This window comes from Sciurus vulgaris, assembly GCF_902686455.1.
Source record: "Sciurus vulgaris genome assembly, chromosome: 1".
In the NCBI taxonomy this organism is placed as follows: domain Eukaryota; kingdom Metazoa; phylum Chordata; class Mammalia; order Rodentia; family Sciuridae; genus Sciurus; species Sciurus vulgaris.
In genome coordinates this window covers 23,888,298-24,878,326 of record NC_136461.1, presented here as the reverse complement: position 1 = coordinate 24,878,326, position 990,029 = coordinate 23,888,298, and the positions used below count along the sequence as shown (strand labels likewise).

Genomic DNA, 990,029 nt, shown 5'->3' with positions numbered 1-990,029 from the left:
TTTGAAGAACTTGGTTACAGCTAGGCAGTGTGCTGGGATTCTAATCCACCTGCTTCCTTATTTTTTGTTATATGAGATACCTTTAAGACCCTTAGGAAAGAGGTGGGATATTATTGTTATTTAAATTAAAAAGAGGAATATGAAAGAAGAAGAAAAAATGTTGAATGGGATAAACAGTAAAAAAAAATCGGAGGAGGACACACTTATGCTAGGTCTTTAAAGATGGATAGGAATTTGGAAGACAGACAGACAGCAAGGAACAGAAGTGGGGCTACTGAGCAAAGCAAGGCCATGTGCCTGCTGGAAGCTCATCTTGGTTGACAGAGCATGTGAAGGAGAACAGCAGGACTTGCACCTCAAGACAAGGGCAGGCCCACTACAGAGACCCTTGAAGACCAGACCACGGGATCAAAGGACAGTGGGGAGCCACGGAAGATGTGTGAGCAGTGCTGTTGATGTACTTCAGGAGGATGAAGCTGGAGAAGGGTGGAGGTCATGGAGGCAAGGGGACCAAATCCAGAAAGATGAGACGAGAAGGTGACAGGACAGGGATGAACAAGGAAGCAAGGGGGCAAAGACCTCGCTTAGGATAAACCAATGGGATGTGGAGGAGTTGGAGGAGAGAAGGCCAGGGGCCTGAGCCCCTGTCCCCCAACACTATGCCACTTGACAAGTAAGGATGGGGGTACCTAGACATCATCATGGAAGGGTGCCGAGTCCCAGTGCTGGGGGTCAAAGGAGGAGAACACTTGCCTAAATGTTGAGTCTCAAGGCAATGGCTTCCCCCTGTAACCCAGGGGGCTCTCTGCAATCATTTTGAAAATACCGGGAGACCTGGGGATGTGTCTCAGGCAAAAGGGTGTCCAGCAGCCTTTCACAGACTCTCAAAGAAGTGTTGGACTCCTCAAAGGGAAGAAAGCACTGTCCCAGGGCTTTACACTCTGAAGATCTTCAGTGCTGGCTTCTACTATGGGACATCAGCCCAAGTGTGGGTCTTGTCCTTTCCATTCCTATCTCCAGTTCTCAAGCTTTAAAAATAATAATGGTGATGATGATGATGATGATGGAGGATATATATTCCAAGCAAACATTCCAGAAAACAGGGTCTATCTATTAGTTTAAATAATAATAGCACAGAAAAATTGATTTGTTGGGAGAGCAATTAGAATAAGGCTGAGTCTTGGGTTCCTGAGTCTCATTGACTGCACCAATGAGGAGGACTGGCTGGCGGGAGCTGACAGTGATCTACTAAGAAAGTGCCAAACAGCCTCTTCCTTCTTGTGACTATCCAGAAAGCTGCAAGTCAGAAACCATTTATGTTGTTATTTTTTCTGGTTCAACACATTTCTTCTTTGTGCAGATTTATCTTCTTACTAGGATCTGGCTCGAGATGATTCTCACCAAAACCTTTTGACTCTGCAAACCAAGTTCTGTCCAATTTGCATAGATGTAAAGGTCTTAAGTACTCGTGCCAAAGACCTGGGAGCAACCAGGAAGGCTGACCACACCCAGCCAGGTGCAGCCCACCTTTCCTCTCTCATGGCCCCTCACAATGCTAAGTCCCCAGGGAACTTCTCATCCTTCCCTGCTCCTGCATAGGTTGTCCCTTCTTTCTTACCAAGACCTAGATCAGGGGAATCTTCATTGAGAGGAACCTTCACAGTTGCCAGGACAGTGACATCTTCTGTTCCCAGGAACACCTTTCATCACCTTCACAGTTCAGGGATCCTGTCTGTGGACCCTTCAGCTTGCCCCCCTCACCTTGCCCAGGAAGACTTCCTCAAGTCTCAAGCCTAAGTCAGTTCAAGTCCCCTCGGTGCGCTGCCCCAGCCCAGGGATGTCTTCATCACACGCTTATTGTGATGTGTGGCAGGAGGTAGGCAGGAGATCAGAGGTGTCTCCATATTTTCCATCACTGCATGTTTTTCCAATATTGGCAAATAGTAGGTGCACAATAAACGTTTATTGGAGGTCAGTGGGAGTCTTTAATAGAAGGGCTCTGTCCTACCTATCCCTCTATTCCTGGGACCCAGCACAGGGCCCTGCTGTTTGTTGAAGGATTCACAAAGGGAGGAATTAAAACGTATTTTTCCACAGTCAGAGCATGAAGTCAATAGAAAATCCAAAGGCCCCATCCTGAGGCTGTGAAATTTTGGTGATGAGAAGAACCAAAGAACAAATAATCCTTGAATGTGAGTCAGGAAGTGGCTTGACACAATTCTCTAAGCTCAAAATTAAGACTAATTAAAAAATAACTAAAAAAGATTCTGGAGTTTAATTGACAAAATAGGAAGAACCATTGATTTCTTGCCAAAACTCATTTCTCACCATTTCTTTTCCCCACCTCTACAAGTGGCGCCATGGTCAACCTAGGCCTCCAGCCAGGTCTAGCCGCCATGATGCCCTCAAGTCATAGGCAGATCCACTGGCTCCTCTCATATGGGACTCTGAATGCCTGCCCACCTCCCAGCCACATCTCTGCTATCCTCACTCTGGTCCAGCTCCAGCCACCACCAGCAACATCAAGTCTGAACTGGATTACTTCAGCATCTTCCCAAAAAGGTCTCCTGACTTCCTCTCTTACACACCTACAAACCATCTCTGCACAGAGGCTGGATGCATCTTTGAAAATAAATAATGAATCTGTGTTGTACCCGCTTCCTGAAAACCTCCAAAGGTGTCCCACAACATGCAGAATAAAACCCGAACTCCCTCCAGTGATACCCCAGGCCTCTAGAACCTTGCCTGTCTGACTATGATATTGGCTATACCATGTCCCCATCCCTCACTGCACTTGCTTCGGGCTGTGTCTCTCAGAGTCTTTTCACATGCCCTGCCTTCTGCCAGAATGTTCTTACCAGGATCACCACCGGATGGGCTCCTTCTCAGCATCCTGGATTCAGCTCAAGAGACCTGATACTTCATCCAAAGGGCTCTCACTATTACTTTATTCTATTTTATTTTATTTCTATCATTGCACTCATTGCTATCTGAAATTATCTCATTTATTTTTATGTGTCTATCTTATGTCTCCTCCAAATGCGAATGCTAGTTCTCTGCACGTTCTGAAGTGATCATAGTTTTTATTTACTTCTTTTTCTGTTGCATTGTCTGGTTCGCAGCTCTATCCCCCTAGCTCTTAGCATGGTTCCAGGCACATGATTAATAAATATCTGTTGAAAGAATGAATGAAGTCAAAATGTGTCCACAGAACAGTCAGTGTGGAGGGTCAAGGGCATGTGGTGTTAATCACCATTGCAGGGATACACACAGTCGACAGGAACCATTCTGTATGCAGTGGACCATCCTGGCGGATCGCTGTACCGGCCCTGGGAACCACGCTGCCACAGGCCCAGCAATGAGGACAGGAAACCAACCACATCGGCAGGTTAAGGGAACTTAGAAAACTAGAAGCATTTAGCTTGTAGAGACAAGAGATTCTAGGAGGAATATTGCTGCCATCTTTTATCATCTAAAGAGCTATTGAGAAAGGGAGGATAGATTGGCCTTGGAGGCCTGAGGGCAGAATCCACATCAATGGGTGTTCCTTTGATGGAGACAGATTTCAATGACAGGGAGAAAATGACCTTTTGAGGGAGTTCATAGCAAGGGAAGGGGCTGTCCTAGGAAAGGGCAGCTCCTCACCAGGAAAGCATCTGAGTGGAGAGCCACTTGGCAAGGATATAGAGAAGGGGGTGCAAACGGCACAAGGTCACCTTTGAGATCTCTTTCAAACTTGAGACATCTGGGTTTCTATGACTTATAGGACTAGGGTCAAGAAAAAAAATTCTGGCTAACAAGAGTTCTAGAACTTACCCCAATGGAAGTAGGTGTCGCCAATACCAAATCTACAAATTAAGCAACGGAGAGCTGAGAGGTGTCTTATGGGCCTGAAAGCATCCCAGACATGCCATGGACAGCACCCCAGATTTGAAATCTATATGTGCTCCCCAATATTGTGATTATCCAAAGATGGCTCATCTAGGGGAAGACAGCCACCATTATCACATCATAGCTAAGAGGCCCCAGGATTTCATTTCAGAGACTACCACTTCCTAAGTGTGTAGGACCCCCATCAAAGAAATTAACCCATCCAAAGTTGGTTTGCCTCATCTGTAATAGAATCTCATCTAAAAATGGGGCTGAGGGACCAATTAAGCCTGAATGGCACAATTTGATAATTCTCGAAATTCAGCATTAGACTTGTTCCATTCACTATACTATTCTGTGTTTTGTGTTTTAAAATTAACATAATAAGAGTAAAAAAGATAGGGAGTTTCAAAATGTACCTACATCATGTAGTAGTAATAGAAACAATTCCCATCATCATTAACCACCCCAACAGCCCTGCAAAATGCACAGTAATCATCTCCCACTTGGCAGATGAGGAGACCAAAGCTCAGATTAATTAAACAGTCACAAATTCTGCCGCTGGCCTGGGGATAAAATGTGATCTGAAACCAGAGTTATCTGACTCCGGCAGCACAGCTGCCTTTTATTTCAAGAATAGCTCATTGTATTCTCCTTGGTTGATATCCACACGATTATGATATCGTTTATTCATCTAAGTCAGTGGCTCCCCGGCTCTTTTCTCAGTAGAACTCTTTTTAAATGTAACCTTCCTTAGAACTCCAGTAAGTAAACGGATATGAAAGCTGAACAGCTCTGGCTGAAGTGGGAATTAGGGCCCAGAAACAGCCCACTTGACTCTGGGTGGCTGCTGAAGCACCCTAGGGTCTATGGAGCCGAGTGTGAAAACCCCAGATTGAGACCAACGATGGCAACAGAAAGCCCCAAACTCTATGAATTACAAATCAAGGGCGGCCTCATTTGTCTAATGCATCTTTCATTTCCTTGTCTCCCAGCACATTCGATCCTCATTATCAGCTCCAAGGTGGACAAGGCGGGCCAGATCAGCCTCAATTTGCAGATGAGCAAATCAAGGCCAAATGGAGTTAAGCAACTGGCCAAAGGTGGCCAGTTCAATGTTCGGCCAAGTGCAGACTGGAAGTAGAGTCTGTCTGCATTAACTCAGTGTGACCTGGCAGAGAGGATGCCATCTACTGGAAATTGCTACTGACCCTTGGTCCACAAAGTGGTCATTCAGCTCCTTGGCCACTGAGAGCTGAGCACAGCCCTAAGGCATCCCCTGCCAAGGCCCTGTCCCAGAGCAGATGGCTATGGGCAGGAGAGAAAAGCTCAGTGCCACTGAAAGGCCTGACAGCAGGATTTTGGCTGTGAACAGGCCATTCCTGTCTGAGCCATGTCATGCTGAGCACAGGGTAGGGGAGGAAGGAACAGCCCAAGTGCCTTCTACCTTCATCTGCAGCAAATAAATAAGCCTGCAAAGGGATAGCAGGTAGTGCAGACCTGGGTGTCAGTTATACTTCACTTTTGCTCTGAGCTCTTGCTTAGCTATCCCTGAAACCAGAGGCAGCTAATAAATGCCTGATCCCCCCTTCCCCCCACCCCGACTCCAGGGCATCTCTGAACTGAGCTGGAGCATGTGTTGAAGCAGACGACACTTAATTATCACTTAGTCTTTAATTAGCACTTAATTATTAACACTTAATCCATCTGTAAAATGGGGATACTAATACCTGCTTCATAGGGACTCTGGGAAGATTAATTAATGCTTGTGGCCCACTCTGAAGATGCGAGATTTGAAGAAGTGCTCAACGGTGGCATTAATAACCACAGCAGATTTACTTCCTTTTCCTAATGAGGTTCCTCTTGTCCTCTCCGCTCCTTCCTCTCGTTGCAAATATCTGTCCCCCAACAATATCCATCCAACTTTGCCCTGGAGGAGAAACACTTAGCTCTGTGTTTCCCAGACACAGGATTTCCCATCTAGGAAACAGGCTATTTACAGCCATCTTCCCGCACTTTAATTTTCTATTATGTCCTCTGAATATGTCAATGCCTTCCCAGTAAATATTTTGATGCACGCTCTTGCAGTAGCGTGCGTGGAGGCTGAATGGGACAGCTGCTCCCCATATTAGGGAATTCCAGATGTGGTTTAAAACCATCAGCCTTATCCGCACAAATGCACAGCCTTTGCACAGGAGAAAGGAAGGATCGTTTAGTTGCCTCTGGGGATGGTCAAGAGCTGTCCAACCCTCAGCCTTGGCTAAGGTGCTTTTTCAAGGACTTTGAATTCATATCTAGGTTGCCTATGCATTTAGAATGAGAAATGTCCCCTTAGCTAGCTGGTGATGAGACAGTCTGGAATACAACCCTGGAATACAACGACTGTCCACACAGGTACTTCAGGACCTTGGTCAGTTCTTCTATAAACCCTGGATATAGGACCATGGGAATGTAGGAAAGGTAAGGGTTTAACCAGACTGAAAGTGAGCCAGAACATTCTCCCAGGTCTTACTTCATTTCTTCCCTTCTCCTTTGTTGCCAACCAAATAGGGGGATACTCACTCTTCTTGGAAGCTGAGCCCATGGTCCCTTGGAGTCCCGGGCATGGAGACAGAGAGCTGCTCCATCGAGGTCCTGGGCTGCAGGGCCTCAGGCAAGCCCTGAACTCTCTTCCAGATTTCATGGCAAGTCTTGTCTAGGCTGTCTTGGGGTGTGTCCTGGTGGATCCAGACATATCTGGGGAATGGGCCCAGCGCAGAGGGGCGCTTGGCCACAAGGGCCGAGGATGAAGGGAGTCCGTTGCCACTGGCCATCCTCCTCCTCTCTTTCTGGAAGCCCCTTTGTCCACCCAGGGCTTGAAGACAGAGAGACCATCCACCACCACCCCTCATTCACCAGAAAGGGCACTGAGGGTGGAGTCTGGGAAGCAGGTCAGTCCTGTCTGGCTGTCGCTCCAGCCAGATGGTGATGTTGGAAGGCTTTGGGTTTGTGTAGGGGAGGTGGCTGGTGGACAGCTTTCTTTGGGGGAGAGGGGGACTATTTTGATTTGTTTTTACTTGCTCTTTGCTGACTTTTGCCCCCCTCCCCTTCTCCCTTAGAAGAAAATATTTAAAAGTCAACAAAAACCAGTAGCTTAGTAACTGTGGAATGCCCCGGAGCTCAGGAACCAGGCGCCTGGGCGGGCAGAATGACATCTGGGAGGTGCTGGAGGGGGAGGACTGGCTCTCCCCACTGTCCCTGTCACTCCCCCTGTGCGACACCCCGTGACTCCTCCTGGCACTTGGGGCTCAGCCCATTCTTGCCAGCTGAGCCCCAGTGGATGACTGCGAAAGGTCCTGGCACTGTGCTAGGCTCCTTGCAGGCAGGACGCTACCATGAGGTTCTCAGCGCGGGCCTTCTCAGGAACCCCGCGCACACCCAGCACCAACGGCCCTGGCCCACTCCGAGAGTCCTGGCTGTCGCTGTCCCTGATACCCGTTCCTGTCCCTCTTTCCTGAGGATGCTCTGCTGCCTGGTAAATAAATCTCCACTGTGTCAATGGGCCGGCAGCCCACCGGGCCGCGGACCCCCAGCAGACACCTGCCACGCCCCCGCGCAGGGCTGAGGTTGGCACCGCGAAGGCTCCCAGCCCTTTAAAGCTGCGCAGTATGGGCTTCGCTGGCCCGGCCGGGTGGCTGTGGCCAATTTTCTTGCCAGTGGCTCCCACAGCCCTGCCGTCGAGCGCTGGAATTCCTTCTGTGGGTTTCAAACGCAACGGCCTGGTGCGCGGGGCACCTGCAGGTGGGGTGGGGGTGGGGTGGGGTTCGCAGGACCCCAGGACGCTTTTCCCACTAGAAGTCAAAGTGAAACTCCTGCGGCTCCACCCCACCACCCCATGGGAACCTCAGAGTCTGTCTGGACGCCCCTTTATCCTCCAGATTTCAACCCTAACTGCCTTTCCATGGGCCCGATGGTGTACCTAATCTAATCTTACTTAAGCTTGCGAAATGAGTACCATTTTTCTTGATCATTCTACAAGATGTGAAGGAGGTGGGTCTCAAAAGTCATATAAAGGGTGTGTCCAAGGCCCATGAAGAAAGGGGAAGGCGAGATTTAACCCCAGGACTCTGGGTCCAATCCTGTGCCCTTAGCCACCAGACAGACTCCAGGCTTCAGTAGGTGTGGGGTTGAGGGACAGGGAGGTGGAGGAAGAGAGAAGGGCTCAGTCTGCTCTTGGCTGATCAGTAGGTTCCTACTCTCAGTGAAGAGGCTTCCTTAACCAGAACGGACTCAGCACCTCTCCCCTGGGCTCTCTGGCCCCCAAAGTCAGTGATAGTTCCTCCAGGGGTCCCTCTGGCAAGGGGCTGCAAGAGGCAGAGGAAGGAAGAAGAGATGGCAGCTTGCAGAAGTAGGGCTGCCTTGGTCCTGGCACTGCCACTCCTGGCCCTGCCCCCCTGACAGCCTCTTCCTTTATTCCCCAAGGTGGATGGAGCCCTGGCTCTGTGCCAGGTGAGTTGCTGGGCACTAGGGATGCAAGAGGGTGAACGAGCGTGGCATGGTCCCTGTACTCTTGGAGCCCGTATCCCACTAAAGGGCAAAGCAAGCAAAGAAGCAGTATAAAGGGATGAAATAAAGGCTCTGGTGGAAGATAACTGATGGAGAGAGGCAACAGGGAGGAGGAGAGGCCTCACTGGCTGGTGGTCCCCGCAGGGCTCCTTGAGGAGGCAATATTTGGGATGAAATGGAAGGATGAAGGAAATCCTTTCCCGAAATAGTGTTAACAAACTACTTTGAAGACCCCATTTCTGCCACATAGTAGGTACTCAATAAATATATGTTGAATGAACTAATGGTATACAGTATATAAAATGTCTGGCATACAGTAGGTGCCCAAAACACAACCTTGCTCTTTACAGAGGGGCTGAATTCCTAGAAATGTTACCTCTTCAGTTTTGAAATCCAAGCTTCATTCCCTTTTTGATTTTCATTATAAAATTGAAGATGTGCTCCTTTGGGGAAAATTCCGAGGACCTCGACTGAATAAAATTATAGTTAAGAATGTAGAAAACCTTTCAAGATAGTGTATTTAAAGGGAAAGTGATCATTTCTGATGAAATATTAATAGTTCTGAAAATGTCACTCAGTGTTTGTGCTGCTTGGCATTTGGTTGGCTAACACCTATGCTTAGAACAGAGCATCAATGACCCTGCACTGCCCAGGTCACAGTTCTGGAAAGTCAGCCAGCTGACTCCTCTCTCCCCTTAGCAGGAAACCAGGCAACAGGGGCCAAAGTAGAATGGGTTGCAAAAAATTTAAATACAGGAGGCAAAGGGGACAGGATAGAGGCACAGTTCTTACAGCACCCAGAAGATTCTGCAAAAACCTTAAGTTTTACGCTTAGAAACTGTATAAAACTACATCTATTATGGTAGCCACATGGGTGTTTTTTTTTTTTTTAACATTTAATTGTATTTCGAGTTAAGTTAAATAAAATTTTGAGTTCCTCATTCATGCTAACCACATTTCAAATGTTCAGTAGCTGCACGTGCCTAGTGGTTACTGTATTGAACCATATAAAGAATATTTCTATCATTGCAAAACACGTGGACTCTAGAATCAGACTACTTGGGTTCAAATTCAGAGTTCATCAAATTCTGAGTTTTCTGCAGAATTGAGGCAAGGCTGCTTAAAAAAGTACCACAGGCAATATGGGTTTAAACATAGAACTTCATTTCTTCACCGTTCTGGAGGGATAGAAGTTCAAGATCAAGGTGTCAGCAGGGCTGGCTTCATTCTGAGGTCCCTTTCTTTAGTATGCAGATGGCCATTTTCTCCTTGTCACTTCACATGTGCAGGGCACATCTCTTCCAAGAGCACCAGGGCTAGAGCAATGGCTCAGGAGCAGGGTGGTGCTTACCTGGCAAGCATGAGGCCCTGGGTATGAGCTCCAGTATCACCTATTGGATTAAGGCCTGCCCTAATGACTTCAGTTTATCTTAACCTCCTCTTTAAAGGCCTTATCTCCAAATGCTGCCACATTCTAAAGGACCAGAGGTTAGGACTTTAACATATGAATGTCGGGAGGAACAATCCTACCCATAACACTTGATTTCCTCCTCTGTAAAATAGGATGATAATAAAGAACACTTGCTTTGTAGAATCATGGTAGATGTTCTATTACTAAGTGATTGCTTAACACATAGTAATTGCTAGAACAACACCTGGCATGTAAGAGCCATATAAAAGTGCTGTACTTTGGTTTGCTTGTTGATTACATTGAAATGTATGGCTTTGGGGCTTCTGAACAACAGCTTTTGTGCTGTGCGTAGAGAGGGAGAATTTTAGCTGTACTGGGAAATTGTTCTGTGGATTCCAATCATCAGGTGAGCCTCTCTGGGTTGTTTGATTTTGAGTGCCTCTCATGGGCCATGATTGTGCAAGGCAGAGATTAGAGATGAATAAGTCTTCTACTGTTTTAATCAGCTGTTAGACCACTGTGACTAAAGGACCAGATGAGAACACCTGTACAGGAGGAAAAAAATGATTTGGGGCCTCACAGTTTCAGAGGTCTCAGTTCATAGACAGCCAGGTCCATTCCTTGGGGTTCAAGGTGAGGCTGAACATCATGGTGGAAGAGTGTGGTGGAGGGAAGCAGCTCACATGAAGATCAGAAAGCAGAGAGAGAGGCTCCACTCTCCAGATACAAAATAGTTACCCCATAGCATGCCCTGCCCCATGAACAATTTTCTCCAGCCACATCCCACCTGCCTCCAGTTACCACTCAGTTAATCCCATAAGGGATTAATTCACTGATTAGGTTAAGGCTGTAACCCAATCATTTCTCCTCCAAACCTTCTTGCTTTGTCTCACACGTGAGCTCTGGGGGGACATCTTACATCCAAACCATAACATCTACCCTAACCAGTCACAGCCTAGTGAAGGGGGATAATTTTTCCGTAAGTTCCTGGTATAGAGTAGCTGTGGCATATATAGAGCTTATTCCAGTCTCCATACAACAGGTGACTGTGTCCCCCTAGCACGAGTATTAAGGTGCCGAGCACTGTTGTAGGAGCTAAAGAGTGAGCAGTGAAGAAGACAGGCTTAGTCCCTGCCATTTTTTAGAGCTCAAAGTAAGGCATTTAATGGTCACAGATACCATTTCATCTATGAATTATTTTTAGCTTGGAAAAGTTCTTAAATTCCCCTTTATTACCCTGATAACCCGCGGCAAGTTGTTCAACCTCTTTGTGCTTCAGTTGGCTCCTCTACCAAACAGACATAATAAAATACTGATCTCAGAGGGTCATTTTGTGACAATGGAGATAATACGTACAAAGAGCTTAGAAGATAGCCTGGCACATATTCTATCTCCAGCGAGTGTTAGCTTTCATTAGGTAGGACTCTGAGATCCTTGCTTTCTTCTTTGGAAGCAGGAAAACCTCAGGGGGGCGGGGCCATGCTCCCTATCTCTCCTCTAGCCAAAACCTCTACTCATCTCTGTTCCATCTCTGACACAAGCTTAACCACACTGGAAAACTCAGAAAGACGGGCATGGTCTGAGCTCGTTCATCTTCATAGGCCTCCACCACTTGCTCTGTAGGCCCTATTCTTCACCTAGCATATTTTATTAAACACACCTACCTCTCAGAATAAATATAACTTTTCAGCTATAAAAGAAAATTGCAAGGGGTTTTGCCATTTTGCTTTTGGAAGTTTTTGGCCATGAGTAATTTATTTAATTTATGATCAGCTATGATTTCTCACCAATCTTGGTGACTACTCGGGGAATCCTTGCACAGTGAAAAAACTCCAACCTGCAAATCGTTATCGGATGTAATGAAATTTTTATGACTACTAAATTCAACAGTTAATGAAGTTGACATAATGTTACACTTTGCATTTAATTAAATATTTACTGACTTCAATGTTGCAGCTTTCTTCTTTGTATTGTGGGACTAATAAGAAAACTTCCAGGCCTTAAATATTTCTGTAGGCCCCTGAAGACTACAAAGACCCCTGTTCTCATGCCAATAATGTCCAAGAGGTCAAACTGCTCAGGGGCAGATCCCATGCACACAGACACCCCAGGAGAGTTTCTTAAGGAAGAAATCATTAGAAGTGGAGGAAGGGAAAGTCACAGCTATGTGGCATGGAAACAGCTGCCTCTGGGTGTTGTCTTAGCAGTGGAACAGGGCTGCACAGCAGCCAGCCATTTCCAGGACTTTGAAAAGGAACCTGCAGTGTTCTGGAAGCAAAGCTCTGACTCGGTGGCCTCTCCCTCCTGGCACCAACATTGGCAATCTCTGTGATTTCCTAGGAGGGTGGTTGTCCCTTGTTTCCCATAAGTGAGGAGGTAGTTACAAGTATGGACGGTGACAGCTGGCACACCCGAATTAGAACTCCTGCTCTGCTGCTTGCTAAAGGGTGGCTTAGTTTCTCTGGCATTTATTCATCTGAAAAGTGGTAAAAATGACAGGTTGGGGTAGGAAGAAGGTTCACAGAGGGAAATGCGAAGTTCTCAGCACTGTGCCTGGCTCATGGTGTGTCCCCCAGGAAAGCAGCCGATTATTAGGGTCAGCTATTATTATCAACAACCTTGTAGTGCAAAAATGACAGACGATGAGATCTCCACTTAAAGTCTGGGAAAGGGAAGTCCATAGTTGGCAGAGGAAAAGAAGATGGTTTGGCAGAGTTGGCCCTGTAAGGCAGCAAGAGAGTCAGAATTCAGCTGCCCCATCACTTCCTGCTGTGGTCTTTCTGCCAGACCCCATTCATACTGGGCACCCCAAGGATTTCTGGAGAAGTCTTGATGGGACCCCTCTCAACTAGATGCTCTGTGCTTCTCCCATCCTTCCCTAACTTCCATACTGGGTCATCTGTCACCTAGACACATTCATTTAAGACATCTACTGCTGAGTTGATTTGAAGACAGCTTTCGAATTAAAAAGTACAAACTAGGGCATCAAAGAAGAAAGTAAGAACTGACTCCACCTACAGAAGGCAGAAAGAGTTGCTACTCTCAGGCCCCTGAATTGGTCAGATGGCATGGAGGTAATAAGGTAATAAAACTGGATATTCCTATTTGTCAGCTAAAGCAAAAATGGAAACTCATCGGGCAGCAGAGTTTTTATTTTCTGACAGCAGAAAATACACATCTTCATCTGCAGAGACACAATGTTTCCTGGAAATAACCCCAAGCATGAATTTATCATGAGTCCTTGCATAAAGGACACTGAGTGACATAGTGGGCAATATATTCAATTCTGTTTTCATAAAAGACAGAAATGCCGTTAAGTTGGTCAGTTTCTCACATCAGGGTTCTCTGAAGACAGAGAGCATAACATTAAATCATAACTCAGTGAAGGCATTTCTTTAAGGAACTCAGATAATGAAGTCCAATAGAGATACCTTTGGGTCCATTCCACAAGAATTACTGAGAACCAACTCAAGCCTCCATCAGTTCACCCACCTGCCCACCTTTCTATCCACCCATGCTCTGTCCATGTGCCCATGCATCCATGCATCCATCCATCCAGGATTCACAGAACGCTCACCCCGTATCAGGCACTCTGAATGGCACTGAGGATTATTTGTAAGAGCTGACATCTGGGCTGAGTTTTAAATAACATAGAAGAAAGCCAGACAAAGGATGAGGAGGGCGTTCCAGGCAAGTAAGCAGCCTGCAAAAGCTTCCCACACCCGTGACTCCAGGAAATGGAAAGAAGTCATGGCTCGTGGCAGGAGTGTGAGGACCTCAGAAAGGCCAGAGCATGGGGATTTGGGAGTAGGGAACCTGTAATCGGACAGTCAGGCAGTGGTAGATAATAAAGGCTCTTGAAGGGAGGACCTACTGGGGACCTGAATTTTACTCTGTAAGTCATGGAGAAAGTCCATGAAGACAAGGAAGCTGTGAAATCAAGTTAGTGATTGGTGGCAACAGGAAAACTTGCTAGATGGGACAAGAGCAGAGGTGAGCTGTTACTCTGCTGTTCTAAGTAACCTGAAGAAAAGATGATGGGGGCTATGTTAGTTAGGTTAGTTCGTTGGTCATTATGACCAACATACCTGATATGAAAACATTACAGGGAGAAAAGTTTATTCTGGGCTCACAATTTCAGAGGTACAGTCCATGGTCAGCTGACTCCATTGTTCCAGGTCTGAGATAGGGCAGAACATCACAGAGGAAGGGCATGATAGAGGAGAGCTGCTGAGTTCATGGTAGCCAGGAAGCAGAGAGAGAGCGAGTTCAAGTAGTCAGGGAAAAATGTGTATAATCCCCAAGGCATGCCCCAGGGACCTAACTTCCTCCAGTCAACACCCAGTTAGTTCATTCAAATTACTAATTCATCAAATTGATTAATCCACTGATTAAGTTATAGTTCTCATAATTGAATAATTTTACCTCCTGCATTAACACAGGAGATTTTGAGGGACACCTCATATGGAAACCATAACATTCAGTCCTTGGTCCCCAAAAGTTCCTATGCATTTCACAATGCAAAACACATTTAGTCCATTTCCAACAGTTCCCACAGTCTTAACGGTTCCATCATTGCCCAAAAGTCTATGTCCAAAATCTCATCTGAGACTTAAGGCAAAATCTTGGCCACAAGTGCCTGTAAAAATCAGAATTGCATATATTCAATATATAAAGGCATAGAGTAAACATTTTTTTTATTCCACTGGGGATACATAGAGGCATAAAAAGAAGGGATGTTAGCAAAACAAGACCAAAATCCACTTGGGAGAACATGTCTTGTAGCTCATGTGTGGTATCTAGGGCACATGGTGATGAGATGTGATCTCCAAAGGGCTTGGGCAACCCCACCTATGGCTTTGCTGGTTGCAGTCCACCTGGCCTCTTTCATAGGCTGGCTCTGTCTACACCTGGCAACTTTCCTTGGCAGACTTCCCATGTTCCTGGCATCTCTTAATCCAAGGTTCTCCACTGCAGCTTTGGTTTTTATCTCACAGCTTTACACATCACCCCCTCAGGGGTTACTGGCAGGGATTCTTACCCTGCCACATTTTTTTTTTTTTTTTTTACCCTGCTACACTTTGCCTGACCTCACAGGCCTTCCTTTGAAATCTCAGTGGAAAACTTCATGACACTTTAATTCTAGGATCTTACATTCTTGCAGAACCATTACCATGTGGACAGTGTCAAGGTCTGCCTCTAGCTCATGCAATAGTCAGGCCCCCTTGGACCACAGCTGCAGTGACCTCTGAGTACCTGGGTGGCTGCACATGGTGAAATGAATTCTGGGGAAACAACTTCCTGGGTACCCCTGAGCAAGCAGGGTGCCCCTAAGGTCTCTTACAGTAGATTTCACTTCTATATCCTAGAGCCTGCAATGAGTGTGGTCTTGCTGATTCCTGAAGTGCCTGAAGGCATTTTGCCTATTGTCTCTGTGCAAAGTACTTAGTCTATCTTTAGTGGCAGTAATCTCCTCAGCAACCCTATCTTCTTGGCTCCAATATTACTTTTGCTTCCTTTCTGGTCAACCTGCAAGTTTTGCAAATATTTCATCTCTAGTTTTTGCTCCAGATTCACACAGCAAACCTGGCTAAAAGCTGCCAGCAACAGTCATGTCACTGCCTGAATGCTGTGCTGCCTTGAAATTTCCTCTGCAAGATTAATTACTTCATCACACAAAACCTCATGACATGGAAAAAATACAGACAAGTTATTTGCCAGAATATAACATGAACAGCCTCTAGTCCAATTTCCAATAGAGTCCTCATTTCCCTCTGAAACCCCCTGAGCACCATCTTGACTATCAGCATTCTGGTCTGAAATCCCACAAGAATTGCACATTAAGCGCTGATTACAACATTCTAAGGCTTTTCTAGTCTGCATCTCCAAAGTTTTCCAAACTTCTCCCACAAACCAGTTCCAGACTTCTGAATCATATGGGCAGGTTAGTCACAACAATGACCCCACCTCTTGGTCCCAATTTCTGTATTTATTAGGTTTTCATCACTGTGACCAAAATACCTAACAAGTACAACTTAGAGAAGGAAAAGTTTACTCTGGTCTCACAGTTTTAGAGGTTCAGTGCATGGTTGACCAACTCCATTGCTCTAGGCCCAAGATGAGGCAGAATATCATGGTAAAAAGGCAGGGAGGAGAAGTATAGCTCAAGGCAGCAATGAAGGAGAGAGAGTAGGGCAGCTGGGGGGAGAGAAAAAGAGTGGGGAGGGAGACAGAGAGAGTGCTCAGGGAATCATAAACATAATATATAATCCCCAGGCACATCCCCAGTGATCTAATTCCTCCTGCCATGCTCCACCTGCCCACAATCACCACTCAGTTAGTCAATTCATATTATTAATCCATCAAGTGGATTAATCCACTGATTAGGTTACAGCTCTCATACTCTAATAATTTCACCTCCTGCATTAATACAGGAGTTTGGGGTGGATACCTCATATCCAGACCATAGCAGGGCCTGAGATCTGAGAGTTGTTAAGGATCCAGAATTTAGAGGACTCAGTGATAGTCTGGATGTGGGGCCCAAGCAAGGAGGTAGTCTAGGATGACTCCCCAGTTTTCTGGCTCAGAAACCTGGGTGGATATGGAAACCATTTTCTGAGCTAGGGAATTGAGTAGAGCCTAGAAATGCGTGAGTTCAGTTGTGAGCAGGCTGGGGGCTGGGAAGTTCTTATGGGTCATCTGAGGGAAGACACAATGCAGGCACTGGGGACTTGGGAGGTACGAGAAGGTTTTTGCCATAAGGAGTTGGCAGTCCACTGGGGTGGAAGCAAATGGGAAAGAGGACAGTTACTTATACTGGAAAGGCACAGAACAGTCTATTTCCCCTTGGGTCCTTTTTGGGTTCCTAGACTGCTGATTGCTGTGGACTATTCACATTAGGTCCAGCCTCCTTGCATTGGCCTGTTTGTGTTCTTTTCACCCACCTCTCTCCCTAGGCTGAACTAGGAACTTGTGTTGTTTTCTTTGGACCTTGTATCTCTCCTAGCATAATTGATCATGTTTTGCTATTCAACTCTTCTCAACAAACTCTCCAGACCCTGAAGGATTTGTCTTATTCTTCATGCTTGTTTCCTCAACACCTAGCACAGAGCTGATACATAGATCAATGTTTGTGACTTGGACAAATGAATGGAAGAGTGAGGAATAAGCAAATGACTGCCTAGGATACCACAGGAAAAGGGAAGAAGGATGTATAAGGGTATTGTTAGCTGCTGTAACAAGCTCCAATATTTCAATGACTTAGCACTATCAAAGGGCATTTCCCATATATTGGTCCTTTGCAGGTGTTTCTGTCCAGCAGGTAATTTTCCTCCCATAGTGACTTCTTTTATCTTATGGCTCTACTATCCCCTAAGGTTCCAAATGCTATATACCCAGTCAATAGATAGGGAAGTATCCCTGGGAGGACTATATGGTCTAAGGCTTGAAGTGACATATACCATTCTGCCTTACATTCCTTTGGCTAGAACATTATCTTGTGACTACACCTAATTGCAAAGACAACTGGGAGATGTAGTCCTGGCTGGGCATATGATTCTTACTGACAGTTCAACTGTATTGACATTTTGGGCCACATAATTCTTTGTGGGTGGAAGCGGCCTCCCTATGCATTGTAGGATGCTTAGAAGCAACCCTGGTCTCTATCTCCTAGCACCTGCCAGTTGTGACAGCTAAAAATGTCTACAGATACTGCTAAGTGTCCCCTGGAGGGAAAAAATGGTTCTCAGATGATAACTGCTGCTCTACACTACAGAAGGGGAAGCGGGACTCTGTGATGTCCAGCTAGCTGCCCATGCTGAAAGGGCCATCAAAACCAGCAGGAATGCAAGTGGGGAGGCTTTAGGAAAGGGCACCTGGGGAAGGTGACACTTGAGCTGAGTGGTGATTAGGAGTTAAGGAGAGAGAGAGAGAGAGAATGGCATTGCAGGCAGAGGAAACGGGTGGGCGAAGCAGGGAGGAGGCAGTGCAGCTGATTGGAGGACCTTTAGGGAGTCATGATACCCTGGGAAGCCCCTTGCCTGTGGACCATGGTCTTTGACACAGAGAGCAAAGTACTAACCTGTGTGTTGTCACTGGTGTGATGCTGTCCCTTCCCTTTCTTCAATTCACAAAAGAAGAATTTTCTGGTAGAACATCAGAATGTGGTGGCCCCGGTATTTGGTGGCACTGGAGGAGTGGACCCAACTGTGGGCCACTGGCTTGCTTCTGCCTCCAGGTTGTGGAGGTCCAATGGCTCAACCTGGTTTGTTCTGGGTTGTTCCTTCAGGAGCCTTTTCCTTGGGAAGCAGATCATGGCCCTCTCAAGAGAAACAGCCTTGCCCTTGGGAAATAACCGCTTGTCTGATCACACGCAGGACGGAGAAATTCTGCCCGACTCGAATCCCAGGCTTTCCCTCCCCTTTCCCAGGGCTCTCTCCTCTGCAATCCTGCTCGACCCCTGGCCTCCATTTCTGCCCTCAGACTCTTGGAGCATCCCATTTTCTCTCTCTCTTTCTCTCTCTCTCTCTCCCTTCCTCTCTTTCTCTGGGCTTCAGAAGGCTCTTTGATTTTCTTCTTGGGTCTAAATGAAAATTTCAGGGCATCGAGTCTACAGTCCTTACTTGAATCAGGCTGAGTTCTCCAGAGCATCGGGCTTTGTTTTCTTTCTAAAACAAACTCTGATCTTATCTGTATATTAGGCTTATCTTGGCAAGTCACTACATTGCACTGGGCTTTTCTGCAATGTGATATTGTGACTGGACCTCGACCCATGGCTGCCTATTGCTCATCAAGAGAAGGGAAGGGGCAGACAGGGATCCAGTTCTGGGGGCTGGGCTGGCACCCACACTCTCCTTGGTCTCCTCTGCCTTGCCTTGCAGGTGTTTCCAGGGTCCCCATCCCCGCTCTTGCTCATATCACTCAGAGTCTTGCAGGAGCCTCCCAAGTGGTCATCCGTTTATCTGTCCCTTCCCTTTCTCTCATTCTCCAGAGAGAAGCCAGAGAACATGCCAGGTTGTGCTGCTCGGCTTCCATTGCCTAGAAATGAAAATCCACTCCTTCTATCAGAGTTGTGTCCATCTTTCCAGAGTATCTGCTGCTAAAGCAGCCGTGGTATCCACAATCTTCACACACAACTCTTGGCATGTTTACTCTGATGGTCATAGATCTGTTTGCTTTCCTCCTTCCGACTCTCTTCCTGTTTATGGGCTGAATTATGCTCGCCTCCATTCATATTTCCTAGTCCTCATCTCCACTCCTTCAGAATATGACCCTATCTGGAGACAGGGGTCTTTAAAGAGGTAATTCAATTAAAATGTAGTGGTTGGCAGGGGTTCCTAATCCAAAATGACTGGTGTTGTTATAAGAGGAAATCAGGACCCAGACATGTACAGAGGGGAGATCCTGAGGGAGAAGACAGCCCTCTGTAAGTCAAGGAGAGAGGCCCCAGAAGGGACCAACCTTATGGACACCTTGATCTTAAACCTCTAGCCTCTGAACTGTGAATAAATCTCTGTTGTTTAAGCCACATAGTCTGTGGCACTTTGCTGTGGCAGCCCTAGCAAACTAATACAGGCTGTATTCCCCACTGCCAGGAGTAAAATCTAAACTCCTCGCTACCCCCTGGGAGACCCTGGTGACCTGTCTCTCATCCTTCCCTTATCTCCTGGGTGTTTTCCCTTGCTCACTTTGATTCAGCCCCACCCTCCTTCCCCTGGTCCCTTCCCTTGTTTAAGGTCTTGCCTGTGCTCTCTGAACACCAAACCCCTTCCCAACATTGCATGACTGCCCACCTGTAAGGTCGCCACCTCAGAGATGCCTTTCCCAACCACCCCTTTACAGTACGCCCCCACATTCTTTCTCCTTGAACTATGAACTTTTCTTTCAGAGAATCCTCAATTAGGAACTTTATGCATCTTTGTTTATTGCCTGCCTTCCTCAAGTCAAGGACTGTGGTATTTCTTATCTCACACAGCACCAGGGCACATAATGATGCTTAATAAATATTTGTTGAGTAAATGAATGGTGGCCTGGTTAAAATCTTTATTCAGGCATCAGGGTCCAGCTAGACTCCTACTTCCCTCCTTATATTGGCCTCTGATCTCCCAAGTCCAAGAAGAGCTTAGTGTCATGATATGCCCCTTCTTCAGCCATGGTGATTATCGCTGTCTGACTGTATCAGTTACATGGAGGCTTCCACCTCTGCCCTGCCTTCCCCCAAACCAGGACCGCACACTGTGCATCTCCACGAGGCTCACAGCACAGCCTCGCTCAAGGCCAGGAGGCATGGGGTAAGTGTATATGGACCCAAATAGATCAGAGATCACCAACGGTGGGGAGTGTGGGTAACTGGGTCGTCTATGGGGATTAAAAGGGTGCTCTTGCTCTCCACAGCCCCCAGGGAGAAAGAGGACAAACCCTCCTGTTGCCAGGGAGGGTTTAGGGTAAACCTCATCTGCCAGTTGCTGCCACAGAGCAAAGTTCTGGGGTGGGGGAAAGTCTGTTGGCTTGGTGCCCCAGAATTATAGAACAGCCCAGACTCTTCTGCCCAGCTGTGGTGCTGTATAGGAGGCCTGGACACTGCTGCCAGCTCCTTTCTCTGGAGAGCAGGGTTCACAAGAGATCAGGGAGATCCAAGATGAGGAGCCAGAAGCCCACCCCAGGCAAGACCCAGTCAACAGCCCCCAAGACCGCCACCCACTCATGGCAGGGCCAGCCCCTCCCTCCTCTCCAGGGTTGTTGGGAAGGCCTGGCAGATCTCCTCTGGCTGAGCGCTCTTTCGGGAGCCGGAGCCGAGGGGCTGCATATGCACAATGGGAGGCGAAAAGCCCCCTCCCTGCTGCCCCGGAGACATAAAGCAGGCCTTTCACTGAGGAGCTCTGGCTGCTGTAGTTGGTTCTTGGCACCCAGCGAGGCAGCATCGGGAGGGGCTGGAAAGCAAGAGTGTTGGGGGTGGGGATGAGGCCCGGCGATTCTGAGGAGGCTCGCCGGCCCAGGGCCACCAGGCTGGTTCCCCAGCTGTAAGATGAGCTCATGCAGGGAAACCGGAACAACTTGGGGTAAGGGGCGGGGGAGGGAGGAAGACCTGCGTCAAGCAGGCTGAGAAAGTGTGGCTCTGGGGAGCAAGTTTTTGATAGGGAATAAAGACAAGCATCCACTCCTCCAATCCTGCCCCCTCCCCTCCAACTCGGGTCCCTAACCAGGGTCGGTAATCTCATAGTCCCTCTCTATATCCTTTCCTGGAAATTCCCAGTCCCGCCGACTACCTGACAACCTGAGTCGCCACTCCCCACCTGGGTCTCCAACTCCAAAGTCCCTCTCTTCGTCTTTCCCAGGAATGTCCCAGTTCCCGCGCCCCCACCCCGCCCTCCCCAACCAGGCACTGCCCCCGGGGCCTCGAAGATGCCAGAGCTCGAGTTTGACCAAATCGCGCGGCTCCCTGGCTCCCTAAACAGCGAGCACAGCCTCTCTGGGTGCTTTTGGCAAAGCGGTAGAGGTGCCCATCCGCAGGTGCCTTTCCGCTGCGCGCGCCAACCCAGGGCCTTCTTCCCCTCTTTGCCCCTCCGGCCTTCCCCCACCTCCCTGAGCATCTCTCCCCTCTCGCCGAAGAGTTTGGCACAGACAGCTAAGGAGCCATCGTGACTGGCGGAGGAGCCTTGGGTAGACCAGACAGAGACGGCAGCCCAGTAGGGGTGGGGGATGGGGTGGGGACCTAAACTGAGCTCTTGAGGTTTGGAGGCAGCGGCTACTGAAGAGAGGAGGGGAATGGCTCACGGCATTGGAGAAACTCGCCCCGTTTGGGGCCATGGCTGGGAGGGGGAGGGGGGGAAGAAGGATCCGGTTATTTCATTTTGAGAATAAATCGTACAAGTAACTTGCACCGTCCTTCCACCAACCTCAGTCCCCACCCCCATCCCCGCGCACACAGGCATCCTTCCTCCATCCTCAGATTTTGTCTTAAACCAAGGGTAGGACCGCCCTGGGTCAAATGAACGGATACCCTCCACACACCCCCGTTCTATCAGCTCTCAGTTCTCACCCCTGCCTCTGTCTACGGACACCCGCCCTTCTCCTAGGATGGGGTAGGACGCTATTGTGAATGGGGCTCCTAAGCTTCGCCCCCCGGCCCAAGATTTCAAGTTGCAAAGCCACCACCCAAGATCAGCTCCAAAGAGCCAACGACTTGGGAACCGCGTCCTTCTTTGGTTACCTTTTCCCAGACAGTATTCCAATTCCCAAACGTGGACGAGGCGTGTGTGTATGTGCCTGTGCGTGTGACTGCGTGTATGCCTGTGTTACTGTGTGTATGTGTGTGTTTGTGTGTGTATGTGGGGGGTACATTAACGGCGATCTTATAAATGCAAACCCGAGGACTGAACTTAAAAGAACCTGGTCAATTGTAAAACAAACAGAAATAAACAAGCCTTTAGATGTAATTTGTGATTTATCTGGAGGTGGAGGTGGCGCTGAAGAGGAACCCCCACCCCCCAATATTTTTTCCTTGGCTGCGCCTCCACCCCCAGCATTTGGAGCGGCGGAGAAGCGGCTCCGGAGTGATTAATCCGGGGATAATTCACCCCCCCGCCCCCCGGCGCGAACCCCGCGAAGCGGGATTGGAGCGAGTCATTTCCGAGAGCGCAGCGCGCCTCTCCCCGGCCGGGCGGACACTTGGTTCATTCCAGCCGCAGAAGCTCAGGGCTCCCGCGTACCGGGATTTTTTCCGAGCAGAAAAAAGCTCCAGAGCTCTCCTGACCTCCTTTCTCCTCGGCGGCGAGCGGAGCCTCTCCCTCGGCGCTGCCGGCCGCGCCATGCCGCGCTCGCGGGGACGGGAGCAGGGGCGCTGCGGCTGCCCCGCGGGGAGAGCTCGCGGCGAAGCCGGGATTTCGGATCTCGTGCCGGGCGCGGGGAGCCGCTGGGGCCGCCCTCCGCCGCCAACGCCGCCGCCGCTGCTGCTGCTGCTGGGCTGGGGGCTGCTCAGCGCCTCGGCCGCCGCTGGTAAGTCTGGCTGCGCCGGGGAGCCGGCGGCCACCGAACGCCCCACCCGAGCCCGGAGCCCACCCAGCCTCGACCGGGTCCCAGCGCCTTCCCCCGCCCCCACCCTGGTCTCAGCCTCCCCCTCCCAATTGCCCACCTCCTTCTCCTCTACGCCTCTGCCAGCCCCCGATCCTCCACCCACCTCAGCCACATCCTCACCTCCACCCTCACCCTCACTGCCCTGCCCAAGCTCAGCCGCAACTTGGCCGGATTCGGCCGGTGTGGGGGCCTGGGAGACAGACATCCCCGCCCGGGGTTGCGGGGCACCTGGACCGTGGCTTCAGTTTCTCTAGCCTCCCAGCCCCCGAGGTGCCAGGCTTTTCGCGGATAAACTTTCCCAGAGCCCTACTCCCCCCGCTCGGGATTCTGCTTGGCACGCCTGTCCTGGGGGCTGGAGAGGAGCGGCGCGCCCCCTCAGCGTATCCGCGTCTGCAGGGTCCGTCCTTCCCTGCCCCCGCCCATTTTTTCCGACTCAAACCCTTGCCCCCGCCGGAGCCGCCGGGAGACTGCGGCCGCCATCCCCCTCCCCAAGCGTCCCCTCCCTTGGCGCTCCGAGCTAGTAGGGGGGTGCAGGTGGGCGCGCGCCCACGTCGGGGGTCCGGCGCATTATTTGCAGGAAGGCTTAGTTGGGGGCTGGAGGGTGTGAACCACGGGAGGCGGGGGTGAGGGTTGTGCCCCGGGCGGGGGAGGAAGTGTCTCCTCCAGGCTCCGCACCGCCACATTCCCCTCGGTTCCCACTCCGCGCCAAAGTGCCCTTTCCCGCGCCCTGCTGCAGCCGAGCGCCTGGGCTGCGGCAGCGCCGGCGCGGGCGGCGGGACCCGCTCCCGGCAACCGAGTTCGGAAGGGAGGCAGAGCTGGCGGGTGCGGAGAGTCCCGGAACTTCGCGATGTCTGGCTGCTGCTTGCGGCTCCCCTGAGAGGCACGCGGACCTTCTAGGGAACCTAGTCCCCAGTGGAGCCCACTGGCCTCAACTGGTCCACTCCCACCTTACCCAAGGCACCCTCTGAAGCTCAGCTCTAGCCACAACCTAGAAAGTTCCGTGTGTCCGGATGGGGATGATCAAAAAGGGACCCCCGGAGGCCAATTTTCATTTAGCCCCGAGGCTGACACCCACTGGGGAAGAAAACCCGAAACACCTGCTGCCTAGGCCTGGACCCAGGGCACCTCCGGCCTAGAGTGTGTGTGTGTGTGTGTGTGTGTGTGTTTTGTTTTGTTTTTGTTTGTTTCAAAACATCGATTGAACCTCTGAAGGTTTTGGCCTCCCCGCCTCCCGCAAAATCCCAGTACCCCTTCTTGGAAAGTGCTCCCCTCCGCTAGCAGGCTAGTGAGTGGTGAGCTTTCTGGCCCACTGGCTTCAGCATGTTGTGAGCTGGCCTCCACAGATTGTGTCGCCTTCCCCTTGGCTGCGGAATGTTGGGGTACCCAGTCAGGGAGGGCGCCCGGAGCCAGTCCTGGATGTATCATTTCTACTTGACCGGACTTTCTCGGGTTCTCGTAAGAGTCATAGCCACTGACACCCAGAGAGGGGCGCCCGCGATGCACGCGCCAGGCTGCTCTGGCCTCACGCACACCCACACCCACCGCCGGGATGCTCACAACGACGCTGCTGGTCACACAGACTTGCCACATGGATGGTGGTGGGGACCGCTGTTACCGACCACTAAGATTCTAGGCTGTTTGTCCAGGCGAGTCCCCTCTCTGATTTAGCCTACTGGAGAATCACTGCGGATCTGACTGGATTGTTTCTCTGGTTAGATTTGTTCCTGTCCCTTGGACATGCTGTGCCCCTGGGGAGAGAAAAAGGCCTACTCACCAGAGAGCTTGCACACTGCCCAGGCCTGTTGGAATCTGGCCTTACAGAGATCCATTTGCTCGCAGCCCCGGTGGATAGAGAAGTTGGGGTTGGGGAGCGGGTGAGGAGGGTAGTAGCTCCCTCAGGCCCTGCTCTGGCTTCCAGTGAATTCATTTCTTTTAAAACCTTTCCGGCATTTAAATGCTCTGTCTGGCCTTACAGGCCACAGAGATTTGGAAATGGACTTGGTAACAGGAGATCTGCAGGATGTGGAACAAGAGAGGGGGAAGTACATTCATTTTGTGTTTGCTTCACACTGTTGACTTCAGAAGATGCTTAGGCTGAGCCGGCTCCCTTCCTTGGCTCGAGGATCACTGGCTGAAATGAGTATGAGGATTTGGGAAGCTCGGGCTCCTTGCCCACCTTTGCCAGCTTCTCTCAACACCTTTTGAGTCCTGCATCCTTGAAGACCTCCCATCAGTGACCTGCTCTCCCACTATCCATCGGTAGCTCTCCCTCCTTGGAACGCCTTTCCCTTGGCTTCTAGGCAGGCATGTTTCAACATGAGAGGAGCCAGGAAGATTTCTTGGTGCTTCTAACCTCTTTCAGCCGCTGTCCCACCTTTTTTGTCTTTTACAGTCAGATCCCTTCATCAGAGTCTTCCCTCACCTTCTCTACTACCAGCACTCTCTACAGTCTGCTTTCTATACCCCAGGACTCCACTGGAACATTCTAGAAGAGATTGCTGATAATCACTCATATTGTCAAATTCACTGTACTTTCCGTGTTCTTTGGAGCTCTATTTTTATTTATTTAGATGCAGTGCTGAGAATTGAACCAGTGCCTGAAACATGTTAGGCAAGTCCTCTGCCACTGAGCTACAACCCCAGCCCCGCTTTCTCTGTTCTTATCTTCCTCTTTGTGGCTTTGGACACTTTGGGTCATTCCTTTTTAAATTTCTCTTCTTCCAGCTTCCAGACACTATTTTACTGATTTTCTGCCTAATTCTTAGGTGTTCTTCCTCAGCATCTAATACTAAGATGATTCCCCTCCCTGAAGTATGGTGGGTGTCTTGCAGCAATTTCATTTGCCTTTCCGTGGTGAGCTCATCCATGCCCATCTCTTCCACTACACACTCTGCAGCTTCCAGACAGACCTCTCCTGCCAAGACATCTCCTAATATATGTCTCTTGGCTTCTTGGTCCATGGAAACTCTGGGTCCAGACAGGCCATACATCTAGCTGACTCCTGGACATCTCACCTCCATAGTTCCTTCCAAAGCAAGCTCATTAGTCTCTCCACTAAGCCTCCAGGATTGCCCAGTTACCCAGCCCAAAACCTTAGAAAAATCCTCAGCTCCTTCCTCACATTAGGTGACTACCAGTTTCTACCCATTTTATACCCTCAATAATTCTCAACTGTAGCCACCTTTCTTTGAATTAAGAAGCTCTGAGCATTGGGAAGACTGTGATGCACCCCTGTCAATTTAATAAGCAATTAAAAATACAAGAAATATTAAACTACAAGTATAAAGAGTTCCAACAAGTTCTGATTTCTCCCATGCCGCAACCTTAATGGCTTAAGAACAATCAAATATCAAATTCATATTTTAAACATGTTTCCTGCTTTGCTTGTCCCCCGAGGGCTTGCTTTTAGTCTGCCTCTTGCAGACAGGAGCACCAACTGTACCCAGTGTTCCATTACAGTACAAATTGAATGGTACTAAAAGTATTTGTATGTCTGCTTTGCCTGTTAAATTGTGAGCTTCCTGAAGGCAGGGATAGTGGTTTACTTCTCTAGATATTTCCAGCACCCAGCTCAGGACCTGGCATAGAATTGATGTTTGGTGGTGGGCTGTTAAATCAGTACCCAATTTTTCTTGTTTCCCACCTTGGACAATTTTCCAGGGACTGATAAGGCTAAATCAGGAGTTTTAGGGATCATGGAAATCAGCTGGTTTCTGATGACAGAGACAACTGGTTCCTGGTTGCCTTATTCCCATGACCAATGTCATGGATTGCTAGAACAGCTCTCTAGATGTTTGAACTGATGCAACAGGTCCTTGGCACCCACACCAGCATGCCAAGGAAAGGCAATTAACTGCTCCATCATTGCTGTCACCAACATGTGTATGGAATTTCCATGTGCCATCGAGTTGTGGGCTTATGGCTTGGAAAAAAAAATCCAAGCTACCTGCCCTGCAGCAGACAGGGGTGGCCGTATCTATGGCTGGTGATCCTGTGACCTTGTTGAAGGGGAGACTAGAATGGGCAAGGGGACTGGAGAACCCGATTGCGGGGTCTGGAGTGCTGCAAGGTTTCAGTGTGTCCAGAGGAGTCCAGCAGGTGGCCTCAGCAGCACCACCTTGACTTGTAAGCCTGACCCGCCTGTGTCATCCTCATTGTCACGCCAGCAGGATGCAGGGAATCTGATTGCTCAGCAGAGCCACATGTTCCCTGTTGGAGAACTAGCTGATCCCCAGACCTCTCTAGGGTGCAGGTTCTCCACCTGCAAAGGGACAAATCATTCCTGTTATGGGAAAGATTCCAAATCAGAGCTGCAGAGGGCCCAGGCCCATACCTGCCTCATCCGATGTGCCCATTCAATTGCTGGTGGGGCTGCACAGGACAAAGGAGTCATCCAGAAGTCTGTGTGCCTTGCCCATGTCCTCCCCAGGCCCTCCCCCTGCCTACTGTGCTCAGAAAGCCATTCTGCATGTCCAGGGGAGTGACACTAATAGCTAATGCTCCTGGCCTTCTCGAAATTGCTTGCATGTATCAACTTAGTCATCACGGCAACCCAATGAGGCCGGCGGTATTATCGCCCCATTTGATAGATGAGGAAACAGGTCCAGAGAGGGCACCTGATTTGTTCACATTGTAAGTGGCCAGGTTTGGACCCAGGTCTGCCTGACTCCAGATCCCTTACTTGGAACCACACTGCTATTTGACTTCTCAAGAGACTTAGTAGGTGCCACCCACTTGGGATCCATCTGTCCCCATCCGTTATGCTATGCTGCTTTTTTTGACACTTGAGGGCTGGATCCCAGACTTCCAATCTTCAAGCAGCTGTGGTCCATCCATCTCTACCAAAGCCCCTTGGGGGTAGCTACGAAGTCACGTTTGGTTTCCAGCCCCAAACACCCATCTAGGTGGAACTGGGCTGTGGGCTCTCATGACATCTGTCCCCCTCCCTTTATTGTACCATCTTCCTCTTCCTTCCTGGGACCCACTGCCCTTTGGTCAGTTTCATCCTTGCCTGAAGTATTGAGTTTTCAGCCTTTGGTCACACATGGTACGGGTCCTAAAATGCTGGAGACCCCTGTCTTTTGCTTAAAGGGTTCATTCTTCAGGAAGAAGCTGGGAGTCCCTGTGTGGCCACCACGAGGAAACCTACCTGTTAGGGACATATGTCTGGTACAAGCCAGGAGGAGCACCAGGGCAGCTCATGTCAAGTCCAATATCAGAGAAAGCTGCTGTGTCTAGCCTAGAGTGAGTGGATGGTTGTACCCACAGGGAGCAGGCCTAGGTGGGCTGGGTGCTCATGTCCATGACTCTGCTCTTTTGGAAAGCCTTCCCCCTGGAAATGGCCTTTTACTTTCCATATATTTATTTCTGTATTGTTGAAAAAATTTTCAAGTGAATTGATCTCATAAAGGGATGTCAGCCCTATTCTTGGAAGTCATTATAAGGAACTTTGGTGATGCTAAAAATAATGTACATATAGTTCAATTACCAAGAGCACCAAACAACTCTTAGAAATTTACTTGAGAATCTGTAGCGTGGTCTAGAGCAACAAATAAACGCTCACGTTATGGCACAAATAGACTTCCTCCCTGCCACTGTCTCATTTATACTCAATTAGGTGCACTTATAATCCAGAAACTTCAAAAAAAAAAAAAAAAAGTCTGTGCCCATCTTCTAGGTTTTCAGATAGGAACAGAATAAGTTCCATTATTAAGTGGCTACATCTATTTATTGATTGAAAGTAAGCAAGTGTGACGGTTGTAACTTTAAAGGGAGGAAGCAGAGACTTTGAAACTTAGACCATTCGAGATACAAGTGTACTATCAGAATGCACAGGCATTTTGTGCCGAGTGATTGATAGCCCTTTCTGGGGTGAGCACGTGTGGTGGAGTCGACTCAGTTCTGGGAGGTTTGTCTTCCGGTTGCTGCCTGACTCCCAGCCCTCCCCAACCCCGCCTGCGTCCCCCTGCCCGCCTGCTCCTTTGATCCTCCATTGCAATTTCAGGAGTGGGGGTCAAGGATGGAGAGAGGCTCCGGGATTGGTGAGACTGGGTGATGATGTGTGGGTGTCTGACACATTACTTGGCAATGAGAAGGCGGTAAAAGTTTAATGGTTTATTTTAAATCCATGAAGAATGTTCCTAGTGTGAAAATAGCCATCTTGATGATAGCATCCGCACCTCCCTGGGCCCCTGGCTCTTGTCTTAGTGCAGCCCCAGAAAGTTGAGCCCTAGAGTGGCCAAGAGGAAGGCATTTTTTTTTTTTAGCTTGGGAGTCAGCAAGCCAGTCTCCAGGCCTTGATCATGCCCCTAACAACCTATGTGGCCATGAGCAAAGCCTTTCGTCTTCCTGGGTCTTCATTTTATCACCTATAAAATGGGAATAATAATACTCACCTTGTCTATGATGGACTTAGAAACTCTTTCAACAGTAAAACAGAGAAGCCAAAGTCACTCATCTAAACCCTGTCCAGTAGGAGATCCTGCCCAGTGGTCAGGCTAGCTCGGCTTTCCAGGGATGGGGAGTCATTACCTCTGTTGATGGCCTGCCTGCCTATGCTTTGGGGCTTCCGCAGTGGGTAAGGGAGGGTTTGCTGAGTTTCCCAGCCCTGATCCACTCTTACGCTCTGCAACCTGTGTGACTACTCCAGATCACTCCAAAGGGAGGAAGTAAGCCATCTCCATCCCCAGCTCACAAGACATCCTGGCTGCGGCCCCAGGAGGTAGCACTGTGAGTTCAGTGTGGGAGAAGAGACTGCTTGGGCTTCGCTGTCATGAGCGTATCCGTGGGGGCTGGTGAGGAGATCTGAACTGACACCTTTGAATTCTAACAGGACGAAACTTGCCTACTCTCAGGGCCAGTGACATTCACATCTCCTATGACGTCTTGTTCTAAGAAACATGGAAAGACGAAGATATTACAGGGATAATTTCCTGAGTCATGTGGAAGGCACAGCTGATGTTTCTTGTCTTCTGTAAACCACCCCTCCCCCAATCACGGGATCCTAGCCCGGAGCGACTCCTACCCTCTACCCTCAGTCCATCGCACTTTATGATCATCTGTCTGTGCAATATCCTATCTTATTTTATTTTAAAAAAATGTTCCTCCCTTCATCCCTAAGGCTATCGCTTCTCTCCTCCAAAAGGCACCCGGTCTTGAAATATGCATGGATCTTTATAAAATATGTAGGGTTGTTATTGTATATATGTATGTGTCTATATGTATATATGTGTGTGTACAAATATGCATTTTAAATTTCTGTCAATGATCTTGAACTACCAATGTCATCTGGTTTCTTACTTTATTTGCTCAACACCCTGTTTTGAAGATCTGGCTATGTGCTTTGCGTGTGTCTCCTCTGGGGTTTCTAACTGCTTTGTTGATTGTGAGTTATGCATCCATTGAATTTTATGTATCCATTCCTGGGACAGATCCCTGGAAGAGCTTGGCACTCTCCCACCATGCATGAAGTACTGAAGAATATCCTTGTACACACTGTCTTAGGATCCTGTTAGAAAGTAACTTTGGGCTATGCAAATATGGGATTGGGATACCTTAGCCTGATATGTTGATTCTCTATATTTGCCCTAGTGTTTTCCAGAACTGCCATCCCAGGTCCCAATTCTATTAAGAGTGTTAAAGAGTTTCTCTGTCTTCCCATATTCTCACGGATACCTAAGATGATCCTCCCTTCCAAGTTTATCATATAACAAGTTTAAAGTGTCATCTCATTCTTTTAATTTGCATTGCTCTGATTACTAGTCAGTTTACAGCATACTGCTGTGTGCTTGTTAGTTATTTGAGCTTCTCTTTTCATGAACTGCTTATTCATATTCTTTTGCCTGTTTTAAAATTGGATTTCCTGTCTTAATTTTTAAAAAAAAATGTTCTTGGTTAATTTGAAGAAGTTCTGTTTATTTTCCAGATTTTGCCCTTTGTCATTTTTAGAGGTTATAAATAACTTCCTCCAATCTTTCATCGATGTTGTTTTAAGTGTCCTTCTTTGAACAGAAAGGCTTCATTTAGATGCAGTCAAATCATCAATGTTTTAGGGAAGGTCAAGGTAGAGAAATGGGAGAATGCTGATGTACTGGGCACAGGTAGGTTTCCAGCCACCTGGGTCCTCTTTCTTGCAAGACTGGTCTCTGTGAGTCTGCTTTGAGGAGTTCCAAAGCCTTTTTGTCCATCCCAGACTCCCAAATCCTACCGAAGTTCTCTCTTCTGGCTCAAGGCCCTGTGTTTTCTCAAGACTCCAGTTAAAGTACAAATTAGTTAATCAATGGGTGCTACACTTAGAGAATGTGAGGAATTACTCAGTCCTTCAAATCTTATGTGAATTTTGCCAGAATAAAAAAATAAATGAAGAGCAGCTACTATCTAGACTCAAGGGACCAGGGGACACACCTCGGAGAGGGATGCACGGCTGATACCTTGAGAATCCGAAGTAGTGAGCAGATGGCAGGAGGGGAGTGTGGGGATGGGGCGAGCCCTGCGGTGGCTGAGTAAGTTCAAGGACTGGGAGAGAGAGGTCCTGATTGCGCTGAGGTCTGCTACCTGAAGGGCAGTTCGAAGTCTGGAGGGTTTTGAGAGGGCAGTTGGGTTGGCTGGGACCTGCAGACAAGAGGACGGGGGCTGCTGTGACAGGCAGGTCTTGAAGTGGGTCCTTGTTGCATCCTTTGGAGAGGACAGAAGGCGGGGAACAGGGAGTCCTGCTCCTTCCACAGTTCCTCTGCCCTGTCTCCTGCCCTCTTGGAGCTGATAGAAGTGACAGAGTCCGTGAAACCCACTTCGTGAATCACGGATTCTGAATCCCAGTTCTGTTCACTCCGCCTCAGCATGAACATCACAAAACTTTCAAGAAAGAAAATAAAAATATGAAACTCCCCTGCTCCGGGCAGAGTGGGCAGACCATCACAGCGCACCTGGTCGGAGCCACAGGAGTGGCAGCCACCCCCAGCTTGCTCTTTCTGCCTCTCTCCTTTGCCTTCCCTTCGCTACCCAGCTCCTGTTCCCATCTCCGGCTCACTTTCCTCCTCCGGTACTCCTCTTCCCCAATCTCTCCACTTCCCTGGCCTCCAGGGCTGCTCCCCTTCTTTGTACCGTCACCCCCCTTCCCACCCTCAGCAGCACCATCAGTTACAGCTGCTTCTCGAACTTGACCTGGTCGCCTGCACCCCCACCTCACCCAGGACCCTCCCTCCCTTCGGGGCCTTTCCTTTCCCCAGGTTTCAGCCCAGCTGCTCTGTCAGCTGGAAGGGATTTTAGATCCTGTCTGCTTAGGGAGGACCTGGGAGCTGGTCCACTGTATATTAACTGGGTACCTAGTGCGGTGGCCCTGAGGTCCTGGATGCAAATGTCATTGGAAATCAAGTTCCTGCCCCCAGGACGGTTGTAAGCTATGGAGGCCCAGGGAGCTCCACGCACACCTGGGAAGGGCAGGGGCACAGAGCAGCCCTCATTCAGAAGCTTCTTCACACCTGAGCAGGAGTCTGGTTGTAGGAGGATGATGTGACCCGGATGGCTTAGAGGCAGCAGCCCCATGAAGGCTGAGAGCAGCAGGCTGTGTTTGGGGGTGTCAAGGCCCCTGCCTTGTCTTGGCCCTGTGCCCAGCGCTGCGCTCCTCTCTTACACCTTACCACGCAGAAACCCATCATTTTGCAGTTGTGGAAACTTGCCCAACATCCCACAGCTTGGGATGGGGGAGTCTGGGCTTGAGCCTCCTCCAGTTCCAAAGCCCACAGACCTAGCCATGGTGCAGGTGTAGATCCCCAGGCCTCCCTTTGTCCTCTGAAAGAGAGGATCTAGGAGCTGGGCACAGGCGCTGGCCTCTTCCGCTAATTCTCCCTGCTATCTGTTACCATCTGCAGTCTGTCGAGGAACCTCTCAGGTGTTCAGCTCCCTAGGACTGAAGTGAAGCCTCTGCCCACCCGAGCTCTTCAGCCTCCTCCTGATGACCCTGCCTAAGGACGAGCAGAGGAAGTGGAGTGGAGGCATCCTCCACCTGTCAGCCCACACCTGGCTGCTGTGTGCAAGCAGCAATCCTGATTACTTCTCCTCTGCCCCTCTTTTTCTATCAGACCCAGCACTGGTAGTACCAGGACCTGTCCACTGTGTCTGTAGCACTCCAGAGGTGGTCACCAGGGTGACCAGGTTTGTGTTGATGAGATTAAGCAGACCCCAGAGGAGCCTGGGAAAGCTTTAGCATTCCTAAACTGCTTAGCACATTTCACAAAAGGCCAGTGGGTGAGGGAAGGACAGCTGGGAGCTCCTGAATCACGAAGTCCTTCCTCCAGCCCCGGATTTGTTAGGTGAGAAATCAGGACGCTCAGGGGAGTCTTAGCCTTAGCTTCCTCCGTGTGCTGATTCCCATTATTCTAGATTTAATACTCACCGAGGAGCAGACACAAAGCACCAACCTGCCACTTTCCGTGGCCCTGCTGGGGGGAGGCAACTGGTGGTTTAAGACTGAGGAGACCAGCAGGTGGTGGTAGCCAGTCTCAGGGTGACAGAGACTCTGGGAGGAAGTTCCTGGAGGAAGCTCTGGAGGCAGGCAGCAAGAAGCCCAGTTTCCAGTCTCATTCTTGACTGGAGCAGGACCCAGTCCCAAAGGAGGAAGCTGCCAGGGTGGCAGGGCCCTAGACCAAGAGAGAAGGGACATTTAGAGAGCCTGCAGTCCCAGAGAGGAGCCAGGGGCTCAGCAGGGAAACTGAGGCAAGTGGCCAGTTATGCAAATAGGAATGCTAAGGCAGGAAGTACAGAGACCCTGGGAGGCCTGGGAATGCATTTGTCCGCCCAGCCTTTCATTCATTCCTTTACCCATTCAGGAAGTGAGATAGGGACTATTAAATGAGCGCCTGGGGAAATGGGTTTCTCTACCAGATGAGTTTGGGGAACAGTTGTCCATGGTTTCCAGTGTGTGGTCCAAGGTCCCTCCAGGAAGTTTCTTAGAAATGCAGCTCCTAAGTCTTACTTCCTAGCCATGGAATCAGAATTTGTATTCTTAACACAATTCATGTGCGTTCTGTGAGCACGGATTTTGGAGTAAGGCCAACTGGGGGTGAATCCTGGCTCTGGTTCATTCTGGGCCTCAGTTGCCACAGGGTTAAAATGGGGCAGAAATCCTGTCCTTGAGGTCGTGCTTGTGAAGGTCCATGCTTGCCAAGTGCCTGGCCCCGAGCTTGCTGCTCTCCTGTCCCTGTGTCCCAAGGCAACCTCCATGCCCCACTGAGGGAGAAGGTCCAGATTTTCCAGGGTGAAGGATTGCTGAGAGGCTGGGCCAGGGGGTGGTGGAAATTTCTGATGCAGAGCAATGCGATAGCTGCTTTGTGTCAGCTTGGGCATAGGAAGATTTAAAGGTTGCTGAAATCTTTGGTTTGACTATTGTTATAATTAAATATTGTAGGATGTTAGCCATTAACACAGTAGTAAGATTGAACTGATAGGTTTGGAAAAAGTAGGGTCAGGTCGGGTGGTAATAGGGTAGACGTGTGGATTTAGACCTGTCTAATGTCCTTGGGCCTCAGATTTTGAAACCAGAAGGCCCTTTCTCATGCCCGAGGCAGCCTCCCCCATTGCCTCTGCTGAACATCCTTGTCTCCTGCTTCCCAGAAAGACTGATGCTAAGTGAAACATTTGTGTGGAACTTGCTGCTGAAATTTTGCAGGGAAGGGGTGAGAATTCTGCACCCCATGTTCCCCAGGAATGTCATTGTTCTACTTGACATCCTCACTCCCCCCCCCCCATTTCTCTAGGCCCTCAATTTCCTTTAGTCCATGAACACACTTTATTTGCATCTTTAAAATAAAATTAAACCTTCCGTGACTCTGCACCCCCTTTTGGCTCTCACCCCGTCTCTCTCCTTCCCATCCCACCACGCCTCCCGCAGGGTGTCTGCCAAGTCATTTCTCAGTGCCTGTCATCTGGCTTTCACCCTCCCACCCCAGGGGAGGTGCTCCAGCCCAGGGCACCACCTGACTTCCTATTTACCAACTCTGAGCCAGCGTCTCTCTTGGCTTCTGGACCTTCACGGTCGGGCTGCAGCCTGCCTCCTGACCTTCGGACTGTCCTTCCCACTCACGCACTCCTCTCATGCTGGTGCTGCCTGACCTTTAGCCTTAGCCCTTTCTTTTTATTCTCCATTTCATTCCCCCCTAGTCACACCACTGTCCCAGTCCTGGTCATCTCCATATTTAGGTCTCCCAGGAAGACCTTGCACTTGAATTCCAGACCTGCAGACCAGCGACTGGTCCACCAGCCCACACTCAGTGTGCCTCAAACAGAGTTCTTCCTTTCCCTTGTCACCTCTGTGACTCCCTCCCACCCCTGGCAGTTTTACCATCCACCATATGGATGAATTGCTTCAGTAGCCGTGCATCTGCCTAAGCTAGAAACCAGGAATCATCCTCGAGTTTCACCCCACCAACCCCCTTTCGCTAACCAAATCTTGTAGATCTTACCTTCCAAACAGTTCCCCAAGCTTTTCCTGCCCCTTTGCGGGTGCTGCTGTGACTCGGAATTCATCCTTCTCCCAGACATCGGAACCTACACTCCTGCAATGGTGGCAGCAGCTAGAGTATGGTCTCCCACATCTGTTTTGGGTTCCTCCAGCCGGTGGCATCCATCAGAGAGATCCAGGGAGTAGGGTGACCGTCCTCTCAGGGAGGGAAGAGCTGGGGCAAGACATAGATCCAGGAGCAATTGGTACCCCTTGAAGAAGTGGCAGAGAATCAGGCTTGTGGGGTGAGAGTGGCCCTGGAAGGTATTTACACTGATAGATCACGAATACCCCTTCCTTCTAGGGTTCCCAAAGATTGCGGTGAACATTAGCCAAATGGAAGTGAAGTGCTGATTCTTTCATTAATAGCTGGACTTTTTCTGGATGCCCCTCCAAACACAGGTCTTTGGAAGCATCACATTGGAGAACATGGCTCCCCTGAGGTCAAAGGGTACTTTCTTTCCTCCTCCAGGTGGGAATCTAACCATGGGAACTGAGCACTCAGAACAGAATTAGGCAGAATTAGAGCTAGGACTGGGTCTCTGGTGCACATTCAGGGTCCACTTTCCCAGGTAGCCCTCAGGTTGAAAATGATGGACTTGCTCTGCCCACCAGCTGCAGATAGGGCGGGGGCATTAGTGGGGGGATAAGAGAAAGAGGGGTGCTGCCCTAGGAGCCCTCCTGAGCATGGGTGGAAGGGAGGGCCATGGGGATGGGCGGAGCAAGGCACTAGATGTCTCTCCTGTGCTGCACACACCCAGCGTCATTATGGCTAGGGGTGCTCTGCCAACCTGAGTCCCTTCCAAGAATCCTGTGTTTCAAGGCACTCTGCACGGATGTAGATTCTTTCCCCCATTTTTATTCCTATTTAGCTCTGTTGGCACAGATCAACTCTCCTTCCAAATCCCACACACCCCACAACAATTGCAGGAAGCCTCTGCCAGCGGGCGGGGCCAGGGTTCTTTAGAGCTCCCGGAGGGCACCTAGGTTCATTAGAGACTGCACTGGGGCACGGGCAGGTCCAAGCCAGGAAGGTGCAGCCCGCAGCAGACAAGGGGCCATCCCACCTACCTTCTGCTGTTCTAGTACGGAGCCCCAGCTCCCCTTCTGTGGCCTCTGCCTTCCTTTCTTTCATGCATATCGTGTGACTTGAGGCAGTGAATTGTTCCCTTTGCTGACTTGGGTGGTGCTGTTCTTTGGCCCTGGGAAAGGCACCTTCCTGGACCCTCATTCTTCTTCCCTTTATCTGATATTGAGGCACCCCCATTCATTCCCCGAAACGTGCCTCATTTCCATTTCCCCTTTCAAAGCAGTGGGCGGCTTTGCCAAGGGGCTACAGTTTCTCATGCAGTCAAGCAGAGGGGCTTGGGGAAACCAACATCTCTTAATTGTCAAGCCTCGGGGATCCCCGGAGGGCCATGGCTTAGACCCACCAATCAGAATGGACAAAGGGCAGTGTGACCTCACTGATTGGGAATTGTTCCAGCCCAAGCAGACACTTGGCATTTATTTGGCCTGTGCATTTTGATGGTGGATAAATGCAGTTTCTGTTCGGCTCTTTGAAATATTGAAAATAGCTCGCAACTCTCGTTACTGCCTTTGAAGACCCATAGGGGCCTGGGAACCCCAGGCTGGGAACGCACTCACGTCCATGTCTTTCTCGGCACCCTCCCCACCCCCAGGCCTTTCTTTCCCTCTCAAGTTTGCAATCAAGTGAGTGAAAAACACCAGAGGAGTCAAATGGAGAGATCAAAATGCCAGTTTTCTAGCCGATAAAAACCTATGGGGGAACATGGCTTTGGCTGTACAGCCAAATGGACCTCTTAATACATCACTCTTGAATTAAAGAGACCTCTGTACCCATTCCCCAGCAAGGGGACAGCCTCAGGCTTCCCGCATGGGGCGGGGCTGCTGGACAAGTGCAGGGAGGTGGCAGGTGGGTTGGGGCTGAGCTCAGCATGCCAGGGTCTCTCCTCCAAGTACTGATGGCACAAGTCATCCTCCTTGGACGGGGAGAGAGTCGAGGTCACAGAGAGACTGAAGATGTGTGTGTTCCACATGCTTTGCCTGCTGGGACGTGGAGTGGGCATCTCCCGTCTCTGGAGACAGGTCTGGGATGCACATTCTTTCCTGACATTGCCCCCGGGTGGATCTGGCCCCACTGAGGCCCCCTGCCTGCTGCTGAGGGTGGCTGGGTGGGCAGGACCTCTCCCATGTGCTGGGGAGGAAACCAGGGCCTTAGGCTCTGCTGTAAGATGCCAGCCAGCCCACGAGGTTTCTCGAAGCCCTTATGCAGACCGAGAGGAGGTGTTGACTAAGACGTTGATCATCTGGTTCGCTTATCTGTGTGACATATTTAAATAAGAAAATAAATTGATCATTTTTCTTTTCCCCTTCATTGTCTCCTGGAAGAGTACGTGGAGAATGTGCTGCATGCAAGTGAACTGTGAGGAAGTGTGACCCGTGCCTAGCAGACAGGGTGCCGAGTCAGGGTGACTCGCCCTGGGACGCTGCTTGGTAGGAGCTGGTGTGGGGTCAGGGCCGGGTACCATACAATTGCTTTTCAGGTGAAGGGCCCAACGTAGTGGACTAGCAGGTCCGAGGCAAGAGGAGCCGGCTGGGGAGGACAGAGAAAGTTACTAGCATGAGGCAGCGGCCATGCCAAGACATCCCCCTTCTTTCTTCTCCCTCTTCCCTTCCTTTTTTTCCTCCCTTCTTCTCGCCTTCTTTCCATTCTTCCAGCCATCCATTTAACCAAGTCACACTGAGCTCCTGCTCTGTGCTGGGCACTGTGTTGAGTGCTGGCAGATGGAGCTGACTGTCCCTCTCAGCTACCTCTTAAACTGGTTCGTCTAATGTGTCACCCCTCTGGGGTGGACAGATAATGAAAGAGACACTTTGAGTGCTGTGTGTTGAGTGTTGCAACAGAGCCTTGCGTGGGACTGGGAGGGGGTGATGGGAGCAGAGAGGAGGAGCAGGAATCCAGCTGAAGGATATCAGAGTTGACTTCCCTGTGGGGACCATGTTTAACTGAGACCTGGAGGCCCCGTGGGAGTTACTCTGGGCAAGACAGAGAAGACTAAAGCTCAGTGTCTTTCACTGGCAGCCACTGTTGGTAATGCTCAGGGAGACTGCCACTCTAGAGTGAATGTGTGCTGGACACCGTGGGTCATCTATCCCATTCTGACGAATGACCTTGAGCATTGCTGCACGCAGCCACTCTGCTAGATGCTTAAGGTGCCTTACACACTGAATGGCCTCCAGACCCTGCTGAGGTAGGTGGTAGAATTGGCCCCATTTTATAGATACAGAAACTGAAGTTTAGAGCAACAAACTGATTCATCCAAAGGTCACACAGCAGGGAAGAGATGGAGCTGGGGCTAACACTGCCACCCACGTGGGGTCTCTTGCTGATTCTTGCACCACAGCACAAAGCCCAGGAGTCTTAGATGGAGTTCAGCACGGTTCTAATCACATTCGATTTCTCTCCTAACAGCAGTAATTACATCTCTCTCTATAGATTTATGTATGGAGTTCCTACTCTTAGCCTCTGTGCCAAGCATTTCCAATACTGCATCTGATATGTCTTGTGAGGTCCGTAGAAGAAGACCCATTTTGCAAATGGGAAAACTGAGACTCAGTGGCGTTCAGTATCAGCTCAGGGTACTGAATGTGGGAGCTGCGTGACTCCAAAGTCGGAGTAGCTGACACAGCATTGTGGACTCCCTCTCGTACAGTGTCACATAGCACTTGGAGAGAAGGGGCCATGCACATTTACACCTCTGCCAGCTCATGTTCCTGCCACTTTCCCAGTGGTTTTCTCATCCGTGTGAAGGGGATAGTCATTCTTGCCAGCCTTGAATGGAGGTGGTGGCAGCTCACCAGGGCTTTGCAAACACCAGATTCCACTGGGCTTATGAGGCGCTTGAAGCTGAACCTGAGAATTGCCATCTCCCTAGTGACTGGCAGCTGCCCGAGAGGAGACTGAAGGGCTTGAGAGGAGCCACTTCTGGACCTGGGCTCTGGGGACAATCTGTGTAACCCAGTTCTGCAGATCCTTCATCCCTTGGATGCACATGCCACTTGCCACTTGTAGACTGAGGGTAGACCTTAAGGACAGGATGGCCCTGTCTCTTCCCCGAAGGCCACGACAGCTAAGGGAGGCTCAGAGAAGCTGCTCAGGGCACCTCGTGTGGCAGCCATCAGTGGAAGTCTGTGGCCTGGTTCCAAAGGTACAAGGTTACAAAGGTGCTGGTGGCTGCGCCTGCCTGCAGGAGCTCACATTCTGGGGACACACGTATGGAAATGGTCACCAGGCAGCATGGCGCCCAGGAGCCTGCCATTCACCCCAGACACCTCTCTTTCTCTCCCTTCTCTCTCCCTACCTCCAACTGTGAGCAAATCCTGTTGTCCTACCTTCAAAATACCCAGGATCCAAGCCCCTCCCCCACCCCCACCAACACCCCTGGCTGGATGCTTTCCTTCCACTTTTACCTCTTACTATTTTGCCTCCACCCCAGAAGCTGGAGAGCTTTGAACAACATCAGGCAGGTCATTCATTGCTCTCCTTGAAAGCGGCTGCTGCCACATAAGTCAAGTTCTTTTCCATGGTCTCACCCCTGGGTTTCTTCCTGACCTCACCCCTGCCCCACCCGAGACGTGCCGAGTGTGCTCTGCTCTTGCCACAGGCTTTGGGGCTGCTGTTCAGACACGCTGGACATGCTCTAATAGATTCGGGGCTTGCTGTCCCTCGGGTAGTCTATTGCTCTCATCAACCCTGATTTTGGTGGTGGTGATATCTTATTTTGACAGATGTCACCTCCTCCAAAGCCCTGCTTGCCTTCTTTGTCTACAGTAATGCCCTCCTCTACCCTGGGTGACTTCTTAGTCCTTTTAACCACCCAATGAATTATCTATGCATTTTTTTTTTTCTTTTCCATTTGGTGTCTGTCTCCTCAAGTAAGTCCCATGAGATCAAGGAGCTTGGCTGGCTTGCTGTCTGTGGTGTGCCCTGCTCCTAGACATGGCAGGGGCCCCATAACTATTCATGGGGTGTGGAATGGAGAGACAACCAAGATTCATGGGAGCCCAGAGCAGACTCCTCCAGTGGGTGTGCATATGGTGGCCACTATTGGTTGCAGGGACATTAGAAGTGAGATTTAATGGTGCAGCAGGCAATTTTCAGGGGAAAAAAAGGAATGGAAGGTAATCCAGGAGGAGTCTTCAAGGACCTGATGTTTTCAGGCCCAGATGAGGGGCCCTGGGAGTTGGGGTGCTCCTGTGTGTGCCATGGCTGGGTGCAGGAAGTGAGTTTGAAGAGGGGGGCAGGGAGAGGAAAGGGGGAAGAATGTGGTGCCCATTGAGAAGCAACGCGTGGCCCAGCCCTGCAAAAAGCCTGAGAGTCCCCAGTGAAGTGGCCCATAAGTCGTTGCTGAGGACCTCAAAGGAGAGTGTTTGGGCTGGGGATATCGCTCAGCTGGTAGAGTGCTTGCCTTGCAAGCACAAGGCCCTGGTTTCAATCCCCAGACCTCAAAAAAAAAAAAAAAAAGGGAGAGTGGTGTCTTTTCTGAGGACAGAGCAGGAGCACCAGAGGGGCTAGACTCACACCCCAGCCTGCCTGGTCCTAGCCCGTGTGAGAGACTTCATGCCTCCTTAGATCTCAGCTCCCCATCTCTGAAGTGAGAGCAGCAATCCCCAATTCACAAAGCCTTGCAGAGACCTCATGCATGAGGCACCCAGTTAGGCCTGGCCTGGTTCTCGGTCATGGTTGCCAAGGTGACAGGGCTGCTGAGATCAGTGGAATCAGTGACATTGGGAGAAAACACATATTTTAAGCTCTTGACAAGGCCTCAGGTGCTCTTGGTCCTTATCTGCACAGGGCGGTGCCTTTGCTCAGACTCTGCTCTCTGCTGCTGCCTTTCTTCAGGTCCCAGAGGGCCATGCTCCCTCCTGCCTGCACCTGGGCCTTTGCACATGCTTATTCTTCTGTCTGGAGGATTTTTCCCTCTTTTTACTTCATGAATCATTACTCAAGTTTCACCTCCTCCAAGAAGCCCTCCTGGACTCTCTGGTCTATGGTCATCCTCATAGACTGTTCCTTGACCTTAGATGACTCATCTCACTTGATGATCACACATCGATCGAAGTCGTTAGATTTCTTTTTCTGATACTGGGAATCCCGTCCCCCCAACCCCAGTGTAGGAGCTTGTCTACTGAGCCACATCCCCAGCCCTTTCTATTTTTTATTTGGAGGCAGCATCTCACTAAGTTGTCCAGGCTGGCCTTGAACTTGTGCTCCTCCTGCCTCAGCCTCCCAGGCAGCTGGGATTACAGGTGTGCAGCCCAGCTGCTGGCACAGTCACTAATTTATTGTTGATGATCTCCTTCACCAGACTGCAAACTTCAGAGGGGCAGGGACTGTGTGTGGCTTTGCTCACTGTTCTGTCTCTGGTACACAGACAGTCCAGGGCAAATAGCAGTTCCTTTGTTAATGTCAAGGAAGACAGAAATGACATGTGCAACTCTAATGACCCTGTCCTGTCCTGTTCCAAACAAGACCAGGAGGACGGAGGAAGCCACCCTAGCTGTGAACCTCACAGCTTTAGAAGGGGTGCTGGTTCTTTTTATTTTTTTCATAAGAGCAGCAGCAATAATAACATGTACTCAGCACGCCAGTCACTGTGCTAAGTACTCTGTAGACATTACTTCATTTAATTGAAACGTCATTATTATTGAGTGAGAAAATCAAGATGCTGAGAAGTAAGTATAAGCTGATCTAATTTTAAAAAAGATAAACAGCACCAAACTCTGAATATAGACATGACTGTGTATATGCAGCAGGTTTATGTTTGCGAATGATGATATGAACAAGAATAAAAATACGGAAAGATGCGAATGGATTTTAGATTGGGTGCCTAGGAGTGTGTTAGTGGGTAACGTGGGTTGCGGAGGTAGGAGAGAAAACAAAGAGTGAAAAAAATAATAAAATGCAAAATTGCACTAAGTCCCAACATGCATGAGAACATCATACTTCTGCATTTATGTAAGATTACATGTGAATGTATACGTAGAAAGAAACATAAACATTTGTTCTAGAAAAAAAGGCTTTATGCTGGCAAGGGGAGAGTGTGATGGGCACTTCCATAAACTGCCTGTAGGAGTGTAAATTGTTACAAACTTTCTGGAAAGCAAGTTGGCAATAGGCTTTAAAATATTCATATATTTGGACTCAGTATTCCATTTCAAAGAATTTACCCTAAAGAAATAAAGAGAGGTGCAGTCAACCATTTATGTATAAGATGCATAGCACTCTTTAGAGTAGAAAGAAAAAATGGAAATTAAATAGCCACCAATAAGAGAACGGTTAAGCAAACTGTTATATCAACAAATAAATGGGAGTCTCATGACAGTAGATGTGGGTACTCTTATTATCTCCATTTTGCAGATGGAAGAAACAGGCTCAGGAAGGGGAAGTTAGTTGGCCACAGAAACACAAGAGAGAAATGCTACAAAATTGGAACCTCTATATATTTTCTAAGAATCCCTATCTTACTGTTAAGCTTATGATCAGGGGACATCTGTTGTTCAAGTTCCACTCCTAGGGGAAACTGCCAGCCCCAAAGTATAGGGTAGATGCCCCCAAAACCCTTGGAACCCTGATCTGGGACCTGCCCAATCAGTGCATAGAGGAATCCCCAGAAGGATCATCAAAGTGATACTGTTTCTTTTAAATGAAGTAATTTATAGAAAGCTTTTAGCCAACACTTTACACAGAGTTAACACTTAGTAAATACTATAATTTAGAATTCACATGATCATTATTTCTTGGCTAGAGAATCTGTTAGGAAAATGGGGAGTTTTTCTTCTTTATCCTTCCGATTTCTTCTCCCTGGGTTAGCTTGGAAATTGTCCTCTTGCTGGCAGCTTGTTGGAGTGGAAAGAGTCAAAGCCTTTGAGTCAGGTCTGAGTTTGAATTCTCAAACTCTTTCAACTGCTGTGTGATTTTAAATGAATGACTTAATTTCTCTGAGCCTCAGGTTCTCCTCTGAGCCTCTTTGTCTAAGTCAGAGACTGGCAGTGAAGATGCCTTTGGATGTCACGTGGAAAGCAGTCCAGGGCAATTAGCAGTTCCTTTGTTAATGTCAAGAAAGACAGAAATGACATGTGCAACTCTAATGACCCTGTCCTGTTCTGTTCCAATATGGTTCTAATATGGTCCCTGGATTGTTGTAGGTGTTTATTACTTTCCTAATTGGAAGGCACATTCTTTGGTTGAAGTCTTGTGAAACCCTGTGTGAGGTTTTAGGCCAGGTTGGAATAGATTGGACCAGCGTGTGAACTGGGCCAAAGGCAAGATGTCAGGGCTAGAACTTCACCCCATGCTAGAGTTCAAAGTTAGTATTGGGGTGAAGGAGGGAAAAGTTTATCTGAATACCTGGGTCCAGAATGGACAATGGAGGCTAGTTTTGAGTCCAGTGTGTTTTCTCTTTTTGGTACCCAGAAGTCTTAGCTGGTCAGAGACCAGTGGGAATATCCAGGCTTTGAAGGAAGAAGGACATGAAGTTTGGATAAAGACTCGTTGTTAAGAGTGCTCACATCTGGGGCTGAGGTTGTGGCTTGGTGGTAGAGTGCTTGCCTCGCATGTGTTAGGCACTGGGTTTGATTCTCAGCACCACATATAAATAAATGAATAAAATAAAGGTCCATCAACAACTAAAAAAATATTTAAAAATAAAAAGAGTACTCAGATATATGTTACTTAAAAAGGGCTTAGTGGGTCCTGGAGAAAATGGCAGGGTCTCAATCACTTTTTTTTTCTTATAAAAGTGTGAGATCTTGGTTGCCCAGTTTCTTCACCTTCAGAGGCATAATTAAGTCCAGGCTATGGGCAGGAAGAAGAGATGCAGTTGTTGAGTGGATGGGTGGATGGATGGATGGATAGGTGGGTGGATGGGTAGGTGGATGGATGGCTAGATGGAACACATAGGTTGTAGGTGATGGAAGGAAGGATGGTGCATGAGATGAATAGTTGGGTAGGATTGATGTTGCTTGGGACAGATGAATAAATGGATGGGATGTGATTTGGGAGAATGGATGAAGTATGAATGACTAGGATGGAAGTAGTTGGTTGATGAGCTGGTAAAGTGGAAGGATTGATGGAATAAGTAGGATGAATGAATGGAATTTATAAATGAATGGGAAGGCAGGTGGGATGGTCAACAAATAGATGGAAGAACTGACTAGATAAGAGACTGTCGAGATGAAGTGGGATAGCTAAATGGAAAGATTAAAGGAGTAAACGATGAATACATTCATGAGATGGCTAGACATATGGGTGTTTGGACAGATGAGTAGTCAAAAGAAAGGATCCGTGAATGGATGGATGGAAGGACAAGTGGATAATGGGTGGATCAGAGTTTTCATAATGTTCTGCTCAAGCAAACCCACCTGAGGACTGGCTATCCAAATGTGGGGTTAAGGCTGAACTGGAGAATAAAATACATGACTTACTTAAAGGGACTTCCCGAGATTAGGAACCTGGATTTTAATCTATCATTCTCTTATCAGTTCCCATAATGCCCTTAATGAAAACTCTTGGTACACCAGGCCTGGAACACCAACACAGACCATGTTCATGTGGCTCTGTGACAATAGACTGTGTCTATTCTAATGCACAAGCACAGTCTTGTCAACTCTGACATGCAGATATAGGATGTGTCTACACTGGTGTTCAAACTCCAGGTAGTAAATAATTGAGACCTGTTTGCACTCTGCTTGGAACCAAATGGGATGCACAGCCAACAGCACACTCAGTTGGGTGGGTGAACCGTCAGGAAGGAAAACTGGGCTCTTGCCTTGCTTTAAGGATGTGGCTTTTTGCCTTGTCTACAGGATGCGGGAGTTTTTTGTTTTTGTTGTTGTTGTTTTTGCTCTGTATAAAAGTGATTTATTTCGAAAGTCACCAGTACAGTTTCAGTTTTTCTGTACCAAAGTCACCTGTATAACAGTAGATAAAATGCAGAGACTTCCAGGGTTCTCACTTGGGTCCTCGAAGCCTCCAGTTTGCAGTTCCCCAAATGACCTAATTTTGTTTCCCTTTCAGCCACACTTCTATCTCTTACTTGCTTTTTCTCTTTCCTGCAAGTTTAATTAGTTATAACTACTTTTTAATTACTATAAAAGTGATACACGCTCAGGGCAAAAATTCAGACAGCATAGAGAGGATTTGGTGAAACAAAATCTCATCTCCCCAACAGATCTCCACTTCCACTTACCAGGAGTCTCTTCTGAGTTACTCCAGAAATTTTCAAAGCATGTAAGAAAGTAGAAATTTAACCTATATTCTCTACATTTTACAAAATAGGATTCCTGTAGACATGTCACAATACTATTTGATAACATGTTTTTTTTTTTCTCTTAGCAATTTCTCTTAAACACCTTTCTGGGTGGGCATGTATAGATTCATCTCACTCTTTTTAATTGCTGCATAATATTCATAAATTACCATAAATTAGTCAATCAGTTCTTCATTATTTAGGCTTTTTCTAGGTTTTTGCTAGAAAACCCCAAACAGTACCACAACAAAATAATTATGTGTGTGTGTGTGTGTGTGTGTGTGTGTGTGACAGAGAGAAAGAAAGAGAGAGAGAAAGGGAGAGCACTATTTCAACATAAGCACACGTGCCTATAGAATTGATTTTTAACTCAAGATGAGTATGCATTTATGCTGATGAAAAGCCAAATTGCATTAATTTCAAAACCATCGGTAGTAATTCAGAGTTCCTGGTGTATCTTCACTTTGGAGTGCACAGAATCTCCTGGAAGACTTGTTAAAATATGGCTTCCTGGGCCCAAGAGACTCTGGGTCAGTGAACCTGGTGTTCAGTAGGTCTGAAGTTAAGTGGCTTGGAATGGGATCTGAGAATTTGCATTTCTAAGAAGTTCCCGAGGGATTGACTTGCTGGTCCAGGAACCACTGTTCTATATTTTTCCAATAACTGTTCAGAAACTTGCCAATCTCATAGGTCCCAGAAAGCTATCTCATTACTGTGTTTCTTTAATTATAATTGAAACTGAGCACCTTTTCATGTTTCTTGAGTCTTCTCTCTCTTTTTTTTTCCTGGCAAACTCTTCAGATACCTTGATCATTTTCTATGGCATTGTTCATATTTTTCTTGTTGATTTGTTGGAACTGTTTGCATTTGGAAGACATTAACTCTTTATCTGTAGTGGTGCAGCAGATCTTTCCCCAGTTTGGATGTTTTCTTTGGCCTCTGTGGTATCTTTGTTTTCACACTTGTAGAGGCTCTGCATGTTGATGCCATCACATTTGCCAGTATTGTGGCTTTGTTTTTGTGTCATGCTTGCCGAAAGATCCTTCTTACTTTAAGATTACATAAAAGTTAACGATGAATATGTCTTAATGCTTCTTTTTTTTTTTTATTTCGAAGCTGAAACAGAGCAGCAAATGGAAGTCTGGCAATACAGTAATTACTTAATTGAAAATGAAAATGTGAAGTTTTTACATTTCTGAGTTGACCTGAAGGGATCTCTGCAGCCTCTTTGTTCCTTGTGCTTCTAAGAGAGAAAAGAAACTCCCATTTGATGATTTCCTCTTCTTCGGGCTATTGCTGTGATGCACTGAGATTTAAAAAAAAAAAAAAAAATTAAAGTCTGAGGGCAAAGTGTGTAGGCTGTTTTTGGGCAAACAGAGATTCCTAAAGTGACAGAAGCACAGAAAGAACCTGAGGCCTTAAGCAGGAGGCAGCTTGGAAGACAAGGCTGCCCTGCCCACCACCCGCCACTCACTTTCGCAGAATGGGGCTGCTGGAGCTGTCTGGGCTTCCTCCTCCCGCTCCCTGTCCCCGGCATTCACTCTTGGATTTTGCTGCAAGGCTCACCAGTGGAAAGGAGGCCTGGGGCATGGAAGCTGGGACACACAGCCTTTTGCGCAGCCCGTCACGATGCGTGACTGAACTAATGGGACCCTCGTGGTTTTGCAAGGCTTGCGTTTCTGTCCTTGAGGCAACTTCAGTGCAGAACCCCGTGAGATGCTGGGACTACATGGTTTACAAGCCGCTGGACTAGCCTGGAAAAAACTGACAGTCTAGGGGACGACTGGAGAGGGAAACAAGTGATACCTTCACATGGGAGGAGAGGTGCTCATGGAGGATGCTAGTCAGCACAAGAGGGAGCCTGTCCTGTCCATCATCTGTCCTAGGACCTAGCACAGGGCCTGACACTGATGGGCTCCACCAACACAGGGTGGTTGAATGAATGAGTTTGAGATTTTGTATGGATCAAGGTTCCCCAGAGCAATAAAACCCATAGGGTGTGAGGTATGTGGGTATGAATGAGATTTCTTAGGGGAATTGCCTCATGTGGTTGGGAAGGCGTCCCACGATCCGCCCTCTGCAAGATGGAGCGTCAGGAGAGCAGGCAGTGAAATTCAATCTGAGTCTGAAGACCTGAGAATGGGGATGTGGAAGTACAGGTGGGGACCCTGGAAGTCCCACAGTCTAAAGGCCCTGAATTAGGAACTCTGGAGTCCAAGGGCATTTTTCTCTTGGGGAGTTGAGCCTAGGTGCTCCTGGCCCCAGATAGCTCACGGCTCAGGCATCCCTGAGTGAGCATTCAGAGACAGCTTTGGAGGACCCCGGCCCTTCATCACGGCAGGCAAGGGTCTCAGGGGGAACTTCTGCAAAGACTGCTGGGGTATGGCCAAGTGGGAGAGGGAACCATCTAGTCAGAGACTCTGGCCTTCACTCATTTGAAAACCGGAAGGAAATCCTGTTCCTGGGAGGGAGTGAGCAGCTGGATGTGGTGCCCAGGGAGGCTCACAGCGAGGTCTGGCCCTGTCGGCTGTGGGTGGGGTCAGTGGGATTCTGTGACTTCAAGTTCTCCTCCACTTGCTGCTATTCGTGGTGGTGAGCAAGTCCCCCCAAGCAGGGTGACTGGAGTAGAGCCGAGAGAGAAGGTGCAAGATGCTAAACTTGATCCCAGGGCCAAGTCAGTGGCCAGTGTGGTCTGGGTACTGTCCCAGAGAGTACAGGGCAGAGACAGTTCAAGGCCAGGCCAGCCTGCGTAAAGAGCCTGCAAGGATGTTCATCTGTTTGTTCACGTTAAGTCACGGCTCCCTCCCGTCTTCTAGTAGAGCACGGAGAACTTGGGGCTGGGGGTCAAGTATTCTTTGGTTCTCATCTGGTACTTCCAGTAGCAGCTGACTGTGCTGCTGTAAGCAAGTTAATTAACCTGTCTGCATCCCACTTTCTCATCTGTAAAGTGAGGTTATAGTAGCCCCTTGTCCCACAGGATAGTTGGGAAGATAAAATGAGAACATGTACTTGAAAGGACCCAGCATGTGGCAGGTACTTAGTAATGTCTAACAAATGTAGCGCCCCCTGGTGAGGTGGGAAGTAAGGGAGATGGGGTGGGGAGAGGTAGGAAACCCTGGGCAGAAAAGGACAGGTGCCATGGGGGACAGAAGTATTTATTGAGCAGCTAGTGCGTGCTCCATCTGGTGTGTCCACCACAGGGAGCTCAGGCACCGTGTCTGTTCTAGAGTCCTGGGGGAGGCATTGCACGTCCACGTGCAAGTGAATTCTGCTTGCCAGCACTGTGTGCTAGCAACTTGCTAGCCTGGGTCTGGGCCCCAGCTCTGGCCTCAGGGGGTGGGTCAGGCTTTGACCTTCAGTGTTCCCCATCCCCATCCTGAGCTGGCAGTTCTAGGCCCAGGCCCCTCAGACCACCTCTGGACTATGTGTGGGGTCCAATGCAAGGCCTTTCTGGAAGCAAAAGCCAGGTCTGCGTATCTCCTCTTGTCCCCCACCCTAGGGCTGCTTTTTCCTGACTCCAGGTAGCCTTCAGGAGACCCAGGACACACATCTGTGCTTGGCAACTTACCTGGTAATAGGCAGGGCCAGTGAGGCCAGCAGCAGGCTCGCTTGCCAGGCCCTGTGCCCTTGGGAGGTGGCAGCCTGGGGCCAGGTGCTCAGCAGGCCAGCTCTGTGCCTCTGCCTGACCCCAGGCTTACTTGAGCACCCCAGACTTCCCTTTTGATGGGGCTGATGGCTCTGACAGCCTGCTGGCTGGAGTCCAAGCTGTCCATGCTTTCTGGGGGAGGAGGAGGGAGGGGTCACCCCTCGGCCCCAGCTGAGCAGCCCTGGCGTGGGTGGGTGCAGTCTCCTGAGGACAGGTGCTCACTTACATTCCTGCAAGAGTCCCCACAGGAGTGGAGCCTCAGGGTCTGCACGGGGTCGTTCCAGTGCCTTGGGGAAGAGCCTTAGAAGCTTCTAGAGCTGGTGTGGGTGGGGCCGGCCGGCGAGGCAGGCTGCCTGAACTTTGCTTTAATCCCTCTGAGCTGACAGCACCCAGTCTAGAGGAGAGGGGCCCTCCAGCCAGGTGCACACTGAGCTCGGTGTCTGGAGAGAAGGTGGAGGCCAGATGCCCATGCCCTGGCCTGAGGCTCACGTGGAATCAGGGAGCAGCGGAGGCTGATGGCCGTGCAGGTGGAGGGCAGTGCCACTTCCACAAGAAGTGGACCACGATTCGCAGCCCAGGGGCCACCAGAGGCCACTGAGGTTTAGTTCCTGGGCAGGGGAGAGCCAGGGACCAGAAGGCACAAGAGGAGGACGGGATGGTCCTTTGCTCAGACCACTTCTCTTGAGCAGCCCCTCCTGACCTTCATTTTACCATGGCCAGTCTCCACTGTCCACCCTTGAACAACTGTCCTACCAAGAAGGGACATTCCACCCGTAGTCCATCTGCTGTCCCTGCTCTGTGCCCCCTGGCCCTGGGTCTGTTCACAGCCAGCTCTTGTCCTGCCACTGGGCTGGGAATCCTGCTGCTGCCAGGCCCCCACTGTCCCCAGCCTGAACACAGCATAGCTTAACCATCTTTCTCTCAGCACCTGGTCAGCTGGCTACCCATCTTAATTGTATCAGTTGTCATTCCAAGACACAAACTCCTGGTTCCATCACAGAATGACCTTACTGAGAACATAGGGACTGTCAAGAATGGACTTCTGGACCAGGGGTGTTGCTCAGGGGCAGAGCACTTGCCTAGCATGGGGCTTCTCCACCTCCTGTCCCGCCTGGTGTCCTCCCACCTGAGGATCCTCCTCTCCCTCTCCTCCAGGAAGCGGTGGGGTCCTTCCTACAGGCCTCAGTTCCCAGAGCCCTGGACCCCTCCTTCCCTGTCCCTCCCCTGGGATTCGGCTCTTCTCTGGCCTCCACCCCTCCATTTCCCTTCCCTTCTCCAGTGCCTCCTGGAATTCGAATCAAGTTCAGGGTAAGAAGTGGAGAGCTCTCTTTGGACCTGGAACTACCTGCTGGCTGCTGCCCTGTTCTTCCATCTGAAGGGAACTCAGTCTCTGTTTCTTCCCCGATATCCCACAGCGGGCTCTGGGGTCAGGTGACTGACGGAGCTTTGCACTGCCTTGCGGAGCCTCCTGTCTTTCTGCCCCTGATCCGGTCCCCTTGCACGTCTGCCTCTTTACCCAGGTCTCTGTGTGTCTCCGTCACACTTCTGCCTCTGGATCCTTTCCTCTCCTGTCTCCCTCTCTCTCTTGCAGTCTATCTCTTTTCAAATCTCTCTCACTGCCTATTTTTCTTTTGAGTTCCTGATTTTCTCCACCTGCCCTGCCTGTCTCTGCGTGCTCCTGTCTCTGGGTCTCCCTCTCCCGCCCATCTTTCCATCTGTGTCTCCCTCTCCCTGTGTCCTTTTCCTCCTTCCCTGGCTAGCTCGTCCTTCCTTCCGTCTGACTGGCAGCTAGCGTCCCTGCCTTCACTTATGGCGATAGTGATTCCCTCACAGAGAGAATGAGAGTCCCTTGCCCACTGCTCTTCTCCCTCCCTGCAGTGGACATAGCCTTCCAGTTCTCCTGCTGTCCCTCCTCTGGGTGTCCAGCTGCTGTTGCAGTGGGTTGAGGGCTCAGGACTCCTAGAAACTGTACTGGGTGTAAGTGTTGGAAGGAAGCATGTGCTCAGCCCCTCCGTGAAGGGCAGAGGCTGGGTCTACAGTCACAGCTGCACACCCCACTCAGCCTGGGCCTTAGAAAGTCAGGAGGCTCTGCTCCCAGCCAAGTATTCTGGGGGCCCACCTCGCTCAGCCAAGGTAGATGTTTCTGACCAGGGCTCAGCGGAAAGCGGGAAGCCGGGCTGTGGGGCAGAGCCGGGCCTTATCTTCTAGGAACGCAATGGGGCTGCTGGAAGGCCTGGGCAGGGGAGTGTCACGGACTGGGCTCCCCGAGGGAGCCTCAGAGGACTCCAGTGCCCTTAGGAGTGGTTTAATTTCGAAGGTGGTCCAGGAACCACCAGTTGAGGAACAGGGAAGGAAAGGTGTTAGGAAAAGGTCTGTTTCCAAGTCACTGAACAACTGTGGGCAACGGATTGGGTGTAGACCAGGGGCTGGGGTGGGTGGACTCTTGGCCTTCGCATGTCTACAGCTGTCTTTTGAGCTTTATGAGGAGCTGGAGAAGGGGGCTGGGGTACCTTTCCCCTCTGATTTCCACTGGGTGTCAGGCCACAGATGGGGTGACTCAGGAGACATCCTTTGGGTCCTGGAGACCCCCCTTGAGTGCCTTCCCTGGAGCCTGGACGAAGCAGCATAAGCCTGGCTTTTCTTGGGCTGAGCACTGTGACCCCACCTGCAAAATGCCCCCTGGGCAGACATCAGCGGGGCAGGGGGAGAGTCCGTCTGCGGATCTGCGGAGGCAGAGGTGCCGGGCGGCCGGGCCTGGAACGCCGCTAGTTAGTGTAATTACATTCCTCCTGCTGACAGTTCCCACCATGCTCTCAATTGGATGTGACATTCTTATTAAATAACTTCACCGGTAACTAGTAATAATAACACAGCCCTTACTTCCTGACCTAAATAATAGCTCGATGCTATTTTGGTGAGCAACCACCGGGTAGCTAGGCTTCTGCTGAAACCCTTGCCAGATCGCCAGTAGTGCGTGCGCACGCATGCGCACATGCACACACATGCGCATATGCACTCACACGCGTGCACACCCCGGGCTGCTCTCTGTCACACACAAGCACGCGCACACGCACACGCACAGCGGAGGCTGTTGGCAAACGTCCTTGCACTGAACAGTCCACCTGCGTGTGCCCTGGAGCGCACCTGAGGGTTGCCCCCGCTCTTGCGCCCAGGATGCCTGGCTCAGCAAGTTTCTCCAGCAGCCATCAACCTTTCCAGCCTGGTTCTTGTGCACAATGGAGATCCGACTTCCAAAGCCTCTCTTGCTCTGGGTGCCCTTCTCCACCAGCCCTTGCTGGTATCCGCCCTCCCCTCGCTCTGTGGTTTCTTTCCCTTCCTTTTCCATCAGTGAAATTTTATTCATCTTCCAGTGCAGATGTGACCTCTGCCAGGAAGCCCTCCCTGATCCCAGCTTGGCAGGATTGGTCAGTGTGTTGTCTGGCTCTGTATTCTAATCTTGTTAGCTGGATGTATGGTGGTCAAGGGCATGGACTGGGTCAGGATCCTTACCCATAACGCATGCTCACTGGCCATCCTTAGACTCCCTCGGTGTTTACTGCTTGGAAGTGGACACAGGTGTGTGGGGAGTGGGCACTGCTAGCCACTGAGACTCAGTGGCCAGGGGTGGGGACTTGTACAGAGATGAAGTACTTGCAAGACCCTTAGTCTGTCTTTGTTTTTATTTTCCATCGTGACAAAAAAAAAAAAAAAGAAAGAAAAAAAAGTGAGAAGCTCACTCTCACAGAACAAATAGAACTGTGACTTCGGCTTCACGATTTACGTGGCTGATTTTGTCTGCTTTTGACAGTTCTGTCATGTTCCTGACAGTCACAATTTGGTTTCCCTCTGGGACCTCAGGATGATAAGTTGGGATGCCAACCCTGCATTGATCCATTGAGGGAGCACAAGGCCCTGTCCTCTTTGTCCCTAAACTGTGTGAATAAACTGGGAGTTCTGAGAAAGCCAAGGGAGAAGAGAAGGCAGTGGGACAGTGTGCAGGTGAGTGTGCACAGGGTCATCCCACCCAGGTGCCCACCTAGAGTTCCCCAGAGCTCCTATGGCGTCTACTCAGTTTCCCAGAGATCACATATGAACAGACCCCCATCCTCTGTGCCCTCTGCCCTCCCCTTCCTCCTTAGTTCCCCCACTCCCAGCCTGCAGTGTCCTCCAAATTGACGTGAGCTCCCTAGAAGAGGGTCACGGCTGATTTCTCTCTCGACCCTTAGCACTCAGCACAGGCCTGATCTACTGGAAGCACCAGTGTTTGTTTGCTGCCTGCCTGAGCAGTGAAAGGATGGACAGATGGAAGGATGGATGCCACATTCTTCCAAAGTCTGTAGATTCCTTTCTTGAATTTCAAGTCTGTCTTGGATTTGAATTCCAGGACCACTACTCACTGGTGGAGTGATTTGGGAAGGTTACTTTGTGGTTTCCCATCTATTAAGCCAAGAACAGAATCCAGACCTGTCTGGGTCTGTGTGACCTTGGACCACTTACTTCATCTCTGTGCCTCAGTCTGCTCATCTGTCTGTGGGGATAACAGTGATACCTACATCCCACCGCTCTTAAAAGGATTTCATGAGAAAATTTCTAAAATAGGGCCTGGCACACAGCAAGTGCCTAGGACATGTGTGGTAGGGTGTTTGGCTGAGGTTCAGATATGAAGGCATTTAGGAACCTCTCTGGTGCAGTGTGGCAGTGAATGGCCACACTACTGATTTCCACAGGGTTCAGGAATTTCATGAGGAAGAACTTGAAGGTTGAGTATAGGTGAGGTTTGGACACGTGTAGACATCTACTGGGTGCAGGCAGGCTCCACGAACATTACAATGCTGGCTGAGATCCAGAGAGGGAATTCACCCACGCTGAAGGAGTAGGAGGACCAGGAGGACTGGCCAGACAGGAAGGCACCTGCCCCCTGCCTGTGGGTGGAGGCAGAGGTTCCGGATGGAGCAGGAGGCCCATTCTTTCCCCTCAGAACCTCAGGGCCTTGGGAAGGAGAAGGAAACTGGGTAAAGGTGAAAAAGGTGCCCCAAGCCCCTTTCTGTGGGACCCCCTTACACTACACATTTCTCAACCTTGGCCGTTTGAGACTGGACAGGGTCCTGTGCATTGTGGGAGGCTTAATAGCCACCCATTGCCAGTGACCCCTCTCTTCCCACCACACCGAGCTGTGGCACTCAGAAATGTCTCCAGATATTGCCAAATGTTCCCTGAGAGCAAATTCAGCCCCCGCCTGCTCAGCTGAGAACAGTTGTGCTACTAGTCTGGAAGAGGAGCGAGCTGTCTACCATCTGCAGAAGTGGGACAGGGAAGTCAGGAGGTAGACAGGACAGGAAAGTTCTTTCCAGTTGCTTAAGAGTCTTGACGCCTGCGTATCTGAAATCAAGACGGGCCAGTGTTAACTCATGGCTCTTAGCAACCCTGCGTAGCAGGAGCAAAGTCTTGGCAGTCCTGAGGCTGTTGAGGAAGGACAGTAGCTGGACGGGAAGGAATACCGGGCCCATGGCAATGGCTTTGCCTACCTGTCAGCATCCTTGGAGAGAGCGCCAAGCTTCCCAACTTTGTCCTCAGCACTGCAAGGATCCCAGTGGCAGAGGGTTTAATTTGATTGGTCTGGGTGGGGAGGCTGGACACTGTGATTTTACAAAGGTTCCCAGGTGCCACAGGGTTGAGAACCAGGGTTGGTATCCACGTCACCTGGGAGCTTGTCAGAAATGAGTTTCAGCCCCACCCAGGCCTGCTGAATGCCCAGGTGTTTCTCACACACTTTCAAGTTTAAGAAGCCCTGGCCTGGGATGTAGAGAGTGAGGAGTGTGGTTTCCCCTTCCTCTGTGCTTCACACGCTGTTCTGGAGGTGCCCATGAGCACGCCGAAAAGACATCCGCTCCGCCTGGTCAGCGCTTCTCTTCCACCCTCTCCTCTTCTCCATCAAGAAGGCAGAAGAATGCAGGAGAAGCCCAGGCTTCAGGTGCCCCGCCAGCCCTCCTCACCCCCACACAGACCTGTTCATTCATCAAATATTCCCTGTGCACCTGCCCACGTCCACACACCCTTCTAGACTCTGGGAAGTCAGTCATAAACAAGAAAGAGATCAAATTCCTGTCCTCAGGAAGTTTGCATGTCTGGTTATTTGTAGGCAACAGATAAATGAGTAAATATATAACATGTTGGGTGGTGGAAAGTGCTTCACAAAAAGACAAAAAGAAAGGCAGAGGAGAGTGATTGGAAAGCCCTTTCTGTGCATCTGGAAGGATAAGGACATGTTTTTCTCTGATTGAAAGAGGTGAGATTAAAATTACCAGGTGATTATTGTTCTCTTGTATTCTTTATATTGCTCTCTATATCAATCTTACCTTAAATCCCAAATCCCACCTTTTTCTTACTATTGGATTTTTTTTTAAAAACCCACAACATAGAATTTACCATCTTCACCACTAAGTTTATAGCACAGTAGTGTTAATTAGATGCACCTTCTTGTGCCAACAAAAGTTTTGCCTCTTGCAAAACTGAAGCACTCTGCACGGGAACAACAGCTCCCCTTTGCCCCTTCCTTCAGCCCCTGATGACCACCATTCGACTCTCTGTGGTTGAGGCTTGACTGTTAGATAACCTCATCCCAGGGCAGGCACGCAGCGTTGTCTTCTTCTGGCTGGCTAATTGCACTTAATAGAACACCCTCAAGGTTTATCCGCACTATAGCACATGATAGGATTGCCTTCAGACGGGATGACATGCCTTTATGCATAGGCCACATTTTCTTGACCCACTCATCCAATGGTGGACATTTATGTTGCTTTGATCTTATTGTGAATAATGCTGCCATGAACACTGGTGTGCACATATCTCTTGGAGATCCTGTTTTCAGTACTTCTGGATGTAGAGGTAGGATTGCTCAATCATTTGGTAATCCTATTTAAAAAAAAAAAAATTAAGGACTATCCCCACTGCTTCCTACAGCAGGTGCCCTATTTTCCGTTCCACCAATAGTGCATGAGGGTTCCAGTTTTCAGCACCCTTATCAACCGTTGTAATTCTGTTTTCTGAATTCTGTTCTCCTAACAGATATGGGGGAGATCTCCTTGTGGTTTTGGTTGGCACTTCCCTATGATTGAGTGTCTTTACACACCGCACACACAAGTTGGTCATTTGTATTTCTTCTTTGGAGAAATGTCTCTTCAAGTCCTTGGCCTGTTTTTAATCGGATTATTTTTCGTTGTCATTGAATTGTAGTTCTTTACGTATTCTGGATATTAACCCATATGAGATGGATGGTTTGTGATATTTTGTGATATTGTACAGCTAGTCCCTTCACCTTCTTATTTCCTTTGCTCTGCAGATTTTCCCCATTTGTTTGTGGGAAGCTTAATACAGTCCTATTTGCCCATGTTCTGCTTCTGTTGCCTGTACTTGTGATTTCACATCCAGGAAATCGTGGTCAAATCCAGTGTCATGTTTTCTTCTAGCAATTTTATAGTTTTGGGTCTTACTTCTAGATCTTTAGTCCATCTTGATTACTTCTTGTGTATGGTATAAGGTAAGGGTCAAACTTTGTTCTTCTGCAAATGGATATACAGGTTCTCCACCATTTGTTGAAGAAACTATCCTTTCCCTCTGGTGTTGCCTTGGCTCTTTGTCAAGGGTCATTGGACCATGTGTGTGAGGGTTCGTTTTGGGGCTCTCTGTCCTCTGTCACTGGTCTGTGTGTCTTATTCCAGTATTATAATGTTTTTGATTATTGTAGCTTGCAGTTAGTTTTTTGAAATCAGAAGTGTGGGGTCCAGAGTTTTGTTTTTCTTTGTTTTGCCTATTCAGGGTCCTTTGAAATTCCACATGAATATCAGGATTGTTTTCCTATTTCTGCAAAATATGCCATTAGAATTTTGACAGGGATTGCACTGAATCTGTTGATTGCTTTGGGCAATATGGACATTTTAACAATATTATTGGTTTTCCAATCCATGAGTATGCAATAACTTTCTATTTATTTGTGTTATCTTTAATTTCTTTCAATAATGTCTTATATTTTTGTGTTCTGGGTTAAGTTGATTTCTGAGTGTTTGATTCTTAATGGTGCTATTGTAAATGAGATTGTTTTCCTAATTGTCTTTTCAGAGTGTTCATCATTAGTGTATAGAAACACAATTTTTATGTGTTGATTTTGTATGTAGCTACCTTGCAAATTTATTGTCTAACAGTTGTTTTTACATGTGTATATATGTGTATGAGAGAGATCTTTAGAGTTTTCCACATATAAAATTGTTTTGCCTTCAAAAAGAAGGAATGTTACATTTCCTCTTCAATTTGGAATAATTTTTTTATTTCTTTAACTTGTATTCTGACTAGTACGTTCACTACTCTAGTAAAAGAAGTTGTGGGAGAGGACCTGCATGCCTTTTTCCTGATTTCAATTTTTTGACATTGAGTATGATGTTAGCTGTGTGTGGTCTTTTCATATATGGTCCTTATCTTATATATCAATACAATATTTCATGTGTTGAACCATCTTTACATTCCAGGAATAAGTTCTATTTGGTTATGGCATGTAATTTTTGAATTTTTTAAAATTTGATTTGCTAGTATTTTCTGGAGCAATTGTATCAATATTCATCAGGGACATTGATTTCCTTTTCTTTTAGTGTCTTTGTCTGATTTTGATATCAGGGTAATGCTGGCTTCATTAAATGATTTTGGAAGGGTTCCATCCTCTTCAGTTTTTGGGAAGAGTTTGAAAAAGATTAGTGTTAATTCTTCTTTAAATGTTTGGTAGAATTCTCCAGTGAAGCCATCTGGTCCTGGGATTTTCTTTGTTGGGAGGTTTTTACTTACTGATTCAGTATCCTAGCTAGTTATATGACTGTTCAGACTTTTTATTTCTTCATGATTCAGTTTCTGGGAATTTATTCGTTTCTTCTAGGTTATTTATCTTGTTGACCTATCAGTGTTCATAGTCATCTCCTATGATCTTTTTTTTTTAAATGTGACATCTAATGTAATGTTTTTTTCTTTCATTTCTTATTTTTAAGTATTCCTCTTTTTTAGCTCATCTAGCTAAGAGTTTATCAATTTTGTTGATGCTCAGGAAAAAAAAAAGATTTAATTTCACTGATTTTTTTTCCTGTTCTTTTTCTATTTTCTTTATTTCTGCTCTAATCTTTATTCCTTCCTTTGGCTAATTTTGAGTTCATTTTGTTCTTCTTTTCCTAGTTCTTTGAGGAGTAAGGTTGCATTGTAGATGGTTGCATTGAATTTTTTCTTCTTTTGTAATGGATGTATGCTCAACTGCTGTTTTGACTGCATTGTGTAAAATTTAGGTATGTTGTGTTTTCATTTTTATTTGGATCAATACATTTTCTAATTCCCTTGTGATTTCTCCTTTGAAACCATCAACTCTTCAAGACTACAGTATTTAATTTGCACATATTTTGATTTTTCCAGTTTCCTTTTGCTACTAATTTATAGTTTCAGTTCACTGTGGTTGGAAATGATACTTGGTTTAATTTCAGTGTTCTTGGATTTAATACTTGTTCTGTGACCTAACATGTGATCTAGTCTGGGAAATGTTCTGTATGCACTTGAGAAACATGTATGTCCTGGGGTTGTTGGGTGGAGTGTTCTGTATCTGTCTCATAGCTCCACTTGGCCTATAATGTTGTTCAAGTCCTCTGTTTTCTTACTCAACTTCTGTCTGATCTGCCCATTGTTTAAACTAGGCTGTTGAAATCTCCTCTTACTATTGCATAAGTATCTATTTCTTCCTTCAAATGTATCAATATTTGCTTCATACATTTGGGTGCTCTACTGTTGGGTGCACACGTTTTTTATAATTGTTATTACTTCATGGTTGAAATGACCCTCATTTCATTATGTAATGCCCTTGTCTTTTATGACAGTTTCTGACTTAATGTCTACTTCATCTAATGTAAGTAGACATCTGTTCTCTTGCTTACCACTTGAATGGAATATCTTTTCCCATCCTTTTACTTTCAGCCTGAGTATGTCCTTATATTGAAAGTGAGGGGTTTTTGTTGTTGTTGTTGTTGTTGTTGTTGTTGTTGTTTGTAAATGGCATATAGTTGGATTTTTCTTTTTAGCTCATTTAGGCATTTCATGTCTTTTGATTGCTGAGTTTAATCCATTTACAAAATAAGCATGAATATAAAAGGATTTACTATTATCATTTTTCTGTTTTTATGTCTTGTGTTATTTTGTTCCTTTTTTCCTATCTCACTGCCTTACTTTGTGTTTTATTGTGACATGCTTTGATTCCTTTCTCGTTTTCTTGTATGCATCTTCTATAAGTAATTTCTTTTTGGTTAAAAAAGAAGATTTCTTTATGGTTAAAATGAAGATTACATAAAACTATCTTTTAGTTATAATAATCTATTTTAAACTGACAACAATTAAATGTCAGTTGCATAAAAATTTTACTACTTTATATCCCCTACATTTTGTTATTGATATTTCAAATTACATATTGTGATTTATGATATATTATCCCCCTCTTCTTTGTATCAATTGATATAGTTTTATAGTTATATGATTTTTGTGCTTTTATTTTAAAAAGTCAGTCCCAGAATTAAAAGCAATTTATGCTCCACTATTACAGCATTTCTGGATTCTGTATTTGTCTCTATATCTATCTTTGTCAGAGTTTTCTAACTTTTTGTAATCTTTCATGTTACCACATATTGTGTTCTTTCATTTTAACCTGAGGGACTCTCTCTAGTAATTCTTATAAGGCAGATACAGTGATGATGAACTCCCTCAGCTTTTGTTTATCTTAGAAGATCTTTATTTTTCCTCAGAATAGTCTTGCCAGATAAAGTATTATTGGTTGGCAGGTTTCCTTTTAGCACTTATAATATATTATCCCCTCTTCTTGAATCTATAATGTTTCTGCTAAGAAATCTTATTGTAGTCTCATGGAACCTCCCTTGTACATGATGATTCACTTTTCTCTTGCTGCTTTGGAGATTCTCTTCTGGTCTTTGAGTTTTGATTATTGTGTGTGTCAGTATGAACATCCTCTTTGGGTTCATCCTGGTTGGAGTTCTTTAAGCTTCTTGAATTTGGATATTGATCTCCTTCTTCCTAATGGAATGGTTGCAGCCATTGTTTCTCCAAATAAGTTCTTTATTCTACCTTTTTCTTCTTCTTCATCTAGGGCTTCCATAATGCATATATTGGCCTGTTGGATGCTGTTCTTTAAGTGCCTTAGGGTTTACTCTCTTTTCTTCATACATTTTACTATTTGTTTCTCTGACTTGATAATTTCAAATAATCTATCTTTGAGTTTAATGATTCTTCTGCTTGATCAAGTCTGCTTTTGAACTTCTGTAATGATTTTTTAAACTCAACTACTTTATCTTCCAGTGCCACACCTTATGTTGATTCCTTTAAAAATACTTTTATTTTAAAATTTTATTTATTCTTTTTAGTTATACGTGACGGTAGAATTTATTTTGACATATTTATACGAACATGGAGTATGTCTTATTCTAATTGGAATCCCAATCTTCATATGTACATGATGTGGAGATTCACTGTGGTGTATTCATATATGTACATAGGAAAGTCATGTTAGAGTCATTCCACTGTCTTGCCTATTCCTATAGTTGATAACTTGATATTCTTTTTTGTTCACACATCATTTTCCTGATTTCATTTAGTCAACTCTGCATTCTCTTGTAGAACATGCATTTCTGAAGATGGTCATTTTATTTTTTGTCATGTAATTCATAGATTCCTGTTTCTTTAGGGTTGATTTCTGGAGACTTATTTAGTTTAATTGGATCAAGTTGCCTTGTTTGTGTGTGTGTGTGTGTGTGTGTGTGTGTTTTCCTGTCATTCATATATTTGAAAAGAACTGTCTCCTAGTCTTTATGGGATAGTGTTGTACAATAGGAGACTTTCAACTGTCAGCCAGAGATAGATGTCTTCAGGACCTTTTAAGCCTTTCCTGTGATACATCTTCTTTGGGCTTGTGTGTAGAGCTGTTTACAAATTTTTTGGTATTTTTTGTTCAGGAGCATATAATCTCTTGCTCCTTCTAGTTTCTGACTATGGTATTCAGGTTCTCTGGGTTGCAACATGCCACTGAGTCTCTTTGTACTCTGTACCCTATCATCCAGAATATGCTGATTCCTCATCAGTACTCTGAGTTAGGTGAGATAGAGCCCTTCCCTCACTAATCCCCTGAAAATGGTAACACTGAAAATATTTACACTCTGCTCTTTCCTTTCCAAAAAGGAGACTGCAAGTTTTACTTTCTCCTTCAAACTCACTGAGCTGTGCCAGCTTGGGAGAAGGGTTATCACAATTGACATGAAACATCTTCTCTTGATACATTTCAGTATGACTTTTCATGACTTTGACCTTGCCTGGATACTATGACTTCTTGTTCCTGTATTTCTCATAAAGGTGTTTTGGACCACCTATTATTAAGTCATTGCCTCTGTGAGATAATGAGGTCTTGGGCTTCTTATTCTGCTATCTTGCTGATGTCATTCCCAAGCCCCTTTGTAATGGAACTTCTTACAGTTTCTGCCATTGTCCATCCACCAGGCCACTAGACTATAAGGGGCACCGGGGGCACACCAGGACCTTACACTTGTCCAGGTCTTACTGGATCATAATGAACTCATTCCTTCCCAAGGGTTATGTGATGGTTGAATGTGTCTTCATTTATCTAACTACAGTCTGCAGAGCATCCACACTGCAGATGAACATGTGCCTCTAACCATTTCAGAGACAGTTATGTTTTGAGAGGATGTCACATCTGTGGGATCTGTTAGGAGTCAGAAGATGTGGGTTCCAGCTGTGCTACCCCAGTCAGTTTGACATATTTGGCTCTTAACTCTTTCATAATCAGACCCACAATTGGAAGGCTTAAGGGAATGGATACCTCTCAATCTTAGGAATTCAGATGGGAAGTGTTGTTGCTGGAGTCCCTGGGCAAAGGCCCTATCCTCAGTGGTTCCAACAGACGAGGCTCTGCCATGCATCCCAAATGCCAGAGAGACAAACAGTGGTGAAGGGCAGGAAAGGAGCTTATAATCAGCATGACCATGCTGGGAAGAACAGATATAGGGGTACAGTGATCAAAGATCTGCCTTCAAGGGACTGACAGAAACGTCAAGGTTTTATAGTAAAGGGGGCAATGGGCCAGGGCTGGTGTCTTGCATGGCTGTGGGAGAGTTACACAGCTGGTAGAATAAATCAACCTGGTTAGACCATGATTGGATCAACCATTATCATTATTTCAAGACTTTCTCTGAAGTGGCTCTGAAAAATCCTTATTACATGAAGGGGCAATCTGGTTCTCTTGAGGTGGTCATTCTTGCTAGGGGGACAGCCTTAGTTCACATTATGGAGTAAATGCTCCCATTAGGGGGTGTGATCTCATCATGGGGTGATATGCCCCCAAAGCTCTACTGCTCCTGAAATGCAAAGTGAGTACAGGTTTGGGACAATGACTAGAGATTTGTAGGCATCACTCCAGGGGTCTAGCAGTTGAATGTCCCTGCAAATCTCAGTTGTATCTTAGCTATTTTTATCTCAGTGTCCTCAGTCTTGAAGTGGGCCAAGATGTATTAGGTAATTCTAGGGCTAATAAACCTTGTGTTACACTCCTTAAGTGATTAACATGCCTATGTGCAGAGTTAGCAAGAATCTGACCCACGGTTTAAGGTAGTAAAGGAGATGGATACAAAATGTAGGCCGAGATGCCAAGCTTTATTCCGCTTTTAGTTACCTATTGGACATCTGCAGGCCTAAGTAAAGAGTCACTGCTTTTAGCAAAAGTGACTTCCAATTCTCTGTTATAGTGTCATTAGGAGGGAATGAGGGAAATCAGGGCCATAACACATTTTCCAGTTTAAGTTGAGTTGTCTGAGCTCTGAGGTGGCCAGCAGCCGAACCTAGCTCAGAGCAGTGGGGATAAAACTGGGTCCCACAACTCCCTTCATGACCCTCCTTTTCTCTTTGTATAAATTCCCTGTCCTCTTCCATCATATACTGACTCGCCAGCTGCCCCTCAGCCATGAGCTCTGCCAGGGCAGCGTCAGACAGCCTTCGACAGCCTTCTGACAGGCTCTACGAAGCAGCCATTGACTTGGCTTGAATTCTTTCTTTCCACAGTCCTGTGTACTCCTCAATCTAATGAGTTTTTTGCCAGAAATCTCCAATGTTGGGATCATCTAGATCATAGAGGCCCCGACTGGACTTTTTTAGATTCTCCTACTGGAAGGCTCATTCATTCACTCAACCAATGTACACTTTTGATTTTTTCCAAGGTCACTCAGCTGATGACCCTTGGAATTTCTTCCCCAGTCTCTCACAGTGGCTGGGTTACTTAGATTTTTCATCACTGTGACCAAAATACTTGATGAGAACAACTTAATGGAGGAAAAATTTATTTTGACTCTTGATTCCAGAGGCTTAGTCCATGGTCAGCTGAGCCCATTGCTCTGGGCCCAAGGTGAAGCAGAACATCATGGCAGAAGGACATGGCAGAGGAGTGCTGCTCCATTTGTGGCAGCCATGAAGCAGAGAGAGGGGAGGGAGAAGGAGCCAAGGGGAAGGTGAATCCTTCCAGTGCACACCCTCCAGTGATCCACCTCCTCCAACCATGCCCCACCTGCTCACAGTTACCCTGCTGTTAGTCCATCCAAACCAGGATGGGCCGGTTAGATTACAGCTCTTGTAATTTAATCACTTCACCTCGGAATATTCCTTCATGAACACAGGAACTCTTGAGGGTCACCTCATGTCCATGATAGAGGCATTCACTTGGCATGCTCACAGAAGATGGTGCCCAGTCTTGGACACCTTCATCTCTGCAGAGTAGTCTACTGGGAACCCTTCTGGTTACCTCGTGCTCAGGGTGCCTGTGTATGGACCCCTGTGCTGGAGCATGGAGCTCTGGGACAGCGTTGTGTAGATGGGGGCTGCAGCGGATGAATTGGGGGGATATGCAGGATGTGTGAAGATCACTGAGGGCAGAACCAGATGCCAGGGGAAATGGCCTTGGATGGGGATGTCTTCTAGGCACAAGTCTGGGTCACTGAGGTTAGGTCTGAACCAGATGCCTCCACAAACCCATTGTGCATGTGTATGAGGAGGGGGCAGAATGGAGCTGCTAGGGTTTCCTTTAATAGGGACTTTAAGAGGAAACACATTTCTCCACTACTCCTGACACAATTTTTAGATTATCTATCCACCCACTCAGATCTATTTTTCCTTCAGTTCATTTAAGCTGTGTGTGTGTGTGTGTGTGTGTGTGTGTGTGTGTATGTATGAGAGAGAGAGAGAGAATGAGAGACAGTTTAAAGGAATTTACTAAAATAAAGTCACTTCCAAACCAAGATTCATCATCTGTGTTCTTTCTCTGGAGGAAAGGGACAGAGGGACAAGGCCATAATGGAGGCTATCATGTCTGGCCTAGAGGAAAATCTTCTTAGTGCGCGTGGTCTTTGGCCAGTCCCGCCCTTCCTCCTTTTCTCCCTCCCTCTTGTCATCCCACAGAGGCGGTAGAGTGTATATGCTAAGATTACAATCTCAGGAGTCAGACAAATCTTGAACATTGGCTTTGCCAACTGTTTTGCTAGGTATGATCTTGAGTGAGTCTTTTGTTCTCAACCTCATTTGTTAAAAAGGGTCAAGAAAAATACCTACTTCACTGGTATATTGTAAGGTTTGAAAGAAATAATGCAAGTAAGGAACTCAGCATTGTGTGGGGCTCATGGTATTTGATAAATGCAGGTGGAAATGCCTTCAACTTCCTACTTACCTGTACACATGTGCTGAGCCCTCAAGGATGTGGTGGTGCAAGAGACAGGCCATGCTCTGTGACCTCAAGGAAATCAGTCTGGTGGGAAGATGGGCAGGTGTCACAAAGGGTTCTCCCTCCCCAGTTCTAATTCGTTGGTGGCTGACCTACGAGGCTCCTCTATTCAAAACTGCTTTCAGATGGAGCCATTTCAACTGATTTGGCTTCCTGGGCACTCAGAAAGTTGTTGTGCTTTTATAAGTGCACTGTATTGGGGTTTGTTCATTCATTTGACAAATGATGACCTGGTGCCTACTATGTGCCAGGCACTGTTCTAGGTACTTGGGATGCATCAATGAATGAAACACAGAACATGTTCTCATGCAGCAAATATTCTAGCAGGAGGAAAAAAACAATAAACACAGTATATAAGTAAATTACATAGTGTGCTGTGGGGTAATATATGCTATAAAACAAATAAAACAGAGCAGGTAAGCAGGATTGGAGGTGCCAGGGATGGGAGTAAGGGTGGGTTGATACTTTACAGGGGGTGGTCAGGTAAACCTGGTACAAAAGTCTATGCTGAGCAGACTTAATGGAAGAGAGTTTGCCTTATCTGGAGGAAAGATCTTTGTGAGAAGAAAGGAAAGCAGGCACAAAGTCCTTGAGGAGAGCATGCCCCACGTGCTGGAAGAGCAGGAAAGAGGCGAATGGGGACGAAGAGGAGTAAGCTAGGGAGGGAGGCTTGGGAGAGCAGAGGCGGTGTCTGTGCAGTGCCTGGCTTGTGTAGAAGCCCAGAGAATGTCCAATGAATGAAGAATCTGCTGGCATCTAGGCTGGTCTGAGCTGAGCCAGGCTGGGACTGACCACGCCAATTAGCTTGAGTTTCTCTTTTGATAGGAGCAATTTGCAGATCACCAACAACTCATATAAAATTCAAATGTGAAGTTGGGGGCATGGAAGCACAAAGCCCTTTCCTTTGCATGTAAGAAGAGCAATACATCTGTTGGAAACAACGTGAAATTTCAGATGAACTTTGAAAGGCTTCATGGAACAAAAGTCTGGCATGCGCTTGCCCTGTAGCTGGTGTGACTGTCTCCATGAATGGAACTTTTGGACTTCCAGATGTTCAGTCTGAAGCTAGGAAGGAGAGAAATGAGGTTAGGCCACCATAGAGGAAAGAGAAGCTGCGCCTAGCTGGTGACCACGTGTTATGTCCTTCTTGACTCCAGTCTTCATGTTGTCTGATTTGTCTTCTCATCCCTAATTTCCAGAGAGGTACTGTCCCACTCACCCCCCTCCATTGGCCACTAGGAAGTGACAGGAAGAGCACAGAAACAGACCCAAGGGACCATCCAAACCTCCTGGCAAACTACCTGCAGTGTTACCTCTGTTTCCATGTGGCCCCAAGGACCAAAGCTAGTGTCTCAGGCACTCAGGACCTGAAATCCAGTGATCTCTGTTCTCACCGCCCTCCATCAGTGTGTGTGTGTGTGTGTGTGTGTGTGTGTGTGTGTGTGTGTGACTCTTTCATTTCTCACCTGGTGCAGAACATCCTAGGAGAGATTGGACAGGCATCCCCAGTGAGCTGGGGCCAGGAGGAACAATCACCCTGAGTGAAGGCGTTAATGGTTCAGCACCACGGACAGTGGTCTTGCTTGTCAGCCACCTATCATTTGCTTGGGTCAGTAGTCTCAAGAAAATCCATGGGAAGGTTCCATTTTATAGATTGAGGGGCTCTGAGGTGCTGCATACCTCTGGGTAGTAAGTAGCAAAGCAGAACTAAGAGCCCTGGTTTTCCTGTCCTTTCCTCTGCACATGTTAGGGTTTTTGGTTTTTTTTTTTTTAAATCAATTTCCACATGCAGGTCACATGAGAGCAAAGGGCTTAGAGTTGTCCATTTCCTTCAGCGATGAGACTAATTCTACTTTCTATTTTGTCTGTGTGTATCAGGCAAAATAGCAGGCATGTTTTTAATGGATAGAATAACAAATAAAAAGCCAAAATAAATAAATAAAGGCACAATTTTAATCTGTTTATTCAACAGATATTAGCTGAGCATCCTGGAAATGCCAAGCCCTGTGCTGGAGATTCAGTAGTGCGTCGGGTGTGGTTCTTGTCATCATGAGGTGCTCAGATTGGTGACAGAGACAGAGACACAAACTTGGTTTTATACTTTTGACAATTCACTTCAGTTTCCCAAGTTATTATTATTCCCCTCTGGGAAGTCTAGGGTGCACAGGCCTCCCCGTATAGTCTCCCATCTGATACTGTACCCACTGAGGCAATGGTCCCTAGTGAATCACTGATTCGTGTGCTGAACCATTAAGGCCTTCACTCAGAGTGGTTGTTTCTCCTGGCCCTAGGTCACTGGGAGGCCTGTCCAACTTCTCCTAGGATGCTCTGGACCAGGTGAGAGATGAAAGAATCAGACACACACACACACACACACACACACCCCACAGAGGATTCATCCCCCAAGTGACAGGCAATTTAGCAGAAGCCTAGGCATTTGAGCTGAGATGATTGACATTTGAGGAAAGGGGTCCCTGAAGCAAAGTTCTTTAACCCTTTGAAAGTGCTCTAGAACAAGGTATGGTTTATTACACTGGCCAAAACCAGCATCTATTTACTCTTTCCTTCCTCCCTCCCTCCATCCGTTCATGAGAGTAATGTTAAGAAGACAGAATTTGGCAGATGGTTGCTTGGGCTTGTGTCCAGCGGACAGAATAGTTTTCCTGGACCTCAGTTTTCTTATCTGTAAAGTGAAAAGAATAAAAACATATATCTAATAAAGTGGTGAGGATGGGATGAATTATTGTATATAAAGTGCCTACAGCACGGCAATAGCACTTGGTACAAAAAACATGCTTAATAATCTATTATTATTAGAATGTCAGCTCCATGAGGGCTGAGATAGTGCCCAGACACAGTGGGTGCTCAGTACTATTTTTCAAGTGGGTAAATGAGTGAATCAAACCTTTACTAAGCCCTGACTTTCAAGCCCTAACTTTTCAGTGGCTCTGCTCAGCCATGTCCCCTGGAACAATGCCACAGCACAGGTATCTTCTCAGGTGGCATGAACTCAATGATTATTTCTTGTTTTCATTCTGAAAATCCCATCCGGGAGTGGGACCAGCCTGGCAAAGACAACTATCCCCAGACACCCCTGGCCCCATCTCTTGGTGCCAGTCCAGGGACATGGCACAACTTGATGAGCAAGAGTCTCTGCCATCAGCAAAGCAGAGATGCCTGCACTGGTGCAGGATTCCCTGTCAACACAGCAAACAACTCCTAGCTGGTGTTGGCTCGGGATGATGAAAAATGAGCTTCATCTGTATTGCCAGGCAAGGAAAATCATATTTGGTCCACAGTGGTGGCTTCTGTGTTCAGCATGTCCAGGAGAATCAGAGAGCCCCGAGGTGGAATTAGGAAGTGGAGCAGCGTGGATTATTCCCACAGAGCGATTAGATACAGTACAGGACAGGCTTGCTGCATCCCCCCCATGCATTGTTCTGTGCCTTTGTCACCTGAACCCCAGCCTGAGAGGAGGACAGAAACCCTGTTTGTTTCCATGTCCCTGAGGCACAGCGACTGTGCTAAGCTCTTTTCAGTAAATCCCAGGCTCTGACCCATGGCGTTAGGTACAGAGTGGAACCAGGACTGTAGCTTTGGGAGTGTGTCCCCAGATGTCACGTGAAGTCCTTGCAGCCTGGCAGAGGGCAAGGCTTTGGGGATGGAGAGCCCGAGCTTTGCTTTCCCATAGGTCTGGGTTTGAATCCCTATTCTTCCTCGGCTACCTGTTTAACCTTGATTGAGTTTTTCGACATCAAGGCACTTTGGTGTCTTTACCCATAAAGTGATAAGGGGCAGGGTTGTAACAGCCATTGCAAAGTGCAATATTAGGGAGACGATGTTAGTGCAGCAATTGGATTCATGTCGGTCTCTTTCCCAGACTACAGAGAAGCGCCAGATTTCCTAGGTGGTTTGTGCTCCCTTCCGTTCCCTGGAGATCTAACAGTGTGGCCTTCCTGAGCCATTCACCAAGAAGAGACACACTTAGTAAGATGGGCCAGGATTGTCTGTCCCCCACACTCTGCTATGGACTCCTCGAGGGCGTGGATCTTCTCCCCCACCCAACATATGCACAAGAGCTTGGAGCTAAGCAGACCTAACCCAGACTGCCGATTGAAAGATGGAATTCGGCTTGGATCTCTGGGGTTCTTGTTGGAATCTGGGGAGTCCCTAACTTGGATGGGGAAAATTACATGTTTATTTGAAGCTTATTCTATCAATAATGAATATAGGCAACAAAGCACAGTAGTATTAGTAGTACCTGGGCATTTGTCACTGATAAAGTCACAGGGTATTTCTGTAGAACATTACAATTGGTGCAGACATCTCTACATGATTTTTATGCTTCAAGCTAGAGTGCTTATCAGGCCTGCTGCTAGATCTTGGTAATAATGCATTGATAAAGGACTACCTAGATTACTTTATGATAAAATTTCAAAATATTTTGAAAACCGTATTTCACTATAATTGGTTTCCTTTGAAATGCTATGCACTTTCTTGTACACACACATTGAAAGACATTGTTTGAAAAAGAGGTCACTAGGCTGGGAAAGGCGGCCATGGCACAACAAAGGTAAAGAAACTTCGGCTTGAAATGCATGGAAACAGCAGGAAGTTAGATTCCTAGGTACATTATTCTGGAGCGAGAATTTCCAGCTTTCATTAGGAATTCCAAAATGGCTAGGAATTAGACCAGTGGTTCTCAACTGGAGGTGATTCCCTGCCCCTCTTTCTCCACAGGAGACATTTGACAATGTCTGGTGAGATATTTTTGGTCATCACATCTGTGAGTTGCTATTGGCATCCTAGTGGGTAGCGGCCAGGGACACTGCTACACATCCTCTGTGCCCAGGACACACCCCACAGCAAAGAATCATCCTTTGTTGACTGTCAGCCATGCTCAGGCTGGGAAAGCCTGCTAGCTTCTTAGCCATTTATGGAAATCTCTCTGGTTATTAATATCTACAGGGAAAAAAGTCAGTGCACAACTTTATTAGAAGCTCCTGTTGTCTCATTCCACACCTACTGCATATCCACAATACACACCAGATTGTGGACTTGGCACTAGGATGACAGAGAGGTGAGGGATCATGGGATAGCCCTCCGTCTGCCTCAGTAGGGCATGTGGCCTTGCAGTTATGTGCAAGGTGCTTGCACAGCGCTCCTGGGTGGCCACTGGGTTCTAGGCCATGTGCTGGGCTCTGGGCCTCATGTTTTCCTCTTATTTGGCCTTGAGGTATCCTCGGGAGAGTGGCTGTAACCTCAGCTCTTCCTTGGTAGTCACGGATGGGTGCAGTGTGCCTGCCCTGGGGTACCTCTTTATCTTGGCAGACTGAAGAATGCCCGAGTGTCCAACCTGTGACCCTCTTATAGGTGACTTGTTTATCCTGGCACATGCCCTTGTGTCTGCTGTCTGAAGGGTGTCTAGTTTGCTCCTCCCAAGCCCCACAGGAGAGCTCTGACCAGCAGAGTTAGGTCTGGGTGTGTCAGTGAGGTGAGGCACACAGGAGATGGCTCCACAGAACACTTGAAATAGCAGCAGCAGTTTTGAGTGCTTCCAGATCTCAGAAAGAAGAGGGCCACACGCTTGCAGGGCTGTTTGCAAGTGGGGAGCCATCGGGGACATGCTCAACCAGTGGGAAGTAGGACAGAGAGAGATGGATGATGGGTTGAGGCAATTATGGGGTCCAGAGCTTTATCTAAGTGTTTGAATTGGGGGGTTTAGAGCAAGCAGGCACAAGTTCAGGAGGTCACATTGTGACTAAGGAGGTTCGCTGTGGCATATCTATGTAGTGCATGGGTAGGGTATGGGACAAGTCAATGGGACAAGTCAAGTAGGCCATATCTAGCTGTCCCGTGGTAGGTGGTCATGTGGAAGCTGATGCATAAAGCAGTTATCTGGATGATCACATTGGGGAACCAGGAGAAGTGACAAAGCCCCAACTTGCAGTGTGAGAAAGTCAAGCCTATATTCCTCCTGGAGGCAGAGTCAACATGAAATAGTAATTCCCTGTGTGGGGGAGCCATGGAACAGGGCAGAATGTGGTCTCTCCCTGTACGGAATCCACATCTCAGGAAGGCAGACACCAAACAATGTGGCGACATGGTCCAGGAGCCAGGGTAGACCAGGACTCCTAAGAACACATGGTGGGTGTGTGAGGGAGAGGAGCGCAGCTTAGTGTGGTGGCCAGGAAGCTGTGACCTCTGTGACCTAGAGGATGAGTAGTAGTGAGCGTAGGAGACAAAGGATGCTGCAGTCAGAGGGAACAGCAAGACTTGGTGGGCAATGGGGCAGAGCGGCAGGGACCGGCAGGAGCCTGCTCTGGCTGGAGGGTTCCCTGAGGGAAGGCAGCAGGAGGCGGGGCCAGCTCATGGGGAGAGTTGCTCGCCATATTTAGGATCTGGGGCTTTATCCAGAGGAGGCATTGAAGGGTTTTAAGCAAGACTGGCAAATTGTCTTTGTTTCTTTGAAAGACACAGATTGGGAGAGAAGAGGTCTGGAGTTGGGTGGATGGTTGCTTCTGTGGGTTCATGGGGAGGGGAAAAAGAGAGAGTCAGAGACAGAAACAGAGACAGAGACGGGGACAGATCTGCCTGGGAAACGAGGAGGCCTTCCGAGGAGGTGCTATGTGAACTGAATCTGAAACAGTGAGCAGGATTCGCTAGGTAAGGACAGCAGGGAGAAGCTTTCCAGGCAAAGGGCCAAACACTGTGAAGGCCTGAAAGGGCCTGGGGTGTTTGCAGATGATGAGCTGTTCAGAATGACCGAAGTACACAAGCTGAGGGGGAGAGGGGCTCAGATGAGGCTGGATGCCAGCATCCCTGACGACCAGGTTCTTGGTCCTCTTCTGTGGGGTCATTGTAGAGGGCCAGTGACCCCTGCCTCTCCCATCTGCAGACAAGGTGCCCCTGCCAGGAGGCATGCATGCAACTTGGGCCAGAGGCCAACTGTGGTCTTGACGTGTCCAGGGGTGTTCCGTGTGGCAGCTGAGTCACCTGCAGGGCGTGATGACTTCCCCAGCACCGCCGCTCTCCTCCCTGCTCCCTTTTAGGGCTGCTTCATTCGTTGCATGGCCTTGACAAAGCCACATCTCCAGCCCACATCGCACTCCCAAGCACCAGTCTACAGCCTAATTGCCTTCTGGCCATCTTTATAGGATGTCCCACTGGCATCTCCAACTAAATCTGTCCCAAATTGACCTTATCAGTCAATAAATATTTGCAGAATCAAATTGAATTTTCCTGCCAAACTTCTCAAAAGAGTTATCTCCTTGAAATTATCATTATGTGTAGACAACATGATTGTGTACCCAAAATGCCCAAGGGGATCAACTGAGAAACCTTTAGAATGAATAAGAGTTCAGAACCCTGGTTGGATGTGAGATGAATATATAAAAATCAATAACATTTCTGTATATCAGTAATAACCAGTTAGAAAAAAATAATGGGAAAAATGTCATTTAGTAGAGCAACGAAAAATACAAAAACTATACTGGAATAACCTTAACAAGATGTGCCTGGGACCTATATAAAGAAAAGTACAAATCTTCACTGAAAGATGAGCTGGCATTTATTGATCATTGACAGTGTGCCAGGCACTGTTCTGGGTGATTAACAATTTGGCAGATAGTATCACATTCATCTGTGCAACCATCCTAGAAGCAAGTTTGAAGATGTTGAAACTAGGGCTTAAAGAGTTTACATGGTATTAAGTGGCAAACCTGAAGTTTGAACCCAAGGCTTTGGCTTTCAAAACCTCTACTTCTGACCTTTGCACTAAGCCACCTCCCAAGCAAGCCATAAACATATAGACAAATGAAGTTGGCAGGTGTCTGAAAATCATATAGCATGAGTTCGCTTGATTCAATCGCTCATTCAAGAACCATGTACCAAGTGTCTGTTGAGGACAGGTACCGAGCTAGGTGCTGGAGAAAAATATATGGATTAAATCTCCAGGAGTCTACTGGCAAAGATGGCCACAGAAGTATGGCGGGACCTCCGGTGAGGCCAGTGGTGTGCGTGGTGAATGATGGGGAAGTGCTGGGAGGATGCTGGGAAATTCTGAGACTGCCTCTGCAAGAGATAACAAGTCTTGAAGTGCTTGGAGTGAGCTGGCTAGTGCACAGAGAGCTGGGTGGGCCGTTGCCATCCATGCCTCCGTGCAGCCCACCACTCTTCAATGAGCATCTATCAAGTGCCAGGTGCAGGCCTGGGGGCTGGAGGTAAAGCAGAGGACAGAACGGAGCCCTGCTCTCGTGGGGGTGCATTCTAGTGGGGGGCGGCCAGGCAGAACAAGACAAGATGGCTCAGGGAGCATCTGGGAGGCATAGCAGCCAGATCACAGGGACAAGGGACAGGAGGCAATGGGAAACCTGTTCACTTGGGTTTTTGGAGGCCATAGCAAGGACTTTGGCTTGTCCACTGGGTGAGATGAGAATCCAACTAATCTCCAAGAGAAGACTTTCTCAGTGCAAATGAAGGGACAGTATTGCCGAGGAAGAGGGAAATGTGGCTACCTGTGAGCACTGGACGTTTAGTCTCCATGAGCCCTCTGGACAGCACAGAAGGCACCCAGCCAGGCAGAAAACAGTGTTGACAACAAACACAATGGACGATCAGAACGCTGATTCTGTAAAGAGTTAGTGTGAATTGACAAGAGAACAGTAAGGCCTTATACAAGGTCTGAGTACATAAAATGTAGAGACTTCTCTATATCAAGCATAATAAAATTAAAAGACTGAAACAACTATAAAACATACCTGCGGCACATATTTATTCAACAAATATTAACTGAGCATCCATGAAATGTCGTATGATGCACAGGATTTACTCTACTATATTGTATTGTATTGTATTATATTACATTATATCATATCATATTATATCATAAGAAAAATCAATGCCACAATGAAAAATGACCCAAAGATTTTATCAGTTAGTTCTCAAGTACAAGAATTAAATTTTTTTTATGTTGAAAAGATGTGGAATCTGAGCCATAAAAAAATGCTAACTAAGAATATCATGCTAAATGAGATAAGCCAATCTCAAAAAACCAAAGGTCGAATGATATCGCTAATAAGTGGATGAGGACACATAATGGGGGGAGGGAGGGGTTAGTGTTAGGGTTAGAGTGAGTGTTAGGGAGGGGGGCAAGAATGGAGGAAGGAAGGACTGTATAGAGGGAAAAGAGGGGTGGGAGGGGTGGGCGGAAGGGAAAAAATAACAGAATGAATCAAACAACATTACCCTATGTAAATTTATGATTACACAAATGGTATGCCTTTACGCCATGTACAAACAGAGAAACAACATGTATCCCATTTGTTTACAATAAAAAAAAAATGCTAACTAAAACATGATAGACTTTTTTTTTTTTTTCAAGTAAAAACTTCTTGATAAGATAATCCCCAATGCTGGCAAAATGCGTTGACATAGGCGTTCCTAGACGTCACTCTTGGGAATGTAATCGGTGCATGTTTTCTAGAAAGGATTTTGGTGTCCCAAGCCAAAGCCTCAGAAGTGTTCATGCCCTTTGACCCAGGAGCCTGCACTTTGGGAACCTGTGCTAGGGAATTTGTCCAAAAACAAATGAATGAAAAACAACCCAAGGAGTCCATTTCTGTAAGGTTGTTCTTGAGCCACGGCCTTGGTCTTGGCTTTCTTTAGTAGGTGCATCACCAGAGGCTCAAAGCATGGATGAGAGCGGGCAGGCCACCATGTCTATGGGATGGAAATGCAAGGACCCTCTTGATGGACATTGACAGCAGCCCTTCCTTGTATGGGGCAGCATTTCGGTGACTGGAGATTGCCTTTCACCTGGAAAAAATTCACATTTCATGGGCATTAAAGGACACACAGCCATGTTGCATGGACTCATTTCAGTCTGGAGTCACTGTACTGCTTCAAAACTTTCCCAGCTCATGAACATCTATTTGAATTCAGGAGACTTCCAAACAAGTCAGGCTTCTAGCCTTTTCTAACCATCCCTGACAGTGCCTGTCACAGAGGTCAGCCAGCCTAATAGGGATAGTACCCCACCAGAAAGCAAAGCTGGACACAATTACCGCATAAGTGAACATTCATTCTGGGACTCTGGCCATGGAAAAACATTTTCCACTGCACTGACCACCATCCTGTCATCAGACTAGCTGAGGGTCCAGGTCTTATTTATAACAGAATATAAAAAAAAAAAATCTGGAAACAATTTAAATGTTTGATGATAGGAGAATGGTTGCGTAAATTCTAGTATAAACATACATTGGGATGTGGTGCATCCATTTAAAATGCTGTTTATGAGCAGATTCAACTCTTGGGAGAAGACTCATGTTATAATGTTTACTGAATTGTTACGAAAAAGAACCAAGAAATGACCTGAATGGCCATCAGCAGAGGAGTGGTTGAATAAATTGAGATATATCCGTGCCAGGGAATAGTGTGCATTTATATAAAAAAAAATCAGTTAAATTTGTATCTGCTGACCTGGAAGCTATCCCCAACGTATTGTTAAGTGAGAAAGCAAGCTGCAGAGAAATGAGCTGAACTACCATCTCACTTTCAAAACAAAATAATAAAAATCGTCCCAAAATGTGTCCATATGTTTGCCTGAGTCGGGAGGGGCACAGGTCTGGCTGTTAACTTCAGGAACTTGGGACAGGCCCTAAGGGAGGAAGGCTGGAGATTAATTTTTCTTTACACTTGTGTTGCATGCACCCGTATCTATGTGATTACAAATGCCTTTTGTAATTTAAGATTTAAGAATAACTTACTGTAAAAAGAGCTCCCCAAATTATATGTGCAATATTATCTCAACAACATGAAATATGCATGGAAAATTATAGAAAAAAAATGAAAATATTAATAGCAGTTGCCTCCGGAAGGAAAGTGAGATTGCATTTCCTTTTATACAGTCTTGACTGTATTTTCTAAATTTGCTACAATGAGCAATGTGTACGTTATTGTTTAAAATATAATGGCCTTGCAAGGTGCACCAGCCCATCCTGCCTCTACCGCTTACACACCCGCCTCTCCCCACCTCGCCCCCTCCCACCTGCCTTTGTTGAAATGGATGTCTCCACTGAGCAGATGATTATTGAATTCTAGGCCCTGGAGATGCGCCAGAGACCAGGACAAAGCTCCCACTCTCTGTGTTCTTATTTCCAGAGGGACCATCAAGCCAAGTGACCTCATCTAAGACCCTTGTCTGAGTCTCTCAATGGTGGCCACCACCTGTAGTCACCTTCTCCTAATGGAACTTCTCCCTGGATCTGCTGTTGTACCTGTACCCTGCCCCTCCTCTTGCTATCTTTCCCATCCCATGGGAAATATGCTGAGCACCTTCGCTTCTTGCTCTAGATTCTTCTTGCAGAAGATACCATTCATACCCAGATTCTGAGGCCAGAATCTCTAGGTAGGCCTGGGTGGGGCTGAGCTGAGGCAGTGTGCAGGGTGCAGGGGCTGGTGGCGAACGTTGGCTTCAACAGTTGTCAGGAATGAGTGAGGGTGCACCATGCCGTGCAGCCCCTGTGAGATCTTCAGGGTCACTCTCTGTACCCCTTAGCACAGTCCCTCCCTGTGGATGGATGGATTCACTTGTGTCCACTCTGTGATCTGGGCCCCATGACTTTATCATAGGGTCTCACCTACAGGACTGCATGGATGACTGGCATGATGCAGTGATGTCCCTACCAGGCAGGCTTTAGGGACATGAGCCATGAAGATCAGGTGCCTGTGAGGGAAAGTTCACACAGGGGTCCCAGGGCCCCTTTCAAAGTCATGAGGGTGGAAGTCTTATTTCATTATTATCACAGTCAGGTGTTTTTCTGGTTTCTTGGCCACTCCTGTCTTCTCTTAGATCCCAATTTTTCTCTATTAAGGATGTTACTTTTCTATCATTTTCATAGGCATTTTGATTTTGTTTCAATTTTGACATAGTTTTTAGGTAAAAGTATCATAGTCTCTTCCACAGCTTTTCTGTTCAGAAAATCATAATCAGATAATTAAATTATCTAATTTTTCTTTTAAGTATTTGTTTTTAACATTTAACTCTTTGCTGCATCTGGAACTTATTTTGGTCTATGGCATGAGTTGAGGACACAATTCAATTTTTCTCTGAATAGTAGTAATTGTACCAGCAAATATCCTTTTCTCATTAATTTTTTTGAGGTACTGGGGGTCAAAAACTCTGGGCCTCACACTTGCCAAGCAAGTACTCTACCACTGAGCACCACCCCCTGTCCCTATATTGTTTTGAGACAGGACCTCACTAGGTTGCCCATGGTGGCCTTGAAATTGTGGTCCTCCTGCCTTAGCAATCTCAGTAGCTGAGATTACAAGTGCGTACCATTGTGCCCAGCCTCACTGATTTCTTTTCTTTTTTTATTAAATTTTTAATTTGTTCTAATTAGTTACAAATGACAGTAGAATGCATTTATGCATTTTGATAGATCATACATAAGTGGAGTATAATTTCTCATTTTTCTGATTGTACATATTGTAGGATCACATTGATCATGCAGTCATATATGTACATGAGATAATATGTCTATTTCATTCTACTATCCTTTCTAACCCCATACATCTTCCCCTCCCTTCACTCCCCTCTGCCTAATCTAAAGTAACTCTGTTCTTCCCTACTCACTGCCCCCACTATTGTGAATTAGCATCCACATATCAGAGAAAATATTCAGCCTTAGGTTTTTTGGATTTGACTTATTTCGCTTAGCCTGATATTCGCCAACTCCTTCCATTTACCAGCAAATGCCATAATCATTCTTCTTTAAAGCTGAGTAATATTCCATTGTGTGTGTGTGTGTATATATATATATATATATATATACATGCCACATTTTCTTTCTTCATTCATCTGTTGAAGGACATGTAGGTTGGTTTCATAGTTTAGCTATCGTGAGTTGAGCTGCTGTAAACATTGATGTGGCTGTGTCAATGTAGCATACCGATCTAAAGTCCTTTGGGTATAAACCAAGTAGTAGGAGAGTAGTATAAACCTGGGTCAAATGGTGGTTCCATTCCAAGTTTTCTGATGACTCTCTGTACTGCTTTCCATAATGGTTGAACCAATCTGCAGTCCCACAAGCCATGTATGAGTGTACCTTTTCCCCTACATCCTCGCCAACATTTATTGTTGCTTGTATTCTTGATAATTGCCATTCTGTTTTATTATTATTTTTTACTTTATTTTATTTCTTCTAATTTATTATACATGATGGTAGAATGCATTTATACATTTTGATAGATCATGCATAAATGGAGTGAAATCTGATTGAATCGAGATGAAATCTTGGTTTTGATTTGCATTTCTCTGATTGCTAGAGATGTTGAACATTTTTTCATATATTTGTTGATCAATTGTGTATCTTCTTCTGCAAAGTATCTCATTGAATTTTAAAATATTTTCTTTTTTTTTTTTTTTATGTTAAGACTATTCTTTTGTGTGTTCTCCCCAGGCTGGGGGGTGCTGGAGATGGAACCCAGGGCCTTGTGCATCGGAGGCAAACACTCTACCAGCTGAGCTACATCCCCAGCCCAACACTGTTTTTTATTACTGTTTCAGATTCTGTCTGTTCACTCTGGTATCACCTCCACATCATTTTCAGTAGTCATTCATGATGCTATTTAATATCCTATAGCATGAAACTACGAAATTCACTATGAGTTTTTTTTTTTTTTTAATGCGCTGTCCCTAATAACCTATTTTTCCAGTTAAACTCAGGTATCATTTTACCAAATTTAAAACAGGTCATTGGGCTTTTGATCAGAAAAGCCTTAAGCTTATAAATTAATATCTCAATAACTTTCCAAGAGGTTAATATTATAAATTAACCTTTCAGTAGTTAGTCTTTCCACTCAAGATTGCACTGTGTCTCTCCAATTATTTGAAAATGTTTAATCCTTCTGCAAAAAATTATTTTCAGGTAATGCCTATACATTTCTTACTAAGTTTATTTCTATGTATTATATGCACTTTGTAGTTACCATAAGCAAGAACATTAGTCTAATATTTTATCTGTTGCTGGCATACAGGGTTGTTATTGATTTTTGTATGTTATTTTGCATTTGGCTACTATACTGAAATTTCTTATTAGTTCTAATCACTTTATAATCGATTCTCCTGAGCTTTGTAAGTATATTAATGTATCATTTGCAAGCCATCTTTTTGCTTCCTGCTTTCTCATTTCTCTTTCTTGTGTTTCATGGGTTAGCTCTTCCAATAAGGCATGAAGTCCCGGGGGCAGGAAGGTGGCATCTCTGTCTTGTTCTGGATCCTAATCAGATGTTTCTCCATAAGTACAATGTAGGGTATTGTTCAAAAATGGATGCTTTGCCATGGAAAGGACATATTCTCTTTCCTAGTTCTGAATCCTTATTTTAATCAGAGTTACATATTTAATTTTATTAAATGCCTCTTTAGAGTTTATTCAGAAGCCCTTAACTTTTTTTTTCTCCTTTAATGGGATAGTTTGTATTAAGAGATTTCTTAATATTAAAGTCATTTTAGAGATTAAGTGCCCTTTGTCAGTTAATCCCTAAAGTGGCTTTAAAAAAAATAGTGTTGAGTCAATTTATCAGCATCACGGTGAAGAAAGTGGATGACTTTTGTTGAAATCCCACCTCTGAGTAACAGTGCCCTGGGCCCCCTTCCCTAATTTCTGTCTGCCCTAGTTCTGCATCTGTAAAGTGGAGATGATGTTAATAGCGCCAACCATAGGTCTGTGGTGAATGATAAGCCAGCCAGTGTAGGTCAAGGTCTGAGGAGAGCATCTAGCCAGACACTGAATAAATGCAAGAGCTCTATTAAATTATTGGGAAGTGACCATGGGCCTGCTGCTGAGCTCGGGGTGGGAGTGGAAGATGGAAAACTCACACAGGGTGTCTGCTGCCATGGAGCCCGCAGCCTGGGGAGAAGATGCTCATGAAGCCATCAATACATGGAAGCATGGAGACTGCTCCTGTGCTCAGTGCTGCCAAGCAGAGGTTACGACAGAAGATAGTGGGCAGGGGGAGGTGGTCTGGTCAAGGAGGGACACTAGACTGAGGTCTGAAAGGTGAGTGGGCCAGGAAGGAAGGAAGAGCGTTCTAGAAGAGCCAACAGCACATGCAAAGGGCATGTGACTGTGCAGTCAGCGTGCAGGTGTGCAGCCCAGGAGGCAGGTGTTTGGCTGGAAGACTGGTGGATATGCACAAGAGGTCCAACCATGAAGAGACCCTTGTAGATCTTCAGTGTTTTTCTCCTTATTGAAGAGCAATGAGAGGCCATTGAAGGTGTGGGGCCGATGGGACTGGGGAAGCCTGATCAGACTTCTATTTTGAAATGATGCTCTCAGCTGTAGGGTAAAGAATGAGTTGGCCAGGGCCAGAGTAAATGGGACTCACCAATTGGGAATTATGGGAGGTGAGCAAAGAGCTCACAGGGTGACACATTGACTAGAGGATTGGGAAGGAGAGGAAGTGCTTGTCTAGACAAAGCGATGGAGGTACCGTTCCATCCGGGAGCTAGGGAGCAAGGGAAGAGCAGAGTGGGCGGGGGATATTGAGAGCCTGTGCCTCCCAAAGGAGATGAGGCTTGATGGGAGGGGTGGCACCTGCCCTGGACTGCGCAGTTGTGTGTCATCAGTGCATGAGCAGGAGGCCCTCCAGACTAGAGGGAGAGGAGGAGAGGCCCCGACGCTGAGCGGGAAAAGGAGGGGGAAAGGGAGCAGGAGAACACAGTAGTGTGGCAGGAAGCCCAGGGCATGGCTGCTCTCAGCGGGGTCCCCAGGCATCTGCTCAGCGTGTCACCAGGAAGCAGGTGGAAATGCAGACCTGGCCCCTCCCACTGCTGTCCGTCAGCTCCTCTCTTGAGCCAGATCCAAAGGTGCCCTTAGGATCCCTTAGGTCACAGATGCTCTGGCTTGGGGAAGAGGGTGGTTGACAGCAGTAGCGGTAGCAAGAGGCCAGTGGGCATGAAGGTGAAATGCCACCAGGTGCACTAGTGGCCGCCCTAGGGCTGTTCCGGTGGATCACGGTACCAGAAGGCAGAACCGAGGGGCTGGAGAGTGGGTGGGAAATGAGGAGGAGGAGACAGCATGCGTCTTCTAGCCCTCTGGGGAGGCGGCTGCGGGAGGGGTGCAGTGGAGTGTGACAGTCTTGAGTACGTTCAGCTGGGACGTTTCCAGTGGGGAGGAGATGATAGAACAGGTTCAGGGAGAAGCAGGTTCTTGAACAGTAGGGAAGAATGGAGTGAACGGGCCTGTGGGAAGGGTGACATGTTGATGGACAGGGGTTTCTCTGAGGGAGGACAGGGACAGCTTGAAGGGCTAGAGCTGGCATAAGTGGGGAATCCCGCTGGCGACTTCTGTTCTCTCTGGAGGTTTGGGGAGAGGACATTAGCTGAGAGTCAGGCCACAGGGAGGAGGTTTGAATGGCCCTTGGGCACTTTATGTCCTAATGTCCCCGTTTAGCCCAGTTGTTTTGGAGTTGAAGCTCTCTGAACCTCAGTGTCCTACCGCACAAACTTGTTTGAAGACATGAAGAAAGCGATGCACAGTTGATCATCTGGTCACAGTGATCATTGGTCACCCATCTTCCCTTCCTGTGGGGCAAGCGTAGGGTTAGTCCACAGGAAGCACCTGGAAGTGGGTCAGTGATTCTTGAACACATCATTCCCATCTTTCTAGAAGCTTCTATAAGTTCCTCTGGCCACACTGAACTGTTTCCTTTCTTTCTCCCAGGCCAGAACTGCACGTTCCAACTGCAGGGTCCCAATGGGACAGTGGAGAGCCCAGGGTTCCCGTATGGCTACCCCAATTATGCCAACTGCACGTGGACCATCACCGCCGAGGACCAGCACAGGATCCAGCTCGTGTTCCAGTCTTTCGCCCTGGAAGAGGACTTTGATGTCCTGTCAGTATTTGATGGCCCACCCCAGCCGGAGAACCTGCGAACCAGGTACCACCCTCCCCACACGCCTGGGGGCACATAGCTGGGTCCTAGCCAAGCTGTAGAGAGGAGGAGGTGGCTGGACTGGGGTGAAAGACTCCTGGTCATCAGCACTGACTTCTGTTTTAGGAGGCCCTCCCTCCACTCCTCTACTTTTTTTGAGGTTCCTAATTTCTTTCCCCTACTTCCAAGTATCTAATCGGGAGGACTCATCAGTAGGACATTTGGGAAAACCAGATGGAAAACATAAAAGGATTATAGAGAAATGCAGATCTTTCTATTGAAACTGGCTTTGCATGTATGTGTGGGCATCTGTTGGTGTGTATTCCTTGCACAGACAGAAATATTTATTTCTTTTCCTTTTGGACCCCACAGATGTGGGGAATGAAGTCTGTGGGTGATGAGTAGTGAATGTATCTTGCATCCCGTATTCGAAATCATGAATATTTTGCTGAGATTTGCCTTGCATTTGGGTGGCCTTGACTGTGGGTGTAGAATTGGGAGCTTGGCAGATGAACAGACAAAGAAAATATGATATAAATACACAATGGAGTTTCACACAGCCATGCAGAAGAATGAGACAATGGCATTTGCTAGTAAGTGGACGGAACAGGAGAACATCCTGCTGAGTGAAATAAGCCGAACTCACAAATTCAAGGGTCAAATATTTTCTCTCATATGGGAAAGCTAGATGAAATAAGTAGAAAAAGCAGTCAGGGGACCCCACAAAAATAGTAGGGAGATCAGAGAGTAGCAGAAGCAAACTGAGGAGGGACAGGAAAGGCAGGGGACTTCAGAATGAAATGGAACAAGTCATGCCGTGGACGTACGTGAACATACCACAGTGATCCACCTGTATGCCTAGCTGTAAAGCACCGGCCTAAAAACATAGACGCACAGAAGGAAGACCGGCAGGGTAGAAGGGGAGCAGGGGCGGGAGAAGGGGAGGGAGGAGGAAATACTGGGAGCTTGCATGTCTGTCAAAGTGAACCCCACTCCTGTATGTAACTGTGATGTGCTAATGAAAGCATTTTTAAAAATTGGGACTCTGGATAAGTTCTCACCCTCTGAAACCCCGTCCCAGCAGAGGGAAGATGAAACTGTGGAGCAGGTGAGATGGCCGTCCTGTGCCCTGAACTGCATCCCAGGGTAGAAGGTTCACACACAAAGAGGGAGACAGGGCGCCAAAGCTTCTACCCTCTGCAGGAAGGGAAGACATTTGGGGGACATTTGGGGGTGGAGGCAAAGGCCCCAAAGTGATAGCTCTGCAAGTGTCATTGGCCTGGAGGGCTGCCTCCTCTATCATGAGCCTCGCCCCTGTCCTACCGCCAGGCTTTCCGGCCCCTCAGGGAGCCCAAGGGTTAATGGCTTCCCAGTCAAGCTCTGGGGAGTCCAGGTGCTGACTGCTTCCAATGGCGGGGCACACTGCTGGGCATTCCCAGCCAAGGGTCCATCTCCAAGCTTGTTTAAGATGCTCCGAGCCCCTGGCCTCTGGGTTCCTGGAGCCCGGTCGCAACACATCTTCAGGGCGGACCCTGCCCTCTTCTCTCCCTCTCCCTGCCCTCAGGCAGTGCACAGGTGAGGTGGGAGCACTGCAGCAGGGGTCTAACCCAGTCAGGTTAGACAGGGCTTATCCATCTTCCCTGGAGGCTGGCAGAGTGCGGCACACACGGGTGTTCAGTGAAACTTCATTAAAGGGACAAGAGACCTCTTGGTTCATTGGTTCCACAAATATTTCGTGAGCACCTACTATGTCCTGACACTGTCTGAGTGCTGGAAACATAGCAGTGAGCCCAATGAAGCCCCTGCCTTCATGGAGTGTAGGTGCAAATGGGAAGACAGGCATGGACACACCCCGCCTGTTGGCCAGGGAGACGAAGCATGCTCCTGGGGTCCAGGAGTAGTGGAGGGGTTGTCTAGATCAGTGTGGGAAGGCCTTTCTAAGGGGAGGACAGCAGAACTCTGGAGGTATCACGAGTGGCATTTCTATATGGGCATCTGGGGAACACTTCCAAGCTATGGGTGTAGGAAATATAGAGGCTTTAGAGAAGGTGGCCCTGCCCCAGCACAGCCCCGCTGGCCAGCCAGCCATGTTTGAGGAAGAGGCTCTGAGGCTCTGTGCCTAACCCAACCCTGCTTGGGTTCCTCACCTGGTCATCTTCGTGGTCTGCTCATTTCAGTTCATTTCAGTAGCAGTCAAGGGCATGAAGGCACCACCAAGGGGAACGGCTGGCAGGAGCCCGCTGCCTCTTAGCAGTCCTGAAACCAGGAGCTCCTGCCCTGGGCCACTCGAGAGCAGGAAATGAGCCCAGAGGACAGTCAGAATAACACTGGAACTTGCCGTCCTTGGAGGTGTTGGAGTGGAGCTTCTTTAGGGGCGTGGACCTTTGGATCTTTGTGAAGGTTTTTCTTGATCCATGGTTATTAGTCTACTCAGGTCTTCTTTTTCTTCGTGAGTCGGGTCTCGTCTGCACGCCGGTCTAGGAACTCACTCATCGGTACCGCTGAGTGTACGCACCTGGCTTTGTACCTGCCCGTCTTTACAGTATCTGGGATGCCTCCCTCTCTCCATCTTCTGTGCTTTGTCTTTTCTTTCTTTTACTTCATTAGTTTTTCCAGAACTTTGCCTATTTTATTGGCCTTTTAAAAGTTCCAGTGCTGGGGCTGTCAATTTTATTCTTTCTCTATTATCTAACATATTGATTTCTGCTTTTATCTTTATCCATTCTTTTCTCCCACTTACCTTAGGCTGATGTTGCTCTTTTGCTGATTTCGTGAATTGAATTAGTTCCATTATTTCTTGTTTGATAATAAAAACATTAAGAGGCATTTTCCCCTAAGTACAACTTTGACCATATCCCATAAATTTTGATGGGTTGTTGTTATTTCAGAAAGAGTTTCTAATTGCAGTTTTGTTCTTTCTTTGACTCTAGGGTTTTTTTTTGTTCCTCAAATTTTCAAGTAATATTTGCTTATACTTAAAAAATATTATCTAGTTTCATTGCATTAAGATCACATAATGGTTTCTACTTTGGAGAATTTGTTACTTCCCCCTCCTTTGTATAAGATCATTTTTTAGTGAATGTTCTACACCTATTGGAAAAGAACAGATATTCTAGAGTCAGAGGGTAAAAACTCGTGTTATTCATGTCATGCCGTTGCTCTGATTCCCTACTTGTTGCATAATTGGTATTTGTTAAGACCAGTATATTGGTCTCACATTTTCACTCTTTTTTTTTCAATTTCTTCCATTATTTCTAAGTTTTAATGTTAAAGATTTTGATGCTGGGCTGGGGTTGTGGCTCTGTGGTGGAGCGCTTGCCTAGCATGTGTGAGGTACTGGGTTCAATCCTCAGCACCATGTGAAAATAAATAAAATAAAGGTAGTGTGTCCATCTACAACTAAAAATATTTGTAAAAGATTTTGATGCTGTATCTTTGGCACAAAATAATTTTAAACATCGGATCTTCACAGTGAGTTTTATATTTTTCCAACATTATTATCTTTATCCCTTGATGATTTTTACCTTAAATTCTACTTGGAAACTAATATTGCCACCTTCCCCTTCCCTTTTTCTTGTAGTTTTGAATTTATTGGGTCCCTCTTTGCCAGTTCCTCTATCTTTAGTACATCTGTCATCGTCAAGGGATAGTTCCTAGTACAAGATAGAATTGGATTAAAAAAAAAAAAAAAAAACCCTCACAGAATCTTTATTCAACAGGAACGTTTAGTCCACTCACTTTTTTGGTGACAACTGATATGTATGCTCTTCTATGATATTTAGTGCTTTCTATTTTTAAGCTTCCTCACTGTTACTTCCTTTTCCCTCACTTCAAGTACAAGATTTCTGTGCTTTTTTTCCTGTGATTTCTGTACTACGAGTGCTTGAAGTTACTTCTTTAAAGCCTATTTTAAGCTGCATTTCTCTGTGAACATCCTGCCTCACTAACCTTCTTAAGGGAGTCTCACTGGCATCTTGTAGAAATTCCTTGGCATTCTGTGGCATGTAGGTATCTGTATCCTTTTCTTAGTTTTCAAAGTCAATGTAAATATTTCATCTGTTTGTACATCTTAGGTCATTTTCATGAGAGTCTTGGGGTCAGGTGGAGTGAGAGTTTGACGTGTAGTCTTGGCTCTCCGTCTTGAGCTGGAAATTTCTCTTATAAAGGTTTTTTATTCTTTTTGATGCCATTTTGAATTGAATATTTTTAAAAATCTTATTTGTGGGCTACTCGTTGCTGATATAGAAGTGCAATTGATTTTTGTATATTGACCTTGTGTCTTATGACACAATTCAAATAATATTAATTCAAATTTTGTTTATATTTGTGAATAGTAGCACCTTTAGTTCTTACCTTCTAGTCTGAGACCTTTTCTTTTTCTTTTTCTTTCTCTTTTTTTGCATGATTGCATTGGCTCTACCCTACTTTGAACTGCATGGAAGTGGTCAGAGCAGTACCTTTGTCTTGTTGCTGATCATAGGGGGAAGATATTTAGTTTTTCACTGTGAAGTATATGTTAGTGACAGGTATTTTGTTGCTACTCTTCTAACAAAGGTTTTCAGGCAGAGGGTTTTGGCACGATCTGGCTGTAGTGTGGAAGTTGCCTTGGGGGTGGGGGAAGACACGTGACTGTCAGGTCAGCCAAGAGACGGTGGAATCCTGGGCTAGAGCAATGGAGTAGGCAGAAGTGTGGATATGTGTGACGTGAGGGGAAAGAAACATCCTCAGAGTCAGTAGTGGACCTGTGGAGACTGACACGGGAGCGAAGGACAGGAAGGAGTCAGGGTCCTGTGCCAGTCTATCTGGGCAACAGGAGCCAGACCAGATCAGCCTGCAGTGAACTCCTGTCTCCAGGAAAACCTGTCCTTCTGGCCTGCCATTTGTCACACTGATGCTTTTCCTCTCTTGGCTAGCAGAACAGGCGGATCACTTCTTACCATATTTTCCTATGAGTTGGTAGGGTATGGTGGGTGGGGACAGACTAGTACCTAGTGAAGCTCTGTATTTGTTTATTCATTTTATAAGGGGATGCCACCCAGGCCTCGCACGTGCTAGGCAAGCTGTCTACCTCTGAGCTATACCCCCAAGTCCTAAAGCTCTGCATTTAATAACATTCTGACTTCATGCAAGGTTTGACCTTCCCCAAGCCTAATCTGTGAGATAGAGGCGACAGTGACTCATCTGCAGGGTGGTTATAAGGGCCCTCTGCTGCAGATCCCTGAGTGGTTCTTAAACATCGTTTGCATCTCTTTCCATTCTGTGCATAGCACCTAGTGCTCAGTCCTTTCTGGAGGACCTTGGGGCCTGTCCAATTCTCCATCTGTGCCCTCCCTGCAGACTTTTGAGATTGGAGAATTTCGGGCATGGTAGAAAGAGGGTGAAGAAAGCCCTGGGTTCAGGGAGCCATTCATTTTGCATGCACGAGTCATGCGTATGTATGTAATATGTATACATATGTAATGTGTATTATGTGTCACATGCATGCACGTAATGTGTACATGTGCCATGCATCATGTGTATGCACATAGCATCTATGTGTGGAATGCATCATGTGTATGCATGTTGCATTTGCACACCACGTTTGTGTATAACATACATGCATATGTGTGCATTGGGCATGCATGTGACACATCAGCACATTACTGTCCTCTCCCCCGTCTCCTCCCACACAGGTGGTGTAGCAGGACCACCAAGAGGCCTGCAGCAGGTTGCTCTCTGCTGTGTCACCTGGGGGCTTTCTGTACTTATTCTCTGAAACTCAACAGGCACATGTTTAGCAGTTGCTGTCCTCACTGCATTCTTAACGCGTGTCTCTTCTCTCTCCTTCTGCCCGCCCGACACTCTGATCTTCTTCCCTTATTTATGGGTGCTGAAGAGTCACCTCCCACCCTTTGAAGCCCACAATTCCCCAGCAGCTTGCTCCCGGGCTGTGGGGCTGTGTTGTGAGCAGGGAGCTCCCCCCGTGCACACTGAGCACCATGAGTTGGAGTGGAACTTTCTACCGTGTTTTGCTGTGGAGAGCCCCACTTCTCTTGCCCATGGATGGCGTGAGCTTGGACCCCAGCATCTTCCCAGTCGGGAGGTGTTGGCAGGTGGCTCGCGCTCTTATCCTCAGTTCTTCAACTGTAAAATGGGTTTATTGGGATCTACCTCATTGCTGGTTGGTGAGAATCAGGTAATGTGTGTAAACTGTTTTGAACTATGGTGAATGAAAGGAATGCTTATATTTGTAGAAAAAACTAGAAACTATGATTAAGCAAAAAGATAGAAACCTTCAATGAATTTGAAATTCATAAGGTAGAGCTGCAGTTCTCAACTGGAGGCAGTCTCGCCCACCAAGGGACTCTTGGTTGTGTTTGGAGACACTTTGGGTTGCCACAGAACCACACAAGTGCAGGGGTGCTAATGGCATCTAGCAGGTTGGGGCCTAGGGTAGTGCTGAACACCCCACATGTACATGACTGTTGCCCAGGGCAAAGACCTAGCTGTCCCCCAATGTGGTAGGGCTGAGCTCAAGAACCTCTGAGTTTGGTCCATTTAAGAAGTTATAGCCTTAACTTCAGACGTGCCTAGGTTTTAATCCTCTCTTTATGTCAGTGACCCAGTTAGCCCACCTGAGCCTCAGTTTCCCTGTCTGCAAAATGGGGATGCTGTGTGCTGACAGCCACACCTGGCATTGCTGACGAAGAGGTGCCGGTAGGCGCGGCGCGCGCAGCTTGTGCTACATGCAGATGCTGTTCATCTCCCAGCGCCTCCCTTTCTCCACCAGGAGTTCAGAGCCATCTCCTTGAAAGCGTCTCACATTTCATCTAGTGCCATTCACAGGCAGCAGCGTCCCAGGGTGCCAGAAGGCAGCGTCTGGCTGCTTGAAATTAAATTTACAATAGAAGCTGATCAGATCCTTCTCATAATGGATCAGGGCGGGGAAGGGGGTAGGAGCCGGTCCTGAAGGCTGGGAAGCCTGTAGGAGTTTGGAAATTAGTAAGAAAAGAACAAAGAGCCTTACAGAGAATGCAGTGTCAGCCCTGCCTGAATGAATTACTGAAGCGATCCCCAAGTCTCTGCTTTGGCACCGTTAGATGGCCTTTCCATGCTGCAAACATCCGATTGCATTGCAGTTTAATGTGGGATGAAGTTTTCTAATGGAACACGAGCAAACATAATCTATGGAGGCGCTGCTAATAAACCGCCTTGCTGGGCGTCGGAGGCTTTCTAGGATGCTGGTGATGACTGCGCCTGTTAAGCACAGCTAAGCATCCTTTAATTTAGACGTTTGGGCTCAAGTTATGGGAAACACTACGACTTGCTCCCCTGTTTACTGGCAATACACATTCTGTCACCAGCCTAAGGTGGAATGCAGTTTCTGTCATTTGGAGCTGGTTGCAGATTTCACTCAACTGGCGTTAGACACCTGTTTGGAAGTTGTAAAAATCCACAAATTTGCCAGATTTACTGTCGACTTATGAATATGTATCACAGCAGAGGCCCCCAAAGGACCTATCTGATGGATGCCTTAAAGAGTGTGCCTTGCACATCAATAGGGTTGTTCTTGGAGGGTCCTCTGCCCGGAGTCCTTCAGGAATGTGCTCTTGTGGGCAGGCTGTGACTGAGAGGACCCAGGAAATGAGGGGAAAGTCTTTGTTTAGAGCTGAAAGAGTAGAGATGCTGGAGAGGGCGGAGACGTCATGACACTGAACACCCATCATGTGCTGGCCACACTTTCATTGATTCACTCGTCATTGATTTGACATTTATTGAATGCTTCCCAGGAGTGCCAGGTGTTGGAGACACAATAGTTAACAAGACCGCTTCTGCCTTCAAGGAACTTACACTGTCTTGAGGGAGACAGATGTGTGATCAAGCAAGTGGAGCGTGACCAGCACGGGGACCCGGGTAGCTGAGGCTTGTCCGTGGGCCTACAATGCCCTCACTCAGGCTGACCCCAGTACTTGTCTGTCTCTTACTCACTCATCACGTCTCAGCTCAGTTGTCACCTCCTCACCCAGGGAATCCTTCTGGGACACACCCTCTTCACCTCCCGGGATACCTGCTGCTCAGATGTGGTTTCATAGGTGCAAGGTTATTTGACTCCTGTCCCTCTCCCATCAAGACTACAAGCTCCGTATTTACAGGAACTCCTTCTCTTTTACTTTCCATCGTGACTCCAGGGCCTAACACTGTGTCTGGCACATGATAGGTGCTCACCAAATATTTCTAGAGTGAATGAATGAATGAATGCTGGAGGAAGGAATCTCTAATAGGGAATGGAGGGAGGGGTGAAGGGAGTGTTTCAAACCAAGAAAAGAGCGTGCACACAGGTCCAGGCAAAAGCCACAGGAAGGTGACCTGCAGATTGACAAATTAATGAAGGTTGATTCCCTGTGGCTGCAGTGTCGTGGGAAGGTGAGAGAATGACCAGAGCTAGATCACCAGGGGCCTTGTGGGAGCTTGACACGTATCCCCAGGGAGGAAGGGACATGCGTTAGGGTTTTAAATAGGCATTATGCATGTTATCTAATAATTCAGCAACACGCTCACAAAATGGGTGATCACTTAACCCGTTAAGTAAGCATCCAAAGTCTCTGAGCTGCTCAGTGGCTGGAGGGAACTATGGTCTCCCCGAGCCAGAAACCAGGCTTGTACCCACCCCAAATGCCTCCTTGCTGCTTTGGTTTCATCTCATAGATTCCATTTCCTAGCCCATTTTCCTTTCTGAGCATTTTCTCTTAAATAGTCAAAGTCATAGACACTCACCACTTTGGGAAAGTCAAGCATTACAGCAGTGCACAGGGAAAAACGTCCCAGTGCCTCTGCCCCAAGTCCCTTGTCCCAGTCCCGCTCCCCGGAGCTAACTGCTGTGAACAGTTTGGTGGGTGTCCAATTTCTTTTTAAATAAAGATTCATTAGACTGCCCATGAGGCTTATTGGGACATCCATCAGCCCTTTAAAAATTGTTCTGATGAATTAAGTGTAAACTAATTAGAAACATGGATTCAATTACCCTCGAAACACACAAGGGTTTAATAATTAATAGAAAGAGGGCTTGAGGCCAAAGACATTATGGATTTTATCAAACCCCGAACATCAGAAAAGTAAATATGTCTGATTCACCCTAAACGCTGGCAAATTTGCATCCAGAGTCAAACCCTTTGGTGGAAGCTGTGTAATTCATCAGGACAGTTATCTGTGATGAATGAGGAGGCGGCCGAGGTGAACTGTCAAGGCCAAAGTCACCTGGTATTACTGGACAGAGCTTCAAGGGACAGAATAGCAGACCATGGAGCTGGATCACCATCGGCTTTCTTCTGAATCCTTCACCAGGCAAACCTAGGAGTGGGAGGATACCTGCTGAGGTCCACAGCAAGGTCACCATCCCCAACTATGGGCCTGGAGCATCTGGGACACACTACAGGACCAAGGAGACAAGACAGAGCTTCTAGGGGACAACATTCAGTTTATCACTTGAACTGTGAACTCCGATGATTCAGACAATCTTAGAAGAGGGTCAGGGGTTTGGAATGAATATTTACCTGTAGCATGCCAGGTGCTTTTGATGCTATATTTCAATCTTCATGATCTTCCTAGAAGTAAGAATTATTACATTCATTTTTATGGCTGAGGACACAGACTTGGAGAGGTTGAATGTTTTGTGGCACCGAATTCCAACTCCCAGTCTGCTTCATACCCAAGTTCACACAAGTCAGCTGACGGGGGTTTGGAAGAGGAGGGAGTGGGGTCTGCCAGGGTTGGGGTTCTGGAAACCAACTGCAGTGACCCATTGGGTAACCATGTGCTCTGTCACCTAGTGCCAAAGTGGGGGTCTGGGCAGACGTGGTGGGGGGAGGGGTTGGCAGCAGGTGATTTACAAAGCCAGGTGGGCAGCAGCGTCGGGGTCCGGAGCAATCTCTCCATTCACAGTAGGACCCTGTGGTTCAAGGTCAAAGTCAATTTGTAGCGAAGACTCACCTTGCTCATTTGCCAAACCTGCTGTTCAGTGGCAGGCAAAATATAGGGTCCTGTGGAGCCCGAGGCTCAGTCCCACAGCCTGAGCTGCCTGTACCCCTCCTCATGAATGCCCTGACCACAATGGCATGTTGTTCAAAGATTCAGCATTCCCCCCAGTGGAGCTGGTCACCTCCAGGCTCACCTGCACTTCCTTGCAAGTGGCTGCCAACTGGGCTAAGCTAGGACAGCATCCCCTTCTCGATCCTCAACTCTTATTTCCTGAATGTTTTTCGGCAGCAGATATTGCTGTGTAAAGGACTCGGGTAACCCAGGGATATTGTCCCCAAGATAGAGGAAGGTTTGGACTTGTAATTAATTGTAGTCTTACCTTTGTTTCTTTATTAGCAGAAATGGTACCCAAATAAACACCTCCCAAGTGTTTATTTCTTTATTCTCTTAGAAAGAAAGTAAATCTAAAGGAAAACCAATTCTTACCCTTTGAGTGAAACAAGAACCAGATGATTGCACCCTCAAGTGGGTGAGCTGCCGTAAGATGAGATGTGGTACCAAGAGCCAGGACTGGGGCCTAGAGACTGAGCCACTGGTTTCTTGGTGATGGTCACTCAGTCCTGTCCCTTCTCAGGGCCAGCTGTGTGCTTTTGATTTACAAGATGAGGAACAAAGTCTGGAGGAAAGCCACAGCCTCCTCTAGTCCTGAAATCCTGTGACCAGGCTACAACAGGGGTGTATAGAGAGGGGCTGTAAAGTAAGTGTCCCCCTGGTCTGGGATTGTTTCTGCCCACCCAGGCCCTGCTCTTGATTCCTTTAACAAAGGCACCGCCTGTCTTGGCATTTTCCCATTCATGTTAAGCCGTGTGGAAGGGAGGTGAACAGCCCACCAGCAGGCTTGCTCCCCTTCCACAGGTGGACCTGTCAGTGGGAAGCAGATGCCCCACCAGAGGCAATGTTTCCAGCCCTACTTGCATCTGGGTGGGGCCGCATGACTTAGTGGTCAGGAGAAAGTGGCCAGTCCCGGCCCAGGAAATCTCCCCTGCAGTCCTCCCCTCTCTCTCCTTCCCTCCAGTCAGGAGCCGGGGGAACCTGGAGGCTGGATGACTCCATGGAGCAGAACTGACCCCTTCCCAACAGCTGCTGATTGACAGGGTTTTCACAAGTGAGAAATAAGCTTGCCTGTGAACTTAGACCTCTGGGAGTCCAGGGTTTATCTGTCACTGCAGCTAGTGTTTCCTTAGCCATGGCCAGGTCTGAGTCCTGGCATTTAGAAATTTATTTTAGAACCCAGGGGTAGGTGAGAATTCAGGACAGCAGAGTCCACTAACTTTGCAGAACTGACACATGGCCATATTTGCTTTGGGGGAGATGAAGTTCCTGGATGCTCTGGCCTCTGTGCCTAAGCATTAGGCCATTGAACCAAAAGGTGTGATTTTTAAAAACATTTTTTTGTGCTCCTGACCTTCACTGGATTCTTCTTGGCATCAAGATATGGTTCTGGTGGTTCCTTGCCCACATCCTGGGGTGTGGAGGTTGTGTTTGGAGCTGGCCTACCTGAATTCAAGTCCTTGCTCTGCCTCTCACTAGCAGCATGACTTTGAGAAAGCCGTTTGGCCTCCATTTCTGCATCTGCAAAGTTGAGTTCTAACAGAACCTGCCTCCTAGAGCATTTGTGGAGATTCAAACCTCCCAGGTTTAACATACCCAGAACGTTCTGGACAAATGGCAAGTGCTCAGTAAATGCTATCTGATCTCATTATTCTTCTATCCAGAGGTCCATCTCTTCCAACTACCCTCTCTGCCCTCCCCCCCCGCCCCCCCCCCCGCCCGGCCCAGCATCATCTCTGCCTCGGTGATAGAACAGTCTAGTCCTGGGCTTCCTGTTACTGCCTGTGTTCCCTCCAGTACAGCCTCAAACCAGAGCTAGAGGAGTCTTATATTTATTTATTTATTACTTTTTTAACAGAATAATCTTTTAATAAAAAAAAAAAAACGCACAAAAATAGTTTTAATTTATGGAAAAGTTGTGAAATTAATGCAGGAAAGCCCCAGGCCCCTGGCCCCAGCTTCCTCTCTTATTGACATCTTAGGCTCACGTGGTACGTTTGTCACAATAATGAGCCGATATTATTAATCTGCATGACATTACCCTATTCTTTTCTTTGGGGAGTACAGTAACAGTTCTCTCTGTATGGTTTTTTAGATATAGTCAACTCTGGTATCCACGGGTGCAACCAAACTCAGATCAAAAGTGTTCAGAAAGAAGACCTGTATCTGTAATGAACATGTACAGATTTCTCTTGCTTTTATTCCCTAAGCAATACAGTGTAACAACTATTTACATGGTATTTACATTGTATTAGCTACTGTAGGTCTTCTAGAAGTGATTAGTAGACAGGAGGAGGATGGTAGGTTATGTGCAAATACTGCATCACTTTGGAGGAAGGGCTTGAGCATCTAGGATTTGGGCATCTGTGGGGTCCTGGAACGCCTGGGTTTAGTGCCTGTATGTGTTACTGTCTTCTCTGGTAGACTTCTTGTTGGCTGTCCATCACTGTATCCTCAGCATGAGTCCAATACCTGGCACGTCCTAGGCCCTCAGATACTCACTGTGTTCCTGAGGTGGTTTGGGGTGGAGATGCGGTAAAGGGTGAAAGGAGATAAGAGGGACAGACCTCTGCTCCCTCCTCCCAGCCTTTGGACCTCAGTCTCTGGCCTCATCTCACCACTCCTGTCCTCTCTGTGATAGAAATTTAACAAAGATTCCATCCCACCTATGTATATCGAACAGCTACTGTGCATAAAGGTTTTTCCTAGGCACTCATAATCCAGAGGGGACTAGTCAACAAAAGTCCATGCCCTCATGGCCCTCACATGCAGATGGGTAAGACAGACCAAACGAAACAAAAAGGTGAGGTCAGTGCTCTGGCGAAGTTCATGTCCAGAAGAAACTGAAGTCACAAAGGTGTTCATTAATAGGGTAGCCAAGGAAGTTGTCACAGGAAAGGTGATTTTTGAATTATAACCTGGGAGTAAGAGCGAGTGTCCCCACCTATCTCCAGGTGGCTCCAGAGGTGTTGTGTCACATGGTGCATCTCATTGTGTTCCTGTTCTCAGGAAGGGCCCTGCAGGTTTTAAGGGCAACTTCGGGTGACATGATGGACACGCAGCATACACTGTGGCACTGGTCCAGCCTGGAGCGGCCCCAGGGGGGGTTTCCAGGGTGATGCTGCAAAGGCAGTGCAGACGGCAAAGCCTAATCATGCTGGTGGTCTCCAGAGCGACTTCTGACCCCATCCTGATCCTGAGCTCTTAGTGACCAGCAGTGCGGTGTCTTCAGCACTGCCCCAAAGAGAAAAGGTTCTCATGAGTTGACATGGCCATCCCTTCTGCCCCTGGAAGAGCGCTCTCCAGTTCCGTCTTCCCAGTGGCCCTTGCCACCTTTATCCTGTGATTAAGCAGTGACAGCCCCGTCAGAGGGCAGATGGGAGGAAGCTTATATACTTGGTTCTGCTGTCCTGGTGCTTATTTTGCACCAAAGGGCTCTCGCCTTGTGATCTGGCCAATTTGTGATACTCTAGCTAGTTGGTCGAGGTATATCCAACCTCCCCCATGTATCCTCCATGTATCCTCCACAGCCATGTATCACACACGAGGCAGATCTCAGACTGAGGCAAACCCTGCAAAGCCTAGGAAATAGCGACAGATCTCAGCTCCGATATTCGAGCTAGGCTTCAATCATAGCAGGACATCACTGTCCAGAGATTAAGAAATTCAGAAAGATAGGAAGCCTATCAAGGTGGGTGGGTGGGGGACGAAGACACAAAGACTTCTTGCAGACCAAGGCAGGCTAGAAAACAGCCGCCAACCACAAAGCTCCTCCTTTTAAGTGCCTGGTATTGATTATTGCTCCCTGGTTCTGTTTGATTGTTGAGGTTTCCCAGACACAGTACTTTATTTACTCCTCTCAATAATCCAATAAGTATTGTCTTCATATCATTTTGCAGAGAAAAATGCTGAGGGTCAGAATGGCTAATAAACCCAGCGCTAATAAGATGGAGAGTTGTCAGCATTTTATCCCTACTCTGATCAGTGTCCTCCAGCCACCCAGGGGATTGGTCTCATGGTGGACAGGAGAAAGGCCCTCAGCAAACTGGCAGGTGAACAAGCATCCATCCAAGGGGAGCTGATCAGAGATAGGATTCTTCTCCCACAGCCCCATCTCCCTCCATATTGGAATGTACTTGAACTTGGGCAAAAAGGAAGGGAGAAAACAATAGCTGTCTTTTCTGTTGTGCTCGCCCTCAATAAGCTGGGCAAAGGCCCTGGCATGGCAAATTATTTGCAGAATCCCGAAGGAGTGGGCTCCTTCTATTTTGGAGTATGTAGAAGAGTAAAGATTTTCCTTAATTAGATAGTGCCGGATAGATTTAATTAAAGCTTCAAACCTGCAATTTTCTTTGTTTGATTGATCAGTTGATGCTGATTGCCTGGAGTAATTATGAAAGGGAGGTGGGGTTTTCGAAGTCTGACGGCGATAAGAAGTGGATTGAGTTGACTCTTGGGTACACGGGTTGCCAGAGTGGTACCACAAAGGTCTAAATGGCACAGATGCCTGTTGGCTGGTCAGATGGAAAATAAGCTGTCTAAATTACACTTTTGTCTAAATCATGTTCCTGGCTGAGGTCTCTCTATAGAAAAGTTCATTCTTTCTTCCTTTCTCCAAATGAAATCACGCCCCTGAGACAAGGCAACATCTTGTTATTTTTGTCTTTTATGAAATAATTGAAGCACATTGTTGGGCGTGCCTCCTGATGGCCTTTTGCAGTTTCTAGAGCCTACTGGAGGGTCAGGAGAGAAACACAGGCTTTCATAGTCTCAGTGAGAACTTAGGGAACTGCAAAAGAGCTTTGAAGTCAGGCCATCCTGGGTTCGAATCCCGCCTCTACCATCGCTGGCTCTTAGACCTTCAGCAAGGACCCTTGAACTTCTCTTCCTCACCTGCAAAGTAGGAGAGTTGGGGAAAGGGTTCTGCGAGCTGATGGAGGTGTGTCGATGTCTGGCCTGTGACGGGTTCTCACTGAATGTCTATCCCCTCCCCTTCCCTGCGCTCTGATGTGTCCCCAAGGTCACCACCACCCTGACGCTCCACGAGTTCATGAGACTAACACTTGTAATCTTGGTCATGATTACAAACCTAGGCCTGGCGCGTGGGGGGTCTTGACAAACACTTGTCTAGGGAATGGATAAGGGAATGAATGCCCAGTGCATTTAAGGAGCCCCACCCCAAGCAGGTGACACCAGTACAGGCTCCAAAGAGTAGCCACATTCAGGAAGCCCTGAGGGGCATGGTCTGGAGAGTGTGGCGGGGGCCATTGGAACACTTGGTGGAGAAACTGTTCCCATTTTCTTCTGAACTAGTCAAACCTTCACAAGAGACTAAAGTTAGTTCTCAGTTACACACTGGTCAGGGTTAAAAAAAAAAAAAAAAAAAAAAAAAAAAAACAGGCTATAGAACAATCCGGGCACGAGATATACACATTGCTAAGTAAGTACACCATACACACATGGGCAAGGCAGGAAGGAAATACTGCCATATGCTAATAATATAGGCATGAGAATGGCTTTTGTTTTCTTATCTTCTGCATTTAATTGTTTTTGTAGCATGATTGTGTAAGAATGCATTTTCAATTGATCCAAAGTTAAATGTAAAAGAGGGGAAAGCATAAATATATTCCTCCCACCCAAACCCAGAGAGGGCCATGGGTGAACTCAAGTGTGTCTAAGGTAGAAGGACCTGAATGAAGAGGTACTTGGTTTATGTGGCAGGATGGACATTGGAGGACTCAGGATGTCAACTCAGGAAGGAGACTTAGGGGATGAGGATTACTGTTGAAGGACACAAAGTCTGACTTCAAATGGTGTCACTCAGGTGGACATTGCAGGAGAGCAAACCCCAAGCCCTTGCTAATGTGTGTCTATCTAGAATTGGTGCTTACTGCTTTGGGAGGCATTGACTTCCTGTTGCTAGAAGCATCAGTGCAGGGGTCACGGGTCTCCCGTCCACACCCTACTCGAACAGGGGTGCGAAGCTCTACACCACTGATCTCTACCTGGAGATTTGCCGCCCCCAAGTCTGACTTCCCAGAGTGTCAGACACCGTGGATGGAAGCCAGAGGGGAGGAGTATGTGAAGTTCGAAAAAAAAAAAATCTTCAGAATGATTATTGATTTAACTCTTTTTCATTCACTTTATTCTGAAGCTTTAAACCACATTAAAGAAGGGGTGATGCTTAATGTGGCTCCTAAGAGGCACCAGGTTTTTCCAAGGTTGACAGACCAGTCTAGGTGGGAGCTTCTCAGTCTTTTCTCTGGCCTGTGCACCATCTGGGATTCTGCCAGTTGGCTTCCGTGGGTCCAAGGAAGGCTGTGGTTTTCTGCATTTCCGATGCATTTGCAGGGTATCCTGATGCTGTCAATTGGTGGCCTGGTCAGGATGTTGTACTGAGTCCTTCCAACAGTCCTCTGGGTCCCTGGCTCCCAGAATGGTAGGGTATTTATTGCTTAGATTCAAGGCCTTGGCACATCTTTTATAGAGTCTGTGAAGTGGGTGCCAGGTGGGGTGCAGACCCACCTCACCCAGCCTGGGCTGAGAGCTGTTTGGTAGCACTGGAGCTAGGCAGACATTGTTCAGATTACATCTTCTGTTCAGGTTTCTGTTTGTGTCCATTTCTGTTTATCCTTTGCAATAATGCTCTGTTGTCTTAATCCTACTTTTTGGTTAATGCTGCGTGTTTCCACTCCGATCGAGCGTGGGATTGGAGTAAAATATATTTCTCCACATTTTCCCTCTAAATCACTACTCAGAGCTGTGAGTCATTGAGAGAAGTGATGCGTGAGCCAGCAGGGCTGTTCTTGGAATCCATTCCCAGGGCCAGCCCCCTCTGACCACCCCACCTGTTGCTGTCCTGCTGCGGGTGAACATGCATCCCCACATGTGCCCTTGCTGCCAGCCGGGGGAGCTGGGACGACTTTCTCCATGAATCCGCGGGGGTGTGACAGTCCTGCCAATATCATTGATCACCATCGCCCCTGCAAGCGGAGTTTCAGTCTCATTCCTAGCAATTTGTGATGTTTCTAACTTGATTGTTGAATATCACTCTCTACTGCCCCTGCTCCCATTTGGTGGCAGACAGTGCCTTCTGGTCTCCAGGCCTAAGCCCATCCTGCCCAGCCTGACTCTGAAGAGACCCATCCTTACCAGAGGGTGGCCAAGCACTTAGCCTCCTGGGCCCCAGATCTGGGTGCTTAGGACACAATGACACCTGCTATACCTGACTTCCTGGCTGGTCCATGCCCAGCTTGCCCTGAGCCATGCCCCCCGGGCCAGGGCCAGACCCCACCTGACTTACTAACCCACTTTCCCAGCAGCTGGACTCAACTCCTGGCTCCTGACTCCAAGTCAGACCTGGTCCCAGGGTCTTGGCAACCCCTAAACTTGGACCTCCAGCTTCTCTGCATGCCCCACCCCACCAGGCTGGTTGCTGAACTCAAAACTTTAAATCTCAACCCCACCTTCCATCCTCTGTCCCTTACCCCTCTTGACCCAGATGAGTGTTTCAGGATGCACAAGACAAGGGAATGCCAAGAACAGGGCATTCCAAGGCAGAGAAAGGGATGCAGGAGGGAACGAGCTAGAAAGAGTCTGGATGAACCCAAAGCAGGACTTTCAACAGTGCTCTTGATTATAAAACTCGATACTGACATGTGTGCCGTGTGCATGAGTCTGTATGAAGACAGTTGTTTATATAATATGCGGATCCACTCAGTATTGTTCTCAGCTGGAAATGCAGTGTCTCAGTGAGTGCTCTCTGCGGCCCCACAAGGTAGGCAGCATTATCCCCAGGTTGTAGAAGGAACCTGGCAGAGGGTACAGGTGAAGTCACTTGCCAAGGTCACACAGCTGGTAAGTTGCAGAGCCAGGATTTGGACCTAGGCAATCAGAGTTTGTAGTCCTGACCACTATTCAGTATCATCCCAGGTTCCTAACTTTGGGACCATCAAGATATGGACCCCCTGAACTTCTGAAGACAGCCATGGACTGTCCCCACTAAATGCAATATATTCTCTTAAATTTTGTATTTAATTTCAATGGGTGAACTCACAAATCCCCCGGTTCAGAATTTTATACATTTATAGATTATGTGTATGGGTGGCAAGAATAATCATTATTTTATACTTTTTAAGTATTTACTGTGTTCTGAGCACAGTACTAAAGACTTTCAGTGGATTGCCTCATTCATTCCATAAGGCTAACACAGATAAGAAGACAGAGGTTTGGAGAGGTCAAGTCACTGTCCCAAGCCCAAGCGGCTAGTATGCACTAGAGATGGACCTCAACTCAGGTCTGCTGCCAGGGTCAGGGCTCTGTATACCAGCCAGCCAGCCTGCCAGAAGGGAGGGCGGTACCCTTGTGCATGGGAAATCCAGGCCTCAAGGAGAGAAGGGAAACTTCAGGGTGATGATTTCTAATGGATGCTTCTGGAATCTTTCTGCCCAGAGTTTTGGACCTAGCCCAGGCTTGATAGAGTATGCTGTTGGGAAGTATGGCTTCTGTGCATATCTAGTGGTTTGCCTCATCTCTAGAGCTAGAAAGAGTCTGGATGAACCCAAGTCAGAATCCAAAGCTCCTTTAGAGCAGGAAGACAGAGCAGGAAAGGGTTGCCAGACCTGAAGGCAGAACTGGACACAGGAAGGACAGGGAGGTTTGACAGGGGAGGGGGCCCAGTGGAAGGAGAGCTTGTGGGTCTTCTTTGGTGAGTAGGGGCTTGGGTATTGGCTGCTACAGCCAGCTTTTGTGCTTGTCTTCTCTGAAGACCAGTAGTTGAGGGTGTCAGAGAGCAGAACCTTAAAGTCCAGCAGAAGCAGAGGTGGGGCCAGAGCCTCCCAGCAGGCCAGGCCAGGGTGGAGCCAGGTCCAGAGGCAGACGCCGGGGTCTGCCCTTGGCTGTTCCGCAGGGATGGGCCCTCACGCCAGGATCTCACGCTCACTGTCCTGCCCCTGCCCTTTCCCTGGCCCTCTCTCTCTCCTTCCTTGTTCTCTGCGTCCCCCGGTCTGTGGCACTTCCAGCGTATACCCTACACATGGCCACCATGGGACTTCCAGGCCTGGCTCCTCTAAAGCATCTGCAATGAAGTGACTGTCAGAGTGCGAAGGCCATTTTTTGTTACCTGTCGTGTATGCCACGGACACCCCTGATGGATGTCAATGACATGCGTGACTTGCTAATAAAAATAGCTGAAGGCGTAAGGGTTTATTTTTAGGCTGGGTCTGAAAGTTGCTGTCTCAAAATGCCACTGTGGAGTCTCAGAGGACCCCATGGGTGCTTGCTCAGTCTTGCTCTGAGCTGTTGCCAGCAGCTGGGTTCCCGTGAGGTCACGGGCCACGGTCAGATGTGGTTTTGTTGAGTTTAGATTCATCAAGGTCAAGAAGTTGAAGGTGCAAAATGCTGCATCTCTCCTGCTTGACCCCCCAGTGCGGAGCAGGCCAGCAGCTTCCCTGCACTGGGGACTTGTCCCATCCTGGTCCCATACACAGATGGATGCCGGACACTTGAAATGAGCCCCCTTACGAAGCCAAGCCAACAGCTTCCTCATTTGGAAGAAGGGGAAAGTGCGTCCAGCCTCTTGAGCTGTGTACGTGGATGATACTGTGGTGTAAGGCCTTGGAGAGGTCCTGTGGAGCCAGGGCTGTGCGCGTCTGCTGCGTGTTGGCGGAGACACGTTACAGTTATGGCCAGTCATGGCGCCCAGTGGCCCATCCCTTATGCCTCTGGGTAACAATACTAACGAATTCTGTCCACTGAGCCCTTACCACCTGCCTGGCACAGTACCTGGGTTAAACCCTTTAAGTCCTACAAGAACCCTATGAAATGGGTGTCTCCATTTTATGGATAAGGAAGCAGAGGCTCGGGGGATGGAAGGACTCATAAATAGTGTTGTCAGGAATTGAACTCAAGCGGTTGATCCCCAAGATCCCTCTTCACAATAAGATGGCACAGAAGCAGCAAGCAGTGGCCCTCAGTGCAGAGGAGAAGCCACCAGCCTCGTGGAATGTCTGGATGACCCAAGAATGGGCAGCTGTCCGAGCCACAGGCACCTGGCTGTCAGAACGAGATGATGCCTGGGAACAGGTCTGGCCTGGAGCCGGCACATTGTCCAGTAGGATTTGTCCACCACATCATTACTGATGTCTGGGACCAGCGAGGGTCTATGTGTGCAGGTAAGAGTTCTCTTCTACCCATGGGACACTGAGAGCATCGCCACCTGCACCCCTCCCCCAAGTGCTGAAACCAAGATGTCTTCAGACATTGGCAAATGTCTGCAGGGCGTGGAGCAAAGTCACCACAGGAATTAGGTAGTGTGAGCTTGCCTCTGCGTCAAGGTCTCTCCCCCACCCACGGGTTATGGTCTCTTAGGCCATTAGCTACACCAGCCGTCTTCTCTGGTCTCCAGTTTGCAGGTGGGTGGAGCCTTTGTGATCTCAGCTTTGTGGCAGAGGTGGGTTGGCGAGGACCCGGAGCACGAAGGTGGCCTGCCGCTGGACAGTGCCTGCCTGCAGGCCTTCACGGCCCTTTCATCCTTCTCCTTTCCAAAGGTTCATGGCACTTCTGTGACTCCCTTTCTGCAAAGAATCAATGAGAGAGATAAACATGTGGCATCTGGAGAGTTTAAAATTAGATTCTTACAAAACACAAAGTAGAAGAGAGGAAAAAAAAATAGAAATGGGGAGCCCATGACTTGCACAAATCCCACTTTTGGTTGCCCCTGAGCTGAGCAGCGTGGCCCCAGAGGAGAGGGAGTCCCGGGATGCCCGGGGCAGGTCCCCGAGGGAGCAGGGAACAGCGGCCACCTGCAGGGCTGCCCAGGCAGGTTGCTGCGCTCTGCCTCCACATCCTCCGCCTCTCAGGCTTCCTCCTTGCCTTCCTTTGATACATGTTTCCATTACAATAAATATATTCTAATTATAGAAAACTTGGGAAATGCAGACTATAATAATGGAGAATTTTGAAAAATCAGCTGTAATGTTGCCACCCAGAGAGAACCATTGATAACACCCCCATGCACACTTATTCATCAATTTTGCCAAAAATGGATTATACTCTGTATCCCTTGGCCCCCTGAAGCCTGTTTTCAGAGTTCCCTCTCCTGCAGATCCTCCTCCCAGGGTTTTCTCTCCCGCTTGACTCGTTCCTCTGCCCTCTGTGGCACCAGACTTCCTGTCCCTGTCCCTACCCTCTGTCCTGACACTCTGAGCTCTCCTGGCTTCCTTCTTTCCCTCTCTGCTAGATCTCAGGTGAAACCCAAGGGGTCAATTCTGGCCATGGTAGTGGCTTCTGGCAGCCCAGAGATGGCCAATGAAGATGATCTGATGGTCCAGCAAGGTTGGCAGGGACAGAAAGGAGAGCGTTCGAACAGACACAAAGTGAGAGGGGACCAGCCAGGTGAGCATCCAAGGAGTAATGGCCAATGAGGATTCAGACCTCAGGGGCCTGGGGTAGAGGAAAAAGCCAAAGATGCCCGAGGACCCTGGTGTTTGCCATAGCCACGGCAGGAGCTTCTGCCACTTGTGTTCAGTCAGTCATTCCGCACAGAAGCCCTGAGCTCCTAGCAGGGCCGGGCACTGAGGGCAAGTGTGCTGATTATAATGGGCCCATGCTCACCTTGCAAGGTGAACCAGACACTGGGAAACAGGGGTGGACAAAACACACAGATGTCCTGCTCTCCCAGTCTCAGGCCCGAGTGCAAGAGATGAGTAAGCAAAGGAAGAAACAAACAAAACGATGTCAGCTTGTGACCAGCTTTTCGAAGGAGATAAATGTGGTGCTGCCACAGAGTCCACCTGGCAACCTGCTTAGGTGGCTGAGTGTTCCTGGAGGGACGGCAGGGACTGAAGCAGGGCTGGGCTGAGGGGCAGGGGTGCCGGCAGAGGCACAAAGTCATGGCCAGGGAGGTGGTGGCCTTGGCTTTGATGAAGGTCCTGGGGGTGCCTGCCCTCCATCCCAGGCATAGCCACTATGGCCACCAGAAGCACCTTGTCTTCTGGTGACAGTGATGCTCTGTCCTTTTCCACAGGTACAGTGAGCTTACACAACCTTTCTGAGTACTTGAGCCTGGACCTGGGGCACCCTTGAGTGGATCCAGGCCCATGGCTGTGGTCAGTGCTGCCTCTTGGCGCTGGCCCTGCCCTGCATGCCTGCATCCGTGGGACATAGCAAGTGCCTCAGCCTCTAGCGGGAAGAGGCCCCGTGCACGGGGAGAGGTGTCAGCAGGCGGGAGCTGGGCTGGACTTCATTTCCTGGGACACTCCTTGACCAGCACCTGGGAGGCAGAGGGCCCAAAACTTGGTCAAGGCTGGGGCTTCATCCCAGGTTGAAGCAAGCTGAGATCTAAGAACACAGCAACCAGGGCTTCCTGCGGGGCCAATGCTCATGTCCCCAGAGGGCAGGACGAGAGTGCAGAGTAGCGTCCAGGAGCCTGGGGAAGGGGGCTTAATAAGGCAGGGTCAGCAATACTGGGGGCCAGGGTGTGCTGGGCAGCAGAGTGGGCAATGCAGCAGGTGCTTGGGATCTCAGGGCCCAGCCACCCCAGTACCCACTGACCCCTGACAGTGGGCACAGGTGGCAGTTCTACCCTGAGCCCAGCCGACTCCCTGCCCAGCTGCCTCAGTGCAGAGTCCCTGTAGCTGGGGGCCCTGCTTGTGTCTTCAACTGAGTCTGTGGCTGTGCAGGCTACGGCCCAAGGGCTTCCCTCTCTTTAGGGTAGGTTGGGGTTTTTCGGTTCTTTGATGTGTTTGTTTGTTTGTTTGTATTAATAAATCCCAGTAAGCTATAGAAATGGAGAGGGTTTGATTTGATACCATCATCATCACAGCTGGCCCGCTGTGTGCCAGTCAGCATGCCAAGCACCTTCCCTGTATCCGCTCATTGACTCATCACAGATCTTCTGAGGTCAGGCGGTGCTATCATTACCTCCATTTTGCAGAGGAGGGAATAAGGATCAGAGAGGGAAGTTACCTGCCCAGGGTCACACAGTATAAAATGGCAGAAACAAGGGTCTGCAGTGTGTGAGCGCTGGACTCTGATCAGCTCCTAGGGAGGCAGGAGACTTGGGAGGGGGCCCCACTCCCCTGCTCAAAAGCTATTCTTATGAAGGAGCATCTCAGAGTTTTCACTCAAGAGAGCTGTGCCCACCTCTGCCTTTGACCAGGTGACTATGGCTGGTCCTCCTTCCACCCCCAACTGCCACCTGGGGCCTGGAGAAGCCAAGTCTGCCCGATGCTCTGGGTTCCAGGAGGAAGTCAGAAGCAGCCTGGCCAATGTCATTGCACACAAGAACACAGTTCACCTTCCCTTCTGCCCCGCCCTGCATGCCTGCCAGCCGCTCAGATGTGTGGTGCTATAAAAAGCCAATAGTAATATGCAAATCGCCCTGATTATTTATGGCCAAGTTAGTAAATAAGCCAGAGAGACAAGGTGGGTTGTTGTTTTTACGATCTCTGCAGTCCTCGCAGGAAAATCTACGGGAAGCAGAGTCCGGGCACACAGAGCTGCCTTCCGTGCCTTAATAAACACAGCCTAATTGTCAGGCACCAGGGACCAGCAAGTGAGGGGCTGTGGGGAGGGAGTAGGGAGAGGCTTGGGCCTGGAGGAGGGGTAGAGGGCAAGCCGCAGCTGGACCCTGGCTCCGCCCACCCCTCTGCGGGCCTCTGAGCAGCTGGCTGCAGGGGGCAGGACGGCCACCCATCAGTGCAGTAGGTTTCCGTTGCTCTGGCCCTGCCAGTGTGCCAGGGCGGCGCTCCGCCAGGGGCCTCTGACCATGAGAGCTGCAGAAAACAGTATTAGAATGGAGCTGGCCAGGGAGGCTGGGTGCTCATCCAGGGAGGATGGGTCCAGGAGAAGGACCATCAGTCTGAGTCTGGAGCTGGCTGTTGCCCAGGTCAGTTTGCAGCCCTGTTCTAAGTCTGGGGTGATGGCTGGCCCTTGGAGGTTGTAATCGGAATGGAGTCAAGCAGAGACCTGGGCAGGGAGCACTAGAGGGACTTGAGTGCAAGACACCAAGCAAGTGGGACACTGTCAGAAGGGCCGCTCGGCATGCGCCTCCATTCTTTTGTCCGCTTAGCTATTAATGGGATGGGGGAGTGGCCAGCAGGTCTTGTGGATGCCCTGCCATAGCTCACTCTGGACCTAATGTCCTCAGGAGTGTGGGAGCAGTGCGCCCTCCTCCTCCCCTGCCAGGGGATACCTGAGGCGCATGCACTCCCTGTTCTCCCAGCGGTCCCCAGTGCGGCCTAGCTCCGCTAACTCACGATTGCACCCAAGGGGACCCAAGACCCTTTACTGGCTGCCTCCTTTACCTGTCACACCCCTGTCATTGTCTTCTTGGAATTAGCCTCCCAGATAAACTCAGTTGCACCCAAAACCTTGACCCAGGTCCTCTTGGACACTCAATCCAGGCAACTATAGCTACCAGGTGCAAACCCCTGTGGTAGAAGGAATTAAACCATTGAGCACTTACTATAGACTAGGTACCATTCTAGGCGTTTTACCTATATTAAGCCATTGGATTATCTTAGTACTCTATGATGCAGATACTATTATTAACCCTTCATTTGAAAAAGGCAAAAATGGAGCACAGAGATGGTAAGGAACTTGCCCAAGGTCACGCAGTTGAGCCAGGTTGCTAACCTAAGCACTACTATTTTTCAAGAATATTTTCTTCATCATTACACTAAACTTCAGGCCTCTCAAATATTCCCCAAGCCCAGCTTCATTCCACTTGGGATCCAGAGGTGAAGCAGACATGGACCCTGATCTTGTAGAGCTCCAGGTTTAGCCAGAGTGGTCTGGAGAGAAGGGTTCAGGGCCAGGGGCATTCAGAGGGAGAACACCTAGTGGGACCAGGGAGGGCGTTGCTGAGGACACGCCATTCCCGTGAGGTCTTAAAGAGGAAATTGGAGGTGGGAGGTAGCAGGGGATGAATTGTGGGCAGGGGGTGGGGGTGAGGGGGAAAGTGTGTGCACCGTGGTGATCTTCAGGAACTTGCCTGGTTTCTGTGTGCCCGGAGAGCTTTCCCGTGTTTCTTGTTTGGGGTGACAGCCTACAACCTGTGGGAGAAGAATCAGAGACCAGATTATGAAGGGGGTTGCTACCATGCCCAGGGGAGGGAGAGATACCCAGGGGCTCCCGTGGTACTGCAGTTCCTCGGCGGGTGCTAAATACCCAGGTGCTCATTATGTTATTCTCTATCCTTTCTTGTGTGTGTTTTGGAAAGATTTTTATTTAAAAATTAAGAGTGGAAAAAAATAAAAACATTTAGGACTTAAACCTACAGGGATAGACCAGAATCATCCTGCTTCCTTAGGGACACTCTCGTCCTGAAAAGGTATGTTAAGGTTGAGCCCCAAGTCACAGACTCCACCATGATCTCCAGGAATGTTTGGCAATGTCCTGCTTGGAAACTCATTTTCCAGTTAGGTTCTGAACCCAAGGATGAAAGTCTGCTTTTACCTGTCTTTCATACATGTCTCTAGATTAAGCCTAAGTGGGCCTCTTGAATCTGGGGCTCAGTCATCCAGCGCATCCTTTCCAGCTTCACATCAGGCTGTAGTCAACCAGTTCACCATCTCTGTTCCTTGGGAAGAAATTAAAAATTAAACGCTGATGCATTGTGGTAGCCTGGATCAAATCTTGGAACAGAAAAAAAAAAAAAGGCCATTGTTATAAAAACATGCGAAATACAGATCAAGTCTGTCACTCAGTTAGTACACCACCAATGTCAGTGTCTTAGCTTTTCCAATGCACCATGGTTGTGTAAGAGGTTAGGAGAGGTTGGATGAGGAGCCCCTAGGAATGTCCTGGGTTCCCCTTGCAGCTTCTCTGTAAGTCTACAGTTGTTCCGGAATGTGGAGTTCATTGACAAGTTCTGGCGGGCAGGGTAGCAAGGAGGACGTAGCTGTGTCTCAGGCCACAGAGCCTTCGTCCCAGCTGCTGTCTGTGCACAGGAGTTGAGCCAGCCACAGAAGGGTCTTGAGTGATGATGTGGAACCTGCCTTCCCCTTGTGCCTACCTGAATGCCTTCTCGAAGCCAGGATGTGGCATACCTGCGACATTTTCCTGGCTTTCCCATCTGGTAACTCTTCAAAAAGGTGAATATACCACAGTGAATTTCACCTTCATGTATTGTTTTAAAAAAACAAAAACTCTAAATAAATAGCAGAAAGATCAGCAGAGTAGAGGAAAGGCATCAGGGAGGGAAGAGGGGAGGCATGGGGAGGTCCTAGGCCCTGAATCGAAGCAAGTAATACTCTGTATTGTATAATCATGTTGAAATGAACCCCAATACTATGTATAACTATAATGCACTATTTAAAAAAACAAAGCAAAAGAAACAGAAACCGGGAGCGACTTGATCATTCCACGTCGTACGTGTGCACTGCATTATCGCGCTGCACCCCACAGACAGGCGCAGCTATTATGGGTCCATTGGAATCATTTTGTAAAGAAATGTGGGCACACGCCACGCATGACGTTTGTACGGTTTGAAAAGAGGGACGAAGGTGACCGTGTATTTCCTCAGGAGCGCTGGCCTGATGGAAGGACGCAACAGGGGTCGCCTTGGAACTGCACATGGTGGCCCTGCTGCATGTGAGGCTGGTCCCCTGAAGCTGTTTCCATTGGTCTTTTCAGGAAGCCCTAGAGCAAGGCAGAAAACTTTCTCCAAGAAACCAGGACACGCAAACAAAGCGCTTCCAGGGAGGCAGAGCCTGTGACAGGATGGACCCCGGGGGGCCCGTATATGCCCCTGAGGTCTCACCGCCCCTGGAACTTGCTGGTCTCTGCTCAGAGGGACCCAAGGAGCTGGACCCACGAGGAGTCAGTCACCCGGGGAAGTGTCCCGTTGTGACTCAGACATGTGGTGGCCTTTCTTTCTTCCCCAGACAGGTGACCTAGCAAATTGTCCTCCACTTACATCCTTCTAATTGTCCCTGCTGATTAATGAGGTCACTTAAGGTATCAATTATGATCCTGCCAAGAGAATGAATGTCAGACTGTAGCAAACGCCCATGAACATGCTTATGCTATGAAAATATAAAGTGATGAGGGATGATTCCTGGTGTGTGCGCAGGGGTAGAGAGTCAGGTAGAAAGGAGAATGTTCCATTAGGCACAGAATGGCTTGGGTTTCAAGGTGGCTTTGACTGTTGACCCGCCTTACAGAGCCAGTCTTAGAGAGCCATTCCCCCCTCAGAGTCCCCACCTCCTCCTTTACCTGCTGTACCCCAGCTGCAGTCCCACCACCCACCCATTCTGCCCTGGAACAGGCAGCATTCCCCTAATTGCCAAATCCACTGACCCATCTGGTCCTCTGTCATTTGTCTCCTCCAAAGTGTGTGCTGCCATCTTTATTCTTCTTCTAGCTTCTCTGGCTTCAGCCCCTTCTTGCTGATTCATTTGATTTCACGTGTATTTATGGAGCATCTACTGAGTGTCAGGCACTAGTGCTCAGCCCTGCACCTGCTAGGTTAACCAGAAGAGCAAGGCCCTTATCTACTGGAGTTTATAATCCAGCAGAGGATGAGAGGCAATTAACAAAACAAATACATACCCAAAACTTTGTTAGGGGCCTCCAGAAAGATGGAACCCATAGGAAATTTATTATAAGGTACTGGCTCCCATGGTCAGGAGGGCTGAGAGGTCCCAAGGTGCAGGGGCAAGCTGGAGGGAGGCTGAGGGTGTCAAGTTCCAGTCAGCCTCCAGAAAGCTGCTGGGAAGTGAGACAGTGAATTCCCCCTTTGGTTTCTGTAGGTCTTCAATGGTTGGGTGAGGCCCACCCAATACTGGCGATTTTCTTTACTCCGTCCCCAGATTCACATGTGAATTTCATCCAGGAACACCCTCACAGACGCACCCAAAATAGTGCCTAACCAAGCACCTGGGCACTCCACTCCGTGTCCTGTAAAGTTAACACATAAAATTAACCATCACAAGTTTCTTGTCCGTCATCTTGGCACCCACACAGGGTTCCTTGAAACACTTCACCTGTAAAGAAAGACAGTAGCAAACTTAGAATTCCACCCAACATGGAGCAGCTGGCCTGCATACAGCCAAAAATGGAATGTTCCCTTCCCTGGAAGATGATGTAAAAACACCCTCAGGGGTGTTTACTATCTCTTAACTAAAATGCCATGATGCAGAATTAACACTGCTAAATACTATATTATAAAGTTGTTATACCTCACGTTCCCTGATAAGGGAATCAGAGATGAAAATCAATATACTTGCTTAATCTACGTGTCTGTGTGTACATGCACGCACATTCACGCACTGACCCATAGGTACCAGTATATACATGTTTCTATGTGCATTCACACAAACATCTTACAACAAAATACTCCCAAACAATCATAGCCTTCATTTCTGTGACTAGTTAAATGGCCATAGTTGGTATTCATGGCTAACTCCTATGCCATTCTCAGCATCCTTTCCCTGAACCATTGCCTCTGCTGGTTGAGATCCTTCACCTGGTGTGGAGAGCCAGCCCTCCATTCCTGAAGGGCCTAGGCCACAGGGTCCCACCTGGACTGGACCGTTGCTGTTTTCCATTGCCCTGAATCATGGGCCGTGATGGCACTGACAGGTGCCCTGGGGCATCTCCTCTCTTCCAGACCCCATCCTCCTCACCTCCCTGGGGAGCCGCAGTCCCATCCCCTGATGGTCAGGACCAGCTGCCCCAGCATGGTCAGTCCCTTTGTTGCTGCTGATTCACAGTCATGAGAAGTGTCACGTGGCCCGGCGGTGGGCTCCACTTCCATTCCAAGGGCACTATGCCGTTTCTCCCGGCAGGAGCATTCTTCTAATCCAAGGAGGGAGATTCTTGGCCCACAGAGCGTACAGTTGTGGGGACAGGAGGGGACTGCAGGCAGTGGCAAGTGGAGCTGCTCCTACTCACTGCGCCCATGAGCCTGGGCTGTGGGAGGAGGTGCACCACACATGGGCCTGGAGTCAGAGCAGATCACCCTCCCAGAGGACCTTGCCCCAGCCCAGCAGGCTGTTGCCACCTGGCTGGCACCATAACCCAGTCTCCAAAAGGCCGTTTCGCTGCTTTCATGGCAGTGACCTTGGTAAGACCAGTGAACTTTCTGAGAATGGCCCCCTGCTACAATTATCTGGCTGTGAAGTTCGTTCCTTGGTCAGAAGCAGTGTGTGCGGAACACTGTCACAACGAGAAGGCATTCTGTAAGGTCATGAAGGGTTTGATGGCAGAAGCAGTTCATGCAGCAAAGGCAAACCCGCATGCAGAGTGCACATCCATTCCTGTAAGGGTGAGTACTGCCCCTTCCCCAGTGGCGGCCACCTCATAGGGGCACTAATCTCATCCTAAGAGCCCCACCCCGGTGACCTCGCCTGACCCCAATTGCCTCCCAAAGGCCCCACCTCCCTGTACCACCACATGGCGGGGAGGGTTCAACGTATGAATTCTGGGGGGCACAAGCCCTCAGTCCGTGACATACCCCCACACGCCGCGGTAAGCGCTGTAAAGAAAAGTTAACGGGAGAGTCGCCGATGGCGGTTGAGGAGGGGTCAAGCTTAGGAGGCACATCTGCAAAAGCTCCCAGGGAATGAGACCTGCATCCTGTTCACGTGCTGAGTCCCTTAAATCTCACCTGTCTGCAGGGTCTCAGGTCTCCTCTTGTGTCATCTCACTCTTTAGACTTGGGCAGGATGTTGGGAGTAGAGGAAGTCCCAGCCTTGTGGTGCGGCACCCGTAGTGACTCAAAGGCTGGCACAGGGAGCGGGTAAATCCAGTTCCACTTCCACCGACACCCGCCTCACCCTGAGGGTCCAGGCACAAGGGCAGAATTCAGGGTAAGAACAGTTAGAACCCGGGCCACGTACTGTCGTGTGCATGGCATCCCTTGAAATCATGCAGCCTGGTGGCCCTGACGCGTCCTCGCGGCCAAGGCAGAGTTACAGGTTCAGAACAGACGTTGACGAGGGAGCCCCAGGAAGACCCCGAGTCCCTGCACCAACTCTCAAGAGACCAGACCGCCACCATGCCTGTGGCTCCTCCCTCTCGCCCTCGCAGGTGCTGCCCACGGGGAAAGCCTGCTGTTAACTGCAGTTCACGTGGCCCTTCCACTGTCCCCAGCCACTGTCACCTGTGACCTGGCCTTGGGTGGTCATGATCATATGTGGAGCTGGGGCCTGGTGGGCCCTGGAAACCCAGCCAGGGCAGAGCCCCAGGAGCCCCGCTCGCTCTGAAGGGGCTCTCCAGTTTCTGCCCCTCGGGCCATGACTCTGGAGGCCGCTGTTTATCCTGGATCCCTGGAGTCCGGGAGAACAGTGGACATGTGTCCCGGGTGTGCAGGGGCCTGGGCTCTGCCCTCCACCTGTGTCCAAGAAGCATCTCTGTCCGGTTCCTAAGGTTAAGGCCTGAGCTTCAGGTCCAGTGAGGCTGTGTAGCTAGTGACAGTGATGTTAATGATGCATTAACCTGGCAACAGCACGGCTCATGACACACACTTGAACAGAGACCCCGTCTTTCCAGACCAAGGGCCGTGTTCAGAACAGGGTCTGGTGGCCCACAGGAAGAGCATCAAGGTACAGGAACTGGCTGGCGGGGGTGGCCCCGCTGCAGCACCCCTCCCTCTCACTGACATTTTTAGCATCTTGAGTCTCCCCAGAATTCCCAGAGGCTCCCCTTGCTTCCTTCCACTTTGACCTCAGCAGCTGTCAGAAGGGCTGGGTGGCACAAATTCCTGAGGACAGAGACTCCCGGGAGGAAACCCCAGTGGCATTCATTGACAGCTGGACACTGTTGCTCGTGTCTTCCTGGCGCGTAAGGAACATAATGCCTAAGCCCTTCTGGTTGGTGCCAATCCTAGACTGGCCCCATCCAAGGGCCTGGGTAGTTTTCAGGTGCTCCACCTGAGTTGGTCTGAACTTCAGGGGCCCCCCGATGGAAGACATCTCCCATCCCAAAGGGATGAGTTCCTGGGCCTGATTTGGGGGAGGCAGACCCAGAAGCATTAGGCTTCTAGAACGTGGTGGCCTCTCTTTCTCAAAGGCCCCTTTCCTTTCCCATCCAATCAACCCCCACCCCAGGGTGCCGGATGCGCCAGTCTGTCGTGGGTGACCACGCTGGGGCAGAGTTTTCCAGGCTCCTGTGGAAGTAAATAACGTGTGCATCTGCTAGAAGGCTGAGTAGCCTCCAAAAAATCCCCTCTCTTGGGGAGCCTGGTAATTAAGCAGTCATGGCAAACAGGCGGAGGATGAGCAGCTGGTTGCATCCATTTGTTCTCCTGTCATTGATGAGAATTTCATAAATCCCATAGAGAGCTGGGTTTTGTCTTGCCTCCGCTTCTATTATCTCTTTTGCCCCTTTGCTTGGAATGACCTCCCTATCCTGCCATGACCTCCCTATCCTGCCATTGCCCTTCATGCCCTTTGGATGACTGGCTAACAATTTATCCTTTTAGATCCACTGAGGCTGGGGATGTCGGACTCCCCAGGCATGTCTCTACCACTGCACTTACCGTACGACATGCCAGCTGTGTCTTCAACAACCACCAAATTAATTATTAATTCCTGGGGCGTGCCTAGTACTGTTTTCAATGCTGTGGTTAGATCTGTGAGCCAAATGGGTAAGAATCCCTGCCCTTGAGGAATTCATACGCTGGTGGAGAAAGGTAGACTTAATAAAGAGTAATCAAATATCGTGTCTCAAATGGCAGCACAGGTGGGTCGGGAGCCAGGAAGAGGTACAGGAGTGGGAGGAGGGCTGCAAAATGAAATAGAGCGGCCATCAACTTGGTGCAAAGGATACGAAAGCAAAGACCCAAAGAAGATGAAGGAACCAGGCACTCACACGCTGGGAAAGAGATGAGATTGCTGGAGAAAAATGAAGGAGTGGAAGGTGCAAAGGCCCTGCGGCAGAAACTTGTCAGATGTGCCCAAGGGACAGCAAGAGGCATTTCTGGATGGAGTGAGTGAACTGGTTGGTGATAAGGAGAGGTAGTGGAACAGTGGTGGAGGTCAAGGTCAAGAGTTTGGCTTTTATCCCAAATCAAGTGGAAGGATTCGAAGCAGAGAAGTAACACAATCCAACTTCAAGTGGTTGTGCAGGCTTCTGTGCTGAAGATGTCTGAAGTGGGCAAGATGGAGAGTAGAGAGACCAGTGAGCAGACTACCCTGATAATTAAGGCAACAGCTGGATGTGGCTTGATCCAGAATGGTAGCAGTGAAGGTAATGAGAAGGGCGGGATCTCTGGGTATATTTATGTAAGTCTCCTTTCGAGGATGAACCCCTTGAGGGTGAGTCCCTGTCTTGTGAATTTCTATCCTCAGAACCAAGCACAGTAGATGACATTTAATAGGGTGCACAATATTTGTTGCATGAGTGATTGAGGAACAAAGTTTCAAAATGTTACCAGAGCTAATAAGTCAGCCTCTGGTCTCTTTTTTTTATGATTTTTTTAATGATTTTTATTTAGCTTTTAATTTTTCACAGACTGCATTTCGATTCATTGTACACAAATGGGGTACATAATTTCATTTCTATGGTTGTACACAATGTAGATTCATACCATTTGTGTAATCATACATGTACATAGGGTAATGATGTCTGTCTCATTCCACCATTTTTCATACCCCTGTCCCTCTCATTTTCTTCTACATATTTTAAAGTTCCCCCATTATTCTCTCATTCCCCCCACCCCCATTATATATCATCCTCCACTTATCAGGGAAAACATTTGGCCTTTGGTTTTTTGGGCTTGACTTATTTCACTTAGCATGATATTCTCCAATTCCATCCATTTAAATGCAAATGCCATAATATTATTCTTCTTTATGGCTGAATAGTATTCCATTGTGTATATATACCAGAGTTTCTTTATCCATTCATTTGTTGAAGGGCATCTAGGTTGTTTATGGTATTGGCACCAAAATAGACAGGAGGACCAATGGTCTCTTTTTTGAACCTGTTAGATCATAGAGCAAATCACAGATAACATCGACTTAGACTTCCCATGCCGGTAGAGACGACTGGACATGCCGAAGCCAGCATGGGCCATGCTGGCTGCAAGTGTGTCTATTTGTCTTGGAGCAAAACTTCTCAGAGCCTTTAACGCACTCAAGCAAAAGTTCTCAAAATCTCAGTTCCAGCTGCTGTCAATGTCCCTAATGTTACCTTAGTGTTCAAAGGGTTTAAAAAAAAAGTCAGCGCCGTTTATTAAATAATTAGGTCCAAATAACTAAATAACCAGCTTCATAGCTGGTGGAAAAATAACAAATACAAATTGAAAGAAAAATATTTCTAGTTCATCCTTAGCTGCCATCACTTACTCATGACATGGGAATACCTGTGGACGCTGACAGCCTCCAACCTAGGGGTCAGATTGGACGGGCCACCCTCCTACCCTGTTCCACCCTGATTTCTGCAGAACGCCTACTTCCCATCACACTGACCACCAAATCTCCAGCCTTGCAAAGAGAGGATATTATCTGATGGCCTGCAGCTTGACATTGAAATTGAACTCTCTTGAGCCAATAGTTTTAAATTTCCAAGAGAAACGTGATAGGCAGGGTCGGTGTGGACACGCAGCTATCCCGGAGCATCCTTGTGGTCTCCGGTGTGGGGACCATTGCTATTTACAGGTGGCATTTCCCAGAACCACCTGTCCATTTTCCCAGGCAAGTCTCCCCTGGGTGGCGGTCTGTGAAACACAGCCTGGGACTCGCAGGGTAGATCACACGGAGAGGATGCCCAGGAAGGACCTTCTCTGCTGCAGAGTGGGAAGCAGCCCTTCTATGGGAAAGTCCCCTGGGTCCTGACAGGGCGTGTGCTTAGAGGATTTCCTTCTCCTCCTGCACTGCTGGTGCCCTGTTTTGAGACCTCAGCAGGGGGCCTGCTCTGACTGTAGATCTGGCTTCTGAAGCTGCTACGCACCCTCCGAGTGCATGGAGATCGGGAAGCTAGCATTGCTCGCAGCCAACTATGCAAGACTGGTATCCTGGCTTCTAAAGAGCAGTGAACCTGCGCAACTAAAAGCAGAGGTTTGCAGAGCCAGTGGCTCTGGAGAGGCTGGGGAGGGTTAGAGAGGAACCTAGGGAAGAACAGAAGTTGGTTTTCCAGCAGGTATCTGGTTAATGATGGTTCACCCTGGGAAACACGGTGTGTTTCAAGGATCTTCAGATCCTAGGGCAGTACAAGAACCAAGTCTTCTGGGATTCCAAGATCAAGAGTGTCAGCCCATGCAACAGCCTGACCTCTGTGACGTGCCTTTTCTGGACAGGTCGTTTCCCTGAGAGGGTTCCCTAGAACCCCCAGCCCACAGGATGATCTAAGAATAAAAGGGTCTAGGAGAGACGTATGGAAAGGCACTGAAAGCCAATTTTTTTTTTTTAAGTTTCCCAGTTTTAGAAGCTCTTGATGAAATGCAAATGGGAATTGCCAGAGAGAATATGTGTCTCTAGGGGTGTGTGTGTATGTCTGTGCATTGTGTGTGATTATGACTAATGTCCATCAATTACCTGCAAATTACTAGATGATGCCCGTAATGATAGTTCTGTTTTTAGCTTAATGGTTTATGTATCTAACTAGTGGCTTCTGTCTGGAGTAGGGCTGCCGGCAAATCAAAACACTATTTGCCAAGCCTGTCAGTGTGACAAATGTTGCTTACATTTGCTCTTTTATTCCCAAGGTCAATTGATGCGTCTTTTTTTTTTTTTTTAATATCACTGTTTGATGTGCTAAGAGCCTTAAATAAGAACCTTCGATAAAGGCCCAATTTACTATATTACTGTTTATTCCTGGATAATTTTATATTAGTCGGGCTCTTTAAGATTCAAAGTAGCCACAAGAGTAGATCACCCACAGACATGGGTTGTATTGCAAAGACCTCCAGATCTCCAGACAGCACAAGAACTGTCTGCCTTGGGGACTTCTGAGATCTGGATTTTCAGCAGTCTCAGGGCCAATGTAGCAACAGCCTGTGCTCTGTGACCTGCCTTGTCTGGGCATATGGATTCCCAGAGAGGGTTCCATAGAACCCTAGTGCACCCCGTGTGCTAAGAATAAGAGTCTGTGACCAAATGGGTTTAGGAGTATATATATATATATATATATATATATATATATATAAAATCTGTTCTTGCCTTGGAGATTTACATTGACTTGGTGTAATACACGCACTTTCAAGTTTGTTCATTTGCTTAAGTCCAGGCTTAACTGTGTTTAACCCAGCATTTTCCAGTTTTCTGTCTGATCAATGGACACCCTGAGATATGTTGGAGACTGAGCTGCTGAGATTCTGCACCTTCCCAGCCTCTGACCTGGAACAGGCCCCCTGCTGCAATGGTCCCTTGGGCTGTCCCCAGCATCGGGCTGTCTCACCCTCCTGCCACGGCTTTCTGCTCCTTCCTACCTTCCAAGGGCTTCCCACTGACATCACCCCAACCTTGAGACTGGGGATCGAACCCAGAGGCGCTCTGCCACCGAGCTACACATCAGCCCTTTTGATTTTATTTTGAGATAGGGCCTTGCTCAGTGGTCCAGGTTGGACTCCAACTTGGGATCCTCCTGCCTCAGCCACCTGAATCACTGGAGTTACAGGTGTGCACCCCCGCGCCCAGCTGTCATCGCCTTTCAAGGGCCTCTTTGTCCTGGGGTGGTCTGGAGAGGTGATGTCCCAGACAGCCTGCTTCTTGCATGCCCACCTCACTTCACACATGCAGTGGAGTTGCTGATAAGGCGCTCAGCCCACGTCTGACGTCTCTTCCTCTTGTCGTCCAGTGTCAGGATCGCTGAACACTGTGGCTGACCCGGACCAGACAGCTAGTTTGCCAATCATTCCTTCATTTGAAAATACTCATGTAGATGAGCAGCAGCAACGCAACCATTGCCTGGTGGAGCTTTGGGTCTGGTCAGGGAAAACTTAATGAAATAATCACCCAAATCATAATGCTGTTTACCCCAATAAGCATCTAAGTTGTGATCAATACTAGGAAAGAAAAAAAGGGGGATATTAGTTAGTAAATTAACATAGGCGAGGTTATGCAATGCGTACTCATTTTTTAAAAAAATTTCTGCCTCTTTGTGTGTGTGTGTCACTGAGGATTGAACTCAGAGCCTCAAGCATGCTAGGCAGGTGCTGTCCCTCTGAACTGTATCCCCTACTCTTTTTCTGATGCCTTGACGTCTTGGGGTTTTGCAGACTGGGCTGGCTCAGGAGTGTGTCTTCTGCCTGCAAAGCAACCCATTCAGAGATCAACTCCCTCCTTTATTGAGCCCTGTGACCTGGTCCTCTAATCAGCCCCAGGCCAGGTACTTAACCGCAGAAGCCCCTCTCCATCTGGACTCCCACCCAAGCTCTGCTCATCTGCTGACCCTGCCCACCTGGTTCTTTAGTGCCACAGTAAAGGTTCCCGCCCACATTTCCCCTGTTCCTCCCTCCTCCCGACAGACTCTGGTGCTTCCTCATGTGGCCCTGCATGGCACAGGCTGCCCCCCTCCTCTTGGAAACTGTGAGTAACAAACTCTGTCAACGCGTCCCAGTCTGTGGGTCTCACCATGCCTGAACACTTGGAAAACACTGTGGTAGCAAACGACCCTCAATTCCCAGTGGCTTAATCACCAAGGTTTATTTCTTATTTATTCTGCAGGCGCAGAAAGAGTTTGCAGGGGCTTTGCTCAATGGACTCACTTGGGGACTCTGGCTCGCAGTGGCCCCAATCTCTGTGGCAGAGAACAGAGTGGAATTTAGTAAAGTGTGCATAGGGAGCTCGAGGGTCCCTTCCGGAAAGAGCACGCCTCCCGGCCACTCGAGTCTCCTTGGCCAAAGCCTTGTCATGGCCAGCCTGACCTCAGCAGGGATGGGGAGGTGCCCTTCCACTCTGTGCCCAGAGGAGAGCTTGGAATGCCTGAATGCCTGGGGAGGAACACCAGTGGCTTCCACAGGGACCTGCTGGGGCAGAGTAGACCAGTCTGGGAAGGTAAGAGACAATGAGGAGACATTTATAATAAGATCGGAATGATGAGAAGCAGTTAACTGGACAATTCCTAAGGGTCATGGAGGGGAAGCTCTGTGAACAGAAGGAGCGCGTGCAAGGACCCCGAGGCTGAGGCCAGGAGGGTTTAAGGAACCAAAGTCGGTAGGGCAAGGAGGGGGCGGGAGGGAGGCAGGGAAGGAAGGTTGTTCTCCCCTGGGCGTCACGTGGAGTGTGGACGCACAGAGTAAGTGCACTCTCAAAGTCAGTTTTATTCTATTTTTCAAATTCTGAACAGAAAATGTGCCGCCTAATTGCCCGCATTCTAGGCTGGCCTCTCCCCCCGACCTTGAGCTGCTCCTGACCCAAGAAGACCGGAGGGGCCGGAGCCGGGTGGGACGGGAGCAGGGGATCCATCCCACTGGCAGCGCTGACGCATGTGGGCTTTGCAGACCATGCCGGGGGTCCCTCCCTTGACCCTAAGAGCAGCCGGGAGCTGCCCCAGGATTCTCAGCTGAGAGACCTGGACATCCCTGGCTCCTAAGACTCTGGACAGGAGGGTAAAAGCAAAGAAAAGGTGCTCAAGGAGGTGGGAAGGACAGGAGCCCTGGTTAACTAGAAGGCGAGTTATGGCCATGCCGCCTGTTCGGGAAAGGCTGCAGACCGCGGAGTCCCAGGGGAGGATCGCCATCGCGGGCCTAGTGCTCTCCTCCGCTCCTCCCCCGAGCGTGGCTTCCTCTACTGGGGATGCTCTGTCCTTTCAATATGGCAGGTGGACTTGTCCGATGAACAGCAGGGAGATCTGAAAGTGTCCTTGCTCCTTCCCAGGCCACACGAGAGCTCCTCCCGACCACGTGGCGGGGTGGCGGGGTGGGGGGGGTCAACTGTTCCAAAATCAACCTCAGAGATGAGGAGGGGGGCGGGGAAGGCCGCTTCCCCATCCAGATGGGGAGGCCGCGCTTCCACGCCCCTCCCCCGCCTTAGACGCCTCCATGCCAGAATTATCTACCAGCCCTGGGAAACAGAGCAGTGGTAAATGCCTGATTAAAGAAAACGCCTAGCAAGCTGCAATTCCATATATTGCAAGTGATAAAACTGTAATTGTTTGTTGACAGTGTACATTAGCTATTCACAGCTTGTGTCAATATAGTACCAAGAAACTAGGGTCTCGAATCTTTAATGGCAGTGCGAAAATACCGTGGAACTAACTGGGGAATAAAACTAACCGTTTTCAGTCAGTGGGAGGATTGCCATTTCCAGAGACGGCTTCGCGGCAGAAGCCCTGATGAAGTTTGAGAGTCCTCCATGATGCTGGGCCATTGGAAGAGAAGGCTGTCCCCAGGCTGTGCCCGGGAAGGACTCCCAGGGGCTGCATTCTGGGGGGTGAGGTGAGCGCCGGGTTGTAGCTGCTGTGAAGTGGGCCCATTGGGATGGGGAGGCAACCAGGGCCTCTCCCCCAGGATCCGTCCCAGATCAAGTTCTGGTCCCATTGGGGACAATTCGGTATTTTAATGGTGAGGGTCCAATGGGGTGCAGCAATCTGTCACCGGCAGACATGAACATTTAGGTCTGAGGGAAGAGTATCTGGTACATGGCTACATCAACAGGAAACCAAGGGGCAGGCGAATGGCGGCCTGGGACTTGGGTTCTCATTCTGGTGGACGGTATATTTCCAGATGGTGCATGTGATGGGGGAGGGAGAGATGTGGGGGTTCGAATGGACAGGAGGCAGCTGAAGTGAGGGGTGTGGCAAGGACCAGGTGGGAGCTGAAGCTGTGATCCAGGGAGACCCTGATCTGAGGCCAGATCTGCTGGAGGGCTGGGCCACTGTCCAGGAGAAGGATATAGTGCAATCGTATGATTTTAATTTTGAAACAATTATAGATTTGCAGGAAGTTGTAAAGATAGGGCGGGAAGGTCCTGTGTACCCTTCCCCCAGGCTGCTCCTACATAACCCTAGCCCGGTAGGAAGACCAGGCAGCGCCATTGGTGCTGCTTGTGTGGATAGACTTCCGCGTCATTTTATCACGGAAGCTTCTCGTGACCCCCACTGCAGTCAAGATGCAGAGCAATGCCACCCCCGTGACCAGCCCCCTCCTGCCGCCCCTTTAGTGGGCACTCCTGCTTCCCTTCCTCTTACCACCCCTAACTGCTACCAGCTGCTAATCTGTTTTCCATCTCATTGATTCTGTCATTTCAAGAATGCTATATAGATGGAATCTCACAGCATGTGGCCTCTTGAGATTCGCTTTCTTTTCACTCAGCATGATGCCCCTGAGGGACACCGAGCAGTTACCTGTACCCATCATTCAATCCCATTTATTGCTGCGTAGTATTCCACATCACGGCTCTGGGGTTTGTTTTATCGTTCACCTATTATAGGACATTTTGGTTGTTTGCAGATTTTGGCTGTTGTGAGTGAAGTTGCTTTGAATAATCAGGCATAGGTTTCTGTGTGGATTTCTGTTTTCATTTCTCTGAGATAATGTACAGAAGTGCAGTTGTTATAAAATTAGTGTTTTTTTTTTTTTTTTAAAGAAGTTGCCAGAGTATCCAGAGTGACTGTGGGTTCTTTCATTCCTGTGGGCAATTTGCGAGAGATCCAATTGTTTCATATCATCACCAGTTGATATTATCAAAGTTTTATTTTAGTTGGTCAAATGGCTAAGTGCTAATATTTCATTATGCTCCTAATATCACATTTCCTTAATGCTAATGATGTAATTGTTTGTCATCTGTATATCCTCTTTGGTAAAATTCTTTTCATGTCTGTTGCTGATTTTCTAATTAGATGGTTATATTTTCACCTTGTTTTTAATCTTAGGGAAAAACATTCAGTTTTTTACCATTAACTGTGATGCTAACTATAGGTTTCTTACAGATTTTTTTTTTTTTTTTAAATTACCAAGTTAAGAAAAGTTTCCCTCCATTCTTAGTTTCCCAAAAGTTTGTTTTTTGGTCTTGAATTGGTCTTGAATTTTGTTAGATGCTTTTTCTGTATCCATTGAACTAGTACGTGATTTCTCTTCTTTTGGCTTGTTAATATGGTGGATTATATTGATTGATTTCCAAATATTGAGCCAGCCTTGCATCTTTAGAATAAACCACACTTGGTCATAGTGTGTAAGTTATTATTACTAAATAATATCACTAAAGTTTCTTTGCCACTATCTGAAGATTTTCATGTTTGTATTCACATGGGACATTGATATTCAGTTTTCTTTATTTGTCCTGTCTTTGGCTTTGGTTATCAGGGTAATATTGACTTCATAATATGAGTTTGGAAGGGTTTCTTCCTCTGTCTTCTGGAAGGCTTAGTGTTGAGTAGAATTGCTGTTCATGCTTTATATGTTTGATAGAATTATCTGGTGAAGGAAACTATCTGGCCCTGAGGATTTCTTTTTAAAGTCACTGATTCAATTTCCTTAACAGTTATAAAGCTATTCAAATTATCTGTTTCATTGGTTAAGTTAAGGACAAATGTGCTTTTCCAGGAATGGGTCATTTTCATTTAATTTGCCAACTATGTTTGGGTAATCTGTAGTATCTCCTTATCTCCTTTTGATAACTGCAGGGTCTGTTTTCTTTAACCCTGCTGACTGGCTCTTTGCCAGTCTGATAGGTAAAGAATGAGATTTGGTTTTCATATTTTAACCTTAATCAAATGGATCATGTTCTGGTTTTGTGTGTCCATACCTTTTGCCCTTCTCCTCTTTAGTCTTTTTCTTCTTGATTTGTACATTCTTTTCTGGGTTATGAAGAGTAATCTTCTTCCTGGCCTATAGATTATATATAATCTTCCAGTTTGCAGTTTATCTTTTTACAGTGTCTTTGCCACACATCCATGTTTTTAATTTTCACGTAGTTAAATCGATCAATGTTTAAGGCCTCCGGAGTTTGCATGTTGTATCCATCAGTAGTTAATCAATTTTAAGAGAAAGGAACACAAAGCAAACTAGTTTGAGAACAATCATAAAGAAAAGTAAGGAAAATGAAAAGAAGTAATGTTGGCTTATAGCACTGGGCATGAAAGACATTGAAGAGATAGATCTCCCCATGTCTAGATCAAAGATCTCAAGAATTCATCCTCAGGCCTGTCTCCTGTCCACGGCTCAGCTTCTGTTTATATTTATGTGGTGATATCATTTTTCCCAAAGCAGATAGGCTTCAGGTGATGATAAAAGAGACTGCTGGCAGTCCCAGGCTTATATTTTAATGATTTAAGATCCAAAAATAAAAGTGTTTCAGGATCTTTATATCATGTTCCATGGGACGCCTCAGAATGACCCTGCCTGGGTTGTAGCCCTCTTCTCTGTCATCTGTACCTTGGACCAGTCCATCAAAATGAGGGATGTCTGGCTATGATGGATCCTTTGCCCTGCTCTGTGGCTGCTGGGCAGGTAGGATCCTGATCAGAATCCCACGCTGTGAAGAGCTCCCTAGAAAAATGATGGACAGGTGGAAATAAAAGAAATCCCTGAACATGTCAGGCTTAGAAAAGCCACCACTGGCGTCTCTCTAGCCATATGCCTTGGTTTCAGAGGTTCAGTCTGTGGTCAGCTGACTCTATTGCTCTGGGCCCACGGGTGAGGCAGAACATTACGGTGGACAGAGAGCTGCTCAGCTCATGATAATCGGAAAGCAAAACCCAGGGGGTTCTTCTTCTTTTTTTCTACCTTTTCAGTGCCGGCAATTGAACCCAGCTTCGTATATGCGAGGCAAGTGCTCGGCGGCGGTGACTGAGCTAGACCCTCAGCCCTCCAGGCAGGTTCTTGACTTACTCTGCTGAAAAGAACTTCAAAACACATTGAAAGCAACACACAAGCAAAGATTTGTTAAAAGGACAGCAAACAAGAGCGTATACACCTCAAAGGCAGGTGCAGACACCCCTTTCGTCTCAAAGAAGAGGAGATGAGTGCTGCCTTTGGGGTTGACCTTCCTGGGAAGAGAAGTACAGGTAGCCCAGGCAGGCTTTTGCGAAAGTCAAATCCCATGTCAACCATTTAAGGTTTGGGGTTCAGAATGCTTCTTCTTGGTTAAGTGGTCTAGCCATAAATCAGCTGTGGGCATGTTGTGTAGGTCTTGGAATCTGGCGACATTGAAATCAATCGTGGTTTTGTTCCCATTGAGCTGGCGCAAAAATCTGCTGGAGATTTTGTTCATCTAACTAAAGAGACAAGCATGACTCGTCCACCAATCAGGGTCTCCATCTAGAAAGGGTCTCTTTTTCCCTCCCCACCAGAGCCTGTCTGTCTCATAGAAATGGTGTAGCTCTCCCAAGATGATAAAAATAGGGGACAAGGCCAACCTTAAGTTCCCTCCCAGTGCCCTGGTGAGGATGGGAGGAGGCAGGGTGATCCTCAGAGGGTGGATAAAGGACAGAGGTACCCAGGAGACTGGCCATTTCCCCACCACCTGAATGTGCACCGTCAGGGGGGGGCCCTCAGTCATAGACACCCAGTGGGGGACACATTCTTTCCTAAATGTGTCCCCAAGGGTCTAGTGGTATACTTTTAACCTTAGAGAAATCTTTAAAAATGACTGCCTTCTGCTAAAAGCATAACATCTTCGGTTCAACAATTCCTTTATTTTTATCTGTTTCTTTTTTTCTCCATGTTAATTCCAGAAAGAAAATATAAACATTTTGATTTTTAAAGCATACACAGTAAGATCCCATTTGAATGGAATTATTTGGTTGAATATGCTCCCATTATTGATCCTGCTGTCTCTTTGCATGTCAACTGTCAAGAATGATTATTCCTAGTGGTGTTGGGTTTCTTATGGTTTGCTTTCTTCCTTTTAACTTAATAAGCAATTATTTCTGTAAAAACCGTAGATGTTACTTTTAAGGAATAAACTTTATGAAGTAGCATCCACATTCTGCTACTTAGAGTTGGATGTATTTTCCTAAATATGTGAACAAGTATTATCTACTGGCAGTTATCAATTATGAATTCACGGTGCATTCTAGCCAGAGCCTCAAAGGACCTCAACCAGAAAGAAAGGGGACAGGAAAAGGAACCAGAGAAGGAGAAAAAAGAAGAGATACAAACCTGCAGGCAGAACTTGGGCTTGGGGATTATTAGGCCGTGGTTTCAGGGGAGTTACCTCTTCACATTTCTCTGCTGGACGACTGCTGATTTTCATCACCTCTGCTGAGAATCACTGTGCCTTTGGACATCCTCTATGTGCCTTGAGTTAGGCTTCTTTCATATCTCTGCCTGTTTTAGTCAGCATTCCATTGCTATGATGAAATACCCAAGATTATCAACTTAAAAAGTAGAAAGGTTTACTTTGGCTCACAGGTTTCAGTCCAGGGTCAGTTGTTCCCATTGCTTTTGGGACTGCAGTGAGGCAGCACCCCATGGCAGGGAGCGTGTGGTGGAACAAACTGCTTACCTTGTGGCACCTGGGAAGCAAAACACAGAGGAGCCAGAGGTATAGCTCAGTGCCAGAGCCCTTGCCTAGCCTGTGTGAGGGCTTGGGTTGGTTGCCTGGCCCTGCAAAACTAAATAAAAACCCACCCCCCACTGAGCTAACTTCCTTCCATTAAGCCCCACCTTCTAAAGGTTCCACCACTCCCAGTAACATCACAGGCTGGCCACCAAGCCCTCACACATGGGCCTTCGGGGAACGTTCTGGATCCAGACTGTAATACTCATCCCTAGATCAGCACTGTGCATCCAGCAGGTGCTGAATAACAGCGTCATGGATGTGCACTTTCCCAAGGTGGCCCTTGTCCCTAATTGCACCTCTTTGTCTTTCAGACTCACTGGCTTTCAGCTGCCAGCCACCATCGTCAGTGCGGCCACCACCCTGTCCCTGCGTCTCATCAGCGACTATGCAGTCAGTGCCCAGGGCTTTCACGCCACCTATGAAGGTAGGTGCCCGCTGCCTGGCCACGGGAGCCCAAGTGGCACGGTCCTAGCCCCAGGCAGGGCTGTGGTGCTTTCTGCAGGGCAGGCTTCTCCAGACCCAGAGCGGGGGCCTGTTCTAATGAGGCTGCTCCTCCATCAGGAACTGAGTTACGCAAAGGCCTCTCCGTGCGCCCAGAAACTGAGACCGCAAGTCAGAGCTTGCCTGCAGTCATCTATCCTGAGGGCCTGGGGATGCCCACTTTGTCCCCTTTAACTAGGTTTTGTTGGGTTTTTATTTCTTAAATTCTGTTTTCTCTTGGGATCAGTCATATATGGTACCTCAGGTTGTTTTTGAAAATAAGAGGGAGAGATGCCCCAAGGTGGGGCCTAATGGAAGGAAGTTAAGTCACTGGGGCTGTGTCCTTCCCAAGTGACAGGAAGAAAATAAGCAGGTGACAACTGAATACAGTGACGGCAAGAGTCAGTTTTACATCATTCTGAGAAAGAACAGTCCATTTTTCCTTAATAGCATGGATTAGGGTTTTTGGGTCTGAGCTGTGCAGATAATTTCCACCTCTCTCAGTCTGTTTAAATATGGTGTTAGAATTCAAATTAACACTAATATCTTCAGATTATGCTCTATTATTATTATTAACTTTATTATGTTAGTTCAGAGGGTGGTTCTTCTAGATCTCTGTCATTTCCCTGGGAAATTTACATCTCATTAATAGGTAATTATGCTGCTCTTGGCTAAGACCTGCACTGCTGTTTTGTGTTGAGATCTTTAATAGGCATATTTTAAGACCGTTAATGATAATTAATAACAGTAATGACATAACACCCTAGTAAAGCATGCCAATTATCCTTTCCCTTGCCTTTGTTTAAAAACTTTAAAGAATAAGTGATGCTTTCTTGAATGAAGCTATAGCAGTAAGGAAACAGACACTGCTTTTGTCTTGGCCAGGAGTACTGCACACAAAGAAAAACAAGCCCTGTCTCCTTGGCAAAAACCTCCCCTGGGGTTATGGGTATGGGGGAGGCAGTTTGATGCTTTAGCCTGAGCAATTAAGGGTTTCTGAAAGATCTCAGTTATTTTAAACTAAAGATTTCTGAGAGGTCGCCTAAGAAAGTTCCACATGTCTTTTACTGAGGGCTTCTGACATAACTCCACTTCACTTTAACTGATGGCTCCTGACAAAGACCTACCTGATTTTAAAGTAAGTATACCCAAGAATGTCTGACCTCATTTTCAAAAATGACCATTTTCTCCCCAGATCAACTCTGTGATCTTGGTTATCCTGGTTTTATAGCATTACTCTGGATTTAAACTAATTCTTGGCAAGTTTGAGCTACAAGTTTCTTAGTGAGGTCTTTTCAGGAGCTACTTAAGTCTCTGGCTACATCTCCTGCGGAGGCTCTGGGAGTGACTGATCCAGGGGTCCCAGTTGGGCCCTGGCTCCTCTTGGTGCCCTCATTTAGCATCCTTGGGGCCTTAGGAATCAGTAAAATAAAGTTTGAAATTTTGTGTCTTGTCTTGCTAGCCTTATGTCAAGTGTTTAATAGCCACATGTGGCTTGAGGCTACCATATTGGCAGTATAGACACTTTTCCATCTGCAGAAAATTCTATGGGATAAAACTGAGCTCTAGCCACCATGAGATTCACAAGAAGGCCTGACATGCAAAAGAGGTTCCAGAGCATCTGGGAGAGGTTAGAGGCCAGTGGGTCCCTCATCTCTCCTGCCCGGCACAGGTCAGGCAGCCCAGACCTGAGAGTGCTCAGCATTGCACAGGGTCCACCAGGGCATTAGGGCAGGCCTGTCCTCCTCAGCCACATGATGGTGTCAGATCTCCAAGCCACTGGCACTGAGAAAACACCATGAGGCTCAGGGAACCCTGGCCAGTATAGACGGTTGCTGTCACTGGGAGTCTGTGTGTTCACCGACGCAGGGTTTCTGCCCCATTGGCAGGGTGCCTGTCTGTCCTTGTTCCACACGGTCTGGTGGGTCGCCCATAAGCCAACACTGTGGTATCCCCAAATCCTGCAGTTCTGACCAGGGCTGAATCATGAGGCAACTTATACATCCAGAGAAAAATGATTCGCACCCACTTTGGGGACACCTGGGGTGGAGAAGCAAGGAGGAGGGAGGAGCAGGGGTAGCACCCACGTGACCTGTACCCTGGGCTGGCTCGCTCTCTGGCCTTTCCACAGCAGATCAGAACACCCTTCCTTGGGTGTGGACCTGTGTACACTAACTTCTCAGCCCTGTAACTGATTAATGAAGTGACTGTGGGTGGGTGTCAACCTGTCTGGGCTTCCTGGGGTTGGAGGCGGGAGGAAACCCCAAAGGCAGAAGGAACTGGTGGAGATTCCGCTGTCAGAGAAGGAGGCCGCCTCTCCCTCCCTCTAGGAGCCGACCCTCGACCTCGTGCTGGGTGGCAGGCAGGCAGGTACCAGAGGCAGCTCCCCTGCCAGCCGTGGCTGCCCCCCATGGACAGCTTCCCCGCGTCCCCTATTCACCATGTCGCCCGCTCCATTTCAAAATGGCATCAGGGTGCACCCCTCGGTCACTGCCCTTGGCTGGTGGCCCTGAATGTGCTGCTATCAAAGCGAGTTTGATCCTCCTCCGCCTTCACCGGGGCTGTGAGACAGCAGATAAGGGATTGAGCCGCCGCCGGGGATTTGGGGAAAGGTGAAGTCAGGTGAAGGGTGTCAGCTCCTGGCTGCCACTGCTTCAAGGGAGAGATCAAAAGGCCAACAGTCAAACCCTGAGATGACAGGGGATGCTCGATTTGTAATCCCCGGGGGCAGGAGTGTGGGCGCCTTGAGGGAAGGGGCTGGGCCCGTCTGAAGCGCTGAAGGCACGCCAGGCACTTTACATACATTATCTCATCTAATCCCCCGACAGCGCCCTGGATGGAGGCTGCTATCTCCATCTTACAGATGTACCACTCGGCTTCAGGAGAGTTGTGTGTGCCACTCAAGGCGACTTGATGACCAGGGATTTTAAATGTGGCTTTTCCGACACAAAAGATTCTACTCTTGTCCTGCTCTTTGATCCCTGCATAAAACTCCCTGAGTAAGGCAGAGGCCAGGGACTCCATTTCACAGGCGGGTAGACTGGAGCTAAGCCAGAGGCAGGAAGGACACAGAAAGCTTGTGGTGGACACGGAAACCCTACAGTGTCCCTAGTTACCCTCTAGGGTTAATAGACAAAGAGAAAGACACTTTATTTGAATCTGACAATGAAAGATTGGAATGATTTTTGGTATAAGTATGTCCCAAACATTGTGTGGGATATACTTACACTAAAATTTTTTGAAATTCAAATGGAACTGACCATCTGCATTTTTAATTTGTTCGACCTAGCAACCTCAGTTTTAGCACTGAGTCTGAAAATAGGTCCCAGGAATCCTCACACCCTCACCTCCTTTTCCCCTTCCTGACTCCCAGGTCTACAATCAGGGCTGCCTGTCCAGGTCCAACCTCACCTCCACCCCTGCAGGCGGTGTGCGTGGAGACATCTCTCTGTGCACCCACACATGCACACAGACAAGTCCACAAGCACGCAGGATCACGCTATATGTGCAGTTGTGCAACCTGGTTAACGAGACCCATGTTAACAACACTGGCCCTGGCTTGTCCTTTCTAATGACTCTTAGTGAGGGAACCGTTGTGGTTTGAACATACCACAGTTATTTAGCCAGTCCTCCTCTGCAGACATTTAGATGAAGAACAGCCTTATAAGTACAACTTAAGCCCTCGTCTAATTATCTTCTTAAAATAAATTCTTGGAAGTGCAATTGCTGGGTCAAAGAGTGTGCAGATTTCACATTCTGATATGTAATCCCAGGGCGTCTTTAGAAACGTTAGGCTAATGCATGCTTCCAGTAACCATGCGTGAGCGGCTGGGCCTGGTCCCCTGACCTTGCCTGTGTTGTTTGTTGGGGAGTTTTAAATCAGTGTCATTGATTAAAATGGGTGAAAGATGAAATCTCCTGTGTGGTTATCATCTGCATTTCTTTGATTATAGGTAAGGTGGAGTACCTGTCACCACTTACAGGCCATTTGTAGATCATTTTGTAAATTGCCTGTCCCAGTTTTTGCTCAAATTTCCATTGGGTGTTAGTATTTTTCTTATCTTTCTTCATAAGTAGTTTTTGTACGTTAAGGATATTAATGTGATGCCTTTCCTTTTGATGTGCAGCAGTTTTAATTTTTATGCCACTAATTTTAAATTCTGATTTTAAAATTTTTCTTTTATGACATTTACTTCTGGTGCCATGCTTAGAAAGGTCTTTTTCTATGCCAAGATCAGATAAATATTCATTTAAATGCTCATCTTATTCCCTTCATTTTATTTTTTTTTCCCTTTGAAGTCCTTCTGGGGTTCAGTTGCGTCTGTCTTGCTCCCTTTGACTCCCCTTTTCTGTGTGTACCATTCTGCCTGAGTGTGGTGAAGCCTGTGTCTTCCCTAATGGGACCCTGGCATCTGTTGCTGCTGCTGCTAGTCTAGCTGCTATGTGGGCATTGTTGCTCTCATCCCAGCCCCCAGACTTCCCACCTGCCCCTCCCTCGGTTCTCACAGGTGACATGGGATTGTTGATGTCTGTTTCAGGCTGATCACCATGTAAACAAGAGTTATGAGCACCCAGGAGTGTCAATCAGGCAAGGGTCCCGACAGGTTTTCAATGCCTGATCCTGGTTACACCTTTGCACTTGAGCATCGTAAATCCTATGCAGTCACTCTGAACTTGTGTGAAGGAGGGTCCGTCTCTGACTTGTGGGTCTCAGTCTGTTAGATCTGTTTAATAGTCTAGACCTCTAAATGGGTGTTTATTTGTTTAGCAAAGTGTAACTGTGATCTTGGTAACTCGCCATCAAAATGCAGGAAGCTTCCTTAAAATTCCAACCTATTCTTTTATTATCTTCGTATAGGACCTGGAAGAACAAGAGACCCTCATTTTTGCAAACTGCTGGGTAACCATAACAGGAGAGGTGGCCCAGTTCAAGGATTAAGATCTTGGTTCTGGGTTGAGATGCCTGGAATCAGCCCTCCCTTGTCACTCACTTGCTGTGTGATGCTGGGCAAGCATTTCATTTCTCTGAGCTTCTTCACAGGCCACTGTGCCTTTAAAATCAGGTTATGAATAATACAGGTGGAACATCCCTAATCTGAAATCTGAAATGCTCCAAAATTCAAAACTCTTCCAATACACTGGATAGCACACGTGGAAAACTCTATACCTGACTTCATGGGGCAGGGGGGACACTGTCAAAACTCAGATGCACTTAATGTATTTTATACTATCACCTCCAGCTCATGTGTAAAAGGTGCATAAACTTGAGTGAATTTTGTGTTTAGACTTGGGTCCCATCCCCACGATATCTCATCATGTATATGCAGATACCGCAAAATCTGAAAAGGTCCCAAATCCAGAACACCTCTGGTGCCAAGCCTTTCCCACAAAGAATGCTCGACCTGCGGGTTTACTTCACTGAGCTGTCACGAGGACTGAGGGCGAGAAGTTACAGCTCACAGGACGTGCTCAGCACAGGACCTGGCAAATTGTCAGCGCTTGATAAATGTCAGCTAATTAATGAAGTCACTCTCATCCTAACCGGACTTGACTGGGATTCTTACAGGAGATGGAAGAAATGTGTCAACTCGACAGGTCACCATTGCAACTCCACCCCAGTTCCCCGGCTCCTGAGTTTGCATAAATGCTCCTCAGTCCTGCTGCTCGCTGTTCCTGGTGTGTCTATCTTGCAGCAGGACCGTGGCTTCTCTGGGGGAAGGAGCAGTATGGTCATATACCAGAGCCTCCAGCCCTCCTGGGCCTGTGGCCACGGGTAGGGATGCAGCGTCAGGCTCCGTCACCTGGCTCACAGGAGCTGAGGAGGCCAAGGCCAGGAACTTGGTGCTACCACGGCCTTGCTTTGTATCAGAGATGTTGACCTTAGAGTGAAGGGTCTGTGACAAGTCTCGCAGGCCCTAGATGTTTGGGACCTTGGGCTTGAAAGCTGTAACCGCCCCCAGCCACACACACAAACATGCACACACACACTCACACAAATACCACACTTTTTCCAATATAATTAACGCGGGGAGTTCACAGATGCCCTGCAGCCCCCCCGCCCCCACAGGAACCCCTGACCCATCCGAAAAACTGAGCCCAGAGAGGCTGCTGTCGCCCACGCGGTGGTATTGGAGACCCGCCACTCACGGAGCTGCTCTTTATTGAGTGCCTACTGTGTGCTGTCCTTGGCTTCCCTCCAGGCTTCGCGTTCGCAGTCACAGTGAGTGCCCGCTGTCCTTCTCCATCTCCCCTCCCAGCGCGGGGCGGGCAGGAAGGAGCGGCTCTGGAAAGATGCCTGGCCGGCTCTTCTGCCACGGGAAGGTGGTGGTGCCCTCTGTGTGAGACGCTGCGTGTCCTCTGGGGGCCTCAGGTGCCTCTGTGGGGGACAGGCAGTACCAGGAGAGGCAGGGGAGGAGGAGCCAGGGTGGGGTCCGAGTGTGCTTCTGTGGCCTTGGGTCGGAGTGACCCTCCCTGCACTCAGGGGAACCGGGGCCAGAGGTGGAGCCAGGACCCAGCCATTGGAGCCAAGCCTGATGGCCCCCCTGCTTTTTTTTCAGTTAAACTGGCTGGTTCTCCTCTTCCATCCTCAGCCTCCAAGATAATTTCCTTATTCTGAAATACTCCCCAATTCTGGGACATTATACAGCCGTCTCAAAATTGGGCTAATGGAAGCTATTTGATGATATATGAATATCATATATCAGAATATATATCACACACGCGTGCATTCTGAGTGTGCAATTTGCACCATTCAGGCCACACAGGGCCGGAATAGCAGGGCCGCCAGGCCTCCAGGGTGGAGGCGAGGGACGTCCATTTCCTCTGCCCAGGAGGGACAGTATGTGCTTCTGTTCAGAACCTGCTCCATTTCCGATGGCTCTGCCCTGGGAGTTGGAGAACGTTGGTTTTAATCAGCACCGTGGAGTAGCAAATTAATACGCAGAGATGTGACATTTGAGACAAATTGGGCAGCACTTCTCAATAAGTGGGGAATCAGGATGATTTTCCTATCACGTCCTCAATAATCCCACAAATAGCTCCTCGTGCACAGAGACGCTCCCCCTTTGGGAAGCAGCATCAGCACAGCTCGAAGATGCTATTGTGCCGAGGGCTGGCATCCCAACCCTCCTCGTGCCAGGGTGTCAGAGGAACCAGGGACGAGGTGGCTGGCTTCCCTGCAGGGAGGGTGCTCCTCTGAATTACCGCTCTGCCCAGTTCTTTCATTCATTCAGCAAACGCTGAACATCTGCTATGGCCCAGAGCAGGGAGGCTTCCAGGGTCCGAGAACGGATAAGCCCTGGACCCATGCGTGTCGGGAGGGTGAGGACACCGTCACAGGGCTTGGGAAGAGCTGGCTTCCAACCCTGGCGGCCTTCACGCTAGCCACGAACTCAGGCAAGCCTCCTGACCTCTCTGAACTGATGTTTTGCAGCTGAGAACCCCTGGCCCGTCGGTGCTGGAAGGAGGGTAAGAGGGTAGGAGGATTCCGGGCTGACGGCCCCTGGCAGAGTGGCGTGGAGAAACTGCCTGGTCCGTCTCTGGGGATCAGGTTGGAGCTCTGCTTGTCCCAACTGTGTGACCCTGGGCAAGGCACTACACCTCACAGACCCCTCCTATGGGAAGTGGGGAAATATCTTCTTCTTTCAAAGGGGTTGTGAGCATCCTGCATGACATTTGGCACACAGTAGGCACTCAGTAAAAGGAGCTATTAGAATAGGCCGTGGTGTGTTTCATGGGAGTGGAAAAAACTCTTTCCCTTGTCAAAAGCTTTGGTCAGTCAAGCCTTGTGATTCTTTCAGGGCCACCCAGTCACCTACTTTTTGCTTCTTCTGACTCTGTCACACCTCAGTCTAGGGCTTAGTGCACAGGAGAGACTCTGCCATGACAGCCAGTGCTTTTCTCTCCTGCTCTGGACCCTTGTGAGTCTATACATACAGGACTCGTGTGCAAATTAGCACAAGAGGCCACAGGAGAGGCCTCATGAGGACGTGGCTTAGCAGGGGGAGCATGGGCTGGGTTTTGGTCCACATCTCCTCTCTGCCTGTACACACTTTTATCGTACTCAACCTGAACAACTGTACATGGCGACCTTGCTCCAGATCCTCTTCTACAGTTATTCATTGTCCACAAAAGATTCAGAGCATCATTACCTGCCAGGGTTTAAGGATCTTAAAGAGCTTCCACTTACAACCCTTTAATTGCTTCCCGGATGGAGTCCAGATTCTTTACCTGGCCATCAGAGCCCTATGCATCTGTCCCATGTTCATCCCTTTCTCCTGCAGCCACATGGGACTGTGTCTGGTGCTTGGATACACCACATTCTGTCTCCTCACTCATCCTGGAACATGCTGGGTCCCTCTCCTGAATCCCCCCCCCCACTTCTTCTAATCTCTGTTCAAATCCAATGAACCCAGGAGGCCCCGATATACCCTGAACCCCACAGTGTCCTCTCTCTGCCCTGTGTGACCCTCTCCAACATGTCATCCTGTCCCTTGCTTGTCTTCTGCAGAGAGCCAGAGTGCCCCATAGAGCGCCAAGGTTAAATGGAGCTCAGGCTCTGGGGGAAGAGCTGACCTGCAACTCAGCCAGCTGGTAGCCAGCGTGTGACTCTGAGCAAGTCACATAACCTCCCCTGACCTCCCTGTCATAGCAGGACAGTAACAATCATAAACCTACTGCAGGGGACCGTTGACGGGAAAAGAGGCATCACGTGTGAGGTGTTGCCGGCAGAGAACAAGCACTCCAGATGTGGGTGTCTGAGCTCTTGAGATCACAATCCACGTTGGTGCCTAGCCCAGGGCCTGACATACAGTAGATGCTCAATGAAGACTGATTTAATGAGCAAATGAACGCTTGATCATTTCACCCAACATAAAAGACCCAGACAAGAAAAGAGGTTTGCTCAAGGTGCCAGGTCCCCTCTTCCATTGACTCTAAGATGCCCCCAGTTATAAGATGCAGCTTTATCTGCAGTACTACTAAGAAAGAAAAGACACTGCCAATTAAAGCATGACATGCCACTGATTATGAGATGCTCCCCAATTTCAGAGGCATTAGGTACATGGAAAAGCTTGTGCCCTGGAACCCCTGAGATGCGGCAGCTGTGTGATTGCTCTGGCCGGTCCTCAGCCTTGGCACCGGTGGGCTCAGCATTCTGACCTCACCGCCACCTCCCGACACGTGGGCTCCCTCCTTCTCAGCATTCAGATGGAAGCTCTGAGCTGTGCGGTCACCTCTTAATTTATTCTCTCAGTTCCAAGTCTCATTACTTCTCAATTTTCTGCATTGAACTCTATTTAACACCTATTAGTCCAGGTCTTCAGCTGATAAATGTCCTTTCCATGGCAGGCAGCAGGGCACCCAGGCTAGACCCTCCCTCTCATTTCTGTGCCCAAGGCAGAGGACCACAGGACCCTAAATGTGGCTCACTCGGGACACTGCCAGCCCCTCCCACGATGCTCCTCACCCCCAGTGGGGACTTGGATGGCGTCCCTCCCTTTAGAAGAGCAGCCTTCAACCACGGCTCCTGCAAGGACCGTAGCTGGACACGTGCACCTGTCTCCCTCCTGTGGACTTGGGTCAGGGGACCTATCAGAGCTTCTTCCACTGACCCCAGCCTTGGAGGTTCAGGGGACACATGCCTTTCCACCACCTCTTCCTTCAGTGACAGCTGCCAGCTCAGGAGCCCCGCATCTTCGGGAAGAGAAGGCTTCCTAGTAGAAGCACCACAGGGACGGTTTCAGTCCCCCCCCCCCATTAATTGATCATTTGGGGGTGTGAGCCACTGTTTGGAGTTATTCTTTCTGGCTCTTCCTTCGTTAGTGTGGAGGACTGAGAGTCGAACCCACTGACATTTCATTTTTAACAGCAGGAGGGAAACGCACTGGCCATGGCGGGCAGAGATCCTATGTGGAGGCTTGGTGGTGGACAATCCATCTCTGTCCTTCCCTCCACCATCCCTGTAGTGACGGCCGTTGCCTCTCACCCCTGTGCCCTCACCCATGCAGCCTCCGGGAGCCCAGGGCCTCTGAGATGGAGGAAATACAGGAGCCAGGAGCGGTCACCTGCCGAGCACCTGTGACATGCCCTGCAGGCACCTACACGCCAGCTCACAAGCAAGGCTACGGCTCCCATTTACAGGAGGAAGTGGAGGCCCAGAGAGGTTGGCTACCTCACCTGAGGTTCTCCAGCCCATGAGGTCACACATAGTTTGAAAATCGGTTGGTTCCAAAGCCCCCACCCTTTGCATTGTGCGTAAAGGAAGTCCCGCCTAACAGAGGGCCAGCAGCATGGTGCCAGGGCATCTCCCAGGGCCTCAGTCCCCAGTCCTGGCATGATTGCTGGCTGTGAATGACAGCTTTGCTTTCCTGTTCTGCAACCCTTCCTTGCAGCCCTTCACTTCCTGTTTCTCCCTCAAGACCTGTACCAGCCATATTTTGGGAGTGGCACAGACTGGGGAGAGAGGCTTGTGAGGAAGAGGAATGGGCGGCTCAGGCCCTTTCCAGCCTCAGGGCCTCCGAGCATTCTGTGGCTGCTTGGCCTGGTGGTCTCAGAGCTCCCCGCCGCCCCCATACCGTTCCCTGTTGAACATCCCCTTCGGGAGAGGCCTTTCCTGCCACACCCTGCCCCGTGGTTCCCTGTCGCCCCTGGAGGACACTATGATTATTTGTCTATGTGCTGACCCCCCATCCCCGCCAGGAGGTGAGCTTCCTGGACTTTGGCGCCTCATTATTGCTGTCTGCTGCACCCCCACTTCCTAGAAGAGGTCAGGCACGTGAGAAGCTCGGTAAATATTTGTTGAATGAATGAAATCAAAGGCCAGAGAGAAGGAGCCTAAGTATTTGAGCGACTGAGCGAAACCCCGCAGGGCGCAAGTGTGGGGCAGAGAGGGGACCGAGCTGGAGCTGAGCAGGAGGGAGGCCCCCGCCGGAGGTGAACTTTGTTCACAGTGATGAGCTGTGGCCCAAGCTCTTGGTCAGGGAGGTGACACTGAGATTTGAGCTCTAGGGACCTTGCGGAGGGAGAGGCCTGACCAGGTGAGAGGACAGGTCGCAGGGCCGTGGAGGACCCGTGTGCAGCGCTGAGCGTGCCTGGGTCCGGCCGGCTTGGGGGACCACGCCTAGCTCCCCGCATGCTGAAGGGACATACAGGACAGAAGGACATGCGTGCAGCGAGCTGGCTGTCATGGCTGCTTCCACGAGATGTTGATGACCTTCTTGCAAGTTCTACACACACTCTTGATGTGACTGTGACCGAGCCACCAAGCTCACCGTGAGAGTCCCGACGAGTCGGTGCATGTTGGAGGGCCGGGGTCTCTGGTTAGAAGGGACATGGCTGAAGCCCCTGAGCTCCTACTTGGAAACTGTGCAGAGGATGCAGGGCAGGGAGGATGAGCCAGCGCCAGGCAGCGGTGACAGCTGGCACTGCCTCACCTGTCACCAGGGGCTGGCTGCTCTTCCAAGTGCCTCACATTTCAGCATGTAACCCTCACAGCACTCCTGTGAGCTAGGGACTGCTGTAATCCCCATTGCACGGAGGAGCCCAGAAAGGTTATGTAACTTGCTTGAGATCACACAGCTAGTAAGGGGCAGATAGAACATGGGTTCACACCCAAGCAGTTTGACTTAAGCCTGTAAAAAGAAATACAATAATTGCACTTAGTTGGGACTATTGGATCAAAATAAAATAACCCTTTATTATAGGGAAATAATGTCAAGCTTTGTATTTCAAGGAATCTAACAAAGAAAAAGATGTAATCAGACAACATGGATGTTTTTACAACAAAAAAAATCGGTGTCAAATAATATTATACCAAATATGGAAGCAAAGGATTAATGTCTGCATTTTATAAGGAGCCCATACAAAGTGATAGGAGACCTAGCCGTCCACACCGGAGGAAATCCGGTCAGCAACTACGCACACAGGGAAGCTGTTTGTTCTCTCTAGTTATCAAAACCGCCTGAGTCAAGACAACAGAACGTACTTTAACCGTATTAAATTAGCTCAACAACTTGAGAGGATGTGATACAGTACTGGAGTGGTCGCCGAAACGGACACCTCCGCGCATCGCCGCTGGTGATGTAAATTAGTCCCCTGAGAATCCAAGTTGACAACATATATCAGGAGTCATAAAATGCTCCTGTCACTGACCCAGTAATTCCCCTCCTGGGAATGTTTCCTATAGAAATAATTCAGCAGCTGAAGAAAGTTATATGCATGAAAATGTTGATTTCAGCATTATTTATAATGATGAAAAATTGGAAACTGTAAAAATGTCCAACAATAGGGGAATAGCTAGGAAAATTATGGTAGATCTACCTAATGGATTTATGCAGCCATTTAAAATTATAATAGCATTATTTAGTAATACAGAAAGATGTTATGATATTATTTTCAACCAAAAAAATAACCCCAGAATGCAAAATTGTTGCATCATATTTATTACAACCATGTAAAGTAGGTCTTGTATGGACAGGGATCTGGGTGGAAATAAAAAGAGAGACAATTGACACTGGAGAGCAATGAGCTTGTGGGTGATTTTTTAAAAAGATTTCTTCTTTATGGCTGCTCTAGTGTTTTTTGTGTGACTAATAGCAAATGGGAGAAAGTCCAAAATCAGAGTAAACCCAAATGAAAATTAACAGCAACGAATTCCAAATTTGTGCAAAAATGACATAGAGGGTTCAGTTGGCTATGCACATAATGCCAGCCAAATATCACGTGGCTCTATTAATAGAAGTATAGATCCTGTATCTTGGAGGGGATGCATTCAGAGGAAGAAACTCACATAACATTGCACTGCTCAGAAGCAAGATGTTTTTGAGGATCACGCATTGTGTCTCCAATGCAAGACCCAAAGCAGAGTAGATGTTTGGGAAGAATGAAAGAGAAAAATAATGATCACACAAAGAACAGCTAAAGAGAAGTTGGTGAAGTGGTGTGAGGGTTTGTCACGTAGATGATGAATAAGTGTTCACTCTGGGTTGTTCTAGACAGCAGAACAATGTCCAATGTAAAGATTACAGGTAGATAAAATTTAAACAAGAAGCAAGACATTATTTTACATAGCTTACGCTGGAGCAGGCTACATTGGGAGGTAATGAGCTCCCCATCTCTAGAGGTGATTAAGCAGAAGTCTGACCGATCCAAGTCTGCCAGGGATGCTGTTGGCATACTTCTCCAGCTGGTGTATGTCCTGCATTTCACTGAAGTCAACATTCTATTGATTTTAAGATGTGCCATTATTATTTATTTATTTATTTATTTTTTGCACCGCTAAGAAAGGAAAAACTCTGCCAATTAAACTATGACATATCCTTGGATATATGACTCATCCTGACTTGGGCTGGGAAAAAATTCAATGAAATATTATGTAGCCACCGGGGAGGGGCAGGTATGTGGTATATTGGGAATGCCCAAATCTGCGAGCTAAACATGGCATGCCTTCCAGTCTTGTCACAAAGCAAAAGCACATATGTGTAGTGTTTCCTATAGAAATAATTTGATTATTTATTATTTAATTTACATATTATTTAAAAGTATTAAAAAGCGAAATTGATTTAAAATTACTTAATTTACATATAAATCAAATCATAAGCCAATATCTATTTTAACTAAATATGTATTTAGATACAAAAATCTATATGTAATTATAGAAATAAATACCTGAGAGAGAGAAAGGGATACAATGTCATCTTTTAAAATACAGAGGAGGCATTTCCAAGCTGCCTCTGCAGGGGCTGGTGGTTACCTGTGAGCCCTTGGATCCCAGATCCTGGTGTTCTGCTGAGGGTCTTGTGGGGAGTGCGGCCGAGCCGGCGGGGTGTGTCCTAGATGCCTTCGGCAATCCATGACAAATCTCGGAGCCCTTCCTTGGAAGGACCTGTGACACCCTAACGCTGCTTTGAACCAGCAACTCCCATCCATTACTTGCGTGGACTCTGATTCCAAAGCACTTCCTAATCTCTAGCCTGGGTCTCGGCCCTGCCCATCAGGCCCCATCAACAAAGGAGACCGCAGGGCGACCCGCCGTGGCCAGCCTCCCTCTGCTGTCCTGCACTCCCAGCGTGCTCGACACCTCTGCGCGCCTCAGTGATCCGGAAGGCTGCAGGGGCCTGCGCAGCACAGGCCGGCCTAGACCCTCTGCCCAGCTGGTGCCCCTCCCCAGACCCTAGGACAGGCTGGCATTTTGAAGTTGTGTGATTTGTTCATCCGCCACTCTCTATATGTCACCGGGGAACGGGCATGATGTCCCCCAGCCTGGTATCAGTGTGCGGTGGGCGCTCAGTGCCTGCCACACCCCGTGAGGCCGAGTGTGCCTCCCCCTCCCCAAGGTTTCTTCTGGCTCTGGGACCTCTCGAGCCTCTTCCGGAAGCTCCCACAGCCGTCTGGAATGGAGGGCAGTGGAGGAAGCCTCCTCCGTCCCTGGGGAGGGTAGGTGGATGGCTGGGCTTCCTGCGGCTCCTTCCCGGCCGCGCTGCACACCCGGCTGCCTTGGAGAACGGGAACCCGCCGAGGTCCACATGGCTTCTGGCGGCCTTCCTGGGACACAGTCTTTCTTGGCTCCTCATGCGGCCCAATCAAGCACAAGCAGGAGAGAATGTCCCCAACACTGTGAAGGTTGTGACAACCTAGTTTCTTTGTCAATCTACCCATCTAGCCATCCATCCATCGGTCCACCCACCCGCCTGTCATCTGCCAGCCAGCCTGCCAGCCCCAAACCTTGATCACTGACTGCGAAGAAGCCTGGAGACCCCGTTAGTAAAGCCAGCCTTTGCCCTTGAAGGGTCGTGGTCCAGTCGGGGAGAGATAAGAAATCAAAAAATAGCCGGATGCAGCGTGACAACTGCTGGAGGGACCAGGGCTTGGGGCCCCGGGGCCTCTTGTCAGCTCCCAGGAGAAGAGCTCACTAGGAGATGGCGGCTTCCACACCCCACCTACTGGGGAGGCCCGGGGCTCTGAGTCAGTGCACCCCGACATCTAAGGCTGGAGTTTCTCTGGCATATTTGGAGGACAGAGATGCAGCCAGGGGTCTGGAGCAGAGTGAGGAGGGAGAGGAGAGAGGGACCTAGTCTCTCCCAGTTATGGGGCTTGGCTTTTGCTCTGAGTGTGAGGGTCCCAGCCACCCAGCTGCCGTGTTGAGGATGTGCCGAGGGGCACAGAGGCAGGCACAGGGAGGCAGGCCAGAGCGGGAAGCGGGCAGATTACAGGTCGAGGCTGAAGGTGGAGCCCATGAAATTGGCTCACAGACGGAATGGGGAGTTGGAAGTCGGAGGTGGTCCCCAGGACTTTGCCCCCAGACCTGGCAGGGCGGGGCTGCTGCTGACTGCAATGGGGAGGCCCACAGAGGTGGAGGGTGTGCGCACAGTGTGGACATGGTCAGCGCCAGGATGAACTGGCAGGCAGGCACGTGGAGGGAGGGAACCAGAGCACCACAGGAGCCCAGCGTCCTCAGCAGGTGGACAGTATTTATGGCCACAGGGCAGGAGGTGAAGAGACAGCGAGGTTCTCTGTGTTCCCAAAGCCGCATCTGCCCCTGGCAGCCAGGGACCCTGTCCTGCTCTCCCAGGGGCATCTGGGCACCAGGTCTATTTTCGGGGTCTCATGGCAACCAGCTTGGTTCCTTGCAGAGTCTAGGAAAGCCAGGTCAGCCTGCAGAAAGAAGGGTCAGAGGAGAGCTGGGCCTGCGGGGCTTACCTGCACCTTCTCGCCTGCTTCCTGAGGCAGGTGCCGGGCCCCGGCGGGGCCTCAGCGAGTGTCGGCTGAGAAGGGGACACAGGGTCTCTGCAGAGGGGGGTCGGTGGCAGCCCTGAGAGAAGCCAAGAAGGCCCTGGGTGCTGAGAGGCAGCCCTGTGTGCTGAGGGGGCTGGGAGCCCAGGCCATAACAGACAGAGGCTGGCCTGCACTGCTGTCGACCAGGCCCCTATTGCCCTGGAACTATGGATTGAAAAATCCATAACGGGCAGGACGGTGAGTGATAATACTTAAAAGGAAGTCGTGGCAGCTGCTTTCAAAGCCACCTCCCTGGAATGTCGATCCCACATCCCGCTGCTGTGCCTTGGAGATGGCCCCAGCACTTAGCCAGCTTGCTGGCGAATAATCAGTGAATCCGTGGTGTGGGCTTGGCGGGCAGCTTCTTTCTAGAAGCTAATTGTTGGTGTAAAAAGTCAGGCCTGGGGAACACGTTGCAAGAAAACCCTGGCCAGTTATGGTGACTGTAGGATGCAGAGGGCTCTGGGAGGGGCAGATGTGGGTGGCTCTTTTGTCCCCAGGTCCTGGTAGGTATAATGAAAGGAACTGTCTGGGATTTGGCAGTGTGTTCTTGGCCTTGCATATGGGACTGTGTTTTGAAGGAGAATCATTCATTTGTTCCACGCGTATTTAATGAGCACCTACTACTGATGTGTCAAGCAGCTTGAAATTCTGAGCTCAAAAAAAGTGAGCAAAACTAAAATTCCTGCCCTCATGGATCTGCCATTCTAGTATGTGGGTAGAAAATGGGCAAGCTAAATGAGTAAAATACACAGCGTATAGATGCTTAGGAGTGCCTGGAAGCAGAAGAGAAGGTGGCTCTGGGGTGGGGAGGTTTTAGATTGGGTAGGTGGGTGCTCCATTGAGAAGATATTGTGAGAACCTGAAAGAGGCAAAAGAGTGGACCATGAGGATATCTGGAGAAAGGGTATTGCAGGCAGCAGAAGCAGCCAGTGCAAAGGCCCTGAGGTAGGCTTCACATGTTCGGAGAATAAGAAGTCAAGGGTGGCAATGAATGGGGGCAGATGCTCAGGAAAGAGAATTGGTGAGGTCATGGGGCCAGATGCCATGGGCCTCGGGAGGCAAGTTTAGAACTAGAAGACGACCTCAAGGCCTTCAGCCCTATTTCTTATTTTCTTCTCAGGTGGGGTGACCGACCCCAGGCAGACTGGGTATTTTGCCCACAGTCTCACAGCCAGTAGCTGACCAGGTTCTGACCCTCGGGCTCCTTGGCACCCAGATCGTCCTGTTCATTCAGCGCATTTGGTCACTCAGAAAACATTTATGAGCATTGCAGTCACTGTTGGAACTGAACGACCAGCAAGCCTGGCGGAGAGGCCCAGAGAGAGGCCTGGGGCGGCGGGTGGACTCGGGCAGACGCTCCCAGGCAGGCCTTTCCGGTTTGCCTCCATGGAAGCACTGGCAGTGGAACGGGGCGGCCCCTGCGCGGTTCACCAGGCTGACTTCCGGGCCTGTGACAGTTAGACACCAGTCCCGCCCAACCCACCGTTAAGCATAGAAGTTGCTGGGCAGTGACTGGACGGGGGGGTCCAGTCCTGGGTGGGAAAAGAAGTGAAGCAGGCAGCGACTGGACCAGGAGTTGAGGCGCAGTGCAGAGCGGTGCCTTCCCTGTGCACAAAATCTGCCTCTGCGGGGGCTCCCAGCCTGGGGACACCATCAGTGCAAGTGACGGGGGCTGTGATGAGGGTGGACAGGCAGCGACGGGAGTGAAGAGGAGGGGTGTCCAGCCAGGCTGAAGGGGGGTGAGTTTCAGAAAGGCCTCCTCCAGGAAGCAAAGACCCCGAGGATGGAGAGGAGGCCGCCTTCCTGGGTCATGCCCTTTGTGACCTTGGGCAGGTCATTGACGCTCCACGCCTGTTCCCCATTTGTAAAATACGGGTAACGACAGAGCTTGCCTTGCAGAGCTCCCCTGGGGTGAGCAGGGGGGAACACGGGTAAGCCGCCCAGCACGCACAGCTCTGCGCATGGTGGGTGCTGTCACTGTGATCCAGTATGGTGGCCCCCAACTCCCAGCCAGGGCGCTGCTCTGGAGGTGCTACCTGTGGCCGAGTCTTAAAGGAAGAGGGTCAGTGAGTCCAGGAGGGAGTAAGGAGTGGAGAGAAGGCTCAGCAAGCAGAGGGCGCCTGAGCAGAGACGTGGGGCCGCGTGAAAGGAACGGGCAGCCGCGTGTGGAGCACCAATGGGAGGTCAGGAAGGGCAGCAGGGCCAGTGTGCCCAGGCCCCTGTGGAAGTGGGGGAGCATGTCCTGCAGCACTGGAGAGCTGCTGAGGAGCTGCTGAGGGGCGCTGGATTGTCAGGGCTCTGGACGAGAGCTGAAGCAGCCCACGCTGGCCCCGTGAGGTGGCGAGGCCTGAGCCAGGGCCGTGGGGTGGGATGGGAGTGGAGGAGCCACGTGGGTGGAAAGCACAGGATGGTGCTCAGTAAACATGCAGGGGTGCAGGCAGGGAAGAGGAGCATCCAGAATGACCCGGGGCTCGCAGCCTCAGGGAGGCGCCTCGTGCTGGGCTGGGAGCTGGAGCTGAGCTTCTGCACGCTGGCTCACCCCCGAGGAGAGGTCCTCGCAGTGGGTGGCTCAGGGAGCCCAGCACAAACCCGGGCAGCCAGAGGGAGAGGCCATCCCAGAGGCCCCGCGGGCGGGGAGGAGGCTGCACAGGTACCCAGGGGTCAGAGCTTCCAGGGGAAGGCGGTCAGCGTGACCAGTGCAGCCGAGGTGTCCAGGAGATGGAGGTTGCACATGGGGGGACTTTGCTCCCGGATGCTGCTGCCAGTGAGCAGGGTTCACCCTGGAGGCCAGGCTGAGGTGGGACCTGGTGAGCCGCAGGAAGGGCGTCTGCCCACCATTCTGAGGCACTCTAAGGCCAAGGGAGAGGCGGCTGCGAGGTTCTGGGTTCCTTAGGCTGCGATTGTGAGAGAGGGAGCAGGGTGGTTAGAAGCCAGGAAGAGGAGCTTGCTGGAGAGGAGGGACGGGACGTCCTGGGGAAAGACGGAGCCGCCCTGAGAAGGAGGAGGAGCCCCTTGGCACTGAAGCTGCCCAGGAGTTGTTAGGGATGAGGATGGGCAGGATAAGTTTAAAAGCACTGTGTGTGGTGTGGGGTGTGTATGTGTTGTGTGTTGTGTGATGTGTGTAGTGTGTTTGTGGTGTGTGTGTAGTGTGTGTTGTTTGTGTGTGTTGTGTGTGTTGTGTGTGTAGTGTGTTTGTGTTGTGTGTGTTGTGTGTATGTAGCATGTTTGTGTTGTGTGTGTTGTGTGTGTGATGTGTGTGTTTGTGTGTAGTGTGTGTATAGTGTGTTGTGTGTGTGTAGTGTGTTGTGTGTTTGTGTGTGTAGTGTGTTGTGTGTTTGTGTGTGTGTGTGTGTGTGTCGGGGGGCAAGGGTGGGTGGAAGAGGAAGCCAGGGAGCTCACCTGCAGATGTCTTCATTTCCTCAGTAACAGGATAAGATGCAAAGGGTAGTGAGGACTTCAGATCACCATTCATTCATTCATTCAGCAGATAGTTATTGGGCACCACTGTATGCAGGGTGCTCGAGAGGCACTATGAATACAGTTACCAGCACAGCTCCTGTCCTCAGGAAACTTACAGTCTCACAGGGAGGAGACATTCAGCAACAAGCCCCACCAAGAAATGGCGTACCATTGACAAGTAAGTGCATATAAACAAACGACTCTCTTAAGACTTCACTTTTATTCTTAAGGGTCAGCTTTTAGAGGCGGCCTGTCCGTGGGCTTGGGGAAGAAGCACTGGGGAGCCTGAGCTTGTTCTGCTTGGTCCCTCTGTTGAACAGGAGAGGACCAGGAGAGACCCCTGTGGCAGGCCCCTGGAGACTGTCCCCAGTGGGACAGGCGTCTGCTGGCTTGACCTGAGGTCATTTTCTTTGTACTCAGCCTAGCATGTCTCCCTCTCGGTACCTTAGGTACCAGAGGAGACGAGGCACAGGTGAAAGAGCTGGGGTCAGTCGGGAAACCTGGGTTGAGGCTCCAGTCAGGCCCTCGCGTGGGGGCAGCGTGGGGGCAGCGTGGGGTTAAATGCTGACACCTACTGTACCTTCTTCCCGTGGCGCTTGAGAAGTTTAAACAAGAGGACAGGTGGGAAGACGGATGGTGACATCTGACGTGCTGAGCGCAGCTCTGGGTCTCCTGTCTCACCTGCGCCCACCACGAACAGACCAGTGTGGAGAACTGGAAATTTCAGAATCCTGGCGTGGTTTTGCGTGCTTTGCAAAGCGTGATTGTTGGTTGGTTGAAGTGCGATCTCCAGGCTTTTTCAAAGAGTCAGACAATTAATACTCAAACTGCAGCTCGACAGCCAGATTTGAATATATGCTCATCTTTTTCAAGACCACATGTCTTGCTTTCATAGATTGTATTACTTGTTCGTGGGAGATGATGGGGGATGCTCACAGAAGCACAAAGGAGAAAATTAAAATCATCTGTTATCTGACCCCCTCTATATAACTGCAATTAATATATTGTTATTTATTCTTTCAGGATTTGTGTGCATAAATTGGGAATATATATACAAAAGACTGTATATGTATGTATTCTGTACTATTTATATTGCTGTAATTATTTAACCAATCCCCTGTGTTTAACATTTAGTTTGCTTCCACTTTTCCCCTATGATGGATAATGCTGCAGTGAAAAATCCCTATACATAAATCATTAGGTTGCATCTGATTATTTTCTTAGAATAAATCCATAAGGGCGTGGCCATTTCAAAGACTGTTAGTACGTGATTTCAAATTGCTTTCCAGAAAGATTTATGTTCTTACCAGCAATGTACACCTACACTCCCCAACACTGAAAATTAACATTTTTTTTTTTTTTTAACAATGATACACCTATCTGTTCACCAATGGGGGTCAGAGGTGCCCTGGCTCGAGGGCTCTCTGCATCCCAGCCTCTGTAAGGATGTCAGAAGCCTGTTGTTCCACAGCCCCGGTGCACACCTCATTCATTGACGTCAGGCCTATGAGCACTCTCTGAGGATCTAGTGCTTCCCCTAGAGTAGGGCACCTCTAGGAGGCTTGGGTCAGACCTGATGCTAAGGGACATCTGCATCCCAGAGAGAAAGGAGGAGCTTCAGGTGGAGGCAGGCCTGTCCCCTAAACATCATTTTGGATGTACTTCTGGGCTTAGCTTTTCTTTTAGGCTCTACCAGAATTGGGTTCCAGAATGTTCCAATTGTTCACAGTGACTTCCTCTTTCTAGATTAGAGGCAGATCCTCTGGACACAGCAGTTGGCATTCTGCCCCTGGGAGAGGATATTTTTGGGCCCTGATGGTGGTGCCTGAGTGACCAGGCTGGCGGGCTTGCTGCCAGCACCCTCCCTCACCAGCACTTGCCTACTCCCTGGGGGCTTCCACTCTCCCAGACCTGGGGCACCTTGCGGCGGGGGGGGGGGGGGGGGGGGGGGTGTTATAACTCTGCCCTGAACATGACTGGAGGCAGGGAACACAAACTTCCTCAGTCAGTGCTCAAGAGTGAACTATGACTCACTCATTTATTTATTCCTGCAATTTTTTGTGATGTTGAATATTAAGAGAAGAATGGAGATGGACAGGACCAGGTCCTTTGGTGCTCTGTAGGAGCTCACAGGCAAGTAAGATAGACAGGCTTATAAACCAGCAATTGCAAAACACGGGGATGCATATTACACCGGAGAACAGTTTCTTCCTGACACTGAAAGCCCAGGTGGCTCATCCACCATCACTCATTATTTATACTGTAGGACATTTTCCTCTGGAAGCTGCATGGGATGGTGAACTGGAGGTGAAGGGGTCGGATCATCAGATCTGAGGTGTTGAAGTTTCTGGAATAGGAAAAGCAGGTGTGGGTAATGGTCTGGAGATCACAGAATTCTCCAGGTGCAACATGCAACACCCTGTTCCTCAGAGAGAGGGTATCAGCTTCTGAGTGAGGACCACAGGACTCAGGTAAGGCCTGAGAGGACAGCCCACAGGGACCCCCAGACTGATATCTTGGGATGTGATGTGACTGGGAATCAGGATGGGATTCATGATGAACCAAGGTGGATTGGAGTCCTGAAGGGAAGGAGGCCAGTATGTACTGATAGAAGGATCTGGCAAAGAGGGCGATTTCAACTTGTATTGCCACTATCAATCAAGTGGTCATGGCTGCCAAGAACCATGTACTGGGGCCACATCTAGAGTCACTGGGGAGAATGCAGAGATCACTTAGTGATGTCAGCGTGGGGTGGATGATGGGAAGGGTAGCACTACGCTACTTTTGTTATTCTTGTTCTGCAGCATCAGGGAAGTGCTGGAGGGCAGAGGACAGCACCAGTACAGAGTGCATGATTGACAGTTGTCCGTAGGCCCTGTTGGATTACCATCCAAGGAGCCAGAGGAGTAAGAGCCAGAACATTCCTGAGATCAGCGGAGCATTAGGGTCCCGACCTTGGTGACCAGATTCTGGTACCAATGGAGCTGCAGCACCACTGGACGCAGCTGAGGTGGGAACCCAGTCCTGTACACCTGGCCAACGTGGTGAGCCTCTCGGCTGCTGATACTGGGCCTATGGCCACATAGCTAATCGAGTCATCTTGTAATGATGACCCTGCCCTCTTTCGGGCATCATCAGAGGCTGGGCAGGACAGAACTGCAGGATCTGCATAGGTCATCAGTCATTGTAGGGGAAGTAGTTCCTGAAAGTGATACGTGAGGAGCATCTTAAAGTCACCTTCTCTCCTCCTGACCCCGATTCCCTTCAGTAACCCAAGTACTGCCTATATTTCCACTTCAGAGGTCACCCCATAAAATAACCAAGCAAGAAATGTCACTCTCCAGGAAGTAGGTCTCTCTTTCCCTGCCCCTTGCCTTTTGGCCTAGGCAGAGAAGGGTTCCCTCGATGAACATGCCTTGGTCTGGGTGAGCTGAAATTCCCCCCTCAGATCCCAGCCTCCCTGTGGAGAGGTCATTTTCTGTAATGGAGACTCGGTTTATGTTTTCCTGAGTCAGTAGGAATCACTGCTGATGGAATGTAGGAGATTGTGCTCCTGCTGTGACCTTTCAAGTCCACTGCCCTTTTTTGGGGAGAGGTGGCTATGGGGGATTGAACTCAGGGGCACTGACCACTGAGCCACATCCCCAGTCCTAGTTTATATTTTATTTAGAGACAGGGTCTCACCGAGTTGCTTAGTACCTCACTTTTGCTGAGGCTGGCTTTGAACTCACCATCCTCCTGCCTCTGCCTCCCAAGACGCTGGGATTACAGATGTGCACACCACCATGCCCGCCTTCAAGTCCATTGTCTTCAGTGTTAATTGACAGATGGCTGATGAATGGCAGCAGTCCCTGCCCTGACCAGCCCAGCCCAGAAAGGAATGAGGGCAGGTCACTGCTGAGGAGGAGGAAGAGGCAGGATTAACGATCCAGGCCAGAAATGGAAACTTCTCTGAGAATAACATCAAGTTCCTAGCTAACAGAGAAAGTTGGAAGTAGCAGATTGGATGGAATTAAGATGACATTTGAACAGTCCACTGGAATACCTAGAAACTGTGCCTCAGACCATCTCTTCCTTAAAGAGTCCCTAGGGAAGCCCCATTTCTCCTTGATTCCAAGATGTACTTCCTTTCACCCTACATCTCACCGGATAGTTAACCCTTCTGCAGTCAAAGCAGCGCTTGCAACCAACAAACACAGTTTGTGCCGTGTTTTACTATTCTTTTTATTCCGAAAAGCTCTAATTAAATTGACAGTGCATGTCATTATTGATGGCATGCTTGAATCAAGGAAATATGGTATATATTCAAAGAATGAAGCTGGCAAAGAAACCCTTGATTACTAGATAAAGCTGTGCCTTCAAATACTCTATTCAGCTGGCTGGGTTCCAATGAAAACGTCTTTAGCCGAGTTCCATAATGTTTTCCACGATACATGGGAGAAAGCCAACTCACGGGAATTGAACACAAAGGGAATCTATTGGCTGAAGTTCCAGGGAAGTTCAGGAACAGCTGGATCCGATGATACTAGGACCTTGTTCATCTCTCAGCTCTGCTTTATCTCTTGTACGTTCCAACAAGATGGCTCTTGGGAGCTTTGGGCTGGCATAACCCTAGAGAAGGAGAGAGATGCTATTTCTCTCAACTTTCCATATTTCAGAAGTCATAGAGGAAGTGACCCTGGCGAGTCTTGGGTTATGTGCTGCACCCCAGGAGAACTCACAGTGAGCCTGGGGATTGGATGCCATGATGGCCAGTCACACGTAGTGAGGAGGAGTGGGGACATTGTGATTTGGTTGACAGAAGGCACAGGACCATGTGGGATGGGGACAGGGCAGTTCTCCAATGGGGAGACAAGTGCTGGGCAAAGAAAACGGATCACTTCCCAATTTAGAGTTGGCCTGGGGGGCCTGGAACCAGAACTCTCCCGTCCAAATCTCTGAGACTGGACTCTTAGCACTTCTGCTCAAAGAAAGGAGCAGGCCTTTCTCTGGAGTGACAGAATGTGTCACCTCTCCAGGGCCTGAACTGCACTGGTGCAGGAGAATTCCTGGGGTGGGAAGCACATCCCCAGAGGGTACATGAGTGTCTACAGGAAGGAGTAAAATAGCTGGAGAGGCTTAGAGCAGCCAAAGCCACAGTGCAAGGAAGGCAGGGACAGGAGAGATTGCTTCCTCCCGCGAAGATAATACACCAGGATGCTGAGCCCAGTGCCTGGCACCCCGCGCCCAATCAATAAATGGTAGCTATTATTATTACCCATTAGGGATCATCCCTCAGCGCCTGCAGTCCGGGCATGATGGATGCAGGCTGTGTTTGTGTAATGGGGATTATTTATTAGTCACCTTGTAAAAAGCAATGACAGAAAGGCACAAAACGAAGTTACCACAGAGGAATCTTATCTCATGGAAATCAAAAGCTTCTGTTTTTCCACTAGGACACAAGAGCACTTGTTCTTAGAGATTAATCCAATTCTGCCGTTAAGACCTCAAGAGGAAGGAGGAAATGTAATTCCCACAGATTTCAGTGTTGCTTTTAGGATAATTCTCCTCCCATCCCTGAGCACCTGGGACTTGGACACATGGGAAGGGGGAGAAGAGGGAGGAGGATGGGAGCTGGAGGAGGGGGTCATTGGCACAAAGAAGCAGGGGAGTCCTTTAGCCCTGACTTCTCTACCTCAGCTCAGGACTGAGCCCCAGAGGTGGCATTTCTGTGTCAGGTTCCATTGGTTGGGGGAGGCTGGCCCACCCACCACTCCCTCCGCCCGCTGCTTCCTGCTTCCTCAGCTTGCCACTGCAAAACACGCGGTCCGTTATCAGTGCCGCCTCCTACATGCACCGTTTCAGAACACTGAACCTGTTTTTCAACTTTATTTTTCCCCAACTAACAGATACAGCCAGAGTATCTTTTATTTTTGTATATTTTTTATTTTTAAAAATTTTTCTTTTCTGGTACCAGGGATTGAACCTAGAAGCGCTTAACCACGTAGCCACATCCCCAGCCCTTTTTAAATATTTTTATTTGAGGCCAGGTCTCCCTAAGTTGCTCAGAGCCTCACTAAGTTGCTGAGGCTGGCTTCAAACTTGCGATCCTCCTGCCTCAGTCTCCCAAGTTGCTGGGATTATAGGCGTGCACCACTGTGCCCAGCAAGCCAGAGTATCCTCATGTGGCAATGTTCACGTGGCAATTCAGAATGACTGAAAAACCCAGATACATAGGTTGAGGTCTTCCATTAATTATTTTTTTAATGACAGCTCTGTCTCACAGCAGTTGAAAACCTAGACAACAATCAGCAGCTCTTCCCCAAAGAACCTGGGGAAATGTTATATATGTTTATGTATCAAACAGAAGGCAGCATACAAAGCCCTTCCAATCAGCATGCGATGACACTTTGTGGCCACTCTGAACATTAACATCTATTAAGCACTGGCATGTTCCTGTGAGTGACAGTCATTATTTTACTTACCCTTCACAGCGATTCTCTGAGGTAGTGCTAGTAACTGTTGTCGTCCCCATTTGACAGGTGAGAAAACTGAGCTACTGAGCAATTAATAGACTGGGGGAGTGATGAACCCAGAACTTCAGAGCTGGTGTCTGCTCTGACCCCAAGATGAGGCCTCCTGGGAGGAAGGCATCTCATCAACTTATACAAAGGATTAATGACCTTAGACTTTAAATAATTAGTGTCTATTATAAACATTCAAGCACTGTGGTAAAATGTAAATAAAAAACATTTTGCAATCACATAATATTACATCAGTCCCAAAGTGAAGCCCCATTAACATTTTGAGAGCATCACCTGATACTTCAGCTACCTTGGGAGATGAGCTGAGGAGAGAAATGGCAAGAAAGACTTTTAGGGGGGGAAAAATGGAATTGCTGCATGGTCTCCATTTCATCTTTACTTTTAAAATTTTTGCTTAATTTTAACAGATGGAGAAAATTTTTCTAAAAAATTGAAGGCGTCATTAAGCTTCACATAAATAGACATTAGTTCCTAAAATATACTTCTAAAAATAAGAACGAGGTTTAAAGAACACATTAAGAAGTTGCAGTCATTATTATCATTCTTTCCATTATTCATTATTTTTCCAACATTTATTAACCCCCTGCATTGAAAGAGAGTACATTTATATTCTCGTTTCCTTAACTTCCCTTTCCTAATTGTATTTGGCAAGGTTTGTGACGTTTATTGTGCTCCGTGTGGTCATTCTCAGGACAACGCAATCTTAGCTCCATTTTGATAGGATCTGACACCGCCAATCTCGTCACCATGTATTTTGCATTCTAGAGTCCTGTAGTTTGATTGATCTCTTCCTTTGGTGAAGTCCACTGCCAAGTACTTTTTCATGGGTGTTGTATTCCCCAAATCCCTACATGCTTAAGCATGCCTGCCTGTTGTCTCAATACTGAAATGACAACTTCACTGAGGATGCCATTCCCGAGCTGTCATTCTCTGAGCTCACATGAAGTGATCTCAGTGAGGCCAATCAGGATTGTTTTTCTCTTTACCTCAGTTTTTTCTGTCTGGGTACCCATGTAAGTCGCTCTTTTCCCTTGAAGTTTAGTGACTTCACTAGACTCTATCTTGAGGGTAATTGCTAGGTGTAAAGTTTTTGAGACCTTTTGACCTTGAAGTTCAGCTTTTTCTATTTCAGGGGTTTTCATAGATTATATCTTTGTATATTTTTCTCCATGGATATGTTAGATCTCCTGTGTCAATGTTCCACATCTGTGATCTTCTTTATCATCATGTTAGTGCAGTTGATTGTTCCCATTAATTTATTTACTTTTATCAGGTTTGTCTTCCAAGTTCCTGGCTTTTTATGTTTTAATTTATTCTTCCTTCACCTCCCTCCTCCTCCCCCTCTGCTTCCTCCTCTTCCTCTTCTATTTTTTTCTTCTCTTCTCCTCCTTCGATTATTTTCAAGATGATCTTTCTTCTCACTTCACCTTTGATTTTTTTTTTTTTTTTTTTTTTGCTTATTTCCCTTTTAGGTCCTTGATACTCTTCCTTGAATTCCTTTTTAAAAAAATAGATTCTTCAAGACCAGAGAACCATGTTTTTCTGAATTCACCTTGCTTCTTTTCATAATTCCTTCCAAGTTCTATGTTTTCCATGGCCTTTCTCTTTGTTCATTTTTTCCTGTCTTACTTTGCTTATATGATTTGTCATTTCAACTGATATTCCTCTGGCTGATTTCTTCCACCCCCCTCTCTTAATTGGGCCATTCTTCTACTGAAGAATCATGAGCCCAACTCTGCCCTACACAATTCATGAATTGAGTAGCTCCACCCTGCAGACCAGGTTTTGTGATATGATTCGTGTAATTTCGCCTGTGTTTCTCTCTGCTGTGTGCCCCAGTGCTCTGGGTGGTGGTCTGGGGACAAATGTCTCACCATTCACTGGCTGTCTTACTCTGAAGCTTCTCCAGGACAGAGGCAGGGTCAAGACCTTCGAGGGAAAGACCCCATGTCCCTCATTCTGCCCCCTCACCTTTTGGTAGTGCTAATGAAGTCTCTACCTGATATTCCAGTTCTCCCATGGCTGGTCCACATTTCCTCTTCTTGTCCCTCTTTTCAAAAGTTCAATGAAGGCTTCAGAGAGGGGCGAGATGTTTTGTTTTCAGGAAATCTGCATTTGCTGACATCTGAGGACGTTGACGTAGACTCAACGTTTCTCCTTGTTGATATCCACGTGCATTCTGCATTATTTGATGCATGTACCTAATGGTGTGTGATTGAGATGATTTCCTGGTTTCCCTGAAGCTTCAGCCTTTAATTTCCTGTGTTTTTGTTCTTATCATTATTGCTTTTGGATATCAAGAGAGACAAAAAGTGTAAATGCCTTTACTTTTAAAATGCAACCTCCACTTCTCAGTATTTATCCTAAAGAATTAAAGTCAGCATACTATAGCAACACCTGCACACCACTGCTTATAACAGCACCATCCACAATAACCAAACTAGGGAACCAGCCTAGGAGTGTGTCAATGGACGAATGGATAAAGAAAATGTGGTGTATATATGCAATGGATATAGGCATAAAGAAGGATATTAGGTCATTTGCAGGAAAAATGGATGGAACTTGAGAACATTATGTTAAGTGAAATAAGCCAAACTCAGAAAGTCAAGAGTCATATATTTTCTCTCATGTGTAGAAGCTAGAGAAGAGAAAGGAAAAGAAAGATGGAGTCAGAGGAATCTCAATAAAATCAAAGGGGGATCAGTAGAGTAGACCAGGGTTGGGAAAGGGGAAATACCAGAGAATGATACTGGTCAAATTATATCATTATGTGTGTGTGTGTGTGTGTGTGTGTGTGTGTATATATGTAATAAGGAATCCTACCATTATGTACAACCATCATGTACCAATAAGAATATGGGAAAAAAGAAACCTTTCCCATATCATCATTTAATGAGCATATAGAATTTTGCTGTGCAAATATGCAGCAAGATTTAATTTGTGAAAAATTCTCCCTTGCAGACACTTATCTTGTTTCCTTTTCTTATTCATCATCTTTTGGTTGGTTTGTATGTAAACAATGCTGTATGGATGCCTTGGATCTCTGTCCAGTAGTCTCACCACATTTTAAGGAACAGGAAAAGCCTCAGAGTGCTTAGAGGAGCTGCCCAGTGGGGTCAGGGATCTCCTTTCTAGCAGGCCTGCAGACCTGGGCTGCAAGCCCAGCCTCAAGATGCTCATGTCAAAGCTGTCTCGCTGCCATGGGTCCGAGTCTCTGCTCATCTCAGGAAAGACCCTTCCGGTCCATCTTCTCCAATTTGCTTCCTCCTCCTCTGGCTCCACATTCTTGTAGATTTAGCCCCTGTTCTCAGAGGGATTAGCTGTAAGAGGATTTCTGTGCAGCTTTTCTCCTGGATTCACACAAAAGGACTTAGATAAGTCTTGGCTTATGGGGCCTTAATGGGCCAGCAGGGGAAACTGGAACATCTGGGTCCAACTATAGCCAGAGGACAGCATCAGGGAGTCTGGATGTGCCTGGGGAGGGTCCCCAAAGACTCTTCTTCAATGTCCTCATTAAAGGCAGACTCTAGGAGTTGGAGCTGTTTATGCTACTCAGATATTTGGACTTTATTAAATTGTGGATCAGTGCTTTGGTATCATCCAGATATAAATATTGCGTATCTAACGTGCACGCAGGGCCAGATTCATGGGTACGTGACCCACGCCGTCGGATAGCACTGTGTACATAGAAGGATCTGAGCTTGCTCGAATGCTCTCCTGTTGCTTTCCTGAAATTCTTCCACATCTGGGAACAAGGGGCCCTGCGTTTCATTTTGTTCTGGATGCTGATGAAGTCGCTGCTCCTTCACACGTAGACACAGTCCTGAGCTGTCCCCTAGGCTGGCTGGGGTTGCCCAGGAAGAAGCAGAGAACTGGATCTCAGGGTTGCCAGGCCTAGAATCTACCAACCTGCAGAGAGTTGTCCCAGCAGCCTGGCATGGGAACAGCAGCTAGGCTAAAGCAGCCAGGCAGACGGAGGGGCAATGGACAAGGCGATTGTCCCCTGGACCTGTAGCCACAACTGATCAGGCTGCAAACCAGCCATCCTGGATGCGGATGAGCTGGGGTCTCAGAGCTGCATTTCAGGGATAGACGAGATGCACTCCTGCCTTCCAGGGCTGTGTTGGGTGGTGGAGACTGCTAGAAAAGAAGCTGTTCCTTAGATTCTCACTCCATTTTCTTCCATCACCAGCCACATCACCAAGGCAGAAGGGTCTCAGCTCAGATGATTGTGCAGACAGACCTCAATCTTTTTTCCTAACTGTGACTGAAAGACGGTCTCCTTCCCCTGCAAGTCTCTCTCTCTCTTTCTCTCTCCTTTCTTTCTTCTGTTTTATTAGCTACACACAAAAAGATTTTTATTACTCAAATGAGCTCTCAGCACGTCTGCTAATACACTCCTAATGGGTTTTAAGACTTAAAAGCAACAGCACGGATCACCATTTGCCTGCTCAGCAAGAATTTGCCTGGTGGGAGGGCGGGACTGAGGGAGGGAGGAAGGCAGGGGACAGGAGCTACCTCTGTTGGCCAGACCCACCATGCAAATGAGCTGGGATGCGGTCCCAACATATTAAATGGATCAGAGCAGCTTCTCGTTCACATGTGCAAATTAGATTAATCAGCCCAGACACAGAAAGAGGAGAATAATAATGTCGTTACTAAGGACACACAGGCACCCGCAGGGACACCTAGGAACTGTGTGTTCCTGGACTAGGAATGATCTTTGGGAGACAGGTCATGACCTGGCTTCTCTCATGGAGTCCAAACCTGCCAGATGACCTCTTCCTCTGCAGCCTTCCAGGTCCCTCCTGTCCAGCTCAGCCAGCTCAGGCAGGTTCCAGAGCACGGAAAGAACCAACCCTGGTTTCCCCACCATCTCTTCAGTGCCGAGGACTGAGCCCGGCACACAGGCCAGGCTCTGGGGAGATGCAGGGTAGATGAAGGTTCAGAGCTTGGAACTTGGAGTCTGATGCATTGGCCTGGTCACTTACCTGCCTCATGACCTTGGGGAAGTGACTTGAACTTCACTTTCTGTAGGTGTCAATGATGATTCCCTCAAAGACTAGTTCTGTGGAGTAATGAGATAATAGGTGCAAATCGCAGTCCGGAAGGCAATCCTTCTGTCCCTCCTCCTGGCCCTCCCTTCCTCCCTTTTTCTTTCCTTCCTTCCTTATTCCCTCCAGCCCCCTCTCCTTTCTTCCTCCAGCTCTCCTTCCCTCTTCTTCCCCTTTCCTCTTTCCCTTCCTTTCTTTTTTTTTTTCTTTTTTGGTTCATGGAGTCAGTTCCAGTCGATTCATAGAATGATTCCGTGATTCTCTAATTCCATCTTCCAGGAGGGGCACGCCAGCCCTCCTGTGCAGAGGGGGTGCCCTCTGGACACTGCTGTGCCTGCCTGGCGGAGCAGCCCCTTGGTGGCCAGCCTCTCCTCCCAGCCCGTGCCTGCTCCTGGGTCTCCCCACTGGGCTTGGCTCAGACAGCTGCATGGTCTGCCCAGCTCTCTGTAGCCCAGGACGATCAGGGCCTGCTGCCGGGACATTCTGTTTGTCCTCTGCGTGTTGCATGCCGACAGCTGATACACCCGAATCCACACCCCTGTGCCAGGACCCGTAGGCCGAGAGCCTTTCGTGGAGTCTCGCGGGCAGAGACTCAAGGCGAACAGTGCGGCTCCTCGTGCTCCAGCTTCCCCGTCCCTCAGTGTTTTGTTTTGTCAGGCAAGGTATGCCCTGGATTGGGGCAGGGGCAACGGGTGGCAGAGAGGAACAGAGGGTGTGGGCATGGCAGACGGCTCCAGTTAGCAGTGGGGCTGAGCCTCTTTCCATGGCTAGGGGCCGTTTGTATCTCTTTCCCTGTGTATTTCTCTCCATATCCTCTGCTGTCTGGGGTGCGTGAATCCTTTTCCATTTTCAGTAATTTGCAGGAGCTCCACATAATATTAGGGCGTTCGCTGTCTGCTGTGTCTATTGTACAGATTTTCTTCCAGGTGGCTGCTGGCCTTACTTGTTAATTGTATGTTTCACCACATGGCGCCGGCTGACCTCAGCCAGGGGGCGCCAGCCCCAGGGTGTGGTGTCTATAAAGATTCCAGGCTCACACCTAGGAATGGTATCTATTGGGTGCACATCAATAGGATGGACCTCTGCTGCCGGTTACTGAATAGGAACACGACTAGACTTTGGAATTGCTCAGACTTCGCTTTTCCTATTTGCAGTAAGTTATTTTCTTTCCCAGGTGAAAAGAGAGCAGAGATATGATCGACTCCCACAGTCCCACTGTAGCTGGGAACCGAATATGAAAAAATCGTTAGCGAATAACCCAGTAGGAGGGCCTGGTGAGATGGCTACCATGGTTTTCAATTTCCTGAGAGACAAGCTGGACCTAGGAGCTCTGGGGAGCTCAGAGGTTCTGCATAAGTCCTGGGTCTTGATCAGGAGGCCAATTACAGAGACGAAAAATCCCACAGACAGGAAGCCAGGAAGTGGCTTATGGTCCTAGATTATTGAACTGGAAGGAAATGAAGACCAAAGAGACAAGGTCCAATACCCCAGAGCACAGCCCCAAAGCCACCAGACCCTGCCTGGTTCAGCCGCTTAGCAGCCTCTGAAGGTAGACATGTAGCAGTTCTGCAGTTGTAGGTTTGAAATGGATGATTTCAACCTTGGGAAAGTGGAAGACCTCATCTGTGTATGCAATTTAGGGCAGCCATTCTGTGGGAAGCCAAAAGAGAACAGAGGGGTCCAATTCTGAACTTCCTGGGAGTCTGCCTGCCTCCACTCTTTGAGAATTTATGTTCCTGAAAACCATTTTTTTTCCCCTTTCTCTTTGTCATTCATTTACTGGGCAGCTCTTTGTTGAGGGCTGATGGGAGGTCATAGAAATGTTCCCTCGCTCTGTAAACCAGCTGGTCTATGGATGGTCTATGGCCATAAGATTAGATTCCCAGGCCCATCAGTGTTGGAGAAATAAAAATGACCTGAGGGAAGGAGTTCCAGGGTGATAGGCATTTTAACTAACAACTAACTCGATTCCTTTCCTTAGATGAATATTTATGGAATGTCTACCATGTGTCAAGTCCTGGGTTGGGCTCTGGAGATATAATGAAAAACAAAAACAGATGCAGTGCTTCCCTTTGTGGGTCTTCAAGGAGAGAGCAGCAGGAACACATTAATCAAGAACCCAAAAGCACATGTAAAGTTCAGCTGTGAAAAGAGTCACCAAGGAGCGGCCCATGGTGTTCTAAGCATGAGATTGGGAAACGGGCCTAGTGGGAGGCCACGGTCACTGAGCTGACCCTAGAAGGAAAAGGGACTCACCGAGGGAGCCAGGAGGGCATTCCCAGCTCAGCCAACTGCACCCTCCTGCCACTCATTCTCCCTCCTTCCTCCTGCTCAGCAGCCACACTCCTTAACCCCGTAGCACACCTCCAAGTCCAGGGGTTCACTATGTCCTCTTTATTCTACCTCCAAAGTGTCCCTTGAATCAACCCCACCATCTTCAGATTTCCTCACTCTCTCTGCCTTGTCTATTTCTCTCCCCCCAGATTCCTCTGCAGGTCCTTCATTGTTCTATCGTCTTCCATTGTGTCCTTTCACTAACTCACACATCCTGGAGTCATAGAACCCACCATCCACTGGCAAAGAGCTCCCTCACAGAATGTGACTCCTATTCAGGGAACCATCCCACATGGAAAGTTGGTTAGGAGCGAGGCACTGAGGAAGCTGTGGGACTTGGTTGGGAGAAGAGGTTGAGTCCTTTGGAAGGAATAGCCTTTGAGCTGAGCATGGAAGAGTGCAGAGAGTTTGAACATCGCCGTGGGTGGAGGAGGCCACTGCAGAGAAGCGCAAGAGCAGTGTTCAATAATGCTGAGCGAGTCCGAGAGCATGAAGCTGGACAGAAGCCAGCTGATGGGACTGGCAGGAGAGGGGGATTTCCAGATGACTATTTGTTTAATATCATGGGATGCTCTGGAATTATGAGTCATAAGGGTCACGGGCAAGGGGATGATTCATCTTTCAAGATATTTGGTCAGTAAGAAGAACAAAGTAAGATGGCAGCTAGAGGGAGTTGAGGTAATGAAGGAGAGAGAGAGAGAGAGAGAGAGGGAGGCGGGGAGGGAGAGAGAAAAAGAGAATGAGAATAACAGAGGTGACCAAGATGGAGTCCAGGGCCCAAATCCAAGGGTTCACCTTGGTCAGGAGGTGAAAAGACCTTTCTGAGAAAGGAGGCAGGGGAAGTGGCCGCCATTAGGGAAATCTGTGGAAGGGAGGCACAGGAAGGGAGGGAGCCAGCATGACCCCACCACAGTCCTGTAAACCGAGTTCTAAAATGACAAAGAAAAAAATGTTAATAGTATATTTTGCTGTAAAAAAAAAAAAATTTAAACAATACACCTGTCTCCAAAGTTGTAACCGAGACTCCCGCTTCGTCGGCCCTGTCCCACCTTCACCTCTGGGAGATTGTTCAGGGTCCTGGGCTGATGCAAAACCTTCTAGCCCTTTCTTGTACATTTATACCATTGTATATGCATCTAGGTAGGAATGCAGATGCAGACCCAGGCTCCTGTGCACGCACACATGCATATACAGACGTTGTGCTTCTGTACATAAATAGGACAATAGCGAACGTGCCCTCCTGCCACTGCCCACCGTCATCCACTCGTGTGAGTCTTTGGAGTCCACCGTGTATGCGTGTTCATTTTTGGTGGTTCCATAGGCTGCTGGGCCAGGAGTTATCACGCTGCATTACTGATGGGCATCGTGGTGGCTTCCAGCAGTGATCTCTGCTGAAAGCCCTGCGTGTCGTTGTCCCTTCAGGGTTGGGGGCTCACGCGAGAATGTTTGTGGAATGGAAGGTGAGCAGTGGCAGCGCTGGGTCACGAAAGCATGCTGGCTATCATTCTGACATCATCCAGCTCTTCTCCCAGAAAGCCAGACTAGTTTATATTCCCACCAACAACCTCAGTTGATGCCCCTTCCCTCTCCCAACCCTAGATTTTATCTGTCTTTTTCATTTCTGCCAATCTGATTGTCAAATAATGCTATCTCATTGTTGTTTTGATTTGCATTTTCCTGATTATTAATGAGGTGCATCTTTTCATATGCTTATCCTCTTTTTTTTTTGTTTTTTTCCAAGAGAATTACTCGCTCACATCTCCTGCCCTTTCCCCCTGTTTGGTTGTCTTTTTCTTATTAATTTGGAGCTCTTCACATATTCCGGTATCACAGTTTTGCCTGATATACACATTGCGGTTTTCTCTTCTTCACTGTCCTTGTAACTTTCACTTGGAGGCCCCGAGTAGAGGTGAAGAAATTGAGTTTGAAAAGTATCTTCTAAATACCTGCCCAGTGTCCTCGGACCAGAGCTGTGTTCTGTGCCCAACACTATTTCCACCAGATCCAGTAATCCTCTGCAGGACAGCAGGTGGGGTCCTCCTTCGGCTGCCTCTCAGGGGGATTTGTACCACTGGTTGCACTCCTGGGTATGAGCTGAGTTTGATCAGGCTGCAGAGGTGGCGGAGACGGGAAAACCCTTGATGGCGGTCTTGCTTGGTTCCACACCACCTCCTCCCTCTTTCGTCTATATTCCAATGAATGCATTTCAGAGATTTACCAGCTCATAGTTCAGACTCACTGAGAACATGCTGCTGTAAACTGAAGGGTTTCAAACTGTGTTCTTTGGAATCCTAGAGTTTCAAGGATAATGTATCAGGGTTGCCTGGTTTTGCAATTAGAATGGAAGGACCCCTGGCTAAGCTTGACTCATGGATAAATGATGTCCCATCTAACATCCTAGTGTAAGTCTGTCCCCTGCAATATCTACCTATACTAAAAAAATGATCGTTGTGAATCTTAAATCTGATATTTGATTTGGCAACAGTAATCAGGAGGAACTGGGAAGGATGGGGGATACCAGGTGGGCTTAAGTAGGTATACCTCAGGTCTTAATCAAAGGGGAAAACTTTTAAATGTCCTAGAGTTTTAGATTTTAGAATTTAAGATACAAAGAGATCAAGCAACTTGACAGGGCTGTGGTCTGGATCAAGCTGTGTCTGATGGATGGGCCCAGAATTTTTCCCAAGTGCTCTGAATGTGGGGAGGCCAGGCCTCTATAGCCCTCTGTGGCCCAGAAGAGATGACCCAGGAGCAGCAAAGGACAAGGAAAAGACTTCTAACAGGGGCTTTCCTGTTAAGGATAGAGTAAAGGGCAAGGGGTGGGCGGGGGGTGAGAGGGTGAGGGACGTGTGTTTCCCACAAGACTCTCATCACCTTCAATGGAGTGAATCTACATTAATTCAAATTAAATAACAACTTAATTGGCTCTAACTCCATCTGTAGGAGTGAGCTCACAGCTCGTGTGGATCTTGGGGCCTCTGACGGCGATCTATCCTGTATTACTACCCATCCTGCCCCTTTTGGGGTACCTATTGTAAATGTTTATCACTTTTATTGAGATGTATGCACCACCCCAAATGTACACATTTTAAGCGTACAATTTGAAGAGTTCTGCCAAGTTTCTGCATCCACCAAGTGACCACTACAATCAAAATATGAACATTTCTGTCACCCAGAACTTCTTTTGTGCCCTTTTTGAGTCATTTCCCCCTAACACTTACTCTGAGAAACTGATTTGCTTTCTTCTCCTTCAGATTGGGTTTATGTCTCCTAGATTTCACATAATGGTGCCATACAATATATGCTCTCTGGGATCTGACTCCTTTCTGTAATGATTTTGAGAGTCACCCATGTCATTGTGTGTATCTGTATTTTATTCATTTCTACCGCTGAGGGATATGCAGTGGTGTTAGGATGCTCTGATGTGTCTATCCACCCACCTGTTGATGGAAACTTGGGGTGTTTCAAGTTCAGGCTGTTAAAATGAAGTCACTATGGAGGAACCTTCCCATACAAGCCTTCGTGTGCTCATGCGTTTCCATTTCTCTTGGGTAACAAAACAACTAGGGATGAGATTGTTAGGTGATGTGAGAAGTGTGTGTGTTTAACTTCATAAAAAATAACAGCTCAAGCATTTCCCAAACTGGGTCCGCCATTTTGCTTTCCCATCAGCCATTTGTAGCAGACACCTCCTTGCTAAAACAGTATCCTCAGTCTTTTGACTGGTATGCCTTCTCACCGGGGGCATAACAGTGTCTAGTTGCGGTTTAATTTGTATTTCCCTAATAGTCGATGATGGTAAATGTCTTTTCATGTATTTTGTGGCCATCTGGGTGATGTTGGATCAAGTTATCAGCCCAATTTTTCAATCATTCATCTTCTTATTAGTGAGTCATAAAATGGTGTGTGTGTGTGAATGTGAGAAGAGATTTTTGCTCGTCTGGAAGCCACGAGAAGTTACCCTAGTTTCTTTTGGAAGTTCATGCATTTCGGTGTGTGACCCACTTTTAGTTGATGTTTGTGCACCAGTGAAGGTGGGGCTCAAGTTTCCCTTTCTTCTCACAGGGACACCCGGTCTTTCCAGCACCATTGATTGAAGACTACTAGATCAGATTTTGGCTAAGGAGAAATGTGGCTGATTCCCAATCAATTCCTTTCTTTTTTTCTTTATCTCCTCACCCCGAATCAATACATATTTGTTGAGTTGCTGCTACGTGTCAGGTGTTGTTTTAAGTGCTGAGGCCTCAGTGGTGAACAAGGTGGAACCAGTCCCTGTTCTCCTGAAAGTCATGGTCTAGCTGCAGGAGACAGACCATCAACAATTTTAAAAACACATGTATACACAGTGGAATACTATTCAGCCTTAAAAAAAAATCTTTTTTTTTTTTTTTTTAATTCATTTGCTGAACATATGAACCTGGAAGGCATTGTATTAAGTGAAATAAACCAGGCACAGGAAGACAGACAGCACGAGATCTCATATGTGGAATGGAAAAAAACGGTTGGATTCATAGACTCAGAGCTCAGAATGGTGGTTTCCAAGGGCTGGGATTGCCAGAGGGGTAGTTAGGGTGAGCTTGGGGGTGTTGGGAGATGAGGAGAACAAATAACAATAACAACCACAAAAACCACAATGTAACCAAACCTAATAATAATAGACTGGATACTGAAGAAAAAGAAAGTAGGGTTAGGAAACAGTGAGCATGTCTTGGCATGAGACGGGTGGACGACCTTCCTGAGGGCAACGTTAGGGCAGAGGCTGGGAGGCTGGGAGCAGTGGGGACTTGGCTTTCTGCACAGGCGTTGAAGGCAAAAGCCTTGTTCCCAACCCTTCATCCACTTCTTCAATCAAAGGCCACGTGTCAGTGCACTCAGTGTGCTTGGCACTGCGCTGGAGCCTGGGGAGACAGATGAATGAATGAAGGGGGATCCCAGGGCGAAGCTCTTTGCTGCACAGGCTGGGGAGCTCCAGGAAATGGTCCTGCCAGGGCCGCTCTTGCTGGTGGCTGCTGGGTTGTTTCTCTGTTGGGGAGATTGAATAGGCAACAGGCAGGGCTGAGCCTGGGACCCTGCCGCAATAGGCCAGGGGAGCCACTACCTTGCGGATGTGAATTAAAGCAGTTGGATTTGGGGAGGGGAAGGGAGAAAGGATCTCCGGTCACCCCAGGTTTCTAGGCCTGAACAAAGGGAAGGGTGGTGCCTTTAAATTCTTTAGGGAACATAAAAGGAAGAGCAGGTTTGGGATGGTGGGTGGCTGGGTAGCTGCTGAGGAAGTCAGTGGGGGCCCATGGCGGGGGAAGGAGAAATATCTAGGACTGAATTGCCCTGGAGGGCCTGGGAGTCTGTTTGGAGGGTGAGACTGGAGGGCGAGACTGGAGGCCGAGGGGTTGAGGCTGGAGGCTGAGCCTTGGGAGTTGTCCACAACAGATCGTGGTGGACACCAAAGGTGGTGTAGATGATCATGGGAGGGTCTCAATAAATGCTCCCTGCCAGGCACATTGCCAGATGCATGGTGTGCTGGTTAGGGCGTGGGATTCAGGCCTGCTCCTGGGTTTGAATCTCAGCACCGCCGCCTCCTAGCAGAGTGGCCCCGGGCAAATCACTCCCCCCCATGCCTCTACTTCTTTGTCTACAAAATGGTAGTGAGGATAGCTCACCTTGTGTGTAGTAGGAGGATTAGGTTGCTGAGTACCTATCTACCATGTCCCACAGTGCTAAACCCTACCAGGCTTGATCAGTGAGTATTAGTTATCTCCGTTAATTCCCACGACACAGCTAATGGGACAGGGATTTTCATTACCAACTTTACAGGCAGGATCTCGCCCATGATCATGGATTTGGGTCGTATGAGAGCCAGGACCTGAACATGGGCCTGTGAGTCTCCAGAGTCCCCATGTAAGACCGTGGCCCAGTGCAGCCCGAGGCCTGTGAGCTCCCTGGCTTCTTGACTAATCCCCCTCGGCACAGGGGCTCCCATGCTTGCTGAGCCCACTTCAGAGCTGTGGCAGCCCAGGGGCCAGAGGGCCTGCAGAGTGGCGGGCCTGTGCCCACCTTCGCGCTAGCATGACACTGCCTTTCCTAGCTCCTCTGGACGGCCCTGCCCTTGGGCAGCCAGCACCTTCCTCCTCTCCAGGGAGGCTCTCCCTGGAGCCCCACTTGCCCAAGCGCCCCTCCCCTGAGCACCCCTAGGGATGAGGCCACCTGTCGCCTGGACGCTCTCCTGGAGTTTCCTGGCGTGAGGTTCTCACACCTCCGTGCTACATCAGAGTCGGGTGCTATGTGTCCCCGCCTTGGTCTCAGGGCAGAGGAAGGAAGAGCCTTCGCGTCTGCTGGGGGAAGTTCATTGCCCTTGCCCGGTGTGGTGCGTTACGCTCCAGGTGCCCCATTTGAAGAAGACAGCTCGTCAGAGCCCTGGCCAAGAGAGCATGGCAGCTTGGGTTTGAAGCCAGGAGAGCGAACTGGGGGATATGTAAGGTTATTAGCAAATAAAGCGCAGACAGGCCAGAAGTTCTGACAGGCGCCTGGGTGAAGGAGCGACTGAGTCTGTCTCAAAATGCTGCCAGTCCCCCGCCTCAGTTTCCTTGACTGTGGTGACATTGGTGCACCCCTCGCAGGTCCACGTGGATACTGTACCACAGATGTTAGATGTGGGCCTCTGCCCGGCCCCTGCAGGCGGGGAGCAGTCAAGCCTGGGCACTGGGGCTGGGTGCCCGGCCCCAGGATGGAGGGACGAGGGGCAGAAGTGGATCGAGAGGGACGGATCAGCTGGTGCCAACTCTGTACCAGGCCTCAGGCTGGATCTGGGTGGGGCCAAGGGGAATAAGGTGTCACCTCTGTCCTTATGGAACTCCCGTCACACGATGGGACCTCAGATTCCTTCCTGGAACATCTCCACCTGGGTGTTCCTGATGATCAGGGTCCAGGTCGGATGAGAGAGCCATGGCTGCTGTCTGGTCTTCCCCCAGGAGCCTCTGTGTTCCCCTGGGTGCTGGGTGTTAGGGAGGCTCCAGGCCCCTGCTGTATGGACTGGGAGCTTGAAGGGAGCACAGCTGGGCAGTGCCCTGAAGACCTTGACCTCCCCGGAGACACAAAGGTGCAAGATCTGCTGAGGCCAGGGCTTCCACACTTAGCCCACTCAGTTCTTCTGGAAGTACAGGGCATCCCCATTTTTGTCCAAAGCCCAGAGAGGTCAAACGAGTTACCTACAGCCACACAGTGAGTGAGCGACACCAACTGTCTTTGGGCTCCCTGGGCCCAATCTTTCCCCCATGCCCATCCTGCCAGTCCCCATTCCTTCCCAGCAGACGGCCATGTCCACCTCTACCCAGCTCCGCCTTCCTCCAGAGCAGCTGGGCAGCCTCAGGCCCTGGCCCACCTTGGTCCCTCTGTCCTCCCCTGCTGCCAAGCCACTAATTAGCGTGCCTGGCACTGTGGACTCCCGTGTGCGCTAGCAATTGTTCTTCACAGTGTCCCTCTCGCTCTGTGTCCCCTGGAAAGCCATACTCCCAGCTATATTTAGCTGATGCTACTTCCCAGGGAGGGGCCGGCTGGACAGGGAAGGAAGGCCAAGTCTTGAGCTCTGAGCTCCACACTGAGAGGGTGGAGGCCAGCTGTCCATCCCTTCTGAACCAGGCCCTCCGCGGCGGCCTCTGCCCAGCCCCTGCCACCCAGCCTGGATCCTGTGGCACAGGGCTGCTGCAGGCCTCCATAGTGGACTCTCAGGCCCATGTGAGAGCAGTAGAGCGCTGACGTCAGACTCCGGACGTCATCAAGGCCGCCTTGTCTCGACTGGCGCGTTTTGTATCAAGCCAGCAGTGCACATTTCTATGTGCATGTTTTTATATTAGCGTCATCTGTTCCATACGTTGGGGGTTCTGGGCAAGATTTCTTTTGAGAAGGTTTGTTTCCTTTAAGAGAGGAAAATGCTTGGGACTCAGGTCTTCCCGCTGGACGGCCTTGCTTCAGCGTGGCCCAAGGCCTGCAGCCTGGGCGTCCCCCCGTTTAGAAGTGCAGAGCTCAGCCACGGCCCCCACCCAGGGAATGGGTCCTGCACTTCGTAGGGCCCTGTGACCCCCACACTGTCACCAGGGCAGCCTGTGGCGTGCTCCAGCATTCTGACCAGGGCCTGAGCAAGCCGTGTCTTCTTAGCACCCCGGCACAGGCCCTCTCAGCTGCCCTAGGGATGCTGCTCTCCCGCTGCTCCGCTGCCAGCCTGGGGAAGCTGCTCCTCTCCTTCCAGAGGCCCCTCCCCTGAGCTGCCGACCCCGTGGGCCGGGGAATGGGTGGCTGCCTGGTGGGGCACACCTGTGACCGCAGCCTGACAGATTCTCCCTTGGCTTTGACCACAGGTATCCTTCCCCTGCAGAGACAGGAGGGCTAAGGCCACGGACACTGACGGACACTGTGGGGACAGGTCCCTAAGGCGAGGCCACCAGCTCCCAAACCAGACCTGCAGAGAGCCCTGCAGAGTGTTCGAGTCACTTCCTGTGGGCCAGTCCCCAGGGAGCAGATGCTGGCCCTCTCCTCCCCTTGCCGCCCGCAGACCCACCCTGAAGGAAAGAGCTCCCAAGCAGAAAAATGTCCCAAGGGAGGTGGCAGGGAGAGGAGAAGCGGGTGTTCAGCCCACTGGGCAGCCACGTCCTGGAGGATGAGGCTGAAGAGCTCCTTGGCACCCGCCAATCACTCAGAGACTCACTGAACAAGAGGCCCATCCTGCCCTCAGTTGCTGCCAGAAGCTTCCACAGGGTCCTCCTGCCCCAGGCTCCTGCCTTTCCATTCACTCTTCTTGTGTCCCCCCGTCACCCCTTGCTGACTGCCTGTGCTCTCTGGGATACCCTAGGGGCCTTCGTGCCCCAGGCCCTGCCTCCTCCCCAGCCTGGGTCCTTGCTAGTCCCTCCGCCGGCCTTTTGCTCCCAAGACCACACTACAGGCAAAGCCTTGGGGCGTGGGGAGCTCCGCCGGTGACTGCTGCTGCCCCCGGGCAGCCCCTTCACCCTACCCTCTGGCCGGCCTCCAGGACCCGCCCAGGAGCCACCTCCTTGCTCCATCACCCCTCGTCACTTGGCAGGACCTCAGCACGGCGTTCCCTTCACGTGCTGAGCCCGAGCCTGCAGTGGACGCCGTCAACTCACTGGAAGTCTCCAGAGCCCAGGGAGTGTCAGGATGCTTCTCACCGCCCCCTGCGTTTTGCAAATGGAGAAACTGAGGCACGGCGGGGTTTGATGGCTTGCTCAAGGACAAGCATCAGGAAGGCAGAGGGCCAGGACATGAACGTGGGGTCTGGGTTCAAAGCCCCGTGCCAGCCTGATGCCAACCCTGCTGCTGCTCACAGGCATCCAACTCCCACGGTCCTCCGTTCCCCCCTCCTCTGGCCCTGGCCCTCCTCCTGTGCTCCCAACCCAGTCAGGGGAGCTCTGCCTGAATCGGGGACCTCAGCCTCCTCCCTGCCCGCCACCTAGTCCTCGTAAACCTCTCTCACATCAGTCCAGCTTCCCCATCGTCCCCTGCCACGTCCTCGCCCGAGATCCCTTTGTCTTTCACCTGGACGGCTGCCTTAATTGCCTGGGCTGCTTTCACTCTTGTCCCTAACAGTCCATCCTCCACAGACACCAGCAGATCCTCGGCCAACCTGATCAGGCCACCGTCCTGGCTGTTCTCAGCTCTCCCCACCCAGCCCAGTGTGACTGTGCTTTGCCTCAGCTCAAGATCCCTGCCTTTGCTTCCGTCCTGGACCCATGTGGCTTTGTGTCTGCCTCCTCAGGGGTATCTTCCCACTGTGGACATGGGTCCACTTCGTGAGACTGAAAGATCCAGGAGAGGAGAACATGTCCAACTTTAGTCCTTACTGTATCCCCAGCACCTGACCCAGGGTCTGCCACCGAGCAGACCAGAAATCTCTGATGAACAAATGAAGGGGTCTTTGTGCAGCTGAAATAAGAGAGTGCACGTAAAAAGCACTCGATGAGGTCCCTCGCATCCAAGAGGCACTCGGTGGAAAGCAAAGAATCATCGTTGTCATGTTGTAATCTTAAGCAAGCCGTACCTGATGTCCAAAGTGGGGTAGGAACTGCAAATAACTGGAGTGGTGACTGCAGACAGCTGGAGAGGGACTGTCAAGAGCTGAGGGTGGTAGATGCAAACAGCTGGGAAGATAACCGAGCAGCTGGGTGGTGGCTGCAGATCCCTGTGGGTGGTGGCTGTGAGCAGCGGGGGCGGCAATGGCACACTCTGGCCTGCAGAGGAGCGGGTGGAAAGAGCAAATAGCGGAGGTGCCCACCTGCCAACAGCTGGGAGCCACGCTGCAAATAACCAGGGAGCAGACAGCCAGACACTCGCACAGGCACAGGGCCACGGCCCGCTTTCCCCAGCCAGCCCCAGGATCCCTCTGCAGCAGCCGGGCCCCTCCACTTCCTCTTCTCTCCCAGAAAAATGTGCCAAGGAGACCCCAGAGGTGTCTCTCATGATCCCCAAACAAACCTGGTCCATACCCACGTCCGGTCCACTCCTGAGCTCCAGCCGCCTCACCTCTCAGTTCCTCAGTGGACTGTGCTCCCTCCTACCACAGGGCCTTTGCACCTGCCACCCCTCCTGTATTAGCACATCAGAGGGACTAGATCAGATTCTCTTCTCCACCTCCTTCATTTCTTTAGCCTCAAGGAGAACCGCAATTGCTATTCCTTTATTTATGTATACTCCTTGGGTTTCTGATGAATGCCCATCTCCCCCACTAGCCTGGGAACTTCTAGAAAGTGGAGGCCCCGACCACATCGCCACTGCATGCTCAGTGCCTAGGCCAGAGCCTGGCACACAGCAGGGGCACCTATGGAGGAGATGGATGGAGGGATGGGCAGAGGAACTAAGTGAATGGCCGAGTAGACAGAGAGTTCCACAGAGGCAGAAGCAAAGGAAAGAACTCTTACTGACTGAGCACCTGCTGTATGCCAGGCCCGAGGCCAGTCACCCTTCTAGCTATTGCTTGGCATACCTATCCCATGACCGTCTTGCCTGGGGACAGCCTGCAAGCTCCACTGTGGGGCCTGGTCTACTGCAAATCTGCCAGGAAAAGGCAAGGCACCCCTGCTGTGATCGGCGGGCAGCCCCGCTCCTGCACCCTGCTTCGGGAAGAGCCGGAAGGCGGCCTGCCGCCCTGGGACCGCAGGGCTCTTCTTGAGGGAGGATCTGAGGTGATCCTCCAGCCCTGACCGTGCCAGGCCAACGGTGCCCGTCTGCAGTTAACTCCCGAAGAAAGTCCCTCTTTTCATTTCAGAGCCTGCCATGTCCTTCCAGAGCCCCAGTCCCCAGACAGTGACATGGGATCTGGTCACTGGCATTCACCAGCTCAGCCAGGGAAGGATCCACAGGCTAGGACCGATCTAGCCCGACTCTGGGTCGCATGTTTCAGCAACTGAGCTGCAGACAAGAATCTCGCAGCCCTATAAAGCAGATACAGGACCCAGACTCACGCAGGCACGTACATCAGCCCAGATAATACCTGTCAGTCCTAAAGCAGGCATCGACTGCAGGCATCCCTCTGAACTGAAGCTCAGAGAGCTTAATAAACTTCCCCAAGGCCACACAGCTAGTCGGTGACAGAGCTGGACTTTGGTTCCAGGCAGGTGGGCTCCAGAGTCCCTGCTCTTAACCCCTGAATCAGAGTCTGAGATGCCCAGACACAGTCACCACCAGACATGCAGGCTCACAGAAGTACACACCCACGTAGTGAACACACACACACACACACATCTCCCTGCGAAGCCAACAAAATGGCTCGACTCGGCCTCTTCCTCTCTCCTCTCCTGAAGGGCATTGAGGCTCTGCTGCCTGAGAGCTCTGCGCAGAGCCAGGGAGGGTGTGTTCAGGCGCGGTCTCTCCGGCGGATTGGCATTCGCAGGCTTTCTGCAGGCCAGGCTGGAAATGAGGCTTGGGAGCCAAGAGCCTGCAGTTCCCTTGGATACTGGTGCCCGTGGTGGGGAGGGGACAGGGCTATTTCTCAGCAGGCCCCTGGCCTGGCTTGACAGCTGTTTTGGAAGGTAGCCAAAATGCCTCCTTTATCTCTGTCCCATTAATTCCAAGATGCCGTAGGAAAGCGGTTAGGACACAAACAACAGTCCCTCCGACTCTGCGTGGACAGCCGCCCCTCCGGTGCCCCAACTCAGCTGAGGGCGGGGTCCTGCCAGGTTCGTCCAACCTGGGATCTCACCAGCCGGGCCTGAGTGCAGCGTGGGCAAGTGGAGCCTGAGAAGAACTGAGCAGGGCCAGGGCAGCCAGCAGAGAGGGGAGGGGGCCAGACGGGCGCTTCTGTAAGGGGCGCGCCTCCGAGAGATGGACGGCAGGGTGGGGATAGCTGCCGTTGATCTTGACTTCACTGCTTACTGGCTGTGTGACCCAGGGCAAGTTACTTGACTCTCTGTGCTTCACTTCCCTCTTCTGTACAACAGAGGCAGCAGAAGGGCTCACCGGCGAGGGGTATGGAGGGGACTCAAGGAGGCGATCTTGCAGAGAGCTTAGCGCAGTTCCCGGCGTATCTAAGCAGCGGTGAACATGAGCTCTGGTGATTGGCAGTAGTGGGGGTGACGGGATGAAGCTGGGACGGAGAAACAGAAGGGTCCATGCTGGGGTGAAGCAGGGGACTTCTGGGACCCAGGGGCGGGGCATCCTGAGTCTCTGCAGCGCCTCAGACCTGCCGTCTGCTCTTGGCCTTCCCATACGCCGTTTCCTCTGCCCAGAGCATCTCTTCCTCGCTCCTCTTTAGGTGAACTCTGACTTATCCTCAGCCTCAAATCCAGGCCTCGCCCTGTCTGGGAAGCCCTTGCTGACCTTCACCCTGCGGGGCTCTGCCTTCCTGTGGCTACCTATGAACTTCCTCTCCAAGGTGGGTTTGTGACTCTACCTATCTGTCCCCATAGAAGGCAGAATCTGTTTGCCTCTCCCTCAGTCACAGAATCCTCAGAGAGTCACAGCACGGGGACCTATGTGTGCTGAGTAAATACGTTAGGAACGAAGGGAAGAAATACTCACTAGGTCACATGATAGAATACTGTCCTTTCAAACCTGAGTGCATCTTGGGGACAAGCTCTGGAACCTCTCCTAGCACCTTAAAGAGGTCCTGAGACATAATGTGGCTGGAGCACCGTCTCTGGAGTCAGGCTTCCTGAGATCTGACTCCATCTCCTTACGTAGCAGCTGTGTGACCTTGGGAGAGCCATTGAAACTTCCTCTTCCTCAAGCTCCTCATCTGTGAAATGGGAAGAGTGAAGTCTCCACCCAGCAGAGCTGTCTCCCGGAAGAACAGTGCACTTGGAGCAGGCCCTGACCAGTAGGGGATGGTCCCCAGGGGCCAGCCCTTCCCACGTGTGGCTCACTCCACTCAGCCCAGCCTTCTTCCTGTCTGTTGAGGTCAGGTTGTGGAAACTGATGGGATTTCTTCCTAATTTGTGTTGACCTCTTTTTGTGTCCTGACTGAAAACAAGCAAAGCATTGATTGTATAAGGTTCCAGAAAGAACTAAAAGCCACGGTGCTAAGGCCAGAGCAGGGTCTCCATGGTCAGTGGGGCAAGGGGCAAGGCTGCCAGCCTCCATGGGGCAGGATGGGGCAGGGTCTGCAGCCTCTGGGGTCATACCGGAGCTCAGTGCCCTCCATGCCTCAGCTTCTCTGGCTCCTGACACCCTGCTCCTTCCTGGGGGCTGGATTTGCTCTCTCATCAGCTGCTACCTGGCCGGGGTAGTCTCCCCAACCCCAATCCCCCAGGCCTCCAGCATGAAAACCTCCCCAGGACAGAGCTAACGGCTCCCCAGCCCCTGCGAAGGAGGTCCAACTCCAGAGTGAGTCCAGGCCAAGCCCTGAGAACAGGGCACAGAATCAAGACCAGGAAGTGGACATGCCCTCCAGGGTCTGAGGGCTGGGTCCACGCTTGCCTCTTGGCCTCACTCACCCCCAGCCACATCACTTCCTTCTTGTCCCTCTTCAGGGACTTTGCCTGGATGTTCCCTCCATCCAGAATACTGTCCCTACCACTTCTTCCTCTTTAACCCCCTGTTGTCCTGCAGAGAGCTCGAGGTCACCAGCTCAGGGAGGTCCTCAAGGCCCCTGGACAATACGGTCCATTTATTGCTCATTCCCAGGGCCCAGAATCTGTTCTTCATGACACTCTCATTGCTTGTAATTGTTAATTAATTATATTGGTATCTCATTAATTCTGTTCCCACTAAACTGGAAGTCCCTTGTGGGCAAGGCTGTGGCACTGTCTGCTTTTCTCAGCCTGGAACCCAGCTTATGTTCCATGCAAATGTCTCCTGACCACGCCAGGCACCGAGCTAGGGACAGCAGGTGCCATGGTGCATGAGACACAGCCCAGAAGAGATGCCAGCCAGTTGTATGCCATGTGACAGGTGTCAGGCTGATCGGGATACTGGGGAGCACGGCCGAAGGGGAAACCCCATACCATGGTCGGAAAGCAAGGCCTTGGGCAGGAGGGGCCTTGCAGGCAAAGCTTCCCGTCTGCCAGCAGAGGTCCTGGTGCTTGAGCTCTTACTCTGTGGAGTGGCCGGGTGGAAGGGTTGGGTCAGAGAAGTGCATCTGGGGCAGAGCATGGGCAAGGGATGGAGGCCAGGATGCAGCCCTGGGAGCCTGTCAGCCCTAGTCCTAGTTGTAGTGGCAGGAGTAGCAGGTGTACCTGAATGGTCCCCAAGGGTTTGGTTGGAGGTCCCTGTGACAGCTTTGGTGTCTGGCCTGAGGCAATGGATGCCATTGAGGTCTTTGAACAGGAGACAAGAGCCCACCCTGATGGAGGGACAACAGAGGACCAGCTGCTGGGGGCGTGCAGGTGTCTGAACATTCCCGGGCTGGAGGTTCCAGATTCTACAGGGTCCTGGCCTTGCCCGGTCACCTACTAGCCCACACCAACGGGGTCTGCTTGCTAATCTGCCCACTCCCCGCCCACCCCTACTACACACTGGGGATCCTGGAGGTGGGGTGTTGCTGGCTGTCTGCTCCAGCACCCTGGACAGAGCCTACAGGGAAGACCTCCCTTCCAACTTCTAACTCCCAACTCACTCCCTTACTTCCCCCTCCCTCTCTGCCTCGCTCCCTGAGTAGTGTCGGGCTGTGAACCGGTTTCTCTCTTCCTTTCCCCTGCCTCTCCTCCTCATCCCATCATCCACCACTGCTCTCCTGGAAAAGCACTGAACTCAGTGACCCTTGAAGAACCTACAGGAAAGGAGAAAGGAACTGATATCAACCAAATGCCTCTACTATGCCAAGGACCGTGCCAGCAACTTTGACCACTTCATTTCAGTTTTGAATCTACCCAGGAGGGAGGCATTAGTGTCCCCATCTTATCGCTGAGAGTCAGAACACTCTGAAGCAGCCCAGTGGAAGTCAGAGGCCTCCTCTAAAAGCATGACTCCTGGTGGAACTTCAGGTGCTGTGACGGACCCCGGGAGAGGTGGCAAGGAGACCTCCCCAGGCCACTCACCTAGTGCCTGAGTGGTGATGCTGCCTTCTTTTCTGCCTTGGGTCAGGGGTACCCAATCCACAGCCCTGCTCTGAGTCCCCTGGGTCAGATGGTGCTCCGGATGGGTAGAGGGAACTCCCAGCTCAGGCACAGCTGGAACCAGAGTAGACATGAGGCCAGAGCCTCTGTGTCACATGGCTACGGGCCACATAGGCCAGCTCCCCGGGAGGGTCCTGAGACCCTCCTGCACAAGGTTCCTCTTTGAGCTCTATCTCCTGCACTCAGCCCCCACCTACTACTCCACGCCACAGTCCCAGTGCTGGGCCGAGGTGGGCAAGCTTCTGTTCTGGGCGTCACCAGGGCAAATGGAAACGCTGAGCCACCCACATCCTGAGCATCTTCCAAAAGCTGACTCAGCACATTCTGCCAGGGGGAGACAGCAATCCCAGTCCCTCGCCTCAGCATCAAAGGGCTCACAATTACCAGCAAGTTGTTTTTGAAAGAATAGAGAAATAACTTTAGAGGATATAACTTTTAATGTAAAGTCCACTGCCCTCTGCATTCGGGTGTCAGGAGAGATCTTGAGTGACATTTGTGGAGCTGCTGGGGTGAGCGTGTGAGGTCAAGCACACTCATTAGCCATGCTTGGAGGAGAGGTGGAGGCAGCCGAGACGGCTTCTGCAGCACGGGCTGCCTTGCTCGCTGTCAGGAGGAAGCAGGGCTTCCACCCAGCCTGGAGTCCCAGAGGCAGGGCCACAGGGAAATCCAGAGAGGGCGTGCTGGCTTCTACATGTCCCTGCCTGCCAGGAAGGGAGACCACAGGTGGCTGTTGACATGGCATCTGTATGGTGTCATCTCTACTTAGATCTTACATGCCAGAAACTTTCTCATGGAAGGAATCTGAATGGCCAGACATTGCATGGAATTCCCTACCTCACCAGTGGAGCTTGGAAATCTATGCAACATTGTGTGTGTGTGTGTGTGTGTGTGTGTGTGTGTGTGTGTGTGTGTGTGAGTGAATGCCTCTAGAACATATTGAATGTCTTCAGATTCTCAAAGATGTCTATTCATTTATTTAAAATATGTTTGCTGAGCAATTACTACATGCCTGGCACTGTTTTAGGCACTGGGAATACAGCAGTGAACTAGGCAAAGTCTGTTTATATGCTCACTCAGGAGAAAATAAATATACAATCCCTTGATGCTTGGTGGTTCTATGTGCCGTGAAAAACAAAACTTGGCAAGAAATATTTTAAAAAGGATGGGAAGTGGTGATGTGGGGTACAACACCCTGAAATCAGAAACCAGATAAGAAAAAAATAAAAATAAAAAAAAAAATCTCAGTGGAAAATTGGACAGCTGTTTCTGCCAGTGTCCAAAAACTTCTCAGCCCTGTCTCTGACTTCCCACAAGACTGCCTGGCCCAGACAGACCCTGGCAGACCCAGTCACCGTCACACTAATCTGGGCCTCAGATGTCCTGGGTTTGACCACATCACAGTCCCAAGATTTCAATGCCACTTGAATTTGGAGGGAGACCACCAGGGATGAGCAAACCTGAGAGACAGTAACTAGATGGTGGCATCCCGTTATATTAGGTAGAGGGGAGTGAAGGGAGGGGCAGGGGCATGGGGTAGGAGGGAGAGTAGAGTGAAGCAGACATTATCACCTCATGTGCTTGTATGACTGTGTGACTGATGTGATCCTACATGTACAATCAGAAAAATGAGAGATTACACTCCATTTATGTATGTTCTATCAACATATATAAGTGCATTCTACTGTCATGTACAACTAATTAGAACAAATAAAAAATAAATCAAATGCCTTTACCAAATTAAAAAAAAAAAAAAAAAGCAGAAGCATGCAGTATAGACAGTAAGTGGATTCATGTGAAGGGTGTCCCCTGGACCCAGAGCATCTCGCAGAACAGGTCTGGGTGGGATCAAGATGCCTTTGGAGGCCAGGCCTTCTGTGATGGACAAGGACACTGAGAGAAGCACAGTGATCTCTCCCTGCCCTCCTTCCTGGACCTAGGCTGGTGCTGGCTCCTGGAGGAAGCTGCAAGCTTGCCCAGCAGGGGCAGTTGGAGCACCTGGCATGGGTCAGCAGCCCTCCTCCTTGCAGAGGTGAACTGGGGCCACAGCAAACACCTGACATCATGTCTGGCTCACATCGGCAGCTCTGTTGGCATGGTGCCCCATCTTTGCCTCATTAGGGGCTTATTAGGCCAAAGTGCTGTGCCAGGATGGCAGGGGCAGGGTGCTCCAGCCCTGAGCAGGTGACTTCTTGGAGAAGCCCTTTCTGCTCTCCAGAATTTGGTGACTTTACTACACAGGGTAGGAGTCAATTGCAAGATGAGCGTTATGGTCCCTTCTGTCCCTGAAATGCATGCCCATACACTTGCCAGTATTTTCCTGAGGTCTGCTCTGTGTCCAGCTTCTTGCTGAGGTAAGCAACCCTCACCTCCTGACCTCAGGATACTCTCAGTCTAGCGGAGGTGCCTGCAGGTGTAGTGGCTGCCGCCGGTCAACCCAGAGATGTAGAGCCCATTGCTTAAATTTCTCCAGGTCTCAGTTTCCTCATCTGTAAAATGGCAATAGAGTACTTTTTGGAGGTTGTACAAGGACTCAGAGAGTTCAGCACCCCAAGCACTCAGAACAGCATACAATAAAACTCACTCCTTGGACAGACAGACAGCAGGATTTGCTCGCGTCTGTGTCCCAGTGCCCAGCCCTAAGCCTGGCTTGGAGAAACCACCCCAGAAGAAAGGTGGAACAAAGAGCCAGAGGATGTTAGGAGCCATGTGAGATGTGTGCGCACCCACGTGACCCACAGACCATTCTTGCAGGCTGCTATCAAGCCACCGCCAACACCTGGCCCTGTGAGCCTCCGCATTGTGTACTTGAGCCTTTGATATACGGGGGATGTTTGCCAAGGGAGAAAAATGTTATTGGACATTTTTTGTGGTTGTAAAGATTACTTCTTGATGAAAACACACACAAAGAAAGACTTACAAGCTGCCCTTAAGGTAGGCAAATGAATGATGTGTGCTTACGGCGTCCCAGCCATTGCTCAGGGCAGCCAGCTCTGCAGACTCCTGGCAGGGGCTGCGGCGAGGGCGGGAAGCACTGCATGGCCAGGTGCCTGGGCAGAGGGCAGTCCCCTGCTGAGCCATGGTGGCCCAGGGCTCTGATTCATGTCTCCTTGCTCCTGTCGGCTGGTCTGTTTGTTCTCCAAAGGACCCAGCTTTTTCCCTGAGGTCTCTCCTTCCCAAACTAGAAGGACACTATCCTGAGCTGGGGTGCCCGGCCCTGTGTGGGCATCATGGGGGCTCAGACCCTTCCTATGTGGGGGTCCTGTCTCCCCAACCAGGTCCGAGTCCTCAAGGGAAGGGTGCCTGGCTGTTCCTCTAAGCCCTCTCCTGCCTCAAGTGCAGCCACTTGCCGGTAGCCATTGGAGGGGGAGGAGAGGCCGCAGGAGAGCAGAACCCCATGCACTTTGCATCCACACCCAGCTTGTCACACCTGCTGCCTCCTCCACTGCCCTGTGACCCCTGGAGCAGAAGCCTTGTCTCTGTCAGTCCAGGAGCCCCTCAGGGTCTGTGTGAGGGGTGTGAATAAGGTGCAGGACACCATAGGGCCACGCCAGGGTGCCTGGCAATAGGCCCAGCACATCCTTAGGCAGAGAGTGTGGGCAGAGTAGGGTTCTAGCAGGGCTGGATTCTGGCTGGGTGAGCCTGGAATCTGGTCGAGGAGGGGGTTAGAGGCAGCCTGGGTTGGGATGAGTGGCTGGGAGCTGAGACTTGGTGTCAGAGTTTGACTTACAGTTGGACTTGAAGCTGTGCAACCTTGGATGGATGGTTTACCCTCCCTGAAACTCAGCTTTCTCTGAATCTTGAATGAAGCCCTGTTGTCTTTTGGCCTTGGGTTTCATCTTACCTCCCCAGGCCTTGAGCTGGAATTTGGAGAAACATCAGTAGACCAGTCAGCAGCCCTAAGCAGTTCATGTCATGCATGTTCATTTCTTCTTGCATCGGTAACAAATCTTTACAAACGTGTGGCTTAAGAAAATAATTTATCATCTTACAGTCTGGAGGTCAGAAGTCCTAAATCAGCCTCCCTGGGCTAGGTCACGGTGCAGTGGGGCTGGTTCCTTGTGGAGGTCCTCGGAGAGGGTCTGCTCCTTCCCTTTTCAGCTTTAGTGGCCATTTGTGTTCCTTGGCCAGTGGCCCCTTCCCTGCTTCCTTCCACCCTCCTGCTTCCAGGACCACATCTCCTGCTCCTGAGCCGCCTCCTGCCTGCCTCTTCCAAGGACCCTGGTGCTGATACTGGGTCAGCCCTGATAACCCACGGTAACTCCCATCTCCGGAGCCGTGATCACGTCCGAGTAGGGGAGTACGTTCACAGGCCTGCGGACGTCTTGGGGTGGGGTATTATGACGTGTGCCACGGTGTGATAAATGGAACGCTGCCGATCAAATCACCATCAAATACCCATGGTGCACAGACTCTGGACTTTATTGCCCTAGCCATGGTGCAGCTGTGCACTGTGAGGTCTAACGGGGCCCTGGCCTATCCTGGGGGGACAGTGGGGACTGGGCCATATTGCCCCTAGGTTTTTCCCCATTTCTTGGATCCTGGTGTCGTCTCTGCTGTCCAGCAGTCTCCAGGGAGTCCCTACCTATAGCCACCCACAGTCTGTACTCCCAGTCCCTGTCCCTGACCCAGGAACCTTTAGGGGTCACTCAACAACAGAGTGGCTGTCAGGAATTGTACAGTGCTCTTCAGTCCTGAGCAGTGGACGCAGGAGGACCACCCTCCCCTGGGAGTGTCCGGTGGACATGTCAATATCATAAACGCTCCCCTCTGGGGCTGCAAGAAGTGTCAGGCTGTGACTCGGTCAGGTGTGTGTCTTGTCTCTCAACCCACCAAAATTCTCCTTGGCTCTGGGAAAGTGTTACAGGAAGAGAGCTTGCCATCACCCCTCCAGGACACCCAGGGCCCTCGGAGGAGCCACCTGGCACAGGAGGGTCAGGTGGCGCCCTGGCGCCTAGGGATGCTCTCCCTCTCCCACCTCCCCAGACAGACATCCTCCATCCTGCCGGAGGCACTTGGCTGGCTCCCACTTGGCCTTCCGAAGTTTCTGGTAGAGGCGAAGGAAGCGTCAGCCTTCTTGCCGCTGGGTTGCATGGGGACAAAGGCAGGTGCCTCCTCATTTCACAGGGATGTGACCTGCAGAGCTGCTCAAGCTGGTGGCTCTGCTCTCACTAGCACGCAGGGCTGAAGCCATAGTGCCTGGCTTCACACAAAAGCCGATGTCATGGGGACCAGGAGGAAGGCCCGGGCTGGGCGCAGTGCTTCCCAAGGCCCTGCAGATCCTCTGTGTGGGCTGGGTGCCACCTCACCCACGAGACTGGAGGAAGATGGGTCATGAGCATCCATCTCCCTGAGCTGCCTGCACTGGCTCCACCATGCCTTAGGCCACTTCTGCAGGCCCAGGGACTCTGGAGATCACTCCAATGTAGCCCCAGTGGGGCTCCAAGGAGGACAGAGGCCAGTGTTCCTCCACTGCATGTTAATCATGAGCCCTGCTCTTCTCCCTGGAAGGTGTCCTTGACTGTGCCAGAATCCTTGAAGGAGGTCCTCCTAACTGCCAGCCACTTCTGAACAGTCCCTGCAGACGCCACGAGGGCCGCCATAATGATAACGATAATGGTCCTGCTAATGATCATGGCTCTCATTTGCAGACAGTTTAAGCTGTGCCGGGCACTGTGCTAAGCTCTCTACAGGCATTCTCCCAATCAGTCCTCCCAGCAGCCTGATGGTTATCGTCCAAATTTTACTGACGAGGAAACTGAGGCCGGGGGAATTCAGCAACGATGCAGATGGTTGGTTCAGGAGGGACGCAGCATGGGTTCCGGTAAACAGAGCGCGCATTCTGGAGTTAAACAGATGTGTATTAGAACCCATGTACATGACCCATCAAGTCTCAGACCTGCTGTGAGTCTCCACAGGAGAGAGCAAGTGGGCACAGACAGGCCCACATGTCCCCTTCCTAGGGGTGCAGGCCTGCTCCTGCTCACACACAGACTCAGGCAGTCCGGCAGGCAGGACAAGCAGCTCGGAGGAAGCTACTTCTCCTCAGGGTTAGACCCAGGCTGGCTGGCCAGGCCGTCCTCTGGAGTAGGCGTTTGGTTTTTCCTGACAGAAGGGCAGGGAAGGGGACCCAGGGCTGAGCTCAGTTTTGGATACCAGGGGACTTGCCTTGTGATTCTGCCCAGGTGGCCTCACTTTATGGGAGCAGAGTCCATGACAAGCCCAGAATGAGGAGGGGATCCTGGCTGTAGTAATAGGCACTTGGAGGGAGGGTGTGGCAGCCTGGCTCAGGAGGGAAGCCCAGGGAGGAAGTCTGGGTAACCCCTCCACAAACAGACTTGCTTCTGCCTAGAGACCTTGGCGGTGAGAGCTGGAGGGTTTCTTCTGTCACAGCACCTCCAATATCTGCTCACTAGCTCACACTTTCGCTCAGCTAAGGAGCCAGGCTGCACAATGGTTAGCGACTCTGGCTTTGGAGGACCTGGCTCGAATTTCTGTCTTTTTATTAATTCTTCATGCAACCTTGGGAAAGTCACTTACCTCTCAGAACCTCACATTTAAATAAAAATACCTAAGTTAATGGGGATGCAAGGAGGATCAGAAGTGTTGTTGTAAATCAGCACAGTGTCCCATACCAGCAGATGCTCATTGAATAATGTCCAGTCTCTATCATCTATTTTTGTATCTTCTGTCTACAGCTTGGTCTAGTAGAAATGCGATGTAAACCTTTAATGTAAGCTATTCATGTAATTTTAAGCTCTAGTAGCCATAGTAAAACAGTAAAAAAGAAACAGGTAAACTAAATCTAATAATGTGCTTTATTTAACCCAATATATCCAAAGTATTATTCTTTAAACATGCAGTCGATGCAAACTGTATTAGTTAGATGGTCTAGAGTCTTCCTGTCTTGAGCTTACCTGTATATATCTTTGACATGGGTTCATGTCACACAGCACATCTGGGTTTGGACCACCTACCTCTACACAGGAGCACCCCAGGACTCGGGCTGTGTCACTCTTTGGTGACTGTGCTCCTTCTATGATCTCACTGACTCCCACGGTGACCGTGATCCCTTCTAAGGGAAAGAGGCTGGGAGTGATTCACAAGACAGACTCCATGCCAGAGAACACCCAGGGTGCACCCAGAACATGTGACCACCCCCCCCCTCCAAAAAAAAGAGCATCAGATTGGCCAAGTCCCAAAAGAACAGGTACATTTATTTCCTATTTAGTAAATGATCACAATTACAAAATTATCACCTACTTGACCTGAAATAACACACACACAGTGCCACATCTCAGTCTCTGCAGGCAGGAGTCTCGGCTCAGGGGCTCCCCAGGCTGTGGTGAACCGTGGAGTGCTGGCTGGCCTCCCTTCTCATCTGGAGGAGGCATCCATGTCCAAGATCACTCAAGTTGTTGGCGGCTGGGTGTCATCTGGAGCCACCCTCAGGTTCCAAAGGCAGCCCTGAGTTGCAGAGACTAAGCTCAGTTCCTTGTCACATGAACTTCTCTAAACCAGTCACTTTATTCTTCAAGCTTTCAAAGAGAGTCTACCTCTGGCCTGCTAAGACAGAGTCTTACGTCATGTGACGTAATCATGGCATGACAGCCATCACCTTGGCTGTATTCTGTTACAGGGATGGGATTACACAAAGCCATGAGCGCCACCAGAGGTAGAAAACTCTTAGGGCTGACTTGGAGGGCCATCTGCCACCCAAGGTCTGAAAAATTATGAGGTTAAATAACAAAGTTGGGGGCCTAGGTTTCCCCCTGCCTCCCAATTGAGTTCTAAGACAAGGACGGAAGAGATGTAAAGATAACTTACCCAGAAGGAACCAGAGAAGCCACTTGTTCATTTCTGGTCGAGCTGTGGGACTTGGCTTGGGCTGGATGGAGAAGGTAGGGCTTCCCATCTTCCTTCCACAGGGGACACAGCCAGGCCCAGCGGGACGCAGGAGCCAGCTTCACCCGCCTGGAATGGAGGGGTCACCAGGAGAGGACAGTGTGCTCCCCCTGAAAGGCAGATTAAATCAGCAAAATGCAAGAGGCAGCCTCTCGTACGGCTCCTCGTAACACACTGCCCCAGGACCTGTGGACATAGGCTCTCGATAACCCATCACATGCTCCTCTTTTCTCGAGGAGGGACAACTAAGGATGCAGGAGTAGGGGGCGAGAGGGATGGGAGAAATATTCTTTCCTCCGTGGAAGGGAGAGAAGTAGCCTCCTAACCCACATAAAAAGAATTGACAATTCTGTTGAAGCGGGAAGAGGCGCGAGGCCCTGCGAGGTAGTAAATAACCTCTCATGCTTGCTCTGGGCTGAATTTATAGACTCCTGAAGACTCCCGTGCCCGCCGACCGGTCAGGTCTTCATGCAGCCGCGGCCAGGACCAGGGTTTAGAAATGAGAGGGCTGGAGCTCCGTGGGGTCAGGTGACCTTGTTCGTGAGGGGCATGGCTGCGCCTCAACTCCAGGTCTCCTGGCTCTCCACACGTCTCTCTCCTCTTTCCGTCATGCTGACCACAGAATGAAGACAGGACACAGCTACTCCACGGCTCACTAACCTCTGCTCCTTTTTATGTCCACCTGGGGGAAGTTTAGCAACTACAGTGAGTGAATCTCTGGAGAGCATCTTGGGCCAATCAGCCCAGGCACACCAAGAACACGACCCTTCAGTCCTTAATTACTTGGGATCATTTGCCAGGGGTGGAAAAATATCACAGATGTGGTGGTTCCCATGCTTTGGCATCTAAGATGCTCCAACAGCGGTGGTCTCTCGTCTGTGATTTCTGACCTCACAGAAAGCCGCCCAAGGAAGATGGGGCTTCCCTCCGAGTTTTGGTGATCCTGGAGGATGGAGCCCTGCCAATCAGCCCTCCTTCCTCTGTCTCCAGGTTTATGCTGCTCTTTCTTTGCAGACTGGATGTCCAGAAGCACAACAGGAAAGATGAGGGTATAGCTTGGGGTCTCCTCAGAGACCCTTGGAGGTACTGGCATTGGAGCATGGCCAACTAATCAGCCTGATCTCCCGGTGGACATTTTTTTTCCCAAAGCCTAACTTCCTGGTGAGCTCCTGGGTGGTCACAGAGAGTTAATGCCCTTTCCTAGTGAAACCTCTGGAACACCCTGTGGAGGGACATTTATATTTGACCCTGGGGAGTCCAGAGAGGATAAATCAAGAAGTCAGTAAGACAGCTGGGTAGAGAGGTGGGTACACTTGAACCTGAGTTCTGGCACAGGTGTGCTGGGTGAGAAAACAAAGCACATTCCACGTATGTTGCACTAGAACGTGCGTGTGCCTACCTATACAATTCCAGCAGGGCACACAGCCTGAGAACTTGGCATTCTCAAATCCTCAGATGTCTTTCTAGAATGTCTTCCCCCATTACTTGAGGAAAAGAAATGTTCGGATGGCCTCTCCAGACCTTCGTTGGTTCCAGAAGTATAAGACCAAAGCCACTTATAAAATATTAAAATCAATTCTCCACTAAAACAAACTCCAGTCTGCACGGCTCCCAACCTTATAACTAACATTCTTGGGGAATTTATGTAAAACCGCAGAGCTCAAATGTGATCCTGATGGATAAAATGCCACACCCCCATTAACTTGCCCGTCACTGGGGAGAGCACTTTGCAAAACGTTTAAACCTTTCCTTGTGCTTAAAGGTCAGTCCAGCAGCCACGGGGCCGCCTTCGCCACCCAGTGCTTTATGGACGTGTTGCGGCAGCTCCCAGCTGTGTCCCGAGCGGGGTTCCTCAGAGTCGAGGGTTTCCCGGGCGTCTTCTCATCACGCTCTCAGCCACCTTTCAGCTGTCACCCGAGTGTTCATTCCCACTCAATGAGCAATTCTTGCCCTGGCTGAAGCACTTGCTGAAATGATCTCATAAATCATCTTTTCCTTGTTTTCAAACACTCGCAAATCAGGGCCGCCATCACATCCGACATCCTCTCCTTAATGCGCCCACAGCTTCTATTTTCTAGCTGAAAACCATGACTTCCTTAGACTCCCTCGCTTACTTCACTTCCATTACCACCCCGGGCAGTTGGCTCTATTTTGGGAAAATGATTTCTCACAATAAAATAAAAGATTTTCATTGCTTTACGGGGTTGCCTCATAAGCCCAAGAAGAACAAGCCCCCCCCAAGACCTAGGTGTGTGGCTGGGGGTGTCCTCATTTGCCAGGAGCCTCCCCCACATACCTGTCTCTGCCACAGGAGACTCAAGTTCAAGACTCAGCATAACTGAGAATTATGATCTGGACCAAAGTTTGCTCAATATGGACTGGACCTTCAAGGATTTGCAATCATGGGGGCAGAAAATGTCCCGGGCTGCAGCTAGGTATGGACAGGTGGGGCCAGGGTTTGCTGAGAACTGCCTTGGAGAAGGCTTCACTGCCCATTGGATGCCCAGAAGCAGGGTCTAGACCACTACTGGACTTGATGGTTCTGGGAACTCCCTAGAAGTTCAAGGAGCTGCATAGGTTTCCTGTCCTGTAAAATTCAGACCTGCGCCATCTCTTCTTAGATGTCATCTCCAACCTCTCCCCTTGCTTCCCCAGAGCACATGAGCTGCTTCCACCAAGTTCCTGCTGCTGCCCATCAGTCCGTGGCCCTTGGACTTGCCACTCTGTGCTTCCCTGTGAACTTTCTGTCTGCGTGTCCATTTGACAGGAACTGTCCTTCCCGTCCCCCTCATTTGTTCTATTGCCATTGGTTCCTGGAAAGGATGTTCTTTTGTGTAGCTATCAGGATTCAGGGCCAGCTCCATGGGCGGATGGCCTGGGCAGTCCTACGGGGCACTCGGGGCCTCATGCCTGGTTTTATGCCCTGCTGCTACCATCTTGAAATTTGAACTGTTTTTCTCTGAACAAGGTCTCTGCTTTTCATTCAGCACTGGATCCTGCAAATTAGGGAGCCATTTCTGCCTACATTTAATTAGCTGGTTGACAAGGGAAGCCTGATAGGGCTTTTGTGACCACATGTCTAACATCAGGATACGTTAGGTGTGACTCCCTGAGGCAGGGGCCACAGGTAGAGCACACTGACAGCTCCTGGCCTCAGCGCTGACTCCAGGGCATCCTTAACCATCACCCTTACCCTTTGGCTTTGGCTGGTGCCAGTTGAAAACAAGGAGAGGGGCAGCCTGCACCCAGGAGGACCCCTAGCAAGGGCCTGGCACTGCTCCGGGAACCATCTCTGACGCAAAGCATGGCGTGCCTTTGTCCTCTGGCACAATTTCAGAGGCAGACGGAGATGAAGCCAGGAACGACAGGCTCTGATAAAGCCTCACAAATCAGGGAGGACATAGCACCATAAGCCGGAGCTCTTTATCTGACCTCGTCCCCAGAGGCCCTCGGTGGGAAGCAGGAAGAGGCCCAAGGGGAAGTGGATGCAGGTGAGGCAGCAAGAGGAACTTCCAGTGCGTCCTGGAAGACCCCTACTCAAGCTCCAGCACATTCCCCAGGGGGAGGAAGCTGCTGAACAGAGACGGCCAAGAGGGACAGAGTTGGTTCAGGCACCTGACCCACATGGCCCTCTGCTTCTCTGCCTACCAGGCATCAAGAAAGAGTAACAGCGAATGTTTCCCGAGTGTCTTCCACATGCCACTGGTCACAGTGCAGAATGTGTAATGTACAAGTGTCCGTGGGATGCTCCATGACCCTATGAGGACAGCCCTGCAAGAATGTCTATTTTACATTCCTCACTCCTTTTCTGACATTTCTTCTACCATGCTGCCATTGGATGCTGTTAATGTAGCCTCTTGGTTTGTTTGGGACACTTTCTTCCCTTGTTTTTTCATGTTGTCTGTGTATCTTCCCTTCTAGCAGTGCAGATCCGAGGTATTGCAGTGTCCCCCTATAGACTTATAGTGATCCTGCAACCTCACCTCAAAAGGGGGAGATCAATATTAGCAGCACCCAATACAAACAATATGCACCCTTAACCCAAATAGCCCCTATTGAGTTACGAACAGTATTGTCATCATAAACAGATGATGAGTTCGATTATTATCTACAGCATAAACAATAGGTTTGCAATAAGGTCCACAATTACTAATGGTGGACAAAGAGGATGGGGAGGGATGTAATGTAGGATGTAACATTAATGAGATAAGAAGTGAGTGTATAAAGATCCTAGGAAGAGTGAATGTGGAATCAAAAGAGGTTGGTTGTTAGCATGAGAAAAGGGAGAAAGAGATTCCAAGGAAACAAGATAGATAAGAGGAAAATAGAGTGATAAAAATAATAAAAAAATAGAAAAGTAGGAATAATAATAATATTAAATCTACAACAAGACTGTAATATACTATTCAAATGTCCCAGTCTTCGGTAGCCTGATGCAGGAAAGGTACTTGATAATGCAGTATCCCAGGATGGGAGACGCCCCCACTAAAGATGGCGCGTCTCAGGTCAGGGATTATCCATGATGGCGGGCAGAGGCGTCCCCACATGTTGGTAGATGGGGAGCCACAGTGTGCTGTTGGAGTTTCACACCGGGGTGGGCTGGGCCTTGCGGGCTGGAGAAAGTCCATTTTAGAACTAAGGAAACAGAGTAGGAGAGCGAGGCCTTGGGCTGGGCCCTGGGCTCCATCCCTAGACACACACACACACACACACACACACACACACACACACACACACACACGAGAAACCCAGTGGCGTGCCTGCAGTCACACAGCCAGCTAAAGGCAGAGCAAGGACATCAACCCAGGTGCTCCTGAAACCTGAGCCCCAGGGCTGCAGCTCCCTGTTGCAACCATCCTGGACCAAGAAGCCCTGCCCCTGGGTCCTGGGGGCATCATACGAAGGGCGTGGGTTGGGCATCCATTCCCCTGGACAGGCCAGGAGGGAAGTGGCTTGGGGTGCTCGTCCTCAGAGACACAGACAGCTTCAGCCCTGGCGTCTTCTCAGAGGGTGTCGGGCACCTGATGTGAGGACCTTAAGGATTTGGGGGACCTCGGCCACTGCCCCACCCAGCGGCTCACTTTGGGATCCGTCAGTCACCTCCAAGGAGCCTCACACGTGCCAGGAACGTTTACCAGACGAGAAGCTCAGAGGTGGAGAGAGTCGTGTGCACTGGCGAGGAGCTGGCTGCTGCAGGTACATGTGGACTTCACTGGCCACCTTCAGCAGCCCCAGGAGGTGGCACTGCTATTGTCACCTGTGTCCCACGAACCAAGAAGGACAGAGAGAGTGGAGACCCACAGAGCCAGGGCTCGGTCGCAGGCATCAGTCACTCCCCAGCATCAGCCCATCGCAAAGCTCTTGCTCCTTAAGCAGTCATTCTACTCTCCAGCACCCCCAGGACCACCTGGGGCACCCAGAAATCCCCACGCTCACTGACCCGCGCTCCCGGGTGGGAATGCAGGGCCACCCCCAACCACCTTGGAAAAAAAAGTTGACGGTTTATTAAAAATTTAAACACATCTAAAATCGTGTGCCCCAATACCGATAGCAGCTTTATTTATAAGAACTCTAAGCTGCGTGTAATGCAGATGTCCATCCACCCATGAGTGATAGCCAGGTTGTGGCGTGTCCACTCGGAGGAATACGACGTAAGAGAGAAAAAGAATGAATGACGCACAACGCGGCTGGATCCCAAGTGAATTACCCTGAGAGGCAGGAGCCAGACTTAAAGCTGTACAGGTCGTATAATTCCACTTGGGTAAAGCCCTAGAGATTGCAGACCGATGGAGAGGAGGGCAGATCAGTGGTTGCCAGGGGAGGGGAGTGGAAGGGGGGACTCTCAGAGTGGCGATGAGGGATATTCCTATGTTGGAATTCTCTGGACTACATTTTAAGTTTGTGTGGCTTCTTGTAGGTCCGTTTTATCTCAGAGATTGTTAAAAAAAGAAAAAAATCTCCATCCTCAGGCCTCCTCCCATACCAAGTGAATCAGTCGTTAGGAGCAGGACCTGAACATGAGGGCATTTAAAGCCCCACAGAGAAGCCCGTGGGCTGCAGACCGCTGTCATTGGCAGGAACTGGGCCCACGGAGGGAGGGTCACTGTTGACACTGGGTGGGGGTCCCCGAGGAGCGACCCGGCCAGGGTTCACTCCGGAGACCCCTCGGAGGGCCAGGGTGAGGAGGCGGCTCTCAGACTCTCAGCCCTTGACCACAGGGCTCTCCGACTGCGGCGGTTGCCCTTCCTTCCCTGGTTCATGTGTCCGGCAGCCCTTTGCCAGGGCCCAGCCGGGGCCAGATCCCCTGTAAGCAGAATGAATGGAGCAAGCAGGCAGAACCCCTCCCCTCGTGGAGCTTACGTTCTAGAGAAGAGAGACGACCATCTTGCGTGTGTATAGGTCCCGTGTGATATGTTAGATGCTTACAAGTTTTATGAAGAACAAAGTGGAGACAGGTGGTACTGTGGGTAGGCTTGCAACTCCAAGCAGGATGGTCAGGAAAGACCTCACAGAGAAGCTGGCATCTGAGAAAATACCTGGAGGAGATGAGGGACAGGCTCTTACTGATCTGTGGATCTCCAGGCAGAGGAAACTGCAAGTGCAAAGGCCCTGAGGCAGGAAGTGGTGTGGAGGACAAAGTGGGAATGGCTTAGGGGGAGCCTCGAAGGTGATGGAAAGGACTTCAGCATTCACTCTGAGTGAGAGGGGAAGCAGGGGAGCGGTTAATAAATCCATTCCCACATGGTTCTTTGGAAATCCGATGTATGTCAAACAATCTCCAAATCTCCTCTGAGAACCCAGGCTGACCTCAGGGCTCTTGCATGCAATCACAGGGTTCCATAGAGCATGTGCCCAGATTCTGCACCTTCTTTTCCCACATTAAATCTCTATGTGACTCCTTGAACCCCAAACCCTCCTGAGAAAGAGAGCAGCCTTCTCAAATGGCAACGCTGCCCATGTACAAAACCGTTCCTCCTCCCCAGGGGCTGCTTCTGGGCAAATCCACTCACCCTCATTAAAAGTAGACGAAGCCTGAGAAGAGGGAGGCAGGCAGTGAGCAGGAGGCAGTGTGGGCCAGGCTGGCCCTGCAGTCGCCCCCAGCTGAGGAGCCTGCGTCTCTCTCCAGCCACCTGCCTTTCCATCCTGCCTAAACAGCCACTGCCCCATTCTCCGAGTCCTTACCAGGAGCCCATGTTTGTGATGTTTTGACGAGGCCTCTCCCATTGAACCTTGTCAGTGTCCCTGAGTCTTAATAACTCCCATTTCACAGGTAAGGCACCTAAGGATCAAAAAGGTATAGGGCACGTCTCAAAGCCACACAGCTAAAGTAGGCACCCAAGTCTGCCTGGCTGCAGAGTGGTACTTGAAACCTCTATGTGGCAACATCACACTCTCCAGACTGTCACTGAGATGCTCATGTCCATTGCCTTCCAAATGGGACAGAGCCACAGGAGGCCAGGACACCCCATCATCCCAGGGAGCACAACTCCCCAGCCTCTGGGGCATAAGGAGACATCGGGGGCAGGCTGTGGACTGGGGGCCATGCTGGCCTAGGGGAAGTGGCAGGCTGCAGGCCCTCAGGAGGGTTCCAGTGACATCAGCTAAAGTCGCAAACATCCCCCCATGGGCCCGCTGGGGGTCGGGTACAGCAGGTGAGGCCAGGTAGGCAGACTGTCCAAGCCATGGAGTTTCGGGTGCTCTGGCAAGTAAGGGAGGCAGAGGAGGGAGCTGAGGCTTTCTGCCACGTCCATGGACGGGACTTAGTTTCAGGTCCGGCACTGGCTGGGAACAGGAGAGAAGGGAAGGCAATGGAGTCAGAAACGTGGGCCAGGGCCAACACGGGGACCAGGAAAGGACAGGCAACAGGGCCACGTCAGACCCCACCTGCCACCGGCATGCCGCCACATCAGTCTCCCTCCAGCTCACCAGTCCCAGAGTTGCCTTCAACCCGGTTATGTCCCCGTCGGTGGGCACGTTCCAGAGGTATCACATGACTGACTTCTGCAAAACAGGAAGAAATTCAACACTCATCCTCCAGAGAGAGCCTCTCAGTGGGGAAAGAGGCATCTGGTTCTCCAGATCAAACAGGTTGACAAATGAGAATTTCTGTTTCCATGGGAAAAGCACACCACCCCAGCCTGGCCACCCAGGGACCGGCTTCCCTAATTACTTCCCTACACGTCGGTCTCCACCACAAGACCAGGAGCCCCTTGAAGGCAGGGCCTGGGTCTGGTCCCCCCTCGCTGTCTCCAGTGCCTGACTCAGGCTACCCCATAGAGTTATAAAATAAATTAATGACTCATTAGGAAGAAACGGCTTTGAGAGAGCTGGAAGTTTCCGAGCCAGCAGGCTCATAATGTCTGTGAGTGAACCCGGCTCCCGAGGACTTTGTGTGTTGAATAATTGAGAGATGCCAGAGGCAGCGCAGATGTGGGCTTTCTCAGCCCTCTGACAATGGAAAGACGGCTTCCAGTACAGAGGACCCCGGGCCAGGACCCATCCTGAGGGCTCCACCTCCCAGGACCTCCGGTGGCTGACCCAACAAGGAGGAGGAAGACGACCTTGAGACCAAGGAGTACAGATAGCATGGCCCCAGGAGCCCTGGGGATGTCACAGGGGGCGGGGGCAGAGATGGGCAGAGTCAGACCAGCCCCACTTGCTGAGACCCAGGGTGCTTCTGTCGGGCAGGGATCGAGATTTGGAGAGGAGCCAAAAGCTGTGAGGAGACAGGGCTTCAGTCGTTCCTTTGAGAGTGTTCATGCCACGGGGATCCAGCAGGGAACAGGACAAAGTCACTGTGATGTGGCAGTCGGCTTCTAGCAGGCCAGCCAGCCAGACCATGGGCTCACTTCTGACTGGAAATGAGTGGCATTTCCGAGGACCTGCAGGGCCAGGGAGTGGACGTGAGTGAGCTACTTGGGGGTGCAATCCGGGAGGGCTTCCTAGATGTGCTGGCAGAGGAACAGGGACCTGAGTGGCGTGAAACAGGGAGCTCTGCAGACACTGAAAGGGGCCCAAGGGGCACCGAGCTTGCCCACGTGGGAGCAGCTGGCCAGAGGAGCCCAGGGCACCAGGCAGAGGAGGGGCCAGCTGTGATGCTTTGACTTCCCAGCAGTGAACCTGGTACCAGCCCAGGTTAACTGAGGTCAGTGGGTCACCTGGAGGGACGCCATGAGGACAGAGCAGGGTGGGACCAAGACATGCGGGGCCACCTCTGGGTACTTTTCCATGAAATCAACAGGACACCGTATCCCGACATGGCTTCCCCATGACCACGAGGAAGCACGTGTTATTTGATCTTGTGTGATAACCCAGGTCATCCTGAAAATCAATCCTGATCACTTCTACGGGCATGGGCGTTGGACTGTCACAGAGCAGCAGGGAGACTGAGGACAGGGGGTGGCGACGTGCAGCCTGGTGAGCAGACAGGGCAGTGTGGTGGGCAGCTGTGTGAGCAGACAGGTGGTAGGTGCCCCAGTAGCAAACGTCTGTCCAGCACTGACTGCGTCAGCTCCTGCTGCTGGCTAACAGACTGTCACTTCACTTAAAATGCACTTATTATCTTGTAGCTTCCATGGGTCGGAAGTCTCCACTGGCCTGGCTGGGCTCTGCTGGAGTATCCATAACTCAGGCCCTCACTCATCAGACTGAGGCTGGGGTCTTCTCAGAGGCCTGGTGTCCTCTCTGCAGCTCCCGGGACGGTGGGCAGAATTCATTCCTATGGTGATAGAATCCTGGCGGCTTGCTTCTTCCAGGTCAGCAGGAGAGAAGCTCCGGTGTTCGAGTCTCTGACCCCAGGCCCTCAGGGCTCAGCAGATCAGCTCTAGACCACCCAAGTAATTCCCCTTTTCATTGATCAAAGTCAAAACCAATGGGGGTTCTGAGATACATCTGCAAAACATGAGAGTGACATCCCATCACATCCATGGCTGCCACCCATGTCACCAGGAAGGGATTGTGGGGGTGGGACCAAGGGCTGGGACTCCTGGGGACCTCTTAGAATCTGCTGATCATGCTAACAACACCTTCCAAGTTATTTAAGTCTCTGGATGATCCTGTGGGCTATACTCAGTCACCCTTAGGTTACAAGTGAGGACACGGGGGCAGAGAGAGGATCCCACAGCCATGATGCTCCAGGGTTTTGTTGAAGCACAGCCTCACAGAGCAGGAACCCCGTGTTGGGCAGGGAGGAGGAGGGGAGGGAAGTCCGCCAAGTTTCTCACGGCCGTTTCATAAAGCGTTGCCATGGAAACCCTGCACGAAGCATCACTTAAAGAGCTGTTTGATTATTTTTTCGGGGTATATCTGCAAGCACACAACAGCACACACACACACACACACACACGGTGGCTGAGTTAAGAGATCTCGTGGCTGGTGCACAGTTGGGGCTTTGGAAGGTCCATTGATAAATGAATATGCTCACTGGCAGGATCACGGCTCTGCTCACTGTTCTTCTGCTGCACGGAACCCAGACCTGGGCAGCCTTCAGGTCCTGATGGGGGCTGTGCTGTCAGTCTCCAGTAACCATGGTCTAGAGCCTGCCCCTCGTCTCAGCTGCCTGTCCCGCACCCCATCTCCAGCCCCAGGCCCACCCTCCCTCCCTGGGCACCTGACATCAGCCACCTGGGTGCCTTTGCCCAGGTGGGGAGTGGAACAGGGCAGTGCAGGGTTCATAGAAGTTCATGCTGCACACACTGCCCCGTGAGGCTCAGACCTGCTCACTCCTGATTCCTCTGAGGAGTCCCCATTCCCAGCATGACACGGAAAGTCCAGGACATGTGATGATCTTGTCCCAAATCTTAATGCTAGGGCTGCCCTTGAAGGTCGATGGGGCAGGAGGTCCAGAGTAATGATTAGGATGACACAGGGTTGTCATGACTGCCAGCTAGTGGGCCACCAAGTGGCCCCACACAAAGTGCTCCATCCTCACAAGGTCCAGCTGCTCATTTGACACCTCAACAATTATTTATTAAGTGCCGATTCTGTGCCAGGTTCTGGGTACACACAGAGGAGTGGGTTAGATGGGGCTCCTCTTGATGCGGGGAGATCGATGGCCAATGGAAGGGGGAAAGAACCAATGTGAAAAGTGCCATGTGAAGAATCAAATTAGGACAGTAGGGAGCGAGGACCTGTGGGCCCCTTTGCTGCACATGGAGAGAGGAGGTCTCTCTGAGGAGGTGGTAAGTTAGCAGATGTCTGAATCAAAATCTGTACCAAGGGAAGGGGACAGCTACTGCAAAGGCCCTGTGGTAGGGACTGGCTTGGCAATCCTGGGAGAGGAAGGAGGGCCCCTGTGGTCACAGGGGAATACGTTGGCTAAGGGGACTCTTAAACTTAAAAAGCAGGTACAGGGCGGCCAGACACCCTACAATGTGGGTGGATGAGACAGGAAGCCAAGTGAAAGAAGTGTCTCAAGAGGACAAATGCTGTGTGACTCACTCCAGCACAGTGCTCAGAACAGTCAGGTTCAGAGACAGGTGGACTGAAGGTGCCCAAGGCTGGGGGAGGGGAAATGGGCCTTGGTATATGGTGGGTGCAGAGTTCCAGTTCTGCAAGAGGAAGACATTCTGTGCACAGGTGGGGTTGGTGGTAGCACAACCACATTAGTAGTGTATTAGGGCCACCGGACCGTGCACTTGAAAATGGTCATGATGCTAAAGACTGTGATAAATGTATTTTACCATGATTAAGCAAAACAAGTCCAGGGTCTCACAGCTGGGAAGAGGCCAAGCCAGGTTTGAGCAGGGCCTTGCAGACTCAGCCTGGTCCCTGCTTCCAGGAACTCAGGCACCAGCATGGTATCAACCCCCAGTGGTGGCAGGTTTGGCACCTGCAGGTGGGATGCTTAACTAGAGAGGAACAAAAGAAAGTAGCCAGAGTTCCACCACTTGCCTTTGTTGATGGTGTTGACATACATACAGCAACCCTTTATTTATTTATTTAGGTACCAGGGATTGAACTCAAGGGCACTCGACCACTGAGCCACATCCCCAGCCCTATTTTGTATTTTATATAGGGACAGGGTCTCAATGAGTTGCTTAGCGCCTTGCTGTTGCTGAGGCTGGCTTTGAACTCCATCCTCCTGCCTCAGCCTCCCGAGCCGCTGGGACTACAGGTGCGCACCACTGCGCCCGACCACAGAACTCCTTAGAAATGACAGTGGCGATCAGGAGGAGGGAGAGGACACTGCTCACACGGTGGGCACACATGTGCCGCGCCCCTCCACCGTAGCGCGACCCCGCGGTGCAGTCCCTCCGCAGTCCGGGTTCTACAGATGTGGAGGCCGAAGCCGAGTGGCAGGAGAGGCTGGTGCCGGGCTGCCCCCAGCGAGCGGGCGCGACGCCTCGCCCGGCCAGTGGGTTGCGGAGCGCGGAGCCTTTCTAGTAATGGCGCAGGTTAAATGAGGACACTAATGAAGAGGGTGCGTCCGCGCGGGCTCCTCGCGTGCTGTTTTTTGGGCCGGCTTGGAGGGACACCGAGTAATCATTTCCTGGAACGAGCCTCCTCTGCCCGGGCCCCAGGCTGCTGCGCACTCGGCCTCCCGCATGGAAGCCGACTCCGCCTCTGCTGGGCGACAAGTCACAACAAGGCTCGGCACACTGCGGCCCCGCCCCGCCCCGCCCCCGCGGCACCTCACCCGGAAATAAGATAAAACAAAATCCAGCTGCGCTCCTAATTCACATTCCATCTCCGGCGGCTCCTTGATGATAAATCATTCTGGAATTGGAAATGAGGCAGGCAGGGGGGCCGGCGGAGAGCGGGGCCGCGTGGCTCAGCGGCGGCTTCCTTCGGACCCTCCACGCCCTCCTTGGTGGGGGAGGCAGGCCCCCAATAGGTGGAGATGGGGTGCATTGCCTCCCTGCTCCTTCTTTAAGTCATTATTATTTTTAGTACGCACGACAGAATTTGCCATCTTGACCACTTTTGAGTGTCCGGTGGCACAAAGCACCCACCAGTCACCCTGCCATCACCACCATCATCTCCAGGACTTCTTCATCTCCCCCAAGTCGCACTCCACCCCCACTGAGTCCCAGTCCCCCTTTCCGCACCTCCAGCCCCTGGCCACCTCCACAGCTGTCTGCCTGTGAGCGGATGCTCACTCAGTGGGACCACACAGTCTTCTGTGCCTGGCTTCTTTCACCAAGCCTAACATCCTTAAGTTTCATCCGCGTGGTGACATGTGACTGGATGTCAGTCCTCTTTAAGGTGGAACAGCATTCCATGGTGAGGACACACATGTCTGTCCCCACATCCCGTGATGGACGCCTTTGGATATTGTGAATGCTATCCAGACACGCGGCTCGTCCCCCAGCCTGGACGTGACTGACTGTAATTGTGGGTATTTGGGTGGCCAGGGTTCATCGGTGTCTCCCCCTAGGACACCACCAACACGATGCTCCCACACACCCTCTCCTGGCCTTATCAGATCTATCCTGGGCCCTCAGGTTTCTATAGCCACCCTGTGCCATTGGCCGTGAAGTGTGGTGGTGTGCCATGGTCTGAGCTCTGGCTGGGTCACCTGTGACCTGGGTGCTTAGTTCACGTCTGTGTTTGCAGTTTCCTCATCCGAAGGCCCTGTTCATAACCACGTGCTCCTGAACTAAGGAGGGGTGCAGAGGACCACTAGCCCTTGGCCAGTGCCAGGCATCCTGCTGGGGACTTTGCGTGGATGGATTTGGTCCTTGGAACTTCTCTAGGAGGTGGTCGTGTTATCATCCTCTTCAGGGATGAGGAGACAGTCTCAGGGACTTCCTAGAGGTCCCTCACCAGGCAGCCGTGGTGCTGGCATTCAGAGCACTGGCTTGTACTCTGGTCCACAGGAAGTGCCCAGCAAGTGGGGGCCAGTCTGATACGTTTTAGACGTGGTCCTGGCTGGCTCCTGGGTCGATGAATCAACCCATCTCCCTCAGGGGCAGAGTCAGCTTTCACAGACAGGGCCCTCATTCAGCCTGAACTTGGTGAACCTGGGGCCGGGCTGGTAGGTCTGCCAAGCTGGGCAAAAGCACTAGGCATCCTTGCCTGACCTTGGGTGTCTATGAAACCTATCTTCCTGGAAAGAGGGCCCCTATGTTTTATCACTTCTCAAAAGAGCCCTGACTCCAAAATGGATTCTAGCCCATGGATCCCATGGACCCAGCAGACATCAGGTCAGAACAGCGTGGATTCCAGGAGGAGAGGTGGGTCTGGGGCAGGGCCAGGGTTTGGCTGGAGCCATGTGCAGCAGGAGGCATTCATAAAACATGGAGAAAGCCAAAGGTAGCAGGACCTGGGGTTGGAGTCAGGGGCAAGGTCTGGCTGGGACTTGAATACAGACAGGAGTTTAGAAGCCAGTCGAACATACCACAGGTGCTGCTGAGATCCTGAGCTTGTGCCAGTCCTCTACCTGGAATACCTCCACTTCTCTGCCAAGACCGTATCGAATACCTCTTCCAGGAAGTGTCTCTGAATTTTTTCTTCCAATCATCCCTGATGCTGTGAGTCCCTGGGTGGAGGGCCCCTGGGGCAGCCTGGGGCTGCTGAGGAGAGGGGCTCACTGATGTGCAGGCTCCTCTGGCCTCCGTGTTGTCCTGCAGTTAGGGATGGCTAGGACCGTTCCAGTTACTCCTATTAGGATCTTGGGGAGACCTTTCAGACTCAGACCAGCAGAAGTAGTGAAGGTCCAAACAAAGCCACTTGAGAGAGAGCAGGGATACCTGCCCATGCTCCAGCCCTGGGGCCATCTCCTCTCCCCAGCTGCTGGCCAGCTTCTCTTGTTTTGACTCTAGTCTCTCCTGCATGACCCTGGAATCTTCTCCCAGGGAACCCCAGGGACTTAAATGCAATCACAGCCCAAATTTATTGAGAATCTACTATGTGCCAGGCACTGAGACAAGTGCTCTGCCTGGTCTGTTTTCCTTTGTCCTCTCAACAGCTCCCGGACATGGACTTAGTGATTATTTCCGTTTTATCAATGAGAAGCTAAGATGCAGGGAGATGCAGTATCTTGCTCTTATGTAACAGGGTTGGGATTTGAACTCGGGCCCTGCGGTGTCTCCAGGGTCCGCTCCTCACCTGTGCATGCTGCTACCTGTTCTGTAGTAACTAACCAAGCTGAGAAGAGCTCAGAGGCATTCAACCCGAGGCATTTGGTCTGTGGGAGACCAAAGGTGTTCTCCATGCTGCTTTGGCCTCCCAGAGATCACGAACTGAGCCCACAGTACCTGCAGCAGCTCTTGGATCAACCTGCACCCCAATCCCAGCCCTGCAGCCCAGCCAGGCTGAGTCTGGGATGACCAGAGGTGATAGGCAGGTTCTGGAGTGTGGGGACAGTGACACTGGCCTCTAGGGGTAATCTGGTCACATAAAGAGACATCTGCCAGAAAGGATTATTAGTCCATAGAGGCTGTACAGAAACAGATCCCCATCTTGAGACATAAATGAGCAGCGGAGTGAGCATGTGGTATCTGTTTTCGGGTATGTGGGTACAACAGCTGTGCCCAGGGCTGGTTCCACAACATCTGCATGCAGGTGTGTTCTGCAATTGTAGATTTTTACATGCATGCATTCATGTGTGAAAGAAGGTATGAGTGTGTGTGAGTGTGTAAGGGATGCTCTACGGGTGGATTTCTGCACACACATGTGAGAGGGCATGTGTTGAAAGACATCAGTGACTCTTCTACATCAGGAGCTCCTGGGGTGTGGAGCCCGTCTCGTTCCTGCCTCTGTGACCCTGCAGGACCAGAGCAGATGGTCTCCACCTGCACGGCTGCCTTGATAGATTCTCTTAAGAAGCTACTGGGCCCTGGAAAGGAGTCAAATGGAATGGACAAGCAAGAGGCGGGCCTGGCCTTCCCCTCTATTCTGATCCTCGAACTACAAATGCTCCCAGGCCCTATCCACTTCCCAGTCGAGGGACCGTGTGGGAAGAGGGACCCTGGAGCAGACGTCTTAGCCACGCGATGGCTGTGAGCCTCACGGCCCTTCTCCACCGTGACACAGCGGCCGGGAAGGAGGAGGCCCGGGTCAGGCTGGTAGGGTGCGCACCCACTGCCCCGGCTCTGGTCATGCGAGTGTGAGCAGACACTCGTCCTCTCGGGTCCCCCGTGTCCTCACAGTCTCCACCCCAGTGTCATCAGGAGGTTCCAGTGGGACGGGGCTCAGTGCAGGGTCAGTCCACGAGAGGGTCAGGAAGCAGAGGTGCTGCTAAAGAAGAACGTGACGAGAAAGAGGCTCCCTGGGACATGTGGGGGTCTCGGTGCACCCGGTGTGTAATCACTGTCTTTGTTTTTTTTTCAGTGGATTATAATTACACATAATAGTGGCCCTCCCCTGGCCACCCCTCCTGGTCTCCTTCCTACTCTCAAGTCATTGTCGTAATCGCTGTATCCACCTTCCTTGGCAGAAGGTACGAGAAATGGTGGAAAGCAAGGCTTTTGAGGGGGACCCTCACTGGGCACCCCCGTCTAACTCCCTTGGGCCAGGAGGCCCAGTGCCTGTGGAGTGTCGTGTGTTCCAGTGAGGTGCAAGGTCTGCGGCCTCTGGCCTTAGGGGAGAACCGGCAGTGAACTGGGGGCTGGGGTCCTGGACAGAGAGCCAAGTGCAGGAAATGGGGCCTCTTGACTGTTGCCCAAGGAGTTGGCGTTGGTAGGTGGCACATGGCTCCGAGTGACCCAGGGTTAGCTGGATTCATGGAGCACTTCCGTGATAGCCACCAGGGCCTAGGGGACTGACATCCAGCCGTGGAAAGGGGCCTCAGAGCCTGGTCCAGCACAGGGCTCCCACTCTGGGGAAGTTAAGTAGAAAGCTAGGCCAGTTATGGCCCTGGGCCAGCTCTGGCAAGGGGTGGGATGACACGCCGAGTGGGCGGCCTTAGTGACAGTTACAAATCCCAGCCAAGACCCTCCTTCAGAACCTCTGCCTCTCAGGATCCGTGCAAGGCTGAGGCTGCCAGTGTGGACATTCTGCCTGCAGCTGGGCAGGGTGGGGGCCGCTCAGGCCTGGCCCTGCACCTCCGGAAGCCTGAGAGTCATTCTGTCCCAGCCAAATGGAAAACACCCTGCTCTCAAAGTTGCCCCTTTGCCCTTCTGTGACACACGCTGCCCTCTGCTGAAAGGGGCACGTTCACCTCTTGGGTAAGAACTACTCTTGCCCCCAGAAGTTACCATGAGACCCAAGAAACCTCAGTCCCTCCTTGCATCCATGAGCCCAAAGAGAATTGTTTTAGTCAGCTTTTCCACCTTGGCGACTAAAAGACCTGAAAAGAACCAACAGAGAGGAGCAAAAGTTCATTGGCTCTCAGTCTCAGAAGTCTCAGTCCATAGATGGTCAACTCCATTGCTCTGGGCCCCAGGGGAGACAGAACATCAGGGCGGGAGGGTGTGGTGGAAGAAAGCAGCTCAGGACATGGCCAGCAGGAAGCAGAGAGAGACCGCTCCCATCACCACAGACAAAATATAAACCTGGTAGGCACAGTCCCAGTGACCTACCTCCTCCAGCCACACCTGACCTGCCTACAGTTACCACCCAGCTAGCCTCTATTGATGGATCAATGTACTGATTAGGTGAAGGTTCTCGTAACCCAGTCATTTTACCTCTAAATCGTCTTGCATTGTCTCACGTATGAGCTTTTGGGGGATACCTCATACCATAACAGGGATCATATTTGTTTTTAAAAAGTATTTGTTTATGGCTGAATAATATCCCATTGTGTATATATACCAGTTTATCCGTTCATCTGTTGAAGGGCATCTAGATTGGTTCCACAATCTAGCTATTGTGAATTGAGCTGCTATAAACATTGATGTGACTGTGTTACTGTAGTATGCTAATTTTAAGTCCCTTGGGTATAAACCGAGGAGTGGGATAACTGGATCAAAATGTGGGTCCATTTCAAGTTTTCTGAGGATTCTCCACATTGCTTTCCAGAGTGGCTGCACCAATTTGCAACTCCACCAGCAAAGTATGAGTGTGCCTTTCCTCCACATCCATGCCAACATCTATTATTGTTTGTGTTAAAAAAGAATAATATTATAGCATTTGCAAATAAATGGATGGAATTGGAGAATATCATGCTAAGTGAAATATGCCAATCCCAAAAAACCAAAAGCTGAATGTTTTCTCTGATAAGTAGATGATGATATATCATGGAGGTCAGGGAGTGGGGAGTGAGAGAAGAATGGAGGAACTTTAGTTAATGTAGAAGGAAATGAGAGGGAGGGTGAGTATAGAAAATGGTGGCATGAGATAGACATCATGACCCTGTGTACCTGTATGATTATACGAATGGTATGAATCTACATCGTGCACAACTGTAGAAACGAAATGATGTACCCTATTTGTGTACAATAAATCAAAATGCAGTCTGTAAAACATTTAAAAATAAATAAATAATTTTTTTAAAAAGTGTGTGTTGACCTAGAAAGTCCTACGTAACTATCAACTGTCAACGCCATTGTTGCTTTGTTATGATGAAGACCCATAAGGAAAAGGAGGTGACTCAGGCTTGCCTTATTCTAGAACCCAGCACGGCGTAGCCCAAGTGTGCTCTACAGAGAGTTCAGAGGCTGGTAGGTGCGATCAGGAAAAGGCAAGCGATTCTGTGGGGTTTTTAGAAATTCTGCTCCAAGCAAGGCTGAACGGTTCCGCCCTACAGAAACCCTCAGAAAAACCCGTTTGCATTGGTTTCTTCAGGAGGAGGGGCTTGTGGCCACCAGCATTGCTCTTATTGCTCAGGACTGCTTTGGCTATTCTGGCTCTTTCAATCTTCCATATGAATTTTAGGACTTTTTCTGGTTGTTTTTTTGCTTTTCTTTTGTTTTTTGTTGTTGTTTGTTTTGTTTGTTAGTTCTGAGAAGGATAAAAGATGGGGGAGGGGATTTCTGCCATATTTTCCAAAATTCTCTGGCCCGCTGCATGTATTTCTCTTGGACTTCTCAGCCAATGTTACATGAAGCAGGCTTTGCACAGTGTTTCTAAGCTCCGTTCTGCAATCAATCAAATCTATCCCCAAATTGTATATTTAGCTTCTCCAAGTTTACCTCTAGTAGTATTGTGCATTGTGTCCCCCTAGGGTGCCACTGATTCTTCAAGTGTTTTTCTGTCTAGACAGATCTGATAATCCCCGGGGCTGGGGGTGTCACGGGGAGGAGAGCTGAACCTGGAGAGAAGGACCCAGTGCACCTAAAGCTCTTTATCCAAAGAGCTGAGGCATGGCACGGGCCCCTGAGGCAGGACTGGCACATGTCACTGGTCCAGAAGGAGCGAGCTTCAAGTAGGGAGTTGCTCCCTGGAATGCCGCTGGACCCCAGAACCCTCGGGCCCATTGAGGGCCCTGCAGCTTCCTCCTCTGCACCCACTCTTCCAGCTCCTTGTGAAATTCCTTGGAGGCAGGGGCTAGCTCCCCCTGCTTCCTTCCTCATTTCCCCAGAGAAATGCCCCCAGCTTTTTGCCAGGTTGGAGTCTTTGATGCATAGGAGACAGCTCCTGTCTGGGTCAGGGCTGTCAGACAGGTAAATGAACACACAGGATGCCCAGTTAAGTTTGAATTTCAAAGAACAAATAAATTTTGAACATAATTAGGTCCCAAACGTTTCAAGGGCTATAAATTGTACTAAAAAAATTATCTGTGTTTATCTGGAATTCACACATAACTGGGCATCCTGTATCGATTGCACATCTCTGTTCTGAGCACCGTGATGTTTCCATTTTGGTGTTGTTTCTAGGATGTCACAGGTGAAAGAGAGGAAGCTGGGGGTCTGTGGTCAGGGAGCACCAGGAGATTGCTACCCTGGCTGTCTCTCTGGCCACACCAGAGTGATGTGCACACCTTCGCCGCCTCGGCTCGACAGGGATGGGAAAGGGACCAGTGAGAGGGCTGGTGGGCGGGGGCCGGATGTTCTCAGCCTGGCAGGGACCGAACTCTGCAAGTGCCCAGAGCACCAGCTTCATGTCTGGAGAGCAGTGCTGCTAACCCAGGGCTTGACCTGGGAGGTCAAGGTCACTGCCTGGCAAAGGGCACAGACCCTGGGGCAGCTGGCTCTGATCCCAGCCTGTGGTGTGGCCCTGGAGGGAGCCCTACTGTCCTTGGTTTCCCCCTGTGAGGAGGCAACAGATGTCACCTCTGTCTGGACATGGTGCAGCAGAGCAGTCCCGAGGCAGCACTGAGCCGAGGGCCGGCTGTCACACACCCCGAGGTGGCACTAGTATTCGGTTCTCTGTTTGGTACAGGGCTTCAGAATCCCCATCAAAGGACAGCAATGAGGACAAATCAGGTACCTAAGACCATACCCAACTGCGGCCCAAGGACTGGCTGCCTGCTTTTATACATAAAGTTGGATTGGAGCTGTGTGACCAGTAGTGACTGCACTCCCACGCCTGGACAGACCGAGTCAGTGTGGTCTCAGACCTTAGCTACCAACTGGCCCTTTACAGAAAAGTTTGCCAACCCAGCCACAGTTCACTGCTTTGTATACCCCACACACATATGATATGGTTTTATGATTTATAAAATGTATATTTTATTTACATAAATATATACACATAATTTAATTGGTTCAATATATTCCTATTTCCAGCTAACACCCTTCTCCTGCCAGGCACTAAATCAAATGCTAGTATTATAAAGAATACCTTTAGTATCCCTGCCCTCACCACGAGTCCAGAGGTGAAAATAGGCACCTAAAGAATGACAGATGAATGGAAAAAGAAAGAACACACACACGCGTGCACGCGATGGAATATTACTCAACTTTAAAGAAGAATGGAATTATGGCATTTGCTAGTAAATGGATGGAGTTGGAGGATATCATGCTAAGTGAAATAAGCCAATCCCCAAAAACCAAAGGCTGAATGATTTCTCTGATATGTGGATGCTAATTCATAATAAGGGTGGTGGTTACGGTGGAAGAGAGGACTTTAGATTAGGTAGAGGGGAGTGAAAAGAGGGGAAGGGCATGGGGTAGGAAGGATAATGGAGTGAAAAAGACATTTTTACCTTATATACTTACATGACTGCATGACCCATGTGATCCTACAACATGTGCAATCAGAAAAATGAGAAATATACTCCATTCAAGTACGATTTATCAAAGTGCATAAATGCATTCCACTGTCATGTATAACTAATGAGAACAAATAAATTTTTTTAAAAAAAGAAATGGCAGGCAGGCTCAGCTGCTGTGTGGTGTCCAGGGTGTCATGAATGAATTAATGACAGGCAGCCACAGGATAGGAGTAGGGCTGAAGTGCAAGTTGATCCCCAACAGAACTCCACAAGAAGAGTCCAGAAGGTGAGATTACTAAATGAGTGAGATGACTGGGGCCGGCTCACCTCACCTTAGGGACCAGGAGTGCCTAAATTCTGGGAGCCACTTTCCAAGTGGCATTATGACATTACTGACATTTGATCAAGACATGGGCTTTCTGGTGTATACATGACACCACGGTGTCAATCAGGGCTTCAGAGAGGAGGTGCCACTCAATCGTGGCCCCGACAGATGAGTAGGAGTTTGCCTGACCGAGAACATGAGAGAAAAGCAAGGTGTGCTCGGGTGACCTGTGCGCTGGAATAGTGATGCTGGAGGGGACAAGATGGGAGCAGGTGAGAGGCAGGATGTAGCAGGAGGGTGGAGCCTGGGGGAGCCGGGCTGTGGAAGCCTAGCTCATTCATCCGGACAGCTGTGGAGAGTCTCAAAGTTTCCTTTTTATTTCCTTGCCTTTGTTTTTTATGAATCTTTCAAATAATTAATTTGTCTTGCACCAGTCACTCAAAAAAGGCCAGAGGGCTGTGTTTGCCTGTGTCCCCGGGGGCAGGGAGTCCACTTTGGCACAGGGGCAGCTGGCGGGGTCCACAGGGAGCTCGCCATTCTAGAACCCTCACTCTGGCCTCGGTGGGGACCACACACGGCAGACAGCCCTGGGGAGTGCTGGGCACACGTGCCCAGGGAGGAGATGACAGGAGCCTTCGGATGAGAAGGAATTACAGGGCTGGCGTGATGTACGGAGGACATAAATCCAGGGGAGAGGCCGGCTTGATGCTTGCAGAAGTCAGAGCCGGTGACGAGAAAGGCCCTGGGGACAGCTCAGAGCTCAGAGAGACAAACCCAGCTGGGCCAGTGGAATAACCAACAGGAAAAGGGACCTGCGGGCTCTTGTCCGTCTCAGCTCGGCCTTGCTGTCTCCTACAGCAGCCCGGACCCTGCTTTGTATTCCATTTATTTTTTTGAGACAAGGTCTCGCCAGGTTGACCAGGCTGACCTCGAACTCTCACCTCTACCCTCGGCCTCCCCAGTAGCCCGGATCACAGGCCTGCGCCACATGTCTCGCTTCAGACCCTGAAATTTCAGATCCGAAATTCTGATTCCATAGGGTCTGGGCATAGATATCTTTATAAAATTTCCCACATGCACCTGATGCTGAAGGTCACAGAAAAAACCAGAAGATGAACTTCTGGTGGGTGGATTGCGTCTGACAAGAGGCAGGGGGAGGCCCTGCGGGCCTGTGGTGAGGGACACACTCCACGTGAGGGCTGGCACCGGCCTCGGTTTGATTGACAGGGAGCAGGAAATGCACAGGACCGAGCTCAAGGTCAATTTGCCTGGTTGTCACCCAAATCCTGAGAGAATGAGTGTGAGTCCCTTGTCAGTATGTGTCGAGGTACACAGGTCACCGTGGACTTTGATGGGAAAAGGTCAGTGTGAGACTAGCCAGCTGTAGGCAGGAAACACACAAGCTCAGGGGCCAGGCACTGAACGGAAACAGCTGTTTCTCCTGCATTGAGCTGTTCGGCCTTGGGTGAATGTCCTGCCCTCTCTGGTGGCCATGCTCACCTCAACAAGGAACAACAGCACCTCTATCAGAAGGTCACTGGATACACTTCCATCAACATATTATTATCTAGCAGGTACTAGTCTGGCAACTGAGTGAACAAAACAGACCAAAAAAAAAAAAAAAAAAGTGTGTCTTCGTGGAGTGTGAGACAAACAATAAATAAGTGAATACATCAAAGATAGAGTGTGCCATGCCATTTACTATACATGATATGGATAAATTATATGTCATTAAATTTTATATTAAAATGTATATTTTATAGCCTATAAATTTGTATGTAAGCATATAATAACATATTGAACACGTATCAGAGGAGTGGAGAGAAATTGGAGACAGCCTATATAGACAGCTCCTTGGTGGAAGAAAATAGATGTAAAGCACTTGACATTGAGGATAGCACACAGTGAATGTGCAATGAATTGGGTTTCAAAGGCCAAACAGCTAAAAATACAGGCGTCAAGATGAGGTAAGAGCGTGTGGTGTGCAGAAGTGCCCAACCCAGGGCCAGGAATCAGAAGACAGTGGCTTCTGACCACTTCCCCTTCCCTGACCCTGCTCGCCACCCCCCGGTGACAGTGCGTGCTCACACACATACCTCCAGCTCTGCTTTGCAGGCTGAGGGTGGCGGGAAGTCAAGCTCCTTCTCTCCAGATCCTTCTTCCCTGCTCTCCTGTCACTCGGATCGTCATGTGACCCCGGAGATGGAACAAGTTACTTGATGGAAGATAAGAAATCAAAACACACAGAGGGTCCTTGTCCAGAGAGCATAAATGACTCTTCATTGTAATATGTGAACTGAAGTCTGAAATTAAAAATAAAACAAGGCATGATGTAGATTTTGCTGCACTCCAGCCACTGAGGAGAATCATTGTCACACAATCACGGAGAATATTATGTTGATTGGCAAGAGCTGGGCTTTGTAACAGGGACAAAATTCCCCACAGCTCATCTACAATAGAATTGTTCAATGTCAGGTACAGCTTTAATAATATCGTTCTGAGCTGCGTTGGATGTAAATATCCCACTTTTCATTTTGTACGCAATCAAAAGGAAGCTTTACAGACAGGAGAGCATGAACAGTTATAATATCTATGTGAGAAACACATGGACAAAACAACCAAAAAAAAAAAAAAAAATCAAAGCACACTCCATCTTAGAAAGGCTTTGCTTTATGGCTTATCTCCAATCTCCTCTGTCCTGCAAGTTGCTTATTAGACAGAACACAAAAGACCACACTTTTAATGTTGCCCTTGACATTATTAAAAAGAAGTACAGGATTGGCAAAGCAGACTGGAAAAATCAGACTATTGAATCTGGACAATCAGGTAACCGCCCTTCATCTCATCCAGGCCTCCAGCAGGATGCAAGGGGAAAGGTGACGTCATTTAGTAAGCACCCACTATGTGCTTGGCGTCTTGCCCCATTCCACCTGAGAGTTCTCAATGATGGAGACACCTTGGTTCACAGCCTGGCGCTGCTGTTTTCTAGCTGTGTGGCCTTTGGCAAGCAAGTTACTTGAGCTCTCTGTGCTTGGTTTTTTCACCTCTAAGATGAACACAATACATTTCCTAGAGGGTTTGTTTTGGGGATTAGGTAAAATAAAGGTTGAATCAGGACTGAAAACATAGCAGGCACTCAGCTCCTAATCTCCACAACAGCTCCCTGAGGGTTGAGCTGTGTCCCCTCAAAAGACACATTGAAGACTAGTCCCCGTACCTGTGACTGTGATCTTATTTGGAGATGGGTCTTGCAGATGCTCAAGTTGGGATGAGGGCAATAGGATGTGCCCCATCCAATATGGCTGGGGTCCTTATCAAAAGGGAAAATTCGGTTACAAAGACCACCAGGCAAGGATGGGGGACTGGAGTGATCCTTCTACCAGAGAGTGCCAGAAACTGCCAGAACTGGAGAGAGAAAAAGGATTCTCCTGCAGGTTTTCTTGGTTTTGAACTTCTAGCTTCTACACCTGTGGGACAATAAGTGTCTGCTGTCTCAGCCACCCAGGTGCATCCCTTAGAGGAATATGGTACAGCAACCCTGGCATGCTAAGATAGCTCTCTTACATGAAGAAAAAGTGTCCTCATTTTCAGATGATGAATCAAAGCCCAGAGAGGCAAATGTTACAGCTCAAGTTTACTCAGCAAGAGGTAGTTGAGAATTTGAGCCCCATATCTACCCACTCTCCACTCACTGTGCAGCCTCTGGGAATCGGAACTTGGGATAAAATGGTGAGGTTAGGCATGGGCGCCGTTTGACACCAGGTCAGAGGGGTCTGATTATGAACAACTCATTAAGTAAAGAGCAGTAAGCATTCGAGAGTGACTTCTTAAAAAAGAATCGACTTTTATTTATAGTGACGTTCCAGTCATTAATTTTGAAGGAAGAAAGCCCAAAGCAGAAGCAGGTTCATTAAAAATTTGACATTAGTAATTTAATTAAATTGGGTCTTCGTGTCTTGTTGCAGAAAATGAAATGTTAGTTCTACACCAGTTCTCAGCCCATTTCCCCTGGTGGGCTCCCTCCCCTCACCTTAGCTTACTTTCTTCTCCAAATGTTTACCTGACCCACCCCTCCCTTCCTCAATACTCACAAATCCATATCAGTTACTGCCTCTGCTGTAAGCAAGCAGCAGGGGATCATGGGAAATGCCAGCAGCAAAGGATCATGGAAAATGTCAAGTGGGCCAGAAGCAGGGGATCATGGGCAACACCAAGTGGGCTAGCAGCATAGGATCATGGGAAATGTCAAATGGATCAAAGCAGGGGATCATGGGAAACACCAGGTGGGCTAGCAACATAGGATCATGGAAAATGTCAAGTGGGCCAGAAGCAGGGGATCATGGGAAATACCAAGTGGGCTAGCAACATAGGATCCTGGGAAATATCAAGTGGGCCAGAGGCAGGGGATCATGGGAAGTACAAAGTGGTCTAGCAGCATAGGATTATGGAAAATGTTAAACTAGACTAATGCACAGGATGATAGAGGTGAATCCTTTCTTCTGGCTCATCTCACTTGTCAGAGATAGAGAATGGGGAAGGAAGAGCTGTCTGGTCCTTAAGATTAACAACAAAAAAGAAGCCTCTGAGGACAGAGACCTGCTCTGCTGTTTTCCGGGCACCAAGCGCAGTCAGCCACCATATGTTTTTGTTGCAAAGGAATTAATAAATGAATGAGCAGCTCTTCAAACAGCTAATTAATGAACACACAAGTCTGTCTCTACAAGTGCCAGGCACTGTGTTAGTCTCCAGGATACACCTGTCCGGGACCTTGCCCTTGTGGTCTGTGACCCCGTGGGATGAGAACATCTGCCCTCTTTTGAGCACCTACTGTGTGCCAGACACCATGTGAGCCATGAAGAATCTATTACCATAATCCCAACCACGAGAGGGGTTGCCGTCCTCACTGCTTTCTCCGTTGAGGGAACTAAAGAGGTCATGGGACTCAAGGGCATGCAGGGTAAGGTGGAGATAGCACCTGTTTTCAGACCCAGATCAGGATGGTCCAAAGGCTTCCTTTTCCCTCTACACCAAGCTGTTTTCTCCCAGGCTGGAGGGAGAAGGAGGGCAGGCTGCCTTTTGGAGGGTTCTGAGATGATGGGGGCTGGTAGAGGGGGGTCCAGGTTGGCAGGCACCAGCCGCAGCACCACGGGGAGCTTTGTGGAGCCCAGTCTGCTGGTCTCCACCTGCTCATCGTGGCTGCCCCACCCTCTTCCTCCAGGTTCCTGATCCCTTTGTTTATCCCTAGCCTCAGGACCTTTGCACAGCTCTGAAACACTCTTTTGGGCCTTGCTAATTCTCACTAATGTCTCAGAGTTCTGCATAAATGTCATCTCCTCCAGAAAGTTATCTCTCAGCCCTGATCTGGGGTTGGGCCCTGCCTGGTCCTTGTGCTCTGGTACCATTTAACCTGTCTTCAGCCGGGCACACCGACCATGGGTCCGGGAGCTCGGGTGCTGGTGTTTACCCGCTGTGCACCAGGCTCTAAGGGCTTTGTATCCATTAACTCACTTAATGCTCCCAGTGACCCTGGGAGGAGGATGCTGCTGTGATCCCCATCTCGCAAATCAAACCGAGACGCAGGCTGAGTGAGACCTGCCCAGCGTCCCACAGGTAGTGAGCTGCCGGGCGGGAGAGTGACAGTCCCTGCAGGTTAGAATCTGCACTCGCCTGCTATTCGAGTCATTATCAATGGATTCACTTGCGCAGGGCTGAGACCCCTCCTCCTTGCCCAGTGGGACTGTCTTGGAACGGTGGCGACCGGGGGTCTGACCTTCAGGGCACTGGAAATCCCAGCTCTGGGGAGAAAGGCAGAGGCAGAGGGAGCTGGGTCAGTGGTAACAGGTGCCTCCGGGCACAGAAGAGCCGCCTCCTGCCTCCCTCCTCGCTGGCAGGTCACGCTGCTCTTGCACCCTTAGGACTTCTCTGCTGAGGAGCGTGCAGTTGCAGCTGGTGGCGATAGCTTTGGCTCTGGTCACTGTACATTGTGTTCCCTGGCTCCCAATTTTCTCTTTAAACAGGTCAGACTGATGAGAACTCAGGTTCTTGTCTTCTCCCCTCACTGCTGATTCCAGCATTAACCAAAGGGGCCCCTGGACCTGCTGGACCGCAGGACCCCTTGGCTGCCAGGGCAGAGCATGCATGAAAACAGGACCTTGGGTTTAATGAGCAACTACTCTGTGCAATGCTCCGTGCCCTTCTGTGGAGTCTGAAATCAGGGCCACCGTGGCCAAGCAATGACAATGTTCTCCTTGGGCTCACATCCCTAGGGATCAGGAACCCCAACACCCAGGGCAGCACGTTAGAACAGCAGAAAACGTGGCTGCCCCGTCGTCGACGTCACGTGCACACCTCCCGCTAACTCGCTGGCGTGTCTCCCTCCCCCTGCAGTTCTCCCCAGCCACACGTGCGGGAGCCCAGGGAGGCTGCCCAACGGCGTCCAGCAGGGTTCCACCTTCAACCTCGGCGACAAGGTCCGCTACAGCTGCAACCCCGGCTTCTTCCTAGAGGGTCACGCCGTGCTCACCTGCCAGGCTGGCTCTGGGAACAGTGCCACGTGGGACTTCCCGTTGCCCTCCTGCCGAGGTAGGTGGCCCGAGAGTCTGAGGGAGTGTGCTGGCGGGGGACGCGGGCCCTTCCAGAGGGGACATTATCTCACCTGCCCTAGCAGGGCCGGGAGTACCCGGTGTGGGGAGCCCAAGTCTGGGGAGCACCGGGGTCCTCGGGGTGGGTCTCTGGGTGTCCTAGGAGCTCCCAGCCCCCAGACGTGAGCGCCCAGTTTCCCTTCCCTGCCTCGGCAAGCTTACTTTGAGTCGGTCTGCCCTGCCTGAGGGTCCTCCTGTCTCAGAGGGAGTGTGTTTTCTTTTCCTTCTTTGGAGACCACCCTCCTTTGTGTGCCTGGCTCCCCCAGCGACTTTTGGACCTCACAGTTATTCCCTTGACTTTCTTCTAAGTTCAACCTCTGCTTAGTTAACAGCTCTTCCCTCCCAGCCTCCAGAGAGGTTCAAACTCTGTTTCCCTCCACGTCTCCTGGCCCGTGTGACCAGCTCACCCCCTTGGCCCAGAGCTTTCCCCTTTTGAGCTCTGAAAGTCCCAGTCCTGGAAGCCCCTCTGACCCAGGCATGCGGGGACCTGGGTCACCCTACTCCCAGCCTATTCCTTATCCTCCCCCTCGACACACTCATCATAGCCAAGCTTATTTCTAGAACAATTCCAATTCTTATCTAAGGATAAAAATAATACACGATTGTTTTGAAAAGCTAAGAAAAGGCAGAACATAAAGAAGCAGCCTTTGTCAGTTTTAACCATGGGTTTTGTGTATTTCTTTCATCTTCTTCCTATAATGTTGCACGAATGCATATTCTACAATTTGTATCGAGATGAGCCTTCCACAGCACAGAGATGACTTTTAATCCACTCTGAAGGACAGCCACACCCACTGTGGGAGTCTGCCATGCAGCCCCTAAAGCTCAGCACCCTGAAGGTGCCATCTTGGTTTGTCTCCCCTCTTCACCTCCCGATCACCCCTCTGCAGAGTGGCACTTTGTAGCCAGTGTTCTGCTCATGTTGCCAGGTCAGATGGGAGTTGTTGGTCCTTAGCTTCCCAACAGCCTTTGGCACTGCTGATCTTTTCTTCTTAAACTCTCATTTTTAAATTCCTTGGATCCAGAACCCCCTGATAAGGGTTTGGGAGAAGCATTTCAAGGAGTTGAGCAATGATTGGAACAAGGAGCTCCTTCCTTGGTTTGAGTTTTACTTTCCTCTTGGAGGCAGCTCTTCTGTGGTGACTCTCAAAAGACTAGCTCCAAGTCTCAGCAGCTTCCTCCTCTGCCACATGCACACACCTTTTATTGTTGACACCGGGGATCAAGGTTACTTGGCATGCATGCCTATTCCCCTTCTTCCCACTCCCATGGCAGACATAATTAATCGATCATAGCGCCTTTCTTGATTGAGTTCAGAGACAGCTGTGAATTCCCTCCCATCAGGCAAGTCACAACCAACCAATCTGTGTTGCCACCTCCTTTCAAGTGCATTTACTCCTCCTCAGCTAGTGGAATTGGCCTCAGCCATGTTGATCCTTCTTGGTGGATCCCAAGGGGACCAAAGTCTCTGTTCTTGCTTTCCTAAGTCCCATCCTCTCAGGTCCCGCTTCTAACTCAGATTCTTCGTCTCTTCACGAGATGGAAATCAGGAATGACCAAACCAGTTGGGCGAGACCCTGGCCCCGACACACAGGTGTGGGCCCTGTGTGACCTGACCACAGCCTGAAGCAGGTGTATGAGCTTCCACAGAGCACCCCATGCCCTGCCTGCCCTGAGGATGTGCCCCTTAACGTTCTGATCTTCCAAGGATGGTGTCAGAGTTGTGACATGCTAATGGAATAGGAAATGTGACAGCAAATGAAATTGCATAATTATTCCCTGAAATATAAGCCACAGCTTTCTTCGCAGCACTATAAATATCAGCCCTTTTGTTCAAGGCAGACTAAAGCCAAACACAGTCCCAGGGTCAGAGGCTGGCGGGCTGTCATGCTGTCCTGTGAAGTAGAAATCCCAGCCCTGGCCCAGGCCAATATGGTGAATCCTCTCTCCTCCCAGTGCCTTCAGGAATCCTCGTCAGACTCAGCCTCCTCTGGACCTGGAACTCATGGCCGGCCATGCCTCACTTCCCCGGCTCTGCTCTGCCAGCTTAGGCTGGGAACTCGGTCCACTTTTCCTGAGTCACCCTCTTCCAAACAAAAAACCAAAACCCAACCAAACAAAAGCACAAAGGTGTTTGCATGTCGTGCACCCTTTACTGAAGGGTCACTTACAGCTCAGCAATGCAAATTACTTAAGAGGAGAGTACCAGCAGTCCTGAGTCTGCAAGTCTTCTGGCCCTGGCCCCTGCCAGCTCTGCCCTGGCTTCAGCCTTGGCAGGCTCCAGGGTCCCCGCGTCCCCACGGTGTGCACTGCACCCTGCCTCCTTTCTCCAGCCCCTCCTGCCTTCGTACCCAAGGCACCTCCATCCTGTTTCAGGACTTCTATCCACTTAGGCACAGAAGCTGGTCTCCTCCTGGATTTGCCATCTCCTACAGCCTGGCATGCTTCTCCTCCCAAGCTGTTTAGGTGTGGGGTGGCATTTTCCTTAACAAAGAGAACTCTCACCCTGAGAGAAAGCCTGGGTCTGGCTGCTAAAATCCTTCTGTTAGCCTCACTGGCCAGAGAGAAGCCATGAGGGCCACCTGGGCATGCATACCTGCCCCCTCCTTCTCTCTCCCAGGGAGACATAATGAATTGATCATAGCACCCTTCTTGCTTGAGTTCAGAGATGGCTGTGAATTCCCTCCCAGGGAATTCTTCTCCAGGTCTGAGCATATCCCTGCAGTCCCTTGACGGTGTGCCTGCCCACTGCGGGTGGCTGCTGGTCTTTCAGTGGAAGGACGCCAGTCTCCTGCATTCACTGCACCAGTGACCCATGGGCCCACGGGTGTGGGCCAGGGGGCCCCCTGTTGGCACGACCGTTTCCCGTCTCTCCATTTCCCTTCCGGCTTCCCAGCGGATGAGGATCCTGCCCCCACCCCTGACTTTACTCCCTCCTCCTCCCCCTGAAATGCTGGGAGCCCAGTGTGGCCTCCTCTCTGGGAATTCCATCATCTGTCTGGAACCTCTTCTCCACTCTGACTCTAACTTCCAACTTCAGCCCACGTGGGAGGCGAATGCTCCAGGGAGCCCCTCTGGGCTTGGTGCATCCACACCCTGCCTCTGTTTCCCCAGCTCAGTGACGAGTGTCCCCACCAGAGGTGGCCAAGCCTGACACAGCCCGGCACTCAGCTCTGCCCTTCCTCCTTGCATTCCCGGCTGCTGCCCGCTGCGCTGGCCCACTTCCACCACCCCGACCTCTGCCTGGGAGGCCTTCTCCTCCCTCCCTGCCTCCCTGCCAGTGCCCTTCAGTAGACAGCTGTCCTCAGGCCCACCCACCACCCAGTCTGTCCTTTGCAGTGGGCGTGAACTTCCCAAGACATGGTCTGACACCATCACCGGTTGCTTAGAATCTCCTCAGGGGCTCTCCTCTGGGTCAAGTTCAGATTCCCTAGCGTGGAGCCCAAGGCCTATCCGAAAGTCCCACAGACCTTCTGCTCTGCCTTCTCTGAAGTTGCTCCCCACTGAGCGGCACAGAGGGCACACCAGGGAGCCAGCCAGGAAAGCCTGGCTTGCGGGAGGCTTCAGGCCCCGGAGGCCCCCTGTGGCTTAAGGGCTGAGGTGAGGCTCTGCTCTGAGGCCGAGGGAGAGTACGATTGCGCTCCAGTTCCAGGGCCGCCCTGCTCTCCGGGGCGGTTCTCTGTCCCAATCTGCTGCTGACTGCAGGAGTGTCCTCAGGCCCCCTGTGCGGTCAGTGCTTTTCTGAGAGTCGTTGTGCAGAGTGTTCTTCCTCCGGAGGCCGAGCCAACCTGGAGCGAAGGGTACTTGCCTCGGTCCGCACGCCGGGAGTCCGTCAGGCCAGAGTTGAGGGGCTCATGCTCCAGAAGGGTTCAGACCTCTTGGCCTTTCTTCCCCTCACGGAGAACTCTCGAGGGCTGGTGTCTGTGTGGTAAACCCACCCACTGGACAGTGGTCTGCAAATATTTGCAGAAGGAATGGCTGGCAGGGCCTCATTCACCATCAGGATCACACAGGCAGACGTGCAAGAGGGAAGCTCCTGGCCCCAGTCACCCCACCTGCCCAGCAGCTCTGAGTGACAAGATCTCTTTACCACCAAAGCCACCAGAGTAGATTGGAGATCAGGGTGTGTCTGCTCCACACAGGAAGTGCCAGGTGTGTCACTGAAAGGTGGGCCCAGCCTAGGGGCAGAGCACAGACTCAGGAAATAGGCAGCCACTGGGACCAGGGGGCAGAGCGGGTTTGAGGCCAGCCTCAAGGAGGCCCATCTCAAGGGTTCTGGCCTGCCCAGGCTTAGTCCAGTGGCAGAGGGCAGGAGGTGGGCTGCTGACCTCCCTGTGCTTCTGTCACTCTGGGCACATGTTCAAAGGTGGAGGTCCCAGGGAGGTGCTGGGCTCTGTGTGACCTCATGGATCCATAGGAAGGATGACCTGGTGGCTCTCAGCAATCAGCCTCTGGCTTTTGAGGGGTGTTGGCTGAAGATCAAAGAAGGCTTCATGAGGAAGGAAGGGGATTCAGATATGCTGGGGTCCAAGAGGTGGCGGGGGGAAGCTGGCCAGAGCAAGACAAGCTGGGCATGAGCGATTCACACCAAGTGCTGGGGGCTGCAGCCTGGTCTAGGGAGGTGGGCCGGGGTCTGCAGAAGCAGTGCCGAGCTGCATTCCAAACATTCTGGCCCAGAGGGAGGAGCGTGCCGAATGTGAAACAGACACAGGGGTCCCGACGGCAGGGCCGGTGCGTGGAGCCAGACAGCCCAGGTTCCACCCCAGCTCAGCCGTGTGGTCACCAGCCTGCTGCCAAACCTCTCTGAGTTTTCACATGGGGATAAAAGGCACAGCCGTGTGGGATGGATGGCTCCCTCATTCACTCAGTGATCGACAACTCTCTGTTGCGTTGTTGCCTGTGAACCGTGTGCCAGCTGGCCATCCATCCAGTCCCCATTTACTAAGTGGTTACGTTGTGCCAGATATTGTTCTAGATATAGAGAATCACCGGGGTGATCAAGTCAGATCAAGTTCCAGGCTCTCACGGAGCCTGAGACAGAAAACAGACAAAACCCAGGCAAGCAGATGTCGGGAAGGAAGGACCTGGGAAGGAAGGGAAGCGGTCAGAGGACGGTGCCTCAGACGGAGCCACAGCAGGGCCCACGCAGCTGAGTCCTGGAGGACCAGCGTGCAGGCCTGGGGAGGGCCATGCCCCAGGGCTCAGGCCCCGAGGTGACAAGAGTAGAAAACAGGCCCCTGCAGCAAAAGCAGAGGGGGTGGGTAGAGGGGCAGGGCAGCTGAAGCAGGTGGGAAGCAGGGGTTTGGTTCCGAGTTCAGGAGGCCGCCAGGAGAGAGGGCTCGCTCTTTGATTGACTTAACTTCTGAACAGAGAGCACTGTGGATGCTGGAAGGGACAAGGCTTGTTGGGCAAGGCACAGGGAGAACAGCGGAGAGGCCGTTGGGAGCTGGTGCACTCTGTCCAGGGTGGCCTGGGCGCAAGCGCAGGGTCATGCCTAGGTTGGGGCTGCGGTTGGGGTGCAGCCCACAGGCCTTGCCAGTGGTTGGATGTAGAGGCTGATGAGGCAGAAGGACAAGATGAGCTCTTTCTGGACGGCTAGCTGGGTGGGGATGAACAGGACAGGGGCAGGAAGCCCGTGTCCTCAAGAGAATCAAGCTAGCTCATTCTGTCCGGGTAACAGTAGCGGTGAGACAGACCGGTGGGGTGTGACTTCTGCCGCTGAAAGGAGTCCTGAGCTGGAACGGTCGGTCTAGGGGAGGAGACTGCGGACAGCAGGCACACAGCCAAGGGGTCCAGGCGCCGCATGCCCGGCCTGCTGTGTTCATCAGATTAAACAACACGGAGAAGACACCTCGTGCTGGGTCAGGCCCAGTAGCACCTGGAGGGAGTCTGAGCATGGACCACAGCTGGGCCCTGACCGCAGGGTCTCGTGCAACCACTGACTGCTAAGTGCTTCTCCTGCCTCCTTCATCATTGCTCCTCTCCGGAACCAGTTCCCAACCTGGAATCTGCAGTCCAGCACCCAGGTCCACATCCCAGCCTTGACACGTGCACCTATGGCTGGGCAGCTTTGGACCATTACTCAACCTCTCTGGGCCCCAGTTTTCTCCCCTGTCAATAGGAATTAGACCACTACTTAACTCAGACACTGGACCGGGATTCTCGTGAATAGATGCGTGAAGCAGAGGGCCTTATTCACCGCAGCAGTTCAGTGAGTTAGCTGTCATTGTGAGTGTTACTGCCCTGACCACGGCTGGCCAGGATTTATTCAGTTCTGTAGGCCAGACCCTGTGTTATCGAATTTAATCCTCACAAAAACCCTAAGAAATGAAGGTGTCCTCTATTTTGAGAGGGGACCCGAGACCTGGAAAGGTGAAGGGGCCAGGATTCAGCTCTGGTGTGTGTGTCCACCAGCCATGATCTTGACCCCTGCTGTCTGTTGGTGGCCCATGACCCTCAGCAGAAGACACAGTGACCACGACTCCCAGAGTTCTCCAGCCTTGTGGTCCAAGCCTTGGGGGCATGTATCCCCTGCGGGGTCCACCAGGCCAGGGACTTCCTGGGCTCCCATGGGCCCCCTTGAGCTTCCTGGAAGCTCTTTGGGAGGAAAGCCCTAGGAAAGGGCCTGAGGTTGCTCTGCTGGCCTAGTGCCACTTCAGGGCGGTGGCCATGGTGCCAGGGCTGCTTTTCCTTCTTCAGAAGGGAGCCTCGCACCGGGGCTCGGCCACCTCCGCCTGAGCGGGAGTCTCTGGGTCAGCATGGCGGTGACTGAGCCCTGGGAGACAGAGAAGCAGGAGGGTACTGGGGGAGGCTCTGGAGTCAGTGTCCTGGGTTCAAATCCCGGTTCTGACATGAGGTTGCTATGCGACCAGAGGAAAGTTTTTTAAAAATCATGAGCCTCCGTTTCCTCATCTGTAAAATGGGGAGACGTGCCTGTCTTGGCATGCGGTTTGAGAGATGAATGAGAAATGCAGATGAAGCCTTCTGCAGGTTGCCTGGTTTTGGGGGAGACCTACATACTCGACAGCAAGTCCTTTCTGCATCCATCTCCCCAGGAGGATGGTAGTATCTGAGGAAGGAGTCTAGGGGTCATGGAATATTGTCCTTAGGAATTGGTAATTTCCTAATTTTAAGAAGGAGCATCTCTGATAAAGGTCAAGGATAAAGGGGCAGAGACCAGAGTCCTCAAGAAGAGGGGGCAGAGACCAGAGACCCCAAGAAGAAGGGATTGAGGAGGCTGAACAGGTTGTCAGCATGGACAGGACACTGAGCCAGACTGTTCAAGGAAAGGGGCAGGGCTATGGCTCTGGGTCACTCCTCCCTGTCTCTCTCCACCTTGCCCCTGGGTTTCAAGATGGCGGCCTCTCCCAGGGCCTTCCAGCTTCTTCATTACCTCAGAGGCTGAGGGACCCTGGGGAGGGGGAATATGGACAGAGCCCAGAGCTGTGGACCCTGGAACCTCCAGGTGTCCAAGATGGTGTCCTGGAGGTGGCCAGGATAATGTGCAGGATCCTCCATGGCCACCTGGAACTGGAGGGTCGTGGTAGAGTCAGCAGAGAGCGTGGGGGACGGTTTTCTAAAATCATGGTTAATTGTAGAGATTTCAGTAGAGCCTAAAGTTGACCATAAATAAAGTCATAAACTTGGAAAGGCAACTATCAGCAAAATACACCTGCACCTCAAAACATGCACGGCTTCATGGCAGCATCAAAGGCCCCTTGCCAGGGGAGGAGAAGGTGTGGATGAATATTTTAGGACCCTGGTGTCGGATGAAGGTTATATTTTATGACTACCAAGTTGTAACCATGAAATACGACGCCCTGTTTAAAGTGTGAGAAAATGGCCAAACAGCTTTTACGGCATCTTCAATCAAAAGAGGATGGGGCCAGAGGGAGGGTGTCAGAAGAGTCCAGGAAGCAAGGTGGCATCTTCAGAGTGGACTGGTGGCTCTGGCCAGCGGGTCACAAGCACCCAGCACCTCACTTTTAGCACTGTCCAGCAGTCCTTGGCTAAAATCAGGGAGTTGAAAAATCCTAGGATGACTTTACCAAACCAAAGGGAGGCACGGTAGGGATGAGACAACCATCCGGATTTCGTTGGGGTCCAAACTCAGCCACTTCCTGTGTGGCCTTGGGCAAGTGACTTATTCTCTCTGAGCTTCAGTTTTCCTCTTTCATTTACTTGCTCATCAGATGTGTTTTGCATGTTTGCCAAGTGTTGGGGACAGAACTGACACAGCCTTCTTTCAAGGCGTTTACTGGCTAGACATTAAAGAGATAGCAACATAATCGACCAATGAGGTGTGCGCAGTAATCATGAGAAATTATGTGATATTCTGAAATTGTAGACTGGGGAGAGGGGAGTGTTCTATTTCTGAAAGGTGCTAGAGGACCTAAAACCTAGGGCAGGTCCAGGCAGGCCCAACAAGGTAGAGGAGAAGGTTCCAGAAGGAGAAAGTAGAGTTTTCAAAAGTTCTGGAGTGGGGAGAGGCGAGGTGTACCCACAGAACCAGGAGGAGGCTACTGTGGTTGCAACTGGCCTGAGGAGGGATGCACAGGGTCCTCCAAGGCCGCAGGATATTCTTCCTGATCCTGAGTGGGTGGGAGTCATTGCAGGTCTGAGGGAGAGGGGTCATCAGGTCTGTGCTTGCCAGTGTCCTGCCGTCCACTGAGAGGGTGGATGGACTGGAGGACAGGGACACCTGGAGCCTGTCCAGGGGTGGGGACTGAGAGCTGCTGTTGACATGGGGTGGGATGTGGCTTCCAGCTGCATGGTAGCAGTGGAGGTGGAAGACAGTCCCTGGCCACCGGGGACGGAAGGGCTGGGTGAGGTGCAGAGGAGTGGAGTCCCCCAGAGCAGCCAGCCAGTGCAGCATGAGCCTCCAGGTGGCCACAGTGTTGCGCAGTGTCCTCTCTACCCAAGCCTCGCGTCCCCAGCCTCCCTGCTGTCCTCCTGCACACAGGGCCAGCTGAAGGGAGCAGCGTGGACTGGGGTGTGGAGGGGGCTCCCTGCCCAGCCCTCAGCCAGCCCGGGTTCCCAACAGCGGCCTCCAGGACCCCTGCTTCTGTTCTGCCTGGTCCTCCCTCCCACGCTCTCTCCCTCCTCGGGCCGCCTCCTCTCCAGCTCTGCCGCGTCCCCTGTCCACTCTCTGCAGCCTTCTCCACTCACCCCGCTGACCCCAGGCCCTGCGCCCTCAGGGCCCCACACCCTGGGACACGCGTGGCACCTTGTCCCTGGAGCTGACCCTGGACCTGGGTGTGGGCGGAGTCAGCGGGATGGGGTCCCCTCTTCCCAGAGAGCGGCTCCTCCGGGTGCTCATTACCAAACCTCATCTCCGCCTCTTTCCTGCTGGAGGCCTCAGCCCATCCCCATCCTGCCCCCTCCCCACGCCCTGGCCACCACTGCTCTGGTGGCTGGGACCCCCCCTGCACTGTTCTCCCAGCCCCTGCCCCACCCCTCATCTGTCCATCACTGGGGACTGAAGTCTTCTTTCTAGAACAGGCCAGGCCCTCTCCACACTGCAGACCTCAGCCAGACCATGGACACCTTTCCCAGCCAGCTCTATGCTCCCTCCTGGGCCCCTGTGTGACGAAGCTGGAGCCCTGTGCTTTGCGGTGTCCCCAGCCGCACACCCTCCTGGCCTGGTGGCCAGGCAGCCTCCAACACACCCTGCTCCGCCCCGTCTTCCCCGAGACTCCCCCAACCCTAGGGCGGCCCACCGTGGCCGGGACTGTGGACTGTCCACCTGTGCAGGCAGGGCATGGACAGTGTGCTGGCCACCACAGGCCCAGTGCCCCAGGGAGCGACATGACAGACCCCCTGTTTGCTGGGCAGCTCCTGCGGCTCAGCTCCCTGGCGGTGTTGTGCAGGCCCCTGCGGAGAGAGCCCAGGGAGGGGTGCCAGGCGGCTCCAGGAGATGAGCACGCGGGGCCACTGGCCAGGGTTGAGAGCCCAGCAGGGCCGAACCCAGCTGCTTCCCCTCCAGCCTCCTCCCTGGGCCCTGGACAGCTGGATGGGGTCAGGGGAGGCGGGAGGGGAAGGAGCCAGAGGAACCTGCCCTCGTTGGGCCCTCCAGGCACCTCGCTGGGCCTCGGGGCCCCTGGACAGGCAGCTTTCTTCCTGCCCCACCCACATCCTGCCTCCCTGCCTGTGGGAGACCCAGCTGCCTGCTCTTGTGCTTCCCTCTCCCCCAAGGCCAGAGGCAGGCGGCTCCCAGATGCAGTATGTTCTGCCAGCCCAGAAGCCTCTGGCCACGCCTCCTGCTACCACCTGGCCCCAGACATCTGTTCTCACCTGGATCCTCCCAGCAGCCTCACCAGGCTCCCCTGCCTCTGCTTTCCTCCATGGTATGCTCTCTGCAGCCGCCCCAAGGATTCTGCTAAAACACAAATCATTCCTCACCCTGCCCTGCTCAGAACCTTCCACTGGATTCTCTCATATGAATCAAAGCCCACATCCTCACAGGGGCCTCTAAGGCCCTGTTTGTCCAGGGTCCCACTGGTCTTGTCCCCTTGTCCCTGGTCACTGTCCTCCCTGTTCTGCTGCTCCATCCTCCCAGTTTCTTAAAGCCCTTCAGTAGTGCCAGGCTTCTCTACCCCAGGGCCTTTGGATGTGCGGTTCCAGCTATTGGAACGTCTTCCTGCAGATAATCACATGGCTTGTCTCTCCCTCCTTTCGGTCTTGGCAGAAATATCAGCTTCTCTGTGATACTGTCCCCACCCACCCTTTCCAAAATGTCCAGGCCCCATGGGACACACCTGTCCCCTCTGTACTTGTCACCACCTCGTTTGCCAGAGTTTCTTTATTTACTGTGAGTAGCCTTGATTACAGGGCAGCAGCTCTTATTTTATTCACAACTGAATCCCTCACACTTCCAACAGCGTCAGAGGTCTGAACATGCACAGGGCTGGATCACAGCTGGCCTGGGGACAGGAAGACTGCAGAGATCCAGCAGGGCTGTGTCAGGCCGGAGTGCCAGGGGAGTTTCACCCAGGGAGTTCTGTGGAATTTCTGCTTTGTTTTATCAAATATCCCAGTGTGAGATCTGGTGGGAAGAAAGCTTCTATTCACCTCAGCTGCAGCCCTGAAGATGGACAGGGCAGCTGAATGCTGCTCCCTCCGGGTCATGGCGGAGCCTGTGGGATAGAGGTTAACAGTGTGTTGCTAGGAGAGGGAGGGTTCAGCTAGTAGCTCTGCCACTCATTCGCTGTGTGACTTTGGCCAGGTTATTAACGACTCTGTGCATTGATTTTCCTTATCTGTTTTATAAAGACAGCCATATCTAAAATTCCCCCGACAGTGCCTAGCACCTGGGAAGGGATGTGGAAGTGTTCGAAGCCACTTTTCCTCTGCCAGTTCAGACCAGGATCTTGTGTACACTGTCTGTCTGCCATGTTCTGGGCCCCTTTCTGACTCTCCTGGGCAAAGCCCACCCGGAGTGCCGGGTCCTGGGAGCCAGACCCCTCACGCCAGCCTCTGGTCTCTGCCCGCAGCGGACGATGCCTGCGGCGGGACCCTGCGGGGCCAGAGCGGCATCATCTCCAGCCCCCACTTCCCCTCCGAGTACCACAACAACGCCGACTGCACCTGGACCATCCTGGCCGAGCTGGGGGACACCATCGCCCTGGTCTTCATCGACTTCCAGCTGGAGGACGGCTATGACTTCCTGGAGGTCACAGGGACCGAAGGCTCCTCCCTCTGGTGAGTACCCGCCGGCCCCGGCTCCCCCTGGGTGCTCTGCAGGGCCGCCTTGGGACTCTGCCCTTTCTTTCTACCTTCCGACTCCTGCTCAGAGCCTTTTCACCTCGTCATAATTTTAAAAACTCCAGTAAATTTTTACAGCGATTTTCGCATCTGATTTGAAGTGTGTCCTTGACGCAGATTTTCGTGGCGGGCCTTGGTTCAGTAACTTGCACGAAGATGGAAAGTGCTCTGGTTTCAGGGCGGACAGGGTCTCAGCAAGACCCTCTGAGCTACTGCCTCATTGAAATAGCGTCAGATGGCCCAGGCGGAGCCGTCCACCAAGGGACCAGAACCTGCAGGGGCCACTGCTGTCCCACGCCCAGGGCCTCGGGGGTGTGCCGTGTGGAGGATGCCAGCTGACTGTGGTGTGTCCCACGGACGTCCTGGGACGTTGGTGGGTCAGGGAGGGGACGTGACCAAGGACTCAGCAGCCTCTGTTGCCTGGTGTCTCCCAGACCTGGACTCAGGATGTGCCCACACCGAGCTGCCTGCTGGGCCGAGCGGCTCATGGGCTCCTGGTCTCTGTGGCTGCGTCCCCCGGGTGAGATGCGTGGGGCTTTGTCAGCACTTCAGGGCCAGGGGACAAATGTGTCCAGATGTGCTTCAGGAAGGGACGTTCTGGCCTCCCGCTGCCAGAGGGAGGCTAGACGCAGGGCTCAGGGTGGAGGGCTGATGGGGTGTCAGCGAGGCTGCTGGGAGAAGCAGGGGTGGCAGTGGCCAGAGTGCAACAAGGGTGGTGTCCAGGGAGGGCAGGGAGGCGCCCCCAGCCCTGCAGTGGTCAGGGGGCGGAGGGGAAGCTGGGGTGCTGGTGGACATCCGGGCTGTGGTGGTGGAAGAACACAGAACCCAGGGCAGGAGAGGAGCCTTGCCTCACGACCTGCGGGGAGGCAGTGGGAATGGACTCAGACGTGGGGACCAGTGTGAAAGCGCTCGGGATTCCGATGAGGTGGCAGGCAGGTGACTGCAGCCTGGAGACCTTGCGACACTCACCTCCTCCCCTGGGAGGTTGGGAGAAGCCCCTGCAAGACCAAGACTGGCTCTGCCCTACAGAGGCTGGGCTTCCCTAAAGCAGCCTCTGGGCCCCAAGGGAGCGGGGTCAGAGGTCAGCAGAGCCCCCCTCTCACTGGCCCCAGGTGCTGCCCCGCCCCCGACCTCGGGCCCCGCCCCTGACCTCGGGCTCCGCCTCTTTTTGTAAAATACCTTTTCTTTTTAAATTGTAAAAGTAATACAAAACAGAGAAAAACCTACAAAGGTAGAGAGAAATGAATAACAATGATTAAAATTCTGTCATATTCCCCCTTGGCCTTTTTCACTTGGCCTAGATCAAGCTAGCTGGCGATTTTAATATTTCATATTTATGTATTTTGATATTACAAAATTATGATCTTAATATATCTGTAGTCATGTATTTTTAACTTGGCGTGATATCATGAAATAGTTTTCCTGTTTCATTACAGATGCCCTCCAAACTATAAAAGCCATGATAAAAGTATCATTTATTAAGCATTTGCTACCAATAGGTGCCAGGCCAGGTCTAAGCTCTTTATAGTTAAAATTTCATTTCGTGTCCATTAAAAACTCTATGAAGTAGGTTGCATAATTTTCCTCTATTCACATATGAGGAAAATAAGGCCCAGAGAGGTCAAACTACTTGCTTGGGTCACACAGCTAGTAAGGAACAGACCTGGGATTCCAACCCCCCAGGTTGGTCCTACTCTGAAGCCTGTCTTCTCAGCCAGGACAGCACACAAGGATACACTCCATGGATGGTGGGCTTTCTTGGCTGTGTGTCACTCCCTCTTTAGAGGTGGCACGGTTTAGTCAGATGTCTTGTTGGATTATTCTCCAGTACACTGCATGAAGAGATGCCAGGCAGATATTCTTACCAGTCTTAAGCCCTGTTTGACTCGCTTGCTTATCTGTGGGTCATAAGGTCTCCACCAGCTTCCGCCCCCCGAGGTGTGAGTCTCCACACTGTCCAAACCTGGGGACTGAAACAAATCTGAAAGAGTATCCCTTTTCCTATTAAGTCACTCAGTGGGGAAGGCATTAAGCAGAGGAAATCGTTAGGGGAGTCATTCAGAACTCTTTGCTCTGAGATTAAATTATAATTATTTACAGGGCCCGTGTCACCACCGCCAGGCAGGATGCATTTGTTGTTCTAATTTATACGTGCACCGCAATCACCGGGAAACCGACGGGCGGGCGGGCAGCGCCATGTGGAAGGAAGCGCTCTCCCCGGCCCCTCTCCTTTATGGATCCCTGGCTTCCCGTGAAAATCATCTGCTGCTGGTTTACGAGCAGCCTGCTTTTATTCGTATGCAGTAAGATTTCAGGCTGTTCTCCCGAGTTCTGGGCCGAGGCAGAGAAGGACCGCAGAGCCTGTTAGAAGAGATGGATTTGAACAGACGGGCGTCCCTTTACCTATCAAGAAGTCGGGGAGCCCTCGGGTGGAGAAACCTCGGGAGGGGTTCCATGAGGACTCTGGTGGTTGGGATTTCACGGACTAGTGAAAGAAGCGTGGAGATCTAGGATGGATCACTTATTATTTTGCAAGTAAGGCTCTTAAAAGAAAACCCACCAACCCTCCAGCTCATCGTTTCCTAAAACAAAAGATAACTCTGCTAAAAACGGGGCAGGAAATAATCCCTGGGTCACCTCGCACTGACATCCTGGAAGATGGGGCAGGGACCCCACATAAGTAGCAGTGCCCGCCCAGCACCTGAGCCGCACCGAGCCCATAGACCCCGTGGTGGGCTCGACCTTCCGGTTTTGCTGGTCTACAGGGGCCTTTGGAATCCAGCAGTGTCGGCTTTGGACCTTGAGAGCTGAGCCTGGCCCCTCTGGCGTGTTTGGAGAGTCCCTTGTGATCTAGAATCGCTCTCCCTTTGTTAATTGCACTGTGCGAGATCGACCAGGAGCAAAAGCTGGGTGTCCCCATCCAGACGGTAGATTAGGTACTGTTCCCTCACTGGGCACGTGCGTGCACACACACACACACACACACACACACACACACACACACACTGTCTCCAGTTCACTCAACTCGGTTTGGAGGCCAGATTCTCACGCTGACCCTTCCGCAGGTGGGCTCCTTCTTCCTTCTTCTCTGACCCCGTCAGTTCTCTCCTTCCCCCCAGATTAAAGGAAACTGCCCTCACTGCTGGTGAACGTTCCTTGCGTGGCCCTGGCCTTGCGGGGGGGGGGGGGGGCAGGAGATGCAGACCTCTGAGTGCAGGAGGATCTGGGTCCCTGGAGCATGTCGGGAGGGGCTGCCTTGCTTTCCCGGTCAGTGGAGCAAAGGCGTCAGAACCTCCTGGGCCCGAAGGTCTCCCCTGCTCCTTCTGTTTGAGTCTCTCTGAATTCTCTTCTGGGCGAAGAAAAAGAAAGCAAGCCAGGCATGCCCTCCGCGAATGTGGGAGAGGGGGCCAAGGCGACCCTTTGGGGTTACACATGGAGCTGCAGAGTGGCCTCTAAGGAGGAGGGAGCAGCCTGGGAGCAGTCAATGTGGCCTCAGATCTGCCTTAGTGGCTGTGCCATCTTGGGATATTCACCAACCCCTCTGAGCCTCAGTTTCTACATATGAAAACGGGGCTTATAATGCACCCCACAAAGCATGTTGAGAGTGTTAAGCCAGCAAGCCACTGCCTGGCCCCTCATGGGACCACCTCCTGGGGTGGGGACCAGAACCTGGGCTCATCTCTAAGGGAAAAGGGGGGAGATGAGGCACCTCCAGCTATCTGAGCCTCGTAGGTCCCATTCTTAGTGGTGCCCTTGAGGCTGTCAGCCAAGCCTGGTGGCATCTCACCAGGCAGAAAGGCACAGCTTGGCTGCCCAGAAGGATCCAGCTCCTGGGGAGTAGTCTGGAAAAACAGATGAAGTGGACTGGCGGGGTCCCCGGCTCAGACTGGAGGATGCCCTTGCAGAGGTCAGAAGACAGAGGGCAGAGCTTTTGCCCTGCGCAGGCTCATGTGGGAGGTGCCACCTCTCTGCCCCGCCCAGCCCCATCCGGGCCACTGAGCTGCTCTGCCTGGGAAGCCCAACCAGAAGGCCCTGGCTGAGCCGGCTGGGAGCAGGGGCTCTCCAGCCAGGCGGGCACAGCTCCTACCCGAGGGACCCACAGAGCAGAGAGGAAGGACTGAGCGTGTGGAGGGGCATTCACGGTGACAACTTTAGGACACAGGGAGGGGAGGGGATCTCCCCCAGGCCCCTGCTCTCTCTGCCCTTGAGACTGGAGGCTCCCATCGGGCCTTCCTTTCTCCCTGCCCCCCCCCCCCCCGGGGCAATTTCTTCCTAAACCAGGGAGGGCAGGTGTGAGCCAGGAGCTGGCTTGCACTCAGATCCAAAGCCACCCTTGTCCCCTTGTCCCTGGGGCCAGTGGAACGGCCAGCTGTGGGGGTGTGGTGAAGCAGATGGTCCTGGGGTCACCCACCGAGCCGAGCCTGAGTCACAACTAAAGGAATGGGGGATGGCTCTAAGGTCCACAAAGAAGTCACACACGTGGGAAGGAACTTTGGGCTCCCCCACCATGCACACCCCCACCCCACACCCCATCCCATGATCATTTGATCACATGATCATTGCCTGCCCAATCAGTATGTTCCCACACCCCCAGGCCCAGTCCCCACTGACCTGTAGGTGACAGACTTGCCTCCTCCAAGCATCACAAGTAGGAAAAGGGCAGGGAGCCCTTTGCAGGGCTTCAGAGGACACTGTCCAGGCAGGAGAGGGTGGAGGCTGCCTGGGAGCCAGGCCTCAGCGAAGGGACCGTTTTGACATGGGAGATGATGGGGCAGGAAGAGCATCTTCTAGAGGTGCTGCCTGGTTCTCCCAGGCGGCAAGCAGGAGCCCCCTGGTCCCTGGGATGCTGGTGGGAGAGGACCAGGTCCCAGGCCTTCTCCAGGGAGGATGAGCCCACTGCACACCCCTCTCAGGGGCTCCGGTGTCCACTTCTGAGTTCAGGCAGCTCCCTGCCCCTGGGAAGAGGAGAAGGAAGTCCATTCTTCCCCTCTGCACTTCCCAGGTCCAGCTCCGGCCGCTGGACCCTCGGCTGCTTTCAGAGAGCATTTCCCTGGGAGGCAGCTGGAGCTACCCTGAACCCAGCAGGCGGCCCTTGGGGCTCACCACTGAATCTGCTCACCTGGCCCCTCCTCTTCACCTCCTAGGAGGGAGGAATGTCTTTCGCTTTGTTCTCCTGCAATTGTTTGATTTTGTTCGTATCTGTTGGTGGGAAGTTGAAAACTCCCATTTCTACTTAATAGACGTTCGGTTTGAAATTTTTGCTAGTGATATTCTTTCTCCTTTTGAAAGACCTTGTTTTAATCATTAGGCATTTTACACATTAGGAATTTAAGCCAACTAGAAACATTTGATCTCAGTGACTTTTAACTAGAAATTTCTTACCAGAGACATTAGATGCAGGTAGAGTTAGAATGAAAATAACACGCCAATGGGGATCTCTTAATAATAACTGTTTGCTTATTTGCTCATTCACATATACTTTATCAAACCATTGGCTTAGATTATTTACGTTCACTGTTACTTTCCCCCTATTTATTTTCCATAATTGTTTATTGAGTCCCTTCGGTGCAGTAGGCTTGCCTGGGTGCTAGGGAGACAAAAGACACAGTCTGGGTTCCTGAGGAGTTATTGATTCACTCCACAAATGTTTATGTAATAGCCAGGCACTGTGCTGGACCCTGGAGCTCACACTCGGAGCCAAGAGGCAGAATGTTATTAAATGTTTTACAATAGCATATGTTAGGTACTTTTCTAAGAGGCATAAAAAGTTCCTCCAGGGAATGAAAAGACAAATGCCACAACCAGGATTCTTTTGGTTCGAGAAATAGAAACCCATCTCCAACTGACTTAAGCTAAAGAGGGAATATGTTGGCTTCTGTAACTGAAAAGCCCAGGTACTGGCTTCAGGTACTGCTGGATCAAGGTATACAAATAATGTTGTTCCCCCTCCCAAGGCTTTGCTGTCCTACGTGTTAGCTTCAGTCTCGGGCAGGTTTTCCCCATGAACTGGCAAAGGCGACATCCATGTCCATCAGGTCTCTGTAGCCAACCTGTTTCAGCAATCCTATCTGGAAGGGAGTATCTTACTGGATGGCTCCTACAAAAGCTCCCAGCTGAACCTTGAATGGACCTGACTTGATCATGTGCCCACCCCTCAACACCCTAGAGCCAGAAGGTATGCTCTTCGTCCAGACCCATGTCACATGACTGCATGCCCCACCCAGACCTCGTGCTAGGCAAAGGATAGGAGCAGTCCCACAGAGGGAAACCTGGCAGCGGGAAGGCAGAAACTGAGATTGTCCCCCACAATGTGTCAGCTGCCCCCGTGTGACGGAGGCACTGGTGGGGGACTGGGTAAGTGAGTCTCCCAGGGACTGAGCTTCAACGTGAACTGAGGAGCAATCTTGCCAGAGGAGTGAACCAGGACAGAGCTGGGCTATGTCTGGGGTGTGGAAAGCCAGGTTCAGGGGACAAGGCAGGAAGGGGAGGAACAGGAGGCCTGAAGTGACCAGCAGGGGCTCTTGGGTCAGGGAGAACCTGGCCATGTTCAGAGCCAGAGGGGATTTCCTAGGCTGTAGAAAGTGATCAGGGGGTTTTCAGCAGGGAGGTATGATAACCACTCTAAATTTCAATTCAGTCCAACTAGAAGGGCTAGGGACCCGCTTTAAATCTTTTCTGTGACCACTGAGGCATGGGATGATCCAACTTGAACCGTTGCAGCTGTAAAGGGATGGAGAGGAGGGGTGCCGTCAAAACATCTCACGGGCAGAATCAGCTGGGCCTGGACGCTCACTGGGAGGGAGGGAGGAGGGCAGGGCAGGGGGCCGGGATGCGTCCCACGTGCCTGGCTGGAGATCTCTGCTGGTCTGCTTCTTGAACAGAGGACCACAGGGCTGGGCAGAGTGGGGCTGGGGTGCTTGCTGGCCGGATCTCCAGCACACACTGGGCACGGATGGGGAGGTCAAGGCCACCGTGAGGACAGCCATGCAGCTGGAAGCAGGGGCACCGCTGCCCTTGGGAGAAGCTTGGGGAACTTGGTAGCTCTGTCCCCAAGCTTGGTGTTCCAGATGAGGTCATCCTGAGGAGTATCAGCTTGTCTTCGTCAGCAGCGCCTCCACCATCCCCCGTCCCCCTCACTCTTGATGGCTGACATCTTTCCATCGTAGTTCATCCATCCAAACTGCTGGGGCCCTTCCCTCCTCTGCCACAGACAGGGCTCAGCACTGGGGCTGCAAACACGGCCTGTGTGCCTTCGTGGAACTCCTGATCTATCTGGGGAAGACTGAGCTTCACCAACTGACCACAGAACAAACATAAAATACCTCCACGGCGTGCCGTGAAGGAAATGAGCCTGCCGGGGAAGGGTGCTAGTGCAGATTCCGCTGTAAGATGAAGGCCCAGGGTCTCGCTGAGGGCACAAGGGATAGGCCGAGGCCTCGCTGTTGAGACGCGACCTAGGCCTGGTCCTCTGCGGTGTGCCCTCAGCGAATGCCAGGAGCAAGGTGGGTCAAGGCGGGCAGAGATGCTCAGATGGCACCTGTGTTGCTGGACGACACAGGAGCCTGACCCTGTCCCAGTGGAGCTGGGAGCCAGTGGGCCTGCCCTGGCTGAGGCATAGATCCGGCGGCCTCCCTCCCTGGGGTGTGCGACACCCTGGCTCCCCTCTCCTCCCTGCCACATCACAACACTTTGAGCCACACCAAGAAGCCCTTCTCGCGGATGGAGCCCCTGAAATCGCATCCATTGTATCCGTCAGGAGCCAGGCCATAAATAACGAGCCCTTTAAAATCTCATCTCCCGTATCTCAGAGTTGGAAATAGCATTACAAGCCCCGTGGCCGAGCGGCAGGAAAGGATTAGCACCCTGGCACGCTGCTGGCACCAGTGCGTCTGCAGGGGCGAGGCCGGCGCCGCGCCCTCCACGGGCCAGCAGCGTGACTGGCTGGCCTCCGGAGGTGAGAACCTGCTCTCGGAAAGAGGACCAAAGCCAGACCTGGGAGGAGCGGGGAGCCAGCAGGCCTGTCTGCGGCTCTGCCAGAGCGCGGGTCTTGGCAGCTCTGTGCGTGGGAGGCCGAGGTGGGCAGCTGGCCCACCCCCCGTGGGTCCGACCGCAGGCAACAGGTTTGGACTAAGCGCGTCGTCTGTGCGGCGGCCAGTGCCAGGACTGTGAAGGGCACCAGGCGACGAGAGGCCGTCCTCCACCTCTCCCGAGGCACCGCCAGATGCCCGATGGTACAGCTAAGGCAGATGGCGGGAGCTGTTCTGGGCCCTTCCAGAGCCCCCGATTCTGGCAAGACCTGCCTTCCGGAGCAACACTGGTCCATTGAGAATGTTCAAGGTCCCTGTCTTCTCGCTGGGCCCTAAATGTCCGCTCCGCTCGCTCTTGGCTTAACCGACACACTGTTTGTGTCGACACACTGTTTTCCTCTCCCGCGCTGTGCCAGCTTTCCTTCCCAGAGTCCTAAGGCCAGCCTGAACCCCTGCTTGGCTCTCCCCTGGAGCGTAGATGTCTTTTCATCTCGGCCATCCCTGGCCAGGGCCTGGGTCTGACACCCACAGGCTCACCAGGGAAGCAGGATTCACACAGAAAGCCAGCATTTGATGATCTGATGACACGTCAGAGCAGTCACAGCCGAACTCAACACCGGGGACAAAACAGGACAGGGTTCAGTGTTCATGTAAGCAAAACGAGAGGCTTTGCAAAGGAAGCATCCCTCAACTCCTCCAAGAGAGGCCCCCGCGGGCGCTCCACACCTTCTCTTCCTGTTCGTCCCCCTCAGTCTCCACCCAGCCTTTCCCTGAGGCCATTGACCACGAGGTCATCGTCAGAGTTCATCCTGCCCCCGATGCTGCCGCCGCCCCTTGCCAACTCCAGAAGGCGTTTCCTACCCGTCTCGCTGGAGGCTCCACACTGCTTGTTTCGGGAACTTTTCTCCTTTTGGAGCCGCCCCCTCTCCTTCATCCTCCTGGACCCCTTGACCATTCCTCGCTCCTCTCTCCGCTTGGGCATCTCCAGGCTCACGCCACACCCTCCTCCTGGGTCCTCATTCCTGCCTGCCTGGTTTCTGTGGACGCCACGTCCGGCCCCTCCCCTGGCCTCCTCCCTGAGCACCAAACAACAGCTCCAGCCAACGTCCTGGTGGCCACCCCACCTGCTGCACCCCCAGTATCTCCATTGCAGCTGGTCCCCACTCTGCTCATACCTGACCCCTAAAGTCACCAGAGTGTTTTCTTCCTTAGTTGATGTCACAGCCCTCCACCCAGCCATCCAGAACTCTGGAAGTCACCGTGTCTACTCCCTGTCCCACCAGCCACATCCAGTTCAGTTGATTGCTAGGTTATCCCAGGGCACCTCCTGCACGGCATTTCCACCCTGGCCTCCACCCCCAGCCCAGCCCCACCATCCTTTCCTCTCCGTGCGTTTCCATGGCCGCCCAGCCTCTTGGCACTCTCCAGTGCCTCTCCCCCACTGCTACCAGGTTGGCTTAATTAAAATGCAGCTCCAATACACGAAGCCCCAGGCGGAAACTTTCAATCATCTTCCTGTTGTTTAACAGAATAAAATTCAAGCCTTTGTTTAGGGCGCGTAAGAACCTTCTGGAATTAGCCCTTGCCTACTGCTCCCCCCCATCTCTTGCCACTTCCTTCTCTGAATTTCATTAACCCTAAAACTCAGCAGCGCAGCCAAGGAAGAGCGCTTGCTTACGTTATGTGCCCGTCATGGGTCCCTGGGAGTGGCTGTGACCCTCAGAGTTGGGCAGCTGGGCACCCAGGCACCGGGGGCCTCCACCACCTGGAAGCTGCACTCTCTGGAATAGGTGGCCTTCCCAGGGCCATGGCAGGGAACACGAGTGGAGAACCTCTAGCCCCAGACAAAATGCACAGGGCTTCCAACTCATAGTTCACTGGCCAGAACTGCCATGTGGCCCAGACTAGCTGCAAGGGAGCCGGGAAACGCAGAGAAGCAGCTGGAAGGGCTTGGTGAGCCGACCTCCTGCCACACCTTGTGCCTCGGCTGATAAGACGTCCTGGCTGCTGGCGGAGCCCACCATCCCCTGTGCTCTAGATCTCAGCTCCCCCAAAACTTCCCCACTTAACGCCCACTCTCTCTTGCCTTCCTCATTGCGTCCATCTTTCGAGCACTCCCAATGGCACGAGGCCTTCTCTGGTGTCCACCCTCTGACGTCCAAAGGAACAACAGCCACCCAAGCCTCCGCGACGCCACCCCATCCTGCTACCCACCATGGCTCCCCCACCAGCAAGCATGGAGACTCTTCTCTTTCTTAGTTTCTGCCCCACCTTGCTGCTAAAACTGGCCTCACTAAGGATGCTGGTGACCTCCTGGTGACCAGGTCCAGTGTCACGTCTCCATTCTCATCTGATTTGGCCTCTTGGCAACACATGACCCTGGGCATCTTTCCTTGAACCGTTCCTTCCTCCTGGCTGCTGGGAAACCATTCCTTCCACCACAGCTAGCTCCCGGGGCCACTCCTGCTGAGTGTCCCTCACTGTCCCTGCTGACCAGCCTTGGTTCAGCCTTTTCATGTGAGTCGTCCAGAGGGCCCTGGGACCCTCCTCTTCTCCATCTAGCTTTTTTCTCAGGTAGCCCCAACCAATTAGGAGTTGGTTTTTCATGTCATCTGTATGCCAATAGCTCTCAATTTAAATTTTTAGCCCTAATGTGTCTTCTGAGCTCCCTGTATATTAATAGGAATCTCTAAGTGAGCATGGCCAAAGCAGGCTTCTTTTTACTTTGATGTAGAAAAGATATATATCATATAAGATCTACCATTTACCCATTTTCAGTGTACAATTTAGTGGCCTTAAGCACTTCGGGTATTTGAGGGTGGGTAACACTGCTATAAACTCCAGACCATTGAAGAATCGCTCTCCACCGTTCCCCTTTCTCCTACAAACCTGACTTCTCTGGCTGCCTCCTGTAAGTGGCATCACACTCTTTGTCTTGTGTTTGCCTTACTTCTCTTAGCATCATGTTTTCTAGGTTCATCCTTGTCCTAGCATGTGCCTGAATTTTACTTTTTTCAAGGCTAAGTAATATTCCATTGTATGCACATGCCATATTTGCTGTATCCATTCATGCGCTGATGGACATTGGGGTTGTTTCTAATTGGGCCTCCTCATCCCTTTCCACCCATCGGCTCTTCCCCTCTCAGTCTTCTCCTTGCCTTCCCACATCTCTCTACTCCCAAAAGGCACTGCTTTTGCACAGTCTATGTCCCTGGCATCTTTGGGCTGCTCAGCACCTGTCCCCATTTCTACCCCTCCAGTAATTCATTCTCCGTCTCACAACAGGAGTGACTTGCTTTCCATCCACCTGGGTCTCTTCCTGTTTGAGGCCTGCCAACAGCTTCCCATCACGGTTACAAGTCTCTACATGTCCAGCCGCTGCCTGTCTCTCTGACTTCCCTCCCGTCCCTCACTCACACCCACTGCCTGTACCTCAGCGACACTCTCCTTTAACCTGACCCTTGGCAGGCTAAGCAGGTCCCTGCCAGGGCCTCTGCACTGGCTGAGGAACTCCTGCTGCAGTGTCTTCAAATCTTCTTCTTTCAGGTTTTCTTGTTTATTTTTAAGACTCAGCTCTTTTGAAACATAGAGCTCAATTGAAGTGGCCCTCATACTCTATCACAGCATCTATTTTATTTAGGCATTTGGCACTTAGTAGGTCTGCAGGGTTGGTTTGTCTGGAGGACAGAGCTGGCCCTGGCTGGCCTGTAACAATGTCCTGTGGCTAACTGCAAAGGTTAGCGTGGAGTCCCTCCACCAAGAATTTTAAGTAATAACCTTCCTGGGGGACATTTGCAAATTAGCAGTGACTCTTGCTGATTACTCCTTCTAAACAGTCTGATTAATAATTAATCAGCAAACTGCTTGGCCAGAGAAGGCTGATCAGTGCTAGAAAAAAATCTTAAATTATGCAAGTCATTTGGCCAGTCTTTACAAAAAAAAAGGAAGGAAAAGCTCAGCAGTTGACAGAACTGGAGAGGTTTGATTGCAACGTGAGCGAGGTAAGGTTTCTCCGTTGTTTGTTCTTCCTTTTTTGCCTCCCCCCCCCCTTTGACTAAGAAATCAATTAGGCTCCAACATGCAACCTCGGAGAGAGACAGTCGCACGGAAATAGAAATGTGTTAAATATCACTTTCTTTTTTATTCCTTTCCTTCAAAAGAGTTTTGGTCTGAGAGGCAGAGGTTAAAATTAGCCTGTTTGCTGTGTGAATGCCTGTCTGGCACCTGATGTCAATTCCTGTCCCCCTGTCCTCCAGCAGAAGTCGCCGCTGCACGCAGTGCCAGGCACTGAGCAGAGCAGGGAGGCATTCGACGGGCACTGTGCTCTCCGCCCACCCCGGGGTTGGGGACGGAATCAATCTGCCAGCAACCCGTCCCACCAGGAGTCCTTACGGTGCTCATGCCTCCTGCCTACAGACGCCAGGCAGACAGGAGGAAAGGCAATCAGGGTGATGAACGCCATGGTCAGGAGCGCCAGGGGCCCCATTAACCTTCAGTCTGCAGCCTCCGTCCTCAAAGGCCAGTCCTGCACGTGGCTTCATCTTCTCTGGATTCCTTTTCTGGAACGGGTGAGGGGACTCAGGGAAAGCAGAAGAGTCCGTTGATGTCAGCCTCTGGCCAGGGACACAAGGTGAGGGAGAGAGGATTTAGCGGGGTCCGCAAAACCCTGACCACACTTACAGCCATTAGGGAGATACGGCGGCGCCCAGACCCACTAGGAATCCCCAGAGTGGAATCAGGCGTCGGGATTTGTGAAGCGTGCCCTGGGATCCCTCCCGCAGGGGAGGACCAGGAACTGAGGGGGCCTGGGCCTTGGCATCCCCTGACTTTCCTCTCTCCGCTCCCCGCCCTCCGCCCTGGCAACCCATGTCTTCTTCTCCTTCTATACAGTCTATGCGTAAGCTATATAAAACCTTCATTTTCAGATTCCCCAGATACTTGAGATCATGCCATAGATTTCTTTCTGTCTCAGGGCGGAGTGGGACACTATGTAAGATGACAGACAGGTCAGCTCGTTCCACTGTAGTACCTATTTGGGGATGTCTAGCTCTCTACCTGTAGATATTTCCAAATGTCTCAAAGTAGATAGATCTTAACACATCCTACTGTACACCACACATAGACATAGGAGAATTTATTTTGAAAATCAAATAAACACACAGGCAAATCTCTCTCCACTGCCCCTGACTGGCCTGAGGCCATCAGGTGTGTGAATGTCGCCACAGATCTTCCTTCGCCGCCGTGTTGGGTTAGAGTAGCAGAGCCCCCTGGCAGATGAAGAAGCGGAGCCCAGAGCCTCAGCCTCCTCACCTGCACGCTCCTCTCCAGCCAGGCCCTCCTCTCTGGGTCCTTCCGCAGATCCTAGGCCAGCCATTCCCAGCCTCGTCGCCTGTACCCTGAGTGGCTGCAGTCTTGCCGGCTTCTCTGAGCCTCTGATTTCCTTGCCTCCCTCCTGCCCGAGGACCTTGGAAGAGCGTCACCACACTCAGGCACTGTCCTGAAGGGCCACGTGCCTTATCTCATTGATCCTCAGGAGAGGCTGTGATAGACTGCCCCACCCTCCCTCTTCCCAATGGAGAGCTGAGATGACAGTGATGAGGACGTCACCGCACGTCAGCTAGTGAGCAGGCGCGAGCCGGGAGGGAGCCGCATCCTCTGGACCCGAAACCCTGCTCCCTTCTGCTGCTCTGGACTCTGATTCATTTTCTGTCCTGACACCCAGGGAGGCAGCAGGGAGCCTGGCTTTCAAAGCCCACGCTGGACTCTGAGGCCACTTCCACTGCCAGCTGCTGTTGTGACCTGCGTTAACTCGCCCTCTTGGGGCGTTAGGTAGAGTTGCAAGAGGTCACTTGGGGCAGTAGACTTTGGACAGGCCCGGCTTTTGAGGCCTGCTTGTGTCCTTCCTCTGACCTTGTGTGGCTGCAGTGCCAGGTCCTCTCTCCCTCCCTGGCCTCCCTGCAGACAGCTGCTCTCAGCTGCCTTCCCAGGGTCAAGGTGCTGTGGGGCTCGGCCGCTGCAGCTGGCCCAGGGCGCAGGCCTCGGCAGGAGGCCGTCACGTCCCTCTGGCCAGGCAGCCCTGAGATCCCAGGGCCATTTGGCAGTATCCTGAGGACTCGGGGAGAACGTTGGGGGAACAGAAACGGCTTTGACTCTTGCTTCCCAGAAGTCGCTCCGCTTTCTGAACTTCCATTGCTCTCATATAGCAAGGTAGCGGTGGGTCCTCCAACCGGCTGGAACTTGGGACTGGAGACTTTCTAAGTTTTCTTGAATAAACACAGTACCACACATTTCCCTGCAGCAGGGTCTGCCCCCCGGGGTGATTTTTCTGGGAGGGATTGGGAGGCAGAGACCAGCGCTGTCCGCAGCATCCCTGCTGCAAGCCAGGCCTTTCTACCAGCTGCCACTTTGCCTCTTGTAGCAACTCCAAGAAACTGAGGTCCCTGAGGTCACGCGCCCAAGGTCACAGAGCTGGAAGCTGCAGGCCAAGCCCCTCTTGCTTTCCAGGCCCTGTCTCTGCCTGTCTCCTGGACCTTGGAGGCTCTGGACTCCTGGAAGGAGGCTCCCGGGCCCGCACCCTGGGCCTCAGCTCCTCCACTCTGTGTTGCTCCATCCCCTGGGCTGGGACAGGGGCACGCTGCCCACCGCTTCCCAGGCAGCCCGGATCCTCAGCGCCCCGGGAGCCGCGCAGCCAGCGAGGGACAGCCGCAGTCACCTTTCTTTCCACCTGAGCCCTGTTGCTGCAGAGGAACGGCCAGGCCGGGTAGCCGCGTCCTCCTCCTTGCTGGTCTGTGGCCTGAGCTGAGTGTTTCATCCAACACTGTCGCTGTGGGTCCCCTGGCAACGAGGGCCCAGCTCCACCCCGACCCAGGAGAGTCCCAGGCAGGCCTGCCGCCCGTCGCAGCCCCACCAGCCCTCGCCATTACTGGCATCTGTCAAGCTCCATCAAGTGACGCTTTCCACACGAGGGCACGGGTCCCCCGGACCTGCTCTGCCCTGGGGTGACATCCCAGATGCTGGCGTGACGTCCGCCAACCTCCAGCAGTTCCTTCCAGGCAGCCGACGTCCCAGCCCCGCCGGCAGGGCCCTCCGGAGCTTCCCCAGCCCCGGGTCGCTGCCTGTGGGTACCCGCCAGGCCTCGCCCGGCCCCACCTCCCCCAGAGCCTCAGCAGGTAATTACCTTCACAAGCAAGTTGACAGGTCTCTGGCGACTCCTAGCCCGGCTGGAAAAGATTCATTATTCCATATCTGGAAATAACCAGCACCATCAGCAGAGGGGCTGAGATAACACTAGTGTAGAACTTCTCTATTCAGGGGAATTAATTAGGATTCCTTATTAAAGATCCAATTAGGCAAAAGGGCATTTTTATCTGTGATAGTCAGCTGCTTCTGATTTTTCTCAAGCTATAACTCCAAGTTTTAAAAAAAAAAAAAAAAGAGAGAGAGAAAAGCAGGGGCTGCGTCTTTCTCCAGAACAATCCGCTCCTCCCGTGCCAGTTATGTCTTCATCAGGATGTGAAAATAGATTTTTCTCATTCAATTTGCAATGCTTTATCTCTTCGGAGTCTGGTAATGACTCCACCGCCTCCCTTCAGCAAGAGCGATAGCCCAGATGGGTTATTTGGGGAGTGGGATGTTGGTTTTGGATGGGACTGTATGACAAATAGCATCTTTGAGCAATCTGATCCTGGGCGTTGGCAGGAAATACCAGTTCTGTGGTGTGCTGTGTGAGATTGAGAAAATTACTTCACCTCTCTGAGCCTCAGCGTCAGGGTAAGTAAGGATTAAGAGCAAAGGGACGCAATCTAAGAAAGAGGCTATGGACTGGGGCGTAGCTCCATAGTAGGGAACGGGCTTTTCAGGTGTAAGTCCTCAGGTTTGATCCCTAGATCAAACACTAGAAAGAAAAGGAAAAGGAGGGGCGGAGAGGGAAGGGAAGGAAGGACGTGAGCAAGACCCCAGGATGACCGAGGCCACCGCCCACCCACACTTAGCATCACATGGCCTTGGGCAAGCTGACTTCTGAACCTGGGCTTCCTCATCCGTGACATGGGACAGAAACTCCTCCTTCTTCCTTCAGTGAACCTCTGGGAGGGTTAAGTGAGATACTCCGAAGTCACCTGGCCCACGAGGGGGACATGACTCATGTTGTCAAGCCTGATTCAGTTCATTTTGTATTCCTCTCAAAGAGGCTGCCCAAGGTTTCCTGGAGAGTACTGTTCCTGCTCTCCACCTGGACAGAACCGACTCACTTTGTCCCAGGTGGGGTCCCCGCAGTGCTTCAACACACCTGAAGCTGACACTTCCAGCACTACGTCATCCAGCGGTGTCCTCAGTTGGCTCCCAAAGGAAGCAGTGCTGGGGGCGAGGTGGCCTCTTGACCAGCAGTCCTGCTGAACTCTTGCCAGAGAAGACCCAGAGAAATAACAGATTCCAAAGCTTCCAGAAAATTCTATAGAAAGCATGGTGTTGTCCAGTGGCCTCACTCCACAGATGAGGAAACTGAGTCCCTCTAAGCATCACTGAGCAAGTGAGTGGCCGAGCCAGGGCGGAATCCAAGCCCTTCCAGTGGAAGCATGAGATGCTGCTAGGCCACCAGCCTGGCTCCAGACTTCACGTGGGAGGGTCAGGGTGGCACTTGGAGAATCTGCACCATAGACTTTACTGAACAGGACACCATGTTCCCGTCCTGGCTTCCTGTTATTGTGCCTCTGTGCTTCAGCCAGCTTCAGAGAGGAGCCACTTTAACCTCTGGTACTTTTTCTCACTTTTCCTCCATATTGGTTTGACCCAATGCCCTCCTCACAGGCCCTGCACCCTCTGGCCCCACCCCTCCCCTGTCACCTCAGCGACATCACCTCCTCCCATGCCCTCCCTTACTGACTCTTACAGCCACACTGGACTGATGGCTGTTCCTTGGACACCAGCATGCTATTCCCGCCCCAGGGCCTTGGCACCTGCTGTCCATGTCCCCTGGAATGCTCTTTCCCCCAGATGGCCACAGAGCTCACTCCCTCACCTCTCCCAACTGCCACCTGCAAGGTCACATTCTCGGCAAGGCTTTCCTCGAGCACCTATTAAAGGTGGCACGTGCCTCTTCCCTCTCTTTAAAGTGCGTTTCTTCCCCGCCAGACCCCATACCTAATAGTCCCTAGCACATGGGCAACCTGTGACTTGGTAGTTCTAACCCCCTCTTTAGTCCCAGCTCCAGAAGGGCTACTGCTTGGCAGCCATCTCCTCCAGGTGAGGACACTGAGGTGCAGGGAGGTGGCATGGGATTTGCCCAAGTCACTGGGAGTTAGTGTCACAGGAGTGAGTACTGGGGTGGGTGACCTTCAAGCACACTGTAAAAGTAGAGGACTCCCAGCCTCAGGGTGCAGCCTTCCTGGAAAATGTCCCCAAGCTTCCCTGGGGCCTCCAGGATGTGGCCGCGTGCAGGACCCAGACCTGCATCATGGCAACGCATGGCCCTGCCTGCGTGGGGACGCGCTGCTGGAAGAGAGCGCAGTCTGGGCTGAGAACCAAGAAATCCTCCCGGCCGCCCCCTCGCCCTCTCCCACCCTGCCAATTCCCCCATCAAATAATTCCTGATAATGAAGTTAGGATGATTCATTGGTTTTCTGATGAGCGTGAATTCATCATCAGAATCTGCATATCCCAATCCCTTGGCATGTGCTCTCAGACTCCAACCTGATTAATATGGAAAGCGCTTCATCCTGTGACTTTAGCAGGAGGAAGCCCAGCTTGGTTTTAGGGACACAGGGAGCTGCGGCCCTCTGGGGTCCTGGGGACAGGCTGCTGGCCTGGCGTGGCTTTGGGACAGGGAGTGGGAGCTCCTCGGGGGCTGGGCGGAGAGGGGAGGTGATGCTCAGGGTCAGCCCTGGGACCAGGGCACTGCGTCCTCAGCATCCCCACCTCAGAACGGGAGGGCCCGACTGCAGGGAGCTCCACATCACCACCGGCAACCGGGGGCTGGGATGGCCCCCCACATCTGGGACCCTGGACACCCAAGCCAGATCCCTGCCACCTGTCCCCACGCCTCACCAGAGGCACAGCAAGCAGCTGGACATCCTCCCACAGCCCAGGGATTGGTTCGGCTGCTGCAGCCTCTCCTTGAATCTCAGAGTCCCCCCGTGTAATATCTAGCCGCACATTGTCCCTTCAACCCCAGACCACCCAAGGTTCCGCCATAGGCTCAGGTGGGACCACCCTCGGCCCACGCCTCCACAGACCAGGCGATTGCCCATGTCTCCAGGACAGCCTGGAGGCGGTTTGCCTGGAGGTCTGGATCGGATGGGCTCACACCCCAGCTCCAGAGTTTGGGCCGGGAGGAACCCGCTCTGCGCCTGTTGTTCTAGCTTTAAACCAGGGCTATCAGGATACTGGTTGATATGCCTTAAGGTGGTTGTGAATCAAATGAGCCCCAAGCAGAACGTCTGGAGTTCAGCGTGCAGGTGACACTCAATCAAGTAGCCACTACTTTTTCTCATCCATGGTCTGGGGCAGGTCACTGAGGTGGACGTGGCAGGGCAAGGGTGCTGGACATAGGATGTGGCCCACTGAGCAAGGCTTCGCCTTTCCACAGAACTGCGGGGGAGGCCTGTGAGACTCGGTGAAGGATGGGGTGCTGTCTCCTGAGGAGTCTCACTCTGCAGGAGATGAGGGCCCTGTCGGGGACCTGGGTGTCCCAGGACAAAAGTCCCAGGAGAGAGCCGCTTCCTGACGCAGCACACATCCCACGCTGGTGTCCTTACCCGCTGGCACCATGGCATTGTCCAAGAGGGGATGGGGCGTGACCCAGGGAAGGGTGTATGACCCTGTCCCTACCACAGTGGGGCTGGGCCTCGGGCCCACAGGAGATGCTGGAAGACCCAGGTCCACAGAACCAGCTGGGGAGGCAGATGCAGCGGTATTTATACACCGGTCCCTGAAAGCCCTTGAAGGGGGGCTGGTCCTGGGGGGTGGCTGTGTCTAGAAGGGCGTGTGAGTGTGAGGTGAGCGGACAGAGGTGTGGCCCTGGGGGCAGAGGTGGCTTGGTGGTAGGCGCCAGCTCACCGGATGTGACCCAGAAGGGACATCTGAGCCTCGGCAAGCCATGTGACAGGCAAATCCACAGAGCCCTGCAGAGGGCACAGTGGCTCTGAAGAGCAGGTACCCAGGATAAGAATCCGTCATCGGGAGCCCTGTTGCTGTGACTAAACCTCTGTGCTGCCACACACACGCACACACGATCGCTCACTGGAATGCACGCATCTGCTATCAACATTCAAATATTTTTGCTAAGTTTGTATTTTGGGGGGCCATGCACTGAAATCATGCTCATTTCCCAAGTTGCAGGCATTGGAGGTGAAGTCACAGAGCTCATCCATAGTCAAGCAGGGACGCCCACCTGGGGACTTTATTTAGACGTGCCTCGACATTCCCTTCGTCACTTTCTGGAACCACCATGAGAAGTTTCAGAACTCAGCCTGGGGAGAAAGAAAAGGGTTCAAAGTTCAGACCCAGTCTCTTCTACCGCGTGTGGCAAAGCTCCTTCACACACCGCTGCCCGGTCATTTGTCCTCTCTCGGTCTCTGCCTGGGAGGTCAGCAGGAAAGCCCCGTCCTGGACTCAGACTGAGTTCTGCTCAGCATCCCTGGACAGGTGACTGAACCCCAGCATTCCCGTCTGCACAGTAGGCACCACAGTGCTCAGAACGGTGCTTAACACACAGTGGTGCATACTAACTGCTCAGTAGAAGCCATTCCCCCGCCTTCCTTTCTTAGAAGTAATTTGGGTTCTCTCTTTTCATTCTGTTCTCTTCCTCAGCCATTCAGATGGCCCCAGGCATGTGACCCAGATATTTCTACTGATGCGGGGTTGGGGGCTGGGGAACACAGTGATGTCCGCAATCGTGATAAGGCATCGTCAATTCATTCACACGTAATATTGTGCTAGGGACATCCCATTCATCATTTTTAATGGGTAACGGGAACCCTTCCAGCAGACCCTTTTTCTCTTGTTCCCTTCTGCCTCTGGTTATTCCCCTCCTGCGAATGTGCTCAGGTCCCCGTGCGGGGCCCAGGGATGCCAGGCCCTTACTTTCTGCTTCAAAATCACCCGACCAGCCTCTGCAGAAAAAAAAACAGGAAAAGAGCAATGATTTCACCAAATTGGTTTCCAGCAAAAACGAAACAGAACTTCAAAAGAATAAAGGGCTTTCGTTTTTTCTTGCCATTATAAACATAAGGCATGGTTATCAAAGAAAAGTTAGAAGACAGAGAAACACTGGATAAACCCTGACACGGACATTCTTATCTATTTCTTTCTATGTTTTTCTAGTCGTGGCTTTGTTTTTAATTCAAACAGCTGTATTCACAGAATGCCTCTGTGTGTGTGTGTGTGTGTGTACGCTCGCGTGTGTGTATCCCCATTTTTATTATTTATAAAAGCAATTCGTGCTCATTGTGAAAAATCCAAAACCCAGGGGTACAGGATTAAACTGTTTAGGTCTTCTGCTTCCCAATATCTACGCCAGCTCCACTGTCCTCTCTGTGGACAGCCATTATTAGCAAGTCACCACGTAGCCCGTGGACCCGTCTCCTTATGCACTTCACACACCCAGGATGGGCTTGAGCATAATTATCCTGTGGCTTGTTTTTTAAGGTGCATTTAGATATTCTTCTTTCTCTCGCTCTCTCTCTCCACACACACAGGTCTCATTGTTTTTAGCAATTACCTCACTTCGCATTTTCTCACCCTTTCCAACAATGCCCCAGTTAGCACCACATGCTCTTAACTTAGGTGCACAGTGCAGCATTTTTAGGAGAACTCCCTTAAAGTGCAATTTCTAGGTCAAAGTATGCATTATTTTAAAATGTACATTGTGCCAAAATGTACTCCAAAAAAGCTCTGCCAATTTAAGTTTTCCATCAACTATGTATGAGGCTGGGCTATCTCCCTATCTCCTTTCCAAAGTAAAGTTTTGTTATTTTTATCCATCTCCGTGGGTGAGCAATAACACCTGATTTAGCTGGGCACCAACCGTGGTCCCAGCCCTTGGGAGACTGAGGCAGAGGATGGCTTGAGCACAGGAGTTCAAGACCAGCCTGGGCAACACAGCGAGACCCTGTCTGGAAATTCACAAAGAAAAACCCCATCCTATTCTTCTTTTGATTTCTATTCCTCCAATTAGTGTAGCTGTTAACTTCTTCATATGTTTATGGCCATTTTTTTCTCTGAATTGCACATTCCTATTCTGTACCCATTTTTCTATTAGTTTGTACGTATTTTTCCTATTGATTTGTAGGGGCTCCTTATATATTTTGAATGTGAATATATACTGTAAAAAATTTTTTTCAATCAATCAGTTGTCATATAGTCTTGTTGTTTTATTCTCCCTCACAGGAGAAATTTTAATTGTTTATGTGATCACATCACCTGATCTCCTTATAGGGTCACAAAGAACTCCTGAATTCTATCAGGTAGAAATATTTCCCTGCTTGATGAAATTATTAAATTCATTTTTTTTCTATTTCTTGTAGCACTTTCAAAGTTTAATATCTTATACTGAAACTTTTAATCCGTCTTGTACCAGGTGTGAGCTATAGATCTATATTTATTTTAGTTCCATGATTGAATTATCCCCAAACCTGTCCTTTCTGATTTGCAATAGCCCTTCACCAGAAACTAAGGTCACAGCTACCCATGGCTATGTCTGCACATTCTCTTCTGTCTGATTTCTCTATTATTTCAACTTTACCACAGTTCTATACTAATTTTTGTTTTCCAGTAGGAAAAGACCTCCCTTGTCATTATTATATTTTAAACATTTTATTGGTAATTATGCATTTACTTTTCTGGATGAATGTGAGAATATGTTTTCAAGATTTCCTCTTAAAAAATTGTGATTCTGATTTGAATCCCACCGAATTTGTAGATAAATTTGGAGAAACTGACACATTTACAGTAGTGAATCTTCTTATTTTGGATCATAGCATACCTCATGTTGTATTAAGGATTGTTAACAAAACTTTTATAATTTTTGTCATGTGGTCCTATAAATTCCTTCTTGGGTTTATTCCTGGGTAGTTGTTTATTTTGTTTTATGGTTTTTGGTACCAGGGATTGAACCCAGGGGCCTTAACCCCTGAGCTACATCCCCAGCCCTTTGTAATATTTTATTTACAGGATCTTGCTGAGTTGCTTAGGGCCTCACTACATTGCTGAGGCTGGTTTTGAACTCTCGCTCCTCCTGCCTCAGCCTCCTGAGCCGCTGGGGTTATAGGGTGTGCCGACTCGCCCTGCCTCCTGGGTGTTTGTTATTATACAGTTTTTCTTGTTATGGTGAATGAAACCATGTTGCATTGCATTTTCTAATTGCTGATTGCTGGGGAGTAAACACCTATCGATTTTTGTACATTTCCTTTCTTAGCCCACCATCTTGCTGAACTCCCTCATTAGGCCTAATAAGTAGAACGCTGATTATTTTAGATTTTCTGGCTTAGGCAATCATGTTAGCTGTAAGTAAAGTCATTTTGCTCCTTTTCCTCCAATTTGTATGCTCTTTTCCTTTGGCTCCCTTTGGTTTGTTTGGCTAGCACGTCCAGAACTATAATAAAGAGGAGCAACAGGTGGGTCCCTACCCTGCCTAACAGGGACTGAGCAGCAAGCGAAGGTTTCCCCTAGATTCTGTGCGATGGAGCAATAAAAATAGAAACATTTCTAGAGACGTTTTAGGCCCATTTGATATTAAATTGAGAAATCATATATTTTCCTTATTATTTTTATTTTTTTAATCTGGAGGGAACTGGAAGGGGCCGAGGGGGACTGGATGGAAAACTGCCCCAGGTGGCGGCCCTGGCTCTCTGGCATGGCCCTGCATGGCGATGGCCTGCGCCATTTGGCACCCTGATCATTTCCACCTGATCCCATTAGCATCTGTTGCGTTCTCATAGCCCTTGCCTGTGAATATCCCATTCAGTGGCTAGATCACAATTTACTCAACCACCTTCTCCTCTGTGCACATTCCAGCTGTCTCTAGCTGCCCGGGCTGTGAAGATGGCTGTGGAGAACATTTTTGTATGTAATTCTCCTTTTTTCCCCCCTGCCCCTGAATTTATGATGATTTCTTTAGGAGCGATTCCCAGAATGAATGTTTTTTAAGACTCTTGATGCTCACTGCCAAACTGCTTTCTGAAAGCACTCCATCACCTCACACTGCCGCCACTGTCAGGGCGCAGGCACGTCTGGAGACACGGGCCTCTGAGAACGAAGGAGCATGAAATATGTCGTGGAGGAGAGAGAGTGGACCATGGAGTCAGGGAGTCGGGTTCCTCCAGTGAAAAACTGGCTCATATTTTTAGAATAGAGCTCTCTGAGCCTCAGTTTCCCTTTCTGTTAGATGGGCGGCTAGTTCCTTCTGCACGCACGCTGAAAGGCAGAAGGAGAACAAACTGGCGATGGCCTTTGACTTGAAGTAGTCACCGGTGGGAGTGCCCTTCCCTTCGTCTGGACTCTTCTGAGGTTTTTATTTTCTCACCAGTTGTGGAGATTTCCCCTGAAAAATATTCTGCAATTAGGAACGACTTCTGTCCCTAAGCTGAGGCCCATCTGCCAAGGGGGAAACCTTCTCCCGCGGTGGCTGCTGGCCCCATCTGGAAGCAGGAAGGCTTCTCCTGTGCATGAATTTCCCTTGGGCTGCCTGCCGTGGCCTGCTCTCTGAAGGTGTCCCCTCAGCCAGACCTCTGCACTCTGCTTGGGAAGAGGAGGGAGCAGCAAGCTGGGCATGCCCAGAAGGCCACAGTGGGAATCCCCAGGAGGGGGCCCTGGCTCCTCCCTAGCACACCAGCTGGGCCGCCTCTTGTGTGGGCCTTGCACAGAGCAGGGCACTTATCACCTGCCCGCATCTTCTGGTTGCCAAGTCCCACTAGTCCTACCCCCTAAATACCTTTCAGTGTTCTCCATCTCTCCTGATCCCGGCCCTGATCTCGCACCTGCAGCCCTGAGGCAGCCCCTTCTACTCTCCAGAGCTGCCCCTGGGTCCAGCATCTCTTCTGGCCCATGCTGCTTCCCTGCTGAGAACCCTTCGTTGGCTCCTGTCACCGCTGGGGGATTGTCCCAAGCCTTATTAGCACCTGGGTCCTCCAGCTGGCTTCCACTCCTTAGTCACGCTCCACTCACGTGGGTGTGAGAATTATAATTAAGGTTGGTTTCCAAGTACCTGCGTCACACAAGAATGCATTCGCTAACACACGCTCACTCTTTTGAGGCACTTGGGCTGTGCTGAGCACTCTCGTCCCTTCCAGCAACCCTATGAGGCAGGTCTTTTCATTCCCCTTTTACAGATGAAGAAACCGAGGTTCAGGCAGTTAACACAGCCTGCTCAAGGTGGCTCAACTGGAAGTTTAGAGCCAAGTCTTTTGTCACTGGATTCCGTGCCTCAACCTCTCATGAGTTCCAATGTTTTTTACATGTATTCTGTCTGAGAATATCTATGAAGCTGGTGATACCTTTTTATACATATCCCATAGGAAATAGGGCATGCAATTCTCAACTGTAATTAGCCACTAATTATAAAACCGGCTGGGGACAAGCATATGAAATGGCCAGTTGTTCTTCTAAGTCTCGGGACTGGCCATTAGATTCCCACCTCCATCCCTGGCTCCCCATCCCACTTCCTGCCTGGGTTCATAGTGATTTCCCAAGAGGGGCCTCTGCCTTGCTCTCTGGCCCTTTCCCAGCCAACCCCGCACACAGCGCGTGGTGGGCACTCGATATGTGCACTGAATTAAATTGGGTTGGATTGAACCAAATTGAACCCAGAACAGACACTCTGCAGAGTGGCTGGGGTTGCAGCTCATCGTTGTCCTGCTCGCCCTGTGGTAGATAACACCGCCTCCCACACAAGCCAGGCTGAGCACTTAGGTTTTGGACGATAGTGTATCTTTAGGGGTTTCTGTTCGGGCTGAGTAGCTTTTTCTGCATAGACCATTGCAAATAGATCTGAATCGTGCGTGCTCTTTGATTCTGTTTTCTGATATGAAGCCAGACAATCTGGGCTTAAGAATCATCTGTACTACTTATACTGGTGCATGACCTTGGGCAAGTTACTTAACCTCTCTGGGTCTTTATTTCTTTGTCGGTCTCTGTCCCATGAGGAGATTGTGAGAATTCAAACAAGAAATTGAATATGAAGCTTTTACCATGCACAAGGCATAGTCCGAGTGCCCAGGCTTGGGCGATAATTATCATAACTGCCCCTGTTTTTCTCTTTCTTCTATTTGTGCTGAATTGCAGAGGGAGTGGACGGGAAGCAGCAACAATAAAGACAAGACAGACAGAAATCAGAAAGCATGGTCTTCCAGGGTGCAGACCAGGTCTCATTAGACCGTCCGCCTTCCCCAGAGTCAATGCCAGTACTGCAGACTCAGTTACTTCTTGCCACTCGCCACCCATCTCCCCACCAAAGTGCCCTGGAAGAAGGAGCAATTCCCAGGTTCTGTGCCTAGAAAAGTAGCAGAAACTTGGAAAATTGAGAGGGGTCCAGCCCAGAGAAGTAGATGGAAGCCAGATTATTTCTATTTTTATTCCGATGGCAATAGGGAGCCACTGAAAGCTGTGTAGCACGAGAGTGATGTGACCAGCTTTGCATTTATGAAGGGCCTTGCTAGCTACTGTTAAAGAACAGGCCGGAGGGGCAGATGCAGCCAGACAGGAGCCGCTCGTTGCTGCAGCAGCACAGGTGACAAGTGGTGGGTCCAGATGAACATTAGTCTACCTGGGGACTGCAGGGAAGAGAGTCAAAGGGCATGAAAATGACATCCCTGGGCTAGTGACCCAAGCCAGAGGGCAGAGGAAAAGTAAAGATAGTGGCTACTAGCTCATGGCCTGAGTGGCTGGTGGACGGACTGGCAGGGGGTGATGGCATGGTAGCGTCAGAGGACCAAGTTGGAGAGATATAAGGATCTGAAGTTTGGAGAAAGGTGTGGTTAGTAAAAGATGTTTGGGAGCCATGGGCATAAAATTGGGTGCAAGGAACCAGCTGACAGCCGGGGATGACAGGGCAGGAGGCCAGATGTGAGGGCCCAAGGACACTCCTGGCTGTGCTAGGGCTTCTGGGAGCCCCAGCTCCTGCAGAGGGGGGCCCGGTGTTGGCTGTGCCGATGGCCAGTGCATTGGGGAAGGACCTGGGCCTCTATCACCCACAGTGTCTGCTCCGGTCACTGAGACCCTGCAGCTCTCTGTCTGGCCTGACTGGACCTGAGCACCAGTGGACTTGGCTGGCCCGTGAGCCCCACCCTGTCCAGCTTCTCCCTCTCCTCCAGAGGTTGCTCTCTCCTTCTGGCCATATTGGAAGATTTTAGGAATAGTTCAAGTCCTGATCCGTGTGGACCGTGCCCATGTTCCACACCGCAAAGCCCATAATGAGGGAGGAAGGTGTCTGAGAGTAAGACACTCAGAGAATGAGGCCTTGCTTTTTGGATCAGGGGATCAGAAGGGTCCTTGATTATGGACCCTCCAAAAAAGTTTGAAGATTCCCTGTAAATATTAAGGCCTTCCAGCTTCTTGGCACCATGGCTACTGCTCTGAACTAAACGAATGGAAGTCTCTAGATCCCACTCTCATAGAACCCTAGACTGTCTTGTTGCAATAGGTCAGAGGGGACCTTTGAGAAACTCTGACTTAGAAAAAGATAATATTGAGGGACTCCAACGCCTGACCATTTGCTATGCTATTGACATTCTATCTGGTCCTCAGGACTCTCTAGCAAGGTACATGCATTATCTTTCGCAGTCCAGGAAATAATCTGAGACTCAGAGATATTTAGCAACTTGCTCAAGAACACACAGCAGGTTCACTAGCAGAGTCAGAACTGGAAGCCCAGGTCTGTCTGACATTGATACACCAACCCACCACCTACCGTGAAGAAAGTGGCACCTGGTTGCAGATAGGCAAATGTCCATTGTATGGAAGAAGTTTCAGATAGCCAGCAGAAACCCAACCAAGGGGTACCCACAGGAGTCAAATCCTGACCCAGCCCAACAATCTAATACAAGAGCTTCCTGGAGTGTTAAGTTGGAACTGGACAAACACTAGTCGGAGAATAGGGACTTACGGAGTGGGCTGGAGCAGGTGACTCTGAAGCCTGTATTAAGGTGGGGAGTTTGGGCAAGCTGACCCCCTGTCTGGACCTCATGTTAGCCATCTTCTTAGGTCATTGCCTCTGTGACCATGAAGTTTGCTGGTAGTTCAGGGTGTAGGGATTGAGAGTTCTGGATCCTGACTCTTATCTTCCACTGAGTCATTTCTTAACTATAAGACAACCGAAAAAACATGTAGTGCCAGTACCCAATTTCCTTGATGGCTGAGTGAAATGCATGTCCAGTTGACCCAGCTGACCCAGGGCACTGATGGGGAACCCTCCTTGAACCAAAGTTCAGAAGAGCCAAGTCTGACATGTGTCCATCTTGCTCACGTCACACCACCACCCGAGTCTACAAAGCAATGCCAGTCGAGAGAGAGGGAGACGTTTCCTTTCTCTTTGGTACGAGCACTCTGGCACAGTCGCGACTGGGCAGCATTACGGTCCGCAGTTACAGTGTTGTCATTGACAGCCTGTCCCTTGAAGCTGTCTCATTAGACCATCGTCTTCCCCAGAGTCCATGCCGGTCCTGCAGACTCATTACTTCTGACCACCCCACTCCCGTCTCCCCACCGAGCCTCTGCCATAGCAGAGGTGGACGCAGCTCCCACACTGGAGTCCCTGCCAGCCACTCACAGCTGTTTGATCTTAGGCGAGCCGATTAACCTTTTGCGCCTCATGCCCTGTTGGTGGGATCGTAAATTGGCACAACCTTTCCGGAAGGTAATTTCACAGTAATGATTAAAATGTAGAATGTGCGTAGTGCCGTTGGGAATGTATATCAAGGGAATGGTTAGAGGTTGGTGTGGAGCCGTGTGTACGAGGATGTTCACTGCAGTGTTATTTATGATAGAGGTTTACTGACATTAATGGGTCAATAAACGGTGGTGCCTGTGGCTGATAAAACGTGGCCATTAAAACTGTAATTTTGAAGACGATGCAAAGAAATCGGAAAGCACTTAATATGTGATATTAAGTTAAAAAATCAGCATACAAGACTGAATATATAGTATCAAGTAAAATTTTTATTCCTACATATATATAATAGTCATAAAAAGGTAAAAAGTCAAGAAAAAACATGAATACTCTTTAGTTCTAACTGGGGGATGAGTGTATTTTTTTTTCTTTCTTTTGTGTTTTCCATAATTTTTACAACAAGGCGGTGTTATTTTCTAGAAACAGAAAAATCAGTAAAAGTTAAAAAGTGCTTTTGTGTGTGTGGTGCTGGGGATGGAGCCTGGAGGCTCATGACACTCAGAACACAGCCACTGAGACACCCCGTCCGGCTCCTTCCAAAGGATTTGAGAGTTCTCGCCACTTTCAGGGGAAGAGCAGACTCCCTACGGGGTCTTCATAAGGTGACATCACCCTAACTCAGCACCGTGGCCTCCTGCCCCTGCTCCCCTCAGTGCCGGCTCCCCACCCTGCTCCCATGCACCTGGCCATAGCCCCCCAGCCACTTGCCATTCTGGGGTCACTTCACTGTTTCCGCTGCTGTGTCTCTGCCCTCCTGCCTTCCCCATCCAGAATGACCTTCTCCACGTTTTTCAAGATCCAATTCAAGCATCTCCAGCTCTTCCCTGACTGCTAACGGCTTCCTGTCCTTCCCCCCCAGGAGCTTTACATACACTGACTCACATATCCACCTCTGTCATCTCCACTTGCCTTTTTCCAAGATTCTGTGGGAACCCCACGCAGGGAGGACTCACTGCCTTGGAGAGTCAGGAAAGGATTCACAGATCAGAGTTCTTGAAGCATGAATAGGAGTTTCTAGAAAGACGATTGGCATCCCACACAGTTCGAGAATGAGTTCCCGGATGGAACACTCTTTCCCCCATCACCTAATCCCACTGCAAAGCGTGCTGCCCACGGACAGCCCATGTCTCTCCCTGCAGGCAGGGGAGTCTCTGAGGGCAGAAAATGTGGCTTCCTTGCTTTGCAACACTTGTCACAGTGCCTGGCCCACCCTGGGCATCCTACCAACCATTTTGTCCCAGAGTAGGAAGGTCTGAAAGGACCAATTCCGCAGTTCCCTCTCTCCTCATCTTGCTGAAGATGGGGCAAGAATTACATTCTTATTGTTGATTATCACCAGTGATGGCCCCAGAGATGCTGACAATACTTTATAAGTAGTCTGTTGATTTGAACCAAATTGAAGAAACTGTTCAGCTGGTGGGCATTAGCAGGCTATTCTGCAACATCTGGGCTTTGCTTGAGTATAAGAATCCCACCAAGAGGAGCTTCGTGTCCCCTTTAAGTAATGTGCCGCACCTCCAAAGTGACGCCCTGGAAATAAATCCTGTTTGAGTAATGTTTCTGTTGGACTCATAAAATCTTTATGGCCATCTTTGCTCATCTCATAGACTGTGCGAGGGAAGAGAGAGCCAGAACCTCTGAGCTAGGAGTGGAAGATGCAGTCTCTTCGCATATGTGGGTCACACACTGAATGTAAATAGCTTTAAAATGCAAATCCAATACAGACAACACGTTAGCACAAAAAAATCCTAGCTCTGTCCAAAGTGCTGAATCTGTGAGTTCAGATCTCTTAATCTCTGATTAGAGAGTAGGTGGTGTGGAAATGTGCTCGTTCGGATGAAAAGCTTGAATGTATTAAAAGATCCAGTAATAGCCATCCGAGTGAGAGGAACACAGACCTGGCAGAAATCAAAACAGCAGCTGGGTGCCTCCCCACCAATACAAGGAGAAACCAGAAATTGGTAGAGCTGATCTTAAACCCCGTTATGCAAAAGGACCCTTGAGCCTCCATTCAACACATATTGAGTACCTAAAAGACAAATGCATCGTTCTATGGCATTAAATTAGATAAATCATAATCCTTGGTCTCCATGAGGTCACAATCAGTGCTTCTCAACCACTGACCAACTGTTGACTGTGAGCAATTTTCTTAACTTTTCAAGTCTCAGCTCCCCCCTATAAAAAATCGGGATAATGGGATCTCATGGGATAATTGTGCAGATTAAATAAGGTAATGCTTTTGAGGCACTTTGCATAGAATTTAACATATTGAAAGTTCTCGGCCAATGTTAGGTATTAGCATTAGATGTGATGAACTGTGCTGAGTTTATCTCATTTATTCTCTCATTTACCTTATACCAGCCATGTCGAAGAGGTCCTAATCTCTTCTTAACATGGGCAGGGGAAATGTAGCTCAGAAGAATAGGGCTAGGGAACCTGCCCAAGTTCCTGTGGACAGTCAGTGGTGTGTACAGAATTCAAAGTCAGTTCTTTCTTCCTCTAAAACTGGTGTTTATGATTATGCTGGTGATGGTTAGGGCAGGGACCGGAGAGAGACTGACAGCTTCCCTGTCAACCACCCAAGGAAGTAAGGCAAAATCTACCCTTATCTGGGCTGACATTTTTGAGAAGCAAAGTGTAAGGGCCCCAGGTGGGCATATGAGTCAAGTGCTTGTGTGAATTTTAGATAGGGGATACTTGTGGATAAATAGAAAGGAGGAGGATAAATCCCAACCCTCAAGAGAATGGAGTCATCCAGAGCTTGACCTCCACCCAACCCAAGGAGGAACAAGAACAGGGACCAGAGACTGAAGGAGACCCGTCAGGCAGATGGGCCGCATTTAGGTGGGGTGGTTCACTACCCAGGCTGCAGGGACCCCAGGGGTAATCCCACACCACCTTAGATGGGGGTGGGGCTGAGCAAAGGCTAGACCAGAGCTGGCCTCCCAGGAGCCCCAGTGGCCCACACTTTATTTGGAACACCCAGGTGGGGAGAATCTGTGAGTGTGCTGACCTGTGCCCTATGGAGCTGGGCCACTGGGGGTTCTGATGAGTGACAACATGCTGCTACCTTGGTGGCAAGAATGTGCTTTTTCTTTGAGTCCAAGAGCCTGTGATTCAGCCCTATGTGGTCATATAATATATATTCTCTCTTTTCCTCCCTGTGGGGAACACAGGGCTAGACGGCTCGGCCCCCTCCCTGCTCCCCAGGGCCATCCCCTAAACAATGGCAGCTGTTTGGATTCCCTTGATTGAAATTGGAAAGGTCACATCTCAATAGCATCTGTGGGGCTTGCTTTTTCCATCTGTGACAATCCTGTGGTGTCCCGAGGCCTCCCTAAGGTGCCCTTCCAGCTTTGACTCTCCATGGTACCTTTCAAACACGGAGTCTAGGCAGCCGTCAGGCAGGTAAATGGATCAATGAGGACTCTTCATGGAGCTGTGCTCCCTGGGCCTCCGTCCGCTGCTTTCAGCCCTTTGCCGCCACTGTCAGATCCGTGGGGGAAGCAGGTGGCTGTGCCGTGTCGTAACAATGGCTTCTGTGCAGGGTGTCACTCAGTCCTCCTCCCCAAGCTGGGGAGGTCAGCAGCAGCCGTGCCCAACATGCCAGCAGCTCTGGGGAGGCCCATGTTGGCTTCTGATAAAAGTCAGCAGGGGTCTCTGGGATGGCCTGCCCACAAGCTGGTCTCCCAGTCACCTGGGGTGACATCTGTCCCCATGAGCGGGGCAGAATGGTGGCTCTCATCTCGCGTCCACGGAGCCCACAGATCATCTCTGCTGGAGGTGAAGGAAAGGCATGCTGAGTCCAAGAAAACAGAGCAGGCATTTCGAGTTGTTTCCAAAGGCTCGCCGTCCGCCAGCAGTGGCTCACAGGGCGACTTCTGCCTTCGGAATCCAGGGCTTGATTGAACAAATGCATGGGGTGGAAAGTTCTGGAATCAACTCTCAGGTACCACATGGGTTATTCCCCATTTCTCTGCTTGTTAGTCAGTACACGTGGTCCTGACCAGTCCTTCCAAATAGCTCCAGGAACTCAGCTGACCGACTCCATTTCTACAGCTCTTATTCAGATTTTCAAGCAGGACAATCTGACTGGCTCCATCTTTAGTCAAGGGTCCACTCTTTGTCCAGTCAGCTGGTGCAAGGAAGGAGCAGCTCTGCAGGCATGAGCACGGCCACCAAGGCCCCTCCCCACGTGATGGGATGGGCAGCAGAGCAGTCCCCAGGAGAGGGCAGGGAGCCCAAGCGGTACCTCTAGGTTCGTTTCCATTCTCTCTCTCTCTCCCTCTCTCCTCTTTGGTCTCCCCCAGGAGGTAATGGAGGAAATTACTCTTTTCATCCAGCTCCTTAAGCTAAGCAAAATAATGCAGACCAGAGGCCCGGGCACGCTGTGAGGAGAACTCGAGAGTGATTCCGAGTCGTCCTCGCCACTCCAGTATTGTCTAACTGGCTTGCAGTCTGCAAAAGGGAGCTCAGTAAATACCAAGGATTACTGTGATTATTACGAATCCTCTAAGTAGCTAAATTCCCCAAATTCTCCGAGTTGTAATGCCTTGGGATTTGGAGATGTAATTAAGAACAGATGAGCCTCAAAGAGGTTGATGGTGATGATCTGGGATTGCATCAAACAGCAGAGGGAATTTTGATGTGAGTTCCGGGCCTTCGGCGCCCCCTGGTGGCAGTGGAGTGAGTACAAGAGGTGGGGTAGTCAGAGGCAGAGAGTACTTGGGTTCCTGCCGTCTCTGGGCCCAGGTGACCCGGCTTCCCATTCTCCTGGAACTTGTGAAGCCACCCAGGAGCCCACTCAACGGGCTGTTGGGAGGCCAAGCTGTGTTTCAAGGCCACTTTTCAGGATGAAAGGAAACCAGCAAAGTCTGACCCATCTCCTCTTGGCAGCCACCTGCCTTCCACCCACAGAAGGTCTTGCCAAAAGATGGCTGGACCGCAGCACTGGGTCACCCCCCACCTCTTTAGTTTTTACTCATTTTCCAATGTTTTCCTCTGACTTTAGTGCTTACTGGAAGGAGCGGAAATACCAATAAGGCAATACTATGTTTTATTTGATCTATCCACTGCAACGGCCTGAATCTATATTATCTGTCCTGCCAAGAATGTTTTGACCTTCTGAAAGGAAATGAATGCTCTCCGAACCAGAGCCAAGCAAGCGGTTTAGACCCAGCCACAAGCAGAAGTCGGGGGCCTGGGGAGTTCCTGGGCATTAAATCTCCATCAAAATATGACTGGAGTCTGGGAGCTCATGATTCAGAGCAGCACGGGAAGGGAAAGAGCCCCATAGCTACCATGAGAAGGGGTCGCGTGAGGACGCTCTAGCCAGAATGCCCAATTTTTTCTACTCCGTTGGCTGTGTGGTCTCAGACAAGTTGCTAAACCCCTCTGTGCTGCCATTGTCTCACCTTTAAGCTTTCTCTTGGGGTCACTGCATTTGATGGATTAGTCACATAAGGTACTTTGAACCATGCCTGTCATCCATAGGTGCTCAGAGTGGTTCGTAGTCCCCAGGTATTGCTGAGGTCCTTTATACTACATCTACTCCTTTTATCCTCACAAAAGCCTGGGAAGCAGATTTTTATGTTTCTATTATGCAGAAGAAGAAATTGAATTTCTGATGTTTACTGAATCGCCCAGGGCCACACGGCTAATAAGTGGCAGGGATAGATTCCTTAGATGGAGATCTCTGCAAATCAAGTGTTCTTTCCCATTTCACCCTGTGACACTTCCCCAGATGGTCAGGCCTGCTGCCACCATCATGGCCCATCCCTACCCACCTTCTACTGGCTCCTGGAACCCACTGGAAGTTTGGTGGCCCTAGCTGTGACAACCTGGACCAGTTACTCGATCCCTCTGAGCTTCACTTCCTTTGTTTCCAGATACTGGCCCACGAAACTAAGAAAACATCAACCCCTGGCTGTCAGAAACCCAGCCAGCAGACAAGCCGTGTGCTGCCGAGAGCTGGCCTGCACCCACACCCGGGCCTTGGGCTTCTCTGGGTGACCATAAATAATTTGCAGAATGTCACCACCAGACGAGGCCACTCTGTGACCACGATGGATTAAGACAAAAACAAGACCACTTCCAAGTCATGTCTGAACGCAGACAAAATAAGAACATCATCCAAAATGCAAAACTACCCCGCAGCCTCTCCGGCCCCATTCTGGCTGACATGACTGATGCCTGCCTCTTTACCGGTTGTGACTCTACCTGTTTTCAGCACCCTCCTGCACACACGCACCTTCTAGATTGAATGTACTAAGTTCCCATTTGTAGAATCACACCTGCTTGGGGGGTAGGGGGCAGCGGATCCCAGCCAAAGTTCTGCTTCCCCGAGCCATCCCCAAACCACCCCAGCACCCCCAAGTCCTGGCCCTGAAGCCGCTCTTCCCGGCACTTTCCTACCTGGTTCCCAGTGATGTGCGACCCCCTGGCTGCCACCAGCCAATGAATCTAAGTTAGTTTGGCCACAGGCGGATTCCTGGTGTTCTTTTGCTGGGATGGAGGATGGAGACAGGGGACATTGCCATTGCCTCCAAAATTAGACCTCATGATGCCTACAGGGCACTTCGAAATGGGGCCTGGTACCTAGTAAACACCCAGCACATCCGAGTAATTAGCATTTATTACAAAAGCCGCCTCCCGCTTTGGGCGGAGCGGGGGAGCCCCGTGGACTCTGTCAGTGGCCCGCACCTGCCCCTAAGTCCCCGCGGATGGCCTCTGCGGCGCACCCTGGCATCGCCTCCTTCCGCCTTCCTCAGATCTTCACCCCTTCTCCTTGCGGACCTGGAACCTACCAAAGCCACTTTTCCCCAGGGCCCAGGGGACTGCCGTCTGCCCTGTCCCGAGCAGGGCATCTCGGCAGGAGGCTCAGTGTGCAGGGGCGGGGCGGGCAGGCTGCCAGGAGCGACATGAGGGCCGAGCGCCTGGCAGAGGAGGGGCTCTGCCTGCGGACCTCCCTCGCCTCCTGGCCGGGCCGCGTGGGCCCGAGGAGCTCAGCCAGACTCCCGCGCAAATGTGCTCACACGCCTCGGCGAGGGGTGGCCCCAGGGACCCCAGAGTTCTTCCACGCCCACGGCTGCTGATTGCAGATAATGCATTAAAAATACAGAGCCGCATGTGTTGGGGAATCTCCGTGATTCGTGATGACAGGGAGAGAAGAGAGCAAAGTGCTCGTTCGGCCCGGGAGCCAGACGCTGCTGCCAGCCAGGAGCTGGGGTGTGGTCTGGGTGCGTGTCGAACTCCGGGGCTCCACCAAGCCTTCCCGCCCAGGCTCCAAGGGCGGGGCCAGGAATTTCGCTGCAAACACCTAACCAGGCTGCCAGTGGAGTGTAGAGCATGGTCCGGGTGCCTGGGAGGACCCCTGGCCCCACTCTGGTGTTTGCACAGAGCTCCTGAGAGTAGGGGGACCTGCCTCTGCCAGGCATAGGACAGGAGGCAGGAGCGAGCTGTCTCTCGTGGGTCAAGGGTTCTTTTCCCAACAAGCATGAACCAAGCGCCTCCCTGGAGTCCAAGTTCCTTGTCTGCAAAATGGGGTGTTCAAATTGCCTCCTGGCTGGGGTGTAGGTCAGTGGCAGAGCACTTGCCTAGCACGGGAAAGGCCCTGCGTTCCATCACCAGTACCACACAAAGCAGCAAATAAAAGTGCCTTCCTCTTAGGGATTTTTTAATTAAGTAAGGTTGTTGTATTAAATTGCTTCAAACAGTATAGGGCACAGCGTAGACACTCAAGGAAAGTTTGCCATCATTATTTTACTCTGTGAAATATTGCATTTGAGATGACTTAAGGCAAGGTTCTTGACCTCCTTCACTAGCTGCAGAGACAAAGGATGGTTACCATATGCTACGCATTGATTTTATTGTGGACTTACATATATATGGTTTTGCATCAGCTTTCGTGAGAGCACAGGCTGGGGTGGAAAGGTCAAACAGAGCTTCCTGGACAAAGGGATACTTCACCTGAGGCCTGTAAGACAAGTAGAAGTCTCCCAGATCTTAAAGGTAGAAAGGATGATCCTGGCCTGGAATAGCATGTGCAAAGGCCCTAGGACTCTAATAGGGAGTGGGTAGTGTCTCTGGGGGAAATACAGTATAGCAAGGCTTTGGGGTGGGTGCATTCAGCCTCTACTGGCACATCACATCTTGCCCCAAAACTTAGTAGCATAGAGCAACATTTCTTATCTTGTATTTTCTGTGTGTCAACCATTAGGTGTGGCTTAGCTGGGTTCTCTCACTTAGAATTTTTATAAGGCTGCATTCCACCAGGACTGCAGTCACCTCGAAGCTCACCTGGGGGAAAGGATTGCTTCCCAGCTCACCCAGGTGGTTGTTTGCTATTGACTAGAGACCATCCTCAGTTCCCTTCCCTGGGACAGCTTTTAGTCCAGCTGTTTGCTGCATGAGAGCAAGCCAAAGAGAGAGGAGGAGACTGAAATCATACTCTTTCGTTACCTAACATCAGAAGTGACGTCCTTTCTCAGGGCTTTTGGTGTGTTCTGTCTACTAGGAGCAAGTCGCTGTGTCCAGCCCACTCAGAGACAGAGGATTGCATGGGGCATGGATACAGGAGAACAGGGGTCATCTAGTTATTTTTGAAGCTGCCCACCACAACCTGCACCTGGTTCTCAATGATCGTGGGCCCTTCCACCTACAAATTATACTCACTCCTTCCCAAGGCCTCCAGAGATCTCATTTCTTGACAGCACCAAGGGAAAATCCAGACTCTCAACTTCTGAATCAGGTCCAGATGTGGATGAAGCTCTTGGATGAGGCTGCTTAAGTACAGGCTCTAGAAAACTATTACTCTAGATTTGGTGACTTGGAAGCTAGAGATAAATTATTTGTCTTCAGGTACTTGACATACACTAGTAGGAGAGAAGTAGGGTCACAGATATTGACACTCCTGCCCACTAAGGGGAGAAGGTGACTCACGAAGTCATTGGTCCATAACAATTTTGAAATCCAGCCAGAAGTGCTGCAAGTTTCTTGATTGAGTTCCAAAGCCAGGGACGGATTCTCTGTGACTCTTAGTTCCACCTTCTAAGCGCTGGTTCCCTCCCTCCGAGTTGCCCTTCCCTTTTCATGAAAGAGAGCATGTGTTTGAAGCTGACATGGTTCTTCGGTCTGCTTCCTGCGGAGAACTGTGTTCCAACGCCCCCTTTGATCTCGTCTTATCTCTGTTCCTTTCCATCACAGTGATCAGTGTTTCTTCTGCTAATAGTTTTCCCCAAAACATTGTGGGTCTCCCATAAATCTCACTGAGAGTCTCACTATGCACAAGTCACACCCATAAATTTATTTAAACTAAACCCTTCCTTTACCTGGGCCTCCCATTAAGAGGACCGAGAAACAGCTCTTTGCTTCCCAGCATCCCTATTGTTTGATCTCAAAGAATTATAAGACCCACCTTGATCTCTTTAGAGGCCCTTTGTGTGACGGAATAACACCGCCATTCTTTGATCTTCGTGCAATCGCAACCAAAGGCGACACAATCACACCTTCGGCTTTATCTTCAGACCACTTCTTATCGGTGCTCAAAAGCCATTTCTTAATTTTAGCATCTTTTGCTGTCTTGGAGTCTGAGAGCTTTCAAAACTAGCAAATCCTGGCTCATTGCTGCTGGACAGCGTTTCTTGTCTTCTTACACAAACATCAAAAGAAGTCCATGTTCAGCCCTTTGCTTGGGTGTCTTTGCAGCTAGATTCTCAAGTGTATCAGGCCCATGTCCTCCATGCCAGTAAGTGTAGAAGTGCTGCCACTCAGCTTCTGACCACAAAGCAAGGATCCCCTTCTTCCAGTTTCCAAAGACATATCACCAGAAGCATCTTCAAAGTCTGGATTTCTGTGAGCAGTGCCTCTGAGACACTGGGGACTTCTCAGACCTCAAGGTACCCCCAGCCCCTGCCCACCTCCTCCTTCCAAAACCAGCTCCCATTTTTTAGGTGTATTGCATGACAGTATCTTTCTCTTGATATTGAAGTCTACGTACATCACCCATTCCAGTTTGTAACAAATGGCATCAAGTCTCAGTGACACGAAATGACACGGACTGGCTTCTCTGCTTGGGGAACCAGGTGCGTCTTAGTTGGGTCTATGACAAGGCTGTGGTGCCGGTGCCCCTGGGGCTGCAGGGACCTCAAGACTCACCCGGGGCGGGATCTGCAGCCAAGCTCACTTGCGGTTCCTGGCAGGATCCTGCACCCTGCAGACTGGGGGGCTGTGGGCCTCGGCGCTCAGGAGCGTTGGCCAGAAGCCACTCTGGGGGCCTTGCCACTCGAGTCTCTCCACAAGACAGCTTTCAACATGTCAGTTTGCTGCAAGCAAGCGCGAGAGAAAAACCACAGGCTTCTGTAGCCTGATATCCGAAGTGACGTCGGGACACGTTCGCCCCGATCTGTCCGTTAGAGTCGAGTGCCCAGGTCCAGCCCCGTTCCAGGGACGGGAGCGCACGAGGAGGTGACCATCAGACGATGGGGGCCACAGGGAACATTCCGGGAGCTCAGGGCGGCGTGACCAGCGAGGCCTCCATGGCCCGATGATGCCCGTCAGACCCTGGGGGGAAAGAGCACCCACGGAGCGTTTCACTGTTGCTGGAGAACTGCTCAGCCAGGCAGAGCAGAGGAAGGCTCCGGAAGGGAGCCCTGGGCAGGGTGGGCTATTGGCCAGCAACTGCGGCAGGGCCTGGCCGAGTGACAGAGTGCTCATCCTGTCGCTGGCAACCCCGCCTAGAGGTCAGGGTCAGCCCTGCCACGTGTCCATCCTCCCTTGGGCCGCTAGCAGAGCTTTCTACAGCTCCAAACTCTCTTTCTGGATTGTTCTCACCTGCTTAAAGCATCCTGCAGAGACCAGGGTAGGCACCCCCTCCCTCTGACACTTGTCCCACACCAGACCCCATTTACAGCCTTGTCCCTAACCGAATCTGTTCTCAGCACACCTGAAGGGCAGGCACTGCTTGTGAGCTGTAACGAGAGGTCACATGACAGGGGCGCCCTGCCTTTGTGACCTCATTCTGGTGACCTCACCCCATGCATGGACCTCACCTCCAGTCTTTGGGGCCTGGGACCCGGACCTTTTTGCCCTCAGTCAATTGATGTTAGTGGAGGCTAAATCCCAGATCCCGGTGTGACTGAACCACCCAGATGCCCATCGATTGTTTTGCAACTGGGATCAACTTCTCTGTTGGGATTTGAGGGAAACCCAATAAATAAAATATACTTATTTCCCTCTCAAGCACAGAATCAATTGGCAGGCACAGGAGAAAGCCAGAGGAGGAGCAGCGTGTCACCTTTATGGCTGATGAACTGAATAGAAGGCAGATCTGAACACACTGCAGCGAGGGACTGGGAGGAGGGGAGCGGAAGCGAGGAGAGAGCCGAGAGAGGGGCGGAGCGGGCTGGGGTCCTGCCTGCGCACAGCAGCCCAGGCAGCCTCCTGCCTCCCCCACTGAGTGCAGGAGGAGCTGCCAGAGGGAGGAGCAGCCTCTGGTCATCGCTGCGGCTGCGTCCCGTTCCCAGAAATGCTGTGGCAAACTGGCGGGCAGGGGTGCATCTGAGCTCTAGCACGCCCCGCGGGGCTCTGCTGCAGTGGCGGTCGCCCCACATGGAAATCCGAGGTCCTGGAGAAGGGCTCTCCTGGAACCCCTGCCACCCACTGCCACTTCCATTCCTAGGAAAAGAAATCCCGGAGGGAGGAGTTCTCCAGCACCCCACCCCAACCTTCGAGTTTTAGCTTACAGCTGCCCCAGGGAGTCCCAAGCGGAGGCCCCTTATCATCTCTGCTTCAGAAGGGGAACAGACGCCACGGGCTCAGTGTTCTAGTCGAGCCTCTTTCTCTCGCAGTCATTGCAGGGGTAGCATTTCCTCATTGGCAGTTGATAGTCTCTGAAGCCTAGAACGACCAGGAACAGGATGTCAAAGATGGACACACAGCTCCCCACTGCTGACACTCCTCTGGACGCCTGTTGCTCTTCGATCTCCAGATGGATTTCTTGCCAAGGCCCGTACCTGTCCCAGGGATATCTCACCAATGCTAACACTTCAGCCACTCTGGCCTCCCTTCTGTTCCTCTCATGCCACACCTGCTCCTGCCCCAGGACCTTTGCACTTGCCCCCTCACTGATCGAAGGGCTCTTCCTCAGACTTTGCATGTCTGGCTCCTTGGCCTATAAGTCTAAATCAAACATCATCCACAGAGAGCCTCTGACTGCCCATCCCGAGTGCCCTCCACTCCTCCTCTCATTGATTTTCTTCAGAGTGCTCGACACTATCCAAAAATCGATCTGGTGTGTTTATTCATTGACTTCTTTGTTGTCTCTCTTTCCCTCCCTGGAATGCAGGGGATCAGAGATCTTCCTGTATCCCTAGCACCAAAGTAGTTGCTGCTATGTTGCTGGCATAAGGTTTACATAAATATGCGTTGAATAAGTAAATTCATGACTATGTGAGCACAGGATCCCGGGGGAGGGTCTGTCATTAAGGTGACGATGGACCCAGAGGCTCTGCCTCCCTTTTCCCAAAGACAGAGCACCTGGGCCCAGCCGAGTAGACCTGGCCGGTGGGCCCTGCTCCCGATTCCCTGCCTGCTCTCCTCTCGCCCAGGGTCTCCTCTTATCTTAGGTCTAGGCACCCCACCGGCCACCCGTCCCTCCTCTCCTTCCACATCTTTAGGTTGTGGTCCTTAGGAGCTGGCAGATTCCCGCCTCCCATTATCTTCTTCATAAAGACTGTAATGGGCTTCTTTTCCAGCAGGGGCGCTGCACGCTCTTGGGAGGAGTCTGCCCTGGCTCCCCACATTCCCATAATTCATCACACAGGAAACCAGAGAGCGGTGGCTGGAGGGCTCTTCCTAGAGAGGCGTGGTCCACCCCCAGCTGCTGCCCACCAAGCCCCACAGTTCAGACTGGGAACAAGGCAGCCCCACGGGAACCAGTGCACAGAGACAGTCTGGATCTATACAGCACTGCGGTGTCAGGGAGCCTTCAAGGAAGGGAAACTAGGCGGGTCGAGTATAGACTAGAGGATGAGGCAGTCTCTTCCAGAACTGAGGAAGCTGGGATTTATTGAGCAATGTATTAGTTACCTATTGCTGTGTAACAAGTTGCCACAAACCTAATGGATTAAATGTGGGACGAAAGGCACACTCATACATTACTGGTGGGACTGCAAATTGGTGTGAACACTCTGGAAAGCAGTATGGAGATTCCTCAGAAAACTTGGGGTGGAACCACCATTTGACCCAGCTCTCCCTATCCTCTGTTTATACCCAAAGGACTTAAAAATAGTATACGATAGTGACTCAGCCACATCAATGTTCATAGCAGCTCACTTCACGATAACTAAGCTATGAAACCAACCTAGGTGCTCTTCAACAGATGAATGAATAAAGAAAATGTGATATATATATACACAACTGAATATTACTCAGCCTTAAAGAAGAATGAAATTATGGCATTTGCAGATAAATGGTTGGAGCTGGAGAATATCATGCTAAGCAGAATAAGCCAATCCCCCAAAACCAAAGGCCAAATATTTTCTCTGCTATGTGGATGCTAATTCACCACGGTGGGGGACTAGGTAAAAATAGGTGCTTTGGATTAAGCAGAGAGGAGCGATGGCAGAGAGGGGGTGTTGAGCTGTGAATAGGAGATTATTACCCCATGTGTATGTATATGATTACACAACTGGTGTAACTCTACATCATGTACAACCAGAAGAATGAGAAGTTATATTCTATGTATGATGTATCAAAATGCATTCTACTGTCAAGTATAACAAGTTTTTAAAAATCTGTTTATACAGTTTAAACATTTACACATGTAAACATCCATGTATATAGTTTCTACAGGTCAGAGGTCCAGTAATAGCTGAATCCAGCTGCAAACAAGGTTTCTGCTGGCGCTGGGTTCTCAGCGGTGACTGCACTGGGGCAGGATCCATGCCCCACTTGCGTGGTTGCTGTAGCATCTAGTTCCTGGCATGCAGGGCTGAGAGCTATTCTTTGCTGGCTGTAGACCTGAGGCTGTCCTCAGCTGCTAAAGATTTCCTACAGGTCATTGCTACTTGGACTTCCTAAACTCAGCTCCTTATTTCACTGAATAGCGAGGAGAGTCTCTAGAGCAGATTAGCTAGCAAGAGGGAGTATTACTTATCATTACATAACCAAGGAAGTGACATCCCTCTCCTTTGCCAGATTCTTGATCAGAAGCAAGCCCACATTTAATGGGAGGAGATTGAGCAAGGGTATAGACACCAAGGAGGGAATCATGGAGCCACCACCCTAGAGGTACCATAGTACCTATCAGGGGTTCAGGACTGTGCCAGATACTTTTACATATTCAATCACTAAAATGCCCCGCAAGGCAGGCATCATCCCATCCCACAGATCAGAAGCCTAAGTCTCAGAGGAATGTGCACTGGCCCAGGGTCCTGCCAGTGTTCAGACTGGAACAAACATGAAGTTCACTTGTGCACACGTAGAGACCAACGGCTCAGCATTCTTGCAGTGAGGAGCAGGGGCCTGAGAGAGGAAGGGCCAGGAAGAAGCCAAAGGAGGAGGACTAGAGTGCCCCATGAGACCTGAGACCACAGGAAAGGAAGGGGCGAAGCACATTTTGAGAAAGAAAGCTGAGAGCACTTAAGTCTGATGATCTCTGTTTTCTCGATGAAGCAGAAAATGAGGGTGTCTCCTGAGAGGGTGGGGGATGGGCTGGAGGGGAAGCGGAGCCAGGTTGGAACGGCAGCTGTGGGCGGCGGGGAGCAGGAACTTTGCCAACGTCAGGACAGTGGCCGAGCAGAGGGAGGCTGCTTCCTCCGGGAAGGCTTCAGGTGCTGCAATTCAGGCAAAGCCCCTCTCTGTCATCAGAAGGAACATTCTCACCGGGCAGGGACACAGCAGTCCATGTGGCACCTCCCCGTGCCCAGCAGGGGACCTGGCACTTGAGGCTCCTCTGTTAAACAGCCTGATTCCAGACAATACATTTCTAAGTCACTCTCTTGCCACTCAGCCCTAATGACTCATGCAATTCTAAAAGACTTTCCGAAACTCTGTATTTTTACTTTTATTTCCAAAGTAAATGTTCAAATGGTACCGAGGAGCAGAAAGTGGGGTTAGGGGTGGAGCCGGGCATCTGTCACATGCCTAACCCAGGGACAGAAAATCAGTTCAGCACCTGGGCCCAGCCTTTGTGATGTCAGGAAGTCAAGAGAACTATTTCACCCTTTCCTCTTTCAATCCACTTTGATTGGTATGGAACATTGTCCACAGTACATGGTTGCCTGAAAAAAAAAGCTACTGTCCAGACACTTCTGACACCGTCTGATTCATGTCCAGTTACTGTCGAGTAACAGAAAACCTAACTTATACCATCCTAGGTTCAAAAAAAAAGAAGCATGCAGTCTCACCTTCAGCGTGAAGTCTAGGAGGATGGATGCTCAGGGACGCTACCATTGTGGCCCAGGTCTCAGGCTGGTGGATGGCAATTGGCTGGCAGCCTCTCTGGGAGCTCCACCCTTCCCAAGACTCCTACACAGATCCCTGAGATTCGCTCTGATCAGGCCAGCGTAGGTCACATGCCCATCACTGAGTGTGGTCAGAGCGATTCTGTCCTCTGATCCAGCCTTGGTCACAAGAGAGAGTCACAAAAGGGAGTTAGGCTGTGTGATGGAGGAGGAGGAGGAATGGGTGCCAGGGGGCCATATAGTCAACGTGCTCCCAAGCCTGAGAGCTGCAGTCAGAGACCTCATTTTATAGCCAGATCAGCCTCTAGTCTCCTCCTTACCAGGGGACACCCCCAGAGTTCCATCCTGGCTCACTAAGGGAAGCTCAGTCTCGCTGGAGATCTCATACCCAGAATGACTGGAGAAACCCCGGGTCCCTGCTGGTCCATCTGAGGTCCAGCGTCCTGATCTTCGCTGGGCTTGGTGCCACATAGGATGCACTCCTGGTGAGAGTCTTGTCGTGTTTCTCAGATGGGATCTGGAGTTCCGCCTAGTCTGAGCTCCAGGCCCATCGTCCCCCCCACCAGAGCCGGGTCTGGTGTTCTTCCCACAGCTGACCCCAATCCTAGGAGGGTCTTCCAACCTGGATGACCACTTAAAACCTGGGGCTCTGTCTCAATGACTCCAATCTTTTTTTTTGTTTTTTTTTTTTTTTTTGTACCGGGGATTGAACTACTGAGCCACATCCCCAGCCCTATTTTGTATTTTATTTAGAGTCAGGTCCCACTGAGTTGCTTAGCGCCTCACCATTGCTGGAGCAATCCTCCTGCCTCAGCCTCCCGAGCCGCTGCGATTACAGGCATGCACCACTGCGCCCAGCTCTGACAACAATCTTCATATCTCTGCTCCACCCCACCGGGTGTCACCCATCTCCAAGCCACCCCCACACCTACCCAGTCCCAACCTCCCTCCAAAGCCACTCACTTCCCCAACAGTGGCAACCTCTGTGCAAACTCCACCATGAGACAGGGCCAGGCAGTATGGTTCAATGGCACTTTATTTCTTCAAACTGGATCCATCCATTTTTCCCAACTCGGCTTTGCCTTTCTGCTGGTTCTTAACCAGGAAGTTCTTCTTCATGGCATGGTGCTGTTTACGGTACATTTCAAGATCCTCAAAGTACTTAACTCTCAGGAGAGCTGCTCTCTGCTCATAGGGCTGCTTTCCCATTTCTGTTGCTGCAGACCACATCTTCCCAGTGGCCTTCGCCACCTGCACCACTGACCAGTTAGGGTTCTCCCTCATCAGCTGGGCATAGTGGTCTTGGCAGAAGAGGAGGAAGGAAGATGGAGGTCGCCTGGGAGCCCGGGGGTCCCGCTTTCTCCGTTTTTTTTTCTTGCCAACATAATGCATCATTTCTTCCTGGTAGCGGGCTTTGTCCAGCTTGGCTAGGGCTTCGTATTTGGCCTTTTCGTGCTTCGAGATGGATCTCCATTTTTCCGAACACTTTCTAGAGAACTCTTTAAAACCAAGGTAGGTATTTGGCTGCTGCTCCTTGAATTTGTTTCTGTAATTCAGCAGAAAGTGGATGTAAGAAGAGACGTTCACCTTGGGCCTCAGCTGGGCTTCTTTTCCCATGTTCACAAGATCATGCTTTTTTCGGGATTCAGTACCTTGGACAGCAGAGACTTTTGTCTGCAAGTCCAGGAGCAATCTAGAAGGTGCTCTGCTTGTGGTGAATTCTTCTCTCTGTAAGAGCCGCGGTCTGAGGTTGGCCTTTTTCAATGATGGTGGTATTGTTGGGTCAGAGGAAGAGAATTGTGACGTCACTCGCAAACTGGCCAACCCTGGCCAGCACTTGTGGGCGTTTGCATACAGGGGCCCTGATTGGTTGGTTACACAAGGGTCACCTCTTCTGAGTGACAGTGGTTTATCCAAAGCAAGCAGCTATGGAGCAGCTAATTCCTCTGGGAACAATCCTGCTTGGCTTCCTGGAGGCAGCAGGCTTTTCTCTGCTTTGAGGGCTTTAAATCTCCGGGTGTAGTAACAAGGGTCTGCCTCCCTCGCTGTAAGAGTGTCAGGGTGCCGCATCATCCCTTCCAAAGATGGGCTGGAAATAATGAAGGCAAGGGGGTGGATGGCCCCCGAGCTGTCATGATAAAATGTGAAGTCTTTCTGTTTGCCTTGAACAGTGGCAGCTCATACTGTACAGAGGGTTTAGTAGTAACTCTAAAAATAATCGGCTATGACAGCTGTGACTCGGTTCCTGTCAGGACAAAGTTGTCTAATTTAAAACCTGAGCACTCAGGCTATGGGTCTGAACTCTTCATTTCTCTGAAGAAATTTGAGGGAAAAGAGGGAAGAGAAACTTGGGGTTTTATTAATTATTCTTGAGTCCATCAGAAAGCGGTAGTATCCTGGCCTCCCCACATTCCCATGGAGGGTCCCCGTTCCCTATCATTAGGCACAAAGTTCTAACCGCCACATTCAAACTAGCTGGCTTCCGTCTTCTGTAAAAGCAGTTGCAAGTATTTCCATCAGCTTCCGGTTGGAAGGAAAAGACAAGAAAAATGTTGTTTGCTGACCTTCAGACCCTGCACCGTACTTGCTTATGTGGAATTGGATTTAATACAACTCAGTGGTTGGTGATAAGTGTCATATTTATGTGATGAGAAAACAGTTTCATTGACATAAGAAATAACAAGTGGTCAAGACAGCTACTAGCAGCTGGGAGCGTGGATTTGGACTGGCGCTGTCTACCTCAAGCCTGTGCTTCCTCCTGCCTGCTTAGAGCTGTATCCTGGGTTCCAGGGTGCAGAGGCATGGTCTCAGCTGCTGAACCTGACAAGGACACTTGCCTGAGACCAGATCCCATTTTACATTTTTTGCCAAATCCATTCTCAGGACTCCATGATAAAAAAAGAAAAAGAAAATGATTGGCGTCCCCAGTCCTGCATTCTGGCCCCAGTTCTGCCACAGCTGGTCACACTGCCTAAATCATGCCCTTCCTCCCTGTGAGCCCATGTTTCTCATCAACTAAGCATTTGAACTAGCCAGGGAAGCCCCTCCTCCAGGTGGCCTTTAGGATATCAGATGCCAATGGTGGAAATGTGTGTGTGTGTGTGTGTGTGTGTGTGTGTTGGCATCAGGGGCAGAGGGCGATTACTCTGGGGATATTTATCGCCTAGGTAGTTTTCTTTCACTCTGGTTCTTCCTCTCAAGGGACCAGAGGCTGGCTCACCTGTTTGTTGGACTTGAACTGGGCTGCAGAGATGAACAGTAATCTTCCTGAGATGCACAGATGGGACGTGAGGAAGAACTTTAGCTAAAGTCGACACATGTTAATCAGACGCTGCTCGGGCACGCACACGTACAGGCACACTCACACAGAACAGTTTGTCCGTGCCTCTGGGTGTAACCTCCTACCCGTCTCCTGAGGATAAGATCCAGGAAGATTAACCCCATGATAACCATCTGGAGGCTGGCGGATACAGGAGGAGGTAGCAAGAGTGAGCGCTATGGCAACCTGTTAGGCCAAACTACCAGCTCACAAGGGAGATGCTGGGGTTCCTGGGTTGAGGGGCTGGGGAAGGTGCTACCTGGCTTTCTAAGTCAGTGTGCAGGCAGGTGTCAGTCTGCCCTTCCATATCCCCTTACCACCCTTCTCCACGTGGCTCTGTCCTGGGAAGCTGACTCAGCCCCATGCCCTGTGGCTTCCCTGGCAGTTTGGCCTATGAGATCAGGGATGGAGGAAGGCGAGGTTGGGGTATCTGTGCTCCTGGCTCCCTTCCCATAGGGTCACCGGGAGCTGGCTCCCGTCCCTCCACTGCAGGTCTCTGCTCCTCCTAAGGTGTCCCCTCTAAATAACTCCCCTTTCAGGTTCAGGAATCGCTCCCTCCTCCTATCCCCTACTGCCTAGGCTGGTCACAGCTAGGCCTCTACTGGCCTTCAGGACTCTGCCACTTTCATATATCCAGCGACTTTCCTGCACCTAGCCTGCACCCTTGTAGATCATCTCTGTATTAAACGCTCCTGGAATTATTCTAATTTGAGTTGCCATCTGTTTCCTGCTGACCCAAAGTGCCATGACACTGGACTTCCACTCTGCAGGCGTCAGTCCAAACCAGAAGGGCATTGCGCCTCTGGAGACCCAAGTGTCCACAGTCACACAGCCTAGAGCAGCCTGCAGAGGCTGTGCCTCCAGGGCTGGGGAGCGATGGACACCTGGCCTGGGAAGAGGCGTCTCATATCCCTGCATTCTGAGATGACCTCCAGGCAGGCGCATTGAGCTAGAGGGCCAGGCAGTAGATATGTTAAGTTTTATGAGCACCAGAGTTTCTGCTCCAAGTACTCAGTCTGCCATCGTGGCTCAAAAGCCACCATAGACAATGCAAATGACTGTGAGAGTGTGCCAATAAAACTTTATTTACAAAAACAGGCTGTAGGCTGGGGATCACAAATCTGCTGACTTGTGATCCAGAGATGTGTTCGGTATTTTCAGGCATTTCAATTGCAGTCTACAGTAAAAAATACATTTTACATCATGACCCACTTAAAAACACATGTGTGCCTAATATGTATTTACTGCTTACTACGTGAGCCCGGAATGTGTATCCATTCATTTAATTCTTATAACAACCCCAGGCTGCTATTTTTATCCTCAGTGTAAGGATAAAGGTAGCTCAGCACAGAGGTCACAAAAATAAGAAATTGTGCCAAATTCTACTTACTACATGTGTGATACCCTCTCATTTTCTATTCCGCTCGTCTCCTCTACCTTCTTTTGTTATCCACAATACAATCCACTGACTGATCTCATGACCTACTAATGGAAAAATTCTGCCTGGGCAAGTCCCCTCTGAGACCGTGAGAGCCCCTTTCCTTGGTGGCAGTAACACAAAGAGGAACTAGCGTGGCCCTTGGAGCCAGACAGATATGAGTTCAAATTCTAGCTCTGCCCTTTACAGTGGATAACTGTGGTCAAGTCTAACGCTTTCACAACTGTGTCTGAAGCGAGGTTGATGATAAGCCCAGACTTAAATGACGGGAGTACAAGCAGCTGGCATGCCTTGCCCCTGCAGTGTGGGCTGGCAAAGGACTGTCTTCAGAGTGGGGGAAGCTAGCTAACAGGCACCACCTCAGCCTGGTCACAGAGGACGGCGGTAGTGACCCACCACACACCCCCTTCCTCCAATGTCACAGTGAGAACATCTCGCCCCCATGGTGTCCTTCCCCAAAATCCATACCCCAGTACCCAGCATTAAACACCCTGCACTTTGTCCCTCATCTCCAGGAATTCCAGGGTCAGAGTTGACCCTCACCTGCAGCGGTGTCTGTCCCTGACACACCTCTGTCAAAGCATTCCTCAAATTCTGGGGCACATGGCATTACTTAGCTCTGCAAAGTGCTAGCGCTCAAGCCACAACAACCAGAGCCAAAGTACCTAGCAGAGCACCCAAAACGTCCTCTGTCCCCTTCTTGTCCTTCCTCCTGGAGTGGGACTCAGGGACTGAACTTAGGCTCGAGCAAGATGTCTGTGGCAGCGATGTCCACATCCTGGAAACCTGTGAACCTTTGCCTCCCCTGGCAGAAGGGACTTTGCTCTCGAGATGGGGAGGTCTGCCTGGCATCATTGCCTGGTCCTCTGAAGAGGAGGGCAAGATGGTCTGTCAAGGAAGACAGGGTGACAGAAGCAGAGGCTCAGAGTCAGAGACTTGATGATGCTATAAACTGTTGGCTTTGAAAGCGGAGAAAGAGACAGTAAGCCGAGAGATGAAGGTGGCCACTGGAAGCTGGAACCTTGAGCCACCAGAGGGGGAGCCCTGCCAACCTCTCCATCTTGGCCCCAGTAATAAATCTGTTTTGGACGTCTCGCCTCCAAAAGCGTAAGACAATAAATTCAAGTTGCTTAAGCCACTAAATCGGTGGTAATTCATTCAAGCAGCCATAGGAAACGATCACATTATCTTTCTCCGGCAGCTGGTGGTCTGCAATTTTTCCCGTGCTATTCTTAACCCCCGCTTATGTTAATAAAGATGAAAAATCTACACCGCCGCTTATTGGATTAGAGGAGGGGGCAGAGAGCAGGATCTACTCAATTTTACACACTCGTCCTCACTCACTTGCTGACTCATTAAGTCACTAATTCCCTCATTCGCACCAATTAATTCACTCCTATTCACTCAGTTCATTCACTCACGCACGCGCGCATCTCTGTAGTTCTGGGGTTGCTGGGGTGGTGCGGCTGCTTCTTCAACGGCCAGTGACGACAGTTTGAGAAGTGGCTGCAGCGTAGGGACGCACATGCACCCTGAAGGCTCCCTGCCCAGGAGAAGCCAGGCGGGGGCAGGGCAAGGCCATGAGCAGCAGGACTCAGGCTTGGCTTTGACCTCATGCCAGGGACTGATACTCAGGAGAAACCATGGTATTTCCATGAAACGATGATAACACTTTAGGAGCATGATCTCTGGATGCTGAGAGAGAGAGGGAGAGAGAGAAAGGGAGAGAGAGGCAGAGGGAGGAGAGAGAGAGAGAGAGGGGCAGACAGTCCCAGACCACACAGCAAGGAGTGGCAAAACTGGGCTTCAAATTCAGTTCTGTTTGCCTCCTCAGTTCATGTGTTTGGCCTCTACTGAGTGTGGGACGTCCGTGGCTGAGGCCAAGGAGAGGAAGAAACCAGGATGGAACAAGGCCAGGTGCTTCAGGAAGTGAACAGATGGAAGGTGGACAAATTGACTAAATCTGAACATTTAAAGGGACTCAAGCAAGCCTTTTCTCATGCCAGTTGGTCCTCATTCCAGGCAGATCCAGTCACTTTGTCTCCTGGTCATGGGATGCTCTGGGTCCAGCGGGTAACCCACAGAACTTCACCAGCATCACACAGAGCCTGGATCCACTCCAGGGCAGAGGCTGAGCAAGGCTGGGTGACATGTCAGCCCCCAGCCCAATGGCCTGGTGGACAGCCAGACAGGAAATGGGACCGATGACCAGGCACAGGATCAACACGGTGAGGGGCAAGCAAGCCTGGTTACCTCCAGCAAAGTATAGACTAGGTGGAGGAGAGGACCACGTATAGGGAGGATACCCCACAGCTTCTTGTGAGGACCCAGATCAGTCCATTCCACTGACTCTCTTCCAATCATGTGGACATCTTGGGACCGGTCTGCCTCACATCCCTCCCTTTTTTTGAGAATATTCTTTCTTTTGGAGAACTGTCCCCAAACCAGTTGTTATGGTTTAGATAGGAGGTATCCCCCAAAGGTGAGACACCACAATAATCTTTAAAGGTGCATGATTAGATTATGAGTTATTACCTAGTCAGTGGATTAATCCACAGGATATGAATTAACCCGATGGTAACCCTGTAGGCAGGTAGGGTGTGGCTGGAGGAAGGTCCCTGGGGGGACATGACTCTGGGGCATATATTTCGTTTCTGGTGAACAGAGTTTCTCTCTCTCTCCCCCTCCCTCCCTCCCTCCCTCTCCCCCCCTCCCTCCCTCTCCCCTGTTGCTGTGTCCTGAGCTGCCGCTCTCCACTTCACCTTGGGTCCAGAGCTATGGGGTCAGCTATCTGTGGACTAACCCCTGAAACCATGAGCCAAAATAAACTCTTACTCTTCATGTTGCCCTTAGCACATCTTTTGGTCACAGTGACAAAAAAGCCAACTAAAACACCCATCATGGGCTCCTTATGAGACCCACGCCATTGGCCCAGGAAGGGACGCATCTCTCACCGGAACCAACCAGAGGCCTCCCTTGGGCTTTTTCCAACTAGAACTACCAAGGGAAGCAATCTGCTTGGTTAGGAAGGTGACAGGTGAGTCAGGGAGCTATTGAGGGTGGCCATGGCTCTAGCCTCAGGTAGCCAACCTTAGCATAGAGAGAACACAGCCAGCACAGAGAGGGACGTGTGGCTTTTGTGCCCCAGGCTGGGGGCATTCTTTTCTCATTTGTTCTTTTTAGATGTACATGAAGGTAGAGTGTATTCTGACACATTCATACACACGTGGAGTGTATCTTACTCTAACTAGGACCCCAGTCTTGAGGTTGCACAGGATGTGGAGATTCACTGTGGTGTATTCATATGTGCACAGGAAAGTTGTGTCAGGTTCGTTCCACTGTCTTTCCTGTTCCTATCCCCCTCCTTTCCCTCTATTCCCCTTTGTCTAATCCAAAGGATTTTAAATCAGCATACTACAGTAAGGCAGCCACATCAATGTTTATAGCAGCTCAATTCCCAATAGCTAAGCCATGGAACCCACCTAGGTGCCCTTCAACAGATGACTGGATAAAGAAAATGTGGTATAAATATACGATGGAATATTACTCAGCCATAAAGAAGAATGAAATTATGGCATTTGCCAGTAAATGGTTGAATCTGGCGACTATGATGCTATCTGAAAGAAGCCAATCCCAGAAAACCAAAGGTGGAGTCTTCTCCCTGATATGTGGATGCTAACACTCCACAAGGGGGCAGGGAGGGGATGGACAGTGGTTTGTTGTTAGTGCGTGTGCAGCTCTGGCACGCCCTGGGCCTCACAGTACTAGTGAGTGTGTCCGGGTCCTTGCTCTGGGCAGGCCCTGTGCTATGGGGTCTGTGTGCCTCCTCCCACTTCCCCCTCTTGACAGCTCGCCCTGTGGTCGGTACTATTGTTAATCTTAGTAAGTGGACAGCAAAGCTTGGGCCCAAAGCAGGTCAGTCACTTATCCAAAGAGTAAGTTGAGAGCTCAGGTTGCCAGGCAGGCTCCCTCCAGAGCCCTGGGCTCAACCTGTGCCCCAAACTGCTTTCTATCCCACACAGTGGTCCCTTGGCCCGCGAGTCCCCCGTGCTGTGCAGCAACAAGGCGTGGCCAGGAGGGCTAGTGGCTATGTCTCCACCCTCAGCTAGAGCCCTCTGAGGCTCGCTGCAGGGCCTTCACCTCACACAGAGGCACCAGGACGGTGGGTGTGGGGGTGAAGGTCATCCACATAGCATCATCCAAATAGCGTCTCTTCGGGCCACGGCCACCTCCCTGCCAGGGCAGGCTCCTTCCCTGAGTCACCTCTGCCAGTAACAGGAGGGAGGCGGGCAGGGCTGGGGAGCAGGAGCCGGGAGGTGGTGGCCAAGTGTGCTGGTTGCTCTGGGTGCCACACAGCATCCTGTCCTTCCCCCCCAGCACAGTTCTGGCCCCAGAGAGGAAAATCTACCCCAGGGTCTCTGGGGTCTGCTCACTCCTTGTCCTCTGAAGGAAGGGTTGGAGGCACTGAGAAGACCCCAGCCCTCTTCTCAGACCTAAGGGCAGAAAACAGCTCACGTTGTCAGGCCCTCGCTGCATCAGGCACGGTTCTAGACACATACACAGAAGCACAGGCCTTCAGAGGGATCCCATGGCGCAGAGGAGGAAACTCAGGCTTAGAGAAGTTCCGGCGCATGTCCATGGTCACATACCTGGTAGGCAGCGGAACCTGGATTCAAATACAGGACTGTCCGGCTCCCAAGGCCTGGCCCTGGACCCTTAGGCTTCCTAAACCTACTGCCTCTGTGTAGGGGCAAGCCAGGGGGTGACCCTGAAAAGTAGATCTCCACGTAGGCAGAGACGTGAGCAGGGCAGAGGGCCGGGGTGAAGTATAAGGCCCTGTGGTCACCAGGCTGTGAAGGCTGGAGTGGGGCCTGGAGGTAGACCAACACGCAAGGCCCACAAGACATCCGGTAAGGGGCGGGTTAGGAGCAGCCACGGGAGAGGAGGTGATGCTTCTACAACTTTCCCAAACGCCCCCGGAAAGTCAGCCCTTCGGGGCCTCTCCTCATCTTAATTGATCAGGGGCCCCGGGACCTGTCTTCCAGATAGAAGTCCCACACACTGATTGGCTCAGCTTGTGCCACGTGACCATGTGGATCCAATCAGCTGTGGCCCAGGGGTCCTGGTGCGGCTGTCCTTTACAGGATCTGCAGGTTGAGGAAGGGAGACTGATCTTCAAAGGCCTCTAGTGCTCAGAAGAGTGGAACTGCCCGATTTAAAGCCAGAGACAGAAGAAAGCGGGTTGGCAACCCTAGCGGGATGCGCCACAAGCCAGGTGCCACCAGCTCCCATCTTCAGACCCAGCCGCTCTGTCCCGTCAGCTCCAGGGCGCATCTGCACGCGGCATCCTGCTGATGAGCTAGGAACGGAAGGAAACCGAAAGGGAGCAGCCCCCAGACCTTCTCCAAGTGCCGCCCAACACGCAAGACCCCATGTCAGGAGACACAGCCGGGAGCGCATCCCCCGCGCTCCCCGGCGCAGACAGGCGCCTCCAGGGAGCCGAACATTTGCCCACACTGATCACCAGATCCCACTGTCGCTGCACTGGGGACATGTCTACTTCTGACGGGTGTCCCCGGACGGTGGCAGCAGCTGCTGAGTAATTGGGGAGCACAGCCGGGCTGGGGGACTGAGGAGGTGGTGATGATGACAGGGAGCTGAGATGGACCCAGCATGGCATCTGAGGCCCTCCTGCTGCCCGGGGCCCGCAGGCTTGCTGCCACCTCCTTTTCCCCTCACGTGCCCCTGCTGTCACCTGCAGGATAGCATTCATTTGTACACCGTCCTCCCTTGACGGAGCCCTTCCTTTGTCAGGCATTCTGCAAGGTACCCAGGAAAGACCCAGGAACAGGAAAGAGATAGCTGCTGTCTCCAGGGGCCTCACGGTCCATGGGCGAGGCAGGCCCTGGACCAGGCATGCCAAGACCAGCACTGAGTTCCAGAAAGTGCAGGGAGCCTGGGGGTGGGGTGGACACAGGAGAAGCAGAGCAGAGTCAGCGGGGAAGGGCAGGGTTCCTGGAGCCAGGGGCTGGTCCCCCTGAAGGATGAGGGGTTAGCCAGAGAACAGGCGGTGGATGCGGTGGACAGAGAGGATCGCCGGGAGATGACTTCTTGATGGTAGGAAGCCTTGCAGGTATAGCGACTGCCGCATTCACACCCAGCTGGGGAACGAGGCCTGGGAGACCCTGAAGTCTCTCCCAAGTTGAAGAGGTGAAGATTGGCTGGTTCTCATTCTTCTGAATGTGGAGGGACCGTAAAGAGAAAAGACGCCCAGCGCTGACAGCACGTGACTGCCGTTCATTCCACGGTCAGCTCCTGGGCGCGTCTATAAAGCAACCTGAGCCCCTGCACCAAAGCCGCTCCCTCGACCAGCTGGCGCTCTCGAGGCCTCAGCGGATCGCCCTGCCGGGTGCCCATGACGGCCTGAGCACCCGCGGCAGCAGTCTGGAACGCCCGTGCACTTCCGCTCCCACCAGCTGAGTCCTGCCCTTTCTGAGAATTGGTTGGGTTTGTTGCCAACTCTGTCAGTGCCAGTCATACTTGTTATTGTAATTATGTGATTTAAATTAAACATCACATAAACTGATGAAATACAAGTGTGAGAGGAAATAGAGCTGCAGCTATGGAAACTCAGTTGAATGCTTTGGAATGACTCCACAAAGGAGTGTCTCTAAAAAGAATTGCTTCCAAAATATTAGGAGTGTGTGAAGGAGAGGGCTGCACCCCACTGGAGAAGTCCCATGGGGACCTGGCTCTGGAACAAGCATCCCAGTGACTAGCACCATGCCTGGAGCATAGTAGGTGCTCAATTAATATCTGTTACCTGGAAGACCTGTAGCAAAACTGGAAATGGAGACTGGCATTATGGTTGTGATTGACATGAAGTAGATACTGTCCACGGTCAAAGGAAAGGCCTTGATCCTGCATTAAATGGACTGGCAATTAAACGGATGTTTGAGGCCATTTTACATTATGATGGAACGTTTAAGCTCTGTTTGTACACTTTCATGATGCCCTACTTAGAAATGAAATTTTAATTTACTACCTCAATCGTCTGTGCAGCTTCAATGGTGGGGGCCCACAAACTTTTTTTCTGCAAATATTTTTAGCTTTGCAAGTCATCGTCTCTGGCACGGTGACTCAACTCTGCCATTGTAACACCGAAGCAGCCACAGACGCTGTGTAAATGAGTGCGAGGCATGCTTGTGACCTGGGAGACACAGGCAGCAAGCCACGGTCGGCCAATCCCTGTTCTGCGGCGTTGGTCTTGGGCGCCAGGCCGGGGGTGGTGCGGCCAGAGCCACTGAGACAAGGGGCCTCCTCCCTGGTCCGCAGAGCTCGCCACATTTTCCATAATCAACTACAAGCATTAAATGGAGGGATTTTTTTTTTTTAATTCTCCCTTAGCCAGATTCCATTAACAAAGAGTTGGCCTTCTAGGAGGAGATGGTCAAGTCCAGAGATGATTACGGTTTGGTCTGCTTAGGACACTGCCGGTGCATGTCCAGGGTGCAGAGGGAACGTACCCGGATGGGGAGGGAGAGGCGGGACCCGGCCACTGGCTAGGTTAATGGATCGGCACCGTCGTGCCTGGTAGTCAGGGTGGGCACGGGGAACGGGAATCCCAGGGAGAGGGGAGAGCGCGTGCCGGGCCAGGCACAGCACACTGCCGTGTCCCAGACCTAAGAGCTCCTCGGTTTGGCTGGAGCCCATAGGGGGTTTCATCAGGCAGGACGGCATTTTTAAATTCAAACTTTATTCTGAATCCTGTGGTTCACCCTTCACTGCTAGACCTCCAGCAAGGCAGGGCCTTCACCCATCCCCAGGGTGGGGAAGGTGGTCGGGAGCAGAGGGCAGGCCAGAGGCTATCTCTGCAGCCCTGGTGGGACAGATGGGGTCGGGAGGTGGGGGAGCTGGCCACAACTGGCCACGTGGAACAGGTGGGGGAGAGTCAAGGGCGGGCCTGGTTGGGTGACGGGTGGGGTGTTGTAAAGAGCACTCGGAGGTGAGGAGCACCCCTTGGCTTAGAGCACAGCCCCCAACCCCAAGCGCACGCCAGGCAGCCAGGAGTGGAGTCTTGGAAGAGATGCCCAAGCTGCCAGCACAAAGGTATGGGCAGGTGTCTCAGGGAAAGAGCCCAGGGCGGCCAAGGGCCCCTTTCAAAGACCAGGCCAGAGCAGCAGCTGCAGCAGGCTCTGTCCGTTCCCAGAGCCTGGCTCTCCTTCCAGGCCTGTGCGAGTTTCGGGATCATGCGTGACATCTTGGGATTGCCTTGGGAGAGGGCTCGTCTTCACGCACGGAACCTAGGCACCTGCTGATGGAAAGCGATCATGGAAGACATTGGTGCTGAGAAAGGTTTCAGGACTGAGTTAACAAAGGTTGGCTGCAGGGAGGGGAGGGGTGCGGACAGGGCCAGAGGCAGCAATCAGCCTCCTGCAAGGACCTTGGTAGTCTTTGCTGACCACTGACAAAGACAAAAGGGTTTCCCCGTTTGTACCCTGGTGCCGCTCCAGCCCTCATGGCTGGTGAGAAGGGGAGTGGGCTTGGGAGTGCCCGCAGGGTGGCGAGAGCCTCCCATCCATATCTCATGTTCTCCTGGGCCAGCCTCAGGCAGGCAGGGTGGGCCAGCCTCGGTAGAGCAGGGTGGGCCAGCCTCAGTAGTGCAGGGTGGGCCAGCCTCGGGCAGGCAGGGATGGGCCAGCCTCGGGCAAGCAGGGTGGGCCAGCCTCCCGCAGGCAGGGATGGGCCAGCCTCGGGCAGGCAGGGATGGGCATGCTCACCACCAGGTTGCAGAGCTTCACCCCTGCATCGGACCTGGGCTGTGCGCACAGCTTGGTTGAGAGACATTGCCCAGAGTCCCTTGGGGAGCACAGAAGCCAGATGCCTTTGACCCAGGGGTGGAGGCTGCTTGGAGGATGGCCCATGGCAGCCTGATCTCTGAGGTGACAGGCTTCTGGGGACTCAGCATGTCTGGGAAGCTCAGAGCCCTCACAACCCTGACTGGGCCAGTGCATGAAGGAATGTTCTCCAGAGGCTGCCTGTCTCCAGGGATGCCCGAATTTCAACCAAGATCCCCTTTGTCTCAAGTTGTTTAAGAGGCCCTGTTGTCCTCCTGTAGGGATCATCTCCTAGCACCCCTGCACGAGAAGCTTCTAGAAGAGGTGGCCACCACCAAGTCTACTCCAGGCGTTCCCATTAGGGAGAGAAAATCTCAGAGCTTCGTGCTGCGGAGCTCAGAGCCACATCTCCGTAATCAACTACATGCATTAAAGGGAGTGATTTTTTTTAATTCTCCCCTAGCCAGATTCCATTAATGAAGCCCCATTTAACGAAAGTCAATTTACCAAAAAAAAAAAAAAAAAAAAAAAAAAGAGTGTAATTGCTTAAATACATTTTATGTTGTACTGCAGTAGCAATTTACTGGGTGAACTTGGAATTCCCCAGGCCCCCCATAGTGAAGTTAATGTGGACAGAAAGGTTTGAGGGGAGAATCTCTCTTTGTGTTTCTCTCCTTTAATTATGATTCTAAGAGGGAGCAAAACTAAAGAGGATCCTGGGGGAGGAAGGAGGGAAAGAACAGGAACAGAACGGAATTCAGCCTAAATTCTCCTGCCAACTTTCCTTCCTGTTGCCTGTATGTGATACTCTAGGGCAATGGCTGAGTGCCTGGGCTCCAAATAGGTTGGCCTGGGCTTGAACCCCACCTCTGCCACTTAAAAGCTGTGTGACCTCGAGGATGTTTTCTTACCTCTCTGTGCAGCCAGATGGTGCAGCAGGAACGGGCACACAGAGCAGCAAGGGTAGAGGCAGAGAAGCTCAGAAGAGCACGGTCTGTTCAGTATACACAGCTCTTCTGTTTGACTAGAGAACTGTGTGCACGTGTGTGCACACCTGTGTGTTTGTGCACACTCAAGGTGAAAAGGAAGACAGGTGTCAGACCAGGAAGTCTCCACTGAGAAGGTGCCATTTGATCAAAGGCTTAGAGGAAGCAAGAGGGGGAGGCAGCTGGAGGTCTGGCAGAGGGGACAGCATGTGTAAAGGCCCTGGGGCAGGAGCAGGACTGGCCAGTCTTGAGAGCAAGACTGAAGCATAAAGAATAAAGAGGCCAGAGGAGGAGGAGGCAGGAGCAGGGAGGACAACTGGCTTTCTTTAAGGCCCCGTAGGTCGACCTAAGTTACTCTGAGTTATCGGAGGCGTTGAAGACTCATTTTGCTTGGTTCTATTTTTTAATTAACTCCATTAAGGTGTGATTTCCAGGAAATAAAATTGCCCATTGTAAGCGTACAGTTCTTTGGAGCTTTGACAAAGGTGTCTACACTGTGTTTTAGTATCTCATTGAAGACGTGGAACCTTTCTGGGACCCTCTTGAACTCCTTCCCAACCCAGTGAGGCCCTCCTGCCCGCCCCTCTTGCCCCAGCACCGGGCATCTCTCCTCTGCCCTCCTTCCCCGGGGTCCTGTCCAGAGTCCCTGTGAAGGGGATCCCCCCGTTGGACACAGGCGCACACCCTCAGTGCCCAGCACGGCGCTCCTCAGAGTCATGGTCAGTTTCCCTTTATGGCCGGGTTTTGAGCAAGGTCTGGCACCGCCTGGGTGGCCGAGTTGGGTGAGGATCCCCCCTGTCGGTTCTTGGACAGAGTCAAGAAAACTGGCAGCGTCAACACTGGAGCCGGAAGAGGCGGGGGCCGTCCAGAAGGACGTGCAGGCAACCCCGGGCCGGGTGGAGCCCTGGACGAGCCCTGGACATGGGCGCTAGAGAATTCCGGAGCGCAGGAAGGTGCGGGAGAAACGGGAGGTGGGCGTTGTCCCCGGGGTTTCTCCAGGCTAACAGCCACCTGGTTAAAGCCACCAGCCCCTCCCAGGTCCCAGCTCTGGGAAGTCCCGCTGACTCCCAGTTACCTCTCCATCATGGCCTCACCTCGCCCCTGAGACCCCAGCACGCCCCCAACTCATTCCACTTTGCAATAAAGAGCCTTTGGTTCTGAATTATTCAGGGAAATTCTCCCAGTTTCTGCTTCCCGTATGTAAATAGGCCCCGAGCCTTGTCACTGAGATGGAATTGAATTTGGCCTGGGGAAAAAAAGCCCACAATACCATTTGTGGCTCCTTAGAAAACTTAAATGACTCACCCTGTAATAAACTATTTTAAATGGGATCTGGTGAAATGCAGTAATTGGTTTCTATAATAGTTCTTACCCCAGCACTGTGGGTTATATTCCTAGAGTTTGGTGTGTGTCAGCATTTTCATTATAGTAAAAAATTCCGTTTTGGAGGGTGTGAAACTCCTTGGTGAGGTCTTTTGTTTACTACATATTTATGAAGCCCCACTCACCGCTGCTGCACCTCCAGATCCTCTCCCTTACTTTCTCTACCTTGTTCCATGCCTGGGGAGACAGACCTGTGGGAAAACCTCAAAATTCTCCCTTTTTCCCTCTGGCTTCCAATTAGACTAAATCAACAGGAGCATCAGTTAGAGATTTGAGGAGGGGGAAAGAAAATGAGTGTTGGGTGTTCATTCCTTGCTCCCTCCTAGTGGGGTTTCCAGTTGTAGCCCCACTAAAGTTGAAGCACCATGGGGTGCTGTGTAGTGATTTTTGTAATGCTGCTCTGTGTTGGGGGATAGTTCTTCTTCTCTCTGTTGCAGGAAGAGGAGTACCCCAGGATATTGCCCCTGGCTCATGGTTTCCCTAGAGTTTGCCCTCATCTTTGAGTCATTCATTAGACCCCTGGAGTCACTCCTGTGACAGTGCCACCTGATTTCTGCTGGACCCTGACCTGCCTACTTAGTACCAAGTGTTGGGTTTGGTGTGGGAACCAAGTTGAAGAATCTAACAACAGCAGCTAGTACTATGAGCTGCTCCTGCCAGGACCGGCTATGGCCACTGAATCTTTGCCACCTGTTGAGGGAGAGGTTATGATGGTCCCCACTTTATAGATGAGATCACTGAGTCTCAGAGGGCTTAGGTGATTTCTCTAAGGTCACACAGCAGACTTCTGTAGGACCTGAGCGGCTTCACCCTGGGCTACATGGACACTTTTCAGGGTTATCCTAGGGAGACACGCACCTGGAGAACTGGATCATAATTCAATAAGATGCCGTGGCAGCAGCAGAGGACCAGAAGGAAAATCAGATGGTGGGAGCTAGTGTGTGGCAGGTTCAGGGCTAGACCCTGCCTGCCACGGTCTCCTGCATTCCCACAGGCTCAGGGGCTGCTGGGGTTCGCATTCACAGAGGTTCAGTAGCAGGTCCAGAGGCATGCTGGGAAAGCCCGGATCTGAGCAGACCTCTGTGTGGCAGCCAAGCCAGGAAGGCCTGGCCTGGGGCTGCTGCTTAGGGCCTTCTGAGTCCTCTCAGGTGTGTGGACGATGCAGGAGGAAGGGTTATGTGCAGGTGAGTATATCCAGGCAGAAAAGGGGCGAAGACCCAGAAGAAGGATGAGGTCTGCGTAGAGGTGGTGCTGACCCTCTGCTCCTGGCCTGAAGGATCAGCCCCCTGCTTTGGGCATCTCAGGGAGCCCTCAGTGGAATAGTCCTTGAAGAAGTGCTCTGGGTGGGGAGCCCTCAGTGGAATAGTTCTTGAAGAAGTGCTCTGGGTGGGGAGCCCTCAGTGGAATAGTTCTTGAAGAAGTGCTCTGGGTGGGGAGCCCTCAGTGGAATAGTTCTTGAAGAAGTGCTCTGGGTGGGGAGCCCTCAGTGGAATAGTTCTTGAAGAAGTGCTCTGGGTGGGGAGCCCTCAGTGGAATAGTTCTTGAAGAAGTGCTCTGGGTGGGGAGCCCTCAGTGGAATAGTTCTTGAAGAAGTGCTCTGGGTGGGGAGCCCTCAGTGGAATAGTTCTTGAAGAAGTGCTCTGGGTGGGGAGCCCTCAGTGGACTAGTCCTTGAAGAAGTGCTCTGGGACAGGAGCTTCAGTGGAATGAGTCCTTGGAGAAGTGGTAGAAACTGTCAGGCCCTGGCTTTTGGAGGGTCGACAGGGGACCACACAGCGCTCTCCTGCTCCTCCAGGGCTGGCCTGAGGCCTAGCAGGCCAGAGGAGAGGGGAGCCTGCTGGACGCCTGCCGCATCCTGCCTGGCTCTGCTCCCTGACCCACCATGTCCTGTCCCCACAGGTTCACCGGAGCCAGCCTCCCAGCCCCGGTCATCAGCAGCAAGAACTGGCTGCGGCTGCACTTCACGGCAGACGGCAACCACCGGCAGCGTGGCTTCAGTGCCCAGTATCAAGGTAGGCAGGGCCCAGGACCGCTGGCCTTCCTCCTCGGGGACAGAGACTGTGCTGGGGGATGCACCCTGCCCCCCAAACTGGGTCTGGTCTGGCTTCAGGACACCCTTCCCTCCAGACTGTCCCCTGCCTCTGCATCTCCTGCCTCTGCCCTTGGGGACTCTCGCACCAGGGAGAGACATTTCCTGAATTGTGCAGCCCCTGCTGCCCCTCTTCGGGCCAGGTTCATGGGGACTTAATACTAAGGCCATCTAGGAGCCAGGCACAGGGCAGGCATCCAACAGGCATCTGCTCATTCGATCCTCAGCATCACGTGGCAAGGTAGGCACCGTCACCACCCCTGACTTAGGGAAAGCACCCGAGACTCAGAGAAGGTAAGCCAATTCCCCGAGGCCACCTGAACTACTGCCTTTGAGCCAGAGCCCCCCGTCCCCCCCGCCGTTATCCACTGACCTTTAACCATACAAAGTTGGGGGGCGTCCCACGTTCCCATTCATTTTTCATTTTACCATGAAAGCTAGTATATTAAAATCACAGGCAAAATCACTTTAGGGAGCACTGTAGCTTGCATGCTCAAATCTGGGAAGAGCTGTCTAGTGGCAGGAGATCAGACCGGAGTGTCTGGTAAGATTGCAGGTAAACACATTTCTATTCCAATAATGAAGAATTGCAAATGGAGTGGGCTAACCCAGAAGCAGGGAGCTCTCTGCAACTGGAGGAGATCCAGAAACCAGGGACGCCCCGGGGCCGAGGAGGACTTCCTTTCCAACCTTGAGTTTATTTGAAGTACTCGAAATTTATAAACACCAGGGTTGGGCCTCATAACGTGCTCGTTAAGCCTTTAACTATTACCAATCACAAAGTGATGCTGGTTTTAAAAGATTCAACGATGCATTTCTGTGATGCATTTATTAATTATAAGGCCCTCTATGAGGCCCTGGAGCCCCCAAGCCAAGCGCCTGCTGTCCCACCCCAGAGGTAGCTTGGGGCAGAGCGGAGCCCCCTCTCCAATGTCCTTGGGGAGCTTCGAGCTCTCTGGCTGGAAAGGGCTCAGAGCTTCACTGTTGGTGGAAGGGTTGTCTTCAGAATCTGAACTTCATGGATGGCCTCACTCACTGAGCCAGAGGAGAGCACACCGTTGAAACGTCTAAACAATAAGCAAGAAACCCCTTTGGTGTGAGTGCTTAACAAAGCCTGGCCTGAGCTCTGCCGGGCTGGGCTTTTGTGTGAGGGAAGCACCTGTCTGAATCTTTCTGTTATGTTTTCCAGAAGAGAAAAGCAGGACTGACTGTCACAGTTCCTTCTGATTAAAGAAGTGCTGGGTGTTGGGAGTACTTGGAACTCCCTAGTCACTGCAATAGGTTAAGGCAAAGGCGGTGCCAGGCGATGGCAGCCAGGCCCCAGACCAGGCGGCCTCAGGGACTGCATACCTACTGTGCGCAGGGCCCTGGCTTGCACACCGCCCATACTGCAGTGCCCCATGGGGCTTTGTTCCCATTTTCTTTTCATTTGTGACCCACAGAGGTCGTATAACTAGCCCAAGTCACAGCCCCGGAATGAAACCTGAGTTCATTCACAGGCACACGAGTGTTTCCTGCAGAGTCACAGGGCCATCTGCTAGGTTAACCCGAAAGAGGGGAGCTTAGGTGACTTCCTCTTCCTGTTTGACCAGTAGCTCTCGAGCTGTAACCTTGCCCCACCACAACATACACATACATGTTTATATTTCTATATATTTTTAAATACATGCTTTCCCCACCATGCCCTACACACGCATTTCCATAGGACTAAGGGGAACATGTCGCCCAGGGCGATTAACCCTTGATGGTGATGTACCCTGGAAATGTGGTTCCCATTTTCTATGCTAAATTCATAACCTCTAAACTAATTTCACAAGTCTGCAGCAGAGAGCAACCCACAGTCTGAAAAGCTGTGTTTTATTGCTGATGCATTCATTGAGGTCAGGCCCTGCCCTCCACTTGGGGTCCCCCCACACGCCCGCACGGGGGGTTGGGTATTAGCATCTGTCCGTGTTTAAGGGGCTCCTAGGTTGCGGGCACTGGGCACGTCTGGCTTCACTCTAGCAGCAGTTGCGTGAAGCGGGTTCTGCTGTTAGCCCCATTTTACAGACGAGGAGAGAGCCTCGGAGGGGGTGAGCCGCGGGTTCCAGGTCTCAGGCTTCGAAGGCCCGCATGGCCCTGCTTGTGCCAGTCTGGACCTGGAGCGCCTAATTACTGCATGATCGATTCGTGACTAACACGCAGCCAGTGTGTTCACTGTGCCAACACGCCAGTCTCCCCTGGGGCCTAGTTTTTCTCGTGGTTTTCAGACGGCCCGTGCCTAGTGCAAGGAGGTACCATGTGATCAGTCAGCAACAGCTGGGACTGCCCGAGGGGGGCTCTTCTCCCTCAGCCACCGACGTGGCGGCTGGGTGGCCCTTCGTGGCTTCAGCTGGAAAGGGTTTCACAAAAGGATAACTGAGAGGTGAGGGGGGGTTAAAGGAACCCATAGGGATGGGGAGGTCCCCTCCCAGGACTAAACAGCAGGGTGGCCTTTGCCACCACCAGGTTTAAAGGGGGCAGGGGACCCAGGGGCAAGAGCTGGAGCCAGGGGAATGTGTAGAGGAGGGGCCCCAGGGATGGTGGATGACGCCTCCCCCTCCCCCTCCATCCTGCTGTGCCCCCACCTGCCACCCAACAGGGAACGAGGAGCAGGGGACAGAGGCTGTGCTCCGTGCCCTGGGTGGTCGGCAGAGGTGCCAGTGGCTCCTTCGCCCTCTGTCAGTCCTCAGAGGTCACAACACAGCAGGGAAGTCTGCCGGACGGACCTGGAGGGGCAGGAAAATCATCAGCCTGGGGTCAGCTTGGCCCAGGCTCAGCTTCGGGGCGTCAGAGACCCATGATTTATGGTCCTCCCAAGCTAATAATTACCAATCCCTAATTGGTATTGATGTGTTTTTTTTTCCCCCCTCAGGAAAACAGAAACTAAATTTAAAAAAGAAAAAGATAAATAAGCTACAACCGGGCACCTTCCATTCTTATTTCAGTCCAAGTAGCACACCAGGGTATTTGTGTTCAGACACGGTGGCACAGGGTCCCCGAAGGCCTGACCTCCAGCTGGGTCTGCCTCTACCTAGCTGCTAGCACCTAGGCAACTGGGTTCCACAAGCGACTCACCATGTGACAGCAAAGAGAGATGGACACTCCTGGGTCGTCTCTGCTCTCAAGGAGACCAGGTTAAAGAGAGGCCCAGACGTAAATCTGTAGCTTCTGTACGAGTGATAAGGGCTGTAATTGTGTCTGATTAAGGGTTCTAGGACCAGAGATAAAGGGGCAATTAGCGGGACTGCAGGGACAGGAGGAAAGACAAAAAAAAAAATGAAGCAAGAATTAAAAAGTCAGCAACTTAAAGGTGAGTCTCAAAAAGGTGCCAGACAGACAGGAAAACCACGTATTCCAGAAAAATTCCAAATCTAAGGAAACACAAAAATTCAGTCACATGTGGGTCAGAACCCAAACGCTGCCCTCCACCTGTTTTTTTCAAATGCCCTCCAACCAAGAACGGGCTTCACGTTTTTAAACAATCGAGGAGTAAAAAAGAATCAAAAGAAAGAATACTATTTCATGACACATGAACAATTATAGGAAATTCAAATCCAAGTGTCCGTAAACAAAGGACAGCTCTTTCATTCATTTACGCTTGTCCACGGCTGCGGCCACTCCGGGCAGAGCCGGGCAGGTTACGCGGAGGGAGCGGCCTTCCAGGCCGATTCCCTGCCGGCCTTGCACAGGACAAGTTTGTCGAGCTGCAGGCAGTTGGCCACCTGGAGCAAGAGTGAGCCGTGGGGGTCAGGGAAGGCTGGGACCCAAATGCCTGGCCTGGTCTGGTTGGGGATCGCCTGGGGAAACCAGGCTTGTCACGAGAGGTGAGCAGAAGTTCTGAGCAAGAGAGGCGATGTGATGGCCTTTGCATTAAAGATATGGGCTTGTCAGTGAAAATGGGAGACAGTGAGGAGTCTCAGAGAATTCTAGGACCAGAAGGAGCGGAGAGGGAGAGGCAGAGGCAGACCAGGAGAGCTGACTCCGTGGTCCATAGCTGGCTGGCTCTGTTGCTCTGGGCTACAGGGCCGGCAGAACAGCATGGCGGAAGGGTGTGATGAAGGAGGGCAGCTCAGGACATGGCACCAGGAAGCAGAGAGAGAGAAAGAGAGAGAGAGAGAGAGGGAGGGAGAGAGAGAGAGAGAGAGCCCCACTCTCCAGGGACAAAATATGTACCTGAAAGGCACATGCCCAATGATCCCTCTCCTCCAGCCACACCCCACCTGCCAGCAGTTCCATCCTGTTAATCCCCATCAGGATTAATGCACTGACTAGGCCAAGGCTGTGACGACCCCATCATCTCACCCCTGACTCTTGCATTCTCCCACTCGGGAGCTTTTGGGGACACCTCATATTGAAACCATCACAAGGCGTGACCCACCCTTTTGTCAGGAAATGAATCTAAAGCACACCTCCTTCTAACAGTTGGCCTTTCGGCCATTCAATCATCAGACTGATACCAGAACTTTCTGTGTGCCGGGCTCTGTGTCAGCCCTGGGATGCAGACATCTGAGCGCCTGGGCCATCGGTAGACAGACAGGACGGGGCACTGCAGTGGAATGAGGGTTCCACTTCCGAATAAAGTCTCAGGAGGACCATGACTTCTGACGAGAGATGGAGAGATGGCGCAGGGAGGTGGTAACATTTGAGTCAGGCCGGACAGAGGACGAGAGGCAGACATTCCAGGTGAGAGAGAGCAGCCTTAGCCAGGCCACTGAAACCAGCCATTGAAGGCTGCAGGGATTCCCCTCAACATCTTCCCCTACTCATTTTTTTCCACCTAATTCTCTGAAGTAGTTAATGAAGGCCACCAAAAAGGGCAACCCTCCTCCAGGGATTGGAGCAGGCCTTCCCCTATTTCATGGCCCCTCTCCTACGCAAGGATCCTTTTTGTTAGAAATTCCAAGGTGGTATATGGTGGCTATGGCTCACCAAGAAGCCACACCAGGTGGCATCCTTCAGAGTATCTTTTGGGGGAGAGGTCCTGGGGATTGAACCCAGGGCACTCAATCACTGAGCCACATTCCCAGCCCTTTATTTAGAGACAGAGTCTCACTGAGTTGCTGAGTCTGGCTTCCAACTCTCGATCCTCCTGCCTCAGCCTCCAGGGTCACTGAGATCACAGGTGTGCACCACCACGCCCGGCCAGAGCACGTCTTATGACCTTAGTTGGGGCGATGGTTGTCCTTTTCTGCCATATTCAAGAACTCTCCACGCATGGTGCTTCTGAGAAGCTTTGCATAATTTTCTTAATTATCAGTGATTCTTCAACACCTGCATTCTCAGCAATTGTTGTTGCCAGAATTTGGGATGTTCTAGTTGTTTCTGTGCCAATCCTTTGCACTTCGTTAGCTGGAGCAGCGAATTCAAGGATGGATTGAACCCAGGCACCCAGATGATAGCTTTTTCTCAACAGCACATCCTGAGGCGCCTAGTCTATCTGTGACTATTTCCTTTGGTTCTCTTCTACTTCACTTGTCCCGTCAATCTTCAGCACAGCTACTGCCTCTCAAGTTCTGCCAGATGTTCGTTAATTTTCCCTTCATGGACACGGTAGTGAAATGGAACTGCTCAGTGATTTCTCGCAGAGGCTTCTCCATTTGAGTCCCGTCACCTTTACCTTGCAAGAACTTGACATCATCTTTAGTCACGATAGCCTCGCCAGCTTTCCCTGAGTCCTTCAGGATTCAGGGCCAAGCCCTCTTTCTCTAGCACCAGACCATCCGTAGCAATAATTTTGATGATCCTTTCTCTGTCACCCCAACTTGGAGCTTTGGCCACTGTAACCTGCAAGCCAACTTGTATCCTATTCCAAATCAGTGTACTAAAACCTCTTTCAGCAAATTTGACCATAGGCGTCTGGTGGTGGTTGGCGATTTCAAGAGTGAGGACTGTTAGGAAAAATAAAAAATGCAAAATGCATCACCAGATGTTAGGGGCAGTTGTGGCTCTCCGATAGCTCCCAGAAAAATGCTCCGCAGACATGAGGTCTCACACAAGGGACTTCATTTATGGTCCGCTCAGGGAGAAAAGAAGGGATGAAAGAGAAAAAAATGGCGTATGGCTTCTCCCAGATATTGGAATCTCCCGGGCTGAAAGGAACCAATCGCGGAGGAGAATTCTTGCAGGCTGACTGATGAACCAATAGCATGTTAGGACGTAAAGTGGGAGGCAGGAGGATGGCGACAGTGTAAGCTGGAAATTCCGGTAAAGGAAGAGGCGGGCAGAGCACAGATTGACAGGTGGTGGGAAGGCCGGAAATTCCTGTAAGGGAAGAGGCAGGCGGAGCTCAGATTGACAAGTGGTTGGGAGGCGGGAAATTCCTGTAACGGGAGAGGTGGGGGCTTTATACCTTACAAGAACAATGTGCTGGGACCTGGAAATCCCAAGCATCCTGGAGGTCTTCTCTCGGAACTCTGGATGTGACGTTTGAGTAGCCAGGGTTGTACTGTTGGTCAGTCTCTGTGCCTTCGACTTCTCCTTTAACATGCGCTGTTTTTCTGTCCTTTGCTATATTGACACCCCTCCCACCTCTGTGGTGACAGCAGATATGGTGCTGTTAATTCCTCTCTCCATTTGCAGACATTGTGGCTAGCTGAGCAGTCTCTTCAGGGGCTGTCACAGGTTTAGGCTGCTTCCTAAAGCCAGTAATTACAGCAAACATGCAGCTCGCCCCTTGCCAGGTGTCCACTGAATTGACATCTTGGCTAATCTTCGCTAAGCCTTGCATGCCAGTACAGTAGCTAGCAGAGGTGGCAACGCTGTAGGCTCTTCCTGATCAAGTCTGGTCTCGGTCGTTTTTTATTTGTCCTGTGAGTCCGTTGACCTGGCCGAAGACACATCATCTTTTACCTTGAGGCTTCTCTGCTCTGCTTAGAAATCCCTGTTCTTCCCTTTGGCAATGAGCAGCTGCAGGAATGGCTACATCCTCTGCTAGATCCTTGCCTTGACACATTAGGTCTCAGGCATCCGAGTCGTGACGTTTTACATCTTTGGCATAAATCTGAGTGAAATGAGGAGCTAGCCTTCCCAACACTGGCCTCATCTGGCCAAGCATTGTGGGTAGCCAAAGCAGGTCCTCAGGAGGGGTGGTGAGGCCATGGCAGAAGCCAACCTCAGAGGCATCCTGGGAGGGACAGACGGCAGGATAGGCGGACAACATTTGCAAGGATGAAAAAGAGATTGGATTTCAGTTTTCAAAGGATCACCCTCTACAACTTTTTAAGACATGGACTAGAGGGAGTGGGGAAAAAAAATCCAAGTAAAAGAGGATAAGTTTAGGCAGAATTGGTTTAGACCCTTGAAAGAAGGATTCATGTTGGAGAAATCTTCTAAGGGTGAACCCATTGGATTTGTGACACGGGGGAGAGTGAGGGCCAGCCCAGCTGGCAGGACATCACATGGCAGACACTGGACAGGGACCAAGTAGTGGAGGGGCTTTTCCTCGGGGAGGGAAATCTGAGCCCCTTGGGACTCCCAGAGCACTAGGCCCAGGTCAGGTCTCCCTCCCGGCTCACAGGCCTTGTCTCCTGTTCCATCAGCCCAATAGCTCATGCTGCAGACTCCAGAGCCATTTGTATTGCCAGATTCTTCCAGCTAAATGTGCACCATGTGTCCCGCTAACCTTTACAACAGCGGGGAAATGTCTCGTAATTAAGCAGAATATAAAGAATGAGCGGAGCAGCCTGGCAGTCTCCTGTAGTCGTTATCACTCGGGGGAGATGAATGTACCTAGTAAGATTTCCATCAGCCAGTTACAGACAGCACGCTTCTCCTGGGAGTGCTGACCTGGCTCACCTGCGGAGGAAGCACCAATATGTGTGTGACTTGCATCTAGTCTGTGACTTTTTGTCACCGTGTGTTCACATGTGCACAAATGTGTACCGTAAGGGTGCTTGTGGACAGGAGTGTTCACGCCTGCATGCATATGTGTGCATCGAGGGGTGAGAATTCAAGTGTGGCCAGAAACATAGAGCCAGCTCCGGGCTCCACTAGGTCTCCACTGCATTGGTCATTAAAGAAAGTCCAATTGTTTTTAGAGACCAATACTTCAGTAATGTCATTGGCACCAGGCTGGTAGCACCCCACAAATGAATGAACCTACAAACAACATGAACGAAGGCATCCTGTAAATTCCGTAGGTTCTTGCTATATTGCACATCGCCTTCCTTTCTGACTTGGTCTGTCAGTGGTGCACTCTGGGTTTCTAGGGGGAGACCTGTCCTCTTCTCTGATCCTTCACACTTTATCCACTTGAAATGCCAAGCTCACTCATCATTGTGGCTGATTTCCCCTGGTAGTCCATGATCCACAATTGCTCCCACCTACCTGGGCAGGCTTAAAAAAAAAAAAAAGAAGTACACCATACACAATTCCAGGTGTGACTGCTTCCGTGGGATTGCTTTTTAAAAAAATACTGAGGTCCCAACATCTGGAGGCAGTTTCTTGATACTGATGTCCTTGGTGATTGAGTCTTGCCTAGATTCACTTTCCTGACCCATTTGTCAGCTCCCACAGGTGGCCCACACCTTCCTAGGGCCTGGCCCTAGGCCAGCTGGCTGGGCCCTGGATGTCTGTCTTTTCAAGTTTGTGTTGTTGGGTATCAAAGAGCTGTGGACCCTATGTTTCCCAGGCTAACAGGGGAATAAGAAATCTATCCATGTATTTTAAGATGCATCTGACGATCATGTGGTACCCAAAGGCCACACGCAAACTCTGAGACCCAACAGAAAGGAGAAGTCAGGCACAAAAGTTTATATGCAAATTAGAGGCCCCAGGAAGCATTTCAGGTTCCTTACTCAATTCTCATCACCTTGACAAGCTCCATCCCATAGTAAGTAGCAAGACGTGAAAGAGGGAAAACAGAATTTAGCTCCAGCTTGGGAGACGTGATGACATCATCCACTACTGAAAGCAACCCAATGAGTGTTAGGCACCAAACCTGCAGACTGGACAGTCCTTCCTGGGGAGGGTTTAGGGAGAGAATCAGGCTTCCTTCCTGGGCCTCCAGAGGAGGTAAGGACAGGAAGCTTTTCCTCGGTACAACTTTGAGAAGAGAGGAAGAGGGGCTCCCTCTTAGCAGCACCTCCTCTCCTGCCTACCACATCTCATGGGCCCCACCATCAGTGACGAGGAAACCCTGAGCAGCTTGTGCCACTGGGAACGGCCTCTGTGGTACTCTGACCTACCCTCATCCCCCTCCCTCCACTGGACCCTAGAATGGAAGGCAGGAGACAGTGAAGACTCTGACTCCATTCCCTCCTTCTTGGTCAGGTGCCCTGAGCCATCTTTGCAGACTGACCTCAAATGGGCTACACTGGTCACAGAGACCCCCTCCCGACCCCTGCCCTGCCACCCCCACCTAAGGGGTCATCAGGGCCAAGAGCTTGAACTGCCCTTGTGGGGCTGGGTACCTCCAGTTCCCCTTGGGGTGTCTGAGCAGGGATGCTGCCCCTGTCGTGCGGTACCAGCCAGGTTGGAATAATGTATGTGTCCCTGCTTATGCCCTGTGTTGGATAATGGGTCCACGTTAGTGTTCATTGGAAATGTTCCTGCTGGATACACACAGAGAACAATGCACATTTATAAAGAGGTTTGAGTGGTGCCAGGAGGCTCTGACTCTGGGAGTAAGTGAGTTTTATCAGGCATTCAGCTTAGACAGTGACTTGCTGGGGAACAAACCCTTGGTGATTTTTTTTTATTTAGCCAGAGTCGGGGGTCTCCTGTCCCTTGCATGCCTGATTGCTGTAGGTTTTGGTTTCGAGATGGGCCTGTGTTCCTTCAAGTCCATGGTGAGCACCTGAGTGTTCAAGGCCTAAGCTGGGGTGAGGCAGATGCTGGGGATGGTCAAGGGTGCCCCTGGAATTGCTCCAGGGACAGGTCACAGAAAAGAAGCTGGAGTTCAGGCAAGAGCACGGCTGTTTCCTCCATGTTTGTCCTACAGCCTGTCACCTAAACCACTGTGAACCCCAATTTTATTTTCTATCAAGTAGATATAATATTTACTGGCCAAAGATTTTGAAAAAAGGACCAAATGAACTGATTATTGAAGGTCCCCAACATATGCACCAACACTCTTCTCGGCATTGAGGATGCAGCAGTGGGTAAAAGTCCTGGACTTGGGAGGTGATTGATAAAAATGACCCCATAGAGTGGTCTAATCTACTTCGTAATAAAAGAACTAGTTTGGTGTTCCTTTAAAATTCTTACTTGCTTGATACCTTAGTATCAAGTTTAAACTGTAATGTCAAACCAAGGAATACTCAATGAGAATTTCCCTATGAGGAAATTTATTCTGTTGATACTTAATTTGAATTGTGTAAGACATATATCTCCAATTTTATAAAACCTATATGGAAGACTATCAGTCCAGAGTGAGGATTCTTATCTAGTTGGACTGACTTAAAGGAAATTGGGACAATAAGTTACTGTCTATGTATACTCAGATTCTATACTTTCTTGACTCTAATCAGGAAGGGAGATAACTTCATTTTGGGTCTCAAGTCAAGCCTTACATATTGCAGGTGTTTATGTCTGCATGCATATTAAGGATAGAGCAGAAGAACTATATTTAATATTTTAGTTATCACCATGGTAGCTGTGAACATTATCAAACTAGCTTTTGTTATAGCTCCTGTCTAATTTGTTTTTTTTAATTTAGTAGATATTTTAGTATTTAAATACCCAGGCTTAAGAGCAGATAAGTTGTTTAATGTTTCCCTACTAACTATTGGTAAAGGTTTAGGCATTTAATATTCCTTTGTGTCTGAAATTTTAAACTTTGGCTAGAGACAGAGGAGGGAAAAGGTCAAATGAGAGAGAGAGAAAAAAGCCCTATGCAGGTTGAGAAATGCCTAAAAGGGTGAGCTAGCCAGACTGTGGAGATACTCTTTATATTTTGTAACATTCACTTTGGGTAAATGCTTTTTCACCATTAATAAATGTATATCCTATGTACAAAAAAAAGTGACCCAGTAAATAATAGTGTGTTAGAAAGTTGGGGAGATGAAGTAGAGAGAGGGAAGAGGGTGCAGAGGTGGGAGGTGGCGGCTTAAGGGAGTGTCAGGGAGAGTCTCGAGGAGGAAGTGGGTTTTGCACCATTTCTTCAAGGGAGAAAGGCAGCAGGTCATTCGGCTACGTGGGCAGAAGCATCCCAGGGGACTGGGGCTGAGGCTGTATTCCTGGAGTATCGTGGGAATGTCAAGGAGGCTTATGAGACTGGGGAAGAGTGACCAAGGTCAAGGAAAGGGCTAGAGAAGTCACAGGGAAAGGACGTTTTAAAGACAGTGACTTTTGCTCTAGAAGAGAAGGGTACTGCTGAAGAGTTTGGGGCAGAGATGCAGTATGGGCTGGCTTTACTCCAACAGGATCCCTATGGCTCTTGTGCTGAAAGCAAAGCAGACTCTATGGAGGCCAGGGTGGACGATGGGGAGGCCGGGGCCATAAGGACAGTAGAAACACAGGGACCTGGACCAGGGAGGGAGACGTGAAGGTTGCAAGAAGTGGTGGCCTTGGGGATTTATTTTTTAAAAATTTGCTGAGGGATCATGTATGGGTGTGAGAGGGAAGCCAAGGAAACAGATCTAAGAAGAGAACTTGTAAAGAATCAGGAAAATGAGAGATTACATGTCATTATGTAGGATCCATCAAAATGTATAAATGCATTCTACTGTCACGTACAACTAATTAGAACAAAATAAAATTTAAAAAAACAGCACCCAGTCCTGACACATGGGAGGTGGCCACAGCGCTTCTACCACTGCTGGGCGTCAGCCTTAGGTGGGCTGAACCAGCCTGTAGGGGTCAGCGGGAAAGTGGCACAGGGGATCTGGGATTGGGCAGATGCACCAAGGCTTACAACCAGAGGCAGGATGAAGCCCTCTGAGGCCAGGGGAGTTCCTGGGAGAACAGGGAGAGTCAAGCCAGAAGAGCTTGATGGGTACAGAGGAGCAGCCTGAGGGACTGTGGAGTTCTGGCTCTGTTGCCATGTGTGGCACAGTCCAGATGAGCTGTGGACTTGAGTGAATGACAGGGTCAGAGCCATATTTAATCCTTTGGCACCCACCTGAGCCAAGTGACTCCATCCCCCAGTGACTTCCAGGACTCAGCTTTCCCTGCCCATATGAGGTCAGCTGGTGTAGGCCAGGCCCCACTGGGCCAGCTAGCTCTGCCCCATCTGTCTCTGGTCCTCCTTGGACTAGTTGAGTCCCCTCACAATGGTGACAGAGATACAAAGGGGCAAGACTAATCTGCTTCATAAGACTTTGACAGGTCAAGGCCTCCAAATTTCCAATGGTCAAGTCCAAAGTCCAGGGGTAGGAAAATGTATTCCACCTCAGTACTTGAAGGGACTTCAAAAGTCACATCACAGTGTGGGCACAAGGAGGGGTGACCGTTTGGTCTTGTAACCCAATCAACCATACCCTGTCACGGCTGGCTCAGAAACTGGGCAGGGCAGGATCTGAAGCAGAAGGGCAGAGGGTAGCTGTGTGTGGGCTAGGCAGCTTCCCATTCCATTCCTGTGACAAATTCCTGAGATGAATCTGTGAGGCAGCTGCTCACCTGATAGCCAAGGAAACAAAAAGATAGACAGGAAGAGGCTAGGGTCTCAATATCCCCTTCAAGGGCACAGCCCAGTGACCTAACTTCCTTCCATTAGTTCCCCATCCAGAAGATTCCACCACCTCCCAGCAGTGCCATGAGCTGGGGAGCAAGCCCTCGACACAGGGTCCTTTGGGGGACATGACAGATTCAAACCATAGCAGACTGCAGGGTTTCATAGGTAGACGCTCATCCAAAGTTCACAGGGAGCACTGAGCTCAGTAGATCTGGTGGTGACATCTCAGTTACCTATAAGGAGCTGCTGGAGAGTTGCAGAGCCTACCTAGTGGGGGGCACCTTTCCTACTGCCCCCAGAGGACGGGCCTTCTTAGCAGCTCTTCCTCCATGTCTGAGTCCCTGCTGCCCTTGAATGCTACCCGTGCTATGTCCCCTCCAGAGGAGCTCCTGCTTAAAAGTCACGTCTGTAGCATGTTCCAAACCAGGAAAGGGGTCGTTCTAGAGGAACCCCGCCCCTGGCCACAGGCAACTCAAGCTGTCTGTTCTCCTATCTCCTCTCCAGTCAAGAAGCAAATCGAACTGAAGTCCCGAGGCGTGAAGCTGATGCCCAGCAAGGACAGCAGCCAGAAGACATCTGTGTGTAAGTGTCCACTCGCCCCCTGCCGGGCCTCTTGCTTGGGTCAGACCTGCCGGCGCTGTGACTGTGGGGACACCAGATGATGCTGGATGGCTTCCCTTCACCCCTGCTTCCCTCCATCCTGGGCTCTGCACATGGGCACACTGACTGGGTGGCCAGTGGGCAGCCCGGGGCCTGTCCTCTGCCCTTTCCTCCTCCCACTGCCTCCCTCTGTCCCCTTCCTCCCTCACTTCCCATTTGAACTGCAGTCCAGGGAGTCATTACTACTACATTTCTCTCTTTATTTTTCCTTTTGAATCACTTCCACCTGCTAAGACAGTCCTCCTTCTGGCTCCTCTTCTAGGAGTCAATCACCTTGGGGTGGGATCTGGGAGCTAGAGGGCCCCGGGGCCAGCTCCCAGAGCCAGACTGAGACCGGAGGAAGGGTCATGCCTAGTAACCTCCTCCAAGGGACCTGGTGGGGCAGACAGAGGCCGGAGTGGGGGAGCCGTCCTGCCTCTGGATGATGAAGTGTGGGGCTCCTAGGGAGGATTACGTCTCCGAGAACATGTTTCTGTCGCATGTGTTTGGAAGATTGAAAGGGCTCAGGGTGGGGGAGGCATTTGGAATGTCACCCTGGAAAACACCTGATGGGGGTCTGTCTGAGGGTCTTTCGAGGGAGAACAGGGGTGGAGGAGGTTCTGGGCCCCCAGAAGGTGTTTCCAGAAATCTTCCATTTTCCTACGAGGCAAGTGCAGGGAGCCTACCCTGGTGTCCTTCCCCCGCCTCTCTGTCCTCGTTCCCTCCTCTCTCTCCGCCCCTCCCCATCCTTTCCCCTCACCTCTCAGCTCCCCTTCTCTCCCTGCTTCTCTTATGGTGCCTGCCTGGCTCTCCTTCTCCCCATCACCCTCCTCTCATGTCACCTCTGTGTGCTCCCTTTTCCTCAGTTTCCAGGAGGGCCTGTTACAGAGAGATGGGAGCCACCAAAGTTCCCAGCTCGGTGCTGGGGTGTGACCAGGAGAAGGCTGGGGGCAGAGGGCTTGGGGCCTGGCCCTGACAGGACTGAGCCTGGGTAGAGGGACTCGTCTGGCTTTTCAAGCCCTGGGAGTGGAGAGGGTGCTGCTGGCCGTTGGGTACAGCTGGTGTCTAGCGTCTCTGGTGGCCCCGGCCTGAAGGGCTGGATAACAGGACAGTCAGGAGGCCTTGTTTTTCTGCTTGAATAGGTGTTCAGGGAAGTGGCAGGGCCCTAGGAGATCCCTGGGCCAGGCCATGAATCTGAAGAGAAGGCTGGGGCCGTGACCTTAACCCACACCGGTTCTTTCTGTCTGTAGCCACAGGAGACCATGTGAACTGGGGAAGGCATGTTCAACTTCTGACTCTGCCCTGGTGTGGCTCCCGGGCAACAGGGAAATGGCCTGCATGGGGACCAAGGGCTTATCCCAGTGGTGTCCTCAGGTGGCCATGCCACCCCAGACGCTCATGTCTCAGTTTCCACATCTGTAGAAATGGGGATGCAAAGCCCTACCTTGCCTTCCTCCTAAGGGAACTGCTGGATCCAATATGGACCCTCCTGACCTTGACTTCAGGGGGTCCATGAGCTGGCTGGGAAGCCGCATGTGCTGTTGGAGGTGTGTTTTTCCGGAGTGGATCTGTGTGGTTTGCACGCCCAAAGCGTCCTCTGAAATATGACAAAACCCTATTCTAATGAAATAATGCAAACATCTTTAAATATCTAAGTATTTTTCCATCAACAAAGGATTAATCTCCTTCCAAGCTTCCCTCAGGAAAGCGTGGATATGACCAGGCTGCTGGGAGGCCAGAAGCTGACTACAGGTGTCTGGCCCTTTGTGTTCTTCCCCAATTCCCTGTGGAAGCAGTCCTCAACTTGAGGGCCTCAGTGGACCCTGCTGATTGCTTTGACCAGGCAATCCATGCGTATCCCAAAGCCCTGGCCATTGCTCCTGGCCATTGCTCCTGGCCACCCATCTGTGGCCAGACGGGTAGAAGCCATTGCCTTTTGAGCATGTCACAGCTTTTTCTTACTAGGGGGTCTTTCTTGGGGCAGGATAAGACCTGCACTCCCTCCTTGCCCCTCAGTGACCAACAGCAAATCAATGCTGTCAATACCAGCAGCTGGGTTTATCGGACAGGGAAGACTGGAAGGAAACAATGAAAGGGGGACGTGCCTCTTGCCTCCATAATTTAGACAGGAAACTGTTCACTGAGATTAAAGTTTGCTCATTTCCTGGGGAGGCTTGAAGATCCTCCTGGACTGCCATTGCCTCCTCTGTCCTCGTTGGTGTCACCTGCGTCACGGCTGGGTTGGAAACTTCCTGGATGGTGCCTGAGCCTCCTGTGGGGCTGGCTGATTGAAGGGGAGCAGCGGGGTCTGCTCTGTGTGTCAGGGGCTGTGGCTGGGCAGGTGGCTTTGCCGGGGTCCAGCTCCACCCTCATCTGACAGTCGTTGACTCTGTCTACTTCCTGGGCGGTGTCAATGGTGAATGAGAGGGAAGAGAAGGGTGGAAACCTCTGAATGCTGAGAGGGGTCAGTGTGGTTTCCCGGTGCTGGGCAGCAGGGCCTCTGTGATGGGCGTGGCCTGTGGTAGGTGGAGCAGGCAGGACCCAAGGGGTGCTTAGCTGTGGTGGGGATCTGTCACTGGGGCTGCAGGAGGGGCCAGCCTACCAACAGGAAAACCAATAAGGACAGCTCAGGACTGTCTTCCTCACCTTCTTAGGACGAAGCTTCCCTCTGGAGAGAGGGTCCATGGGTCTCACCCCCTCTGGGTGTCCTCTTCTTTCCACCACTTACTAAACACAGGGCCCTGGGGAAGCAGGAATTTGCTGAACCTTTGGGGCTGACGTTGACATCTTACTGTCCCAGCCTGAAGGTTTCTGGGCTGGTGGGAATGGTGACTTTGTTTAGGAGGCAAAACCTCGGGAAGTAGAGCCTTGGCAAGGAAGGGGGCATAGTGGAGGAGAAGCCTCCAGGGGGAGTAACTCCTTAACCTGGCCGTGGGGATTGGAGAAAGGAGATGCCCCGGGAGACCTTGCGCTCACTGTCACACACCAGGGGTGTCTGGTGTCTGACTGAGCATGCAGTCTGCCTCAGTCCTCAGATCCACCTGCCTGGCCACACCCGGGGCTACCTGGATGTTGGCCCAGGGTCTTTGTCAGGTCTCTACCTGTAGAAATGAGCTTCAGATCCAGTGAGTCTGCCACCTAGCTCCATCAACTGCTACGTTCTCACAGGGCCCCAGGTCCACCCATTCCCTCTCCTGCCCTAATCTCCCAAGAGCCCTGGTGATCCTTTCTTTGCCACATCCTTTCCCCCTGTCTCATGCTTGTCCCCACTACCAGGTTCTTGTTGTCCCTAAATAATCATAAAACTTCCTAACTTGCTCCCAGTTGGAACACTTCAGTAGCTCCCCATGGTATTTGGGATCAGACTTAAACCTCTTAAAAGCCTGACACTTGAAATCCCACCTTCAACTTGCCTCGTCTCGCTCCCCGCTCCTCTGGCCACACTGAGCAACCCCCAGTTATTTCCACCCTTCTCTTGTGTATCAGTTAGCTTTTCATTGCTGTGACCAAAATACTTCACAAAAACAACTTAGAGGAGGAAAAGTTCATTCCTGCTCATGGTTTCAGAGGTTCAGTCCCTGGTTGGCCAACTCCATTGCTTTCAACCTGAGATAAAGCAGAACATCATGGTGGAAAGGTGTGGGGGAGGAAAGCTGCTTAGCTCACAGCATCCAGGAAGCAGAAGGAGAAAGAGGATCCAGGGGCAAGATATATCATCCCCAAGGGCACACGCCCAGTGACCCACTTCCTCCAGCCATGCCTCACCTGCCTACACTTACCACCCAACAGTCCATTCAGATTATTGATCCATCGAATGTAACCTAATCCACTGATTATATTACAGCCTCATAATCTGATCATTTCACATCTGACCATGGCTTCATTGTCTCATACATGAGCTTCCAGGGAACGCCTCATATCCAAACCATAATACCATGTCTGTCTGCCCTTGTCACTGTGTGTTCAAATCCTACCTCTCCAGAAGGTCCATGTTAAATACCACCTCCTCCAGGCAGTCTTTCCCACTTCTCCCAGCAACATGAAACGGGTCCTCCCTCTGAACATCTCTGAGCAGCATCCTTCATCACCTTCCCACCGTGGTTCTGTAGTTCATTCCCACGTTCCATGTCTTGCCTCAACTGGATGCGTCTTAAGAATTGTGATCTTATCTGACTACCCTATGGTATCTGAAAGAAGGTCTTGTACACAGTGGATGCTCAATGATTGCTTGTGTGCTCATGTGGGAGAATGAGTGAGTGGGTGATAGAGCTCGTTGCTCACATGGGATGTTGGGTGGAAGCGGAGGGACATGGGCAAGCTCAGAGCAAGTTCCAGATGCCCTTCAACCTCTCATCCAGGGGTTGCTGTTGGGATCGTGGGATGCATGAGTCCTTGAGTGGAACTCTGGCCACTCCTGGCCTTCCTCACAGCTAGGAATCCAGAGGTGCGGGGGATTCTACTACCCTTATCAGTGAGAGCATCTAAGAACAACAACCAGGCAGGGACGGAGGGCAGCTCACCCTCTGCACTGTGTGTATATCTGCCGTCCCGGGCCAAACATCTGCTCTAGTCGAGAAAACTGTGCATATTGTCTGGTATCAGCCAGGTGTCAGGGCTGTTACCATACCTGACAGAACCACCCCAGGTCCCATCTATACTTGGTGCAGTTGGCCAGTGGCATTGGACAGGGTGCGGGGAATTTTCTGGTTACCACTTACTCTGGCTTGATAAATGTCTGATGGGAAGAGGTTTTGCAGAAGAAATATCAATATTTGAGCTAAAATCCCTGCTTTGAACGTCAAACTTCAGCTTTCTCTTACATTCTTTCCCGTTTCTGATCATGCATCCACCTTTTATTTAACTTTCTTTGAGTCATTTCTCCATTCAGGGCTGAGGTTGGGGGGCTCATCTCATCTAGAGTCTCCACCCCTGGAGCACAAGGTGGGGAGGTCATCAGGGGCTGTGAACTGTCCACGTCTGGCCACTGGTGTGGGATGAGGGAACCAGGTGGTTGTTGGTGGAGGGAGCCTGTCACGCAGCCCACACGCTCTTGGTAAATTTCACTTGGATTTTTCTTGTGAAGGAATTTGTCAAAAGCAAATCCCCACCCTTGCACACTCAGGAAAGCCCAGCCACTCTACAGGGCCTCACAGAGCAGGGCTTCATTCTGTCTGATTTCACCCCCACCCCAAGACACTGCCCCAGATGGTGCCCTCCTGTGACTATCCATCTCTGTATGTACTGTTTTTTTGCCTTGTAGTAACTCAGGTTGGTGTGTCCCAAGGACATAATATGTGTCCAGACCCTGGCATACCTGAAAGGGGCAAAAGACTAGGCTCGGATTTCAGGTAAGATCCATTTGGGAACTTTCTTCTTGCAAGAAGGGTGGGGCGGCCTGGTTGGGGGGAAGACGAGGCCTGGCCTTCCTGGCATTGGAATGAAGACCAAGGCATAGATGACCCCAAGGCATGGCACTTGCTGGAGAAAAATCCGTGGCCTTTGACATTCTTTCCTTGTCTAGTCTGCAGAACAGTGCCCGTGTCTTATGTCCAGTGGGGGTTGTAAGTGACCAATGCTGCCCAGAAAGCCTATGGAGCCAGGGTACAAAAGGCCATCATTCTAAGTAATGACATGCCAGCTGGCAACTCATACCTGCAATCATCTAGGAGACCCCAGGCCCCCGAGACAGTGCATTTTGCAAAATTTCAAACTATCAAGGCATCTTCCTATAGCGCTCCATCTCCATTACAGCTTATGGGTACCATCCACCCACTCTTTGCTGCCCTAATTGATACTTATCTCAGAGGATCGCTGTTTTGCTCACAAAGTCACCTTTTAACTCAATCCAAAAACCATTTAATGGTCCAAAAAAAGATAAAGAACAGATGTTCCTTCCAATGGAGATTTTAAGCAATAAACAGTGGAGCAGAGATTGACGGCCAGGAGAAGTAACGTTGCCCGGTGGGACTTGACTGACAGGAAGGATTCGGGGACGGGGCTTGGCAGACACAGGCTCTGAGCTCACGGACACACCTTGTCTCCCAGGTTAGGATCCAGTGTCCAGTTCACCTGCAACGAGGGCTATGACCTGCAAGGGTCCAAGCGGATCACCTGTATGAAAGTGAGCGACATGTTTGCAGCCTGGAGCGACCACAGGCCAGTCTGCCGAGGTGAGGGCACCCTGGGGAAGGGAGGCTGCCCAGAAAGCTGGACTGGGCATGGAGGATGCAGGCCAGCTCCCAGCTCCTGAGACCCAGGCTCCTGTCCAGACTGTGCACCCCGCTGCCATGCTGCTCCTGGGGCTTCTGGTCCTGCGTTGATTTGCTGGTTAACATATTTAATGGGCAGCCTCTCTGTGTCAAGGCCTATACTAGATCGGGACAGACAGGACTTTACAGATGAATGAGGGCAGCACCTAGGAAGCAGACGGCTAGCTCATTGCACAAAGATATCACAACCACGCCTGGCTAGGGTAGGACATCAGCTTTTATGCCATCTCCTGGTCCAGTCCCCTAGTCCATTGCCCTTATTTGTCTACCCACACGGCCATCTGAAACAATGTTTTTAGCTCTATTTAAGTGGAATGGATCATTGGATCAAAAGGCTTCTCTCTGGGCTTCTTCTAGCCCTATACTTGGGCATCTTGCTCTCAAGGGCTCTGTCATCCACACTTCCAGGCATCGCATGAACCAAGGATAAGCTGGCCCAGCACTCCTCTCCCCAAATAATCTTAAAGCCTCAGCAGTGAGTGTTTGCCTTTGTTGGAGGAGGACCACAGCTACTACTATGGTGGAGGAGCCCCTGACCTCATTCCCCAGGATGCCCTCAAAGAGGGGCCCGAGGCTAGACTGTTAGATGACCTTGAGAAGTCAACAGGGACTCATCTCAGTGCCCCTTTGGGAAAGAAAGGTCCGTTGCCCACTGGAAAGTTACCATAAGGATTCTCTGACCTAAGGAGATTCTTTGCCTCTCTCCAGACACATGCATCAGGATGAAATTCACATAGGCTAAAAGAGGTCCAGGAAAGAAACAGATCCTTCTGACACCAAGGAAGAGGCAAATTTGGAGCTGAAAATCAGTCCCTTTCTTTTTTTGAATGTGCTGATAAGTAATCTGGAAGAGGGTCATGAATATCTTAAAAATAAGTCTGAGGTTGATTCTTCTTCACTCAGCTCTGAGGTAGCCATGAATCCATGGTTTATTATGTACTCTGCATTTCTGCAACTTTCAGGTATATTGTTTCAAATGTATACATAACTACCATTTTTTAAACTTTTTTATTAGTTGTACATGACAGTAGAATATACTATGATACGTCCTACATAAATGGAGTATGATTTCTCATTTTTCTGGTTACACATGATGTAGAATCCCACTGGTCATGCAGTCATATATGCACATAGGGTCCTAAAGTCTGATTCATTCTACTATCCTTTCTACCCCCAGACCCTCTCGACACCCTTCACTCCTTTCTACCTAAGCTAAAGTGCCTCTGTTCTTCCCTAGTTCCCCTGCCCTTATTTTAAGTCAGCATCCACATATCAGAGAAAACATTCGGCTTTTGGTTTTGGGGGATTGGCTTATTTCACTTAACATGATATTCTCTAGCTCCATCCATTTACCAGCAAATGCCATCATTACATTCTTCTTTAAGGCTGAGTTATCCCATTCCTTGGTTTACACCCAAAGGACTGAAAATCAGCCTGTGCAGTGACACAGTGCAATGTTTATAGCAGCTCAACTCACAATAGCTAAACTATGGAACCAACCTAGGTACCTTTCAATAGATAACTACTATATTGTAAAATCAAATAACAACAACAAAAAAAATGTTTAATATAACCCTAACCCATATTGTCCCATCTTCCCAGATGTGAAACACATATAAAAACTTAAAAATAAGCCAAACCCAAAAAACCAAAGGCCAAATGTTTTCTCTGATATGCAGAAGCTAATTCACAATAAGCAGGGGCAGGGCTGGGGAAGAATAGAGTTCCTTTATATTAGGTACAGGGGAGTGAAGGGAGGGGAAGGGGCATGGGGGAAGGAAGGACAGCAGAGTGAAGCAGACATTATTACCTCATGTACATGGATGCCCGCATGACCCATGTGATTCTGCAATATGTACAATCAGAAGAATGAGATTATACTCTATTTCTCTATGATTATCAAAATGCATAAATGCATTCTACTGTCATGGGTAACTAATTAGAATAAATAAAATAAATTTTAAAAAAAACTCAAATCAAGCAACAAACATACTTCATATGACTTGGAACTTAAAGGGCCAAGAAACTGGGCTATCACCTATTCTCCGTGGGCCTGTGACCTTTTATTTTATTTTCTTCAAATGGTGCTGGGGATCAAGCGCAGGGCCTTGCACATGCTGGGCACACGCTCTACCACTGAACCCAGCCCAGGCCCTACTTTCTCACCTGCAAGTGTAGCTAATAATACCTACCCAATGCTTCTTGTGTGCGGGTGAAGAGCAAATGGGTTGTAGATTTGTAAACACTTGATGAATTGGCAGGTGCTAGAGAAAATGAAGATCCTCATGCTAGAACGTGAGCTCTGCAGGGCAAGGGCTTCTGCTTCATCTGTCACTTCCCACAGGGCCTGGCACCCAGTAGGTGCTTAACAGCACGTGTTGAATGAATGATGGAATGAGTGAGTGATTACATAGCACAGCACTGCAATTGCAGGGACCCGCCACAGCAGCTGTGATAGAGGCGTAGCATTGTCCCGTCAGAGGACCCAGGGATGCTTGGCCAATCTGTTCTTCCAAAATCCCTTTCAAGAAGCCAGAAGCAGAGTGCCTTCAGGCAGTGTTGGGACCTGATGTCTCACCAAGACCTTTTCCTCAGAGGAACTTAGTTCTTAATGATGATGGCTGTTTCCACGAACATGCCGAGGGTGGAGAAGGGCTCGTGGTGAGGAAGTGTCTAGTGGAATCACATGCTCATCTTTTTCTCCAAATGTGTCGTGTGCCCCATCCAAGCCATCTCCAGCGATTTGGACCCACTAGGCTGAATTCGGCGCTACACTTTCACCAAGCGTTGGGCTAACTTTTATCACTTCTGTAGTCACATTCTGTCCCCTGCCACTGTGAAACAGAGGTGGTGGGGACTCATAGTTCAAATTCAACTCTCACCACTTTTTAATGGGGTATCTTTGGGCCAGTTTCTTTACCTCTCTGAATCTTTTTTTTTGCTCCCTGCAAAACGGCAGCGACACATATTTCTTTACGGCATTACTTCGGGAATCAGATGAGGCGGTGGACTTGAAAGGGCTCTTTAAGAAGTGTTGCCAGGGTGAGGCACACTCAGACCTGTGTGCCCGCTGAGCACTGTTGGTATACGCTTCCTCCAGCCCCAGAGCCACCTCTAGTGGCTGTGAGTTTTTTCAGGAGCCACTGTCTTGTCCAATCTTAGTGCCACCGCATGGTTTAGAAGTCACATAGACGTTGATGAAGATCACAACTCTGCCACCTATTATCTGGCTGGTCCTGGGTGAGTTTCTTTGTCTTTTTTAGCCACAGGGCCCTTGCTTGTGAATGCAGAAAATAAAACCTCCCCTGCCTACTGATTGTGAACAAGTCAGTTCCAGAAGGTGGCCAGCACCGAACTGGAACAGGGTGGCCCCTCTTCCATGGGCCATTGTGGGGGAGACAGAGAAGGCCAAGGCTCCTGGCTCTGGACATGGATGATCTGTCCTGGGCTTCTCTGCTCCTGCCAAGGGCTGAGAGGAATATTAAATTCTAAGGTTTCTTTATTTTGGCAGTCTTTAAGGTTTTTCTTTTAAAAACTCTTGGTTTTTTTTTTTTTTATTAATTGGAATTGCTATTCTAATTATGATTTTTAGAAGAGTTTTGGTGAAGCCCATTTTAAGAATAAAAAGGGACAATAGTCTTTCAATTACAAGAAGCTCTGCTGAGAATCAGGTTACCGAAAGATCACATTCTGAAAAGCATTGGCTGCCATACATAGTGGTATTATTTTCCCTCTAATGCATTTAAAATATGATTTGGCTTTAAATATTCATTTTCCCACACAATTAATTCTACTAAAACACAGGGCCTGGCAAATAATAGGTTCTCAATAAACGTTTGAGGACCACCTGAATGAATCAGAGATTGAAATGAATGAACAATATGGAACTGTGCCCTCATTTTGGAATTTGAAAATCAGGTATTCACAGGCCTCTCTTTTCTTTCCCTCCCATCAGAAGAAACAAACTTCTAATTTGATGCCTAGAAATTTTTGATCATGCAAAGGAAATTGAGAGCAACACAAAACATTGGTAAACTAATTCCAGCCAGCCCCAGATAGAAGCAGGATGAAATAGACAGGCTTTCATGGAGACCAAATGCTTAAAAATAAACTTTAGCAACAAGTAAAACACCACTCCCGGTAGCCCCTAACCCTGGGGCTCCAGGAAACACTGTATACCACTGGCATAAAGAGAGCCAAATTAACAACCAAGCAACCTGGTTTCTTTCTTTCGTCTTTTTCCACAAGGGCTGGGGATCAAACCCAGAGTCTGGTGCATGCTAGGCAAATGCTCTGCCACTGAGCCACACGCCCAGCCCCTAAGACCTGGTATCTCATGATCACAAGTTGGTGTTGATGGAGCATGGGGATCAACTACCAGCCCCAGATGAGATACTGATTCATCTGCAAATATCAATTCATAAAGCCAGTCATTAACAGGAAACCACATGTTATGTTTTCTTTGTGGCTAATGTGTGTGTGTGTGTGTGTGCGCGCGCATCTATTCATAACACATTCCTTTTTGTGGATAGAATACCAGACTTGGGACTCAGAGACCAAAGTTCAAGTTCTAGCTTCGTTATTAGCAAAGTATACAGCTAATCAGGGGAAATCACTGAAATGCTCAGAATTGTTTTGCTCACCTGTCAAATGGCAGTGAAATGTGGGAAACAGGCCAGGCTGAATCCAGTGCCATGATAGTGGGTGGCAGGTGTTGCTCCTCCCTCCTGGTGGCCTTCACTGGATCAGCCTCCTGGGCCAATCCCTTCAACACCGTTGATTTTCAAGTTCTAGTTTCCTCTTTCTTCTCTCCTCTCTCCTGTTTTCTCTCCTCTTCTCTCCTGTCCCCTCTCTCCTGCACTACAATCCATGTCCCAATGCTCCAGCCCTGAGGATGTCCCCGAGTCCCTTATCTATATGTGCTAATGACAAAGCTCCCATTTATTAAGCTATTTATACTTGTCGAAAGCATGGCACTAGGCATTTTTCATAATTTCTTTATGAGGAAGTAGCAATAACCATATTTCACATTTAGCTGGTCAGCAACTTACCCAAGGGCACAAAGCCAATCAGTTGAGCTGTTTCAAACCCAAACTCCAAAGGCTCTGGGCTACTTCTACTTGAAATTCCCTCCTGCATGTCCTTCAGAGTGTTGGTTGGAACCAGGAGGAATAACTCCCTTCCACCACCACCTTCCCCCATTTGGGGTAACTTCTTATTTTAATATAATTTTAAACTTATAGAAAAGTTGCATTTAAAGTGCAAAGAACTCCCATATGCCCATCACCGAGATTTAGGCAACTTCTTTGAAGGAGTTAATGGAGAAGAACTCAAGGAGAGTGAACCAGAGAGGCAGAAGAAAAACCAAAGAGGCACCACTGAAGCCAAAGGAGGGTCAGTGGGGTCAGATGCTCCAGAGAGGGTAAGCACAATAGCAGGTAAAAAGTGACCAGCTGGGCATCTGGTTGGACCAGGTGGGGAATGTTGGAAGCTCTCTCTGCAGAGAACTGGCCAGGAAACAGAAAGGAGAGGGGGAAAGTTGTAATTATGGTGGCGAACCATGAACTTTGGGAAATACCACAATTCTCCTGGAGGCCCCTGTGGCCCTGGGGATTGTATTGGTGGAACTGATGGAAGGCAGGCATTTCACCAAGCAGATAGGAGAGTGCGCAGGGAACCAAAGGTATTGGTGAGTGGTCTTGAGGTCAGACTGGGCAGTGAAAGACGTGTGAGGGCAAGAAGGCCGGAGAGGCCCAAGATGGAGGACAACAGGTGTGTCAAGACCAGAGTCACTGCTGGAGCATGGACAGTGGAGGAAGGAATGGGGGGCTGAGTTCAAGTGCTGAGAGTGGAAGTTACCTGATGCTCAAGAAGCAGGGCCCTGTAGTGACCACAAACATGGTCAGCCTTGGGACAGAGAGAAGGCAGGGTTCCAGATGTCATGAAAAGGGGCTGGCCTCTAAAAGAAGGGACCACCCCTCTGTTGGGACAAGGGAGGAAAGAAGATGAGCGCCCATGGATAGAACCACACACTTGAGGACTGGGAGAGAGGACGTGCCTGCTAAGTGGCTTCTGTTTCCTTTGAAAGGGAGGAGATAAGTCCACCAGCCCAGAACAAGGGAAGGGAGAGGAAGGGGAGAGGCCAGGGGCCCGTCAGAGGCCTGAAAGTTTCTTTGAGCAGGATGAAGAGTGGGCTGAAGAGCTAAATGGCAGGACCGCTGGGTGAGACCTAGTTTTCTTTGCGATGGGAAATCATGCATTTATAATAACATCAATCTTCCTTCTTGTGTGATTTTTTTCCAGCAAGGCTCAGTCACATGGGGGCAGGTTTAGAGAATGTAGGCAGAGAGGTTCATCCCCACCAATCGGTTGCTTCCAGCAACCGATTAAAGGGAAGAGAAGCCAGGGACTTGGGAGGTGACAAAGAAGTGACCATAATGGTGGACCCTAGAGTGTAAACTGGGTACACCGAAGGAGGGGGCTGGCAAGCAGAGGGAAAGCATCGGGGTCAACACAGCAGAGGTCTCAACGGGTCAAAGATGAGTTCTGGGGCTCAGTGACCATTTCCAGAATGAACTGCCAGCAGTGTATGTAGGTGGGAGGGGCAAGACCTCCACCCCAGAGGCTGCAGAGGAAGCAATGGCCCAGGGTCAGAGGTGGGCTGCGGTCAGGGCCTGAGTTGGAACAGGAGTTGGAACAGATGGTGCAGCTGTAAGCAGGGTCCATTCACTTTAGGGGTCATGGAGAGATGGTTCCAGAGGATAATGGACAAGGCAGGAGGAAGGTCAGCTGTAGGAGAAGCAAGGGAAGGTCGGCCCATGACAGGAGGGAACATGATTTGGAGGAAAACTCAGAGACCAGAGGACTCCGGTGCCTCTTGGAGCAGTTCCAAGTTCAGGACTGATTGCGGACGTGGTGGTCTCGCCCACCATATGGCACAGGGATGGCCAGAGGAAGAGTGGGGGGCGGGGGCTGCAGAGCCCAGGCGTGGAAGGTCCAGAAGTCTCTCCTAAAAGCTATCCAGAGGAGGCTTCTCTAGGAAAAGGCAAATAGAGAAACACAAAGATACGCTCATTCATTTATCCATACGTTGTCTGAGCACCTACCATTTTGCCAGCCCATCTGGGTCGCAGTAAGGAGCTTTCCATCTGCTGGTGAGATCCCAGGAGCTGACTGCTCAGGGGGAGGACGTCTGTCTGCGGAACGCTTACCCTTGCCCAGACAGCAATGGGAAAAAGTAGCTAAAGCTCTATTCAGAGCCTATTTTAAGGTGCTTCGTGCTAACTGCAGATTGTAATATTTTAATTAAACCCCTCCAAGCCCTTAAAGTGGGAAAAGCCTTTCTGACCTGTTCTTTCTAATTACCTCCAGCATATTTCAACAGACTGCAAACAGCATCTAATTCTTGGAAACAAGTGCAGGATAAATTGAGTCTGAAGCTGAGGGCTTTTGGCAACAAAATCTGACTTTCGGAAGAGGTGGAAAATGGTGCTGGTGGAGATTTGTAAGGATTCTCCGCAGGGCGAGAGTTCGGAATCCACAGGTCCTCTCCGCAGCAGTGGGATGGGGCTGTGGTTTGGGTTTTCATTATCTTATTCTAACTGGTTTAATGATGTTGTCAGTCTCAAGTGCAGTCAAAGGGAAAAGCCTATATAAAGAAACTTCAGGAAAGGCAGAACAAAAAGCTCCTTAGCTTTGAGAGAAATCTTAGGCACAGAGAAAGGGATAAACATGGCTCTGAGTCTGGTGGTGCTGGGTCTTCATCGTTGAATACCGACAACGTCCCAGGCTGTGAGGGAAGCCTTCGCGTCCGTCATCTCATACAAATTCATCTTCACTTGCTCTCCATGAGTTGCCATCACTCACAGATGAAGCAGAATCAGAAAGGTTTTCTAACTTACCCAGGCTTACATGACCAGCAAATGGACTGAGACCCAGGAGGCGACCTTGGTAAGCCCCAAAGGCAGCTGTGCAGCACTGCTCTGGGACCCAGTGCCACCAAGTACCATGGGTGCATCCCAGTTTCTCAGCACATGATTAAAGGAGAATCAGAGGCACAGGAGGGAAGTTGGGGAGGGGGTGTGGGTCTAAACTCGATTCCATCAGTATCTGAGCTCCGCATAGTGGAGCAACGGATCCTGCAGGTGCATGACGGTCTGAGCCACTGGAAGGATGAGCTAGAAGGGGGAACGGGCCAGCAGAGGGGAGGAAGCCATTCCGACCCCCAGCCCCTTGCAGACAACCTGCTGCAATGCTTGCTCTGCTGGATCGTCAGTGTTCCTGCACCCGTTTCCCACATTTTCTCTGGCCCTTTAGAGAGGAGAAATGGCATCGGACATTTTTCTCTCCCCACGTTCTGGTTGGACTGTAATAAGCACTTAATAAATGTTGGAGTGAATGAGTGCATGAGACGGGAAGAGATCCATTATGTCTGGGAGCCCTGGAACCTGCTCCCAGACCCCAGGAAGGGTTTCCCGGGAAAGGTTTATCATGGCCCTGTCCCGGCGTGGAGAGGAGCTCCAGGATATTTGGGCTCATCAGTGGAAACCAGGTCTGACACCACTTCCATTTTATATACTTAGGCCTGTTGAGTTTGCTCACTCTTTCTTTACCGTTAGGCACTTTGCCCACAATTAGGATAAATGGCCTTGTGGGCAGCGACAAAGCAGGCTCACGGAGCCCTTTATTAAAATAGCTGCGCATGAACGTTGAAGAATGAAGTGGCTGGGCTGGAGCACACGTTTTTAAAGAAAGCAAACACCCAGATACAATGTCGTACCTTAACTGTGATCAATCACTACTTAATCTAATTAGTTTAGAAGCTATTTTAAAGAGCTTAATTAGATTAAGCTGTGATTGATAACACTTTATATCTACTTGAGTAGAGTACTTCTTCTAATTCACCTTGAATCTTTACACTTCCTGTCAAAAGTCTGTTTCAGGCCCCGGCTAAGTGTGGGGAAGGATTTGGGAACTACTTGGTTGGCACTGAACTCATTCTGGTGCCCGGCACTGGGCTGAGTTCGGGAGCCTGGGCGGTATCCTTGGGCACGGGCATTCTGAGACCTGGTGGGGTGGCCCTGACAAAGACATCCTGAGATTCTAACTCAGGAGGCCTGCAGGTTCTGAGAGGGAGGGGTTGAGGGCTAGCAGGGCCCAGCATGAGGTCAGACTCCTAAGTAAGCAGGTTTGGGTCCAGAGCAGCACTGAGCCATTTGGAGAACAAGAGGGCAAACAGGGAAACTGAGCCAGGAGAGCAGAGCCAGGTGAGCTGCTCAGCAGGTCCACAGGTCCCTCATCCAACCAGCTGAGGGCAACACTTCTGCTGAAGACAAGCTGCTTGATCTCATTGGAGTCAAGGATGTGGGGAGTGGGCAGGAGCCTCCAAGAGTCCCTTAGCCTGCCTTGGAAATTCGCCTTTGCCTGCAGAGCAGCAGGACAAGGTATGTGGGGCCTGCCTGGCCCTAGCCCAGAGCTTCAGGGTCTGTGGTCTCCTACCGAGCCTACGGAGAGCTATAGGGGAAGGATGCAGGAAGCAGGTTATTTCTGGAGTGGGACTGTAAAGATTCAGTCCCTTCTGGGCTGGAAGCGGGAGGTGGGAAGGGGAACTAGACCTAGTCTAAACTGAAAGGCCTGTCTTCCATCTCCTCTCCACAGCCCGCATGTGTGATGCCCATCTTCGAGGGCCCTCGGGCATCATCACCTCCCCCAATTTCCCCATTCAGTACGACAACAATGCGCACTGCGTGTGGATCATCACGGCACTCAACCCCGCCAAGGTAAGGCTCTGAGAAGTGGGGGGCGGGGGTGTTCTGTGGGTAGGGCCAGGTCAGGGACAGCTGGTGTACAAGGGATTTCAAACCCAGAACCTGGTGGTGTAACTTCCCTGCAAACAATTCAACAATTGTTTTTCTTTTTTTTTTTTTTTTTTTTACTATGTATTGAATAAATGAAAAACATAAAACAAGACGTAAATAACATGACATAACCAACGCCTGTGTAGCCATATCCCAGCTTAAGGGGGAAAAATGTCACAGTCCCCTGAGTGATACCTGGCTGTCACCAATCCCAGTCCATTCCCTACTCCCTTGGAGGTAAGCGTTGCCTCGCCTGTGTGTAGATTATTCCTTTGCTTTTCTTCATACTTAGCACTTAAGTGTGATCCCTAAATGGATTATTTAGTATGCCAGCATTTGACCCACATAAACATAATCACGTTGTCTGTACTGTATGCTAATCAACTTCCTGCAAAATTTATCTATGTTGTGTATAGTTTTTCGGTGCTGTATGCATCTTTTCATATGTTTATTTCCTGTTTACCTTTTTTTCTGTACCTTTTGCTCTCTCTTATAAATTTTACATCTTACCAAGGTCCACAACAACCTGGTTGAATCTTTCTTTTATATCAAAACTACAGATCAACTGGAGAAGAACTGATGTCTCTTTGACACTGAGTCTTCCAGTCCATGAATATGGTATATCTCTTTGCTTAGGATTTCTTTAGTGGTTTTCAATAAACTTGTATAATTTTTTCCATCGTAGATATTATACATTTCTTAACATATTTACTCCTAAATGTCTTCTGTTTTAGTATAGATAATCCTAAATATATTATAAATCATATCTTTTAAGTTGCATTTCCTACCTGTTTCTCACAGAAATGCAATTGATTTCTGTACTTTGATTTTTCTATAGAGCAACTTCTTGTAATAATTTGGATTTATTCTTTGGGGTTTTCTACATAAATGGTCATCATCTGCAAAGAAAAATGGCTTTGTTTCTTCTCTTCAAGTTCTTCTGCTTTTTTTTTTTTTTTTTTCTTTTTCTTGCCTCATTGATCTGACTATGATGATGGGGGCAATTTTGTCATTGTTTGATGTTAAATAGAATTCTTTTATTTCTTTGCAGTTAGGTATGATGTTTGCTGAGTTTATTTTTAATTTCCAGGTATTTCTTTTGGAATTGGGGAAGTTCCTTTCTAACCCTGGTTTGCTCAGAGCAAGCTGTTATTGAGAATGGATGCTAAATTTTATCAAGTTATCTTCCTGTATCTGTTGATACAATCATTGATTTTTCTCTTTTATTCTCTTAGTGTAAGGAATTACACTGGTCGACTTTTCTGTTGTTAAACCAACCTCACAGACCTAGAATAAACCTAACTTGGTCATTTAGTACTGGCATTTGTGTCGATGCCAATATTTAATTTGCTAACCTTTTGTCTAATAATTTGCTTTTGTTAGTGAGATTGGTATGTTTTTGTTTGTTTGTTTTTCACATTACCATTGTATCAAGATAATATGAGCACCATAAAATGCCATGGAGAATGTTTCTTCTTTTTTTTGTCCCTTGGACTATTAGTGGAAAATTGAAATGACTTTTGCCTTGAAAGTTTGGTAGAATTTTTCAGAAAACTGTCTGAGTCTGGCATTTTCTTCGATGGAAGATTTTAGGCTGTAGATTTGATACCTAAAGAATTATTTATGTCATCTGCGTGTTTGTTTCCTTCTTGAAGCCACTTTACTATGTTTTGAAATTTTATTTATGATCCCTGCTATTGTGTTTCTGTTTCCTTTTTCATTCCTATTTTGCATTATTTCTTAAATCAATCTTTCTGGAAGTTTCATCTTTGTTAGTCTTTTCAACAAACCAAATTTGGTTTATCAGTACTCCTTTCAGTATAAATTAATTTATTAATATAAATAAGTAATATTTACTTTCTAGCTTATCAATTTCTGCTGTCATCTTTATTGTTTCCTTCCTCCAATTGTATTCTGTTCTTCTTTATCTAGCATCTTAATTTTATGCTTAATTCATTATTTTTTTCATTTTTATTTAAGTATCTATAAATCTTCTTCCAAAACCAAGTTTGGCTACCTTCCTGCAGATTTTTCTGTGCTGCATTTCTATTACAGTTTAGTTCTGAGTATTTTCCAATTTCTGTTATTGTTTCATTTTTCAACCATTGAGAAGCGTTTCTTAATTTCCAAACGAGATTTTTCTAGCTCTTTGTTACTATTTATAAAACTTGTGTTTAGAGAGACTTATCTGTTTTTGAATCATTTGAAATTTGTTGAGATGTGCTCTTTGAATGAGAAATAATTATTTTCCCATTTATTCTATGTGTACTTGAAAAATTAAATGACAGTTTTTGTCTTCTAACATGTCCATTACATCAAGAATGTTAATAGTGTTTATGTCTTTTATGTCTTCATTGATGGATATTTTTGTTTGTTTTCCTGATCAATCCACTGCAGAGAGAGGAAAATTAAAATCTCCCCATAGTGGATTTGTCTGTAATTCTTTGAAGTTGTCAATTTTTGCTTTATTTGAAATTATGTCCTTAAAGCATACAAGTTAAGAATTAAATATCTTCCTGGTGAATTGAACTGTTTAAAAATAACTATGTAATAACCCTCTTTATTCGTAGTAATATCGTTGACCTTAAAGCTTCCCCAGCCCCACCCAGCTATTAGATAAGCTTCCTTTTGGTCTTTGTCTAAATCTTTTCCATTTTCTTACTGTTGACCTCTGCTTACTTATGCTTTATATGTTTTTCATATAACTGGATTTTTAAAAAATCTACTCTAATAATCTCTCTTTTAACTAGAGAATTCAGACCACTTAAATCATAGCATTATTTCTGTTCTTTTAGGGTTACCCTAAAATACCCTAGAGATATCACCACTTCTTCATTTACCATTCTTTCTTGCATATATCAGCTATGCCCTTTCAAATTACATTCTGCTCAAAGTACGTGCTTTAGAATTCACTTTTCTGTTCATGGTGAACTTTTTTAGCTCTTCATCTTCAAACGTCTCTTTCCCTCTGTTCTTGAAAGAGCATTCCCTGTACATTTGATTTTCAGTGGATAGTCACGTTTTCTTGCACATGGAGATACTGCCCAATGTCTTCGAGCTTCCATTTCTGCTGTCCTTTTAGTGTTGTTCCTTTGTTTGACATCTTTCTGGCCGCTTTTATGGTCTTTTTCTTGTCTTTAGCGTTCTGCAGGTTCACTATCATGCGTCCGCGTGTGAACGTTTTTTGTATTCATCCTCCCTGAATTCATAGAATGAATTTGGAACTGTTCCATTCTTTTCTATTTCATGGAATAATTTTGAGGAACATTGCTATTAATGCTTCTTTAAAGGTCTGGAAGAATTCAGCTGAGAATCCATCTGGTCCTGGACTTTTCTTTGTTGGAAAGCCTTTTATTACTGCTCCTATCTCATTGCTAGGGACTGGCCTGTTTAGGTTTTCTTCATCCTCCTGATTCAATTGTGACAGATCATATTTGTCTAGAAATATATTCATTTCCTCTAGGTTTTCCAACTTACGGGGGGATAAGTTTTCAACATCCTGCCTGAATTCATTAAGCTTCTTGAATCCATAGTTTATGTCTGTTATCAGCTCAGGAAAATATTCCCACTGTTGTTTCTCCTTTATTCTTTCTTTTCTCCTTCCATAAGTCTGACAGCATAAATTCATCCTTCTCACTCTATATTTTGTATTTATTCACTTCCCTCACACTTCCTCCCTCTCATTGTTTGCTTATTCTCTGTTGACCATGTCTAACCTCTGTTGAAATTAACTCAAAATGTAGTTTGATTTCAAATATTAGAATTTTCATTTTGTGAAATTCTATTTGGGGGTTTGTTTTTCCAATGTTCTTTTCTTTTTTTGAATAGCAAAGAATCTTTTTATATGATGAGGGTAGAAATGTCTACCTGTATCGTCAAAAAAATCAACAGGAAAGCATTTAAAATAAGAAAATCACATTTTAGAGTCTTTTGATCCCTATGGAGGTATGGATCCTTATGAGTTATGGATCCTTCTTTACTTCTTCAAATATATTAGACCCACTTATTTTATATCCTGTGAATGCCAACATCTGAGGTCTTCACAGGATCCATTCTGTGATCTCTTCTCACCTCTCATGGTTCCCCAGACCACATTTCCTTTTTTATTGGGTAATTTTTGACTGTGTGACGAGAATCATCAACTTGCTCTCAGGACATTCATTGAGACCTGAGTAGAAGGTGGTTTCTTTCAGAGGAAGTTTGCATTTGCTCCTGCCTGTTGCTGAGGTCATTATCAGACAGAAACCCCTGCAGATCAAAGTTCTCAGCAGGAGGCTTTCAACCCCCAACTAACATGGAGGCTGCAAACCAGGAGAAGTCTCCTTGCAGTTATGGATTCTTTGCAGAAGTTTTCTGTCAAGGTATGAGGCAGAAGGAGCCTCCAGGACTACCCAGAGAGTGGCAGAGCCCTGAGAGAAGGCAGACAGGCTGGTTTCTAGTTCACCCACCCCTCTGCCCTGTGCTAGTGTGTGGTAATAGAGTCTGTACGCTGGAGGCCCTGGCCTTTGGCTCCTATCCCCTCTTCTCCATGAGTCCAAGAAAACCAAAGCTGTGCTTCACCAGATTTCTATTTTATTTTCTTTTTTTCTTTCTTTCTTTTTTTTTTTTAATTTACTGGTTCTTTTTAGTTGTACATGACAGTAGGATTCATCTTGATATATGAAGTCACCAGATTTTTTTATACTCAAGGCCAAAGCCAGCCTCATGCTCTGAGTCACACATTGGGGCCCTGTATTCACTGTGCTGTGGACTCTGCGTTCCTCCTGATGTTGGTCTGCCCGTGTAAACAGCAGCCAGTGTAAACAGCAGGCATTCGTTTTCTCTCATTTCTGGAGGCTGGAAGTCAGGATCAGGTGCTGGCAGATTTGGTTTCTGCTGAGCATTCGCTCCTGGCTTGCAGACGGCTGGCTCCTCCTGTGTCCTCACGCGGCCTTTCCTCTGTGCACCCGCGGAGAGAGCTCTCTGCTGTCTCCTCCTCCCTGCACAGGACATCAATCCACTCTAGTTAGGACTTCACCCCCTGACCTCATTTAACCTCACCTTCCTCCCTAAAGGCCTCATCTCCAAATACAGTCAGGTGGGGAACTTGGGCCTCAGCATATCAATTTGGGGAGCATATAATTCAATCCATAACACTAACTTGAAAAAAGATTTTTTTTTTTTTTTTGTCTTTCTAAATTTTACCCAACACGTCGAAATTCTTTGGTTCAAGTGTCCAAGGCCACAGTGCTGACACACTGGAAGCAGATTTCCTCTGCACAGCATTTTACAAAGGATTCACGTCCTCTTAAACCATTTCATGGTGAACCTAGTTGGGGGGAAGGATGTTTCAGCCACACTGGGGGAGGGTAGCGGCCAGACCAAAAGAAGGACTTTCTACCATGAGGTCATTAGGTTGTTGACTAGAGGGCTCTTCCTTGGGCACTGTCAAAGATGCTTATCTTTGTTTGATATTGAACTTGAAGATGAGATCTGGGGGAATTCGAGGCAAAGCCTGAGAATTTCCTGAGAAACAATTTGATTCACCCCCATTAGGCCTATACTAGATCAGTGTGGAGGTCAGTGGCCCCGTTTGGTCACTTTGAGACATGTCCTGCAGAGGTCACATCGGCCTGGGCTTCTGAAGCCCATCCCTCTGAAGGCCAGTCCCTTAGATGCTGAAGAGTGTTCCCAGCATCTCCAAGGGTCTTTGGTGGGCTTCGGTAAGTGCTAAGGGAGGTCGGAAGGGCTAAGAGAGCCCCATCCTATCCTGACACCACGTGGGGAGCCAGGAACCACAACCCAACCAGGAGCGTGTGGAAGTTAAGACTAAGGGGTAGGAGCTGCCTTCCCTCAGACAATAGGGAAGCAGGAGCAGTTCCTAACCCTGTTCACGTAACTGCTCCACAGGTGAGACACAGGCATGTCCTGCAACCCCCACTCCAGAAGTCTCTCTCAGCTAGAAGAGAGCAGTTTACAGTATTTTTGAAGAGAGGAGCATTTCTTCATTCATTGACTGTAGGCACAACTTCTGCCTCTCAGGCCTGAAGAGAGCATTTAAATAAAAAACGGAGTTCAAGAAAGTTCTGATGGTAGTGTGTGTCCAGAGTGCTAGGCGAAAACCAGGAAGGAGCCACTAACTGGAAGGTCAGGGAAATTTTCAGAAAGGTGGTGACATTTGAGCAGGGTCTTGAAGGGGGAGTGGCCTTGGAAGTCAGTATACCAAAATGAATGTGTGTGCAAAGGCACTGAGGTTTGGAACAGTGTCTTAGAACTGAAAATAATTCAACATGTCGGCATCAAAGTGAAGACAGAAGGTCAGCAGGACCCAGATCACAGGAACCTGCATGCTTGACAAAGAGATTTGGGTCTTATTTTGAAACATAAGTTTTTAAGGCTGGGTGTGTTAGACTGTTGTTAATAACAATAATAGCTTTTATTGAATAAGGCCTGTTCCATGCCAACTACTGAGTTAATCCCTCTGTATAAATGATTTTATTTCATTCTCTCAATAGCACGATGAACTTGGTTTTAATAGACCTTGAGGGAGGAGGAAACTGGATCATGGAGAGGTTAAAGGTCAGGGAACAGCCACAGCACACAACCAGGAAGTGGTAAGGCCGGGATTGAAACTGAGTCTTTCTGGCTCCAGCACTCGGGTATTTAAATAGCTGTGCTGAGCTGTTGGATGCAACAGGCCTCAGAGAAGACGGGATTGGGAGAACTGGAAGGATCTGGAAAGATGAGGGCCATGCCCTCTTCCTCTGTTCCCAACACAGCAATAGTGGGAAAGTCTTAAGTTTTCAGAAGACTACTCTGGCAGCACTGGGGAGACCTGGAGGGGGATACTGGGGAAGCAGAGCAAGACCGGCTACCCAAGGAGCAAAAACAGGGGACATCCACCAAGGCTTTGCAGACCTGGAGCAAGAAACAGATGAGAGAGATTTGGGGGATGGAATGCAACTTGGTGGCTGATTGGATGTGGGAGTTGAGGGAGGAGATGTCAAATTCAACATCGTATCTCAAATGACGGACACAGGGTCTGGCATGCAGTAGGCACTCTGTATGTATTATTCAGTGAATTAATGAATGATGACTCAGAGCTTTCTGGGAGAGTTTAAAAGGAAATAGGAAGGGAGGAACATGCTTTGCAAAGCCAGGAGGGAAATGAGTATGGTCTACCTGCGGTATCTGGGGTTCATCCAATAGCATCGGGATATATTGTGCGGAAACTCTGAATACGTCCAGGTTCCAGATAAAGACCGAGTATGACCTCATTAGCACATGGGTAGGAATAGCAGCCTAAGAAAGGGACAACATTGTTTTGGGAAGAATGAAGAGAATAAGATTTAGAATGGATCTGGGAATCATGCTTATAGGTGAAAGAAACAGAAGGAGCAGTTGGAGAAACAGGAGGAGAATATGACGCAGAGGCAGGACGTTTGCAACTAGGAGGTGTCTGTCTGATGGAAGGGGACTGAGTGAGACGGTTGGTTTTGGCCTTGGCAGGAGACCTTTCAGAGCAGAGCTCTGGGGCAGCAATAGTCAGCATCGGGTGGGGAGCGGGCCGGTGAGGGGTAAGCCTTGGAGGCCAGGCATGTGGACGTCCCTTTTGACACGTCTCATCATGGCGCACAGGAGGGAGAACAGGCAGTAGCATGTGAGGGAGGTGATGGAGACAAAGCTGGAGGATAGTTAAAGACATCGGTTTGGGATATATTGGACACTGGGGATCACATGCAGGCTGGGAGGAGCAAGCCAGGGGTCGAGAGGGAAAATGTGGGAGAAAGCAGGCGGTGGGCCAAGGAAGGTTCTGGAGGAAGTGAGAAGAAAACGGGGTCGAGGATGCAGGAGCTCCTTTGCAGGGAGAGGTGTGCTGTCGCGAAAGGGGCTGAGCGCTTTGCCTGCAGGAGTGTGGAGGGGGTGCACGTGATCACCCCAGGATCCCAGGATCATGGAAGGACTGTGCACCCCAGGTACTTGCGCATGGGAGGGCATCAGGAGTCTTCCTGGGGTCCAGACCCCCTGTAGGACTCCCCCAGCTGGGCTTCAGAGGGAGCTGGGAATGTCTTGGGCCCGAGGAGAGAAGAGGAGAGGCTCTGCTATGGGAATGGCCGAGAACTGGATCCGTTAACCTAGTCAGAACTGAGCACAGCGAGAAAACTCAGCGTACTGGGGAGGAAGGCTCACAGCATGTCTGTACTCAGTAAAATAAAAGCACCCTAATCCGTTCTCCTAGAGGCTTGGTAGATTCGAGGAAGAGAAAAAGGAGCCTAAGAGCAAGCGATGCTGGCCTCCTGCGAATGCAGCCTCCACCCTGTCTGGTGTTTGGGATGTTGGCTGCCCTTGGTCCTTGCAATATTAATCTGATATTAATATTAATATAATGTCTGCCTGCCAAATTTGACTAATCATCTGAAATACCTGGGGAGACTGTAAAGGCAAGTCCTTCTGTTAAAGATGTGATTCAGGGGGTCTGGGGCTAATGCTTGGAAAGCTTTATTTTAAAGAGCATCTGGTGGCCCTGAGCAGTCAAGCTTACATGAGAAATCACAGTCCCTTCCTTCCAGCAAAGCATAGGCCAACCCCCAACCCCTGGCTCCCCTCAGGCACATCCCCCGCTTCAGCTTCATTGAACTCTGGTTCGTAGGCATGCCTGGCCCTTTAAGACCTCTGCCTGGGCCGTGTTGTCCAGCAGGCCTTCCCTTCTCCTCCAGGCAAATCCCTCTCCGCCCCAGCGAGAGACAGTCCTCTGCCTTTCTGACTCCACCAGGTCTTGTCCCTGCTTGGTCCCCCAGCATTTCATAGGCACCTTTGGTTTGCATCCCTATCATGGTGTGCTGTGTTTAGCATCTATTTATCCCCTAGCCCAGAGCACCCTGCAGGGAGGGATGGTGTTTTGTTCATCTTCTCCCACAGTCAGCAGGGCTCTGCAGAGAGGAGCTCAGTGAGGTCTGGGGAGTTACTAAGGAGAGGAGGAGCAGCCTCTGCACCATCTCCACCCATGTCCCCATGTCGGGACTGAGGTCAGGCCATGGTCCTGGGGACGCCTCGAGAAGACCTTTCAGCTCAGCCTCGTGGAAGAAGCCAGAGCTCAGGACATTTCCGCAGTCAAGGACTGAAACCCAGACCCAGACCCGTGTCGCCCCCCACCTACATGCATCTACCTCGCTTTGCAGCTTCTCAGTGTGAACTCTAGACTCGTAATTCAATTTGCATAGGAGCCTCTGAATTTGCTGGGGAAAGTCAATCCACCTTTGCTAGAAAGAAAAGCAAAACAGGCCAGAGAGAGGGAGAGGAGGAAGAGGAGGAGGAGGAGCAGGCAGAGAAGGAGGCACCTGGAAAGAGCAGGGAATTGAAAGCTCGGTCCATGTACTTCAAAGCCAAAGATAACAACATTTTAATTATTCACTGCTGGAGGCTCGTCAGCGCCTCTCTCCCTTTGTAGACTGCACAGAGCAAGAAGGAACTCTCCAGGCAAGTGATCGCCGGCAAGTGTAAATGTCAGGAATGCATCTGTTGGTCCATTTGTTCTCTCACTTATTCATTCAACAAACATTTACTCACCCCTCCCCTGTGCCAGCCCTGTGTGAGATGCTGGTGATCAGAGAGGTTTCCCCTGGCTGCTTCTGATGCGTGTTCGGCCTGGCCGGGTGACACCAGAGTCTACCTTTTAACGGCCTTCCCCTAAGCCCCAAACCTGATTCCTTTCCTGGACACAGTCGTCTCTGTTCATCTCACTTGGGGACATTCCTCCAGCCCCAGCCTGACTGAGCCCTGGTGTATCCACACACTCTTCCTGTTGCTGAGGACAAGCCCTGCCTACCCCCCTGGCCACGACTGTGCCCTTCAGATTTGCCCCCTGCCCTCGCTTTGGTTTCAGCACTGGTCTACCCTGTGATCTCCAATGGCCTTATGACCCTCTGTGGCCCCCTCTACCACGTGAGGTCCCAGAGGGTCGTGGCCCTGTTCATCCTGCCTGACCATGTCTCCCCGCAGCCCAGCACCCGCGAGTGCATGTCACCTGCGGGAAGAATTGGTGGATGAATCAGTCCATCAATCAGGAGTGAAGGAGACAGGGAGTGGGGAGGTTGACGGCTTTCAGAACCACCGATAATCCAAGGTAGTGACCCAAGTTCCAGCACCTCTGAGAGCTCAGTCCCTACCCCCAGGAGGGAGGTGCTGGCAGCTTCTCCTCTAGCTCCTGAAGTTTCAGGCTTTGGCGTCCCACTGGCCTCCCTCCATTCCACTCCCAGGAGCTCCTTCTCCAGCCCGGCTCGGGGCCTTCAGCAAGACCCAGGCAGGAGGCACCCTTCAGGTTGTGCCCAGGAAAAGCGAGACCCCTTGCCTGAGGAGCTGAGTCCCACGAGCAGCAGCATTAGCCTGCAGAGAGAGGCCTGATGGGTCCAGGTGAGCCCTCTGGAGCTCAGAAACAAACTCTGAGGAATTGTAAGGAAGGTCGAATTGGCCTGGGATTGGGGAGGGGCAGGCCACAAGACGCCCGTGGTTTCCACGCCAAGATGTAGAATTGTGTTCTGCAAGTCAGGAGCTGGTAGTCTTACCTGAGGTGACGAAGCCGTTCTTCGGAACCTGCAGTCAGCAGATCACAGGTGAGTTGCAGAAAACACCTTCCCCGGAGTTTCAACAACACATAGTTTATTTTCTCCACAAACCAAAGCTCCAGAGACCAAAGCTCCAGTCTGGGCCTGTTTGGCAGCTTTCTCAGACTCCAGGATCTTATATTTGCCCCTCTGTCATTCTTTATATGCAACTCTTCTCCCCGTGATCACGAGAAGGCTGTCCCATCTCAGTCCTCACATCTGTTACCCAAGAAAATCAAAGAGAAAGATGGGAAAATGTCCTAAGGACTCGCTGGCCCATGTCTTACTGCTCAGAATTCTGTCTTGCATCCATCCTTAGCTACGAAGTTGACTGAGTACATTACCATGCTCCCCAAAAGTCAGGGTTCTCCTAGGAAGGAAGGAATGCAGGGAGAAACATTAACACTATTCCCATCTGTCAAAGAATCCCAAAATGTGAACCATATCAAAAGGGAACCATGTACGTGGAAGCAGTGCCTTGCCGGTCCTCACTCGTCCTCCACCTTGAGGTGATCCCTGAAGCACCTTATGAATTTTGGGGTGCCTGGGAACCCAGTCTGAAAACCATTCCCACAGGGCAGAGAAGAGTGAACTTTCCTGTAAAGAGCTATATCATAAATATTTTAGGCTTTGAAGACCATATGAGTTCTTTGTTGCACATTCTTCTTTGTTGCGGGTTTTTAATTTTTCACTCTTTAAAAATGTAAGAAAAGAACCTTCATGACTCTAAGGACCACAGGAAAACAGGCTGAGAGCCAGATTTGGTCTAAGAGCCATAGGTTCCAGTCCCTGCTCCAGGGGATAGGGAGGTGCTGGGAGTTTGGGGCACAACATGAAGGATAGGTCCCAGAGGCAGAGCGCCCATTTAGAGGCTGCTGGAGAAAAGCGCTCACAAGGCAAAACAGCCTCGGTCCAGATCCCCAGGAACTCCGGCGTCCCAAACAAGGCCCCGCGCGGTGGGATCCTCAGCAGCCTCACCCAGACCTTGGGTTCAGGACAGCAGGCCTGGAGCCCTGTCTTTGGCTGGTCGTGGGCTGAGTTTAGGAAGGGAGGATGTTCCCCAGGGCCCACATGCAGTCCTCCAAGGGCCACCCCATCCCAGAGGAGGTTTTCTGACGTTTCCAGCCCTCTCTCCCCTCCCCAGCGTTTGCCACAAACACAGGCTAAAGCTCCTCCTAAACCCTCCCTGTTCCAGGAACCTGTACCGGCTCCCTCCTGGCCCCTCTGCCTCTGCTCCTCCCTTCATGCTAAATCACAGCTTCCAGTCAACTTGACCATGGCGTCCAGACTGAATGCTTGACAGCTGGCAGGATCCAGCTGCAGATCAGTCAGCCTGTTCTCGCAGACCCACATCCCCTGCCTCGGCTGCCCTGCCTGCTCTCTGCTCCCTCTCCTGCTCACAGCCTGGCCTGGCCTGAGCCCACGCTCCCCACAGCCTCCAGGTCCAGCACCCCGCCTCCTCCACACCCCCTTCCATCTTTCTCTCCCCTGCAGTCCTCAGGCGCTCACCGTCTGCACCGTGTCCTTGGCATTTAGATTCTGTGCTGAATTGTCAGGCCAGCCAGATAACGTATGGGAAGCAGCTAGCCCCATGCTTGGCACATGGCAGGTGCTTGGTAATTATGTCCTGGATGATGGGTTTGTTTATTCATTTATCTAATGGGTTTAAGTTGGGTATCTGAGCTGTATACAAATGTGCCTCTTTGATCATGCCTATTTCTCGTGCTGCCATTTCTCCTGCCTCAGAAAGGCGCTTTGTGAGCTTGATTGATCTGCATGTTAGCTAATGAGTCATTATAGGATCCTGTCTTTAAACAATGGCCAAAGCAGAGGAGAAGAAAAAAAATTAAAAAAAAAAAAAAAAAAAAAAAAAAAAACCCAGTCCTGATGCAGGGGACCGTCCTGCGTCCTGAGGCTGTGGTCTGTGCGACTGTGTTGAGCAGGCTTCTCAGTGTAATTAGCTCCCACGTTCGGGTCAGTGCTCTGAAATGCGGTTCACATCAATGGCAGCTCTAACCAGTGATGTGAATCATTTTATGGCTCTGGGTTCTGGCCTTCAAAGCAATATTTTCCCATTACAGGTCTAATAATCATGCACTCCCTTTTTGAAGATGGCCAGTGAGCAGTGTCCTCTGCTCAGGGTCTGGCTAGAAGAGGCTGATGTGACAATGCACAGCCAGGACCCTTAGTCCCTGCAGAGCCTGGGCCCCTCCTCCTGCAGAAGGCACCACCTGCCTTCTGGCATTTTATGTTCAGTAAGTGTTTGCTGAGCACCTACTAGGATCCAGAAAGAGCTTGAGGGAGGTTTGTATGGACAAGCACCATCCCTGCCTTTGGACCTGAGACCTTGCTGAGATTCTCTGAGGCAGTACAGCAGAATGACAAAGGGCCTGGCCTCGAGCCACCTGGTGTAAGTCCCACTCTACCTCTGAACTGTGTGAGCCTAGGCACGTTGCCTAAACTCTCTGTGCCTGGGCTTTCCAATTTGTAAAGTGCAGATTATCAAAGTAGCTATTTGTTTTTCCAGGGCTAGGGACAACGTAGCTATTATTGTTATACGTCAGTTCCTATAATGTGCTTGGATCCATGTTAACCACACTGTATCAATTCTTAAGTGAAGAAATAAGAAAAGATGATCCGACTATGATTAAGGGGTTGGCAAACTATAGCCTATGGACTCAATCCTGCTCATCACTTGTTTAGTAAATAAAGTTTTATTGGGATGCAGCCATGCCCACGCAATTACATAGCATGTATGGCTGTGTTCATGCTATCCCAACAGAGCTGAGCAGGGGCAACATCGAGCCTGTGGGGAAATATTTACTCTCTGGTCATTGAGGGGCAACAATTGCCTGCCTTTACTCTAGATGGTCACTGCAGTGAGGATCCCAGGGCCTGGCGATCTGTCCATGCTGGAGGGTCAGGAAGGGTTTGGAAATCATCTTGCCATTCAATACTTTCTCAGCCCCTGAGGAGGGCCTGGCACACACAGGGCCTGGCACTAGTGGTACAGAGGGAGCGGGACCTGCACCTGCCCCCTGGGAGTCTCTGGTCTAGTGGAGGGGCAGGCGGACAGGTGGATCCCAGGTAGCAGGTAAGTGCTAAAGAGAAGAAGGTCTTGAGCCAGGAGTGCCCGTCTTGTCCAGGCTGGTCAGAGAGAGCTCCAACAAAACAGAGAGAAATTTACTGGCGGGAGGGGAGGAGGGAAGGGGAAAGGCCTGAGCAAATCCTGCTCCTGATCAGGCCACCAGGGTGGTGATGCCGGGGCTCAGGTGGTCACACAGGCCGTGCAGTGGGGATGCAGAGTAACAGGTAGGAAATGAGACTCCGGGAAATGTTCTGCATGATAGGACCAAAGGGGTGGGAGGGCTGAGAGTCGGGAATTCCAGCCCAAGCAGAGGACCTCATGAGGATGCCAGTAATCAACAAAGAACCTTCTGGTTGGAAAACTTATAAAAGCTAAGGAACCCCCAGCCAATGTTGACAGTGAAATCCCGTTCCGTCCTTGCTAACACTGGCTCCTCTGCCAGACCATCCTCAGCCCAGCAATTGGTTTCCTTGTTTCCAACCACCCGTCAATGCTCCTGCTCCTAAAGAAGAAAGCCTGTGTCCAGCCTGGCTTACAGCCTCCGTAGGACAAAGCCCAGATCCTTAGGATAGAAGACAGCCTTTCACCATCTGGCTCCTCTTCACTGCCCTTTGGCTACCACCCCCTGCTTCGCTCTCAGTTAAACGACACCAGGTCCATTAGGAGTCTCTAAAGAGCCCCGCGGGTCCACGCCTCTGCCACCCCCTGCCTGGATTGCTTTCCCTCCACACCCACAGGTTGGACTCCAGCCGCCTCATCTCCCAAACTCCGCCCGGGCTTCATGTCCTCCAGGGAACTCCTTGACCTTTCTCCTAGCCAAGAGGTCGCGCCCTCCCCTACCCACAGACCTCCTGACACGCTCAGGTCTGTTCTTAGCCAGAGATGTCCCTCTCTGAACCCCACACCCGCGCAGAGGGACCCTGCATAGAGGGCACCAGATCATCAGTGGGGGCAAGATCAGTTTTCTTCTGAGATGTCGGAAGCATCCAGGGCTGAGGCTCTGCTGCACCCTGGCCGTATGTGGGTGCAGGGCTCTTAGGTCTGGACAGAGGAGGACAGAAGGCATCCGTGACAGGTAGGAGAAATAGATCATGTAGTCCTTGGGCTGTAGAGTAGAAAGCCAAGGAGCCGCCTTGCCCTCCCCTTTGGGGGAGGGAAGGTCACCATCAGGTTGAAACCTGATAGAAATGGACAAAAAGAGACCCAGACTGAACACTAGAATCGAGTGACTCTGTGTGTCCTGTCTTCATGAATGTGCCGGACACCTGCACGTCACCCAGACACCCGCACCCCACCCAGTTGCAGTCCTAGACACCCTTAGACCGACCGCTCCTCTACCCATGGCTTCTCCATCGCTCATGGGTGCCAACGCCAAAGCCCAGAACCCTCCTCACCTCCCACCTCCCTTCAGCCCAGCAGCCAGCCTGATGCTGTCACCTCCCTCCAGATCAAAGCCACTTCTTTCAGGGGATGGGTGTGAGGCCTCTGGGATCAAGCTGCAGCACACTTCTTGAGTTCTGGACCCCCTGGAGTCCCCTCCTTGCACCAAAGACTCAGCCACCGGCGGGGTTCCCTGGAGCGGGGCTGCTGGCAGGTGTGCCTGTTTGCAGACACCAAACAACTTCTGCTGGCGTGCTCTGTCTCTGTCATGGCTCAGGCCCTGTGCCCGGCTCCTTCCCAGAGTGTCCCCGCCCTCTCTCAGCCACACACTTTGGTCCAACCATCTTCCTTAGCCTTCAGAATCCCCTCAGATGCCACCATCCAGAGCGGCCCACCCTCCTGCCCCCATGGCAGGCTCCCCTCTGCTCTGCCGTCCCCACCGAAGCACCTGTTACCTGGTCCCATGCTTCTCCGTTACCTCTCAGACCCCCTTTCTCACCCCAGGCAGGGACAAGGTCTCGCTAACTGTGAAAACCCCACCCCCTCGCCTGGCATAGGGCTGGTGCTTGGTAAATATTTGTGGAAGGCAGGACTGAAAGAAGTGAAGAGGGAGGAATCTCGTCAAAATCTCCTTCTGAGAACATTTATTTATTCAACAAATAAACAAGCAAAGAGGAAGGAGAGAAGCAGGCAGAGAGACTAGCAGGACCATCTGCAGGTCCCTGGGGGCAAGAGGACCAAGATTCCACACGTGGCCTGAAAGAGTGCCACTAAGGCCCCAGGGGATTTCTATGCATTAGAGTGTGAAGAGAGAGTCCAGTCATCTCTCAGCCAGCCAGATGTGCCTGGTGCCGCTCTGACAGTCCTGGATTTGACCAGCTGTGCCACAAGCTTCTTCAGACACAGGGGGCCCCACAGGGTGTGCAGCCTGGAAAGAAATAGTTCATGTTCCTCAGGATGGCACAGAGATGGTCAGTGTGTCTCCAGTGACTCTGGACATCAAGACAGAATGGGGAAATCGCTCCTGTCCCCCAGTCTGTGGGAGGCTTCCCTGCAGCCCTGCCCCTGCTCATCCTGTGCTCCCTCCCCAGGTGATCAAGCTGGCCTTCGAGGAGTTTGATTTGGAGAGGGGCTACGACACCCTGACAGTCGGGGACGGTGGGCAGGATGGGGACCAGAAGACAGTTCTCTACATGTAAGTGAAGGGCTGCGTGTGGTCCAGAGGCTGGGACAGCACGTGGGCCTTGGCTGAGGGGTGGGGCTTACTGAGTCCTCCCTGGCTCCCAAACTACTACAGCAAGGACAGTGTCCTGAGGCCCTGCCGGCTTCTTTGGCAGGAATCCCACTGCCTGTCTCTACTCTAGCTGAGGGGAAGGCATCCCGGGCCAAGTCCTCACTGGGAATTCAGTGAGAATCAGAGACCAGGGCAAGCCTGGAGTTCCCACGTGGTCACCTGCTGCTGGGCAGACCCTGCCTCTGCCACCCAGCAGTGTTTTCTCCAAGCTCGTATGTCCATGGCAGTGGGACCTCCCACTGAGACACAGGAGCATGCTTCCTGCCTGGGCACTGCTACCCGACTCACAACACTGGGGGTGCAGAGAACCGAGATCATGTAGATCATTTCCTGAGCGGAGGAAGGCCACCATGACATGGTATAGTCAAGGGAGAGGACAGTGGCAGGCCGTACTGGGATTCCACTGCGTTGGGCCTTCGCTCTGGGGCCCTTGAGTTCTCCTTTGCCACCACCCATAGGCTGACCCGGGAGTTGGAAAATGCTCTCCTTCAGGGCATGTGGCCCAGCCTCGGAGGCAGGTGGGCCTCGGAGCAGGCCTGGCTCCCGGTCCCCTTGAGATGCAGTCAGCTGGGCAGTCACTTTACTTGGCCTGTGGTGGGCGCACTCCTCTGAATCTCTCTCTCCTGACAGCCTGACAGGTACATCGGTCCCAGATCTCATCGTCAGCACCAGCCATCAAATGTGGCTCCTCTTCCAGACTGATGGCAGTGGCAGCTCCCTGGGATTCAAGGCTTCTTATGAAGGTAACTGCTCTTGGAGAGCCCGGTAAACATCACTGCACAAGTCAGATTGGGTTCTGGATTTACAGTCACAAACCATGGGTTCAGATCCCGGCTCAGCCCTGTGCAGCTTCCTCTCCTTAAGCTTATTATTCAACCTCTCTGAAATCTGGCCTCCTTTGTTTCGGGGGGCTTTCCATATTCTTCGGAAGACTGTCTGAGATAATTCACTTAAAATGTTGAGACCCCAGTGCCAGATTCACACAAACATCCCATCCCCAATTTATATCTGGCTCATGTAGACTTTTTTAAAGGCCCCATAAACTTTCTGAGCCTCTCTTATTTTTAAAATATTTGCATGGGGGACATTGCCTTCCCAAGCTACCCTGTTTGGGTGTCATGGTGATGAGTGAGTGACTCTAGCATAAGGTTAAGGACAGACACCGGCATCATTGATAGCCTGAGGAGGATGCAGGCGAGGGTCTTCATCTCTTGCTAGGAATGAGCATTAAAGGAAATATAAACTCTGGGGCCCAAGAGCTATCCCCACCATCACCCTTCCGTGAGCTTCCAAACCTCCTGTTGGCTAATGACTGCTGATGCCCATTCCCCAAGAAAGGGAGAAGACATTTCACCAGTAGTTGTCAAGCCCCTGTGAGGTACCAGACACTAGACCCATCCCTATGGCAACAGATGTGCCAGAGGCAGGCCTGGCCTGTGCCTTCTGCTCTGGTGGTGAGATTGAGAAAACAAATGAGTGTCAAAGCAAGATGGCGGCCCAGACAGCCAGTGGGAGCTCAGGGAAGGGAGCAGCCGCCCTTTACCAAGGAAGTGAGCCCTGAGTCCTCAAAACAACTCTGTGTTTACTAAGGAGACAGAGCCAGGGAGGCGTGCCTCCAGTGTGACTTGCACACCTGCTCCTCCCAAGGTTCTTCTCGCACCAGGACCTGAACTGTGCTAGGGCTTCCATGACAAGGCACCAAACCAGGGGCTTAAAGCAACAAAGGTATTCTGGCATGATCTGGAGGCTGAAGGTGGCCATCCAGGTGTCAGCAGGGTGTGTCTCCTCAGAGGCTCTGAGCATCCTTCCTTGCCTCTTCCTGGCTTTGGCTGGTGGCTGTCAGTCCTTGGCATTCCTTGGCTTGTAGCTGTGTCTCTCCGATCTCTGCCTTTGATGTCACATTCTTAGGTGTCTTTCCTCCATTTCTTATAACAACACTAGCATCTTGGATGAAGGGCCCACCCTACTCCACTATGGCCTTGTCTTTTTGATTATAGCACAGAGACTCTATTTTCAAGTAAGATCCTACTGACAGGGACCAGGAGTTACAACTTTGACATCACTTTTTGGGAGACACAATTCAACCGCTAAGAGTCTAACCCATATTTCCTATGCCAACACTGTCGTTCCACTGTGAGAAAGATGATGGCCACCCTGTTCCAAGACTAGAGAGCCACGTGTCTAGGTGAAGCAGGGCAGCAAGCAGAGGACACTGTGGGTCACAAATGCTGAGTGTGAATCCTGGTTCTGTCACTTTCCTACTCTGTGGAAACCTTTCATGCAAGCTTTCTGGGCTGTTTTCTCATCTGTGAAATGGAGATAATAATACAACTGAGGTCACAGGGAAAACTGTGGGGTTTGTTAGATCAAAACTATGAAAACTTAAAATGTTGGAAATTGCAAAGCAGTGAGCATCCAGGTAGTTAAATGAATGAGCTGTTCAGAAGCATAGTTATATACGAGGAGCTCTGTGGTCATGGGACGAGCCCCCGATGGCCAATCAGAAGAGCTTGATTCACGTCCTATCTTGTCACTGTCTGTTATGAAAACGGGAACAGATTTGGATGCAAAGTTTCTAAGTTTCCCCCCATTTCTGAAATTCTATGGAAGCTGATCAGTGATGGATGCTCCCAAACTCAGGGAGGGATAACCCTGTGTCATCCATGTGCCCTTGATCTGTCCAGTGGTTTGAATAAAACAGATAGCTTGAGTCTGAAAGAGATGACAGTATTAGTTGCTTGAGATTGCAAAAAGGTCTGGAGGGCAAGCCACGCTCAATGTCACCTATCAGTCATCCCAGCTACTCAGGAGGCTGAGGCAGGAGGATCACAATTTCAAGGCCAGCCTCAGCAACTTAGCAGAGAGGCCCTGTCTAAAATAAAATGTGAAAGGCTAAGGATAGCCGAGTGGTAGAGTACTTGCCTAGATTGTGTGAGGCCCAAGATTCACTTCTACTACCGAAATAAAAAGGCAATGGGGGAGAAGGTCTAGAGGGCTTAGAGCTATTGGCTGAATTAGTAGAATACAATGAAGCAGGGACAATATTTAAAAGTTAGCTGCTGGAGCTTATCCCAGGGAGTTAGATGTTCATTATTCTTCCTTGATCAGGAATCAAAGAACTGAGCTTAACTGTGGAGATGTCAGCTTGGGATAGCTAAGAAGAGGATTTAAGCCAATCCCTGTGGGAAGAAATGTCTGTGACCCCTGAATGTTTATCAAGGGAAAGGTGGACTCAGGAGACGGAGCGCTGTGCCCAAACATTGCAGGGTTATCATGGGGAAAGAGGACTTCAATTTGTTTGTCTTTGGAAGAAAAAGGGACATTCTTTGAGAGCTACCATGTGGCAGAAACTTTACATTCATCTTCTCAGGGTCCTCAAACTGTGTCATTTAACAGAGACTTGGGGCAGCCCCAAGGAGCACCCAGATGAAGTAGGGGAGGCCTAGCAGGGAGGGCTCTCCTGTCTTCTCTTTCTGTCCTTGGAAGCCTTCTTTAAAGAGAAGATTCATAGCTGGAAAAGCAATGCTTCATCTCCTGCAGTGCCAACAGCTCTACCATGGCTGCTCTAGTGTAATTGAAACATCCGAGACTCAGGGGTACAGTAACCCACCTGAGGTCACACGGGAGTCTGGCAAGGGGCAGAGCTTGGATTCCAGCACACATCTCAATTTCAGAATCCATGATTTTTTTCACCCTATTCTGGGAGCCTCCCAAAGTTACAAAACTGAATTCCTTATAAAATCTTCATAGAAGCCAAAGCTTTGCCCCAGTCAAATGCACCAGGTATCTTGAGCCTGGGTTTCATTTCACGAGAGGTTGGAGTTTTTGTTCATGAGTTCACTTGTCTCTTTCACTCAGCCAGTATTGATTCAACACCCCCTATGTGGCCAGTATTACGCTGGGTGCTGGGATGATAGTGAGTCCTCGACATGGTCTAAAAATGTACATGGGGTGGATGCTGGTCACGGACTAGGCCTCAGCAAGACTTCTTCTTGGACCAGACAAATGAGGAGGGAGAGTATGGGCATTTGGAGACCTGACTAAGACTTGTGGCTGCATCAGGTTCTCAGAAGAGAGGCAGCAGTGTTACTCAGGATAAAACACTCTGGAAATGGATCAGACCTGGTGAATCCCAGCGTGACCCCAGCTGTGTGACCTGGGGAAAGCCATGTGATGTCTCTGAGCCTGTTTTCCCATTCATAAAATAGGGATAATAATACCAGCCTAGGAGTGTCATTATGACAGTGAACCAAGGTCACAGAGAGCCCCTTGCACACTGCCTGACCTCAAGATGACACCTTCCTCTTGAGGCCACCAATGTCCCTCTGCATCCAAACCTTCCAGGCTCCTTGTCCTCCAGTCCAGGCCTGGATCTGCGGCCAGGTGACCTGTGCCGGCTCTGACTGGCTGAGAACTGAACTGGCTCACAGTGGCGAGTGCAGGGTGTGGGGACAGGCGAGGCAGGAGGCAGAAGCCAGGGCACGGGAGTCCTCTAGGCTTCCTAACGCGTTTGAACTTTGTCCAGTGGGAAGAACCTGGGGAGGGGGAATCAAGCGGGCCCACCTTTTCCTTCTGGTCCCTCCCACCCTGGTTTTGATTGGAGGAGTGAAGCCCATCAGTCATACACCTTCATGGTGAGGAACCCCTCTGCTGTCAAGGTGGTGGGCTGAGGGCCCTGGCACCTGCTGTGACTGCCTCACCTGCACCTCCTCCTCCTCCGCCACCTCTGGCCAGACCTGCATATCTGCTGCATGGCTTCCCACTGCCCCTTCTTAGCCTGCGCTCCTCTCATTCTGGAACCTTCTGCAGTCATCGACTGCCACAGCTTCCACCTCCACCGGGACCCTCGTGACTTCCACATCTGTCCCCCACCTGTGCCTCTGTCTACCCTGCACCTGTCTGTAGACACCTAAAGTCAATCCATCTGTACTTGTCAGCCAGGGCTGCCAGCACAAAGCACCGCCGTAGGAGGTTTAAACGACAGCCATTTATTTTCTTGCAGCTCTGTCGGCCAGACGGCTAAGATCACGGTTTGGGCCACTTTGGTTTCTGGGCAGGGCTTTCTTCCCAGTTCCCAGATGGCCACCTCCCCACCGTGTCCTCACATAGCCTTTCCTGGGAAAAGAGCGGGAGCACCCGGTGTTCTTCTTATAAAAACATAAATCCCATCAAATCAGGACCCCTCCCTAACCAACCTAAATTACTTCCTTAGAGGCCCCATGTCCAAATGGGAAGCCCACCATCTTCTGCCCCCACTCGCACAGCCCCCACACCTGCGCCCCACCCTCCACCCCATCACGGAGCTGCCTTTCCCCCTCCTCCGCCCTCCCCCACTCCTAACCCTCTCCAGATTCGTCAGCTCCCCTGTGGGAGCATGTCCCTCGTCACCTCTCCCTCTGCGGATGCCACAGCCCTCCTGCTCAGCATCCCCTCCCCACCCATCTGCCACTTGGCTCCCAGTGACCTTCCCAGAATCTCAGTCTGGCACAGTTCCTTCCTACTTAAAAGAAAGAAAGAAACCCAAGACTTTAATGACAATTTCTCATTGACTTCAGGGTGAAGCACAGAAACCTTTCATGTGGCATCCCAAGTCTACGCAATCACAATTCCAAACCCAAATTCAAACTGCAGCGCCTCGGATTCCATTCAAGGCCCAGATCACAGTGTGTTCACCTCTCTAGTCCTGCAGGGCCTGCCGGTGCCTGGCTGAGAACGTGGGCTCAGATAAGCTTTGCAGAATTAAATTGCACCCACTTCTTCCAAGGGCACCATCACAGCCTCCTCCCACCCGTGGCCTCCTTTTGGTCCCCTTTGCCACCTCTGGGTGCTCAGGTCCCAAGAGTCCTTGTGTTCTCTATGTCCCCATAGGTTTGGGAATTGGACAGACCCAGGTGACAGGCAGGTTCTGCCACGGAGCTCCCTCCTCATCCAGGAGCCAGCGTTTCCTGGTCTGTGAGGAGGGGCGGGGAACTGTGTGACTCACCAGGTCTCCTGAGGACTCTGTACTGAAGCACCGGGCATGGGGCCTGGCATTAGGGAAATTCCAGGTGGAAGCTTGGTCCCTTCCCCAGGCCTGCAGCTCTTTTGACCTGCACCATTGCAAAAAGCTTCAGTAATACTTCTGCCCCCATCGTGGCCCTTCATTTATCCCAGGTTCTAGGGAATTCCATTGAACCTGACTGACTTCTGGGTGGAAGGGCAGCCAGGAGGCGGATGTCCCGCAGGATGGCATGAGGTATTTGAGAGCACCGACCTCTATCACTTCCACCCCTCCCCGAGGTATACCTGGCCCCATCATCCGCAACACCCCTCTCCTCCATTCAGGCAAAGACGTGCAGCCTGGGGCTGGGCAGGGGCTTCTGCAGCGTCACCTCTCACCCCTCATTGAAAACAGGAGCCCCAGTGGGAAAACTGGAGCATTTACTTCCCAGAAATTCTTCCGCCCAGACCTAGGTCAGGGCGGAGGAGGAGACTCGGGATCTATCACTAGCTGAGCACTTGGAGTCAGGACACCATCTCCCTCTGGGGGCGGCCAGCTGTGAGCAATGCGTTCATAGTTGCAATTGCTTTGCTTCCCAGTAGAACAAGAAATATTTAAGGAACAGGCAATTAGCACTTACCAGAAACATTATAAAATTACACACAACTTGCTAACAAGTTTTCACATCAATCTGGAAATCTCCTTGCTTCCTGGCTGGAGCCTGGAGTCTGACAGCCTGAGGCTTCGTCTGGGAGGCAGAAGCAGGGACCCTGCCCCTGGAACAGGGAAGAGCAAGGTCAGGCGGCAGAGATCATGTAGAAAGGGACTCCAATTAGGATCAAGATCATCCATCTGTGGACTCGACATGTTCTAAGGCCTGATGGGGCATTGCTGGCACCGTTCAGGACACTGAGGGTCTAAGGACAAGACTAGCTCTGCCCTCACCTAATGCTTGGTCTGTGTTCACTGGCATCAAGTGAAGTGCTAGAAGGGCAAATAGAGAGGAGGGCCAGCTGACTTGCCCGTGGGCATCAGGGAAGACTCCCTGGAGGAGATGATGTCAGGCACCGAGACTTGCCTGAAGGATAAAAAGAAGGTTTTCAGATATCCCAGGAGAAGAGGCATGTTGGCTCAGATGGCTGATGTGTGGGTAGTGTGGAGTCTAAAATCTCCATAGGAATAAGTTTTGAGAGTAAGTAGGGAGGAGAAAGCCGAGGCTTGCCTTCTGCATACGGTGCCCCCTTCTCTACAATAGAGCTCTAAGGAGCCTGTGAGCCTCCTAAGAGAGGTGGAGGTGGAGGCTGGCTCGGAAGGAGGCCCAGGACAGCAGACCCGCACCACTGACTCCACGCCCTTTTGGCCCTGCTTTTCTTCTTGTCAGATGTCAAGCACGTGGTCATTTTCAGCCTCTCCTCTATTCAGGGTGCCTCTATTTTTTGTCTAGTCCCTACAAGTCAGGAGGCCAGAATGTTCCAGCTCCAGCCAAGAATGACACCTGGCATGTTCCTAAGATACTCATTGAGTTTCCATGACACCTTTAAGCATTTTCCAGTCAGCGGGAACAAAAGTTTAGCTAGAGAGAAGCAGCAGCTGCCTCCTCTCAGGAAACCAGGAGGATCCAGTCTGCTCTGGCCCCTGAGGACTGGGCTAGGGAACAGCAGAGGTTGCTGCGCACTGCAATTTGGCAGGAGGTAATTTGTCAGTGAGATATACCCTAAGTGCATGGGCTTTTAACAGCAGTAAGCTCTGGTTTGGAGCTAAAGCTGAAGACAGCTTGGAAAGAACCTAAGTGCTCTTCACGTCCATATTCGCCTCTGTTTCCCAACCTCCTTCAGCCAGTAAGAGACTTAAGACAGAACAGTGGAGGAAGGAGATGGGGGAAGAACGTCACCCATCTCATCCACCCACAACTCTGTCCCATTCATGAGACTCGTGTGCAGAGAGATGTGCCGTTTCTCACCTCCTGGTTCCTTTCCCAGCATCAGAAGTAGAAAATCAGAGTGGGATGTGGCTGTAAGGAAAGGCAAGAGATCCGAGCATGCCCAGGGTGCCAACCCGATGCACACTTGTCCTGGTCAATTGCTAGGATTGTGTGCTAATTAAACATTGAGTCTCAAGCACTCAGAATGCATACACCACTGGACGTGGTTCTGGAGGTGGACGCCAGGCCTTGAGGAGCCCACGCCCCACGTGATAAAGCTTAGCGACCCACTGGCCATCCCTTCAGCCCGGCCCTTCTCAGTCTCCCGCAGGGACCCACTGGCCTCATCTCTCTCACGGTCCCTTTGAACTTCTGGCCACAGTGAGCGTGACTGCTGCAGACACCACGCTCTGGCTCTCCACTTCCCCATTCCTGCTTCTTGCCCTCCATCCTTTCCTGCCCCCCTCGCCCTCCCTCTGGCACTAACTGGGTGCCCCCTCTGTGCCCAGCAGCCTGCCAGAAGCTGGGAGAGAGACATTTCAGAAACATAGTCTGGGCTCTCAAGAAACTTCACCATGTAACAGGGAGAAATGCACGCCCCAAAGGGCAGCCCCTCAGCTCTGGCAGAAACCTCCTGGAGTCCAGAGCAGGAGAGGAAGACCCCCGAGGCTGCTGGGAGACTCCAGGGAAGACCCACTTTGGATGCGCTTGCACTGACACCAGAAGATGATTCTTTAGCTGGCAGACAAGCAGGGAATTTCTTTTGAGGAAGTGCAGGTAGCGGGTGCCTAATTCTAGCCCTGGGAGAGCCCCTGGGGCTCTGCCAACCAGGAACAATGAGGAAACACCCTCTAGTTACTGGGCTCCATGTGCTAGACACTTTGGCAATCATCTCATACAAATAAGCTCATTTCGGGCCCACAGTGACCCTCGAAGGCGGTGTTAATATTGCCATTTCCATTATACAGGCAGCAAAACTAAGGCTCAGAGAAGATAAGTAATGTCCCCAGGACTATCATGTAGTGTCAGATCCAGGACTTCGTGACTGCAGGTCCTTGCTCGTCACCGCTGCCCAATTTCACCTGCCTCCAGATCACTCAATTCAGGCTGTGATCTCAAGGTCCAGGAGGGTTGAAAATGGGGGTGGGGGAGGCAAGGTTTGCTCAGGAGTTAGGGTTTTCAACGGTGGGCTTCATGAAGCCATGAGATCACGAGGAGGGGACAGTGTAATCATTTTTGTTTCTGAGTGACCTTCACTGCTTTGTTAAGTGTGGTCAAGAGGGGAGAGGTGAAGGGCAGGGGACACCAGGTGGCCGCTGTCACCCAGGTGGGAGATCGTGGGGCTGAGTCCAGGCAGTGAAAGAAGAGAGGGAGCGCGGAGGGTGCCAGGATGTGGAGCAGGAGGGGCCCAGACGAGGGAGGGGTGGGGGAGGGTGGACTCGGCCTGAGTCCGAGGTTTCTGGTTCAGACAACACCCAGAAAGCCTGACCACTGCTCCCAGCCAGAGGCCAGAGCTGCCTGCTCCGCTGTCCTCCAGGCGGTGAGTCGGGTCTGCACCTCCTCCGTTCCCTCCTCATGGCAGCGGACTCGTGGCCACACCCACCGACCCTGAGGGCTCCAGGCACAGGGCCAAGGTTAGAGACAGCTCTGTCTGGGTGCTTAGGCTGCCCTTTGGCAGTTCCCATGCAATGGACATCAGCTGGACTCGGGTATTAACAGAACAGTCTCTGGTTTCCAGTCAAAGTGCTGGGTGGCCCGTGATCCAGACTACATGGCCGATGCCTCCATTCCTGGCTCTCCTTGAGAGCACGGGAGACAAGAAACAAGGAGGCCCATGGGAGTGAGGGGGGCCAGGTTAGGGGGTCATCTTGTCTTTGTTGCCCACTGAGATGGTAATGCAAGGAGAACAGATGCTTGCCCTATATTCCCACTGCTGTAGCCCCAACCTCTGGAGCAGTAACCAGCAAAATACTTGTTGGATGAGAAGGTGACTCGTGGGTCACAAGGGGCAACCAACCTCTCTTGGGGTGCCAAGAGAGAAAAGAAAACGGACGGTAGCTCAGATGCGGGGTCAGGAAGCAAATCGGAGGGGGCGGTTTCAGTAAGGGCTGTCGGTGTGAAGAGCCGCCATATGCAGGGGAGGAGAGGAAGCTCCAGCCAAGGGGACGGTGGAGATGTGAAGGGACACGTGAAGTCCCACTGTCTGGAAAGACAGCAATGGCAGCCCTGGTGTGGACTCCCGGCTCTCCCCTGCTGGAGCACATCACGTAGCCAGTGGATTCACTGAGACATGAAGCAGTTCCTTCTGTTCAGATGCTGCCGTAAGAGGATTCCAAAGTAGTATTAGAAGTTGAAAGACCTGAGAGAAGACCGGGGAGTGGATCACAGGCCATAGGTAAAACCGCGGAGGGGGCAGAAAGTGAACCTGGGGGGCCCCGCCTTGGTGGAACCCTGAGGTACCAGGAGCACCGGTCCCAGGCTGCCCTGCTTGCTTTTGGTAGGCAAAGGCAGAGAGAGAGAGAGGGAGAGAGAGAGACTTATAAACTAGAATTATATTAAACCGGAAAGCAGGAAATTGCATGAGTGATTTTCCTCCAAGCCAAGATTCCATTTACCTACTTGTCATTCTGGGTCCTGACATCAGGCTTGGTCAGCACTTGGCCAGGAGAGCCAAGGTCAAGTGTCTCTCAGGAAGAACAGCAGAGCACAGGGAGTCCTGTGCAGGAGGGCAGGGATTTGGTCCCTGTGTTCCCACAGGGGTGGCTGTTGAGCTCTGAGGAAGGACAGGCCAGGACAGGGGTGCCAGAGGAACAGGAGCCAAGCCCCAGCCCCCTCCACCTCCCTGAAGGAGCCGGCCTCTTGGCCCACCCTGCTGTGACCTCCCTGCCTCCCAGGCCGGTTCTCTAGTGAACACAGCCTCCTGGACGAGACCTCTCTGTGAATGCTCCCTTGACCTTGATTCTCCTCAGATCCTCCTTAGGGGCAGCCCTCCCCCTCTCCCGCCTGCAGCTCATCCTGCCCTCCCGGGGAACTTCCACTGTGGGCGGGAGCTCCCGAGCTCCCTCTCCACCGCCCTTCCAGCTGTGTGGCCCTCTCCTTGGACCACTGCTGCCTCATGCTCTGCCACTTCTCATGGCTGCCCTGGCCTCGTCCCCTCTACTCCAAGTCTTGACATCTCCAAGTCTCCCGCCTGGACCTTCTCCCTTCCTTTCAGGGCACCCTGCTCTGGCTGCAGCTGGACCTTGTCATCAGAGCCTCTGCTCTGCGGCCTTTTGTCCTCTGGCTCTTTCACCCGTCACTCCCCCTCCCCCTTTGTCATCCTTCCGTGACAGTGACCAGACCAAGGTCTCCCCCTTTGCCTCCTGCTCTGTTCACTTCCTTCTTCAGCCCAAGGCCCTCAGCTGTCACTCAGCCAAGCTCCTCACAGTGGCCTCAAGTCTGTGTGAGCCCATCACAGCAGGTTCCCTGGGACAAGGACTAGGGGGCCAGCCCCATGAGCGGGTACCTGTACAAGCGAGTCTTCCCCACCCTCGGCGGGCTCCACAGGCGCATGGCTGACCACCCTGCCTCAGTTTCCTCTTCTCCAGAGTGACTGCTGCAGACCTCCTTGCTGACATCAAGCCCTTGCCCCCGCGACTGCCACCCCAGGCCTCCTGCCCCGCTTAACACAGAGCCTGTGTCACCCAGGACCCCTCCAACCTGCCACCCTGCATGAAAACCCATTGCCACCACCTCTTCCCTGTTCGTGCCCGTCAGCAGAGAAGGAGTCCTTCCTGGTCACTAAGGCCATCCTCGGCATGCCAGAGTCCCCGCCCCCTGCCTTCTCTGGGGCCTCATGCCATCAACCCCAGCTCTCCCCGCCCTCCCCTCTGGGGCTCCCCCACTCCCTTCCTCGCTCTTCCCTTTGTTCTTCTCTAGCACTGAAATCCAGTCAAGCTCCTTCCATCTTAAAAATATTTGTAACTACCCCCCAAGGACATAACCCTCTTGAGCTGCTATCCTCTTTCCTTCATTGTCAAGGAATTCTTCCTTGGAAGGTCTTCTCTCCCTGTTTCATCCTCCTCTTCTCCCATTGGGCCCTGGTCCCATTGTGACCCTGGGTCCACTCCTCCCAGCATCTGCGGTGACCCCCTCCTGCTGACCTACTTCCAGGCCTCCGTAAAGTTCCCTGCAGCACTGAGCCCGCCCATCTCCCGCTCAGTGCCCATTCTCTAAGCTCTGTGACCTGCTCCCCCAGGACTGGGTCTACTATGCTGCTGTGCCCTGCAGCCTCCCTAGTGTCCTGTCCTGGGCACCTGTCCTCACCCTCCTTGGGTGGGCTTATCCTTCTCATGGCTACTCTCCCACCGATGAGCTGAATCCCAAATTCTGTATTTCTAGACCAGACTTCTTTTGTGTGCATGTGTGAAATGACCTTTTATTTTATTTTTTATGTGTTCTCTTTAGTTATACATGACAGCACAATGTCTTTTGACATATTATACATACATGGAATATAACTTCCCATTTTTGTGGTTGTACACAATGTGGAGTTACACTGGTCTGTCTTCATATATGAACATAGAAAATTTATGTCTGATTCATTCTACTGTCTTTCCCATTCCCATCCCCCCTTTTTTATCCCCATCCCCCACTCTCCAATCTGGTGAACCTCCACTCCTCCCTCCCCATGCCCACCTGTTGTGAGTCAGCATCCACGTATCAGAGAGAACATTCAGCCTTTGTTTTTTTTTTTTTGATTGACTTACTTCACTTAGCATGATAGCCTCCAGTTCCATCCATTTACCAGCAAATTACATAATTTCATTCTTTATGACTGAGTAATATTTCATTGTGTGTATATGCCACATTGTCTTTATCCATACAGCTACTGAAGAGCACCTAGGTTGATCCCATAGCTTAGCTACTGTGAATTGAGCTGCTGTGAACATTGATGTGGCTACGTCTAGACCAGACTTCTACCCTGAAGACCCATGTAGCTACTTTCTACTAGATAATTCCGCTTGGAGATTCCACCAGCACCACAAAACTCAGTACACCTCAGCATTCGGACCTGCAGCTCCTCCTGCATTCTTATCTCAGTGCAAGCAACCCCATTGCCCAGACCCGTGCCCCTCCTTGGTCCCTGTATCCTCACTCTCGGTGTGGCCTATGGCTTTGTCCTGCTTTAAATCTCCCAAATCTTCCTGCCTCTCTCCAGACCTCTGTCCATGCCCAGCCTAGGGTACCATTGACGCGTCTCCCAGACTACCATGAGCATCTCATTAGCATCAAGACTCCGGAAGGCAGGGCTTGCATCTGCCTTGGTCCCTGCACTCCCCATGTCCAGCACGGTGGCTCACACTAAACAGACACGCCCATGTGTGTGGAGTGATTGAATGCTCTCTCTTCCTTCCCTGGCTGCCCCAGACGGCGGTCATAGTGACCTTTTTCACATACAAAATATCAAATGCTAAACAGAATGAAATCCTTTATTGATGCATGCTGACTACCATCTAAAGCCAGTCTCCTTAGCAGATGTAGGGGAATGGGCGTTCATGGACTGGCTCTGCCCATAGGTGCCTTTGCCAGCCTCACCTCTCATCACCCTGTAGAAAGCACTTGAACTTGCAGCGTAGCACAGGATTAGGATCCCTGGAGCCGTGCACACTCCTCATTTTGTGGCCTTGGATAATTACATGAAGCCTCTGCGTCTCAGTTTCTTCACCTTTAAAATGAGAAAATAGTACCCAGCTCTCAGGGTTACTGTAAGGATGAAGTAAACCAATATATGTAAAGTGTTCGCTGGCTGCTGACAAATAATCAGTGCTGGAGTTACTAGTTACATAACTCGAAGTGAGTTCTGATAATAACTGTTAGGTAGTTATTAACGCTGCCTTCCGACAGTCCTACAACCAGTCTCACCTCTGGGATTTGGCCTGGGCTCTTCCCCTCACCCGAAGTGCCCTCCTCCTTCTCTCCTGCCATGCCTTTCACCTTGTTGGGCCCCTTCTGTAGCCTCAGGCCTCAGCTCAGACGTGGCCTTCTCCAAGAAACTGTCCCTAAACCAGGGCTGGAACTGGGGTCAGGTGAGGAACACACCGTGGGCACAAAGATTAAGGGTGAGGGGAGAAAAGCTCAGTCATTAAGATAAATAATACTGAAATATTTTTTTAAAAAATCAAGATTAATGCAAAATATCCCTGATAAAACAATCTCAACACTTTAAGACAGTCTCAAGCAAACGCAGGTCTAGGGGAAAGGTGACTCAGTCAAGTGCAAGGTCAGATTCAGTCTTTATTTTAAATGTTGGTAGTTGTCTTCATTGTGGGCTGGATTTGTATGCATGTGTGGTGCTTTCCTAAGGAAAAACTAGATTGCTTTAAGACTTAGTCGTCGTGATTACTGAGTCCTCGGGACCCCTAAAGCTTTGTGAGCCTCACGCCCTGAACCTCATTTTCAGCCTGTCCCTCCAAATCGGAGTCAGCTGCTTCTCCCGAAGCACCATCCCTGTGTCGTCATCCCCATTTCCCTGTCTGTTCATGGGTTGGTGATGGATCTCAAGGGCTGGGCACAGGGGCTGGCACACAGTAGGTACTCATGATATGCCCATGATTGAACTGATGGGGAGGAGAAATCAGGTGAACGTGACGGTGCCCGCACAGTGGTGGAGGGGCTGGGCAGATGCCGTCTCCTGCCTGGACACCTGCCCTCTTGTCCCCATCACAGCCTCAGACTGGCTGCTGAGGGCAGGGATGTGGACACAGGTACCACCCATGCGTGTCTTCTACAGTGTGCTGGGGCTCACTAGGAAATCTGAAATCTGGATCCCACCCCTATCAGCAGCACCCAGCTCTGTCTCCAAATGCTGAGGAAGTCTCCCCAGATCTCGAAGGCCTGTGGTTACAGTCCTGGCATGCCTGGGGCTTCAACCCCAGAGAGCATGTTTGGGGACATCCGGAACCAGGATGGCCCTGCTGCTTGCTTCTCCAGGTCAACTTGTTACCGGGGTCCCTACTTCATATCCTCCAGATGCCAGGAGCTCTGGGACCTGGAGCCAAGGGGCCACCTTCCGTGGGCTGCCTCAGTGACTCCCCTACCCCAACCTGAGTGTGCACAAAGCCAGCTTCAAAGCAGGGCACAGATAGCATTTCAGCAGATGTGTGGAAAGTGAAGCCAAGGGATGTGAGATGAGGGCCGGGTGGGCCAGCTTGGACCTGAGATTCCTTGGGCCCAGCACACGGTCATGCAGACACCCCTTCTCTAGGACCCTTGACGTTTGACTTAATGCTTTGTCCTGCCCCTCTCAGCGGAGAGCTGGAGGGCCTGGTGATTGAGGTTAACATGAGTGTGACATTCAAGAGCCTACCCATCTATGGCAGAGCCTGGGACGAGGAGGAGCAACCCCGATCAGCCCACAGAAACCTCACCCTGTAGCAAGAAAGCTTCTACACGATCATCCTGTCAGTCACACACAGCGATTTCCAAGACTGGCTTCTGATGGCTCATAATGATACCTAGAGAAAAGGCAGGGTCCTTCTGGCCTGGGAACCCTGGGAGGCATTCAGACCACTCTGCTAGGGAATCCAGGCACCTCTCTCCCCCGTCTCAGAACTGCTACGGCCATCTGGCACCCCATCTTTGCTATAGGGCGCCTTCCTCCCGGGGACAGAGCTCCTCCCCCGCTCTCCACTCCCCCTCATCTCTCACAGCCCTGAGCACAGTGTGGGTGGAAGTGGGTGACTCTGGAGAAACCCCAGGGATGTGGCCAGGACAGTCTCCTGCAGAAGCACCTGCCTGGGTCCCAGCTAACTCTTGGGTAGTCACCTGTCATGTCCGTGAGTCCAGGCCCCCGGGACTGTCTCAGGGGCCCCACTCCCAGGCTGAAATCACTGCTGCTGGCTCAGGTGAACTTTAAAAAAGTTTACTTAACGAGTCATTTGTTTCATTTTACCTGCTGTTGTCTCAAATTGGATTTTTAAAAAAATCTTCATGGAAGCACTGCTATCTAGGAAGGCAGCCAATCTGGAGACTCACTTAGTCTCTGCTTTGAGACAGTGGCAAGCAGCAGTGTCCACTGCCTCCTCATCTGTGCCGGCTTTACTGCCCAGAAGTGGACTGTGCTTAAGATCCATCAAGTCACAGCTGCAATCAGCTGCAGGGTCAAGTTCAGCCTGGAAGTCTCCAAACTGTGGGACCCCTGTGATGGATAAGCCACAAAGAATGTGGACCCACCTCCCCTGAATGAGACTGTGCAGCTCTAGGTAATTCAGGGGGAGCCAGGGTCACAGGCATGCGCTAGCAGGAAGGCTGGCTGGATGCTGCCATCAGACATGACTCTCGTCCCCTATAAGAACATTAAATGTCTACTTGTGTGACGCCAAGCACCAACTCTGGGCAGGAGGGTAGCAGAACGTGAAATGTACACCTGCATCTCCAGGAGAGGTAGAAAGTCACCTTTTGTCTGTTTTCTCGTCTTCCTGTCTTTCAGAGATCGAGCAGGGCAGTTGCGGCGACCCCGGCGTCCCTGCCTACGGCCGGAGGGAAGGCTCTCGGTTCCGCCACGGTGACACACTCAAGTTTGAGTGCCAGCCTGCCTTTGAGCTGGTGGGGCAGAAGGCAATCACGTGCCAAAAGAATAACCAGTGGTCGGCTAAGAAGCCAGGCTGCGTGTGTAAGTGAGCGGGAGGCAGCCACGGCAGGGTCCCCACCAAGAGGCCCATTTCCTAGCTGGTCCCTGGGGCCCATCCCTGGGCACCTTGCACTGTGTGCCCACAGCGCCACTCTGGTTGGTTTCTTCCGATCCTCGGAACGTTGCTGGCTGGCTCTTCATTTCTGGCAGGACTGTAGACTGCAGTCTTGAGAACGATTGCTCTTGACCTTCAGGGCCTTCTTCACTGTCATCTTACCCTTCTGGGTGATCCTTAAGAGCAAAACGGAGTCCTGTGAGCATGGCCCACAAGGCCAGACCCAGACATTTCCTACTGACCCTCGTTACCGCCACTGACACCACTCAATCAGCTGGGCTGGAGAGACTGGCATGTCTGTGAGGTGGTAGATTCTCTACCAGCCTCCGGGTGCTGTGGGAAACAACAGCCTTGCAGGACATGAAATATATCCTACAGTCACTGCCTTTTGTCCCTTTTAGGGACAGATGAGGGCTCCGGCTGTCCTCGGTTTGTTGATCTTTGGGAGTGGGAATGGGATAATAGGGAAGCCCCTCTGCCTGTCTTCCTCTCCAATGGGCTGGCCATACTTGCGGCGCAAATGATATTGGAAGTCCTCAGCCACAGTGGGATCTCAGTCACAGTGGGATCCCAAGTGTGAGGGGCTCTGGGTAGCAAAGCAAGGCACACGTGGAATCTGCCAGAAATTCCAAGGTTCCACCTTCTCCAGGCTGTCACCTCTTCTCCCAACCCTTGCCCCCGTCTTCTTCCAGTTCTTTCAGTGTGCTTCTCTCAGAGAAGGGCGGATAGCCTGACCCTCTGATCCTTCTCCCACCTCAGTGGGCAACTCAGAACCTCAGAGTTCTGCATACCAGAGAATGGAAGCCCCTTGGTGCTGGGGAAGAAAAGCCTGGGAGACTGTCGGGGTCTCCAACGATGAGGGGGTATGAGTTGGCAAATTAGGTTGTACCACAGTGATTATACTTTTCAAACAAAAGAAGTTATTCTATCTGACAGAGCATTTTTGATGACTTGTGAGTTTGTTTGCATGAAAATTCTTCAGAGGTTTATAAAGTTTAAACCACTCTTAGATACACATCAAACAAATCACCCTTGCTAAACAAAATTTAGATTGTATGGGCATTTGCCCACCTCAGCTCTCCATTGTGGCTGGAAAATAGTGTTCACCAGCCTCTTAGAATACTGGGAGCCACGAGGACAGGAGGAACAGGGAAGAAGCTCAGGGAAAGCAAGAACAAAGACTGACCATTGCAGAGACCAGGCTCAGCCAGGACTGAGCAGAACAGGGCTCTGCAGACCCTGGCTGGAGACAGGGCTGGAGAAGTCAATGTTGCAGACAGAGGGAGCCCCGGGGACCATGGGGCTTAATGTCTGAAATCCATCCAGGTACAGCAAGGCAAGCAGAACTGAGCCAAGAGAGGGCCAAGTGCCTGGGACTGAGAGCAGGTAGGATGGAAGCGGGAAGAAGAGTCAGCCAGGTCCTCAGGACCAGAACTGACTCCCTGGCCCCACAGGCAGAGAGATGCAGCTAGTAAGCAGAATGCCCCTTGGGGCCACAAGAGTCTTCCAAGAATTTGCTCAACCCACTGCCTCTTAGGAGTAGTTTGAGAACATTCTTCTCGAACCTTCACTAAGGGCAGAAAGCCTTGAGCGCAGCTCAGCAGGCCCTCCCTTCCAGGAGCAGGGCTGGCAGCCTCCAGCCAGCTGGGCACTGCTTGCAAGCAGCTGAGAAGAAAAGAGGACAGAGCTGTCCCCACAAGTAGGAATCGGAGCTCTCTGTGGTTTCAAGCAAGGATAAGGGACCTGAGCTTGCTGATAACAGCTGTGGAGCAGCCCTCAGGTCAGGGATGGCAGGGGCTTGGTGGGGGCAGCTGGCATTTCTTCTGCTGGACAGTTTTGAGATAGAGGAGGATGACATCCCCGGGCATTTCTGTCACTCAACTACTCAGAGTCCCAGGGATGCTGGCTTCCTGGAGGAGGCCAGGGAGAGCCAGCTGTCCCCATGACTCTGCACCTTTGCCACATTCGCGGTTCACGGACATGACCACCGCCATCTGTCTGCCCTCTGCTCAGTACACAGCCTCTGAGCTGATGCTTCCAGAGGTTCTCAGCTTCGCCTCACAGGGCTCGCCATCTAATTGGTAGTGAAGGGGCAGTGATAAGGAAGCCCTGGCACACTGAGATAACTTTGGATTCTGAATCTGGAGACCTGATTCTCAGTCCTAGCTCAGCTTCTGGACAGTAGCCGGGGCATCTCCTGTTGGATTTGGGTTTCCTGATCTACCCAGCAGGGCAACACTCCATTCTGGCTTCTAAGCCTCTAGGATCTTGTTCCTGGGGGAAAAATAACCACAACATTTCCACAACAAATTCTTGGAGACTACCCCATAAAGTGGATCATTGCAGAGCAGGCCATGCTTGGACAGAGGGACAGTTGCACTCCTCACTCTGGGTCAAACATATCATAGTGTGTGGTCAATAGAAAAGGGACAACATCTATAAATGCCTATAAAATACAAAATAGTAAGCTTATCTTCTATGTCTTGTTGAGTGTTCGAAAATGCACCCAGGAAAACTACCTTCAGCAAAAGTCAACATAAATGTCCTGAATTTTACCGCTCATTAGTGACAATAAATATTAATACAATACTTAGCAAACAGCACTGCTGTTTTCTTCTCAGGAGTTAAGAAGGGGAACTGGGAAAACTATTTTAATGGCTCGAATTTCTTTGAACAATTGTCCAAAGAAGTGCAAAGCAGAGCATTTGTTCTTCTCTTGAAACATTTTCTTCAAAACAGCTCCTTACTGGGGAATTGCCCAGCCGAGGCTGCACAAATAACCCACTTTCTTCATGTTTCCAAACATTTTCTGTAGCAAGCAGAGGCTTCAGAATCATTCTGTGGGCTTTGAGCTGCCCCCACAGTAGTAGATACTCGGTAGACAGTCTTTTTCTACCTTGGTTTTCGGGATGATGATATATCTCACAGTGAAAAAGCATTTTGAAAGAAAAGATGGAACTGACTTCTTCCTCTTGCTCTCTCATCCTATGCAGTTCATTCATGTCTCCAGGGACCACTGCTCAAAATCTCCCGGAAGGAGTACCCCTTTCCATCCATTTAGTGATGTTTGCTGTCTACCCTGTGCCACAGGCCAAGGGTTAGATTCAGAGTGGTTCAGCCTCTCCCCAGGAAATGTGCTTCAGCCAGCTGTCCTGGGGAGAGAGCTTTGGCCAGATTGCACACATTCTTACCCTTCCAGAAGCTCTGCCCGTTTTTACCCATCCTTATCAAAGACAGAGCGCCATTTCCACCGAGCCCCCCCCCCCGCCCCCGTCATTCCTCTACCACCAGAGCTACCGTGGGAAGGAAGATACAAATAACTCCAAGGGTGGCTTGCACAGTCCAGGATGCTTTGTTGACAGGCTAGCAGAGCACTTCACACTTCCTAAGGAAGCCAGGAAACCAATTATCAGTCCATTAGCAGCCACTTTCAAAAGAAGTTTCAAAACAGCCTTCACCCAGAGATGAGCTGGGACAACACAAACGCTCACTTCCCTTCGCCATTTTGCAAAGCACCGTAAGAAGGTGTGAATCCTAATTGCTCGGGTCTTCCCCTATATGGCATATGTGTGAAATAAGAAGGCAGGGCCTCCTGGGGTGTGTACAGTTTAAGTTACAGATCAGCCGCCAAATCTGGAGAGGTCAGGGAGGGAGAATTGGGTCTCTTGGGTGTTTAGAGAAAATGTCACAGAGGTAGAGGGCTTGAACCGGGCTTCAAAGAGTTGGGAGGTAAGAGGGTGTTCTGTGTAGGGAGGCTGCGGGAAATGGCCCCCTCCTAGTATCCTCCTACCCTTTTCCCCTGAGTTCCTCCCCAACCCCACTGCACATCCACACATGCACACGTGCACTCGTACACACAGTGCAGAATGGAATGGATTGTGTCATGGGGTCCTCAGGAAACTGGTCACACTCATAGAACATTACTCAAGTGTAGGATTCATCAATCTCAGCACTATTGATATTTCCACCCAGATAATGTTCCCTTGTGGGACAGCCTTGGGCATTGAAGGATACTTTAGCAATATCCCTATCCTTTACCCACTAAATGCCAGTAGCACCCACCCCACGTACCAGTTGTGACGATCAAAATCATCCCTAGTCATTGCTAAATATTCTCTGGTAGAAAACCCATCCCAGATGAAAACCCACTGTTTTCAGGGCATCTGTCTCATCTGAGATGAAGCCCCACGTGGTTTTACATTTTAACTGAGACTGTGATTGCGACAGTGAGAAATGGGGGAGGAGAGAATGCTGGCGTTCACAAAACGTCTTATTTCGCCGGGACAATGTCTTCCCAATGACATTGCAGAATGTGTATTCTCTTAGTTTATAGATAGATGAAAACAACTTTTAAGAAGATAAGCAAAGGCTGTGCAACCACTGAATAATGGTCTCAAATCTGAACTAATCAACAGAGCAGCCAGCTGAATCCGGGTTCCCATTCCAAGTTCTGCATTTTTTCCATTGCAACAGATTTCCAGAATCCAAGGGCTCATCTGCAGAGGCAAGAATAAAGAACCCTTAGGACTAAAATACTAGGCCAGGGCACAGAAGCACACTGAGTTACCCCATAAAGTAAAAGAGGTTGACAGGAGCTAAACAGATTCGTGAAGAATAGATCCCTGGTCCTTCCTAGAACTATACCAATGCTATATGCCAACATGCAATGTCCTGGTGATGAAATGCTTTCCTAATCTTCACTTCTTCTCATTCCCTCGCCCCATCCACTCATCTATTCACCTACTGTGTACAAACGCAGCAATAGAAGAGGGTAGGGCTGCTCTTGATCAAATTCTAACTGGAGGGCCTGGGAATGATCCTGCTCAGGCTGAAGGGGCTGTTAGTTAGTGCTGTGTCTGGTGGGATGTGCTGTTACTCTATATCGAGAAGAATCTGCAGGCTGATTGCAGTGGCGCATGACTGTAATCTCAGCAATCCATGAGACTGAAGCAGTAGGATCACAAGTTCGAGGCCAGCCTGGGGAGCTTAGTGAACCTGGCTCAACATTAAAAATAAAAAGGGCTAAAGATATAGCTCAGTGGTAAAGCATCCCTGGGTTCTATCCCCAATACCTCAGGGGAAAAAAATAAAAGGTATCTTCAACTCTTCAACTTAAGAGCCAATATTCAATACAGGCTTTTGCCATGTTCTAGTATTTTAAAAGCTTAAATAAATGTAGTGATTTGAATGAATAACATACTCTTAATCTCCCTCCCTGAAATTAAAAAAACAATGTCAAATTCATCTATTCCTTTTTCTTATGCATCTACATATCTTTTACATAGTTACAATCAAAACAAACATACCATTTTGCAATGTTTTCAAGTCTGTATTATGTCATCTGTCTTACCATGTGGCTACGTGTCTTTCATAGTTATCCTTCTAAAGATCGATGAATATTCTGTCCAGTGAATGGACCATGACTTATTCAACTGATTATGTTCAATTATTTTACATAAGGCTGAAATGAACATCCTCCGGCACATGGCTTTTTCCCCTCCTCTTAGATTCTTTCCTTGGGATGAATTATCAGAAGTAAGGTTATCAGGCCAGAGTATGAACTTTTTTTTAAACTCTTGATGCACACTGTTATATTGTTCCCCCCAAATATTGTCAATAGCAAAAGCTGTAAGATTAAGAATAGGCTTCCTATAGCGTGTGTGGCCTTCCTATCAACAAACAGCATCTCTCTCTTTCATGTTCATCTACTTTCACTTTTCTACAGATAATGGCTTAGTGATTTTCTTCCTATAGGTCACATGATTGCTTATAACCTTCATCTGCTTCACTAAACCTCAAGTATCTGTGTGGCCTTTTAAAACTTGCTAATTTAATACATATGAATTGAATCTGTCCCTAGGCACACACCCCTGGCAACTTCTGTAAAGTGCCCAGTGTTATTAAGTGCTACAAGTGCTGGGAATCCAGACTGGCGCGTGACCTTTGATTACCAGGAGCCCTCCCCAGGCAGAGACAGACAAAAAATGAAATGGTTCCTTGTGGGTTAAAATTCAGTTTTTCAATGATAAGTCCTGATGCTATAGATATATTTAAGTTTGGTTTGGTTTGGTTTGGTTGCAGTCCTGGGGTTCAAACACAGGGTCTTACACTTGAACTTGTGATCCTCCTTCCTCAGCCTCCCAAGTCGCTGGGATAACAGGCATGCACCATGGTGCCCAGCCCGTGGGCCCATTCTTACATTTAACACGTATTTATGGAGCATCTGCATGTGGCAGGCATTGCAGCGAATGGCGAACAGGCTGCAGTGGCCCCTTTTCCCTTAGTGCGCAGACTCGCCATCATCTCTGTCAGAATGGTGGACCAGAAAATGGGAAGACAGTGTTGGGTCCCTGTTGGAAAAGGACACATTCAGGTTGCAGTAGTGGGTTTTGAGAGAAGCCCAGGGGTGTGGGCCTAGCAAGGGGTGGGGGGTGTTCCATGGATGCACTGAGGCACGCACTCACACACACACACACACACACACACACACGTGTATACACACACGTGCACTACTAGCTGGGTAATTGGGGTAGCAGTGGTTCCTACAGGGGTTAGTGCTGCCTAGGAGGTGTGAGTAAAGAAGGCCAGTGGGGTCCATGGAGGAGAGTATGGGAAGGAGGCTGTGGCATCCCTCATGGGGCAGAGCATGCCCCTGTCAGGACGAGAAGGATGAAGGAGATGCCAGGAGGGCACCAGGTTTCCATTCCAGGACACCGGGTGGGGACTTCAGTCCTGGCCTATCCATAACCAGAGGGGTTCCAGCTGTGGGAAGTGTCTGCGTAGGGACTGTGCAAACGAAGCTGTTGGTATTTTCCGATCTGATTTGAAGGTGCTCTTTTTATCATGTGGATAGAAACCCTTTGAAGTCTCTGGTGTGTGTGTGTGTGTGTGTGTGTGTGTGTGTGTGTGTGTGTCCACACATGGCATTTTTTTTTTTGATCTTGTTTTCCCTTTTTTTTGTTTTGCTCATTTGCATTGTATAGTTGTTTTACATTTTTATGTCGACAAATCCTTCAATATTCGTGATTTCTTTTCAAAGCTGACAGAGTTATCATTCTGCCACGGATCTGAGAAATAGTCTGTTCTATTTTTAGTTATTTGTCAGTAATTTGATTTGTTAAACTACAATTTGTTAATCCATCTGGAGTTTATTTAGATGAATGTATAATATTGTCCAAACTCTTAGGCAGTTTTCCAACATAATTTATTAAGTAATTCACTTCCCTTGTGATTTGAGAGAAATGGATTGTTTTATCATATACTGAATCCTCCAGTGTAGTAAGTCTATTTCTTGAGTCGCCGCTTTGTTCTCTTGCTCTTCCTTAGTCCCCGAATTGAATAATTTTAATTGTTGTTTTATAATATGTTCTAATATCTAGCAGAGCTGAAAACAATTCCTTCCTTCCTTAATTATTTTCTCTTTCAGAATAGTCATTGTTATTCTCATCTGTTTGTTGTTCAAGATGAATTTTCGAATCGTTTTGTCAGAGTGGGAAAAAATATCCTATTGGGACTTTGTGTGTGCACTCCTGTTAAAATGTAAATTAACTCAAAGAAAATAGGCATTTTTGTAACATGCAGGCTCCCCATCCAGACACACACCATGTTCGTCTCTCTTTCGGTTTTTCTAAATGGAGCAGCTCTGTGGTTTTCTCCATATAGGTTGTACACAAGCTTGTCACCTTCCTTCTGAAACTGGCAGGTGCTTTTTTTTCTTTCCACTCCCACCTTGACCTCCATGCTCCGTGCACACACAGGCAAAGCATGTCTCCATCTTCCCTACCCCCCTACCCACCCCCCCATGGCTAAAGGTATTCCCTGCAAATGTCTTATCCCAGATTTTCCAGGACAAAAGCACTTTCAAACATCCCTTTATTTTGGTCCAGAAAATCTGATCTCAATAATTGGCATCCGTGGCAAGTGCCTTCCTCAAATACTCAGAGCCAGAGTTGGGACTGGCCGAGGTCTGAAAGTGTTGGACTCCGCATGAAGACAGTGTTCCTGGGAATGTTTGTGATCAGGGGACTGCAGGGATAGGGCTGAGTGAGCGTCATCTGCTCATGGAATGTTCTCCTGCTCTGGGATTCCACCGACCACAGAGGGCACCAGGAAATGAGCAGACAACCTGGGTACTTCCAGAACATACTTCCTCTGGCCCCCAGGCCTCAAAAATCTGGACCCTGAGAACCCATGGCCTCGCTTAGCTAGTGACAGGCAGAGCTGGGTTGCTGCCTTAGAGGAGAGGCTGTGCTGGTAGCAGGAGGCATATCTGCTCCTGCCCTGGGGAGTGGGCAGCCCGGTCATGGCTGGGGGGCATCCTGGCACCACAGGGCAGCCTGGGAAGGGTAATCCAGAGCTGAGGGAGCGCAGGGCTGCTGGAGAAGGGATGAAGGGATGGCTCACAGAGGGCACTCCAGCATTGCCTATTAGGACATCAAGGAAGTGGAGTCAACCCTCATGCTCCTGGGCCAGCACAAGGCCCATATGTTGCTTATTACCTTTGCGTTTTAATAGCAAATGCTGAATGACTCTGAGTGAATCAGTTCCATACGCAGGAGAACAGGGCAACTCTGGCTGGTACCCCTGCACCAGCAGAGGTCACAGCTTCAGAAAGGACTTGACTCACAGCAGGGACTGGAGAAGAAACCAGAACCAGCTCTGAAGCTCAGTCCCTGGGCTGGACACACATGTTAAGAAAGAGTTCATGGGAAGGGAGGGTCCTACGGCTCAGAGGGACCAGGACCATCTGGGCTTCTCCCAAGCCCACCAGATATTGGCTCTTTGGAGCCACACTCGGACCTCACCCCACTGGTTTGTGGGGTTCTAACATCCCAATGTGCCACCAGGCGTGGCTGGGTTTGGCCCAGGACCTGGCTGTAAGAACTGAGCCGAGGGAGTACAGGTATTTGGTACACCCGGCCAGCGTGAGCTCAGGCAAAGACTGGCTGGAAGTTTGGCTCACAACTCGAGAGGCTCCGAGCACATTTCCTATCAGGAAGGCCAGGGAAGCACAGTCAGCACTTTTCCTGCCAAACCAGTATGGGTCCCATATATCACTTGCTATTTTTATGTTCAAATAGGCAAATACTTTATGGGGGAAGATGGTGCCTTCAGTGTTCAATTCTAGCCTAAAAGGAACCCAAACCCAGCTCAAAATGAGAATCACTCAGTGGTATCTTAAACTGCAGCAATCCTAGCCTCATTCCTAAAATACCAAGTAGACTCAGGATGGGGCCCCTAGGAGTTGTTCTAAGACCTTCCTAAGTAACCTAGATGTTGTGCCAGATTTCTGAACCTCCAGTAAGGACCACCTGTTATGCCAGCTGCTTGGTGGAGTCTTGTGTAATTCCTGAGGGATTTGGTCCCCTGACAAGATGGCAGCCCTATGAGGCATGGAGATGATGCATGAGGTGGCATATTATGGTCACATGCCACTTCTCTGTGGCTGGCTAGGCTGGGGCTGCCAGGACTCAGTTATTCTGATGGTCATGGTCTCCTGGGCCCATAGACCATTGACCCCCATGTTCGTATTCCAGCAAGGAACGGAATGCATGGTCCAGTATTTGATGCTATAGCCTGTTGCTGTGATGACCTGCTTTCATTTAGTTTGAATGCAGCAAACTGTGGGGGAGGGGCTACTGTGTTCTGGGCACTGTGCTCAGCACTGGGAGAGTACCAGGGATTATTTGCACCTGGTTCTTGCCCTCCAAGGCCTCATAATCTAGTGAGTGGCATAAACACTATATATTACAATAATAGACATGGTCACAAGTGTTTTTAGAAAGGAAAACAAATATATTCCAATTGGCAGCTTCTCAGAAGTCTTTTTGGAGAATTGTAACTCAGGCAAAATTTTAGTCCAGTCCAACCCAGGAATCTATCCAGAAGTGAACTGCAAACATGGCTTAATCCAGGGCCTGGTCCAAAGGCCACGTTCCTACAGCCAAGAGCTCTGTCCAAGGAGTATTAGGATCAGAGCCACCTGGGTGGAACAGACCAAGCTACAGTAATCCTGGGTAGTGACTTCTACTTGTGGGGGAATGGAATATCTCTGTCACTCTCCCTTCAGCTGCCACCTTTGGGATCAAACCAACAGGCTCTTTTTTTCTCTAAAATGTCGAAAGCGACGGGTATGCCCTCTCTGCTGTGCTCTGCTCTGTCACTCAGAAAACTATGGCGGCAGACACAGAGCTTCACCAACCAGGGTTTGTTCTCACAGCTATTGGCTCAGGAGCTAGAGCACAGCGTTCTGCCAGTGCCCTCCCCGCTGCTCGTTGAGCCTCTTGGCGAATATATCATCTTATTCAGACAGAAATCCATTGCTGTCAGCCCTGGGTGTTGTGGGTGGCCGTGGGCTCTGTGGTTCTTAGAGAAGACACCTTTTCCTCACCTTTTCTTAGGGCATGGCTTTCTAGGAGAACCCTGGGTTACCCCTCTTGGGTTTATGGCCCTCCCTCCCAGCCATATGCACAAAGACAACCTTATGGGGGACTCATGGGGAGGGGGTTCAGTAATGGGCCACTAGCCCCAGGCTTCCTTTTTAGTTCAGATAAGTCTCCCTAAGGACTTGAAGGTAGCTCTCTCAGGCTAACTGTCCATGTCCCTGGATTATTGTGGATTCCTCTGGAGGGAAATCCAAATGGACTTCCCTGTGGTGGTGCTGAGCAACCACTTGTGTTCTCTCCCTGTCTTCTGTGGGTGGTGATTTCAGATGGGAGTTGGTGTGGATGGTTCTCGTCTCCCTGAGTGAAGGTCTTCGGCAGAAACCACAGTGGGAAATATGGTTGTTGGGGCTCAGAAATCATGGGAAGAGGACAGGCCCTGAGGGCCTCAAAGACCCAGTGGTCTGGGCCTGCTGTCCTGAGAGCACTTTTCATACCTTATGTTTTTATTAGTGAATTATAGTTATACATAATGGTGAGATCTGTTGTTACATATTCATTCATACACAAAATATAACAATATAATTTGGCCTGTATCATTCTCTGGTATTTACCCTTTCCCTTCCCTCCTCCCTCCCCCTGATTCCTTATAAGCTGTTACAGATGTTGTCCACACTCTTGAATTGCTCGGGGCTGTGGAATGGCTTGGGCTTTGGGATGACATCATACCAAGACACTTTTCTTCCCAGCTCTCTGTGCCTGGCTCATGGAGGGAATAAGAAAACTGAAACTAACCCCAGCAGGGCACAGAAGCTGGCTGGGATCTGCCCCTGTGGCAAGCATAGCACCCTCTGAGTCACACAGGGGCCCTAGGGACTTGGCACAGATGATTGTGGGACCTCACAAGGGTAAGAAGTACTCGTGAATAGCCTTTGTTTGGGACATGGAGAGACTGGGTCATAGAGGCAACTGTCTGTTACCGTGTCACAGCTTCTCAGAATCCCACAGTGAAGCTCAAGAATGATGGAATACTCATCTCTCCAGTGCAAAGCTGCCGAGCACCAGGGACCCCGTGCAGTTGACAGAGCATCTCTCCTGCCCACAGAAATCAGCACCTCACTTCGTAGTTGGCAACCAAGCAATCAATCCTTCCTGCAAACAAGGGGTTCTGTTAGAGTTTTCTCAGGTTATCTTGTTTGGTGGGCACTATACTAAAGCAGGGTAGAAGGCAGCCCCCTTGTTGCCTCAGTTGGTCAGTTGAGACTCAGAGATACACTGAGCAGAAGCATGAGTTGGGATGTTGCCTTCAGAAGCAGAACTGGCACAGAACTTCTTGTTTCAAATCAGTAAATGAACACGTACCCCCAAGTGCCAGGCACATGCGGGACTGTCTCCCAAGCTTCACAACAAAGCTCTAGCTTAGAAATAGCTAATCCAGTCATTATACATGTGGGGAAAGATTCAGAGAGGTTAAAATACCTGCTTCCCACCACCATCAAAGTGTATGTTTAGTAAGTGAAAAATGAGACACAACCCCAGAATTTTTAGGACTCATATTTGCTCCACCTTTGGGATGGCGGCTTGCTTTGACTACATGCATTTTCCAAAGGCTTTATGATCATCTTTTAAAGTAAATCAGAGCCCTCCCAGTGTGGCCTGAGCTAGTTATAAGGAGTTCAGAGTGGTGGGGACATTCTTCGCACTTTGTTTCTTAAGGTGTCAGAATCTGTCCTGTGAGCTGGAGACATGAGACCCCTCCAGGCCCAACTAGCCACTGAGGAGCTCATGAATATCCCAGTTCAGAGCCTGACCATCAAGAGGGTCTGGAGGCTGAAGCAACACCAGGAGTGGTTGGGTGGACATCATTCTGGAAGTGTGGCCAGAGTCAGCCCATGCTGCAGGATAATCCAGGCTGTGAGTAATTCCCAGAGGTGGTGCTGACAAACAAGCAGGTGATTTACTCAAAGAACCTAGCCAGATTCTAAGGGGCAGGGGGGACAGGGTTCAGCCACAGTGGTTAACAGCTCAACAGACCCTCACCAATGAGCTTCTGTGTGGGGTCCCAGTTCCAGAAGGGAGTGGGCAGTAAGGAGGAACTTGAAGCAGAAGTTACTTTCAGCTCAGAAAGGATATTTTTGATGTCAGAAATAAAAGGACCATGAGTGGGGTTTCCCTATAGCCTTATTTGCTTGGGACAATCCCAGTTCATAAACTTTTGTTCTAGGCAATTATCAATAGTTCCACCTTTCATTTTCCAAAAGAGTCCCAGGGTGGGCTATATTTTATATGGCCACCCTAGCTGTGGCCCAACAGATCCTCATGCCAAGCAAGGGACTGGGCCTCAGCCAACTGTTTTGGATGCCAGGGAAGATCCCTGAGCCAAAGGTCGAAGAGGCTGTACATAATTAACCCCTTCCTCCCTCTCCCTCGTCTCACGCCATCCTTCCCCTCCAAACTTTCCAACCTCAGTGCCTTAGCAGCTGACATTTCACCCTATTAAAATGCCCCTCACAATGCTGGTTCTTTCTCATCATCCCTCACCAGTCACCCTCTCAGAGGGAGCTTCACTCCTTCTCCAGACTCTCTTTGATAAATGCATTACTCAACTTTAAATGCATTACTCAACTTTCGCCTCGGCATTGACAGCCCCAGAATCTCAGTGACTCGCAACAATAAATATCTCTGGCTCATGGTCCATGAAGGGTGGAGGTCCATCGTGGCTCTGCAAGGTTCTGCTGGGCTCCACATAGCAAGTGTCTCATTCTGGGGCCCAGGCTGAAGGACCAGCCTCTACCTAGGGTGTGCTATTCTCAAGGAAGAAAGGAAAAGCTCTGGGAGACAGAGCCAAACCACACAAGCACATCTAAAGCTCTGTTTGGAAAGGCTTATGTCATGTCCACTCAGATTCCATGGGCTAGGGCTAATCACAAGATCAAGCCCAAGGTCACGGGCGGTAGGTAGGAGGGCTAAAGGAATGTATGGCAAGGGCCAGGAGGGAACAAATGTTTGTGAACAAATAATACAGTCTATCTCAATAAGCAGCACTTACTTTATCTGTTGATTGTCTGACGGCCTCCCTGAAGGCAAAACTGTATTTATCTTGTTCAATGTTGTATCCCAAATGCCAATCATGTAGCAAATTCTTAATCTTTTTTTTTTTTTAATAGTACTGGGGATTGAACCCAGGGGTACTTTGCCTGTTTTATCTTTATTTGAAGACAGGGTCTCTTTAAGATGTGGAGGCTGGCCTCCAACTTGTGAGGCCTCCCAAGTCACTGGGATTTCAGGCAGGCACCACTGTGCCTGGCTCAGAAAATTCTTAGTAAGCATTGGTCTCCTGTGTTTGTTATAGTTATTATTAGTAGTATTAGGGTTGGTGTTATTACATACACAAAGCTAACCTGGTCGGGGTGGGAGAGGATTCAGCTTGGAAGATGCTTGGCCACCAGAGCCTGTTAGCAGCAGGGTTTCCTTCTGTGGTCCTCAAGCTGGTGGAGTCATAACAAGGGTGGCATGGGCACTGGGTGGGGTGAACCTGATACTCAGATTCATGACTACAGCGGGCGAGGGTCCCTGCAGCAGGGTGGGAAGGTCCCATGCCACTCAACAGAAACGATGCTTTACAGAGTTTTGCAGACGGACAAGGGAAGAACACATGCTAGAACAGGAAAATAGCCTGGGGTAGCCTTACACATGCACAGAGCTTGCACATGGGCCAGTCTGACCAGATCGTGGGGTTCCCTAAGGGGGCAGGAGGGATAAAAATAATAGAGCTTGGCAAGGGCCTCAGGCCACTGAGAGTCTCCTGCCCTTTTGAGGAGTCTAGACCTTGTCCTGCAAGCAGCAGGGAGTCTTTAAAGAGTCCCAGGCGAGGACGCAACAGAACAGGCAGTGATGATTTCCACAATTGACTCTCCAATTGAGCCAATATGGAGGAGGGATTCCAAAGGAGTGAGGTTTAAAGCGGGAGACTGGGGTCGCCTCTTAATAGGGCTGTGAGGGGGACTTGACATGTGCAGGTGATACTGGAGAGACAGGATCCACAGAAGTCCGAGCCTGACCGGATATGGGAGTGTAGGAGAAGCCACGGACACATTTCTCTTAGGCTGCCGGATGTTGTCATTCATGAAGATAAGGAATGAAAGAAGCTTTGGAAAATAGATCAAGAGTTCAGTTTTGGACACGCGTTCGAGATGCCAGTGGGATCCTGCAGAGACGTACACCAGGCAGTTTTGCATCAAGTCTAGACTGGCAGGAGGGTGTGGGCAACTGGTGTTTGTTTGGGAGCAAATGGTAAGTTAGGAGAGGACCTAAGGAAAGGCCGTGCTGGGTGATGGCAGGGTTGACTCATCAACCAGGGAACCAGATGCCAGGGAACACTCTAGGTCCTAGAATCTAGGAGAGCCAAGTTTCGAGGAGAAGACCAGAAGTTCAGTTTGGCACATATTTAGTTGAACTTGCCATGACAAAACCCAGACCCCTTTCTTGGGCTTGAAGACCTTGGTCATCCTGTCCAACTCACCCCTTGCCTCTCATTCCATCAGCTGCCACGCTTCTGCCACCCTGTCCTCCTCTGCCCCCCAGGATCCCCAAGCTCATTCCCTGCTCAGAGCTTAGCACTTGGAGTTCTCTCTGCCTGGAGTGGTCTTCCTTGGGATGGCTGACTCTTTGTCATCACACCACAGTTCCGAAGCCACCTCCTCCAACAGGTCATCTGTTCCCTTTATTGAAAGTTGCACATGCCCATTCCATTCACTTTTTCCCTTTACTGGGCTTCCGTTCTTTGTCACCTGTTAGAAGATAAACAGCACAGGGTCTTGGACATGCTTCTCCATTCTTTTGACTGCTCACCCCTTCTGTGGGGCAGAGGCCGGCATGGGGCAGATGCTGCACTGAGCCATGGAAACTCCACCTAGGTGAAGATTCAGAGACCACTGCACATCCTCGTCTGTAGTCCAGATCTATCCTGGAGGCCTACAGTTAGGAGGCGTTGGGGGCAGGGCTTAATGAGAATGTGTCATGTGGAAGAGAGCCTTTCATGTTCCAAATGTAAAAGCCAGGGAGAAGATAGAACTTGAGGTCCAAACTGGAATGGGTGTCATGGAAGACAGAAGGGGGAGGGGAGGCCCTGTTGAATGTCCTGCTAATTCATCTCAGGACACCAAGTGTCCAAATCCTGCCTAGCCAAGAGGTGGGAATCCAACAGAAAAAATAAATGCAAAAATGTGAGCACAGTTGGTGGCTTTGGGCTCAGATTCTTTTAAATATGAATTTAATAATGAATGTACTCAGGAAATATTTAGCCAGTACTGTCCATTTGTCCTTGCTGCTCCTTATGAAATGTGTATACATTTCTAGAAGGTGTCCTCAGTATTCTCGGAGAGCACCAAGGCTAAAGTTAATCTTGTTTGTGATAAGGATGAGCGCTGCCAGGTGACTAGCTTCTCCCCTGATGCCTGGCACCTTAAGAACTTCACACAGCCTCCTTGGGACCAGGAAGGCTAAAGGATAACCTTGACCAAGCCTCCGTCCCAAAGACGGCATCTAGATAACTGAGATGGAAATCAAGCTGAGCAGAAAGGCAGAGGACACATGAGTGTAGGCTGTAAGGCCCCTGCTGCCAGCCCAGCTCTAGCATTAATCAGCGGGGCTGGCTTCCTCAGTTTGCTGATCCAGAGACACACGATGAACCAAGAACAATCTGATTGGGCCACTTCTGCTTGGGTGAGCATTGCTGGAGAAAAATCACCCAACTCGGCAAACTGGCACTGCTATCAATTGATGGTCACCAATCTCAATCAAGCCTGCCACATTGCCTGGCAATCCATCTGTGTTTCTCAAGTCAGGCTGTTCTCCACTTCTCCATGGAAACTACCCCAGCATTCTCCACCCTCCCCGGACTCATCCCCCCACACACATTGCACTTGAGAATGACCTTGCCTTTCAGCTCATAGGCAACACATGAAACTTCCAACTACTAAAAACACCAAGCCTGCAGATCCAGAAGATTTTCACTCTTCCTCCATCCTTCTCTCCTTTCATAATAGACGGTTAATCTTTTCTCCCATCAAAAACCAATCCCACCATAGATTATGCATCAGGAAGAACATTTTAACATACCCACATTTAGGCTTAAGGTCAGGGATCTTCAAACACCTTTAACATCACATTAAGAATTGCATTTTTACATCACTTTCAGTACACACTTGAACATTATTGTGACGTATCTCTTTCACATTATTGTGACCTATCTTTCACAAACAGTGCTTACCTTCACTACCTATAATGAATTGAAATATTTTTCTGTTCTCTTTCTTTTGTTTTTTTTGTTCATCTGTTTTGTTTTTTAACATCTTGCTCATGATCTGCCACATCACTTTCATCTGGGTCACAACCCACTGATTCATACATTTTGCTGTAGATTCTCCCTCACCTCTCACCTTGGTGTTAATCAGGTTTCTGTCAATATAACAAATACCTTAAATAATCAACTTATAAAGAGAAAAGGTTTATTTTGGTTCACAGTTTGAGAGGTTCCCATCTGTGATTGATTGGCCCCCAGTTTTGGACCTGTGGCAAGGTAGCTCATCATGATAGGAGCACATGGTAGAGCAAAACCACCCACCTCCCAGCCAGGAAGCAAAAGAGAAAAGAAAGGAAGGGGCCAGATTTCCATGATCCCCTTCAAGGCATGCTTCTAATGACCTTCCACAAGGTCCCACCTCTCAAAGGCTCTTCCACCCCTATGGTCCCATCCAATAGCGCCAAGCCTTTAACACATGGGCCTTTGGGAAACATTCCAGATTCAAACTGTAGCACCTTCTCAAGAACATTATGCTGCATAGAACCCATACTCCACCTGCCTCCTTAGCCATATCCCTTCTGCCCATTCCCTCTCATCCACATTCAAAATTTTCTTAGATCTCTCTCATCTTAAGAAAACAAAAGCATCCTTCTCCACTCCTGACCTCTCCTTTGCAGGATCTTGGGTCTCACCTCTGGATTTCGCTGATAGTATCTCTTCCTTGCTGGGCCTGCCTCCCCTCCCAGGCCCTGTCATACCACCTCAGTCTAACTTTGCATCCACAAAGCCTCTAAAACTGCTCTCCCCGAGGCCATCCAGAACCTCCCCTTGCTGAAACCCATGGGTGGTTTTCAAACCAGAGGAGACCTGCAGGCAGCAACCCCCCCAAGCAGATGGCCTGTCCCCCTCTGGAGACCCTTTCCTTGTCCATGTGACACCACTCTCCTCTTTCCCATCTACCTCTTGCCTGCTCCATCTCTGCCTTGCCAGCATCTCTCCTTTTTCTTTAAAACTTCTGTGCTTTTTTTCCTTGACCAACTCAGTGGCTCTATCTTTTTACGTTTCTTTTTTCTAATTCTATCGTACATATTTCCACAACTTCATTTTATTCCTTTGTTAGTTGTCTCTTAATTTCCTTGGCCAATCTATTTTGAGTGTTTCTCTTATCATTGAATTTCAGTCCCATGTATATGAAACATAGTAAATATTCAGCTGTAATAACTGGAAAATATTTTCTCTCCAATGGTTCCAATGGTTCTCTCCAATATTGAGCTTTGGACTCTGGTGATTTTTGAAATCCAAAAGTTTTCTATTTCAGTTGAAAACATGGTTTCTTTTAAGATTTGTAACTTTGACACAATGGTAAGAAATTCCACCTCCACCTCTGAAATCATACCAATATTGTTTATATTTTCTTCTGAGTTTAGATGTGAATCTAGTTTTTTTTTGGTTAGCCCTTTGTCCTAGTATCCTGTATTGATTAAGCAACATTGTTAATTTGAAAACTCCCTTCATCATGTATTAAATTCTTACTTTCCTATGTCTGTTTGTGGACTTCCTTTTTCAGTTCCACTGATCTTTCACTTGAAACCAATGCAATACAGATTTTATGGTTATGGCTTTATAATATTTTTTTTAATGTACTTAGTATCTGCATTGGCAAGGCTTCCTTCCCCTGGGTAGAAGCACATGCTGTGGTTGAGAGTGTGGACTCTGGGACCAGCCTGAGTGAGTTCATTATTCCAGTCCCATCACATAAGGCTGTGTGACTGTGGGAAGGTTATGCAAGCACTTGGACTCAACTTTTGAATCTATAAAATGGGCTTAATAATTAATAGTGTGCACCTCAAAGATTGCTGTGAGTTTAATGTGTTGACATGACACTCTTGGATTTTCAACTAAGACCCCATATGTTATACTTCCTCTTCTGTCTCAAGGAAAGCGTGGGCTGTTTTGACTTGTTTACTCCAACAAATGGAATTTACAGTTGCTTTTAGTTCCAGAAAAAAAAAAAATGGTATGGATCTTCTCTGGAATTGAGTTAAATTTTATATCATGACTTGAGGACAGTTGTCATCTTAATAATATAAAATCTTTTCAACCAGGGACATTGTCTCCATTTTTAAATTTACTTTTCTATCTGCAAAGTTTTATCATTTTGGTCATATAGGCTACGTATTGTTTTAGGGCTGAATTTGATTTGCTAGCACTTTGCATGTGAGAGTTATTTTCCATTCTTGATGTGTTCATGTGTGAGTAGGTGAGTGTGAACATGTGTATCATATATACTATCATTGTGAAAATATTTGTTCAAGACTAATTTAAGTAGCTTGGATATTACAAGTTTGCATAAGCTTTTAAAGCATTGCATACGAAACCATCTACCCCCTAAGTAATTCCCATTTTCCATAGGATTTTCCCTTTCACGCTAATTTTGGTAATTCAAATTTGCCTGGGAAATTCTTCATTTTGACAAGATTTCAAAATTATTAGTATTTTATATACACCATTCTTTTATAATTGAACTAGTTCCTCAATTTTATGATAACCTCCCCTCTCTCTATTATTATTGATGTCATTGCTTTTGTTGTTTAACTAAAACAATCAAACTTTCTCTTTTATTTGTCTCTTTAAAAGTCAGCTATTTTATCTCTCCTGAATTTATTCTCTCTTCTCAATCTCGTTTATTTTCTTTATAACTTTTTGAGTGCAAACACTCCTTTCATTTATTTATTATTCAATAATGAGCAAGGCTATGAATTTTCTCCTTACTGCAGCTTTGGCCTACTGTCATCACCATTATAAGAGTCTGTATTGACAACTTTTCTTTCCTATTTGAACTCAGGAACTTAGGAATTTTATGAATTTTCAAGTGATTATGGATTTTCTTTATTCTTTTTTATTGATCTCCAGTTTGTTTGTCCTGCAAACAGAAAATATGATCCAGTAGTTTTTGTTTTGCGGCAGAATTTATGGAGAATTCCTTATAACATAAAATGGTGTTTTTGCAATATTCCAGGGACACCTGTAAAGAAGGTTATGTTCCTTGTTTAAAGATCACAGAGTTTCAAATAACCTGCATGTTGTAGTTGCTATCTAAAATGTCCCCCAAATGTTCCTGTGTGAAAGACTTGGTCCCCAAAGCAGCAATGTTCAGAGGTGGAGTCTGATTGGATCATGAGGTCTCTTACCTCATCAGTGGATTAACCTGTCCATTGACATGTTCATAGTTAATGGTATTATTGAGAGTTGATGGAAACTAGGAGGCAGGACCTTGTTGGAGGAAGTAGGTCAATGGGGGTGTGTCCTGGAAGGGTGCTTTCTATCCTCAGCCTTTCTTCTCTCTTTCTTGCTTCGCGGTCATAATGAGGTGAGCAGTTTTGCTTGGTCACACCCTTCCACCATGATGCACTGCCTCGCCACAGGCTCAGAAGCATTAAAGCCAAGTGACAATGGGTTGAAACCTCTGAAACCATGAGCCAAAATAAACCTTTCCTCCTTTAAGTTGTTTTTCTCCGATATTTTATCAGAGTGACAGAAAGCTGACTAAGACATCATAACCACTCATAATATTTTTCAGATCCTCCTTATCTTTATTTACTTTTGACTTCAAATTAGCATATTTTATTGTGTCTGTTTCAGTGCTTTGGGGCATACAGAATCATAACTGCCATGTCTTCATTTTGGAATATGCTCATCATCCATGTTTTAACTATCATCTTTGGCTTTTCTTTTAGGGTTTTGTAAGGATTAGTGAATTAGTGTAAGGATTGTCAGGCCCCAATTAATTGATTTAGCATTTTGAAAACAGTGAAGCAAACAGGAACCACAACAAAAGGAAAGCATAGTAAGAGATTTTTTCAACAAGCCCCTTTCATTTTCTACTCAAGTTCATAATAAATTCACATTATGCACAGTAATTCCATACCCACCTGTTAATGAGTTTTCCACCATTATTGTTTTTCAAAAGTCTAAACCTTGTGAGAAACTTCTGACTTAACAGCTTCTTCCAGTGAAGGTCAAGATCTATAGCACCACCTGGTACTTACTTCTGAAGTAAGTACCTGATCTCTCTCCCTTCTAAGTTGGATGACGGATACTACTGAGATCCAGTGACGACAACTCTTTGTGGTAGTTACTGTCCTCATTTGGGACACTGAGAAGTGGGCTTTTCCTATTCCCTATAGAAACACTACAATGTAACCTGTCCATACCATTTTCCAGAGTGAGAAAGACCAGGCTATTGTGGGACAATGCTCACTTCTTTCCTGCCCTGGTTGGGGCAGGTCTGGGTTATCCCTTGAGATGGAAGACGGAGTTTGTGTAAGGCCATCGTCTCATTCTAATAGTGTCAGTTTTTCAGCCCCAGCTCATTCCAGGTGCAAGAAGAAATGTCTTTTGGTAGCTGTCCAAGACTCTTGGCTGGAAAACAGGACCATCCAAGAGTCAGCTGTAATATAACATTGAAAGGTCTGATGTTAATGTTAAAACTAGTTTTTGTTGTTGTTGTTCACATTTACTTCCACCAGTAGTTCTTAAAGCCTGGCTGCAATTTAGGATCACCTGGGGAGCTTTTAACATCCTTCATGACTGGGTCCACTACACCAAACAAATGGGAATCGTGGGGACCTGGGCAGTGGTAAATCTGAACACACTTCCTTCGTGAGCAAACTCGGCCCGTTCCTTTCCTTTTGACTACCAGACTTACTTTGTTTTAGCTATGTGTCTTTTCTCAAACTAAGGGTTACATTTTACTAGAAGATTAAGCTGTATCCATTTATTGTCATAAATCAAATTTTGTCTTTTTTTTAAAACATCTTACTTTCCAGTTCTCCTCTTTATACTTTTTTATTTTTTTCCTTTGAATTCCATTTTTTTTTCCCCTAAATAGACTGCTTTGCTTTTTCCCCTTTTGGTAATTGTGAAGATAAGCTATTTCTTATTCTATTACTAATTACACTTAACATCTTTAAAAACATGTTCTAACCTATATTTCTCTAATTAGCCATAGAAACTATAAAACAAGTTCTTGCAAGATGAGGAAATTAGCAGATCTCCTTGCTCCAACTTTATTCTTTATGTCAGTATAATCTGGAATATTTTACCCTAGGGTTTGGGTAGGAATGATGTTTTCTGTGTTCTCTTCCCAGGAATATTTGTTACATTTGCATTCCATTTTATAACTACCTTTATGGCAATTATTTAGATTCATTACTATCTTGGTTTATTCGCTTGTTGCTAATCTCTTTTTATTAACCACAGCTTTCCCATTCTTGAATTCTTCCTCTGGACTCATCTCTTGATTGGACAGAAATTATCTTCAAGTAGTGTTTTATGAATGGTGTGTGAATACCATACTCTGAAGGTCTTTGAGAGCAGCTTCTGTGGTCTCTGCTGTTGAATGACTTAGTGGGGTCCCACCCTTTTCTACTCATATTTAGGGCCACATCTGTACGGTGTCAGAGAGAAAATGTAATGAGGATCATGCCACAGTGTGCCCCCCTCCTTTCCAGGACTCACACAGATGTCCAAGGGGAACAGGCTTCGTTCAGCTCTGCTGCTTGAGGTTTGGAGTGGGATGAGTGTGAAGCCCATACGTTCAGGTCGCCATCTTTTCAGCTCTGTTAACCATCAGCTTCTCACTGGTTCATCCAGCAAGTGTTGGTGGAGCACCTACAGCGTACCAGATGCTGCGGGAGCCGTGAGGAGTTCCAAGCCATCAGACAGGACTTCTGCTCTCACAGAGCATCCGTGTATATGCCAGGGAGAAAGAGGGCCAAGCCATAAACAACTAAACAAGTGAACAAGACAAATTTAGAGATAAGTGGAGCTACCATATATAGCTACTCAAGATCTAAACGGGTGCCCCTGAGAAAAGGCTATAAATAAAATGAGTGATGGGGTAGGGGTGAGAGCTCAGATGTTATTAATTAAATTCTCCTCTGCAGCAAATCTGTTCGTTCATATGGTTACAGCGTTCCTCATCATCTTCCCTCTGAAATTGTAGCATCTTCCTTTGTCTTCAGTTCATCTTGGACTGGTTTAACAGGCCACATGATTGACCCCTTTCTGTCTTCAAGGTCATTGCCTCTGGGCATCATTTGCATGATACCCACAACTGCACTGCCACAAAGCTGGAGACAGGGTGGCAGAGCGTGGGTCTCCATGTCTGGCCTGATTCAGGGCTGCTGCAGTGCTGGGGATGAACAGATGGATCTCTCAGGGACTCCACTGTCAGACCGAGGCCCAGGGAGCTGTCTCATTCCCATACTGGGTGACAATATGGAGGGGTGGCTGAACTTGGTCCCTGGAGTTAGACTGCATGGATTTGAATATGGTACTACCATTCACTGGCTATGTGACCCTGGCAAGTTATTTACCTTCTCTGTGCCTTGGTGCTCTCGTCTTTCAATGTGGTTAATGACAATACCGACCTCATAGAATATCATGACTGTTAAATTGAGTAAATGATGGAAGTGCTTAGAATAGTGCCTGTATTTAGTAAACCCTCAATCATACATAATAATCTCTACTCTTAACTTTATCATGCATCTTTATCATGCATTGCTTTTTAAAAGGTTTTTCATGTTCTTCTTTCTCCTCTTGATTGAAGTTCTTTCTATACTTAAAAATAGAGGGATTATAGGAATGAGACAGAAGGTGTCTTAGGGACCAGGCTTACTTTGCTGAAGTTGGTGGGAGAGCTTTCTGCAACAGATTGGAAAAGAAATTCCGTTGCACAAAAGGAGATGGGTGGGGAGGGAGAAGCAAGAAGAAATTTGCCATAGGAAGTCACTACTTCCTGTATTGTGCGTGTGTGTGCGCGCGCGCGGTGTTTCCTTTGACAAAAAGGATTTTATTATTTTTCATTGTATTTAGTTACCTTCATTATAATTAGTTAGTCAAGTATTATATTCACTTAAGCATCAATATCATTAACACCAAATATAAACATACAGGGATTTAAATGATTCCTTTCTACCTTCTTTGTCATTTTATGTATTTTTTACAAAATGTTTAGAATGAGCCTATAGCATTTTTGCCATCACAAAAATTAAAAGGCATTTAATTTTGGAAAAATATCACCCTGAAACCTATTACCCCAATACAATTTTTATTTGGGGGCTCGTGTCCAATCCTTATCCATACATAAACAAGTGTTTAATAGCTATCATCAAAAGTACACGTATAATTTTATGATCTACTGTTTTACTTAAAATGATGTTTAACACTCTTCCCACAGGGTCATATTTATCACTTTAATGATTGCGTTCCGACTGCATTACATTAAAGGCTATAATTTACCTCACTTTATTGGGCTGACTGACGTATAGCTTGTTCCCATTTTTTTTTCTCCATAATACAATTATGTCACTGTCATCATCTTTGGCTGGGTGGCTCTTTTTCTTTTGAATTAATTTCTGGAGATTACTGAGTCAGAGTATTCAAACAATTCTGTGGCTCTTAATAAAAATTCCTATGCTCCCTTCCAAAAGGGTTCTATCAACTTTACTCTGCAACCAGCACTACATGCATGTGCAGGTTCCTACAAAGACTCAAATGTATTGGGTTTTATGTTTCTTTCTTGACTTTTCTCTAGTGACATGGACTACTGTGTTTCCATGTTAATTCTATTTACCCGCCTCTGAGTGCTCTCAGCATACTCTTTGCTCATCTTGGGGATATTCATCTAGAATTATAAAAGCCTTAATTCAATATTGATATTTCCCTGTGTCATAGTTGTTGCAATTATTTGTTCATTTTTTAATTTCCCCATTTAGTTTTGATTTGTTATCTGTTGGTCTGTTTTTCCACTTAAAGTGGTTTCCTTGCTTATCCTTGTTTCTGGGTCTGTTAGCAATTGGCATGAAAGTGGTTTTAAATGAGGGCTTTGCAAGAAGATTGGGTCCTTAGGGTACAGGGAGAGAAAGGTAACAGGAAGTGGGCAGGGCATTAAGACAAGACCCAGTGGCCTCTCACCCAGTTCCTTCAAAAACTTTGATTTCTAAGAGACAGTGCTCACCTGGCACCTCATTAGCATAGTGTTTGTTGTGGCTTGAAGCTGTCTGAAGCCCCATGGCTCCCTATCATTTCCCCATCAAAAACATTTAAAAGAGAGAAATGGACTTGGATTATCTCCACTTGGAGATTTCCACCATTATGTCAGTCTCCCATGACGGATGTCCTTTCCTACTGCAGCAAACCAAGCCGACTCTATACTCAACGCCAGGACCCAAAGCATGCAGCTCTGCCTGGGGTGACACACTGAAATGGGGAGGGGGCCAAGAGCCACAACTCGCCATGTCTGCCCTTGGCCCGAGGGAGCCCTCTAGTGCTAAGCTTGGCATGGAACTCAGCACATCTCCTGCCTACAGCTCAGAGCCCAGCCAGTCCGGCCAACCCTGGTGCCACCCTTTCCTTCTATTGCTCTGTAGATGAAGAAAATGCTCCCTCTGCCGGGCCTCAGTGGCCTGGGCAGGATGCTGGGGACGCTTGTTGATCTCCACTGCTCTTCTCTTGCAGTTTCCTGCTTCTTCAACTTCACCAGTCCCTCTGGCGTCGTCCTGTCTCCCAACTACCCAGAGGACTATGGCAACCACCTGCACTGCGTCTGGCTCATCCTGGCCAGGCCTGAGAGCCGCATCCACCTGGCCTTCAACGACATTGATGTGGAGCCTCAGTTTGATTTCCTGGTCATCAAGGATGGGGCCACCGCAGAAGCCCCGGTCCTGGGCACCTTCTCAGGAAATCAGCTCCCTTCCTCCATCACGAGCAGTGGCCACGTGGCCCGTCTCGAGTTCCAGACTGACCACTCCACGGGGAAGAGGGGCTTCAACATCACCTTCACCAGTAAGTCTCCCTTCTGTCGCCATCTGAGCATCCCTCTGAGTGTCCACTTCTGAGGATGATGGAAGACGCTCCAGGGAGGAGTGCTGACGGGGGTGTGCAGCAATCTCGAGGGCGTTGCTGGCCTACAGGCTGGGCATGGAGCTCCCAGAATGACCAGAAGATGTGTAACTGCCCACCTGCTGGGCCGGGACCTCTTTCCTGTGCGTTGCTTTCTATAGAGCATGATTTCCGTAGGTGTGACATATGATACAGAAGGAGCTCGGGATCCTCCTTCCCCCTGCCACTCTCCCCCTCCTACGAGGCCCACCTAGAACCAGCAAGGACCCAAGGGAAAGAAAGCCTCTGGCATGCTCTTATCAACTCCTGACGCCCTCTCTGATGTGGGTCCCTGAACACTTCTTCCTGTTCGCCCCTGGTGTTCCTGGGGGGCTGCCCACTCTTTGCTTTGCCCGGTCCCCATTCCCATGGTCAAAGCAGAAAGAAAGGTTTGGAGCAGTGTTTCTGTTTGACCCAGAGGCCACTCTTCAGGTACTTTGTTGCAGCCCCTCTTATAGCCATAATCTCAAAGTTGTCACCTCCAGTTTGAACCCTGGGCCCCTTCACTAGAAGCAACCTAAGGCTCCACAGTGAGTATTTTCATTCCTGTATCTCAAGGTGACAGCAGGTGGGCGTGGGGACAGAAGCCTAGGGACTGAACAAAGCCAAGCTCCAAAGGTAGCAGCAAGTTGCTACCAGGTCACAGGAAACCATAAACCTGGTGAACTTGGCCCATGACAGATAGTCAGGGGGGACTGAGGCTGCCATCCTTTCCCAGAGGCTGCTTGGGAAATGCAAGTCCCCAGTTGAGGTTCTGCCCCACATCCACAAACACATGCCTGGAGCCACAAGAAGAAGCCGGCGTCCTCCCAGCCCCTATCCCCACCCTTGGCAAGAGGTCTTGTCCCCTTGTCCCACCTATTCCTGGGGCTCACTTGAGCTGAAGACACACAGGCTACATGATCGGCCATTTGGGATCCCAAATTTCAAGGGAGCACCCAGGCTCAGGCCCTGTCTGCACCCCGCCCTTCTTCAGGACAGCAGACTTGCAGGGAACAAGCTTCTCAGGGTGCACTCCCCAGGGAGTTCCTGTTCCCACCCTCTGGGGCCCGGAGGACATAGAGCCCAGGTCCACTTGCCTGGTCATCCCAGGCTAGCACTCCTGGTCCTGGTCCTGAGCTTCTCTGTCTTCTCCCTGCGTTTCCCATAAGATCATGAGCTCTGGGGAGGAGCAGCTACGAGCTACTTCTTTTTCCAATCCCTCTGCCCAGCCCAGGGCGTGGAATGAGGCAAGGATCCATCAATGCCTGTCGAATGGAAGGATCGTGAATGGCTATCTGCTTTTTCTCACCCCAGTGGAAGTGGGAAGAAAAAGGGGAAGAGGAAGCCAGGGAAGCTCATGAATCCAGGGTGGTGAGAGTTGAGAGCTCCCCAAAGAGGAACTTGGGACAAAAATGGATACTTTTAGTAGCCAAGGAAAGTCATATCCTCGGTCCCTGCTTTCCAGGAAAGGAACTCTAGAGTCCTTGGGAAAAGGAAGCCCCAGGCAGCCCGGAGAACCAGCTCCACTGGGAGGGCAGACCCACCCGAGGAACAGCTCTCCCTAGCATTTCCTCCCAGGTGCCTCTACCACCATCAGGACGATACATATGCAACATGGCAATGCTCAAAATCTGGGACAGGTCCAGGCAAAACCGTTACTATCACCCAGAATCCCCCACCCAGTGACGATCCTGGCCAGCACTTGGGGAATAGAATTACAGATAGCAAATATTTTTCTACACATTTTTATAGATATGCAGCTGGATGGAGAAAGACAAATAATTTTTTACAGTCTAAGCCCCATCAGAGTCCTACCGAATCCAAATCTCTAAAGGGACAGGGCCCCAGAGTCTACAGAAGTGAAGGATTCAGATATGTGGATGAGCATCTGGGAGCCAGCACCGTCTCCCCAGCCCCAGAGGACATTCATCTCCTCCCCCATCTCAACTGGTGACCATCGGGGCTGAGGCTGACTTGGCCCCAGACAGCTCTCTCCACAGCTAGCAAGGTGCTTTCCCACGTGTAACTTGACATCTGCATCCCGGTATCAGGTCTGGGGGATCCCCTTCCAAGCAGCTCCTGACAGTAAACCTGATCCTTATTTCACATGGAGCATGACTGAGTGACAGCAGTAGCTGCTGCTTACTGAGCACCTACTGGGTGTGAGACCCTGTGCTGAGCACTCTACCAACTCCACCAATAGCCTCACAACCAAACCCCCAAAGCCAAGATCTGTCCTTTCTCATACACCAGGAAACTGAGGTTTGAAAAGATGCATGGGTAGCTGTGGTCCGGGCTTAAATCCTTGACTTAGAGGTTGCACTGCAGGATATTGGGGACAGCTCCATATTCCTTCTCTGTTCACACGTGTATGTGTATATGTGTGTGTGCACATGTGTGTGAACATGGACATACGTAAAACTGCTAAGAGGTTTTTTAAAATATTTTTTAGTTGTCAATGGACCTTTGTTTTTTATTTATTTATTTATATGCAATGCCAAGAATCGAGCCCAGTGCCTCACACAAGCTAGGTAAGAGCTCTACCACTGAGCCACAACCCCAGCCCCTGCTAAGAGTTTTTAATAGAAAATGCCTGGAATTCTGGACCCAAAGTACCACTTTTATTCCCACCCCATACCTCTAATTGTCAGGGCAACCCCACGGTCACAGTTCCTAATGAAGAAAGGTTGGGAAACTGAGTCTGGGTTGATCCGAACTTTGCAATTCAGGGGGAAAGGTGTGGAAGACTCAAAGAAGGCCCTGTGTAATCATCCAGATCAGCTCTATGTCCCAGGTTCCCTCAGCTCACCTGAGGTGGGAAGGATCACAGGTGTGTTGGCCCCTTGGCTCCAGCAAGATTCAGCAGCCTCTGGTTGTTGTGTTTCTGAGTCTGTGTGTGTTTCTGTCACCAGGGAATTTCAGTAAATTGGGTTCTTGAAAGTGGTACATGCTCACGCAATCATGGAGCCTGGTCTCCACGGGGTGGTCACATAGGGCCTTACCTCGGAGACATTGCAGGAGACAGCTGTGGCGCTCCTGGTGGAGGAGGACCGGAAGTGTGCGGGTGAGGTAGCACAGAGTATGGTTCCATGCAGGGCAGCAGGAAAGGAAGGGAACCATCCTTTACAAGCGCCTACTGTCTGCCAGGCACCGCACCAAACACTGGCCTCTTATCCAAATGACCCTGCAATTGAATATGATCTCCGAATTATAAGTCAGGAAACTGAGGCTGGGCAAGATGCCCCCTGTTGCCCAGGACCATGTAACTGATCAGAGGCAGAGCGTGATTAAATCTGCAGTGCTCCGTCTCTTTCCTCTTCCCCGCACTGCATAGCAGTCACCTGGGCAGCATGAGTAGCAGCTTTAACAAAAAGCAAGGAAATGAGGAAGCGGCTTCAGACAGGGTTAATTCCGGGGCACCTGCTTTATGATGCTTAGTGTCTATTCGTGTCACAGGATTGAGAGCCAGCTCCCCTACAGCATCCATGACTGTCTGAAGTTAAGGAAGCAGGGAATGTGGATTTGACATTGAGGAAACAGATTTGCTCCTTAACCACAGGGAGCCTCAGTTTCCTCATTTACAGACTAGGGTAAGGAGGTCTGTTTGAGAGAATCATGGTAAGTCGTAAAGGAGCTCACATGAGAAATGCTTAGCTCATGTCTGATCGACAGGTGTCCATTAGGATGAAGTTAGATTAGGTGCTCAAGCACCTGCTCCTTGCCCAGTGGGCCTGTCAGCCATAACCCCGGGGATCCCAGGTTCGAGGGGGTCTAGCTCTGCTTCCAATGTGGCAGGTTCTTGGGGAAGTGCTGAAGGTCTGGGCTGACCACCATAATGAAGTGTATTTGCTATGGGTCTCTGTCCACACACCAGCTCTGTCTAATCTTGTCCTTGACCCCCATCCACGCAGCCTTCAGACACAATGAGTGTCCGGATCCTGGTGTTCCAGTAAATGGCAAACGGTTTGGGGACAGCCTCCAGCTGGGCAGCTCCATCTCCTTCCTGTGTGATGAAGGCTTCCTTGGGACACAGGGCTCGGAGACCGTCACCTGCATCCTGAAGGAGGGCAGTGTGGTATGGAACAGTGCCGTGCTGCGCTGTGAAGGTACGTGCCTATGGGCGGGGCAGTGGCTGTCAGCCAGACAGGTTCCAGAGGGGGCCGGAGTGGCCTGAACCGCAGTGGTCCATTTCTGCATCCATCCATCCGTCCTTTCCTCTCGTGACCCAGGGCCTCTCCTGGCCCTCCCACTGAAGTGGCAAGGGATTTAGAGGAAGAGTTTGCATAGGAACTTGAATTGTTTCCAGAAACTAAACTGGAAAAAAAGCTGGGTCTGGACAGTCAGGCATCAAAAATACGTCTTCTTTCAACTGGGAACTCTCAATTTCACAGCCATTAGGAGCTCTGCTTCCAGCATCTGCCCAAGGGAGCCCAGCAGCGTTGTCAGCGCTGACTTTCCCAGTCTTCCGGGCTGCTTCGCTGTCCTTCTCCACGTGTTCATTTTCCCCAGTTCCCTGGGCTCTCTCCCTCTTCTGGCCTTTGTGCCCCTGTTAAATGCTGCCTTGATATCTTTGTGGCCACTCTCCAGGCAAGGCAGGGTGGACCAGCCAGAAGAATACAGTTTGCAGCAGGCTCTGGGCCTGTTATGGCATCTCCTCACCCCTACCTCACCCTACGGGGCAGGTTTGGAGTCTATTTCAGAGAGCCAGCCATCTGTTTCACCAAACTGTGGGCATTTAAAATGCAGATGAAGCCTCCGAAGGGCAGGGACCATGTCAAATTTGTGTACCAAGCACGGTGACTGGCACAGAATCAGGGCTCAGTATCTGTTTGGGAACATGGATGAAGAGTGCACATACCGGCAAGGCCCCTTAAGGGCCGAGGTGGTGTCCAAGGAGGCAGGGGCTGTGCTTCTCCCCTTTGAGGAACAGAAAGCTTCATTTCCTCTCCTGTGGTGGGCAGAGATGGTGACCTAAGAGACTTCCTACCTAGTCCTGGCTCCATATCTAAATCCCCCCACCACAAGTGGGAGGGCTGGGGGGAGAAGAGAGGGCTTTGCCCCTGGGCTGATGGGTGGGTGTGTGGGAGAGGAGAGACCACCCAGAACACGTTGCATGAGACAGGAATCCAGGTGGGCTTTCCAATGAGAGGAACCTGAGCTGGAATCCAGCAAGTCGCTTTTTCTTGTGAACCTCTGCTCTTTCTGAAGAAAAAAAAAAACAAAACAAAAAACAGAAGGGATGATAATAAGCAGTGTATGTGAAGAGCCATCCCAGGCATAAAGTTAAGTACTCATAAACGTGAGCTCCACAGGTTAGGGAATCTTCCTTGGGCTCTTATCCCGCACCTGGCAGAGTGCTTGACTTAGTCAACACTGATTGATGACTCGCTGACGATGAATGAATGAGTGACCTCTTAACTAGAGTCTCACTAATGAGAAGCACATCAGTGAAAGGCCTTCCTGCTGCCTCTGCCTTGCAACCTACCTGACGGGGCACCTTGGGCAAGCATTTGACCTCTCTGAGCCTCCATTACCCCATCCAGTGTCGGTTATTCGTGGAACCTCGGCAGGGTTGTGGTCAGCACGCAGAGCTCCTGGGGCAGCGCCTGGCGGAGGGGGAGCCCTCCGTAAGCATTGGCCGCCAGTGTTATTTTAACTCCATTTTAACCTCGTCTTCCCTGGACCAATCAGTACTCGCTGCACCAGGGGGGACATGCTGTATGTTTGGGGCAGTAGGCACCCAAAATAAGGGGCAGACACAGTTTTCTCAGAGTGATGAGCCTTGCACACCAGCCTGGCATGGAGGGTGTGGGCAGAGCACTCCTGAGAAGCACAGGGAGAGGCAGACCCTGCCCAGAGCTGCTGCCCAGCACAGACACTGAGGAGCGCATGAGACAGCGCAGCCCTGGGGACCTGCCCTCCCAGGCGCCTTCACAGCCTTTTGTCAAGCCTTGGGGACCCCTGCTTTGTGATCAGCATCTTTGTACTTCCCATTTTTTGTCGTTTTGTTTTTGATTAAGTATCCCCACCTTGTGGACAATTAAATGCAGAAGCTAATGGCCTTTTAGAAAATCTTTTAATATATGCTAAGAGCCACTTAGCTTTTGAGAGGCTGTAATAGGACATGGGAGAAAATGGCTCCTCCTAAATTTAGAAAGAAGGAGGATCATCGGAGAATCACGGGCGGATGGAAAACAGGGGTGGGCAAACTTTCTTAAAGAGCCAGAAATGAAGTTTTTTTGACCTTGCACATTGTAGGGTGACTATTCAACTCTGCCACTGTCATGCAAAAGTGGCCTTAGGCTGCAGGTACATGCCTGGGCTGAGTGTGGCCTGTGGCGATAACTTGATGGACAGAGGACATGCGGTGGGGTCCCTGTGTTTTAAATCAACAATGTCCTGAGAAAGTCTTCCAGGTTGTAAGGACAGCCACCTAAGAATGCCTTGCAATCTCCCCTGTTTTTCTTGGTCTTTCTTTTTAAAGGAGAACCAACCCTAGTGTCTTATAAACACCCGCCTCATTTCAACCTTGCACCAGCCCTAGGGAACAGGTTCAGTTACTGTCCCCCACTGGGACCTAGGAAGTTAGGCCACCTGCCCAGGGTCCTCTCAGCCTGTAAGTGACAGAGGCTCTGGCTATCCTGTTCCTGCCTTCTTATTGAACTTAATCACTTGAGAGAATATGTCAAACATGTTTACAAAAGACTTAAAAGCATCCACAAATAGAAAGGAAAGTGGGTTTTCTGCTTTCCACATCCCAGTGGAAAATTAAAACAAAAGGAAACACACTGCCTATCGCAAAGGACAGAGCAGGCGGACACCACATGCAAGCATCAGAAACTGACGGCGTAAAGCAAAGCGGCAGCAGCGAGCCACGTGTATCAGCCATGACAACAAGGTAATTAATTCCATATTAAAAGACAAAGACTCTCCAACCAAGTTTAGGAAAATATTCTGCTTACAAGAAATACACGAGAAAAAAAGGAGATAAATTATCTACAGTGAGTGCATGTTCACATCTCAGGTTTTAAGGGAATATGTGGGATTGCAAAAGTTTCAAACCACGCCCAGGCCAATCATGTTCCAAATTAAAATCCTCATGCCCCAGTCCGTCCCTAGAGCACAATGATTTAAGATCTCAGTGTAAAGGCACCCACGTATTTTTTCCATCACTACATCAAATGCTTTACTCTAATAAAGAAGGTCAGTGCACTTCACTCCCACAAGAAATTCAAGCCATGGGTTTAGCTCATGTAGGCATCCAAGGAAGGACTGTGAGGGGATTATTGTGTTTCTACCACTATCCATCTTATTTAATCTTATCACTCTGGCGAGAAAACTGTTGTTATGCTTTATACATGAGAAGTCTGAGAACCAATGAGGTGAACTGAGTTGCCCCAAATCGCCTGATTCTTCTTAACTGAGCACTTACTATGTGCTGTGTAACATATATTGTCCTATTGAGCCCTCGTGACAGCCTCGTTAGGTAGGTCCCATTATTCTCACTTCACAGAGGAGGAAACTGAAAGCACAGACAGAGTGGTTAAGTCACTTACCCAAGATACACAGTTATGTAAATGGGAGAGTCAGGGTACAAATTCAGGGACCCTGATTCTAGAGCCATCACTTTTCACAACCAAGTGAGTCCGAAGTTTGTCGTACCACAAAAGGATCAAGGATGGGTGGGGAGGGGCTCGGGTGGCTAGTGGGGAGGGAGTTGGCGGCCATACTTCCAGCTGCAGGTGAAGAACTCCTGTCATGCTGATCAGAGGAAAGGGCTTTCCCACTGCTGATCACTCACACCAGACAAGTAGTCAGCCAAGCCCTCCAGGGCAGCCAGCGTCTCACCACAGAAACAGCGGTCAGAGGCGGCATTCCCAGGCCCGCCTGTGGTGCCTAGAAATGAAGGCTCTGGAGCCAGGCCTCTGGGCTCAAGTCCTGGCTCCACCCCTCCTAGCTGTGGGCTCCTCAGCCAGCCACCAAACCGCTGTGTGTCCTCAGCTCGGAACTGAGGCGAATACCTGTGCGCATCTCATAGGCCCCGGTGAAAAGGACAGGTGAAGCCCAGGCCCGACTCCAGAGCAGCGTCCAGCGCGGTGAGAGGGCCCTACGCCCTTCTCTTCTGCCACCGTTCCACACTCGTCTTCCCCTTGAGCAGCTCTAGCATCAGAGGTCAGGAGCAGGTGACCCACCCCTCACATGTGTCATAGCAGACACATCTTTTTATCACATTTCTAGAAGCTGGAGGGCCAAGTCAAGGTGCTGGCAGACTTGACTTCTCCTGAGGCTTCTCGGTGCCCTGCAGGTGGCTGCCTTCTCTCTAGGTCCTCCCTGGCCTTTTTTCTGTGCATGTGCACCCCTAGTGTCTAATAATAATAAGGTCCCCAGCCCTGCTGAATTGGGGCCTGCCCTTTTGACCTCACGGAATCTTATTTACCTCCTCGAATGCTCCCTGTCTCCAAATTCAGTCACCAGTTCAAGCTTCAGTCTATGACTTTGGGGAGGATGCAACTCAGCCACAGCACCTAGCACCTCTGCCTTTCAATCATATTTCTATCCTTCAGCAAATACCTATCAAGCATCTCCTGTGTGCCCGGCACCGGGTCAGGCACAGGCTGGCTGCTTCTCCCTTTTCGTACAGGACCCACCCTACTTTCTCTTTCCTTCCCAGGTATCTGCGTGCATTCATGCTTGCCTTATTATGCCTGTCATTTTTTTTTAGTGGAAAACTTCCAACTTACATCAAAACCAAGAGGATGGTGTAATGTACCCCATGTATCCATCACTCACTGTGCTTCAGCTGTAAACCCAGACCCTACCTGTGCCCCTTTAGCCCTCTGCCTGCTCCCTCTGGACTAGATATCAGGCATAATATTACATCCATAACATTTTAGTGTGAATCTCTAACAGACAAACTCTTTTAAACATACCACAGTACTATTCTCCTAAAAATTAAAAATGATTACTTAGTGCAATCCTTGGTCAGCTAATACTTTTGTGATATGCTTCTGAAAATTGGAATCCTACTTAGTTTCATAGGTTACAATGGACTTCTGTGTCCCAAGTCTCTCTTAATCCATGGGTGTTCATTCTTGCATTCTTGCCCCTTGCGTGTTCTGTTTCTCTTTTCCTTCTCCCTTTATCTATTTTTTTTAGGGAGGTGGGGAGCAGGTATGTGTTTGCATTGATCAAGTCAAGGGATCTATTTGGAGGAGTGTCCTGCATTCTGAATTTTGCTGATTTCCACCCTGAGAGTTAACAGGACCCCTTTCTTATATTTCCTTCCATGGGCAGTAAGATCTAGAAACCTAATCAGGTTCATTTTCCATTTATCGTACAGGACATTTTATGAGCAGGACTTCATGTCTCTATCACAGGTGGATAACATCTGGTTGCCTCTCTTTTGGGGACAGTAGAAGTCATAGGTGATCATAGCCTAGGAACTGCAAAATACTATCATTTTGTACTTTCTGCCTTGATAAGCTGAAATATTTAAAGAATAATCGTCCTCACGAGTTATTCACGTACTCGAAGGTATAATTCATGACAGAAGACAGGAGAGATACTTATTTTCTTTTATTTTCCAATTTTCATATTAATGAGTTAATTCCCTAACATTTTCCAAAGTTGAACATTTTTAAATGTCATTACAGTCCCATGGATGTAATATTTTGAGTATTAAATCTATCACAATTATTATTCTAACTGATGCTCAGATTTTCTCTTTGCCTCACTACAGCCTTTTGAAGATGGCACAACCTCATCTTGTACATGTTCTGCCCCTGACCTAGAATTGGTTGTTTCTCCAAGAAGCCCTGGTCCCTTAGAGGAAACTGACATTTAGAAATTGGATTTTTTTTTTTCCAGTGCTAAGGATCAAATCTAGGGCCTCGAATGTGCCAGGCAAGCAGTCTATCACTGAGCCGCACCTCCCGTCCTTTTTATTTTTGAGACAGTCTCACTGAGTTGCCCAGGCTGACCTCAAACTTGTGATCCTCCTGCCTTAACCTTCTAAGTACTAGGATTACAAGCTTGAGCCACCATGTCTGGCAATATTTAAAATCTGGACACTAAAATCTGAACACTAGGGGTGCTTATTATTCTCGAGTTAGTCTTGTTTCTAAGGCTTTTCAGTGAACACAGCTAAGAAATGCTTTAAAAAAAAAAAAGCATTATAGGTTCACTTCATTTGAAATGTAAGGAGTTTTTTTTTTTTTCTTTTTACCTTAACTTCCTTGACATCATATCTGCATCTCCTTTCACTCTTGCTAAAATGTTCTAACGACACCATTGTAACTTCTCATTATAACACTTGCCCAAGAGTCTCAGAATGGCAATGCCTGTTCTACCGACAATGTGACTCCTGAAAATGATCTCCTTCTTCATCATTTTTAGTTCTTCTTGTGCTTAATATCCTATGAGGGATGAGCCATCAAATTACCATTTTAAAATCTGTAAGTTGTTCCTTCCTGTGTGATTATGCTACCAACTGATGGAGTATTGTGTTCAAATTCTTAGTGCATCTCAAATTTAATCTTTCTTTTTATTTATGTAAAATATTTACATAGTTTCAAAGTTAAATCTATTTTTAAAAGGTACATTTGGGGAAATTGTTGCTTATAACCAATCCTTTCTACCCTGTTCCCTCCTGCTGTCCATGGCTAATCCTTAGTTTCTGGTTTACCTTTTCCTTCACTATTAATCTGAGTGAATATTAATACTTTAACATTAATTTGACTTTTAATATTAGTTCTTTCTTAGATAAATAGAATCAGATTTTACTCAGTATTCTCTATGTTGTTTTAATTTACTCAGCCATGTATTCTGGAGACCACACCATAACATTGTATAGCATATTCTTTGGTTTCTAGCTACATAAATAGTTGATTTCATTGATTACCCTAGTTTATTCAGGAGATTCCTATTGCTAAAATTTGAGGTGTTCTCATTCTTTTGCTATTACAAATTGTGCTGTCTTATACAGCCTTGTGCAAATAAATGTTATTTTTTTAACATTTTTGCCAGTAGATCTTTCGGATAGTGTTCTAGAAATAGAATTGCTGTGTCAGAGAATAAATGCATATGAATTTTGCTGTATATTACCACATTCCTCTCCATGAGGGTATGCCATTTTTCATTTCCACCAGCAAACTACCAGAATTCCTGGCTTTTACAGCCTGTGTGACATCAAAATTGGGATGTTGCCCACCTGATGAAAGAGAATTCGTATCTCATTATAATTTTAGGATGAATTGTTTTTATTAAGAGTGAAGTTGAGCATCTTTTCAGATGTTCAAGAGACATTGCATTGATAATCCTCCCCTCCTGATCCCAACCTGGCAACTACCACACTCTCTGCAGTATGAAAATGAGCAATAGAAGGTGAAGAACTGAGTTAATAGAGTTTGTTTGGCAATCACAGGAGCAGAAGGAGAGGTTAACTAAGCCAACTAACAAAGCAATAGAGCAGACAAAGAAAACAACATGGTGTCCGCCACAGGAAGGAGCTGGAGATTATGGGCTGGTTGTGTTGAGCTGGATGTCCCGAGTGGAGAGTGCTGGGGAGGCATGTGACTGGGTGGTCCATGCATTCCTGGAACTAAACTAAGGAGGTCACATTTCAGCAGCCAGAGAGGCTGGGCCTGTGCTGAACCGGAGCCAGGAAATAGTCACTGCTCACTGCTGAGACTCTGCGCCTGGGACATAGCAACAGGCACAGCTTACCCACCTTCAAGGTCTAACACGTCCATTGAAGGAGGAGAGAGAAGTGTTAGAAGGCTCAGTGAGATAATAGATGGATTTTGAAAACTGTGTTACCCAGAAGTGGCAATATGCACAAGTGGTCTATTCCCTCAGTGCTGATGTGAGTGCTGTTAATTACTTACTCTACCCTTCTATTCATAAAAATGGGGTAACGACCCCTTCTATTTAATGAGGATCATAATCTGTGTGCCTTTCAGCTCTCAGTTGTCACTCAATAGTCCCCATCAAGTCCTAGCATGTGGTGAGCTCTCTGTACACCTTCAGGGGGATCCAAATCCCCCTCGAGTCAGAGGTCTTGAGGTTAAATCTCAGCTCTAACTTCAATATCTCAGTGTCCTTGAGCTACTGTCTCAACCTGCTTGGCCTTGTTTTCTCCTCTGGAAAGTGGGGACAATGACTTCACAAGGCGTGTGCATATAGATGTGATGATGCATGTGAAGCAACTGGATAGGAAGTCACCAGTGTTCAGTGGACACTTTCTACCGTCATCATCTGATGACCATCTCTGTTACACTTCCTAATATAATTTTCTATTAAAACTATTGATAACTATTTTTGATAATTTCAGAAGGTTGTAGAATTGAGAGAACAGGGTATATTTGGCTGTATTTTTAAAAATTTTTGTTCTTTTTAGATATAGATGACAGTAAGTGTATTTTGACATATTATACATACATGGAGTGTATCTTATTCTAATTAGGATCCCATTCTCATGGTTGTACATGATGTGGACTTTCACTGGTCCTATATTCACATATGAACATAAGAAAGTTATGATTTGTTCTACTCTCTTTCCTATTCCCATTCCCTCTACCTTCCTCTCATTCTCCTTCTCAGCCATAAAAAAAGAATGAAATTATGGCATTTGCCAGTAAATGGATGGAACTGGAGACTATCGTGTGAAATGAAATAAGCCAATCTCAAAATACCAAAAGCCAAATGTTCTCTCTGTTATGCAGATGCTAACATAAAATAAAGAGGGGAGGGGAGAACAGAAGTTCATTTGGCTGCATTCTGTGAAACGGATTACCTAGAGAAATTTCCAGAACTTTGCAAAGAGAACAGCACTGCGTAGCTCATTTATCTCCGTCTTAGTTCTGTTCAGGAATGTCCTGGTCTCTGGTAGCTCCTCAGTGAGAGGGTTCAAAGGAAACAGGTTTAAAACCAGGAGGCTGCTTATACTATGATCCCTGGTTCTGTGCTGTTCTCCGCTCAGTCTGAATTGAGACTCTATGACTTGCAAACCTCCAGCCAGTTCCTGAACCTCCAGACACCTCCGCTTCCTTAGGAGCTAATAATTGCACCAACCTCACAGGGGCCTTTGTTTCCTAAAGAGTGAACCTGATGACGGGGGCATCTCCACACCTGATGTGGAGGGAGCGCTCGGTCACGGGCAGTGGTGCTGACAGAGGTGGGAGCTCATCCTCGACCTCGGGCAGGTAGACTGTTAACGGAGAGCCCCCAGTTCTTGACGGTTGAAGGACAGGATTACATAGCACTTGAGCTCTGTCGTTTGAATCAGGTCATCAGGGGATCTGCTCGTTGGAGTCATTTAAAGGTCCAGGCAGACGGGTCTGCCATCTTGACACCTGCCTCCACAGTGGAGTGACAGAAAACAGCAAATTGTGCCCTGGTTCAAACCGTTTCCACCTTGACGTGACGTGCAGGCATCTCTTCTGCTCTCATTTTATTGGTCCAAGCAGTCGTGTGACCTTGCTTCACTTCAAAAGGGTGGGTGATGAAATCTACCATGAGCACCAAAGGGAGAGTCCTGGACTGGCCCTAATGACCACCGCAGGATCTAGTTTCAGGGACAGGCAGGAGTGGCGGGAAGATGCCAGTGAGAGTGGGGAAGCTGTGTGATGGGAGGCCAAGGAGAGGAGGGGACAGGCTTTGCAAGACCAAGGACAGCCAGGAAATGTTCCAAGACCTGTCAGTATCTTGTGGCTGCACCGATCCACCTTTTCATTCATTCATTTATTCAACCGTCACAGACAGACCACCGTGGGCCATGCACCATGCCAAATGCTGGGGATACCAAGTCGTGAGAGAGATCAGTACTAGTGCCTGCACCCCGAGCTGAGCAGGGCTGGCCACTCACTCCCTAGTGTGGCTGGGAGGAGGTGGGTCCAGCCTCTGCCTCGGGTCTGGCAACTGAGCGAGGAACAGAGAAAAAGCCAGTGTGACCCAGATATTAGCAGCACTTCAGTCCTTCCAGAATGAGAAAAGGACTTTGTTTAAAGGATTCTTTTCATTTCTCCCCTCTGGCCTTTAATACACCTCCCAATGATGCAACTAGGCGCATCTATGAAGGTCCCGATAGGCAACACTCACAGTTTAGAGTTTATGTAATTCTCCATAAAAACAGAGACAATCCTTGTTGGCTGATAAATTTGATAGGTATTTTGTATGCTTATTCATTTGTCCCCCAAGAAAGCTGCTTCTCTCCCTCTGTCCTGCAGCTCCCTGCGGTGGCCACCTGACTTCGCCCAGTGGCACCATCCTCTCTCCGGGCTGGCCTGGCTTCTACAAGGATGCCTTGAGCTGCGCCTGGGTGATCGAAGCCCAGCCAGGCTACCCCATCAAAATCACCTTCGACAGGTGCTGGGAACACGGCCTCTGGGAAGGGGCCCGGGGGCAATTTCTACTGCAAGGGAGGGAATCTGGAGTGAGTAGAGGGACTGACACCAGTGCTGAAATGTCGGCAAGGTCAGAGGACACTGGAGCCCACAGCCCCAGGTGGGAGGCTCTCTCTGGCTTTGCCCTGGGCTTGCTTGTGCTATAGGGGCACTGCGACTGGAGTGGGGAAATGGCTGGGGTATCACCTGGGATGCTAACGCCCTTCCCTTCTCTTAACACCCAAGAGGGAGAGTGGCAGATAGACCCCACTGGATGTTGAAGCAAGGCAGAGCATCCAAGGACGGTACCTCCAGAACTTCTAATACAAGGGTGGTCTTCTTAACCTCAGTCCCAAATCCTCCATGTGCCCACTTCTACTCCCACCCTGCCTATGCCCCTCAGCGGGAAATATGAACACAAACATCTGGACAAAACCTACCTGTCCTGAAATCACCATCTGCAAACATTCCTGGGAAGGACCAGATAGTAAATCTGACAGGTTTAATGGGTTTCTTGCCCACTTTCAGATCTCTGAGCATGGTTTGTTTTCAATATATCCCTTTACTGTTTTACTTGTTTTCAAATATCCCTTTACTGAATATAAAAACCATTCTTAGCTCTCATGCTGTATACCAGATTTGGTCCTGGGGCTTTAGTTTATTGACCCCTGGCCTAGAACATTCCAACCCCCATGAGCTAGGCCTCGAGAACCCAGGCCATAGAGAAGATGGGAAAGCTGTGTCTGACCAAGGAAGATGAAGGGCTAAGCTCAGTAGAGAAGGTCCTTTCCATGTCCCTGGTAAATGTGTACGAATGATATTAAAAGATCCCAGCCTGCCAAACTCTGGGTGTCTGCAGCCCTGGGTCAGGCAGGGCGTTCATCATTTGCAAATTAATAGGCCTTGGGTTTCCGTCACCTGACAGATTTAAAACTGAGGTCAACTATGACACCCTGGAAGTGCGAGATGGACGGACCTACTCAGCACCCTTGATTGGGGTTTACCACGGGACCCAGGTCCCCCAGTTCCTCATCAGCACCAGCAACTACCTCTACCTCCTCTTCTCGACAGACAAGAGTCACTCGGACATCGGCTTTCAGCTCCGCTATGAGAGTGAGTCTCACTGGGCAGGAGCAGGGAGGCAGGTGACACGGTCGGTGCAGGAGGGGGAAGGGCCCTGGGGCTGTGCTCCAGCATCGGCCCCAGATCTGGCCCTCCTGTGAATTCTTGGTTAGGCTACCCTTCGGGAGGTGCCCCCTTACTGTAACACCACCCAGGGATCACAGGAGCCAGGAGTTGCTCATGACCTTCATGCTGGATCCCACGCACACACTCCATGCCTCCTGCGTGCAGGTGCCTGGTGCTACCATGCTAGGCACTCTGGGGACATGAATTTGAAGTGAAATAGCGACTCCCACTCCTACTGCCTTCTCACATCATCTGCACTCCTCCCCTTGCTTTAAAGGATCAATGTCACTTCAATTCTTTGTAGACCAAAGCAGAAAGGATTGAAAGCACCTCGAGGACAGGTTATTTCTTATTCATGTTTGTATTTCTAAGCCTCAGCAATGTGCCTACACCAGAGCCGACACTCGGCTAATGTTTACTAATGAATGAACCAAAGAGCAAAGGATCCCCTGTTGAAGAGATAGGTCTTCCTGCCAGGCCCCATGACCCACACCTGCACTCCCAGCGACTCAGGAGGCTGAGGCAGGAGGATTGCAAGTTGGAGGCCAGCCTGGACAACTTAAGGAGACCCTGTCTCAAAATAAAATAAAAAGGGTTGCGATTGTAGCTCAGGGGTAGAGCACTTGCCTAGCATGTGAGAAGCCCTGGGTTTGATCCCTAACACCATAAGAAAAAAATGAAAAGAAAAAGTGACAGGTCTTCAAACATTCTCTCCACAAAAAATAATGGCCACATTTCATGAGTTGCTAATAGCAACTTCAGCTTCTTATAAATCCACACCCCCTCTTCTCTGTGAGTCGGCTGGGGTCCCTCAGTGGGGATGGTGCACACTCTGTTCTAGCTGTGACCTCTCTTTTCCAGCTATAACACTGCAGTCTGACCACTGTCTGGATCCAGGAATCCCTGTCAATGGGCAGCGTCATGGGAATGACTTCTATGTGGGCGCTCTGGTGACATTCAGCTGTGACTCCGGCTACACGTTAAGTGACGGGGAGCCCCTGGAGTGTGAGCCCAACTTCCAGTGGAGCCGAGCTCTGCCCAGCTGTGAAGGTGAGGCACACGAAAGGACCAGGAGCTGGATGGCCACCGACTCCTGGCCCCCGTCAGTGAAGACTGGGGCTCTGAGAGGAGGTGGGGCAGTGGGTGCCTAGGGCAAGGTGAGGGCAGCTGTCTGAGCCATACTGGTCTTTCACTGCCCTCTTCACTTCTGTAGCTCTCTGTGGTGGCTTCATTCAAGGCTCCAGTGGGACCATCTTGTCACCAGGGTTCCCTGACTTCTACCCCAACAACTTGAACTGCACCTGGATTATCGAAACATCACATGGCAAGGGTAAGTGTTCGGGCAGACATTGGGATGTGACTCAAGCTCAGGGCCCTATGTTCCCAGGTCAAGGCGACTTCAATGGGGATTTCTTTATATAGTGATGTGTCCGCTCAGTCTGAATGTTCCTCGCCTTCTCATCTCTTTGAATCACAGAATTCATTCAATAAATGTTGTTGACAATCTAAAATCTCCAAAGAGATCATACTGGTAACCAACCATGGAATCCCATCGGGTACAGGAATCCTTTCTAACCACCTCCTGCAAGATGGCGGCACCCCTCTGTTGAAACAGCTCACTGTGGGGAGGTCTCCCCCCCATTCCACAGTGTCAAGTAATTCATTTCCCTCCTAAGGGTCTATTAGGTGTTTCTGAAACCCACATCCCTGTCCTGTGTCCTAGAGAAACAGGACACCTCTGCTCTCTCCGCTTCAGGTCACCCCTTTCAATTCTAAACATGAGGATCCCCTTCTTGCATAGCTGAACGCTTCCCTGAATGACAGGCATGCACGTTCCTCACCAACCTGCACTGTTGTCCCTGACCTAAGTGGTCTTTGGGAATCCAAGTTCAAAGTAAGGGTGCTGGTTATAAATAAGCATTAGTAAATATACTCTTTCATCCAACATATATTCGTTAAATGTCACCCATGTGGAAGACACTGGGGCTGGGAATTGGCAGGAACCCAGGAGATATGGAAGGTTATTCCAGAGCTTCTCTGGAGTGCTGCTTCTGCCCCTCTGCAATCCGGCAAGTACACAAGTACACTAGTTAATGCTGAGGCTCCGCCCTGGAGGCTTTGATTCTCTACATTGGGGGTAGAAAGCAGGCATATGCATTTTGAGGTCATTTTGTCAATCATTCTGAGGCATGCCTCTAATAAGGACCTCTGATCTAGAAGAATTAACCGGAAAAAAAAAAGAGCCCAGGAGAGAAAAAATGAAATGGAAGAAAACCCTTTCCAGAGATTCAAATGTTGTTACAGGCTAAAAAATGTACATAAGCAGTGTGGCGTGAGTGCAGGAGTGGACATTCAAATCAGCAAGGGACAAGAAAGATCCAGAAACAAACTCCTCAGTGCAAGTGTACATGCACACGTGCCTGTGGCCATGCGAGAGGGAGACAGACTTGAGTATATGATTAAAGTGTCATTTCATTTGAAGAAAAGATGGATTATTTAATAAGTGGTGTTAAAACAGTGAGCTTAACCATTGGGGGAAAAATCTTAATGAAATCAACTAAATTATGCCATGTCCATGAACAATGAATCCCACTTTTATGTATAATGTATAATTAAAAGGCACAAATTTAAAAAAAAAAAAAAAAAAAAGTAGAAGGGAGACCAGTAGAGTAGAGGAAAGAGATCAGGGGGAGGGAGGAGGGAGGGAAAAGGGAAGTATTAGGGAATTAGACTGATCAAATTATGTTATCTGCATGTACAAATATGTCACACTGAATGCCGCTATCGCGTATAATTACAATGCACCCATAAAAACCACTAAAAAGAATTTTTTTAAATCCAATGCATACCTCATACATTTAGTCACATAAATTCCAGTACTAGGAAAAAGCATGGATCTCTAACCTCAGCCGAGAAGGCACCTTCAAGAGTAACACCAAAAGCAGAATCTGTAAAGGCAAAGACTGTTAGATTCAATTAAGTAAAACTTTAATAGGATTTATGTAAAGAAAGCTCCATAAAAAATGCAAAGTCAAATAGTAAATAGACAAAAATATTTGCAATATACATAATTGACTGAGGATGAGCAGCCTGCTGCACACAGAGCTCTTTAGAATTTCTAAGAGAAAGAGGCCTGGCCCACCAGCCTGCAGAAAGAGCAAAACTATAAACCAACACTTCATAATTATGGAAACACAAATTGAAAAATATCAACCCCATCAATAATGAAAGAAATGCAATTTCAGCCAGTAACGAAATCCCATTTCTCTTTTCAAGTCATCAGAGAAAATCGTCATGTTGGGAAGAGAAGGCACGGGTGTGCTTTTCCTGCTTACCTAGCTTGAAGTGGTTGGGACTTCCCAGAGGCTGGTTTGGTGACAGGAATCAAGAGTCTTCAAAAGATTCGTGCCTCTGAACCCGCACTTTACCTGCAGAAAATAAGTAAAGCTGCACATTAAGATGTAACTGCCAAGATGTCCCCTAAAACATGTATTTATTACATTGAAAACTTAGGAACTATGCAAATGGCCATCTGTAAGGACACATGAAATAAACATATGGTATGGTCCGGGAATAAAATACTCAGAATCGCAGGAAAGAATATTTGCAGATCTGTGGAAGTGGTGGCAAAAATCATTAAGTAATGAAGTTTGCTAAAAGATAGTTTTTGCAAAGGAGGATATTTGCATAGAAAATGGTCTAAAAGATTTGCCCAAAGATTTTAATACTAGTTGTTTCTTATTTTTTTCATTTTTTGCTTTTTTTCCTGATTTTGAGCAATAAATATATATTGCATGCAAAAATAGGTATTTGTTCAAAAAAAGAAAATGATTTCTAGTCTCACCATATGCTTCACTTTGGACCTGACTAATCCTTCCCTGGCCAGGGATCGGATGTCCCAGAGCTTTTGCAGGCAAGGCAGGACCCTCCAGGCAGCCCAGGCAGTACCCCCAGAGTCCCTGGAGGGACAATCATGTGGTCATGATTTTCTGTGTGGGGGTGGCTGAGCTCATAAGGGTGAAAGTTCCTTTCTGCATTGCTTTTTGTGTCTTTGCCTAGAAGTCAGTGTAGCTCATCAACTACTTAACAAATGTGTATTCGATACCTGCACTTCAGAGTTTATGGTCCAGGGCTAGCGAGTCAGTCTAAGCACAGAGCTCAGAGTGGGAATGTCCATGTGTTGTGGAGCACACATCTGCAGCCCAACCCCGGGGGTTAGGCAGGTGGTCTTGATTTGAAACATAAGCTTGTCTTCCAGAATGAACAGGAATTAGCTAGGATGAAAGGTGCTCACGCAGAGAATCAACAATCATGCCTGAGTAACTGACTGCTTCTTCCCTTAGAACCCTGCAAAGTCTTTGCCTAACCCTTAGCACAGAGCCCCAGAGCTTAAAACAGCCAGGCCCCTCCGCTACCCTGCCTTCCTCGGCCTCATACTGAGCCCTGCAGACTGATTTCCAACTCCACAGGCCTTTGTTCAGTCCCTGGAACCTGCCAAGCATTTCTCCTCTGGAGTCCTGCATATCAGCCTGAGTTCTCTTCCTCTCGAGGCGGGGGTGGAGATTCCCCTTCCCCTGGCTTGGCCAGCTCTTCATCTTTCCTTGTCCACTTCCTCTCACCAGCCTCCACCACCCCTCTCTCCAGCCATGCATCCAGGCTGGGCTCCGCTTCTTGCGGGGTTCCCCCAGCATCCTGTTCTTCCCCAGACCTGACCACTTGAACTTTCACCACCTGCCTCCCCAACAGACTCAGCGCTCCTGCTTCCTCCAGTTCTCCTGCTCCTGGCTCCACACCTGGCACCCGAAGAACTCCAGAGATACTTGGGAGACATGAGTTGAATAGGCCTGACCCCAGATCCTTCACCTCAGGCTCAGCTCATAAGAATATGTTGGGTGAACAGACCACTAGGCCGCTGACTCCAATTGTTCCTGAACAGTCCAGATGGGGAAATTCTAAACTTTATGAAACTCAGAATTGCCCAGCTGGCCACACACCCAGGGAATAGGCAATTCAGAAGTCCAGAGAATGTGCCCTCGCGGAGACCCCAGGACTGCAGTTCTTGACCCTCAAGGTCATCTGGGGATGGGATGAGCTGAGCAGGAAACACCTGCTGGTCCTCACCTGCTGTGGGCTTTGCACACATGATCCCAATTGTGAGGGCGGGGCCTGCATCCACACAGTGCAGCTAAGGAAATGGGCACCAAAGGGCCTTACGCAGCGCTGGCTACAGCCCCTGAGCTGGTAGATGGGCGTTTGATCCTGCCTTTCCTGCCCTGGTGCAGGGTTGATAGCGTTCCTACTGTTCTGCACGAACTGTGTACATCTGTCACACCAAATCTGGATTCAAACTCCAACATGGGGCCTCTCTGTTCCTGTGACAATGTCTTCATTTTCTCACAATGGCCAAAAAAGCCCCAAGCAATCAGCACAGCTGGGAACCCCAGGGGTTTCATCTCGGTTGTTTGCTCATCCTTAGAATCCCTGCCAAATGTTTACTCCTCGGGAGGGGCTGTGTTTGCCTGCTAGAAGAACAAAGTGCAGCGCTCCGGACTTCATGTTTGTTTCTTCCTGCTACTGTGTCCAACCTGCTACCCAGCCAACCTGGTGTTCTGTGGAGGAGGGGAGAACATCCACACCCCAAACTCTCCAGACTCAGTAGTTATCTACACACATTTGTGTGTCAGGGGTAGAGCATGCACATGGGCACGCGTGTCCACAGGTCTCCTCTGCAGGCACTCACATCTCTTATGCCAAGGATTGCGTCCCCACAGGAAGCCCTCCCAGCCCTCAAAGCAGAGTTCCCCACCCTTCTTCATGCCCCATGCTGGATTCTTACCATTGATGCATCTGTCTCCTCTACAAAACCAAAGGACCTTTCTCTCCTCTAAGCATTAGGCCTGGTACTTGGTAGGTGCTTAGGACCCATATCCTTGAACAAATAGATATAGGGGTGCATCTCAATTGCCTACACACAGTAATTTGCAAACTGCAACCCTAGTCCCACCACCTCTGCCAGGTTCTGTCTCTCCAAACCCTACCCAGAGACGCCCAAATAACTCCAGACCACCAGCTCTTATCCTCACGGAGGCAAGAATATGAAAACTTCTTAAACGCTTTAGTATTACAGTGTTGGATCCATCATCATTTATCAAAACTCCATCAATAATTATCTAGGAAAGTATTTCTCAAACTCTTAGGTACCTACAAATCAAACAGGTGATTCTGCATTTCCAGCAGGCTGATCCGTGGACTACACTTTGAGCACAGCTGGGCCCAGCACTCCCAGTCCGACTGCACACCTTTCCTGGTGCCATCATAACACATGTCCCCATGAACACGCTGGCTTGTTGGAGACCATGCATTGACACATGCACCCATGCAAATAGCTGCTGCCACCCAGACAAGTCTGAGAGCTGCTTTGGGTGTTAAGATCCTGCTACTCCATAACCCTCCTCACCAGCTGACCCTCTCACCACCTGCCACCCTCCCACCTGTTCTCCTTCTGTGGCTGACAGGTAGCATCCTGAAGCGGCTCCAGATGGGAGGCCTTAGATGCCTCAGTTCAGATCCCAGCTCCACCTACAAGCTGAATGACCTTGGACAGATGACCTCATGCCTTTGGGCCTCGTTTTCCTCTGCTGTTGATGCAGGACAGAGGAGGCTGGACACCTGAGGGAGTTTTAGGAAGCTGGTTTATTTAAGCCCCTCCCACCAAGCCCCATCCTCCCTGGTCCAGTGCACAGCAGCCTTGTTCTCACTGATCTCCCAGCCTCCTCTTCTTCCGCTTCGTCCTCCTCACGATCACCAACATCTTACTGGAACTGAAATCTGCCGTCCGAATAAGGAAGGCTTCTCATCACCTCCAGGACAGTGACTGTCTGACCCCAGCCTACCTGTCCAGCCTCAGTGCCTGGTGTTTCCACCGAGTGTGTCCAGACACAGAGCCCTGGGCTGGACAGCTCCTCTGTCCCCTGACATGGACTGCTCCTCTCTCTGGGGTGCTCTTTCTTCTCTTTACTAGTTAATTCCTGCGCATCCTTTGAAAACCCAGATGAAGTGTTCCCTTGTTTCTGAAGCCGCCCTCCACTCCCCTCTTCCTGCTGTGATCTGCTGTCTGTGCTGCCCCACGGCACCCTGATCTACATTTCATGATAGTTTTCATCGTTCTGTTTGGTAGCCATTTGTTTAATGTCCCGTGAATCCCCTTGCACTTCAACCTGGATCCTGGCCCATAGGACGCATTCAGCAAATACGCAAATATTTGCTGAATGAATTAATGAATGGCGATGAAGCATCCTTATAAACCTAGCCATAAATCCCTCTTTCAAATGCTGACAACTGTAAAGAGCTGTCCATCTCCCTCTTTGGGTAATGGCACGTTCAGGACCTTTGGGTGATGGCACGTTCAGGTCCATTCACTTACATGTTTTATCGACAGATGCTGGTAGTTGTGCACACTGACAGGTATGTGCCAACTGGACACATTTGGGCAGATCCCGCCTCTCAATGAGCTGCTTCAGCCACTGCCCCACGGTCAGCTGGAACTTTCTGATCTCTCTGCAGGTGTGTTCTTTACTTTCCACACCTTCCACCTGGAGAGCGGCCATGACTACCTCCTCCTCACCGAGAACGGCAGCTTCACCCAGCCCCTGAGGCAGCTGACTGGCTCCCGGCTGCCAGCGCCCATCAGTGCCGGTCTCTATGGCAACTTCACGGCTCAGGTCCGCTTCATTTCCGACTTCTCCATGTCCTACGAAGGATTCAACATCACCTTCTCAGGTACAGGGTGCGAGCGCCCTTGGAGAGAGGAGATGGACAGCCTTGCTATTCTGTCTCTCCCTCTGCTGCCAGTCTCTGGCCTTAGAGTAGATGCATAGTGATCACTCCCCTGTCTCTGGGAGAGTGAACTCAATGGCACAGCTAATGATATTTGGGTTAGATCCAAGGAAGAACTTCCCTCTAATGGTCTTCGAAGGAATTAGCAGGTTCCTTGAGGAATCTCCTACTCTGATTCAGGATTTGCTCTGGATATGACCTACTCAGCTGGTAGCTTTGAATATCTCCTAGAGGATTCACAGAAGTCCCTTCCTACCCTAGTAATTCCAAATTCCTCTCCTGATTCCGCTTCCACTATTTCACAACTCCAGTAATTAATAAAGAAGAAGAAGGGGTGTGAAATTAACATATAGGAGTGTTTTAGTCTCATTTGGGTGCTGCTTCATCAATGCTAATTATATAGTAATGGATATTTAGCTCTGTGTCTAGGAACCCTGTAAAGCTCTTCCATTTGGCATTCAGGGAAAAGAGGACTCTTGGCTCTTGAGTATCCACGCCCTCCTCCCCCACCCCACCATGCCCCAGGGCCCCCACCGCTTCCCTCGGCAGGAGCAGGGATGCCAGATGGAGTCCTCCTGGGATGGGCACGAGGTGTCAGCCTCCAGGAACAGGGATATGGCCCAGCTTAGCCCCCACTGGCTCTCCAGGCGGAAGCCACCTGCCCTGTGCCAGGGCAGGCCTGGCTGATGGGACACATGCAGCCAGTGTACCTCAACCCACCTGAGAGTGACACTCCTCCTCCACCCAGAGCCCCACATGACTGCATCCCTGAAGGGAGACGCCCTGGAGGACAAAGGATAGTCATTTCTATGCTGTCACTAGAAGCACCAGTCCGGTCCCTGGCCCATGAATGCCACCCCACCCCGCCATCTGCCTCAAAGCCGGTGTCCCAACGTAAGACTTAGAGCAAAGCAATGCGAGTCACCCAGAGGCCGGGTCATGGACTCTGACCCTCTGGAACCCACTGACTGGATTGATCTGGTTCAGAACTTAAAGAGAGGGAACAGGAGAGTCTGTGAGCCCCGAGGGGAAGAGAAGGACTGAGGTCCCAGGAACCTGAGGTCCTGCCAGAAGTGTTCCCTGGGAAGGAAACACTGGGCCTCCTCCGCCTCCCCGCACTTCTCTGGGCCTCTGCTCCTCTGGGGCTGCCCCCCTTGCCTCCTCACTCTCGATGACGGGTGTGCGCCTGGTCTGCACCTCTGTCTGCCTGCATTCTGGCCCTTGCCCCCCGGCACTGTGGCCTCTGTTCTCATTTTCTTTCTCTGCACCTCCCGAGACGTCTCTGAGCCCAAGCTTCCTGCTGCCTTTGCAGAGTATGACTTGGAACCCTGTGAGGAGCCCGAGGTCCCGGCCTACAGCATCCGGAAGGGCTTGCAGTTTGGCGTGGGCGACACCCTGACCTTCTCCTGCTTCCCCGGGTACCGTCTGGAGGGCACCGCCCGCATCACGTGCCTGGGGGGCAGACGGCGCCTGTGGAGCTCGCCTCTGCCAAGGTGTGTTGGTAGGTGGTCACGTGCTTTCATTTTGCTTCATTCGATGGGGTGGGCCGAACCGTAGTCGACTGGTGGAAGGTGGTGGGCGCACACGCCAAGAGGCAGGGGGCCTGGGTTTGGGGACTAATTTAGCCCGTGTTTACCTGCAGTGGGGCCTTGGGCAGATGACCCAAACTCCTTCTGCTCAGTCTCCTTGTCTGTGAAATAGGGATGCTGACACCTACTCCAGGGGCAGTTCTGTAGACCTTTGCCAAGTGAACCCTGATGGGCTCTGAAAAGAAACTGACTTCAGCCTCTCACCTCCTGCCCTCAACATACAGAGCCTGGCTGAAGGGTGCCTCTTGCAGGGGGATCTGAATGGGGCCCCGGGGTGGGCCCTTCGCCTGAGTCTCAACCCAGTGGGGTGACGGATGCTTTTACTAGTCCGGTGTAAGGTCTTGCTTTTGGAGAATCCCTCGGAAGGCAGCCCATTCAGCCCAGGAAGCAAGAGCAGAACTGGGGAGCGCCCACCACACTTCCAACGTGCACCTAAGCCCTGGAGATAGGCAAGGGAACAAAACAGAGAAAGTCTCTCCACTGGGGCCTCCCATGATGGTGGAGAAATACAGTCACAACACAGGTACGCAACAACGTGTCACCCGGCAGTGTCACCCGGCAGTGTTACCCAGCAGTGTCACCCGGCAGTGTTACCCGGCAGTGTTACCCGGCAGTGTCACCCGGCAGTGTTACCCGGCACAGAGAACAATGAAGTCGACTTAGGAAGTGCTGGAGGCGAGGCTGCTTTTTGGCAGAGAGTAGGCAGCAAAGGCCTCTGAGGAGCTGCGTTCTGCTGGAGGGAACGGAGCACCAAGACCATCTGGTAGGGGATTGCCACCAGCCCTGCCTGCCTCCCTGAGGGATCCCTGATGGCTGATCAGAGCTCTGGGCCCAGAGGGTAGAAGGAAATATGGCAATGGCCTGGCAGTGGGGACAATTGCTGGCTTCTTCTAATTTGTAAAGCCCAAGGCTCTGCTTGCCCAGTGCCTACCGTGCAGGACGGGATGAAATGCCGGCTGAGTCAGTGGTGCGCTTACCACGCACACTGTAAGCCATGGAACTCACTTAAAGTGAAATGTCACGTAAAGCCCCATAGAAATGTACAGAACAGATAGATCAAAGCAGCGCTGCAGTGACAGAAACAGGGACTAGCATCTCAAGAGCCCTTGAGGGACAGGGGTGTGGCTCAGAGGAAGAGCACTTGCCAACATGAGCGGGGCACTGGGTTCCATCCCCAGCATGCCAAAAAAAAGGCTCATAATGTGACATCACCTGGCCTAGGACAACCCCAAGGAGCTCAGGGCTCTGCAGAGAACAGCTGAGCATGGAATAGACTGGCAAGATGGGCTGGGCCCAGCTGATCAGTCACAGGGCCCTAAGGTCAAGTCTCTGCTCTGCCACTTACTATCCCCTAGTGCCCCCAAACCTCTCAGCTTCAGCTTCCTCATTTATAAAGCAGAGATAACAACAGCCAACACACAGGCCCTACTCACTCCAGATGTGATGAAATAGTTCTATAAACCAGAAAGTGCTATATAATTACTATTTTGCCAATAACCTTTTTAGCAATATTTATGGAGAACTAATTGTCATTATTTTGTCAGTAACCTTTTACAGTCTCCGAGGGGAAACATTAAGACAGAGAGTTGCAGAATTCCATCTTTGGCCAATTAAATGATCTCAAAGTTTCTCCTTTCTCCTGTCCCTATCCTCCAAAGCATCCACTCCCTGACTAGGACACACAGACGCTAGGACTCCCCCTGGGGAGATTTAGTTAATGCCCCCAAGTGCAGCAACTCTTGTCTCTGGGAAAATGTCCTCAGAGAGGTGATCTTGAATGGGGATATCCAGGCCCACAGAGGCACAGACTGCTGAGACTCTTGCCTCATTGATCTCATTACATGAACTCATTCTTTAACTTATTATTCCAATTACTGTTTGTTCATGACACCTCACAATATTTTCATTATTACATTTGTTTTCTGCTTCACATGTTATTAATAACGCACAGCAATTATAATCACCTCTAATTACTACCAGCCCTGCTGCAGACGCTCATGCTGAAGGTGTCTTGGGAATGCCCACCCGGGGGAAGTGCCCAGTTGCCACCTGCACTGTGGCTGTAACTGGGATTATTTAGCTCTCATAGCATTACCAGAAACATTCCCAGCTGAGAAGAAGATGAACTGCCTGGGCTCCAATTCATGGTGTGACAGGGGTGACATATCCCCTGACCTCTGGGGCCCCTGAATTTGATGTGGAAGAGACAGCCCTGACCCCATGGGACCCCAGTCTGCAGCAGGAGACATGGTCCTGTCCTTGGGAGCCCAGTGTGATGGAGAAGCCCTAACCCCCTGCCTCAGGAGCCCCAGACTGATGGATAAGATGCAGCCCCTGCCCTCAACAAGACCTCTCTTGACAGAGGTGATGAAGTCACAGATGTCTGAATCAGCGGCAGCACTTTCCTCTGCACATGACTGTTTGTTTCTCTGGAACGTTTATTTGTTTCCATTTACACCATGTTTGGCTTCTCAGTGCATCTGCTCACCTCCCCTGTTCCTTTGGAAACTCTCCCAGAAGCAAGTGCCACATTCCTCACCCGCCCGTACCCTCCCTGGTACCCAGGACCAAAGGCCTGGCAGGGAGTCAGGACTTGGTGACTGGCCAGGGACTGGCTGTAACTGAAGCTATCAGCCCTGTGTCCTTCCTTATAAAGGTGTTGGGCAGGTGGGAGAGGTGAGAGGGTCATGCTGGGGCAAAGATGGGACATAGAGCTATTTATTACTCAGGAGGCCAGGGCTGGGAAGACAGTCCAAAACTATGCCAAGGCCCATGTTTAAGGGAAGCTGACTGTCAGCAACTAGGCAGAGGGCAAGAGGCATCAGGAACCTCCCAAGGGCAGCAGTTAAGGCATAAACTTTCCATAAGCCTCCTGGGCTTTCTGCCAGTCCCAGAGCTTGGTCAGTTAGGGCTTCCAGTGGAAGCAGGCCAGCTGCATAGGTTCCCCTGGAATGAGTAGGACAAGAGTGGAGGAGTAACACTGGTTGAGGGCCGACTATGTGCTAACCACTACTCCCCATTCATTCACCAATTTACACAGAAAATCTCATGCATTTCTTCTCTTCTGTCTTATGAGGGGGGCCCTTAGGATCCAGGTGAAGGCAGATGAAGAGCACGAGGTTCAGAGAGTTGATATTACTTGTCTGTCTGTCTCCAAAGTCCATGCTCATCCCACTGCACCACTGCAGCCCAGGTGCAGGAGAGCATGTGTGACCCCAAAGACAGTGGGGAGCCACTTTAGAGCTGTCTGTGGCATGACTGTGTACTAGTGTGTAACTGTCTTCTCTGAGGGCAGCCATGAACTGTGCACTCTCTAAAAACATCTACTGAAATTTCCAACAGCCACTGTCCCAGGGTGCCTGCCTGCTACTGCTACTGCCCCTTCAGTTCAATGCCCCCGCTCGGCACTTTCATCTGATACTTGGCTTGCTTAGCAAACCAACTGAGTTTAAAATGCTCAAGGTTGCTTCACTCCTGCAAAATAAATAAACAAGTGCTTTTGTGAAGGCTCAGGAAATCAAAACTGACCTGAAGAGGACAGGCCCAGGGCCAGTTGGAAAGTAGGGACTTGGTAGTGGGACATGGTCACCATCTTCAAAGGACCAAGAGCACACAAGAGTATGGCAAACCCAGAGGAGGCTCGGCTCTGAAGGATTCTAAATGCTCCATCGGATGCTGCCCAGTTTAAGGCAATGAAGGTTGACTTTATGGTCAAAGAAATGGCCTCTCAGTCAACCTCAAGGTCCTTCCACCCAAGAATTATGCCTAGGATAAGGACGCAGAGGGCTGGCTTGGAACAAGCAGACTTGCTACCATCAACTGCAAACATTCAAGACATGCTCCAAACTCTCCATATGTCCAGACAAAAAATGAGCCTGCCATCTGGACTTGTATTTACATCCTTCTGGAACCTAATTATTTTTAGGACTGTACATCTTCTAAGGTCAGTGGATGCCATATTCATCCATTCATTCATTTGGCAAATATTTATTTTACAGACAATCTGGGCTGAGCCTTGGAAATTCATAGATTCATCAAGCCTGACCCTGGTCCTCAAGTAGCTCACAGTTTGGGTGGAGGAGAGAAGTGAGTGACAAGCAATCAGGAAACAGGGAGAAGATTCTCTGATAAAGGGAGACACAGAAAGGGGATTCATAATCAAAAATTTAAATAAGAGGAAGGTAGATCCCAGCATCTCAGGAGGCTGCGGCAGGAGTTTGAGGCCAGCCTCTGCAACTTAGCAAGGCCCTAAGCAAATTAGCAAGACCTTATCTCAAAATCAAAAATAGAAAGGGCTGGGGATGTGACTCAGTTATAAAGCATGCTTGGATTCAACCCTCAGTACCAAAATACATAAATTAACAAACAAATGTTCAGAGAACCACTGCAGGGTTCCCCAGGGGTGCCCTGCCACTGAGCCCCCTGCTTGCATCTTCTTAGCTGGTCCTGATCAGGCACTGAGTGGGCATTGGGAAGACAGAAATATGGCCAAGCCCCACAGGATCAGTGCAGTGAAGGAGAGAGCAGTACTAACAAATAAATCAAGTAAAATGTGATACCTGCTATAAATAACTACATGGGAAGAACAGGGAAGAAATGACTAATTCCAGAGGAGGAGAAGCCAGTTTCCAGGGGAGGGTGTGAATTGTTGAATGAAAGGGGGGTGAACCAAAACTTCCTCCAGAGCCTTTGGGGCCCTCCACTGCAGCCCAAGGGGTGTCATTCTCAGTCTCCTCTGTGAATTAAGAGACTTGGTCTAAATTGCTTAGTTTCAGGATCCACGTTTTTAACCTAAGGATAACAACTGTGCCTACCTTGGGGGACTGGTTGCTGTGACGGATGATGAAATGATCCTTGTTAAGTGTCTATTGTGGTGTCTATTGTGGGTTAGCAATTATTATTCCATCTTGTCCCCTCTTAGTTTCCATCCTCGGATGCTGAAAGGCACCCTCTCCCCTCACTTGGGTACCAGCACCTCTGCCACCCTCCTCCGTCATTTCCGTTGCTACGATACCCCACCAAGAGATGAGGGGAACAACTGCTTTATAACACCGTGACAGGAGAGGGGGCCTGGTGGTTAGTTTCCATTTCCAGAAAAAAAAAAAAAAAAAAAAAAAGAGAGAGAGAGAGAGAAACAGCCCAACAGAATCGAAGAGATGGAGAAACCAACAGAGCTGTAGGCAGTCAGGAGGTATTTTTTTTTTACAAACCTCGACAGGCAGTCCTGTAGGAAGACAGAGAAGCAAGCATTTGGCAGGGAGGCGGGCTGGCAGCTCGTCACCTTGGTCAGGTTCTCCAGAGCTGTGAGTTGTTTTCTGGGTGCGGCTGATGTGGGTTAATCTGTGGTTATTGTGATTTTCTTTCCAGCTGAGTGTGGGAATTCAGTCACAGGCACTCAAGGTACTTTGCTGTCCCCCAACTTTCCGGTGAACTACAATAACAATCACGAATGCATCTACTCCATCCAGACCCAGCCGGGGAAGGGGATTCAGCTTAAAGCCAGGGCGTTCGAGCTCTCTGAAGGAGACGTTCTCAAGGTAAAATTGCTGGATTTCACAGAGCATGTGTGTTATGATGTGCAGAGGCGCGTGCGCTGACCTGTTGATCCCTGCGGGAACCATCCAAACATTCTCCTTCCTCCCTGAGTCCCAAGATGGTATCCGAAAGCAAGGACCAGAAAGAGAGGCGTGTGTGAGTGTCTGAGAATACAGGATTAGAATGTGCTCAGGGGCCGCTGGCCGTCACCAGCGCATGTTGGCGTTGACTGCATCATAAAAATAACAAAGAATTCAGTTGAAGCAGCCAGTGGGTCATTCCCATTGTGGACGCCGACCTTCAACATGGATCATGAAGAGCTCACAGTGCGTGTGTGTGTGTGTGTGTGTGTGTGTGTGTGCGTGCACATTTGTGTGGCTACATGTTTGTGGATGTAGATACATTTACATGTATATTTTCACATACAAGAATCTGTGTGTGTATCTGGCTTGGGAATTTGTGTCTGTGCTAACTTGTGTCCGAGTGCTTTGCACACGAGCACTCAGACGTGTTTTGAGGGGGCAGTCAGTGTCCATGTGCATGTGATGATGGCCTGAATGTGGCCCTGGCACTGAAGAAAGTGAGCTCGAGCAGATAAATGTGTAAGAGATAGAAATGACAGGCCTGGGGTGATAGGGTCACAGCAATGGAGTCACAAGATCCGGTGCACATACGTTCTCTATGTGATCACGTGACTATCTCCAATAACATGTTCTGTAGGTGTGTTTGTCTGTGATCAAGGAGTGGATGCTGGCAAAATTATCAAAGAGCTGCCCTAATAAAATGGTTTCTAAAGACAACCTCGTCCAGAATTAGTGTATTTTTATCCTAGACCAAGAATCATTTTTTGAAATTTTTTTAAATGTTGATAGACCTTTATTTTATTTACTTATTTATATGTGGTGCTGAGAATCAAACCCAGTGCCTCACACATACTAGGCAAGTGCTCTACCACTGAGCCACAACCCCAGCCCCAACCAAGGATCTTTTTTTAGTTTATTTTAATACAGTTTTATTCTCTGTAGCCAGAAAGTCCTGTCATTTAGAAAAAAAAAAAAAAAATAGGAGCAATCAAAGGTCACTACTCTGGAAATTCCAAGAGAAACCATGAAATGCCCATCTTTTTTATACACAGATGATACACTTGACCCACCCTGGGGCATGTGTTCTCTGCTCTGTGTGTGTGTGTGAGAGAGAGAGGGGTGGGAGACGTATCTCACTGTTACTTAATCATCTTTGAACCAAGAAGATGCACTCATGAGATGATGGACTGGGCCTGGGTGTGCATGAAATAGGTCAGAACAGTCCTAGAGCAGGGAGGATGTCATAGAAACAAGACAAGAGGACACAAAGGGGTTTCATTCCCTTGTGATATACCTAGGATACCACACCAGCAGATACAGGGATACAAATATGCACAGTCACAGATCCCCAAGCCAGACACATGCACAGATTCACACACATGGGAAACATACATATAAAAGTCTCTATATCTGCACACACAGTTACACAGTCTCACAAGCACACCATGCCTTCCGGCATCTCCCTGGATCCTCACTTCTCTCCATCCGCTTGCTCATCAACAGCACAACTTCAGAGGACATATCACAGGCACAGCAGGGCAGAGGGGCGTCCTCTCTGTCATGGTGCAGATGGAAGGGATGTGAGCAGAGCCACGCAGAGGCCTTTCTGGATAAAGGCCCAGCAGGAAAAGGCAGCTTTGAGGCACAGGTCATAATTAGCAGGTGTTGGGGGTGTAGGCTGATTTCTGTGCACAGGGCCTGAGGGGCAGCAGAAATGGCTGCTAGAGGTGACATGGAGCATGGCCAGTGCCCAAGATTCCTCAGCAGAGTGGTTCAGATTCAGACATTCAGAATCTAAGACTGGCCAACAGATGTGCCCACCCAATTGTCTGTCCTTAGCATCAGGTGATTGGTTTAATAGACAGGCAAAGTGACTTTCTTGGGCAGACAGGGTGAGAAAGGAGGGTTCTGGGGCAGAAGATCTAGGGCAGGGGGCAGAAGATGTAGGGCAGAATTCGGGGAGGCTTCACACAGTCACAGGACCCCAGGCACACCTGCAGAGTTGTGGGGTGGGCAGAATCCTTGCTTTTCTGAGGGAGGACCACGCCAGACTTCAAACCTTGCCTCTGCTGCCACCCACCCTGTGATATGGAGCTTGATCTTTTTTTTTTTTTAAGTATAGTCCTGTGCCTCATGACATTTAAATCAATAATGAACTGCAATATACAACGGGATCCTATAAAATTATAACAGAACTGAAATTTTCTTATTGCCTGGTGACACAGTAGTCATACAGCAATGAATTACACACGTACTCGAGGTATTTCAGCTGGTGTACACAAGCATACTGTGCTGCCAGCCATGTAAGAGTACAACATGTACAATTATGTACAGTACGTAATACTTGATAATGATAATAAAAACTACATTGCAGGTTTATGTATTTACTACACTTTGTTATTTTAGAGCACATTCCTACTAGTTGTATGTAAATAGTTTGTGGTAAAACAGGATGTTGTGTTAGCTGGTGGCAACCATATGCATCGCGTGCTTACCAAATCACTTGATTGAGAGGCCTCCTTGATCGATTGACCTATTCCATCTTCTTGACAAGAGTGTCCCCCTTCTGTGTCTGGACCTCTTCAGTCCTGCACACAAGGTTGGGTTTTGGCTCTGACCTGGCTGCAAAGTCATTCAAGTGACCCTGTGACCACTGGAATTTCTAGAACAAATTCTAGGGAAGGAAGAACAAAGGAGATTGAGATGGCATCTGTGTCCCCTCCTAGAAGCACTGTCCTTCCCAGGACTCCCTACCTTCCAGAGGGAGAACCTGGGTCACCAGTGTGTACCAGAACTGCTTCAGCGTTAAAAGAAACCACAGTCAGAGTTTCTCAGTAGGATTCAGAACCACCTGCCACTTCAGTCAGCTGCAGCAGCCCTGCTGTTTAAGCCTGTCATCTGCTCTACCTCCACACGGATATGTATGGAAGGAACCCAAAGCACAACAGTCCCCTCCAAGAACATCTGGCCCTAGTGTAACTGGCCAATCTGCCAGAATACTGGTATGTTCCTAATCCTGAGGCCTCGCCTGTCCCTACAAAGACTCCCAATGCACATCTGAACTCAAGGAAATCTATCACCTCCTCCACACTGTACTCATCTCTCAAGATAGACTATTTCATGCATCTAACTAGCCCTCCAAACCTTCTTGGATTTCTAACTCATGAAAAATGACTGTGTCCCTGCATGTGTTCCTTGCCCTCCGTAACTGCAGATTTCCCAAACATCACCCCGTACTCACTCCAGCTTGTCTTCCAGAACCACCTGCTTCCATTTTCCTTGGTCCCTTCCAGGTAGTTTTGCTGCTACCCTGGGATGAGTAAGATCCGAAAGGCTTTGAAATGCAATAGGGCTTTTGCCAAATACAAAGGAAAGACCACTCCCAGCTCAGCATGTGCAAGTGAGGCACATGCTTATAAGTACATCCTCCTCCAGTTCCTGTTAGAATAATCGGAGGGACATAAAGACAGGGGAATGTGGTCTCAGCCCTGGCAATTGGGCAAAAGAATCTTTCACATACAATTTAAAGGAATTTCTGCCACATGGAATCCTCAAGAAAGAACCCAGATTGAGAAAGGACCTAAGTAAGTGACAATTCCTATAAATGGAGCAAAATCCTGCCTGTGGATTAAGTGTCAGAAACCCTAAGGAAAAATCCATGCCTGGGGCCAAGGGCATAGCATAGACCACTGGCGGGAAGAAAATCTCAATCCTTCTAGCTTCTCCGCATGTGTGGTAGCCTACATTGATCCCCCTTGACACGACATCCGGGCCTTCATTTGACTTTGGGTGGCACACCAGGGAAAGCAAGTAATGCCGTGCAAAGCCGAGCGGCAAAGCTCACTAGAGAAGGGGCTACCACAGCCTCTCTCGCGCTCTGCCTCTCCCAGGTTGGAAATGCTCCGGCTTGCTACAGGCCCCTTGGGGGCTTAGCTCTTCTGCCCCCACACTTAGAGACTTGGGGGTGTTTCCATTCTTCTCTGCCATTCTCCCTCCACAATGATGCGCCAGCGAGGAAATTAACACTCACGTGTAAGTATTCAGGTGACTGGAAGAAGGGGGCCTGCCTGCAGAATCAGAGCCAACTGTCCCTCTGTAAGCGGTGAAGGACAGAAACATACTTTAAAAGCTCTGAATTTGTATTCTTAACAGGATTTGAGAGAATGTTATATTTATGGCCCAAAAAATAGGCAATAATGAAAACAGAGCCATCTGAGATGAGGAAAGATTGGATGGAGATGAGAAACATGATCACCCAATTAGAAAACGGAACGGAGGCAACGAATGGAAGGTGGTGAGCACAGGAAAATGAAGTCAGTTCATTATAAGGCATGTTGAAGAACTTCTCCACATCTCATAAGGAAATGAAAAAGAGGATTCTGTGATATTAATAAAATGTACAATCAATCCACAGTAAAAGTTTATGTGCCAAATAACATGGTATGAATAAATTAAATAAAAACTGCTAGGAATGTAAAAAAATTTAATATAGTTACAGTCATCGTGGGAGATTTTAATGTACCTCTGTTAGTCTCTGACTTGTCACTCAGATTAAAAATAAATAAGGAGTTGGGTCGTTTGGATAATATAACAGAATAAATCCAAAGAAAGTAGGGGGAAAATACTTCTAACGATGAAAGCAGAAATGACTAGAAAAAGAATAGCAATTATCAATAAAACCAACTAGTTGATAATAAAATAAATAAACCCAACAGGACTTGGATCAAGGAATTAAAAAGAGACAAATGTGTAATACCAAGCATTAAAAAAAGAGAGCAGAGTCATAGATACAACAGAGATTGTGAAAATAAGAAAATATCTAGAAACAACCGTACATCAAGAAATCTGAGAGCTCGAATGAAATGGAAATTTTATAGATGAAAAGTACTGTGGTGTAAATAGATGAAAATCTGAATAAACCAGGAACTATTATCAAATTGGAATTCTCCTAGATCCCTTCTCAAAAGCCCCAGGCCCAGACTGTTTTACAGGTAAAATGTAATTAAACTTCAAGGACTAATTCATCCCTGCAGTAATCAAACTTTTTTAGAAAAGATAAAAATGGAGATCCACATCCCAACTCATTTTTTTTTTAATATGTCAAGTAGAACCTGGATGTCAATGAGGAGAATGGTATTTACCAAGGCTAGGGAGTAGAGGGATAGGGAGATGACTGTCAGATGGGACAAAGTCTCTATTACACAGGAGGAATAAAGGGTTTTTCTTTGAGATTTATTGCACTGGATAACAAATATGGTAAATAATAACATACATTTTAAAATCATGCCATAAAAATGGTAAGCATTCGAGGTAATGAATATGTTAATTGACTCGATTTGACTCTCCACATTGTATGCATGAATCATAGTATCACTTGGTACCTCACAAATACATGTAATTACAATGCGTCAACTTATAATTTAAAAAATAACTTAAAAAAAAACAATTAGGCCAATCTCAAGATCATAAATCTAAAAATCCTAGCTATGATATCAGATTGAATCTAGCTGGACACTAAAACAAAAATGACCAAGTGGCCCTGATTCTAGGACTGTGAGGATGTGTCAGCCTTGGAAAAGCTCATCATGTTATTCTTTAGATGAATCACATGAGATTGCCTTTGTTGTAGTCGAAACTGGTCAAATATTGGCAATTTTATGTGACTCAACCTAACATCCCATAAACAGACTACAGGAGAAAAACACAGGCTCCTGCTAATCCATCCACAAACATCAAGTGATAAAGTTCAATATCCATTCATTATTTTTAAAATTTTTCATAAAACTGTGAATAACCAAACACCTACAGCAAACACTGTACTTAATAGCAAAACTTCCTGAAGATTTCCAGTGACATCAAGCCTGAGACCAGTGGTTCTGCCATCACCAGTAGACCAGCATTGTTCTGATGATCCAAGTCCATACAATTATACACAAAAATGAAAAGGAAACTATAAAAACTATTTATAGATCTAGTCTATACAAATGAACATACAGAGAGAAACATACAGGAATATGGGAAATTGTCTCTTTTATTTAGAAAATACAAAAGAATCAACAAATAAGCCATGAGAACGGATAAGACAATTCAGTAAAGCAGCTGGAATTTCTACCATCAATTATAATATGTAATCAGGGAGGGAAATCTCATTCATAATAGAAATAAAAACTTAAGCCAACTAGAAGTAAGCCCTCAAAAACTGTGGATAATCTTCACTGACAAAATTATAAAATGTTATTTTTTAAAGGCGATATAACTAAAATCAATGCAGGGAGATGTTCTTCACCGATTGATGAACAGAAGCTTTGAACCAGCCACTCACAGAAGAGAAGAGCAGAATGGTTGATACTCGGTTACCACTGCACAGCTTCAGCGAGAATCAAGGAAATACAAATTAAAATGAGATCCCATTTTGTACCCATCGAACTGGGAAAAAATTATGCCTGGAAATACTAAGTATTGGTGAGGATATAAAATGATAAAAACAGCCATCCAAAAGCTGGGTATGGTAGCACATGTCTGTAATCCCAGCAGTTTGGGAATCTGAAGCAGGAGGATCATGAGTTCAGAGTCAGCCTCAGCAAAAGTGAGGCCCTAAGCAGCTCAGTGAGACCCTGTCTCTAAATAAACTTCAAAATAGGGCTGGGGATGTGGCTCAGTGGTCGAGTGCCCCTGGGTTCAATCCCTGGTACCTGCTCCCTCCCCCAATATAAAACAGCCATCCGATGCTGTGGAATGGCATTGATTGGTATTCCTCTTCTTCAGAGAACAATCTGGAAGTATCTAGCAAAGCTGAAGGTGTGTCTTCCTTCAACCAGCTTCCTCTCGCTGAGGAGCTCAAGCACACATGTGCAAGGGAATGACAGGCGTGCTCATGGAAACGATAATGCCTGCACCCTCACTTACATGCCCACATGGAAGCCAGCTGCCTTGCTGACCTGCTTCTTAGATGTGGCGGACGTGGGTAGAGCCTTCTGGATTCCCAAGGGAGATGTTCCCCTCACCTGCGTATCTGATGAACCGGATCATCCACCAATAGCCTGTGAGGAAATAAATGTGTGCAAAGACTCAATTCCCAAAAGCAATCAAAAATATAAAAATACCCAGGAATAAGTAGAGAAATTCACTGAGACCTAAATGACAACTTGATTAAATAGAGTCAGACACCATGAATATGGATCAGAAGATCCATCCCACAGGTGCATTTTTTCTCAAATCAATCCATACATTTTAATGTAACTCAGAAGACACAAGTTTTCTTTTTGGATGTTTACTTCATTTTTTTTAATTTGGGGAAATTCTTGAGTTTATCTAGATGAGTAAATAGGAGAGAATTTTTTTTAATAGGTTAAAAGAAGACAAAGACTTTCTTACTACATATTTAAATCTGTTATAAAGTTACAGAAACTAAAGCAGTGCGGGTCATGCACAGGAACAGACAAATAGCCAAATGCAGTCGAATACAAAGTTCACAGACAAACCACATGTATGTAATTACATATGAATTTAAAATCCATATTAGGTGAAATACCAACAGGCTTTTGTTAAATGACTAACCAACTAGGGAATAAAAGTAGACTCTTATATTGTAGGCCAAAATAAATTCCAGGTGGATTTAAGAATGAAAATGCTAGAAGTAACCAGGTGCAATGGCACGTGCCTGTAATCCAGTGGCTTAGGAGGCTGAGACCAGAGATTGTGAGTTCAAAGCCAACCTCAGCAATTTAGCAAGATCCTAAATAACTTAGCGAGACCCCATCTCAAAATAAAATATAAAAAAGGGCTGAGGATGTAGCTCAGGGGTAAAGCATCCCTGGGATTAATCCCCAGTACCTTCCCTCCCCAAATACTAGAGGAAACATTAGTTTATTTATTTACCATATATTTTCAGAGTGCCTGGACACATATTCTGTACACTATTGTGCAAATAATTGCATTGTGGATTGGCTTAATGTTATGATGGAAATCCCTACAGCTATTTAATTGCCGTTATGAAAAAATGCTTAATGACTTGAAAAATATGCACACTATATTAAGTGAAAGAGTTTATGGTTGCCTACTGTATTGCTAGTTTGATCTTGTTTTTATAAAATAAAAAATATTAATAAATCTATGTAAGGGAAGAAATGCATAGGACAAAGCCTGGAAGGATTATACCAAAATCCAGCAAGTACTAAAAGTTGTTTTTCTTTTCTCTGTGCTTTTCTGTTCTGTAAGTTTTTCTGCAATGCATATTTTATTGTAATGATGCAAATAACATTTTTGTTCTCAACAAATGAGAATGAATTATGCTTTAAAATTAAAGAAAATATCCTGTACCCATTATACTTATTAATTAGCAATCATTTCTTAAGACCATCATATATCCAGGGAGTGCTCAAATTTCTAATGAGCTCATAAATGTCATAGTGTTTTTTAAATTTACAGTTTATTCGAATCAGTCTGTAAGGTCCATTGGACATCATTAAATTAGTTATCTCATGTGTTTGTTAACCTGTAGATTTCTCCCTACATCTCTTTTTCTCTTTGCTCTTGCAATTTATTTGTTTAAAAAAATCTGGCCATTTGTTCAGTGGAATTTTTCACACTCTGGACTCTGCTGACTTCCAGCCCAGGGTATCGTTTCTCGAGTTCCTCCTTCCTTGGTATGTCCTAAAAGATGGGAATTGGATCCAGGGGCTTGATCTGATCAGGTTTGACTCTTTGGCAAGGTGATTCCATAGGTGGTGATCTGTCTGCCATTAAGAAGGCTCATGAAGTCTGGTTTTCTTCCTTATTGTGATGTTAGCAACTGTTGATAATTACCTTGATCCATGAATTCAAATGTATGTCTCCATAGGTAAAAATATTTGTGTAACAATTTGGATACAGTCATGGGCTAAACTCTGAATTGGTGGCATCTTCGTGTTGTTTGGACTCCAGGATCCTCTCAGTATTTCAATAATATAAACCAACTGCACATCAGATCTGGAAAGAGACTTGAGGCTCCCAGTGGCCTAAATGAATCTCTGTAATATACAGCACTGTTAGCTTGAAGGATGACTTCTTTTACAAAGCTCTGCTTCATAAATAGTCGGATGGAAATATTGTTCCAATTTGCTGGCAGCTGGCTCCACATTGTGCACCACACACAAATATTCATCACCCACCCATAGATCCCATCTTTGATATTTACTAAAGCACCAGGGGTTCTTTCACTCAATCAGGACTTCTGTTGTTATTTGTACAATTATCTGGAAAGGAGCAGCAACCTCAAAACCTGGGGAGCCAGTTCATTATTCCGATGATTGTTGTCTTTGCTGGTGCTCAGAAGTTCGGGGACAGATGGGAATCAGGGAGGCCAGATGCCTGCGCCATGCCACCCTTGGCAAGCCCAGCAGGCCCTAGCTGGAACCCTCATTGTAGGGGGAAGGGGCAGAGACTGAACTTGGAGAAGGGAAAGTCACCATGCCCTGCTGGCCATTTTAACTCCATCCTGCCTGTGTCCCAGGGATCATGTCCAGTAAAGTGTTTAAGACAGGTCACCCCATGGTGAGATGGGGGTCAGGTGGGAGGATAGTCAGGTTGTCGCCTCTCCTGGAAGGACAGGAGTAACTGTTTAGCAACAGTGACTGTAGAGGTGTTGAATGCTTTCAGCCTGCCTGTCTGCAGAAACAGATGGCTGGGGAGTCAGGCAGTCCCAACCTGGCCTCCCCAGGCTGCTAAAGAGTACGCTGGTGCCATATGAGAATCGAGGGACCGGGTGGGTTTCACTGGAAGGGTTAAAATAACAACCAGTTTCCAAAGACTAGATTCACAGTGGAGATAGGCTGGGCACAGAACTGACTTGGAGGGGAAACGAGATGGTGGCTCAGCCTCCAGCTTTGTTCTGCCATCTTACTCGCTTACAACAATTAACTACCCATCTAAAGGTGGTTGTCAGCGCTAACACCTGGGAAGGTGGGCTGGGGTGTGACAGTGTGACCAAAATCAGACCATGCTGGTATCACCAGATTGGGATCTCTCTTGCCCAGGTCTACGATGGCAGCAACAACTCTGCCCGTTTGCTGGGGGTGTTCAGCCGCTCCGATATGCTGGGAGTGACTTTGAACAGCACATCCAGCAGTCTGTGGCTTGATTTCATCACTGATGCTGAAAACACCAGTAAGGGCTTTGAACTACAATTTTCCAGTAAGTCTTTCCTGCATCTGAATGGACAATGAAGTTGGGCTTTCTCATTTTATTCATTTATTTGAGCTTCTCTTTACCTGGTCGACACAAGAATATGCTCGTATAGACTATTTCAAAGTCCAGTAGGTCTCCATCAATTTAAGTAATGGTTAAATAAAATGTGGTATGTCCATCCAATGGAATATTACATGACCATAAAAACAAATGAAGTGGTGATGATACATGCTTCAAAATGAGTGGGGCTTGGAAAAAAATCACACAAAGTCCAGGAAGACAGTTACAAAGGCCACATAGTATATGACTCCATTTTTATGAACTGCCCAGAGCAGACAAATCTATAGAGACAGAAGACAAATTTACTGAGAACCCTGAGGAAAAAAATATATCTACGCTGCTTTTTGAGGTGATAAAAATGTTCTAGAACTGATAGTGATAATGGTTGCCCAGCTCTGTGAATAGATACAAGACCGAACACTTTAGATGGATGAATTATGATGTATGAATTTTGTCTCAATAAATATATTAGGGGTTTAAAAAATAAACAGTGTCTATTCAGGATTCCCCTTGCCTGACACCAGGCCGCGTGGCGAAGGGATCTTTACCTATTTCCGAGGCGACTCAGCGCAGGAGAATTAAATAGACTCAAATTTGAATTCCATTTCCATTATCTGAAAGCCGCGTGAGTTTGGAACAGTTTATTTAACCTTCCTAAGTCAATGATCTGGGTTGTAAAATGCAGGTGATTAAACCTACCTAAGACTCCTGTGAATTAACAATGGAGAGGCAGCAGATGCAAGGCCCCACAGTAGTTCTGTATGAGTCCGTTTCTTCCTCCTGCCTTTTCTGACGGTGTTTAAACAGGGCGTAATGAGGCCTCTGAACCTACATTTAAAGTGACTTTCCATATCACCGTGTCCCATTACAATGTCTCAGAGAGTACGTTGGAGGGAACAGCTCCCTAGCAAAATGCCGTGGGGCCAACAAAAGAAATAGAAAATCCAACCCCTCAGCCTGAAAGCGATTAAAAAGCTGGACTCATTTACATATAAGCACTGGAGAAAGAATGTTCCCTGGAACTGTAGAGGGATCCCGAGGCGGGAGCAGTGGCGGGCACCTTCCCTGGGAACGTGGGCTTGAAGGAAGAGAGGAAGCTGGGTTTCCGACACCACGGGTCTTGCTCACTCTGCCTCTTATCTCTGCCCAGGTTTTGAGCTCATCAAATGCGAAGACCCAGGAACCCCCCAGTTTGGCTACAAGGTTCATGATGGAGGTCACTTTGCAGGCAGCTCCGTGTCCTTCAGCTGTGACCCTGGTTATAGCCTGCGGGGCAGCCAGGAGCTGCTGTGTCTGAGCGGAGAGCGCAGGACCTGGGACCGGCCGCTGCCCACCTGTGTCGGTAGGATGCTCTTGCTCTTTAGGGGCCCCTCAGTCTTGCCTCACCTGAACTCCAGCCCTGTCTCACTGAGGGTGTCCAGGGCCTGGTGGCTGTCTGCCTGGACTGGATCTTCCTGCTAACGGGCCTCATGGCTCCATGCCGTCTCTTCCCCATTTCCTCACTTTCACACCTCATTACACCTTTGTGGCCACACAGTCAGGCAGTGGCCAGTCATTATCACACATTTAGCAAGCAGAACCTTAGCCAGGTACTGCCCTCAGGGTGATGGGGAAGCGGTAGGTGAGTCCATTAAAAGCAGGGAGGTGGGACTATTGCCTGGTTTTCTACAATACCAACCCTCCAACAAATCTCCTGCTCACTACAGGTCTCAGTTTACCTGTGGGTAAAATGAGGCCCCTGCTCCCTTTTCTGGGGGAATGTTGAAAGACGCAGTAAGACAATGAACAAGCGCTGATCTCACCCTGAAGAACATGATCGGGTGCTTTTGCCTTCTTGAGACTCTGGTTCTTCTAAAATACTGGCAAAGGATCTCTGGAGGCTGTGTGCATGTGTCCCAGGACAAGCCACTGTAGCCTGGAACAGAAGTGCAAAATAGGCAAAATCAGACTCTCTGTGTGTCTAGGCTTTTCACCTCCCTGCTAATCAGGATTCCCAGCACACTGTCTCGTCCTGCTTCCCTAGCGCTGGGTCCTGCCCTCTGCTCCCTTCCCCACGTCCCGCATCAGGCCAATGCATCTGTGCAGCACTGGCTGACCTCATAAGAACAAAACAGCCACTGGGCACGTATGTCAGTGCTCCCAAACCCCGCAATTGGGCCAGTGTATACCTGGGTATATGGAGGCAGAGAAAGAAGGAAGTCTGTTTCCTGCCCTCAGGGAGCAAGGAGAAAAGACACCTAAGCAGATCATTATCACATAAGATGAGTGCTATCAAAAGAATAGTGTGCGGGCTGGGTTGTGGCTCAGTGGTAGAGCACTCGCTGAGCACGTGTGAGGCACTGGGTTCGATCCTCAGCACCACATAAAAATAAATGAAAGTTATTGTGTCCACCTACAACTAAAAATTAAAAAAAAAAAAAGTGGTGTGCAACGTGTTGGGGCAGAGGAGGAGTTTAGCAATTCAGAGTTGGAAGGAAGTGTGGGTAAGCATTCACCAGTGGGAGGGGCCAAGCAGGGAAGTGGACTTCCTAGCCTGAACACCTGCAGCACCTGCAGACAGCACTGTGGGAAGCGTCAACGGCCACAGTTGGTCATTTTCCCCCAAGTAGCTACAGGATCTTCAACAGGAATATGCAACAGAGAATCCAGGTGAGAATTTTAAGTCCAAAGGTAAGACCAGGGCCCTGGCCTGTAAGGAGCCTCCAGGGTCTTCCTCTTCCTTTGTCCTGGAGGTTGGCCTGGTCTCTAGGCATGTTCCTTCTCTTTCTCCCATCATCCCTCTTTTCATTCCTTTCTTTTGTTCACATGTCAAACCCTATGCTCAGCCCTAGGAATGCAGAGAACAGAGTGCCCAGGCCAGCCAGGGAGACACGTGCCTACATAGACAGCAGTGTGAGGCCACAGGCCAGGGAGCTTGAGCAAGCAGAGGGATGTCAGGGAGGGATGATGATTCACCTTATAAGGAAATTATTGCTTTGCAGAAAGGATTTACTGTAAGATTCCCTTGACCATCAAATATACCCATTGGACTAGACTTAGAGGAGTCACTCAGGCTGATAAGAATATTTCTACTGTGAGCCCTGGAAGCCTTCTCCACAGAAGTCCATCATGCCCCTCTGCTTTTAACAGGGTGAGGCTGTGGATTTGGGGTTATGTCTGAATATTTTCAAATATGTCACATCATGATAGACTGCAGCATGCTCTGCCAGGGGTGACTACTAGCTTTATTGATGAGTAGACTCTGCAGCCCAAACATGCAGCCAGGGCTCCAGGACAGAAAGGAGGGAAAGACAGGAAGCACACCAGTAATCCCAGGGTCTCTGCAGGCTGAGGCAGGAGGATCACGTGTTCAAAGCCAGCCTCAGCAATAGCAAGGTGCTAAGCAACTCTGTGAGACCCTGTCTCTAAATAAAATACAAAAAAGGGCTGGGGATATGGCTCAGTGGTTGAGTGCCCCTGAGTTCCATCCCCAGTACCCCCCCCCCACAGAAAAAGAATAGAATCTTACATCTTGTGGGTGAATCCTCAGCAAGCTGGCCTGCTCGGCGCCCTCCTGCCCACCTGCCAGACCTCAGACAAAGTGATCCCGTGGGGGAAAGAAGCAGTGATATTCCTGTGGAAGCACTCCTAGCACGGCTGCCTCTAAACATTCTCTTACTGGGAAGCGGGAGATGCTTCCCTGGGAATGCGGAAGGAGGTTCTGGCCAGGGACAGAGAGGATATCCTGCCACTCTTCCAGTTCCCTCCTCCATTGGTGGGGCCAGCAGGCTTAGTCCATCCTCTCCTGGACTCCCTGTCTTGTGCCCATTCACCCTGGCTCCTTCCAGTCAGGTTGTCACCTCCAGCCCCAAGGTACCATGGGAGGAGGGCCCGCCGCGAGCAAAGGGTCTGGTCTCCTGAGCACATTCACAGTAGGTGTTCCCTCCTACCATATGATCCCATATGAAGCCTTGGGGTCCATAAGATGCTTGACGAGTCTTCAATAACAACAAGTGAAGGTCAGTCTCCCACCTGGGACTTTGATCCCATCTTCTCCTATGGCTTCTACGATCTCACTATCAATGATTCCCTCCCCCAAACAGCACTGCCACAAATCTCTTCCTCTTCGCTTTCACTCGTGCTCCCTCGACTCAGCCCCATAGCATAACTTTGCTCAGGAAGCAATAAGCCTCTTTCATTGTTCGATCATCCGCCCATTCATTCAATGAACATTTATTAAGCTTCTACACTGTGCCAGACTCCACAGTAGGCACTTGATGGGCAAACATGAGTAAGACAAGGTTCCTGCAGCCAAGGAACTTATAGTCTTGTGCAGGAGATTGACGTTACATTGATAAGAGGCTATACCTCTTATGACAAAAAGCCATTCCTATTACAATGGCGATGCAAAGCAAGACAGTGTCAGCACTGCCTGGGGAAGGGAGGGGTCTTGCAAAAGGTTTCAAGAGAGGATGTGTGTCAGGTTGTCAGTCCAGGTAGAAGAATGAGGAGGCCCAGCTGCCTGGGTGAGTGGAGCCTGTCAGACTCAGTTAGACCCAGGGGTTCGTGGGCTGGGAGTGGGGCAAAGGGAGCCCCGGGAGGGTTTGGACTTCATTCTGGGAAGGAGGATTTAAAGCATGGGCGACACGTTTACATTCATAACCATGCCTCTGGTGGCACTGCTGAGGGTGGGCAACTGTGCCAGCTGAGAGATGGCAAGGGCCTGAGCTAAGACTCTAGAAGAGGGACAAAGTAGAGTCACATGTGCAGAGTGTCACAGAAGTTCAGGGACTGGGTCCTGGAAGCAGATCAGACATGGGAGAGGAAGGAGAAGGCCAGGGAAGCCACCAGCTTGCAATCTGGGTGGCACTATGGCTGGGAATACACATCTCTCTGCCAGCCCCCCTGCCTCTGGCTTCAGCCCTCTGAGCCAGAGGAGACCTCTGTTCTCCTGGTAGCTGGCACAGGTCCCTTTGCTGCTGGTGAGCAGGAGCAAGTGCTTGCATTTTCTCCCTAGAGGACTCTGAGGAGTTTGGTCAGAGAGTGGCCAGGCAGGTTCACACCCGTAGACCTTGTCCCAGCAGGCTTATTCACCCACTTAAAGTGCACAATTTAATGTCTTCACAGTCTGCAAAGTTCACTAACGTGTAAAGTGATAATTTACTCATGTGCGTGCACGCTGCAATTCTTCCCGGTAGCCGAGGAAGCATCAAGTGCTTATATCAGTACTTTAATTTTGGAACATTTTCCCCACTATAAAGAAACCCCGTACCCATTCGCAGGCACTCCCCACCACTTCCCCAGGTCCTTTGCAACCATTAATGTACCTTCTACCTCTCTAGATTTATTTGTTCTGGAAATTTCCAATAAATGGAATCACACAATGTTTCACCTATGGGTCTGGTCTCTTAGTGTATGCTTTCAAAATTCATCTATGTTGTATCCAAACTTTATTATTTTTTTGTGGCTAATATTTCATTGTATAGATCTACCACCTTCTGTCTGTCCTTTCTTCAGTTCATGGACATTTGGGTGGCTTCCACTTATTAGCTGCCATGAATAACGTAGCTATGAACATTCGTGTCCAAGTATTTGTGTCAGTGTGTGTTTTCATTTCTCTGGGGTGTGTACCTGGGCACGGAAGTGCTGGATCATGTTCGGTAACTGTGTCTAACATCTTGAGAAATTACCAAATTGTTTTCCAAAGCTTCTGCATCATTGTCCTTTTCTGTCCGTAATAAGAGGGTTCTCCACACCCTCGCCCACACCTGTTATTGTCTGTCTTTTATTATAGCCATCTCAGCGGCTGTGTAGTGAGATCTCATTGTGATTTTGATTTGCATCCCCCTAATGACCAATGATATTAAGCATCTTTGCACATGAATATTGGCCATTCCCTATCTCCTTCAGAGAAATGTCTATTCAAATCCCTTACCCATTTTTTAATTGGGTTTTATGTCTTTTAATTATTGAGTAGCAAGAATTCATCTTAGGTTCTGCATACACGTCTCACCCAGGGACCTTTCTGTATGCTGGCCTCAACATCCTGGAGTAGAGGAGAGGGACTCGGGGCCCATGGACACCAAAGGAACTGCTGAGTGACTGCTGACAGTTTGGGTCACGCCACGAACTCATGCTTTCGGGATTTCTTTCAGCTGAGTGTGGAGGGACAGTGAAAGGAGAGGTATCGGGGCAGGTGCTGTCGCCGGGATATCCAGCTCCTTATGAACACAACCTCAACTGCATCTGGACGGTTGAAGCAGATGCTGGCTGCACCATTGGGTAAGTGTCGGGCTGCCAGAAGGGCCCTTGCTGTCGTTGTTGATTGCCAGCATCATTGCCAGGCTGCCCAGCTCATGCCTGGTCCCTTCTGCCTCTCATGGAGGTCCTTGGATTCAAGGATGTTTGCCATAACTCCTGGGTTGGGCTGTTGCCCATGGAAAACCTGGACAGGCTGGTGTCAGCCTCCCAGGGCTGCAGTACAAGTGCAAAACATAAGTCTATCTGTGGAGGGATGGGCTTGGAGCCATACAGCCCCAGGCTCGAATCCCAGCCTTTCCACTCACTGTCTGTAGGACTTTAGAGAAGTCAAGTCCCTTAACCTCTGGGTATCTCACCATCTTCTATAAAGCACAGGTCTGGGGACACAGCACTTGAATGACACACTCCTGTGATGGACTCTGTCCAGCATTTGGTACGTAGTGGAGGCTTGATCATGGCACCTGTGCTGATCCTTTGATAGTCAGTGAAGGTCAGCTCAGAGGCGTATGATCCCAGGCAAGCTGCTTCCATTTCTTAGTGTTTCCTCATCTGTCAAATGAGGGCAAAAATGCTTGTATTTTGGGTTTTCGGGGAGGGAATAAGTAACAGAAGCCCAGTGGTGCTTGGTACTTGGTAGTTCTCCCTCCAAGTACACCTTCCTTCCCACACGAGCACCCGACTAACAGGAATTCCTTTTTGGGATTCCAAGGAGTTGGCGAGGAGAGGAACATCAGCACTTCTCAAGTTAGGACCCATCTCATCCACTCTCACAGTAGCCCTAGAGATAATAACAGCACACCCTGATATGAAATGGACATTATTATGATTCCCATTTTATACTTGAGAAAACTGAGATTCCAAAAGAAGGCGTGTCTAAGTTGCACGAGGAGGCAGACAGCTTGGGATACAAATCTGAATCTTCTCACCATATCTCACCGAGTTCAAAGCTGGGCCTTGAGCTGTGTAGTTCAGGTGAGCTAGCAGATAAAGAGCAGGTTGGAGTAGCAGCGTGCGTGGAGGTGTGACAGGAGAATTGAACAAGGGAACTGTGGGGTAACTAGTCTGGCTGGAGCAGGGGATGCGTGTGGATAAGGATGAGAGTGTGGTCTGCTTATGAAGGATCTTCAATGCCAGTAAATAAACAGGAGTCATGGTGTGTTCTTGAGCAGGGTTAGACCACCAAGGTTATTTGCAGGGCAGAGAGCCCATGAGAAAGCAACCCTCAGGAGTCTGTCCCAGCCATCCAGGAAGGAAGTCTTGAGGATTTGGAATAATGGTGGAGCCAAGAAAAGGAGCAGAATTATTTGCTAGAAGTAGAACCCAGTCCTTGAGGGTTTTCAGTTAGGACCGGCTCAACAGGGTTGTTTTTACAAGAGATATAGACATAGACTCACTGATGTACCCACATCCCTAGATTCAGTTTAATTAAAATTTAAGAAATGTATTATGTGTTTGTAGTGTGCAAGTTTTTGAGCTGCACCCTGTACGAATGAGGCCAGAGGTGCTCCTAGGGAGTCTGTACCACTAGGGGGATGAGTTCATAGACACTGACATCCTGCCCTGCTGGGATGAGCTTCCGGAAGCACAGCTGATCCATTCACCCTCTGATCAGAAGCCTCCGTGGGGCACCCCATGAAGCCCAGGCCACTTCACAGAGCAAAAACTCAACATCTCATCCTGGCTTTGGGGCAACCATGACAACATTCTGATGGCACTAGAGTCCTGAAGGATGGCCGGGAGGTTTCCAGGTAGACCAGGAGGAAGGCTGGCTGGCAGGGAAGGGCCATCTCTGCAGAGGAAGCCTGGAGGAGCTAGAAATGATTCCTGGGACTAGATGATCACCTATATTTGGTGGGTGGCCACAGCTGCAGCGGGGGTTTGGAGTTGGCAGAGCCGGTACAGACAGAGCATGGAGGGCTGTGGGCCTGGACAGCTTCCGGCAGCTTCCTGGAGAATGGACTGGATGGAGCAGCCTGGGCCTGGGAGCCCCATGAGGAGGCATGGTAGAGGTCATGGAGATGGGGAGGAAGGGACAAATCCAGGGGACATTTAAGCAGTCACACCAACTGAGCTCATTCTCCTTAGCACATATGTAAACAGAGGTTTCTTCACTTTCTCCATCTTCTGCCGTGTAACAGACAATAGGTAAAATATGCAGAAAGGCTGGAGGAACAGTCTTCCAAGCTCCTGTCTGCCCACCACCAAGGTGCAGGGATGCCCACATTTTGCCCACAGGTGCCTTCTCTCCTTTTTTCTTCTCTTCTAATCCTTTCTTCCCTCTTTTTGGTTGAATCATTCAAAGGTACATTGTGGGCATCATGATACTTCATTGCCAAATGCTTGGGCAAGTATTTGTCCAAAGAAAAGAATGACCGCCGTGACAAAACCATACTGGCATTCCTAAAAGGTCCCACGGCTTTCCTCGGGAATCAAGGCTTAGGACCAGGTTTGGAGGAGGGCAGAGCAGATCTGGGGGCAGCAGATACAAGGAAAGCACAGAAATAAACCAAGGGGGGTCTGGGTAGAGGTGAGGACATCTTCACTAATGAAAAAGGCCAGCGGTGTGGGGGGGAGGAGGCTGGGATCAAAACCAACCAGGAAGTGCTCTCTGCCAGAGTAATGTGGGGAGAAACACGGAAGCCTGGGACCTGCTGAGTGTGCCCGGGGACCCCAGATGGGAAACAGGGTGTGAAGAGAGCATCCATTCCCACCAGGAAGGCTCCCTGGGGCCACAGACACCCCAAGGGAGCTAAGTAGGCAGAGGTCTGCACTGTGAGCCAGGAGTGGAGACAGAGGTGCCAAGCACTCACCCCTTCCTGCAGTGGGTACAGCAGGCACAGGCACCCTCCTGCATTCCTGTGGATGCCCACTCCCTTCCTCTCTCCTGCCCTCTCTCCCCTCTTTCTCCTTCTTCCTTCCTCCCTCTCTCCCTCCCCTTCTCTTTCCCCGCCTTTCGTCCTGTCCTTCCCCCTCCCTCGTCCTCTTCTCTTCCCCCCTCATTCTCTTCTTCCTCTCCTTCCCTCCCCCCAAAACCCTCCCCTCCCTTCAAGGACCAGCAGTAAAGTTAAGGGAACTAACAGACATGAAAAGACACCTTTTGTGCTTGAGTCCTTATTTAGTCATTTTTTTTAAAAACTGGGAATATATTTATAGAATTCTTCTATGTACAAAAATAGGCATGCATTTTTAAGAAGTCAAAATGCAATAGTATCGAAGGTGATAAAGTATACATCCAACGTCGGCCCCATCTTACTCTGTCATCCTACTCTCCCACACACCCACGGGAGGAAACCGTTGGTATCTGGATGTTCTACTAATTCCTTCAGACACTTGGTGCACCAATAAATGCATAAAGCAAATTCAGTAAGCATGGTTCCTAAAACAAGATCATCCCAACACATGACTCAGAGACTTGCTTCTAGTTTTACCACTTAATCATACAGCATCATCTTATTATGTCAATACATATAGATCTGCCTCAGCCTGTCTGATGGCTCAACAGAATTCTGTTGTGACCATCACTTATTTAACTACTTCCCTATTGACAAAGTGAATATTTTCAGATTTTCACTCCAACGAACATCCTTCTACATGAATCTTGAAACAGCTGTCCAATCATTTCCTTAAGGACTATTCTTAGAATGCCAATTTTGATGCATGACCTCAAATTTCCCTCTAGATACTACAGTAACTTACAAGTGCACCAAAGGTTTACGGGACCAGACTTCCCGCACAGCCTGGCTACAGTTGTCCAAACCTTGCATCTTTACCAATTTGATGGACAAAGGATATTTAATGGTTGCATCCAGTTCTTGTCCATCCTTCTTTGGGTTCTTTGGGTCTTATTCACATAGTGCATTCACCCGGGCTCATTTCTAAATAGTTTATCATTTTGGTTTAGTTTTTCTTTAAACCTTAGGATATCCAAGGATTTTTCTTTTAAGTTACTACGTGCTTATAGTGGTTGTAGCTGCTGTAGGATGGTGGTTAAATGATCTCTTTAATTTTTTTTAAACTTTTACTGCATCCAGCCTTTTCTACATTCTGAAACTTTCTGTTGTGTTTATCTTCCGTGGCTGCTTAAGAGCGTGAGAGTACCCAGTTCTGTATTTCTCTCACATCGAACGTTATTATGATTGCTTTCAAATGAAATAGATTCTGCCTCTTTAGGACTTTAGTTTTGACTCCCCTTGTTGGCTGCTGATCTGCTTTAACTGGCTTCGGCTTCCGCCTCTGATTGAAAGTTCTCTGCCCTGTCTCCCTTCGGCTGGTGGTCTGGCGTTTCCGTTCACGCGGTCCTGGAAGGCGATCATCCTGGCGTGTACCCCGCCCCTCGTTCTGGAACCCTCGCTTTTGTTTTTCTTTCCCTTTGCTCAGGCCTGGACTCGACAGTCTGCTTTTGTTTTTATCAGAGTTATCGTCTTGCATCTCTCTGAGGATACTCTTGGTGTTTGGTTTTCCAGTGTCACTTGTTTGTCATCAGCTTTGATTATTCGGCTGGATTCCCCATGTCCTGTGAGTTTTGTTCATGCAGCCTCAAGTCCTAGCTGAGAGCTGGACCCCCTAGAGCCTGCCTGCATCTCCTTAGCCACGTAGCCTCGTAGCCACCTCTGTGCCTCAGTCCTCCTGTCTGAAAAATGGTGATGAAGACAATGCTGACTGCCAAGTCGTCATGGGGATTAAGTGAGTCACTTAGAGCGGCCGGCACCAGAAGCGGGGTAGAGAGTTGTTCAGTTCACCCACCCACGGGCATCCTCTGTGCACAGCAGCCTGCAGGCAAGAGTGATAGGTGCTGGCTGCTGTGTTGTTGGGTAGGAGCAGGCATGCCAGACGAGGACATGAGGGGTGACCTTGGGATAGCAACAGGCCAGCCCCTGAGACAGTTCCCAGGGCTACAGACAGGAGAAGGCTTCCAGGGGCCTCTCTCCACACTGTCCCCATTCAGACCAAGCTCTGGAAGTGACCTGAGGAATCTGGGCCAGGTTCACCCTAACAAGCTGGGCAAGGATAGTGCCTTCCAAGAGTACCCAGGAGAGACAGCAGGTGCCTGCAGGTAATGGCCAGCCTCTCTCCGGGCGTGACCCAAGCTGGAATTACGTCCCTTACTGAGTGTGTCAGTTAAGAGTTGGGGGACCAGCAGACCTTCCCTTTAGCCCACAGGGCATCTTTAGAACAACTTGGTGCTCCTGCTTGAGTACCAGGAAAGGGACAAGTGGACCTACAAACTCCGCTCAGGCCTGGCAGCAGGCGGCAGGTTGCGAGCAGAGCCCCCCATGCCTCTTCACCTGGGCCATGAGCACATAGAGCCCAGAAGGCCCAGACGAGACCCTTCTCCATCTCCAGCGGAGTGGGTGGTTGTGAACCAGCTCAGATGAAGATTGGAGAAGAAAGGGAAGAAAGGAACTCTGGATCCTTCTCTACCCAACCTTCCTCGAATATCTACAGCGCACCAGGTTCTTACAGTGGCTTACCCCCATTTTATGGAGGAGATCACCGAGGCCTGGAAACAATTACCCAGGGAGGGGTGTGGGTCTTGAACCTGCTCTGCCTCCCCATTGTTGCTCTTTTCAGTCTGCCCTCTGGCCTGGTCTTGTTCCATCTAACAGAGTAGGTGTCAGATGCCTCCTTTGTGCCAGGGACTGTGTCATACTGTGCAATAGTCCCACAAAGAGAAGGTGACGCCAGGCGCTGTCTTCCAGGGGCTCACATCCCAGTGGGGAGCTAAGCAGGGGCCTCCGAGACAATGCAGTAAGTGGGAGCCACGCAGCTGTTCAGCAACTGAAGAGAGAGGGAAGTCCCTCCTGGAGGCACCGGACAATCCTGGAGGTCAGGGAGCGAAGGCGTGAACGTGGGGCAATCATGAAAGAGAAGTCACTTGGCGTTCTAGGGTCGCGAAGGGGCGAAGAAGGCAGCTGGGGGATGAGGGGTCTCAGCGGCACCCTGAGGGCCAACACGAGAACTCCAGATAGATTCCCCAGTATCACAAGGAGCCATGAGAACATTTCTAAAATGGTAACAACGTTCAGTTCAAGTCAAAAATTTGGAATATTTACTCAGCACAGACTGAAGTGATAAAAATAAATGAGAGATCATCTTTCCCTTGAAGGTCTCAGTATTGAGAGAAATTTTATCAGTTAGGAAAGGCAATAGAAAAACTTTTTCTCCTGGAACAAGAGTCTGAAGTTCCCATCTGGACCTCATCCAGCTAGCTGCTCAGGGCGCCATGATCTTTCCTCTGCCCCTCCCCCATCCTGAGGCCGTTGTCCTCATGGTTACCCAGCTAGCTGCCACAGCTCCTGACGTTACGTCTGTGTTCTCATCTAAAAAAAGAAGATAAAAATAAAATAATAAAATAAAAGATGAGGGAAGAGGGAAGTGCACGGAACTCTCTCCTTTTGGGGGTGTGCGTGTTTACTTGGGTAACCACCATCCCCAGAGACATCTTGTTTATCTAATTTGTCAAAACTTGCCACACCTGGCTGAGGAAAAGTGAGAAATCAATTTTGCTTTGCTTTCACAGTCTCAACAGTGGAGCCAGATGAGAGGTTTGGAAATGGAGTACAGATGAGCCAACCTACAGTGTGTGCTTCAGACTCCTAACATAATGTGATAAATGCTATAGTAGAATTACATACCAAACACAATAGAGGAGCATCTGGGAAGACATTTCATAATTCTAGGTGGCAGTTGCGGGGTGGGTTGCTACAGAGATGAAGTGCTATTTTAGCTGTGCTTTAAAGAACCACGCAGGGCGGAGGGAAGGGGCTAAGTTGCAGATGTGTACGGCGGTGTCTGGAACTCTCCTGGTCTGGGGTGACACCGTGATGTCTCTGCTTCAGGACCATGCAGGGTGGCAATGCAGAGGATAAATTGACAGGAAAAGCAGAGAAAGCCCTAGCACAACCATCTAAGGATCCTGGTTACCCTCAGAACAACCAAGTTCTATTTCTTGCACACAAATTCAATAGGGACAAAGATACAGGATGGCTGACTGTATTGGGGAGTGACTAAGAATACACGGAGGGTGGAGAACTTCTTGCTCTGGGTTGCTCTGATTTCTGTTCCTAATGCCCATAAAACTCATATTCAGCTATTAGTCTTTCTTTGTTGACTTTTAACTTCCTAATGATTAACGCAGAGGGCAAGCTGGAAACTCCATTCTTAGATGTTGGTCACCCGGCAGCAGGATTGCTGAGAGGAGGGGCACAGTTTTGATGAACCAGATCCCCTGCCCAGTGGAGCTTGTCTTCCTGGGAGGATGCTGGACTAGACAAAACAGCTGGCTGTGCCTGTGGCCCAGAATCCCCTGCTGCAGTTTCCGACCCATCATAGGGCAGCAATCCCCCACTGGGTCAGCATCGCTTCCCTCCAGCCAGCAAGTGAACAGCTGGCCCGGAGGAGGCAGAAGGCACTGGAAGTGATGCTTATGTTCACAGCTCTGGTCAGAAGTCCTGGCCGCGGGTTCAGCAGCTTCCAGAAGGTTTCTTTTTGAGCAGCAACAGTGAGTTTCAGTAGGGAAGGGCTGTGTTCTTGCACTGCAAGAGCTGGCCTCCTGAAGGAGCCACTCGGATAAGCATCCGCGGCGGGGGCATTCCTTTGTCAAGAGTTAAGGTTTTGACAAATCAGGAAACAGCCAGAAGGAGCTGGAAAGTTGTTTTGCAGGGAAGAATGTGGATCGCCCGGTAGGTATAAATGTGGCTTTGAGAGTGGAGGTGCTCTCTGGCGATTTCGTTTTTCGTGGATCAACGCTAGGAAAAGAGACACAAACTACCTTAAATTATCCAAGAATGATAATCCTGCTGGACTGCACCGGGTAATGGAACTGACCATAATACGTCCATTTAACTGCCAGTTTACAATCCCAGAAATGAATTTCAACACCTCCTAGAAGAGCAAGCAGTTCAACCAAAGAAATGTACGCATCCTGATGAGTAACACCCTTGACCAGGATAGATGGCTCCCTTTCAAAAGACAGGTTAAAAAGGAATCAGTGAAACAAACTTAAAGGGTGCCATGTAACGCATACTGTCAAAAGAAAAAGAAACATTTCCCTAAAGAAATAGGAAAACTATTTTTTTTTCTGCAGAAATTTTACTACAATGGACAGAAGAAAATTCTAAGGGCTATCTATGTAATAGTGTCATTTAAATACAAGGAATAGGGCTGGGCATGGTGGCACATGCTTATAATCCCAGCTGCTGGGAAGGCTGAGGCAGGAGGATTGCAAGTTCAAAATCAGCCTCAGCAACTTAGACAGACCCTGTCTCAAAAAAATAGAAAAAGAGCTGGGGATGTGACCCAGTGGTTAACACCTCTGGGTTCAATTCCTGGTACCCAAAGTAATAATAATAGGAATAGGGTTGATAAGTAGAGATGAATGGTAAAATGGGGGAAGGGAGCCCCAGAGATAGAAGGGCAGTGATAGGGACAAGTAAGGAATACCAAGAAAACAAATGCCCAATAACAATTCAAACTCCCAATAGCAGCTTGTGCCCTATAAGAAACCAAAGTGTTGAAATAGATGATAAGCCAGAGGATAAAAAACTGCAGAGAGAAAATATAAGGGTGTAGAAGTCATGATAGAAAAGTAGCCACACGTGGAAGACAGAGTGACAACCCAGAAAGTACATAAGAAGCATTTCTCCCTACAGTTCTGGAGGCCAGGAGGTCCAAGAACAAGGCACAGGCAGATCTGGTGTATGGCAAGGGCCCATTCCTCACAGATGGGGCCTTCTTCCTGTGTCCTCACCTGGTAGAAGGGCCTCTTTATAAGGGCTCCACACTCATGATCTAATCACTTCCTAAAGGCCCTGCCACCTGACACCGTGCCCTTGGGAGTTAAGATTTCAACATACAAATTTGGGGAGACACAAATATTCAGACAGTAACACAGGCCTTACTTCCTCATCCCAGTGACCAAAACACGTTTCATAGTTGTACCTCATCGTAAGCAGGCCACACCTGCAAGGGAGAGGAATCAGGAGTTGAACACGGGGCATTGTCACTTCCACCAAGAACACACACATCCGTTCTGATAAGTATGAATCTGCCTCTGCCTGCCCACCCCACTGAGTGAGGCAGAGGGGATGAGGGAGCAGAAGCAGGTTTTGGAGGACTGTGATGGACAGGGATCAGAGAGTCCACAGATACAGGGCCATGAGCAGAGACAAGCTACAGTTTGGGCCCTGGATGAAGGATTATAAAAGAACCAAATTGAGTCAGGGAGAAGAGTTCAAGACTCAGATCCTGAGCAAAGGGTAGGCAGAGGATATGCGGGGCATCCCAGAGAAGGGACCCAGAATGTGGGCACACAGACGTGAGGAGCCTCTTTAGCTGCAGACCTGTGGAGGGGAAGGGACCCAGAGGGCTCCCCACAAGTTAGACATACATATTGCAAGGTCGGTTAAAAAAAATCTAACAAATATTAAAATTAAAAGGTTGCATCAAAGGAATAGAATGCAAACATAAATAAAAGGCAGGCATCACAATATTGCTTTCCTTTAAAAAAAAAAAAAAAGATAAAATTCAAGGTAAACCCAAAAAGCATTAAAATGGACAGGGTGGATTCTTTCAAAGGAGAGAATTCATAGTCCACAATGCTGCTAACGGTCCTGAGTCTTTATGAACCCAATAACCTAAGGAGAAAGCATAAAGCACAACCTGTCAGAAACTGACCATCATAGCTGAAGACCGCAAGACATCCATCCCTCCTGGTCTAGTAAAGCAGTAAATAAATAGAACAAAAAGGGAATTCGTTCCAGGTGGTTTTACCACTTGGGAATGTGCTACACATTAACCACGTGCTGTGTGCATGATTCTATTTATGATCATCTTAATCCTCTTAAATGATGATACTGCCCTTTCACAAAGGGGAAACAGACTCTGCAAGGTTGCCAATCAGGTCTTTGACTCCATAGCCAGTGCTCTTCTTTAATTTGGGGGAAGCATTTCTTCCAAGGACGAGGCATCTGCCTGTCATCGAATCCCTGACACATAAGGGCAGGCTCTAATAACAGGCAACCCCAGAGGCCCCAGCCACAGGATGACAATGAAGAGAAGGTGGTCAGGTCCAAGGTCACTCAGCACAGTAGAGGAAAGCACAAGGTCACAGCCTAAGTCACCACTCTCGAGTGCTATGCAGCTTTTTCAATGATCTGAAGCCTAGTTTTGTTCTTTTACTTTTGAAAATAACCCAAGAATCTCTTTCTTTTGAACACCAGCTGGCCCTAGGAGCAAAGAGCCACTAATACAGCTCTAGACACCGGCTTTGGGCTCCGGGTTGTCTTCTCAGTGTTTGCTCTTTGGATAGCACGATGCTTTAATTATTATTGTCTGTTATTATGATCATGGCTTAATTGTTGGTTTGCATTTGTGTGGCTTAGATGGGGGCATTTTCTAGAACAAGTCTTATTTTCTTATTGTCACTTCCCGCGTCACCAAGGATAATTTAAACTGCATTCTCATCCGGGGGCAGGAGTGATTTCTGACCCCCTTCCTCCTACACCAGCTGTTCATTCACATGCCATTTTCCCCTGATATAAAGATCTGCTGTCACAACACGGATCCATGCAGGGTCCGTTGGGTTCACGCCAGTGGTGACAGTTGTCTGGTAGCGCCCGAAACACTTTCATATGCTGGGGCTCAAGTCAAAAGGCAAATGAAATCCACATGTCAAGATGCCATAGGGTTTTTTTCTTTCTGTCTTTCTTTTTGCCCCCTCTCATTTTTGCATGCCTTTCCACTATGCAACTGATACAGATGAGCCACTCAAATAAAAATCCAAAATGCCCAATGGATTCCAGTTTCCTTCAGACAGAAGGAACCTACGAGCCAAAGCCTGGGAGAGAGTTTTGCCTGTGCACAACACTTGAGAAGGGCATGCTCCAGCAGGAGAATCCAGTGCCTGCCTAGCTTCTCAGATTTGGGCTCCTGGTCAGCATCTCATCCTCGTGATGACCCTCACCAGCCTCACCATCAAAGCACAGTTGAGTCTCAGTGGTAGGCAGGTGGAAGGAGTTAAGGGAGCAAGGGCCAGAAGAGAGCATTTTCAGCAGGGGGCCTTCTCTTGGGGGACTGTGGTAGGACATGGGACTCTGGAATTGTCCTAAGGAAATCTGCAGTATTCCTGTCTGCCTCTGCAGTGGCTACTGAGCTATCTGTGGTCCCTGCTATTTGTTGATTGATTGTGTGAAATCAGCACCTTCTGAATGGGCCTGGAGAACTTCCAGGACCACATTTAGTGGGAAAGACCTCATTTAGTGGGAGAGACCCCCATTTCTCCTGGGCTTCCTCTCAGCAGTGAGCACCAGCCCAGGTCTGTGGGCTAGATCGATCCTACCTCTGGGGTAGTGATAAAGCACCAAAGGTAACTGTGTAAGACCCAGGGGACTGCATGTGGGAGTGCAGAGAGTTGCCAGACTCTCCAGAGACTCAGAAAGCATTTTCCTTAGAATGGAGAGGAATTCTAAGGAAATTTGGCCACTGCCTCTGGCCAAATGGCACCCAACTGGCAAGCACTGTGGGTTGACTTAGGCCAAACTGTGGAATCCCTGAGAGCTATGAGCCATTCACTCATGTGCCAATGCAATCAGACAATATTCACCAAGTGGCTGGTGCGGCCAGGCCCAAGGCTGGGTACCAGAGACATGGAGATGAGTGAGACACAGGACCAAGAGTGGAGGAAGGTACCGAGACAGGAAGTCAGTAGGTGACCCTTTTCTCTTACAAAGAGGTAAGTCACTGGATGTAGGCCCAGCCTAATCCAGTTGACCTCATGGTCTTAGTTTGATGACATCCATAAAGATCCTCTTTCCAAACAAGATCAAGTTCACAGGTACATGGGATTGGGACTTGAGCATATCTTTCTGAAGAAGTAAAATTCAACCTCAGCACATGTGGTATGGGGCAGGTGGGGTGCAGGTAGGAACCTTCCAGACAGGAAGCAAGGTACCCTAGCAAGAAAACCAGGAAATAGAGATGAATGAAGGACAGGAGAAGGCAACAGGGGTCACACATAGGGGACTTCCTAGGTGTGTCCCCTAGGCCTGGGTCACCCTGTAGGGAAAGAAGAGTGAGTGGACTGGATGTGTTGTTCCGAAGTCACTCTGCCCTGGTGGAGAGAGTAGATGGAGAGAACAGGAGGGAGCTATGCCCAGCAGGCCAGCTGGGTGACCCTTTTTATGTCTGGTATGAGCTGCACTCTCTCTTGCCATCTTCCTCTCTTTCGGTTTCTTTGTGTGCTTCTTTTCTTCCTTCAAAACTGCTTTGAAGACACCCTCTCCTCAAAGCTCTCCTTGCCTCCCTGAATTAGAAGAAGACATTGTAAAGGAAAGGCCTTCAGACCCAGTGGATGTGTTTTGGACAGTGGATCTGGCTCCTGCTTGCTGTCTGATCCCTGGCAAGTGGCCTGTGTTAAACCCTGAAAACTTCACGACCCCCTTGGCAAAATGGTACAAGCTGACTCAAAACTGCAGGGTTTTCATGAGGATATGAGGCAACACACTCAGAGCAGCTGGCCCAGAGGAGATTTCTACAAATGTCTAGCTCTCTCTTTCCTCCCTGGTTATTTTGATAGCATTTCACGTATCCCACTCTTTAGCACCTTGAACATGTATTATTGTGTGTTGCGTGTCTCTTTAAATAAGCAGCAGCAGCCTCAGCTTCACACACCCCAGCAGCTAACCCACAACACACGTCATCCCCCTTCCCAGGGAAATGGCCTCTTTCATTTCTATGATCCCCAAAACACCACACACACACACACACACACACACACGCAAGTCATCAGGAGGAAGGGGTACCTGGACAGTTCTCCCCTCCCCTTCAGTGCTTCCCACTTGGGGGCACAGCACAGGCAGGATCCTCAGACCATTTGCAATATTTCAAAACCAAAAACGAGGTCCAGGATTCATCTGCAGGGGGCGGTGCTCAGGCAACCCAAATGTCTCCTTGGGCCTGGAATTGCTTCTGTTGATCAGAAACTTAATTAGCATTTAGAGACTTTGATGTTCATAAGATGAGAAAAGTTTTCAATGAGAGTCTGAATAGATGTGGCCTGTGTATCAAACCCAGTCTTCCCTGGCTATTGTTAAGGGTTTGTAACAAGAGGGTCACTACCAGGCCCCTAGCTAATTCTCCTGCATCTACTCAGGCCTTTCTGGCAATCTATTCTTGCCCTTGCAGCAAGAATGATCCTGAAATACAAACCAGACCTCATCAGGCCTCAGCTTAGAATTCTTCAGTGATTCTAAGTCCCAGCAGGCCCAGCTTTTGCCTGCTGCTCTTGGACCCTGTACTGCCTCCATGGCCTGTCTGTTGCTCAGAAACTCTGGGGCTGCTGCCCTTCTACAGCCTTTGCACATGCTGTCCTTTATACAGGAGAAGCCATCTCTCACCTCTCACCCTGATGCTCTGCCTAGGGCCAACTCCCTCTAAGCCTGTTGTCCTCCTTAAACTTCACCCCCTTGGAGAGCTCTTCTCAGGCTGCTCCTTCTGTGGGTCCTCTATCTCAGCACTGATCTATTCCTACCATGTTTGCCACAGCTGATAATCTTTCAATGGATTTGTGCATGCAGGAGTATCGCCCAATTCCAGGAGCTTCTGAAATATGGCACCTAGGGTTGGGAACTTGATCCCCAGTCCTTTTAGTTGCCAAGGTGTATTGTTTCTGCAGGCAAAGTTCTCCCGGCTCCCTCCTCTTCCCTCCTCTTGGTCTCCTCAATACCAAGCCTTTAACTGTGTCTGATGAGTAGATTAATTAAGCCAAATGCAATGAATCGGCATTTAACTTCATGGTCTTGAACCTTTGCATATGATCCCACATGGAAGCAGTTTATTACTGACAACTCCTTTGCAGCCCATGCTGTGCTCACCACCACAGTCTCTTCCTCCAGGAGGCATGGGCAGCCCCAAGTCCACCCTGGACGGTCATCGGTAGTGTTCTTTCCATTTACTTTCTAACCAGCCCTTGACCTTGGGCAAGTTACTCAGCATCTCTGGGCCTCCGTATTGTCATTTGTAAATATGGTACTGATGCTACCTACAAAAGATGCTTTTGCAGACTCCGTGATACGGTGGAAGGACGTTAAACACGATGGTTGTTAGAGAAACATGCTTTCTTTCATTTCTACTCAGTCTCCATATCCTCGCTTTCCTCGACTTCCTGTCGGACTGGACCTCCTGGAGTTCCTGTATTGATTCATCAATTCACTCTCGTGCTTGTTCAATTGTTCACCCTCAGGGACTTCAGACACCCTCTGGAGTGGCCTCTACTAGCAGAGGATGAAGCCCACACTCACATGGCCCGTCCTGAGACTCTTCCCTTCCCTCTCTCCACCCCGCCTGATTCCCCCTGACCACTGCAGCCACTTGGACTCAAGCATGAAGCTGCCTCTTCCCGGATGCCTTGACCTCCTCTCTGCCTCCATTCTTGTCTCATTTTATTAAATCCCAACACTCTCCTTTTTGTACCACCCAAACTTCAAGTTTCGTTCCCTCCTTCATTCCATGACAAGTGAGCCCAGGCCAACCTCTCCTTTCTGAGAGCAGGCACGGGGTTCTTGGTCCATCTTGTGTTTGACTGCTGATTCCACAGGGTACTTACTGAGTAACAGGGAGAAGGCAGGGAAGGAAGAGAGCAGCAGGGCACAGCGGTGAGTGTACTTCCCCACTTTCAATCCAAGGCAGGGCCCCAGCCTCAGAAACTCCTGTTATTGAGGAACCTCCATCTACAGCTGAGAAGAGTCCACCTGGGAAATCCCAGGGACTTCTTTGAATCCAGTTAGGACTAACTGGTGACTGAAAATAAGACACACAAACACACACATACACACACATCCAACAATAAATAATTAGAAAATGTATGTAAAAATTAAATCTCATTCCATGAAATCCAAAACCATGAACTTGTAAACACCCAAAGAATGGATTTAGCAAAAAGTGCGCTAAGAAGATATTTATAACAAAGAAAACCATAAAACTTTGCCAAAGATATTTACAGTTCTCCTGGCTGGGGGAAAATTACTAACAATAATATCAATTATTTCCCACATGAATTAATAAATATATGCAATTCTAATTAAAGTCTCAATAGGATTTTGTTTTGAACTTGCTAACAGTAGAATTTATCTGAGAGAGTATATTTAGGAAATAAGCTAACATTATGGGGGAATATGGCCTGAAAGAACAGCAAAATATGAAAATACAGAGCTCAAGAACTGTGGCCCCAGTACCACCACATAGACAGAGGTGCCCTGGAACCCAGCAGAGAGCATAGAACTGACCAGTGACCAAAGCCTGGAGCTGAATCTTACACAAGACCCACACTGACGAAAATCATGTTTGAGCTGGGGAAGAGACTGCACACAGAAATAAACTAAGTTGATACGAAGTTCCTTCCTGAGGAGGAAGTGAACTGGATGTATTAATAGACAGTATGTGAAGGAAGCTACTTTAGATAGGTGTCAGGATAAGTGAATGTCTAACTGAGAAAATAATGACCCTTTCAATCACACACACAAAAAATGAAACTATGCAAATTCTGCAAAAACAGTAAGGTTTTGGTTTTTAATCATTTTGGAAGGGAAAGAAGGTTTGCCCAGGTTTAACATAGCACCCTATATCTTAAAGAAAAAGATTATCATATCTTATTACATAAAATAAATAACAATTACACATGACAAATACCATAAATACAACTTAAAGGTAAATAAAGGAAACAGATATAAATTATATGTGTTGAAATACATATCATATAAAAGAAGAATCAAACTATGTAAAGATAATAAGCAAAATCATAGTGCATAAAGAGAATTTTTAAAGACCGATAACTCAATTAAGACAGATAAAGGATAGGAAGCAATAAAAATGCCCAATAAATATGTGAAAAGATTTCCCACATTAGGTGAGATTCTAAATTATCTAAATTTGAAATACTATTGAAATTACATTTTGGTGTAACAGATGGAAGTATTTTAATATAGAATACATTTACAACATCATAACATTTGATATTGGAAAAGTGGAATTTAAAGAGAATAATAAAATTAATACTGTTTAGTTGGAATATAAATTGATACAACCACTTGAAAGGATAATTTAACAATTTAGCAGTATTTATCAAAAAAAGTTAAATAGATACCTTTCCACACACATACACCCCCAAAAAATCTATTTCCAGAACTCAACTGAAACATTAACATAAATGTGCAAAGTTATATAAAGATGAAAAAGTTCCCTGCAGTTTCATGGGAAATAGTGAAATATAATGTTAATTTCTGTAGAAAAAAAAAAGAAATATATGTATTTATATGTCTGAAATATGGTATAAAGTGAAAAAAGAAAATTGCTTTAAAAACTATTTAAGCTATGGTCTCATTTGGGGCAGCAATATGTATGTGGGTACATTGAGAAACTTCTGGAAGGATATTCACCAAGCTTAATATTAAGTGAAAAACTCTGTAGAAGAGATTGGTTGGTGAGAAAGAGGCTTTTTAGAAATTCAGTGCATCTGTGTATTGATTGCCTTTTACTGACTTGGGCATATCTCATTTTTATAATTTAAAAAGATATTTTTTTAAAAGGGATCCTTAAATGAGTTGGATCCTGGAGCAGGAAAAGAATACCAGAGAAAAACTAGTGACCTCCACACCAACTCTGGAGCTTAGTTTATAGTAGTATACCCGCGTCGGTTTCTTAGTTGTGGCAAATGCACCCTAGACATGGAAGGTGTCACAGTGGAAGAACGGCGTTAAAGGTCTATGGGAATTCTATGTATAATCTTTGTCACCTTTCTGTAGGTCTAAAATTATTCCAGAATTTTAAAGAAATAGACTAACAGAGATGCACAAGTTTGGAGCCAAGGTATCTTTGGCTGCCAGAACCATTTTGTCTGGGAAAAATTCCGGTTCCTACGGAACTTCATTGCTGCGTGAGCTCTGCGCATGCCTTACAGGCCCCCATACCTGGAGGGCCCCTGTCTGGCCTGTCCAGGTTTGCAGCGATTATCTAAGCCAAGCCTGTCTGTAGCTGATATCCCCAGAGTTTTGCTCTGGGAAACCTAGATAGAGGCTCACCCCTGCTCCTGCTGCAGGTGGGCCATTTCTCAGAGACCCCACCATGACCCCTGTCCCCTACCTTTTCTTAAAACCTATGTCCTTTTCCAACTCAGACCCCTCCCCAATCTAGAATGGCAAGGATATGGGCTCAGGAGCATGGTCTGGGGGCTGTGTAGAATAGAGGGGAGGGGTGGGTCTGACCATGGCAACATAGAGCTCATAATAAATGGAGGCACAAAATCTGTCCCCCCTCACTCCTGTTCCCATGGCTAGTGGCCCTACTGGGAGGAACCGGTCAGCAGGAAGCATGAGGATGCTGCCAGACACTGCCGTCCCCCTTCCTGAGAGTCTTCCTAGGCTTAGGATTTGCCCTGACCAGGGGTCCCTGAAAAAGCAGAGCCAAGCCCAGTGTGACCACCTGCCTCTTCTCTCCGTCCAGGCTCCACTTCCTGGTGTTTGACACAGAGGAAGTTCACGATGTGCTGCGCATCTGGGACGGGCCTGTGGAGAGCGGGGTTCTGTTGAAGGAGCTGAGTGGCTCAGTCCTGCCCAAGGACCTGCACAGTACCTTCAACTCGGTCGTTCTGCAGTTCAGCACCGACTTCTTCACCAGCAAGCAAGGCTTTGCCATTCAGTTCTCAGGTCTGTGCTCACCCTCTGCCAGCCATGTGTCCAGCCACTTAACACCAACCTCCTCCATTCTGCCTTCCCGCCATCTCTCCTTCTATGAAAAAGATATTTCTTGAGCATCTGCTGTGTTCCTGGTTTATAGCACTTATTCAAATAGTGGAGCATACTCTGGTGGGGAAAGCAGGCAGGTTGGTAGACACTGCATACAAATCTGTCCACTGTGGATGGAGAGGTGTGGGCTATGGCCGTAACCTCGGAGCATCAAGGAAGGTGTTCCAGAAAAGATGGTGTCCAAACTCAGACCCCAGAAATGAGTAGAAGTAACTCAAGAAAGTGTTCAAGGACAGAGTGGTCATCTATGACCTGGAAGGTGCCCCTGAGTTGAACTTGGGAGGACTTGTGGACCCCTAGTATATAAAAAGGAGAAAATAGGGCATCCTTGGTGCAAAGAACCCAGGAATGATTCAGGAGCAGTTCTGGGGGGTCCAGAAGTGGAGGTTGGTCCCCTGGGGCTGAAAGGCCAGGCACACAAGGGAATGGTTCAACACACCACGCACTCTGGCTCTTCATTTAGTACAGGTCTGGGGAAGGACTGGAAGCCAAACGTGAGTAATCTAAATTCAATTAATGATGAAGTGCAGGAGCTAGTTATGGAGGTGCGTGCAAAGGGCTGCTCAAAGGGGGCGATCCTCAGACACCCAAGTCCCCCCGTTGGGACTGCCTCTCCCTGGGATGCACCGCCTCATCTTCTCATCTCCTCTCAAGTGCCTCTTCCATCACTCCTCTCCCTGAACAAGTGACTCTGCCTGCGCTGTCGCTTATGTTTATGATACAGCAGCTGTCCTCATTACCATCTCTTTATGCCACTGTGTGTGTGCCGGGTAGGGGGGAGGTTTCCATGGTGATTCCAGAGCAAGTCTGCGTGGCACCTGTGCCATGGCTAGCCCCCACGTCCCCTCCCAGTCGGTATATCAGCACCTGGCACTAGCAAGGCTGTAACAGAACTGCAAACCCTACTTCTACCTCTTTTCCGCATCTTTTTTCCTCTGTGGAGATGGGCATTTGGCAGCGTGTGGAGTAGATGAGGGTCTCCAGGATCGTGTCCCTTCATACAGTTAGTCCTGTGCACCTGTGAGCTCCGCATCCATGAGTTCAGCCATCCATGGAACAAAATAGCCTCTGCACTGAACGTGCACGTACTTTGTTCTTGTCCTTCTTCCCTATCAATGTCGCATAACCACTATTTACCTCATTATGAGTAATTTGGGGATGATTCACAGTATATGGGAAGATGTGTGTGGGTCATACGCAAATACTGTGCTGTGCTATGTAAGAGACTTGAGCACCCATGAATTTGGTGTCCTTGTGGGGTCACCTGGAACCCACCCCTGAGGATGCTAAGGGACAGCTATACTTATTAACCTGCCTGCCTAACACTAGTGCAGTCCCAGCCTAGCATTTCCAGTCTCTTCTCAGAGTTCCATGGAATTTTAATTGGCACTGCAAGAAAAAGAAGTTTGCATGGTCAAGCAATATTAAGAAGGTGCCTGGCTGAGGCAGAGCTAGAGAGATTATCCATAATGTGAGGCCTATGAGAGCGTTTGGTATGCTGATGCATGGAAACTCAAAATGTGTCCGGCCGGTCACAGCGCGCAAACGTATTTGATTATGGGTGACTCTTGGGGAGGCTGTCTCAGGAGACCAGCATTCACGGAACAAACTTGAGAGTGCTCGGGGAAGCGGTGGAAGGCTGTCCCAGCGCAAGGAGGGGAGCGTGCAGGGGAGACTCAGGCACTCTCAGGGGAAAGCGGCATTATGAATAATTAAAGGCAGACATGTATATTCTCCAGGGATGCCCAAGCTGATGGGTATTGGCTTCAAACGAAACCCAAAACAAAGAAGAAGCCCATTTGACAGGTTCCCCCAGACATTTGCATTATGGACCTCCCCTGCCTCCTCAGTGTTGCCATGTGGGACAGAGTCCCTGGTGCTCTCCTGGGGCCGTGCCCTCGCTGGGCCTGCTTCCTCACACACGGCCCTGCACACAGAAGCCCAAGTCATCCTTGGAGGTTCATCTCAGATGCCACTGCTTCCCACTGTCCCCACCCAGCATAAATGGCCGCAGCCGTGGCACCCACCACTTGGCCTCCTTTCCTGGAGCACATTGTCAATACCCGTCATTCTGCCTCCCCTCGGTGCCTCACCGCTTGCCATCCCTCTGAACGCTCTTAGTTTTAGGGTCATGCCGTGCCTTCCAGACTCCCCCACAGAGTGTGCATGCAGCAGCACTTACTCCCTGCTTAACTAACACTAGTGCTTAGTGAGCAAGTAGGCACATGCAGACATGACAGGTGAATGGATGGTGTTCTCTAACATTTCATGGCTGCCCTGAGCATTGCTGAGGCCCACGGAGAGAAGAGTGGTCAAAGCTACCCACCCTGGGCTCCAGGAAGGCCGTGACAAGCTGGCCCAGGATTCCAGGCATAACCAGGGTGTGGGAAAGGTCACCTTCCCTGTTGCTGTCATCGCTTAGCAAATACCAGGACTACTCTAGGGAGGAGAGAATGGCTTACCCCGTGTTAACTTTATAGTGTGTGTTTGACAGGGGATTGTACAGAAATGCCAGAGACGATTAGCACAGGCTTGGCTTTATTAAGTAAACATAACTGTGTAACATCTAACATCCTGTCTGTACCACGTGGATCCAGCCTTTCCCCAGGGATTTTGCCAAGCAGCTCAAATTCAGGAGTATTAAAGAGAAAATGAGAACAACAACAAATAAATGGTGAGCAGGAAGCTCTATGGCAGCCTCTACTGAGGAGGCGCCGCGCTGACTTCTCCACTCCATCGTCTCTGAATGATTTGTACATGAACCTTAAGGTATGGGCCCCATAATTAGCCCATGTTGCACGTGTGGTTCTGAGGTGTCTCATACAGGGTCATCTACTTAATAAGTAACGAAACCTGGATCAAAACCCATGAGCCTGATTCCCAGGCCTAGCCTCTTGATCTTTGCATTCTGTTGCCTCCCGGATAAATAACCTTTCCAGGGATGGTCGGAACAGTGAGCTATTTTCCTTCCAGGGAATCATTTACATGTGTACAGTGCACTGTAAAGCCAGAGATGAAAGCTAAGTCTGTTTTTAATTGGGAAGGAAGAAGATGGATTCTTATTTGACTTTATAAATAAATCCAGGAAGTGTCAAATGCTGATGATTTGTTCATTCATTCATTTATTCAACAAATATTTACTGAGCACTATTATGTGCTGAGTATTGCTCTAAGCCCTGGAGATAGAGCTGGAAGCAGAATAGCCAAGGTCTCTGTTCTCATAGAGATACCCAAGTGATATACAGGAAAGAGGCAAACAAATAAATTAGCAAGATTATTATAGGTGGTGCTGTGACAAGAACAACACGGGGTATAATAGGATAGAGCTGATGGAAGGGGATTTCCAGATGAGCCCTGAAGAGGGCAATCAAGGAGGCCTGTCCGATGAGGTCGTGTTGGAGCTGGAAACTGAAGGGCAAGAGAGAGCTGGCACAGGAAGATCTGCAGCGAGATGGTTCCAGGAAGAAGCAGAAGTGCAAGGGACTTGCAGGGAGGAAAGAAGGAACACTGAGCTTGCTCTGGTGGAAGATTCTACAAATGCAGTTGGAGCGTAGTGGTAACACATCATCCACGCTGTTAATGACTGAAACTGGATAAAAGCAAAGGATCAGTTTTAAAATGTGATCTCAAACACAGAGCGCTTAAGCTAGGATACTATATACCAGGGGTTGGCAAACATTTTCTGCCAAAGACTAGATACTCTTTCCACTTTGTGAGCCATATGGTCTCTGTTGTAACAATTTGTTTTCTGCCAGCCCAGCATGAAAGCCATAGACAACGTGTAAACAAATGAGCATGCCTGTGTTCCAATAAAACTTTATAGAAACAAGCACAGAGCCAGATTTGGCCATGGGCCATTCGTCAAATGCTACCATTGGTGTTATTGAGTCTAAGGTTTAGGTACTGTTACTCCAGACTGGTCCATACAATCCCATATCCTATAATTAGTGACGTTTTTGTACAGTTTCTCTAGAATGACTCTCCTGGGACTTTTCTGCTCAAGTCCTCCTGGTAGAAAAAGAGAATGGGTGCATCTCTGCAAGAGGACTGGAGGGTGAAGAAGTACAGAAATCTCTTTGAGGTTTCATGTTGCCTAAATCTAATGTGAATTTCACATTCTACACCAGAATAAATTCTTCTACTTTAGTGTAGGAGTAATTTTTCCCAAAATTTTTTTAGAAAGACTAACTCTCCCAGCAAAATGAGCATGATTTATTCCATGACCTCCAGAACGTCTGGCCAACCAGGGTCTATTCCTGGGATATATAAGGGACAACATGCTGGAAACCAGGCCCTGCTCTCAGCTCTGGGCTGTGGAGGCAGCTGGGGTCATTGCAACTGTCTCAGAATTCTCTGGACTTACGCACCATTTCCTCTGGCGTATTTTCTCATGCTACCTTTGTTCATTCATTCACCCATTCATTCTTTTTTCCATTCATCCATTCCTCCATTCAAACCTGCTCTATGTTCAACTATGTACCACCCATGTCTCCAAAATTCCCAATTTAAAAAAAATTTTAATACACCCCATCTATTTGTCTTGGTATTGAACTTTTCTCTGCCAGTTGCCATAAATATCTGATTTCTCTTTACATGTGGTTTATGTCTAATGGATCCTTAGTTATTTGCCTGTGTGCAGGAGAGAGCGTGCTTTTACCTGACATCAGTAAACTCCCTACAACTTCACAGTCCCTGCTCAGACTTTGGCAGGTCACCTCCAAACTCCTTTGCAAACCCTTTTGACTGAATGTGTGGCATGTACACTTTATTATCTTGTCACTCCCTCTTCCTGATCTTCTGAGTTATGTTATACAAAGTTGCAAAGCTTTGTCTATGTAGCAATTCTTGTGTTCTTAAATTAAGCTGAATTCAGTTCTACAATCTAGCAGTACAATCATGCTTTACCCATAGAATCACATGGCAAGTTAGTCATGGCAATGGTGAAGGGGCTGGTAGGACTGTGGTGGTGATGTCAGTGTGAGTGACAGCTGGATGCAGTGACCATGATGGGGGAGAACGGTGGCCCTGGGGTTGCCGCAGCTGATGACAGTGGCCTCGGCAGAGTCATTGGTGATGGTGGTCAGCAGGCTGATGAGCTGGGAGCTTCACTGCCTGGCAGACATGGAGGCAACCAACTCCCTCTTCTGTTTTCTTGTCCCAGTATCCACAGCAACATCCTGCAATGACCCCGGGGTCCCTCAGAATGGGAGCCGGAGTGGCAACAGTTGGGAAGCTGGTGATTCCACGGTGTTCCAGTGTGACCCGGGCTACGCGCTGCAAGGAAGTGCAGAGATCAGCTGCGTGAAGATAGAAAACAGATTCTTCTGGCAGCCCAGCCCGCCAACGTGCATCGGTATGGAGCAGCTGCCGAGTGCACCCTGCCCCAGGTCTCACAGTGGCATGCCCCAGATTCCTCCACACAAGTGGCAGCTGCATCATGAGTTCAGGGACAGGAGAACTGGAACAGCTGAAAGCTGCAGAAAGCCAAAAGGTTGCCCTCCTTTGCACAAGTGTGTGTAATACACTCACTCACACATACTGACATTCTGCACACACACACACACACACACACACACACACACACACACACACACCAAATTGTTCATTTGCTAAAAAGCTTTCAAAGAATTCCAAGCCAGGAAGGTCTGTCCCTTTCTCTCTGGTCCTGGATGTCTAGGTTAGAAGAAGGACCAGGGGTCACCTTGGGTAGCAGGGTCTGCAAGTCCTGAAGTGGCCCTTCAATTAGCTAAAGCATCTGGGCCCCATAGGCTCAGGTGCCAAGGAAAGGTGCTTGTTCTCTTCTCAAGGGGATTGTTGGTTACCTGGGTTTGGGTTCATGAGATCTGTCCTCAGTCTTAAAACCACCCCATTTGGCAAATGAAGAAATAGAAGTCCTGAGACTTGTAAGGGCGGGGCCTGAATAATCCTACCCCCTCGTTACTTGAGATGGGCAAGAAGAGGGAACTTGAAGGAAGAGGAGGCAGGAAGGAAAAAGAGATAGGAGCAGCCGCCCCAGGTGCTCACTTCCACGTGGCTCTTTTTCTCAGGTGAAATAATAAATGTACTTACCCACCATGTCCAAGATGGGTGCTCTGAGAGAAGAGCACCATGGTCACTGAATCCTTGCTCCGGGCCTCATGCTCGGTGTTTCCTTAGATGATCTCACTGAACTTTTTCCTGCAGTTCTCTGAAATTAGCACCATTTTTTCATCAACAGTTGTGGAAACCAAAGTAGACAAATTTGGATGTCTTGCCCCAAATCACAGAGCTAGGACATGGCAGACCATCAATCACATCCAACCCAGTCTAAATGCAAAGACTTTCATTTCCCACCTCCCATGCCAGGTCCCCTGCTGAATAGGTTCAGGGGGACCTGAGACCCTCCCCTGCAGCGCCCATCCTGGGGATGCTCTGCGCCTCTCCACACACGCGCTGTGGCAGCACCCGAGGACTGGCCATAGCCAGTTGTGGTTCTGAGGCTGGCACTTGAAGTGAGATGTCATATCCTGTTCCTCATGGGGAAGAGGGGTCACCTGGATTCATGAGCAGGAGCATGGTGAAGGGACAGGGACAGGAGGTGGAGACCTGAGTTCCAGAACCAGCTCAGCTCTTAACTACTACTATAATGTGTAGGAAAGAGCACAGAATGTGGAGGTAGATAGATCTGGGTTTAGCTCTTGGCTCTGAGGCCTTGGGAAAATTGCTTCAACTCTCTGAGTCTCTGTTTCCTCATCTGTGAGGGTAGTTTTATTTCCCTTAGGGCATTATGGGATGACAACACAGCTAATACTAATCTCAAGAATAAGAATGCCCCCCGCTCCTTGCTTCCTTCCCTTTCTTCGGTGTTTCCTATTTCAAATTTCTGGGCTCACTTCCCTTCCCTGAGCCAGAATTTCCCTCTGATGGAGGGAATCTTGGTGAGACTGAGGAGAATCTCTGATGACCTCTAAGGCCCCTTCCCAACTCCACTTTGCACAAGATTGTAGTTCCTGAGAATTAGTTTGCAGAAAAGCAGGTTCTGAGTGGAGCCGTCCAGGGAGGGGGGTTGCACTGCTGGGCCGCTGGGGAGCTGTAATGGACAGGAAGCTGGCCGCAAGGTTAATTCAGCTTTCATTGCTTGTTCCACACGCGGCATTGGAAAGTGTTCCTCGGGCAACAGAATAAATGTCTTTGCCTCTTCTCACAAACAGACTGGAAATCCCAGTGACAAGCCCCTAATTTCCAGCTCCTTGGCAGTCTGCCATGAGTGAGTCTAGCTGGCCCTGATGGCCCTTCATTATAAGAGGGAAGCAAAGAAAGAAAACAAATATTTTTTGAGCATCCTCCTGTGATAGGTGCTAAGCTAGACATGATCTCAGTCAAAGCTTAGAGCTCAGGTTCTGGATTCTGATTCCTGGGTTCAAGTCTGGCTTCACACTGCAACACACTACGTGGCCTTCTACAAATTAACCTCCCTGTGCCTTAGTTTCCTTACATGTAGAAAAGGGAAATAATAGTATCTATCTCATAGGGTTGTTTTAAGGTTAGAGAAGATAATACTGCAAGTTCTCAGAACCATGCTGCCTGGTTCCTCATAAACTCTGGGTGTTAGAATCCATTAGTATCATTATTCTTTTATTTTAGAGATGAAGAAAGGGAGGTTCAGAGAGGGAGAACTTTCCCAAATTCATACAGCTAGTGAGGTGTCAGAATTTGAACCCAGGACCGTGTGATGTCCAAATCAGTGTCCTTTGCACAACTCTTGCCCCTCAGTACAACCTTCGCATTTCTTGGCTATCTGGGATGATTGGCAGCTGGTGCCCTCTCCCAGCTGGCATCCCCTGGTTTGTTAAACTCAGTATACGCCTGTTGGTGAAGCAGTTCGGGCCATGGGGCACACCTGGCAGAGGGCGGTAAAGCCCATGCATAGTCTTGAGGGGGAACTGACTGTCTAATGCCAGCAGCCCATCTGGAGGAGAGCTGGGTCAGGGTGAGGCCAGGAACCCCACCAACTAAGAAACACCCAGACTCACCTCATCTCTGACAACTTGAGGGAAGAAACACCCCAGCTGGCAAAGGGAGGTCCAGGGGGTGAGCTCTGCCTTGAAGGGAGGCCTCACAGAGTCCCCAGGGAGGACTCCTTGGTGGCAGGTGCTTCCGATGGGACGCAGGTTTTCTTCACTCCCTGGCTACATCTGACTCTTTCTGGGTTGCTAGAGCAGGGCCACCTCTGTGACTGGCAGTGCTGCTTTCTGGTCCTGACCATGCTGGCCTCAGCCGGCCCCTCTATCCAGCCCTGTGCTCTGGGGCCTGGTGGAGAAGAGTGAGGAGGTGCAAGTGCCCAACGCCTGGCCTGTACTCCTCTCCGCACTCCGTGGTCACCTCTGCAGACCCACTGCCAGCCTCGGTGCTGCCCTGGGTCTTCCTATGGAGTCCTAGCCATCTTCTCCTGCCCACGACCCTACCGGGTCCCCAGCTTTCACTCAGCCTCCTGCCACAGCACAGCAATAGCCAGTTAGGGGGACCTGGCCCGGGATCTGGGGGAGGTTGCCCAAGAGGTCCCTGGGTGAGAGCTCGCTGGATCACCTGGCCACCTTGACCCTCTGCACCTGCCGAAGAGGCCTGTGATCTCAGGGAAGGTGACCCCCTGGGACTCAATGGGGATCCACAGTGCCTCCATCCAGCTGAGGGAGGCGCCCACTCGCTCTTGGCAAAGGGCTTTTGGAAGTTGGACGGTATCTGCAGCCCCAAGCAAATGCCAAGAGCACTGGCAGCAAAGGAGGCCAGCACTTGGCAGGCAAAGGCGACCACGTTTCCACTCCTTCTGACATGGAGTGCCTGGAACTCGCCGTAATTACCCATGACGCTCCCCGGGAACCTGGACGTGAGGCTGCGGAAGGATACTGCATAGTTCGTAAGTCAGGAAGACAGAGATGGCGCCATATTACCACTTACTCCATGCCAAAAGCTGCAGCAGAGCCTCCAGGAACACTTACAGCCACCCCACGGAGCAGATATCATCTCTCTTTACCGTAAAGGAAGGACACGAGGGCCAGAAAGGTTAGGTAAAGCAGCCAGGAAGTGGCAAAGGAAGATATGGCTTTAAAATAATTTATAGAGGTAAAATGCCCACAGCATAAAACGGCCCATTTTAAAGAGAACAATTCAGTCATTTGGTACATTCACAGTGTGGTGCCGCTGCGGTCTTCTCCAAAACATCTCCATCACTCCCAAGTCAGACTGCCATCCCACGGTCCCCCTGCTCTAGTGACCTTTTAACTTGGGCCTGTCAGTCCAGCCTCTTTTCTGCCTTGCCTGTCTGATACCCAGTAACGTGTGACGGGGAAAAGGGGACAGTCTCATCCTCCACTTCCTCTCTCCTCAGCTCCCTGTGGGGGAGACCTGACGGGACCGTCGGGAGTCATCCTGTCACCAAATTACCCCGAGCCCTACCCGCCAGGCAAGGAGTGTGACTGGAAAGTGACCGTCTCGCCAGACTACGTCATCGCCTTGGTATTTAACATGTATGTACCTTTCCCCTGGGTGGGAGACCGAGGGTTCAGAGCAGCTAGGGGTTTGAGGACCTGGGTCCCCAGGTGAGTATACACAGATCTGTGGACAGAATTCTCGGGACCATGGGAAGTGAGCAAGTCCAAAGGGAGAGAAAGGAGAGCTAGCTTGTATTAAGTGTCTCCTTCCTGCCAGGCTTGTGCTCAGTGGTCCCACACACTTATCCTCTATCTATGATCCTTGTGATCACTTATGACATCGCCTTCATGATTTCGGTTCTGATTCAGAAAGGAGGCCCTTGCTGGAGTCCTGTGCCTGGCCCTCCTGCATTTTCCTTCTTTGCTCCTTCCTGGCTCCTTCCATCCTGCTCCCTGGCAGAGGAGCAGCCTCAGGTTCCCCCACATCCTCCCCACCTGGCTCCTGCCCGCTTCTTTCCTTCCCTTTACAGGCTAGCATGCAGAACTACCTCCATTTCTTACTCCCGGTCACTCAGCCCTCTGGAGTCTGACTTTGCCTCCACCATTCCACTGGAGCCTCCTTTGATAAAAGACACCAACCAACTCCTGGTTGTCAAAAAAAAAATGGAACCTTCCATGTCTTACCCCATGCACATCTCGACCACTCCCTCCACCCGACCACTGTGTTCCCTTGATTTTGTGAAGTTCCTCTCCTCTGCTTCTCTGGTCTCTTCTGCAACTTCCCCACTTCCTTTCCTTGTCCCCATGCCTCTGCCTGCCTTTTCCATACCCCCTCTTCACACCCACACCTCTTTCCCCCACCTATGGCACCAGCCTCTTTGGGAATGCTGCCCTGACCTCCTTACAGCTGAAGGTGCCTGTTTCCCACAGCTGGAAAGCCCTGCCTGCTGGCCTCCTGCCTGTGGGCACCTCAAATGAAACAGGTACAAAACCAAGTACTTCTGCCCAGACAAGCTCTTCTGATCACTGGCCAGTGGCCCCTCGCCACCTTCACTACCTCTTCCATGAGCAACCAAGATGTCCACCTCTACTGCCTTAATCTCCCCATCTGTGTCCCTCTTCTGCATCCCACCAGCTCCTGTCTTGTTTGGACCCCTTATCATTTCCCACCTCAATGATGGCCATGGTCTCCTTACTGATTCCTCTGCACCATCTTGTCTCCCAGGCCAATTTCTTCTTTAGCTGTCAGAGTGAACCTGTCACTCAAAAATGCTGGAATAACTACCGACCTTCCACTTCAACATCCTATAATGATAGTGCTCAGAAGTGGGAAAAAAAAAAAAAAAAAAAAAAAAAAGGATGATCCTCCAGCCGTGTGGATGGGTCCCTGAAATCCTATGCCGAGTGAAAGAAGTCAGACATTAAAAAGTCCAGCATATAAAACTCAACTTATGTGAAGTTTTAGGGTCAGCAAAACTAATCTATGGTGAAAAGAGCTGAATGGTGGGGCCTTCTTGGAGTAGGGAAGATGGACTGGGAAGGGGTCCTAGAAATCTTCTGGGAATGTTCTGGGTCTTGATATGCATGTCAATTTAAAAAGAAATGGATTCTTTATTTTAAAATCCTTTAATGACTCTTGTTGTAAATAAGTTTGAACTTTTGAGTTTCACTCCAAATGATGTGGCCCTTGCCCCCTACCCAGAAAGTCTGTCCACTCCATTCTATGTCCAGCACCCCAGCCAGATTGAACTTCTGGAGTTACCAGGGTCTTGCAAATTCTGTCATGACCTTGTGACCTTGCCTCTGCTTCTGCCTTCACAGCCACTTCCTAGCCCTCCTTGTCCAGCCATGGAGGGCCTCCTCATGTCCCAGGACTAGCTCAAGCTAGACCTCCACGAAGGCTCCATTCCCACCCGCTCTGGGACTCTGTGTGCTCCAGCTCTGCCTTCTGGGATTTTGTACCCTGCTTTGTTGTCTCTACTCCACGGCTTCCTCTAGCACCATCCCCTTCTGGGAGGCAGGGGTGGCATCTGACATGTCTTGCTGTCCTGGGAACCTGGCATAAGGCCTGGCATATTGAGGGCGCTCTGATAAGAAGTCCATGATTGAAGGACGGTAGGGAAAGACAGAAGGCAATCAATTAAGTAATTAAGGGTTTTGACTCCAAAACCCTTCCCAGGAGACTTTTGAAAGAGTAGGTGGGAGAACGCTGAATTGCAGAGGCAGGAAGGCCGTATTACCAACTGGCAGGTGACTCTTCATTCAGCACCAGCATGAGAGGATTGGAGGGTGACCCTCCAGTGTGAGAGGGTGCCACGTAGGGGCCACGTCTGCCTCCCAGACCCCCACCCTGTCTCCCTCCCAGCCTTACCCTCTTTGTCCCAGAGACACTGTGGCCCCTCTCCCTCCACCATAAGTCCTAGCTAAAGGATAGATGGACCAGTTCATTCTCAGTCCAGCCAAATGGCAGATCTTGAGTTTTTTGGCCCATGACTGGGCATGAATGAATTTGCATCCAAAGTCTGTTTTCTGCAAACTCATTTACTTTTCTATTATTTTTACCTTTGCACACTTGATTGGCATCAATTGCTCTCACTGGATATGTGCTTCAGAGTGGACTTACTGCAACCCAGAGCAGGCCTGTGTTCAGAGTGAGCAGATACAAATACAGCCCAACTGTGTCCCCAAGTGGGCGAAACAGTGCACACGCTCACCAGCAGGACGTGAGGACCCCAGGGGCTCCATTTCTTGCCAGCACTTGGCGTTTTCCATCATTTTAGCTCTAGCCAATCTGGTGGGATAAACTACATTCATGAGCTTTAATATCCAATTTGCTGAGCTAAGATAGTTTTTTGATTTTCCCCCCACACCAGGGTCAGGATAGCTGAGAGAGGCACACCCAGTGGGGTGCTAGGAATAGGACATTAGCAGATCCTGAAAAGAACTGGAGAACTGACTTGGGATACAAGAAGGATGTGAGGGCCTTGGAGGGGCAGGCCCCTTCCTGCCTGGGGATGGCTCCCTGGGCAGCTCTTCCCTCTAATGAAAGGAAATGCAGCGTAGCATGATATCAAACACACAGGAGTCAGGTAAGAGACCTGGGTTCTGGATCTTCCTTGACTGGCCCCTTGGTGCCTAGAGTTGGCCTTCCTACACACCATTTCCCTTGTGTGTAGGGAGGACACTAGTTTTTCAGTTAGCTCCAGATGTGGGGACACTGACTCTGGAATTGCCTTCTCTGTTCCAAGCCTGCCTTCATCATCTCACCTGACTGGGAGGTCACCGGGCTCCATCCTCTGCCTCCCTGTCGGCCAGTCTTCAGGGGTTGGGTACTGGTGGGAGGGTGGGCTTGCTCGAGGGGCAGCCCCATCCATGCTTTGAGTCTAAGGCCCCAGCATGAGCCTTTTATGTGACCTTAGTGGGTGGGGGTGGGATGTTTTTGTTCCTCAGCTTTAACTTGGAGCCTGGCTATGACTTTCTCCATATCTACGATGGACGGGACTCTCTCAGCCCTCTCATAGGAAGCTTCTACGGCTCCCAGCTCCCTGGCCGCATTGAGAGCAGCAGCAACAGCCTCTTCCTTGCCTTCCGCAGCGATGCATCCGTGAGCAACGCTGGCTTTGTGATTGACTACACAGGTAAGGGTCCTGGTGCCAGAGACACTGACGGCAGGGCCGGCCAGACCTGGCAGAGGGCAGCAGTGCAGTGCAGAGAGGAGAGCTTGGCCCGCAAGGAGCCCATGCTGACCCTGGCACTGCTACCCTGCAGAGGACCTACCCTCTCTGCGGCCCTCCAGCTGGGTTAATCTTTCGCACTCAAGTACCCAGGATCAGGGAGAAGGGGAACCGCATTCTTTTTTGCATCCCGCTTCTTTTTCCAAGTCATTGCTCCCTCTTCTCCCTGTTTTTCTATGAGGGTGGCTCCTCACTCTGCCCCGTCTCCTAGCCTCACTCCAGAGCAATCAGCTAATACCTTCCTGATCACTCCTCTGCCTTAGTAAGAGTTCCATTACGAGTCTCAATTATCCTCTCCACTAGCCTAGGTAACTTCATTGACTGTCTGAGTCCATCAGCTGCTCCTACGATGTCCTGATGCTGGTACATTATTTTTAAAAAAGAGGTTTATTTAGCTCACAGTTTGAAGGTCCAAGATCAAGTCAGCCCATCTTTTTGACCCCTGGCAAGAGCCTCACAGTAAATAACATCAAAACTGCGGGTGCCCAAGCAGAAGAGATTATGTGATGAGACAGGAAGTCAAAGAGATTGAGGCGCCAGGCTCATTCTTTATAACAACCCACTATACCTGCAGTTCCACAAGATCCACTTTAATCCCTTCCAAAGGCAGTGCCCCCACCCATAACCTAACCACCCTCCACTTGGCCCCACCTCTTAAAAGTTCCACCACTGGGCTGGGGTGGTGGCTCAGTGGTAGAGCGCTCGCCTAGCATGTGTGAGGCACTGGGTTTGATTCTCAGCACTGCATATAAAAATAAATAAAAGTAAAGGTTCACCAGCAACCTAAAAACAAGTTCCACCACCTCAGGGCCACCACACTAGAGGCCAAGTCTGCAGCACATCAACCTTTGAGGGACATGCTCAAACCATAGTCAAACCAAGAAGACCATACGGATGGCCTGTCTAGTCCTAAGATCACAGTGCTTGACCCTCTGTCCCAAGGACACTCCGTGACCACACCCTGGCACTTTGTTATAAACTGGGCACTTCCAGCCACTTCCTGATCATTTTTTTTTCCTTTTTTTGTTTATTTACCTCTTTATTTATTTTTTTTCTTGCAGGGCCAGGGATCAATCTCAGAGCATGCTAGGGAGGGGCTCTACCACTGAGCTGCATCCCAGGCTCCCGCCCCTGAGTGTGTGTGCTCATCCTACCAGCTATCCCATCCTCTGATTCCCATTGCCCCTTTGAATTAATGAATGCAAACTGAATCATGGAGGGAGTCGAAAGCAAGAGGCAACAATTTTTCTTAAGGACAGTAAATATTTTAGGTTTGCCTATGACAACCATCATAGCATAAGGCAAAACATAAAGGAATCGGCTTGGCCACATGTCAATAAAAATTTCCTTGCAGAAACAGGCAGTGGTCGCTGCTTAGCCAAGAACACAGACTGTCAGATTAACCGATTGAAAACTCTTGCTCACTACTCAGTGATTGCGGGACCATATGCAAGTTATTTAACTTCTCAAAACCTCTATATCTGGAAAATGATGGCAGGAAAATTCCTGCCTCACAGAAATGTTGTAAAGATCAATGAGTGCATGCACTGAAGTCCTTGGTAACTGCCTGGCACCTATCAAGCATTCTGTGAGGTTCACATATTATTAATAATGGTGAGTAAATTCCAGGCTCTTGGGCACTCACTTTTTTCTACTCCATTATTCTCTTTTTGACCTTTCTTTCTTCCTTAATTATCCCAGACCCCATTATCCAAATCCTAGCTCCATTTCTTGCTTGATTTGTGTGCTTGGCAAGTTATTATCTCCTGGAACATCATCTTCAAAATAGGGGTAATGAAAATTATGTTGCAGAAGGTTAGGATGAAAAGATATTTTACACATACATATAGATATGTATAGAGAGAGAAAGAGAGATGAGTAATGCCCAGAATGTACAAAACACTCTGCGGCTACTCTAGAGATGATAGATTTTGTTGTTATTATAATCCAAGTTCACTCGGACCTCATAAGCCAGTGTGTACAAATGGGGTCATATTACCACTTAAAATTAAAAAGTTTCTGGCTCATGTTTCCCACTTGCATAATGTAGAGCCTCAGCCTCTTCTAATGTCCCTTAATTAAATCTTTCTGGCAACCCCCCGGGAATATCTCATAGGGGTTCGCAAATAATGCTAATCATGATAATAGCTAACTCAGCGATTACCGACTACCGGCGCTGCCCCGGGTTCCACATCCATCAACTCCTGGAGCTCCTCATAGCTGTCAGCTGTCTGCTCTCTGTCAAGCACAGTTCTAGAAGACACTTGTTGCGCACGATGGCGACTGCCCACAGTCTTCTTGCCCCGCAGGGCTGACCTGGGACATGGATATGTTGCTGTCCTCGCCAGACATCTGCCTTGAGGCACCCCTCCCATACCCAAACCCTGCGTCATATGTGGGTATCGCAACAGATACAGTCGGATGTTCTGTAATTCAAACTGAAGGCAGGACGTAGACTCTCCAGGGGCCCTCATCACCCCACTCACTGCCAACCCCACTGCTGGGTCTTCACAAACATCTTTCTTGGGCTCCTTTCCTTTATTCATATTCTCATCAGGACCCTCAATTTGCCTGTTCCTGGGTCTTCTATTACATAAACCTTTACAAACCACACCCTTTGTGAAACCCACACCCAGATGGCCAAGGACATTAAGATAGTTGCACAAACATGGTACCTGCAGCCATGCTAAGTGGCATCCTTGAACCCAAGCCAAGCATTAGCAACCACCAGAGCTGCCCCGGGTCCTCTGCACCAACGTGCACAGGGGAAAGCCTTGCCTCCGAGACCTCTTTCCCCAGGAGGCTGCTTTCTGCTCTCTGCAGGCTGGCTTTCCTTGCTGCTTCACCCTCCCGGCGCAGGCGTGGCTCCTCTCAATCAATTCCCAGTTTACGTTCCAGTTCCAAGTCCCCACGGCACTGTCAAAGGGACTGGACCACATTCAAGCGTCCACAGAGGAGGGATCACGCCATTCAGATTCTGTAGTAGAGGCAAGAGCAGATCAGGCATTTTTATTTGTTTGTACTATAGATATTAGTGGAGCACCTACTGTGTGCCAGACGCTGACACAGAGCAGGGAACCAAAGCCCTGCCTCCGTGGAGTTCACATCCTAGTGACAGCCAAACTGACAGACTCTTCTCATGCAGATACAGTGTTGAAGGTCCACCCAATTCTAAGGTGAAGAGTTTTAGGTGGGTCTTAGGTGGCTGTGGTCTTCTACTCATCTCTGGGCCAAACTGCTAGGAGACCATGCAGCATGCAGTCGTGTTATCTGTTATCTGAGAACTCTGAGCCCTTCTCACTGGAGTCTACACTCCTGGGTAGCTTTACCCTTTGCTGGAGGAAGCAAAGGGTCACCATGGGGAATGTTGTCTTGTGGATTCAGTTGCCAACAATGAGTTCCAGGGAGGCTTGCTGTCTTTCTCCTGGTCAGTAAGTAGGTAGAAAGGGTGGGTGGAAGGACCTTTATTTTCCTCTTCCAGCGTGTGTGGTGGCCTGTGAGACAGGGACAGGCTAGAACATCCACGCACATGTGTGAGGCCATTTGTTCATTCAGTAAGCGCTTCCCCGGGCTCCTCCTTGGTGCCATGCCCTCTGCTGGATACTGAGGATTCAGCAGACAGCAAAATGTCCACGGTCCCTGCTCCTGTCTCACTCAAAGGTGAGTGAGAGAAACAGACAATATTAAGTAGACAAACCAGAAAGAAAGAAGTGCAAGAAGTTAGGGAAGAAAAGAAAAGGCTACTTGGAGAAAGAGAAACAGGGAAACCATTCAGACTCATTCCGAATGGTAACTAGTGATGAACTTGCTGAGTAAGGACCACTAAGAAAGGGCCTTGAAGGCCTAGCAGAAGCCCTCTGTGCGGGAATAGGGGTGGGGGTTCCAAGGAAAGGGTTTGAAGCATGTGGGAGAGCATCTGCAACAAGGCAGGAAAAGCCAAGATAGATCAACTTTTACCAGAAAAGTGCTGGTATGTATCTATGTTCTTTTCCAAACCCTTGGAAGTAACACTGTAGGCCTGGGGGTCATGGCCAGATTTCCACACCTGCTCCTACTCCACCCCCACCCAACACGGCCATGGGTCTTCCTTTAAAAATTCAAATCTCTCCCTCTTTCTTTACCTATTTAAAAGTGAAATATTTCTTGGAAGAATTCAAACCACATGGAAGATGGAAGATATACTGTAAAAACTTAACATTCCCCTTACTTTCCCCCATCTCCTAAAGAACCATAGTTAGTGGTTTGTCACCTCATTACAAACATTTTATATAAGTATAAAATGATGTAAATTCTATCCCAGGGGTTGGCAAACATTGTCTGCAAAGGAAGTAAATGTTTTGCTCCTCATGGTCTCTGTTGCCACTGCTTGGTTCTGTAGTTGAGTCATGGAAGCAGCCACAGGTAGAAGGTAAAAAATGGGTGTGACTGTGTTCCAATAAAACTTTATTTACAAATACTGACAGCCAGCAAACTGTGGGCTCTAGTTTGCCAATCCCTATTCTAAATGAATGTGATCACACCATATGTACTAGTCTGCAATCTGATGTATTTTGCCCACCAATAGATCTTGGGCATCTTCCCACATTCATTTTCCAAGTCCTGTGCTATCCTTTTAAAAGGTTATGTGTATTTCAGTGTGTGGCTCTAATCCAACCCCTTAAACCAGTTCCTTGCTGGTTGGATGTTTGGATTGTTATTTTCACTTTTTCAATATGACAAAATTTGGAAGTGAACCTCATCTATTAGGACCAGAGAGAAGCTGGTTCTTTTCTTTTTCCCATTTTGGGAGGCCTGAGTTTTATTTATTATTATCATCATGATATTTTAGTCACTCAGTTTTATCATTCACAGCTGAGCTCTGGTTTGGCTGACTGAAGACCTGATTTTGGTCTTAATTCTCTCTCTTAATAGCTGAATGGCTTGGAAAATTCATTTAGCTTCTCTGATCATCACATTCCTCATCTATATCCTGTACATGAGCCTACCTGGCCCTGCCTCTTGCAGAGGGTATTGTGAAACAGAAATGAGATAACAAACTGCAAAATGTTTTCAAAATTATAGGTGATATTCCTATGTAAGGGACTATCATTGTCATTATCTTCGTCATTATTATTAATGTGATAATGCTTGGAATGATAAGCCCATCTTCCTCTGAAATGTGAGTAAATATAGAGTCTGTAGTTGGAATCATTGATGTGGTTGTTGATTTTCCAAGCTCCAAAATGTTCAGCCAAACCATCCAGCAGCCATTTATTAAACCTGTGTTATGTGCCAAATATGGCCATCCCTGGTGCCAAGTTCTGTGCTTATTGCTGGGGTTATGAGAGGACTAAATGATTATCCCTGCCCTCCAGGAGGTCAGAACCTGCTGGAAAGAAACTCGTGTACCCAGCCTACCAAGACAATGTGATGCATGCTATAATCAGGGAAAGAAAAGCAGATTCTGAGAGAACCTGCTCAGACAGGTTCCTGCTGGCATTGAAATGAATAGGACTTTGCTACCCAGTTTGTTCCAGAAGGACATTCTGACATGCGTATAGTCCTAGAACAGTTGTACCCAGCTAGAGAACAAGGCAGTGTAGCAGTTATCTGAGAATGCAGTTGCTTAAACAAGGAGGAAGTTTATTGTCCTTCCAGTGAAAGAAACCTGGAAGTTGGCATGAGGGCTGATGAGGTGGTTTCACCCAAGCATCTTTTGTCTTCCTGCTCTACTGTGCTGATCCATGGATCCCATCCTCAAGGTTATCAGAATCCAAGATGGCAGCTAGGGTTCCAGCCATTATGACTGAGTTCTAGATTGCAGGAAGGAGGAAGGAAAGATAGACGGAAAGGTCAATGAACATTCCCTCAGCTGAGTCATCTTTCCTTAATCAGCCTTTCTAGAAGTTTCATGTTTACCAATTAAAAATATTTATTGAGTGCCTACCATGTCCCAGGCACTGGAATACAGCAATGAATAAAACTGAAAAACTGGCCCCCTGGGAGGGAGTTAGAAATTCTCATGGTGGAAGATCAAAAAAAAGTAGGTGAATATATAGTAGGTGGGAGAGTACTTATCACAGTGGAGAGAAGCACAGAATAGGGTGAAGATGAGCTCTGGGGAAAGGAACATTGCAATTTTTAAATAGCTGCTCAGGAAGAGTGGCGCCAAGGACATGTTTTGAGTTAAGTCTGGAAAGAGGTGAGGGAGGGAGCCAGGCAGATGGAGGGATGTTCTGTGTGCAGAGGCTGGTGTGTGTGGAGTAAGTTCAGGCCTGGAAGGATGGTCTTCTACTCTGAGTGAGATGGGAGTCTGGCCATTGGATTGACGTCAGCAGGCCAGATCTGACGTGTCTACATCTCTCAGGCCAGACCTAGCTGCCCAGGAGGCTGGGAAATGTAGAACTTGACTGGCACATTGAGCTCTGGATCAAATCTGGATTCCATTATTCAAGGATGAAGAGGGGAAATAGACATCGGTGACAGTGAATTCTGCTTCGCATGAGCTGGGTGAACTTGGTTCCAAATTACTTGATTTCTCTGGACTCAAGATTTGACCCACTTCGAATTTACAAAGAAAATGCATGAATAAGACATGATGACATTTTATCATAACTCAGTGATGGGGGACAGTTTTTCAGTTTTATCCATTATTGTATTCCAGTGTCTGGCACATGGTATGGGTCACCCATTGGCCATTGTGTTCTGGCCTGAATCATAAGGTTTTGGAGAGGACAGATTTAATGCAGGGGTCAGGGTACAAAGGGAAACCACTGAGGGGCCCTTTTCTAGCTGAGAGTTTTCTGGACCCACTTGAGTTTCAGTGCAGTAGAATACCCAGGACTGCTCCGTGCTCAGCTGCTGGCAAAGACTTAAAGAGCAGTGTGCCCAAGGGGCTCAGATGCAAGAGCTACTGAATGTGACAGGATTGTAGACTATGAAGGTCCTCTCCCATCAGTCAACAGCTTGAGTGGCAGCTAAATAACAGCCTCAAGCAGCAACTACCCACTGTGTAGCTAGTCTAAAAGGTACCCAGGTGACTAGGGACAGCCCTCAGCAAAATTCCTTCTGAACTTTTGGCCCCTGAACTCTGATCTCTTGTATTCTGACTCTTTCCTCCTTAGCTCCACTCTGTGAATGTCAGGGTCCTCCCATAAGGGCTGTCAGCAACGCTTTGTGAGCCCCATCTCTAGAGAGCCACCAGGAGTCTCACCAAGGTCTGATACACAGTTGTATGTCCCTGGTACCAGCTGGCTTCAGGGGTGTTCCTTCATGCCCAGCCCTGCTGACAGGCCTCTTGACCATCAGTGCTTTGGGAACAAAGAGGACTAAGGAAAATCAGTGATTGATGGAAGCTCCCAGGGGCTGTTCGGAATTTCTAGCTGATGTCAAGCGAGTCTGTAGAGTCCTCCAGGGATTCAGGACCTGGCTAGCAATCCAAGTCTCAGGCAACATGGAGTACAGTCTTATCCAGTGCAGAGGGACATCTACAAGAGTGGATGACTATAGGCACATCCACTGTATGCTTGACTGGGAATACATGTAAGGACCAGTGACCAAATAGAAAAAATGCCACTGTTTTAATAAATTGGTGAGCACTCCACATTGAGTGCAAAGCCCTGGAAAACTGTGTTAGAGACTTTCACTTATCCTAGAAGTTGAAGAACCCAACTCAGAGGTGGGAGTAGGGTTTCCCACCTCCTCCATGAATCTAGGTATTGGGACCAAAGCCTTCAGATGTGCCTGCCATAGGTGACCATGACTAAGCCTGGGGAGTAGATACCAGCTCCACCCCATCACCCCAGCCAGCTGCACAGAGGAGGCCGAAGATCAGAGAAAGAGGAAGAGTGGTCTCCAAAGTATCCTGTCACTTGCTTCTCAGCTGCAGGCAGATAGCTGAGGAGAGCGGCCCTGGTGAGGGTGCAGGTCAGAGATGAGCAGAAGGCTGGGCTAGGACCGAGCACTGACATTTATCACAGCGACCCTGCATAGCACCATGATGTGCGCTGGGCACACTGGTTCCCAGCAGCGCCTGTCCCCCTTGGAGGAGGAAGGAAGGAAGGGGGTGAGAGAGGGCCTTGGAGGCTTAGCCCTGCCCTACCTCTGTGGCCATGGTGAGGATGTGGGAAGCTTCGCTCTTCTGTGATCGTCAGCCTTAGGATTCTATCCAAATGTGGAGAAGTTCCTAGACCTGAAGGGAAGAGCACCAGCAGTCCTCAATCTCCACATGTTCCGCATAGAAGCAGGCCATTAATGAGCCCTCCCCATGTGTATGTGTTTGTCTGTTTTTCTAGAAAACCCACGAGAGTCATGCTTTGACCCTGGTTCCATCAAGAATGGCACGCGAGTGGGGTCTGACCTGAAGCTGGGCTCTTCCATCACCTACTACTGCCACGGGGGCTACGAGGTGGAGGGCTCCTCCACCCTGAGCTGCATCCTGGGACCAGATGGGAAACCTGTGTGGAACAATCCACGGCCTGTCTGCACAGGTGCGGGGAGCTCGGGGCAGGAGGGTCTGAGGAACCGCAGGTACACTCTTGGCCCTGGGACGCGGGAGGGGACTAGTGCTCAAAGGTGCCTCCTGCAAGCTGAGCCAGCAAACGTGGGTGTACTGTGACTGGGGACGGCTTATAAGTCACTGTGTTTAATCCCCAGTACCAAAAGAAAGAAGGAAGGAAAAGTGCAGCCTCCCTTCTGCCTATGTGAGCAAGAGCAGCCCTTTTCTTGTAGCAATTGGCACCAGGAATGGAAACAGAAGGTGACCACTCCCAGTGGGTTAGTCTGAGGAAACAAACATCAGCCTCTTACTCATGAGATGCCAGCTTCCAGGAAGCACTTCCTCTGTGGGAAAGCAGAATGTTCCTTTCTAGACCCTATGTGTGAGCAGGAGAGGCCCATGACCTGCACCCCAAGGTTGTGCCTTCGGGGACCAGCACCAGTGTTAACAGAGGGCAAGGACTGACGTGTGCCCCAGAGACCCTCCATAGCATTGGGCTGAGCTTTCGGACGGGGCCAGGACTAGGTGTCCTGGGCAGAACAGGGTAGTGTCCTGGGGGCTCCCCTTCTCCATGTTCGTTGCCCACTCAGGGCAGCCCCACCGTGGCCAGAGGCTCTCCACTGGGAGCAAGAGGGAGGATGGACAGTTAACGAGAAGCCCACAGGGTCACCTGGCCCCCTACCTGGTTTCTCTTTCAGCTCCCTGTGGGGGACAGTATGTGGGTTCAGATGGAGTGGTCTTGTCTCCCAACTATCCCCAGAACTACACCAGCGGACAGATCTGCTTGTATTTTGTCACCGTGCCCAAGGACTACGGTATGGCTTATTTTGTTCTTGTGTTCCTGACTCTTCCCCCTTGTTCCACAATGGGCGACTCGGGCTCTTCCCAGTGACCCACTCCCTAGTGGGCCCCGGCAGAGCGGCCTCCGGCATCTCAGCAGGACACAGAGGGCTGCTGCTCCCAATCACACTGCAGGAGGTGTTCCTGACGCTGGAGGGAAGGGCTCGCATGAGGCCGGCCGGGAGCAAGGGCCTGCAGTTGATGAGGAGCTGCCCAGGACAGAGGCCAGGTGTCCTGAAGGGCCGCAGCACAGCTGTGACTGAATGGAGGGGCAGGGGGCTCAGCAGAAGGAAGGAAGGGAAGGATGGAGCTGGGCTTGAAAGTGCAAGCGAGGGGTGCAGGAGCCACGTCACCCATGTCAGCCTGGACCAGAGCTATAGATCAGAGCAACAAGAAGAATGTGGGGAGTAGCCAGTGCCTTGAGGAAACAGAAACCTCCAGACCCGAAGAGATCCAGACAGCAGGAGCCAAGTGCATCCCCTGCTTGGCAGTGCTGACATCCGAGAGTCTTGCCAGCCCTAAAGCATTCAAGAGGATCCTAAAGGGCATCCAGGTGCCCAGCCTGACTGTTTTCTCCCTGGACGTCCTCTTTGTAGGAGGACTAACAACTCTTTCAAAACGCAGGTGATACTGAGTACAGTGAAGGGTGACAGTATGCCCTCACCACCTAGGAGAGGGGCGGGACAGCCTGCAGGGAGCTGACTACTTGTCCCAAAAGGCAGGACAGAGTCTGATGCTGGAGTCACTCAGCAAACATGTAGTAAGCACCTCTTGGGGTCATGCGCTCTGCTGAGTCCTGGGGCCACTGCAGCGGGAGAAACATGTTCCTGCCTCTTTCAACTCCAGTCTCATCTTCACCCAGGGCTCCTGACTCCTGTGCACTTGCTCCTGCCCCAGAACCTTCGCTGCCCAATGTGCTTATGTGGCAGGAGCTTTAGACCTGCAGGATCACAGGAAAGTCGTGGCAGGTGTCCAATCCCATGTGCTGCTGAGAGCATCCTTCATAGGCAGGCATGAAGCTCATGCTCACACTTCTCCAATGACACGGAGCTCACCCCTCTGCACACAGCCAGCCCTGAGGTTGGTCAGTGGCGGTGAGCTGAAACCTGTCTGCAGCCACCGGCTTTGGAGGGGCAGTGACCTTCTCCAAGTGTCTTCTCTTTGCCAGTGAGGCCAACTCTGAGCCTCGATTAGGGACCTGGGTCTGGAGCACTTGTCCTCTAGCTCTGACATCATCTGAGAGATCTTCCCGTGATCCCCTGTCTAAAGTGACCTGCCTCACCCTGTCCTTCTGTCCCATCACCCCAAAACTTAACTCTCCGAAATGATCTTGTTTATCTAGTTGCTTAGGTGTTTGTGGGGGTTGGAGGGGACTGTCCCACTAGAATGCACACTCTGAGACAGCAGGAACCCGCCTATCCTGTCCACTGCAGGAGATGCCCCTGCCACCAGCCCTAATGCAGTGTCCACTTTCAGGCTACAGAATATTCTCTTCCTCCTGCTCCTTGCCCCATGAGTCCAGAGCTAAGGATCTCGCTCCGTTGCTGCCTCATTTAGCATCACAAACACTTGGGTATCATGCAGTCAGTTCCACGGCCTCAATCCCTCCCTCTGCCTCAACACACATACAACAGACATGTACAACACACTTGCACATACAATGCATGAAACATACCCACGCCTACGGCCTATCTCCTATGTAATTAAGGCTCTGAGCCAAAGTGGAGAAGGATCTACCCAGGCTTTTGCCCTCAGACACCAGGCACTCTGGGAGACAGGAAGCAGACAGAATGAACCCAGGTCTGGCAGATAGCTGAATGGGAGCCTGGCCCACCGTGGCTCAGGAGTGACCTCTGTCCCTCCAGCAGTGACCAGCAGAGAGGAAAGGGCTGAGGAAGCCTTCTACAATTAATAGCTGGTAGCCTGAATATCCATCAAGTAGCAGATAATGCCTATCGGACTGGGCAGGCATTTCAGCCCCCTTCCTCAAAATAGCTGGGGAACTCTTTTAACCTCTGAGCCTCCATTTCTTTGCCTATGAAATTTGCATAATCTCTGGAAAAGTCATGAAGATGGTGCATATAGCAAGTGTGATCTCTGACATCCAATAGGTGCTTAATAGATGTTATGCACTGTCTTGGGCAAAATGAGGCAGAGATATTGTCTGCTGCATAGACGGTTGCTCCCTCCCCAGGAGCAGGCAGCTACTCCCTACCCTTATTCCTGCTAACTGTGGACCATCTTGTATCCAAAGGCTTCCCTGGTCAACTTCAAAGGAAAAGTAAAGGAGACTCTGGGGTCCTGAGAGCACATGGAAAATGGGGGTATTGCTGAAAGCCCTTCCAAGACTTCAATTAACTGCTGCCACGGCTTTCTCAGAAGGAATAAGCTTAGCTCAGCGCCACCTCCAACAGCCAGACCTGTCCCCTCTGTGCCCCAGCATGCCTGTCCCCTCTGCACACTGAGCTCTCCACACCCTGTCTCCTCCACAGTGGTGTTTGGCCAGTTCGCCTTCTTCCACACCGCCCTCAATGACGTGGTGGAGGTGCATGACGGTCACAGCCAGCACGCTCGGCTCCTCAGCTCCCTCTCCGGCTCCCACACAGGTACCCAGGGCAGGGCCAGCAGGGGATGGTGGCGGGCTGGGGGCAGGCACCACAGGCCATCTGCTAGGAATGAGGCCCTGTGAGCAGCAGGGGCAGCAGGTGGACCCTCAGGGCTTGGCATTGGTCACGCTGTGGCGTGTTCCTGAGAATCCACCCGCAGAGGGGAGCTCAGCCTGCTCCCTGGCTTCAGTGCAGACCTGGCTTTTTTTTTTTTTTTTTTTTTTTTTCTTCAATTTTAGGCTTGTTTCATTTTCATGGTAGAGAATTTAAGGGCAAAACGAAGTAATCAGAGAATTTAAATTAAAATCGCCCAGAAAGAACCACTGATAAGATGTACTGTGTTTCCTTCCACTCTATCTACTTAATCTTTTACATATTTTATTGAATAAAACAATAGACATGTTTTAACTGTGAACTTTTTTCTGTCATTTTCTTTCATAACAGGACTTTGAAAGGCCGCTTGCTAGTCTTTCATGTAGTTATTTAAGTATTCATACATAAGTATGAATTCCTTCGAGATTCCCTTTAGATCGTATCTATATCTTACTCTTATTAAGAGTAATTCGAGGTATTATACCTATCGCTTCATTCACATCTCTGACTGCGACCTTAGACTATTCAGAAGCAGAATGACCAGGTCAAAGGATATGAGAGAGCATCATGGCTTCTTTACAGGTCATCAAAAACCCCTGTAGAAAGATCTTTCTCCCCTGTTCACCAACAGTGAATAAGAGGGTGTGCTTTATTCACACAAAACCAGGTAATTAAAACACCCAAAGCATCATCAGTTTGAAAAGCAGAAATGGTATCTCATTTTCTAATTCCACCTTTTTTATTACCAGTTAGGTGGTAACCTTTTTATAATGTGTTTATTGGTCCATGCATTTTCGGTTGGCAAATTTGTGTCGATTTTTCCATTAACACTTGTTTTTCTCATTTATCGAGTAGAACTCCATATTATTTTGAGCTGAATGTATTACATACGATAAACCCTTTTGTCTAGATTATATGCTATAAAAAGCCTTTCACTCCAGTTTGTCATTTGCCATTTAATTTTCTTCAGGGTGTTTTAATGTCAGAAAATGTAAATTTCCCATGATATCAAATCTATCAATGTTTCCTTTTATAGTTGTCTCCTTTGCTTTTATACTGATCAAATAAATATTCCTCTGTGTTTTCTTTTGCCTTTTTTTAGTTTCATTGTTCTCCCTTAATCCCCTTGGAATTTATTTTGATTTATTATTTGATACAGAGAATCTAACCAGTTATATAGTTAATCAGTTGTCCTAGTAGAATTTTCAAAATGCCAGATTTACATATATTAAATTTTTATGAAGTGTAGGGTCTGTTCCTAGACTTTTCCTCCAGTGTCTGTTTATTCTTGTATCACTTTTAGTTATTATAACACTATTACCAACACTATCATAGTGTTTAATGTTATAACAGTTTTTAAACACATCATCTTATCAGTCCCCATGGTCATTCTTTGTTTTGAATTCTTTTTATTGACTATTCTTGCTTACTTTTGTCTCCAAATAAAATTTAGAAATATTTTATCAAGTGAAAAAAATTGCATTGAGAATTTGACTGAAATTTCACAGAATGTAGATTAAATTAGGGAGAACTCACATCTTTATAAGAACATTTCTACCCATGTAGGAACATGGTCTATCTCACCAGTCATTTGTCTTTTGTAACTTTGGGGAAGGTGCAATGAATTTGATTTAAGCAATATTCATTTTTTGTTAACTTTATTCCTAGATATTTCATTGGGATGTTTTGTGGCCCTTTGTGTTGCTGCTACAAATGGGTCTTTTTCCCGCCTTGTATTTTCTAACTAGTCTTTGTTAGGAAATTCCAAGACTGGCATTTTTTGGTATATTCATTGAACCTTCTACAATAGTGCTACCATTGCCAACTAATTCTTGGCCATCAAGCAAAAAGCAATGTGATTTGCAAATAAATTTACCTCATTTTATTTCCTTCTTTTCAGTGGTTTTTCTTTTCTTTCTTTTTTTTTTTCTTCCATGATTACTAGTCTATTCAAGAATATTGTTTTGATTTTGAAGGTATCTTTCCTTTTAGTAAAAAATTTCATTTTGTAATTTCTTTTAAATTTGACAGCAAAATTTATGTAATATACTATATTAATGTTTAATATCCTTTGTTTCAACTACTTAAGTCCCCTGACTTTGTTTGCTGAATGCTATATTCATAGTTCCCCTTTTTCTCAGCTGTAGCAGAGATTTTATAGTATCTGTTGTGGTGGTTGGTTGGTTGGTTGGTTGTTTTGTTGTTGTTGTTGTTGTTTCCCTGTGTAAGAAAGAGCATGTTTACAGCAGTATATTCAGTTTTGCCTTCATGCCACACATCTTAATATGCACTATTTTCCTTATCATTTCTTTCTAGGTAACCCCCAGTATTACATATTCCTTTTGCCCAAGGATTGACTAGGAATGCCTCCTCCTTTCCATACAAAACTCTGATCTGGTTCTTGTTACCTTATGCATTTCTGTTCATTTCTATTTTTCTTGCCACATGCTTAGAGAACGTAGCCTGTGTCACTTCTACTTTGGAAAGTAAATGAGGTCTTTCAGGAGCCAAGGACATTTCAATTTTAAACCCCTGAAGTAGCTGAGAAGAATGTGTGTCCTCTGTAGGATGGAGAGGTCACATAGCAGCAAGGGGTCGGCTTGGCTCTGCCTTCACACCAGCCAGACTCACCCATGTTATCGGGCTTGCTTACTAATTGTGTGGGCACAGTACCAGACCTCTCTGAGCCTCAGTTTCCTCATCTGAAAACTGCAGATAGCAGAAGCCCTACCCCTGGAGTTATAAGCAGGAGTGAATGGACTTTGAAATAGCTATTGGATCAGTCTTACTCAATTTTGTTATTCAAATCCCTTTATCAGGGATTCTGCACCAAACAACTTTTCAAAACCTCGGCCCGACACTTACACACTCAGCCAAGAGTGTAAATCAGGAGCTCTCAGGATGGGATGTTTTTTCAAAATTGATCAATTGATTGACTGATTGATATAAGTATAGCTGTAAATATAAAAGCCTAAGTATAGGTATGTTACCTATAGGTAATGAGAGATAGGTAGGTATATATTTAGAACCTTTGGATGCAAATATGAATACAAATAAAGGTATAGTTATAGTTTTTTTAGACCAATAGAAGTGGAAGGAAGGAAGGAAGGAAGGAAGGAAGGAAGGAAGGAAGGAAGGAAGGAAGGAAGGAAGGATGGAAGGAAGGAAAGAAGGAAGGAAGGAAGGATGGAAGGAAGGGAAGGAAGAAGGAAGGATTAGATCTATCACTCTTAATATACTCAGAGAGTTTTATTCCTCGCTTGGAGAAACACTGATAATGAGCCACACTGGTACTGATGGGAGTGAACTGTCCCTGTCCCTGAGCTGTGTTGGGGCTAAGAAAACAGCTCAAGGAACATTGTTGAATATCTTCACTTTGTTTTCAGCAATGACTGAGAATGTTGTATTAAAATGCCTCCCACAATTGTAATATATTGTCATCTTCTTACATCTTGAACAGTTTTCGTATCCTTCCTATCCACATTTGCCTCATCTGTCTTTCCTCGGTTCCTCTGAGAGCATCTTTAAGAGGAAGATTATTTACTTACTCTGCAAGTGAAACGCCTGGCCTGGTGTCTGTCAGCCCGCTTGCCCTCCTCTCTGGTTTTCCCTGTGTTGCATTGACTTTGCGGTCTCTCCTTTCCCTTCAGACCTGGCCCATCCCGAATTTCCAATTTCTCTTGGTCTTTTAATTGTTTGTAGCAATTATTTTCAAAATCGTGAACCTCTTCCCCGCTGACAGGTTTTGGCCGTCAGACTCAGTTTTGCTGCCCCTGAACAGTGGTTTTTGGGGGTTGAATTTATCCCTGCTAGTTCTTGATTTCCCTGTTGAAGTTCCTCTTTTCAGTGGGCTCATAACTGCAGTACTTCCTGTCACCTTGCATGTACGAGAATGGCTTTCTTTAGACATGTCATATAAATGACAACTCAATTGCAAATCAAATTATGGTTCACACCCTTTATGTTTCAAAACTGCAGCAACCATTCTGCTTTATTCCAACATTTAATATTACAAACAAATTGGGTTCCAACCTGACTCTTTGTCCTTGTGTCCTTGTAAATAACCTATGCTTTTCTATTTCTATCCCTATGATTTTCATATATATATATAATTTTTTTTTTTTTTTTTTTTTTTTTTTTTTACTTTGAAAATTACGCAGCCTAGTAGGCATCTCTTTTCACTGCTCAGATCTGGCTCTGGGCAAGTTGGTACAGTCGAAGCTTCAAGGCTTAGGAAAGTTATCTTCCTTCTTAAATTATTTCTTCTCCTTTGATTCTTCTGTCTTGTCTCTCTGGAATTCCTGACATATGTCTATTAAATTTTTCTCATCCATCATCCATGTCACTTCTCATTTCTCTTATTATTCTGATAATCTTCATCCTTCTTCTGTGGAACCTGGAAGGAATTCCCAAGTTTCATCTCTGTTTCACTGTTGGATTCTGCAGAGTCCAGAAGCTGCATATTAGCGTTCCTTGTCTCTTCGTGGTCTTTACCTCAGATCCTTCGCTTGGCACATCTTCTTTCTCTGACTCAAAGACGTGATGTTCAAGTTAATCTTGTGCCAACTGTGACTGAGAACCTTCTGAGATTTTTGCCTGTTCTTTGTTGTAGTTAACATAAAAAATATTTGCTTGGACTTCTCGGAGTGGTCTTCTCTCATCTTTTCTTATGTCTGATGATTTGGCTCTGTGCTTCCCCTGGAGAAGGAGGTGTACCTGCATTCCAGACTGAAGTCGTGGGCTGTGTGAGCCATCCCTGGGTCCTACCGCACATCTGTCAGACTAAACTGTGGGAGGACTGGAGAGTTCTCTCTGCCCACCTCTGTTGCCAGGAGGACAGTGATAATGAAGGAAGTTACCTGGGCCAGCCCTCTGGGCCACATGTAAATTTAAGTGTACTATACCAAAGGTTACCTGCTCCCCATGACCAGTAGCACCCCACCAGCAGACCTCACGGTGGCTCCCAGTGTCTTCTTGACAGGTCTGGACTCCAGCATTGTCCTTTCTAACCCCTACTTCCCTTCTGAAGGTGGAGTCTGTCCCCACTCTCCAGAGCCCTTAAGATTGCAGAGGGGAAGCATGCAGAGTGGCCACACCACTGCCTGCCACCATGTCCTCCCTGGGCACATCCTCTCATGGAAAGGTGACAGTGAGCAGGACCGTGCTTCATGGTTGCAGGAGTAGGTCTAGACCTTCATTTTCTGCTGCCAAGGCTGCCCGCCTCCTCCAGCCTCCCCTGCCCATGCAGATTTCCCCCCAGTGCCTATATATTGTTGGTTTGGTGACAATGGCTCCTGGTTTGCCTGAGACCATTGCAGCTTTCACTTAGATGTCCTGGAGTAATTATTAATAGCATGACATTTTACTCTCAAAAGTGTCCTAGTATGAGCAATAAATTACACTACTGCTCTGCTTATCCATCATTTCACAGGAGGTCTAGGGAAAGCCAGTCGCTCTCAGGTGATCACGTCGCCCTCCTTCCCAGCCGGTGCTTTCTTTTTTTTTTTTTTTCTTAATCAGATTGATGTCCTGAGTACACTGCCAGTCAGCTTGGTAATGACCATTCTCTCCATCCTTGTGGGTCAACACAGCTCCAGCCACTTTCTCCTTTCTGGGCAGGTCATGTAATCTTTCTGAACCTCCCTGTCTTACTCTGTTAAATCAGGGTCCTGAACTCTGCCATGGGCCTCACAATGATCAAAGGTCAAGGTAGGACCATGGGTGCAAACCTCCTCTGCAAACTTGGAACTGTAAAGTGCAGTGAAAATGTGAGGTTTCACTTCAGGAAGGCCTGGAAACTGCTGGGTGGGGTATGAGCAGTCCCTTCCTTGGCCAGGATTTTCTCTGCTGGGCCGGCTGCTGGGCTCACAGTCTTCCTCTCCTCCTCACCCCTTATCTCTGCAGGAGAGTCTCTGCCCTTGGCCACCTCCAATCAAGTTCTCATTAAGTTCAGTGCCAAAGGCCAAGTGCCAGCCAGGGGCTTCCACTTTGTGTACCAAGGTATGTAAGACATGGATGCCAGAGCTTCAGAGGCCTTCTCAGCTCCTCTGTGACTGTGACCCTGGAAACAGGGACCTTCAAACCCTCCTCTGACCTCTTTCTCAGGGTGTCTGGGGGCAGTTGTTAGTTTATGGGGCCATTCTCTGATATTCAGTTGAAATTCATTTCCGTATTGAATGAGGAAGACAGTCAGGTCCAGGAGACTCCACTCCTGCCTGTGCTCTGAGACAGTCCAGATGGAGTGGGGACACCATCCCAGCCTCTTTCTTGGACTCCTCTTTCTTGGACTCCGTCTCTCATGGAGCTTGGTTTTTTTTTTTTTGCAAGGCACAGTAAGGTGTGGGGAACGCAGGCTCTGAGGTGAGGAGGATGCCACACTTGGGAGCCCCGCTTTTCTCGGGTGGAAGTAAGGGTAGTACCGGTTCCTCACCGAGAGGATGAAAGGCGTACCTGACCCAGCTGGTACCAAGCAGGCAGTCGAGTCCATTCCCGTCTTTATCCAGAAAGGCACGTCCTAGAGCAGCTCAGCTCTCACTTGCGGCCCCAGCTCCCCTTGTCCAGGAGAACATCCACTTTCCTAGATCCCAGGTCCTAACTTGGCTCCGTTTATTCGACTCTGTCCAGGATAAGATGCATTTGCCTGTGTAGGGGTAATCCTGCCACACGGGTGCCATCTCTGGGACCTGGGTTAAAGGGTCGCACAATCTGCCATTGTGGACAGGTCATGAAGAGCAGCCCTGGGGAGGGTCTTAAAGCCCCTGAGGAAGACAGCCCCAAAGCAGGCTGAAGGTGGAGGAGGAAGAGCCATTCTCCCTGTTAGGCGGTGGGACCCTAATCAGCAGGGGCATCACTGGGAGGCAGAGAGCAGCTCTTGGCCTGAAGTGTGAATGCGGGTCCTTCCCCTGGCTCCCCTCTGCTTTCCCAGAAGCTGTGACATTTTGTGTCACTTTTTGTGTCACATGACATTTTGCCATGACATTTTGTGTCCAACTATATTCAGAGAATGCACCTCATCCTAGAGAGAGAACCTCCTCTTGCCCTAAGGGAACCTGCCCATAGCTCCCAGGGTCCCATTCAGAGTGTCTTTATCCAAATCCCGTTCTGTGTGCATCTCTGGGCCGGTTTCTAGAAGGATGAGGCCTGCCCCTCAGTGCCCTTGTCCCCTGCCCCCTCAGCGGTGCCCCGAACCAGCGCCACACAGTGCAGCTCTGTGCCGGAACCCCGCTACGGCAAGAGGCTGGGCAGCGACTTCTCAGTGGGGGCCATCGTCCGCTTCGAATGCAATTCCGGCTATGCCCTGCAGGGGTCCCCAGAAATCGAGTGCCTCCCCGTGCCTGGGGCCTTGGCTCAGTGGAATGTCTCGGCACCAACCTGCGTGGGTGAGTACAGGCCTGGGGCTGCCAGGAGACCGCTCTCCCTGGAGAGGCAGCCAGTCCCCATGGATGCCCCAAATCACAAAGCAGAACTTCCCAGCCCACAACCTAAGTAGGCAACCCATTCAGGCCACGTCACTTACTGGTCCTTTGGGCCATGTGTGAAGACAGCAAGGAGGAGCTGAGGGAGGGAAGCTTGTGAAGGGAAGAGCCGGGGTCCAGGGTCCCTGGGGAGTAGTCATGGAGGAGGCGAAGAACAGAAAAAGAAGGCAGGACTGGGGGCCCAAGGGAGAGAACAGAGGGGTTGAGTCAGAAGCAGAGGCTGGGGTCCTGAGGGAGGAGTCTGTCTGGAGAGGCCCCAGAGGAGACGCGAGGACAAGTGGCAGTCGCTGCTGACCAAGCTGCGTCTCCTCCCAGTGCCATGCGGAGGCAATCTGACAGAGCGCAGGGGCACCATCCTGTCGCCCGTCTTCCCAGAGCCCTACCTCAACAGCCTCAACTGTGTGTGGAAGATCATGGTCCCCGAAGGAGCCGGCATCCAGGTAGGAACACGCAGTTGCCCTGGGTAGCTGGCTGTGGCCCATCCCTGAGCCAGGAGGAGGATCGCCAATAGTGTCCCTGCCCCTGCAGCTAAGAGGTGCAGTCCAGGTGTGGGGGTGTGGGCACAGAGAGGACACAGCAGTTCACAGAGGCGTAAGGAGAGAGGTAGCTCTGGAAGGAGGAGAGGTGAGCCTTGGCTCAGGAAACCAGGGCAGGCTCAGAGGCCACGGGCCTACAACTGGAACATAAAGGTGAGGGTTCTTGGCTTGAAGGATGCTTTTCCTACAATTGTGGGGGGATGGAAGGGGAGACCTTGCTGATGAGGGGAAGGAGCAAAGCACCAAGCACAGGTGAAGCATGGAGAACCACCAGGAAGCCAAAATGGGGGTGTCCCTGGTGCCCAGGATAACAGCCAAGTGGAGGGAGGCCCAGAACAGGTGCAGCATGGAAGAGAATCCAGAGCCTACCAGGCCAACAGAGAGGCAGCAAGCTGGAACTGGAGGTGGACACACCCGGGCAGAAGTGGGCTGGCCCATTGCTGCAGAATGTCCCATGCAATGAAGCCAGGAAAGTGGGGAAGCCCAAGGAATATTCCAGAGCTGAGGAGGCCGGGCCGACTCGAGCCTTCTCACTTCCTGGAATTTCTTTTCCCCATTCTCCACCTTGCAAAGTATCTCACTGCCTTGTGAAAGATCCTCCACTTCACCTCTGTCTTCCCCACCCCGGACAAGAGCTCCTGCGGGAGGGCCTGCATCCTACCTTGGTGGAAAGGGCCTCGCAAGTGTCCGACCCGGAGCGGGTGCTCGAGCGCTCCACTATGGGCAAGGAGGGAGGGAGGGGTGCAGGCTGCCTACCCAACAAGTCAACCCCTCTGCCTTCCCAGATTCAAGTTATCAGTTTTGTCACAGAGCAGAATTGGGACTCCCTGGAAGTATTTGACGGTGCAGACAACACTGTCACCATGCTGGGGAGTTTCTCAGGTAAGCCAGGACTTCTGAGGCTTCAATTTGGAGATTGTAGTAAATATCATCATCATCGTCGTCATCGAAATCTGATGCTGACAAACCATAAATTTCACCATTTCAAAGTATACACTGCTGATTTTTAGTATATTCACAAGGTTCTACAACTATCTAATTCCAGGACATATTTATCACCCCAAAAAGAAACCAGGTACCCATTTGTGCTCACTCCCTACCCCCCTAGACACACACCCAGCCTCCGGAAACCAATACTCTTTCTACCTCTGTGGATTTGCCTATTCCAAGCATTTCATATAAACAGAATCATACAACACGTGGCCTCTGGGTCAGACTCTTCCTCTTGGCACAGTGTTTGCGAGGATCACCAAGTAGGGGTACCTCAGCACTTCATTGCATGGCTGTCTACCCTGCATCTGTTGATGGACGCTTGGGTTGCTTCTAATTTGGGTCCACTGAAAAATGCCACTATGAACATTCATGCACAAGTTTTCATGTGAGCATGTATTGTCTGTCCTCCCGGACAGTTACCTAGACATGGAATTGCTGGGCCATGTGGTAACACAGTTAACTTGCTAAGGAACTACCAAACTGTTTTCCAAAGTGGCCACACCACTCTCCATTCCAGCCCTGGGCTTCTGCCTGCGTGTGGTGTATGTGGTTTTCCCAATGGCCAGGGCAATTAATTGAATCCTCTATGTCCGGAACTTCATGCTTTCAAGATGTAAAAAGGAGTCATGTGCTCCCAGATAAGCTGTCTGCACTGCTGGGTTGCCCAGATAATTTCATACCACAGAGTCATTTTGAAGATGGTTGGGTGGGGACCAGCATGGCTCCCTCTCCTGCTGGTGTGACCGTGGTGCTAGTCATCTTGTGGGGAATGGTCTGGAGTCTTCCCTCCCATGGCCATTGAAGACCTGGAACTCTAAGGGATACCCATTGTCGTTTAGAGAGTTTCATAACTGGGGACACTTGGGGACCTCGAGAGCTGCCTGTCAATAGGCAGCAGAAACAAGAGGAATGGGAGGACCTGGGGGGCCTGGGAGGCCATGTCTAATGGACCCTGGTTTCCTTGCCCAGGGACCACCATGCCTGCCCTTCTGAACAGCACCTCCAACCAACTCTACCTTCACTTCTACTCAGACATCAGCGTGTCTGCTGCCGGCTTCCACTTGGAGTACAAAAGTGAGGAGGCGGGGTCTTGGCTGTGCACAGGGGTCAGGGTGGGAGCAGACGTTACTGGGTTCCCTCCAAGAGCAGGGATTATATTGGGGTTGTACATTCTCCATCCCACTCAAGCCTTACCACAGACCTCGGTGACGATTCTAAGGCTCAGAGAGGTCTGGAACCTCCCCAAGTCTGCACAGACAGTGAGCATGGGAGAGCCAGATCCCTCCAACCTGTGTGGTCCCTTTGAGTTCACATCAGGAATTAGAAAGAGGCTTGATCACTGGCAGTTGGGGTATGAGAATATGGAGGTGACCTCCTCCTCCAGTTCTACAGACTATCCTCTCTAACACTTGGTTCTATGATGCAGTTGTCTTCCAAGTTTCTTCTCTCATTGGAAACTTCACTCCTGTCCTACAAGATTTCTCCCTCTGGGCTCAAACCCATGTATCCTGACTTGCAGCTTCCCTAGGTGGGCATAATTAAAAACTCTAAACAGGAAGAGTTGTGGGGATGAAGAGTTTGTGGGGAGACTGCATTTATCCTGGGACTGCTCCCCCTACTCCTTTCCCTGCCAGGTACAGGAAAGACCAGGCAGGCGGCAGCAAATAATCATTGAGCATTTACAATGTTCCAGGTGCTCTGCTGGGTTGTGCCAGGTTGGGTAGGATCAAGATGGGTTAGTCCCTCCAAGTTCACCAAAGAGAGGCAGATACCTAGAGAAGGACATCACAGCATTACTGGTGCTCACAGGGATGTCTCCAGATAACAGAGCAGTGGCCCCAAAGACAGAATGGGCAGCAGGGACAGGACCATCATGAAGAAACACTGAGCACCAGCAAATGCACCAGGCCCTGTGTTAGGTACCCGCAGAACAAAGAATAGGAAATGGTTCCTGCCTTCAGAGTGGAGGGGGAGAGACAGACATGGAAACTGTCATTTGAGTGCAACCTGATGCGCTCAAGAAATAGAGGAAGGGAGCTTCGCTTAGCCAAGTAAGGCCCTGCAAAAGGGGATACCTGAGCTAGGTTTGGAATGGGAAGCAGGAAAGGCGAGAAGGCATGGTTGGCGCCTCGGTCTGTGACAACATGGGCCTGTCGGATGGAAGGCGCCAGTGATTCTAGAGGCCTGATGGGGTCAGCAGATGGGGATCTGGGTCTCCCAGAGGAATAGACTTTATCCAGGTGGTGGAGGGAGGGCCAGTGGGATCCCAGGATGCTCAGTCCCTAAAAACTGAAGCTTGCACCTGATAGGAAAGGCCTGGGCAGCTTGAGTAAAGACCCCGAAGGATGGAGGATAGCCCAGAGACCTCTGAGACCTTCCTCCCCACACACAGGAAAGGCTTCACTCACCTACTGGACTGAAATAGCCTGGGTTGCCGAATAATTCACATGACTCCCTTTATCCTCCCTTCTCTGCTCCCTCCAGTTTTGTTTCTTTATCCAGTATTTTAATTTGAGTCCTGAAATGTTCCCTAGAACTATTGCTTGTTCTTTCTTTTAAAGATACACTTCCTTCCTAAATCTCCTTCTCATTCAATTGCTCCATTCCCAGAAAAACCTGCCCCTTCTTGGTTTTCTCTGTCCACGGGAACTGGCAGTTCTCCGCAGCTTCATTTCCCATGCACCGTCCTCCCATGAGGGATATGTGGAGACCGCAATTCCTAGAGGCCAAGACCCTGGAGTTTTGTGTTGTTGATAATCTGTGGAGAGGGCGCAGAAGATGGCGGATGAGCGGCTCCTGTAGACACAGATGGTGTTTGAGGGCGGCCGTGGAGTTGTGTCTCCCTCAATGACTCATGTTTAATTTTTATTTCATTGAAATGGAAGTTGGAACAATACGCTTTCAAAAGTAATAAATTACACATGATAAAAAAGAATTTTTCCTTTGTTGCAACCACAGCTTTAAAACTGAGCTGCTCAGCGTAACAGCAATGGACGCCCCTCCGCCTCTCTCCTCTTCTGCTCTCCAGCCTCGTTCTTCGTAGTGCACTTGCCCCCCGAGTGCCCCCACTATGTTCTTTCGTTCTCTCCCCTCCTCTCACCGCCCCCTTCTCTTTCCATTAACCACCTTCCCAGTCCAGTAATAGAGCCTCAAGTCACTAAGTTGTGACCACCCCACTAAATAGTGAGGTGCATTGTTGAGAAAGAGACCTGAAGACAGCCAAGGTGAAGTCCTTCAGCTCCTCTGGATGACCGTTTCAGTCCTTGTCCTTGGGGTCTTTTGTCTCAGCTGCTGAGGTTTTGGACACAGGCCTGAATAGGCTTCACTTCCAAGCATCACATGCATATCTTCAAAGCACACGGAGGACAGGAGCTGCCTGGGAAGGGTGGGAGGGGACTTCTGGAGGGAGAGCAGTGCTCTGTAGGCTTGAGGGAGGTTTAGGTGGTACAGGGACAGGCATTTGTTAAAATACAGCTCGTGCATATTTACCATCATGACACTTACACTTGACCGTGTACATGTATAGTTTGTGGATTTCATTATATGTAAACTGTCCTCAAAAGAAAAGAAAGGTCTTTATCAGTCTCACCTCTGAATATGGCATGAGGGCTTGTCAGCTGCTGCAAAAGAAGATGGGCTGGTGGGTGGTGGCTTGGGCTGACCAGCCCTTCCCTGTTCCTTTTCCATGGATACCCAGCTCCCTGAAGGCCCTGGACACCCAGGGAGCCTGTATCTCTCAAGGGGCCACCAAGAGGGTAGAGGCTCCCCTCTCCAGCTCTGCTCGCACCTCCACCCCCCGTCCTGCTGCCCTTGGCGCAGAAGCACACTTCAGAGCAAGCGGAGCAGCCAGCACACAGTCACCCCTTTGTCTGTTGTTGCTGGCGAAGGGCACTCTGTGTCCTTCCATACGCAGGAATTTATTCCACACATCTGAAGTGCCCGCACCTGCAGGTGGGCTCCTGTGGGGCACAGGAGAAGCACAGAGCCCCCAGGCAGGAGGCCTCACTCCTGTGTGCCCTGGTCAGCCAGGAAGGGACTCAGCAGGATGAGGATGATGTCAGGTGGGGAGACGAGAAGAGAAGGGGTCAGGGTAGGCAAGAGCCCAGCTGGCTGGGGCTGGGCCTCCTCTTGGCAGAGCTGGGGTCAGACTGGGCTCAATCTGAGTCCCAGCTCTGTGGCTCCAGGGCACACACCTGGCCTCTCTTGGCCAGGGTTCTCACCTGTGAAATGGGGGCTAAGGCCTGCCTCGAGGGGACACAGGAGGCGTGTGACTCCCCAGCCTGGTCTCACTCATGGCACGTGCCTGGCGAGTGCTGCTCCCACGGGATGATGGGAGGAGGACCAGGACAGGCGCCCGCGGAGCCCAGGTGCGATGCGGGGCATGCAGAGAGGGCTAAATGAACACGGGCTGACTCTGAAAAGCCAAGAGGGAGAGTGAAGGAGAATGTGAAGCCCAGGGAGGTGATTTTGAAAAAGGACCTGCCTGGCCGAGATTGCCAAGGTCCCAGAGGCCTCGAATGAGAAGACTGGCCTCGGTTTGATAGGCCGCAGGAACTTCTGAGCAAGGAAGGCCCATGATTCAAGGAGAGATTTAAAGAAATGTCAGGAGCCTGTGAGGGCAGGTGAACTGGGTCAGCAGCAGCTTGGGGCAGGAGGATGAGCAGCAGGCCATTCCAAGATTAGACGGTGAGTGAGAGCCAGCTGACCAGGAGGGGCCAAGTGTCAGAAGCCACCAGTACTTCTCCCAAGAAGACAGACAAACCTCAAAACAACAGGAGAAGTAAGGCAGAGGAGAGTCTTACCTGCTGTCAAACTTCTCTTGGGACATTCTGTCCTAGAGGGACACTCTAAGATCCGGGCATCGGAGTGTCTGGGAGAGCCAGGCATCTGGCCTACCCCCAGCATCTCAGTCCTATCTTAGGGCAAGGAGGAGGGAGGGAAGTTAGGAGCAGGCAGCAAGGGAGGCATGAGAGAGGCTCCCCCAGAGAGGCCTGGGGCTCTCCAACCAGGATCTGGAGTCTCTGGGATGATGTCCTCCTGTCCCAGGGACATTTGTTCTGTGCATTCTGAGGTGAAAGAGTGGGAGGCACTGGACTAGAAGCCAAAGGAAGCCCAAGTCGGGCCCCTGCCTTACCCAACCCACTGCTAGCTCAACCCTCACCCTACTGTCACCTTGACCTGCTGGGCTTGTCATTTCTCCTCTCTGTTTTTCCTCTGTCTTATCTAGCCGTGGGTCTGAGCAGCTGTCCGGAACCTGCTGTGCCCAGTAACGGAGTGAAGACCGGCGAGCGCTACTTGGTGAACGATGTGGTCTCTTTCCAGTGTGAGCCGGGCTATGCCCTCCAGGTACCTCCCCTGGACACCCTAGGGCAGGGCAGTTGTCCACTGAGATAGGATTGGCCAACTTTGCATCAGCAGAGGTGCCATCTCTAAAGAACAAGGAGCAGCCCTAATGCCCATGAGGACCTGTTCCCATGAGGACCTTCATCCTGTCCCAGAGCTGTTCATGCAGAAGACAAACTTTGCTAACTTTAAGTTTGGCCCAAGCCAGCTTAGAATATGTTCCTGCAAAGTTGGGTTTGATTGGACTTGAAGAAAATTTAATTTTCCTTTGAAGGCCATGAGGGAATTTAGTAATTAAAGGAATCTCACAAGGAAACCTTTAGTAATGAGAATTCTTCGTAATGGTTGTTAATAATTGGCTTTCCCCAAAACTCTCTCTCCCTCTGCTTTACCTGGCATCCCACAGTGGACCTTTGTGTCTTTGTATATGTTGTTCCTTAACACCAAGCCCCTGTTCTGGGTTGTGCATACAGTTGTGCCCCTGGAGGCAGCCAGCTCATCCCAGTTCCTAATTCCTCCAGGGCCACGCCCACATCTCCTGCATGCCTGGAACCGTTAGGCGGTGGAACTACCCGCCTCCGCTCTGCATTGGTAAGAGAGCCTGGATTTTTCAAGCTATTCAATTTCATCCTTTAGTGGTATATTGCTGAGTTCAAGTTCAAGTCAGAAAAAAAGTTGGATGTTCTGGTTTGGTTCCAAGTCGGTAGTTTTAGACTGATGATTTTGTAACTTCTCTTGTTCAAACCTGTCAGGACTTTTGGAAACCTCTGCCCACCACATGAAAAATCACAGGAGGCTTGCCCCTTGGGAAAAGCCTGGCACAAAGAGGGGACACGATGCATGGCAATCCCCTCCATTTGATTCCTCCTTTTCCTGCAGTCTTGGAAGAGCCGATTGGGCAATGAGTAGGGGGAGAAGGGGTGATGGTGTAAGGCATGCCCTGACCTGGGAAGGGCATGCTCAAGGTCAAGAGTCATCACTCAGGTGTGGGGTCTCCTACCCACCCTAGAGTGAGCTTTGCTTCCTGAATTTACAGACTCAGTTTTGCCCAGGTGGTGCAACTTTCTGGGGAGATTCCTCTGGATTCTCAAAGGGGTTCATGGCTCTGGAAAAGTTTGAAACTGCCGCTGAAAGAGAGCTTCCAGACATTGGCATGACTCTGCCGTCTCCTTGATGTTGTCCTAACACGCTGTCTCATGTCCCTGTCACAGCGCAGTGTGGAGGAGTAGTGGAAGAGATGGAGGGGGTGATCCTGAGTCCCGGCTTCCCAGGCAACTACCCTAGCAACATGGATTGCTCCTGGAAGATAGCACTGCCTGTGGGCTTTGGTGAGTCCCCACGGCCTCCTAGGGAAGGTGGGGCCTCGGGCCCAGGCCCCTGGGTTACAACAGCAGTCTGCAGCCATCTCAGCACAACCTCTGCCACCTCCGATCAGGGCTGTACTTCTCCCTTCCTCCTCGGTAACCTCTCCTATCAGTCCTGAGGATGAATTAAAAATGACAGAGATGAAAGGGCACAGGGGACAGAATCTTAGGGGTTGCCATTGTTATCATTTGAGTAGTGGACCAAACTCCAGAGATGTGGAAAGAGAAGTTACCCAAGGACAGTTTTAAAAAAGAAGAAATCTATTTTACCAAGACTGGGCTGGGCCTCAAGTTGTGCTTTTAATTCTCCTGTCCAATTTATCATCCCAGTTATATTGAACCAAGGTCAATATGAAATCGAGTTTGCATTCTTCTCAGGCACATTCTAGCAGGTCTAGAGATTGGAAGGGCTTTGGGAGGAGGGGACGTGGACCGTGGACCGTATGCCAGGCGTGGCGGGTTGTCGGGTGTGGAGAACATTAACCTGGGTATGAAATGTAACTGCTGGCCATTCATGCATCATGCACTGGGAATATAGTACGACCCCAAACACCCTGTGGAAGGGAGGAAGGCTGTGTTCTGACATGGAACTGATGGGCTATGTACGGGGGTCATCTCACCCAAATCATCAATTGCTCTGTTCTTAGGAAAGAATGCCCCCAGGGGATTATTCTGCACAGGCGGGAACCACACAGTCTAGGAGCCTCTGAAATGAAGATTGCTCATTTTGTCTTTTATTCTGTCAGGAGTGTGTCTTCTGATTAGGTCTAACTGGTCTTCCTTAAATCCAGATGGAAGGGAGGGGAGCGGTTAGTGCCCCTCCTAAAGCCAGAGTCTTCTAGGTCATACCATCTTCTGAAGGAAACTGGGTGCCAAGTGATGATAGTGTGGCAGCCCCCGGAGACCCCAGTTTTTTGAGAGATTGAACAAAGAGGATCTGGGAGCCCCCATAGCACTACATTCAGGCTTGGGGCAGAGGAGCATAGGACAACGGAGGGCAGGGAGAGGGGCACACGCAGAGAAGGTTCAATGGCAGCCTATCCCCTGGGAGGCCTATGTTCCTCCACAAGACACCCTGTCTCTAAATCCTGGGTGCTTAGTCAGCTGTGGGGAGGAAGACGGCTGCAGACCAGGTCACACAGGCCAGGATCCCTTGCCTGCAGGTGGGTAAAGAGCCTCTGCATTTATAAGCAGCTGCCACTAGATGGTGAGCACAGTCCAGCTCTTTCCACCAGCTCCTTGAAGAGCCCTGGATGGGCACGCAGGGACAGTTCTCTCCAGCATGGAAGGAGGCCCAGGGGGTGCAATGGCAAACACAGGCTCCATGAGCAATGGGTAGAGATGCTCATCACAAAACTGCAAATTGGAAACAGTCTACAGGTTCGTTAGAAGGGGAGTGGGTTGTGTGTTTGGGTAAGTCTAAGATGGACTTGCTTAATGTAGTTAAAATGAATGCATTATATTTTTGTACATTAACATGGATTGACCTTGGAAAGCACAGTATTGAGTTATAAAGTTTTAAAACTGTATGTGCAACATAATATCATTTATGTAAATGTTTAAAACATAAACCCACATGCATATTTAAGATTCTACAACTAAACTGAAAGGATATCTTCCAAATCAACCTGGAGACTACTCCTGTGGAAGAAGGGGGAGGGGATGGGACAGGGCAGAAAGTGAAGGGTCTTCAACATTATGTCAGATCTTTATTTTATTCTTCACATAATCAGACGCAAAAGCAATTCAATTACATAGATATGTTCATTCTAGGCAAATTACAAAGTACAGATGAGCAAATTTGAAATATCGGAATCAGTCTGTAATCCCATCCTGCAGAGATAATCGGTAACAGCTTAGTTCCTACCATTAGAATATAATGCTCCCAAAGACTTCTGATCTTGCTCTTCCTTGGGGATGCCAAGCACAATCCTGCAGGGCAGAGGTTTAGAAAATATTGTTGGAAAATGAGTGAATATTCTTCTAGGTTTTTATCATACAAAAAAATTAGAATTGGATTCTACATGCTATTTTGAAATCTGATTTTCACAACTGACAATATATCGTGGGCATTTTCCTATGCTCAGGAAAGTGATTTCTTTCAGTAACGTTTTTCATAATAATCCAATTTTGAAAAATCTTATCAGCGAACAGACATTAATGTTCCTACCTCCATTCTCCAAAGCACATATAAATATGTACACTAGGGACTTAATTAGATCCATCTCACCTGTCAGGAGATCTTGATTAACCCACTAAGAGCCCCAAAAATGTGAACTTCATTTGGCTTCTTAATGGAACCGATGGGATAATGGAGACTTCTAAGCCTTGTGTTTCTGAATCATCTTAAGGGTTCTAGAAAATGCCAGCATTAAAGGTCATGCCTTTTGAGAAAGTATAGGGTTGTGATTTTTAAGTAAAAAATCTATTTGAGTGAAGCTATCTTAAATTGATATCAGACTTGTCACTCACAAATTAAATCAAGTGATGACCCTGAACTTTGTCTTCGGGAAAGTCAGATGGACTCAGCGTGGAGTTCTGAAATATCTGAGACCTTCACTTTGGAATGAATAATATTGTGGTCCAGCCTGATGGCAAGAGAAGGGACTGGACTGGAAACTCAGAAAGCATGTCCTGGGAGCCATGACTGGGTGGGGAGTCAGTGGTGGGGACTCTGGGCTCCACCGGGGATGCTTTCCTGGGGGCACACTTGAAGCAGGACTGTGTGGCCTTGGCACTCTCTGCCTCCGTCTTGTCCTAGGAGCCCACATCCAGTTCCTGAACTTCTCTACGGAGCCCAACCACGACTTCATAGAAATCCGGAACGGCCCCTACGAGACCAGCCGCATGATGGGCAGATTCAGCGGAAGTGAGCTCCCCAGCGCCCTGCTGTCCACCTCCCACGAGACCACTGTGTATTTCCACAGCGACCACTCCCAGAACCGGCCCGGGTTCAAGCTGGAGTATCAGGGTAAGGACAGGAGTGCCCTGTGGGCTCCTGTGCCCACCCCCATCTCTTGCCCCAAACCACCTGTCTTCCCAGCCTTCTGGGTCAGGGAGAGAGAACCCCAGGAGGGGCGGGCAGGGCGGCAGGCCTGTGCAGAGACTGCCCTCTGGAGGCACATCTCCTGGCCCTGTGGCCACCTCTCCCCCTTGACAGCTTAAGTACTGCCACTCTTCCAGAGGGCAGGCCCTGTGCCCTCTGAGGCTCCACCAATGTCTAGACCCAACAGCTTTCCCAGGGCAAATTTCTCCCGGGCATCCCTGACTATCCAGACAGCCGTTTCCCCTCAGGCTTGAGAAGCTGAACTAGTCCCTCAGGGTCCTTCCCTGTAACTCAGGCCCAATGACTGCCGACAAAGCTCTTCCTAGGACAGGATGGAGGACTCTGATAACAGTCCAAGCACAAGGAGATGGGTTTTCCCATGTGAGGCCCGACCGTGCTCATGGGGGCTCAACTTCCCACTGCTGCTGGTGCCCCTTCCCACTCCGATTCATGTTTCTCCTGTGTGATGGGGCCTCTGTCATGGCTGTGGACATTGTACACAACCTGTGCAGCTACCTAGCCCTGAGTAGGCCCAGCTTCTCACTGGAATGCTTTCCTACTATGACTGAATCATTTGTTCTAAACTCTTCCCAGATTCTTCCATTGAAGTTTTTCAGATTTTTAGTATTTTTTCCAATACCAGTACATGATTTTGGAAAATGAAAACATAGATTTTTTTTGTTAGCACAGATTGCTCTAACAAAATATCGCCGACTGAGTGGCTTACAAACAGAAATTTATTTCTCACAGTTCTGGATGGTGGGAAGGCCAAGATCAAGGTGCTGGCAGATTGTATGTCTGATGAGGACCTGATTTCTGGCTGGTAGACAGAGCCTTCCAGCTGTGACCTCACTTGACAGAGGGGACAAAGGACATCTCTGAGGCCTCTTTTATCAGGACACCGATCCCATCCTTGAGGGAAGACTTTCAAAGACCCCACCTCCAAATACCCTCACACTGGGGAATAGGTTTTGGTGTGAATTTGGGGGTGACACAAATATTCACGCTATACCACACATCACAGAAAATCAGAATTCCCTTCTAATCCCATCCCTACTACCCTACACAGAGAAGCCAGCTTTTAACAGTTCAATGTGTGTTTCCCTAGTTCTTCTGTACATATACTGATGTAGCTCTATTACTACATTTTTAGCCAAAATAGAATCGTATTATAAATGCCATTTTGCTGTTTTCTTTTTTCAAGTTAATTTTTAATCACACAGAAAAATCCACCAACACATTCACCTAGTCGGAGAAAGAAAAGAGAGAGGGAGAAGCATTCTGAATGAAGGCTAAGCTGTCTTTGTCTATAGCCTCTAAACCCAGGATTATTCCCCAGAAACAACTACTGTTCTTTTGATGTGAACTTCTCAGATGTTTTTCTGGGCTTCAACCTGTTATGTGTGACGGGGAAGAAAAAGTAATGTTCCACAAAGTTCCCAGCCAGGCTTTCTGTATAAAGAGCTTTGTGTAATTTTCTGAGACATGGCTTTTCCCTGAGCACAGCCTGGAGCACCTCCCTTGTCCGAGAGGAGCACGAAACAAGAAGTGGGCTTCTTCTCCAGGGACAGCTTTAAAGGGTGTCCCATCAGGTGGCTGCAGCTGGGTTGGATTTACAGGGAGTGCTCCTCAGTGTGCTTATCTGTCTGGGGCAGGAGATTGTCCGAGTGTGACCAGGTTCGTCACCTGTGGAAGGGGCCATAGCAGGAGGGCCTCAGTTAAGAACTGGGCCTCAGCAAACAGTGCTGATAGTAAGGAGGCTGCCATCCTCAATCACATGTGGGCTTGTCTCAGAGCATGTCATGATGCATTAGATGGCCATGGTGTCTCACAGCGTCTGTCGCCCGAGAGGCCTGGTTCCAAGTCCACGGTCAGTGCTCCTTGCTGGGATAGACACAGCATCTCACACCAGTGCCTCCCCTCTGACTTATTTTGCCAGGGTGGCCATCACAAAGGACCACAAACCCAGTGGCCTGAACAACAACAACTTATTGTCTGGCAGCTCTGAGACTGGAAGTCCAAGATCATGGCGTCAGGGCTGGCTCCTTCCTGAGCTCAGAGGAATGACCTGCTCCGCGTGTCTCCCTAGCTCAGGTGGTTGGCAGCATCTTGGTTTTTGGTGTTGCTTCATCTTCTCATAGTGTTCTCCAGAGGTGTCTATCTCCAAGCCCCTCTCTCTTCTTGATTGACACATGGTAATTGTACACATTTAGAAGGTATAATATGGTGTTGCCATACGTGTATACATTGTGTCTGATCAAATCAGGGCCATTAGCATATCCATTACCCTAAACAATTATCATTTTTCTGTAGTTGGGGAAGACTTGAAGCAAAAGGAGTCCTTCCACATGTAGTGGAAATGTAAATTAGAGCCTTTATGGAAAATAGCATGAAGGGTGCTGAAATCTCCCCTTTTTAGAAAGACATCAGCCACATTGGCTCAAGGTCCACCCTAAAGACTAATGTAGGTAAGATAGGTGACAGCCCCTTCTCCCAGTGAGTCACATTCTGAGGTGCTGGGGATTAAGACTTTACATCTGAATATGCAGGAGACACAGTTTAACCCAGGAGCTCGCTCCCTGAGGCTTGTCCTCTCTGATAAATAGAACTGTTGAAACACCACCATTGTTACAGGACAGCTGCTTGGGCCCACCCCACATCTTCACCCCCAGTTGGCCACAGTCCACTCACTAAGTCCATTGTGATAGGACGGTCACTCTTGCTTGTAAGCCCACTCGTCTTTGTAAAGATGTCCTTGGATGGGGACCTCAGACTCTCCATTAACTCCTCCCACTCCCAGAAGAGACCTAACCACCCACGGAGTCCTAGCCCCTGACGCAGACGATCCCTCAGCCCCAGACTCCCCTTTCTTTGGAGAGAGTCCTGCTGAGCCTACCCTGCCCAAGGAGCCCAGCTGGCCTTCAGGCTTCAGGACAACAGGCTGACACTCTGGGTCAGTGTTTCCCTCTGTGACATGCCTGCTGCTTCCACTGAATTCACACATCGAGGCACTCAGCCCTGCTGGGAGGATCTTCCCTGTGGGGGGACAGCGGGAGGGAGGACCTGAGTTTGCATACGGAGACCCAGCCCTGCACCAGGAGAGGCCAGTGATGTCTACTGCAGAGCCTCCGTCTGGGGCAGGACCCCCTCCACTCACGTTTCACCTTCAGGATTTGCCCAGACATTCCCGAGTCACAGGCCTGCTGCTCCCTCCACACCTGCCCGTGAGCCATGGTCCTAATGACACCTGTAGAGCCACACGTGGCCTCAGGTCACCTGCCCCCTGAGAATGGAGCTCAGTGTCCATTAAGGCTTCTTGTTTGAGAGATCCCAACCTCCCAGACTAGTTGTCTCTAGTGCTGGAAGCCCAAGTACCTGCACTGAGGCCTCCGGTCCGTGACGGGCCCAGAGCGACAGGCCCAGATGATTCTCCCTGCCCAATAAGCCGCATCCTCACTTACCCTCCCTCAGCCTGAGGAGTCGTGCCTTGTAAACAAGCTCTGGCATTGCCCGTCCCTAAGCGTTCCCTTTATGGGAAGGCCCGGCTTCACGGAAGAGCCATCTGTCCCCACTGAGGCTAGTTCTGTCAAACAGACCCAGTTCCCTGTGGTCCCTCGGCTGTCCTTGGAAAAAGTCCAACTCTTCCTTCTTCCTCAAAATGCCTGAGTTGGACACTCCAGAGTTTTCAGATGGGCCTTCCTTTCCCGTGGGCCATGAGCTACTCCTGTGAGGCTCCCAGTCCGTCAGACTTACCTCACTCCTCCAAGACTCTCAGGAGGGTCATGTTCAGATAGAACTTAAATGATCAAGACGTGGCACCGAAAATGTTAGGTATCGTCACTCCTCACGTTTTAAACGGTGGCACTTTGTTTGAAATCATGTGTGTCCACTGAAGTGTCTCCTTTGGGACCACCCAGCTCCTGTCCCTGAGGAGTCCTGCCTTGGGAAGCTCAGTGAGCTCTCCTCAGAGGGTCTGGTTCTGTCCCCGAGGTCCCACCTCTCCCTTTGAAGCTCCTTGCAGGAACCAGGCTCTGAGATGCATCTCAGTCTCAAAAGAATCCAGGTAGCTCTCAGGGAAGTTCTTCTCCTGTGAAAAGCTCCTCCACCGGAACGTTCCCCAAAGTGACACCCGCCCCCCCATCAAGGCGGCTCCAGCTGCTAAGGCTCAGCCACCCTCTTCAGGGTCCTCAGAGTCCTGGGTCCCCAGAGTTCCCACCCAGGCTTTCTCAAATGACCCAACCCATCCCGTCAGTGGCTTCCCTGGGCAACAGGCTCCCCGCTTCCACCACGACGTTCATGCACCTCAGCCGTGATGGCCGAGTGGGTGCACAGGAAAGGTCCTCTGTGAGGCCATCGCGCTGTCTGTATTGTTATCACGCATGATAAACGCGTCCACATCCAAGAGCATCCGTTCCATCCCTGCCGCTCCGGCTGAGAGCTTCTGCTGTGGGAACAGGCCTTCTCCTCCCAGCGCTGATTTCCTTTGCAGAATGGGCCCAATTACTACCACAAAGGATATTCCTCGTCCCGTGGACCCAATTAGTGGGAGGCTTTGCTCTGCGGTGCCCGCTCAGCGTCTCCCTCAGCACCTGCCCCTCGCGGATGGGCCTCAGCTTTGCCCATTAAGGCATCTTCTTTTGAGTCAGGCCCACACGTGCTCATGGGGGCAGCATTTCCGCTCTTTCCAGACACATTCCCATCAGCCCCGCTTGTCCCTCTGAGGAGTCGGTATCCCTGCTGCAGGCCGGCTGACTTCCAGTGTGTCCTGCCTGCCTGCCTTAGAGGTTCTAACTCTGCAGCATCGGGCGGATGCACGCTTCCTGTGTCACGATCTCCGTCCTCGTCCCATGAGATTCGTGACATGAAAAACCCTGGGCCGATGCCTGGCCCCAGATGAGCACTCAACGAATAGCAGTTCAACCCAGCAATGTGTTCCTTGAGCCCCCTGTTCCCACGGGGACACTGACAATATTTATCGAGATCTTACGTGTGCCGGCACTGTGCACAGGGCTGTGCATATGACATTCCACTCAGTCCTCACCAGAACCACTTTATAAATAAGAAAACTGGGCGATATAAAAACTGCAGGACTTACCCCAAGCCAACAACTGGTAGGTGACAGAGGTTCATCAGAGCCCAAGACTTGGTGCTTCACCCTGTGCTAACCCTCGGCGAGTGCTGTGTTCTGATGGGGAGGGAAACACCCAGGGAGAATATGACGACCTCCTCTCCCAATGTTTTCCAGCCTATGAACTTCAAGAGTGCCCAGATCCAGAGCCGTTCGCCAATGGCATCGTGAGGGGAGCTGGCTACAATGTTGGACAATCAGTGACCTTCGAGTGCCTTCCAGGATATCAGCTGACTGGCCACCCGGTCCTCACATGTCAACATGGCACCAACCGGAACTGGGACCACCCCCTGCCCAGGTGTGAAGGTACGTTCCTCCCTGGTTGCTGGTGATCCTTCCTGGGGTGGTCACAGGGACAGACCCAGAGCAGCCTCACATTCCTCCTGCCTTCCATGGGATCACCAATACTCAGTGGTCCCAGCAAACCTTATCCATCCTATTATCGTGAGTTGTGACCCAGTCTAGCCAGGGACAGGTACCCTAGGGAGGACCTGGGAGAGATGGGAACCATCGCCACAGGAAAGACATACCCAGCCCTTGGGAAGATCCACCAAGATGTCCCCAGTTGGAAGGGAAGGTTGCAGATGAGGGTATAGGAGCCCAGCAGGGTGCTGCGGGGTGGAGGTAGAGTTAACCACGGCACCTTCCCAGAGGGAGAAGAATGTGAGCCTTTAAGGAGTCTTGCTCCTGCTCCTCCTCCCCACACCTGCATTGCTCTCTCCTCCCTCCATGTTCCTGGAGATTGCTAAGTCGACGCCACCAGGGAAGTGGAGGTGGCACTTTCTCAGGTCTTCTTCCAGAACCAGGATGACCCAGAGATTGTGCAGCCTCTACCCCCACCTATTTCCTTTTTCACTCCGCCAGCCCCAAATTTTCAGTTTCTTCCTGAGCAAAACAGGTCACTTGATGAATGCGAGAGGACCTCGCAGATGGCTCACTCACAGTGAGCTCTCACTCGCCACTCCCCAGACAGCAGGAGACCTTGTTTGTGGCACTGCGCCATTCTGGAGTTGGAATATAAGACGTTGGTTTCTAAAGCTCTGCAGTGTTCAGAGCTATCCCATGCAGGGCTGCTCATTCTGGAACTACTGTCTGGTCGCGTGCCATGTGACCAGCCTCACTGAGGACTTTGTTCCCCTTCTTATGCCTTTTTATGTCATCACGGGAGTGAGACAAGAGCAATTCTTTCTCAGTCTGCTCTCGGAGCCGGAAGCGCCTCTCCCTCCCGAGGAAGCTCCTTTTCTTGATCTCGTCAGCGCGTACTTTCTTGCTCTTCTCACCGCCTTTCTGCCCGTGCTCAGGTTCACGGTCATCTCTTCTTTGTCCCTTAGGCATTGTTCTTCTCTGGAGCTCTGTTCTAGACCACCCGCCTTCTCTTCTTTCTCTTATCCACTCTCATGTCCCCAAATGCCATCTTTGTCTGCATCCCGTATCTCCTGAGAACCATACCTGAATATCTAATTGCTTACTTATTATCTTCACGTATTATTATTATTATAATTATTACTATCATTACTGTTACCTTCACTTATTTCAGAGGCCTCTACATCTCAACATATTGGAAACTGAACTTACTGTCTTTCTGTCACGAGGCTGAAATCCCCATTGAGCGATGGGCACGCCTGGAGCCCCTAATTTGGGCACCCTCCCTTCTGCTCCTCTCCCATATGCACCAAGTCCTGCTTGCTGTATGCTAACTTTATTTCACATGCATCCTCCTCTATCCACCACCTCGACCTTAATCCAGGCCACCATTAGACAGATGCTCCTGCTCACTGGCTGGACGTCACCCCACACTGAGCCAGTCCACACACAGCCTTACGTTCATTCCTTAGCGCTTTCTTCAGCAGGCAGTGAGTGGGCCCCACGACGCCCCTGCTCAGAAGCCAGCCAGGCATCCCCTCTCCCTCGGGTAGAGTCTACACCCTCAGGTAGCACAGCCTGCTTCCCTCCCAGTATTGTGTTTCTTCCCATGCTCTTTCTTCCTAGGTAACATTCCTCTCCACTCTGCTTAGTCCCAGTCACCCCTCGGGTCTGAGCCTAAATGAATTCTACTGGAAACACTTCTCTCCGAAGACCAGATGCCAGGTTCTCCCAAATGTCATGGCATTTGACATTGGGCATTTCATGATGAAGACAGGCCCCATCCTGTGGCATCGATGCTGATATTCTTGGCCATGCCCCAGTGGGTACCATGGGACAAAACTTGAGTGTCCTGTTCCCACTCTCTCCCCAGGCCTTGCCTGGCACCAAGTGGATATTACCCATATGGAGCAGAGGTGGTGTGTCCATGTGCACAGCTTTTAGGATAAATTCACAGGAATCCCGCCTTCTGCAGGTGGAATTCTTTCTCCTCAGTCTGATCTGCCCTTGTCCAGATGTCTGCTTGATGTTCCATATCAGTCCTAAATACTCATTATTCTGGACCAGGGTATTTGAGCTTGTTGCTGTTGTGTTATTGTTTTGCCCAACATCCCTGACAATTGAGTCCAAATACCATGGAGGCCTCAAGCCTCTTCATCCCCTGCCTAAAACCTAGATCAGAGTGATTCTAACATCAGGTCCTACTTTGGGAGAATAGGAAGAAAAGTTGAGAGGGCCATATCTATGTAGCAGATGCCTCCTTTGTGGGTAAGATATTGGATCAAAGGGTTTATTCACTTATGTATTCATTTACATGTTTATTTACTTATCGTGGTGCTGGGGATCAAAGCCAGGGCCTCGCACATGCTAGGCAAGCACTCTACCACTGAGCTGAGTCGACAGCCCTGGGCTGAACATTTGACAGGCATCACTGCACCTACTTGCCACCAGTTCTGTGAGTGGTATTCTCCACCTCACTTCACTGGTGAGGAAACAGCCTCCAAGAGACTACACTACTTGTCTAGGGTCCTCTGGTCCATAAGTAACCTACCCATGACTTGGACCCAACCTCAGCCTCATCACAAACATCCTCAACTCTAAGTCAAGTCCAGAAGGGTCACCAAAGAGTGGACCAAAGAGAATAAGAGCTATTCCCTAATCTCTTAGTTTTTCCCAGAAAAAGTACTGCAGCCCTCACCCTAATGTCAGCTCCTCCCCTTTCCTAGGAAAGGAGAGGGGACAGTTTTCATGTGTCCTTCCTGCTTGGCAGGACTTTTCCGTGAGAAAGGGAGAGAAAGGAGGCCAAGGGTGAGACCAGCCCACAGAGGCACCGTCAGTGACAATTGAGGGCCAGGGGAGTGTGGGGCTGGCGGGTAGAGCCGGTCGCCCTCAGCCCAGCCCAGTCTCCTTTCCTCCATCCACACAACTCCCTGATGGAATCACTGGTGCTGGGAACTGGGATTTGTTAGGAAGCCCTCTGAGCTCACAGGTGGGTGGGAATCTCCAAAACTCATCCATCTGTTTGTGTCCCCTCCCTGGCAGTTCCCTGCGGTGGGAATATCACTTCTTCCAATGGTACCGTGTACTCCCCGGGTTACCCCAGTCCGTACTCCAGCTCCCAGGACTGTGTCTGGATGATCACTGTGCCCATTGGTCATGGCGTCCGCCTCAACCTCAGCCTGCTGCAGACAGAGCCCTCCGGAGACTTCATCACCATCTGGTAGGGCCAGGCACCATGCCGATAACCAGTTAGACAAGAGCATTAGTGGGCTCTCTGCTAGGTTGAGGCTCAGCTTCCATTAGTCATTAGGATTCCTTGAAGGGAGAGCAATGAGAACAATGAGCTCCCAACCTGGGTCCTTCCTAGGGCCAGTGAAAGTACCAAAGGGGGTGTTAATGGGAGTGGGCATGGATAATGAAGCTTTCCTCAATGTTTCTAGAATTCAGACCAAACTACATGTTCCTAAGATAAGCTACTAAGACTAATGGAAGAGGTAGAATTTTATGAAGTCCCTCTGGTCATCTCATGCTGAGCCAGTGCTGTCCAACAAAACTTGCTGCACTGATACAAGTGTTCTACATCCATGCTATCCAATATGGTAGCCACTAGACACGTGTGCCAATGAGTGCTTGGTCCAACATGGTAACCCCTAGACACATGCTACTGAGCACTCGGATGTAAGTGGAGTGACCAAAGAACTGATTTAACATTTTTATTTAATTTTAATGAACTTAAATGTCCATAGCCACACGTGGCTAGTGGTTACTAAACTGGACAGTTCAGCACTGATTTATGAAGTTATGTATAATATAACAAGTTAATTTTAAAATGAAAATACAGATATTTTGTGAATAAGGGAGGTTTCCTAGACAATATTTTTTCCATACCACTGGATCTTTGAACAAAAATATCCTGTAATTTTTAAATTCCTTTGTTTGGAACTTAGTGCCATTGGGGGAATCAGCAGGGGATAGTGGGATTCTTCTCCCAAACTCCCAGTTCTGGATAATTGTAACCAGACTGTCCTGAGTTAATTTCTAACTAAATTTCCAAGCAATAGCTAAGAACAGATAGGAGGGATTAGATAAGTGCTCAGGGTAAAATCCTTTGTCCAGAAAGGCAATGTGGGTATGTCTCTTTGGGGACAAGAAAATGGGGCTGGCATGGATAACAGTATGAAGTTCTACACCAATTCCTCAGCCCTGTCCTAAGGCTGCACAGGTGAGAGGACTGCAGTGAGACTCTCAGCCCTGCACTGTGGCACCCATGTTACCCCAGGACCCGTTTCAGGGACTGGGCTGGTGAAGAAGAATCAGGGTGAACTTCACTGATTCCACCAACTCCGTTGGGAGACAAAGTCGGGAGGGGTTGGAGAGAGGTGTTTAGGACATTGCAGAAAGAAGATTCATAAATCACCCATTCCTGGTCTCTCTTAAGGCCACTAATGGCACCAGGGAGAGCAGGCAGCCACCGTGACTGGTGACATGCCAGGACCTTCTTTCCTACGTGCAGGGATGGGCCACATCAGACGTCTCCACAGCTCGGAGTCTTCACCCGGAGCTTGGCCAAGAAAACAGTGCACAGTTCAACCAACCAGCTCCTGCTCAAGTTCCACCATGATGCAGCCTCGGGTGGGATCTTTGCCATCGCCTTCTCTGGTCAGTATGAATCTTGTCCTGGTGGGAAGGGCATGCTCTCAAGTCAAGATTGGACTTGACCCCTGACTCCACCATCTGCTAGCTGTGTGACTTCTAGTGAGTCACGTAGCCTCTCTAAGTCTCCAAGTCTCAAAGTCCTCGAAGTCATGAGAGGTAATGGACTAGCCTGTGTGGGAGCTCCCAGCACAGGACTCCATCCGTACAAGTTCTCCTTCTCATCACACCACTGGGGCAGAAGAATTTGAGTCTGATCCTGGGTGCTGAGCCCAGGTCTCCTCAAGTTCATTCATCCACATCAACTCATGAACTGACCTGTCCATTTACCTGTGCCCAACTTGTTCCTTAGCACCCTCTAGAGGGTACTTCCCCTCCAAAGGGATCTGGAGCCTCTGCTGACTCTCAGGAATGCTGTGATTTTAGGCACAAAGACAGGATGAGCATGAAGAGTTCAGGGTTGCTGGCAGCTCATTCTCTTCTAAGAATCCAAAGTTAGTTATGAACCTGGCTATTTTCTCATGTTGTTACACCTGATACTGCATTAGAAAAACAAAATCATAGAAAGGTCTCTTAAGCCCCTCCATGGAGGAATGTCCATGTTCACAATTTACAGAGTATTACATATGTTTGAAACAGAAATCAGGAAAAGTGGATTTCATCCCCGGCTCTACCCTGAGCTGGGTGTATGGGACTGTGACCTTTGTACAGGAGAGGTGTTGATTCACGTATGCAATGAATGGTTTGGACCTTTTGGCCTCTAAGATTACTGAAAAAATGAAGGCAGATATTATCACTCCCATTTTATAAATGAGGAAACAAGGACAAAGGAAGTTTTCAGGACATGCCCAGAATGTGCAGATAGAACTGGGAACAATACCCAGGTCTTTGGGTTCTGCAGTATCAGCTCTGGTATGAGTGCACTTATAGAAACTTGAACATGACTCAGCCCTTAGCCCATGGAAGAGGTCGCTGTAGAAAACCAGATCCAGAGAGAGAGAATGTAAAGATGGTGGGCAGCTCCAGCCACCATCCCAGGAGCTGTGTCACAGAGACAAGACTGTGCCCTCTGGATTAGTCTCATACCCACACGCCCTCTTGTTGAACACACCTCCCCCCCCCAAAAAAAAAAAATGGAACCCACACCTTTAAGTGATTTCATTTCAACTCTCTATCCCTGCTCCCTAGAGTGAGCGTGGACTCCAGAGTCACTGGCTTGGGTTCAAATGTTGGCCCTGCCACATGTGGACTGTGAGACCTTAGGTCTCTCAATTTACTTTTCTAGTCCTCAGTTTCATTAGCCACAAAATGGAAATGATATCAGTACTAGCCTCACAGGGTTACATAATATAACACATGGAAATCCTTAACTGCAGCCTGAGGTACAAAAGTATTCAATAAATGGCTATGTCCGATTTCCGTCACTGTGACTAAATACCTGAAATATACTACTTAAATGAGCAAAAACTTATTTTCACTCATGGTTTAGGGGTTCCAGTCCATGGCTGCTTAGCCCCTTGCTTTGGTCCTGTGGCGAGGCAGGTAGTGTACAGAGGGGCAAAGCTGCTCACCGCATGCAGCTGGGAAGCAGAGAGAGAGGGAGAAGAGGGCCTGGGGTCCCAGCGTCCCCCCCAGGACACGCCCCTCGTGAGCTCACTTCCCTCCACTAGGTTCCACCTGCTGATGGTTGCACCACTTCCCAATAGTGCCACAGGCTGGTGACCAAGCCTTTAGCACAGGCCTACGGGAGACATTTCAGATCACAATTATAATAGTGCAAGTGGTAATAGTCATCGTTGTGGTTATTACTATAATATTCTAGAGGGGCGGGGAGGTGTTACCTTGGTGCTAGGCCAGGTCTCTTATTCCTAGCTATGCAGGACCGGGGAAAGGAGGCTCAGCCCAGCCCCAGGCATCCTTAATCCTGAGCTCTCCCACGCAAGTCCTCATAAAGGGCTCTTGTTTCAGGGTGGATCGTGGGCACTGTGCCCTTCTGCCTCACAAAAGAGACAAGCGGCCCTTGCTGTAGTCCAAATGCTTATGTTCCCCTAAAATTTGTATGTTGAAATCTTAACCCCAAGGAGATGGTATTAGGAGGAGAGATCTTTGGGAGTCACGCGGGCAAAGCTTTCATGAGGGGGACTAGCGCCCTTCCGAGAGGCCCGAGGGAGCTCATTTACCTCCTCCTCCATGAGGGTCACAGCGAATAGACATGGACCAGAGAGCAGACCCTCACCTGACACCCAATTTGCCAAGGCTGTGATCTTGGACTTCCCAGACTACAGAGCTGTGAGAAGTGATTCCTATTGTCTATAAGCCACCCAGGCTATGGTAACTTGTTAGAGCAGCCCAAACAGACGAGGTGGCCCTTACGCCCCAGCTTCAACCACAGTCCAAGGTCTCATTGACCAGAGGAGGGGGCAAAGGCCTGGGTCAAGAGAGGACCTACTGCTGTGTTAGGCTGGGGACTCAAATGGGAGAAGCCCCAGACTAGGGCAAAGCAAGCGAGAGGCCTGTCCCATGCCTCAGAATCTTGACGAAAGGTAGACAATGTCATGTGTATATGAAGTGAATGTAGCGTGGATATGCAGTTTAAAGAATAATAAAATGAACACCACCACTGAGCCTAAGAAAAAGAACAACTGGACTTTCGAAGTCCCTGCTCTTTCCTCAGCACATTCTCCTCCCCTACCCCTAGAGTTAATCATAATCCTGAAGTTTTTGTGAATCATTTATTACTTTTCTTTATAATTTTGTTATACATATGTATTTCTCCAAAAATAAACATTGCTTAATTTTGCATGTTATTTCCATTACATAAATGGAATCATTCTATAAATGTCTATTAGAGCTGTTGCTATAACACAATGCCTCAGATTGGCTAATGCATAAAGAAAAGAGGTTTATTGATTTCAGAGTTTTGGAGACTGAAAGTCCAAGACCAGGCGACCCCATCAGTTCAGCGTCTGGTGAGGGCTTTGTAGTGGATGGCATCACAAGGGTGGGAATATGTGTGGAAGAGATCACGTGGAGAAACAGGAAGGCAGAGAGACCAAGGAGCCAGGCTCACTGTTTTTGTAACCCACTCTCACAAAAACTAACCAGGATGCAGTGAGAACTACATCCGAGGCAGGACTTCCAGTGACCTAACTATCTCCCACTAGTTCCCACTTCTTCAAGGTGCCACCACCGCTTGAAATTGCCACACGGGTGAGCAAGTTTCTTGCATATCTTTGTGAGGCAAACCACAGCAAATATTCTTCATTGGCTTGATTTTTTTCACTTAAAAAATCAAGTGTTTGAAATTCGTGCAGATGCATATGATTGTTCTTAGCTCATTTTCAATGCCGCATAGTATTCCATCACATGAAAATGCAATTGTTCATCTAGTTTATTGTTAATGAACATTTAGGTCCTTTTATTTCAAACAGTAAGAATGTTGTTGTCGTACATTCCTTCTTATGAATGTTGCACACCTTCATAAGAGTTTCTCTGGAGAACAAGCCCTTCCAGAGTCATAACGTTATAAGCATGCACGTGTATGCGGTTTCACCCAGTAGTGAGGGGTTTGTCTTACAAATTGGTCATAACAATTTACACTCTTCCTAGCAAGTCAGGAAGTATTTGTTTCCATTGCTCTGCACCTGCATACACTGGGTTTTATCCGACCTTTACATTTGACCAATCTGGTGGATTCATGGACTGGCATTTCACCTTTATGTTAATGAGGTTGCGCATCTTTCGTATCTTTACTGACTGCCCCTGCTTCTTGTTCTGTAAAATGCCTGCTACCTCTTGAGATTCCTTCCTCCAAAGAGAGAGAGGGCAAACAAGTAAGTGGGCAATATAAATCTCTGCAGTTTGTAACAAGGGCTATGGAAGAAATAAGTAAGAGTAAGACAGCAAGTAGAACAGAGAGGAGGTCTACTCCCTGTGGAGCAATGGGAGCAACCGAAGAGGTGGTACTTCAGAGGAGAACTAAAGGAAACAAAAAGTTAGAGCTGCAAACAGCTGGGAGTGGGGCTCAGGTGGGGCAGAGAATGTCCACCTTCCTATGGGCTAATATCAGCCCTAAGTAACTTAAGTAACTTGTTTTTGTTTTTTGTTTTTTGTTTTTGGTACCGGGGATTGAACTCAGGGGCACTCAACCACTGAGCCACATCCCCAGACCAATTTTGTATTTGATTTACAGATAGGGTCTCACCAAGTTGCTTAGCTTCTCACTTTTTGCTGAGGCTGGCTTTGGATCCTCCTGCCTCAGCCTCCCAAGCTGCTGGGATTACAGGCTTGTGTCGCTGTGCCTGGCTTACTTTCTTTTTATATAATGATTAATTAGCAGAAGAAGAAAATACCTTAAGGAAACCTATGAAAACATTCTATGATTGTTTTCAAAAAGAGAAAATAAGGTTTAAATTGCAGAGAAATTTTTCCTTAAAAAGACATATTGTTTAGGTAATAGAAGTAAATTTTAGAAAGTCTCTGTTTCTGCTTTTATAAAGGAGTCTAGATCACATGGACTCCAAATAAAAGGAAGGCTGTCAAAACAACAGGCAGAGATGAAAAGAGATTTCTGACTGAGGGATAAATATAAGAGGAACTAAATCCTTTCCCTTCCTGGACAATCCAGTCCCAAGGCCATTAGATGGAACAAGGCAGAACGGATATCCACACCTGTCAAGGTGGGAAGGAAGGGGAACCTTTGTGACCCAGGCCACGGAGGGGAGAAGGAAGTCCACCCTGCGGGGCTTCCTGGCATGGGAAGCTGAAGCCCATGGCGGACGAGAGGGCTTCTGTACAGGAGGGAGCCGGCCTGGGGTGTCAGAGCTCAGAGCAAGACGAGCAGCAGCTGTGTAGGGTTTTGGAGACAAAGCAAACCAGCAGGGGGTGGGGGGGGGTCAGAGCCTGGGTAGGTAAGGAGGCAGAGTGACAGGGGGATGAGAACTTGGGTCCAGTTAATAGGTTAAGGATAACAGAAGGCAGGCTCCTCACGGCAAAACAGAGACTTAGAAACACGTAGGATATACCCAGTGGTACGTCCTACCTCTGATTTGGAGATATCAGCGTGCATTTCAGAGTTCAGGACTCAGAGGGGTGTGTGTGTGTGTGTGTGTGTGTGTGTGTGTGTGTGTGTGTATCTACATTCATGACTACACATACGCCTTAGCTCTTTCAAGTGAGAGGGCTTGGGAGCCATGTCTCCCCAGTAATAAGGAGCACATCTAGCACCAGATCCTGGTTTCTAAATGGCCTTTTCCACTAAAATGGATCAGGGCTTCTAGAAGAAATGGCTCATCCCAGCACTAGGGCAGAGAAGTGGAAAATGAGCCAGAAAGCATCTTATGGCAGAAAATAAGGAGATGCCCAAAGAAAGATGGAGCTGTCAAAAGGACATGGAGACTGGATTGAAGGAACCCCTGCTGACCATATTGGGGTTGATTTGAACAACATCAAAGTCATTAGTAAAGGTAACAAATGGCCGCCTGGTGAATAAGCCAAGACACTATGTCTAACCATACAGACACAAGCGAATGCATTGCAAGTTTTATGAGAATGGAATATTTGCATAGTTCCAAACTGCATCCTTTAAAATAACTGCAAAAAGAGCTAGAATGGCTTTCAAGTGGAGAAGCTAGAAGATGCCACCATGATCACAGAATCCTGGTTGGGATCATCAGGGGTGGGACCACAGAAATCAGACACTGGCTGAGAGGACACAGTGAGAAGAACTGGCCATCCCTCCCGCGACGGTCCAAAGATGCACAACCTGAGTCTACTCAGGAGGACGCAGAGGACAAACCTAAACTGAGGAGCGTGCTAGAAATTCACTGCATGTATTTGGCAAACATGTAAAGGCCACGAAGGTCAAGGAAAGACTGTGGAATCGGACCGGACTACAGGAGGCCACAGAGACATGGCAACCAGCACCACACGATGCTGAGCTGGAGCCATCTGCTGCTTGAGACTTTACTGGGACAAGCAGGGAATCTTGCATGAGGTGGGAGATTCGAGGGCAGTGATGTATGATGCTCGTCTCCTGATCTTGATGGTTGTTGAATGGTTGTGTGGAAGAATATGCTTGTTTGTAGAAAATATATGCTAAAAAATTCCAGGGTTACAAGGCATCGTGTGAGCTACTTTTATTCAAACATTTCATGGAATTAAAGGTTTTGGTGCTACCGTTCCAACTTTTTTAAAAAATTTTTACAGACTGCATTTTGATTATTGATGGGTAGAACTTTTCATTTCTGTGGTTGTGCACGATGTAGATTCATAAAGCAGTGTGAAGATTCCTCAGAAAACTTGGAATGAACCCACCTTTTGACCCCAGTTATCCCACTCCTCGGTTTTTACCCAAAGGACTTAAAATTAGCATAGTACCATAGTGCAGCCACATCAATGTTTATAGCAGCTCAATTTACAATAGCTAGATGGTGGAACCAACCTAGATGACCTTCAACAGATGAATGGATAAAAGAACTGTAGTATATATACACAAGGGAATATTATTCAACCATAAGGAAGAATAATATTATGGCATTTGCAGATAAATGGATGGAATTAGAGAATATCGTGCTAGGTGAAATAAACCAATCCCAACTTTTCCTATACTTTTGTGACTGTTTCAAATTAAAATTTGTAACTAACAGGGAAGCTAGATAGCAAGAAATAAGATTGAAAAGAAAATGCAATAACAATTTAAATCAGCACAGGGATCAGCAAGGAGAACCTACACTGTAGAAAAACAATTAAGAGAAGTGGAGAACAAACCCAAAAATGTTTGCAGGAGGAAGGAGACAGAGATTTGAACTTGGCTGGGAGAAGATGGTGAAGGAGGAGACCAGTGAAGAACGATCCTGCCTACGGATAGAAAATATATATCTATAAAGAAAAGAGCCAAAAGGATGAAACAGAAATAAATGCAACTTTCCTGAGATGAAGGAAGACCTGTTTAGGTAGAGTGAACGGGCTGACTGTACAGCAGGAGAAATCGAAAACAGCCAGGCAGTGTTTTCAAATTCTCAGGATGGAGGGTAGGAGAAATCCACTAGAATCCAGGCTGAGAAAGTTTCCTTAAAGGAACCCAAGTCGGCAATTCTCAGGCCAATGTTTGGCATTGGATTGCAGAAAATAAAAGACGCATTTCAGTAAGTGTGTAAGGGAGAAAAAAGTCGGAGTGAAGGGAAGAAGCAGTCACCTGTTGGGATGTGGCAGCTTACTGAGACTACTACCCTAGTCTCAATCTGAGCTGTCACTCAAGGGCATAATCAGCCAAGGCGGGGTGAACCAAGAACTCAAAATAAAGGACACATATTAAAGAAAAGAGTAAAGTGGGAATCGTTGGTACCAGCTAAGCACACACAGATTTAAGTCTAAGTAATAATTGAAAATAGAAATTCAAAGCAGAATGCAAATACAGCAACCACTCTTAAAATATTAAAATAATAGTTTTATATTAACAAGTGCCCAAATAGATAAAAAAGAAATAGGAAAATGTCCTCATCTTTCACTGGGTGGAGTCAATTGTTGACTGTGTTAATTAGAGAAATAAGGGCTTCAAGTCTATATTATAGTCACTAGTAAATTTATTGAGTATACTTCTACTCTCTATAAAAATGCTTCTAAATCACTAAAAAGAGGCAAATAAATCATCCTAATATAAAGGTAGAAAGCAAAGCAGACTGTTTAGGAACAAAAATACTGAACACAGAGGATAAGATAAAGTAATAAAAATAAAATCTCTTCTTTATCATGAAAAATGCAAGTTTATTGAAGTCCAACTCTCTATTTTTAAGAAGACTCTTAATAACCTTTTTTTGTGGTGCAGGGGATAAAACTCAGGACCTCACACATGCTAGGCAAGTGCTCTGCCACTGAGCAACACGTACATCTATAAAGCACCAATTAAAGAGCAGTAAATAAATAGAAGGAAGACCAGTAGAGAAGAGGAAGAGGAACAGAGGGAGGGAGGAGGGGAGAGAAAGAGGAAGCACGGGGACTCAAATGGAGCAAATTATGTTCCACGCACGTAAACTGGTGTCAAAACAAACCCAGTATTAGGTACAACTGTAATGCACTAACAAAAGCATTTCTAAAAAGAAAAACTCTCATATTCAGCTAAACAGCATTCAGGACTATTTTGTATACTAGGAACATAGCTGAGGCAAAGTGACACAGTTTAAAAATGAAAGGATGGCCAGTGACAATAGCAGCCTCAAATGTAGAACCCAAAGCAAAAAGCACTAAACACAAAAGGTGAACTATTTTATACTGGAGAATACTGTGGCCTGAATAACTTTATTTTTAATTATGGTAAATACAGGGCCCATGTTCAAGCACACAATTCAGTGACACTAAGTACTTCGCCGTCATGACGATCCATTTCCAGAAATTTTTTGTATACTGTGAAACAAACTCTACCCCCTAAAGAGCATCTTCCCCTCCCCCTGCCCTGGCCACCACGCTTGACTGTCTGTCTCTGAGAATCTGGCTATTCTGGTCCCCTCACTTAAGTGGAACCATGCACTATTTTTCTTTTGTGATTGTTTATTTTGCTTAGCCTAATGCCCTCAAGGTCCACCCACATTATCCCGTGTGTCAGGATCTCCTTCCTTCCTAAGGCTGAGTTACATCCCATGACAGGTGTATGTCACATATTGTTTATCTCTTCATCCATCTGTGGGCAGGGGTCGCTTCCTCTTTGGGCTGTCATGATCAACACTGCTAGGAACGTGAACAGGCAATAGGTAATGATAATATTTTAACGAGGGTCCTATGGGAAAGGTTGCAGGAAGATGCCCAGTTGGTGGTGGGTGGTTTGTGAATACACATCAAAAGCCTTAAAAGGCAGGATCCATCCGAGTCAGAACGTTCTGTGGTGCCTGCACTGTGCACAGTGATCTCTGTAGCCAGCCTCTCCGTGGGCATCTGCACAACATACGACATGGCATCCCTCCCGGCACCATCTACAGCCACAGGATCTTGGACCAGAGATCTGACCTGGCTCCAGCCGAGGCCACCAGTGACCTTCCTTGGGAACTTAAAATTAGACTGAAGAGAGGCTACCTGTGCCTGAGCTTGTCCGTCTCCTGAGAAAAGAAGATATAAACCAAGTGTGATGGATGTCCCCTCTCCTGTTCTCCATGGGGACTGAGAAGCAGAGCAATCCCGTGTGCAGAAAGACTGAGTCCAGCTGCAAATCTGCCCTTGGTTTCTCTCTTCTCTGTGAGGCCTTTTTTTTTTTTTTTTTTCTTATTCTAGAATTAGTTGATTTGTTATTTGCATCTAAAGGTTCCTAACCAATACAACAACATAAGACTAAGGAATCCTACTTCTGGCAATTGTGCAAAGTTATGTGTATAAAGATATTCCTTGAAATATATTTGTAACAGAGAAATCAGAAATAACCTGAACAAAAAGTAATAAATTAGGTACTTAAATTATATATTCATATACACACAAAGATGGGGAAAATATAGTCATTAAAAATCATTCATGCAGAATACAATCCATGGACTTAGGGAAATGTTTATTTTATATTGTGCAGTGAAGAATAAGCAGTTGACTTTCAGGACACTTTCACTTTCAGGTGATGGTTTAACCAGAGGGGGGTAGTAATCATAAACTCCTACCCTGGACCACGACCTCCCTCCTTGGGAGGTTCTCAAGAAACAGATTCAAACAAGGATCGATGGCAACGGAGGGCATTGTAACATGAGCAGGGCTTGGACCCCAAACTCAAAGGCAGAGCCCTGGGTCATCTGGTAACTTCAAGTGAACCACAGGAACCAGTTTTGGCTTTAAGAGCTTCAGATGAAAGGCAGGTCCAGCATACCCATCAGCCTGAGGAAGGGCAAGCAGGAAGACGCAAGAAAGAGCACGGTGTACCCAGGCCTCCATGGCCATTGCTGAGTGGACAGCTGCTCACGTAAAGCAAGGACCCCATCTGCCGGCCAGTGACTATGTTACCAGTCCTAGAATCTGACCAGCCCACATCCGTGCCTCACCGCCAAGGAGGAGGCGAGTATAAATGAACAGAGTCGTCAGCCTCGAGCGTCCCCTGCCCCAGAGCACTGGAGTGAAAACATGGCGGAGAGAGTGGGACGCCATTGATGGAGGAAGCCTGTGTCTTTGGGAGTTTGGGATGGAGGTGTCTGTGAAAGACTGATGGTTGTAGAACAAAATGCCAAGGGTATTTATACCTAGATGGGGGAATGGGGGTAATTTTTGTGTTTCTTTTTGACCTTCCATAAACTTTTGGCATGGAACAGAAATTTGTACTTTTTTAAAAAATGTAATTTTAAAAATTCAATGGAATATCACTCCCAATCCAAATAGGAACCACAAAATGTAACATACCCAGGCTGTGTTTAAGTGGAGATTTCTTGTTACTGATTTTTTTTGGAAGTTAAGCATGCCTCAGAAGTTTTAAAGGTAAATATGAGGCTAAGAATGGAAGATATCAATTTTAAAAAACTATGAAGGAAAATGATAGTTGTCTAAATTTTTAAAAAATGATATTTCTACAATCAGAAGAGTGCCATAAACAAAATTAAGCAAATGACAAGCTGTGAAAATATAGTTAAGAGGCTAAGGTCAGCCTCCAATATCCAGAGTTCTTCCAATTTGTAAGAAAAAAAGGAGCAAAAGACATGAATAGAACAATACTGGCCAAATTATGTTGTTCCATTGTGTATTCTGTGCATGTACAAACATGTAATCCCATCAGTATGCACAACTATAATGCACCATTTAAAAATGTGGGAAAGCCAGGCACGGCGGTGCACACCTGTAATCCCAGCCGCTCCAGAGACTGAGGCAGGAGGATCACAAGTTCAAAGTCAACCTCAGCCACTTAGCAAGGCCTTCAGTAACTTAGGGAGACCCTGTCTCAAAATAAAAAATAGAAGAGGCCAGGGATATGGCTCAGTGGTTAAGCCCACTGGGTTCAATCCAAAAAAAAAAAAAAAGTGGAATAAAATACATGAATAGACAGTTTAAAAGAAAAATGCAAATAACCCATTAGTGTATGAAAAATGTTTAACCTAATTAGTTATGAGATGCCAATTAAAAGAAAATAAGTGCTGTTTCTTTGTCCAGTTGACAAAGATTGAAATTGATGGCTGTCTTCTTCAGTGGGCTCTGAGCCCCAGAAGGTCAGGGACTGTCTCTTTGGTATTCTTGTAACCTTGGCACTGGACACAGCACCTGACCCAAGGCGAACCCTCATTAGGCCACCACTCAGTGAATTGGACAAAAGAAAAACGACAGCACTTGGTGGTGGACAGACTGTCACCTCTTGATGCTGTCAGTTGGCACAATTTTCCTGGAGAGTTAAGTGGACTCCTCAAGAGCAGACTCGGTCCCCCTGGCTTCTGTTGAATCAAGATTATACAGGCTCGGTTTCCTCAAGAGCGCTCTTGAGTTTAATACCCACGCTCCATAAAGCTCACGGATCTCTTCATGTGACACCCTTCAGCCAACACAACTGGATAAAAATTTAAAGTTAGGTCCCCCGCAACGTAAGAGGACAGTTTACATAAAACCATACACAGGAAAAGTCCTGAATTCCATTCCAGCTGCAGCTGGTAAGATGACAGCATCTGGAAAGGAGCTCAGACTCCAGTGGAGCCCGTGGCCCAGGTGCTGCTGGCACTGAGAAGTGGCACAGAGCTGCTCAGCGCGAGGGTCCCCTATCACCTTGCACCTCTCCTGAACGCACCCCCGTGTGGCCTTCCTATCTCGGCCTGGTTTCTGCCCAGAGTTTTACATCACGAAACTTCTAAAGTCTTGAAGCTGAGCGATTTTGCAGGATGCGCTGCATGTTTACAGTTCAGGCCACAAAGCACGTGTGCCGTGGCGCCCCAGCCCCTGGCTTAGTACGGCCGTTTTAAAAGCTGGGTGGGATGTTTTCAGAGTCTGACTTCTAACATAATGGCTGTGGCACAGTTGTGTTTTTTGGTGTTTTTCTTTCTTTTTGGATTTTGATGTATGGTGCAGTATGATGTTTTCCCGTTTAAAATATTAGGAAAAGGAATCCTAGTTAACATCTGACTCCTAGGAGATGCTGCACTTTAAAAAGACCATGCCCTTTAATCAGTCCTAGTTTGTTTTTTTTCATAGACATTATTTCTGGTTTTTTTTTTTTTAATTTTTTATTTTTTTGTTTTTACAGACTGCATTTTGATTCATTGTCCTAGTTTTTAAAAACTCACTTAAAAATTCTTGGACAGGGTTGTGGCTCAGTGGTAGAGTACTTGCCTAGCATGTATGAGGCACTGGGTTCAATCCTCAGCACCACACATTAATTAATTAATTAAGGTCCATGGACAACTAAAAAATATTTTTAAAAATCTTGTGTACAGGATTTTATCACAGTTTTTTTTAATTGCAAAACTTTGGAAACCTAAGTGATTGACATTAGAAATCTGTGCCACAAATTCTAGTAAATCTGAATGATTAGATTCTATAACATCATTTCAATCATGTTTTTTGAAGAAATTTCATTAGATGAGAAAATTCTTGTAATGTAGTAATACTTGGCAAGGATCAGCACAAAGTATATAACATGCGAATTTGGTAATGAAAGCAATACTTATATACACAGAGAACAAATATGCCAAGTTCTTAGGGTAAAGGTTAACTGGTTACCTCTGAGAAGACAATGCATGGGTTTTCCTTCCTACTGTTTTCACAGAAAAATCTCAGCTTTTTAAAAATTACAATGTGTTACACTTAGATAATTTTTTGGGGGGGTGCTGGGGTTAGATAATTTTTAAAACCACTATTTTTAAAAAACACAGCAGGGATTGAGGCAATTTTGGAAATAATAATAACAGCAGTGGCAGCTAACATTTAGCTAGCACTTTACTGCGTGCCAGAATTGAAAGCCAAGTTGTGAGCCCACCCTGGCCTCTGCCTCGGGACCCCCTGCACCTGAGCACCATCCAGTCCCTGCCCTGAGGGGCAACCTCAGGACATCCACTGAGGTCAGCCATGTTGGGCCAGAGATCAACAGGTGCCCACAGAAGCCACTCACAGGACGTAGAGGCTGAGAAGTGGAAAGAATACGGGACTTGGGAGCAGCCATGTCTGGGTTCCAATCCTGCCAGTGACACTTAATTCCCACATGACCTTGGGGAAGTAACTTCACCTTTCTGAATTTCACCTGCTCACAAGTAAAGTAGGAACGCCTCACAGGCGATCAGCCATGTGAGAATGAGAGGGTTCAGCACACAGAGGTGTCAACATAGAGGGGGGTTCTCAGCAATACCCCCTCTCCCTCAGGGCTGGGGACCATCGCTAGCTTCTTCTTTATTATTAGTTATGAAAGAGGGTTCCTGATCTTTGCACCCAAACCATACCCAGAAAATAAAATATAAGATAAGCAAAATAGTATTTGGTTCAACTCACCCTGGGTACAGATAAATGCTTATTAGTAAATCTCCGTCATGTGAAGGAGTGAGGCCTGAGAAAGATGAATGGCTGACGACACGCCCCTGTGACGCTCTTGCCCTGACTCAGAGTCTTTCCTCCTTTCAGCTTATCCACTCACCAAGTGCCCACCCCCCACCATCCTCCCCAATGCTGAAGTCGTCACTGAGAACGAAGAATTCAACATAGGTAGGTACCGCCTTCCAAACTGCAAGGACCACGAGCCAGGGCTGACGGGAAGGTCAGGCAGCCGGGCACAGGTCTTTCTGCTGTCCAGGGAGAGAGAAACCGGAGCCCTATGCGAGAGGGTTGATAGTCTGTCCCCTGAGTTTGCATCCAAAATACCCTCTCTCTTCCTTTTTACCATCCCCAGGAAGAGGAACCAGGAAAGTGGTTTTCCTCTGTGCTTCAAGTCAGCATGATTTTGAGAAATCAATCCATGGACCACAGTATGAATTTTTCAGAATGTGGCTTCCCTGGTCTCAGGCGAGGCTGTTCATGGGAGGGAAGCAGCGGTTATCTGGGCCACTGGGTTGGAGATGAGCTGGTTGCTAAAGTCAGAACAGAATGTGACCCACTGTGGATCGCTTGCCTGGGAGTAGGTTCAAGGTGCTACTTAACAGCCCTGTCCGGCTGCTCCAGAGAATCCCCACGTTGGTCTCTCCTGGCAGGTGACATCGTTCGCTACAGGTGTCTTCCTGGCTTTACCTTAGTGGGGAATGAAATCCTGACCTGCAAGCTTGGAACCGCCCTGCAGTTTGAAGGCCCACCCCCGATATGCGAAGGTAACTGTCCTGAGCCTCGTCTCCTGGGCCTGGAGTGGCTCCCAACCAAGCCCCTGGCTGGACTCCTCTTTCCAGTCCCATTCTTAGCCCAGTCCCTGCCCCATAAGTTAGAGGTCACGTGGTGAAGGCTAATGAGTGAGCGAATGAGGAATCAGTCCCCGCCCTGTTCTGAGGGCTGCGCTGTGAATTGGCCACAGTGGCCATTTATTTGTCTTCCCTTTTCCTTGCCTGAGCCTTCCCTGGAATTGCATGCTGAGAATTGGAAGGAGAACATTCTGGGTCCTTAGGGAGGGCTGGGCTCACCTGAGACATGCCCTACTAGAATGCAAATTGCTCAAGATCCTGTGTGCTGACAGGTGACCCTGAGTCCACAGGTGTTGTCATTCCAGGACAGTGCCAGCAGGTGACAGCAGGTGAATTCACCTCTCCTCGTCTCCCGACTCAGACCCAAAACCACCCTCCACTCACCAGGCACCTGACCCAGGGCCGGCACCTAACTGTCCTGTGCGTTCATCGTTCGTGTTCTCTTCCGTGAAGTGGGGAGGACGTGGGCACTCGGGCCCAGGGGGTTGCTGCGAGGAATTGGTTGAGGTGGTAATGTGAACCGCGTTGGAGCAATGCCTGGCATATCGTGATGGCTCCACGTTGGCCGCTGTTATCACAACTAGCACTCCTGCTGCTTCTGGTCCTGGTGCTATCAGTTTAGTAGCCTGTGGAGAAACAGGCCAGCCTCTCCACCTCCCCTGGGGAAGCAAGAGCAAAAAGATGCGGCAGGAATTGTTGAGCCACAGAATTGGGTTTCCCAGTACACGGAGAAATTCACTACCTGTTTATTTCAGTTGAGCCAATGCGCCCACAGGCCAATCAGCCAGCCCACCCCACACCCCCAGCAACGTCTGCCTTCATCGGGGCTGATCCTCCCTGATTGCTCAGCCTGGGTTCTCGCCTCAGGCGCTGTTGCTGAGTCTGCAGGGCCCAGTCTTCTTGGCTTGACCCATGCTCAGTCCCATGCTTGCCTGAAGGCCTTGTGTCCTTCTTGCCTTTGTGGACTTTTTGTGTGTTAGCGGGGGCAGGGTACTGGGGATTGAACCCAGGAGTACTTAACCACTGAGCCACATCCCTGGCCCTTGTTGTATTTTATTTTGATACAGGGTCTTGCTGCATTGCTTAGGGCCTCGCTAAGTTACTGAGGCTGGTTTGAACTCACAAATCCTTCTGCTTCACCTTTCTGAGCTGCTGAGATTCCAGGAATGTGCCACCACACACAACTTTGTAGACTTTCTTTTAATAACAGCTTCACTGAGATATGATTCACACTCAAAGCAATTCACTCCTTTCAAGTGACAATTCAATGCTCTTTAGTTCATTCACACCTTTGCAGCCATCACTGTGATCAATTTTCATAACTCCAAAAAGAAAGCCCACACCCACTAGCAGACCCTGTTTCTTTCTAACTCCTCAGTCCTAGACAAATACCAGTCTGGTTTCCATCTCTGTGTTTTTGCTTATTCTGGCCATTTCATATAAATGGAATCATACAATATCTGGACTTTTGTGACTGGCCTCTTTCACTCAGTGTCATATTTTCAAGGTTCATCCGTACTACAGTGTGTATCACCATTTTCTTTTTACTGCCAAACACTATTCCATTGTATGGATATACCGCATTTTGTTTAACCATTCATCAACTGATGAACATTTGGGCTGAATCCACTTTTTGGCTATTATGAATAATGTTGCTATGACATTCACAAATCTGTTTTTGTATGCAGAATATGTCTTAATTGCACTTAGATATATACCTAGAAGGGAAATTACTGGGCCTGTGAAAATTCTCCATCTAACTTTTGAGGAGCTGCCAGGCTGCTTTCCAAGGCGACTGAACCATTCTACATTCCCATTAGCTGTATTTGAGGCTTCCAACTTCGCTACACCCTTGCCAAAACATATTAATATTTCTCTTTTTAATTCTACCCATTCCAGTGAGTAGAAACTGGCATCTCATTGTGGTCTTCATTTGCATTTCTCCAAGGGTTAATGATTTTGAGCATCTTCTCACATACTTATTATACATCTTCTTTGAAGAAATGTCCATTCCGGTTCTTTACCATTTTCAAAATTAGGTCGTCTTTTTATTATTAATTTGTCATGGAATTTGATACAAACCTTATTTATATGTTATTTGGAAAAAAATTATCTAAATTCATGGGTTGTCTTTTCACTTTCTTCTTTTCTTTTCTTTTTTTTTTTTTTTTTTTTTTTTTGGCACTAGGGATTGAACCCAGGGGTGCTTTACTGCTGAGCCACATCCTCAGCCCTTTTTGTGTCTTGCTGAGTTCCTGAGGCTTTTCAAACTTGCAATCCTCCTGCCTCAGCCTCCTGGACTTCTCACTTTGTTTCTTTCTTTCTTTCTTTTTTAGATGTTTTTTATTTTCAGTTTTTTAGTTTTAGATGGATACAGTACCTTTGTTTTATTTATTTATTTTTATGTGGTGCTCCACCACTGAGCTACAACTCCAGCCCATCACTTTCTTGATGGTGTTCTTTGAAGCAAAAGGTTTTAATTTGACAATGTCTGATTAACATATTTTTCTTGTGTTTGTTGTGCTTTTGGTATCATTTTAAGAAACCGTTGCCTGATCTATGTTTCCTTCTAAGAATTTATAGCTTAAGCCCTTGCATTTAGATCTTAGATCCATTTTTAGTTAATTTTTGTATATGGTCGAGGTAGGGGGTCCAACTTCTCTTTTTTGCATGTAGAGATTTGTTTGTCCTGGTACCATTTACTGAAAATGGTGTGAGTCCTCCAACTTTGTTCTTCCTTTTCGGTATTATTTTGATTTTCTGAGCCTTTTGAATGCCCATATGAATTCTAGGATCAGATTGTCAACATCTGCAAAGAACCCAGGTGGGATTTTGATAGGGATGGAGTTGAATCTGTAGATCAGTCTGGGTAGTGCTGCCGTGTTAACAATATGGTCTCCCTGCCATGTGCACGGGATGTCTATCCATTCACGTCTCTTCTTTGTACAACTTCCTCTGCTCTTCAGCTTACTCCACTCACTGCTGCATCTATCGCCCTTTCCAATGATGTCTCAGATCAGGCATTTTGTTATGGTTCCAGAAGCATGCCTCTTGCTATACAAAGAGTTGGTGAAGAACATCACAGAGCAATTCCAGAACATTAAGAATAAAGTCATAACTAAAGAGATGTCACCCATCCAATGCATGACAAAAATCCAAGAAATACATAGAAAATACTAGCTTCTAGAAGCTAGAGTAGCAAAGTTTAATATCAGAAAACTAGAGTTTAAGTCGAAAACATTAAAAGGAACAAGAAGGGATATTTCCATAACAATAAACATAATCTATCAAGAATATATACTGGTCATAAATAGTACCTACCATAGTGCATGAAGGAAAAACTGACAGAATTACAGGAGAAATTCACAAGTGAGAGATTTTTAACATACCTCTTTCTCTGACCAAAAGAAAAGTAGCTACATAAAGTAGTTGAAAAATATATTTAGATATATAACCTTTTATTGCATAAAAATCATGCCAAAATTTAGAGGCCATTTATTTTCTATAAAAGATGCAATTTAAATATAAATACCATAGAAATTTTCAAAGAAAAAAAGAAAGATATAATATAAAAATGTTGAACAGGAAAAATAAATTTACAAACACTACAAAGTGTATTACCAGAAATAGATATATTTGTAATGACAAAAAGAATTAATTCCATTTAAAAGGACATGTAAGTATGTATGCAGTTAATCAAAGAGCTTCAAAATACACCAATAAAAACCCTATTCAACTAAATATGAAAAAAGTAAAAGCAAACTGTAGAACGAGAGAAGGTATTCACAGTAACGTATTTTCTCTTAAAAGACATATCTACAGGAGTCTGAGGCAGGAGGATCACAAGTTCAAAGCCAGCCTGGCAAGCTTAGCAAGATCCCCATCTCAAAATTTAAAATATGAAGGGATCAGAATGTTGCTCCGTGGTAGAACATCCCTGGATTCAATCCCCCGTACCAAAAAGGAAAATCCTTATATCCAGACTAAGTAAAGAATTTTTCTAATTCAATCCAGTAAAAATATAGACAAGAAAATTGAATAGATATATTACAAAATAAGATGTATAAATGGCCCATAAGCATGTGAAAAGTTGTTCAACATAAGTAGTCATCAAGGAAATGAAAGCTGAAACTGTAATGAAATATCACTGTTCATCCACTAGAATGGCTAAAATTTAAATGATTGATAGTACCAAGTGCTGACAAGGATGTGGGACAGCTGGAATTTTCATAAATTGCTGGCTAGGATATAAAACTACATAGTCACTTTGCAAATGTCACTGAACATTTCTTTTAAAATAATTATACAAAAACTTATTATATTGCATAATTTAAAATCATACAAATACTTAAACTATTGTTATTTACTCAAAAGAAATTAAAACCTAGATTCACAAAAAACTTACATGAGTCCCATAATAACACACAATGAGAAACAACTCAAATGTTCATCAATAGGAAAATGAATAAACAAATCGCCCTATGAAAATTCACCATACAGGTGAATAGTACTGAGCAATAAAAATTAAAAATGTTGATATGCAAAAAGCATGGGCTGGGTCTTATAAACATTACATTTATCAAAAGGAGTGAATGCAAAAATAATCTTTTATGATTTGTTCAAAGTTCTAGTACAGAAACTGATCTATGGCTATAAAAATAACACCAGTGATTTCCCGGAGAGTAGGGCAGTTTGTACTGATTGTAAAGGGGTGTGGAAGAACTTCCTAGGGTAATGGAAAGAATATATATTTTGATTGTGGTAGTAGTTACACAGGCATGTACATTTTCCAAGGTCCAATGAACAGCGCACCTAAAATCTGCATAGTTTATTGCACATAAATTATGTCTCAAAAATTTGCATTTTAAAAAGATAATGAATTATAAAACAGAAAAACTGTCTGACTGATAAATAAGTTAAAAAAAAAGATGTACTTGAAATAGAAAGCAGCAAAACTGTCCAATCATTAGGTAACCTAATCAAGAACAAAGGGAGAAAGCAAGGATATGTGATGAATAAATAAATAAATATATATATATATATAAATATGAAAAGTAGGAAATGATCTTTGAAGTCAGAAAACATTTTTTAAATTATGTGGCTACTTTGCACAAATCTATGCCAATAAGCTTTAAAACCTAGATGATATGAATTATTTCCTAAGAAAGTATGATTTTCTAAATTGACTCCAATAAAGATAGAAAGTGTACACTTTTCAAATTCTTTAAAAGAAATAGAGAAACTTATCAGAAGAAAGCCCGCCAAAGATGACCAAGCTAGCTGGTTTCATTGAACACTACTAAATGTTCAGAGACCAGTTCATCTTTAGCACACCTTGCACACACTAATACATGAATCTGATAAAGTTAACACAAAGAAATAAAACCCATGGACCCATCTCGTTTGCGAGAACATGCCCATTTGCAGGTTCAAGTGGGCATGTAAAAACCTCGGGAAGCAGGACCTGGAGAGACCAGAGAGGACCATAAGTCCTCAGTGCAGGTCGTCAGGTTAGTAAGATCAGGAGCATTGCAAAAGTCAGGTGGGTTTCCATCTAGAAGCCATTTGCTTTCCTCTTCCTCTTACCAAATGAGAAGGAAGCTCTCCCTGGAAAAGCCAGTGCCTGTCAGTGCCACTCGGAAGGAATCCTGGATGAGTCATGTAAAACTCGTTCAAGACCACAGCAAACCTCTGTGTATGAGCCCCGAGAGCTGATCAGCCAGCCCCGCCTCTGTGAAGGCAGGGGATGAAGGAAATGGGGAGATGGGTGGAGCACCACGATCTCCTGCCCAGGGTTACTTCTTGGCCTTCCTTTCCCAGAAACTCCCTTTTATCTGTGTCACAGAATCCATCTCACTCAGAAGCCTGGCTAACAGCACATCTACAGCAAAACACCGATTCTCCCTTTGTGGGTATTGGGATACTTGTACTACTGTCAAGGGCACCAAAGAAATTGATTTAATCTTTAGAACTTTGCTTTGGAGCCCCCAAACAAGCAAATGGAATTTGATTCCATGGATCCCATGTAATTTGTTCCTTGTGTTGTGGTGTTCCCTGTGCCCCAGGACAGAGCAGCTCCCCCGTACCTGGGGTGTACAAGGCCCTCCTGAACCAGCATCTCCCCACCCCTTCATGGTGACACCAGAAAGCCCAATTCTTCTCCAGCACCTCTATTCCTAAGGCCCACACTGACTGTCTTACTTAGGGTGATGTTTTCTTCTTTAGATGTGTTAATACTGTCACCTGAGCCAGGCTGAGTGTTACCAAACCCTTTCTGCTCCTGATGTAATCACACCATCATCATCATCATCATCACCACCACCACCACTGCCACCATTACCATCACCATCATCATTACCATCATCACCATCACCATCACCACCACAATCATCAACATCGCCATCACCACCACCACCATCACCATCATCATTATCACCACCATCACCATCACCATCATCACCATCACCATCATCATCTCTACAATTTATTGAAGCACCATGTTGTGTTCTTTACATATAGTGTCCCATAAGATATAATATTTCATACAATGCAATGGTCCTGGGAAGTAAATCATATCTCTTGTGTTGGAGACGGAGAAGCCATCATACAGGGAGGAAAGAATTTGTTGAAGACCACACAGGTTGTAAGAGCAGAGATGAGCTATAAATACAAATATGTTTGGCCCAAAGTTTCATGGACTTACCTGCACCCTATACTATCTTCGTAGAAATTAAATCTATCCTAGAGATCAACTCTTTTGAGTACGAGGGGCCTTACTGTTGACTCTATGCCTGCACCATCCCTACCCTCTCTGAAGACAGGTAGCAGTGCCCACATCTAAGCTAGGAAGTGATTCCCAGCAACCTGCTAGACCTAAATCCCAGCAATCCTGTAGTGTTGACACCGTATCTAAGGTTACCTGATGTCATGGAGCAGCATGATGATGGGTGTGGAATCTTGTTTGTGCTCAAATACTGATTTTCCAAGCATTGTCTTTTGCACCAGGAAAAAGCAAATATGGTGGACCCAGTTCCATCTTCACCTCATGTACCTGGCATTTCTTTCTTTCTTTCTCCAAGTGCACTGCCCCACGAACGAGCTTCTGACAGATTCCACAGGTGTGATCCTGAGCCAGAGCTACCCTGGAAGCTACCCGCAGTTCCAGACCTGCTCTTGGCTGGTGAGAGTGGAGCCCGAGTACAACATCTCCCTCACAGTGGAGTACTTCCTCAGTGAGAAGCAGTACGATGAGTTTGAGATCTTCGATGGTGAGTCAGGCCAATGCCGTGTAGCTCTGCTGCAGATGGCGCCATCCTGCTTCAGGTGCCTGAGAGTCCATGCTGCAATTTTCCTTGCTGGAGGCCCCACATGCTGGCCTGCGCTACACAGAAGCCCCAAGGCCATGGGGTCTGATGGGCTGTGTGGCTGCTGGACCTGTTACAGAGCCCTTTCTTACTCTAGTCCCCACTCAAAGCAAGCACGCTTGAATTTCTGCCAATAAATGGGTCCATCAATACCCTGCTCCCAGGTAAAGAGCTTGCTGCCTCCAAAACACAAAGACTTCCACACTGAGCTGCTTCTTTGGTCATAGGAGAGAAAAGGTGCAATAATTAGCTCTTTAACCTGGAGGGAATGTCTCAGCAAACCCCAAACCACTGCACCGTCAAAATTTCACTGCAAACTTTGTAGGATTTGTAGCTTATTCTCTGGAGCATAAGTCTTGCAAGACATCTCCACTAATTGTCCCTAATGCCCCATCAGATCTGATTAATACGATGCCCTCAATATAGTAAACCAATATACTACATTCTGCAGGATGTCCAGATGGCCCCCAGTCCTTCATACTCTATTTTGACAAAATTCAGGAGAGTAGCAATACTGCTGCCCACCTCATGTGGGAGCAAGCTGATTCTGATCCTCCTTTCCGATGGGTATGGAAAAGAACGCATTGCCAGGTCCATAGCTGCATTTCATGTCCCCAGGACTGTTCATCTGCTCTGACGAAGATACATCCGGCACAGCTGCTCCCCCTAGGTCACTACTTGGTTAGGTTGAGGGAGAACTGGGCCAGGATTCCATTTTTTACCAACATCAACCTAATAGAACAGTCATGACAAGCTTCAAATCTCAGGGATCAGCCTCAATTCACACTTTGTATCCAAAGACGTTGAGATATTTAGACATTCTCATTTCTACAATATTCAGTTATTAGAGTATATAGTGGCAGGGCTCTGGGGATAAGAACTAGAGCAATCACTATTACATGCAATTGGTACTATTTTATAATTGTATTCTATACAATTCTATACTATGAAAAAGGACCCAGCTTCTCCTTCGGCAGAAATGTTCTGGAATAGGAAATGCAACCTGGCCAGGCTCTGCTAACTGGACGAGGGATTGAGAGTGACCACTGTGGGCAGCTTTCCTTCTCCACTGGTTGTTCAGTCATCGTCCTTTTAGCTCATACATCAACGTACCTTTTTGTCTTTCCCTTTTCGGCTGCCCATCGCTTTGCCCTTATGAATCCCATGTTCCATGTGCCATCTCCATAGACCCTCTGGTCAGGCCCTCCCAACTGCCATTCTGATCTTGCTACCCATTTTAGTAATTACTCCAACTTTGCTTTAGGTTGCAAAGTGCTTCCACTTGGCCTCTGTATCCTAGGATGGTCTCGTCCCCATTACTATCAGGGAGCCTGGTTCCATGACAGCCTCTCCTCCCAGGCTTCTGCTTATGGAGGACAGCCATTGCTCAGGACTTCAGTCATGCCGGTGATCCCCCTCACCAGTGCCCACGCGATTGCTTTAATAAATGGAGTGTGCTCCAGACCCTCCCAAGGAATGTGGTCAGCCAGCGGGAGTTCTGCTCTCATACAATGGGCCTATTTGAGCCTGCTGCTTCTCTGTGTCTCTGGGCCCCTCCTCCATGGCTTGCCACGGCTGATGGTCCCGCTTTGTTCAGTGTTGTCCATTACTTTCTCAAACTTCCATGAGCTGTCTCAACAGTATGTCCGAATCTTCACTCAGGGCCTCTTCTGGGGTGATAAATCCTGAGTTATGGATTATCCCACTCCGCTGTGCCTCCCTTGAATCTGCACCCTCAGGGTACAATCCCAGGCATTTAAGGTAGGAAGAGGGAAAAGGGAGGCCTTCTTCAAAGGGCCTTGGAAGAAATGTTGGGGATCTCTGTTACTTATGATCTTGAGACCTGGTGTTTTCCTCTGGTTTTGCTGCTGTCTGTTCATCAAATATTTTTTCTGTATGGGCATGGAATTGTTTTCAGCATGCAGAAGAAGAGTAGCCAAATGGAAGAGGTTCTCAGTTCGAAAACCAGCTCTTCCATCAACCAACTGCTTGACCCTGGCCACATTCTAAAATGGCAGATAGATTTCATCTCACCTGCTAACTGCTATAGGCAGGTTCTTCCTAGAACACTGTTTTAGATCTGGGCTCAGGAAGAAAGAACCCTTGAGCAATACCAGTGGACTCAGAGAGAGGATACCGACTCTCTAAGTTACCCAGCCATTTAAGCCCTGGTGTCTGCACCTGTGCTCTGTAGAGCTGGAGTGTCCTGTGTCTCCACCCAGTTGTGCTAGAGTAGTGGGGAGGGCTGCAGAGGCCAAGGAAGACACCTAGAGATAGCAGGTGAGACCTAAGCTCTATTGAGAAAAGCTTGCAGAGAAGATCCAGTCATGACAGACCGGATGGGAGACTTGCCAGAGTCCAGCAGCAACACCTGGACCCCCATCCCTCATGGTACTTGGCCACATAGCACCAACTATCCCTCACAGTTCTACCCCAAAAGAGATTGTCTCCTGTCCCTTATGGTGTTTTTGTCCAGTGGCAGCCAGCTGGGATGAGTGACACATAACCTATCTACAGTTCCCTGAGTTCTGCATCAGTCTTTCTGCACCACAGAGAGGGGTCTTATGAGTTAGACTACAGAAGCAGTGGCATTAGCTTGCTTAGCTTGCTTTCTTCCCCATATGACCAGCATCCAAAGAAGCAGCTGTCCTGGGGTACAAAAAAAGCAGCTTTCTGTGCCTAACACTGACTTGTCCCATTCCCAGCATTCATGAGAGAAAGTCAATGTCCTTCAAGTTGCCAGTATGTAGACATCCTGGCCCAGACCTGCTCTCTGTGATCCCTTGACTTTGCCAAGTTCCTGGGAAGTTAACGGGGTGTTCCAGGGACATGGTGTCTTACTGTCCTCCTTTTCTTTTAGGATGTTACAGCCTGTAATCCTGTGTCCTTCTCAACCCAGGTCCCTCAGGACAAAGTCCTCTGTTGAAAGCCCTCAGTGGGAATTACTCTGCTCCCCTGATTGTTACCAGCTCGAGCAACTCTGTGTACCTGCGCTGGTCCTCTGACCACGCCTACAATCGGAAGGGCTTTAAGATTCGGTATTCAGGTAAGTAACTCACAAGGGCTCTTGAGAAGGACCATGGGCCCTGAGCCCCTTAAGTCAGTTGCCCAAAACATCCAGAAAAGCTGTGCTCTAGCTCCTCAGCAAGGTGGTGGGCTCCTCCGTGGGGACTGGGCAGCCACCCCTCTGTGGGGAGACCCACCTGGGAGAGGTACAGAGGCAGAACCCACCCCCTCCTTCTCCAGTCCTTTCCCCACTTTCAGTCTCTCCTGCTGCCAGCCTGTCTTTAGGATACGTTTAACTATCACGCAAGAACCGACGACGCCTTAGGGGGTTCCTGCCACCCTTTAACAGCCTCTCTTTAGGAATTTAGAAAATAGTAATAAAAGTTTTTTAACTGAAAATCCCTATGATGAGTCTCTCTGGCAAGAACAGCTGTATTCCCGGGCCAGGAGCCTCTCCTCTGCTCTGCCAGCCCTGCTTTTTGATTACTCTTTGATTACTGTTGTTTTTGGGGTTTCTTTTTGTTTAGTTTTGTTTTTTGAGTTAACACATAAACCTTTTACATATCTCTGGGCAGAGTGGGCATAGATACATCTGTAGATGTATATTACATATATGTCACACTGTACCCACAGATATATAAAAGTGTGTAATGATCAAACCAGAGCCATGAGCAAGTCCGTCACCTGAAACATCTACAACTTATGTTGAAAACAATCAAACATCTTTATCTAGCTATTTTGAAATACACAATTTAGTTTTGACGATAGTCACCCTACTGTGCTCCTGAACATCACGACTTATGCCTCTTGTCTAACTATATTTTTGTACCTGAGAACCAACCTCTTTCTATCCCCTCTCAGGCTCTGGTGACCCCTATTCTCCCCTCTATTTCTATAAAATCAGCTTTTTTAGCATGTACCTATGAGTGAGAACGGGCAGTACTTGTCTTTCTGTATCTGACTTATTTCACTAACATAGTGTCTTCTAGTTCCATCCATGTGGCCCCAGATAGCAGGATTTCATTCTCTTTTATGACAAGTCATATCTTATAGGCAGAGTCAGATCAAAAGCCAGGCCACACACACAGCTGACCCGGGTGGCAATCTGAGGACCACAGAAATACCCCTGGGCATGTAATGAGATGGAGAAAACCAATTCTACCCAACTGCCATTCAGTCCTGTTGGAAGAGAACCTGCTAAGCTGCTTGATGCCCACTTGGAAGAGTGGTGATCCCCAGGACCGCTGGCTGAGGCCTGAAGTTTGGAGAGAGAATTGAATTACTTAAGGCCATGGGGAATTCCACCATGCCCAGGGCCTCTCAGCATACTCCACATGAATGTCGGACACATTTCTGAAGTGCATTGGTCGGGAGGGACATCAAATTCTCAAGGACAGCCTCTGGGACTGCTTGTTTTGGTCCGTGTCTTCCCTGGGCTTCCTACTTGCAAGACCGGCCCAAACTTATAGGGCCCACGAGCATAGTTCTAAAGAGCCCTTGGGTGTGGCCTCCAGGGTGAGCCCGCCAATGAAGCTGCAGGGAGCCTGGGAGGAGACAGGTTTTGCTACCTCAGATCCAGTTTCCATTTCCTCTCTTTCCCTGATGTGCACTGTGGGTTGGGGAATCATGACCAGGAACCCCAGGATCAGCAACCAGCTCCATCACTGACCACCTATAGGATTATTCACCAACGTGCTTAACTGCTTAGAGTCTCGGTTTCCTGTTGATGAAAAAGAAACCTCTAGGTGCCTCTCAGGAAAGAACGGGGCTCAGTTCCTGCCAGCTGCTCAATATAAAGGAAAATCGGCATTTTCTACCCTAGTTGCTAAATTGGGAATTACAAACAATTAAGGAGTTGCCCTATCCTTGATGTTTGAAGACTAATATGTTTGGGAGTAATGATTCAGTTGTAATTACAGCAGATATGCCACATAGAAAGGGAATTGATTACATGGTACAATAATTAGTACTTAATAATTATAATATAGTAGAAGTATATAATTTGCATGTGTCTGTCATTGTGAATAAGTGTATTTTATAGCATGTTCCTGAGTGAGGGGGCCTCGTAGATATGATATATGCAGGACAGAGGGGACAAAGAAGGGAAGGACACCCATGGGCATGGTATGGAGGTATTTAAGCCACCAGTTCCATTCACAGAGGAGTGTGATCCCCAAACAAGAGTTGAAACTCTCATCCTCATCCCTGTTGGCCTGGGAGACCCAACCAAGGACTCCTCAGGCAGTTGAAGGGACACATGCCACTTGTCCTGAGGTCATCCCTCTTTCACAGCCTCGTGGAATGGGCCTGCGGGTCTCTGGCAGGGCTCGTAATGTGAGTTTCCAGGCTGGGATGCTTTGCTGTTTCTTTCACTGTTGTCTCCCCAGCACTTAGAAGGGAAGTTGGCACCTAAATGGACACTCTGGATCTTTATGTTGGATCAATGAATGAAATACCCTGAAGCCACAGGTCGAGAGGAAATGTGGGGAAATTTGTGTTCTGGATTGCCAGGGCTCCCCAACACAGCAGGGAAAAAGGAGAGCAGTCATTTATGGGGCACTCGGTACCCTGCACTGTGCTGACAGCTTTATATACAAGGTGTCTTTTAAATTGTCCACAGACCTGAGGGAGATCTGCTTAGGTCCCAACTTCCGGGGGAGGAAATGAGCTAAACAAGTTGTGGCGGTTTGTCCCACGTCACAGGCCTAGAGAGGTGAAAAACGGAGGCCCCTGCAATCACACCTTTCAGGAGCCAGCCCCACTGGGTCCCACTCTCCAGGATGCCCGGGAGCTGCAGGGATTTGAGAGCCTGAACTGGCTGCGCGTCCAGAGCTGCCTCAAAGGGGACCCAGTTCTTCATGGAACAGTTTTAAATTCTCCTTCTTTCCGCTTTGGCTTTGCTAAACTGAATTTTTCTTTTCAATATCAACCACTCAGACCTTCCTAAACAGCAGAGGACATGGCAGGGGCAAAGACAGGAAATGGGGGGAGAAAAAGGGGCAGGGGCCAGCTTGAGAGACCGTCTGTCCTCCTGCTCAGACCTGTCCCCTGAGCCACATCTCGTTCTTTGTTCAGCTCCCTACTGCAGCCTGCCCAGGGCTCCGCTCCACGGCTTCATTCTGGGCCAGACCAGCACCCAGCCCGGCGGCTCCATCCACTTTGGCTGCAACGCAGGATACCGCTTGGTGGGACACAGCATGGCCATTTGTACCCGGCACCCCCAAGGTTACCACCTGTGGAGTGAAGCCATTCCTCTCTGTCAAGGTGAGAAGCAGGTGGGAAGTGAGTCACAAAGCCACTGGGATCCCACTCAAATCTGGGCTTGTGTCAGAATGAGTCACTTGCAAATACAGGTTTCCTAGGGGTTTGATAGTGAATTCATTCGTTGAGCAAATGTTTACCAAGGATCCACAATACCTTGAGCCCTGGGGATGACATATGCATAGCAGTCTGTTTCCAGAGCCATGGGGGAGATGGATATGTGAGCACATAAATGCAGAGTGACAGAGTGAGCAGGTGCTGGATCAGAAGTAGAAGCCGTGTTAGGGAAGCCTGGAGGTAAGAAGGGACCTGCCTACTGGACAGCGAGGGAGGCTCCCAGAGGCAGGGAGGCTGGGGCCTGAGCTCCTAGGGCAAGTGAGTGGATCGACACTTGAAATGCACCATCCAGTTTGCATGCCATATCTTTTAGACTTAACCTTTTCCCCCTTAAAGGAATATACATTCAGATTAGAAATCTAAAAGATAAAAATAAAAACTACAGATAATGCAAAAAGAAAAGGTGATAATGAACAATAATTCCATCACAGGAGATTACTGCTGCTAACATTTCAGCCTATTTCCTTTGGTTTTTCTAAAGATTGATCACAAAAACAGGATCATCAGTGTACAAAACTTCTAATAGTTTATCAATATCTTTCACTTAATTATACAGATTTCTTCCTCATTATTTTTGGTGCTTGCATAGCATTATGGAAAAACTGACATTTAATCAAGTATCATCCTACCGTGGGTCATTTGGCGTCTATATTTTTTGCTACACAAACTTATAACTCTATCTTATGAACATCTATGTTTATTTCCTCAAAATAAATGCCCAGAAATGAGACTATTGAATTCCAATATATGCAAAATTAACAGCTTTTGATAAAGCCCTTTACAAACGCTGTCCTCATCGACACTTCTACCAATGACACCTGGAGGTTGTCTTTTATCCCACAATCTCAACAATATGGACCGCATTTTAAAAAGAAGAGGAAAACTTTGCCATTTATATAGATGAGAAGAGGAACTCACGCTGCTGTTGGATTTTATTTTTCTTTGCTTCCCCATGTGGTGAAAGGCTTTCAGTGACATCCATCATCGCCGAGCCTCACAACCTGCTGGCCTGTGCCTGCTCCTTCCAAAGAGCAGAAACAGTGGGTTATTAATATTCCATTGTAAGCCCTAAGCAAAGGTCACAAAGAACTGACTGTCCACAAATGGCAAATATTATCTGGCTTCAGTTTGTGTCTTTAATCACATCAACATGGACAAGTCTTTTGTCCAGAGCTCCCTTTGCAAACCACCCAGCCTCTCATCTGTTACTTCATGTCCCCACTGAATACAAAGCCCGCTAGACCTCTATTCATGCCCGTGTTGCTTCTCGTGCCTTCTTCCCATTCCACATGAAGCCTCCCTCCAGGCCATCCCTCTGCGTTCTCTGGAGTCCTAGTTCTATGGCCCATGAGCATGCACCCTCGCTTACTACCCAGAAGGCTGTCCCCACTCCCTCCTCCACAGGGACCAGGGCTCTCCTGAGAGCATGTGTACTGTGGCCCTTGAAGTGGGGGAGTTAATCCCCACCAACCCCGTTTCCCACATAGCTCAGGGCCAGGGTGGATCCCACATTCTATCTCTCAAACCATGACTTCACTCTCCCTGAGAAATTCTGTGTCCCCCAATACCGCTCTCTCCTCCCCTATTGCAAGGGACTGCAACACTGGAGGCCTTAACCTGCACAACCTTTCAGGGACATAGGAACTCAGACCACAAGGAGAAGAGCTCCAAGGAGAAGAGTTTTATTCAGGAGAGATGGAGCACTTGTCACAGAGGAAGCTGCTTCTGTCTTTACTGCGTATAACACTGTCTTTTATATGCTTGCAGTTGAGCTAGCCATACATCTTCAAGACTAAGCCTTGTGTAAGCAGTTACTAGCCTATTTCTTGGCAGATTATATGTTGGTAACAGAAAGTAAAACACAGCTGTGTGAACACAGAAGGTGACAGTTTCTCAGACCACAGAAGAGCTGTCTTACAGCCCACAAAAGAACAACTTATTCACAGAACACAGGAAAAGGGTGATTGATGGAGTCCCAGTCCCCACACCATGTTGGCCTCCTTCTAGGAGGCAGGGCAGAGCCCTCGTCCCCGAGTGGCCTGTTCGGCATATCTGTCTCCTGACAGCATGCCACATAGGCCTCCTTCCAGGAGAAGGGTCCCACACTCCCCCAGCCCATTCTCTCGCTCCACATCATCTTCCCACCAAGGTCTCATCCCACCATGAGTTTCAGATACTTCTGCTTCTATTCCTCCTCTCCTACCCATGGAGGTGTCCCTCCTACCTCTGGGTTTGGAAATGTTGCTTTGGCATGGAGAACATGAGACATGGGCTTATTGTCTCTTCAGCTAGGCAGTCCTCTTCTGTCCTCTCAGCTCTCCACAAGAGCAGGACCAGGCCAGGGCCATGGGAGGTGGTTGCTGCCACTCCTTCACCTGAGGTCACCAGGTGCCTCAAGACACTATGAATCTAAAGGTTAAAGATTACACGTCTTCTGTTTCCTGAATTAGCTCTGTTTCCTAAGGGAATTTTTCCCCTTAATTTTTAATCTTATCTTTGTGTCTCACATGGACACTTACTGGTGTTCCTCTTACATGTAGTGATCTTTGATTAGTTGTACTTAAAAAGTAAAGGCTAGGTTGATTTTTCCAGCAGCAGATGTGGATGCCTTTGTTGTTATTTTATACAGATATCTTTACCCGAAGGTCTCTCCCATGGATAAGATGTTGAGTTGAGAGGTGCCTGGATGAGCAGATGCAGGGCAGCCATTAGGCTCAGAGACCTTAAATTCTAGGATTAAAAGAACCCTCTTCTAGGATGTCAACTCCCACCATAGCTGCCTTAGTTCCTCGAAGAGAGTTCTTCCCCTGACCTTAAGTAGGGTAGACAAAAATCTCTATTTTATTTGGAAAATAGGTGCTTGGATGCCTGTATGCTGTATTTGTAGGAAGGGAGGAAAGTCTCGCCCTGAAGCCTTTCCCTTATATTTTTGAGCTGCAGATTTTTTTGCTTCATTTAATCTATCAAGGCACTTCTATCTTTACCCCATCTTCCGGATTTTCTTTCTTGAACTCTCTGCTGATGACGCTCCCATTTTCTTCTTTATTGTGAGTCTTTTTCCTTCTATTGTTTTTTTTACTATAATTTTATTAGGGCCTTAGGGAGAGAAGAAAGATCAAAATGCTTCTCAATCACCATCCAGAAACTCATGACATCATCTCTTCTTGGCTAGCTCTTTCCTGTGGTCTCCCTGACGCCCCCAAGAATGGAATGGTGTTTGGCAAGGAGTACACAGTGGGGACCAAGGCTGTGTACAGCTGCAGTGAAGGTTACCACCTCCAGGCAGGTGCAGAGGCCACCGCAGAGTGTCTGGAGACAGGCCTGTGGAGCAACCACAACGTCCCCCCGCAGTGTGTCCGTGAGTCCTTGGGCTATGGAGGGGCTGGGCGAGCAGCAGACAAGATGCCTACAAAGAGTGAGCTTAAGAGGGGGGACATGGACATGAAGCTCCAGGGATTCAGGGAGGGCAGGAGGTGGGCGGTGGCCTCTGCTGGCTTGACTCCCATTGAAGTTACTCTCAGGGCATTCATGGACTGTTGTGCCTGGGGACCTTTCCATAAGCCACCATGGAACTCACAAGTGAGCTCGTCTAATGGAAAAACTGTCAGAGAGTGTACATGAGTGTCCCTCAATCACAAAAATCTGAAATGATGACTTTTGGGCTAGAGTCTGTGCTGGCAGGCTCATGTCACACTTAGCTCAAAGATACAGGATTTTTTGGTTTCCTTCAGCCTACACTGTGCTTTATTTAAAAAATTTTTTTTAATTGAATTGCTTCTCAATGGTCTAAAATCAAGAAATTTTCAATGAAAATCCAGATTTCTAGATTCTCCTGGAAAATAAGGGTCTGACCAAATGGAACATGCAGTCCCACAACCAACAAAACCAGCAATCAACTGTGATGAGGACCACCCTCCTCTTTTTTTTTTTTTTTTCTTTTCTTTCTTTCTTCTTCTTTTTTTTTTTTTTTTTTTTTTTTTTTTGGTGTATTTGCACTCCCCAGTATGTTAAATCCCCTGTCCCAACACTTCACCCATTTTCCAAACCTGCCTAGGGACCAAAGGTTGTTGAACTCATCATTACTGCTTTGGGTTCTCCCAGTCCCCAGCTCTAGACTCCTGCACTGTCTTCCATAATTGATTTTTCTCCCTCCCTCCTTGTCCCCCCAGCCGTGACCTGTCCTGATGTCGGTAGCATCAGTGTGGAGCATGGCAGGTGGAGGCTCATCTTTGAGACGCAGTACCAGTTTCAGGCCCAGCTGATGCTCATCTGTGACCCTGGCTACTACTACACTGGCCAGAGGGTCATCCGCTGTCAGTCCAATGGCAAATGGAGCCTTGGGGATTCCATGCCCACCTGCCAAAGTAAGCCCAGGAGGGAAGGGTGGGCAAGTATGCACCAGGTCTCCTACCTGAACTCTCTCCTTCATGGGTAAATTGGGGAGAGGGAGAAGAGGGATATCTCCAGGGATGGCAGAGTCCTCTTCGTACACACACCTTGAAAATGCCTGCTCTGGTGACAAAGTACTCCTTAGCATCTTGTCATCATATTAAAAAGTACCTTTAATCACCTGTACAGGTGAGCATGCTCTAGTTCATTCGTTCAACGTTCCCTAGGCCCCACAGTGGGGCACTCCAGATACTATAGAGATACAAAGAAGGAAGAAGTAAGGAGCTTGCAGTCAACTGGAGCAGCAAAGAAGCAATGATAACGTGGTGTGTGACAAACAAGACCACAGTGGGTGTGTACAGGAGGATCGAGGCTGGCACAGGGACAAGCCCCCTGAGTCTGTCTTCCTCTCCTTCTTCGCTGTTATTTTTCTTCAGTTCTTTAATGTACTGTCAAAGGGCATGATTCCTGGGATGCCAGATGGAGACAGAGGTTAATTAGGGAGTGCTCTTGGGATCTCCACTGCAGAAGGGAAAGGAAGGGTGTGGACCTTACAGTGTAATGTACTCATGTGTGTGTGTGTGTGTGTGTGTGTGTGTGTGTGTGTGAGAGAGAGAGAGAGAGAGAGAGAGAGAGAGAGAGAGAGAGAGAGAGAGAGCTCACCTTGACATGAGCCATAGGCCATCAGCAGAGGTCTGTTGAGCGGAGGACTGAGGCTGCCACTGGGCTCAGCAGACGAGGGTGAGATTGACTGGTTGAACCTGCCCAAGGCACTAGGGAGCACAAAATCACCACCTCTTCCTAACCACGGTGTATGCCTGAACCACCTGCAGAGTTTTTTAAAAAAAATACAGGTGCCTGGGCCTTAGTATCTCCAGAGACTGTGGGCATCTGGACCAGAACCAGGGTTATAACAGTTCCTCCAGTGCTTCCAGAGACACCTGCAGCTGAGATATCACATCCCACAAGTCAATGTCACAACCCACATTCTGGTCTTGAGTTCCAGGAGAGGAAGGCTAAACAGATCTTGTGTTTGTCATTATTCATGCTCATCGGAAGCAGCATGTGTCCCTCCTCTTGGAGCCCGCTAACAGCATTTTCTGGTCCTTTCAGTCACTTCCTGTGGGGAGCTCCCCACGCCCCCCAGCGGCCACCGCATCGGAACACTCTCTGTCTATGGGGCCACCGCCATCTTCTCCTGCAATTCCGGGTACACATTGGTGGGCTCCAGGGTGCGGGAATGCTTGGCCAACGGGCTCTGGAGCGGCTCAGAAGTCCGCTGCCTTGGTAAGTGGTCTCCTCGGGACAGATTAGATATGTCCAAAGCTGGGAGCCAGCTTTTCAACAGGATCATTTTATCTTCTATCAGAAAATGCTTACTCCAGGCACCATTATGCAGCTACCATGATTAAAACCCCAAACTAGCTTCTGTTGGAGCACCCAAAGACAAGAAGACCTTCAAGCCTGATGAGACCAGCCTTGGAGGGGTTCTCGTTCTGATCAGAAAGACAAACCCTTCACATTGGCCCTTGCATGAGGGATAAAGCCCAACCTCTATCTTACAGAGAGGCATCCTGTAACATACCTCAAATATTCTTTACATCATGTTACTATAGTAATATAAACAGTATTTATATTACATATTATTTAAAATACATATGTATGTATATATGTGAATTACAAAGCTTGTCTATATATGTGTGTGTTTTCTTATACACATAATAAGAAAAAGACAGAAACATAAAAACAACCTGGCTTACAAAACACAAAGTTTTCATCTCTCTCCTCTTGCTCCTTCCTCAATTCCCAAAGAGGGTCTCAGCCACACAAACTTTGCAGGATTGATTGGGTGACCTCTCCCAGTGAACGGTGCTGCCCTCCCACCCTTCAGGCCCCTGTTAAGCACACAGTTGTGGGTTTTTTCCACACAGAGCCAAAGGAAGTCAATAAAGGAGCCAACAGAATGCCAGAAGACACGGCACTCAAACCCCATTGAACAAAAATAACTCACCCAAGTGTCACTCAAAAAGGAAAGAAATGTAGCCAAACCAAGTTTTTATATGATTGTTTTCTACACAACTAGGTTTTGACAGTCTTAATTAGATCATGGCGTCCTCCATGAGGTAGATGCTCAGCAAATGCTGGTTGATGAGAAAAACAGAGAGACTCCCTGAGCTTTCCCTGAGCTGACAAAATACCCAAGATAATCAACTCATAAAAAGGAAAGTTTTGTTTTGACTGGTGGTTTCAGAGGTTCCAGGCATGGTCACTTGGCCCTATTGCTTTGGGCCTGTGGTGAGGCAGAACGTCAGGGTGGGAGCTCACCTGGTGGTGGCCAGGAAGCAACCTGGAAGGAGTCAGGGTCCCAATATCCCTTTCAGGAGCACCCCACCCCAGTGACCTAACTTCCCCCCACTAGGCCCCGCCTCTTAAAGGTCCCACCACCTTCTAACAGTGCTGTGTGTTGGGGTCCCAGCCCTGGGCACCAGAGTCTTTGGGGAACCTATCTAAGCCGTGGCAAGCCCTGAGGCACTAAGTTCCTTCATGCGTGCAGACAGAGCAAGGAAAGCTCAGAAACAGATGGCCATCTGGAATGCAGCCTTGGGACAGGGGGTTGCCATGTCCTCGAGACCATTGCTATCATGTCTGAGATTCCTAAAGTCACTCCTAGGGTGCTACTCTCACGGGGAACTGGGAGAATGAAGGGTGCTTGGGACTCGGTTCTTTTCCCCACCATCCTTGTCTCTCCCACCTTGACCAAGGTCTGCCTCATTTTCTGGAAGCACCTCTTTGACTTCCACTTTCCCATCTTCCACCAAAGCTGGACACTGTGGGACCCCGGAGCCCATTGTCAACGGACACATCAACGGAGAGAACTACAACTACCGGGGCAGCGTGGTGTACCAGTGTAACGCTGGCTTCCGCCTGATTGGCATGTCCGTGCGCATCTGCCAGCAGGATCACCACTGGTCGGGCAAGACCCCTTTCTGTGTGCGTAAGTATGTCATCCCCTCTCCCTAGGCCTGGGCCCAGATTCAACACGGACTCGCTCCTTTTTTCTCTTGGTTAGGTTAGCTAGAGGTTTTGTACATTTGTTCTTTTTTCCCCCCCTCGTTGTAATCATGACCCCTATTGCTTTCAGTTCTCTGCATCATTAATTACTGCTTTCACTTTGATTGTTTTCTTCCCTAAAATTTGGTTTGCTTTCTTTCTAGCTTTAGAGTTGGGAATTTAACTCATTGGCTTTCATTCTTTCCTTCATAGAGATTTTTATTGATTTAAGTATTTAAAGTTATGAAATTATTTTTGGATCACCTGTTTTAATTATATCTCAGAAACTCTCATAATGAACGTCTATCATTTGTGAGAAAGTCTATAATTTTGGTATTAGAGTATGACTTTCTCTTTTTCTCTCTATGTTACATATATCATCATAAGATGTATATTTCATTAATCATTTTGCTTCTATGTTCTTCATTCTTGCTGATTTTGGCCTACTTGGCTTGTTTTGCTCTGAGATGTGTGTTTAAAGTTTCTATTATCAGTGTGTTTCCACTTTTTCTTGCATTCCTTGTAGGTTGTTTTTTTTTTTTTGGGGGGGGGGGTGTTTTTGTACCAGGGATTGAACCCAGAGCATTTAACTACTGAGCCACATCCTCAGTCCTTTTTTTGTTCCTTATTTAGAGACAGGGTCTCACCAAGTTGCTTAGGGCCTTGCTCAGTTCCTGAGGCTGACTTTGACCCTGTAGTTTCTGATACATAAAAGTAGTTGCTATGTTATTTGGCTCACAGATATTCATTATTGACATGAATGGCAAATTGTGGATTTTAACCTTTAAAAATGTCTTTTTCATCACGTAACATTTTTTATTAAACATTTGGAAGTTTACTTTGCTTGATATCAGGCTTACAATGTCCTTTTTCCTGGTATGTCTTGACCATCCATTTAATGGTGGATGAATCTCTTAAATCAAATGCAATTCTCATGCACAGCATTGAGTTGGGACTTGCCTTGTGAGTCAACTTGAAGACCTTTCTTTTAATGAGTTAAGCTTATTCACATGTATTGACAGGTCTGATCCATTTGGTCTTAATTCTGTCATCCTTATGTAGTTAGTATCATAAAATATTATAGTATTTCTCTATATGATGTGTTTTCTTTGCTTTCTTTTTCATTTCTTTAGGCATTTAGGAAAGCTTGAATCTTTTTTTCTGTTGCTTACTTTTATATTCATAACATTTTAATGCCATTAGCTCCTTGTTGTCTGATTCAACTTTTTATTATCTAGTTTATCAGTTTTACTCACTGTTTATACAACAGTAGATGAGCTTATTCTATGTTCATCCCCCCTCCCCTTTCCTTTCACTTTTAATTGGATCATTTCTACTTTGCCAAGACATAAAATATTCATTATAGTGTTTATATATTATTATTCTTCAAGCTCAGTCTCTAGTAGATTCTTTAGTAAGATTCCTTGCATAATAGTCTCCCAAATTCTTGCGTGTTTAAACTGTTTTTCTGTACTTTGAAACTTGAAGGACAGTTGAATTGGACACAAAATCCTTGCCCACCTTATTGCTTTGAGTATCTAAAAAGTGTTCCTCCACCATTATTTTGCTTAGCATGTTACTCTTTTTTTCCTCTTTGTCTCTCACCTTCCTGTTTATTATAGATACTTGGACTGTACAACAGAATGTTTGGGTATCCATACACATAGTGAAATGCTTAATCCAGTTCAGGTAATTAGCATTTCCATCTTCTCACATACTTCCCTTCAGGAATACGTGGGAAGAGCACCCAAAGCTGCTCTTTGGAAGCTTCTGCCATATGGTACAGTCCTATTAACTAAAGTCGCCATGATCTGACTTGCTCTGCCTACCGTGCTACAACCTTGAACCCTTTAATAGCATCCCCCTGTCTCCCCTGCCACTGCCACTGGTAACCACCCTTCTCCTTGCTGTTTCTGTGTATTCAACGTTTAGAATTATAAGATTAGTTTAATTCCATTTTATAAGTTATTGGATGGTTTTCTGGGGGGGGGGGTGGTCCTGATTTTTTTTCCCCTTTATTCTTAAAGTCTAATGTTTTTGCTAGACTGTGTCTCTACTGTTCCAAGACAGGTGTTCCCTGCATCTGTGAATGTGTACATCCAGACCTTTTATTCTGAAACATTCTGTTGGGTTATAGTTCTGGCACACTGTGCCTGGGTTTAGTGTTTATTTCTCTAGTTCACATCATTTAAAGTTTGTAGCTTTCTCTGTCTTCTCCGCAGGCATGGGTTTTCTGTACTTTTATTTGTTCTTCTTGTTAATCTACACCTTTTAGATTTAGGCAACCACCATTATCCTCAGCTGCCTGGAAGCAAATTGGACAATTTCTCACTTTTTAAAGTTCCCTAAAGTGAGACTTATGTAAAATGCAGGGGTTTGTTCTTGATTTTTATAAGGCTTTTGTTTTTAATTCTTTGTCTTTATTTGGCTTTTCATATACAGGATGGGACCGTAAAAGTGTTTTAGCTTTTTCATCACTATAACCAAAAGACCTGGCAAGAACAAAACAGAAGAGGGAACGTTTACTTGGGGCTCCTAGTTTCACAGGTCTCAGTCCATAGACAGCCAACTCCATGACTCTGGGACCAGGGTGAGGCAAAAACATCCTGGCAGAAGGGCCTGGAGGAAGAAGGCAGCTCAGGACGTGGCCACCAAGAAGCAGAGAGAGCTCCACTCACCAGAGACAAAATATGAATCCCAAAGGCACACCCCTCCAGTGACCCACTTCTTCCAGCCACACCTCACCAGTCTACAGTTACCACCCAGTTAACCCCTATCAGTGGATTAATGCACCGATTAGGTTAAGGCTTTCCTAACCCAATCATTTCATCTCTGAGCTTTCTTGCATTGTCTCACACATGGGGGATACCTCATATTCAAATCATAACAAAAGTCACGAGACTTGCTATATAAGCAATCCATGAACAGTTGTCCTTGTGACATCTTAGGAATTATTAACTTATAGAAAGCAAGACCCATCATAATCCAGTCATAATCTTCAGGTGTATCTAAACCATGTTCAGTTTCAACCAGAAGATGCAAATTCGAATGCCTTCAGGAAATTGGCACCTGGTATATGTGAAGAGGTTTATTGTGTAAATAATGGGGAGAGCAGGGGTCTGAGTGGAGAACGTCTGCCTGGTCTAAAGACACTCGGTTTTAGGCCCAGGTGGTGTTAACAGGCGGCACAGTGAGGAGGCAGGCACACAGTTGTGGGCCTCAGTCACCCGGCATACACCCAGCGTGCTCTGTAACTGCAGACCAAGCAGCTCACTTGCTGGTGGGTGCTGGATTCATCAGCTCTGAAAAGCAGGTCCCTTGGGCCCTGTCCTGAGGATTAAATCAATTAATACATGTAAATGGTTAGAACAGAACCACCAACCACCGCTGCTGCTGCTGCTGCCGCTGCCAGCTTAGTGATGGCAAGGACGGCGATGGTGGTACTGCCACCCTGTTGTTATGGGGCACAACTTAAGAACAGACTGATCACCACTGAGAAATCCAAATTTGAGAGTCTTTATTAAGCTGGCCGGCTGACTGTCTCACACAATGCCCCAAAAAATGGCTATTGGGAGAACAGCCCTGACCACAGGGTTGTAGGGGTTCTTATACCAAAAATCACATTAATCATAAGTGTCTGTTGCTATGATTCGAAATTACAAACTAACATCATGAGATCATCAACAGAGGGGGAAGTGGGTCAGAATGACCCTTACCTAGGTACAAACTAAAGAATGGTTACTAACATCCACACAATCACTGTTCACACGGTACATTGTTTAGGAGCAATAGGAATCAAAAGAGAGCAATTCTTCACTACATAGGAGTTGCCATTGTATATTATTAAACACTTCACACCAAGTAACTGATGATGGGCACAGAGGCGGGGTGTTCCCATGGGAGAAGCTTATTTCCTACACAACATGGAGTCTCAGAGCAAAACGGAGTCTGTTTAGTCATTTCCCTTAGAGTCTGGCCTAGAACATTCTCATGGAGCCAGATCTGTCAGCCCATCACACCTGTCACATCAGAGAATCCAGGATGTCTTATGCGAGCCCCCTTCTCTTCTGGAGCCCAGAACCTGGCATATTATGTAGAGGAGAAAGGCAAGACAAGCTGGGCATGGCAGCGCACACCTGTAATCCCAGCAGCTCCGGAGGCTAAGGCAGGGGGATCAGGATCTCGAGTTCAAGGAGAGACCCAGCAACTTAATGAGACCCTGCCTCAAAATAAATTTTAAAGGGGCTGGGAATGTGGCTCAGTGGTTGAAAGCCCCTGGGTTCAATCCCTGGTACAAAAAAAAAAAAAGAGTAAAAGAATAGAGTGCTTACTCTGTGCCAGGTGCTGCATTGGCTGCCAACCACATAAACCCTACCAGACTCCAGACCTCCCACCCCTCCTGTGCTCCCCTCCGTTAGCTCTCCGGCCCTCTGCCCACACTGCTCTCTCACGTTCTCACCAGTCTTCTGAAGACCCACATTCTACGCTCCTGCCTGTACCCTGGGGCACTAGCTAAATAAGTGACAAAGCCAGCCCAGAATGAGAAGCTGGGCTCAGAACTCAAACAGAGCCCCCTGAATAAGTCTCTATCCCATGGGGATAATGACCGTGCCTGTCGAGGATGAAATGAGCTCATGCATATAAACCCCAACAACCCTTAGGTAATCCGATCATCCCGCTCTCTATTTTGCAGAGATGATAGAAGCCATCAGACAATAATCCCTTCTACTTCTTGCATCCCCACCCACACATCCATCCTGTCTGCGCCCATCCTTGCCCTCCTCACCCCCAGTAGCAAGAGGATCCCTCTCCTTGTCCGGGGCTGTCCCTCTACTGGACTCTGGGTCTCCTTCCCTCCTACCTCCATGGTGTCTTAGCCTGTTTGGAACTCTCTCTCCTCGTTCCACCGCCCTCCCTTTCCGTTCCTCTCAGCCTGTACGGTCACGTTCAGCCAACATTTCCTTGGCACCCAGTACTGCCAGGCACTGTACTGGGTGTTCTGGAGAGACAGAAATGGAATGTGTCACAGTTTCCTGAGGGCTGGGGGCCCAAGGCATCAGCAAGCCTCTGTTAGTGCTGATGCCTTAGCAGGCCCTCCCTGCCCCCTGGTGATGCCTGCCCCTTCTCCCTGCTGCAGCCTGTGTTAGGTCTCAAGAAAAACAGTCCCAAAAGGAAGTGTGTGTGTTGGGAGAGAGAGGGGCTTATTTTAGGGAACTGGCTCCTGCCGCTACGGAGGCTGGCAAGCGCAGAATCTGCAGCACAGGCTGGAGACTTAGGGAGGTGTTGCTGTCCACAGCTGAAGGCAGCCTGCAGGCAGAACCCCTCTTCCTCCAGGAAAGTCAGACGTTTTCTATCCAGGTCACTGAGCGAGGGCCACCCACATTTGGCAGGTGATCCACTTTACTAGTCTCCTGATTTAAATGTTAACTCCCTCTGAAAAAATGCCTTCACGGAAAAATGGCGAATAATGCTTGAACACACATCTGGGTACCACAGCCTGGCCATGTTAACGCATGAAATTAACCATCACATGAATGTACTGCTTGAAAACGTTGCCTACTCAAATCACTTCCGCCCCTTCCCACATGAGTAGCTGGGGCCACTGCAATCTGAGTTATGCGCCCCCCACTCCTCTGCTCCAGCCAGAAAGAATCTCCCAGTCCACAGGAGCTCTGGTCCTGGACCAAGATGCAGAGTCCTTGGAGTCCCAGTGCCCAGGAGCTACAGGATTGGAATCCAAAGCATGGCAGGCCAAGCTTTGAAGCAGGCAGTGAGCCTGGGACCCAGGCAGCACCAGGCACTTGTGTGGGGGCACAGGAGATAGTGTCTGGTGGCAGCAGCTGCTCCTGCTCCTGTTGCTCCTTGGTCAGGGCCTATGACCTGGGAATATGTGGAGGCAGAGAGCAAGAGGCAGGCACGACCTGGCAGGAGACACTTCCAGGTCACCGGTGATGGTTCTGATGACTCGGTGAATGCTGTTCCATCTTTACCATCCTTGACCTTTCTGGGGTTCCAGCATGCCTTGCAGCTCTGCCCTTGGCCTCCGTGACACTGCCCCTTCCTCTGGGCTGTGCTTGCTGCTCTCCTGACCACTCCTCAGCTTCCTTTGCAGGTTTTGTTGTCTATGTGCCCTCCAAAGGAGGTGTTCCCGTGGTTTCAGTCCTCAGCTCTGGGTTCATGGATTTTGACCTGGGGGAGGAGGTCATGACCCTTCGCCAGTCTGGCGAACGTGATGGAACCTCTCCCAACTGGCTGCACACACCCAACTCTTCACAGGTCCTCACAGTGAATCTGCGACTCATGGAGCTTCTCCCCACTCTCCCGCTGCCCCGCTGATGCGGCAAAGCCCTACTCCCTGGAGTAGGACGGAGACCCAGTCCAAGGTCATGCCAGGGAGGAGAGGACGAATCCCAGGGAGAGTGGAGCAGGAGGGGGCTTACCTATCTTCTGCTTTGGTTGCAGCCATCACCTGTGGACACCCAGGCAATCCGGTCAACGGCCTCACTCAGGGCAGCCAGTTTAACCTGAACGATGTGGTCAAGTTTGTTTGCAACCCTGGCTATGTGGCTGAGGGGGCAGCTAGGTCCCAGTGCCTGGCCAGTGGGCAATGGAGTGACGTGCTGCCTACCTGCAGAAGTGAGTGTCCCTTCCTGTCCCCCTCTTCTCCTTACTACCTCTGCCCCCAGTGGTTCCATAGCCCAAGAGCAAAAGCCAGCCAATTCAGTCCTTATGTTATTCTGACTCAGGGAACACTTGGGACAGAAGAAGGGTCCTAAGTGAAGACTTAGAGCAACCCCTAGATAGAGCCATGTAAAACTTCATCATGGATAATATAAAGAAAGAGAGACTTGGTTTCGTTTTTTTTTCTTTTTTTCCAAGTCTTCAGTTGTTTGCAATTTCATAACAAATAATTCTATAAAGCCCCAATTCTTTTGTAAGCAATCAGGTTTGCTTTTCCTCATATAAACAAGAAATTTAGAAGTATTATCATTTCTGTAGCTGCTCAGTAAGGTCAAGAGCAACATCTTGGTCTTTCCTCAGGGCTGAAAAATAGCTGCTGTAGCTCCTTTGTAACCACATTTAATGGAGCCCTATTCTTGATGATTTCTTTTTAAACAACAGAAATAAAAAATAACAGAAGGGTTTAAAGGTTGAGACAAAGGGGTAGGGATGAAGTATAAGAGTCACAGAGAGGAAACCAAAGACTCAAGAGGCAAACAGGACAGAGGATGTTCTGGCCCTCTTTGAACTATTTAGGAAGTAGCTTCTAAAGCTTTTAAAGGCTTTTTACAACAGTAAAGCACTGAAATCTCAGAGAGTCTCATCAATAAGTACCTTATACTTAAAGACTTATCAAAGAGAAAAAAATACCTTCCCTGCTCACCTTATTTGGTGAGTATGAGACTCTGGTTAGATAATGAATGTGAAGGTGTTTTGAAAGCAAAAGCACACATTATAGGTTATGCATAATACTGTCATTATCCGAAAATCTCACCCTAATTTTAAGTAAAGCTTCTTTGGAAACACTTTAACATTTTAAAGGCAATTGTATCCCCAAGGGATTAATGTCTCCCTGAAATACTCATAAAATTAATTGATTAGAAACCGTTTCCTGAAGGGCCCAACCACTGTTCAAGTCTGTTCCAAAAGTATCAGACCCACAGTGGATGAGCTTTGCTGTGGGAGCCACACTGTATGAGGGCCCAGGCACAGGGAATAAGAGGGTCGTGCCCCCAAGGGACACAGGTTAAAACCAGTCACAACCCACACTGGGGAAGTCAGCAGGACAAGTTTCTGCAGGGGAGCGCCTCACTCCACAAGGAGGGGCAGGCTTCCCGCTGGACATGAAGGACGAATCCCTTGACCTGGTGATTAAGGCAGGGAGAATGCAGTGGCCTCAGGTCCAGCCCACCCTCCCAGGGAGGATCAGCCTGGCTTCAGCCTCAAGATTTTGCCATTCTGGAAATCGATGGCTGTTCAGACTTCTGTATTCTCATTTGCAAAGCTTGAGAAAATCTTCACATTTAATTTCCAGCCTTTTAATTGACCCTTTTGATTACAGTCATCAACTGTACAGATCCTGGGCACCAAGAAAACAGCGTCCGTCAGGTCCATGCCAGTGGCCCACACAGGTTCAGCTTCGGCACCACCGTGTCTTACCAGTGCAACCATGGCTTCTACCTCCTGGGCACCCCCGTGCTCAGCTGCCAGGGAGACGGCACCTGGGACCGCCCCCGCCCCCAGTGCCTCTGTAAGTAGGCAGGACTTGCTCAGAGTGACTGGTGGGGTGATCTAAGTCAAAGATGGGTCCTGAGTGTGTGTGTGTGTGTGTGTGTGTGTGTTACATCACTGTGACAGTCACTCTGGCTGCTCCTCACATAGCAGGGCCCTTCCTGAGTCCCTGTTAGATTCATTGCCATACCAACTCCTATGCTCTTCCTGGCTGTTCCCTTTCTTCTTAGTATTGCCACCAACCTCTGCAGCCTTCAAGGGCCCCTTCCTTCAGAAACAACTGCCTCATGGGACACTATCTCCTCATTTTGGCCCTCCCTGGCTTTTCCAGACCACTTTCCTTCGAAGGGCAGAGGCAGATGTCCCACAGAGGCAGGGCCGCCCTGGGTGTGGAGCCGGCTTTGGGGCTGAGCAAGCTCTGTGGTTTGGGGAGAGTCTCCTTCCCTCCCCAAGCCTGGGCTCCTCATCCCTGGACATCCCGCTCATCTTCGCAGGGTTGCTAGAGAATTCAGTGAAGAAATCCACGGAAGTGCCCGTTGATGATAAATAGCAACTGCATTAATTAGTCTTAGAAAAAGTTATGGGGCCAACATGTCAGTAACAGAAACAAGGCCTGGGGGAGGCATTCAGGCCGCTGACCTCTGGCTGAGAGCCTCGGTCGGGAGTCCGTATGGAGCAGCGCCTGGTCTCCTGCTGTCTCCTCTGGGTCCCCAGGGGAGCCCCAGGATGGCTCTCTCCATCTCCCAGGAGTAGAGCTGAAGACTCACTCCAGAGTGCGCCTGTCCTGTACAGGTTGAAGCCCTGCAGGCCGGGCGACTTCATCTTCCGACACCCTTGCCCCAGGATGGTGGGAGCCAGGCACAGCTAGCTACCCACTGCGCATATTTCTCTTAGTTGAGGACCCCAACCTGGCTGTCGAACTAGACCAACAAGTCATTTGGGGTTTTAAATGCACGTCCACCCATGTATAGTGGTGCCAGCAGAGATTTAGAGCCCTGGTGGTTTCAAGCTCTTCTGTCTTCTAGTTAAAAATAAAGCTTTTATCATGATAAAATGGCTTTATCTATATTAACATTTTGCCCCCAGAGTTTTTTGTCTCTAATGTTAATATTGATAAATATCAATGTTTATAACTGCCTCCTTTGCTTTGTATTTACATACCTTTGTCATTTTTCTTTTAACCATTTTTTATGCAAAAAGAAACCATAATTGTCATCAGTTAAGTCTGTCTGACCATTTTTCCTTTCAGTTGGAGGGTTTGATCTGTTTGCATTGTTTTTCTTTAGTGAAATATAATTCACTCTTTTAAAAATGATGTCGACTTGAAATAAAAATATAGAGAGATAACTCTCCCAGCCAAGGATTTATCTGGGAACAATAGACAAGAAGTAGAATGGCAGTTTGGGACACACACAGAGAACACAGTGGCCTCTAGTATGTCCAGAAGTGTCACAACAAGCATGACCAAACTCTCGGGTCTATCGAGGGGAGAAGGGGGATTGGAAAATAAAGATTCACAGACAAAGATTTTGAAGATGAAGCTGGGATCAGGTGGAGCTCTGCTCTCTGATGGAGATGCAGATCTGAAGAGTTCCGCCAGCAATCTTTATTTATGTATGTCTCATTATCAGGTTAAAGACTATGCAGGCATTATTCTTTGTATTCAGGAAAGTTACAGAAACTAGGACATCTATGTAGCTTTTCCACAGTAGCAATCCACAGTTGCAAAGTGCAATGTCAGGAGCTTTGTGTAGCTGTCAAGAAAGTCCATTGTTAAAAGTTACTGTAAAGTGGGCAGGAACCTGAGAAGTGGAGCTGGTGAAATGTTGTGGTTGTCTAGCTCCTGCCAGGGGCTGTGTGCCTGAGGTCAAGGTCAGAGCTGACAGGGCTCTTGCACGGAGCCTCCTCATGCAAGGCACTGCCACAGCAGCTAGGCATCCTGTGCCCTTGCACAGGAACTTTCCCAGATGCTGGGCATGCCACAGCCATGAGGTCATCAGAGACCCCCAATCTCAGTCACAGCTCTCCCATCCTCTGTCACCACTCTCCACACAGAGGATGCATGATTTGTTCTGAAAGTTCATTGGCACTGTCAGTGACTTCCGAGGGCTGGCGAGTTGACTAGGGAGCATCAGGAGTTGCTGGGAAGGACTGGTAATCTGGGAGTTATGGTTCAGCCCTTGCAGTTTGAAATGGGGCTGGTGATACCATTTTTCAAACGGATATATTCAAATTAAGTGTTCTCCTCATGACCTCTTAACTCCATCTTAGTTGAGTATGACATAATGGCCCCGTTTTGTATAATCAACTCTAATATATACACATTCAGTAATTTTGACATTCGCAGAGTTCTATGACCATCATCACTATCTAATTCCAGAATATTTCATCACCCCAGAAGGAAACTCTTTAGCTTCCAAACCCCAACTCCCACCACCACCCTGTCCCCTGGTAATTACTAACCTACTTTGTGTCTCTACAAATTTGCCTACTATAGACACTTCAAGTAAATACAATTATGCATGTGGTTTTTTGTGTCAGGAATCTAGCATTTAGCATACTTTTCAAAGACCTTCCATGTCTTAGCATATATCAGTATTTCATTCCTTTTAATGACCAAATAAAAATTCCTTTTTATTCCCTTGTATGGATAGACCACATTTTGTTTATGCTTCCTCAGGCAATAGCACTGCTATTATGGCATTGGCTATTGTGAAGAAGGCTACTATGAGCATTTGTATACAGGGTTCCTGGTGTGACCACATGTTGACAGTCCTCCTGGGTATATCCCCAGGAGGAAAAGTGCTGAGTCATACGGTAACTCTATGTTTAATTTTTTGAGGAACTACCAAACTTTTCCAAAGTGGCTGCACCGTTTACATTCCTACAAGCCCCGCGTGAGGGTTCCAGTTTCTTTGCATCCTCTCCTCAGCTTGTAATTGTCCTCTTGCATCATAAGCCATCCCAGTGCGTGTGAAGCGATGGGTCTTGATCTGCATTTCTGTAATGACTAATGATGCTGAGTATCTTCCTTTGTGCCTATTGGCCATCTGTACATCTTCCTTAAAGAAATGTCAATTCAAGTCCTTTGTCCATTTTTAATTGGGTTGTTTGTCTTTGTGCTATTGCATTGAAACAGGTCTTTATGTGCTCTTATCAGATACATGATTTGCTAATATTTTCTCCCGTTCTGCGGGTTTGTCTTTTTACTTTCTTGAGAGAGTCCTCTCTGATGTATGAACGTTTTTAATTTTAATGAAGTTCAGCTTATCTCTTTTTTTCTTTTGATCCCTGGTAACCCCTCAGTGAAAACCTTTCACCGATGATTCATAATTATTATGACACTGTTTTGAGGATCAACTGCACTTCTACATCTAGAAGATCCAAGTACTGTGATTAGGGTGGTGACATATTGTAGAGGACTTTACATCCCCCCACGTCGAGCTCTACAGTGAAAATTCTCTGATCCTTCTGGGGGAAGGAAAACTACTTTAATTGGTATGGATGTGCAGGGACCAAAGAAAATGCATGATCCAGGTCTGTTTCTCAGGTGCAGAGCTGTGGGAGACAGTGGAGGGCGGTGTCTGGAGAGTACGACTCCCATACTTAGGGGACAAGAACAGAGAAGGGGTCCTTTTGGCTGTGGGACTTGGCATAGCCCATTTAACCACTAATTGCTAATTTATATTTTCAGTTTTTGCTTAATTACAATGTTATGGTTTTTTCGATCCCCTGTTAAATGTGTATTCTGTGCAACTCAAGAAAGTCTATTATTATTAGGCTTGCTAAGTACCTATCTTGTCTATTTTCATATACACATTATAATTTAATTTGCAGTTAGCAGTGAGAGAGTCAAGGAAATGACCCAAAAGATCTCATTTGGATACCAGCCTGAATATTTAAAACATTTTTTTCCAGCATAAGAGATAGGACTCAGGGTCTCATGCATGCTAAGCAAGTACTTTCCTGCTGAGCTACCTCCCTGGTCCTCTTTATATTTTTTATTTTGAGACAAAGTCCCACTAAACTGCTGAGGCTGGCCTTGAACGTGTGATCCTCCTTACTGAGTAGCTGGGATTACATGTGCGCACACCCTGCCCAGCTTAAAAACATTTTTTAATAACTTTGTTTTCACACATTGAGAAATGTAGCAATGGCTATTCACATTCTTTGTTCTCTGCCTCCTTGATTTTAATGCAAATATACTCTCAACATAAGTTGTTTCTCTCATTATCATACATCCTTTTCTTCTTTTTCTTGGCCACAACAGACAAATGGTATTGTCCTTATTTTATCTTTTGTCACAAATGTTATTATTAAATTCTTCATCCGTTAAAATGACAAACTACAGAAGGGGAACCGAACAATAGAATATATTCTTCTGGTTTTACAGATACCCAGGTAACTTAGATCAAGTCAGTGCCAAAAAAATAAACAAAAATAAAAATTCAGGCATCGCATATGCTTTTTCAGAGATGATTAGATATTCCCACAAACAACACTTTCCTCAAATCTTCCTAAGGAAAGTTTTAAAGCCAAATAAAAACATCTTTTTCAAAAAAAGAAAGAAAGAAAAGCGTCCAGGTACTATTCAGAAATCATGAGGTCTAGCTGACATAAAGTATGTACGTGCATATGCCAATAAACATGAACAAAATGTTCTTATTGGTATCATTCATAAAAGCCCAAAGCTAAAAACAGTTCAACTGTTCTTAAGAAATGAATAAACAAGATGTGGCATATTCATGCAATGATGTGTCAGCCAGCCTTAAAGATGACCCTAAAGTTCCCTGACTCCTTCATGTATCCTCTTATACCCTGCCAAGGGTGGTCATGGAACCAACATGGTGGAAGTGGTGGTGCATGGCTTCCAAAGCTAGGTTGTAAAAGACGTTGCCGCTTCTGCCATGTACTCTTGGATAGGTCAAGCTTTGAAAGGGCACCTGGCATCCTGGGTACCTCCTCATGAGGGATCCTGAGCCAGAACCACCCTCAAATTTCTGACCCTCAAAGACTGTGAGCAATAGCAAATATTTATTACTGTCTAACTTTTAGGGTAACTTGTTATACCATAATAAATAACTAATACGAATGGTGCACTAAATAGCTTGGGTCAGCAAACTTTGGCCCAAGGGCCAAATCCAACCTATGATCTGTTTTTTTATGACCCTGGGCTTATAATGGTTTTCACATTTTTAAAGCATTTTTAAAAGGAAGAAGAAAAATAAGCAACAGAGGCCCTATATGCCCCTGCAAGGTTAAAATATTTACTATCTGGCCCCTAGAGAAAGCTTGCCAAGCCCTGCTCCATTGCCATGATAATGAATGAGCCACAGCATACATATAGCTGCTTCTCACAAGCAGGATGTTGAGGGGGCAAAGTCAAATACAAAATACATACCCAGTGATTCCATTTAATAAAATTCAGTCCATGCACAAAATTTGCAGAAGCAAGCAAAACTAATGAATGGTGTACAAAGTCAAGATGGTGGTTTACTCTGGGGAGGTGGGGAGGGCAGCAATAGGTAGAGAGTACAGTAGCTTCGGAGGTGCTAGCAGTGTTCTGCTTCTTGATCTGGGTATAATGAGTGTGTTCATTAATGAGTGTAATTAATGTGTTCACTTTGTGACAATCCATTAAGCTGTGCACTGGTGATTATTGTATTTTTCTGTATGTATGTTGTATTTCCATTAAGGAGAATATATTTGAAAAACTATTAGAGAGTTTAAATTGGACAATTTAGGGAAGTGCAAAAATCACTAATAAATAATCATAGAAGCATTTAAATGAAAATTGGAGACTCCATTGCTTTCAGAAGAAGAGAATCGGTTGGTTGCATTAAAATACAATTGCAGAAGGGAGTCTATTAGCATGCATAAGCATGTGGCCCCTGTAGTCAAACTGGTTCCCAAAGCTGATTCTCTCATTGAATAGGTCTGTGACCTTGGGTAACTTACAAGTCCTTGCCATTTCTCATTCTCTTTATCAGTAAGATGGAGATAAAAATGGTGCCCACCTAATAGGGTTATCTCCAAAAAAAATAGCAAAATCCTTGAAACTCACTGAATTAATGATCAATTCTCTGTAACAAATGATCTTGAAACTCAGTACCAGCTGTTCCTGTTTTCTCACAATGTTATAGGTCATAAATTTAGGAAGGGCTTAGCTGGTGTTTTAGTCTGGGTTCTTCAGTGAAACAGGACCAGCAGGAAGATAGATAGATAGATAGATAGATAGATAGATAGATAGATAGATAGATAGATAGATAGACAGATGATTGATTGATAGGAAGTCATTTACCATATGGAATTGGTTCACATAATTATAGAGGCTGGAAGGTTCCAACATCTCCATTCAGCAAGCTGGAGACCCCAAAGGGTCAATGTTGTAAGTTCCAGTCTAAGTCTGAAGGTGGGAGAAGCTGATGTTCCACCCAGAAGACAGCCAGGCAGACAGAGAGAATTTTCTTACTCTACCTTTTTGTTCTATTTAAGCCTTCAAAGGATTAAATGGGGCCCACTGCCACTGGGAGGGAAATCTGCTTTATTCAGTCTGCCTGTTCAAGTGTTCATATTATCCAGAAACACCCTCAAAGATGCACCTAGAATAATGTTGGACCGAACATCTGGGTACCCTGTAACCTAGTCAAGTTGACGCATAAAATCAACCCTCAGAGACCCTTTGTACTGGCTGGGGGTGAGGAGGAAGCTGTTCCCTATGTGTCTCTCCATGTGTCTGCTCTCTCCACCTGATGGCATTGTCTTCTTTACCACAAGGTTGTATTCCTAGGATAAAGGAGGAAGTTATCAGATCTCTGAAGACCAGAGTTCAGAATTCCCAAACCTCATTTCACCACATTCTGTCAATCAAAGCAGCACAAGTCCAGCCCAGATTAAAGGGAAAGGGAAGTAATGACCATGTTCCATAGTTAGTCCTCTATCACCACAGTCCATAGCATTGATTTGTGCAGTACACAACTCCTCACCCTCAAGACCTCCAACATCATATTTATTGTGTTTCAGTTATCTATTGTGTAACAAATCACCCCAAAACATAGCTGCTTAATGCCACAATTATTTTATTGCTATGATTGACAATTTGGGCAGGGTTTGGTGGAGACAGCTCATCTACACTCCACATGTTATTGGCTGTTGTGACTCCACAGAGCCTAGAAGATCCAAGATGGTCTCACTCACCTGTCAGGGATCATGGAGATGGCTACAACCTGGGACATTATAATTGTTCTCTACCTGGTCCCTCTCTCCACATGATTTCTTCTCATTCAATGGTCTATGCCAGATTTCCATCCATGGTGGGACTAGTATTCCAAAACATGAGGATAGAAGCTGCTACCCACTGAGACTACAACTGGCCTAAGGTCACCTTATCACCTTCCATTCTTCGAGGCAGATCACAAACACAGCATATATCCAAAGAGAGGGCAAACAGGCTCCAGCCCTTGATGAGAGGAATTGTTAGTGAGAGTCTTTGCAAAGCACAAGCACTTAGAAGCATGTTGGACACGCTTTAAGACCACAACGAGAAGTGAAGGTACCTAAGACCTATTCATGGTTCAGCATGCCCTGTCAAAATTTTATCATCAGGGGCAGCATCCGTCCAACCCTGATTTTATCCCTGGGTTGCCTATCCTGATCAGCATCCATGTCAAGCACTATGCCCTTCTTGGATACAAGTTATGACCACAAGGATCTCCCACCAGGCCCCAAGATTTGGTCAAAGTCATTATCAGCTCTTCTGAAACTACTGCGATAGCCCTTTTTCATGCCCCACCCTGGATTTTTCTCCACCAGCAACCAGAATAATCAATCATATTAAATGTAAACTGGATCATATCTTTCCATAGTTTCCTATCATGCTTCCAATAAAATCTAAATTCTGTGCCGTAGCCAGGAGGGACCCCTCCACCCATGTCATCTTCTACTCTTCTCCTGCCCATTCTATTCCAGCATCCCTGACTTCCTAGCTGTTGCTCAAGACACCAAGCTCCTTCTCTACTCTGGGCCTTTGCACCTTTCCTCATGTTCCTTCCTTCATAACGCCCTCCCCCTCAGCTGACATGGAGGGCCCTTCCCTTCATTCAAGTCCTCACTGGAAAAGAGTACCTTCGCCTCACCCCGAACACCTTTTTTCCCTTTGCATCTTTATTTTTCTTCTTAACATACCCTGGAATTACCTATTCATTTTCTTATTTTCAGCGTCTCTTTCCCACTAGACTATAAGATCCATGAGTGCATGGACTTCGTCCCCAAAACACATAGAACAGTACCTAGCACATAACAGATGCACAGAGGATGTGTTGAGTGAATGAGGAGGACAGAGGGAGGGCCTAGTCCGGGGAGTGGCAGATCACCCTGCCCCAGCCGGAGCACCTCATCTCTGGTGTCTGTTCCCACCACCACCTTTCCCAGTTAGACCTTGGTGTTTCAGGAAAGGGAACTTGCAGAGTAAAAGGAACAATTCAGTGACAATTGATGAGACAACTGTAAGATGCAGTTGGAAAAGGACTGTAACTGGCCCTCATTCTGGAACCATGGTCAGTGAAGAGGGTCCCAGAAGGGTGGCTCTCTTAGTTTACCTTACGTTCCTGTGTGAACCATCTTTCTTCCCAGACACACCTTGAATATGTCCTGTGGCTGGGAAATAGGCACAGAGTCAAGAAAGGGTCAAGAAAGAGAACAGACTAATGTTATTGCACACTACCACCTGCTGAGCAGGCTTTGTTCTTTACCATGGGGATCTGGGCACTGCAGGGAGGTGGGCGTCTTTTTCTGCAGGTGCCCAGGGGTTGTGCCAGCAGGAAGCTTGCTGCCACCAATACCAAGGGTTTCTCTCCTTCCCTACCTTCCACTACAAGAGGTGCTCAGCTGTTTGCTCTTCCCCACAGTGGTGTCCTGTGGCCATCCAGGCTCCCCGCCTCATTCCCAAATGTCCGGAGACAGCTATATCGTGGGGGCAGTCGTGCGCTACAGCTGCACCGGCAAGCGGACTCTGGTGGGAAACGCCACGCGCATGTGCGGGCTGGATGGACACTGGACTGGCTCCCTCCCCCACTGCTCAGGTACGGAGCATGGCACGGGAAGGGGTCCTGTGGAACGCTGGCTGGTGGGAGATGGACTAGGCTCCCACGGTGTGAGTGTGACGGATGGGTGGGAACCTGCCCTCCTCTCCCAGGTGGAGAGTACAGCTGGAGAGACTTTAGCCCCGGAAGGTCCGAGTCCGGGACATCCCTGGTCAGTTCTGGCCACGCCCATACAGACGAGAGATTGCAAAATTAGGAAGCCGCAACTTTGTGAGGCCACACTCCTTTCCAGACACTTGGTTCCATGAGGTCCTGAGAACAGTCCACGACTTCCTGACCATCCCATACCAGGTCCAAACCCCTCTTGTGGGGTTTGTTTTGTTTGTTTGTTTGTTTGGTTGGTTGGTTGGTTGGTTGGTTGGTTTTTGTTTTGTTTTGTTTTGTACCAGGGATAATTGAACCCAGAGGCCCTTAACCACTGAGCCACATCCTCAGCCCTTTTTACTTTTTATCTTAAGACTGGGTCTCCCTAAGTTGCTGAGACTGGCTTTGAACTTGAGATCCTCCTGCCTCAGTCCCCCAAGCTGCTGGGATTGCAGGCAGTGCCATAGCGTTCAGCATGTCAGTGTCTGATTTCTTCCCTGTATCAGACTCCTGGTCCCCAGCTTGCTTCTCCTTCTTTCTTATGTGCTGACTGCCTCGTGGGGTGGCCTTCCTCCCTGCTGCCCCCAGGTACAGTCCCCAGACTTCTCTTATTAATTAATTTACTGCTAATCTCTATAAGGACACTGACATGCTATCAAAATAGGAAATGTAGGGAACTGCCAAAGCTCCCACATTCATATTCTCCAAACCAGAAATTCATCTGTAATGTCATATAACAAACCAAAATATTTGAAAATGAATTAATTATACCATCCATAACAGAAACCGCCAGGCTAAAAAATTAGCACCCACAGCTGCGTTGTCTTTGAGGCAAGCCTGCCCAGCCTGAGGAAGGGATCCCATTTGAAACACCCTCAAGAGGACTCAAGGTTCCTCAGGCGCTTACCTTGGCATTGAGTTAACCCCAACCCTTCCCATGCCAGATCCCTTCTAGAGGGAAGATCCCAGCCTCCTAATAGAGCAAATTTCTCCCTATAAGATATACAATTGTTCTTGCAGTTTGAGATTTCCAGATAAGCCTGTCTACCAAAATTTAAGACTCTCTCAGAACCAGATATTCATTAGGTCTCCCCAGGAGAGACCCTAAGCCACTGTTTCAAAGAGCTATTGGCTTCCAAGTGTTATGGCAAGATTGCAATAAATCACCGAGTCAATCTTAAAGCAGGAGATGGAAGCATCTTTATTCCCAGCTGGTGGGCCAAGGGGCAGACTGCAAGTCTACACCCTTCGATCCACTTCAGGGGTTAGAGTATACCTTTTATACCACAAGTAAAGCATGTCAGTACATTCACCATAAGTGGCTGTTGCTATGGTTTAAAACCATAAACAAACATCATGAGATCTAAAATCATAAGCAGAAGGGGAAATGGGTCAAAACAACCCTAGCTGAGTACAAGTTAAAGAATGGTTACTAACGTCTAGACAAACACTCTCTGACAGGGTACTTTGCCCAAGAAAAATGGGACCCAGAAGAGAACAATTCTACATTGTATAAGAATTGTCATTTTGTGTTGCCTAACGCACCAGGCTAGCAACTGTTGATGGGTACAGAGGTGGGAGTTTTCCCATGGGAGAGGCATTTCCTACATGTCAGAGTCTCAGGGTAAAATGGAGTCTATTTGGTCGTTGCTCACATAGCCTGGCCTATAACACAAGGACATCCCAGACTTATGGCCACCAGGATTTTGGACCCTCTCCCCTGTTGATCTAATTAGAGTTAGTGGTCACCTAACTAGGGAACTAGGAAGGACTACAGCAGAACCACAAGGACTCCATCCAGTCCCTCTTGTGCTTCTTCACATAAAGCTCCTCCCTCCAGGACACTGTGCTAATGACCTTTTTCAAGTCTACTTGATCTATTTTTTGGATCTTTATTCTTCATGTAAAAGGAAGTAAGAGTTGGGGAGAAAGAAACCAAAGGAACGGGTCAGGCACCTCCTGCACCTTAGCATGTGGAACTCAACCACAGGGTGGCTCCCCCGGGCCACAGCAGAGCATTGAGAATTTCTTCTATTCCAAACTCCAATTCCCTTCTCTCGAGCTTGTCAACAGAAGCTGGAAAATGACCTACTGGGACTACTGCAGAAACAATTCTTGTCTGGGGTAGAGATCTATGTAGAAAACCTTCAAAACACAAATTTTGACCCTGAGATTTCATCCTGTGACCCCTTGAGTGCTTATCCTGCATGTGGAGAGAGTTTTCCTTGGAAACATCAAAACTCAAAATAAGCAGACACATTGGGGACATGAAAAAGTAAGAAGTGAGAAAGCAACCTTCAAGGACTTGGATGCCATTCATCGGGGACACACGTTCAGCTGTTTAATCCCTGATCCTGAATATTCTGAAGAGTAGTTAGCGTCTTACTGCCCTGTATCCAGCAAAGATGGCAGACACTTAGGAGAAACCAACCACAGGCTGAGCCTTGTGGAGACCTCCAAGGGCAGAATGAGGAGGGAGTCTGTAATTGGTAAGCCTGGGGATGAGTAAGTCTCAGTGCCTTAGATGAGGAACTGAGAGAAAAGAACAATCAGGAAGCAGCTCTAGCTAGCTACGCTCCAGTGAGCCACACGGAACCAGTTCCTCCTTCCCAGAGTTTGCAGATGTCATCTTTTGCAACACACCTCCTTCTACTCCCTAAAAAATGAACATTCAAAACTTCCTGGTGTTGGCTTAGTGGTGGAGTGCTTGCCTAGCATGTGTGAGGCACTGGTTTGATTCTCAGCACCTCATGTAAATAAATAAATAAAATAAAGATCTATCAACATCTAAAAATTATTCTTTTAAAAAAAATTTGGGTCAATTTTTTGAGCCTCATTCTGTGCACTCCATGGACCAAATGATATTTAACAAAATCTGGGTCCTTGAGCCATACACCCCTGGGCCACACTAACCTGTAGAGATTTCAGGAATCTGAGACTCACTTGGGAAGCTCATTGCCCAACTATTCAGTATCACTAAGCTTGCCAATAGACTCCTCAGTGAAGGATTGTTGTCTGCTTATCTGGTTCAATGGTGCAATATTCTGGCCAAAATTCCCTTATTGCATTGAAATAGAAGACCCCCCAACACTGCAGTTGGGTCATTCTGTCAAAACAAGCCCCTAGGCCTGCAGAGCTCCACCCTCAGCCTATTTACCAGGGCTGGCTACAGTTGGGATCAGCTAGCCAGCTGCAAGACCCTCCCAGGGACCCAGAACTGCCTGTTGCATGAGCTACATTTCAGAAAACTCCACCAGAAAATCCAGTAAAATGTGACAGGGGCCCTCATTTTTCAAATGTTTGAGCTCCCTTCTTGGTAAGGGAATGTGGGGTTAAAATCATGTTCTCACAGTCTGCAACTAGAAAAGGAAATAATTCCAAGACTCAGAAGGCAGAAGCGCCATATAGGGTCAGTGGTGGGATATACAGGAATGGCACCTTTTTGACTCCAACAGACTAACTGTGGATGTCCAGTGATAACATCTGAGTGCCCACATATGTGGGTTCATGAGGAGACAGACGCCACATCAGTGGGAAACGATCCTCTCATGCAGTGGCTATTTATTCCATCATATTCCTCCTCCTCCTCCTCCTCCTCAGGCTTACTTGGCCCAGCCTGACCTGATTGATGGTGTCTCCTGTTCATCTCTGTTTATGAGATGTGCTGGCTTACTCAGGCGCTAGGTCCTGAGGCTCTGTCCCCTGCTCTCCACCCCGCTTACCTCTTGGATCCTTAGCACTCACTTAAGTGGGTTTGTACAATATCACAGCTGGATCAATAATGGAAGGAAAGGCTGAGGTGGAATGCCATGGGAGGGCTCAGGACCCTCAATCCAGAGCTCACCTGCAGGCATAATTCATAAGTAGGGAAATCCTGATTAAAGGCCTGGGATCATACCATCGATAGTTATCATTTCTTAATGTTAAGAACATTGATTTGTGTATAACTAATTAAAACAAACAAAAATTTTTTAAAAATAGAACATTAAAACCCTCTCTTTTAACCATTTTGAGATAGATGCATATGGAAACATCACATTTTACCCTGTAAATATGTCTAATGATTATTTGTCAATTAAAAATAAAACTTTTTTAAGAAGTAAGAGAAAACACATAAAAGCCCAGGTTCAAGGTTCAAGCTGAGCTATTGAGAAGATAAAAGTCACACCAAGAAGTTTGGGCTTTGTCCTGTTGGCACTGAGCCAGGTCAGAGGATTTGTGGTTGCTGGTTTTTAAGATGGGAGGATAGAGTTGGATAAAGAGGGAGAGTTTAAGAGGAACTTAGCTGGGAGTTTCCTGCAATCATTCAAGCAGAAGAATGCTGAGCATCTAAATCAACACCATGGCCTTGAAATTGGAGTCGGGCACAGAAGCAAGAGGCGTTAGTGGGGAAGAGGAAAAGGAGATGTGGCCTGTCGGGACCCCTGGAAATCCAGTCCCACCTGGACCAAAGAACACACGCATGATTTCCCCACAGCGCCTTCCCTCTGCCTTCTTGCTCCTCTTGCTGTGTGGCTCCCAGGGACTTACCAAGACCCCAGACCTTTGTGTTCTCTGACCACTGAGTGGTAAGGCAGCGGTCTGTCCGGGTACCACGCAGGACGCACATTCCGCTGTCACCTCCCTCATCCGCGGGGGCCACCGTTTCCCCGTAGCATCGGCCCCATCTCCTTTGCTGTCCCCGACCTCCACTCCCTTTCCTTCCATGCAAATCCAGCAGAGTCTGCTTGGTTCTGTTCCACAGGAACCAGCATGGGAGTCTGCGGGGACCCTGGGATCCCGGCCCATGGCATCCGTCTGGGGGACAGCTTTGCGCCAGGCAGTCTGATGCGCTTCAGCTGCGAAGCCGGCCACGTGCTCCGGGGATCGTCTGAGCGCATCTGCCAGGCCAACGGCTCGTGGAGCGGCGCGCAGCCTGAGTGTGGAGGTAACGTATGTGACCCTTCTGCCTCTCCCCGCCCCGGCGCGCCCCTCTGCTCCCGCTCCTCGTCCAAGCCCCTGCCCTCCTAGAGGAACTCACGGCCCCACTCCAGCCCTCGCCTGGCAAGCAGAGTGGGCATCAGCAGAGAGCTCGGGTTCGTCCCCGGTAGTGCTCCCACCCTCGTCTACACAGGAGGAAGCCAAAAAGACTCACTCGTTCAGTCCTCACATAGTTTCACTCAACAGTTGTGTGCAAATGCTGTGATTCCTGCTGGGGACACAGTGGTGACCAAGATAGACGCGCTCCTCTGGTCTGAATGTTCGCTCCTTCCACTCGCAACCCTGCAAAATTCATGCGGAGAAATACTCACCATGGGGATGGTATTAGGAGGTGGGGATTTGAGAGGTAATTATGTCATGAAGCCAGAGCCCCCGTGAGTGGGAATAGTTGCCCTTTTAAAAGGGACCAGAGAGCTCCTTCCCCATCTGCCATGTGAGGATATGGCAAGAAGACACCATCACACCATCTCTAAACCAGAGAGCTGGGCTCACTGAATCTGCCGGTCCCTCCATATTGGAACAGCCTCCAGAACTGTGAAAGTAAATTTCTGCCATTTATAAACCAGCCGGTTTGTGGTATTGTATTACAGCAGCTGAACAGACTGCAACACAGCCTGCCGCATCAGAGCTCACAGCCTAAGGGAAGACACTATGCTAAACAAGCATGCAAAAAGAAATACAAACAAAATTTTTAAAAACCTTTTAAAAGTCGTATGGTCCCTCAGTGATGTCTTGGACGGTCACACCATTAGGGGAAATTATATTTTTCCACATACTCCTAAATTTCTGTGGGGGTGGGAATTGATTCTAAAAGCTCTCTTTCTAGAGTCCCACCTTTTGTGGCTGGTCTCAAAATCTCTGTGTCTCTCGGTGAAGTACAGCCTGCATAGTGCCCTCCTAGTTAGGGGGCAAGCTGAACAGCCAAGAGTGAGGTGGAGCAGGAAGATGTGGAGGAGAGAGGAGTTGGGATGAAATGACTGTCTAGTAAGGCAGCATGGGGACAAGCAGGGAAGTGTCATTGTGTCGTTGCCACAGCACCCAGGACTGACTTAGGGGGAGGGTTGGTAATTCAAGCGAGAGCAGCCAGCTCCAGGCTGTTTGTCCCACTGTGTTTTGCCACATAGGTGAAGGCAGGGTAGACAGCGCATTGGGTTTGGGGTGGGGTTTGACCAGGAGCTGAGACCTTGGCAGAAAGGGGCAAAGCAGATGAGGCTGAATGTGGGCATTAGGTGATGGACCTTGGCATCTAATGGGCAAGGAAGGGGCAGGTTTCAGAGTGGAGTAAGAGACAGGGAAGAAGTAGGATTGGAGGTCCCTGGAGGACCACAGAACTCAGGAAAGCATGAGTCCCAGAAGAGATGAGAGGCAGCAGGCACAGCGCAGGCTGCTGGGAAAGGCCCTGGAGTAGTCCTGCAGAGCAAGGGGAGGCACCCTGGCCTATGACCTGGGTACCCCCCCAGGAAATGAGACGTGGAGTCAAGGCCCCTCCCACTTGTCCACCCAAAGTCCTGCCTTGTTGGATATGCTGTTTGCCACCTTAGTTTCTGTAGAATTTTGTAGCCATGGCAAAAGAGGTTTGTATTCTTCAACATCCCCATGACCTACGTCCTATGCCCCGTCTAATGCATTCGGGATTCTAGGGTGGAGTGTTACCAGGTCAGGAGTGTTCAGGGTCAGACACTGGACAGTTAGGAGTTTAGACCTGGCAGTGAAGGTTTTAGAGAGGGGGGAAGGGGTGGAGAGAGACAGAGCGAGAACATCTACAACTCTGTGCCTTCTCTTCACAAGCTCCTATTTTCCTTACAGGGTCTCCTCAGATTCTTATCCCCAGCCCCAATCAGCTGTTCCCTTCTTAATACTCTCCACCCCCATTTAAGTGTGGCACTTATTATGTCATAGTTCATATTTTAATTCATATGATTATAGGTAGGTTTCTTAAGAATAGACTAAGCTTCTCAAGGGCAGGAGACACTTGTATACTCCTGTATTCTGGGCACCTAGGGAGCACACGCATTGTTGGATGAATAGATGTCAGAGCCTGTTATGTTAATTATGTGGGAATCGTTTTGTAGATTTTACCTTGGGACTACATAAATGTTGTACATGCTTAAATTAAATTAAATTTCATCTAAGATTAGCGACATGTACTCTCTAAATATCAAAATCTTAATGAGAATTAGAAAACCTAACTATGGATCAAGTTGGTGATTAAATAACCCAGAGAACTATTTCAACTGGCTTGAAAAAAAAAAATGGAATTTGTTATGGTATGTATCCCAAGGACAAAGAGAACTGCAAATAAATCTTAAACTGTTTTCAGCAATCACCAATCATAGTGTTAGTAACAATATTGATATTACTATTCTAAAAATATTACATATTAAATACTTTAATATATATGGGATAGAACAAAAACAAACTATTTACTATTATTAAGAACCAAGATTTTGGTGGGCATAGTGGCACATACCTATAATCCCAGCAGCTTGGGAGGCTGAGGCAGGAGTATTGCAAATTCAAAACCAATCTCAGCAAAAGTAAGACACTAAGCAACTCAGTGAGACCCTGTATCTAAATAAAAATAGAAAATAGGGCTGGGATGTGGCTCAGTGGTCAAGTACCCCTGAGTTCAATCCCTGGTACCCCCCACCGAAAAATAAGAAGAACCAAGATTTTAGGCATATAAGAGCCACAATATAAAAATAAAGAAATAAATTAAGGAAAACCCTCATTCTAAATTTGGGTTGGCAATATCAATATAAACTCTTAAGATATTTTCAGTTTAAATAGTTATTTTCCCAACTCCAGCCACTGTAAAATCTAGATTCAATGACCACCCAGTAGCAAAAGTAGCTTTAGTATCCAGATGATGGTCTCCAAATTCATTCTCCATTGGAAGGAATCTGGTTCTTTGGAGAAATATCTGATTCCAAGGTTAAGGCAAGGAATATACAAGATAAACATGGAATATCTTATCATTCCAGCAATGAATACACCAAAGATAACTGGAGTCATGTGAAAGGAACCCAACTAGAAGAGACTCCTATTAACCAAAGATGGGATAATGTGAGCATCAATAAGAATAATAATGGCAATGAATGACAACATAGTAAATAGATTTAAATCCATGAGTTCAAAATGATTCCTAAATAAGGGCTAGGGTCGTAGCTCAGTGGTAGAGCACTTGCCTAGCATGTGTTGAGGCACTGGGTTCAATTCTCAGCACCACATATGAATAAATAGATAAAACAAAGGCCTATCGGACAACTAAAAAAATTTTTAAAGAAAGGAATTATTTTTCATAAAAATGATTCCTAAGAAAACTCATCGTTCACCTTTGAAACTAGGGAACACACTCATTATTCTGATGTCTAACAAAAAGAAAAAGAATTAAGCATTATCTGATCTTCCCATAAGAACTGGATGGATTTCAGGATAAGCAAATATTTGATGATGAAAAATTTATTATGAACTCTAACACAGAAAGAATGATAGAATATCACCATTTTCTAACCTCTAATGACATAATGAACCCAACCAATGATCATCAATTGCTGCTAAAAACCATTAAGTGGAAAATTAAGGGGAACTTTTATAAAACCAGATTAGACAAGCAAACCTGTGACCTTCAATCAGCCTCAGCATCATGAAGGAAAAAGCAACTTGGCATTCTGTGCCTTCCCATCCAGTGCAACAGGAAAGAAAAAGCCACCAAGTACCCTTGACAAAATGTAGACGGCAATGACAGGGAACTACCGGGGACAGAGAAGCATATTAAAGGACACCTCCCTGATGCGGGTTATCAAAGTCCACAAAGCGCGCAGTTTTGCAGAACACATACCCTGGTTTCTGTGACAAATCCATTATGGGAGGGGGAACGATAGTCTCTGGATTCAAATTCTGAAGTTGTGTCAGCTAAATGCCATGGGTGCCTTATCTGGATCCAGATTCAAACCCACCAACTGTAAAATAAAAAAAAAATTAAAAAATGGGAAGAGGGGGAGAGAGAGAGAGAGAAAGAGAAAGAAATGAGAAAAATAGTTAAGCACTGATAGAATATTTGGTAATATTAAGGAATTGTTTAAAATTTTAAGTATGATCATAAAATATATAGTCTTTTTTTTTCTTTTTATAAAATATGAATTTTTAAGAAATTAAAAAAAAATTCTGTCTCTCCTTCCCTCCTAGAGGTGAGATGGTCTGAGGTGAAGCAGCCTGCCGGCATCTCCAGCCACAGGGTCCTTAGCTAGCATGGGGTTTCTGCTGCAGGCAGTCCTCAGTCCCGAGGTGGCATCACCATCGTCGGGTGACTAATGTGCTGTTTGGGCTTCCTAGTGATCTCTTGTGGGAACCCTGGGACTCCAAGCAATGCCCGCGTCCTGTTCAGTGACGGCCTGGTGTTCTCCAGCTCCATCGTCTACGAGTGTCGGGAAGGCTACTATGCCACGGGCCTGCTCAGCCGACACTGCTCTGTCAATGGCACCTGGACAGGCAGCGACCCCGAGTGCACAGGTGAGAGCCAGGCAAACGGTGGCCCACGCAACCGGCCCTTCTTTGCCGAAGAAGGCTGGGGAAGCTACTGGCCCTGGTGGAACTTGAGCTGGAGTAGGACTCATCCAAGTAGCTTCTGCTTATCGAGCATGCATGTGTGGCAGCCAGGAGCTCCGTGCTTGTTTCATATGTGTATGTCATTTGATTTTCTCCACAACCCCATGAAGTAGCTCCTAGAAGCCCCAATTTAAATATGGGATGGCTGAGGCTCAGAGAGATGAGAATACACATTGGCCATTTCTCAGGCTCTATCCAGTTCAGTGGACTTCCCTTTTGCTTTTGGGGTAAAACCCTCAGGCTCAGCCTGATTCCCTTTCCACTTTAAAGCCGCCACCATCCACCACCTTTATTCCTTCCTTCTCTTCCTTGGACCCATGCTTGGCTCCTGAGCATGGTAGTCTCGCCGCTCCCCTTCCTTGTTCCTCTCAAGGGTGACCCAGACCCTTTTCCTTGGAAAACCAGACACAGTGGAGCCCAGATGGGACGAGAGAATCTGAAAACATTGTCCCTAAGTCCAATCTGTGATTTCAAGCCCATCTGAAGTCTGTGTCCAGTTGTGAGACCACAGCTTATCGAATCCACCCTGGCTTGATACCACAACAGAGGTGTGCTCATTGCTTCTAGGCTGCTTGGCCTACAGAGGCCCCCTAGGCAGAACGGCAGGTGATGAGATGCACTCTGGGTAGGCAAATTGTCCTCTGTGGTCCATCAACACAGATTAGACTTTTCAACCTAGAAACCCCTTCTCCCTGGGCGCTAGCCGCTTTGAGGAACAGACTTCCTCTTAGGGGGGTGGTTTTGAATAAGAAGGGTGATCTTCAAAGCCCAACTTTCTGGGACATGTAAAGATGGTGTGGGCAGGGTCAGCAGGGATATGGGGAGGCCAGTCAGGGAGAACTGACTCAGCAGACTTTACAACGGGCATTGCCCAGCTGGGAGCCTGGGAGGGCACAGCGCATCGCTGATCTGACACTTTCCCTCCTTGGACGAGTTCAGGGAGTGGTAGGCATGGCCTTGGAATGCTGAGAAGCAGTGGGGTCCGGGCTGGAGTGAAGAATACTGTCTCTCTCTTACCCTAGTCATAAACTGTGGTGACCCTGGGATCCCAGCCAATGGCCTTCGGCTGGGCAATGACTTCAGGTACAACAAAACTGTGACATACCAGTGTATCCCTGGCTACATGATGGAGTCACACAGGGTGTCTGTGCTGAGCTGCACCAAGGATCGAACCTGGAACGGTACCAAGCCAGTCTGCAAAGGTGCGTCTGAGGGACGAAAGTGTGGAAGAAGGGCCGGAGGCTACCCAAGTGAGACGTGGGCCTTGAGTACCTAGAAGGGAGGGGTGGCAGGTAGAGCCCTACCATCCTAAGGGGGACAGTGACCAAGGTGAGGACTGGCCCTCAACATCTGTCAGGCAGGAGATGGAAGATCCCAAGGTAAGTCCTGGCTTTGAGCATCAGCGCAGGCGGCTGTGCAGGGAGAAGACAGGATTGTCACTCAGATGCAAGATCAGAGCTCCACAGTAGAGGGTTCCTTTCTGATTCTTCCTGCTTGGCCCAGACTGCCAGCTGGTGCCAGGGACCCAGTGGAATCTGTGATGGTGTCAGGGCTGATCTCCCCAGGAGAGCACCGGAAGTCAGCCTGCTCTGGTCTCCCCACAGCTATCATGTGCAAGCCGCCTCAGCTCATCCCCAACGGGAAAGTGGTGGGATCTGACTTCATGTGGGGCTCCAGCGTGACTTATGCCTGCCTGGAAGGGTACCAGCTCTCCCTACCAGCGGTGCTCACCTGTGAAGGAAACGGATCCTGGACCGGAGAGCTGCCTCAGTGCTTCCGTAAGTGGCTCACGGGCCTCAGGTGCATCCTATCTAATGACTGCTTCCCTTCCCTCCTCAGAGCTCCACTTACTAGAGTAAGTAGCCCCTCCCCAAACCAGGGAAGAGCTGCATCAAAGTCAAGGTTAGGGAGGGAAGGAAGTTTAGAGGAAGAAAATGGGAATAGCTGATTGATTAAATCAGATACAGGAAGGTGTTTCTTCACTTGAAGGGGGCAGGACCAAAGGTTTGGGGACAGCCAGTGCTAGGAACACACCCATCTTTTTGGAAAATACCTTGCATGGAAAAGACTGCTGGAAGTCCATGATTTTCTGGTGAGGTGCTAATTTTCATCCACCTGGCCCAGCTTTGTTCTGATGAGCCCCAAGTCCATTCCAGGACTTGTTCCTGACCAAGGTCCCCAGAGGCAGACTGCAGGTCTCTTTCTTGACGTACCCCATGAATGGCTCTGGAAGCTTTCCTTCTTGCCATGCTTTGGGTAGAACTTATTTTTCCTTTCTGATTGACATTTATGTAAGTCTGCAAAAAACAATCTACATGCTCATGACACTGTTTAGATCCCTCTAAGATTTCGTTTCAGTGGAGATTTCAGCAGAGTTTAGGGCCAGCAGCCCCAAAGTGGATACAGGCACCTGGTTCATGGTTAACACCTCTGAACTTCACACAACCATCAGGGAGACTTTTGAAAGTTAGTAAGTCTCAGAGGTGAATGTGGATTCACGTACTTAGCATGAGTGGGGTCCTGAGCTCAATACCCACTGCACACACAGACACACACAAAGCAAACAATGAGTTATGGCAGTTGCGAAAGATTATACTGTATTAGAAAATAATACTTCTCAAAGATAAACCACAGTCAGGCTTTGGAGTCTGCCTCCACATAGAACCCTTGTATTTTTTGTATATAGTGATATGCATCCAAGTCTCTATGAATGGTGTTGGATCATACTGTACATGCTACTTCAGGACTTGTATTCATTGATGGGCCCTCAGACCTGTCCATCAACACCTTCCTCTATTATATATACTGATCTATGCATCATCATTTTGGTGGCTTTAAAGAATTTCCTTCCTGGATCCACAAGAATTTGTTTCACCTTCTCCTATTGGTGATGAGTTTAGGTTGTCTCCAATTTAATCATGTCAGACACAGTTCTGCAGTGAATAGCCCTGCAAATAACCTTTCTTCACTCTGTGGGAAAGTCTGAGGAGTGCAGTTGCTGGGCCACTGGGCAGGCACCTGTTCTTCCTGACACGTGTTGCCCTGAACTGCCTTCTAGAAACCGTGTCCCAATTTACATTCCACCTGCAACTTTGACAATGGTTCTTGATCCACACCCTCATCAACAATGGAGTTTGCCAATATTTTAAAATATCTACAAGCCTGAGGAGTTTTCAAAGAGATCTCACCACATCTAATTGGTATCGTTAGAAAGGCCGAGCCGCTCTTTGTCAGCCTTTGCATGTCTTGTTCTTCGAGTGGTCTCTTCCAGATATTACCATAGCTGGTCTAGTGGGCTTCTAACTGGCTTCTGCTTGGTCAGCTCAGAATCTCCAGTTTCCTGGGCACAGGCTACAGGTTCATCTTCCATTTTATTTCACATGTGATAATGAACCTCATAGCTCTACGTGTGCACCATCATAGCCTAAAGTGGCGCTTGTAATGAGGACATGGGAGTTTTGCATTTGGTAGTGAATTTTCTTTCTTTCTTTCTTTCTTTTTTTTTTTTTTTTTTATGGTTCTAAGGATTGGACCCAGGACTTCGCACCTGCTAGGCAAGTGCAAGCGCTCTACCACTGAGCCACATTCCCAGCCCGTGGGTGATAAATTTTTAATGATACTTCTGATGTTAATGTGAACTCAGTGAAATGGGCACGCTCATACACTGCCCGCCACAGTGTAAATGTAAACCCTTTTGAATGAAGTTTGACACTGCACATCAAGGGCTGAAACCATGCTCAAACCTTTGAAAATAAGTACACGCCTAGAAAAAGCTAGAAAACTTTCTTAAAATGATAACACACATGAAAGGAAAGTCATATATAATTTTATAAGAGAATATACCTAGAGCTATGATAAAATGTAATTACAGCTGGGTGCAGTGGCAAACGCCTGTCATCCCAGCTCTTCAGGAAGCTGCTGAAGGAGGAGCACAAGTTCAAAGCCAGCCTCAGCAACTTTATTTCTCAAAATAAAAAATAAAAAGGGCTGGGGGGTGTGGCTCAGTGGTTAAGTGCACCTGGCTTCAATCGCAAGTACCCCCCCAAAAAAATGTAATTACAATACAACTAACCATTGCAAAATTGTGTCGCCAAGAAATGACGATGATTTTATAAACAGAGAAAATGTTTGCAGGATGCTATTGAGTGAAACAAGATTTGCTGTCCGTCCTGTGGGTACTGAGTTTGCAGCCAAGCACAGACATGCACACAGCTGAATAAGGAATAGAGGGGACAAGCCTAAAAATAGGGGGCGATGTCTTGGATGGTGAGATTGCGGGGGTTCGGGTTGTTTGTTTTACTTTGCCACACGGGAACTGAAACCACAGCCTCAAGCAGGCTAAGCACGTGCTCTACCCCGGAGCTACACCTACAACCCTGCCCCGTGTTTCCAACGCTCCAAAATGCTCCTCCCTTACTGGATAGTGATTGGTAAGCCCTCTGAGCGTGGAAAGGAGAGGAAATCAGCAGCAGCAGCAGCAGCAGCAGCAGCGCGGGGGCAAGTGGAAGCTGCTCCAGTTCTGGAGTTCAAGTAGCACCTAGAAGGGGCGAGGACAAGGGCGCAGCCCAGGCGGGGTGGAGGCCTGGGCCAAGGAAGCCCCTTAGCCGGCCCTTCTCCCCTGTCTTCCCAGCTGTATTCTGCGGAGATCCGGGGGTCCCGCCCCGTGGAAGGAGAGAGGACCGAGGCTTCTCCTACAGGTCATCTGTGTCCTACTCCTGCCACCCTCCTCTGGTGCTGGTGGGCTCTCCGCGGAGGTTTTGTCAGTCGGATGGGACGTGGAGTGGCACGCAGCCCAGCTGCATAGGTGAGGGGCCTGAGGCAGAGCCGGGCAGGGCGGTGGAGGGGCTGGGAGCGTGGTAACGAGTCCTGCTCCTCCAGCTTCTGGAAGCAGGAGGACAGATGGCCAGAGTTGCTGTCTGGGGGAATCGGCAGCCAGTCAGTGGGGCTCCCAGGCAGGTGGTGCCTCAGAAGGCAGGGCCTCGGGATGTGGCTCGTTTTTCCACATCAGTCTGTCTGTCAGAGTGAGAGTGGCAGTGACAGCCTGGGTGACCACGTGGTCTGCTTCTTTATTTGGCCATCCAGACCCCACGCTGACCATGTGTGCTGACCCCGGTGTGCCGCAGTTCGGGATACAGAACAATTCCCAAGGCTACCAGGTAAGGAGGTCGGCCAAGCTCGGGCCTTCCTGCCTCCTGTCCCTTCCCATCACCGTCTACACCAGAAGACTCAGGTACCTTCTTGGGGACGGCTCAAGGGCAAGACAAGACCTTGACATTGGAGAAGAGCAGCGCTCTGCCGCGTTGGACCGTGCTCCATGGGAGCACCCTTCCGAAACAGGAAGATGCTGTGCCCCAAGGGAGGCGGAGGAGGCAGAGGGCTTGCAGTGCCACCAACGCTGCCCAGCCCCGGAGTCAGGGTGGGACGTTTGTGGAAATACTGCAATGTGTGAGACAGACAGACCTCCTGTCCGCCAGGGCCCCCACCCTGGCCACAGACCCACGGCTTATTCTGGGTAGTGGGGGCCAGCCAGGGCCACACAAGAGGCACGTCGGCCAGCGGGCACATAAGCACACACCTAGAAAATTCTCCTAATAATACATGTGAAAAAAAGCCACGTGTAACTTTATAATAGAAAATGCCTAACACCTGATTTATGATAAAATGTAATTACAGTGCAGCCACCCATTGCAAAATTGCGTTGCCTATAAATGATAAGGATGTGGTAAACACAGGCCAGGTTTGCGGGATGATACTAAGTGGGAGAAGCAGCACGAGAGGATGCAGGCCCACACACGTCTGAGTGAGCTGCGGGAGGAGGAGTCTCAGATGGCCTGGGAGGGACACTGGACGGAGGACAGGAAGCAGAAGGGCAGGGAGTGCTCAAGGCAGGACAATTAGCTGGAGCCCAGACACGCCCACAAAGGTCTCAGAGACCAACCTGGGAAGGACAGCGGGGCCCTAGCCGAGGGATGTCCCTTATCCCTGGGTCTGTGCTCATGCAGCAGATGTTGACTGCCCTGAGCAGTTCCAGATGTGGGGACTACAGGATGAGCAGGCAGGCGAGGGGCTGGCCTTGATGGAGCTGCCTGGCTGGGGACAGTTAACCAGCTACCAAGATCACTTCCACAAGCACTGAGCACCACAGAGTGTGATATGAGGCAGGGTGGTTAGGGAAGAGCCCTCCTAAGGGTGACATTTGAACTGTGGCCTCCACAATGAGATGGGCAGTCCTGTGTGAAGCCGGGCAACATTCCTGGCTGAGGCAGGGCCAGGGCACGGGAACACTGAGGCAGGGAAGGGCTTAGCAGGGTGTATGGCTGGGTAGCAGGCCACCAGCCAGTGTGCAGCCCAGTGGGCGAGGAGGAGAGGTAAAGTCAGAGGACTGGACGAGGCTTGAAAGCCCCTTGGCTCTGGCTGCTGAGGTCAGACACACACCTCACCAGAAGTTTCTGTGGAAACTATTAGCTAGAGACCTTCTTGCCCATGTCACCATGGAACAAGGAAAACTGTGGTATAGTCAAAAAATGGATTAATATACAGCAGTGAAAATGAACGCACCACAGCTCTGCATGCCATGGACGCATCCTAGGGACACGCTTCTAAGGACAAAGGTGACATACAGATTAACACTAGTGAGACTAAACTGTTTAGAGCTGTATTCCACATTGATGTGATAGGGTTACTATTTAGCAGGGTAAGGAAACTGAAAACACAGAATTCAGGAGAGTGGTTACCGCTGAAAGGGGCTCAAGGATGGGGCCAGGAAGGAGCAGGGGCTGTAGGACCATGCCCAGCTGCACAGCGGCTCCACTCCCGGTGCTAGTGTGATCGCGCTTCCTGTCCCCGTGGTTCCTGTCTCCTTTCCTATGTATCAGATAAAGCATACTAATTTTTGCGAGGAGGGGGCCTGGGCCAAGCCATGCTGGGCCCTGAGGCCGGTGTAAGTCTCCTGGGTTTTATTTGAAAAGTCACTGGAAGGCATCATCATTGGAAAGACCACTTGGGCTGCCAAGTTGAGACTGAAGAGCGGAGGGTTAAGAATAGAGGCCCTTAGGCTGGGCGCAGCAGCCCACGCCTGTAATCCCAGCGCCTCAGGAGGCTGAGGCAGGAGGATCGCGGGTTCAAAGCCAGCCCCAGCAACAGGGAGGCGCTAAGCAACTCAGTGAGACCCTGTCTCTAAATAAAATACAAAATTGGGCTGGGGATGTGGCTCAGCGGTCGAGTGCCCCCAAGTTCAGTCCCTGGTACCAAAAAAAAAGAGGATAGAAGCACTTTGAGAGGCAGGACGCTGTTGTGGTGACTCAGGTGAAAAGTAAGGGTGGCAGCGTGTGAGCACAGGACAGGGGAGAGCCGTGAAGCCTTCGGGGTAGGCCGCACGCGCAGTGCCCTTCCACAGAGCTAGGAGAACCTGGGGACACGTTGGATTGAGGCGTTGAAAAAATCCGACGTGACTTGAGGTTTTTGATTTGCACAGCTGGTGCATGGAGTTGCCATTTGCCGAATGGAATGATGAAATCTAAGAGGAAACAGGTTGAGGTTGGAAGGGAGTGGAAATTAAGGAGTTTCACGTTGCATTTGGATTTGCTCCAGGAGGTGACAGGGACACAGGAGCATTTGAGCTGGGAGTAGTGCAGTCCGAGCTGCGGGGTAGAAAACGGACGTGGCCATGTGGCCACCGCAGGCCAAGTGGACTAGAGGGGAGGGCTGGGGCATGGCTGCAGGAGTATGGAGTGGGACAGTTCAGAGCTGGTGGAGGTGACCCCTGCTGGGGAAGGCAGCTGAGCAGCGGGTGAGGAATTATTCTGAGGTGTTTAGGAAGCACAGAGCCACATTGAGGAAGGGGCATCTGCAAAGAAAGCAAGTCCCCTATCCTTGGGGAAGGAACTTATAGTTTCATAGAAGAAAGGGACACACACATGTGACAATTTAATTTTGAACAGCTGGTCACATGGTACACAGTGCTTTCCATTCTGCCGTCACACACTGAGAGCTCTCCAGGCCGAGGAGCCTGAGCTTTGTGGGGAGGCGCTGGGTCAGGGGAGGTTAGTAGTCAAGTGCCGGGCTTGGCCGGCTGCAAAGGGATGACGGGACCCTCTGTCCTGGCCACAGGTGGGAAGCACGGTGCTCTTCCGTTGTCAGAAAGGGTACCTGCTTCAGGGCTCCACCACCAGGACCTGCCTCCCCAACCTGACCTGGAGCGGGACCCCACCCGACTGTGTCCGTGAGTGCAGCCCCACCTGTGTGCTCCTCCCCCGCCGGGCACCTGTGAATGGCAGGGAGCTCACTGCTTCGCGCTTTGTCCTGACCAGTCTGACCTCTTTGTAGTGCCCACCTCCTGGGGCTTCACAGATGTCCCCACGCAGAAGCCTTTCGGGAACTTGAAGGCAGTCCCCCTGCCTTAGCAAAGCAAAACCATCCAGGCAGCAAAAACTAAGTACAAGGCCAGGCCTTGGGGGTCGGAGAGTTCACAGTGACCCCGGTGACTCCATCTTCCCATGGGCAGTGCCGCGGCCTCAGACTCTTCCCAGGGTTGACCAAGCCGACAGCCACATGATCGCCATCATGGCCGTTCCTAGGGACCTCGAGTCTGGGGTTGGAAAAGGAGGCTAAGGAGGGGGAAGCTGGGCATGGGACCGGAAGGGAAGGGAAGGGAATGTTCCATCTAGAGCAGGATTGGTGGAAAGGGCCTTGAAGACCCCAGCGTCCTCGGGTCTAACAGCGTCCCTTCTTCCGCCAGCCCATCACTGCAAGCAGCCGGAGACGCCAACCCATGCCAACGTGGGGGCCCTGGACTTGCCCTCCATGGGCTACACGCTCATCTACTCCTGCCAGGAGGGCTTCTCCCTCAAGGGTGGCTCCGAGCATCGCACCTGCCGGGCGGACGGCAGCTGGACCGGCAAGCCGCCCATCTGCCTGGGTGAGTGAGTGCTCTGGACACTCCGGGGGGAGCAGGGGGGACGCTGCGCTTGGGCTGACCCGGCACAAGGAAGGAGGAAGTGGCCTCTCCCAGGCTAGGCCCTGGCTGGGTGCTGTGAGGTGCCGCATCTCCGGGAGACCCCACCAGAGCAGGCCGAGGGGGTGCCTGCCAGCCGGCCCTGCAGTGTGTCTGGCCACTTCTGCCTGGGCTCAGGCACACTGCAGGGCAGGCTCATCACCAGGCACAGGTGGAAAGCCCGCTCTGCCACCAGAGCAGAAGGACACGTGGCACATATTATGACCTTGATGAAACAGTACCCACCGAGAGGTCCCAGAACCCCTGTTAGTTTCCAGCTGATACATAAAAATTGTGCATGTTTTGAGGTACCAGGTGATGTTCCAGTACAGGTGTGCGGTGCACAGTGTTCAAATCAGAGCACACGTATCTGCCTCCTCACGCGGTCCCGGCCCCTCCCTCTTCTTCATCCACTCCTTCTCCATGTATTGAGCATCGTCACTGTGAGGGACACAGCCCTGCCCTGAAAGGAGCTCATACTTGACCACAGAGACAGACGTGTCATCAGGTGTAACAGGACCTCGAGGAACATGGTCATGAGCTGAAGGCCGAGGGAATGGGGAGGAAGGGCGCTACATTGGGGGAAGGGAGAAGTCAGAGAGGGCTTCCTGGAGAAGGTGAGGTATGAGTCTGGTCTTAAGTGAAAGGAGCCAAGGTAGAAGGTCAGTTTGTGCCGGAATAGAATTGAACTCTTGTAGGAGCTGATCTCACCACACGCACTTTGTATGTATTAGCTCAGTCAATCCTCATCATCCTTGTGAGGCAGTGCTGGTCCTATCTCTGGGTAGTATGTGAGGAACGTGGGGCACAGAAAGGTTAAGTAACATGCCCAGGATCACCAGCTGGTAAAGTGAAGGATCCAAACTCTGACAATCTAACTTCAGAGTCTATGTTCTGAACTACTTGGCCATCCTGCCCCCGAAACAGAGAGATTTTGATCAGTCTTGATCAGAATAACATTGTTTTATTTTCACTGTATGGATTATTGTAAATCATTTTTATAGAAAGCAATATTTGCTTTTTTAGTTTTTTATTATTAAAATTTAACTGACACATTTGTACATATGTATGGGGTGCCCATGTTGGGGTACAGCATGACATTTATCCTTTCTATGTGTTTTCCACATGTGGCGGTGATACAAGGGCTTTTTTTTAAAGAACCATCGCCACAATTCATTTCCAGAACTTTTTCATCATCCTAAACAGAAATTCTGTGCCTGTTAAGCCATAACTCCCATTTCTCCTCTGTGGTAACCTCTGTTATACTCTCTGTCTCTGTGAAATTGCCTGTTCTAAATATCTTGTGTCAGTGACATCATACAACATTTGTCCTTTTGTGTCTGGTTTATGTAAACTTGGCATAATATATTCAACATTCATCCATGCTTTGGTGGTCTCAGAATTTCATTCCTTTTTAATGACTGAATAATGTTCCATGGTGTGTATTTATATTACATTTTGTTTGTCCATGCATCCATTGGTGGACACTTTGGTTGTTTCTACCTCTTGGCTTTTATGGAAAATGCTGCTGTTAACACATATGTATGTTTTGTGTGTATATGTGTTATTGATTCTCTTGGGTATACATCTAGAAGTAGAATGGTAACTTTTTTGTGTGTTGTGTTGAGAAACTGCCAAACTGTTCTCCACAGTGCCAGCACCATTTTGGATTCCCAGCAGTAATCCACCCAGGTTCTGATTGCTCTGCATACTTGTCAACACTTATTATTGTCCATCTTTTTTAGCACAGTCATCCAAAGTGGATGTCAAGTGGTATCTCATGATTTGAGTTTTTTCATCCAATTCATTTATTGTTTTTAGTTGACAAATACTGATAGGCGTATAACATGAGGTTCTGGTGTCTGTATATGTTATGGAATAGCTAAGCCAAGCTAATTAACCTTTAAAATCTACTCTCTTACCAATTTCAAATATACACTACATTGTCATTGGCTATGCTCCACCACGTACAATAAATCTTGAACTTCTTCCTCCTGTCTAACTGAAACATCCCCCCAACTCCACTGCTCACTGCTGCAGCCCCTGGAAACCATCATCATACTACTTTCTGCTTCTAGAGTTTGACTTCTTTGTATTTCTGCATGAATATAAAAAAGAAGTGAGCTCACACAGTGGTTTGCTTAGCTCATTTCACTCACTGTCCTCATGCTGTCAGGACAGCGTCTCCTTTTTACAGGCTGAATAGCAGTCGTGTATGGATGTGTGTGTGCGTGTGCATGTGTGTGTGTACGAATGATGGACAGGTAGGTTGATTCCACATCCTGTCTGCCGTGAATGGTGCTGAATGAGCAGGGGAGTGTGGGCATCGTGGGCATCACTTTGGCATGCTGCTGTCACTCCCGCTGGGCATCTGCCCAGGAGAGAGATTGCTGGATCATATGGCGATTCCACTTCCACTTTTTCTCCTGACTACTTCAAGATTATGGTGGGTACTGTTCCCACCACTATTTAACACAGTAATAGAGAATCACATGTATTGTTATCTCCTAGAGCCCCATTTAATATTTTAATAACTGTAACTGATATATTTGATTTCCTTTGCAGTTCTTTGTTTTATTATTCTGAGATGGGGCCACGGCATCAGCAGAACATCAGAGCAGTCCAACTTCTTGTCTAAGAGGCTGACTCCAAAGCAGATCTCAGAGGACCCTTGACGTCACATCACATAGTTGGCCTTTATGTTTCCAACAGAGTGTGAACCGGAGGCTGATGCTGTTTTCTCCCTTTCTCTCTCCCCAGCAGAGGTCCGGCCCAGTGGGAGACCCATCAACACTGCCCGGGAGCCACCACTCACTCAGGCCTCGGGTACGTATGGTCCAGACCATTGGCTCAAGCACTACCTGGTTAGCTGGAAACGCACACACAAGCTCCAGTGGTGGGGCATGAAAGCCATCTGTAGACCTGGACAGAGGTCCCCACCTTCCTCCCAAGCGAGGCAGACCTAGAAGGAAGTGAGCCTGAAGGAAGCAGAAACCTCATCAGAAGACAGAGCAGGGCCTCCCAGAAACACGTCCAGAGCTCTGAGCTCTAGAGCCCTGGATTGCTCCCATGGCACAGGCAGAGATCCAGGTCCTACCCAGGGAGCCTCCTGGAAATTATTGCCTCTTTAAGAGAGGTATTGTGTCTTTTGAAGAGTCACATCCAGAACTGATGGAATGACAGGTGTGTCCTGACCATATGTAAAATTAATGCAGACTATCACAGCCCTTTTATGAACCTTCTACTTTTTTTAACCGCATTTGGTAGTCAGCTTTCTGTTACTGTGACAAATATCTGAGATAATCAGCTTGTGAACAGAAAAGGTTTATTTTGGCTCACAACTTGGAGATCAGCACATGAGTGACTGACCTCTTGTTTTGGGGACTGTGGTGAGGCAGCACATCATGGCTGGAACACAGGGTAGAGCAAGTCCCTTCACCTCATGCAACAGAGACACAGGAAGAGGAAGGGGAAGGGTCCCACACCCCCTTCAAGAGCAAGTGCCCAAAGACCTAAACCCTCCCCAGAGACCCCACCTCTTAAAGTTTCCACCACTCCCAAGATTGCCAGACTGGGGACCAGTCCTTTAACACATCGGCCTCGAGTGACACTTCAGACCCAAATGATGACACCACGTGAGTGTGTGTGTCACTGGGAAGCAAGGCCAGATCTGACATCATAAACTCAGTTCTAGTGCCAGTGTGCTTACTGACCAGCTCTGTCCTTAGATGGATGCACATCACCTCTCAAGCTTCAATTTACACTTTGGTAAAACAGGACCAGAATTCTTGCTTAGAGAATCATTACCAGGATAAATAACGATGTGAGCACCGTCGGGTGCTCCTGGTGCCCAGCGGGGCGTAACCTGCAGTTTGTGGCATTAGATCATTTAGGCTGATAGTGACCCCGAGAGGTAGATGGGGTCACAACCGCAGGTGTGGCCTGCACAGAGAGCAGGCCAAGGTTCACTCACACGACTGGTGAGTGACAGCCCAGACTGGAACCCGGACCCCTGTCCCCTCCCCGCTCACGTTCCCATCTGCCAGGCCCACTGATGTCACTTTCCTCTGCTCTTCCCCTTCCTCTGTCTTTTAAGCCCCTCCTTCCTTTATCTTTTTTCTCCTTCCCTTTTTTCCTTCTCTCCCTTTCCTCTGACTCCCTTTCTTTTTTCTTCATATTTTGTTTTTAACTGATGAATAATAAATGTATATACATCATGGGGTATGGCATGAAGTTGTGATACATGTATTTGTTGTCCTGTAAATAAAGCCACCTGTCCTTCCCCGTGCCTAGGTATGTGGTGAGTGAGTTTGAACCTGCTTCTCCAGCAGTTCTGAAATACACAATATGTTCTTAATTGCAGTCACTGTGCTGTGAAATGGGTCACTAGAACATACTTCCTCCTGTCCAGAGGAAACCTTGTACCCTTTGACCATCCTGCCTCTCCCCTCCCAGCCCCTGATGACCACCACTCTACTCTCTGCTTTTCTGAGTTCAGTTTTTAGCATGCTCATTTAAGTGCAATCATGCAGTATTTGTCTTTCTGTCCCTGGCTTATTTCTCTTAGCGTAACATCTTCCAAGCTCATCCATGTGGTCCCAAATGGCAGGATTTCCTTCTTTGCGGAACTGCATAGTATTCAACTGTGTATGCATACCACATCTTCTTTACCTACTGATCCATTAATGGACACTGGTTGTTTCCATAATTTGACTGTTGTGAATAGTGTTGCAATGAATGTGGGGGTTCAGACATCTCCTCAATGTACTGATTTCAGTTCCCTCCACCCATCCACTCTCAAACTCAGGACAATCACAAGACACACAGAGCCCTCGACCGCCCTCCCCATGTTAGACATGGGGGAAGAAAACTGCTCTATTGAGTGAGCCAGGACCTGTCATCAGCTGACCCCCATTACGCCCTGACACACAAATCCCTCTCACACCTGCTTCTCAATTCCTCTAGTTCCTGGGGATGTTTTTGCCAAGAATTCCCTATGGAAAGGGGCCTACGAGTACCAGGGGAAGAAGCAGCCGGCCATGCTCAGAGTGACCAGCTTCCAGGCCGCCAACAGCAAGGTCAACGCCACCATGATTGACCACAGTGGTGTGGAGCTGCACTTGGCTGGTAAGGAAGAGGCCATGTCCACACAGTGAGCAGGTGGGAAGGTGACGGGCTCAACCTCTGCGAGGAAGCCTACCATCTTGGCCTCGCATGGTCCTGGGAGGCTCGTACTTATCTGGTGGTCAGGGAAAGAGGAGATGTGTGTTCATCTTGACCACACACTAATGACAAGGTTAGAAGACAAACATTGATAACTTCAATATGCGAAGAGCTCTTCGAAGAGAGGCTGCTATCCCTAAAACCAGACCAAAAACAGGGGCTGAGAATTCTAAGTACACAGCAATCAATAAACAAAAGAAAATGCATCTTTCAGCAGCCATGGAAAAAGTAAACACACAGTGTCATTTCCCACGAATCCCATTAACTCAGAGCTTTGAAGGTGATAAAGCTCAGCACTGGTCAGGTCCAGCAGCAATACCAAAGGATAATAGGTACAGTTAGAAAAGAGTTTTGCAATTCAGGTTTGGATTGATGACTGAACTCATCAATTACATTTCTAATGATTTTTATAGCAATTGATATGGGGACAGTCTAACACTTATGAATAAAGGATATTCTTTTTAAAGGGTTCTTTTCTACAAAAAGCTAGAAATAAAAATTCCCCCCCAAAAAAATAAAATAGGCATTGTAATTATATCATATCCGCTAGGTAACATACCACACCAACCTCAGGGGATATGCATGCATTATAATGCATTTAAAATAGGACTCTGTTTTTAAATGAAAAAAAAAAGTATTCATAAGAAAGAAAACTGGTATTATTCACACTGAAATGTTAACAGTGGTTATTGCTTAGTAATGAGACCAGGAGGGAATTTTTTTTCCCTTCGTATACCTCTGCATTTTTTAAAATCGCCTCAGTCTTCAATGTTTGAATAACCAGAAAAACTAAAAATCTTAGAAAGCAAGTGTTTCTTGGATAGATGATAGATTGATGAGTGCAAGAGTAAATGAGCATCTAATACACGACCCTGCGTGTTGAGAGGCACACATGCACGCACACAGCACATTGGATTTGCTCCAACACAGTCTGATGCACATTCATTTACCCCCATGTGCATGTCCACATGTCTTCCTGCACCCACTGAACTGTGAACATAGCTATGGATTAATGACAGACCAAAATGCACAAAGTCACATTCTCACACGTGCATGTATGAACAGGATCAATCTCCATCCCGTTGTCTCGTCCGTGACACACAGTTGCACGCTTTGGCACATACTCACACTCAGTCCACACTAACACACTCAACACTAGGCTCACTTCCTCACAGGTGTGCAGAGAATGTTTCCATCAGTGGCTACACGGAAGATCCCCTCTGACCTTCACACCCATACAGCCACAAGTTTGGGTTTTGAGATTTTCATACATCTTTCAAGTGCACCCCCCCGCAACTTTCTTTTCCCAGGAAATTACAAGAAAGAAGATTTCCATCTCCTGCTGCAGGTCCACCAGATTACAGGACCCGTGGAGATCTTTGTGAATAAGTTCCAAGACGACCACTGGGCTCTAGATGGGCATGTAAGTTCAGCAAATTGACCCGCCCCATTCCCAGGTCCCAGGGAGGAGCAGGAGGACAGAGAGGTGTGGAAACACCAGGGATTGTTCTCTGTGGGACCATGACTGGGAGCAAGGGAGTCCTGGTCTGCTAATACAGTGGACAAAGGGAAATAAGAAGGGACTCAGAGTCCAGAGGGTCACCATGTCTGAGACATGAGCAAGTTCTGCTTTTAGAGTAGGGTCAGAGGCCAGGGGTATAAGCAAGTTGAAGGTCATGGTTTGGTGCATGAGAACGGGAAGAAGGGGGTGAGTTGCAAATGACCTTGGACATCAACTTGCACTTGAAGAGGTGCACTGTGATTTTTAGCAGAGCTTGAGAGACCAGCACATGTAGGAAGGGCAAAACTTCCTTGCATTCTCTTTTGGGAGAGACATCACATGCTAGGGGCTTCACCAGGTGGAAGTCAGTCCCTGTGTGAGAGGAGAAGAGAGATTCAGGGCCAGGAGCGGCTGGAACCTAGGCCAGCCAGGGCGTGTTTAAGGGGATTGGAGGGTACATCAGCCCAGAGTGCATTAGACAGAGGGTGTGCCCTCGGGATGGCTAAGGGTTGGGAGTAGCTGAGCATCCTCAAAGCCTGCTTCAGCTGCTGGACCACTGGTCACCTGTTTGAGCATCGTGGAGGCACAGAGGGAGAGGGAGCAGGGAGGATTTGTGGCCTCTACTACCCACCTAAAACTAACAGCTATTGGAACTATGTTGAGCTTTCCAAGCACATTAACCTGCAAGGGACATTTTAATCATGCCTGTTTCATGATGCTCCAAAAGTTGGTTTCCATCACAGCAATAATAGCTCCTATGTATCTAAGACCTAGTGATTTAATTCCAATTCATTCAATCCTCCCAGCAACACTATAAGATAGTTATTCCCATTTTACAAGTGAGAAACTAAGGCACAGGCAGATTAAGGGATCTGACCAGTAGAAAATAGAATTTCCTTCCTATGTCCTACCAAGTAGAGGACCCCCCCGCCCACGCACACACACACCAGTCGTGCTCTGCCTGTGCCTGGGTGTGGGCAGCATCGTGTCTGTGCTTTGGAGCAGTAGGTTGATAGGTGACACCAGCAAGGACTTGTGATTGTGTCTCTTGCCTGACCTGGTGTGGCCAGCAGGAGTTCTAGATCCTTCTAGCATGCCCGGCATCTTGCTCTCTCTGCCCCCACCCCATTGCAGGTCTCCTCAGAGGCTGCAGGAGGCACCTTCATCTACCAAGGCTCCGTCAAGGGCCAAGGCTTTGGGCAGTTCGGCTTTCAAAGACTTGGTAACTAGCATCTGTCCCCTGGAAGTGTGGCTCGTGGGGTGGGAGGGAAACTGTTCCGGGATAGAGGACTGGTGAAGTTCGACATCTGAGACCAGGTTCTTAGCCTCTTTTGGACAAATGGCACCTCTGAAATTCTGACAAAAGCTATGTCACGAAACAAATACCCATGCCTGGCACACTCAGCCCTTGAGAGCCCCCAGCTGAAGGGCCACCAGGAGTCTCAGGCATCACCCGTGCCTCGAGGAGCGAGGCATCTGGTTGGCACTGTCCTCTTTCAGATGAGAAAGCTGAGCACAGGAGGTGGTCCTCCCTTGCTCCTCCCCAGCACCTTGACCCTGTGTCTTCATGTCATTCAAGCCCAGCATCCTGACTTCAGGAACTGGCCCTGACCCAGAGCCTCGGGGTGCCGGCCCCAGATTGTTGCAGGGAAGGGCCCTGGCTTCTCAGGAACAGTGGAGGGGGAGTCGGGGGGCAGTAATGGGTACTCAAGAGTCAGCCCCATTCCCTGATTCACTGATATCTCCAGTCCCCGGGGACCCCTGCCTGCCAGGGCAACCCATTCCATTTTCCTATAGCTCTGATCTCCAGAAATCTCTGTTATAAACAGAAATCTGCTTCCCTGTGGTTCCCCTGCTTGCTGTTCCTCCCCAGAGTTGTCCAGGCTCTGCCATCATAGGCTGTGTGGAATAGGACCAGTCTGCCATGCAGCTGCCCTCCAAGTCCCCAGCCCCTACAGCTGAGTCTGTTGGAAAGACCCCAGAAAACTGGGGCTCTTGTTTGGGCTCCACAGTGGACTCTTTGTCCCTGTTTCTCAGTTAGGTGGGCACTGGCAGGGGCCAGAGTCTGTGTTCATCTGGGCCCTCCCAGCCTGGGGTGGGGAGACCCTCCAGGAGGAGCCTCAGCCCCATCCCCACTTCTACCTCACCTGAGCTGTATTTTGGCTTCTGATAAAAAGGCTTCTAAGACCAAGAGAAGTATAGAAACTTCCAAAGGGCTGTATCCTTTTAAAGTCTTATCTGGAAATATGGCTAAGTTCTTATATGGAATGGCTTCCCCTGGAGGGACACAGTCCACAGGACCCTTCTCAGGAATGTCTGAGCTGGGGAAAGCAGGCAGCTGGACTAGGTGCCTTCCCAGTGGTGTGCAGTGGGACTTCCCACCTCGGGCTGTGTCTGTGTGACTCCAGTGTTATGCTTTGGGACTTTGCAGACCTCAGGCTGCTGGAGTCAGACCCCGAGTCCATCGGTCGCCACTTTGCTTCCAACAGCAGCTCCGTGGCGGCCGCCATCCTGGTGCCTTTCATCGCCCTCATCATCGCAGGCTTCGTGCTCTATCTCTACAAGCACAGGTACGGTGGAGGAGGGAGGCACGGGCCGGGAGGGCGCCCGGGGGTGCCGGCCAACCCCACCTCCCTGCAGCAGCCTGCCTGGCCCGGGGCGTGACCTCCCGGAGCCGCTCGTCCCTCCCCCCGCCCCTGAGTCTCTCCGCCCCTCTCTCCACGTCAAGGTCGCTCTCTCTCCTCCCCAGGAGAAGACCCAAAGTGCCGTTCAATGGCTATGCGGGCCACGAGAACACGAGCGTCCGCGCCACGTTTGAGAACCCCATGTACGACCGCAACATCCAGCCCACAGACATCATGGCCAGCGAGGCGGAGTTCACAGTCAGCACAGTGTGTACCGCGGTATAGCCCCCAGGCCTGGCTGCCGCCGCCGCCGCCACCGAGAGCCCCGCCTCCAGCAACCGGTGAGCGGGCGGCCGGGCGGCGGGAGGAGGGGCGGCGCGCGGCATGCGTCTGCGCAGGCGCGGGCGCCCCGCCGCCGAGACCCGCCCACAGCGTCGCGCGCAGGGAGGAGAGGGCGGCGCGCTGAACCCCGGGGTGTGCCGGGCGCTGCGCTGGGCACCGGGCAGCTGGCGTTGAATCCCCGCACCGCCTGTGAGATAGGCGCTAGTAGAACCCTCATTGCAGAGGAGAAAGCCGAACACAGGTGCACAGAAATGAACAAACTTGACCGAGAGCACACAGCTAAGAAGTGGTGGGGTCAGAATGCAGTCTCCAGCTGGACAGGCTGACCCACGAGGGGAAAAAGACTGCAGATGACGCCCTACGTGTTCTGCTCTATCTATCCCCTGCCTGCGCCCCACCCTCAGTGTAGGAAGGTTACAAATCAAAGGAAGGGGCTGGGGAGATAGCTCAGTTGGTAGAGCGCTTGCCTCACAAGCACACGTCCTGGGTTCAATCCCCAGCACTCCAAAAAAAAAAGAATCGAAGGTAGAGCTGACTAATTGTCTTTCATTCTATCCCGTGTTCCTTCTTCGCTTTGCCTCCTCTCTTCTCATGCTTCCACCTGCCGCCACCCCTTCCTCTCCTCTTCTGCCACCTCTGCTGTGCCTTGTTTGTTCCCAGCTCCCCAAGGGGCAGGAAGGAGCGCCCCTGAGCACAGCGCCCGGTGCCCGTCTTCGTCTGTCTCTACGCCTGTCTCTGCCACTCTGCTGGGACTCGGGCCCACACCCTGCCACCATCTGCGCCTGCCACCCTGGAGAGGTCTCCTGCGATGCCCTGGCTTGGGGCAGTAAAGGAAGAGAGGCTGCAGACGGAGGAAGGAAGTTTCTGGATTTAAAATAGCAAAGCAACTTGTGGATGTGCATGTGTGTGCGCAGGCCTGAGCACACACAAACACACACACCTCTCCTTCATTTGCGACCCATGGAAGAGACCACAAAGGCTTAAAAAAGAGAACTGTGTGTGTGAAAGATGCCCCATGCCTTGCTCCCCACAAACAGAAAAGAAATGAATAGGGAGAGGTATAAACCAACATGCCTCCCCCCTGCCCCGTGTGTGAGGACAGCACATGCATTGATAAGACACATCAAGGGGTCAGTATGCATATACCAAGATACCAGCCATCTGTAGGTGGATGTTCCCATCTGCGCAATGACAGATAGGACTGCTCCAAGGGCAGGGAGGAAATCTTCAGAAATAGTTTGGTAATCATTTTTTAAAATCTGTTTCAAACATAATTGTATTGAGTTCTAAGCCCAGTGAATTAAAAGTCATTTGGGTCCTGGGTAGCACTGGAAAAGAAGGGTGAGCCAGGAGAACAGGGCAGGACTCTGGCCGGAAGTCAGTCACCTCTGGCTGTCAACTGACCAAGAAAAGAGAAAACACATCTGTGACCCAGACAGGTGGCAGTCTGGAGGCAGCAGGGAGGTGCTGGAGATAACAGGAGTGCAAACCTGCCCCAGCCCCCCAAAAAGTGATGACCACCAGATACTGGGGTTTCTCTCTGTGCCTAACACATTATGTGGGTTATTTCTAGTTTGTACACACTACCAAAAGAGGATTTATTATTCCCATTTTATAGATGAGAAAACAGATTCCTGGGAAGGTAAAGAGACATGAGCCACAGATTGAATAAGAGTAGAGTCAGGCTGCAAATTCCAATTAATCCGACCCCCCAAAGTTCACTATATTTGCTGCCAGAAACCCAGGTTTAGAAGGACACCAAAGAAAGGAGGAGTAGGTGAATCTTGACAAAAGCACTGTGGCCAGGTCTGGCAGACAGGCAGGAGACACCTGTGTCTAATTTTGGTTCTGCTCTCTCTTCCCCGGACAGCATCAGGACAGGGACCTACTATCTCCAGCTTCCTGGAGATGTTGCTGGCCCCAGAAGCCCCTGACCACAGCAGACAAATGACCTGGCAGCTCTGAATAAAATAATAATAATAATAATAACGAACTGAATGAAAAGTCACACTCTCTCCAGCTCCTTGTAAGTGGGTTTGACTTATTTTGATAGTTTTATTGTGCTTGGGTCATTAATGAATTCCATGAATATTGTTAGGAAGCTCGTGCATTTAGGAATCAAAGTCTGGCATTTAGAACCACTTTCTCTGTCCTTGGGAAGGTCCCCATGGGCTTACTCCCCTGTGCATGTGTGACATGCCAGCCTCGGATATTGGGATGGCGTATGGAAATAGCAAACGGAAGCCTTTGGGAGTGGAGAGTCAGGGCCACCTGGTTCTTCAGCCAATTCTAGGTTGCAACAGTTGAAAGATGTGACCAATTGATGTCAAGATGGGCTAAAGTGAGAGGTGTCAATTTCCAGCAGATAGAATGGAGACCGGCAGTATTCCTGCCCACAGCCACCCTGGGACCTGGCATCCCGGGGCTTGGTGGGAGAGGACCAATCCTGACAACACCCTCACTCGCATCTTTTCAGTCCCTGGAAACAAGTGCAGGATGTTCTCCGCTGCTCCTTCCCCTTCTTATACTCTGCCACCCTCTGGACCCCTCCAGCGCTGCCTCCATTCCCTCCCCTGTGTCTCCTTGGAAAGTCCTTGGAGATGCCTGAGGGGCACAGGCTGGTGGCACCCAGCATTCTGCTTTGCATCCCCCTGTCCCACCTCTGGCATTTTCTCTCCACCTCCAGAGGCTTAGAAGGGAACAGGGCAGACGCGGCCCCTGAACCACCATTCACAACCCACACCCGCCACCGCCATCCCACGAGGAAAAAAAAAAAAAGTAAAACAAAAACAAAAAAAATCTTTTGTACAGAGATATATTTTTATTATACAAAGTTTGTACAGTACCAAAAAAGACAGAAAAAAAGGTGTAAATTTTTTTTCATTATTGTAGGTAAATGGTAGTGGAAGCCTTTTTTGTAAATGTAATAAAATGTATAAATATGGTTTTCAGAAAACATCAAGTGCTGTAAATATGTAATCTACACACCTTCTTGGCTTGTCTGCGGTATACACGTTTAATTTATCTGTCTCTGTATATGAGGCTTCCCCCTGGGGTCCTGCATTATGGTACTTTCCTGAATTTGAAAGCAATTTTAAATTTTTTGAATTCAAATAAAATATAAATTTTTGCATTGGTTTTCTTACATTTTTATGGCCTCTTTCATGGTTAAGGGGCAAGGTGTCTGTTGGGGAAGAGAATGAAAGACATGTTTTAGGCTAAAATCTAAGAGTGGAGATATGGAAGTACGTTCTTTGTAAATTTTTTTTTATTTTTATTTTTAGTTGTAGATGAACATAATACCTTTATTTTATTCATTTTTATGTGGTGCTGAGGATCAAAACCAGTGCCTCACACATGCTAGGCAAGTGCTGTACCACTGAGCCACAACCCCAGCCTTGTGGTTGCATTATTTTACCTGCATTATTTTACCACTGCTGTGTTTGGAATCAGCCAGCAAAAACGACATATACAGAATTTTATATGTCCAAATGGATCAAAGACCTAAAACTATAAAACACTTATAAGAAAACATAGCAGGGAAGCTTTATGACACCAGACGTGCAGGCAACCAAAAGAAAAACTAAGGGCTGGGGTTGTGGCTCATTGGTAGAGCACTTGCTTCGCACGTGGGAGGCACTGGGTTTGATCCTCAGCACCATATGGAAATAAATAAAAAGAAAGGTATTGTGTCCATCTACAACTAAAAAATATATATATTAAACAAAGAAAAAATAAGATGCTTTATATCAAAAGGTAAAACTTCTGTGCACCCAAGAACAGAGATCATCAAGTGAAAGGCAACCTATAAAATGGGAGAAAACCTTTCTAATCATATCTATGATAAAGTATTAATATCTAGAATATACAAAGATAGAAAATATGGAGAATATAAAGAACTTCTACAAAAGACATTGTCATTTATCTGAAGAAAACATATAAATGACCAAGAAGGACATGAAAAGATGCTCAGCATCATTAATCATTGGAGAAGTACAAGTCAAAATCATAACCCCATACCCACACCCACCAGGCTGGCTACTGCTGAAAAGAAAAAAAACAGGTGTGGGCAATAATGTGTGAAAATTGGAACACTTGTGCCCCAGGGTTAGGAATGTAAATGACACAAACACTGTAGAAGACAATATGGCAGTCACAGTCCCTCAAAAATTAAAAACAGAATTACCATATGATCCAGTAATTCCACTTCTAGGTATATACCCAAAAAAATTAAGAGTGAGGACACAAAGGGATATTGGTATGCCAGTGTTCAAAGTAGTAGTATTCACAGTACCTCAAAGACAGAAGCAACCCAGACGTCCATCCGCAGGGGGATGGATAAACAAAAGGTGTATGTACACATATCAAATAGAATATTACTCAGCCTGAAAAAGAGAGAGAACTCTACCAAATATGGTGGCACATGCCTGTAATCCCAATGACTCCGGAGGCTGAGACAGGAGGATGGCAAGTCCCAGGCCAGCGTCAACCACTTAGTGAGATCCCATCTCAAAATGAAAATATAAAGAGCTAGGGATGTAGCTCAGTGGTAGAGTGTCTCTGAGTTCAATCCCCAGTGACTCAAAAATAAATAAATAAGAAGGAAAAAGGGGGAGGAATTCTGACATGTGCTGCAGCATTAATAAACCTTGAGGACATTGTGCTAAGTAAAATAAAACAGTCGCAAATAAACAAATACTGAGCTATTCCAGTTATATTAGTCCCCTAGAGTAGTGAAATTCATAGAGATGTTAGGGTGTGGTTGCCAGGGGCTTGTGGATGGCAGGACAGGGAATTACTATTTAATAGGTAGATGAAAAAGTTCGAGCGATTGGTTGCACAATAATGCGAATTTAACAAACACTATTGAGCTACATATACACTTTAAATCATTTAGATGGTGAAATTTCTGTGTATTTCACCACAGGGGGAAAAAAAGTTTTAATAATGGAGCCCAAGTCAGCTCAGAACAAGAATCTGGGGACAAAGAAGTTGCTCCCCTTCAGGGATGGGGTTTGGCCAGGACTGTGGAGGTCAGGATGGAAGGATTACCATCTGTGCAGCAGAACAATCCACAGTGGAGAAAGACTGACCCAAGGAGGGTCTTCCGGGCAAGACGTCACCAAAGGAACAGAGGAGGGAAAGGAGACCCAGCAAGCACCTCCCTGTGCACATCAGGAGTCGTCATTTTGTGGGCAAACTTCGTGCAGATGATCACCTCTGCACTGTAATTCAGCTCCAAACCCCTGCCCGACTCGGCCCCTCAATGACCTAATTTAGACCAACTTTCCCAGTTTCAATAAAGGCATCTCATCTGGGGAATAAGGTCTGGTATTTATCTCCAGCCCTCCCACGGAGACCTAAGGTAGCTTGGTAGGGTTCAGGGTCAGGAACCAAACAGTTGTAAAACACACGTTTCTGTTGGGTTGGAGAGCCAGGCAGCTGATATGAAGTCCAGAATGTTAATTCATCACAGCCATATAAGGTTTTACCAGAAAACTTCTGAACACGTCCAAAAATCAGTCCGGGACAAATTTTCATAAGGAGAAGGGCTTAGAAAGAACAGACAAGCTCAAATCACAATGCCTGGGAGACAAACCGCACTATCTGCACAGATTCCTTAAGACCAAATTACAAAGTGTCCAAGAGACAATAGATGCAGAAAGAAAGCATAGTAAAGACCATCTAGGAAGAAAATTAAAATATTAAAGAAAAGAAACATTATTTGAAAAAATAAAAAGGATGAAAAGAAAGCGAGAAGCAAGAAAGCAGGCCAATGTGTGCACAAGAGGAGCCCCTGAAGAAGAAAGCTTTAAAAAAGGCACGGCATTCGTATTTTAGATTGCACTCTAAGAAGATGTCCTAGAACTAAGAGAAAAGCTTGACCTACAGACTGGAAGACCCACGTCTTGCTGGGGAAATTGCCCTGGAATGGTCATATCCCACAACACTCTGGGCCTCTAGATTTAAAAAGAAGTCTGTTGTAAAGGGCAGAAAACCAGGTGGCCATCAGATTTCTTCTTGAATAAAGCAAATGGAAGGAAAGAAAGAACAAGCCAAGGATTCAAGTGCAAGTGATTTTTTAGCACCAAGACTAAGAAAACCACAGCATTAAATATTCAAGAGCTCAGGGCTCTTTTCTTCAGCAGCCCTTTCCAGAGAATCTACTAATCAAAGGACAGGTTTCATCCAACCATGGGATAATTGGGGAATTTCAGCAAGAATTGAATATATGGAAATCTAAAATGAAGATAAAGATAGAAAAACAGTATATAAATGTCATAGGTTCCAACGAAGTAGAAACACCATGGTGTTTTGTTTTGTTTTTTTTTTTTAATGGAAAGAGAAGCGAGAGAGGAAAATAAAATGAATGTTACCATCAGTTGTCACATAGATAATAGGTAGGAGTCACAAGCTATTTAAAGTCTTCTCAGACTTACGATTGACATTTTAGGCCAGATTATGTTTTGTTGTCGCAGGGTCTGGCTGTCCCAGCATCACTGGCCTCTGCCCACTAACACACCCCTCTCCCGATTATACCAAATGTTTCCAGGCTTTGCCAAAAATCCTCTAGGGAGCAAAGCGCATGTGCGCATGCCTCCCTCCAGTCCACCCCACCTCCACTGAGACTGCTAATCTCACTAATAACATAGTAAGAAAATAAGCAGAAAAAGACCAAAAGCATCATACAAGTATATTGACACAAAGGTAATCACTAGAATAAAATTACAAGGGTAGCTAAATACACTTGTCATTTTTAAGGTACCCCAAAAATCACGTTTTTGGAAAGAACCAGTAAATACGATGAATGTACAAAGTAAGCACAACATAAAATTATGTGACAGATCTAAGGACCAACATAGCCATGGTATCGTTATCTGTAATTAGGTTTAATTCACCAACTAACAAGATTTTTAGATCAGCTCATGAAGTAACAAAGGTCACCTCTAAAACAAGGGAGTTAAAATAGCTGAGTGCAGAGGAAGAGCAGGCGTGCATGCCACATGGTCGGTATCACTACTGGTGATGGATGCTCGGTGATTCTCTCCGGGCTATTTTGAAAAGTGTTGCAGTAAACTTCTGAATGCAGAAGGTTCTTGACATTCTGACTTCATTTCCTGGGGTGTATACCCAGGAGTGGGATCCTGGATCATGTGGTCTTCCTATTTTTAATTTTTTCGGGAACCACTATGCTTTTCCCACCGTGACCGTGCTGATTTATATTCCCACCAACAGGGTGCGCGCTCCCTCCTTCTCCACCTCCTCACCAACAGGTTCCCTTTGCATAACAGCAGTTCTAACTGGTGCAAGATGATAGATCTCCTGGTGGCTTTAGGTTGCCTTTCCCTGTTGATTAGTGATGCTAAGTAGTTTTTCCTGAGCCTGTTCAGGTCTATGCTATTTTACAGGGGAATTTCATCTAAGAATATGTAATTCTTACCTTGTATAAATTATTCTGGAGAAGGGAGGGAAAAACAGGTAAACTTTATTCAAACACATAATAAATAAATAATTAAACAATAAAGAAATACCCTAAGTTGAAAACTGAATACAATAACCTAACATTATATAAAATTTGCAAATAATATTTCAAATAAACTTTGACCCAGTACCTTGCCAACTAATTTTTCCTGGGATGGATTCTAAAAACAAAAAGAGAGGAGGTGAACTTCAGAAGACTGACAAGGACCCTCGATCACCTCTGGCCCTTGCTTTCGTTTCATAGAAATGTAAATAACTTTAAATTTTATGATGAATTAATTTTGACCATTATATAAAAATCTCAAAAGAATAAAAACCTATAACTCTGAGATAACCATGGTAACATTTTGCTATAGATCCTTTCAGAGTGTTTTTGCGGCCCCATACACTTTTGTAATATTACTCTTCTCAGCTAACAATTTATAGTGGGCATTTTTACATGCAGTCTGTGTATGTGTTTTTTCCCCTTTTAAATGACTGCTTAGTTTTCCATTGCCTGCCGGTACCATTATTTGTATTATATTCCCTTCATGGGACATTTCAATTTTAAAACATTTTGTCTTTGTATTGCTGCCATGAACAACCTCCTAAGAGGATTGTTGGACACTGTTTAGGACCTAATGGACCATGAATTTATTAGAGCTCCAGTCTTTCCCATAATGTTTCTTTTTCCTTCCAGAAAACGTCAATAGCATGAACGTAGGCAGTAGAGAGGTGGCATCACTGGATTCCTTCATGATTGAGATATGCCAAGCAAATGGAATAAAAGACAGCTGTAAGACAGACAAAGATAATGATAGGAGTGGATAAAATTCTGAATTATGGTGCTCAAGCCAGGCAGGAAGGGATCTGAAGACATAGAGAGAGGAACAGAGGGGACTGGAAACCAAAAGTTCTTAGTTGTACTATTTCTTTCAGTTGCAAAGAGGAAACCCAGCTCAAACTAACCTAACAAGAAACTGTATTTGCTCACAAAGTCCAGCAACCAAATGGGCTTTGAAATTGGCTTAGCCAGTATTTCCAGCTCCATTTATTTTGTTGGTTTTGTTTTCTTTCTTTTATACCACTGGGGAATGTAGAGCAGGAACCCTCTATCACTGAGCTACATCGCAGTCCCTTTTTTTATTTTTTGAGACAGGGTCTCGCTCAGTTGTGCAGGCTGGCCTGGAAATAATATGCAATCCTCAGACAGGAAGATCTGGCTCTCTTTGGGGTTCCTTCAGTTGGGTTGTGTGGCTTTGGCTCCAGGCAGACTTTTCTCAAAGTAGTTAAAGGAGGAAACTAATTCTCTAGCCCTTGCATCAACCTTGCATATCATTGGCACAAAGTGGGTCATCCATTCCTGAATGAATCCATGCCATCTTGGGATTGTCATCACTGATTAACTTATTGTGTGCCTGGATGAAGGCACTAAGCAGGATGGGACTGCCTTCGGTCTATGTATGGCCACAGTGGAACTGGGAACCGAGGATGTCCCAAGACACAGGAGCTTTATGAGAGGAGCAAGTTACCTAAACAAAAACCCCGGTACTCCCTATGTTCATGTATGATCACATGAATGGTGTGAATCTACATCGTGCACAACCATAGAGATGAAAAGTTGTACCCCATTTGTGTATAATGAATCAAAATGCAGTCTATAAAAATTTAAAAATTTTTTAATTTTAAAAAAATCACAGTACTTAGGGAGACCAGCAGCATCCAACACAGACACTAAAAAACAAACATGTAATAGCAGACCGTGATGAGTATCATGAGGAAAATCAGTGGGTGGGTAAGTGACATAGGTTAGAGTACGAGTCAGGGACTGCATTTTTGTGACTTAAACTGAGACCTGAGAGGTGAGCAGAAATCAGCCAGGTGATGAATGCAGCAAAGAGCATTCCAAGTAGCAGGAACTACATGTGTAAAGTTTCAGAAGGCCTTAGATGACCGAAGGACCTGAAAGGAGACAAAAGTGGCTGAAGTACAGTAAGTACAGTAAGTACAACTTACTGAAGTACAGTAAGTTGGGGAAACACCATGTGAAAGAAGTCGAGTGCAAACTCATGCATCTGTAAAGGGAGGTTGAGTGACACAACTTTATACACATTTTAAGAAAAGAGCATGCTACTTTTTGAGTTTGGTTGAAGATAACCAAGAGTAGCTGTAGAAGTACTAGTTTGGCAACATGCAGTCCATCAGGTGGAGGTAATGGCAGCCAGGAGGAAGGCAGTAGCAATGGGAATGGAGAGAAATGAATGGAGTCAAGAGACCTTTGTGTGGACATTTATGCCACACAAAATGGTGATTGACTAGATACAGAGGCAAGGGAGAGAGAAGATTCAAGAGTGCCTCTTAGATGTCTGACTTGAACATCTGCATAGATGATGATACTTTTTGCTAGAATGAAAAAGAAGCAAGTGGACATTTGGAGAATGGGCTTAGAAGGAAATTGACATGACCATGCCAAGCCAAGTGATTAGTTATGCAAACCTGGAGCTCAGGAGAGAGTTGAGTGTCTAGATTCACTGAGCTGATGATATCAGAAGTGCTCGTTTCAAGACCTAGGATGTGGTTGAGTGGTGTGGAGGCAGCAATGAAATCAAAGTTGGCAATCCACTTGGCCCTCCTGTAGATGGCTGTGTCATCCAGGGTGGTGGCAAGAGTTGGGATGCAGAGGACTGCCATCCAGGGATGAGGCTTGGATGATTACAGGAGAATGTTCAGGAAGTGAGAGCTGATTCAAACAGTAAGAGACCCTGGATAATACAGATGACGGGCAATGGCATCATAGAGCAGGAGCTTTCAAAGGACCTCATGATGGAGGGGTGGCGAGAGCGAAGCTGAGTTGCAATCTCAACTAAGTTCCCCTTAACTGTTATATAAAGCAAGTTACAAACCTGAACTTTTCTGTTTCCTTGGTGGGATGGAAATGAAAACACCACCATTCCACTGTGTTCCACTACACCCATTTTAGGTATGGACTCTAAATTACTGTTCAAATAGAGAAGAGAAGTAACAATCTGGAATCAGCAGAGAGGAGTGAGAAAAGCAATCCTATTTCCCCACCAAGAGGCACTTGGGCTGTGATCAAATGAGCAGCTTCCATTTGTAAGGCTTGCCAGGGAGGCAGGATCCTCCAGCGAGCCTAGTTTCTGGAAGACCAGATGTACTTCAAGGTTAAGTGAAGTAATACAGGCCATAAGGGGTCGTGTAGTGGGGAATGGGACTTCAAAAGGGCTAGATAGACAGTTGGGGGTAGTGGGTGTTAGTTTTTTCATCACTGTGACCAAAAGACCTGACAAGAACAACATAAAGAAGGAAAAGTTTATTTTGGCTCACAGTTTCAGAGGCTCAGTTCATGGTTGGCTGACTCCACAGCTCTGGGCCCAAGGTGAGGCAGAACATTATGGAGGAAGGGTGTGGAGTAGGGAAGCAGCTCATGGAACTTGGCCACTAGAAAGCAGAGAGAGCCCTGCTTACCAGGGACAAAATATAAACTCTAAAGGAAAGTTCTCACTGACTTACTTCCTCCAGTCACATCCTACCTGCCTACAGTTACCATCCAGTTAATTCACATCTTCATATCAGTGGATTAATCCACTGGTTAAGTTAAAGCTCTCAAAACCTAATCATTTCCCCTCTGAACATTCTTGCCATGTCTTATATATAACTGAACCATAACAGGGGGAGAACAGGAGTCTAAAGATGTAGGCTCAAGGAGAAAGCATCATCCCAGGGCATCAGGAGGGGATGATTCATAAAACCAGCAATGTGGAGCAAGCCTCGTAGTGGATACTCCTGATGCTGGATGCTTTCATCTCCTAGAATCCGTCTGTAGGTATTTCTTTTCCTGTGGACAGCCAAAGGAGGTCCAGGAGAGGGTTATGAAACAGTAGCTCCTGCTGAATTACACACAGTCCTGGACAAGGAACAAGAGACCCAGGTTGGGTCACTCAGCACTCTAAGGTGGGCTGTGTTAGGCTAGACTTTGGCTCTGACCTGTAGCATACAGGTCTGTATGAGTGAGGAGTTTCTGGTCTGTGTCTAGGCCAGCAACGAAATCTATCTTCCAAGCCGTGGAATCCCACAGAGACTAAGTCAATACTAGAAAGTCCTAAAAGTAGGAAAGGTACACACTAGTAGTCAATAACCTTTCTTTTACTCCTCTTTATCATAGGCTAATGAGTAGAAAGAGCAGTGAACCTGCAGCTCTGAACGCTGCTTAAAAGGCTTCTGGTGTTCCACCTCTATGCTCATCAGATTGTGGGGTCCTGGACAAGTTTGTGTTATGAGTCTCTTTCCTTATCTGGAAAATGAGCATGATATATGTTCACTCGAAAACTTCACCTAAGTAGGTTTCAATGAGGTAAATTTTGAAAAGATGTTAAAAACAGTTATAGGACATGTAGATGAAAACTATGGTTTTGACTTCTCTCTTCCACCCTCTACCAGTTTCAGAAACTTCTCTCCAGTTCCCTGCACCCACACTCAGCTCTCTAATCACAGCCTGTCAGCTGAGGCTGTCAGGTCTGCTACTGCTTCATCTGGTGCACATGGCCTGCCACTCAATGGCCTTCCCTCTCTGAGCAATAGTGGGGTTCTGGAAAGACTGGGCTTCTGAAGAGGGAGACAGGGGGCAGCAGGTACACCTTTCACGCTTCTCACATGATTGTAGGCAGAAGACTGCCTCCTGTGTCTGCACACAGCTTGAGCTGGTCTGGTCAGCCAGCACTTATGGGGAAGGCCTGCACCAATGGGACCAACCAACCTGGATCTCAGTCCAAGTGCTGCCACTCGCCTGGTGGGCATGAACAAGCCCCTAAGATTTAATTACCTCACCTATACAGTGAGGCTCTCGGGTCTTCTCTAGTTCGAATGCTCTAGAACAGTACTAAGAGTGGAAACACAAAGGCAAGCAGCATGTGCAATCTAAATTTTTCTGGTAGCCACTTTGTAAAAATAAAAAGAAACGGGTGAAATTCATTTTAATAATATATTTTATTGGACCTAATATATCCAAAATATCATCATTTCAAGATGTAACCAATATTAAAAAATATTGAGATCTTTTGCTGTTTTATCATGGATGCCTTCAAAGTCTGGAATGTATTTTACACTTAACAGCCACATGTAGAGGGCTCCATAGAGACTCCATATAGGGGCTGTGGGGATAGCTCAGTTGGTAGAGTGCTTGCCTTGCAAGCACAAGGCCCTGGGTTCGATCCCCAGCACTGCAAAAAAAAAAAAAAAAAAAAAAAAGAGACTCCATAGTGAGGGGCTGCCATCTTGGATAGTGAGTGTGCTCTAAGAATTCTTGATCTTGGTTACTATGGAGTCTGGGTCATGGAAGAGGAATGTAGAACACTGAACCAAGCAGCCAACCTTCCATTTCTCTCCTGGAGACCATGAAGGAGTGACCTCCTTGTTTTCCTGCTTCACTTGCCCCTCCTCCTGCTCCAGCCCAGCTCTCATTTCCACCAGCACTGTCTCCACCTGTCCCACTGGCTCCCTGCCTCACTCCCCGCACACCCAGGCAGCTGCTCCCTGTTTCTACCTCTTGCTCTTCCTGTCTTGCCTCCTCCTCTATCTGTCCCCCTACTCCTCCTCTTCCCTTTTCTGTTTCTCTGCACTTCTCATCCATCTGGTTCCATTTTTCAGCATGTTCCCCTCTCTTCTCTTCTTTCAACCAATACTTTATTCCTTTGACCCTGATTTTCCTCAAGCAGCCTGGGCACTGTGATGATCGGGTTCCTCCCTCTCCAGACCTCAACCCCAAAGATGCCCCAACCTTACCTAATGATCCCCACTGTCTAAGGATTGGGTATCCCTGCCACTGGGATTCCTGACCACATTGTACCCAGCAGTTTATTGGCTTGAAGGCCAACATAGCCAGCCAGTTAATGAGGCATCTCTCTCAGGTAGGGTTTTTCCTAGTGTTACATTCTAAGTCATACTGGCCTTGGCTCTCTGACAATCTAGAATGGACCCTGGCAAGAGTTCTTGTTCCTACTTGGATTGGCTGGCCAACTTTCATGGATCTTGGCATTTACAACTGACCTTTATGCTTTGCTATTTGGTCAAATCAAGTTTTATGGTCTGTGGCCAAACCATGGCTACATGCAAGAGTGTGGACAAGGAGGAGTCTGCAGTCTCCAGACTATCAGAAAGGTAAGCCCTGTGGATCTGGTCATTAGTGCAGCAACTGTTAGAAAAAAGTTATGTAAGAACCTGTTAACAAGACCCAGAGTTTGCATCTCAGGGAGACTGTGACCATCTCCTCCCAGGTCTCATCTGTCCTGAGATATACATAATACTAGTGAACTTCAGATACTACTACCTCCTACATTCTAGACTCTTAACTCCTGAAGAAAAAAACAGGTTATCAATGGATTCTGAGAAAAGGCATGTCAAAGTCTGGATGAAATATTGTGCTGTCTACCAATTCACAATCCAAATTCAAGAATAATGAAGGACCTATATCCCATTCAACAAGGATAAAGGAGTGCGTTTATTAGGACACTTCACCTGGAGCTACAAAATCTTCTGAATGCTGGCAGAAATAAAATGGATGAAGGAGGGAAGGGACAGAATACCCATGAAGATCCTTCAGTAGTTCCCTCTCCTCCTCAAAGACAGAGTGTCAGTTCTGTTTCTGAACCAGAAAGCAAATTGGAGGAGTCCATAGGACTCAGCCCTCTGAGAACTCCTTGCTTTCTTTTCATCCATAATTGCTCTTGTGTTATTTGGGTCCCAGACATCTCGGGTTTCCTAGCACAGGGATCCTGGGGACATAATCAAAGCAGATGTGTGGAGACCAAGGAACCATATGGTATGGGCAAGAGGCGATGACCTGAGGTTGTATGAACCCATCCATGTGTGAAGAGCCATGGAGACCGGGAAAGGAAGACAGGTTTCCAGAACAAGGGTTTTGAGATCTTGGGCCCCTGTCTCTCTGACAGTCACCCTGTCTTGATGTTTTTCCATCCTCCTTTCCTCCACCCTTTTGGCACAACCAGAAAGGTACCAGAAGAATCCAAAAACAGTTCCTTTTGGGGGGCGGGGCAGGCAAGGAGGGTAGTAATTTGATATAATTTATTAATTAGGTTACTCCATCCCCAAATAGAATCTGACTAACTTTAGGAGATGTACACAATGCCACAGGAAAAAGAAAATAATAAAGGATAGGGAAATGAAAACAAAGCCAAATAAGATGAAGCCAACTGCAAACCCAAAGGGCCTGTTTTTTAGAATCGGACCTTAAATCCCAGTCTCCTGGAGGCCAGAATTTAATTCATTTTTATTTCAGTCACCAAGAGAGCCAAAATCAGTCACAAATGCCCCATATCCATAAGCAGTTATTTGGTCAAGAAATAACTTTTCCACAGGCCCCACCAGAGGGCCTATTGTGTATAACCTCACCTCCTCCACCTAGTTCTGGAAAACACCAGGAGCAGGGTTGGGCTGGGAACCTCAGATGTCGTCGTCATGAACAAACCCCTTCCTGATCACTTGCTGTCCACAGAAGCACCCTCTCCTGCCTGGATTTTCAAAGCTGCTCAGCACGTTCTCCAGGGTACACCCTTGGACAGCCTCCTGCTGGTCTCTGTTGCCTCTAAATACGCAGAAGCTACCCTACTGTGTATCAGTTCCACCAAAGCACTGAGGCCAAGCTATGTTCTGTGTTAAAGGGAAAGAATCCCCCTTTCCCTCGTGTCTCTTGTCACCAAAGTAGGGTTTACTGAGCCCCTGTGACTTGAGACTCAAGTGACAACAGTTCTGTCAGCACTGGCTTTGTAGCGCCTCTCCTGCTTGGGCTCAGGTAACCCCATAATGCCACTCCAGGACCAGTCTTAGAGACCCTTGTTTTCCTAATCTTTTTTCCTGTGGACTCCACCCTCTAGGTTGCACAATTACAGGGTATTTTTCTACTGCGATAATATGAAAAATAAATGTGACTTTAGAAATACATATCAAGTCATAGCTGACACATCAGCATCGTTGTTACTTGCAGAGAGAATCACTCATGGTGCCCTCAGTGGGAAATCAGGGCTGTGAATCTCTTGTCCACTTGTTCAGTGTACTTAGGCAAAATTTTTAATTGGATTCTACCCTCCACTGTTCTAAAGCTCTTGACTTAACCAAGTGGCTCTTAAACCAAAGATACTGTCAGTTTTGAGAGTGGAAGAAGCGACATACCCCGAGAAGAGCCAAGGACTCTGCACCCTCTACCTCCTTCAGGCAGAACAGGGTCCTGACAGGGAGCAGGTGAAAGATGTGAAAGGAAGAGGAGGAGCAGAGGCCATACACCAATCTACAGCGGGTGGAGAAGGAACAAGGAGGTAAACATGCGTTTGGAGGGAATTCCATGTTCGCCAAACATCGATGGGAGAAAAAGTCATGCTAAAAACACACTAGTGGTGGTGCTGGTGCTGATGCTGGAGTGTGAAGTGCTGGAACCAGGAGCTGGAGGAGGAGAAAGACCACAATGTTTATTGTCCCTGGCTTTGCAGCCCAGTTGGGTACCAGCTCTCCTGCAAGGCCCGTCAACCTCCCATGGTAGCCAGCGGATTGGGGCAGGGCCTCAGGACTAGTGTCTGCTGCTAACGGGAGGGGGCTAAGGAAGTTCGAAGGGAAGAGGGGATCGAAAAATTGAGGAAAGGGGACGTTTCACTACATTCATTTGACTTTAGTACAGCCGCCCATTGTAAAGACCCTTAGGCAGCCGGGAGCCCCAGGCCAATCAGAAATGCCCTCCCAGGGAGAATGCGTGCAGGAGGGGTACATGCACAAGTGGGTGGAGACTGCAGATGGTGGCAGGTGCACGGAGGCTTTGAGGGACTCAGGAGTCACCCAGGCAGCTGGCAGGCAGGCGGCTGGGCTCTTGAGGCCTGGGCGGCAGAGAGATTGGGAAGATATAGGCTTCTATACAGTAGTAAAAACAACAGAATGGAAGGGAGAGGCAAGCCTGGGACCACACTCTGAGCACAAAGACAAAGGACACCTGCCACCCACCCTCACTGCACTCCTGACTTCAAACTGCTCTCCCCACCCAAGGGGGGGGCACTGCTCTCCCGTGACTAAACACAAATTCCTCTGCAGCCTTCAGGCAGAGAGTGACCCCTTTCCCAGGGCCCTGAGAAGGATGAGGCAGGGAGAAGGGCTGCCCAAGGGTCCTGACTACTTTTTTTACAATGGGGGCATGCAGTTGCTTTACACTGCTTTGGGGACAGTGATAGGGGAAGCAGTAGGGTTCAGACAGCCATGACCATAAGTGCAGGGTTAGGGTCCAGGCCTAAGAAAAGCCGAGCATCTAAAGCATCCCAGGCCCAAGTTTCCCAGCCTCTACCTTCAGCCTCTGCATCCTGATAAGTCTGTAGAATGAGACGCCTTAAGTGACTTTAGGTACCTCTTTAAGTGACTTTAGGTCCAATGCCCTTCTTGGAGTAAAGAATATGGAAATTCAGGAAGGAGATGATCCCACCTTTAGCACACAACACACAACACCCTCATGGGGCAGAATTTGCTCCTTCAGTTTCCCATAACCAGGGTCTGACCCGTGGCCAGGGGGGCTCAGGAATTATCCACCATCGTGCAGAGTGAAGGTACTTCCTAAATGCAGATGTGTAAAACCAGACATCAGTTTACTTAAGCAGCAAAGCCCTGCTGGAGGACACTTGGGTGCCCCAGCAAGGAGAGGGAGTTGGGCCCTGAACACTGACACCCTTGGAAGAATGCTTCTTCCAGAGGAAAAGTCAGGTAAGGAGGAGAGAGCACCTGGCCCACTGCTGTCTTGGCCCATGCTGCCCTTGCCTTCACAGCCGAACCGACAGTTCCAAGTTGTAAGGAAAGAGAGAATAGATAACATCAAAACTGTTCTCCGGCAACAGGAGACACCCGCACAGTCCCCAGAGAAGGGGAAAGAATGACACTGAAGGAGGGAGAGAGCTACCATCTCACTTCCACATAGAGCTCAGCTTGCTTCCACAGTGAAAGTTCCAGAAAACTCAGGACTAGGAATTTCCGGGTCAACAGTAAGGGAGGCAGTGTCCAAAAATGACGGGAGTGATAGTGGAGTGGTCCAGATCACCTCTGAGGGGCACCTTCCTCCCATTTCGGCCTTCTCAAGTTCTGACCCCAGTCCAATACTTTTTTGACTTTTGAGCATAATTCCCTTCTCAATAACTACTGTGTGTACACAGGTATCTCTCAAGGTCTACCCTGTCCCCTAACTTCAGGTCCAGAGATATAATGCATGTCATCACCTGGATGTCCGTTAGGCACAAGTTCAAAATGTCCCAAAGTAAACTTATGATATCTTCTCTCTACACTACCTGCATCTGCTCCTCATGTCCCCACTGAGTCACCCAAGGTATTCCAACTTTACCCTGGGGTCTTCAAGTCCACCCTAAAGCCCCACAAGAACATCCCTCCAATTCAGAGTAACCACTGCTCTGTTCTGACCCTTGCCTTCTAGTGGTGGCTCTTCGGGCTGAACATGTCACCCGGAGCCTGGTATCCAAGCTCCACTCATACGTGAGGTCCTCTGTGACCCTGCCCCAGAACCCCTCCAAATCTCAGCTCCCCCCACTCTCCACCCACTTTATACCTCAGTAGAACTAAGAAGCTTATGGTCCCTCATCTGTACCCTGCATCACTATTGCACAACACAGTAATTCCACATATTGGAATAGTGATTCCAGAGCAAGCAACTCCTCTCTCCATTGCGACACTTCCTTCCCTCTTGGTGCTCTTCATATCAAATTTTATTGCAGTTACTGACATCTGCTAGTTTCAATCCAGGGCCCATCCCATACGCCTGCCTCACAAAGATAAGGTGAAGGAAAGGGAAGTGGGGAGGGGTTGACAGATAGTGACCCTTGGTGGGCTGGTCCTTGGGAAGGGAGGTTCTAGAGCAGGGAAGGGGTTAAGGAGTAATAGTCTGTGAATTTGCAAAATGCTCCCTCCACTTCCTTCACAGTACTCACATGTGAACAGAGGTTCCATCACATCCATTATCTGCTAGGTACTTCCCAAGGCCATGAAATAACCAGGGGATGAATGGTATTCCAATGTCACAGGCAGTTGTCAAGAGAAGAATTCTCTTTTAAAATCCTATGGAAGCCAAAGTCCTTGGTCAATACTTTTAAATCCTTCTAAGGATTGGGGCCGAAGTGCTGCAAATGAGAAACTCATGTGTGAACTTCTCACTTTGCCTGTGTGAGGCTGATCTGCATAGGCAAGCATGAGACAGGAGGGCTCAGGATAAAATGGTGCCATGAACCAGGAATGTGGAACTGGGTTCAAAGCCCACTCAGCAGGGAACACTTCTCCACCTCAGTCCTGGCAGGGGGTTAGGAAGAAAGCTGCCACCAACCACAAATGAAAGGGCCCTCAACAGGCAAAAACACAGGGGTGAGTGCTGGAGGGAGCTCCAGGTTCCAGGAGATTTAACCTATGTAATGAGAAGCAGGACTGACCCTCCAAAAGGAGACTTAAACCCTACTTTCCCAGCCAATGTGTAACCAAAGTGGTGTCTCTTGTTGGAAGCACTATCTTACTGGAAGAAGCATCACTTTGGTTATGTGTTTTTCCCAATCTTAATCCACCCACATCCCTTACCCCATGACTCTAAAGATGGAAACTCACATCAAGGGCTTTGACAGTAGCTCAGCCATGTTCAAACACTTCATCATTAACATTCCAGGTCCATTCATTTTTAGGAATTTTCAGCTTCTTTATTTGTTAAACAGGAAATTCATTAAGTAATGATCACATTTTGAGATCCTGACACCTGTGTTACCTGCCCTACTGGAAAAGGGAACTCTGTGGAATACTGGGAGCACTTCAGACTCTGGGGACACATCTGGCTAGATCCTCCCTCTCTCCCTTTCAGATGTGTGACCAATGCAGGCCTCCATTTTCTCTTCCAGGAAATGGGGAGAAAATCAGTAGCTATCTCCTGGAGCTGTAGTGAAGATTAAATGAGATGATGTCCATAAAGTGCTTAGCACAGAGCCTACCAAAGAGCAAATGCTCAATAAATACTGGCTACTTATGCTATGATGAATAAGGATTGTGTAATGGTGTCTGCTGTTCCAACTCCACTGGGCTCGTGGTGGACTACTCTAAGTCACTGATTCTCAGTTATGCTCCTTTCTCACCAGTCTCAAGGTCTTCCTATAAGGACATGTCCCAAATGCAAACTGCCACGTATGAGAAGCTTCGCTGATGGGGTGTGTGCACGTGACAGCATGAAGGCTTCTGAGCGAATGACTTGCTGTCAGGGCCACTGATGTAGCTCTAATCCCTTCCGTTACCATTCTGGCTCAAATACTGACCGATAAAGCTCTTACACAACAAATATAAGGGTAGCCTGAGGATTGTGTAAGTTTTAACAGGAGAAAAACAAATTACTCTTGAGAAACAAAGTGCCGTCAATTCTGGATCCTTAGTATTTGTAATTCACTTCTGAGTTACCTGGATTTTTACCAAGATTACTCCCTGGGTATACCCCAGGCTTAAAATGAGAAGGTTTTCCCTCTAGCGTCCATCTGAGGATCTTGAGATGTGGATATGCACATATGGAGGTCTCCTACGATGCTTTCCCACTGGCGTGTGTTCTCCGGTGGGCGCTGAAGTGGGAGCTATTGTTGAAGTCTTTGCCGCACTCTGTGCACTTGTAGGGTTTCTCCCCCGTGTGGATTCTCTGGTGGATGATAAGGCTGGAGCTCTGGTTGAAGCATTTCCCACACTCTCTGCACTTGTACGGCTTCTCTCCTGTGTGGATCCTCTGGTGAGTGATGAGGTTGGAGCGGTCCCGGAAGAACTTCCCACACTCCAGGCATTTGTAGGGCTTCTCCCCAGTGTGCACCCGCTGGTGTGTGATGAGCTTGGAGCGCTCGCTGAAGCACTTGCCACAGTCCACACAGCGATACGGCTTCTCACCCGTGTGGGTCCGCTGGTGGTTGGCCAGGGTGGAGCTCTTACTGAAGCTTTTCCCACAGTCGGCACACTCGTAAGGTTTCTCTCCCGTGTGGATTCTTTGGTGACTAATGAGGGCAGAGCTCTTTGAGAAGCGCCTCCCACATTCAGAGCACTGATACAGTTTCTCCCCTGAGTTGGTGCCGTGTGGCCCAGGTGAGCTCAAGTTTGTACCGACACCGTGAGGCTGTTCAGAGGTCTCCTCTGTGGAATCCCTCCAGGCAGCACCAAGAGACGGGCTCTGGCCGAGGCTCTCCCCAGGCTCACCACACTGGTTAGGACTTCCTCCCAAGTGGATTCTCTGATGTTTCAAAAGGTTTGAGCTCTGGTTGAAGCTTTTCCAACACTCCCCACACTTATAGGGCTTTTCCCCAGTGTGGATTCTCTGGTGAGTGACCAGATTGGAGTGGTCGCTAAAGCTTTTCCCACATTCAAGGCATTTGTAGGGCTTCTCTCCAGTGTGGATTCTCTGATGCGTACTGAGGTTAGAGCGGTCACTAAAGCTTTTTCCACATTCCAGGCATGTGTAGGGCTTCTCACCTGTGTGGGTTCGCTGGTGGGTGATGAAGTGGGAGCTCCGACTAAAGCTTTTCACACAGGTGTCGCACCTGTGGGGTTTCTCCACGAGGTACAAGCCCTGGTGGTCGATGAGTTTTTCCAAGTCCTCCTCAGAAGAGCACCCTTCCCACTGCTCCTGGGGAGGACCTCCCCCTGACCCTTCACCTTCGTTTTCATTCTCACTGTCTTCTTCCCAGCCACGAGGGGGGCATACAGCTGCAGAGCTGCACTTTGATAAGGCTCCAGGCAAATGCTCAAAAATGTCCTGCTCTGAAGTTTGGTCTTCGTCCTCATGCCTCAACTCAAAACCTGAAAGAATGGATGGAAATCAGTTAGCATTTATTTATGTATCTGTATCTTGTGACTTGTGAACATGGCTACCATGAAGTTGTACCTCACATCTCACATCATGGAAAAGTGACTAACGTGATATGATCAAGTCTTTGTGCATGCATGTGTTTCTAAAACTTCTTTTAAAAAATACTTTTAGTTGCAAATGGACACAATATATCATTTATTTATTTTTATGTGGTGCTGAGGATCAAAGTGCTCTACCACTGACCTACAACCCCAGCCCTGCACATGTTTCTAAACCTGCAAAACTGAGGAACACAGTCTGGGGCTTGGTAACTCCACCAAGGGAAACAAGGCCAGCCAAGCTGTTGGCCAGTCAGTTTCCCCTGCCAACGCCCTATCCCTGTACTCCCCTATCTCAGTACTTCCTCCTTTTAGTACCTTCAGTGGATCCTCGTGTCACACAAGATTGAATCATTCTATAACTGCCCAGATGCATCCCAGTAAAAGCAAGACTAACCATCTCATGTGGGGGAACACACTGAACCAGAGATGATAATCAGAGCAAAGCACAAATTCTTTTTTCATTCAATCCTATTCTCTTTTCTAGCTTTGAAACAAAAAAGATTCCAAGCCTGGCTCCCCACTTCCTACATACCTGCAGACTTTGTGGACATCCAGTGACTCCCAGCTTACCTGTGTCTGGAGTTTTAGGACATGGGGTTGGTGGTTTGATGGCAGTTTCATCTGCTGTCTCATCCCAGTCCTCCTGGTCATCAGCCTTAGTACTTCTCTGCCCAGACCTGGGCAGACCTGTGGCCTCCCCGACAGTCTCCATGGCCCTGACTGTAGTCCGAGCCCTCATCAGCGAGTCCAGCTCCTCATAGAAGGGGCACTTCCCTGGTGGGTGGCTGCTCTTGGCTTTCCGGTAGCTTCGAAGGAGGTTTTTGAATCTATAGCGACACTGTTCCAGTGTCCGCAGGAAGCCCAGTGCACACAGCCGCTCTGCAATGGCTCGGTACACCTGGCTATTCTGGTGACAGGTGCGAAGCTTTTCAGAGAATGGGGACTCACTGAGAATTGCCAGGAAGGCCTTGGTCTCCTCATAGCCCCAGTGCACACCTGCTGTCAAGAGAGAAGAGTTCAGAGACATTAGATTTAAGGAGACTAGGATCACCTGCCCTCTAAATACCTAAAACACCAGCATCTCAAAAACTATCCAGATGCCTTGAAATACACTCTTGCTTCTCAAGATTATGCTGGAAAAGTTGGCCAGAACATTCTGCCCCACTCCTTCCAGAAGATCCTATTAACACCTGGAGTCTTGCAGAAGGGGAGGGGACTTTGGTGGCCATATAATATGAATTATATCGATTATACCAAGTGACTGACTCCCTTGGCTTCAGCTGACTGGTAGCTGGGATTCATGAGATTCTCCCCACATCCAATCAATACACATCCTCTATTTCCTTTATGAACACTCCTTTAACAAAACATGGATGCTAATGATCCCTGAAGATCAGAGGCATCAGTGGATTTCAAATAATCATGCAACAGAGTCCAACTGTGGATGCCTTTTCCTCTCTTGTGGAAGAATGAAAAGGAGATGGTCTGGTCTCAGATCCTCTACAGGTGAGTGATGTAGCCCAGGGAGGCAGCATGGGGGAGGGAAAACCACATGAAACTAGCAGGCAGGAGCTACGTGTCCTACTCATACCTCTGTGCGTCTATAAGGAACATGCTTCATCTCTCGGGCTTCAGTATTTGCATCTTTACATTGACTGGGGATCTGTCACACAATGACTGTTTGAACCTACCCTGTCCTGATTTTTGTTCTCTCTGTTCAATATTTCACTCACTATCTTTCTTTACCTAAATTCACTAGCTATGAAATCACAGGCTGATGTACTCATACATTAAGAGAAATACATACTGTTACAATTAAAAGTTCACTAATGTGACACCTACAATCATCTTCATATTACCTATGACACTTTGGGAAATACTGGATTCTCTCTTAAAGGTCAAGCATTAGAACTGTTTGCTTCTCTAAGAAAACTTCAGCAAGGATAAATTTGTCATGGGAGAAGAGAGTGGAAGTCTGAGGACGACCAAAGGAACTTACACCTTATTCTAGTGTCATCAATCCAGACTCAGTCTGAGCCCTGACCCCAGGAGCAGCAGCCTGGCTGGCTGGTGGCAGGGTTGCAATCTACATCTGGTCAAACCCCATGTTCTTACCAATACGACTCTGGAGCAGAGCTCGGCCCCCTGGAATCCTGGGCCCCTGGACAGACCCATCAGTGGCTAGGACAGCACCGTTACAATCTTCCGCTGTTTCCTCAGGCTCCCAGCCCCCTTCCTCCGGCTCATCCATCTCTGCGTCACTATCCCCCAGCCTGGGGAGTGCCACTACCTCTCCTGGGCCATTTCTGGCTCTGATGGCTGTCCGAGCTCTCACCAGGGCCTCCAGCTCCTCATAGAAGGGGCAGGTCCCTGGAGGGTGGCTGCTCTTGGCTTTCCGATAATTCCGGAGGAGGTTTTTGACCCTGTAGCGACACTGTTCTAGTGTCCGCAGGAAGCCCCGTGCCCTTAGCCGCTCTGCAATAGCCCGGTACACCTGGCGGTTCTGGTGACAAGTCCGGAGCTTTTCAGAGAAAGGAGACTCACTCAAAATTGCCAGGAAGGTCTTGGTCTCCTCATAGCCCCAGTGGACACCTGACACCTTCGTGTCCTCCACATCCCATTGGCATTGTTCTTCCCAGGCCCCTGAGTCCCTCCAGGCCGATGCCTGAGCTGGTTTTGCCTGTTCGTTGTCCAGGCTATAATTAGCAGTGTTCCTTTTCCCAGAATTTATAGGGCTTAGACCCCAAAATTCTGGTCCTTGCTCTCGCTGGGAAGTGATACTTGGTTTTGAAATGGGAACTCCTACACAAAACAAAGAAGAGAAATGACTGAGTAGACATGATCTGTTGAACAAAGTATTTGTCCAAAATGTCCCTGAAACTTTTTTTTGTGGGGGTGAGGGAGACGATACCAGGCATTGAACTCAGGGGCACTTGACCTCTGAATCATATCCCAGCCCTATTTTGTATTTTATTTAGAGACAGGATCTCACTGAGTTGCTTAGGGTCTTGCTAAGTTGCTGAGGCTGGCTTTGAACTCGCCATCCTCCTGCCTCTGAGCTGCTGGGATTATACGCATGTGCCACCGCATCTGGCTGTCCCTGAAACTTATAACCTTTCCTGATAAGAGGTTTCTGAGAGATTCCCATACTAATCCCTTAACGTGTCTAAAGGGCTGGAGAGACGTAACTAGAAGTAACAGGACTCTGACCAGACAGAAACGGTAAGTGACCTGATGACTTCGTTCATTTGCTTTCTTCTTGTTTCTGTTTTGACATATATAAAAGGGACTATAATTGGTCCACAGTAGACATGTGACCTAAACTGGCCTAATCAGACTGAATTCCATTGTTGGAGAAAGAATTCTGTGTGTATGTGTGTTAGTCTCTCTCTTGCTAAGAAACTTGTGACTCCATTGCCACTGGTATCCCTTCTATCACCGTGAGACAGAACAGTTTTAATGTGAAACTGACCTGAGGATGGCAGAGAGAAAGGATGTGAGTCCATCAGGGCTGTGCTGAGCTAATTTGTACTGTGGCGGGAGCACTTCCCCCCCGGACTTGTAATAATGTGAGAAAATAAATGCCCTCCTGTTTTCCATTAGCTACGCTTAAAGGAGCTTCCCAACAGTTCCCAGGCCTGACCAAATGGAAAGTCTTTAATTAGATATTTGAAAAGTAGATGAAAAAAAATCTAGATCTAAAAAGAGGCTTGAAGACAATCTAATTCAGCATTTCCCAAAATTGGTTCCTTTAAAACACTACTTTCACCATATATCTTGTATTTAAAAAAGTAGGGGTGTGGGGGTTTCCTCTGTTAAGCAAGTAGCCAGCAAGCTTCTAGTATCTAACGTTACCATAAGGCAGACCTGTCACGGTCTGTTTCACCCCATCAGTGTCTAAGTCCCCTCAAGTGATCCCAGGGGAAATGGCTCATTATTATTTGGTTTCTCATGCAGATGTACCTATAGAGAAAGAAGTCTGTGCTGGTCACATGGGCTTCAAGCATTCTGAGGCATGTGATACTTATTTCTCACTATGGTTTAATATGGGTCTCATGGGCTTAGTTCACCTGCATCTGCCCTGAGAGGCAGATCTCATCTGATTGGAAAAGATGAGATTTCTAAGGCGGCAGGCTTGACCCAGCTGCCACCCCGTGGTGAGTGTACCAAGGTCCTGCAGGAAATGAGTGCCAACAGGGCAAGGTCTTAGAAGCCAGCCTGCCAGCCTCTCTCCAGGCAGACTCTCTCCTTGCTGGAACAATGTTGGCTACAAGGACCAAGTCTTCTTCCAACCTCAGAAATTCCAGGGATCACAGAGCTCTGATTCTTAAAGGAGTGGCAGATAACTCTTTGGAAACTGAGTGTACCAAACCTGGCATCTTACGCCCTGGAACAGGGCTTGTTCTTCCTTACCCAGGCATACACTGTTTCCACAGTCGCCTCCCGGGGGGTCCTTGCAGAACTTCTCAGCATGTTTGCCAGGGCCCAGGGCTTCCTGTGAGATGCATGAGAGAAGGACCTCAAATATCACTGATCCTTTAAAATGGCCTGAGAGCCCTACGAGGCCCCAGGAAAGATCAAGGAAATACAGGGTACAGGTGAGGGCTAGCATAGCAAGCAGCAGCAAGACCAAGGAGAGGCCCAGTACACGGGTGGAGGGTGCAAAGGCTAAAGCCCTGTGCCTTGTCCCCTTAACGGGAAAAAGGCCACAGAGGAGGAGCACTGGAGGGTAAGAGCACAGCAGTAGCTATGGCAGGAAGGGAGTACAAATAAGAGCCTACCTGGGACTCAGCGGTCACTTCCCAATCTCCAACACTCCCCATCTTTGGGACAGTAGGGACTCGAGGGGTAAGGACAGCTGAGGAAAAGAAAAAGTCTCAGAAACCCAAGCTCTGGTTCCCCAAAATCCACCTCCCCCTGAGATCCAGCTTTCCAAAGGTTAGACATGGATCAAACTGAGGCTATTCCTGTGGCCAGTACAGAGGTCCCCTGTTACTTCCCTTCAGGACATGGAGTTCCTAAACTGCCTTGGGTGATGTGTCACAGGTGAGACACTAGCCCTGAGCACCTGTGCTCACCACCCATCCCAGTCCCAGCCTATAGATATAGTGGGGCATGCTGGCATCATTTAAAGCGTCCTCCTCTTACAATGCTTTCTTACCTTCCTTCCATGTGTCTGTTAGGCACTATCCTATCCCTTGCCTTTAATTCTCCACAACCTTCCTCCCCTGGCACTACTCCCTACTGCCCAACCCAACCCTCTTCCTTGAGAGAAAAGGCTTCATTCCCTGGTGTTCCCAGATTCTTGGTACTCACCATTCTCTTTCAAGGGCCGTGGTGCCATCTTGGCATTGAGATGCTTGGGAAGGTCTGGGCAAGTGTTCTTCACACACTGTTTCTGGGTCTGTCCCCCAGGCCAGTGATCTGCTGGCTGTAGCTTGAAGCTCTGAGATTCTTGCTCTGCCTTCAAGGACCCGGTCTCTTCTGCACAAAACTCCAGTTCCTACATACAGATCAGTTCAATAAGACCCACTTTGGTAGGGCAGGGAATGTCACTTTGAGTATGACTGTGGTTCAGGGGTTAATAGGCTTCTTAAGATTCAAAGAGGGCTTTAAGTATGATGAGAAGAAAGCCATCAGACTGACTTCAGTAAAAAGACCAATACTTATACCATAAAATGAGTACTGGCTTGTTCAACACTGGGCTTATACAAGGCTGCCACTATTCAAAGCATTTTTGACTCAGAAAGAGATAAATCACGTACAATGTTTGTGACATTCAAGAATTCACAAGCAAGAAAATTGTCTGCTTTTAAGTAGTTATAATTATAATGGAATTATGTGACTGGACTCAAAAACAATCTTTGTTCTCAACCCCAGTTTCTCCAATTATCATCCCTAAGCAAAGATTTTGATGCCAGGGATGATAATTACAGACACAGAAAAAAGTAGATTCACATGACAATAAGGAGGCAAAAAGTCAGATAGTGAATAAGAGCTGAGAAGTTGCCACTCCAACTTAACAATGGGTTATAAGCTGAACAAACTGAAAAATCAATAAGTCTTCTTAGATCCATCAGAGAAGTGAGTCACAAGGCACACTGCTGCCCGCAAAATTGGAGAAATAAGACAGGTGGATTCAGAGAATCACAACTTACCAGAGCAGAAATCTCTGCCGGAACAGTGTCAGGTAGAAAAAACTCAACTGTAATTGATGAACTGCTGAAGACTCAGTGTAGACAACTCCGGGAGTAAAAGCCCCAGGGAACCCATCATGGAGGGGAGAGGACATATGTACTGTTGTGAGTTTTACCTCCAAGAGCTGTACCAGGTCCTCACAATAAAAGTAAAGAGAAAAATCGCCTCCCGCTTCTGGCAGAGAACAGGAAAAGAACCATTCTGAAATATGCCAGCGCACTCTGTTCTTCTTAACCAGGCCTGCCCTCAGGAGATAATAGTTTACCACGGTCTAACCTAACTTACAGAAAGGAAATACCCAACTCCAGATCCCTCTACTGATCCACATGAGGGATGAGAAACACCCAAGTGCAGTCTCCTCTAGCCATCTGTTCCATCTAAAGAGGGAAACGAACTTGAGAAGTACTGGTGAGGTTCAGAGTCCAGGGTACAGGCTCACCACAGGACTGAGACGTAATCATAGAACTACAGAATGCTTCCCTCTCCCCGACACTTTATCACATTATGAAAAGCCTATTTATCATGGTTCCTTTTATCCACCTCTCAACAAAAAAAATTACAAAACATACTAAAGGGCAAAAAACACAGTCTGAAGAGAATATAAGAACAAGCATCAGAACCAGTCAGATATGAATTTATAAAATATAAACCTGACTACATCAAGAATCGCCTTAAATATTATTATTCCAAATGTACCAATTAAAATACAGATTGTTACAGTGCATCAAAAAACAAGATCCAACTATATGTTGTCTACAAGAAATCTACTTTAAATACAAAGACATACATAGATAAAAAGTAAAAGGATGGAAAAAGATATACCAAGCGAACACTAATCAAATGAAAGTGAAGGATGCTATATTAACTTCAGATACAGCAAACTTTAGAGCAAGAAAAGTTACCAAGGAATAAAGAGTGGCATTACAAAATGATACTAAGGTCAGTACCCTAAGAAGATGTAACAATCCTTAATGCACATAAAGATATACATGTACTTAGCCCTGAATGTTCCAAAGTATCAAAATATGTGAGGCAAAAACTGACAGAACCGTAGGAGAAAGAGATTAATCCACTATTACAGTTGGAGACTTTAAAACCCTCTGTTAGAAAGGACAGAACCAGCAGGCAGAAAATTAATAAAGACAACAATGAACTAAATAGCACTATGAGGGAAATAAGACACAAGAATGGAATAAAATAGGAGAGATAATGGACATCTATAAAGTACTTCATCTAGTAACAGCAGAATACACATTCTCCTCAAGCTCACATGAAACATTTGTTTACTAGGACAGACCACTATCTGGGTCTTAAAACACACTGTAATAAGTCTAAAAGAATAGAATCACATGCTTATTCTCCGACCACAATGTAATTAAACTAGAAATCAGTAACAGAAAATTGGAAAAATCCCAAAATACTTGGAGATTAAACGACCTATATCTAAACAATACACAGGTCAATGAAGAAATCTCAAAACAAATCTTAAAATATTGTGAACTAAATGAAAAATCTAACTTATGGAAGTTTGTGGGATGCACCAAAAGCAGGGTTAAGAGGGAAATTTATAGTACTTCTTGCATATAGCATCTAATATCAATAATCTAGCTTTCACTTTAGGAATCTAGAAAAAGAAAAGAGAATTAAATCTAAAAAATCAGAAGAAAAGAAATACTAAAAAATAAGAGTAGAAATCAATGAAATTAAAAACAGGAAGAGAAAAAATCTATAAAACCAAAAGCTGGTTCTTTGAAAACATTGATAACACCAGTAAGTGTCTAGTCAGGCTAATAAAATAAAACTAAAGACACAACTTACTAATATCAGAAATGAAAGAGAGAACATCACTGCAGGTCCCTCAGACATTAAAAGAATAATAAAGGAATACTATAAACAACCCCGATACCTTACTTTTTTCAACTTTAGAAACAGTTCAACCTTTGGTCAGCTCACAGGGGCATTGAGAACCTTTGGTCCAGTCCAATCCTCTGATTTTACAGATGAAGAATCAAAAAAAGACCTTGATTTAAAACAACTCTCATCTCTCAGAATTTAAAACTATTTCTTCATCTTCCAGCTCTGAAGTCCTAAGACTTCCATTTGTTTCTTCACTGCCATTTAAGACAAATAGCTATATTCTTTAAAAGAAATACGGGAGGGGAATATCCTAAAACTAACACACTCTCATACTTGGTTCTGTGACTCTAAGTATTCTTTTTGTATCTTCAATTAGCTGAATTTGCTGTTGGAATCCCAAGTGCAAAGCCACAGACCTTAACCCTTTCTTCCCCCATTCTCACGTCTTTCAGTATTTTATGGTCTAAATGTGAAGAAAAACCCTGCCATTTACAAGGATATACTCTCAGACCTACTAGGTCCCCAGTGAAATGTGGTTAGCACATCACAAGCATTTCTGACTATAACCAGTAGAGAGCCCTGAGGTTGTATTTAGGTGAGTGTTCTGGATGGATGACGCAGCCCTCAGCCAGCTCAAGGATCTGTTCTACAGATGCCAGCTTCAAAGCAGTATTCGAAGGCCATGTCATAACAAAATTACGTATATCAGTGCTTATAAATTTTTGAAACTGTAATGTTAAATCCACAATACTTTGACTTTTCTTAGCTGTACCATTTAGCAATATATATACATGGGCAAGTCACCTCTCTTTCTGTTAACCTGTTTGGAAAATGGCATCCATAACAGTACCTACCTTATTGGACTGCTGGGTTAATTAGATGAGGGATACAAATAAAAAGCTTAGAACTGAATCTGATACACAATGAGCACCCACAAAATGTCAGTTAATAGCTCATCTGAGCCTCACAACTGAAAGATATTTTAATTCCCACAGTTTGCAGATGAAGCATCTGTGTGTATTAGAAAGAACAATGACTCTGGAACACAAGGATCTAGGTTAAAGCTCTTGTAAGCCATCTGACTTTTGTGGCCTTCGATTCAATCTATAAAATGAGAATACTACTACTATTTCTGTTTACTTACATCACTGCCCTAAGTGTCCAGAGATCGCATATGTAAAAAGATAGTGCTAAACATGAAACATAATACCACACCATCTGGGAGGCAGTTTGGAGTGGTCAGGTATGCAGGTTTTTTTTTTTTTTTTTTTTTGGCGGTGCTGGGGATCAAACCCAAGTCCTCATGCTTGCAAGGCAAGCACTCTACCGACTGAGCTATCTCCCCAGCCCCAGGTATGCAGGTTTTACAGTCAGACTGTCCAAGTTCAAATCTAGATGCCGTATGACCTATCTTTTCTCTGCCTCCATTTCCTCACTGGTAAAATTAGTATGATAGCACATATTTCATTAAATTGTTGACAGAACTAAGTTAGTACATGTAAGGCAATTAGAACAGCACCTGCTTTATAGCAGTGCTCAGTAAATATCAGTTGCTCAATAATTATTATTTTTGGCAATTATTAACCTAGTCCCAGCCCCACTTTCTTGCCCAGCTGGCTTCTTAGAAAACAGAATATCTGCCTCACCTGCTGTCCGGTAGCCCGGGCCTCTCGGTGCCAATCTTCCACCAGGGCCACTGCCTCTTCCCCACTCTGAGGATGGCGTGCCTGCACCCAGGTCTGTGCCTCCCTGGGTAAGATAGTCAGGAACTGCTCCAGCACCAGCAACTCCAGGATCTGCTCTTTGAGGCGGATCTCTGGCCTCAGCCAACGACAGCAGAGAGCCCACAGCTGGCTGAAGGCCTCGTGGGGTCCAGCTGCATCCCTATATTGGAACTGCCTGAAGCGCTGGCGGGAGGCCTCAGGGCCAAGGTCATGGTCCTTCTCCCGAGATTTGGATTCTGACCCCCATGTGTCCTCCTCCAGTTTCACAATAAGGAGATCTTCAGGCTCTGGAGTAGGACAGGCCTGGGTCTCAGATTCCAGGGCCACAGCCATTATCAGGCCAGGATGCCTCACGTCAGGTGGGCTATCCTTATCCAGTGGCTTCCTGAGTCTGCAGTGTATCCTTCAAAGGGCTTCTGGGAGAGGAGCTCCCCCCTCAGGCTGTGAAGGTAGAAAAGACAGAAAATTCAGTGAGCAAGAGGACCTGGGAGCCTCACTTTCCTCACTCCCCCCATATATTCCACCACCTTTGCAAGGCACGTGGGCACTAAGAGATGCTCCCTTCCCACAGGCAGGAAGTGAGACCGTGAAGTGGCACCACAGCCAGCAGCAACACTCTGGAGGAAGACAGCATAGTGCTAAATCCTTTGGGACATGCCTAAATGCCCTATCCTAGCAACCCAGGCCTCCATGACCTAGTTCTGCCCTACCCTCATCCCTTCTACACATGTCCAAAATCTAACCTTCCTTCAAGTTGGGCTCCAAATGTCATCACTCCATAAAGTCTTTCATTCTGAGCCTTTAGAACTTGGTATTCCTCTAAGGATATCTCCGTGTAAAATCCCTCTCTACACTGCCCCCACTGGTCACTCCACCCATCTAGTATTATTCAGCATCTCCAAACTGATGACTCTCAAAACTCTAGCCAGGACTATCTCCAGATCTCTAGACCCCCAACATCCAAATACCTGTATGACATTTCCACTTGAGTATTCCTTAGGTACCAAAAATTCAATAGGTCAAAAACAATTTGTCCTGCAAACCTGTCCATCTTCTTCAATTCACTATTTAGTGAAGGTACCACCTTCCGTCAAGTTATCCACACCAGGAACCTCACCATCCTTTCTCCAAGGTGCCCCACCCAACTCATCAGCAAGCTGTCTCCACTTGGCATCTGCCTCCCCAGTACCATCACCTCAGTTCAGAGAATCATGTCTTTCACCTGATCAGCCTCACAATTAATGGCTCTCCCTCCCCACTTCACCCCAACCTCTGGTTCACTGTCTCCAGACTAGATCAAAATAGGACCATGTCAATTCTCTACTAAACACCTTTCCATGATCTCCTTTTCCTTCAGGAGAAATTGTAAACCTTGCCCATGTCTCCAATCTCATCTCTCTCCCATGCGCCCAATAGTCAGAATCTTCCAGTTGCACAACTTGCAGTTCGCACAATGTGTCACTTTGGGAACCCTTCCCATGCTGTGGTCTCCTTTGTGAAGTTTCCTCCCCTTCTTCACCTAGCTCAGTGTGTGCTTAAACTGCAGTTTCTCCACAAGGCCTTCCCTGAAACAAGATTCCATCTCAGCCACAAACTTCGACGGTATCTTGTTTACTCTTCCATGACCCTGATCTTCCTTTATTGTATTACCTTACCTACTAGATCATAAGCTTCAGAGGGATCTAGTACAGTGCTCAGCACACTCAACAGATAGTGAAGTCATGAATGTTTAATGATGGTGTGTCATGAAGCAAGGATCACAACTAATGCCTTTCTGTGCACAATAAAGAACAAATGACCTTCCTCCTCACGCCAGAAGGAATTCCTTTCTCCTCTTTAGTTCCATCTCCCCAAGACACTTACCACTTTCTGTGTTGTACTAGAGGGACATATGCACATGTGTCTCCAAGGAGATTACAGCCTCTCTGATGACACCCATGCTGGGCTGTCTGAGAAAATGAGCTCTTTGTGACAAGTCCAGATGACATAAATCATTCCTCCTCAAAGAAGGCTTTTGGCTACTCCCAAATGGAAGTAGCTGAACCAAGAGTGAAGGGAGGGTGGCATTTTATATTTTAGACCATCTGACCAGGCTATATGGAAACAAGACAAGCATGCTAAAAACTAAAGACTTGTCTTAAAGACCTCACATACTTAGCAAGAGGCTAGGAGCACAACTCATGGCTATCTGGCAGCATCAGGGTCATCCATCGGTACCAGCCCAAATGTCGCTTTCTTTGATCAGAGTTGCTTCACATGCCCTTGTCATGCCTCACTCCCATCCCCACTCTCCAGAAATGCCTCCTTGATCCTGTTCCCAAAGTGGCTGGTATATAACTCTAAGATACATGTTATTCTACATTATTGTAGTCACCTATTCCTATATATGACAGTCCCATTAGACTGTATTACCATGACCAATATGATTCTTACTCAGTTCTGTATCCACAATGCCCAAAACAGTATTTGATAAATAGGATATTTGAGTCAGCTTTTCACTGCTGTGATCAAAAGTCCCAACAAGAATAGCTTAGAGGAGAAATAGTTTATTTTGGCTCACAGTTTCAGAGGTTCAGTCCACAGTCAGCTGACTCCATAGCTCTGGGCCCAAGGTGAGGCAGAACATCATGGAGGAGGGGTGTGGTAGAGAAAAAGCAGCTCAGAAAAGGGCAACCAGGAAGTAAAATAGAGCTCTGCTCATTAGGGACAAAATATAAACCCCAAAGGCACACCCCCAGTAATTTACTTCCTCCAGTCACACCCTGCCTGCCTACGGTTACCACCCAGTTAATCCATATCAGTGTAGATTAATCCACTGATTAGGTTACAGCTCTCATAATCTAATCGTTTCACCTCTGAACACTCTAGCATTGTCTCACACAAGCTTTGGGGAACACCTCGTACCCAAATCATAACACAGGACCATTAAAAAATTTTACCATTAAAATGGTAAATCTGGTATATCAAATCCTAATGAGGGCTGGAGCTATAGCTCAGCAGTAGAGTATTTGCCTAGCACATGTGAAGCCCTGGGTTTCATCTAGCACCACAAGAAGTGGGGTGGACAGCCTAAGGAGCTATGGAGGATCTCTTGTTTATATTAAATTAAAGAATTAATTTTTCATGAATTTTTTTACACCACAGCCTTACTGATGCACACTAGTCTAGACACATTTCTGTCACTGTCTCACCCAACTACTAACTCACCAGTCACTCACACAGTATCAGGTATGTACTCTGCACTGTACTGGGAGCTAGAGGAGATCTGCCAGTAGCTAGGACAGACAGTCCCTGCATTCATGGAAGCTAGCAGTATACTAAGAGACAATGAGTAAGCAAGCAAAGATATCTGTGCTCTTGCATAAAAAGGCAACACAACAGGTAACTGGTAGTTCTATAGGGCCCAAAGCCCTGAGTCTCAGAGAGTTGGTACCTTCTGGGAAGACTTGAAATTCCGAAGGTTAGTTAGAAATAGAAATTAGAAAGACCCAGGTCCACATATCAACCTTTTCCACTCCTTTCTTAGACAAATATGGACAGCAGCCTACTGTGGGGAGAGGGAGGCCAACACAGTCAACAGCAGGGTGACTCACACAGATAACCAAGAGAAAATGGACGATGGCATTCCTCAGTCCTGAGCCTCCAAGGAATATCCAGGTCTCCCTAGGATCAACAATCTCTTAGAGTATACATTTACCAGGTGCCTAAGGGCTTAATGTTCACATTCTCACCCATTTTTCCAGGCAAGCAAGTGGGGTGCTACTAGTGTTGAGCTACAGTCCATTCTACTACAGAAAGAAAGAGGATACTTAAATAGTGCAACCAGTTGCATTCACCGTTTCTGTTCCAGAGTGGGCACATGGTGATGATACCCATGAATATGCTAATCTTAGTTCCCTTGAGCCTCTGTCCACTGAGTATCTTTCACACAGCACAGTCCCTAACACAAGCCAACTCTTTCTTCTAATATTCACACAAGAAAATCCAGCTGTGCTGGCTGAATGTGTTGGCTTCTGAAATGGCTTCTTGCCAAAGGATTTTCAAGCTGTGATTTGGGGCTAAATGTGATTTTTCACCTTCTGTGAAGATTTCAGAATGTAATTCTCTGATACAGTAGGTTCCCAATATACCCAGACAGGAAAACTGAGTCTCTACAAAAAAGATTTATGTAAGGTTACACAACTAGTAAGTGGCAGAGTTAGGATTTAGGCCCAGAACCATTCTCTCCATAATCACTTTTCTTAACCACATCACATAGCTGTGTATGTCTGCTAGTCTTCCCAACTCCTGAGGATAAGGTATGGGAGAGCAGAAAGAACAGGCAGGCAAACTGGGGTTCTACATCACTCCTGCCACTTATCAGCTGTCACTTCAAACAAGTCAGGAAGCCCCTGCAGCTGCCTATCCAGGCTGCAGGTTAGTCTGGCCCAATTCACAAGTTCACTAAATAGTGTGATAGGGGTAGAACAAGGCATAGCAGGGAAATTAGAATCAGTGGTTATGAGTTTAAATGGCTGCAGATGCCTGGCAATACAAATGAGTAAATGAGTGAAGTACACTGGGTGGGTCCAGGGGGAATATAGACCCAGAGTGTTCCTACACTTTCCAGTTTTTCCAAGAGAAGCGAGAACTCTGAATTTTTAAATGTTAGAAACTGTTATGATTTAGATATGCGGTGTCCCCCAAAAGCTTATGTGTGAGACAATGCAAGAGTGTATTCGGAAATGAAATAAGAGTTATAACCTAAGTGCATTAGTCCACTAATATGGATTAACTGGGTGGTAACTATAGGCAGGTAGGGTGTGGCTGGGCAAAGTAGGTCACCGGGGACATGACTTTGGGGTTTATATTTTGTCTCTGGTAAACAGAGCTAGCTAGCTCAAGGGTGCATATTCTCTCTCCCTCCCCTCCCCTCTCCCTTTTCCTCCCTCTCTCTCTCTCTCTCTCCTCCACTCCTTCCTTCCCTCTGTGCTTCCTGACTACTGTGTCCTGAGCTGCTTTCCTGCCCCACACCCTTCCACCATGGTGTTCTGCCTCACCTCAGGCACAAAGCAATGGAGTCAGGTGACTGTGAACTGCACCTCTGAAACCGTGGGCCAAAATACACTTTTCCTCCTTTAAGTTTTTCTTGTCAGATATTCTGGTCACATAAATGCAAATGCTGACTTAAACAGCAACCAAAACTGTTTCAAATGCCATAAGAATAAAGTATGATGACAGACTTCATTCAGAAGACTGCCACTTTGCCACCTTTCAGCTAGTTAACCTCAAAGGCCTCTTCCAATATTCAGGAGGACCTAGAATGAACAGAGATTCTCCCAAGGGAAGAGGGAGAGGTGCTGATGATCATCAAAATCAGGATCCCCTTACAAGCACAGGGAAGCCAAGAAGCACCTTGGCTCCTGAGGCAGAGGATGGATGTGGGCGTGAGGAGCCCACACAATGAACATGAGGATGGGACCTCCCAACAGAAAGGAACCAGGGGCTCCCAAGGCCTGTCAGGTCCATTAGGCTAATGGTCCAAGCTATGGCTTAAAGCAGACTGACCTCACAGTTAGGGGCTTAAACCAGGGACAGCAAACAGGTTTCATTTAAAGCACCAACTTTAATCAACTTAAGTGGCTGCCTTGAGTAATGTGCTGAGGCATATGAGATCCATATGAGTATGTGCTGTGACCAATTAGCCATGATAGTCAGGGACACAGGAAGAGGAAGTGCAACACACAATCCTTGTATCAGCCACCCCTGGCTTAAACTCTGACTGCTATTGAATCAGCCTCAGCTTCCAAAAGCCAGACCCAACAGGCAGGAGAAGAATAAATCTCATATCACTGGAAATCTACTGAAAGTAGCAATCTCTTCAAGCCTGGTATAATAAAGCTTTACCCCAATGGCCTCTATTCACACATTCACCAAGAATTTACTGATTTACATGATTTATATCAAGAGTTTACTGCTCTGGGCAAGCAACGGGGAAATGAAATGACTCAGACACTGTTCCTGTCCTGGACATGCTCACTCTAATGGAAGAGATAAAAAAAAGTCACAGATAATTAAATTAAATGAGGTCAATACAGTAAGAGAGGTTATGGGCACTGGAGGTGACAATCTGCTTAAAGGAACTGAACAAAGTAACAGTTGAGTTGGTTCTTGAAGAGTGGTTCTCTTGGCAGAGAACTGGATGGGAGGATATATTCTAAGTACAAAATACAGCATACATAATTGTGGAAAATCAAACGGCCTGCCCAGGGCACCCAGAAAACCTTAAGAGACCTGCAGTGAAGGTTAGGCTACAGAGGGAGTTTATGAAAGGTCCAGAATATCAGGCTGTATGGACTTAATTCAACACGTGATGGTTTTTAAGCAGGAGAAAGTATAATCAGATTTGTGGGTCAAATAGATCACACCAGCTGCAATGTGTCTGTCCATGCTGGGTAAGTGAAAAGGTGAAGGCTTCTGCAAATACCCTGACAAGAAAGGGGCAGATTCAAGACATTAGAGAAACTGAAAGATTCGTGGATGTGGAAGAACGCAAGTGGAATGAATCAGAGGGTGAAGTAAACAGGTAGGTAGGCAGGCAGGTAGGTAAAGTGGATGATGGTGCCATTTACTTCTATGGGGCCTAAGGAAAGAAGTGCAGGTTTAGGCAGGACACAATAGCCGTCCCCGCTCCCCCGCCCCCGGGTTCTAGGAGATCAAATTACCTATGTTAGTTCTAGGCGGGTAGGTAGAGAATGAAACTATTTTTACTGTCGGGCTCCCAGCTCTGGCCCTCTAATCTTCACTTCTTGCCAAGGGCCCAGAAACCTCTATCCTCCCCTCTGTGATCTCCAGACCCTTAAGTGACTCTCCCATCTCCAAGGCCTCCCTCTGCCGTCTCCCCTACAGACCTTTCTAACACCCCCAACTCCCAGGGCCCTCCATGTCCCTTCTCACCCCCGACCCCTCTGTGACCCGTCCCATCTCCGGACGCTGCATCTTCTGACCGCCCCTCACCCGCCACCCCCACGCATACACTTCTATCTCCCCGCTCACCTCCCCGGCCCCCTGTGACACCTCCACCTCCTAAGCCTCCAGCCCAGTGCCTGAGTCTCAGCTGCCCCCGCCCCGCCACCCGGACTCACCCACCGAGACACCCACTTCACAACAGGGCGGAAGTGCTCCAGAGCTTGCGCAGGGGATGCTGGGACGCGGAGTCCGGACGGCGCCACCCCAGGAATGGAGACTCTAGGACTACAACTCCCAGAAGAAACCGCGCGAGCGCCAGGGGGCGGCTCCCTCTGTTGCGGTCTTTCAGACGTCGTCAGCCAATAGCTATGTCAGCTTCTCGCGGAGACTAGCACCAGAACAAATCGGAACAGGTCCACTGCCTGGGGCGTGGCCTGATTCGATCCTGACCCTTTCCGTTGGCTCCGAGATAATAGCACCGCCCAGTGGGAGGCACTGAAGCAGAGGGGGCGGAGCCTATTGAAAGAAACGAGAGAGCTCTGTAGATAGAGATCAAAGCGAGAAACAATATACAATAAGGAAAGGGGGTGACTAGAAATGACCAGACTGGTGGGCAGTAAAGAGTTGAATAGTCGTAGGTTCGATTTTTTACAGCTACGTAGTGTGGCTTTGGATGAATTTTGAACTTGTAAGATGTAGAATCATAATGTCCATATTACCGGATTTATGTGAGACTTCAATGAGACAGTACGATTAGCTCAGGGCTCGGGTCCTAATAATGCGCAGCGAATGTTAGCCATTATTATGCAAATATGTTTGTACAGAGCTTGACACTTCGTGGGTGTCAGAACAATGTTAATCATTATTAATGACTAATCTTAATATCCTATGTAGTTGCTTTGTACCATGGTGAATGGTTCGGGATAAGAGCAATGCAATATGGAACTGAGAATGTGGGTTTTATAGTCAGACATGGATCCAAATCCCAGCCCCAACTACTTCCTAGCTATGTGGTCTTGAAGTAATTCTGCTTCGCTTATGTCTCCAGTTTTTCCATCTATAAAATGCAGGTAATGTAACAAAACCTACATCACAGAGTGTTGCAACGATTAAATGAGATGATGTGAGTAAATCAGAATCTCTAGAGTCCAGCTGCTTGTGTCTGAAACTTATTTTCAAATGTAAGATGCACATCTTGCCATTTCCTATTGGAGAAACTTTAGGCACGTTAATCTTTTTATGTCTCAGTTTCCTCATCTGGAAAATGGGAATGATAACAATGGCATCTTCTTGATAGGGATGGTGAGAGTATTAAATGGAAGAAAGTATTAAAGAGTCTGGCACACAGAAAGTTTAATAACCATTATTAATAGCTATAAGATTTGGTGCAAATTGACAGTACCTAGCATATGATAGAGGCTTACATGTTAGCTAGTGTTAAAACTAGGGGTAATCTGTAGCTTAGTTTTAATAACCGGTTCAAATTCCTTGTCCTCTGTGAACCATGCTCCAACTTATTTATAATGATGTGTCATGTGAATTTACTCAGTAAATGTAATAGTAACCTATTAACACTCTTCATTGCTGAAGTCTCGCAACATCCTTATGTGATTGATACAGTTGCCCCCAATTTACAAAAAGGGAATGGGGACTTGGAGAGATGAAGTGACCTGCTCAAGAACACATGGGCACTAGGTACCAGGACTGGAATTTGACCCCCTGGGTATGTGACTCCAAAGCCCTCCTCTCTAATACTTCATGAGGAAGAGACTTCAGGCAAAAGAAAGGGAAGGCTTATGGGGTAGACGGAGTGCAGGGTACTGTGTGGGCCAGAGACATTTGAGAGAGTGTCAGGATCTGAAGCTGAAAGGTGGTTTTGCAGGGTCAGGTAAGGACTTCCACAGCAGCAGCACCTGCCCCTGAAGAGGAGGAATGGAAGCGAGTGTACAGAAAGTGAAGGCACCATTGGAACACAAGAGGGCGCCCCTTGCCCTAAATCCAACCTGGAATTGTTCTACAGCTTCACTTAGCCTTTAGCTAATAAAAGCCAGGCTTTTTTTTTTTTTTTTTTTTTTTTTTTTTTTTTTATTGTAAACAAATGGGATACATGTTGTTTCTCTGTCTGCACATGGAGTAAAGACATACCATTTGTGTAATCATAAATTTACATAGGGTAATGTTGTTTGATTCATTCTGTTATTTTTTCCCTTCCCCCCACCCCTCCCACCCCTCTTTTCCCTCTATACAGTCCTTCCTCCCTCCATTCTTGCCCCCTTCCCTAACCCTAACTCTAACCCTAACACTAACCCCTCCCACCCCACCATTATGTGTCATCATCCACTTATTAGCGATATCATTTGTCCTTTGGTTTTTTGAGATTGGCTTATCTCACTTAGCATGATATTCTCCAATTTCATCCATTTGCCTGCAAATGCCATAATTTTATCATTCTTTATGGCTGAAAGCCAGGCATTTTACAAAAAAGTAAAGTTCCCAAATTCCACAGCTTTGTCCCTAAGAAGGTCCCTAAGAAGCCAAGTGTCCTGCTCAGTATCATATAGAAACAAACAACAGAGCTTAAATAAGACTTGTGTTCTCTCTGGTTCAGCATCCATCAGAGTTTGGTTTGCAAGCATTCTGTACACAGTGGTCTATCAGACCCCTCCCTCACCTAGGCCAGCACTAGGTTCCCAGGGTGCAGAGATGAATCAAACAAACCTGGGTTCTGCCTCCAAGACCTGATCTTCAAATTTTCCCAATCAAGCTCTCCTATGAGTAAAACATTATAGAAAACACATTTCCAATTTATTTTTATTTACTTATAAAAGATACACTTGTAATAATATATTTTATAGAATATTTGTAATGCATTATTAGGTCCTGATCTCAGTGCTTCAGACATATTAACTCGTTTAATCCTCATAAAATCCTTTGAGAGAGTATGTAACGTTATTCCATAATACAGAATTTGAAACCATGGTACAGAGAGGTTAAGTAACACACCAAATTCCCCTGGTTGAAAAGCAGGCCATCTAGCTTCAGAATAAGGTGAGAAAAATAAAGATAAATAGAAGTTATAACATTTTTTTCCAAAGCCCAGTGGATCATATTGTATACTCTACTTTGCAGACCACTGCTCTGGGGACTCCCAGGTCTGCAATCTGTCCTTTGAGACAGGGAGGTGCAGGAAGTTATGAGAGCCCAGAAGCAACAGCTTACCCAGGCGGGAGGTCAGAGAAGGCTTTCAGAGAAAATAATGATTGGGATGAAACTTAAAGAATGCTTAGGAGGGCTGGGATTGTGACTCAGTGGAAGAGCACTTGCCTAACATGTGTGAGGCACTGGGTTCAATCCTCAGCACCACGTTAAAAAAATAAAATAAAAAATAAAATAAAAATAAAATAAAAAAAAGTTGCGTATGGAGCTGGAGTTGTAGTTCAGTGATAGAGCATTTTACTGGCATGTGTGAGGCCCTGGGTGTTCAATACTCAGCACCACATATAAATAAATAAAATTAAAGATCTACTGGCAACTAAAAAGCATATTTGGGGCTGGGGCTGTGGTCAGTGGTAGAGCGCTTGCCTAGCATGTGTGAGGCACTGGGTTCAATTCTCGGCACCACATAAAACTAAATAAACAAAATGAAGGCATTGTGAAATACTTTGTAAAATCATTAAAAAAAAAAAAAAAAAAAGTTGTGTAATCAAAAAAATATATGCTCAGAGTCCCAAGGGGAAAATGTTCTTCAGTGAAGAGCAGTAGGTGCAAAGACCAAAGGCAAGCGCATATGGGATTCTGGGAGTCACCGATGGTGCAGCATAGCTAGAGAACAGAATGACAGTGGTGCTGTGACAGTCATAAGGACGGTAGATTTGAACACAAATTCATGTTTTCAATGAGGGAACTGGCTGCCTCCTGGACAGCATCCCAGCTTTTTGGTCCTCAGCTACCAATCACTCTGTAACTCCAAGTGGCCAAAGAGGCCCTTTGCCGCTTGAAGATCTGATCGAACTTGGCCTGGTCCCAGATTCCACAGCTTAGGACTACCCAGAACCCTGCCTCCTCCCCTGCATGCTTCATAAAATCCCAGCCTTATTTCCTTTATGCTACAATCACTGTGACGAGTGTTCCTTGGCCTTCTGCCTCATGTGGGTTTTCATTAAAAAAAAAAAAAAAAAAAAAAAATATATATATATATATATATATATATATATATATATATATCAAGCCAAATATTTTATGGACTTAGTAAATTTACTGGAAGATTTGGAGATGTTGAAATCATATCACAAATTGCATGGCTTCCTGCCATTTTCCACCTGTTCTCCTTCAGCCTCCCTTGTCTCCCTGCAAGGTGGCTTGCCTTTCCTACCTCTGCCCTCTACCTACACCCCATCTGCCTGCACCCGGGCTGCCCCAGCCTGCTCCTCAACCAAGCCCAGAAGCTGTCCTTTTCTTCATCTTCTTTGGGCCATATGCAATAGTCTCCTCGGCGGAGCAGCCGAGCCAGTCTATGGTAGCGGGGAAGCTGGTGGCGGGAGATGGGCTCCAGGAAGATCAGCAGCAGCACTGGGGGATGAGGGGCAGCCAGCAGGAGTGAAGTGGCCAGGCGGAGCTCCAGACGGCAGCGGGGTGTGTGCAGGGCCTGGTGACTCAGCACACAGAGTGTGACCCGGCTGCTCGCCATGCTGTCTGCCACATTGTCTGCCACATCCTTGCCTGGCTCAAAATCTCGCTCAGGGAGGCAAAGACGCAGCCCCTGGTCATCCGGAGGGCAGCCCTCCAGAGCAGGCAGCAGCTCCTGCACCACCCAGCCCTGGTCTTGCCTGCAGTGGGACACGTACACATCATAGAGGAAATTCTTTCCCTCATGCTTCCGACACCTCAAGCCCTGGAGCCAAGCCCTGAACAGGGCCCGGAGATACAGGACCCAGGAGTTCCTGGCTTCCTGTAGAAGGGGCAAGGAGATCAGTAGAAGCAGCAAGGCAGAGCTGCCCAAAAAGAGCTCCAACTCCAAGGTATCAGGGCAGTGGTTCAAGAGAAAGGGGAAAAGAGGATTCTTGGAGTGGTCCCTCGATTCTGTGCGGCACAGCTGTGGTGATTGTACCCATATGTATGACCTGGGGGATCGTTCAAACCAGGGCCCCACCCATGCATTGGCACACTGGCAGGCCAAGGACGACGACAGAATGTACACATATTGGGGCATCTGAGGACTGTGCTCCCGCACACTGTCATCCAGCACAAGGCCTTTCTCCCAGTCTAGCACTAAGACCTGGAGACTGCCTAAGCCCTGGAAAGCAGCGGCTGACAGCGTCTCCAGCCCTGTCCTGGCCAGCCGCAGCACCTGGAGCCTCGGCAGCTCGCCCACCAGCTCCTTGAGCTGCACTGGGCGCGGCCGAGCTCTGTACTCCAGTATCTCTAGCCTCAGCTCTTGTAGGCTGGGCAGCCCCGTAATGCAGCAGGGCCTGGGGCTGTGCCCGTCCCCTCGTACCTTCAGGGACTGGAGCCTGGGGAGCTGCCAGAGGAAGAAGTTGAAAGAGTCCTGGGAGCAGAGGGCCTCCAGGCTACTGCCAAGAAGGGTGAGTTGACGAAGGGCAGGGAAGATTTCGGAGATGTTCTGGGTCCCCAGTTGCAGTCCCCAGCCATCTAAAGTCAGATTCTGTAAGATTGGAAAGACACTGGGAAACAGCTTCCGGGGCTTCATGCCTGGGACTGCATGAAGTTCCAAGCTGGTCAGCCCTGCAGGCAAGGACAATGCTACCCCAGCAGGGGCAGAGGGGAGCTGCAGTCTCAAGTTGTGCAAACTCTCTGGCCCCCAGGAGCCCCAAGTTGACCTAAACAATATGTGGGTGTCTAGAAGATTTAGAGTGGTCAGTGAAGGCAGAGGAGCCAACCAGCCCTCACCCAGGTTTACCAGTGGATTTCTACCCAAGTCCAAAATCTCCAGCCTCCATAAGTCCTGGAATACCTGGCTGTCCAAGCTCACCAGCTGGTTTCCCTGAAGCAGCAGCTCCCGCAGGTGGGGCAAACAAGAGAAAGTGGCTGGGGGCAGGGTGCGCAGCCCGTTGTTAGACAAATTCAGGGTCCACAGTCCTGACACAAGCCCTGTCTCATTCATGCACAGCCTGACACTCTGCAGTTGGTTGCTATCCAGGTTCAATCTCTCAAGCCTGGGCATGGCAGCCAGAAAATTTGGTGGCAGCTCAGTTAGGCCACTGTTCTTCAGGCCTAACCTCTGAAGGCTGTGGCAGGAAGCCAGGGCTTCCAGAGTTATTTGCCCTATCCTTTTGCTCCCCAAATCCAGTTCCTGCAGCTCAAAATGGGCCACTGCTTCAGCAGGCAGCTCAGCCGTGACAGTGAATGACACAGACAGCTTGTCAAGCCTCTGCAGCCCCAGACTCACCACTCCAGCTGCCTCCATCTTTGTGTGGTCCAGATACAAAGTCCCCAGTCTGAGGCCCTGGAGGGCCCCAGGGCTGGCTATCTTCAGCTTCCTGTTGAATGATAGATCCAACACATCCAGGGTCCGGGCATCCCCAGAGAAGGCGCTATGAGCCAGATCTGGGAAGATGTCATCCAGTTCCCCCACATCCTGAAGGCAACTGTACTTGACGGCCAGCCAACGTAGACTAGTAGGCAACTGGACACTTGAGTTCCTGTCCAGGCAGGGGCCCAAGAAATTGAGTCGTTGGAGGGATCTCAGGTCATCAAAGGCATTGGGGTGTAGAAAGAGGTAGCTTTTTGAGGGAGAAGCTAAAAAAGAGAGCTCCCGCAGCTGCCCCAGACCTCGGAGAGCTCCTGGCAGGAGTTGGGTGAGTTGCAAATTCAGCCCCAGGACCTTGAGTCCAGGGTAGTTGGAGAAGGCATCCTGGGGCAGAATAGAAATGGAACCAGCAAGACAGAGCCCCTCCACGCTCTGAGGCACGACTTCCAAGGCCTGTGTCAGGTTGGTCACCTGGGTGCATGAAGCAAGGAAGGACAGTCTGGAGTCCAAGGGGCAGATGTGGAAGAAGCGGGAGACCAGGGACAGCCAGGAGCCTTCTGTCACTAGGCAATTGGAAGCAGTCCAGCCAGCAGTCAGAGGAAGTGACAGGAGAAGACTGTGCAGCAGCAAGTGCCCAGCCATTCCAGCACCAGCCTGGTCCACAGAGAAACAGAATCAGAGCCTCTCTCAGCAAGCCTCCCTTTTGCAAAGAAACCCAGTCCTGCCCTCTCCTTCATACATGCACTTACACCATACTTACAGCAATGGCAAGATGCATAAGCCCAAGCGCCTGGGAGGCCTGGGAGCAGAGCTCGGGGACCACAATGCTTACAAACTATACAACTGTTGGGGAACTAAATGGGAGGATGGGACCAGACTAGGAAATGCTTATAGCTAAGGCTCCAAGGGACAGGGAAAGGAAGTACTCCAGTGCAGAAGGGAGGGCGGGGCCAGGTCTCATTTCTCTGTTGTGAGGAAGCAAACAGTGCTTCTAAGCATAAGATCTGGAGCCGGAGAGCCAGGACTTCACTCTGCCATTAACCTGGGCAGGGCATTGCATCTCTCTGAGCTTCAGTTTCCTCATCTGTAAAATAAACATACTAACACCTGCTTCATAGGATTGCTGCAAATAATAAATGGGGGTCAGAAAGGGTTTCTCACCTCATCGCTTCCTTTACTACTTCCTTCTCTGACTCCTAACAGAAAGGAGCTCTTGAGTAAATTAAAAAGCAGATGTTTTGGAAGCAAAATAATATATGAAAACGATGTCATTGTGAATATCTTGCAATGTCCCACATGGAAGATTTCAAAAGCCTGAGTTTCACCTGAGAGGACTAAAAGGCTCTTCTAGTCTAGGGCAAGTTAGGAAGGTCTCCATGGCCTTGATCTTGACATGCACTCCCAGGATAGAGGCAAGACCCAAGAGGGGACAGAAAGAGAAAAAGGAGTTTTATGATTATCTCAAATGATGCAGCAAACCATTTCCATACAAGCAACATCTGTTCATGGTTTTAAAAATAATAAACTGACAGAAGATAAATTCCTTGACTTCAAAAAGGGCATCTACCCCAGATCTATAACAACTGTAATTCTTAATGGTGAACCAACCATTGCATTAATGGAATGAGACAACTATTATTATTTCTGTTCAATAGTATAATGAAGGTAGGCCTAAGCTGAGAAAATAAACAATTAAAGAAATTAAAATTTAAAAATTAAAAGTATTTTAAAGGAAGAAACACTAGCTAAGATGCTGATTATCTACACAGAAAATCCAAGAATTTCTAAAAGCAGACTATTAAAACTAAAGAATACTTACCAAAGAATCTGAATACTAGACATTTTTTAATGTTCTAATGCACTAGTGTCTTAGTTTAGGTCTTAGTATTTTTCTAGCAATTGCTTGTGCAAAGGGACTGGTCAAAAAGATGCTAATGGGTTTGGGGGGATCACAAAGATAGTTCAGGAAAGTTGGCAGGATTGACAAGCATAGGAACTGTCACCTCCCCAAAATTAAAGGGATAATGATTGGAAGGAGTTACTAGATCCTAGAAGGAAAGGCAGTTTTGTTGCAGGATTAGCTGTCTTGATAGATTCAGTGACATTTGGTCAAGTTGTGAAACCAACCCGAGGGGAACCTCATAGGAAGGAAAAAAGGAGCCCAAATGTCCTGTTATCTCCCCACTGCACACTCTCTTTCTCTCTCCCTCCCCCTCCCTCTCTTTGATCTCTTCCCAGGATGCCCCATAGGTCCTGGAACAGAAGGGAAGAAAAGGGAAGTAAAACCTTAATAAGATCCAGGTCAGCTTCTCTGAGCACAGGGTACAATGGAGACAGACAAGTAGATATGATGGGATAAAACAAAGTAACACAACAATTCCAATGACAATTAAAAAATGTACTCTGATAGATAATAATAATAATAAGACTCAAAGATTTATAGATAAATGGAGAGAATATGGTCCAAAAACAGAACTAATTGAATCTAGTCTCCTGATTTATAAAAAGACACCTGTTTAATTTACTTTTCTTCATCCAAAATAACTTAGGATGCATCATAAGTCTAACTATAAAAAAAGAAAACAATAGCCAGACACCATGGCACATGCCTGTAATCCCAGGGTTCTGAAGACTGAGGCAGGAGTTTTGTGAGTTCAAGGCCAGCCTTGGCAACTTAGCGAGGGCCTAAACAACTTAGCAAGACCCTGTCTCTAAGTAAAATGTTAAAAGAGCTGGGGGTTTGCTTCAGTGGTTAAGCACCCCTGGGTTCAATCTCTGGTACCAAAAAAATAAAACGAACTAAAATAATAAATCTCCTAGGTGAAAACAGAATAGTTTTATGGTCTTGAGATAAGTAAAATTTTCCTAAATAGGCCACAAAAATACTAGCCACATATTTACCAGTCACAATTTTTTTTTTCATAATTGGACTTTATTAAAATTTAGAAATTGCACTGAGGATATACCTCAGTTGGCAGAGTGCTTGCCTCAAATGCACAAGGCCCTGGGTTCAATCCCCAGCACCACACACACACACGCGCGCGCACACACACACACACACACACAAAATTTAGAAATTGTATTCCTTTAAAAATATGAATAAGATAAGCAAAGATAAACCATGCACAGGAGAAGATATTTTTAATACATATGTTCAACAAAGGACTCATATTGTGGGATAGAATGGATACAAACAGAAATAACCTGTGGACCAAAAAAAAAGGAACCATAATGAAAATTAGAAAATGCTTTAATAGAAAAATAACAAAAATACAACAAAAGAAAATCTGTAGCATAAACCTAAAGCAATGTCCATGAGGAACGTGAGTGACTTTAAATATCTGTTAGAAAACAAACAGCAAAATTTGAAAATTAGTGAACCAGGCAAGAGCCTTAAAATGTTAGAAAAGAAATAATTCAAAAATAAGAAGATTCTCACTGCCCCCATTATGCAGCAACTTATATCAGACTAGCCCCCCCCACTATGAAAAAATATAAAACTGGACCAAATGTCTGAAATAACTGCTCTCAGATGTGGCGACATGGTATTGGCTCATTTATGCTACTGTAACAGAATAGCACAAACTGGGCATTCTCTAATGAACAGAAATTTGTATCTTACAGTCTGAAGTCTGAGAAGTCCAAGATAAGACTGGTGGGTCTGGAGGTCAGGTGAGGATTACTCTCTGCTTCCAAGATGGTGCCTTGTTGTTGCATCCTCCAAAGAGAGGGACACTGTCATCACAGGCAGAACCAGAAAAGCAAGATAGCTGAACAGTACATGAAGCTTCTTTTAGAAGAATCTCATTCCCAAAGGAGGAGTCTTGGGCCGAAACACCCCCTAGAGAGCCTACTCTTAATACTATCACATTGGAAAATTTAAATTTTGGAGGAGACACATCAAAACCATAGCTTTAGAAATAAGGATGAGCATCCCTGAGAGAAGGGAAACAAAGGAGACCAGCTCTACAGTTGCCCTGACTTTCTACCTGTAGGCATTTAGTGATCCCCAGCAATAGTGTTTCTGAACTGAGAAAACAGAAGGTCAAGACAACTGCAGTTTGTGTGGGTCAGAGTACAGAAGAGGAGGGAGATACAGAGAGAGCTCCAGAAATTTCTAGAGAAAGAGCTCCAGAAATCTGCTTCAGGTCCCTTAGAGTTTTGAACTGAATGCTAAGTTGAATATGTTTAGGATGAAACACCATGGGGCTAGTGGAAAAAGTAACTGTTGGAGAGCTGTGAGATGAATAATTTCCAGAGTTTTTACAGGGCTGGGATATGCTCAAGTCTGGCCAACCAGATTTGAGGGACACTGTTGAATACGTATAGCAACTAGTAGAGAACAATTAGGTTACTCCTTAGGAATACAGTTAACATAGCCTAGAGCACAGCCTCAAAAGTCTTGAAATTATTAAGGTGATCCCCAGATGGCTGCCTGCCCAAACTTCAACATAATATTTAAAGGAAAACAACAAAGTCCAGCTTGTCCGTAATGTAACATTTACTATGCCCAGCACTTAATAAAAATTATAAGATGTAAGAAAAAAAAAAAAAAAGAAAATGAGACTTATAACCAAGAAAAAAATCAATACAAACATACCCCAAAATGACAAAGATGGTAGTGTTAGCAAGGATACTAAACTAGCTAGCATAAATATTTTGGTATGCTCAAAGATTTAAAAGAAAGCATGAACATAATAAGAGAAAGGGGAAATGATTTTTAAACTAATGAAACATCTAGAACTGAAAAATTACATATCTGAGATTAAAATTTCACTGGGTAGGTTTAAAAGCAGATTACATACTGTGGAAAAAATAATTAGTGAATTTGAAGACCTGGAAATAGAAACTATCCTGCCAGACGTGGTGGTCCCAGCAATTTGGGAGGCTGAAGTAGGAGGATTGAAAGTTCAAGGCCAGCCTGGGCAATTAGCAAGACCCTGTATCAAAATTAAAAAATAAAAAGAACTGGGGGTGTGGTTCAGTGATACAATACCCTGAGTTCGATTCCCAGTATCAGGGCGGGGGGGAGTGGTGGGGAACAGAAGAAGAATTTTAGATACCCTGCTGGTTAAAAAGAAAAAGCAAACAATCATCATCAACAACAACAAAAGATGCTGGATTAAACCAAATGAAACATGGATGGACTTTTGGAAAACATAAGTGAAATAGACCATAAGAAAAAGAAGGACTTCACATATATTTGCATCTTCTTTCTTGATGTGCCATGCATATTTTATATTAACTACTATATTTCATCAATTCTAAGATGCTCATTTATTCATATTTTAACACCTTTGCAAAAGGGTTGCATCCTACAATTAAAATCACATTGGTATCACTGGTAACCAGGCAACATTCTTAATTACCATTGCTGGCACAATTGCTTAGTTGGTCATAGCTGTTCATCTTATTATCACTTCAGTTGAGCTATGCAGATTATTGGTAATACCCTTTAGATAAATTGTCTTTTTAACTGCTCTCAAAATATCACTCTATAATTTCACCTTGAAATGAAAAGATACTCTATATTCAAAAGGGCATGGAAAGAGTAGTGAGGCAGATAGTCTTTTTGGAGAAATAATGTGGGAGGAATTGAGAGTAGGACTATAACATAGTTTATTGCATAGATTATATAATCTTGACACAGGATAATGGTATTATCAGAGGAAAGACCATCATTCACAGAATGTGCATTTGCAACTGAATATAGTTATTAATGGGATTTGGGTTGACTTCTTTGGGGATGGGTGAACAAGTTAACAGTTTTTCAAAAGGTGACTGGTTAGGTAGACACAGTGGCATACTCCTATAATCCCAGGGGCTCAGGAGGCTGAGGCAGGAGGATTGTAAGTTCAAAGCCAGCCTCAGCAAATTAGCGAGGTACTAAGCAATTTAGCAAGAACTTGTCTCAAAATAAAATATAAAAAGAGACTGGGGATGTGGCTCAGTGATTAAGTGCCCCTGAGTTCAGTCCCCAGTACAAAAAAAAAAAAAAAAAATAGATTGTCATATTATAGTTGGCAGAAGGTTTAAATTGGAGGGTAAGTATTGGAAGAAAGGGATGTGTCAATGGACAGACACACAAAGGGTAGACCGTAGTGGACATTTATTATGCATCTATCATTTAGACTCCTCTCCTAGTCCTACTTGGTAACCATGTGCATCTTGCTACTACCTAGAGTCTACCATTCTAGAATCCTGCTATCCCCACTGAAATCAGGAAGCAAATGCTGTTTTCTACGATTACCCCCAGCCTCACAGAGACAGGTAGCCATGACAGTGTCTTTCAAAAATGACAGGTTTCCCTCACTATTATATTTCTAAACGCCTCCACAAAGGGATTATTTTCTGCGTCCATTCTGGGTGTACAGTCAGCAGGTGTGAGACACATTCCACATGGAAATGTACTAATCTCCCTTCTAGTTCACAACAAGGAAGTTACGCCATCTTAACCTTGTTTGGTAGACCACCATTTAGTCCAAGGTTCAATCAACCAATCAAGAATGAGCAAAGGGCTGGGGAAATAGCTCAGTTGGTACAGTGCCTGCCTCGTGTGCACAAGGCCCTGGGTTCAGTCCCCAGCACTGCAAAATTTAAAAAAAAAAAAAAAAAAAAAATCAGAATCTTCTTGCTACTCAAATTAACCTGCTGAAACAAGAATCTCTAGTAAATACATTCATATCAATAAATTCAGTCCAAGCTGAAATGACAGTACTCGATCCTTGGTCTAGCACCCTGAGTCTGTTTCCACATGTTCACACCTGACTTTATCCCTATTTGTCTCTCCTCTTGAGTTGGTCACGGTAATTGCCTCCCAGGTACGCTGGAGTCTGATTCTAATTCTGTATCTCTGGACCACTGAGAAGATGCTTTTGCTGAGCAGATCCATCTCCTTCCTCTTCTCTGCTCTGTATCACAGGTAGGCTGATGCCTGCTAGTTGTATTTTCTGACTTCTGCATGAAGAAGAGATTGGAGGAGAAAGGGAAAAGATGGGACATTTCTGTCCTTCCTTCTCAGCTTTGGTGGAATTCTTCTGGGGCCTCAAACCCTGAAGGACAGGCCTGTCAGAGTTCCAGCTTCCACTGGCTGACTCTAGGCTCTTGGCTTCTAAGTAATGACACCTCTTCTCCTTGTTTCTGCCTCTGCAACAAATGTGAGGTTTTTTTAAAATCACAGTCATAAATGGTCCTTAACTTTCAGGTGAACACTTGGGCTGAAGAGTTAGGATATGGGCTTTTTCAATGTAGTTAGAAGGAACCATTTCACTTCATTCTTGAAGTCTCTGTGCCAGTCATGCTGCTATATAGCAGTGATCCCTTGGCCTTACGGCCTTGCTTTTAGCAGACACTTCATTTTAGTTGACTACAAGTTTTAATTTAATCGACCATTTCACCAATGTGTGCTTGATCTGTCAGCATCCCATTGCTTAAAGCTAGATTTTTCACTGCCTTTGATTCCAGCAGACCCAAATTACCAATTCTCAGACTCACGCTCTTGTCCTAAGGGTCTGCCGTCATCAACCACTCTACATCTGCCAGGTTTTAATTATATGCAGCAGAATCTGAATCTGGCTAATTAAAGCTGAAAAGAAACTTATAATAAGGATTTGGTTAGCTCATGGAATCCTCAGGGATGTTGAGAACTACCCATACAACCACACAGTCAGAAACTGTAGCCCAAATCATGCTGCAGAACTGATCTGGTGGGAACCCCAGTTCTGCTGTTGGTGCTAGCTTGCCCTGCCAGTCTCCCAAAAATTAGACTTGGAGCTGCTGCTAGGCTAGAAGCCAGGTGTAGCTACCTTCTGCTCCCTCTAACCCATTACCAGAGACATTCTGCTTGGTCCCTGCTATTTAAAGTTATATCTTCCAATTCAAAGTCAGGGTTAGATATCTCTGATTAGAAAATACCAGTCCTAGGTCTGCACTATAGAAAGCAAGACTGTCATTTTTTGACTTTTCAATGAAAAGCATGTTCTACCTCCCTGTGAGTAGAACCCTTCCCCTTCCTAAAAGAAACAGAAAGAGGATGTGGTGGGGCTCCTCAACAGAACCCAGGGTCGCGGTCAGGCTAGGTGGAATGGTGTAATAGTGGCAGCAAGCAGCCTCCACCCTCAACCATGGGAAGCAAAACTCTTAAAGCCCAGAAGACCCCTCGCCCACTGTCTTGCCCAGTGCACCCCCCACACACCTGAGGACAGGGGGTCTCGCATCCCTCCCTGGGCTGAGGTGTGAGGGGTTTGCAGAAGGAGGCTGCAGTCACCAATTCTCATGTTGTTGTCTGGCCAGAGCTGCCCAGAGAAATGTCCTGGGAGAAAAGAGAATGGATGAACTTCCTTCAAGAACTAATAAAACAAGAAATGGAATGAAATAATAATGAGATGAAACTAGATGTCTTTACATGATCTGGGGCCACTTTCCAGAGGGGACCTTTCTCTTTCTCCATTTGCCCATCTCTTCTCTCTCCATGCTCCATGGATTGCTACTCCTTGCAGTCTTGGGACCTCATCTTTTTTTATTTGGTGGTGCTAGGGATTGAACCCAGGACCTTATGCATGAGAGGCAGGCATTCTACCAACTAAGCTATATCCCCAGCCCTTTAACACACTTCTTTTTTAATGCTTTTATTAGTGCACTACAGTTATACATTAAGAGTGGGGTTCATTTTGACATCCTCATGCATGCGTGGAATTTAATTTGCTCCATTTCAGTCCCCAGTGCCTCCTCTTTTCCCTAACCCTCCTCCCTCCCCCGATTCCCCTTAGTCTATTCTACTGATAGGAAAACAGATTTTTAACAAGCCCACGTGATCACCCTCACGGTCAATTGCCAACTACTCCACAGACATAATCTCTACTTAGAACAAATTTCCAGCCAGTCCATGCATAACCATATTAGAACTCTAAATAAAAAGAAGTAGCACAGCTCCACCCACCAATTTCAATGGCTTTCACTTAACCTAAGTTCCCTTCAGTTCTTGTCCCCATACTAAACATTTTTTCTTAAAACTGCCATTATTTTTGCAGTTTCCTAAGCACCAGACATCCTGATAAGCACTTTAAATCATATCAATGTTTTATTTCCAGAATCCACCCTTTTTTCTTTTTTTCTTTTTTTACATCTCCAACATTTATTTTTTAAAGGAATGGATTGAGAGAAAAAGAAACATGGGGCACAGAAGTATGAAATAGAAAATAAATACAAACGTAAGCTGTTTTGCTAATTGTTTTATAACCACAACAAACTAGTACAGAGAATTCCCTGTAAAACACAATAAATGTTCAAAGATCAAGCTGTTCCCTTAGCAAGGCTAAAGATTTCAGTCTCTGGTATTTGGAATTTAGGCTGCAGTCCTTATTTTATTTTTGGATGGATCACTGGGTGTGCGGCACAGTCTATGCTTTGAACCAGATTTGAACAGAAGAATGGCTACCTGGCCCAGGTAGAAGTAGATGAAGTGTTTGGTGTGGTGTGTCATATAACCGCCGAAGGTCCTCCCCCCAATGCAGTGCCAGATGGGGGTTGTACTTCTTGTCAAACTCCTTCTCGGTGTGGGCCGCAATATCCTTTTCTGTGTTATATTTCTCCAACGCCTGAGTAGCGCACTCCACCGAATCCTGCTGCATCTCTTCTGACATGCCCTCATTTTTTATCAGCGCCTTCCGGTCGCACCTGGTTACCGTGGGGCAGTGGCTGGGCGACTGCAACGGGCTCCTGAGGGAGGTGCTGGCGCAGCTCAAGCCCAGAGGGAGTTGCTCTCGCCACCAAAGCCGCGGCGCATCTAAGCAGCCCCACGCCAGCTGCCGCCGCCTAGTGCTCCCAGAAACCACCCTTTCTTCACTTCCCCCGAATTCCTTCTCTCATAAAAAGAACTATCATTTGTTGAGAACATACTACGCACCATACTATGTCCTCTTTTAATCCTAATGACCCAGCTTTTGTGTGTATGTGTCCCACCCCTCCCCCAATTCTCCAAATGACGAACTGCTGCCCAAGGAGGCCCAGGGACCTGCCATGGGCCTCAGGGTAGTTAGTTTCCTCCTCCGCAGAAGGAGCAAACGTCTTGGTTATTACATCCCCATTTAGGTTTCCAGGGGCCAATTGGGGTTTCACTACCAGATCCTTCATTGCTATGGCCTTGGTGGCTTTGGGGTTTTCAGGAGCCATTGTCAGACAAGCCTTGAGCAAAAGATGCCCCTTTTTCCTGATATTTCAGACATCCTAAGGAGAGATGGAGGAGTCCAAACAAGAGCCAACGAATGAAGAAATATTCATGGATTTGCAGAACAAATGGAAGTACTCCTGGGCAGCTGGGCAGAACTTCTAGAAAAGAACTTGCCCCAGAGCTGCAGAGTCAGCAACGTCAGCCCTCTGGGGAAGCAAAAGTGCCCAGGCCAAGAGCAGGCTGAGCTGAGTTTTCTGAGTGAGTTTCTTTCTGTTTTGTCTCCTGAAACAAAAATAAACTTGGATTGCACAAGCAGAACTTGTTGGGAAGCTGTGGGGATATCTGAAGGAAGCCTATATCAGCAGGGCCTAGGAGAGGCCTAGAGCCAGAGAGAGGACCCATCAGAGACACTCCAGCAGGTTTGACCCTCGCTCGCTCGCTCTCTCAGCTTTCCCCTCTCTCCTAAACAGCCATCTGCTTCTACATGTTATGGCTGGTGATGGTCACACCTCCCAAGGGAACACCAGGCTGAATCCAAACCCCAGGCCAGCTTTGGGGGGATGCAGAAACTCCACCCCTTCCTAACCCAGACCACCCACCACCACCCAGCACACCTGCTTGAGATCCTTCCTCTGCTGGCTGCAGATGCTGATCTTCTGCCACCACCTGCACCACCCCAGGGATCCACTATGGGGGCTCAGGGGGGTAGAAGCCAGCACCTTCCTTTCTAGGGGTCTTCTGAGAAATCCCTTTCCATATGGTTCCCTGTCTATATTGTGAACCTGCTTGGGGATGGTGGGGTTCTAATCAGTCTCAGGGAGAACAGCAGAAATACTCTCACTCGGGGAAGGGGCAAACCACACCAGTCTTCCATCCCCCAAAATGGACACCTAGCTGAGATTCCGGAAGTCACCCGGTCCTAGTTTCTTAGTGTCTCCTTTCCTTTTGATTTATAGACTGCCTTATTCAGCTGGCCTCCAAGGTCTGTAGACATTCATTCTATTTCCTCCTTCAGGTCACAGCTATTCCAAGCTGGGCACTGGGTACAAAGGCAGAGTCCCAGTCCTCAGAGGCTCATGAGAGGCAGGAGCAGCTAACCCATGAAAACAGGGGTGACCCAGATGTCCTCCTGGTTCTCTAGCCTGCAGGCCACACTTCCTTCTAATGTGCAAGCAGTCACCATCTGAACCCTCAACTTGCAAGACCTCAGGAAAATAGGTCTCTTACCAGGGTCCCTTTGCCAAGGATCTCTGAGAAAACTTACAGGCCACTCATTTTCTGTGGTTTTGTCTGCTGTATTGTACCCTAGGTCTGAACTAGGGGCCAGACCAGGACGTTCTCTCCCCAGGTTGCTACTTCCCTTCAACTCTTCCCCAATGTGAGCATATTCTCAGGGAACCCTGATCCCCCTTCTCTCCTCTGTGTCCTCTTCACAGGTGACCTTGTCCAGTCTTTTGAATATCATCTATTTGCCAATGACATACAAACCTTTATCATGGGCTCTGACCTGTCCCTGAGCTCCAGACTCATGTCCAACTGCCTGTTTGTCATCTTCACTTGGAGATCAGATAAGCAGTTCAGACTTAACTTAGCCAAAGCAAACTCTGGACTTCTGGCCCTGCCATGTCCAACCCAACCTGCTTCCCCTAAATGTCTCCACCTAGGCTGGCTTCCATAGGTGGCACAGCATTGTTGGCTTAGTTGCTCAACCCACAAGCCTGAGAGTCACTCCTGAGTCCTCTTTGCTCAGACCTGGCAGCTAGCTCTGCTGACACCACATCAGGCCCTTTCCTGAATCTGCCTTCTTCTCCCCATCTCCATCCAGAGTCCCCTAGACCACGTGGCCATCACCTCTTGCCTAGGTGAGAGGGGTGACCTGTCTCCCTGCTTTCTTCCTGGTTCCCTGTAACCTGTTCTCCACCCAGAACCCAGAGTGAAAGTTTTTTTTTAATATAAATGCTCAACTTTCCTGCTTAAGTCCTTTTTGATGGCTTCTCATTCCACTTAAAATAAAACTCGATTTCTTACCCTGATTTACAATGCCCTACCTGAGTTGTCCTCTGCCTATCTCTCTTAGGCCATAGAATGCTCTCCTTGTCTCTCTCTCCCACCGCCTCTGTCTCTCTCAGCCACACTTGACCTTCTCTCTGTCCATCAGAAGAATTGGACTCACCTCCACCCTTGGGCTTTCAAAATAGGTATTTCCTTTGTCTGGTAAATTCTGCCCACCTATGAGGGTTTTTTGTTTCTGTTTATAGGTAGATTGGTTGTTTTGTAGATGTGTCTGCTTATGTGCGTGAATGCCTATATGCACACGTCTGTCTGTCTGTCTGTTTTTACTAAACATGCATTAATGCTATAAAACCAATGGCTTTGCATGTGGGCCACCACATTAGGAACTTTTCGCCTGAGACCAAACAATTCTAGACCATTGGGACATTCATTTCTCCCATCCTATTTTCTTAGCAGATGACAGGACTTTGAACCTAAAACAAATCACTTTGAAGTCTCTATTAACAATGAAAAGACCATAACTTGGTAATCATAATAATATGAAAACAAAATAGAATTTCAGGCCAAATCATTAAATGAGATTAAGGAAGCTCATATTGAAAGAATAGAAGCTATATTTAGCTAGAACAACAACACACACACACAATATATCTTTCAGAAATATAAGGATATGTTGATAGCATGATTTTAGTTTTCATTTCTTCATCCAACAAATTAATAGCCTACTATCTGCTGGGTACTGTTCTAAGTGGTGGAGAATAAGCACTAAACAAAACATAAAGTCCCTGAGACTATAGAACTTGTAGGAAAGAGTAGACAGATTTTTTAAATTTTGAATTTTCTTTGTCCTAATTAGTTGTACATGACAGTAGAATGCATTTATACATTTTGATAGGTCATATATAAATGAAGTATAATCTCTCATTTTTCTGATTATATATATTGCAGGATCACAACAGTCAAACCATTTGACCCAGCTATCCCGCTCCTCAGTTTTTACCTAAAGAACTTAAAATCAACATACTACAGTGACACAGCCACATCAATGTTTATAGAAGCTCAATTCACAATAGCTAAACTATGAAACCAACCTAGATGCCCTTCAACAGATGAATGGATAAAGAAAATGTGGTATATATATATATATGCGTGTATATATATATGTGTGTGTATATAAATATATGTGTGTGTATATATATATATATATATACATATATATATGTATACACACACATGATGGAATATTACTCAGCTTTGAAGAAGAATGAAATTCAGGCATATGCTGGTAAATGAGTTAGATAATATCATGCTAAGTGAAATAAGCCAATTCCAAAAAACCAAAAGCCAAATGTTTTCTCTGATATGCAGAAGCTAATTCACAATAAGTGGGGGACCAGGGATAGGTAGAACTGGCAGGTTTTTTTAAAAAATATATGTAATAAAATAATGACAGTGGATAGAAAAAACCAAGGGTAGGAATAGAGTTGCAATAACTAGTGTGATCCAAAAAGACCTAATAAGGTGACATTTGAGCAGAAGCCTGAAAAACAAAAGGAAACTTTGCAGTTCTCTGACATAGGAAACAGCAAGTGCAAAGGCCCTGTGATTTGGGGGGTGGGGTGCCTGGCCTTTTGAAAAAAATCTAGGAGACCAGAGTGGCTGAAGTGGACTGAGCCAGAGGAGTGGTAGAAGATGAGGTTCAAGAGGTCGGGGCAGGCATAGACAGCTCAGGGTAGGGCCTACAGACTACATTGGCTTTTAATCTGCATAAGAAGTGATGTCACTGTAAGGTTTTGAGGAGAGAGGAGACATGATCTGATTTATACTCTGAAAAAATCATTTGGATTGCTCCGTGGGAACTGGGAGTAGTGGGTAAGGGAAGACAGAAGCAGAGAAATTAGCAGGTAGCAACTGCAATAATTCAGGTGTCAAATAGTGCCGGATTGAACCATGGTGATTGACTTGAGGTAAGGATTTAAGACGTGGTTGGATTCTGGATATAATCTGAGGATGGGACCTACAGCTTTGGTTAATGACCGTGACGTGGAACGTGAGGGAAAGTCAAGAATGATGCAGTCAAGACTGCAGAACAAGACTAGAAGAATCAGGAATTCAACTTTTGAAATGGAAAACTTAAAATGACTTACATATCCAAGTAATGCTGTTAAAAAATGTAAAGTGCTAGGCAAAGAAGACGCTTGATGTGTGCGTGTCCATGTGCGTGTGTGTGCACGTCGGTGTGTTGAGGTGAGACCCACCTCTGTCTCTTGGTGGCCGTGTGATCTTGGCTAGCCACCCAACTTTTTGGAACACAGAGCTAATCAGGCCTACTTTCCAGGATGTGATGGTCTTAAAGCATGTCTACAATTTTTTGACACTCTTCCTAACAAAAATATGGCTTTTAATTCCTCTCTTTTTGCAAAAGAGCAGACAGTCGTGGTGACGGCCAACAAGCTGAATGCAGTGGAAGTGATGCAGTAAGACTGCCAAGCTAGGCAGATTCTAGCAAGCTCTCAGAGGACACTCACCCGGGGAGCCCACTCACTATGTTGTGAAAAGTCCAGACCACAAAAGAGCTCATACAGAGGTTCCAGCTCAGCCCCAGCTAAGGTCACTACCAGACTCTGCAAGTGACAGAGCCTGCAGGTGATCCCAGCTATCCCAGCTAACATCAAATGGGGCAGAGGTGAGCTGTTCCACCAAGCCATGCCCAAATTGCAAGGCTGTGAGCAAAACGGCAACTGTGAGGGCTTTTTGTGCACTGGAAAGACATCTACGGAAATGGAGCCATGGTCTGTAGATATCCAGAGCTACTCATCTAGTAACTCCAGTCAAGTTTCCAGAGGAGGACATCCAATCAGAGAGACCGAGCCTTTCAGCTCTAGGAAGGACCACCAGGACACCTTGCAGTCATCATCTGGCCCTGGCCTCCTCTCAAATCCAGTCTTCTCTCAGGTCCTCTCATGCATAACTGGATACCAACCATAGAACTTCTTCAACGTGCTATACTCAGCTACATCTGCTTCCCATCCCTGTTCTCTCTGTTCAAACTCTCTTTTCCTCCCCAGACCCCAGAAACTAGATTGGCAGATTTCCCAGGACTCAGGGTTTACTTCTCCCAACCCAATTGAAGGCAGAATCCAAAACCTTCCACAGAAAGAGCTTCTTCCCACTTCCCTAGAGACATAAAGTCTGGAGTCACTTCCCAGAAATAGACAGGGCACAGTGACTTGAAGCAATGACTTCCTGGAAGACAGGAGAGAGTGGTGGAGAGAGGCCACCATCAGCTGCTGACAACATCCAGCTACGATGTAGCAGGGGGAAGGAGGTGGGACAAGCTGTGTGAGTTTGTGAACATGATTTTGAATGATCACATTATCTCCAGTCCTCTGTGAAGTGTCCCCACCAGGTTCCATTGGTTCCCAGGGCATGTCTCACTTATGCTAAAAAAGGAAAACAAGTCCTTTCCCATAGTGGCCCTTCCAGTTTTGCTGATCCCCGTGTCCTCCACACTCCTCTGTGGACTGTTACCTCTCCTTCCAAACCCCATTTCACACAGCTGCTCCTGCTGGGCACAGCTGTTGTGTGCAGATGCCTCCGGCCACACTGCCAGGGACAGGGCAGCGGATGCTCCACTGCCCCACTGCTGGGCACAGCATACACAGCTGCTGTTTCCTGCTGCTCTGCCAAAGGTCCTTCCCACACACCCCAAGTTCAGCAGCTCAATGAGCCCTCTAGATGATGTGGTGGAGGCGGAACAGGAGTGGATTTGCTAAGGCTGTTGTAGCAAAGTTCCACAAATCGTGTGGTTTAGACAACAGAAAGGTCCTGTCTCACAGTTCTGGAGGCTGGATGACTGAGATCCGGGCATCAGCAGAGTTGGTTGCTCTGAGGTCTGTGGGTCCAAGCCTCTCTCCTTGGTTGGTAGGTGGCCATTTCCTCTCTATTTCTTCACTCTGTCTTCCTTTTATGTGGTTTATCTTTGCCCAAATTTCCCCTTTTTATAAGCACACCAGTCATATTGGATGGCCAGTTGAAGCCACCCTAATGACTTCACTTTACTTGATAATTTCTTAAAGGGTCTATCTTTAAAGGTTACCCTCTGAGATACTGAAAGTTAAGACTCCAACTTACCTTTCTGTAAGTGACATAATTGGCCCACAGCAGGTTCCTTCTTTTTGTGTCACAGGAGTGACCTGGAGGCCATAGACCTCATTCATATGAATGAGGCCAAGTATCATTTGGACAGTACATTTTGCTAGCTCAGTTCTGCCCCATCCCCAGCCTAGGTGACTGCAGGGCTCAGAACCCTCACAAGGCTGCTTTGCCCCCAGTGTCTTCAGGGTTTCCAGCACTTTCTGGGCCCATCAAAGCTGCTGCTTACTCTACCTGTGGCATCATGACAGTATTCCACGTGGACAGGTGCTCACATTGCACTCCCTGCCCTTTGACTTCCTCTTGATAAATTGCAATCTGCCATCCTGCTTGGATCAATGCTTGTACCCCTGATCCTGGGCCTCACTTTTTATTCCAAAGAGGATAGAGAACAGATCTCCCTCAATCTTTACAGCGGAAACACTGCCAGGAGTTTGAGTCTTGGTGTGGCACATTATTTGGAGAGATGGCTTCCCAACCCAAATCTACAGAGACATACAGATGCTGGATCCCAAGTCAGGACTCACCTTCATTCCTCAGACCCATAACTTGATTTCATTCTTCATTCCAAGCTCCTTCATTCACTCAGATACTATTTACTGAGTCCCTAATATGAATAAGAGACCAAGTGACTGCCTGTATGAGTTTCCTACTGCTACTGTTATAAATTACCACAAAGTTGGTGGCTCAAGACAGTAAAAACGTATTACCATACAACCCTGGAGGTCAAAGTTCTAAAATGGGCCAGCAGGCTGCATTTCTTCCAGAGACTCTAGGGGAGAATCCATTTCCATGCCTTTACTTCATGTATTCCTTGGCTTGTGGCCCTGCACCATTCTGATCTCTGTTTCAGTCCTCATATCTCCCGTCTGACTCCGATCCCCTTGTCTCCTTCTTAAAAGGTACCTCATGATTCCTTTGGGCCCACCTATAGGTAATCCAGGGTAATCTTTCCATCACAAAATCCTTAACTTATATCACATCCACAAAGTTCCACCTACCATGTAATGTAATGGAGTCACAGGTTTCAAGGATGAGAATGTGAACATCTTTGCAGGGATGTGGGGTGGGGCTTATTCTGCTTACCACTCTGGGGACCCCGCTGAATGGATTCCACTTTACAGTTTTTCCTTGCCTTCTGTCACTGTCCCCCTCTCTCCCAGCTTGCCAGATGTACTTGTTTATATTCAAACCCAATCATGGACATAGTTCAAGTTCTTTTCTCAGGAGCTTCCTCTTCAGCTGCTGAGAAGCCTTTCCTCCCTACTGGGAAGCCATTCCACCCTCAGAGGTAAGGCGTCCGGCTCTACTCTTAGCCTTACACATAAAAAGTCAGATACCCAGTAAGAATACTGTGTCCTTGGAATCCTGTAGATGCGCCCTGCATTCTTCCATTTGCCCCCTTCCCCAGCAGATCCCCTCTCCAACCTTCTTCCACACCGCTGTAAGCACCAGATGCTCAGCATCTAGGAATCGCCTCAGTGAGCTCCCTTGTTCTCTTGCTTCCTGTTGGGTTCAGCCAAATAGAAGCCCTGGCAGGAGCTTAGAGGACAGAAGAAGGATGAGAGTGGGGTATGTATTCCTCTGACTTCCCCCTGCCCTAGGGGATTTTCATCCCTCAGCTGAAAATCTCAGCTCCTGATGGTGGCCCTTTCCATAAAGGCCCCCCTGAGTTCAAGCAATTGCTCTTTCCTCTCAGACCTTTGGACCTAGGGATGGTAAAGACTTTGCTGTCACTAACCCAGGTTCTGCACTATCTTTTGTGGTTTGCCTAAACTCTCCCCACACCTTTGTCAAGATCCTTTATTAGACTTTTCTCCAAGTACTCAGCGTGAGAGTGTTAAATGTGTTCTGACGTGATCTTGAGTTTCACACTCCCCCAAAAGTAATTCCAGTATCCCCCGTGCTTCACTGGCTATGGTTATAAATGAAATCATAATATTATTTAGATGTGGATGTTGGTATTTCAACTCCACACCTGAGAGAGTGCAGGGACTCTGCTCCCTTTTAAGGTCCTAGAATTCTTGAGTCCCCAAGGAAATCTCACCTTCTCACCATGCCTCTCAGGACCATGCTGTGGACCAAGCCACCACTAAGAATACAACCACCCAGTTCCCTGGAACTAGGTTCTTCCTGAGGTCCAGATGCCCTCCTGCCTTTGGGTCTGTAAGACACCTCATACTTCGTCTCCAAACTAGATTGAACTGGTTTCAGTAGAGACTGGATATGTGAGTCAAAGTCACATGACTCTCAACCTGACTGAATCCATACGTGGGTGCACAGATTTCTTCATTTCCTGCTCAACCATGTGCCTCTTCTGTGCCAGGAAGCTCCTCCCTCCCGGTTGGAGAAAGGAGCTCTCTGGCAGGAATGGCTTTTCTCCCCTCCCCACAAATGTAGTCACCTCACCGTCCATCTCCCTGCCCTCCTCTCGCCTCAGAGGAAATTATTCTCCATCCGTTCAAGGCTCCTCTCTGCACCTTTATGTCTGCCTGGTCCCTTCCTGTCTGCTGCAAGAGGTAACTTTTAGGTACAGGGTGCTAACTCCTCTCTTTCCCATATCTTCAAACTCTCCCATCCTCAAATAATTCTCTTTACCCAGAAATATTCTCAAAGTTAATAACAGGAGAAGAAAATAAAAGAAAGAGTCCAGGGTGTAGCTAGAGTACTAGGGTGTAGTAGGGTATAGTATAGAGTAGGTAGAGTGCCACCTTAGCATGCACAAGTCCCAGGTTCAATCCCTAACACCAGAAAGAAGGAGAGAGAGAGAGAGAGAGACCTCTTTTGTACCTAGATTTGGCACTCTTTCTTCCCCTTCTCCAACTTACTCAAAAGTGTTGTCTTATATGTCTAGCTCCATATCTGCACTTCTGTTCTTTGACTCATTATGATCTTCAAGATCACAGGAATTCCATTTATGCCAATTCCAATGGGCAACTTTTCTCCCCTCATCTTACTGGCCTTTCCTACTGCATTTAGATATTTAATGCAGGTTGAGTTCTTCATCTTCTCCCCCAAGAGCAGGGTACTGGCAGCAGGGTCTTGGGATTACTCTCAGAGGTTGCCTTTGCTCTTTCTTTTTTTCGACATCAGAGTTTTAACATGGAAACCCAGTTGGATTGTCCATTCACTGTCTTCCCTGGCTGCTAGATACAGTGCTCATATACAGTGCTCTGATTGCCAATAGGATGCGGGCACCCTTTGTGCTGTGAACCCAGAGATGGGAGCCTCAAGTTAAGGAAGGTAACATCAGCCTGCAAATCTGGGTTTCAGATGACTCCTTAGGATAGAGTCAGCTCCACTAAAAACATACATCTCATTTAAGCCACTATGTGTGGGGACTTTTTGTTATAGCAGCTTAACCTGTACTCTACCTGACAAAGCATTGACTCCCAAGCTGGCAAGCCATAGACCTTTTGAAACCTTCCCACTCCCATCTAAACTCTCCTGTTACACTGTCTTGTAGCATCCTGTACTTCTTCAAAGCACTTATCACAGTTTGAGACTAAATAATTGTGTAACATGGTGGACACTATTGGATGCTGTCCCAATAACTCTCCACCCTTCCTTCTTTTGACCTCACGGAATCCTGATTTTATTCAGATGTGCATTTGCACCCTCATTCAGACTTGGACTGCGTGAAAAGGTAAGTTTGACCAATTAGATTCTCTCTTGTAGACGCTGAACTGAAAAAACAAACAATGGACAACTTATCAAAAGGATCTAAAACTGAAAGGTCATAATGTAGAGAAAGTTGATAAAACTAGAATGGGCTGTGTGCAGGCGGAAGTGAGTCAAAACTAAGAAGGAGACCGGCCCGGGAATAGGGAAGAAGCAGGGTGTGTTGTGCATACTGCATCACCAGTGACCCATACATCCTGTCTGCAGAGGGCCCACTGCCGCCTCAGTTCCAGGATTACCTCCCAGTCCCAGTTGCTGCTCTTGGCAACAATACAGCCTACCTTCAAATGTTATTATGAGATTAAAATTAAATAATGGGTGTAAAGTGCTGGCATGTACCTCGCCTATTGCATTCAATGAAAGTAGATGTTGTTTCCCTATTATTATTTTTATCCTCTTCACTCAGCTCGCTCCCATTTGCCCTGTCCAAGGTAGAGCTCTGTATCTTGTCACAGACACAGTCTGAGAGCTGCTTCTCCGCAGGGCCTCCTGGAGCCAGGCCTGCACGTGTCTGTGGAAGTAGGCAGGCAAAGGAACGGCCTGTAATTGATCCCAGTCAGGGCTGGGCTGGACCTGTCTTCCCTGGCTGGGGCCTCAGGAAGCAGGGTGCTGTCTGATTTATGTCCATGTTGCACCGGGAATGACCCGGTGCCCTCTCTATGTGTTCTGGCATCAGACAAGGCCATAAAACAAAATTGGTGCTGCATGTTTGTTCCTTTAGGGCCAACTTACACACGGATGCATCCAGCTCAAGACAATCCCCTGCAGGATCCTCCCTGGGAAATGTTATTCTGTGTGACCACCCTGTGTGGTCAAACTGCTGGGAGTTCAAGACCCTTATCTTGGCCCAATATCCAGGGACAATGAACAGAAAGAAAAATCACAGTCTCATGTGCTTTCACGGCTTCAGTGACCATCTATTTGCAAATGTCCCCCATCCCACATCTTGAACCTACACTGCCCTTCAGTTTCAGTCCCATCCATCCATAGTCCTGATGGACACCTCCTCTCACATGTCCCCAGTTCCCAGTCTAAACTCCTGTTGATCCGCCTGCCTGCTCATCTCCCTATTCCTCCTCCTCAAAGTTTTTTCTTTGCTGTGACTAAAATACCTGGAAAGAAAAATTAGAGGAGGAAAAGTTCATTTGGCACTCATGGTTTCAGTCCACAGGCAGCCGACTCCATTGCTCTGGGCCCAAGATGAGGCAGAACATCAGGGCAGAAGGGCATGACAGAGGAAAGCAGATTGAACACGACAATCAGGAAGCAGAGCGAGCCCTTGCTCACCAGGGACAAAACAGAGATCCCAAAGCACGCCCTCAGGTACCCACCTCCTGCAGCCAACCCTACCTGCCTACAGTTAATCCTTTCAAGCGGATTTGAGCACTGATCAGGTCCAGGTCCTCATAACCCAATCATTTCGCCTCTAAACTTCCTTGCATTGTCTCACTAATGAGGTTGGGGAAACATCTCATATTTAAACCATAGCACCTGGCTAGCAGCACACGGAGACTGAAGAAGCTGTCTTCCGGTCATGATGAGCACCTTTGTACCCCTTCTCTATAGCCCTGTTTTGTAGGTAGGACTTGTCACAGATTTACCATTATCCGTATCCCTGTATATCTCCTTCAATACTCTGCAGACTCCCGAAAACAAAGAACAGGATCTGACTCTTCCCTGATTTGTCCCTGTACCCCAGGGCCTACAGCAGAGCCTGGCACAGAGGACCTGACTTCTACTTCTAACTGAATGGCAGAATGAATAAACATAGGAACAGAGATGGCCCATTTATCAAAAAAACAAATAAAATAAAACAGGGCATCACAAGTTCTGCTGGGAATAGTGAAATTAGAGAGTAGCTTCCTGGAGCCTGCCATGGTTGGAAATTCAGTGTCTTGGAATCTTAATCCTCAGATGCATTTGGTTAATGGTTTTTGGAGGTGGAGACTTTAGAGAGTAATTAGGATGAGATGAAGTCATGAGAGCGGAGTCCCCGTTACAGCGTTGGTGGCTTTGTACCAAGAGAAAGAGAGATCCAAGCTAGCACACTTTTTCTGTCTTGCCTTGTGATGACCTCCACCCTGTTACAACGTAGCAAGAAGGCCCTCAACAGAAGCTGAGCAGGTGCTCACGCCAGGCTCTTAAACTTCCCAGCCTCCAGAACTGTGAGCTAAATAAATCTCTATTCTTTCTAAAGTATCCTGTTATAGCAACAGAAAATGGACTAAGAGTCAGAAAAGACCTTATTAGTTGCATGCTCTGAGCCCTTCCATATAAGAAACTGAGATCCAGAGAGGTTAAACAACTGAGTTGAACAGGGGTTTAGTGGCATAGCCCTTGGCCCAGTCCCCAAACCTCCTAACTTCATGGTCCACAGTGCCCTCCTCTCTTCCAACATGCTGAGCTTAAAGTCAGTTCTTCACAGACTCCTGTGCTTGGCTTCCAAAAATAGAAGGAAGGCAGAGGGTATTCTAGACTATTTACAACATTTTATTAAGGGGTTTGATCCACAGTAAAAAAATAAATAAATAAATAAAAATAAAACAAAAAATAAATTAATTAATAAATAAAAATAAAAAACAAGATGAACTTCTCAGAAATGTCCAGTCCCAAAAGCAAAGCATAATATCATATGACCCTATGGCTCTCTAAACTTTAGTTTCCTCATCTGAGAAATGGCAATAATAGCAGTACCTGCCCTGACAAAATGCTTGTTTTTCCATTTTAGGCTCTTTCAGTAGATTATACTCTTATTCCCTATGACTTTATGGACTCTCGGGAAAAGGAGTACCCATCCCTGCCCTTGCCTCTCTGTGAAAGGAATATACCTCACTGGCCCTCAGTGCCAGCCTTGGTCACTGGTTTCCCTTGTCCAGTGGAATGTGAACAGAAGTGACATATGCCACATCTCAGCAGAATCTTTAAGAGTCATTGCAAAACTCACCCATCACATTTTTTCTTGTCTTCAGGTTGATGTAGGGCAGCGACTTCAGTCCAGAACCTAAAACATAGAGACGTGTTGAACAGAAGTTGACCTGCAGCTGTCATTTAACATAAAAGTGGAAATAAATCTTGGTTGTTGCCAGTCATTGAGATTTTGGGGTGGGTTTCTGTAGCACAGTCTCGTAAAAGTCGACTAAAAATCTTTCGATTATTATATAAACAGAATCTTCGGGGAGAATTTGAAAGGGAGGATGGGATTTATGGTTGAAGAGATCCATAAAATGATCAAATCCTAGGTGTTCTAATGAGAATTAGTGTTCAGGGTAAGCTGCCATAATAAAGAGACTCCAAAATACAAACCTTAAATAAGATTCATGTTGACTTCTCTATTATGAAAGGGTACAGAGGTAAGCGGGTAGCCCAGGGTTGCTAGGCAGCTTTTCTTCAGGAGGTTGTTCAAAGATCCAGGTTCTTTCTAACTCACTGCTCCTGCTGGCCCCCGTGTTATTAGTCTCATTTACAACATGTCTGCAGCCCAGAATGCAGGATGGAAGAAAGAGAGAAAGTAAGGGCAACCAGTGATCCTTGAAGGATGCGACAGAAATGTTTTCCACATCATTTCTGCTCACAACGCATTGACCATATTTTACTTATATGGCCATTTCTAATAGAAAAAGGCTGGGAAGTGTAGTTTCTAGCCAGGGGGTCACCTGCTCTGATGAAATTCAGAGCAGGCCTCCTAATGATAGAACCAAGGAGGAACTGATTCAGTGTTGACCTTGAGCTGGCTCACACAAACTCATGAGAGTCAGTTGCATGAATTTCCCCAGCTACTGCATTCCTGGGCATGAGCCTTGAAGTCAGCCTGAAGGGGAGTATTTACACCACAGAAATTGGCAAACACTCCAATCTGGGCTCTGCCCCTCCCACACCCTCCACCAAAATGCAATTCAACATTTATCAGCACTGAGGACAGTGGATGCTGAGAGGCAGTTAGCAATGTCTGCCATAGCCAGGCCAAGTCTTCTTGGTGTCTTTGCTGCCTTCTCTGCTCTCTCTGACCAGCATCCCCACTTTCTGCTCTGCAAGCAGCCCTTCTTTTCTCAAATTCATGAGGGTAGCTCCTCTGTTCTGGTTTTTCCCTGGTCTAAAGATTGCCTGCCCTGAGCCAGTTGTCTACCATCCTTGGCCAACTCAGTTCTGCCCAGGACTGGAGGAGCTCTCTCAGGACAATGCATAAAACTGATTTAAGAGGATCTTGGGCAAAACCAGCAATAGAGGTAGGCACTGTGTGCTGCTGAGGAGGGAGAGCTCTTTCCTCCAATCTTACCACAGGGTTTAGCTTGTAGCAGGTTCTCATTGTTATGTTTTTCTAGTATTCTTTTGTACCTTTTGTGATCATATGACTGTTTGGTGAAAGATGTGCTTGTTGAAGTGACAGGAAGCCTTTGGCTGTGCCCTACATTACAAGGGTATTGTTATAGGGTATAGACAGGACAGGAGTGATTTGAAGGAGAACTGAGGTGCCTACCCTAGGAAAAGTGGTTGAGTGAGCAGGGACCAAATCATTGAGGAGGAAAAAAGAACACCCAGACTTTAGAGTCAGACAGATGCAGGCCCAAAGTCCAGCCCTGTCCCTTCTCATTGGGTGACCTTGGTCAAGTTCATCTAATGCCATATTCTTCATACATGCCAGGCCCCTGTAACTTAGCAGCTCTTCCCTCAAGTCCTTCTGAGGCCTCCCACCTAGAAGTTTCTGCATGACTCCCTGTGCACCACCCTGGTCTTTTCTGTAGCACTAATTAGCATTTGGTAGTTCAACTTGAGTAGCCCTTATTTGAAATGCTTGGGACCAAAAATATTTCAGATATTGGATTTTTTCAGGTTTTGGAATACTTGCATATAGTGTCTTGGGGATGGGATACAAATCTAAACATGAAATTCAGTGGTTTCATATACACTGAATACATAGAACCTGGAAAATTATTTCATACAATATATTGACTACAACCTGTCACATGAGATTAAGCATAGAATAGTCTACTTGTGCTATCATGTTGGCATTCAAAGTTTCAGATTCTGAAGCACTTCAGATTTGGATTTCCAGATCAAGTATGCTCAGCCTGTATATGTTTATCTACTTTCCTCCTAATTTTTCATCTGTCTCCTTCCCAATCCGCACGCTCCACGTTCGTTTTGTTTGGTACTGTGTCCTTGGCACTCAGCCCAAGAGTGCCATAAAGCTGCTACTCAAAAAGTCATCCAATGTATGAAGGACTGAATTTAAAAAAGAGCAAAGTTAACTTCTCTAAACAGGGAAGATATTTAAAAATTCTAATGAGTAAGGCAGAGGCAGGAACATATGGGAAAGCGTGCCACGTTTCTCAGCCTGAACTTTAGAGGCATGTCCTAGAGGTTCCTGCTGGGTCAGATATCAACCCTTAGTTGATAGAAAGTATAGAAGTCTTGGGGACCTCAGGAGAAACTGAGGCTGCCAAGGAGGGTTAAGAAGGGAACTTAGAAGGCCTGGAGCAGTCATCAACAGGAAAACATTTCACTAAGCTAGCAAGCACTTGAGGCTATACTGGTGCAAAGCAGCTAAAGGTCAGTCACATCTGTAAAATGGAGGAACAGATACCTAACAGAGCACAAGAGGAGTTGGAAGAGGTAACACACATCAGCTCCGTGGCATGTAGAAGAGACAGACCTAAAGTAAAGGAAACCCTGGAACCTTTCATAAATGCTAGGACACAAATAGCTGTGCTCCACCTTTCTGCTCCTCCCCAGCCCCAAGAGAGACAGACCCAGTCCTCATCACCAATTCCAGTTGTGTAGGACAGGTCTGGCTCAAGGTGGAGAGACCCTCAGTGCCCAGGAATTGTGAAGAAGAAGGAACAGAACAGCATTGGACATGATGGTGGCAGGGCAGGCTGTGTCTCAGGAGAGTCCTCTGTTACTAAAGGAAGTTGGAAATAGGAGTCCCTCCCATGAAAGCCCGGCCAGGCCCCCAGCTTCGATTCAAGAGCCCTCTGTGTTCTTAAAGTACCCTGACCCCAAAATTTCAGAGGCTCCAGGATTTTGGTAAGGTTTTTGGTCTCAAGATTCCAGACCAGGACCCTTAAACTTGCTTCTGTTTGAGTAGTCTTTGGGCATAGACATCTTGAGTTGTTGGGTGTCTTCCCAAATGGCACCTGCTACATCTGTCTTACACATAGGAGGGATTACTATAAACATAAAGAATGAGTCACAAGAGCCAAGGCTGGAGATGGTACTGGGCCCCAGGATAGGGAAGCAATTTCCAAACTTAGTTTCTTGGGAAATCTGAGCAATGGCTCTCCTTTTCTTCCTCACTACATATTGACTAGTTCCCTCTCTTTTTTCTGGTATGCAAGATGGAAAATATCCACTACCAACAGCTTCTGCCTATATATCATCTCCATACCAGAGAGGAGCCAGAATTAGCAGAAACCCTTTGGGGGCCTGGAGATAGGATATGATTGGCTCAACTTGGGTCAGATGTCATTATCTATGTCTGGAGTGAAGTGCAAAATCACAGGTATATTTGACTACTCTTCTTCCAACCCTGTAGATGCAAGAGGGGCAAAGCCATTTCTAGAGATGTTGCACAAACAGTAGACATAAGGTACTTTTTTCATGAGATTTTCCCAGTCACTCAACTAGAAAATGGAACATTGTTATGGTTTATATATGAGGTGTCCACCAAAAATTCTTGTGTGAGACAATGCAAGAATGTTCAGAGGTGAAATGATTAGGTTATAAGAGCCATAACCTAACAGTATCAGTGAATTAATTCACTGATATGAATTAATGGGTGGTAACTATAGCCGGTAGGGTATGGCTGAAGAAGGCGGGTCTTGGCGGGGCACCTTTGGGTGAGCAGAGCTGTCTCTGCTTCCTGGCTGACAGGTCCTGGGCCACATTCCTCTGCCACACCCTTCCACCATGATGTTCTGCCTCACCCTAGGCCCAGAACTATGGAGTCGGCCAACCATGAACTGAACCTCTGAAACCAGGAGCCAAAATAAACTTTTCCTTCTCCACATTGTTCTCATCAAGTCTTTTGGTCACTGCAAAGAAAAGCTAACTAAAACAAACACCAAGTCTAAGTGACTCCTATGCTCTTTCCATTTCACTCCACTTCAAGATTATGAAATGAAGGCCATTGTGCCTCCAGGGCACCAGAGGTGAAGCTCAGAGCCTCAGGATCCAATGAGGGTTCAGAGAATTGAAGGTGGTATTTTCAATACTGGTTTCTCTACTGGCATGTAACCTGGAGAGTTCTGCCTGAATCTAACGAGAGGCCTGGGAGGTAGAAATACTCAGTATTTACAGAACAAATGAACAAATGAACTAATGAGAGAGGGAGGGAGCAAAGAATTGTGCTCCCACATCTCTTACAGAGATTGATTTTAAAATAAGAAAGAGGACAACAATAAGTAACACTTCTTGAAACTTTAGTATTCTAAGACTTTGCAGATTTTAAATCACTATCATCAAGCCAATGAACTGAGTATTATTATTCCCTTTTATGGATAAAATACTGAGGCACAGAAAGGTTACAAAATACACCCAAGTTCACTTCGCTGATGGCAGAATCGTTACAAATCTAAGCAGCCTACTCCAAAGTCTCCCCTCAACCACTGCATCTTACCATCTCCAAGATGCCAGCAAATACCTGATGTAGGGAATCAGAATCTGAGGGTGGGCATCAGATGGTTCTGATGCACAACCATAACTGCACCTAAAACTGCCAATCTAAAAAGCAGCAGTAAGCCTGGGGCTGCGTGGCTACAACAAACTAGGCCGTTTTGACTCTTTTGAGGTTTATCTGATTCTATGAACATAAAGCCTAATGAATGGTGACTGATCATATCATATTCATGACAGGGGAACTCAAATCCAGATCAATAACAAAGAACCCTCTGGGAACCCTCGAGCAGAAGGCCTGCCAGAGGACCTGCCTAGAACATGTCTTCCCAAGCGGTTCCAGTTAGCCAGCCTCTGTCCTCGGTAGTTGACTGGCTGTACCTGCCCCAGTTCCTGGACTTTGATCTCCCATCTGACCTCCTCCTCACCCCTCCTCTGATCTGGCAATTCCTGCTGGGTTGACACCCTCTCTGACCCCGGGCCTGCCCCAGTTTTCCGCCTCACGGCTCCAGGCCGACATCTTAACTCTTGACAGTTGAAGCAGGACCATCTTTGTATCAACCACCAATATTAGAATAGAGATGCCATCTCTTCTAATGATGTTGTGACAAATGGAATACTCATGTGACTCTAAGAGTGGAATTCAGGTATCTTAAACCAACTCAACACTGTCACTGAGCATGGGATGTAGAAACAGTAAGACAGAAATAGTCTTTGGCACTAGCTGGAACATGTGCTTTCATTTATTGAACATATGCTTTTTTCAGGGCCAAATCCATGATGGCTACTGTATTAACACTGGGGACAAAAAAGACTCCTGGAGTCTGCCCCCAAGGAGTTCCCTGATGCCCAATTTTGCTGTTGTATTTAGAGATGATGTTTTTGAGATCAGGCAGTTCATTGAACCCAAGAAAAGAAAGGTTATCAGATTGCACTTTCAGAGAGGGGATGTTTAGAGCTTCGTCCGAGACTCCAAGTTGCTTCAAATACTGGAAAGGCTGATGGACACTTGGGGAAGTCGGTAATGCCTCCAAGCACAGTTTTTAAACACTTAGATCTGTCTGTGCATCAGAGGTTCACCTAGAGGGATGGGTAGCCTTCCTAGAAGCTACCAAAAGGGCTCAGGAGTGGGGTTCGGGGTACCTGTTTTGTTCCTGGCTATATACTAACTTGATATCTGATCTCAGACAACTCACCTTCACTTTTCGGACAAGTTTCCTCAGACCTTATAGTTTTTTTTTTTTTTTTTTTCTCAGTGCCCAGCTCCTCAAAGAGTATTTGACAAATATTTAGGGAGTGAGTAAGCAAATCTCCAGTCTTTTCCAGCTCTGATGTTGTAAGTCTATTAGCTGGAGACCTCTGAAAAAGAATGGAATTGACCAAGAAAAAAAGGTTGATCCCCTTCCTGAGGGGTTCTTGGTCACATCTCTGTCCTGTCAGAGTGATCTGCCCCTTATGAACCACCTCCTCTTTCTCTTTGTCCCCATCCTTCATTTTCTATGTCCTTTCCACTCTACCCCAAACATATTGTTGTGGGTTGAATTGTGTTCCCCCCAAAAAAGATAAATTCTAGTCCTCAGTACCAGTGAATACCACCTTATTTAGAAATAGGGTCTTTGAAAGTTAGGGTGGGCCCTAATCCAGTGATTTGTATCCTTATAAGAAAAGGGATGTATGATTACACAAATGGTATGCCTCTACTTCACGTACAAACAGAGAAACAAGATGTACCCTATTTGTTTACAATAAAAACAAAAAGAAAAGGGATATTTGGACACAAATACACAGGCAGAACTCCATGTGACAACAGAGGCAGGGACTGAAGCGGTGCATCCACAAACCAAGGATGCTGCAGCTTGCCAGTCATCACCAGGAGCTTGACGCAGCATGGAAGAGATTCTCCCTCTGAGTCCCAAGAAGGAATGCCCCCTAGTGACACCAGGTTGTCAGACTTCTGGCTTCCTGAACTCTGAAAGAGTGAATCTGTGTTGTTGTAACACCCCCAGTTTGTGGTAGTTTGTCACAGAAGCCCCAGGAAACTAACACAATGCCATTATTTGGAGATCAGCCTACTGATTAATATTAACAGAGCTCTAGAGAGCGCCAGTGGCCCTGATATCTCTACAATTATACACTGTATGTGAGTCATTGTGTCTACTGTGGATCTCTGAAACCAAGAAGCCTGGCTCCCTCGTGGGGAAAGGATGGAGGAAGGCTTCCACATGATTATTATCTGGAAAAGGATGCTGGGGTGGGGAAGAATTGCCAGATGCTTTTATTTTTTCCCCACTAAGGACAAGCCAAGAATAAGGAGCTTTCATCGTTATAAGAGGATGTCACAGTCACTTATTTTCATTCATTCATTAAATATATATGAAGCACTTACTATGCCAGGCACTGGTGGGTGACAAAAGAAAGGGTTTGGATGGATGGGAGAAAGCTAAAGAGATAGAACACACATTCCTGAGTTCTAAGAGCCAGGCTGGAGCTGGAGGTCTGTGTGCAGCATGACTTGGAGATCAGATGGTCCTGGTTGGGATCCTGGCTCTACCACTGACTTCTGTTGAGATCTTGGACAAGCTTCTTAATCTCCCTGGGCCTCAGGCTTACTGCGAGGATTAATAAGATGATGTACAGAACAGAGAGCCAGGATAAGTGCTCAATAAATAGTTTGGAGAGCAAAGATATTCCCAGCAACAGTTGAGTGAAAGAGCAGGGTGATTTAGATCAAGCAGGACCCCTGTCCTGTTCAGGTCCTCATGACCTCTTGCCAGATACCATCCAATTGAATGTTCAGAGCAGCTCTGGGAGGAAGTTAATCTCATTTTATAAATAATGAAACTGTAGCTCAGAGATATCAAGCAACTTAGCCAAGTTCATATATATAGTAAGGAATGCAAAATAGAGTGCTAAGCACACATTCTTCCTATTCCTGAGTGCATTTACATGAAGTCAGAAGGGGCTGGAGTGCAGCACATCATTTGGGAGAGGGTCTAGGGCACTTCACTGAAGGCTGCAGTGGCCTGTATAGAAAGCACATTTACTAGACTTAGATTTTTGTTTAATTACCAAGTGCATCTCTAGTGCTTACCATAGAATGTCCTAAGCACTTTATGTTAGAGCCTCAAAAATGGGCACTCCTGTTGGTCCCATTTCACAGATGTGCATATCGACAGAAAGAGATTAAGCAACTTTCCTAACATAGTACAGATGTTGAGTCCCAGAAGCAGGATTCACATCTGGTTCTTCAACTCTAGACGATGTTCTCAACCACTCTTCTATACTGCAGCATCTTTGTAGGGATGTCAGAGAGTGCGCATAGTAGGGTACAGGGGAGGATTGACGCACCCCACCCCAAACACACGCAAGCCGCCCTTTGGTGTTATTGCTGCCATAAGACCATAAGTAATTTGACCCTAAAGGGTGAATGGCAGGATGGGAGCTGTTTAGTCCTGGAACCCTGAGTCAACAGCTTCTCATCCCTGGTCTACTTCCTGAAAGCTTTTTGCGCCTTAGTTTTGGAAGCCCTTTGAGTACAAAGAGCTCATTTCCTGTGGCCAGGAAAGACGGGACAAGTTCCTGATGGCAGCTCATCTCCCTCATTAAGGCGCTCATAAAAGTGTTTCAAGGGGGCTGACTTATGGCTCCACTGTTTGTCTAGATCCCCTTCTGCAAGGAGCAACTCCGGTAATTTGGTGCTAGGAGATGTGCAGGAGAAACCAGCTCCTTTGAGTCCAGGAATTATTTATGGTCCCAAGAAGAGAGAATGTCATTTGGAGAGATAACAAGGCTTCATCAGCACAACAGGCTATTTAATCCGCCACGAGGGATGGGAGGCCGCTTCAGAATTCCAAAACCAGTTAGGAAGGCTTGAGAGATGCTGTACATGTGGGTTGTCTGTTTTGAGGAAAGCTTCTGGGACCATAAAAGAAATGACAATAGCTAACAATTATGATAGTTCACCCCTAGGCCAGTGCCTGTACTAAATGCTTTTGGTACATTAATTCGTTTAATTCTCACATTCTTCCTATCTTATTCCACAAATAAAGAAATAGAGGCACAGAGAGGTTATATAACTTCCTTGAGATCACACAGTCAATGAGTGGCCAAGTCAGGATTTTAATTGAAGTACATCTGAGTCTGTTTGTGCTCTTAGGCATCAAATAGTCACAATTTCGGAGGAATTGGGTCTTAAGTTCAGTCTAGTAACATGGAAAGCATATACACACACATGCACACATACACAAACACATAAATTTCACAATTCTTTAAAATGCCTATATATTTTGACATATTTCACTTGAGACTTGGGGTCCCATCCAGTAATTCATATATAGTACTTTAGAGAGCTACTGAGTTAAACATGTCTATATGCAAATGTTGGTGCTTTTAAGATACTCTGCCTCCAGGTAAACTATGGAATCCACAGGGGTGAAAACAAAGAAACAGAATTCTAGAGTGCACCTACCAACCTAGAGACTTCTCTTTCAACATTTAGCCTCTGTAACTTTAGCACATGTCACTTGTCACAGATATATTTGCTGTAGGATTAAGAGATAAGTTTATACCTTGAAAGTTCAATTAGAGAAAGGAGTTCTATTGCCCAAGCCTACATTAAATGACACTGGTATAATGAGACAGACTCCACAAGGCTAGCTTTGGAGCCAGACAAACCTGGATTTGACCCCTAAATCTGCTATTTACTAGCTATGTGACCTTGGGCAATTTGTTTAATTTGCCAAAATTTCTTAATCTGTAAAATGGTTATAATTATGACACCGAGTTGAGAATACTGAATGTAAAAGTTTCTAAAATTGTCAGTTTGAGAATATGCAAATAATAATAATTAAACATTAGCTCTTAATAGCTATCTGACCTAAGGCAGGTCACATCACTTAAGCTTCATTTTCCCTCATCAGTAATGTGGCTATATCTGTTCTGTCTGCTAACTTCAAAAGTCATTGCAGGAAAACAGTAAGGAACTGGACAGTATGTATGAGGATTTTCTCAACTGCTTGGGATACCTGGAATTGTGAAGAGGTGTTGGGAGACCCCTGCTGGAGAAAACACTCAGGAGAGTCCTGGGCCTGAAGTCCAGAAATGGGCTCAGATCTCCACTTTTACCGTTTGGTGTGGTTATGTGACTTTGGATGAATGACCTAATCTCTCTGAGGCTCCGCTTTTCCTAATATCAAGTGAGGTTACTAGTACAAACTTCTCAGGGTTACCCAAAGAATCGTATTCTGCAGAAAAGTATTAAGCACGTGATTAAGTACTCCGTATTTGCTGAATCTGAATCTCCTTGGCTGACCCAAAATCAGTCCCTTTCCATACGTGGGGTGGGGAAAGGACGACGTACTGCTAAGCGGAGCTCAGGTAGAGATGCTCCCGGGGGCCACCCGGCTGCCCACTCGCCCGCCCGCCCACCAGTCGTTGCCATGGCCACCGGTTCAGGTCTGGAGCAGCAGGGAGGCGTGTTCAGCCCAATCTCCGCCTTTCCAGAGTGGCTATTGGCTGGATCAGCCACGTGACGGCGCTGGTATGCTAATATATGGTAATAGATCCCACGCCCCTCCTCCCCGGGCCGCGTCGGAGTAGCCAGCAGGGTGCGCGGCGCCGAGCCGAGGGGGCGGGCTGAGGGGCGGCCCCCGGGAGAGAGCGGCCAGGTGGAGGAGGAGCACGAAGGCGACCGCAGGTAACGGGCGGGCGCGTGCGCGCTGGGGCCGGCTAGCTGCGGACCAGCACCGCGCAGGGGACTCCTGGCTCCGCGCTGCCGGCTTAACCCTTTGGGCACCCAGCTGTCATGGAGCAGCGGGGCGCGGCGGCAGGGCCCGGCTGCGCGAGGCGGGGCATTGCCGCGGGCACCGGCGGGCAGGCGGCGGACGGCCTGACCCGGGATCCGCCGCGCGGGGACCGCGCGGGGACACAGCAGCCCGAGCGGGCGACCTGCTGACCGCGGCACGCCGGGGTCCGGGACCCAGCCGCGAAGAGGGCTGCGTTGAACTCTGGGGCCCGGGCTTGCGGGAGGCTGCGGGAAACCCGCTGAAGTCCTGGCACTCGCGCGCTTTAGGAACCGGGAGTCCGGTCCGGCGCAGAGGCCCGCCTCGGCAGCCAGTGGCCTTCGCGGCCTGCATCTCCTCCACTGTCCCGCAGAGTCTGGGGAAACCGGGGATCGGGCCTGACCACGGCGCCCCCTCCCCAGCCGCGGCCTGACAGTCCAGCCGCCGGCGCTTTTGATCCGGAGTCAAGCCAGGGGGAGGGCACGGGACGGGAAGCGGGATCCTGCGGGAAGAAGGCAAGATTGGTGCGTGGGGTCACCAGCCAAGGGAATCCGGTTGTTGGTACTGGGAGGAGAGGACAGTCCCCTTAAGGAAAAACAGGCCCCAAAGTATGAAAAGGAAAGATACCCAAGAAAGGCACTGGCCCCTTGTTTTCTGTGCTGGGTGATGACCTGACACCCATGGGAAAAGGTCACTGCTGGACATCTGGATCGGGTCTGTCATGTACAGAGGAAGCAGCTGTTTTACGTGAGTTTCTAACATTTCTTATAAGGCAAGGTTTAAATTCATCATTCTCCCCACCCCCCTCCTAGGTCTGCTACAGAAGTGACGTCTTTTAATTATTCCCCCTCCCCCAATTCACTAAGACTAGTGCAGCTTTAGGCTCATAGTATAATTTAGCTTTCACTGCAATAGAAATGGTAGGATGGAAGATGTGCCACTAATATTTAGTTTGCCCTGGGAATTTTCTTGTTAGGGAAGATGTTTCCATCTCCCATGGTGATGAAAAATCTACTAATGTACCAGTAATATCAATAGGTTTTCCTTTATGAGTCTAAAGTCTTTTCTTCAAAATCAAGGGACAATGTGGAACCAAATTGATTTTTGCAAATGAAGTGCAAATTGCACTTCCGTGTTGCTCTTGATGTCTTTTATCACACAATAAACACTTGGTGTATGCCAAGCACTCTGTTATGTCTTGGGGATGCAGTGATAAATAAGATAATTAGTCCTTGTCCTCAAAGAAGTAGTGGGAGAGACAAAATTGTTAGTAAAAGTGATAGCAGCATAATAGATGTGTGTATAAAGAGCCATGGAAGCACAGCAGAGGGAACAATTAACTGTGTAGAAGATCAGGGAAGAATACATTTAAACAAGATGATAAAGAATGAATAAGCGTTTGCTTTGCAAAGAAGAGTGGAAGGACATGAAGAACAACCAAAGCAGAGGGAACAGTGAATGCAGCCACTTAAAGAACGGTTTCTCTGGAGAATGGCTTCGTATTGTAACTGGCTTTTTCCCTTCCTCTGTAACATAACTTTCCAAATGTTACCCAGAATGTCTCAGTTCTTACCACAATTTTCCAGTGGTATTTGTTTTTCTCCCTTACATTTTCCCTTCATCAGTTTTTTTTTTTTTTTTTTTTTTTTTTTTTTTGTGAGCCTCATTCCTGGTCTTTGTCATCCATATCTTGAAAAAAAGTGTCCAACAAGTGGAAATAGAAACGGGGTAGTTTGCAAAACCTCCCAGGTAGAGGGCCTGAAAACTGGGCACTAGAGCAGCATCCCTGGGCAGATCTGAGGCATACAAAAAGAGAAAAATGCAGTTCCTAGCCAGGGAGAAGGCTGAGTGTCAAATCTGTGAGGCCTAGGGAAATTAGTAATAAAATCAGAAACCAGAAGGATCTGGATCAGAAGAGGATCAGATAGTGCCAGGAGTCAGGGCAAGTCACTGGGGGCAGGCCATGAATCACACAGATGTGATAGAACCCACTGCAGTGTAGAATAGCTGTAGGTCTGACAACTTCAAGCACCTGTGCAGAAAAGGACTATGCTGTTCCTTGGTAAACTATTTCTAGTGCTGCCTCCCTTCTGTTCTCTCTCCTGCCTTACTACTATCCTCTCCTCTTAATCCTAATTTCTACCCATGATTCACTTTTGTAGGATTTCTTTTACTGAGGTCTTAACTAAGAGAGCAGAGAAAATCCTATTCTCCTGCCTTAGCATGTATCTCCAGAACTATAAATAGTCCATTTTACCTCATAAGCCATCAACTAGCCAGCCTATTTTTACTTTCTGGTTATTTAGAAGCAGAGCACAAGGGTAGGTGCCAAAGGTGTAAGGTGGAACTTGTCCCCTAAGCTCACCTAATGTTTGAGTCAGTAAAGTCCTTTTAGTTTTACTTAAACCAAAACTCATTTTTAGAATGAACTGTGGAGAGTTTCTGGCACATCTTCTGTGGTGAACTGCATTATAGATTAAGCTGTGTAAAGAAGGTTAACACAGGGGTGACGTGCCTAATGTGCTTTGTTAAGATTGACAGTTTTGTGAGTGCTAGAAAATCATGGGTAGTATTTAAGCAGTCTTCTAAATCAATATATTTACTGAACATCTGCTTGTGTGCAAATACTGTGCTGTATTTGTGCTTAGGGGGAGATAGGAAAATGAGAGAGGTGGTATAGTATGGGGTTATTCTCATTTTAACTAGAATTTAGATCCCAGTTCTACCAGTTACTTGCTACATCACTTGGGGCAAATTGTTCGACTTCCATTTCTTCATCTGTATGAATATCACCTACCTCATACAGTTTTGAGGAATAAATGAAATCAGAAAGATAAGGCAATAATTCAGCACATTTTTGAGGTGCTAAACACGTGATATTACAGAACTTGAGAAAGAAAAAGATCATCATGCTGGTTATAGTAGTGCATGCCTATAATCCCAGCTACGTGGGAGGCTGAAGCAGGAGGACTGCAAGTTCAAGGTCAGTCTTAGCTGTTTAGCAAGACCCTGTCTTAAAACACAAGTATTACAAAGAGCTGGGAATATAACTCAGTGATAGAGCACTTACCTAGCATGTGTGAGGCTCTGGGTTCAATCCCTAGTTCTGGTGAAGGAGAAGGAGAAGGGGAAGGATAAATAATCCTGAATTATCTTAGGGCTTCAATTTTTAAAAGAAAGAGAAGAGAAGGAAAGGAAAAGATCAGCCTGGGCTATGGACTATGATTACCAAAGAAAGCTTTTTCAGAGCCGTGGCAAATTCTGTTGGAAGAAAAAAGGACAGGATTTCCTGATAGGAAAAATAATGTTCATTGAACGTAAGGTGGGAATATAGAAGAAAGTTTCAGGCATCAGTTAATGAGGTTAGCCAGTCTGGCAAGATCAAAGCATCTAAGTAGAAAAGTTGTGAGATTGGAAGAGTTGGTTGAAGCCAGATGGTCACAAGCACTGAATGCTGAACTAAGGAGTTAGGACTTTATCCTGTAGATGACAAGAAGCAGATTTTCGGTTAGGAAAATGTGAGGTCATGAAAATAATATTTTAAGAAGATTCTCAACCATCATATGGAGAATAGAGTTTAGTAAGAAGAGAAAGAAAATTTTACAACCAGTTAGTAGGCGATTTAAAGGATGTTAGTGTGAGGGATCAGGAATTGAATTAGGGCGATGCAGTGAAAACAAGAAAAAAATGGGTCTAATAGAAATTATAAAGGAAAAATGAACTAGACTTTGTGACTGATTGGATACGGAGGACAAGAGATAAAGTAACATCAAGTGTAGTCTTGATCATAAGCAAAGGATTAGCAAAAATAGGACAGAGGAAGGAAAGCCAGGAGGAGAGGAGGGGACGCTAAATATCCTGCAAGAATGCTGGACTTCTCAGTGGACATACCCCATAAGTGTTTGGAATTTGGGGGCTAATGTTCAAAAGAGGGTAGACAGGAAGTTGTATGTAAAGAAGGTAATAACTGAATTCATATGATTAGTTGGGTTCACCACTGATTATGGCATAGAAATAGAAGTATGGAGAACCAAGGGCTGAAGCTTAGAGATTAGCCACACTTAAGGATAAGGAGAAGAAATGGAGTTAGTACAGCAGAAAACAAGAACTATCAGATAGGCAAAAGGACTCATTTATTCATCTAATGTGTGCATCCTGTTCACCACCATTTTTTGTGCCCCTTATGGATGCACGGCCATACTGCTAACCTTGAGAGTGCAATATCACAGAAGTCAAGAGAAAAAGGCTTTCAAGCTGGGAAAATTGATTAGCAGTATGAAACTATACAGAAAACATGAGAAACGTCCATTATGTTTAGGAGATAGGAGGTTATAGTAACTTTTTGAAAGTAATTATTTTAGTGGGGGACAGAGAAGCAAGAATATTAAAAGCCAAATAAAAGAGAATTGTGGCATGAGTTGCAGATAACAAATGGAGACAGCATGCGGATTGCTCTGTGTATGTTTGGCAATAAAAGGAAGAAAAAATAGGAATGTAGTTAGGGAAAGCAGCAGAGTCAAAGAAAAGGTTTAGTCTTCCTGTCTGCCATTATTTTGTTCTAAACTAGTGTTCTCTTTCTTTCAAGTCCTTGATGGTCAACAGTTCATTTCTTCAACTTACTGCTTTAATAACTACCTGTACATTGTCCTGAACAGTAATAGTATGGTTACCATTTATTAAGTGCTTAGCATGTGCTAGGCATTGTGCTAAGCTCTTTATATATTCTTTTAATTATCCCATTTAATCTTCACAAGCTGGATTCTAATCACACAACCTCTTGAAAACATGGAGAGGTGAAATAAATTGCCTTTGCTCACACAGCTAATGAGTGGCAGAGATGGGATTTTGATCAGCTCTGACTCAAGCTTTTCTGCAGAACCATGCTTTGCTGCCTCTGAAGGCAGGGCCAGCTTCACAGGTGTGCAACCTATGAAGTCTCTCAGGACGCTGTACTTAGAGGGGCCCTATGCCCAACTTAGTGCTCTATTGTTGCTGGCTTGCAGTTTTAGTGATTTTGAACAGGGGACCCTGCATTTTCATGTTGCACTGTGCCCCACAAATCATGTAACCATTCTGGCTGGGGATATCAGTGCTGCCTGCAGGTATAAGCTGGGAAAGTATGCCATGCTGTAGCCTTTATTTTGGTCAAGTGGCCCCAAGTCCTTGCTATGTCTTCTTACACAATCACATTTTCCTGTCTTCCTCTCATTTTGGTCTGGTGGTATGAAGGGCAAAGGGAGATATTTTGAACTTTAAATGGATGCCCAGTCAGTATGAAAATAGAGAATGAAGAGACAAGGAATTATTTACTCAAAATGACTTCTGGAAATTCATCTGTTATATTTTAAGGGTATTATTTGATAAAGTTATAATCCTGTGCTGTTTTACTCCCAAAGTAAATAAAACTTGAGTTTATTTCTGTTTCCTTTGTAGTCAGTTGTACCCATGTGCCTGTGGAAAGCTAAGGAGACAGTTATTCTGTGACTTGATTGTCTCATCTGGTGCCTTTTTACCCAGACTGCCATCACCTTTTCACTCCCAAAGCACAGACTGTCCTGTTTACCACAGTGTCTGGAATGTTCACGTTCCTCTCTTGCCTTTATTGCCAATTCTATTACAACTTCATGTACCCTGTGGACCATGAAAAACAGAAAAGCTTATTTTTTTAAATGTTCTTTCTTTTTTGCCTTTGCAGTCACTACTTGAAACTGACAACAAATTAAGTTTCTATGGTTTCAGTGGTTATTGTTCTCTTGAAAACAGTTTTTACTCATCCTCTTGCTCCTCCTATTTCTGAGCTCCCTGAGTAATGATTTAACCAAGTACCAACCAAGTCTTGATGCCACTTGACACTAACCAACCACTTGACCAAGTCCTACGCCAGCCAACCCAGATTCCCTCATGGAGGAAATCAGACAAAACTGCGATTGTGTTGCCTCCTCCCCTTACCTATCCCCTTCTTGTTTGGAGTGTTTTCTTTCCTACTCCCAACATGGACTAAGTAAACCTAAGAGTATGTGAGATTAAAAATATGAAAAGATTTCCGAGCAGTATAACCAATGGCATACATCATGAGGCAGTTTAGGTGGCTAGGTGTTCTCCATATTCTCCTGTTTGTGCTATGATATTGCTGCATAAGAAATTACCCAAAGTTTATCAGCTTAAAACAACCAGTTTCTTTATCCTTTAAGGCTCCATTCAAGCATTACCTCTCAGAAGCACATCCATCTTGCTTTTTATGAATTAGTATCTTTCCTCTCTGGTCCTCCTTGTACTTTATACTTTAACATCTCATGATAGCATTTGCCACATTTTTATAATTTCTAGGGACTATGTCTTTTTCATACCTATAGCTCCAATTTCTAAAACTATTCCTTGAACATGATAGATGCTCAATGAATGGTTGTTGAATAGTCTTAAGAATAACTCCTGCCTTTCTTATCTTTTACTCCACTCTTTAGAAAACTTAGGTATACTACAACGTATCCAGCCTGTGCCCTAGGATAAATATATCTTTCTTCCTCTCTCCCTCTATAGACTCATGTGTCATTGTCATCGAAGGTAAAAATGTAAAGGTCTATGCCAAGGACTACTTGACTTGGAGCTCTCTGACTCCAGTGAAGACTCAGCCTTGTCTAACTCTGTAAATCCCTGTGCCACCCCTACTCTAAAACCAGTTCCAGCTCTCATGAAATCAAAGTCAACATTCGTTCCCTTTTCAAATATTTGACTTGAAGCTTTACAAAGGCAGGGTCTGTGTCTGAGTTATTCATTGCTGTAGTTCCAACACCTGGCACTAGTAGCTGCTTAATAAATACTTGGTGGGTGAATTAATGAAACTCCATTCTTGAAAACCCATGCCCATTCCTGTTATCCAGGTACCGACTTCTGAGCCTTAGTCCTGATTCATCATCTCATGTGGCCTAGATTTTCTATCCTGATCCTTAACTCTTTTCTTCAGTGTTTAACATAGCTTACTTGCTTACTTAGAACTAAGTTACCTCATTGTCTCTTGGTCTTCCTAACTGATATTGGCCAGATGCACTTAGGACAATATTTTCTTTATCTCTAACAAGAAACATCCAGCATAAATATTAAATGTGTTTTAAAATATCAAACTAAAGAGAATTACACTCAAATTTCTAAAGTGAATAGATCCTTTTTAAGAATGAGTTTTAGGCAGAAACCAGGTTCTAAACTTTTTTGTTAAATCTGTTGGACTGATTGACTTGTAAGCTTCAGCAGTTCAATGCAAATTAATTTTTATACCAACCAGTGAATCAAAGGAGGGGAGGGAATTGAACGGGTGTGTAAATATGGTTACCAGGGCAACTTTTCCTGACAGAAGAGAGAACCTCACAGGAATTTATACAGTCCTTAAGAAGCAATGTAACCTGATCTTCCTCTGTTCTTTCTGAAGGGAGAAGAACATGAAGAAACCATAGGTGCAGATAAATGGGGCTTGAGACTTTTAAAGAGACCCAAGGAGTAAGTTCTCCAGGGCTGTAGAGTTCTGCAGGGCACGAGACCACTATCATAAGGCTCCTGTTCCTTTCAAGGAACCATCTGGAGATGCAGAATTTCTGTGAACTCATCTCTAAAATAGTATTCCTTTATTCAACAATTATTTATTTGGTATTTTCTAAGGTCCATTGCCCGGAAGGGAATATAATTGTAAGAGGTTGATAACTATTTGGAGGTAATGGATTACACCTAGTGAATGTTCCTTCAATTTTGCTGTAAATTACTTCTTTGAATAGAGGAGGGCCGTGGAATTACTTAAACATTTAATGTTTTATCAAAAATAAAGTTTGTCTTCTGTAGAAAAACATGACACAAGTGTATCTTGTGCCTCTTTGTGTTCCTCAGTCATCAGTCCTGAGGAAAGCCTAGCTCATTACCCTAAAGTGGAGGTTCCTACAGTGCCAGTGTCACCTTTATTGTAGATGCAGTGCCAGGGAAAGACAAATCCATCTCCTTAACTGCTCACATCACAAGGGTCTCTCCTTATTTTTGCCCTAAATTGTTGGTGGATCGAGGACCTAACATCTTGGCTGCCAGGTGTGATTGAAATGCGGACCCTTGGCCATCTCCGAGGCCCACCTTTCTCTGCTGCTTTACTTTTCTTTTCACTTCTGTTTTGTGTTTCATCATAAATAAGGTTGGCATTTGTTTGAGAAAACATATGGTTTTAAAGCCTTTTAATTCTTTCATGTCCTAAGGTTTTGTTTGGTGCCTGCGAGCTTTCACAGGCCTGCAGGGAGGCAAGAAGTGGAAGCCAGAATGCCTGGGGTCCTGCCTGCCTCTGCCCCCGCTCAAGTGTGACCTTCATCCTCCTAGTCTCACCCTGTGCTCCCATCTTCTTTTGTACAATGGGGATAATCATAGATCCTGCCTCAAGGAATTATGGAATTATATAGGTTAATACAAGTAAGCTGCATAGAAAGCACTATGTAAATTTTCCTTTTTACTATTTCCTGTGACCTCCCAGATAGTGAAGTTGAGTCCCTTCAAAGGAAGAGAAAGTTGGGATGTATAAAGGTATAATGGCTTCCCCAAAGTTGTCCAGTGAGATTGAGCTCATTAGTCTTAGCCTTTGTTTAGCACCGAAGTTTCCTATTCCACACGTAAGAGAGAAAGAAATGGAGAATTGGAGTAAGAGGGAAGACCTTGACTTTTGGAGCATTTTGAAATAGAAGTTACTTCACAACAGACACTGAAGCACATGGAAATGAACTTGCTTCTTCAAAGGCAGAGTGAATGTGAGAAATGGTTGGAATAAATATGATGGAAAATATCATTTTGAGTCAGGTCTGTAGTATATCCAGCCCAAAATTCTGTCTGATTGTGATAACAGGGGCCGTTCGATGATAGTCCTACAGCTGCCCATCATGATGGGGGTGAACTTACCCGTCCCTCACAGACTTAGTATCCCACTCTCTCTTGTTCACCTGAATATATAAGTTATATTTCTATTTTTTGGCCTTTAAATCTATTTATTTATACAAAAAGCATCCTTAAATCTTCCTTACCTCATTTTTACAGATGCAAAGATGGACACAATTCAATCCATAGGTATCTGAAGGACAGACACGGAAATTGTAATTATGGTACTGTAATTAGTGCCATTATAGGAATATAGGCAGGCGGTTGACAGCTTACTGGCTCTACATAGAAATGTTAGGAACATCTTTCTGGAGAAAGTGACTTTTGAGATGATGACTGAGGGATAAGGAGGGACTTTCCAGGCCGACAAGAGGCAGTGTGTGCTTAGGTGTGGCGTCTGTCAGTGAGAGCATACGTGGGGAACTCCAAACAACCTGAGAGGATGACGCTGGAACACGAGCAGGGTAGTCACAGAAACCAGGCCTCAAATCCCAAAAGGCTGGGCTCACCAAGCCGGGAGATGTAGACTTGATGGTGGCACCAACGCACCTCAAGAGTGGCATGACCCTAAAAGGCAGATCACATCAGTGGTGTGAGGTTGGGCAGGACAGAATCATGCAGTTAGGAAGGAACCGCTAATCCAACTCCTCATCTACTGTCAGGATTTTTACTATTACATGTGGATATTTGTTCATTCAACCCTGATTTCTTGATGACATGCCAGGTACTGGGCTAGCTGCTGGAAGCACTGGGAAGAAGCATACCATCCAAGTCACAGAGCTGCTTGGAGTGTTTGGTCTAAACACAAACTTCCTTGCGTTCTAGGCTTTCCTGTTCTGTCCTCTGCTTCCTCTCAGTCCCCTGAGCTGCCTTGTGTGGACCTTGCCTGTATTCTTCCTGATTTACTGACCTTGTCATAACTCCTTCCTCTCAGCCTCAGCCTTCGTCTCCCTAAAGTACAAAGTTCTAATCATTTAATAAATTCCTATAGAGAATGAATGAATCCCTTGTTTTAGATTTCTGTTACTTGAACTCTTTTTTTTTTTTTCACTCCTTCCCAAAACCTCAAGTACTCTAAGTATCTCAGCCCCCTTTGTCACTCATTAAACTCTTTAGGTTTTAATTCCTGTTCTGTGCTGACTTATAGATTGCTCTCTAAATTATTTTCCTGTTCCCCTAAGGATGCGCATCTCAGTGTCGCAATATTTTCTTTGCCTTTTATGTGTGGCGCCTTTTACTCATGGTGTCACAGTTCCCAAAGTTCGAACTCCTCTGCTCCTGAAATAAAGAAGCCGAAGGTGAGGTGCTATTTACTTAAATAGAAGATGGAGTCATATTAGAAGTGGTAGTATTATGACATAATAATAATTGTGAGTATAGTTTGTTGAGCACTGATAGATGTTAATCGTCTTCTAGGACATTCCATGGGCTTTATTTAATCCCCACAGCAACTCTGTAAGCTTCGTTAGCCTTCACTGCCATCATTAAACCTAGTTGCTCCCAATTTTCTTGATTCTTACTAGTGGTCTTACAAAGCTGTTTTATTTGAATCACAGGAAGGCCAAATTTGTTTCCAGGAATGCTCCCCCTCTCCAAAGTTTGTGATGAGTGTCACAATTTTGTAGATTTGAGTTTGCATGTTCACATTATATAGAGGCTTTACAGTTCATTGCTGGTGCTATGCTTACAGTTTGGGTACCTACCTCCAGGTGAATGGACTACTGTGGAATAGGTTTGCCTGTACTAAGAGCTTTATTATAGCAAGAGCTAAATATCCTTTAAAAACAAATGTTGTTTATGTTGTCATTTCCACACTAAATCAATCCACCCCTAGTGATGAGCTAGTAGTCTGAATAATGATCACCCAAATATGGAGGGTCCTAATCCCTGAAACCTGCAAATATTACCTTATAAAGAAAAAGGATCTTTGCCCGTGTGATTAAGTTAAGGATCTTGACATGGGAACATTATCCTGGGTATCTGGGTAAGCCCTAAATCAAATCACGATAGTGTCCTTATAAGAGAGAGGCAGAGGGAGACAAAGATGAGGAGGAGGCACTGTAACCATGGAGGCAAAGATTGGAGGGATGTAGCCATAATCAAAGGAATGCTGGCAGCTATCAGAACCTATCAGAGGCAAGAAAAGGGTTCTTCCCTAGAGCATCCAAAGGAAGTGCACCCTGCTGACCCCTGCGATTTTGGCTCAGTGAAACTAATATTGAACTTCTGACTTCCAGAACTGACAGAGTTTTGGTTTTTTGGTTTTTTTTGTTTTTTGTTTTTTAGCCTCTAAATTTATAGTAATTTCTTATGGCAAAAACAGAGAACAAACACACTGAAGATAGTCACTATTGTGCTGCTTGGTTCCTTGTGAGGGTAAATTGTTGCAACCTGTGCAACCAAACTCTAGGGTCTGGCACAACCAAACTCTGGGGTCCCACAAGAGGGAAGGGGGATTGGAAAATAAAGATTCACAGACACAGATCTTGAAGATGAAGCTGGGATCAGGTGGAGCCTGCTCTCTGATGGAGATGCAGATCTAAAGAGTTCCACCAGCAATCTTTATTTATATATGTCTTGTTATCACGTTTAAGACTATGCAGGCATTATTCTTTGTATTCAGCAACATTACAGAAACTAGGACATTTATGTAGCTTTTCTGCAGCAGCAAGCCACAGTTGCAAAGTGCAAAGTTAGGAGTTTAGTGTATCTCTCAAGAAAGTCCATTGTTTAAAGTTGCTATAATGCAGGCAGGAACCAGAGAAGCAGGGCTGGTGAAATATTGTGGTTGTCTAATTGTGGTTGTCTAGCATAAGGATTCCTTCCTTCCCGGGAGCTGTGTGCCTGAAATCAAGGTTAGAACTGATAGGGTTCTTGCACAGAGCCTCCTCATGCAGAGCCTTGCTACAGTAGCTAGGCATCCTGTGCCCTTGCACAGAAACATTCCCAGGAACCAGGCATGCCACAGCCATGAGGGCATCAGAGACCCCTGATCTCAGTAACTGCTTTCCCATCCTCCGTCACTGCCCTTAGCAGTAAATATTATGAAGACAGGAACCAACTAACATAACGTGGACAGTAATTTCAGCCAACACAGATGTAATGTTCTAGGTTCTGGTATGAGCAATTGAAATGTATTTATTCATTTAATCCTTATAACAACTATATGAGGGGACTTCTGTTATTATCCCCATTTATAGATGGAAAGTTTGAAGCACAGAGAAATTAGTAACTTGGTAAAAGTCATGTGACTAGCAAGTAGTGGGACTGAGACCTGAAGCCCAGCAGTCTGGCGCCAAAAGTCCGTGCTGTTGAGCACTGTGCCACACAGGGCATTACACCTGGGAATTAGTCAACAGAGGACGTGCGGCAGTGTCTAAAGTCTTCTCACTCCTCTGCCACTTCTCTTCTTTATGTTTCTGCTGTTTGCAGTGTTTGTCCTCCTTCCATCTGTCCTCTTTTACCATTAATATCTTTTTGTCTTGTTTTAATATCCTTGTGTAGTTTTGGTATCAGGGTAGCTCTCGCCTCAGAGAATGAGTAGCTTTTTCTGTTTTCTGGAAGAGTTCATATAGTGATTCACTATATCTTTTTTTTCTTTTGATACCAGGAATTGAACCACCGAGCATTTAACCACAGAGCCACATCACCAACCCTTTTTATTTTTTCGCTTTTGAACTTAACCTCAGCCTCCTGAGCTACTGAGATTATGGCATGCACCACCCTGCCCAGCCCTTTTCTGAATATTTAATAGAAATCACCAGTGAAGTCATCGGGGTTGTCTGGGCTACTATTTGTCTTTGCAGAAAGGTTTTAAATCTAGAATTCAGATTCTTTAGTAGATTCAGGGGTATTCAGGTTTTGTGTCTTTTCCAAAAGTTTATCCATTTCACCTAAGTTGATTTATTGGCAAACTACTTTATAATAGTGTCTTACTGTCCAGTACTATCTATAGGATTTCTTTCATTACTGCTATTGATAATTTCTGTCTTCTGTGTTTCTGATCACTCTAGCTAGAAGTTTTCGATTTTATTGATCGTTGCAAAGACCCTGCTTTACATTTCATTGATTTTTCTCTATTATTTTTCTTCTATTTCATTAATTCCAATTCTCATTAATATTTCTTTTCTTATGCTTAATTCATATGTTATTTGTTCTTCTTTTTCTAGAGTCTTAAGGTTTGAGATCTTTCTTCTTTCCTACTGTAGGTATTTTAATCCTATAAAATCCTTGCTTTAGCTATATCCCACAAACTTTTTTCTGTCATGTTTTTATTTCATTAGGTTCAAAATATTTTCTAATTTCCCTTGTGATTTCTTCCTTGACCCATGAGTTATTTTGAAGTGCATCATTGGTTTCCAAACACTAGGGATTTTCCTGCTAGCTTTCTCTTGTTGATTTTAAGTATGCTTCTGTTATGCTCAGTTAATGTATGACTTCAGTTCTCCCAAATTTAATGAGACTTACTTTTTGGTCCAGAATGTGAATTCCATTGTCATTAGGTAGAGTGTTCTATGCATCTACATTAGGTTAGTAGTGTTGCTCAAGTCTTTTGTGTCTTTATTAATTTTAATGTCTGCTGGTCTATCAATGACTACAAGAGGAGTTCTGAAATCTCCAACTCTAACTGTGAACTTGCCCTTCCCACCTTTTAGTTCTACCTGGTCTTGCCTTATGTGTTGTGTTGCTAGGTGCGTGCACGTTGGGATTGTATGCCTTCTTGATGAATAGACCCCTTTATCATTATAAAGAAGGTGAGCATATGATTATCCCCATCGGTAGGTGAAAATCATTTGACAAAATTCAGTACTCAGTTATCACAACAACTCTAAGCAAACTAGAAGTAGAAGAAATTGTCCTCGATTTCATAAAGATCATATAACAAACGCCTACACTAACATCATGTTTACACAGCGAAAGACTGAATGCTTTTCCCCTAAGATTGGGGATGGCATTTAATTGTTTACTTAATAATACATTGGAGGTGCTAGCCAGCACAATAAAGTAAGTTAAAAAGGCCTAAGTTTTAAAACAGAAATAAAACTGTAAAACGATCTTCATGATCGAATTTGTAGAAAATCCTAAGGAATCTACTGAATCAACTACTCTCAGAATTAACGTGAATTTACCAAGGTCACAAGATACAATAACACAGAGAGATTAAGTAACTTGACCAAAGTCACAATATGACAATTTCTTCCTTCTAATTGGAATGTTTAATTATATCTGTCATAATATTGGTATGGCTGTCTTTAAATTGATGGTCTTGCTTTTTTTCTGTATATACTATTTATTCTTTCTTTTTTATTTTTTTCTTATTCTGGATTGAGTTTCTTATTTATAACTCCATTTTATCCTATTACTGCCCGTCGCCTGCTATAGTTCAGATCTGAGATATCCCCAAGGCCCATGTGGTAAAGGCTTGTTCCCTGGCATGGTGCTGTTGGTAGGTGAAGACCTTAAGAGGCAGGGCCTAATGGCAGGAGGTAGGTCATTGGTGATGTGCCCTCAGAGGGGACGTGGGATCTTGGTCTACTTTCTCTCTCACTCCTTGTCACTTCCCTGCTATGAGATGGTTAGGCTTCCTCCCCCACATGCACCCACCATGATGTACCTTGTGGCCATGGTCTCAAAGCAGTGGGACCAAGACCTCCAAAAACCATGAGCCAAAATAAAATGTATCTTTCCATAAGTTGATTATCTCAAGTATTAGTTACAGTAATGGAAAGCTAACACACTGCCTATATGTCTTTATCGATTTTTAGTGATTGCTTTCATGTTTATAATATACTTCTTTTATTTATTCATATGTTCAAAAAATATTATATCACCTGTATATACTGAAAGTACTTTAAAACTACATGCTTCCATTTCTCCCCTTCTGTCTGCTGTTGTCATATATTTCATTTAATATGCTATTATTTTTGCTTTAAATAGTCAATTATTTTTTTTAAATATCTTAAAGTGGGGAGACAAGTCATTTATATTACCCACCTATTTACTGTTTCAGACATTCTTTATTTCTTTGTGCTATTGTATCCTGTGACCTTGGTAAATTCACTTTGGTTCCAAAAGGTTTTGAGTAGCTTCCTTAGAATTTTCTATGAAGTCAATCATATTGTCTACAAATAAAAACAGTTTTACTTCCTCCTTTCTAATCCTCATGCCTTTTTTACCGACCATTTTAGATTTTGGATTTTGGGGCAAGGGATGCTCATCCTGTATTTTGTTTTTCTGTTATCAATTTCCTTTAGCTTCAAGAACTTCCTTTCACACTTTTAGTAGTGCAGTTATGCTAAAATTATTTCCTTCCATTTCTTTTCAACATTTTCGTCTGTCTGAAATGTTCTATTTTACTTTCATTTTGAGACACAGTTTGCTGGGTGAAGAATTCTAACCTGGCAGGGTTTTTGTTTGTTCGTTTGTTTGTTTTGTCGTAGTTGTTTGTGGGGGAGGTTATTTATTCCAGTACTTTCCTGCCTACCAGTTTCCAAAGCTTACAAGAAATCTGTAATTTTTATCTTTGGTCCTTTATAATGTGTCTTTTTCCCCCGTCAACTTTTAAGATTTTCTTTTTATCACCTTAGCAATTTGATTGTGATGTTAATTGGCATCATTTTTTTACATTTATTCTGCTTATATTTGGGCTTCTTGGATCAAATGTAGAAATGTTTAAATATTTAATATTTTTAAAAATTTTGTTCCCTTCCTCTCAGATATCTTTTCCTTCTAGAACTCCTATCCCAAAAATATTAGATTGCTTAATGTTGTCCTATAGATGATGCTCAGTTCATTTTTATTCAGTCTTCTGTGCTTCATTCTAGATAATTTCTAATGCTATATGTCGAGTTCATTGATTTTTTTTCTTCTGAGTTCTAATCTGTTGTTAGTCTCATTCAATCTATTTTTTTATTTCAGATGTACTTTTAGTCACTAGAGTTTATTTCAATCTTTTTTTTACATTTTCCATTTCTCTTGTTCTCATACTCACATATTCAGCTACTTCTCAAACACTTAGAACATACTTCCTAAAAATATCCTAATACTTTATGGGCTAGTTCTCATCCCTATCATTTCTGGGTACGTTTTTAGTTTTTTGGGTTTTTTTTAATCCTGATTAAGGGTCTTATCTTTTCATTTTTCTGAATGCCTTGTGATTTTTTTATTGGATATTAGGCATTGTAAATTTTATATTCTTGTTTGCTAAATTTTGTTATGTTCCTTTAATTAGTTTTGGCTTTTGTTTTGGAATACATTTTAGTGACTTGAACATAAACTATTTTCAGCCCTGTGTAAACACAGGTCATTGGTTTGCCTACTCCTTTCAAATAGTCCTCAGTAGTTTTCTCTCAGGCGTGTAGGATTATCCTTAGCCAAAAACGGCAGGGGACCTGTCTGTGAGACTCCAGGTGCTTCTTTTTCTCTCTCTTTTCTCCATCCTGTTCCTCCCTCCCTTCCCAGCCCTTCTCTCTAGTTCTTTGTTTCACATTCAAGCCACTTTGCCCTCCTTGATCTCTTTTCTCAGTCTCCTCAACCCAGGGAAATCCCTGGACTGATTGAGTACCCCATTCTGCATTGCATCCTGGCATGGCATTCAGGCAGCAAATGGGTACACTCACAGGCTCACTTAGTTCCCCTTTTCCCAGGGATCACTGGCCTGTCAGTTAATGCCTAGAAACCACAGCTTCTATAGTTTGTCCAGTTTTTCAGTTGTGGATGGTAGGAGGATGAATCTGGTTTCTACTTCTCCATCCTCTAAGTAGAAGTCTCTGACGTTTTCTAGGGACCTTATATATTGACAGTAGATTCCTTTCTTTAAAGAACTCTTACCATAAGACATGGCTTTTGAACAGTTAAAAAGTAGGTCTGTACTTAAAGTAATAAAAATCATATATCCAAATAAATCAAAATAGGATTTAGCTGGGGAGGTAGCTCAGCTGGTAGAGTGCTTGCCTTGCAAGCACAAGGCCCTGAATTCGATCCCCAGTACCGAAAAAAAAAAAAAAAATAGGATTTAGGAGATTTCAATCTTCCCCTCATGGCTGTCATATGACTAGCGACTAATTCATGGCTATAGAATTGCAGGGGGTTGAAAAGGAATTTCAGAAGAGTGCTAAAGCAGATCAGTTTGTGATTTACTGAGGAACCATGGTTGTTCAGAGCTGAAATCAGTCACTGAATCTTAGCTATGAACCCTTCATTGCCTTACTGTCTATTTAAATCCTTTGTCAGTGTTCTGCAGGGTTTAAGCGTTTATTTTTTTTTTTTTTTTTTTTTTTTTTTTTTTTTTTTTTTTTTTTTTTTTTTTTTTTTTTTATTTTTTTTATTTTTTTTTTTTTTTTATTTTTTATTTTTTATATTGTAAACAAATGGGATACATGTTGTTTCTCTGTTTGTACATGGCGTAAAGGCATACCATTTGTGTAATCATAAATTTACATAGAGCAATGTTGTTTGATTCATTCTGTTATTTTTTTCCCTTCCCCCCACCCCTCCCACCCCTCTTTACCCTCTATACAGTAGTTCCTTCCTCTATACTTGCCCCCCTCCCTAACCCTAACTCTAACCCTTCCCTCCCCCCCATTATGTGTCAACCTCCACTTATTAGCGATATCATTCGTCCTTTGGCTTTTTGAGATTGGCTTATCTCACTTAGCATGATATTCTCCAATTTCATCCATTTGCCTGCAAATGTCATAATTTTATCATTCTTTATGGCTGAGTAATATTCCATAGTATATATATACCACAGTTTCTTTATCCACTCATCAATTGAAGGGCATCTAGGTTGGTTCCACAGTCTGGCTATTGTGAATTGAGCAGCTATGAACATTGATGTGGCTGTATTTCTGTAGTATGCAGATTTTAAGTCCTTTGGGTATAGGCCAAGGAGTGGGATAGCTGGGTCAAATGGTGGTTCCATTCCAAGTTTTCTAAGGAATCTCCACACTGCTTTCCATAGCGGCTGCACTAATTTGCAGCCCCACCAGCAGTGTATGAGTGTACCTTTCTCCCCACATCCTCGCCAACACCTGTTGTTGCTCGTATTCTTGATAATCGCCATTCTAATTGGGGTGAGATGGAACCTTAGGGTGGTTTTGATTTGCATTTCTCTTATTACTAGAGATGTTGAACATTTTTCCATATGTTTGTTGATTGCTTGTAGATCTTCTTCTGTGAAGTGTCTATTCATTTCCTTAGCCCATTTGTTGACTGGACTGTTTGAATTCTTGGAGTAGAGTTTTTTGAGTTCTTTATAGATTCTGGAGATTAGTGCTCTATCTGAAGTATGATTGGCAAAGATATTCTCCCACTCTGTAGGCTCTTTCTTCGCATTGCTGATAGTTTCCTTTGCTGAGAGAAAGCTTTTTAGTTTGAATCTATCCCAGTGGTTGATTCTAGCTTTTATTTCTTGTGCTATGGGAGTCCTGTTAAGGAAGTCTGGTCCTAGACCAACAAGATGAAGATTTGGACCTACTTTTTCTTCTATAATCTGCATGGTCTCTGGTCTGATTCCGAGGTCCTTAATCCATTTTGAGTTTAGTTTCGTGCATGGTGAGAGATATGGGTTTAGTTTCATTCTGTTGCATATGGATTTCCAATTCTCCCAGCACCATTTGTTGAAGAGGCTATCTTTTCTCCATTGCATATTTTTGGCCCCTTTGTCTAGTATGAGAAAATTGTATTTATTTGGGTTTGTGTCCGTGTCCTCTATTCTGTACCATTGATCTACCTTTCTATTTTGGTACCAATACCATGCCGTTTTTGTTACTATTGCTTTGTAGTAGAGTTGAAGATCTGGTATTGCAATACCCCCTGTTTCACTCTTCCTGCTAAGGATTGCTTTAGCTATTCTGGGTTTCTTATTCTTCCAGATGAATTTCATAATTGCCTGCTCTATTTCTGTAAGGTACGTCATTGGGATTTTAATTGGAATTGCATTGAATTTGTATAGCACTTTAGGTAGTATGGCCATTTTGACAATATTAATTCTTCCTATCCAAGAACATGGAAGATCTTTCCATCTTCTAAGGTGTTCTTTAATTTCTTTCTTTAGTGTTGTATAGTTCTCATTGTAGAGGTCTTTCACCTCTTTTGTGAGATTGATTCCCAAGTATTTTATTTTTTTCGAGGCTATTGTGAATGGGGTAGTTTTCCTAATTTCTCTTTCTGAAGATTCATCACTTATGTATAAAAATGCGTTGGATTTATGGGCATTGATCTTGTAACCTGCTACTTTACTGAAATCACTTATGAGTTCTAAGAGTTTTCTGGTGGAATTTCCAGGTTCCTCTAAATATATAATCATGTCATCAGCGAACAGGGATAGTTTGAGTTCTTCTTTTCCAATTCGTATCCCTTTAATTTCTTTGGTTTGTCTAATTGCTCTGGCCAGAGTCTCAAGAACGATGTTGAATAGAAGTGGTGAAAGAGGGCATCCCTGCCTTGTTCCAGTTTTTAGGGGGAATGCTTTCAGCTTTTCACCATTTAGAATGATATTAGCCTTGGGCTTAGCATAAATGGCCTTTACAATATTAAGGAATGTTCCCACTATCCCTATTTGTTCTAGTGTTTTGAGCATGAAGGGGTGCTGAATTTTATCAAATGCTTTTTCTGCGTCTATTGAAATAATCATGTGATTCTTGACTTTAAGTCTATTAATATGGTGAATTACGTTTATTGATTTCCTGATGTTGAACCAACCTTGCATCCCTGGGATGAAACCCACTTGATCATGGTGCACTATCTTTTTAATATGTTTTTGTATGCGATTTGCTAAAATTTTGTTGAGAATTTTTGCGTCGATGTTCATTAAGGATATTGGTCTGAAATTTTCTTTCCTTGATGAGTCTCTGTCTGGTTTAGGTATCAGTGTGATATTGGCTTCATAGAATGAGTTTGGGAGGGTTCCCTCCTCTTCTATTTTATGGAATACTTTGAGAAGTATTGGTATGAGCTCTTCCTTAAAGGTTTTGTAGAACTCGGCTGAGAACCCATCTGGTCCCGGACTTTTCTTTGTTGGTAGGCTTTTGATGACTTCTTCTATTTCAGTACTTGAAATTGGTCTATTTAAATTGTTTATGTCCTCCTCATTCAGTTTAGGCAATTCATATGTCTCTAGAAACCTGTTGATGTCTTCGAAATTTTCTATTTTGTTGGAGTATAGATTTTCAAAATAGCTTCTAATTATGTTTTGTATTTCCATCCTGTCTGTAGTGATATTTCCTTGTTCATTCCGAATTTTAGTGATTTGGGTTTTCTCTCGTCTTCTCTTTGTTAGTGTGGCTAAAGGTTTATCAATTTTGTTTATTTTTTCGAAGAACCAACTATTTATTTTGTCAATTTTTTGTATTGTTTCTTTTGTTTCAATTTCATTGATTTCAGCTCTGAGTTTAACAATTTCCTGTCTTCTACTACTTTTGGTGCTGTTCTGTTCTTCTTTTTCTAAGGCTTTGAGCTGTAGTGTTAGGTTGTTTATTTGTTGAGTTTTACTTCTTTTATTAAATGCGCTCCATGAAATAAATTTCCCTCTAAGTACTGCTTTCATAGTGTCCCAGAGGTTTTGATATGATGTTTCTTTGTTCTCATTTACCTCTAAGAATTTTTTAATTTCCTTCTTAATATCTTCTGTTATCCATTCATCATATAATAGCATATTGTTTAACCTCCAGATGTTGGAATAGTTTCTGTGTTTTACTCTTTCATTTATTTCTAACTTCAATCCATTATGATCTGATAGAATACATGCTAGTGTCTCTATCTTCTTGTATTTGCTAACATTAGCTTTGTGGCATAATATATGGTCTATTTTAGAGAAGGATCCATGTGCTGCTGAGAAGAAAGTGTATTCACTCTTGGTTGGATGGAATATTCTATAAATGTCCGTTAAGTCTAAATTATTGATTGTGTTGTTGAGATCTATGGTTTCTTTGCTCAATTTTTGTCTGGAAGATCTGTCCAGTGGTGAGAGCGGCGTGTTAAAATCACCTAGTATTATTGTGTTGTGGTCTATTTGGTTTCTGAAATTGAGAAGGATTTGTTTGACATACATAGATGAGCCACTGTTTGGGGCATAGATGTTTATGATTGTTATATCTTGCTGATTTATGCTTCCCTTAAGCAGTATGAAATGACCTTCTTTATCCCTTCTGACTAACTTTGGCTTGAAGTCCACATTATCTGAAATGAGGATGGATACTCCAGCTTTTTTGCTGAGTCCATGTGCATGGTATGTTTTTCCCCATCCTTTCACCTTTAATCTATGGGTATCTTTTTCTATGAGGTGAGTCTCTTGCAGGCAACATATTGTTGGATCTTTCTTTTTAATCCAGTCTGCCAGTCTATGTCTTTTGATTGATGAATTCAGGCCATTAACGTTCAGGGTTATTATAGAGAAATGATTTGGTTTCCCGGTCATTTGGTTCATTTTTAAAATTTTGTTTATTTATTTGTTTGACACAACTTGTTTCCTCCTTTATTTGACAATTCCTTTAGGATAATTCCTCCCTTTGCTGATTTGCTTCTTTGTTTTTCATCTCTTCCTCATGGAATATTTTGTTGAGAATGTTCTGTAATGCTGGCTTTCTTTTTGTAAATTCTTTTAGCTTTTGTTTATCATGGAAGGATTTTATTTCATCGTCAAATTTGAAGGTAAGTTTTGCTGGGTATAAGATTCTTGGTTGGCATCCATTTTCTTTCAGGGCTTGAAAAATGTTGTTCCAGGACCTTCTAGCTTTTAGGGTCTGGATTGAAAATCTGCTGATATGCGTATTGGTTTCCCCCTGAATGTAATTTGGTTCTTTTCTCTCACAGCCTTTAAAATTCTGTCTTTATTTTGTATGTTAGGTATTTTCATTATAATGTGCCTTGGTGTGGGTCTGTTGTAATTTTGTGTATTTGGAGTCCTGTAAGCCTCTTGAACTTGATTTTCCATTTCATTCTTCAGATTTGGGAAATTTTCTGATATTATTTCATTGAATAGGTTGTTCATTCCTTTGGCTTGTTTCTCTAGGCCTTCCTCAATCCCAATAATTCTTAAATTTGGCCTTTTCATGATATCCCATAGTTCTTGTAGATTCTGTTCATGATTTCTTACCATCTTCTCTGTTTGTTCAGCTTTGTTTCCAAGGTTAAATATTTTGTCTTCAATGTCTGAGGTTCTGTCTTCCAGGTGTTCTATCCTATTGGATATGCTTTCTATGGAGTTCTTAATTTGGTTTATTGTTTCCTTCATGTCAAGGATTTCTGTTTGGTTTTTTTTCAATATCTCTAACTCTTTATTGAAATGATCTTTTGCTTCTTGTATTTGCTCTTTTAACTGTCGATTGGTGCGATCAATCAATGCTTGCATTTGCTCTTTCATCTCATCATTCAATGCTTGCATTTGCTCTTTCATCTCCTCGTTTGCTTCTCTGATCATTTTAATTATGTACATTCTGAACTCCTTTTCTGTCATTTCTTCTGCCATGCTGTCATTGGGTTTTATTGATGTAACATCTAGATTTGTTTGCAGCATTTTCTTTCCTTGTTTTCTCATGTTGTTCAGATATCAGTGGACCGCTGAGATATTGCAGATTTCCTCTGTTGATTTACAATGACCCTGAAGATTTCTATATATATCCCCTCTTAGCCTTCAGTAGGCTGAAGTCTTGGAGGAGGTTGATAATGCGGTGCTCCACAAGGAAGCTGCCTCTCTAGGAGTAGTGGCCTTCAGGTGGGGTATATTCCCTGCTAGTGGGCAGAGGTGCCTCCACTTGTTGACCAATGGTCATCCAAAGGGGACCTAGGCTGTGGGCTGAGGCAAGGCCTGTTTGGGCCTGAGCCTCTGGTTTTACTGTCCTTGTGGGAAACCTCACCCAGCAGGGAAGACTCACCCGGTGGGGAGGTCTCGCTGGTCAGTTTCCTCCTAGAGGTTCCCCTCAATTTACATCTACTGCCTGGGCTGGGCTGCCTTCCTCTGCAAAGTTTCCAGGGGCCCGGCCCTACCTCCTGGGCCTGGGAGCCTCACCCTTCGCAGATGAATCTCCTTAGGCTGCCCCTCCTCAGAGAATTTGCCCATAGGCCTGGAACCTTCGCTCCGCCCTAAGCCTGTCTCTGTGCGGCTCTTCCACCCAGAAGCCTCCTAGATCCTGGGACCCTGTTCTGCACCTAATCGCCTGGCTGCGTGGCCCCTCCTCTGAGCAGCCACCTGTGGCCCCGAACAATCGCTCTGAGTCCCAGAGACCCGCCACAGGCCTCTTCCTCCAGACAGCTGCCCAGTATGCCGGTGCGGTCACTAGGAGTCCAAGAAACTCACTTCGTGCCTCCTCCTCCCACCAACCACCCGTAGCCCGGGGCAATCAATCACTCCGAGTCGAAGTGACCCTGCCCGTTCCTCCTCCTTCTCCAGATAACCCCCCGGGTGTTCAGGAGCAGTCCCTCTGAGTGGCTCTGAATCCACGTGACCCGCTGCACGGGTCCTCTGGGCCACCGCCCGGAGCTCTGGTGTGGTCCTTCAAGACCAAGCGTCCCACCACGCTTCTCCTCCAGGCAGCCCCCCTGTGTTCAGGAGCTGTCACTTTAAGACCAAATAACTCACCACTCGCCTTCTCCTCTGAGCAGCCGCCTGGAGCGCTAATGCAGTCACTGCGAGTCCAAAGGACCCGCCGCGCTCCTTCTCCTCCTTCTCCTACTCCTCCGGGCAGGCCCCGGGGTTCAGAAATGGTCAGGGTCCAAACAGCTCGCCACGCAGCCCCTTCTCTGGCAACCGCCTGTAGTTCCCGTATAGTCGCCCGAATCCAAGCGGCTGCTCCTCTTCCTCCTCGTCCTCAGGGCAGGCCCCGGGGTTCAGAAGCGTCGTTCTGATTCCAAACAGCTCGCCGCGCGGCTTCTCCTCTGGCAACCGCCTGCAGCTCTGGCGCAGTCTCTCCGAATCCAAGTGGCCACGCTCCTCTCCTCCTCCTCAGGGCAGGCCCCGGTGTCCTGAGTCCACACAGTTCTCCCCGCCTCTCCTCCCCCGGGCAGCCGCCGGAGCCCCAGTGGCTGTTCCGAGTCCCAGCGCTGTGCCGAGCGGCCTCCTCTATGGCGCTCCAGCGGGGGGAGGGGCGTCTCGCCGGCAGTTCTACTTCACAAAGTTTCCTGCGTTCCGGGACCCCCGTCCCATCCGGGATGCCCCCCCAGGGGGTGAGAGTCACCCGGCTACTTTGAGTTGGTCCCAAGCGTCTCAATATCTCCTCTCTTGAATCCTGGGTTCTGGAGCAACACGTAATGCAGCCACCCTCTAGGCCGCCATCTTGAAAACCCTAAGCGTTTATTTTGATGTCTCATCCCAATATTTGAACAAAGAATAAAACACTTAGAACCACTGAGATAAAGATCAAAACCATAGTGAGGTCAGACAAATTAAATGCTAACAGTGTTTAAACTGTGGCAGTCTCCACTAACTACTGTCTGACACCAGAATTAATATTTTTCTCCAGATCCTTGCTGACCACACTGAAAATAAGTGAGTCTAATTATAATAATCCATTCTTGGGCTTACTTATGTGGAGCAATAAATCAACCTCAACTGTTAACCTTTGGTGTGAGTGTGTGTGGTGTGCACATGTGTTGCAAGACAGAGAAAGCACACGTGCAAGTAGGCATGCTCCCTTACTTATTTAGCATCTTAAGTATGTCAGATACCTCAGTCATCATGACAACCCTGTAAATTCAGGTTTTTAGGTTTATATCTCAGACATACCAGAGATATGAGATCCAGAGATACTAAGTGGCAAATCCAAGTTTTCCCACTGCACCGCGCTATCTCTTACAATGCTGTGCAGCATTACCATAATTCAGCTCTCAACAGACCACAGCCTTGGGCCATGCCTCTTGCAGTCATGTACCCTGAGCCACAAGAGCCATGGAAAGACAGGGTTGGATGGATAATCCGTTTCTTTCATTAGGAAAATAATTTGAAGTTTATAATTTACATGCAGCAGATCAAAACAACAATGAAGTAGTTAAGACAGTACATCCTTTTCTTTATGTAGGCCAATTTAACTGAAAACGACTGATGCAGGCTCAACACTATACTACGTGTTGCTAGACAGGCTTTCAAGTTTGAGGTTATAGTCACTATTAGCAAAGTCTGTGACTGTACCTTTATCTTTTAAATTTATGATTTTCATAAGGGCCTTCACACTTGAGACTGTGCCATGGAATAATTTTTCTGTTGTTGACTTCTAGCTGTGCCATTCTGTATAAGATCCTACATCAACTACAGGTCAAGTATCCCTTATCTGAAATGCTTGAGATCAAAAGTATTTGGGGGTTTGGATTTTTTTTTTAATTTTATTGGATTTTGGAATATCTGCTTGTAAATAATGATATATTTTAGGGAAGGGACCAAACACTAAATATGAAATTAATTTTTTGTTTCATATACACCTTATATATAAAGACTGAAGGTAACTTTATATAATGTATTTAATAATTTTGTACATGAAATCAGGTTTCATGGTGTGGAATTTTCCACTTAGGTGTTATGTCAGTGTTCAAACTCTTCAGATTTTGGAGCATTTTGGATTTTAGATTTTTGGACAAGGTGCTCCACCTGTACTTTTCTTGCTTGCAATCATCTTGATTTTGCTCATCATGTTCACGCTGCCTAGGGCTCCTCCTTCAGCTTCTCTCTGCCTGTACTGGTGTCCAGTGTTGGCGGACTGCTGTTATTTCAGGACTTCAGAATTAGCTAGTAGGTTCAATGAATGCTTATTAATTTAGCAATGCTAGGTATCTTATTATTTCCATTATTATTAGTACAGACAACCTAGTGTGGCTAATCCCATACCGGTTTTTAAAATTGTTTCTGCATTTATCAGTGAGCATGCTCTCTTTCATATTCTGTTTTCTGGTATTAGAGATGAGTTGAGCTTGAATTTGTTATTTATTGGGATAGGGAACAGTATGGATACATATATCTGGCACTGTATTCATTAGGGGTTTGTCTCAGTGTGAAACGTGCTGACCTGTGTAAGGATTATATCTACAACACTGATTTTATTAGACAGTCAGTGGTCATGCTTTTGCATATAGAATGAGGATTCAGGATTCACATTTTATTTTTTTTAATTACTCTTCACCAAAATTTGGGGTGAAACTAGTGGTAATTGAATAGAGGAGGAGAAATTATGTTTAGTGTTTACATATGTGTAATAACACCTTGATTATTTTTTAGTTTTGATTTTATTTTATTATTTTTAAATTTTTACTTTTTCTTTTTAATTAACAAATCAATGTACATATTATGGGGTACCATTTGATAATTCAATACACTACACGTATACAATGTGTAATGATCAAATCAGAGTTCTTAGCTTCTCCATCTTCCTATGTATGTTATCACTTCTTTGTGTTTGAAGCATCCAAACTCCTTACCTCTAGTTCTTCATAAAATATATAATGGGTTGCTAGAAACTGCAGTTACCCAACCATGCTGCAGAACACTAAAATTTATTCTTCCTAATTATTTTAGCACCGATAGTCCAACCTTTCTCTCTTCAGCCCCCACACTCTTCCTAGTCTCTTTCTCTTTCCTTTCTTTTCGCTTGAGATAAACTGCTTCGGCTTCTACATATGAGTGAGAACATACAGTGTTTGCCTGGCTTATTTCACTTAACATAATGACTTTTGTTCCCTCCATTTTGCCAAGAATGACAGGATTTCATTTTTTTTTAGACTGAATAATATTTCATTGATGATATTTACCACGTTTTCTTTATCCATTCATCTGCCAATGAACAACTTGGTTGAGTCCATATCTTGACTATTACAAATAGGAAGCCTTGATTTTAAAGTTACCATATAAATACTAGTTGAGAAGAAGTCTCCAGGACTAGACTGCCTAAACTTGAACCTAGGCTCTTCAAGTCACTAGTTGTAATTGTGACTTTGGTCAAGTTACTTGACCTCTGTGTTATTGTATCTTGTGACCTTGGTAAATTCACTTTAATTCTGAGAGTAGTTGATTCAGTAGATTCCTTAGGATTTTCTACGAATTCAATCATTTTGCCTGTCAATGAAGATGGTTTTACAGTTTTACTTCTTCTCTTTTAAAACTTAGGTCTTTTTTACCTACTTTATTGTGCTGGCTAGCACCTCCAATGCATTATTAAGTAAACGATTAAATGCCATTCCCAATCTTAGGGGAAAAGCATTCAGTCTTTCACTGCATAAACATGATGAAGTGTAGGCGTCTGTTATATGATCTTTATGAAATCGAGGACAATTTCTTCTATTTCTAGTTTGCTTAGAGTTGTTGTGATGACTGAGTACTGAATTTTGTCAAATGATTTTCACCTACCTATGGGGATAATTACCTTCTTTGTTAATATGGTGATTTAGATTGATAGATTTTTTTCAAATGTTGGACTTTCTCTTAATAAACAAAAGGAAATTGAGATATTCCATTCTCTTTTTCTGTGCATTTGTTGGGAACTGGCAGTATCTTAAGATAGTTCAAAATCTCTATTTAGGCTTATTCTCTAATTGTCTCTCAGTTATAAAGACAATATGATAAAGACATAATAATCAACAATAATATACCTTTTGGGGGAGAAACAAATGATTATATTGAGACTTTCTAACTAGTGATTTAAATGTTTTGGTGAGATATAAACCATTGTAAGGAGAATATAGTATTTACACTGGCTTCCCAATCATTTAATTCTCCCATAATTCACAGAAAAGCAGTTTTAATTCTTTTGAGATCTTCTTTTCAAAGAAATGAACATACTGGATAATGAATCTGACTAGGTAATACATAAATATTGAGGCGCAATTCACTCCATATTTAGAAATATTTTAAAGTGGCAATTATAATAAGCACAAGTGTCCAAGTGATGAAATACTCAGTTCTTCATTGCATGATAAAAAAATGAGGACCTCCATAGTTGGTGTCTGATTTATCACGTTTGCTGTTCAGCTGTGGCCATCATGCGATGTTCGTCCTCTTTATAGGAAGGTATTTTTGTTGTTTGTTACTAGGTATTATGAGACCTGTCTTATCATAGTGACTGCTATTTTTGTAAAGAAAGTGGTTTAAAATAAGTGTTCAAGTATAGAAAGAATGATTCATTCCCCCGGGTTGGCAGGCAGGTCCAGTACTACAAATGGAAATTGCATGAGGGAGACATCAGCTGACTGAGTCTTCCCAAAGGCATAGCCTTTGATTCCTAAAGACATCGCCTGCCCATTGCCTCAACAAATGCATTGTACCAACAGAACTGAATCCTGCAAATGAGTACGTGGTTGGAGGCAGCCCCGGAATCTTGTGATGCCTCTCCTATGTGAACCGTGCTGCACACTTCTCGCACACACACCGCCTGCAGGGACAGGTCCGAGTAGGTGTGCCCCTTGACTCTCTCACAGGATTGGTCTTTTCAGTTTCCAGAAGCAACATGACCTGCTCCATTCAGCTGCTGTTCCTAGCCCATTCTTTAACTCTCTCTCGCGTTCCCATGGAGTGAGACTCTGAGCTTCTCCTGCACATGCTCCCTGAGCGTCATTCACAAAGACAGTCTGCTCTAAGGAGAGGCAGAGCCAGCTGAGAGAGGAGATGAGGGAATCATGCCAATCAGAGGGAAAGAGTAAGACATTAAAAATGGCATCAGTGCAGTATTCCCACAGGGACTGATACAAATTGAGCTCTTAGGTTTTCCTGGAAATTCTAGCTCATTCCAGGCATTTGTTTTTCTCTGTAAGAGCAGGGCAGGTTTGAGTCTTTTTATGTGACAGGCCATTCAGCAACAGAAGCAGTTAAGCCTTTCTGAACAACACTACACAAAACTGCTACATATATAGCAGGCCTTCCAGCATATATTTCATGTATAATGATATGAAGTCATTATAGTAATATTTTCCCTGTGGTGTTCTTTTAAAAATCTTTTATTTAACTTGAGTACAAGAGAGACTATAAGGTAGGGATAATTTAAAAGGAAGACTAGGGGCTGGCGTTGTGGCTCAGTGGTAAAGCTGCTTGCCTAGCATGTGTGAGGTACTGGGTGCGATTCTCAGCACCACATATAAGTAAATAAAGCAGAGGTCCATTGATAACTAAAAAATATTTTAAAATTAAAAAATAAAAGGAAGACTATTTGATAGACAATGATCACATTTGAAGTATGTGTCATTCTCTTAACATTAAGTGGGTAATTTTCTGGTTCTTAGCAATCAGTTCAGTTCAATAAGTATGTATTATGACCCACCCACCACGCACTAAGTGATGAATGCTATTCTTTATTCTGCGTAGGCCATGTGAGACAGGATGGATCTAGGAGATAAACTTCTTTGCTAATCATTGATTGATGGATGGATTGGAACTAAAAGCACTGGTCAGGGGCAGCTAATCATATGTTAACGGATATAAAGGAACTCTAGTTTTTTTTTTTTTTTAATAATCAATGTTTTTTTTTTCATTACAAAAGCAATGTTTTCATTATGGAAGATTCAGATAAGCAAAGTCAATTTAAAAAATCTGTATGAAAGCACCCTAAAGTAATGCTGTTAACATTTTTTTATATCTTTCTAACTTTTTAAGTTTGTGGATCTATAGATATAGGCATAGGTAGAATTTGTATTTACAAAAAACATGCCTTATACTCTTTTGTAAACCGCTTCATCACCTTGTTGGGAGTCTTTTTGTGTCATATTTTATTACATGAAGGTACAATCACTAATCCCCTACTGATGGAATTTAAAATTTTTAATGTCCATCTTTTAATGACAGTACAGGTAGCTAAATCTTTGTGAACATCCATGTTTGTTTGTTTGTTCATTTGTTTGTTTGATGTGGGGTCTCAGTGTGTCCCCCAGTCTTGAACTCCTGGGCTCAAGCAATCCTGCTTCCTCAGCCTCCTGAGTAGCTTCGACTTCATACACACACCCCTCCCATGATTATTTGTAAGGCAAATTCATAAATATGAAATTACAGTGTCAAAAGTTGTATGAATACTACAACTCAATGTAGTTTTTTATTTCCCCCAACTTGTAAGTCTATCACAGCAACTATATGAAAAAGTGTGGACATAACTGAGGATTATCAAGCTCTGTATTTGTATTTATCCACATACATATCCTTCACTTTCAAACTTGATGTAAAGAGTTTTCATTGTTCTCAGTCATCAGCTAATACTCTAAATAGGTGGGAGAGGTGGGAAGAGATGAAGTCCTGATAATCCTGGGGCTTGAGGCCCCAGGATGGTGACAAGAAGGCAGTTAAGACTGTTCTGGTCCTAAACAAAGGACGGATACTTAAAAAAACAGAAAAGACACCTAATATTTAAGAGCTCACTGTGTAGTCAAGAGAGATAAAACACACATCAATGTGAAGCAAGCTAGTACAAATACACATTCACAAGATTAAAACTATTTTCTTTTTGGTTTATCATTGAAGTACATTTTTCCTTTTGCCTATAACAATCTGACAGAATGTAACCAAAACAGGTTAGCTGAAAGTACCTCCCCTCGCCCCTCCTCCGGCTTTCCCTCACTCACTTTAGGAACCTTCACTTCTGGTAATGAGGAGCTAGGTACTCAGGGCCGCTGAGGACAACAAATAAAGCTGAAAGTAGTATTCTTTTAAAATTTTCTTACATTTACTCAAGTGCTACCAAAATAGGAAGATAGTACTTGACCAATATCTTGGGTAAAGCAAGAACACAGAGAAGTAAACTTAGCACTCAACCCTCTTTTTCCTGAATGCCTTTGCTAGTTTGAAAAGAATATCTGTGAAGTCAAGCTGAGCATTTGCCAATCTCGTAGAAGGAAGAAAGGTGTCAGACCTAGAGACTCCCCCAGGTAAGAAATTGGATAAGCCCTTTCTGGAGGAACTATGAAGAACTAAATCTTCAGAGTAAGAGGGATCTGGAAGTAAACCATTCCCGGAACAGGTCAATTTTGTGTCTCCCAGGTAACAGACTTTTGGCTTAGTCCAGGGTGGTTCCAAACCACTACAGTCCTATGGTACCAGACAAAAGCAAAGAAAAATCCTTTCTAGAGAATGATTCCACTATTTAGGACTCAAATTAATCTTTAAATTTTTTTTCCTAGTATAATTACCTTCAGTTACATATCATCAATTCCACAAAATACCCGAAGTAATAACCAACATAAATAACAGACAATACAGAGCCCCACAAAACTTCCTTCAGATATTTCAGTCAGTAGGGAGACTATAAAATAACTGTGTAATGTTTAAAGATATTTTAAATGAACTTGAAAATATCTGTAAAAACATGAATCTATAAAAATATTATAATAGATTTGAAAAATAACTGCATGTAACTTCTAAAATTAAAAAATACATAAACCAAATTAAGAACTCTGTGAACATGTTTATCAGAAGGTCATATATAACTGAGGACAAAACTGGAAAATGGGTCTGAAGAAATTACCCAGAATACAGCATGGCAGATGAAATGATAGAATATATGCCAAGAGACATAGAGAATAGAGTGAGAACATCTACTAACAAGCCTTCATTTAGAGTCTTAAAAGGTAAGGAATTGGGACAGGAGTGTATTTGAAGATATGATGGCTGAGAATTTTCCCTAAGTGACATAAAAACACCAAACTACAGATTTAAGAAGCTTAATGAATCTCATGCTGGTAAATGAAAAGAAATTCACATTTAAGCACATGATAGTAAAGCTGAAGATAACCAGAGATAAGTGCCCTTAATTATTAATAAGTAAACAATTTACCTTAAAAGAAGCAGCAGGTAAACTTATGACTAACTTCTGGTTAGCAATAATGAAAGACCAAGACTTCCACAGAAGTCTTTGCAGATTGATTGTCATACAAGGGGCCTCTTGCCAAGGGGTCACATGGAGCCAAAATCTCCAGTTGTCCAAACCTGAGCCTGGCTCTCAGTTGTTTCTTCTCCAAGAACACTTTTTTCTAATTTCCACAAGGTAACTTCCACTTGCCATGCATGTGTCAGTAGGGCAGCATCTACTCCTAGAAGGTACTTGGTTTTCATTTGCATGAAATCACCAAATGAGCTAGCAGCAGCTCTGCAGAAGGGTGGAATAATGTGAAAGTGTCTTCAGTTTTGAAGGTACATATTGTTTCTCTTCTTCCCATAAGTAGACTTAGGCAGAAGGAAAATTAAATGAATTTGAGACAGACAAATTCAGAGTTTGCCATTACATTAAATGTAAACAGACTAAAAATTTCCATTAAAAGACAAAAATTGTCATACTGAATAAAATAATTTAACACTCTGCTGTTTACAGAAGTCACACCTAAAATACATCAGTAGTTTATAAGTGGGATTGAGGTCTATTGTAAACTACAATGCCCAAGACTTCCCCACAACAAAGAATTGTCTGACCCTAATTTAACAGTACCAAGGTTGAGAAACCTTGAGATAAGTAAACAAAAAGTTTGAAAATAAAAAGATAGGAAAGAAGCTATACCAAGAAAATTCACACTAAAGATAAACCAATATAGTTATCTTAACAATAGACAAAATTACATTGAGTCAGTACTTCTAGTGATAAAAGGGGTTACTTTTAATCATAATTAAATTTTCCTTAACGTATGCTTTTTCCCATAGCCTAAAAACCTCTGGGATTATCAACTAAGTAATATTCTAGCTGAATTGATTGGACAAAATATTTTTAAAATTAAGATTTCTATTTGAAAGGAAGATATAGTAATTTTAGAGTTAGGTGCATCTGTCTAGACATAGTGGCATGCACCTATAGTCCTAGCTACTCAGGAACTAAGGCATCACTTGAGCCCAGTTTGGGGCTAACCTGGACAACATAGCAAGACTCCATCTCTTTAAAAATGAATTAATGATGAACTATACTTATCTAATAAAATGTCCTCAAATACATGAAGCAAAAATGTCAGAACCCCAAGGAAAAAGACAAATTCACTCTCAAGGTGTTTTTATATTTACATACTTCTCAGCATTTGATGTACCAAGCACTCAGGAAAAAAAAAAAAAAAAAAAAAAAAAAAACAGTAAAAACATATAATTTAATCACACTTATCAAATTTTAACAATGAACATATTTAAAAAACTAGATCTAACATCTGCAGAATGTGTTTTTTCAAGTATACATGGAACATTTATAAAAGGTGACCATACACTGGATCATAGAGCTAGTCTCAAAAATTTCACAGGGTTAAAGTCATATATAATAATTCTTTCTGATCACAATGTAATTATATAATTAATTTTCAATAAGAAAAAGGTGACTGGAAACTCACCCCCACACCAAAAATTTGAAAAGTAAGTAGTACAGTTCTATATAACATCATCATTCCGTTAAGAATATTTTCTAGCATATATCATAAAATCTTTTAGGATGTAAATATAGCCAAGCTTTGAGGGAACTTTATAACTTTAAGTTCATCCATCTTGAGAAGTTAGGGGGAAAACAGCAAATTAAACCCAAAGAAAGTAGAAGCAAGCAAATAATGAAGGCAAGAACAGAAATTAATAAAATAGAAAACACTAATAGAGAAGTTCTGGGAAGCTTGAGTTAGCTCTCCTGAAAGACTAATCAGGTGATTCATCCTTACACAGACTGGTCAAGGGAAAAAGACACAAATAACCAATAACAGGAATGAAGACATGGACATCACTGCAGATCCTACAAATATTAAAAAGGGTACATTTCTAAATTATTGAATTCCAACTTCTGATTCTGGGTATACAAAGCCCTGTGTGAACTAACTCCTGCATTCTCCTAATTTCATACCACTCTTGTCTTCTATGCAGCCATCAAACATGCCAAGCTTGTTTCTCGCTTAGGATCTTTGTGCTAACTAGTACAAAGGGATATCATGTCATAATTTGTCATAAAGGGATATCATGTTGTAATTTGTTCTCAATTTTAAATATAACCTCCTCAGAAAGGCCTTTCCTGACCACCCAATCTAAAATAACAACCCAGTTCTTCTCCACTATGTTGTTCGATTCTAATTCTTAATTAGCTCTTACTACTGTCCAACTTGTTATTTGCTCCCTGACAGATATCACGAGGAACCTCATCACTCTATCCCAGAGAGCACAGAAACAGATTCTTAATAAATATTTGTTGGTTGAAAATACCATATTTTGTCAATTGTGGAGAGGGGGACTGAGGGTAGTATGGAAAAATGTAGAAACAGAAAATGAAGAAAAAACAAACTATGAAACTGTTTTGTACAAAAATGTGGTGGAAAGAAGAGACAAGAAATTGTGCAGAAAAGGATTAAAAGAAGGAGAGAGGAAAATACTTTAATTATATAGTATTACTGTTGTGTTTTGGAAAAACTCTTAATTAAAAGGAAAGGAACTAACTTTATTGAACTCCATCTATGTAGGGAACCTAAATTACCAGATGATGGGGTTTTTTATGATTTTATTCCTACTTAGAGTCATCACTAAAATAACTTTCCTCCTTTTCAACTCTTCCTTAAGAAGAAAAGAGAGTGAGTGCTTTCATTCTAACAGAAGGAAAAGAAAAGACTATTTGTTTCCCTGGAATAGATTGTCAAGGATGACTGGAGGGCCATTCCCTGGGAAAGAATAGTATGAAGGGAAATCATAACTTATTTTTAATGGGTTAAAGTGTGACTGCTTCAAAAAATCCAGATCAAGATGTTGACTAGATGATTGGATTCATCTCCCTGGAGCTCAGAGGCGAGGTCTGATCTGGAGATCTAAATCTTTGGTGTGTTGAAGCCATAGGCATGATGTGAATATCTACAAAGAGATCAGAGTTCAAAGGAACAAAGTTCCAGGGATGAAACTTATAGAACTCTGACACATAATGCTCCGGGGAGGCAGGCCTGGGAAGGAAGCTACAGAGAAAGGGCCCGGAGATTGTAGTTTCACAAAAGCCAAGGTAAAATGCCATTGCAAGACCAAGAATTGTCAGCAGTATTGGATGCTGCAGAGGCACAAAGAAAATAAGACTTGGAAATGTTTTCTGAACTTTAGTGACATTGAAGTCTTTGAGTTAGTGGAAGTTATGTTAGCAGAATGGAGGTAGAATCTGAGTCTGGTTTAGCTTAGTGCCCACGGTACCTCTGCATGGGGTAGATGCTTGATTTTGCTTTGTTTTGTTTTACCATGAAACATATAATTATGCAGACAAATGTAAAATATATATGTAGCATATATGTAGCATTTGAGGAGTAGAATGAACATCATTGACATATCATCCAAGCTGGGAAATAGAACCTTACCTTCTTCCTCTGCCCAGGCCGGTATGAGTGATCCCCTAGGCAACATACTCTATTTTGACAATAACCTTTTTCAGTTGCAACTGGTTTTGAACTTTTTAAATGGAATCAGACTGTATCCATTCTGAGTCTTGTTTCTTTTGCTCAAAATTATCTTTTTGAGATTTTTCTGTGTTGATATATGAAATTGTAGGTCCATGTAAATATTTGGGAATCTCTATTTAGGTCCATTAAGTGGTATTCTAGTAATGTTTTACAACCAGCTCTTCCTATATACAAAAATCCCTGATTTTGCAGCATTTGCTGATTTCTCTGGTCACCGTGGTCAAGTTTCTTTTCTAAAATTTTTGGGACTTAACCAATCTATTTGATTTGGGAAGAAATCACATCTTTATAATAGGAAGTTTTCCAAAACATGAACATAGTATATCATCCCACTTCTTTAGGTTTTTAAAAATTCTCTTCACTAAATTTTTATAATTTACCCCATAAGTGTCTTGTGAATATTTTATTAGTTCTATTCTTGGTGCTTTATTCTTTTGTTGCTCTTAGAAACAATGTAATTTTAAATTTTTCATTTAAACTATTGCTAATGAATGAAAATACATTTTATTTCTACAAATTGATTTTGTGGCCAGACATTCACAAAACTCTGAGTAGTTCTATTCACTAAACTGAAGATTCCATCGGGTTTTCTGTACATACCATCATGGGAACTGCGAGTAAGGACACCTTTTGTTTCCTCCTCCCCAGTGCTTTTACTTTGTACTTTTGAATCATTTCTCTTGCCCTACCTTGATGACTACGACCTCCATTATAATGTTCCATGAGTGATCACAGCAGGGGGCCCATCGGTTTTCATCACAAAGTACGACATCTCATCACATATGTGAAAAGAACATTGAAGATAAAACTGGGATGTGCAGACTAGAAACGCTGTAAGTACTTTGGAGAAAAGAGGGCGCCTTTGGTTAAGGAAGGTTCTTGATTGAAATCCTGAAATCCAGACTGGGTAGACTTTGCTCAGATAAGAAAGGCAGGTCAGGGGCAGGGAATGGCAAGACGAAGGCAGTACTCTTGGCACATGGTGGTAGAGGGAGAAGACTAAGTGATTGTAGTTCATTTTGATAAAATCAGCTAATCCTGTAAGATAAACCTTCAAAAATACATCTAGAGTCAGACCACTTGTTACTACATTTGTCATAGTACCCTAATTCAGAGTGTTACTTCTTGCCTAGATGGTGGCAAAAGCTTCCTGGCAGGTCTCTGCTTCAGCCTTTCCCCTGTACCATTTAGTCTCCATATGGCAACCAGCATACTTTTATAATGTTACCCCTTTACTTAGAACCCTCTACGGCTTTCTCTCTCGCATAGAATAAAAGCCAAAGTCCCTGTAAGGGCCCGCAAGGCCCCTCACCAGGGCATCTCAGCCTTGACACTACTGATATTTGTTGGGTAATTCCTTAATGCGGGGGCTCTCCTGTGCATCAAAACATTTGCGCAGCATTCCAGGTTTCTACCTACTGAATCCTGGTGGCATCCCAGGCCCAGTTCTGACAACCAAAAATGTCTCCAGACATTGCAAATGTCCGGCAAGGACTGAAACTGCCCTCAGTTGATTACCTCTGCCCACAAGATGCAGTCTGCACTATTATCAAACCCTCTGGCCCCAGCTCAGTCACACGGGGATCTTTCCATTTTTAGACACATGCAGGAAGCATGTTCCCACCTCAGGGCCTTTGCAGTTCTCTTTGCCTGGGATGCTCTTCCTCCAGAGAACTACATGGTTGACTCACTTCTTTCAGTTTTTTGTTTAAATGTTCCTTATTGGAGAGTCATTCTGTGGTCACTCACTACAAGAGCAACCTCCCCTACCACCACCCACTTGTTCCCATGCCCTTGACACTGCTCTGCCTTTCTCCAAGCATTTAGCCCTGCCTGGTATTCGTGCTCTGTCTCCCCACAAGGACAGAGCTGTCTGTTTTGTCCCCGGCTGTATCCCTTGTATTGAGAGTGCTGCCTGGCACATGTTTAATGCTCAGGACTTTGTTGAATGAATGAACAGGGATGTTGGATGGGAGGGACCAATTAAAGGGCAGTGCCTAACACACTAAGTTGCATGAATTCTTTCCTAAAGTGTTGCTATTAAAATCTTCAAGGAAGAGAACTGTAAAACCAGTATTATAAAAAGATTAAACTAGGGCAGCAGGGCATGATGAATTAGAGACGTGACATGGGAAAGAGGGGAGACCTCTTCAGAAGATTTTTGCAACAACTCCACCACATTATGATGAGGGCCTAGACTAATGTAGTAGCAATTGGAATGGAAAAGAATGGAGAGAAGATAGACTGGGCAAGTAGCTATCCGTTTCACCAAGAGCCATAACATGGCTTAAGTTTCATCCAAGCAGACACAATTTGGCTATGCTGCTTTTCCTAATTCCCCATCCTGTGGCCAGGCCCAGACTTTGATGCCCTTGTGCTTATAGTCCTATTATAAACTCCACACATATTCTCCCTTTGTTTCTGCAGCTTCCTTCTACCCCACACATGGCCTTGGAACAATCTTCATTAAAAACAATGTCATCATGTCAATCACTTTTATAAACAAACTCACAATGGCCTGTGTTACACTTTAAATCTAGACTTTGTTTGGCCTTGAGGATTCAATACCCGTTCTCTTACCACCTTCCCCTCATTCTTTCCACTCCCGTTTCCTTACCATACTAAGGAAATTGTTTAGTTTAGGAAAACTCACTTTAAAATTTGCATTCACCATCTCCTCTCTCGTGCCATCCAAACAAAATGAATGTCATTTTATGCTATAAAATGATTTGTAATTTGGACTAGAGTTTTTTAACCTATATAGACAGTTTTCCTAAGGCTTTTATTTATTTAACATTTTTAAACATGGAAAAGAATGATATGATGATCATTGATTTATCTCCTTTTTTATTGACACCAAGGGAAGACACCCGAAGAAAATTATTCCAACCTATGTCTTTTCAGTTAATAATGTGTCTTAGAGATTTTTCCATATCAATACATACAATTCTAACTAATCTTTTTTAACTAATGCAGAGTATGATGTCGGTATGTTTATGTGTGGCTGTGTGTATGTGACATAGTGTTTAAGAGCATGCACTCTTGAAAGCAGACTGCCCATCTCCAGATCCTGCTCTGCCATTCTGCTAAGTGACTCTAGATGAATTTCTTAACCTCTGTGAGTCTCATTTTCTTCTTTTATAAAATGCACAAAGTAACCATGCTTGCATCATAGAACTTACAGGAGACAATTCATGTGAAGCATCAGAACACATAGGAAGTGCTCAATAAATGTTAACTGCTATTTTTTTCACTCTTACATTGCCAGTAATGCTTAGCTTATTTCCACATTTTAGCTGTGACAAGCAATGCTGTGATGAACACTCTTATACATATATCTTAAAAATTTGAGAAGATGTATATCCCTGAAGTAAATTCCTATAAAAAGAGTTATTAGGTCAAAGAGTATATACTAAAAATCCTATCTATTGACAAATTGCCTTGTAAAAAGGGTATTCTAAATTGCACTCCTAAATAGCAGTTTAAGAAGTATATTACCACCTTATATCAGCCTGAATATTATTGAATTTAGAAATGTTAATATCGGAGTTACCTTTGAATATGAGAAAGGTTTAAACATGCTTTATAGGCTTATCATCTATGATATTTTTACAAATAATGATGACGCTCTTTCAAATTCCTTGCCTATTTTCTTACTAAGTTATATATCTATTTCTTAATGATTTCTGAGTCTTCGGTGCCTTATAAATAAGAATATTGGTAGATCAGTTATTAGTAACAGTTACTATGAGAGTTAAATATGTGTGAATTAGTTATGTTCACTTGATATTATTTTGTAAAGATTTTAAAGCTTCCTTTCCTCTCCTCCCCCTCAATATATCCTGAGCATTTCCATCTAAAAATTTTGGGGGTCAAGGTCTATGACTTCTATTCCTTCATTCCTTCCTATTCTGTGTTTCTTTGGTAGCAAGAGCTTCTTTGCCAAATTCAATGACTGATGCAGGGACCTTGCTATAAAATTTTCAAAAAAAATGAACTGAGTCACAGTCCCAAACTATAAACCACCTATTGGGTCATGTGAAGCCTGAAAAAAACAAGAAAAGTGGACCAGAAGCTAAGCAGGCTCTTCTAGTATCTCCCAAGGCAAGCATGCTTAAGTCAATTACAGCAGATACAAAAACTGATCTGTTTGTGTGGCATCTTCCAGAAAGACTCAGAGCCATTAACAGCTTTTTGGTATGCATTCATCTGTAATTGTATGACTCCTTGGAACTTTTCTAAACAAAGACAGCAATGATGACAATGTGACCATAATATGGCCCTCATGGCCTTGTGAGCTCTGTGCCCAAAGAATAATAATTACAAACCCTTTTGTGGAGGGCCTGCCGTGTGTGAGTGCTGTCCCAGAGGTTTTACACACATCTCTCCATTCCTGAGTGTCTCTTTGAGGGAGACTATTTCCACTGTAAATGAGAAAATAGCAATTTTGCGTGGTAGTACTGCACCTTGTCCCAAGTCACCCTGGCAGTGAAGGACAAAGACCTGGATTCCCCAGCACTCCACACTGCTTGGCTATACTTTGTATCTCTGATAGAATTGTTCACATTTTACCTTGTATATTTTTCCATTGTCCTTACAATATTGTCAAAGTCTAAGAAGGCAGAAGCTGAATCTCTTTCACTCACCCTCTAAGCAGCTATTTGCGATGTATTCAAGGTCAACTGGATTTGCCCAGGATATTTTATGGTCATTATCTGGGTCAGGAGCTGTCTTTAGCCAACTGTACTCTTTCTTAGGAGACAATCCTAGGAATCCAGTGCCTCCGATCTGTGTTTGCCTTCCAGCTCTGAAAAATACCTAATAAGCCCTGGGTCCACTGGAATATGGACTAAGGAAACCAAGAACGCCTTCCATCTCTGGTGCTGCAGGTGTCTGGACACTGTGGGTCCAGGCAGACCTGTGTCACCAGCTTCTGAGTGACCCATTGTCCAGATGGAGCAGCATCCTTTCCAGAGTTTTTATCTTTCACCTGTGTTTTGTATAAGGATACCGTGGTGCTGAAACCAGATATTTTTTTAAAATACAGACAATTTGAAAACTAAAGAAAATAAAAACCTATAATAACCCTGTCCCTGAAAGCAGACATTCTTAACATTTTGAAATATATCCTTCCAGCTAAGTTATATGTTAAATAACATAAAAATGGCATTATATTTTGCATTCTCTGCAACAAGCTCAGTGTCCTTCCGTATGTCCTGGTTATCCCAAGCCCTGTGAAAGCCCAAGGGAAGAAAGACCAGTCCTTCTTTTCACCGTAATTTCGTGGAGTGGAGGTGGGGTTTGAATCATCCTAACACTTACTTAATATCATTTAAAACTTTGCAAAGCAAAGCAGGTCACATTCCAACGGGGAAATGACTTAGTCATGGTCATGGTGCCGAAGCAAGCCCAGCATCTGTATCTGCACTCCAGCCACAGAATCTTTCCATGGTGCTTTTAAGTTTCAGATTTCAGGAGGGGGTGGCGGGTGGGAGGGGTGGAAGCTAGAATGACAGGGCCAGATGGGGCATTGTTTTTAGCTGCGATCTATCCGAGACATTCTTGTTAATATTATTATTGTCTAAGTTATTATTGAATGCATTTTACATGCACAGAGAACCAAATGTAAAAGATACAAAAGAGCGTACAGTGAAAACTCACCTCTCCCACCCTGCCTCCCTGCTGCTGGGCCACCCAGTTGTCCTCCGTGGGCGTCGTCGTCAGTGGTTTTCTCTGTGTCCCTATGGGAAGCATTCTGAGTTCAAAGGGCAGGAGCTCACAGGGGTCATCCAGGGTCGCTCCTCCATCACATTAGTATCCTCTGCCGAGGTCATCCGAGTAACCCAGCCTCCTACCCCTCAACAGCATCTGGAAAGGAACCCGGTCTCCCTTCAGAGCCCACGGTGGCTTCATCCTGAGGCTGGGTCAAGACCACCACCACTGAGACCACCCCAAAGAAAGGGAGCAGAGCCTCCAGGGCACTGGAGACACAGCATTAGGGGGGGCCGCCTCTGAACCTGGACTAGTCTCAGTCAGGAGACCAAAAGCCTCATCCAGCTGTGCTGTGGCCTCACTGTAGGCAAGTTTTCTGACCTTTCTGAACCTCAACTTTTGACTAGGGGACCCGGAGTCCTTTCCTTCTCTAACAGAATCAGATTCTAATCAGTAGATCACTCGAAACAGTGCTTGAGCTTTGCTGTGCCTGTCGGTCCTGGGGGCCTCAGGTCTGGGGTGCAGCCTGAGGTTTTGTTTTCAGTATGCTCCCACTGGAGTGCTCCACTGCTTTAAGGGCCACATCTTTGGTAGCAAGACTGTGATCTCTTCCAGGGACTAAGCACCTGGGAGTTGAAATGATGTCTACTTCAAAGCTGAGCAGAAGTCACTGGAGAACCCTGGCATTTGGTTTTCTCAGATCCCTATGTAGTCTTCCTGGTCCTGGTGGCACAGGTGCCAAGAGGGGATTCAGTGAGCACTTCTTTGTGCCAGGACCTGTGCTGAATGCTCCAGATACATCCCTCTCTCTTGATTCTCACAGCTTCCCAATGAGGTAGACACCATGATCACCTCCATTGTACAGATGAGGAAACTCAGGCCTGGGAGTTAGCGTGCTCAGGACTATACAGCGGGTAAGAGGTCAAGCAGACATTCCAACACAGACCTTCCGATTCCAGAGTCCCCATCTTAACACGAAACCAAGAGAAGAATGCTTTTCTCCACTGCAGTCTTGGAAGCAAACCCCACAGGGATAACTGTGTCACAGGCCTCCTCTTGTGTCTCTGTGGGAGGGGGCACTGCTATTTGTCAGCTCCAGTGTCTTCTCCAAGGCCACACATCTCAGCTTGCAGATCGAGCCTCTGCCTCAAAATTTCCTGGATAACTTAAGGGTGCAGCTATGTCAGTCAGCAGGCAAGAAGTCTTCCAGGAGCCTTCTCTCTCCCTCAATGAGAGGGTTCCTTGGCTGTGAACAGCACTTAGATTGTTTCAGAGGAAGGCCGTGGGCCTTCACAGGACACATCTATTTTCATTTACCTTGTGAAAGAAGATTAAGGGGAAAATTCAATTTTGTCTAATGCCTCCCCCCAAATGGCTAATTTATATGCTAATTAGCAAGATAGGGATCGATGAAACTGGTAATCAATATGATATCCAAGGCACCAGTAATAAAATTCATTTGGAGATGCACTGCCAGTGGAAATGAAGCAATTATGCAGAATAAATGGGGCAGCTCAGGGAATAAGGCTCCATATTGCACTTGACTGCATTATTTCCCCTTTACTCCTCCCCTTACTTTTCCCCACCCCATTAAAATAACTGCCCATTCAGATCCTTTGAGGCGCCACACACCAGCTCCTTTCTAATCCTGCAATGTCTTATCCTGCATTGTCCCTGTGGATTTGTGGAAAAACAGAACTAGAGGAAATTAGAGTCTGAGGAGACCGAGGTACAAGCCCCGGAGGAGAATCAGAGGCTAAATAGGGGCCCTTTATACTACACACTGAGTAATGATACGTACTTTACTCTCACGCTGCCAAGGTTGGTTGAAGGTATTTTAGTTTTAGAGAATAGTATAGCTACCATATTCCCCAGATTTTTAGAACAGTCTGACTACAAATGTTTCATCCCATGAGACCACATGTCAAAAGCTGTGTCCAGTGTGAAGTAATTTTAGTATCTCTAGAAGATTTAGCCTAACCGGGAAGTCTTATTGCAGCCTGAACATTCATTCATAGTTCAGATATGGCAGTGGGGGTGGAGAGTGCAGTCATCTCTGGAGACTTAGGAGCACAGTTATTGCACTGTGTACTTTTTAACTCATATAATTGAAAATTGTCTTTTATCCCAATATCTGCTTGTTAGAATCACCCAAGGAGATTTTCTTTAAAAGTTTAATGAAAATGCTTACACATAAAGTTGTAAGATTTATACAAAGGCTATGTGTATTCTGCCTAGATTCTACAACTGACATTTTATTAGACTTGCTTATCACATATATATCCAGCTATCCATCCTTCTATCCATTAGTCCAGCTTTTTGCAAAATATATTTCAAAGCTGCAGGCAACAGTATCCTTCACCCCTAAATGCTTCAACATGTATATCATTAATTAGAATTTGAAATTCATTTTTAAGGTAAAATTTATGTACAGCGAAATATACAAATCTGAAGAACATCATTCTGTAAGTTGTTTTTTTTTTTTTATTCTGCAAGTTTTGACAGTTGCATACACTGACACAGAATAAATCCCTCAGTCACTGTCATCAGAAGTCCCCTCATGCCTCTTCCTAGCCACTCCCTGCCCCTGTCTCCTGTTTCCAGAGGCAATCACTGCCCTCGTTTTTTTTTTCTATCTTAGATTTACTTTTCCTATTCTTAGAAAATCATATAAATGGAACATAATTCCATATAGCAATCTATCATCTCAAACATTTATTATTTCTTTGTGTTAGAATGTTCAAAATTCTCTCTTAGCTATTTAAAAGTGTACACGGAACTATTGTTAACTGTAGTCATCCTACTGTGCTATAGAATACTAGCAGTTAATCCTCTTATCTAACTGTAATTTTGTACCCATTCAACAACCTTTATAATGCCCTGAATGTATGTAAGTCTTCTTTCATTCAGCATAGTATTTTTTTAGATTCATCAATATTGTTGTATATCTCAATAGTTTATTCCTTTTTTGGTGAGTTGTATTTCCTTGTATGAATATATCACAGGTTTGGGGCTATTATGAATAAAACGTCTATGAATGTACTTATAAAAGGCTTTCATGGAAATATGTTTTCATTTTGCTTGAATAAAATCCTAGGGATGAAGTTTCTAGGTTACACAGTGAGTTAAATTTCTTTATAAGAAATTGAGCATATCTCATAGAGTAGAGAGTAGAACAGTGGTTACCAGAGGTTAGTAAGGAAAAGAGGGAGAAATGTGGCTTAATGAGTCCAAAAATACAGTTAGATAAGAGGATTAAGTTCTAGTATTCTGTAGCACAGTAGGGTGACTATAGTTAACAATAACTTATTGTATATTTCAAAATAGCTAGAAGAGAGAATTTTGAATGTTCTAACACAAAGAAATAGTGTTTGAGGTGATGGATGTGCTAATTACCTTAATTTGATCATTTAACATTGTATACATGTATCAAAATATCACCCTATACCCCATAAATATGCATAATTATTATGTGCTTACTAAAATTCTTAAAAATTAAAAGAAATTGCCAAATTATTTTCTCAAGTGGTTGTTCTATTTGTGGGAATCTTCCAAAAGAATGCTGCCCCTCCCTCAAAAAATGATTAGTTAATTAATGGGTGAGGAGCAGACCCAGGCCCAGGTGTTTCTTACATGCTCCCTGGTGGTCTAATGTCCATCTGGAGGTGAGTCACTTAAGGTTTAGCATTCAACTCCAGATGAAAGACCTTCAGTTTCTTATAATAAATGAAAAGTTGACTTTTTCTTTACTTGGAAAGTTGCTTTCTGTCGCTGTTCCCTTTTTTCCTGTACTTTATTATTATAAAGTCTTGGAGTGTTCTGAGATTATTTGGACACCATGCTTCAGAATTTAGAGTCAAAAGACTTACTTTTAAATCCTTGCTTTGCCACTTGGTGACTGTACAACTTTGGGAAAGTTACTCAAAGTAGGGCTTCTCCTGTGTATTCCAAGGCTGTGCGGATAAAAATGCCTGACTCAGAGAATTTTCTGAAATTCACTGGAGGAGCAGGGTGGGGGTAGAGTTATCTAACCCTTCCAAGGCAGTTGGATTCCCCAACTCTGCCTTGCTGAACAAAGGCAGATTGACAGTCCTTTTCTTTGGTTGTGGATGGTGAGGCTGTGAATGTCAGAGTTGAAGAGCTGTCACTACCTTCTTATAATGACTGAAGCATAATTATCTCTTGTCTTACAAATATGAAAATGCTATAGATCAGTAGGATGGAGATTTTTGCATTGGTTTTCCTTTCCTGAAAGTGACTTGGGCTGATCTAACTATTCACTATCCCCATGTAACCCACAATGGACCTTTACAGGACTGCTGGTTAGAGTAAGTACTAAGAGGACAATGAGGAGCCATCCAGCAGCAGCAGAGGCTCTAGTTTATCCATGCCTTCGCTGGCTCCGCATTGCTGAGCTTTGAGTCAACAACAGCAAATGAACACACCTATTCAGACTTGATCCTTGCTGTCAGAGCCCCCACTCTCCCTGAGGAGACAGAGCTGCAGACTCTTCTGAGCCCACTTTAGATGACGCCATCCAGATCTGATTGAACTGGTCCCTGAACCATACAGAAAGTTGGTGTGTGTGGCTCCCGATAGTGTTTTATATCAAATACTCAGTACCTGTTGGAAAGAAAATAAGTCTCTTAAATGGATCTTATATGTGATATGGTCTCTCATCCTTCAACCATTTAAATGAGGATTTGCCTGTTAGCACCAGAAGAATGGAGTTGCAAATAGTGGGTTTTCCACGTTATGTGAGATAGGCCAGCATAGGCACAGAGAAGTACCAGGCTTTAGCTCCTTTCTGAACCGGAGGGCTGAGCAGGATTCTCCTTCCTGTCCTCTACAGACAACTACAGAGCCGGCAACATTCTTCGCTTTCAGAGTATCAGGCTGCTCTGGGCTGGAGCCATCAGTATAGATCCAAAGTAAGGGTGACTGCTGGTGAGCTCTCTTTAAGTTTTGGGCCTCTGTGGGTGTCTCTGTGGAACCCTCATGCTTTGCAAGAGGGTACCAGGCAGAGAAGCAAGGGAATGAGATCAGATGGCCTGTTCTCTGAAGCATGTGTCTGGCTTCAATAGTCCCCTTTTGGGTTGGTTGTATTCTGTAATGTGTCCCCTGAGAAGACAGACTAAGCAGCCTGTGTTACCCTGCAATTTCTCCAAACTATTTGCATGAAATACTGCAGACAAAAAGCCCAGCCCCTGATTGGCTGTTGCTAGGTAACAACATAATCATCAGGAAATTAGGCTGTCCTCTTTTTTTTCCAACCCAGAGTATGTGTGTGATTGCAGCGTTGTGCAGGAAGAGAGAGGGAGTGGAACAAAGAGAGATAAATGGGATGGTCTTGAAGGCGGGGACACCGCAGCCACAAACCTGCATCCCACGGTAGGACCATCTGCTTTGGGTCGGGCTCTTTACTCAATCAAGCCAATATTGGTACATTTTCCTTTTTTCGTACAAATGACAAAGCTGGCAGGGCCCTGCAGACAGCAGGAACAGAAGCTGTGGAAGCAAATTTGACATTTGAAGTGATTTTTACAAGCAAAATGTAGTGTTTAGTATGTGGGGTGACTTGAGTGAGGGCGAATAACGAAGGTGTCTGAAGAATGTATATTGGCAGGTAAGAATCCATTCGCATGGCTGCAGAGTGCCAGCAAGGAACAGAACGTGAGAAAGTGCATGTGAATGAGGCATGTGGCAGAAAAAGCGAGCATGCTGTAAAATGTGGAAGGAAGCCCCGTAAACTGAAGTTTAGAACTGTCTGTTATAACTCCTCCTGTGTCTAGGCATGTGGTCCTCCAGTTAATCAGCCAGGCTCTCTCATCCTGCCCTCTGCCTGGTTAGACTTGGCAAGTAGGTGAAAAGACATTAGTGTGTGAGTGTGTCTGTGTGTGCCTGCGTGTGCATGTGCACACATAACCAAAGACCCTGGTTTATTGTTAATATTGCGTCCAAGGTTAACAGTGTGTAAAGTCCTGGCAAGAGCACAGCCCTACCTGGATGCTTCCACTGGGTAATGAATATCCACGAAGACCCTGAGCACTTTCCTTTCCCTTCATTGCTGGCCCCAGGTGGCTTTCCCACCTCTAACCTCCCTTGTCTTATCCTTTTCAGTTCCCTAGCAATGACCCTGCCCTTAAACTAGACCCTCACTTACCATACTGTATACTTCATTGGCTTGCTACAACCCCAGGCAAGCTAATTGCCTTTTGCCATTCATTGTCTGCCAGATTAATGACTCCTCGCGTCTGGTTGCCCAGAGCCTCCTCTGAGATTCTTCTGTGTACTCTCTCTGGCTTGTCTTTCCCTTCTGCCTGCATCCTCGGCTCAGCCTCTTGAGCCCCACATCTGAGTTTTTAGAAGCCATTCGATTTAAATGCTAAACTAGAAGCATTACCATGTTTTGCCTAATCACAGGAGACAGTCCCAGGCATAATGCAGAGAGGACCATTTTGTAGGAGTGGTGAAAGTGTGCAAATACATCAGAAGCAAGACAGAATACATTCCAAAAACCCAGACTCAGAAGAACAGGTCCTCCCAACCACACCCCTGCCCCAACAAAGACTTGCTGTTGCCAGTGGGTGAGAATAACAAGACTCAGGGCTACTGGCCTAGAGGAAAAGAGCCATCTCTAACTCACCGGGGCTCCTTGCCCCTTTCTGAACACAGATGCTAATGGAATGAACCTGGTGCTCTGTCAAGCCTCTTCTGTCTCCAACTTTCGTTAACTCTCGGTTCTCGATCTTTCATCCCAGCTTTCTCATACACCAATACAGAAAACAATCTCTATTCTTCCTTTTCTTCCCCAACATTCTCCAAGACAGAATTTTCAAAGTGTGATCACTGGGCCAGCAGCAGTAGAAGTTTGAGGGTGGAATTCAGTAACCATTGAACAACACTCCAAGTGATTCTGATATATGTTAAAGTTTGAGAACCACTGTGGACCTGAAAATTTGCATTTTTAATAAATTATCAGGTGATATTGACCACTCTGAAAAATCTCTGCTCTTTGAAAACAGGGGACAATGTATAATGAGAATGATCCTCTTCCACTTAGTGCCCATTCCTTATTTCCAAAGTCCCAATCAAACCCATCTCACAAGTCCCACCCCAAGTGAAACTTTAACTGATTCAACTGAAGGTTGTCATTTTACACTTTATTACGTTTCCAGGGTGGGCAAGTCAGTATTCAGGGATCAAACCCTGAATCACAACCAGCTCACAACCTATTTATGTAAAGCCCTCAAGCTAAAAGCAGTATTTACATTTTTTAGATGGGGGGATTGAAGATATATGCAATAGTGACTCTGCTGTCTGTAAAGCCTGTATTATATACTGTCTGTTCTTTAACAGGAAAAAAAAAAGTTTTCTAACTCTTGTTATATGTATTATGTACTTATTTTTCCTCTAACACTGTTAACTCCTTCAGGACAGAGTCAGTATCTGAACCACTTTTGTATTCTATTCAGTACTGAGCACATAACAACTGTTCAGTAAATATGGAAATGATGATGAGCTAGTGGTGGTTGGGTGAGCTAGTTGGGTGATTGGCAAGCATTCTGGGAACTCAAAAGAGATCAACCTTCCTACTTAACCACTTTGTGGCTGCCCATCCCATGAAATAGGAACAATGAATTCCTCCACCTTAAGCAGATAAAGAACATCAAATTGATACTAATGGAATTTACTCTTTTCCTTAGTATCTAAAATGACAAAAGCCAAGTAGGAGTTGCATTGCATCTTAAAAAACAAGATTAGCATTTAAAATGTTTATAAATATAAGAGTTAAAAATAAGAAATAGAAAATCTTCAAGTGGATTTCTGATGTTCAGTAAAAGGTTTTCACGGAATAATACTCTACCAGTGCTAGTGACACTTTTAGGTGGATCACACCTGCCTGGAGGATGCCCAGCTTGACCGGACAGCTCCACAGACAGAAGCTCATGTCCTCAGGAAGCAGCCCCTGTCCACCTCTTAACAGCCCAATTGGTAGGAAGTTCTTTTTCCTGTTATGTTGAAATCTCTCTCCTTAAAATTTCCACCCTGTAGTCCTCGTTCTGCCTACAGTGATTATCAAAATTAGCTACCTAAACTTTGTAAGTATGAGGTAGGAAGTAGGGCAGAGTTATACCTGAGAGGAAGGGGTGGAGAGTGGAGGGGAATCTACCCATTTCGATCATTTCCCCCTGAAAAGAATTAGAGAATAGGTTTGAAGTACAAGAAACTCAAAGCCAGCAGGTATGCTAAGAAGAAAGCAAACTTGAAAGTATGAAATGAAATAGGACATTCCAATATCATGGGAAGCTAAAGACTGGTGACCACAGTAGCTCACAGGCTGATCACAGGTATGCAGTATGCTTCTGCTAGAAAGGAATGCCAGTCACAATTAGAGGCTATTATTTGGGTGAGATGAGTATGAGGGGGCCCCAGAGCTGGGCCTGAGGGACTCTGCACTTGCTTTGTGATTCCTGAGCACGAAACAGTGGCCTAACGGTTTGCTAGGGTAGAAGCAGAACAGAAGGAAAACCCTTAGGAATGGCTGAGTTCTCTAAAGGGTGGGTCAGGCCAAAACAGAGAGGGCCTTACGGAAGGGCCCGTCCCAAAGAGGATGGAAGAAGGGGAGTGGAGAAAAGAAGCTTAAACTTCAAATCACATGCCTATTAGCAGCATAATGTGTACAGTGTTAACACTAATGCAACACCTGATAAATCAATCATTAAGTGAAAAACAGTCCCAAGAAGAATGTTTATTGAATGTTCAGCGACTCTGGACTGCCAGGAGTCACAGCAGGACTGTCTGTCACCTAGTAAGAGCAGTCGCTTACCGGCTTCTGGCCTCTCGCTTTTTCCCTCCCTCCCCAACAGCCGTGTATATGAGTGCACACGTGTGAGCACCTCTTCCACACACACACACTCACACACTCACACACCCTGGCTTCTGTCTATTCTGCTTATCACTTCTCCCAGTTTCACCTGGAGGTGAATTTCTTTTTTCTCTTTTCTTAGGAAGATAAGAAAATTCCTAGGATTTGAGAACCGAACTTTCTGGACTCTGGTGGGATGCTCATGTCCAAGAGGACTAAGAGTGTGTTCAATCGGGTCAAGGATTAGGCCCCCACGTTTGAGTCTTCATATTCAAGACTGTCCCTTATTACAGTCTGGCCAGTCGTGAGCTCTGAATTCAGCCTGTTTTGATTTATACTGCGTGGTAACTTGATGGTCTTGGGCAAGTTACTTTACCTCTTAGAACCTGTTTTCTCATCTGTAATTACTGCTTTAAAGCAAAACTAGAAAGAAGACGCAGCCCTGGGGGTGGGGGGCTGGTTTTAACCAAACACCTGTTAAATGCTGCACATGGAACTAAGTGTTTGCTTCTGTCTTCTTTCTTACTTTTCCCAGTAATTCTTGATACTTATTATGTTAAAACAGATGAGGAAACTGAGTCATGGAGGTTAAGTAACCTATCCAGGGTCTCCCGGCGAGGACAGAGGCAGGAGTCAAAACAGCATTCTCTCTAAGCTGCTCTTCCTCTGTTTCATAAGTCATGCTGCCCAGCACTGTGCCCAGTATTCAGGGAGGGCATTCCCCTATTCCTTCCTTGCAAAGCACTGTGGGCAGTTGTCGTCAATTTGTATTACTTTCCAATTAAATGACTGCAAGTGATTTTGTAAACAATGCTAATACAACCAGCCTTATGTATAGATAATATATGTGAAAATATTTATGAGTAGGAAATGTCAGTGGATGTTACACATGCTGCAGTTGCTACACCAGGTGTGATTTCTGGGGGTGGCACCCGTGTGAGCCGTGGTTGACAGATGTGCTTGAACTGACCTGACTCTGCAGCTCCATATGACTTGTGAGACAGTCTGCCAGACAGAAGACCTTGTGGCCAGGTTAAACTCTTAAGAACGGACTGACTCAGCAGTTTTGCCTCTTGTGTGTGGATGTGCAACCCTGGTTTTGAATCCTACGTCTGCCATTTGCTGGCTCTATGTCCTCTGAGAAGTTATAGGCCCTCTGTGAACTTCAGTTGTCCTGTGGAAAAAATGAGGAAATAATCCCTGTGTCAGGGATCAGTATAGGGGTTATGAGGTGAGATCATTGTCCCTGAACAAGCCCACAGTAAGTGGCAAGAATGATTGTGATGTACCAGTACAGGTTCCAAGGATGCTGGCTTCCTAATGGATAAAAGGTCATTTACATACCAAATGAAAGTATTTATGACAAGAGGCACCCCACCTTTCCCCAACAACTTGTCCCTTTAAGATATGTCACAGCCGGGCGTGGTGGTGCACACCTATAATCCCAGCTACTTGGGAGGCTGAGGCAGGAGGATCACAAGTTCGAAACCAGCCTCAGCAATTTAGCGAGGCCCTAAGCAACATAGTGAGACCCTGTCTCAACGTAAAAAATAAAGAAAAAGGGCTGGGGTGGTGACTCAGTGGTCAAGTGCCCCTGGGTTCAATCCCCAGCACCACAAAAAAAAAAAAAAAAAGATATGTCCAAAACCTTTTCCCTTAATGTCCTCATAGGGGCTGTAAAGGGAAACTCTAGGGTCACATTCTTGGAAAAAGCACTGGGGGAGCATGTCAGGGCACTCCAACATGGTCCCTGCTTCCCAGAGGCACTTTGAGGATTTTTTTTTTTTTTTTTTTTTGATGGGGGGATGGTATTTGTTTGTCTTGTATTATTTGTTTTGGGGTTTTTTTTGATACTGGGGATTGAACCCAGGGGCACTGAGCTGCACCCCCAGTCCTTTCTATGTATTTATTTTTTAAGTGTGAGGCAGGATCTTGCTAAGTTGCTGAGGGTCTCACTAAATTGTTGAGACGGGCCTTGAACTTGCAATCCTCCTGCCTCGGCCTCGCCAGTACAGGGATTACAGGCATACGCCACCATGCCCAGCTTCAGATGTGCTCTTGATGCTTGGCTCAGTAAGTCAGCAAACTCCATAACTTCAAAACATCCAGTGATGCCTCGAGGGAGGCTAGAGCCACATCCCAGGGGACAGTGCAACGGGAGGAAGTAGAGAAGAAAGGTCACTCACAAATTCCAGATCCATTTCTAGACTCTTGAACAATTATTCTGAAAGCCTAGTAATCAACTGTTTCCTATGATCCCTGCCCTGCCTAATTATGCTTGTCACTAAGTAGTAGTGGCAGAAAGACCAGCCTACCCTGGGTTGCACTGGCATCAGGCCAGTTCAAGGGTGACAAAAAATGGCAAGCTCTAGAAAGGGTAGAGGTTGTGTGTGTGTGAGAGAGAGAGAGACAGAGAGAGAGAGAAAGACAGAAACAGAGATCTAGCATGGAGAGATTTTAAAGCAAGAAGTCTTTTTGTAGCCCTGGCTACTGAAATTTCTGTGTATAAATCCCCCAAAAGAATAGCTCTACTAAGATTAAATAAGAAAGAACTGACTAGATCATAACATAAAGAATTTACTACAGCATTAGAAATAATAAAGATTTTTCTAATTTGAGGCTATTGAAGGAAACTATAGTTTTTCTCTTGGGGAAACAAACATCTACCTTAACCTACCTACCAGTCTATGCCTGAGTTATTCTAAGTATTTTAAATTCATTATTTCTTCTATTCTTTAAAACAACCCAATGAAATCTGTACTGTTATTCTGTTTTGCAGAAAAGGAAAATGAGGCACAGAGTTAAGTAATGTGGCCTGGGTTGCTTTGGTATATTCCAGGCCCTAGCGACCGTTCATTTTTATAGTCCTTAATTTCTCCTCCTTTTTCTGAACTCTCTCTTGACACTTTGCATTTGTGTAATTTTTGTTTCCAAAATGCCTTCTTGTATGTATCTATTTTGTTTCGTTTTTGCAAAAGCTCTGTGAGGCAGGAGTGAGACGGTTGTCATCTCTGCCTGTGTTAATACATTGCTCCCAACTCGTGGGTGATGCAGCTGGTCTAGAACCCAGCCTTCCTGACCAGGATCTCCCACACCTGCCTTTTGCAGTGACAGGGTCCCCTGCACATCTCTTCAACACCACCTTCCTTTCACTTTCCCTCTCTCTGTCTCCAAGTCACAGTTTATATGTGCTGGGCTCCATTGATTTAGAACAGTAATCCGGACCAACAAATTTGAATAAAAGTGTTAATGACTATTAAGAGTGTCAAAGGTACCTTCTCTCAGACAAGGTCTCGTTGTCATGAGGTGCTTCAGTATCTACTTGGGTACTTCCTCATCAGGAGGGAAGATCTACCAGCAGAGTTTCCAGCTCTATTCATACCTCACTTAACAAGCTTCGCTGCTGCCGGCCAGACAATATGTTAAACATTAGGAATCTAAAAATAATAGCCAAGGCCTGCTGAAAAAATTGGCCACCCTGACCCATTATCAAAGATCAGAAGGCGGCACCCAACCCGGGGCAAAGGGAAGCCTCGAGGAGGAGCGGACATTAAAGCTGGTGGCACAGGTAGAATGGGTTCTGGCCAGGGAAATGGGAAGGAGGGACATAGGAACGGCCAAGTAGAGGGACAGGTCCAGGCAAGTCATGAGACAAATTGCGACTGGTTTTGGAACTGTGGCCCGTGGACAAGCCATAGGAGCAGCTGGAGAGGAGCAGAGGCCCTGACTGGACGCGCCAGAGTCCTTCCCTTTCTCCGGCAGGTATTTGGGGATCTTCAATAGCAAAGAAGCTGGTGGATGACTCTTCCCCATTCTGCCACTCTCCGATTTGTACCCCCTCTTTCAGGAACTTTATTATGACGACTTTATATCATAAAGGCCACTACTAATTTTTAATCTTATGTAAGGTATAACCGGGCCCCTCAGAGCTGTGACTTTCAGACTTTATGTGCATCAGAATTCCCCAGAGTTTTCCTGAAGATACAGGTGGCTGAATACCATTCCCAGGATTTATAATCTGGTAAGTCTAAGGTTGACATTTATTTTTTCTTTGAAGTACTGGGCATGGAACTCAAGGCCTCACACGTTCTAGGCTAGTGCTCTTCTACTGAGCTACATCTCCAGCCCTTTTTATTTTACTTTGAGATGGGATCTTGCTAAGCTGCCCAGGCTGGCCTCAAACATATAATCCTCCGCAAGCTTGCAACCCTCCTGCCTCAACCTCTCAAGTAGCTGGGATCACAGGCATGTACACCCCATCTGGCCCCAAAATTGGCATTTTTGAAGAGCTGCCAAGGACCATATTTTGAGAACTCCTGCCTTAAAGCCTGCAAAACTGTTATGTTGACAAGACAGTCTTTCGCCCTTTATACCAGTTTCATTTGTACCCTTTGGTGCAGTTTCTAGGCTAGTTGGCTTCAATACTAGGCAGTATGGTTTTGTATTTGCTAGGGTTGCCATAACAAAGTCACTGAAATGCATTGTCCTACTGCTTTGGAGACTGGAAGTCTGAAATCAAGGCATCAGCAAAGCCACACTCCCTCTGAAATGCTTTCTTGCCTTCTTCCAGCTTCTGGTGGCTCTCAACATTCTTGGGTTTGTGGCAGGATCACTCCAGGGTCCGCCTCCCGCTTCACACGGAAGGCTTCTCCCTGTGTGGACTGTCTCTTCACATGGCTTCTTTTGTAAGGACACCATTCATGTTGGGTTAAGGGCCTGTAGATGTGTGCTCTGGGCCTTGGAGCAGTGAAACTAGAGCTACCTGAGTCTAGACAGAGGCACCTCATGCTTCAGTCCACAGACACTCTGCATTTGCAGAGCATGCCTCAAACTATATGTCCCTTCCAAAAAAGATCAGATCTTTTTTCCTCCTCGTGTTCTTCGACCGACCAATACCAGCTTGTAATATAAATATTTGGTAAAAATCTTCCTTTTACAAATTGTGAAGAAAATAGCAAGGTTTCAGATAAAGGTTATTTGTTTAAACTTATGGTGTTGTGTTTCACAGTGAAATCATTCTGTTTGATTTCTATTGCTAGGACTTGATGATTAGCTCTAACTTTGCATCTTTCACATCTGTCTTTGTTGGTCTTTATTTACTTCACTTTCTAGAGAGACTAAAGGTGGCAGTACAGAGAGAGCTGGGGAGAGCAAGGAGCCTTTCGCAGTGTGTTTGGACTGTGCCAGTGTATCAGGCACTTCAGTCTGCTGTCAGAGGACAGTTCCAAGGGTGAGAATCAAGGGACTCACGTTCGTGCAACAACTTGGGGGTATAAAGAGACCTCCCCCAGGCCAGTTAGTCCAGAAAGTTGAGCCCTCTTCTCCTGTTGCCTGCTGCCTCAGAGATATGGGCAATCAAAGAAGAACCCCTTCACCCTGCTCAAACTCTGCCCCTGCAAGCCATGCAGGCATGACAATAGCAAGAGCAGCCATTACAGAACTGACTAGACCTCTCATTTCCTGTCACGCTCCGATTCCATCAGGAAAACCTCACCCTGTTTTACCCCAGGGTGTTAGACTAGGTTTGAAGAGCTCCATTTTCAGTATCTTTCTCCTTGCTTCCCTGGAAAGCTGTCACAGCTGTAATCCACTCAGATGTATTTCCCTGACCCTGGGGACAAAGGCCTAGTGTTTCCTAGACTTGGCGGCTCCTGGGAGGGCAGAACCATCAGCATTTCTCCAGCTGCTAGTCTCAAGCCCTGTGGGCGGCAGAGACCTGTAATAAGATCACCATCCAAGCCAGTTACAGTCAGCACATCATTCAAAGTGGCCCCTTGTGGTTGGGAGGGGAGAATCAGCGGAAATAGGAATCCCAGCTCCTCAGAGCCTGGGCTCACACAGAACCACACAGTGAGTTGGAGCCCAGAGAAAAACAGACTTCTCATGCTGGATGTCAGCCATTAGAGATTTGGCTGTGGTTCACACTGCGAGTCCGCAGGGCTGGGTGGCCTAGGACATCAGAAGGAAGAGAAGGGAGGAATAAGAGTAGAAATTGAAAGGAAATTGAATATGAGTGAGTAAATGTTTAAACAGTAAATACTGTGAATCTTTAAGGATTCAGAGTTTCTACTGCAGAGCACCAGAGGGCAGGACCTAAGGAGAGTCCACGGATACCTCCACAGCCCTCAGCACCCGCCCAGGGCTTGGAAGCAGAAGGAAGATGGGAATAGGGAGATATGACGGCTTTGGTGGAAAGAGTGGAATCACAGAAGAGAAGGCTCAAAAGCTATTACAGTGGTCTACACTCCCTGATTAATTCTGTTCAAATCTCCAGTTCCCTCCCACTAAGAGCAAATGAAAACAAGATAGCTGGCAACTTTCTTCCTGAATTCTCTTCAGGGCAAACTCCAGCCTTCCGGTCCCCACATGAGGATGGGGATGCCTTCCATGGTACCCAAGGAGAGTGAAGAGTCAGGCTACCTTGAGTGACTTACTCTCCGAATGCTAGACCTCGGTTTTTGCGTAGGAAAAATGAGAAAGGTCATGGTGGTGTTCATTTTCTTAAGTTGGTTAATAGGAACACATGTGTACTGTCCTTTATGCATGTTATATAGAAAATCTTATTTTGTGATTATAAAAGATTTGATGGACATTAATAATTCAGGGATTAAATTCAGTGATCTCAGTTCCTTTCAAACTCTAAAAATCTTGTATGCTGTCACATAGACTTTGCCCAATGCCACTGAAATACTAGTTCAAGGTGTGATTATGGGAAGTTGCACAGTGTTTAGTGGGAAGAGCACTAGCTTTGGATCATGCCTGAGTCTGAATCCCAGTTCTGTGATGACCTTAGATAAATTATTTAGGTAAGTTTCTTACAAAATTGGGATATTAATAACCACCCCATAGTGGAGGCCATGAGTCTATATAAAGCATCTGCTATGTTTGACAAATGATAAGTGCTCAATAAATAATCACCAGTGATAATATAGACATCCCGGATAGAAGGTATAGAAATTAAAAGCAGCCCTTTAACTGGATGGCTTAAAGGAAAATTCATACTGAAAGCAGGAGAATGGCTAGAGGAGGTTACATTCGGTGCCCGTTTCATGGCAGAGACTCAAACTCTGCTGAAGATCTAAGGAGCTGGTTAATGAGAAGTGGAGGGAAGGCACCTCAGAGGATGACAGCAGCATGGAAGATAGCCCACCGCAGTAAAGCCAGAGATGGCACATAGCAAGGTGTCCAAGCCTTGAAGTTGTTTAGAATCGTTCTGAGCCCAGTGAGCATGTGGTGTGGAAAAGTGGCAAAAGGGGAGGCGAGAAAGGTAAGCAGAGTAGTCATGGAGGGGGCTTCACACACACTAAGCAGCTTAAGGGGGGAACCACACGGGCCTGAAAACTTGCAGTGGTAACTCAACAGCTGGTGCAGGGACAACTGGATTCAAATGTCCAACACAAAATATCCTATGGTCCAGCAATTTCACTGCTGCTTATGTACTCACAGGATTGAAAGCAAGGACTCCAGCAGACACTTAAATCCAGTGTTCACTGCAACCTTGTTCACAGTAGCCACAGCCAGAGGGTAGAAACAACCAGTGGCTGTCAACAGATGGATGGATAAACAAAATGTGGTGTGCAGACGCGCACACACACACACACACACACACACACACGGAACAGATGAAATTCTGATATCTGCCACAACATGAATGAACCTTGAAAACATTGCACTAAGTGAAAAAGCCAGACACAAAGGAAGATACGGCATGACTCCACTTCCACGAGATGCAGAGTAGGCACACTTAGAGAGTAGAGTAGAGGCTACCAGGGCCGGGTCAGTGGAGGGCAGCGGGGCCTTATCTATTGCTTAATAGCTATGAAGTTTCCATTTTGGGTGATGAAAAAGCTTCGGAAATACGTAGAGGGGACGGTCGCACAACATCGTGAGTTAATATTACCAAATGGCACACTTAAAAATGGCTAATCTCCCAATCTTCCAGTCAGAGTCTCTGCCTTCCTTCTTGGTCCCTTATGTGAGCGATTGGCAGAGAGCACCCTTGGGAGACAAGAGAGCTGGAGCCAGGACAGAAGGGACCGGAGAGACAGGACACATTGTGAGCATGAACTGTCTGGGAGCAAGGGTCTGTGTGTGCCTGAAAGGGAGGGAGAGGGTGTGTTTGATCATCCCGTGGCAGAGATCCTGAGAGAAGAGAGAACTGGAGCTTGAGCAGCAAGGCAGCCGTCACAGAGAGGGCCAGCGGCAGGCCATCAAGGGCAGGGGACCAGCGAGAGTGAAGAAATGAAAATTAGTGAACAAACAGGAAGAGCAGAGACCAGGCCAGACCAATCAGGAGGGCAGGTGGGCAAGGGAGGGAAGGAGAGCGAGGGGAGAGCAGGCTCTTGTTCCAGGGAGGAAAGCACAGTGAGGTGAGGTGCCCAGGGACCAGCAGGGAGGCAGCCACGAAGGCCTACGGGAAAGGAGGGTGTGAGAGGGCAGGGGCAGGGGCCCCGGGCTGAGGGAGCAAAAACCAGGGAGACTGAGCCAAGGACAAGAGAAGGAGAGAAGGGAGAGGCGTGCCGACTGCAGCAGGAAGGGCATGTGGGCAGGGAGTCCAGGAAGTGCCGTGTGCCTGAGGCCCCAAGGGGTTGGGAAGTCTCAAGGCACGGGGCAGCAGTGGCTGGCCTTACCTGTGCACTTTCCCTGTGAGGGAATGCCTTGCTTTCTTGAGAATGCTGTCTTGTTTTTCAACAAGGATTGAGTACACACTGCCCATAATTGCATCCCTAACTGCTGCAGGAGAAAAAAGAGGAGCTGCAGCTTGATCGCAGCCAGGGACAGCCTGTCCTCCTGGTTTGCTGTGGCTGCTGCCCTGTTTTCTGTTTATTTTCTGGAGTATTTCAGTTGAGATTTCCTAGGGTGGGATGGAAAGCAAGAACTGAAACCCAGTGCTGGCCAACGTTTGGGAAAAGGAAGTGAGGCCTTGAACTGAGAAAGGACCTTGGGATTCAAAGGGGTATTCCCCGTCTGGACAGCACTGTTATTTACTGATTTGCTGCTCAGTGATCTTAAAATCACAGTTGAGCCCCGTCTTGACAACTAGTGTTTCAGTTTCCTCAAGGTCAGGAATTATGCCTTCTATCGTTTTCCACCCAGCCTGGTCTTTCCTCCCTAGAAGTGGATTTCCACAGAACAGAGGACAGGAAACACTTGTTGACTCTGCTGTGAGTTGATTCCCGTGTCATCACTGTCATCATAGCGTCCTTAACAAGTGAGTAGCCAGTGCAGTTCAAAGCAAAGGGAATTCGTGGGCAAGGGCCTTGCCTTGTGCAGTAGGAGTAGCCATGGAAATGTTAGGGCAAGTCTCTGCTGCGAGACCCAGGTCGTGAGCAGGCTTCGCAGACAGTTCACCACCTTGGAAGCCACCTTGCTGCCTTCCCCTGGGGGATAACTTTCCTGCCTTTGAGCTTTCACCGACATTTTAAAAAATATTTCTGGTTGTAGATGAACATGAGGCCCTTATTTTGTTTATTTAATTTTATGTGGTGCTGAGAATCAAACCCAGTGCCTCACACGTGCCAGGCAAGTGCTCTACCACTGAGGCACAGCCTCAGCCCCTTCACCCATATTGTTAAAGCCCACAGTGAAACCCACCTTAGTCTGAAGAAAGCAACCTGAGGAATGTCAACCCCCAAATTGAGCAGCACTGGGGAGATCCCAAAAGGACATTAATGACTGTTTTGATTATTTGCACCAATCAATGTACCCATTAATGTGAAAAAAAAAATTCTTTGTTTATTAAATTGGTATAATCTACAAGCAGAGTATTGAATGTCTATGTTAGGATGACAAAGAAATGTTACTTTTACCTGTAGGAAGGAATGGGTAGAAGGAAAGCTTATAGAGAAATGAGAAATTGGGGAATAGTATGAAAGAAGAAAGAGAAACTTGAACTCGGATCTGGGAGCACCTCTTCCACCACCTGTCCCTTCCTTGCCAAGCCCTCTCTGTCCCAAGCACACAGCCTCAAGGAAAGGTGCCACTCCAGTTGTATGTCCAGACCGCAGCATGGTCCCCAAAGGAGTTTCTGGCATTCCTTACCGACTGGGACAGGAGGCGTCTAGAGGTTCTGCCAAACTTCTAGAGGGTCCCATCTTGGGAGAGGCCTGATCTGTTGGAACCAGACAGTGGGAACCAGACTGGGCACAATATTAATAACCACATCAACAGCTGGCGCTTTTGGAGCACTCAGCAGGTGCCGACACCCTGCCAAACACTTTTCATCACCATTTAGCTTTGCTCACAACAGTCCATGGTCACATTTGACAGGTTAAGAAATGGAAGGGCAGAGGTGTATGACTTGCCAAAGTTTCCAAGCAGGAAGCAGCAGAGCCAGGACTCAAACCCAGGTCTTTCTGACTCTAAAACCTGAGATCTTCACCAAATCACTCAAGGTAGCACCCTGCTCAGCACGAGCTTCACAGAGCACTCAGTAAACACTTAGAGAAAACAGAGACTTAAAACTTGCTTGAAGTTCTTCTGGCTTTAAAAATAAAGCAAAAATAGACATTTCAGTTTATCTTACTTTTCGGCAATGCTGGGGATAGAACCCAGGGTCTCACGCATGCTAGGCAAGTGCTCTACCCGTGAGCTACATCCCCAGCCATTTAGTTTATCTTATTACCTCCTTATTTGACTCTCTTATTCTATTCTCTCCAAAATTTTAATCCCATTTCTTTCACCACCTGGTTGTGTACATAATAAGCTTGCTGATGCTCAGTTTCTCCATCCCAAAGATGAAGAAGTAAGTTAAAGGGGTGGGAGATGATCCCATGATAACCGCTAGGAAACCATGCAGGAAATCCTCCTCCTGCACTAATTTTACCTTCTCTGTCAGAAGAAACTGGTTACAGACTTTAACACCAGTCTGACCTGATTTTAGATCGCACCTGATGAACCAAGCCTGACCCTGTGATTTTGGTGACAGGTGTGTCTCAAAACCTCAGTTCACAAGTGGCTCCATGACAGGCTGTTAGAAACACTGTATGACATGTAGTCATACCTTGGTTTCAGCAGCAGATTTGTTCCAGGACCCCTCCCAGTCACCAAAACCTGCAGATGCGCAAGCCTCTTATGTAATGACATAGTGTGTGTACATCTTACCCACATCCTCCCAGATACTTGAAGTCATCTCTAGATTGTTTGTATTACTTAACATAAGGAATTATGTTAAATAATATGATGTAAAAATGTCTGTACATGTTCATTGTAGATAGTTTTTCTCCAAAATATTTTCTATTTGAGGCTGGTTGAACTCACAGAGGCAGAACCCAGAACATGGAGGGCCTACTGTATGTGCATTCTCTGAAAGCATTCATTGGATGTTTGATTCATGCCTCTTCCCTCCTAGCATCCGCCTGCTCTCCTGTCGTCTGTGTACCCTGACTGTGCCACCCTGCAGGCCATGGAGAATGAGCTACCAGTCCCACACACATCCAGCAGCACCAGTGTTACCAGTAGTACCAGCGGGCCCAGTAGCAGCAGTGGCTGCAACAATAGCAGCAGTGGTGGCAGTGGGCGCCCCCCTGGGCCCCAGATTTCTGTATACAGTAGTATTCCTGACCGACAGACCGTGCAGGTAAGACTCTGATTGATCCAGGAATTGCATTCCTTAGCCATCTGCAGGCTTAGCCAGGCATGGTCTGGTGGGGTAACCTAGATGACTCCCAGAAAGGGCAAAGAGGAGTAGGTTAGTAAATAAATATTAGCACATGATTAGGGGAAAGGAGGGGTGCAAGGAAATTTGGAGAGGGAAAATCCTTAGCAGAACATAAAAACCCCTTTCTTACCCATTGGTGTAGATCCCAGAACACTATTTTAGGAAAACAGGTGTTGTAAAAGGACAGACAACGAAAAATAAGAAACAGCAAAAATGACTTGAGCTGCTCAGCCACAATCCAAACCCATTATCTAAATGACTTGTCAGGAACAAATAAGTGTCTCAAAGACAGAGGTCCATAAAAGAAGCCCAAAGGAGTCTGTTGTCCTTGAAGCTTTTTTCTTTCTTCCCTAAAATTCACAAAATATCATCCATGAGACCCCCCCCCCAGGTGATCATACACTGTTCCAAAATGCAGTCGTGACCACATGTTGCCACCTTCTGTGTGCCCAGCATTCTGCATGTTTATCTTCTTCTTCACTATGAGAAGGGCTATTATTAGCACAGTCCCATAACTGCCGAAATGGAGGCTCTAAAAAGGCAGCAACTTGTCCAAGGTCATTCAGGTAAAGAAAAAAAAATTGAGCCTAAATCTCACCCCAAGCCCATGTTCTTAATCACATCAATATCTGTTTGAGGTACCTAGATAATATAGGCAGAAGAGAGAGACCACAGTTGGGAAATGTTTACTCTAACTAACTTTGCTGTTACAATCTGGATATACTAGAGGAGTGACCTCATCCCACTTTGGCCCCAGGCCCAGATAAGGGAGTGGGGGAGAAGCCACAGCAGTGAGAGGCCTGAGAAGTTGGGCTACAGAAGAGACTAGCGGGTGCCCTGGACTGTCCCTCTCCTAGTAATCTCTGCCTCACACTTGTCTAACCATGTTTCCAGCTCCCCCCTTACCCCTGCTCCCAGCCTCTTCCCCAGCCCCGTCATGCATGAGATTCTGAGCTCTGGTTTCTAGCGTCTGGCATCGGGATGTGCCTTCCTCCTGCTACTCATCAGAACTCAAGGAAAAAGGGGCTTGGGGCTTCTGCTCTGGCAAGTTTGCATTTACACGTAGGCAGAGCCACTGGGAGCTCCTCCGGGCCCCATCCACTGACACTCTCTGGTGAAGAAGAGTCACAGAACCTCAGCTACTGCTGGCTGAACTGCTGGAAAGGCTAAGGAAATAGAAAGTCCTAGGTAAAGGGAAGAAGAGCAAGTACTTCTGGGATACCAGGGGATTTAAAAGTAGAATTCGGATGAAGAGAATCTGAGAGGAGAGCACACTAGGGAGAGAGGAGTCAGGGAAATGTGTGCAAGAGTCGGGGGCGGTGTCTGTAGGGAGACACCAGAGCCCAGGGAGGATCTGTGATGTCAGCCTGTTCTCAAGCATCCCAAAACTGAGCCCAGAGCTTTTGCCCTGCAGCCACCAAGGAGTCACTCTAAGCTGGGAAGACCCTTCCAAGAGGCCAGCTGTGGAGCAGGGCCTGGGGTCAGAGCAGCCTTAGAGCCAGGGATCCACAGAGTCGAGGGCAGGAAGTGGGCCAGAACCCAGGCAGCACAAGTGCTGGGCACAAGCTGGGAAGAAAGGGTAGGAGGGACACGAAATGTTTCTGGGCCTCCTGAGAAGAAGACAGAGGGCTTGAAGCCTGCTGCGTAGCATCCAGCTCTCTTTGTTCCTGGGGGTGGGGGAGGATCAAACAATAGCCCTTTATCATTTCCTAGAGGCTGCTATTCAGCCAATCAGGAAGAAGGGAGTAAGCAGTAAAGCCAAAGAATGGGAGACAGTAGGTAAAAGGAGGGAGTGGAGGAGAGAAGAGGCGAGGGAGGGAAAGAAGGAAAGGGAAATGTGTCATCCCTGTGACCCAGCATGCTGCAAAGTCACTTTTTCTGGACTCCTAGGACCCTCTGAGCACTGTGTGCCAAACCTGGGGAGAAGCACCAGTTCAGCCTTGCAGCCTCTGCAAAAGCAGTCGCCTTTGCATGAGTCTCAGTTTGGCTGCTTCTGCTGAACCTGGTGCCTCTGCCTCAGCTCTTCTTCCCAACCCTCTCTTTGCTCTGCCTCATTTGCTTCGCCTTCATCTGAGGCTGCGGAGTGCTTGGGGGAGATGAGTGCCTAGCAAGCCTGGCAGGGGAGGCTTCTGTCTCCAGAGAGCAGGTAGAGCAGTGGTGTGCTGCTGCGACTCTTCTCACAGGCGAGGCAGGGAGGTGCTGGAGACCGTTCGAGACAGAATACAGACAGACAAGAAAACGCTTCTTCAGGGGCTCTGGAGAGGAGCGATAGGTTGTGGTGATGGTCACAGATGCTGGGGCTCTTCTCCAAGCAGCCGAGGAGAGCTGGGTTGCCAGGCCATGGCTGCAGTGAGAGGGTCATGCCGCAGCTGGCAGCTCCAGCTCCCACTCTCCTCCCGCCCCCAGGTGATCCAGCAGGCCCTGCACAGGCAGCCCAGCACGGCGGCGCAGTACCTGCAGCAGATGTACGCCGCCCAGCAGCAGCACCTGATGCTGCAGACAGCCGCCCTGCAGCAGCAGCACCTCAGCAGCGCCCAGCTCCAGAGCCTGGCAGCAGTACAGCAGGTGAGGAAGCTGGCCGCAGGCCTGAAGCTCCTGGGTGTCCAGGCAGTGCGAGCAAGAGGACAAGGAAGCAGGAACTGCCTCATGCTTCCCATGCATCCTCTTGCCAGTCCTCACAGAGCCCCAGAGAAGGCTATTGCCATCATTTCCTTTTGGCAGATGAGGAACAGAGAGAGCCCAGTGGTGAGTGGAGCAGCTGGAATGCTCATAGGTTGTCCCAGAGAGAAGTGCTAAGAGAGCCATTTTCTCAACCACTCCGCCGTGCTGCTGGGAAAGGGGCCATAACTCCAAAGAGGCACTCACAGGAGAAGGGTGTGCCAGTCTCACGTCTCTGCCTGTTGCCCTCTGCTTGCAGTGGTTGAGAAGAACATGTTGATCCCTTTATCCATCCACCCACCCATCCATCTGACGGAATGTTCTATGCAGAGTTCACAGCAGGCACTGGGTGCACTGTGGACCCTCTCTTCTTGGAGCTGGGAGTAGGGAGCTAGAAAGTAAACAGGCACCAAAATAGATAAGGACAGAAGCTACTTAAATATCTCAGCTATGATATGACTATGACAGAGAACTGTTTACTGTCACTGAAGGATAAGGAAGATGACCCTATGCTGGGTGGTCAGGGAAGGTCTGTCTGCTGGAGTAACATCAAAACTGATGCTTGAAATATGACAAAGGACAGGCTGAGGGGAGAAGTTGAATGTGCAAGACAGTGCTTGCGACTCTCTTAGCACAGTGCGGCAAGCCACATGGCGGGGTGGAGGCCTGGAGAGAGAGCTACAGAAACAGGGGCAGCGGCAATGGCTGACAGAGTGCTTAGTGTCTGTGCTCTGCTTGCTCAGGCCTCTCCGCAGCCCTTCAGCTGGGTATGGTCATTATTCCCCCTTATGAAAGAGGAAACAGGGCCCCTGCTCAAGGCCACCATGGGGCTGGGCTCCCAAGGCTGCTTTCCTTACCACTGTCCAGGCACTCCCTGGAAGATGAGAGCTCAAGAATGACTGGGGGCGGGGTGCTGGGACACCAGAGCAGGAGTTCGTTCTTTTCCAGGCGAGCCTAGTGGCCAGCAGACAAGGGAGCACCTCTGGCAGCAGTGCATCTGCACAGGCCCCGGCCCAGTCACCTCCGGTGAGTGAGACAGGAGCAGCACACAGCACCCATGGTTCTGGACCGGCTCCTTCCTCCTTACCTAAGAGGCGCATGAGTCCTGGCCCCCGATCCTTAGTGAATCCTCAGCTGCGCAGGATCATATCTGGAGTCTGTTGCTCTTGCCAGGAAAAAAATAAAAAGTGCATACCTCTCTCCAGCCCTTATGTCAATGCCCTGTCATCTTTCCGGTGTCAAGGCTCTGTCACCAGCTCCTTCTCTGAATGCTGAGTTTTCCCTGCACCTCTGCACCTAGGCCAGAGATGGGGCAGTTCTGGGTGGAGCTCCCAGGCCCAAGGACAAGAGGTGGTCCCTAAAGAGACTATATAAGCCAAGGAACAGAAGAGGGAGAGAGCAAGACATGAATGAGGGGACCCAGTTCACCCCAGCGCCTCCCGTTTCCTATTGCACATGTCTCTTTCTTCAGATCAATCTGGCAGCCTCCCCAGCAGCAGCCCAGCTCATCAACCGGGCTCAGAGTGTCAACTCAGCCACCGCCTCAGGCCTTGCCCAGCAGGCTGTGCTCCTGGGCAACACATCTTCTCCAGCCCTTACCGCAAGCCAAGCACAGATGTATCTCAGGGCTCAGATGGTGAGTACCCCTGGCTCGGGCCATAGATTTGGGGAAGACACAGGCAGAGAATTTGGGAGCTGGGAGACTAGAGGAATGAGGAGACAAGAAAATGGGGAAGAAGTACTATAGGACAGGGCCAAGAGGAAGGGGATGGAATAAAAAAGGGTGGGCCTGGAAGGCTGAGTGGGAACGTGGTGTGGACTCCATGACTCAAGGAAGGGTGGGATTCCAGGCTGAGATTAAGTGACCCACAATACCTCCCTTCCCCGTCCTCCTAGAGCAAAATAAAATTATCTCCATCTTATCAGAAACTGCTCTTCAGAACTAATTAGGGCAGACGGTACAGGGGCCCATGCCCAGACAGTCCCCCACGCTCAGACTTAAGATGAGAGGCAGGTGCTCTCCCAAAATGGGATCTTCCCCTACTGTGACAGTCCTTGCAAGGACTGACCACCTCTAACTCAGGGCCAACGGTACACTGTAGCACAGCGAGGTGAAGCTTCAGGACCTGCTCTCGCTGCTGTCCCCACTGCCCTCCCAATGCCCCTATTCTAATCAGGGTCCCCTGAACTTGCCTGGGCAGAATACACCCAGGCTATTGCCAGAACACACAAAAGCTCTCCTTTGCACCTGTCCCTAAGGGGTCCAACAGGAACCTAAGATTCCAAAGAATTCCCTGGGACAATGACAGCATTCTCCCTAGCAGGCAGTAACTAACGCACAGCCTCTGCTGAGCTCCTATCTAAGTTATACCTCACATCTCCCGTGCTGAAGAGTTCTCCCATCATCCCCTTGGCACACCATCCTGAGGACAGTGCAGTCCTGCCCCTCCCTTGCTCTTATGGCCAGCACATGGCATTTGGAGCTTTTCAGATCTTGCTCCCACCTCTTGTTCTCGGCTCTGAGTTCCTCATTTGAGGCTTATCTCCATTCTACAGCAAGGCCTCTTAAACATACAGCATCAAATAGACTTTTACCTCCCTAGCAAACTAGACCACACGGTAATACCCCCCAAACCTGCCCTTGACTTCACTTCACTCATCCCCGTGCCCCATTCAGTGCCCCTACTGGGGCCCTGATGCCTGCTGCTGCTCCCCAAAAGCATGACATACACAGACAGAGGAGCAAGCCGGGAGCATGACAGGGCTGAGGGGAAAGCTGCTGTCAGCACACCCGCCTGTCCACATGGATGCAGACCAAACCCACACAGAGGCGAGGTGCCTGCTGGGAATGGCAATAACCTGTGCCCTTCCAGATGAGATTCAGGCACTAGTACAGCTCCAGACTGTCTGCTTCCTCTGTTATTGCTCCTAGGTGCCCTGCCTCCAAATTTGACTTAAAAATGACCAAATGGCATATGTCTGATTTGGTTCCTTCTGGAGGAGAGTTTTGATCTGATTCAGCCCTTAGGTCAGGATTGAATTAGATCTGGAAAACAGTCCTCGGGCACCTGTCTAAGGTTCCTGTTGGCCAGGATGCTGAGGAGACAGCTACTTCAGGGTGTCCCGGGAACACTGATCCCCCACCCTCCCACCTATGAGGGATGAGCGCCTCACAGCGTTCTGAAGTCCCAGAGCTGCTTTCCAGCTCCATCCTGTCACTGCCCAACATGGGTCCGCATACTACAAGCCTCTTGAAACTTTCAGGCGGTCCCTGGGACCCCTGCCCTTTCTTGCGTCCCTATTTCTACTTCCCTAGCCATCCCCATCTCTGCTCCCTGGCTGAAGTGTTCTGCCCTGTGGCTGAGTCCACATGGGGCAGGTAAAAGGCACCTCGTTTCCTGTGATTCCAGGCCCAGCCAGGTAACCTGGTGCAGGTAGCTAGGAGCCTAGGCGGCACTGTTCCTTTGTCCCCTCAGCTCATCTTCACGCCCACGGCCACCGTCGCTACTGTGCAGCCTGAGCTCGGCACTGGCTCCCCCGCCCGGCCCCCCACCCCCGCCCAGGTGAGGATCCCATGTTTGTGGGAGGGCAGGAGGGTGGGCAGCACCGTAGAGGGGTAGGACACTGGGGATGGACAGCCCTGAAGGAGCTCTGAGTCTTTGGAAAGGCTGGGCTCTTCTAGGGAAGCACGTGGAGACTGGACAGCCCACTGTTCCCAGACCAGCTCTTCAATTCCTATCCAGATGGCCTCAGCACCTCTTGACTATTTTACCCTCAAATACAGTTAGTGTTCAGAGGGCAGCATGCTGAGGGTTTAAGATCCCCACCACACCCCTTAGGATAACTTGCTTTGTGGTTGCTGCTTTGCAAGTGGAAAATTCCACTCTGATTACATGTGCCAACTTTGCTAGGAATCAGGGGAAATGGCACAGAGAGGGAGAAAGGATGAGTCCTGGGTTCCTGCCTTCAGCTGGCAGCACATGGATGCTACTATGGCAGTGAAGGTCCTAGCGGGCAGCTGGGGAAGGAGAAGTCCTTCCATTTCCCACCTTCCTACCCCATCTCCAGAATGGGGATGGGAGCCCAGCATTTGGTAGCATTTATCAAAGTCCGGCATAGCCTCCATGTATCCAGCAGAGGGCGCCAGGAGCCTGGCTGAATAAAGGCTGCCTGTTTCTGGAAAGACTTGGAGTTCACCTTGTTTTGAGGACAAGATAATGCTTTGCCTAGTGGCTTTGCTAGCCAATTAACTTTCATTTTTGCCCTGGCCTTATCCAGCGTGGGAAGCTCCATGCTCCGCTGTATCTGGGAATTATTTCTGAGTGGTATGCATCCGATCCTGGTGTTTAGGAAGAAAGGAGGCTGACAGAAGGGGAAGAGCCTGGCCTCCCTGACCCTGCCTACCCCAGCCTGGGCAGCAGTGGCTTCTTAGAATTCAGTTCCTTTTGCTGGTGGACCCAATCTATAGTGATCTTTCTTGTCCTTTCTAGAACTTCATTTGCTTCTGGTTCTTCTTTCAGCCCCTAACTCTTTCTCTTTTTTCTCTCTCTCTAATTTTATAACCCACTATCCTATTCAGCCATTCCTGGATCCATCCCTAAGTCCTCTTTCTTGGCTGTGTTAGCATTGCTCCTACCCACTTTCTCTGGACTCCCATAGACCCCTCTTTTCCAGGTACAGAACCTGACCCTCCGAACACAGCAGACACCAGCTGCAGCAGCCTCGGGCCCTAACCCCACTCAGCCTGTCCTGCCCAGCTTGGCCCTGAAACCCACACCCGGCAGTAGCCAGCCTCTGCCTACCCCATCACAGGGCAGAAACACTGCTCAGGGTTCCCCTGCAGGTGCCAAGCCTGGCATAACTGACAGTGTGATGGAGCCACTCAAGAAAGGAGATGGCAGTGGCAGCCTGCCAGGGAGCGTGGAGGGCCGGGCTGGGCTCAGCCGAACTGTTCCTGCTGTGACTGCCCACCCCCTCATTGCACCAGGTAAGGGCTCCAGGAAAAAAGAATCCAGACCAGACCATGAGTCAGGAGGAATCTTTCAAACCTTCATTTTCCCCATAGGCCAACTGTGTCTCTCTCCCCTCTTCCAATCTTGAGGTGTTCATCAGCTCCTAATTCTGTTTCAACTTTCTAGTTTGATTTCTGTTTCTAACTTTAAGAAAGAAAGCCAGAAGGGTAGGAATAAATGAGTTCTTCACAATGGATCTTGGAGTACACAATCATATCTCTTAGCCTTGAGTGAGCAGAGGTTGGCAGGTGGACTATTTTGAGATTCCCTGTGACTTCGTGAAAAGATGGGGGCTAGCCAGAAGCATGGAGGAGCCAGAGGGAATGTAGTAGAGCATCTGTCGTCTCATCGTTCGGCAGGTGTTTGTTTGCTGATGTTTGCCAGTCATGTTGCTAGTTCTGGGTGTGCAGAGATCAATGAGACCAAGGAGAGCACATCTAGGTGGGGAGACTGACAGGTACAGAGAGCGTGGCGTACTCGGTGCTGTGCTGTACGCATAGGCTCTGTAGGAGCAAGAGTGAGCCAGCCTTGAGGAGAGGAACTGAGGAAGGCTTGCCAGTAAGGGTGACACTTGAGAAAAAATCTAGGAGATTAAAAAAAAAAAAAAAAAAAAAAAGCAAATTCTGCAAAGGGGATGAATCAGTATTCCCTGGCTACTCTCCTTTCCCTGCCTGCTAAACTTTCCCAGCACTGCCTATTATAGGCAATCGTCAATGGAAAAATCTGCCAACAGCCCTAGAAACCAAACCTATCAATCAGGGAACAAGATCAAGCTGTTATATTTATTGAAATAAATAGAATGGTGGGCCATATGGCTTGGTATTAAAGAAAGACTCACTGTGGTCACATACCTGAGAAAACCACTAACCCTCTGCCCTTATCCAGATCATTTTACAATTCAATCTAACTTGCTTGTTTTTTCTTGAGAAGCTACTATGTGTTTACACTAGATTAAAATCAAGATCATCTAAGCATGAGTGTGTGTGTGTGTGTGTGTCTATGTGCGCATGTGCGTACACGCACAGTTCTAGGGATTGAACCCAGGGTCTCACACAAACTAGGCAAGCAATCTACTGCTGAGCTACATCCCCAGCCTTTTTTTTTTTGAGAGAGGGTCTTACTAAGTTGCTGAGAATGGCCTCAAACTTGCAATCCTCCTGCCCCAGCCTCCCTAGTAGCTGAGTTACAGCCACTGAGTCCAGCTCACTTCTTACCAATGACTTCTTATCTAAAGTAGTGTGCAGAAAGGAAGAAACCAGACAAATAAGCAAATCCATTCAATTTCGTAATCCTATTAGGTGCCGTGGGGCACAGATGATCACCTCACTGCAGGCACAGTGGGTCAGAGGTGCCACCTCCTGAGTCTGGAAGCATGACCAGTGACCCGGCAGACGAAGCGAGAAACAGCATCCCAGGTAGAGAGTAGGAAGCACAGGGAGAACATGATGCCGAGCTGGAAAAAAGCTGAGCTGACATCATTTATTCATTTTTTGAGACTTCAGAAACCACCTGGGACAAACGGCCAGTTGCTGCCTCCCTGTGGTCACCTCTGAGTGAGGAAGGCAACGCCCTGCAGAAGCCCCATGGTTCCCGGGGATCTCAGTGTCTGACGTTGCCTTCTCCAGGGACTCCAACCTCTTCCTTTTAAGGAAAAAGAAACTGAGGCTCAAAATGGTCAAAACAAGGGAATCTTACCGTGTGCCGCCAGCAGCCTGCACCACAGCTGGAAGTTGGAAGCTGCATATCTTCTACATTCTCACCCAACCCACAGCCCTTGAGCAACACCAGGGCTCGGGACTTCTTGAGAACCCCGTTGCTGCCCAGTCCAACATATAGCTTCCCTCTAAACCGAAACAAGCCCACCAAAGCCTAAGGACTTTCCAAAAGGTCTAAGAGCAGTTCTTGGGTTGTTCCTCCTGCTAGGCATCTCTGAGTTCTCAAGGAAACAGAGAGAAAAGGGACCAGTACTTAGGGAAAGTCCATTGTGTGCTAATCTGCTAGGCATTTAAACCTTAAAAAGAACCCTGAGGGTAGAGGTTTGCCCATTTTATAGATAAGAAAACTGAGGCCCAGGGAGAACTTAGTACATTCTAAGTTCTTAAGGTCACCTAAGTAGTAAATGACAGAGTTGGGACCTAACTCCACATCTGGCAGAGTCAGCTTCTGTCCTTAATTAAGCCATGTTACCCTTAGTCTTATGTTGCTTTGGGTCCTTCTTGGCCTTGCTGACCAAAAGCTCAAAGAGTCCAGGGATTCTAAGACTGTTTGGAGTTTGTAGAGATAGTGACGGGCTTTCTCCTCTTGAGCCTGTAAACACCATTGAGTAACAGGCTTGAGATCCAGGGGCCGAGGTGTGGCTGGGACCAGCAGCATGTGCCTGTGATGCAGCACAGGGACCAGGGGCCCCACCACGCTCTCCACGAAGCAGCTGTGAACTGAGTGCTTACTACAAAGAGCCTCTCCCCAGAGACTCAGATCAGCGGGCTTTGCATTGTTCCTGCTGCCCACCGGCCTGTCCTGTTCTTCCCACCCCTCCCCTCTACAAGCCCTTGGTTCCACTCCCCCACTCCTGCCTCCCAAATACAAGGCAGCCGGGGAGGCTTAGGAGTGGCAGACCCTCTGAGGGCCTCCGGAACAAAAAGCCTAAAATAATTCTTCTGGCCTGATGGGGGGCAGCCTGGAGCAGCACCTGTCTTAGGCTCCACAGTTCCCCAGCAGAGGTGACTTCTGGCCCCCTACCCCGAGGACCCACTGCGAATGAACCAAGGGAGGGAAAGAGCTGAGGGAAGGGTGTGACGCGGAGAATGTGCGTGTTTTGTTTGCTATTGGAGCATTTTTTGAGCGACTGGCCTGCAACCCCCAGGGAAAGTAGCCAGTGGAGACCGTGGCGGGGGCGGGGGCGGGGGCGGGGGGGGGGGGGGCGTGTGTTCTCCTGGGGGTGTTTCCTCCCAGAGAGGCAAACCCTCCAGTCCCAGCTGGGACTGCTCCCACTGACAGCTGTTTGGGGGCAAAGCCCCTCCCCCATGGCAAGCTCCCTGCTGTTCCTGCTCCTGTCACCTTGGCAACCAGCTTCTTTAGGCTCTGCAAATAGAAAAGGTCCCTTATGCCCTGAAAGGGGGTGGGGTGGGGGAGGGGACTACAGGGAGGAAGGGAGCCTGAGGTTGGGCTTTGGAGGGGAAGGCAAAGGTCTGGTCTTGCCCTTCTCAGTGCTAGGAGGACTGGACTACAGAGGACAGAAGAGGGGCAGGCAGCAAGGGTCTCATGGGCCTGGCTTCCTGGGAAGCTGAGTCCTAAGGGAGTTGGGCCACAGCTCTAGCTGGGAAGCTTAGTTCTTGGAGTCCTCATTGTAGAGGATAAGCTCCGGCCTTTGGGTGCACATTGGGCCCAAAGGTGAGGAGAAAGTTGCTGACCCGGAGGGGGATGCTGTGATAAAAGGGAGTTGTTGGATCATTGAAAATCTGGGGTCCTTTCCACCCAGTCTGCCTCCAGATGCCAGGTCTTTGTTCCATATCCTCAACCCGCCTCAGGACACTGAAGAGAGAATTCTCTGTTGGGCAGGCCTGCCACATAGCTGCTTTGTTTAATCACAGAGCGTTTTCTGTGTCAGGGCACAGAGATTTCCATCTGTAATAGACCGGGCAGAGCGAATCTTGCTGATTTTTGGATTCTCTGGTACCAGGTTTCCCTTCCAAAGAAGCCACCAAATGATGGAGCAAACACACTTGCACTTAGAGCATCCAGCTAACAGCAATGCATGCAGGTGAACTTATTATCTAGCTGGATATCAAAATTCCCATCAATTCTAACACTAAAATCATGGAACTGGTCATGCTGGTCATTTGAACTATCTACTGTCGGATCAAATTTAGATAAGGAAGAATCTCTTCTTACTATTCAGGAGGAAAAATCCAGAAGCTATAGGTTAGCAGTAGAAGAGTTTTATATTTTGCTTAACATCCTTTACTGCATATATATGTATGTGTGTTTACGGGTGTGTATGTGTGTGTGTGTGAGAGAGAGAGAGAGAGAGAGAGCCAGCTGTGATACACAAAGGCCCTTGAAATTATTGGTCTTCCTTCTTTCCTGAAATTCTTTACCTTAGGCTTCCATTATACTACTTCCCTGGTTGCTACCAGTTAATAGTTTCTAGTTAGTGAATAACCATATTCTAGATATTGTTCGGTTTATCTACATATCTCATTTAATCCTAAAAGTGATTATTCCATTGCACAAATCAAGATCCAGCTCAGAAAGAAAAATAATTAACTGTCATTCCCAAATGACTTTTCTGTCTCTTGTTCATTTAACACCTATTATGTGCCAAACATTATTCTAAGCACTGCAGGGGTCACAAAATTGAATAAGAGCTGAAATTTTAATAGGGGTTTGGAAACTTAGGTTGTGTTTTTAAAAAATGAGTCCATTTCAAGAATGAAACAGAAGGATTGTCTCAGCCGGCACTGGGAAGCACCTAAGCCCAAAGTGGCCACATACTTATGTGACCATCTGTGTATGGAGGTAGGACCTGTCCTTGCCTTTTCCTTTGCCCTGCTGCCGTTAGCTGTGGGTCTCCTCATTCCTGTGCCCCTTGTGTTTATTTAACTCTTACAGGAATTTGTCTGTTCCCACTTCTCAGATACCTGACATCTATTTGCCAGTAGCTTCTCAATATATGTCCATCCCTGTTCTCATGCCCTCTCTCCAGAGATTCCCAGCTTCTATAGGGTATTCCTACTTGGGTATCATCCCACTTCATTCCATTTTTTTTTTTTTCCATTTGGAGAATTACATGAACAAAACAAAAACAAAACTCCTGAAGTCTTCCTCTATGGAGAGGTCCCCTTTCCCAGATTCCTGACCACTGTCCATAGTCCCAAGGTCTTCCTATAGTCCACTTTCCTTTTAGGAGGCAGAATATTCTAGCAGGAAAAGCAGGGGCTTCAGCATTAGACCTGGCTTCAGATCCCAGTTTCATCACTTATTGGTTTAATGATCAAGTTACTTAACCTCTGTAAACCTGTTTCCTCATCTATAAAACAGAAATAGTCAAATTTCCATAGGCTATATAAATGAATGAGAAGCCTGCAAAAATAGCCAAATCAGAAAATGCTCTTCTCTTTCCCTTCCTGTTCCCACCCTCAGCTTATCGCCAGTTGATCACCGGGCTCTGATGATAGATCCTCTGTACTGGCTTCTTGCTTTGCTCAGGGCCAGCTGACTAGATGAGGTCTAACTGATCTCCAGGACATCCCTCTCAGCTGTGAGAATTATCTTCCTCAATGGCTGTATTGTTTCTTTGCTGTTTAGAGACCTTGACTGTGTCTGTATTTCCTACCTTGCCAGTTGGAATGTCAAGTCTCTATAAGGGACCACAGTGTCGATGACTACTGATGGATTAACTCTCTGAGCTGTGTGGGACCTTCAGCACCCTCCCACCCTGCCCATCACTCCACCCTGATCACTATGGCTTCCTCACACAGACCCTCCATTACAGCCAAGCAGATATGGTCTTCTTTCTTCTCCCACTCCCACCCCTTTGTGACTGACCTGACCTGACATATTCCCTTTGCCTCCCTCCATTCTGCCAGAACACACCCTTTTCATTGTCCATCCCGCCAAGATTCCCTCCAAGTTCTCAGCAGCCCACGGTTCATATTCCAGGGTTGCTGTATTCACTTGTGCTTGCTGACACTTATTCACTCAATCATAGGCATTTGGGGCATTTGCTGTATACAAGCCCCTGGGCCTCATCTGTCAAATGAAGTCAGCTCCCCTCAACCTTCTGCATTGTGGAAGTCATTTGGAAACTGCTCTCAGTTCTTGGTTGTTAAATAAGGACACTGCTCTGTTGCCTCATAGGCTTCTTATTAGAAAGAAATGAGATTGAAATTATGAAAATTGTTTGAGAATTTCAAAACAATGATATTCTTAAAATATCTGTCATTCACTGAGCATCTTCTGCGTACCAGTCATTGAGCAAATGCAGTAAACCTCTTTATGGTTTGAACATAATATTCCATTTGATACTAACAACTATCCCAAATGTTATGTATCACCATTTACACAATAGGAAGTCAAGATCCAAAGCAGCTTAGGCAGTTTGTCTAAGGTTATGGGTGGCAGAACCAAACCAAACCGAGATCTACCTGACTCTAAAACCCATGCCTGTACCCACTTCTCTGTAGTGTTATCCCTCTGCCAAGGGCAGGGCAGAGGCAGAGATGCAAAAAACAATTTCTTTTTTAATTCTCCAAGCTACTCAGCAAGAAATCTTGCACACACAAGAGTATTTGGTGGTTTTGCCAGATGGCTGCCAAGCAGACCCAAAGGCATTGAGACTGTAGAATGTGATAGAATGCCCTGCAAGCCTGTTTTTATGACCTAGTTTCCTCTAACAGGGAAACTCCCCTTAGTTCTCCTTCCCCTCTCAAACTCCTCCTGGCCCTAAGCCTGGAGGGAATACATCACAGAAAATGCATGTAGAATTGTTTTAGGTCTTTCTAAAAGGAGTACCCTTGCCGGATACCATGGTGCAAACCTATCATCCCAGTGGCTCATGAGGCTGAGACAGGAGGATCACAAGTTCAAAACAAGCCTCAGCAACTTAGTGAGACCCAGACTCAAAATGAAAAACAAAAAGGGCTGGGGGTGTAGCTCAGTGGTAAAGCACCCCTGGTTAAATCTCCAATACCAGATAATTAATAGATAGATAGATAGATAGATAGATAGATAGATAGATAGATAGATAGATAGATTGATTGATTTTTAAAAGCACCCATGTCTTTTCATGTGTGTGTGGAGCTCTGACCTCTGGCCAGCTTCAGTCTCAGTCACCTCCTAAAGCCTGGTCACATGAAGCTTCTTTGGAGCAGAGTAACCTCTTGAATATGCTGCACAACTTAGACCCAACCTAAAAGTGCCTCCTCATCTGGCTCCTTTCTACAGACACCCTGGCCTGCAGCTATACAGGGAGCTCTATGAGTCCCTTAATATGCCACGAGGCCTGTGCCTCCAGGTCTCCCCATATGCTCTTCCTTTTGTAAAGTTTCTAACTGAACCATGTTGAGCATCTCCTGAGGGAAGCCTTCTCTGCCCTCCTTCCAAAGCCAAATCCTCTTTTCCGTGTTCTTATTATTCTGTACTTATCTCCTATCACAACATTTAACAAATTATGCTGAGAGTCTCTGTCTACCATCTGTCTCTTTTACTAGACTGTAATCTATTCTAGGGACCATGTTTTATCCAGCATCAAGCATAGTGCTTCCTCTATAGTAGGTGTTTAATAAATATTGACTGAATGAATGGTTGAAAGTATTCTTCACTGAACTTTTTAAATCTCGAAAAGTAGTGGTTGGTTAAAAGATACACCATTTCTCTCCCACAGGTATCCTCCAAACTCCAGTGTGTTATAGTGGACTCCCAGAAAAATAAGGGCATAGTCAGGCCCACCACCTATAAACAGGTGTATTATTGTAGTATTTCTGAGACAGTGAGTTTTTTTCTACATATGTCAAGCCTTGAGATCAATAGAGAACTATTATTGATAAATTCTGGCAGTGGATGCATAAAGGAGGTGTGCCAGTGACCCCTCAGTCAGCCCTCCTGCCTGTGAGATCTTAATCCTCTTGTTAGTATCAACACACTGGTCTGGAAGCAGTGAATTGGCCTCTTCAGATTCTAAGGAGGCAATTCAGGTTAGAGCACCAGCCAGGAAGTTGAGCCGTTGCTTCAAAGGAGTCTCTCCTTTGAGTGAGGTCCTAATTTGCAAAGGCCCTGGGCCTGCCTGTCCTCTGCTCCATAACACAAAGGATTGATCAGCCTTTGCAAAGCTGTGGTTGAGATCCCACAGAAAAAACCCATGTTTCTTAGAAGCAATGAGCTCTCTGCCAGCAAGGGAATGGGAGCTGGGGAGAAGGAAGCTATTTGTCTTTAGGAAGAAATACGAAGAAAGGTCCAGAGAGGTTTTGGAACATTAACATTTCACAAACTGATATACCTAGCCTAGCTGGACGAGAGAGGGACATGACTTCTGGTACTGTGGCCTCACTGCCCCAAAATTGAGCAGGGAGGGCAGGAAAGAGAGAACGAATTGATCTCGTCATGATCATCAGAAGACATTTGCTGAGCTCCTACAAACATGCCAAGTATTATGTTAGACAAAGCAGAGGGTAAAAGAAGCACAGCTTTTTCTTAATTCAATTAGAGCACATCTTTTAGATTAAAAAATAAGACTCAAAAACTGACTCAAAAAGCATATAGTCTTTTTGAAGAGATAGGACATCTACACACAAAATAATAAAAGTATTCCCATTTCATTTAATCTAAGACATCTCTGATTGTAAGATGCACTGTTATTTTATTAATTCTAAGAAAGAAGCCAACATCAGCTATAATACACAGTCCAATTCTGAAGATGCTAAAATGGAGATAATCAATTTTTTAAAATCAGAGAAATATGTATATAGGAGAGTACATGTTAAGTCAAATAAATCCAACGAAGTATGTAGGAACTCTAGGGAAACACCAGTAACTGAGGTTAAGATGAACAGGGTGAAAGCAGGAACTGAGGTCCAGCCAAAGTCCCTTAAACCTGAGATCACTGAAGCAGAAGGCGGGCATCCCAGCGAGCAAAAGCACTGAGACTGAGGCCAAAAAGGTATGAGAGGACAGGAAGTTTTCCCGCACGGTGAGGGAATCGGCCAGGGTGGGTGCGGGAAGGTCATGATAGGCTGGATGGGCTGAGGTTCAACCATGTGGCCTGTGTGGCCTGTGGGATGATAGCCTCCTCACCCCTGTTCTGGCTCTGAGGAGAACGAGTCAGAGCGTACCATCACTCACTCACTCCATGGTGCTGACCAAGCACCTGCTAAATTCAAGGTACTCTGGAAGAAACAAATGAGTTACATAAATCTTGAGATGAGTCATTTACTGAAATAACTACAGGATAGAGATCATGCTTACCCTCATTTTAAAGATGATGGTAAAAGGGTACAGAGAGGTCAAGTTACACAGATAGTAGGCAGCAGAGTTGGGATTCAAATCCAAGCATTTTGACTCTAGAAGTCAACACTGCTGGGCACACTGTATCTCAGAGGGCAGTGCTAATCTGAAAAACCTCGGTGGCTGTTCAGAAAATGGAAGAGTCCCATTGGCTATATGGATCAAGGAAGAATGACAAGGATCTGGTTTGTGACATTCTAAATAGTATGAGAAAAAGCACTAACTGTATAGGGGACAGGGGACAGTGAACAGTAAAGATTACTTGGGTCAAAGAAATAATAAAAATCAAAAGGTTAGTTTACACTGAAAAGAGATCTTGAATGCCAGGGGCTTGGGACAATTGCAGATAAAGGAGAGTCCTCTGTGGCTTTCAGCCAGGGGTCAGATCTGGGCTCTAGGAAAGATTAATTTGCACTCTACTCATGAGATGGATTATACCAGAAAGAAACTGGAATCACGAAGAACAGTTACAAAATTACTGCAATACTCTAAGCAAAAGAATTTTTTGACCCCAGATAATGCTGGAGTTAAACCATGGTGTTTTTTGTTTTTTTATTTTTTGTTCTTGTTGTTTGTTTTTTAATAATCTCAAAAATACCTATGCACTCCTTTGAAATACCTTTGGGTCTTTAATCTATGAACTTATTTAAGCTTCATGAGCTTTTTTTCCAGGTTGGGTTATAGTGGCATTTTTTGTCCTGAAACGATTCCCTTTAGTTTCCTATAAGCAGTACAGGTTAGGGGAGAGAAGGGAAGAGATTGGGAAGTGCAGGAAAAGAGGGCCAGGAGGCCAGCCATTTCCTCTCCCAGCCTTTGGTATTAGCTTTCAGTCACTGTAGCAAATACCTAAGCTAATCAACTTACAAAGAGAAAAGGTTTCTTTGGGCTCACAGTTTTAGAGGTTCCAGGCCGTGATTGGTTGACCCCATTGTTTTGGGCCTGTGGTCGGGCAGCACATTGTGTCAGAAGCACATGGCTGAGTAAAACTACTCACCTCATGGCCAGGAAGCAAAAGAGGGAAGAGGGGTCAGAGGTCCCATAATCCCCTTCAGGGGCACTCCCCCGAGACTAAAGTTCTCCCTTAGGCTCCCACCTCCCAAAGCACCACCTTGGAACCAGGCCTTTGGCACATGGACCTTTGGTGGTCATTTAAAGTCCAAACTACAGCATTTGGTACAACAAATATGTATTGTCTCTAAATGTATTCTCTGTCCTCTACAGATTTAGAGTCTTTTACCTCTTCAACCTTTTTTTTCTCATCTTATTAATCCTGAATTTGAATCCTTCCTACTGTAACCACCCCATCAAGTTGTACAGCTAGAGAAAATTTGTGCGAGTACCTAGCCCAGACCTCTTCTTCCACTGGGAAAAGCTGAAGCTCTGACCACACCGTCATCAGGTGGTGGGACACGCCACTGATACTCTTAGCTCCCCTGATATGGACCACTTCCAACTCTAACCTCAGATGGGCAGCCCTTGGGATGACTCTGTCCAGGGCAGTGGGTTGCAAGTGATAATGCCCATCATTTGCAGGTCCTTTTGGCCACTGGGGTCTAATAGTGTATGCATGGCATCTACAGTATCTCACAGGTGCCTTATCAAGAGTTGTCTTCAAAATACCTGAGTGTTAAATTTATCTGAACATTCCTTGCCGATTGTTAACCTTGGAGCTATCTGATGTAGCATTAGGAGATAGGACTTAGATTGGGGTCAGGGACAACTTATAATCACCAAATGCCTGCTGGCAATTTCTACCAAGGTCCCACCATTGCCTCAAACTCAACACCACATCAGTGACAAGTTTCCTAAATCCCTCATCCAGGGTAATTCAGATTAAAATCTTATGGGCCATCCAAATTCCCTCCGTCTGTCTACAGCAGTCAGTTACCAAGACCATTGTGACTTCCCTGTGGATTGCGTCTTGTTTCTGTTCTCTCTTTTCCATTCCTGTTGCCATCCTGCTTGGAATTCCAGTTGGGCTGTGATGAGATAATCTGAAACTTGCATGTATATAGACAAAAATTTTAAAAAGAAGGTACCTCCCCTAACTCAGTTTGAAAATTGTGTGCCTGTAGCATCACAGAATTCTTTTTAAAATATTAGCTTGAGACCCAGAAGTTGCCTAGAGGTTATGAGCCTCTAGTTGTAAAATCCACGTGTAAGCTTCCAGCTGTGACTACCAGTGCATTTACATGCCACAGTCTCCTCCTGTGGCTCTGCAGCTGTGGGAGTCTGTAGACGGTAGCGTCTACGTGGGGTAGAATTACCTGAGCTACCCTGGATGCCACTAGACAGAGGGATTTGTGGAGGACAATCAACCTCTGAGCTGAATTCCCTGAGTCCTTACTATATACAGAGCAGCTGCTAGATGCTGAAGGGAATACTATAAAATATAAGCTTCCTTAATCTCAAAGAGTCAGCCTGGTTAAAATAACAGAAAGAAAAGCTAGTAACACATAGAAACAAAGAGATTCCAGATCAGGTCAGGCATGGTGACACATGCCTGTAATCCCAGCCACTGGGGAGGCTGAGGCAGGAGGATTGCAAGTTCATGGCCAGCCTCAGCAACTTAGCAAGACCCTGTCTAAAAAGGGAATGAAAGAGAGAAAGAAATTTATATCAGGTCAGATGTGGTGGTTCATGCCTGTAATCCAAGCTGCTTGAGGAGCCAAGGCAGGGGGATCACAAGTTCAAGGCCAGCTTCAGCAATTTAGCAAAACCCTATCTCAAAATTTAAAAAAAGAACATTAAAGGATTAGGGATGTAACTCAGTGGTAAAGAACCCCTGGGTTCAATTCCCAGTACAGGAAGGAAGGAAGGAAGAGAAAAGAAAGAAAGGAATTCTAGATCAGGACATGTTTTAACTTCTTGTAAATAAACTGAACTACTCTCCGCCCTATGTGAGGTTCAGGAAAAATAGGTACATTGTAGCTTCCGACCACAGGGGATTCATGACTTGAAAAAGAAGACAGATAAGAAGCAATATAACCCACCAAGATAAACATTATTATGACAGAGTTAAACCAAGGATGCTTTGAGAACCTAAACCAAGACCGAAATAATGTTTATAATTGTATGTAGAAATGATTAAGTATGGCTGAGTGCCAGGCACTTCTATACACATTATGTCATTTTCTTACATTTTATTCTCAGGTTTTTCCCTTTCATTTCATCTTTGCAATGATTTTCTGGGCAGAAACTAATAATTTCTAATTTTTGGATTAGGACGGTGGGTCTTGGAGAAGTTAGGTAGCTAGTTCAGCTCCCATGGTTGGTAAAAAAAAAAAAAAAGCTGGGTCTGCTTAATGCCAGTGTTGAAGGACCGTTGTGCCCGCTGACTCCTCTTCTAGGACGCTCAGCCTGGGCAGAGCCAGAAGGATGGATAAGGATGAACCACACAGAGCTGGCCTGGGTGGTGAGGAGGTTGCAGATATTGCAGGCACAGAGAACAGCAAGTGCAGGGCATGGAAGAGAGAATCCAGTGTTTCTCTGAACGGCTGGAATGGTCAAAGAAGTCTTCACAGGGGAAGTGAGTTTTGAGTCAGGCGTTGACGGGCAGTCCGTAGAGCCCAGCGTTTGGCATAAAAGAAAGGCAAGAAGGGAGCATGTGCTGGGCCCTGGCATTGACCAGGCCAGGTTCTAGGTGAAACACGAAAGGGATGATGGCAAGAAACTTGGCATTGGGGAAGCGGGAGGGGCACAGCGAGGGCCCCAGCAGATGAGTGTCCGCCGTGCTGTCTAACCTGGTCTTTCCCCTCCAGCTTATGCTCAACTGCAGCCACATCAGCTCCTCTCGCAGCCATCATCAAAGCACCTGCAGCCCCAGTTTGTGATCCAACAACAGCCGCAGCCACAGCCGCAGCAGACCCAGCCACCACGGCCTGCGCCCCAAACCCAATCCCAGCCCCAACTCACCTCAGTTCCTCCAAGCCTGGCCCTGCAGCCGGGCTCAGAAGCCCACACCATGCCCCTGGGCCCTGTTACACCCACCCTGCCCCTCCAGTGTCCCACTGCCAATCTGCACAAGCCTTGCAGTGGTCAACAGAGCCACCCTCCCACGCCAGACCCTGGGCCTCAGAATGGACATCCCGAGGGCATGTCCCACACGCCTCAGCGCAGGTTCCAACACACCTCAGCTGTCATCTTACAACTACAGCCTGCTTCACCAGTGGTGAGTAAGCTGATCCCAGTGTGCGGAGCGACTGGGGAGGCCACAGCCCCATTTGGATGTATTTCTGGGTAGGCCGAGTGTTGAAGTCATCTCTGGGTGTTCCAAGGAAGAAGATGACTGAATCTTAAAGTCCTTGCCTGCTGCCACAAGCTCCACAGAAACTGGGGTAGTATCCAAGAATACAGAGGCAATTGATGAGAAGACCAATCTTTCTGTCCTGCCCCTAACAGCCCCAGCAGTGCCCCCCTGATGACTGGAAGGAAGTAGGACCTGGGGAGAAGAGTGTGCCTGAGACTCGGTCAGGTCCATCGCCACACCAACAAGCCATTGTCACTGCCATGCCTGGTGGCCTGCCTGTACCCAAGAGCCCTAACATCCAGCAGTCTCCAGCTCACGGTATGAAGCGTAGTGGGGCCCTTGGAGGAGGGGAGGAAGTCGTTCTTCCTAGCCATCCCCTGGAACACTTCACCTGGGCATCTAGAACGGGAGGGTAAACTGCGGCAAGCCCAGCGAGGCAACAAAAACCTGGGCAGTTGGAAACAGGAGGTAAATGAGAAGCCAAATCAGGGATACAGACGGAGGACCCAGAAGACATTGAAGTAAGTTGGTAGAGAAAGAAAAGGAGAGTTGAAAGTTCTAGAGCCAGACTCTGAAGCCTACGTTGTCACTGGTGTCAAATGTATGTGCACATAGATGCACCAGGTTGAGAGTCGAGGCAAAGTATCTAGTGGTTGTGATTGTTTGCTTCATTTAGTATGAGAGGGAATTCTTGACATTGGAAATATGGCAGGATGGTTGCCATATCTCAAAGATAAGGGTAATGCCTAAGGGGATCTAGAAGGAATTGTACCCAGCCCTGGAGTCCCCACCTGCCTGAGTTACAAGTGGACTTCTCCACTGCCCAGGCTTCAGGAAACGGCTGGATCCCTTGGCCGGCCCAGATGGGAGAGTCACAGCAGGACCTCCGCCCGCTGTGGAAATCCATTTGCTTCGCTTTCCCTCTGCCAGCTTGCGCAGCAATCTTGGCCCACGTCTCAGTGACATTTTGAGCCACTGGCCACCTGCAACTCAGGGAGGCAGTTCAGTCACAATGCTAAGTATGTGCTGGGCATGGGGATAGGAGAAGCAAGAGAAAAAGAATTTGGAAATTGAAAAAGAAGAAGGGAGGAGAAAATACTTTGACAAAGGTAGGGCAAAACAGTTTATAAAGAATGAGGGGATGAGTTCAAGGAAATGGAAAGCAAAAGAATATGAAGAAAAGAAACCAGAAAAATTAAATATGGGAAAGAGATCTTCCATTCTCTTTGTACACTAGCAATAAGAGGGTCCTCATTTTGGAAAGCAGCCGAGGGGCTAGGGGTTTGGCTTAGTGGCAGAGCACTTGCCTGGCATGCATGGGCCCTTGTGGGCCCCTGGGTTCAGTCCCCAGCACTGGAAAAGAAAAGGGGGGGCAGGGGAAGAAAAAAAGAAAAGCAGCCTATTTCCTTCTGGAATTGCTCTAATTATCAGAAAGTTGCTTTTCAAAGTAAGCCAAAACCTGCCCTTCTGGAATTTGACCATCGCTGATGACAATTCTGTCTTATAAATTGTAACAGAGTTCATCTCACAGTGTCATAGACAATTGTGTGTCTCCAGCATCTTCCTCACATAAAAAAAGAAAAGTGAGGATATACATGGTGGTGCATGCCTGTAATCACAGCAAAATTGGGAGGCCGAGGAGGAGGATCACAAGTTCAAGGCCAGCCTCAACAACTTAGAGAGGCCCTCAATAATTTAAGGAGACCATGTCTCAAAAATTTAAAAAGAAGGGAGGGCTGGATGGAGCTCAGGGGCAAAGCACCAGGGGATTCTGTCCTCAGCTCTTAAAAAAAAAAAAAAAAAAAAAAAAAAAAAAAAAAAAGACATCAACAAACCCCACCAGGCAAAAGACCTGAGACTTTTTTATTTTTCTCTATGACATGTCAAAGTCTCCATTCCTACCATTCCATCTGGTCATGCTTATATATCCATATTCTACATTTTCATTGTTTTTTTCCCTAAAGTATGATATCCAAAATTAAGCACAGTAGTTCCAAATTTAAAACCCTTTATAAGCCTTTTAAGAAAAAGGCCTATTTCCTAGATCCACTCGAAATGGAAGAAAGGAACAAAAATTTGCTAAGCACCTACTATGTGCTGGATACTATTCTGTCCTTTACTCACACACGAAACCCCTGAGATAATTATTATTATCCCCATGATTCAAAGGAAAAAAAACAAAAGCCTAAAGGATCTATAGATCAGAGTTGTGAAAGGCCATCACCCTGGCCCTGGTTCCTAGTGAGAGAATTCCTCACCTTCCTTCATTGGGCCATGCCACCGTGGCCCCACGTTAACTCCTCCCATTCATGGGAATGGTGCTGTTGGTTCACAGAGTTCTATGTCAACTGAATTCCAGAGGGTTGGGTTTAGTTTGGGTTTTGTTTTGTTTTTCTCCCCATGAATTGCTTTCTTGCCTGGGTGACTCAGTCTCAAACTTTTATAATTTATATTTTGAACCAAAATACAATTAATTTTATCTTCTAAATGTTACTTTGTGAATTTAGCCCATAGTTCCAGCCTAACAAGAAGTTAGTGACAGGGCTGGGGAGATAGCTCAGTTGGTAGAGTGCATGACTTGCATGCACAATGCCCTGGGGTCAATCTCCAGCACCAGAAAAACAAAACAAAGAAATTAGTGATAGTTAATGGCTAACATGTATTGAATTCTCTCTGAAAGTCTTTACATGTACTTCCTCATTTAATCCTGACAGTAACCCTGAGTAGAAACTATCATTTATTCCCATTTTAAAAATGAGAAAACTGAGGTAGAGAATAAGATGATGTGGGGAAGAAATCTTTTATATATGAACTCTTGTTATTCATTATACTATCTCTTCCAATTAACTTTGCCATCTGTAATTAAACAGTATGAGTTCCTAGTATTTTACCAATTTGCTGATAAAAGGGTTGTATAGGACCCAACTGAGGATACATACTCTATTTCCATGCTGCTATTAATCAACATTATTAATTCAAGTATTTGTTATCCAACGACCCCTAAGTGAACTGACATTTGCCTACCTTCTTCCATTGTGTCCATAAAGCTCTCAAAAATATCTTACTGCCAAGCACAGTGGTGCATGCCTGTAATCCCAGCAGCTCAGGAGGCTGAGGCAGGAGGATCACAAGTTCAAAGCCAGCTTCAGCAACTTAGTGAGGCTCTGAGCAACACAGTGAGACCCTGTCTCTAAATAAAATACAAAAGGGGAGGTCTGGGGATGTGGCTCAGTGATTAGGATCAACCCGTAACAAACATCTGCTCTTGAGGTCTTACCTTGTGAAAGAAGTAAGCCTTGCATAGTGGAAACAATTACCAAGCACGCGTGACTTAAATATCCATGCATTCCATGTATGTGTGAATGCCTACTCTGTGCAATACACAGACATAAGGTTTGTCCCAACCTTCAAGGAGCTTAACATCTGCTGGGAAAGATATAAAATACTCAGGAAGAAAATTACTGTGGAAAGCTGATGTGCTATGTTAAATGCCACGAAAGAATCTTAGGTAAGTGCTTTACAAGTTGCAAGGAGGGAAACGTTGCTGCCAGGTAGAGATTATAAGGATGGATTCCAGGGAGGAAGTGGCATTGCTATAAAGCAGGGATTGGCAAACTACAGCCCCAGGGCCACATCCATCATAATCCTAGCATTAACAGTCTGCAAGTTAATAATGATTTTAACAATCAAGAGAATATTTCATGATACAGGAAAATTCTGAGATTCAAATTTCAGTGTTCATAGCCAAGTTCTGTGGCAGCTTTCATACCCCAATGACAGGGTGGAGTAGCTGGGACAGAGACCATGTGGCCTATGAATTCTGAGATATCTCTTCTCTGGTCCCTTACAGAAAGTTTGTCACTGCATTTCTTGAGTCCAAAATATACAAAGCTGAGAAAAGAGCATTCCCAGAAGGTCCAGTGGAGGTTAAGGGGGTGGGGTCAGAAAGTGTGGGTATGTTTGGGGAAAAGAGAGAAGCTGAGTTTTCAATCCCTCATTACCTTAGTTTGTAAACCTAAATATTATATGTGAGAAATGCAAAGGCACAGAGGGGGAAGGAAGTGTGAATATTCACTGAAAAGGGATTTGAAAAATTGAAAAATAGTTAAGAAAGAAAAGGAATGGGGGAAAAGAGAGAATAATATAAAACGTGGAAACAAACAAAAGGCATGAGACCAGATGGGTGAAAGAGACAGAATGATGGAGAACAAATATGAATGCCAAGAAAGGCAAAACGGGGGAAATTCGCAGTGGTTTATCCCCAGCTCCTGGGTGAGAATTGCGTCAGTTGTTCATCTTTTGTACCCCACAGCTCTTAGCGTGTTTTCTGAATGAGGGTGTTTCTCCAGGGCTGTTCAGGTTTAACTAGTGTGTTCTGGGAAGAGAACGAACATTTATTGGGCTCCCACTGTGCGTCAGGCACTGCAAGCAATTTGTAAATCAGTTAACCCGCACATTAAACCTAACGGGTAGGGATTATGCCCTTTATGGAAGTATGACTGGGTCACTTTAGTCATTATTTCACCTCTCTGATCTTCGGTTCCCAGTGGGGAGGATAATGACCACTTGGAGGGTTATTGTGAGCCCAGGAGAGAGGGTGCGTTCACTTAGGCCCTGACACATGCTCAGCCCCCAATTACTCGAAGTCGTTATTACGATGCTTGTCTCCGAGGCCCCACCGGCAGTGAACCGTCAAGGCGGGAGCCACAGGCCACTCCGCCCCCGGGCACTTCGGCGGGGGACCAGGACAGCAGTGCGCGGGCGCGCCTCGCCTCCCGGGACCAAGAGCCGCTCGTCCAGGCGCTGCCCCGCGGGCCCCGCCGGCCGGCCGCGCCTTCCGGAGGGTGCGGGCGGGGCTCGGCGCACAAAGGAAGCGCGCGGCCCGCGCCCGCGGCCCGCCCCACGCCCGTCCCGTCCCGCCCCGCCCCGCGCGCCGGCCCCGCCTCGCCCTCGCCCCGCCCCCGGCGGAGGCGGCCGCGGGAGCCGTCCCGGACGCGCCGCATTGTCTCCGCGGCGCTGCAGCCCTCGAGCGCCCGCCGCGCGCGCGCAACCCCGGCCGCCACCCGCGCCCCCGCCCGGGCCAGCGCCCCCGCCGCCCTTTGTTGAGGTGGGCCGGTGCGGTCGGATGCGCCGCGGCAGCCCCGGGCCCCGGCTCGGAGGCTCCCGGCGGAGAGGAGGCGGCCCGCCCGGGCCCGGGACCCCGCGCGCGGCGGCGCCGGGCCGAGGGGCTGCATAGGCCCCGCCCGGCCAGGCCCAGCCAGGCCCTGGACAGGTCAGTGCCGGGGCGGGAGAGGGGTTCTCGCCCGGAGGAGCCCGGGGCCGCGCGCCGCGCTGGAAACCCGGCACCGCCCTCCGGGCCGCGCGCGGCGGGCCTACTCGGCTGCCAGGCCGTGCCAGCCGCGGCGCTCGCCGCCTCGGCGCCTGGGAGGTGCCCGGCCGCCGCCGCCTAGCCTGGGGACCCTGCTGCCCCGGCCGCACAGCCCTGGAAGTCGCCGCGTCAGCCTCGCGCGCCGTAGGCTTCCGTGTGTCCCTGTCCCCGTACGCCCCCGCCCCGACTGGTCGCCTCCCCGGGAGCGCGATTTCCCGGGTGGACGGTCCGTTAGAGCAGGACTGCTGGCATCTGCTGCTTTTACTGGGAGCGGACTACCTATCCCGGAGGCGCCTGCGGCCTCGCTGGAGAGTTTTGTTCTTAATCTAGCTCAGCCTCATGAGGTTTTTTATTGGATGGGAAAGGGACAAGCTGTTCTGTGCCTGTCCTCTCTTCCATTTTTAGAAGAGCGTTTTCTCTCCTTCCTGGCCAAATGAAGGTATGCTGCTTTTGTTAATCCTTTGCGTTAAAACTGGGAATTGTTCGATTCTTTATTTAAATTGAAGTCCACAGAGAGGCAAATAATTTGCCCAAGGCCAGGTTGCAAACCAGTGGTGAAGCTGAAGTCTGAACGCCTAACCCCCTAGCTCCCGCTTTATTGGATGCCAGTTTGTGCCAGTACGACCCGCATCTACCAACCCTACCTTCGCCTTGCTGCCTGAATAGATTTCACTAACACACTTTCGGTTCTGATCAACTTTCCTTCTTACTCCATACTTAGAATGTTTACCAGCTTCATGTCTTGTCTACAGAGCACACACTTTTTTTCCTGCTTTATAAAAATCAGTGACAGCTTTCCCCTCACATATCTCCCCTCCTGGATTCTTAATCCCCTTCCACTATCATTGGACCCAGAAGGATCCCATGTGAAATAAGCTACCAACCTAAATCTATCATATGTCCCCAACTTTTCTAGGACACCCCAATTTAAACTGTTCCATCCCATTGCCTTATCAGCCGGAGTGTCTTGATTTTTGATTTAGAAAATAATGTTAGTTTCACTAACATTATAATGTTAGTTTCTCAGACTCTACTGTCCTGGCCCTTTCCAGCCATTTGGCCCTGGGGCATTACTAGGTAATCCAATTATCATTCACCTGGGATTTTTGTTCCCCTCCTGAGTCAACCCAAATCTTGGAATTGCCAGGATTTCTAGGTCAGCATGAACATTACAGGCTAATGAAGCAAGGGAATTCCTTCTTGCTCCTGTATTCCCCATTCCCAATCCTACCTTATATTCCAGTGCAGGGCAGGGCAGGGCACCTGTGGTGATCCTATTGATTAGGGTTTAGCTTTGGTCACAAGGTATAGAGGGCTTCACATCGTTTGGACTCTAGAGAGTATCCTGCTATATTAGTTATTAGGGTGAGAGGTTTTATCTTGAATATTAATATACCAGCATAGCTAAGTAGTTTGGGTTTCATTTAGTTAGACTGAATACACCTTAAATTTTTAGGTAAAACACTAAAGGGTAAGATACAGTGTTTAAGGTAAAACAGTATTTTAGATAAAACTGTCCTACTCCCTGTGAAGAAATTAAAAGTGCTTTTCACACATAAACCCCAGTGTCTGGATTGGGAATATTCCCACTTTTGAAATCAGCTGATAAGTCGTTTTCCACTGTTGATTTCTGCATCTAGGCTTCAACCCCTGCAAGGCAGGGACCATGGCTTCTGGCTTGGCTCCTTCACAAGGGCAGGCTTGTTTCACAGAGGGCCTGGCAGATGGGGAGTGGTGCTCTTTGGGCACCTGCCCTTTCCAGGCCCTGTTTATCACGTGAGCGCTGCTTTTCTGCCCACCCAAGATCTGTTTCTAGGCTTGTCCATACACACTGGGAAGAATAGATGCTTTTTCCCTGTCCAGCCTTTATCTTGAGAAAGTGGGTAGCTTCTTAGTCCACTCTCCTGTTGGTGTCTCAGTTATCCAACTGCTTTTCTACGAGCAGTTTTCCTCCTGTTTTCAGCCCCCCTTATTTTTCCCTCATCTTTTTTTACTGACATGTGGCATCTAAGTTTTTAATGGATGTTGTTCTGTCACATACCCATCTTGTGGCCCTCTCCGCTTCTCTCCACATCCCATCTTAATTTCTAATTTACCTTCAAGTGCACATAGTGTATATTATTTCCTTCCCCCAGAGTACGGAGGAAATTGCAGCCTCCTTCCTTCTGTCACAGCTATGGTTCTCCTGCACAGTTCTTCAGCCGTTGCTTTGTACCTTCCCTGGAGGACAGCCTCCTTGGGAACTTGTTTTGTTCTCCAAACATACTCTGTCACTGACTTTCTTGTCCAAGCTGATTGACTCTGAGATTTGTCTTCCTGCCACCAGGACCCCTTCCCCCAGCTCTGACCTATGCCTGTTACTTGTTCTGGCTCAGCCCCAGAATCCACTCTTTTTCAGACCACATCCTTTTCCTGCATTACTCATTTCCTGTCTCAGATGCTTTGGATCCCTTGGTTCTGATCTTTCAGGGGGAGAGAGAATGAACTAAGTGAAGAGTAATAGATGGATAGATGAAATTATGAAATTGAGTTGTTGTCTCTGGCCCTGCATGCTCTTACATAGGTTGCCCACTACCCAGATTGTCTTATTTAAGGAAATGCAGAGAGAGAAAAGGATTACTGTCTCAGAATTAAGAACTTCTCCCTGTGTGCTCAGGAATATCTTATCTGTTTATTTTTTTCTGTTGTAAAATGTGTAAATAGGATGACTGATTGGCTTATACTCTTCCCTCTAGGTCTCTGTCCTCCCTTGGGCTGTGGGACTGATGCTAGGCATTTGGTAACCATTTGCTGAATAAAGTTCACCTGCCTCCTGCCAGAGTCCTTCACTTCTAGATAGCATGAGTCAGCAAGCTCAAATGAAACTGAAAACTATTGAATAAAATGGTGGTTTTTTGGTTCTGATACTACTGTTCCATGTTAATATGAGATCACCAAAGGTTTTTTTTCCCCTTGAGTCAGTCCATGTTTATATTAAAGTTTGCCCAGCTGTTCAATATTTAATGTCCAGACAGTTGATCCTACCCACAAAAAAAAGATTCTGTTATAAAAAGGTGCCTACTAGAGATGGGAATAGGGAAATGAATAAAGAGTCTTAAGTGATGGTTTCCTCTTTTATTCCCTTTTTCTTTTGTGCCATTTTGCAATTGGAAGATGAAGATGATGATTTTCTATGGTCAGGAGGAATCTCAGAAAAGTCATTGAGATGACTTTTGGGTACCCCTCAGGAGACTGCCCTGAAGTGAGGCCCAGTGTCTGAGCCTGCCGCCCATTCCACCTCCCCCGCCCCAATCCCCTTCACATGGAAAAGCCAAGTGAGGTCTACTTTGATAGGCTCTTGTGCCAGCGACAGAAATCTCTCTCTTCAGTGATTTAACAACTCCAAGCTGGACAACCCCTCAGGGAAGAGGTTTGAACACATATAATTTATGTTTTAAATGTTTGTAAGGCATGGATTAAACTACAACATGAGTTGTCATTTAAAAAGACTGAGTATGTTTTCTGTTAAATGTGCCATTTAAGATCATTTTAATTACTTATTCACAAAATCAAGTAGGTGTTAAGTTTCATTTTAAGTGTTCACACTTTAACTTTCATTTTGCATTAACAAGCTTCATCAGAGTTATTTGTAAAGATATTCAGGGACAAACCGTTTTTAATTATACTGTATTTACAATATGGATATATTGGGAATTGTTAGGAGAATAACCATTTGTTTATCCAACACAACATTCTTACAAATTCTGGACTTTTTTCTTCATCAATAACAAAACTAGAATGTAAATGACATGGTCACGAAATGGACTTTTTAATAGTTCATCAAGAATCATGCAATTTCAAATTACTGGTTCTGGTTTTTGAAGATATTGTAAGAAACAGCATGTGATTTAAATAAATTCTTGCTGTGGGTTTCATTATAAGACCATCTAAGCCATCATAGTACTTCATAGCTTTTTTTTCTCTTCCTTTCCAAATTATTTATAGTTTAGTGGGGAAGGACGTGCTTTCTTACTCTTTTAATTTCCAAATGATGTCTTAGTTCAGATAAGTCCAAAGAAAAGAACATTCTTTCTACATCTGCTAAAGAAATGGTTACTGTTAACCACAGATTTTCAGTGTTCTGAGATGAGTCCAGATGTTGAAGAGAGTCCCAGTTTGCTTTTACAACTTTCTTTAAAGTGCAAGGAAATGTCTGTTTCTTGGATGATTTTCTTCTTCGCAGCGATATGTGTTATCATTTCTATTAAGAAGAGATGACTGTTAAATGCCATGTTATAACCTGCTCTTCTGCAGTAGATTAGGAAGACCATTCCTGATACCGAATATCAAAACTGTTCACAAGAAAATGAAAGTTCATGACTGTTGGGAGTTATTTTTAAAGCTCTAGTTGCATGGCTATTATGTCTCAAGTAGTACATAATTATTCCTAGTTACTGATATCTTTAGTATATTTGAAACCATCTGTATGTGTCTTAAAGCCAGACAGCTATGTTAAGACATTTGAAACATTTTAAATGATATTTTAAAACAAAATTAATGGCAAACAAATGCATTAAAAATATCTTGATTTAATCCACATTTCCAGGCCTCCAGTATTCAGTATTAATCTGTTCTGTTAGTTGACTGGTGGCAAACAGGGTGGTTGAAAGCTTAGACGATGACTATGAGAAGAAAGGGGTAATGGTTTCCAGAAGAAACACTCAGGATTGATTTATAAGATAAGTATCATCTGGACTATTATATAGGCAAGACAACTGGAGTTGGGCTGCCTCCTCCACCCCACCGTGTTTCTGAGAATATGAGTGATCCTGTAGTTGGTAACTGAAAATAAATAACTTGTCATACTGGGGGAATGGTTGCTTTTCTAATGCCTGAAAATAATTAGAGCATTTACTAAATATTTCTAGATTTCTTTTATAAGCGGTGCTGGGGATCGAACCTAGGGCCTTGTGTTTGCGAGGCAGGCACACTACCAACTGAGCTATCTCCCTAGTCCCAAAATCCATCATTCTTGAGTTTATTGTTAGCCTTTTAAACTCATTTCAAACACCAGAATACCTCCTGCCATTACAGGTTTCATAACTTTGCTACTAATTAGGTAAAGGGGTTCTTCTTTTTGTCTCAGGGTGAACCATTTTTCTGGTTTCTTATGTTCTTCTGCACTGTCTGCTTGATAACTCTGAGACTCTTGATTCGTATAAAAAGGGAATCTGGCATTTGTTTTCTTGCCCTTTGTATTAATAACTATTGATGGTGAATTGTGACTTGGTTTGCCTTGAAAGGCATTTCTGTTTCTTGTTGTCACTGTCAAAGTGAAGGTAACACTTTTTCCTGAAACCTGACCCCAGGAGTGCCAGAACTGGACACCCTGAGTAGACCGAGACATCTGGCGAACACGGACATTTCCTCTTGGGGCCCAGGAAAGACTAGCTATCCTCTGGAACTGAAGCGACCAGGCCCAGTGAGACAGGCAGGGAGGTTAGGGCCACATCCTAGTCTTCCCTGAACACTCAGTGATTTTGCCACTCCTATAGCCAGGACAGGCCTATTCCTCTCTGTTGTGTTGCGTTAGCTTATTTAATTCTCACTGCGACTATGTAGGACAGATAGGCCATGCCATAGATGAGGAAATTGAGGCCTAGAGTAACTTTCTGGCATTAGAAGCTGAGGTTTGTGCCTAGGGCCTTTCTGATCTCAGTCTTTGATGCGTGTAGCACAGTTTCTGTACATGTATTTAATGCCAGGTATTTCACCTAGATAAACTAATACAGTAACCGTGCAAGACAGGCAATACGATCCTTCTTAGAGATGTAGGAAGTACGACATGGCAGGTGCTGAGTGCCTGAAGCCACACAGATCATCACAGGTGGAGCCACATATATCAGCCCAGATCTGACTCCAGACCCAGTTCTCTTCCCCGCAGCCATTCTTCCTTCCATCTCCTGTGATCTGGATTCCTCTCTGGAGCCTTTCTCCTGGTCCCAGACTTGTTGCCTTTTGAAATCATAGCATCTGCCAAAGTACTGTGCTGTGAGACCACCTGGCAGCCCTTGAGCTCTGCATTGGATACTATCGTATGGACCGGCCTCCATTGCCAGTGCTAAACAGAGCTCTGAAGATTGCCTTGACCCCCTGCAGCCAGGGCTAGCTATCATTCCTGGTGCACTGGTCTGTTGGAAGTCACCCTGTGGTCCTGCTGTTGTGTTTGACCCTATTGTGGTCCCAGCCTGTGGCCTGGGAAGCAGTTCAAGCCGCTGCTTGGAAATCCCCCATTGCTCCTGTTGTCCTGAGCTGCAAGGGGGAGGGCAGCTGTTCGCTCCATTGATTCTTTCCCTACTAACTGGGGTGGCAGCTTGGAGGACATTCAGCTGTTTACAATTCAGCTTATGTACACTTTAGCTGGGGATTGTGGGTGAGTCAGAAGGGCCCTCTCTTTGCCTGTGTCCTCAGAGACAGCATGAAAGTCAGCTGTATGGTAATGGCTGCCAGCAAGGGAGGAGCCAGCCTTCCTAAAGGATGTCTTAGCTGAGGTGCTTGCGAAGACTTCTTGCTAACCCAGACTCAAGAAGGTCATTCTGCTAACCAGCTCCCTCCCCTGCATGGAACCCTAGTGTGGCTCCAGAGCCTCACCCCTGTGACTGAAAAGCTCACCACCGTGCTGGGCAGAATGCCCCAGGAGGTTTCTTCCCTTCTGTCTGGAGAGGTTCTTCAGAGCAAGCTGCTCTTGTTGGCAGAGCTGAGAAGGGTGCTGGGGGGCAAGCTGGTGATGACACCTATGTAAGAGCCCCAGCCTGTGTGTCCATCAGGCAGGGAGTTCTTGCACGTCTGACAGCTTCATCCTCAGCTGCACTGTAAAATTACAAATATTTGGCACTGGTTGCTCTGGTTTTTCCTGTCTCTGGTACTCAGTACAATTTTTTCACCACTAAGAGCTCCTTCGATGTGTGTTCTGGAAGATACTGCCTTTCAAGTGGCATTCGTTTGCCTTGGTTCTAAAATGCACGCTTGTAACATGTATAATCTGCACAGGAGATGCATGTGTGATCAGTGTGTAAATCTGTGTAAAAACTTCTGTGAGGGAGATGGGTCATTTTAAATTTGGGGAACTTGCTTTTAAGTAGCAGGTTTAACCCTTTTGAAGGTAGACATGCTGTTTCCGTTTAGATGTCTTGAAATACTGGATCTAGCTTGTGGGCTCCCATTAACCTGTTCAGGATCCTGTTATTACCACCCCAGGAATCTCCTTTCTGAATGACCGACCATACCATATGTGATAGATATCTAGCCTCTGCTTCAGAATGTCCCGGATGCATTTTGCAGTTTTGCCTGCTTTTCCCAGGTCCTCTTTTGCTGTCCCATGGTTAAACAAAGCACAGCTCTCCTTTCACAGCTCCACTTGAGCAGTCCATTCAGGGAAATCTAAAGCACTGGATTCTGACCTCCGACTGGCTTCTGTGACCTTGGATAAGTCACCTCACCCTGAGACCAAGGTGCTTTATTAAAATTAAGAAGGTCAACCCTGGGCCCTTCTAGCTCTTAATCCTCTGTAAATTAGTGCCCCATCACCAAAACAGTCACCACCTTAGTCCTCTCCTACCCCGCACCATACACACACACACACTATATATAATGTGTGTGTATATATATATATGTATGTATATATATATATAAAACCCTGAGTGGGATTAACTTTTAATCCTCTGAGCTCAGTACCCCATTACCAAAACAATCACTGCCCCTCCCCGCACCCAGCACACACACACACACACACACACACACACCCACACCTCTGTCCCTAAGTGGGACTAACTTTTAATCCTCTAAGCATGTGCCCTATCACCAAAACAATCACTCCCCACCCCGACCTCTATCCCTAAGTGTGGAGGGAGAGCATGTGTTTATTTGAGTGCAGCAATTCACAGTAAAGTGTGAATGACTTGTAGGTATACACTTGCATTTGAAGGAAGCTGAGAATCTCTTTAATTGATAGGCTCTGTGAGGGTCCCAAGACAGAGCTCCAGCCTACCTCCCCACCCCCACCCTCCTCTTCACTTTCCTCTCCTGAGAACGCAGGAGGTGCGGGGTGTGGGGGTTGTCAATATATTGGTGTTCTTGATATTCACCTCCTTCATTTTCAGAGTGCCACGGATTTTTGGGGAGCCTATATATGAACTGGAGATTGTAAAGGGTGGCCCCAGACCTCTCTGCAGCTTACCAAACTACAAGACAGCATGTTGCTGGGACCAGGAGCGGTCTGCATCTGTCTGTCTTCTGGATTTGAGTTCAGGGAGTCACTTTGCAGGTGTTCTCTCACCTCTCTAGAGCAGGTGGTTCCTGAGGAACCCTGCTATTACCCGCCACCGCCAGTTGTCACTCACAGGGCCTGCTGAGTGCACATAACTGTCAGCACCCATCATTTTATTGGCGGTCTTGTCTTGCCATTTGTGGAACAGAATTTACCTCAGGAAAATGATTCACCTAACTCTACTTCCTAAGTCCTATAGTGACTTCATTAGCTCTATCTTAACTCCTGCTGCCGCCAAACATGGGCAGATAGAAGTCTTCTCAATTAAAACACTCCTTCCTCACGTCTAGAGAAAGGGGGAAGTGGCCATTGGCCAGGCTGATGGGGTAGCTCTACTTGTTTTCCATTTCCTCTGCTGTCAGGTCTTCCAGATTCATCAGACTTAGGTGCACAGAATGAATAGGTGCTAGGCCATCTGAAATACCCCTTGCAAATGTTAGTACTGAGCCATATTCCAACATAATGAATGGTTTTGTTTTATCTGCATATAAAGAACATCAAGATTGGTCTGAAGTAGCCAAATTTTTGCATGACCAGGACCAGTTTGACCTTTGTCTTTAGGGGCCTAGAGCACACAGCCTCTCTGGACCTCCTGAGGGCAAGGCCATTTTTCTAGGCACCTCCCAGATTCTGCCTGTAGAGGTCACCCTTCCTTACCAGGTTCCTGGGTCTGGCATAAATGTTTCCAAGGGGGACAGGAAATCTGAAATTCTTGATGCCTAGGCTTGGCTGCAGCTCCAGGGGCAGACTTAATGCTGTATCTCCCCTCTGCGGAGGAAATCCCCATTGTGACAGGAGGAAGTAGGCCAAAGAATAGCCATTCTTTATAGCCAGGTACCCAGAAATGCCACCCCTGAAGGCAGATACCAGCCTCGCCTCTTTCAAATCCTCACAGTCCCAGAAAGCAATTCACATATCTCAGTTGGTGCAGATATTGCTTGTTTTGACCTGTACTCTTTATGTTGACAATGAAAACAGAGACTCTGGGTTCCATACATCCCATTTAACAGACGTTAAGCATCGTTCCTGTCTTGGACATCAGGTTAGCCCCTGAAGATATAGAAGTGATTGAGTCATAGTCCCCTCCAATGCTTAGCAGAAGTGACCAACCCTAAAGCAGATAGTTTCATAAACATAGGAGTACAGAGAAGGGCCACCGGGTGGTCCTTCCCATCTCATCCTGCATAAGGACTGTGTCTGCCAAAGTCTATAAACGAGATTAGAATTGCAAAGCAGTCTAGAGTTTGAGCAGACATTTTGCAAGTATCCCCAGCAATGCTGTTTTGTTCACGTTCTGTTCATTCTTACTCAAGGGTCTGGCCATTTCAAGGCAAGCCCCTCTCACCTCCCCACTGGAGCTTGGTTTTACTTCCCTCCCCAGCTCCTCCTCCAGGAGCTTGCCCCACCGTTCGGTTTCAGGTGCCAAACTGAATAAAGGCATCTGAGACCTGTGGGAATCCCTGGCAGCACTTTCATCCCCAGGACTGGCTAAGAGAATTGAGTGAGGAACGGAATTCCAAAGATAGAGTATTTCTTTGTCTCTTTCATCTGGCCTCAGGGCCAGCAGGGCAGGTTTCTGCAAGTTTCACTGTTAAGCTGCTTTCCCCCCCAAGCAGGCCGAAAAGCAATCTGGGAAAGCGGGAAGCAGATTAAATTAATCTCAGTGTGCTGAGCTTGGCAGGGGGTGAGATTGTGTTTGGTCATTCCAAAAATAGCGCACACTCCTTTGTTACTAAAGCAGATGTCCAGCTATTGGCCTAGAAGATAACTGCACAGCAAAACAGCTGTGAACCTTTGTTATTCACAAAGCATCCTCCCTTCTGGCCCTTAGATTCTCTCTGTCCCGTAATCTTCCCCAGGGCTATCATAGAGGGTGAGAGCTTCCAATGTTAGGGTGAAATGATTTATTAGTTTGTCCTCTCTCTTAATAAGATCCTTTTTTAAGACTCAGATTCAAAGTCTTTGCTTCCAGAGGCAGGAACTGGTTCTATAGCCTCTGAGCTAGTGAGCATATCTGGATTGGGCATGAACAAAGAATCTAACCTCAAGACCTAGGCCCGTCTTACAGGCACATCAGTACACGCAGGTCTGAGAACAGGGATTTCAGTGGAGCAAGGATAGAGATCCCATAAAAGGAGACAAGGTATTGGAACTGTTTAGTGATGACTATCAAGGGGGCGTGACTCCAAAATTCAGAGGAGAGTGGATTAATTCCGTTGTTAACCCCAGAGGTTAAATTAAAACAAGGGGTATACTCACTTTCCCCTACAGGACTGTGCACTGTTAAATTTTTTTTAGAAAAATTCTTACCAACCAGATCTCTCAAATGATTACATTTGATATATTATGGTCATTATTAACTGGGCACCTGATGTTAAAAGGTATAGACAAAGTAGATCAAGGATGACTATGAACTCACACTTTTTTTTTTTTTTTTTAGTACCAGAGATTGAACCCAGGGGTGCTTAATCACTGAGACAAGTCTCAGCCCTTTTTATTTTTATTTTGAGGCAGGGTCTTGCTAAGTTGCTTAGGACCTCACCAAGTTCCTGAGGCTGGCTTGAAACTTGTGATCCTCCTACCTCAGCCTCCCAAGCCACTGAGATTATGTGTGCCTGGCTAAACTTAACACCTTTTTTATATAAAGAGTAGTTGAAAGAGCAAAGGCAGTTGCCTGGAGGAGGGAAGATACACTGGGTTCTTGAGTGGCACCCTTCATTTTTGAGCATTTATGGTACGCTAGCATTGTGCTGCTGTTCATAGCAACACAGTAAAATAGATATTAGCACCCTTATTTTATATCCACTTTCATCACTGTGACAACACCTAAGAAAAACAACTTGGAGAAGAGATTTTATTTTGACTCACGTTTTCAGAGGGTTCAGTCCATGTTGGCTGGTTCCTTTGGTTTGGGCCTGAGAAGCGGCAGAATATCATGGTGGAAAGTGTAGTGGAGGAAAGGAGCTCAACTAATGGCAGCTGGGAAGGAGAGAAAAAGAGAGGAAGGGACCAGGGATAAGATATAGTCCCTAAGGGTACACCCAGGACCCAATCCCTCCAACTAGGTTTTACCTCCTACCGTTTCCAACACCTCCCAATAGTCATTCAGCTCTGATTCCCTTAGTGAATTAATCCATTGGTCAGAGCCCTCATGACCCAATCGTTTTATGAAACCCACCTCTGAACATTGCTGCACTGAGGACCATTCCTTAGCACATGAGCCTTTGGGAGACATTCCAAATCCAAGCCATAACACCTGTGAAACAGGCTTGGAGAGGGACCGCGACCTGTCATAACTCATTCAGTAATAGAAGCCAGTCTCTAAGCTAGTTCTGAGCCAGTGTTTATGCTCAGAGTACACATCCAGCTGACCTTGGTCTCATTGGTCTTAAGGAACAGAACCTGGATTAATGGGCAGAAATTTATAGGACAGATTTGGGGCTCGTTATAAGGAAGAACTTTTAAGTTGCATGACACTTACTACAAACAAGGTTTCTCTGTCACTGGAGACATTCAAACAGATGCTAGGAAATCACTGGGAAGGGTACTGTGGAGAATATTGGTGAGACATGGACACCTACTTTGCGATCCTGTGATCTGTGGTTCATGAGATTCCTCAGGGAGTGTTTTAGTAGGCTCTAATTAGAAGGAAATAGCCATCATCTAAAAATGCAATTTTAGTTTTATAGTAAGTTTTTGTGTTTTAACATGTATCCATGCTTTTAAATAATATATGCATTTGTTTCTTTGTATTTAAAATATTAGAAAATAAAAACTAAGCCAGTTGTGGTGGTGCATGCCTGTAATCCCAGTGGCTCAGGAGGCTGAGGCAGGAGGATTGTGAGTTCAAAACAGCCTCCTCAAAAGTGAGGTGCTAAGCAACTCAGTGAGACCCTGTCTCTAAATGAAATACAAAATAGGACGGGGGATGTGACTCAGTGGTCAGATGCCCTTGAGTTCAATCCCCATTACCCCCAAGAAACTGAGGAAAATGTAATGGTGTAAATATAGATTTAAATATTTAAACTTAAAAACAAACAATATGATTGATTTTCATTAACTCAGTTCTAGCCATTCATAGTAAATATTTTTCAGTTCCCAGATGCCTTTACAAATTAGACTAATTACAAAAGGGGAAAAATTTCCGTCCCTTCAGAAAAGCTATTAATTTTTTTTTTCCAAATGAATATAGACACTTAAGGGAATTTTTCTAACTTACTGGTGTGTCAAACAAAAATTAATTTAGAAAAATCCCTCATCAGCCACTTTTCTTGAATGACTTCTGAGCTGTGAAATTTGTTATATAGTTGAATTGTGGTTGAATGAGTACTAAAGATGGTCATGGACAGTGCTTTTTTCATTAAAAAGATTTATCCTGGTTTATTGAGCCTTAAGACTACTTGTAAGAAAATGAGCCCAAGGGGGACAAGGGCCTATTGTGACCCAGTTAAAAAACCTTTGATAAATGTGTCTATTTTGATTTCCCCCTGCTGCATAATTCCCATTCCATCATGATATTTTGGGTTCTTAACATAAAATAACATCTTCGTGTAAAGTTTTGTGCAAAAATTATTTTAACATGTACTGAAATCATTTTTTAAAATCGATATCACACATCACTGGGTTGTGCTTAATATTAATAGGTGTGTTGCAATAAAGAAATAGCTTCTCCTTTTTAGGAAGCTCCAGGTTAAAGGCAGCTGAGCCCAATGGGCAGTTGGTGGCAGTAGAGAATGGCCCTGGGTAGAGAAGCTGGTGGGAAGAGAGCTAAAAAATAAGGCCATGAAACCTTGCCGTCTAAGCAGTGAGGCAACTCAAGAGAGGTGCATTTGGAAGAAAAGGACCGAGGTCTGCAGTGGGGTTGTGTAAGGCCCCTTGTCACACTTTTTTGGAGTAATCTTAGGTCTTTTATAGGAAGGTTACGTTGTCCACGAGAGATGGAGGAATTTGCTGAGGGTTGGCTTGGGTATAGAGCTGTGTACTGGACAAGGGCTTGATAGCACAGGGCCACTCCAGTAGCACAGAAGGTCCTAGCCCTGCCCAGCATCGTCTATGGTAGAGAGAGAAAATTTATGCATATCTTAATGCAGTGACCTCAAAAAAACAGTGTCTGGATAATTCAGATCCACATAGTAGTGTCTGATGGTGGTTTAACACTGAAATCTCTTGGCATCAATTTCTGGGGTTCAGTTCTTTGATTTTTTTCCCCCAAAGTTTCACATATTTATTACCAAGTCAACTAAAACCAATACTATAGCACCTTTGTAACTAAAAAAAACCTCACATTCTCAGTTAGATATTCTCAACTGTCCAGATAATGGTGACATTTTCAGCTTGATATGATAAGACAATCATAACCTTGATACAGCATGAATATATGTGCCATTTCATGTGTAATTCCTTATAGTCCCAGCTTGGTTCTCTAATGTCTCCTCTTGGAGACATTAAAATAAATAAAACTGATTTTATGATCAGTTTTCTTTCAAATTCATTGGGGAATGGGATCATTTTTCTTGGCCAGAAATTACTCCTGAAATTGTTAGGAGAAAACATGGGTCCCAGGGCTTTGAAATTCACAGGGCTTTTAAAATCTAATCCTCCAGACAGGGATGATGTATGTCTGTAATCCCAGCAATTTGAGAGACTGAGGCAGGGAAACAAGTTCAAGGTTAGCCTGGGAAACTTAGTGAGGCCCTCAGCAATTTAGGGAGACCCTGTCCCAAAACATAAAATTTAAAGGGTTGGGGGTGTAATTCAGTATGGACTTACCCTGGGTTCAATCTCTAGTACCAAAAAAAAAAAAAAACACCTCCAAGGAAACTCCTAGAAGGTTCATTTAACCTTTGACTACCAGACTGCATTACACCCTAAAGTCTAGATGTACACAGTTTAGCTTTTCTTCTTTAAGTGTCATCATGAATACAACTTAATTTTCTCCCTCAAACTGAATGTTACTTTATTTGTCAAAATCAGTGTTGCACAAGGCTTTACCTCCTCAAAGACAGAGTTCTTGACTGGTTAAACTGCTTAGCACAGTTGGGATGTTAAGAAATACTGCTAGCTGAGTTGCTGAAGAACTGATTATACTCACACTTGGTTGTGTGTCCATTGAAACAGTACCACTTTTAAGTAGGTCATTGAGGGAGGGAACTGCTTGGATTGGTGTTGGCATTTGGTGGCACACTTTGAGTCCCTGCTGTCCCTCTCCAGGCCTGGCCTCTGTTCTGATCTCTGTTGCTTTGTTTCCCACTCTCCCCGTGCAGAGACAGGGCAGGGCATTGTTCATGCGCTGACCGACCTCAGCAGCCCCGGCATGACCTCAGGGAACGGAAATTCTGCCTCCAGCATCGCCGGCACTGCCCCCCAGAATGGTGAGAATAAACCACCACAGGCCATTGTGAAACCCCAAATCCTGACGCATGTTATCGAAGGGTTTGTGATCCAGGAGGGGGCGGAGCCTTTCCCGGTACGGACTACTTCTTTTCCCCTCTTTTTTTTTTTTTTTTTTTAAGTATATTTTGGATGTGTATTAGAATATTTTTACATTTCCATGTACAGTTTCTGAAAATGTGAACAGTTTGCTTTCCTTGCTAATCCCTCCCCTTCATTCCCCTGAAAGAATGTCAGAACCATTTCTTTCTAGGATTGAGTATCTCTCCAGAGTCCAGAAGGGCTTAGTGCTCAGGAATAATTGGCAAGACCCCTCAGTTAGAAGTTTCCCAGCACAGAGCCAACTGTGTCCCGGCCTGGTAACTTGTGACCCGTTGGCTAGAAGGGAGTTAGTTCACCTTGAGGCATTGGTGAAAGACAGTGGGCTTTGGGGAATTAGACCTCATCAAGTTTTGAATGCCTCGACAGCAAAACTTTGGCCGGTTATCAAACAAACAAACAAAAAAAACCTGATTATTACAGAGTTCTCAGAAATGAGGATGGGGAACAGGGTTGCCACCTGAAACTTATTCTCTAAGGACAGAGCCTTGATGGGCGTGAATGAAATTGAGGGCCTTCAAAAAGGGCACAGTCTGTAGTTTCCAACAGAAACAGGAGACTGAAGGGAAGTAGCCAGGATCAGGAAGATGGTCTGTTAGAGAAAGGCTCTACAGCCAATGCTGTGCAGCATGACTTGGCAGTGCTGCTGCTCTGTAGGTGTGCAGACCCTGGAGCCAGGTGCACACTGGCCTGTCTCCTGACGAGGATTATCTGGCTGCTATAGAGATAGTCTTCTGGAATGCCATCTGCCTTTTGCTCATTCTTTGGATTCATGGGTGGTTCAATCAGTCAGCAGAAAACTGAACTTGATTAACCTAGATGGGTGAATAGCCCTTCTAACATGCCAAATGACAAACAGGTTCTTGTCCTCTTTACCCTGGAGGTTTAATTGTCCAAGGCCAGTGTCCCTTAGCCATGAGGGGCTCTACATTGCTGCAACCCTTCCTTCACTGGACCAGGCCTCCCCTGCCCTTGCAATAACTCTGGGAACCAGCTGTCCTCACAGGGTGGATGCAGGTTGACAGCATCACCCTAGAGTTAGATACCAATTGACCTGGCCACCAGGCTGCCTGGACAGAGATAACAAAGGGAGGACTAAAGGGGTGAATAAGCCAGTCTGGGATCTGGCAACCAAAGGGCCCTTGGGCTGTCACTCGGGGTCTGATTTTTCATGCTCTCCCTGTGGCCTCCTGTCCTTCTGGCATGGGTAGGGTAGCGGTGAGTGGAGGACAGTAAGAAATCGGAGCCTCCTAAGTGCAGTCGTACACAGCCCTGCCCCTGCCTGGCAGCATGTGAGCTCGGGATCTGGCACTTGGCATAGCACTGTGGGCAACCTGATCTCTGCCTACATCCCTGTCCTTGCATATGGAAAAATAGATAGTCTCCTAACCTCCTAAGCCATCTCTTGGTCCTGACCAAATCCATTTCCATACTTTGGTGCCCACTGCTTCCTGCCTTGGGAGCTAGACAGCAGAATGGGGCCTTGAGCAGGGCATCCTTGGATGATGATGTGGGGGGGTTGCAGAGGACTGACATCTGCCTGGATACTTTATACATGTGATTGTGATGAGGCTGGTAAGGGAGCTGCTCCCACTTAACCCTTGTGGCCTCCATGTCACCTGTCCTGTAGGTGGGACGCTCGTCCCTGCTGGTGGGGAATCTCAAGAAGAAGTATGCACAGGGGTTCTTGCCTGAGAAGCTTCCACAGCAGGACCATACCACCACCACTGACTCGGAGATGGAGGAGCCCTACCTGCAAGGTAGGTGCCTCAGACCTGGGTTTGAAGGCCTTCCAGAGTGGCAGGAAAGGCAGATCTTTCTGAATGTCTGTGGAGGAACTTTGAACAGGGACTGACACATATTTCCATCCACTGAGCATTTCCTCCAGTCCTTCTTCCACCTTTATCCCTAGAGAACAGGGATGGGAGAATTAGGTGTCCTTTGTCCCCTGCTTCTCCAGCCCCACTCCAGCCAACCACAGGGTTTCAGGAGCTGCGCTTTCCATGGGAGTCCTTGGCAAATTCTTGGAGCAGATACACAGGGCAACAGACAGGCATTTCTGTCTTTTACTAGAAAGCCTGCATTCAGGACCGGGGTTGGCTCTGAGGCACAGAAGTGCAGGCAAAGACTGTATTTTGCTCATGAACCACTGACAACCTGGGGATCCATACCGGATACAGGAATGTGGACTCAGGGTTCTCTGACCCAGGCAGCCAGCTAGATGCACCAAGGTCAGGTGGGATAATTCCAGAGGATCAGTCATGACAGCATCCAGAGTATTTCCTCTGAGTCTCCTGCTTCCTTCCATGATCATGAAGGAAGTCACCAGTGCTATCCCACCCAAGATGTGCTCCAGGCTCGTAGCACTTGGCAGGAAAAAATGTCAAGTTTACAAGGGACACCAGACACCTGGGGAACATCCCTGGGGGGAGATACAGTCCTTCCAAAAACAGTGGCAAAAACACTGGCATTGTCCAGGCTAGACTGCCACTGCATGTGGTATCCATGGGAACATGAGAAAGAGACAGGATAGAGTAGGGAGGCCCTGGAGTGTGGCTGCACTGGCATCTGGGAATTTCTCCTCCATACTAACCCATTTCTGTACTTTTCAGAATCCAAAGAGGAGGGTACTCCCCTCAAACTCAAGTGTGAGCTCTGTGGCCGGGTGGACTTTGCCTATAAGTTCAAGCGATCTAAACGCTTTTGTTCCATGGCTTGTGCAAAGAGGTGAGTGGCCTCAGCCCCACTGCCATGCCTGACACCTTCCCTATCCTCAGGATTACCCCTGGGAATCTTGTTTATATCCGTCCCCCGCAACTTAATTGTCCACCCCAGGAGGCCATAGGTGTGGCTTATCCAGCATCATTTTTCCTTGGCCTGCCTGGATGCACTGTTGCATTCCTAATGCACCGAGCCTGAGTGGATCAGAGTGCAGCAGAGTCAGGAGAGGAAGCAGTGCCTTAGCTTGCTTGGCTTTTGGGTCCCACTGCCACCCTTTCTCTCTGTCTGCCCTTGGCAGCTACCACCTCCTTAGGTAGCTTTGCCTGGAACCATGGCATGAGTTACATTGTTCCTGTGGCAAGTTTTCACCCAGCTTAGGAGACTGATGATCATAACGAAAACCACTCATTTATTGAGAACTTGTCAGTGCTAGTCAGTTGATATGCATTGTCTCATCATCAAAATAACTCTGCAAAGTAGCTATTACTATTGTCCTCATTATACTTACTATTGTCCCATTTATGTAGGTTGGAAAGTAAAAACTAAGGCCCAAAGGAACAGTTGTGCTTAAAGTTACATAGCTAAGTAAATCATAGGCAAGAGCATTAGACTTGTCTGACTCTAAAGTCTTAGGTGGTGTTTGTACCAAGGTGGAAGAGGCAGCTGACCTCGAAGCCTGGAGTCCCCCAAAAGGAAATCTATAGGTCCCAGGCAGAGGTGCCCTGCAGATTAAGCTAGAGTCTACTATCCTCAGCCCTTGTCCCACCTAGGTTGTGCTGGAGGTGGCCAAGGCCCCTTTGTCACCCTTTGCCACACTACTGTCCTACAGGACAATGCATAGTAGTTTCCTGGCACAAGTAATATTGAGTAGAATGTGTCAGCCAAGCTCCAGATTGTTGTGTTAAACATCATCGATGTTACCTCATGTCATTGTGAGACCAGTTTTAGAAGGTGAGTGGTGTTACCCCAGCTCCCAGTGAGGCTCAGAACTTAAGCTACCACCCGGTGCCATACTGAGCACCAAGTGGTGGAGTCAGGATTCGAACCAATAGAGGGACTCACAGTTTGCCAGACAACCTGGCTGTCTTGTTCTGCCTGGTGCCGGTGAGCCCTATGACTGCTCTGACTTCCCTTCCCCCGCATCTCGGGCAGGTATAATGTGGGATGCACCAAGCGAGTGGGACTTTTCCACTCAGACCGGAGCAAGCTGCAGAAGACAGGGTCTACCACCCACAGCCGTCGTCGGGCCAGCAAGGCCAGTCTGCCAACACTTACCAAGGATACCAAGAAGCAGGTAAGAGGCAGGGAGAGCCTGAGACTGCATTCCACAGGTGCCCACCAGTCTCCCTGCTGGTGTGGCCCTTCCACCCACCTCCCTGCAGCAGCTGGCTTCAGTGTGCTCTGTGCCTTCTCCTCAGACCAGTTGGGTCGGGCCTTTCCTTGTGTTCCTTTATGTAGACTCAAGGGTACTCATGAGGCATCTTACCCTCTCCAGCAGCCTTGCCCGACCACCACCCTCACCGTCCTGCTGACCTGTGTTCTTGACTTGCAGACGTGGAGGTGGGGGTCTCCCCTGCCTTGTCCTAGGCAAAGACAGGCTGTTAGGCTACCACCTGTCTTTGGAGGGCTAGATGAAATGGCGTCCTCCACCCTTTCTCTGGTACCTCTTTGCTCCTTGAACACTGAAGCACTGAGTTCCTGAAGGTCACCACCAGCACCTTGGACATTCACTTATCAAATATTTTTTAGCAACAGCCCTGTGCCAGGACCTCTCTTAGGCACGGAGATGCCAAAGGCATGTTCTTACCCTGAAAGAATTCATAGCCTAATGCGATTTTTAACCTGTTACGTAATTTGCTTCTTGTTGTTTTCACCTTAAACCTCATCAAGAATTTGATGAATGCTGTGGTCCAAAATGTACATACACAAGAGGTGTCAGAAGTAATTTCCTAAAACCAATAGAGCCCTGGTTTTAAAAAGTCACATCTAAAAGAAAAGGTAGATGTAAGATCAGGCCACTGCAACACAGTGTGGCACGGGTGAAAGGCCCGTGAGGGACTGACTGTGAGGGTTGGAGAAGGGACAGCACAGATGATGCTCTTTTTTCTTTTTTGTCAGTGAATCTATATTTTATTAATTTATATGCGGTGCTGAGAATCGAACCAGTGCCTCACACATGCTAGGCAAGCGCTGTACCACTGAGCCACAACCCCAGCCCCACAGATGATGCTCTTTGATCCAGGGTCTCTGAGGTGCAGTAGTGGACCAGGCTGAAAAGGGAGAAACACCTGCCTTCACCCGTCACTGCTGATGGAGACAGTTGTTCGCTGTCCTGAAGAAGCTATTTCTCTCTGCTCCCAGCCAACAGGCACTGTACCCCTTTCAGTTACTGCTGCACTGCAGCTGACACACAGCCAGGAAGACTCCAGCCGCTGCTCAGATAACTCCAGCTATGAGGAACCCTTGTCACCCATCTCGGCCAGCTCATCCACCTCCCGCCGGCGACAAGGCCAACGGGACCTGGAGCTCCCAGACATGCACATGCGGGACCTGGTGGGCATGGGACACCACTTCCTACCAAGTGAGCCCACCAAATGGAATGTAGAAGATGTCTATGAATTCATCCGCTCTCTGCCAGGTAAGGCCCTTGGAAGTTCCACACCTGCCTGGAATAGCAAGGAATGAAAGGGAGCAGGAGACCTTACCTCAGTCCACCAGGAAGGATTAGGTAGTTCAATTAATGGCTCAGGTCTAGGACCTGGGGTGCAGAGATGAGTAACGTGAGCCCCCTGCCTGTAAACTTATTTCTAGCACAGAACACATAAGTAATATTCCACAGCTCTAATTTTAAACAGCTACTCGTGTGGTAGGTGGTCTGCATAAAGTGCAGAGGTGATAATGAAATTAACCCCGTCTCTTTTCATGGGGTGAACTGGGAGGGAAGACAGGTGACAATGTAGGAAATCTGTCAAGGAGGGCATCAAAATTAAGAACATTTGAACTGAATGACAGTGGACAAGGGCACCTTTGCCAGATCTTTGTCCAACCACAGCAGCTTGCACCGAGGCAGAAGACACGGAAATGCAGGGCAGAGCTGGTAACCCTTGGGCGTGGAGTGCTCATGGCTGTGAGGACTAGAGTCTAGATTGGTAGACCTGTGTCATTCCCAGATGGTCAGGTGCTCCCTCTGCTCTGCCAGTTTTATTCATCCACTACTCAGTTGCAGTATTGATGGCAACCACAGCCTGTTACAGAGTGGAATGTGACATAGTAGCTGGGAGCAGAGACTTCCAAACCAGACAGAACTGGGTTCATACCCTTGCTCTGTCCCTTAACCCAATGAATTTTCATCTATTGCTACATTCCCCAAATCTGTCACAGCAGAGTCATGTTAGGTAAGGACTTCTGGAGGGTTGCATATGTCAGGATCTCTTATGAGATTGCAGGTGTCTTCTAGGGCCAAGATCTGGGGGCTTTGCTGAGACCAGAGAATCCTTTCCAAAGATACCTCAGTCATGCAGTATACAAGTTGGAGGCTGGCTGTTGGCAAGAGGCCTTTTCTCCTCACCGGCCTCTCTAGAGACTGCTCATTGCTTTCATGACATACATGACCACAGCGTTTCCCCACAGGCAGTGAATCCAAGAGAGCAGGCAGAAGCCATTGTGCCCTTCAGAATCTAGTCTCAGAATGTCACTTCTGCATATCTTGTTGGTCATACAGTAAGCCCTGTGCATTGGGGAACTCAAAGGGACATGAGTACAGTAAGTAAGGATTATCAGGGGCCATTTGGAGGTGGGCCATCTGTTAACCCTTGCCCACCATAGATCAGGTTCCTTCTTTATGCTTTTAGCCCCCTGCCAGAGTCCCCAGGAGTCTCAACCCATGACGACATTAGTTGAAGTCTAGGGTCTTGTTTTCTAACTCAGGTCTTACAGGGATGAGGTTCCATGGGTCCAGCTTCTCTCAGTCTGGAGACAATGAGGACTGACAACAGGCTGTCTGTTCCCCTCTGCACACGCAGTACATGATGGAACAGTTGCAGAATTATACACGCTCAATTAAAAAGGGGAAACAGAGGGCTGGGGATCAACCCCCAGCACCACAAAAAAAAAGGGGAGTGGGGGGACAGAGCATACCAGAGTCACTGTTCTACACCAGTTCCCAATTCAATTCAGGTTGGCGTTTTCTCGATTAGGACTCAGCCTTGTGCTCACCTCTGGTTCCACCCTCTGAATCACCCTTTTTTGTGAAGGTGGCCTGACTCTGCGGTATGGCAGTTTTCTTAGCTTCTAAGCCCACTTCCTACTGTTCTTGTTTGTATTACCTGACCTTCCAAACCAGTATTTCTACCCACATAATTCTCTTATAATCTTTGTAGTGGTTCATTTCATTAGACCAAAACCACACCCAAAATTGTCTTCCAGATAAAACTTTCACCATGTTGGGCTTCCTTTGAAGCCCTTAGGATTCTCGGGAGCCCTGCGTTGATCAGTCTGTGAGGCTGCCCAGACTCCTTAAAGAGCCTCTGAGGCATCGCCTTAGACTTTCCTGAAGTTTGAACAAAGGATTTGCCACACTCTCCATTTCATTGGTAGACAGTTTATTTCTTGATTGTGCCCTGGGTTTGACTTAGGGTAGAAACCATCTCCAGCAAAGTTTGCCATCTGGAGAGGCCAGGAAACCTTACCCAGTTCCTTGATGTTGAACACCTTTTCCTTTATCTAGTCTTTCTCCTCCCTTTTTTATTATGTGCAACAAGAAGAAGCCAGGCAATGCCTTTGGCATTCTTCCTGAAATCTCCTGAACTATTTATTCACATTGTTCATTGGGGTCATTAAACTTAGCACGTTACCACCAAATAGCATTACTAAAGTTTCTGCTATTTCAGAAACAATATGAAATTGAAATTCCCATTTCTTCCAATCTCTAGTAGCAGTTTCCTCACTTTTTTTAAACCTCCCCAGCAGCTTCCTCAGAGGCCACTGCTTACTTGCTCCGTGCACATTATATATTCACTGACCCTCCTCAGTGTCATTCCAGCTGCTGCCTGCCTGTTCCAAGCCACATCCACATTTAGGGTTTTTTAATGGTCACACCCCTCTTCCAGGTACCAAAATCTGTATTTGTTGCCTATTGCTGTAATACAAATTACTCTAAAACGTAGTGGCAAAAATTACTATCTGACGGGTCCTGTGGATCAGGAATTTGCAGTGGCTCTACCAAGTAGCTCTGGCTGAGGGGCTCATGCCGGGTGTTAGTGAAGATATCAGCCAGGACTTCAGGCACTTGAAGGTTTGATCTAGAGGATCCACTTCCAGGGTGGCTCCTTCATATGGCAAGTGAGGCTGGCTCTTGGCAGGTGGCCTCAGTTGCTCTCACTTGGGCCTCTCCAGAAGGCTTCTTGAAGTTTCTCCTTATGTGAAGGTCAGCTTACTCCAAAATAGATTATCTGAAATAACAAGGTGAAAGCTGCTGTACCCTATATGACCTAGCCTCAGAAATCACACGCTGTCAGTTTTGTACCATCTTGTTGGTCACTGAGGTTGGTTCATGGAGAAGGGAGGTCTGAGCAATGGTGTGAATGAAGAGGTTTGGATCATGGTCACCTCGGATCAGTCACTTAGCCTCTCAGGCTTCAAGAATAGCAACCCCATCCTTAGCATGTGGCTGTGAGTGTTGAAGGAGAAAAGGTCTCTAAAGTACAGTGGCTGCCATGAGTGGACCTAGGCCATTAACCAACACTGTTTTTGGTGGTGTCCCCTCAGGCTGCCAGGAGATAGCAGAGGAATTCCGTGCCCAGGAAATCGATGGGCAAGCTCTGCTGCTGCTCAAGGAGGACCATCTGATGAGCGCCATGAACATCAAGCTGGGTCCCGCCCTGAAAATCTACGCCCGCATCAGCATGCTCAAGGACTCCTAGGGCTGGCTGGGTAGCCAGGATCCTGGCCAGGGGTCCTCCCACCTGAGCAGAGCCAGACAGACATTCCTTGAGGGCCCCAGAAATGGGGCCAGTTGGAGGAAAGGGGCCTCCCTAGGGGCATGGCTGGTGAGGAGGTCTGGGCACCTCCTCGATGGCTCTCAGGGGCCTTTCATTTCTGTGGGAGGGGCAGAGAGGTAGGTGGCACAGAAGATGGGGCTTTATGCTTGTAAATATTGATAGCACTGGCTTCTTCCAAAGTCCCAGTACTCTAGCCCCACTCTCTTCCCCTCTCTCTGTCCCCCATTTTCCAGGGGGTTTATGGTCAGGGCTCCCCAACCTAAGTTGGGTTCCTTCCAAGGGCGGCCGGCAGGCCTGGAGCGAGGCCTGGAGCGCCCTTGCCTTCCTTCCTCCACTTCCTTCTCCAGGCCTGGTTAACCTTCCGTTGCCAGCTTCTCCCCCTTCAGCCTGTTTCGGCAGCAGCCAGGGGCTTCCCTATACCCGGTGCAGGTGGAGAGAGAGAAGCTGGGCCCAGTTTGCCATGCCTGCTGGCATAGACGCCTTAATGCTGTGTGTGTGACTGTGTGACTGTGGGAGCCTGGACTGACTGACAGTCCACAGCTGCCCTCTGGCATTTCCAGGTGTTTTGTAGCAAACGGCCACTTAGTGCTTTGTCCTGGACTCCACTCCGCCTGAGGATGGGGAATAGAAGAGAAGGGCAGCCTCTAGGGAGAGGTGACTCCAGAACGAGGTGGAGAGTAGAGTCCCCCTCTAGAGGAGTAGAGAGGTCTCTAAAGCCCCTCCCCACACTGTGACATCCCCTGACTGCCCTGCTGCCTCACAAACAGCATTAAGGAAACTGCCGGTGGGCTGGGCACATCGCCCAAGCCAGGCCGAGCCTCTTGGTCTGCCTACCTGCCCACCGTGGGAGCTCGAGTGGGGGCCCAGAGAACTAAGCAGGGAGAGAGCAGCCAGTCGCTGTCGGTATGCGGAAGGCAGACTTTGACCTCCGGCTCCCACACTTCTTTGCTTATAACACTTCCTAGCAGCAGTTACAGCTACCTGAGGAGGAGGCAGGGCAGGAAGGGTGAGGACCTGCCTCTGACTTGCCCTGTCTTTGCAGGCTCCTGGGGGAAGAGTTGGACTCTTCCCAGAAAGGGGTGGGCGCCTCAATTTGTTCTATTCCCCACCCACACCCCCAGGCAAGGTTGGAAATGAAGGACTTTTTTTAACCTTTTTGTTTTTTAAAAATAAATCTGCAAAATCTGCCTCTTCTGTGCCTTTCTCCCCTGGGGATTCCAGTCTCAGGGCAAATGGCTACTTTTCACCCAAAAGGAAAAGGAATGGACCCTGGGTCGAGGGAGGGACATCCACTTCAACTGAACAGTGTATCCTTCACGCTTGGCTGGAACCCCAGATCATTTGAGGGTGCTTCTAGTCCCAGTTCACATGGCGTCCCTTAGGGCTTGAGGGTCCAGAAGCCCCTTCATCTCTGAGCCCCACTACCTGCAGTTCCCACTGGGAAACTTCCAGCAGCATCTGGAACACCCAGACTTCACCCTTCAGCAGATGGCCTTGGAGGGCGCTGCTGTGTCCATACCTCTGGTTGACTCAGCACCCTCCGAGTCTTTTTATGATTAGTACAGAGGAGGTGACCCTTAAGCCTTACCTAAAGTAGGAGGAAGGACGTTTGAGACCAGGCCATATGCGTGAGGGCACAGAACATGACTTGCATGTGCAGCTGAGTGGGTCCACGCTGCTTAAGCAAGTGAGGAGTAAGCAGCCAGCAGTGGCTGGGGTTGGCCATCTAGAAAGGAATCTGTCCTCAGATGTGGACAGGGGCAGTAAGGAGACTCCTGCCTCAGTGCTCCTTCCCCTGGACTGGGGTTTTCCTGAAGGTGTCTTGTTAGGAATGTGGGTTTTGAGGCTCAGCCCCACCTATATTGAATGAGATTAGTCACAGTAACTTTTAAGAACCTCTACCCTCCCTGTCTGTGACTCCTCTCTGGAGAGCCTGTTAAAGTGTAACTACCAGCTGGAAGAGGAGGAGAGACAAACTGATTGGTTGGGATCCAGCGGGACTAGGGCCTGGAAAGCTTAGTGTCCCGGAGTAGGGAACGCATTCGGAAGCAAGAGAATTCAGGGAGGCTTGGTGATTGCCTGGGTGGAGAGTCCTGGGGACCCAAAGCAAGGAAGCCTCCTGCCCCTCTGTCCTCTGAACTTAGGCATGTGGGCCATGTGCGCAGGTGCACTGCAGCCAGTAGCCCTCTAAGCAGGTCTCTGCTTCTGGACCTTGATTTTCCCTTTATGGGACAAAATGAAAACCAGGCCCCACTCCCATTTGCTGTTAGTGTGTAATGAAAAGAGGGGATGAAAACCACTACTTTAGAGAATATGGTGACGGCGGGATTTGACTTGCACAACTAAACATGTTTTCTTCACTACTGTAAGGTTGTTGGGGTTTTGTTTTTTAGGCTCAGAATTCGTTTGTTTTGTTTTGTTCTGTGGTGCTGGGGATTGAACCCAGGGCCTTGTGCTTGCAAGGCAAGCACTCTGCCAACTGAGCTATCTTCCCAGCCCTTGTACTTTATTCTAAAAACATGTTCTCAGTGAGTAAATAAGGGTGATGCATGTATATATATGCAATCCTTTTTTAACTTTTATTGGTGCATGTTAATTACTGAAGTGTGGGAACCTGTTGCAGGTTCAAAGGGTGCATCTTTAAAACCATATTTGCTTCTGAGGCTTACACTTTACACAGAAGTTTGCTGACCTTTGATCTTGACCTTCAGTTTAAAAGAATATTTCCCAACCATGGACGTATGCTTAAAATAGAACCAAAATTTCATGCAATGGTAACTACCTATCAGAATGCACACTGTACATTCTGAGACTGTTTCAATATTCCTGTTCAAACTTCCAAAATCTTGATCGCAATCCACCAAACTAACTTCCAGGACCTCTGATGGAACACAACTTGCACTTTTGAAAACAGCTAGTATGAATTTCACAGAACTGTTCCATGGCGCTGATCTTATCTCACACGCCTGAGTGTTGGGCGAATGTATCCCACTTTCCTGAGAAGTGAATTGCTTAAGGTCACCATTCCCAGTACCTCAGCTCTAGCTGGGGCTCTGCAGAACCAGGCTTTCCAGGGTGAGAATGGGTGGGAATACCATATCCGGATCCTGGCCACTGAGGAACAAGACTAGGAAGAGGGCTTGAGACCCCTGGGGAGGTAAAGGAAATCTGTACAAATAGCTCAGTCTCTGGCCAACCAGAGCTGGCCTTACTCAGATCCACCCTCTTGCAGGTGATTGGCCCCTGGGGGTTGCCAGCCCCCACCCCACCCTGGAGCCAGCTTCCTCCCATACGCCCCACCCCAAGCAGGTCCCTCTTGGGCAGTCCATCTCTGATTGCTTCTGTGGGTGTGGCTCCTGAAGCTAGGGGCAGGAAGGAGCTGGTTTGTCCCTGTCACCGGGAAAAGGTCATTTCTTCCCTAGCTCTGAGCTGAGAAAGTTCGTTACAGGCTATCCTACTGGCTTCTTTCTATGGCTCTCAAGGAGGGACTCAGGTAAGTGGAGAACGGCTGGGGAGGGTGGGACAGCCGACCTATAAGAGGCGCAATCTGGTGGTCAGAACAGTCGAGGGAGAGGCACCTGCCAGCTGGCCGAGAACCATCTGAGCCCCAGGTCTGGGGAAAAGGTGACTCACACAGCCATTCCATGGACGGGGGGGGATAGGGGGACTGCATCCCAGGAGATTGTGTACCTGGTCAAGAGCTGGGTGCCTCTTCTCTTCTCGGTGAGATAGAGAGCAAAGGCCCGGGAGGTTCTCTGTCCCCACTGGGCCTGACTGACCAGGACTAGGAACTTGTTCCTCTTTGAGGAATAATGGCTGATCCTGAAAGGGAGGAGAGGGAGCAAGCATGGGTGGGGCTTGAGGGACCACCTTCGCCAATGGAACTGGGCCAGACAGGTCCTTTTGAAGATATTTGACCAAGGAATGTGGAGGAGTGAGTCAGGCAGGCAGCTACAGGGTGGGGGCTCCAGACTGGGGCACAGGAAAAGTGGGTGGAGCTGGTGGGTCCCTATCACAGGCTTGGGTCCCAGCACTCGCCCTCACCTGACCATTTGAGCTTGCCTGGTCCACTGAGGACCAGCTCTGCCTGGCTACCCTGGAGACCAGTATAAGATAAACTTTGGCTTGTCCTACCCTGGTTGGGTGGGGCTAGGGGCTGGCTAACAGGGTCAGGAAAGCAGATAAGGACAGAGTGGCCAGTTCCTGCCATTTCCTACCCCTGTAGCACGGCCAAATTTGCCAGCTGCCAGTACCACAACTCAGGCTTCCAGAAGCCAGAAAAGCACAGCTGCAGTCAGCCTTCCAGGAGTCCAGAGGGGGCTGAAGGTGGAGTGTGGAAGGGGAGGCTTCTTGCAGGACAGACACTGGCCACTGGTCACAGGTCACTTGGGAGGAGCCAGGCACCCTTGTGAGAGGTGCTCAGGTTGTACAGGGGTCTTGTCCCAAGGAGCCCAAATGCCATTAGAGGCCCTGCTCAGGAGTCAGACCTAAACTCAAGGCTCAGTCCCACCATCATGTGATGCTGAGCAAGTGATTTAACTTTTTCTGAGCTCTGGTCTCCTCACAAGGTGGAGATAATCCTAGCTCCTCCTGCAAGGGATTGTGGTCTGACTTCAACAAGACAGTACATGAAACTCTTAGCAGTGTCTGGAATTATTAATGAGTACAGACTTAATGCTGGAGAAAATGGAGTTTAAAGCAAATAAGTAAGAGTCAGTTTTGGGAAGGGACGAAGAAAAAACACCCAGCCATTGCTCCATTCATTCATTTATTGAACAAATTATTCATTATTTAATATCACCAAGTCAGGCAGGCTCTGGGCTTTGGTGCCAAGAGTTACCAGGTGTGATTAAAGAGGGGCACTCAGCCCAGCAGGGCAGGCTCTGCCCTCATGGGTTGGCAAGGGCCAGAGGAGCCTCCGGGGGAGGGGGTGTGGGGGTTGAGGAAGGCTTCATAAAGGAGGGAGCCAGGACCTGCGGACTGATCGGCAGCGGATGGGAAAGTGGTCTGGACAGGTGGAGGAGGGGACACAAAGCCAAGGCCTGCTTAGGAAGCGGGGAAGGCGAAGGAGTCCCCTGTCACAGCCTTCCTGTTACAGGAGTCCCCATGAGAACACTGGGTGCAGACCAGAGGGGAACCTGGGCACTAGGGAGGAAGGAAAGCGATGGAACGCAGTGCATAAGCCACCATCAGGGAAGGGAGAAGAGGGCCCAAGACCGCAGAAAGAAGAGGCTGCAGGGAAACGCAGACTGCAGCGGAAGAGGCGCCGAGCTGGAGGGGTCTGTGGGACACACTGCCCAGAGGATACCTGACACCTGTGTCCAGCAACAGTGCTGGGTCGGAGTCAGTGGTGCAGGAGGAAGTGCAGACGACTGTAACTGAGCTCCCAGGGACAGGCAGCATGATGGGGGGCAAGTGCAGGAATGTCAGGGTGGGATGTGATAGGGAGGTCTGCACAGACTGGGGGGGAAGGCAGAGTCCTGGGTGTGGATTTCATTCAAGTGCAGTGAGACCTCATCCAAAGACCTTGACCAGAGGAGGGTGTCTTCTTGTTAACATTTTAAAAGATCATTCTGGAGAACAGAGTCGGGGGCAGGAGCAGCAGTGGGGGCATTGGTGTGGTGGCCAGGGGAGTTGTCCAGGTGTGGGGTACAATGGCCTGGAGTGCAGTGGGAAGAGGGGAAGGCCACTGGAGGGACTGAGTGTGTCTGTGGGGGTGGCCAGATGCTTGCTGGAGAACTGGATATGGAGATGGGAGGTGCTGAGAGAGACTCCAAGGCATGTGAGAAGTAGGGCAGAGGAAGAATGATCATGATGTCATGTGTCAGGATGGAGAATACAGAGTGGGGAGCAGGTTTCCAAGGAAAATCAAGGGTTCCTTTTTGGCCGCATGTATTTGAGATGCTGTGAGATCCTCAAATGGAGGTCTCAGGCGGCACCAATGCCCTCAGGTCACTGCACCCACAATGCCCAGATCAGCCCCAGCAGAGGCTCCAGGCATGCAAAGCCTGATGGGAGGCAACCAGATGGCATGGTAGACACACCATGGAAGGAGCAATGCTCATTGTACAAGGTCAAGTGGGAGGTGGGGGTGTGGAGCCCCTTCCACCCTCCACTCTGAGTCCACCACCAACAGCTGGTGTGTCTCCTCTAAATCCACACTGTCCAATATAGAATAGCCACAGGCCACACGGGCCAGTGAGCCCCCACAGTGTGCTGTGAGTCTGAAATACACACTGGATTTAGTATTTAGACACAGCATAAAGCAAGTCTGGAAAATATCTCAATTTTTATATTGAATATATGTTGAAAAGATGTTGGGGACATGGTCCAGTTCAATAAAATACTGTTCAAAGTCATTTTACCTGTTTGTTTTCACTTTTTTAATGTGGCTACTATGAGATTTTAAATTACCTATGTAGCTCACATTTGATTTCTATCGGCCCATGCTGTTCTGTCTAGACTCTTCCTATAGGTTTACAGAACACGGATACACACATGTATCCACGTTCACGCAGACACACAGCCTTGCGCCTCCCCTCACTGAAGGGAGATCTGCCTCCGCCTGGGGTCCTGTTACTCCTTCTCCACTTAACAAATTAGGGTCTCTTTTGCATATGTATTGTCAACCTCATCCTTTTTAGGGGCCATGTTGACCTCCATTAAATAGATATGTATAATTCTTCCATCCAGTTCCATACTGATGAACACTGAGGCTATTGAAATCCATTTGCTTTATCAAACAATGCCACAGAATATCCCCGGACTGTCCACTGTGGAGTGGTCCATGCCTTGAGGTAGGAAGAAGGGAAGGGGAAGAGTAAAATATCATAATGGAGGGGTCAGATTTTGAAGGCTCGGTAGGCAGCACTGAGAGATGTGGACTTTATCCTGAGGTCAGAAGGAAGCAATGACTTTTCTTCCTTGTAAATTGCCAACCCTGTATTTTTCTTCATTATTAAAGCAACATGAGTACATTGCAGACAACTGGACAGGGAAAATAACTTCTGTGGTCCTATTAAGCAAACAGTAAAGTTTCCCCCTTTTCTCATGTTCTTTTTTCCTCTCCCGCTCTGAGGTAGCCTTTTCCTGTGTGACTGCAGGGTCTCCATGACAAGTTTGTTTAGCCAGTCCCTCCAGCCAGACACTGGGGCCTGTCTCAAGTTAACCTGAGTGGCACCTGGGCAGCTCAGATGGTGCGTGTCCCTGGGGATGCTTTCTAGGCAGCCGTCAGCCAGATGGCCTCCCTCTTGTCAAATAAACACCTCCACTGAGCCAGTCCTGTTCCCTTCCAGTTTTTATCCTGTGTCCTTCCTGCTTACAGCTCAGCCTCTGGGAAGTCACCCACACGGCACCTCCCGCTCACTGCTCAGTCCCCCTGCGTGCTCTCTCCAACAGCACCCCTGCCCTTACTGTGAACCCCAGAACTCTCCCGAGCCTGCCTGCCTTCTGGGCTCCTACCCACAACCAGAAAGGCAGACAGCCCTGTCCCTGCAAACAGTGGCCAAGCACCGCTCATTCCTCCTGCCTGACAGACCTTCACCACCCACTTCCGCCATCTGGCCACCCACACCTGCTCTGCCCCCAGCAGCTCCCACAGCAGGCACGCATCGCCCTCACCTCCACCTCCCTCCCTCCCAGCACACCCAGCCCAGGCTTGATGGTTCAGACTAAGTACACATTTTTATTTTCCAAATAAAACTCTGGCTGTGGCACTCCCTGGAGGAAATACTCCTCCAGGCTCCCCATGGCCCTCAAGATGAAGCCCAAGGCCCTGAGCCTGCACTGCGGCCCTGGCGGCCTGGCCTCCACAGCCCAGGCTCTCACATGCACGCAGCCCTGCAGTCCCACCCAGCTCTCTCCCACCCCCGCACCCCTCACCAGTGTTCCGGGCTCCCAGTCAACCCTTCCCCTTCACTGCCTCCTTTGCCTGGATAACTTCTAATTCTTCAGGTCCTGGCTTAGAGGTCACCTCCTCCAGGAAGCCTCCTGACTTCCTTGCTATCTGCCAGCGCTCAGGGGCTACCCTCCTGCTTGTCCTCCACACCCCGTGTGCGCCCAACTCACAGCATTCACTGCACAGTCCAGCCGGTCACACCCCCGTCCTCTCAGTCCCCACCCCCCACTGCATCCACATCGACCTGGCTCCACACTGAGCATGGGGTCTGTGCCCTCATCTCCAAGTCCTTGACCTAGCGCTGTGCCTGAGGTCATGCTTGTGCCCCACACATGCGTGTGGAAAGCGTGACTGGACAGGGACCGACGACTGTCTGGAAGTGCACACTTTTTTCTGCACTGACGGTTCTCTCCTTTGAACGGATTCCCAGTGACTGGGGGGTTACTGAATCCAAGGGGATGAGCACTCAAGGAGTTCAAGTCCTATGGCCAAGGAGACTTCCACAGGGCCTAACAACCCACACACCCACCAGCAAGCCAAAGAGCCTGCCTCAGCATGTGCTGAAGCTTGGCTGTTTTCATTCTCTCTGTTTTTTAAAGTGTTCATTTTATAGGCAAAATCGACCACCTTGCTCTAATTTGTATGTCTTTGGTTACTAGTGGGGTGAACATTTTCCATATGTTTGCCTACTGAAGGCATCTCTTTGAGGATTTACCTGTTTGTGTGAGACACGCACTATCACAGGAGGCTGAGGTTTTACAAGACGGCTCTGGGGGCTGCTTAGGGAGTGACAGGAACAGAAAGGGAGCTCCTGCAGTGGTCTTGGTGCAGATGATCAGGGTAGGGGATGGAGGAGGTTGCAGTGGGTGGAGGCACAGGGGGGACCAAGGTCAAGAAGGCCAAGTCAACCCAACCTGGGGACCGACAGCAGATGGCGGGTGCAGCAGAGAGAGTGGTCGGGTGCCACAGGTTTCAGGTGGGCCAGATGAGTAGAAGGAGGTGCCATTGCTAAGATGCTGGCCAGGTGGACACACATGCTGCAAAGCGGTTCTCAGAGCCTCTCTTGGGTGTGCCTCTCAAGCAGTGGGACAGCAGAACAGGCAGGGGCAGGAGGGTCTGAGGCAGGCAGCCTTCTTGCAAGAGCAAGGGCGCCAAAGTTTGGAAGGATGCATAGGGCAGGGAGCAGCGCCTGAGGTTGCCTGCGGGTGATGGGGGTGGGTTGGGAAGAGTCATCGTGGACAGCTGAGTTTAGTGAGTGACTACAGTGGGTGAGTCCCTTGTTCTAATCTTTCAGGCCTTGCCTGAAGTCAATTAATAGGTGGTGGAGCTGGGATTCAAACCAGAGGGTCTGGCCCCAGCATCTGCTCCTTACCATGTGGCTCCAGAAGATTCTCAACATTTGAGACCCTTCCCGAATTTACCATAGACAAATTCCAAATGCACCTCCCCTAAGCCAGAAATTGGGCCACTAAGGTCTGTGGACGGAACTCTTTCCCCGGCCTGGCTTGGGGCTGCCAGGCACGTGGACTCCGACCGTAACCCAGCAACTCATCTCTGTGTCCCAGACAGCTCTTCCTTCTTAGCCAACACCCTACAAATTATCTTGTAGTCTCTTCTGGCCTACTCTCTTGTCCAAGGCCATCCTCATCCCTACCCAGGCCACGCCCCCCAAGCCCTGATGCTACCATCCTCCATGCCTGCCCAAGGTCATACCCTGCACCACGGCTGTCTGGAGGAAAGGCTCAGACTCAGTGCTCCTCAGATGAGCTGTGGTTAGGTAGCTGAGGCCATCTCCACTCCATGACACATCAGGCAGCGGGACAAAAGGGTGGGGACGTTCTCTGAGTACTGAGGTGGGACAACTAAGACATGATGGTTAGCAAGGAATGCACAGTGCAGAACAGCACATCTACTGTGCTGCCATCTGGGGGGAATAAAAGAAAGACGAAGAGAGAGTACTTGGTACCACATTCACATGTCCCTGTGTACACACAGACCATCCCCGGGAAAGACATGTGAAACTAGTCACACTGGCTGTCTCCATGCAGCTAGAAGGAAATTTTCCAGAAGGAAAATTTCAGGGTTATATTCTCTTTCATCCCTTGGAATGTCTGTACCATGTGAACAGAATTATTCTTACTCAAAATAAAACAAAAATAAAATGAAGCATTAGACTCACCAAAATGACTTCTACCATGCATGTGTGTGCGCGCATGTGCACGCGCGTCTGTGTGTGTGCATGTGTAAATGAGCTGCTGATGCCCCTTCCTTCCAGACCCAGGAAGAGAATCTTCTGGCTCATCCTGCTTGCACTTGGCCTCTTAGGGTTGCTCCTTCTGAACTGGCTCCCTGAAGTCAGGTATAAGTCCCTTCCCCAGCACCAGGGTTACAATTAAAGTGGCTTTTTCCAAGTGCCTTGTTGAGAGATGGAGGGTGGTGGCTAGTTTGGCCTGGGCAAGTGTCCTTGTGGGCCCTCCCTCCTGCTCAGGTGACATGCTACTTCCTGCTGCCCCCACCCCTTAGGCATCTGGAAGTCTTCATCCCCATGGGTGTCTGCCCTTCAGCCACAATGCTCCTGCTGAGAGACAACTTCACAGGTGTCCTGCGTCCCTGGTAAGGAGCTGCCATCCCTCCCACTCTGTGAATGCCCACAAACAGACTTCTGTCCCAGGTCCCTGTCCTCTCAACTCCCACCCCAGCAGAGCCAGGCACTGCACCCACCCCAGGGGACCCCCTGGGTCATACTCCTCAGTCCTTTAACTGTCTGGGGGCAGTTTCAATAGAGGGGCAGGGACTGGTCTGATACATCTTGGGTCCCTAGGGGAGGTGGCAGTAAGCATGCACCCAGTGAGTGAGTGACTAGAGCTCTCTCCATCCCTGCCCTGGCCAGGGCCCGGCCCGAAGTCCTGACGTGTACCTCCTGGGGGGCCCCCATTATTTGGGATGGCACCTTCAACCCAGTTATAGCCCAGAAAAAGGCTAGACAACAAAACCTCACCATTGGGCTGACTGTCTTTGCTGTCGGCAGGTAAGCTCTGGGGAGGGCAGCACTGCTGTCCAGCAGGGAGTGGGAGGGGTGGGCCGTGGATCCCAAAGCGCAGCTGGAGGCTGTACCCTTGTCCCAGACTCCCAGGGTGAATGCAGGAATATCCTCTCCCTTCCCCTCTATCCTGGACACCAACACAATGGAGCCCATCCAGCCAGGGCCTCAGAGCTATGTGCCAGAAGGAACCTGCTTAGGGGCAAGGCTGTCCTCCTGGAGGCACTGGGTCTCTCGTGTGAAAATGGTGGAGTCTTCCAGGTGAGAGGTTGGAAGAGGGAAGGAGCAACTGGGCAAACAGGAACAGAGCTGGCGGGTCTCACCAAGAAAGCCAGACGGAGGGAGAGGGGCTGGGGGTTTGCAAGGGAGTGAATCTGAGCTGGGTGAGGAGGGAGGTGACATACTGAGAAGTGCAGGACCACCAGATCAGAGGACTTGGTGAGGCAGACTGTCTAAGGGGGTAAATCAGAGCAAGGGAGGCAGAAGAATGAGGAACCCACACAGTTGCACGGGTGAGTTTGCAATTTTGAAGATGGGACACTAATGATGACCAAGCCAAGGGAGTGGCCACAGGAACACATAGGTGAATGAGGGTGGAGGACAGAATCACTGCAGGAAACAAGGTCAAAGAATTGATAGGCCAGGCAATGGATAGGCCTCCAGGTATGGAGTCTCAAGGAAGAACTAAAATTCCAGGATCCTGAGGACCAGAGTTCAAAGACCCTGTAAGTCCAGTACCCCGAATGCTGAAGTTTCAAAGATCTTTGATTCCAGGTTCCCACAGTTCTACCAGGAACAGAGCAAGTGCAAGCAAAGATACAGGCTTCAATGTCAAGTTGGGTTCAAATCCTGGCTGTACCACTTACCAGTCAAGTAAACTTTTCTAAGTTGTTAGAGTTTTGTTCATAGCTCAGTGGATTAAACCCAGGGGCATTCTGCCACTGAGCAACATCCCTGGGTCTTTTTATTTTATTTTGAGACCGGGTCTCACCAAGTTGCCGAAGTTGACCTGAAATTTCCAATTAGTCTGCCTCAGCCTCCCAAGTAGCTCCAAGTAGCTGGGATTTATTAGAGCTCGTTAAATGAGATAATGCAAATTGACTTGTAAGTGCTACTTGATAAATGTTCAAAAACATTAGATATTATTACTTTCATTTTAAAACTCTAGTATCCTAAGATCTCGTAATAACAAAGTTTCCAGTATTCCAAGCACTCTGGTTGTGTGAGGATTTACCACAAGCTCAATGACTTAAAACAGTATATTATTATTTTTTTAATTCGTTGATGAACCTTTGTTTTTTGTACGCGATGCTGAGAATCAAACCCAGTGCCTCACACCTGATAGGCAAGCGCTCTACCACTGAGCTACAACTCCAGCCCCAAATGATTTTGTGCACCAGGAATTCAGGGAGGGCTCAGCAGGAAGGGCTCCTCACAGTTCCCAAACGTCTGAGTCTCCACTGGGAGACCAAGGGCTGACGACCAGCCCGAGCGTCTCCATGCCACCAGCTTGGGTTCCTCAACTCATGGCAGCACCAAGTTCTGGCACCTCTTCGTTGAAGGCCCAGAGCACTAAAGAGGCGACCACGGTCAGTCCTCCAAGGGCCAGCACAGCATCACTTCCCCGGTACCCTATAGACCTGGGCAGTCAGGGGAAAGTATATTCAGGGGAAGATGGTGCTGACAACCTGCACCATCTTGAACCCACCTCCCAAGGTTGGAATTTTGGAAGCTTGGGGATTCTGGAGTTGCAGGACCAGGGTGGGCAAGACTGGGAAGCACGAATGCGGGTGGGGATGGCGAGTGAGGTGGGACAACCAACCAGGTTGACTTTGGTGCCCCGACCGGCAGGTATCTGGAGAAGTACCTGGCGCGCTTCCTAGAGTCGGCCGAGCAGCACTTCATGGTGGGCCAGCGCGTGGTGTACTACGTGTTCACCGAGCGGCCAGCTGCTGTGCCCCGCGTGGCGCTGGGCCCCGGCCGTCAGCTGCGTGTGGAGCACGTGGTGCGCGAACGCCGCTGGCAGGACGTATCCATGGCACGCATGCGCACGCTGCACGAGGCACTAGGCGGGCGGCTGGGGCGAGAGGCGCACTTCGTGTTCTGCATGGACGTGGACCAGCACTTCAGCAGCGCCTTTGGGCCCGAGGCGCTGGCAGAGTCGGTGGCACAGTTGCACGCCTGGCACTACCACTGGCCGCGGTGGCTGCTGCCCTTCGAGCGCGACTCGCGCTCAGCCGCCGCGCTGGCGCAGGGCGAAGGCGACTTCTACTACCACGCAGCCTTGTTCGGGGGTAGCGTGGCCACGCTGCGCGGGCTGACCGGGCACTGCGCGCGCGCCCAGGAGCAGGACCGCGCACGCGGCCTCGAGGCGCGCTGGCACGACGAGAGCCACCTCAACAAATTCTTCTGGCTGCACAAGCCCGCCAAGGTGCTGTCGCCCGAGTTCTGCTGGAGCCCGGAAATCGGCCGGCGGGCGGAGATTCACTGCCCCCGTCTGCTCTCTGCCCCCAAGGAGTACGCGATCCTGCGCGACTAGCGCCAGCCTTTGGCACCCGATGATGTGGACTAGGAGTTACAGGAGGGAGAGACCCTCCATTAGTTGGGCTTCTTTCTGGAAGCCGCATGACACTTTGGAGGACAGAGAAAGGTGGGATGAAGAGACCCAGCCCTGCTCCTGTGCGCCCTTCCCTCACTTTCAGTCCACTTTCGGTGGACTGAAGCACAACCGAAACACCTCGGACCTTACTGAATTCAGCTGGTGCCTCCCGAAGGGGTGTTTGACCCCTACCTCACGCCTCCCCCTTTTTAAATAAGGAGATTGAGGCACAAAGAGGGAACATAACCGCCAGAGCCTGAGGATCTGTGCAGTGGCATCAGCAGTTGGGACTGCCAGGACTCGTGTCCCTCCCCCACTCCACCCTCAATCCAGTTGACTTTGAGAATGAGCCACAGGGGGACAAACAGGAGGTATCATGGTCACTGGTTCTCCCTCTTTACCTCTCCTGCTCTTAAGCATGGTTTTTACATATTTGAGTATTATTATAATAAATTATTTCAAAATTGTCCTTATGGGCTTTTTCTACTATAATCAAATTCTACAAAAAATTCCCCATTTGGGCTGGAGGGCTGTTTGGACAGTATCTGGGAGGTAAGTTTCCTCACGCACACCTGCATTTGACTCTTCATCCTCTACAGGAACAAACACAGCCCCTGAGTAGGAGCTGGAAGTCATCAGACCTTCCAAGGAAAGTGACCACTGGAAGCCCTGGAGATTTTGTCTGATCGTTGGGGAAACTGAGGTCCTGAGGAAGTAGGATTTCACTGTGGGTCTCCAGAATCTTCTATGGAGCGTTCTCACTGACCTTGAACATTTAGCAGCCTCCATTGTTGGCAGGTAGCATAACAATTCCAGCTATTTACCTGGCCCTGATGATTTTCACACTCTGAAAATTTTTACAGGCAAGTTCAGGTGTTGATGATAAGAGAGGGATCACTCCTTTCAAAAGCAGTTCTAAGTTTCTCAGTTCCTTCTACCCAAACTAGATGAGCAAAACTCAGTTCCTGTGGACTCTGGGTGAGAGACAGCACAGGCCAGGTGTGCCCAAGAAAAGTCATTCATCGTCTGCTGACTGTAAGCGGTCACATGCTTTCCTCTGGTGGGGCAATGTTTAGCCTCTACCTTTTGCTGCAAACTTCACTGACCCTAACACCCTTGGGCTGCTGGAGAGCTGACCACAAGCCAGTAAGAGCTGGATGTGAACCCGCTTCTCTTCTGTGTGTGATGTAGACAAGTTCCTTACCTGTGCTGGGTCTCAGCTTTCTCACATGTAAAATGTTGCCAACAGCCCTCTTTTCAGGGTTTGTGGTAATACTCCAGAAGACAGGTATTGTCCTGTTCCTCTTTCTGTCTGCCCTTTCCCAGCAAATTCACAGAGTGCAAGAAATTCACCAAAGAACAGTGATTTCCTGTTTTACAGGGGAATACATGGTATAATTGGGAATTCCCTGATCCCGGGCTCCGGGCAACCACATGCTGCTGATGGAGGCTTTCCAGAGGAAGGAGAGGGGGTTTGAGGCAGGGCAGAGTAGAGTGGGGTGGGCAACCTCTTGAGAATGGCTCCCTCTGAGGATCCCAGATGCCTAAGGAGGGAGCAGGGATTATAGAGGGACATGGGTCAGAGACAGGCCTGAAAGGGAGAAAAAACTCCTGCAGCTAATTCTATGCCCCACCCCCACTGTCCTCCTCAGCGCTTTATCCTGGGGCCCACAGGGACAGGGGTGTCACACACTCCCCAGTTGAGTAGATGAAAATCCAACTCTCATTCCCAAGTGTCATTGCTACATGCAAAATTTTCATCTGTCCCCAGTGCCCCACCCTCTCATGGCAGCTCAGATGTCACCCCCACAAATACCTGAACACCTTTAGCTCACTTAGGAATTAATGATCATGAGAAACATTGATCCAGTGAGGCTAAGTCTAATAATAGCAATAATGACTTGTACATTTGGGGGTACTTACCTGTGTCAGGCACAGTTCTAAGCATTAACCATGTATTGACTCACTGAATCCTCACATCCATACTACACATTGCTTACCATTATTTATCCCATTTTACATGAGAGGAAATCAGACACGAAGAGGTTAAGTCACTTCCCCATTGGAACTTAAATTTAGGGTTTCCAGAACAAACAGGAAAGTAACATGGCTAAAGGATAAAGACAAGGTCAGAACCGAAGTTGTCCCTAGCGCTTTGTCTCTTCTGTCCACTTCTTTTTCCTGCCTCCTTTGTTCTGCTTGTGTCTGGCCCAACATTGCTACCCCAGCGCCTGGCTGTAGGGTCTTCCAGTTCAGGTGCCCACCTTCTCCTAACTTGTTCCTGATTCATGGACTGGAGATCGAAAGCAGTTTCATCCAGTGGTGTGCCAGTAAATAGCAACTGGCTCTTCAAGGAAAAAGAAAGCCCTGATTTGTTGCATTTGCCATTTTCCATGGTATGAATCCCACCATGGTCGCTTACAAGCTACCAACATTACTGAGAAGTTCCTTCGGAAGAGGTACACACAGTCTGCCCTCAAGAGCCAGAACAGCCACTACACACCATTGGCTGCAACGCTGAGTCACATGTCCATGTCTAGCCAATCAGCTGTGGCTCGAATGGGGTCATGTGACACCATAAGGCTGCCAGAGCCCATCCTTTCCAGTTAAGGCAGGCTGTGGGATGTCAATTTCAGAGCAAGAAATGAGGCCTGCTTAGTGAAAACCTGTTGGTTCTGGGCTACCCCACATCCATTCCCCCTTCCATGGCAACACCCTCGTTTCCCCTTGGGAAGACATACTTCAGATGGAGGCATCGGTCTGCGCTCCAGGTGTGCAGCCTGTACGGCCAAGTTAGACTTGGGGCGTACCATGCCCCTGTCAGAAGGAGGAGACCCCATGAGACCCCTGCTGGGGCTTCTGACAGAGGGACAGAGAATGGCCGCTGGAAGGCCAGGCAGGTGTAGGCTGGAGTTGACCCCAGAGGAGCCTGAGAAATGATAGCCAAGTGGTGAGCTGGAGACACATCCTTTGGGTACTGAAGCTGTCCTGTGAACTTGGACCTTCTATCACTTGCAGACAAGTCTTGACACACAAGGACCGTGAGGACTCAGAGGAATGGGTCCCAGCAATGAGTTCCACAGTGGCTCGTGGCTGAGAACTTCTGCCTCTTCCCTGATGCCTCCTCAGGGCCAGCCTGGATAAACTTGGGGGAGACTCATTCTTTCATTTCCCTCCTCTGCAGTCACAACACTGGCTTCCCTGGGGGCGAAATGTGTGAAGGGGACTTCTTGAAGAAAGCCTATTCGTCTCAAACGAGGGAATAGCTTCCGCAAATGAGGCACTCACGATGGACCCCCAGAAGGTGGGGTGCTCCTCAAAAAGCAGGGAAGGTGAGACCCCTTGGCAGACCCAGAATGTCTACAAAGGCTTCAGAACTAGACAAACCTGGCAAACGTTATGTCCCTGACACCACAGAGCACTGGGCTCTGCGCCTAGGGTGAGGCTGGCCCACAGTGAGCGGCCATTTCCTTGCCCCCAGTCTGGGGAGGGGAGGGGAGAGGAGAGGAATGGTGGAAGGTGCCCCTCCCCGCTCTCACGCACAGCATGTCACACACCACTGCCACCCGGTGCAGGTACAGTTTATTCTTCACAACAGAGAAATACAAAGAGCAGAGGGGTTGTAATTCTCTAGTTTCTTGCCCCCGTTATGTTTTTCCCCCACATTCGATTTTTACCTTGCTCCCCACCCCCTTTTTTAAATAGGATGCAAACTTCTCTCCTGAAGTAAGTGTCTGAGGGATACCTGCCCTCACCTCCCTGCCACCAAGATGCAGACTGAGAAGCCAACAGACTGTTTTTCTTTTCTTTTCTTTTTTTTTAATAAGGTAACTAGTTCTAAATATGGTGGCCTGGAGGTCCCATAGAAAAAAGCAAAGGGGTGTTAACAGTATGTATAACAGCTTATTTACAGGGCAGTAACATGCGGACAAAAAGCTACAATACTGAGTATCAGACGACGAAAGTCAAACGAAGGGTGAGGGTGGGGGCAGAGAACCCCATGGGAAAAGAAACCCCAGGAAACGTTAAACTGGTAAATCAATGGCGAGTTAAGGCTTAAAAAGTGTATAAAAATAACACAGTTAATATTCAAAACGGAACTCCAGATACAGAATATATAGATGAGTTTCTGTCTAGTTTTCTTTCTTTCTTTTTTTTTCCCAAGGGGATGTGGAAGGGCTTCTCCGGGCTCTGTACATGGTTCCTATATACATGGACACGCATGGCTTTCAGATTGGGGTGTATCTGTGGGGGCTGGGGACAGGGTCTGTTCCTGGGACCCTCCCCCAAGGATCCCTTCCCTGCAGAGGGGCTGGCCTGGGCTGGGGATTCCCCCACCCTGGGCACTGCCCCCATCTGGAGGAAGTTCTGGAAGGGGGTCCCAGGTCCAGGCCCACTCCCTCCCCATCTCCCTGCCCACAGTCTGGGTTGACAGGAGAGGTAGCCGATAGGTTTCCTGGCCAGCACCGAGGTAGACTGGGGTGGTCTTCAGGGCAGCAGAGGAGGGGCCAGGTCTTACCCAGCCCACCCCACCCCATTTCCCTGGGCCTGCCGCCCAGCCTGTCACTGCACCCTTTGGTCCTACGGATCTCCCGGCCCCTCATTTCCGCCTCCTGAAGCCTGGACAGCCCTGGCGGCTGCTGCACCCTCTGCTCAGTGGAGCCCGGGCACAGCTCAGTGGTACGAGCTGGGCACCAGGGCCGAAGGGCTCAACTCCAGCTGCCTCGGCTCCCACCCATCTGGGGACCTCTTTGCAGTCCAGAGCCCCAGACCTGAGCCTTCCCTTAAGACCTGAGGCCATGGCCAGAGAAGGTCCCACGCAGCCCTCTGGTTCTCTGCATCCATCTGCCTGATCATTTTCATTTCTCGGTCTTAGCAGCACCAATGTCCTGGCCAATAAATATCTTTTTTTTTTTTTTTTTTTTTTTTTTTTTGTTATTTCCAAAACAAACTTAAAAAAAAAAATAGTGAAGCAAGTGAAGGGTGGGGAACAAAAAGAAAACTCAACAGACAGGTTCAAAGTGCTCTGAGATCGTCTTTGGATGCCACCAAAACAGTCCAGAACCTTGCAACTGGCCTGGCCGGCCTGGGACTGGACCAGGCAGGGCTTCTGCGGCCCAAGTTTCCTGGCAGGTCGGGAAGGTGGAGAAGAGGTCGGCGGTTCCGGAGGCCCCCGGCGGGAGGCAGGGCCTGGTGCTGCCGGAGGAGTCAGCCTGCCATGGGCCGGGCGGGGCGGCGCCTCTGGTGGGGCTCAGATGAGAGAGATTCGCACCGGGATGCCTGGGGACTCCGTCCTCTGGGGCGAGTGATGGCTCACCAGGTGCTCCACCACCGTGTGTTTGGACATGTGCTTCATCAGGTAGGTCTCCTGTGGGCAGGGGTGAGATGCACGAGGCGTCACAATTGGAAAGGAGACAGGGGAGGCTGCAGCTCCCAGAAGTGGCCACTGGAGGGCTCCTTGGCAGGTGGGCCTGTTGGTGGTCGGCAGCCACAGCCTGGGGGCTCAGCGGGGCCTGGGCATTGGCTCTAAGGACATGGCCCTACTGCCAGCAAGTGCTCGCCGCCTGGCCAGAGTCAGAGCCCACAGAGCACTGTCTGGGGGAGCTGATGGCACCAGGCTCGCCCCTCAGCAGTGCCTGCCTGGGGCTCCCCAAGGTCAGGTCAGCCGCCTTTACCAACTGGCTCTAGCAGGATGCACTGCATGACCCAAAGCCCTGTCTGCAGGACAGAGCTCCAGTCCCTGTACCTGGCTGGCATTCCTAAGGGGGTGGGCAGTGGGCCTGGCTTTGAGCCTAGTTCTCTTTCGCAGCAGTGGGACCTTAGGCAGGTCAGCTCACCCACCAAGCCTCGGTCTCCTCTTCTGTAAGAGTGGAAGGTTGTCATGGTGATTGGATACAGCCCTCGCCGGCAGCAAGGGCTGAGGGCACCACGCTTTCTCCAGTCTCTACTTTTTTTTCCAGATGGTAGTAGGAGTCCTGGTGGGGGTGAAGCCAGGCCGGGGCTCCCCACAGGCTCTGCTAAGTCTATTCTGAGGCAGCACCAGGGGATGGGCAAGGTGACCCAGGCTGACTGGGGGCCCCTGAGTCAGGCAGCACCACATTGCCCACTGTCTCCACCAGCCATGAGGCAGCATTCTGGGTCCCTGGCTGCCACTCCTGGGCCTCAGAGCTCGACATGCTCAGATCTGGCAGAGGAAGCCCTCAGATGTGGGGGCATGCTCACGCATGATGCCAGAGGCGGTCCCCGTCAACATCACCCTGGGAAACTCCCCTCCCATGAGTACATAGCAAGGAAAAGGGGGGGCTCTGGATTAAAAGATATACTGACCCCATACAATGTGGGACTCTTATTTGGATCTTGATTTTAAAATAATACTGCAAATAAATAAAATTGACATTCAATAGAAATGAAAATGGTCAACGCTGACTGGGTGGGTGATCTGTAGAGTTATTATAAAGATATTGTGAAAATGTTCTCTTTAAAAAAGTAGTCCTCGGGCTGTAGGGTTGTGGCTCAGTGGTACAGCGCTTGCCTGGCAAGTGTGAGGCACTGGGTTCAAGCCTCAGCACCACATATAAATAAATAAATAAATGTCCATTGACAACTAAAAAATATTTTTTTAAAAAAGTCCTTATCATTAGAGACATAAATTTCATTTACAAATGAAATAACTGGATGTCTAGATTTCACTTTAAAAAATAAGGGTACAGCTGGGTGCAGTGGTGCACACCTGTAATCCCAGGGGCTCAGGAGGCTGAGGCAGGAGGATTGCAAGTTCAAAGCCAGCCTCAGCAAAAGCGAGGCACTAAGCAACTCAGTGAGATTCTGTGTCTAAATAAAATACAAATTAGGGCTAGGGATGTGGCCCAGTGGTTGAGTGCCCCTGAGTTCAATCCGCGATACCAAAAAGAAAATGGGGTATAAATAAGGCAGGGCAGGTGATGGTGAAAGGGCCATCCAGAGTACAGGGCTTGGGAGACAGAGACAGACTCAAAGTCAGTGGCTGAGCAGTGTTTCCTTGGGGCCCTCTTCCTGCAGGTCCAGGAAAAATGTCACATACTCAGCACTTGGCAAGCAGCAGGCCTGGCCAGCTCCTGACTAGTCTTGCCTGTGACGACCCCATCCACCCAGCATGACACTGACACTTCAACAGTATGCTCTCTGACAGTCTCAGGGGTAGAACAGCTTCTCATTCTACATGGAAAAATGTCCATACTCCTCAACAGGGTCTCAAGGCCTGCCTGATCTAACTTGCTCCTCACCATGTTTGTTCCGCCCAGGACTTTTGCACTTACTGTTTCCTACATGGAAGGTTCTTGCCTCCTTTGTCCTCTTCATCTAATTATCCTTCAAGGCTTTATCAAAACATCCTGCTATAGTTTAGATCTACAGTGTCCCCCAAAGGCTTGTTAGTCCCCAGCCCATGGCACTTTTAGAAGGTGGGACCCACTGGGAGGAAGTTAGGTCATTGGGGTCTTGCTCTTGAAGGAACATTGGAACCACAGCCTCTTCCTCTTTGCTTCCTGGCCACCATGAGGTGAGCAGCTTGCTCCACCATGTGCTCCCAGCCATGATGATGCCCTGCCACAGGCCCCAAAGCAATGGGAGTAACTAACTATGAACTGAAACCTACAAAACCATGAGCCAAAATAAACTTTTCCTCTTCATAAAAGCTGATTATCTCAGGTATTTTGTCACAGTAAAAGAAAGCCGACTAACACATGTCCCTTTCTCAGATACCCTTATCTGGATCTTTCAACCTTCCCAGCTCCATTTTGTTTCTCCTGCTGTTGTCTCTCAATCCTTAGAGCGGTGATTCTCAATCGGAGACAATTTTGTCTCCCAGGGGTCATTGAGCAATATCTAGAGACATTTCTGATGTTCACAACTTAGGATGGAGGTTGCTCCTGGCACCTAGTGAGTAGAGGCCAGACAAGGCTTAACATCCTACTAGATGCAAGAAAGGTATCCTGATCGATGACAATAAGGTCGAGAAACTCCATTTTAGAGCAGTGGTCACCATTTGCCATTAAACATTAATGTGTGTGATTACCTGTTTAATATCTGTCTCCAACAAGGTTAGTTTCTAACCTTCCTGGGGCCAACAAATGTCTTTGGTATCCAATTCCTAAGAGCCTGGCACAGTGTTCAGCAACCACCAAGTGAATAAGTCATTGCACTAGCTAAGGTTTACTTGGCACTACTCTGCCAGCCAGAAACCCTGAGTTAATCCATTTGATAGATGAGGAAACTGAGGCTCAGCGATCCCTATGTTGGGTATATGAGGGTCTATTAACCAGAATATTTGAAGACCCTAAAGCACACACACAAGTGACTCACCTGGGTTCCCAAAGGCCCCAATTTGGGGAATTTTCCCACCCAGGAACAGGGGGCTGGATGCAATGACCTTTCCAGTGCTATTCAGGCCTTCCCTGAGATGAGGGTGGCTCTGAGCCAAGTCACTGTTCCCTCTTGTGGTCATGATGGGGATTGCAGCTACAGGAAGCAGGGAGCCCCTTCTCTCCCTGACTCAGAGCGGCCTGTCTGGCCCCCTCCACTACCTTGAGGATTCTAGGGTCTTAGAAACCCAGACTACAGGCAGACAGGAGGTGGGCAGCGTGGTCTGGGACAGGCAAAGGCTGAAGTGGGAAGCAGAGGCCCTGGCTTTGTCATTCCCTGTGGTCTTGGGCCTGTTAGTTTGCTTGCAGAGTGGGAGGCAGGCTGGTGGGGAGGTGGCTGGGGCCAGGCGGGCACTCACCGAGGTGTAGGCCCGCCCGCACATGCTGCAGCAGTAGGCCTTGGCGTGCTTGATGGCATGGGCTGAGAGGTGGATCTGCAGGGAGGCGGAGTCCGAGTAGGCCCGATAGCAGTTGGGACACTTGTAGGGCTTGTCCTTGTTGTGCTGGCGCTGGTGAGACTGTGAGGACACAGCAGGGGGTAAGGAGGCTGTGGGACCCCGGCCCCACCCGCTTCTATGCTCCCTTTGGCGGGGGCTGTGTCCCGGGGCAGGAGAGAGGCAGACACTCACCTGGAGGTTGGAGAGCTGAGTGAAAGCCTTTTCGCAGCCAGGATGTGGGCACTTGTAGGGTCTGTCACCTGTGTGGATTCTGCAAGGGGCAGCCCGATGAGGGGAGGGCCCAGGCACACCCCGGACCAGCTCCAGGCCCAAGCCCTTGGCTGGCTGGGCCATGCCTCTACTCCCGAGGTGCTCAGTCCCCTTGACCCACTCTCCTCAGTGGCCAAGAGTGAGCCCCAAGCAAGAACTGTGGATTTCAAAGGCCACTGTCGCTCCTTCCCTCTCCAGCTTCCACTGTCAGTCTGATCAAAGCTTTCCACTCCCCAGGGGTCCTGCTGCACCCAGCCTACCAAGAGCACCCACTCAGAGATCCAGCCTCGCTTCTAGCGGAGCACAGAGGACTCGCTTGGACTTTGTGGTGTCCCTCTCTTCTGCCATCGTGCAGACCACACAGTGAGAAAAACAGATTCACAGCACTGTCAGGACCTCCCTTCCCAGAAGAAGGGTATCCCCCTTAAATTGGCTCCTGACCTCTATTTCCTGTCCCCTCTCCATGTGCCTGACATGGTGATGTGTCTAACCCTGAATTAGAAAATTCAGGACCATGGCCCTGAAGCTTAGCCCCTCTGTGTCCTTGTTGATAGCACCTTGTGTTCCCCCCGCCTCCCATTCCTGAGTTTTTATCCTGGATCCATCATTTACTCTCGGGGTGACTTTGGGCAAATCACTGAGCCTTGGTTTCCTCATCTGCAAAATGGATATAAAATTACAGCCCCTGCCTCACTGGCTTTGTGAAGACCACGCCAGATAGTACACGTCAGGCGCTCGGCCGGGCACAGGCAGCACCCAGGAAAGGTCTGCAGTAGCATCATTCATTCCACATTTATTACATCAGGTTCCTGTGCGCCGGGCACCACGCGAGGCACCTGGGGTATATCAGTGAACAAAACAGACAAAACTACTGTCTGGCAGAAATGAACTATAGGCATGAAATAAGGAAATCAAGCACACGCAGAGGCAGAAAGTGTGGGAAGAACTGAACAAGGCTGGGGGACCTTGCAACGCGGGGGCAGTTTTACATCAGTGACGGGATAAGACAGTTGAGAAGGTGACATCCTGAAGGGTGACGGCAGCTCACACGAGCCGGGGCATCGGGCACATGCCAAGGGGTGACCTTCCCAGGCCACACACAGCCTCAGGGGCAGCTCCCCGGTTCGTCCAGAGGCACTGGTCCCGGCAAACCCTCTGAGCCAAGCCGGCAGGCCCAAACCTCCTCCCCTAATTTGCCAACGAGCACCATTCAGTGGAAGGAGAATGAAGATCCCGCGCACGGGCCCTCTCGCCCTCCCCCGCCTGGGTCTGCTCTGCCCACATCAGCTCCTCCAGGAAACCAAGGCCCCTCAGCCAGGACCAGCGCTGGACTTAGGGACATGCGCTGCCTGCTGTCAAAGAGCTTGGAATACTGGCTGCCATGATCCAGGGCCAGGCCTGATTCCATCGCTGGCCCAGCTTCACCTCCACATTCTGTCCCTGTCCTGGATAGGGAACCACTTTGTACCTGGTGACCACACCTGAGGCTTCTCCCCACGACGCCTTCACCCTGCCCGCACCTCATCCTTCGCCTGCCCAAAGTCATCTCGTCCTTCCCGAGTGTGCTCTGCCACACCCCACCGGGCTCCCAGGGCCCCTGCATGGCGGCTCCTCCCCACAGTGCTGATACCTCTGGATTCTCAGGGTGCCCACAAGTCTGACTCCTCTACCAGACAGGGAACCCCGAAGGTAGGCCAAGGCCTAAGGCCCTGCCCACAGACTGCACCTAGATGCCAAGTGGAGCTGACCCAGTTCTGAGAGCACCTATGGACCTGCACATGCGGGGGCAGGGGGCCCACATGCCTGAGGGCCCCCCCCGGACAGGATCTGCTTTTGATTTAAACCTCAGGAGGCTCCCCACGGTCCTTCCCCTGTTCTGAGCCCAGCCCCACTGACACCTCTGGCCTCTTGAGCTCCTCCCACCTGCAGCCCTTTGTCCAGCCACTTTCCCTCTCAGCTGCTTCCAGGGTGGTCTTCTCTGAACCCCCAGAAGAAGTCAGACCCCCTGTAGCCCCCCCAAACACCAGGACCAGGACACCCCACTCCCAGAGTGCGTGAACACTTCCGTGTCTGGTCACCGTTCTTGGTGCCTCCTGGAGAACAAGGCCTCTGTGTCCCCAGGGGCGGGCCCGATCTCAGTGCACAGAGGACGCGGTAACTAGCTGTTGCCTGAGTGAGGGGCAGTCAGCTCTCGCTGAAGTCAGTCGCTGACAACAGAAACGCAATCCACGGTCCTCTTCCACTCCAGAGGTATGTTTTGTGTTTGTTGACTGATGGTTCTCTAGCGACTCCAGGTCCCTCCTTGGGGACCTAGCCAAGCCCTCCTGACCAAAAAATTCTCCCTGTGGCCTCCTCCTAGGAGGCCCAGGTTCACAGACAGCCCAGCCCCTTCCCTGGGCTCTCGGCCTCAGCACCTGCCCCTGACCTCAGCCATGGCAGCAGCCACAGGCGTCTGCCCTGGTCAAGGCTCTGTGTGGCCACCTCCACCGTCTCTCCCCTTTCCCCTGACAGAGCCCAAGCCCCTGCCCCCACTCTCGAGGCCTTTACGTCCTGGCCTGGATCTCTACAGCCTCCTCCCCTGGCCTGCTCTCCGCTGGCATCTCGCTCCCTGCAGCCTCCCTTCCCCGCAGGCCTCTGAGCCTCTGCTCCTGCCACTCCTGCCACAGGCACGCCTCGCCCCTCTGCTGGGCCCAGACCACTCTCCCCACCTCTGCCTCATTCTGCCTACTGTCTCCAGGCCCCAGGGGAGTTCCGCTAGGCCAGGGCCTGCCTCTGACCGCTGAGCTATCCCTGTGTGTGGCACCCAGCACTGGGTAGCTCAAAAAAAAAACCCTCAGGGACGAAGGCCAGGCCGCCTGTTCCCCTGGGCACGTGGCTCTCACCTTCAGTGCCTGAACTTCAAGTCAGGCCCAAGTCAGGATTCGTGTCAGAATTCTCCTTCCAGGACATCTTCCCACCTGGGGAGCACCGGGTCTGGCTCCCACCTGCTTAGCGACAGGACGCTCGTGTTGATCCCAGGGGGTCACTTGCTCGGGCAGCCACTGGTGCCCCTGGACTGCTCTTCCACCCCATAGCCCCAGCCCCACAGGAGGCCCAAAAGACGGGTCCTGTTCCCTTGCCCAGTACCTCCACCCCACGCCAGCTGCTTCTGCAGCCTGATAGTCCAGCCCCTAACTTCTTTCTGAAGCACAGGCCGCTCCTTGGTGCACTGAGCCTGAATCCCTTCTGCCACCTCTTAGCTGGGTGACCAAGGGCAAGTGATCGCCTCTCTAAGCCCCAGTTTCCTCATCTCTAAATTGGGGATAACAGTAAAGATTGTGAGCATTTTAGCAATTAAAGGACTGTACATAAAAGAGGCTCATAAAATATTCGGCAGTGTTAGTCTTAACACATTAATCTCTAAGGTACACGATGTGTGTAAAACAAAGGGGGACCAGTCAGTGTTTAAGTAAGAGTACCGAGGATGCAGAAGACAGCAGGGATTGCTGTTGTCGTCACCCATCAGAGTAACAATAGCTCTTCACGCTGGCTTTTCGCTAATTTCTCAGGTATTTACTCCCCTACTGAATGGCTTCAATGCTGCACCTTGTGCTTTGTAACATAAACAATGGTAGATACAGTGAAAGTATTTCTTGAAATGATTTGCTCTCTGGCGTTTTGAAGACACACACGTTTCCATAGTGGGGGAACTTTAAGGCTACCTTGTACAATAAAGCACCTTGAATAGGGCTGGGCACAGAGGGGCTCTTTGACGTGGAAAAGTTGATGACATTTATTACCATTGTTCTCATCAAACCCAAGAAAACAAAATGACCCTGTCCCCTGTCACAGTGATCATTACGCATGCTCATAATATCAGAGTCAGGAAAAGAAAAACACACGCCAAACACACTTTGCACCCTGAATAAACAAACAAACAAATACGTCAGTCTGTCTGGCACTAGGTTCCACAAATAGATAAAACCTTGAGCCCTTTCCTATAATTTACTAACTCTCTCCCCAAATGATTTATCCCTGACTTTTGCATGGAGACAGCTGCAGACGTGTGATGGTCCTTAGGCAGATGCCACCCCCGTGAGACAATGGCTGTTTTTCCATCATTGATCTCATATAACAGGAAATGTCCTGTTTTCTCTAAAAATACATGTGGTATTTATTATTCAGTGGGCTGATCCTCCTGCAGTCTGGACTTGGGCAACACTTTACAGGGTCACCTCCTTTCTTCTACTTGTTCCTTCCTTTGTCAACACCGGACACCCTGAGATGCCTAGGTTCACCAGTGCCACTGAGCTATGCCCCCAACGGCGTCACCCACGTACACTGCTCTCCACAACTAGGACCGATCTCCTCACTCTCTTCAGGCGGTATCTTACCAGACGAGGGCTGGTTCTGCTTTGGACACGACCTTCTTTGATTCCCTTCATTAGTGGCAGTCACACTAGAAAGATGGATTTGATTACTGATAGCACCTGACTGTTTGGCTTTCTGACAAGAGACAGGAATATAGGACGGGGTCTCCATCAAACAGCAGAGGACAAGGAATCAGGAATCTGGTTGCTCCTTTAGGTTTGGCTTTGTTGGTTTGTTTGTCCAAAGGACTACGGGACTTTTGGGCATCTGGGACACCCATCTCTTTGCCACTGGGCTAGGACACATTGGCTTAATTATATGTGCTAGTGCCCTGTGACTTAGAAATTGTTTTCCAAGGGTTGATAGAATCCTCTTATGCAGCTTGTTTGGTTTCTTCTTGTTTGGTTTCTTGCCATTATGAACTTAAATCACGCAGAAGAAAAAAAAAAAAAAAAAAAAAAAAGGCCGAAAAGAAGTTTGTGCCCTCAGGAATGGACAGTAATCCCTCGGTCTGGATGTTCTGGCAAAATACTCTACTTCAAGGGCCTATGATTCTTCCCCCGCCACCAGACATGTTCTTACAAGATATTTTAAAACACAGTCTACTTCTGACAAAACAATAATTTTTCAGCATTATTATTTGCTATTATGTATATATTTTCAACTAGACTCTGTCAACTTCATGCTATTGCCTTTCTCAAATTCAGATAATAAAATCATCAAGGTGTCTTTTACATGCAAATGCTCTCGGAGTTTCCAGATGGCCGCTGGCAACACCAAAGATTTGGTCCCTTGCTTCAGAAAAAGAGGGATGCTTGGAATGATTGGGCATGTTTTATATTCTCCATATTTTTAATTAGCTGATCACTAAAGAAGTGTGCAGTATAAGGAAGGTAGTAAATCCAAAGAAGAGAGCTCAATGAACTAATTTTATATTTAAGTAAATAATATGAATATCATATATATGCTTTGTGTTCTTTTGTTCTTTGTACTGGGGACTTTTTAGTGGTGCTTAACCACGAACCCACATCCCAAGCCCTTTTATTTTTTATTTTGAGACAGGGCCTTCGTACACTGCTCAGGGCCTCACTAAATTGCTGAGACTGGCCTCAAATTTGCAATCCTCTTGCCTCAGCCTCCTGAGTCACTGAGATTATAGGCAAGGGCTACCACACCTGGCGTTTTATGCACTTTTTAAGATGAACCAAAACAAAACAAAACAAAAAAATGGTTTTAACACATAAAGACTGGCATAAAAAAGCAAACACAAAAGCATTTTTAAAAAACATTGCCTCAAGCTGGGCAATGTTCAGTGGTAGAGTGCTTGCCTAGCATTCACAAGGACATGTCTTTGAACACCAGCACCATTTAAAAAAAATAGATATCTAAATTTAAAATACCCTAACCAATTAATAATAACCAGAACCCATGCTTTATGAGAAAAACTAAAAGACCCCAAAGATTGATCAATGTCCTTGCTGCATATAATATGTACTTAATCTGAGAATGGATCATGTGTTGGATCTTAATAAGACTCCGCGCTCCTCCATTCTGACAGTGTTGATTATTATAATAAACTGACCAGAATCACTTAGTCTTATCAATAAGTCTCACTTTCCCATTATGCTTGCCTTAAGGCCTCTGTTTTGAGCAGCAGGTCAGAAACGGGGTCTTCTGAAAGAGCCCTTAGGAGAACACAGCGTCAGCAGAGGCTGGGACACATGCTTGGTTCTTTGTACTTTAGGAAAGAGACAAATGGGTGCAGGTTTCCAGTAACATTGCCCCCAGAGGCCACTGCAGGATCCAGGAGTCCTTGGTCCAGAAGCAGACAACTTAGCAAAGTGGACCAGTTAACCCAAGGTCAGAGGAACAGGAACTACTATCAAGGACGGGATGACACTGATTTCATGTGGCAGTGTCACATTCTATCTCCAATCCTCAATTTAAGAGGCTATATTTAACAGAATGGAGTAAAATGGTTCCTTAAATGGCACCTTATTCTAACTAACCCTTCAGAATTCATGGGGGAGCTATAAAAATTTAACGAATCATCAAGGTAATTTAAAAATAATAATTCTACTGAAAACATACAAAACTGGCCTTGTCTACAAAACTACTCAGAATAATTGATAAAAAAAAAAATATTCAAAGTGCCTTTAGGAAGATCCCTTTCTTTTCACAATCATTAATTCTGTGTATAGTTCAATAAGAATCTGTCCTCTTTCCTAACAGGATATAATTGGGTAAATCAGATTTGTCACCATGACTATGCCAGAAATGTCACATTTAAAGACAATCCCATTTAATTAGGCATGACAAGCCTCATAAGACAGTACTTCATATGTGAGAATGAGGCCTCCCCAGGCCTCAGGCTAATGACTGGCGCCGCTCCACGGCTGTGGAGTTCCAGCCTTGAAGATGAGAGAAAAACATCAGCTCTTGCCCTTCCAAAAACAGTCACAAACTTGAGAATTCTCCAAAAAGAGGGTGCTCCTACCAATACACAATCTGGCAGAGTTGAACTGGTGGTCCTAAGTTCCTGATCTCTGATAATATAAGAAAACATTTTTCACACACACTTAAAATTCTGACCCAAGAGCTTTACAAAGTCTCCTGACAGAGGTTAGACTCTGCAGCCTTATTATAGGCCATAATTTTAAGAACCACACAACCAGGAGGGCTTGCTTATTAATCAACACCCCGCTACCTACACCTGTGTATCTAATACTGGCCACCTTAGAAATAAAATCAAAGTAATGACAAAACCAGAAAATTGCCGAAACAAACTTATGTGGTCAGATCTGTGCATTAGGAGGCAGGGAAATGAGGAAACAGATTGGCAGCTTGCCCTGTGGCCATTCTGTCATTTGTTCTTACTATTAAACCTACAAACCATGCCCCAAAGTCAGAGAAATAGATAAGGCCAAAGATTTAGCACCCCTGATAAAGGATTCAAAGATGATGGAGACAAATGAATAACTAACAAAAACAAAACAAAACAAAAAAAAAACAAACAAACAAAATAAAGGGATCCTTCTGTATAGCTTAAGTCCCCCAGAAGAGAGAAAACCTTAAGCTTTATCAGTAAGTGACAAACTTCACAGTAAAACAATCTTCTCCCTGCCTTTGACCATGCTGGTACTGGCAGACACATCGCCTTACTTCCCGAGATGGTAATCATCCTGTGAGCCAACTGTGTTTCTTCCCCTCTGAACAGATGAACTGCAATCTTGGAAACCTTTGGTTTGTTTCTTTAAATACCTAGGGTATTTTTATTTGGTGAGACAGTCTTTCTGATGTCTATACTCCCCTGCACAAACTTTTCTTCCCTTAAAGCATTTATCTTCAAGTCTCCCTTTCACACACTCAGTCCAACTGTAAGCCCCAGCGGGCAGGGATTTTTGTCTGTTTTGTTCCTGGCTGTGGCCTCAGTACTTAGAACAGTGACTGGCATGGTGCACAGGCTCTGCGAACACTTGTTAAACGGATGAACTGTATGCTCTACAGGAACTAGTTCTATTTATTCCCAACATATTTAACAAATGCCCATATGTACCACACTGGGGGAATATGGAAATGGAGAAGACCAAGCCCTTCCCTTCAAGACCTCCCAGTATACTGGGGGGAATGGAGCTCCCACGTGGCACCCCAACACTGCTATGGTGGAGACGCACAGGGCCTGTGGGACAGAGGCCAGGCCCTTACCCAGTGCAGGGGCCAGGGGGCTTCAGGGAGGAAGGTGGACTGAGAGATGGATAGGAGAAAACAGGGTGTCTCGGATAAAGGACATGGCATGAGCAAAGACCTGGAGAAAAGGGTGGAAGAGTAGTGAGAGCTAGTAGCAAGGGCTACTAGGGCCCAATCAAACAAGGCCCAGAAGGCTAACCAAAGGAAGTGTACCTTGACCCTGGGGGCCATAGGTGCTGACCTTAATGGGTTGCTGTGGGCAGCAGGACGCAGGCCACCTACCTGGTATGCTGCTGGAGGTGGGAGAGCTGTCGGAAGGACTTATCACAGTAGGAGCAGTGGTAGGGCTTGACGCCCAGGTGGATGCGCAGGTGCTGGGCCAGGTAGGAGGCATTGGCAAAGGACTTGGAGCAGTGCGGGCACTTGTGGGGCTTGGCCTCTGTGTGTGACTTGGAGTGGATCTGCATCTCAGACTTGGTGAAAAAGGTCAGCGGGCATACCTTACACCTGCAGGGCAAGAGGCAGGGTCACATCTGGGAAGACAGCCAGTCCCTGCAGTACATCTCTGGGGAGATCTTCTACATCAGAGGGACTCTGTGTCTGTGAGGAGTCCAGGGGGCAAAGGCCCACCTGGGAAAGATGGGGACAGGCTCCTATCCTGGGGACCCTCCAGTCTGGGGGAGGAAGGTCTTACATCTGGGGGACATTTGCAGCAGCCTGGGGAGCAGGTCTATGCTCACAGGGGAGACAGGCACCATGATCCTGGGGGGTGGGAGCTTGCCCAGGGTCATACCCATGGTTCCAGGGAAGGAGGGTCTAACAGCTGAGAGACTCTCAGCCTAGCTGAACATTAGAATACTCTGGGGGCTTTTGAGAAATACAGATGCCTGGTTCCTCCGATGCTCCCACCTCCAAGACGTTAACTCAGAATCTCTGGAGCTGAGCTCTGGCACTGGCATGTTTTGAAAGTTCAGATGACTCACACGTGACCAGGACGTCATTTAAAGGGAGGAGGAAATGGATTCTTGCCACCCTAGACTGTGGTGGGGTGCCAACCACAGACCTCCTTTGATGGCTGTATTCTAATTCTCTCCCACAAAAGGGCCCGAGCTGGGGGCCGCCCTCTGGACCCTAGCCCATCCTCAGACTCCATAGGCCCCATTTTCCAGCCCTCAGCACAAGTTCCGCCCCGAGATCTCTTGGGCCTGTCACGTCAAGATCCCCACCTGTATGTCTTGCCTTCCTTGGCAGTCTCGCCCGAGGCCAGGATGGGGTAGGGGACAACAAGGACAGGCGGACCCCCTGGGTTCTCCGCCTTGATCTTTTTGCGGCCGCGTTCAGATTTGGGGGGACCAAGTAGGCCATGGCCCTGGATTGTCTTGATGGAGTCCAGGAGGGGGGGGCTGGTGATCCCTGAGATGAGGGTGGGGGACGAGGCGATGAGGCGGCTCTGGCTGGTGGTGGTGGGTGTGGACGGGGTGCTGGTACCCGTGCCTGTGCCGGTGCTCGACTCAGATGTGCTCACAGCCGGGGTCCGGGAGGAGAGCCCCAGACCTGCAAAGACACGAGTATGGGGCAGGGGTGAGGGGAGCTGCAGAGGTCCACTCAGCCCCAGCTGCCGAGATGTGTGCCTTTGGCAGGTCTCCCTGCCTCTGTGAGTTCCCCCTTCCCATTCATAAACTATTACCCCTGAGGACATAAATGAGAGCTTGTGAATGTGCAAATGCCTTACAGCTAAACTGAGTTCGATAAAAGGGGCCTTAGAGGCTGCGGGTCTGTAGCTCAGTGGTAGAGTGCTTGCAGTGTGTGAGGTGCTAAGTTCAAGATGTTCACAGCTGTGCTATTTATAACAGCAAAAACTTAGAGCCAACTGAAATATGCAACACTATTTGGAAAGTGTTCAATAAACAGTGACCAATCTCTGCTATTGAACTTGCCATTTTGTAGATTTTTAAAAGCTGCACATGTGTGCACAGAAAAAATAATCAAGTGACCAAAATGTGATGTGGATGGTAGGAGTAATTAAAATAATTTCTTGGTTTAACTGTACTTTTTAATTCTGCAACAATGAACTTTTTAAAAACTTCTGTAATACCAGTTACTCTTTTAAAAATGAGAGGTATATGTCAGGCATGGTGGCTGGTATACATCTATAATCCCAGTGACTCAGGAGACTGAGGCAGGAGAATCCCAAGTCTGAGGCCAGCCTCATCAACTTAGTGACACCCTCAGAACTAAGGCCCTGTCTCAAAATAAAAAATAAAAAAAGGGCTTGGGAGGTAGCAGCAGTAAAGTATCTCTGGGTTCAATCCCCAGTAGCAAAAAATTAAAAAAACGAGGAGACTAGATTTATCATATCCAGTTTAGTAGGCAAAAACATGAAAATGGCATCTATCGTGGTTCAGAACACAAAAATCTGTGCATTGAGAAAGATAATATCCAGAGCTGGGATGAGTCTGTCTTGTATCCTGCACTTACCCCTGGAGTGCACATCTGTGCAGTCTTCACAGAGGGCAGTTTGGCCATAGCCATGAAAATTGAAAATGTGCATAGCTTTCAATCAAGGAAATTAATTCTACTTCTGGAACCCTACCATAAAAAATATTCGCACATGAAGACGAAGATCTGTGTTCAGGGGCCTCCCATACAAAACTGTGATTAGACAAAATTGGGCATAACCCTTCTGTCCTCGGCCAGGGCTGTGTCAACAGATGTGGGGCCTCCTGATGATGGAGAACTGCACAGCCACAGAAACAGGCTGGATGGAAGGCGGCGACAGAGAGAAGCTGCCAAGTGTGCTGCCAGGTGAAAAAACCAAGTCACAGACACTGGGAGTGCATCTATTTTAAAACACACACTCAAATACAGAGGTATACCTGGACAATGTGTGCATGTGTGAACGCTCGACAACAGATCTAAGAGGCACGCCAGTGTCCTCTCCAGGGAGGGAGGGGAGTTTTTGGTAATAGGAGATTTCGCAAGCTTTCCCCATTAGTTTCAGTATTACTTGATTCTTTTACCTGGTGAATTCACCCATTTTCTGCATCTGCGGTTAAAGGATAAAACTATGAGGAAAATGCATAATAATTCTAACAATTATAGGACTAAGGCTAATTTTTTCTTTTCAGCTTATCTGCAATTTCCAAATTTTCTATAATGACTAGGCAAGTGTCTTTACAATAAAAGTGCAATAAGTATGTTGATAGAATGGCAAGTTAAAGCATGGATACAGTCCCACCACAAGCTTAGCAAAACATGCACACATATTAAAAAACAAAAACAAAACAAAACAAAAATATGGGAAAGGAAGGAAATGGACCAAAAGGCTCTCTAAGCTGCTGGGCTAGGAGCTGGAGATTATAAGCAACTTTTTTTCTAAGTTTCTCTTTTTTCCAAATTTCCCTTAATATGCTTATATTGCTTTTTTAATATTGCTTTTATAATGAAAAAATAAATTTAATAAAATCGTAATAACAGGAGATGTGCAGAGTGCAGCTGCGGCCTGGGGAGGCCCACCAGGCCCTACAATATCTGGGCATCTTTAAGGAAGGGAGGGAGGCAGGGAGAGAGGCAAAGGCACCTGGCTGGTGGCAGAGGGTGAGCCAGAGGAAGAAAAAAGACCTAGCTAGTGTGGCCTCCTGAGAAAGCCTGTCCACCAAGCTCTAAGTAGGGTATCGGAGGGCTCCAACCCCTAGACACCTCCCCTGAATGTCCCCCTGCCACCTCAACCTCAACCTAAGCCTGAGCTCTCCTTTTTCCATGAATGGTTCCTCTGCTGGTTCCATCCCAGCCACAGAGTGGGAGGAGCCTCCTGTCCATCCTCCCTGTTGCTCACCACCTACATCCGGGGTAGCACCAGGCCTTGTCCACGCTTCTTTCTCAATCTCCTCTGATCTGTCCACTGCTGTCCATACCCACTGTCATTGCTGGCCCACACCAACCACCCTCCTGAATGTCTCCCTACTTCAATGCTGGTCCCCTACAACCCAGTCTTTACATCACAGCAGCCAGACTCAAGTAAGCATCTCCCTCCCCTACTTAAAACCTTTCTGTGGCTCTCCACAGCCACAGTGAAGTCCAAACTGCCCAGCCTGGCCCAAGGGGCCCTTCATTATCTGATGCCTACTTCTTCTGAGAGGACACAACTCGGGAACACACTGCCTGCCGCTGCCTCTTCCTAGCCATGAAAGCTTGGTTTCATGGCTTGACCTTTCTCTACCTCGGTTTGCTAAACTGTTGAATGCAGAACAGGTGAACCACAGGAAATGACTGCTTTGTAAATCAAAAACGGTCCATTGTTCAAGCTAATACTCACAGCACTCACTGCACAGGCTGCTGGGAATAATAAAATGAGTATCAGTAAGCCCAGGAGCTCATGGGACTAAGCTGCCACGGTCACCTTCATCATCATCACCATCTTTGGGTCCTCCTCAGCCCACACACACACGCCCCCTGCACATGCTGCTCCACCTCCCTGGGTGGGCGCAACCTTGCATTTTGGCTCCACCAAGGAAGTCTCATCCCCCGCGTCTGATCAAGTTTCTTCTCTGGAGTCTCAAGGTTCTCTATGTTGATTTGGCCTCCCTGACGAGCCCCAGCCCTCCTCCTGTCCACTGGAGGAAGGGAGTCCTCCTAGCACAGGGTCAGAGGAAGTCTGGTGGCACCCTCCAGCCACCCCAAGTTTCTCCTGCCCTACCCCCTCGGCTTCCCAGCCCCCAACCCTGCCCACCCTGTTCCCACCTGCACTGCCCTCACCGAGCCCGACACTGACCTGTCCCCTCCAATGATCAATGATCTGCCCGGGCCTCACCAGCCGCCCCCTCATTTCCCAGGCCCTGCCCTTTCCCCGCCCAATCTTCCGGCCAACCCAGGTCTCAGCCCACCCAGACTCCGCCCGCTCTCCCGCCAAGGCCCGCCTGCCCAAGGCCCTGGCCCTTCCCAGCCTACCCGGGGCTGCTCACCTGTGACCGTGCTGGTGGCTGGTCGCGCGTGCAGCGCCACATCCGGCTGCGGCACGGCCTGCGGATGCAACCCGGGCACCTGCTGCAGCTTGGGCAACGACATGACAGCTTGGCTGCTCTCGGCGGGCGCGGGTGGCACTAACAGCGGCTGCTGCGACGAGGCCGACGTGGGCGGCAGGTGAGGTGGCCGGATCTTCTCCGCCATCAGCTGCTCCTTAATTTTATTAATCAGGACCAGGTTGTCCAGCTATGGGCGGAAGAAAAGACCCGCTGAGGTGGCTTGGGCCGCGTCCTGCCCCTTTCCCGGCCCCTGTCACCTGTGAGCCATGAGCCCTTTGGTCCCGCAGGGCACAGCCCAACCCCGGCAAAGTGAAGCAGCTCCACTGCGGGGAGCAACCAGAGGGGCGACGTCGGTCTTACCTGGCTGGGCATGGTGGGAGGAGGGGGCCAGAAGTAGGGGTTGTTAAATCGCGGCTCGGCCATCCTGCGGGAAGAGAGCCCCAGTCAAAGGCAGGTTCCCATCAGCCATGCCCACTCAAGTCAGGGCCAGTGTCTGGGATCCCTTCCCTTGGGACCCGGCAGAGCAGGCCTTCCACGGGGCCCAGGGAACCACATCTTCACGCTGAGAACTCTGGAATTCAGTATCTCCTGCAGTGAGCCCCAGAGGGTAAAGTTCACATCCAGACCAGCGTGCCCCAGGACACCCCACCCCCACCAATCTCCGCCCCCCAGGAGGTCCCTACACTGCAGAACCAACCCCATGGATTCCACACAAAAGCCCCCTGCTCCCATCCAGGGATAAACTGGGGTGTCCAGGAGCAACTTTGTAAATGGCCACAGAGCAGAAGCGACTGCCCATCCCCAAACCCTGCCCTTCTGCCCACTGCCTCCTTGAATGGAGGCATCTCTTCAGAATACTGGGGACAAACTGGGGTCACCAGATATAGCTTTTTTGAAGGGCAGTTTGGCAGAATAACTTAGACCCAAATGGAGACCCAAATGATTGCTGCCCAAATGATTCAAGAAATAGTCCTTCTGGAAAGTTATCTAGAAAGAGGCGCGGGTGGACACAGTGCAACGTTTGGCCTGCAAGGACGTGCATCAGAATGCTGTGCTTAGGAGGGGTTGGAGGCCTGAGGCTAGGGTAGTTTGGGGCTTTTTAGTAAAAGTGCGTGACAGTCTGATTGCTGGCCCTCACCTCTAGCAAGTTCCATGGCAGGCCTGTGTGGTTAGAAGGCCTATTCAACCAGGGCAGTATGAAGGATGGGCCTTCAGGGCTATCTCAGTCTTCCAGAGGGTCTGAGTCTTCTGTGACCCTAGAGTAAGTCAAGAAGTGACTTACCGGGACCCTGCTGCAAACATATCACGTTAAGACTTGCTCCCTATCGAGTTTCTCTTAATTTCCTCTTACAGAAATTATTTACCTACCTGGTATTGTTGCTTAAATGAAATTGTTTATTTTGAGAGGAAAGGTCAAAATAAAGAGCCTTCAACCTCTTTTCCTGGTTCCAAGAGCTTGAGAAGTCCCTACTGACATTGTAGGCAGAGTTCAGGGTACAACCCTCAATAAGGACATGATCTAATCTGAACATCTTAAAGAACTTTCATACAAATTATCTCTTATGATCTTTATTTGAAAAGTAACACTAGAGGTATTAAGGTTTGAACCCGGAGTCTTGTAACATGCCAGGCAAGTGCTCTACCACTGAGCTATACCCCCAGCTGTTTGTTTGTTTGTTTGTTTTTTGAGACAGGGTCTTGCTAAGTTGCTGAGGCTGCTCTTGAACCTGTGATCCTCTTGCTTCAGCTTCCCAGGTCAGTGGGATTATAGACATGCGCCACCACATCTGATTTATTCTCATTTTACAGTTAAGAAACTTAAGGCTTGGAGAAAGGAGAAGGAAGAGTTCTGTCCACGACCACAGGGCTAGGGTGCCAGGGTCAAAACTAGAAATCAGATTTGCTCAAACTGGTTCCTCTGGGGAATTTGTTTTGCAAACCCTAGTCCTTGGTAGAGCAAATACCCAATGCAAATAGCTCAATACCTACATGCAAAAATCCTCGCCCTCCTTTCCAGCCTGGGGCCAGTCTGGGAGTCAGAGGCAGCCCCTGCCCTCTATCAGCCTCCTGCCCCTGCCACTCAGGATGCCCTTCCTCTGCCATCCAAACCCTACATAGTCCTTGCAGCCTAAAACAAGAAATACTTCCTGCCTGGAGTTCTCTCTGACTGCTCCAAACCTCTGGGGCTTTTCCTTTCCCAGAAAATCTCAAAACGATAACAAAGAGGAGGCTGCACGTCCCAACTGACAGCTACTCATCATCCCAATTTTGCAACTGAGGAGACAAGAATTCAGATAAGTGACTTTCTCAAGTAAGCAGGTAAAGCTGAGACCTCCACTTGAACCTGCCTGATTGACTGTCCAGTGCCTCTTGTCCTTTAGCTGTTTAGGAAAAAGACAAAGCATCCTGACTAGGCTTGTGGATGTGGCCTGCCTCAGGATGGAAAGGCGGTGGGTACAGGTAGGGCTGAGGGAGACAGGGAGAAAGGGGCGGACAGGGGAGCCTGGGAACTGGATACGCCTGTCTGGTTCAGGCCCAGAGGTTTTCAACAATGTGAGTTGCAAGACAGAATGAATGAATGAAGGAATAATAATCAGAATCACTTTCAAGACGATCCCACACAACTGTCTATCTGTGCCCAAGCCACCAAGCTCTTCTGTACCCACTGTCATTACCTTCAGAACCCCAGGAGGATGGCAAGCAGAGAAGGATTTTTGCCCCCTTTCCACAGAGTAACAAACAAGGGAATCCGGAGAGAGGCTGCTTGCTCTGGGCCACACAGATGGCAGCACTGCTGTGATGTTGGGGGTCAGCCCTCTAAGCCTCAATTTTTCTCATCTGCAAAATGGAGTGAGAGAGACTGCCCTACCTCACTCCTGCCTAGCCCAGGACTCTGCCCACTGCACAGGCTGCTCTTCAATCAGTTCTGGGGGAGCCATCTACCCTTCCTCCCTTGGGTTCAGTGTCAATATTACTCATCAGCTTGTGGTCCACCAAGGACCACTGCTTATCCTACTTGGGGAGCCAGGCCCACAGAGGAAGGGGTCTGCCCTGGGTTACTTTGTCTTATCTGTGCAGCCCTGTGGGATCTGTCTGCGTCCCTCTCTGGCTGGTCCCAGGTACTATAATGACCTAGTCAATGTCCCTGGCTCTGGTGTCCACCTCCTATATGCCAGACGCAGGGAGGGCAGGGACAGAGCGTTTCCTGAACCACTGTGAGCACCCAACAAGTCTTTGAGGTCCCTATGCCATCCTGGAATCCAGCAAGAGGTGAGGAAGGGGGATGGTGGCGGGGGCCAGGCTGAGCTGCTGGGCCTTGCCTTGCAGGGGCTGTGAAGCAAGAGGCAGGCGTGGCCAGCATGTGCTCGGGGCAGATGGACGAGGCAGAAGGGCATCCCTGGCAGAGGCAGCAGCTCAGGCAGGGCATGGAGGTGGCAGCACACAGCGGGCTCGGGCAGTGAGCACCAGAGAGCAGGAGAGTCAGGAGGTGGGAGGGGTTGAGTGGCCATCCCAGATAGGCAGAGGCCACATGCTGGCACTTGGGCAGGACAGGCGAACCGGAAGGGGCCTGAGGCACCGGACAGAAGCGGAGACTGTGCTGTGGGCCCCACCTCAGCCCGGACACGCTAGCCATCGTTTTGTTCCTCTTGTTCTAAAGGTGAAAAGGTGGATGGGTGATGGGTGCCCTGCCTCAGGGAGCGGCTCCTGACAACAGCATCCTTGTAGCAGCTGGCCCTCCGGCCACCGTCCAGCCACCCGCACCAGACACTGTGCTGAACCCTGGGCCACTGCTGGGGACTGAGTGGAGAGGAAGTGCCCCTGACCTAAGTCAAGTGGAAGAGCACACAGGTGACCCGTGGCTTCGGCCAGAAGGAGCTTCCGCCACCACCATGCGCTCTGCTAGTCAGAGGTGATGGGACCTTGCAGCGCTCTCCCCGGTGGCCTCAGCAGGCCTGCGTGGACTTGGTCTTCCCCCGAGGCCCGCTCCTCCTCTAGTTACCCTGCCTCCAGGCAGGACATCACCATCTGCCCGGGTGCTCCTGCCACAACACTCACTGACCACAGTACTTGCCCTCCGTCCCCTCCCATAGACCCGCCACCAGCCACGTCCTCAGGAGTCCGCTTCCAGGATCTCATAACCCCATTCCTCACCACCAGTCCTGGTCGCTAGCACCTTGCTGGCACCAGGGAACAGCCTGCTTTGCTTGGAGCCCAACATGCCCAGGTTCAAATCTTGACTCCAACTCACCAGCTGTGATCTGAGGCAAGTCACTGGCCCCTGCCTCCCAAGTGAGGGATTAGCAGCCCAGAGCCTGGGGTGGCCCAGCCTGGAGAGGAGAGGGAGGGCTCCCCAGGGGAGGTGAGGCCTGCCTTGGGTCTTACAGGGTGAGCGGGAGTTGGCCAGGCAGAGACAACGGGGGACACTAGGGCAGAAGCAGCAGCTTGGTGGAGGCCTGCAGGAGGCTGCCAGGGGAGAGCAAGCATCTGGGTGCTCACTGGGAGGTGGGGCCAGGCCAGGCCCAGGAGGCCTGGAGTCTGGACTCGAAGCAGTGGGTGATGGGACGGAAAGACCCCTCCGACTGCTGCGTGCAGAAGGGACCAAAGAGGCCGGGAGGCTGGTGGCCAGAGTCCGTAAGGAGGCCCTGGAGAAGGGAGGTGAGAGGCAGGGGCAGCACCTGGGCCGAAGAGGCCTGGCTACTTGCTTAGCGCTGGAGGCCAAGGAAGCATGCAGCTGCTCCCTACAGTGCAGCCTGGGAGGTCCCTGGATACCCATTTGGACAAACATGGTCACAGCAACATGCAGACAGACAGCACCACACCAGACACACGGGACAGACACAGACCTGCGGCTACAAGCATGGACCAGCGGGGACACAGCCATGAGCAGGAAGCCACAGCCACCAGGACACAGAAGGCTGCTATGGGAGGGACAGCACACACCTCCCCCAGGGCAGACCCCGAGGGCAGCCATAAGGGGTGCTCAGGGACACTGGGATGAACACAATGCCTTAATCCCCCAAAGAACAAACCCCTCAATGAGAGATTGCAGCCTGAAATCAGGCTCCTTACCTAGAGTGTCCTTTCCCACTTGGTGAACTTCTACTCATCCTTCAAGACCCAGCTCAAGTGTTCCCTCTTCTACGGAGCTTTCCCTGAACCCCCAGTCAGTCACTTCCTCTGTGTTCCCAACAGCACCTTGTATATGGGAATAACAACAATAATAATAATAAAATGGCAGCTACCATTGATTTCAATACCTGTGTGCTGAGTATGCCTCAGGCCACTGAACCCTCCCAGTGACTCTGAGATGTACACTTCATAGAAAAAGGAACTGCAGCCCTGAGAAGTCAACCAACTTGCCCGAAGTCACACAGCGAATAAGTAAGGGAGTTATGATTTCACCCAAGTCTGGTCCAGCCCTACAGGGCCATCCCACACCAATGTATCCTGCTTCCCCATCAGTCTTTGAGCCTTTCAAAGTCAGGGCTGGTGCTCACTCAGCTGTGCCAGAATTGGACCCCAGGTGGTCACTTACAATGGGGTGGGAACTATGGTGGAATATTGATGGACATTACTTTACTGTTACAGTGGACCCACAGGACAGATGAGACCACTGAGGTCCAGAGAGGTTTAGCAACTTGCCTGAGGTTTCAGAGCTGAGTCTGGATTTTGAAAGCAGGTCTGTCCGTCCACCCTTTCCCAGGAGGGTGGCTTCTGAGGTCAGCCCAGAAAACTCCACAAAAGGGCTAGGGAGGGGGGACTCAGGGAGGGAAACACCAGGTACCATGCCCCGCAGTATGGGAAGGTTCAGACCTAGACAGCAGGACACAGAGGCCAAGGCCGCCCCCCAGGCTGGGTTTGAGGGGAGCTGCTGAACGCGGCCCTACCCCCACCCCCAGACACTAAGATCTGCAGCCTGCCCAGGGCTCCCAGGCCACATGGGAACTTGCCCCCAACAAAGCAAACAGGAGAGCAAGACCCAAAACTGTCCGGACACCATGATTACAAGGAGGCAAAAATAAAAACCTGCGTCAGAAAAAGCAAGCTGCAGGGAGCCACGCCCAGAGGGAGGTGGCGCAGGCAGCCGGGCTGCTTTGGGTTTTTGTCTTTGTTTCTCTGCTTTCCAAATTCTCAGTACTGTCATTCAGCTACTTTTCTAATGAAAACAATAAATTTATTCTTTTTTTTAAAAAAATGAAAGAAAGTGGTTGGTAGCCCGAGGGGACAGCAGATGCAGGGTCAGGAGGCATGCAGGGGCAGGAGCTGGCCAAGGTCAGGAGTCTCGCCAGGCCCCTGCGGCCCCTGCCCTCCAAACACAGAGGCCCCACACGGGGGTGGGGGGATGTCCCCAAGGGCTACCTGGAAGAAATGACATGTTCTGAGCTCTGTGAACCGGCTTAGGATTCTACAGGTTGGAGAAAACAAGGAAGTCCGTCCCCTCCCTTGTTCAGGTCCCCCTCTAGCTCTGGCCTCAGCTATACTGCTTCCACCCTCATCTTCCATTCTATCCCCCACTGCGGTCACGGACTGCCCTACTGAACCTCCCATGGCTCCCTACTTCCCTCCAGACTAAGTCGGGATTCTTTAGACCTCACCTATCCAGCTCCTGCTGACTTCTCTGGCCTCACCATCCTTCCCTCTTGGACCCTGGTACTCTGCTTTTCTTCTTGTTTCCTCAACTCCAAGCAGGCTCTGTCCTCCCACTGATACCTCCCCATTTCCCTGGTTTATTCCAACTTTCCCTGAGCCCCAGTTTATAGGCCACTTCCTCCGGGAAGCCTACAGGGACTGCTCCACCTCCACCCTCGGCTCTGCTCCCTTTGTAACCGGCACGTCCATCACCCGACTCCGTCTTCTGTATGTGTTCTCATCTCCCTGCTGCTGGACAGGTGTGCATCAGGGAAGCATCATGGCTGAGTCATTTACCTCTTAAGCCCCACATGGTCAGGGTCTGACTGCATGCATGCCTCGGTGGAGGAAGCTGGACAGTCATGGTCTGGATAGAAGAAAGCCCCCTCACCTCCTCTGAGTCCCCCCATTATGCTAGCCCCTGCGTCACCTGTGCTCTATTTCCTGTACCTAAGTGTGTCTTCCTAATTGATCTGAGGAAGGGCTACACGCGCTCTGTAAAGCCTAGCAGACCTGAAAAAGATGTTAACAGCTCATAAACACAGCAAATCTTCTGCTTCCCTGGCAGTGAAACTTAAATGAACTTCACCTGTCAAAAGAGCAAAAGGAAACAAGAAAATGATAACACCCAATACTGGCGAGCGTAGGGTGAAATTGTCACTTCCATGTATTATCAAGAGTATAAATTGCAATAATCATTTCTGAAAACAATCTGGCCATCGCGTGTCAAGAGCTCTAAAAATGTTCAGACTTCTTGGCCTAGTGATCTCATTCTTGGTCATCCATCTTCAGAAAATAACCCAAACATAGACAAAGTTATACATGCTCAAAGCTTTTTGCTTCAGTGGTTTTTCATAGCAGCAAAAATCTAGAACAGTCAAACTTGTAAGCAATGGAGGGATGGGCCTGTTAATCACGTTGCTCAGCATCATAGTCTACAGTCAGCAGCAAGAGCCAGCACTCCTGGCAAGGTCACGACCCATTCAGCATTCACATAAACCTGTCGGGAACTGAGCTACTGAGGGATTAGGTAACTCGCCCCGAGTCCAGCAATGAGTGTAGGACTTGAATCCAGACCACTGGGTTCTGAGCCCAGGCTTTCCACCCTGGACATTGGATCCATTAACAAGCAGAATTAGAAAATACTGTCGTTGTTTAGAAAATACAAAGAGCATTTGGGGGAAGATTAAATTTTTTTATATGTATAAATAAAGCAATGGCATCTTTATAAAAACCGAATTGGGATAGAAAAACCTAAATGCTAATGTGGTAGTGTCAGAAACCTAGAGTGGGGCAGAGATGGGGGTGGGGGTTGATTTATTTCATTTCTCTATTTTATGATTTTTCTATGAAGCGGCTATGGGACTTTTTGTGTGAGTGTGGTAGTGGGGACTGAGCACAGGGAGCTCTACCACTAAGCTACACCCCTAGGTCTTTTTATTTTTTAGGTTGAGATGGTCTCACTGAGGCTGGCCTTAAACTCAGATCCCCCAGCCTCAGCCTCCTGAGTTGCTGGGATTATAGGAAAGTGCCACCACGTCCAGCACTATGTGACTTTTTTAAGAAATATTTTTAATATAATTAAAGCTTCAGCAAGTTTTGGCAAAGCAAATACTCCAGTCCCCTGCCCATGGCCCCAGAAAAGGCTCCAGCCTCAGGTCCTGCAAATTGACCCAGGAGATTGGGGTTCAGAGAGGGGCAGGGACTTGCTTCAAGTCCCACAGTAAGCCCAGGCCTGCCCCCAACCAAGGAGAGCCATCAGGAAGGGACTCCCCTCCCATCCCATCCAGAGGCTCAAGCAAGGACAGGCCAAGGGACAGCCTACCCTGTCCAGGTCGCTCATTTTCCCACTGAAAATCCCTCTCAGGTTCCCACTGTTTTGGGGGTACAGTTCTAAAGCTGCAGCCAGACACTCAAGGTTTTGCCAAGAAGGCCCTCTGGCCAATTCATCCTAACAAGCTGCTCTCGTGCATGGTGCCACTGATCCAGGGCCAAGCCACCCCCAAGACCCACCACCAATTCTGAGCTCAGCTGTCACCCCCCTGTGTGAATGGCCTGGTTACATGTCTGTCCAGGTACCCGTCAGTGGTGAGCTCTGAGGTGGGACTTGGGTTGGGTCTTGGTGGCAGTCACCACACCTCCACTCAGCTCAGCTGGCTCTTCCTTCGGGTCTCCACTTAGAGGTCACTTTCTGACCTTCCCCCAACAGGAACTGGGGGACCCTGTTTTAATTCCCGAGCCCCTTGCATTCTCTCTAGCCCATCCGTCTCACACCCTAAGTATTTCCATCTCCCCACTGGTTGTGACCCAAGGACAGGGCCGCTGGGGCGGCCTAAGCCAAGCGCGGGCCATGAGGGAGCTGGGAGTCCACGCTGTGTTCAAGGAGCACCCGAGAGGATGGGTGAGAGCAGGGATCTTTCCATGGGTTCGTGAAGGAAGACTGACTGGGGCAGGGCTTGGCCAAGGTTTTCAATGACAGTCCAGATGGGGCCAGAGGACGGCCTGGAAGGGACAAGCAGGAGGCCATCTAGGAAAGAGAAATCAAGGTGTCCCCTCTTCCTGGCTGCTCAAAGCCCACCCCCACCTACGGCCCCTCTGCCCTCCACCCACCTCCACTCCAGGCAGCCTAGAGCCCCAGCTGCCGCACCCACCCCACCCGCAAGGCCTGGCCAGGCCGGCCTTGGAAACTAGCTCCTGGGAACTTCCTGTGAGGAGCGAGGCTCCCGAGGGTCCTGGATCCAATTAGGCTGGGTTGCCGCAGCCCTGCGGGCCTGGCAGGGCTGTTTCCTGGTGACTGCAGAGCTGATCCCAGTGGGAAGGGGCCGCGTCTGTGCCACCTCTCCCTCATCCCTTCACCCTCTGGGACCTCCACCCCCGTCACCCCGGGCAGAGGACCTTCTCTGGGAGCCTTGGTGCCCTCACCTAGGGAATAGGCCAAGACCCTCGCAGGGCCGAGAGAGACTCTGCAAACAGTGAACACAGACCACTCTGCTTCCAGGCCTCCCGGGGACCCCACTTGCATGCCCACAGGCTGAGGATGATGATGACAGTTATAAGCACTTCTTCCAGCACATTTCTCATCCGGCTCCTAATGACCTCGTGAGGTGGGTGCCGGGAACACCTTGAGATATAGCACATACTCAGAAAGCGGCCCAGAACCCCTCAGCAGCGCAGGAACTTCCTGCAAAGCGCGCACCCAGGGCGCCTAGGCTGCCCTGGCCCAGCCCTTCTCGCTTCCAGGCCCCGCCTTCGGCTCCTCCCTTGCGCCTTCTAGGATGATCTCTTCCTCGTTTGGGGTCCGCGATGAGGCTCAGAGTGGTACTAAGCTGCCCAAAGCCACGTGCTGGTGAGGGCCAAGGGAGCAGAACCCTGTAAATCCACCTCCTCCCTTCCCTCCTCTAGGGGCCAAAGGGCCCAACTAAGTCATAGCCTGGGCCCCTGGACCCTCAAAGGGGCAATGTGGCCACTGTGGGGCCAAAAGTATGAATTCTGAAACCAGGTAGCAGGGCTTGGGATTGTTACGAAGGCCCCAAGTCTCAGTGTTCTCATCTGTTAACTGAGATGGCAGTGGTGTCCCCACAGGGTTACTGAGAGGATGACATGCCTTACTAGGTTAAAGCCTTAGAATGGAGCCTGGTTTGCAGGAGGGACTCGGGAGGTATGAGCACTCCCTGTCCTTGGTAGGTTCTCCAGGGCTTTAGGGAGCCTCTTCCAACACTAGGAAGATCTGATGAGTCTGACCAGATTCCACTACCTGGGACCCCAGGGCAGCTCTGTAGATTGCTGGAGGTCATCCAGCTCTGGGACCAATTCAAAACAAGACTGCTTGACTACAGCTATGGTCTGGCCCCAGGATCCTTTTAGAAAGATTCCAGGGGTCCTGGAAAGGGAACCCCTGGCAGGTGATCATAAGCCCCTCCCCCTGCTGTATCTCAGTCCTCCTGACCCCTCTGCCTGGCAGGTAGCCTGTGGGACAGGTCAAGCAGGGCTCAGGCTGGCTGGGGCCAGAGTGGGCTCCATGCAGGGCCAGGCAGCCAAGAAAGAGAGAGGGCTGGGGCAGGCACCATGTCACATTTCTTTCCCTCTACCCCCAGCATCTGCCACAGGGCCTGGGATACAGTAAATGCTCAATAAATATGGCTGGATGAATGGCAATGAGCTGCCTGCTCCTTCAAGCAGATCCAGGCAAGAGCAGGGCAGATGCATGCATGAGTGCAAGGCTCGGAATGCAGGGCCACATTCTCACGTGTGCAAGACGTGCCTATGTGCAGAACATGTGTGCACAGGCAGGCCTGGGCAAGGAGAGCTCCGTGCAAATACACAGGCTGAGGACCACAAGTGTGCAAGGACATGCGGCTGAGCAGGCCCCTGGCTGCACGCAGTTTCCTGGAAGGGTGTACACAGTGTACATGCAGACGTGCAACCCTCCAGGTGGCAGACTGCGTGTACACGTTCCTGTAAGGTGTGTGTGCCAAGGGAGTGTTTCGGGAACAGCAGGGGAGCACCCCAAATTAGCAAAGACGGGGCAGGGGGGAGGTCAGGAGCGGCAACGGAACAGCTGATTGGGTGAATACACAGGAACGGGTGTGTTTGAGTGTTTTCGGGGTACATCCACCTTAGCCAGGTGTTTCCCCTACAGAATCCTAGAACTACCTAGATAGCCTGTCCCCTCAAGGAGGCTAAAGCCCTTGCTTGACATTCAAAAAAGGACCTGGGTGGTGGGGAGGTCCCAAGGACATCCTGGTGGCAGAGACAAGGTAGGACTTCTTAGCCCCAGAGCCAAAGTCTTCACCTATCACACTTTATCCACCAAAGACACTACCCAGCCACCTCCCCAAATCCTGCCTAGTCTCTGAAACCCAGCCCTGACCCTGAATTCCAGAGAGCCACCCCCACCAGCCTACCCCCAACCCACTTCTTTCACTCAAGTGACAGGCACAGCCCTGTGCACCCAGGAATGTTGCCCCCAAGGCAGAGGCGAGGAAACTAATGCCAGAAGGGGAGCAGCTGCCTCACTGAGGGCTTTCTCCTGCCCTTGAACTCTCCAGCAGAGGTTGTGGCAGGCTTGGGCACCTGAGCAGGAGAAGGTCCACCAGGCAAAGCCTCAGGAGGCACACATGGCCTTAGAAGAGGCCTGCTCCTTTCCCATTTAAGACTCCCCATGAAGACTGACTGGGTCACCTGTGAGCTCCACCTCCCCACCAGCGCTGGACTTGAGATGGCCAATGATCTCCCAAGACTGTGTCATGGGGTACAGACTTTACTGGAAAGGTAAATGTGTCTCCTTTCCCCAACTACATCAAGCCTGTCCAAATACTCGGGTCAAGTGCCAGCCCAGGGCTACGGCGAGAGCAGCTCGTGAAGTGCCAGGAGCTAGTGCAGTCTCTGCGCACCCATTCGTTCATTCAGTCCTCGGACGTTCAGCAAGGCTACCTGACCCAAGGAGCTCACAACCCAGAAAGAGGCTACAGAAGCCAAGAAACCACAAGGTCAAAAGCTCTGGGAAACTAACGCTAACCTAGCTCGCAGGTGTCAGTCACTGGAGAGGGGCAGCACTTTCTTTACACTTTATAAAAAAGATAATCTGCCTCGCAGATGAGAACTGTCTGGCCACAAGCAGCTGTGGGCTTGGGGAGGCGGGAGCTCGCTGGAGGGGGGTTTCTAGCAGAGATCAGAGGCCCTTTTGTCAAGGCATGAGAAGGGGATTCCTGCTGTATGCAGGGGTCAGGTGAAGTTGGGCTTCCCCTGAACAGCTGTGGAACTCTAAGGAGTCCCACAGGGCTGAGTTCCAGCCCCAGGAACACCCATGACAACTGGTTACCTAGCCTCTCCCCGCCTCAGTTTCCCCATCTGCAAAATGGGGATAATATAACAATGAGGATTAAATGAGTTCATATTTAAAAAGCCTTGTAGAACATGGTGTGGCACAAAGTGAGCTCTCTCTGTCACTGAATAAATAAGGTGGTGAGGGTTCGCTTTGTAAGATTCTAAATCCAAGATCAGATCACACAAAAACTCCAGTGTCAAAGGTTCTCAGCTGGAAACTGCTCAGATGCTAAGATTCTGAGATTGGAAGAGGCTGGGATTCCTAGTTTCCATGGTTTAATCATCTCATTACTTCCTAACAACAACCCCGAGCCTCCCAGGGGAAGGAGAAGACAGACCTCACTGTAACTTCATCTCCCAGGCTACACCTGGACTCCCCAGCCTTGTCCCACCTCAGCCATGCTGGAAACTTGCAGGGAACTTGAGTGCGTGCTAGTGTTCCAGTGGTATAGATGCAAGTGGAGAGAGGGAGGGAGAAAGAGAGAGAGAGAGAGAGAGAGAGAGAGAGAGAGAGAGAGAGAGAGAGAGAGAGAGGTTTCAGATCTGAGAACTGCATAAGAAAATAAAAAGAGGCTCATGTGACAAAGAGTGACAGTGGGAAGCTATTTTAGAGCAAATGGTCAGGAAAGCCCCTTTGAGGAGGTGCATTCAGATGGTGCCAGTCATGCAAAAGGGAAAAGCATTCCTGGCAAGCGAATGTGCAAAGGCCCCACCAACAGGCTTTGTAAATGTGAGGTACAGAAAGAAGCCAGGGCGCCTAGTGGTGGTGAGACTGGGGAGCGGGGCAGAGGAGCCTAGGATGAGGGGCAGGCAAGGTCTGGACCACGAACTGTTCTGTAGGCTCAGAAAGGACTCATTTTTTTTCCCCCTTCTAAATGTCCCGGAAATAGCAGAAGAGTTTCAAAAGGGAATAACAAGGCGGAGCAGGGCTTTCAGGTGCTCCAGCTCCTGTGGCTCATTCTGAAAGCATCACCCTGGTTCAGAGTAAAGGCAGGGCCTCGACGGTCATAATTCTCAATCCACTGGGTCTGTCCTGAGCTCCTAGGACATGCCTGGCCAGCCATGGGGGACGGTGCAGACACTGTGTTGCTATCACTGCCAACAGTCCAGGAGAAACTCACAGACCGTACCACTTTAAAGATGAGGGAACCAAGGCTCAGATAAGGAAGCAATGGGCTCCCAGCCCCATAAGCCACGTGACACAAATGATTCTTAATCCAGAACCCAGTTCCACCACTGTGACCATCTACGAAACTCCTCTGGTGTTTCCAAGCCTCCTGCTCTCTGAGAGACTTTCCCTGGGGACTCACATAGGCACACCCAGAATGCCACCCTGGCTGGTGCTTCCTTCACCCGCAGCCTCACCTCTTCTTCCCTGTTGGCTTTAGAGTCCGGTAGGACCAAACTCGTATCTCATGCCTGTCTAACCCGGGCCGGGTGAGCCAGGAATTGGCTGGATGGACAGATGGCTAGATGGGAGGCCACTGAAATGACTACCCAAAAACCTAATGAATGGACAGTAAAAAGGCAAATGAACGCTCTAGCCACACATGAATGAATAAACCAACCAATGGCGGGAAAATGAGTGAGTAGAGGGAAGTAGAGCATGGGAGTGCCCACTGGGAAGGGCTGGGGCCAGGCTGCTTCCATTCACCAAGACTACAGGTGGCCTACTCTTCAGCACCTGGGACAAACACAGGTCACCACCAAAGCCATTATGCCCCAGCACAGCCCTGGTCCCACCAGCAGCTTCACAGCTCCCCTGAGCCCAGGTGGGCAGATGGTTCATTGTCCCTCTGAGTGTCTCACAGAGGAAAGGAGACAGGAGGTCAAGGCCGGCTGTGATCCTAGCTGGGATAAGAATCACTGAGCGACTTTCAGCCAGTGGCTTCCCTTCTCTGAGCCCCAAAGACCCCCCAGGGCCTTTCCATCGCTGACGTTTCTTAGGATGCAGTGAAGCGGGTAGGGGTTGGTTTCTCGTTTTTTACATAGTCACTGGGGTCAGCAGAATTTCAGAGACCAAACTAGAAGTTGGGGAAGAGTCCTGGCCACAAGCACCGAAGTCTGCCCAGGAAGGCCCAAACGAGGAGTCTGCAGGCCCAAGTCAAAGCCCTCCACTGCGACTGTCTAACCTCTCCAAGCCTCCGCTTCCTAAATTCTAGTATGGAGTCACCACCTCCCACCCCAAACATCTCATCCCAACTGAGTTTCCAGAAGGTGGCAACAACTGTGTGCCACACTGTAGACTGTAAAGTTTTATTGCCAAGGAAGGATTATGATGGCAGGGATCAGCAGGAAGTTATACTGCCCCACTCCAGTCCAGTTCTATCGGAAACAAACCTTCCAGGCACCAGATCCCTCAGTGGAGAAGAGTGGAGACAGCCCAGCAGTGGGAACCTGGACATCTGGGTCCTGGACTCAGCCCTCCTTCTATCTGGCTGTGTGACTTCGGGCAAGTCACTTTCCTTCTCTGGCCCTGTTTCTCCATCTAAAAAAATGCCTGGTTTGGTACCCTCTGACCCAGGCATGCATAGCTCTGTAGTGTGCACCCCAGCTTTCAGCCATGGACTCTGTTCTTAGGGAGCTCACATGGCCCACTAGATCCAGGAGACAGACTAGGGGTGAGACAGAGGTCTGCCCTCCAGGAAACGGGGGTTGAAGGCAGGGACTAGACAAGCTCAGAGCAGAGTACAGGGTCCTCCCAGGGCAAACTTTCCCACTGGGGAAAAGGTCAGGCCCAGTCCTGCATGGCGCCTTGGACAACACCAACCATCCCAAACTCTGTGGATCTGGTCTTCAAGCCCCCTCTGCAGCCGGCAGAGCGGGCAGGTCCTGACCTGTCCAGCCAGATACCTCAGGAACTAACCCAAGTCTAAACCACCTCCAACTTAGGAGTCTCCAGGGTGTCCGATGTAAGTGACAGAAAGAGGCAAAAGTAAACACAGGAGAGAGATCCACCCCACAAGGGCCTAGCAAACCAGGTATAGTTCATCACGGACTGGACCGGCTGGCACTGCAGGCCTGCACCCAGCCAAAAGCCCACCACCAAGGGCATTCCCCACCAGATGCCACCTCTGGGGGCCAGGAAGGCCACCACGTTAAGGAAGGGGCTCTCCCACTGCAATCAGCCAAGCACACTTGCCCCAAGTGGGGTGGGAGGGATCACAGGGGCCCAGGACACCATTCCCGCCTACCAAGGGGCCCTGGCCACCCATGAAGGCGAAAGGCCCACCCCCCACACAGCTCCTGAAGGTTCCACAATGAGGGCAAGGTGGTGAGAGAACAGGATTATTGCCTCATACCAGGGGGTCTTAGCTGGAAACCTCGGGCCCAGACCTCTCCCCCAAATCTGAGGGCATAGTTCTTTACAATGCCATTTTTATAAAGCCTCTTCCAAAAGACATTCCCAGGCTGTCCCAAAACTCCTATCCCCAATCCTCCACATGCCCCCCGCCCCCGCGCGCAGCTCGGGGGTGAAAAGGAAACCGGCGGTTAACTTTTCTCAAAAACCCTGCAAAGGCGGCTAGCTGGAGGGAGAAATGGGCCTGAGATCCTTTCTCCGCATCTCGCTGACTTGCCCCCCCTCAACAAAAAAAAAAAAAAAGAAAGAAAGAAAAAAGAAAAACAAAGCTTAAAAAAGAAAAGAAAACTTTCGGAGTTAACTTTAAAATTCCCAGCCCTTCCCCCGAAATCGCCCCGCAGCTTCCCTAATTTTTTTTCTTTAAAGTGCAATTGCATTGTGTCTCACCTCCCCGAAAGGCTCGCGGCTCTCGCCAAAGAAAAGGAAAAAAGCCAACCCTTCGGGTGCCCCCTCTGCTTCCAGCCGCCTCTCCCACATTCTCAGACAGTTTTATTAAAATTTTCAGACAAAAGAAAAACAAAAATGGCAGCCTGGCTTATTTTTAAAACAGGACAGGGACGCCATATTCTGCAGATCTGCAAAAAAAGGGAGAAATCCGGCACTGGCCGCTTCACCGGGCCGGCTGCAAAGTGCGCGAACCGCGCCGTTTGCAATCCGTTTATTTGCATTAAGCCCCATGAATCATTGTTTACCGGAGAATTGCAGCAGGTTTGAATAGCCCGGCTTAAGAAAACACACACACACATACACACACACACACGCGCGCACACACGCGCACACACACACGCACACACACACACACACTCGGAGACCAGCCCCAGACACGCCGCCGGAGACACTTCCTACCCCGAGCGCCGCCGCCGCCGCCGCCCCGGACCGGGCCCGAGGCGCAGGCGGCCCCGGGCCCTCGGAGCGCCCCAGCCCGCGCTGACAGCGCCCTCGCGCCGGCCCGGCACCCGCCCGCAACTCGGCGCAACTTTCCCGCTGGCGGCCGCCCGCCGCCGCCGGGCCCGCTCCCCGCGCACCCTGGGCCCGCACGGACCTGGCTGTGCTGACGGCGCCTCCCGGACGCGGCCGCAGCCCCGCGCCCGGCGGCCCGAGCAGGGCCGGGCTGGGGCTCCGGCTCCGGCTCCGGGCTCGGGCTCCGGCTCGGGCTCGGGCTCCGGCTCCGGCTCGGTGCGGAGCCGCGCGCAAACCTTCCGGGTCGCCTGCTGTTCACTTCTGGGTTCTGCAAGCGCCGAGGCGGCGGCGGCGGCGGCGGCGGGAGGCTGGGTCTGCAGCGCCGCGCGGCCCCCCGTGCGCTCGGCGAGCCCCCGCGCCAGGCGCCCGGCTCCGGGGGGGCCGCGTCGGGCCCCCGCCTCTCCGGCTGCGCAGCCCGTCCGGCCCGGGGCTCCGGCGAGTGGGCAGCGCCCGGCGCTGGCGACGGCGAGGGGAGGGGGCCGGGGCGGGGGCGGGCCGCGCGCTGGGGGCCCCGCTCGGGCCCCGGGGCCTCGTCTCGCGCTCGCCGCCGCCGCCGCCTAGCAAAGTTGCGCGGCGCCCCCCACCCGCGCCGCGCCGGAGGCAGAGCCACAAAGGAACTCCTCGCCCCCCTCCGCCCGCCCGAGCCGCGCGGGGAGGGCACCGGCGCCCGGCCCTAGGACAGCCCCTTCCCCAGCACGGGGGCTCCCGGGGCCCCGGCGGCCGCGGCCATTGTCCCGCCCAGGCCCGGCCGCCGCCTCACCACCCCTCTCTCGGGTGATGGCGGGCCGGGGACCCGGACTTGGCGGGCCACGGCCCTGACCCCGCCGAGCCCGCGCGGTGCCAGGCTGTTCCTGGGGTCTTCCTCAAAGATGGCAGACTGGAGGGGACCCCCAGAGTGGACCCTCACACCTGATAATGAACAATCGTGCTCAAAACCCAGGCTTTTTTTTTTTTTTTGAAAGACAAGGACATGGGGTGGGGGCCCAAAGTTTGCACAGGGAATACCACCCGTTCCTGGTCTTAGGCCTGAACCCCAACGGACGGGGCGGCCTGAGCCTGGCAGCAGCAACTCTCGCAGTCTATCGGAGGTGGCACCGGCTGTCCCCCAGCTCCGGACCTCAAAGCCATCTGTGTGACTCCTCCTCCCGCCTCACCCTCCCCAGCCAATCAGTCACCAAGTCCTCCTGATTCGGCCTCCCTGGCTGTGTCAGCTTCCAAACTTCAATTCTACCTGAGAAGGCAGCCCGCTCAGGTCTCCTTTAACTGAGTAGATTCTACGCACATGCGGCCACCCAGCCTCTAGGATGAATCAAGGCTGGCCCTGTCCTCAGGAAGCACCCAGTACCCCGGGGAAGGGCACACACATAAACAATCATCTATTTTTCAGGCTGCCTTTCCCAGTTCAGTAAACATTTAGTGAGGATCTACTACGTGCCAGATGATGTGCTGGTTGACTGAAAGCCCAGCTATGAATGAGTTAGACAAAGTCTCTGTCCTCATGGGGTTTCCAGTCTAGCACAGGATGGCAAACAGTGGGGGTAACTGAGGACAGGACCCATAGAGGCCCTTTGTTCTCAAGCCTCAATCCCCAAGCACAGTGACTGGCACAGGGCAGAGGCACAAAACCTACATGTGGATCGAATTAGTTGGAATCATAGGCACAGTGTGAGAACAGAGGAGGCCACTCTTTTCTCCAGGGACCTGGAAGTGGTTTTCAGAAAGTCTTTCTGGAGTGATCCTGGTGGGGAGGAAATGAGAAATGAGAGTAAAAGTACCAGCCCATTGTTGAGAAGTTCCATGAGTTGATCCACCAATAAATGGGGTAAAGAGAAAAATCACCTGTGCAGAAGAATTGCAGATAATTTGTGTAGATACTCCATACTCCTTAGCCATGATCTACACATGGTGAGTACCTTCCAAAGAGCACAGGATGGAAAAGGAGGGAGGAAAGTACACTGGAAGAATCTGACAATGATCTCAGCCAAGTGATCAAGGTCAACATCAACAGTCATGGATCGTGTTGATAGTATGCGAGCTTGATATTATGTGATAAAAATTATATTTAACCTCTTTGATCTTTCTCCAAGAACCATAACCCCAGACTTGCAGGGAGAAAAACACTGGACACCAAGAGTGGAGCATCTAACAAAATACCTAACTACTTACTCCTCAAAACTCTCCAGAGCATCAAAAACAAGGAGATTCTGAGAAGCTAGAGCAGCCCTGAGGAACCTGAAGAGGCATGACAGGTACGTGTAATGCAGTGTGTTAGATGAGAAACAGGAACAGAAAAAAGGGCACTAAGGGAAAACTAGGGAGTCTAAATCAACCATGAGCTTTAGTTAACCATAACATATCAGTAAAAGTATCCATCAAAAATTATAACAAATTAAACAGTAACATAAAATGTTGCTAATAGGGAAAACTGGTGAAAATGGGTTCCTGGGAATCCTCTAGAATGCGTTCTCAATTTTTCTGTAAATCAAAAAGTATTCTAAAACTTTACCTTAGACATTAAAGTCAAAAAAAAGAAAAAAAAAAGGGGGGGGGATTACCAGGGGGATTCAACCCAGGAGTGCTTAACCACTGGACCACATCCCCAACCCTTTTTTATTTTTTATTTAAAGATGGGGTCTCTTCGTGAGGCTTTAGAGTCTCATGAAGTTGCTGAGGCTGGCTTTGAACTTGTGATCCTCCTGCCTCAGCCTCCTAAGCCACTGGGATTACAGGCTTGTGCCACCATGCCTGGCAAAAACAGAACCTTTAAAAAATTGTACTAGCCATAGCATTGTTGAGAGTTTCAGTGAAATAATGCTCATCATAGCACCTAAGACTGATTCTGAGGGTCCCCAAAGTTATTATGTCACAGTTGGCAGAAGCAGCAGCACTTACAACAGCAAGCACAGAGGCAGAGGGCATAAGACAAGAGGGAGGCGGGGAGATAGAATCCTCAAGACCTTGACTGCTGAGCTAGGCTTTGGAAGGGACTTGGGCTGTGGGGGGCAGATAGCATGCCCCGGTCCATCTCAGCCTCACCAGCCTCCTCTCTCACCACCAGGAAAGCCTTGCTCCAGCCATCCCACGTGAGCTGCTTCTCAAACCTTGCCATCTCCCTTCTGTAAGACCTTTGCACATGCCATTCCCTCTGCCTGGAACATCCTTCCTTGTCATTTCCCCCCACCTTTCCTGGCCACCTTCAACTCATCCTGCAGGTCTTAGCTTAGACATCCTCCTTTAAAGCCTTGCAGGACCTTCCCAGATGCTGAATGGAGACGGTGTGGTGCGAGGTGCGGGGAGTCATGGAGACTCCCAGCTCTTTGCCATTGGCATCCACACTCCTCTCCTCCAAATCCCACCGCGCTTGGTCTTATCCCTGAACACCTGTGAGCTTTCACGTGCCAGCCTCTCCTCACGCTCATCCCTCTGCCTGGCAATCTCAGCCCTTTTCTCCCATCTCTTCTCTCTGACGAACACCTACTCATCAAGACTCAATTCAGATATCATCTCCTCTATGAAGCCATTCTAGATCCTCTGCATGGAAAAGGATGCTTTCCTCTGGTCCCCCTGATCCCCGTGGTCCTCGGGCCACACTGCTGAGCATGGTGCATTGGAATAAATATTTGTTGAAGGGATCAACGAATGGTGCGACAGACAGCAAACCCAGCTCATTCTCTCCAATCCTACGAATCTTCCTCGCTGTCCTCTAGGAGGCCCTTGTGGTTGCCCTTCTTCCCATTTCTTTACTTTTATGGTTGAGCCCCTAACTGTCTCCTCACTGGAGTGTATGGAAGTATTTGTCTCTAGCATCAGAGTAAATTCTTTGAGGAAGGAGCCATGTCTCACATTTTCTGTTTTATTTTGTTGTTGTTGTTTGTTTGTTTGTTTCACTCATTCCACAGTATTTACAAGCTCAGAGGCAAGGAGGGCTTGCCACATTGAAGGGACAGGAAGGCCAGAGGAGCTGAAGTGGAATGAGGGGGACTGTGAAATGACACTGAGGGGCGGATGCCCCCGGTGGCCCCTGCAGGTAAGAGTTTAGGATTTGAGTTTAAGGGAAGCAGAGAGTCATGGAGAAGTAGCAGTTAAGTAAAGAAGCGACCCATGCAGAGTTCTCTCCAAAAGGCCTACGTGGCCACTGGGGTAGGAATAGACTAGAAAGGGGCATGGCAAGCGGGCCTTCCGGGAGACTTTCGAACTCTTCCATGTGAAAGATACAATGACTTGGACCTTGGTGACACTGGCAAGGGTGGAGAGGAGTGGACAAGTGACAAATATGGGGCATTTTAAGGACTCAGTGCTCCCAGGACTTGGTAATTGATAGATGTGGGGAGTGAGAAAGCAGGAGGTGTCCAGGGGACTCCCGGGTTTCTCAGCCACCATTGTGCCCAACAGAAGGCTAGCTTCATTATCTCGTCCCCTGAGCATGTTTGCAGTGGGACCTTTGATACCGAGAGAGTCCCATCTCCTCCTCCCTGACCACATGTCAAGCTAGCTGCCGTCTCAGCCCTCAAAGTGGGGTACAGCCCCATCAGAAGTAAAAACAATCTCAAGCACCAACACAGGTACCTTCTACTTGGACCCCCACAGTAGTTCAGAGAAGGAGGTGGGGAAACTGAGGCCCGTAGGTCAGAAGTGGCTGGCTAAACCTCGGGGCTAGGTCTCTAGCTGAGGTCCTCCAACCCTGGTCCAAAACGTCTGTCACTGCTGTGCCTGGGGCTCAGTGGCTGCTACGTGAGGTTAGATGAATGAGGAGTGAGCGAGTGAGTGAGTGAGTGAGTGAGGATCTGCACTCTCTCCCCCTTTGCCTGCTTCACTTTGGCTCATTTGTTTTTTTTTTTTTTTTTTCCTCAAGGAAGCTGGAGAGTTGAGTTAACCCATTAGGTGTAAGATTCCAATGGAACTGTTTGAACCTGAGCCTTGCTACTTACAGGCTGGTGTTTTCTCTCTCTGAGCCTCAGTTTTCTCAGCTGGAAATTAGACATGACAATACCTACTTCACAGGGACAGTATTAAAAGAGAATGTGCAGGTTAGGCCACAGCAACATGGTCCTCTGTCCTTAGGGGCCCACCCCGACCCACCTCATGGTGAATCCATTTGCTCCTCACCTGGCAAATCTTCCCTGAGGACGCCAACCAGACAGCAGCCTGGCAGAAGCTTCTCCTGCTCTTCTTTCTCATGCACACCTCCCAAGTTATGATGTGGTGGGAAATGGCATTTCAACTGGGAACGGGCTGCTCTGCCTTCTTAGGGTGTTGGCATAATTCCTATTGGTGTGAGATCGATTCTCTCGGTCCTCTCCTTTATTTTTGGGGGAAGTGGAACAGGAAAGGAAAAACTTCTACCCCTTTCTCTAGGGAGACCCTGCGTATTTGGCCCTCTGTTAAGCAGATATATCCATGGAGCTTTGGATAAACCACAGTTGGCCATGAAGTGAGCAGGGCATGGAAGTCTGCACTGCTCTAATGAGAGACTGTTGGGGATTATGAGCTCCAGGTCTCTACATGGTTTGGCCCCTGTCAACCTCTTCATCCTCAACCAGAGTTGTTCTTCCCCTTGGCCTCTGTCTTCAGCCACAGAAGCGTCCTGTGAGTTAGTGGAAAGCACATCGCCACAGGGCCTTTGCATGGCAGTTCTCCTCCTCTTGGATGATGCCCTTTCTGCCTGACCACACCACAGTCTCACCTAAGGAACTCCCACTTACCTGTCCTGGTCTGGCCCCTAGCCACATCCTTCTGCCACCTTCAGGATGCTCTCGCAGCTTTGTGGGCCTCTCCTCTTTTTACATATTTATCCCAGCTATAATTCTGTGTTGTTTTTTTTTTTTTTTTTTTTTTTTATTTGCAGTGCTGGGGATCGAACCCAGGGCCTTGTGCTTGCAAGGCAAGCACTGTACCGACTGAGCTATCTCCCCAGCCCCCCAGCTATAATTCTGTATTTAGATTTCTAATACTTCAATTTGACAGTTCATAAATTCAGTACATGTTTGTACATTTGTGTATTTAAAAAGTGATGGGGATCAAATTGTTGAAGGTTAGGGCTTAGGAAATGAACAAGCTGAAATATACGACTATGGTGTTGAAGTACAGAGTGATCAGTAAATGGGAAGAACCTGAGAAGAGAGGGGGCCAGGGGCCAGGGACTGAAGGACTTGTCACAATGGGGATATCTGCTTGCTGTTCCTCTTTCTGCCCTTTGCCTTGCTACCATGAACCCCTGCTCTGTCTCCCTGAGCCCTCAGTAACATGAGCTGCATTCTGAATATTAGGTTGGCACCGGGTCACCTGGATTGGCACTGAGCAGAGAGGAAAGACAAACAAGAGAGAAATGTATGGGTGCATTGGAAACAGAAAATTAGAGCTGGAAGTGACCAGGTCTTTGCAAGTTACTGGAATTTGAAGAAGTCTTGGGGACACCATTGGATTTTCCCAAGATAATGAGATAGGAAATTCCAGTCGACTGTTATCTAAATCTCAAAGGATTAGGAATCTGGGCTCTAACCTGAAGAATGCTATGACTGATTAGCAATGTCTGTCATGGGAAGTGACAGTTCACAAACCAGCCTCATTCAGCAGCTCCAGGTCTGTAATTCGGCTTAGCGTTTTCTTAGCTAGAGGGCAAAGACGGTGTCTTAGTCATCTTTCATATCTGTGCCATCAGTAGTGAACTGGGGGCCAGGGGATAGAGGGAGCTGGCAGGGAGACAGAGGAGGTCAGAGCCTTGACCAGGCAGGCAAGAGCATGTGACTCCAAGTCTTGAGACTCTGTTCAATCCCTGAGTGAGCTGAGTCACACCTCTGGGCCTCAATTTCTTCACCCGAGAAACAGGCCAAGAGTACCGGAGGCAAGTTAAAATGTGAGCACGAGCTTTGAGGTCAGGCACGAAGGGTCCAAATCATGGCCCCTAGGTAGATGGAGCACCTGAGAGGACCTCGATGTTCTTGACAGAAGCGGTGGTCGGCCTCCCTTCTCAGGGCAGTGCTCTGGGGTTAGCATTGTACACACCAGCACTGGCCAAGCGTCTGCTTTAAGCTACACACCTAGCTGGACTTCTCATGGGCAGGATCTGGCCCACAGTAGGTAGGGCGCCCAGTGCAGTGCCCAGGGCATGGCCGTGCTCAGCAAGTGGTAGTTAATTCCCTTGCCCTGTGGGATCCAAGGAGTTCTTGGGTACAGAAGGGCTGCATCAGCCACAGATCACTTCTGGAAATTGAGGCTGATGACAGTGACTGGGTATAGCCCTTCCCAGCGGGGTTGATGTCCTCCTGGAGAGCCCTCGCCTCTGTGGATCTGCACCCAGCTCTCTTTTAGTCTGGCCTGGGGGCTGTCAGAGGAAAAGGGCAGATGTGCCATAATGAAAGGGCAGACAATTACTTTCCCTTATAATTACCATTTGCAGTAATTAAATAATAATAACCTTTTGTAGGCCCTGAGAACTCAGAGCAGCCCATTTATAACCTCTGGTTCTCCTCCATTCTGCCAGGAATGGAATGCCCACAGGGTCAGGAGAGGGAAATTGAGGCAGAGAGGAATAAGGCCAACCACCCTAAGCCATATGCAAGTCAGAGTGCCGGAGTTAGAGAAAGGTCCTTAAAGAAATGACTCAGTGCCAGACAACTGGGGGCCCGAGCCAGCTCCACCGCTCACAAGCACGTGGCTTGGTTGGTTCACTCCTCTCTCTGGATCTCAGTTTCTCCCTCTATAAAATAAGATGAAGCCAACACTTGACCCACCATAAGCCTATCATGCTAGGCTCTATTCTGTTCGTAGGCAATCATGGGTAATCCTTTTTGCACACGGGTTGCAAGAGGTAGAGATCTATCTAAGGCTAGTAAGCAAGAGAACAAGAAGGTTACTTACTCACAGAACCCACCAAGGGGTTGAGCAATCAAGCTGTAAAAAAACAAAAAACAAAAACAAAAAAACACCAGGTCTCAGGGCTACAGTTTGGATCTGAATGTCCCCCAAAAGCCTATATTTTAAAGGCTTGGTTCCCAGCCTGGCATTATGAGGAGGCAGTGAAAACTTTAAAAAGTGGTAGGAGCCAGTCACTGGGATATTGGGGCTCCAGGTCTCCCCACTCTCTCTTCATATCCTGGCATGCAGTGAGTGACTTTTCACTATGCCACACACTCACGTCATGATGCACTACCTCACCACAGGCCCAAAAGCAACTGACCATGGACTGAAACCTCCAAAACTGAGTCAAATAAGTCTTTTCTCTTTACAAGTTTATCTATCTCAGCTATTCGTTACAGTAATGAAAAGCTGATTAACCCATTCAAAATCAATCAAACCAGGGACCAGAACATCTCTACCTCTCTCAGATAGCAACTGTATTCTTTCTCCAGAGGGTGAGAAAAATGGGTACCAATAACTCCCTCAATGTGTAGTTCAGAGATTCAGCTGCCTAAGGGCATCTGTCCCTATTGCCCCCGCCTGAGTCAGGTAACCACCCTTGGACTAATCAACTGCAACTAGTAGACCAGCATGGATGATGTCCCATGGCCACCTTTAGGGATGAAGTAAGAGAAGGGGTCAGGCCTAAAGGAAGTGGGGCCACTGAGCAAGCATCATACTTGTTATTTGCCAAAACAAAGTTCCTGTGTGCGGCCTACACAGCAGTGGAGGGAAAGTGACGTTAAAGTGACAGCACAAATCGCCAGGAATACAGAAATACTGGAGGCTCACCTGGGGGGAGGAGGAGGAGAGCTGAACCACCCTTGGCAGGCTTGACTTCGGACCCCAGTCCTGGGGTACCCGTTCCTATCTGAGCACCCCCTTCACATGTGACAGCATTGTGGAAAGAAGCCGTCCCCAAGTTTTTCCATTGCCAGGTGATATGCCTCATGAATGGATGTGGATATCACATGGGACTCCAGGGGTCACCTAATCTAAGCCAGGCCAATCACAACCCTTCTCTGGTCTTTCCTTGGGAGCCATCTAAGGTCATTGCCCCACAAGAAGCCACTTGAGCAAACAGAAATCTATGTCAAAAGGGGGCAATGTCCTTGGCCCGATCCCAGCGCCCCCAGTATTCAGCCTAACAGCAGCCCCTTCCTTTGGTTTGACTACAGTGTGCCAGGCAAATTCCCCTTTGGGCAGGTGTATTAGTTTCCTGCAGTTGTCATAATGAATTGTCACAGTCTTGGTGGCTTAAAATAACAGGAATTTGTTCTCTCCTAGCTCTGGAGGTCAGAAGTCTAAATTCCAGGTGTCCACCAGGTCCTACTCCTTCTTAAGGTTCCAGTGGAGAATCTTTTCCTGCCCGGTCCAGATGCTGGTGGGTACATAACCCTGATCATTGCTTTCATCTTCATGTGGCCTTCTCCTCCTTTCTTTTATAGTGACACTTGGCAATGAATTTAAGTCCCACCTGGGTAATCCAGAATGATCTCATCTCAGGATCCTTAGCTTCATTATATCTGCAAAGATCCTTTTACCAAATAAGCTCACATTTACTGGGAGGTAGGACATGACCCTATTTCTTAACTTAACCCACTCTAGCAAGTCTATGTCCCTTATAACCAAAATAAACTCAGTGGCTCAGTGTCAGTACCACTGAGTCCAGGTTAACTTGTTTTTGTTTTTGGTTTTGCATTTTTGTTTTGTTTTGTTTTGGGGTAAAGTTTCATTTTGAAATAATTGCATATTTATAGAAAAGATGCAAGAATAGCATAAGCAACCCTCGAAAATCTTTTACCCAAGTTCACAATGGTTGATATTTTACCTCATTCACTATCATTCTCTCTAGCTCTACCTAGATATCTCCCTCTCTTTTTCTTCTCTCTCTCTCTCTCTCTCTCTCTCACACACACACACACACACACACACACACACACATCACTCACAGGAAATTAACACTGCACAATTCTGTTGTCTAATTCACAGTCCATGATTGAATATTGTCAATCATTTCAATAATGTCCTCTATGACTACTATTCTCAGTCCAGAATCTAATCAAGGACAGCACATTGCATTTAATTGTGACATCTCTTTCATCTCCTTTAATCTGAAACAACTCCTGAGCCTTTCTCTATCTCTCTTGACCTTGACATTTTTGAAGATTCCATGAGTCAGTTATTTTGTAAAACGTCTTTCACCTTGGGTTTGTCTGATGTTGCCTTATGATTGGAATCAGATTACACATTTTTTGGTAGGAATACCACTGAAGGTTGTACACTTTACAGAGGCTCTCCGAGAACATGCAACACCCAGAATAGAACTTTTTTTTTTTTTTTTATGAACACTCCCTCTCCCAGATGACACAATTATTTTCAGAAATAATCACAAAGATGATATGAATAATAATAACAGCCATTAAAGAAACACAGATGTGCCAGTAACAATATGAGGAAATTAAATATTTTAAAATCTTATAAGATGAAAAGGAAAACATAGTGGGCTAATGATTTTTAATTACATTTGTATAGTTTTAAAAGAAGGGGGGAAATGTAGACCTACACATTAGGCCATCCCAGAGAGACAGATTCACTTTACAGTTACTATTTTTGTGACTTCTAAAAATTTCTCATGACTTCATCAAAATTCATCTTCCTATGTTCATGTTTAATAAAAGTGTAGCCAGATTTATAAATCTATCTTCATTCAGTTGATAAAAATACTTTTTAAATTAATTTTAATTTAGGAAAGGTTCTTTCACATGAATCAACAGATATACAAATAGTTAGGAAAAGTCTTGAACATAGGGGTGAGTCTGTAAGGGACTCATAAAAATCCCCCTTCATGTTATTATTACTTTTTTTTTTTTTGGCAGTACCGGGGATTAAACCCAGGGTGCTATACCACCGAGCCACATCCCCAGTCCTTTGTATTTTTAAATTTTGAGACAGGGTCTCACTAAATTGGCCTCCAATTTGCATCCTACTGACTCAGCCTCCTGAGTCACTGGGATTACAGGCATATGCCATCACATCCAGCTACTATTATTATTTTGGATGGTGCTGGGAATTGAACTGGGGTCTCATACATACTAAGCACATGTTCCACCAACTGGGCTACATTCCCACCCCCTTTCATAATAAATGCAAGAATTTACAGCATGACTTCATTTCTTTGGGACTGATACCGATTGAAACATTGGCAGTTAAGAATTTTCCATTAAAATATCTTCACCAGCAAATTCAACTATTTCTGTTATATTTGGGTTAAAAAATAACATCTAATGTTTTCCCCTTTTTGTAAAAACAGAAAAATGGCTGAACATTGGCATTATTTAGTTGTCTTTGAAGAGTATCCAATTCTTGATGAGGATGATTGTGGCATTCAGATTTTTCCTTTTTATTTCTTCTGGCAGTACAAGACTAGCATTTTCTGTTGTTTCTCCAACTCTCTTCTTTGGGATTTGATTATTTTTCCTATGTAAATTGTTCATTTCCTTGCACGTCGCTGTTGCAGAGTTAATGAACCTCCTGATTTCTGTATGTCAACCTTCAAGGAGCGATCTTAAAGCCTGAAATTTTCCTGTACAGTAAGCAGGACTGACTCTGGCTGATTCCAAATATTTCTGTATCCGACTGACCTCACCTAAAACATCACACTTGAAAAAAAGCAACTCAGTGAGGGAAAAAATTATCACGTACAGCAGAGAGCAAGCTGAACGGATCTCTCTTCTGATCACACAGCACTTCAAACGCTGAGGTTAACTTTTCAAATGCCATCTCTACTGCATGCACAGCTTCTAGTGGGGACAACGTTTCATCTGCAAAAGAAGACTTTTCACTCTTACACACCTTTATTCTGCAGCATTTCCTATCAGGGCAGCGAGACTGAAAAGGAGTACATTCTCCCCAAGTTCCAAAAAGTGTCATACATGGGGGGAAATCTCCAGGTAGTCACACAGAATGTCAAAATTAACTCAGGTAGAGTACCTTTACCATCATTCCGCCACCATAGCTGATTTTGAGTCTGCTTTTTAAACACAGAGCTATATAACCACAACAAGGCACCAAAGTTAGCTTGACCATAAGAATCAAACTGAAATTACTCTCCAATTAAATACCTTTTTGCACATTTCACATATACCACAACCAGTTGTATACTTGGGAATGCTCTAGTGCGCACACTGCGGGTTAGGGCTTCAACATGGATCGTGAGGAGGCAATCGGTAACATCTTCCCTGATTCTGGTTCTTTGACTCTATTTTCCTGGCTGCACTGATTGGCTAACGAGCAAGCACTTGAACAGAACTTGGCCAATCACAGCACTTCACTGTCCTCAGTTATGGTGATTGGTCCAGCCAAAGGCACATGACTGGAGTTAGCTTTCTGCAGTTCTGGAAACTAGGGAAGTCCAAGATCCAAACACCAGCAGGGTGGGAGTCTGTTTGTCTTTTTGTTTTTTTTTGTTTGTTTGTTTGTTTTTTAATTAAGAGGGTTTTGTTGTTGTTGTTTGTTTTTTTCTTTTGTTTTGTTTTGTGTTGTTTTCCTTTAAGATCAGGAATCATATCATTTTAAAAAACAAAAGGCTGCAGTTGTAAAGATTTTTGGTCTTGGGGGTGCTATGCTTTGAAAGCCCCCTCTAAAACTTGTTGTAATTTAATTGCCATCCTAACAGTATCAAGAGGTGGGAACTGTGAGAGGTGATTAGCTGTGACGGCCCCCCCCTCGTGGGTGGTACTGGAGCTGTTATAAAGAGTTCAGCCCCCTCTCTCCTTCTCTGCCTCCTGCCATCTTATAATGCAGCAAGAAGGCCCTGGCCAGACGCCAATGTGTTTTAAGGAGCTGGTACCAGCATTTTTTAAATAAACACAATAGACTACTCTAAACCAGACTAAATTAAAAGAAAATAACAGTATATCATACATAGTAAGGACAAATATTGTTTTGTGGACTTGAATTTTTACATTTATGTGCACACTGGTCATGATGGAAGAGATCTTTCTTACTGTGGGCTGCAGTCACTGCCCTAATTCCCTGACTCCTCCCAATGACCCAAGGAAGGAGGTTTTATTTTAAGCTTCATCCTATAGGGAAGTGGGAGCAGCCAGGGTGACCTCACTTGCTGTGGGCTGCACAGCTAGGAAGTAGCCAGTCAGCATTTGCATCTCCACAGTCTGTCCTCCCTGTCCCACTCTGAGATCTGTCCTAACATCCTCTGATATGTCGGTAACTTCCCTTTGGGCTTCAGCTCCTTCAAGTTGAATTTTGGATTTTGTGCAAACCCAACAGTCCCAAGAGCAGGGAGGAGAGAGTATGGACCAGGCTGACCAGGCTCCTAAATCTCCTCCTAGGCCCATCTGTGCATGTCCTTGTCAATCTAGTTTCACAAGAACCCTGCTAAATCACTTTAGCAAGAATTCCCTATCATTTATATTTGATTAGTTTCCCATCCTCCAAACCTGCCCCCCGCCCCTGCCCCAAGCGCTGTCTGACCACCCTGGTCTGCCTTCAGCAAGAATCCTGTTAGGTGGTTTTAGCCAGAATAACTCAAGCCTTGATGTTTCCTCTTGGTAGTTTTCCATCCTCTGATCCCAACCCTGCTCCTTGTCTATAAATTCCCACTTAGCCCTGCTGTATTTGGAATTGAGTCCCATCTCTCTCCCCCACTACAAAATCCCACTGCATGGTCCCATTACCTATCATGTTGGTCCTGAATAGAGTCTGCTTTACCATTCAGCAGCCACCATTAAATCATTTTCTTCCTTAACAGGGTGCTGGGTATGGAGAGATGAGGCCAAGTCCTGGTGAGCCTCATAGAGCTTGCCAGAGACCTTCCAGGTAACATCTCACTTTTCCAGTCTTTGTTTCCTCCTCCAGGAAAATGAAGATAGCAGTAACATCTCTCTCAGAGGCTTTTGCAAGAAAGATGGGAGACAGCCTAGGGAAGTAACAGTCCTGTCTCTGAATACCTGGGAGGAGGGGAGGAGCGGGGTGGGACCGGGGCACTCTTAAGAAGGTGCATCGGAAGCTCTGGGCAGAGCAAGAAGAGACCAGACAGCCGGGATTGAGGGTGGAAAACCAGACCAGGAATGTGGATATGGCCCAACAACCATGGAAGGTCATGGAAGGTTCCAGAAGGGTGAAAGGGAAGCTCCTCAGTGTCCTAGGGTACAGACAGTCATTTCCTGTGAATTAAACTTGGAGAATACTCACATGGTGCCTGCATTCCAGGTGGCTCACAGAGGAAAATGGAGTCAAGTATCTCAAACCTATGACCCAGGACTGGGGTGACTGAGGCCTCAGCTGTTCCCAGGGCCGCACAGCAGGCTCTGTGCGATGCAGGAAGCCAGGAGCTGCTCAGAGGGCCAGCAGCTCAGCTGCGAGGCCTCCTCTGGGAAACCAGCCTTTGATCTCCTTGGCAGCCAAGGGGATTCTGCTTCCTGCATCCCAGAATGCCTGCTCTGCCAGGGACCTCGGAGGTCATGGAGCTCAACTCCACTGGACAGATGGGGCCAGTGGAGCCCTGAGAGGCACAGGGAGCCAGTGACCGAGCTGGGCCCAGCATCTGGGCCACAGGGCTCACTTGCCCTGGACCTTCCCATCCCCCTGCTTCCTCTCACTCGGTAGGGAGCCAGCAGGAGGGCCAGCTCCTTCCCATCTCTGCTGTAGGGAGTCTGCTTCCTGCCAAAGCTGAGTAAGTTCAAAGGCCCCTGGATGGTGGGGGATTGAGACAGTGCAAGTCAGGGAGGGGGTCTTTAAACCACAAAGACTACTTTATCCTTTTGAGATTTTAAATGGACAGAAGCCAATTTCCTAACATTCTTTCTTCTCATGTGGTCCTTGGTAAAAATCATGACGTGGACCTGTTGGGGATGGGAGGAAATGTAAGGTATTTGAGCTCCTACTGTATGCCCGGCTCTGTGCAGGTGAGTCTTCCGTAGACATGACAACCTTTCCTAGGAGATAATGGCTTCCTCGTTTTGCAGAGGTAAGCAGCTTGTTCAGGGTCACACAGCTAGGATTTGAACCCAAGTTCATCAGATTCAAATGCCTTAACAGTGTTGGATTTGGGGTCACATTAGAGCCCTAGGTGTTATGTTCTGGGAAACCTGAGTTCCACCACTCTATTCTTTCAGTAAACACTTGGCAAATGTCTGGTAGGAGCCAAGTGCTTTGAATACAGAGATAATAAAAATATACAAGCTTTACTGAGTACTTCCTCTGTGCCAGTCACTATTCTAAGTATTTTACATGCATGAATTCATGTAGTCCTCACAGCAATCACATAAGGGGAAACTACCAAATATCCCCATCTTAGAGGGAGTGAGAGTGAGGCACCGAGAGGCAAGGGGACACGTCACAGTTCCACAGCCAGGAAGCCATGGACCCAGCAGTCTATCTCGGCATGATAGCCCATGCTCATGGTCTGGTGGGAAGACAGACTTGGCTCCAGGTAATTATAATAAAGTGTGAGATGTGATGGACGTGGACAGTATGGGATTCGGTGGGCATACAGAGAAAGGGCTGTCAAAACCAGCTTGGGTGGTCAGGAAGAGACCTGGGGAGGAGGCGACAGCATAACCCACACCTAAAGGGTGAAGCAGGAGCTGGGATGTAGCTCAGAGGCAGAGCATGTGCCTGCATGGACGAGGCCCTGGTCTGATCCCAGCACCAGTAGGAAAAGAGAAGAGTGAATCATACTTGGTCAGGCAGAAAGGAAGCTGACCGTGGGGAGGGGGCCGGGCAGAGGCTGGCTAGAGCGGGAGCGAGGTGGGAGTGCAGAGGGGGAAGTTTGAAGCCGGCAGTGGGGGAGAAAGAACCAAGGATTCCAAAGTAAATGCCACGTTAAGAACTTTGAATTTTATCCTGCGGGCGGTGGTGGGGTGCCTTGACCTGTGACTCCGGGCAAGTCATTTGACCTGCCTGCACTTCAACTGCCTTCTCAGTGAATTGGGGGTATCAGGACCTATTTTTCACTCTCATAGTTATTGAGTGGAAGAAATGAGATGGTGCCATTGTAGGGAGAACCCCACAAACGTTAGTTTCCAGTCGTCACCTCCCACCAGCCCTGAAATGAGGAACCAAAACAGATCCAGTCCAACAACTAGGTAAGTGCCATACAACCAGAACTCCCTGTGTGCCAATCAGGAGGCCATAAGCAGCAGGAAGCAGAAAGCCCAATTAAATAATCAATCATAAGGAATTCATTTTCCCACACAATATGGAGAGAAATTCTGGGAGTTGGAAATTCAGAGGTTCACCCATATCTTCACTGAGGTCAACCTCCTTCACTTGTTGGCAGCACCCTGCCTCGTGGCCAAAAGATGGCTGCAACTGTGCCTGCCCTCATCTGCACACATGACGCTGTTCAATGAAGAAGGCATTTCCTCCTCTGCATTTTTAAAGGAAACAAACGTTCACTAGAAGCCTCGTTGGATTTCCCCTCAGTCCCTTTGGCTGGAATGGAGTCATATGTTCTTTCATGAAAACAATATTCGACAAAAGGAATATAGTCACTGTGATTGGCTTAAACCAGTCATGATTCATGTCCATTACTGAGGAAGGAAAAGAACCAAAGCAAACAAACAAACAAACAAACAACAATAACAACAACAACAAAAAAAAAAAAAAACCCAGGCCTTTCCTGTGAAATTCTCAAAATTAAGTTAATACAGAGCCATCATGGAAAACAGTAAGGAGGTTCCTCAGAAAGCTAGAAACAGAACTACCATTTTGACCCAGAAATCCTGGGTCAAAATATGTATATATAGTAGAGAGCTCTACAGAAGCGATTGGGATTAGCATGTTGCAGAGACACCTGCCCTCTCATGTTTATTGCAGCACTCTTCACAATAGCCAAGATAGGGAATGGAGTTAGCTACAGACAGGTAAATTAATAAAGAAAATGTGGTACACATAGACAATGGAATATTATTCAGCCATAACAAATAATGTAATTCTGTCCTTTGCAGTAACGCGAATGGAACCGGAGGATGTTGTGTTAAGTGAACGTAGGCACAGAAAAACAAATGCCACATGTTCTCATTGATGTGTGGAAACCAAAAAGTGAATCTCAAAGAAGTAGAAAATAGTGGATTCCAGAGACTGGGAGGGGTGTGGAGGAGAAAGGAATGGAGAGAGATGGTTCGTGAGTGCAGGGGTACAGCTGGATGGGAGGAATAAAGTCTAAAGTTATCTAGCATAGTAGGATAACTGTGGTTTACAAAATCAGTTGAATATCTCAAAATAGCCAGTAAAGAGGATTTTGACTGTTCCCAACACAAAGAAATGAAAAATGTCTGAGGTGATAGCTATGCCAGTTATAGTATCTGATCATTACACATTGTATACAAGAATTGAGATGTCACACTGTACCCCCTAATTGTGGACAATTACTCTGTGTCAATTAAAAATAAAAATATATAGCTTTAAAAAAACTGGCCTTTCTTGCCAGAGAGAAAGTGGGGTGGATGTGGGCAGGACATCAGCATTATCTGGGCCTCTAAGGACTTGAGACCACTCTCAACAATCAGAGTAATTCCAGGTCCCACCTGGTGGGGGCTCAGGCACTGACAGCCTTCCATGGCCCCTGCGGTGGGTACTTGCTGAGTTCAACATCCTGAACCTTGGAAACCACCTTTACAGAGCTGAGGGACCAGTGGGCGTCCCTGATGCCGCTGCTCAGTGTCTCTGGAGTAACCCATCATCTATTTTGTGTTGGGGACAAAACAATGAGCAAACTCAGCATGCACCTGATTCTCACAGAGCTCCCCCTTTAGTTCGGGAGACCGTCACATAGCCACACAGGTGTGTGTAGAATGATCAGCCTGTGATCAGCCTGGACAGACGGACACCTGGTACTGAGAGGACATGTCAGGGGACTTGGCTCAGGCAGGGAGGTGGAGAACCCAAGGTGTCATCTGGTGAGCAGGCTCAGCCACTTACTGGCTGTGTGACTTTGATGTTTATTTGACATCTCTGTGCCTTGGTCTTCATTGGGAAGTTACTCTCTTCCGGGACTGTTAAGAAAACTAAATAAAATAATGTGACTTGCCGGACCATCATGCAATAGCTACAGTTCCAAGAAATCTCAGGCCATCGATAATCCAGTAGTATAGTACAGACTCAGACCAAACTCATGTGTTTGAGGCCAGACTCTGCCTCCTTCTAACTGTGCGGCATTGAGCAATTGTCTCATCTCCATAGGCCTTAGTTTCTCCATCTGTAAAATGGAGCCAATAACAAAGAGGTTGTTGTAAGGGTGAAATAAATCATGTACATAAAGCTCTTAGCACTGAGCCCGCCATACAGTAAACTCATTAAATGTTAACAAATATTATTATGATCACTGTTCTTTTGAAATTAATTGCAAAAAAACAATGTGAAAATTTGGTAGGGTTAGATACTTTCAGCCTAGCAACTGCAAAGTCATTTTTCTTATCAGTATCTTAATAAAGGTGTTTGTCATAGGAGTACGTGTACAGCTATGGAGTGAAACATCTTGAGCACCCTGGGTTTTGATTATATCTAGATTGTCCACTGGAGACCTAGCCTTCCTGTCCCTACCAGCACCATGCGCGACGCACCTGGAGAAGCGACCACTGCTAAGGCAAACAAAGCAAAACCCCGCCGGCAGCAGCAGCTTCCAGGCTGCTTCCAGATTGCACTGGAGTATAACCAAGTACGAGCTGCAGGATGCAAATCGCGTTGCCTAATTAATCCAACAAGCTATGCTCAGGTCAGGCTCTGAAGACTGGCTCGTGGTAGGAGTGATGCCTGCACAAGCAAACCCTTAGCACTGGGCCCACACGGGCTCAGGGGTCAGGAGCACCAGCTTTTTTCAGTGGCAGCATCAACGCCTGTAAACCGGATAGAGCCATGACCAGCACTGCTTTCCCTTCCCTTTGTAAAGCCACTGGAGCCTCTTTGGCTACTGTGTTGTTATTACAGCATCTGCTTTGGAGGATGGTTGGGTGGTTCACCTGAGTTCATGCATGGGATATACTTGGAATGGTGCCTGGTACAGCAAGCTCCTGCACTCAGTATAAAACAACAATAATAACACTTAGTAAGCACTTTCTAAGTTCACTTTCCAGATTTAATCCTCAACACCTACCAACGAGCTGGGTAATAATACTAGCCCCATTTTACAGACACATTAAAATGTTAAATTGAGATGGGGTGTAGCTCAGGGGTACAGCACTTGCCTAGCATGCAGGAAGCCCTGGGTTTGAAACTCAGCACTGAATAAAAGAAGTGGGGGTTAAATATACTTAAAGTTATACAGTAAACATTAAAATCAGCTGCTATGATTCCAAAGCAGGGCATTAACCTGATGAGTCAGTAAATATGGCCAGGGATGCAGCTCCATGATTGAACACTTACCAAGCATGCTCGAGGCCTTGGGTTTCACCCCAGCACTACAGAAGAGGCAAAAGAAGAGGAAGAAGAAGGAGGAGGAAAGGGAGGAATAGAAGGAAGAGGAGGAGGAGGAGGAGGAGGAAGAAGAGGAGGAGCGGGAGGAAGAGGAGGAGAGGGAGGGAAGGAGGAGGGATGGAAGGAAGAAAGGAAGGAAGGAAGGAAGGAAGGGAGGGAGGGAAGGAGGGAGGGAGAGAGGGAGGGAGGGAGGAAAGGAAGAAAGAAAATAAATCATCCAGATGTGGGAGCCACATGGGAAACTGAAGCAGGAGGATCACAAGTTCAAGGCCAGCCTGAGCAGTTTAGTAAGACTCTGTGTCAAAATTAAAAATAAAAATGACTGGGAATGAAGAAGGAGGAGGAGGAAGGAGGAGACCATCTCAAAATAAAAATGACTTTGCGACACGGGTGAGGGAGCCTCTGGGATCCATCATTCATTCCCGAAGACTACTAAGGTGACGTCTGGTGTTCTAGGCTTTGTTCTAGCAAGCAGGGTTGCACAAGACAGGTAAATCTTGGAGATCCTGGAGCTTCCATGTGATTGAGAGAAGACAAGTCACTATATGGCTTGTTGGTTGTGTAAGTCTTACAGGGCATAGGAAAACTGTTGAGGGGGTTGGGGGGAGTTCAGAGAATGGGGAGCTGGGCCTGCGTCGCCTTTAGAAACATCCTAGTAGAGACAAAAGGAAATGAGAGAGTGAGCCCTGTGGGCATCTTGAGCAAAGCCATTCCTTGCAGAGGTGACAACAAACTCCAAGGGTTCAGGAGCATCTTCAGGGAGGAGCAAGGAGGGCCAGGTGACTGGAGAGAGGAAAGGAGAGGAACAGCAGGAGGAGGAGGGCTGGTCATTGTCAGGACTTAGACTTTTATTGTGGAGTGAGAGGGGAAGCCAGCAGAGGTTTCCAGCAGAGAAAGGCCAGGCTTCATCTTCATTTCAAGAGGATCTCTGAGGCTGCTGTGTAGGAAAAAGACATAGGCAAAGTTGGAAGCAGGAGTGGAGAGTCAGTTAGGAGACCTTTACAATAATCCTGGGGAGAGATGATGGGACTTCCAGAGTCACACACAGCACTGGATTCTGAAAGTAGCTTGAATAGACCATTTCCTGACTTACTGGATGTGTGGTGCAGAAGAGGAGTCAAAAGTAAGTCCAAAATGTGTGACCTGTGCATCTGGGAGAATGGAGTTGACATTTCCTGAGAAGAAGAAGATGACCCAAGAGCCAGGTGTGTGGAGAAAAGTCAGGAGTTGTTGGATATGTTGAGTTTGAGATCCCTTTCAGATGACCCCAGGGAGAGGTCAAGTTGTAGGTAGATAATCTGGAAAGATGTTCAGAGGAAAGATCAGGACTGGAGACAAAGATTTAGGAGTTATCAAGGTACAGGAGATACTTAATGCCTGTGCACTAGATGAGAAGATCTAGGAGTGAGTATCAAAGCAAAGGGTGAATCCGAGGTTTTAGGTGTGCGCTGCTAAAGGGATGGTTTTCCTTCTTCAGAAAAGGACACAGGGAAATGATCAGGTGGTGGAGAGAGGGTGGAGTGTGTGCTGGAGGACACACAAAGGGATGTATTCTGGTACCTGGACAAGAGACTGAAACAGGGGCTACCTGAGGTACTGGCACATTTATACACAAGAAATGCATATCTATACCATCCTGAGTCCTTTTCCCAATTCCCAGAGTAGGGCAAACAGGTGTTCATGCAGGTGTTCCAGGGATTAACAGAAATCTGAACCTGCAGGTGAAGTATTCAACCATGTATAATGTGAAGGAAACACCCTCAGAGAAGAACTGGGTGAGGGAAAAGGACCCCTGCCCTCCCCAGTTCTGAACACCATCTGCTTCTGCAGGGCCCCTGGGAAGGATCAGCTGGGACAGAGATAAGAGTTATAAAGTCAAAAGTTTCTGGCAATCTGTTGCTGCTTAATAAACCACCCCCAACCTAACAATAGAAAACATTTTTATTGTGTTCCTGGATTTAGGGATCAAGAATTGAGATAGAACACAGTGGGAATAGTTTGCCTTTGCTCCATGATGACTGAGACTTTGTCTAGGAGGACTCCTGTGGCTGAGGACTGGGATCATTGGGGGCTCCTTCCATCATATACATGGAATCATATAACATGTGATCATTTGTGACTGGTTTCTTTCATTTAGCATATTTTCAAGGTTCATCCATGTTGTAGCATGTATTGCTACTTCATTCCTTTTTGTGCCAAATAATATTCCATTGCATGGACAACCATATTTTATTTATCCATTCATCAATTTCTATAGTTTAGCTCATGAATGATATTGTCTGTGAATATTCATGTACAGTTTTGGGGGTCAGTATTTTAAACCATCTTTGATCCACAGGTAAGACATCCAAAAACATGTTTTAGCTCTATGATCTTTAGCAAGTCACCCAGTATCTCTGAGCCTTCTCTACCAAGTGAAATGATGAAGTATCCCTGGCCAGGTGAGGATTAATGTAAAGTGACATTTTAAATGGTATTTTTTAGAAGATCCTGTGGGTTGCCCACTAAGAGCACTTCCTTTCCTAGTCTCAAAATGCTGATTTTGTTCAGGTATCCAGCAGTTGTCTACTCATAGTGCTGGATCCCCTCCTACCACAGAAGACAAATCATGATCAGTCTAAGCTACTCACAATATGCATTGTCTTCTTGTAAATGACTTTGGAATTGCCTAGCGATGCACTATTCCTGGTCAGTGAGGTGGAGGGGGGTATCCTGGAGAACACTGCAGAGAAAGAAATCTTAGCCCTTTGGAAGGTGCAGAAGGAGACACAACCCCTCGTCAACTTGCTGAGTGGAGAAAAATGCAAAAATAGACAGCTAATTGATGTCATGAATGAGCTACCACTAGGGAAATCTTGCTTCTGGATGAGTTCTTGTGTGAGATAATAAGTGTCCTTATTCTTTAAGTTTCTCGAAGTTGGATTTCTTGAAACCCGCAACTGAGAACATTCATACTTAAACACAGGTCACTATTATCTATCTGTGTGTCCACTTGATCTATGTCTGGAGAGTAATCTTATAATAAAAGACACAGGGAAAATCAAAATGGGACAATCAAGTAATGAAGGGGGGCTTCTCTTTCTGGTATCTTGACCTACTCAGTACCCCAAATGAGCTTCTTGATTAAAAACAGATGGAATTATTTAAAATATATATATTTTTAATTAATCAGCTTACACTTAGGTCAAAAAAGACCAATCAAAAGAAGTATAAATACGTCAGAAAGGTAATAATGCACAAAGATATGTAGTATAGTAAATATATAGCATATAGTATGTCAGAAGGTAATAATGTATAAAGAGAACAATAATTCAGGGAAGTGAAATGAGGAGAGTCAGATGGAGTGTGTTTCAGTTTTAAATAGGGCAGCCACAGTTGTCCTCATTGCAATGGTGACATTTGAGAAAAGACTTAAAAGTAAGTAGGTCAATAGCCATTTGAATATCAGAGAAGAAAAAAATCAAATAAAGGAAACAGTCAGTATAAAAAAACCTATAGCATGAACATATCTGGAATATGTGAGGATCAAAGAAGCCAGTATGACAAGAACTGAAGGAATGAAGAGGAGAGTAGAAGAAGTAGGAATGGACATATCCACAGTAGGAATGGATATAGAATCCTAGATTAGCAGTGTTTTCTTCAGCAATTTGAGGTTATCACTCATTCCATCATTTTCTTGCATCATGGCATCTGTGGAGAAGTCTGCTGCCAGTCCTACTGTAGATTCCCTGAAGATGTCTTTTTCCCTCTGACGGTATTTAGAATTTTCTCTTTGTCTCTGGTGTTCAGAAATGTTATTATCATGTGCCTGACTACAGTTTTCTATTTGTATTCATTCTGTCTAGAGTTCATAGTTCAATCATTCATCTTACAATTTAATGTTTTTCTTCAGCTTTGGAAATTCTCAATCATATTTCCTCAAATATTGTCCTGTTTTCTCTTTGCTCACTCTGAGACTCTAATCACACACAATTTAGACATTTTCAGTGTTTCATATGTCTCTTACATTGTTTGCTCCATTTTTTTCACTTTTTAGCTTCTCCTTAATTTGCTCTGGACTTTTGTTTTATTTCCAGTTCACTAATTTTTTTCTCCACTTTTGCCCAATCTGATGTCAAACCCATTTACTGAGTTCTTTATTGCAATTGTTACTTTTTTTAGTTCTAGAATTTACTTTTTATAATTTTCATAGTATCCTTTTCTCTGTTGAAATGCCTCATCTTATCATTTAATTTGTTGACCACATTGATTATTATTATTTAGAAGACTAATAATGCCAATATCTAGGTCTCCTGTAGATCCCTGTCTATTCCATATTTTTCTCTTGATACTTTGGTCAATTTTTGCCTTTTTGCATATTTAGTAACTTTTGATTAAAATTTGACATCGTGTATGTAAAACAGAGATAATTTGAAGCTCTAGATTATGTACTATCCTCAAGAGAGCAGAGACCTTTACTTTTGATGGGTAGTAGAGGCAGATCACCTTCATGAAATCAGACTGAACTGATCCAAAGCTGGTTTTCAGTCTATGATTAGCTATCTTATTTCTGCTTCACCCAAAATTACAAACTGTTAAAAGTGCTATGAAAAAGTTAAACAGAGTGTACTTTGGGCTGGGAGTAAGAAGTGGATGCTGCTTTAGCTATGTGCATAAGGAAGGCCTGAGAGGTGACAAATGGAATGATGAGAAGACAACAGCCGTGTGACGATGTAGATTCTTCCAGAGGGTGAGCAGCAAACGTGAGTGCCCTGAGGCAGAAATGAACTTAGCAGCTTTGTAGCATAGAAGGAAGGAAGGAGGAAATTGCAAGGAGTTAGCTATCAGAAGCCCTGGAAAAGAGTACAGATTGCAGTGAGAAATTATTGAAGAATGTCATGGGAGTGACATTATCTGGCTTGTGTTTGTTTCTGAAATATTATTCTGGCTGCTAGGGAAGAAATATCCATGGGAAAATAAGACTTGAAGTAGAGAGACCAGTGATCCAGGTATTCCAGGTGAGAGAGGGTAGTGGCTTGGACCAGGATGCAGGGTAAATGAAGATGAATAGATGATTTGAGATGTATCTTGGAGATAGAACTTACAGGACTGGTTGTAGATAGATATAGATTAGATGTAGTGTTGGTGGGGAAAGAAAAAGGCTTGAACAAATGTCTGGGTGGTAGAGCCATATACCAAGATTGGGAAAGATGGGGAAGACAGACAGGTTTGGGGGATGAAAGTCAAGAGTTCCACTTTGAAGTCATTGAAATGCTATACACATGATATTAATTTGGTGTCTTTTAGTTTCAAGTGTCAAATTGGCCTAAATGAAATGAGAAATTGTTGGCTAACATTGTCAGAAGTTCAAGGTTTTTGGACAGCTAGATTCAGGCACTACAACAATTATCAAAACACACATATACACACTGCCTTGTTCTCTCTTCTCTCTCCTTCCCCTCCTCCTTCACTTATTCCCCTTCTCTTTGCTTAATTCTGGAGTGATTGCAGCTACGCCCCACCCACAGAAGAAACTAAAGCAGAAGAAAAAGCAGCCATCCCACAGCCTATCCACCATATCCTACTGGCCTACCATTCATGCTGTATGTTATACTTTGGATCTGAGACATCTCCAAAGGCCCTGTGTTAGCGATTTAGTCCCCAGCGTGGCATTATTGAGAGATGGTGGAAAGTTGAAGAGATGGAACCTAGTGGGAGGTCTTTAGATCATTGGGAATTTGCCCTTGAAGGGAATTGTAGGACCCTGGTTGTCTCTCCCTCCCCACCCCTTTTACCTCCCAATGTCGGAGTGTTTTTTCTCTGGAACACCTCACACATTCCCCCATGATGAACTGCCTCTTCACAAGTGCAAAGATGCCAAGCAATCATGAAATGCAACTTCTAATACTGTGAGTCAAAATAAACCTTTTCTCTTTGTAAGTTGATTATCTCTGGAATTTGTTATAGCAATGGAAAACTGGCTAACACACTAGGTTTTCTATTCATGTGTTTATCCTTTTAGGAACAGACAGGACACACCTTAGGGTCAAGGACTAGGTCTTAGCTCCTTTGAGCCTCAAGCTTAGTGAGTGAGACATGAATCAGCTTTGGAGTCAGCCAGTAAGTATCTGGCTCTGACATTCAGTATCTCCTTGGCCTTGGACAAAGTCACTTAACTTCTCTGACACTTACTTTACCTCATGTATAAACTAGTGATTAAAAAATATAAATTGGGCAGTGGCATTGGGCAGAGGCTTCTGTCATTGCCTGGAGTTCTTCTCTTGGGGTGCTGCTGCTCCTGAGGCCACTGCCAAAAATGCCCAGAGGTCTTTTCTCTGGGCACCATTGCAGTCTACACTGTTGCTGCTGCTGCTGCTGCTGCTGCTGCTGCTGCCGCCACCTGCCCAGGTGCCACCAAAGCCTCTAATGCCTGCCAAAGGTCACCTGGAGGTCTTCTCTCTGGGTGCTACTGCCAATGACCTGCTGCCAACACCACCGATGACTGCAGCTGTTGCTGACCCCCTGCCTGAGGCCACCAACCCCCTTCACTACCACTTCCACCACTGCCGAGAGGTCCACTGCCAGGGAGACTCCAGGTTTGGTTGCACCTGGGGTCTTCCTCCTGGGAGTGCTGGCTGCCACCATCTAGTTACTATTTCTCAGGATTGCTCATCCCTGGTAGTCTCTCTCCAAATTCCAGTGGCATTGAGATCTTCAGACTGCAACATGGCCAAACCCAGGACATCCTCTGAAGCCCAGATTGGTGGGATAGTGACTGGGTCTGCCAGGGCTCGTCTGGGCCAGGCTATCTTGTGAGAAATCAGAGACAGGGCTAAAAAGCTTTTCAACACCAACAGAGACAACTGTTCAATTTTCCACCAAGATTTATTTTATTTTTCATTTTCTTCTCTAACATCTTCTCCACCATATTTGGAGCAAGGTATGTTTCATGCCAGTTTCTTGAGGATGATGATATACACGTGGTGTTTTTCAGTTTTGCTGTATATTCTTATATTTTTAATTTTTTTCCTCTTTATATGTATTCTTCCTGTAAGTTGTCTGTTTTCCTGGATTCCCTTTCTACCTTTTCACCACCTACCAGCCAATCTCTGTTGGTTCTTCTTCCACTCTTCCTGTGGATTTTTACTTCTAGCTTCTCTCTTTCTCCCCTGTGAAGATTGTGTTCTACACTATTTCTGTTCTCTCTTGAAATTGTAAACCCTTTCAGCAAATTTTCTGTTTATATTGTGGAATGTGATTGAGCTCATCGTTTCTGTTTATAGCAAGAAAGAAGTAGACACCTTGGTGGGAGCTATTAGATTTAAGGTTATACATTGTTTACACTGGGTGCTGTTGATATTGGTCTCCCTCTTAAAGGTGGGATACTGGAAATCTTCAGAGACAATATAGGTTTACAGTGTAGAACCTACTGCCTCAGATCCATACAAGTAGGTGGGAAAACACACTAGCAACATGAAAAAACAAGGAAAAAAATTGCCCCAAACAAGCCAAGATGCCCCAATAAGAGAATTCACTGACAACACAGTAGAAGAAATGTCTGAGAAGAAGTTTAGAATGTACATAGTTAAACTGATCTATGAATCAAAGGGTGGTATAAAGAGTGAAATCAAAGAGAAAATACAGGAAGTGAAAGACCACTTCAATAAAGAGTAAAGAGATTGTGAAAAAAAAGATGAACAGAAATCCTCAAAATGAAGGAATCAGTAAACCAAATTATAGGACTGGGGTTGTGACTCAGTTGTAGAGAACTCCCCTGGCATGTGTGAGGCCCTGGGTTCAATCCTCAGCACCACATATAAGTAAATAAATTAAATAAAGGTCCATCAATGACTAAAAAAAAAAATTTAAAAAATAAACCAAGTTATAAATTCAATGGAAAGCATCACCAACAGACGAGACCATTTGGAAGAGAAAACCTCAGGCAATGAAGAAAAACTATCAATAACGAAAATAAAGTTGACCATGCAGAGAAGATGGTAAGAATTCATGAACATAACTTCCAAGAATTATTGGATAAAATGAAAAGACCAAATTTATGTGTTTGGGGATAGATGAAGAAGCAGAGATATAAACTAAAGGAGTGCACAATCTTTTCAATGACATAATATCAGAAAATTCCCGAAACCTAAAGAATGAAATGAAGCTCAAGTACAGAAGGCTTACAGGACCCCAAATGTACAAAATTACAGCAGATCCACACCAAGACACATTATAATTAGAATGACTGAAATATAGAACAAGGATAAAATCTTAAAGACTGTGAGGGAAAAAAAAAAGCAAATTACATAGAGGGAAAAACCAATTCAGATCTCAACTGATTTCTCAACCCAGATGCTCAAAGCTAGGAGGTCATGCAACAGCATATTTCAAGCTCTGAAAGAAAATGGATATCAACCAAGAATTTTATATCCAGCAAAACTGTTTCAGATTTGAAGATGAAATAAAAACCTTTCATGATAAACAAAAGTTAAAAGAATTTACAATTAGAAAACCTGAGCTACAGAATATTCTCAATACAATATTCTTGAGGATGAAGTAAAAAAAAAAAAAAAAATGAAAACCAGCAAAGGGAGGAAGTACACTAAAAGAATAGTCGAAGGAGAAGCTAAATCAAATTAAAAGCCAGAAGTAAACCAAAATGACTAGAAGTACAAATCATATCTCCATCATAACCCTGAATGTTAATGGCCTAAACTCATCAATCAAAAGACATAGACTGGCAGATTGAATTAAAAAATAAGACCCAACAATATGCTCTCTCCAAGAGACTCACCTCATAGGCAAAGATGGCCACAGGATGAAGGTGAAAGGATAGGAAAAAAACATATTATTCATATGGATTGTGTAAACAAGCAGGGGTTTCCATCCTCATATCAGATAAAGTGAACTTCAAGTCAAAGTTAACCAGAAGGGACAAAGAAGATCATTTCATTCTACTAAAGGGAATTATACATCAGCAAGACATAACAATTGTAAATATTTATGCCCCAAACAATGGGGCATCATATATGTCAAACAAACCTGTCTCAATTTCAAGAATCAAATAGACCACAACACAATAATACTGGGTGACTTTAATACACCTCTAAACAAAAAGTAACAAAGGAACTATAGAACTAAATAATACAATCAATAATTTAGACTTAACAGACATATATAGAATATTTCATCCATCGACAAGCAAATATATTTTTTTATCAGCAGCACATGGATCCTTCTCTAAAATAGACCATATCTTACGCCAACAAAGCAACTCTTAGTAAATACCAAAAAAATGGAGATATTACCCTGCATTCTATCAGGTCATAATGGACTGAAATTAGAAATCAACAATATAATTAAAAATAAAAGCTATTTTAACACATGGAGACTAAATAATACACTATTGAATGATGAATGGATAGTAAAAGAAATCAAGGATGGATTAAAAAAATACTTAGAAGTAAATAAGAATACTGATACAACATATCAAAATCTCTGGGACACTATGAAGGAAGTACTAAGAGGAAAGTTCATTGCATTGAGCTCATTTATTAGAAGAATGAAAAATCAACATATAAATGACCTAACGTTGGATCTCAGAACCCTAGAAAAAGAAGAACAAATAAACACCCAAAACAGAAGACAGGAAATATTTAAAATCAGAGTTGAAATCAATGAAATTGAAACAAAAGAAACAATTGAAAATATTGAGCAAACAAAAAGTTGGTTCTTTGAAAAAAAACCAATAAAATTGATAAACCCCTAGCCACACTAACAGAGAAAAAGAGAAAAAAACCAAATTACTAAAATACATGATGAAAAGGAAATATTAAAATGGACACAACTGAAATAGAGAAGACAATTAGAAACTATTTTGAAAATTTATACTCCAATAAAATAGAAAATATTGAAGACATCAACAAATTTCTAGAGACATGAACTACCTAAACTGAATCAGGAGGTCATACGTGATTTAAACAGAATAATTTCAAGTAATGAAATAGAAAACCCAACAAAAGCCTACCAATTAAAAAAAGCCCAGGACCAGACAAATTCTGAGTTCTACAAGACCTTCAAAGAAGAATTAACACAACTACTCCTCAAATTATTCCATGAAAGAGAAAAGGAGGGAACTCTTCCAAACTGATTCTATAAGGCTAATATCATCCCGATACCAAAACCAGACAAAGACACATCAAGGAAAGAAAACTTCAGACCAATATCCCTGATAAACATAGATGCAAAAATTCTCAATAAAATTCTGGCAAATTGCATGCAAAAATATATTTAAAAGATAGTGCACCACGATCAAGTGGGGTTCATCCCAGGGATGCAGAGTTAGTTCAACATACGGAAATCAATAAATGTAATTAATTATATCAATAGAATTAAAAACGAAAATCATGTGATCATCTCAATAGATGCAGAAAAAACATTCGACAAAATACAGCACCCCTTCATATTCAAAACACTAGAAAAACTAGGGATAGTAGGAACATACCTCAACATTGTAAAAGCCATACATGCTAAACCCAAGGTCAACATAATTCTAAGTGGAGAAAAATTGAAAGCATTCCCTCTAAAAACTGGAACAAGACAAAGATGCCCTCTTTTACCACTTTTATTCAACATTGTCCTTGAAACTCTAGCCAGAGCAATTAGACAGAAGAAAGAAAATTATAGAGATAAGTAAAGAACTCAAACTATCACTATTGGCTGATGACATGATTCTGTATTTAGAAGATCCAAAACATTTCACCAAAAAAACTTCTAGAACTAATACATGAAATCAGCAAAGTAGCAGGATGTAAAATCAACACCCATAAATCCAATGCATTCCTATATATCAGTAATGAATTCACTGAAAGAGAAATAAAGAAAACTACCCCATTCACAGTAGTCTCAAAAAAAAATTAAAATACTTGGGAATCAATCTAACAAAAGAGGTGAAAGTCCTCTACAGTGAAAACTACAGAACACAAAAGAAAGAAATTGAAGAAGACCTTAGAAGATGGAAAGACCTCCCATGCTCCTGGATAGACAGAATTAATATTGTCAAAATGGCCACACTACCAAAAGTGTCAGACACATTTAATGCAATTCCTATTAAAATCTCAATGACATTCTTCATAGAACTAGAAAAGGCAATCATGAAATTCATTTGGAAAAATAAGAGACTAATAGCCAAAGCAATCCTTAGCAAGAAAAGTGAAGCAGGAGGCATCACAATATCAGACCTCAAACTACACTACAGAGCTATAGTAATAAAAACAGCATGGTCTTGGCACCAAAACAGACACATATACCAATGGTACAGAATAGAAGACAGAGACAAACCCACATAAATACAGGTACCTCACACTGGACAAAGGTGCCAAAAACATTCACTGGAGCAAAGATAGCCTATTCAACAAATGGTGTTGGGAAAACTGGAAATCCAAATGTAACAAAATGAAATTAAACCTTTATCTCTCACCCTGCATGAAATTCAATTCAAAGTGAACCAAAGACTTAGGCACTAGAACAGAGACCCCTGCAACTACTAGAAGAAAAAGTAGGCTCAAATCTTTCCATGTCAGCTTAGGATCTAACTTCCTTAACAAGACTCCTAAAGTGCGAGAAGTTAAATCAAGAATCAATAGATGGGATGGATTCAAACTAAAAAGCTTCTTCTTAGCAAAAGAAACAACAATGTGAAGAGAGAGCCTACAGATTGGGAGAAAATCTTTACCACATGCACCTCAGATAAAGCATTAATCTCTAGGATATATAAAGCGCTCAAAAAAACTTAACACCAAAAACAAACAAACAACAACAAAAAAAAAAAACCAACAACCCAATCGATAAATGGGCTAAGGAACTGAACAAAAGAACTTCACTGAAGAGGATATACAATCAACAAGTATATGAAAAAATGTTCAACACCTCTAACAATTAGAGAAATGAAGATCAAAACTAAGATTTCATCTCACGCCAATCAGAATGGCAATTATCAATAATGCAAGCAACAATAAATGTTGGAGAGGATATAGGGGAAAAGGTACCTTCATACATTGCTGATGGGAGTGCAAATTGGTGCAGCCACTCTGGAAAGCAATATGGAGATTCCTCAGAAAACTTGGAATGGAACCACCATTTGACCCAGATAGCCCACTCCTCAGTTATACCCAAAGGACTTAAAATCAACATACTACAGTGACACAGACACATCAATATTTATAACAGCTCAACTCACAATAGCTGAACTATGGAACCAATGTAGGTATCCTTCCACAGCAAAATGGATAAAGAAAATGTGATATATCTATCTATATCTATATCTATATATCTATATCTATATATGTATAATGGAATATTACTCAACTTTAAACAAGTATAAAATTATGTCATTTTCGGGTAAATGGATGGAATTGGAGAATATCATGCTAAGCGAAATGAACCAAACTAAAAAAAACAGACTGAATGTTTTCTCTGATGTGCGGGTGCTAATTCACAGTAAGGGGAAGGGGCTAGGGAAGAGTAGAGTTACTTTACATTAGGTAGAGGGGAGTGAAGGGAGGGGAAGGGGTATGGGGGTAGGAAGGCTCGTAGAATGAAACAGACATTATTACCTCATGGACATATATGACTGCATGACTGATATGATCCTACAATATGTATAATCAGAAAAATGAAAAATTACACTCCATTTATGTATGATTTATCAAAATGTATAAATGCATTCTACTGTCATGTACAACTAAATAGAACACATAAATTTTAAAAATATATAAATCAGATGGATGTATGAGGATTAAAAAAGACCTTGACCAGATAACTGAGGCTGTAGCAGCCCGTGGCTAAGCTCTGGAGAAATGGGTGGGGAGGTAGAAGCTGCGGGGAGGGAACGCCAGCTCAGGCACGGGGAAGAGATGCCTGATGCTCCTGTACTGTTTCCTTGGCCAGCTCCACCTCCATTCTGGACTCAGTCCAAGTCAGCCTGATGGAGGCCCTTCCCAGAATCCCTACCCATAGCCAGGACGGGCCCTGACCTGTACCCACTCCTCTGCCTGCAGCTGGAGCTTGCTAACGCCAGGTACATTCCTGAGGGATTGATAAGATTCAAGCCTCACCCACCACCCACTGCCTAGCTCAAGCTGAACCGGAGAGCAGGAGAGCGGGACCAGCCCTTCCCCTTCCTGCTGCAGGTAGGTGATGCCAGCACCTCTCACCATGTGCACATATGCCCCGCCTCTCCTCCACAGGACAGTTCAGCTTTAAGGAACTCCAAAGAGCCCCTGCCACCTTCCTGTTGATTCTGCCCCCTCTCTAGTGCCCCTACGGTATTCTCCGTCGAGCGCCAACCAGTTTCATTCCTTTCTTTCTTTTACATGAAACTCACACATTAAAATCACTTCCAACATTAAGGAAGCCATGGCCAGTGGCCTGATGATGGTGAAGGTACCCAGCACCCTCTGGGCGTCTTCACCTGGACTATGGCTCCTTGGATTCTGGGAGTCTGGAATCCCAGACTGGAAACCACTAATCTTGCTGGACTGAGGGGCAAATGGAGGGTCAGAGAGCAAAAATGACTTGCCCAAGTCCGTCAGGCCTGAGATGCTGCAGGACAGACCTCCCAAGACCTGGTGGTCTCTTTCTCGCCTGTCCTAGGTCAGCCCTGAGGACCAGTCAGCCCCAAGAAGGCACCTCCAAGTCTACAGAGGCACCTTCCAATGGGCTCAGGACACAGTCCAGCCACGACAATAGGGGGCAAGGGTACAGAAAGGGGAGTTCTTAGCTTCTGGGGGCAAATGCAAGACTGCTCTGACTCCTCATTATGACCTGGGGCAAGTGACTTAACCTCTCTGAACTTCCATGTCCTCGCAAAATGGAGTTCAATTATAAGGTAAGCGAGGAGTCAATGAAATAACGCTGCGAAGAGTTTAGCAGGAGGCTGGTGTACAGGAAGCAGTCTAGAAAGGGAGCCACCATTGACATTCCTCATGGAATAAAAGTCTATCCTGCCTTAACCCTAGGACTGGGTTGGAGGTCGAGGGAAACAGGCCCTCTCTACCCCGTGGAGCCCCAGGATCTCACCACCCGGTACCCGTGGGCCCTCCTTCCCCAGAGCCCACGCCCCTGGGGCTGGGCCCAGCCCTCTCCCTCTGCAGACTGGTGACTCATCCTCCCCCAGGCCGTAATTGTGCCCATCAGAAAGCCATTTTTCTGGTTTCTCCTCATGAGCGAAGGGCCCCTTGGGCACTGCCTTGCTCCCAGCATGAGAGAGGAGCAGGAAACCCTGAGCTGGAATAAGGGGCTCCCCTGTGTCCCCTCCCCCAGGTCTGGGAGAGTTGGGGGAGCAAAGCAGAAGATGGAGAGGAAGGAAGGAGGAGGCCGGCTCCTCCCTGGCCTGAATTAGTCTGGAGTAGCTCTGATTCCTGGACAGGGATGTTCCCAGGTTTTGCTGGGGTGAGAGGTACAGAGGGAGGTAGGGAGGAGGGGCCGTGTGATTTTCCCTTGCTGGGAGGATCTTGAAAGTCCCTGTAGCACTTCATACGCAGCCCAGTGCAGACAGAACTCATCTCCTCCATGACAAAGCTATACCTCTCTGGCTGACCACCAGATTCCTCTGGTAGAAGCCAGGGGGCCCGTACCCTCTGGCCAGCACAGTTCATCAACGTCAGGTGCTGGCCTTCCTGCTGAAGTGGCTTCTGTCCCAGCGGTTCCTCCCACCCCAAGGCTTCCCTGGGCCTCGGGCCTCGGTTCAGTCCTCTTAGCTCTTCTCTCCTCCCAGACCCCCTCCCCTGCAATCTCCCTCCCTACACCCCAAGGGGGATCTTCCTTAGACTCAGAAATAATTGAACCTGGGGGCAGGCTGGGGAAGGAGCACACCTAGCTGTGACCACCAGAGCCAGTGCTTCTCTCTGATCAGCCAGCAAGTGATGGTGGACAGAGGCTGGGAGTGGGCTGAGAGGCCCAGCATAGGGCTCAGGTTCACGGGCACCTTCCACCGCCCAGGCTGCAGCATCCCTCAGGGTCTTCACTCCCACCAGCGAAGCTGATACCACAGACCCATCTTGCAAATGAAAGCAGCAAGAGGCAGGAAGGTCATGAAGATCACACCAACCTACAGCTGGCCAGCAGCAGAGCTGGATTTTGAACTCTAGTCTTGCTGGATGACCTGGTTCTCTTCGCTGTTCAGACCCTGTCTCCAGAGACTGTGGGAAAGTCATCTAGTCATCTGTGTTTGGGCCCTTAAGAGAATTCCTGAGAGGCACTCTGGAAGGTTCTTTGGGGTGTGTGTGTGTGTGTGTGTGTGTGTGAGTGTGTAGCTCCTGCACATGGATCTGACTTGAAAGTGAATCTTGCCCACTGCTGCCCTCCACTGACCAGAGGCAGAACTGTTCCAGTCTCTTGGGAATGTGTCAACAGGACTCCTAGTTGCTCAACTTGAGCAACTCTGAGAACCCCGCCGGTCTAAAATTAAATCCTTGATATGCAAAGAGCTCTTAAAAAGCAATAGAAAGCAAACAAACGTACCCCAAAGAAAAACAAAGGTTGTAAACTGACCATTCCACACAAAAAAGCAACCCAGTACCCAAATAAGCTGATGATCAATGTCACTAATAACCAAATAAATTACCATTTAGAAAAATGAGGTGACACCTTCACCTTTCAGTTTACACATTGACAATGGCCTTCTTTCAGAAGGGGTGTTGAGAAGTGGACACTCACATATCATTGGTGGAAGCGAGAATAAGTTCTAACATTTTGGAGGATGATATTGAAAATTTTAACACTCACATTTTTGACCCAACAATTCCACATTTAGAAATTTATCCTAAAATTGGAGAAGGATGTTCACTGCAGCGTGTTTGTGGCCCATCTACTTATGAGGTAACAAGGAACCACTGAAAGCAAAGAGGTGTCTGGTGTCCACTCACAGTCCTGGCTGATCACATTCATGCACTTATGAAAATTGAATATTTGTATGTGAGTGTGTAATTGAGATAAAATTTTGAAGATAACAAGTGAGATATATATTTTACATAGATATTTGTGACATATTATTGAACAGAAAACTTCACTCCACAGTTAAAACACTTACAATCCTGGGGCTGGCCGTGTGACTCAGTGGTAGAGCACAAGCATTTGTGAGACCTTGGGTTCCATCCCCAGCACCAAAAAAACTATTATCCAGTCGTGTTGTGTATAAGGATGTTTGAAATACATGTGTGTGAATATGAGGAGTTGTCTGGAAGAGTATTCCCAAAACCTTAATGGTGGTTACCTTTGTATAACAGGATTTTGGTTGAATCTAGCTTTCTCCTTTATACTTCCCTTATTGTTTAAATGTTTGGCAATGAGCCAATATTAATTTTATAATGAAAACAATGAATTTATTTTCATTTGGAGGATAGAAAGTGATCAGAGGGCCTTTTTTCCAAGCTAGTGGAGCTCTTGGTGAGGTTGACAGGTAGCCCTACCGGGAAGGCACACAGTGAACTGATATTTAAAGTGGGGCACAGAGATCCGGGACTGGATCTGCTGGCCCAGTGTGAGGTTGTCTGGAGTGAATCCTGAGCAATCAGAGATGGAAGGGTCTGCTCTCCCTTTGAGGCAGGAGTGATAGATTAGATGGCCCAGAGAGGGCAAGGGACTTGGCCAAGCTTACACAGCAAGGTGAAGTCTTGCACTGTCAGCTCTGTCCCACCTGGCCATGAATCATCCTTTGCCCAGGGTATCCATGCTGTAGACACTGATACCTGCTCATGACTATAGCCTACAGATTGGGAGAAAAATATTTGCAAACCATATATCAGATGAGGGGTTAATATCCCCTAAGCGTAAAGAACTCACATAACTCAATAAGCAAAAGAACACAAACAACCCAATTTAAAAATGAGTAAAGGACTTGCCTAGACATTTCTCTTAAAAAAACAGACATTAGGGCTGGGGTTGTTGCTCAGGGGTAGAGCGTTGGCCTGGCATGTGTGAGGCACTGGGTTCAATCCTCAGCTCCACACAAAAATAAATAAATAAATAAAATAAAGTTATTAAAAACAAGACCCTTAAAATGGCCAACAGGTTTAAGAAAACATGCTCAACATCACGAAACTTCAGAGAAGTGTGAAATGAAACCACAATTTCACCTCACATCTATTAGGCTGGCTATTATCAAAAAAGGGAGTCCTGGTATACTGGGGTGGGAATGTAGATTAGTACAGTCATTATGGAAAACAGTAAGGTGTAAGCAGAACTACCATATGACCCAGCAATCCCTCTTCTGGGTATTTACCCAAGAGAAAGGAAGTCATTGCCTCCTAAATATACCTGCACTACCACGTTCATTGCGGTATCCTTCACAATAGCCCATATATGGTAATATTCAAATGAATGGATAAAGAACCTGAAATATATAGCGCACACTCACGACATCATTCAGACTTTAGAAAGGAGACCTGTTATTGGCCACAACACGGATGAATCTGGAGGACTTTATGCTAAGTTAAATAAGATTCACACAGAAAGAAAAATACTACTGGATGTCATCTACATGTGGATGAAAAGAAAAGTTGAATACACAGAGATTGAGAATAAATCAGTGATTGAGGCCACTGATGTAGGCCAAAGAATACAAAGTTGCAGATATGTAGGATGAACAAGTCCAGAGATCTAATGTATGGTGTCAGGACTATAGTTAATAATTTGGGTTGTATTCAGGATTACAATTAGATTCAACACATACAACCTAAAAATTAATTAAAATATGTGTCCTTTTAAAATTAAAAATAGAAAGTGTCTTTTATCTCTATTATCCCCAATGCATTGAGAGTTATAGTCAAGAATAAATGTTGGCTTTTGTGAAATGTTTTTTCGGCATCTATTAAGATGACCATATGGCTTTCCCTTTCAGTATATTAATATAGTGAATTATATTGATAGCCTCAGGGATCTTACATAATCTTCCAGGCCTGAGGTGCATCACCCTTTTGGCTATGATATAGCATTCTTTATCAATGATATAATTGAATTCAGTATACTGATCTCATGGAATGAATTGAGAATTACTCCTTCCTCTTTAATTTTAAGGAAGACGTTGGGTAGAATCAGTATTCTTTCTTTCTTATATGTTTGGAAGAATTCCTCATTGAAGTCCTCTGGCCTTAGAATTTTAAATACAAATTCAATTTGTTTATATTTGTATGCCTTTTAAGGTTATCTATTTCTTCTTCTTTTTTTTTTGGGGGGGGGGTGCTGGGGATCAAACCCAGGGCCTTGTGCTTACAAGGCAAGCACTCTACCGACTGAGCTATCTCCCCAGTCCCTGTTTCTTCTTCAGTAAGTTTTGGTAGTTATATCTTTCAAGAAATTTCATCCAGGTTATCAAACTTTTTAGAATAAGTTGCTCTTATTTTCCTTCTGATACACGTAAAAGTTGTAGCCAGGTCACTTCTCATTCCTGGTATCAATAAATTGTATCTTATCTCCTTGCCCTGATGAATCTGGATAGAGATTTGTCCATTTTATCGATCTTAAAGAACCAGTTTTTGGTGTTACCAATTTTCTGTATTGTTTCTCTTTCCATTTCTTTATTGTTTCCTTTATTCTGGTTTCTTGAGGTGAAAGCTGAAGCTATTGGTTGAAAATTCCCTTCTTTTCTAACACAGGCATTTAATGATGTGACTTCCCTTCCGTATACCACTTTAGTAGCATCCTGCAAATTTTAATATGTTAAGTTAGTATTTTAATTCCATTCAAAATACTTTTTATCTTCTTATTTCTTCTCCAGTCCATGGGTTGCTTGGAAGTGTGTTATTTAGTTTCCAAATAGTTGGAGATTTTCCAGAGATATTTCTGTTATTCTTTTATATTTCTTTTAATTTCATCTTACTGTTGTCGGGAAACAGATTTTATATGACTTGAATCCATCAAATGTATTGAGGCTCGTTTTCATGGTCTGGAATATGGTGTGTCTTGGTAGATGTTGTGTATTAACTGAAATGAACGGATACTTTGTTGATGCTGGGTGAGATGATTTACAAATATCTGTTATGTCCAGTTTGCTGATAGTATTTTCCAACTCTCCTATATCTTAGGAGATTTTTGACTATTTTTCTGTCAACTTTTGGTCGAAAGGTATTGGAATCTCCTGCTCTAATAGTGAGTTTGTCTCTTTCTCCTTGAAGTTCTATCAATATCTGCTTCCTGCATGTATTAGTTTGCTAGGATGGCCACAACAAAGTACCAAAGACTGGGTGGCTTAAATAACTAAAATTTAGTTTTGTATGGTTCATGACTCTTGAAGTCCAAGGTCAAGGCGTCAGCAGGGTTGGTTCTGAAGCCTCTCTCCTTGGATTGTAGATGGTCATTTTATATCTGTGTCTTTATGTGATCTTCCCTCTATAAATTACGTTCAAATTTTCTCTTCTTATAAAGACACCAGTCGTGGAATATTAGGGTTCACTCTAATTTAACTTAATTGTGTCTTTAGAGACTGAAGTACTAGGAATTATGGTTTCAACATAATGAATTTGAGGGGTACAGAATTCATCTCACAACAATGTATCTCAAGGCTACGTTACTTGCAGAAATGTTCAAAGTTGCTATGTCCTCGTGTTTAATTGACCCCTTGATCATTATGCAATAACTCGTTTTATCCCTGATAATATTCTTTGCTCTGAAATCTAATTATCTGATTGAATGTTATATAGTATGCATTTTTACATCACTTTACTTTTAATCTGTTTGTGTCTATTTAAATCTATTTTAAGTGAATTCCTTATAGGTAGCATATAATGTTCTAATTCAATCTGAAAATCTGTTTTAAAATTGAAATATTTAGACCTTTTACATTTAATGTAGTTGGTATGATTGAGTTTAAATCTTATGATTTGGATTCTATTTGTTTCATTGGTTCTTTGTTCCCTTTTTTCTCTCTCCCTTCTTTGGGTTTTCCATAATTTCAGTTTATCTCCTTTGTTAGCTTATTAGCTACAACAATTCACTGTGTTATTTGTTTTAATATTCACAGTATATAGCTTTAACATTGCAGTCTATCTTTAGTTGATATTCTATCACTTCACATGGAATATAAGAACTTTCTTTCACTTAGCTTCCCCTGGTATTCATGGTATTTTTGTTATATATTTTACTTTTGCTTAAGCATTGTATATTATATTTGTTTTTAATAGTTGATTGTTTTTTAGATTTCTATATTTACACTGGGTATGAAATCCTGGTTGACAGATTTTCTTACTATCACTTGCTTTCAGGAATTTGGTGATGTATCTTGGGGTTGGTTTTCGTTTTGTTCATTTTTCTTATATTGTGGGTCATTTAGTTTCTTGAATCTGTGAATTTATAGTTTTCAGCATATTCGGAAATTTTCCAGACGTTTCTTCACGTTCATTTCTGTCCCTCCCTCTCTCCTCTCCTTAAATACACGTATCTTATACTGCTTTAAGTTATCACATGGCTCATTGATGCTCTTTTTATATGTTTTAGTTTATTTTCTTTCAGATAGTTTCTATGGTCCTGTCTTCAAGTTCACAAATCTTTTCCCTCGGAAACATCAAAACTGCCGTTAATTTCATCACTGTTTTATTTTATTTTATTTTTTTATTGTAAACAAATGGGATACATGTTGTTTCTCTGTTTGTACATGGCGTAAAGGCATACCATTTGTCTAATCATAAATTTACATAGGGTAATGTTGTTTGATTCACTCTGTTATTTTTTCCCTTCCCCCACCCCTCCCACCCCTCTTTTCCCTCTATACAGTCCTTCCTTCCTCCATTCTTGCCTCCCTCCCTAACCCTAACTCTAACCCTAACACTAACCCCTCCCACCCCCCATTAAGTGTCATCATCCACTTATTAGCGATATCATTCGTCCTTTGGTTTTTTGAGATTGGCTTATCTCACTTAGCATGATATTCCCCAATTTCATCCATTTGCCTGCAAATGCCATAATTTTATCTTCTTTATGGCTGAGTAATATTCCATTGTATATATATACCACAGTTTCTTTATCCATTCATCAATTGAAGGACATCTAGGTTGGTTCCACAATCTGGCTATTGTGAATTGAGCAGCTATGAACTTTGATGTGGCTGTATCTCTGTAGTATGCTGATTTTAAGTCCTTTGGGTATAGGCCAAGGAGTGGGATAGCTGGGTCAACTGGAGATTCCATTCCAGGTTTTCTAAGGAATCTCCACACTGCTTTCCAGAGTGGCTGCACGAATTTGCAGTCCCACCAGCAATGTATGAGTGTACCTTTCTCCCCATATCCTCACCAACACCTGTTGTTGCTTGTATTCTTGATAATCACCATTCTAATTGGGGTGAGATGGAATCTTAGGGTGGTTTTGATTTGCATTTCTCTTATTACTAGAGATGTTGAACATTTTTCCATGGGTTTGTTGATTGCTTGTAGATCTTCTTCTGTGAAGTGTCTGTTCATTTCCTTAGCCCATTTGTCGATTGGATTACTTGCATTCTTGGTGTAGAGTTTTATGAGTTCTTTATAGATTCTGGAGATTAGTGCTCTATCTGAAGTATGATTGGAAACGATTTTCTCCCACTCTGTAGGCTCTTTCTTCGCGTTGCTGATAGTTTCCTTAGCTGAGAGAAAGCTTTTTAGTTTGAGTTTATCCCAGTTATTGATTCTTGCTTTTATTTCTTGTGCTATGGGAGTCCTGTTGAGGAAGTCTGGTCCTAAGCCAACATGTTGAAGATATAGACCTACTTTTTCTTCCATAATCTTCAGGGTCTCTGGTCTGATACCAAGGTCCTTAATCCATTTTGAGTTTAGTTTCGTGCATGGTGAGAGATATGGGTTTAGTTTCATTCTGTTGCATATGGATTTCCAATTCTCCCAGCACCATTTGTTGAAGAGGCTATCTTTTCTCCATTGCATATTTTTGGCACCTTTGTCTAGTATGAGAAAATTGTATTTATTTGGGTTTGTGTCCGTGTCCTCTATTCTGTACCATTGATCTACCTTTCTATTTTGGTATCAATACTATGCCATTTTTGTTACTATTGCTTTGTAGTAGAGTTGAAGATCTGGTATTGCAATACCCCCTGCTTCACTTTTTCTGCTAAGGATTGCTTTAGCTATTCTGGGTTTCTTATTCTTCCAGATGAATTTCATAATTGCTTGCTCTATTTCTGTAAGGTACGTCATTGGGATTTTAATTGGAATTGCATTGAATCTGTATAGCACTTTAGGTAGTATGGCCATTTTGACAATATTAATTCTTCCTATCTAAGAACATGGGAGATCTTTCCATCTTCTAAGGTTTTCTTTAATTTCTTTCTTTAGAGTTCTGTACTTCTCATTGTAGAGGTCTTTCACCTCTTTTGTGAGATTGATACCCAAGTATTTTATTTTTTTTGAGGCTATTGTGAATGGAGTAGTTTTCCTAACTATTTTTTCCAAAGATTCATCACTTATGTATAAAAATGCATTAGATTCATGTGCATTGATCTTATATCCCGCTACTTTACTGAATTCACTTATGAGTTCTAAAAGTTTTCTGGTGGAATTTCCTGGTTCCTCTAAGTATATAATCATATCATCAGCAAATAGGGATAGTTGAGTTCTTCTTTTCCTATTCGTATCCCTTTAATTTCTTTGGTCTGTCTAATTGCTCTGGCTAGAGTTTCAAGGACGATATTGAATAGAAGTGGTGAAAGAGGGCATCCCTGCCTTGTTCCAGTTTTTAGGGGGAATGCTTTCAGTTTTTCACCATTTAGAATGATATTAGCCATGGGCTTAGCATAGATGGCCTTTACAATGTTAAGGAATGTTCCCACTATCCCTATTTTCTCATCACTGTTTTATAGCTTAAACATTGTGAGTTTTCATCTCCAAAAGTTTAATTTTAAAGCATCTTCCATTATTCTATATAACATGTTTAATCTTTTTTCTGGCATCTGAAATATAGAATTTTGTTAGAATAGGTATTTTAATGTCTTTGTCTCCAGATTCTGTTATGTGTTATTTCTGGGTCTGTTTTATTTGATTGATTTTTTTCTCTTTCTTATTTTTATGGTTTTGATCTTAAACATCCCCAAAGACTCATGTGTTGAAGGATTAATCCTCAGACGATGGCACTATTGGAAAGCAGTAGAACCTTTAGGAAGTAGGGCCTAGTGAAAGTAAGGAAGTTAGGTCATTGGGGGTGTCCCTGAAGGGGATTTTGGGACCCTCGCTCATTCTCCCCACTCCCTTCCTGGCTGCCACGAGGTCAGCAGACTCCTCTGTCACACATTCTGGCTACCTTGATGTTCTGCCTTGTTACTGGCTCCAAAACAATGGAACCAACTGGCCAAGGACTGAAAACTCCAAAACCAAAGCCAAGATAAATCTTTCTTACTTTAAATTTATTTTCTCAGGTATTTTGTCACAGTGTTGGAAGTCTGATGAACACATAAATAGTATTTTCCTGCATTGTTACTTGCCTGGAAATTTTTTAATTGGATACTAATCATTGTAAATTTAACCTGTTGGATGCTGGAAACACTTTCTATTCCTATAAAGATTCTTTAGCTTTGTTCAAAATGTTGTTAAGTGACTTAGGAGTCATCTCATCCTTTCGGTCTTGCTTTTAACATGTTTGGCAGGACCAGCCTAGTGTTTAGTCTAGAGTTAAGGTTTCCCCTTTACTGAGGTAAACTGAGTACTCTACCCAGTGCCCCAAGAATTACATTTTTCCACTGTGGTTGATGAGAATTGCACTATTCCTGGGTACAGGTGAACTCTAAGGATTTTTCCTCTAATCCTTTGGGAGGTTCTTTACCTAGGCCTGTATCATTTCCTAATATTAATTTATCAGCACTCAGTACTGTGAAACTCTCTGCTGTCTGGTGCTCTGATCTGCAGACTCTAGCACCTTTGGGTCCCTTGGACTCCCCGTCCTGTCTCTTCATCTCAGGGAGGCATCCAATATCAGCTTGGCTCCTCTTCTCTATACCGCAGCCTGGAAACTGTCTTTAGGCAGTAAGCTGGGGCAATTGTGCAGCTCACCTTGCTTATTTTCCATCTCTCAGATATCCTTCCTGTGCCCAGTGTCCAATGAATCAGGAACTGTTTCACATATTTTGTCCCACTTAGTTGCACAAGATGGGAACATAAATCTAGTCCTTCTTATTCCATCTCGACCAAAAGATAATTTCTCTCCTTCAAGTTTAATTTCTTCTTGCTAAAATTCATCCTTTACAAAATCTCTGAGCAAAAGTAAAAAAATAAAAATAAATTGACAGTTAAACATAACTTTTGAGTAAAAAACTAGCAAACTTTTGACCTGTGTATATCTGAAAATGTCTACATGTTATGCTCACTTTAAATGCCGGATAGCTGACTGTGGATGATAATTGTTTTTCTGATCATTTTGAATGTATTAGAACATTGTCACCTATTGTTGCTGATGAGAAATTGGCTTCAGACAGAACATCATTTCTTTATGGATAATGCTTCCTTCCTGGTAGCTTTTTAGATTTTCCTCCTTTATCTTTATTATTTTTCAATTTCTCTATAACATGACAAGAAATGGAAATTTTTATCCTGCTCACAACTCAGTGTGCCTTTTCATTTTAGGGGCTCATTTTTCTTCACTTACAAAAAAACCACTGCCACTATTCCTTCAAATGCTGCCTCTCCTCTATTTTCTCCTTCTGGAACTACTAATTTAACCCACTAAGCTAAGGTAATTGTTGGAAATTTTCATTTTCTCTTTACTGAGCACTTACTATGTGCTGAGAACCGTAAACTCATTTAATCCTTATGGCAACACCAGAAAGTAGTACTAGTTTATCTCCATTTTATAGATGAGACACAAACAGGTTTCAAATGTGCCTAAGGCCTTATTACCAGTCAGTCGCAGAGTTAAGATTTAATTCCAGGTGCATGGATTCAAAGCCCATATTCTCCCCTAATAGTCTACCTAGTTCTTATTTTATCCTTTTGTGATTCTTTCTGTATGATATTATTGGTAGTTTCTTCACATCCATTTGGGTTCAATAAATCTCTTTCCAGCTGTGTCTAACCTACTGTTCAAAACATCTCTTGAGTTTTAATGTTTTTTAGTAGTGCATTATAGTTATACATAACAGTGGAGTTCATTTTGATATATTCATAAATGCATATAATATAGTTTGCTCCATTTCAATCCCAATTACTTTCTTTTTTCCTTCCCTCCTCCCTCCCCTGGTCCTCTTCCTTCTGTTTATTTTTTTAATTGGTGTATTAGGGTCATATACAAAATTGGAATGCAATGTGATATATTCATACATGCATGTTGAATAATTTGGTCAGCTTTATTCCTTAATTCTTCCCCTTTCCCTCTTTTCCTCCTTCCCACTAGGGCCCCTGCCTCTATTCTACTGGTCTCCTTTCTGTTTTCACAAGATCCCCCCCCCCTTTTTTATTCCTCTCTTCTCTCTAGCTTCCATGAATGGGAAAAAAAATTAGATCCTTGACTTTCTGAGTCCATAATATTTCACTTAGCATGATGTTCTTCAGCTCCATCCACTAACCAGAAAATGACATAATTTCATTCTTCTGTGTGTGAGTATATACCATTCATCTATTGATGAGCACCTATACTGGTTCCATAACTTGGCTATTGTGGATTGTTCTGCTATAAACATTGGTATGCATATATCACTGTAGTATGCTGATTTTAGTTCTTTTGGATAAATATCAATGAGTGGGAGAGCTGGGTCATGTGATGGTTCCATTCCTGATCTTTTGCTTTCCAAAGTGGTTGTACTAATTTGCAGTCTCACCCACAAAGTATAGGTGTACCTTTTCTCTCACATCCTCACCAGCAATTATCATGATTTGTATCCTTGATGATTGCCATTCAAACTGGAATGAAATGAAATCTTAGTGTAGTTTTGATTTGCATCTCCCTGATTGCTAAGGGTGTTGAACATTTTTTTATGCCTTTGTTCACCATTTGCATTTCTTCTTTTCAGAAATGTTTATTTAGATCTTTTGCACATTTATTGAATGAGTTATTAGGGTGTGGGGGTTGTTTCTTGAGATCTTTATATATTCCTTATATATTCTGTTATTAATCCCCTGTTAGAAGAGTAGCTGGCAAAGATCATCTCCTATTCTATAGACTGTCTCATCACACTCTTAAATATTTATTTTGCTATGCAGAGCTTTTTAGTTTAATTTCATCCCACTTCTTGATTCCTGGTTTTATTTTTCGAGCTTTAGGAATCTTATTAAGGATGTCAGTGCCTATACCAATATGTTGGAGTGGATCAAAGTGGACCATCTTCTAAGGCCATCTATGTTTTCTTCTAGCACTTTCTGGTCTAATTCCTAGGTCTTTGATCCACTTTGAATTGATTTTTCTTCAGGGAAAGAGGTAAGTGGATCCTACCTCTTTCATTCTTCTCCATATGGATATTCAATTTTCCCGGCCCCTTGGGTTTAAAAGGCTTCCTTTTCTCCAATGTATGCTTTCTGGCACCTTTGTAAAGGACAACATGACTGTGTTTATGGGGTTTTGTATCTGTGTCTTCTAGTCTATCACATTAGTTCTCATGTCTGCTGTTATGCCAATACCATGCTGCTTTTGTTACTACAGCTCTGTAGTATATAAATTTGAGATCAGGTATCATGTGCTCCAACCTTGCTTTGCTGCTCAGGATTGCTTTGGCTATTCAGTTATTCTTCCATATAAATTCCATATAAATTTTAGGATAATATTTTCTAGTTCTGTAAAGAATATCATTGATATTTTAATGGGGATTGCATAAAACTGTAGATTGCTTTTGGAAATATGGTCACTTTGATGATATTAATTCCACCTATCCGTGAACAGAGGAGATCTTTCCATCTTCTAAGGTCTTCTTCACTTTCTTTATTCAGTGTTTTATAATTTTTGCAGTAGAGGTATTGATTTTATTTTTTGAGCTTTAGGAATCTTATTAAGGATGTCAATGCCTGTATCAATATTAGACTGGATCAAACTGAACCATCATAAGGCCTTCTAAGATTTTCTTCCCTAGACTTATTCCTAAGTATAGTTTTGGAGGGTATTGTGGATGGAGTAGTTTTCTTGATTTCTTTCTCAGCAAATCCATTATTGGAATAGAAAAAAGCTATTGAATTTTGTGTGTTGATCTTGTATCCTGCTACTTTGCCAAATTTGTTTGTCAAATCTATAAGTCTTCTGATGGATTTTTTGGGATTCTCTGGCTATAGAATCATGTTATCAGCAAACAGACATAGTTTGTCTCATACTTTTTCCATTTGTATCTCTTTAATATTCTTCTCTTGACTGATTGCTCTGACTACAGTTTCAAAAAATATGTTGAATAGCAGGGGTGAGAGTGGACATCCTTCTCTTGTTCCTGATTTTAGAGGAAATGCTCTGTTTTTCTCCATTTAATACAATGTTAGCTTTGGGTTATTACATAGAGCCTTTATGATGTTGAGGTGTCTTCTATCCTTAGTTTCTTCTGTGTTTTTAACATGTACAGATGCTGGATTTTGTCAAAGGTTTTTTTCCTGCATCCATTGAGATGATCATGTGATTTTTGTCCTTGATTATATTTATAGGATAAATTACAATTATTGATTTATGTGCAATGAACCAACCTTGCATCCCTGCAAAGAACCCAATTTGAATCATTGTGTACAATCTTGCTAATGTGTTTTTGAATGTGACTTGCTAATATTTTATTAAGGATTTTTCCATCTATATTCATCAGGGATATTGATCTGTGGCTTTCTTTCCTTGATGTGTCTCTTTTTTAAAACTATGAAGTTTGTTTATTTATTTATTTATTGCAGTGCTGGGGATTCAACCCAGTGCCTTGTACATGCTAGGCACTGAACCACTCTCCCAGTCCTTCTTTGATGCATATTTATCTGGCTTTGGTGTCAGAGTGATCCTGGCTTATAGAATGAATTTGGGCATGTTTCATCCCTTTATATTTCATGAAAAATTTTGAAGAGGGTAAGTGTTAGTTTTTCTTTAAAGGTCTCTAGAAATCAACTGAGAATCCATCTGGTCCTAGGCTTTTCTTTCTTGGAAGACTTTTTGTTACTACTTTAAATCTCACTGCTTAATATTGGTGTATTTAGGTTTTCTGAATCCTCTTGGCTTAATTTGGGTAGGTCACATGTGTCTGGAAATTTTTTAATATCTAGGTTTTCAATTTATTGGAAGGCAAGTTTTCAACATAGTCCATAATGATCCTCTGGATTTCAGAAATGTCTGTGGTGATATCTTTTTTTTCACCCCTAATTTTGTTGATTGGGGTCTTCTCTTTCTATGGATTAGTTTGGTTAAGGGTTTATTAATCTTCATATTTTTAAAAATTTTTAAATTTTATTTTTTTCTAATTAGTTGTACATAACAGTAGAATGCATTTATATAATTTGATAGCTCATACATAAATGGAGTGTAATCTCTCATTTTTTCTAATTATACATATTGCAGGATCACATCAGTCATGCAGTCATACATGTACAGGAGGTAATAATGTCTGTTTCACTCTATTATCATTCCTTCCCCCATATCTCTTCACCTCCCTTCACTCCCCTCTACCTAAAATATAGTAACTCTACTCTTCCCTACCCCCTTCCCTTATTATGAATTAGCTTCTGTGTATCAGAGAAAACATTTGGCCTTTGTTTTTTGGGGTTTGGCTTGTTTCACTTAGCATGATATTCTCTAACTCCATCCATTTACCAGCAAATGACATAATTTCATACTTCCTTAAAACTGAGTAATATTTCATCATATACACTTATACCACATTTTCTTTATCCATTCATCTGTCGAAGGGCACCTAAGTTGGTTCCATAGTTTAGCTATTGTGAGTTGAGCTGCTATAAACATTGATGTGTCTGTGTCACTGTAGTATGTTGATTTTAAGTCCTTTGGGTATAAACTGAGGAGTGGGCTATCTGGGTCAAATGGTGGTTCCATTCCAAGTTTTCTGAGAAATCTCCATATTGTTTTCCAGAGTGGTTGCACCAATTTGCAGTTCCACCAGCACTGTATGCGTGTACCTTTTCCCACATCCTCTTCAACATTTATTGTTACTTGCATTATTGATAATTACCATTCTGATTGGTGTGAGATGAAATCTTAGAGTAGTTTTGATCTGCATTTCTCTAATTGCTAGAGATGTTGAACATTTTTTCATATATTTGTTGATAGATTGTATATCTTCTTCTCTGAAGTGTCTGTTCAGTTCCTTAGCCCATTTATTGATTGTTTTTTTTTATGTTAAGTTTTTTGAGTTCTTTATATATCCTAGAGATTAATGCTTTATCTGAGGTGCATGTGGTAAAGATTTCCTCCCAATCTGTAGGCTCTCTCTTCACATTACTGTTTCTTTTGCTGAAAGAGGCTTTTTAGTTTGAATCTGTCCCATTTATTGATTCTTGATTTAACTTTTTGCACTTTTGGAGTCTTAAGGAAGTCAGGTTCTAGGCTGACATGGTGACTATTTGGGCCTACTTTTTCTTCTAGTAGTTGCAGGGTCTCTGTTCTAGTGCCTAAGTCTTTGATCCACAGTGAATTGAGTTTTGTGCAGGGTGAGAGATACTCTTTGTTGTATTGCTTCTTTCTGTATTTTAATTCTCTATTTCAATAATTTCAGTTCTGATATTAATCACTTCCTATCCTCTACTGGCTTGGAAATTAGTTTATTCCTGCTTTTCTAGGGCCTTGATATGCAGCATTAGATTGTTTATTTGGGATATTTATTTTTGTAAATGCAAACACTTGATGCTATAAACTTTCCTCTTAGAACAACCTTCATAGTGTCCCAGAAATTTTGGTATGATGTATCATTATTCTCACTTTAGGAATTTTTAATTTATCCTTTCATTTCTTCTATGATCCATTTCTCTTTAAGGGTATCATTCAATCTCTGTGTGTTTATGTGATTTCTATAATTTTTCTTACTCTTGATTTCTAATTTAATTCCATTATGATCTGATGAGATGCATGAGATAATAGAGTTATTTTGCATTTTTGAGGTAAGCACTCTACCAGCTGAGCTATCCCCCCAGCCCTATTTTGCATTTTCTAAGACTTTCTTTGTGACCTAAAATGTGGTCCATTTTGGAATAGGTTCCATGAGCTGCCAAGAAGAAAGTATATGCAGGTGTTTTGGGATTGAAATATTCTAAATATTTAGATCCATGAGCCAATTGGCATAGCAAGAATGTGTGCACATGCACAAACACACACACACACAGTGGAAAAAGGGGGAAAAGAGGAAAATATTAGTGAAAAATGAAGGGATTATCTTTGCAGATGTGTTCAAAACTCTGCCATACTGTCCTGTTTCTTCTTTGGCTGCATGTTCCTTAGGGAGAACAAGGGTTTGGGATTGCTAAACCTTGAGTTAATCCTTGAGTTGCTCACTAAACTGTCACTAGAGTGATGTGGAACCCAAGTTGGTTGTAATATGGCTCAACTTTTCCTCTCACGGTATAAGACAGGAGAGAATGGGAAGTAGTGATCATTGCTATTCTGTCTGGGCAAACCAGATAGATGTACTCCCAGGGTGGAACTAAGGCAGAGTTCTAAATGTGAATTTCTAACAGCGGGTGTTTAGTTCTGATTGACTTTTGGAATTTTGTCAGGTGGTATCTGCTCAAGAAAGAATTGATTCACCCATGGGGGGGAGAGCGCATATGCTGATTTCTTCTGGACATCTGGATCTCCAGGGTCTTCCAAGAACTCCATTGGTAGGACAAAGAGATTAAACCTCTGCATGCAGGATTCACACATGAATGTGAGCTTCCCAGGATCAAAGCCCAAGTGCAAATGTGTCCACCTGTCCAGTTGCTATGTTCTCTCTGGCCAATCCACAAACCATCAGATCCAAAGCAAGAGCAAGTTGCACTCTCCTCAGTATCCCCAGCCTGAGGCCCCCATGCCCACTTCAGTTGTTCCCCACCAAGTGCACTTTAGATCTCATAGCAGGTGCATGCAGAGACAGTCTGATAATGCATGTTGTGAACGCCTAGGATCCAGCAGCAGAAAGCTGCCTCTGCAGGGCACAGTGGTGCATACCTGTAATCCCAGTGACTGGGGAGGCTGAGGCAGGAGGATTACAAGTTCAAGGCCAGGCTCAGTAATTTAGTAAGGTCCTAAGCAACTTAGTGAAACCCTGTCTCAAAATTAAAAAAAAAAAATAAGGACTGAGGATATGGCATCAGTGGTAAAGCATCCCTGGGTTTAATCCAGAGAAAGAAAGGAAAGGAAGGAGGGAGGGAGGGAAAGAAAGGAAGAAAGGAGGAAAGAAAGAGAGAGAGAGAGAGAAAAGAGAGGAAGAAAGAGAGAGAGAGAGAGAGAGAGAGAGAGAGAGAGAGAGAGAGAGAGAGAGAGAGAGAGGAAAGGGAAAAAGAAGAAAGAAAAGGTACTTCATGGCCACTTCAAGATGACTCCCGCCATCACACACCAGTTCATCAAGCTGCCTCTGGATCAGTTAAGATCAGACTGCCTCTCTGTTCCATGGGTTCTCTCATGCCAACTTTTTAAATAGTTTTTCTCTCTCTTTTTACTTGTTGCTCCTCCCCTCTCAGGTGCACTGGTGCTGCTGACATTACTGGCTGGAACCTCAAGGTGTCCTTTCCTGTCTTATGTTCAAAGCACCCAAATTTCTGTGTCTCTATGATTCTGATATTGAATTTTGGAGACTTCCCTGTTGCTTACCTGACTGGGAAGCAGTACTGTGGCTGCTTGAATCCCAAACCACAGAGCACCAGGAAAGCATACCCCTCTCTACTCCGCCATCTTTTCCCCTCTACTGAGTTTTTAAAGTTCATTTCTATGAATTCTGTTTGGTTCTTTCTTCATAACCTCTTCTTGACTTCTATCACCCATTCCTAATTTTATCTTTAAAAATATTTATATGAAAGTCTCTGATCGATGTTGATTATCTTAACTTTAGGCATGTGCACCACTTAGCCCTGTCTTCAGGAAAGAACTGGCCTCTAGGTCATGTGTGGTTTAGTCAGCTGGTGCCCTTGAGCTGTTCGTGTCTCCAGGGTCTGCCTCAGCTACAGAGTAGGGGACATGCTTTCCCTTGGCGAAAGCATGGACATGGCAGGGGCACTGCAGTCTTGCCATTTCTGCTCAACACAATCCTCTAACGGCAGTATTTGTTCTGTAGTTCCTCTTTGGGCCAGCCAAGATTCTCATTTTTGTATCACATCTGAGATTCTCAGACAAACTAGCTTTCTCCCCACTTTATCTTTCACAGTCATTACCCCTCAATAACCCCCTGCACTCCTAACTCCAACTAACACAGCAGGTGAATTGTCCAATTTGTTTCATCTTTTGAATTTCTCTCCCAGCAGTCCATATATGCACATATATTTTTTAAACTCTGAGATTGTCTTCAGCAGGAGCTGCTTTCTGTGGAAGTCCCATGTGCTCTACATCGTGGGAGAGTGCCATGGGTAGTTTCATGATAAGCTCCTTTAGGTTAACCAGTTTCAAGATAAATTTTATGTCAATTTCTTGGCTAGAGTTCCCCTACCACTACCATCATGATACAGTTACTGCAAATGCAATCTCACATTCACACGAATGCAGACCGTGATGGCAACTGCTCTCAGGTGATTCTGCTCTACCTCAAACTTTTGAGCCCAGTCTTATATTTTAAAGTGTATGTCTGTGTATTTAGAGCAAGAGATGAAAGTGATTTTTGTCCTTTTTATACTAACCCTTGCTCACTAAAAGCAAATCCATGAATCTGTATTAAATAGATAAAGATATACAGTAAACATCAATGTATCTGATTTAAACATTACACAATGTATACATATATCAAAACATCACATGGAACCCCATGAATATGTACTTCCTTTTTTGGGTACCAGGGATTGAACCCAGGGGCTCTTCACTATTCAGCCACATCCCCAGCCCTTTTTTTATTTTATTAAGAGACAGGATCTCACAGAGTTGTTTAGGGCCTTGCTAAGTGGCTAAGGCTGGCTTTGAACTTGGCGATTCTCCTGCCTCATCCTTCTGGGGTACAGGAGTGCACCATGGTACCCAGCTACATTTTTTATGTTTTTATGTATCAGTTAAAAAAAAATATATATATATATATTTTATACTATATATATATATATATATATATATACTATCTTAGTCAGCTTTTCATTGCTGTGATCAAAAGAACTGACAAGAACAATTAGAGAAATAATAGTTTATTTGGGGTTTCAGAGGTCTCAGTCCAATGACATCCGACTCCATTTCCAGGGCTTGAGGTGCGGTTGAACATCATGGTGGAAGAGTATGGTGGAGGGAAGCAGCTCAAGACATTACATCAGGAAGCAGAGAGAAAGCTCTCTCCTCACCAGGACAAAATATACCACTTTTTTTTTTTTTTTTTTTTTGCGGTGCTGGGGATTGAACCCAGGGCTTTGTGCTTGTGAGGCAAGCACTCTACCAACTGAGCTATCTCCCCAGCCCTACCAGGATAAAATATAAACCCTAAAGACACACCCCCATTGACCTACCTCCTCCAGCCACATCCTACCTGCTTACACTTACCACTCAATTAATCCCTATCAGGGGGTTAATTCATTGAGTTAAGACTTCCATAATCCAATCATTTCACTTCAAAACTTTCCTGTATTGTCCCACACATGAGCTTTTGGGGGGACACCACCTATTTAAACCATACCACATATGAAATTGAATATGTATATGGGATTAAATGCATTTCTATATAATATGTTCCTCTGGTCTTCCTATCCATTTTTAAACTTTTTATTTTGAAATAATTCTAGATTCACAGGAAATTTCTGAGAAGGCCCATGTACACTTCACATAGTTTCCCCTACTCAGGATCCTGCACTTCAAGATGGTGATCAGATGGCTCAGGTATAGAGGCAAGATGTTGCAGATACTGTCCATTTCCTGTTCATATCTGTTGAAGCCACCCTGCACCAAGGTCTCTCAGTGGTGGTATTTAAATATCCCAGCTTTCTAATCCCTCAGATATATTGTTTCTAAGGCAGAGTTTCCCTACTGGAATAAGCTTTAATAACCCTCATAGTAGCTGGTTTAGTAATGCACTCTTACTGGTTGCTTTTCTTTATTACTTCTCTAATAGTGTAACTGATACTTCCCAAATAAGATTTTTGTCTTGGATATGCTTTGGGTCCCCTACACTAAGAGCTTATACTAGAAGTGATCTCAGAAAGCAGAGCTTAGGATGGATTCTAGAATTGGATAAACCAGCTAATAACAGCAAGAGCCCATTTCTGATAGTCCATAACATGTTTAGAAGCCATATTATAAGGACTCTCCTGTCGTGAACTGGAGTTAGGATACAGGTGTCAGGGAAATGCAGTAGCCCATGTAGTCCCTCCAGCTTGTGTGAGATGTGGAAGCAAGGATAATTCAAGAACTGGTGAAATCCACTGGTTGTTGTTATGTCCCACTGACGTGCCAAAGGAAGAAAATTATAGGTTCAGACTAGTCAACTACCTACACAGGGCATGGCATGAAAGACAGAAAACCTATATGATGACATTTTAAAAATCCCCTAATCATTTGCAGCTGTAGGGCAGACAGGGCTGAAAACCACATCCAGGACCTAATGACAAGAGTAGCTGAGGTGTCCCATTCCTCATTCCAAGGGGACAGTAGGCTGCCTACCCTTGCCTGGAGGACACACAGAGGCCTTACCTGGAAGACACCTTGAAAGATGGTATTTGCCCACCTCGAGATCTGATTCTACCTCCTCTGTGTCTTTAGGCCACTGGGGTCACATCTCAGCATGGTACCATTGAGGAAGTACTATCCCTGCTTGGAGAAATAGGATTTTTTTAGGATTTCAGGGCCTGGATAATTGGAACCCAGGGAAAGCTGGAGGACATGTCTGGGGTATTGAGTGGGGTAGGGGAAGGAACATAGGGATGAAGAAGAGTTTCTCGATAAGGAGTTACTCTCCTGGGCAAGGACACTTGGAGCTGGGATGGTTTCTTGAAACTTGGAGGGGAAAGGTGATCAGCATCCATCATGAGACAGAAACCACAGCAGTAATTTACATAAATTTTTCTAATGTAAATTATTGTTACATAGGTATTAGCTTATTATCTAGGAAACAGAAAAGGAAAAAAAAAAGTATTAAGTCATCACCCAGAAGCAGGAACAGATATCATACCCAGGGCTGGTGAAACATGGTAAGAGGGTAACATTATCAAATTTAGAAGCTTAGAAGAGGATTTCCAAGAAACCAAAGCTCAGACTCTTGGGGAGGGATGCCAAAGTGTTGGAAACTGCTGCCACAAAGTGTTGGGAAAACTGCAAACTGGGTTCAGCTGCTGCCAAGAGAAGGCAGTGCTGATGCCAGGGTGTAGATGCGTTGCCAGGGTGACATTCACAGGAACAGGAAGCCAAGAGGAAGAAGCAACTCCCTCTTCCTGCTTCAGCCTCATCAGCCACCTCCTGCAATCACTGGCAGGGCATAGCAGGGAGCAACTGGCAGGGCTGAAATGTGATTCTCTGTCACAGCTCCCTCATCACACAACATGGTGTAGAAGGGTGGGTGTGGCGCTAAGAGGCAATAGCTTAACTGACAGAAGGAACAGTTACACAAATGCTTGCAAGGATGTGGAGAAAAAGGAACCCTTATCCACTGTGGTGTGCTAATGTAAATTAACACAGTCACTGTGGAAAACAGTATGGAGGTTCCACAGAAAACTAAAACTGCCATATGATACAGCTATATCACTTCTGGGTATTTGTCTCAAGGAAAAGAAGTCATCTTTCAAAAGAGACACCTGTATACCCGTGTTTATTACAGCACTATTCAAAGCCAAAATATGGATCAGCCTAGGTGCCTGTGAGCCAATGAATGGATAAAGAACATGTGGTATGTATACACAAGGAAGTATTACTCAGCCATAAGGAAGAATGAAATCATGTACTTTGCAGGAAAATGGATGGAACTTGAAGATACCATGTAAAATGAAATAAGCCAGACACAGAAAGACAAGCATCATGTTTCCTCTCATATGTGGAAAGTAAAAGAAGAAAGAGCAGACCTGAAAGTAGAAGAAGGACTATTAGGAAAGGAGAATGGGAGCAGGGGGAAGGGGTGAGATAGAGGAAGACAAGAGAGAGTAGAAGGGAAGTGGACATGACCAAATCACAATATATGTATATATGGAAATGTCACTGTGAAACCCATTAATTTGAACAGTTAGTGCACATTAATAATATAATAATGATTTTTAAAGAAGAGTCACAATAAATAATGAAGAGATGCACAAACTGCCAAATAAGAGGAAGCAGTCAAAAAGGTCAAAGGTGGGCCTGCTAGAAGAAATCCATTACTTAAAACCAGGGGACCCCCCGTAAGCTGTTTCCAGTATGCTCCTTCATTAGAGAAAAAAGGAATGAGCTCACGAAGGGGGCTTGGGCATCACTGAGCAGCTCAGCAGTGACTGTCTTTTCTAAGGTAGGTGAACAGTAGGAGAGGTTGCTATGGAAGTGGACTCAATCTTTGTTAATGGTGACAATGAGACTCCAGACTACCGGATGCCAGGGGGCAGCACTTAACCATGAGGAACACAGTGGATGGAATTACCTTAGTGGGCAGCAAAGTCAGAAGGCCAACCTGGGGCCCTTACCCACATGGAAATCTGGAGTTCCTAAGGGTACTATCAATGAGCAACCCCCAAGGCTATTTTTGACCACTATAGGCAACAAAGATCGAGAGCATATGATCTAAGGCTGAGGGAGCTATCACAATGGAAAATCACCAACCCATTTTTTATGCTAGTCCTTAGTCCCAGAGTTTATTGTTTGAAGGAAAGACTGGGTTCCTTAAAAAAGGGTCTCATGATGCTACTCAGAAAGTATATACATATTTGATTCACCCCAATTTATGGCCATTTAACCTGAGTAACCGTACAGCAGGGAAAGAATATCCAGATATCTTCATGCTTTTTGGATATAGCGTCTAGACTGACAGTGATATAGGGAATCCAAAATGCCACTATGAAGAAGAAGGGATGGAGGCAAGATGATAAAAAGGAGTCTGTATTACAAAGTCCATTTCACAGTGGAGCCAATGGATCTGTAGGCTCTCCTGTGTCCATTTCTTCATCCCTGAATACTTAATTGGGATGATTAAACTCAGTAGGGAGTAGAAATTTTACAGTGGTTTCTCATTCTATAAGGAAAGATTCATAATGGAAGGGAGGCCAAATGGAAGCATCTGGAATCTCACAAACACACACCCAGACAAGATAGTTAGAAGTGATTCCGTACTCTGTGGTGTACTGTAGAGATTAGCAACACACTCAACAGAGTTTAATGAATGCAGGGCTCATGGTCTCTATGGTGACCCCATTTAATTTACCAACTTGACCAGTGCAAAAATTAAAAATTAAAAAAACCACAGTGGTAGTGGATATGCTACCATACACTTAACCAAGTACTTGCCTGGATTGTAGCTTATGCCAGATGTAGTCACTTGACTGCAATAAGTCAAGACAAGTCCTGATATGTGGTGTGCAGCAATTGTTCTGGCAAATGCATTTTCCTTCCTTCCTCCAGTCATTTTCAGGGAGGAAGAGCAGAAGCACTTTGCATTCACTTGGAACAGACAATAGTGTACATGCACGGTTTTATTTCAGGGCAATGCTAACTTTCCTACTGTGACATTCCCAGAATGTCATTCTGGTTTTCTCTGTTGATGATACCATGATAATCAGACCTGAGGAACAGGAGTGGCAGACTTTAGATGCCCTTCAAGACACATGTACAAGAGGGTGGAAGATAAAGAAATTCAAGGGTCTGACCTAACAGTAAAGATCCTAGGGCTTCTGTGACCTAGGACATGCAGAGACATCCCCTCCAAAATCATGCACCAGTAATTGGGCCTTTCACTTGTTACTACCAAGTGTCACTCAGTGTACTTCTTTGGATTTTGGAGACAACATACATCTTATGTAGGAATACTGCTCCATTTGTTGTGGAAATATTGTTCAAATCTATTTATCCAAGATAATATGCTAGAAGTATTCATAGTAAATAAAGACACATTATGGAGCCTTCTGCAAGTTCTCATAGGAGATTCCCAGGATTCTGGTGTAAGGGCATGTTCTGTGCAGCAGGGAACCATTCCGTAGTTGATGGGTTCTAACAGGTAATAAGCAGTTGACCTTTAGAGTCGAATTGACTATTTGGCCAGAGCTTCCTATCATAAGTTGAGTCATAAATTTGGGTAGGTGAAACAGCAATCCATTGCAGGTTAGAAATGGAACATTCAGGATTAGGCCTGAGCAGGACCAGAGGTTCCAAATAAAATATGCAAGCAGGCCCAGGTCCCCAAGTTGTCACCTCTATTTATACTGGAGCCTCTCCCTCAGTTCATGCCTATGAATTCCTTGTGACCAGTTGACAGAAGAGGAAAAGGCTTGGTTTGGCTTTTGAATAGATTGGCACAATGGGTTGGTAGAAGACAAAAATGAACTCTTGCTGCACTATAGAAGCTTCTAAAGCATGGGCATAAGGAGAAATTGTCCCCAGGAGGTAGGACTTCAAGCAGTGTGTTGAGTCATCCACTTTGTACAGAAAGAGAAGTTCCCTAAGGTCAAGACTCCTGGGCAGTGGTGAATGGTTTGGCTGACTGCTCAGGGTCTTGCAAAGAGCAAGATGGAAATTTTTCAGTTAAGAAAGTTTGGGGAAGAAGCATGTGGATCAATCTCTGAAAGAAGATACAAAATTCGTAGATCTCTGTCTCATTTTCTCATCTCCCAGAGAATGCCCCTTGCAGAGCAGGCACTGAACAACCAGGTAGATGGAATGACTCATCCGGTGGAAATAAGCTTACTTCTTTCCTCAGCCACTCCCGAGCATGCACAATTGGCCCACGAACCTAGTTGCCATGGTGGCAGGAATGGAGGTCCCATGGGGCCCAATATCATGGGCTCCCTGTGGCCAAGGCTGACCAGGTATTACTACTATGAAGTGTCCAGTTTGTCAAAGCAGAATCTGAGGCTGAGCTTTTTACTTAGTACCATGCCTGGAGGACAGCACCAGCCACATGGTGCTGAATTGATTATATTGAACCTAAACATCCTAGAGAGGACGTGGCTCTTCTAAGACTTCATAGGACTGATGGAGATTGATCCTCTCTGTCCACAATGTCTTGACCAGCACCATTGAGATCTCCCAGAACAGGTAATTATCATCATGCGATCTCCTGGAGGAAGGGGGCACGTGACCACGTTATTCATTTGTCCTACTATATACCATACCAACCAGAAAATATTGAAGTAACCACTCGAACGCATTACGAAGGCATCACGAAGGCATCAGCTTGCAGTTACTAAATCTGCAACTATATCTTCCCCTGGCAATTGTGGGCTTCTCGTGCCAATAGCCCAGTAGACAAAGAGAGGAGTCCCTGCTGGCCCAGGTGAGGGGGCGTCTGGCTTGGATGGTAGAGAAGGAGAGTGGTGGCATGATGAGCTTCAGTCTAAGGACCCACCACAGCATGAGAGCAGAGCTTGTTCCACTCCTCCTACTATGGTCATCTGGTCATCTGCTCCTCTTACTCCTCCTCCCCCCACTCCTTCTCTTAATGAATTGTGACTAGCCACCCCCTTGGAGGAGTCATGACGGACCATGATGTACTGTGAGTTGAGTGCAAGTTGATCTGAGCAAGTGCAGGCAGGGAACTGTAACAGACACTGCCTGGTCCTTGTCTTTAAGACCTGCCTGTTTTCTCCCAAGACTTCCAGCTGCCAGCACCTGCATCATAGTTGATGTATCTTTTCCCCAGAACTCCAGAGAAATGTCTCCACCAAACATGGTTCACGAACACCAAGGAACTAAGGACCTGAACACCACTGGGGAGCAGCCTCAGCACTTCAAGATGGCATATCAGTATCACAGCTTCCTTGTCCTTTGGGTGGGATTCTTCTGAGGCAGGTGTTTTGTGCCATTTTCCAGAGTTCCCTTGCAGGATAAATCTATGGTTGCCCCATATGATAAGAATACACCCTCCTGGAATAATTCCCAGCATCCTTCCCCTATTAGTGTTAATCCTCAAATAAACTATTTCCACTCCAGTCTTTCTCTCAAGTTCAGTTCTTGGAAGAATCCACATTACCATACATGTAGTTCAAGGACTGTGTTTTGAGAAGCACTGATTGGAGAGTGAACTCCTTTCTTTCTTTCTTTTTATTTTAAATCTCTCTCTCTCTCTCTCTCTCTTTCTCCTCCTCCTCCCCTCGCCGCCTGCTTCTATCCTCTGTGTGTGCGTGTGTGTGTGTGCTTTATTCATCTTTTTGCCGTTGTGACTAAAAGACCTGCCAAGAACAATTTTAGGGGAGGTAAAGGTTGAGGGCTCACGGTTTCAGAGGTCTCAGTCCACAGACAGCCAGCTCCATTCCTTGGGCCTCGAGGTGAGGCTGAATGTCATGATGGAAGAGTGTAGTGAAACCAAGTGGCTCACATGATGACCAGGAAGCAGAGAGAGAGACTTCACTCGCCAGACTCGCCAGACACAAAATACATACCCGGAAGGCATGCCCCATGACCCACCTCCTCCAATCACACCCTACCTGCCTTCAGTGTTCACTCAGTTAATCCCATGAGGGATTAATTTGCTGATTGGGGTAAGGCTCTCATAACCCAATCATTGCTCCTCTAAACCTTCTTGCATTGTCTCACACGTGAGCTTCGGAAGACACCTAATATCTAAATCATAACATTGCGCAAGCATCGTATGTGGCAAAGGTCCATAAGAATATCATCCAGGTGTCAACCATAATTCTGGATGGTGAAACCATGAATGTTTCAAGCTTCCTCTTAGTTTTTCCTTCTAGTTTGTTTAAGAACTGTATCAGAAGCTTATTTCAATTGGCAACGAGGAGATTATTAGTGGGTTGGGTGGAATGTTGGGTTGATGCGTGGCAGGGAGGAGGTACAGATGGTTCTTTCAAGAAGCCAGGCTAGCGAAAGGCAAGGAATGGGACGGGGGTAGCTGAAGTGGGGAAAACTGTGTTAGGAGAAACTTGAGCATGTTTATGAACCATGAGCAGCCAATGATGAGGAAGGAGACAAATGCAGAGTCAAGAGATGGAAACTGAAGGAGTCAAGTCCCAGAGGAAGCCAGAGGGGATCAGATCAGGGCCCAGGTGGAGGAATTAGTTTTGAAGGGAAGGTGAGTCTCATCCTCTGAGACCAGAGGAAAGGAGATAAGGATGGATAGTTAGAACTGCATTTATTTCATCCATCGGTTTGTTTTTACACTGTCTTATTTCACAGAGGACTTGTGGCGTTTCTATAGATAGGGCAAGAGTGAAGGGATGGGCGGTGGAGAAGTCCCCATGAGGGGCTCTGCTTCCTTTGTGCAGTTAGAGGCAAGGTCTCTCACAGAGAACCAGCAGGGACATCTCCACAGATTAGAAGAGTGAGACAGAGGTTTGGGAGGTGACTGAGAGAGGGACCTCCACTGGAACTTTTTTATTTATTTTTTTGTAATGTCCCAGAATCGGCCTAAGTCCCGACTGCACAACTGTGGAAGTTTCTCCAGCAGCCTTGGTTGAAGAAGCCCTGGATGCTTATTTGTTCTGGTTTTAGACAAGACATTTCTCTGCTCTAAGTAGCAGTTCCCTCATCTGTAAAAGGAAAGGAAATTGTCAAGTCTGGAGGCGGGTTGGGAGGATTAAATAAATACTCCCATGCAGCACGTAGCAGAGCCTGGAGATGAGAGTTGCTCAGACTCTGTTCACCCTCCTGCTTCCCGCAGCCCCGAGGCTGTGTTATCTGATGGGAAGGGACGTGGGTGTGGGTCCCTTGCACTGGTGGTTGTTGTTACACACAACTATTTTAAATACAGTCGACTCTCATTATTCATGGTGTTACATTCTATAAAGCCACTGCAAAACTGAACTAGCAAACTGAGTCATTGCCCAAGAGGAAAGACAGGGTCAGGCTCCTGCAAGTCTATGGCCACATCTTCAGCAATCAATTAATACGTAACTTTGTTTCAAAGGTGTTTCTGTTTAAAGACTCTCCATTTAACAAACACAGTCATCCCTTGGTATCCTCGGGGACCCCAGTAGATACCAAAATCCACGGATGCTCAAAATGCTTACATAAAATGGCATACTATTTGCATATCACCTGCACAATCCTCCCATAGATTTTAAATAATCTCTAATTCAATGTAAATGTTATGTACATAGTTATTATACTATATTATTTGGGGAATAATGACAGGAAAAATGTCTGTTTATGTTCAGTGCAAAGACAATTTTTTTTTTTTAATCTGAAGTTGGTTGAATTCATATGTGACAAACCTGTGGATATAGAGGGTTGATTGTATATTGTTGATTTATTAGTATTAAACTCACAGCTAACAGTACTATAGCCATGTCTGAAAAAAGCTTATGAATTACACATATTTCCTCCCTGAGGCACAGCACATCCTTCTAATGCTCAGGAACACCAGACAGCACTTTGGCACGAGACTGGGAGCCATTTTAAAGAGCAAAATCACCAAGAAAAAAGCATGAGAATAAGAAAAAATATGGCACTCACTAAATAGGTCACAAAAAGGATACTTGTTTAGATTATGAGAGCTGAAACAAGAAAGCAGAATGTCTCTTTGTCCAACCTTCTGGGAAGGGACCTATGGACAACTCAAAATTTTCACATCTCTGTCCAGGTATATGTCCACAAATAACCACACAAGCATTTCCAGTGTTGATTTGAGGGTTACGGTGAATTTGCAAATATGAAATCCATGAATCATGAGAATCAATTTATAATCTTTTCTGATTATAACATTAGTATAATAAGCAGAGCTATATAAAGTTCCCTCATAATCCCATCCTATAGATGAACATGGTTAGAATTGCTATATGGTTCTGTGCGATTTTGTTATGCAAATAATGCCTGTGTGCTTGTGAAAATTCGTGAGTGTATGTGTATTGGGGTCTTTTTTTTTTTTCCTTCCCTTTCACTTAACAGTTATCTCTTGGAGAGCTTTCCAGAAAAAAAAAAAAAAAAAAAGGATTCCAATCTACGAATAGAAGCAGGTGACCTTCACTGCAGTCAGGATCTCTGTCCAAGTTCATGTCCTTCATCCACATCAGTTTGGGGAAGCAGAGTTCCTAAAACAGCAATGACTTACCAAACTTAAACGTGACACACTAAGTTTATTAGTGTTCTTCATCTTAATTGATATGGAATGAGATCAGGAGAAAAACATCTCAAAGGGCAAAAAGACTAAAAACTACAAAGTCTTGTGAAAGATAAGAGAGACTGACTTTTAGCTAGAGAAAACCATGTTCTATAATCTTTTGGAAAATTGGGACTATAGATGTTGAGAAATTTATTGATGGAAAGGATTTAAGTAATAGCATAATATAAACCAGAGCCTCTTTGAAAAAAAAATAAATAAATAGCATGGAGAAGGCTAAGCTTCTGCTACCAAGAGACCCCAAATATAGTAGCTTATAGAAAATACAAGTTTATTTCTCACTTTCTGGCCCATGCAGATGAGTGACTCTATTCCACACAGTCATTTAGGAACCCAGGTTTATTCCATATCTTTGCTTTGTCAGCCCCTTAGAAGTATTATTGAAGCTGGGTCCCTGGAACATCTGTGTTCCAAGGGAAGAGGTAATGGAGCATGAAGAGCAAAAGCTCCCCCTGCCTCAAGGTTTTGTTTTTTGTTTTTTGTTTTTATTTTTCCAGAACTAGGTATTGAAACCAGGATGCTTCACCACAGAGCTATATCCCCAGTCCTTTTTATTTTTATTTTGAGACAAGGTCTCACTAAGTTGCTAAGGCTGGCCTTGAATTTGCAATCTCCTCCCTCCCGAGTAGCTGGGATTACAGATGTTCACCACTGTGCCCACCAAGGCCTATTTCTGTGTATGATCTGTTGGAAAGAGCTTCGTCACAAAGCCACACTCACCTGTAAGAGAAGCCAGGAAGTGTGGTTTCTAGGGGACCAGTCATTTCTCCAGCTGCTACTCTGTTGGCATAGAATAGCTGGAGGATGGCTTTGGATACACAACTAGCAATCTCCACCACATCTCCATTTTCTGAGCCTCAGTAGCTGCCCCTATAAAATGGGGATAATGTCATATACTAATTAAGATTGCTTTGAGACTCAGATCCAACAATACATGCAAGAGTGCTCAGTATCCTACTGTGCCTGATAAGAATTTCTCATTGTTTTTCCTTTGAAGCTGCAGGCCTCTTGGAGTAAGGAGCATATTGTATTCCATTTCCTTGCACAAGGCCTGCCCAGAGTAAACAGGTCAACACATATTGAATAATGTAGTCACTGTTTATCCACCATCAAAGCTTTTTTCATCTCTCTTTGAATGTTTCAATAATTTTCTGCTTGTAGAAAAAAATGTAGATGCATGTCAGTGTACCAATTGGGATTCTTTGGACAGCCAAGTGACAGTCCGTCACTATTAAACTTGCTTGAGTAAGTTGGACTTGAGTAAGATGGACTCCCTCACATATCCAAAAGTCCAAGCTTTGTGTCAATGGAACATCTCCTCTTCCCTAAGACCCCTTTGGTCTCCTCATGTATTGGTTGCATCCTCTGGCTGGGAACAACATTGCTGGTGGGACTCCACACATGAAGAGACTGTTTCCAGAAGTCTCCTCTCTACCATAGTCTTCACTTTGGGTTTTTCAGGCCAGACCCATCCAAACCATCACTGTCAAGAAAGATGCAACCACCACGATGAACTTGGACCAAACAAAACTCACTCCTGGAGCTGGGCTGGGGCCAACCCTCCCTTGGTCGTATGGGGATTGAAGACAACTGAACAAAATTAGGTCTGTGAGTGCAAAGAAAAGTCAAGGAATGGCTGGTGCATGAGCCACCAACCTGTTTCTGGCAATAACGGAGGCAGAGGGCCAGGTGAGGGTGTGATGGAGAGCATGCAAACAGCAGAGAATTAAAGCTTTTTCTTAAATTGTACCTCAATAAAGTTTAATTTCAGTGAAGACATTTCTGGAAGAGGCAGAAAAGGGGGAGTCATCCTCAATGCCTCCTCTGCCTCATTCCCATATCCAATCCATCACTAAGTTTCATAGGGTCTAAACTTAATCCTCTGACCTTCTCTCGTGACTCACTATCATGCCCCCACTCAGGTCTCATCTCCTGCAGGCACTGAGACAAAAGACAGGGCCCAGTCTTCCCTTCCTCCTGCAATCCACAGCTTTGCTGCTATTACCCAGCTGCGCACCTTTACTGTGTGCCCAGCCCTGAACATATGCAGACACAGCAGAAAGGGCCCCTGCCTACGTTCCCTTTGCCAAAAGCAGGCATAATGAACATCTTCAACACTTCCTGAAACCCAAATTGAGCCAGGTCATTCCCCTGCTAGAAAGCCCCAGTGCCTGCAAGCAGTTCTTTACCACGACCCTCAGTGTGCTCCACCTCCCCAACCCCTTCCTCACCCTAACTCCCAGCAGTGGCAAACACTGGCGTTTCCTCCAAGTGCCCTCCCCTTTCACACCTCTAGGCTTTTGCACACTCCTCCCTCTGCCCAGAAATCCTTTCTCTGTTCTCCATCTGGCACAGAAGAGAGGATCTCCATTACAATTTCTCCCTCTCTCATTCTCCACACCCCCCTAACACGCGTGCATGCGCGCGTACACACACACACACACACACACACACACACACACACACACACAAGCAGCATTGCAGAAACGTTAGCTGAGTAGAGGAAACTCCTTAGGTCAGAAATTAGCCAGAGTTCTCCAAATCCACCCCCACCCCCCCCGCAGTACTCCTTAAGAAAGTAAAAAGCAGCCCGACACAGTGTGTACGCCTGTAATCCCAGAGACTTGGGAGGCTGAGACAGGAGGATGGCAAGTTAAGATCGGTCTGAGCAATTTAGGGAGACCCTGTCTCAAAATAAAATAAAAAGGGCTAAGGATGTAGCTCAATGGTACAGTGTCCCTGGGTTCAATTCCCAGTAGTTGGGGGGGGGGGCATGAAGAGGAAATGGGACCCAAAGGCTTAGGAGCATGAGGACCTTGCACTTGCTCTAAGCAAACGGCACTTCTCCAGTTACAATCTATGTAAAAGTTGTATTCTGTGCGGACTATACAACATATTCATGTTTGCTTTAATACAAATATTATTTTTACCGAACTTCAAATTGATGATCCAGAGAGATGCTCCTTGTTTATTCGTCGTCCTCTCAAATCAGCTGCCCTCCTCCTCTTCCCCAGCCGCTGAAACTCTAAGCAAGACCTGATTGCTTTGCCAACTCCAAAAGAACAGCTGGGTTTTGCTTCCCTGGAGCGAGAGGATGGTGGGGGCGGGGCGGGGGGGCGGGAGTCGGGAGTTCCCGCCCATCCCCCCGCCCGCTGCGGAGGCGGAGCCGCTTGGATCCCGCCCGCGGGGGCGGGGAGGGAGCCTCGGCGGCCGGCAGCTCGGCTCGGCTGGTTCCGGGTTGAGAGGCTGCGCTGGACCGGAGAGGTGGCCGCTGAGCTGGCGGGGGTAAGGGGGTGCGCCCGGCTGGGGCTGGTGCAGGGATCGGGCAGCTGTGCGGACCCACACCCCTCCTTTTCTCTGCACAGCTGTGGTGCGACTCGGCCTGGCTTCTCCCTCCCCCAGAATTTCCCATCCCTAGCTCTCCCCCTCCCCCAATTGCCCCGGTGCAGGGATTTGAGCCCCCCCCTCGGCCTCCGCCCCCTTCCTGGTTCTCCTTTTTCCAGTACCCATCCCTTCGGACTGTCGGGTCCCCGAGAACCTCCTCGCCAGGAGCCCCTTCCCTTAGACACCCTCGGCCTCTTCCCTTCAGCACCCATCGCTCTGAGCTACCCACTACCTCGAAATCGCCCTCCCAGACGCTCACCCCGGGCAGTCTCGCGTCCCTTCCTCGTGTAACGCCCCCGGGCAGTACCCCTCCTTCTCCAGTGACTGCTACCCTGTCTCCGCGGGCCTTGTCCCGCGTCGCTCCCTCGGGTCTGCCCCGACAGCCCCGCGCTCCCCGCCGCCCCTGCCTCGGCCCCCTCCCCGCCGCCCCTGGCGCCATGGCTTGCAGCCTCAAGGACGAGCTGCTCTGCTCCATCTGTCTGAGCATCTACCAGGACCCGGTGAGCCTGGGCTGCGAGCACTACTTCTGCCGCCGCTGCATCACTGAGCACTGGGTGCGGCAGGAGGCGCAGGGCGCCCGCGACTGCCCGGAGTGCCGGCGCACGTTCGCCGAGCCCGCGCTCGCGCCCAGCCTCAAGCTAGCCAACATCGTGGAGCGCTACAGCGCCTTCCCGCTGGACGCCATCCTCAACGCGCGCCGCGCCGCGCGACCCTGCCAGGCGCACGACAAGGTCAAGCTCTTCTGCCTCACCGACCGCGCGCTGCTCTGCTTCTTCTGCGACGAGCCTGCGCTGCACGAGCAGCACCAGGTCACCGGCATCGACGATGCCTTCGAGGAGTTGCAGGTGCGCCACCGGGCGGCCGGGGGCGGGGGCGGGGGCGGGGGCGGGCCCGCGCCGGGGGTGGGGTCGGGGCTGGGCTGCCGGCAGGGCCCAGTCAGGATTGTCACTGGGCGGGCTGCAGGCAGGGTCGGGCCCTATCAGACTTAATACGGAGTGGGGCGGGGCCGTGGCGAGGGCGGGGCCTGGGCGGGGCCTCGGTTTCCTTTACCCCGCGAGGTCTGAAATGTTTGGACTGGAAGCCTGACACCGGTTGGGAAAAGGTGGAGGGTGGAGTGGGACGGTGGGACAGAAAAGGTAAGAGCTGGGCCAGGTACTGGCTTGTTGGGGACGCAGGCGCATCAGAGCTGGGCAAAGGCAGTGCCTCCATTAACGCTAGGCCGTGGGCGGGGCCGTGAGGAAGGGTCTGCACCCAACGTAGCTGCGGAGCTCTGGCCGCCTGGGGATACGGTGAGGCGGGGCCTCCGTCTGGCGTGCGTCTGGACAGAGGAGGCGTAAGTGCTAGCCGGTGCTGCGCAGATGGAGGTTAAGCCTAACAGAGGGGTGGAAGTTAGGGTCAGCAAACGGCCGAAAGACTGGGATTACGTACGACTGATTGGGCCGAGGTGTGTGAGGGGATAAGGCCTGGGTCAAGTAAGCTGCTGTAAGAACCGTTTTGGATTTAAACCACAATGGGGGCTGATTGAGAGTGGGGCCAGGACTTGAAGATTCAAGAAGAAAATAAGTCCCAGAAGTGATTTGAGAAGGTTGAGGAGGGGCATGGACGGACCTCTAGGAGTCTTCAGGGACTTTTGATGACCTCCATGGCTCTGTCACTCACATCAGGATCTTTGAGGACTCTGAAACAAGGGCAGTCAGCCTAGGACAATAATTGATCTACTTAGACCTTCCCATATACATGATGAACTCCTACTCATCCCTCATGGCCCTGCTCAGATGTCCTTCCTGCAAAGCCTTTCCTAAGTTTCACTGGCTAGAACCACATTTTGCCAAACATCCTCTGTTAGTAATACGATTTTTTTAAAAAAAGTATTTGAAGATCAGCTCCATTTGAAAGATAAAGTTTATTTTCAATACCCTCTCCCAACCTCTGCTGGATGGTTCTCAGTGTGCGTTTGCATACTAAAGGCTTAGAAAAAGCTTTACATCTTGTAGTAAAGAAAACCATTTTACTGTGTTTAATAAAATAATCCCCATGCTTATTTAAACCTGAAATCCTTTTCTCAAGCTAAACTGTTTTAATCCAGCAGTCCTATGTTCCTGACCTTAGGATACCAATCTAGCCCACAGTTCCCCAAGGACAGAAACCGTCTTTAATTCCTCAAGTCTATGTCCCCAAAACCTGGTATAGGCTTAGCCTGCGGTACACTCCAGTAAATGTTGAATGAATGAATGAGTGACCAGTTGTGGCCTAGGCCGACCAGACAGTGGAACATTTGGAAGTGGAAGGTATGGAAACGGAGTGCGCAGAAAGTGGAATTAGGAGGTAGTGAGCTCTGTGACCTTCAAGACTTAATCAGGAGCAAAATAACTGCTTTCCTCTGTGTCCCAAGGGGGAATCTCCACTCCCCACCTCACTCCACCTCACCCCCACCCATATGTGAATCTGAAAATTAGCCTACACCTAGCAGACATTCATGAGATGTGTGTTGGGCCCAGGAGAAATGGCCCTTGTTCACCATCCCACCTTTCATACCCCTTCTGGTCAGACTGCCTGAGGATGGAGGCCCCGTCAGAGGGCGAGCAAAGATCACGGGCTCTGGGAACTTGTACAAGGCCAGTGGTGGCCCTCCACCCCTGAAGCCCCTGTGCTAGGTGTTGGTGTCTCCATCTCTCCATCTGTGAAGTCACATGAACAGGGAGGAGGGAAAACCGCGACAGGAATGGGAACGAGTGTAGTTAGAAGGGACACTGTCTGAAACCATCTGTCCAACCTCTTCATTCTACAGATGTGAACACAGGTGGGGAAGTGACGTGCCTTATCCAGGAGAGAGCTAGCCTGGCCTGGGCCAGATGCTTCCTCCGCTGCTCGCTCCTGCCCTCCCTGTCCGACTCCTAGTCTGTGCTTCAGAGCCTTGGTTCTCCTGTTTGCAGACCAGGAAATACAGCTTTGGGGACTTTTGCACTCTTTTCTGTGACCTGGAGAATGCAGGTGAAATTCAACATATATTTCCTTCACATAGTAACAGAGCTCATTCTTTGGTGAAGAGAACACAAGACTGCCACTCACTCTGGGCACTGCCGTGGGGTCAGGCACACTAGGGTCCTGGACCTTCCTTAGGCACTGTCTGTGTAGCTTGGGGAGTCGTCATGTGAACCCAGATGCTCTGTCTTGTGACATGGAGTCAGGATGATGCCCTCCTACCTGGACTTCCACGAAGGTGACCTGGGACAAACCTATTTGAGGTGCCTACCATGTGTCAGGGCCTGGGACAGCACACAGTCCCATCCTTTCTCCTTGGAGTCCTGAGAGTTCATGCAAATCCCTGACCCCAGCTCTCTTGCTGAGGAGGAGGTGGCCTGCTTTGGCGTCCCCTTTGGACTTGGCCAGATATCTGCAGAGAAACCCATCTTCCCCCACCACCCCTGAGGATATGCTTAAGGTGGGGCTCAAGCTAGTCTCCACCTCCACCTGGCTCTCCTTTCTTACGGGAATGTAGGCTTATTAGCTCTGTATGCTCTGGGAAGGCGATCAGCCCACCCCACCACACACACACATCCCGCTGCCTCCCCCAGCAGCTGGTGACTTCTGGAGCCTGAGCTTGGGTCCCTCTCCTGGAGAATGACAGACTCAGAGCTGGCAGGCCCTTGGAGATAATCTGGTGCAATATTCACTTGACAGATGGGAAACTGGTAGAAGGGGAGGGTGGGGACATGCCCAAGGCCTTGTAGCCACAGGAGGCTGGGCCTGCACTTAGCTAGTCTCAGAATACCCTCCCTAGTTGGTTGGAGCTTTTACATTTATTCTAAATTCTGGAGGCAGCAGAGTGGAAAGATTAGGAGTTCTGTCTCTGGGGGCTGGGGTTGTGGCTCAGTGGTAGAGCACTTGCCTGGCTTGTGTAAGGCCCTGGGTTCGATCCTCAGCACCTCATATAAACAAAGAAAACCTTATCTTAAAAAAAAAAAAAAAAAAAAAAAAAAAAGAGTTCTGACTCTGTACTCGGGCAGCTCCATCCTGGTTCTACTGTTCACTGGCTGTGTAATCTTAGGAAAGTGACTTGCCTTCTCTGAGTCTCAGATTCTTCATTGACAACATGGAAGTAATAGCGTTCACGTCAAATAAGATGAAATTTATAAGAATTCAGTACTGAATTGGCACGTGGGAGACTCAATAAGTGACAGCTATAGCGCATTACATCGTACCTGGGATTAATGACATTTGGGGCTGGATAATTCTTTGTTTTGTAGGACTACTTGTGCATCTCTTGCCTCTACCCACTAGATGCCAGTACAACACCCTCCCCCCAGGTTATGACAACTAAAAATGTTTCCACACATTGACCAGAGTCTGCTGAGGTCAGAATCACCCCTGATTGAGAACCCTAGAGAAGTTCCACTCAGCTTTCTGGATTTAGCCCAAATGTCACCTGACCTGTGCAGCTTTTTCTTCCTTGACCTACCAAACACAATCACTCTGTTGCTCCAGACTCCAGGGGTCAGATCCTGGCATGCTGCATGTCCTTGGTTAAGTCACTTTGCTTCTCTAAGCCTCCAAGGGTCACCTGTAACCTGGGGGTAAGGTGGCATTCCTGAGAAGAACATCATGAGAGTTAGGGATTCTCTATGCCTGTACTGTGCCTAGCACACTAGGCACAATTTTTAAATATCTTTATTATCCATTCTGATGATAAAATTTACATAGGAATTGGAGCAATATAATCTAAAAGTTAAAATGTCCCCCTAATCCCACCCAGGGGGACACATGGCTAGAATTCCTATATAGTTGTGCAGAACTTTTGTGTAACATGAGTGTGTATGTTGCTGTCTGACTTTTTTCCTTTTTTTCTACCACTGCTGAGCACCTGGACCACAGAGCAAAGTGGAGTGGGGGGATTTCAAAAGATTTGGTGCTTAAAAGAACCTTATTAATATTACTTCATTTAATCTTCATAACACCCTGTTGGGTGGGTACTGTTATGTATTTATTTTACAGATGAGGAAACAGAGGCTCAAAGGAATTAAGTGACTTGTTTGGTCACCCAAGCTGGTAAATGGCAGGGCCAGACTTTGTGACCGGCCCGACTGAGCCATGTACAGCATCTGTGCTGCCTCGAGAGCTGGGGAATTATCTCCCATCCACCCTGCCTGGCTTTCTATTGAGAGTACTCAGCACAGGACCAGGCTAGGGACCATCTGTTGGCACCAGCTTGACACCTCAAGGGCAGGTGGCTAGGATGTCATCCTGGTCAGGCCTGGTATCCGGCTCTCTGGCCATCTCAGGTTCCTGGCCTCCAGCGAGGGAATCTGATTCATCTTCGCCACCCCCACAAGGCCTCATGTGGCCACTGGAGCCTTTCCCAAGGCCACCTTCATGCCAGTGAAGGGGACAGGCCCTGGACAGGCTGGGTGTGGTGATTCAGAGCTGCAAACAGCCCCACAAGCAGAGAGCAGGGTAGGGGCACAGGGTTCCAATTGGGCTCTGGCTTCTTCCTTTGGCATGGAAAGCAAGGCCTCTGCACCCTTTTTCCCATCCTAAGAAATAGAAAGAACCAGGGGACTGTGCGGAGGAGAGAGTGGCTACCTATCCAAAGAAATGACAGATGGGAAGGCCTTTATTTTGTGGGAGGCAGTTGATTTGTCTGTGTCCTGGGGAAGCAGCTTCTGCTGTCACTTTTTCCAGGACAGGGCAAGATTTGTGTGCAAAGCACAGCCTCCGTGTGGGTGAGGCTGACTGGGGGTCAAACGCAGGGCTGACTGTTGGCATCTCCACTCCCCCAGGTGTCTGGGCAGCCAGGCATGACCAGTTCAGCCAGGTTGAGTGCAGCCCAGTGTAGAAACTTAGGGTTGAAATTTGGGTTAGGACCTCAAGATGCTTATTATATAGGAAGAAAAGGATCTGGTGACAAAAGGTGACCACAGTAAAACAACTCTATAAAGTTCACTGAGCACCTATTATGTGCCAGGAACTGTTTTCATCCTAAGACAGCTCTTTTTCCTCCCTCTGTATCCTGAGTGGAATGAGGATCAGTACATTCCACAGATGCAGATATTGAGGCCAGGAGAGTGGAGACCTCGGGGCCAGTAGGAGGAAGAGCTGGGATCCAGCCTAGCTCTGTCAGACCCAGAGCTCCCCATCCTCACCTGCACTCCAACCCCCCTCAGGGAGCATTCAAAAGGGGAAGGAATCTCAGAAGCCACCTGGCTGACCCTCTGCCCTCTGTGTAGATGGGGAAACTGGCTTGCCCAGGCAGGACCAGAGCTGAACTCCCACCTCAGTTACAGTGTCCTTTGCCATCCTGACCTTGAGCTCTGCCTGGACACTGAGGGTGGGTGTGGACGATTTGGAAGTAGATTCCATCTTGGATTCAGAGATTCGTTTAATAATGCCTTTGACCAACACTCTTCTGTGGGTGCTGAGAGCCAGCCCTGAGCTGGGTCCAGGGCAGAGCTGCACGAGACCTGGCCCTATTGGGGTTCTGGGACAGGCCCAGGAACCGGTAGGTCACTGTAACTGAGCTTGCCCAGTTGAGTCTTAAAGGATGTGCCAAGTGCTTCAGGCCAGGAAGCAAAGAGGCTTTGGGAATGAACACATCCACAGCCACCATGGCCTGGGTGCAGACTGTGGGGACAGCCTTCGATGCTTTGGCAGGCAGGTTTGCTTTCTCTCTCTCCTCATAGCAAGCCTAGGAGGTGTGTCTCATTGCCCCATTTCCCAAATGAGTAAAGTGAGGCTCAAATACTGTGCCTAAAATTATATAGTCATTAAGTGCCACTGAGGCTGGAAGTTGAACTCAGGTATGACCAAGGACAGGCATGGACGTGTGCGCACACCTTCAGATGAGTCCTTGTGGTTCTAGGAGGGAGAGAAGAGTGGGAGTGGACAAGAGAGGCTTCACCAGCTCAGGAAAGGCCTTGAACATGCGCGCGCACACACGCACACGCGCGCGCACACACGCGCACACACGCACACACACGCACACACACACACACACACACACACACACCCCTGAAGGGGCCAGGAAGCCTGGGACAGGTTTGAGCAGGTGCGTGTGGCCTGTCAGAGCCGTGTCTGGGGCAGGTACATGGTGGAGACGGTGGAGCAGGAAGCAGCCAGGTGTTTCCAGGGACTCTTTAGCTCCAGAGGGCACAGGGAGGGTTTGGGCTCAGAGAAGCAGTAGAGGAACTCAATCTGTCAAGAGGACGGGGAGGCAAGTCCACTTTGCCTTGTTTTGATTTCTGGGACCCTTGGGTGGGAGAGGGGAAGAAAGAGCAGTACCCAGGCATGGAGAGAGGAGCCTCGGGTACCTGCGCACGCTGGGCCCTGTCCCTGTGCATCTGGTCCTCTCGGGAGCCCTCATTTTATAGAGAATTTTATAGAGAATGCTCTCGGAGGCTGGCCCCGGGAGGGGAAGGAGTGATTTGCTCAAGTTCATTCGGCCCAGACTCAAACGCAAGTTTTCTGCCTCTGGAGTTCATGCTGTTTCCATTGGGATGAAAAGGGTCCCTGAGACCAGAGCTGAGCTGGCCTCTGAGCAGTTTTGTCCCCTGGGCAGGAAAAGGAGTTGCCTTCTGGTGGGGGAGTCCTGACCTTGGCCTTGGGGCCTTTGAGCCTGGCTTTCTGTCCTCCCTCCTGGTTGCTGTCCTGCATTGATGGAGCTCTAGGAACCTCACAGCGGAGAACTTCGTGAGACTGCACTCACTTGGCCCTCTGGGGTGTGTCCTCCCCGGGCCCCTCGACCTGCCTGCCCCAGCCCTGCCAGTCCTGCTCTTCCTGGCTGACATTCAAGGCCTCCTCCACCCACAGAGCCAACCCAGCCAGCCCCAGCTGGCCTTTCCAGCTTGTGACTCCACCCACCTGTCACATACCTGGCTCTGGCCATCCAGGACTACCCCCACTTCCTGCACACCAGGTGTGCCCCTGCCTGACCAGTCCTCTCCCCCCCCGGAACAGCCTCGCCCTATCTTGGAGTCTTGAAGGAACCCTACCATCACCGTCCCTGGTGCTTCCATCAGAGGCGCTGAACTTGACACTCCCCAGTTCTCAGACCCCGTTTCACATATAATTATGATGATGACAACTTAGATCCGTTGAGTTCACCCTGTGCATCATGTCAGGTTAGGATTTAAGTCATTTAGTAGTCACAACAACCCTATTGAATAGGTGATGCTGTAGCCTCACTTTACAGGTTAGGAAACAGGTGGGCAGACAGTGTTACAAACAGCCAGCAGCGACAACTGCTTGGATCCTTGACAGCCCCCCCCCCCCGCCCCACCATGTGTATCCTGTTCTTCCTTGTGTTTCACTGTTTGAGTTTCTTCCTCCTCGGCTATTGCAAACTCTTCAGCATCAGGGACCATGTCCCCAGCCCCAGGGTGGCCAGTACAAAGCCCAACTCTGGGTGGTGCTCAGAAATTATTCCTGTATTGAGTTGACTGGGAGGCAGAGGCTCAGCAGTTTCGAACATGCATTTTTGGAGTTACTCAGAGCCTTGTCTCTCTTACTAGCTGTTTGACCTTAGGTAAGCTGCCTAACCTCTCTGATCCTCAATTTCTACTTCCATGAGATGGAGACAATAAAGGCACAACCTTGTGGATTGTTGTGAGAATTAGATGATGAGATGCCTGTGAAATTCAAACCAGACCATGAGCAACTCCAGCGCCTCTGCTCCTGAGTCTCAGCCATAGTCGTGGTCTCAGCGTTCTTCCCGTGTTGGCTCTGTTTTGTGGGAGTTAATCAGCAACTTCCTACTTCCTGTCTGACCTCTCTACTGGGAGGAGGCTTTCCGGTTTTCTCTCGCATAGTAGAAATGTGTGGCTGGGGGCCAGTCAGTCCCTCTCCCTGGATTTCTGTTTCCTGTTCTGGCAACTGTAGGGGATGGACCACATGGTCCCTCCAGCCCCTTCCTGCTCTTGCCATCTGAGGAGGCAGGGAGGGGCCGCCTGGACACAGCATGGGGTGAGGACATGAAGGGATGACTGGAGGCCTGGTATGGAACAGTGACTGCTCATCCCCCAGCGCTGGGTGCTGCCAGGCTCCGCGCCCTGGAAGACCGAACACTGGTTACTGTTTCCTCATTTCACCCTCCACCCTAGAAGGTTTTCACATGCCCATTTTACAGATGAGAGACTGGGGCACCAAAAGTTTTCGTGACATCCCAGGGACATGGCTAGTGAGTGGCATGGTAGAGCCAGCTTTTAACCCAGGTCTGTCTGGAGGGAGATCCGTGGGGTCGGGTGGGACAGAGCTCAGACTGCCTCCTAAGTTCTGCCCCGTGGGTTCTGGGCTTTGGTTTTCCTAAGCTGGCGGTTCCCTCAGGCTCCATACCTGGCCCACCTGGGGAGAGCTGCCTGCTCTGGGCCTCTCTCAACTACCGCCTGCTGCCCTTTCAGAGGGGAGCACAGACCCAGCCTAGCCTCCTCCCTGGGCAGTTCAGCCTGCAAAAGCCGGAGGCTGGTCCGTACCTGCCCCTGTCCCTGTCCTAGGTACTGAGAGTGTGACAACCTCCCCAGCCCGATCCCTGCCCTCAGGATCCAGCAGTTTGGGAGGGGAGATGGACAGGTAACCTTGCAATTATCATGAACTGTGTGCCACAGCTGTGCTCGGACGGGGCCCTGTGCACACAGGTGTGTCTGTCAACAGTGTGTCCCACAAGTGGGGACACACGTGCAAAGTCCTAGGGAAGAGCGTTGCTGCAAGGTGCTTGGTTCTCTCCAGTAGAACTTTCTGGAACGTTCTGCATCTTTGCTGTCTAATGTGGTAGCCACTCGTCCCAGGCAGCTATTGAGCACTTGAAATGAGGCCAGTGCAAGCTGGGAACCAAATTCTCTTTTGTTTCATTCTAACTAATTGCTATTTCAATAGCCACATGGGGCTCATGGCTACCATATCGGACAACACAGACCTGGACCAAGAGATAAGACTGGAGAAAAGCAGTGCCTGAGGAGAAGGCCTGGACTGCTGCCCTAAGGCCTTGAGCTCTTCTCTCCTAACGATGCAGAGATCCCCTCACTGAGAGGGGAAGCCACTTTCCTCAGCGAGGGAGAGCAGGTCTGGGGTTCTCAACACTGTTCCGACATTCACTGTGATGTGTCTGTGTCCTGGTCTGTCTCCCCGACTCCCTTATGCTTCATGGGTTGGGACTTGCCCTTCATCCCTCTCCCCATCCCAGACACAACAGCCTGTGGGACCCAAGGACGTGGAATGGGTGAGTGAGTATTCTCTTGCTCCCAAGGTCCAGGAGGAAGGAGCGGGCCAGCTCTCCTCATTCCCCAACTCCAGACTCAGGGAGAAGTTTGTCCAAGTCCCTCAGATGCCGAGCAGTGTGAGGAACAAGGCCTCAAGCCCCGTCTCAGAAACACTGGGGAGCTGCCTGGGCAGCTGGGTCTTCCGCGAGCCCCTGGGGACTCCATGGGGGAGAACTGTAGCACTCAGCCAGCCTGGGTCCCAGCTGGACAAACCCAAGGCCCTCAGGGAGGATCTGGGAAGCTGTCATCATGCCCTCGGGCAAACAAGACTCAGATGCGCCTGAGTCTGTTAGGATGACTTTCAGCTTTCAGTGATGGAGAACTGACCACGGGGTTTTTCTCTTACCTAAGACACTCAGTAGGAAAGGGCCGAGGGCAGCGTGTGCTGGCACTGGCCACCCCAGCTCCTCACTGCTGACTGGGCCATCTCTCCCCACCTCCATGGCCAGTGACCTCACGTCAGTAGTTTGAGATCCACTCTGGTGGGAGCATTTCACCATGGAAGTTGGCAAACATTATTGGGGCTTTTGTTCTTTCTTCCTTTCTACTTTTCTTTTTCCTTCCTTCCCTTCCTTTTCACTCCAGAGAATAGTTCCTAAACATCACTAGTCTAGTGATGGTGTGGCTGCCCTATATTCTTCAGGGACCCACATTCTTGACTTTTTTTTTTTTTTTTTTTTTTTTTTGGTGCTGAGGCTCTAACCCAGCGATGCTCTGAAATATATCCCCAGCACTTGTTTTGAGACAGGGTCTCCCAACGTTGCTAAGACAATTCCCCAATTTGCAATCCTCCTGCCTCGGCATCCGGAGTTGCTGGGATTACAGGTATACACCACTGTACCTGGCCCATCTTCCTTCTACTCTTTTAGTTTCAGCTGTGACTTCCGTCTTTACATTTGCCTCATGGCCTGAGATGGCTGCTAGAGTTCTATCCATTATGTCTGTCCAGCCATTAAGCTCTCTACTCCCACAAAACATGCTGCTCCCATTTTTCTATCTTACTCCTGTTTTCATGAGCAGATCTTCCTCATTCTTCAATGTCACCTCTCATGTTACTTCCCCGCCACCCCGAAAGCTTTCCCTGACCACCCTTGCTAAAGTCTTCTCCGGACCTTATGCTTCTTTCCGTGGAGCACAGACCATATTGGTAATTATCTCAATCTGTTATTATTTTTCCTGCTTATTGTCTTCCTCACTGCACTGGAAGATTCCCGTGGGAAGTCTTGTCCTGTGCGATGTCCTCAGTGCCTCAGCAGTGCCTGGTACATGACAGTTGCTCACTAAATCTTTGTTCAATGAATAAGCAATAGTAAGCAGAGATCATTTTGTTTTTCACATTCTTCCCCTCACACGTCACAGCCTTTCTCCCCTGTTGCTACCCAGTCTGTAATATTAGTTGAACCAGATGTTCGCTGAAGATCCCCCCTGCTCTGGCGAGATGACTGAGTGGGACATGCATATGAACTGGTAAATCAGCCTCCCCGGCACCGCTCAGTGCAAGTTGGTCAGGGACCCCGCCCTGCTCAGAGGCTGTTTCCATGGAAATCATTCACACAGCAAACTTTCTCCAACCCCAGCTCAATGCCAGGCCCCTGGGTACAGGCCATAGGGAGAGGGAGCAGCAAGGGACTGCCCTGGAGGACTTGCAGGCTAATATGGGGAGGACTATGGGAGAGGCAGGAAGAAAACTGGCTACCATACAACGGCTAGGGGCTTAGTAAGTGCAGACAGCCAGGCGCAATGGTGCACGCCTGTAATTCCAGCAGCTCAGGAGGCTGAGGCAGGAGGATTGCAAGTTAGAGACCAGCCTTAGCAACTTAGTGAAATCCTGTCTCAAATTAAAAAATAAAAAGGACTGAGGATGTAGCTCATGGTAAAACACCTGGGTTCAATCCCCAGCACCAATTAAAAAAAAAGTGCAGACAGCTGGACCCTATGCTGGGGAGCACCCACCTCCACCCACCAATCATTTATCTGGCAAATACTGATTGAGGCCCCGCCATGTGCTAGGGGCTGTTCTGGGCACTAGGGATAGAGCAGCAGTCAAGCCAGTTAAGATTCCTGCCCACATGAAACTCCCAATGCATAGAGGGAAACAAGCAGGAAGCAAACAGGCAAGTCAACAAGCAAGGCCATTCCCGACTGGGAGGTGCTACTAAGACCCTGGAGCTGGGAGTGTGCCAGAGGTGTAAGCAGATGCCACTGTCCCTGGGGCGATCAGGCAGAGGCAGCATCCAAACTGATAAGTGAATGATACAGAGTCATCAAGGGGAGAAACCCTGATGGTGGAGGGGACAGCCTGAGGAAGCAGCAGATGCGAAATCCAAAATCCTCAAGGTGGAGGGGCGCAGGAGGCTGGGGCGGGGCAGGGCTGAGCTCACTGGCCAGGGGAGTGAGAAGGGAGATGGTGGAGACAGCTGGGGTGGGGAGGGAGGGAGGGAGGCGCAGGATTGACTCTGATGCCAAAATCCACAGCAATCCACACAAATAATGTGTAATGCAATATTGCAGTATTTCTTCAGTCGAAATTAATTTTAAAAAATTCATAATGAGCAAAATATTGAAATTTTCAACTAAGGCCAGCATCACAAGCCTTTCCTTGCTGAGCCACATGGGAACTTGAGACAAAGGAAATAGAAGTAATACTGATCATGTTTTGATTTCAAAGGTGATATATTGTCTGGCATAGATTTGCTCTTGATCATCGTGGATGTCACCACTGCAGAAAACTTGTCACCTGACTTCAAGATCATGGTCTCCAAAACCAGATGTTCTGGTTCTTGTTCCGACCTTACCCTTATATGCTTGGTATGCTTTGTGACCAGTTTCTTGACCTCTTTGTGCCTTTTTCTCCATCTAAAAATAGAATCATAGTGCCTACCTTAGGGTTACCCAGAGGCTCTGGTGAATTAATAATAAGCCAAGTGCTGAGAGCAGCATGTCGCCCACACTGAGCGCTCAGAGAATGTGGGTATTTAGCCTGTAACTACAGCCTGGCATCCCACCGAAGGTCTAAGCCCGGAGGCAGCAGCTAAGTAGGGGCAGAGAGTGGGTATGTGTGTATGTGGCTTTTGCAAAACTCCAAAAGTTTTGGGACGGATTCTGGAGACTTTTAGGGGACAGACCCTACGGGACTTGGTGGTTGAACTGCAACGGGATTGGATGTTGACAGCAAGCGGATGTGAGGCCAGGGCAGTGCCCTGGCGTCTAGGAGGGCAGGACCGCCCATCACCGCTGAATGCCCCGGGCATGTCACCCAAGCCCCCAATCCGGTCCTGTGTTTCAGAGGGAGCTGAAGGAGCAGCTTCAGGCCCTTCAAGACAGCGAGCGGGAGCACACGGAGGCGCTACAACTGCTCAAGCGACAGCTGGCGGAGACTAAGGTGAGCCAGCCTGGAGTGGGGCGGGGCTTCAAGGGGCGGGACCATCGGAGAAGGGGGCGGGCCTCGGGTCGGCCTGGGGACCTAGCCTCGAGGGGCGAACCTGGCATTAAGAGGCAAGGTGGGGGAAAAAAAAAAAAAAAAAGAGGCAAGGTGGGACAGAGGGTGAGGCTTGTGTGCAAGTGAATCTATGGGGACAGGAAGCAAGGAACCCACTCCTGATGACAAGGGGACTGAGGGCAGGGCCCTTTCTCCCTTTCCAATGTGGGTGGAAGTTGGGGGTGAGACCAGAGACCTTTGGAAACCCTCAGTACCCTGAAGGCCTGGGAAAATGTACCCAATCTCTTTTTGTTCTCCCCTTATTGAACATGCCCGTTGTCCAAGGAAGCCACCCTAAGCATGTCCCCTCCAAGCCGGCCCTGGTGTTATTTCCCCTCTTGCACTCAGGCCATAGTTGTGATGTGGACACCACAGAGTAGGACCAAGCCCTGCGGCCTGGCCACAGCGTTGGGGGTGAGGGAGCTTTCCCTTGACCTGAGTCAAAGGATGTGGGTTCTAATCCTGCCACTGACTGACTTCGTGCAAATCACGCACTTTTCTGCGTCCCCAGTCTTTCCATCTGTATCATGGGGACTCTGCTGGGCTCCATCCAGAACTTCAGGACTGGAAGTCCCCGCTCCTTGCAGAGTGACTCTGTACAGAGAAACCTGGGGGCAGAACAGAGCCCTAGGGGCCTCCAGAGTTTAGCCTGGGGGCTTGGAAACCCAGGTCTGTGCCCCAGCATAGCCACCTACCCACATGGGGTCTCAAGAGGCTCTTGACACACAGTTCTTCAGAGAACATTCCAGAATGCCTCTGAACAGTCCCCTCAGTGGGCAAGAGATGAAAAACAGTCACAGGACCATGGCCTCCTTGCTTCTCGCAGCCTCAGTTTCCCCAGCTGGGTGGTGACTCTGTGCCCTGTGCTGAGAAGCAACTTGAAGCCTCTCTGGATGAGAGGGCACTGAGGAGCCATTTCTCTGGGCCAGCGGCAATCTCCTCTCTTCTCCACCATTATTGTTTTTCTCCACTGACCTCTTCCTCCCCCGCTTTCCTGTCCATCTGTCTGCCTCTGGGGGTCCTATGGGGCTACCTCCCCTTCCAGTTCCCCCAGCCCTGCTTCCCGTCTGGACTGGGGTATTTATATAAGAAATGCCTATGAAGACTTGGAGGTCATATTTCACCTGGTGCCTGACTCTGCTTTCCTATGGCGCCTGCCCTCCAGTGGCCCAGTCTGGGGCCTGTCTGGTCTCCCTCCTCAGGCCCTGTGTTTTCCTTGGTTGACCCTTAGGGTGACACATTCTTGGAAGGATGTTTTTCTAAAAGGGCCACAGCTCCCCCAAGCTCCTGTGTGTTCCAGGGGCACATGGTGGGCTAGGAATGGGAGCCGCCTTCCCAACCAAGGCAACAAAACTAGGTCCACGTGGCACACCCCTTGAGCTGAACCTTCCTCTGTGCTGAGAGTTGTGTTTCTGCTTCGGTGTCTTACTAAAACCCCACAGAATTTCACCTCCACCACAGCAGGACTCCACAAAACCTAGCACAGTGTCTGACACACTATTTGTAGAAAAAGTGAGTGGGAAAAAAAAATTGGAAGTAGATGTTGTTATCCCAATTTTATCAATGAGGAAACTGAGGCACAGAGAGGTTGAGGGACCAGCTTGAGGCCCCACAGCTAGTAAGTGGCAAACAGGGTGCTTACTGCCCAGTTCTGCAGAGCCCAGTGCATATTCCAGCCTCATGCTGAGAGGTCTTCTGGGGAACCCTCAGCAGGCCTATGGCTTTGTGACCATCAAGTGGATAGATTGGAAGGACCCCTAGGAGACATGCTCAGGCTCCTGGGGTGGCTGTCAATCTAATATGCCACTTCTGAGCTGGTCTTTCCCTGCCACCACCTCTTTCTCTACCTAGCCTTTCTTATCCTGGGGACACTGGACCCCCATCCTGGAAAGAAAATTGAGCCTCTGCCCAGCTGTGTGAAGCGATCGTGAACAAGACCCTTCCTCTTTCCTTCCTTCCTTCATCACTCAAGTGGCCCCTGACTGCCAGCCTTGTGCCAAGCCCTGGGGTGGGCAAAAGGGGAACAGGGCTGAGAAAAATGCCATTCCTATCCAGGAGGGGCTCATTCACAGCTGGGGAGACAACGTGAGGACAGCGTATTAGGAGCTTATGAAAGGCTCTGGGAATATCTAACTCCCAGAAAAAGTTCAAGATCTCCCAGGGGAGGTAGCTTTCAAGCTGGGTTTTATAGGATGAGTAGGAGTTTGCCAAATGAATAATGGGTTGGAAGGGATCGTTCCAGGCATGCGGAATGATCAGAAATGGCACATCAGATTGACAGTCACCCCAGGAGCCTGAGCATTTCCCCCAGGGGTGCAGTGCAGTGATGTTAGGGAGGTAAGCTGGGACCAAAGTGAAAAGGGCTTTGGATGCCATGCTAAGAAATTTAGCATTTTGCTGTCATCAAAAAGCCAGGGAAGGTCCCTAAACACAGTATGGGCTGTGATCCAGTTTGCACGAGAAGGATCACTGGCAGTGAGTTTGTTGGCAAAGACTGGAGCTGACTTGTGGACTGAATGAGTTGGAGGGACACGTGGGAGAGTTGGAAAAGTAGTCCAGAGCCATGCCAGGCCATCCACACGGACTTGGGAGCCATCCTCAGAACAGCAGGCATTAAATAAAGATGAGGAAGGGCACGCAGGGTGAGAGTGGAAGGAGCTGGCCTGGATGTGTCCCCAGGAACCTGGGTGGCAAAGGAGGAGCAGCCAGAGATGGGATGCAAACCAGAATTTTCAACAGCAGAGGGGTCAGCGGGCAAACACTGCAGAGTGGTCTGGGAGGAGCCAGACTGGGTGGCTATAGGGCCTGGGGGTCTTGGAAGGGCAGCTCCAGAGGTGGGGGAGGCAGATCCCATTCTCTGCAGCAGCAGCAGCCTCGGCCCTCCCGGGTAAGGGGGTTCAGGCAGGCCACCGGCAGCCTGGCTTCCCATCCCCAGACTCTCCCCCACCCGCTCTTTGTCTGCCTGGCTGGCTGGGTGGGCATGCGCAGGGAGGCTGGCCGGCTGCCAGCAGCTCTTCCTGCAGGCGGGCAGCCACAACAGGAGGGAACAGGCCCTAATTGAGCCTTTGTGGAGCCTCCCACAGAGCCCAGGGCACTGAACACAGTGGGGTCTCTGACTCCATGAACTGCCAGTCAGAATCCTACTAAGTGAAATTGCAGAGGCAGGCCCCCCATGCGGCCACATCCTGTGTCGCCTGACTCTCAGTCTTTCCTCAGGCTGCTCCCTCCACCTCTCCCCTGACCCCCAACTGGTGCCTTGCCCTTCCTCAGGCCACCTGCCCTTGGGGAGTCCCAGGACACACCCATTAGAATGGATCCCTTTGCCCTAACCAGGCTGTTTCTCTGCACCTGGGACCCTGTCCCTGGGTGGATGAACACCCCCTCACTTCCTGTTCACCACAGCCTGTGACGGACGACAATATCATTATCCCATTCATGGACTGGAAAACTAAGGCTTATAGAGCTGAGGTTGCCACTGCTACAGACTCAGCTTGGTGCCCCTCAGCCTGGCGCTCTTACCCAGGCTGTGGGGCACCGAAGCCTGTGCCCTTCACTGCCCTGTGCCCTCTGGGCCTCCCAGTGCCTGCACGGCATCGAGAACTGCTCAGTCCATGTTCCTCCCCTGGCAGTGGCCCTCACTCCAGTTCTTGTTCCTTAGCTGGGGGAGTCTCAGGGGAGTGACCACCAAGGTCAGCCACGCACATTGCAGTTTTTGAAGTTCTCGGTCCTCTGCGATCTCCTCATCTTCCCACAGAGTAGTCGTTTTCAAGCAAAACTAGGCCTGGGGATGTAACTCAGTGGCAGAGTGTGACCCAGCAACCCTGAGGCCCCGAGTTCAAGCCCCAGTACACAGCGGGGAGGGAGGAAAGAAGAAGGGGCAACAAAGTATCCCAGACGCATTTCACAGTGTCCCCTCCCCTCCCCCCAGCTTCCCTGTCCCTCCCACCTCTGCGCCCAGAGGTAGCAGAGTCTCTGGGCAGAGTCCTCCTCCCTCCCTGCCCTCTACAAGCTCATTGCTTCACCTGGACCACGCTGACCTGTCCGCTGTCCCTGCCCCGCAGTGCTTTTGCACCAGCATCCTGTGCGCGAGCCGTGCCGGCCCCATCCGCTCCTGCTGCCATAACCCCGACCCTTGTCCCCGCAGTCTTCCACCAAAAGCCTGCGCACCACCATCGGCGAGGCCTTTGAGCGGCTGCACCGCCTGCTGCGGGAGCGGCAGAAGGCCATGCTGGAGGAGCTGGAGGCCGACACGGCCCGCACGCTGACCGACATCGAGCAGAAGGTCCAGCGCTACAGCCAGCAGCTGCGCAAGGTGCAGGAGGGCACCCAGATCCTGCAGGAGCGGCTGGCCGAGACCGACCGGCACACCTTCCTGGCCGGCGTGGCCTCCCTGTCTGAGAGGTACGTGCACCTGCGTGGTGGCGGGCTGCAGGCCCATGGGTTGTGGGCTGAGACCTCGTCCGTGCGCGCTCCCTCCGTCGTTTACGGAGCACCTACTGTGTGTTGGGGCCTGGGTTAAAGGCACGACGCATTCATACTATTGTGTGTGTAATATATTCTGCCAATATTCTATAAGATAAGTAATATCTATCTATAGTCATATGGTAGATACCTACATATTATGTTCTTTATGTTATATACAGTATATATTAGTTATAATAATGTTGATGTTATATATTATTCCCTAAAAGTTTTGTATTATTGTAACCCTCTCAGCCCCCCTGTAGATAGTTCCCACCCGCATCCCCATCACTCATGTGGCAACCGAGGCTTAAAGAAGCCAGGTCAACTGGCCGAAACCCGTCAGCTAGGTGGTGGAGCCGGGATTCAAGCCCAGGCTTCTCTGACCCTCAGGCCACCCTTGATAATGACATTTAGTTATTGGGGTTAGTATTGGTCATAGCCTCATGTACTTGGCATTGGCCCTGAGCCAGGCACTGTGCTAAGCATTCTGTCCCTGCTGGGCCATGTGACCCTCCTGACAATTCTAGAAGGCAGGTTCTAGCTAGTGCCCATTTTATAGGTGGGAAAACTGAGGGTAATAGCAAGAGAGGTGGCAGTGGCACAAGCAGTCACCTGTATCTGAGTCCCACAGCCTCTCGCTCATGACTTCACCTTTGTCAGCTGCAGGGTCCCAACACAGGTGAGGAACCCAGTTCCCTATGCATCCTTCTCTCCTGCTGTCCTTCCAGGCTGAAGGGGAAAATCCATGAGACCAACCTGACCTATGAAGACTTTCCGACCTCCAAGTACACGGGTCCCCTGCAGTACACCATCTGGAAGTCCCTGTTCCAGGACATCCACCCAGGTGAGCTTCCTCTGCCCCTCGCGGAGAGGCTGGCAGGGCATAGGGGGCATGGGGGAAACGATCTGTGTGGGCTGAAGCCAGGAGCACAAGGTCTCAGCCAGCCCAGCCCAGGTCCTAAACACAGCCTGGGGGCAGGGCAGGGAAGGAGCCCACGCTGTGCCCTAGGACCTGTGCTGAGCACCACAGTCGCTCATCCTGATGGATCCGCAGAGGACCCTGTGAGGCCATTCTGTCCCCAGGGGCGAGGTTCAGGTGCTCCTTCATCAACCACAGGGTCGCATCTCAGTGACCCTGGTGAGGCGAAAATACCCCGAGTCAGAAACGCCTTTAACACACCTCACCTAAGAGCGCCCGGCGTAGCAGCAGTGCTGCGGAGTATTATTGGTTGTTTCCCCTTGGGATCATGTGGCTGGCGCGGCGCCCCAGCTCATGCCTCTGCCCAGAATCGCTGCACATGGCCAACCACAGGAAGAGGTCAGAATTCAAAATTTGAAATACATTCTACTGAATGCCCGTCATGTTCACGGCAACATAGTTGAAAACTTGTAAGTTGGGGGCTTTCTGTACCGAGGCTCTGTCACCTGACTTGTCATCAAGTCGCTGTGTACACATGGCACACATCAAGCACCTTGCCTGTACCGGACACTGTTGCGGATGCTAGAGGTGGAACGTGAGCAAAATAGGCAAAGTCCTGCCCTGTGGATTTTACATTCTGGGGTGTGAGCAAGTAAACAGGAGTGAAAAAGTAAATCAAAACCAAAAACACACCTAGTGTCTTGTAGTATACGAGACGTGGACAGGAGAGAGATTTCAGATAGGAGCCAGAGAAGACCCCACTGAGAAAGGGACATCAAAGGGAAGACCTGAAGGAAGTGGGCGAACCATGTAGGCATCTGAGGGAAGAGGGCTCCTGCGGTGGAAACAGCAAGTGCAAAGGCCCTGAGGCAGAAGCTTGCCTGGCAATTCAAGGAACAGTAAGGAACCTAGTGTGGCTGGAGTGGAATGAATGAGAGGAAGAGTAGCGAAGAGGTCTGGACGGCAGCAGTAACCAGACCATAAGGGCCCACAGACCAGCTCTAGGACTTTGAATTCTATATTGAGTGAGGAGGGGACTATTGGAGGGTTTGGGCAGTGAAGTGACCTGAGTCTACTTAAGTTTTAAAGAGCCCCTGTGGCTACTGGATTGAGAATAGACAGAGGAGGTAAAGAGCGGCGCTGGGGACTTGGATAGGAAACCACTGCATAACCCAGGTGAGAGGTGCTGGTGACTGGGAGTGGGATAGTGGCCCTGGAGTAGGTGACAGTGGCCAGATTGTGGATCTATTTTGAAGTGAGATCCAGCAGGACTTGCTAACAAATTGGGTCTCAGGTGTGAGAGAAAGGAAGTAAAGAGGACAGAACATCAGCCAGGGCGTCTGGAAGCATGGACTGTCGCATGCACAGTTTGCAGTGTTTGAAAGGCACTGAAACCACAGATCTGCATCCAGGAGGAAGTCGGGCCTGGTGTCATCAGCCGATGGCCAGCCCTGAATGGGCCGGATGGGGTCACCTGGGAAGTTAGGATAGAAAAGAGAGGGGGCCACTGTAACATCTGGAGCACTGGATTGTTCCTGAAAGTCACGGACAGGAGGGACCCAGCCAAGGAGACCGAGAAGGAGCAGTCAGAGGCAGGAGGGCAGAGGATGTGTTTCCAGAAGAGTGGATCCCGGGGGCCGGGGCTGCTGAGCCAAGCACGGGAGAACCCCAAACAGACCATCTTCACGTTTAGCAACACGGAGATCATTAGTGACCTTGACAAGAGCTATATTGGTGAAGCGATGGGGCAAAGGCCTGACTGGAGCCCATCCAAGAGAGTAGTAGAGACAGCAGGCGGAGACAATGCTTTCAAGGAATTTTATGAAAGGGAAGGAGAGAGACTGTTGGCGTGGCTATTTTTGCAAGAGAGAAGGAATAGCAGCCTATTCATGAGTCGATGGCAAAGAGCCAGTAGAGGGGCAGAATCAAGAGGGAGAAACCGGATGCGGTGGTGCACGCCTGTAATCCCAGTGGTCTGGGAGGCTGAGGCAGGAGGATTGCAAGTTTGAGGCTGGCCTCAGCAACTTAACAAGATCCTGTCTCAAAATAAAAAATGAAAAGGGCTGGGGATGTGGCTCAGTGGTAAAGTGCCCTTGAGTTCAGTCCTCAGAACCATGCAGCATGGCCCTGGCGGGATCTGCTGCCTGCTGAGGGGCAATCTCTGCTGGGAACCCACACAGTCTATCTCCAAGAGCTTGGAGAAGCAGAGCAGAGGCGGGAGCTTGTGGGAATGGCCCTCTGATGGCGTCACCTTCCCAGTGAGGTGGGAAGGGAAGCTGTCAGCTGAGATGGGGAGGAGGTGACAGGTTTGCAGAGAGAGGAGAAAGCAGGTTCTAGAGCATTAGCAGACCCTGGAGCTGGGAGACCGGTTCTTTCCTGGAACCACCCAGCTGAAACCACAGGGCAGATTCAAGCCGTAGGCAGTGGGGACCCCGATTGTGCCTGAGTCAGCACCATGCCCTGGAGAGGTGGCATACAGATAAAGTAGGGAGTGTGCCCCAAGAAGCGGGTACTGTCACTTTTTCAGATGAAGAAACCAAGGCGCAAAGCTCTTAGAAGCTTGTCCATGGTCACAACCTGTAAAAGGTACAGCCAGTCTTTAAAGCCCGTGTCAGACCCCGGAGCCTGGAACCTTGCCAGCTCAGCTAACTACCCATTCTCTAGCTTCACACACCAGATGCGAGCCGCTGGGGAGACTGAGGCTCAGAGAGGCTCCCTGACTTTCTAAGGCCACACAGGAGTCAGAGTTCTTCCCCCCGTCTGGATTATTTTTTTACTCTACGAGGAGTAAAAATCCTTCAAGACATTCCCAGGAGTCAGGAAAGAAAGGCAAGCAACCAGATCCTAACAGTCCAATGGGACAAGGCTATGACCAGGGACTCACATGTACCATGGAAGCCCAGAAGGGGCAACTGGAGGCTCTGGGTGGGGGAGGTGGGAGGCCAGGGAAGCAGAACAGATGGTGTGTGAGCTGAGGGCTGAAGGCCAAGGAGTGGCTGGGCAGGGGCGGGAGTGACCCCAGGGCGTTCACAGTTGAGTCCCTGAGGGACAGAGAGGGGTTGGGACAGTTACTGAATGTGTGCCAGACCACAAAGCCCGGCTCCCCACAGGTGGCTGAGGCCTCGTCTGATGTGTCCTTACTGACTTCATGGGAGCCAGTGGAGGCTGATATGGTTCTCTGCTCCCCTGGAGAGAGGAGGCAAGGCTGGAGGAAGGGCTCATTTCCTAGCAGACGGAGTAGGAGTTCTGGGCTGCCCTCCCGGGGCGGAGGCCACAGTATGCTCCCAGCCCTGGGGCATCTCCACACGGGACCCAGGAGGTTGAGGGCCCCTGGAGGGAGGCAGGAATCCCAGGCTCCTGTTCTCCTCAGCCACAGGCCAGGGGGCTTCTTGCACAGGTGGCCTGGGAGCTCTTAGCCTCGGGCTACCTGCTGCATCCTCATTGGCACAAAGAGGCAGGCTAGACGCCACCGCCTGCCCTGCCAGGGCCCCTCATCCTCCCGTCCATATCCCACTCAGCTACACTGCACTCCCTTCAGGTCTTAAGGGAGCCCTGTTCTCCCGCCTGCACACTCTTTAGGGCCCCCCGCACCATCCTCAGTCTTTACGGACACCCCCTACTCTCCTTCATATCTTAGTTTTTAAGCTCCTCCTCTGAGAAGCCTTCCTGGATTCCTCCACATGGCCCTGCTTGGGCTCTCCTGGCCTTGCTGTTTCCTTTTTATCTGTGTGGCTGTCTCTCTCTCCAGCTGTGAGCTCTGAAGGCTCAGGGCCTGGGGCCAATTCATCCCCAGCAGCCAGCACAGTCAGTATTTGATGATGAATGAAGAAAGGAACAAGCCTTAGCCTACTTCTGCTTCTGGAACAGTGCCTTGCCTATAGTAGGTGCTCAGTAAATGCTGAGAGAAGGAACAAGACCAGTTCTTCCTCCCAGCCTCAGCTTCCTTCTCTGAATGACAGGACGCCAGTGTTCCTTTCTTCTTCAGAAGTGAGCAGACACATGGGGAATCTGCTGACTGCCCAGGGGCAAGGTTTCTTATCAGGCCACAGTCCTGGGCACAGCAGGATGCTTAGCAGCGCTCTGACCTCTATCCACTAGATGCCACAGCCCCGCCCCTCATTGTAACTACCCAAAGTATCTCTTGATGTGGCTTAATGTCCCTTGGAAAGAAAAACTGCCCCTGTTGAACATTGCTGCAGTAGAACTAAGGGAGCAACTGTGTGCCCCAAACGTCCCACCCAGAGCAGAGGCCCCGGGACTTCAGAGAACAGTGACCCTGTTGCCTGGGCCCCTTCCTTTGTCTGTGAGGCCTGTGAAGTCACTCTGGCTCCTCTGCCAGCACCAGAGCCCTTTATGTCCAAATGGAGCGGTGCCCCTAGGGACCTCGCCCATGGGTTCTAGCAGCTTCCCGCCTGCCCCTCCCCTATGGCTCTGGCTTCCTATTGGTCATTTGAGAAGCCATCTAGCACCTGTCTCACCCTGCTCTGGACTCCCCTCCACCCCTCACCCCCCACCGGGGCCTCACACTGGGAAGCCCTCCTCTCCCTGCCCACCCGCAACTGGCCGGCTCCCCAGAGGGCCAGGCAGCCTATTGTCCCAAGGAACCAGACACTGCTCCTGTCCCTCCTGCTGCCTCCCCACCCCCAGGCGGCCCTCTCCCCACCCCCTGCTCATCTGAATCCCATCATTTTGAGTCCCAGCCCCCCCCCCCCCATCTGAGCCTTAGTTTTCTCACCTGTCCAACAGGGATAGTCACATTTACTTCCCAGGTTACATATAAGAAATTTAAATTGGGGACAGCGATCTTACAACTTAGTGAGTGCTTGACCTTCAGATGGTTCCTCATCCTGCTGAACAGGCTTTCTGGAGCCACATGAAGGAAAGAGCACTGGGTGAAAGACCCCAGCTCTGGTCGTAACTCTGCTTCCCCCAGGGGGCAACCTGAGCAAATCACTTAATGCGAAGAGCCTTAGTTTTCTCTCCTGAAAAATGGGGGTACAGTAATTGGCACTCCTAGGACTACTGTCCACCACAAGTGGAGGGTATGCAGATGTTTTTTGATGCCCGCTCAGGCAGCTGCAGGCCTGAGTAGGTGGGAGGACTTGGGGACCTGCGGCCTGGTTTTAAAGGCCTGGCTGCAAAAAAGAGCTGATACATTTCCTGTCCCTCAGGCCTCTGCAGCTGACCCCATGGTCCTTGAGAACAAAGAGACAAGCCACGGGGCTGCCAAGGGGTGGTGCTGAGCGGGGCCTTGGGTGGTAGGTGACCAGGGGCCGGGACACGTTCCCTGGGGTCTTCACAGTCCTGAATGCCTTTTGACCTGGAGGTCTCAGAGAGGCTTCAAGGACCAAGAACACACCTGGAGACCAGACCTCACCTCGGCACCTCGTGCTTAGCTTTCTGTGTTGGTAGATTCAGGTCCCACGACCTAGAAATGAGCCCTGACCTGCAAGATAGTGAGACAGGGGAAGGATGGAGGAAAGCCCCAGGCGGAGACTGACTTCCCAGTGGGGGAGAAGGCATTGCCACATCCCCTCTGGCCTTGACTTTGGGGCTGGAAAAGCCTCCCTAGAATCAGAGCGCCCCTTCCCGAGGAGAACCCCAGGCCTGGCTGGGTCCCACCCAGAGTGGGGACCCTCCACTGCAGGACGGAAGGCGGGGGTCAGGATTTCCTCTGCCCTGTGGGTGCCTCTCTGTTCACCTTCCCAGAACCATCCGGAGTCCTTGGAGCCCTTCCCAGTGGCCCAGAAGTAAGTGGCCACGTGGTCCTGGAGGCTTGAGAGTCTGAAGCTGTTTCCAGGGGTGCTTGCCAGTCCCCCCAGGTCCTTCTTCTCCAAGCCCTTGTTTCTGCCTGTTGCTGGTCCTTCTCCCATCATCCTGCACACCTCAGATAGGAGGGCCACCATCACCCAGGCAGGGCCCCTTCCCCCTGCCCTTCTCCCCTCTGTGCAGACACATCCCACTGCCCGCAGCGGTGACCCCATCTGTGTCTGATTAAGTTCTTGTCTCCCTGGCTCTCCTCCACACACACCCCTCCACCTCCTCCCTCCTGCCCCCCTGTGGGAATTGCCCGCATTCCAAGGGGCGGGAGTCTTCTGACTCTGACCCGCTGCCCTGGGATCAGCCAGACTGTGGGCGAAGTCTTCATCTGATGACAGCCGGCGCCTTTCTCCCCGGCTCCCCCTCGTTAGGTCCCGGATGGAGGACTGTGTCTCCTCTGGCCCCTCTGTTCACAGAGCTCACAGTGTGCACACAGCCGTCAGCCTCCCAAGAGCAGGAGAGAAGAATGGAAAGGGCAAGGCTGAGTTTGCGCCTGACAGATCGTGGAAGGGACTTGCTCTAGGGCCGCGGTCAGCTTGATAGTGGGTGTGCGAGCAGGAGCACAGTTCAGGACGGTCATCATCATTGAGCCATTTCATTTCTCTGCCTGTCGCAGCCCACCAGCAACCGAAGTGAGGGGTAGTGTGCCAGCTGTGTCATCTTGTCCCTGCCCACCAGATACAGAAGGCCAGGGAAGTGGATTGCGAAGTCCTTCACCCTGAGGAGCACGTGGCAGGATCCTTGTCCCCTCTCTGGCTCTGGCCTGGAAATGGCCATGGGGCCTTAGGGGAGCCCAGCCTCAGGAGGTTCCTCTCCTCCTCTGGCTTGTTATCAGCTCCCTGGGGAGACAGAGTAAACAGAGGTCTTGACAAGAGTCTGTGAGATTTGAGATGAGACCTGCTAAGCCGGTAAGGCCAGCCTGGAGGCAGGTGACCCAGCCTGCACCACCTGCCCAGCAAAAACAGGGTCAACCTAATTTGGAGAGTGTTTCCAGAAGCCTGGCCTGTGCCGGATCCTGTGCTAAGCACTGGGCACGCGGGAGGGCCGAGGTTGCCAGGATTCAGTCCTCACCCTCCTGGGGCAAAGACATGAGTCCAGGAGCGTGGACATGGCTCGGGAACTTCAGAGGAAGGGGAGCTCAACTGCTGGCCACCAGGAAGACTCCAAGGACGGCCTTAGAGCAGAGCCCCCTGGACCTGGTTATGGCAGCAAAAAGGAGGCGGTAGGGGGAACCGAGGAGCGAAGGCTTTGGGCCGGAGAGAGGCAGGCGGGCTGAGAGATGGACGTCAGGGCCGGACTGTGCTGGCCTTGATCGGTCCCAGCTCCTCTCTGGTCTCAGTTTTCCTGTGTCAAATGGAAGAATTTGACTTAGAAGTAGTTTTCAATCTTTTCAGACACATTGTCTATTTAATTTATAACGTTCCAAAGATCATCTAACCTCACCCCCATTTCAAGTCTATATACACTATACACACACACACACTGACTAGAATATAATAGAAAATAGAAGGAAATTATTTATAATAAAATATTTTGTATGTCAGCATGTAGAAGCTCACTCAGAACCACACTAGAAAACTTAAGGAAGTATTCCAGTGCCCACATTATAGGGAAAACACCTTCTGCCTCAAATGTGGTCCTATACAGATAGCTTTATATCAGCCCTTAGAGATGTATTTTCCAGAAAAGCTAACAATTCTTAGTTAAGTTCCAAACAAACAGTGTAGCCGGATGCAGTGGCACAGACATGTAATCCCAGCTACTTGAGAGGCTGAAGCAGGATCCCAAGTTCAGAGCCACCTTGACAATTTAGTGAGACCCTGTCTCAAAATAAAAAGGGCTGTGGATGCAGCTCAGTGGCACAGCCCCTTGGTTCAATAAAAAAGAAAAAAATCAGCCGGGCACTGTGGCGCACACCTGTAATCCCAGCAGCTCAGGAGTCTTAGGCAAGAGGATTGTCGTGAGTTCAAACCAGCCTGAGCAATTTAGCAGAGTCCCCCATCTCTAAATAAAATATAAAAAGGGCTGGGGATGTGGCTCAGTGGTTAAGCACCCCTGGGTTCAATTCCTGGTCCAAAAAAAAGGAAAAAAAATCAACTTTGCCTCAGTTTGGTAATTGTATTCCAAAAACTGCAGTGTATATTAAAATTGTAAAAAATATTTCATGTTTATACATACAATAGAGTTAGTTTGTAGTTTCAGATCATTATAAAGAAGCCTTCATACACATGACTGGTGGGACATTTGAAAATCCCTGGTGGGGGGTGCGCTGAACTGTCCTGGTCATTTCATTGGGTGGTCCCTGGATCCCTCCTGTCAGAGACAACCCAAACACCCTCACAAATTCCCACAATACCTCTAGGGGGCAGTAGCACCTGAAAAATCTTGAACCTTCACAGCTCTGAAATTCTAATTCTCTATTTCTAATTCTACAAATATTTGTGGAATGCTCACTACCTGCCTTGCCCTGGGCATCAGGCAGTGACCCAGAGCCATGGCCCCTGCTCCTTTGCTGCCTAGTGTAAAGCTAGAAGGACCTCAGCAGTTAGCCTTCCTTTTTTTACAGAGAAGGAAGATGAGGCCCAGAGAAGACAAGCTTATATTCAAGGTCACACAGCAGATCGATCAGTGGCCTCCTGGGGGACCCCCGGAATCCTGTATTTAGGAAGGCACCTCTTAATGGGTCCACAGCCTTCTCCCCACTGACCTCTCTTTCTTCCACCCCTCATAGTGCCAGCTGCCCTGACCCTAGACCCTGGCACTGCCCACCAGCGCCTGATCCTGTCTGATGACTGCACCATCGTGGCCTACGGCAACCTGCACCCACAGCCCCTGCAGGACTCACCGAAGCGCTTTGACGTGGAGGTGTCGGTGCTGGGCTCCGAGGCCTTCAGTAGTGGCGTCCATTACTGGGAAGTGGTGGTGGCAGAGAAGACCCAGTGGGTGATCGGGCTGGCCCACGAGGCCGCGAGCCGCAAGGGCAGCATCCAGATCCAGCCCAGCCGCGGCTTCTACTGCATCGTCATGCATGACGGCAACCAGTACAGCGCCTGCACGGAGCCCTGGACGCGGCTCAACGTCCGGGACAGGCTGGACAAGGTGGGCGTCTTCCTGGACTACGACCAGGGCTTGCTCATCTTCTACAACGCCGACGACATGTCCTGGCTCTACACCTTCCGGGAGAAGTTCCCTGGCAAGCTCTGCTCCTACTTCAGCCCTGGCCAGAGCCACGCCAATGGCAAGAACGTCCAGCCACTGCGCATCAACACCGTCCGCATCTAGGCCAGCAGGACTCTGCCTGCACACAGGAGGCCTGGACCCAGGCCCACCTGGTCACTCTCAGCCCTCAGGCCAGTTGTTCACCCTTGGACCTCCGTTGCCCTGTCTGTGACACGGATGGAGATTGTGCTCCGTGAGCCCTAAGCTCTCTTCCAGCATTAAAGTTCTGTAAGCTCTGACCTTGCTGGGGACGTGACGTGGCTTCTCTTCAGGGCCGCCCCCGCCTGGCCCTTCTCCCCATCCCCTCAGGGGAAGGGCATTACCTCCCGTGTCTCCCTCCTGCCCAGCTGCCTGGGCCTCAGGATGTGTTGGATGTGGTCAGTGGTTGACAGCCTGAAAGACAGAATCCTCTTATGCCCGTGGCCTAAGACTTGCTAGTGATGGTGTCTTACTCTTGACCCCAGCCTGCTGTGGACACAGGCAGTGGCTGGTCCTAGGGTTGTCTCAGAACCACCCTTTCAAGCCCCCCCACATGCCAAGAGCTGTGTGGTCCCTGGTTTCCCACTGTCGTACAAAGCAGAGAGAGTGCTGTGGCTGTGGAAGATACCTAGTAGTTGAGGCCACTTGTTCGTTACCATATCACCATGTCACCACCTTCCTGCTCAAAATCTAAGGGCAGGATGAGGGCACCCTGGAGACCCCAGGTAGAGCACAACAGCTAACAGTGCCTGCAGGACAGCAAGCATCACTGGATGATCAAGGTCCCCAGCAGCTCTGGACTCCATTCCAGCCACCCCTTGCAGCCAGGCCTCTGTGGCCTGCTAGGGCACAGAAAGGCTGCTGGGAGCAGTTGTTTTCATCCGGCCCTGAACCCTGGGAGGGGCTGTTGGCTGAGACACCCCCCTCTTCAGACTTGGCATCTGTCTCACTTAGGATCCTGCTGCCGAAACAAGAGCCACTTTAGTCGGCTCAATTAGATAAGGATTCATTACCAGCTCCCTGGGCACTTGCTCTAGAAGGGCTGGAAGGGAGCAGTGGAGTCCTTGCTGAATTTCCAGGAATAACTCCAGCAGCCAGATGCATCCTGTCATGACCAGGGAAGCTGCTCCCCCCTGCAGGAAGCCACTATATCAGAAGCCGCTGCCTGCAGCACTGTGCCCCCTCTGTCACCGTCCATGCCAGCAAATGGATGTCCTGAGGCCTGCCTCTCTTCCACTAACTCAGGTCCCCAATCCATATTTCTACAAGGGATTCTCTACCTTGACCGCACGGGAATCTGGGAAATGTAGTTTCCCTCTTTCCAGCTTCAACCATATGAAAAGGGCCCTAGATGAAAGTTAGCCTGGGTATCAGGCAAGCACGTTGCATTTTCTGCCACAGCATCCATCACGAAGCACTCCAGAGAGACGAGTCCACCTGGAGGACGTGGCTTCGAAGCAGCAGAACCTGGAGGTGCCCTGCCCTGCCCTGCCTAGAGGTGGCAACCTGGGAGCGTGCCCGCAAGATTGCAGAGTTCTCACAAGTCCTGGGGCCTCAACTCTGTGGGGTCTCAGCACACTCCTCAGAAAGGAGCCCGAGGAGCTGAACTTGAGGGGCTCCCGCTCCGACTGCCATGCACTGGGCCTCCCCTGAGCAAGAGTAAACCTCAGCCCTGCCCAGCCCTCAGCTCCCAGAGTCTGGGCCACCCCCAGCAGTATTTTTATTTAAAATGTTTCCCATTTTGTGAGTTATGATAAATTTGTATTAAATTAAAGTTACAGGACACCAGTGGTCAGTTCCATTCATTCTGACAAACACAAAGTCCTGCTTGTTCCGTCCCAGGCAGTAAGGGTACTTGAGAGTAGCCAGTCCACAAAGCAGCCCTGCTGGGTAAAGAGCCTTCTGCTCATTCTTCAGAGAAGGAAAAGAGTCCCAGAGTTCACACTGGAGAGTGAAAACTGCGTTCTAGGCCAATACACTACAACCTATCTGGAAACTTACCAGCCAAGGAGAACCAGTCTTTGCCTGGGAGAGCTGGGGGTATTCTTAGGAGCAGGCAGAGAGCTCACATGACAGTGGCAAGTCTGATCTCTGGAACTCTAAAGACCTGGCCTCAAGTTCAGGCTCCATCACTGTGTGATTTTAGAAAAATGACTTAACCTCTCTCAGCCTTGCTTGCCCCACAGATAAAATGGGAATCATAACACCAACCTCACATGATTTATTGGTAAGCGATAGATGGCTTGGGGAGGACCTGACTCCTGGAGTCAGTGCCTGGAGCTGTGTGGGTTTTCCGAATCTCTGCACTGGCTCTGACCCTGAGAAAACCATCTTCCTCCTTGAGGACAGGCCCCTGTAGTCCAGGAAAGTCCCCAGGTCTGCTGTGTGAAAAGGCTCCATCCCACCTCGACTGATGGGGAAGCAGCCTGTCCAGGAGCCAGGGCCCCGCACACGGTCACAGGCTGGGCACACTGGCAGCAGCAAGGCCCCCGGGCCCTGTGCAGTTGTGTAATGCAACATCCTTGGCTGGTCATGGTCCATTCCTCCATCTCCTCACCTGCAGGATGAGGGAGGTGAGACCGGATGCTCTGAGGCACTGGGTGGATCTTCATCTGTGGCCTGGAGGTGGGAAGAGAGGAGAGGGACCCCACCCAACCCTGACTGTGGTTCTAGGAAGGGGACGCGAGCCAGGGGCTGTTGGCAGGGTGGATGGAGGGGCCCTGATGAGCCGGTGAGAGCAGCCCAGTTTGCAGCTGTGTGTGCGCGAGGGGGGTGGGATTTAAGACTGGAGTATCCACGAGACACCCCCAACCTTTCAGATCCCTGTGCTCCCCCAAACCCTTCCACTTGTGCTGTTCCGCGTTCCCTCCGGGATGTCTTTGCTCTGTCTCCTCCTTCAGGGGGAGCAACCCCAAGAGAAATGTCTGCACAAGTGTCCGGAGATGACTGAAAGAAATGAGGGTTGTCAGGCCAGGAGCCCCTCCCACACTGCAGGCAGTTAGGAGGAGGGTCAGCATGGATCTCATCCTGGGCAGGAAGGGGTTGATTGAGTGGCAGCAACCCCTCGGAGTCCCCTGTGTCCTCAGCAAGCAAAGTGCTGGTGCATTTTACACTTTCACCACCGAGACAAGCCCATGAGGTTAGTGTCATTACCTTGGTGTTTCAGCGAGGAAGCTCTGCTTCCCAGGGGACCCACAGCTATTACTCAGCAGAGTGGGAAATCAAACCAGGTCCAGCTAAAGCTAAAGCCACACTGTTCGCTGGATCTCTCTGGAAATGCTCGTCAGCTTTGAGAACTGCTTCAGCAACAGGCAGCAGCCACCAGAACTGGGATCCCCCTAGGCTTCAAAGGGAGCTTAAACCATTGTGGAACAGTGCAATCATGAGTCAAGTCTTAATTACAAGCAGAGCATCTTATGACTCCTTGGTTCAGGGGTGGACTCATGAAGACCCCATGTGACCGTAAGCAGGACCCTCTTTCCTGCTGTTCATCTACTGCCAGGGTCCAGCACTGATGGTCCAGAATACTGTTTGTCTAATGTTGGGTCCTGCAGCTGGGCCTGCTCAGCGCCTAAGAAGCCCATTATATCTGAGTCCTTCTCTCTGCAGTGCAGCAGAGACAGAAAACAACAGAGATGGCCCAAGACTTCCTCAAGGGTTCCGGGAGCCCACCTTCCCTCCTGCCAGGGAGCCATTTGCTGAGGCTGACTGCTCACGCCTGGCAGCACTCCTGGCTTCCTCCCCGCCTGTCTACCTCTTGGTCCCACTCACCACCCCACATCATCCCCAGGAGATCAGCTGCCAGGGCTGGAAGGTGGGAGAGGACGTGGGTACTGACCAAGGTGCTGAACCGAATCGTCACTGTGTCGGGTCATGGTTATTTCTCTTACGGTGGGACCGGTGATTCTCTCTAGGAGTTTTGAACCACATAAAGAAACAGGGGAGGGTGGACAGCAGAGCAAGAAGGGGCAGGGCACTGTGGAGGCACCACCAGGAGACTCAGTTTCCGAACAATAGCAAGACAGGGAGACATGCCTATTTTGGTTTATGTGTGTTCATTTTCCTGTTTTTCATTTCTATCTTTATGAAATCCTGTGTTCTTTGCACTGAGCACAAAATAGGACAGTCTTCAAAACTTCAGCAGTTCTGTTGTATCCTGATTATGAAATGCTCCTCCCTCGCTCTAGGAATTAGGTGAAGTGGGAAGAGGCTGCACTTTGGCTCAGAGCTACAGGGCTTTCCTACCCTGGTGACGTGACAAGGGAGGACCTTTCAGGAAGCTGGAGTCAAGCACAGAGCCCCAGGTCCTGGCGAACTCCCCAAAACAGTGGACCTGGATGTGATCAAGTCCGAATGCTGGAGGAGCCTGGGTAACCCTCCCACCCCACTAGAAGCTCAGAGAGGGTCAGTCTCTTACTCAAGGTACACAGCATGAGGCAGACTGACACCAGAACCCAGGTGTCACCGTTCCCAGCCAGCATGCCAGGGAGAACGGCCAGTTGAGAGGCCCAGCCTCGTCAACAAAAGGAGGCTGCAAAGGCAGGCCAAGGAGGGAGGGACTCGGAGCAGGGCCTTGATTCTTCAAAGGCACGGGCACAGGGGTGCTTATCAGAATTGGGCTGCAGTGCCTCAGAGACAAGAGGAAGGGACAAAAGGGTGACAGAATTGGGAAGTCCTCTCAGGTGGGGGCCGCCCAGCTGGATGTGCCTGTCAGCACCGCAGGCCCCAGGACAGCTGCTGAGAGCCCAAGACTCTCAACTGCACTGCGTTACAGATAGGAGAACTGAGGCCAGATGGGAAGGCACCAGCCTGTGAGACGGTCAGGCCAAGCCCAGCCTCCTGACTCCTAGCCTCAGCTCCGCTCAGGCAATCGCCAGTCTGCCCGTGTGGATCCCCGTGCCCTCTCCTCTCAACTGGAAACCTGAAGTTCAAGCAGAAGGGAATGAGCAGGATCCCACAGCCAAGCACCAGGAGCTGGATGCCCTTCCTCTGTCCTCCTCCACAGGGAGAAGGGAGGGTTCTGGACCCCAAGGCCTCCTCCTGGGCAGAGCCAGCCGGTGTCTGCCCACACCAGGTGCCTCCCTCGCTGGCAGCAGAGTCCAGAATCAGCACCAGCTGCAGCAAGGACAAAACCCAACTTAGGCAGCTGCTGGAGCTTCAGGGAGTCCCAGGCAAGTGAGGGCAGCAGGACCAATGGCCCAACCTCATGGCACTTGGGTCAGCCCTGGGACCTTAGGTTGCTGGACGGTTTAAGAGTCTTTTCTCCTCAGGAAATGGGCTTTCCCCCCTTCAGCTCTGTAGGCTGAGCCACTCGACCTGTTTCTCTGCCCACTGCTATTCAGGCCAAAGCCCCCCCTGACCTACCAACCAGGAGCAAGGTCCTGGGGTCCAGTGACTCTGTTCTTTCTATTGGGGTAGGAAGATGAAGATAAAGGTCCCCAGAGTCCCCAGGAAAAGCAGAGACAGGCCAGAGGTGTGAGGCCGTGGGTGGAGACCTGGGCAAACCTTGTTCTGTCCCTGACTTGCCAGTGACCTTGGATGGCCCCCTTCATTTCCACCTTAAGAGTTAGCAAGAGGGATGAAGAGGGATGGGCGGCCCTGAGCCTTGGCAGCGCCCCCTTCAAAGGTTCGAGCCTGAAACAACTTCATAGAGTTTGCCTGATAGTCCCCGCCCCCTTCGGCTTCCCCTTCCCGCTTTGGGGGTCTCCTTCTGTCACACTCTCGGAATGCTCCTCCACCTAACTTACCCTCCTGTGTTCCCCACACAGGAGGGAAAGATTACAGAGGAGGGGAGAGAGGGAGAAGGGACTTCCTGTGACACCATGTGGGCAGCGCTACAGCAGCCGTCACTCTGTGGACACAGACTGGGCTAGAAATGGCAGGGCTCCCGGTCACCGAGCCAGTCGTCCCACTCTTGGTCGGGCCCTTCGCCCCCCGACCCCCAGCACAGCCCCTCAGCCTTTCTGTTCACAGGCACCTCCTCCCTGGGAGGGAAAAACCACATGTAATGTTAGGAGCAGAGCACCTAGGTGTCTGACATCCAAACGGAGAGGAGTCAGCATATTTTTGTCCTTTGTGCATCTGATTTTGGAAGACTCCTTCCTCTCCTGCCCAGAAAGCCCAGGCCCTACTTTGCCTTCCTGTTAAAATCTTACGCTTTAGGGCTGGGTCGTAGCTCAATGGTAAAGTGTTTGCCTAGCATGTGTGAGGCCCTGGGATTGACCCCCAGCATCACACAAAAACAATCTTACCCTTCACGTCCCACTCAAGGCAGCCTGTGCCATTGTCCTGTCCAACCCACCGAATTCATTGTCCTGGTCTCGGAAACCTTCCAGGTCTCCCCCTACTACTGGGCCATAAGCATATTAAAGCATGAACCATGGCCTGCGCTTCTGCGTCTGAGTACAGAAAAGGGCCTCAAAAAATGTGAGCTGGCTGCAACTGGAATCCTACGGACCAGAGGCAACCCCTCCCTAGGGGTGCTCAGATGGAAGCTGAGTGCCCAGCGGGAGCCTCGCTGACCATTCCCACCAGACTGTGTGCAGAGCCAACCGGGGGAAAATGGCAGAGACTAAGAACGTGTTGGGCTGCTTTTAAGACAAATTAAAAAATAACTTATGTTCATTGTTTTTTAAAAAAATCCAATAGATGTAAGAGTAGAAAGTAGACAGTTCCTTCATCCCACTCCCGGAAGTCAGCAGCTGCTAACAGTTGGTGTGGGTCCTTTCAGGCGTTTTTGCTTATACATAAACAAAAATGTCATTTTCTTTTACAAAAACATGATCATTCTTCACATTACTGTTCTTCATCTTTTGATGCATTTTGTAGTAAATTTCTTCAGTGGGCTTGTGGGTCAAAAGGTTTGCTCATTTACTATGTATTGCTTTCAGGCTGGGAGTGTAACACAATGGTAGTGTCTGCATAGCATGAGCAAGGCCCTGGGTTCAATCCCTCGTCCCATAAAAATTTTTTAACCAAGTATTGATTTTCTGGGTGATTTTGTTTTTTGTAACATGCTCATTATAGAAAATTTGGAAAATACAGTCAAGACCCCCAAAGTAAAATCGCCCTTCAGTCACTGACCAGAGGCAACCACTGCTAGAATCTGAGTGATAAGGTTCACAGTCTTTTGGCTCCAGGATTGTATTTTACAAAAACTGAAGCATGCTCTACCTGTTGTTTTACAGCCTGGCTTTTTTTTTTCCCCCACTTAATAAAAGACTGAGCATTTGTCCATGTTGTTAGTCTTCCCGGCGTCAGACCTCAGGGCCCCCTGGAAGCCTACTTGTTGCTGCAGCAGGTGGGCGGAGCCCTGTCACTCCAGGACGCAACCTCTGCCTCCAGCTCCCTTTCAGGAATGAAATGCCCTGGAAGGTACTAAGCACCTGCTGCCTCCATTCCTCCCAAACAGAAGTCCCAGTGCCAGTTGATGGAGACGCAGCTCCTTGCAACTGTGCCACTGCTGCCCCGAGGTGCAGTCAGTGCCTGCCCGCCCCTTCCCCTTCCACTTCCCCGGACCCTGGGCTCCCCCAGTAATGCTGCCAATCTAAGAGCCAGAGTGGGGAAGAGGTGGGGGTCTGGGTGGTCCATAACTGTGAGGCAGAGGAGGGCCTCTAGATTCAAGGGGGCCAGTGTGGGACAGAGCAGAGTTTGGAGGCAGGGAGACCAGAGAGAAGGCTGCAAGGCTGGGGGGCGCGGAAGCATGGGTGGGGTGAAAGCTGGAAGAGGTGAGCAAGCAGGGATTTCTCCCAGGGCCCTGAGGGCTGTTTCAAAGCTGGATTATTCATCCTTCCCTGTTTCACAGAGTCCCAGAGAGAACAGAGATGGCTTTGCTGGCTTTGCCACCTCCCAGCTGGGAAATCTTTTTCTTTTCTTTTCTTGGTTTTTTTTTTTTTTTTTTTTGGTACCAGTGAACTCAGAGGCACTTGACCACTGAGCCACATCCCCAGCCCTATTTTGTTTTTTTTTATTTAGAGACAGAGTCTCACTGAGTTGCTTAGCGCCTGGCTGTTGCTGAGGCTGGTTTCGAACTCACGGTCCTCCTGCCTCAGCCTCCTAAGTGGCTGGGATTTACAGGTGTGCGCCACCGTGCTGGGCTCCAGCTGGGTAACCTTGAACAAGACGTTTCACCTCACCAGACTCTTTTCCCATTTGAAAAATAGAAATGAAAATATCTACCCTTGTTGTGAGTACCAAAGGCATCCACATAATAGTAATAGCTAATGAGAGTTAGAATTTACTCAGGGACACCCAGGTGCCAGGTGTTATCTTTCTGGGATGGGCCCCATGCCTGGCTCATGGTAAGTGTTCAGAACATGCTTGTGGGGAAACATTTGGATAGCAAGGAGGCTGATGGTGTGTAGACCTGAGTTCAAATCCTGCCTCTGTCCCTTACCAACTTCTTTTTAATTTATTTTTTATTTAGAGACAGGGTCTTGCTAAGTTGTTTAGGGCCTTGCTAAGTAGTTGAGGTTGGCCTCAAATCTGTGATCCTCCTGCCTCAGCCTCCCAAGTTACTGGGACTATAGGAATGTACCACCACACCTGGCACCAACTTTTTAACCTCAGAGAAGCGGCCTCTGGTAAATGGTGATGGCAGAGTACCTGGCCAGGTTGGAAGAGGAAAGGCCCATAAAGCACCTGTGCTAGCAGTGATCTCTCCTTGTAGTCCACAAACACGGACCAAGCACCTGCCAATGCCAAACGCTGGGAGAAAGTGCTATTGGCCACTTGCCCAAGGCCATGCGATCTTTGCATCCAAGTCGTTCTTGCCCAGGACCGTGTCTCCTCCATGTTGTGGGAGCCCAGGGTTTCCTGGGTCGTGGCTGTGGAGGGCAGGGCACAGCCTGCCCTGGGAGGGCAGTCCTCTACCCCCGCCCTGATGCCACCGCCCCTTTGGCCAGATGTGGGTGGTGTGCACCATCCCGGTGCTGGTCTGCTCATCCTCTCTTCTGGTTGTCAGCTGCATCTCATGGAAAATGTGCCACCAGAGGTCCTGGATCACCTGTCCCCGCCCAACGTCCTCATGAGGGGTCCAGACAAGCTACTCAAGAACCACAGTGATGGAGAGGATCTCTTTAACTGTTCGTCTCCTCATGCCAAACACCCAGGCAAAGCCCTGTCATGTCTGCAAGTGCACGAAAGTGGGACATTTGGATGTGCCGTTGCGGGGACTCCCTGGAGGCATTGAGGGATGACGTGCCTAGCTGGATAAAGACTCACAAAGGCCACAACCATGGCACATGGTCTCACTGACTTCCCTGCCCTTGTTCAGGTTCTTCTGGACACAACTCACTGTCCCCCCTTGGGTCAAGGAAGGTCCATTCTGACATGCCTGTGACCGTTTCCCGGAACGACAGTGGGCCAAGGCTGCCCCTGGCCTCACGCTGCCGCCCTGCTTCCCTGGGACCCCAGAGCCTGGTGCCTCCACAGGAAACCTTACCAAGGAGCAGGAGACTGGACGGAGGCATCACTGGCTTCATCCCAGCTGGGAGATGACTTGTCACATCATCCAGGTTCGCGGCCCTCGGAGCTTTCCGCTTCTCGTGTCTTGAAGCATCCATGTCACCTGTGCTTGTCTGAGGTGATGGCCTCCCCAGAGGTGGCTCTCACACAGCTGATTTTAAAAGCCCAGGATTCTCACAGCTGCCCCAGATCTCAACAGGGCTTGCCTTCCGGCCACAGGGTCACGGCTTCTTCCACTCATCCCATGATACCCAAGTGTGTGCCGTGTGCCAGGCACGCCGAATGCTGAGATCACAACAAATGAGACCCAGAACCAGGGGTCGGAACAGAACGATGACAACAGGGTAAGAAAAGTGCTTGGATGAGGCTCATGGCCTGTGGGGCACAAGGCAGCCAGAGGAGGAGGATCAGGGACGGCTTCCGAGACCTGGCATCGAAGCCGAGGGCGGGAGCCTGCCGGAAGGAAGGGGTGATCCAGGCAGAAGGGACAGTACGTACAACGCAGGGGCCAGCGAACTGGAGGCCGTCTCTGGTCTTATAAATAAAGTTTTACTGAAACAGCCATGTCCAGTCATTTAGTCACTTACTATTTCCTGGCTGCTTTTGCTCTGCACAGCAGAATGCCGTAGTTGCAAGAGAAACCCTGTAGATTACAAAGCAAAAAAGGTATTTCCCTCTGGCCCTTGAAAGGTGTGCTGACCCCTCAGGTTAGAGAGTTTATGCTACTGTTATGGTTTACATAGGAGGTGTCTCCCAGAAGCTCTCCTGTGAGACCATGCAAGAAGGTTCAGAAGAGAAATGATCTGGCTGTGAGAGTCTTAACCCAATCAGTGAACTAATCCCCTCTTGGGATGAACTGAGTGGTAACTGATGTGGTGGGGTGTGGCTGGAGGAGGTGGGGATTGGGCGTGGCTTTGGGTATATATTTGTATCTGGGAGTGGAGAGTCTCTTTCTCTCTCCCCCTCCCCCTCCCCCAACCCCTCTCCCTCTCCCTCTCTGCTCTCTGATCACAATGTGAGCTGCTTCCCTCTGCCACCCCTTCCACTGTGATGTTCAGTCTCACCTCGAGCCCTGAGGAATGGAGCTGGCCTTCTATGGACTAAGACCTCTGAAACTGTGAGCCCTCAAATAAACTTTTCCTCCTCTACATTTGTGCTGGTGGATGGGTCTTTTTGTCACAGCAGTGAACTGACTGACTAAAGCAGCCGCGTCTTAGGGAAGAGAGCTGGAGGGCAGGAGCCGGACTTAAGTAGTAGACCGCTCATGAGTACTTTTCTTGAAGCCGTAGTGGATTGGTCTGGAGCAGATACACCTGATTTAAGCTGAGATTATCAAATGCTCTGGTCTCAGGAATTAACGTGGAATGTCAAGTCCAGAAACGGAGCTCAGTCACATTAATTTCTGTGAACCTCCACTACTGAGGCCCCCTTAATTGCCGGCTCCTTCCCCAGACTGGTGAACTGACATTTCCGTTGATTCAGAAGGCACTTGCCATCAACTCCCCTAAACTTTAATTTTCATCTTCTGTCAAAGTAGTTTCCATTACTTTCGATGAAGAAAACTTTTCATTAAAGAAATGAAGAGAAATTAAGCTGGTGGTCTAATAACCGTAGAATGTGAAACATATATAATTTCAAACTTTCTAATAACCAGTTTAAAAAAGCAAAAGAAATGAGTAAAATTAGTTTTGATAATATTTATCATTTCAGTTATGTAGCCAATATTTAAAAATGAGATCTTCGAAAATATTCTTTCGAACCATCTTTGGAATCTGAGGTGTGTTTCACACACCTGATTCAGACTAGTCACATTTCAAATGCTCCACAGGCATAGGTTGGTCACTAATAAAATGGACAACACAGATTTAAGTCCCTCAGGGTCACATAGGACCTGCTATATTTTGAAAGCATTGGGCATCTCCTGAAGACATTCAAGCCAGGAAGTAATATGATCAAATCTCATTTAAGAAAATTACTCCAACTTCTACTTAAAGAATGAGCTGGAGAAGAGCCGAGAGGAGTTGGGGAGAAAGATCTGGACACAGTTGGAATGATCCAAAGGAGAGATAAGACTCGGCGTCTTGACTTTGATGGTGGTGGCAGGGATTGGAGAAGCAGCTGGGTTCAAGAGGTGGTTAGGAGGCCGCGGTGACCAGCCTCACCATCCCAGGCCCCTTGCCGTGCAATCTCCCACCTGTGTGTCTTCATGACCCTGCTCCCCTGCCAGATCCCAAATAGCTTCCTTTTTTCTATCCCTGGCGACCAAAAAGGCAAATCCTTCCCAGTTCTTGGAAGCAACATTCCTTGATAAATTGAGCTACTGGAGGTAATCAATTAAAAAAAAAAGTTTTCCTCCCTCATTCAATCTTCTGAATACTCTAGCCCACACTTACGCCCCAATCCTGAAATATAAAAGCCAGGGATGATATTGGTGCCCCCATCCCAGTGGAGCATAAGCAGGAGGTCCGCCAGCAGCTCTGCGAGGAGCAGTACTTTGGCTGCCTAGGTTAGGCAGACAGTTGCAAGGAACTGAGGGTGTGGTTTTGTTAAGACGGTTCAACAAACGCCAGAGAAGAAAGGGCGTCGGGGGTGAATCCTGGGGAGTGATAACACAGACTGGCCATGGATTTAAGCTGGTGTGAGAGCCTTTTCCACGCTGTTTGTAGAGATTCCTGCTCTCCAATGCCACCTGTCGCCCCACTTCTGGACACTGAACAGAAAAGCACTTTCCTGTCCACCTGAGGTTAGACAGAGCCCTGTGCCTCCTTCTGGCCAATCAGATGGTAGCAGGTCCTGGCTGGAGCACTTAATTGTCAGTGATACCCTCCGCGTTCTCTTTTCTCTGGCACAGTACCAGTATTACCTGAGATGGCGGTTTTTCCATTGTCTTGGGTCTGTAAGGGAGTGCAATAAGCAGATCCCTCTAAAGACTCATAATGTTTAAAGAGCATGAATGAGAAATAAACCTTTACTGTGTTAAAGCTTACAGTGTAAGACACTGAAATTTGGGGGTCTGTTCCTGCAGCCCCGCATAGCCTATCCCAATGTACGTAACTGAAAGGACATTAACATGGAGAGACATAATGAAAAATTCGGGATTAATAGATTTTAATACCTGGTGTTGAAGAATCAATGAAGTCAGAAGACAAGAGAAAATAACCAGAAGTAATGTAAGTGTTTCTTAGAGAAGGAGATTCCTGGCAAGATCAAGGGTGCAGGGACATCGTGTTGAAGGGCTGAGGTGGATAGAGAATAAAATCTTTGAAAAAGGTCAAAAAACTAAGAAGACAGAGTGTCGGATCATCAAAACCCTCAAAGATTATGAGAGTTGAACAAAGTTGGAGAAAGTGACATCTGGACACGAAAAATCTTGTTTCTCTCCCTGTAACCAAAGTATGAATTCCACAATGGCAGGGACTTCTTTTTGTGCCCCGAGTGCCTGAAACAGTGTCTGATACAGAGAAGGCACTCAGTGAATATTTGCTGGATTAGAGAGCGGCACACCACTGACCCTAGAGAGCTCCTCCGCTGCTCACTTCCTCCATTCTACTTTTCTGCAGTATTTCCATCCCAGACCACAGAGACTGTTTTCTCTTTGCCCAACCTTGAGTCTGCCCTGTTTATTTATATTGTTGCAAGAAATCTCCAGGAGCTGCTTCTCAAACTCTTCCCCAGCCCCCTGCATGCTGGCAGCTCTAGAGAATGCCATCCCCCCACCCCGCCCCATCACCGACCACGGGCGCCATTCCCTTTTCTGCTTTCTCCTTAGTTACCACATTCAACTCCACTGCCAAATGTCTCCCATCCTTCTCCTAAATACGTCTCAAATTCATCCCCTGTCTTCGCCCCCACAACACCACCTGATCCAGGTTCTCGTCATCTCTCCCCTGGCCGACCACAGTGGTCTCTCCTAATCTTTCTGCTTTGTCGCTGTGCTTCTGATCCCTCTATTCATTATCTATTGTGTAACAAATTACTTTAAAATTAGGTAAAACTTTAAACCACAAACATATGTCATCTCTCTGTTTCTGCTGCTCAAGGATCTAGGTGCGGCTTAGCTGGGCGCCTCTGGATCAGGGCCTCTCACCTGGCTGCAGTCATTCCTAGACTTGCCCCGGGGAAGATCCGTTTCCAGACTCACGCAGCAGTTGTAAGGTCTGGTCCCCCGTCAGAATCGTTGATTTCTAGACACGTAGGCCTAGCCACAGAACCCCTCACAAGAGAGTCGATGTCTTCTGTAAGAGCAAGAAAGTAAAAGAAGGTGTCCAAGACAAGAAGTTGGTTTTTTATAATCTAATCTAGGAAATGACAACTGTACAGTTTTTTATGCTGGGGACTGCAATCCTCGGCCCTTTTTTATTTTTAATTGTTTTAGTTGTCAATGGACCTGTATTTTATTTATTTATATGTGATGCTGAGAATCAAACCCAGTGCCTCACACATGGTAGGCAAGTGCTCTACCACTGAGCTACAACCCTAGCCCTTATTTTTGATTTTGAGACAAGATTTTGCTAAGGTGTAGAGACTGGCCTCAAACTTGCCATCTTCCCTCCTCAGCCTCCCAAGTAGCTGGAATTGTAGGTACGGCCACAGGAGCTCTGCTAACACATCACTTATAACGTAGTCTAGTCATTAGAATTGGATCAATACGCCCAGCCGATACTCAAGGGAGGAAAGAGTACCAGGGTGTGGGATCACTGGGGACATCTCAGTCTAATTGCCACAGCTTCTCTCGGCCTCTAGTGCACCATTTAAAGGGCAAAGCTGGCCTCTTCCCCCCTACCACTCATAAAATGTTGCTTTGCTGATCCAGCACATGACCCTCATAACAGTCCCTCAGTCTCCAGTCCGTTCTCCCCTTCCATTCTGTACTCCAGTTCCCAAGAACTCTGAAGGATCACACTACTATTCCTTTCTAAAAGTTCAATTTTATTTTTTAATTTGATCTTTTTAGTTATACATGACAGTACAGCGTATTTTGGGATATTATACATACCTGGAGTATAACTTCCCATTCTTGTGGTTGTACATGATGTGCAGTTACACTGGTCCTGCTCATATAGGAACCTAGAAAACTTATGTCCAATTTATTCTACTGTCTCCCCTATTCCCAGCCCCCTTCTCCTCTTCATTCCCCTTTGTCCAATCCAAAGAACTTCTATTCTCCCCCAAACCCTTATTATGTGTTAGAATCTGTACATCAGAAAGAACATTCAGCCTTTTTTGTTTGGATTGACTTATTTCACTTAGCATATAGTCTCCAGTCATCCATTTACCAGCAAATGCCATAATTTCATTCTTCTTTATGGCCAAGTAATATTCCATTGTGTATATAAACCATATTTTCTTTGTCCTTTCATCTATTGAAGGGCACCTAGGTTGGCTCTACAGTTTGGCTACTGTGAATTGAGCTGCTATAAACATTGATGTGGCCTCTCACTATAGTATGTTGATTTTAAGTCTTTGGGTATGCATGAAGAAATGGGATAACAGGGTCAAATGGTGGTTCCACACCAAGTTTTCTGAAGAATCTCCATACTGCTTTCCAGAGTTGTTGCTCCAATTTGCAATTCCACCAGCAATGTATGAGTGAACCTTTTTCCCCACATCCTCACCAACATTTACTGTTACTTGTATTCTTTTTTTTTTTTTTTTTTTTTTTTTGGTGGTACTGGGGGTCGAACTCAAGGCCTTGTGCTTGCAAGGCAAGCACTCTACCAGCTGAGCTATCTCCCCAGCCCTATCAGTGTAGTTTTAATTTGCATTTCTCTAATTGATAGAGATGTTGAACATTTTTCATATATTTGTTGACCAATCGTATTTTTTTTTCTGTGAAGTGTCTGTTCAGTTCCTTTGTCCACTTATTTTTTAAATTTTATTTACTTATTTATATGTGGTGCTGAGGATGGAACTCAGTGCCTCACACATGCTAGGCAAGTGCCCTACCACTGAGTCACAACCCCAGCCCTCGTCCACTTATCGATGGGATTATTTTGTTCTTTGGTGTTAAGTTTTTTGAGTTCTTTATATATCCTGGAGATTAATGCTCTATCTGAGGTGCCAATGGCAAAGATTTTCTCCCACTCTGTAGGCTCTCTGTTCACGTTCTTGATTGTTTCCCGTACTGTGAACAAGTTTTTTGGTTTGATACCATCCCATTCTTGATTTTACTTCTTGTGCTTTAGGAGTCTTGTGGAGGAATTCAGTTCCTAAGTCAACATGATGGAAATTTGGGACTACTTTTTCTTCAAGTAGGTGCAGGATCTCTGTCTAATGCCTAGGTCCTTGATCCACTTTGTTCAGGGTGAGAGATAAGGGTTAAATTTCATTTTGCTGCATATGGATTTCCAATTTTCCCAGCACCATTTGTTGAAGAGGCTATCTTTTCTCCAATGTATGTTTATGGTGCCTAGTATGTTTGTCTAGTATGAGATAACTGTATTTATGTGGATTTGTCTCTGTCTTCTATTCTGTATCATTGGTCTACATATGTCTGTTTTGGTGCCAATACCATGCCATTTTTGTTATTATAACTCTGTAGCATAACTTAAGGTCCGGTATTGCGATGCCTTCTGCCTCATTTTTCTTGACGAGAATTGCTTTGGCTATTTGGGGCCTCTTATTTTTCCAAATGAATTCCATGACTGCCTTTCTATTTCTAAGAAGAATGTCATTGGAACTTTAATAGGAATTGCATTAAATCAGTATAGTGCTTTTGGTATTATGGCCTTTTGGCAAAATTTATTCTGCCTTTCCAAGAACGTGGGAGATATTTCCATTTTCTAAGGTCTTCAATTTCTTTCTTTAGTGTTTTAAAGAAATAATTTTTCTTTTTTAAAATATTTTTTATTGGCGATGGACTTTTTATTTATATATGGTGCTGAGAATCAAACCCAGTGCCTCACACGTGCTAGGCAAATGCTCCACCACTGAGCCACAGCCCAGCCCTTTAAAGAAATATTTTTTCAAGGCTATTGTGAATTAGATAGTTTTCCTAATTTCTCTTTCAGTTGATTCATGAGTAATGTATAGGAACTCAATTGATTTATGGGTGTTAATTTTATATCCTGCAACTTTGCCGAATTCATGTGTGAGTTCTAGAAATTTTCTGGTGGAGTTTTTTGGGTCTTCTAAATATAGAATAGTGTCATCAGAAAATAGGGATAGTTCTTTTCCTATTTGTATCCCTTTAATTTCTTTCTTCTAATTGCTCTGGCTAGAGTTTCAAAGACTATGTTGAATAGAAGTGGTGAAAGAGTGCATCCTTGTTACAGTTTTTCTAAAAATGCTTTCAGATTTTCTCCATTTAGAATGATGTTGGCCTTGGGTTTAACATATACAGCTAATGTTGAGGTACGTTCCCACTAGCCCTAGTTTTTCTAGTGTTTTGAACATGAGGTGGTGCTGTTTTTTTTTTTTTTTTTCTTTCTTTCTTTTTTTTTTTTTTTTTTGCACTTATCAGCCACAGTGATTTATTGCATGCTTTAATAATACAAGTGTACATCAACTGATCCACAGTCAAAAGTCGCAGGTCCCTAAGAAATTTACAAGCACTTTAAGTAAATCAAAATACATATTGTTTTGTTTAATCCAGTAGTCCTCTGTGTAGTGAACAGAAGGCTAGTGATAAACAGGGTCTCAGTAATGCACAGTGATTCTGATTGCACAAACTCTTGTTCCCAGTAGCATGCACCCACCAATAAGGACTTCAGTACAAAAAATGAACCCTAAGCACTACCTTTAAATAGAAACGATAGAATTCTGAATTTTTGTTTTCCTGAAGATCACATAAAAGGGGGAAAATCCAAAATAAAACAAACAACAGAATGCAAAACCACACAGTAATACAAAACTTTGTAATAAAGTTCTTGCTATGACAGATCCAACATTGTTTGCACTGAAAATAAAAGTTTTCATCCACATTGAGGTGGGGAAAAGAAATCCCAAATCTTTCAAGTTAACAGAAATCAGAAAGGTAATAAAATGAGAGAGAACAGTGAAGGAGGGAGAGAAAGGAGGAGGGGAGGGAGAAAAAAGGGAGACACACCATTACAAAACAGTTCAAAATTTAATAAAAATTGAAAAGTGAGAGCCGAGGTCTGGAGGGGAGGTGGGGCTATTGATGCACTTGGTGAATGGGCTTGCACAGGTCCAGCAGGGCGGCCGGCAGCAGGTCCCTGTGTGGCATACCTCTTGGTCCACTGTCTGGCCATGTGGTCTTGCTCCACTCTGTTGGCCTGTACTGTGTGGCAATGCCGCCCACCAGAGGGTTGGCAGGGTTGCGATCTGTGAGAAGTGAGCAGGTGGAGAGAAGAACTTCAAGATGATTAGGGCTGGGCTCCAGATGTCTATCAGGATGCCCAGGGAGGTCACACCTTGGCTGTTAATATTACAGTGATAGATCCTTGTTCAGGAGGTAACCTTAGGGGGTTTAAATGGATAGTCTGGCGAAAAGATAACGTCAAGAAAGAACACCCCTCCTTCATAGACAGGTCCAGGGGTCCCAATATAGTTGACCTCCATTCATAAATGTCATCTCCTTTGGGTCCAGCACTACAATTGGGAAGAGGGACCAATGTAATTTCTGAAAATTCCTTCTGAATTCTTTTAGCGCTAGTTGACAATTTAGCAGCTGTTTTGTTGGATATTTCTCCCTCCTTTTTCTTGGGCTGAACTTGCTGTCTTTCTGGTTTTTGCTGAACACACTTTCCTGTTAGTCTCCATCAGAACTTCCTCCACTAGTCCTTGGACTGTCATCAACTCTCTGTGCCTCAGTGGACATTTTAGACTCCTCAGAGCCACTGCTACCACCCCTTGCCATTCCAGCTGGTTCCCTCGGCTGCTGCCTGCGGTTGCCACTGTGGCTGCCCCTGAGTCCTGGAAAGTGAAGCCACCACCTCCAGAGCCACCGCCACCACCCCTGGATGCTGTATGAAAAGGTCAAACACTTTTTCTGCATCTATTGTGATAATCATGTGATTCTTTCCTTTAAGTCTATTGATGTGATCAATTACATTTATTGATGTTGAACCAACCTTGCATCCCTGGAAGAACCCCACTTGATCATGGTGCACTATCTTTATATATATATATATAGACTGCATTTTGATTCATTGTACACAAATGGGGTACAACTTCTCATCGCTATGGTTGTACACAATGTAGATTCACACCATTCATGTAATCATACATGTACATAGGGTAATACTGTCTGTCTCAGTCTACTATCTTTCCTTCCCCCACCCCCTCTGGCCCCATTTTCCTCTATACCATCCAAAGTTTCTTCATTCTTCTCTTGCTCTCCCCTTCCATTACCCCCCTGTTATGTATCATCATTCACTTATCAGAAAAAACATTTCGCCTTTGGTTTTTGGCTTATTTCACTTAGTATGATACTCTCCAACTCCATCCATTTACCAGCAAATGCCATAATTTTCTTCTTCTTTATGGCTGAGTAATATTCCATTGTGTATATATACCACAGTTTCTTTATCTATTCATCAATTGAAGGGCATCTCAGTTGGTTCCACAATCTAGCTCTTGTGAATTGAGCAGCTATGAACATTGATGTGGCTGCATCACTATAGTATGCTGATTTTAAGTCCTTTGGTTATAAACTGAGGAGTGGGATAGTTGGGTCAAATGGTGGGTCCATTCCAAGTTTTTGAGGAATCTCCATACTGCTTTCCAGAGTGACTACATCAATTTGCAACTCCACCAGCAATGTATGAGTGTGCCTTTTTCCCCACATCTGCGCCAACACTTCTTATTGCTTGTGTTCTTGATAATAGCCATTCTAATTGGAGTTAGATGAAATCTTAGGGTTTTAATTTGCATTTCTCTAATTACTAGAGATGATAAGCACTTTTTCATATATTTGTTGATCATCTACGTATCTTCTTCTGTGAAGTATCTGCTGAGTTCCTTAAACCATTTATTAATTGGGTTCTTTGTATTTTTGGTGTAGTTTTTTAAGTTCTTTATAAATTTTGGAGATTAGTGCTCTGTCTTAAGTGTGTGTGGAAAAGATTTTCTCCCACTCTGTAGGCTCTCTTTTCATGTTATTGTTTCCTTTGCTTAGAAAAAGTTTTTTACTTTGAATCCATCCATTTATTGATTGTTGCTTTTATTTCTTGCGCTATGAGGGTCTTGTTAAGGAAGTCTGATCCTAAGCCAACATGATGAAGATTTAGGCCTACTTTTTCTTCTACTTGGTGAGAGGTCTCAGATCTAATTCCTAGATCCTTGATCCATTTTGAATTGAGTTTTGTACAGGGTGAGAGATAGGGTTTAATTTCATTTTACTGCATATGAATTTCCAGTTTTGCCAGCACCATTTGTTGAAGAGGCTATCTTTTCTCCATTGTATGTTTTTGGCACTTTTGTCTAGTATGAGGTTACTGTACTTATGTGGGTATGTCTCCATGTCTTCTATCCTGTACCATTGATCTACCTGTCTATTGTGGTGCCAATACCATGACATTTTTGTTACTATTGCTCTATAGTAGAGTTTAAGGTCTGGTATTGTGATCACTCTTCCTGTCCAGGATTGCTTTGGCTATTCTGGGTCTTTTGTTTTTCCAGGTCAATTTCATGATTGTTTTCTCTATTTTTATGAGGAATGTCATTGGGATTTTAATTGGAATTGCATTAAATCTGTATAGTGCCTTCGGAAGTATGGTCATTTTGATAATATTAATTCTGCCTATCTAACAACACTGGAGATCTTTTCATATTCTAAGGTCTTCTTCAATTTCTTTCTTTAATGTTCTGCAGTTTTCATTGTAGAGATCTTTCACCTCTTTTGTTAGATTGATTCCCAAGTATTTTTTTTTTTCGGCTATTGTGAATGGAGTTATTTTCCTCATTTCCCTTTCAGATGATTCACCACTTATGATTAAAAATGCATTAGATTTATGTGTGTTGATTTTATATCCTGCTATTTTGCTGAATTCATTTATTAGGTCTAGAAGCTTTCTGGTGGAGTTTTTTTTTTTTTTTTTTTTTTGGGGTCCTCTATAGAATCATGTCATCAGCAAATAGTGACAGCTTGAGTTCTCCTTTTCCTATTCATATTCCTTTAATTTCCTTGGTCTGTCTAATTGATCTGGCTAGTATTTCAAGCATGATATTGAATAGAAGTGGTGAAAGAGGGCATCCCCATCTTGTTCCAGTTTTTAAAGGGAATGCTTTCAGTTTTCTCCTTTAAGAATGATGTTGACCATGGGCTTAGTATAAATAGCCTTTATGATGTTGAGGTATGTTCCTACTATCCCTGTTTTTTTCTAGTGTTTTGAGCATGAAGAGGTGTTGTATTTTGTCAAATGCTTTCTTGGCATCTACTGAAATAATCATGATTCTTAACCTTAAGTCTATTGATGTGATGAATTACACTTATTGATTTCCAAATGTTGAACCAATCTTGCGTCCCTGGGATGAACCCCACTTGATTGTGGTGCACTATGTTCTTAATATGTTTTTGTATGTGATTTGCCAGAATTTTGTTAAGGATTTTTGCGTCTATATTCATCAGAGATATTGGTCTAAAGTTTTCTTTCCTTGATGTGTCTTTGGTTTTGGTATCAGAGTGATACTAGCTTCATAGATTGAATTTGGAAGGGTTCCCTCCTTTTTTATTTTCATGAAATACTTTGAGGAGTATTGGTATAAGTTCTTCTTTGAAGGTCTTGTAGAACTCAGCTGAGAATCCATCTGGTCCCAGCCTTTTCTTTGTTGGTAGGCTTTTGATGGCTTCTTCTATTTCATTGCTTGAAATTGATCTGTTTAAATTATGTATGTCCTCCTGGATCAGTTTGGGAGGATCATATGTCTCTAGAAATTTGTCGATGTCTTCAAGATTTTCTATTTTGTTAGAGTGTAGATTTTCAAAGTAGTTTCTAATTATGTTATGTATCTCAGTGGTGTCTGTCATGATATTTCCTTTTTTATCACAAATTTTAGTAATTTGAGTTTTCTCTCCCCTTCTCTTTGTTAGTGTGGCTAAGGGTTTATCTATTTTGTTTACTTTTTCAGAAAACTAACTTTTTGTTTTGTCAATTTTTTGAATTGTTTCTATTGTTTCAATTTCATTAATTTCAGTTCAGATTTTAATTATTTCCTGTCTCTACTATTTTTGGTGTTGTTCTGTTCTTCTTTTTCTAGGACTTTGAGATGTAATGTTAGGTCATCTAGTTGTTGACTTTTTATTCTTTTCTTGAATGCACTCCATGCAATGAATTTTTCTCTTAGTACTGCTTTATAGTGTCCCAGAGATTTTGATATGTTGTATCATCATTCTCATTGACCTCTAAGAATTTTTTTATCTCCTCCCTGATGTTTTCTGTTATCCATGCTTCATTCAATAGCATATTATTTAGTCTCCAGGTGTTGGAGTAGTTTCTGTTTTTTATTTTGTCATTGATTTCTAATTTCATTCCATTACGTTATGATAGAATACAAGGTAGTATCTCTTTTTTTTTTTTTTTTTTGAATTTACTAAGGGCTGCTTTGTGGCATAACATATGGTCTATTTTAGAGAAGGATCCATGTGCTGCTGAGAAGAAAGTGTATTCATCATCGATGGATGGAATATTTTATATGTCTATTAAGTCTAAGTTATTGATTGTATTATTGAGTTCTATTTTTTCTCTGTTTAGTTTTTGTTTGTTTGAAAGATCTAACCAGTGGTTACAGCGATGTGTTAAAGTCACCCAGAATTATTGTGTTGTGGTTTATTTGATTCCTGGAATTGAGAAGGATTTGTTTGATGTACATGGATGCACCACTGCTCGATCGTTACATCTTTCTGATTTATGGTTCCCTAAGCAGTATGAAATGTTCTTCTTTATCCCTGCTAACCTTGGCTTGAAGTCCACTTTATTTGATATAAGGATGGAAACCCCCGCCTTTTTGCTGAGTTTGTGTGTGTGGTAGGTTTTTTCCCATCATTTCACCTTTTGTCTGTGGATGTCCTTTTCTATGAGATGAGTCTCTTGAAGGCAGCATATTGTTGGGTCTTTTTTTTTTAATCCAATCTGCCAGTCTGTGTCTTTTGGCTGATGAGTTTAGGCCATTAACATTCAGGGTTATTATTGACATATGATTTGTATTCCCAGTTATTTGGGCTTATTTTTGGTTTTTAACTTGACTTGGTTTCTCCTTTGATTGGTTTTTTCTTTAAGATAGTTCCTCCTTTTGCTGACCTACATTGTTATTTTTCATTTCCTCCTCATGGAATAGTTTGCTGAGAATGTTCTGTAGTACAGGCTTTCTATCTGTAAATTCTTTTAACTTTCGTTTATCATGGAAGGATTTTATTTCATCTTCCAATCTGAAGGTTAGTTTTGCTGGGTATAAGATTCTTGGTTGGCAACCATGTTCTTTCAGAGTTTGAAATATGTTGTTTCAGACCCTTCTAGCTTTTAGGGTCTGGGCTGAGAAATCTGCTTATATATATTGGTTTTCCCCTATATGTAATCTGATGCTTTTCTCTCACAGCCTTTAAAATCCTATCTTTATTTTGTATGTTAGGCATTTTCATTATAAAATGCTTTGCTGTGGATCTATTGTGATTTTGTGCATTTGGTGTTCTGTAAGCCTCTCGTGTTTGATTCTCCATTTCACTCTTCAGGTTTGGGAAATTTGCTGATATTATTTCATTGAATAGGTTGTTCATTCCTATGGTTTGTATCTCTGTACCTTCCTCAATCCCAATAATTCTTAAATTTGGTCTTTTCATGATGCCCCATAGTTCTTGTAGGTTCCATTCATGATTTCTTACCATCTTCTCTGGTCAACTTTATTTTCAAGATTAAATATTTTGTCTTCATTGTTTGAGGTTCTGTCTTCCAAGTGGTCTAGTGTGTTGGTGATGCTTTCCATTGAGTTTTTTGTTTGGTTTATTGTTTCCTTCATTTCAAGGATTTCTATTTGGTTTAATTTTTCAGAATATCTCTTTGTTGAAATGATCTTTTGCTTCCTGCAGTTGCTCTTTCAACTGCTTATTGGAGTGATCATTCATTGTCTGCATTTGCTCTCTTATCTCCTCCTTTGCTTCATGAGTCATTTTAATTATGTATAGTTTGAACTTCTGACATTTCTTCTACCATGCTATCATTGGATTCTATTAATATAAAATCTTGGTTTTTTTGGAACACTTTCTTCCCTTGTTTTTTCATGTTGTTCACTTATCTTCCCCTCTAGCAGTGCAGATCTGGGATATTGCAGTGTCGCTCGCAATGACGACTCTTACACGATCTTCCTCAAGCAGTTTTATTACCCCAGGTTCTTACAGAGTTCTCGTAGATCTTCTTCCCCCCCTACCCCAGAAACCATTCCCTTATAGAGCCCATCAGCCAATCAGCAGCCTGTCCACATGCACATCACATGGACTCAGCCAGTCCATTGGCAGTTGCCCCGTGGCATGAAGTGTTCCCGTGCATCTCATGCTCCCGCTGTCAGACCTCCTGAAAGTTGTTTACCACCTAAGTGCTCCGAGGAACTTCCGCTCAGCGCCATCTTAGCTCTCAGACTTAATGGCCGATGGGCAGGGCCCGTCACAGTTCCCCCTTTTTGTTTTATTCAGACAGGAGAGGACAGAGGACTCAACCCCCGTAAGCTTGAAAAGGGCCTTCATTGCCCACCACTTTTTGCCAGGGACAGGACAAGAGCCAGTGGCAACCCGTATGCAGTTGAGCATGCCCTCCTCAGGATGCACCCTCCCAGGGTCTCGAGTGCAGTCCTAGCTGGCATCCTGTCATTAGGATTTTCCCATCGCCGCAAGCCATATTTGAGGGGATTGTCCCAACTCTATGGCTGCAAATGCCTGAGCTATGAGCACTTGATCTGTAGCTCGCTGACGGAATATTTTTCTAAGACAGCAGAGACACAAGATACACAGCAAGACCAGACAAAGACCAAGGGCTCCCAGTCCAGCCCACTCTTTCAGATGACGAGCTGCTTGTTGGATCCAGGACATCAAGGTGCGGGCTACCACCAGGTCAACTCGGGTAGTATTGATTTTGATGATCTCCAACTGCAACTTTTCTGTCAAATCGTCAAATTTTGATGACCAGTTTCCTATAAGACATAGAGAAAGCTCACGGGAAAGATTAGCAGCAGTAGACATATTGTTATAGGGGATTCCAGTCAAACACAGAGCTGTGGAATGCCACTCACAGCCAAGCTGTGCCAGCCGCCACAGCACATCAATTTGATCTTGTAACAAGTCAACTCTTTGGTTTAATATCATGATACCACCACGCAGGTGTGCATTGATACTACTCTGTGTAGTCAATGCTTCAGCTGTCTTAGTAGACAATGTATTTAATGTCTCAGCAGTACTGATAGAGGTGGCCAAGGCGACTGCGGCAGTCGCCGCGGCAGTGGCAGCAGCAGCAATCGTGGCGACAATGGCTGCTGTAATCCCAAAATCTCGTTTAGGGCAGAAAAGAGTCAGGAGAGTCGGTCCATCCACAGGGAGAGGAAGATGTTCAGGAATTCTAAGTACAACAGCAATATGGAAACTGGTAGCATTCCAGCACAGAGAATAGAAACAAGTAGTATTGGAACAAGACAGGGTATCATTTTGTAACGTACTATTAGACACAAGAAACAAAAAAGGTGAAACAAGACACACTGGAGTGGGACCAAATGTAACATTTTGTCCTGAGCGATTGAAAAAAGCATGACTTTCAAACACTTCAGAAATATTGCACACTATACTAGTATGGCCCAGGGCGTGCTTGTAAGGGGTAATGGCCTGTCTGCATTCTTTAGTGCATTGTTCATAGACCAGTTGCTTAATAAGTGGCATGGCCGCGTCAGGATCCCCAAAAATTCTACCCGCAGCCTCCACTAGACGGGCCATGAAGTCTGAAAAGGGTTCAGTCAATCCCTGAGTAATTTTAGTAAGATTACCAGATATCTCTCCTTTGTTAGGGAGGGCCTTCCAGGCCTGGGTAGCGAGTCTGTTAATTTGTTCATACACCTGTTGCGGATATCCAAGCTGTTGATTGGCAAATCTTCCCTGGCCCATTAACATGTCAATATCCCAGGCTGGATTCCCTGCTGCTCGATTACGTGCAGCTTGTTCAGTGGCATATTCTATATAGTAAGCTTTCCAATCCAAGTATTGACCAGGATTTAAAGTGGCCCTAACTAAATTTTGCCAATCTCCTGGGGTCGTGGCAAAACCATGTAAACTTTCTATTATCGCTACAGTGAAAGCAGCTGATGACCCATATGTGCGGACTGATTCCGCAAGATGTTTAACCGTTTTAAAATCCAAACGTTCGTGGTATCGATTTCCCCCTCCTTACGGTTGGAAAACTGGAAAAGCCTGACTTGCTAAGAAAGTCCCCGCTTCCCTCCACATTTGACAACTAAAGGAGGCACCTTCTCCTGCGCTGGGCGCGGAAGGGTTATACGGAGGAGGTGAAACTTCCTCTTTGTTTAACTCTAGGTCTTTCATTTGCTTGCAGATGGCCTCTAATTCCTCTTCAGAATCATTTTCTCCCTCTGACTCTGAATCCTCTTCACTGGCCGCTTTAGAGGAAGTTGAACGTTCCTCTTTTACACTGTCTAAAGCTGCCTGACCCTCCTGCACAATTTTTCTAAAGTGCTTTTCTTCCAAACAGGCACGAATCAGCCGACAGAGTGGTCGAATCCCTCCTGAGACAGTACCTTGTTCTTCGGCGCGTTCTACGTCCTTTCCCAGTTTATCCCAACTTGCTAAGGAGAGATTCCCCGATACTGCAAACCATGGTGCCACCCTATCTATCTGTTCAAGAAAATCTTGTATTGTCTTATCCCTGAGCTTTAGACCTCTACTTTTTAATAAAGCTTTTAATGCTTTATGCAATGGGTGGGATGGACTATTCCCCATCTTGACAAATCAGGACCAGCCCGATTTCTCTAGCTTATATATACTGAAAAGATATCCTCCTTAATGGAGCCCCCCATTCTTCTCCAAGGAGATTGGGGAAAGTTATCCTCCGTAAACGGAGCCTCCTCCTCCCTTTTTGGAGTCAAAGGAGTACTTACCAGCCGGCTGCCCTGGACTGCCGAGGTTCTGATCAGAGCTTCCCTGTACGGGCCACCACTTGTCGCTCGCAATGATGACTCTTACACGATCTTCCTCAAGCAGTTTTATTACCCCAGGTTCTTACAGAGTTTCCGTAGATCTTCTTCCCCCCCTACCCCAGAAACCATTCCCTTATAGAGCCCATCAGCCAATCAGCAGCCTGTCCACGTGCACATCACATGGACTCAGCCAGTCCATTGGCAGTTGCCCCGTGGCATGCGGTGTTCCCGTGCATCTCATGCTCCTGCTGTCAGATCTCCTGAAAGTTGTTTACCACCTAAGTGCTCCGAGGAACTTCCGCTCAGCGCCATCTTAGCTCTCAGACTTAATGGCCGATGGGCGGGGCCCGTCACATTGCAGTTTCCCCCTATAGGCTTATAGTGACCCCACAAATTTCCAAAACCTCTCCTTTAAGGGGAGATCAATATTAGCAGCACCCAGTATAGAAAATATGCAGCCCTAAACCAAATAGCCCCTATGAAGACGTTAACAATATTGTCATAATAAACAGAGAGGATGAGTTCAATTATTATCTACAGTATAACAAAGAGATCTGCAATGAGGTCTGCAGTTTCTAATGGAGGACAAAGAGGATGGGGAGGGGTGTAGGATGTAACTGCTAATGGGATAAGAAAAGAGTATATAGAAATTCTACATCATAGGAAGAGCAAAAGTGTAATCAAAAGAAGTTGGTTGTTAGCATGAGAAAAGGAGAAAGAGACTCTGAGGAAACAGGTAAACAAAAGGAAAATAGAGTGTGCAAGAAAAATAAATAAAAACAAAATATTTCAAAAAAGGAGAAAAAAACTACACTACACTAGTCATATAGTATTCAAACCTCCTATTCTTCAGTAACCTGATGCATGAGAAGTACCTGACAATGAGCTTCCACTCTCCAGCAGGCATCTCAGGATGGGATTTGCCCCACCTAAAGATGGAAGCTTCCATTTCCAGGATATTCCAAGATGGCCACATTGGCTTCCAAACATGTTGGCAAATGGGGAGCTGCATCTCAGGGCATGGGTTCTGAGTCTGTGTGGGGTGCAGTCAGGTAGGCGGGGTGTCCTGGAAGTGGGACACAGTTGGTTGGGTCAGCAGGCCTGGAGGTCCTGGCTGTTGTCCCAAAATGGCAGCAGCCACATGTAGCCAAACCTGTGGTTACTGTGACAGTGGGCTTCCAGGAAACAGCAGGCAGCTGGTGATCCACTGGCAGTCTTCAGTCGGTCTGCAGGCTACCAGCAGATGATCAGCAGGTGGACCTTCAGCAGTGGGTAATAGGTAGATAAAAGGCAGGTGATGGGCAGGTAAGAAGCAGGCAAATGGGCAAATGGCAGATGATAGGTAGCAGTGAGCAATCTGCACTCAAAAAGTAGTTAATATGCTGGCAGACTGGGGGTGATCAAGGTGAACAAATGAGGTAAACAGCAGGGAATCAATGAGCAGCAAAGACCGCCTCACAGAGAAACAGACTTTCCTCTGCTTGAAACTTGAGTTACAGTGACAAGGAATGAAGCCTCCCTCTAATCTGCCATCTTAGATCCTTTGCACTATCTTTTAAATATGTTTTTGTATACGACTTGTCAGTATTTTATTGATTTTTGCATCTATGTTCATCAGGGATATTGGTCTGAAGTTTTCTTTCTTGATGTGTCTTTGTCTGGATTTGGCATCAGGGTGATACTAGCTTCATATAATGCATGTGAAAGGGTTCCTTTCCATTTCATAGAATAATTTTGAGGAGGACTGGTGTTCTTCCTTGAAGTTCTGGTAAAACTCAGCTGAGATTTCATCTAGTCCTAGGCTTTTCTTTGACAGGCTTTCGATGGTGTCAATTTCTTTGCTTGAAATTGTTCTGTTTAAATTTTCTGTGTTCCTTATTCAATGTGGGTAGGTCATATGTCTCTAGAAATTTGTCTATGTCTTCAAGATTTTCTATTTTATTAGATTATAAATTTTCAAAAGTTTCTGATAATTGCATATCAGTAAAATTGGTCAGAGATATTTCCTTTTTCATCACAAATTTTAGTGGTTTCAGTTTTCTCTCTCTTTCTCTTTGCTAGCTTGGCTAAGGGTTTACTAATTTTATTTTTTCAAAAAACAACTTTTTGCTTGGTCAATTTTTTGAATTTTTTGTTTCATTGATTTCAGCCTGATTTTAATTATTTCCTATCTTCTACTGTTTTTTGGTGTTGATTTTTTCCTGTTTTTCTAGGATTTTGAAATGTCATGTTAGGTTATTTATTTGGTGACTTTCTAACCTTTTAATGAATGAGCTCACTGCAATAAGCTTTCCTCTTAGAACTGCCTTCATAGTGTCCCAGACATTTTGATATGTTGTTATCACTATTTTCATCTACCTCTGTTTTTTATTTCATGCCTGATTTCTTCTGCTATCCATTGGTCATCCAACAGCATATAATTTAGTCTCCAGGTGATAAGAGTAGCTTCTGTTTTTATTTTTGATTTCTAATTTCATTCCATTAATATCTGATAGAACACAAGATATTAGCTTTGTTTTTTATATTTGCTAAGAGTTACTTTGTTGCCTAAGATAAGGTCTATTTTAGAGAAGGATCCGTATGATGCTGAGAAGAACACATATTCAGTCATTGATGAATAAAATATTCTATATATGTCTGTTAAGTCTTAGTTCTATAGCTTTTTAAATTAGTTTTTGTTTGGAGGATTTATCCAGTGGTAAAAAGAGGTGTGTTAAAGTCATCCAGTATTATTGTGTTGTGGTCTATTTGATTCTTGAAGTTTGATGTATATAGACGTTCCATTGTTTGGGGCATAAATATTTACAATTGTCAGGTCTTGTTGATGTATAATTCCCTTAGACAGTAAGAAATGTCCTTGTCCCTTCTGATTAACTTTGGCTTGAAGTCCACTTTATCTGATATGAGGCTAGAAACCCCTGCTTGTTTATGAGATCCATGTAAATGCCATGTTTTTTCCCATCCTTTTACCTTCAGTCTGTGGGTGTCTTTGCCTATGAGGTGAGTCTCTTGGAGACAGCATATTGTTGGGTGTTTTTTCACCCAATCTGCCAGTCTGTGTCTCTTGATTGATGAGTTTAGGCCATTTACATTCAATATTATTATTGAGAAATGATTTTTATTTCCCATAATTTTATTTCTGATTTTTTTTTCAAGTTTAGTTCCAACAAGTGGATTTTATTCATGCAGTGCACACTCAACTTGACATTCCAAATAATAGCAAGTCACATATACATTGAAGATTCACTCCCTTGTTCACCTAGAGTCCAATCCCCATGGACTTATTCAATGTAACATCTCTTATCCAAGAAGTCAGTCAGCAAGACCACAGGGATTCTTCTCAGGCGTAGCCTCTTTCAGCTCCTCGGATGTCTTTGGATGTCCTCGGGTGTCCAATAAGGCGGAGGCAGGTGGCAGTCATCGCCGCAAGAGAGGTGGTCAGTAATCTGGCTTCTGTGACAGGTTGATCAGCAATCAGTGATAGAGTGGACAGCAGCCGGGGCAGTCAAGAGACAGAGCCATGAGGAGTCCTCTGGTCATGGTGCTGCTGACAGTTTGCTCCAAAAGTCCAGGGGTTTAAGTAGTGATTTTCAGCCCAGTCATGCTCTGGTCTTCATCGATAAAGGCCGGAACACGACTATACTAGGAGCCCCCACTCAAATCATAGATAAAGGTTTTTATCGGCATTGTTCAGGAGTGTCATCCTGCCACACAGCAAGTTTATCACCAAGCACCTTTTAGTTTTACAAGTTCAGGCAAATACCAAATACAGCTTATTATTACTGCATAACACACTACTATAGCAATCCTATTACTTCCTTGTCTCATTACACACCACCACTTTAAAGGCAGGAGAACAGAAGGGATAATCTAAGGGTGATAAAGAGGCGATAGGCAGGCACCCATGCCAAGGGAAGATATATTCTGCCTTTAAAAAATGCCCGCAGTCTTCTGTTGTTGTAAGGAAGCAAAGGAATGTATCTTGGGCTGCGTGGTTCCTTGGTTTAGGTCATTAATGAGTCTTTTCTAGTTAGATCCATCCTGCAGTCTAGACGAGGATAGAGGTTGAGAACTAAATTCCTCAGCACTGAGTTTTTCCCTGGCAGGTGAGGGAGACGGGTGTGTCAGAGCCTTGGAACTAGGAGAACAGAGAAGGGAGAAAGATGGCTGGTGAAGGATTCCTGGGGGGTGGGCGGGGCCAAGGAACCTGTCCTGAGGCTTCAAAGGCAAGGAACCGAACAGGATTTCTTTCTTTTCCTTTGACTTGGCATTCAGAGAAGTCGCAGTCACAAGAATGCTTTTAAATTTATTTTCATTTAGAAAATTCAGTTTTGGAGGTTCCAGGCCATGATCAATTGACCCTGTTGCTTTGGGCCTGTGGCAGAGAAGCAGATCACGACAGTGTGCAGCCATATTGGAACAGCCAGCTTACATCATGACACCAGGAATCTATTTCTGATTTTTAATTCGAATTGGTTTCTCCTTTGACTATTCTTCTAGTGTAGTTCTCCCTTTGCTGGTTTTCACTTTTATTTTTCATTTCTTCTTCATGAAGTATTCACCACTATTCCTTTGTATACACTATTCCCCTGGTCTGGAAGACTCTGCTCAATCTCCCAACTTTTCTACCTGGCCAACTCCTACTCCCACCCAGACCCACCACTTCTGCCAAGTCTGCCCTAACCTGAGCTGACATGCTCCCTAATCAGACCTCATATGACACCCTGTGCCTTCCTCTAACGTAACACTCATGCTATTATCTCACTTACATATCTCATAGAGCTCAAATTCAACATGTTCCTAAGTTTATTTCTACTGATTTTTCTATGAATGGGCTTTAGCAGAAAATGTACCTTGGTGTCATCCATTCTTCTCCCAGAAACCTTGCTCTTGGCCAGGGGCACATGCTATTGAAACCCACCAACTGCATCTGAGTTATTAAAATGCCCAGAGAGCAGCCATTTGGTGATAAGGAGCTACTAAATAAATGCATGTTCTGCTATAAAGGCAACTGTGATCATCACAGGCTTCCTCTAAGCACAGGAAGAGGGTTGGGTGGGAACAGAGGTCGAGAAGGCCCTCTAGGAGAAGACGCTTCCCAACCTGTTCCACTGGTTACTACCTGTTCTCAGCAAACTATTCCACGACTAAGTCTCAATTTCCTGATTCGGGGGTCACCATGAGCCAGCTACTGTTCTTAGTGTGTTCAATACATAAATGTAGTTGATCCTTTCAGCAAAGACATAAGGCTGGGACTGTGGCACAGTTAAGACCTGGCAGAACTCGGATTCCAACACGGCAGTTAGAAGTCAGAGTTCCTGTCATAAAATCCACTCCAAGCCTGTGGGGATAAAAAGAAATGCGAGTCAAGGGCGAGGACCCGGTAGGGCGGACAAGGCATTCTTGATTGTTTTAAAATGCCAAACATCTTGGTCTGGAAATCAAGGGCTACTCCAAAGCCCCGGGTTTTCCGCGTGGACTTAGCGGGGTCTTCCTTCGGGGAGGAAAGAGGACGGTTGAAGAGGCCAACAGCTGCCAGCCTCCTTACAACCCACCGCTTCCTGCAACTTCTTAGTGGGAGCGGAAGCAGCCGGTGGGCCAGAAGCCCACTTCCGGAACCACTCTCGGCCTTTCTAACCGGCGGAGACCAGGACACCCCTTTCCCACGCCACCCGCCCCCGTCCCGGGTTGACCTCTTTCCAGTGGGAGCCCCGCCCTGAGTGAAGGTTAGGTTTGCCATTGGTGGAGGTTGCGAATCGCAGGTACGTTTCTCCAGCTTTCAACCAATAGCTTCTGTTTTTTTTTTTTTTTTTCCAGTATGGTAATCTGTCCCTCCTCCCAGCCGACAGAGGGCGCGAGAGCGCATAGCGCGAAGCCTAAGAAGCTGTTAGGTACGGAAGTGATGTCATACACCGGAAATGCACTAGGTTTGGAGGACCGGGCTGGTGAGTTCCGGCGTCTAGGAGCCTTACAATCATGGTTCCGTTAGGCGGTCGTTGAGAGGCTCGTTTCCTCCCCTGACAGCCTTAATGTTCAGATGAGAAAAATGAGGGTCCTAGAGGGAGGGATTTGTCATGTTCACTCAGCAAGAAACTCCCAAAACCAGTGCGCTTTCCACATGACTCCTCTGAGCGGAAGACTGTCTGGGGTGGGCGTGAAGGATACTTCCCCCCGAGGAGTTCCCGAGGCAAGTCTTGCAGAAATGTCCCCATTCCTCCGCGGAAACGAACTCCAGAGAGGAACGGCCAGCATACCGGCACTTGCCAGGGCAAGGTTACCAGATTTAGCAAATAAAATGCAGGGCGCCCGGTTAAAGTTGAATTTCAGATAAACGACGAATAATGCTTTATTAAAAGAATACCCCAGATATCACCTGGAACATATACATACTTAAAAATCACCCGTCGTATATCTGAATTCAAATTTAGCCGAGTGTTCTATATTTTATCGGGTGGTCCTACGCCAAGGTCAGCTAGAAAGTGCCATTGAGGTATCCTGTGTGCCTATAAACTGTTTCCTGGCTTAGGTCTCACCAAGTGTGTCGAGCTGGGTTGTTCCCAAGAGTCACCCTGAGGTTATTTTCAGCTCCCCCTACCCCCAGCTCCTTCAGGTGGTCACTGCACGTCCTAGGGCCACTTAGAAGCTAAGAAGGGACAAGATGCCCCTCGGGATTCAGGGGTATCCTCCATCTCTATGCTCGCTTAAAAGACTAGTCAAAAGACATTAAAGAACTGAAATGTGAGAAAGGTGCATGAAATGAAGTCAGCGAAGTGAACAAGGGTATGGGGCAATTTAGCGTTTATTGGCATCCCTGTGGGAATCAGCTGAAGGATTTTCAGTAGAGGACTGACAAGATTGAATTCATGTTTCACAAAGACCCCTTGGACCACCAGGAGGTCAGAATTCCTACAGGGCTTTAGTTGCTCAACCCACAGATAGCCAGAAAGGACTTAAAATGCAGCAAAGGGAGGATAGAAGCCCATGCTATTGCCTCTCCTGTGGTCACTTTGCAACTAGAAGGGCTGGCATGGACAGGGGTTTCCAGGAAGTGGGGCGGGGGAGATGGCTCCCACCAACAGATCACACTATTACTCTGTCCCTACTGAGCAGGGGCAGACAGCGATGACAACTTACCTGCTTCTGTCCCCATCAGGCTCCCTGGCTAAGCCTGCCTTTCCCAGGCTGGAGGTGAAGGAGGTACATGCTAACACCAGTCCGCCATTTCTTTTGTCCCTATTCCTTTTGAATACTCTCATTTATCTTCCCAAAGGCCCTGTCATACTTATGTTTCAGGAGCACATAGGGCTTCCTACTCCAGAATTGACTTTTTCTTTCGAGGCCCTCGATGACTGTACTTCACTGAGCTCCTTGAAGACTCTTAGGGACTCATCTCTGCATCACCCGTATCAACCACAAGGCCACAGTAAATACTCAATAAATGCCCAAGAAATTACCTTCCAATGCTATTTATTGAGTACGTAAGTATTTGGCAGACCTTAGCATATCCATTTTCTTATTTAATCCTCACAGTAACTCTGAGGTCAATGTATTCAGCAGTCACGTTTTACAAATGAGTTGACAGATTCAGACAGGTTAGGACCTGTATTTATTCATTTGGCATATACTTTTCTGTTCTGGGTGATAAGGACACAGCAATGAAAACAATAAATTAGGTTCCTACTGCCAAGGGGCTCACATGCTAGAGGGGTTGACGATACCTAAACAAACATGCTGTGAAGTATGTCAAGTGGTGATAGATGCTGCAAAGAAAAAGAAAACCAGTTAAGGGAAAAGACTGGGAAGCACTGTTTTCTAAAGGGTGATTCTGAAAGGCTTCATCTAGAAGAAAGATTTGAGCAGAACCTGAATGAAGTGAGCAGTCCCCACAGGAATGATCATTCTAGAGAGAGGGGACAGTAAATGCAGGCCCAGCAGTGGGATGTTTGAGTAGTGGAGAAGAGACCGGAGGTCGGAACCAGTGAGGCAGGGAAGAATGGGAGTCGGAGGTAGTTGGGTGAAGACATAGGTACCATTCCAGGTGAAGTGGAGTGACAGGGTAAGCTGTTGAGTGAGGGTGGCCTGTGCAAGGGAGGAAGCACCAGCCTGAGAGGGAGAGGGCAGGGGGCCACCTGGGATTGTTGGGTCCATTGACCTCCCAGGGTGAGTGAACACACAGGAGCATCCAGGGATGCAGTGCAGTTGGGTGTAGGCAGTGTGGGAGGAGGATGTCCCTCAGTGAGGTCCCAAGGCAGGATGGGTCTCTGAGAGCCTCTGCCAACAGACTGTTTAGCAGGGAGCTCCAAGGGGACAAATGCCTGTACAGCCAGGGCTCTGGGAGACCTCCGGTCAAATCCCTCCCCCACACATACGCCTAAGCCCTTACCAGTCTCCACATTTAATGCTTTTTTCTTCTTTCTCTTCAGAAGAAGATGGAAATAAGGAAAAAACCAAATAACTGAAAAGAAATAACTGTTAACAATTATTCTCAAGTAAGTCTCATCAAGGTGTATCTTTTTCAGAAAGGTAAATATCACATTCTCGCAGCAAAGGGAGTGTGAAACATGAGGAAGGCTCCAGGCAAGATGTGTATTCAAGCTCCATGCCAGCTGCTGTCAGTCCCACAGCCCAGAGGGCCCTCCCCACAGACATGGCTCTGATGAGATAATGACCTCAACATGGCCAGCCACATCTCCCAGGGCTCCTGCCACCTTTGGCAACAGAAGAAAGTTCCAGAAGAAGACCCTGCATTTGCTACCCTCTGCCCCCAAAAAGAGAAGCAGGGGAGGGGGGGGTCCAGATCTACCTAGACATCTGAAATGAAAGAAGTCTTAGAAATAGTCTCACAGATGGAGGGCTGATAGCCCTGCAGCATGAGAATATCTGTAAAGCATGACGTTGGGGGACCCCAAAAGGGGCAAGGGAATAACCCCTTGGGATTGCCCTCTGAGTCTCTCAAACCCAGAGTTCTCAGCCTATTTATTATCAGATTGCAAAAACTAGGCCCAGCCTAAAAAAGGAGATATCTTTGCTTCTGGCAAGCACATAATTCATTCCAAACATGTGGTTCACTGCCTCATTAGATGACCTCAAGGACATGAAGGCCCAGGACTGACTGCGATACTGAGGCAGGATAGCAACATAACCCTAAAAGGAGCTCAAGTAAGGATATAAAAACCATCATAGTTCCCAGCAGCTCAGGAGGCTGAGTTCAAAGCCAGCCTCAGCAAAAGCAAGGCACTAAGCAACTCAGTGAGATCCTGTCTCTAAATAATATACATAATAGAGCTGTGGATGTGGCTCAGTGATCAAGTGCCCCTGAGTTCAATCCCCAGTACCATAAAAAAAAAAAAAAAAAAAAAAATCATAGTGAAACATCCAGAATAGGTAGACCCATAGAGCTTAGAGCTGAAAGTAGATTAGTGTTGCCAGGGGCTGGCAGAAAGGAAGATGGAGAGTGACTCCTGATGGGTTTTTATTGGGAGTGATGAGAGTATTCTAGAATTATTAGTGTGAGAGTTGCACAACTCTGAATGTACTGAACACTATTCACTTGTACATGTCAACAGGGTTTTAGCCAGTGACTAAAGGGAGGCTGAGGCAGGAGGCCAGTGTGGACAACTTAGTGAGGCCCTGTCTCAAAATAAAATAAGGCTGAGGATGTGGCTTAGTGGTAAAGCACCCATAGATTCAGACCCCAGTACTCTGAAAGAAAAAAAGTGAATTTTTATAAATTTTAAACCAGAAACTATATCACTGCCATGGTGTCATTGATTTAACGTTACGATTTTTCTATACAAGTTAAAAATAAAGAGCCTGGCACAATGGCACACACCTGTAATCCCAGGGCCTTGGGATGCTCAGGCAGGAGGAAGGTGGAAAGTTCGAGGCCAGCCTCAGCAACTCAGTGAAGCCCTAAGCAATTTAGCTAGACCGTGTCTTAGAATGAAAAAATAAAAAGGGCTGGGGATGTTGCTCAGTGGTTAAGCATTCTGGGTTCAATCCCCATAACCTAAAAAGAAATTTTTTAATAAATAAAGGCACTGTTACCATGCACCTAGAAGTCACATGAAATTACTTCAGTGTCTCCCTGGTCTTTTTCTTTTAACTTTTTTCATGCATGTATATAGAGTAATAATACCTGTCTCATTCTACTGTCCTTCCCACCACCCCACCCCTCACCTTACTCCCTGCTGCATAATCCAAAGTTCCTTCATTCTTTCCTACCCATCCCCCACTGTGCAGCAGCATCCACTTATCAGAGAAAACATTTGGCCTTTAGATTTGGGGGATTGGCTTATTTCCCTTAGCATAATATTCTCTAGTTCCATCCATTTACCTGCAAATGCCATTAATTTCATTCTTCAAAAACAATGAATTTTATGGCATGTAAATTATATCAATTTTTTTAATTTAAGAAGAAAAATCTTTAGGGTCCTATAGCAGCTGACAGAAATCTAAAATTTGAACTCCTTTGCCAAGCAGCTCACACATCTCAGGCACATAGCTTGGACCCTGGTAATAGAAGAACCTTTGTCCTGGTAAGAACTGCCAGTCTGAGGAACTGTCAGGGCTGATGGCACTGGACACAGAAGGAGTCAGCAGCCAGCCTTGTCCTCACAGTACTGACAGAGCAAAGCCAACCACAGCAACTTCACTCTGCTTACAGGTTGGCAAGGCAATGCAAACATGTTGTAGACCTTCTTAAAACCTCCTGGCGGGGAAGCGGGGCCAGGGATGCAGCCTAGTGGCAAAACACTTGCCTAGCAAGTGTGAGGCCCTGGGTTCAATCCCTGGAACTGCAAAAACAATAAACCTTCTGGACACTCTTCCCTTTACTCCTTATTTTTCCTATGAGTTTCCAATGCTGTGTCAAATCCTCAGTTGTCCCAGTCCTTAGACTGGTTGTCAGGTTCAGACAGAGGCCACTGGACAGTCATGAACTCATGCAGGGAGGCAGCTCTGACCATCCACCCCAATCCTGACAGCACACCCTTCCTCATGGCACCAAGTGTGGCAGCCCCAGAGGAGGACACAGGTGAGTTAAGAGTTAGAGAGGTGGGTGCCAGTGGGAGATGCCCACACTGAGCCAGGGCTCAGGAGCATGGGCAGGACTGAAATGGACGCAGGCTCATCCATGCAGGGTAGGGAGGTCTCTCCTCAGGCCCAACCCAGACTCCTTTCTGAATTGAACTGCTAGATTCCACTGGAGTATTAGAAAACCTAAATATTTATTTGTTTCATATTTACAAAGGGGGAAGGAGACCGAGGGAGACCCCAAGAACACCCCCACACCTGACTGACCAAGCCGCTTGCGCTGCAGAGGAGGCGGACACAGCTGGAAGGGACAGGATTTATGTTGCATACTTGAACTACAGTGAGTGTAAGACTGGTCCTATTTACAGGGCAGAAACACTACAGGTGGAGTGTGGGGGCAGCAGAGTGAGCACCAGAGTCCTGGCCAGAGGGTGCCCTGCTTGCCGCCCTCCCCACCTCTCCCAGAGGCATCTCTGCGGCCCCGCTGGGGTTCTCCGGAGGGGGGGACAGGGCCCGCTCACATGATGCTCGCCGGGGTGAAGACAGGGCCCACACACAAGGTGTCTGTGATCTCCCAGCCACAGGACAGAGGCTTGCACATGCCCTCAGCATCTTCGTCTTGTTCCGCAGGCAGCAGCTGCCTTCGCAGCGCTTCCCTGGGGGTGAGAGAGGGGTGCTGGAGGTAGATAGCAGGTCCTGAGGCCTGGGGGCTCCTGATGGCCCCTGTACTATGCTCTGAACCCTGAGCTGAGCCAAGGGCAGGGCCAAGGGAGTCCTCCACTGCAGTCCCCACTTGCCCAAAAAGAGCAAGCAACCCACAAAATGATCGTTGAGCATTTACTGTGTGTCAGACATGGTACCAGGCACTTGACTTTTCATCATCATTTTATCCTCCCCGAAACTCTGTGAACAGGCTTTACCACTGTCTTACTGATGAGGAAACAGACTGTGAGGAGTGGCCTTGCAGGTGGTAGGACTAGGATGAACCCAGCTCTTACTCCAGAGCCCATGTTCATCATACCCAAGGCTTAGGTCTCAAAAATAACTCGTTTCCTGCTCCCCTCAAACAGCCCCACAATCTATTTCTCCTCCTCTGCACCCATGTGACTAAAGCTCCATCATCTGATCCACTGCTCTGGCTAAGATGGGGAATCTTGTCCCCACACAGTCGGGCTCCACCCAGCCCAGTTCCTGAACCACCCACTGGTCTCCATTCCCACTGACAATACCACCTCTCCCAGGGCCACGCCAGGGCCACATGTCTCCCTGACCTGCTCTCACCCACTCCAGACAGTTCCAGCCCTGGCCCAGGCCCATCTTCCTAAAAGGCATTTCCCTGCTCTTGAGCCCCCAGTAACTTCCCTCCACTCTCAGGCCCGGTGGGGTCAGCCCTGCCTGCCCACACTGCCAGAGGCCATCACAGGAGCCACTTCTCAGGCTCTCCCACATCCTTTCCCAGGCCTGTGCCCACGCCTGTCACTGCCTAAACCATCAACCCTCCCCCGACCAATTCCTCCTCAGCCTCCATGTCTTGGCTTCAGTGACAGAACCTCAGAGGAGCAGGACACAGCAGAGTCCCACACATAGTGTCTCCATCCTTCATAACAATACAGCTTCAATATTTATGTCCCTGACATTCTTCCATCTACAGCAGGACAAGGAAACATCTGTGTTACTCCCTGCTGGAGCTCCTGCAGCAAGCTAGCACCTGGCAAGTACTCGTGGTGGGGAGGTAAGGACCTGGGTGGATACTGGGTGGGGAAAGAGCACTGGGCTCAGGATCCATACGCCTGGAGGGGCCATGCCAGCTGGTACTCACTTGTGCTGAGGGATCTGCTTCTCCACAAGACCCTCCCTCTTCTATCCTTTCATACTTACAGCACTTTTCCATCTCCCACCTGTAGGAAGACCTCCTTCTTTGCTGATGTATACAATTCAGTAGCAACTCAGAAGTCAGTATCTCCAGAGCCCACTCAGGCTGGTCCCATTTTGAGGAAGACTCTGGGCCAAGTACCCTCTGACTGAGCCTCTGTCTCCTTATCTTTAAAAATGGGCTGGTCTATTTTTTTAAAATCTCTCTGTGGCTCCCTACTACCTTTAAAACCAAGTCCAATCTGGACCTCCAACATCCTTTTTTCTCATGTTTTATTGGTGTCAAGGTCCTTTTTGACCCAGTCTTCCTCACAGGCCACTCCTTGCATGTGGACAGAGCAACTTGCAATTTTGTGAGCAAATAAGACCTTTCAGGCCTCTTGGCCATTCCTTTGGCTTATATTCCTTTGGTCCATATAAGGACCTGCTGATACCTCCTGAGAAGCTTCCCTGACCACCCTCCACTCACTGTCCCTCCCTCCCCAGTAGCCTTTTCACTCGGTGTCAATGCCCGTGTGTGCAGATCTGCACCTTGGCTTACCCACCGCCCTGTACCGCCAGGACCTAGCACAGAGCAGGTAGCAGATCAAAGCATTCTGCTGAGGCCGCGCTGCTAGGGGGGGCGTTTCTTGACATGTCCATTCAACTCACCAGCACTTTTTGTTCCTCGTAATGAGTTCAGCCAACTCTCTCTGACCTCATCCACCTGTAACTGCTGACGACAGAGCCAGGGATGGGATAACAACTCTGCGGTGACTGCTCTTGAAGTTTGTCTTTAGGCCTTATCAGAATTCCCCAGGTGGCAAAATCACCACAAAACCTGTCCTGTGCTCCTCACAGCAGAAACAACAAAGGCTTATAGACTGCATGAATGAAATATGACTCTCCTGATGCCCTGTTAGTTCTGGGGTTTGGTGGTTTCCTGGGGACCTCAAGACATAGGCCACACTCACTCCTGAGTGCCCAGAGGGGAAAAAGCACCCCCCCAATGAACCCTGCCCTCTATAGCCCTTTCCCAGTCCTACAGGGGGGCCCTTTCCACTGCACAGCTGCATGACATCAGGCAGGTGACCTCTCCCAATGACAACACTAATCCCCACAGAGTTGTATATAAGTGGAAGGAAATAATAGTAGATGTCCAAGCAAAGGTGTGCCTCGGGGCTAAGCAGGCATGACTCCATGTCACACCCTGCTGCCTCGCTGGATCCTAGCACTACTTGAAGAGGCAGGCAGGGCTGGTGGTGTGCCTTTTTTCTGAGTGAGAAGACTGAGGCTCAGCCCAGGTCAGAGAGCTGCCATCCAGCTAGCCATCTCTCTCTGCCTCTGTCCTTGTCAACCTTAAGGCAGCTAGTGTGGTCTTTACAAAATGCAAATCAGACCATGTTATACCCCTGCTTCAAACAGGTGTCAGGTCCTTCGCTTGACCTTCAAGGCCTTCCCAGATCTAGCCCTGCCTCCCTCTCCAGTCACAGCCGACCTCCATTAGTGCCTTGGGTGGTGCTTTGAATGCACCTCACTTGTACTGTGTTCCCTTTGCTAGGCACCCCTGCCCACTTCCTCCTGCCTCCTGCCCGCCACCTCCCACCCAGCAGTGCCATCCTGAGGACCTGTCTATGTCCCTGCATCCTCTGGGGCTGTGAGCTCCTTCGGGGAAGCTCAGCCTCCTCTGAAGTCACAGCCACTTGCCCAACACAGGCCTCGTCAGCAGCCAGCAGCTACTTGTCAAACTGGATTACACGGAAACAGGGTCCCAATCGCCAACTTCCCTTATTTCTTCAGCCCAGCTTGCCTCCCCTGCCTCCTTTTCATAGTAGAGCCCCCTTACCAGGCTACCCGGGACATGGCGTAGGTGATGCGGCAGGCCTGGGTCCCCCCGAGGAGGGACCCTGTGCCCACTGTGTAGGCTCCCATGTTGTCAAAGACCAGCCAGTCCCCTACATGTAGTTGCGGCAGCCACAGGCCTTCAGCTACACAGTCAGAGCCATCAGCTGGGCCCCACAGGCTGCTGCTGTACAGGGGCTGCTCCGTGGATGGTTTCTGCAGGAGAGAGGGAGAGCCCCGTCAGCACTCTGGGCTCTCAACGCCCTTAGCACGCCCTCCCTCTAAAGTCTATGTGGCTCCCATAGCCAACGGGATGAGGACTGGGTGAGCCTCCTAGCCTGGCCACTTCTCTGTATTGGTTGCCTCTTACACTGGAAGCCACAATACCTGGTCTCAAATCCAGGTTCCAGTGCTTGCTGTCTGTGTGACTTTGAGCAAGATATTTAATCTTTCCTCAGTTTACTTATTTGTAAAATGAGAATAATAAATAGTACCTACTTTGTAGGGCTACTCAAAGGATAAACTAATTAGTTTATGTACAGCATTTAAAACAGTGGTTTGTGCCAGACACAATGGTGCACACCATAATCCTAGCTACTCAGGAGGCTGAGGCAAGAGGATTGCAAGTTCAAGGCCTCGGTTAGCAGCTTAGCAAGACTCTCAGTAATTTAGCGAGATCCTACTCAAAATAAAAAATAAAAAGAGCTGGGGATGTAGCTCAGGGATAGAGCTCCCCTCAGTTCAGTCCTCAGTACCAAACAAACCAAAAAAAAAAAAAAAAAAAAAAAAAAAAAAAAAACCCAGCAGCTGGCACATGGCAAAGGCCCAAGAAGTCAGCATTATTACCACTGCTGCTGTTGTTGTTGTTGTCACATCTGTGCTTCAGTCTTCACTGCCCACTCTCCAGACCTCAGCTGTGACAACACCACCACGCCCTTCCCCCATCCTCAAGTTCCAGCCTATCTGCTGGGCCCGCCCCTGAAACTGCCTCGTCTATAAAGATTTCCTGGCTCCCCTCATTCCATATCAGATCCAGTGACAGGAGCCAGTGATGCAGCTGGGCTAGGCCCATCCTCCCTCAAGTCCATGAGAAAGACAGGCCTCCAGCAGACCATCACAGGGAGACCTGGCAGAGGCCACAAAGGACCCCACCGGGCAGACATGATGACTTCCATTTCAGGAAACAGGCTATGAGAAGTTAAAGATTTGCTCAAATTTTTACATTACATTTTTAGTTTTTTCTTAAATGACTTCCAAATCCAGAAAAGGAATGTGTAACACAGACCATTTGCAGGCAACTGAAATATCAGGGCAATTTGTCACAGTGTAGGGCTCCTGCCAGGCAGGTCCTAGAGAAGGAGTCGTGACGGATGGATGGACATGTGCGGACCCTGACTGCCCTCCAAGACCCCCGGCCCATCTTCTGCTGTCCTAGCCATGTCCTCCAGTTTCTCCTGTTGCTCTGGGCTTCTTTCTCCTACTCTCTGCCTTCACTCATATTGTTCCCTGAGGTTCCAAATATGCCAAGTCCTGTTTTCCTTTAGATCCTGATAGAAACAGAGTCCAGAAAGCCTATCCTAAAACTCTATGCTCCCCAAGTTTTGTATTTGCCATGATTTGTGACAATATTTGTGAAGTGGCTGCTCAAGACTGTCTTCCTGGACAGATGATCAATTCCACAAGCCCAGGAGAGTATCAGATCCATTCATCCCCACCTCCTGTGTACCTTGCCATCTGGCATACAGTAGGTGTCAAAATATTTTTTGAAGTGAATGAAAGAATGTGTTACATATATATGAGTGATGAGAGTGAGAAAGAAAAGAAAAAAAGGACATGAATAGAAGCCATCCACAGGTGCTAGGAGGAGGCAGTGAAGACCAATGGAGAAAACAGGAAAGGCATTTCAGTGCCTTAGCCGGGAGCAGGAATGAGCAAAATTAAGAAAGAAAAGTCATGGTTTCCACAAGGAGAAATAATATTTATGTATTTCGCAAAAAGCTAATAAGCTATTAGTCCTGTTAATAAAGAAAACCATGCACAACTTATTAGAATCAAGATTGAGAATTGTCCTGTATTCATGAATTCATTCTTCAGCAAACACATCGAGCACCTACTCCATGCCACGCTCTGATCTAGGAGCTGAGGGCGACACCAAAACAGCTAAGTTCCCCTATTCATAAAGTTCTAGGAAGAGGAGGCAAACCATTTACTTTAATGTTCTTATGTACAAGCTTTTGGTTAATGAGTAAAATTAGTCTCAGTTGCTCTGAATTATTTCCCTTAGTGTCAATCATTAGAAAAAAATAACATTTAAAGTTTGCGGGGGGTGGGCAGGGGATGCTCTATGAATGTATCCACAAGGATCTTGGAGAAAATACACTTTAGGTTCTAACAGTATAAAGAGAAAAGGCAACCTTGGATTGTAAGTTAGCATTCTCTCACTTCTCATTAGTGACACAAATAAAAAGTAGATGGAAGAAAAATTTTAAGGCTTCACAGGAAATAATGCAAATCTACCATTTAACTATTGAAAGCCATTTTTTGAAAAAAAAGAACTTGCAAAATAAATAATCCAAAAGAATGTGGCGACAAGATTGTAAATCTCAGCCCTGTATACAAGTCTGGTAACTGAACGGAAATAGGCCACTGTAAAACTGTAAAAAAAGATGCCAAATCTAATGGCCACTGGGCCCCTCTGTGAGAAAAGGCAGGAAGTTCCCTGTTTACAAAGCATGCCAATCACAACTTCAGATCTCACCTGGGAGGCAGGTGGCACCATTGTGAGTCCTGTTTTACAGATGAGAAAACTCAGAGGGAAGTGACCTGTCCCAGGTTCTGGAGGGAGTTAACAGAACTCTGAGCCATCTCAGACCAACTGCCTTCCCCAGAGACCCACTATGGGAACAGTTCCAGAGAAGAAACAAGATCAAATACCCTGAAAGGTACATGTCCTGGATGGAGTTCCTAACTAATCCCCATTTGTAAAAAACTTTAAATCAGAAATATTTTAAAAGAAAAAAAAATGAGATAAACAAAGGTAACACACAAGTGTCAGAACAAAACATTTCAAAATCTCCTTTGCAGAAACAATAACATAAAGAGAGAGCCTACAGAGTGCGAGAAAATCTTTACCACATGCATATCAGATAAAGCACTAATCTCCAGGATATATAAAGAACTCAAAAAACTTAACACCAAAAAAACAAATAACCCAATCAACAAATGGTCTAAGGAACTGAGCAGACACTTCACAGAAGAAGATATACAACTGATAAACAAATATATGAAAAAATGTTCAACATCTCTAGTAATTAAAGAAATGCAAATCAAAACTAAGATTTTATCTCACTCAAATCAGAATGGCAATTATCAAGAAAACAAGCAACAATAAGTGTTGGTGAGGATGTTGGGGGAAAGGTACACTCATATTTCACTGGTAGGGGTGCAAATTGGTGCAACCACTCTGGAAAGCAATATAGAGATTCCTTAGAAAACTTGGATTGGAACAGTCATTTGACCCAGCTATCCCACTCCTGGGTCTATATCCAAAGGACTCAAAATCAGCATACTACAGTGATGCAGCCACATCAATGTTTATAGCAGCTCAGTTCACAATAGCTAAACTGTGAAACCAACCTATATGCCCTTCAATAGATGAATAAAGATATTCAATAGATGGATAAAGAAACTGTGGCATTTATACACAATGGAATATTACTCAACCTTAAAAGAGAATAAAATTATCACATTTGCTGGTAAATGCATGGAGTTGGAAAATATCATGCTAAGCAAAATAAGCCAATCCCATAAAACCAAAGGCCAAATGTTTTCTCTGATATGTGGATGCCGATTTGTATGGGGGTGGGGGGCAAGGAAAGAATGGAGGAACTTTGGATTAGACAGAGGGGAGGAGAAGGGGCATGGGGGTTGGAAAGATGGAATGAGATGGACATCATTACCCTGGGTACATGTATGATTGCATGAATGATATACTCTACATTATGTACAACCAGAAAAATGAAAAGTTGTGCTCCATTTGTGTACAATGAATCAAAATGCATTCGGGTGTCATGTATAACTAATTAGAACAAATAAATATAATTTAAACAAATCTCCTTTGCTGGTCTATAGGCAAAAATCTGACATGAAACCTTAAATAACCAAATCCAGGCTTATATTGCAAAGAATCATCTTCAAAGTTCAGATGCTTTGCTCTGGTGTGCAGAAGGTGGAGACAACACAGGCAAAGTCAACCACTGTGTTCATCATAACACAAAAAATGCAGATCTATAATGCAAAGGTAATTTTTCCAAAACACATCGAGATGGTATCCAATAGCCTATTGTAAATTTTTTTCTTAATTAAAACTACAAACAAAACCCCATAATGAAGAGAGACTAACATACATAGGGAGCCAACTCCAACTTCCCGGAAATACACTAAAATGGCCTCATTTCAAAACCAAAAGCAACCTTAGTAAGCAAAGTTCAGTGCCCTCACTTTCTTAATGAAGAAACTAGAGAAACAAGGCTCAGATTCAGTAGCTGGCCTGAGGTTACTCATCCAGCATATGGCAGACCAGGCCTCAATCTCATGTCTTCTGACTTCCCATCTGAAGCTTTTTATCATCATTCCTATTTTATACATCTTGAGAAACTCTGGCAATCACTATTAGGGCAAAAAGATATGAAGAAAATTAAGCAATAAAACATTACATTGCAAATAACATGTTTGTTCGCCTGGGAAATCCAAAGGGAATCAAAGTTATTAGAGGGAATCAGTGAGTACTAACACAAAAGCCAGTATCTCAGCTCAAAAAACAAAGGGGAAATTTGCACTCAGTCAATGAAAGCATTAGGTTATTAAATTCTTGGCTGTGCCTGGGCCACAATAATACTTATTCAAAGAAAATACTAAGACCTCAATGGGAAAATAAAATACTGGAGGCTCTACCTTTTCCCAGCTGGAAAAAAAAAAATTCAGTACAACAAAAAATAGAATTCCCACCAGGCCCAGCGGCACACAGCTGTAACCCCAGCTACTCAGGAGACCAAGGCAGGAGGATCCCAAATTTAAGATCAGCCTGAGCCACTCAGTGAGACCCTGTCTCAAAATAAAAAATAAAAAGGACCAGGGATGTGGATCAGTGGTAGAATGCCTCTGGGTTCAATACCCAATATTGAAAGGAAAAAATGAGAGAAAGAAATCTAATAAATAGGTTAAATAAACTACTACTAATTGAAATTCCCAAGATATTTTTCTTAACCTTAGAAACCATGTGATAAAAGAATACTTATGACACTATCAGAATACTAACAAAGCAGTAACAGGCTCAGTTTTTTGTTAGTTAATTCATGGAAAATAATATATCATGTGTAAAAACAACTGAAAAATGAATATCTGTGTACTTACCACCCAGCTAAAGAAATATAAAATTTCCAGTATCTTTGAAATCCCCTTTGTGGCCCACGCTAATGATATCCCCCTTCTCTAATCTCATTAGACCATTAACCATTATCCTCAATTTTATGTTCATCGTTTTCAGATTCTGTAACTAGCCCTAAACAGATTTAGTTGTGCATACTTTTGAAATTTATATACTCTGAATGATAGTTTGTAATCTCTACAACTTGCTTTTTTGTTGTTGAAACTTACATTCCCACAATTCATCCAATTGCTACATACAGCCATAGTTCACAATACACTGTGTAGAAGTCACTGCATGGACTACACTGTAATTTATTTGTCTATGGCCCTGCCAACAAACATTACTGCTTGTTTCCACTGTTGTATAAAGATGGCTCCCGGGGCTGAGAGTGTGGCTTAGGTATAGAGTGCTACATAGCATGTACAGGGCCTTGCGTACCATTCCCAGCTCCGCAAAAAAAAAAAAAAAGAAAAGAAAGAAAAAATTGGGATTGCTTCTGTGAACACTCTGATATATCTCCTCAAACATACATGCCAAGAATTTCTTTACAACATACACCTAATGTTTGTTAGCTTTATCTGATGACAAATTGTTTCACAAAACAGATATACCAACTCCCACCTAGCAGTGTCTAAGAGATCCAGCTATAACATACCCTCACCGATGCTTCACATTGCCATTCTTTTATTTCCTAACCAAGTTGGTATAAAATGGTATCTCATTTTATTTTTATTTTTTGTATCTCATTTTAATTATAATTTTCCTTTCCTTGATTACCAATGAGCACCTTTCATTTTCTAGTTGGTTTTCCTCTTCTATGAACTGAATGGTAAAGTCCCCCATATTTCTATTGCATTGCAACTTGGCAAGGCCTCGTCTCAAGATAAAAATACAAAGGACTTAGGATGTGGCTTAGTGGTAGAGTGCCCCATTACCACTAAAAAAAAAAAAAAAAAAAAAAAAATGACATGAAAATAAAAGAAATACTGAGATATGCCTTTTCAGATAAATTAGACATCAAGAACAGGTCATAGCATGCAATGCCTGTGAAATGGGTGCAGTTGGTAACAGCAGATATTAGTCCAAGATGCTGGAAAAATAATGTGGCATTATGTATCAAGAGACCTAACAATGCTCATATGTTTTTACCTGGTAATCTTATTCCAGAGATTATTCAAAAGAAAAGAGTTTATATACTGATGTATGCATAATGAATATATAACAAGTTCTACAATTATGTAACTACAACTATGTATACAACTATGTATAATTATGATATACCAATAAAAAGAAAATTTCTTAATTTTTAAAGAAAATCATTCTCAAATGTGAATACACTTGAAGCATGTAAAATGAGCCAGCCAGGCAGAGATTAGCAAAGAGCGTATTCATGGAAGCATGAAAAACAAAAAATTAGCAATGCTTAAATGCCCAGCAATACAGCAATTTTATAGGAAGACAGTAGTTTTATAGGAAAGTAGTTAAGAGCTTTTCTTTGGCACCAGACAGATAATCAAAGATGAGTCAGACATAAGCCCTATCCTCCAGAGACTTGGAGTCTACAGTTAATAAGCATTACTGCTTATGAAGAATGTGACTTTGAACAAGATAGTTCACCTCTCGAAGCCTCAATTTTCTCATTGTAAAATGGGATTGATAATGCCTACTTTAAAGGATTACTGCAAAAATTAAAGAGAAATGCTTAGTATAGCACCGCTGCCGTAAGTGCACGGTGACTAGCCACACCAACATAGGTGTGAGGTTTGCAGCCTTGCAGCACACATGCATGGTGAAAAGGGGCGACGTTACAGACAGACGAACAGAGTTCCCTTAGAGGGATGCAAAGCGTTGTCTAAGTCCCTTTAAATTTTAAGTTGTTTATATAATTTTTAAAAATATATTCAATTCTCCCAGAAATGGTGATATGAGCCTGTTGTCCAGCTATTTGGGAAGCTGAGGCAGGAGGATCACTTGAGGACCAGAGTTTGAGGCCAGCCTGGACAACAGAGTGACACCCCATCTCAAGAATGGAAGGAAGAAAGGAAGGATGGTAGGTTGGTCTAGCCATGTGCAGCTGTGCACACCTGTGGTCCCAGCTACTCAGGAGGTGGAGGCAGGAAGACTGCTTGAACCCATGAGTTCAAACCTAACCTGGGCAATATGGAGAAACTCCATCTCAAAAAATAAAATTAATCCAATTCTAACATATACTAAGTACTTACTGTGTGCCAAGTTCTAGACAGAGAACAAACATGAATAGTGTCTGCCTTCAGGGGTCTCACAATATAATAGATGATTCATTCAGTCATAATTCATTTAATAAATGTTAAGTATCTACCATGTGCCAGGTACTGGGAAATTAGAGGAGACAAATTGAATGAGGTAGCTATCTTCATAAGGCCTACCTGCTAGTGGAGAAAACAGACCAATGGCAAGCAAATAAAAACAAGATAATTATGGACTGTGATGTTTCACAGAGAATAAATAGGATGACAAAATTAGCTAATGGTGGGAGGCCACACCTGCTTTAGAAAGGGTAATGAGGAAGAGACCTCCTAAAGAGGTGACCTCTGAGCTGAGACATAGAGTGAGAGAATAACAGTCATCTAAGGAACAAGTAAACATCATTCTAAGCAGAACAAGTGCAAAGGCCCTGAGATCAGAAAGAGCTCAGGTGTTCCAGGTACACAAAAGAGGTCAGTGGGGATGTAACAGGTGAGTGAGAGGGAGGAGCAAGGAGAGGCATCTGGAAGGATGGGCAGGAGCCTCTCTAGCTGGGGTGAGCAGTCTGAACTTTATTCTGAGAGCAATGGAAAGCCACAGAAGGTTTTAAGCCAAGAAGGGACGTGATCTTTGGATGTTTAAAAAGATCATTTTGTCTGCATTGTGGAGAATAGTTGGTGAGACGGCAGGAGGAGAGGTCAGAAGAGGAGTCAATGGTTACTGCAATGGTCCAGGCGGGTGGTGTCAGTGACTTGCCTTTAGGATGGTGTCAGAGAAAAATTGAGATGAACTCAAAACCTATTTTGGAACTATACTGAACAACTGCAGGAAGATTCCCTGTGGAGAGAGAGGGAAAGCAGGAAAAATGCCAATATTTTTAGTTTAAACAACAGGCTAGTGGAAGTGCTGTCTACTCAGAGAAGTTTTGGGCTGGAAATTGAAAGTTCAGTTCTGAACAAATTAGATCTAAGATGTGAGATACCAGGAGAAACGTCACATGGGTAGCTGGATATATAGGTCTGGAGCCCAGGGGTGCAATCCAGGATAGAGAAATTTAGGAGTGACTGTTACCAGTTGCACCCATTACACAATAAGCTCACAGGCATTGCATGCCAATGTTTGCATTTGTTGTTGGCTTATTTATCTGAAATGGCATATCTCAGTATTTATTTTCACAAGAGGGCCCAGGACTGAGGCCTGAGACAGAGTTGAGAAGAAGAAGTGCCAGAGAGATTAGGCGGGACTAGCAGGGAAGAAGGCAAGGCCCAGGACATTGCCACAGAAGCCAAGAGAGAGTCAGGCGTGAAACCAGAGGAGGACAGGCTGCTGAGGACGAAGGGCCGAGCAACATGAATGTGACTCTCAAAAGCATCCTCTGTGGAGTGTGTGGATGGAGAAGCGTGGAGGGTGAGTGGGAGCTGATGGAGAGGGGAGCGCGTGCAGACCATGTGGTAGAGAATATCGGGCATGAAGTACAGTAACCACCTAACAGAGGCCCTGGAAGAAGAAAAACATGTATGGACAATTAATAAACGAGAACAGTCCAGCTTCCTTAGTGATCAGGGAAATGCAAATTAAGACACAATGTGATACTATTTTATAGCAATTCCATTGTGCAAACATTTTAAGTCTGACAATACCAAGTGTTGGGGAAATGTGGATCCACCATGTCTCTCATACACAGATGGTGGGACTGTCCATTGATACAGTCACTTTGGAAAACAGTCCCACGTACCTTATCCCCTGTCTTTTCACTCCTTGATCATGTGACACAGAGATATGTACAAGAATTCATAGTATTCACAGAGGCAGAAACCTAGAAAAAGTCCAAATGCCTCAAGAGGAAAACAGAAGACTCATCGATGGCATTTCCACCCACAGTGTTATATAGCAGAGAAATGGGTGAACTCTAGGTATGTGCTTGGTGTTGATGACTCCTGAAGTGTGATGTGAGGAAGAGCCCAGGAAGTTTTCATAGATCATAATTATCATTATTAAAAAGTACAAAATAAGTACAGGCTGGGCACGGCGGTGCACACCTGAAATCCCAGCAGCTCAGGAGGCTGAGACAGGAGGTTCAAAGCCAGCCTCAGCAAAAGTGAGGCACTAAGCAACTCAGTGAGACCCTGTCTCTAAATATAGGTCTGGGGATGTGGCTCAGCAGTTGAGTGCTCCTGAGTTCAATCCCCAGTACCAGAAAGAAAGAAAAAGAAAGAGCAGGAGACTGAGAATACATGAGTCAAGACAGCGGATACTTTGCATGGGAGGTAACAGAGGGATGGGGTGGTAAAATGACAAGGATGCTTATTACGCTCAAGGAAACAGACAAGGCCTCCCATGGAAGTATTTTTATTCAAAAACCTGGGAATCTATTCAAACCATGAAATGTAACTACCTAATTTCAAAAAAAAATACCAGGCACAGAGAAACATGTTCAGCAGCACCAAAGGGGAATCCAGAAAATCCACCAATCAGGAAAATCCAGAACACAGAAAACTATAGGGCAAACGGCTCAGTTTCATCAACAAATAAATTATGAAAAACATTTCAATTTTTTTAAAGGGTGGGGAAACCAATAAGTTAAAACAGATGTGGTGGGGCTGGGAGTGTAGCTCAGTGGTAGAGAGCTTGCCAAGCATGCGTACTATGAAATTGTTGGGTTTTTTTTTAAATTTTAGTTGTAGATGGACACAATAGCTGTATTACATTTTTTATGTGTGCTGAGGATCAAACTTAGTGCCTCACATGCTAGGCAAGTGCTCTACCACTGAGCTACAACCCCAGCCCTGAAATTGTTAATTTTTTCATTTGATGATGGAATTGTAATTTTACTCAAAGTCTTTATCTCTTAGAGATATAACTACAATATTTTTGAAAAATTCCAATAATATTTGTCCCATACTTTCCTCATGACATTGTAATTTGTGTGCTAATCACATACACACACACAATTTCTATCCAACAGGATTGTATTTCCAAGACACAAAAGACTCTTACCTACTATGGTCTGCAGACCTCAGCAGAATACTTTGTTGAATTAAAAAAACAAAAAAGAGGAAACACAGACATCAGAAGGCTAAGCATGGCCCAGTGATAAGAAGTAAATCCTATTTCATACAACTTTTTATACCTGAAGTCTAAAACCAAAGTCCCCAGAAAGGAAGAGTAGGGACACAAAGCCGCCACGACCACTCATGAGGGGCACATTCCTTGGACAACAAGGCGGAGATAGCCCTAGCTGGGCTGAGTCCCCCTGACACACTCCCCACACAGCCGGATCTAAATGACACGGTCTCTACCACCAGACTGTGGGCCCCGCCCTGGCTCTCCTCCCACAGGGCCACCCTGGGTGAATGGTTGAGAGCCTGAAGGAGGAAATCGAGGCAACCTCCAGAGAAGGAAGAGCACAGGCCACAAAGAGCAGGTAACATCCTGGTGCCCAAGTCAGGAATGCCAACTAAGGGCCAAAGCAGGGACCCTGGCATATCTGCAAATCCGTGGGTGGGGGCCCCAGTTCTGAGGAGCCAATGAAGGGACTGGAGAGTGGCTCAGGGATGGCATACAACAGGAAGAGGGGGACTGCCACCTGGGCTTGGCTAGCCAAGGCCCAGCCTGGTCCCTTCTCCGTGCAGAAGGATGTGGGCTACCACAGGAATGCAGGCAATGCTAATATGAGTAGAACACTGAATTCCTCAGCCCAGTAGGGAGGCTGACTCAGACAGCAGATCAGCCAATTTTAACTGCAGAATGAGAACCCAGCACCCCACACAGTGCTGGGGCCCCTGGGGGGTGAAGGGGGTTCCCTCTGCCTGCAGTGGGATAAGGGTAGGAAGAGCTCCCCGCAGGAGCTTTCAAGACTGATCTGAATGGAAGAGGAGCCACGTGAACAAAGGCCCAGAGACACAAAAATACAATGCCCTGCCTGATGCCCATTGAAACTGCTGGAGGCCCCAGGTGTTTTCTACTCTTGTTCCCCTGTTAATATAAAAAACTCATTACAGAGGAACTGTTTCTTTTTACTTGTAGGAGTTTAACCCAGACCAGTAATCAGGGATGTATGCCAAGACACATTCACAATGCTCAAAACAAAAAACCATTCAGTCCCCAGTATAAGAAAAAAATTACAGGAAGCCACACGGCCACATTGGAGTTAGATGAATTGAAATACTATGTAGTCCTCAAAAAGCGTGTTGTCAAAGGTCGAATGATATCACTAATAAGTGGATGATGACACATAATGGGGGGAGGGAAGGGTTAGTGTTAGGGTTAGAGTTAGGGTTAGGGAGGGGGGCAAGAATGGAGGAAGGAAGGACTGTATAGAGGGAAAAGAGGGGTGGGGGAAGGGAAAAAATAACAGAATGAATCCAACAACATTACCCTATGTAAATTTATGATTACACAAATGGTATGCCTTTACGCCGTGTACAGACAGAGAAACAACATGTATCCCATTTGTTTACAATTTTAAAAAAAAGCGTGTTGTCAAAGATTAATTAATAGTATGGAAATGGCTACCCATGATAATGATTTTAACTTGATGAAAACAAAGTACAATGCTTTTTTTGGTACTAGAGATTTAATCCAGGGGTAATTAGCCACTGGGCTATATCCCCAGCCCTTTTTATTTTTCATTTTGAGACAGTGTCTCACTATGTTGCTTAGATCCTTGCTAAATTGCTGAGACTGGCCTCAAACTTGCAATCCTCCTACCTCAGCCTCCCTAGTCACTGGAATTACAGGTGTATGCCATTGCTCCCAGCCACAATGCATATTTTTAAAGAATAACAATAAACACAATGTACAAGGAGTCTATCTTGGCATAGGGAGGTTATCAGCAATAATTTTGTCCTTGTATAATTTCTACAATGAACATGTTTTACTTTTTAAAAATTAGATAAAAGGCTGGGGATAGAGCTCAGTGATAGAGCAACTACCTAGAATGCTCAAGGTCCTGGATTCAATCCCCAGCACCACAAAAAAATAAAGAAAGAAAAATTAGATAAAAACACAACAGAGGTTACTGAAACACACAGGTGAAAACAGGCCCACGGGGCTGGCTCACCTTCTGCAGGATGGGGGTGGGGCAGATGTTGTCAAACAGGACTGAGTTGAAGATCCCATACACACCGTCATCAAGATGGTACACGATGGTCTTGGGGGCGGAACCACTTTCCTCTGCAGGTGGGGAGGGATGGGGGGCAGTACAAGCAGAATGTGAGAGAGTGGAAGGGAGTGGGGAGTTGGCACCACTGTGGGCCCAGCAGGATGCCAGGGCTGCCCCTTCCCCAACTATGGAGTAGGTCCTGCAACAGAAGCCACCAACAGCCAACCTCCTGATGACGGGTTCACTGTCGTGGTGGGAGCACTCCCCCTGGCCGCTGAGCAGTCCTACCCAGGACCCTGCCTGCCTGCAGCTCTAGCAAAGGGAGAAGAGTAGCCCACCCAAACTCAAGGCCCCAAGAAGTTAAGCCTCTTGCTCAGAGGCACACAACAGGGCGGTGGAAGAGCTGGAATGACAAGCCAGGTCTTCTGACTGGACTAGATAGGCTACTTCCCCAGATCAGTGATGGAGGCCAGAAGAATGGCATCCCTGGGCACGCACACACAGGACCTCTCTACCTGGAGCCCACCACCCTGCCATATGAATTCTCTCTGATGCTGTGTTGAGGGTCCTAGAACACAGGGCAAAGCCCAAGATCAGAATCTTTGACACCTATTTCTCACAGAGCTCAGAGAGGTCCCTGGGAGGCCCGATCTGTCACTCTGGAAGGACAGAAAAGAGTGTTGACACTGTCTGTGTGGGCATACACTGAGACAGCCTGGCCTGAACTGAATTCCAGCACTGCCTCTTATCAGTCGTGTGACCTTGGGCTGCTGACCCAACTTCTCCTTGCCTTCATTCTGTCATCTGTACCGGGGACTTTAACAAATATAAGTTGGTGATTATTTTATTAAGTTATGAGGCTGGATGAGCAGGAGTACCTTAGAGAGGAGATGGACATGGGGTCAAATACAGGCTTTATCTTTTCACAAGCTACTAAGCAATTCACTTGTATTCCCTTTGACTGTTTTCCTCATCTAAAAAAATGGAGTCAATAAAGAATCTATTCTCCCTGAGTCTGTCTTGATCTCAATCTGCACAAAATATGAACATGCATAGGAAAAAGGATGCTAAACAAGTATCTTGGGGTGAGAGGACTTGATTGTTATTTTCCCTACAGCAAGCACCCATTCTCCAGACTCCCCCCTACACCACCACTGGGCCTAAATCTAGACACTGCTCAGCCAGCCACTGTCCCAGCTTTAGGGAAGAATGGGGCTCTGCTGCCCATCTGGCACCTACCCTCCCTGCCAGGCTGGTCCAGAAGAACCTCCTTCTTGGCGATGATGCTAACTGCCACGGTGAAGGCGGAGGTCACGTAGTAGCGCCCCAGCTCAGCAAGGATGTCCACACCGCAGCCCTCTGGGAAGTACAGGTCCAAGGCTGAGTTGATCACAGAAGCAATCTGGTGGGAGGGGATGAGGGGACAGTTGTGTGTTCAAAATAGACTTTAAGTCTATTCTAGTTTGAAAGGTGGGGTTTATGCTGAAGCTTGCTACAGCTCCAAGTCTGTTTCTTGAAAGCTGTTTTGATTTCAGGAAGAAAGATTTGGCAGCTAAGGCCCCAGCTGGTCACTGGGGACAGCTAGCCAGGCAGGTGGGAGGGGGACAGGACTGAATCGTGACCCTCATGCTTATATAAATCACCCTGCTCCATGCCCTCACAATGGGGAGGAGCAGTCTTTTATAAGGCTGGGTGCTCAAATTTCAGACAGATGGATCTTTCTTTCATAAATAACCAGTTCATTAAATAATACATTAGATTACAGAAAAAATCATTTATAAGAAGGAAAAAGAAGACAAAAGACACCTAATTCTGTCATGCTGATGAATCGCATCATTGTGAACTTTCTAGAAAGCTCCTTTAATTCTTTTTATGCAAACATTATTTTTTATTATAAACATAACAGGTCTATGCATATGTTCTGACAGCCTGTTTTACTCCATAGATTGAGAATGCCCTTCCCATGTGAGTGAATATTTTCATCTTAAGAATGTTCCATGCCAGGCAGGGTGGTGCATGCCTGTAATCCCAGCAACTCTGGAGGCTGAGGCAGGAGGATCTCACATTCAAGACCAGCCTCAGCAACTTAGCAAAGCAGGTTCTAAGCAACTTAGCAAGACTGTCTGAAAATAAAATATAAACAAAGGGCTGTGGATGTCACTCAGTAGTAAAGTGCCCATGGGTTCAATTCCCAGTGCAAAAAAAAAAAAAAAAAAAACCATAATCTAAACAACCCCAAGTATTAGATGGCTTAGGTATGTGCACTTGACTTTGATTATGCACAAAGCTGCAACTCTCATCTCTGAGGCTAATTATTTTGGTCCATCTGAATTAGCTCCTCAGGGTCAATTCCTAGATGTGGAGATTCTAGGAAAGGCTTTTTTCGAAGGAGAAGTGACTCCTAGTGGTCAGAGTGAGGACTGCAATGGCATTTTTAGGCCTTCATCTCACAGGTGGGAAGGTGGTTTTCCTTCCCCTTCCTTCCCACCTGAGTTCTCATCAGCTCACCTGAGGGTGAATAGGGCATACTCAGACCCTCAAAGAGCCTTATGACATACAAATAGTTCTTGGCTAAGCTTCACACAGGTTGGGTAAGAACGGAATGGCTCGAGGCTGAGCCTGGTGTTCAGTCAGCTCTGCTGTGGACTCAGGAAATGTCAAAACCCCTATGAGTCTCGGTTTGCTCAGTCATAGTACGACGTTAACAAATAGTGAGACGACGCAGGGAAAGCAACAAGGACAGCATGTGGCACACAGGACCCGCTCACAGTGAGCCCCTGGGATCACCACACCCCTCCATGGCCTCCCCCTGCTCCATACCCAGAGGGCCCAGCAAGACACTCCCAGACCCAGGGTTACCTCTTCAAATCTCACTTTGGCTCCCTCTATGCCAGGGAAGCCGCCACCAAGGTCCAGAATGTGCATTGTGTGGCCCAACTCGGCACCCATTTCAAACACAAGGCGGGCATCTGCGATGGACTGAGCATAGGCCTGAGGGTCAGGACAGCCACTGCCAACATGAAAACTGGAAAGGGAGGAAGAGACTCGGCTTATGAGAACAGCCCCAAGTGTCATCACCCCAGTCCCAGCCTTGGGCAGACACACAGGACAATGTGCCCATGTTAGAGGTACAAGGACTAAAGGCCTGAACCATTAAGTGGGTTGCAAAGGACCATGTGGCAAGTGAGGAGTAGAGAGGAGGCACTTGCTGCTCCTCCCATTCCTCCATGCTGTCCCTTGGAGAGGAACATTAAGGGCCAAGAACCAGGGCCCCAAAGTACCCAGATCCAGGCATGCCTGTCCCTCAGCTGTGGGGCCCAGACCAGTCATTCAGTCTGCCTTATTTAAATTTCCCCACAGCCAGGTCCCTGGGAAGAACCTCCTGGAATAAGACCTTCTGGAGAATGTGAGATTAGGAAGGGGACATTCCAAATCTTTTCAGAGAGAGGAAATTCTCAACTGGCAAAATTCCAGGCCTTACTTGGAGGCTCTGGGAAAAGTCTCATATAGAATGATTAATTCCTGCGAAACAGGCAGAGGGCTGAGGGGGGGGGGTTCCTGGTGCACACCTCACTCCCACCACCTCCACGTGGCTCTTCTTGGCATTTTCAAGCAGATGTCTGCAGGATTTCAGCGACGCTCCAAACTTCAGGCTCAGGCGGCTCAGGGAGTGGGAGTCATCAGTGGCAATGCACAGAACCATCCTAAGGAAACACGCAGTGCACCCCGCTGGGTGAATCCCACCTGCCCCACCCAACCACATCTCCTCTGAATCCAGGGATGGGAACTCACATGCTCAGAGCCAGAGTCCACAGTCTTCCATACCCCTCCTCTCCCTGCTCAGCCATCAACCTCTGAAGTCTTGGACAAGCCATTCTCTAGAAGCCCCAGGACCCATCCCTACAGCCCCTGCCTGGTCTACCTCATCCAGTCTCCCCTGGGCAGCTCCCATTCTTCCAAATCAGCCTCCATACATGGCAGAGTTTTCAAACTTTTCAAGTATGAGGGGAAACATTTTGCAGAAGAAAAAAAAAAAAAAAAAAGGTCTTATGAAGAACCCCAGTAACAAATGAAAGCTGCTTTGGGTGAACCAGAGTAGCCTACCACTCAACCTGCTCTTCACCCAGGGCCCCTTCCTGGGATCCCCAGGGCATCAAGTAACCGGTAAAAGTTACAGTCAGAGCAAAATGTCCAGCCCTGACCACTTCCAGAATCCATGTCTGCATGACATTCAGTATGTGCTTCACCCATCACACAACATGCCCCAGCTACACATCGCTGCTTATGCCTTGGATAACTGTGCTGTTTCCAACACCAGTGCACTTGCTCAGGTAGTTCACTATGTGCCCTTCCCAAATCTTATTCATTCCCCAAGGCCCAATTCCAATGCCACCTCCTCCTGAAGCTCTCCTGACCATCCCCCCTAGGTTCTCAAGCCTGTGACTTGACCTCCATACCATGTGCCTTCTCTGCCAGGGTTGTAACCAATGAGTTCTGCCTTTGATCTAGTCAGGCCCTGACATCCTGTGTCCAGAGAGCAGCCACCCCAACCTCCGACGACTGTGGCCAGGTCGTCGGACAGGGTCCTCTCCCCAGCTTCCCCCCGGACCTCCCACCCTTCCTGCCCACACCCAGCAGCCCAGCCTCCCCTGCATGAGTGACTCTCAGCTTACTTGGCACTGGGGTGGCTCCTGACCACCTTTGCCAGCTCCATCTCATTGTCGAAGCGCAGTAGCCGCACCCCATGCTTAGCAGCATACTTGATCTGTGCAATTTGCTTACAGGGGTTGGCATAGATGATCTTACTGGCAGGGACACCAATGCGCTGGACCAACTCCATCTCTGCCTGTGGGGTCCCAAAGGTGGCGGTGAGGAGGCACCAAGGCCTGCTGGCCCATGGAAGCCAAGGAAGCACAGGTCAGGGGCAAAGTCTTAGCTACACATGGGGCAGTCCAAAACAAGTGGGCTGCCCCTTTAAGACAACAGATAAACAAAAATCAGGATTTTATGCTGATTCACTCACTCTGAGCTGCTGCAGCCATACAATGGTGCACTGCACAGTCCTGGGGAGTCCCATTCACAGCAATTATAAGGGATATTTGTACACTTATTATAACACACCAGCAGTAAAGTACCTAATTCTTATAAAAATCAGCATATTTATTATAACAATTAAGTATCTTAAGGGGTACATTTTCTAATTCACATGAAGGCCCTATATGGACCCATGATGATCCTGACAACAGGCTTCTGATAAATTTTCATGGCAAATTTAAATGTTAAATGAATATTACTTGGAAAACAGTATAGAAGTTCCTTAAAAATTAAAAGTACAGTTACTTTGATCCAGAAATCTCATACTGGGTATACATCCAAAGAAACTGAAATTAGAGCTGGGCACAGTGGTGCACACCTGTAATTCTGACAACCTGAGAGGCTGAGGCAGGAGGATCGCAAGTTTGAGGCCATCCTCAGCCACTTAGCAAGAACCTAAACAACTCAGCAAGACCCTGTCTCTAAATAAAAATAAAAAGGGCTGGAGATGTGGTTCAGTGGTAAAGTGCCCCTGAGTTCAATCCCTGGTACCAAAAAAAAAAAAAAAAAAAAAGAGAGAGAATGAATGAATAAAGAAAAAAATTGAAATCAGTATGTCAAACACATGTACACTCCCAAGTTCATTGCAGCATTATAACAGACAATTTACAGAATCAAGCTAAACACTCATTTATGGATGAATAGATAAGGAAAATGCTGTATGTATATACAATGAAATACTATTCGGCCTTAAAAAAAAGAAATAAATTCTGTCATTTTGTAATTTTTTTCCCCTGTGGTGCTGGGACTTGAACATAGTGGCTTCATGCATAGTATATAAGCATACTCCCACTGAGCTGCATCCCCAGTCCCTGGAAATTTGTCATGTGTGATGACATGAATGAACCTGGAAGACATTACGTTATTAAGCCAGAGACAGAAGGACAAATACCACTTGATCTCACCTGTATGTAGAATCTAAAAAACTCAAACTCAAGAGAAGCAGAGAATAGAATGGTGTTTTCCAGCATGGTAGAGGAGCCGAGGGGAGATGTCAAAGGATACACAGCATCAGAGGTGTAAGTCCAAGAGATCTATTGTATGTTGTGGTGACTATACCTAACAGCAATATACTGTCTTCTTGGAAACTGCTAGGAGTAGATTTTAGATGTTCTCATCACAAAAAAATGAATATGTGAATCAATGTGTTATGTCAGTTTAATTTAGCCATCCCACAATGCAAACTTATTTTCAAAACATTATGTTGGGGCTGGATGTGATGGCACATGCCTATAATCCTAGCAATTTGGGAGGCTGAGGCAGGAGGATTGCAAGTTTGAAGTCGGCCTTGGCAACCTAGTGAGAACTTGTCTCAAAAAAAAAAAAAAAAAAAAATTAAAAGGGCTGAGGATGCAACTCAGCAGTAGAGCGACCCTGGGCTCAATTCCCAGTACCACCCTCCAAAAAAATTATGTCGTAAATTATAAATATATATTTTTTTCAACTTAATAAATAAGACCATTACTTGGTGTGTTAGAAAGTCTACAAGACTGAGCACCTTTCTGAGACATCACTCAGCCCCAAAGGTCTGTGCTGTGCAGGGTACCCTGCATGGCGACTCCAGCTCAGCCCCTGTCCCCCTAAGGCCTCCTCTTCCTCACTTTTTATTGTTTTTGTGTTCGTTTTGGATTTTGTTTTTCTGGTTTTTGCAATGCTGAGGAGGGAACTCAGAGTCTCAGGCATGGTAGGCAAATGATCTACCACTGAGCTACACCCCCGCTCTTCCTCACCTTTACAGAACACAGCTCCACTTGACTGCTGTGTTAATGGTACAGACAGTGATGCTGGGGAGGGGGTGGCGGTGGTGACAGTGGGCACATTCATCAAGCACCTGCCCCGAACAGCCTTGACTGAGGTGCTTGATATGAAGGGTTGGTAAACTTTTTTTTTTTAAATAAAAGGTCTAAATCATATTTCAAGTTCTGAAAATCATGTGATCTCTGTCACAACAATTCAATTGCCACTGTGGCACCAAAGCAGTCAGAGACAATGCATTAATGAAAGAGTATGGCTGTGATCCAGTAAAACTTGATACAGTCAGGTAGCGAGCTGGCTTGGGACCACTGTCCATAGTTTGCTGACCCGGCTTTAAATTCACTAGTTTATTCAATCCTTACAATAACCCATTCAGATGGGTATTAGCTCTATTCTACACAGAAGGAAGTTGATGCTCAGAGAGGCCATGTAACCAGCAGGTGGCAAAACCAACTTTCAAATTCAAGTCTGGCTCTTCATGAATAAGGGAAAGAAGTCCAGAGAGCCAGTTCTGAAACATGGCAGGAGGTAAGAGCCATCTGTAGCCATCCTGAGTTTGTAATAAAACTCTAATTTTCAATTTAGCAAATTTTTAGCACTAGGTATTTATATGCATTTATTTCATATAATGCCTATAACTATCCTATGAAGTATTTACAGGCCACATTTCAGAGAGTATAAAACTGAGTTCAGAGAGGTGCATCTGCCTATGAAGATACTGTCAATAAGTAGCAGGGTAGGACACAAAGGTGCAGCTCCCATTACCACTCGCTTCCCAGAGGTGATGTGTCCTTCATCCTGAGTTCAAGTGCACATGAAATGTGATTTTGCTGCCTGCTTTGCCATATGAGGTGAGCGGAAGAAGCAATGATAACACCTGTGATTTAGCCTTGATTATACTTACATAGTATCATTTACAAAGGCTTGCTATACACCAGCCATTGCATTAAAATTTTAAATATATTCTCATTTAATCTTCATTAATACTCCTAATAAAGGAAGAGACAGAGGCTCAAAGATGTTAAGTGACTTGTCTAAAGTCACACAGTTTATAATGACACAGCTGCGACTGTAACTGTCACACCTCAACCTGCACCACAGGTGTCTCTTGAGAATCTATTGAATCATAAGGCTCTGTGATGGGTGCTGAATGAAGCAGACAGGGTGGCTGACGCCATGGAGCGTGCAGGCTGCTGGGAAAGACAGGCAGCCAGAAACAGACATTGATAATAGTGGGATTATAAAGGGTTAAAAAGTGTGAAGAAAAAGTACAGGATGCTAGAGAAAGCGGACAGAGACCTGGGTGCGAGGGATAAAGGCCAGCCTTTCTGAGAGTCAGAAACTGAAACAAAGCCCTGCCAGGGCCCTCTGCCAGACCAAGAGGGAAGGCAAGAATGTTTCCAGGAGACAGGGCCACCTGGACAGAGGTTCCAGGGAAAGAAGGTGTTCAGGCAAGTCAAAGAACAGAGGCTGTTGGCTCGGCTTGGGAGTGGAGAAGAGGAGTCAGAAGGAGGTGGGCAGAGCCCCGAGGAAACCAAACACTGCTATGGGTTTATAAATTACCCTGAAGACGATGGGAAAGAATTTTAAGAGTTTCAAGAGGGGAACTGACACTGTCAGAACCATATTTTAACCCCAAGGTCTCAGTGTTTATCATTTGGTCACCTGAGGAGGGGCCTGAGGGGATTCTGGGGAGAGCGGTCACTGGCTGTCATAATCGTCCTGGGAGAGAGGACAGCACCAGCTCTAGAAAGACTGGGAGATGTGCTCCAGAGGCTGGCTGGCCAGCTGGGGGAGGGGTGCGTGTGGGGATAAGGGGTGAGGATATGTGCAAGGCACCCATCCTTCCAGCAGACCGCATGCGTCCTCAGTAGAGGAAGAGGGGGAGGTCAGGGGTGTGTGTCAGCACCCCCGTCTGGGCCTCTGCTGGTACCAGTCAGCTAGACAGACAGGTAGGAGCTGAAGGTTAAATGTGGGAGGCTCTGGAATACTGATGGTATTTAAGCAATGAGAGGAGATGAAATTCTGCAAGAGGAGGGAGACTATAAGAGAGGGGGTCTAAGAATAGAGAGGAATGCTACCATTTAGAGAGCAGCAGAAGACGGGAGAAGCCTGGTCCAAGGACTCAGGAAAAGAGGGGGGAAAATCTGCATATGAAAATGCCATTCTCAAGGAACAGCGGCACCTAGTGAAGGTGGGGCAGGTCCACTGCATACTGTGTTGGCCTTCCCACTTCTGAACTCTTTAGGGGCATACATTAATGTTACTTTTCAAAAGATGTTGCTGAATAGAATGCAGTCAAGAGGCTGGATAGTGCCTGGCCTGGTGGCACACATCTGTAATCTCAGCGACTCAGGAGGCTGAGGTAGAAGGATCACAAGTTCAAAACTAGCCTCGGCAACTTAGCAAGGCCCTAAGCAAGTTGGAGAGACCCTGTCTCTAAATAAAAAATAAAAAGGGCTGGAGATATGGCTCAGTGGTTAAGCCCCCCCCCCCCCAGGGTTCAATTCCTGATACCAAAATAAATAAATAAATAAAAGATGTCAGACAATAAAAAGAGCAAGGAGTAACCTCAGACCAGGTCCAGATGTGTCAACATGGACACGTCTCTAATACCTGCTGAGTTTAAAGCTGTGTGGAACAGTATATGCCACGAGTGCTTTTTATATACTGTTATAAAGTCATAAAATATTTTATATACCCTCTGTGACTCATTGATGTATTTTGTAGATGCTATATATCCACCAAACCCATAATGGTCATTATCTATGGAGACATAAAGCTGACGTCCTACTTTATCTTTGGGTGAATTAATCAATGCATTACCTGAATAATTCACAGTTACTGCTTAAAATAAAGTGCTCATTGGATCTTGGAGGGCCTTGGGTACCTTGGTAAATTCTTTGCAGTAGTGAGAGTGAAGGAGCCGTGGCCTAAGGAGCGGGTACTGAGGGCAGCGGCAATGAGTGTAGACAGGCGAGCATGCAGACAACCTGCTGAACTGACCACAGGGAGCAAGGAACTAGGCTGGAGGAGGACGTGGTATCCAAGGAAGGCTGGGATGGGAGGAAGCTGAGGGAGTCAGCCAAGGGCAAGAGATGGGTTTGGAGCAATGATTGAAGGTCCTTGGGAAGAAGACCAGGTGGACCAGAGCACCTGTGCTAGCCACAGCCCTGGAGCCTGTCGAATAGGTCTTTGTCTATACATTCAGCCCTAGCTCATGCGACAATGTCCACGAAGGCGGGCATGGTGCCACTAAGCATGGCCACCCACTAAGATCAACCAGAAGAGGGCAGCCTCGCCCCTTTAAGAAAAATTCTAAGTCAGGCTGGGAAAGGAGCTTAGGGGTAAAGGGCTTGTTTAACAAGTAGGAGGCCAGTCTCCAGTGCTGCGAAGAAAAAAGTTTTAAGTCCCAGGAGCCACCTCTCCATACGTAATGCACCGAAGGGTCTGCATGATTCAAAACACAAGGAGGGAGCCCAGGCCTCTCCTTGCCCTGACAGGGAAATGAGTGCATACAACACTGGCCAAGTACCAGCTCAGCCACACCCTTTCCAAGGACCTTGGAAAAGACAACAGCAATGGAGCTGGAGACCACATTACTAGACTCAAGCTGTCACCTCCCAGTGCATGACCCTGAGCAAATCTCTCAACCTCTGTGCTTCCTTTACTTTTCTGTATAATATGTGTAACAGTTGTCAGAGTCCTGAGAAAATAATGACCTCACAGGACTGTTGCGAGAAAAAATGAGATCATGTACAGAAATGGGTTGGCAAAGTGCCTGGCACAGCAGATGCACTCAGCAAACAGTAGAAGCTTCTACCATCTTCAAGTTCTTTCCACACCCTAGCACCCAGCAGTTCTACCCTTTGGAGGCCAGCCCCAGAGACTGGAAGACCAAGCACCTCCTCCCTGGGCTTCCAGAAGCACAGAGCCCTGGTCAGTAAGGCTTTGTCCTATCTTTCACCCCTAGACCAGGGGGACCAAAGGATCCTGTTCCTTCTCATCCCAAGTGGAAGCCCAGTGTGCTGCAGGAGGTGGCCGGGAGGGTGAAAGTCCTGGTTTTGGATTTCTTCCCATGAGCTTCACAGGGCTTTGTGTGAGACACATGCAATATGAGATGTGCAAAGCAAAAGAAAGAGAAAGAGACTCACCAACCAAGAAGAGCGAGAGCATTAACATTCACTCCCTGGCAAAGGCTAAGCTGCTTGTTCTGATCACCCCATCCCAGTGCACACCTCTCCCCACCTAGAAGCACTCCAGCCCCATCATCCTGCCCAGGCTGGCTCTCCTCCTGTCTACTCCAGCGATCCTTTCTGGAACTCTCCTCACGACATCCAGTCACCTTGCCCAGCAGGGTTTAAAAGGGGTTTCCCTCAAAACAACCATTATTAACCATCTAGAAACTAAGGACAGCAACGATATCACAAACCAATGCTCAGCAGGCCTGTTCCCGCTGCCTGGAACGCTCTTCCCCTAGCTATCCACCTGGCTGGAGCCCTTGCCTCCTTCAGGTCTGCATTCGCATCTCAGCACAGCCTTCCCTGGCCAGGACAATGCCATACTCCTGCCCCAGTCCCTACTTCCTTTCCTGCTTCTTCACCTCAGCATTTACCACCTAAAACACTACGTTTTCACTGTTTCCTTTGTTTATTTTTAAAAAAGCAAGCTCCACGAAGGGCTTTTTTGTTTTGTTTGATTCATGACTAAATCCCCACCTAGAATAGTATTTGGCCCCCCTCTAGCTGCTCAGTAAATATTTGCTGAATAAATGAGATATGTCCAAAGCTGTACTCTGAGGAAACTTTATAGATTACAGGCATTTAAATCTAGTAAAAAAACAGAATGAAAATAGATGAAGTAGGCATTCTACTCAAGACAACAGAGTCTGTCTTGTGCAATGCTATACTTCTAGTTCTACCAAGCAGTCACTACTGTGGTTCAATAACTATTGAGTGACAGTATATAGACAAAATTGATCAAAAGCCAGTAGGAGGGAATTAAGACAGCAGCAGAAATCAAATTAGAAAGCCAGTAAAATTGGCAGCAACAACAAAATTGTAAAAGGATTAGTTTAAAAGAAAAAAAAGCACAGTCACACATTAATATTATAAAAGAAAAAAATAAAACCAACAATGTAGAAGTGTTTTTGTTTTGTTTTAATTAGAAGAATACCACATATAGCTCTATGCCAAAACACTTAAAAACCTCCATTAAAAAAGCGACCCATCTACCCAGGGACACACGATGTTCCAATTTGGAACTTCAAGTCTAACAAATTTCATGCTCATTTCTCCCTCCCTCATCCCTGGAGCCTCCTCCTGAGTGGGTGGCTTTCCCAGAAGGTAGGGCCCAACTGCAGGTCACTCCTTCCCAGGGCCCAACCACCCATCAGGGCCACAATCAGTAGGCACCAAAGATCAGTGCCCTGGTGAGGGCAGGGGCTCACCTTGTTAGCACAGCTGAAGCCCAGCCCCAGCTCAGCCAGGACCTTCAGCACGCCCAGGCTGCTGTTGCACTTGACAGCATAAAAGGGCCGGACTCGAGGCAGGCACTTCAGAAAGCAGAAGTGCTTTCTCACCACGGCACCCAGGTCTGCCATGAAGAAGGCAGCAACCTCGCCCTGCACAACAAGAGGTGGATGGACGTGAGACCCTGGCCAGCTCCCTCCCGGTGCAAGCCATCCAGAATACCTACCCAGGTTCAGCTCTGGCCACAAAGTTACCTGCTGTCAAGCTCCTGGGGCTCTACAGGATGGAAGGCAAACTCCTGAGCCTGGCATTCAAGGCTCTGTGATCCAGCTCCAGTCCCTCCCCTCAACGCAGCTACAACGCCAACTTACAGGCTGGATCATTTTTCTATCTCCAAACCTTTATTCCCACCATCTCCTCTGCTGGGTGTAGCAAAATTCCAATCTCCCGCCAAGCTTGCAAATGCCACCTTCCCCAAACCTGTGAGGCAGTTTGGCCTTGAATCCTGCTGTTGCATTTTGCATGTGCTTCCAAAGTAACAGAACTGCATATACATCAGTCTGCACCAGGGAAGGCCGAAGCTGTGGCCAACAGCCCATCACCTTTCACACACAGTTGCTCAGTGAAGCCTTGAGGTCATTCCACTGCCACCACAAGCAATGCCTATGGACAACTGGTCATCACAGACTGAACATGTATGAGCCTGGGTAAGACACATGACTTAAACCTTCCTTGGGACTGTTTCCTTTTCATGCAACACTTTTTTCCTAATGCCCATCTGGTATCAGATAGGATGCTAAGGGACAGAGATGACCAGAGAGTTCTCTATGCCTAAAGGGGCTTGGGTCTGAAAGGAAACTATAAGTAATTACAAGCCCCCTCAATGAATGCTAGAAGGGTGTTTCTACAAAATGTATTGGGGGCCACGGAGAAAAAATAAAATCTCTGCTTGGGGCAATCAGGGAAAAGCAACACAGAAAAGAAGTGAGGAACACTAAAAGTGGGTATAGGGGAGAGGCTGGGAGGAGAATGTTCCAGATGGAGGGAACAGCCTGGTAAAGGCATGGTAATAAAGCATAGGCGTCGCTGGGAAACAGGAATAGAGTAGTTCAGCTCTGATGGAGCATAATAATACTGTGGGAATATAAAGCCAGAAATGGGGAACTGCCAAAGATTTCTGTGTTTGGGCGGGGCTATGATACAGTTGGAAAGGTGGGATGAGACAGGAGGTAGATCAGCGGGCCTTCAGAGAGATGAGGACTGAACTACATGATGAGGAGAACTGAATCCCTGGAGGATTATTTAAGGAGGCAGACCTCACAGAGATGGGTGATGCCTAGAGATTTGGGAGGTAAGGAAGCCGGGAAGTAGCGAACTCCCAGGCTGCTGGCCTGAAGGGCTGGGTACATGGCATTGATGCTGTTTGTTCATCAAGGCAGGGATTATAGGAGGGGCAGATTTGGGGAGCAAAAATCAGAAAGTGGAAGGCCAGGTGTGGTGGTACACACCTGTACTCCCAGCGGACAGGATGGCTGAGGCAGGAGGATCGTGAGTTCAAAGCCAGCCTCAACAACTTTAGCAAGGTCCTAAGCAACTTTGTGAGACCCTACCTCTAAATAAATATTTTAAAAACGGGTTGGGAATGTTGCTCAGTGGTAAGGTGTTCCTGGTTGAATCCTTGGTACCAAAATAAATAAATAAATAAGTAGAATCAGAAACGGGGGATAAATGAGCCAGTCTCTTGCAAATAACTAGAACTGAATACCAAATAAGTGGAAGAATAAGAGGAGGGCCCTAGGAGTACTTCCAGCGGAGAGGATAGGGGACCACCCCAACTCCCAGCCTCTCACCGTGGTGGCCTGTGAGGCCCCCAGAGTGAGTTCCTCCAGCAGGTCTCTGGTGCTGAAGCCCTCCTCCACCATCACAAAGTCCGATTCACTCAGGTAGCCAGCCATGCCGAGCAGGAACAGCCGCCGCTGCTGCCGCCGCCGCCGCCGCCGCCGCCTTAGAAAGTATGCAACACACTGCGGGGGGCGGGGGCGGGAAGGGGAGAAATGGAGGGGACCACTAGGAGGCAGGATCCGCTGCGCCCCTCGCCTTCCAAGTCCCGTCACGCCCCGCCCCCAGCACAAGCTTGGGAGTTTAGGTACACTGGGAACATCGGGGACAGTCAGGAATCCTGAATGGGGCAAAGCATTGTATGCCTAAATGTCATGTCTGTCAGCCTCAGTTGCCCCATCTGTAAAATGGACGAATTGTTTTGGAGACCATTTCCAGTTCTGAAATTCTGGGTTTGGAAAGAGGTAAATAACAAGGAAGCTGGAAATCTGAAACACCTGGATGGGGAAGTTTCCAAGGTGCCCCCAGTCCTGACCACGCCCACCTGGAGAGGTGCCTGCGGTCAAGCCAAAGATTCTCAGCCTGAAAAGAGCAGCTTTGGTTCGAGTCCGCTCTCTGCTTCGTGACCTTGGGTACTTTCCGATCCCTCTCAGAGCTCGGTTTCCCCGTTTGTAAATTGTTGGTCCTGTCGTGCTAGAATTCTAAGAGAGCCCGAGGGCTCCACATGGTGGGCGGGGTTCGCGGGCTCCCAGGCGCAAACCTAAAGCCGAGATTCTGCCCGACTGACCCCTCGCGAGCGCAGGGCTGAGGTTCCGTCCCAACCCCCATACCCCTTACCAAGCCCCGTCCTCCTTCGCGGGGGCCAGAGCCAGGCGCGCTGCTAGGGGGGGTCGCCGGTGACCTCGAAACTTGTGCAACACCCCGAGGAGGAGTGGCAGTTGCGGAGCCGAGGCCCCTGCTGAGAGGAGGCAAGAGGGGCCAGGAGGCAGGTCAGCACCGAAGCCGAGGGCGCCCGCTCCCCGAGGCTCCCCAAGCCACTCCCTGCACTCGCCTTAAAACGCATTTACACGGCTTCGGCCCATAGGTCTCCCCAGCGAGTGAATCGGATCCTCGGCGCCTCCGCTCGCTCGCTCCCCCCGGCTCCGGCCCCGCGGCCTGCGCCCCGCGCGCCCAGCAGCCACCGACCCCACGCCCCGCCTTCTGCCTGCCGCCCACTTATATAAGCCCCGCCCAGGCCCCGCCCCTTGAGCCCAGTCCCCGCCCCCGCTAGCTCCGTAACCCTGGCAACCGGGTGCCGCCAGCTCATTGGTCGATTCGGACATAAAGCATTCAGCTTTGCCTGTCTGCTCCGCAAACCTGCGCCGCAGTCCCTCGCGGATCCTTCTCGTGCTGGGAAGTTGGAACTGCAGAGCCACCACCTCAGAATTCACAGCGTCTACGCAGGTAGCACCTTTAGATCCTGCATCTTGGGTCTTGGAGGGTGGGCAGAAAGCCCACTCTTTAAGTGGCCCCAAGAAGCCTTTTCTGTGTCTGGCCCAACTCCATGGTGCCTCTCTCTTCTTTTCTCCACCTCGTGAAGTGTTCGCTCATTCATGAAAGCCCAAGACAAATGTCATCTGCTTGTATTATTTTCAAATAAAATCTTTTTTATTAAATTGCCTCTTCCAGGCATCTTCTCTGACTCTGCCAAATCGAAACCCAATTCAAATGTGTTCAGAAAGCCTTTTTGTGACATTCCAGACTCAGGGTGATCCCTCCCTCCTTTACCCTCTGAACCTGGCAAATTCATGGCCCTCAAATGAAGTGTGTCTCCTCCAAGAAACTTTTTCTGACTTCCTCAAATCGAAGCATTTTTTGTCTTCTGTATTAACAAACTCCTGCTCCCTCATCCATCAGAATCCAGTATAACATCACCTCCTCTGTTGAACCTTTCATGACTTACCTAGCCTAACGGACAAAGGAACTCCCACTACTTCTGTCTACCCCAGCTTCTCACTCATTTGACTTTTGTTACCTGTAAACTGAAATTCCGTTTTTACTTTCCATTTGTCTGGCAACACTTCTCAGCTAGTTTGTGAGCCCCAAGGAAAGGGACCCACACGTTGGCTTTTCAGAGTGCTCAGCACCTGGCATACACAGGTGTTCAAGAAGATGCTGTGATCACTGTGTCACTCAAAAGCTAATTTCAAAAGTTCATCTGGAACAGTCATTGAAGAACAGTCAAGACATTCTTGCAAAAGAAGAGAGGATTTCCTCTACTAGATATTAAAAAAAATGTTTTTGTTAGGCTGCAGTCTTTAAAACAGTCTGGTGCTAGAGCAGCGAGAAATGGTAGGACTGAGTCTAGAGCAGTTCTGTGTACACTGGAGAACTTAGAAAACAATGAATGCAGCATTTAAAATCAGTGGGGAAAAGAGCTTGTAGCCTACCTTGTGTGCTCATGTCCCTAGCCAGGCTATCAATTTGTCCTGTCTCAGTATCTCCCTAGGACACTCTGTGAAACCTAATCAGAGCATACTTGGTACACAGATGAGGCAGGGCAGTGACCATGGAGACAGGGAGGGCCATTTTCTGCTCCCTAGTTAACCAAGTCACACATGACAAGTGAATATCCTTGGTGAGTCACTCTGCCTGGACCTAGGTCACTTCTGCATGCTAGATTCCCCACTGTAGATTCAGAGTTCAGACTGATTTCTCTGAGCCTGGAAACTTGGTGCTTTCCATGCATAGGAAAAACCTTCCAGGAGGCAAGAAGCTTTACAGGAGGCTCATTTGCAAGTTTCTGCTTTGAGAGATTTGTTCTATAGTATGAAAACAAGCATCCTTATCTTCTCTCAAGAAGAGCAAGTTCTCATGTACAACCACAAGAATGGGATCCTAAGTTATACTTCATGTATGTTTGTCCAAGTACAGCCTACTGTCATGTATATCTAAACAGAACAAATTTTTTTAAAAAAAAGAGGAGCAAGGTCCTCCTGAGAAGAAGCATCTAGTGCCTGGGACTGGGTGGACCAGGACAGACATAGCAGGAACCTCAAATTATGAGATTAAGAGGAGGGGAAGGGCACCCAAACCACTTTGCCTCTACTTTTGAATCATTCTTTGAGTTGTCAATGTTTGGATGCTATTGTCAGGGTCTGGCTCACCACATTTTCTCATCACCTGTTATGTAGTAGACACATAGTAGGTACATTTAGCATGTTTACCCGATGAATCAACATAGGTAAGAAGGAACAAACCAGAATCCAGTCTGTCCACTTGTAATCTTGGGTAAGTAATCAGAGCAGAAAAATCTACATCCTGGACCAGGTAGAGATAGGATGTGGCTTTATCTTTCTCCTTAGTGAACATGTTATGTCATTAAATCACCATGAGAACCCTATGACATAGGAGCTATAATTGTTCCATTTTATAAATAAGGAATCCAAAGCTCAGAGTAATTCAGTAACTCGCCCAGGCTCACACAGCAAGTAAGGGTGAAGCCCACATTTAAATGCAAGTCTGGTCTGAGGGGTGTGTAACCCAATGCTGAAGTGCTTGCCTAGGGCTATAGTTCAGATCTAGAATGTCCCCCAAGGGCTCATGTGTTGAAGGCTTGGTCTCCAATGTAGCAGTGTTCAAAGGTGGGGCTTCTGGGAAGTGATTGGATCATGAGGGCTCTGACCTCATTAGTGGATTAATCCATTGATGGAGTCATGATTTGATGACACTATTGGGAAATGGTGAAAACTTTAGGAGGTGGGGCTAGTTAATGTTATCCCTAACCCTTCCTCCCTTCCTTTCTCTCTCTCTCTCTCTCTTTCTCTCTCTCTCTCTCTCTCTCTCTCTCTCTCTCTCTCTCTCTCTCTCTCTCTCTCACCCACCCAGGAGCCAGCTCATTCAATATTTTAATTTGATAAAGGGTCTGCCAAGTTACTTAGGGCTTCATTGAGGCTGGCCTCAAATTTGCAATCCTCCTGCCTCAGTCTCCAGAGTCAATAAGATATCAGGTGTGTGCTGCGCCTCTCTCTCTCTCTCTCTCTCTCTCACACACACATACACACACACACACACACACACCCTCCTTCCAGGCCAAGAGTGAGCTGCTCCTTTAAGTTGTTTTTCTCAGGCATTTTGTCATAGGGACAAAAAGCTGACTGAGACTTAGCACATGTGAAGCCCTGGGTTCAACCCTCAACACAGAAAAATAAAAATCCCAATCTATCTTAGCCCTTAACCTTTATATTTGACTGTCAACCAGTAGCTGAGAATTCTAGCCCCAATTCAACAAAAGCTCCCAGTCACCCTGATGGCATTCATCCCAAAGGCTCCTCTCCTGAGTCTCTCATACCACTAAAATCTGACCCTCCCTTGCACAGGGTCCTCAAGAAAACAGAGCTAAAGCAGAACAAAGAGCTCTGATCCTTAGCCACGATCATCTCAACCAATTTCAACCTGTTCTTAAATCAATCATAAATGAACATTACCATAATAAAAATGCCTAAAGATGCTTTGCACCAGAGAGTTTGCAAAATACTTTCTGTTCATCGTTTTATTCAGGCTTGCCAAAATTCTGCCTGTATTAATGTCCTAGGGCTTCTAGGAAAAAAAGTACCAACATCTGGTGATGTAAACAACAGCAATGTCTCGTCTCCCAGTTCTCGAGGACAGAAGTTTGCAGTCCAGTGTCAGGGGAGACTCCTTCCTTGCTTCTCTGTGCTCTGGTGTCCACCAGCAATCCTGCAGTCCCATGGTGTGTGGGCACATCAGTCCAGTCACATGGCTGTCTTTCATGCCATTCATGCCATCCTCACTTTACACATGTCTGTCTCTGAATCCACATTTCCCCTTTATAGAAGGGTACTAGTTGTATCTGTGATGGGCTGACAGATCTGGCTCCATGAGAATGTTCTAGGCCAGACTCTAAGGGAAATGACTAAACAGACTCCATTTTGCTCTGAGACTCCATGTTATGTAGGAAATGAGCTTCTCCCATGGGAACACCCCGCCTCTGTGCCCATTATCAGGTACTTAGCATGACATGTTTAGCAATACAAAATGACAATTCTTATGTAATGAAAAATTGCTCTCTTTTGAATCCTACTGCTCCTATACAATGTACCATGTGAACAGTGATTGTGTGGATGTTAGTAACCATTCTTTAGTTTGTACCTAGGTAAGGGTCATTTTGACCCACTTCCCCCTCTGTCGATGATCTCATGATGTTAATGTGTAATTTCAAATCATAGCAACAGACACATGATTAATGTGATTTTTGGTATAAGAACCCCTACAACCCTGTGGTCGGGGCTGTTCTCCCAATAGCCATTTTTGGGGGCATTTGTGAGATAGTCAGCAGGCCGGCCTAATAAAGACTTTCAAATTTGGTCTTCTCAGTGGTGATCGGTCTGTTCTTAAGTTGCGCCCCATAACAGTATCCTAATCCACCCTAATGATCTCATTTTAATTTGCTTACCTGGTGGGGGGATGCCTTTCTAAATAAGATTGCCGTCTGTGGTATCCTAGGGGTTGGAACTTTAACACATCTTTTGAAGGGAGACGGAATTTAGCCCATACCACAACTGAATGCTTCTTTTCATATCATTCGCCATGATGCAGATACATGGTAACATCTGACTTCAAGGAGAAGGACGTGAGAAGACAGAGTCTTAAGTTGGGTATACTGTGTGCCTCCCACATCCCACTAAGGTCAAAATATTGAAGAAGTATTTTTGGGTATGGTGTGGTGACTGGCAGTCTCAGCCACAAGTAGGGAAGGTTACATCCCCTTTTAAATATGGTGGTGCACACCAGTAATGCCAGTGGATTGGGAGGCTGAGGCAGGAGGATGATAAGTTCAAAGCCAGCCTCAGCAATTTAGCGAGGCCCTAAGCAACTTAGCAAGACCCTGCCTCAAAATAAAAAATTTTAAAAAGGGGACTGAGTATGTGACTCAGTGGTAAAGAGCCTCTAAGTTTAATCTCCAGTACCTAAAAATCAAAGCTAATAAATAAATATCAATATACTGACTTCAGACAATTATGGGAGAAGTAGATACAAGAAAATAAGCATTTATTGAGCACCGTTTATTGGGCTGAATATTTACAAACACATGACGGCATTTAATCTTTAAACAACCCTACAAGACAGGCATTTTGCTAGTTCCATTTTACAGATTAGAAAATCTGATTAAATCCTTTGTTAAGGTTACACAGCTACTGAGCAATAGAGCAGGCACTTGACTCTTGGTCTGTATGACTTAATGCCAGTGAGATGTACCCAGGGAATAAAGCATGAAGCCAGAACAAAAAGGCTGAAAACAGATCAAGAGCAAACTCAAAGTTAGACACAAAATGAACTGGCAGGAAGGGCACAGACCCAAAGTCAGGACTGCAAACTCTTGAAAGGATCAGTGAAGTGGAGGCCCTGAAGATACTAGAAACCAGGAACAACAGTCTCATTACTTTTTGAGGTTGGGGCTTCCGCAAGGTCAAGGATGGAAACCCATAATAAGAGTAGCCATGCTTATTGAGCTTTGGCTGCACCCCAGGCACCATGCTGACATCCGCAGGGTGCTTACTATTGCGCAGAGTTCTTTTAAGAGTGATATAGATTATAGTTTGTACATAAAGTATCCCCCAAAACTCCCGTTAATGCAGGAATAGACAGAGGTGAAATGATCAGATGATGAGAGCTGTAACCAATCAGCCCATCCTAGTTTGAATGGACTGACTAAGTGGTAACTGTAGGCAGGTAGGACGTGGCTAGAGGAGGTGGATCACTGGGGATGTACCCTGGGAGGGCACATCTTCACTGTGGCCCCTTCCCACTAACCTGTCTCTCTGCTCTTTGACCCTGCCATGAGCTGAGTGCTTTCCTTCTCTGGGCTCTTCCCCGCAACAGTCTGCCTTACTTGGATTCAGAGCAATGGAGTCGAGTGTCTGTGAACTGTGATCTCTGAAACCATGAGCCCCAAATAAATAAATTTTCCCTCCTCTAAATGATTTTTGTCAGGTATTTTCATCATGTGATGCAAAAGTTGACTAAAACAATATGTAAGGCTGGGTGCAATGGCACACACCTGTAATTCCAGCAACTCAGGAGGTTAAGGCAAGAGGATGGCAAGTTCAAGGCCAGCCTCAGCAACTTAGTGAGACTCTATCTCAAAATAAAAAAATAAAAAGGACGAGACATGGGTTAGTGGTAAAACACCCCTGGGTTCAATCCCCAGTACCAAAAATAATAACATAAAACAACGTACAACCTTTAACCCCAGGACAACCCCATGAGGTATGTACTGCTGGTTAGAGAGGAAACATGCCTACAGAGGCCAAGTAACTTGTTAAAGTTTACACAACCAGCAAGTGACAACACTGCCTGGGGAGCAGGAGATGGAAATGTGTTAGGCAGGCAGGGTTAAGACCCGCACCCCGTCCCCCACAGGAATTTACAGTTGGGGTAGACAGCTGGTGACCAGTGACAGATTCCACTGGAGCCCGAAGGTCTGCATCAGAACCCTGAGCCGGTCCCTGAGGCACAGCAGCACATGATCAAGATCCTGATTGGACTGGGGACCATGAACACCGGGTGCCCTGGTGGGACTGGACTCCGAGACCCAGTTCCTACAAGTCTCTAGCCTATGGTCTCCAGGGCCACTAACTCCCCCATCATATCAACTCCTGGACAACAGCCACCGAGTGGCAACCCTCCTTGGGACGCCCCCACTGCAGGAGCTGTGCTTTCTTTTTATTACTTTGATAAATCCTATTACTTTGCTCTCACCCTTCCTGTCTGTGGCTCTCATTCCTCAAATCTGCAAGACAAAGAACCAACACAGATCCCTGTGTCTCAATACTACATATATTTTCTCCATCATCACAACAAACCCGTAAGGCAGGAATTATTCTTCTCATTCCACAATGGAGGAATCAGGCCCAAAGAGGCCAAGTCATTTTTCCCAAGTTCACAGAGCAGGTCAGTGGTAGAGGTTGTACACTGGTGAGAAATTTGAAATCATGCAGCCTAGGGTTAGAGTGGAGAAGAATCTGCAGCCCCAACTCTTGAAACCCCACATTCTAGTTATTAGTGAGGTATCTGTGCTTCCTGACACAGGATCAGGCAGACAGAGGTTCTGTACCTCAGAACCTACACCAGGACCTGACCCTGAGAAGGCAAAGTTCAAGTTCATTGACTAAACAAGGGATTTTATTCAGAACCCTCCACTACACAGACACTCACAATTTGGATTTCTTTGCATTTATTTTCACTCTCTTAGGATACACTCAAATGTGAAAAAATAATAATGATGTGTGACAATTAAAAAATTCACACACTTTCCCTCAAGCCAGACCTGACTCATTTCTAACAAATGTGATGAGAAAACAACAACAACCACACACAGGAAACCACTCAGCGGAAAACTCTCACGTTCCCCAGCTGCTGTCTCCAGAGCCACCTGGGCGTGAGATGGAACAGGCTGTGGACTGAGCTTACTCCTGCTTTCTCCGGTAGTTCTCAGACTTGGGCAGGCATCGGAACCATGGGGAGGGTTTGTTAAGGCACACAGCACTGGGCCCACCCAGAGCTTCTGATCCAATAGGTAGGGGTACCTGAGAATGTGCCTTCTGGACGAGTTTCCGGATTCTGCTGATGCTGCTGGTCTGGGAATCAAACTTTGAGAATGCCCCCCACCAAAGGAACCTGACGCACAACAGGCAGAGGCCAAAGAAAGAAGGCATCAGGCTCTTCCCCACAGCAGGGAGGGAGGATGGGGCAAAAACCAACCTGAGCTGGAAGGCTCCCCTGTCTCTAGACAGTAGAAGCACAAATCTCAGGGAATCATAAATCCATTTTCAAGGGCAATCCTCACTGGCTGGGTGACCTTGGCAAAGTTATATATCTTCTGAGACCCTCACTGTTCTAATCTTTAAAATGGGCATAAGAACACCAACTTCCTAGGATTGTTTTAAGAAGTTTATGAGCACATCGAATCTCCTGTATAGCCAGGCACAGTGGTGCACACTGGTAATACCAGCAACTCAGGAGACTGAGGCAGAAGGATCATTAAGTTCAAGACCATCCTAAGCAATTCAGAGAGACCCTGTGTGAAATAAAAAATAAAAAAGCGCTGGGGATGTAGCTCAGTAATAGAGCACCCCAGGGTTCAATTCCTAGTACTTTAAAAAAAAAAAAAAAAAAAAAAAAAAACAACTCCTGCTTAGTTCCTAGCACATGCATTAGCAAATGCATCCCAAGTAGTAGCTATTAGTATTATTCCCTGTGTGAGAATGCATGGAACCAGAAGAGAAAAATCCAGAACCATATCAAAGGAATACAGCAGGAGCAGGGTGGGAGAAGCAGCCCCATAGAGAGGTTTGGGTCCTGGGTAAGGAACATCCAGTGGAGCTCAGAGGTTTAGGAAGTGAGTCAGCACAGTGCCAGGGGTGGCTGGCCACATTCTTTTCCCTTCCCCATGGGATTTCGCAGGGCAGAGGTTGATGTGCTGAGCACTGAGTCATGTGGTTCTGGCCCAAGCAGGACCTCTTTCTAAATTACTATAGTATTCATGTTCTCTCAAAAAACTGTCCTCTCACCCCAGGGAAGAGTGGGTTCAGCCAGTCATGTCTGCTCCTCAAGATGCTCTGCTCCCCTCCCCCACTGCTCATCTGCCCGCACTTGGTCCTCAGCCCTCCAGGTTACTGATCAGACAGACACAGAGATCACATCAGGTGACTGGTTCAGGGCTGGAGTCAAAGGAACTCACTCCAGAAGGAACCAGAGAGTGTTTGCCTCTGTCTCTGAGGCGTCCAGCCATGCAGGAATCCATGAGAGGACCTGGTCCTTTCAGTAAGCCCCCTTCACAGAGGCAGCGTGGCAGAGTCCTCAGTCACATAAACACAAGGAGTCAGACCTTCTGCCTTTGAACCCTGGCTCCACCGTAACAGAGGTCAAAATGTGTGTGTGTGTGTGTGTGTGTGTGTGTGTGTGTGTGTGTACCAGTGTGGACCACTGGTGGCTTATTTTTTATTTATTTAATTTATTTAAACATACCAGGGAGCTTTACTACTTTACTACTGAGCCACATTCCAGCCCTTTTTATTTTTTATTTTGAGACAGGGTCTTACTAACTTGCTTAGGGTCTTGCTAAATTGCTTTAAATTTGCTATCCTCCTGCCTCAGCCTCCTGAGTTGCTGGGATTACAGGTGTGCACCACTGCACCCTGCTGGTGGCTTATTTTAAAACTGACTTTTTTTTTTTTTGTCTTTCTTTTCTCCCTCTCCCCTTCCCTAACTGCAGTGAAAGCAAGATTAATATTCTTCCTGTCTTAGGCTGACTTATCAGTCCTTCTGCTCACTGACCACAGGAATAAAAAAAATCCAGACTTGAGAGCTGGTACCAGCAAATCTAAGAAGTGGCTATCTCTCAAGGTGGCCATCTGGATATGAACTTTGACTCCTGATGGGCATACATGGAACTTAGCCTTTGTGTCTCCCCCAACTTTAAAAAAAATTTTTAAACACATTTAAAAATTTTATTTATTACTTACTTCATTTATTTTTATGTGGTGCTGAGGATTGAACCCAATGCTTCACACATGCTAGGCAAGCACTCTGCCACTGAGCCACAACCCCAGCCCTTGTGTCCCCCCTCTTAAAAGTCCTCTGTTTAACCTGGCGATTAGAATCACAGCCTTTGGGGGCTGGGGAGATAGCTCAGTCGGTAGAGTGCTTGCCTTGTAAGCACATAGGCCCTGGGTTTGATCCCCAGCACCCAAAAAAAAAAAAAAAAGAAAAAGAAAAAAGAATCACAGCCTCTGAGACTTACTCTGCATTCGCATTTACTAGCAGATCAGGAAAATGTCTTTGCCCTTTTGCTCGAAACCTTGTCCTCATTATCGGATAGGCAACATGGATAAAGACTGGGTTCTGTATCACCACCATTCATCTGTGCCTCATTGTCCCCATCTGAAGAATGGGGATAATAAGACTACACATTTCATGAGACTGATGTAGTGAGTATCCATAAGTGACCAGATGCTATGGTCACTTAATGTCAATGTTCCCCCAAATGCCTGTGTTAGAACCTAATCCCTGCTTTAACAGTATTAAGAGGTGGGGCCTTGGAGAAGTGATCCCACGTGAATGAAATGAATGCCTTTATAAAAGGGACTGGGGGAATGCTATTACACCATCCTGTCACTCAATGCAGCAAGAAGATGCCATCTGCTAGGTATAGTGGGGAACACTAATACTCCCAGTTGCTCAGGAGGCTCAGGCAGGAGGATTGTAAGTTCAAGACCAGTCTCAGCAATTTAGTGAGATCCTGTCTCAAACTAAAATATAAAAAGGCCTGTAGATGTAGCTCTGTGATTCCTATAACAGAGCTACCTCATTGGGTTCAGTCCTCAATATCACAAAAACAAATAAATAAATAAATAAACAATTTTTTTAAAAAAGCAGGTGCTTTCTTGTTTTCCTTTTTTAAAAACATAATGAGTTTATATTTAATATAATACTTTGCACCATGGGGATGATCTTATGCAGGTAATTAATATGAAAGTTTTCATTTAAATCTCTTCTCCTTTCAAAGTCAAGGGATTTTTTTTTTTTTTTTTACATTACATCCTTTCTTCATTTCAATACCAGATACGTTGAATTCATTTTTCTGAACGTTTTTCCCCCAGAGATAAAAGTTTCAATTTTTGGCTATTTGATCTCTAAGTACAATAGTTTTGTTTAAACGTGGGAGATTAAACAAAAATCTAATAAAAAATGAAGAAAAGACTCATTGGTGATTCAGGAGGCAGTGATTATAAAGAACAGAAGCAATTTCCTGGGATTCTGGGCAGGATCTTCCTTCTTCCTATCTCATGATTTGAGGATTCTGAAACTGTGAGATATTACTTATGCAAATTTCAGCCATCTCCCCTTTTTGGACCCCTTTCTAACCAACAAGTACAAATTAGAGGCTGCATTTTTTCATTGCATTATTTGTTGCAAATAAAACATTTTTTGCCATTTAATCAATGTCAATTTGTTTCCATGTAATAGGAAACAACTTAGTGAAATCACCGTATTTACTGTTTCTTGGAACTTTCAAAGATCAAAGCTCAAGTTTAGCCTCAATAAATAGCACAGTTTTTCAGGACAAGGTTTGATTCAGGAGGTCCTTCAAAGTTACATCTGTCCATTTCTCTTTGGTGTATATGTCCCCAAGCAAGAACAAACGCTTGCAATGCTGGGCACCAGATGTAAGGAGAGAGCAACCATATCTCCAGTTTCTTCTACTTCAACAACAGACAGCACCAAAAGCAGTGGATGGGGACAAAGAGCAATTGTTTTGGAACTGATGTCATGCTGTTGAGATCGTGAGAGTTAAAGTTTCCAAAGAAATGGGATAAATATAATTCTATGGAACTTCCTGGAGCTCTGGATCCTCAGACTATGTTTCTCAGTGACCATTTTCCAGGAAGTAGCCACTACTGGAATGGCCAGAAGGTGCCATCTTTGAAATAGAAAGCAGCCCTCACTAAACAGTGGATTTGCATTGACCTTGGTCTTCCCAGCAATAAATTTCTGTTATCTACTCAAAAGTATTTGTTATAGCAGTCCAGATGGACTGACACTAATGTAAAAAGATCAAAACAGGGATGCACATGCTTAGCACCCAGAATTACCATTGCTAATATCATTCATTTGTATTGACTTGGGTTGACTTTTTTTTTCTTTTTTTTTTTTTCATTGTAAACAAATGGGATACATGTTGTTTCTGTTTGTAGATGGAGTAACAGCATACCATTTGCATATTCATACATTTACATAGAGTAATGATGTTTGATTCATTCTGTTATTTTTTTCCTTTCCCCCACCCCTCCCACCTCTCTTTTCCCTCTATACAGTCCCTCCTTTCTCCATTCTTGCCCCCCTCCCATCCCCTATTATGTGTCATCATTCGCTTATCAGTGAGATCATTTGTCTTTTGGATTTTTGAGATTGGCTTACCTCATTTAACATGATATTCTCCAATTTCATCCATTTGCCTGCAAATGCCATAATTTTATTATTCTTTATAGCTGAGTAATATTCCATTGTATATATAAACCACAGTTTCTTTATCCATTCATCAATTGAAGGGCATCTAGGTTGGTTCCACAGTCTGGCTATTGTGAATTGAGCAGCTATGAACATTGATGTGGCTGTATCTCTAGTATGCTGATTTTAAGTCCTTTGGGTATACGCCGAGGAGTGGGATAGCTGGTCAAATGCTCGGTCCATTCCAAGTTTTCTAAGGAATCTCCACACTGCTTTCCAGAGTGGCTGCACTAATTTGCAGCCCCACCAGCAATGTATGATTGTACCTTTTTCCCCACATCCTCTCCAACACCTATTGTTGCTTGTAGTCTTGATAATCGCCATTCTCATTGGGATGAGATCGAATCATAGGGTAGTTTTGATTTGCATTTCTCTTATTACTAAAGATGGTGAACATTTTTTCACATGTTTGTTGATTGCTTGTAGATCTTCTTCTGTGAAGTGTCTGTTTTTTGAGTTCTTTATATATTGTGGAAATTAGTGCTCTATCTGAAGTATGAGGGCAAAGATTTTTTCCCACTCTGTAGGCTCTCTCGTCACATTGCTGATAGTTTCCTTTGCTGAGAGAAAGCTGTTTAGTTTGAATCTATCCCAGTTGTTGATTCTTTTTTTTTTTTTTTGGTGGGGGAGGGTGCTGGGGATCAAACCCAGGGCCTTATGCTTGCAAGGCAAGCACTCTACCAACTGAGCTATCTCCCCAGCCCCTCAGTTGTTGATTCTTGCTTTTATTTCTTGTGCTATGGGAGTCCTGTTAAGGAAGTCTGATCCCAAGACAACAAGGTGAAGATTTGGACCTACTTTTTCTTCTATAAGATGCAGGGTCTCTGGTCTGATTTCAAGGTCCTTGATCCATTGTGAGTTGATTTTAGTGCAGGGTGAGAGATAGGGGTTTAGTTTCATTCTGTTGCATATGAATTTCCAGTTTTCCCAGCACCATTTGTTGAAGAGGCTATCTTTTCTCCACTGCATATTTTTGGCACCTCTGTCTAGTATGAGAAAATTGTATTTATTTGGGTTTGTGTCCATGTCCTCTATT

At 47.8% G+C, this 990,029-nt stretch overlaps 10 protein-coding genes, 2 long non-coding RNA genes and 2 pseudogenes across 33 annotated transcripts in view; 6 read left to right on the top strand and 8 right to left on the bottom strand.

The window, feature by feature from the left end:
• Positions 1-6,761, bottom strand: part of LOC306660679 (uncharacterized protein C1orf94) — a gene marked incomplete at its 5' end in the record, with an annotated part of 38,275 nt that extends 31,514 nt beyond the window's left edge. Inside the window, one exon of the mRNA XM_079139045.1 lies at positions 6,433-6,761. Coding sequence (XP_078995171.1) covers positions 6,433-6,761 — 329 coding nt within the window. The remainder of the gene's footprint in view (positions 1-6,432) is intronic.
• Positions 6,762-22,517: 15,756 nt separating this feature from the next.
• CSMD2 (CUB and Sushi multiple domains 2) lies at positions 22,518-572,794 on the top strand. Of its 5 annotated transcripts, none has more exons than XM_079130765.1 (71): positions 22,518-22,819; positions 81,945-82,161; positions 125,927-126,039; positions 210,386-210,580; positions 222,132-222,339; positions 283,631-283,743; positions 296,959-297,036; positions 302,354-302,441; positions 303,139-303,263; positions 313,020-313,141; positions 329,359-329,462; positions 330,192-330,304; positions 345,933-346,115; positions 371,398-371,724; positions 375,714-375,908; positions 386,028-386,166; positions 387,109-387,296; positions 388,233-388,421; positions 388,585-388,701; positions 394,935-395,150; positions 396,520-396,708; positions 402,164-402,333; positions 412,428-412,584; positions 413,789-413,980; positions 418,773-418,899; positions 436,372-436,574; positions 441,835-442,026; positions 446,038-446,176; positions 449,531-449,718; positions 458,088-458,282; positions 458,989-459,105; positions 461,623-461,736; positions 467,734-467,829; positions 469,005-469,208; positions 469,620-469,744; positions 470,626-470,722; positions 471,803-471,907; positions 476,061-476,179; positions 476,698-476,767; positions 477,388-477,504; positions 480,302-480,511; positions 485,832-486,020; positions 489,120-489,297; positions 490,591-490,736; positions 504,270-504,350; positions 504,833-504,946; positions 512,110-512,298; positions 515,294-515,440; positions 518,476-518,664; positions 521,951-522,136; positions 522,948-523,142; positions 524,281-524,454; positions 525,989-526,162; positions 532,681-532,854; positions 534,281-534,469; positions 543,357-543,530; positions 548,380-548,562; positions 552,951-553,127; positions 554,246-554,425; positions 554,828-555,001; positions 557,854-558,027; positions 558,306-558,379; positions 561,333-561,444; positions 561,961-562,140; positions 564,979-565,041; positions 567,181-567,342; positions 568,749-568,861; positions 570,074-570,161; positions 571,371-571,509; positions 571,689-571,904; positions 572,566-572,794. In XM_079130765.1, the coding sequence occupies exons 1-70, from the start codon at positions 22,633-22,635 to the stop codon at positions 571,846-571,848; spliced, it is 10,821 nt and encodes a 3,606-aa protein (XP_078986891.1). In that variant the 5' UTR covers positions 22,518-22,632; the 3' UTR covers positions 571,849-571,904; positions 572,566-572,794. The 5 variants fall into 5 exon arrangements, with proteins under 5 accessions (XP_078986891.1, XP_078986890.1, XP_078986892.1 ...); XM_079130764.1 differs by having other exon boundaries at positions 564,976-565,041; XM_079130766.1 differs by lacking the exons at positions 302,354-302,441; positions 303,139-303,263 and having other exon boundaries at positions 564,976-565,041.
• On the bottom strand, positions 266,805-267,386 carry HMGB4 (high mobility group box 4; the record flags this gene model as incomplete). The annotated part of the gene is made up of 1 exon (XM_079126777.1): positions 266,805-267,386. The coding sequence occupies one exon, from the start codon at positions 267,384-267,386 to the stop codon at positions 266,805-266,807; it is 582 nt and encodes a 193-aa protein (XP_078982903.1).
• Positions 572,795-590,010: 17,216 nt separating the features above from the next.
• Positions 590,011-610,317, bottom strand: ZSCAN20 (zinc finger and SCAN domain containing 20). 6 transcript variants are annotated; one of them, XM_079131470.1, is made up of 8 exons: positions 610,235-610,317; positions 603,033-603,551; positions 598,648-598,834; positions 598,113-598,189; positions 597,745-597,826; positions 595,876-596,133; positions 593,902-594,330; positions 590,011-593,220 (listed from the first exon to the last, which is right to left on the bottom strand). In XM_079131470.1, the coding sequence occupies exons 2-8, from the start codon at positions 603,441-603,443 to the stop codon at positions 591,965-591,967; spliced, it is 2,700 nt and encodes an 899-aa protein (XP_078987596.1). In that variant the 5' UTR covers positions 603,444-603,551; positions 610,235-610,317; the 3' UTR covers positions 590,011-591,964. The 6 variants fall into 6 exon arrangements, with proteins under 6 accessions (XP_078987596.1, XP_078987597.1, XP_078987595.1 ...); XM_079131471.1 differs by having other exon boundaries at positions 590,012-593,220; positions 593,902-594,327; XM_079131469.1 differs by having other exon boundaries at positions 590,015-593,220; positions 593,902-594,327; positions 595,447-596,133.
• A 3,957-nt stretch (positions 610,318-614,274) lies between these two features.
• On the bottom strand, positions 614,275-617,400 carry LOC306659865 (toll-like receptor 12). The gene is made up of 2 exons (XM_079137718.1): positions 617,306-617,400; positions 614,275-617,199 (listed from the first exon to the last, which is right to left on the bottom strand). Exons 1-2 carry the CDS (start codon positions 617,321-617,323, stop codon positions 614,440-614,442), a joined length of 2,778 nt encoding a protein of 925 aa, XP_078993844.1. The 5' UTR covers positions 617,324-617,400; the 3' UTR covers positions 614,275-614,439.
• An 8,308-nt stretch (positions 617,401-625,708) lies between these two features.
• Positions 625,709-626,343, bottom strand: LOC306660205 (dynein light chain 1, cytoplasmic-like; annotated as a pseudogene). Its single transcript has one exon. The product of its transcript is annotated as a dynein light chain 1, cytoplasmic-like (transcript).
• A 23,416-nt stretch (positions 626,344-649,759) lies between these two features.
• On the top strand, positions 649,760-762,383 carry PHC2 (polyhomeotic homolog 2). Of its 6 annotated transcripts, none has more exons than XM_079130809.1 (15): positions 649,760-649,868; positions 711,087-711,314; positions 713,802-713,960; positions 715,002-715,079; positions 715,525-715,689; positions 717,464-717,616; positions 718,728-719,040; positions 731,827-732,236; positions 732,467-732,632; positions 752,251-752,453; positions 754,107-754,236; positions 755,089-755,203; positions 756,350-756,491; positions 757,559-757,835; positions 760,964-762,383. In XM_079130809.1, exons 2-15 carry the CDS (start codon positions 711,141-711,143, stop codon positions 761,116-761,118), a joined length of 2,640 nt encoding a protein of 879 aa, XP_078986935.1. In that variant the 5' UTR covers positions 649,760-649,868; positions 711,087-711,140; the 3' UTR covers positions 761,119-762,383. The 6 variants fall into 6 exon arrangements, with proteins under 6 accessions (XP_078986935.1, XP_078986936.1, XP_078986934.1 ...); XM_079130810.1 differs by lacking the exon at positions 649,760-649,868 and adding an exon at positions 649,985-650,700; XM_079130808.1 differs by lacking the exon at positions 649,760-649,868 and having other exon boundaries at positions 717,530-717,616.
• Positions 762,384-762,896: 513 nt separating this feature from the next.
• A3GALT2 (alpha 1,3-galactosyltransferase 2) lies at positions 762,897-775,302 on the top strand. Its single transcript, XM_079130897.1, has 5 exons — positions 762,897-764,689; positions 771,369-771,452; positions 771,617-771,706; positions 771,984-772,121; positions 773,985-775,302. The coding sequence occupies exons 1-5, from the start codon at positions 764,667-764,669 to the stop codon at positions 774,670-774,672; spliced, it is 1,023 nt and encodes a 340-aa protein (XP_078987023.1). The 5' UTR covers positions 762,897-764,666; the 3' UTR covers positions 774,673-775,302.
• Positions 775,303-775,334: 32 nt separating this feature from the next.
• LOC306656046 lies at positions 775,335-779,669 on the top strand. Its single transcript, XR_013762401.1, has 2 exons — positions 775,335-775,530; positions 775,680-779,669. It is a non-coding gene; the product is annotated as an uncharacterized lncRNA (long non-coding RNA).
• Positions 778,510-814,277, bottom strand: ZNF362 (zinc finger protein 362). 3 transcript variants are annotated; one of them, XM_079130867.1, is made up of 9 exons: positions 813,756-814,277; positions 801,967-802,092; positions 797,257-797,320; positions 796,837-797,083; positions 793,102-793,429; positions 792,158-792,382; positions 783,761-783,839; positions 783,491-783,649; positions 778,510-780,100 (listed from the first exon to the last, which is right to left on the bottom strand). In XM_079130867.1, the coding sequence occupies exons 2-9, from the start codon at positions 802,002-802,004 to the stop codon at positions 779,984-779,986; spliced, it is 1,257 nt and encodes a 418-aa protein (XP_078986993.1). In that variant the 5' UTR covers positions 802,005-802,092; positions 813,756-814,277; the 3' UTR covers positions 778,510-779,983. The 3 variants fall into 3 exon arrangements, with proteins under 3 accessions (XP_078986993.1, XP_078986995.1, XP_078986994.1); XM_079130869.1 differs by lacking the exon at positions 813,756-814,277 and adding an exon at positions 798,035-798,152 and having other exon boundaries at positions 801,967-802,083; XM_079130868.1 differs by lacking the exon at positions 801,967-802,092 and having other exon boundaries at positions 813,756-814,276.
• A 65,113-nt stretch (positions 814,278-879,390) lies between these two features.
• Positions 879,391-909,522, top strand: TRIM62 (tripartite motif containing 62). The gene is made up of 6 exons (XM_079138888.1): positions 879,391-879,512; positions 879,817-880,456; positions 893,142-893,237; positions 897,478-897,734; positions 898,526-898,641; positions 907,268-909,522. Exons 2-6 carry the CDS (start codon positions 880,049-880,051, stop codon positions 907,816-907,818), a joined length of 1,428 nt encoding a protein of 475 aa, XP_078995014.1. The 5' UTR covers positions 879,391-879,512; positions 879,817-880,048; the 3' UTR covers positions 907,819-909,522.
• Positions 909,523-925,532: 16,010 nt separating this feature from the next.
• On the bottom strand, positions 925,533-925,981 carry LOC306659693 (ubiquitin-conjugating enzyme E2 E2-like; annotated as a pseudogene). The gene has a single exon. The product of its transcript is annotated as a ubiquitin-conjugating enzyme E2 E2-like (transcript).
• A 13,909-nt stretch (positions 925,982-939,890) lies between these two features.
• LOC306660566 lies at positions 939,891-944,468 on the top strand. Of its 2 annotated transcripts, none has more exons than XR_013763671.1 (3): positions 939,891-940,007; positions 940,099-940,226; positions 942,801-944,468. It is a non-coding gene; the product is annotated as an uncharacterized lncRNA (long non-coding RNA). The 2 variants fall into 2 exon arrangements; XR_013763672.1 differs by having other exon boundaries at positions 942,705-944,468.
• Positions 944,469-944,474: 6 nt separating this feature from the next.
• On the bottom strand, positions 944,475-977,104 carry AZIN2 (antizyme inhibitor 2). 3 transcript variants are annotated; one of them, XM_079138905.1, is made up of 11 exons: positions 976,974-977,104; positions 976,760-976,880; positions 975,934-976,107; positions 974,062-974,235; positions 966,437-966,609; positions 965,333-965,467; positions 964,623-964,788; positions 963,003-963,165; positions 961,722-961,834; positions 949,013-949,224; positions 944,475-945,971 (listed from the first exon to the last, which is right to left on the bottom strand). In XM_079138905.1, exons 3-11 carry the CDS (start codon positions 976,036-976,038, stop codon positions 945,833-945,835), a joined length of 1,380 nt encoding a protein of 459 aa, XP_078995031.1. In that variant the 5' UTR covers positions 976,039-976,107; positions 976,760-976,880; positions 976,974-977,104; the 3' UTR covers positions 944,475-945,832. The 3 variants fall into 3 exon arrangements, with proteins under 3 accessions (XP_078995031.1, XP_078995032.1, XP_078995033.1); XM_079138906.1 differs by having other exon boundaries at positions 976,760-976,877; positions 976,974-977,099; XM_079138907.1 differs by lacking the exon at positions 944,475-945,971 and adding an exon at positions 947,035-947,902.
• Positions 977,105-990,029: the final 12,925 nt, after the last annotated feature.

What these genes read in the sequence shown, in the direction of transcription:
- TRIM62 (XM_079138888.1), top strand. Translation starts at nt 880,049, where the DNA reads ATGGCTTGCAGCCTCAAGGACGAGCTGCTCTGCTCCATCTGTCTGAGC. An exon ending in GTGGCCTCCCTGTCTGAGAG is followed by an intron (nt 897,735 to 898,525) that starts GTACGTGCACCT and finishes CTGTCCTTCCAG; the next exon opens with GCTGAAGGGGAAAATCCATG. An exon ending in GTTCCAGGACATCCACCCAG is followed by an intron (nt 898,642 to 907,267) that starts GTGAGCTTCCTC and finishes CACCCCTCATAG; the next exon opens with TGCCAGCTGCCCTGACCCTA.
- CSMD2 (XM_079130764.1), top strand. Translation starts at nt 22,633, where the DNA reads ATGCCGCGCTCGCGGGGACGGGAGCAGGGGCGCTGCGGCTGCCCCGCG. An exon ending in CAGCGCCTCGGCCGCCGCTG is followed by an intron (nt 22,820 to 81,944) that starts GTAAGTCTGGCT and finishes TCTTTCTCCCAG; the next exon opens with GCCAGAACTGCACGTTCCAA. An exon ending in CACGCAGCCCAGCTGCATAG is followed by an intron (nt 558,028 to 558,305) that starts GTGAGGGGCCTG and finishes TTGGCCATCCAG; the next exon opens with ACCCCACGCTGACCATGTGT.
- AZIN2 (XM_079138905.1), bottom strand. Translation starts at nt 976,038, where the DNA reads ATGGCTGGCTACCTGAGTGAATCGGACTTTGTGATGGTGGAGGAGGGC. An exon ending in GTGGAGGTGGTGGGAGTGAG is followed by an intron (nt 964,789 to 965,332) that starts GTGTGCACCAGG and finishes CTCCCTTTCCAG; the next exon opens with TTTTCATGTTGGCAGTGGCT. An exon ending in GGACCAGCCTGGCAGGGAGG is followed by an intron (nt 961,835 to 963,002) that starts GTAGGTGCCAGA and finishes CCCCACCTGCAG; the next exon opens with AGGAAAGTGGTTCCGCCCCC.
- ZNF362 (XM_079130867.1), bottom strand. Translation starts at nt 802,004, where the DNA reads ATGAGTAGAAGTTCACCAAGTGGGAAAGGACACTCTAG. An exon ending in AGTGGGAAAGGACACTCTAG is followed by an intron (nt 797,321 to 801,966) that starts GTAAGGAGCCTG and finishes CTCTTCCCGCAG; the next exon opens with GATGGCCGAGCCGCGATTTA. An exon ending in GCGGGCGGGCCTACACCTCG is followed by an intron (nt 780,101 to 783,490) that starts GTGAGTGCCCGC and finishes CCCTGCCCACAG; the next exon opens with GAGACCTACCTGATGAAGCA.
- PHC2 (XM_079130809.1), top strand. Translation starts at nt 711,141, where the DNA reads ATGGAGAATGAGCTACCAGTCCCACACACATCCAGCAGCACCAGTGTT. An exon ending in TGTATCTCAGGGCTCAGATG is followed by an intron (nt 715,690 to 717,463) that starts GTGAGTACCCCT and finishes CTGTGATTCCAG; the next exon opens with GCCCAGCCAGGTAACCTGGT. An exon ending in CCAGCAGTCTCCAGCTCACG is followed by an intron (nt 732,633 to 752,250) that starts GTATGAAGCGTA and finishes CTCCCCGTGCAG; the next exon opens with AGACAGGGCAGGGCATTGTT.
- A3GALT2 (XM_079130897.1), top strand. Translation starts at nt 764,667, where the DNA reads ATGGCTCTCAAGGAGGGACTCAG. An exon ending in GCTCTCAAGGAGGGACTCAG is followed by an intron (nt 764,690 to 771,368) that starts GTAAGTGGAGAA and finishes CCTTCCTTCCAG; the next exon opens with ACCCAGGAAGAGAATCTTCT. An exon ending in ACAGGTGTCCTGCGTCCCTG is followed by an intron (nt 771,707 to 771,983) that starts GTAAGGAGCTGC and finishes TGCCCTGGCCAG; the next exon opens with GGCCCGGCCCGAAGTCCTGA.
- ZSCAN20 (XM_079131466.1), bottom strand. Translation starts at nt 603,443, where the DNA reads ATGGCTGTGGCCCTGGAATCTGAGACCCAGGCCTGTCCTACTCCAGAG. An exon ending in AAGTGACCGCTGAGTCCCAG is followed by an intron (nt 597,827 to 598,112) that starts GTAGGCTCTTAT and finishes TGCATCTCACAG; the next exon opens with GAAGCCCTGGGCCCTGGCAA. An exon ending in TGGAAACAGTGTATGCCTGG is followed by an intron (nt 596,134 to 597,744) that starts GTAAGGAAGAAC and finishes TGTTTTGTGTAG; the next exon opens with GAGTTCCCATTTCAAAACCA.